General features: G+C 41.6%; 2 protein-coding genes, 1 non-coding gene and 1 pseudogene across 15 annotated transcripts; 3 read left to right on the top strand and 1 right to left on the bottom strand.

The window, feature by feature from the left end:
* The first annotated feature begins 97401 nt into the window (after positions 1 to 97401).
* Positions 97402 to 115301, top strand: MSL3 (MSL complex subunit 3). Its single transcript, XM_030845207.3, has 13 exons — positions 97402 to 97563; positions 98790 to 98872; positions 99275 to 99370; positions 99705 to 99805; positions 100607 to 100692; positions 101238 to 101360; positions 102168 to 102328; positions 103102 to 103260; positions 104783 to 105045; positions 105713 to 105822; positions 109629 to 109728; positions 110089 to 110173; positions 112755 to 115301. The coding sequence occupies exons 1-13, from the start codon at positions 97462 to 97464 to the stop codon at positions 112852 to 112854; spliced, it is 1569 nt and encodes a 522-aa protein (XP_030701067.1). The 5' UTR covers positions 97402 to 97461; the 3' UTR covers positions 112855 to 115301.
* Positions 115302 to 168334: 53033 nt separating this feature from the next.
* On the top strand, positions 168335 to 965665 carry FRMPD4 (FERM and PDZ domain containing 4). 13 transcript variants are annotated; one of them, XM_060292294.1, is made up of 19 exons: positions 168335 to 168601; positions 201337 to 201466; positions 227164 to 227287; positions 781450 to 781566; positions 863932 to 864092; positions 868583 to 868685; positions 914853 to 914898; positions 923557 to 923661; positions 926198 to 926305; positions 931412 to 931543; positions 936568 to 936687; positions 942614 to 942750; positions 946070 to 946196; positions 948654 to 948743; positions 949446 to 949628; positions 951688 to 951826; positions 956268 to 957335; positions 957701 to 958990; positions 960611 to 965665. In XM_060292294.1, exons 2-19 carry the CDS (start codon positions 201412 to 201414, stop codon positions 961933 to 961935), a joined length of 5430 nt encoding a protein of 1809 aa, XP_060148277.1. In that variant the 5' UTR covers positions 168335 to 168601; positions 201337 to 201411; the 3' UTR covers positions 961936 to 965665. The 13 variants fall into 13 exon arrangements, with proteins under 13 accessions (XP_060148277.1, XP_060148288.1, XP_060148278.1 ...); XM_060292305.1 differs by having other exon boundaries at positions 960606 to 960749; XM_060292295.1 differs by lacking the exon at positions 201337 to 201466.
* On the top strand, positions 307434 to 307540 carry LOC115846468 (U6 spliceosomal RNA). The gene has a single exon (XR_004036904.1). It is a non-coding gene; the product is annotated as a U6 spliceosomal RNA (small nuclear RNA).
* LOC115846469 (U6 spliceosomal RNA) lies at positions 388889 to 388976 on the bottom strand (annotated as a pseudogene).
* Positions 965666 to 989544: the final 23879 nt, after the last annotated feature.

Below are 989544 nucleotides of genomic sequence, written 5' to 3'. Positions count from 1 at the left end.
CCTCCATAAAGGGCTTCATTCGGACCCCAGGATTTCTGACCTACCCGTTTTTGTAAACGCAGCGGGACCCACTGCGCTCAGGGAGTTCCCTCCTGTAACTTTATGACCTATCTGCTGCCACAAGACAAAAATGAGATACAAACTTCCCATCACCCTCAATGCCACCCAACTCTTCTCACCCTGAAACATAAGTACTCTTTCCAGTGGCTGACGATTAGATGTGCTGTGGAGACACACAGCCTTTAAAATTGCTTACTTTCCTGCATGACTACACACACCAAATTACACTTGGGGGATTGCTGTCATTTGCTTTCTCCCCTCCTCAAACAAGTCACAGTAGAAGTAAAAGAGGGCGGGTCTTGCCTGCCCTTTCCTTAGTTAACAATATCATGTAACTTGTCACTAGTAAACACGTAATGTCTCTACCATTTGGATACCAGTGCACGGAACTGCTTATGCTTCACTGGATTTGGGCATTTGGAGTAGATGGTTAGCAAAGTCACACGTCACAGGACCACTTACAACTCAGGTGGTTAAGCAAATGTAATTTATAATTTATATATGTGCTATTTCTCTAAGCTCGGAAGATGACCGTGGGGTTGAAAATGCAACCTGCCACAGTGATGTAGGGCTCATAAGAACGCCCTCCAGGCAGGAAGGCATACATGCTTGGTCATGGATGAAGGCATACATGCTTGCTCATGGATGAAGGCATACATGCTTGGTCATGGATGTTGGGGAGCCGGTGAGCAGAGGGACTGTTCTACCGGCACTTCAGGCTTAGAGCAAACGCATCCAGTTCATTCATCATCTTATTTCCAACAGGTCCTGACTCTCCATTAGCCTGGAGCTTGCCTCGGCGTAGGGAACAATGAATAAATTGTTTTGAATATCCATAAGTTGAGCTCTGGCTCCTTTTTAAAAACCCGCTGTAAGTATATATGTTTTTAAAACACACGGGGAAAATGTAACGGCACTTCTGGAAAGAAAGATTTTATAAGAAAATTATTTGGATTTTTTTAATGATATTTTTTAAACTATTGTGATTTCCAGTCTGACTGCTATTAGGCTTATTTTGCACTCATTTTGGTGTATGGCTTATTCATTCATTCCTATTTAGGGCATCCCACTTTACTGTTGTTTGTTATACAATCCCTTTGCTTACACAGATCCAACTCACACTGGCCTTTCTGACTGACTGCCATTTTATGCCAGACATGATTAAGGAAGATCTGGGTTTCATTTACCAATTTCCAAAATAACTGGTTTGGGCTTCCCTGGTGGGGCAGTGGTTGAGAGTCTGCCTGCCGATGCAGGGGACACGGGTTCGTGCCGCGGAGCGGCTGGGCCCGTGAGCCATGGCCGCTGGGCCTGCGCATCCGGAGCCTGTGCTCCGCAACGGGAGAGGCCGCAACAGTGAGAGGCCCGCCTATCGCAAAATAAATAAATAAATAATGACTGGTTTTGTTATGTTGATCCCCAGAATCTTTCTTACAATTCATCAGCCTGCTTCAGAGGCAATATAACTGGTAGTCTAGAAATAAATCGTTTTGAATGCATATACTTTAAAACTGAGGTGTCTAAGACTTTGCTCCTTTATTAGGGCATTTGATGTTGAAAAGTAGTGTCCATACTCGCTTTTGGTTTTGTCTTTTTCCTCAGAGCTGAAGTTAATCAAAGCCTAAGGATACCTTTTATTAAAGGGCAGAACAGTGTGTTCACTGTTCATTCCCTATTGTAATTATCCTAGAAACTCAGGATAAAAAATATATCTATTCCATCTGGTCATGGCACAAGAATATTCTAATGAAAGTTCTAGAGACCTTGGTCTGACATCAAGGCATCCTCTTATCAAGGATCCTCGAAAATTCATCAGTGTTCTTTCTATTCCCTTAAGACACTGTTCTACAAACACATACATCTTACTACCAAAGAATATATTCTGCTAAACCTAAATTTCCCTTTTCTTAACTTTATCCCTTGAAATTTTTCTTATCTCCAGCCAAAATTCCTCTTTCCCCTTGGTGTCTAGACCCTCAAGCTATCTGTAGATTTCTATCATGCCCCTTGGGTCTGACTTTGTGGTTTGGCTACACTATAAAGTTCATATTTTGCTTTAAAACCATCATTGTAGATGATCTCCTCTGGACTGCCTCCAGTTGCTTATTTCTTTGTAGTCCTGAGGTCCAATATTCCAGGTTAGGGCATCCTATTTTACCCTTGTTTGTTATGTAATCCCATTGCTTATATAGTCCCAAATCACACTGAACTTCCTGATTGACTGCCATATAATATTTCAGACTTCTATCTGATTGGCTCCCAAGTCGGGCAACATCACTGATTTTTGTTTCATCCTGCCCATGTCTCTCAAACTGACTGTGATCCCTCTGATATCATTTCTTCATTCTTAGTGGCATCTGGGGTAAACAATTCACAGCATCTCACGCTCCCACAGAAGAAGTCAAAGGTTCTGCCTCCAAACATGAAACATGAAAAGGAGGACATGATTTTAATCTGTGTGATGTGGAATATATGAGAAGCGGGTGGAGAACTTTCACAGGACTTAAGAATTCTAATTACATTAAATAGCAATAGTGTCCCATGCCTAAACTACTTCTTGATTATAAGCTAGGAATTTTTTGCAGCTGAGCCAAGAGTGTTTCTCTAAATTCCTATTCTAGGATCTCCCTGAACGAATATAATAGCCAAGAACTTAAATTACAAACGACGGATAACAGTGGAGGTAAATTTCAAGTCGCAGGATAATCCTGTATGAGTAAGATTAGCAAAAACTCACTTTGTTAAACACCAACCCAGCACTGAGGAACACTGATCACTTTCCAAAGACGGAAATGGTGTCATAGTTATTCTCTAGATGGTGAATATAATGATTTGCAAGATAAAAGGGTATTTGAGAGATTGAGTCCTAACTGGTACTGTGATGTGAAAAGACTAAGATATAAGTTCAACTCTCTACCTTAGAGAACAATTTAATATTATAATACCTAAAGAAATATCCAGAAAAAAAATATTTATGCCAACACTAACGGGAAAAAGCACCGAACATGTCCACACCATTTGGTAACTCGAATTTAGTGTTGTAGTCAAGATTATCTACTCAAACAGCCTGGTCCTAACCCTTCAATCAATTGTTAGTATAATAATGTAAGAACAACTAACACTTGTTGGAACTTCCTATATGTCAGGCACTGGGCTGAAAATATGCATGCATTATCCAAATCAACAGATACACACACACATATACACAGAGAGAGAGAGAGAGAGAGCGCGCTATAATACTTAACCCCCGGTTCTACAGATGAAGAAAACCAAGATCTAGAAGCATCTAAACCCCTAGTTAAGTGGCAGAGCTAGTATTCAGATCCATGTGATCTAACCTCGACTTCTAACTCTTGCAGAACTAGAATTGCAGATTAAGAAGCCGTTCAGTTTGGAAGTGCTTTGAGACCATGTCTGAATGGATTTCAATTTGTTGATTTCTTATCTAGCTGTGTGACCTTGAGCACATCACTTCACAACTCTCATCCTCACTTCCCAGTCTGCGAAATCATGTTCACTTCAGAAGGCTGTCGAGATGACTAAAGGACCTAATGTATGCAGCATGCTTAGCACAGAGCATCGTGGAGAGAACAAGCACAGTGATGGGAGTTATTACTATAATCTATACAAAATCAATCATTTTTAAATTACTTTATGAATCCAGCTACACTGAATGACCATCCCTAATGCGAGTTCACCTGGTCTTACATCCAAAAATCTAGTCAAACCTTTCTAATGTGCTAATGAATCCTGTGTTTAAAACTGTTTGTAAAAGGCCCATGGTCGACCCAGTAAATAGTCTAGCTGGAATTTTCACCACCCTCCCCAAGTTTTAGAGGTGTTGTCAATACCAACTAAATAATACCAAGACGTTCTTTCAAGGGAGGGCACTTTTTTGAGTCAAGTGAAAGACAGTTTGGGATTCTCTATATTCAGAGCAGGGTGTAGGAAATTTTTTGCCCTCTGTTACGTTTATATACCAACAGGTCAGTTTTTTGACTCAATATTTTGGATCAGTTTCACATTGCCCAGAATTGGAACCATGAACTCTCCCTTTAAAGCGGGCACCAAGTTGAGGTTTTCATACTCATCTAGTTAACCTCAAGATCTGTGACAATTTCTCCTGGCACTATATTCAGAAACCTAAATGACTATTCTTATTCATATTTCTCACTTTCCCCCTACTTTGTGTGTCTAATTCCACCATCCCTTACCAATTATGAACTGAAAAAAAAGCAAAATCAATGGAGAGAAAAAAAGTCCTGTTTCTGTGTTAGCACCTACAATGAACACACAAAAAGCCACTTGCAACACCATTCATCTCTCATTTTCTGTGCAAATATTAGCAACGTCTTCTATGTTTTCTAGTGTTTCATCTTTATCTTCTCAACTTTAAAAAGCAGTTTTGCATACACGCATTGTTCTACCCTATTACTTGTTTATTTTTCCAGCTGGTATGAGTACAGTATTTCTAAATATCAACTCTTCTGTTTTCAGGATACTCATTAGTGAGGCAGGTAAAAAGCAAGGTTGTATAAAAATCTTAAGCCAAGTTGCAGTTTAGATGTGCATAGCAGAGTTTCAGGGACCAAAGCATGAAACAAACAATTGTTGTTTACCTGCAGCCAGCATTTGAAAGAGCCTTCCAACATTAAATCCGAAATATGTGACCATCATCACTTTTGTTTTGGACTTTGAAACCTGATCTCAAGAGACTTTTAATAATAATACAAGTTGGCTGACAACCAAATTTAATTTCGGTTTATAAACATTTTTGAACATGCATTTTGCGCCAGTGGCGTTCCTTCTTTGTTAGTTTTACTTTCTTCTGTCTTTGTGGGTGAAGATGCACTTGGAGTCTCAAAGTAAGTTAATTTTTTCTGAACCTGGTACATGGTTCAGCTATACTTAGTTACTTAAAGTAGTTTTTAAAACCTTCCCATAGCGTATATTTTAGAACTACTTTTGAGGATGAAGAATTATATAATAATGTAAACAAGCTTTAATATTTTGCTATTACTCTAAAATTTTCAGTCTAAACATTTTTCAATATTTCTGATTTTTAAAGTAACTGAATAATACAGATTTTTTCCTCTGAAAATTTTATTTTTTTCCCCAGAATCTTCACTTCTCTATATTGAATGGAAATGAGAGAACCTATTTGCCCAGTATGTTTTCCTAATGACAAGATGGGATGGTGTATAAACGGGAGAGGAGAAAAGAAAAACAATTGGTACTGTGATTGAGGTATGCATTTTTTTCTCATCTACTTTATTGAGGAATAATCTACATACAATAAACTGTACCAGTGAGCTTTGATAGCTGTGTGTACCTATGAAACCACCACCACAATCAAGATACAGAACATTCCCATCGCATCCTGGGTATGCTTTTATTATTGTTCCGTGAACATTAACCACTAGATTTTGCACTGTATAGTGGTTGAAATGTGCATTCAGTTAGTATAGAAAGGGAAGGAGAATTAAATAGAGAGCAGGGCTTTGTACCTCTCGTACTGAGTTGAACTGTATTCCTCCCAAAAGATATGTCCAAGTCCTAACTGCTGTAACCAATGAATGTGACCTTATTTGGAAATAGGGTCCTTGAAGATGTAATGAGGTTAAGATTAGGTTAGACTGGGTTAGGGTGAGTCTTAAATTCAATGACTGGTGTCTTTATAAGAGAAAGGAGAGGGCAATTTGAATACACACACATACACACACACACACACACACACACACACACACACACACAGGAAAAGGCCATGTGAAAATGGAGGCAGAGGTTGGAGTGATGTGTCTACAAATCAAGGAACACCAAGGACTGCCAGCAACCACAGGAAGCTAGGAGAGAGGCATGAAACAGATTCTCCCTTACAGCCTCCAGAAGGAGCCAATCCTCTTGACACCTTGATTTCAGACTTCTGGCCTCCTTAACCGTGAGAGAATAAATTTCTGTTGTTTTAAACCACCCAGTTTGTAGAACTTTGTTACACTTCTTAAGCATAATGTGTCACAGTTTGGTTCTCATTCTTTCTAACATTTTAATAAAACCCAGAGCCAAGAATTCATTGAGCAAAAAGCAATCCCAAAGATTTTAAAAACAGGGCAAGAGAATGGCTAATGAATGCTTTTCAGTGTTTCATTTTAAAAGAAAGGAGAAGAACGGTCAATGGCACTGCCTAGGTGCTAAGCGTGCTGACATCATGGTCATAGCAGCAGCTGAGCTGCAGCTGGGTCCCCACATGGTTCCAGCCCTCCTTCAAGATGAAGTTCACTTTGCCTCCTCAGGAAACTTCTGCCCTTCTGTGCATTTGTTTCACGAAAGGTACTTGGGGCTTGGTTTTGTAATTGATCAGCAACACAGAGAAGTGTATCACGGGCTCAAGCTAGAGAGAGACACTAAAGTCTAGAGGGCTGTGATGCTTTAGGGTACCTTTTTTGGTGTTTAATTCACTGTGCATTAAAGGGGCTGAGCACACACCTGAGGTGCAAATGCTAGAATGGACCTAAGAGAAATGCCTTTAAAAGGACAGATGGGAGCTGATCAAACTCCTCAACAGGCATGGAGAACCAAATCCTGGTAAGGTTTGCTCTACAGAGAACCTCCAGGGATCTAGCAGAAAAAAGAGAGCTGCTCAGGTTCATAGCTGGATGCCCTTCATTTGCCTCCTGTACGATTTATTGGGAATTCCTTGGGTATTTTTCACAGTTCACTGCTTTGTGGCGTGACAAAGATTAGAGACATACCAAATAACTCCCACCCCCCTTTAAAGATATAGGAATGGAAATAAGACACTCAAAGGTTGTAATAAGCAGGCTGTGAATCAGGGAGCCAAATTTAAGGGATTTCCTCCTTTTTTAAATAGAAATGGTTTTAATAAAGCAATGTCATGGAGTTGGCAAATGCAAACTGTCAGAAGTTGTTGAAGATTTACAGCGCAGTGAGGGAAACGGAGAAATTAGAATCATAGATCTAATTTTTTTTTTTTTTTTTTTTGCGGTACGCGGGCCTCTCACTGCTGTGGCCTCTCCCGTTGCGGAGCACAGGCTCCGGACGCACAGGCTCAGCAGCCGTGGCTCACGGGCCCAGCCACTCCGCAGCATGTGGGATCCTCCCGGACCGGGGCACGAACCCGCGTCCCCTGCATCGGCAGGCGAACTCCCATCCACTGTGCCACCAGGGAAGCCCCTATATAGATCTAATTTTTAATTCAGGCTTGGCTACTAACTAGCCCAGTCAACTAACCTTGAGCAAAATAAATCCCTCCTCAACTTCCAGGTCTCAGCTCAAACTGAGACCTGGAAGCTGAAAAGCTCTCCCTGACTTCTCCTTCCTGGGCTAAATTAGGTAGATGTTATATGCTTTCTTACTCTCAGAACTTTTCTTCATCATAGCACTTATATATGGTATTTATTAATGCAATTATATATGTTTAAGCTCTGACATCGCCGAGATTTTAAGTTTCATGAAGCAAGAGCCATCACTGATTGGTTTCGTCTTGTATTCCCAGTGCTGAAACAGTTCATATCACATAAGAATAAGGGCTCAATCAATAACCTTAAATCCACCCCCCAGCCCCAGTCTCCTCATCTGGAATTTGGCTTTTCAGGTCCCTGCTGGCTCTTATCTTGTGTCTCAGAAAACTTGGAATTATCCTGAGGCACCAGAGGAAGGTATCTTTGTTGATTTGACTTGCTGTGGAAGAACTAAAAAAACAATAATGATATAAGCATCTGCTTATCAAAACTGTTGCTATTTCATTAAATGCATGGTCTTTGAGTTAGACATCAAGTTTGAGTCCTAGATGTGTGTGTGTGAGAGAGACAGAGACAGAGACAGACAGAGAGACAGAAAGAGAAAGGGTGTGAGGGAGACCAACCAACCTTGGGTAAAGTTATTTAATTCTTCAGAGACTCATTACTTTCTCTGATACATGGACTTAATAGCTATGAGGTATAAAGCATTTAGTACATTTTCTGACATATAACAAACACATAATAACTGTTACCTATTATTAATAAAATTTATTGGCATGAAATATAGAAATAAGGGACATAGTATGGTTTGTCTATGGTCCTCACAACGTGATGAGCTAGTTACTATCTTTATTGTCCAAATGAGGAAACTAAGTCACTAACAGGTTAAAAACTTGCCTAAGTGAGCTAGTAAATGGTAGACCCAGGATTTATACAAGTTAGCTTGTCAACGATGGAGCCAGTAAGCTAATCCCAACAGACAATACTAACTGGGTTTTTTAAATATGCTTTCTATGGAAGATGCCTGACAAACAAAAAAGAAACGCTAATCTCCTTCACACTATCTAGACCACGAAGCCAAGACTGGGGGTATCTGCGTGTGGGGGTCAGGTGTGGAAGAAGGGAGAAAGAAGGGCTTAACATTTCAAAAGCACCTATTCCATGTCAAGAACTTTACGCAGAGTGTTTCTACACAATAGTGCTGTGATGTCAAAACCCCTCTACTTCCCACTACACTTCATGAATATTGAATCTGGCTAAGAAGGACAAAAGATTACGGTCATCATAAAACATGAACAGGAATGTCATACATTTGATTTGAACTTGCCCTTCATACTTTCTGAATGCAGATGGGAATTAGGCAGCCAGAGCTGTGTTTCTTGTGTATATATTAACTTATTAAAAGAGTTCTAGCCTTTATTCTTTCAGGATAAATCTTTAAATTTTTTTCCCAATATCACTATCTAGTGCTTTAAACAGGTACTCTTGGGCACTTTTCACCTGCTGCATATTCCTCTTAAGCTGTAAAGCCTGAAACTGGACACATCGCTCTTATTAGAGATATAAACAAGCTGTGTTTAGTTTGATTCATGTGTACTGAATAAGAAATTGAGTAGAAGGCCTTCAGTCGCTTTCTATGATTTGCCTGATGTCCCTAGGGTGGTGGTAAGCTCATCAAATTCTTGTTATTTATAAAGTGAGGGAGGCCAATTCTAACAAACTGGGTTTTAAGGTTATGAGAAGTTACTGTAACTAAATTCCCTTTTATTATTCAGAAGGGCTCCTTTTGCCCGGATGAGTTCTCATCAACGGAAAGTCAGTGTACTTGAGCCAGATGATCCTTGAGGCATTTCCAGTTGATGCTGGAGCAAATGGTGTCTTTCTAAATGGAGATTGATTTGATAGAGGGCGGGCCAAGAAAGACTCTATTTGGCTGAAACGTGACAAAATGTGGATCATTAAGAAAATAGAAAAAAATATGCTTAAACTACTCGAGAGCTTGATTAAGGAAATAATCAACTATCATTTGATTGCATAAACCTTTTATTCAAAAAGTCCTGAATTCTTTCAAAAGCATAATATCCTTTATTGACAATAAACACTTACAGCTCAGCAATGCCAAGGCAATCTTTTATGCATTCAGTATGTCCTCAAATCTGTGCCTCTTTCTTTGACCTAGTTGTTAGTATCTCCACCGGCAATGAGACTCATACAAGTAGGAAAAGCACAGTATCTAGTCCATTTACTTAAGAAATGGAGAAATCCGTGGCACAAAAATGACAAGTGACATGCCTATGATAAGAGATACTGCATTCTATTCATTTCTTATCCTCAGAATATTCTACAATGCCTGATACAAGATAAGCTAATTAATATGAAAAAAAATGAATGAATTTGAGTGAATGAATGAGAGATTACTGGAGCTAGAATTCTTGCCACCTGACACACGAGGTCATCCTCTATAACGTTGTTCTGAATTGCATCTGTGACATTAATTAGCTCAGTTCATTTTTTAAAACATCTTTATTGAGATATGAGTCACATGCCATAAGAGTCACCATTTTCAGCTCAGTTCATTAACTCAGCTTAGCCAAATAGTGCTGAGTTATATATATGTATTTAAAGTCTGCTTCAAGATTTGTTGAGAGATGGGGTGAATATACACAGCTAAAACTAGTTTTGGAATCCATCTCTTGATTTATTTGTTAATGTATCCCTTGAGACCACCAACTGAGAAATGAGTATATTTTCCAAAATATATACTGGCTATAACTAAAAGAGGGGTGTTTTGGGGGGGGTACATTTTTAACTTAGTGGAGAAATCATTACAATGATGAGGAGATTGCTTTTTATTTAGTCAGAATCTTGCTAGGAAAAAAGAGCTTCCAAAAGAGAGTCATGGGATTTTCAGATGATTGACCAGATCCAGAGGCTAAGACTTCTAAGGAGAAGCCAGATGGATTTACTACTACCGATTTCCAGCAAGATAAAGTATTTGTTTTCATAGATTGCTTCAGTGTCCTGGTTTGACATTTACTCTTGTATTAAAAGGCAAATTAAAAACACTGGAAATGAAAGGGCCAGATAAAACATAATCCCAAACTACCCTGGAGGGACAGAGTAATTGATAATGATGACTCAGAGCCCCCTTTTGCAGCCCTGGACAGCTAGCGTTCCCGAGCACTATTTGGTTGGTGCCTCTCTTTATTTGAAAAGATTTAATCCATGGTCAACAAGCTTCTTTCTCTTCTAGAGCTCAAACTATTAGTCTAATGCAGAACATTGCCAACTTTTTAAAGGTAGACATTGAACTCAATGACACTATCATTTGATAAGATTGAAAGACAAATGAAAGTGACCTGCTGGTGAGAAAGATCTTTTCTCCTCCTCTTTTTGTCCTTTGTCAGCTTTTTTGTTCTATTGCTAACAGAAATGAAACTTCTTCCAAAATGTATCCCCTTTTGTGTGGCAATCACAGGACACCTTGGAAATACTGATTTTCACACATGATCTTTCTAGAGAAAGAAACTTCGGCACAGATCTCTTGACTGACCTGTCTCAAATTAGTCCAATAGTTTTCAAACTCAAATAGTTTTCGGTAGGTGGGTTTGAATCTTCAAGTTCTAGTCAAAGCACCTCTTGAGATATTTCACCCCAAAATGGGTGATCATGGCTTTATACCCATATTCAAACAGTCAACAAATATTTATTGAGCAACCACTTATGCACCAGGAATTCTCCTCTGTGCTGGATATACAGCAGTAAACAGAAAAGAAAGTGTCCCTGCCTTCAAAGAGCTTACCAAATTGTAAAGGGAGGCACATGGCAAATACATAAACAAGTTAATATACTGATAAAATTTCAAGCCATGTGCTATAAAGAGTGGAAAACAGAGGGAATGGTGGGCTGCTTTAGCTGCAGTGATGCAAAAAGACCTTTCTGAGGAGGTGGTAGCCGATTTGATATCTATTTGCCTGTAGAGAACTCAGACTAAGACAATAATCAAAAAGGCAAATGGTGGTGACCTTAAACACTCTGAGCAACCACGGCAAATGTAAAGGGTAAAAGCCTTAATAGACCTGAAGCTTTCCCAAAGGCTCGCTTCACTGTCATAAGAAAAACAGTCTCGCTTCTCTTAAGGGACCTGTTAGAGGCTTTAAATAATCAATTGCCTTGATTGGCAATGGCATTTTACCTTCAGGGGCCAGGCATTCCAGTTCAACCCACAGATCTATAATCTCTCTGAAAAGACCGTACTTCTGTGATTAAAAAAATGTCTTTGTAAAAGTACATCACTTACACTCAAATTATAGTTTCCAAAACTAAATATAATTTTGGCACATATGCCATTGGCTGACCTTCCTGCATTGCATTTGCCTTTAAGGGCATGTTCACTTTCTAGTTCTCATGCTTTCAGACACTGCTGTCAGTTGGGTTCACAGCCCTGCAGGGGCAGTGTTTCAATGACCTCCCATGTTTTCATTAATTCTTAAAAAACCTTACACAAACATTTCTCTTCATATTAGGTTTTGCAAACCTTTGCCCTTGTGCCTTTTTTTCTTTCATAAAATCCTAAATTTGGTGCTTAGACTAATTTGACCTCAAAATATATCATCTTTTAAATAAACACAAGACTTGACAAGATCCAGAAACTGGTGCTGAAATGGAAGTCAGGATCCTCTCCAGTTTTCTGAGGCCAGGTCAACAGAGCTACAATTATCCCAATAACTCAACAGGGAAATAAAACACTCTATTTGGGATAAGGAAAACAAATAAACATTCAAGGGAGTATCTATTTGGGGGGGGATTCATTATAGAGATCTCGATGAGTGTTACCTGAATTTTCTGAGGTATTTTCTAGAGCCTATTTCACCTTGGGCTATGAAGATCAGCCCCAATGTCACAATTTCTTGGTCAGAAACATCCAAGAGAACTCAAACGATCAGCAGTAGATGCACTAATTAAACAGGACTCCAAGATTCAAGGAGCTGCTCCGGACTCCAACTATGCTACTTTGGTCAAATTTCTAAACAATTGCAGTCCTTTAGTTTGCTAGTCTGATGATGTGGATGGTGATAAAAATCCACTAATGTGTCAGGCATCTTTTCTTACTTGCTCATCCACAGTGAGTGAGTGCTATGTAAGTATAAAATGACAATGCCATAGTAGTAAAATCAGTTTTTAAAAGAAAATAAACATGTGTCTTACAAAGCAAAGCTCAAATATGTAACTTTCATTACTTGCTAGGCTTTGAAGGAAATTTTGTAGAACACAATTTCCAAGCGGGTTGCCTCATTATTTCCACAGAAACCACAAGGGGAATTAACTAGGAGAGTTGAGCAGTTACACAAATAACTCACATGGAAAAATAGCAGCTTTGTAATGAATTTCCTGAGTATTGCAGCACTGTAGAGATGACAGAAGAATTCTTTTAAAAAGTGGGGCTGAACCAAGCAAGATTAATTAAGATACTAGCTCTTGGAACATATAAAGTTTATGCATATCAGTGGATCCTTCCTGGGACCAGGTTCTTTAGCCCGATTATCTATGAGACTCAAAGATAAATTCATCATTCTGGGAAAGATAATAGTTTAGAATCAAGACTGAGAGCTGAGGGGGTGGGGGTGGGGGAGAAATTCCATCAACCCAGATTGTTTCCTCTCTGCCCAGCTGGGTTTTTAGGAATAGAAACATGGGAAGGGAGGGAAATAAAAAGGGTGGTGGGTCAGAAATTGCAGACTGACAGGTTGCGAAGGGATTTGCAGCCTCTCAGGAGGGGTATGGAGGGATGCCAGGAGAGATGACAAATGAGGAAGCTCTTTCAGCTGCCCTGTTACAAGCACTGCTGGCTATCGAATACTGCAGTGCTAGGGAGACTGCATTGTTTTCTTCTTCATAGGCCACCATCTAGCAAATCATGCAATTAGCAAAGGCATATCCAAGAGGCAAAAGAGCAAAGGGTGAAGAGCACAGATGCTAGAATCAGGGCCAGGTTTATTTTCTGGTTCTTCTCCCTACCAGCTCTGTGCCTCCATTTCCTCCACTGAAAAATGGGACAATAGTCATCTTTGTTTCTGGGCTGTTATGAGAATTCAATGAGTTAATACTTGTAAAATGCTTAGAATTGTGCCTGACACATTGTGAACACTCAATGAGTGTTTTTTAAATTAATAAGTACAGTTACACCTAACACTTTTTATTCTGTGTTTTGGTAGGTGTATCAGCTGACAGAAAACAGGAAGTATTTTGATTGCTCATAATTTATACTTCTATTTCTTTCTTTCCAAGTGTTTCTATTTATAAAGAGCAAGTCGTTGTATTTCCATTTATTTTTACAATTTTTTAATTCTGGAAAAGTTCTCTAATAGAAATTTCAACCCCCCCCAAATTTTTTTTCTGACATGGAACTGGTCTTCAGAAAGTTGATTAATCCATCATGGCCAACCAACATTTTTTTCCTTCATAACATGTACACACAATGCATTATAGGGACTGAAAACTTTTCCTCCTCTGTGAACTGCCTTGACTTTCTTTCACACTGGGGCTTTCAAAGAACCCGTTTGTGATTTTTTTTTCTTTTCCTTTTTTTGGCTGCATCGAGTCTTAGTTGTGGCACGCAGGATATTTCATTGCGGCATGTGGGCTCTTCATTGAGATGCATGGGCTTTCCTCTAGTTATGGCACGCAGGCTTCTCTCTAGTTGTGGCATGCGGGCTTCCCTCTAGTTGTGGCACGCGGGCTCCAGAGCGTGTGGGCTCATTAGTTGCAGCATGCAGCCTCTCTAGTTGTGGCGTGTGGGTTCCAGGGCGCTTGGGCTCTGTAGTTTGCAGCAGGCAGGCTCTCTAGTTGAGGCACACGGGCTCTCTAGTTGTGGCGCGCAGGCTCAGTAGTTGCGGTGCGCAGGCTTAGTTGTCCCACAGCATGTGGGATCTTAGTTTCCCAGCCAGAGATCGAACCAGTGTCCCCTGAATTGCAAGAAGGATTCTTAACCACTGGACCACCAGGGAAGTCTCCCATTTGTGATTTTACAGAAAGTTTTCTAATGAATAGTGCTGTTTTGAAGTTGAATACATTCATTCTGTGGAAAATATAAGTAACACGGCATGGAGAAGAGCAGGAAAATTTTGAGAGTGAACCAAAATATTTATATATTTATCCATAAAAGATGTGCACCAGTCATCTTAGAATATATAGGAAAATGAGCTTTGCCCTCGATGCTAAGACCTACCTCCATTTGCAACAACATAAAGGACGCCCTAAGCTTTCCTTTCTTACTGGGTCACCACAAAAATGTGAGCTGAATCTAGAAACAATAAATGCTGGAGAGGGTGTGGAGAAAAGGGAACACTCTTGCACTGCTGGTGGGAATGTGAATTGGTTCAGCCACTATGGAGAACAGTATGGAGGTTCCTTAAAAAACTACAAATAGGACTACCATATGACCCAGCAATCCCACTACTGGGCATATACCCTGAGAAAACCAAAATTCAAAAAGAGTCATGTACCATAATGTTCATTGCAGCTCTATTTACAATAGCCTGGAGATGGAAACAACCTAAGTGCCCATCATCGGATGAATGGATAAAGAAGATGCGGCACATATATACAATGGAATATTACTCAGCCATAAAAAGAAACGAAATTGAGCTATTTGTAATGAGGTAGATAGACCTAGAGTCTGTCATACAGAGTGAAGTAAGTCAGAAAGAAAAAGACAAATACTGTATGCTAACACATATATATGGAATTTAAGAAAAAAAATGTCATGAAGAACCTAGGGGTAAGACAGGAATAAAGACACAGACCTACTGGAGAATGGACTTGAGGATATGGGGAGGGGGAAGGGTAAGCTGTGACAAAGCGAGAGAGAGGCATGGACATATATACACTACCAAACGTAAGGTAGATAGCTAGTGGGAAGCAGCCGCATAGCACAGGGAGATCAGCTCGGTGCTTTGTGACCACCTAGAAGGGTGGGATAGGGAGGGTAGGAGGGAGGGAGACGCAAGCAGGAAGAGATATGGGAACATATGTATATATATAACTGCTTCACTTTGTTATAAAGCAGAAACTAACACACCATTGCAAAGCAATTATACTCCAATAAAGATGTAAAAAAAAAATGTGAGCTGAGTGAACTGAGTGTGTTCTTAGCACTAACTTTAGCATCAAGTCTGGTGGTCTTTTTTGGAGCCAGACTTCTCTTGTTAACTCAAAATTGTTTTGGCAAAATGTAAAATAGCTGCTTTATTATTCTTCGTGTTTTGGAAAATATAGTTTCAAGTTAATACTACTCTTTGAAATTATCCTGTTTCTTACACTACCTCACTTTTATCTAGTTGCCCAGCATGCTTGCACCTTCAGTTTGAATATTCTGTTAATGATTTACATTTGATGAATTTTATTTCCTCACACATACTTTAATGCCAATTTTTCCCCCAAAGAAAGTACTTTGAATGGAATTGTACTAAATTTCAGCAAAGGAAGTGAACAAAATAATTGTCTCGCTACAATAATTTTTTACAGATTAATTTAAAGGAATTTAATTTACAGGTTAATTTAAAGAAAAAGATAATATATTTCTCTTCTAAATAATAATCTATAATGTTTCCTAATTATTTTTATGAACATCCATCAGTGCATATAGCAACAGTTGCGTTCTAGGGAATGTAACTACTAATGGCAATTACCGATGTTAAATAAAAGTATATTTTCTTTCTACCACTGGCTAGAAAAGTACCAGCAAATACTTTTCCTCTATAGCTATTTTTTTTAATTTTAGCAAATAAAAGTAGTACATATTTTTCCCATCTCACTTTTGGCACAATGAGAAGAGACATAAGCTTCACAATAAAAGTTATTTTGAGAGCAATCTGAAGTCCGCAGTTAGGGAAAAAAAGCAGTAGCCCCAAAGGACTGGAGGAGAAGTAAGTGGTCAGCCTAGAGAAGGTGCAAAGGAATTCCAAGATTGTCATAGGGGAGCACGATCCATTTAAAATGGAACCGAGTGGGGAGGTATGTTCTTTATTCTAGAACTTACAAGGCCCTGGTCAGCGCAGGGAGACATGCGTCTCCTGGCAAAAGGAGGACTAAATCCCCTCTAGCTATGAAGTGGACAATTTAAGCCATTCTGAGGTTTTTAAAATGCAGTATTTCCTTCTCTGTGGTTGCATAACAAATTTCAATTGATTGAAGATTTGGGGTGTTAATGAGGTACATTCCCCCATTTAAGGGAAATAAGGTATCCCTGGACACCTCTCCAATGCATCCCCTCCTCCACAGCACTGCTGCCACTGCTGTGAACCAGGCCCTCACCATCTCACCCTTGACTCTGGCCATTGCCTCCTAAATCTGTCTGTCTCCCTGACACCAGCTTCTTCCTCTTTCAGTTGCATTTACCTGGCCCAAAGTTTTATTCCAAAAATTCAGAATTTATCAGGACCCTTTCCCAGTTAAGCACCACATGACCATCACCAGCTCTCGGAAGCATGTGGTCTTTCCCAGTCACAATCTAGCCCTGACTTGGCATTTCATCCTCACACCCTCCCCTTCTCCTAATGGCACCACCGGGCTGCTATTAAAACACACCTCTTGTCACATCTTGTTATCTTAAAGAGGCCTTTTCCTCTTTTTGGAATGTGACCTCTAACTTCCTTTAAAATGTCTAACACACCTGCTTCAAGAATCGAGGCCCAGCTTGAACTTCACTTCTATGAAGTCTCCTTCATGCTTCTCATAGCCTTCAGTACATGCCTTCATTGCTGCATTTTCCACATTATGTTGTTAGTGTGGAAGTGTCTCCCCTACTAGACTGTAAAGGAACACTGGCTTCAATTCATCTCACTTTCCTAGTACTCAGCATGATACTTAGCTCTGAGTAGGTGCTTGAGAAATACTCATTTAATTGAATTGAATACTTAGCTTTAGTTAGCCATATGAAGAAATAAAGCAAGATATTTAAGCATTTTAAATTAATTTCAACTTAAATTTCTTTAAAATAAGGGAAGAAAGAGGAGCCTGATTCACTTCATTCCAAACCAATGACAATATGTTTCAAAAATTGGCTCTATTTATGAAGAAAAATAACTCGGACCGCTATCTCAAACCATTGTGTAAAAGTGGCCTCAAAATGAATTAAAAACCCCATAATGAAAGTCACCCATGGAAAACAAAGCAGTGTTTAGAAGCAGTGAACTGAAAGTACACAAAAATAGATAGATCTTAAACATATAGAGTTAAGTAAGATCATAAGAAACAGAATCAGATCTTGCATGCAACAGCATTTATATAAATTAAAATCTTAAATATAAAAATGCAAAATAACAATGAATATTTTCCCAGAACACATTCTTATTCAGAGACATATATTAACCACGTTAGGGTGTATACCTAAGGCAGGGTTGGGAATGAAGAAGAAAATTGACAAAATAAAACAGGAAAGAGACATCACTTGGGCTGATGATGATAGCGGACTATGAAAGAGGATTTTTCAAGGGTATATGTCTATGTAAAGACATATATTGAACCTGTCAGGGTAGTGTAGTGTGAGAGGAAAATAAAGGGAAAGAATAAATTTTTTAAGTGGGTAATGAAGAGGATCATGTATTATGCACTGAGGAATATAAGTAACTCATTTGTGGATTTAAGGTCTAAATAATGAAATTAAAAGCTTAAAAAATGCAAAAGAGCATTCAAAGTTTGGTCTCATAAAACAATGGATGCGTAGGGCAACAGAGCATCCGTCTTCATGGTGTGATATCACACTGCTGTCATAGATAATGATACCACAGAGGGCTGTGAGAGAGCAAGCAGAAGGGACTTCAGCTTACAAATGACTCGTTTTCCTCCAGGTATTAACGACAATAAAGAAACAGAAGGGGTGCCGGCTCCCAGGTGGAAAGAGGTGCCTGCTGCTCATTGTCAGAAGCCCGCAGCCACTGTGTTGGATTTAGGGAGGGAGGGAGAGTGCTAGGGAAGAGAAATGGCCAACCCATGGAGCCCACGTAACTGTTGTCTTTGATCTGCTGAAGCGCACTTAGCATCTGTGTGTCTTTGGGGGATCCTGCCTATTTATGGTTAATATAACCTGGACCTTCTCAATTACTGGACACCCTTGGTCCCCATTTCATCTCTGGAGAGTGGGGATGGATGGAGGTCATGTGATAACGGCCTGAGACCTACATTTCAAAGGCCTGAGGACAAGATGGTCCCCATGCAGGAGGGTTGCCCTCAAAATTCCCTTCCTGTTTTGATTGAAGAGAAATTGTTAACTGCTTTTGTGGGACCAAATGGAAGGGTCACCTGTTTCGCTCATCTGCCAACATAAACAAGGAAAATCTTCATTCTTTTATGTGAAACAGCACATCTGGACTTATTAAATATTATTGCTATTTCGACACAATTTATAGTTAGCATGTCCTACAATTCTGGCTGAAGGCAAATATTTATAAAATGTGGAAAACTGATTGTTTTTTAAACTCCAAAATTACTTGTATTCAAAGAGAACAATACTCTTGTTAACCATTAACAGCTTGACCTGCTGTATGAACTCTCCCAGACGTACACTGAAGAAGACTGACACCGCAGTCTCTTCATGAGCTATTACTGATGACGCCTCATTCATTAGCTCTCTTCCTGGAAATCTGGCGCCGGTTTCACACCGTATTTTTTTGTGGGGGCTGGTGAGTGACCGGTGGAAAAAGTCTTGAAAGAAAGAGAACATCAAATGTTGAAATTACTTACAGGACACATTTCAAGAGTCGGGCCTAGAACTCAAGCCTCTGACTTGAACTTAGAAACCTGGGTTGAACTTGTTGCTTCACGATACCAATTATTCTGTCTATGTAGGAACAAAAAAAGGTTGATGCAAAAATTCCCGACTTGGGGCTAAACATGTACTCTCTTGGCTTGTTGCTCTTTTGTCTTTGAGAGAGAGAGAGAGAGACAGAGAGAGAGAGAGAGAGAGACAGAGAGTGTGTGTGTGTGTGTGTGTGTGTGTTGTGATGCAGTTCAACAGTGTTCACAGGAAGATAAAGCAAGGAGGAGGGGGCTAGCAAGAGAAGAGAAGTAACTTTATCTTTGACCTATTGAGTGGCTTTTTGAAACCTGAGTCATCAGTTTGCTGTTGTCCCGTGGGAGAGGGCCAGGAAGCAATAAACAAAATAAATGATGGAATCCAAATGGAAAAGCAGTGCTCTGTGAGCTATTGGCTGCATAAAAAGGAAGATGGGATGCAAATGTTTATTCTAGCAACGTGCATATGGTACTCCAACGTATCAGTTTCTAGACTGAATATACAATCTTGTGACGCTCTGTTCACTCTTTCTGTGCACAAGCCTCATAACGCCATAAACTTAAGCTGATTAACAGACCTGCTATTTCCCACTCAATTTACACAGTCACATTTTGACGGCAGAAAAACATTTCTGTACGATAAAGCGTCAGGAAAAGAACAGTAGTGACATAAATTGAACTAGATAAATCTAGGGCTCTAGTACCACTAATGTTATTCCTTGCTTACCATCAGCATGAGGCACACTAAACCCCCAATTCCCAGTTGAATTTAATTCAACTCACTGATAAGATGTTACCCAATTCTGAGAAGACAACACAGAAAAAGCTCATAATAAAGAACAGTGGGATCAATCATCTAACTGAACTTAGAGAATCTTTTGATTATTATAGGTGTGTACAATCCTTTAAATATCACTCAGATACTAAATTTTAAATAGTTACTAAAGATAACAACGTATACCCCAGCCTATTGCTATTTTTGCTTAATGGATCATTGAGAAATATACTCTTCAGAATAGGAACCATATGCTCTCTTTAACATAATATGTATTATAGTAAAGATAATAAACACTGATAAATAAGTAAATGGGTTTATTAATGTTTCCTCAATCCAAAAAACACTAAATGAGTAATTATCCTGAGTGAAGTAATTCGATTTTCTTTTTAGAAACCCGCCAGCTGAGTGAGTTCTCCAACATAGCCACCCATGGAGGTGGTGCACATTATGTTGTTATTGCTTAGAATATGTGAAAATCCTTTATACAAAGAGTGTCTGATGCTATTTAAGAAGCAAATAGCACTTGTTTCTGTAAAGTTACATATTATTTTAGTTCAAAATATATGTTTTTCACCTTGACCCATCTTTCTTATCGTGGTTGATCCAAGTGGCTTTAACCCAAGTCAAAAAATTAAATACGTTCTCAAAGCACTCACCACGATGGTGCTAAGCATGAGAGGGGCTGCCCAAATGCTCTGGGCAAAGGCTTCATCACTGCTAAGTTTAATGCCTCCAAAGTCTTTGTCAAAGGGAATACTTGTACTTCTTTCTAGACGAGTAAATTCTGGTGAAGATGTATAAAAAAGATCAGTCACAGTGATCTGCAGGATAGTTAGGGAGCTGTAAATTCCCTATCCGCCTTCCTCATTCTCACTGAGGTCCTTGTTTCTTATTTCACTGAGAAAACCAGCAGACTTCCTCTTTTCTGCCTCAGCACTACATCTATTCCATGTACTCTTCTTTCCAACCTCTCTTGCAGAAGAGCTGTCCACACTCTAATCCAGGGCTTCTCATTAGCTTTTAAATCTCTGTGGCATCTGTAGTTAGTCCTTTTTATATTCCTAATAGTGTTTTGTGGGGTTTTGGGTTTTTGACTTCTCTATATAATGAGTTTTGTAAGTTGTATGTCACTACTGTTAATCTTTTAAAATAAAAGATTATTTGGCTTTTAAAATAAAAGACTACTTGGCTTTTATTTTAAACTACTCTATTATATCTTTCTTTCAATTTATGTTATCTTTATTATTCTCATCCATCTATATTCTCTGACCTTATTCTGTTTCTTTCTAGCTTTCTAATTTGGAGGTTTCACTTATTTTTAGTCTTCTAATATAAGCATCTGAGTCTATACACTTCTTATTAAATACCACATTAGCCTCATACCCCAATTTTTTTTTTTTTTCGGTACGCGGGCCTCTCACTGTTGTGGCCTCTCCCATTGCGGAGCACAGGCTCCGGACGCACAGGCTCAGCGGCCATGGCTCATGGGCCCAGCTGCTCCGCGGCATGTGGGATCGTCCCGGACCGGGGCACGAACCCATGTCCCCTGCATCGGCAGGCAGGCTGTCAACCACTGCGCCACCAGCGAAGCCCTCATACCCCAAATTTTACATGTAGTATTTTTAATATCTTTAAGTTACACGTATTTTCAAATTTCCAATGTGATTTCTCCTATGAATTGTATATATTTTTTGATTTTTCTTAAATTCCAAAAGTGTGGGGTATGTTTTTGTTTTCTATTGTTTTGTTTGTTCTTGATTTCTAATGTAGTTGTCATCAGAAAAGATAAGATATATGATAATGTTTTTTCGACATTTGTTGAGATTCTTTTATGTTCCAGTATATATTCACATTTTATAAGGTTCCACATGTGCTTGAAAAGAATATATACTGTGCGGTTGTTTTGTATAATCAATCTTTCCCTCTCCCTCTCTTTATATATATGTATATACGTATATACATATATTCAAGTTTGCTTATGACATCTTCTATATCATTATGTTTTTCTTCATCTATGAATTACTGAGGAGGAAAAGTGAAAATGATTCCTCTGACTGTAAGTTTGCTATTTCTCCCTATAATTTATCAATATGTTTTACAGATTTTGAAGCTATGCTATACAACTTTTAAACTGTCAAAATTTTTTACTCACTAAACCTTTTATTAATAATTAATGATCCTCTTAGTAATATATTTTGCCTCAAAGTCTATTTTAAATGATGTTACCATGGATATACCAACTTTATTTGGATTAATATTTATCTGATATAATCTTTCTAATTATTTTACTTCCAACACTTCTGTGCTCTTTCGTTGCAGATGTTTCTTATAAACAATATAACTTAGAAAAAGTTTTTTTTTAAATTCCAGCTGCTGATCATTGCTTCTTCTTTTTTAAAAAATAAATTTATTTATTTATTTTTGGCTGCGTTGGGTCTTCGTTGCTGTACGTGGGCTCTCTCTCATAGTGGCGAGCGGGGGCTGCTCTTCGTTGTGGTGCGCGGGCTTCTCACTGTGGTGGCTTCTCTTGTTGCGGAGCATGGGCTCTAGGTCTGCAGGCTTCAGTAGTTGTGGCACGTGGGCTCAGTAGTTGTGCCTCCCAGGCTCTAGAGCACAGGCTCAGTAGTTGTGGTGCACAGGCTTAGATCCACGCGGCATGGGGACCTTCCCGGATCAGGGCTTGAACCCGTGTCCCCTGCATTGGCAGGCGGATTCCTAACCACTGTTCCACCAGGGAAGTCCCTGATCATTGCTTTTACACTAGAGAGTTAGTTACAATTATTATGATTATAAACTATTTGGGTTCATTTTTCCATCTTATTGTATGCTCTTCCTTTGTCCCAATTTTTCTTTTCTCTTTTTCCCTTTTCTCTATTCCTGCTGTCCTTTGGATTAAGTTTCTCCTCTATTTTATTTTTCCACTCTCCTAGGGTCTAGTGTCCGGTCCTGCCAGATGGCTGTGCATTGCCCTAGAGACCTGCACACTGGCCACTGCTTCTGTTTCCTTCAGTTTTCCCCCAATAAACAGCGCTTCAGCAGGACTGGGGTATGTCTGTTTAGACAGGGCTCATGTTTGCATAACACTAATTCTAGGTAGTTGGATTATTAGTTTTCTGAGGTAAGGACCGTGTTCCATTCACCTTCACATTCCCAAAACACAGCACACTGCCTGGCACATAGTAGGCTCAATAAACGCTGACTGAACTCATAAATGAATGAGGAGTAACAAGGAGGAGCGTCACTGCAGGGAAGGACTGTCTAGAAGGGCAATGGGAGAGGGCAATGTTGACGCCGGGAGTACAAAGCCTTAGTTTCACAGGTGTAGAGAATTGTGTCAGTTAGAAGTAAATTATGACACTTCATAAAAACCAAGCCTAGAATTTTATATTTGAAAAGTCTTAAAATGTGGAATCAGTAAGGACAGTGGAAAAGAAAGGGTGATAAGAGAGGATTTTAAAGATGAATTTTTCATTAAAGCATAAGACTTAGAGATTTCTTCTGCCAATGACTGCCATAATTGCATATCGAATATTAATCATATCACTGAGTAACAGGATTTCTATAAGATGGGTGCTCACCAACTCATACTTATTTATGTACAATCAAGTCTTTACCACCAGGGCTGGTCTAAATATGCTCCCTTACTTTTGGAGTCCCCATTCTACACTATATAAAACATACTAAAACAGGACTTTCCTGGTGGCACACTGGTTAAGAATCCGCCTGCCAATGCAGGGGACACATGTTCGAGCCCTGGTCCGGGAAGATCCTACATGCTGCGGAGCAACTAAGCCCGTGCGCCACAACTACTGAGCCTGTACTCTAGAGCCCACAAGCCACAACTACTGAGCCCGCATGCCACAACTACTGAAGCCCACGCGCCTAGAGCCCGTGCTCTGCAACAAGAGAAGCCACCACAATGAGAAGCACATGCACTGCAACGAAGAGTAGCCCCTGCTCGCTGCTACTAGAGAAAGCCCAGACGCAGCCACTAAGACCCGATGCAGCCAAAAATAAATTAATTAATTAAATAAAATACATAAATTTATTTTAAAAAATACTAAAACAAACCCACATCCCAAAGGAAGACTAATTCATTGCTGCAAAAAAATTTAAGGATTTTATAATTATGTTTTACGATATTTGGCTACAAGTAACTTCTGATTTATGAACTGGTTATAATTTCTCAGCAGTCGTCATACATACACACCAACTCTCAAAAAGTGAGAAAATATAACTTACCGATAGTTTTCAAATGTAATGAAATATTTATAGATACTAAATTTATTAATTATTGAAGTTGACATAATTTTAGGCTTTGTGGACATTTAATTAAATATTTATTCATTTCTATTTTACAGTTTTCACTTTGTATTCTTGAGCCCATAGATTTTATTTCATGTCTTGAATATTTTTCACATCTCTGAAAAGCCCCAAAGCCTTAGTCACATGCTCATAGGACATAATGAATAAATTGGCCCTACCTCTATCCCTTGCCTGCTTTAATGCTGCAGCAAAAATATGATCAATCATTTTTATGACTTTAGAAATAATGGGCAACCATGATCACTGTATCACAGAAAAATAAACCAGCCTCTGTAATATTGCTATAATAGTGAATGTGCCAGCTTTGCTCCAAAACATCAAGTAGGAAATTGCTTCTCATTTCCGCAGTCTTGGTACACCCATTTTCTTTGGAAATGATCCTTGCCGTCCAAATTCTCTCTGCTATAAGACTTCTTAACTTCAGACGCTAATTGACATGGATTTTTTAAAGTATGTTATTCAACAAAGTATGAAGCAAAACCAGCTGCCCTCGAGCCTAATCAAGTCTATGGAATTCAACAGCTCTTAAGTATCTGCACTATGGCAAAGTTTGCTAAAGGTTGAGACTTTCAAAGGATCAAAGAGTGAAGAATTATAAAATCATTTACATTTGCTTTTGGGTGTTAGTTTAGTCTCTATTTCAGATGTCCTGGGGACTTATAATACTTTAAAATAATGGAGTCACCCTGTTAGGCTCTCATGGTCTTGCCTACTACGCTTTCCCTCAAAGCACCTTTCTGACAGTCTAATATCAGAAAACCAAGCAACAACAGAAAGCAGAGTGGTTGTTCTCTGAAAGGTACAGAGAAGGAAAGAAGAAAATTTGAGGGCCTACTGCATGCTTGACACCTTACCTACATCCCCTCATTTCACCTTCAGAACAATCCTATGTCATCAACACTGGCAATAGGGTGTGGAAATAGTCTAGGGTCAGACAGCTGAAGAGGTGGCAGGTGCATGTTTTAAACCCAAATCTGTACCTAAAATCAAAGCCATGTCTTTGCACATCATCTCTGGAAACGGATTTTTTTTTTTTTTGATTCATGCCATCCTAGGACACAGAGGTAATTACGCTGACTTAAAATTTTAGTTTACAGTCTCTAATAGACTAAAGATCTCATGTATATGGACTGACTGATTCATTAAAGAAAGTTGGTGAAAATGTCAAATAGTCTTGAATAATTGAAATCTGATTTTACTGTTGATATTTAATACTAATTAAAATTAACTTAATATTATTATTAATTTTGTTTCTCTCATTTCCAGAGTTTGCTCAATTTTCTTACAAAGTAAATCTGCTTGTCTTTTCATATTAAGAATTATTTTTCATGCAATTTTATTAGACATCCACTAATTTATTTGCCACTAAATATATTACTATAATATGCATAATTTCTTAAAATAGAAGCTAGAGTTATTTTTGCTAAAATAATTCCTCCTTAGAAGCCTCATTTGCAGAAGTCTATTTCAGACATGCCTTTTGAACTTAATTTTGATCTGTGTTTACTGTATATCACTAGTCTTCTATTTATAGTCAAGAGGTTAACATTCCCATGTTCCCTTTGACCTAGCATCTAATTCCTTCACTGAGACCTAATTAAATGTAACTTAAAGTATTTAAGAGTCCAAATTACTTAAGTGATGTGGTCTATGTTCAGTAAGAATTTGAACATTTTCTTAAAGAATTGAAAGCTGACTTGTTTTACTCACAATTATATCTTGTGTAATACTGAAGATCATATTAGATCATATTAGTTATAAGAGCTCTAAAAAAACTGACCAATTGGAGCAGCTAGGTAAATCTTCAAAGAGTTACTGTCTTAGTGCTTTAGGGCTACTATAACAGAACGTCTTAGGCCGGGTGGCTTACAAACAACAGAATTTATTTCTCACAGTTCCGGAGTCTGGGAAGTCTAAGATCAAGATACCAGCAGATTCAGTGTCTGGTGAGGGCCAGCTTCCTGGTTCATAAATGGCCATCGTCCTGTTGTGTCCTTACACAGTGGAAGGAACAAGCGGGTTCTCTGTGGTCTCTTTTATAGGGGCACTAATCCCTTTCATAAGGGCTCTGCCCTCATTACCTAATCACCTCCCAAAGGCCCCATCTCCAAATGCCATTACCTTGGGTATTAGGTTTTAACTTATGAATTTCAGGGGAACACACACATTCAGTCTATAGCAGTTAGTATATTTTAAGTGTATATTAAGAGGTTAGGTGTCAGAGAAGAGCTATATAGAAGTTATTTATCAAAGGTAGGATGAACTTAGATAGAGCAGACTCTGCTAGTTGCCCACTCAATACCCACTCTCTCCTTCTTCCCAGAAGACTCATTTTCCCAGTCTGTCTTGGAGCAAGTGTTGGCCATGTGACACCAAGATGACACTTGTAACATAAGGCAAAGTTTTCAGAGCGTTCTGAAAATGCTTCTGCTCTCATGACTAAAGAAGACACCTTGGCACGGGGCTCCTCCCTTATTAGTGCCTTGAATGTGAATATGAAGTGTGAAAGAGCGGCATCCATTTTGTGGCCATTCACGAATAAACATGAGGGAAGATCAAGATACGGAACCACAAAGCTAATGCTAGCAGCAATCTGCCACCTCTAGATTTTTTGGTGTGTGAGAACAAATCTTGATAAGACATTCTTAGCTGTTGTATTACATGCAGCTGAATGCAGTCCTAACACCATACTTGTCAACTTTCCTGCTAAGAGTTTGCCCCTCAAAGTGTGGTCCATAAACCAGCAGCCTCAGTGTCACCTAGGATTTGTAAGAAATTCAGCATCTCAGGCCCACCTCAGACTCTCTGAATCAGAATCTGCATTTTAACAAGATCCCCAAGTGATTTGTATGCATACTAAAGTTTGAAAATCACAGTTCTAAGACATTATGGAAACAGGGAGAGAAAAAGATACCCTGTATACACATATAGAATAATAGTAATTTTTCCAAACAAGGAATTATAGGGGGAATGGGGGGAATGGGAGGATTAGTTTCAAACATTTGTCTGTATATCATCTTCTAAGTGCAAGGCATTCATTCATTTATTCATTCATCCACTCATTTATATTCACACATACACACACGTACACACATATATTATACGTACTGCAGTTTATATTCATTATATTATTTAAACTTCAGATACGGTAATCATTTAGTCAGTGATCCAAATGGAAGAGGAAATGAGGCTTAAAAAAGTGAAATGGGGCTTCCCTGGTGGCACAGTGGTTGAGAATCCGCCTGCCAACGCAGGGGACATGGGTTCGAGCCCTAGTCCGGGAAGATCCCACCTGCCGCGGAGCAACTAAGCCCGTGTGCCACAACTACTGAAGCCCGCACGCCTAGAGCCCGCGCACTGCAACGAAGAGTAGCTCCGGCTCACCGCAACTAGAGAAAGCCTGCGCACAGCAACAAAGACCCAACTCACCCATAAATTAATTAATTAATTAATTATTTTTAAAAAAGTGAAATGATCTCCAGAGCCATCCAGACAGAGCTGTCTTATGAACCTAAGTCTTCCAGACTTCAAAGTCTACCTCCTTCTGCTATAGTACACTGACTTACTGGCTACAAGTTGAAAGGAGGTGGAAAATGAATAAAATTTTGAAGGAAAGGAAGATGTGCTTTAATGGTTAGGGACCAATAGAATGAACTGCTGGAATCTGCATCTTCAAGCAGAATTTAGGAGATTAGGGAGATCAAAGACTCCTGGAGGAAAAGAAAACAAGATGGGGAAATATGGGGAGAAGGGAGTTTACATTGTGAATGGCAGTTTACAGGCAAGGGTAAAACAGCAACCAACATTATGAAATTGACTTGCTTTAGAAATCCGCAGCCAGAATTCTAAACTCACGCAGTTGTTTTCTGGCACAATGTCCAGGAGATCGTTTCTTATCTGAAACACTCATTTATGTTCATATTCATAGGCAGTTTTGCTGACTATGCTGTTGGCTTAGCATTGCACATCTGGTCGCAGGGCAGGGGGCTCATCTGGGCAAATCTGAACTGCCTAAAATGGTGTTGATTCACATAACCTGTGCAAACACAGACTGAAATCAACAAGCATTAGGAATATTTATTTTTCCTTAAGAATGATAATGTTCAGTGGAAATGACCATAAGGGAACATGGACAGTAACTGACACTGTATGGATCAAGGGAAGGCCCCTTTTCCAAAGAGCGCTGGCCCCTTCAGCAACATCAACGTTAACCAAAACCCAAAAAGAAACTTCCTGTTGACCGAATTTGGGAAGGTGACAATTTGCCTTGAACTCACTATTCTTCTTGGATCAAAATCTCTATCACGGGCTTCCCTGGTGGCGCAGTGGTTGGGAGTCCGCCTGCTGGTGCGGGGACACGGGTTCGTGCCCCGGTCCGAGAAGATCCCACATGCCGCGGAGCGGCTGGGCCCGTGAGCCATGGCCGCTGAGCCTGCGCATCCGGAGCCTGTGCTCCGCAACGGGAGAGGCCACAACAGTGAGAGGCCCACGTACCGCAAAAAAAAAAATCTCTATCATTAGAGATCTTCTTAATTAACTTAGAAAACAAAGTTGAAGAATAGTCCCCAGAAAAGCTCCACTCAGTAAATGTTTTATAAAACTCAGAAGAGGAGAGGAGGCCAGCAAACTCCTCTTTCCCACTGGTGTTTGCATGTTTATCAAGCCAAGATAAACGGAACTTCCTAAGACATTATTTTGATAGTGCTATTTCCCTGCTTTAAAAAATATATATAATCCAAATGTGTCCCCAGCCCTCAGTCATCATCTTTCTCATCATCCTGCTTCATTATTTTCACCAAGATTTTCGTAGCTAAAATGATCTTGTTAATTTCCTTTCTGGTTTATCTTCTATCTTCCCCTTCTACGACGAAGGCTCCGGGGCAGTAAGCGTGAGGAGCATCTTAGTCATTGCTTCATGATCAGCTCCTTGGGACTATGCCCGGCACTCCATAAACACTTGGTAAATGAATAAACGGTGTCCAGCATAGAGAAAATAAACTGCAAACTCGTCCCTATTTTCAAACTCAAGACCTTTCATGGGCTGACTCCAATTTCAGTTTCCCAGGCTTGCTATTTCCCTCCTTGCTCTGTCATTGGCCCCCAAACAGAAGGACTTCCTCCTCACCAAGGTTTCTTACTGAGTATCCCCATGCCTGCTGACCTGCTCACCCAAATTCTGTCCATGGCCTATTGCTGTCTTTCCTTCTTTGTGAAGCCACCCAAAACTACTCCCACCCATACACACCTTCACACCTTGCTCTTCTCTGAACCCCGCACGGTATCTGTTCACTCAGTGTACTGAGCAATCATATATATTCTGCCTGCATTCTCCTTCTCCTCTTATATTGGTACACTTTGTATTATCCATTTAATATGTTAATATGTTATATAAATGTTCATGTGTTTCTATTTTGTTTTATTACATATATACTAAGCAACCATACTTTCTTCACTTTGCTTCTCAAACAGAAAGTTGCACAGGGCTTTTCACAAAACAGACTTTTAGAAAACATATAAATTGAATAATAGATTGAGTTAACTAATGAACATTTAGAAGGTACAGTTGTAAGGGTCTGAGGAAGAAGTTCCTTGTGATATGGGGAATGTTACAAAAGCCATAAAAGAGGAACTTTTGACTGGTGTTACTCTATAGACCAGGGAAAGAAAATAAATTTCCTTTCAAAGGCCACACTGAGAAACAATTCTCAAAAACAACTTGTCATGCCATTTTGCTAAAAGTAGAAAAATCAATTGCATTTAAAAATCAAGCTAGAAAAAATTAAATTAAATTAAAAAAATAAAAATAAAAAAAATAAAAATCAACCTAGATTTTAAATGAGATTATTCTGGTGACTATCAGAAATATTTTAAAAGTCATACATGCCATGCTTGGCCCCCAAGACTTGCCAATGTGTACTACATGGAAAACAACTAACAGACACTCAATTAAATTGTACAAGATCCATTTATGATCATCTCACCCGCTAGCTCATTGGAAATGTATTTTATTATAGATAATAGTTACTCAAAAACCCATATTAGCATGATCAAATCATTCATGCTACTTAACAAATATCTGAATGGATTGCTCCTTCCAGCACATCATCTAATTTATTGATTGCTCCCCACATTTCATTATTTTCTATACAATAGGATATAATTTCTAAATGTATAAATGATATAAAGTCAGTTCTTTTTATCAAGATGAATAGGAAAAGAATCTCATATGCTGACTTACAATCTCTTGGCTTTTTTTCAAAGGTTGACATCTATATCTCAGCTTTGCTACAATGTATGAATGCATGCAAAACTGTTCACTTGGTTTTGAAAATTGTGGATTTTTTAAATCTAGGATTCCTTCGAATAAGACTTCAAAATTAAATATACTATCAGAAAAGGCTTTTGATTGTTTCCTATTAAATGTGAAAGTAAAAAACTATCTCCTTTTGCATGATTTGAACTTTAAGCTGATGTTGAATATTTCTACTTTGCTGCAATCTATGAAAACATGTTGCCTGTGTTTTCAACTTTTGACAGAAACCAAGTATAACTCTGAATAAAACTTCAAAAAATAAATTTTCTATCACAAAATGCTTTTAGTTGTTTTACTATTAAATGTATGGAAAGAAGGTAATTTATCCCACCAGAGCTATTCCATATAATTAATAAATTTTCCATACAATTCTGTACAATTAATGAAGCCAATACTGACAGTCATAAATAGTTTACTCAAAAGCATGTCTCTATTCACTGATGGTGTTAAAATAGTTTCTGTCCAAGGAGATTTGGTCTCTCCCTCTTTGTTTTCCTCCCCCCCCGTTTTGTAGTGCATAATACATGCTCAATGTGGAAAATTTATAAAATAACCAAAATAAAGAAGAAACATCTCAAAAAAGACAATATTTTAGTGTATTTCATTCATTATAACATTTTTTTCTCCCCACTATTTTTGTCCATGCATTCATTTATCAAAAAAGCATAGCTCTTAATTGGGATCATACTTTTATAGCTGAAATTTTTATTGAACATTATATCACACACATTTTCTCAAAGGGATAAATATTCCTCAAAAGGATAAAGTATTCTGAACTTGTTCATGCTGGAGTAATATTATGCTTAATTGTTTTTATGGGATTTTTTCCTAAAAGCATTAGCACCATGGAACTAAGCTTCTTTGATGATTTATTCAGTGTTTCTATGATTTTTAAGTTAAGCTCTAAATTTATTGTAAAAAAAGTCTTGAATTTTCTATTTCGTAGATTCTCACCTCTATTTTCTACATGAAAAGCAAAGCTTACAGTTTCCCTGGTGGTGCAGTGGTTAAGAATCCGCCTGCCATTGCAAGGGACACGGGTTCGAGCCCTGGTCCGGGAAGATCCCACATGCCGCGGAGCAGCTAAGCCCGTGCGCCACAACTACTGAGCCTGCGCTCTAGAGCCCGCCAGCCACAACTACTGAGCCCACGTGCCACAACTACTGAAGCCCGTGTGCCTAGAGCCCGTGCTCCACAACAAGAGAAGCCACCACAACGAGAAGCCTGCGCACCGCCACGAAGAATAGCCCCTGCTCGCCACAGCTAGGGAGAGCCTGTGCGCAGCAATGAAGACATAATGCAGCCAAAAATAAAATAAATAAATTTTTAAAAAAAGATTTGAGCACTTCACTATACATAAATGATATCTCCATGAAAAAAATTTTTTTAAAAAAGCAAAGCTTAGATCTGGGAATTTGTAAATCACTCCTGCTTATGTAAAGTGGTTATCACAGTACTTGGCACATGGTCAGATTTCACGGAAAGTTAGTCAGTGTTATTCTCAGAATTCTCGAGATTATTCTATTTGAAACTTCAGCTTTGAAAATGAAGCAAATGCCATAAAAGGAGGACCTAAATATGAATTATTTTTACATGCGTTACTCTAGGTCAGGGTTTCTCAACCTCAGCTGAAATTTGGAACTGGGTAACTCTCTGCTGGCGGATTGGCCTGTACATTGCAGCATGTTTAGCAACATGCCTGGTTTCTACCTACTAAATGTCAGTGGCCCTCCTCCCACAGCTGTCACAACCACATCTGTCCCTGGACACTGTCAACCTCCCCTGGGGAAGGCGGTGCGAAATCACCCCAGGTAGAGAAATTCTGCTCCAGGTAATCTGTCTGAACCAAAAAATATATACGTATATATTCCTTTATAAAGACCTTCTGTCATCACCAAGCCTTTGGGCATGAGTATTTTATTCTAAAATCTCCATACAGGGGCAAGATTGCCTTCTCTCTTGAGAAGTCTCTTAAGCTTCCTCATGTTCTTGAGATACTAAAACGCAGATGGTGCCAGAACTAGTCACCAGAGATGTCTGAGCCAATAGGATTGAACAAAGGGGCATGTAACAGAGATATCTGAAAGGCTGAACAGCTGTGCATTTGGAAGTTAAAACATCCTTCCATTCGCATCCAAAAACCAGGACAGAGCCACGTGATGCTGGAATGATGAATGAGAAGAAAACACCCATGAAGAACACATGCCTCCTCCATCTCCGTCATCGTCTCCTTATTTATTCAGTATAATGACTGTGAGTTACTTCACTATTAACAGCAGTATAACAGTAATCAAAAATTAGTTTTAAATTTAAATTACTTAAATAACGAACATATCTGGAATACATACAGACTTTTTACTTTGGGGGAAACTAATTATATCCGCAGTGACTATTTCTAAAGGTTATGTTCTGAGGTACTAGGTGTTAGAACTTCATCATATCTTTTGGGGGGACACGTCTCAACCCACAGCAATTACTAAGTCTTTTCTTTTTTCAAACTGCTTTGAGTTAAAGACGTTTATTCATTATGGCAGGATACTAGCTATCCACCAACAATTGTGCTCCCTTTACATCATGAGGTGTGACCACTGCAAGGCAGCTGCCCCATCTGGCACTATGTTTTCTGGCTGCCCTTGCTTCACATGTGACTATGCCATGAGTTCTCACCAATGATATGTGGATCGAACTGAGTTTGTCAGTTCAAAGTAGGTTTTCCTTTCACTACATTCTCATGGAAGTTGACATTCTGGTAAATGTACCTTTAAATTCCAAAATGATTTTAAGCTAATAATGGAAGGAAAGCAGTATATGTGTTATCCCAACTTTGGACAAGTTATAGGGATAGATACTATATACTATAGAAATAAAGACGCAGGAATTATTAACCAAGAAGTGAGCAGTGAAGTAACGCAAACCTCTCTATTCCCTATGCTCTTGAAAGAAATGATGTGAAAAGAAAGATCAAGGAGACAAGAAAAATATTGGATTTTTTTCCTTTTAAAATAGAATTTTATTCTTTATTTTAATGGCCATTTGTTGAGTACCTATATCAGTTCCTCACAGTGGTTCTAACATAGAAAATCTAGGATCCTGCAAACAAAAATCATTTTGAAATGTCTCAGACCAGGTGGTTAAAGGGTTTGCCCTTGTTTTGGAAGCTGCTTTGAATATTAGATTTGGAAAAGAAAGAAGGCACTTTGGTGGACCAATATATGTGCAGTATACAGATTTGTGCGTTTACCCTTCACTTTATAACAAGAGGTTACATAGATTTTGGAATGGATGTATTGTTTTAAATCAATAAAGTGAGAGAACAGAGAGAGAAAAGACCCATTAGAGTATCACAAGTGAAAAAAAAACCTACCAGGAAGTTTTGTTCCTGCATCCCTCATCTTAAAGAGTTAAAGGAACTTTAAGATTCAGGCTGCTAGCTCAGCCTCGCCCACCCCTACCTAGGCCAGTCTTAACTTAGTCTGCCATCACATGGGCCTAGGACGGCTCTTGCTGACTCTTCACGCAGAGGTCCTCAGTCTCTCTAGCATCTCCCCAAGTTACGCTCCATCCACAGTTCCCCTCTGAGAGTCCTGCCTGAGGACCATTCCATTTGGATGGGGCCTTGACAATCCTTTCAGTCCCTCTCCCTGGGCACTGAAACTTGAGAGGAATCTTTCCCTACTCCTGCCCCCAAAGTTGGCCCCAAGCTCCTTGTTCCCCATTGGATCTTATAACCTGGATAATCATCCATCCTTCTAGTCAGGCATAAAAACAAGAAATCTCCCAAAATCACCCTTTAAATCTGTGGTCCTCAGACAACCCACATCAGAATCAAATATAGCACTGGTAAAAAACGCAGGGTCTTCAAATTGCTGAGGCAGACTTTCTAACAGTGTGGCTTGGGGGTAAAAATACCTTTTAGCAAGTATTCTAGATGATTCTTCGTACATTATAGTTTGTGACCACTGCCTTAGATCAAACATAGATTACTTACTCCTGGGGTGCTCCCACCTCCCCAAAAGCTAAGACTTGGACCTAAGCCTGTTTCCCCACAGAGGCTATACTGAGTTTGGCATGATTTAGCTCATATCTAGATTCAGGCTGTTCACAAAGTGTTATTTATAAGTAGTACATAAGGTATCTTATAAGTAAATGCAGATGAACCTTTGAAGCATCATTGGAGTCGCCATCTGGTGGTCACAGTAAGGAATGGCACGTTTTCCTGAGGAAATGATAGTTGTAAAAGTGGGAGGGTTTTAAGTATTTCCTTGGTATCTTAAGGTATTGGCAATCACAGTCTTTCTTTTTTATCTTGTGTGCTCTGAGTTTTTCTTTACATAAGCAGAGAATTTTGATACATCTGTGGAGTGTACTTTCACTTTCAAACAGGGATGATCTAGCCCGGCAAACGTTTTCTATAAAGGGCCAGATAATAAATATTTTAGGTTTTGTGGGCCATGTGGTCTCTGTTGCAATTACTCAACTCTGCCATTGTAGGTTGAGCGCAGCCACAGACAATATGTACACAAATGGGCATAGTGTGTTCCAATAAATCTTTGTTTGTGGAAACCGAAATTTGAATTTCATGTCATTTTCACGTCATAAAATATTATGCATTTTTCAACCATTTTAAAATGCCACAACCATTCTTAGCTCATGCAACTTGCAAAAACAGACAGCAGGGAGAATTTGGCCCATGGGTCATAGTTTGCCAGCTCCCAGTCTAGCCTACAAACCACTTTCATAGTCTTTGTTCAGGATGATGATGAAGGATACCTACTGCCCATACTTGCCCTGGGTGTTTCTTGTTCATGTCTCCACATACTAAAGAAATGCAGGGCTGTGAGACTAACGTTCCATCTGGACCAGAAATTTTGCACCCTGTAGAGCCCTGACAAAGACAGCCACGAAAGGCAAATAACAGGCTGATTAAAGGACCCCTATAGAAGATCATTTCTTCTAAAAATGAGCTCACAGATAAAACTTACGAAGCATGTGAGGAAATCAAATTCCATGAGAAATAGCAAGGATAGATAATAGATAAATCTGATCTGATGATTAAAATAAAAGATTCAGTAAATAAGTTGAACAGTAGGCTGGGCACAGCTGAACAGACAACTGTGAATTACAAGCGAGAGCTAACGAGCAGATCAGAGAGCAGAAGGATAAAGATGTGCAAATTTCTCAATGGGAGCCAAGAAACCAGACAGATGAAACGGTGAGCTCCAAAGTACCATTAATAGGAGTTACAGCTGGAAAGATGGAGAGAAGGTGAGAGAGGCAATAATGGAAGGGATAATGGCCGAGATTTTTCCAGGAAATATTCTTGCAGCCATGTGTGAATTTAACTTCAGTCTATTTGGGGGTTTGAAAACATGGGCTTTGGAACCAGAAAGATTTTGGTTTGACAGTGATTCCATATTTGAAACCTGAGGTCGTGGGCAAATAGCTTAAGCCTTTTTCTCATCTGTCAATCTACCTTCCACGGGAAGATAAGGTAGGAGGGACTTATCAGAGGGCCTGGCTCTTGTTAGCCATCACTATGACTGTAACTGGGAAGCACATGAAAGATCTCAGCTAGGGTGGAGAATTGGTTTAGGAACTAAGGGGGCACCTTGGACTTTTCCACTTCAGTTCTTGAAGTGCTGTTCTTCTCCTCTACAATGTTCCTGCATAAATCATTTTTATTTGTCTTCATTTTTCTCTCTCTCTCTCTCCTTTCGGTGGGGGTGTTTTGTTTGCTTTTTATTTTCCCTGCCATCTCACACTGAGTTCCCATCATGGCCAGGTTCCCGCGTGAGAACTGTCTCTGTATCATAATTGAGGTATTCATTTGGATCCTCCAATGCCAGTTGCATATCTGGCATTTCATATGTACAGAGTTCTTTCCTTTGTTACCCTCTGGTCTTGAAGTTAGAACCTCCTGGGACCTTTAAGAAATAAGAAGTCCATGTCACTTAGCCATCCCTAGGACAGCAATTAAAAATAAAAATAGATTTCTTTGAACACCAAGTGGTTTCTCACTCTTAAGTGACTTTCCTATTTTATCTTCTTTGTATGGTGCTTGGGGTAATACTACTCTATCTTGTTCTCACAGATTTCAGCAGGAAAGGATGCCTGGTTCACACGGAGGAACTGGCTGCCCTCACTGTGTCATGGTCCCTAGATTAGCACCTCTACTTTGATCCTTCATGTTCACTGCCACCCCACCCCAAGGTCCTCTATAAATCAAGATTATTGTTTTGCAAAAAAAAATCAACTAAGATTTTGTAGACTGATAATTAGGGGAAAAATCTGTGCCATAACAGTCCAATTCTAGCTGATAATGGTGACATCAGTTTGGCTGAAACTGACACCAGGAAAAACCTTTGTTCATTACTGAGAATCAAACCAGCAATTAATGGCTTTGGTAGGCTTGGGCCACAATCCTCCTTGGCTTCACTTCTTTGGCACTTCACTGCATATGGAACTGAAGCTGGAGAAATCCTGAAAAGCATACCTTCTTGGTTCCTTGCTTTGCAAACCAGCCAGTAGAGGCCCAGAGAGAGAAACTGAGCGTCGCCTCCCACCTCTTCCCCTCTGCACTTTGGCTGCTTTTCCTCTGCTCTTGTCTTCTTCTCTGAAGACAGCATATTTAGATCTTTCATTAGTTACGAGTATGAATTGTCAGTATTTAACAAAACAGTGATTTAGTCTCACCTCCCCACTTTGACAGCTGTGGACTCTGGGGTCCGCTGAAATGTGGTGGATCCTTACAGCTAGTGCATTAGCTTCCTATGGCTGCTGTTACAAATTACTGCAAACTCAGTGGCTTGAAACAACACAAATTTATTATCTTACAGTTGTAGAGGTGACAAATCCAAAGTGGGCCAGTAGGACTGCTTCCTTCTGGAGGGTCTAGGAGAGAATTTGTTTCTTTGCTTCTTCCAGATCCTAGAGGTCACCTGAGGTCCTTGGGTCAGGGCCCTGCCTTACTCTGATCCACTTTACTCCTCACAGCTCCTTCTCTGCTTCTGACCCTCCTGCCTCCATCTTAGAAAGTTCCTGTGATACCACTGGGCCCACCCAGATAATCCAAGATAATCTCTCCATCTCAATAGCCTTCACTCAGTCATACCTGCCAAGTGTGCTTTGTCATGCAGGGTACCATATTCACGGGTTCCAGGGATGAGGATGCACACATCTTTCGGGGAGGAGTGGGGTGCATTTTTCTGCCTAGTACGGAAGTATTGGCTGTACTTGTCACCAATGACGTGCCTTGGTGTATAAGAAAAACATTTTTATTGCCGTCTAGCTTTTTCAAGTATGTCTTCTTGCCACCATCACTAATGGAGTTGCCTTGAGAGTAGGCTCTTTCTTAGGCATCTTTTGCCCCCTTCCAAGGTCAGGACTTCATACATGATAGTTGCCTGGTAATACTGATGCATGCAATGTGATTTTGTCTACGAGTACACGGCATTAGAGGATGATCCAGGTGGAGGTCCCTGATATTTTCTTCCATAGAACATATGCATCAACCTCAAAAATATGTATAATGGATAGTGCCAACAGAACACTTACAAAATGATTATTGCACATAAAGAACAAGGCACAAAATAAATATTGAATCTTCCTTATTAAGCTGCTTGAAATCTGTGACTCTCCCTTCTTCATTCTTGCATGTCTCCTCAATACTCTTCTACATTTCTTCTGACTGGCTGACTCTAGGTCATGAATAAACCCCTCACATGTGGAAAGTTAACTGTCATCTTCACATACTGAAGAACTTAAGTGGTGCTTTATGGGGGTGATGATGTATGACTGAAATACAATATGACAATCGACATGTGCCAACTGAGTAGCTTCCATTTGTGAAGTTTCCACATTATCAATGTTACTCATGACCCCCTTTAGTGTTCTGAAATAAATGGGAGAAAACGGAGTCTTAGAGGTGATTGAAAATGGCCCCAAAGCTTGCGCATATGCAAAACGGATTTCTGAACAACCACCAGTATTTGGAGAGCCAGTGAGGAACTGTCTTTATACTCAGGACACCCCAATATCTCACTTCTACCACTTTGATGAAACTACATGCAGCATTTGCCAGACAGACTAGCACCTAGATAGATTCCTGGCTGCTTAGCGCTGGGGCTGGCAGAAACTCACGCTGGCCATCCATCTCCTTCGAGAACCATTTGGGTATATTAGATATATACAAGGTGTCCTCCCTTTTGTGTGCGGAGATGCGTTTACCCCCGTCACCAACACATCAGTTGAGGATAAGTGGTGGCACCGATTCACGATCGTCTTTTTGCTCCTTCCCATTTGTTAACAAAGATACGGATTTTTCAGTGATAAGCTGGGATCCACAGGTAAGGAATAAAGGGAAGTATACCTGGCCCTACTTGATATCAAATACAGACCTTTAAATTCACCAATACCTTAATAAAATGTAAAATAGAATATGAACAAAGGGATGAAAATAATGTTCAAATTCATCTGTTAGGGTATATAGTGTGTGTGTGTGTGTGTGTGTGTGTGTTCGCATGCATACACACATCTCACAAACCAACTCAAAAACGAAATTGACTAATTTACAGGGTTCTATCTACTAATCTTTGTAGATAATACAACCAAGAAATATGACAATGATGCTGATACCATCGGTATGAATATCTGTGCATATTAATGGGCTTAGTTAATAGAGTTCTCCTCAAGTTGCTTCAAGGGTCCTTAGCTCTGGCATGACATTACTCAACATAATTCTCCCGTTTCCTGATGAATCCTTTTATTTTAGGGTACCAGATCGAGTTCCTGGGCTGTATATTATAATCTCCTAAGTAGAGTTAGCCAGAGGTCAATAAGCACCATTTTGAGAGCCAAGGACCTGACACAGGTATGTTTTGCTTTCCACTGAATTAAATAAGAGGGAATTTTGAATAATTCAGGGCCCTTCCTTCTTACAAATAAGTCTGAGTTTTGAGGAAAATGCAAATTAAGGCAGCTTTTTCTGCTATCTATTTTCGGCCAGATTTCTTTTCTCTCACTTCTCTTCAACTCCCGAGCTGTGTTCCATTCTATTCTGGTTCATCTTCCATGTTAACTAATAGAGTTAGCTGAATAAGTTACTTAAGGAGGAACCTTGAATAGAATGTTTGTGTCATAATAGGAGGCAAAACTTCTGAAGAAGGTGGCCATTATGATGAAATGACAAGAGTTAGGGTGGACAACAGGGCCTGGAGTCCCTCCAGGACCCCTGAAACCACACCATGTACACCACCTGGTAGCTGCCTCTTCCACTGGTCCTAGAATATGGTTATCGAAAGCTGGACTGTTTTTATTTTTAATGTACCTCTAGGAACATCCAGTTAGAAGAACTACTTTCTTCTCTGACTTATATTTTTAAAAATAAAGGAAAATAGGCAGTTTTATACATTTTTAAAACTTTCAGAATTCTTTCTTTGTTCCAACTACCTTCTTCATTCCCTCATTGGACCTACATTTTTCTCTGAGAGAATGATGTCTGTAAGACTGACTGGTTGCCATATACAGACTCAAATATCTGGATGCCAGAATGGAACAGACTTTTGTTATGGATCCTGTTCTGTAGCAAACTCCAGACCAATTCATTTGAAGTAAATTGAGCAGAAGACTCAAGAGGAACACCAGTTGAGGGGCGCATGAAAGTTCAGAGCAGAGGTTAAATGTCGTTTGCTGTTGTCGCCTATTGTCTCTTTCTCCTTATGTTTCTGTTGTTCTTCTGTCTCTCCTCCTTCTCCTGTTCTAGGTTTAGATCACCTTTATTACAGTGATAATGAAATACTTTATTCTACAAATGATTTTTTCAGACAAATGCTTTGTACAGAACATTCTTCTCTCATGAATTTTTCCCTCTTGTGCACTTCAGAGTACGATTTAGAACAGGGTTTCTCACCTTGGCACTGTTGACATTTGGGCTGCAAAACTGTGTTAGGAAGCTATGCTGTGAACTGTAGATTGTTTCGCGGCATCCCTGGCCTTGTCCCATTAGATTCCAGCTGCACCTCCTCCCCAGATGTGACGAACAAGAATGTCCAGATATCTCCAAATGGCCCCTGGGGGTTGGGAGGGAGCAAAATTGCTCCCAGTTGAGAACCACTGATATTAAGGAATAAGTTTTTATTTCTCCAGCGTTAAAATAAAGTAATTAAAAATATAAAATTTCTACTAAAGGTCTTGTGCTGTAGCTGGCTATTTTATTCTTAAATCAGAAGGGGTTTCATATCATTTCAAATGTCCTTAACAGTCTTTCTAGTTTCATATGTAGGCCTTATAATGTTAAGAGATTGTCATATAAAGTTCACGTCACCATCAAGCTTGATGCTCTTGTACAGTGAGGCCATAGTCTTCATCACTGTTTCTCCGGTAGCTCACACTGGCACACCAATCTATGTCACAGTCACAATGGCAACATCTGGGCTTCTTCCCCTGCTCTTTGATTGTAACCCCATCTTCTATTTTCCATTCTGTCTTATTCTAAACTTTTTGTTTTGTTCTCTAGCCAGTTTTTCCTTTTCCCATGGTTCTATCAAGAATCCCTGCTGTCTTGGGTTTAAGCAGCCCATTAGATGGAACGTTATCAAAGGCTTTCTGAAAATTGAGATTATCCATGTTGCATGCATTACCGTTCTCCGATGTGTCTGTAAGCTGCTCCAAAGTATACAAAAGAGCCAGTGAAGTTAGATAGATAACATCTTTCTACATAAAATCCCCTCGCTCTGTCTTCTTGAGGCCAAAACACCCATCTGAAAGGGAGAAAAATGCTCGTCGAATATGTTTTGAATGCAGTCCAAATATTCGAATGCTTGGCATCATATTGACAGCCATCTGGCAGGCTGATAAAATTTTTCTTCTAGATACTTTGGTGGTGTGTAGCCAGAACTTCTGAGTCTTCTTGGAATACTAGCGATTGTAGCTGGTTCAGAGTTAACTAACATTTATTGAGCCCTTACTATAAATATCACACATAAATAACTATTTGATCCTCATGAGCATTGCGTAAAGTATGTGTTTCTGTTCCTTTATTACAAATAAGAAAAATTGGCCTTAAAGACTGAGGTCACAAAATAAGTGGCAGACTCAAACTTGAATTTGGGTGTCCTGATTCCTACTCTAGTCTCTCTCCTCTACAGCATAGAGGAAGAGCACAGAGTCCTGTGCCCAACAGACGAGTTTCGATTCTCATTAAGTAACTTTCCATTATCATTGCTCAAAATGCAATCCTTGGATCTGCAATGTCAGCAACATCTATGAGCTTGCTAGAAATGCAGAATCAGGGGGTCTAGTGCAGACCTACAGAATCAGAATCTGCATTTGAACAAGATCTCTAGCTGATTCCTTTGTACATTAAATTTTGAGAAGTGATGCTCTTCGGCTCTGTGAATATGCTAAGGCAATCACCTGGTTGGATACTATGCTGTGTCCCTTTGCAATACCAGGATGACCAGCTACTCAGCCTCTTCCTGTTGCCCCTGCCTACGTTCCTTGGCTATGGTACCCTTACATCCTCCTGGACATGGCAAGCGGCTTCAAGTCCTTTGTCAACACCAATGAATATGCAGTGGTTTCCTAGAACTTTGTGTTGAGAAGGATCCTGAGGCTCTATCAGGCTTAAACTTGTAAGAGTCTGATGTTGGCCATAGGTGTGGGAAGTGAAAGAGGAGAACACACATGACTTAGATTTGCCATTCTTATTCTAGACATTCCTTTCCCTGTTCTCACTATCGATACTTATGCATTTATTACCTCATTCTTGCAATACAATTCTAAGTAACTGCATAGAAAATCTGATGAGACAATTCCAGCTAAAAGTTGATCAGTGATAATGAATTATTTATAATTCTCAAGTAACTGTGCATTTTCATAGGGCCCTTTAATTATCTGAAACAAAAGCATAATTAATAGCAGGGTTAGGACTCATTAGGCCTTTTATCATTTTTCAGTTCAATAAACTTAGGATCACAATATGCTGGTGGGCACCTCAGCTTCCCCATCTTCTTGTAAATTGGCAGCATTGATGAGGAAGGACACATTGTAAGAGAATATAAAGGACCAGTTCATGTCCATCTACACCACCAAGGAGAAAGACGTAGGACCTGCTTAAGGGGAACAGAATGAAAGGCTGTGTGGGACAACTGACCCAGCTATAGAAACTGGACCCACCACGAGCAGTTCAGGAACTCAGACTCAGCCACGAAGCACACTGGCAAGTCACATGAGACTGAATACCATAATTACAGATCACATTTGCACAAAGGGCTACCATGTCCAAAATACTTTCCCATTTTCTCTGAGATCCCCTCAGTTCTTTTGTTAAACCTTACTTTGTAATCGATTTTTTTTTTATTTTTCATAAGTGTGTTATTAGGGTTAGAGTCGGTATAACTGAATGTGATTCTTTTAAGGTGTGTTTTTATGAAATAAACAAAAGGATTCGTTGAGAACCTAATTCAATTCTAAGAAGTGAATGAATAAATGGTATGGGAATAGTTAATAGACACACAGGGGCCACAACGACTATAAAAGCCCAAGTAGTATTTCTACATCCCTTCTGTATTGGTCAGGGTTTTCCTGAGAAACAGAACCAATAGGGGAAATGGAGATGGAGATATAGATGTAAAATTTATAATAAATCTCATTCTAGATATGTATCTGTCTCTACTGAGAGAGAGAAACAGCAATCCAGAATGAGATCTATTATAAGGCTCACATGATTATGGAGACTGAGAAGTCCCATGATTTGCCGTTTGCAAGCTGGAGACCCAGAAATCTAATGGTGTAAATTCCAATCTGAGTCCGAAAACCTGGGAAGCGAGAGTACCTATGGTGTAAGTCCCAGTCCATGGGCAGGAGAAGACTGATGTCTCAGCTCAAGCAGTTGGGCAGAGAGAGAGAATTCAACCTTCCTGCACCTTTTTGTTCTCTTCAGACCCTCAACTGGTTGGATGATGCCCACTCACATCAGAGAGGGCAATCTGCTTTACTCAGTCCACCAATTCAAATACTAATCTCTTCCAGAAACACTCTGACATACACACTCAGAAATAATGTTTAACCAGATATCTAGGTATCCTGTGTCCCGGTCAAGTTGACGTATGAAATTGCCCATCACAAGTCCATGCCTTGTCAACTTGACACTGATATGCATCTCCTTAAACCACATTTGATCTCCAAATACAATAACAAAGTCATAATTCCACCTAACATGATACATCTGTGCTGTGTACAACCAAAAACATACTAACTCCTTCCCCAGAAGAGGAGGTAAGCCCTTAAGTGACATTTACTCTTTCCCTTGATATCCCATAGCTTAAATACTATGATGCAGAGTCACTATATCATATGTTACATGATAATAGAATAAGAGAGAAAACAGATCTACTGTGTGTGTGTACATGAGGGCATGCACAATTACAAGGAACTGTTCTAGGACCAGAGCCCTGACTCTGCTCCAGATTCTTCTTCTTTCATCTCTTAATGTCTAATGTTTCTCTTCCCCTTGATAACTCATATCTAGGCTGATATGCAGGTCCATGTAAAGGCATTTGCTTCCTTTTATCTGGGTTGATTTGAGGGCTCAGTTTTGTTGTTGTTGTTGTTGAGTTGTTTTGGTCTTTAGTTCCTCAAAATTCAGCTTCTCAAGTACAGACATTTTCTTTACAAATTTATTTTTAATTATGTGATGACTACATGAACACATTTTCACTTGTAAGATGATCAACCATACAGCTCCAATCAAAGTCACCTTTGGTATTCCTGCTACCTATGCCCACTCTGAGGCTTCTCCACAGAGGTGATGACTGTCCTCAGTCATTTTGGACTCTTTGACATCCCTTTAGCAATGTCTGTTACTATTTGCAACTCACCAAACGCTAAAATACATCTAGCTTGACTACTGTTGTCTGTCAGTCAATGCCTTCTCAAAAATGCTTTCCTCGACTACAGTTAGAGAATGATAGAACTCTCTGGCTTAAAGGACCAAGGGACTGGGGGTAAGGGGAGATATCTTCAGAAGCAAGTGTTGCCTGAAGGTTCTCCTTTCCTATAGCCTTTGGAGGAGTCTGTCATTTTCAGCTCCACAGATTCCCCTGGGCAGCAAGAGGGCGGAGTTAGAAGCTGACCCTGGTTGCGGAGTCCTGACTTGCTGGAGTCTGGTTGTCTCACCATATCGTGACAGCCACACCATTTTAGTGTGGCTTTGGAAGGGAGATATTCAGATGGCATGGGGCTAAGCTATACCAGGTGCCCAGTCTCAAGAGCTAGGGGGTATCTTAATCTGTTCAGGCTGTTATAACAAAATACCACAGACCAGGCATCTTATTAACAACAGAAATTTATTTCTCACAGTTCTGGGGGACTGCACGCCCAAGATCAGGGTGCCAGCATGGTCAGGTTCTGGAGAGAGCCCTCTTCTGGATTGCAGACTGCCAACTTCTCCCTGTGTCCTCACATGGTGGAAGGTATGATGGAGCTCTCTGGAGCCTCTTTTATAATGGCACTAACCCCACTCATGTGGGCTCTGCCATCATCACCTAGTCACCTCCCAAAGTCCTCACCTCCTAATAACATCACTTTGGGCATTAGGCTTGTAAAACATGAATTTTGAGGGGGCACAAACATTCAGACCATAGCACATGCTAGATTCAAAGCTGTCTTGGCCAACGTTTCTCCCCCTTTTTTCCTTCACCCCCAAGTTAAACTCAGTTCCAGTTCTCTAATGCCCAATGCTGCCTTACCTTTGGGCATGCCTCGCTGCCATTTTCCCTTTTGCCTGAGAATCTTTGCTTACATTTTTTTTCCCTATTTGAGAAACACGACATAACAAGAAATTTCACACATTCACAGAAGGGTGTTTTATGCCAAAAGATACTGAGAATCTAAAAGACAAAGAAGGTAAGAGTGCTAGATGGAAACAAAGAGTCAAGGTTGTACTGGCAGGCTTGTTCCTTCCATCTCCTTCGGTAATGCCCCAGTCGTTTTCAATTTTAAGGTAATAGGAGAGGGCTGGTCCACAAGTACATTGTGTTTTTCTTTCTTTTTACTCTAAAAAACTTTATATAAATGTATCCTATTAAGTTGGGCTTGGATACTGTATCATCTGGGCCCATGATAGCGGCAGTTATGAGACTAGCAAATCTGTTAAATTCCTGGAGCTACTTTACTGCTGCCTTCCCAATGGTATAGCATATATTAGTTTCCTATTGCTACTATAACAAATTACCAAAAACTTAGTGGCTTAAAATAAGACAAACAGTTCTGGAGGTCAAAGTCCTACATGAGTCTTAAGGGGCTAAAATCAAAGCTCCTTTCGCAAGGCTGATTCCTTCTGTGTGCTCCAGGGGAGAATCCACTTCCTTGCCTTTTCCAGCTTCTAGAGGCCGTCTGTATTCCTTGGCTCCTGGCCCCTTCCTCCATCTTCAAAGTGCATCATTCCAACCTCTACTTCTGTCATTCCATCTCGTTCTTCTTTGACCTTCCTGTCTCTCTTATAAGGACCCCAATGATTACACTGGGCCCTATCCACTTTGGTATGCCCATGTCTGTAGGTAAAGAGAAGGATCTGACTGGACACTTGGGAGTAAAGAAGATACAGAAAGTAACTGAAACCATATCGGGTGATGGGACACTGCATAGAGCAATGGTTCTTAATCTTTTTTTAGAATCTAATGGACCCTACAGATCTTTGTTTCAGAAAAATGAAAAATCATACACAACTCCACATGCAATTTCAGGGCTTTAAGTGCTCTCTACACATGCGTGAATGCCAGGTTAAGAACTCCTAATGTGTGGTCATCTACACTAAATATCCAGTTAGATCCTTACTTCATACTTCTCACCAAAATATATTCTGATAGGTCAAAGACTTGATTCTCACAAAAGAAAACATGGGGGGAGGAATAAACTGGGAGATTGGGATTGACATATACACACTACCATATATAAAATAGATAACTAATAAGAACCTGCTGTATAGCACAGGAAACTCTACTCACTATTCTGTAGTGACCTATATGGGAAAAGAATATAAAAAAGAGTGGATCTATGTATATGTATAACTGATTCACTTTGCTGTACAGCAGAAACTAACACAACATTGTAAATCAACTATAATCCAATAAAAATTAATTTGAGGGCTTCCCTGGTGGCGCAGTGGTTGAGAGTCCGCCTGCCAACGCAGGGGACACGGGTTCGTGCCCCGGTCCGGGAAGATCCCACATGCCGCGGAGCGGCTGGGCCCGTGAGCCATGGCCGCTGAGCCTGCGCATCCAGAGCCTGTGCTCCGCAGCGGGAGAGGCCGCAACAGTGAGAGGCCCGCGTATCGCAAAAAAAAAAAAAAAAAAAAAAAACTTAATTTGAAAAAAGAAAACATGAGTTTTTAAAATAACCTCAAGGTGATAAAAGCTTTTCTAAAAATAAGACAATAATCTCCAACCCATGAAACAAAAGATTAACAAAATCAGCCAGATAAAACTACGTGTGTGTGTGTGTGTGTGTGTGTATTCTGTGTGGAAATTAATCCATAAACAAAAAGGCAAATGACAAAATGGGCGAAACATCTGCAAAGATAAAGGATTAATTTTCTTCATGTTAAAAACATTAAGTTGTTAAGACCAGTAATTCAATAGATGTATAACGTCAGTTCAAAGAAATTGATATAAAATCATTTTATTTAATTTGAGAAGATATTCGGTTTCATTCGTAATAAAAGAAATGCTATTTTCAAATATTAATTTGAAAAATATTAAGAAGACTGAGCACAGTCTTAGTGAAGGTACTAGGAGAATACCATACATATATTGCCACTGGGAATTCAATATGTACAACCCCTATTCTGGTGCTTATCGAACTGAAATGTGTACACAAATCACTCGGGAATCTTGTGAAAATGCAGACTCTGGTTCAATGCATTGGAGGTGAGGCCTGAGATGTTGCATTTCTAACCAGCTCCCAGGTGACGCCAACACTTCTGAACCACAGGCCACACTCTGTGTGACTGGCAATGCTTAATAAAACATTTCAATGCATGTATCTCTTAAACCAATAATACAATTCCTAGGAATTTATCCTACTTATATTCTTGCATATGTGGGACATGGTGTGTGCACAAAATACTCTTTGTAAGACTGGTTGTAATAATGAAAGACAGTAAGCAACATAAATGTCTGTCACAGTAAGTGTGCTAGCACAGAACTTTCTCATGCCCTTCTTTGTTCCTATATTGTATTCATGGGGGGTTAGAGGACTGAAAACTGTATTTACCAGACTCTCATACAGCTAGGATTTGTGACATGATTTAGATGTCATCAGTAAGCTGTATGTATATGATATTTAAAATAAAAAGAGATATCTTCCTGATGCTCTGAAGTCTGCAAATTGAGGTGGACATGAGCATTTGCAGTAGCTATACACCCCACACCCAGGGTCTGCTCAGGAGCTCCATGACTAAGAGGCTCAGTTATGGTGGCAGCAGTGACAGTAGCAGCTTCCTGACTTATTAATCATAGCGATTATGGTGTGACCTTTAAACCATTAGCCCACTAGTTACCCCCTGAATTCAGCTTCTGACTTGCTTCCAATGAGTTTTCAAGCACCTAATTTTCTGTAGCAAATCCCTTTCTACTTGAAACATCTAGAGTGTTTTGTAGTTGTTGTAGTTTTCTGCATGTAACTCTGACTAAAATAGTATTTCACACCAAGATAGAGAACTGGGATAAGATATCCAACCTGTTTGGTTTTCATGGCCGTGATAACTTCATCACCAAACTGGCTTATATCATCCCACCATATACATAATCCCAACCAGCTGAAATACTATTCAAAGGCAAAAGGAACATGGAATGCTAAATGAAGAAAGACATTTGTAAACACCAAATATAACCTCATGATTAGTTGTCAAATTGAGGAATGTAACAGCTACAGATATTTTTTTCCTTGTTGTTTTATGTATACACCTTTATAAATTAACCAAATTCCTTTTTCTCTCTCCTCCTTTCTACTATTATTTTTTAAATAAATTTATTTATTTTATTTATTTATTTTTGGCTGCCTTGGGTCTTCATTGCTGCACACAGGCTTTCTCTAGTTGTGGTGAGCAGGGGCTACTCTTTGTTGCAGTGTGCGGGCTTCTCATTGCAGTGGCTTCTCGTGTGGAGCATGGGCTGTAGGCACATGGGCTTCAGTAGTTGTGGCACATGGGCTCAGTAGTTGTGGCGCACGGCCTTAGTTGCTCCACGGCATGTGGGGTCTTCCAGGACCAGGGCTCAAACCCGTGTCCCCTGCAATGGCAGGCGGATTCTTAACCACTGTGCCACCAGGGAAGCCCTCTACCACTATTTTATACCAAGATGTATAAATCGTGGTTGTTTTTATCCCTTAGCCCTTGGGTTATATGATATAAAAGTTCAATTATGGGCTTACCTGGTGTCACAGTGGTTAAGAATCCGCCTGCCAAGGCAGGGGACACGGGTTCAAGACCTGGTCCAGGAAGATCCCACCTGCCGTGGAGCAACTAGGCCCGTGTGCCACAACTACTGAGCCTGCACTCTACAGCCCATGAGCCACAACTACTGAAGCCCACATGCCTAAAGCCTGTGCTCTGCAACAAGAGAAGCCACTGCAATGAGAAGCCTGTGCACTGCAACGAAGACCCAAGGCAGCCAAAAATAAATTAATAAAAATAAGTAAATTTATTTTTAAAAAAGTTCAATTGTGACTAATTTTAAAAGACCTTGTACAAAAATCTAGAAACAATAAATGCGGAGAGGGTGTGGAGAAAAGGGAACCCTCTTACACTGTTGGTAGGAATGTAAATTGATACAGCCACTGTGGAGAACAGTATGGAGGTTCCTTAAAAAACTACAAATAGAACTACCATATGACCCAGCAATCCCACTACTGGGCATATACCCTGAGAAAACCAAAATTCAAAAAGAGTCATGTACCAAAATGTTCATTGCAGCTCTATTTACAATAGCCCAGAGATGGAAACAACCTGAGTGTCCATCATCGGATGAATGGATAAAGAAGATGTGGCACATATATACAATGGAATATTACTCAGCCATAAAAAGAAACGAAATTGAGCTATTTGTAATGAGGTGGATAGACCTAGAGTCTGTCATACAGAGTGAAGTAAGTCAGAAAGAGAGAGACAAATACCGTATGCTAACACATATATATGGAATTTAAGAAAAAAAAATGTCATGAAGAACCTAGGGGTGAAATATGAATAAAGACACAGACCTACTAGAGAATGGACTTGAGGATATGGGGAGGGGGAAGGGTAAGCTGTGACAAAGCGAGAGAGAGGCATGGACATATATACACTACCAAACGTAAGGTAGATAGCTAGTGGGAAGCAGCCGCATAGCACAGGGAGATCAGCTCAGTGCTTTGTGACCGCCTGGAGGGGTGGGATAGGGAGGGTGGAAGGGAGGGAGATGCAAGCGGGAAGAGATATGGGAATATGTGTATATATATAACTGATTCATTTTGTTGTGAAGCTGAAACTAACATACCATTGTAAAGCAATTATACTCCAATAAAGATGTTAAAAAAAAAAAAGACCTTGTATGAGCTGCAAGAAGTTAGACAGACAGGCATGAGTCCGTGTGGCTGCTGGCCTCCGTCTCCTAGGATCTACTCTCCAGCTTCACATGTATGAATCAGCAGTGACACTTGGGGCTATGGCAACCAAAACTTCTGCAACTCCAGATCATGTCTATGGTTGTGTAACTCTCAAATTAGTAGTACAGTGAAACTGCATGACTTTCACTCCTCCATCCCTTTCAATTATTTTAATTGTCACCTAAATCCCTTTATTAAACCTCTTTATGCCAGAAATAGGGTCTCTCAAGATTCGAACCATTTTGGAGCCCCATACATACTGCTAATACATATATACTAATAAACTGCTGTGATTAAAATACCTATATACTGCTTGCTAAATGAAATTAAGTCACTTAGGCAGGCAGTCACATTCAGTGAAATTTAGAACATACCTAACATAGCTTCCTAGGAACTAGCTTGCTTATCCAGTAGGACCCTAAATGTCCATTGACAGATGAATGGATAAAGAAGATGTGACACATATATACAATGGAATATTACTCAGCCATAAAAAGGAACGAAATTGAGTTATTTGTAGTGAGGTGGATGGACCTAGAGTCTGTCATACAGAGTGAAGTAAGTCAGAAAGAGAAAGACAAATACCATATGCTAACACATATATATGGAATCTAGAAAAATGGTACTGATGGACCTAGTGGCAGAGCAGGAATAAAGACGCAGACGTGGAAAACAGACTTAAGGACACAGGGCGGGAAGGGGAGGCTGGGACGTTTTGAGAGAGTAGCACTGACATATACACACTACCAAATGTTTTTTTAGATAGCTAGTAGGAAGCTGCTGCGAAGCACAGGGAGATCGGCTCGGTGCTTTGTGACCGGCTAGAGGGGTGGGATAGGGAGGGTCGGAGGGAGGTCCGAGAGAGGGGATATATGTATACTTATAGCTGATTCACTTTGTTGTACAGCAGAAACTAACACAACATTTTAAAGCAATTATACTCCAATAAAGATGTATAACAAAAAAGTTGCCTGGAAAATGTTATTAAACTAATAAAAGTGAATTCGTATTTAGGTCTAGTTGAAATGACACCGTTTAAACAACGAGTGAAGAATGCATGACTTGCACGGAGCCACCTGCCGGTTTGAACCGCAGCCCCACGCGCGGAGGGCCATGGGGCTGGCGCCAAGGGCCGGCGATTCGCTGCGGGAGGCGGCGCGGGACCGTGGCATGGAGGTGCTGGCCTAGCTGGGGCCCGTGGCCCTACGTCGTCTGGTTGCGACGCGGGTCCTGCGCACGCTGCGGGGCTGCAGCCGCCGGGCGGTGAGCGCCCGAAGGGCCGGGAGGCAAGCCGGGGACGCCAGGCGGGTGTGGGCATCGTGTCCACAGCTTGCGTCCCCTAAGCCACGCTTGGGCCATGATCACTCGGTGAAGCTGCGCTGCGACACCGCAGCCGACTTCTTCCCGCGCTCTGAGGACCTGTGCACGCTGCAGGACTCAGTGCCTCTGCCCGCCTTGCGCGCTTCCCTGCGGCAGGGCCTGCTGGACTTAACGCCGACCGCCTCTGCGGGGTGGACTGGGTGCCGCTCCTGAGCACCCTCTGCCCCTGATCTGTATCCAGAGCTTCTTCCAGCCACGGCTGGGCGAGACAGGACTCTTCCACACGTGAGAAAATGGGAGTTGTCTATATGTTAAATCTGTATAGACTTCACAAGTGACCTTTTGTCTTTCATCGAAAGCACTGGACCTGCAGCAGTGTGGCCTCACCAGTGAAGAGGCAAAGGCTTTACTAAAGGCCCTTGAAGCCAACAGAACTCTGTTCGTTCTGGATATAAGAAAAAATCCACTTGTTGTACCAGTGGATAACTTCTCCATCGGTGAAGGAACCATGCAAAGCTGCTAGGTAGAAGAAGAGAACTATCATTTTGGAAAGTGGTCGAAAAGGAAAAGCTACTATTAGAATTGATGTCCAGTGGAGGCCCAGAATAGAAGATGAATATTCCATTCCGCATTGGCAACACCAAAGGAGATGATGCTTTAGAAAAAAGATTTCTCGACAAAGCTCTTGAACTCAATATGATCTCCCTGAAAGGGCACAGGTAGTGAGTACGTGCCACATCCAAAAGCTTGTCAGAGAATTGGTTTAGTTTTCAGACGCTGAAGGAGACACATCTAGGAGCCTGCCCATCCTGGAGTAGCAGTTATTGTAACTAGTTGGAAAGACCGTTTGTTACAGGGGTGCTCCTGCTGCTGCTTACAGGCCCCTTAGCGCGATTCCATGGCCGGGAGCATGGGGGGGCCACACCTTCTAGGAGCTTTGGTCAAAATTTCCTTTGAAAATCTGCTCTGACAGCACAGAGGGTGCCATCCCAGGTCTGGTGCAGCTGGCACAGCCTGTTCAGTGTAAGAACAGACACTGTTGCTCCCCCAGACATCCGAGAGAGTAGTTAATTCTGTCAGCTCCATGGAAGATGTATGTTCTCACGCATGAGAATAGCTGCCCGCTCCCTGCCCTCTGCATGGCAGGCTCATCGAAGAGTTGAGCTAACCTAGGTTACCTGTGAGCGTGACGGTCCTTCACTGCATTGGAAAGGAATTTTCTAATGACTGAGACGTGTGACGCTCCTGGCCACCTGCGGGGGCTTTCAGGTGGGAGGTTGGACACGATGGCCTCAGGTGCCGTGACTCTCGCAGGAGCTGGTGACGGGAAGGAGGGTCGTCCTGATGCTCAACCAGATGCTCCTGTTCTTAACGGCTGCATGGGTGGTTCTTCTGGGTCCGTGGGAGGCATTTGGGCCTCTCTGCATAATGCTGTCACCATCGAAGATGTCAGAAGCTGGCAGCCTTCATGAAGCCTTTTTTGGAGATGCACCAGCTATGAGCACATCCTAACCAATATACAGTCTGCCCTTGAACAGTGTACATAATTGAAAGTCACTTGGGCATGGCCAGAAAATCTAAACAAACACAGTATTTTTCTCGAATGAACATACTTATGATAGATTTTCTTCTCTTTCCAGAGAACAGCAAAGCATCCACAGCTGTCCCAAGCTGCTGAAACTTAACCTTAGTTCTGACTTGAACTGGAAGCTTTTAAAAAGTCTTCTCTCGCTTTTCTAGCAAATTCCAGCTACTGTTGTCTTTGCTGCTATGTTTTCTGCATAGATCTCATATTCAAAGCTGCCTATGGGTTTAATTATATGCCAATTGCAGGTGATTATTTTTAGAGACACACAGACACACAGCATGGAGGGTGGGTGGGGCCCTCTAGGTGCTGAATTTTGATCCTTTGCAAGATGACAGCAGTGGGGTCTTCTGGATTCTTTCTTTATACGGTTATTCTCATAAAGCGATAAAAGTGACTTACTATATGTTTATACAGCAAGGTCTGTTTTTAATACCAAATAGTTTATATCTTTATGCATTTATATCTCTGTGCCTTTATATTTCTAATAATACGGTTCTTCTTGGTATATGTTAAGACTTTGAGAATTTATTAGGATCCCTGACCTTGTGCATTAGAGTGTTACGTTCTCAACAGTTGTGTGACTCCCCTTCACCCTTCCCTCTCCCTTTTTAAGCTGCTTCACAAGATTTGGAAGCTCCCTGATTCACTTTTACTTTCCTTTCAGTGGGTAGAAGAACGGTTGTTTGGTTGGTTGGTTGGTTGGTTTTGTTTTTCAGTTATGCTGTTAAACTAAAAATCTGCGTTAAATTCCCTTACTGTTTCTTCACGTGACTGTTCTCTTTCTGGTGTTTGACCAGTGATGCTGTGAGTTCGGGAAGATCTTTGCTGAAGAGTGTTTTCCCCTATTGTTCATCCATTGTCAGTGTTTTATGTTGACCGTGTGAAGGACAATAAAGTCCTAAAACATCTAAAAAAAAAAAATGCATGACTTGTCCCAAGTGTTATTTTACAACATCAGTTTATTATAATCCTAAAAACTGTTTTTTAAACATTGCTGGATGAAAATTTTTAAAGATTTCCAAAAAAGGGAAATTTGATAGCACAAATCTATTTGGTCAGAGACACTGTCTTTACAGGGAATCTAGGAGCTTTCTGTTTATAAAATCCAGTATTATTTGTATTTTTTTCCTTTGGGATATAAACAATGAAAAACTGGTAGAAAAGATTCAATACAGTAAACTATAAAATTATCATGTTTAATCTATCAATCTCAGTGAGAAGACCCAAAGATGTTCATAAGATAAGTGACTTAGATCCGCCACAATTCAATATAAGCATTTAGGAAACACGGCAACCTGATGTGATGTACTTGACCACATTTTTTCATTGTCAACTGTGGTCAAAAAGGCCACACTGGGCATCAAGCAACCCCTGAAGTGCTCTCTGATGTCTAGACTTCAAGCAAAGTAGGCTCTGGTCACATCTTCCAAATCTTTGCACGTGCTTTTCCATTTAGCTCCACAACCAATGTTTCCTCTCCAATTCCTTCTCTTTCAGCACACAGTCTCCTTTAGAAGGCCCTTCTGTGACCTTCAGACATGAAATTGCTCCTCTGGCCCTCTGTATTTCCTTTACTGTTACATGTGTTTCCATTGAGTTTGTAAACTCATCTCTCTGTCCGACTAGTCTGTAGTTTCATGAGGCCAGGAATGTGTTTCTGTACTCTCATCTCCTTAGTCTCTCCTCTAGTATCTGGTGCCTACTCAATTCTTCTTAGATGAGTTAGTGATCAGCAACAACCGCACTGCATAATCTCCCCTTTCCTACTCTCGTTGTCTCTCCGTGGCTGCGTTTCTCCTAGGATGCACATCTCTTTCAAAATGCAGAATTTACACTACAAATTCACTGTGTAAAAGTACTGGGGGTAGAAAAGGTGAAGGTCTCTTTAGGACTCTCAAGCTCTGAACTGTGTGCCCTCTCCTGAACTTTTATGTGTTCATTTCACTATTAAATCAGGAAAGTGTACAGGTGCCTTGCTTCACACATCTTTTGTGAGTCTGCCGGCCCATACAGTCTTGCAGAAGAGGAAAGTCTTGAAAATAGGTTCATGTCTATTTTGTGGGGGGGAGGCGGGATTACATTTGACAAAAGCTCATAAAGCAACTAAGGAACAGAGTAAAGTAGTCGTTGAGGATGAGGATGATGATGATGATGATGACGATGACAACAATTACAGCAAACAATTATATGTAAGAGGCACTAAGTACTTTACAATATATTATTTAATCTTGTCCAGCAGTCCTAGGAGTCAGATATGAATATCTTACTCAATCTACAGATGAGGAAACTGAGATATGTATGCGTGCACGCACATTACGTGGACTATGGAACCAAATGACCTGGGGTAGATACAGGCTCCACTCTATGTGCCTCTCAGAACAGAACCCGGCATACTGGGCCTTTCCGGGGCGCTGACCATGCTGTGTTTCTGAATCTCAGTTTTGGTTACCTAAGCGTTCATTTCACAACAATTTGTTAAGCTGTATGTTTAGGTTTAATGAAGTTTTTGTATAAATGTAATATTTTACAATTTTAAAAGGCCGAAAGAGAAAAAGGAAGGGTAGAAAGATGGGAGAGAGGGGGAGAAAAAAGAACGACGAGGAGGGAGCAGGAAAGGAAGAGCCTGACCAAGTAAGCATTGTGTAAGTGTCAGCTATTATTGTCTGAAAACAATTCCCCATGCTTTTGGCTGTATTTTTGAAGGTATGAACAAGATACTGACCAATGGTATATCAAGTCAAGTGTCATCAGCACAGATGTATAACCAGCTCTTTTTTGCAGAGGGGCTTTACTTTTGTGGAAAACCGCCAAGTGTTTCACCTCTTATTACAGTTAAAACTTCATTATGAAATATCTCAGATACACAGAAAGTTAGAGAAAATAATATAACAAATACCTGCACACTTACCACACAGTTTTATCAATTCTTTATATTGTATCCTATTTCAGTTATTTTTAAGTTAAAAAAATAATTAGTTATACATCTATGCAACTGAAAACCCCCCTCCCTTATATGTGCTCCTTCCCTCATCCTGTTTCTCTCCTCTCTTGGAGAAAGCACCATCATTATGAGTTTATTGTTTCTCTTTCCATGCATTTGTATACAAATATCATATACAATATTGTTTTGCATGTTTTTTAAACTATATTTCACTAGTTATTACGGTTTTGATGCAATGGCCCTGTTCTTTATTTTATTTGTTGTGTAGTAGTCTATCGTATGAACATATGCTATGTATTTTATCCACTCTCCATTTGTCATGTATTTAAATAAGTTTCGCAATAACAAGCAATTCTATTAAGAACATTCTTATACTGGTCTCTGCTATATAAAGTTAAGAATTTTTCTAGATATCTTCCTAAAAATGGAATTGGTGAATCAAAGATAGTGTATCTTCAACTTTACCATCTATGGTCAAATTGTTCTCCAAAGTGGTTTTTCCCATTTGTACTCCTACCAGCAGCATTTAAGAATTCTCATCTCTCAGTATCTTTACCAGAACTTTGTATTATCTAGACTTTACATTTTTGCCAACTTGAGAATGTGAAATTTAAAATTGTTGTTTGAAGATACACTTCCCTAAACACTAATGAGGTTATACATATTTTCAAATGCCAAGACATGGAAACAACCCAAGTGCCCATCAACAGGTGATTGGTTTAAGAAGATGTGGTGTGTATATATACAATGGAATGTTACTCAGCCATAAAAAAGAATGAAATATTGCTATGTGCAGCAACATGGATGAACCTAGAGATTATCATACTAAGTGAAGTAAGTCAGAGAAAGAAAGACAAATATTATATGATATCACTTATATGTGGAATCTAAAGAATAATACAAATGAACCTATATACAAAACAGAAACACACTCACAGGCATAGAAAATAAACTTATGGTTACTGAAGGGGAAAGGAAGGGAGGGAAAAATTAGGAGCATGGGATTAACAGATACAAACTACTATACGTGAAATAGATAAGCAACAAGAATTTACTGTATTCAGTATCTTGTAATAACCTACAACGCAAAATGATCTGAAAAAATCTATATATATACATACACATAACTGAATCACTTTGCTGTAGACCTGAAACTAACACAATATTGTAAATCAACTCTACTTCAATTTTTAAAAGTAGAAAAAAAATCATACCCTTGAGAGATTCATCTATGTTGTTTGTTCTCTGTGATATACTGTATTCTATTGTATTAATATATTACAATTTATGTATCCAGTCTACAGTTGAATATTTGTATAGCTGATAGTCTAGGTGCTACTACAAAGAGTGCTACTATGAACATTCTCATACATGTCTTTTGGTAAACTTATGTATACATTTCTGCAGAGCATATAACCAAGAATACAATAGCTGGCCATAGGCTATTACATGTTAAACTTTACTAAAGCCTTCCAAACAATTTGCAAAAGTAGTTGTTTCAATTTATTCTCCCACCAGTTGCTCCACAGCTTTGCCAAAACTTGGTATTATCTGTCTTTTCCATTTAAGGCACTCCAGGACATATAATGAGATCTTGGTAATTTGCATCTCCCTGAATTTACATCTTTGCTGAAGTCAATCACTTTACACATATCCTCTCCCACACTGTGACTTGGTTTTTCACTATTTTTATGCTGCCCTTTGATGAACAGGAGTTCTTAATTTCAACGTAGTACACTTTTTTTTTCTTTTTAATTAGTGCTTTTTGTGTTAAAAAGTATTTTGCTAACTCCAAGGTCATGAAGAGATTTTCCTAAGATTTCTTCCAAATAGTTTATTGTTTTTACCTTTCACATATATATCTACAATCCACCTCAGATTGGTTTTGCATATGGTTGAGTTAGGGGGTCAAGATACCTATTTCATATGGACATGCAGTTGACTCAACATCATTTATTAGAAGGACTATCCTCGCCCCACTACACTGTAGCAGCCCATTTCACATAATTCAAGTGACATGTGTGGGTCTCTTACTGGACTCTCTATTCAGTTCTATTTGTCTACTTGTCTATTCTTACATTAATACCACAGCATCTTAAATACTGTAGCTTTATAATAAGGCATGATACCCGATATCTTCTAATTAAAAGATGCAAAATAAGATTTATTCTAGGGGCTTCCCTAGTGGCGCAGTGGTTGGGAGTCCGCCTGCCGATGCAGGGGACACGGGTTCGTGCGCCAGTCCGGGAGGATCCCACATGCCGCGGAGCGGCTGGGCCCGTGAGCCGTGGCCGCTGAGCCTGCGCGTCCGGAGCCTGTGCTCCGCAAAGGGAGAGGCCACAACAGTGAGAGGCCCGAGTACCGCAAAAAAGATTTATTCTAAGTATTTGACTTTTTAAATAAAGTTATTTATTTATTTAGGTTGCGTTGGGTCTTTGTTGCTACGAGCGAGCTTTCTCTAGTTGCAGCGAGCAGGGGCTACTCTTCGTTGCGGTGCACGGGCTTCTCATTGCGGTGGCTTCTCCTGTTGCGGAGCACGGACTCTAAGTGTGCGGGCTTCAGTAGTTGTGGCTCACGGGTTTAGTTGCTCTGCTGCATGTGGGATCTTCCCGAACCAGGGCTCGAACCCGTGTCCCCTGCATTGGCAGGCGGATTCTTAACCACTGTGCCACCAGGGAAGGCCCAATTTGACATTTTTGGTGCTATTGTAAATGGTATTTTAAATTTCATTTTCACTTGCTTATTGCTGGCATATAGAAATAGAACTGACTTTATATGCAGCAACCTTACTAAATGTATTTATTAATTCTTATAGCTTGACTACAGATAGAGCTTTAGATTTTTTTTATATATAGACAATGGTGTCATTCGAAAATAATGATAGTTTTATTTCTTCCTTTTCAAACTTTGGCTTTATTTTCACTTCTTTACTTGCCTTATTGCTCTAGCTAGGACCTCAGTATTTAATAGGACTGAGGAATAGTGAACATCCTTGTCTCATTCCCCATCTCAGGGGAAAAGCTTTCCATAATACACTGCTAAGTGCAATGTTCTACAATTGTGTGGGTTTTTTTTTTCTGTAATGATTGTTTTTATCCTTATATCTTTAATATTCATTACCTGGGTAGTTTGCTTCATTTAAGACTCGATCTCTCTTTTTTTATAAAAGGTAACCTTGGATTTTTTTTTTCTAAAGAACAGTCACTACTTGATAAATTTCTGGCATGTGATTTCCATTTTGAGTATCAATGTAACTTTTACTAAAATCCGTCTATCTCTGTTTTCTTGCTTGGGCCTTGCCTTTTTATTGCATTCTGAGAAATAAAAGGAAAATAAAAAAACATAGATTTGGGTTTGTATCAAAGCTATTCAGGTCACTTATCCATATTTTTTAAAAAATTGTTAAAGTATAATTGATTGACAACATTGTATTAGTCTCAGGTATACAGCACAGTAATTCAATATTTTTACAGATTATACTATATTTGAAGTTATTATAAAATATCAGTTATATTCCCTGTGCTGTACTATATATCCTTGTATCTCACTTATCTTATACATAGTGGCTTATACCTCTTAATCCCCTACCCTTATCTTGTCCCTCTCCCCACTAGTAACCACTAGTTTGTTCTCTATATCTATGAGTCTATTTCTGTTTTGTTATATCATTTGTTTGTTGTATTTTTTAGATTCCACATATAAGTGATAACTTATACTTGTCTTTCTCTAACTTACTTCACTAAGCATAATACCCTTTAAGTCCATCCATGTTGTTGCAAATGGCAAATTTTCATCCTTTTTATGGCTGAGTAGTATTCCATTACACATTTTCAATTTAAACTAAAATGAGATCAAGATGATTTTGAAGGCTAAAGATTCTTTTTTTCTTTCATTTAACAAGCAATTCTGGAGCAATTGTGCTGTACCAAGAACGATGCTAGGCTCTGAGAACTGTGAAGGCTGAATATTCACTAATTAATTAATTGACTGATTAGTTCACTTAACAAGCGTTTTTGGAGAAATTATGGTGTACCTGGAACTGTGCAAGGCCCTGGAGATACAGAGGAGTTCTCAAGGAGGTCCCACTGCACAGGAAGAGATGACAGTGGCTCAGACAAGGGGGCAGCAGCTCAGACGGAATAAAAGATAAATGCACTGGGCAGCTATTTAGGTGCTAGGACTTGGTGCACGATTACTGAGAGGGCTGAGAGAAAGGGGGGTGTCAAGAAGGACTCCAAATTTGAAGTTACTTAGGAAGTAGAATTGGTTGAATGATTGGGTGAGAAACACAAATTAATAGGTGGTATTAAGATATATGATTTGAGTAAGAGGGTGGATGATGACTTAGACACTGGGATTCACTGAGACACAGCAGAAGCTTAGGAAGAAAGGTGATGAGTTCCACTTGAACTTGTTGCATTTGAGATACTTTGGGTACTCCACAGATACGGGGCAAGCAGGCAGTTTAGACACAGGAGTCTGACACTTCGGAGTAGAATGTCTGGAGTTAGGATTTTGCAGATCACAGTCGGCCGCATCAGTGGGGCTGAGGTGGCCTTCTGGGGATATACCACCATTAAGAACTAGGGTTGCAGGTCTGACCATCTATTGCATTAACTAGAGTCCAACCTCTTTTCAGTCACATGTTTATATAGCCACAAAATAATTCATATCTTGTCTGTGCAACTTCCCCAGGTGTGGTTACAGCCCTTCCTGGGTGGGTGCACAGTGACTGAGAATCAGATTCACTAGTTACTGTTTTTCTGCAATGGAAACCAAGTACTGAGTAAAGAAAAGCAGAAGAATTATTTTCACATTTTGGCCCCTTTTGCATCTTTCTGTTCCTATGTGAGAACCTGTCTTTCACCATCCGTTCTAGCCTCCTACTGCAACATACCAACAATTATGTAACATTATGCAAGTCACGATTGTGTGTTACCACACTCAGAAAACCATTTGCAAACCAAGGATGGAATTAGAATACTCATTACAGCTAATATTTATTTTTCATTATTAAAATCTTACTTGGATGCCAATAAAATGAAAAATTAAATTTGGTGCAAGGCTTGTAGAATAAACCCTTTATATTATTTCAAACCCTGTTAAAAATGTGTCTTAAATAACTTGGCTCACTTTCCCCCCTTTGCCACATACAAAATAGTGGTCACATCAGCAAGTACTCAGTATGTTGACAGTTATATTCATTAGGACCCTTGGTTGCAAGTAACAGAAACCTATCTGAAAACAACTCAAAGAAAAAAGAATTTCTTGCCTTAGATTCAGTGAGCTACCCAGCTACCATAGAAAAAAACTGCAAAATCTGAGAATTCAGGAAACATGACCATAAGGACATTATTATTATTGCATGTATTTAAAATAATATAGATCTTGATTAAAAAACTAAAAATAGAACTACCATACAACCCAGCAATCCCACTACTGGGCATATACCCTGAGAAAACCATAATTCAAAAAGAGTCATGTACCAAAATGTTCACTGCAGCTCTATTTACAATAGCCAGGACATGGAAGCAACCTAAGTGTCCATCATCGGATGAATGGATAAAGAAGATATGGCACGTATAAACAATGGAATATTACTCAGCCATAAAAAGAAACGAAATTGAGCTATTTGTAGTGAGGTGGATGGACCTAGAGTCTGTCATACAGAGTTAAGTAAGTCAGAAAGATAAAAACAAATACCGTATGCTAACACATATATATGGAATCTAAGAAAAAAAAAAAAGGTCATGAAGAACCTAGGGGTAAGACGGGAATACAGACACAGACCTACTAGAGAATGGACTTGAGGATATGGGGAGGGGGAAGGGTGAGCTCTGACATGGTGCGAGAGTGGCATGGACATATATACACTACCAAACGTGAAGTGGATAGCTAGTGGGAAGCAACGGCATGGCACAGAGAGATCAGCTCTGTGGTATGTGACCACCTGGGGGGCTGGGATGGGGAGGGTGGGAGGGAGGGAGACGCAGGAGGGAGAAGATTTGGGGGCGTGCGTATGTGTGTAGCTGATTCACTTTGTTGTAGAGCGGAAACTAACGAACCATTGTAAAGCAATTATACTCCAATAAAGATGTTAAAAAGAAATAATAATAATATAGATCTTGGACTACCCTGGTGGCGCAGTGGTTAAGAATTCGCCTGCCAATGCATGGGACATGGGTTCGAGCCCTGGTCCGGGAAGATCTCACATGCCACAGAGCAACTAGGCCCATGCGCCACAACTACTGAACCTGTGCTCTAGAGCCCGCAAGCCACAACTACTGAGCCCACGCACCACAACTACTGAAGCCCGTGCGCCTAGAGCCCGTGCTCCACAAGAAGAGAAGCCACCGTAATGAGAAGCCCGCACACCACAGTGAACAATGGCCCCCGCGAGGGGGAAGGTAAGCTGGGATGAAGCGAGAGAGTGGCATGGACATATATACACTACCAAACGTAAAATAGATAGCTAGTGGGAAGCAGCTGCATAGCACAGGAAGATCAGCTCGGTGCTTTGTGACCTGCTAGAGGGGTGGGATAGGGAGGGTGGGAGGGAGGGAGACGGAAGAGGGAAGAGATATAGGGATATATGTATATGTATAGCTGATTCACTTTGTTGTAAAGCAGAAACTAACACACCATTGTAAAGCAATTATACTCCAGTAAAGACGATAAAGAAAAAATAAAAAAGCATTGCATGGGCTTCCCTGGTGACGCAGTGGTTGGGGGGTCCGCCTGCCGATGCAGGGTACGCGGGTTCATGCCACGGTCCGGGAGGATCCCGCATGCCGCAGAGCAGCTGCGCCCGTGGGCCTTGGCCACTGAGCCTGCGCGTCCGGAGCCTGTGCTCCGCAATGGGAGAGGCCACAACAGTGAGAGGCCCGCATACCGCAAAAAAAAAAAAAAGCATTGCAACTTTTGTAAAGTCTCGGAGGCTGGATCCCAGCTCCGGCTTTTACGTTATAAGCTTTCAGACTCATAACTACACCTTTGTATCAGACTATTCCACAAAACCACAAAACACATTGTTACAATGTAGGTCTGCATATCACCCAAGACAAAAATAACAAAAAGGTATCTACTTGCAAGGTCAAACTTAGGCCATAGGCTGTTACAACTCATCAATGGGCTGTTCCAGAGATTCATTTAAAGTTTCTTTCTAACATTAAAGAGCGATTCCAGTGAAACTGTATCATATATGGTCATTAGGTTTACCCTTCATTCACAAAGCCTATTTAACCCTGAATACATGCGAAGCACTTCTTCAAAGTCACCAGCGCTTACGTCTTTATGTCCAGGTTAAAAAAGAAAACGCATTCTCAGTGGGAGGGCCATTTCACCAATAACACCCAAATGAGCAGTAAAGATCATGCTAGGTGCCAGTAACTTAACTCTCTACCACTGCACAAGAGGTGTGATCAGGGCAGTTTGGGCTGCACCAGGATTTATTATGCCGCATAACAGGCAGCCTGGAGTTAGGCAGCGCGGTTGGTTAATTTCAGTGAGCCAGGGACGCAACAACGTATCAAAGACCCAGGCAAGCGTTCCCGCCCTAGCATTTTACACTTATCCTCAGAGCACCGAGGATGGCTGGCTGCAGCACTTAACCGACATTCCCACGCAGACAATAAAGACCAGTAAGAAAGAGGAGCGCTTTTATCACATCCACCCCTCTCTGGGCGGAGAGAGGGGGATCTTTCCTTCCAGATGTGCTCGCCCCCGCTCTTTCCCCTCACCATGAAAACTTCTCTCAGTGGCCGGGACTATATCACATGTCCATGCCCGAAACCAATCACAGCAAGAGGAATGGTTCTCAGGCCTAGCTGCACATTGGAATCACCTGGGAGCTGTGGAAACAATGTTAACGCTAGGCAAGAGTAGGTTTTAAAAGTTCCCCAGCTATTCCATATGTATACTCAGAAGCCAGGCCTACGGTCTCTGGTGGGAGGTCTACTCTGAGGACTTGGGAAGGCAAACACCTGTACAAAACTGGGGTTCTGCTAGCAGCCACGGACCTGGAACAGCCAAAGGCCACGTGTGAACTATTAATAAATTTGCCGCATGGACATACCTTGCTATAGCCAAGAGAAGGGATCTCTGCAGGTCAGTCGCCCACTAGACGACCTATTACGAGAAATAAAAAAAGATTTCTGTTATAAGAGATTTGATAGCTATCTTAATCCGCTAATCCCCTGCAAAAAAAAAAAAAGTGGAGGAGGAAAATACCTTATAAACTTCAGCTCGAGTGTTGAATTAATTCAACAAGGAGGTCCTTAGATGGAGGTGGCTCTAATGCCTTGGAGGCCTATATAAGCAAACCAAAATCAAAATCTAATCCTGTAAATGCCTCAAGGTTACCAGATTGAAACCTAAGGACGACCAATCCCAAACAGCCAACTAAGCTTGAAGCTACATCCCATCGATAATTTCCTTACCTTGGTTATGCCTTTTCTCTATAAAAGTTCCCCCCCTACCCAGTTCCGGTCAGCAGGCCACTCCTAACCACTTCTGATGTGGCCCTGCCCGATTCAAACTGATTTTTGCTCAGAAGAACTCTAAGAATTTTTAATATGCCTCAGTTTATCTTTTAATAGTTCTGATGTCAGAACAGGGAACCAAAGGAGCCCCCAGGAGCACTGAGCAAACAAGCAGAGGTACCTGTGAAGCCCCTTGACCGGCTGCCTGCTCGCTGCCTCTGGAGGTGGGCGAGTTCGTCTCGGAGGCTGGATCCCAGCTCCGGCTTTTACGTTATGAGCTTTCAGACTTCGAGCCTTTCTTTCTCCGGAGTGGGGCGAGAAACTGGCCAGAATCAGACTTGTTCCGACTCAGCAACCGAACCGATTCCAGGGACGAACTGTGTCCAACTTACAAAGGGGACGAGGACCAGGACGACTTAGAAAATGGACCAGGTCCGATGACAAACTCGGTCCGTCCGACTTTGAAACTGGAGCCGGTGCAGAACAAAGTGGTTCCGCCTTAGAAACCGAAATGGGTCTGGGGACGGACTGGGTCCAACTTAGAAACCAGACCCGGTCCAGGACAGATTGGGTTTGACCTAGAAACCGGACTGGGTCCAGTATGAGGCCTCAGGTGAATAAAATTTTGTTTTAAGGTTAACCTTACCAAAGATAATCCTGAGTTACAGTGGCCACAGTGGAGAACTTTTAACCACCTGAGATAACCTTATCCCCTTACGAGGTGCCCTAGAGGAAAGGGGTCTCAGCCAGGCACTCACTCTGAAGGGTAGAGGGAAAGTTATTCTTCCTCCTCTACAGTTTCTAGTGACCAGGATGAGACCTACTGGGACACCCCACTCACTCCGAATCCTGCAGACGGCATCCTGGGAAAACTGGCAGAAGCCTGGCAAAGGGTAAGAATTCTTACCAAGGTCAGCTCTCCAAAATCTGTGGAGCCTGGTCGAGAGAGGAAGGGAAAATTTCACGATGTCCCTTCCTTTCCCAATTTACATTGGCTGTAAAACACATTGGTTATGGAGCCTTTCCCTCCCAGGGAGAGCTGTGAGATATCAATGTTTTACCTGGTCTTCTCTAGGATGCCCAGAGGCATCTCATGAAATACAAACTCCAGGGAAGTCATTCTTATCGGGGAAAAAAGAAGTGGCAGCAGCAGCTATTTGGACATTGAGTGAATGAAAAATCTTAACACTTTTTCCCACTAGTATTAGTAAAATCTTTAACCATCTGAGCAGGTAAACTTAACTTATTCTATCTGCCAGAAACACAATTGGAACCCAACCATTCTTTTATAAACTAGTGAATTTTGCATCATTGTATGTATCTCATGCCTAAAAAGTTGAAACAAAAGCTATAAGACCTCTGCATCTGTCTGTATGTTTATGTATGTAGGTGATAAATATGTGATATTCTTCTACCTTTGGATGGTATAGCCAAAATTCATTTGTAAAGAGCTCTATTTAATAGGCTGAAAAAACAAACATTTATATAAATCAAGTGTATGCTAAGAAATGTACAGACCAACCCAAGTGTTTTTCAAGTTCACGTTATCTAGCATAATCTTTGGTGAATGAAAGCTAGTTTAAGTCTGTTGGTTTAATTGAAACAGGCATGTCTTTAGAGTGATCAGTATTAAGTAGAATATTTTTATTCTACCAAGGTTAACTAAAGTCAAATACGCTTTTGCAATCTCTGTTACATAATTTGTCAGCAAGAATGGTAACTTAAGATGATGGCTGGCTGTTCAATGTCTCATGAAATTTTCAGGAGTAATCTAAACAACTGTTAAGAACAAGTAAATTAAGGAGATGTAAGATAAAAATTTGTAAGTGTACTTTTCAGCAATAATCATGCCTTATGGTATATTTGCTTAAGAATAGTTTCCAAACTCTTTTTGGTAACTTAAAACCTTAAAGTTGGATGAGATAAGTTAAATGAAGGCTAGTCATTGAACATCTAGATCATTTCCAAGTAAGATAAAATACTGCAACGTTAATTACTGAACATAGATTTATCCACTTTTGGCTTTCTTTGGCAGAGGAACTGAAGATATTCGGTTCTATCAGTAAGCATATTTTGTGCCACATTGAAAAATTACTAAGAGGAAGAATATACTTCTAGAAAGTGTGAAAAGTATTTATAAATTTGCCAATCCACAGAATGCTAGTGTAACAAACAGTCCACACTGATCACTTCTTAGTTTTCACTAGGAATAAAGGATTCTAAAAGGTCAAGAATTCTAATAAATATATGTAATTAAAGCCAGTTAGAAATAAGAACGGTGAGAGGAAAGAACTGTGTATCTGTAAACTGAACTGGATCCTGAGTTCTTCTAGTTTCCTCAGATGTCTGGTTGCAACTCTCCAAACTAATGTTTCCAATTTTCTCCCACTCTTCTGATTTCGAATCACGAAGAATATGACTGCCCTTGAACCTCCTTGGAAGGGACGATACCAGGTCCTTCTCACTACCCAGATCACAGACAAATTTCAGGGAATTGAACCTGGGTACACATCCCCCAATTAAAAAGGGCTTCTCCAGAATCTTGGAACTGCACGCCAGCTGGAGATGTAAAATTAAAAGTAACTAGGGGGGCCGGCCGAGCTGACCACGCACAGACCCGGCGCGGCGGCACTGCGGCCCCAGGGCAGCCGGCGCCGGGGACATGCGCTGATTCGATCCCTCCGGAGAAGAGTTAAAAAGTGAAAAGAGGGGATCCAGGGACAACTTCCCCGGGAGAACGCACGGCGGGCCTCAGGTTGGTACAACGTCATGCCGGCCTCTGCCGCCGCAGGCCCACCCCGCACGCCGTGCCCCTCCCTCTCCCCCGGCCTCAGTGCGCCAGAACCGCCGAATCAGCGGCTCCTTTAACCCCGTCCTGTCTGAGCAAAAAACAGACGCCCTCCAGCGACCTACACGCAGAGGCGGGGCCAAATCCAAAGCTGAGCCCCTGGGAGCTGTGAGAACAAAGAAGAGAAAGGGAAATCTCTCCCAGCAGCCTCAGAAACAGCGGATTAAAGCTCCACAATCAACTTGATGCACCTGCATCTGTGGAATACATGAATAGACAACGAATCATCCCAAATTGAGGAGGTGGGCTTCGAGGGCAAGATCTATGATTTTTTCCCCTTTTCCTCTTTTTGTGAATGTGTATGTGTATGCTTCTGTGTGAGATCTTTTCTGTATAGTTTTGCTTCCACCATTTGTCCTAGGGTTCTATCCGTCCATGGTTTTTTTAAAATTTTTTTTCTTAATAAATTTAATAACTTTATTATACTTTACCTTCTTTCTTTCTTTCTTTCTTTCTTTCTTTCTTTCTTTCCTTCCTTCCTTCCTTCCCTCCTTTGGACAACGAATCATCTCAAATTGAGGAGGTGGTCTCTGAGAGCAAGATTTATGATTTTATCCCCTTTACCTCTTTTTGTGAGGGTGTATGTGTATGCTTCTGTGTAAGATTTTGTCTGTATAGCTTTGCTTCCAACATTTGTCCTAAAGTTCTATCCGTCCCTTTTTTTTTCTAAATAAGTATTTTTTAATTCAATAACTTTATTATACTTTATTTTATTTTACTGTATCTTCTGTCTTTTTCCCTTCTTTCCCTCCTTCCTTCCTTCCTCCCTCCCTCCCTCTCCTTTCTTTCCTTCTTGCTTTCTTTCCTTCTTTGCTTCTTTCTTTCTTTCTTCCCTCCTTCCTTCCTTCCTTCCCTCCTTTCTTTCTTTCTTTCTTTCTTCATACTACTACTAATTCTCTCTACTTTTTCTCCCTTTTATTCTGAGCCGTGTGGATGAAAGGCTCTTGGTGCTCCAGCCAGGAGTCAGGGCTCTGCCTCTGAGGTAGGAGAGCCAACTTCAGGACACTGGTCAACAAGAGACCTCCCAGATCCACATAATATCAAATGGCGAAAATCTCCCAGAGACCTCCATCTTAACACCAGCACCCAGCTTCACTCAACGACCAGCAAGCCACAGTGCTGGACAACCTATGCCAAACAACTAGCAAAACAGGAACACAGCCCCACCCATTAGCAGAGAGGCTGCCTAAAATCATAATAAGGCCACAGACACCCCAAAACACACCACCAGACGTGAACCTGCCCACTAGAGAGACAAGATCCAGCCTCATCCACCACAACACAGGCACTAGTCCCCTCCACCAGGAAGCCTACACAACCCACTGAACCAACCTTAGACACTGGAGACAGACATCAAAAACAGCGGGAACGACAAACCTGCAGTCTGCAAAAAGGAGACCCCAAACACAGTAAGATAAGCAAAATGAGAAGACAGAAAAACACACAGCAGATAAAGGAGCAAGATAAAAATGCACCAGACCTAACAAATGAAGAGGAAATAGCCAGTCTACCTGAAAAAAGAATTCAGAATAATGATAGTAAGGATGATCCGAAATCTTGGAAACAGAATGGACAAAATGCAAGAAACAGTTAACAAGGACCTAGAAGAAATAAAGATGAAACAAGCAACGATGAACAACACAATAAATGAAATTAAAAGTACTCTAGATGGGATCAATAGCAGAATAACTGAGGCAGAAGAACGGATAAGTGACCTGGAAGATAAAATAGTGGAAATAACTACTGCAGAGCAGAATAAAGAAAAAAGAATGAAAAGAACTGAGGACAGTCTCAGAGACCTCTGGGACAACATTAAACGCACCAACATTCGAATTATAGGGGTTCCAGAAGAAGAAGAGAAAAAGAAAGGGACTGAGAAAATATTTGAAGAGATTATAGTTGAAAACTTCCCTAATATGGGAAAGGAAGTAGTCAATCAAGTCCAGGAAGCACAGAGAGTCCCATAAAGGATAAATCCAAGGAGAAATACGCCAAGACACATATTAATCAAACTATCAAAAATTAAATACAAAGAAAACATATTAAAAGCAGCAAGGGAAAAACAACAAATAACACACAAGGGAATCCCCATAAGGTTAACAGCTGATCTTTCAGCAGAAACTCTGCAAGCCAGAAGGGAGTGGCAGGACATACTGAAAGTGATGAAGGAGAAAAACCTGCAACCAAGATTACTCTACCCAGCAAGGATCTCATTCAGATTCCATGGAGAAATTAAAACCTTTACAGACAAGCAAAAGCTGAGAGAGTTCAGCACCACCAAACCAGCTTTACAACAAATGCTAAACGATCTTCTCTAGGCAAGAAACACAAGAGAAGGAAAAGACCTATAATAACAAACCCAAAACAATTTAGAAAATGGGAATAGGAACATACATATCGATAATTACCTTAAATGTAAATGGACTAAATGCTTCCACCAAAAGACACAGATTGGCTGAATGGATACAAAAACAAGACCCTTATATATGCTGTCTACAAGAGACCCACTTCAGACCTAGAGACACATACAGACTGAAAGTAAGGGGATGGAAAAAGATATTCCATGCAAATGGAAACTAAAAGAAAGCTGGAGTAGCAATTCTCATATCAGACAAAATAGACTTTAAAATAAGGACTATTAGAAGAGACAAAGAAGGACACTACATAATGATCAAGGAATCGATCCAAGAAGAAGATATAACAATTGTAAATATTTATGCACCCAACATAGGAGCACCTCAATACATAAGGCAAATACTAACAGCCATAAAAGGGGAAATCGACAGTAACACATTCATAGTAGGGGACTTTAACACCCCACTTTCACCCATGGACAGATCATCCAAAATGAAAATAAATAAGGAAACGCAAGCTTTAAATGATACGTTAAACAAGATGGACTTAATTGATATTTATAGGACACTCCATCCAAAAACAACAGAATACACATTTTTCTCAAGTGCTCATGGAACATTCTCCAGGATAGATCATATCTTGGGTCACAAATCAAGCCTTGGTAAATTTAAGAAAATTGAAATTGTATCAAGTATCTTTTCCGACCACCACAACGCCATGAGACTAGATATCAATTACAGGAAAAGATCTGTAAAAAATACAAACACATGGAGGCTAAACAATACACTACTTAATAATGAAGTGATCACTGAAGAAATCAAAGAGGAAATAAAAAAATACCTAGAAACAAATGACAATGGGACACAACGACCCAAAACCTATGGGATACAGCAAAAGCAGCTCTAAGGGGGAAGTTTATAGCAATACAAGCCCACCTTAAGAAGCAGGAAACATCTCGAATAAACAACCTAACCTTGCACCTCAAGCAATTAGAGAAAGAAGAGCAAAAAAACCCCAAAGCTAGCAGAAGGAAAGAAATCATAAAAATCAGATCAGAAATAAATGAAAAAGAAATGAAGGAAACAATAGCAAAGATCAATAAAACTAAAGGCTGGTTCTTTGAGAAGATAAACAAAATAGATAAACCACTAGCCAGACTCATCAAGAAAAAAAGGGAGAAGACTCAAATCAATAGAATTAGAAATGAAAAAGGAGAGGTAACAACTGACACTGCAGAAATACAAAAGATCATGAGAGATTACTACAAGCAACTCTATGCCAATAAAATGGACAATCTGGAAGAAATGGACAAATTCTTAGAAATGCACAACCTGCCAACACTGAATCAGGAAGAAATAGAAAATATGAACAGACCAATCACAAGCACTGAAATTGAAACGGTGATTAAAAATCTTCCAACAAACAAAAGCCCAGGACCAGATGGCTTCACAGGCGAATTCGATCAAACATTTAGAGAAGAGCTAACACCTATCCTTCTCAAACTCTTCCAAAATATAGCAGAGGGAGGAACACTCCCAAACTCCTTCTACGAGGCCACCATCACCTTGATACCAAAACCAGACAAGGATGTCACAAAGAAAGAAAACGACAGGCCAATATCACTGATGAACATAGATGCAAAAATCCTCAACAGAATACTAGCAAACAGAATCCAAAAGCACATTAAAAGGATCATACACCATGATCAAGTGGGGTTTATTCCAGGAATGCAAGGATTCTTCAATATACGCAAATCTATCAATGTGATAAACCATATTAACAAATTGAAGGAGAAAAACCATATGATCATCTCAATAGATGCAGAGAAAGCTTTTGACAAAATTCAACACCCATTTATGATAAAAACCCTGCAGAAAGTAGGCATAGAGGGAACTTTCCTCAACATAATAAAGGCCATATATGACAAGCCCACAGCCAACATCATCCTCAATGGTGAAAAACTGAAAGCATTTCCGCTAAGATCAGGAACAAGACAAGGTTGCCCACTCTCACCACTCTTATTCAACATAGTTTTGGAAGTTTTAACCACAGCAATCAGAGAAGAAAAGGAAATAAAAGGAATCCAAATCGGAAAAGAAGTAAAGCTGTCACTGTTTGCAGATGACATGATACTATACATAGAGAATCCTAAAGATGCTACCAGAAAACTACTAGAGCTAATCAATGAATTTGGTAAAGTGGCAGGATACAAAATTAATGCACAGAAATCTCTGGCATTCCTATATACTAATGATGAAAAATCTGAAAGTGAAATCAAGAAAACACTCCCATTTACCATTGCAACAAAAAGAATAAAATATCTAGGAATAAACCTACCTAAGGAGACAAAAGACCTGTATGCAGAAAATTATAAGACACTGATGAAAGAAATTAAAGATGATACAAATAGATGGAGAGATACACCATGTTCTTGGATTGGAAGAATCAACATTGTGAAAATGACTCTACTACCCAAATCAATCTATAGATTCAATGCAATCCCTATCAAACTACCACTGGCATTTTTCACAGAACTAGAACAAAAAATTTTGCAATTTGTATGGAAACACAAAAGACCCCGAATAGCCAAAGCAATCTTGAGAACGAAAAAAGGAACTGGAGGAATCAGGCTCCCTGACTTCAGACTATACTACAAAGCTACAGTAATCAAGACGGTATGGTACTGGCACAAAAGCAGAAAGATAGATCAATGGAACAGGATAGAAAGCCCAGAGATAAACCCACGCACATATGGACACCTTATCTTTGATAAAGGAGGCAGGAATGTACAGTGGAGAAAGGACAGCCTCTTCAATAAGTGGTGCTGGGAAAACTGGACAGGTACATGTAAAAGTATGAGATTAGATCACTCCCTAACAGCATACACAAAAATAAGCTCAAAATGGATTAAAGACCTAAATGTAAGGCCAGAAACTATCAAACTCTTAGAGGAAAACATAGGCAGAACACTCTATGACATAAATCACAGCAAGATCCTTTCTGACCCACCTCCTAGAGTAATGGAAATAAAAACAAAAATAAACAAATGGGACCTAATGAAACTTCAAAGCTTTTGCACAGCAAAGGAAACCATAAACAAGACCAAAAGACAACCCTCAGAATGGGAGAAAATATTTGCAAATGAAGCAACCGACAAAGGATTAATCTCCAAAATTTACAAGCAGCTCATGCAGCTCAATAACAAAAAAACAAACAACCCAATCCAAAAATTGGGTTTAGGCAGAAGACCTAAATAGACATTTCTCCAAAGAAGATATACAGACTGCCAACAAACACATGAAAGAATGCTCAACATCATTAATCATTAGAGAAATGCAAATCAAAACTACAATGAGATATCATCTCACACCAGTCAGAATGGCCATCATCAAAAAATCTAGAAACAATAAATGCTGGAGAGGGTGTGGAGAAAAGGGAACACCCTTGCACTGCTGGTGGGAATGTGAATTGGTTCAGCCACTATGGAGAACAGTATGGAGGTTCCTTAAAAAACTACAAATAGAACTACCATATGACCCAGCAATCCCACTACTAGGCATATACCCTGAGAAAACCAAAATTCAAAAAGAGTCATGTACCAAAATGTTCATTGCAGCTCTATTTACAATAGCCCGGAGATGGAAACAACCTAAGTGCCCACCATCGGATGAATGGATAAAGAAGATGTGGCACATATATACAATGGAATATTACTCAGCCGTAAAAAGAAACGAAATTGAGCTATTTGTAATGAGGTGGATAGACCTAGAGTCTGTCATACAGAGTGAAGTAAGTCAGAAAGAAAAAGACAAATACCGTATGCTAACACATATGTATGGAATTTAAGAAAAAAAAATGTCATGAAGAACCTAGGGGTAAGGCAGGAATAAAGACACAGACCTCCTAGAGAACGGACTTGAGGTTATGGGGAGGGGGAAGGGTGAGCTGTGACAGGGCGAGAGAGAGTCATGGACATATACACACTAACAAGTAGTAAGGTAGATAGCTAGTGGGAAGCAGCCGCATGGCACAGGGATATTGGCTCGGTGCTTTGTGACAGCCTGGAGGGGTGGGATAGGGAGGGTGGGAGGGAGGGAGACGCAAGAGGGAAGACATATGGGAACATATGTTTATGTATGACTGATTCACTTTGTTATAAAGCAGAAACTAACACACCATTGTAAAGCAATTATACCCCAATAAAGATGTTAAAAAAAAAAGAAATATTAAAAAAAAAAAAGATATCAGTAATACCAGAAGAGCTTGCTAAAGATTTTACAAGAGAGAACAATAAGCCTCAGTGCTTTCAAATCTCTAATACTTGCTCCAAACAATAATATGTTTAAAAAACCATATCAACTATAAGCCATAAAGAAAAAAATATAGCTTACTAGAAAAAAATTAAGGATGTCTATATGCCAGAAAGATGATGAACACATTTCTCAAAAGACAAATGGGAATCTGGGTACCATTTTAGACAGATCCATTTGACAAACAAAAGGTAATTTTACATAATACAGTATGACCTTCACACAATTAAAGAGTAATTACTTTATACAGATAGAGAAATTAAGGACAAAGAGGCCCAAGGAAAGGGACATGAATAAGGACATCAGAGGAAAGAAACACCAATGGCTTACTGGCATGTATAAATATGTATTAGTCTTAATGAAATGCTTATTTAAACAAAATGAGGATTATTCAACACAATAATCATAGATGATGATGTGAAAGTTGACATTTAGTGCTTCCCAGTAGCAGTATTCTCACGGGTGCCTATTTGTTTATTCATGTGATCATTCACTCACTCGTCCAAGCATTTACTGAGCCGTTGTTACATGTCCACTGCCTGAATAGAGAGCAAAGCCTCCCACTTTCTGTTCACTAAAATCTCACATTATAATAATAAAAGTAAAGGTGTGAAAGATCAGAATCAACTGCGATTAAAAATTTCCGAGCTGGGGGAAATCTCAAATGTTTCAGTTCTACTCCCCACAAGTACAAATGTAGGGGGATTTCCCCTCCACTCACTAGGGGTCCAGAGACCTATACATTTTTCTAATTCTTGCAGATGTTCCGGGACTTCGCAGTGAAGGTTCAGCCTAGGGCCATCAGATGGACACCTGGAAAAGTTTTTAGGCTCAGGCAACTGTCCAACTAGATTAGTCAGCGGAGGAGGTACTGAGTGCTGACCAAGTGTGGTCCTCATCAGAATTATGGTGGGTGAAGGGGAAGAGATGGAAATCATTATGCCAGGCAACAAGAAACCAAAGGAGAAGGAGAGAAAAAGCAAAGATAGAGGATCTGAATAATAGAATTAATAAGCACAAACTGGTATAGAGAAAACTTACCCTCCACAAGTAGAGGATACACATTATTTTCAAGCACTCAAGGAATAGTCTCAAAAGTTTACCATGTACAAGTTTACAAAGAAAGTCTCAGAAAACTTTAATGAGTTAATATCCTACAGACTGTGTTGTTTGACTATAATAAAATTAGGTCTTTTAAAGGATAGCTTAAACACCTAACATGCTTAGAAACTAAAATCATACTACCTAATAATCCTTGGATTAAAGGAGAAATAATAAAAATGAGATACTCCTAACATGAATTAGCAGGAGAAGATTTGTGACTTGTAGCTAACACAGAACTCTGTGAGAAAATTGCTGCTCTGAATACGTTTATCAGAATTCAAAAAAGTATATTGAAGACAAATAAGCTTTGTGTTCAATTTAACAAGCTAGAATGAAGGGCAACAGACTAAATGTGAAAGAAACCATAAAGGAGGAAATAGATATAAACAAACAAATGAGGAAATACAGACCAAAAGTAAAGAATAATTATAAAATCAAGAAATGATTACTTTAAAAGATTTACAAGATAAACCATGGGAGACATCAGGGAAAAAAAAGAGCCAAGACTAAAGCAAAATATGAATGAGAAAAGTAAAAATACTATAGCAATTTAAAAAGTAACGAAATAATATTATGAATTAGTGTATGCCAATAAGCTTGAAGCCCAAGAAGAATGAGCATACTGCTGGGGGAAATAATATAAATGGCTAAATTCTGCAGAGAAAAACCTGAAAAGGCCAATTGTTTGGGAGACTCTTACTTGTTCTAGTATAACTTTTTATTTTATTTTACTTTATTTTTGGCAGCGCTGTGTGGCATGTAGGATCTTAGTTCCCCAACCAGGGACTGAACCCATGCCCCCTGCAGTGGAAGCATGGAGTCCTAACCACTGGACCACCAGGGAATTCTCTCTGGTCTAACTTTTAAACACATTTAGCATCACTCACTTCTCGCCAGGAAGAGACAGGGATTTCTTTGGTAAAATTGTAAGCAGCAGTGGGGCATGCTTCACCCAGCCCCTTCGGATCCACTCACTTTTCACAGGATCAACCTACCAGCTGAATGATGAATTCTGATCTGCCACGTAGTAAGGAGTGGAGCAAATTCAGGGGTGAATTGTTAGCAAGTCTGCTTGGCTAGAGATCTAAAGTCACAACTTGCAGTCAGCTTTATCTATGTCTCTCTGATGCATACGTATCTACCAATAGGTTCCAAACTCGGAAAGGGAAGAAATGGGTATTATTAATTAGCCCATCTCACAAATCCAAATGCCTGTAACTATTACAGAAATAAAACAGTCATCAGACTCACCCTTGTCCACTGCTCCACATACAGGAAAGCCCTAGATCTATATAGCTTTAGAGATATATTGTACAAAATGTTCAAGGAACAGATAGTTCCACCTCTCACACAAGCTGTTTCAGAATATAAAAAATGAGAGAAACCTTACCAACCCGTCTTATAAGGCTCGTATAAACCTTGGTTTCATAGCTGAGATAGAACGGATCATACAATGAAATTTAAAGGCTATCTCCCTTATGAACATAGATACAAAACTGTAAAATAATATATGATAATAGGATAATGCATCATAATCAAGTAAGATTTGTCTTAGGAAGAGAAAACTGATTTAAGATAGGAAAATACGTCTGTGTGATCCCCCACCCTAAGAAGATAAGGAAAACATTTAATTTAAGTAATCATCTCAATGGGGAGATCAAAAGCATTTGGTAAAGACACATGATTTTTTACAAAGTGCTTTCCAAAACCTAAGAATAGCAGGAAACTTCTTTAACATGATGTAGTCTCTGTAGCAAATAAAACAAAATAAAACCTAGAAAACCTTCTCCTAATTACTATAACACATTAGGCACATAAATTTCAGGATATCCATGTCTGATATTGTCTCTACATTCAACCTAGTACTAGAGGTCATGATCAATGAAATAATACCCCTTCAAAATAAAAGGTATATGATAAAGATATCACCACATACTACATGGTGCAGGAACTCTATGTGGAGGATAACTCAAGTATTGAACATTATCCAAAGCATATCAAAGTTCACTAACAAAGAATTAGTATCCATAAAATACAAAGGAATGGTAAAACCAACATGAAAAAGAGAAGAAATCCAATAGAATGAGAAACATTATTAACCAAGAAACAATTTAAAGAATAGAAAATCTAAATAGCTGAATCACTAGTAATCACAGAAGTGAAAGGAGATTACACTATTTACCAATCAGAGTTTTTTAAAATTAAAAGTCGGGTAATACTAAGTGTCTTTGTTATCACTTGCTGTGTAAAAACTTACCCCAAAACTTAGTGGCTTGAAACAACAGAATCTATTATCTCAGAGTTTCTATGGATCAAGAATATGGGTGCAGCTTAGCTAGTCCTCTGGCTCTGCATATCTTATAAGACTACCTCATCTCAAGTCTCAGTTGGGAAGGATCTGCTTCCCTAATTGGGTGTTGGTAGCACACAGCTCCTTGTGGGTCGTTGCACTAAAAAGCTCAGGTCCTCAGGAGCTGTTCCTTGATATGCGAGTCTCTTCACTGAGCACCACACAATATGCTTTCATCAGAATGAGAAAACAAGGGGGCAAGAGAGACCGTCAGCAACAAAATTCTAGCAAGAGGAAACTTAATCATGTTAATCACATCCTATGACTTTTGCTGGCTTCTATTGATTCAACTCATTAGAAGCAGGACACTAGGTACAGCCCACACTCAAGGAGAGTGGATTACACAAGCATGTGAACATCAGGAGGCTGGGATTATTGGGAGTCATATCAGAAGCTGCTTCCACACCGTGTATTGATGAATATGCAGGGAAACAAGTAATAATATAATTCTATTGGGAAAATAGACTGGTACTGTCACTCTGGAGAGCAACCTGGCAGTATTTAGAAAAAAATATTGCTTATAGACAATGTTTGTGTCCCTCCAAAATCCATATGCTGAAACCCTAGCCCTCTAGATGTGATGGTATTTGGAGGTGGGGCTTTCGGGAGAAAACTAAAGTTGGATTAGGTCATGAGGATGGGGGCCTTATGATGGGATTAATGCCCTTAGAAAAAGAGGAAGACACAGGAGATAGCTGTCTCTCTCTTTGTGTGTACACACTGAGCTAGGCCATGTGAGGACATAAGCAGGAAGAGGGCCCTCACCAGAACCCAACCATGCTGGCATCCTAATCTTGGCCTTTCAGCCACCAGAACTGTGAGGAGTAAATGTTTGTTGCTTAAGCCACCAGTCTATGGTATTCTGTTCTAGCAGCTCAAACGGACTAAGGATATCTATGACCTAGAAATTCTATTCCTGAGCATATATTACAGAAAAATATATGCAGAAGTCCATAGGGAGACATGAATGAGAATGCTCCTCATAGCAATGTTTCTGGCAGTGGAGTGGAGAGCCAACATAAATGTCCCTCAAAAGAGGAAGGAATGGACAAGTTATACTTGGGATATTCGTTCTAATGGAATATGATGCAGCGTTAGAAACAATTAGCTAGAGATACATATAGCTTCATAAGTTGAACTTAAAAGCATAAGGTAAGAAACAGAACGAGGTCTACGGCACAATGCACCATATTCACACACAGACACATTTCATAAGGCTATATGTTTCGCAAGAGTACAAACATATACGAGGGCATGATTCAAACACATCCGAGTAGGTGCCTAATTGTGGGAAGGAAATGAGTGTTGGACTCTAGGATGAAAGAAAAATAGAAAAACTGTAGGAGAAAGAACCTTGTCAAACTCAATGATGACAATATGGCCAGAGTCCAAGAATAGAATAAAAGAAAAAATAAAAGCAACCTTCATGAGTGGGCAGTTAATTCTAATCCCTGCCTTTAAGTTGCAGAGCGGGCAGAAGATAATTTAATCAAAATCAGCAGGCTTTAATGCCAGATGCTCTAGGTAGGGAGATGTTTATTCATGGGAGCTGTCTTTTTGTTAGTTTGTAAGATGATTCATATCTCCACCAATATTTAAATTCAGCCATACAGCTTTTGGAGGGATTTTAAGTAAGATATCCAAAACACTAGCTGATAACTAAGGGTGGGAGATCTCAGAATAAACCACTGAGTAGGGGTGGCCTTGGAGAATAGCTTGGAGGAAAGGTTTGTTCTCTACCATGTGCACCACCACAACTGAACATAGGGATATGAGGAGGGTGGCAGTTCGGCTTGGGAAGACTCTTCTCTCTAACTGAGCCATCCTGGCCTCATCATCATCCCCCCCCAACCCCGCCTCATCATCATCCCCCCCCCACCCCGCCCCAGGTGTCAGGAATGGTTCTTTGAAATGTCTGAGCTACATCAACAGACGTGTCACAAGGGCTGTTTTGTGATGGCTAAGTCCCTCCTTAGCCACCATTGGCTAAGGGTACGGACCCTTCATCGTCCTGGGGAGCTGTATATATAGCGTGGTCAGTAGGCCCAGAGTAGACCACTGGTAGGCTTCAATACAGCTGAGGTGTGCCGAAGACTCCTAGAGCCTGATACAGACATGGATCGAAAACCCTCGAGAGCCAAACGGAGAAGGGTGGATGAGGCTCCCTATAACCTCAGACCTAGACATGGTGGCCACGTAAGATGACCCTACCCAAGCTGTTTTCTTCATGTATTCCCTCTCCTCCAAGAATCCTACCCTCTCCCTGCCTGGCACAAACCCCCTCCTCAGCCCTGACCCCTTCTCATGAAGTCTCCCTTTCCATCAATAGCCCATCTTCTTCTCCCTAATCCAATGTCCTTTTGACCTCACTCTGTTGTCCTTCCAGGTGCTGAAGACAGCCAGGACCGTGAGGAAACCCCGTCAAAGGAGTCTGAATAAAAAAGCCTCTAAGAAAGCTGTCAACCCCACAAAACAGCAGAAGAAAGCTACAAGACAAACACTCTCCAGCTGTTCTCACAGGCTGGATGAGACACTAAATCAACGTCAGAATAATGCAGAGCAGAACCAAGAGGCCGAGCAGAACCAAGAGGCCGCGCAGAACCAAGTGCCGTGCGGCAACACCCCTCCAAGCGAAGAGCTGGTGAGCCAGTAAAGCTCAGGGGGAGGCCAGAGACCTCAGAAATATCTGCCAAGTCTGAGGTCTGAGAAATGGCCAAGTGTGTAGACACGGAATTTTATAGCATCAGGGTACACGGATGCTAATTAAATAAAAATCAACTTGTGAAAATTTCTGTGTGTTTCTGCGAGTTCTCTCATGGTGGGAGCAGGGAAGGAAGGGAAGAGGCAGGTGTGTGAGGAGGGAGGGACATTGAGTCCTGCAAGGTTGTGGGGGACACTGGCAGAATCACAGTTAACCAGACAGTGGGGATAAGGAATGGGTCAGGACTGAGTGCTGAAGATAAATTTCCTACTTAACACTTGAACCCACAGGCAAGGTGGAAAGGGGCTTGGCGTTTCTGTCTTTGGGGTAGGGGGCTGGACGAGGGGCACGACAAAGTGTACATTGCCAGAACCTATGTGGTTTGAGGTGTGTAGGTGGCAGTATCATCCCAAGAAATAGACAAATCACTTCCAGGCCACCTACGTCATAGAAGTGTTTGCTACATCTCACCCTACGATGCCAGCGACTAAAGGTCCTCCAGAGGGCCAAAAATCTCACCCTACTAAAAGTTATTGAAAGCACCCTGAGGACTAAAATAATGGTGGATGGAAGCCACAAACTCAACACTGATCAGCCCACTTTCTAAAGAAACTTAAGGTGGAGCAGTGGCTTCCCAAGGGCAGGGAAGTAAGAGCTGTCTGCTCTCAGTACAGGCAACTGTCTACAAAGAATTCTAAAACAACATCATCTCCCCTCCAAACATCTTTTATCTCTATTCCTTCCAAAGTTGTTGTTGTTTTTTCTCTGAAGAGACGATCCTTTTAAGTGGTTTTATTGAAGTATAATTGACATATAATAAATTGCACATGCTTAAAGTGACCGCTGAATGAGTTTGGTCATATGTGTATACTTGTTAAACCATTACCACAATTATAAGTGTGAAAATACCCATCACCCCCATAAGTCTCCCCTTACCCCCTGACAATTACTTCCTCTTGTCCCTCTCTGCACCCCCATCCTCAGATAACCACTGATTTGCTTGCTGTCTCCATAGATTACATGTTCTAGCATTTTATGTAAATGGAATCAGTATGTACTCATTTTTATCCAGCTTCTGTTACTCAGCATAGAGTCAATGTTCTTGTGTACATCAATATTACATTTCTTTTTAATATTATGATTGTTATTTTGTTGAGAGTTTAGTAGCATTTAAATGATGCCACAAACTTGCTTTAATTTTATTTAAAAATTAAGATCATTGTCAAGCCATGTGCAGTCATAAGAAATAGAAAGATACCTTATACCCTTAAATGTTGCATATAATGCAACATTTAATAATCTCCCACTACATAATTTTCTCTTTACATCCCATTTTAACCCCCAGTATCTACCTCATGGGTTTCACTGAAGTATATGTATCATATACAAAGAAAGAGAGAGAGAAAGAGGGAGGAAAGGAGAAAGAGGGAGAGGGAGAGGAAGGTGGGGGTCGGCGGGGGAGGGAGAGAAATTCCACTATAATGCCCTGTATGGGGTGTTTATTTTCCTATAAACATTAGAACACACTATGCACATCATTATGCAGCTCATTTACTCTTCAGATCACTCCATGGACATCCATGCCAAGATGCATATATATCACTGGATAGATACATAGATTTATGGATATAGACAGCAGATTTTAAAATTTAGCCTCTGTAAACCACAATGTCCTGTGGGAAGAGCTAGTTTTTGTAAAATGGAATCGATTTTTCAATGGGAGATTCAAATTTCTCTAACAGCATTTTATGTGTTCATTTATTTTCCTACTGTACACGTCATTAAAACTCTAGCTATAAATATATATTAAAAAAACTCTAGGTAATGCCATATTTTAAAAATGCACGTAGGACAGAGCCTTCATATACTCTGGTTTCTGCTATTGCCAATCTTCTCAGCAGGCTCCTTTTTTATGGTAAATCTAGAAGATTTTTGTTAAGACTTCACGTGGCAACTAACTAAAAGTTGCGCAGGTTTGCAAATACCAGTTGTGTTGACTGGAGATTTGACTTATAAAAAGTGAAAATAAAATGAAATATCCAATATTTGGGGGGGAAAAGATAAAAGCTGTGACCACTGGTGAGAATAGGAGAGTAATAATATAATAATAGCCCAATAAGATAATGAAGAATTATGATATATACATTATAAGCAGGGGTCCTAGAATCTGGGAGACTGGATCTAAGTCTCAGCTCTGTCAGTTACATATTAGTGTGAATTTGGGCAGGTTACTGGACTTCTCTGAGATTCACTGTTCTGATCTATAAAATACTGGGTCAGTAAACATTTTCTGTAAGGGGTCAGGTAGTAAATACTTTAGGCTTTGTAGGCTATATAGGTTTCTGTTGTGTTAGCACAAAAGCAACCACAGACACTATGTAAGTAAAAATGTACAGCTATGTTCCAACAAAGTTTTATTTGTAAAAATAAGCAGCTGTGGTCTATATTTACCCCCACATGGATACTGGTTTTCTGGCCCCTAAATCCCAGTGACTATATATATATATATATATATTTGTTTTTTTTTAATAACTGCCATCGAGAAAGAACTCAAGCAAGAATGTAAAATATCCCAACATATTAAATACCCATAAAAGAGATTTATATTATATATATATATATATATATTTTTTTTTTTTGCGGTACATGGGCCTCTCACTGTTGTGGCCTCTCCCGTTGCGGAGCACAGGCCCCGGACGCGCAGGCTCAGCGGCCATGGCTACGGGCCCAGGCGCTCCGCGGCATGTGGGATCTTCCCGGACCGGGGCACAAACCCATGTCCCCTGCGTCGGCAGGCGGACTCTCGACCACTGCGCCACCAGGGAAGCCCCATAAAAGAGATTTTAAAGTGAAGGATTACTATAAGCCACGCTAAGATAATAGGTTTGAAAAATGCAGTCTGATCGATTTCCTTAAGATTATAAAATACCAATTTTCACATATTAAATTTCAAAAAACGGAAAGAAAAGCAGAATAACCGACCCAACTATAAAATTATTAAATGTATTCTATAAATCTCATTTGGTCCTTATTAAAAATATAATAAAGGAGATTTCATTCTAAAGGTTGTTTATAATGGAAAGGCAAAGCTCTGACAATCTGGCCCATCAATACAACCCCCAAATGATTTAATTGTGATGCAAATAAGATAAAATGTGGAAGTACAATATTACAGAAAACATTTGATTTTTTAAAAATATATTTTAAAAATTATTTGTCAGCCCTGGATTTATATTTAGAAAGATAGACTTCTCATATCCTGAAATTGCTTTATCAGGGGGAGAGCATATATATATATTTTTTACCAGTAATAAGAAATATTAATCAGGTCATTACTGACAGTCCAGTCCTATATTGACTATTTCTTGGTACTCCATGCAAAAAGGATAATTTACTCATTAATATTTTACTATTAGAAGTTCTTCTGGGCTTGAAAAGTTAGTTCAGGTTCCAGAAAGACCTAATTGTAAATATTGAGTTACGTAAAGATCAACATTTAAACATTTAAAAATATTCCTCCTTTGTTTTAAGGTTTTTGCTGTTTTTAAGTGGATTCTGAGGCTGCAGCAGAAAATTACGGCACCATCAATTAGCTATGCTTTCATATATGCATCATGGTGGTTGTAGAAATGTCATTTCCCTACCTATTTTTAGCATGAAAGACAGACACTAACAAAAAACTATTAAAACTTGTGAAAAATGTCATAAAAGACATGTATATAAGACAAAAGGTACTTAAAGATATCAGAGGGGGGACCTTGAAGATGGCGGAAGAGTAAGACGCGGAGATCACCTTCCTCCCCACAGATACACCAGAAATACATCTACACGTGGAACAACTCCTACAGAACACCTACTGAAGGCTGGCAGAAGACCTCAGACCTCCCAAAAGGCAAGAAACTCCCCACGTACCTGGGTAGGGCAAAAGAAAAAAAGAAAAAACAGAGACAAAAGAATAGGGAAGGCACCTGCACCAGTGGGAGGGAGCTGTGAAGGAGGAAAAGTTTCCACACACTAGGAAGCCCCTTCGCGGGCGGAGACTGCGGGAGGCGGAGGGGGGAGCTTCGGGGCCGAGGAGGAGAGCGCAGCCACAGGGGTGCGGAGGGCAAAGCGGGGAGATTCCCGCACAGCGGATCGGTGCCGACCGGCACTCACCAGCCCGAGAGGCTTGTCTGCTCACCCGCCGGGGCGGGCGGGGCTGGGAGCTGAGGCTCTGAGGCTCGGGTTTCGGTTTCGGACAGAGCGCAGGGAGAGGACTGGGGTTGGCGGCTTGAACATAGCCTGAAGGGGTTAGTGCACCACGGCTAGCCGGGAGGGAGTCCGGGGAAAAGTCTGCACCTGCCGAAGAGGCAAGAGACTTTTTCTTCCCTCTTTGTTTCCTGGTGCGTGAGGAGAGGGGTTTAAGAGCGCTGCTTAAAGGAGCTCCAGAGACGGGTGCGAGCCGCGGCTAAAAGCACGGACCCCAGAGACGGGCATGAGACGCTAAGGCTGCTGCTGCCGACACCAAGGGGCCTGTGTGCGAGCACAGGCCACTCTCCACACCCCTCTTGCGCGGAGCCTATGCAGCCCGCCACTGCCAGGTTCCCGGGATGCAGGGACAACTTCCCCGGGAGAACGCACGGCGGGCCTCAGGCTGGTGCAAAGTCAGGCCGGACTTTGCCGCCGCAGGCCCGCCCCGCACTCCGTGCCCCTCCCTCCCCGCCAGCCTGAGTGCGCCCCCGAATCAGCGGCTCCTTTAACCCCGTCCTGTCTGAGCGAAGAACAGACGCCCTCCGGCGACCTACACGCAGAGGCGGGGCCAAATCCAAAGCTGAGCCCCTGGGAGCTGTGAGAACAAAGAAGAGAAAGGGAAATCTCTCCCAGCAGCCTCAGAAACAGCGGATTAAAGCTGCACAATCAACTTGATGTACCCTGCATCTGTGGAATACCTGAATAGACAACCAATCATCCCAAATTGAGGAGGTGGGCTTCGAGGGCAAGATCTATGATTTTTTTTCCCTATTCCTCTTTTTGTGAATGTGTATGTGTATGCTTCTGTGTGAGATCTTGTCTGTATAGTTTTGCTTCCACCATTTGTCCTAGGGTTCTATCCGTCCATGGTTTTTTTAAAAAATTTTTTTCTTAATAAATTTAATAACTTTATTATACTTTACCTTCTTTCTTTCTTTCTTTCTTTCTTTCTTTCTTTCTTTCTTTCTTTCTTTCTTTCTTTCTTTCTTTCTTTCCTTCCTTCCCTCCTTTGGACAACGAATCATCTCAAATTGAGGAGGTGGTCTCTGAGAGCAAGATTTATGATTTTATCCCCTTTACCTCTTTTTGTGAGGGTGTATGTGTATGCTTCTGTGTAAGATTTTGTCTGTATAGCTTTGCTTCCAACATTTGTCCTAAAGTTCTATCCGTCCCTTTTTTTTCCTAAATAAGTATTTTTTAATTCAATAACTTTATTATACTTTATTTTATTTTACTGTATCTTCTGTCTTTTTTCCTTCTTTCCCTCCTTCCTTCCTTCCTCCCTCCCTCCCTCTCTCCTTTCTTTCCTTCTTGCCTTCTTTCCTTCTTTGCTTCTTTCTTTCCTTCTTCCCTCCTTCCTTCCTTCCTTCCCTCCTTTCTTTCTTTCTTTCTTTCTTCATACTTCTACTAATTCTCTCTACTTTTTCTCCCTTTTATTCTGAGCCGTGTGGATGAAAGGCTCTTGGTGCTCCAGCCAGGAGTCAGGGCTCTGCCTCTGAGGTAGGAGAGCCAACTTCAGGACACTGGTCAACAAGAGACCTCCCAGATCCACATAATATCAAACGGCGAAAATCTCCCAGAGACCTCCATCTTAACACCAGCACCCAGCTTCACTCAACGACCAGCAAGCCACAGTGCTGGACAACCTATGCCAAACAACTAGCAAAACAGGAACACAGCCCCACCCATTAGCAGAGAGGCTGCCTAAAATCATAATAAGGCCACAGACACCCCAAAACACACCACCAGACGTGAACCTGCCCACTAGAGAGACAAGATCCAGCCTCATCCACCACAACACAGGCACTAGTCCCCTCCACCAGGAAGCCTACACAACCCACTGAACCAACCTTAGACACTGGAGACAGACATCAAAAACAGCGGGAACTACGAACCTGCAGTCTGCAAAAAGGAGACCCCAAACACAGTAAGATAAGCAAGATGAGAAGACAGAAAAACATACAGCAGATAAAGGAGCAAGATAAAAATGTACCAGACCTAACAAATGAAGAGGAAATAGCCAGTCTACCTGAAAAAAGAATTCAGAATAATGATAGTAAGGATGATCCGAAATCTTGGAAACAGAATGGACAAAATGCAAGAAACAGTTAACAAGGACCTAGAAGAAATAAAGATGAAACAAGCAACGATGAACAACACAATAAGTGAAATTAAAAGTACTCTAGATGGGATCAATAGCAGAATAACTGAGGCAGAAGAACGGATAAGTGACCTGGAAGATAAAATAGTGGAAATAACTACTGCAGAGCAGAATAAAGAAAAAAGAATGAAAAGAACTGAGGACAGTCTCAGAGACCTCTGGGACAACATTAAACGCACCAACATTCGAATTATAGGGGTTCCAGAAGAAGAAGAGAAAAAGAAAGGGACTGAGAAAATATTTGAAGAGATTATAGTTGAAAACTTCCCTAATATGGGAAAGGAAATAGTTAATCAAGTCCAGGAAGCACAGAGAGTCCCATACAGGATAAATCCAAGGAGAAATACGCCAAGACACATATTAATCAAATTGTCAAAAATTAAATACAAAGAAAGCATATTAAAAGCAGCAAGGGAAAAATAACAAATAACACACAAGGGACGCCCCATAAGGTTAACAGCTGATCTCTCAGCAGAAAGCCTACAAGCCAGAAGGGAGTGGCAGGACATACTGAAAGTGATGAAGGAGAAAAACCTGCAACCAAGATTACTCTACCCAGCAAGGATCTCATTCAGATTCCATGGAGAAATTAAAACCTTTACAGACAAGCAAAAGCTGAGAGAGTTCAGCACCACCAAACCAGCTTTACAACAAATGCTAAACGATCTTCTCTAGGCAAGAAACACAAGAGAAGGAAAAGACCTATAATAACAAACCCAAAACAATTTAGAAAATGGGAATAGGAACATACATATCGATAATTACCTTAAATGTAAATGGACTAAATGCTTCCACCAAAAGACACAGATTGGCTGAATGGATACAAAAACAAGACCCTTATATATGCTGTCTACAAGAGACCCACTTCAGACCTAGAGACACATACAGACTGAAAGTAAGGGGATGGAAAAAGATATTCCATGCAAATGGAAACTAAAAGAAAGCTGGAGTAGCAATTCTCATATCAGACAAAATAGACTTTAAAATAAGGACTATTAGAAGAGACAAAGAAGGACACTACATAATGATCAAGGAATCGATCCAAGAAGAAGATATAACAATTGTAAATATTTATGCACCCAACATAGGAGCACCTCAATACATAAGGCAAATACTAACAGCCATAAAAGGGGAAATCGACAGTAACACATTCATAGTAGGGGACTTTAACACCCCACTTTCACCCATGGACAGATCATCCAAAATGAAAATAAATAAGGAAACGCAAGCTTTAAATGATACGTTAAACAAGATGGACTTAATTGATATTTATAGGACACTCCATCCAAAAACAACAGAATACACATTTTTCTCAAGTGCTCATGGAACATTCTCCAGGATAGATCATATCTTGGGTCACAAATCAAGCCTTGGTAAATTTAAGAAAATTGAAATTGTATCAAGTATCTTTTCCGACCACCACAACGCCATGAGACTAGATATCAATTACAGGAAAAGATCTGTAAAAAATACAAACACATGGAGGCTAAACAATACACTACTTAATAATGAAGTGATCACTGAAGAAATCAAAGAGGAAATAAAAAAATACCTAGAAACAAATGACAATGGAGACACAACGACCCAAAACCTATGGGATACAGCAAAAGCAGTTCTAAGGGGGAAGTTTATAGCAACACAAGCCCACCTTAAGAAGCAGGAGACATCTCGAATAAACAACCTAACCTTGCACCTCAAGCAATTAGAGAAAGAAGAACAAAAATACCCCAAAGCTAGCAGAAGGAAAGAAATCATAAAAATCAGATCAGAAATAAATGAAAAAGAAATGAAGGAAACAATAGCAAAGATCAATAAAACTAAAAGCTGGTTCTTTGAGAAGATAAACAAAATAGATAAACCACTAGCCAGACTCATCAAGAAAAAAAGGGAGAAGACTCAAATCAATAGAATTAGAAATGAAAAAGGAGAAGTAACAACTGACACTGCAGAAATACAAAAGATCATGAGAGATTACTACAAGCAACTCTATGCCAATAAAATGGACAATCTGGAAGAAATGGACAAATTCTTAGAAATGCACAACCTGCCAACACTGAATCAGGAAGAAATAGAAAATATGAACAGACCAATCACAAGCACTGAAATTGAAACGGTGATTAAAAATCTTCCAACAAACAAAAGCCCAGGACCAGATGGCTTCACAGGCGAATTCGATCAAACATTTAGTGAAGAGCTAACGCCTATCCTTCTCAAACTCTTCCAAAATATAGCAGAGGGAGGAACACTCCCAAATTCCTTCTACGAGGCCACCATCACCTTGATACCAAAACCAGACAAGGATGTCACAAAGAAAGAAAACGACAGGCCAATATCACTGATGAACATAGATGCAAAAATCCTCAACAAAATACTAGCAAACAGAATCCAAAAGCACATTAAAAGGTTCATACACCATGATCAAGTGGGGTTTATTCCAGGAATGCAAGGTTTCTTCAATATACGCAAATCTATCAATGTGATAAACCATATTAACAAATTGAAGGAGAAAAACCATATGATCATCTCAATAGATGCAGAGAAAGCTTTTGACAAAATTCAACACCCATTTATGATAAAAACCCTGCAGAAAGTAGGCATAGAGGGAACTTTCCTCAACATAATAAAGGCCATATATGACAAGCCCACAGCCAACATCATCCTCAATGGTGAAAAACTGAAAGCATTTCCGCTAAGATCAGGAACAAGACAAGGTTGCCCACTCTCACCACTGTTATTCAACATAGTTTTGGAAGTTTTAGCCACAGCAATCAGAGAAGAAAAGGAAATAAAAGGAATCCAAATCGGAAAAGAAGAAGTAAAGCTGTCACTGTTTGCAGATGACATGATACTATACATAGAGAATCCTAAAGATGCTACCAGAAAACTACTAGAGCTAATCAATGAATTTGGTAAAGTGGCAGGATACAAAATTAAGGCACAGAAATCTCTGGCATTCCTATACACTAATGATGAAAAATCTGAAATTGAAATCAAGAAAACACTCCCATTTACCATTGCAACAAAAAGAATAAAATATCTAGGAATAAACCTACCTAAGGAGACAAAAGACCTGTATGCAGAAAATTATAAGACACTGATGAAAGAAATTAAAGATGATACAAATAGATGGAGAGATATACCATGTTCTTGGATTGGAAGAATCAACATTGTGAAAATGACTCTACTACCCAAAGCAATCTATAGATTCAATGCAATCCCTATCAAACTACCACTGACATTTTTCACAGAACTAGAACAAAAAATTTCGCAATTTGTATGGAAACACAAAAGACCCCGAATAGCCAAAGCAATCTTGAGAATGAAAAAAGGAGCTGGAGGAATCAGGCTCCTTGACTTCAGACTATACTTCAAAGCTACAGTAATCAAGACAGTATGGTACTGGCACAAAAACAGAAAGATAGATCAATGGAACAGGATAGAAAGCCCAGAGATAAACCCACGCACATATGGACACCTTATCTTTGGTAAAGGTGGCAGGAATGTACAGTGGAGAAAGGACAGCCTCTTCAATAAGTGGTGCTGGGAAAACTGGACAGATACCTGTAAAAGTATGAGATTAGATCACTCCCTAACACCATACACAAAAATAAGCTCAAAATGGATTAAAGACCTAAATGTAAGGCCAGAAACTATCAAACTCTTAGAGGAAAACATAGGCAGAACACTCTATGACATAAATCACAGCAAGATCCTTTCTGACCCACCTCCTAAAGTAATGGAAATAAAAACAAAAATAAACAAATGGGACCTAATGAAACTTCAAAGCTTCTGCACAGCAAAGGAAACCATAAACAAGACCAAAAGACAGCCCTCAGAATGGGAGAAAATATTTGCAAATAAAGCAACTGGCAAAGGATTAATCTCCAAAATTTACAAGCAGCTCATGCAGCTCAATAACAAAAAAACAAACAACCCAATCCAAAAATGGGCAGAAGCCCTAAATAGACATTTCTCCAAAGAAGATATACAGACTGCCAACAAACACATGAAAGAATGCTCAACATCATTAATCATTAGAGAAATGCAAATCAAAACTACAATGAGATATCATCTCACACCAGTCAGAATGGCCATCATCAAAAAATCTAGAAACAATAAATGCTGGAGAGGGTGTGGAGAAAAGGGAACACCCTTGCACTGCTGGTGGGAATGTGAATTGGTTCAGCCACTATGGAGAACAGTATGGAGGTTCCTTAAAAAACTACAAATAGAACTACCATATGACCCAGCAATCCCACTACTGGGCATATACCCTGAGAAAACCAAAATTCAAAAAGAGTCATGTACCATAATGTTCATTGCAGCTCTATTTACAATAGCCCGGAGATGGAAACAACCTAAGTGCCCACCATCGGATGAATGGATAAAGAAGATGTGGCACATATATACAATGGAATATTACTCAGCCATAAAAAGAAACGAAATTGAGCTATTTGTAATGAGGTGGATAGACCTAGAGTCTGTCATACAGAGTGAAGTAAGTCAGAAAGAGAAAGACAAATACCGTATGCTAACACATATACATGGAATTTAAGAAAAAAAAATGTCATGAAGAACCTAGGGGTAAGACAGGAATAAAGACACAGACCTCCTAGAGAACGGACTTGAGGTTATGGGGAGGGGGAAGGGTGAGCTGTGACAGGGCGAGAGAGAGTCATGGACATATACACACTAACAAACGTAGTAAGGTAGATAGCTAGTTGGAAGCAGCCGCATGGCACAGGGATATTGGCTTGGTGCTTTGTGACAGCCTGGAGGGGTGGGATAGGGAGGGTGGGAGGGAGGGAGACGCAAGAGGGAAGAGATACGGGAACTTATGTATATGTATAACTGATTCACTTTGTTATAAAGCAGAAACTAACACACCACTGTAAAGCAATTATACCCCAATAAAGATGTTTAAAAAAAAAGTGAAAAAAAAATTAAAAAAAAGTAACTAGGGGGCTTCCCTGGTGGCGCAGTGGTCGAGAGTCCGCCTGCCGATACAGGGGACCCGGGTTCGTGTCCCCGGTCCGGGAAGATCCCACGTGCCGCGGAGCGGCTGGGCCCGTGAACCACGGCCGCTGAGCCTGCGCGTCCGGAGCCTGTGCTCCGCAACGGGAGAGGCCACAACAGTGAGAGGCCCGCGTACCGCAAAAAAAAAAAAAAAAAAAAAAAAAAAAAAAAAGCATTGCAACTTTTGTAAAAGAGTAACTACAACTTTGTATCAGAATATTCCCTAACCACAAAACACATTGTTACAATGTAGGTCTGCATATCACCCAAGACAAAAGTAACAAAAAAGTATCTACTTGCAAGGTCAAACTTAGGCCATAGGCTGTTACAACTCATCAATGGGCTGTTCCAGAGATTCATTTAAAGTTTCTTTCTAACATTAAAGAGCGATTCCAGTGAAACTGTATCATATATGGTCATTAGGTTTACCCTTCATTCACAAAGCCTATTTAACCCTGAATACATGCGAAGCACTTCTTCAAAGTCACCAGCGCTTACGTCTTTATGTCCAGGTTAAAAAAGAAAACGCATTCTCAGTGGGAGGGCCATTTCACCAATAACACCCAAATGAGCAGTAAAGATCATGCTAGGTGCCAGTAACTTAACTCTCTACCACTGCACAAGAGGTGTGATCAGGGCAGTTTGGGCTGCACCAGGATTTATTATACCGCATAACAGGCAGCCTGGAGTTAGGCAGCGCGGTTGGTTAATTTCAGTGAGCCAGGGACGCAACAATGTATCAAAGACCCAGGCAAGCGTTCCTGCCCTAGCATTTTACACTTAGACCACCGAGGATGGCTGGCTGCAGCACTTAACCGACATTCCCACGCAGACAATAAAGACCAGTAAGAAAGAGGAGCGCTTTTATCACATCCACCCCTCTCTGGGCGGAGAGCGGGGGATCTTTCCTTCCAGATGTGCTCGCCCCCACTCTTTCCCCTCACCATGAAAACTTCTCTCAGTGGCCGGGACTATATCACATGTCCATGCCCGAAAGGTTAACAAAAGTCAAATACGCTCATGTAATCTCTGTTATATCATTTGTCACCAAGAATGGTAACTTAAGATGATGGCTGGCTGTTCAATGTCTCATGATATTTTCAGGAGTAATCTAAACAATTGTTAAGAACAAGTAAATTAAGGAGATGTAAGATAAAAATTTGTAAGTGTACTTTTCAGCAATAATCATGCCTTATGGTATATTTGCTTAAGAATAGTTTCCAAACTCTCTTTGGTAACTTAAAACCTTAAAGTTGGATGAGATAAGTTAAATGAAGGCTAGTCATTGAACATCTAGATCATTTCCAAGTAAGATAAAATACTGCAATGTTAATTACTGAACATAGATTTATCCACTTTTGGCTTTCTTTGGCAGAGGAACTGAAGATATTCGGTTCTATCAGTAAGCATATTTTGTGCCACATTGAAAAATTACTAAGAGGAAGAATATACTTCTAGAAAGTGTGAAAAGTATTTATAAATTTGCCAATCCACAGAATGCTAGTGTAACAAACAGTCCACACTGATCACTTCTTAGTTTTCACTAGGAATAAAGGATTCTAAAAGGTCAAGAATTCTAATAAATATATGTAATTAAAGCCAGTTAGAAATAAGAACGGTGAGAGGAAAGAACTGTGTGTCTGTAAACTGAACTGGATCCTGAGTTCTTCTAGTTTCCTCAGATGTCTGGCTGCAACTCTCCAAACTAATGTTTCCAATCTTCTCCCACTCTTCTGATTTCGAATCACGAAGAATATGACTGCCCTTGAACCTCCTTGGAAGGGATGATACCAGGTCCTTCTCACTACCCAGATCACAGACAAATTTCAGGGAATTGAACCTGGGTACACATCCCCCAATTAAAAAGGGCTTCTCCAGAATCTTGGAACTGCACGCCAGCTGGAGATGTAAAATTAAAAGTAACTAGTGGGCTTCCCTGGTGGCGCAGTGGTCGAGAGTCCGCCTGCCGATGCAGGGGACCCGGGTTCGTGCCCCCGGTCCGGGAAGATCCCACATGCCGCGGAGCGGCTGGGCCCGTGAGCCATGGCCGCTGAGCCTGCGCGTCTGGAGCCTGTGCTCCGCAATGGGAGAGGTCACAACATTGAGAGGCCCGCGTACCGCAAAAATAATTAAATAAATAAAAAGTAACTAGGGAGGTTCCTCCCCAGAAGCAGTTGGCATCTTGAAGTAAACAACTCTGCCAAGATCACAGATCAAGATCTTTATCCCCAATATGAAATCTTTATTCCTTTTGCCTTCTTGCTACTTGTGTTTTCTCTCTGTTGACGCATGGAAAGACAATGCTCCTTAACTCCGACCACTATCGCTGCATCTGCTGCTAAGGCCATAACTATACAACACAAGTCCTGAGACTTTCTTGCTAAAGTGGTTTAGATAAAAGAAGTGCTTCAGATTACTTGTTGGCTGATCAAGGAGGAGTCTGTACCACAGCAAATACTTCTGCTGTATCCGGTTCAACACCTCTGGTATTGTAGCAAATACAGGAAGTTAACAAACAAGCCACTTGGCTAAAACGGGTTGATGCCCCTTCATGTGCATTCTTTGACTGATTTGATACCAACTGGTTTGATCCATGGGGCCCTGGTTAAGGAGGATACTTCAGTCTCTCTGTATTATCTTCCTAATAGTCCTCACTGTAGAGCCCCTGGTGTGCTATGTTCTCTCAATGGTCTTAAATGCATGGTCACAGCCATCAGCAGTACATCAGATGGTCCCACTGCACTTAGAGAAACAGAAACAAGATGAATAATGAGATAAACAGCAAAAACAATTCTTCCACGGATCTGACATCAAAACCTATGTGAGTTTCACAATGAGACAAGAACAATTTTACTCTTTTGGTGACCGAGAGTGGCGCTAATACCAAAGTTTTGTTCAATCTCTCCCATATGAGAGGATGACCAAAAGGGGAGAACTGGGGCTTCCCTGGTGGCGCAGTGGTTGAGAGTCCGCCTGCCGATGCAGGGAACCCGGGTTCGTGCCCCGGTCCGGGAAGATCCCACATGCCGCGGAGCAGCTGGGCCCGTGAGCCATGGCCGCTGAGCCTGCGCGTCCGGAGCCTGTGCTCCGCAACGGGAGAGGCCACAGCAGTGAGAGGCCCGCGTATCGGGGGAAAAAAAAAAGGGAGGGGGGGAATAACAGTCTAATTAATTAAACAAAGAGGCCATTAGACCGAGGTGGCTCTAATGCCTTGGCAGTCTAGGTAAGCAAACCAAAATCTAAGCCTGTTAGTTCCTCAAGGTTATGAAATCAAAATGCTAAGGACAACCAATCACAAACAGCCAACTGGTCTTTATGCTGTAGCCAATCAACACTTGCCTTACATCTGCCTTTTCTCTGTGAAAGCCTCTCCCTGAGCTACTCACAGTGTGGCACTCCTAACCACATCTGGTTGGGTACTGCCAGATTCCAACAGATTTCTGCTCAAATAAACTCTTAAAATGTTTAATATCTTCAGTTTAACAAGAGCACTTCCACTCGGGAGCTTTTTCTGACACTCTCCCTCCTCGTAGGGAGATGTAAGCACTTGTGTCTGTTCTCTTCCGGGCCAGCTTTATCAGAGCACTCATGAGGCTTGCACTTGCTTGCATGCTCTGCCCCTCCTGAAATGTGTCCTCTTTGAGGCCAGGGGTAATATCTGTATCCTACTTTATGTGTCTAGCATCCAGCACACAGGAGGCTCACACAAAGGCATTTACACAAAGGCATATACAGTGAATAGACTGATTTATTCCTAAAACAACACTGAGGTAGAAGCCACTATTATCTTCACTTTAAATGTAAGAAAACTGCATCACAGAGAGGCTAATCACTTGTCCAAGGTTACACATGAACTAGGAAGTGACAAGTGTGGGACTGGATCCCAGAGCCCACCATGTTCTTTACCTTTACCCGCAAGAGGAAAAGATGCTCTACCCGCATTAGACATGGAGACCTCTCTGGTGGGTCCTAATCTGGATGAGGGCTGCAACGGGTGTTCCCATTGGTGGGATTCGTAGCTTTTATGATACTGAAGGCTTTTGCATTCTTGGACTTTTTGGGGAGACGGGGAAAAAGACATTGCTCAAGGACATAAGGGGTAGAAATGGAGAGAAACAAAAGAAAGCAGCCAAAGTTTTGCTGTGAAAGCCTAGAATCTGGAGAGGAAATCTCCATTCACCAGCAAGAAAAATAAAAACATTAATACTTGAGTTATGGCTTAACCATGACATGCAATTGCTTGTGCCCCAGAGCTCCCCCTGCCATTTACGGGGAACACCATCGTCAAAATCTCGTCCCTGATAAACCACAACCTGAAGAGGAATCATGACTCCAGTTCTGGCTTCTCCACTGTATTATCCCAGACACAGGTCTTCCGTGGCTTCCCCCAACCTGTCCCTCCTCTGATAGCCCTTATTCTGGCCAATGGACCTAGCACTCACCCAACTGGTTATGCCAGAAAATCTGGAAGTCTTCCAAGATTCCTCCTTCACTTTCCACCTTCACATTCAATTGATCTCTGAGTTTTGTGGATTCTATTTCATAAATCCATAATCTATCCAATCAGTCTTCACTGTATGCTAAGAGTGTGCAATGATGAACTGGATGAGATTCCCTCCAGCCCTGCCTTCCCAAGCTTCAAGGAGTTGAACATCTTAAAGAGGACATTTTGCAAATGAACAGCCCTCCTACTGCAGAGTAGTAAATGCAAGAAATGGATAAATAGAGGGCTGGTGGGGTGGGGGAAATCCCGGAGGGGTGTATCGTCATCTAGGGAAGCCTGAGGGGTTTTCTCTTGGCTGTGTCCAAAGTGAAGTCTGTATGTGTACCAGGAACCCAGTGAAGGCGGAGGCAAGTGCAAATTTCTGGAGTCAAGAACAGAGCCCAGAGTGTGGCGGACTGGCAATTCACTACCACCCCAGAGCCTCAAAGCTGGTCTCCAGTTGGGTCTTAATTCAGCAACTACACTGCCTAAAGACTTTCCATTCCTCAAAAGAAAACAAACCCAGCACCATCTTTCCTGTCTGTAGAGGTTTGCCCTTCAAGAAGCGTCTCCCAGCATTTGTCATTCGTCCTGAGCATCCCCTCAGGTACCTGCTAGTACAACACCTCTCACCTGTAGGGAGTTTTCGGTGTACAGTATTGGAGAAGACAGACCTTGAGGGAGCATCTCTGCGAGTTCTGGGGGTTGGAAAACCATGGAACGACCTGGTAAGGACCCATCAGCCTCGCCGCCCACGGCTCACCCGCTGTCACTGGGAGCCTCCAGGCCTGCCACCTGCTTGTCCTGGCCCCGATATGTCCCAGTGCTTTATTCACTCTTCCACCACCCTTCGCCCCCCGCCCAAGGCCACTGCCCATCTAGACCCGACCCCAGCCCGACGTCCTCCCCGCGTGGCCACCGTGCTCTGCTAAGGTGGAGGATGCGGCGCGGCCAGGGAGCTCCCGGAAGGCAGCCGCCGGCCGGCTTCCCCACAGCCAGTGCCCACCCCAGACGGGCTCTCTCCTAGCGTCTCCCGTCCCCGGACCGGAGAGCGGGTGTCCTGCGCGAAGACCCTGTGGGCCCTGCTTCGGCCGCCTTTCCCAGGAGGGCGCGAGGGGCCGGCCGCTCTGCGGGCGGACCTCGGCCGCGGGCTCCCCACTCGCAGCCCAGCGGGGACTCGCAGGGGCGCGCTCGATCGGGAGCGCGCGCGCCCGGCTGCTCCGAGGTCCGGCAGTGGCGCGAGGCGGGCAGAGGCGGAGCCGAGGGCGGGCCGGTCGCAGCCTCCGCCAGTCCCCGCTCCTTCCCCACCACCCCAGCAGAAGCGCGCCACCTCCCCGCCCCCACTCCCCTCCCCCACCGCGCGCGCTCCTCCCGCCCCGGAGCCTCGCCCTCCGCCACGATGAGCAAATGAGCGCGAGCGAGGGCATGAAATTTAAATTCCACTCAGGGGAGAAAGTGCTGTGCTTCGAGCCTGACCCCACCAAGGCGCGAGTGCTGTACGATGCCAAGGTGCCGCCGCGGAGGGACAGGGAGGAGGCGCGGGACGGGGACCCCGGGACGGGAGGCGAATGCGGATGCGGGTGTGGACGGCGCCGCGGAGCGGGGGAAGTGGCGGGGCCCGGGTGCTCCCTGCTCGCGGCTCCTCGGCCTGCGCGGCGCCACACGGGCGACAGGGGGCGCTCTCAGAACACCGCGCTGGGGAGCCTGGGCCCGGGCGCTTCCGCTTCCGCTTCCGTCCGGTGCCTGGGGTGTACTGGCGCCCTCGGAATATGGTGTGCGAAGTCTTAGGCCGGGGAGCTGGCAGCGGGGTCCGCCTGTCCAGGAGATCGCTGGCACACAGCTTCTGCCTTGCGTTTAGCCCCTCATTCTGTGCGAGCTAGTGCCGCGTGGGCTCCCAGTCGTGTCTAGGCTCGCCCCCTCCCGTAGGCCGCGACCCCCACCCCGAGGGCAAGGTTGCCCGGCTGTCATAGTCCTTCGGGGCCTTGCAGCATTTAGGTTTTCAATCTCCGTGTCGCGCCCCGTGCCTGTCCGCCTAAGTCTCCGGGGCTCGGGGGACGTTGAGCCACATCTGCAGCAACTAAGGTCTGAACGGCCAGAGGGAGTTGGCCTCGCACTCCGGGAGTTGGGGACTAGCCCCGGGCCCCAGGTGTGTCTGGGAGGTGCTGCCCTTTGGGGGATTGCCCAAGCCTTCCGGGCTCTACATTTTACTTTCGGACTTTACCCCCGCTGCCCCCGTCTCAGTGTTCTGTTTGCTGTGCTTCCTCCCTCCCCGCCTTGAGTCTCCCCAAGGGTGACACGCCCCATCATTTGCCCCAGGCGTTTTCCAGGGGACACCGTTGGGAGGGATGGCGTTAAGCTGCGAGCCGAACTGGACCTGGACGCAGCGGAGCCCAGGAGACTACAACTCCCAAAGGTCTCTCGGCTGCAGCTCGCTTGTCTAGCCTGTACCCTTTTTAGTTAGTGACAGTTCGGCCGGCCAGTGGTTTCGGAAGCTGCACCCGTTCTCACACTCAGAGACCAATCGGGGTGGTTGGAGGGATGCTTCCTATTTTGAGGCATCCACTCAGAAAAAAAAATGGAATTGAAAGGAAAAATGTTTCAGTCCAGCTCTCTGTCTAAAAAAGGAGAGAATGCTTTCTTTTCTTTTACGAAAAGGTCTATGATTTAGTTTTTCTGATTCAGCTTCTAATATTCTCTATGCTCTATCGTTTGTGGACGATATTTCCTGGTTTCAGATTGTCGATGTTATTGTTGGGAAAGACGAAAAAGGCAGAAAGATCCCAGAATATCTGATCCATTTTAATGGTTGGAACAGAAGGTGAGTGTACTTGTTAAACCGGCCTGAAAATTGATCACCTCTGCACAGGAACATTGCAAACTTCTTTGTTAAGTTCTAGAGACACTCCTAGGAAAGTTTCATTTCCTGTTTTTGCTTTTTTAAAAAAATCAAACCTTGCCTACTCTGAAGAATGATTATTTCTAAGTCGATTATATTTGGATTCTCTATGGGTAATTTTGGAAACCCCAGTTGCTTCTGTGTCTGAATGAGTTCCGTTTTCAGTTTATTTACGTCTTTTTTGTGATTTTAAAATATTTAAATAGTTTTCTAAAATGTACGTAATTCTGAGACACATCTATTCCTGTGAGGTGCTTTTAACATTTGTTTCATATCAAACTAAAATAATGAATTTTACATTCTTTTCCTTTTTTGTTTGATTAGCTGGGATAGATGGGCAGCTGAAGATCATGTCCTTCGTGACACCGATGAAAATCGGAGATTACAGCGTAAATTGGCAAGGAAAGCTGTAGCTCGCCTGTAAGAATACAAAGAGCCTGTAAATGTTACTCAGTGTGTTTTCTTTTAGTGTTTAGAATTTTTATGGAATAAAAGTTCTAAAATCTGGTAAACATGGTTTCTTAAGTAATTTTACATTTTTAAAGTGTGTTAGCGAATAGTGTTTCTATTGTATTCGAAATAACTGCTGTGCTTTCAGAGAGGTTATTGTGTAGTATTCTGAAGTGGAGGTTACCAGTTCTGTTTTAAAGTTTAATTATATCTTAGGCACTTAAGAATTACTGTTATTGTGTTTTGGTTTTTTTCTCAAGACCAATATCAGTCATCGTCAGCATTTCAGTTGTGTTTGTTTCAGGAGAAGCACAGGAAGAAAGAGGAAGCGCTGCAGGTTGCCTGGTGTGGACTCTGTCTTAAAAAGCCTCCCTGCTGAAGAAAAAGATGAAAATGTTGAAAACTGTGAGTGGCTTGACTCATTTTCTCTGGTTAAAAGGAGTTTTACCTAGTTCTTTTATACCGCAGGATTGAGGGGGAAGATTCATTCGAATTACAGACAGGGAAACATTTTAAGCTCATTACATAAAACATTTGCCCCTTTTGTTGGTAACAATTAAAGTAGCAGTCAATAAGTTTCTAATTAGACTTCATCAGTCTTGCACATGACCACTGCCTTCTCAGCCAGTGTCTTTATATGGACCCCTCAGAGGTGCATTCTCATGTTTTCTTCTTGGTACATTGCTCCACTTATGAATGCTCCAGGGAACCATAGGGTCCTAGGTGACTGAACACTTGCAGATCATTTACCTGTGTGGTTTTTGCATTCCCTTGAAATTGGTGTTATATTTTTTCAAAATAAATTTCTATTCTGAAAGGTACAGTAATTGTGTTCAGCGTTTAAAATTTATGCAGGATAGGGCTTCCCTGGTGGCAGAGTGGTTGAGAGTCCGCCTGCCGATGCAGGGGACACGGGTTCATGCCCCGGTCCAGGAAGATCCTACATGCTGCGGAGCAGCTGCGCCCGTGAGCCATGGCTGCTGAGTCTGCGCGTCCGGAGCCTCGGCTCCGCAACGGGAGAGGCCACAACAGTGAGAGGCCCGCGTACCACAAAAAACAAACAAACAAACAAACAAAAAAATTTATGCAGGATAGTAGTTTATTATTACCAGCAGTAGGACATGCATGCCACCTTAAAGAATTGTAAACATAAGGGTTAGGGAAGTGTATAATGCAGGTTTGCCTGGTGTTTTTTGTTTTACCTAGCAATAAGCAGTTCCTCTGATGACAGTAGTGAAGAAAAGGATGAAGAAATAAGTGAAGAAAGTGATATTGAAGAAAAGACTGAAGTGGTATAAAGTTTTTATTGTAAAAACTCTTTGTCTTTGGCATATATTTTAGTGGTAAATTTCTAGTTGTGAAATGTTTTTTTTAACCAAATATTATAAAATTGTACTTCATATATAAGGGGAAATAGCCCTTAACCCTTACTTATAGTTACTGTAAGAACCTCTCCATGGCTCTTCATACCCATAAAGGGTTTTCACAAATCATAGTTACCTCTTTCTTTCCAGTGAAAGTGTGAACTTTTTATAATGCCGATTAAGTATCAGAGTTTGGCATATTCTGTTTGCCTGTCTACAAAGTTAACATGAATCCCACTGGTAAAGTTAAGTTGGGAAGAAGCAAAATAATCATTTGCAGTGTGGTTAGTGGCCTAAAACAAGTTAACTTTTGGCTTTTAATATACTTTTCATTAGAACACTTGGCATCATTACTGGTGTAAATGTCGAAGATTAACTGGGTTTGTTTCATTGTAGGCTGTCCTTATGTTAGTCCTTCTTTGGATATAGACTCTCTGTTTTAGGTAGCTAAAAATGGAATTGTGATATTGCAGAAGGAAGAACCGGAGCTGCATGCAAAAAAGGAAATGGAAGAAAGAACAATAACTATAGAAATCCCTGAAGTTCTGAAGAAGAAGCTTGAGGACGATTGTTACTATATCAACAGGAGGAAACGGGTATACAGGGATAACATATAAAACATGGATCTGTAATAGAGCTTTCATTTAGCTGTATTTTGCAATCTTAAAAAGTTGAGAACCTTGGAGGAATGAAATTCATATTTTAAGTTTTGTACTGAGTCGGGTTTTAAACTTCTCTGACAGTACTGTTCTGCTGATGAAAGTGTGCAGTCTTTTCCAGCCCTGGCTGCCCATTAGAATCTTCTAGGGAGCTTCGCAAAGTCCTGATGCCTGGGCTTCAACCAAGAGGTCAAGGTGAAATTGATTCTTGGTGTTGGGGGTGGCAGCTGTGGATATCTTAGAGGCTCCGCAGGTGGTTCTAATGGATCACTAAGCTGAGAATCACTGCTTGCATTTATTTTAAAAATTATTACTATAATCTACATGGGGATATGATCAGTAGAAGAAAAACGTCAAAGAGCTTCAAAGCACATTTGCTTAAAAAATTATCTTCAAACACAATTGGCTTTATTTTTGAGCTTCAAAAATGATGTAGAGGGCTTCCCTGGTGGCGCAGTGGTTGAGAGTCCGCCTGCCGATATCGGCACGGGACACGGGTTCCTGCGCCGGTTCGGGAAGATCCCACATGCCGCGGAGCGGCTGGGCCCGTGAGCCATGATGGCCGCTGAGCCTGCGCGTCCGGAGCCTGTGCTCCGCAACGGCAGAGGCCACAGCAGTGAGAGGCCCGCGTACCGCAAAAAAAAAAAAAAAAGAAAAAAAGATGTAGACAAGACCACTGTTTCTTGGAATGTATCGTTTATACAATGGGATGTATACATCAGATGTTTATATTTTTGTTAACAGTTAGTGAAACTTCCATGCCAGACCAACATCATAACTATTTTGGAATCATACGTGAAGCATTTTGCTATCAATGCAGCCTTTTCAGCCAATGAGAGGCCTCGCCACCATCACGCTATGCCACATGCCAACATGAATGTGCATTATATCCCAGCAGAAAAGAAGTAAGTAGGGGAGGGATGGTTGGCGTTTCATGGTTCGCTTCGGGTATTAGAGAAGTGACTTCCATTTAGAACAAGTAACATGTCTCTGTTTCAGTTATTATGAATTCATTTACTATAGCACTTGATGATTCACATAATAACCAGTTTAATTTCAAAATATTGTCCCTTTTTCGGAATGTTCAGTAACTCCTTAGGTATGTGGTGTGGATCCATTGAGTATATGCAGTGCCTCAACACCTGGAGTTTTTTTCAATGATGTAATTTAGGGAGATAACTCTTTTTCTTCCTTGAGAAGAACCAGAATGGGGGATGAGAATTTTATCGAGGCTTGTTTACAAACAGGTCTTTATCCTAGTCTGAGTAATTGTCCTTATAGCTTGCCTTGGGCACATGAGCCAGCAGGAGTAGAATCAGACACGTAGATTGTTCAAGTTTAAACAGGTGTGTTAGTTCATCAGGACCGCCCCCTTCAGCTCCTGGTGATTGGGGTCTGTCCACCTTCTGCAGCACAGACTGCTTGGGCGCCTTGTGTGGCACTGGGCATATTCATTTGTGTTCAGTGTGGTAAGGTAAAATTACTTATTGCACTTTATATTATAGATCTGTGTTCCCATTTAATTCTTTATTATTAGCATCTACAGGCTAACTTTATTTTTTACACACATAGGTATAGTATATAGCATTTAAAACTCTTCCTTCTTAAAATGTGCAATTTCATTGTGACATTTTGGAAAGTTCTTTTATTGCATCTCTAATCTCTTTAATCCTCGCAGCGTTGACCTTTGTAAGGAGATGGTGGATGGATTAAGAATAACCTTTGATTACACTCTCCCATTGGTTTTGCTTTATCCATATGAACAAGTTCAGTATAAAAAGGTGACTTCGTCCAAATTTTTTCTTCCGATTAAGGAAAGTACCACAAACACTAATAGGTAAGTTAACTTGCGGTTCAACCATCAGATATCATCAATGAAATAGCTAAATCTGTTTTTGAAGATTTCCATTGGATGCTATGGGGCCAACACGTTTGGAGGAGGGAGTAAATTGCAAAGCGCCCATACTGGTGGTTTTCTTTTTTCCTGGGTAAGCTAAGTCGTCATTCACTTGCAAATGGCTCTAAAAGGTTTTACCAAGTGAAGATTTCAGTGTAGAGAAGTTGGCTCTTGTGTAGCCATCCTGTGCTTTCCAAAGACAGTTGGGTGAAGAGAGCACGGCCTGAGAAAGGTAGATGTGGGTTTGAATTTGGCTCCCTCGCGTATAGGTTGTGTGGCTTGGGGAGGTGTCTTCTGAGCCTCTTGCTTTTGCCTCTGTACGATGGAAAGAACATTTGCTTCTGTAGGTAGTTATTAAATGAGGACGTTCATAAAGGGCTGGCCACCTTTGCCCTTCAGGTAAGGTTAGTTTCCTTCCCGGTCTGCTGTGTCACCACTTTCTTCCCTCAGTGGCCAAGCATTTCCAAATATATTTTCTTTGGCGGGGTTGAAAGTCTCCCAGCCTGAGTCTATGCCTACATCTGTGTAAGCTACTTCCCTCTCCCCCGAGGCCTGTCTTCCTCAGAGTGGTCTGTTCTCATGATTTCCACTCATCCATCTCTTGCCTGTTTACCATCTGCCTTTGTCTCCCACCTCCCTCTGCTCCCAAGGGGCACTGACAGCCTCCCACTTGGTGTGCCATGTGTCGGCCACATTTCCTCCCACCCCATCCCTTTCCTTCCGGGTCCTGTCTCCTGGTTGTCTGCCTCATGACCGTCTCTTCTCAGCCTGCCTTCCTTCCCCATTGGTTCCACCCCATTTGAGAGGCCTGTGTGACTCACTGGGGACCTGTGTTGATGTCCCCATGCCCTCCTCCAAACCTCGAGGTTCCTAGTGTCTGGGGTGGACCGTGTGTTGCCACAAAATTTGGCCGATGTTTATGGCGTTTCTAATCTTACCAGTAGTTACACTGTGATGAGATAATGTGGTATTATTCTCTCCACCAGGGTTTCTCAACCTTGGCTCTACTGATGTTTTGAACTGTATCATCTTTTGTGGTGGGACCGTCCTGTGCATTGTAGGAAGTTGGGCAGCATCCCTCGGCTCCACCCATTAGATCCCAATGGCACTTTCCCAGTTGTGACAATCAAAACTGTCTCCAGAAGGTGTCAGTGTCCCCTGGCAGAGTGGAATCACTCCCAGTTGAGAACCACTGATCTAAAACAAGTATAAAAGGGCATCACAATCTTTAATGCCAGTGTGCCTTGAGAAATTATTTAAAGGGTTAAAATGATTTAATAGGTTTAGTTACTTTTGAAGAAAATATTCGTTTTGGCACATCTGGAAGTGAAAGTTTCTAAGCCTCCTGGAGTGGAGTGGAGGGTGTGTTTACTGTGTGAAAGAAGACGTTGAAGAACCCCTCCAGGTTTTACAGAGATTCTGTGGGCCAGGCACGTGTGACGTTCTCCCCTGTCTTCCGCAGGAACCCAGAGGAGCTCTCTCCAAGCCCACCTTTGTTGAATCCATCCACACCACAGTCCGCAGAGAGTCAGCCAACCACAGGCGAGCCAGCCACCCCCAAAAGGCGCAAAGCCGAGCCGGAAGCCTTGCAGTCTCTGAGGCGGTCCACACGCCACTCCGCTAATTGCGACCGGCTGTCGGAGAGCAGCGCCTCGCCTCAGCCCAAGCGCCGGCAGCAGGACGCGTCTGCCAGCATGCCCAAGTTGTTCCTGCACCTGGAAAAGAGTAGGTCCACTCCCCGTGCAGGAAGGCTCCGCCGGGGAGAGCCGATGTTGCACTTCGTGCTCCTGAAACGACTGCAGCCGGCAGGAGGTGCTGGGGGAGAACAGGACGAGCACAGGGTCACATCCAGATTCGCCTGCTCAGCTCTGGGAATTTGACTCCGGAGTTCGGCCCGCCTGAGGCTCATGAGGCATTGTCCCTAACCTACCCTCAGCTATAGCTAGGAGAAGGGAGCCCCACGCCTTCAGCTCCGCAGCGTGGATCCTTGGCGCTGACCGGTTAGAACTGGCCCGCAAGTCTGGTAGCAGCCCCTCCCCTCAGCCCTAATCTGCCGGTACTGGGCAACCGATAGTTACTTCCGGTCCCTATGGATTTGCCTCTGCTGGGCGTGTGTTCATATCAGTAGAATCGTACTATATGTGGCCTTCTGTTTGCGGCTTCTTTCACTTAACATAATGTTTTCAAGGTTCATCACATAGCATATCTCAGTACTTGATTCCTTTGCTTTGCTTTTTTCCGCCAAATAATGTTCCAGGTATTGTCTTTAATAGGGAAGTCTTATTGTTAAAGATTAATAACGTCTCTGCTGCTTGTAAAGGTCTTCCAGCAATCTTTAATTCAGTAACTGTGTGATTTACAAGTGAATAATTGACATCTTTTCCTTTTGAAGAGACACCCGTTCATAGCAGATCATCCTCACCCGTTCCTCTGACCCCTAGCAAGGAAGGGAGTGCGGTGTTTGCTGGCTTTGAAGGCAGAAGAACTAATGAAATAAATGAGGTAAAGAGTTAGTGCCTGCTGTTCATCCCCAGTGAGTCCTTCCTTCTGTGGTTTCTTAAATCCTGCAGGAGGAAGTTGGGTTTTCTTAGAAGAAGCATTATGTTACTCTTGCTGCGGATAGTAATAGAATTGTTCATATGATTGTAACGTATTTGTGGTTTCTAAAATGAGACAATGGTTAGGACTCCAGCCCTACACTTAACATTCATCTTTTATTTCAAATAAGTACAAGTATTGAAGTGTGAGGATTTTCATTTTATGGAACAGTTATCAGCACATCTTTTCTGCAAAAGGACAGAAAATAAATATTTTAAACCTTGTGGGCCACACAGTTGCTGTTGAGCCTACCCACCCCCGAAGCATCCACAGGCACTCTGAATGAATGAGTGTGCTGCGGTCCAATGAAACTTTATTCATGGATGCTGAAATTGGAATATCAGATAATTTTTGTATGTTATGAAATATTCCACTTTGGGCATTTTCTCAATCATTTAAAAATAAGAAACCCATCCTCGGGACTTCCCTGGTGGCACAGTGGTTAAGAATCCGCCTGCCAATGCAGGGGACACGGGTTCGAGCCCTGGGCCGGGAAGATCCCACATGCCGCGGAGCCACTAAGCCCGTGCGCCACAACTACTGAGCCTGCGCTCTAGAGCTCGTGAGCCACAACTACTGAGCCTGCGTGCTGCAACTACTGAAGCCTGCGTGCCTAGAGCCCACGCTCTGCAACAAGAGAAGCCACAATGAGAAGCCCGCGCACCGCAACAGAAGAGCAGCCCCCGCTCGCCGCAACTAGAGAAAGCCCGTGCGCAGCAACGAAGACCCAACGTGGAGAAAAATAAATAAAATAAATGAAATAAATAAATATTTTTTAAAAACCATCCTCAACAGTAGTATTATCATCATCCCTTTGAGGGCATGCTATATGCCCGCATTGTGCCAGGCGCTTGACCTAAATTACCTCGAGTTCTTGAGAATAGCCTCACCACCAGAGTTCCATTTTATGGATGGGAAAACTTGAATTTAAAACTATTTTTAAGGCCAGTTAACTGAGGTAGGTAGTGAGTGTTTCAGGAGTTCGGGAGATGTCTTAGCCCACTGGGGTATTCTGTGAATCTCACCTAGGAAGTGGGATTTTTCTTGTTTCTGTGCATAGGGAAGGATGGCTTTACTAGAAAGAATATTTGATGACAGGGGTCGGCAAACTTTTCTTATACAGGGTCAGATTGTAAATATCTTCAGGGTTGTGCACCAGCGTGAAAACAGTATGGAAAGTTCACAAATGAATGAGTGTGCAGTGTCCCTCCAAAATTCATTCACGCACGCTAGTAATTGAATTTCATATGACTTTCATATGTCGTGAAGTATTATTCATTTGATTTTTTAAAAACCATTAAAAACGTAACCGTGGGGCTTCCCTGGTGGCGCAGTGGTTGGGAGTTCGCCTGCCAATGCAGGGGACGCGGCTGGGCCCGCAGGCCATAGCCGCTGGGCCTGCGCGTCCGGAGCCTGTGCTCCGCAGCGGGAGAGGCCACAGCAGTGAGAGGCCCGCGTACTGCAAAAAAAAAAAAAAAACGAAACCGTTCTTAGCACATGGGGGTTGGATTTGGCCCAAGGGCTGTAAGTTGGCCGACCCCTGCTAGAAAACTCAATTTGTGTTACAGTGATGTTGAGGGAAGATTTAGGAAATTCCTAGTGCAAGCAGTCCCTGATTTTCCATTTTTCAGACAAGAGGGCCCTGCAAGTGTTATTATTTATGGGGAATCATGTTTCTTCTAGAAGACATCTGAATATTGAGGCACGGCCATTCCCTATCTGGTCACTGGTGCAAGGCCGCCATCTAGTGGTTATAGGTAGAGCTGTAAGCTCTAGTGAAAAAGGATTTCTAGTCAATGCGTTGGAGTTGGGCAGACTCTCAATGATTCGTGAGACCTTAGTGCATTCCCCCTCCATAAGTGCCTATACTGGAGTATGTTTTCCCCAGGGCTCTGCATCCTGACCACCTGAGACTCACTCTCCCAATGACGTTCACTGCCCCACCACATGCGGAGGGTCTGGACTCACATTCCTGCTTGAGATCACAGGTGGTTCCCGTGCACACCCCAGTTAAGAATCCTCCACTAAAAACCTGTTATTTTCCCCCATAATGCATCTTTGATAAATAGGAGATGATTCACTGCACTGAGATGCAAAATTGAGTGAGGTAGACTGGCTTGCTAACTAACCAGATGAGCTGCTTTTGCACACGTGCACTTCATGCCTCCAGTGATCTCAGACTCCCCGATGTTCACTTTGAGTATCATTGTCGAAAACAGTTCCCGAGCTTCAGCTGTGTGCACCACGGGGTTAGGTGCTGGGGATAGTGTAAAGGTGCTGAAACTTACTCCTACCCTGAGCCTTGTACAGCACAGAAGGGTGGGGTCAGTGAGGCAAGGGCTGAAGCCCAGACATTCTGCATGGAGTCATATGGAACCGTGGTGGTACTTGTTAACTTCTACGATTTCATTTGATTAAATTGACTACATCATCAGCCTTTCTCGGGTCGTTTTGGCATCCTTCTGCTTGGTCTTGTAGAGGGTTTCCTTTGACGCTACTATTTCCAGATTAAACTTGACAGATCTCAAAAAGCAAAACAGCAACTCAGGAGAAGTGTTCTATAATTTGCTGAAGTATTTCTGTGGAAGCTCATCAGAGAGTTTTGAAATTCAACTCTTACTTTAACAAAAGCCCCAAATCCACCCACAGTTCTGAAATTCAAAGCGAAGGAAAAGAAATCAGTTACCAGGGTTGAAGTCTATTTTCACTTGATTCAATGGATGAAATTAGGTTCCAAAGTGAATCTAACATAGCAGAAAATTAGACAACCTTGAAACAATGGTAACATCATTACTCAAAACATCTTTGGATCACTTTTTATTGCTTCACTGTCTAAAAAGCAGAATTTTCAGTAAAGGAAAAGGGGCAAAATGCCCAAAACAGTTACAGCTAATTTACAGGTAGTAGCTATTGAAAATTAGAAAATAAAATATTTCCCTAATCTAATTTTAAGTCTTCCTTCCTCATTTTATTTAATTTTATAAGTTTGTGTTATTTGATATAGTGGCATTTTTTTAAAATTTATTTATTTTTGGCAGTGTTGGGTCTTCGTTGCTGCACGCGGGCTTTCTCTAGTTGCAGCGAGCGGGGGCTACTCTTCGTTGCGGTGCATGGGCTTCTCATTGTGGTGGCTTCTCTTGTTGCAGAGCATGGACTCTAGGTGCGCGGGCCTCAGTAGTTGTGGCACGTGGGCTCAGTAGTTGTGGCTCGTGGGCTCTAGAGCGCAGGCTCAGTAGTTGTGGCACAGGGGCTTAGTTGCTCCGTGGCATGTGGGATCTTCCTGGACCAGGGCTCGAACCCGTGTCCCCTGCATAGGCAGGTGGATTCTTCACCACTGCGCCACCAGGGAAGCCCGAGTGGCATATTTTTTTCATCGTCATACAATTTGTCATAATTTTTAGGTGGTTAGAAGTGTCTCCATGTTGCCAAGGAAGGTGGGATGGCTTCAGAACCTCCACATTGGTTTCTTGTCATTGTTTTGTTCCACATTTGGTTTCCTCCCATTTTCTGATCCAGCTGTGAGGCAGCTCCAGAGGTGCCAGAGGGATGGGAAGCTTGGGTGTGGAAATGTGACACTTGATGGGTGATGTCTTTCTGCTGGCCTGAGAATGTCAATGTGTATGTGTTTCTGCCGGGATTCCAAATGTTCAGATCTGTTGGTAGTGGAGTGTTAAGATATAACAACAAAGCATTCAATCTGCTTTTCCCAGGTCCTCTCCTGGAAACTTGTACCCGACAGTTACCCGCCAGGTGACCAGCCACCTCCACCCTCTTACATTTATGGGGCGCAACACTTGCTGCGATTGTTCGGTAAGAAATCCTGGTCCCTGCTTTCTTCTTGCCCTTTTTATTTTCTTTTTTGATTTTAACACTTATAAACTTATGTACCTCTTGTGGTAATTTTGGCGTCTAAGAAAAATCATTAAATGTTGATCTCAAAAAAAAAAACACTGAAAGAATCTTAAATTTCATAAAAATTGTGTTTGTAATGTTTGTACTACTACTCTGTTTTTGTGTTCAGTAAGAGTTTTGGTGTTGCTCGGCAACGTAGATGTTAATTTCAATTCAAATAAAGACACATGGGGCGCCAGAGGATCCCTGAGTGTGTCCTACTCATCGCCAGATTCTGCCGATTGATTGTAAATGGTTTTGCTTTTATTTTTAATGCAGTGAAACTTCCAGAAATCCTTGGAAAGATGTCCTTTTCTGAGAAGAATCTGAAGGCTTTACTGAAGCACTTTGATCTCTTTCTGAGGTATTGTTATTAGTTTGTCAAAACTTACTCTGCCACCTTATATATGACTTTTCTGAACTTGTCTTCAGCAGATGTGGATGCTAGCTCTGTGGTATTTTAAATGGTAGCAGTATTACCCAAGTATGGTTGGTTCTAACAGTAATTGTAACATGGGGGTTTGGGGCTATTTTTTTCATAGTTTATCTGGTTTCTAAGTGAAGGGTATTCAATGTACGGAGGTAAAATTTTTTGGTGTCACTAGAAGAATCCAGTTGGATAACCATGTGAATAGAAAATTAATTTTCTAAAGAAGTGATTGAGGTTGATAATAATTTAATTCTATGTATTTTATTCAGGAGTACCCTAAGTATGTGACTTTTCTTTGTTGCATGTATATAAACTAACTTAAATTTACAGGTCTGATTTTGGTGTCTGTTTTGGAGTTAAGATAAATGTGCTGATAGTTTGTGAGTTCGGAGAAAGGTATTGTTTCCTTCACCTGACAGAGCCAGTCATTTTATTAGCGTCAGATCATTTGTCCCGAGGCTCTCTCCCCTCCCCCGCATCTGGGGCTGTGGACCCCAGGCTCCATTATGCCTGTGGCCTAACTCTCCCACCCAGATGTCTATTGACCAGTTCCTCTTGGCGTTCAAGGCTGGTTGTCACTCTGCCTCACCCAGCTTGTCACATCTCCCTGACCTGTTTCTTGATTCTCTTTAAGGGGGTACCTTTTCCTTGTATTTAGTCCCCAACCTGCAAGAGCTAATCAAGTAGGATTTACCAGAGTGGAGACCACTCCAGCCAGAGAAATGGGTCTTGGAGTTTTTAAAAGATATTTGTGTGGGTATTTTGAATAAAGTATCCAATAAGTGGAATTAGACTTTATAACATTTTATTAGAAACAAGTTTCAAAAACGCTCTCTTCCCCTCCAGCCTCCCCCTCAAAAAAAGCCACAGCTCTGTTTGGCTTCAACATTTCGTTAAGCTGAAATCAAATAATGCCAAAATGAGACAGCTGCAAGTTAGCATAGGAGAGGCTGCTGATTTTGAGTTATGCGCAATACGAAATAGAAATTAGGGTTTTAGAAGGTAACTCAGAAAGATTTACAAATAAATATAGTACGGTTGGCCCTTGAACAACATGGGTTTGAACTGCACAGATCGACTTATATGCAGATTTTTAAAATGGTAAATACTGTGTAGTACTACATGGCCCATGCGGTTGGTTGAGTCTAGGAATTTGGAAGAACAGTGGCTATGGAGGGCCCAGCTGTAAGTTATACAGGGATTTTCAACTGTGTAGGGGGTCGGCGCCCCTGACCCACACCTTGTTCAAGGGCCAGCTGTAATGGGTTTTGAAAATGTATCCAAAGACGTTAACTAGAGAATCAATGGATCAGTAATTGCTGTAGGAAGGGTACACTCAAAGAAGACAGAGTTATCTCTCAAATGAATTTTGATTTGGTTTTTACTAAAGAAGGTATTGCAGAGGTTTATCCTTATCTTTTTAGGAATTTGGACAGGTGGGAAGAGGCAGGGGAAACAAACAAGGGGCTAATTACTTAGCTTACTAGCTAATGTGGCCCGTGTGAGAATGTTTTAGCCATTCATGGTGAAATATTTGATACTTCAGAGTCAAGGTAGTACCTCTGTGTTGCAGATTCTTGAGTGGCTACATTTTAACATCCATCCATAGTCAGGCGTAAGCCAGTGCTGCTTACCTATTTTGGTGGAACTGCAGCACCTTTTGGCATGGCAAATTGGGCCACAAAATGCTCTTCACTAATTAAACCATTCAGTTCTGATTTAACTTAGGCCATGTAAGTACTGTGAATTTCTCAGGTGACATTTATTGAGTTTATAATTGATTTTTTATAGTTTTGTTGTTGTTGTTGTTTTTTGCGGTACGCGGGCCTCTCACTGTTGTGGCCTCTCCCATTGCAGAGCACAGGCTCCGGACGCGCAGGCCCATCGGCCATGGCTCACGGGCCCAGCCGCTCTGCGGCATGTGGGATCTTCCCGGACCGGGGCACGAACCTGCGTCCCCTGCATCGGCAGGCGGACTCTCAACCACTGCGCCACCAGGGAAGCCCCTAAAGTTTGTTTTTAAAAGAGGAAAATGTGGGACTTCCGTGGTCAAGTGGCTAAGACTCCATGCTCCCAATGCCGGGGGCCCGGGTTCCATCCCTGGTCAGGGAACCGCATGCCACAACTAAAGATCCTGCGAGCCTCAACTAAGACCTGGCGTAGCCAAATATAAATAAGTAAATAAAGAAATGAGGAAAATGTAGAAATAGTCACGAGGCCTTTTTGCACAGAAGTAATTATATAATCAAGACTGCCACCTAGTGGAGTTTATGTTCTATTTCTGTTTGTACACTTGATAGTGAAAGGATTCCAATGAAATAGTCATTAACGTCGAAGCCGGATATGTGCAATGAAAGTAACCAGTATATAGACATCAAGATTATATTCATTATTTTTTTTTCTATCTCATACAGAAAAGAGTGAAATGTTAGAGTGGTTGGAAGTTAAAATTTTGCTTCTTGGTATTTGGCCTTTGTTGTGGTGATCATAGAGGCTATTTGTTTTCTTGTTCCAGGTTTTTAGCAGAATACCATGATGACTTTTTCCCAGAGTCTGCCTATGTTGCTGCCTGTGAGGCGCACTACAGCACGAAGAACCCCAGGGCGATTTATTAAGGTTTTGATGGTTCTGGAAGAACAGCTTCTCTATCTAGCTTTGCACTCTCCGTTCCCGATAAAGAACTAGGGAGTTGGTGGGCCTTCCTTACAGGCAGAGCGAATGCGACACTCGCCTTGGGGGTGTGTGGCAGAGGCGGGCCCATTTGTTTGAGTTGCTTACCTACCGTAGTTATTTCTGTTAAGGATTACTTCCTAGGTACCTGAACGGCCTCCAACGTGTGACCCTTGCCACAGTACATGTCATCTGTGACGGCGGGCAAAGAGCAGCTGTGTTCACAGTGAAATGTTCACGAAAGTGTGCGTAGGTTGGGCTGTTTCAGTAGATGGAGTTACTTGTTAGCAATAACCACATTTTTTAGTTATTTGTTAGCATTAAACAAAATTGTTCTGCAAACCGTTTTCATTCCTGTGATAAGGCTGAGCAACAAAACATTAGTTTTGCTTGGAAACTAAAAAGTAGTCCCGGAATATTTTAGAGGGGGTTGATATTGATGGCAAAAGAAAATTTGCAGCTATACATTTGCTTGTTACAGTTCCTTTTCTATAAAACCTTATTTTTGGTGATCTAAATAAAGCATTGCCTGAATGTTTGAGATTTTATAGCTACACTTGGTTGTGTAATGTTATAGTTCCCTTTCTGTAGGATGTTATTTTGGGTGATCTCAAATAAATCATCTTGTTGGAAAGAACCAAGAGAGAGTTTTCACTCTGGTCTTGTCCTCTTTCTTCATTGTAGAAAAACAGCAAGGTAACTTTGATTCATAACTTTTTTGTGTTTTATTTTGTTTTCCCTTTGTGACTTTTTTATTAAGGACTTTTGTTTTCCTTTCCTTCTTTGATTTTGCCTGACTAGAAGGTGGTTACTGGAAGTTGGGATAGCTCCTCGCTGGTTTGGGGCCAACGTATTTATCCTCTTCCAACATTACCAGCTGATGGTCTCTGAAGTCATCCTTCTAATCCTCACCTAAGTCTCTCACATGCCTGCCCTTTTCCCCAGGATATTTTAGAAAGTTCCAGCTCTGTTTGAGGGATACCAGTACCATACAAGCCTTGAACATAGCATCTGCATTTTCTCGTAGCTCGGTTTAGTTGACCTTAATTTCCAAAGATCACTGGACATGAACGACAAGAGCCACAGGGAGTTTCAAAACTCTCTAAATGGTTCCATCAAAGAGACTTCTGTATACACTGACCCGTGAGAATCAGAACCTCGAAGTCGAGTAATGTCATCTTAGTGCACATAGTTGCTAAGCAAACGTCAGGTTTTGGCTTCTAACCTGGAGTAGCATTTGGGTTCGTGCTAGGTTTCATCTCCATTTGGTTTATGCAATGCTTGTTTAAATCTGGTGCACCTGCAGTATGCTCTGAATTGTTGAAAAAGTTAAATCAGTAATTATTCATAGCCTGGAAAAGAAAAAATTTTTCTTTTATTAAGAATCTACTTGTTCAATGTCCCCAATGAAATGAACACAGACTGTCTCTTGGAACATTTATATAGTTATATATCTTGAGTTTACAATTAATGCATTTTCTAATAATGAACAATTATTTTCTTCCCTTAAAAGCATTTTTCTGTGTGTGTGTGGCTTGCGCATGCGGGATATTAGTTCCCCGACCAGGGATCAAACGTGTGCCCCCTGCAGTGGAAGTGCAGAGTCCTAACCACTGGACTGCCAGGTTCTTAATCACAACTTCCCTTAAGCTGATTATTTGTACCTTAGGTTTGATTTAAATAACTGTTCAAAGTATTATCCCTTTATTGTATATTGCTAATAATTTTTCAAATAATTCATCAGTTAAAAAAATGATTTAAATGTCTAGACTGGACTTCCCTGGTGGCGCAGTGATTAAGAATCCGCCTGCCAGTGCAGGGGACACGGATTCAAGCCCTGTTCCGGGAAGATCCCACATGCCGCGGAGCAACTAGGCCCATGCACCACAACTACTGAGCCCGTGTGCCACAACTACTGAAGCCCACTTGCCTAGAGCCCGTGCTCCACAACAAGAGAAGCCACTACAACGAGAAGCCCGTGCACCGCAACGAAGAGCAGCCCCCGCTCGCCACAACTAGAGAAAGCCCGCGCACAGCAATGAAGACCCAACGCAGCCAAAAATGAATAAATTTTTAAAAATTAAAATAAATTTAAAAACTTTAAAGTAAATGAATTTAAATGTCTAGACCATCCTTATAAAAATTAAACATTATCCTTTTTTTGTCAATTTTTATAGTTACTTTCCTAAACTGCCAAATCTTGCAGTTAAGTATCACATCATTGGATTAATGTCTTCCTTTTAAGTTGTTTAAAGATGTATTGAAAGTATTTCTATAACTTGTGTGTCATATCAGTTGTACTAGGACTTTGAAAAAAACATGTGAGAAGGAAAAAAACATTTCCGAACAGAAGTAGATTGTAAAGCATTTCATAGTACAGTGTATACAAAAAAAGAAAAATTTACCATTTTACAAAAGTTGACGTCTGTCATTAGGTTATTTTATCAACTCTGTAGACATTTGAGCAAGTGCAATTACCCTGTTTTGCCATTATTTTCTTAATAACTCAGTGGCCCCTGCCCTTTAACATTTAGCCAAAGGTAAGTTTATCTGAACATTTACTGACAACTGTGGTACCAAAAACTGCTAGGTATTGAAAGATGAGAATGAGTAAGGCATTGGTGGGGGGATATAGTTAAGAGAATCTGTACAGCCATACCACTGTTATTTTTACTAACCAAGTTAAGTTAGGAAGTGTGTTACTTTAACCAGTTCTTAATTTTAAAAAGTATAATGTAACCATAAATGGCAACATTTCCCCAAATTAAGCTCGTCCAAGAAAGAATGGGAAACTCTACTCTTTTAACTGGTGTGTGGATGTCAGTTTAGGTGGGTTTGATTACTAAGTTTTCACTAGTTATAAAGTCTGGCAAGATGGTGTTAAGGGACTTGGTATCCATTGGGAAAAGAAGTTTCAACATTAAAATTAAAAGCAGTAACCGGGGGGGCTTCCCTGGTGGCGCAGTGGTTGAGAGTCCGCCTGCCGATGCAGGGGACGCGGGTTCGTGCCCCGGTCCGGGAAGATCCCACATGCTGTGGAGTGGCTGGGCCCGTGAGCCATGGCCGCTGAGCATGCGCGTCCGGAGCCTGTGTGTCCGGAGCCTGTGCTCCAAAACGGGAGAGGCCACAACAGTGAGAGGCCCGCGTACCGCAAAAAAAAAAAAAAAGCAGTAACGGGGAAATCGTGTTTTTATACCCCAATGAGATAAGACTCCCCAATACACCAGTTAAATCTTTTTTTTTTTCTTTTTTAGGAATTGGAGAGACACTTTTTTCTAGCTTCTGCTTGTCTTATGCTTGAGCCAGATTCTTCCAGATGTTCATTTGGGACAAACCCTTAGATAGTGCATTTTTTTGATACATTTATTTATTTTTATTTTTAGCTGTGTTGGGTCTTCGTTTCTGTGCGAGGGCTTTCTCTAGTTGCGGCGAGCGGGGGCCACTCTTCATCGCGGTGCATGGGTCTCTCACTGTCGCGGCCTCTCTTGTTGCGGAGCACAGGTTCCAGATGCGCAGGCTCAGTAGTTGTGGCTCACGGGTCCAGTTGCTCCGCGGCATGTGGGATCTTCCCAGACCAGGGCTCGAACCGTGTCCCCTGCATTGGCAAGCAGATTCTCAACCACTGCACCACCAGGGAAGCCCTAGATAGTGCATTTTTAAGCTGATTGAATTATGTTGGTTTTACCTAGTTTCAGTAAAAACAGGATGCTATTCTCCGTGTCTCTTTCTTGGAATACATCTTATAAACTCAAAGTGAATTTGTAAACGGCCATTTCTTTGCTTCAACTTTCCCTCTGATTGGTGTAAATAGCGGGACCAATAAGCAGAATATAAGTCCCCAGTGAATGTTTTCAAGGCCTGGGATGATGTGCTTCCCCAGCTCCACTCCCTCTGTACATTGACTGGTGCATCAAATAGGAGGCCGGCCCAGATCATCTTGCTGAGATTATACATGTTGCCCATGTACCTCTGGCATCGAAAGCATACATATTACATCTGTCCTCAGCAAGGAATACAATTACTATAAATGAGTGAATAAGCAAGAGTTCATGTGTTAGTGAACAGTCAGGTTGTGGACTCAAGGGGATGGTGGGGATTTCTGAGGACAAAAGGAAAAGCAATGAAGGATCTACTTCAGAAAAAGAGGATTGGGGCATGTTTGCTGGGTGACTTGCAGTGTAAGCCTTCCCTTCATCTCCGTAGGAGACCGCGGCCAAAATATCAACCATTCACTTCATGCTTGAGGAGATGGATTTGTGCTTTTGACCTTCTGTGGAGATGGATTGCCAGGCTGAGACTTGCCTCCAGTCAGGTGGGGACAGAGCAAGGATACCCCAAGAGTTGGTAACATCAGGTTCCTGTGTTCTTTCACTCACCAAAAGGGGTCCGGGAGGAGACAGACACAAATGGCCACATATTGTGTGATTCCATTTATGTCAAGTGTCCAGAAGAGGCAAACTATAGGAACAGAGAGTAGATCAGTGGCGTCAGAGGATCGGGAGAGGAGGGAATTGGAGCTGACTGCTCATAGGTCTGAGGTCTCTTCAGGGTGATGGAAATTTCTGGAATTCGTTGTGATCGTTCTCCCACTCTATGAATTTACTAAAAAACACTGAATTTTATAGTTTTAAAAGGTGAATGTTATGGCATGTGAATTATATCTCAGTTAAAACAGGGAGATCTAGGGATTGGCTATGCCTAAAACTCAAAAAAAAATACAGCACGGAAATCCATTTTTGAGAGCTGAAAGGCTGTTTGATCTAATACTCCGGCATGCCTCATTGCCCAAGGCAGGTAAGGCTCCTTTTCTCACTACCCTGACTTCACACTTCACCTGAAGGTCAGAAGATCCAGGGCTGTGCCTTCATACAATGTCCTTCTTAGGCAAATAGGGAGTTGGCAGATTTCAAACTTCTTTGACTCCCAAATTCTTCTGCATGCCAGGGCATGAGGAATAACTATATATTGATATTCTGATATAAGCCAAAAAAGGTTAACAAACAGAGAGATTAGTGACAGCAAAAGTAATGTGAATTAAGAATAATGCAAACCATAGCCAGTTCATCTTTTCAAGTCTTCCTGTTTTCGAGTTTCTTTGCAGCATCAATCTTCATCCTTCCAGAAGGTCATAAAAAAATCATAGGAGGTAAAGTGCTCAACTGTGTTTTTCTATTGATTTGTACTTTTCTCATTCAGATTTACAACTTTCAGTGGAATGATTTAATAAGTCATTTAGGAGATCTGCTTTGGCACAAGGTAAATTACACCAGCCTGCAAGTTCTATTTACTGTTCAATCTTCACTATTGTAAAGGTGACTTTTGAGAAAATTTCAGGTCATCAGCCTCCATTAGTTGCCCATTATTATCCAGAAAATAATTCTGGGTGAGATGATTTGTGAACTGTATAGAAACATACCTATTAGAGTCAGAGGACGGAGGCTGTTTAAATATGTTTGGGTGGTACATAAAACGAAGTCTGAAAACCAAAATGCACTGTTAGAGGGAGAACCTAGTAAGATTTTCTTCTGATGTATGATAATCCATCTTATCTTTTATATCCTTTAGCACGTAAAACTTAACCAGTCATAGCATTAAAACCCTTTTTTGATTTGGTGGTCCATAAGAAGCCATGGTGTGGTAGACAGATTGAAAAATTTCTAAATCTTTACACATACACCATCTCCCTGTCCCTAACCCCTGAAATGTAAATTTGCGGTTTCTCTTATCAAGAGGTAGAATCTAACATATAATATTGTAACTCAACTCCACTTAAATTTTCAAAAAGATTTTCCTTTCCCCTTGAATTTGGTCTGGGGGGTGTGTGTGTGTGTGTGTATAAGACTGACTTTCAGTAGATCTCAGCAAGAGAGCTGCTTTGCTACATACAAAACCCCAACTAGTTTGGCTTTAGGAGTTGCTTTGGCCAAGAAAATGTGCCAGGATCGATTCACTTCCCTTCTCTTCCTTAGAACCTTGCTGAGATGTGGACAAGCCCGGGCTAACCTGCTGGATGATAAGAGACAGGTTGCCTAGTTATTCTCATCACTCAGCCAACAGCCAGCCAACTGCCCAACATGTCAGTGAAACCATTTTAGACCGATGAACCCCCAGCCTACCTGCCAGCCCACCACAGATGCATAAACAAGCCAGCCAAAATCTGCCAAGCCTATCCTAGGTTAGCAGAATCATCCAGTTGATCCATATATTATTTATTGAATATAAATGCTAATTATTTTAAGCCACTGTTTTGGGGTGGTTTGTTACGCAGCAATAGCTAACGTCACAATGTGCCTTTGTGGTGTATATGTTTTGCACACTATCTATGGAACAGCTCAAACTTCATTGCCTTGGGTGAAATTGTTGAAACTCTGGCATGTTCAGAAGCCATCAGCTAACCAAGGGAACGTGTACCAGCTCTTGCTCCTACTCAGGTACCAAGGGAGAGAATGGATAGAGGCAGCAACACATCTTTGGGATCTTGTAGCTAGCATGACCTGGGTTTTATTTTGTAAGAAATAAAAGTTTGCAGAAAACTAGAAAGGAGAATATAAAATATGTTTTTGCCATAAAATTAATAACTTTTTATTTTGTAATATTTGTTTCTAGACACTGTTTGAAAAAGAAATAAAACATTTTGGATTTGGCTAAAGTTCTTTTTACCATTACGTGGATCCCAATCCTTTGCCCTTCTCCCAGAGGCAGTACTATCCTGAGTTTGGGGTAGTGTGGACAAATATTGTGCACATGAAACTTCTTGCTCTTATACTCTTCATCATATTTTAGCATATATAGATGCATATTTACATATACATATATACATACATGTATAAATATACATATGTACATACGTGTATAAGTATACACGTATGTACATATACAAAACTACATCAATTTGTGTTTTCACATAGGCACACATTTAGTTCTAACTGCTGTATAAAAGTCTATCACGTGGATATACTACCCTGTATTAATTCCTTTACCATTGTTGGACATACAGATTGTTTCCAAGTCCCCCTTTTACTAACAGTGCTGCAAAGAACTAGCACTTGTACATAGTTCCTTGTATTCAAATGCCAGTCTTTCTCCAGGTCATACACCCAGAATTGTTGGATGGTCAGACATGTGGGGTTTTTTTTCCCACATTTTCTAGAGTCTAAAGTTACCCCATTAGAAATGGCTTTGCAAGAGTTCCCGGATGTTAAGTTTCAGGGCAGTTGTCTTGCAAGACATTTATAATACAGGGAGCTAAAAGAAAAGAAAAACTGGATGAAAACTTGAAATCGCTTTGAAACGTCCTCCGCATTACCTCAACTCACATCGACCCTTCCCTAACAAGAGTGTTTTTAGGCGGTATTGGGGATTGTTCTTTGATGGGCTCATAGAAATTAGAAATAAAAACTTAACTTCACAGTGGTAAAAAAGCAGGGTAGGAGGTGATGGTCTGCTACTTTGCTGACTAATTGGTTTCCAGGGCAACTATAAATGACATTATGGAAAGGAGTTGAAAGGTCACCCAAGGAATATTTCAAATATTGTGTTGAATGCGGCAAACGCACCCCATTAGATAATTTCTGAGGGGTCACGGGTTCATTAGTCCATAAGGCAAACCAGTTCCTTTGGTCTTCTCAACTGAGAGCTCAAATTTAAAAACCTGCATTTTACCATGCCAAGACATGATATGGTAAACGTACTATGGTACAATCAAGGTTAGGTCAAACAACATTGTCTCTGTAAACAGGAGAAAATCACTCTTGTTGCTTAAAGAGTCAGTAGCTAAATGTTCTTAGATTTTACACATCCTGTGTCAAAAGTGAATGAGCCTATCCTCCCCATAAATGTTCTTCTCAACGAATTGCGTGTACCCTTTGTCCTTTGGGTTTAGTCCAGACGGGTAGATCATGACAGGATGATGTCAACATAACTGTATTGCTTTCGATGTGTAACCTTATCTGAGAGCCACCTGAGGTTTTTTGATTTATGTCAGGTTACATTATAGATGCTCCGTAATGTAGCTGCTCTTAGTATAAAATTGCTGATTTGTAGAAGTAATACTCTATCATGCATTTCGTACAGAAAAACAAGGAGAAATAAAACTATTGGAAAACTACATCTTTGTCTTCAAAACGTCCAAGCCAGACCGATCACAAAATCATGATTAAAATAATATCAACGGGGTTTCCCTGGTGGCGCAGTGGTTGAGAGTCCGCCTGTCGACGCAGGGGACACAGGTTTGTGCCCCGGTCCGGGAGGATCCCACATGCCGCGAAGCGGCTGGGCCCGTGAGCCATGGCCGCTGAGCCTGCGCGTCCGGAGCCTGTGCTCCGCAACGGGAGAGGCCACAACAGTGAGAGGCCCGCGTACCGCAAAAATATATATATATATATATCACCGTACAAACTGAATGCCGTTTCCTTCGTAACCAAGCGCTTACGCACTGCGGCTGTTAACTTTTGCAGTTTGAGGTGCGACAGCAAAACCAGCACAGATTTCATTTTCCTTCTTCACAATGTCACGGGGAGAAGATGTGTTCTTACCAGAGGTCTGAGCTATCTGAGCATCTGATATTTTTCTTTCCTTATTGAGTCGAGAACTTTCACCTTTTCACTTAAAGGAAGCACTTTAAGGCTCCTCTCTGGCATTTCCAAATCACCAGCATCACTCCTCTGGCACTTTGGGGCCAGAATTAAGTAAAATCAGGGCCTCTTGAACACAGCACTGCGACACTGTGACAGGTGATAACTTCTGCCACTAAGTAACTACTGGGCGGGACTCGCTGGACAAAGGGACGATTCATATCCCAGAGGAAACAGAGCTGTATCGCGAGATTTCATCACGCGAGATTTCATCACGCGAGATTTCATCACACTACTCAGAATGGCACGCACTCTAAACTTTATGAATTGTTTATTTCTGGAATTTTCCATTTAATATTTTCCGGCCTCGTCTGACCACAGGTAGGTAAAACCACAGAAAGCAAAACCAATGATAAGGGCTTCCCTGGTGGCGCAGTGGTTGAGAGTCCGCCTGCCGATGCAGGGGACACGGGTTTGTGCCCCAGTCCGGAAGGATCTCACATGCCGCGGAGCAGCTGGGCCCGTGAGCCATGGCCGCTGAGCCTGCGCGTCCGGAGCCTGTGCTCCGCGACGGGAGAGGCCACAGCAGTGAGAGGCCCGCGTACCGCAAAAAATAAAAAAAATAATATAAATGAAGTAAACTCCTGCTTGCTCCCAGAAATCACTCTAAAGGGAACACCTGATGCTGGGTTTTTTGTTCTGTCCTCGCTGTTTAGAATCAAGGCTTTGGTTTTGGAAATATCCAGCATATTTTGTACCCTTAAGGGAAATTTTATAAAGAGGTTTTAGGTGTTGCCAGTTTTTCAGTGATTATCTGGCAGTTCCGAATCCACGGGTCTCTGGTCTGCTACGTTTTGCGGAAAATGGGGCTGTGCGTACCACCTTTTTTCCTGTGCTGGCTTGCTTCCCGTTTCTGCCAGTAGAGGGCACTGGAGAGGGAAGCCGGAGGCAGGGAGGCGGGGTTTCATCCTGACGGGCTCGCTTTTCCTGTCCCGGATGCGAGGGCACCTCGCCTTGGCGGTCGCCCCTGGTTGCAGCTTGCACCTTCTTTCAGGACTTCCAGAAGCAGCCTAGTGGGAGGCGCCCCCTTCCTCAGGAGCACTTTCTCTAAACCCCTGGTCTCAGCGGCAGCCGGGTAGCAGCGCTCTCTCCTCCACAGGTATCAATACGTTTTACACATTTGGAAAGTTCTTGATACATTTGCCAAATTGCTTTCCAGACGAATTATTGTGATTTACACTCTCACTGGTTATGTGTGAAAATGCTTCTAGAAGGCCCACTCCCATGCATTGGTTGTTCTTAATTAACTCATCATTGTCTTTTACCCGCAAAGCCTAAAATATGTATTATCTGGTGCTTTATAGATAAGGTTTGCCAAACCTGATCCAGGTTTTCAAATATATTACAATTGTGCCTGCCTATTTTTTATATTTTCAGAGTTATTTTTCAGTAGCTGTTGTTAGGCCCATTTTAACCCTCATTATTGAGGCATTTTCCTCCTTTTTAATTGATTTTATTTGTTAAAGGGACCACTTTTATGGTTTTTTTCCCCAAGAAATTTGCAGTTGGATTTATCAATAAGGCTATGTTGTTGTTTTCTAATGTATTTCTTTTTATGCTTTAATTATTGTCATCGTTCTGCTTAATCTTAAAAAATCATTTTCTGAAAATGTTAAGGTATTATTTTTATTATTGTTAAACCAACCAACCCCCATCTCTTTTAAAAAATCACCATACGAACATTTTCAGCCTCCCCAAAGCTTTCCAAGTTAAAACGAAAAGGCACAGACACATCGAAGCACAATTAAAAAGAAGGGGGGAAAATCATCCATCCTCCCACCACCATAGCAGGTGCCTTAATCATTTTGGAGTTTTTTCTTGTCTCCTCTTTGAGGCATGTGTGTTTCAAAGGTTAGTTGAAGTCCTCTGTTCTCTGATATTTAAATTACATTTGCCTAAGTGCCCTTTTCCACACTCTCTGGGAAATCTAATCCCCTGGTCCACGTTTCTGTGACTCCAATGGGACTTTTCTCACGTGTATATCAGTTTCTTCTCCATAGCCTTCCTCTCCTCAACCATTTTCTCTCTCTTTTCTTAAAAATTAATTTAGGGCTTCCCTGGTGGCGCAGTGGTTGAGAGTCCGCCTGCCGATGCAGGGGACGCGGGTTCGTGCCCCGGTCCAGGAAGATCCCACATGCCGCGGAGCAGTTAGGCCCGTGAGCTGTGGCCGCTGAGCCTGCACGTCCGGAGCCTGTGCTCCACAACAGGAGAGGCCACAACAGTGAGAGGCCCACATACCGCAAAAAAAAAATTAATTTAGTTTTGGCTGCATTGAGTCTTCGCTGCTGCGCCCCAGCTTTCTCTAGTTGTGGCGAGCGGTGGCTTCTCTTGTTGCGGAGCACGGGCTCTAGGCACGAGGGCTTCAGTAGTTGTGGCGCATGGGCTCAGTAGTTGTGGCACACGGGCTTAGTTGCTCCACAGAATGTGGGATCTTCCCGGACCAGGGCTCGAACCCATGTCCCCTGCATTGGCAGGTGGATTCTTAACCACTGTGCCGCAAAGGAAGTCCCTCTTTTTTTTTCCCCCCTGGGAGGAGTTATCAACTTTGATCCTTTTATCACTAGTCAATTACAAGTTGCTTCTCATCAGCAGACTTAAATTCAACAACTATGGTTTTTGGTTTCCATGAAGTCTTTGTTTCTCCTGACCTGTTTTCTGTTTAATAAGACAAGTATCGATAGAATTGGAAAATAATGCTTTCTTCAAAGATGGGATTCTGAAACCCCTGACACTGAGATGGTGGATTTAAAAAATAAAAATCTTTCCAGAGGTTAGAATATGATTATATTTTGTGTCTTACTGCCGTTGCCAGATGATTTCACTCTTTCTTAGATGATTCTCCATGTCTTACTTGTAGTTTAGGAGAGGCATTTTTCATCCAACCTGCTCACACTGCCATCTGAACAGAATGATGTTTTTTGCTTTGAAGCTATGAAAGAAGATGATGGAGTTGGCTTGTTTTAAAATTCTTTTAAAATATCAAAGTTTTGAAATACTAAATAGGACATCAGAACCTTAAGTTGAGTGCATTTATTGCTGCGTAATGACAAAGCTTGGTGGTTTAAAATGACAGTATTCCTTTTCACTGCCCTGTCAGTTACCTAGACTGTCACGTAGTTCCCCGCAGTGTTGGCTGTGGCCACTCCTGCGACTGTATTGAGTTGAGAGCTCAGCTGGGGCTGAAACATCCCGGACGGCTTCACTCAAGACTGGCACCGCACCTGGGGTGCCTGCTATGTCTGGGGACTGGTGGGGCCTGTCCAGCAGGGGAGACAGACTTTCACATGGTGACTCATGATGCCAAAAGCAAAGCAGAAGCCACCAGGCATCTTCCACCATATTCTGCTGTCAAAGCAAGTCACAGGGCCACTCCAGATTCAGAGGGAGAGAAAATAAACTCCATGCCTTAACGGAGAGAGCAGAATGCACCACAGCCAGGCGAGTACTCCTTGGCAGCGATATTTGCAGACAGTCTATCAAAACTTAATGTAGGGCTTTCCCTGGTGGTGCAGTGGTTAAGAATCCGCCTGCCAATATGCAGGGGACACGGGTTCTAGCCCTGGTTTGGGAAGATCCTACGTGCCGCAGAACAACCAAGCCCGTGCACCACAACTACTGAGCCTGTACTCTAGAGCCCGTGAGCCACAACTACTGAAGCCCGTGCACCTAGAGCCCATGCTCCGCAACAAGAGAAGTCACTGCAATGAGAAGCCTGCGCACCGCAATGAAGAGTAGCCACCACTTGCCGCAACTAGAGAAAAGCCTGTACACAGCAACGAAACCCAACGCAGCCAAAAATAAATACATAAATAAATAATTTTTTAAAAAACTTAATGTAAATCCCATGAATTACATTCAGGAAAATAATCCCCTAGATGCTGAAATTTTACATATCTGGTATTCATTGTGCCGTGGGACAGTGTGGATAAATAATTAAATGTCTAGTGCATCGGTCAGTAAAGGGCCAGGTAGTAAATAATTTAGACTTTCTGGGGCATACAGTTTGCACTGCAACCACTCAACCTCTGCCATTAGAGTGCGAAAGCACCACAGAAAATATAGACATAAATAGATAGGGGTGGGTTCCAGTACAACTGTTTTTACTAAAAGCCGGTGGTGGTCAGCATTTGTCCTGCAGGCTGTGTTTTGCCACCCCTGGTCTAGGGAAATCCTGTACTGCTTTTCCTGCTTTCTAAAGGGATTTTAAATTACCTAGGAAGGAGATTTCAGATTCTAATAATACCTACATAAGCTGTCTGAAACTAACTAAAGTTAATATAATAATGAACAAGTAGTGAACTTGTACTTGTTATTTTTGTACCATTAGCATCACCCCATGCTAATAGCATCAAGCACCGTTTGTAGAGTCTGTTTATGACTTGAGAGTGATGCATGGTGGTACATCCTTTTTCCTTACTTGATTACCATTGCCTTTTAGATTCTGTAAAATCACTTAATGTCCTCAGAGAAAGGATATTTGATAATGTGAAATCCTATTTGGCAAACAGTGGGATAGTTGCTATTTTCAAAATACATTTACTAGCTTTATGTTCCTGTGACTCCAAATATTTGAGTTCTTGGGCTCTTAATAATGAAGTGAACGGAAAGTCATGATTTCAAAACCCTCTTCACCACTTTTTTGCAGTAAATGATTTTTTTTGACCTCTGCACTTTTCTGTAAACTCTTAACATCTCATATTTCATTCGTGATACATTAGTACTGATAAATGGAATATTGCCTGCAGTATCGGCAAACAAAGGATGTCGCAGTCATCAGTGATTGCAGCCAGGTGAGCTGGTGAGCCCTGAGGGAACTCAGGAAGGGAAGAATACCTGCCATCTAGCAGCCATTAGGCTGCAGCCACTCCCCGCGGTGAGCCCCGAGGAAACTCACGATGTGAAAACACGGGATACTAGTCCCAGATAGCTGAGGTGCCTATCAAAGGAAGGATTTCAGCGAGCCCAGGCTCTTACATCTTCCCATACATAGAAAAGCGCTAAATTCCTTAACTTGAGATATCTGGTTTTCTTTAATTAACAATAATCTTCTGATGTTCAGGCTACCTGCCCTTTGTTACAAAACTTCTATATAACCTGGCTCCCCCCTCACCTCCTCGCAGTTTCTCAGAGCTGTCTGAAACACTGTCTCCTGGGATGCAGTCCTCATTTTGCCCCAAATAAAACTTAACTCACAACTCTCACGTTGTGCATTTTTTAAAAGTCAGCAGTGCTTTATGAGATCGTAGTTGGGTTTTTTTCACACCCACACATGCCCGTATGTGGGTGGAAATTGTGGAGAGTTTTTTATTAGTGTGCACACCACTTTTTTGTTTGTTTTGCACAGCATTTAAAAGTACAAGATATCCCAGGGAAATTAATTTCCATCCTCAGCACCAAAGATACTTCTTTTCATCTAAATATTTCTTTGTGTGAGCATTATATAATTCAGATATGCCATTCTTCTCATTGCTACAATATGACTTACATTAAATCCAAAGAGAGTATTTCCTTTTGAAATTAAAATAGGGACACTAAACAATATGTAATCTATGAAAAAGTAAATATTTTAAATGTTTTTCAAACTTATAGTCATAGTATTGACCTTTACAACTCTCAGATATTACTCTGCTATTTCATTCTTAGTTACCATAGTTTATTTTCTACCTTCAAGTGAGACACCGGAACAGAAAAGCTCGTGGTGCCCTCTGGGCTTCGTTTTCTCAGTCTGTAAGAGCTCAGGTGGAAACGCTGCTTTTTGTTGTCCTGTCTTCATGTTTTCCAGCTCCCGCCTGGGCTGTCACACCCCCAGCCCCAGAGGTGTGTGCCTATTGTATGCACGGAGGGGCTTGAGAAAACTGTCACCTGTCTGGAGAGTGGCTTTGACTAAGTGTCTGTTTTGTAAGTGTGAAGGGATTCCTTTAGCTTCTCCCGTGGATCCCTTGTCTGTATTGCTCTTGGACCTAGAGTCTGTCATACAGAGTGAAGGAAGTCAGAAAGAGAAAGACAAATACCGTATGCTAACACATATATATGGAATCTAAGAAAAAAAAAGGTCATGAAGAACCTAGGGGTAAGACGGGAATAAAGATGCAGACCTACTAGAGAATGGACTTGAGGACACGAGGAGGGGGAAGGGTAAGCTGTGACAAAGCGAGAGAGAGGCATGGACATATATACACTACCAAACGTAAGGTAGATAGCTAGTGGGAAGCAGCCGCATAGCACAGGGAGATCAGCTCGGTGCTTTGTGACCGCCTGGAGGGGTGGGATAGGGAGGGTGGGAGGGAGGGAGACGCAAGAGGGAGGAGATACGGGGATATATGTATATGTATATCTGATTCACTTTGTTATAAAGCAGAAACTGACACACCATTGTAAAGCACTTATACTCCAATAAAGATGTAAAAAAAAAAATAGCATTGGGCATTCGGTGGCTTCATGCAGACAACACATCTTAGGTTGAAAATTTCAACATCACTAGAATAGCAGTTGTTGCCTGAGCTCCTCCTCCTGCCACAGAAAGTTCCTTCTCAGCTCCTGCACCCACCATGAACCTCTCCAGGAACTGTCTCAGAAATGAAATAAAAATAAATAGAATCCGGGCTTCCCTAGTGGCGCAGTGGTTAAGAATCCGCCTGCCAATGCAGGGGACACGGGTTCGAGCCCTGGTCCTGGAAGATCCCACATGCTGCGGAGCAACTAAGCCCGTGTGCCACAACTACTGAGCCTGCGCTCTAGAGCCCACGAGCCACAACTACTGAGCCCACGTGCCACAACTACTGAGCCTGCACTCTAGAGCCCACGAGCCACAACTACTGAAGCCCACGTGCCTAGAGCCCGTGCTCCGCAACAAGAGAAGCCACCGCAATGAGAAGTCCATGCACCGCAGTGAAGAGTAGCCCCCGCTCGCCGCAACTAGAGAAAGCCCGTGCGCAGCAACGAAGACCCAACGCAGCCAAAAATAAATAAATAAAGTAAATAAATAAATAGAATCCATTCCTCACACCTTTGTTTGGAAGTGGGTTTTGCCTTCTTCTTTGGCCCTTTCAGACTGATGCTTCCTTTGTACTACCTTTTCATTTCATGATTTTTTTTTCCTTCAGCTCCAGAGCGCTCAGCCTGAAGGCTGACTCCACCCCTCCTACTGGATGAGATCAGGCTTCTAGAACCCGGCACAGAGCCTGGATCTCTGGGAGGGGCTGTTTCTCTTTTCTGCTTCCTTGAGGAAAATCAGTGCACGGCGATGCACAGACCTTATTCTATTTCATCCACCAGCCAGCTGAGTGGCACTTTTTTTAGACATATGAAGTTACCGTGCATTGGGTTAGCTTCTCTAAGCTTCCTTTCGAAACCATCTCCTTTGATTCTTGTCCTATTTCCTTTTCAACCATCTGTTGAAGTATCTTCTTTAGAGATACTGAAATTCAGACATGAAATACGCTTGTGAGGTGATTCAGGGCTTGAGAGGAGAATCAAGGATCCACTATGAAACAGAAAAGCCCTTTTCCTATATTTTCTAAAAGGCACAGAATAGTTTGAAAGTGCCAGTAATGACTTTTTTGAAGACTTAGAAGTGACGGTTATTTCAATTCGATTTCCTCGATTACTGTGGAAATTGCCACCTCATAAGGATGTGGGCCTTGGCAGGTGGAAAATGAACACTTTAATTTTCAGCCTAATTGCCTGCAGAGAAACATCGGGATGCATTCCGTGGATACCTCACAGTATGTATTGTTGAGAAATTATTCTTCCAATAGACTGTTCAATACTACCACACTGATTATTTTATCTTTAACGTCTCATTGTAAACAGTAATCTTAAGTAGAATATTCTTTTCCCAAGGATAGTATCCTATTTCCCACTTTTCCTATATCTAAATGAACCAAATCTAATCTTTTGCAGGAACACACAACAAAATTAGCTTGCTATCAGGATGTGCAAAAAGAGTGATATAATGCAAATTGTTTTCAGTGTTGATGACTGAATTGTGTATTTCGATGAAGTCAGCCAAAGAGCATCTGAGCAGATTTTAGTCACCTTAAAGTATGGAGTTGTTTTAAAAAAACAAAACAAAACATGCAACAGTAAAAAAAAAAAATGCCGTTATTTAAGGCAGCATTACACAAATAATACCTAGTAATTAGTGGCAGTCACATGCTTTCTGCTGGAGACTTGCTAGAATCGTGGCTTGGCCTCCAGTCAGCTTGAGTAATGTCACATGCTTTCGGGGCCCATGGCTCCTACTGGGCTTCACGATGGCCAGGTTGACGAAGAACCCATGCCTGGGCCCCTCTGACTGTGGCACCATTTTTCATAATTGACTGTTCTGTAGCTAATTTGTCAACATGGAGTCTGCACTACATTGCATTAAATTAAGTGGTTTAACTTGGGTATTCATTGCTACATGATTCTGTAATACTCATTTTGCATTGGTATAACAAGGACATTCTTTCCACATGGACTCCAACATAAATATATATATATGTGTACGTTTTCATGGTACCTCTTTTTTTTTTGGAGTATAGTTGCTTTACAATGTTGTGTTAGTTTCTGCTGTACAGCAAAGTGAATCAGCTATACATATATCCCCTCTTTTTTGGATTTCCTTCCCATTTAGGTCATCACAGAGCACTGAGCAGAGTTCCCTGTGCTATATAGCAGGTTCTCATTAGTTATCTATTTTATACATAGTAGTGTATAAATGTCAATCCCAATCTCCCAGTCCATCCCACCACCACCCCCGCCTTGGTTCCATACGTTTGTTCTCCACATCTGTGTCTCTATTTCTGCTTTGCAAATAAGTTCATCTGTACCATTTTTCTAGAGTCCACATATATGCGTTAATATATGATATTTGTTTTTCTCTTTCTGACTTACTTCACTCTGTATGACGGTCTCTATGTATGACAGTCTCTAGGTCCATCCGCGTCTCTACAGATGACCCAATTTCGTTCCTTTTTATGGCTGAGTAATATTCCATTGTATATATGTACCACATCTTTATCCGTTCCTCAGTTGCTGGCTATTTAGGTTGCTTCCATGTCCTGGCTATTGTAAATAGTGCTTCAGTGAACATTGGGGTGCACGTATCTTTTTGAACTATGGTTTTCTCCAGGTGTATATGCCCAGTAGTGGGATTGCTGGGTCACATGGTAGTTCTATTTTTAGTTTTTTAAGGAACCTTCATACTGTTCTCTATAGCGGCTGTATCAATTTACATTCCCACCAACAGTGCAGGAGCGTTCCCTTTTCTCCACACCCTCTCCAGCATTTACTGTTTGTAGATTTTTTGATGATGGCTATTCTGACCCGTGTGAGGTGACACCTCATTGTAGTTTTGATTTGCATTTCTCTAGTAATTGGTGATGCTGAGCATCTTTTCATGTGCTTTTTGGCCACCTGTATGTCTTCTTTGGATAAATGCCTGTTTCTGCCCATTTTTTGATTGGGTTGTTTGTTGGGGTTTTTTTTTTTTTTGATATTTGAGCTGCATGAGCTGTCTATATATTTTTGGAGATTAATCCTTTGTCAGTTGCTTCGTTTGCAAATATTTTCTCCCATTCTGAGGGTTGTCTTTTCATCTTGTTTATGGTTTCCTTTGCTGTGTAAAAGCTTTTCAGTTCAGTTAGGTCCCATTTGTTTATTTTTGTTTTTATTTTCATTCATGGTACCTCTTGAACAAAGGAAGAAGAGAAAATTTGTCCAATAATATATATTTTATGTTTTATAACAGAAAAGGATAGTGTAATGATTTTTCAGCTCAAATGAAAATTACAAATTCAGTACTTTTAAAGAATTTGGCTTAGATCTATGAAAGTAATGTATAAAATATGTTTATTTTTAAATGTTTTATTTGAGAAATGTTGAACATATACAAAAGTTGACCCAGTAGAATATTGAGCCCCCAGGTATGATCATCAGCTTCAAGCATTATCAGTTCATCGCCAGTCTGTTTTATCCATACTTTTATCCACTTCTTGTACTGCTCTCAAACTTTTTTGAAGTAAATTCCAGATATCACATCATGTAAAAATACCTTGACAAATGGAAGCATTTTAAAATGTTGGACAAAATAAAGTATAAACAGGTAATAGGTAATAACAGCTATTATGTCAACATAATTCAAGAAATGGAGTGAGGCCTTGGCATTTAAATGTCAACTTTATGGCAGAAAACCAGACTTTTCCAAAATAATAAGTTAGGTGTAACGTGAGAGCCAGTCAAATTGAAATGTTCTGGTTGGTCAATAAATATTTTGTCTGTACGCATATTTGTATATTTGCATATGTATAGAAAAAAAATTTAAATCTCTGAAATTTTAACCCTGGTTGCTCAGAGTAGTGAGACTTTTATTTGCTTTTTTGTATTTCTGTATTTCTTGTTTTACAAATTTCTCAGAATGAGATTTATTGCTTTGGCAATGATTTTGAAAGTATTAAAAATGGTTTTGACTACATGCAAGCTATTGTACCAAGTGCCAGATAGAGGCAGAAAGATCATAGTAGATTATGTCTTGCTCTCAATTCATGATTAGTTTGGGTCGGCTACATCTGTGCCCATGGAAAGCCAGCATGGCACGCATTTTTGCTTCTTGCTCCCTTCTTTGTTCCCCCTTTCTCACATTTCCTGTGGGGGCCACCCCTCTTCCTCACTCCCAGTCCCCGTGGCTTGTATATGAAGTGGATGGCTTCCTTTCCAGCTCCAAAGTTGGGTGCAGGACATAGACTGGCCAGTCCGCTCCTCACAGACCCTTGGCCACCATGGTGATTGGTTGAGGAGGAACACGTGAACAAGGCAAGCCAGTCCAATAAGACTTGAGTGTATTAGACATGGGGAAGATATAAGTGTGGGCAATTACTCAAAAAGTTAAACAAAGAGTTACCACATGACCCAGCAAATCTACTTCTAAGTATCTACCCAAGAGAATTAAAAACATATGTCCACACAAAATACTTGTGCACAAATGTTCATAGCAGCATTATTCATAATAGCCCCAAAGTCGAAACAATGCAAATGTCCATCAAAAAGAGGTGAACAGATGTGGTCTATCCAGACAATGGAGTATTATTTGGCCATAAAAAGGAACAAAGTACTGATATATGCTACAACATGATGAACCTTGAAAGCATTATACTATGTGAAAGAAGCCAGTCACAAAAGAACATATAGATTATGTGATTTCATTTATATGAAATATACAGAATAGGTAAACCCACAGAGACAGAAAATAGATTAATAGTTGCCTAGGGTGAGGAGGGGGCCACAGGTAAGAGGGTTGGGCTCTGGCAAGGGAATGCTAATGGGTATGGGATTTCTTTATGGGGGTGATGGAATTGTTCTAGAATTAGATAGTGGTCATAGTTGTATAACTTTGTGAATACACTAAAGCAGAATTGTACACTTTAAACAGGTGAATTTTATGATATGTGAATCATATCTCAATCTAAATAAGGCTATGGAAATAAGAATATTTAATCACACCAAAAGAAAGTAAATAGATCTACTTTGACACTAAAAGCTTGAGTTAGGGCAGGCATATTAATCATTAAGGTAAAATGGTGATGTGTTTTAACAACATGTTATAAAATTAAACAAAGCAAAGAAGATAAGATAATTTATTTGATGTCTTCTACCCAAGTCAAATTTCAGATTATTCGACTCAGTCATTTTTACAACAATTTTCAGAAATGCTGCTTGCATTTTGCTGCCTTCTCCACCAGGTATCAAGCAGAATAATGACTTTTTCTGTTCTGGTCCAGGATAATTACTGCCTTGGTCATATTAGGTACTTCATAAGCATTTGTTACCTGATTGGATAAATAAATGTTCTTACTATAATGTTTTCTTTTTTTAATTTAATTTTTATTTTATATTGGGGTATAGTTGATTTACAATGTTGAGTTAGTTTCAGGTGTACAGCAAAGTGGTTCCGTTATACGTATACATATATTCATTCTTTTTCAGATTCTTTTCCCATATAAGTTATTACAGAATATTGAGTAGAGTTCCCTGTGCTATACAGTAGGTCCTTGTTGATTATCTATTTTATATACAGTAGTGTGTATATGTTAATCCCAAACTCCTAATTTATCCCTCCCCCATCTTTCCCCTTTGGTAACCGTAAGTTTATAATGGTTTTTTTTTTTAAGAAAACACATATTGGGTGTGTAGAATTATCTTTCCCTTTAAAATGAATAATTTCAGGATGTTGTATTTTGTATTTGTCTAAAGTTTCTCCTTTACTTAATATTTATATGCTAAGTCTTCTTTTTCATAATTTGTTCAGATCAGGATTGAGATAATGTTCAAACATTGTAATTGTTGATATGTCCTTAAGTCTCTTTCTGTGGGGTTTCTCCCTTCCTCCCTTTTTTTTTAATCCTCAAAACATTTATTTTTTGAAGATATTAGTTCTTTGTCTTGTAAAATTTCTCACAGTCTGGATTTTGCTAATTGCATTTACATGGTATTGTTTAACATGTTCCTTTGGCCCCTCTAGTTTCTGTACATTAGTGGATGGGACCAGAGGCTTAATCAGATTCAAGTTCAAGTTTTTTGACAAGACTACTTCATAGCTGCTGTTGTTACTTAAGTAGTCTTTCATATCTGGTCTTGTCTCTCTTGTGATGTCAGCAGCCACTGATGATTATAGCATAGATCCATTAATTCATTGGAGGTGAAAAATGGTGTTCATGGTAGGCAGCCTCTAAGACAGCCCCCAGTGCGCCCTGCCTCCTTGTATGCACGCCCTTGTGTGATGTCCTTCTGGACTGTATCACAGTTGGTGGACATGACCCATAGAATATGAGAGAAGTGATGGTATGTTACTTGCAAGTTGAGGTCATAAAAGGCAGTGTAGCTTCTGCCCCTCTTTTTCAGGGCCACTTGCTCTGAGCAAAGCCAGCAGTCATGTCAGGAGGACCATGTGGAAATGAATTGATGCCTCCTGACAATAGCCCCGTGAGTGAGCTTGGAAGGCAAGTCTTCAGATGGCATCTTGATGGTGGCTCCTGAAAGATCCTGAGCCAGAACCCCTAGCTCAGCCTGAATTCTTGACCCGTAGAAACTGTGTTGTTGTCGGCCTCTATGTCCTGGGGTAATTCGTTACTCAGCAAAGGTAACTAATTCAGTGTTATTCTCATCCTTTCCTTCAGTCTTCATTTATTAGCTGGAATACTTCCATAAAGTGAAACTTTCCTTCAACAACTATTTGATTACTCTGTGATACTGTTGGTATAGGAAATAATAGTTATTCTTTTAATTCAGAAGTATAATCATACCATATATATGACTTTGTACACACACACATATATAAAGGCACACATATGTATACATATAGTCGTAGATAGATAAATTGATTGATTGATAGATAAATTTAAAGAATTTAGAGCATTTTTTAATATTTTTACAGGTTGTCCTGAACATCTTGTGATACTGGTTCTGTAATATTCCACTGAGTTTATTTAGCCATTCCACGTTGTTGGAAATTTGACTTGTTTCCGGTGTTACTGCCAGTAGCCTATCAATTAGAAATACTCTTGCATAAGGCTCTTTACGACTTTAAGATTATTTTGTTAGGTCAGATTCCTAAAAATATAATTGCCGAATCCCAAGTTATAGCATTTTTAAGACCTGGTACATCTTTCTAAATGACTCGCCAAAAAGAAAATAGAATTTCTACTGGCACCAGCAGAATCTGTGTGGCCATTTCACTGCATTCTGCTCAGGGATCTGTGTTATTTATCCATTCAGTATCCATAAAACGAATGCCTGCCACGTGCCAGGCACTGTTCATAAAATTAAAAAGATTCAATTTCTTAATTTTGGTTCAATAGCACCTCACAAATTTTGTATGAAATTTTTTATATCTGCTTTGAAAATATCTTTTGACACCTCTTCTTCTTTACCCTCTGAGTTAGGCAGGCGTTTGTGTCTGCTCACCCCCATCAACCTTACCAACTACATCTCTGACCCTTCTCTCTCCATCCCTTTCCTATTTCGCTTCTTTTCTTTCCTGTAGGCTGTGAAACCAGATAACCACCCTTGTTAGGACAATGAATTAAATGAGGTGCCTGATTCATCTCCTGCCATGTTCCATTCTCATGAATGGAAGTGTAAATCCTTTTTTAGGCCATATTTTATTTAGCTTGATTATTATTTCTGGCAAGAATAGCTTTTCCTGAGTGTCCTGGAGGGAAAGCAACCTTGTAAAGATGCAACAAGACATTTTCTAAGAAAGAATCTTTTGTAACAGAGACTGTTATCCTCTAAGCTAAAGAGACACAGACTAGTTTCTCTTTCAGCAACATTTAGAGTGAGAAAATGAGAGCAAAGTTTAGATTTCCTTGAAAATCAGTATCTGATAGATTACATCATTAAAGGAACCAGTGGTTAATTCCAGACCACATCACCAAGTAACTTTGTTTCTTTTGAGGGGCTGCCATGTGCCTGATTTCATGTTCATTTTAGATAGTAGCTATCCCCTCCTCCATTCTAAGGGTAAGGTAGAAAATTGACAAAGTCAGAAAAGTAGAAAGAAGAAAATATCCATTGCCTATGGCCCCACCATTCAGACAAGATCAGCACCAATATTTCAGCCTACATCTGGCATGTGGGTGGTTCCTTTGGCTGCCAACGGGTCATTCATCAGGATTTGGGATTAACTGGATGTCACGTAGTATGGAATATGGAGTACGTCCTATAGGGAAAGGGCAGATTTATCAAGCCAGTGTTGGCAAGACAAGAGGCACCGGCACCCCATCCTCCCAACAGAGTCAGGCTTTTTGCTGTATATGCATCAAAGGTCTGTGTCCTAGTAAAATCACCTTGCCCCTTGTGAGTTTTCACTCTCACAAGAGAGCATGAGAGCAACCATGTCAGAGGTGGAATAATCCAAAGGTTGGCACTCACAGGTCTAGATTTGGATGCCAGTTGTTTGCAAGACTTGTCCATAAATGCCAGCTACCCAAGACCCAAGGCCTTTGGAGTCCATGGGAACTTACGGCCCCTTCTGTCTCAGGAAGGGAGCCAATGGGCGTAGGGCAAGGTGTGTTCAGGTGAGGCCCCTTTCACTGGGGAAGGGGTGGAAGCATCTTTCTCACATGACGCGTGACCCCAGCCCGGTTTCAGTCCAGGTGATCCAGCTGGGGTTTGGAGGTGGTCTCCTGGGTCACTCTTGTACCCTAATTTCCTTTTAACTAGTTGTGTGTGTGTGTGTGTATGACTATTATCTCTCTCTACACACACACACATATACACACACACACATACATATTGTGCACAGTTCCCAAAATGGATTCTAGTTCACTTTCAGGCACAGAGTTCTTCATTCTACCTCCATGGCATTAACGCATCCCATCAGTTCTGTAAGGAATGGCACCAAAGACGGAGGAGAGCTTAAACAAGCTTTATTTGGGAACGCTCCCGGGCGAGGTTCACTGGTCCGAGAGAAAGAGGCCAGAGAAGTCGCGCCCGGGCGAGGGTTTGGGCAGAATTTATAGGGGAAGAAGGGAAAGGGGTGTGGTGTGGTGAATCCGGGGACGGGGCGCAGGGTATTCCTTATTTGGTGGTCTTTTCGGGTATCGTGAGGGACCGTTAGTCCCGCCCCTCAAAAGGCGGGAAGGCTGGGCCGGGTGGAAAGTCCCCAGGTCTGGAACTGAGTGGTACGGGAAGTCTCCAGGTCAGTTTCTGGAACTGGGTGGTCTGGAAAGTTTCAGTCTGATGCAACCTGTGAGTCGGATTGCGTTCCCCTGCTTCAGGCCAGTTGGCCTTACATCCCGACATCTTTGGTGTAATGGGGCGGCGTTCTGATCTCTGGCTACTTCTTGCTGAATGGGGGCGTCAAAAGGGGAGTCGGGCGACCAGAGGTCCGAGGCTTAAGGGAGACCAGTGGGGGGTTCTGTAGGAAGCAAGGTGTAAGGGCCGGGGAGCACTTGGTTTGTGGCCACCCGAGAGACTTCCTCCATGCGCCTGCGAAGGAACCTAAGAAAACAGGGAGCAAGCATGCTACGAAGAGGGTGCGGTCCGGGTTTGAGAGAGGGGTGTCAAAGAGTCCCTCTCGGGCTTCCCTGGTGGCGCAGTGGTTGAGAGTCCGCCTGCCGATGCAGGGGACACGAGTTCGTGCCCCGGTCTGGGAAGATCCCACATGCCGCGGAGCGGCTGGGCCCGTGAGCCATGGCCGCTGGGCCTGCGCGTCTGGAGCCTGTGCTCCGCAACGGGAGAGGCCACAGCAGTGAGAGAGAGGCCCGCGTACCACAAAAAAAAAAAAAAAAAAAAAAAAAAAGAGTCCCTCTCTCGGCGGGCTGAGGGCCTCTACGGCTTGCGGGCAGGAGTGGGAAGGGGAGGTCCCTGTATCGGAGATAGGCAAGAGGGAGGCCGGGTTTAGGCGGGGGGGAAGAGGGAAGAGGTCGAGGGAGATAGCAGGGTTTTCAATGAACAGCAGGTAGAACTCCTGGATGCGGGAGGGGCCCAGGAGGGAGAGAGACTTGTGGCCTAGGAGGTCGACCAGCCGGTGGGAGGAAAGCACGCTTAGTGGGTGGGCCAGAGTCAGTTTGAGTGTTTGTTTGGTCAGTTCGGCCGCTGCTAGGGCCTGAAGGCATGGTTGCCATCCCCGAATGGTTGGGTCTAGCTGTTTGGAGAGGTAAGCCACGGGGCGGTAGGAAGGCCCTACAGGCTGGGCAAGGAGTCCAGTAGCTATTCCGGCCCGTTCATCCACAAAAAGGTGAAAAGGTCGGTTTGGGTTGGGCAGAGAAATGGGAGGAGAATATATCAGAGCGTTACGGAGGGTGAGAAAGGCCTCTCGAACGGCGGAAGGAGAGGTGAGAGGTCCTTGAGGGGTTTCTTTAGCGGCTAGATATACGGGTTTAGCGAGAAGAGCAAAGTTAGGGATCCAGTGCCGGAAAAATCCTATAAGGCCCAAAAAGGAGAGAATTTGTTCCGCTGTTTCCGGAGGCTGGAGTTCACGGATAATCCAGGTGCGGTCGGCTATTAGACCGTTTATGGTGGGGGTAAGGTGGAGCCCCAGGTAGATTACAGAAGATACAGATAACTGAGCCTTGGCTGGGGAGACCCGATAACCACGAGAGCCAAGGTAATTGAGGAGAGCTGCAGTGTGTTGTCTTGAGAGGCTGAGAGACTGGCTACAAAGGAGGAGGTCATCTACATACTGAAGGAGTGTGCTGGGGGTAAGGGAGCAAGAATTGAGGTTCCGTGCCAGCGCCTGACCGAAGAGGTGAGGACTGTCGCAGAAGCCCTGGGGAAGAACTGTCCAGGTGAGCTGACTGGAAGTATGAGTATCCGGCTCCGTCCAGGTAAAGGCGAAGAGGAAATAGGAGTCGGGATGTAGGGGGATAGTGAAAAAGGCATCTTTGAGATCCAGAACCGTAAAGTGGGTTGTGGATGGGGGGATATGGGAGAGCAAGGTGTATGGGTTTGGTACTACTGGGTAGAGAGGAATTATGGCCTCATTGATTAGTTGGAGGTCCTGGACCAGGCGATAATCCCCAGAGGCCTTGCGGACAGGCAGGATGGGGGTGTTGCAGGGAGAGTCAGTGGGGATAAGGAGTCTATTATGGGCTTAGAAGTATCCCAGACTTGGGGATTGATTGGGTTCGGTGTGATTGGAAGAGGGGAATAGGAGGGGGAGGGTTCTAGAGACAGGCCGAGAAGAGGAAGCAGGAGTTGGGAAGAGGGGACTTTAGGGTCAAGTCTAACCAGCTGGAGGGAGGTCCCTAAGTGGAAAAGGACATCTCGGCCTAGCAAGGGAACTGGGCAGGATGGTATGACTAAGAAGGAATGAGTAAAAGGGAGTCCTTCGATATGACATGGGAGTGGACCGGTCTGGAGTGGGAAGGATGGTTTGCCATCAATACCCATGACCAAGATCTGGGAAGGAGAAACTGGCCCGGAATAAGTAGGCAGGACCGAATAGGTAGCCCCCGTTTCTACCAGAAATGAGATGGACTTACCTGCTACCTGTAGCTTTACCCTGGGCTCGGCGAGGGTGATGGGGGTCTTCGAGTCCGGGCGCCGTCAGTCGTCAGCCAATCCCAGCAGTTCGAGTGGTAATGCCGTTGGGTCGGCCTGCCCCCCGTGTGGAGACGCTGAGGGAGGGCCAGTCGTAGGGCAGTCACTCTTCCAGTGGCCCGTTAGCCCGCAGCTGGGACAGGGCTTAGAAGGAGGTCGGGGATTGGGACTTTGGCGAGCCCAGTGGCCTTCTTTTCCGCATTTGAAGCAGGCCCCCGGCGCGGTTGCCTTTTGCGGACCCCGTGGATGCTGTGATCCACGGGAGATGGCCGGCCTTAGGGCGGCTACAAGAGCTTGGGTTCGGAGGGCCACCTTCTGGTGCATCCGAGCCTGTCGGCTGGATTCTGCCAAATCCTCACGGCCATTATAGACTTTAAAGGCCATCTTTACCAGATCTCGAATAGGGGTCTGAGGGCCATCTGCTGCCCGTTTTAATTTCTTTCGGATGTCCGGGGCTGATTGGATGATAAAATGGGTGGCTAGGACGGCTGCCCCTGCCGGGGTGTCGGGATCCAGCCGGGTGTAGAGAGTTAAGGCCTCTGTAAGGCGACTGAGAAAGATAGCTGGATTTTCGTTAGGTTCTTGGGTTATCTCTTTTAGTTTTTCAAAATTGACCACCTTATGAGCGGCAGCCTGCATGCCAGCCAGGAGGCATTGGATCATGAGGTTGCGTTTACGGCGGCCATCTTGGCCATCCTGATATGTCCAGCCTGGATCGGTGCCAGGTACGGCAGTCGCTCCGACAGGCATGGAGTTGTCGGTAAGGTGACCCTGATCTGCATGGTTTTGGGCAGCAGTTTGAATTCTTTCCCTCTCGTCAGGGGTCAGAGTAGAAGATAGGATCACAAAGATATCGTGCCAGGTTAGATCGTAAGCTTGAGAGAGAGCGAAATTCTTTGATGTAGCGGGAAGAGTCGGCAGAAAAGGAGCCTAATTGCTTTTCTATTTGAGAGAGATCTTGGAGGGAAAAGGGAACATGAACTATATCTAATCCTTCCGCTCCTGCTACCTCCCTCGGAGGGCAGAGGAGATTTGGATCTTGGGAGTCGTGAGAGCATGTATGTGCACTAACTGTCGAAGCAAGGGGCGTGGGAGGAGAAACCGTTGAGGGAGGCGGGGGAGCGGTTGGAGGGGCCGGAGCGGGTTCGGGAGGAGGAGGGAGCGCTTCAGGGTAGGGTGGAGGTTGGAGAGGAGCTCTGGATGGGGGAGAGGCGAGAGATTCGGGTGGGTCGGCTAATGGAGGGGGGTCATCGTCAAAGGAAGTTAGGGGCTTGGACGTAGGAGATGTCTGTTTGACAAGAAGGATCTGGGAAGTGGAACAATCGACGCAGAGGGAAGGGCGGGAGCGTAAATACCAGAAGGCCTGGACCTAGGGGACCTCGGACCATTTGCCCGTTCTGCGGCAGTAATTATCTAGATCACGGAGGATGTTAAAATCGAAAGTCCCTTCAGGAGGCCATTTGGATTGATTGTCTAGAGGATATTGTGGCCAGGCCACAGTGGAATAGAAAATAAGCTGTCGGCGACGGAGATTTGGGAGAAACCGAGGGCTGTAAAATTGGCTAGGAGACACCCCAGGGGCGTCTTAGGATCTGGTTTCGATTGTGAGGTTCCCATGACCCCTAGTCTGTCCCTGAGTGAATGGAGAGGGAGAGAGGCGTCCCTGGTCTCCGTCTCCAATTCACGGCAGGTCGGAGGGCGGTCAGGCGATTGGGACGTCTCCACAATCACCCGAGGCCCGGCGGGTCGGAGAGCGGTCAGGCAATTGGGACGTCTCCACAGTTGCCCGAGGCCCGGAGAGAGGACGGAGGAGACCCTGACGTGGCCGCGATTAAGGACAGGGAGTCCGGTGGGCAGGGACTCTGAGGGTCGGAGGGAACAAGGGAGGGGGACTTACCCCGTTTTCTGCCGGATCGGGTGGATGAGTAGAGGTTCCCTGGTTGTCTCCTGGGGGAGGGGAGGAGCAGGCCGCGCGGTAACCCCGGGGCTTGGTACCCCTCCCGGGTTTCGGCACTAAATGTAAGGAACGGCACCAAAGACGGAGGAGAGCTTAAACAAGCTTAATTTGGGAACGCTCCTGGACAGGGCTCACTGGCCCGAGAGAAAGGGGCCAGAGAAGTCGCGCCCGGACGAGGGTTTGGGCAGAATTTATAGGGGAAGAAGGGAAAGGGGTGTGGTGAATCCGGGGACGGGGCGCAGGGTATTCCTTATTTGGTGGTCTTTTCGGGTATCGTGAGGGACCGTTAGTCCCGCCCCTCGAAAGGCGGGAAGGCTGGGCCGGGTGGAAAGTCCCCAGGTCAGTTCCTGGAACTGGGTGGTCCGGAAAGTCTCCAGGTCAGTTTCTGGAACTGGGTGGTCTGGAAAGTTTCAGTCTGATACAACCTGTGAGTCTGATTGCGTTCCCCTGCCTCGGGCCAGTTGGCCTTACAAGTTCCACTTGATTTTTAGTGTGCTCTTAACTTGGAGTGGTTTTGCTAATGCTATATATATATATATATATATATATATATATATATTTTTTTTTTTTTTTGCGGTACGCGGGCCTCTCACTGTTGTGGCCTCTCCCATTAAGGAGCACAGGCTCCGGACACTCAGGCTCAGCGGCCATGGCCCACGGGCCCACCCGCTCCGCGGCATGTGGGATCCTCCCGGACCGGGGCACGAACCCGTGTCCCCTGCATCGGCAGGCAGACTCAACCACTGCGCTACCCGGGAAGCCCTTATATTCTTATTTTAAAATTAAAACAGCAAATACTCACCTTGAAGTTTAAAAGTTTTTGTGTGTTTCTGAAAGGCGCACCTTTCCAGGGACAGATCTTTCATGTCAATGAAGCCATACATTCTGTTCATTTCTATTTCTATTGTCAGGTCTGGCTATTTCTCAGCTCTGGGGGATAAAAATGAGAAAGGGGGGCTTCCCTGGGGGGGCAGTGGTTGAGAGTCCGCCTGCCCCGGTCCTGGTTCGTGCCCCGGTCCGGGAAGATCCCACATGCCGCGGAGCAGCTGGGCCCGTGAGCCATGGCCGCTGAGCCTGCGCGTCCGGAGCCTGTGCTCCGCAATGGGAGAGGCCACAACAGTGAGAAGCCCGCGTACCGAAAAAAAAAAAAAAAGGATGGAAAAATGAGAAAGGGTGAGGTGCAGGCTGTGGCTCCTGCGTTTACATCAGCTTATTTCTGTCAAAACTGGGATTTTTTTCCACAGAGAAGCAGGGGGTATTCTAAGACCATTCTATGATTTCTGTTTAATCCCTCACAGAGAAAACAAAGCAGGGCTGAATTATCTGGCAGGAGATTTTAGAAATTTAGAGGCGAGGTCAAGGAGCGAAGCTTGGCTAAGTGCTTCCTAAAACGTGTACCTGTGTGATCTGGCTGGAGGCTTGTGCCAAGAGCATGCGTCAGGAGGAGGCCGGGCGCGGATGTAACTCCTGCCCACGTCCTCACTTAAGGCGCGGGTGTAGCTCCTGTGGGCCAGAGCTTCCCGCACGTGCTCACTTACGCCTCCCAACAACAACTCAGGGGGATCTGGGTCCCCGTTGAGCTGACAAAAGCCTGAGACACACAGGTAAATAACAGGCAGCCAAGAAGGGAAAGGCAGGGATCTGAACCCAGATCTGCCTCCCAGAGGTCATGTATCTCCCACTGCTAGGGCCCATGATACCTTCGTGGGCCCCATCTTCCACCAAAAAGTATTAAAAATTATCTTTTAATACTATTTATTACTACTACTATTTACTACTGTTTTGGCGTGAAGACAAATCTAATCCAGGCTGGAGTCATTTTTATATATACGTTATTATTATCCTCTTTTTTCTTCTGATTTTTAAAAAAATCATTTATTTATTTATTTATTTGATTGCACTGGGTCTTAGTTGCAGCTCAAGGGCTCCTTAGTTGTGGCTCACTGGCTCCTTAGTTGCAGCATGGGGACTCCTTAGTTGTGACATGCGGGCTTCTTAGTTGCAGCACACAGGCTCCTTAGTTGTGGCATGTGAACTCTTAGTTGCAGCAGGCATGTAGAATCTAGTTCCCTGACCGGGGATCGAATCTGGGCCCCCTGCAGTGGGAGTGCAGAGTCTTATCCACTGTGCCAACAGGGAAGTCCCCTCTTGTGATTTTAAAAGAAATGAAAATGCAAATAATTTGTGTGGGCCTCTAGACATACTGTGGGCCCTGGATCCCAGGCTGATTGTGTCTAATGGAGAATGTTGCCTGGCCCCTCTAACACGATTCTTCCTTCAATTTCTTTGTTTTCTAGGAGAAGGGGAAGTTAAGGGAAGCCAGAGCTTTGGGGACAAGAGAAGGGGGATTTGTTATAGAAGCAGAGAGTATCTGGCACTGAGCAGAGTTTGAAAGTCACTGTGATCAGTCGTTTTTCAAAATCTTTTGTTAGTGCTGGAACCCTTTGTGGTAAAAAGATGCGTTATTATATGCAACGTCAGTACAGCTGGCCCTCCACATCCTTGGTTCTGCGTCAGCGAATTCAACCAAGCATGGGTTGAAAATATTTGGAAAAATAATGTCCAAAAAGTTCCCAAAAGAAAAACTTGAATTTGCCATGCACTGACAGCTATTTACATTACATTGTATTTATACCTATTTACATAGCATTTACATTGCGTTAGGTATTATAAGTAATCTAGAGCTGATTTTAAGTAGGTATACAGGAGTATGTGTGGAGGTTATAGGCAGATACCATACCATTTTATATCAGGGACTTGAGCATCCTCGGATTTTGGTATCCAAGGAGGGTCTTGGAAACAGTCCCCTGTGGATACCGAGGGACGACTGTATATAAAATTGGTCGAAGTGGGCGAGTTCTGGAGCTCTCATTCCCAAACACTCTGCCATTCCGAAGGGCTCTTGAGGGACCCTCACTGACCCTGAAGGTGCATTGGAACAAAATCTTAAACCTCACCTCTTTCCCAGGGCAGTTCAGTGAGACTCAGAGAAGCTGAGCTGCTCACAATTGCTCAGTGGTTCAATAACACTTGGACCCAGGCCTGGGAATCTGGATCCCGAGCCTGGCCTGTTTCACTAGCCTCCTCGTCCTTTCATTATGCGTACCAGTTTTGACTTCTCAAAACATGATTCAACTGGAAGATAAGTGGAAATGATGGTTGATTAATATTGAAAGTGAATGAAAGAATGAATGGGGAGGACATTGCAACACCAGGAGAGATTTGGGTTTTTTTTTTGCGAGGTGTCCTTTGGCTTGAAACTCAGGCTGTGATGGGCTCAGTTGTCCCTGTGTGGTTTGCTCCTGACCCTCTAAGGAAACTCAGAGGGTCAGGAGCAAACTCAGAGGCTCAGGAAACTCAGAGGGTCAGGAGCAAACTCAGAGGCTCAGTTGTCCCTGTGAGGTTTGCTCCTCTTATCCTGGGAATAAGAGGCTGGAGAGGAAGATACCTCATCTGGGGAAGGGTAGACGATTCTAGAGTATTTTGTGAGTACAGACTCATGCTTGTCCTTCCATGTCACCCTTCTGTCAGTGCTGCTTCTGCTCTGGACTTCATTCTCTTCTACATCTGGAGGTTTCTAAGGAGAAAGTAAGGTGTGAGCTTCAGAAAATAGAGGTTCAAATCGTAGCTCTTCTGAGTAACCTTGGGCAATTTATGTAATCCCTGGACATTTCTGTTGTTCCTTCTCTACAGTAGAAAACAATGATGCCTGTTATCTCACAGCATTGCTTTGAAGACCGTTTATGATAATATCTGAAATAGCACTGAGTAGCCTCTCTCCTGGATGTATATCTCAGGGAAATTCTCACACAGATACAGAAGGAACATTTATGAAGGTGTTCATCATGACATTTATAGTGGTGGAAGTGTGGGAGGTTATTAGTCAACTGTGGTGAAAGCATACTCTGGAATATCTCTTAGCAATGAGAAGGAACACGCTGGATTTGCACACAGCAACGTGGGTAGATCGTGAAAACAGTGCTGTGTGAAAAAAAGTCAGGAAGAGAATGCTGTGGGTTTAGAGCCCAATGCCATGCATGTAACATCAAATACATGTACACAAACACACCCCTAAATGCTATACAAGGTCATATACAAATAAAAGATACACATCAAATACACTAGAGTGGTAGAGTGGGGGAATGGGGGTAGAGAATAAATAAAAGAAAATCAGAGGGCATCCCTGGTGGCGCAGTGGTTGAGAGTTCACCTGCCGATGCAGGGGACACGGGTTCGTGCCCCGGTCCGGGAAGATCCCACATGCCGCGGAGCGGCTGGGCCCGTGAGCCATGGCCGCTGAGCCTGCGCGTCCGGAGCCTGTGCTCCGCAACGGGAGAGGCCACAACGGTGAGAAGCCCGCGTACCACAAAAAAAAGAAAGAAAGAAAGAAAGAAAATCAGGCCTTGTAGAGTCCAATGATGAAAATGTGCCACAAACCAGGGAGTTTGATTAATTTAACCTTCTGCATCGGAAACCCTAAAATACAATTGCTTAGCAGTGAGCCAGTCACATAGTAGGCCTGGTTATACCTAACTCTGGACCAGGATTTCTCAGTCCCAGCATGAGTGACATTTGGGATTGGATCATTCTTTGTCATGGGGGTGCTGGCTTATGCATTGTAGAACATTTAGCAGCATTCCTGGCCTCCAACAACTGGTTGCCAGTAGCATCCCTTCCCCAGTTGTGTCAATCCAAAATATGTCCAGACATTGCCCAAGACCCTAGGGGTGCAGAGTCACCCCTGGTGGAGAACCACTGACTTAGAGAGTGGTGATAGAGAAACTGAGGATGCACTACCAGAATAGTCTCACTGCTATGTGCTGGGTGAAGTTAGAGCTAAAAAAATCTGTATTTGGTATGAGAAAGTTACGTTCAGGCAGAGAAGCAAAGAAAGAAAGAGACAGGAAGAACGAAGTATCAACAACAATCGGACCTCCGTACCACTAATAGAGTTCCCTTTGGAAAACACTCGCCATCAGAAGGCACAAGCATATTTCAGTTGTAATGAAGTTAAGGAAAAGCACTTCATCATTATGATGTTTGTGTATGAGTATATATATACATATATACATACTCACATGTATGATTCTTTCGTCATTTAGTCATAAGACGATAGTATCCTGAATATTATTGCTTCTTCCCCTGTTGGTTCTGAGTACGGTGAATTGTTATACTTTTCTTTTTGAGTCATGTTCTAAACAGATAGTCCATACTTTGACAGAGTGAAAGATTAGTAATTCTTCAGGAGAAATTTGGGGACTTTCTATCATATAGTGAGTGGTCAATAAATACCGACTGGACAATATCTGCTGTGATTTTGTCTGCTCTGTGGTATACATTTTAATGCATCCTTGTGTACCTTGTATTCTGTCACTTGTAATTTATGTCGTCTTGGAAAGGTAGATCCTCAGTTTAAATATATTATTAGCATTCCTTGAAAACATCTGTTTTGTAAGCATCCCATCAATTCTGTTTCCACGACATGGTGATGATCAAATTGGAAGATGTTAGAAGAGGTAAAGAGAAAGGGGAATGAGGATGTTATAGCTTTCTAAAACTCTGGCTGGTGTTAACTAAAAGTGATGGCACTTTTAGTCCCCTTGTCATTTTGATGTATCTCCAAATTTTTGTAAACGGATTTTCTTTTAAGCTTCAAAGATTACAAGCTATGCAGTATTCCAGCTCAGCTGCTGTAATTGATTAGCCGCATCTTCCATTTTGACAGTGCGGTGGCCAGGGTAAAAAATAATAGATGATAGTTCCAGCCTTCTAAATTGAACTTCAGTCTGTTGCATTTCAGCCTAGGACAAAAGAGTTTCCTTAGAGGGTCTAAGTTTCTCTTTGACCTCAGTGTTTTCAAGTGTGATGCATACTTAATTTTGCAGAAACTCTTCATTTCAGTCTATAAAGCTGTGCTACTTGGGTTTTGCTATACACTAAAGTTAGTTCCTACACTCAGATAGCTGGGAGGAAGACCAAAACAAAGCCTCTTTTAGACAGTAAGTTCGCTCAGGGTCAATACATGGATCTGAAAGAAAATACTTTTCTCAGATAACAGAAAAACTCGTCGTTTTCTCAATCCAGTCCTTTATGTATGAAAATGTATTAGTATCCCATAAATTTGGAAATGTGTATGCATCATTACAGCATTTTAAAGAAAATTCCCATTCAGATGTACACCTCAAAACACTAGACTGAGAAAAAGATTTCAGTATATCAAAATTCCAATTTGAACTGCTTGCCCAAAGTTTTACATAAGGTAGGAATTTTTTCAACTACATTTACAAAATAGGGAAAACTGATTGGTAAATTTGGGATAATGTAAACCTGCTAATCTTTGAGTTCTTTAAACTGTTCTCACATAGAAGCTTCCTCATCAACAGATTACCACTTGCAACCATTTCTCAACCTCCGTTCAGAGTGACCAATGATAGTGAAGTGATGGCCCCGTACCTGGATCTGTGGTTGGCCCTGGACCTGGACCAGGGTTTGGAATCTGCAGGAACATGGGTTGCTGAGAGCCAGGTGGTCTATTAAGGTCCAAGCCAATAGGGAGGCAGCTGAGAGTCCGACTCCTTGAAGTTCCCCTCAAACAGCAGGGCCAAAGGCTTAGAGGTGAACTAGGTAGAGGTCAAGACTTCACCGTTCAGAGCCCAGTCGGGATAAAATCAGAGGTTTGGGGCAAGGCAGAATGGAGGAGCCATTGTGAAAATAGCCCCTTGCATGCTCTCGAACCGTCCTCCAGTCCCATTTCATAGACATACGCCCTAGTTGCAAGGAGAGGGGACTGAAAATATGAGTCTTTTTTTAAGTGATGGGGGCACCCATGTGCTGCTGGAAGACTAGAAGGCTTGCTCGGATTGCCTGAGGGGGTCACTGAGGAGGCCTAGGTGGCCACCGAGCCAATAACGTTTTCAGAGGGGACCACGGCCGCCTGGACACAGAGCCCCACTGCAGACTCCTGAGAGCCACACAGCTGTCACAACAGAACACAGACATAAGATGCCATGACGTATGGAGCCAGTGGCACATTGATGAAGACAGGTGAGCTGCAAAGGAGGGATGCTATTTGCTCTTCCTTATGTGACCTCATGCCTGCGTACTGTCCATGATGTTATGGCCCACAGAAGCATAGAGCAAAGGATTCAGTTATTATCATTTCATTCTGCCTCTTTTATAGGAGCTAAACATTAGTAAAAACCATGTTAGAATAATTGCTGTAATTTCTTAAGACTATTGCTCTATTTGGAGCTTCTGAAAACAATCTAACTTACTTTCTAAAATCTTGACTGTCCTGTAGAGATCTGGAAAATCTCTTATGAATGGGGAAAGCAGGGAAACAGCAATGTATATTACCCATGAAGAAAGAAATTCTGTTGAGGCATGACGTATAGGCAGTAAAATGCAAAGATCTTAAGTGCGCAGTTCAGGGAGTTTTAACAGAGGAATACGTCCATGTACCCATCGCCTCAGTCAAGATATGGAACATTTCTATCTCCCCAGAAAGTTCCCTCCTGTCCCTTTCCAGTCAAAACTCCCTCTAACTCTTCCACTCCCAACCCCAAGCCACTACTATTTGAATTTTTCACTATAGATGTTTTGATTGTTCTAGAAATGGATATAAATAGAACCATGCCATATATACTCTCTCCATCTGACTTCATTCACTCAACATACTGATTTTGAGAGTCATTCATGTTGTTGCATGTATCAGTACTTCCTTTTTATTGCTGAGTAATATAACATCACAATTTGATTATCCACTCACTTGTTGATGGAAATTTGCATGTTTCCAGTTCTTGTCTGCTATGAATCAAGTTCCTATGAACATTTACATACAAGTCTTTCTGTAGACATATATTTTCATTTCCCCTGGGTAACTACCTAGGAGTCTAATACCAGGATTAAGAATATGGAAACTATATAAGAAAGTGTCAAACTCTTTTCAAGCTATATCGTACCATTTTATACCCCCGCCAACAATGTCTGAAAATTCTTGTTGCTCCATACCCTAGCTACCACTTGTTCATGCTCATCTTTTCATTTCAACTATCTTACTAGGTTTATAGTATGTATCGTAGTATCTCATTGTGGTTTTCCTTTGCGTTTCCTGATGACTGGTGTTGCTGAGTATCTTTTCAGGTGCTTATTGGTCATCTATAATTTTCTTTTGCAAAGTGTATTTTCAAGTCCCGTTTAAAAATTTTAGTTGTCTTTTTATTATTGATTTGTCGCAGTTCCTTTTAGCATCTGGATTTGTGTACTTTGTCATGGATTATTGCAAATCTGATCATAGTCTGTGGGTTTTCTTGATGTTGTGTTTTGGTGAGCAGAAACTTTTAATTTTGATGAAGTGTGGTTTATGACTTTTTATTTTATGGTTAGTGCCTTTTGGGTCCTGTTTAAAGACATCTTTGCTTACTTCAAGGTCAAGAAGATATTTTCCAGTGATTCCCTCAAGAAATATTATGGTTTTTGCGTTTACATTTAGGCCTATGATCCTATGAAGGTATTTATATCATTTTCTACTTATATACACATCTGTCAGGGATATGAAAAACAACTTATATGACAAAACATCTCTTTGTGAAAATAATAGCATGCAAAACATATGTCCTAAAAATAAGTTATTCATAGCGGCCTATTAAATTGCAATCATGTATTAGTAAGCAAGTGATTTAGAAAATCAGCTGCCTTTCATTCTATTGGGAGAGCTTGCTAATTAATGTACAACTCGCTTTGTAATAATATGGGAAAGATTATCTAGCTGAATTCAGTTTTGCTAACAAAAGAATGTGCAGGTTTTTCCGTACTTTTCTTTTACACAGATGCATTTCGCAATTTGAAATAATTTCTTATCAATGCCATATTGTCTCTAGAAATCTCTTTCCTCAGCTTCTATGCAGAACAACTCATCATCCCCTTTCTTTTATGAGTGGCACATGGTGAGGCCTCCAAGAGGTACTGAGGATGGTCTTTATCAGCAGCAAGGCCAGCTGGTACAACCTTCATCTCTATTTCCAAGCAGAAACTCCAGAACAGTTCAGTTTGCAAATGGAAATTCCTCCCTCCCTTCCTCCTTCTTCCATTCATCAAAAGTTTGAAACAGGGCTTCCCTGGTGGCGCAGCAGTTGAGAGTCCACCTGCCGATGCAGGGGACACGGGTTCGTGTCCCGGTCCGCGAAGATCCCACATGCTGCAGAGCGGCTGGTCCCGTGAGCCATGGCCGCTGAGCCTGCGCATCCGGAGCCTGTGCTCCTTAACGGGAGAGGCCACAACAGTGAGAGGCCCGTGTACCGCAAAAAAAAAAAGTTTGAAACACTTCTGATTTACCTGAGGTAGTATACATAATTAGAGGAGCCCCAAGGATCATTTCTTGATCATTAAATGTAGTTTTCTTATTAATTTTTATCTACATGAAATATGTGAATAATTAACTGTATCAGTCTCTCTAACTCTAGAGAAACAGAACCAATAGGATATATGTGTATGTATATGTATGTGTGTGTATGTACATTATACATACATACCTATATAACATATATACCTATATAACATACATTGAAGAGATTTATTTTAAGGAATTGGCCCATGTGATTGTGGGGCTGCCAGCTCTGAAATCTGTAGGGGCAGGCTGGCAGGCTGGCAACTCAGACAGTAGTTGGGTGTGTAGGGTAGGCCAGCAAGCTAGAAACTCGGGCAAAACTTCTCTGTAACAGTCTTAAGGCAGAATTGCTCCTTCTTGGGGAAACCTCAGTTATTGCTTTTAAGGCCTTCAACTGATTGGATAAGGCCCACCCACATTATGGAGAGTAATTCCCTTTACTTAAAGACAACTAATCATAGATGTTAATCACATCTACAAAATACCTTAACTAGACTAGTATTTGATCAACCAACCAACCATAGCCTAGATAAGTTGACACATCATATTTAACCATCACGATAATATTTAGCAGATTCTTGACTAGTAAGTCATTTGGAACAAAAATATTTTATAATAAAGCCCAATTTTCCAAAAGCAATACAATCATTAATTTTTGAGCCAGACTTTTATGAGTCAGGGGAGGACTGGGAGACTACAGCTTTTCAACAGAGAAGAGGCAGGCAGAGGACGTGTGGGGAGGGTCTGTCCTGGGAAGGCCCCATAGCCTCCTGCTTGGTTACATCACTCTGGTCCTGGCCACTATCATGTCTCCTGTGGACCACTGAGATACTTTCCTAACCCTTCCTCCTGCTTCTCTATTTGCCCTCACAATCCATTTTCCATTTACAAGTTATTTTAATAACTATGGTACTGTGACTTTACTAGATAGTCAGGATATAAAAAGACTGTAGGGTTCACTCAGGCCTCTGGAGCTGGAGGAGAAAGTATTCAGTATCTTCATCAGGCAAATATATTCAAAACCTCATCATTTAGATTTGGGGGAGAGGTTCCAGGCTTTCATTGGTGAACTGAAGATTCAGATTACATGGAATTGAGCTGTGAGACCACCCCATGTGGAAAGCATTAATGTGTCAGCTATAAAGAGCCTTCAGTGTGTCCCTTGAGCGTTGTGTATGAGCATCTATTCATAGGGTCTGAGGCATGGGCCTCTTTTCAGGGAACTAGAAGACAAGCCTAAACATCACCCAGAGAGGTAACCCAACATTCTTGGAGGATGCCATAATTGCTTGAATGAAAACATTAAGATGCTTAATGCTTAAGGAAACAGTTATGTTTCCTTAGTGGATAGACATCCTTTAATCCAAGGAAAAGTTAGAATTCAGAAAAAATTTTTAAGAGAATCAAAACTATAGCATTAATATTTTTGTGGTTAAGAATAACCTATACCTATTTGCTATTTAAGGTGTTTCTAACATTTGAGAGAATTTATCCTATTAAAATAACCAATCAGCTTTGTGATACCAATTCAAAATATGTATTTGAATTAGTGATTTAAACTTGTGATTTTAGCTTGAAATCTTATGAAGTTTATAAGCAATATTGAAATGGAGCAGGACCCTGTGGGGCCCTCCCTGGTACAGATTCTTTCCGTGTCCTCCTCCCCAGCTCCATTTCTTATTTGCAGGAAAGAGGCTTCAGCCTCCTTGACCTTCCCTGAGTTCCAAAGGGCAGACTGGAACAGTTGCTAATCAGGGAAGGGAGGGAATGGAGAAACAAAGGAGGAACAGTCAAGAAACAGTGGAGCAGCAGAAGAGGAAGTCAGAGAGTAGAAGTATAAGGGGGACTCAGTACATGAGAAGTTCTCCATTGCTGGCTTGAAGGAGGGAGCCACATGGAAAGGACCTAAGAGCAGCCTCTAGGAGATGAGATCAATCCCCTTCCAATAGCCAGCAAAGAAACAGGGCCTCAGTCCTACAACCACAGAGAACTGAATTCTGCTAACAATAAGAATGAGCTTGAAAGCATATATTTTTCCCCAGAGCCTCCTGAAAAGAACCCAGCCTAGTCAACAAGTGGATTCTGGCCTTGTGAGAACCTGAGCAGAGAACCCGAGCAGAGAACCCAATCAAGTTTACCCAGACTGTGACCTACAGAACTGTGAGTTAATAAATGGGAGGGAGGGAGGGAGGGAGGGAGGGAGGGAGAGAGAGAGAGAGAGAGAGAGAGAAAGAAAGGAAGGAAGGAAGGAAGGAAGGAAGGAAGGAAGGAAGGAAGGAAGGAAGGAAGGGAAAGAAAGAAAGAAAGAAAGAAAGGGGGAAGGAAGGAAGGAAGAAAGAAAGAAAGAAAGGAGGAAGGAGGGAAGAAAGAAAGAAAGAAAGAATAGTGCAGCCTTGGGGCAGAGTCCTTGGTCCTCCTCAACGAATATTTCATAACTATATCTTTCAGTTCTTCTGTGGGAACTCACACAGGTGGACAAGGGTAGCTTCAAAACTTAGGTTTATTAACATATTTACAAATTTAATTCATTAGATTTATAAACATTACTTAAGTACTTGTGAAGGTTTGTTACTCACACAATTGAAGCATGTAAAAAAGAAATAGAATATATTAAAACTTTAAATGCTGGCACAGAAAAAGAAATACAGATCAATGGAACAGGATAGGAAGCCCAGAGATAAACCCACACACATATGGTCACCTTATCTTTGATAAAGGAGGCAAGACTATACAATGGAGAAAAGACAGCCTCTTCAATAAGTGGTGCTGGGAAAACTGGACAGCTACATGTAAAAGAAAGAAATTAGAACACTTCCTAACACCATCGACAAAAATAAATTCAAAATGGGTTAAAGACCTAAATGTAAGGCCAGACACTATAAAACTCTTAGAGGAAAACATAGACAGAACGCTCTATGACATAAATCACAGCAAGATCCTTTTTGACCCACCTCCTAGAGAAATGGAAATAAAAACAAAAATAAACAAATGGGACCTAATGAAACTTAAAAGCTTTTGCACAGCAAAGCAAACCATAAACAAGACGAAAAGACAATGCTCAGAAGGGGAGAAAATACTTGCAAAGGAAGCAACTGACAAAGGATTAATCTCCAGAATATACAAGCAGCTCATGCAGCTCAATATCAAAGAAACAAACAACCCAATGCAAAAACGGGCAGAAGACCTAAATAGACATTTCTCCAAAGAAGACATACAGATTGCCCACAAACACATGAAAGGATGCTCAGCATGACTAATCATTAGAGAAATGCAAATCAAAACTGCAATGAGGTAGCACCTCACACCAGTCAGAATGGCCATCATCAAAAATTCTTCAAACAATAAATGCTGGAGAGGGTGTGGAGAAAAGGGAACCCTCTTGCACTGTTGGTGGGAATGTAAATTGATACAGCCGCTATGGAGAACAGTATGGAGGTGCCTTAAGAAACTAAAAATAGAATTACCATATGATACAGCAATCCCACTACTGGGCATATACCCTGAGAAAACATAATTCAAAAAGACACATGCACCCCAGTGTTCATTGCAGCACTATTTACAATAGCCAGGACATGGAAGCAACCTAAGTGTCCATCAATAGATGAATGGATAAAGAAGATGTGGCACGTATATACAAGGGATATTACTCAACCATAAAAAGAAATGAAACTGAGTTATATGTAGTGAGGTGGATGGACTTAGAGTCTGTCATACAGAGTGAAGTAAGTCAGAAAGAGAAAAACAAATACCGTATGCTAACACATATATATGGAATCTAAAAAAAAAAAAAGCACAGTTCTGATGAACCTAGGGGCAGGACAGGAATAAAGACACAGACGTAGAGAATGGACTTGAGGACACGGGGAAGGGGAAGGGGAAAGTGGGACGAAGTGAGAGAGTAGCATGGACATAAATACACTACCAAATGTGAAATAGATAGCTAGTGGGAAGCAGCTGCATAGCACAGGGAGATCAGCTCGGTGCTGTGTGATGACCTAGAGGGGTGGGATAGGGAGGGTGGGAGGGAGATGCAAGAGGGAGGGGATATGAGGATATATGTATACATATAGCTGATTCACTTTGTTATATAGCAGAAACTAACACACCATTGTAAAGCATTTATACTCCAAAAAAGATGTTAAAAAAAAATTTAAATGCTGTTTAACATACTAAAGAGAGTGTAATCAACTGCATTGGCGATGGGAGCATGCATTAATGATCCCCCAAGTGTGATTATTAAAACTTGGTAGATTTATAAATACAATAATATGATTAGTAAATTGAATGTAAAAGCTAAGAGGAACTGGTTTTTTTTTTTTTTTTTGCGTTACGCGGGCCTCTCACTGTTGTGGCCTCTCCCATTGCGGAGCACAGGCTCCGGACGCGCAGGCTCAGCGGCCATGGCTCACGAGCCCAGCCGCTCCGCGGCATGTGGAATCTTCCCGGATCGGGGCACGAACCCATGTCCCCTGCATCGGCAGGCGAACTCTCAACCGCTGCGCCACCAGGGAAGCCTATTTATTGACATTTAATAATTAACCTTAGTACTGTTAAGTAGTCAGGAGTTACCCAAGGATTGTGGGTCGGCTCTTAACATATGTATGTGAACAAGAAGGTTCACTTAAATGGTCCCTCACACAGCAGGGTTGGTTGGAAGGACAAATAACTGTAGCAATTGAGGATGCAGATTTCTAGAAGTTTGGTTACTGCTTCTAATCAGCAAATGTTCAGAAATATTGAGATTGAGTCTTGGGGTGTCTTGCCATACTATGAAGAAATGTTTTTTCTGAGAAAATAATAACTTGTTTAACTCACCCACTAACCTTCAAAGTAGGCACTGTTATTCTCCTCATTGTTCAAATGAGGAAGGAGAGGTGCAGGATGTTTACGTGATTTGCTGAACAACACAGCAAGCAAAGAATGGAACTGAGATTCACTCTCAGAGCTCCAGAGAATGAGATCTTAACTGTCTGCCTTAAGACTTCTCGTTGTATAGAGTGTGAAGCAAAATTACCGAAGTAGCTGATCAATTACTGAACAACTGGAGGCACTACCTGGGCGAAGTTGTGGGGTCATTGAAGTCCATTCCTCCTTGCTCTCATCCTAACCTTTTTGTGTCCTGTCAACCTAAATAAACTTAAGAGGCAATAATCAAGCAAAAAAAGTTTATTTGGATCAAAGTATGCGATTTGGGGCACACAGATTTGGGTAGCTTCCCAAACAGTGTCCTGCTAGGGAGTAAAAGTCAGGGGCTTTTAAAGGCAAAGAAGAGAGGTTTGCATTACAAAGAATTTTGTAATTTTCAAGTTGGAGGCAGAAGCTAGTCTTGGCTAAACATGGTTGAATACTAAGGCTGTTACTAGAGGGAGGTAAAAGTTCGTTAATGTGACAAGTTGCAGGTGTTCTTGCAGAGTCCTTGGAGTATTTGTGGTTTGGCCCAGTTCAGAAGTTCATGGTTCCTGCTGGTGAGGATGTGCATAAGGGTCACCTCCTTAATGGCCTCCCAGCTCCATTTTAAAACCCCTTGACATAGGTGACTCCATTTTATTTCACGTTTTACAGTCCTTTCTCCTAATTCTCTTGGAATCTGTCATCCTCCCCCTATATGGCAAGGTTAAGTCTGTGATCTGAGACTCCCCACCAGTTGGTTAGTAAAGATTTCCATCTTCAGCTGTATTGGTGTTTATTTCAATTGTCATTTTCTTTGTTGTCTCTTCTCTCCAAATGTGGCTTTTACCTCAATATTAAAACAATTCCAGCCTTCAGGAAACAGGTGGATAGATATTTGTAGAGTGAAAGTGTTCCTAAAAATCTCAGATAATCCCTCGTTTCCTGCCAGAGGCTGCTCTAGCCCGTTCTAAAGGGTTATAGCTGGACCTCTTGGCAGTTGGCAAAAGGGGAATGGTTTGTATTGCTTGTCATCAGCTTTATACAGAAAATGAAGTTTGTCTTAGGTCTACCAGCAAGCCTGCTCTGGTCTTTGTCTGTTCTCTCTTGCCTTATGTGATGTTTTAAAATATGTCCACAAATTCTTTGACTCATTCTAAAGAAAGTAGAGCCTAATTCCTCTCCCCTCAAGTGTGGCATTGACTAAATGTCTTGCTTCTAATAAATCATGTAAGGTGGAAGTGATAATACATGACTTCTGAGACTACATCGTAAAAGGCACTGTGGCTTTCCCCTTGCTCACACTTGGATCACTCACTGTGGAGAAAGCTGACTCTCATGTCAGAAGGGCATCCAAGCAACCTATGAACAGGTCCACGTAGCAAGGAACTGAGGCCTCCTGCCAATAGCCAGCATCAACCTGTCCACCATATGAGCCATTTTGGAAGCAGATCCTTCAGCCCCAGTCAAGCTTTCAGATGATTGTAGCCCAGCCAATACCATGACTGCAGTCTCATTAGAGACTCTGAACCAGAACCAGTCCCCTAAGTTGCTCCCAAGGTTTTTACCCACAGAAACTGCAAGGTAATAAATGTTTGTTGTCTTAAACTGCTAATTTTTAGGGTAATTTGTTATGTAGCAGTAGATACCTAATACATTTTCCTTGGTTGAACCCCTATCTGGGCATCTTCACATCTTCACTTACTCCTAAATAACTCCTGCTCGCACTGACTCACTCAAGGCTCCTAAGAACATATCTGGTTTTTTCCATCACCTTTGAATACCTCATATTTAAAGTAATATTTGTATCACAAACTCCCTTATGTCATGCCTTGGATTGAATTTTATACGATCAATGTTATATTTTCTTCAGGTATTGAAGCTTTAAACAATGAAGCATGTTGTTGGAAATCTTTATCATTCTTCACAGAAAAATTCCTGTAATTTTTGGATAGTTTAAATATATTATGCCTATTCTACATTCTCCTTCTAGGCATTAAGATCTTATAGTCATAACTTCATTCTGATAAAGCCCCTTAGACGTGCAGGGGTCTCATCCTCCTACTTTGTGGTCTGTGGTTAAGAAAGTTGAGTAGGTATGTTTATGCTGTATGCTCAAATTTTAGATCAGTAGTGCTCAACCTTGACTACGTGGTAGAATCACCTGGAACACTTCATAAAGATTTAAATCAGTATCTCTGTTGGGGTGAGGACAGGAGTCTATATATTTCAAAAGACTTCAATGTCTCTATTAGGCAGCCAAGTTTGGGGACCACTCCTTCGGGTTATAGCCAGCATAGAATTCAGTCTATCATTGCCAGCTCTAAAGAAAACACACTGCTGGTGGTTCGGCTACTATTTAGCCATGTAATCTTAGGAAAGTCACTTTACCTCTCTGGACATCCATTTTCCATTATAGGATAGAGCAGTGGTTCTAACCCTTGGCTCTGGTGCTGGGGAGCTTCCTGATTCCTGAGTCTCACCCCCAGAGATTCTCGTACAACTGTTTTGGGGTGTGCTCTGGGCATAAGGATTTTAAGAAGTCCCCACCATGGTGATTCCAAATATGCAGTCAAGATTGAGAGCTAGTAAACGGATTACTGCTAAGATCCTTTCCAGCTCTATTTTTATTTTCAGTGCCTGTGATTTGGGTTGACGTGATCCATAATATTAAAGTGTTTTACGCTCACGGGGAGAAGGAATTCTCAAGCTTCATAGCTGACTCTTGACAGATATGGTGCGTTATTCATGAGTTATTTGAAGTTATTCAATAAATAAAAGGTTTGGAACTGGAAAGGGTTAACCTTTGAACACTTTCAGAGGAGTTGAGTTCTTAGTAAAGTTTGGGAAGTCAGGGAGGACTACGGAACAACTAAGAGGAGTAGCTCTTCTGACACCAATTTTCATGGGTGGTCCGTGAACGAAACGCCAACTTACTCAATTTTTCCAAAACTAGACACTGACTGTGACTTTTTTATGGTTGTCCCCCTAACAACCTTATTGTCTTGATACTGCACCATGGCAACAAATAAAGTACACATCATCTTTTATTTTTATTCCTTAAATAGTGCGATGGAGGAAATGTTGTGCTTGCATTTCTAGAAGCAGGAATGGAAACAATTCTGTGGTTGCTTCACAGAATTCCTCGTGCTGGTTTGAAATCAGTGGTTTCAGTAAGGGCTGCTTGTGGGAGGTGATCTCTAAGATAGCCCCAATGATTCCAGTATTCATGCCCTTGTGGAATCTCATCTTGAGTGCAGGCTGGACCTAGTCATATGCTTCTAATCAATAGGATACAGCAAAAGTAATTGGATGTCTCTTCTGGTTTTAAAAGACAAAATATTCACACACTCTCTCTGACTCATCTCATGGGCTGGCTTTTTAAAAATTTTACTGTATTGAAGTATAGTTGATTTACAATGTTTTGTTAATTTCTGCTGTACAACAAAGTGATTCAGTTATACATATGTATATACATTCTTTTTCATATTCTTTTCCATTATGGTTTATCACAGGATATTGAATATAGTTCCCTGTGCTCTACAGTAGGACGTTGTTGTTTATCCATCCTATATATAATAGTTTGCATCTGCTAACCCCAAACTCCCAATCCATCCCTCTCCCATCCCCCTCCCCCTTGGCAAATACAAGTCTGTTCTCTATGTCTGTGAGTCCGTTTCATAGATAGGTTCATTTGTGTCATATTTTAGATTCCACATATAAGTGATATCATATGGTATTTGTCTTTCTCTGTCTGGCTTACTTCACTTAGTATGATCATCTCTAGGTCCATCCGTGTTGCTGCAAATGGCATTATTTCATTCTTTTTTTATGGCTGAGTGGTATTCCATTGTATATATGTACCACATCTTCTTTATTCATTCATCTGTCGATGGACATTTAGGTTGTTTCCATGTCTTGGCTATTGTGAATAGTGCTGCTATGAACATAGGGTTGCAGGTATTTTTTTGAATTATAGTTTTGTCTGGATATATGCCCAGGAGTGGGATTGCTGGATCATATGGTAGCTCTATTTTTAATTTTTTAAGGAAACTCCGTACTGTTTTCCATAGTAGCTGCACCAATTTACATTCCCAACAGTGTAAGAGGGTTCCCTTTTCCCCATACTCATGGGCTGGCTTTGATGAAGCAAACTGGAGAGGCCAGCATGGTAAGGAACTGAGGATAGCCTCTACTCAACTGCCCGTGAGGACCTGAGGCTCTTAGTCTAACAACGCTTGAGGAGGTGAATCTTGCCAACAACCACCTGAGTGAGTTTGGAAGTGGATTCTTCCTCATCAGTCCTTCAGATGAGACTTAACACCTTGATCGCAGCCCTGTGAGAGACCCTGAAGCAGAGGACTCAGTTAAGCTGTGCCCAGATCCCTCACCAACAGAAACCATGGGATAATGAATGTGTGGTGTTTCAAGACGCTAATTTTTAGGGTAATTTGTTAGAGAGCAATAGATAACTAATACAGTGCTGATGGTGAACATGGCTGGAGAAAGTTTCAGGCCATGCTCTTTTTTGAGACTTGGAGCTCAGTGAAGGCAATGGTAACAGCTGAGTTCAAGCAGGATTCAGCTCTACAGAGGCTGACTTCAAGGACGTCTGTGCTCTGATCTTCCATAGGGTGTCTGCAGTGTTTGTCATCCAGCAGTCAGGCTTCATGCCTCCTGGCACGAATGCTCATTTTGATAAGTCTGTAACTAGGGGAATGAATCTGCTGGTAAAGGAAGAAGGGAAAGAAGGAAATGGAATACAGGCTTGCTGAATGTAAGCATGTGCTCAGCACTTGACCCAAACATTAGTCATAAGTGTAAGGTCAGTGTGGTTCTCCCATTTCACCCAGGGCGACAGAGGCTCATGGCAGTTATGTCGTTCATTTGGACCCCAACCTAAACTTTCCTAGGTACGGTTTTTTCCATTACACCAAGATGTGTTTATAATTAATCATTGGGATCTGAATGGGTTATTCTCACTTATAATTACTGCTACACAAATATGAAAAATGACCTCCCTAACACACACACACCAATTTTTGCTGAGTTGTAATCATTCTCATCATCGTGTCTCTCATTTCCGTGGAGAGAGCAAGAAGCAATGCAGCATGTTTTTGGGGGTTTTTTTTTGACTCTTAGTTCCAAGTTCAGTTGAAAATAGGTTTCATTTCCTTTGCTAGTGCCAATGGATTGGTAGTGATTGCTGGAATTCAGTGTAAAGAAGAATCCTGGGGCCAAGTTTAGGCTCAGTTAGAAAAATTGTGATCAATTAGAGATTAGCTGGGAGTAGAGTAGACAAGGATTTCCATTGTTTTTTCTTTTTTTTTCTTTTTGGCCACACCGTGCGGCCTGCGGGCATCTTAGTTCCCTCACCAGGGATCAAATCCCTGCCCCCTGCAGTGGAAGCGCGGAGTCTTAACCACTGGACCGCCAGGGGAGTCCCTCCATTGTTTTTTTCTAATAAATGTCAGTCCTGACATAGGCTTCTAAATAGGATGACCAGTTCATTCTGGTTTGTGTAGCGCTTTCCTGGTTTTAGCCCTGAAAGTCCTGCGTCCTGGCAACTCCCTCAATCCCAAGCAAAACAGAACTGTTGGTCACCTTGTACCAAGGTATCTTTCTGGACGCCAGGTAGACTGGAAATTGGAGGTTTCGTAGTGCCTTGCTACTCACATTTGATCCAGGGACCAGCAGGATCAGTATCCCCTGGGAGCATATTTGCAACACAGACTCTCAGGCGCCACTCCAGACCCGCTGAAGCGGAATCTACACTTCGCCAAGGTCCCCCAGGATTCATGCACATTGAAGTGTGAGCAGCTGCCCTGGGGCATTAGGCCCTGCGGGAGGACCACTGCTTATCAATCAATGGCTCCAAGCCCTTCTCAGCTAAAACACCCAAGAATGATTGCTTCACGCAAGTGACACAGCGTCATGAACACGCCCCATGCTCTGCAGAAGTGCGTGGGCAACGGCACAACCCTCTCCCACTTGAGCTCTCTTGCAGCTGCTGTAGCCGACACTGCAGTGACACAGCAGTGTGAGTGCGTGCTTTAGGGGGCAGCTGCTGCCTGAACTGCTGCTCCGACCCGCAAGTGCCTCTCAGGAGGCGAGGAAGAGGCCCATTTGTCCCCTCTTGGTCTGTGCTCGCACTTTGGTCGTGTGACCCAGTGGTCTGTCCTAGGATCCCTTTCTAGGTGCTGTGGGAATGGGGGTTGGGGTGGGATTTTTAGAGAAGCCTTGAGGTCCTGGGTACCAGTGATTCTCCAACTTGACTCATCTAGAGGGCTTGTAAAAGAGCAGATTGGTGGTCTCCCCCCCAGAGTTCCTGATTCTGTAGGTCGGAGATGGGACATGAATATTTGCATTCCTTGCAAGTTCCCGGATGACTCTACGGGCCAGCAGTATCAGCATCGCCTGGGAGTTTGCTAAAAATGCAGACTCTTGTAGATTCTCAGGCCCATTGCAGACCTCCTATCTCAGAGTCTGCATTTTAATATGATGCCGGGTGATAAGTGCACAGTGGGTCTGCAGACCATGAACTCTGAGTAGCAAGGGTCCGATGGCCACGAGAAGTTGTTTTTCCTGTTCCAGACTTGTTGGAGGTGACGGCAGCCTTTAGATCTGTCTCTGCCCCCTTTGACTGTCTGGTTGATTCAGCATCATGCCTGTCATCCCCGACCTGCACTCCCGGGCCTCAATATGAGCTGTCTTCCTTTGAATACTCCCCTCTATACCCCTGAAGGGAAATACTACTTGACTCTGCTCTGGAATATTAGTTTTCAAAAACGTAAAGAGGGTGAATGCTTAAATATCTGCCCACTTTCCCACTTCTCTCAAGGCGGTGGTGACCCACTGACTCCCCTCAACTCCCTTCCTGGGCTAGTCTGACCTCTCTGCGTGGCATTGTTGCAGGAAGGCTCCAGCATTGTATTTTAATACCCAGAGAAATGATGGTGGTGATGTGCATGTGCTGTGTAGGGTTTTGTCTGCAAAAGATTGTAGAAGGAATATAACAATGCAAAACATTTGGAAAATAGCATAGAAAATATTCGCTTACTATCCCGATGGCCTAATACATAGTTATATTTTTATATATTTTCTTCATCTGTTGAAAACCATATGTGATAGACAGAATAATGGCCCCTCAAAGATGTCCATGTCCTAAATCCCTGAACCTGGTACTTTGTTAGGTTACATGAAAACTTGGAAATTAACATTGCAGGTGGAGCAAATGTTGCTTACTGCTGATCTTAAATAGGGAGAATATCCTGGGTTATCTGGGTGGGCCCAGATAATCACAAGCGTCCTTAAAAGTGCAAGAGAGGCAGAAGACGACTCAGAGGGAAATGTGACTCTGGAAGGAAGTCAGAGTGTGGTGATGTGAGGACTCAATTGGCCTTTGCTGACTTTGAAGATGGAGGAAAGGGCCACCGCCCAAGGAATGTGGGTGCCCTCTAGAGGTTGCAAAAGACAAGGAAATGGATTCTCCAACACGGTTTGTAGAAAAGAATGCCGCCTTGAAGACTCCTGGATTTTAGCTCAGTAAGACCTATGTCAAACTTCTAACCTCCCAAATTGTAAGGTAATGAATATGTGTTATTTTAACCAGCTAAATTTGTGGTGATTTGTTACAGCAAAAATATAAAAGTAATGCACCATATTCTTCACAGTTACATCAGGCCTAAATATTTTTTTAGTGTTGCCTTAGTTTTATAATTATTTGAATGGCCATCTGTCATTCCATGGAACTGAAGTACTGTCATTCCTTCACCATACCCTCTTTTGAACTTTAGATGTGAGAAGAGCTTTCTGCATTTTCCTTTTTTAAGTTTTATTATTTTTGGAGCATATTCTACCAGAAATTAAACCTTTTCTATATTTAACTTTTTAAAAAACTCTTAAATCCACTTGAAATTTAACTTGAAATATGGCATAAGGTAAGAGTGCCTTTTTTTCCTAATTTGTTTTTTCAACAGCAAATGCTAAATGATTTTTTCTTTTCTGTTGTTTTATAATGCTTTCTTTGTTAAATATTCAACTTTATCTTAAAAAAATTCATTTTCTGAGCTACTGATTGTCTTCTACTGATTGATTTTTGTCTGTTCTTGAGGCAGTTTCACACTGTTTGAATTCTTGTTGCTTTTTAATACATATAAGTTTCTGTGAGGACTACTCTTCTCCCTTATTGCACTTCTTTTAAAGAGTACACACTTTTAAAAATTATTTTTAAATTTTAATTGTTTATTGAGGTATAATTGACATATAACATTATATTAGTGTCAGGCCTTATTGCACTTTTGTTTAATTTTTTTTTTTTTTTTTTTTTGCCGTACGCGGGCCTCTCACTGTTGTGGCCTCTCCCGTTGCGGAGCACAGGCTCTGGACGCGCAGGCTCAGCGGCCATGGCTCACGGGCCCAGCCGCTCCGCGGCATGTGGGATCTTCCCGAACCGGGGCACGAACCCGTGTCCCCCGCATCAGCAGGCGGACTCCCAACCACTGCACCACCAGGGAAGCCCCCTAGATGAACTTAATTTATTGTTTCCAGCTCCTAGAAAAATCTCATTGAGTATGTGGTGTCCACTGCCTTGGCAAACACCTTCAAAACGCTTACTTAGACTTACAGTCAAAGCCCTCAATCATGTGACCCTACTTTTCCTATTTCCATTTTTCACAAACTTCATATAGTGAAGCCATTTCTTTTGTATCTTCCGTATGGATCGTTTTCCATTTTATGAGTCTTTGTGTATTCTTTTCTCAGTCCAGGTTGCACTGCTCACAGTGAAATTATCTGTGATTTGTCTTAGGAGCTCTTCTCAACAGCTTGATGTATGAAGAGTGTGACCGTTGGAATCAGACAGCCCTGGGCTTGAATCTCAGCTCTGTTACTTACTAGCTGTGTGGCTTGGAATAAGTCACACAACCTCCTTGTGCATCAGTTTCCTCTTTAAAATGAGGTTAGCAGCATTTTCTTTGCCGGGTTGTTAATTGGATTATAGCTAATGTATACAAAGAATCTAGCGAGATCCCTGGCACATAGAAGGCAATCAATGAATATCACATTCATCTCATGATTTTATTATCCACCCTCATTAAACCATAAATTCTTTAAGAATAAGGGCAGTTTACTATTCGTACATGTATACCCCATGGAACCTAGAATATAATAGGTGCTTAATAAACATTTACTATTTCAATTTCCTCCTCCCTCTCCCTGTCTTATTAAAATCCCTTTCATTCTCCAAGGCTCCTGCTGCAGCCCCATCTCCTTTCTGACTCATCTTCACCACCTTCACTACACCTAAACTAGGTGGGTGAGTGCAAGGGAATGATGTAGAATGGAGGACAAGGGAGAAAAATAAGGGTTCATGGGAGACAGTCTGTCAGATTTCTTCTAGCTCTAACTTTTTATATAATTTTGAGATTTTATGGGGAGGGCGTTATTACTGAGTTTTTGTTAATGTGCCCCAAATGTATATACTAGGGCTTCTTATCAGGCCATTTAAAACTCAACTCAAAATGAGAAAATATTTGCAAAAGACACATCTGATAAAGGACTGCTGTCTAAAATATACAAAGAACTCTTAAAACTCAGTAATCAGAAAATAAACAACCCTTTAAAAAAGGGGCCACGGCTTCCCTGGCGGCACAGTGGTTAAGAATCCACCTGCCAATGCAGGAGACACGGATTCGAGTCCTGGTCCAGGAAGATCCCACATGCCGTGGAGCGACTAAGCCCGTGCACCATAACTACTAAGCCTGAGCTCTAGAACCTGCGAGCCACAGCTACTGAGCCCGTGTGCCACAACTACTGAAGCCCTCGCGCCCTAGAGCCCGTGCTCTGCAAAGAGAGAAGCCACCGCAGTGAGAAGCCCGTGCGCCGCAACCAGAGAAAGCCCACGTGCAGCAACGAAGACCCAACGCAGCCAAAAATAAATAAAATTAATTAATTAAATAAAAAATGGGCCAAAGACTTTAACGGCCACTTCACCAAAGAACACGTACAGATGGCAAGTAAGCATATGAAAAGGCGCTCCGCATCATATATCATCAGGGACATACAAACTAAAACAAAAATGAGATGTCACTGCATACGTGTTAGAATGGCCAAAATACCAAGTGCTGACAAGGATGTGGAGCAACAGGAACTCTCATTCACTGTTGGTGGGAATGTAACGGTGCAGCCACTTTGGAAGACGATTTGGTGGTTTCTTACAAAACTAAATGCACTCTTACCGTATGGTTCAGTAATTGCGTTCCTTGGTATTTATACAAAGAAGTTGAAAACTTAAGTCTACACCAAAACCTGCACACAGATGTTTATAGCAGCTTAATTCATAATTGCCAAAACTTGGAAGCAACCAAGATGTCCTTCAGAAGGTGAATGGGTAAATAAACAGTGGTGCATCCAGATGGTAGAATATTCAGTGCTAATAAAAACTGAGCTACCAAGCCATGGAGACACCTTAAATGCATATTACTAAGTGAGAGTAACCAATCTGAAAAGGCTATATAATGTATGATTCCAACTATACGACCTTCTGGAAAAGGCAAAACTATGGAGACAGTGAAAAAAGCAGTGGTTGCCAGGGGTTGAGGGGCGGGAGGGATGAACAGGCAGAGCGCAGAGGATTTTTAGGGCAGTGAAATTACTTTGTATGGTACTACAATGATAGATACATATTATTATACATTTGTCAAAACCCACAGAATGTACAACACTAAGAGTGAACCCTATGGACTCTGGGTAATTATGTGTCCATGTCGGTTCATCCACTGCAACAAATGTATCACTCTTATGGGGATGTTGATAACCGGGAAGGCTATGCATGTGTGGGGTAGGAAGTATATGGGAATTCTTTGTACTTTACTCTCAGTTTTGCTGGGAACCTGAAACTACTGTAAAAAAATAAAGTCTTTAAAAAAAAACCCAAAGCTCAACCCAACCCTCACCATATTATACTCATTTTTCAGACAAGGAAATGTAGAAACAGAGAAGTTAAGTGGCAGAATCAGGACTTTTATCTCAATTCCTTTGCCTTCCAAGCCCATGATCTTTCTATTCTATCACACTGAAGCGACGCTCTGCCCATGACCTCTTAGACTGCAGAAGTGTGCTTGGTTCCTTTGCCAGACAGGCTAGCAGGACCAGGAGTCAGTGTGTCGGAGATCAGCCCTTGATAATGATGGGCAGTGTCAGTGGATAACAGTCCCAGCCTCCTTACCTGGTAAGACACAAGCGGTGCTGTGAACTGTGGTGATGGCCTTGGCTGAGATCAAGGGCCTGACCTGTCTGTGATAAGTTAGGTGCAGAACATCAGAGTGAGCATTTAGAAACGTTTAAAACAACTGGACCAAGGTATTCTGTGTCTTTTGATTCTCATAATTAAAAAAGACTGTACTTGGTATGCCTGTTTTTTAAATTTCATTTATTCAGTGATTCATTTGTTGCATTTACAAAAGTCTTGTTTTGCAATGGATTGGACATTTTAAAAAAATTCGTCCTTCACCACAGGAGTTTGAGAAACACTATGCTATAGCAAGGGGTTGACAAACTACAGCTGCCTGTAGGGTTGGCTGCCCGGTTTTGTAAATAATGTTGTACTGGAACACAGCCATACCCACTCGTTTACGTATTGTCTCTGGCTGCATTTTTTCTACAATGGCAGAATTTAGTCATTGTGACAGACGCTCCATGGCTCTCAGAGCCTAAAATATTTACTCTCTGCCCTTTACAGGAAAGGTTGGCTGACCTCTGTTCTACTCTGTCTCCCCGAGTTGCCCAGCTGGATTGAGCTGCAGGGCTGATTTGCTTGTTAACACCCCTCTTATTGCCTTCTTTTCCTCCCCTGTCTCATTTTCTTACTCCCTGCCAGTGCTTGCTAGAGCTCCTCCCAAATAAACAACTTGTACTTACATTCTTGACCGCAGGTCAACTTCTGGGGGAAGCCAGAATGCCCACATCATGTCCTCATTTGTCCTAATTCTCGGCCAGATTTCCTAGCAGAGTAGGGAGCACTTACTAGCAGCGTCAGCCACAGCACAGCAGTTAAGCTATCAGTCCCGTCTCTTCTACACCAGCGTGTGAAAATTCAGCTTTGTGGGCGTGCATTTTTCTGATTCATTTACTCTGTCTTATCAGGCGGCACCTCGGTGCCAGGGATGGTGGAGGAAAGGATAAAGAGGGGGAGGAGGAAAGAAAATCCCATATTGCCCTACATAGGGATGCTCTCTTTTTACAACAGCAACCTGCTTGGAGCCGATCCCGAGGTGTCCGTGCACCTGAGTCTTGGCCAGTGGTTCTCAGCCTCACAGGACGTGGCCAAGTCATGGCTGACCCCCATGTTATTGCTGCTGCTTTCATTTGTCTCTGTCTGCCTCTCTTAATTACTTAGGTCACTTCAGACTTTAATTCTGTCTCCTAAAGTGTAACACTGCCATAATTAGGCCGTATGTTAATTAGCAAGATGACGTCTTGTCACTCATGAGCAATTTGGATCATCCCAGAAAGTACCATAGAAAGGGCAGCTCGGCAGGAAGAGGAAGTCTAAGGAGGCTGGAAGTGACTCTTTGCTCAGCCCAAAGTACCTGGAGAGCAGGAGAAAATGGCAGGATGCAAGAGGGGGAAAGGATGGGGTCACACAAAGAAAAAGAGCTAGACTTGACCTCTTTTCCACTCCAGGAATGAGATGTAAGCCAGGAGGCAAGCCTGAGGCCGAGAAGCCCCCAGGGACGACAGAATCTCCTGCAGGACTGGAGGTGGCCGGGGCTGAGGTTGTGGTCCTGATGGCGGCCGCAGGCAAGGTGAGTGTCAGGCATGCTCCTGTCTCTTGTCTCTGAAAGCCTGTGGGGATGCCAGTCAAAAACCACAGCCCATCTCTGCCTCTGTGGCCATACTCCGTGCCCTCCAGGAAATCTGAAAGAGTGGGGTCCTGGGAGTTTGGGGACTGTTTCTACATGTTCTTCACTAACTTAATGCTGGTTTCCCCATTTTCTGTTAACTAAACTTATTTTCTGACAGTCTTGGAATAAGAAAATTGGAAAGAGGATTGGGCAGGTCACGATGATTTCCTATTTCAGATAGTGTCACCTTTATCACTCAGGAGACAATTTTTCCAGGAAACTAACTACTCAGGGAATTCATGATTGGGAGCAATGACATATGAATTATAAAGATATTAACCTCCCTCCAGTTTGCTGTCAAAAAACATAATGTGATGGGAATGTGTATTTGCCTGGATTTCAGAGAAAGGCATTTGACACAAAATCTCTCAAAGCATACCAAAGGGGACAATTTGAAGGGTAAAGTTTGTGATAATAATAATATGAATAAGTATTATTATTTTTGCTAATATTTGTTGAGTTCCTCCTACTATACTCCAGACTATTACAGGCATATTACTTCTAATACTCCTAAACAGTCCTTCAAGGAAAGTATTACTATCCCTGTTCAGTATGAGGCTCACGGACATTGGATCACACTCAAAGATCACACTGCCAGCTGAGACCAAACTGAAATCCATGTTTGTTTGTTTGGTTTTTAAGTCTCAAATGTGGGCTCTTGTCAATGTACCGGGGTCACTAAACTTGTTCTGTAACGGGCGGGGCATTTTCAGCTTTGCTCATCATACAGTGAGTGTTGCAACTTCTCGATTCAGCTCTCATAGCACTAAGGCAGCCATAGATAATACATTAATGAATGGGCGTGTCTGTGTCTCAATCACACTTGATTCACAGACACTAAAATTTGTTTTTAATATCATTTTCATATGTCATACATTATTATTATTTGGATTTCTTCCCCCAAGTATTTAAAAATGGTAAAATCATTCTGTTCATGGGCCATACGAAAACAGGTGGCAGCCCACGTTCGGCCCATGGGCTGTGGTTTGCTGAACCCTGCACTAAATAAAGCTTACTAACGTTGACTTATGAGACTATTGAAGAGAACGTAACCAAGCTATGTATTTCACCCGAGGGAGCCAAGTCAGCTCCGGGGAAGTCAGTTGGACCCAAAGCTGTAGGAAACGGTCGTTCTCATTGTGGCTCTACCATCAAGTTAAATGTGTAGGTTTAGAGACATCTCAAAAATTCTGGGTCTTGCGCTCCTCATCTCCCGAATGCGATCCCTCAGAGCTCCACTGTTCTTTGATTCTAATCAGAGTGTGCCTGCAGAGTCAGAATTTGGATCTAAGATGACTACTTGCATGGTCCCTTCATCAGTACGGGGTGGACTAGGGGAGAAGTAGGTTTGTGGACGCCAGCAAGTTCGGTTGTGAACAAGTTAAGTTTGAGGCATCTAATAGACATAAGTGGAGGCAGTTGCATAGAAGAACCTGGAGGTGGGGGAGAAGGCAGGACTGGAGATTGAAATTTGGGAGTTATCGGCACATAGGCTGAATCTGGGTATAGCGTGGCATTGAGTAAGATCTTTAGGGCAAGACTTTATAACCTGGGCACTATTGACACTTGGGGTGGGATAATTCTTTGTTGCAGAGGCTGTCCTGTCCTATAATATACACTGTAGGATGTTTAGCAGCATCCCTGGCCTCTACCCACTAGATACCATTAGCACACCTCCCACCCCACCCCCAGGTGTGGCAACCAAAATTGTCTGCACACAATGCCAAATGGCCCCTGGGCTGAAAATCACCCTTGGTAGAGAATCAGTGTTTTAGGGAAAAGGCTGAGGATGGTCCCTAAGGACTCTGGCTTTGGAGGTCAGAAAGTGGAGAAGGAAATGGGAAAAGAGACCGAGAAGGAGTGGCCAGGGAAGTAGGAGAAAAACTCCTATGTGAGGTCCCAACTGTTTAGGCTGGACTTGGCCTAATGGTTGCAGAAAGGCAGAGGTGGAAATCAGACAAGAAGTAATGGCCCATAGCTCAGCGCGGAGGCCCAGCAAGCTCCACCATATTTCCTTTATGCCCGCCGCCCCCCCCCCCCAGTGGTGGTAGAAGGACCAGGGGCACAGGAAGCATTAAGGCCATGCATTTTCTAACTGCGTGGAGCCTGAAGACAGTGCAGCGGGCAGAGCGTTTTCTGGTAGGGAATGGTGGTTAAAATAAATAAGAGGTTAAAAGTAACATTTAGAAACCAAAGATAGAGACCTTTACGTGTTTCTTTTTCTTTCTCATTTTATTTTTAGAATAATCCTCAGAGGATAAAAACAGTATTGTCTGGGTGCAGGAGAAAAATAAGAACAGAAATAGAGTTGCTATGGTTTTGAGGAAAAGCAAAAGTGACTTAAGACCTCGGACTTTTGCCATCCTGAGCTGTAGGATGGACCCTCTTTGCTTTGTGATCTCTTCACTCACTTCATGCCTAACGGTAATATAAAAAAAAAAAAAGTGAATAGATCGTGTGAACTTTTTTTTGAAATTGGGATAGAGTTGTTTTACAATGTTGTGTTAGTTTCTACTGTACAGCAAAGGGAAGTAGAGTTCCCTGTGCTGTACAGCAGGTTCTCATTAGTTATCTAGATCGTGTGAACTTTATACATTTGAGAATCGAAGAGCTCTGACTTAATAAAGACCCAATATAAAGGTTAAAAAAATAAATCCCTCATATTGAAATGAATGTCATTAGACAGGAGTGCCTCAGCCACATGCCTGATACTAAAGACCAAAAGAAGGGGAAATGTCTGCTTTTCCCTTTTTATTTAAGTCTTCCTTCTCCAAAATGGAGATAATAAATTTACCTCATGAAGTTATTATATAAAAGTGCCTAACAGTGCCTTGTGCATAGTGAAATCCAAATAAGATTATTAGCTGAGTTAATGTCAATGTATTGTATCTGTCAATCACCTGGTCTTGGCTGTGGATGTAAGGTATGTATGTAAGGTATGTAAGATGTTCTCACTCGGAGAAGCTGGGTGCAGGGTACACAGACCTCTATATTATTTTTGTAGCTTCTTATGAGTCTTAAGCTATTTCAAATAAAAAGTATTAAAAATAAATAATTAGATGTTGAAATAGATTGAAAACATGCCCTGTTTACGACTGTTGCGTTGCTCAGAATCATTGGGGTTTTTGGTCACTTTTACCTTGTAGATTTATTTTTATTTTAACGGAGACTTGTCTCGTGAGTAAGCCCAATTATCGGGTCTTACTTATAAATGACAAAACAGAATCTAATCAATATATGTTGAGGCTAATGCAATAGGTTATAATCCAGGCCATGAACATAAATGGATCTTAACTATGCAGTCACAACGCCCAATGATAGGGAGAAGTCTGAAATGAAACAGGGTTACTATTTATCTTTAGTTTTGGCATATTTTATCTGTGGATAGTCCAGAATTCATCTAAATTTGCCAAAGATTGAAGTCTTCACACAACACACCCTTAAATTCCCTGAGAAGTATAAAGTAGAGACGGCTTGCCTACTTTTCTGGTGAGAATTTCTATTTCAGCAGACTTTGCGGAGGGCAAGCCTCCTCTGTCTTGCTGATATGCATAAGATGTGATCTATTTATATTACAAACCATATGCGGAGCCTGGCAAACCTCTCTGTCAATGAGCTCATCGACTCTGCCCTAAAATAGGAGGCAGGGAGGGGGGCGCCAAAGACATTAGGGACCTTTCACAATCATTATACCTCTTGTTGCTGATTGAACAGGAAGGATGAACAAAATCTATGAGTCCTGATAGGAAGGATAAATAACAAATACCTGTCAAGGAGAAAAAGATGCTGTATTTGGTCTTCTCTGCAGGTCATCAAAGTCAAGTTCTTAAGATCTGAGTACTTTTTAATGGGTTTTCCTTTTTTGTGTATTGTACAAATTGCAAGTACAGATAATTTCAGATTTGTCTTACTGATGGGCCTCCTTCAAAGTCTGATGAGTTTATCTAGAGCTTCATTCAAAGCAACTAGTATTTTTAGAAGATTTATCCAGTGTCAAGTAATTAGATTTATCTGTAAGGAAATAGAGAAGAGCAGTTGCTGACCTCGAAAGGCTCCCAGACAAGTAGGAAAAGATGAGAAAACAAAGAAGTATATTACAAAATGACAAGCACAGCGAGAGAGGCACATACAAGTTTCATAGAAAGATATAAGGGAGAGGTCATTAACTATTCAGGACAGTGTGGCTTAAACTGGACCTGGAAAAAGATGTGTTCTTGGGGTGTGTTGAATTTACTACAAGAATTTAAAACTTTGTGTCTTCATTTAGATGGAAATTATATGTTGATATATACACATGTACATATTTTTCCAGTTATCTGGATGAATCTAACGTAAAAACTTTTTTTTATTATAGTAAGAACATTTAACATGAGATCTACCTTCTTAACAAGTTTTTAAGTGCACGATACAGTATTGTTAACTCTGGGCCAGTGTTGTACAGCAGAGCTCTAGAACTTATTCGTCTTGAGTATTTGAAACTTTATATCCGTTGAGTAGCGTCTCCTTGTTTCCCCCTCCTGGCAGCCCCTGGCAATCACCATTCTCCTCTCTGCTTCTATGAGTTTGACTACTCTCAGTTCTTCATGTAAGTGGAATCATATAATATTTGTCCTTTTGTGACTGGCTTATTTCCCTTAGCATAATGTCCTCCACGTTCATTCTTGTGGTCCCATGTTACAGGATTTCCTTATTTTTATATGGCTAATACTCCACTGTATATGTATGCCGCATTTTCTTTATCCATTGTCTATGGACATTTAGGTTGTTTCCACATGTTAGTTATTGTGAATTGGTTGAGTCTGTATCTTACTGAATACTCATGGCCACATGGTTTTAGTGCATTTGCATCTATGTACTGTTGCAATGAATGTTTTGCTTTAGTTTGGAAATAGATGAGAAAATTGAGTCATTCCAGAGCACAGAGTAGTTGGGAACGTGGAATTCAAAGAACCTGGACTAGAGCATTAGTGGTATACTCTGAGTTCCAATGGATGTTTTGCATAGATGCCATCTTTGTCCTAACTAGCAAAACTTCCCTAATAGGAAGTGTAGTAGTACATATTCAGTGAAAAATTTGTGTGCTCGTAATTTCAACCACAGCTGGATAAGATACCCATTTGGTGTCTGAATAATGCCCCAGTGCTTACCCTGCCTTTCAGTGAACACAAAAGCTGTGCCTGTGACAGACCCTTTCCCCCTTCTCCATATTCTTGTCATGAGCAAGGCAGCAGCAATTTAAATACTTTAATGAAAAGGCCAAACGAGCTATAGATGCACTGGCAGTGTATCAATCAGAAATTGCATTCAGCTGCTAGTAATAAAAACCCATAGAAGGATGGCTTAAATTATGGTTTTATTAAGTCTAGAGTAGGTAATGCAAGTCTATCGGGTGGTTATATGATTTAACCAGGGACCCATGCTCTTTTGACTTTGTGCTTTGTTATCCTGATCTTCCTGTTCTCAAAATGGCTGTCAGTGCTCCAGCCATCATAGTTTCACTTTGGGCATAAAGAAGGGAAACAGCAAAGAGAAATGAAGGCATATGCCAACTGTGTTAACCCCTTAAAATTGCCTTCCTGGAAGTTCCCCTCAGTAACTTTTACTTACATCTCACTGACCAGGACCTTTCTCAAATACTCCTAGTTGTAAAGGAGACAGAAAATTTCATTTTTAGCTTGTTACACTGTCCTTTCAAATAATCTCAAGGTTCATGTAACTCAGAAAAGATAAAATAGATATTTGGGAGACAGCTAGTAGCGTCTACAACATTGAGATCTTATTATCACTGAGCTCTGGATCCAACTTCAGCAACTACCCACTTCCAGTCATCTTGAAATATAAGAGAAAGAAACCCCTAATTGTTAAAGGTACTGTTATTTAGGTGTTTGTTATTTGCAGCTACACACATTCCTAACTGAAGCAAATATAAACACTGCTTCTTGATGTTTAACTTTTAGAATGGACTCATTGACCAGGAATCACAAATTCAAATATATTCAGAACTAGATAGGTGATGTGAGTGAGTGATAGCAGTTGGGGAGGGGGCATGGCAAACTGGAGAGTGAGTGCTCCATCTAAAGTGGGCCACTGCTACTATGGAGAACAGTATGGAGGTTCCTCAGAAAACTAACAGTAGAGCTACCATTTGATCCAGCAATCCCACTCCTGGGCATATATCCGGAGAAAACTATACTTCAAAAAGATACGTGCGCCCCTATGTTCATAGCAGCACTATTCACAATAGCCAAGACACGGAAACACCCTAAATGTCCATTGACAGATGAACAGATATAAGAAGATGGGGTACATATATACAATGGCATATTACTCAGCCATAAAAAGAAATGAAATTGAGTTATTTGTAGCGAGGTGGATGGACCTAGAGTCTGTCATACAGAGTGAAGTAAGTCAGAAAGAGAAAAACAAATACCGTATGCTAACACATATATATGGAATCTAAGGGGGAAAAAAAGGTCATGAAGAACCTAGGGGTAAGACGGGAATAAAGACACAGACCTGCTAGAGAATGGACTTGAGGATGTGGGGAAGGGTAAGCTGTGACAAAGCGAGAGAGTGGCATGGACATATATACACTACCAAACGTAAAATAGATAGCTAGTGGGAAGCAGCCACATAGCACAGGGAGATCAGCTCAGTGCTTTGTGACCACCTAGAGGGGTGGGATAGGGAGGGTGGGAGGGAGGGAGATGCAAGAGGGAAGAGATATGGGAACATATGTATATGTATAACTGACTCACTTTGTTATAAAGCAGAAACTAACACACCATTGTAAAGCAATTATACTCCAATAACGATGTTTTTTAAAAAAAAAAAAGAAGATGTGGTGTATATATACAAGGGAATACTACTCAGCCATTAAAAGAAAAAATAACGCCAGTTGTAGCAACATGAATGCAACTAGAGATTATCATACTAAGTTAGGGAAGTCAGAAAGAGAAAGACAAATACCATATCACTTGTATGTGGAATCTAAAATATGGCACAAATGAACCTATCTACAAAATAGAAACAGACTCACAGACATAGAGATCACACTTGAGGTTGCCACAGGGGAGGGGAGGAGGGAGAGGGATGGACTGGGAATTGGGGGTTGGTAGATGCAAACTATTACATTTAGAATGGATAAACAATAAGGTCCTACTGTGTAGCACAGGGAACTATATCCAATCTCTTGGGATAAACCATAATGGAAAAGAATATGAAAAAAGGAATGTATATATGTATAAAACTGAGTCACTGCTGTACAGCAGAAATTAACACAACATTGTAAATCAAGTATACTTCAATGAAAAAAATAAAATAAAATAGTAAAGTGGGCCACTCCTACTGCTATTGAACTGAGAGGCCTGTTTTCATACAGGATTGCCAGCCCGCTGTTACTAGATTAAAAAAAAAATTTCAAGAGAATCAGAAAGCTAGATCTTTATGCATATCGTGGGGTCAGAAAAATTTTTTCATACCACAATATAGATAGGAAGCAAAGAATCTCATTTCTTAATTCAGTCTGTAATTACGACCTCTCCCAATCTCCCTTCTGGTGGTTAGAGGAAAAACACAAGAAAACACCACCAACATCTAAAAGTCAAACTTGTATAAGTGTTAGTTCACTCTGAAAATTTGGAAAATGTTGCTTTCTTCTTTTTTAAATCATTAAGGTATAATTCAAATACCATAATATTCACCCTTTGAAAGTTTACAATTCAGTAGTTTTTAGTATATTCACAAAGTTGTACAGCAATTGCCACTATCTAGCTCCAGAACAATTTGTCACCTGAAAAACAAAATTCATATCCATTAGGGGTCACTCCCCTCCCCCCAGCCTCTGGCAACCACTAATCTACTTTTGGTCCCTGTGGATTTACCTACTCCAGACATTTCATATAAATGGAATCATACAATATGTGGCTCTTTGTGACTGGCTTCTTTCACTTGGTATAATGTTTCTAGGGTTTATCCACGTGTTACATGTATTAATACTTCATCCCTTTTTATGTCTGCATAATATTCCATTGTATAGATAGACCACATTTTGTTTATCCACCAGTTGATGGACATTTGGGTTGTTTCCACTTTGGGGCTATTATGGATAATGCTGCTATGAACATCTGTGTACAAGTCTATATGTGAACATATGTTTTCACTTCTCTTAGGTACTTACCTAGGAGTAAAATTTGTGGGTTGTATGGGAACTTTGTCTTTAACTTTTGGAGCAACTGCCAAACTGTTCTCCAAAGTGGCTGCACCAATTTACATTCTCATCAGCAGTGTATGAGGGTTACAGTTTCTCCACCTTCTTGCCAACTCTTGTTATTGTCTGCCTTTTTGATTCTAGCCATCCTAGTGGGTGTGAAGTGGTATCTTATGGTGGTTTTGATTTTTATTTCCTTAATGACTAATAGCGTTGAACTTCTTTTTGTGTGCTTATTGGCCATTTGTATATCTACTTTGGAGAAATGTCTATTTAAATCCTTTACCTATTTAAAAAATTGGATTATCTGTCTTTTTATTATTGAGTTGTATGCTTTTTATACAGTTTGAAATATATGCTATTTTCATATTTTGCAGGTTACAAATGGTTGAAAATTGCCAAATAATATGGTTCAAACTAATACCAAAATACTCAGTCTTTTGTTTTTCTCCCTAGAAGAGCATTGAGGTATGTGGGGTAGGGTGTTGCTTTTGTGACCTCCTTGTAGACGGGAAAAGTTGGGCTCTTTGGATCTTCTTCTGAGCTCCTAAAGCAATGTCATTTGTCCACTTGGGTGCTGCTAGCTTGGCTGGCATTTCTGACTCACGTCTTTAATGGACAAACTTGTGATCAGGCCACTCTTGGCTTTGTGAGGGTCCTGTGTTGCTCTGGTTGCTTTGACCTCAGCCCTACCTCTCTTGTCACTTTAGACTCCTCTGAGATCTGACCCTGACTTCCACTTGAGCCTGTCTTACTCCATTTGGGCTGCTATAACAAAATGCAGTTGACCCTCTGTGTCCATGGGTTCCAGATGCAGAACCTGTGGATACCAAGGGATGACTGTACTACAGACTTGGTAGCTTATAACAACAAAAGTTTATTTCTCACAGTTCTAGAGGCTGGAAGTCCAAGATCAGGGTGCCCGCATGGTCAGATGAGTTCCCTCTTCTGGGTCACAGAATTCTTGTGTCCTCACCTGATGGAAGGGGCTAGGGAGACCTGTGGGGTCTCTTTTGTAAGAGCACTAATCCCATTCATGAGGGCTCCACTCTTCTGATCTAATCATCTCCCAAAGGTCCTACCTACAAATACCATCATCTATGTTGGGGGGTTAGGATTTCAGCATATGAATTTTAGGGGAACACAAACATTCAGACCATAGCAACCCTGAGTCAAGTGGTCTGCTATAGAATCTTCAGTGGATGCCACCTTACCCCTCCTATGACCGTTACAAACTCTACGTCTAGAAACTCAATTACTTTCCATAGTGGAACCCAGGGTAACTTGAGCAAGCTAGCTTTTAGGGTCTCCTTTTGCACGACTTGGTTGTCAGTCCACGTGATATGATTGCACTGCAGAGTAGTATGAGGAAGCTTCATCTCAGAGTCCCAGATCCTCTTTATTCTCTGCAATTTGTCCATCACGTCTCTCCTTTGCCAGGCATAGGCTAAAGAGAAGAAATCAGGACAGCCAACTGCCCACTTTGCTCCCCTGCTTTTTCTTCTCTCTCCTTCTCACAGTTCCTCAAATCAGAAGAGAGGAGGGCATACTGGTTAGGGTTCTCCAGAGAAACAGAACCCCCGTAGGATGTGTGTGTGTGTGTGTGTGTGTGTGTGTGTGTGTGTGTGTGTGTACCAAGGTAGTTACTATAAGGAAGAATGGCTCACCCAATTATGCAGGCTGACCAGCCCCAAGATCTGTAGTGTGAGTTGGCAGGGCTCAACCAGGACAACCAGTGATGTAGTTCGTGTCTGAGTCTGAAGGCCTGAGAGCCAATGGTGGAGTGCCAATCTGAAGGCCAGGAGGCTCAAGACCCAGGAAGAGCTGATGTTTCAGTTTGAATCCAAAGGCAGGAAAAAGCCAGTGTCCTAGTTTGAAAGCCTTCAGGGGAAAAGATTTCTCTCCTACTCGGGGGAGAGTCAGCCTTTTTGTTCTATGCAGGCCTCCAACTGATTGGATGAGGCCCAACCTCATTAGGGAGGACAATCTGCTTTACTACCAGTTTCAATGTTAGTCTCATGTAAAAACACTCCCACAGAAACACTGAGAATAACGTTTGATCAAATACCTGGGCACCCCATGGCCCAGTCAAGTTGACACATAAAATTAACCATCACAGAGGACTTTCCCTTAACTTCCAATATAATTAGGATGACCATAAAATGTATCATTTGACCTGGGACACATTTGAGAATGAAAGGAGGCACTAGCTGGATGGGATGCTTGGACAAGTGTCAACTGGGACTGTCCAAGTCAAACTAGGCTGTATGGTATGTAACAGGCTATCATAGTTTGTGCCCACCTGGCAGAGATGGGAGGACCACCTCTTGTCAGGCTACTGTAGAAATCTATGAGGCTGGGTCCTCGAAGCTTGTCCCTTGGCAAACTTAAGAGGGACTTAAGTAATCTAGAAAATCCTCTCTTAAGAAAAGAGCTAGTTTTAAAGGATTTCTGTCCTCCTTCTTAAGCCTATTCTTGAAGATCAGAAGATGAATATTCCCTTGGATTTTCTCTTCGAATTTCCTTTGAAATGGATTCTGGTTTCTCTCCAGGCACCTGGATGACTGAGCATTCTAGGGTGAAGGTCATGTAACTGAGAAGGCATAAGAGTAAAGCCCCAAAGCAATATTAAGAAAACAGTACTTCCATTATAGGGGAAATCTCTCAGTTTAAAATACAGGGACATGAGTTTAATTGATAAATTGCTATTTGAATCAAACAAAACACAGCTATGTCATTTTTCACTCCGGGGCCAACAGTTTGTGACTGGCTGGACAAATCACAGACAAGTTTTGTTACGGAATCAGGTTGGCGGGGACGGGAAAGGAGTAGTGGAAGGAAAAGAGAGAACATTACTGCTTCCCCTGACAGAGTGAAGAGCCAGGAGACATTGCCTTTGGGGGAGGGAATATGAACTACACACACATATCAATGGAGATCTCAGTCTGACGGTGTAATTATGATACAGCAGAATATAATATAGGAGAATATATCCCCAACTCTAAGTGGACCCTGAATATAAGTGAAACGATCATTTTCCTAAGTGAGAAAGTTGAATACAACTTCTGTTTTTTCAACTTGAAGATATGATATTTAGGGAAAGAGTCAAAATGGCCAAATGTCTACCTATCATATTTCAGTTAAACTTTAATTATATAAATACATATTTTAAATACATATTTTAAACCTCATGTTATATCAAATATATCGTTTTACAAAATGGCTTTTTTTCTTTCTTTTTTTGTTTGGCCGCACAGCGCAGCTTGCGGGATCTTAGTTCTCCGACCAGGGATCAAACCTGGGCCCTGGCAGTGAAAGCGCCAAGTCTTAACCACTGGACCGCTGGGGAATTCCCCCCAAATGACTCTTTTTTATGCTCACATTTCATGATCCATTTTTTGTTCAAACTCCCACTAATGCACACGGACCTTCACTTCTCCTTTAGCTGGAGCTGCTTGAAAACAGCGTTCCGCTTGCCGCCTATTGTTTGCAGCGCTTTTTGAATCTGAGCTTGATGCTGCCAATAGATACTTTATCATAATTCACGGGTACCCATTAATGTGTAGTAAGCTCCACGACATAAGCATTTAATCTATTGTAATAAGCTGCTTTTTAAAAAAGGCTTGTATGCGGTGGCACCCAGAGCTGCAGTTTGAAGTCGTTTCTCCAGAAATGATGACTCAGTCTGTGTTCAATCGATTTGCCTTCCCCCATCATGTCAAGTGACCTCTGTCAGCATTCAAACTGAGTTTGACTGAGGTCATTTCAGGTTAATGTGTCTTCCCCACCTAGTACTTTGTTGTTCAGAATTAAGTAATTGAGAGACTGCCTGTCATATGAAAGGCTTAATAAGGACTTCATTTTTGATGGGATTATTTTGAGGAAAAATCTTGCCTTATATGTGGGTATGTGCAGAATTTGGGGAAGCAGGGCTACTGGAAATTTGGGTGAGGGAAGTAGGTTAAATCTTCATCTACAGTAGCAGAAAATTAATAGAAATTTGATTTTGATAAACCAAGAAATTGTGACGTAAAGCGTACTATCTGGAGATATTGAGGCGACTACTAGATGGTCAAATACCTGTAATAGTTTGAGTTAGTAGCTTGTGGGGAGCTAGGCTGGGACAGGGTAAGACTGAGCCAAGAAATGTGTCATTCACTGTAAAAGTACCGAAACAATAATATATTATAATGAAAAAATGTAGAAGTCAAAGCAGAATCTTACAGTAGTCCAAAGGAGAGATGCTGAACCGTGTCACTGGTAAAGGAAGAGGCAGATTTTAGAGCTGCCCGGGGGTAAACTTGATGGGATTTCATGCCTAGATTATGGAAGTTCATGGAGAGGGAAGAGTACAGGGTGACCTCTAGTTTCCCAACTTTGGAGACTAAGTTGGCAATGCATGAAGAGGGGAGTGAACGACAGTGGAATCCATTGGGAGCGCACATACTCTTATATATCTGCGGCCTGTTCAGGTAGAGGTGAGAGCATAGGAGAGAGGCTCTGGGAGAGATATACATTTGGAATTTATCAACGTAAGAGTGTAGATATAGTCTATGTGGGAGTAGATAGATTGCCCAGCAAATGTATTTTATGTAATATAACAAGGCTGGGGCTGGGCTTTGGGAAAACCATCACTATTGGAACGGAAGGGAGAGAATCCAATGGAGGAGGCTGAGAGAAAATGGACTAGAGGTAAAGAAGGTCAAGACGAGGAAGGGGCAAGTGTCAAGGAAAGAGTATTTAGTAGTATTAGATTCCTAAGGAATATGAAGCAAAATAAGGAATGAGAAGTATCCACTTAATTTAGCAAAATTCTTTTGTATTTCCTAAAGAAGGCTGTGAACTCTTTAGAAGATAGATCTTTCTATCCGCAAACAGTTTAGGAGAACGTTTTGGGGAAGGTACGATTTAGGAATGTATAAACTCAATATTTACCAAGAGGATGATAACTCTGGCAAAAACAAATGAATGGGCTCTTTGCCCAAGTTTGCCTCTGGCTCTGCACAGTGATAACCTCATGAGCACCTAAGCTGAGCCCCTGCCTTTGCCCTCCTTACTGTGAGCCTGGCTTGCTGTCCATTTTGGTTCTGTCTGCTTGTCCCTGATCCCTGCCTCATTCTCTCCCAGTGCCCACCTCTATGGCAAGGGCTTCGCATTTACTGGTACCTCCAGACACCCACCGCTGCCTTTCTGATTTCCCTGCTTATTTCTAAAGGGTGGGAACTATGGAGAGACAGACCATCTCAATGCAAGGATGACTCTCAGACAAAGTGATTCAATGAAGTATTGAAAGAGTTAATCAAAGAGGCACCCAATTTCCATTCTCTGAAGATCTTCCAACCTAGACTAGATGCCTTTCAGCAGTCATGCTGAAGAGAAAAGAATTCATCCGTCTGATGACTTTTAAAATCCTTTTCTGTCCTAAGAGTCAGTGGTCTCCCAACATCACAGCATAGAAATCAGGGAACCTCAGGGTTAGAAGGGACTTTAATAGGTCATCTGATTCACTTCCTACCAAATAAATGCATCCTTCTACTGCCGTATTGAAGTGGAGCGTCCCTACCTTTTTTTTTTTTTTAATTAATAAGCTTTATTTTTTCGAGCCATTGTAGATTCACAGCGAAATTGAGCAGAAAGTGCAGAGAATTCCCATAGGCCCCCTGCCATTTGAACAGCCTCCCCCATTATCAACATCCTGCACTACAGTGGTACATTTGTTGCGGCTGATGAATCTACATTGATGCCTCGTTATCACCCAAAGTCCATAGTTTACATCAGGGTTCATTCTTGGTGTTGCACACTCCATGGGTTTTGACAAATATATGACGTGCATCCCCGCTATTGTAGTATCATATACAAGTTTCACTGTCCTAAAAATCCTCTGTGCTCTGCCTGTTTATCTCTTTCTCGCCATAACCCTTGACAACCACTGATCGTTTTACTTTCTCTATAGTTTTGCCTTTTCCAGAGTGTCATCTAGTTGGAATCATACAGTATGTAGCCTTTTCTGATTGGCTTTTTTTCACTTAGTAATACAAATTTGAGTTTGCTCCATGTCTTTTCATGGCTTGAAAGCTCGTTTATGTTTAGTGCTAAATAATAATTCATTGTCTGGATGTACCACAGTTTATTTATCCATTCACCTACTGGAGGACATCTTGGTGGATTCCAAGTTTTGGCAATTATGAATAAAATTGCTATAAACATCTCTGCGCAGGTTTTTGTGTTGACATAAGTTTGGTATTTGGGTAAATAGCAAGGAGTGCAATTGCTGGATCACGTAGTGAGAGCATGTTTGGTTTAGTAAGAACCTGCCAAGATATCTTCCAAAGTGCCTGTACCATTTTGCGTTCCCATCAGCAATGGATGAGAGTTCTCGTCGTTCCGCATCCTTGCTCACACGTGCTGTTGTTAGTGCTTTGGATTTTGACCATGCCCTGGCTTCTGTTTGAATGCTCAAACAATGGTAATTCACCATGTCAGAAGTTCAGAACATATTTAATAGCTGGACAAGGAAGGCCTTAGAGGGTAGTAAGCTGGAATAAAAGATGTCTGTGGCACCTCTGCCTGGACACGGAGTTCTCTCTCGGCTTTGAGTGGTGCACCCTCCTACAACACTGACTATCCATTTCCTCGCCTGTATTTCCTAGCCTCTCTCGTAGTTAAGCTGGGGCCTGTGACTGAGCCCTGGCCAATGGGAATAAGAGAAGAGGTGAAGCCTCACTATAGGTTTGAGTCATTTAAGAGTCTGTGTGCCGCGGCCTTCTTCTGTTCCTTATGTTCAGAAAACTTGGAGCCTCTATGGTCCAGATGAAGCAGCTACAAGGCACCAGATTTCTGTGAGCTTGGACCCCAGAATGAATGTGTGGAACAGAACTCCCTACCCGCCTGCATTGGGACATATAGTTTGAGCAAGAGATAAACTTTGTTGTGTTAAGCCAGTGAGATTCCAGGTTAATTTGTTACCTCCACATAGTCTAGCCTAACCTAACTAGTGTACCTCTCTTGGCTCACCTTTAAGTTCTCTCCATCCAGTTAGAATTCCCTTCTGCGTCTGTGCTAAACTTTAGCTTCAGACCTCTTCAGTTTTATTTGGCCCCTGGCCCATCCTCAACAAGGCTTTTGGAATCTACACCATGTCAATAAAGTTGCCCAGGCTCCCACTTCAATCTATGTCTTTGGACTTTGTGGGAACATTCACTCTTCCATCCAGTCCTTCCATGGGCTCTCCACTGATTTCTCAGAGTCTCACCAGCATGAGGGCTCCAGTCATGAGCTCCTTCAGTGGCAATGCCCCTCACTTGACAATTACTGAATGAGGCAGCCCATTCTATTTTTAGAAGGCTCTAAGTGATATCAAGGTTTTCCTTAAGTGAGGTTACTATGCCTGATGCAAATTATCTTGTATTTGTTCAGCTGCCATTATCTGCAGTTGTGAAAATATCTTCCCCTTTTATGTGATAGACTTCTAGGCAACTGAAGATGGGAAGCTGTCATGTTCCTCCTAATTTCTTCTCTTATCTAGAGTGTCTGATTTTATCCAGGTGAATATATACGTCTTTTTACAAAAGTGAAACCTTCCTGATTATAAGAAAATGGAACAATAAAAGGATATATATTTCAGTACATAAACATAATTATAACTAATATTATATGTTTAACACAAGAGAGATGAGCTTGTTTAAAAAACCATAACACATGCGTAGGCTGTATGATTATACCTATAACCCATCTGCTTTTTATACATCTTTCAGTTTTCTTGGTAAGATTTCACTTGGGGTTGGAACTTGGCAAAGCCTTAGTCTGACAGCAATTTTTAAACTACGGAATGTGAGAAAAGGAGAAAAGGATCTGGCATATTTTTCAATTACAAAAGCACTAAAGCAAGAATAGTTCCTTTATCTTCTTTTCCTTTTCATGAACTCAGAAAGTCAAAAAAGGGGTACTTCCCTGGTGGTCCAGTGGCTAAGACTCCACGCTCCCAATGCAGGGGGGTCTGGATTTGATACCTGGTCAGAGAACTAGATCCCACATGCCGCAACTAAGAGTTCGCATGCCACAGCTAAAGATCCCGCACACGGCAACAAAGAGCGCATGCCACAACTAAGACCCGGCACAACCAAATAAATAAATAAATATTTTTTTTAAAAAAAGAAAGTCAAAAAAGGGAAGGTTGGAAGAATAAAACCCTAGAATCTTTCAACTTAAAAAAAAAAAAACTTGCTCTGGATGTTTAAATGAGAGAGGTAACCAAGGACTTCTCAAAAGTCAAGGAGGCCACTGTAATTTAAAATACACTCAGAAGTATTTCATCACTGTTGGGCTTTCCCTCCCCATCCCTTCTCCTCTCTCCTTATCAAAACAGCCAGATTACTCCAAGGCAGCATGACCAGGGGAACAGATATGTATATAAACAGAGCGGATGAAAACCAGGCGTGTCCGACGTGGCATCACAGGAAGTGGAGTGTGAGGTGGAGCGTTGGGAGGAGTGGCACTGAGCAAGGGTACTAGAGGATCAGGTGGCCAGAGGAAAGGTCAGCTTGGGTCAGCTAGGTGATGTCTTTCTCTTCTGTCTGCCTTCCTTCTTCCTTTTCCTGTCTTCTTTCCTTGCCCTCCCTTTATCGCAGTTTCTCTCTTCCTTTCAACCACTTTCTCCTTTCTCTGCTTTCGCCAATTCTGATTACTCTCCTTTCCTGTAACTTCTGCCCTATTTTCCCAGTTTATCACTTGCGATGTGTGCAGGGAAGAGTTAACATAGCAGGCCTGAGGCTGCTATCTTTAAATGGCCTTCTTTACAAGGTTGGCCCTCGGCTGGTACCTGGGAACTTTGCCTTTGAAACAGTCTCTAAGCAATAGGTTGTTTTGCCGATCTGGGCCACTAAACACCTGCTTCCTTCTGGGAATCTGGAAGTTCGGCAGTTGTAGAAGGTCAGTATGCCTAAGTGACAAACCCCGAATATAAACTCTGGACTCTGAGTCTCAAGCAGGCCTCACTGGGCAGAACGCTGCATATCTGCTGCTGCATCTCATTGCTAGAGAAAGAAACACATTCCTTTCTGGTGCCAGCGAGAGAATGGAGGAAATCTGGACATGGATTCCTTCAGACTCCTCCTGCTGGGTCTTTTCCCCTTAGTGATTACTGTAATACACTATAACCATGAGTCCAACTGCTTCTTAATCCTGTTAGCACTTCTAACAAATCACAGAATGTATGCGTGGTCTTGGGACCCCTGAAACACATACCAAGGCTAATGTTTTTCCTGGCCCATCTTTGCCTCCTTCAAAGTGGCATTCAAATGTCAGATAAAGATTGCTGATTTTTTTACCTTGTGAAAATTATTACTATTTCCATTGTGAAGAGACTTATTTTAAAAGTAGAGGTGAGGGTGAATGGAGACTGTTACACACCGGGCACTGTGCTAAGTGCCTTATATACATTGTGCCATTGAATCAACAACTCAGTGAGGTTGTTATTATCACTCCTACTTTGGATGTAGGAAGCTGACTCAGTGAAGATTACAAAGATGGGAGTTGGAGGAGGCAGGACATTAGTGGTTTAGTTCAGCCTAATGAACATTTATTGAGCAACTAATATATAATCAAGCAGTGTGCTAGGCACGAGAGAAAATGATAAAGGATGCCAAGACCCAACTATAGAGTTGCTCACTATTTAAGGAGGAAACAGACAGATAAACCTAATTGTTATGCTCTGGTGAAAGCTTAAGACAAATATATGACTGGGGTGATATGAAATTTGAATCTAAATATTTTCAATGGCAAAATTTGGGCTGTTTCTTTTTAAAATTCATTATTGATATAACCCCCCTCCCTTTCTTTCAAGGGAAATACATATGAGGAAAATGAAAAAGCCCTATTTTGTTCTTGGATAATTTTATTAGGTTTTGAAATGTAAAAGAAGTATATTTTCATGAAAAAAATCTGACAGTTCAAAAAAGTAAAGTGAAAAGTTAAAATCCACATCCATTTTTCAACAACTTTCCCATAGTATTCCCCGGAGAGAATCACTTTTCCATTTTCCCATTGTCCTACTCATTCCCTAATACTGGGAAATATCAAATAAAAAGATATGAGCCCAATAATACCTAAATTTAATCCTTAAAATAATAAATCACTTTCTTCACAGCTTTTCTGGATAGAGTTTAAGCATCCTGACTGCCCATTGCCATGTTGGACTGAACTTGTGTTTCTGACTATGAATTATATTTCTGAATATAAATTATGTTACTGGCTGTGAATTATATTTTAATTTATATTTCACTTCATTTTTAAACTGAAAAAAAGAGTTGTATTTCAACACATTTCTTTTTTGTTAAAAACAATCCTACTGGTCAATTCTTGAAGTTAGTAATCTCAAATATTTATGTTGATGTTGGATTTTTAGGAAATTATTTTGGAATGTTCCTGGATTCAGTTTTTTTTTTAAGCTGAGATTTTGTTTCTTCTATCCTGGATCTGAAAAAAATCTTACTTTCCTAAGGATGTGTTAGAAGAAGAGTGAGACGAAAAAAAGACTCATGCTCAACTACTAAAGAAGTAGGTGATAGTGAATACAAATGATAAATAACAGTCAGGAGTAACAGGGGGTTGTGATTTATGTTAGAACTGGAGGGAATCTTAGTGCTCAGCCAGCATGTCTCTTCATTTTATATATAGGACTCTCCATACTGCTAATGATGAAAACTAGAAATGAATATTAATTCACAGTGAGAGGAATTTGTGGTTTGTTTTTTGTTTTCAACCTAGAGGCTTTTTTTGGTTTGCCCCTGAATATGAGTATTCTTGTGTATGTTTGGGGAATTTGCAGTAGTAGAAGCTGAATAATTAATGAGTAGAAAAGCCACTATGTTAGATCTGATTCAGGAGAATGGCTCAGTCTCACCACGCTTATTCTGATGAATTTAAATCAAGTCAGTTCAGTTCAAAGTAACTCATCAAGAATCTAGCACAAATTCTTGCCCTATATTCTAAGGCATATTCTTCATCCCATGGGAAATAGGATCCTCAACCTGAGAAGTTAGAAAGCAATATCAGAGTTCAAATATGAGACACAGACAAAAGGTGCTAGAAGGTATTCATACCTTTTTATGGGCTGAAGAAGGCAGCTTGCTCATTTGTAAAGTAAAGATTTTGGACTAGATTGACCCAATGGTTTTCTTTTTAAATTTTTAGTAAATTCATAGAACTGTGTAACCATCATCGTGACTTGTTTTAGAATTTTCCCATTACCCTCAGAGTTTTCCTTAAGCCCATTTCTAGTCAGTTCCCAGCCCTTTGCCCACCCCCCCACACTCACCCCCACCTCCACCAGGCCCAGGCAAACACTGATCTGCTTTCCACAGCTATAGATTTGCCTTTCTGAGATCTCTTATGCATGGAATCATACGGTATGCAGTCTTCCATGTCTGGCTTTTTTTTTTTAATATAAATTTATTTATTTATTCTTGGATGAGTTGGGTGCTCGTTGCTGCACGTGGGCTTTCTCTAGTTGCGGTGAGCGGGGTCTACTCTTCGTTGCGGTGCATGGGCTTCTCATTGCGGTGGCTTCTCTTGTTGTGGAGCACGGGCTGTAGGCGCACGGGCTTCAGTAGTTGTGGCACACGGGCTCTAGAGCGCAGGCTCAGTAGTTGTGGCGCACATGCTTAGTTGCTCCGCGGCATGTGGGATCTTCCCGGACCAGGGCTTGAACCTGTGTCCCCTGCATTGGCAGGCGGATTCTTAACCACTGTGCCACCAGGGAAGTCTCATGTCTGGCTTCTTTTATTTAGCACATTTTTTTTTGAGGTTCATTCATGTTGTAGCATGTATCAGTAGTTTGTTTCTTTTTATTGCCGAGCAACATTCTATTGTATGGATAGAGCACGTTGTGTTTATGGAGTCACCAGTTGATGGACATTTAGGTTATTTTCACTTTTTGACTATTGTGAATAACGCTGTTATGAACATTCACATGCAAGGCTTTGTGTAGACATATGTTTTCATTTCTTTTGGGTAGACTCCTGGAAGTAGAAGTGCTGGTTTATATGGTAAGTTGAATTTTTAAAGAAATTGCCAAACTATTTTCCAAAGTGGCTGTACCATTTTACATCCCCACCAGCAGTATTTAAGGGGTCTCCTTTCTCCAAATGACTAATGATGTCCATCCTTTTATATGCTTATTATTTATTTGTATAATATTTTTGCTGAAATGTCTATTTAAGTCTTTTACTCATTAAAAAATGGCTTGTCTTTTTATTATTGAGTTACAAGAGTTCTTTATGTATTCTGGTTGCAAAGAACTAAGAAATGAATTGTTAATTTTTGAACTCTTCTTATGAATTTTGCTAACAAAGGATTTGGGGAAATACTTGACTTTAGTTTGGTATGATAACAATAGAAATTTTTGAGAATGGCTAAACTGACAACTTGGAATGAGAATTATATGCAGTTTACCTACAGTAACTTAGGTGTAAATATATACCAGAAACCCCCTCTAACAGATATACAATGAGATTCTGTTACCAACTTCTAATTCTATATCACAAGGAAGTTAATGAAATCCCTTCATCTGGTATGACTAAGGAGAAAGTCCTTGTTTTGGTGGCAAAACTTGTTTCTTCATTGGATATTAGCTGAAAATAAGAGTCCAGCCCACTGGGCCCAAAAATGGATGATGGGTGAGTTGGGGCTTGGGATATTCCCATTTAGCCATTTCGTGCCATCTGGGCCACACGATCACATCTTCTATTTGGGAAGTACTCATGTAGCAGTAGGAGGAGGCACCAGGCTTTATCAGTAAAGTACTATGGCGAGTACACATTTTGTATGATTTCAGCCTTTTCAAATCTGGGGAGACTTGTATTTTGGCCCAGTCTATAGTCTATCCTATAGAATATTCCATGTGTACTTTAAAAGAATACTTACTATGAAAACTCTGATAGAATTAAAGAAGTTGATTCTGAAAATAAATATTCTGCGAAATGTATTCTGAATCAATTTATAATACTCTTGTGTAAATGAGGCTTCTTCCTAAGGTACATTTAACAGGACGAGGCATATTTATAATGCAGATTATTAAGAAAGCAAATATACTTGCAGAAATCCTTAAAATGTAGCTGTCACAATATTTTTTCCTATCCCTGGTTCTAATAAACAGTTGAAGGTGTGAACATATTATTTGTTTCCTCATCATGTTCTTCAACATTTGTGTACATAATAGAGGCTTATTAAGGCCATTCCTATGCTTGAACTGAACTATTTGACATTTATTTAATTTAAAAAATCATTCATTTACTGCACATGCGAAGAAATACACAATTATCCAGGACATCAATTTTTATTCTCTGCAATATGAAGTTGATAATAGCTAAAAAGCAGGAAGCACAAAGCGGCAAAGTACAGCATTATGCAGTGTTTTGAGGTTTGTCATGCAGTTTTAAAAAGCAATTTCAGGTTTTCACATGATCAAGTTTTGCAAAATGTATTTACTTCCGCTCCTTTGAACTTGGAATGATCATCTGAGGCAGAATTTTGAGATGAGGTGAACATTTTCTAGGATAATTTTTTTAATGAATTTATTTATTTTATGTATTTACGTTCGTCTGCATTGGGTCTTCGTTGCTGCTCGTGGGTTTTCTCTAGTTGCGTCGAGCAGTGGCCACCTTTTTTTTAAAATTTTTTTAACATCTTTATTGGAGTATAATTGCTTTACAATGGTGTGTTAGTTTCTGCTTTATAACAAAGTGAATCAGCTATACGTATACATATATCCCCAAATCCCCTCCCTCTTGTGTCTCCCTCCCACCCTCCCTATCCCACCCCTCTAGGTGGTCACAGTGCACGGAGCTGATCTCCCTGTGCTATGCGGCTGCTTCCCACTAGCTATCTGTTTTACATTTGGTAATGTATATATGTCCATGCCACTCTCTCACTTCGTCCCAGTTTACCCTTCCCCCTCGCGGGGACCACTCTTCACTGCGGTGAGCGGGCTTCTCATTACGGTGGCTTCTCTTGTTGGGGAGCAGGTGCGTGGGCTTCAATAGTTGTGGTGCGTGGGCTCAGTAGTTGTGTCTCATGGGCTCTAGAGCACAGGCTCAGTAGTTGAGGCGCACGGGCTTAGTTGCTCCACAGCATGTGGGATATTCCCGGAACAGGGCTCGAACCCGTGTCCCCAGCATTGACAGGTGGATTCTTAACCACTGCACCACTAGGGAAGTCCCTAAGATAATTTTTTTAAAAATAAAAACCATGAAAAAAAAAATAAAAAAATAAAAACCATGTTAGAACAATAGAATTCCTCCATTTTGCATAAAGTAACAAAGGCTTCTTTCCAAGCCTGTGAGTTTCTGCTTTTTCATGTTTTAGAGGCTAAACAGTGAAGATTGCTTTGTTATTCAGTTGATGACTATTTTAGAAATAATGTTGAGGTTCACGGTCAGGGAGGAATTACTGAAATTGTTTTTTCCACATATTTTAAGAGTTTTGCTTTTGGGGTTATCTTTCCTACCACCCTGCCTCTGTTCCTTGTTCCATTAAGTGGTTTCCAATGGTTTAGGCTACTTGCTGCTGCCACTTCAATTGAAATGCTCATTTCTGACTCCTGATGTTACTCTGCCTGTGTCCTTCTCCTACTCTGGGGATATAATATCCTATTGTTGGCTGCTTGTTCCGGTCTTTATGCTTGAGAATTTGAACTGTCACTTCTATTAACTTCGGTTAACTTTTACCTTGCAAACTACCAATCATTATTGTTGACTTATATGAGTCAAATTAACAATTAAATACAACAGGGACACTTCGCGGGACAATATAAAATTAAGAACACGTCTGCCAGAACACTTGCAATCTACAACAAGAGGCATATATTTTGGAAAGAATAGTTTCTCAGTTTATTGTTTCTTTTGAAGAAGGATTGCTGTGGTTCTTGATTGTCAAGTCTAAGCAAACTTATTACACATGGTTACTATCTCTTGGGTTAATCATGTTTTGGAGACTGGGTCTAAGGAGAACTTCTTGCTCAAGAATTGTCTATGGTATCTTGGCCTAAAGTTCAGCTTCTTCCAGGACATATCTGGACTGTGTGGTTGAAACCATACCATGACTCAGGTGGCATTTGCAATCCTGATTCATCTCTTGCCAAGTAGCTTATTGACGCCAGAGAATGTCTCTTGATTATCATCAAAGTTCCTTTTGCTTAGATATACTTGGTTTTCCCAGGAAAGAGAGTTGGCCACTTAGAGCCAGCTGGCACCTGACTAGCTATTAGTAATATGTTCTTCTCCCTCTGGATGTCAGCTCCCTAAGGGCTCTGTGCCAATCACACTTTAATGATATTTGAAAGAGACGAATTGTCTTGGAGAAATGTTTCTGCCTTGGAAGCATCTTATGAGGTTCTTGAAACCTAATTATAAATGAACTCATGAAAGAGATGAAAGTTTTATAAGTCACTTGGATTTTTCCTACACCACGTTAGGAATAGATGATTCCTTCATTGCTGCAGGTGAGGTGGGATGAGTTTTAAGGGCTTCTGTAGAGCTCAAATTCCTGGTTATACTTGAATATGAAGATTGATTAATCTTTTACTGCTGGTTGTTTTTTTATTGAAAAATTTACAACGTTCTCTATTCACAATTAAATCTCTGCTATGGGACTCTTAAGCAACTTAAAGACATTTAATGATTTTATTTCTTTGTATTAATTGTGGATATACAGTTGACCGTTGAACAACATGAGTTTGAACTGCGTGTGTCCACTTCTACCGGATTTTTTTTTTCGATAAATACGTACTACAGTGCTACACGATCTGCAATTGGTTGATTCTGCAGATAAGGAACCGTGGAACCAGAGGGCCGACTGTAAAGTTATACATGGATTTTGGACTGTGCAGCACCCCAACCCCCTCATTGTTCAAGGGTTAGCTGTATTTGGTACAAAGGCAAACAAGAGCCATAAGTTCCAATAGAAGGTTGACACTGATATCTGAGATAAGTGATACCTGAGAAAAAGGAGATAGATAGATGAAGAGGTATTATTAGGATTGTTAAAAGATAATCTGAGGCATATTAAATTTTTTAAGAGTTTATTTGAGCAAAAATCAATTGGAATGGGACAGTACCAAACTGGAAGTATACTCCACCAACAGGAGCTTGGGAAGAGACTTTTATAGAGAAAATGGGGAAAGCAAAGTAAAGAAAGTATTGATTGGCTACTGGTTAAAGCCTAGTTGGCTGTTTGTGATTGGTTGTCCTTAACATTTTGATTTCATAACCTTGAGGAACTTACAGGCTTAGATTTTGCTTTGCTTACCTAGGCTGCCAAGGCATTAGAGCCACCTCAGTCTAATGGCCTCTTTGTTTAATTAATTAAACTATTTCCCCGTTTTGGTCATCCTCTCATGCGGGAGATATTGACCAACAATTTGGTATTAGCACCACTCTCAGTCACCAACAGACTTAAGTTGTTCTTGTCTCATTGTGAAACTCATAGGTTATGATGTCTGAACAGTGGAAAAATTATTTTTGATGTTAATCTCATTTTTCATGAGACCATTTTCAGTGAGACCATCTGATGTACTGCTAATGGCTGTGCACACGCTTTTAAGACCACTGAGGGAACATAGAACACCAGGGGCTCTACAGTGAGGACTATTAGGAAGATAATACAGAGAGACTGAAGTATCCTCCTTAACCAGGGCCCCATGGATCAAACCAATTGGTATCAAATCAATCAAAGAATGCACATGAAGGGGCATCAACCCGTTTTAGCCAAGTGGCTTGTTTGTTAACTTCCTGTATTTGCTACAATACCAGAGGTGTTGAACCGGATACAGCAGAAGTATTTGCTGTGGTACAGACTCCTCCTTGATCAGCCAACAAGTAATCTGAAGCACTTCTTTTATCTAAACCACCTTAGCAAGAAAGTCTCAGGACTTGTGTTGTATAGTTATGGCCTTAGCAGCAGATGCAGCGATAGTGGTCGGAGTTAAGGAGCATTGTCTTTCCATGCGTCAACAGAGAGAAAACAGAAGTAGCAAGAAGGCAAAAGGAATAAAGATTTCATATTGGGGATAAAGATCTTGATCTGTGATCTTGGGAGAGCTGTCTACCTCAAGATACCATCTGCCTCTGGGGAGGAACCTCTCTAGTCAATTTTAATTTTACATCTCCAGCTGGCGTGCAGTTCCAAGATTCTGGAGAAGCCCTTTTTAATTGGGGGATGTGTACCCAGGTTCAATTCCCTGAAATTTGTCTGTGATCTGGGTAGTGAGAAGGACCTGGTATCGTCCCTTCCAAGGAGGTTCAAGGGCAGTCACATTCTTAGTGATTCGAAATCAGAAGAGTGGGAGAAAATTGGAAACATTAGTTTGGAGAGTTGCAGCCAGACATCTGAGGAAACTAGAAGAACTCAGGATCCAGTTCAGTTTACAGACACACAGTTCTTTCTGCTCACCTTTATTATTTCTAAGTAGTTTTAATTACATATATTTATTAGAATTCTTAACCCTCAGAATCCTTTATTCCTAGGGAAAACAAAGAAGTAATCAGTGTGGACTGTCTGTTACACTAGCATTCTGTGGATTGGCAAATTTATAAACACCTTTCACAGTTTCTAGAAGTATATTCATCCTCTTAGTAGTTTTTCAGTGTGGCACAAAACATGTTTACTGATAGAACCAAATATCTTCAGTTCCTCTGCAAAAGAAAACCAAAAGTAGATAAACCTATGTTCAGTAATTAATGTTGCAGTATTTTATCTTACTTGGAAATGATCTAGATGTTCAATGAATAGCCATCATTTAACTTACCTCATCCAACTTTAAGGTTTTAAGTTACCAAAAATATTTTGGAAACTATTTATTTTATTGATGTATAGTTGGTTTACAATGTTGTGTTAGTTTCTAGTGTTTAGCAAAGTGATTCATATCTATCTATCTATATATCCGTATTGATATATATATATATAAATACTTTTTCAGATTCTTTTCCATTATTCCCTGTGCTATACAGTAGGACCTTGTTGTTTATCTATTTTATATTTAGTAGTGTGTATCTGTTAATCCCAGACTCCTAATTTATCCCTCCCCTCCCTTTCCCCTTTGGTAACCATAAGTTTGTTTTCTATCTCTGTGAGTCTGTTTCTGTTTTGTAAATAATTTCATTTGCATCATATTTTAGATTGCACATATAAGCAATATCATATGATATTTGTCCTTCTCTTTCTGAGTTACTTCACTTAGTATGATGATCTCTAGGTCCATCCATGTTGCTGCAAATGGCATTATTTCATTCCTTTTTATGGCTGAGTAGTATTACATTGTAAAGAAGATGTACCACATCTTCTTTATCCATTCATCTGTCAGTGGGCACTTAGGTTGTTTCCATGTCTTGGCTCCTGTAAATAGTGCTGTTATGAACATTGGGGTCCATGTATCTTTTCAAGGTAGAGTTTTCTTTAGATACATGCCCAGGAGTGGGATTGCTGGATCATATGGTAACTCTATTTTTAGTTTTTCACAGAACCTCCATACTGTTCTCCTTAGTGGCTGTGGAAACTATTTTTAAGTAGACATACCATAAAGCGTGATTATTGTTGAAAAGTGCATTTATAAACTTTTATGTTACTTACATCTCTTTAAGTTGATTGTTCTTAACAATTTATGTTTAGATTACTCGTGAAAATTTCATGAAACATTGAACAGCCAGCCATCATCTTAAGTTACCCTTCTTGCTGACAAATTATGTAACAGAGATTACACGAGCTTATTTGACTTTGGTTAACCTAGATAGGGTAAAAGTATTCTACTTACTGCTAACAAATCTAAAGACATGCCTGTTTTAATTTAACCAGCAAACTTAAACTAGCTTTCATTTACCAAAGATTATCCTAGGTCATGTGCAATTGAAAAACATTTGAGTTGGTTTCTATATTTGTGAGCATATACTTGATTTATATAAAAGTTTGTTTTTAAGCCTATTAAATATAGCTCTTTAAAAATTGATTTTGGCTATACCATCTGAAGGTAGAAGAATATCACACATCTATCACATATATACATAAACATACAGACAGACCCAGAGCTCTCATAGCTTTTGTTTAAAAAATTTAGCCATGAGATAGATACAACAACGCAAAACTTAATAGTTTATGAAAGAATGACTGGATCAAAATTTTTTCTGGCAGATAGAGTTAGTTAAGGTTACCTGCTCAGATGGCTAAAGCTTTTATTAATATTTGTGGAAAAAACTTGTAAGATTTGTCATTCACCTAAGTTCCACATAGCTGCTGCTGCTGCTGCTGCTTCTTTCTGATAAGAATTATCTCCCTGAAGTTTGCGTTTTATGAGATGGCTCTGGGTTCCTAGAGAAGACCAGGTAGAATATTTATATCTCAAAGGCACATAGAAAGGATGTAAGTTTCTCCAAGAAGGGCTTTTACTATTTAAATCAGATTTTTTAGAGTATCTGCAAGCCTTTTGGTATGAATAGGGGAGGTTTGGGGATTGGTAAAAAGGATGGTTGGGCTTTGAATTGTTCCTAGAGCCGCATTTCTGTTATTGTAAAGTCACAGTTTGTAAGACAAGTACAGTTGGTTTCAATTCCTCAAAGAATTGGGTTGCAATCTGAATGACATCTAGACTTTGACCCAGCCATACAACTACACTAGCCTCAATTTGCTTCTTTACATCAGGGAGAAGATCTTCGACTAAGATGGGAATCAAAAGATTTTTACATTGTAGATTTCTAGCTCTGTGTCTTTGGGATGTTTTAGTAAACGCTTCCACCGTGGCTTCAGAATGTTTTTCTTTCCCTTTAGGTGCATACTGCTTGGGTAGAAGGCCTTAAAATCGTTCCTATCAGGCTCTGAATATTAGCTTCCAATTTGGCCAACTTCTGACCATAGGGCTACTTTAGAAAAAAAACAAACAAACCTTTTTGAGTATCTTGTCCGGTTTCAGCTGGTCAAACAGTAAATATTCCCAGCATATTGAACTATCCCATGGCTACAAGAGGGGTTCTCAGAGAGGGTGCAAAAAATACTACCCTCTCGAGATGGAGAGCCACTCCCAAAAATAACCAAAGGAAAGAGAGACTTACTTCCTCTGACAGCTGGCAACAGACGGTATTTCTGTCTGGTTATATGTTTGAGGTCCCCAACCTGACAGTTGCCCAGGCAAGTTCTCAGGGCACAAAATGAGACAAACAAGAAGGCAGTAGCTGTTCCTGGGAGGGAAAGGATTGATAACCAATGTGTTTTCCTGCCAATGTAGAAACACTGGAAAGGAAGGGACAACGTGAAATTTTCCCTTCCTCTCTCGACCAGGCTCCACAGATTTTGGAGAGCTGACCTTGGTAAGAATTCTTACCCTTTTGCCAGGCTTCTGCCAGTTTTCCCAGGATGCCGTCTGCAGGATTCGGAGTGAGTGGGGTGTCCCAGTGGGTTCCATCCTGGTCACTAGAAACTGTAGAGGAGGAAGAATAACTTTCCCTCTACCCTTCAGAGTGAGTGCCTGGCTGAGACCCCTTTCCTCTAGGGCACCTCGTAAGGGGATAAGGTTATCTCAGGTGGTTAAAAGTTCTCCACTGTGGCCACTGTAACTCAGGATTATCTTTGGTAAGGTTAACCTTAAAACAAAATTTTATTCACCTGAGGCCTCATACTGGACCCAGTCTGGTTTCTAGGTCAAACCCAGTGTGTCCTGGACTAGGTCCGGTTTCTAAGTTGGACCCAGTCCGTCCCCAGACCCATTTCGGTTTCTAAGGCGGAACCACTTTGTTCTGCACCGGGTCCAGTTTCAAAGTGGGACGGACCGAGTTTGTCATCGGACCTGGTCCGTTTTCTAAGTCGTCCTGGTCCTCGTCCCGTTTGTAAGTTGGACACAGTTCGTCCCCGGAACCGGTTCGGTTTCTAAGTCGGAAAAAGTCCAATTCTGGCCAGTTTCTGGACCTAGTCTGGAAAAAGAAACCCTCGAAGTCCGAAAGCTCATAACGTAAACGCCGGAGCTGGGATCCAGCCTCCGAGACGGACTCGCCCACCTCCCGAGGCAGCGAGCAGGCAGCCGGTCAAGGGGCTTCACAGGTACCTCTGCTTGTTTGCTCAGTGCTCCTGGGGGCTCCTTTGGTTCCCTGTTCTGACATCAGAACTATTAAAAGATAAACTGAGGCATATTAAAAATTCTTAGAGTTCTTCTGAGCAAAAATCAGTTTGAATCGGGCAGGGCCACATCAGAAGTGGTTAGGGGTGCTTCTCTGACAGGAGCCGGGGGAAAGACATATAGAGACCATCCAAAAGCAAAGTCAGTAAATTATTAATTGGCTGTGGCTTCAAGCCTAGTTGGCTGTTTGTGATTGGTCATTCTTAGCATTTTGATTTCATAACCTTGACGCATTTACAAGCTTAGATTTCAGTTTGCTTACGTGGGCTTCTACGGCATTATGGCCACCTCCGTCTAATGGCCTTGTTTAATTAATTTAACAGGATCCTATATTTAAACCTCTCACAAAATAGTCATTTACCGGGTCAACTTCCTCTGTCAGCTAATTTTACTGAGTGGATTTCTCTATAACTGTAGCTATCCTCTTCCAGGTCTTTGGGGTTTTTTGCCTCAACTGTTAGAATCAATATTACTTTAGGTTTAATAGTTTCTATCTTATAAAATTTTTTAAAAATCAGCACAAACGTGAAAATAAGAAGGCAAGGAATAAAGAAGGTCTTTTAGCTTTACTTTTAGGCCTGGGTTGATAGATATGCACCAGGCCGGAATTGGTGTTTCATTCATTCATTCAGTTTACTAGTTGCATAATATTACAGGAATACAAATTTGAAATATGTGCAGTCCTTCCAGCGGTTTGCTATGGCGATAAAACTTCTAACAACTAAAGCCATTGGTAGTGCTTTATACCCTAAATGCTGATGTCTAAGTAGGGGAAGTCCCATGAAGGTTCCTAGATGGGAGAGAGAACCTGTCTACTGGGGTTGGCTTGAGCAGGTGAGGTGGGAGCAAAAGAATATCGAGGATAGTCTTAGCACTTGATTGGCCTTTCATATGAACCTAATAGAGTGGGTAGGGTCTTGGAAAGAGGGTTTGAGATGGAGAAAGTATTAGAAGGAGGAAAAAGCATGAGGGAAAGCATTTTGGTCAGCTGTGGGGCTCATATGCAGATGAAGGTGGTACTTAGATTACTGTAAAGGTGTCAGAAATGAAGTGCTAGAAATTGTTTGCACATGGGTTAGGTAGAGAGCAGGGAAAAGTTGGATATGAGGCTCAAGATTTATTGTATAAGTACAAACTTTTTAATTTCTGTGTAGGAGTGGTGCATTAGCCCTCAGAATGTGCCTCATAGACCTTCGTACACTGTGCAACAGCTGTCCCAGGGCCCCAGCCCTACAGTGCGGAATCCACTGTGGATCTTGCTTCTCAGGGGCCGCTCCCCAACAATGACTGAGCAGGCTGGGGATACTAAGGCATGCTGTTCCAGGAGACACGAACTCCTTTGTCAGTTGACCTTGGCTCAAGAACTCCCAGACAGCTTTACTGAACCTTCCTTAGACATTAAGGGAGTCTGGGATGTTTCCACCCATGAGAAGATGGGTGTGTCAGCTCTCTTAGCCTTGCCTGGCTCCATCCGTATTTCTCTTTGCACAAGCATTTTCACTAATAAAATCTTTATACATTTAATCTCATCTTGACTTAGGACCAGGACTAACTCAAAGTGTTTAAGGGTGGCAACCTGGTTGGAGGTGTATGGCTTGGGAGATTGTCTTGAAGAGGTGTTTGTATGGCGAGCACGTTGCTTTTGTTTCGATTTCATGGGTATCTGAGGAGACTTCGGTGGGACTGGTGAAGATTATGGAGGTCTATAGCACCCCCTAGGCTACGCTGCGTGTTGGTGGTGGGGAGTCACAAAGTTTTTGACTTGTTACAAGAATGGTGATACAGATTATTTCGTATTTCAGTCATATACTATGGCTAAAATTGTATATATTATATATGACTAAAGAAAACATTATTTGAACTCTAGTTAATTCAATGTAAACTCAAAATAATGAATAATAATAATTTGGGCCTCTAGTTCTGTGCTTCTGACTCAGAACTGGTGTCTTAAGTCTCTGACAAAGACAGCTTAAAAATTCTTTTCTCCACTAATTTTTTTCCCTCAGTATCCTTTTAATACATTTTATCAGGAATTACGACATGGCCATACAATTTTGTAATTTATACTGCTCCTTCTTTGTATAATTTGTGAAAGAACTCTTATGATACCCAGAAATTACTTTAACTCAGTTTAATATTAATAATATCAATATTAATAAAGACATATGTTAAAGCATGCACCTGTTCCTCAGCTTTGTGTTATGCTTTGTCTTGCATTGAAATAATTCTGTGTTTAGGAACTTGCCGTTGGTTGCCTTGGATATCACGGTACTGTTACAACTTTAGGCTGTGACTTTGCTGCAGGTGCTATTAACGGGAGGAGACAATAGTCTGCCGGGCAGAAGCAGAGGAGGGAAAACTGGATTCCCACACATGCTGCGGCCTTGGCCACTCGCACACGTTATATGCATCTGTGAAAATAACTTATACCGGGACTACATGCAACAAATAAAGTAAGACTGCTCAGAAAGTTAACAAGAGTGAAGGGATGAGGCAGCAACAGGAGGCTGGGTGCTGACTGAGGGCACTTGAAGGGCATTGCATCGACAGCACTAAAGGGGCGACCAGGCACACTGGGGGGCAAGGACAGAGGAAGCCACCTAGAGGATCTATGCTCGTGAGAGTAAGCCAAGACTTTGAACCCAGTGAGTAGAAGGGAAGGAGGAAATGGCCAGTGGTTTTGATTCGCCTGCACTTTGGGAGAATAGGAGCGTTTAGTATCCTTTGTGGAAAGCACGCGCTTCCTTCTGAGTGACTGAGGGGTTATTTAGCAAATGCAAAACCATTCAGGCCTCTTGTCTTTACATGTAAAACTGTCCTGTCATTGTTTTATTGCTCTGGGAATATTCTAGAAAATTGGTGCCTCATTTATCCATGAAGACTTCCATTCATCTGCTAAGCCCCTGAGCACAAAGATGCATTCCAAAATTGGAAGGGGTTTAATGGATACTTTCCATCGACCTTACTGCTCTTGGATTTTGTTGGCAATATTGACTTCTGCTTATAGTAAAATGGGTTTTTCTCTAGTAAATGTTTGTTCTTGTGCAGAAAAATGTGAAAGAAACCTTATAATTCATTGTTCTCAGTAGTTTCATAAAGTTAGTCATTATTTAAATTGAGGGTGGTCGAGGTAGAAAAGTCTAAAGAACATCCGTGGTGTTCCCAGAAGAAGTATTCTTGCCAATGAGTAAAACTCAGTGAATCACACTGTTCTTTAAAAGTGCACAGCGCGTTTTGTGCAAGGAAGATAGTCTAAACGAGATATCATTTGTCTCATAGGTGGATGGAAACGAGACCAAGAGAAAAAAATAAGTGACTTAGTAACTTAACTTTACCCAGAGAGTGGAACATAAAATGCAAGATTTCAAACCCTGCCCTTCCATTTCATCTTCATCTTTGAAAAATACAGGTGAGTGTTTATTAATCATTTTCAAAGTTGACCTAGTGGCTATGGAAACAGAAAGTGGCCAAGACAGCAGTGCTGATCTGACGCAAGATTCTTTTCTTCTTCTTGCAAACATCATTAGGGTGATATTGTTTTCTTATTCATGAGCTGAAAATGTGACTTGATTCTTTTTTTCTCTCGACAACAAAGAAGAATGGCGAGGGTGTGGGGAGGTGGGCTGGGCTGGCTAGCTAGTCCGGTTTTTGCCAGCAATAAATGACAAATGCTTCCTGTATTTGAACTCTTCTGGGAGTTTCTTTCCAGTCCTTGCCTCTTCCCAGCCACCCACAGTGAATGTCTGGCCATGTGAAGGCCACCTGGCCTGAACACTGTGTTAAACCAGCTTGGCAAGGTATGACACTCCCACTCCCGTGGTAAGTGGCGTTGGGAAGAACTGTTGGCTGCATTATTCTGCAGGATGGAACACTGAGAGTGTACAAATCCATGTGCTGGGGAGATATAGGGCTACACCCCCAATCACAGGTGACTAGTAAGCCCATCTGGCTCTCTCCGCCCAGGTTTCCTGGGCTGACCACTCTTTGAGCCTCTGGTAAAGTGCAGAGGGGAGCCATGTGTACCAGCAATGGTCTCCTCTCATCTGCCACACCTTCCCTGCTTCCTCTGGGCTTCCAGGATGCCACACTCATCTGGTCTTCCTCCTACCCCAGCCGTGTGCTTCCTGCTCCTTCTCTGCCTCTGCCTTTCCCTCTATCAGAGTGCCAGAGGCTGAACTCTGCCAGGTGGCTGGGGATCACACTAACTACCAGGAGTCAAGACTTTAGAATTCTCTGTGTGTGTGTGTGTGTGTGTGTGTGTGTGTGTGCGCTATATTGTATGTATTATATAATATACTCATATAGTATTCAAAGCCATATATGTATAAACATATATACATATACATATGTATTTATTTAAATTCATGCATGTATGTACACATAGATACACATATTATTTTTTTCTTCCTTTTTTTTTTGCCAACTTATTGCCCTCAAGGTCCATCTGTGTTACAAATGGCAAGATTTCATTCTTTTTTATAGCTGAATAGTACTCCATGTTGTATATATACTCCAATTTCTTTTTATTTTTAATTTTTAAAATTTTTTTAACATCTTTATTGGAGTATAATTGCTTTACAATGGTGTGTTAGTTTCTGCTTTATAACAAAGTGAATCAGTTATACATATACATATGTTCCCATATCTCTGCCCTCTTGCGTCTCCCTCCCTCCCACCCTCCCTATCCCACCCCTCCAGGTGGTCACAAAGCACCGAGCTGATCTCCCTGTGCTATGTGGCTGCTTCCCACTAGCTATCTGCCTTACGTTTGTTAGTGTGTATATGTCCATGACTCTCTCTCGCTTTGTCACAGCTTACCCTTCCCCCTCCCCATATCCTCAAGTCCATTCTCTAGTAGGTCTGTGTCTTTATTCCTGTCTTACCCCTAGGTTCTTCATGACATTTTTTTTTCTTAAATTCCATATATATGTGTTAGCATATGGTATTTGTCTTTCTCTTTCTGACCTACTTCACTCTGTATGACAGACTCTAGGTCTATCCACCTCATTACAAATAGCTCAATTTCGTTTCTTTTTATGGCTGAGTAATATTCCATTGTATATATGTGCCACATCGTCTTTATCCATTCATCCGATGATGGACACTTAGGTTGTTTCCATCTCCAGGCTATTGTAAATAGAGCTGCAAAGAACATTTTGGTACATGACTCTTTTTGAATTATGGTTTTCTCAGGGAATATGCCCAGTAGTGGGATTGTTGGGTCATATGGTAGTTCTATTTGTAGTTTTTTAAGGAACCTCCATACTGTTCTCCACAGTGGCTGTATCAATTTACATTCCCACCAACAGTGCAAGAGGGTTCCCTTTTCTCCACACCCTCTCCAGCATTTATTGTTTCTAGATTTTTTGATGATGGCCATTCTGACTGGTGTGAGATGATATCTCATTGTAGTTTTGATTTGCATTTCTCTAATGATTAATGATGTTGAGCATTCTTTCATGTGTTTGTTGGCAGTCTGTATATCTTCTTTGCAGAAATGTCTATTTAGGTCTTCTGCCCATTTTTGGATTGGGTTGTTTGTTTTTTTGTTATTGAGCTGCATGAGCTGCTTGTAAATTTTGGAGATTAATCCTTTGTCAGTTGCTTCATTTGCAAATATTTTCTCCCATTCTGAGGGTTGTCTTTTGGTCTTGTTTATGGTTTCCTTTGCTGTGCAGAAGCTTTGAAGTTTCATTAGGTCCCATTTGTTTATTTTTGTTTTTATTGCCATTTCCCTAGGAGGTGGGTCAAAAAGGATCTTGCTGTGATTTATGTCATAGAGTGTTCTGCCTATGTTTTCCTCTAAGAGTTTGATAGTTTCTGGCCTTACATTTAGGTCTTTAATCCATTTTGAGCTTATTTTTGTGTATGGTGTTAGGGAGTGATCTAATCTCATACTTTTACATGTAGCTGTCCAGTTTTCCCAGCACCACTTATTGAAGAGGCTGTCCTTTCTCCACTGTACATTCCTGCCTCCTTTATCAAAGATAAGGTGACCATATGTGCGTGGGTTTATCTCTGGGCTTTCTATCCTGTTCCATTGATCTATCTTTCTGTTTTTGTGCCAGTACCATACTGTCTTGATTACTGTAGCTTTGTAGTATAGTCTGAAGTCAGGGAGCCTGATTCCTCCAGCTCCTTTTTTCGTTCTCAAGATTGCTTTGGCTATTCGGGGTCTTTTGTGTTTCCAAACAAATTGTGAAATTTTTTGTTCTAGTTCTGTAAAAAATGCCAGTGGTAGTTTGATAGGGATTGCATTGAATCTGTAGATTCCTTTGGGTAGTAGAGTCATTTTCACAGTGTTGATTCTTCCAATCCAAGAACATGGTATATCTCTCCATCTGTTTGTATCATCTTTAATTTCTTTCATCAGTGTCTTATAATTTTCTGCATACAGGTCTTTTGTCTCCTTAGGTAGGTTTATTCCTAGATATTTTATTCTTTTTGTTGCAATGGTAAATGGGAGTGTTTTCTTGATTTCACTTTCAGACTTTTCATCATTAGTGTATAGGAATGCCAGAGATTTCTGTGCATTAATTTTGTATCCTGCTACTTTACCAAATTCATTGATTAGCTCTAGTAGTTTTCTGGTAGCATCTTTAGGATTCTCTATGTATAGTATCATGTCATCCGCAAACAGTGACAGCTTTACTTCTTCTTTTCCGATTTGGATTCCTTTTATTTCCTTTTCTTCTCTGATTGCTGTGGCTAAAACTTCCAAAACTATGTTGAATAAGAGTGGTGAGAGTGGGCAACCTTGTCTTGTTCCTGGTCTTAGTGGAAAGGCTTTCAGTTTTTCACCATTGAGGACAATGTTAGCTGTGGGTTTGTCATATATGGCCTTTATCATGTTGAGGAAAGTTCCCTCTATGCCTACTTTCTGCAAGGTTTTTATCATAAATGGGTGTTGAATTTTGTCAAACGCTTTCTCTGCATCTATTGAGATGATCATATGGCTTTTCTCCTTCAGTTTTTTAATATGGTGTATCACGTTGATTGATTCGCGTATATTGAAGAATCCTTGCATCTCTGGGATAAATCCCACTTGATCATGGTGTATGATCCTCTTAATATGTTGTTGGATTCTGTTTGCTAGTATTTTGTTGAGGATTTTGGCATCTATGTTCATCAGTGATATTGGCCTATAGTTTTCTTTCTTTGTGACATCCTTGTCTGGTTTTGGTATCAGGGTGATGGTGGCCTCGAAGAAGAGTTTGGGAGTGTTCCTCCCTCTGCTATATTTTGGAAGAGTTTGAGAAGGATAGGTGTTAGCTCTTCTCTAAATGTTTGATAGAATTCGCCTGTGAAGCCATCTGGTCCTGGGCTTTTGTTTTTTGGAAGATTTTTAATCACAGTTTCAATTTCATTGCTTGTGATTGGTCTGTTCATATTTTGTATTTCTTCCTGATTCAGTCTTGGCAGGTTGTGCTTTTCTAAGAATTTGTCCATTTCTTCCAGATTGTCCATTTTATTGGCATAGAGTTGCTTGTAGTAATCTCTCATGATCTTTTGTATTTCTGCAGTGTCAGTTGTTACTTCTCCTTTTTCATTTCTAATTCTATTGATTTGAGTCTTCTCCCTTTTTTTCTTGATGAGTCTGGCTAATGGTTTATCAATTTTGTTTATCTTCTGAAAGAACCAGCTTTTAGTTTTATTGATCTTTACTATCGTTTCCTTCATTTCTTTTTCATTTATTTCTGATCTGATTTTTATGCTTTCTTTCCTTCTGCTAACTTTGGGGTATTTTTGTTCTTCTTTCTCTAATTGCTTGAGGTGCAAGGTTAGGTTGTTTGTTCGAGATGTTTCCAGTTTCTTAAGGTAGGATTGTATTGCTATAAACTTCCCTCTTAGAACTGCTATGGCCGCATCCCATAGATTTTGGGTCGTCCTGTCTCCATTGTCATTTGTTTGTAGGTATTTTTTTATTTCCTCTTTGATTTCTTCAGTGATCACTTCATTATTAAGTAGTGTATTGTTTAGCCTCCATGTGTTTGTATTTTTTACAGATCTTTTCCTGTAATTGATATCTAGTCTCATGGCGTTGTGGTCGGAAAAGATACTTGATACAATTTCAATTTTATTAAGTTTACCAAGGCTTTATTTGTGACCCAAGATATGATCTATCCTGGAGAATGTTCCATGAGCACTTGAGAAAAATGTGTATTCTGTTGTTTTTGGATGGAATGTCCTATAAATATCAATTAAGTCCATCTTGTTTAATGTATCATTTAAAGCTTGTGTTTCCTTATTTATTTTCATTTGGATGATCTGTCTATTGGTGAAAGTGGGGTGTTAAAGTCCCCTACTATGAATGTGTTACTGTCGATTTCCCCTTTTATGGCTGTTAGTATTTGCCTTATGTATTGAGGTGCTCCTATGTTGGGTGCATAAATATTTACAATTGTTATATCTTCTTCTTGGATCGATCCCTTGATCATTACGTAGTGTCCTTCTTTGTCTCTTCTAATAGTCCTTATTTTAAAGTCTATTTTGTCTGATATGAGAATTGCTACTCCAGCTTTCTTTTGGTTTCCATTTGCATGGAATATCTTTTTCCATCCCCTTACTTTCAGTCTGTATGTGTCTCTAGGTCTGAAGTGGGTCTCTTGTAGACAGCAAATATATGGGTCTTGTTTTTGTATCCATTCAGCCAATCTGTGTCTTTTGGTGGGAGCATTTAGTCCATTTACATTTAAGGTAATTATCGATATGTATGTTCCTATTCCCAGTTTCTTAATTGTTTTGGGTTTGTTATTGTAGGTCTTTTCCTTCTCTTGTGTTTCTTGCCTAGAGAAGTTTCTTTAGCATTTGTTGTAAAGCTGGTTTGGTGGTGCTGAACTCTCTCAGCTTTTGCTTGTCTGTAAAGGTTTTAATTTCTCCATCAAATCTGAATGAGATCCTTGCTGGGTAGAGTAATCTTGGTTGCAGGTTTTTCTCCTTCATCACTTTAAATATGTCCTGCCAGTCCCTTCTGGCTTGCAGAGTTTCTGCTGAAAGATCAGCTGTTAACCTTATGGGGATTCCCTTGTGTGTTATTTGTTGTTTTTCCCTTGCTGCTTTTAATATGTTTTCTTTGTATTTAATTTTTGACAGTTTGATTAATATGTGTCTTGGCGTGTTTCTCCTTGGATTTATCCTGTATGGGACTCTCTGTGCTTCCTGGACTTGATTAACTATTTCCTTTCCCATATTAGGGAAGTTTTCAACTATAATCTCTTCAAATATTTTCTCAGTCCCTTTCTTTTTCTCTTCTTCTTCTGGAACCCCTGTAATGCGAATGTTGGTGCGTTTAATGTTGTCCCAGAGGTCTCTGAGACTGTCCTCAGTTCTTTTCATTCTTTTTTCTTTATTCTGCTCTGCAGTAGCTATTTCCACTATTTTATCTTCCAGGTCACTTATCCGTTCTTCTGCCTCAGTTATTCTGCTATTGATCCCATCTAGAGTGTTTTTAATTTCATTTATTGTGTTGTTCATTGTTGCTTGTTTCATCTTTAGTTCTTCTAGGTCCTTGTTAGATGTTTCTTGCATTTTGTCCATTCTATTTCCAAGATTTTGGATCATCTTTACTATCATTATTCTGAATTCTTTTTCAGGTAGACTGCCTATTTCCTCTTCATTTGTTAGGTCTGGTGGGTTTTTATCTTGCTCCTTCATCTGCTGTGCGTTTTTCTGTCTTCTCATTTTGCTTATCTTACTGTGTTTGGGGTCTCCTTTTTGCAGGCTGCATGTTCGTAGTTCCCGTTGTTTTTGGTGTCTGCCCCAGTGGCTAAGGTTGGTACAGTGGGCTGTGTAGGCTTCCTGGTGGAGGGGACCAGTGGCTGTGTTCTGGTGCATGAGGCTGGATCTTGTCTTTCTGGTGGGCAGGTCCACCTCTGGTGGTGTGTTTTGGTGTGTCTGTGGACTTATTATGACTTTAGGCAGCCTCTCTGCTAATGGGTGGGGTTGTGTTCCTGTTTTGCTAGTTGTTTGGCATAGGATGTCCAGCACTGTAGCTTGCTGGTCGTTGAGTGAAGCTGGGTGCTGGTGTTGAGATGGAGATCTCTGGGAGATTTTCGCCATTTGATATTATGTGGAGCTGGGAGGTCTCTTGTGGACCAGTATCCTGAAGTTGGCTCTCCCACCTCAGAGGCACAGCACTGACTGCTGGCTGCAGCACCAAGAGCCTTCATCCACACGGCTCAGAATAAAAGGGAGAAAAAGTAGAAAGAAAGAATTAATAGAAGTAGAAAGAAAGGAGGGAGGGAGGGAGGAAGGAAGGAAGGAGGGAAGGAGGGAAGGAAGGAAAAAAAGAAAGAAGGAAGATAAAGTAAAATAAAATAAGATAAAATATAATAAAGTTATTAAAATAAGAAAATTTTTAAAAGAAAAAAATAAAAAAATTAAAAAAAAAAACAACCGATGGATAGAACCCTAGAACCAATGGTGGAAGCAAAGCTATACAGACAAAATCTCACACAGAAGCATACACACTCACAAAAAGAGGAAAAGGGGAAAAAATCATAAATGTTGCTCTCAAAGTCCACCTCCTCAGTTTTGGATGATTCCTTGTCTAAAGGTGGGAGGGAGGGAAAGAAAGAAAGAAAGAAAAAAGATAAAATAAAGTTATTAAAATAAAAAATAATTATTAAGGAAAAAATTAAAAAGAAAAACAAAAAATGGACAGATAGAACCCTAGGACAAATGGTGGAAGCAAAGCTATACAGACAAAATCTCACACAGAAGCATACACATACACACTCACAAAAAGAGGAAAAGGGGAAAAAAATTATAAATCTTCCTCTCAAAGTCCACCTCCTTAATTTGGGATGATTCGTTGTCTATTCATGTATTCCACAGATGCAGGTGCATCAAGTTGATTGTGGAGCTTTAATCCCCTGCTCCTGAGGCTGTTGGGAGAGATTTCCCTTTCTCTTCTTTGTTCTCACAGCTCCCAGGGGCTCAGCTTTGGATTTGGCCCTGCCTCTGCGTGTAGGTCGCCGGAGGGCGTCTGTTCTTCGCTCAGACAGGACGGGGTTAAAGGAGCCGCTGATTCGGGGGCACTGGCTCACTCAGGCCGGGGGGGGGGGGGGAGGGAGGGGCACGGAGTGCGGGGCGGGCCTGCAGCGGCAGAGGCCGGCGTGACGTTGAACCAGCCAGAGGCGCGCCGTGCGTTCTTCCGGGCGAGTTGTCCCTGGATCCCGGGACCCGGGCAGTGGCGGGCTGCACAGGCTCCCCGGAAGGGGGGTGTGGATAGTGACCTGTGCTCGCACACAGGCTTCTTGGTGGCGGCAGCAGCGGCCTTAGCGTCTCATGCCCGTCTCTGGAGTCCGCGCTTTTAGCCGTGGCTCGTGCCCGTCTCTGGAGCTCCTTTAAGCAGCGCTCTTAATCCCCTCTCCTCGGGCACCAGGAAACAAAGAGGGAAGAAAAAGTCGCTTGCCTCTTAGGCAGGTCCAGACTCTTTCCCGGACTCCCTCCTGGCTAGCCGTGGTGCACTAGCCCCTTCAGGCTGTGTTCACGCCGCCAACCCCAGTCCTCTCCCTGCGCTCCGACCGAAGCCGGAGGCTCAACTCCAGGCCCCGCCCACCCCGGCGGGTGAGCAGACAGGCCTCTCGACCTGGTGAGTGCCGGTCGGCCCTGATCCTCTGTGCGGGAATCTCTCCGCTTTTCCCTCCGCACCCCTGTTGCTGTGCTCTCCTCCGCGGCTCCGAAGCTTTCCTCCTCTGCCACCCGCAATCTCCACCCGCGAAGGGGCTTCCTAGTGTATGGAAACCTTTCCTCCTTCACAGCTCCCTCCCACTGGTGCAGGTCCCGTCCCTATCCTTTTGTCTCTGTTTATTCTTTTTTCTTTTGCCCTACCCAGGTACGTGGGGAGTTTCTTGCCTTTTGGGAGGTCTGAGGTCTTCTGCCAGTTGGTGTTCTGTAGGAGTTGTTCCACGTGTAGATGTATTTCTGGTGTATCTGTGGGGAGGAAGGTGATCTCCACGTCTTACTCTTCCACCATCTTCCCGGAAGCCCCTCTCCAACTTCTTTATCCATTCACTCATCAATGGACGCTTATGTTGTTTCCGTACCTTGGCTATTGTAAATAATGCTGGAGTAAACATGGGAGTGCAGATATCTTTTTGAGTTAGTGTTTTCGTTTTCTTTGGTTAAATACCAAAAATGGAATTGCTGGATCATAAGATAGTTCTATTCTTAATTTTTTAGGAAACCCTCTTACTGTTTGCCATAGTGGCTGCACCACCAACAGTTTACATTACCACCAACAGTATACAAGGGTTCCCTTTTCTCCACATCTTCACCAACACTTGTTGTTTCTTGTCTTTTTGATAATAGCCATTCTAACAGCTGTGAGGTGGTACCTCATTGTGGTTTAGGTTTGCATTTCTCTGATGATAAATGATGCTGAGCATCTTTTCATGTAGCTGTTGGCCATGTGTATGTCTTCTTTGGAAAAATGTCTATTCAGATCTTCTGCCCATTTTTAAATTGGATTGCTTGTTTTTTGTTTTGTTTTGTTTTTTGTTTTGTTTTGCTATTGAGTTGTATGACTTCTTTATGTATTGTGGATATTAGCCCCTTATCAGATATGTGACTTGCATATATTATTTTCCATTCGGTAGGTTGCCTTTTCATTTTGTTGATGGTTTCCTTTGCTGTGCAGAGCTTTTTTGTTTGAGGTAGTCCCATTACTTATTTTTGCTTTTGTCACTTTTGCTTTCTTGTGTCAAAAAATCATCTCCAAGACCTCTGTTAGGGAGCTTACTGCCTATGTTTTCTTCTAGGAGTTTTATGATTTCAAGTCTTATGTTCAAGTCTTAATTCATTTTGAGTTAATTTTTGTTTACGGTGTAAGATAGTGGTCAAGTTTCATTCTTTTGCCTGTGGCTGTCCAGTTTTCCCAATACCATTTATTGAAGAGACTTTCCTCTCCCCATTGTATATTCTTGGCTCCTTTGTCATAAATTAATTGACCATATATGTGTGGATTTATTTCTGAGGTCTCTATTCTGTTCCATTTATCTATGTGTCTGTTTTTATGCTAATACCATACTTTTTTGATTAGTATAATTTTGTAATATAGTTTGAAATCAGAGAGTATGATACCTCCAGCTTTGTTTTTCTTTCTCAGGATTGCTTTGGATATTTAGGGTCTTTTGTGCTTCCATACAAATTTAAGGATTGTTTATTTCTGTGAAAAATGCCATTGGACTTTTGATAGGGATTGCATTGAATCTGCCTATTGCTTTGGGTAGTATAGACATTTTAACAGTATTAATTCTTCTAATCTATGAGCACGGAATATCTTTCTATTTATTTGTGTCTTCCTCAATTGCTTTCATTAATGTTTTATAGTTTTCAATATACAGGATTTTTACCTCCTTGGTTAAATTTATTTCAAGGTATTTTATTCTTTTTGATGCAATTGTAAATGGGATTGTTTTCTTAATTTCTCTGATATTTTGTTATTAGTGTATAGAAACACTACAGATTTTTTGTGTATTGATTTTGTATCCTGAAACTTTACTGAATTCATTTATTAGTTCTAACAGTTTTTTTGATGGAGTCTTTAGGTTTTCTATGTATAATATCATGTCATCTACAAATAGTGATAATTTTACTTCTTCCTTTCCAGTTTGGGTGCCCTTTATTTCTTTTTCTTGCCTATTTGCTCAGGCTAGGACTTCCCATACTATGTTGAATAAAAGTGGCAAGAGTGAGCATCCTTGCTTTGTTCATGATCTTAGAGGAAAAGCTTTCAGGTTTTCACTGTTGAGTATGATTTTTTTAAAAGCACATCTATGTGAGTTGTATAAACTGTATGAAGATGTGTTGCACAGAACTGAATCTCCACACGAAAGTGATAGCCACAGTTTACAGAGTACTCATTCTGTGCTGAGCAATGTGCTAAAGTACATTCTATAGATTTTCTAATTAATCCTTATACAGGTTTCCTCTGCTATCCAAAAGTCAAGTGTTCCTATGAAACTTTTTGTAAGCTGAAATGATGTAAAGTGAATAAGCAGTTACCTCAGGACACATCTTGCTAATGCCTGCAAAAATAAATTGAGATAAAGCACAGATGCTCACAGACGTAGTTCAGGGCTGTGGTGGCTTGCTGCTGAGGTGCTGTGTGTAGTTCCTGAGGAAGGAGCTTGGTGGTACCAATCTCATTGCTCGGGGTGCATGCTCCCTCTATAAAGGCTTGCTGCAAAACAAATGCTAAATGCTATTTTCACATTTTCGCTTTTTTTCATAAAAGCAAACATCCTCTTCATATTTCCTTAAGTTAGTGAAAACGGGTACTATTGTAGGTTTTTTTTTTTAGAGTAAAGTGGCATAAAGCAAACTTTCGAAAAGCAGGGGACCCCTGTAATAGGATTAATTAGAGGTACGTACTTTCACCATGGAAATGCTGGAAATGTGGAAACTGAGGCCTAGAAAGGCTAAGACGTTGGCTGAGGTTTGTATATCTAATATGACTAATCTAGGTTTGTTTCTCTCTCTCCAAATATAGTTCTCTTAACTAGAGCAGATTATATAACTGATAAACTGAGTGGTGATTGGGATATACCAGATCCTTTCACACATTTAATTTTTCTAAAAGGATATCCAGATGGTAGAGTAAGTTGAATCAAAATGAGCCAAGTCATACAAGGCTTTGGCATGGGAATAACTACTATGGTGGCCTGGTCTTATGATGTCTTGTGTCCATCAATTACTTGCTGTGGGGAAAAGGACTTCAAAAAGTGGTGTATTTTCCAGGCTAGTAGTTCAGGTAATAAAGGACTGCAAACATTGAGTTTAGACAATAACAGGAGAAACAAGGTGAAAAAGTACGGTTCTCAGTTCTAGGGTCCTGGAAATCCTCAGGTGGATAACGGAGGTCCAGGGCAGACAAATTCTGTGAGCTATAATATAATAGTGGTCTCCAAACTTATTTGTTTACATAGCACCTCAGCAAAAAAATGGTAAGACTATCCATATATGCCTGTGTCTTTGTATGTCTATACATGTTTACAGATGATGTACATATACTAAGAGATCTTTAAAGAGACTTAAATTTAGTAAAATTTTGTGAAGTAATGGATGAGTGTTGTCTCATGGTTTTAATGTTACTGAAAAATATAGTAGTGGTTTGTTTTTGTGGTCTGGGTATTTAGTTTTTTAAATATTTTGCAAATTCTGATGGCTTCATGCTACCATTAGCCAACTTCTAAGGGGCAAAATATAGTTTTGTGGTAAGACTGATGGTTAACCGTAATGGGTGTTAATCCATATTTAGGTAGTCTTAATTTGACTTTATGTGGCTGATTTCTCCTCTGGTCTGATTGTATCAGTATTTTTCAAACTGCATATTGTAACCTATTGGATTATAATATTAGTAATAACAAATATTATTTTAAATAAAATATAAGAGAAAATATCAGAGTATATTACTAATAAGTATTGTTTTGAAAAACTATTATTTCAGTTATATACCTATATCCATATATATGTGTATATTTACATGATTCTATATACGTATCTAAATACTGAACCATGATGTAAAATGTGACATACAAACACTTTTGAAAATATTGAATTAGATCATTATTGTTTTTACCCAGGAGTTGTCGCCATTAAAGAGGTTATACTAGGGGAAGGAGAAGCGTAAACTCTACCATTTTCTTGCCTTTCTCTTGTGCTTGTATTGCTTTGCATTATTTTCAATCCTTGATTCCACTGCACAGAGCTTTTTAAGCCATTCGTGTGTTCTATGAGAGTTCATTTAGTAACAACTAGAGAATATAATCTGTAAATTCACTTAAGGCACATATCAACTGCAACAGAACAAAAATATTGCAGGTGCCCTACAGACTGTTTGCACACTCTTTTCCCTCGGGAAGTTTTCAGTAGCATACCTGGTTCATGACCTTCAGGCATCCTAAGAGAAAGCACTAATGACAATCTTTATATGACCTATTAGCAAAGCTGAATTTCTTTCCTATTATTTTAGACAAATACATATATATATATATATATATATATATATATATATATATATATTTAAAATATCTATTTATTTATTTGGCTGGGCCGGGTCTTAGTTGCGGCACGCAGGATCTTCGTTGCAGCATGTGGGATCTAGTTCCCTGACCAGGGATTGAACCTGGGCCCCCTGCATTGGCAGCGTGGAGTCTTAGCCACAGGACCACCAGGGAAGTCCCTAGACAAAAATATACGTAAATAAAAGTGCTGATGTTTTTCTCACTCACCCCAGTGGATCGTCTAGGGTCATGCCCCGTGGAGCATGTCCCCTACTTTGTAGACACTGACTCATAGGCATGGTGGTCAGGGGTTGCACCCCCTTCCTTCCGTTTTGACCTCATCTCACAGCATTCTTGTGCTTACCTACCTTCTCTAGTCTAACCACACTGAACACACCAAACAAGTTTCTGCCTCAAGACATTTGAACTCAGGGCATTAAGAATCATGGTTCTTATTACCGTGATCCTTATGAGGCTGTCTCCTTGTCATCATGTAGGACTTATCCCAAATTACACCCTCTTTAAAAGGCCTTCCCTGATCACTGTAGTTTACATAGCCCCCTTCTTTCTCTCCACAGCCCCCATCCACTCTTTATTCAGTTACTCTCTCATTTCTTTATTTGTTTTCACAGAACTTATCACTATCAGTTTAATGCCCTCCCAGTTCTCCTTTAAGCCCCTCTAGAAAGGGACTTTGTCTGCAGTTCAGCCCAGCCTGCCCAGAATGTTGCTGGGGCTTTAAATATTTGTGGAGAGTGTCAACAACTGGGTCAACATTTCTCCTGTCCCCCTGCTTCACTTGAGCCAGTCCCTTTGGATCTTCTCATTTGTCTATGAAAACGGGTCCTCTCTATGATACCCTTTGGCAGAGACACTGTATTACGAAGGAGGCGTTGGTTGTAGGGTGAGCCAAATTCTGTGAGAACTCCCTGGAAGGAATGTCCATGATCCAGCGGGGTTGGGTAGGGGTGCTGATCCTGGAAATCCTAATGGCTCATGTCTGGGAACAGAACGATCAGGGCCACCTATGCATTGAGAACAGAGACCTACAACTGCAGATGTATTATGCTGTTAGTTCTAGAGAAGATCAAATTTTTGTGTCTCATAGACAGTTTCCATGATCAGAAATTTGATCTCCAATTGAAGATGTTTTCTTGAGACACAATTAGTAGAGACTGCTAAATTTTATCCCTATAGACAAAGTATTACAGTCTTGACGTGGGGTTATTCAACTGTACCAGAATGTCTTACCATCCCACCTCATGTCTGGCACTCAGTATACTCTTAGTAGGTATTAGTTAGATGAATAAATAAACATAGCCACTCAATAGAAGCTGGGTCTGGCCTGCCTATGACATTATTCAGCTGTGCAATCTAGATCAGGGTTTGGCAAACTACAGCCCAGAGGCCAAGCCCAAGCCACCACTAGTTTTTGTAAATAAAGCTTTATTGGAACACAGCCATGCTCATTTGTCAAAGTACAGTCATCCCTCGGTATCCTTAGGGGATTAGGTCCAAGACCCCCGTGGATACCAAGATCTGAGGATGCTCAAGTCCCTTATATAAAATTGCATTGTACTTGCATATGACATACACACATCCTCCCATATACTTTAAATCATCTCTAGATATAATACCTGACACAATGTAAATGCTATGTAAATAGTTGTAAATGCAGTGTAAAGGCTATGTAAATAGTAGCCGGTGTGCAGCAAATTCAAGTTTTGCTTTTTGGAACTTTCTGGAATTTTTTTTGTGTGTGGATATTTTAGATCTGTGATTGGTTGAATCTGTGAATGTAAAAACCACAGATATCGATGGCCAACTGTATTGCCTCTCACACTACAGTGACAGAGCTGAGAAGGTGTGGCAGAGACCATAGGGCCCACAAAGCCTAAACTATTTACTATCTGGCCCTTTACAGGAAAAGTTTGCTGAGCCCTGGGCTAGAGAATCTCACTTAACTTCTCTGGGCATTGATCGTGTCATTTGTAAAATGAGTCGAATGGACTCAGTGGTGTCCAAGAGCCTTTTAAGAACTCGTGTCTGAATTCCTTGGAATTTAAGACACTGTGTCCATAAAGAAAGCTCAGAGTGATACAGACTTAAGGTTACACTCATTGTCTTCTTAGAAAACATGTGATTTCAAGAGGTAAAGTTCTCATTAAATAGACATAAAGATTTTACCGCACACATCTTGAAGACATGCAGAGCATTGCAGGTTGAGTTCATTTCTACGGTTTGGTGTTTAGTGCTTGGAGAAGAGACTTACTATGCTGCTTACTACCATCTCACTGCTTTCCCCAACAGCTTTACTAAAGTGAAGTGTCACTTTACTTTGTAAAGTGACGCTGATAAGTGGGTTTGCTTACGATCTGTAATGCTCTAAGTGTAGGTCTGGCATATTGAGTTAAGAGGTGAAAAATAGGGGCTTCCCTGGTGGCGCAGTGGTTGAGAGTCCACCTGCCGATGCAGGGGACATGGATTCGTGCCCTGGTCCCGGAAGATTCCACATGCCGTGGAGCAGCTGGGCCCGTGAGCCATGGCCGCTGAGCCTGCGCGTACGGAGCCTGTGCTCCGCAACGGGAGAGGCCACAGCAGTGAGAGGCCCGCATACCGCAAAAAAAAAAAAAGAGGTGAAAAATAATGTTAAATATGACATTAAGATCCCAGTTGAATTTCCTTGACTTACTGTGAGGTCATTTATGGGCCAGATAAGGAAATTATTAGTTGCTACATATGGCTGGAGAAAAATTCTAAGTTAGAATCAGTTACATTATCTTGATTGGTTTTCTTGTTTTGGTTTAAATTATAAATGCTTAAATAAATAAAAGCCTCATGGATACCTTTCAAAGACTATTAGTTCTGTCAAAATTTTGTTCAGGTCATAAAGTTTGCATTGGGTATTTTTTTTCCATACTTGCCTTCCTTTTCCTTAGCTACTCCTAATACTAATGGCTGCACCCTATATCCCAGGGCACAGAGTATGAACATCGGTGTCAAATCATGTAGTCAAGGGTTCCTAACAAACTGAGCAAAAAGTAGAATACATTGATTTTTAAGTGAGGGTAAGCAATAAGTTGCAATTCAGGGACTCTGTCCCTCATTCATTAAACATTTATTGAGTGTCTATTATGTGGCAGTTCTGTGCCAGGAGCTGGAATCTCTATTTTATGTTATCTTTCATAGATTGCAAATCTATAGCTATTCAGAGATTTCACACCATGATCCCACTTGATTTTCACCCCAAATTTGGGAGGGAATCAGAAAAAGAATTCTGTCCACTGCTAAGGTTTCTGTGGGACCGCTCTGAAGGAATACCGGAATGATGGAGTAAAGAGGTCAGCCTAACCTGGTACTCCTGGAGAAGTTCCATCTTCCCTCAGGCAACTTTCTTTATATGGGATCTCAGTGTGATCTGAGGAAGGCCAAGCACCTAGTTGACCTGAGGATGGGGAATAGACAAAGGGTAGCGACCTTTCTCTGGGGCAGGGTGCCCTCTGCATAAAAGAGGACTGATTCCTAATTCACACCCTCCTCTGTTGCCCAGATCCAAGCAGGAGGCTGGGTTCTCAGCTCACAGTGAGAGGGGCCCTCTGAGTCTACATAATACCCAGATCACTTTGGTCCTTGCCTAACACCCCACTCCTGACCAAACTCAAAGAGCTTCTTCTCCTTTGGGTGTGAAGTGGTAGGATTGGGGTCTATGAAATATGAAAGTACTTTGCAAATCATCCTTCACTGTTTGATGGTGACCTGACAGTAATAGAAATAGCATCTTGGACCTGCCAAAAGGTAACTCTTTCCTTTGGATAAGAAATTCTCTCTCTAACGTCCTGATCTGTGAAATAGGGAGTTGGACTAGATTATCTTTGAGGTGTTTCCCAATTCTTACTTGCCACAATTTTTGGACTTAGGTTTGATTCCCAAATTAACTCAGTTTATACAGGGCTCACAATATAGAGATATCACTGTAGCAGGTGCTGTCACAGCAGTGCCTATTCCTATCTCCTTGGCACTCACTGTCTCTGCTGGCTTTGCTGCAAGCACCTGTCACTCTCTGCCAGAGGCTTTCATCTGGCTGCCGAGACACACTTGGCTGGAAATGCAGGGGAGTTAAACTCCCCAGGAGCGATCCTCGACTAATGCCAAATGTGAGCTGAGGAAAGATATTGCAGCACTGTTGTCTCTTGGGGGAGACATCTCTGAAGAGGGTTCTCAGTTATCCACAGCAGTAACTTGTCGGTTAATGCACACTGTTTTAGATTCCTTCCCTTCCCTCTTTTATGTCACCTCCCAAATAAACCGCTTGCACTCAGATTCTTATCTTAAGGTATGCTTCCAGGGGAACCCAACCTAGTACCAGTCCCAGACAAGTTCTACTGTGATTCATCATGTTAATTCACAGTGTCAGTTTCTTGAGGAATGTATTTTATTTGCCATGCCTAGGGTTGCCAGATCAAGCAAATAAAAATACAGGACTCCAGTTACATCTGAATTTCAGATAATATCAAATAATTGTTTAGTCTGAGTATGTCCCATCCCAAATATTACCTGGGATATATTTATACTAAAAAATTCATTGTTTATTGGAAATTCAAATATAATGGGAGTCCTCTATTTTATCTGTCATCCTTAATCCCAACTTTCATTGGGAGAATTGGGCATTACAGCTAGGCAGAATTCCAGAGCTGAGGAGAAGGTGGAGGGTGACTGAGACTGGCTTGCAAGATGCAAAATGTGGAAGGAGTGAGGCAGACCTACATAGCAGTGCCCAGGGATAAAGCCAGGTCAGGAACCAAATAGCAGATGGATGTGGGGCGGTGGATAAGGGATTATCGATTCGAAGGGCTCAGGCAGGGAGACAAAACTGCAGCCTGCAGTCTCAAACACTGCGGGGAGGGGATGCTGAAGTCACTGCACTTGCCCAGACAGTATTCATTTCTCTAGCCCTACTGCCTAACACAATGCCTGGGTCACTCTCGGTACTCAGTAGACATTGAATGAATGATAGGGAAGGAAGATGGATGGAAATAGCAAATTCTGCCATTGTGAGTTTTATGGAGAACGGTGCCCACTGAAAAATGCACAGAACCTTTTAGAGCAATGACTTGCATCTGATTGTAGATGCATAGAAAACATGAATTGCTATGTGAATTCTACGTAATGAGCTTTTGTAATCCTTTCCTCATTTTTCATTGCAGGTACAATTCAGCTTAAATCTTTCATGGCTAGACAGGTTTTTGAATGCCACTTGTAGGTTCCAGGCTAATTTACTTAATAGCCGACTTATCTGAACCTTGAACAATATTACTGGGAGCATTTAGATTGAGAGAAAGAGTTTGGGAGGAAAATTTCCCCTTCAATTTCAAAAGGCTGTAATCAATTTATGTTTTTAATGACATTTCCTTTACTTTCTGCAGCAAGGGTAAAATCGCATTCTGTGTCAGTTATTTCTAACTATAAGTTCAAGGTTGAAAAAGACTGGCCTTATTCTCAGCAAGCTGTGTGATATTTTCCTTATTCTTTTACAGAGAAAACAAAGGAAAATAGAAAAATAAATGACAGTGTGTAGATAACAGAAAAGTAGTGCCGACATTTCCTCAATTTTCATTAAAGTCAGCTTTTATTGTTACTAGAGAAAAACATTTTTACAAAACACCAACTAGGCTGCTCTCCAAAGGGTGACTTTAACTTAAAATAACTTATTCTGTGGATGATGTATTTTTATTTTTTATTATTTATTATTTTTATTTTTTTTTTGCAGTACGTGGGCCTCTCACTGTTGTGGCGTCTCCCGTTGCGGAGCACAGGCTCCGGACGCGCAGGCTCAGCGGCCGTGGCTCACGGGCCCAGCCGCTCCGCGGCACGTGGGATCCTCCCGGACCGGGGCACGAACCCGTGTCCCCTGCATCGGCAGGTGGACTCTCAACCACTGCGCCACCAGGGAAGCCCGATGATGTATTTTTATTTTATTTTATTTTTTTAAAAATAGATCCGCCTTTGTTTCCTTTTCTTTTCTTTCTTCCTTTCTTCCCTCCCTCCTTCCTTCCTTCCTTCCTTCCTTCCTTTCTCTCTCTCTCTCTCTCTCTCTCTCTCTCTCTCTCTCTCTTTCTTTCTGCGCTGGGTCTTCATTGCTGCGCACGGGCTTTCTCTAGTTGTGGTGAGCGGGGGCTGCTCTTCGTTGCGGTGCATGGGCTTCTCATTGCGGTGGCTTCTCTTGTTGCGGAGCACGGGCTCTAGAGGCTCAGGCTTCAGTAGTTGTGGCGCACATGCTTAGTTGCTCCGTGACATGTGGGATCTTCCTGGACCAGGGCTCGAACCCGTGTCCCCTGTACTGGCAGGCGGATTCTTAACCACTGTGCCACCAGGGAAGCCCCATGATGTATTTTTAGTGTTAACATGTTCATTTCATGTTAACACCATGTCAGCCACATGAGAAGGGTAGAAATTTGTATAAAGAGGAGTACTAAAAATGAACCTAGGAATTCAAAATAATATATATTTTAATGTAAATTTAAAGATGTACTTGTTCTTAGCATTCTATCAAAAATAAAAGTTTCCCCAGGTGCTGTAGAGCCAATGATATTACTTTGAGATTTATTGTACCAACTCTGTGTGATATTGTCATGAAAATTTGTTTAAAAAAAAAAGTAAAAGGAGGTCTCCTGTTTCTAAGAGTAGCAGGGTTGTTCAGACCAATTCTCTAGATAAAATACTTTTTTAAAAGCTTAAAATTACTGATGAGCTGACAAAAGTACAAAAGTGAAGGAAGAGATAAAATAACAAGTGTTGGTGAGGATGTGCGGAATTGGAACCCTTGTGCACTGCTGGGGGGAAAGAAAAGTGGTGCAGCTGCTGTATGAGATAGTTTGCTAGTTCCTCAAAAAGTTAAACATAGAAATACCCTGTGATCCAGCAATTCTATTCCTAGGTATATATTCAAAAGCATTGAAAGCAGAGACTCAAACAGATTCTTACACACCAGTGTTCATAACAGCATTAGTCACAATATCCAAAAGATGGAAACGACCCAGGGGTCCATCAGCAGATGAATGATAAACAAAATGTGGTCTGTGCATACAGTGGGATATATTCATCCATAAAAAGGAATGAAATTCTCATACATGTTACAACATGGATGAAGTTTGAAAACATTATGTTAAGTGAAATAAGCCAAAGACAAAAGAACAAATACTCTATGGTTTCACTTATATGAGGTACTTTAGAATAGGCAAATTCATAGAGACAGAAAGTAGAATGGTGGTTACTAGGGGCTGGGGGAGGGGGTGATGGAGAGTTATTGTTGAATGGGTACAGAATTTCTTTGGGGGATGATGAAAAAGTTCTAGAAATGGATAGTAGTGCTTGTTGCACATTGTGAATGTACTAATGTCACTGAATTGTAAACTGAAAAATGGTTTAAATGGTAAGTTTTATGTTATGTATATTTTACCACAATAAAAGAAAAAAAAATGAAGGAAAAAATGAGAAAACTGGCAGGTAAATGAGCACAGAAACTGCTTTTGACCGGAGGGCATGTGCCATTTCTCAGAAAATTAGGACCTTTTCTTTACAGCCTCCAACCGCAAGAGAGACAGAAATCAAAGCCCAGTGTCTTTTTGTTGAGTTTTTAATATCCATCTTCATTCATTTTATCCTGAATGTGTTCATGACGCTTTCTGAATCAGAGACAGACTGTCATTAGTGTTATTTACCTAATAATCACTGCATTGGTCCCCTTGCCCCAGACCTTACCCCTGGGGCATCACATGAAAGCCAGATGGAAAAGTCCTATATGAGGGACCAGATAATCCACAGGTGAGGAATGAAGAAAAATGGGTTTTCTTTGCTTGTAAACAAGAGAAAGAGGCCGCTGCCTCCCCTTCTTCTTTCAAAAAGAGGGAATAAAACTTTGGCTCCTTGGAGACAGCATGAAAGGATCCTAGGTTCTTACCCTAACCTTCTGGAATGTAGTGAAATCTTTTCAGGGACCGCATAAGCCTGAATGTCTCTGGCTCTCCAAGGCCCTGAGCCTCATTTTCCCTTGAAATGTAAACACATACCCCCAAAGTTAAGTCCATCTGTCTGGAGTTCTCTCAGTGTGTACCTAGTTCTTAATTACCTTCCCAAGGGTTGCTCTTAGCTCAGCATCGCAAGTTTTCAGCAAAATTTATTCAGGAACACAAAAATATTTTCTCTACACCGTACACTGTTGAAGAACGCATTTTAAAAATTTTGATAAAGTTCGGTTTATCAATTCTTTGTATAATACTACTTAAGAATGCTTTTCCCGTAAGGTCAGGAACAGGAAAGGATTTCCACTCTCACCACTTCTATTCAACATTATACTGGAGGTTCTAACCAGTACATTAAAGCAAGGCGGGGGTGGGCGGTGTGGGGAGAAGGATTCGAAAGGGAAGAAGTAAAACTGATTTCATTTGCAGGTCACATGATCAGCTATGTAGAAAATCCTAAAGTGTCTACAAAAAGCATACTAGAATGGTCAGTGAGTTTAGCAAGTTGAACACAAGTCCCTGCAACGGAAGGCAGAGCGCGATAGCTGCTTTTACAGAGGTACCATGTCCTTTAGAAATACCCAGGTGGGGAGATTAATTCTCCTGGAGAAAGTGGAAGACATCATAGGAAATGGGCTATGAATCCGGTGTTTGGGGAAGGATTGATTTTGGTCAGGAAGAAGAGAATTTGTGGTCTAATGGGAGGGAACAGAAAAAAACCAAATGTCTGGAGGTGGAAAATCACAGGGAGCTCATTGCATTCTTTAATATAATTGACATGGAAAGTATGAGAAAGGGCCAGAAAGCAAGGTTGGAAAGAGATGGCAGAGGCCTTGAATGTCAGACCCAGAATTAAGGACTTTATCTGAGCAGCTCTAAATAATTCTCAACACCTTCCTTTAGATGAGTATAAAATTATTTTCTCAGCGTTAAAATAGTATTCTTGGGCTTCCCTGGTGGCACAGTGGTTAAGAATCCACCTGCCAATGCAGGGGACATGGCTTTGAGTCCTGGTCCAGGAAGATCCCACATGCCGCGGAGCAACCAAGCCCATGAGCCACAACTACTGAGCCTGCGCTTTAGAGCCCACGTGCCACAACTACTGAAGCCCGTGTGCCTAGAGCCCGAGCTCCACAACAAGAGAAGCCACCACGATGAGAAGCCCACACACCACAACGAAGAGTAGCCCCCGCTTGCTGCAACTAGAGAAAACCCACGCACAGCAGCAAGGACCCAATGCAGCCAAAAATAAATAAATTGAATAAATAAATAATTAATTTTAAAAAAATAGTAGTCTTCTTTTTCTATTGGCTAGTCAAAAAGGGTGATTATGTTCATAAGTAAAGTCACTCAAAGTGTACCTTTAGGTTTTTTTTTTTTGCAGTGCGCGGGCCTTTCACTGTTGTGGCCTCTCCCGTTGTGGAGCACAGGCTCCGGACGCGCAGGCTCAGCGGCCATGGCTCACAGGCCCAGCCGCTCCGCGGCATGTGGGATCCTCCCGGACCGGGGCACGAACCCATGTCCGCTGCATCGGTAGGCAGACTCCCAACCACTACGCCACCAGGGAAGCCCTACCTTTAGTTTTTTAAACTAAGCAAAATAATCCAATTTTATGTAAAAACATAAAATGAAAATATGAAATGTAATCTTTCAAATCCGCTGCTCTTGGGTATTTATCATCTTTCTCTCTCATCCTCGAATATAAGGTCTTTGAGGGTAGCAACATGTGATCTAAGTCTTTCATATTTGCCATTGCACAGGCCACTCGGTAGGCGTTTAATAAATCCTTGGTATCCAGCTGTAATGTAAAAGTGCAGCAATTCAGTGAGTGTTTCCAAGTTGAAAAAAAAGGAAAGAAGAATCCACAGCACCCAGCCAGGGAATAAATATGGGAGATAGGCTAGACATAAAGAGAGTTTATTTCCTGAAGCTCCTGCTTCTGGGACCCAGCGCTCAAGTGGAGGGTCTTTCCCCTCTCCAGGCCACGTTGAGCACCCTGGACAGTTCCCAAGGCACACAGCTTCCTCCTCCTACAATCCAGTACATAGAGGGGGACGTGGTTTACACATCTCAGAACACCATTCTGCTTTATTAAAAACTTTTTCTTATCCTGAAGGAAATGGGATGCAGCACCCTTCTTTCCCTGCCCACTCAATACCCTTTCCCATAGGAACCTCAAAGCACAAACCTCAACCCTTCAGAGACTGACCCCTCCATAGTAACTTCCACAATAAGCCCTGGAGTGGACAGACAGCCATACTGACACACTGTACCATGTGAGGAACTCACTTTCCTCTTGATCACACCAGCTCCTACTCAGAAAGGAAATTCTGAGGCTCTGAAGGCTGTTCCTTCTCCCAAGACAACTTCCCCATTGCAGGGTTTCTTCTAGGCATGCCAGTCTTCTTTTTTCTTTATAAATTTATTTATTCATTTATTTATTTCTGGCTGCGTTGGGTCTTTGTTGCTGTGCGCAGGCTTTCTCTAGTTGCGGTGAGTGGGGGATACTCTTTGTTGCGGTGCGCAGGCTTCTCATTGCAGTGACTTCTCATTGCAGAGCACGGGCTCTAGGCGTGTGGGCTTCAGTAGTTGTGGCATGAGGGCTCAGTAGTTGTGGCTCGCGGGCTCCACACCACTGGCTCAGTAGTTGTGGCGCATGGGCTTAGTTGCTCTGCAGCATGTGGGATCTTCCCAGACCAGGGCTCGAACCCACGTCCCCTGCACTGGCAGGCAGATTCTTAACCACTGCACCACCAGGGAAGTCCTTTGCCAGTCTTCTTTTTTATTTATTTGTTTATTTTTTTTGGCAGTCTTCTTAATGAGAAGATGTCCACCACCACCTGTGGACTGACTGATCTGTATTTTTTGTTTTGAAACCATGCGCCTAATTTTCTCAGTGTTGAATTTAAATAGATTGCTATTATTGTATTTACAGGCATACCTTATTTTATTGCACTTCACAGGTATTGCATTTTTTACAAACTGAAGATTTAGAGCAACCCTGTGTTGTCAGATGATGGTTAGCATTTTTTTAGCAATAAACTGTTTTTAATTAAGGCATGCACATTGGTTTTTTTTAGACATAATGCTATTGCACACTTAATAGACTACAGTATAGTGTAAGCATCACTCTTATATGTACTAGGAAACCAAAAAATTCATGACTTGCTTTATTGTGATATTTGCTTTATTTCCGTGGTCTGGAACCAAACCCACATCTCCGAGGTCTGCCTGTGTGTGTGTGTGTTTGTTTGTGTGTGTGTGTTTGTGTGTCTGTGTGTGTGTTTGTGTGTGTGTTTGTGTGTCTGTGTGTGTCTGTGTGTTTGTGTGTATGTGTGTACATACAGATTGATTGATTATAAGGAGTCGGCTCCCATGATTATGGAGGCTGAGAAGTCCCATGACCTGCCATCTGCAAGCTGGGGACCCAGGAGAGCCAGTGGTGCAGTTCCAGTCCAAGGTCAGGAGAAGGCCCATGTCCCAGTTCGGAAACAGTCAGGTGGAGAGTGAATTCTCCCTTGAATGAGGCCCACCCACACTGGGGAAGGTGATCTGCTTTATTCAGTCTATGGGTTGAGATGTTAATCATCTCATCTAGAAGCACCTCACAGATACACCCAAAATAATGTTTAACCAGATATCTGGGCATCCCTTGGCCCAGTCAAGTTGACACATACAATTAACCGTCACAAATAGTGAGCGGTTTGCAAATGTAAATGTGGAGTTTGTATTCCCCACTTTATTTATTTATTTATTTTGGCCATGCATGGCTTATGGGATCTTAGTTCCCCAACAGGGATTGAACCCGGACCCCAGCAGTGAAAGCTCTGAGTCCTAACCGGTGGACCTATATTCCCCACTTTGAATGTGTCTCCATTAAGGCAAATCGAATTGGCCACCTGCATATGAGTCCTAGGGTTCACCCACAGCCTTGACTATTTACCTACCACCTGTGTTTGGCGTGAGCCTATCTCCAATGTAAATAACATTCCTCCTGTTTTGAAAAACTTCACGAAAGAATTGGGTCTAGAGCAGTGGTTTCAACCCGGGTGATTCTACCTCCCAGTGGATATTTGGCAATGGCTGGAGACATTTTTAGTTGTCACAACTGGAGGTGCTACTGGCATTTAGTGGGTAGAGGCCAGAAATTCTGCTAAACATCCCCCAGTGTACAGGGCAGCCCTGCAACAAAGAAGTATCCAGCCGAAAATGTCAGTAATGCTGAGGTTGAGAAATCCTGGTCTAGAGAAAAGGAGACATTCCATAGCACTCAACACAATGTGCCCCAAATGTCCCCGTCTGTGTCATGGGAAGCCAGTGCTTTCTGAAAGCTTTCTGAATCAGCATCTTCCCACTGAGTTTAAATTACTCGGTAGGATCTAGCATTAACACTGGCAACTTCGAATGGCTTTAAGGCAGGCATGTTAAATCTCAAATTTGGATGAAACACAAGCAAGCCATGTGAGAAGTTCACAGCACTTTGAAACCTAGGAGAGCTGTGAGAATTGCATGCAGGTGTGGCTTCATTCCAGCTCATAGTGCCAAATAGCCCATAGTGAGTTCTCAGATGGGTGGAGCAAATATTCATTTTCATCAGAGGCAAATGCTGAAATTGCAGTTATGGGCCTCTTTAGAAGGTGCCGCTTTATTCCCAGTGTAACATTGCTTCGATTCTAACTGCACAGGGTTGTCCTGATTCATAGGGGTCAGTGGCAGAGCTCTGATCATCAATCTTGTTTCTTGACTTGTCGATTTATGTGCTCCGTGCCAAACCTGATTGCTTTTTTTCTGAAACGAGTAACCTGTGAATCTTTGCTCATGGTCAGGAAAAAAGTCCCTGTTAATAATTTACAAAAGACAGAGCTCGTCCTCTTTTGCATCCTCAAATCTCTCAAAGCACGTGATTGTCTCAGCATATCTGGTTTCCAAGTAGCTGAGTGATGAAATACGATTGGCCTCGCAGCATCGATTCCTCCTCTCCTTCCCCCTCACTCTTCTTGTCTAGCAGTTGTTTGTTGTGATACAAACATTCTTCTTATAAAGGACTCAAAAACCGAGTTCTTTCTCTCCATCTTTAGGCAGAGGTGAGCTGATTTGGCTTGCTACCATGGGTGAGGATCTTGAAGGAGAAACTTGGCTGAACTTCTCCATTCCCTGGGGCTTCGGCAAGGCAGTAGAGGATGAAGGAGCACACCTATGCCCGTGAGTAATAGTCCTCAAGTGCAAATATCAAGGGGCTTATCATTGCTTTTGGAGATTAGCTCATGTTTTTCGGTAGGGTGAATTTTTTTGCACAAGGGTTGAAAGCCATGTGTCAGAATTATATAAGAATGATGCCTTTGATACAAAAGTGATGAGATGCTTCTGAGTTTTTGTCCCGGTAATTCTAATATTTCAAAAGAATATTGCAGGTGAGGTGGGAATATCCTGTAAAAGAAAAGTACAAAACTGTACACTACTCTGGTTATTTCCTTAAGACTCAATGTCCAGAGGCATTTTGGGGAAAACAGAAACTGGTATCAGCTGCTCGTCCTTATATATGGTATTATAATAGGGTATAATTCTGTAAACTTTTGATTGCACTTTTTGCAAGGGAAATTGGATTGTGCTGTGTTTATTTTCTTTTAAAAAGGTATCTTCTCAGAGAAAAATGTATCTGTCTGGATGAAAAGTTTTGATTTTTAAACAGAAAATGCTATGTTGCCTATGCAAATTGGTGTGTGTTTAATCGCTTCTTTGTGTTCAGTGGTCTTGATAAAGAAGTTTTGCTCTTTTGAGAAAAATCAGCGTTTTACAGCAAGTTCAGATCATTGCTGAGTGGCTTATGGTTTATATAAATATGGAATTCTTTCTCGAGGTTGTCAAAGTTTCAAGTCTGAGAAATTTGTCAGTGATGAGTACATTTCGGAGTGCTGATTGGAAGGTTTCCAGTCATTCTGCTCTTTAATGCTTCCTCATTAATCACCGGCACTGTGTATTTTAAGCCACTTACGAATTTGTTTAAATGCTATTCTTTCAGTAGACTCTATGATTATTGAGTGTTTAAGCATTGCAGTGGGAACATTGTGTGGAGGCCCAAGTATAAAGGAACTGCCACAGGTTAAAGAAGCTCTCCAAATGGATAAAATTCATTACCCTTGAATTTTACTACTTGGGACTTTGAGCCAAATAATTTTTAGAGGCGCCATAATTTTCCACGACAGTAATCACTTGGTGGCACTCTTTGTTTTAAAACAGTTTAACTCATTTGCATGAGTGCCGGTGAAACCTCTTTCTGTTATGTAGTTCACTGTAAGGAAAATTTAGAAATTGATGTTGTCCTTATGTGGGACTAAAACACACAAAACGGTCGACATTTTGGAACTAGCAACGATGATCCCTCAAAACTACTGTTTGCTTGTGACATAATTTCATTGGATAACTTTCCTTTTTAGTACACACATTTTCCTGCTGATTTCATACTTGAAGGATGAAATGATTGAATATTTGGGCTAAGGAAAGGGACTCCTTAAGACATAGGGTCCTGAGACTTGTGTCTCTTTCTTGCCTGGTCAATAACATAAAAAGAAATAGATTCAGCTTCCAAGCATATTGTTTATGAGTTTGGGAGAAAGTAGGTAATAAAAGAGAGAAGAAATATTTTAAATCAAAATACTAAAGCCAAACTACTGAATTCCAATTTGATGGTTTGTTGGCCATAGTTTTAACTCCATGCATCCACTGAAAAGTCTAGTATGTCTTGTTTTATTAGAATTAATGCTAGGTATATCTCTAAAGACTGAAGTTCTATGTTATCCCTGGATGTGCTCAGTCATTAGATGATTCAGGTTAGTGCATTATTAATTTTATTATATATATATAATTCTGTTTTATTTTTATGACTCAACGTAAAAAGCAGCCATTATTATAACTTCAGCTCATGTCTCCCGTGGAGGATGCTCTGAAGTATAGAAGTATGTAAATGTGGTTCAAGATTCAGTGAATGGGGGTAATTTTCATAGAGCAACAAGTGATGCTCAGTTGAGTCCCACGTCTGCTGCTGGCTTCACAGGAATAAGATCTAAAATCCTGAGTCTGTCCTCCATTCAAGCAGTGCAGTGTTCGCAGACTAGTGGTCCCTGCACCCCTCATCCATGTGCCTCATTGCTGATCTGAAGGAGTTATCATAAGACTGATGTGAGGAGGAGAATGGTTCACTTCCTGAAGTTTTATATTCCTTCAAAATTAACGTGATTTGAGATTGTTTTTGTTGTTGATTAGAGAGCAACTGGTCCCTTTGCCCAGGAGAGCAGCCACAGAGGATGCTTAGGACTATGGTTTCTGGAACCAGCCTGACCTGGGTGTGTGCTCTGGTGCCTTCTCTTATTGGCTGTATGACTTTGGGCAAGTTCGTCCGTTTCATTAAACCTCAGTCCCCACATCTGTAAAGAGAGGATAATATCTACCTCGTGTGGTTGGAGGGGTAAGTGAGTTACTATAGGGACAGCCCCTAGCACAGTGCCTGGCTCATCCAATTATCTAATTTCCAATGATGATTCTTATTGTTAGTACTAGTAGCAGTGATAGTGAAGCCTTTCAAAAGCAACCTTGCTTGCAGGTCTTTAAGTCTGAGTGAAAGGTATAGATTATATTGCTATATCAATCTTTTAATAGGAAGAGTGATTCTTTTAGGACTTGGGAAAAGGAGTGAGTACAGGAGGATAGGAGGGAGTTTAGTACTTCTATGCAATTTCTTTGGTTTTTAAGCACAAAGCTTGGTAGAAAGTATAGTGAAAACATTAGTGAATTTGAAACAGGAGTGAAAAAATGGGATAAGTTTATTTCAGTTCAACAAATACTTATTGAGGATCTACCAATGTACTAATTGCTGGAGTACAAAGATAAAAGTCAAGGCTGTAATGAGAAGCTACAACACACCTAACAGAATGGCAAAAATGAAAAATGCTGGCAATGCCAAGTGCTAGGAAGGATGTGGAACAACTGAAAGTCTCATACATTATAGCAGCAAAACAGTATCGCTTTTGGAGACCACTTGTTGATTTCTCATAAAGCTAAGTATACAGTTGCCGTAAGCCCATATGATCCCACTCCTGGGTATTTACCCTAGAGAAATGAAAACTCACGTTCACAGAAAAACCTTTCACAAATGTTTATAGCAGCTGTATTCGAAATTGCCCCAAACTGGAAACACCCCATATATCCTTCAGTGGATGAATGGATAAACAAGCTGCATTAAATCCTCACAATGAAATACTACTCAGCAATAAAAAGGAACAAACTATTGATATACATAACAATTTGGATGAATGTCAGACACGTTACGCTGAGTGAAAGAAGCCAGTTTCAAAAGGTTACATACTGTCTGGTTCTATTTGTATGACAGTCTCAAAAAGACAAAAGTACAGTGACAGAGAACAGATCAATGGGTTCCAGGGGTTAGAGGTGGAAGGAGTGTGTGATAGTGCCTTGTGTGACAGAACTATTCTGTATCCTAATTGTGGTCATGGTTGCAGGAATCTATACATGTGATAACATTTATAGAACTATATGTCCAAAAAAGGTCAATTTTAGTATGTGATAATTTAAAGCATAAAAAATGAGAAAACAGAGTTCTTGTCCTTGAGGAGTTCACAGGTGCAATGAGGGACAAACACAAACACAAATAATTACAGTACAGTGGAGTGAATGTAGTAATTGTAACCTGCTGAGAGCAGTTACCAACAATCTTGACGTGCCGCACTGGCATACCATGACTGGGTCACAAGTGTACCTAGATGGTGCTGCACAAGGACTGTGGTGGCCTGAGACCCAGGCCATGCGCAGCCTTATGCATTTACCCTCAGCCATTTTCTATGTGTACCAAGATGTGAAAAAGTTTGGGAAGGCCTGGCTTAGGATATTACGAGGGCACAGGGGAAGACCACTTTGCCTGGTTGCTTGGGAGGAGATGGGTACCGAAGAGGCTTCATAGGGGAGATAATACCTGCAGTGGGAATTGAAGGATAAGAGGGAGATAGCTAGGCAAAAGAGAGCTCCTCCAGGGGAGTGGGAGGGCATTCCAAGCGAGCCATTCCTTGCCTGAAAAAGGCACAGAGGAGAGAAAGACTGGGGTGTGAGTTGGGAACTCTAGGGTATTCAAAATTATAGGAATACAGAGTGAACAGATTTATAGATAGACTTGTATAATAAAGGAACATTTTGTTTTCTGATAGTAGATTTTGAGCATATTTAGAGGTGGATGGGGACGAGGCAGCAGAGAGGGCCATTTGATAAAAGAGAAAGGAGGCTGGAGGGATGAGATAACGGGAAGAGGTATAGGGTTCCATCTTAATTGTCAAGTGTTGGAGAACCCTCTTGTAACATGTGGAGCATTACTGAAAGACTCTGCCTTCTGGGAGGATCTTTTCATTCATTCATTTTCATGCATTCATTCATCATCAGTTCATTCCACAAATCTTTATTGAGCACCCACCTGCATGCTAGGCACTATTTTAGGTCCTGGGATTCCAACAGTGAACAAAACAAAGTCCCAGCTTTTATACAGTTGATATTTTACAGGCTAAAGGAGCTCAACTTTGGACAATTTTGAAGTGTAAAGGGCCTCTCAGGTAATAATACCTAGTAGGCAGGAGCTGTAAAGAGCAGTCTGGGCTGAAAATACAAATTGGGACTCACTGGCACAAAGATAGAAATTAGAGCCTGAGAAATTGATTAAATAATCAATTTTTATACCTTAACAAAGCTGGAAAAAAATCTAATTTTTTCACCAAAATTCTCAATGATTTGCCATCAGGACCTGTCCTTATGTGAGAGAAAGGAGAGATGCATCTAGCTGATGCTATAACCCAAAGGTACTCATCCATCCATATTCCTTTTTTATGACATCCTGGTAAAGGGTTCTCTAATCTTTCTAGAAGATAATTAAGTCTTAAAATTTAAAAATATCTTGGATGTGCAGAGCATTATACTAAGATCTGGGCAGGGTAGAGAGGAGGTAAAAAAAGTAGACCTAGTATCAGTTCGGAAAACAGAGTCTACAAGGAGAGAGAGCCTCTGGACCCTTTGTAAATATTTGTGGTACTTGAAAACAGCCATAAGCAGACAAGCAGAAATTCTCGGTTGCTAAGGGGACTGAATCTTGCAGTATATATGCACAGGAAGAATTGTAAAGTAATCGAGGACACTTCCAAACGCAGTATGTTCTGAAGTCAATTATTGATGACCTGAATCCACAACAGCTTGGAATACCATAGCCAAGTTCTTGGGTTTGATTTTAGATAATGTAAATAGACACACGGTGTTTTGAAGAGATTTTTTTTTTGGCTGCGTTGGGTCTTTGGTGCTGCACGTGGGCTTTCTCTAGTTGTGGCGAGCGGGGGCTACTCTTAGTTGCGGAGCACGGGCTCTAGGTGTGCGGGCTTCAGTATTTGCGGTGTGCGGGCTCAGTAGTTGTGGCTCGCAGGCTTAGTTGCTCCGCGGCATGTGGGATCTTCCCGGACTAGGGATCGAACCCATGTCTCCTGCATTGGCAGGTAGATTCTTAACCACTTGCGCCACCAGGGAAGTCCGAAGAGATTTTTTAATGAAACGGTTTTGACCCAGCTGTGTTGTTAGAGCTCTTGTGACTCAGGTAGTTATTGATGCCACTGCATGGACATGGCCCAAGACCAAATCATTAAAATTCCAGGTGCTCTGATAACCAGGAAATAAACCAATGGATGTCCTTTCTCCATCCTAGGGCCTCATCTCCCCTGTGGTGGGCTTTGGAGAAGCTGGGAGTTAGAAGTGAGGAGGTAAAGAGTAGGTTCAGGCACCCTCTGGCGGGCAAACCCCCCATAACGAGGAGTCACATGCTAACCATTGTCCTCCGCTCATAAAGGCCACGCTCAGCTGAGTGACCACTCATTCTTGGAGCTAACATAGACATCTTGAATGGTCTATACCTCGTGTTAATGAATTTCACCTATAAAATTACAATGGCTCTACTTGTTTACATTCAACAGAGAATTATACTTAACTAAAAATTCAACGTATTTCCTTTTCCATTTGATAACTCAAGAATAGACACCTCTGATATTTGAAGGCCTCTTGAGCATACTCAATTTTATTGGTCAGTGTTATGTTGGACACTAGGGGGAAAGAGGAGGAAGTTGTGTTCCTATTCTCAGCTCCATACTGCACAGAAAGTCTTGAAATAAAGTTCGTTTCCCCAAACGAACTTTTTGGCCAACCCAATATATATTCTCTCTCTATAGAATCCATTCACCAATATTCATATTATAAATTTCCTTTGAATTGATGGTTTTAAGAGATAGTTGAGATACCCTTAGATACTTAGTTCTAACAGACTTTGAACGATCTTTATTGCCTTTTTATTATAAAGTTAATGGATACTTATAAAAATTCAGAAAAATAACTGAAATGAATAAAGTAGAAAGTGAAATTCGTAGAATTGAAGAGGGGTTAAGTATAGAATAAGGATCACAGAAGTCTGTCCTATGCATGACTTGGTAACGACATGCCAGTCTCACATTTTGGAGGGTCCCTTTTGGCAAGGGACCTGACTCAGAATTGCTGAGTCCTAGTGTTCCTTTCATCAAGAGGGCCCATAAAAATGGCTCCATCAGACTCATTGTGTTATTCTTCTTCTGGGTGTGCATCCAAAAGGATTGAAAGCAGGTTCTCGAAGAGATATCTGTACACTCACGTTTATGGCAAAAGTTTTCACAGCAACCAAAAGGTAGAAGCAAACCAAGTGTCCATCACAGATGAATGAATAAGCAAAATGTGGTCTATGCATGCAATGGAATGTTATTCAGCCTTTAAAAGGAAGGAAATTCTGACACATGCTACAGCAAGGGTGAACCTTTAGGACATTATGCCAAGTGAAATGACAGACACAAAAAGACAGATACTCTTGTATGAGGTCCCTAGAGTAGTCAAATTCATAGAAAGTAGAATGGTAGTTGCGGGGGGGAGCGGGGGGATGGCGGGTTGTTGGAGTTTCAGTTTTGCAAGATGAAAAACTTCTGGAGATCTGTTGTACAACAATGTAAATATACTTAACACTAGTGAACTGTACAGTAAAAAATGGTTACGACAGTAAATTTTATGTTATGTATATTTTACCACAATTAGAAAAATTTTTTAATGTTAAAACTGTATGTCAACACGGCCTGCTTGAGTATACACATCACCTATAAAATTAAAACTCCTCTAGTGCCACGCAGCCATGAGGTGTTACTGTTGTCACGTTCTTTGTCCTCCGGTGTCTTCGAGTTAGAGGGCTTCAACAACAGACCCAGGGGGTGCATGAACTCCTCCATACTTAATGCAGATTCTTATTTGTTTAAGCATTTTTTTCTGGGGAAAAGGGCCTATCACTTTCTTCAGTTTCTCAGAGAGGCGTATGGCTCCCTCCCTGCCAGTAAAGGCTTAGAAGTGCTGCCCAACAGATTGTCTCTATTCAATAGACTTTATTAAATTAACTGTGCACAAAAGCTATTATGTGAAAGCTTTGAGTTTAATATATACTCAAATAAAGCAAAATCTTATTAAGGCTCATTTGTGTGATTGATTATTCCATCTACGCTTTCAGTAGCTGGGATGAATTTATGGCTAAATACTTATGAAACCAAGGTCCCCCTGTGAGATGCCCAGCTTAGAGAGTGCTTTATTCCGCGAAGAGATACCTGCCCTGAGGAGTCATATTTGTTAGTTTCTTAGCTCTTCTGACACAAATCAAGAATGTGAAAAAAAAAAAAAAAAAGAATGTGTATCTGATAGTAATCAGTAATTCAGACCTCGCCAATGTGTACTCCCTGTTCATAATTTTCTCCAAAATGCACTCCTGTTTTCTGAAGATTTTTAAGATGACAATTAGGGAGTCTCCTACTGTCTCAATAAAGTGGATTTCTAGAAGGAAACAGTTAGGAAAGATGTTGGAATTACAGAGAGGAGATCGATTTAGACAAACCGTTTGTTGTTGGTTTTTTTCCTCAGTTACAAAGCACAGACAAACTCAGTGTTTTGAAAAGCAAACAGAGATGTCACAAGGTCCTTCCCCAGGCAATTCAACATGCACTTGAAGGACCCTTCTGTGACAAGGACTATGCTTTGCCCTTTCAAAGCCCACTCTCAGGTAAAGATGGTTATCCTGTATTATAGATAATGGCTGACAGGATTGAACAGAATCCTCCCAGGGGACTGAAACTAATGGGTTGGAAGTTCTGTGTCTTTAATTTATTTGCCGGAGGAATGCCATCTCTCCTCCCCAATACAGAACTCAAAACCCCAAAGCAGAGAATATACACACTCACACACAAAGCCATTTTTGATTTTTTGTTATTGAATTTTTTTGGCTTATTCTGTTTCTCTGTTTTTTAGTATTAATTTTGTAACCTGTTAGTCATATCTTAATAGCAACTCTGCTTTCTGACTCAGGATTTTTGTACTAATGGCTCCCTTTTTCTGGAATATTTTACCACTCACATCTCTGCTCACATGTCTCCTTCTCAGACACAAAATTTTCCTGAACACCTTACCTAAAACTTGTTCATGCTCAGTGCTCGCCTCCTCTAGATGCAGCTTGAATTTTCTTCAGAGTACTTGCAATCATCCAGCATTCTATAAATTTATCAGTTTGCTTATTGTCTGTTTTTCCCCACCCTGGTTTAGGTACTCAACAAATAAATATCCCTTTACTTAGGTTTTTTTTGGCTGCACTGGGTCTTTGTTGCTGCACCCGGGCTTTTCTCTAGTTGAGGCCAGCGGGGGCTACCCTTTGCTGCGGTGCACTGGCTTCTCATTGTGGTGGCTTCTCTTGTTGCAGAGCACGGGCTCTAGGTGTGCGGGCTCTAGAGCGCAGGCTCAGTAGTTCTGGCACACGGACTTAGTTGCTCCGTGACATGTGGATCTTCCCGGACCAGGGCTCGAACCCGTGTCCCCTGCATTGGCAGGCAGATTCTTAACCACTGTGCCACCAGGGAAGCCCCTTTACTTAGGTTTTAAATTACTGTAGCTTTTTCAATATTGGCCTTTTAACTTCATTGTTAAATGGATAAGTGAAGGAATGTTCAAAGGATTTAACTATGAGATTGAAAAAAAAAAGAAGTCCTATATTTTCTTACTTCCTCTCTCCAAGGCTGTCCTTGAGAAAGCTTGCATGCATTGACGTGTGTTCAGGTAGTGACTGTAGATTGCGGACTATGTACCTGGCACTGATCTATATGCTAGTGGGAGGGTAACATTATACCCTTACTAAGCTGGTCTTTGGTCTTTGTGAATACTTGAACACTCGACTATGATTTTGGGTTGGAACTTTCGTCTAAAACAAGTACTATTCTGAGGTCTCACATTACCAGTATGTCAGGATTGTGTTCTTTCCCCTTGGGTTTTCATGGGGAAAGAGGTAGCAAAATGATAACATAGACAAATGGAGTTTTGAGAGGGTGCCTACAAGATTAATTTCTTGTTCTAAAAAAATGTATTGGTTGATTTATTATCCAATACGGTTAAAACATGATGTGTAAATGCATAATCTTCTTATAGAAAATGCTTTAAAAGAGTATTATAAAAATAAGCATAATTTTATTTTTCTTACATCTTATTCTTAAACATTGAACTCATTTTATTGGAATATTATTGGAAATTTTTAATTCTGAGGTTTCACATTGCCAATAGCAACCACCTAATAGAAAAGACTTTCCAAAATGAAGTATATTATAACCAGGATGTGGATGAGAGGGCTAAAGATGATCACTACATACATTGAATCCTTTATATTTATTTCCCAATTCTATTTTGTATACTCTTTTCACTTTCAAAGTTCTATGTCGTCATCTTTTGGCTTTCACACTATTCCTTCACAATTTTTACCTGTGTTAAATCTCTGAAATTCAACTATTTGTATTTCTATCACATATATTCTATAATATTCTTAAATCTCCACAATTTACTAATTTAGTGAAATTATGTGTGTCATAGCAAATAGTAATTTCAAAGATCTCTTTAAAATTGTCATTCTCTGTATAAAGGACTTTGAGAACTTTCTAGAATGTATTTGTCAATAGGGCTGAGTTTTTCCTTTTTCTACAGCAAATTTGAACACCATTACTCAATCTTTACATACTTCTTTTTACTCCTTCATTTATCCAGGTCTAAGTTGTACTTCCTCTGGTGAATTGTTCTCTAATAACTCCAGAATACACTGACTGAACTCCTTTTAGGTGTCCATAGAACTTTATTGTTGATATTAAAATATTTTGATTCTCAAATACAGGCTTAGTGCACTTTTATTAATTGATGCATGTTTTCTTTGTAACATACTACCGTTCCCAAATATATTGCAAGTTTCTTGGAATTATGTCTCCAACTTTTCTCACAGGAGCCCTGAATAAGTACTTATTAAATTGAACTGAATACAGAAGAGAGATCTGTAAACGTAAACGTCAGCTCTTGGCATATATTCTACCCTCCATTTGGTAGGCATGTTTCTTTGTAGTTCTTCCAACAGTTCTGGCTTTTGAAGTTTGTACTATCTCCTATGTGAGTAAAACATGTATATCAGCTATGAATTGCTATGTAACAAACCACCCCCAAAACATAATGCCTTTAAAAATAGATTTGTTATTTCTCATAATTCTGTGGATTGGGCTCAGCGGGGTGGTTCATCTGCTGCATGAGATCTCAGCTGGAGTCACTTGTATAGCTGCATAAAGTTAGGTGGAACTGGGGCTGGAATGTTCAAGACAGCTATGCTCACATGTTTGGCCCCTCAGCTGCAGTGCTTAGAGCTGGGGCAGGTGGCCCTCTCCCTCTTCTCATTCAGCAGTCTAGCCTGAGCTTCTTTACATGGCAGCTGGGTCCTAAGAAGGCAAAAAGGAAAGCTGCTAAGCTTCCTCAGGCCAGATCCTGGAAGTCACACAGCTTTATTTCTGCCACATTCTCCCAGTCCAGACAAGTCCCAGGACCAGCCAGATTCAAGGGGAGGGGCTCCACCTCTCAATGAGGGGGAGCAGCAAAGTCACACTGCAGAAGAGAAGGTAGTGTGGGAGGAACTGTAGGCAGCCGTTTTTTCAGATAATCTATCACAGCATGATAGCATGAAAGGAATGTGAAATCATCTAGGTAAACTTTAAAAATTTTACATATGAGAAAGCTGAAGCCTAGAGGAGTGAGATGGCTTACCCAGGGTACCACAGCTGGTTTCCTAGACCCTTGCTACATAAAGTGTGGTCCCTGGACCAGTAGCATCAATATCACTGGGAGCTCATCAGAAATGCAGACTCTCAGGCTCCCCCGGACCTACTGAACCAGCATCTGTCTTTTCCCACGATCCCCAGGGGCTCTGAATGCACATTAAAGTTTACTGAGAGGCACCATTGCTCTTTTTACTTCCAAAAACTGAGACAGGGGCTTCCCTGGTGGCGCAATGGTTGGGAGTCCGCCTGCTGATGCAGGGGACACGGGTTCAAGCCCCGGCCTGGGAAGATCCCACATGCCGCGGAGCGGCTGGGCCCGTGAGCCATGGCCGCTGAGCCTGCACGTCCGGAGCCTGTGCTCCGCAGCGGGAGAGGCCACAACAGTGAGAGGCCCGCGTACCGCAAAAAAAAAAAACCCACAAACTGAGACAGAAGACCTACCACCTACGAAAGAAGAATATTTTACAGTCAGAGACTTGACTCAGCATGGAAAAAGCTTTGTTTACTTAGTACCTATTATGTTTTTTTAAAAGCACTGCCCTTAGATCTTTACAATTACTCTTGAATTTAATCTTTTCAACAACACTGAGGGGTAATTATTATAATTTGCATTTTACAAAAGAGGAAACGGATGCTCAAAGATCTGTACCTGTACCTAGTGGAGCAGAATTCAAACCTAGGGTTTTCTGACTCCAAACTCCATGCTCTTAATTATGGGACCATATACACTGGCAACTGCCATATGGCAGCAGTGAAGGAGTCTAAATGTTTAGAAGAAGAGCCTGTTAGAGGGGAGCCATGGCGTGTGGCTGGCTTGGTGAGCTGTTGCTTTTCTCCTGACGCCTCCCACTCCCACCTTGCCTAAAGCGAAGAGGCTGGCACGGGTGTGTGACAGATGGCACGGCCCCACTCTGCCATATGTGTGCTGCTCCCCATTCCTGGGCACACAGCTGCCTGACACAGGCCTTGCCAGTTGGGCAGCTGCCTCTCGAGGTGTGTCCAAGGGCTGTTGCTCAGAGGGTGCAGTCCAGCATTTTCTCCCCTTTCCCTTTTAGACATGCTTTCCTTCCACTACTTGGGTCTCCACTTGGAGCAGAGAGCCCTGTTTGGGCTCTGACAGGGAGCCAGTACCAGACCTTGAGCTGCACATAACAGGTGGCATGTGGATGAAGCTCATCCAAAAGTGGGCGAGCCAAGGTGAGGAGCAGGGAACGGCTCCTCCTGGAATCCCGCTTCTGGAAGAGCTCGGTGCCCGCCAGAGCTTCCTTCCAACAGCTGCGCGTGGGCTGGAGAGGCAATTTCCTCCCTGCTGTTCCCTTTCCAGGAACGAGAGAGGAAGGAATGAAGAATGAGGACCAAGTGCAAGCAAGGGCACTCCTCTTCCTAGACGCAGAAGCCGTGGGAAGAGAGAGCCAAGAAAGAAAGCTCCAGAATCCTTCCACATTGGAGTAAAGAGAGCAAGATTCATGTTTGCTTTGGTCCTGTCAGCACGTTATGCCACCACTGGATAGGTTAACAGTTGACATCTAACACTGGTTGTGCAGTATTAGCCCCAGTGCTATGATTACCCTCTCTGGATTCAAATTTACATGCTATCACTTTCTTTGGGTAATTTACTCCATCTTCATAAGCTTCAGGGTTCTCATCTGGAAACTAGGAGTAATAATTTTATCTCCTCATATGGTTGCTGTGAGGAATAAATGGGAAAATGCGTGTAAAGGGATTACATGGGCCAATAACTGGCATTTACTATGTTTTTGATAAATGTTATGTAGTAATGCTAAAGTTTTTGTGAGGGTAGAAACTTTGACTCTTCTGCTGTTGTATCCCCGGCTCCCAGAACAGTTCCTGGCACATAGTAGGTACTCATTATTTGATAAATAAATGAATTATTTGATGAATGAATTAATGACCAAATCCTATAATACTGTAAGAGTTATTTTTGTGCTTGATCAGAGGACTCAATGGCTTTAGGTAGAGGGTTGAGCACTTACATGTGTTTGTATGTATGTGTGATTGTGTGTGTGTGTGTGTGTGTATATATATATATATATAAGAATAGACCAAGATTTTTCAGATGCTGCTAAGTTAGTCAGAAATGATACTGCTTTTGGCATAAGGAACCAAGATGGCAGAGTAGAAGGACGTGCTCTCACTCCCTCTTGTGAGAATGCCAGAGTCACGACTAGCTGCTGGACAATCATTGACAGGAGGACACTGGAGCTCACCAGAAAAGGTACCCCACATCCAAAGACAAAGGAGAAGCCACAATGAGATGGTAGGAGGGGTGCAATCACAGTAAAATCAAATCCCATAACTGCTGGGTGGGTGACTCACAGACTGGAGAACACTTATACCACAGAAGTCCACCCACTGGAGTGAAGGTTCTGAGCTCCACGTCAGGCTTCCCAACCTGGGGGTCTGGCAACGGGAGGAGGAATTCCTAGAGGATCAGACTTTGAAGCCTAGTGGGATTTGATTGCAGGACTTCGACAGGACTGGGGGAAACAGAGACTCCACTCTTGGAGGGCACACACAAAGTAGTGTGCACATCGGGACCCAGGGGAAGGAGCAGTGACCCCAGGGGAGACTGAACCAGACCTACCTGCTAGTGTAGGAGGGTCTCCTACAGAGGCGGGGGGTGGCTGTCGCTCACTGTGGGGACAAGGACACTGGCGGCGGAGGTTCTGGGGGGTGCTCCTTGGCGTCAACCCTCCCAGAGTCTGCCCTTATCCCCACCAAAGAGCCCAGGTAGGCTCCCGTGTTGGGTTGCCTCAGGCCAAACAACCAACAGGGAGGAAACCCGGCCCCACCCATCAGCAGTCAAGTGGATTAAAGTTTTACTGAGCTCTGCCCACCAGAACAACAGTCACTTCTACCCACCACCAGTCCCTCCCATCAGGAAACTTACACAAGCCTCTTAGGTAGCCTCATCCACCAGAGGGCAGACAGCAGAAGCAAGAAGAACTACAATCCTGCAGCCTGTGGAACAAAAACCACATTCACAGAAATATAGACAAGATGAAAAGGCAGAGGGCTATGTACCAGATGAAGGAACAAGATAAAACCCCAGAAAAACAACTAAATGAAGTGGAGATAGGCAACCTTCCAGAAAAAGAATTCAGAATAATGATAGTGAAGATGATCCAGGACCTTGGAAAAAGAATTGAGGCAAAGATCGAGAAGATGCAAGAAATGTTTGACAAAGACCTAGAAAAATTAAAGAACAAACAAACAGAGATGAACAATACAATAACTAAAATGAAAACGACACTAGAAGGAATCAATAGCAGAATAACTGAGGCAGAAGAACGGATAAGTGACCTGGAAGACAGAATGGTGGAATTCATTTCTGCGGAACAGAATAAAGAAAAAAGAATGAAAAGAAATGAAGACAGCCTAAGAGACCTCTGGGAAAACATTAAATGCAACAATATTCACATGATAGGGATCCCAGAAGGAGAAGAGAGAGAGGAAGGACCTGAGAAAATATTTGAAGAGATTATAGTCGAAAATTTCCCTAACATGGGAAAGGAAATAGCCACCCAAATCCAGGAAGCACAGCGAGTCCCATACAGGATAAACTCAAGGAGAAACACGCTGAGACACATAGTAATCAAATTGGCAAAAATTAAAGACAAAGAAAAGTTATTGAAAGCATCAAGGGAAAAACAATAAATAACATACAAGGGAACTCGCATAAGGTTAACAGCTGATTTCTCAGCAGAAACTCTACAAGCCAGAAGGGAGTGGCATGATATACTTAAAATGATGAAAGGTAAGAACCTACAACCAAGATTACTTTACCCAGCAAGGATCTCATTCAGATTCGATGGAGAAATCAAAAGCTTTACAGACAAGCAAAAGCTAAGAGAATTCAGCACCACCAAACCAGCTCTACAACAAATGCTAAAGGAGCTTCTCTAAGTGGGAAACACAAGAGAAGAAAAGACCTACAAAAACAAACCCAAAACAATTAAGAAAATGGTCATAGGAACATACATATCGATAATTACCTTAAACGTGAATGGATTAAATGCTCCAACCAAAAGACACAGGCTTCCTGAATGGATACAAAAACAAGACCCATATATATGCTGTCTACAAGAGACCCACTTCAGACCTAGGGACACATACAGACTGAAAGTGAGGGAATGGAAAAAGATATTCCATGCAAATGGAAATCAAAAGAAACCTGGAGTAGCGATACTCATATCAGATAAAATGGACTTTAAAATAAAGAATGTTACAAGAGACAAGGAAGGACACTATATAATGATCAAGGGATCAATCCAAGAAGAAGATATAACAATTATAAATATATATGCTCCCAACATAGGAGCACCTCAATACATAAGGCAACTGCTAACAGCTATAAAAGAGGAAATCGACAGTAACACAGTAATAGTGGGGGACTTTAACACCTCACTTACACCAATGGACAGATCATCCAAAATGGAAATAAGTAAGGAAACAGAAGCTTTAAATGACACAATAGGCCAGATAGATTTAATTGATATTTATAGGACATTCCATCGGAAAACAGCAGATTACACTTTCTTCTCAAGTGCGCACGGAACATTCTCCAGGATGGATCACATCTTGGGTCACAAATCAAGCCTCAGTAAATTTAAGAAAATTGAAATCATATCAAGCATCTTTTCTGACCACAACGCTATGAGATTAGAAATGAATTACAGGGAAAAAAACGTAAAAAACACAAACACATGGGGGCTAAACAATACGTTACTAAATAAGCAAGAGATCACTGAAGAAATCAAAGAGGAAATCAAAAAATACTTAGAGAAAAATGACAATGAAAACACGATGGTCCAAAACCTATGGGATGCAGCAAAAGCAGTTCTAAGAGGGACGTTTATAGCTATACAAGCTACCTCAAAAAACAAGAAGCATCTCAAATAAACAATCTAACTTACACCTAAAGGAACTAGAGAAAGAAGAACAAACAAAACCCAAAGTTAGCAGAAGGAAAGAAATCATAAAGATCAGAGCATAAATAAATGAAATAGAAACAAAGAAAACAATAGCAAAGATCAATAAAACTAAAAGCTGGTTCTTTGAGAAGATAAACAAAATTGGTAAGCCATTAGCCAGAGTCCCCAAGAAAAAGAGGGAGAGGACTCAAATCTATAAAATTAGAAATGAAAAAGGAGAAGTTACAACAGACACCGCAGAAATACAAAGCATTCTAAGAGACTACTACAAGCAACTCTATGCCAATAAAATGGACAAGCTGGAAGAAATGGACAAATTCTTAGAAAGGTATAACCTTCCAAGACTGAACCGGAAGAAATAGAAAATATGAACACACCAATCACAAGTAATGAAATTGAAACTGTGATTAAAAATCTTCCAACAAACAAAAGTCCGGTACCAGATGGCTTCACAGTTGAATTCTATCAAACATTTAGAGAAGAGCTAACACCCATCCTTCTCAACCTCTTCCAAAAAATTGCAGAGGAAGGAACACTCCCAAACTCATTCTATGAGGCCACCATCACCCTGATACGAAAACCAGACAAAGATACTACAAAAAAAGAAAATTACAGACCAATATCACTGATGAATATAGATGCAGAAATCCTCAACAAAATACTAGCAAACAGAATCCAACAACATATTAAGAGGATCATACACCATGATCAAGTGGGATTTATCCCAGAGATGCAAGGATTCTTCAATATACGCAAATCAATCAATGTGATACACCATATAACAAATTGAAGAATAAAAACCATATGATCATCTCAATAGATGCAGAAAAAGCTTTTGACAAAATTCAACACCCATTTATGATAAAACTCTCCAGAAAGTGGGCATAGAGGAAACCTACCTCAACATAATAAAGGCCATATACGACAGACCCACAGCAAACATCATTCTCAACAGTGAAAAACTGAAAGCATCTCCTCTAAGATCAGGAACAAGACAAGGATGTCCACTCTCACCACTGTTATTCAACATAGTTTTGGAAGTCCTAGCCATGGCAATCAGAGAAGGAAAAGAAATGAAAGGAATACAAATTGGAAAAGAACAAGTAAAACTGTCACTGTTTGCAGATGACATGATACTATACATAGAGAATCCTAAAAATGCCACCAGAAAACTACTAGACCTAATGAATGAATTTTGTAAAGTTGCAGGATACAAAATTAATGCACAGAAATCTCTTGCATTCCTAAACACTAATGATGAAAAATCTGAAAGAGAAATTAAGGAAACACTCCCATTTACCATTGTAACAAAAAGAATAAAATACCTAGGAATAAATCTACCTAAGGAGACAAAAGACCTGTATGCAGAAAACTCTAAGACACTGATGAAAGAAATTAAAGATGATACCAACAGATGGAGAGATATACCATGTTCTTGGATTGGAAGAATCAATATTGTGAAAATGACTATACTACCCAAAGCAATCTACAGATTCAATGCAATCCCTATCAAATTACCAATGGCATTTTTTATGGAACTAGAACAAAAAAATCTTAAAATTTGTATGGAGACACAAAAGACCCCGAATAGCCAAAGCAGTCTTGAGGGAAAAAAAATGGAGCTGGAGGAATCAGACTCCCTGACTTCACACTATACTACAAAGCTACAGTAATCAAGACAATATGGTACTGGCACAAAAACAGAAACATAGATCAATGGAACTAGATAGAAAGCCCAGAGGTAAACCCACGCACCTATGGTCAACTAATCTATGACAAAGGAGGCAAGGATATACAATGGAGAAAAGATAGCCTCTTCAATAAGTGGTGCTGGGAAAACTGGACAGCTACATGTAAAAGAATGAAATTAGAACACTCCCTAACACCAAACACAAAAATAAACTCAAAATGGATTAGAGACCTAAATGTAAGACTGGACACTATAAAACTCTTAGAGGAAAACATAGGAAGAACACTCTATGGCATAAATCACAGCAAGATCTTTCTTGATCCACCTCCTAGAGTAATGGAAATAAAAACAAAAATAAACAAATGGGACCTAATGAAACTTCAAAGCTTTTGCACAGCAAAGGAAACCATAAGCAAGACGAAAGGGCAACCCTCAGAATGGGAGAAAATATTTGCAAACGAATCAACGGACAAAGGATTAATCTCCAAAATATATAAACAGCTCATGCAGCTCAATATTAAAAAAACAAACAACCCAATCCAAAAATGGGCAGAAGACCTAAATAGACATTTCTCCAAAGAAGACATACAGATGGCCAAGAGGCACATGAAAATCTACTCAACATCACTAATTATTAGAGAAATGCAAATCAAAACTACAATGAGGTATCACCTCACACCAGTTAGAATGGGCATCATCAGAAAATCTACAAACAACAAATGCTGGAGAGGGTGTGGAGAAAAGGGAACCCTCTTGCACTGTTGGTGGGAATGTAAATTGATACAGCCACTATGGAGAACAGTATGGAGGTTCCTTAAAAAAACTAAAAATAGAATTGCCATGTGACCCAGCAGTCCCACTCCTGGGCATATACCCTGAGAAAACCATAATTCAAAAAGACACATGCACCCCAATGTTCATTGCAGTACTATTTACAATAGCCAGGTCATGGAACCAACCTAAGTGTCCATCAACAGATTAATGGATAAAGAAGATGTGAAAAAAAAAAAAAAAGAAGAAGATGTGGCACACACATACAATGGAATATTACTCAGCCATAAAAAGAAACCAAATTGAAGTATTTGTAGTGAGGTGTATGGACCTAGAGTCTGTCATACAGAGTGAAGTAAGTCAGAAAGAGAAAAACAAATACTGTATGTTAACACATATATATGGAATCTAAGGGGGAAAAAAAAGGTCATGAAGAACCTAGGGGCAAGGCGGGAATAAAGATACCCACCTACTAGAGAATGGACTTGAGGATATGGGGAGGGAGAAGGGTAAGCTGTGACAAAGTGAGAGAGTGGCATGGACATATATACACTACCAAACGTAAAATAGATAGCTAGTGGGAAGCAGCTGCATAGCACAGGGAGATCAGCTCGGTGCTTTGTGACCACCTAGAGGGGTGGGATAGGGAGGGTGCGAGGGAGGGAGATGCAAGAGGGAAGAGATATGGGAACATATGTATATGTATAGCTGATTCACTTTGTTATAAAGCAGAAAGTAACACACCATTGTAAAGCAATTATACTCCAATAAAGATGTTAAAAAATACACAAAAACTAAAAATAGAATTACCATATGATCCAGCAATCCCACTACTGGGCATATACCCAGAGAAAACCATAATTCAAAAAGACACATGCACCCCAATGTTCATTGCAGCACCATTTAGCATAGCCAGGTCATGGAAGCAACATAAATGCCCATCGACAGACAAATGGATAAAGAAGATGTGGTACATATATACAATGGAATATTCCTCAGTCATAAAAAGGAAGGAAATTGGGTCATTTGTTGAGATGTGGATGGATGTAGAGACTGTCATACAGAGTGAAGTAAGTCAGAAAGAGAAAAACAAATATCGTATATTAACGCATGTATGTGGAACCTAGAAAAAAGGTACAGATGAACTGGTTTGCAGGGTAGAAGTTGAGACACAGATATAGAGAACAAACGTATGGACACCAATGGGGGAAAACCCCGGGGGTGGGGGGGGTGGGGTTGGTGGTGTGATGAATTGGGCTATTGGGATTGACGTGTATACACTGATGTGTATAAAATGGATGACTAATAAGAACCTACTGTATTAAAAATTAAATAAAATAAAATTCAAAAATTAAAAAAATGATACTGCTTTTTTTTTTCTGAAGCTAACTAACTTCCCTCCCCCTCCCTCCTCCCTTTCTCTTTCACTTCCTTCGTCCCTCCCTCCTTCCTCCCTCCCTTGCTTCCTCCTCCCTCCCTCCCTTCCTTTCTTTTTCTCTTTATTTCTTATTCTTACTTTAGCTTTGGCATTAAAATCCTGCCTCAGGGCAGAAAAGAGTAACATAGATGGAGACCCAAGGTCTTTACCAGGTGAAGTAGTACCACCTTTGTGCTCTGGAGGTGGTTTTTCAACAATGCACTTGCTTTTTTTTTTTTTTTTTGCGGTACGTGGGCCTCTCACTGCTGTGGCCTCTCCCGTTGCGGAGCACAGGCTCCGGACGCGCAGGCTCAGCGGCCATGGCTCACGGGCCCAGTAGCTCCGCGGCATGTGGGATCCTCCCGGACCGGGGCACGAACCCGTGTCCCCTGCATCGGCAGGCGGACTCTCAACCACTGCGCCACCAGGGAAGCCCAATGCACTTGCTTTTGTTGTTATTCAAACCAAGCGCCAGGACAGTCCTTCTGCAGCCCTCCCTGGGAGAATGAGCATCTGAGGGAGTGGACGTCCTCCCGATCTTGGCCTGTTGCAGGCCCGGAGGCTCTGACAACCACCTGCTCCTTCAGTCCCACATGTGTTGGAAGGAAGACAGTGTGAGCAAAAGACACGTGTGCAAGAGGACACAACTAGAGGCTCAAGAATCAGTACCTAAAAATCTGCTGTGTGGGAAATGGAGTTACTCTGCTCAATAATTAAGTTCTGAGGTGGTGAGACTGAGGGCACTTTCCACAGTTAAAGAAAGGGCCAAGAATACAAGACGAGCCTCGCATTTCCTAGGGCTCTGTTGCTTTTGGTCAGAGATTGGAGAGCCCAGCAATGATCCTGGGCAGACATTGCTCTCTTGTCCCTCAGGTATCCTGTGTTTTCCTGAAGGGATGATTTTATAACAAGAACTGGGAATAGGGGACTTCCCTGGTGGTCCAGCGGTTGGCCCTCTGCACATCCAGTGCAGGGGGCATGGGTTCCATCCCTGGTTGGGGAACTAGGATCCTGCATGCTGTGCAGCATGGCCAAAATAAAAAAAGAGAAGAACTGGGAATAGGATATGCTCTTTCAGAAAGGAAGCCTGGGATGGGTCTCAGTCCTGGGGTTTGCTTCAGAATCAACGAGAGCTTTGTCACTCTACACATGTCTGGACCTCAGAATTTTGATCAAACTCCCTGTAGGATCATCTGGGTTTGTTTGCTTATTATTTTATTAAATACCCTTTTAATTTGAGAATAATTTCAGATTTACAAACATGTTGCAAAGATAGCACAGACAGTTCCCACATAGTCCTCACCCAACTCCTCCAATGTTAACATCTTGAGAGCTCCATGCTACAATGTTATTTCTATTAACTGAACTTCAGACTGGATTTAGATTTCGCCAGTTTTTCTACTACTCCCTTTTCTGTTCAAGGGTCTCATCCACATACCACATTGCGTTTACTTTGTCATGTCTCCCCAGTCTTTTCTGGTCTGTGACAGTTTCTCTGTTTCCTTGTTTTCTACGACCTTGAGAGTCTTGAGGAATCCTGGCCGAGAGTATATTTACTTTTTAAAAGTTTGAAGTTGATTCTGATGGGCACTGCTGTTAGGAACTCCTTCCTGTACAGGTGCTTGAGCTTGCATTTTGTTTTGCATATATTTTTCCCCAGAGTTCTTAAAGGTTTTATTAAGATTTTATACTGCCTTTTTCTGCATGTAGGAGATATTATCACCGAAGACTACTTTCATTCACTCAACATATGTTCGTGCCATACGTGTACCTACTCTGTGCCCTGCACTGTGCTAGGTGATGGGCATATATCAATGAAGGAGGCTGAGAAAAATCCCTGCGTTCACACTGCTTACATTCTGGTGCAGAAGACAGGCAGTAACTGATTAAGGTAATAAGGAAATAGATTGTATAGTATGTAAGACATAAGTGCTGTGGGAAAACTAAGAGAGGGTAAAGGGGTCAGAAGTTGGGGAAAGGTGCAAGGGACAGGTAGGGGCTCATTGAGGAGTTGTGTGCTCAGGCCAACTGAGATGACATTTGCATCAAGTCCTGCAGGAAGTGAGGGATTTAGCTCATGCACATAATGGGACAGAACATTCTAGGCAAAGAACAACTAGTGAGAAGGCCTCAGCAGGAGCTGCCTGCGGCTCAAGCCAAAAGGAGGAGGCGCTTGTGACTGCGTGGTCCGTGCGGGAGAGGGGAGGAGGAAGAGAGGAGCTCAGGCAGTAATGGTCCAGATCAGTCATGGTAATGAGTGACCTGCTCTGAGATGGAGACCACTGCAGGTTTAGAGCAGACGGTTCAACCTGACTGTTGTATTGAGAAGAGACTCAAGAGGCAAGGGCAGAAGTAAGGGGGCCATCAGGCAGGTGACTCCACTCGCTGGGACCGTCCCCAGTGCCTTCTCTCATGTGCTGCATGTAGATCACTCCATATCCTATTTTTCACAGCCAAGGATACCCTCCTCTTTTCCAGTCTCTCCCGCTCTCTCAGATATCCTTCCGTTTGAAACACTCCAGAGCCTTGCCACCCAAGTGTGGTCCCTGGACTGGCAGTGTCAGCCTCACCCTGGAGGAGCCTCAGAGATGGCCCATCACTAACGCGGGTGAGAGACTGTGGGAGAGTCAGACAAAGTGGCAGCTCTGGAGCCAGGGAGAAGAGGTCAGATTCTGGAAATGATTTGAAAGTAGAGCCGACAGGGTTTCCTGACCAACTGTTTGTGGGCTATGAGAGTACCGGTGAGTAGAGCATGTCTCCAAGCTGGAGCCTGAGTAAAGCGAAAAACGGAGTTGCCTTTGAGATGAGAAGACTGCTTTGGGTGTCTGAGTAAGGGTTTAGAGGTTGTTTGACAAACCCTCCACTCTGCAGTGAACATAACATCTACCTTCCCTAAAGACAGACTTATGTTTGTGCGACAGCTTCATACAGACGACAAAATGGCTTTTCCATTGTACTGAGGAATACAGAAGTCTGAACTATAAATTCGTAGGACACTTCTGTGATGTAGCAGCTAATGGCATCATGCTGTACATTTCTCTCTATGGCACCCGAATTGTTCATGCTGAAAATGCACCTGGGTCGTGGAGAATGTATTTGTTTCCTTTCAGGCTGTGGCTGGTGACTGTAGCAAGAGGAATGTTGCAGCATAATTTGTTAGTGCAGGAGAAAATGGCTGTGGAGTTTGTTGTGGACTAAAACCTAATATCAATCCTAATCCTGTGCTCACTTGCTGTGACTCAGAAGTGATGCTGACTTGCTTTGCAGCTGACGCTTTGTGCTGTCAACCTTCACCTTTATTTCTTTGTTTTTGCTTTTTATTGTCACCCCATTGACATCTTTCTCTTTCTTCTCATGAGAGCTATGGTTTAAGGCTTAAATGATAGATAATACGTTAATGATTATTTTGCTATAGCCCCTGAGTTACCCAATAATACTTTTGTTTTAGGAGGAATTTTGAACATGAGTACACATGCACTTAAATGGACTATTATGTGAAAGAATTTTTATGAGTCACTTTGCACCAACAATAGAGAACACAATTCCAAATGGACGGTATTCCTTCCTTTCCATTAATTTGTTATTTGCTCTCAGTATAGCATCATCCTTCCCTGAATCATTTTCTGCTGTTACAACCTCACAATAGTACAAAAGTATTGGATATTAAAGAATTATCCAAGTGCCTGGTCTTTGGAAAAATACTCTGTTAGTGACTCAGGGGTCTAAGCCTCTGAACAATATTCTTCAGGTCAATATTCTTTTTTTTTTTTTTTGCGGTACGCGGGCCTCTCACTGTTGTGGCCTCTCCCGTTGCGGAGCACAGGCTCCGGACGCGCAGGCTCAGCGGCCATGGCTCACGGGCCCAGCCGCTCTGCGGCATGTGGCGTCTTCCCGGACCGAGGCACAAACCTGTGTCCCCTGCATTGGCAGGCGGACCCTCAACTACTGCGCCACCAGGGAAGCTCCTAGGTCAAATATTCTTTAGTTTCTTTAAGGTCTGGCAAAAGCTGAGTTCCTGTTTCTCTTTCGTTTTTTCATCCAATCGTAAGCAATCCAATATGAAAGATATAATAATTTGACAGGTTATTAAATTACCTTTCAGTGAGATTTGTTATTTAACTCTCACTCCAGAAAAATAGAATTAGTAGGAATCTACTTTGTGGCCACTCATACTTGGCATGGGAGATCATCTCTTTAAATGGAATTGAAATGGAAATGGCGATGGCCTCTCACCTCTCTCTCACACCCACTATGAGGCAGAATTCCCTGAAGGAAAATGAGTGCCTGAGAAAAGAGCAAAGGTAAGGGTCAGGAGACTGGATGGAGGTTATTGCAGGAATCCAGGGGAGTGAATAGGGAGGCTGGAACCACTGGCCTGGCTGTGGAACTTGTAGAAGATGGGTAGATTCTGGATATGATTTAAATACAGGGCTAACAGGATTTGCTGATGGGATAAATATATATGTGTGGGTCAAGGATAACTCTGAGGTTTCTCGCCTGAATAACTGAAAGAATGTAGTTGATAGGCAGGGCATTCTCAGAGGCCGATAGAAAGGAAACTGAGGAAGGCGGGATTTGGAAGAATGAGGCATTGTGCAGGAGACAGCTGCCATTTTTCATTTTGTTTATAGTCTTTGAGTGTGATTACTAGTCTAATGTACCACTGGACATCTTCCAAATCTTTCTAGTAAATGAAAAAGGCTGTCAAAGGTAAGTGGTATGTGTTTGTATGTTAGTACTGAGCATAGACATCAGCCCCAACATGGAATATATGGCCCTAGTTTTCTAAACTGTGATATTTTCAGTTTTCATATTTATGCTAATATAACACTTTTATTGAAGAAAAATTGAATCAAACTTTGGTTGAAGAGCAAATTAAAACCACATTTAGGGCTTCCCTGGTGGCGCAGTGGTTGAGAGTCCGCCTGCCGATGCAGGGGACACGGGTTCGTGCCCCCGTCCAGGAAGATCCCACATGCCGCGGAGTGGCTAGGCCCGTGAGCCATGGCCGCTGAGCCTGCGCGTCCGGAGCCTGTGCTCCGCAACGGGAGAGGCCACAACAGTGAGAGGCCCGCGTACCGCAAAAAAAAAAAAAAAAAAAACACATTTATATATGGCCTAAATTCCTTGACCCAGAACATCCATCAGGTGAACATTAGGCTACTGAAGAAGCATTGTCAATTTATTTTGAAATGGTCACACTTATCCCCTCTGTCTTTCTCTTTCAAGTGGGTAGGTATAAATAGTTATCATCTGGTTTAAAACATTGTCATTTTTACTTTTTACAGTATCTATTTCAGTGAAAACCAGACAGAGCTCTCCATCATGAAAGGAAGACTTCATAAAATGCCGCCTTACTCATTAAACTCACGTCATTACGGAGAGACTTTGCCACTAAGCTCGAGGCTAAGGAGGGTGTATGTCTCTTTCATCAAATCCTGTTGATCCTTGACCTTTTTAGTTGAAGGGCAAGAGACAGTCTTACAATGTTGGCTTCGAGGAAGGCAAGAGCTTAATTTGGGTTTTAAATTTAGCATTCAATTTTGCCCTACCAACATCAAGTCAAGTGGTTTTACACAATTAGCTGAATCCAATATTGAGTTTCCTGTCTCGGTCCTTACTTTCACCCTTCTCGGGAAGCAAGTTGGAATTGACTGTGTATCAGCCTTGACCTCCAGCACTCATGGGAGGTCAATACTCATCAGCACCTTTTAGGAACATCAACAGTGACCATACTAGGACAGAGTTGTTATTGATTCTTTGATTTTCTCACTTTAATGTTAGGACTCTGAAGTCTTGACCTTGTCCCCACAGCTTCTGAACTTTTATATTATCATTACGTTTAAAGATACAACAGTATTATTGACATGTAGAGAGTAAATCTATTTTTGGTGATAATGGAAGTAGCTCCTCAAGTAGCAGGACTGTGTTTTTTCTCTTCCTTTCTGTGGCACAAAGTTAGTTGTATCCATAATACTATTCCCCCTTTTCCCTTACCACCAAGAGCTCAGTTTTACTTAGGTGGCAGTGTGTACTATACCAGGAGATGAGTCTCAACAGGTCGTCTAAACTGGTGGTCTAAATAAGTGCATGGTAATTCCATTTCCTTTGGACAAATACTCCCTTTCTAAGCCCCTCTTGTAAACTAGGTGGCCATGTGACTTTTGACCAATGAGACATAAGGGTAAGACTACTGAGGGATATCCAGGAGAGATTTTTACTGCCTGAGAAAATAGGGAGCTTGGAAAGACACCTCCTCTACACTACGCTTTCCCCCTTCTTCCTGCCTTGAGTGTGGTTATAAGATGTAATGCCTGGATTTGTAGCATCCATCTTGTAACCATGAGGTTACAAACTAAGGCAAAATGCTGAGGGTGGCAAAGTGGAAAGATAGAAATGATCCTGGGGGACCTTGGTGATTTTGTTGATCTAAGGCAACGAGCTAGGAATGCCCTACCTTCTTTTATTGAGATAATAAAATATATTTATTTTCACATGGTTAATAATTCTATTCCTCAGCAAGAAACATTCCTTATTGATTCAGCTTCTGTCATATTCTTCAGGCACATCATCCATATACTCCACTTTGAGCTGGTTTTGAACACCCTACAGTGAAAGCAGTATAAAGGCCAAGGTTAACAGGATCACTCAAGTACTCTAGGAGCCCCTGACCACAATTACAGAAGCTTTGTGGTGCCGACGGCCAAACTGTGACACCATTTTGGGGCAAAGGGCCTCTCCGTCCTTCTGAATGGACCCCAACTCCATGCTGGCGCTTTAGAGAGCAGCCACAGAGAGACTCTTTGGCACAATTTTGGTGGGGCCTGATAGGTACTGGCAGCAGGGAGGCTTCTCCTGGAGACTCAGTGGGCAAGGGGACGGAGACCAGGTTAGCAAGAGCGAGGAGGACAGGGTCGACATCCAGGATGGACTGTAGCTCACAGCCATTTTTGTGGGAACCGAGAGCTACTGTGATGATAATGGCAGGAGAGAGACTCGGGGGCTTCACTGCAGTTGCTTCACAAATGAGTGCTGTTGAGCATGAAGAAGATGAGCAGTGCAGAGAGCGGGGGAAGCTTTCCCGGGCTCCGTCAGCGGCAGAGGCTGGCTCCTTCTCCTCAGAAGCCACTAAAGAAAAGGAAAACTGTGCTCCTTGGTCTTCTCAGTAGAAGCTGGCAGTTGGGGGAAAGTGAGTTCCTCTAAACTACTCCCAGCCCCTTTTCTAATTTTTTGCCTCTTAGTCTGAAAGTTTTAGTGTAACCAGATTGGCCTCCATGTTTATATGTAGCTCAGCCTTAGAATGTTACCCTTGGAAATGGAAACTCACGGTTAGCACAGGACAAATTGTATTCTCTTCCTGAGATCAAAAAGGAGATCATTTATCAGAAAGATGTTTTCCTCCTGTCTTACGTTTAAATGATTGACACAATGAACAGACAGTTTTAGTTTACTGCTGCTCTGGTAGGTTAGATAGCAAATGACTTGCTGGGATAATAACACATAAAAGAAATACAAAGGCTCAGATTCCTCCAAGGACAAAAACGCCACCTGACAGTTGAGTCCAGTGGCCTGACAAGCTAGTGAACTTATCTCGACCTATGGAGAAAAAAAAAATCCTATGTATACATGATGACAAAACAAGATTTGGGACTCTGCCTGAAGATTTCCTTCTGGTCAAGCAGACAATTTAAAAGTACTCCGTCAATTCTTGCAATATTTTTCTATGTGGAAGCACTCTGTTGCTCAGTCACAATTGTAGGACATGGCTACAAATTGCTTGTTTTCTGATATTTATAGCTGAATAAACGAGATTACAAAAAAAGAGCCTTCTTCTAGACAGTGGCAAAATGGGGAAGGGAATTTATGCATCACCAATTCTGCAATGCTGTGGTTTTATTCCTTTGTATTATTTCATTTAATTCTGAGATCATTACCATTACCCCATTTTAGAGATAAAGAAACTAGTGCTAAAGGAGGTTAAGAAAGTCACCCTTAAAGGGGGTCCATAGCTTTTCGATGGCCAAGTTGAGATTAATACCCATATCTGCCTCTAATGCCAGTGGTCCTTGTAGTTCTCTACTTTTGTCTAGCCTATGCCTCACAGTCTTTACTGGGCCTACATATTTAAGAGAGAGCTAGGAATATGCAGATTCCTGAACCCTGGCCCCAGTGATCCCAATTCTTTTGCTTTTTGGGGAGTGTAGGCAGACATTCCCATTTTCCCAGGCATCCCCTATGATTGTGCTGCTGACTGTCTGAGGACAGTACCTGAGGTTCTCCATGCTGGCTGCACATTGAATCACCTAGGGTCACAAAGTTCCAATGCCTGGTGCCTCACCTCAGATTCTCTGGAGTGGAGCCCAGGCATCAGCATGTAAAAGTAAAGTCCTTTCCCCTCTGGGTCATGATCATTCTGAGGGACGGTGAGGGTTGTGAATCTCTGGTCCAGCTGTTTCTGGTCTTGGTTTCATCAGGGAGTAACTGCATGATCACTAACAGTCCTTGCTCCTTCATAAGGCATTGGACTGTGATGGTGAATTTTGTGTGTCAATTTGACTAGGCTAAGGGATGATATAGCTGATGGAACATTATTTCAGATTGTGTTTGAGGGGGTGTTTCTGGAAGAGGTTAGCATTTGAGTCAGTAAACTGGGTAAAGAAGGTGTGCCCTCATCAGTGTGGGTGGGGATCATCCAATCCATCGAGCGCCCGATAGAACAAAAAGGCAGAAGAAGGGTGAACTCTTGGCCTCCATAACCACGTGAGACTAGTCCTATAATAAATCTTATGTTATCTCTGTATATTGGTTCTGTTTCTCTGGAGAACCGTGACCAATACTGGACTTTACCTTCAAGATCTCTTTGGGATACCTGAGTCTTAGAGAAAAACTGCATAGCTGGTATTGGATGCGTTATTCATGGTTCAATAAAAATTCTAGATATATAGTTGCTTTCTGGAATTAAAATTTTCAATGTCATTTTCCCTTTGGCAAATAAGGAAAAATGTAATATTTGCAGGTTTCAAAACTGATTTTGTTTCAGCACCTCCTATAGAATAAAGATGAAGAATTTCCCCAAAGTTATGAAATAGAATAGGAGAAGAAGGACAGTGGCTGAAGATGGTAGATAGTGAGTGAGCAAAGGGGTGGTGAGACCTCAGGTCAAGTTTCCTTTTTCAGTGGGACTCCCAGCAAACACTGGAGAAAACAGATATGGAGGAAAGAGAATGGGGGTATTTGTAGATTTGGTAATTATAGTCATTTTAACTATGGTAGACAGTAAAACCTGCCAATACATCCCAGAATTCTAGTTCTGCTAGGATTCTGTGACTTGAAGAACACTGTGACTTAAAGAACATGGGTCTACAAATCTGTATTCTGTAAATATTTCCTGCATGAATTAATTCCTCCAGAATTAGAGAAGATTCATTAATGCAGGAAGTGAATTTGTCCTTTTTGTTTAAAGGATCAATAAATCTAACTTGGTGAACTGATGGTGTATTGCATCTGAACAGCGCATTGCACAGTGTCCTTCAATTATGGTGTCATTTGAATAATAACTAGGTAAGAATAGGACTTTGGGGGAAAGCGTCTAACTGCTCTGAATTAGTGGACTACCGCCTAATCAGGTGTTGCAAATTTAAATGCCTCCGGGGGCCAGACAGGCAAACTAGATGGGAGTACTGAGCAGATATAAAACAAAAAGGAATGGAACATTTGAGCATACAAGTCCTATCTGAAAGTATTCAGATATACATTTCTAAAAAAACATAGTGTGGGCAGAATAAAATACATCCAAGGGCCACCACTTTGTAACCCCGATCCAACAAAACCAATTAGTATCTTGTTGCAGCCTTATGTTATATAGCTTTAAAGCCATAATCCTTTGAATTATTTGAAAATTCATTACAACTTTTAACAGTCGCTTTCTTGCCAGCCCTCTTCTCTCCCTGAGAAAGCAAACAAAACTCAAAACATACAAACAGCCCTGTGTGTTCTTTAAACTGTAGCTAAACATATGGGGAAATTATTTCTTCGGATATTATTATTCTCTGTGCACTGTGCTGAATGGGGGAGAAAAAGTAACCTTTTCTCATGTATACATTAAATAACATGGTGAAGACAAAACATATGCTGCATTTGTCACTTAGATAATTTCATATTGAGTTATGAACAGTGTTCAGAAATTTAAATTAATGTAATTTCTTGATACAGATATCTGTCAAAGTTAAGCATAAATCTTCATAGGATATGGAGATATATATACACACGCACAAAAAAATAGCTTTCTAGCAACGCAAAACAAATAGCTTTCAGGATGTGCTTGTCTTTACTGCAGCTGACTTTTATTTCCTATTCCTTGGTGCAGTGTGCTGACCTTATAAATGTTATTAGATGTTGACCTGTAAATATAAATAAGAATTGTCAATAAGTGGAATTGTATATCTGAACACAGAGGTCAGATTCTCCTCTAAGCCGCATGAGGTTGCTTTGTGAGCTTGTGGTATGAAAAAGTAATAAAACAACTTTTTGAGAAGCATTTTCAATTAGAGTGATTGACCATATTTTCTAATGTTAGGAATTGTTTATCATATGTTACAAAATGGAACTCAGCAAAATAGTCTTGTCCCTCATTTGTAGGGGTAGAAAGGCTGCCCTACATTTTTATGGCAGAAAAGGAAATACGCCTATTTCAATCTAACAAACATTGAAGCTGGGTCCTGGGGGCATATGAGCAAGCTGTAGTCCCTGTCCTTATACGGAGAGGAATATGGTACAGAGCCGTGTTATCCAATAAGGTAGCCACTGGTCACATGTGGCTGTTTAAATTAAATTAATTAAATTAAAATCCAGTTCCTTAGTCACCCTGGCCACATAACAAGTGCTCAATAACCCTATGTGGTTAGTGGTTACCATATTGGACAGCAGAGATATGCAGCATGTCCATCACCATAGAAAGTTCCATTGCACAGTGGTGGTGCAGAAATGGTGAACTCACCTCTGGAGTCAGACTGACTACATTTGAAACCAAGAAGAGTTCCTTGAGATTGCTGTGCCTCAGCTTGCCCCCATCTGTGAAATGGGGTTGATAATTATAAAGAGGGCTGTTGTGAGGATTAAGTGAGTTTCTCATATGAAATACTTTTATAAGTACCTGGCCCATAGGAACTGTATAATAGATACAGTGGGGGAATTCCTCAGTAGAGGTTCACCAGAACATTCTGAACACTCAGAAGAGGCAGCAAATTAATTCTGTCACAGAGAGATTGAGGACGCTTCATGGAAATGGTAACATTTAAGTTGGATCTAAGATGATGAATTTTAACAAATAAGGGAAGTGGATGGGGAGGAAGGGCATGTCGCATGTGCAAAGGCATGGAGGCATGAAATTGTGTGGCACATCTGGGTAATGGCAAAATTGCCCAGTTTTTCTATGGAAAAGGGGAAAGGCAGAAGGCGAAGCTAGGAAGGCAGGTGAAGAAAGACTGCAGTGCCTTGCGTGGCCCACTAAGGAGACCAGATTGCATTTTATTTGAAAAGTAAGGAGCTGGGACTTCCCTGGTGGCGTAGTGGTTAAAAATCCTCCTGCCAATGTAAGGGACATGGGTTTGATCCCGGGTCCGGGAAGATTCCACATGCTGCAGAGCAACTAAGCCCATGTGCCACAACTACTGAGCCGGTGGACCACAACTACTGAAGCCCGTGCGCCCTAGAACCTGCGTGCCACAACTACTGAGCCCATGCGCCGCAATTACTGAAGTCCACACGCTCTAGGGTCAGCATGCCACAACTACTGAGCCTGCTTGCTGCAACTACTGAAGCCCATGCGCCTAGAGCCCATGCTCAGCAAAACGAGAAGCCACCACACTGAGAAGCCCGCGCACCTCAAAAAAGAGTAGCCCCCACTCTCCACAACTAGAGAAAGCCCGTGCACAGCAACGAAGACCCAGCGCAGCCAAAATAAATAAATAAATTAATTAATTAATTAAAAAGAAATAAAAAGTAAGGAGCCAGCAAGGAATTTTGACATGACCATATTCAAGGTTTGGAACGATAGCTATGGAGATAGTGTGGAAGATGGATTAAAGTGGAGGGGTCCAGCAATCAGGAAGGAGAGTGGCGATAAGATCTTGAACTCAGTCTGTGTTCTTTAATTAAGGCTAATAAGAAAGTATGGAGGTGGGGGAGAGAGGAGTGTTGACAAATCTTGGGGGTGAGTCACATGTGGGGAAGTGGAAAGAGGAGATTTGAAGACAACTCCTTGGGCTTCTGACTTGGGTGGAGATGCTCTTACTAAAACAGGGATTTCAGGAGAAAGGTCAGGCATGCATCTGCTGCGAAGCCTTCCTTCACCTCTCCAGACAGTGCTGACAACTCCTGTTTTGGGTTTTACATTCTAGCTCTAGATGGCAGCAGTGGGCTTGTGCTAATCTGATTCTCCCTGCCGTAGGCTGTGAGTTCTGTGAGGGCAGGGCCAGGCAGTGTCTCTACTGTTATGTGCCTTCTCGTGGAGCCTCTCACATTCTTTTCCTTGCCAGCAGACACCCCCTCCCACTAAACAGCCAGAACCTATTTTCCTAGCCTCCCTTGCCGCTATGGCAGAGAGATGGGCGTGTGCTTCAGTCCTGGCCAGTGTGAACTCAGGGAACTACCGGGGCTGGGCTGGGCAGAAACTTTCTTCCTTGACAGAGGAGCATATGGAAATGGCAAGCTTCTCTCCCCTTCCTGCTTTGAGACATTGTTCCATGGAAATGTAACGTGTAATGTAATGTAATGTGGCTGCCATATTGTCAATGAGGCAAATGTGAATAAATCCTAGAAGCTGACGCTGAATCCTGATACTGTTGAGGCCCTGGACCAAACATGGGCTGCCTTTCTCCTCAGACTTCCCCTGACTCTTTACGTCTCCTTAGGTAGGTGTTCTCTTACTCATGTCCCCTGAAAGGCAAACTTGTCCCGCAGTTGAGAACCACTGTTCTAGGCGGATGCTACGGTTCTATGTCAAAATCTAAAGGGCAAATAATAGGAACTACACAAATGTCTGTCATGAATCACTGGTGTGAATACATGAGAATCCATCAAACAGGATTGGATGGTGGGGAGGACAGGGCCCATGGGCGTGGGAGGCAGTGCACAGGGGGTCTGGGAGCCAGGTGACATCACGGGTGCTGTGGAGGGGTGATTGGTCTGCCTGGAGTGTTTCAGAAAACTCTTAGGGGCTCAGGGTCAACAGCGGGCACCAGGAAATCATCCTTGGCAGTTATCATTGGAGGGGTCTAATGACAGTTCTTGCCTACTTCAGGAGTTGAATTTGGGGATGAGTGTTTGGGGAAAACGCTGCCCAAGTCAAGAGTTCCATCATGAAAACTAGTTTATGTTTCCACTTCAAGACTATTAACTGAAGCTGCCTCATTATATTCCACTGTCTGGACTTTAAAGTCCGGCGCTGTGTGTTATCTGCTGGGTAACGATTAAACAGTTCTGCAATGAGTACTGAATCCCTGAAGGACATTATGGCCATGAAGAATAGGGAAGTGGATATTTACTAGTGAGTAAATCTCTTTTCAGCCCTATAATTCCTGAGTTAAAAACAACACAGCTGGTACCCTTTTATGAAACGTTACACAAACACACCAAACTCTCCCCCCTTCCACCGTCTACATTCCTGATATAATTTCCACCCTCCCCCCCATTTTGTTTCTAATAAAAATAGAAAAATTTTCTTCCAGACCATTGAGATTCTGCATTGCTAAGACCAGGGGGAAAATCAGGGAGGGAAAAAAAGCCAGGTATGTTTTCAGCTTTTGTAGTAACTGCAGGCTTTAATCAAAATTAATGATTAACACTAACATCTTTATTTAAATGCCAGCGTTGTTAGGACAAGGAAACTCCAGCCGGCTGCACAGTGGCCCTATTAACTAAATGCAGTGAACCTTTCTTCTTGCCTTCAGGTTGGCTCCAGCAGCTTCCATTCTTCCTTCCCCATCTCCACTCTCTACAGTCCCCACACGATCAATCACAGTATCTTGTGTACAGTAATTAGTCCTGTAACATGAGCTTTGATTTGAAATAGTGATTTATGCAACAAAGGAAAATGTTTCTTTTGATAGGACTGATCCATGCTAAGCTTTCACTTCCCCTCAGGATGAACTTCTTCAGTTTCTAAGAAGAATGTAGGAAGACAGCAAAATAACATTTAATGAAAACCTACTATGTGCTAGGATTTTCTCTCCTTTACTTCTCACAGCAACCCTGGGGCACAGTTATCAGTGTTATTTGACAAACAGACAAAGTAAAACTCAAAGAGTTAATGAAATTTGCCCAAGACTACAGACACACAGATGGAAATAAGAGAAAGCCAATGATTTCTTGGGAAATTGTAGTGGAGAAGCCTAGATATGGAACATATCATTCTGTCTTTATTTCTTTGATGAGAATTAATCTCATGGTCCAAACTTAAATGCAAGGGAGGCTTAGAACCATAGTTTTCCAGAATGCCCAGGAAAAGGAAATATCGGTGTGCATTTTGTCACCCTCTGCTTGAGCACCTATACTCCAGTGGCAAGCGTCCTCTTAAGCAAAGAAGAACACATGTACACAGAGAAGGCCACGTGAGGATAGAAGCAGAGACTGGAGTGAAGCAACCACAAGCTGAGGGATGCCTGGAGCCACCAGAAACTAGAAGAAGCAAGGATTCTTCCCTAGAGGCTTTGGAGGGAGCACAGCCCTGCGGACCCCTGATTTCAGACTTCTGGCCTCCGAAACTGTGGGAGAATACATTTCTGTTGTTTCTGAGCCATGAAGTTTATATATAGGTAATTTGTTATGACAACCACAGGAAACGAATACATGAGGATGTGAAGAGTCTGTTCTCTGTCTTACTGAGGAGTTTGGACATCATCCTGGGAGCAGGGGATGGGCAGAGGAGGCATTACTGATAATCTTTAAGATGGAAGCGATATGGCCTGCTTTGTACATCAGAAAGGCAACTCTACTAACACAATATTGTAAATCAACTATACTTCAGTTAAAAAAAAGAAAGGCAATTCTAGTGGCTCTGAAGGGTATCAGACAATTACTGTCAGTCCGCTTGTGCTTGGGGAGTGGGATGATGATGAGCTGTGGGTGAGCCCGGGGTACAGTGGAGCTGAAGCTGCAGCATGCCTCTAGAGACATAGCTGTGCCTTGGCCATGAGGTCCCATAGTGTCTTCCCAACCAGTGAGTTACCCCAGCACCCTCGTAGGGGATGCCTAATGGGCTGCCTTTATCTGGCTCCCAGAATAACCAGCTCATTACTAGAGGGAGGGGAATGAATCCTTTTCAGTGAGTCCCTTCTGTAAAAGGCAGAGATTTTGTAACCATCTGGTTACACAACCATACATTGCCTCTTGTGTTATGCTGGCCTCAGAAATACTCTGAGTGCGGCGTATGTGTGGGAGTGTCTCATTGGTGAGCCCCCAAATTCCACTGAGGGTTATTTCATTATTTGTTACCGTATAACAAACCATCCCAAAACATAGGGGCTTAAAATAACAATCCTTTTATTCTCTCTCATAGTTCTATGGGTTGACTGGGCTCGGCTGTGCAGCTCTTCTGCTGGCCTTTCTTGGGGTTTCTCACAGTTGTGGTCAGATAACACAGGGTCTAGAGTCATTTGGAGGCTCACCTGGGACACTGGGACGGCTGGGCCTCTCTCCCTCTCCACGTTGCTTCAGTACCTCTCCCCTCCACATGGCTTCTCCATGTGGTCTCTCCAGAAGGGGAATGGGACTTCTTACCTGGTGATTTGGGGGTCCTGAATGTGAGAGTTCCAAGAGGGAGGAAATAGAAACTGTTAGTACTCTTCAAAGGCAGGTCTGAAATTAGGACGGCCTGACTTCTGCATTCTCTTAGTTAAAGCAGTTACAATAAAGCAGATTCAAGGAAGGAGAAATAACCTCCATTTCTTGATGGGAGAAGACAAAGAATTGGCAGCCATCTTTAATCTGTCTCAAGGCTATTTTTGAAAATTTGCACTTTTGTCATTTTCCTTAAGCAGAACAAATGGGAGCAGAAGAGGCACAGTGTAGGTATTCAGTGAATATTTGATTAATGGATTTATGACTGCATGAGTGCACACAGTCAGCTGTGTCTCAGAATTCCCAAGTCACTTTAAAAAGAAGATTTGATAATAGCAAGGACATAGTAATGAAATTGAGCAGAAATACTGTTTAAGGGTTAGATTAGAAAAAAGAGAAAAGTTTCTTGTCTTGTTAAGAGTATCATATCAGCATGGAGTAGTGTTATTAATTAAATCGTGTTGTTAATTGCAGGATGGGTATATGTACCATAATCCTGAGCCCAGAGAAGACACTGTATTTGCCCCTTGCCGTTTAGGTGGGAGACTTGTTATAAAGAAATATTAATGACATTTATTTCCTTTTTTAAAAATTGAATTCTAATCTGGCAGATAAAACTACTGTAGGCATGAATTAAGAAAGATGAGGTTGGGACTTCCCTGGTGGTGCAGTGGTTAAGAATCCGCAGTGGTTAAGGATCTCATAGTGGTTTGAGCCCTGGTCCGAGAAGATCCCACATGCCGCGGGGCAACTAAGCCTGTGTGCCGCAACTACTGAGCCTGCGCTTTAGAGCCCACGAGCCACAACTACTGAGCCTACATGCTGCAACTAGTGAAGCCCGCACTCCTAGAGCCTGTGCTCCGCAACAAGAGAAGCCACTGCCATGAGAAGCCCACGCACCGCAACGAAGAGTAGCCCCCGCTCGCCGCAACTAGAGAAAGCCCGTGCACAGCAGCGAAGACCCAATGCAGCCTAATTAATTAATTAAATTTAAAATAAAAGAAAGATGAGGTATTCACTGAAAAACTTAAGATTAAAAGGCTTTTAAATCAGTATATACATTTCATCTTTACTAAATAATTCTACATTCATAAATCACATTATTTCCATTGCTTAACTTTTTCTAACCTTTGCCTTTCTCTCTTTCCTATGCTAGGAATCCTAAAAGTCATAAATTTTCTAATATAAGATACCACAATTGCTTTAATATTATAAATTAAATACTACCAGTTATAGTAATGATTCAGGCAGCATACAAAAAGTTTATCAGCAACATTGTAAATCAACTATACTTCAATACATTTTTTTAATAGGGAAAAAATATTTTTTAAAAAAGTATATCAGATGCGGGGGGACGGACTTCCCTGATGGTCCAGTGGTTAAGACTCCTCACTCCCAATGCAGGGGGCCCGGGTTCGATCCCTGGTCCGGGAACCAGATCCCACAACTAAAAGATCCCGCGTGCCACGACTAAGACCCGGCACAGCCAAATAAATAAATAATTTTTTTTTTTACATGCTGGGGGAGTATTGATAACTTTTTGGGAAAATGCTATTCAAATTAAGAGTTTGGTCAACTGTCCAAATGTCATTTTAAAGCAGAAATCTCCGGCTGTATAATGTGCAATGAAATTCTTCAACATTCACTACTTTGAGTTGAGTGTCTCAAACCAGGTTCCAGATACTAAATACCCAAAGCAAGTACCGTTCTCCTGTTTGAACGAATGGAGGTCTCAAGAGGACCAAAGAATAAAACAAGAAACATTTAAAAATGCCTTGAACTTGACAAGCATGTTCCTAGGTACCTCTGCCCAGCCCACTCTTTCCCCATATTTTCCTCTGCCTGGAACTCACATCTTTGGCAGGACTTGCCGCTGATTCCATTCACAGCCCTGCTCAAATTCTGCCTCTCTCCCCAGAGTCACCTTTGCTAAAATGGCATCCCCATTATTCGAAGTTTCTTCTTGATGTGTACATTGAATGGTTGGTTTCCTGTTTATAATTTGTCTCTCTCCACTGAAAGCAGGGGCATTGCTTTCTCACTGCCACCCTATAGTGCCTGGCACATAGCAGTCGCTCAGTGAATGCCTATGTATTATTCATAAGACCAAATCCCCAAATGTCAGCTTGATGTAATACACAGGAGTTGAGGGCTCGGACGCTCCAAAGTCAGGTACACGTTTCCAGAAAAGAGAAAGGTAAACACTGCCAGTATAAGTCCCAACCCTAGATTCTAACATGGAGACATCTGCACCAATTGTGTAAAAGGCTGCCAGTTTCAGATTGGCCTCATTATTCATGGATCATAAAAAAGAATTGTTTCTTCCTCTTGGAAGATGGCTCATCAGCAGTATTTATTGTTTTGTACTAACCATACCCTTGCGATGCTCCTCATGAAGATGGGCTTCCTGCCTTTCATGGCAGTCCCCTCTCTTCCCATTGGCTGCTCTCCTCTATTGTGTTTAAGCTTTGAGCTATCTCAGCAACCTCAAATGATTCGTTGGAAATATCTTTCATTTTGATCATTGAAAGTTTTCCAGATGCATGGAGTTGCAGTAAACCAGGAAAAAGTCAGCAGAAAATCAAACATTATATTTTAGTGCTGCAAAATGATTTTCAATTCTTCCCACAACAAATCAGTGCCAAGAAATTCCAGAGGATCAAAACCCTCATTGTTTCTCATTGCCTCCACCATCAATTCTATTTCAGAAACCAGTTGTACCCACCCACTCTCAACTGGAGAGACTAATCGTATGCATTTGTAGGATTGAAACTGAGTTTCCAAAATATTTGTTGACATTATTGAGGTTAGCTTTGTTTCTTTAGGGACGATCAATATAATGCTAGAATAAATGTAGCATCAAGTTGCATTATTTCAGTGGCAGGGCTTCTAATTATGATTCAGTTGATAAATCTGGTGCTAAGCATGCAATAACCTTGCCCTTTTGTTTATGTTTGCCTCTGTGCTAATTTTCTTTTTAAATTAAACTCTTCAGAAGAGAGCTTAAGGTGTGGAATTTTTATTTCAGTTAAGTAGTTCTGGCTTATTCATGGCATGTACCCAGCTCTCCTGGACCATTGCCAGTCATACTTATAGGGGGATGAGCTTATCAAGATGGTTTGACAATGCCAGGCAACCAGTCTGCTACCCGATAATCTCAATTTCAAAGAATTTCAAGCAAGAGGTGTGGATTTAGTCTACCTTTGCTGGCTAGATGAAAGGACCACTGCATGCTTACTGGGACACTGCATTGGGTACCAAGACTTGAAGTTGCTGGGATTTTGTCTGTTTGCTTGCCTTACTTGAGTCTCCCTAACTTTTAAAATAGGAAACTGTGCTTGAGTTCACACGTAAGCGTGGTTCTACCAACCTGCATGGCAGTTGATCTAAAATAGAAACAGGAAGTTTAGGGCTGGAAGGAACATCTTGACACTCAATATCTCCAAGCACAACACCAGTACAAAAGTTATTGAGAAATGGAGAGCATCTCTCTGGCTGCTTGGGACAGTGGTTTATAAACTATAGCCTCTCCCAGCAAAGTCTTCATGGTAAGGGTGGTTTACTTAACTCATGAGGGAGATGGACCTTCATTATGAATGTAAAGAGTGAGTTTGGGGAAATGTTTTCTGTTCCTATGTGAGGAAGTAATGTATTCTTGCCAAACATAATTGGGTAGTATTTTGAGACAATAACTTGATGAAGGAAGCCTTCGTCTTTTCTAAAACAATTGTTTGTTTGTAATTATTCACATCTGTGTTCCTGTAAGATTATAAACTCTTTGAAGTTATGAACAATGATTCTCTCTCCCACTGCTGTAGCCCCAACCTAGGACAAAGTCTGATATATGGCAGAGTGTCAATAAATATCTATAGAGTAAACGATGAAGGGATGAATGATATCCTTATAGTTAGTAGCAATCTATTACCCAAGATAGTTTTTGTCGCCATTGTTTAATTTGTTTGTAGAGGAAGAGGAATCTCTATATTATGCGAACAACAAAACACAGGCAAGACAAATTACATGCAATGCAATTGGTCTTTTCTTGTGAATGCTGAAGGTCAAGTTCATCCATATATACTAGTTTGTCAGTAAACTTTGGCCCTTTGTGACACTGAATTTCTAGCAGTACAATAAACTATTGCTGAATTTTTTACAGTACTTTCAGAAGGTTTTAGGAGATGATTATTGTGAGAAATGCCATATGTTTACCTGTAGGCCATTCTGGTATTTGCTAATAACTGCGTTCCCCACGGCCCCCAGCACGTGATGAAATATAGAAGCATTCTGCCCTTCCTCCCCCACAGTTAGCCATATGCCACTTCAGATCCATAGGTAATTCTTACACATCACTCCTTCCTGAGAAGGAAAAACAGTTCACATATATGAAGGCCCGTTCCAAAATGAGAAGCATGGATGATGTTTCATTTGCTTAAGAAACACTTCAGCCTCAAGTATTTAAAAGCTTAAAGAGAGCAGTACCTTTGTTGGAATAAATCCAGTGTTCAAAGTCCGAAGAAATCCAGTCGGCTTCAAGCAAGCTTCTAGACTTATCCCCTAGTTTAGAGGACTTAGGCAGGGGAGATTGAAGGCATGGCAGTTACTTGTAGCACTTATCATGGAGGGACATCTTTATCACTCTGCAAGTTGAGAAGGCTTTTCTCCTGTGCTGAGAACATCGGGTCTTCTTCCTCCTTCCTAAGGCAGTGCGCGTGAGGCCAATAGGAGCCCTGTTAAACATCAATCGCCAGTCATCAGTTGTGACCAGAGGCTTCCAGGAGGAAATGTGCAGTGAAGTGAGGAAAGCACACCACCTACATGCATATGAATGCTAAAGCTTCGGAGATGCACAAAGGCTAAACATTATTGCAAATTGGCTTCTGGTTTTAATGCATGTATAATAACAAGGGAAAGGCCTCTTCCCAATGTAAACCTTTTTTTTTTTTTTTTTTTTTTGCGGTACGCGGGCCTCTCACTGCTGTGGCCTCTCCCGTTGCGGAGCACAGGCTCCGGACGCGCAGGCTCAGCGGCCATGGCTCACGGGCCCAGCCGCTCCGCGGCACGAACCCGTGTCCCCTGCATCGGCAGGCGGACTCTCAACCACTGCGCCACCAGGGAAACCCTGTAAACCTGTTTTTGAAAGAGTGGTACTGTAGTGGAAATCTGTGCTAGATTTTGCATTTTAACAGTAACCTTGCTTCAAACCCTATGGAAATTTTCTGGATGATTATGTTGATGTGTAGTTGCAAGATACATTTTTAAATGTATCATTACTTAAATAATAAAATAAATAATAGTATTTAATTTAAAAACCATTAACTACAAATTAAGGCACAGAGGACACACAAGTAGCATTCTGGCTATAGTAGAGTTAAGGCAAAAGTAGTAACCTCCTACCTCATGAAATCAACCGGAAATGAGAAAATGAAAGTTTTCCCTAAACATGAGGTTTATTATCCATTTTGGACCATATTTTTGTGTCTAACAAAGTGGTGTTAAGGATTAGATTGTCTTCAGTAATACTGGTCTCTTATTTTTAGAATAAGTAAAAGGAAAGCATATGGGATCAGTATTTTTATTGTGGCAAAATTCATAAATAATGAATTTTTTGAAATTCACCAATTTAACCATTTTAAAGTGCACGATTCAGGGGCACTTAGTATATTCATAATGCTGTGCAGCATCAGATCAGGCTAGTTCCAGAATGTTTTCGTCTCCCCAAAGGAATCCCCGTATCCATTGAACAGTCACTTCCTCTTTCCCCCTCCTCCCAGCCCCTGCAACCAAGTATCAGACTTAGGCAACCAGTAAAATATGCTTCCTGTCTCTTTGGATTTACTGATTCTGAATATTTCATATAAATGGGATCAACTTTTTAACAGGGGAAAATCTAAGCCAGCAATCATCATCATTTGATAAGTGGGAAAAACAAATGGTTGGATTTTGAAATCTGGGACCTTTCCTTCTGCCAGAAGTGAAGGACAAGCTGGAGAATCTTGATAATTGAGCAGAAAGTGATGCTAGAATACTTAGCTACTGTAGATGATAGTCTAGAATTTCAGATGAATTCCTGTGTCTCAAAACCAGAAATCTGGGCAGAATTCCATACTGGAATCTCAAATCTTTACAATGACCTAAGTCTGGTACATGAAATTACCCATGCTGAGCTGAGAATTAAACTTTATCCATCTCTCCTACCCTTCCAGCCTTCTTTTTTAAACAAGCGTTATTGAGCACATAGCATGGTCAACACTATGGAAACAATGATGTACAAAGCAGGCATTATCTCTGCCCTCACAGAGTCTACACTCATGTGGAGACACGCAATAAAATAAGTAGCTACACTGTGCAGTGTGTTGTGAAGGAAGAGGAAAACATAGTATGTGTGAGAATAAATGAAGTAGGAAGCTCTTTTAGACCAAGTGTTCAGGAATGGCCTCTCTGAGGATGTCATATTCAAGCCAGGAGCTGAAATATACAAAGGAGGCAGCTGTGTGAAAGTGATGTACGCGAGTTCCAGGTAGAAGAAACGCCCTGTGCAGTAGCCCCGTGCCAAGAAGGAGCAGAGCACATTCTACGAAGAAAAGACCAGAAACTTAGTGAGTGAGATGAGGCTGGAGAAGTAGCCAAGGGTCCAGTCATGCAGGACTTCATAGCCCATGGTACAGAATTTATTATAAAAGCAACGGTTGGTCATTGGACGATATCAAGTAGGAGATTGACTTGATGCAACTTTTTTTCACTTGCTGCTGTGAGGAGATAAGATTAAGGGAGCAAGAGTAGAGTCAGGGAGACCAGTTAGGAGGGTAATGAAAAGGTCCAGGTGAAAGATAGTAGTGGTCGGACAAGATGGAGGTATATCTATTCATACAGTGGTCATCTCTGGAATCCTACAGCTGTGCCAGGCAAGATGGAATGAACATGGGTGTTTATATTCCTGGGATATTTTGTCCATGTAATATTCCTCTAGGGGACTTGGAAGAAAATACAAATCAGGAATGAGGTTGGTAATTTGTTGCAGTTCAGTAAACATTTATTGAATATCTCTCCGTGCCAAGCAGGTGGCACCATTTTCCTTCGGAACTTTGAAGGCATTGCTTCCACGTATATCTTGCAGGAATCTGTACTGCTGTTGAGAAGGCCAAAGCTGTTCTGATTCTTGATCCCTTGCTTTGACCTGGTTTTTTCCTCTGGAAGCTGGAGGGATCTTCTCCGTTCTGCTGTTTCATCATGACAGGCCTTCGTTTGGGTCTCTGGTCATCCATTTTGCTGGGCATTCACTGGGCAGATTCAGTCTCAACATCCATGCTCTTCAGTACCTGACATTTAAAAAATAATTTCATCAATGCTTTCCTGTCTCCCATTTTCTTTTTACTTTCTAGATATCTTATTATATTCAGATACTAAACTATTAGACTGGTTCTTTATATTTTTCCCCCTGGTTTTGGAACATTTAATCTTATGTTCTAACCCATTCATTGAGCTATTTACTTTTAATTTCTATGAACCCCTCTCCCCTTTTGTATTTAATCTCTGGATGTTCCTTTTGTACAAGATCTGAGAAACTGGAAATTTAATTGCTTCTTATACATACTTTTAACTAACCATCTTTTTTATAACTTCACCTTCTCACCAACTCCCTGAGGTACTTGATACTGCCAGTTCCTGCACCTTTGGAGTAATCTGTGGTGGGGATCTGCAAGCTTCTCTAAAGGGCCAGATAGTAAACATCTTAGACTTTGTGGACCATACAACTGCTGAACTATAAAATCACAACTGCTCACAACTGCTCAACTCTGCTGCTGTATCATGAAAGCAGCCATAAACAATACTGAAATAAATGGGTGTTTCTGTGTTTCAATCAAACTTTATTTTCTGACCCCTGGTCTGTGATATAAATTGAGCTGCATTGTGGCTTTTCCCACTGTCAGTTTAGGACGCAGCTTCTTTTGGTCTGCTAACTTTCCAACTTCTTACCCATCTGCTTTCCAGCTTCCAAATTTTTGTTGCTGTTGTTTATTCCCTGTCCAATTCTTGTTATTTTGAGAGTAAATGATTTTAATACTCTTACAGTAGTTCTATTGGAGTTTCAGTAGTGAAAGTAAAGAAATATCTTGTTTCTTCCATCACCTTTACCTGAACACTGCAGTTAAGCATTAATAAAGGGTAGTGTGGGATTTCCTTGGTGGCGTAGTGGATAAGACTCCGCTCTCCCAATGTAGGGGGCCTGGGTTAGATCCCTGGTCAGGGAACTACATCCCACATGCATGCCACAACTAAGAGTTTGCATGCCACAACTAAGGAGCCCAGGAACTGCAACTAAAGAGCCAGCCTGCCACAACTAAGGAGCCCACATGCTGCAACTAAGGAGCCAGTGAGCCACAACTAAGACCTGGTGCAACCGATAAAATAAATAAATAAATAAATTTTAAAAACTAAAAAAGGGTAGTGTGAGGGTTTCCATTACTGATTTCTGTAATCTGACCCAGACATTGTGGGCCATTTAAATGAGTTTGCTTGCCTCACCCCTTCTCAGGGCCCACTAATTTGGGTCTTATAATCATTTGTTCTCCTTTCTTGTCATACAAATTTTACTCTCATTTCAGACTTTACCAATAAATCTATTTCCAGGAGTTGGTAGGATCTTAGCATTTGTAATTTTGTGTAAAATTAATAGAACATAGATTTTAGGCAGTGCAGTCAATGTATGAGGCTAAGTTGAAAATGGCAGGTGAGAAAAACAGCTCTCCCAAGGAGAGGCCAGTACCAGCAGAATATGCTCAGATAATCTGAAGGCTGCTGCTTCCATGACCACCCACCAGGGGTAGGCCACCAAGAGCAGTTGCTAGTCCTTGCACCCTGAACCTTGAGCCATGGTGGCAAATAGGACAGGAAGCTGCTCTCTGAGCCAACACTTCCCAATAAGCTGAGGGTAGCAGCATGTATGTCCCCAAACCATGATTATGCTCCAAAATTCCCTCCCTTCCTCTCTTAGAGCAAAACACAAAAGTTTTGTGTGCTATTGCTGAGGAAAGAGAGCTGAAAAATATATACACTGTTTTTTCCAACTAGAGAATGCTGGTTCCATGTTTCAGGAAATGCCATAGGAGCGGTGGCTTTCTAATGGGACTGTACGTTGGTATCACCCAGGGAGCTTTGCAAAATCTTGATGCCCAGGTGCCAACCAAGATTATTTACACTCAAGAAATAAGTGGCAGGGCTGGAAGTCCATCTCCAGGGTTCAAGGTCATGGCTACACTGCCTCTACATTTAATTTTGCAAGCAGGTGATGTCTTTATGGAAAAGAACCAAATTATAATAGAATAAAATAAATATAAAACTGAGCAAAAATAGAAGTCTCTGACCACAGCACATGTCTACCATCCTTTATCTTAAGCCTGAAATGCCCAAAGCTTGAAAAACAGAGATTTATAAGTTTGGCCCCCAAACTCATTTGTGTACAAGACCAGAACTGAACCAATGTGAGGTCACACATAATCTCTTTTTACAACCGCCCACCCCAGTGTAAATATTCACAGTTTTTGTGGCACAGGTATTGGGTTTTCCTATTCCTTGCTGTGGCAGACCCTGTTACATAATACATGGTATGGAAATCCAGAGGGCTGTGTATCAAGTATTTCCTGCTCTCCACTCTCTGGGCACATTGTAGGGTTGGCACTTCCCTTCCCCTCTGAGTTTAGGTTTGACCATGTGACTTGATTTGGCCAATGAAATGTGAGCAGATGTGATATACGTCACTTCCGAGCCAAAGTTTTAGGAGGCAGTTTGCAATTGGCTTTCACTCTTTCCCTCTGGAACTCTGACCAGCAATACCCCTGACAGTCTTTGCTCTGACAGCCTGGACCTGGAAGAGATGGAGAGCAGAGCCTCCATCAACTTAGATTTTGGAGATATTTGTCTTTGGAGCATAATCTAGTCTATCCTGACAGATACAGTGGTATAAGTACCACCTTACCTTTCTAAAATCTGAAAAATTCTAAATTCTGAAACAGATCTGGCACCAGAGGATTCAGATAAAATATTGTAGATCTTTATTTAAATATTTGAAATTGGGTTTTTCCCCCAAGAAAATTTGAACTGTGTCAGTGCTTTGAGCACAGCTGTTTTCTGAAACGAGCAAACTAGCATCTGGGCAACGTCCTCTGGACTGAGCTCTTGGAAGTCAAGGATTTTCTCATTTATCTTGGTAGCCTCAATGTCTGATATGAAGTGAACACTTGGTAAATAGGCACACACAAAAATGATGGCACAAATACAGATAATCCCTGGAGCTTGAGGCTGTGAGAGAGAGCGAGAGAAGAAGATATAAGAGGTGAAGGCAAAAGTTATGTTTCATCTAGTTCACAATTTTGCCTTGTTCAAATAGAGAACTGGAGGCAGAGCGAATCTTGTTTGAAAGGATAATACAGTGGCTGTGAGTAAATGCTCATGGATGGATGTCAAGATTAATTGAGGTAATTCGAACAAGTAAGGCTCTTAGCACAGAATTGGTTTAGAGTTAACCTGTAGTAAATGTAGCTATTATTAATATTAATTTAAAAATAGATTGGGATTTTGGGATTGACATGTACACACTGCTATATTTAAAATAGATAAACAACAAGGACCTACTGTATAGCAATAAATAAATAAATAAATAAATCCAATCATTAAAAAAAAATCGATAGCAATCCTCCTGAAACTGTATCGGAGAGGGGAAATTGGCTAACAATTATGGTTTTCAAACTGTGCTTTACTGTGTTCCATGAATTCTGAAGCACCTCTTTAGTACCTCTAGGGTGGAAAATCTCAGAGCCCTGGAGAGGGGAAGAGGCAGCTGAGTGGATAGGGCCTGAACCATCAGTGCCCACTCCAACCTCAACAGCTCTGCTTTGCAGCCATCATGGATTAGCTTCCACATAGCACTTTGTTTGAGGAAAGGGTCATGAAGATGAAAACAACCTTGAAAGTCATTAGAATAAGATATTTGAATATATATATATGTCTAACTGAATCACTTTGCCGTACGCCAGAAACTAACACAACATTGTAAATCAACTATACTTCAATAAAAATAAAATAAAATAAAAAAAGAAAATTGTATTTCAGAGAGACCTTCTGCAGCTATTGTTGAAAACCAAGGCTTTTTGGTAAATTTAATTTTAAAATAAATGAATTAACAAGTTATTCATGGTGTCCTGGTATTCTGGCTAATTAAGGTTTTAATGTAGCACTTCGACATAACTTTTTTTTTCTTGGCTGCATTGGGTCTTCATTGCTGCGCGCAGGCTTTCTCTAGTTGCTGCAAGCAGGGGCTCCTCTTCGTTGCAGTGCACAGGCTCCTCATTGCGGTGGCTTCTCTTGTTGCAGAGCACAGGCTCTAGGCACGTGGACTTCAGTAGTTGTGGCACGCAGGCTCAGTAGTTGTGGTGCATGGGCTTCGTTGCTCCGTGGCATGTGGGATCTTCCCGGAGCAGGAATCGAACCCGTGTCCCGTGCATTGGCAGGCGGATTCTTAACCACTGCGCCACCAGGGAAGTCCCTGACATAACATTTAAAAAAATATTTAATGCTCTAGCAATCATGAGCATATGAATCCTTACAACATTTTCCCTGCCTCCTCAAAAACTAAATAATAGACTTGGAAATGTGTAAGGTTAATTGCATGAGAGCTCTGCTAAGCTAGAATTTAATGAAATATTATTTAAAGTTCCTAGAATCTCCTCCTTGGCTTCTGAATTAGTCACTCTGAAGGGCTCTTAGTGTTCCGATTTAAGGTATAGTTAGAGACTTCGAGAAAAAGCTATTGGGGGGATTCTATTTTTGAGGTCCCATCGACGTGGTAAATGTGATGTCACTGAGTAACAAAAGCTCAGTCTGGGTTTTGAATTGTGTGCGTTGTGAGGTGTGTGTGTGTACAAGATGGTGGTCCCCTCATGCACTGACTGATCTGTGAGGTCCCATAAGAAGATGCTTTTAGTTCTCATCCTTCCTCATCGTTGGTACTTCAAGGATTCCTGTTCCTGGGAGCCCTTGTGTGGAAAACAAAAAAGAGACTTGAAACTTTCAGAGTATTTGTTCAGAAAGGGAAGAGTTAGGAGGGCTGCTTGAACACCTAATCCAAGTTAGAGACTTGCAGGAGATGGCAAGTTTCCAAAGACAAATCAGATTATTTTGAAATTTCTAGAGTGAACCCTGTAAAAGTGTGTACATATATGTTGGTGAAGGGTAGCTTGGGGGAGAATGGAATTTTTTCCTTTTCCTCTTTGCTCGCATCCAGAATGTGTCTGATTTCCAGGATTCTTAAGTGAGAACAATATTATTAAAAGTTTACCTGACGGGGCTTCCCTGGTGGTGCAGTGGTTGAGAGTTCGCCTGCCGATGCAGGGGACACGGGTTCGGGCCCCGGTCCGGGAAGATCCCACATGCCGCGGAGCGGCTGGGCCCGTGAGCCATGGCCGCTGAGCCTGCGCGTCCGGAGCCTGTGCTCCGCAACGGGAGAGGCCACAGCAGCGAGAGGCCCGCGTACCGCAAAAAAAAAAAAACAAAAAAAAAACAGTTTACTTGAGGTCAAGGATAGACTCGGCAAGGGCTGTGGTTGGCCTTGGACCATGATTACCCTGTGCAACACTATCATAAGATGTGGAAAACTGCAACCTGGCCTCAAACTGGCTTAAAATGGACTCAGAACAAGCTCTCAGTTCCATGCAGAAAGGAATCAGTGACAGGATTTTCCACATCTCTTCTTTACTATAAGTCTCTTTGGTGGTAATTATTAATATTGCCATTTAATAGTTGATGAAACTGACTTTCAGAGTCTAAATGATAAAACTTGAGTTTAAACTCAAAATGTCTAAAGCCAAGTCCTGCCATTTTTTTCTCACCCATAGGAAAATCATTCCTAGTCTAGAACACAACTGAAAATATGGCCTGTTTTATTGTATTAATTCTGTGGGTGATGTGTCCAGTGACTGGCAGCACCGAAATCATGAATCCTCAGTGTGTAGGTGTAATAAAATCAAGCAGACTTTTCGTAGGCTTGATTGGTTTCGTCACACCACTTTTGGCTAGTACTTCTAGTGTGAGTTTTGTTCACTATCCCACTTCAGGATTAACTGCTAAGAGAAGTGGGTTTTTAAGAGGCTTCTATCTGGTACTCACTGGAGAAGGGATATGAAGTTAACTTTTAAGACATAGGTATAGCTTCCAGTTAGGCTGTTCCTAAATGTCTGGAGACCCCGTTGCTTCAAAGGGCAGTCACACTCATACTGACCCAGAGGTCTGAGTTTGGCAGGTGGGCTGTGGCTTGGCAGAATTTGAGGATTCTCCAACTTTCCTATGAACTGCCTGCTGGCTGAGACAAAGTCACATTCAACTTTTAGACTCCCAGAATGTGCTTGGTTGGTTTTGTTTTTTTCAGGTTGTGTAGCTATTAAAGGCAATTTTGTTTTTTAAAAAATTGAGATATAATTCACATACCATTAAATTCACCCTTTTAAAGTGTCCAATTCAGTGGCGCTTAATATGTTCACAAGATCGAGCCCTTGGCACTAAGCCTCCTTTGCCTAAGTGGGTGAGTCAGCCCTGCTTTCATGAATAGTCTAGCCGCTGGTCAGTGTTTTGGGTGCACCCAGGGCCCATGGGAGCCTTATCCCCTTAAGGGGAGCCTTAGGAGAATAACAGGATGCAGGCTCCTTCCCTGTCAGGCTAAGCTTGGTGCTTTTATTTCTTGAAGCTACAAAATCGACCCTTCTTGGTACATCAGGATGGGAGCATTAAATCGCAGCTGGAGCTGTACAAGGGAAGTGGTGTTTATCAGGGTAACCCACTCCTCAGATTTATCGCAGATGCTGCAGTTTGCGTCCCAGGGGAGCAAAACCTAATCTGCCTTCCCCAGAGCCCAATTGTAATCTTGGAAAGGCAGTGGGAACTGGCAGCTGTCCAGCCAATGCCTCCTTTCTCCTCCCATTGCAGGAGGTGCTTGAGATTGAAGCTGTTAGTTACTCAAAGCTCAAAAAAGTGTATTTGAAAGGGCCTAGTTGTTTGCATTTCTTCCTGTCCTAGAGACTCTAGGAGGTGAAAAACTAACCCTGAGGATGTATTTGCAGCCATCACCCTACCCACGTCATACAGCATCTTCCCTGACACCAACCCCTCCCTTGGGGATGGCTGCCCTGGCCAGGGGGGTGGGACTCCCTGGCTGAGGATGGCCGAGTAATGAATAGACTCAAGGTGGGGACCATCAGCACCACCAGCATTGCCCTGAAATTTGTTAGAAACGCAACATTTCGGGCTCCACCAAAATCAGAACCTGAGAGTGATGTCCAGCGAGTTGTGTTTTAACAAACCCTCCGGGAGACTCTTTTGCACGTTAAAATTTGAAATGCAGTGAGAACACCATGATCAGGTGGGGCTCGGAGTGCAAGATATCATGAGATGGCTGTGAGAGCTGGTGCAAAACCAACAAAAAGAAATCAGGTGACATGAATCCAAACCTCTGAAGCTTGTATATGCGTGGACACAAATACCCACCCATTGTACCATTTTCATATAGGCTAAAAGTGAAGGAGACTTCCTCTCTCCTGCCTGCCTGCCTGTTGTTTTATCATTTGTTAATATCCTTCTTCCTTCAAGAAGCACTTTATTGTTAACTTCGTTGCAAATAGATTAAATTAAGAAAAAAAAATAGTGGGGAGGGTATAAAAAGAAAGGAAACTTTTTTTTACATCCTGGGATTTAGGAGTCAAAGATTCTTAACCATGGTACTGTTTAAAACTTTTACCCAGATTTCCATTGTCAAATAAAAACTAAATCGGATTTAGGTAAGGAAAGACCTTAATTCAAAAGGATTATTGCAATAAGTGGAGGGGACCATTGCATTAGGGAGAGAGAACTTAGAACAGTCTGACTATAAGATCTCAAAGGCTGGGGAGAAAGGAATTTTCTTATATAAGGACAGGTAAATAAGGCTAGAAAGAACCAGATATGGGAGAGAGGGAAGAGCAGGTGGTATGATCCAACAGTCGAGCAGGAAGTGTCTTTCCTTGGGGTCAGCCGATTTTCTGGAGGGGTCAGTAAAGAGGGGTTCCATTCTGATGCTGTCGGCAGGCATTGTGTCCAGACTGGTCAGTGGGTACAACCATAAGCTAATCATTTATGGCAGTGAAGGGGAATGTGGAGGGTCATGTCTGACATTGTCCTGGGTAAACCCACAAGTCTTTTGGAAGTAATATGGGGAAGGTGATCCTTTGAAGTAAGTAAGCCATTCCCCAGAAAACAAAAGGACGGAGGTATTTCTTAACCTTTGCTGTTTTCCAAGCCCCGAGGGCTCAGATAAAGTCTAACATTGTCACTGTATGTCACTGGAACATTTTAAAACACAAACCTCTTAGCATTTATTTAGTAAAGCAAGTCTCTTTAATACAAAACACATTTGTTGACTTTTGTTTGATTAACTGATGTGTTTTATAATTAAAGAGATTTTGCTTTTTAAGATAAATGCTGAATTTCTCTTTTAGGAGAGAAACCAATAACCAAACTTAGCATTAAACACATGCAAATACATAGCATAGATTTTTATTTTTAATTAATTTATTTTATTTATTTTTTAACATCTTTATTGGAGTATAATTGCCTTACAATGTGTTAGTTTCTGCTGTATAACAAAGTGAATCAGCTATACGTATATGTATATCCCCGTATCCCCTCCCTCTTGCGTCTCCCTCCCACCCTCCCTATCCCACGCCTCTAGGTGGTCACAAAGCCCCGAGCTGATCTCCCTGTGCTATGCAGCTGCTTCCCACTAGATATTTTATTACCTTTGGTAGTGTATATATGTTAATGCTACTCTCTCACTTCGTCCTAGCTTACCCTTCCCCCTCCCCGTATCCTCAAGTCCATTCTCTACATCTGCGTCTTTATTCCTGTCCTGCCCCTAGGTTCTTCAAGACCATTTTTTTTTTAAGATTCCATATATATGTGTTAACATACGGTATCTATTTTTCTCTTTCTGACTTACTTCACTTTGTAGGACAGTCTCTAGGTCCATCCACCTCACTACGAATAACTCAATTTCGTTTCTTTTTATGGCTGAGTAATATTCCATTGTATGTATGTGCCACATCTTCTTTATCCATTCATCTGTTGATGGACAGTTAGGTTGCTTCCATGTCCTGGCTATTGTAAGTAGAGCTTCAATGCACACTGTGGTACATGACTTTTTGAATTACGGTTTTCTCAGGGTATATGGCCAGTAGTGGAATTGCTGGGTCATATGGTGGTTCTATTTTTAGTTTTTAAAGGAACCTCCATACTGTTCTCCATAGTGAATGTATCAATTACATTCCCACCAACAGTGTGAGAGGGTTCCCCATAGCATAGATTTTTAAAAAGTACTTTGAGGGTAGCTAGAATTGAGTGAACTATTTAAAGCTGGATGGGAGAGTTGCAACTGAGAAAGATATTACATAATTTTTCCCATGCCAGTAAATCTGGAATACACCAATATGTGACTTTGGTGAACAAAGGAATGCTGGGAAGTCATTAATCACAGTAATGAGAGAACAGTGTGGCTAAAAGGGTGTTCACAAGCTGTCCCATTATTACTTACTAAAAACATGGCTGAAGTGCTTTCTTTATGTGGAAAGCTTAATAATTTAAACTAAAAAAAAAACAAAACAACTAAGAGCAAGGGAATCCTTAAATGGAGGTGAGGGAGGAAAAAATGTTAATTTTTTTAACACCACATTTTTCAGTGCTGTGGTCCGCTATGACCATCAGCTGACCATAACTTCTATAAAACAATGCCAATTCTTTTTAATATCATCCTGAAGTCTTGCCATAGTGTTCTACAGTTTGCACTATTGTTTGCTATCATTCTGTCTTTCATTATAAGATCATAAATTGGTTGTAGGAACTGCTAATTTTCACTGAGGATTTGTTCTTAACCTTGTTGGTGTTCTTGGGGTTTTTTAGCAGAGTAGGAAAGTCTTATCACCAGGGATGATCACTACAAGTCCTCCCAAACAACCACAAAGACAGCAGTAACAAGAAAACCATTTATTAAGAATCAGCCAGGGGGACTTCCCTCACCGTCCAGTGGTTAAGACTCCACGATTCCAATACAGGGGGTGTGGGTTCAATCCCTGGTCGCGGAACTAAGATCCCACACGCTGTGCGGTGTGGCCAAAAAATTAAAAAAAAAAAAAAAGAGTCAGCCAGACACTGTCTTAGGCAGCGTTAAAGTTAATTCTTATGTTGGGCTCCACAAAATGGAGACTGCCACGTGGCCCAATCCCCGTCACAGATCTAAAGCTCTAAAGCTAAGTCAGCCTGCACTTACAGGAAATGCCTCACGGTCAAGGAAATCTAATGCCAATCACAGTCCTCCAACTCAGCTTTAGCTAGCTTACTCTACCCTAGAAAATAGCAGTTTATAAATTTATTTCATTTAAACCTCACAACCTGTTTAGTGGATACTGTTTCACTCCACAGATGGCAAAATTGAATTTGCAAAAGGTTACTCTCAGTCTTGTCACTACACTACAGGAAACTTCTAAAACACATGGCAAAGCAAGGGGTCCCGTTTTGAGCCCAGATTTCTGAAGGACAAATAAGGGGTCATGGAGGGGGTGAAGGTAGGGCTGATGCTCCCAGCTTCTCTCAGCTATGGGCCACAGTGACTTCACATTTCACGTTCATCTTTGCCAAGGTGCAGAATCAATTCTGACACAGGTAGGCAGTATGGCAATGGTTATGGGGTTCAGGATACTCTACCCCCAACTATGATACCTCAGCATATTGAACATTTTAAGCTGAAGGAATTTGAGAAACTATAGGTGCAGGAAGTCCTCTCTGACCTTCCCCTGAGGCAGGTCATAAGACCCTCAAGTGAGAGGTGCCCTCTCCATACCGAGGAAAGGAGCATCCTTATCTCTGCAGATGGAGGGATGCTGGAGGGAATCGCAGTGAACGGGTCTTTCTGGGTTTCCCCCAGTTGACCACCCTTAGCTCATACTGTTTGTCCCTTCACATTTTCCCACAACTTTCCACTCTTCATCAAACCTAGTATAGAAACACCCAGGTAACTGTTTCCGAAACTGAGCACCACCCTGTGGGGCCCTCCTAAGTACACAGGCCTTTCCACATCCCCCATTTCTTGTTTATCGGACAAAGGTTTCAGCCTCCTAGACCTACCCTGAGTTCCAAAGGGCAGATTCAAATAGTTACTAATTAGAGGAGTGAGGGGATGCAGAAAGAAACAGTAGTGCAGCCGATGGTAGCTGGTCCGGGTTCCTCCTCGGGGGAGTGCATAACAATTTGATGCGTATCTCTGAGTTCTTCTACAGGAACTCAGGCACCCACCCAGGTGGAGGATGGTAACTTCAGGCTGAGCGCAACCAAGTGGACCCCAAACTGGTTGGAGCCAGAAGGCTGATGATTGAGATTCCTGGAGCACCGCCCTGTTACCTCCCCACAAACCAGAGGAGGGTTACACACCCTGCAGCTCTCCCCCCAGATTTTGCCTATAAAACCTTCTTCCTTGAAACCCACTGCGGGGAGTTCAGGTCTTTTGAGCATTTGCCACCTGTTCTCCTTAGATGGCCCTTGCAATAAACCTTTCTGTCCTCCACACTCCGTTTTGGTTTGTTTGACCTCTCTGTGCATTGGGCACGCAAACTTGGGTTCAATGACATTTCTTGACATCTTCATTTCCTTATAAAGGCTCCCAGGTCACATAAAACATAAATGTGGGTGCTTTTCTCATGTTAATCTGTCTTTTGTTATGGTGGCCTCAGCTGAGAACCTAGAAGGGTACAAGGGAAAGATATTTTTCTTCCCATCCAATGGCTCACACCCTCTGAAAGATGTGCTCTAGAGCTTTTACTACCCGCCATGTGCTTGACCGGTGGCGTGTCCACGAAGCCCTCCTCCTCCCCAGTTCTCCGCATGCACAGAACTCATTGCCCAGTTCTGCTCCATGCCCTTATTAGCATGCCGTTTTCTGCACTTGGACTGGAGGCTACCCCGACTCTGTATTCTATTTCTTGCTTTCCAGAAGGTGGTATTATAATAAATTCAATTAAAGATGTACGCGAGGTTTGAAGAGAGGAGGACTGCTTTAGAGAATAGTAGCTACTCAAAAATAACGCAAAGCCATTACATTAGAAGATGCTGAATATAGTAAGGAGAGCTCACTGCACTGTTAGTACAGTTGGATTAACCCTTAGCGGGATTCATGGCTGCTGTGGACCTATGACACATGTATGCACATTTAAAATTAGTCTCTAGTGTGACCTAGCTCTTCCCTGCTTGTGGACAGTTCCTCTTTTATCACTATGCTTTCTTTTGTGTAGAAAACGCTTTGAAACATTCTTCTGTACCAGTTTTAAATAGCATCTTTGTTCTCTTTTTCATCTTTGGCCTTTGAGAAAATATACTTAGAATATTTCAAGAGCATTAGAAAAAATTTTCCATGTTAAAGTTAGAGAATTGAGGTTGAATTGTTGCCAGAGGAGGCAGGCTGGCTACTAACATATGTTCTGGGACCTGGCCCTCAGGTCTGCAGTTTCAGAAATGGGAATTGTGTGGTACTCAGAGCCAATCAGCCTCAAATGTAGCCTAACAATGCTCACAAGAGGCTGGTTTATCATCAGTCATAATTTATTTATTCACACTGAGAAATCCAGTTTCCAAGAACACTAGACTGCCTGTTATATCTGGTATTGCATTTTCTCCCTTACAGAAAAGCTGTGGTTATTGGCAAGCCAGAGAAAGAGAACAATAAAAAGGTAGATGAACTCACTGGCTGGCGTCATCTCCCTCTAGATCCCTTGAATATTAACAACTTCCTGGATAGAACCTGTTAAAGGAGAATTTTTAACAAAAGGTAAAATCATGACTCATTACAAATATAAAATGAACACGTAAAATATTTTATTGTAACTCGTTAATTAAATGAGGGTCCCAGAAAAATGTTCCAACCAGTTCCAAGTAGGATTAATGAACTACTGATTTGTATAGAGTCAAGAAATGTTGAAGTGAATTTACAAATGGACACAAAACTGGCTTATTTTCAAGGGATGTGGTTGAGGGAGTCAACTGCCACCAGACGACTTATTTGCACGTCTACAGGCAAGAATTATTTTACATTGCCGTTATCTACAATTTACTCTTGTAAAATAACTCAAAGAAAATGAAAGGCTAGAATCAGATAACCCAGAATGTTGTGCTCCACACAGTGCATAGCTTTCCCATTGAAGATACCCAGTAATCTTTTTTGCTTCTTCCAGATTTTCTTATAAACTTGTCTGACATCTTCTTTTGATGGACAGTCATTATCTGAAGATCAGTTAGTTGTAGAACTGAATTCTCCTGGCCTTAATGATGCAGTAGAAGGAAATATCAAGCCCCTTATGTATGGGCTGGGTAATTTCATATACTAACAAGTGGGAGGAATATTCTATTTTGGGGAAGGGGCAGGGATTTCCAGGAATTGGGCCACCGCCCGCTTTTTGGCCTTTTATGGTCAGCCTCAGAACTGTCATGGCACCTGTGGGTATGTCACTTAACATGCTGATACGTTACAATGAGCGTATAATGAGGTGCAAAGTCTACAGGAATTCACATCTTCCGCCATCTTGGGTCTGGTTGGTTCTAACCAGTTTTTGCTGTATCCTGTTTTTCTCAAAGGCTATGTCATTCTTTTAACTCTTGTGCCCTGCCCCCTTCCTTCCTGTTTTGTTTAAATACCTTTCTTCCCTCCCTTCTTTACTGGCCAACTAAGGTTCTTCAGAGTCCCTGAATAGGTCTTGAAAATTAAACTGACAAAGAGATTAACAGGAAAAAAGTTCACTTTAGTCTCCCTTTGTGTTCAGAGATAAGGATATTCCTCCCCCGCCCCCATATAGCGAGGGCCTCTCTCATTTGAGGATTTTATGAACTGTTACAGGCGAGAGTTGGTGGCGGAGGCCATCAGTGACCTTCTTGCTTCTGTTTTCCCAAACTCCCTCACCCTCAATATGCCAAGATGCCATATTTTGGGGTAGCGTGTGATCCTCATTTATAATAGTGGTTTATAATAAGAAATACAGTCCTCCCTCAATATCCTATTCCAGGACTATGGCAGATACCCCAGTCTGAGGATGCTCAAGTCCCTTATGTAAATGGATAGTATTTGCATATCACCCAGACACATCCTCCTGTATACATGAAATCATCTCTAGATTACTTATAAGACCTAATACAATGGAAATGCTATGTAAATGATTGTAAATACAATGTAAATATTATGTAATCAGTAGCCAACTTGAGGCAAATTCAAGTTTTGCTTTTTGGAACTTTCTGGAATCCCCGCCCCACCCCCAATATTTTCAATCCCGATTGGTTGAATCCACAGATGCGGAACCTACAGATATGGACTGTATACATTTGGTCCCAGTTCCTGGCACAGAGCTCCCCAAATCTTAGTAACACCTAAGTGATTAGAGCGATGAAGCTTATTACTCGTAACAAGCCCCTTTCAGGCACACCTGAGTTATGTTAATGAGGTGACTTGGAAAGCCCCAGGTAAGCTAAGGATGGGGGCTGGTTGTCAGGGGAACCAATCTCAGTTAGAGGGTTGGAACTTTCAATGACCCCTCGCCGCCGCCACCTCCGGGGAGGGTGAAGGGCTGGAGTAGAGTTCAATCGCCATGGGCTAGTGATTCAATCAGCCTTGCCTGTGTAATGAAGCCTCCACAAAACCCCCAAAGGGCAGGCTTCAGAGAGCTTCTAGGCTGGTGAAGACGTATTCAACTGCCTTTTCATGTTGACACATCCCACACTCTACTCCAGGAGGACTCGGGACCCTTCCAGACCCCACCCTATGTAGCTCTCCATGTGGCTGTTATGCACGTCCTTGAATATCCTTTGTAATAAGCCAGTAATCTAGTAAAGCTGGTTTCCCGTTCTGTGAGCTGCTCTAGCAAATGAATCGAATCTGACGAGGGAGTCGTGGAGACCTCCAGTCAATCCGGAGCATAGGTAGCAATCTGGACTTGCTATTGGTGTCTGAAGTGTAGGGGTGGGGTACCAGGTATGGCAGTGGAAGTCTTGTGGGACTGAGGCCCTTAACCTGTCAGATCTGATGCTAAGGCCAGGTAGACAGTGTCAGAATTGAGTTAAATTGTAGGATACCCAGCTGGTGTCACAGAATTGCTTGGTGTGACTCTTGTGATTACATTTGGGCCCACCTGGATAACCCCAGCTACTCTCCCTATTGTAAGGTAAACTGACTAACAAATTTGATTCATCTGGAACCTTAGTTTCCTTTGCTACTTCGTGTAACGTAGTCACAGGTTCTGGAGATTAGGACATGGACATCTCTGGAGGAGACATTATTCTGCCTACCTCATGTCCTGTTTTCCAAATTAGATTCCCAAGAGGACAGGACTACATGTTCTTCTTTTCAGCTAGAAGGGTGTTTTGCCAAAGTAATTAATTCCGTAATTGTTGAATAGTTGAATGAATTTGAGGTAAATGCTGAATGAAAGTGCCTTCATTTTTTAGTATTATTCTCTGGAAAGGATTCCTTTCCTTCGTGTTACTTACTTCATACTCCAGAATAATTTTATTATGTGTATTTTAATCAGGAATGAGACTCATCAATTCACTATAGCTCATCTCAGTGTCCAAAAAAGATATTATACCTGCTTATTTACATCAATTCACATGCTACCAAAGCTGTTGTCATTTCACCAGGACCACATGCTCTTCTCATTGTTTGATTCCGTAAATGTTTCACTCCTTCAAGAGTCCCTGGGCTGTCTGGCAGGATGAGTCCAGCAAAAGCATCCTCTTGTTTAATCGTTGTTGTTGGGACTAGAAATCAGCATTCTTGTGTCAGTTGTACATGGTTCTTGTCCGTTGCTTTCCACTCTCTCGGCATCTTAAATTTAAAATAAAAGAATCAAACAATACATGAATACAAAAGAAAATGGTATTAGCTGTTTTCATCCCAGTATGGAACTTGAATAGTACCTTGATTTGATTGTTATTTAGAAGCAACTGTCTGATGTTCCATAGTCTTGCAAGGCAAGTTCTTTCCTCTCTAACAAGGGGGAAATAATAGTTTTCTTATATCTTGTCGGCGAAAGAATTAATCAGTTGCTCTAAGAAAAGAAATGGAAAATTTTATTCTTCTGAGGATTATAACCCGGAAACAGCATTTCAGAAAGCTCTGAGAACTGTTCCACCTGTTAGGAGTCAAAGCACAGATACGTAAATTTTTGAGACAGGGCTGTGCATTAAATGATGTATTATCGACAGTTTACACAGTCTAGTGAGTAGTGGGTCATGGGTCATTGTGGCCCCTTAAATGATCAAGAAAAAAGGTTATCTTTTAAGGAGTTGTCTTGTTGGTGCCAGGAGAATGATGCTCTTTATGTCTGAGTAGGTGTTTCTGCCGATGGAGAGTTTTGTTAGATGCATAATGCAGATACACAATGCCCAGTAGAGGGGAGAGAAGCCCCACAAATAGTGGTTTTTTTCTCATGTATAATGAGTAAAAAGTGTCAAGAAGGCATTTAGGTATAAATTTTGCTGCTGCTTCTTATTAAAAAGTAGCTGGAACTTTAGAAAACAAACTCTGAGCAAATGGCTGTGTTTGTGTAAATTTGCTTTCCAGAGTATTCTGGCATGGTCCTGGGTCTCAGAAGTGGAATCTGTGGATAGAGCGGACTCAAGGACATCTGTCAGCCCACGTGTTTTTGTTCTCTGGGGCTCTGATGGGTACTCAGAACAATCTGATGTCTTTGGGGCTTCTCATTGGTTTTTCCTCCTGGAAAACCTCTCCAAGGCTGATGTCCTTCCCTGTGATTCAAAAGAGTAGAATGTGTTAAATGATAAGTGGAGAAGTAAGAAGAGAACTATACCCATGACTACTGCAGCATAGCTACTTTAGCAAGATTGAGCTATCTAGGGCATTGTGCCTATTTAAAACAATAAAAACAAAACAAAGTACATGTGGAATTGAAAACCGATTCAAAGAATATATGCTATCCATCTTAGAGAGGAAGAAAAAGAAATCCTTCTGGTAATTACTGCAGGAGACATCTAAGCTGAATCACTGAAGTAATGAAATGGTTATTATGAGCAACATAAGTCAGGGCTGCTAGGAAAAGTAGAATCTTAATGAGTAGAGTGTGTTTGTAGAGAATAAATCACACACCACAAATACAAAAATTTGTTTTGAAGCATTTAGAAAATTAGGAGACAAAAAGAGAACATCTTTAAGATTGAAGAAGATTTTTTCCAGCTTTACTGAGGTGTAGCTGAGAAATAAAAACTGTATATATAAAGTATACAATGTGATATTTTGATATACATTGTGAAATTATTACCACAGTCAAGCTAGTTAATACACCCATCACCTCACATAGTTATTTTTGTGTGTGTGGTGAGAACACTTAAGGTTTACTTTTATTTCCAGAACATATTCATCCTGCCTAGCTGAAACTTTATACCCTTTGACCAGCATTTCCCCATTTCCCCAACCTCCCAGCCCCTGGTAATATCATTCTACTGTCTGCCTTTATAAATTCAAGTTTTTTAGATTCACATAGAAATGAGATCATGCAGTATTTGTCTTTCTGTGTCTGGCTTAGTTCGCTTAGCATAATGTCCTCTCTGTTCATCTGTGTTGTCACATATGGCAGGATTTCCTTCTTTTTAAGGCAGAATAATATTCCATTGTATATACAGTTCACCCTTGAACAACATAGGGATTAGCAGTGCTGACCCTGTGCAGGTGAAAATCCATATAAAACTTTTGACTCCCCCCAAACTTAACTACTAATATCCTACCATTGAGCCTTACCAATAACATAAACGGTCGATTAACACATATTTTGTATGTTATATGTGTTATATACTGTATTCTTAGAATAAAGTAGACTAGAGAAAAGAAAATGTTATTAAGGAAATCATAAGCGGGACTTCCCTAGTGGTCCAGTGGTTACAATCCCTGGTCAGGGAACTAAGATCCCACGTGCCACATGGCAAAAAAAAAAAAAAAAAAGAAAAGAAAATTATAAGGAAGAGAAAATATATTTTCACTATCATACCATATTTATCTGTACAGTGAGTTTACATCTCTGTTTATAAGATGAATTGTCTATCAATACCTACATCAGAATTGTCTTACATGCTACAAAATACTGTAGATGTTATGTGTATTACACTAGACATCAAAATGAAAAGATAATGTGAAAATTCATATTTATTTACAGATGTAACGATTCATGCATTGGTAATGAAGAAGCAGCAATGTGATTGCTTTATGGTTGCCTTGTGCAAGCGATATGATTGCTTCAATACAGTAGCACTGTACACTCATGAATGAATCCCTATAACATATTTGTGCCATACAGTATAAATCATATTTATAACACAGTATTGAAAACACTGTTACATTTTAAAAAACACTTGTGATTATAAGCTGATACATGAGAGGGAAAAACAGACATACTATAGAGTAATGTAATTCTTTGAAAACAAAGTTATAAAACAGTAAGAAAACTAACACTTAATTTTATATTAAATATCACCGTATACCTGTGTAAGGATAGATTATCCCCTTCAAAACAAGTCTTGCACACGATGTTTTACATGTATATTTTTGTATATTTATTGAAAAAAATCAGCATATAAGTAGAATCATGCAACTCAAACTCGTATTGTTCAAGGGACAACTCTGTGTGTGTGTGTGTGTGTGTGTGTGTGTGTGTGTATCACATTTTCTTTATCCATTCATCTGCACATAGGTTGTTTCCATATCTTGGTATCTTCAAGATCTTAATTCGCATTAGGGTCGGTGCTTTTTCTTGAAACTCAGTGTATATAGAAATACTGTGTACCCTGTCTTCTCTCCTCTCCATACCACAGCCCGCCAACATCTCACCCTAGAATAGGTCCCTCTTTATTCCCATAGTACCTTATTTTTTGTATCACTAAGCACTTGGGTAATTCTTACTAACTTTGAAAATGAATTATGGTGAAATATACCAATACCAGGAGGATGGGAATCATTGGGGGTCACCTTAGGGTCTGTGTCACAGAATCTAATCCTTAACAGCATTTCAAAATAAGGTCCAATGTTTCAAGCATAAACACTTAACAAGGTATGATTTCGTAAACTAATTATCATGTAAAACAAGGAGCCAGACTTTTATTGTTACCTGTGCGGATCCCATGCCTTTGAATCTATTTTATCTTTTTCTTGAAATACAAATGTATTTCAAATGTATGTGTACAAATGTACACGTAACTTTGTACCTCTATTCTAACCACAGACAGGGATTTAAATTTAGGCACTAACTGCAGTTTAATAGGCTACCAAAGTCAAGCTTACGGATAATGATTGCTTCTAAAAGTTCCACCCTTCTTACATCCTCTTGAAACTGGAATATTTCTTCTGTGCTTTGAGCAGTAGGAAAAATGATTTCCTTTACATTTTAGTTATCTACCTTAGTCACCTGAGAACATTTAGAAATTTGCTCCTCTAAACAGAAAAGGAGACAACCCTACCTTTGACACTGATAAAGCGTGCATCTCAGTTGAGATGCATTATATGAACTTCGAGTTGATTTTGGGTTTACTTGCCGTGATTACAAAGAGTGGCAATAGAAATCGTATAAAAGTTTTATTGCAAGTGCGCTCACATCCAGATCACAGGGAACCATTTTATTTTTATATCTAGACTACTATCCAATGATTTAGAAGATAGATCTGCTCTAATTTTATTCAGTGTGTTCTTTCTGAGTGCTATAATAGGCTTTTGTTTGCATGCAGGCACCTAATTAAGAGAGGGAAAAAAATCTGTTGTTAAAATCAGCTGGGAATAATCAGAATGCTCATTCTGAGGCTCATAAATATTACATGAGCAATGTGGGTGCATCTGTAATATAGAACTGTTTTCCAGTTCCACTTCAAACTTTTTGTTCTAAAAGTCTCCAAGCCCAGGAGAAGATTGGTGCTTTAAATTCTTAATCACAAGAAGAGCTCGCAGGATTTCTATTTGCAGAGATTTGGTTTATTTATATACTTTCAAGGATTATTACAAAAACCAGCATGTTACTGCTGTTGCCACGTGTTTAGTCTCTCAGCATAGGAATCTAGTGTGGCTTTCCCAGAGTCCCAAGGAGATGCCTACATTTGGTGGGATCTTTCACCACCTGTGTTTTGTACCTTAATATTTTGATTGTCCTCTATTGAGTTCCACTGCCTTTAGAGAACTTGGAACAATGTGATACGATTACATAAATCTTCAAAAAAAAATTAAGTGAGATCAGAGCTCTCATTCAAATATTTTAGCTGGAATTCCTGAAAAGAGATGTAAAGAGCAAATAAATTCATGGTGAAGAGATTTCCTTAAAGGGGTAGGAGGATTGGAGCCTCACTTGAGTTCTCTCTCTCTCTTTTTTTGTTTACCCTGCCCCCACTTGAGTTCTCCTTATTGCTCACTCTTTGTCCCCACCCTCTATCATCATGGCCTCCTTTTGCCCTGGGGAGGCCCTTCAGCATTATTGCCCTGCGGGGAGCTGCCTCCTCTTGGGGGAGGATGAGGGGGTAGAGGGTGAGGAAAAGAGCCTTAAGCTCCCTGTGGAGGTTCAAATGCATAACCCACAGATACCGGGTTCCAAAATGGTCCTTGTTTTTTGCAAATGTTACAATTCATCCGTTTAAAAGATATTATTTTATTCCAACAATACTTTAATTTTTTAGTTTACCAAGAATGTTTTAAACAAGAAGAATGAAGTTATTTCTTTGTCTTCTCTTTCCAATAAATTGGATTTTTCAGGTGATAGCCTGCGCATCATGGTCATTAAACAAATGGAGAAGATGTGGGCACCACCTCTTTCCCATAGCTTGTAACCAAATCAGGGGGTGTGTATGGGAGTTCTAATTATGTGTCCAGACTGGGATTTCTCAGCCTCGGTACTCTTGACTTTTGGGGCCGGATAATTCTTCGTGGTGGGGGCCATCCTGTGCATTGTAGGATGTTTAACAGCGTCCCTGGCCTCTACCCACTACATGTCAGCCGTGTTCCCGTTCCCACCACCTCTGAGTTGTGATAACCAAAAATGTCTCCAAACATTGACAAATCCCTCACCCTTGGGGGGAGGGGGGCAAAATTGCTCCTAGTTGAGTTCCACTGATCTCAGGAAACCATCAGGAATGGAGAAGGGGAGTACCAAAAAAAGTTAAGCAAAAGTAAACATTCATTTAAAAATCAGCATGTTCTGGGGCTTCCCTGGTGGCGCAGTGGTTGAGAGTCCGCCTGCCGATGCAGGGGACACGGGTTCGTGCCCCGGTCCGGGAAGATCCCACATGCCGCGGAGCGGCTGGGCCCGTGAGCCGTGGCCGCTGAGCCTGCGCGTCCGGAGCCTGTGCTCCGCGACGGGAGAGGCCACAACAGTGAGAGGCCCGCGTACCGCAAAAAAAAAAAAAAAAAATCAACATGTTCTATAGACCAGTATGTCTAATTTGAGCCAGAGACATGTATTGTACAAGTCAGGGATCTAATATTAGCATTTTTGCAAAAACAAAGCTCTGCCTCTTCATATGTTCTTAAGTTATTTTTTCATTCCATCTGTTTTTGTGATGCAGTAATTTCAAAAGCCACAGTGAGTCTAAAGGAATGTAGTCATTTTCCCTTTAATATATTTTCAAATAGGTATTTGTAAATAAGTCTGAGGGCAAACAATGTGATGATGTATTGAGTCCTTGCTTGAGAATATTTTCACGTGTAAATTTTTCTTCAATGAAACAAGAACAAAAGCTCTTGACTGGAGTCCAGTTCTGCTAATTATTTTGTGATGAGCAGGTTTCCTGTGGTTTTTTTTGTTGTTTTTTTTGTTCTTTTCTAAAGAGTGATGTATGTACTAACAGCAACTGCACAGGGATAAAAACCGCAATCTGAGGCATTGAATTTAAGGTGACTGGTGTTTGCAAGTAAGGCCTGTCTTCACATAGACCAGCGCTTCTCAGCCGGGTGATTTCGCCCCCCAGGAGACATTTGGCAATATATGGGGATTTTTGATTTTCAAAACTGAGTGAAGGGATGCTATCGGCCAGGGATGCTGCTAAACATCCTACAGTGCACGGCAGTCTTCCATGAAAAAGAGTTCTCCAGCACCAAATATCAGTAGCGCCAAGGTTGACAGAGCCTGGGATATGCATTTGGGAAAGGAGGGCTTCATCGCATAAGGTGGCTTGAGGGTTGGAGGAAAGTTATTTTCCCCCCAACTTCCTCCCCTACTAGTTCGTGGAGCTCATTCCTTTGAATCTAGCATAGACTTGTTCTCTTCTTTTAAAGGCTGATAGTCTTAGGAGAGGTAACATGTTGAGTTACTAAATACAGCGAGAGCCCACAGGTTGTTTGCTCTTATGATGAGAAGATAACAGGATAGAGCTAGTATAGTTTTGTTTGGGTAGCACATTCGGGAGTGGGAGAGGTCTTTGAAATGAGGGAGAAGCTGCCGAAAGGGGCTATGGAGTCTGTAAGGTTGAACTCTATTTGTTGCTTCATCTCCTTATGGTTGGTTGTCTTCAGGAGTGTTCTTAAATTCACGAACACACAAATAGCAAACTGTGTTCAGTGGGGTGTGTGTGTGTGTGTGTGTGTGTAGGAGCTGTATTTTAGATTAAATCTAAAAGATGATTCTTACAAAATGCAATTTCTATGCTTGCTAGTTCTCCAGATAATGAGTGATAATGGGGCATGTTCATCCCAATAACTCAGGCACCCCAAAGTTTACATTTAGGTCCTAGACTTCTAGAAGACATCAATTCTGTAGGAAGCTCTATGCTTAGTCCGTCATTCCAGTTTTGCGACTGTGTTCTTTCTTTTCATTATTGCATATTTAATGCCATATGTCTGCTCTAAAGTAGGCCCAGAATAATTTGAAATACTGGTTTCGCTTAAAAAAAAATCCATTTTCTCCAGTCCCTTTTCCACTTAAGACTCCAAGATACTTGCAACAGCTCTCCTTTTTGTCTCAGAACAGCTTGAATATGTGGTCTTTGGACCTTTTCTTTTCCCCCAGGATTATGTATTTTGTCTTTGTACTAAAATGTTTCTCGTAACTAAATTGTAGTTCTTTACAATGAAAGTTAGGTTTAATTAAGAGTTTAGCAAAGTCTTTCAAAAGTTTCTGAAGATCAAAGATGATCAACAAGCATGTCACACTATAGTGTGGTACTTTGAAGCACCACTTCCCCTCAAATTTTGGGTTTCCTGACATCTGTTTCTTTGCAGTGGCATACTGTAACACTTTATTTTTTTCAGTCACAGATCAGCCTGGAAGAGGTCCCAGAGAAATTTAATTTTGTCATCCCAATCTTTCCCACCCTTGCCTGGGTCCTGCTATCTTTATTTGCTTAGGTTTCCCATTTTAGTTGCCAGGGAGCTGTAAATAGAGTTCAGTCTTCAACATTTCAGACTTCTTTCCCCCACCAAAGAGTCTACTTTTCTTGGAAAATACTCCTTCAAATTGAAGGATTGAGAATTGAAGACAATGAATTCTTGGATGCTCTTTCACCAGTTAGATATTTAAACATGCAGTTATTTGAAGTATTAAGAGAAACTAAATACTTTAATTTGTCAAAATCTCACTGTGTCTGTCAATGTAAATTAACGTAATTATTCTTCTTGGTCATTTGAAGGCTTTTACCCAATGGTGATATCAACTTCTCTTCTGATTTGGCATCTGTCATAGCCAGGGACCACGTGGACTTGGACTAAACATGCGGCAAAGTTATTCACTTATGTGGTTAAACATCCACTCTCGTAATTAGTATCAAATTGCATTTGAAATGTCCAACTCTCCAACTCTTATGTTCATTAAAGTGTGGCTGACAACTATTTACAATAGCCAGGACATGGAAGCAGCCTAAATGTCCATAACAGAGGAACGGAAAAAGAAGATGTGGTACATATATACAATGGAATATTACTCCGCCGTAAGAAAGAACAAAATAATGCCATTTGCATCAGCATGGATGGATCTAGAGATTGTCATACTGAGTGAAGTAAGTCAGGCACAGAAAGACAAATATATGATATCGCTTATATGTGGAATCTAAAAAAGGGTATAAATGAACTTAATTACAAAACAGAAGTAGAATCACAGATGTAGAAAACAAACTTATGGTTACCAGGCGATCGGGGGGGGGAGAGATAAATTGGGAGATTGGGATTGACATATACACACTACTATATATAAAATAGATAACTAATAAGGACCTGCTGTAGAGCACAGGGAGCTCTACTCAATGCTCTGTAATGGCCTGTATGGGAGATTCAGTTATTTAGATACACTCTCCATTTATAAAAAGAAAAATAAAGCCAGACAGTATACCTAGAGAATGAGATTCCATTAGTTAGTGCATTGATTCTGTAATGTGATACACTGGCTCTTTAATAAATTAGGGAAGTTGATGCATCTCTGTCAGATGACAGGGGGAAAATTAAGAAAACGCATTTAAATATTTGTTTCTGGTAAACTGGAAACCTATACATAGTGTGCTTCAGCAGAAGGTTCCCTCCCCAGGTGCCCTTTTGGCTCCGCCTCACTGCCTTTGTGAAGAAAAAAGTCAGGATTGACAGTCATGTTCCCAGGGTAGTGGCAATTAGGTTAAGAAAATTCTCTGGGTAAGACATGAGTGTGACTTCAGCAAGTGCATCTGTCATGCTCCTCTTTCAGCCTTTTAGTCTGGCAATAGATATGAACATTTAAAATATATGCAGCAAATGAAGTGAGATTCCTTCAGAGGAAATCAGTAATGCTTCCTTTTGTATATTTATTGTTGCTGTAAATTGTAAAGCTTTTGAGGCCCTAGGTGACAGTTTGTTCATCTTTTTTCAGCCATCACATATCACAATGCCTGGTACATAGTAGGGGCTTAATCAATATGTATTGAAGAAATGAAAACTTATTTTAGGGTATCAAACAAATTTCCATTGTCTATGGTGTCCAGCCATTCTGCAAAGAATGGGGAATGGGGTGGGGGAAGGGACAAGAGAATGTAGTAAAATTTGATGTAGTTCTGGCTTTCAAGGAGATTTCAAGGTAGTTGGGAAAGTAAGATATACACGTATACAAAGTCACTGCTTAACTAGGTGCTCCTGGGATATAGACTAAAAATGTCATAGAACCGTGTAGTCCTTGCAGCTCTAAGAAGTTTGGGAAGGGTGATTACTACATGGAAAAAACGTGGCTTAAAATGAAGCTTTGTAGATGAGGTGAAAAGAAATAGAGTTCTTCTGCCTGAACAAAGATATGGCATAAAGAATTAGTTTGGGGTGCAAACAGTGAAGGGGTTAAACTACTTGGTGGTGTTTGGAAACACCTGCATTTGAATGTGAAATGCTATGTAATGGGACGTCTTGCAGATTGTGAGATGAGATATGACATGAAGATGGTGTTTAAGAAGAGTAGTCTAGACATAAGACTTCAGGATGGATGGGAACTGAGCAAAACCAGGCTCAGAAATATTGATTAGGAGGCTGTTCCAGTAATACAATTCTAAAGAAGGACTGAAAGAATATCTCCTTGGTATTTTGGATTTGGAAGGAGTACAAGGTTAAATGGAAGGCAAAAATTGTTGTCGTATTTCCTAACATGCATGTGTTAGTCAGCTATTGCTGCAGTAGTGCTGTGTAACAGATCATTCCCAAATTCAGTGGTCTGTAACAAAAACCATTTACTTTTCTTGCTCGTAAGTGTTTGGGTTGGCTAAAGTGGCTCTTTTTCAGGCTGCAACTTGGTGGGGCTTGGTTCCATGTTTTGGGATCCATGGACCAGGCTTTGAACTCCAGGCTTCACAGCTACAGCATGGGTCTCATGGGTCCCAGGCTGAAGGGACAGAGGCTGACTAGAACATGCTCTTCACATGGCCATCATAGGGTGAAGTATACTTCAAGCTTCTGTTAGAGTTACATTCCTTTGGTCAAAGTAAGTCACACTACGAAGCCCAAGTCAATCGGGCAGGGAGGTATATACTCCAAGTAGAAGGGAGGTTAAGTGAATATTTTCTGAGCAATAGTCCAAACTTTCAAATCTGGTATAATTATTTTTGAAATGCATCTGGACAAGTCATTCAAGTGGTTCCCTACTGATATAAAGGTCAAACTTCTTAGTAAATAGAGTTCTTCATGATCTGCTCACATTCCCATCCTTGTTCTACCAGGTCCCCACATCTATCTTGCCGTCTGATTCCACTGACCTATTTGCAATCCCCCTTGAAATTTCATGCCTCCTTTTCACACATTGTTCCTTTCTGCCTGGAATGTTCCTCCTCTCCTTTCAGTCCTTCAAGTCTCAATATAAGTGTTGTCTTTTCTCAAAGGATTTTCTGACCTCTGTGAAAGGCTGTGATTGATACTGCTAATCTTCATTCCCTGATACTTTACGCGTAACTCTGTAACAACACCAATCACATTTTAATGCTGTGCACTAGAGGTTGGCCATGTGGCTTATCCATCTATATCTCCCTCACATGTGTTGATTGAATGAGGCTACGATAATAGTGGTATCTTTAGAAGGAATTGGAAACTTGGGAAGCAGAACCACAGGTTTTCTTTGCTTTGTTTTCGTTGCTGTTTTTGTATGGGTAAATGAGGGATAAAAAAGTGATGAGTTTTCCCTTTGTGCCTTTTCAGATTTGAGGTGAGGGCAGGATGTCCAGGTGGCTCTCCATAGCTCAGAGTCTGGGGCTGTAGCGAAGGTGAGAGGTCTGGGATAGAAAATCCAATTTGGCAACCCTCTGTGTTAACCTTGTACTGAAATCTTGACTATATGGTAATATGGTCTTTTCTGCCTAATCGTCATCTAAAATCCTGTTTTTGAAAGTTCTGCCATAAAAGGGGATCTTTAAAAAAGCCTTTTTGTGGTTAATCCATACATTGTATCTAAATCGTAGAAAGTGTATGATTGCTCATACTCAGAGGAGGAATGATTGTTTCATCAACGTGACATATCCTACCTCCAAAACTTTTTATTTCTTAGCATTGATGAAGAGTTATGCAAACTTTGAATGCTTCTTTAGGAGACAACTTGCCTTTCCGAACAGCTTGCATCAGGAACAGCTGCACAGTCACTTAAAAGAGCGAGTTGACTAGTGCCTTTCAGTTTGGCTGGGAAGATGTTTTTCCTTTTATTTTTTTTAATAAAGAAGAGAAATCTGCTTTGGTTTTTTAAAGCAGGGATAGCTCAGGATCCCTATCTAAATGGGCTGTTAGTCTTTGTATAATTTCAAATGTCTATGAGACACACAGTAAATAACAGTTGATTATTTGACTGCTGGTATATAAGAATCTCATCTAGAAAGCCCTACCTCCTGCTGCTTCTTGGAGAGGGCTTGGCAGATGGTCACCCGTGGAACTACCCCACCTAGCACTTCGCTTTATCCCAGGTGCCCATATCCTATCTCTACCCTTGTCCTCAAGGTTCCCTTGCGAGGTGCCGTATTTGTCAGTGACCTGCCACTCAATCCAAAAGCAATAACGACATTGCTAGCAGAGCCAGACCAAAACTGAATAGTTCGCCTTGTAACTTCTCTATAATAAGTGTTCTAAAGAAACTCAAGGAAGGAAGAAATCCAGAAATGGCCCAACCCCATAAATGAACACAGAGTTTGAATAATGAAACACTAACATTAACAATTAGATCAGAAACCTTTCAAGTTGAATAAATTTTTTTTTTAGCAACAGACAAAAGAACGTACATGAAGACAAATAACATTGGGTGTATTGCAGCCTCGAGGTCATTAAAGCATGTTTGAAACCTGATGGAGCGAGTTATAGAAGTCATTGACAAATTCACCACGGCAAGATGAGTTAGCACAGGCAAAGTGCCGCATGCACCTGTCACGGTCTCATGGGGACTGGGTCTGCATCACCTGCTGCTGATCACATCAGAGACTCAAAAGGCAGAAAGCAAGCCTGAATGGGAGATTACAGAGGAAGCAATTAGCAAATGCAGCACACCAGCTCCCCCAACTAAAAACCTCTTCTTCAAATGATTATGAGCATCTGTGCATGCCGTTGATGGCTATGTCTGTCTTTGGAGCCCATCAGTGATATTCAGAAAGTGGTAAAGATGAGCGTTTCCTTGTCAACACTCAGAGCACATCCTGAAAAGATGTTCTATGCTTTGAATGCTCATCTACTCTTTGAGAAAAAGAACCCAACTTTTACTGACATTTAAAAGGTCCATGTTTGAGAGTTAAGCTTGAAGTGATAAAATGATGTGCCTCCTCAGATTTATTACTTTTGAATTATACCAAATCACATGTTCCAATGGTAGTTTTAAAAACCCACTTTACTTTTTATCTTACCTACTTGAGTTCTTATACCCTCTCTGCCCTGCCCTCTCTCTGCTCCTACTACATGAAACCTTTTTTGTAGGTTTTGATACAAGTTTGCATCATTTTTCTGCAGTTAATTTGGCATAGAGCAGAGCTGTGAAAATATCTGTGAAGATTTTGAGTTACATGGAGGTAAGGTGACACATAAGCCAAAGCATATTTGGATTTCATTTCTTTTTTAAAAAATATCCCCAAACATTGATTAGAATTATGCAGGAGAGGGCTTCCCTGGTGGCACAGTGGTTGGGAGTCCGGCTGCCGATGCAGGGGACACGGGTTCGTGCCCCGGTCCGGGAAGATCCCACATGCCGCGGAGCGGCTGGGCCCGTGAGCCATGGCCGCTGAGCCTGCGTGTCCGGAGCCTGTGCTCTGCAACGGGAGAGGCCGCAACAGTGAGAGCCCCGCGTACTGCAAAAAAAAAAAAAGAATTATGCAGGAGAAACAAAGATAAGGTCCAGTAAGAGTCCAATAAAAGGCAGCTTTGACATAAATATACAGTAGCGTTTAACAGAAGAAAAGTTCAATATCATAATAGACCAAAAATAGATGTTTACTTGTAGAGAAATTGTCAAACATGATGCTGAGTTCAGCTTGTTCTGAGCATCCTCTGCTCGGTCCTTCCTGACCGTAGTAGCTGCCTTGGAGTACGTTTTCCTTGCCCAGAACATTCTTCCATCTCTTCCCTTCTTCAGGTTATGTTCCCACTTTTCAAGACTGAGACTGGGCATCACCCTCTCCTGGAAAATCTTCCCAAACTGGATTAGGTATCTTTTCTCTCCGCGACCTTAGCACCCTCTGGCTAGCTCTGTTGTCACACCGAGTTATTCTTTCTGCCTTTGTGAGCTCCTTCCCTAGGAAAGGGTGTCTTTTGTTTCTCAAACCCCTAGCTTCATGAAAGTTTGTCGAATGAATGGTTCTGTAAATCTTACTTTTCTACTTGATACAATTTGTAACTTATCAGATGCATTTAAAAACTGACATGAACCTATTTGTAGTCTTTGTTTCTCTTGCCCCTTATGACTATTCATGCGCTTAGCTGCAGAAATACAAGGATGCTCGATGATCAGTTGCTATTCTGGACTCTACTGATGGGTTATGGAATAAATGGTATATGCACTGCTCGCCTTTCTAAAGCAAAAGAAGAAGAATGACTTCAGGCGTGCATCCCACCCTAAGAGTTTCACGGCTCCATGGCACAGCAACTATACTCAGTGGATATTTGCGTTACTTAAGGTTGGTCGTGACATCTGCTTTAATACAGACTGAGAGACAACCATATCCAGTATATTATTCCTAATACTTCTCTAAGGTGGACCACGTGAAATTGAACTGAGTGGGAAATGCAGCAGTTTCAGTTAGTTGTCTTTTCTGATGATTTACTTGACAGTCGCACAGAAGCATAATTGAAAATATAGGAAGGTGATAGGTGATAGTTTACATTAAGAAAGAAGGCAACCTGTAGAAAGAAGAGACTATATAAATGACCATCTATTTCTCAGATATTTTATGAGTGTGGACAAATATTGATTTAGTAGAGCAGTGATGCCCTATCATCTCCTAGAAGCCAGAGTGCCTGAAACACAGAGAGACATTGTTAAAAAACAAAACAAAACAATCAAGCTATTAGAGAGGAGGGGGAAAGTTACCTGGTACACTCAGAGCACCAATTTTCAATTCTGAACCTTTCCCCTGAGTTAGAGGCTTGCTGGAATGACTTGACCTGTAAAATTAATGCATTTTTATCTTTGTAATTAAACGAGACTTTTGGAATTCTTCCCTGTAAATAAATTTTTCGGAATGGCCATTAAATTAATTATCTCCCTATCATCTTTTTCCAAAGATTATTGGTTTTGAATAAAGATAGACTTTCCATCCTCAGCAGACTAGAACCAATGCCCGGGCTTTCAGAAAATATGATCTGGAGTGGGCCATGAATGTAATGTCTGTGTATAACCAGGATCTAGGGGGTAAATAATATTTGTAGCTCTCACTCTTCCCAGGGGCCAGCAGAGCATCCACTGACATACAAAGCTCCGTGTTAAACACAGGTTGAGGCAGCTCCTCGGAGGCCTGTTCTCATAATGCCAGAATGAAAGGTGCAAAATGCGGCCACAGAGCATTCGACTTCCTTCTCAGTGCATTTTGTAGAGCATTTATTACCCAAATTTTGGACAATGAAGAATGTGTTTTAATTAATTTGCTGTATCTCCATTGAGTTTTTGGGCCCCTCGCTCCCCTTTATGTGGCTTGAATGATACACAGAAGCAATAGCCTGCCTGCTTCTGCTCATGTGGGTATGGAAATCTGTTATCTTCCTAGGTTTGTTCATAGGCAGGCAGCTTTGGTTGTGTATCAAGTCAGCAATTCCAAGCAACGCAATAGCCTTTCTCCTAGAATTGTCTGTCTAATGACAGGACAATGCGATGGACTCATTTAAAGCAAGTATGTAATGGAAAAGCCAAGTAAAATTAAGTAATGTTACAAGTCAAAAGCAGTCCTAGTACATTCTTTTTTTTAAAATTTATTTATTTTAATTAATTTATTTTTGGCTGCGTTGTGTCTTTGTTGCTGTGCGCGGGCTTTCTCTAGTTGTGGTGAGCGGGCGCTACTCTTCGTTGCGGTGCGTGGGCTTCTCATCGCGGTGGCTTCTCTTGTTGCACAGCACGGGCTCTAGGCGCCCGGGCTTCAGGAGTTGTGGCTCGCAGGCTCTGGAGTGCAGGCTCAGTAGTTGTGGCGCACGGGCTTAGTTGCTCCGCGGCATGTGGGATCTTTCGGACCAGGGCTCGAACCCGAGTCCCTTGCATTGGCAAGCGGATTCTTAACCACTGTGCCACCAGGGAAGCCCCATACTACATTCTTATTCCTTTCTACCTTATGCCCATTTTTAAGCTCTTAATATGGGTGCAGTAGAGGTGATAATTGAGAGCCTTTACTGGTGTTCATTTCTGTATCCCCACTTCCTGGAATTGTGCATCATACATAGTAGATGCTCAACAAATGTTTCTTGAATGAATGAAAAAAATCCCTTGGAAACTGGAGTCGGAATCCCCTGTGGGGTCAGCTCTATATTCATTCATTCATTCATTCAACAGACCATTGTTAAGAAGTTACTATGTAGCTATAGTATTATGTATTGGGGATGCAAGACTGAGTTCTTCATTCTTGAGTTTCTCAAGCCTAGAGAGGTGGGATTTGGAACATGCAGAAGCATTGACATAATATCTGTCTACAAAGCTGCTATGGTAGATGTATATTTCAGTAGTCCCACTAACAGAGGAGGTGGGGATGGGAGCTTCTTTCCCAAAGACCCAGGACCTGAGACACTACTGGGTAGAGTTTTAGTAAAATGAGCAGAGACTGAGTAGGTGTCTAAGAACTATTCTAGAAGCCACTTTGACATTAAGCTACTCTTATCAAGATCCCCCACCCCTACCTGTCCCAGGAACTCAAACTGAAAAACCCAAACTGCAGTGGCCCAGGAGCTGCTCAATGCTGTTGTAACCCAAGATAGTGGAAGAGGGTCTGAGGTCTGAAAGGACTGAATTGCTTTACCTTGGGTAAGCCTTGATTTCTTAATCTGTAAGATAGGGGTATAATAGGATTAACAGAGACAGTCACTGGACTGAGGGAAGTGATCTACTGCGCAATACTTAGAGCCTGGTACATATATACCTGTCAGTTTCATTCAGTTCGACAAATGAATATTGAGATTCTGCTGAGGAACTGTTAGTCCCCTTCCCCATTTGTCACCTGGTTCCTTTCACTGGTTCCTCTCATTGTGCCTGTTTTATCTACCCATCATCACCCAAACATACATCATTAACATGAAATGCACAGTTTTTTAAGAATTACATTTTATGTCAGGTTGCAGACAAATGTCTGAGTGTGGGTGTTTCAGGCACATGGGTTCCTAACATAATTAGCTCACTTGAGGTTCCAGTCGTGAATCTGTCCTATCCCTCCTTCCCCCTACCTCCCCAAGGCAGGCTGGATGAGGACTGGCTTTTTCTCTTCTCTCTTCCCCTTCCCTCGGTTCTTAACCCTGGCTGTGATAGAATGACTTGGTGAGCTTTCTAAAAATGTCCCTGGCTCCCATCTTCAGCTATACAATTGATCTGAGCCTAGACATCATGTATTAAAACTCCAGAGATTGAGAGCCACTGCTCTAAAGAGAGCTCCGTTTAGGTCTTGGTGGATGGAGGACGTCTTCCAGGAGCCAAGGTCTGCTAATACAATTCCGGTGAACACTACTTCCAACCCAAAGATGGAGAATTGTGATGCAGCTGGTGCTTGGCGCTTGCTCAGTCATTGTTGTGGAATGTGTGATCGGCAGTTTCCTTGCTTTGAATATACCAACAATATATTTAACAATTTTTTTTTATGGCCACACTGCGCAGCATGTGGGATCTTAGCTCCCCGACCGGGGATCGAACCTGTGCCCCTGCGGTGGAAGCCTAGAGTCTTAATCACTGGACCACCAGGGAAGTCCCTATTTAACAATTTTGAATGTGACCTCCAATTTGCATCACCATATTTAATTTTCCCGCAGCACCCATGGGGCTTGTCTGGTTATGTTCACCATCAGCCTGGCCCATGCCACACTGTGAGCCAGCACCTAATAAAGGTAGGCCCCCAAACCCTTATACTGTTTATCACCTTGGTGTTGAGCCACTTAAAAATGGGACCAAATTGGAACAGGTTAGATTTTAAGCTTCTGATTGTGTGTTTCTGCTTGGTGTCCGTGATCTACAATTGTCCCCTTATATCCATGTGGACTCCCTGGCTCTGCTGCCTCTCACTGCCAGGGGGACATGTTCTGTCCAGCCCAACCTGGCCTCTTGACCTCTGTACTGGGCCCAGGTGTTTCTCTGTCCAAGGGGCAAGAACCACGTTCTGCTGACCCAGCACTCTGCCTGGCTTCTTCCTCATATTGTTTAGGTCTTTAAACTTCATATATAACTTACATTACCATTTCCTGAAGTGCGGAGTACACCCTTAGTAATTTGGGGAGGAATGATTTTAGTAACTGATTTGTGAACTTGTCAAGTTTCATCTGTTAGCATTTATTCAGACCCTATCAAACTTTAGGCGGTTTCCTAAATACCTAAATAACACATGAATTATGCCTCATTTTGTTATGCATTCTTGAGAGTTAAGGCTGAGTCAACCAGATGTCTATTTTGTCATTTTTCCTCTATCCACAATCTGAATCGGGGCTTGTCACACAATAGTGTGCTTATGAATCATCTGGAGTGCTAGTAAAACACAGATTGCTGGCCCCCATCCCCAGAGATTCTGGGTCTGTAGGTCTGGGATGGGGCCCAAGAACTTGTATTTCTAACATGTCAGGTGATGCTGATGCTGCTGGTCTCATGGACCACACTTTGAGCAGCACTGGCCTCAATCACGGACGTACCATCTTGGGCTGACAGTTTATATCTGAACTTCAGCTTGACCATTATTGAGACTTCCCAGTATGAAGAACTTGTGACAAGCTAATCATTTGCTTGGTTCTCGTTATTTTACCATTATATATATTTTCCAGTCTAGACAGGATCCACTTTATTTCTGATGTTTCCTTTAATCCCTGAGTACCTGGAGATGCAGAGCCGTTCTGTAGAATTTTATTGTCCTAGTTTTTACCCCGATGAATCATCTTTTAACAGACATGTGAACCTTCACCAAATACATTATGTCATCCTTCTGAGCTTTGCAGAGAGAAGAATTGATATGCCTTTAGATCTGATGTGAAACGATGGCTTCACTGTGCCCATCCTGCAGCAACTCTGACTTGGGAGGGCTCCCGGAAGTGTGACAGAAAACCCTGTGTCTGGTGCTGAGTAAGGAAGGGGTGGCTTGTGACCCTATTACTGAAGCCTCCTACCTCCGTGCTTGTGGGAGCAGGTCTGTCTCCTCCCAGGCTGCCACATTCAAAAGTGGGATTTATTTTTAGAGAAGAAATCATTAGTCATTAGACTCTCTCATGCTTCTTTTTTCCCTTTGGGTAAAATTTAAGAACCTGAGCTTTATAAGAAAATTTTCAGGCTGTTAGGAGAAATGGTAAAATAATTATAGCCTTGGTACAATGAACCCATTTGCTTCTCTTCCACACAAAGGCAGACTTCTCACAGGAGTTACCACTCTCAGTCCCTACATCTAAATCAACTTTATCTTTTATCTTTATTTGAGGATCCCCTGGCTCCTTTAATTTCCTGGCCCCTTCACCTAGGGTTTCAAAAACTAATTTTATCATATATTGAACATTTGCTCTTTAAGCCCATTATAAAATCTCATAATGGAAGTTGGCTCTTAGCAAAATAGTCCTCTGGCTTAGGTATGTACACGTTTTCACTTAAGAACAGAAGGATTTAATAGATATAATCTATATAGAAGCAGAAATAACTGAAAACAAGATTTCTCTGATATCTTTAAGTTCAGAGTTTTCTTACAAGAACTTTTAACATGTTTCCATTGCCTTGGACTAAATAAGTGTCATGTGGATAGTTTTACTACCAGAAAAGCCATCAAAATAGCCAATTTTTGTCTTTAAGTTCTATCTGTAAATATATAGTTGAGAATGTCATCATTTTGAAGCATATCAAAAATTCATAATCACCTGGTGGCCAATAAGGCCCAGGATCCCCTGAGGGGGTCACTATACATTTAACTGCATCCCTCCCTCCCTCCCCACAGCTATAACATTTTATTTTTACAATTTAATCTGACTCAGTGAGACAGAGACGATCAATTTTAGGACAGCAGGAAGTAGGTTTTTGCAAAGGGGTATCAGTAACCCAAAAGGAAGGGAGGGATTCTAATATACAGCAACTGAGAGTCCAAAGGGTTTCTGTGGTCTTGAGGCTAGAGAAAGGGCCACATCACATGAGGTAGCCAATTGCAGCTCCTCTGCTTTGCTGAAGTGATGGAGAAGGAACAGTGAGAGGTTATACGAGTCTCAGTCTTCTCTTCTACTTCAGACAATTGAGTGTGGCAAGTTAAGATAGCCACAAATTCTTTGACACACCTCTCACTGGAGGATGGTTCTGTGTCCTCTCCACTTCCACCTGAGTGGGCTTGGTGATGGCTCGAGCAGTAGCATACAGTGAGATGTTGCTGTGCCAGTTTCTGGGCCTGAACCTTAAAAGACATGAAGCTTCTACTTCCTGTCTCTTGGAACACCCATTCTTGGAACCCAGCCTCTGGGTTCCTTCCTCTGTTCTGAGGAAGCCTAAGCATCTCTGTGGAAAAGCTCACATGGAGAGGACTGAGGCCAGGTTACTGCTGGCATCAACTTCAGCCATATGAATAAGCTGTGTTGGAGTTGGATCCCCCAGCTTCAGGAGACTGCCCAGCTGCCACTGTGTGGTACAGAGACAACCCTTCCTGCTAAGTCCTTCCCACCTTGCAGATTCAGGAGCAAGATAAATGATTCTCGTTACTTTGAACTGCTGAGATTTGAAGTCATTCTTTATGCAGCAATAGATATGCAGGACAATTAGCATCTCCTTTTTCTACTCCTTCCCATTGCTTCCCCAAGAGGCAATTGCTCTCATGCCAGAGCCTTTCAGACTGGAATTTCCAAAACCCAGAATGCCTATGGTTGTGTCTTCCCAGTTCTTTTCCCTGTCAGTGCTGTAGTCCAGAATGCTCTCTGTACCTTCCCTCAGCTCCTTCATCCATGCAACGTTGCCTTCTCTCCTTCAGAGCCCACTGATTAACTAAGTAATATGTTTGGGTTAAGAGCCAGAAGGAGCTGGAGACTTCCAACCCGCTTTTAGTCATCATGCCAACAGAAAGCTTTTATCAAGGTTAAAAGCTGCTCAGTCTTCTATATCCTCACTTAGGTGACATAAATATGCCCTTAAGGGTGTACCTAAAATCTATGATACTGTTAAATTCTGAGTAGGTATTGGTGACAGTCAGCTAAGAGTAAAGCTTGGCCTGTCAGTGGCCACAGGATGGGACCCTCCCCCTGAAGAGTGGTAGGATGGTGAGGATACTCACCATTGAAAGAGGAAGGAGAAATATACTGAGAAGGAAACAGAAAATGGAGAGGGCATCAAAAAAACCACACTTAGGTGGTTCACCTTGACTAAGGGAGACTACTTCTGAGTCACTACTTGCCAGGCTGCTGCTGAAACATGACTATGATTAGTACTAGTACTCCTTGATGGCGCGGTAGGCCTTTCTTTGTGCCAGGTACTGTTCCAACACGCTGTTTGAATTAAGGTGGGTATTATTAGTATCCCTTACTTAGGCCTGAGGAAACTGAGGCATCGAGGGGAGAGGGCACTTGGCGAAGGTCACATGGCATGGCAGTGAGTAACCAAGTTCAGAACCAGGATTCAATCGCAGGGGGTCTGGCTCCATTATCTGTCACCGCCGACATCAGAACTCTAGGCACAGAAGCTTTGGTGAGCCCAGTTTGACTTCACGATACGCCTTTAGCCTTTGGCTCATGTCGTGCATCATGTCGCACAGGCTGAGAGATGCTTCATCTTTTTTATTTTAAACACATTTTAATCTCAGATATATCATATGTGCCTTTGTAGGCTGCTTAAAGTCATTCTCAGAAGGTAGAGTAAAAATAAACGAATACACAAAGATAGGTTACAAAAGCAAATGAAAAAAAGATAATGGAGTAGCTCTGTGTAATAAGAATTAAGCCCAGTGGCCTTTATGGTGATGAACTAGGAAACTAGGTCACATCTGCATTAGACATGTATTCCTGAGTTTATAGACATTCTAATGACCCTTAATTAACAGTGGCTTTAAAAAATATTAATTTTTGCTTTTTTTAAAAAAAGTAGGTATAGATTTTTTTTTCTTTTTTTAGTCTACAGACATTTATTGGTTGCCCACAAAGAGTTGAATACATACTTGATGATAAATATTTTGCCAATAGGATAGCCTCCAGAGAACCACCTGCTTATATTGAAACCTTTCATCTGCATTAAACTGCATGCATAATTTAAGCTGACTCTAACACCTCAGAGAGGCTCAAAAAGGAATCCATCTTTTCTCAGTGGGCAGAAATAAGTAGGCTCTCTAACTGTAAAGAATGTGACCCGTGCTCGCTTCAGCAGCACATATACTAAAATTGGAGCAGTACAGAGAAGATTAGCATGGCCCCTCTGCAAGGGTGACGCGTAAATTCGTGAAGCGTTCCATATTTTTGTATGTATATGTATAGCTGATTCACTTTGTTATACAGCAGAAACTAACACACCATTGTAAAGCAAGTATGCTCCAATAAATATGTTAAAAAAAAAAGAATATGACCCATTTCAGAGAAAAGGGTATTTCTTTAAAGAATCCTATTTGTGTATCAAAAACAATGTGGTTAACTAATATAAGTGCAAAGACATTACAAATGCTGTTTAAAAATGCATGAGTCTAGTGTTTAATATATTCAGAATAAAGTCAGAGGGTTTTTACAGGAAGACATAAAACAAATGTTCTGTATCCTCGTCACTCCGCTTTTTTCCAGTGTTTCATATTGGCTGTGTAAACAATCAACACTGAATAGTAAAGAGGTGTTGCTGAACAGATAATGGGTTTGAATTAGCTAAACTTGGCCTGGGCAGACTGAACATACCGGTGGGGCATATGATTCTTAATCTGATAACTACTAATTTGAAGTCAATAGCTTTAAGATACTGAAGGAAAAAGAGAAACCGCCTTTCTGAGGAGGACAGACAGAGCAGGGAAAAGCAGTGTGACCAGTGTGGGATATGTACCTTTTCTCTATCTTTTGAAGTGTTGAAAAAAATATTTCCCTCCATTTATTGGGATAAATTATTTTCTGTAAAGCTTTTTATATCTTAATTAAGTTTTTAACTTTAACTTTATTATTATTATTATTGATTGATTTTGGGAGGGGTGCCATGCCCTGTGGCCTGTGGGATCTTAGTTCCCCGACCAGGGATTGAACCTGGGACCTTGGCAGTGAGAGCACGGAATCCTAACCACTGGACCACCAGGAAATTCCCTAAATTTAATTTTAAATAAATTTTAAAATTTAGAAGCATAAAAATATTTTTAAATGACTAGCTCTCATAAAAATAGTTGCAATTCTGTTAAAAATAAACATGGGTTACCTGGGCCATGATTATTAATTTGCTAAGTAGATATATACATATGCTTTTATTTTGGGTTCCATTAGCATCTTAGTTCAATTTAGGGGAAAGCGGGTAAGCACAGAGAAGCAGAATAAGGTAGATCAGAGCCAGACGTCAGAAGATCTGGGTTTATGACCCAGTTTTGCAGCTCTCTTTACTAGCTGTGACCATAGTCAAAGTCTGTTTATGCCTCAGTTTCTCATGGTGTAAAATGTAGATAATGAGACCTATTTCTCTGTGTCAGAAAGTTATCTTGATGAGTAAATGAGAAATTGGTGGGATAATGTTTGCAAATAGAAAATTGATATACATAAGCAGACACTATTAATTTCTTATAAACAGAAAATTCATTTAAAATATTTATGATGTTACTGCTGTATGTAGGGCAATACTCTAGGTCTTATGAAGATTAAAAAAAATAAATCAGATATGGTTCCTATAGTTCATTCCAAAAGCTTATAGTAACACAGGATCAACCAACTTGCTGTGAGGAGCCAAGTGGGAAACACATAAGGGTTTGGGGGCCAGATTGTCTCTATTGCAATTACTCAACTCTGCCATTATAGGGCAAAAGCAGCCATAGACAATATGTAAAATAGTGAACATGGCTCTGTTACAATAAAACTTTATTTACAAAAACATGCAATGGACCAGATTTTGTCCACGAGCTGTGGTTTACTGACACTGGGTCTAATCAGAGAGAATATGTGCATGTAACACTATAATATGCGGTCAGAGCACTAGGTGTTAAAAACGAAATAGATGAAGAGTGAAGGGCATCATCTAGGTGAGATAAGAAAGTCTTCCAGGAGATTATAAATTTGAGTGAGGCCTTGAAGGATGTGGTCATGTTTGGATTTGTAAACTGGAGGAAGACATTCCCAGCAGAAAAGATAGCATAAGAAAAGGTATAAAGTGGAAACATGAAGGAAATATTTAAAGAAGAATGAGCAATTTATTTGGCAAATTTGTAGTCGTAGAGTGAGAAGAATTCACTAGAGTAGATGTAAGAATGGAAAAACATATATAATCATTTAAACATAAGCTGTATTATTTCTGACCTCACCCCACCCCCTTGATGAATACTAAGCTGTAGTTGTTGGGAAAGGATTTCTTCTAATTTTGGTTAGTCAGAATACTCCTACATGTTTCTATGTTGCAGAGTCATTTTAGGTATTTCTAAGGATATACTGCAACTTGTAATTATTCCCAAGAATGGTTTGTCTGTCTTCGTGGTTCTATACACATTCTTCATCAGTCAACAAAGAATTGCACATAGGTTGGCCACTATGAGGACAGAACCATGAGGAGGAGTGTCTGATTCAGAACAGGGAGTAATTCTCTAGAGCTACACTGTCCAACATGGTAGCCTCATGTGGTTATTTAAATTTCAGTAAAACTAAAAATTCAGTTATTCAGTCATACTAGCCACATTTCAAGTGTGCAGTACCTACCTGTGTCTAGTGGCCACTGTACTGAACAGTGCAGATGTAGAACATTTTCACCATTGCAGAAAGTTCTGTTGGACCATGCTGCCCTTAAGAGATAAGAAACCAGCAACCATTATACATTGACTTAGAGTCCTGGGGCTGGAGATTTGGGTGACAGTTATGATATTTAGCAACTGGCTCCATTAACAAATACATCCCTTTCTAAGTATTAGTTTTGTCACTTGTGATATGGGGTAATAATAGTACTTACAGGTGGTGATAAGATAAAATGATGCACAGCTCTTTGGAAGCTGTAAAATACTACATAAACATATGACATTGCTGTTATTTCAGTGATACCATCTCTGTGCCTTCAGGCAATTTCCGTTATTTTCCTTTTTTGCTTCCATGTACAAAATCATGTCATTTGCGAATAGAGATAGTTTTGCTTTTTCCTTTCCATTCTGGATGCCTTTTATTTCATTTTCCTGCCTAATTGCTCTGACGTGAATCTCCAATACAGTGTTGAATAGAAAATGGTTAGAGCAATCACTAATCATTAGAGAAATGCAAATTAAAACCACAGTGAGGTATCACCTCATACGGTCAGAATGGCCATCATCCAAAAATCTACAAACAATAAAGGCTGGAGAGGGTGTGGAGAAAAGGGAGCCCTCCTGCACTGTTGGTGGGAATGTAAATTGATACAGCCACTATGGAGAACAGTATGCAGGTTCCTTAAAAAACTAAAAATAGAACTACCATATGACCCAGCAATTACACTACTGGGTATATACCCTGAGAAAACCATAATCCAAAAAGACACATGTTCCGCAATGTTCATTGCAGCACTATTTACAATAGCCAGGACATGGAAGCAACCTAAGTGTCCATCAACAGATGAATGGATAAAGAAGATGTGGCACATATATACAATGGAATATTACTCAGCCATAAAAAGAAACGAAATTGAGTTATTTGTAGTGAGGTGGATGGACCTAGAGTCTGTCATACAGAGTGAAGTAAGTCAGAAAAAGAAAAACAAATACCGTATGCTAATGCACATATATGGAATCTAAAAAAATGGTACTGATGAACCTAGTGGCAGGACAGGAATAAAGACGCAGACGTAGAGAACGGACTTGAGGACACAGTGGGGAAGGGGAAGCTGGGACGAAGTGAGAGAGTAGCATTGACGTATATACACTACCAAATGTAAAATGGATGGCTAGTGGGAAACTGCAGCATAGCACAGGGAGATCAGCTCGATACTTTGTGACGACCTAGAGGGGTGGGATGGGGGGGTGGGACGGAGGCTCAAGAGGGAGGGGGGGCTTCCCTGGTGGCACAGTGGTTGGGAGTCCGCCTGCCGATGCCGGGGACACGGGTTCGTGCCCCGGTCTGGGAGGATCCCACATGCCGCGGAGCGGCTGGGCCCGTGGGCCATGGCTGCTGAGCCTGCGCGTCCGGAGCCTGTGCTCCACAACGGGAGAGGCCACAACAGTGAGAGGCCCGCGTACAGCAAAAAAAAAAAAAAAAAAAGAGGGAGGGGATATGGGGATATATGTATACTTGTATACTTATAGCTGATTAACTTTGTTGTACAACAGAAACTAACACAACATTGTAAAGCAATTATACTCCAATAAAGATATTAAAAAATAAAAATAAAAGTAAAGAAAATGGTTAGAACAGACATTCATGTCTAGTTTCTGATCTTAAGGGGAAGGTTTTCAGTCTTTCACCATTAAGTATGATGTTATCTGTAGGTTATTTGCTGGTGCCCTTTATCAGGTTAAGGAAGTTCCCTTTTTTTTTTTTATTTTTATTGGAGTATAGTTGATTTACAATGTTGTGTTTGTTTCAGGTATACAGCAAAGTGAATCAGTTATACATATACATATGTCCACTCTTTTTTTTTTTAAATTCTTTTCCTACATAGGCCATTCAGAGTATTGAGTAAAGTTCCTTGTGCTATACAGCAGGTTCTTATTAGTTATCTATTTCATATATCGTAGTGTGTATATGTCAGTCCCAATCTCCCAATTTATCCCTCCCCACCCTTATCCCCTGGTAACCATAAGTTTGTTTTCTATATCCGTGACTCTACTTCTGTTTTGTAAATAAGTTCATTTGTACCCTTTTTTTGGGGAAGTTCCCTTCTTTTCTAAGTCTCTTGATTTTGTTTTGTTTTTTATCATGAAAATGTGTTGGTCCCTCCTCCCTTGTCTCATTCAATTTGCTTATCACCTTTTCTTTGCTCCTTCCCTTATTATTCTTTTCTGTCTTAGCTCTTTATAGGTACGGAAACCAACTATGTGAGGCTGTACGTAGCATCCCCCAAAGAATTTCCTTTCCAGGAAGGTCAGACAAGAGTACATGGATGCATTAGACAAACCCCTGGCACCTACGTTAAGGCTACTGCTAAAAAATCAATGCCGAGTTCATGTTCTACCACAGTGGGAAATGTTATTTCTTGGCAGAGGAACTGTATACCATTAATGTTTACTATTTATTTATTTTGCCACGCCATGCAGCATGCGGGATCTTAGTTCCCCAACAAGGGATCGAACCTGTGCCCCCTGCAGTGGAAGCGTGGAGCCTTAACCACTGGACTACCAGGGAAGTCCCACAAGTTATTTTTTTGAGATGGGAAATAGTGGAGTTTATTTATTGATGTGGTAGTCTGCTATGGGGGAGAAGAGGACAGGAGAGTGAGAGAAAAAAATAAAGATATGATGAAGCATCAGAAAGGAAGTTGGGGAAACTATATGAGCAAAGACAAGGATGTGGAAATAATCGTGGAATGTTCAAGAGCTAGTGAGTGATGAGACTGAGCTGATGTATATGACAGCAGGTGTTTTTGTAACATAAGTAGGTAGCATGTGAGTCCTAGAGGTCCTCCATAAAACTTCAATTTGTGGACAGATCTAATTTCAGATCTGGAATCCCATGGAAACAATGGTTTCCTGGTTGAGAGGGAGTCATTAAACAGTCTGTAGGATTCTAAGGAAATTATCTCTTAATAGAACAAAAAAATAACTTGCCAGTTCTTTTTTTTAAATTTTTTTTATTGAAGTATAGTTAACTCAATGTTGTGTTAGTTTCAAGCGTACAGCAGTGATTCCGTGTTTTATATATATATATATATATATATATATATATATATATATATATATTCTTTTTCAGATTCTTTCCCATTACGTGCCACCACAAGATACTGAGTATAGTTCCCTATGCTCAAGGAATCTTTAAAATTTATTTATTTATATATTTATTTATTTATTTATTTTTGACCATGCCACACAGCATGCAGGATCCTAGTTCCCTGACCAGGGATTGAAGCCATGCCCCCTGCAATGGAAGCGTGGAGCCCTAACCACTGGACTGCCAGGGAATTCCCTGCTAGCTCATTATAATCACAAATTTAGCAGTGTATTTCAGTGTTTCAAAGCCCTTTTCTTCAGGAAAGGTGAACATGTCTTATTGTTGTCGTCTTCCATTTTATCCCCAACCTTCCCTTATTTTCTGCATATTAGATTTTATAGTCTCCCAAAGATCTCACCACTGTGGGGTACATGGTAAGCATCATCTCCAGGGCCCTTATGTGTTATATTCCTTTTTATCCAGCTCAGTATCAAACTTCCTTTGTTTTAGTTGCAGTGCCAATTTGCTGACTCACTTAATTTACTTGACCAGAGTGTTTTCTCCGGCTCCGATGATGTCAGTCCCATCCTCTTAACTCCTGCATCCGTGGAAGGCTAGGATCAGCTTCTTCATTGTCCATCTCCCCTTTCCGAGACACTGACCATTTTTACAGTTTCCTCTGCCTTCTGGGAATCAGCCTTCACCTAGCTTCCTCTTGATTCCAAAGAGACCTGACAAATGTACTTACACTAAGTTATGAGGAGCTTCATATGTTATCTCTTCCCAGAGTGCAAACATTTAAAAATGGGACGGCAAAGAGTGGTGTGGTGGGCAGCTTCTGACATGGCCCCCGGTGAGCTCTGCCTCCTGTGTGGAGGACGGAATTGTGATTCCCTCACTGTGTGATTCCCTCCCCTTGAGTGTGGGTCTAACTTAGTGACTTGCTTCTGTTTCCAGTTAAGGGCCTGTGTGCCCACGGCACAGAAAGGCAAACTCTGACAGCTGGTGTTTGCAGCAAAGTAAGGGTTATGTAGCAATAGATAATTAATACAAGTGGACAGTACATACTCCAAAGTAATGACTTCCAAATGGTGAACATCCAGATGTGCAGAAACAAGAAGGGCGATATTTTGGAGCAGAGGCTGTCCCTGGCTCAGCTCCATGGAGACAATTGCCCACTCTTAAACATAAGGTCATCGTTACTGGTAGCAGCTAAGAACCTTACAATCCATAAAATCAACTCTTCAGGATCTGTTTTGCTCAATTTACAATTGCCTGACGTATGTGAACCTCACATAGGCCAATTTCTGAGGTTATTAGATTTTTTCTCCTTTTTGATTTGACCCAGATAAGTTGTCATTGACCTGCACCACGTTTGTACTCATGCAGTTCTGCAACTTGTCAGAATTATTTCAACTGCTTCTCTCTAGCTGTCAGCAGCATCCCCTAGCTTGGCACTATTAGGAAAATATTGTGTGAGTATACTCTTTAAGCCCATTACCTAAATCACAAAGGAAGCATCCTGGTGTAGGAGAACGAATCCTTTTGGAACTGACTTAATACGGATCACATATTAGTACTTCTTTGAAAATGATTCTCAAATCAGATATGTTATTTAAAGTATATTTTCCTAGTTTTTTTGAGAAGCATGGAATGTGCTTATCAAAAGTCTTGCTAGACCCAGATCTCATTTCTCTCCTCCGTGTCCCCCAAGCCAAGCATGGAAAGGTGTCTGCTCAGGTTCCCCCACCTTCATCCAGAGGATGCCAGACTCAGATTTGCCAGCGTGAGTCCTGGCCGTCAGCAATGCAGCTGTGCAGACAGTAAGCAGCGACAGGAAACGGTTGGGGGCGGCCAGGGCGAGGGAGCTTCTTATGGTCTGTCATTCTGTCTCTGCTTAAACAAGAGAGGAGACAACTGCTGCCCATGAAGGACCACGCTGCTGTCCCTCTCACCTGTGGTATTTGTCCTTCTATTCTATGAGTAGTAAATGGCCTGTCTTTATACCATTGAGATTTTACAATGCCAAGTGGATGCTACCTGACTTATAGTTACAAGTTATTTTTAATGCTGCATTCCAGTTGTTTTGTGAGCCTGGAAGCTCACTTCTGCAAACTCAAACCTTTGACAAGGTCTGACTTGCATGATACAATATAGGCATCCCTGTCTGCTCGGTGCCTATTTTGCAGAGAATTAAGCCAGATATTGTGGAAAGAAAGAAAGCAAGCAAAAGATAGTATCCTTCCATCAGAGTTTTCAGTACTTGGAAGAGGAAATAACAGAATTTTAAAAGTCTATGGATACAAAAAAAAAAAAAAGAAATATATACATACTTGATTGTGTGTGTGTGTGTGTGTGTGTGTGTGTGTGTGTGTGTGTGCATGTTTGAGGAATTCTAGAGATAGCTGTGCCAGAATGGCTGCTGAGAATGTACAGCATTAAGTGCTCTGTGAGTTTATCGAGTGTGAGTTTCTGTGGGAGCAATAACCGTACAAGTGCCGAAGGCTGCAACAGAGAAATGGGATAAAGGATGTGAAGGCGCAGTTGTGATGATTAAATTGCAAATCTCCCTCTATTTTCCAATAAATAATAGTATAAAGTAACATTCTAGACGGTAAAGGACAAACAACGTTAGCTTAATGAGGGTTCTGTGGTTGGACCCCAAGATATGTAAGGAATGGCAAGAGTACCTGAGTTTTCTTTGCTGCGTTTCTGTAACTGGCAGCAACACTCTGCTGGATTTTGAAAAAAGAAGAAAAAAATCTTGGCTTCTTATTTTAATTCCAAGAGTGAGTTCAGACAAAGGGATTGATCTTTGTGTAGACTAGCTTTGGAAAGGTCGTCATCTCCAAGTTCAGGGATTTAAAAAATACGCCCCTCCCCCACCCATGTTATAGTTCATTTCAGGGTAAACTTTTTGATTTTTTGGCCACACGGCATGGCGCGGCATGTGGGATCCTGACCAGGGATCGAACCTGTGCCCCCTGCAAGTGCCCCCTGCCCTGGAAGCGCAAAGTCTTAACCTCTGGAGTGCCAGGGAAGTCCCCACTTCGGAGTAAATTTTAAAAGCTTACGGTTCCAGTTTTGACTGTTTGGCCATTTCCCCAGTTTGAAGGTAGCAAGGAGAGAGCACAGTACCCCGTCACCTAGTTAATTCCTATTTAGTTCTCAGGTTTCACTTAATAGGTTTTTCACGATGATCTCATGTTCTGCACGCTAGATCACACTGCCTCTTTGTATGCTCTCATAGCAACTTGACCTTTTTCATTTTGCCATTTATCTGAAGCTTGTGATTGTATATTTTTGTAATTATTTCTTTTGTCTATCACCAGATAGCTGATATTTATTGCTCTCCCCTTTTTAAAACTGAGATATAACTGGCATATAACATTGTATAATTTTAAGGTGTACAGTGCGTTGATTTGATACGTTTATATATTGCAATGTGGTTACCACCATAGCCTTAGGTAACTTTTCCATCGTGTCACATAATTATCATTTCTTTTTTGTGGTGAGAACATTTAAGATCTAGTCTCATAGCAACTTTGAAATGTATAGTACAGTGTTGTCTATAATCACCATGCTGTACATTAGACCCCCTAGAACGTACTCATCTCCTAACTGCAAGTTTGTGCTCTTTGACCAGCATCTCCCCCTTTCCCGCACTCCCCAGCCCCTGGTAACCACCATTCTCATCTCTGTTTCTATGAGATCAGCTTTTTTAGATTCCACACATAAGTGAGATCATAAAGCATTTTCTTACTCTGTGTCATTTATCTCACTTAGCATAATGCCCTCAAGGTCCATCCATGTTGTTGCAAATGACAGGATTTCCTTCTTTCTCGTGGCTGAGTGGTATTCCATTGTTTATATAGACCACAATTTCTTTATTCAGGCATTAATGGATGCTTAGGTTGTTTCCGTATCTTGGCTATTGTGAAAAATGCTGCAAAGAACATGGGAGTGCAGATATCTCTTAGATGTCCTGTTTTTGTTTCCTTTGGCTATATACCCAGAAGTGGAACTGCTGGGTCATATGGTGGTTCTATTTTTAATTTTTGAGGAACCTCCGCACTGTTCTCCATAGTGGCTGCACCAATTTACACTCCCACCAACAGTGCAAGAGGGTTCCCTTTTCTCCACACCCTCTCCAGCACTTGTCATCTTTTGTCTTTCTGATGATGGCCATTCTAACAGATGTGAGGTCATATCTCATTGTGGTTTTGATTTGTATTTCCCTGATGATTAGTCATACTGAGCACCTTTTCATGTATCCGTTGGCCATTTGTATGTCTTCTTTGGAAAAATATCTATTCAGTTCCTCTGCCCATTTTTAAATTGGGTTGTTTGTGGCTTTCCTATTGAGTTGTATGAGTTCTTTATATTTTGGATATTAAACCCTTATCAGATATATGTTTTGCATATGTTTTCTCCCATTCCATAGGTTGCCTTTTCAATTTGTTGATTGCTTCTTTTGCTGTGCAGCAGCTTTTTAGTTTGATGTATTCTCATTTGTTGATTTTTTGCTTGTGTTATTGCTCCTTTATTCTATGTAAAATAACTCTATTCTGTTTGGGGTAGGAAGTTTCCTATCTAACATATACCTTTCCTAGACTCCTATGCATTTATAACTGGTCATGTGATTATAGCTGGTCATGTGAACAGATGATTAAGATATAGGTAAAGTCATACAGTGAGGCTTCAGGGATGTTCTTTAAAATGGCAACAGACACAGCTGACTTGCGTGGCTTTTGCCTGTCATATTCCCTCTTTTCCTGCTTAGGGCACAGTTACAATATTGGAAGAGAAGCAGCCACTTTGCAACCATAAGGCAACAAGCATTAAATGAAAGCCACATGCTATGCTGAGTCTGAGCAAAAAGACAGATGCCGCATAGATTCCCCAGTGACATCACACAGCGACCATACTCCTTGGGACTTTAGCACAAGAAAAATAACCACTTTGCTGATGTTCATTGCCTTTGTTTTTGTTTTTTTGCAGTTTCTCTTGCAGTAGTATAGAAGATAAGCAAAGAAGGAATGCTACTGACTACCTAGAGAAGAGGGATGAGTTCCATTAGACTGGGGTGTGATGTGAGGGAAAGATACCCTTTCCTGGGAACTTGTTATTGAAGAAGTCAGTAGAAGACAGTTGAGGGTGAGGCCAAGACCCCAGTGGAGTGAAAAGAGAAAAGTGTTCATTGAATGAGTAAAGTCCGAGGAAATGGAAGGGAAATTGTGCAGGTCTGTGAGATGTCTAATGTGCCAGTTATTAAGTGTGCCTGAGCTGGAGGAGAGGCTCGCTGTGGTTAGTATACTTATTGTGGTGCACTGAGCACACCAGAGTGCATCAAATGCGGAGTGAATTGATTTCACCTAACTATCCTTTGCCATCTTTTTAGCAAAATAATGACTAATGCAACCCTGCAAATGTGTTTCTCCGGAAGAAGTTTTAGGGAAGGGAGATTTGCTTTACCGAATCCCTTTCATCTATGTTACAGATTACTTAGTCTACTTATTTGAACTTGAGAACTATACTTTTGGCCATTAGTCAAAGGAATGCTCACCTAAAAAGATTATATTCAGCACTATCCTTACAAAATCAGCTACTTAGGTCGATTTTTTTCTACTTCTAAATGTATCGAGTACAGTACCAGAACAATGGAAGACCCTACTTTTGGAAGGTGAGGAGGTATCTACAGGCCAAAGCACAGTCCACGTTACGCAGCTCACAACGTGGCTCTCTCTCTGCTCCCCACCCTGCATTCCTTCCTCCAGAAGCATCTTCCTAAATGATTCCAGAGTGGGCCTCAGATTTGTCCACACTAGGGAAAGGCCCAGCCTTCTCATGAAGCAGGCCAAAGCCTCTCACTGGAGGCAAACTCCAGTCTCAGTTCTCCAGGACTTGCATCTGACCTCCTGAGTTTTACACAGTTCCTCTATTTCCTCCATTCACTAGGCTATTGTTCGCCTTAGAATAGTGCTTGCCCCATATACCAGTACTATTTATATCCTCCTGCTTCTCGCTGATGACCTAGCTTTGGAATCCTTACTTGCCGTGATCTTGGGTAATTCTGTACACTTCCTCACTGGCTTGCCTTGTGGCTTCTGGTCCATTTCCTGCTCTGAATTCTGGTACTCACTCAATCAATAACGGATACCCTGTCTCTGCTTCTCTGGTTCCTAGGCCGGCCCCTTGCAAGTTGTTGAGTTCTTTTTCAGGGTTAAATGCCAAGAAGCAGAAAGAGATGGACTGTTAGGCAGGAAGTTCATATGAACATATAACCTTCCCCTATCTCAGCCATATGAGAGAAACTAGACTTCCTGCCAGTGACTGTGTTCATAGCATCCCTTTCTCAGTCAGTCAGGAACTGGTTAATCCCTGGAATCTGATTTTATGGGCAGTCGTCATTTCGGATGTCCACATTTCAAGCCCTTAGCAATCAATGCCTTTTCTTTTTTTTTTCTTTTAACACTTATCTCAAAAGAACATCAAACTCAGCCCTCATAGAAGAGCTCATTCAGGCCGAATAAATGGTCAAGGAAGGGTCAAGCGTCTGTTGTCCAAAAAAAAGGGAAAGGTTTATGGTACAAAACTATTACTTTCTCTTTTATGTTTTTAAAAATATTTTTAATTAAGACTATTTTTTAAGAGCAATTTTAGGTTCACAGCAAAACTGAAAGGAAAATACAGAAATCTCCCATATACCCACTGCCGCCACACATGCATCGCCTCCCCCATTATCAACATCCCCACCAGAGGGCTACATTTGCTACAAATGATGAACCTGCATCCATATATCATCATCACCCGAAGTCCGTAGTTTACATTATAGTTCACTCTCGATATTGTACAGTCTGTAGATTTGGGCAAATGTATAATGACATGTATCCCTCATTATATCATACATTATATTTTATACTACCCTAAAATCCTCTCTCCTCTGCCTGTTCATTCCTTCCTCCCCTCCTAACCCCTGGCAACCACTGATCTTTTTACTCTGTCCATAGTTTTGCCTTTTCCGTAATGTCACATGGTTGGACTCACACAGTGCGTAGCCTCTTCAGACTGCCTTCTTCCACTTAGTGATACACCTTTAAGGTTCCTCCATGTCTTTTCATGGCTTCACAGTTAATTCCTTTTTAGCCCTGAATAATATTCCATTGTCTGGACGTCCCACAGTTTATTTATCCATTCACCTACTAAAGGACATCTTGGTGGATTCCAAGTTTTGGCAATGATGAATAAAGCTGATATAAACATCCATGTGCAGGTTTTGTGTAGAATAAGTTTTCAACTCTTTTGGATAAGTACCAAGGAGCGTGTTTATTAGATCATGTGGCAGGAGTGTGTTTAGTTTCATAAGGAATGGCCGAAGTGTCTTCCAAAGTGGCTGTACTGTTTACATTCTCACCAGCAATGAAGGAGAGTTTCTATTACTCCACATCCTTGCCAGGATTTTGTGTGGTCACTGTTCCAGATTTTGGCCATTCTAATAGGTATGTAGTGTTCTATATGTTTTTGTTTTGCTTTGTTTTGCAATTTATTTCCTATTGACAATGCTTTTATTGTTACTTGGGAATAGCAACTAAGGATTATGTGGTTCTCTATTACTAGTTCAAATTAAAATCCGCAGGACCTAATCCTCTCTCAAATGTTTAAATGGAAAAAAAAACAAACAATGAATCAATACATTTAAAGTACTTCAGGAAGTATGTGGTGCAGTATAAGCACTGTGTGGTTGTTTGCTGTTACTTTAACTAAAAATCCATCGCATTCATGAAAACTGCCGGCAGCATGTATGTCACGAGCCCATTTGGTAGCACAGGGAACTTGCTGAGTTGAACTTTTGTTGGTAGGTAGGCCCCCCACTCATTCCTTGGTAAAAAACACACATTGAAGATTTTCAACACTGAGATTTCTCTGAGAAATGGACCTGAAGATGAAATACTTGTGGATTCACTCAGCACCTTCTCTTCACCCTTAACCGGGAGCAGCTCACTCCTGGGTCATTGTGTGTTGTTAAATCACCATGGAGCTGGGCTGGGACACAGCACACCAGGCCTTCTCACCAATGCTCAAGACATCATTAGCACCGTCATGTCTCTGAAAGCCCAGATCTATTTGTCTCCTTGGTCATGTCCCTTAGGACACAGGCTCTGTCCTGTGCCGATGCCTTTAATTACAGCATTCTTCATAGTTTTTCCCAGGTCAAGCAAGAGTCAGGCACCAACAATATATTTCTTCTTCTATCAGTTCAGTTTTGGCTTTCAGTAGATTATTCAGCTCAAACTCCCTTTAAGAGCAAATCAGAGTCAAGAGCCCTTGGGCTCTGTGTGCAACTGGCTGGACCGCTGTGCTTCCCCCATCTTATTCCTTCCCCACCCACACTCACGGCCTGGATGCCACTATCTCTGTGCCTTGAAACCATCAGATCAAATCTCATCTTGTCCTTTATCCTGTTTGAACTGGGATTCACAAAGAGAAGTTCAGACTCACCAAGTCATCCTTCATTTCCTGGCCTCTCATCCCCATACTCACCACATGTCACAAGTCACCTTACTAGTTAGCATGTCCCTGCTCACAGGATTTTTAATTTCTGACCCCTCCCCGCCTCGTGCTCATCTGCTTTACTTTTCGAAATTACCACTGCTTATAATTTCTTTCATTGTTTATTATCTGTCTGTTCCCACTTGAATATAACCTTCATGAAGGTAGAGACTCTGTCTTGTTCGCCGTGTTTTCCTAGTGCCAAGAATAGCGCCTGGCACACGGCAAGAACATGAAAGACCATTGTTAAATGGCACTCTACCAGTAATGCGCACGTGATGCTTGGGAAAAGATTCTTAGGACTTTTCGTTCCTGAATCCAGCTTCAGGAATTCTACTCCATTCCTCCTTAGCAGCATCAACTCCCTTTAGATTTCTGTTCAGAGTCTCTGAGCTTAGTTTGCCTCCCCCACCCTAGTCATAACTACCATGATCATCTTCTTTGGGCTCCTGTGTCAGCCTGTCTTTTTTTAGTTAAGCAGTTGCTGAAGAGATGCCCTCTCTTTTTTGTCCTTTATGCTTTTTTTTGGGAGAGCAGTGGTGGAAAGGGTAGGGCAGGAACACTGCTTTCTTTTGAAAGTCATGTAACTACAGTCAAGCCACGAAGTTTGGCTGGCTTCTGAAGATCTTTTTTCTAGTTTCTTTGTACTAAGACAGATAGCTCTGAATACCATTTGGCAGTATTCCCTGCCATTTTCTTTTCCCTTCCATTTTCATTTCTTTTATCTGTAATCTACATTCTAGCCAAGCTCTGAAAGATTATCTTTTTTCAGCCCTCACTGTGAAGGTTGAATTATAGCTATGATTTATCTATTGCCTATTACATTCATCAATATATGCATATATGTGTGTTTGCATGTGCGAATGTGTGTATATGTACATATACACACACACACACACACACATATATACATCATTTTACAGATGAGAAAACTGAGATTCAGAGAGGTAAAATAGCTTCTCCAACATTAATCAGATGGTGAAGTCCAACTTCCCAACAGTAGAGTTTACCATTCCTTACCTCTCATTTTCTCTTTAGTCCATTTTAACCTACTCCATTCAAAACTACTCTTAAGGGCTTCCCTGGTGGCGCAGTGGTTGAGAGTCCGCCTGCCGACGCAGGGGACACGGGTTCGTGCCCCGGTCCGGGAAGATCCCACATGCCCCGGAGCGGCTGGGCCCGTGAGCCATGGCCGCTGAGCCTGCGCGTCCGGAGCCTGTGCTCCGCAACGAGAGAGGCCACAACAGTGAGAGGGCCGCGTACCGCAAAAAAAAAAAAAAACAAACAAACAACACTTAAAAGGTTGCCAAATCTTGTTGATTTTTGTTAATTTAAAAATTTCTCTATGAAATATTTCAAATATATAGACAAAAAGAGAAAATTATACCAGTAGTGCTCATATATTATCCTACATTTGCTTCAAACTTTTAAAAGAAATAATCCACTACAGCTAAGGTGATGTCTATTTTATACTTTTCCCTGGTCACATTCCCCCTACTTCCTCTCCAGATGTCACTGCTTTCAGGACTTAAAAAAAATAATTCCTATGCTTGCTTTTACATTATTCCTAAATACAAATGGATCTACAGAAGTATATATACTTAGTTTTAGATTTTTAAAAAAACTTTTAAATAACTGTCTTTGTAACAATTGCTTTTTTTTTTTAGCTCAACATTAGGCTTTGGGGATTTTTCCATGTTGATTAGACTGTCTCTCTTTTTCATTCATTTTAATTGCTCAGAGTATTCCATTGCATGAATATACCACAATTTATTTACCTCGTCTCCTGTTGATATATAATTAGGTCATTTCTATATATTGGTTTTTAAAACTATAATGTCGCTCTTCTGTCTTCTTCTTATGCCATGTCTCAGCAACATTTTCCATAGTTAACCATTCTTTATTCTTCTACACTTTTCTCTCTTGGTTCTGCAACACCCAGAGTCTTTGGTTTTAATTGTCGTCTGGTCACTCCTGAGTTTTCTTTCCCTTCCTGCCTTCTTCTATTTAACCTAAAATTTTGGGGGTTCGCCAGAACTTGGTATCAAGCCATTTCGCCTTGTCTCTCCGTCCCAGTTTCTTCCGAGATGGTCTCATCCATCCCTATGACTTTAAATATAGACTGACAATACGGAAAGTGCCATCCCATGCCCACATCTCTGAGCTCCAGACTCATGAATCATGACAATTACCTACTTGACACGTCTTCTTGGATGTCTCAAAGGCCACTCGAGTTCAAACTTAAGACATCTTAGGAACAAAAAGGAACTCTTTGTTTTTCTGTCCGTACCTGTGGTAGAGAGTTTCTAATATGGATCCCAACGATTCTGCCTCCTGATACGCACATCTTTGTGTAATCTCCTCCCCTTGAGTGTGGGCTATAACTAATGACTTGCTTCTAATCAGTAGAGCAAAAGTGATGGTATGTCAGTCACTTCTAACATTAGGTTACAGAAGACTGACTTCCATCTGCCTTGCATTTTCTCTGGCTCTCCTGGCTTCCTCACTCTGTGTTGCTGTGCTGTGATGGCTGTAGTGGCCCGCATGACTGAGAGTGGTCATGGAACTGAGAGTGGTCTCTGGCCAGTAACCACTGAAGAACTGCATTCTACCAACAGTTACACGAGTGTGAACTTGGAGGTTATTCCTGCCACAGCTGAGCCTTGCGATGGCTGCAGCCACTGCCAGCATTTTGATTGCTTGATTGTATTCTTGTGAGAGACCCCAGAGAGGGTGGATCCAGCTAAGCTGCACTGGGGTGCCTGGCCCACAGAAACAATGAGATAATAAGTGTTTGCTGTTTTAAGCTGCTAAGTTTTATAGTACTTTGTTATACAGTGGTAGACAACTCATACAAATCTTGTTCACGCCCCAGTGGCCCCTATATCAGTAAACCATCCTCTTGGTAACTCAGGTTATGAACTAGTCTACCTAGACTCATGCTTCTTCGCCATCCTCTATAACAACCCATTCGTTAGTCCTGTAGCTTCTGTCTTCAAAATATAACTTAAATATCTCTACTTCTATCTCTGTCGACATATACTAGGCCAAGCCCCCTTCATCTCTTGCCTTGAGGGAGAAAGAAGAGCTCTTTGAATGTGCCCCTTAGGGGATGTTAAGGTCTTTTATCTTCCTGCCTTTTTTGTCTTATTATTTATTTGCCTATTTAATAGATTTTGATCACTGAGGTCCTTTTTTATGTACTGGTGATGGTGATAAAAATTTAAAATCATCCCTGAGTCCTGGAGTTTGCAGTAAAATAAAGGAGACAAATAGTCATCAAATTAACTGAGAAATGTGAAGTCTCTGAAGAAGGGATAACTGATTCTATGAGAATAAGATCATAGTGCTGCCCATTGTACTTAGGATTTCTCAAGAAATTGATATTGAGGACTTTTTTTTTTTTTTTTTGCGGTACTTGGGCCTCTTACTGCTGTGGCCTCTCCCATTGCGGAGCACAGGCTCCGGACACGCAGGCTCAGCGGCCATGGCTCATGGGCCCAGCTGCTCCACGGCATGCGGGAACCTCCCAGACCGGGGCACGAACCAGGGAAGCCCCGAGGATTATTCTTGATCAGAGGTGCTTTCCAACTTGTTTGAGGTAGAATTTTCCAGGGTGGTGTAGAACATGATGGTTGATAAAGTTATGCATGTGTCATTGTATTCAATTATCTGACCAATTATTCTGTTTGCTTCCTTAATTATCCCCCCCCTCTCCCCCCGCCATATATGAATCTCTAGGTATGGGGCCTTAAATACCAGAAACTATGGCTGGGTGTTTTTCCTCCCTTCACCATTAAAGAGTTTGAGTAAATTATCAAGATTGAATTTTACCTAAGGAAAAAAGGCATAAATTTGTTCCTGTTATATGTAAGTGATGTATATATCATACCATAAATTGTGTCCTAATACAGGCATATAATGGTGTAAGATATCTCTTTAAATGATTACATCTTTTTTCTTTAGAATCATAAAAATTCTTAGAATTAAAACAGGGACTTCTTTTGTTCATTGGGTTCACTCTCCCGTGTAGTGTGGGAATTTGCCCTATACCCTTCATAACCAGGGATATTCCAAGCTCTGTATAATCATTTCTAGGAACTGGCAACTGATTATCACACAAGGCAGCTCTTTTAATTGTTACAAAGATAAGATTGTTGTAACCTCTTATACTGATTTGAATTCTACTTACTTTTGATTTATGTCTTTTGGGCCTGTTTACTTCTAGTAAAACTGAGTAATTCTAACTTAGGGTTCATTGCTACTCTGTAAATTCATATCATATTAAACTCCTCATGACTAAGGTTTTTTTCAATGGCTTATAACTTTTAGGTCCTCAAAATTAACTCAATTTGTTCTCACATCAGTCCAATGGATTCTTTACAGCAAGAGACAATCTTCAGATCTTGAATTGTGAGAAACTATAATTTCCTCAATCACATAGACGTTTGATGTAATCATCTGATGTGAGCAAGCAATCTATGTGAGGAAAACTAGAATCGGCCTGAAACAATTCCTTCCTGTTACATGGAATGTGACAGAGTGATCACCAAAAACTGTTTGTGGAAGTCAACACTCATTCCTCAGTCCTTGCTTTCTGAAAACAAATGTGCTAGGGTATAAATAAGATAAGCAGTAAATAAGTACGAAAGATAGTCCCAGTGCAGAAAAAGTCAAACAGAAACATCTCAGTCTTTACTTCTTGTCAATTGGACTTTTTGATGCATTTATAGATATCTAATGCATTATTTTGAACTAAATTGTGCCTTCTTTTTCTAGTCAAAAGAAATGTTAGTAAATCTAATATCTAGGATATTTTACCTGTACAGATAAAATTATTCCTCAGTAATGGTCAGTGTAGTCTTAAATGCATAGGAATCATTTGCTTATAAACTAAATAGTCTTTTTCTATTGCTGGTGTTTAAATATTGGCCACATCTTTGAAGTTCCTGTAAGATGGATAAAGCAAGTTTATTAACTAGGTCACTGGTCTCCTTCTGTTGCCATACATTGAATTTTATTTCTCAACATTAAGGATGCATTAGTTTTCAATTGCTGCATAACAAGTTGCCACAAACTCAGCTAATGGCTTAAAAAACATAGAGTTTATATGAGTCAGGAGTCCATGCATGGCTTAGCTGGGTTCTGTGCTCAGTATCTCACAAGGTTGAAAGCAAGGTGTTGGCTGGGCTGTGTTCCTTTCTGGAGCTTAGGGTCCACGTCCACACTCGTGTGGTTGTTGACATAATTCAGTTTTGTGCAGTTGTATGACTGATGACCCCACTTTCTTCTTGGCTGTCAGCCTAGTGCTGTTCTCAGCGCCTAGAGAACCCTGAAGTTCCTTCCCACTTGAGTTTCTCATATTTCTTACTTTTTCAAAGCCAGCAGGACAATCTTTCTGAGCTCTACATCCCATTTAAAGGGCTTACCTTTTTGGTCAGGACCACCCAGGATAATCTCCCTTTTGATTAATTTAACATCACCTGATTAGGGACTTTAATTACATCTGAAAACCCTTTTCATATAATGTAATCTAATCGTGGGAGTAACTCTCCCATCATATTCACAGGTCATGTCCACACCCAAGGGAAGAGAATTCCATAGGCCATATACACCAACACAGTGGGAATCTTGAGGATCATCTTAGAATTCAGCCTAATACATTCCATTTGCTCCTTTCTGGTCCTAAGATTTCTGAGCCTCATTTGATCATGTGTCAAATGAGAACTGTTACAGATCAAATGAGAATTGTTACAGATATTAGGACCTCACTCCTAGCAGGAACTCTGTCTTTCTCTTTATGCTGTTGTAAAGATAGAAGCCAGTCTGACTTATAGAAACATAGGAAACTTCCCGGACCTCATGAGACACACTAGCATCCTGGAATGAGAATGTTAGTCTTCTAGATCATCTCAAAGGAACAGGCTTTCCAGAAGAGTTAGTATCTACACTGTATCATCTTTCACAGTCCTCTAAGAAAGCCTGTTCAGTGCCACTACCATTAGCACAATCCCCCACAATAAATAGGAAGAACACCCAAATACAGGACGATGGAGTAAACCTCCAAATGAGACCTTCCCCAGGTACACTTGTTGGTGCTTTGAGTCCTTTTTAATTGTTTTGGGTCTCTTGTTTATGGCCATCAACATGGAAAGCCTCAACTTGAGCTACTCAGTGAGGCTTTATTTCATGGTGATTGGAATCTCTGCAAATCCAGCACCAATTGATTAGACAGACAACAAAAACAGCATATATTTTCTATGGCAAATCTGAAAATGACAACAACCCACAGGCATCTAACCATTCCTGAGTTACAAAAGCAATCTGGACCATTCTAAGACAAATGGGCGTGGAAGTTGTTAGAGAGGGCAGTGTCCATTAGCACTAGGAAGGAGAAGAAAGAAAAGGAAACAAAAAATCAAGTTGCAGCTAGCCATTGACTGACTCAAGACAAGGGCAGAATGTTAGTTGAAACAAAGCAAAAGGGTGAGAAATGAAGGCTGTGTTTTGACAGCGACATTTTCCTCTTAAGCTGAGTGCCTAGTATTTCTCTCTCGAAACCCTGAGCATCTTCTTTTCTAAGATACCCTAACGGATGCCAATAATGCTTCTGTAGATAAGTTTTGGTGAGGAACATTGATAATGTTTGTAAGGTACCTACCATAAGACCTGGCAAATCATGAATGCACATAACAAATGCTAAACTGTAGTGGTTGTAGAAGAAATAGTATAAGTGGTCTTACAGTGCACTCTCCCTAGAGGGAAAACTCTAAAGTACCAACACCCATGTTCACGGTAATTTTATGAGAGGATTGGGAAGAAGAGGAGTGAATATGGAAAAGCATGTTTTGACATTCCTGCTCAGTTTGCAGTCACAGAAGTGGTTGTGCTTTCCCCCAGGAGGTCAGTTTTCTGGTAGAAACTATAGTGAATAGAAGTCTGTATCATCTGTGTCTGTATGATGAATGCTATTCATAGCAAAGAATTATTTATAAAAATCTTTTGAAATTAAATCTGCAAGGGTTATTTGGAAGGTTAAGAAGAAATATGGAGGGATAGAGGAATGTCAAAAACAAAAGCTCAAAATGTTGACGATGGCAATGTCCCTGATGGTGAATTTCCCACAAGGCCAATGGCAAGGTGGAAATGATCAGTGTAGACAATGGACTGGGAAGCTGAAAGCTGAGGAGTCATTTGTTTTCAATTAGTCTAGGTCACTGGTTCTCAACCAGGGGTGAATTTGCCCCTCATGCAGCATTTAGCAATGTTTGGAGACATTTTTGGTTCTTATAACCTGGGGAGAGGAAAGGCAGTGCTACGGGTATCTAGGGGGTAGAGGTCAAGGATTCTGCTAAACATCCTAAAAGGCACAGGACGGCCCCCACACAAAAGAATTATCCGGCCCTAGAGGTAAACAGTGTCAAGGTGTGAAACCCTGATCTACGTATTTTAATTCTATTATTGGACCAAGTTGAAGCAGCAGATGCTACATCCATGGCCTCTGTTAGTTTAGCCTCCCATGGAATCATAGAGTTGTAATTCAGTGTTTTGCTTTTTACCTTTGTCAGAAGCCACCACTACAAATAGACATACAAAATTTAACATGGCATTTGTGATTTTAATAAAAGATATTGTTCGTGACCTACATGAGACATTTGATGTTAATTTCATTGCTGGTAAAAAAGAATGCTCTTTGCTGAGGAATTTCCACATATTTCCAGTTCAATAAGATCCATAAAATAGATCTTCTTTCTCTTTTTGCCTTAGTAGCCAGGAAATTTGGGGCAAAGCTTGAAGCTCAGTTGTGATTTTTGAGCCTTTGAACATGATAGCTAGAATAGTTTGTATCTTTCTTTTCTCTGGTTATGATTTTCTTCTTACATTTCCACTGAATTACCATTCATATATATGAATACATTTATTCATATATATGATTTTCTCATAATCATGCAGAAAGAGCTTCCCTTGCTTTATAGAGTTTTTAATCATTCTTAATATGAACTACCTGGATTGTTAATATGTCAGTTTTTATTGTGAGTCCCTTCTAAGCAGTGTACATTCATGCAGTCTTATGCATTAAATACATTATTGGAATGTCAGACATAGCAATTACATTCGGCGGTTGCTGCTATGGGAATTGAAAGAGGTATGACCAGAGAAACACAAACGATTACTAGTCAAAGGAATTCTGGGGCCCATTTAAGGCTGGCTACCTTCATTGTGGTACCACGAATCCATTCTATTTTGAATTCTCTCCAGCAGTTGTCAGCATCTTGGTGAAAGCGATGTCAGTGTAGAGAGTTGGGTTTATTAGGGCTAAGGTTTGGCCAAGTGGATTTGAGAGGAGAGTGAAAGAAGGGTATTGTGGAATAAATGCCTGTAAAACCATATTAAATGGAGAATGAAGTGACAACAGGGTCGGGGGGGTGGGGCGCTGGGATGGATGAGGAGATGAGTGCTCCCCTTGCTTATCCTTCCTTCTGAGCCCCAGTCCATCCAGCTCTTGCCTCCTGCTGCTTCCTTAGGTTGGGCGTTGATTTAGCTGAAAACATTTTCATCGGGTACATAATCCTGTTTTACATGAAGCGTCAAGTGCAGTCACTGGCTTTACCAATGCTTATTTTAGTGCTTGTGAATAGAACACCAATTACATTTCAGCTGGACCATTTGCCGCCCCCCTTTCTGGTTCTTTCACTGGGAAGGTACACTCAGCCACCATTCTAGTAGTTTACTCAAGAATTGGATTAGACAAACTCATAAAACAGCATGTAGGCATTCCTTGAAGGGAGTTACACTTTGGTTAACTGATACGTTTCTTTGCCAGACCATTGTGTGTATGCACACATGCGCATATGTGCGCGTGTGTACACGTGACTGGTAAAAGCAGCCAGTGCTTGAGTGTCTCCCTTAGCCTTGTGTGGAGGCACCTCTAGCATCACTGTAAAAGGTATGCAGCAGGCTGACAACCCAACTTGGCAGCTGTTCCTCCTAAAACTGTACTTTCCTCCGTGACGTCAGCATGGAAAGCAGTCTCTTGAGCAGTTTATGCCTGATTCTTGGCATCATTAAAATTCTGTTCTTTTCAGTGTTGCTTCATTTTTACAATCAGGATGCTCCATTTTCAGACTTCAAAGCTTTGGAAATTCTTTAATAAATAGATTTTATTTTATTTGGCATCGAATCTAAGTTGAATGATTTTTCATGTGGGAAATAATAAGAATTGTATTTTGAAGGGCATTTACCCCTCTTTGGCAAACATTTGTAAGTGCTTTATGGTTTCCAGAGCTCTTTAATGCATGATGTGTTTTATTACTTATACGACCCCACAGAGCTGGTACTGTGAGCCCCAATTTAAAGATAAGTAAATTAATTTTCAAAAAGGAAAGTGAATTAACAAAGGCTAGGTTTAAGTGATGGAATTAAGATAAAAACACTGATTGTCTTAAACTGTAGGGATCTTTCTATTATAACATGTTAACTTTAAGCAAGTGGGGTTTCTAGTGAGTTACCAGTTTGTATTGTAACAAAGTGTGTCCAACTTGATCTCAAACTATATTTCAAGGTTAACACTTTATAAATGAAACTAAATCATTGGAGCTTAGGCCAGGGGCTGGAAGTTTATTTACTGATCCAGTCCGACCTCCGGGGTTCTTGATATTTGGTGAGATTGGTACATTTGTTAGCACTTTGGAAAAGCATTTTGTTTCCTCCAGAATGAAGAGCACTGCTCTTGAATTTTAAACAGAAGAAATGACTGTCCAACAGGGCTCATGGGCACAAAGCATAAACAATAAGCCTCATGTTGGTACCGGAAGAAAATAGGCAATTTCTGTAGAGCCCTTCTGTCAACATCTACTTAAATCTACATAATGGGAATATATTGATAACCTCTAAAAATCTGTATAGTAAGTAAACACATCTTTCTCTTCCAAAACTATATCTAGTGAGGTTATTAGTGGCTAAATGTGTTTATTTTTAAAGATGTACTTTACAATGTCATAATATTTTAATATTAAAATATATGTAATGGAACTAAATTATGAGCTATCAAAGTACTTCTACATGGGTGATTTATTAACGACAAAGGGTAAAAGATCCCTTTACCATATAGAGATCTGACAAATACCACCTAAGCTAAATGATCCAAATTAACACCCCCAGTACTAGCACAAATGAACATCCCCTTCCTTCTGATGTGATATAGCACTAAGAATGGTATTGCAGGTCTGAGCCGGACCTGCCTAAAATGCTTAACCACGACCGATTCATGAGAAACCCAGACTGAGGGATATTTTGCAACAAAACTGACCCCTCCTCTTCAAAATTGAAATGTCATGAAAGAAAGTCAGAGGAACTGCTCCAGATTGAAGGAGTCTGAAGAAACATGACAACTAGATGCAGTGAGTTATATCTGGATTAGAAAACCAAAATTGCTATAAAGGATATTATTAGGAAATTTTGCAAAATAAAAAGTTGAACAAGAAAAAATAGTGATATCATTGCAAACAATTGAGAACATTTTGACATTTCTTTAGAAATAATATGAATTGATTTGAATTTTTTGGGAAAACAATCTAGAGCTAAGAAATGAACAGTTTGCAGAGAAGCCTTTAAGTTTGCTTCATTATTGCAAAATACAACAAAAATAAGAAATTCTGCGTACTTCAAGTGAAACAAATTTATTACAGAACCTTATTTTGGCTCAGGCATTATCTAACTCACACAGATCAATTTTACTTGCATAGAATTTTAAGATTTGGGTAGAGTTCTCTGTTTCGATTTGTCTGTCTGTTTTAATTTCTAAGTGAGTCACTTGAAAGACATGTTCTTAATACATGATCCCTTTTTAAAAGTGTTTATCTGTTTACTGATTTGGCAGTACAATTATGCACAAAGATTCTCAAACAGCCATCCAGGCACCACTGACACGGTACTGTGGGAAATTAGATTAATTTATAGACTCCTCTGTTTTTATATTTCACCGTTTAATATTCCACCTCCACGCCTGGAAGAGTATCTGAGTTTGGCTAAATATCTTTGTTAGAAACCATTTATCTGTCCATTTGTTATACAGATGTTTATTAAGAAGCTGTGAGATTATGGCCATTTGCTGGGTGCTGGGACTATACAGATAAACTACACCATGTCTTTCTCCTCGCACAGCCAATGCACTGACTTATGGAACTTCTAGGTAGTTCTCCAATGTTCTCAGCTGGGTTATTAGTTTTTAGTGTGAGAAGATGTGGGGACCTACTTCTAAACCTGTTTTCTCATGAGGATGATATTTGTCGATAATCTTTTTTTTCCCCTTTTGTACCTATTTAAGATGCATTTCGACAGATATTTACAATCATGTAACCACTATCGCAATCAAGATATAGAACATTTCTATCACGCCAAAAAGTTCTCTCATGTTCCTTTATGCCTATCTCCTCTCCCCATCACGCCTGGCCCCTGATCTGATTTCTGTCCTTATTGTCTTGCATTTTCTGGTGTGCAATATATTGGACGCATCCAGTATATGACCTTTTGGGTTTAATTTAGCATAGAGCTTTTGAGATTCATCCATGTCTTTTTATGTATCAGTAATTTGTTCCTTTTTATTACTGAATAGTATCTCATTGTATGAATGTACTACAATTTATTTATTCACCAATTGATGGGGTATTTGCATTTCTAGTTTTTGACTGATTATGAATAAATTTATTATAAATATGCATATGCCAGTCTTTTCTGACATATGATTTCGTCTCTCTTGAGTAATTATCTAGGAGTGGGATTTCTGGGATATATGCTAAATATACGTTTAAGTTTTTAATACATGTTAAATTGTTTTCCAAGGTGGCTGCACCACCTTGCATTCCCATTAACAATGAATGAGAGTTCCATTATTCCATATCCATGCTAGCACTTGACATTCTCAGTCTTTTTCACTTTAGGCATTCAAGGAGTTGTGTATTTGTACAACATTGTGACATTAATTTTCCATGCAAATGTCTTATTGTTGGCTCATTTGAGTTGTAATGGTTCTTTATGTACTGTAGATTCAAACCTTTTAATAGATGTGTTTTGGAAATATTTTCTTCCAGATGTGTGGAGTGTTGTTCATTTTTTAACATTGTCTTTTGTAGAGTATAAATTTGATGGAGTGCAATTTACCACTTTTTGTTATACTGTGTGCTTTTTATGTCTACGTCTAATAAATCATTGCCTAATTTAACTTCACAAAAGAATTCGTCTTGGGGCTTCCCTGGTGGCACAGTGGTTGAGAGTCCGCCTGCTGGTCCGGGAAGATCCCACATGCCGCGGAGCGGCTGGGCCCGTGAGCCATGGCCGCTGAGCCTGCGCGTCCGGAGCCTGTGCTCCTCGACGGGAGAGGCCACAACAGTGGGAGGCCCGCGTACCGCAAAAAAAAAAAGAATTCCCCTATGTCTTCTCCTAGATTTAGTTTCAGCTCTTACATTTAGGTCTATCTATCTTTGGAGTATCTTCTTAAGAATTTGTCTATCTCAACTAATTTGTGCAATATGTTGGTATAAATTTGTTCATAACTTTTCTCATCCATTTAAGTTCCCTAGAGTTGGTAGGAATATTCAAACTTTCCTTCCTGAGTTTGGTAATTTGTTTCTTCTTTTTTTGGTCAGGCTGCCTAGAAATTTATCAGTTTTTGTGATTGATTTTCTTTATTGTTTTTTTACTTTCCATTCAATTGATTTCCTCCATTCAATTGAAATCAAAGAAAGCTTTGTGATTTGTTTACTACTGGTTTTGGATCTAATTTCTTCTTTTTTCTAATTTATTATGTTGGAAACAGATTATTGCTTTGAGACCTTTCTTTTTTTCTTATATAAGTCTTCAGAGGTATAAATTATCCTCTAGGTACTACTTTAGCTATATCTAATAAATTTTAGTATATGTAATTTTGTCTTAATCCAGTTCAAACACTTTATCATTTCCATTGTGATTTCTTCTTTACCTATATAGTGTTTAGAAAAGTATTGCTTAATTTCCAAGTATTTGATGATTTCCTAAATTCCTTTCTGTTGTTTTCTAATTTAATTCCATCGTGTAGAACATACTTTAAATTATTCAGTACTTTTAAATTTACTGAGTTTTTTTGTGGACTAGCATATGGTGTATTCTGAGGAAAGTTTCGTGTATACTTGGAGAAACGTGTGTATTATAGTGCTTTTGAGTGGAGTGTTCTTTAAATGTTAATTGGGTGTGTGTGGTTGCGGCGCTCTCTGTTCATTTTTTCCCCTGATTTAAATTGTTATCCTGGATATACAGATGCTACTGCTCTGTGTAACGTAACACTGAGGCAGTGATCAGGCAGAGGTCGTGTTCAGATGCTTTAAGTTGCTTGGCTGCCACACTCCGCCAATGAGTGTTTGTGTGTGGGCTGGGGGCACATTCAGAGCTCAGGCAGTTTTAAAGTCGGCCTCGACTTGTAGTTTCCACTGGGCCCTTTCAGCTCTCCCTGCCCATACGTGTAATTTTCCAGAGTCAGTCAGAGATGTGTGGAGAGCTTCTCTTGCACTTCTAAGGCGATCTCACTTCCAGGACTACCTCCTTGTTAAATTCCTGCCTGGCTTCCCCTCTGCCCGGGAACCTGAGGCTAGCAGGGCTGTGGCTTTTCCCCTTTGATTTCCTACTGAGTTTGCTGCTTTTACTGACAACAGTGCTGGGAATGGGCTTTTGGCTCTGCTCCCAATCAAGTCAACCCTCTCTAGCAGTGAAGCTGCTGGTTTTCAGTCTAGCCCTACCTGTACAGCTACCATTCCTGTCTCCTGAACCAGGCAGCGAAGATGGGAGCAGCTCCAGGCAAGCAGGCCGTAGAACCCCACAGCTCTTTCCTGAAGCTCTGGGAGCTCGTCATCAATAAGTGCTTCTCCATTTGCTGTTTGCCTTTGGTCACTTTTTGGAGCTCTGAAATGGTTGTTTGTGACCATTTTGTCCAGCTTAATAAGTGTTTGTTTGGGGAGAGGATTTGCCAAAATCTTTACTCTGTCATAGATGGAAGTTCTGCTACTTATAAGGTTTTTTTTTTTTTTTTTTTTTCTTATAAGGGTTTTAAAAGAAAAGTGTATGACTTTTTTTTGTGGTGAAAGAAATGATATATGGCTAATTTAGTGAGCTAATGATGAAAGCCTGTAAATGAAACAGGAAGATAATTGAAATTGATAAAGATGTAAATTAGATAGTAAATTCAATATCAAGTTTAAGGAAAAGAAAATGTAAAAGCTTCTGAAAAAACTGTCTTTGGTGACATATTATGAGGCTTGCTATAAGGGAGAGAGGCATTTAATATATAATGCTGCAGAAAAAGAACTTACAATAACTATGTTAAAAAGTCAGAGTTAAAAGAGACCTCAGGGGCTTCCCTGGTGGCGCAGTGGTTGAGAGTCCGCCTGCCAATGCAGGGGACGCGGGTTCGTGCCCCGGTCCGGGAGGATCCCACATGCCGCGGAGCGGCTGCGCCTGTGAGCCATGGCCGCTGAGCCTGCGCGTCCGGAGCTTGTGCTCCGCGACGGGAGAGGCCACAGCGGTGAGAGGCCCGCGTACCGCAAAAAAAAAAAAAAAAAAAAGAGACCTCAGATACTCTCTAACCAGTAGTCCCCAAACACTGGGCTTTGGATTATTAGGGCTTTGGGGACCTCTGAAAGTTTTTTCTCTAATCTGTAGCACAATATAAAATATAATAACAATTTAACATGCTTTTCAAAAAGCTAAGTCTATTTAATTTAAAGGACTACAATTTGGGGAATTCCCTTGTGGTCCAGTGGTTAGGCTGTGCTCTCATTGCTGTGGCCCAGGTTCAATCCCTGGTCGGGGAACTAAGATTCCACAAGACGCACGGCACAGCCAAAAATTAAAAAAAAAAAAAAAAAAAGGTGGTAATAGAGGAATAGACATATCATGTTCTTATTTAGCAAAATTAAAATTTTTCCACTGCCATGTTATTCTCTAGCATTTTGAAAATTTACCGCAAGTCCTAAGAAGTTAAATGCTTTTCTCAATTTCGCTCAGTTTTTATTAAAAGGAGAAAATACTATCTTATGATATTAGAATATAATTTGTTCTTCATAACACAGGCTTTTTATATAACTGACAGGAAAAATGAAGTACTGCTTTCCCTTCTGTATAATTTAGCTGTTTGAGTTAATTTTTACCAATTTTCCAAATGATAAAATCTTATTTGGGCTTGGGGAGAAATTTACTCATAGTTCTTAAATCTTTATTTTTAAAATTGATTTAGTAATGATTAGATGACTTTATAATCAGCAGTCTAGAGTCATATAATTTTGTTATACTCTCATCACAATGCTTGTATTCTAAAGATCTTGAGGTTTATATGGGTATGAAAGGGATTCGTATATCATATCATTCTTCTTGTGTTGTCTGAGAAGTGACTAGTTCATTCTTGCTCTGTCACTTGGTCCTGTCTACTGGAAATACATGAGCTTTGCTCTATGGAGACCACATCCATTCATTTAATAATCTTTAAATGAGCCATTTCCAGGTGTTGGCTTCATTGGTGTCGTTATGAGAGTTAGGAGGGTGAATAAGGAACACTCAAACGAGAGAGAAAAGCTGTGCACTGAGAATTGCTACAGGGAGTATGTGCAAAGGGCAGAGTGAGTTCAGATGACAGAAGCATTAACGTTGGACACTTAAGGGGAGGGGTCTGTGAGGAGGTGACCACGTTGAGCTGGATTTTGAAAGATGAGTAGGGTTTTTTATGCCACACTCATAGCGTCAGAAACTGATCAAGTCACTTAAGCATTTCAGGTCTCAGTTATCTAAGTCCTTGTTCTAAAGTTCTGCTTTCCCAGATGAGTGCAGACCCAACCATCTTATTCAATCAATAAATAGGGGGCTGTGATCTCATGTGCTATGAGCTGTCTGACTTTGCCCTAAGTGGTACAGTAAGAGGCTTCTCTTGGCCAGTTTGTCTCCTGGGAAAGTTTCTGTGGGAACAAAAGTATCTTTTTTAAATAAATGATTATTAATGCTGTTTGGTTTAATTATAATAGCAAACACAGACATTGTTTTCTTTGTATTAGAAAATGTTCTGAATCAGGAGTTGTCTTGCTGCCTGTTTTCAGACAGCCTGACAGCCAAGGATGTTTTTTACATTTTTAAGTGTTGAGAAGAAAATAATAATATTTATTGACATTTGGAAATTATACAAAATTCATATTTCTGTGTCCATTACTAAGCTTTTATTGGAGCACAAACATAATCATTAATTTATGAGTATCTGTACACTTGGAAATTTAAAAACACACTTTAAATTTACCCATGGATCAAAGAAGAAATTATAATGGAATTAGAAAACATTTGTAATTAAAGAATGATAAAACAATACTGTATTTCAGAACTTGGGGGATGTAGCAAAAGTGGTTCTTAGAAAATTAATAATCTTAAATTCTTATACTAATAAAAAGAAGAACCTAAAAATTAAAGAGCTAAGCATTTCAGTTAAGATGTTAGAATAAACTCAAAGAAATTAGAAAGAACTAATAAAGAGTAGAAATGAAAGAGAAAATAGATACAATAGAAAAAATGAACAAAATTTTGTTCTTTGAAAAAAACTACACACACACAAATATGTGTGTATGTGTATATATACATTATATATATAGTCATGTAATATTGGTCAAGTGCAAACAAACATTTAGAATTAAACAATTTTTACAATATGAAGAGCAAAACTTTAAAATTTCTATATTTTAAAGAAAATACAGGAGGCATAATTTGAGACTTTAGTGTAGGGAAAGTTTCTTAAATAAGATAAAAAAGCACAAACCATAAAAGAATAGATAGGTTCATTAACTACATTAAATGTTAAAAGCTTCTAAACATCAAAATACTACTTTGTAAAAAAGAGGAAAGCCACAAACTTGGAGAAGATGTTATTATACATAAAACTGGCATAAATTATTTAGAATATATTAATATCAATAGGAAAAAACACACAAATAACCCAATTCAGTATGACCAAAGAGTATAAACAGGCAATTCACAAAAAGAAAGCCTAAATAAGCAACAGACCTGTTTGTCCTTATTAGTAATCAGATGATCACAAATTAAAATAAGATACCAGTACATACCATTGAGATTAGCAAAAATTTAAAGTTGATAATATTGTCTTGTTGAGGGTGTGGAATGATCAGAACTTTCACATATTGCTGGTGGGCATATAAATTTGTACACTCACTGGAGAGCAATATCTAGTAAAGTCAAAGACATTCATTTCCTGTGACCTGGTAGTTCCAATCCTACCTAAAAATGATTCACACTTGCGCGCGAGTATAATACCTGTACATGATGTTCATGTTAACATTGCCAGAGCCAAGTGTTGGAAACAACATAAATATCCTTCAAGAGGAGAACGGATAAATAAATCACAGTATATTACTATAGTGGAATATTGCACAGCAGGAAATATGACCCAGGTAGAGCTATATGTATCAACATGGAAAAATTTTATGTTGAGAGACAAAAAGCACATTACACAAAGATACATATAGTATAATACCATCTGTGTGAATGAAGTTTAAAATCATGCAAAATAGTACTATCTATGATTTCAGGATATATGCCTGTGTAGTAAAAAGTCTAAAGGTGGGCATGGAAATGATGAACAACAAATTTAGAATAATACAAACTTTAGTGGGTGTAGGGAGAAATGTACACATAGAACTTTAAACATATTCATAATACTTTATTGAGATGTGTGATGGTTACACAGGTATTTTTTATAATAAATGTAATACTTTTGGGGGGTAGACTGGGTAACAAAGAAACCTTGTTATAGAAAGTGTATGCTAATTTAAAAGGAAAACTGTTGGATAAACTCTTGTATGGTGGTGGTGGTGGTGGTGGTTAAATGTTATAGATGTCACAACCATATAGCCATTCATCCATGTATCCATCCTTGCATCTATCCATGAACCCAGTAAATGCCCAGTGTTGTACCAATCACTAGGATGGTTAGGCTGATGTTCCCTTTCCTGCAAGTCTAGCAGAAAGGAATATAGGAAAGTAAATGGTTACCTCCCCATGTGAGTGCAGATATATTCCGAATGCTCCAGAAGCACAAAAGAGGGAAGTGATAACTTGGTCAGTGGAGGCAGTTTTCATAGAGAATATGAAACAATTCTTTTCATTAAATGGAGCCAGTGATTTTCTTCATTAATCATTTAGACATATTTTATGGTGTACCTTAAGGATATTTTTAAGTTTTTGAACCAGTTAAGATTTGTTAAATAAACACATTCATAAGGTCCAATGGCATTTTGCCATTTTGATGTGTTGTGCTAAATCAGGATATCAAGATTTTACCAGGGTCCATATTCCTGAGGTTATTTCTGCTAGTTGGAGGTAAATTCACATGAGTCCTGTATAAATCACTGTGTCAGATTTATAGAGAAGGGAAGCTTGTAAAAGCGTTTCTTGTGGTCATTAAATGCCCTTTTTGTCTTCTGCCTAGCTTGCTATATTGATGGTCTAAGCAACACATCAAATAAATTTATGGGGTTGTAGCTTTGATCTCACTCAGCCAGAGAATCAGAAGGGAGTGGGGAGGAGAGAGCATCTTGAGTACAGAAAAAAATGTCTTTACATATTTCCACAATTAAAATGTTTGGTGTTTGTTTGGGTAGGCAAAGGGATATATACTTGACTCGCATAACAAAATGGAGGGAGTAGAAAGCCCTGAATTGAAAATCAAGGAACACAGTTCTCTTGTCTTGTTAGTTCTGTCACTCTGTGACATTGGCCAAGTATCAGCCATTCCAAAGCAATCACTGACCATCTCAGTCTCTTCATCTGCTTCATCCCACAGCCACTCAATTACCATGTAGGCAGAATTTCCCCTACTCTTTGGAGTCCTTTCCAGGTCTCTCACTTAGGCATTCTCTCAATTACTTTGAACAACCAACAATGACAAAAAGTCACCTATGAAAAATTAACAATAACTCCCTAATATGGCAGTATTTAGGGCCAAGACTAAGGTATCAAGGAAGGGAGAGGAGTGTTTAAGGGAAATGAAAAGGTTAGTCTAAGAGGGTAGTCGACATAAGGGTGTTCTAAGCTTGGATCGTATTTTCTCTGGCTAAATCTATGACATATTGCAAGATTCAAGATTCTCGTAAAACACTCTGTTAAGAATTGAACTGAAGCTACGATTCAGGTGGGAAACAGTTTCATATGGGAACAAGGTCAATCAAGGCCTACACATTACGAACGAAAAAGGCCAGAAGAAAATGTTTAGGTGAACAGCCTAACTGTGGCCAGTTCTTAATTGTAAGCCTCTCCAAACTCTCTTGATGGGGACATTTGGGAAACAGAGACGAACTAAAACGTGTTTGTTATTAAAAAATAAATTATAGGGCTTCCCTGGTGGCGCAGTGGTTGAGAGTCCGCCTGCCGATGCGGAGGACGTGGGTTCGTGCCCCGGTCCGGGAAGATCCCACATGCCGTGGAGCGGCTGGGCCCGGGAGCCATGGCCGCTGAGCCTGTGCGTCCGGAGCCTGTGCTCCGCAACGGGAGAGGCCACAACATTGAGAGGCCCGCGTACAGCAAAAAAATAAAATAAAATAAAATAAAAAAATAAATTATAAAAGTATGATGTGGGCTTCCCTGGTGGCGCAGTGGTTGAGAGTCCGCCTGCCGATGCAGGGGACACGGGTTTGTGCCCTGGTCCGGGAAGATCCCACATGCCGCGGAGCGGCTGGGCCCGTGAGCCATGGCCGCTGAGCCTGCGCGTCTGGAGCCTGTGCTCCGCGACGGGAGAGGCCCCAATAGTGAGAGGCCCGTGTACCGCAAAAAAAAAAAAAAAAAAAAAGTATGATGTGACAAGTCATAATTTGTTAATGTGTAGATGTTCCATTCTCTCTGCCCGAGCTTATTCAAAGTAGAAAGGAGTTTGCCTCAATTGACAAAGAGTTTCTTAGGGTTTTTGGATTAAACCAGAGAATAGGTAGGAGAAGAGGCCTGAGGGCTCGAGATACGGAAGCGGGGAGAGATGTGGTAAAACAAGCTACATCCATCTCCAACTGGTTGCCTTTAGCCCATAAAAGGCCATAGGGCAGAAAAAGGTAGTGGACTAAGAGAGGATAGAAGGGGAATATGATTCCTGTTTCTGGGGGTTCGGACTTGAATCTGGTTTGAGATTTGCAAGATGTGTAATTGACATTTTAGAAATTAGACAGGTCTGTCATACAGAGTGAAGTAAGTCAGAAAGAGAAAAACAAATACCGTATGCTAACACATATATATGGAATCTAAAAAAAAATAACAAATGGTTATGATGAACCTAGGGGCAGGACAGGAATAAAGACACAGACGTAGAGAATGGACTTGAGGACACGGGGAAGGGGAAGGGTAAACTGGGACGAAGTGACAGAGTGGCATGGACATATATACACTACCAAATGTGAAATAGATAGCTAGTGGGAAGCAGCCGCATAGCACAGGGAGATCAGCTCGTGCTTTGTGACCACCTAGAGGGGTGGGATAGGGAGGGTGGGAGGGAGACGCAAGAGGGAAGTGATATGGGGATATATGTATACGTATAGCTGATTCACTTTGTTATAAAGCAGAAACTAACACACCATTGTAAAGCAATTATACTCCAATAAAGATGTTTAAAAAAAAAAGAAATGAGACAGATTAGAAACGAGACATTTTAAACAATTATTATTCTGTTTGTGTGGACCTTGTGGGTTTGGGATTCATAGGGGTTATAGTGAATAAAAGAAGTGCCTACTTCTCATTCCTCCTTCCCGGTGTAATCTCTTAGCAGTTGGGTTTTTAAAAATCCTTCTCGTTTTATTTTCACAAACCTTATATTTTAAACCTTTCTATGCACAAAATATAAATATGTACATAATATTTTTTTTTTACCAGTGGCCTCCAATTTTCTTTATTTTCACCACTATCACGAAAGTATTTTAGCATATACTTTTTTTTTTTTTTTCCGGTACGCGGGCCTCTCACTGTTGTGGCCTCTCCCGTTGCGGAGCACAGGCTCCGGATGCGCAGGCTCAGCGGCCATGGCTCACGGGCCCAGCCGCTCCGCGGCATAGGGATTCTCCCGGACCAGGGCACGAACCTGTGTCCCCTGCATCGGCAGGTGGACTCTCAACCACTGCGCCACCAGGGAAGCCCAGCATATACTTTTAATATAGGGGTTTTTATTATAACATATATGCGTGTATCACAGTAGTGATATATTCTAAACCATAGGAAAAAATAAATATTTTTTATTGGAATATAGTTGCTTTACAATATTGTGTTAGTTTATACTGTACAGCAAAGTGAAACAGCTATATGTATACATATATCCTCTCTTTTTTGGATTTCCTTCTTATTTAGGTCACCACAGAGCACTGAGTAGAGTTCCCTGTGCTATACAGTGGGTTCTCTTTAGTTGTCTGTTTTATACATAGTATCTGTAGTGTATATATGTCAAAATGTCATCAAACGGTATATATTGTGTTACAACTTTTTCCATTCAATAAAACGTTATGGGTATATCCATGTCAGTACATTCTGACAAACTTATTCTTTTTAATGGCTACATAACATTCCATGATACAAATATAACAAAAAAAATTTAACAATCCCTATACTGATGAGTATGTGGGGTGATTCTATGTTTTATTATAACAAATAATGTAATGATCATCCTTATATATTTTATCAATTATGCACTTATGTCTATTCAAATGACTCCTATGAAGTATGGTTTAAATAGTAAAAAACTTATTTGGGAGTAAATTGTTTTCTTCCTCTTTTTTTTTTTTGCCACTGTGTAAGTTTAATCTCTAGTGCTTATTTTTAGAAAAAAATATTTTGATACTATAAAATTCTTTGATGCAAAGAATACAAACACCATACAGTAATTGTATGATAAATGTAATGTGTACATAATGAAGACAGGCATTTATTTTAATTACCCAAATTTTGGCAGATGTCCCTTCTGCTTTCATTTGTCAATTAGTTACATTACTGATGATGGTGTTTTTGAACAGAGCATAATTTAGTCTCATCAGCATCGAGAGTCAAAATCAGAATTACTATTTTGAGTTATTTCTCTGGTGTCATTTCTTATCTTTGTCGTAAATGGAATATATTTAAATATTTAGATCATGAATTTAGATTTGGGTATACTGTCCTGGGTTATGCATTAATGATATATTTTAACAGGTGGTGAAATATACAAAACTGCCCTCTTCTCATCAAGCCTCTGTTGGGGCCTGAGATATTCAAAGAGAATCAATTTCCAGATATCATAATTGAAGTTTACTTTTTTACAGGCTCAAATAGTCTAACCATTTTAGTGGAAGTTACTCTAAATCAATATTAGTCACCTCCTACAGTATGAGTTTTCTATTCTGAGTAACTATAAATCATGGCTAAAACGATGGGTCAGGAGTCCAGGCGTGGGTTTGCTGGGTCCTCTGCTCAGGGCCTCTCTGGCTGCCATCAAGAGGGTGGGAACATGGAGGTCACCTAAGAGTTCTACTTTCTCAAACAGACCGTACTATACTTCATTTAATATTTTTGAAAATGCACACATAATATTATGAATATCCATTCCTATTCTTTGTTATTACACAGATACTAGAATTGTGCTGGAGAACAGTTCCATATGAGCTTCTGAGTTATGTTGACAGTCAGTTCTCCTGCCTCTGCCTTGTTATCTTTGCCTTAAGGTTTGTTTCCAGAGGCCTGAATTTACTAGACTGCTTATCAGTAGATAAGTAAGAAATTCTTGTTCTGGGGCTGGTAGGAAAGAATGTCCACTTCCTCTCACAGTGTTTCTATAAATCCTTTATGTTGTCTTTCTCTCACATTTCAAATCTTTCCTAGCAATGGGGTCAGGGCCAGCAAAATGAGATTATACAGGGAACACAGAGGGTGACATGTGTCATTCACAAGTAGAAATTACTTCAAGAAATACTGTTGCAAAACACAAGTATAATATTTTATATAAGATTCAGTCATCAAATAAAATAACTAAGTCTGTTGAAGGGTAAATAGGAAAATAAATGCTAATAAATAAAAATGGTATACTGTGATGTGGTATATCATTTTTAATGTACTTGTTTAATAAATAATTTTTATAAGGTATGATACACAGGGTATCATAGTATTGGTGGTGTAAACATATATTTTCCCTCCAAATGAGAGTGTCTTTTGGTTCAATATTGCTGGAGAATGGACCACAGATGCATTTTTAAAATGTTCATGCCCTCTGATTGAATAATTCAACCTGGGAGTTCATTTTAAGGAAATCATCAGTTATCCAAACAAAGAATTTTGTACAAGTGTTTCTTATTTATCATGAAACAAATAAAAGGTGATCAAAGTAAAATGTCTAATTATATATAATACTTGAATTAATTATTGTATGTCATAATATTTAAAATCATTAAAAGATGCATTTAGAGAATATTTTATGGTAAAGGGGAATGTTCATCATTTCAATAAGTCACCGATTTTTCAACCTGGGGCAGTTTTGCACATGCTTCCCAACACCAGGAGGTATTTAGCAATGTCTGGAGACATTTTTGGTTGTCATAGCTAGGGAACGGGGTGCTGCTGGCCCTAGTGCATAGAGGCCAGGGACACTGCTAAACATCCTGTAATACACAGGACAGCCCTCCCACCACAACAAAGGCTTATCCAGCCCAATAGTTAATAGTGCTGGTCAGCAGTGCCGGAACTAAGAAACTTTGCCCTAAGTGAAAGTAGTCTACGAACCTATGTTAAATATGATTCCAATGCAATGAGAAAAGTTCTATTTTCTGTGCTATCTCTGTGCTATATCTTTAAGGATGAAATTGTTTTCCCCTTATCTATAAGTTTAAGCAAAGAACATTATTTTACATAAAGTTTGGTGCTGAGTGGATCATTGGCCTGGTATGAGAGTAAATCCATGGGAAGCCTCTGGCTTTCCTTCCTCACCCCTCCTCAACTGCTGTGTGGACTCCCTCCTCCCCTCTCCCTGTTCATCTCAAATCTGGTTTAAGATAGTATATTTTGTAGTCATGATTCTCCTCTGTAGTTATGATATGTATTTTGTCTTTACATGTAATGAGTCAAGATTATGTATGTAATTTAATGCGTTTTATATCCAAATTGGCTGCTGCACATTTTTATCTGACTCTTTGCTGCCTGGGGATAATAACAGTTCCCATATTTTAGTGCATAATATTTGCTGTGCGCCTCACTTAATCTTCCTGTATGGTGGGGAATATTATTATACCCACTTTAGAGATAAGGAAAGTAAGAAATGGATGAAGCTCACCAGTTAGGAAGTAATGGAAACTGGAATGGCAAATGAGGTCCTGCAAATAGGAGAAAAGCAAAAAGAAGCCAACAAATAAAAACAGAAAAAAATTGAATCGTGCTTAATTTATGATCACTACCTGCCAAAAGCGGGTGGTATTTTTTTTGAAACTTAAAAATAGAGATTTCACATTTTTATAGTAGCAATAAGTGTGATATGGATGTTTGCTTTAAAAATTCCATCTTAATAATAGTTTACTTATTTTCATGCACTTGTCTGTTCCACTGTATTGAGGAACATTTTTGTTCCCCTCAAAGCTTAGTCTAACATATATATATATACACACACACACATATATATATACACACACACACACACATATATATACACACACACACACACATATATATATGTGTGTATATATATATATATATATATATTTTTTTTTTTTTTTTTTTTGGCTGTGCCACACAACATGCAGGATGCAGGATCTTAGTTCCCCGACCAGGGATCGAACCCGTGCCCTTTGCAGTGGAAACGCAGAGTCTTAACCACTGGACCACCAGGGAAGTCCCATAACATTTTTTTAAAGCAAGGTCTGTTGACCTGATGGATTAGGGAGATTTCATTAAAATCTATTTTGGCCTAATTCGAGGACACTAATGTTCGTATAGTCAGAAAGATGAGAAACACACAATTTGAATCTGAAAGCATTTAGAAGCTAGTAAACAAGTCCTATTAAGTCCTTAATATCCTTGCAGGATCTTAGTTCCCCGACCAGACATTGAACCTGTGCCCTTAGCCTTGAAAGGGTGGAGTCCTAACTCCTGGACTGCCAGGGAATTCCCATTAAAGTTTTTAATTAGAAAAATAAAGCTTGTTATAAAAATCCGAACAGTGCAGTCATAGGAATAAAATACAATTCTACTTCCCTGCCCTCATCCTACCCCTTCTACTCCCTGTGATATTACTGTTTATATACAACCTCTGGGTCTATGTACAAACATGCACGCAATGATTTTTGTTTTTTTTGGCATTAATGGAATCATTCTGGGAAACTTACTTTATTTCACTTGACAATGTATCATGGTTATTTGTCTTGTCAGTACATATAAATCTATTTCATTTTTTTGTAGCTTTATGGTATTCCAAAATATGTATGTAACAAATTTAATCATTAGTATACATTATTTTGGTGAGATAACTATTCTTTTCAGTATTGAGTCTTCTCTTCCAGGTCTCTCCTTTGCAATCTTTTTAAAAACACGTCAATGATATTTTATAATTTTGTTCATATACGTCTTCCACATTTCTTGTCGAGTTTATTCCTTGTTTTCTAGTATTTGTTTCTTCTTTTTCTTCATGTAGGTAGGGGAGTGAGTGGATGGATAAATGTGTGTAACAGAGGTTGTTTGTGCAAAACCCTACCTGTCTTCCCTAATTATATTTTCCAATTGGTTATTGGTGGTATATAGGAGCATTTTGGTTTTGTAAGGTTTTCTATTTCACCATGTTACTGATTTTTGTTATGCCAAAAATATTTGACAGCTTTATCTGTCATTTCCCAATATTTATACTTCTTATATTCTTTATTTATTGCATTAGATAGGACTTCCAGTCCAATGTTGATTAGTCGAGATGAAGAAGTTGAGAGTATTGCTTTATTCATGACTTTCTGGGAATGTGTCCAATATTTTACCACTGAGAATGAAGTTTACTATAGTTTTCTGGTAGACATAAATTAAGGAAATTTCCCACCATTCCTATATTATTTAGATTAAAAAAAATTGACATTTATCAAATGCTTTTTGTTATCTACTGAAATGATAATATGCTTTTCTGCTTTAACATAGTAATGTACTAAAACTCATTCATACATTTACTGATACTCAGGGTTATGGGATAACCAAATCTACAGAATGAAATTTGTAATATTTTACTTCATAAATTTGTATATGCAGTAATAAGTGAAAGGGATCTGTATGTAGTAGTCCTCATTTCATGCTGCCCAATTTCAGAGATGTTTGGCCTAGTAAAAAGAGAAATGTTCATTTTGCCTCAATTCTGGACTACTTTAAATAATAGAAATACATGATCTTTACATATTTGTTAGAATTTTTCTATAAAACCCTCTATGCTGAGAATTCCCTGGCGGTCCAGTGGTTAGGACTTGGCGATTTTATTGCCACTGGGGAAGGGGAGTGGCCTGGGTTCGATCCCTGGTCAGCGAACTAAGATCTCACCAAAAAAACAAACAACCCACCCCGCTATGCCCTTGTGGAGGTTGATTTTGACTACCTTTTCAAATTCTTTTGTCGCTGTTAGGCAGTTCCCAATATCTGTATCTCATGGACTTAATTTTTTAAATTTGTATTTTCATAGAAAATTATTCAGTTCATCTAGATTTTCAAATTTATCAGTGTTATGTATAGTGAAAAACTAAACGGATTTACTTTTGTTTTAATAAAGACATCTGAATTCCACCCAGACTATTACGTATATAATATGTTTTCATTATTGTTGATGATGATGACTATTGATATCATAGTGTTATTTTAGTATGCACAGCACGCTATTGTCTCAAATATTAAAGTAGAGACTGATCAAAATCAGGATGAATGATTAACTTAGCTTTCCCCCTATTTTATACCTATCTGGCAGACCATATTATTATTTGACCATCCACTTATTTCAGACATTGTTTGTTCTAGATGCTTTATGTATACAATCTCATTTAGTCCTCTAAACAACCCTATAAAGTAGATATTCACACTGACGTGCAGATGATTAAATTTAAATTTGAGAGAATTGCATTTGTTCAACATTCCAGAACAAGTTTGTAGCAGAGTTAGGGTTCTAACTGAGTTCTGTGGCAACAGGAGAAAATTTGAGACAGTACTGTAAGCAAGGATCTCTTCCTCTGCCTATCTTAGTTAGGTTCTCCAGTTGGGGCCCTGTAAATGAGACTGGCCAAAGACAGATTAACAAGACAAAATCAAACAGAAGTTTATTAATATGTGCTTTGTGTACACCACAAGGCACATATTAATAAGCTTATTCAGCTGTGAGTAACCCAAAAGAGTGGTTCGAACTTGTGTTTAAATACAAACAAAGAGAGGTTTGGGGCTTCTATATGGAAGAGGCAAGTTAAGGAAGGATGACCAGGAAAAGTACGGCAGACAAGGGTTGTTGAAGAAGTTTTGTGCAGATTGAATTTGGAGCCTTCTCTCTAGATGGGTGTTGGTAAGAGTCCTTAACGACTGGTGAGGGAGAGGGAGACATCTCTACAAATAGATATTTCTTTTATAAATGGACACTTCTTTTACAAAAGGAAAATTTATGCCCTGTTTTTAGAGCTTTGGCTGGTTCCCAATGGCCTCTAGCTCAAAATAATCTGTATGTCAAAGAGGCATATTTTGAGGTGGCATAATCTGGTACCTTTCAGTACCATGTCTCTGGCACAGATTTGAATTGTGATGGAATTTTTTAGGGGTCTAGATAAATCAGTATATTCCCATAATATGCCTCCCTGGGCCCATTTCAAGCCTGACAAACACCTGGCCAAGAAATGTGTCTGATGTGTGAATTACTGGTCAGGTATCTTTTCCTGGAGTTGAATCAGAGCATGTTTTAAGTCTATCAATGAAAATATTTGAATGAGGAAGTTTGGAATTGTTGATCGTCAAAGTGAGGTGCAGAAGAATGAAAAGTCAGGAACGATGAGGCTAGTCTATGCACGAGTAAGAAATCCATCATCTACTTTATTAGGTGATTTCTCCACTGCTTTTAAAAAAAAAAAAAGTGAAAATAGATCTTAGGAATTCCAGACAGTATATCCTGGGAGAAAATGTATTCTAGGGCTTGATATGGTAATTAGTAGAGCCCTTAAAAAATTGAAAAAATGTTCATTTCAGTGGATTAGTGTAACTGTTTTTAATAAAGATTACTAAGATTTTTCTGTCTGCTTTAACAAAAATGAGCTAATTTGTGGAGGAAGTTATACGATTTGAACCCTCCAAGTTAGTAATAAGTACACAGAATTCATATGGTTTTTAAATGTCGGTGTGCATAATTAATAATCTCCATTTACTAAATGAAGATTAGGCACTTAACATGAAAATAGAGTAATTAGGCTTCTGTAGTTTGTAAAAGGCCATCACGATTTCTATTTGCAAATACTATTGAATTTTAAATCATTTTCAATTGGCAAATTGAGTGGGTGTTGTGTCTTATAAGAAGCTAGTGAATATTAGAAGGAAATAAATCATTAAACCTTTAAACAGATTTCTGTGTGAACTCCAGGTATTCTGGTTTATCCCTTTCAAACAGAGCTGTCTCTGGCCAGGCTCAGGTACTGAGCTACTGTGAGAAGCAGGTAGCTGGAAACGCACAGTGACTCATGGTGGCAGAAGACAAAAAAAGGAGAGTGTGTCTTCAGACAACGCCAGTGACTGACTGGTAACAATTTCATATTGTAATCAGGGGAATCGAGGCTTGGTCAAACGCCTGTTTCAGGACCTTGGACAGTTCCATTCAAAAGGAGCAGGCTGGCAGGCTGGCTGTCTAGACGGATCAGGCCCTGGCTGCCTGATCCTGATATCGCTCCTTCCTCCCTCTCCACTTCCATACCAACCCTTGTGGCAGCATCTGAACCTGAGTATCCCTTCTCGCTTTGTATACATATAACTGCAGCAGTCTACCTACGGTGGCTGCTCTCATTTCTGCTTTTGGCTTTGAGGTTCAAGGCTACTTTTGATGATTATTTTAAACAAAATATTTCCTGAATCCTAATATTACAACAGAAGCTGAGGATATAGACATGACTTAGGGTTTGCCCTTTGTTCCTATACCTTGAGGGATGGCTGTCTTTGTATCAAAGTAATTTTAATGTTTGTGTTTAGTACTCAAATTTGTACCCTGGGACTATGTGAGAGATTATGCATTTTTTTCAGTCTACATAAATCTCATCTATGCTGTATTTCTAGTCTTAAACCCATTGTTAAGGTTCATAAATCAGCCACAATTGTTCAAACACATAAATCTAACTATATCCCTCCCCTGGGCGCTATATTATGTCACAACCATTGGGTTAAACTAGGAGATATTTCATGTGCTTCAGCAACTTAAATCATTTGGTTGGGGTCCAAGATTAACCTGCTAGAAAAACAGTATCCTGCAGTGAATTAAGTTTCAGCAAGTTTCCAATTTTGTTTCTTTTTCCTGCTATTTATATTAACTTAAAAAAATTAAACCTCCTTCCAAAGAATAGCATCCACCCCAGATCCTTCTTTTAGGGTGTCTGCTCAAGTCATCTTCTGTCCCTGAAATTTACACTATACAGTTTCAGGATATTTATCCATGTGTAGGAGCAAAATGATGAGGCACGATACCAGATTTGAAGAGGTGTTACCTAGGCAACAAATCAAATTCTAAGACTGTGTTTTCTATAATCGTCCATGATTGGAGATGAACCCTTGAAATTTAACTTCCCAGGAATGTGTCTTTTTTGTGAGCATGGTGTTCACAGAAACAATTGAAAGGATCAATTAAGCAAATATATTTGATGAGATATTTAGCATTTCTTTTCTGCTTTTTGCCCTTTAAACAACTTGAGTTCTGTTTGACCTTTAACAAATATAACTGCTTTGGGCTTGTTCACAGGGAAAGAAAAATTAATTTTGGAACATTTAGGTTTTTGAATATTTGGAATGCTTGAAGAATAGTAAAGATATGGGATTCATGTATTATAGATTATAGACCACCTAAGGTCCTAAAATAATATTTTATTATAATTTTTTAAATTCTGGATTTTGTTTTTTACAGAAACAGTATAAAGGAAGCATTGTTTGGGGGGAAGCACTACCGTAAAACTCAAACTCTAGTTCGTATAGTTTATAACTCCTGAAACCTTAAAAACAGAGCAAAACAATATAAAACACAATCATAACAGCAGCCCCAAGATTTTGAAGAAGCACTTAACGGCATGACAAGTTTCTTGCACGGTGAACGTCTTTCACATAAGATGAGAAGACGACCCCACATCCTTGCCTCCCGTGCTCCACTGGCTTGCAGACACTGACCAGGTCCCAGAAATGCCTGTGGCCAGTCAGGGCTGCCAGTGTTCACCCCTTCTGGCCTCAGTCACTCAAAGTGAAGCACAAGTGAATCATGCTTTAGTTAATAATTTCTATATTCTCAAGTTCTGCTGTAGTTTTGGCATGCCTATGTTACTGATCTGATGAGTCAAAATAGTACATCTTTTCCTATTGTTTTCATAGTGAATGACTATTTTAGGCAGTACAATTCCCTTCCCCCAAAGATGTCCATGTCCTAATCCTGAATATGTTACCTCAGATGCCAAAAGGACTCTGCAGAGTGATTAAGGATCTTGAGATGGGAAGATTATCTTGAATTATCTGGATAGGGCCAGTGTATTCACAAGGGTCCTTACAAGAGGGAGGCATGAGGGTCAGAGTCGGAGAAGGAACTGTGATGACAGAAACAGGACAGAGAGAGCAAGAGAGAGAGAGAGCAAGAGAGAAAGAGATTGATTTTTTTTTCATTTATAATAACAAGCTCAGGTTTTAAAAAAATATTTACTCTTCAGAAAAATATAAAGGGAGGAAGGAAACCATCACTTGGAGAACACAGCAGTCCTGATGAAGACTGATCTGTGTCGAGACCTTCTGACCCTCAACCTCCCCCCACTTCTGACTGTCAAAGTGTAATGAGCACATTATGTATGCCATAATGCATTTTAGTTAAACTATGGAACTAGATTGCTTATTTTTCTAACTTTCCCTTTAACTATGAGCTCTTGGCTTTTAGCGAAATTCTTAAGACACAGTAAGTCCGCAATCATTAATCGCTGAACTCATTGATTAGTTGATTAATTGATGGAATGCTACTAAAATGTGGTACTCTATAAATATTCATTAAGTATCTAATGAAATATTTATTGAATATCTATTGTGTGGCAGACTCAATCCCAGGCACTCTATAAAAAAGCCCCTGCCCCTGAGGTGTTTACATTGAGAAGAGATACACAGACACCAAAGGAAGAAGCAAAACAAATGAATATACAGTGTTTCCGGCAGTGGCCAGTACTTTGAGAAAAATAGATGACATGTGAGATGGAGAATGCTGGGTTGCTGCTATTTATATAGGGAAGCGGAGAAGCCACTCCAATCAGGTGACGTTTGAGTAGAACCCGAAGAAAATGAGGAAGTGAGCACTGTCACTGTCTCAGCTAGGAGTGACAGCCCTGAGCCAGGAGGATGTTTGGCACGTTCAGTGAGATACAAAGAGACGCCTGTAGATAGAGCCCAGCGAACAAATGGAGGAGTACTGGCAGCGAGATCAGAGAGGTAGATTGGGCCAATCCGAAGGGCCATGGCTAGGACTTGGACTTCCACCCTGAGTGTGATGGGAAGCTTCAGGAGGCATCATGATCTGACAGTCTAGAAGTATCACTCTGGCTGCCAAATGGAAATTAGGCTGTAGGTGGCAAGGGTAGAAGCGGAGAGAATAGGAATCCAGGCTAGATATAAGGGTAGCTTAGATCCCAGTTGCTGTGGCCAAGCTCGTGGGAAGTTGCTATATTATGGATATATCTCTAAGAAAGCGCCAGTAGGATTTTCTCATGGATTGAGAGTGAGATATGGGATATGAATCTGGTTCTGAGAAGAAAACCAAGAGTGGTGTCACCAAAGTCCATGAAGAAAGCATTTGGAAGAGCAGGGAGGGATCCACATGTCAAGTCTGTGGATAAGATGACAAAGACAGGAGGGGAGCGTTGATTATGGGAATTGGCCTCAGAGTGGTCATTGGTGTCCTTGAATGAGCAGTTCACATAGAATGATGGAGACAAAGACCTGACCACAGTGGGTCCAGAGAGAATGGGTAGACGGGAAGTAGACACCCTAAGTATAGGCAAACCTTTCTAGGAATTCAGCTGCAAGAGCAAATAAGGAATTTAGGCAGGAGCTGGAAGTGATGTGAGACCACAGGAAAGCTTTATTTATTTATTTATTTTAATTTAGTTTTGGCTACGTTGGGTCTCTGTTGCTGCGCGTGGGCTTCCTCTAGTTGCAGCGAGCAGGGGCTACTCTTCGTTGCAGTGTACGGGCTTCTGATTGCGGTGGCTTCTCTCGTTGCGGAGCACAGGCTCTAGGCACACAGGCTTCAGTAGTTGCGGTGTGTGGGCTCAATAGTTGTGGCTTGTGGGCTCTAGAGCACAGGCTTAGTAGTTGTGGTGCACAGGCTTAGTTACTCTGCGGCATGTGGGATCTTCCCGGACCAGGGATCGAACCTGTGTCCCCTGCATTGGCAGGTGGATTCGTAACCACTGTGCCACCAGGGAAGTCCCGAAAGCTTTATTTTTGATACTGGAAATATTATAGGATGTTTGAATGCAGATAGCAGTGATTGAATAGAGAGGGGGAATTAAAGATGCAAGAAAGATGGGTAACGATTAATAAAGTGATGCGCTTGAGTGACCAAAAAGAGGGATGGGGCCCAAGGATCCTGTGAAAACTTGGCCTTAAAAGTGGTAAATGGACAGGCACTTATTTTCTGAACAATTGATATATGTATATATATATATTTTAATTGAAATATACTTGATTGACAGTGTTGTGTTAGTTTCAGGTGTACAGCAAAGTGATTCAGTTATACATATATATGTATATATATACATATATATATTCTTTTCTAGATTCTTTTCCATTATAGGTTATTACAGGATATTGAGTATAGTTCCCTGTGCTATATGGTCCTTGTTGGTGATGGGGACATATATTTTAACAAAGAAATTTTATGCCATTTTTTAGTGCAGGAGGCATTTCAAAGTATGTGGTTTTGATGCAAAAATGAGAAAAATAGAAATTTCTGGAAAGTTTTATGGTTTAGAAGGGACAACAGGACAACATTTTTTTAAAAACCTGGGCTTTTCACAGAAAACCCATATATACGGACAACTATCTAATTGAGCAGTAGTTCTCATATCTGATTTATTTAACTCCTTTTGTTAGAATGTTAAGTTGAGGCCATGGTTCAAGGCTCCAACTCAGTGTAGTTCTGCCAGCTTTAAACACATAAACGATTGTTCTGTAGCTGTGGGTTACACCTCTAAAGCGAGCCATGTAAATAAAGGTTGGGGGAGCGTGAGCCCACGGGCTGACTCATTGCAGGAGCCTTCTCACTACCGGAGGGGAAAAAACAGGTCCAATGACAGCGCATCAGCACCGTTAGCTCACATAAACGATGGACCTTTGGGCCAAAAAATAGATATATATTGTGGAACTGATATTGTCAGTGTAATGAAACAGCCTTTTCAAAGATGAGATACAATTGAACTAAATCACTTAAAGTGCCAGCAGTAGAGCTTCTTGGACATTTGCATTGCAAACCACTCTGTTTCTTCACAGAACTAGGCTGTATCGGTCATGAAGACCTTTAAGGGGAGTGTGTGCTCTGGATTTATTTTGGAGAGTCAATTTCTTATCTTAGAAAATTTTTGCAGTACTTTTGAGAAACTGGTTAAATTATCTACACATGGCAGGTGACAATAATAAGATGGTTGCATTACCTGTCCAGAGTTCACAAACAGAGCTGATAGAATGGGTCTCTTGGTATTGATGAGACCTGGTCAGGATTTTTCTTTGGGGGCGGTAGACAGGCTTCACTGTTCCCTTCCTCCTGTCTCCCTTCCTCCCTGCCCTTCTCTTCCCTCCCTCCCCCTTCCCTCTTTCCTTCTTATCTTGCTTCCCTACCTCCCTCCTGCATCTTTCCTGCCACCTCCATCCTCTCTCTCTCTTCTTCCCTCCCTTCCCACCTTCCTCCCCTTTGTAAATCCCACGAACCATGGCATATACCACACAGATCAGTGGAAACGGTTTCACTAAGTTGCACGTTGCACAAATCAAAGCATCTGGTAGAACAGCTAATATCCCTATAGAACTTAACCCTTTATGAAGCATTTGGCAGAAATTTTCCTCTCAAACGTTCCACAATCCTGTGAGAAAAGAAGTACTTCCCCTTATTAGCTTACGATTTCATTCATTTGGCCTTGGAGAGGACAAGATGCTTACCCAGGGTTGCACAGACAGCAGGTGGCAATGCTGATAAGGAAATCCGGGTCGCATGGCTCCAAGACTCTTGCGCTAATACTGCATAATCTCTGTTCCTCCGTTTCTCCTCATTAGTGAAGGCAAACAGACACAATCGTGAGGCTGAGATAGCCTGACAAAACACCCATGTCCCCCGCTTTCCCTTTCTCCATAAAATTTTCCTTACAGGATGGTGAAAACATTTTTAGTACTCAACCTCCACCCTTACCAGCCAAAGGAAGGACCTGTCAGGCAGGCATTTGACCCAGCAATGAGTGATTATATAAGCGCTGGAGTTTCCATGAACACCCTCTGGCCCCAGCAAACCTCAGGCTCCCCAATGTTAAGATAGATGGTGTAAGTTTCCCACCACATCTGACATCATTCTTGTTAAGATTTAATCATGCTTCATAGCAGTATCCCTCTCGACTTATAGATGGGAACAGCACATGTCTATTTCTTTTCCTGATACTGCGGTTGAAAACGAAGCTGTTTTTCATTCAACATGTCTGGGAAATGCAGACTCTATTAACAGAGGGGTAATTGGGAGATGGCTCACTCCTCTTGAAATATATTGGTCCTGAATTCTTTTCCATTTCCATCTCTGTTCCAATATTCATAAAGCATTTGTCTGGGGTTACAGCAATTATTTTGTCACCCATACCCTAGAGTGTCACCATAATTAGGTAGATAGTCAAAGAACAAGGTTTATGGACTATGTAATTAATCATGCCTGCTGGTGTGCATTTCCTAGAATCCAGCAATGCAGGGCTGACACAAACCAAACCTCCTGCCTGACTTCCTTTCCTGAGTGTTGTATAATTCAAAGGGCATTTACAGAAAAGGCTGCGGTCAGCTGAAAACGTGAACAATTAAAAATAATAGCTAGTGGAATAGTTTTGTAATTCTGAAATAATATTTTAAGTTATGAAGATATTTCATACATTTCAAAGATACAGAGCACATTGCAATAAACACACATATACGTGTAGTAAACACATTGAGTTTCTTTATTTGCTACCAATACTTTTTTTTTTTAAAGCAGAACATTATAGATGCAGATGAAGGCCTCTGTCCTGTTCCCCTCTCCTCCTTTGCCAGAAATATTGATAACTGGCATCTGAGGGTATGTATTTCTCCTACCCATTTTTTATATTTTATTCTCTATCTCTCTTTATGTATATATCCATGTACCATATATTGTATCATTTAGGGTATTGTTAACAATGTACATAAGTGGTTTTATACTGTATCCTTTTGCAGTGTGCTTTTTTTCCCCCATTTGACATCAAGTGTTTGAGGTTTATATTTAAGTTGTACATGTAGGTCTGTATTTTAAAAACAGAGTTCACTGTGTAAATATACTAAGATTTAGTTATGCAGTCACTTTTTTTTTAAGTCTTTATTGAATTTGTTGCAATATTGCTTCTGTTTTTGGGGTTTTTTTTGCGGTATGCGGGCCTCTCACTGTTGTGGCCTCTCCCGTTGCGGAGCACAGGCTCCGGACGCGCAGGCTCAGCGGCCATGGCTCACGGGCCCAGCCGCTCCGCGGCATGTGGGATCTTCCCGGACCGGGGCACGAACCCGCGTCCCCTGCATCGGCAGGCGGACTCTCAACCACTGCGCCACCAGGGAAGCCCTGCTTCTGTTTTATGTTTTGATTTTTTGGCCACGAGGCATGTGGGATCTTAGCTCCCTGACCAGGGATCAAACCCTCACCCGCTGCATTGGAAGGCGAAGTCTTAACCACTGGACCGCCAGGGAAGTCCCTGCAGTCACTTCTTAATGGACATGCACATTGCTCCCAGTTTCTTTCCATTATAAACAGCACTCCAGTGAACACTCTTGCACATCCTCCTTGCATACATCCAGAAGAGTTTCTCCAGGGCCAGTGTCTGCAAGTTTCTCCCTGTAAAGTGCCAGATAGTGCATATTTTCAGCTTTGCAGGCCAGATGGCCTCTATCACAACTACTGAACTCTGCTGTGGTAGTGTGGAAGCAGCCACAGACAGTATGTAAACCAGCAGGCATGGCTGTGTACCAATGAAACTGTATTTACGACACTGATGTGAATTTCACATCATTTTCATGTGTCATTATTAGTCTTTTGATTTTTTTTCCTTGGCCATTTACAGATGTTAAAAGAATATTTTGAGCTTGTAGGGCATACAAAAACAGGCATTGGGCTTGATTTGGCCCAAATTCTGATTTCCTGACCCTTGCTCCAGGGACTATACCTAGAAGTGGCTTTATTTTTTTTTTAATTTATTTTTTGGCTGCGTTGGGTCTTTGTTCTTTGTTTCTGTGTGCGGGCTTTCTCTAGTTGCGGCGAGGGGGGGCTACTCTTCGTTGCGGTGCACAGGCTTCTCACTGCAGTGGCTTCTCTTGTTTCGGAGCACAGGCTCTAGGAACACGGGCTTCAGTAGCTGTGCCTTGTGGCCTCTAGAACGCAGGCTCAGTAGTTGTGGCGCAGGGGCTTAGTTGCTCCGCGACATGTGGGATCTTCCCAGACCAGGGCTCGAACCCGTGTCCCCTGCATTGGCAGGCAGATTCTTAACCACTGTGCCATCAGGGAAGTCCCTAGACGTGGCTTTACTGTACCAGATGGCGTGTGCAACCCCATCTTTACTAGATAGGGCCAGATTACTCTCCAAAAAGGGTGTATTAATCTGTATTCTTACCCACGCTTTCCAGTAGCCTCACCTCCACTTGGTATTATCAGACTTTTTATGTATTGCCAATCTGATGTGTGGGAAATGGTGTTTCATTTTTGTGTCAATAGGCATTTTTCTACAAACTGGCCTTTTCTTTTTTTTAAATTAATTTTTATTGGAGTATAGTTGCTTTACAGTGTTGTGTTGGTTTCTACTGTACAGTGAAATCAGTCAGCTATACATATACGTATATCCCCTCTTTTCTGGATTTCCTTCCCATTTAGGTCACCACAGAGCATTAAGTAGAGTTCCCTGTCCTATACAGTATGTTCTCATTAGTTATCTTTTTTTTTTTTTGCGGTACGTGGGCCTCTCACTGCTGTGGCCTCTCCCGTTGCAGAGCACAGGCTCCGGACGCGCAGGCTTAGCGGCCATGGCTCACGGGCCCAGCCGCTCCGCGGTATGTGGGATCTTCCCAGACCGGGGCACGAACCCGTGTCCCCTGCATCGGCCACCAGGGGAGCCCCTATTTATCTATTTTATACATAGTATCAGTAGTGTATATATGTCAATCCCAATCTCCCAATTCCTCCCACCACCCCCCAGCATTTTCATCTTTTCACTCATTCAGGATTCTAGATAATATTTCATATGTTCATTAGTTGCTTGTTTTCCTTTTACTATTGATTTGCCTATCGGTTTCCTTTTCAAGTTTTCTGTTGGGTTGTTTGCCATTTTTCTTACTCATTTGTAGGGTTCTTCATATATTCTGAATACAAATCCTTTGCCAGATATAAACACTACATTGCAGATTTCTTAGGTTTCTGGCATGTCTTTGTCGTACTGGAATAGTTAATATAGAATTCAGCAATATTTTATTGATAGGTTGTGCTTTTTGTAAAAGAAACGTCTAGATTAACTTACTTGTTCTAAAATCATTGATATCTGTTTAAAAGACCACTACAGCTACCGCAGCTCCCACTCCAGAATTGAGAGAGTGGTGACACTTATCTTAGGTGAGTCTAGCCTCCTGATTTTTTGCTTGTGTCTTCCCTCCAGTCCCCGTCTCCCAGAATGGCCCGTTCTTCTCACTCTCCTGTGCCCCTTCTCTTGTGTGTCCTATTAAATCCTGCTCCCAGGTCGCCACTTAGATACAAATGCCCGATACCTGCTTAGAGATTTTTCCAAAGAGATCAGTGTCTTAATCTAAAGGGATAATTGAATAATGTAAAATTTCAAACATTGGTCAGTAAAAAAAAGAGTTTTCTTAACTCCCTGAAATCAAGTGAGTTCAACTGCTATAGACATGCCTTACCGTTGCAAGATAAATGAAATTATTCCTTCGATACGGCATATTATTTATTCTACATATGGTTCTTATATTCTATTAATGAGATTTGAGATAATAAGAATGTTTAAGTGTTCCAGAAATGTATTACATGTTTTGCTAGCTTTTCTCCAGTGACAAGAGATTGAAACTATAGTTGCTCTGCATGGGTCTTATACCATGTCGAGTGAAATAATTAAGATAATCTCTTTTATCCTATAATTCTTGCAACAGTGTTCAGAGATATTCTTCCCCAAATGCTTTAATTATGGTTTTTCGAAAGAGAAGTGCAGTGCTTGTAAAGGGAAGAAGGAGCTTGCAGCCTATGTGGGAAGAGGGTTGTAACCAATGATAAAGAAGCTGAAGAATAATAAGCTTGCAGGAGGGAGAAGGCAATTTAGTTGGCCAGATCTTGTCAGAAACTGAGGAGTGAGTGGATCTGATGCCTACGCAGGCTGCGATTCGAATCCCCCCTTGAGCCCAGTGACCGAGAATAGCTACGACCTGGAGGCAGTCCCTGGCTTTGCCTGGGCATACAGTGCACCAGCCGATGCTCCACTTTGCTCTTTCATCTTTTGGTTAGAGATTACTATTATTATTATTATTTTGGCTGCACCACACGGCATGCAGGATCTTAGTTTGCCGATCAGGGATCGAACCTGTGCTCCCTGCAGTGGACGCACAGACTCTTAACCGCTGGACCACCAGGGAAGTCCCAGAAATTATTATTTTTATATGCCTGTGTTCCCTGAGCATGTGAGAGGTGGCTGAAGATCAAAATATAGGGAATTCTGGAGAGGAGGAACATTGGACCAACTGTGGTGTCAATGCTATGCAAGTTTGGGAGGGCACGGGCTGCTGTGGAACAACTCAGAGGCTGCTACTGGAAGTTTCTAAAACGAACAGGAATGGTGATGGTGAAATACGGGAAGAAACGAAAGGCACCTTTCAGAGAACTCTAGAAGTAACTTTCTTCCTTCCAACAAGGAAGGAAGACTAATACACCTCAGGACCACAGAGTGGAGAGAAGAAAGAATGGAAGTCTGGGAAAAAACAAAAACAGATCTAAACAGTTCTCTCCTCTTGGGTCAAGGATGTTCTGGGTGCCACCAGGCAACCTCAGGGAATGAGTGTACCAAGACTCTCCAGCCTGAGTCATAGAAGTAAAGGAGAGAAGCACAGTCAGCTCAGCAGCCTGAATTGAAAGATTTGAACAAGATACAAATGTTCATGGTAAAAACTAGATAAGGACCCAGGGAAGAAGGAAACTGCTCCTTGCGGTGGATGTTACAAGTCAGAGAGATGGAAATGGAAGCTTTTAGCCTTCTCTACATTTAATGTCTATATCAGTTTCATCGTGGTGATAATGTTGATGCTATTGGTGATGGTAAATGATGTCTTCCAAGGGAGGATAGGCAAGACCTTACAGCTACACAGAACATATAGTACCAGCAGTGCTGAGAGTTGAATTAAGAGTAGCTGTGTCTGGAAAGATAAGACCTATCTTAGTGACCCGGGGATTTCATAAAAGAGATGTTCAACACAAGTGTTATTATTAGATGTGTTTTTGAAATGGAGACTTGACACTCCTTCACCAAAATTATGCTTTCTTCCCATTCAGTCCATCTAACTCGCCATTGTTAAGAAAGCTAGGAGAGGAAGACAGAGTACCCACCCTTCATGAACTCACAGTCTAGAAGAGGAGATAGATAAAGAAACACATAATGACAGTCCAGTGGGACAGGTGCTGTGATAGGAGCCTGCTGTTGGGCTTTACTCCTAAAATTGCTCCTTCCCCTCTCTTCTAAACCACCCCCCATGCCCACCATACACACACATGAAAAGTGATTCTTTCCTCATAGACCCTACCACTGCCAAAATAGTCAGGTTAGGAGGATTTGTTGAAAGCTCTGATGGACTTCCTTTTAAAAACTCAATCACGGGACTTCCCTGGTGGCGCAGTGGTCAAGAATCCGCCTGCCAATGCAGGGGACACGGGTTCGAGCCCTGGTTGGGGAAGATCCCACATGCCGCGGAGCACCTAAGGCCGTGTGCCACAACTACTGAGCCTGCGCTCTAGAGCCTGTGAGCCACAACTGCTGAGCCCGTGCACCTAGAGCCCATGCTCCACAACAAGAGAAGCCACCGCAATGAGAAGCCCACACACCGCAACGCAGAGTGGCCTCTGCTCGTAGCAACTAGAGAGAGCCCGCGCAGCAACGAAGACCTCACGCAGCCAAAAATTAATTAATTAATTAATTTTAAAAAGTACTTTAAAAAAACTCAATCATGTTATCAACATAAGCAATTAAATCTAGAAGGAAATAACAACAATTTTGACTAATATAGTAAAGTACTTATAATCTGTCCAATGCTGTGTGAAACTGCACTTAAAGGATGCCGTTTAATCCTTTCATGTTTTAAAGCAGGTGCAGTGGTACCTCTTCACTTTATCCTTCATTCATTTTACTCTCTTTGTTTTCAAAGGGCAAGGAAAAGGAGGCATAGTCAGTTTAGGAGACTTTCCGAAGGAAACGCAGCTAATGATGGTCCGAGTTCCAGATCTGTATCTAATTGCACTAAATAATGCTACAGCACGTCAGTGGTGCCACCAGGTGCCCTGGGTTTCCCTGCTGCCAGCCAACCAGCATTGTGGGAAGGTTAGCTTTCTTGGCCAGAACGAAATGACAGTTGCAGAGGAGAAAGTCACTTCTCAGACTTTATTTAAAATAGCCAGTGACCACGGTGGTTGCTGAATTAATTTGCTTGGACTGAACTGAGCTTCCATGGGTCTTATTGCAAAGAGCACTGGGAGGTTGAATCTGAAATTGCAAAATAAGACATTTCCCACTTAGCTAGTCCTCTTCTTTCCCTACCCTGTTGTTAGTAGTACTTTAACCCACAATTCTGGCCTCCACTTCATAATAAATATTTCAGAAAATTATTCTATGAGTTCTTTTTGAAACTGGTTTGCCTTTTTAAAAAAAATACCACAAGGAATGTTTTTCATTGCTTTCTTCTCCACACTATATTAGTAATAGACACTTGGGGTAGAGAATTAAGAAGGTTTCCCGGTTCTGTAGGAGGTTGGCTGAAGTATATCTAATGCATGAATAAAGCATTTTGGTTCCTCCTCAGTGACTCCTTTACCCTGGAGAGAGTAACACCAAGGACCATTTCCCATTGGCGAGTTAGTAGTCCTTAGATGGGATAATACCGGGGAAAAGCATCAGCTGCAGCTTAAATCCTTTCCTGAGAGAGAGAGAGGCCTGTTGCCGGGACTCCTAAGACACCTTACTGTCTCGAGACAGAAGTCTTATCTAAAAGACTCTAAAATTTACCCTCAAATCAAAGTCCGTTTGTCAGAAGGAAGGGTGGTTGGGAAAGAACTCCTCTTAGTAGCTTAAGAGTCCTAGTTGAAAGCTACAGATGATCAAATAGGCCCCTGCTATTCTCATTTTGATCTGCAAAGTTCAGATTTCGCCTTGGCAGCCCACAGAGATCAAGGACCCTCAAGGCACCACAATGGAAGGTCCTCTGGTTTTTCTTCCTTTGTAGAGAGAAAGTTTTTCCCCACTTGGTCTACTCATTGATGACCTTTCCTTAGCACTTAGCACTTGACTGTCACTGCCCTTGCATATAGAAACTCCTTGCTCAAACTCCTCAAAATGGCTGTGTTCAGTAAGCTCCCTGCTTACTGAATAGACCTTTTTTCTGCACCCTTTCTCTCTCCCCTAAATCTGTGTTCATGCTTCTCCATCCACACTGCTCCAGCCTTAGATAGATTCGTATCACCTCATTTATGTTATCTCAATAAACATTCCAATCGCTACTCCTTCTTCTAGCTCTCTTTTAGTCACAGTGTGTCATTTTTCTTCTTAATTTATTTCCTTAGCTCTGCCAGCACCCTTTTCTTCTCATTCTGTTTTGTTTTTTATTGATTTTTTTTCTTAAGATTTTACAGAGTCATGTTTTCTTTCATTTTCATCAGTTTGAGTTGCTTCAAATTTTCTTTTGTTTACCTGAATAAATCTTCCCCTGATTATTCACATCATTTGCTTTCTCCATCCAAAATGTATTCCTTCCATTACAAGCACTTTTGTTTAGATCCCACATTTGCTTTGTGTGTGTGTGTGTGTGTGTGTGTGTGTGTGTGTGTGTGTGCATGCGTGCTTTGAATTGGGACAGTTCTGCTTGCATCCGTCCCCTTGTTTCCCTGGTAAGTGTCGCTGACAGAGCTTCCTTGATTCACTTCGACTTTTACCTGAACTCTGTTTGACTCTTCATCTTGGAACCCTTGATGGAGGACTGGGGGCTGCTGCTTGTTAATCTATGTTCGGTCCCTCTAACGGTGGGAGGATGGGGTGTGGCGTTTTGCATCTAGAAATGGAGAATTTCATCTCCTTGAAACCTCCCTCCCCACCTGGTAATACTCCATCAAGCGTTCCTCTGCCAGGCCACTGTGTGGTTGTTTCTCACAGAAAAGCATCTCATGTTTGTACCCACTTAGGGGTGGGTGATCTGGTCACTTTGGAGAGAAAATGAGTGAAGGTGAAATCTGGAGGCTTTCCATAATTTTGTTTGGTGAAACAGTGTGGAATTTTGTGTATGTAGCTCCCTTTGATCCACTGCTACCAATTGGCCTTTAGATGCCACTTTATAGTGATCCTAATCCCAAGCATCACCCCCAGACTCTCTCTCTTTCTTTGTTAGGAAGTCAGAGCAATAAAGAAGAGTAACATAAGGCGCCATACTTGTTCTTCAGCACCACGGTGAGTTCATCCTGGTGCTGCGTAACATATTACCACAATTCGAGCACCTTAAAACAACACACATTATCATCTCACTGTTTCTGTGGGTCATGTTCAGGCACAGCTTAACTAGGTCCTCTACTCAGGGCCTCACAAGCCTGCATTTCTGGGCTCAGCCATAGCTGCAGTGTCATCTGAAGCTCAACTGGGGCAAGATCCTCTCCCAAGCTCCCTCAGGTTGTTGGCAGATTATCTCCTTGAGGTTGTAGGACTGAGGTTCCTGGCTGCTTACTGGCTGTCCACTGGAGGCTATCCTCACATCCTAGAAGCCTCCCACAGTTCCTAGATGCATGACCCACTTCACAGACAGTTCACAACATGGCAGCTTAATTCTCCAAGGCCAGCAGGATAATGTCTTACTCCAATCTTCTAAGACAGTCTTATATAATGTAGCATAATCATGAGAATAACATCCCATTAGCTTTTCCATATTCTATTAATTAGAAGCAAGTCACAGGGGGCTTCGCATGTGGTGCAGTGGTTAAGAATCCGCCTGCCAATGCAGGGGACGCAGGTTTGAGCCCTAGTCTGGGAAGATCCTACATGCCGCGGAGCAACTAAGCCCATGCGCCACAACTACTGAGCCTGTGCACCTAGAGCCCGTGCTCCGCAACAAGAGGAGCCACCGCAATGAGAAGCCCGCGCACCGCAACGAAGAGTAGCCCCGCTCACCACAACTAGAGAAAGCCCGTGCGCAGCAACGAAGACCCAAAGCATCCAAAGATAAAATAACTAAAATAAATAAATTTATTTTTTAAAAACCCCAAAAAACTGCAGAAGCAAGTCACACAGGTCCCAGTCACACTCAAGAGGATGGGATTCTACAAGGATGTGACTCACTGGAGTTCACCTTAGGCTATGAAGAATGAGAGGCTTGCCATTTCTTCTTAGCTGGACCCCTCAGAATTTCCTCCCTCCCTTCCTTTTCCAGAAACACATTCTAAAGGTCCTGCAACCCTTTGAATAGAGAGCACCAAGCTCCAGATGCAGTACATTCCCGCAATCAGGAAACTAATTGTAAAGGTATCTGATTTTACAGCCCATAGGCGTCAACATAAATTGGGTTGGGTGAGTTATCAAATGGTGGGTTCCATTCTAGGAAATCACTTCAAAATACATTGCTAATGTCTAGGGCAGGACTTCTCAACTGTAACACTGTTGACATTTGAGGCTAGATAATTCTCTACTGTTGGAGACTGTTCTGTGCATCGTTGGGTGTTTGGCAGCATCCCTGGCCTCTTATCACTATATGCCAGTGGCACCCGCCTACCCCCACCCCCAGCCCCAGGTTGTGTGAACTGAAAATGTCTTCAGATAATGCCAAGTGTCCCTTGTTGGGAGGGAGCATAACCAACCCCAGCTGAGATCCACTAAACTGGGTCTTTCCCCAGGTTTCCATTAAGGAGTCAGTGGGCATCTCCTGATTGCAATAAAATCCATGCAGTGTAATTTCATGGAAACGTAATTAGGATGCAATTGGTATGAATACAGATGTGAGTCTATCCAGCTGCATACAACTAATGATATAAGGCAGTGGGAAATTCAGAGTTCTGCTTCAGGCAGCCTAATAGGTTCTAAAGGGTTCCAGTCCTAGTTTGAACTAACTTCTCTATGCCCGGGTCACTTTATCTGTAAAATAAGTTGTATTTTCACACCTCTGTAAAATATGGGTATTGTAATCATAGAAATGCTGCATCCATTGAACACTTCCTCCTCAACAGCACGCCTGGCAGTTGAAATATCTGTATTTACCATTTACAGTCTCGGGATATTTCTCTTGACTGAAGAAAGAATGAAATTTCACAACTTACATAATTAAACAGTAATAAAAACTCTTGTGAAAGATAGTTTGCTAATTGAATCTCTGCACACGATCCATTTGCCAAACGTTTATGTCCCCATTTTTGCACTTTAAGACTCCAGTTTTCTAGCCCTTCAAATGATAATAAAATGTACACAACTGGAAATAAAAGTCCTCAGACGCATGTTTGGCAATCCATTAGAAATTGCAATTTGTATAGATGACCCCATAAATCTAAATTATTGACACTCATGAAAGATTATTTCCATTTATTTTGTTTTGTTATGTAATATTTTTCATTCAAGCTGAGGTAGTACTAAGTCCTGCCAGTTCTAGAATCATCTACTTGATGATTTCATTTATTTTGTAAATATCTGCTGTCTTGAACCCACCTCTTCAGGTCATTCTGCTATTGGCAGTGTTACTTGAAATATACTTCACAACCAACTTCTTAACATAGGGAAGGCCTGTTAATAATCCATTGCTACAATATAAATTGGCTGGAATCATGAATCTCTCTTTACATTCCAGAGTTAAATACAGAGTAAAATCAAAGAGCTATTATACCTTAATGTGCCTTTTGGGTCATTAACTCATTTATATAGAAATTAAGCTCTTACGTCTTAAATTGTTACTGAACCAATGACTTCTGGAAACTCTTAGAGATCAGGCGCCATGTCTTTTCAATCAGTAACGTACTTTATTCTCTGAGTGCAGCTAGAATGAGGACATCTTCCCCAATGAGGAGAGGACGATAATATTATTTACCAACTATGGCTCTCTTTTCCCTCCCCTCCAGAAGTTAGCAAATTCTCTTTCTTGCTTCGCCTCAGCTACCCAAGGGACAAATTCACTCATTCAAACTTTAATATTTAGAATGGCCATACATCCCTGTTTGCCCAGAACAGTCCTGGTTTACATCTGTTTTTCAGGTGTCATTATCTTTATTTTTTTATTTTTAAAAATTTATTTATTATATTTATTTTTAGTTTTGGCTGCATTGGGTCTTTGTTGCTGCATGTGGGCTTTCTCTTCGTTTCTGCGAGCAGGGGCCACTCTTCGTTGGGGTGCGCGGGCTTCTCATTGCCGTGGCTTCTTTTGTTGCGGAGCACGGGCTCTAGGCGTGAGAGCTTCAGTAGTTGGGGCGTGTGGGCTCAGTAGTTGTGGCTCACAGACTCTAGAGCGCAGGCTCAGTAGTTGTGGCGCACGGGCTTAGTTGCTCCACGGCATGTGGGATCTTCCCAGACCAGGGCTCGAACATGTGTCCCCTGCATTGGCAGGCGGATTCTTGACCACTGCACCACCAGGGAAGGGAAGCCCCTCAGGTGTCATTATCTTTAAAACCTTCACTTACTCTCAAAAGCATTCCGAATTGGACGGTAATATATATGGTCCTCCTCCTAACCATTCCTTTTTGAGAGTCTGGAGGAAAAGTGCTCCATGTTTCTTTTTAGGTGGTATCACCGTAGATGTCCACCAGGGAGTGCTATTGTTTCTGGCTTACGTTCCTCCGCTAGAGAAGGTTTTTTTCTCCTGTCAGATTTTAAGAAAAAGAGTAGAGAAACTAACCCGTGGATGTCTGTGAGAAGATGTCAGTTGGGCACAAAGCTCTCAGTAGAACTTCAAAAACTTGGAAGCAAAAAATAAAAGCACAGTCTATGCTGAAAACACCAGAATCTATCAGACCCTGAAGAAGGAATAGAAGACAGTTATTGCTAAGAGAAAAATAAAATAAGAGGAAGCATCTAGAATTCTAGAAATTATTTATGGTGTGATTATTTGGGAATTATGATTCAAAGGGAATTATGAGCACTTCCCTTTCAGTAGTGATTACAGCTGTTTTTCTAGGTAATTGTGCAAGGTCAAGGCAGTATCCTCACAGATTTCTTGAGCAACCCAGCTAAAACAATGCAAAGCTGAATTATTTCTTTAAAGGCATATATATTGTGTTTTATTACCTTCTGAAAATGTGTCAGACTCAACTCCTGTGAATTATTTACCCATTTGCTTGCCTTGCCTCCCATTTAAATGGCTGCTTATTTAAAGCTACCCACAGGAAACTTTATCACGGCCAATCCTTCCTGGTTTTCTCACACTAGTTCTTTTCATGAGCTAAACCACCTTAGACAGAGTGGACTTGCACATGACCAAAAGGTGAAGTTGTTGTGGCCTACTAGGGCCTGCTGCTCGGTTCCCTCACACACTAAGACCACAGAGGATGAGAATAAGCTTTCCTTTGTTGCATTTATTTTTATTTTGCTTGCAGATATCACCTTTGTGTCGTAACTCAGTTGAGGTTAATGCTGACATTTTCCTTCCCTCTAGGATAATGAAAGCTTTCTTTTTTTAAGATTTTTCCCAGAAGCTGTACTGTAGGAGGACTTACACTTTAAAACAAGCAGAGTGGTCTTGGTCAGGCAGTCTTCAGTCGTGGTCGTGGTTCTCTGAGTAGTGAACTTGTCACTACCTGTGATTTCTCTTTTCTAGGGCTTCTTTCTCAGCTGTGAATTTGACCATTGTCTTATCTACTTCTAAGTACTTAACAGAGAGGAAGGAGGCTCACAGATTAAGTAACAGGCTGAGAAGGAAGAGCAAAGCTGCCCCAAACCTTTCCCACGCCTGATGTCACTTGGATTGCTGCTTTTAGAATGCCAGTTTCTTTTGCTTAATTCTTTCAGTATAATCTTAGATTCTAATGGGGAGGGAGAAAAATATGACTGTGGACTCTTCTAGGAGTTGTGCTTTTCAGTTTTTATTACATTTGAAATCCCCTAACGTCACTAGAATTGACAGAGCCTACCTTCAAAAATTTCATCAGTATTCTCCACTGTGTATGAGACAAATTTCCTCGTTCCTGTGAAATTTATGATGCAAGGAGGGAGCTGCCATAAATATTCTTTCCTCTCACTGTGACATTATTCTGACAGCAGGTGAGTTATACTTTTGAAATTACATGATGTAGCCCGACTCATGATATTTTTTATTTGTTTCTTCCAGTAATCAAACACAAGTCATTTTCTAGAGGAAACTAATTAATTGTTAAAGCAGAATGAGATTTTAACCACATGGAATGATAATATGTTGTTTCTTTGAGAACATCTAATTGTATTTATATGTGGCTTTGTGTGTGTGCGTTCTGAAGCGCCCTTCTTTTGCAAAAGGCTTATATTTCACAGTGAGTAAATATATGAAAATTTCACATAATTACAGTGCTCTGAAGGAGTGATGGGGAATTTCTGATGTTAATATTGAGTCTTATTTTTGATCATCAAAAGAGAGCTAGAGATTTTGGTGGTTCACTGTCTAAAATAATGAACAATTTCTGACATGTCAGAAAAACAAATACACAATGGGTTTTTAATTTTCTTGCCCCTCCACTGTGAATGAAAGCAGAATGGTATAGGTACTTAAATGAATCTTCTTCTGGCATAGGAAACTTCTAGAAGAGAGAAGCCACACTGGTTGGAAGCTCTGGAAAGACCAATGGCTTCAGCATGAGATCCCCTTGCGTGTGGAGAACTCAGTGGCATACAGATTCGATAGGAGAACATGGAGATTGGCAATGGAAAAGCCTTAAGACAAACTCACATATGACATCTTGAATTTGGGTAGAGTCAGAAGAAAGTTGGGGAAAACTGTTAATATTTGGATATCATCAGGGCATCACAAATAATGGAAGAATAGACAATTAAAAACAGCATGGATAAAATGCTTATGGTCTCCACCCAGTATATTTAAAACTCAGTGCTGAGGGTTAAAGAAATCATGAGATACTAATCTCAATTAAATAATTAACTCTGTTAATGGTGTTTAGTAATGTCCCATAATAGCAGATATACCACCAGATGGTAAATTTTACCAAGTAAATGTAGCTTCAGAGAGCTCAATTAAGTGAAATCTTCTGGTGGGTATACCATACAGCAGTTATTGCCCTAAACATGTGTATTTCGGTTTTTAAAGGTTGAAACATAGTTTAAATGTATAAGGAGGTTCATCTTTCAAAGAAACCAGTGGACATCTTTTGTTTTTGCTTTTTGGGATTTCATTTGGCCGCAACGTGTGGCTTGTGGGATGCTAGTTCCCCAACCAGGGATCGAACCCTGGCCCCTGGCAGTGAAAGCACCGAGTCCTAACCACTGGACCGCCAGGGAATTCCCCAGTGGGCATATTTTGAATATTGAAAAAAAATTAATTGATCTGATTGTTTTATGAATAATCACCCCTTAATTTTGTAAAAAGAATTTCTGGTTTGAGATGGTTACATGTTAGCTATTATCCCTAATTTTTTTTATCTTTTAAAAATTACTTACAAACAATAAAAAATTATAGAGAAGAAAAGAAAACACCCTTAAACACATTATTGTAGAATAACTTCTGATATAACTACTATCATTTATAGACTTTCTATTTGTATCTTCTCATCATTTGTGTGTGTGTATGTGTGTGTGTGTGTGTGTGTGTCTGCTCTCTGGGTTGGGATCCTGTGAAATTCCGCACGCACACAAAAGCACACACACTAAAAAGTGAAGGAGGAAATGGCTCTGTAGTTAAATAAGTTATAGAAATGCCATATGCTTGTCTTCCTCTTGTGAGTGAGGGAACTTGCTTAACTTTGCTTTGCTCAGCATTTCCCAAATATATTTGACCACAGAACTGTTTTTTGCCGTTTTGTTTTGTTCTATAGCAGTTAATAACTCAGAGAGCACATCTGGAAAAATTCTGAGGTTTTCTATTAAAAAGTGTTTATCTCTAGAGTGGATAGATGACAGGTCATTAATGTCTAATTAATAATCTATGAGAGATTAACAAGCAATTCTTTTTAAGGCCCTGGAGAAATAAGATAGTTTGGATGTTTGAGGAAAGAGGGTGATAGGAGAGCCTCTTTCAGAGATAGGGCAAAGATAGGGAGGTCTGGGTGGGATGTGACTTGGGGGGCCTTGAAAATTCAGGGTAATCCTGAAAGCACTGTATTTGTTTTCTTTTTTCTCCAGCTTTATTGACATGTAACTGACATATAACATTGTATAAGTTTAACATGTGCAATGTGTTGATACATTAATATATTGCAAAAATGATTACCACTATAACAGTAGCTCACACCTCCATCCCATCACATAATCACCATTTCAACAAAAAAGTATTGAGAAAATTGAAGATGAACTATTTCAGCAACTCTCAAGTATATAATACAGTGTTTATTAGCTAAATCCCCATTCTGCACATTAGATCCCCAGAACTTGTTGATCTTATAACTAAAAGTTTGTGCCCTTTTACCAATAGCTCTCCATTTCTCCCAACTTGCAGCCCCTGGTAACCACCACTCTACTCTCTGTTTCTCTGATTTCGGCTTTTTTAGATTCCACATATAAGTGAGATCATGCAGTATTTGTCTTCTTCTGTCTGACTTATTTCACTTAACGTAATGCCTTCAAGTTTCATGCTATTTGTTGCAAATGGCAGGATTCCTTCTTTCTCATGGCTGGAAAATATTCCATTATGCAGGCATACCTTGTTTTCTTACACTTTGCTTTATTGTGCTTTGCACATATTGTGTTTTTTACAAACTGAAGGTTTGTGGCAACCCTGCATTGAGAAAGTCTCTTGGCACCATTTTTCCAACAGCATTTGCTCACTTTGTGTGTCTATGTCATATTTTGGTAATTCTCACAATAGTTCAAACTTTTTCATTATTATTATATTTGTAATGGTGATCTGGGATCAGTGATTTTTGATGTTACTTTTGTAATTTTTTTTGGCATTTTTATTAGCAATAAAGTATTCTTTGTCTTTCTTTTTAAATTTATTTTTAGTCGAAGTATAGTTGATTTACAATGTTGTGTTAGTTTCTGATGTACAACCAAGTGAGTCAGTTATATGTATATATATTCTTTTTCATATTCTTTTCCATTATGGTTTATTGCACGATATTGAATATAGTTCCCCGTGCTATACAGTAGGACCTTGTTGTTTATCCATTCTTTTTTTTTTTTTTTTTTTGGCTGCATCGCACGGCTTGTAGGATCTTTGTTCCGTGACCAGGGATTGAACCCAGGCCACAGCAGTGACAGCACCAAGTCCTAACCACTGGACTGCCAGGGAATTCCCTATCCATTCTGTATATGATAGTTTGCATCTGCTAATCCCAAACTCCCAATCCATCCCTCCCCTACCTGCCTCCCCCTTGATAACCACAAGTCTGTTTTCTGTGTCTGTGAGTCTGTTTCTGTTTCATTTGAGTCATATTTTAGATTCCACATATAAGTGATATCATATGGCATTTGTCTTTCTCTTTCTGACTTTCTTCACTTAGTATGATAATATCTAGGTCCATCCATGTTGCTGCAAATGGCATTATTTCATTCTTTTTTACAGCTGAGTAGTATTCCATTATAGATATATGTACCACATCTTCTTTACCCATCTGTTGATGGACATTTAGGTTGCTTCCATATCTTGGCTATTAGCAATAAAGTATTTTTAATTAAGATATGTACAGTTTTAAAGACATAATGCTATTGCACACTTAACAGACTACAATATAGCATAAAAACAGCTTTTATATGCATTGGAAAACAAAAACATTCATGTGACTCACTTTATTGTGATATTTGCTTTATTACTGTGGTCTGGAACCAAACCTGTAATATCTCTGAGGTATGCCTATTTGTATGTGTGTATACATATATATCTCCACATCTTCTTTATCCATTCATCTGTTGTTGATGGACACTTAGATTGTTTCCATACATTGGCTATTGTGAATAATGCTTCATTGAATATGGGTGTGCAAATATCTCTTCGAGATCCTGTTTTCATTCTCTTTGGATATATATATATATATATATATATATATATATATATATATATATATATCCAGAAGTGGGATTGCTGGATCATATGGAGTTCTATTTTTAATTTTTTAGGGAACCACCATACTGTTCTCCATAGTGACTGCACCAATTTACGTTCCCACCAACAGTGCACAGGATTCCCTTTTCTCCACATCCTTGCCAATACTTGTTATCTCTTGTCTTTTTGATAAGTCATTCTAACAGATGGGAGGTCATGTCTTATTTTGGTTTTGACATGCATTTCCCTCGTGATTAGTGATGTCAAGCACCTTTTCATGTACCTGTTGGCCGTTTATACATCTTCCTTGGACAAATGTCTATTCAGGTCCTTTGCCGAGTTTTAAAATGATCTGTTTGTTTTTTGCTATTGAGTTGTGTGAGTTGTTTTTATATTTTGGTTATTAACCCCTTATCAGATATATGATTTGCAAATCTTTCTCCCATTGCATAGATTGCCTTTTCATTTTGTTGATTGTCTCTTTTGCTGTGCAGAACTTTTTAGTACCACTTATTTATTGATGTAGTCCCACCTATTTATTTTTGCTTTTGTTGCTTGTGCTTTTGGTGTCATATCTAGGAAATTGCTACCAAATATAAATGTCAAGGAGCTTTTCTCCTATGCTTTTTTTCTAGGAATTTTATAGTTTCAGGTCTCATGTTTAAGTCCTTAATCCATTTGAAGTTAATTTTTGTTAGTGCTGTAAGATAGGGGTCCAATTTCATTCTTCTGCATGTGATTATCCAGTTTTCACAGTACCATATATTTAAAGAGACTCTCCTTTCCCCATTCAGTATTCTTGGCCCCCTTGTCAAGTATTAGTTAACCATGTATGCAAAGGTTTATTTATGGGCTCTGAATTCTGTTCCATTGGTCTATGTGTCTATTTTTATGCCAATACCATACTGTTTTGATTACTATAACTTTGTAGTATAGTTTTGAAATCAGGAAGTGTGGTGCCTCCATCTTTGTTCTTCTTTCTCAAGATTGCTTTCACTATTTGGGGGTGTTTTGTGGCTCTATACAAATTTTAGGGTTGTTTTTTTCTATTTCTGTGAAAAATTTTTGTGGAATTTTTATATGGATTGCATTGAATCTATAGATGATTTTGGGCAGTATGGGCATTTTAACATTATTAATTCTTCTGACCCATGAACTTGGGATATGTTTCCAGTTATTTGTATCTTCTTCAACTTCTTTCATTGGAGTTTTCAGTGTGTAGCTCTTTCATCTCCTTGGTTAAATTTATTCCTAAGTATTTTATTGTTTTTGATGCTGTTGTGAATGGGATTGTTTTCTTTATTTCTTTTTCACATGTTTTGTTGTTAGTGTATGGAAATGCAACTGTTTTCTGTATGTTGATTTTTGTATCATGCAACTTTACTGAATTCATTGATTAGTTCTAGCAGTTTTTTTGTGGAATCTTTAGGATTTTCTGTATATAAGATCATACCATCTGCAAACAAACATAATTTTACTCCTTCTTTTACTATTTGTATGTCTTTATTTCTTTTTCTTTCCTGATTGTTCTGGCAAGGACTTCCAGTACTGTGTTGAATAGGAGTGTTGAGAGTGGGCACCCTTGTCCTGTTCCTGGTGTTAGAGGGAAAGTTTTCAACCTTTCATCATTGAATATGATGTTAGCTGTGAGCTTGTCATATTTGGCCTGTATTATGTTGGGCTATGTGCTTTCTATATCCAATCTGTTGAGAGTTTTTATTAAGAAAGATGTTGAATTTTATCAGATTCTTTTTCTGCTTCTATTGAGATAATCATATGATTTTTATCTTTCATTTTATTAATGTGGTGTATAACTTTTATTGATTTGAATATGTTGAACCATCCTTGTATCCCAGGGATAAATCCCACTTGATCATGGTATATGATCCTTTTAATGTCCTATTGAGTTCAGTTTGCTAATATTTTGTTGAGAATTTTTGCATTTATATTCATCAGGGATATTTGTCTGTAATTTTTTTTTTCTTGTAGTGTCTTTATCTGGCTTTGGTGTCAGGGCATATGTTAGCCTTGTTAAATAAGTTTGGGAGTGTTCCCTCCTCTTTAGTTTTTTGGAAGAGTTTGTGAAGGATTGGCCTTAATTCTTCTTTAAATGTTTGGTAGAATTCACCAGTGAAATCATGTGGTCTTGGGCTTTTCTGTGTTGGGAGGTTTTTTTAATTACTGATTGAATTTCCTTACTAGGTATTGGTCTGTTCAAATTTTCTATTTCTTCATGATTTAGTCTTGGTAGGCTGTATGTTTCTAGGAATTTATCTGTTTCTTCTAGGTTATCCAGTTTGTTGACATATAATTGTTCATTAGTAGTCTCTCATGATCCTTTGTATTTTTGTGGTGTCAGTTATAATGTCTCCTTTTTAATTTCTGATCTTGATTCCTCTTTTTTTTCTGAGTTAGACTAGCTAAAGGTTTTTCAATTTTGTTTACCTTAAAAAAAAAACAGCTCTTAGTTTCGTTGATCCTACTAATGTTTTTTCTGGCCTCTATTTCATTTATTTCTGCTCTGATCTTTGTTATTTTATTCCTTCTGCTACCTTTGGACCTAGTTTGTTCTTTTTCTAGTTCCTTGAGGTATAAAAGTAGGTTGTTTATTTGATATTTTTTTTCTTAATGTAGGCATTTACCACTATAAACTTCCATCTTAGAACTTTTGCAGCGTCCCATAGGTTTCAATATGTTGTATTTCCATTTTCATCTGTTTCAAGATATTTCTTGATTTTTCTTTTGATTTCTTGTTTGACCCATTGGTTGTTCTGGAGTGTGTTTTTTTTTTTTTTTTAAATCTTATTTTTTTTTTTCTTAATTAATTTATTTATTTTTGACTGTATTGGGTCTTCGTTTCTGTGCGTGGGCCTTCTCTAGTTGCAGAGAGCAGGGGCCACTCTTCATCGCAGTGCGCGGGCCTCTCACTGTCACGGCCTCTCTTGTTGCAGAGCACAAGCTCCAGACGCGCAGGCTCAGTAGTTGTGGCTCACGGGGCCCAGTTGCTCCGCGGCATATGGGATCTTCCCGGACCAGGGCTCGAACCCGTGTCTCCTGCATTGGCAGGCAGATTCTCAACCACTGCGCCACCAGGGAAGCCCCTGGAGTGTGTTTTTTTAATCTCAACGTATTTGTGAATTTTCCAGCTTTCCTCCTGTTAAAGTGTATTTGTTTTCTGTTGCTGTGTAACAAATTACCACAAACTTAGTGGCTTAAAACAATACACATGTAGTATCTCACAGTTTCTGTGGATCTGGAGTCCAGATGTGGCTGAGCTGGGTCCCCTGCACATTGTCTCACAAGGCTGCAATCATTGTGTTAGCTGGGCTGCCTTACTTTGCTGGGATCCTCTTCCAAACTCACCTAGTTGTTGGCAGAATTGTTTCTTGGTACTGTAGAACTGAGGTCCCCAAATTTCTTGCTGGCTGTCTGCTGGGGCCACTCTCACTCCCAGAGGCTGCCTACATTCCTTGTCATGAGGCCCTCTCACAACATGGCAGCTTACTTCTTCGAGGTCAGCAGGGGAGAGTCTCTCACTCCAACCCACTAAGCTGGAGTCTTACCTAATATTCCATCACCTTTGCCATTTAACGTAACTTAAGGGAGTGACATCTCACAGTCTTTGCCATATTCTATTGGTTAGAAGCAAATCATAAGTCCTACTTGTGCTCAAGAGGAGGGGATTGTGCAAAGGTGTGACTCTTTGGGGGTCACCTTAGGATGTGTCCCCCAGAAGCACCAAGGGCCTAAGGATGGGAGGTGGGGTTCAGGGGTAGGGGCCAAGAAGCTAGGAGAAAATCAAAGAGAGGAGAGAAGTTCAGAACATGGCACAACAGGCTGTCCAAGCCAACTTCCCCTCTTTCATAACTCAGCTCAGTTCTCTCCTGCTCTGCAGCTTGTCTTTTTTTTTTTTAGAAAAAACATTTTATTATATTTATATACAATCAGTGTGAGGAATGTTTCTTAAAGGAAAATTAAAGCATATAAGTCACAAAATTTGGTTATGAAATTGTAATTTCTTTTTTTTTTTTTACAAGTTTATGCCCTCAGCACTTTCCTCTTAGAATCCCTTGCTATTGTTGATATCACCCAGGGTCAGCTTCGAGATTCTCGGGAGGCCTCGCAGGTAGACGGGTTTGTTTACCCAGGCTGGGTTATGTAATACTTTGGCCTCTTTTGTAGCTTCACCTCCTTCTGGCATCAGTATGCACTAAGCAGGGAAGAGATACAAAAGCCTTGTTCAAGGAGAAACAAAAAATACCCACATCATTAATTTAAACATGTTTTCCTTAAATACAAAATATAGATTTTTATATTGCCTTCAAAATGACAAGGCAAAAAATTGCTACTTGTAAGATTTTTCTCTTTCTTTCCCCCAAAGCATGTTAACAATCCTGTAGCACAATGTACCACATAATTACTAACCAAGTACTGGGTTGTGATTCTTCTGTTCAGCTACAGAAATTAGCACATACATATAGTCTGAAAGAAACAGTTGGCTGCAAAGAAAATTAAGAAATGTGTCCTCTCCTATTAGATTTCTGTCAAGTTTTCATGGAAAGGTGTGTGGATGGTGAACTCTTGGTGCCTTTGCTGCAGGCAGACATCATTTTTTGTGCTCCAAGGATGGTCAGCTGCCCCAGGAGAGTGTAAACTATGGCCCTTTCCCGTGGAGATTTGCTAATTCCTAGCCAAGAGAGGAGACAGGAGGGCAGCTGGGGGGCAGGGGTTCTGGGACCACACTCCCGCCTCAACTGTGAATTCGCTGCATGGTGTCAGACCAACAGCTCGACTCTTAAGCATCTGTTTTCTTGCTCGTGAAATGAAGTTCCTTCCAATTCTCAAGTGCTGAGCTCTGTGAAAAGAATGACATGCTCTAGTGTGTTTAGCAAAAGACTGGAGATGGTGAACTGATGCTAGAGAATGAAAGGCTTTGTGATAGTGTGAGCAGAAAAGTGGTTCTTCCATTCTGGGTTGCCCTCTCCAGGGAATGGTGACTTTTGTTATCTAAATACTATGTACGGAACAAAAAGCAGTACCTGGAAATAAAGGAGAATATTGGTAATTTACTCCTCTTTAAATCAAGCAAAATAATTTTAACTTCATGTGGAAGAACAGTCTACATTTTGAAGAGGGTACGTATTTTAATTGCATAGCTCAAGGAGTTTTCACAAATTGAACACATTCACCAGCACTCAGGTTAAAAGAAAAGAATATTAGCAGTCTTCTGAGAAGATCCACCATATTCCCTTCTCCAAGAATTACCAATTTCTTAACTTCTAACAGCATAGGTTTGTTTCACTAGGTTTTGTGCTGTATTTTTTGTTTGTTTGTTTTTGTTTTTTTTGTTTTGTTTTTTTTTTTGCGGTACGCGGGCCTCTCACTGTTGTTGTGAGAGGCCTCTCACTCTCCCATTGCAGAGCACAGGCTCCGGACGCGCAGGCCCATCGGCCATGGCTCACGGGCCCAGCCGCTCCGCGGCATGTGGGACCTTCCCGGACCGGGGCACAAACCCGCGTCCCCTGCATCGGCAGGCGGATTCTCAACCACTGCACCAAGGGAAGCCCTGTGCTGTATTAAACTAGATCAGATGCTCAGTACCCTTTTCTGTCTGACTTCCTTCACTCAACATTGTGGAATCCATCTGTATTGATGAGAGTATTACATGTTGTTCCTCTTCTTTGCTGTATCATCATATTCCATTAGAAGAATATAGGTATTTCTTTATTCATTCTACTACGCATCAGCATTTAGGTGGTTTCCACCCTTTGGCTATTATGAATGGTGTTACTATGAGTATTCTTGTACTTACTTTTTAATGAAACTGTGTATGCATTTCTGTGGGAAATAAACCGAGGAGTGGAATAGTTGAGTCATGGGATGTGCTTTTGTTGAGATTTTGTAGATACTCCTAAACAGTTTTACAAAACAGTTGTATCAATCTGTGTTCCCATCAGGTGTGTGTGAGAGTTCCAGTTGCTCTACTCCTTTCTCTCCATCTTTTTCATTTTAGACATTCTGGTGGGTGTGTCGTGATAGCAGCACAAGGTTTTAATGTACATTTCCCTGATAACTCATGTAGTTGAGTATCTTCTCATATGTTTGTTGGCCATTTGGATAAGCTCTTGTGGGGTATCTGTTTAAGTCTTTCACCCATTTAACCATGATGTTGTTGGCTTCTTCAGTGATTTGTAGAATTATATCTATATATCTATATATCTCTATCTATTTATATGAGTCCTTATTTCTTTTTTTGCATTGAACAGTTATTCTAATTGCAGCGTAATGTAGTGGCTAAAAGTACATGCTCTGGAGAGAGACTGCATGAGTTCAAATCCTGCCTCTACCACTTATTAGAAATGTGACCTTGGACAAGTTGCTTAATCTTTGTAACCCTCAATTTCCTTACCTTTAAGTTGGTTTCATAGTACTTTCTACCTCATAGGGTTGTGTGGATACATGGTTTAATTATGTGAGTCCTTTATTGAATATATGCATTGTACCCAATATAATTTTTAATTAATTAGTGAGTTTGGTGCCTACTACGAGCTCCCCCTCTAAGCATAGTGCAACAGGAGATGCACATGAGAAATACAAGGTCATTGCCACAAGGCATTTAACGTTTGGTTGGCAAACAAGGCAGCCCCATGAGCAGGAGTTGAGTAACAGCCGCAGTAGGTGTGGGATGAAAAGCCTGGTTGAGACGTGAAGTCCTCTGAGCCCTTCTGGAATTTGAAGTAGTCCAGAGAGCATGCCAAGGGGCATGAGGAGAAAAGCAGCACCTATGCTGACACCTGGAGAATAAACAGCAGTTTGAGAAGCTGAAACAACCCTAGCAAATGCTAGAGGGCAGGCAAGAATTTCATTTGCTCCTGTACAATGAGGCTCCAGCTCTACTCATGGTGGGGGATTTGTGATGGGGATATATACACATCCAGGCCCACATGAATGTGTGTTATTACCTGAAAGCCTTCCTTTATAGGAGTTTAAAAATAAGACAAGGGGGCTTCCCTGGTGGCGCAGTGGTTGAGAGTCCGCCTGCCGATGCAGGGGACGAGGGTTCGTGCCCCGGTCCGGGAGGATCCCACATGCCGCGGGGCGGCTGGGCCCGTGAGCCATGGCCCCTGGGCCTGCGCATCCGGAGCCTGTGCTCCGCAGCGGAAGAGGCCACAGCGGTGAGAGGTCCGCGTACCGCAAAAAAAAAAAAAAAATAAGACAAGGAAGGAGACAATGAAAAAAGAAAGCATAGCCTCTCTTACTCTGAAGTGGCCAGAAAGTACATAAAGCCATTATCAGTTTCGCTACAAATTTGTATTTCTCCTCCTGGGTTTTCCATCAGATACTTTAAACTCATGTTTTTCAAAGGCCTTTGATTCTCTCCTTTCATTGGAATTAGCTCATCAAATATTAGTGAGAGATGATTGAAGGAGAGAGACTAATAAGTTTATTGAGATGTGAGAAATTTTATTCTTTTCTGGGAAGATTTTATAGATATATAAATCAGTCCCTTAAAAGGTAAGATCACCATGTTTTCTTTGTTTCCCCTTGAAGAGTATTATGATGGCAAACACGTATTGAGCGCCTACAACATTCGCAGAACTGTTCTGAGCGCATCCCATGTCTTTATTCATTTAATCCTCACAACAACCCGGGGAGTTTGGCACCATTATTATCAGCCCCACTGACAGATTAGGAAGGTGAAGCACCAGGAGCTTCAAGGACCTTGCTGCAAAACGTGCTGGTCATAAGTAGCTGAACTGGGATTTAGAAACAAGCAGCCTGACTCCAGAGTCTGTGCTATAAACCAAGGGTCGACAGCTTTGTCTGCAAAAGGTCAGATAGTAAATGTTTTAGGCTTGGCAGGCCGTACGACCTTTGCCACAACTACTCAACTTAGCCTTTGTAGAGTGAAAGCAGCCTTAGGTAATACGTAAATGATGAACATGTCTATGTTTTGACAAAACTTATTTACAAAATCAAGGGGTGGATTTGACCTGCCGAACATGATTTGCCAACTTCTGCTGTAAACTACAATGATGAACAGCACAAAGATATAGAAGGGTATGTTTGCAAACGTTTTAAGTCAAATCTGCTTTTTACTGCTATTTCCTGGTCAGACATCAGTGGTTCTGCACCTGGGGTGATTGTGCCTCCCCAGGGATATTTGGCAACGTCTAGAGACATTTTTGTTGATCACAGCTCGGGGGTTGCTATGTATCTAGTGTATACAGGCCATGGATAATGTTAAACGTCTGACAATGCGTAGGTAGCCCCCCACAGTAAAGAATTATGTGGTCCTGAACGTCAACTGTGCCAAGTTTGAGAAACCGTCAGCTAGTTGAATCAGATTCAGGTTTCACCCTGTAGAATGTCCCCTCTTCTCTGTTTCTCTCAGCATGATGGTACTCCTCTCTCTTACTGCCCCCTCGATAGATCAACCCTTCCAAATAGCGACGGTGCTGACGGCAGTGGCTGTGGCCGACATCTCTTGAGCACCCGTTATGGATTGGATAATTGTACATATAATATGCCACTCTTAAAATACCCTGTTTCATTTGAAAATAAATTCATAAAATAGGTATTATGATTTTGTTTCTTCCTATGAAGAAATACAAATGCCTATATCCATAGCCTGAATCTTTCCATTCTACCTCCCTGCCTCTTCCTTATTCTTATAATGAATTATATCATTGGACATAGGACTTCAAGGTTTGGACAGCCTCCAGGAATACCAGCTGTGCCTAGAAAAGAGTGCTAGATTTGTGTCTTCAAGTTTTATTTGTGAAGTTTCTTTTCTAACCATCATTAGCTCAGAAATAGCTTTTATGAGAGTCTGGGATTGAAAAATTGACGTTTGCCTCCTTTTTCCACATCAGGAAATAAGGTCAGTGGCCAACCCCATGCCTTCCCTGTTGATAATAGCTTTTTGCCTTCCAGTAGCACATGCAGGCATTTTCCCTTTCCATCGCTTTACCTCCTGCTTAATTTGCCTTGGGATGGAGCTCCCGCTGACCTGAAAGGGAGTAGCCCATGGACACAGGTTGAAAAGGGAAAAAGAGCAGAAGAGCAGAGCAAGTATGAGCTCTGGAGGAGGCCGTAAACATGAGGTTAGAGCAACAGCCCAAAGGCCAAACAGGAAACGCAGCGGGGCTTGAGGCTCATGAGCCGCACTCCCATCCCGTTGTGCTGCCTTAGTTGTGTCCATTCATCCAGCAAACATTCACTGAGTCCCATACTACACACCTGGCAGCCTTCTAGGTCCTGGGCCACAGCACTGATCAGGACGGACAAAAGCACCGACTCAAAGAGCCTATAAAGTAAAAGTAACTTTTATAGTATAAGAAAGGTAACAAGCATTATGGAGAAAAATAAGTCAGCAAAGGGGATGGGGAGTGCTGGGAGACTACGGATCGCCAGTAAGGTGGTCAGAGTAAGTCCGCCTGTGAAGGTGAATTTTGGCAAATTTGAAGAAGGTGAGAGAGCAAGCCATTGGGATGTCTAGGAGGAAAAGTTCCAGGAGGAGGGAACCACAAGGGTTCAGGCCCTGAGGATGAACAGTACGTGGTTAATCGGAGGAGCAGTAAGGAGGCTGGAATGGAGTGAGCCAGGGAGAGACGGCAGAGAGCTGAGTGAGGAAGACAGCAGCCAGTGCACTGTCTATAGGTCATAGGAAGAATGCTGGCTGGTTATTTTCCATTATAGTTTATCACAGGATACTGAATATAGTTCCCTGTGCTATACAGTCGGACCTTGTTGTTTATCTACTTTGTATATAGTAGTTTGTATCTGTTAATCCCAAACTCCCTATTTTTCCCTCACCCTCCTCCCCACTTTAGTAACCATAAGTTTGTTTTCGAAGTCTGAGTCTGTTTCTGTTTTGTAGATAAGTTCATTTGTATCTTTGCTTTTATTTTTAGATTCCACATATAAGTGATATCATATGGTATTTGTCTTTCTCTGGCTGACCTACATCACTTAGTATGATCATCTCCAGGTCCATCCATGTTGCTGCAAGTGGCATTATTTCATTCTTTTTACGGCTGAGTAGTATTCCATTGTATATATGTACCACATCGTCTTTATCCATTCACCTGTCCATGGACATTAGGATTGTGGCTTTCACTCTGGGCAAGATGGGGAATCATTTGGAGGGTAATGAGCAGAGGAATGATAAGAGCTTCATTCTTTGGGGCTTCCCTGGCGGTCCAGTGGTTGGGACTTCGCCTTCCAATGCAGGGGGTGTGAGTTCAATCCCTGGTCAGGAAGCTAAGATCCCACATGCCTTGTGGCCATAAAACAGAGGCAATATTGTAACAAATTCAATAAAGACTTTAAAAATGGTCCACATCAAAAAGATCTTTAAGAAAAAAAAAGAGAGCTTCATTCTTTGAAAATGGATCCTTCTGGGTGCTGAGTTGAGAACGGAATGTCCATTCCATAGGAAGAGAAGGATTTAGTTATATCAATGTCTTTCTCCTTTGAGATTCTCTCCCCCATTTTCCCCCAAGCCACAGAATAACCACCTGTATGAGAGTCTGTTTGGGAGTTCGAACGGTGATCTTCATCCAGATCTCAAGACCAGAAGAGACATTAACAACCCTCTTATCCTGTTCTCCCATTTTCCTGGTAAGCAAACGAAGGACAGTTCATTGTTCTTGAATGTTTACTGGGAGCCCACAATCTCCTCAGCTTTGCAGTGGTTGCAGACAAAACCTTGACAAAAAAAGTCTACCAGATGAGCAAATCGACAATTTTGAAAGGGCATATGTAGTATAATAGAGGTGTGCTTGGTACTCTTGAGGTACGGAGAAGAGACACCCAACTCAGCCTGGAAATCAGAGAAGGCCTCCTGGACTAGGGAACCAGAAATCAGTGTCCTACCTAAATTCTATGCTGGGGCCTCAGCCCAGCCAGCTCTCCTGCCTCATCTGGCCAGTCCTCTCCTTTCTACAACATGGTACCTTCTAGAAGGCAGTAAACTACCTTTGTGTGACCAGAACTCCTAAACGCAGGGAGTTTATCCTCCAGTGTCTTAGAGAAAAGGCAACCCGGAGGCTGAAATTGATCGCATCATTCCTGTGATAGCGTTATAGGCTGACGGAAGTAGTAAAGAGACTTCAAAGATTGAACTTCTTTGGCTCTCCAAACCTTCGCAGTCGCCACCGCCTCCTGGCATTTAGACTTGGTTTTCTGAGGGTGATAGGAATAGTTCTGAGAATAATTAATATACTGCTGGTTTCTCATAAAGCCTCCCAAAGACCAGGAGAGTGACAATTTAATACATGCAACAATAAATGCAAATCAACTGCCCTGTTGTTGACTTTTTTGTTCCCATCTAAACACCTCAAGCCGTGTATTGGCATTAATTAATTTACTCAACACCCTTGGGTGAGACTGGTGAATATTATATTATCCCTCATTTTACAGAAGAGAAGTTGAAGCAGGGCTCTCCCCTAGGCCCAATTTTGGGACAGCACAGTTGCCTTGCTTTTCTAGATTCCCTTTGTATTCAGTCTTCCTGCCTTTCCACGTTCACCCAGTATCCCCAGTTCCGGAGGCTCAACGCTGTGCCCACCACCATTTCTCAGACGTGCCAGTCAGTGAGCTGCCCATTTTGACCTTACCTGTGGCTGAAGCCAGCTCGTCTGTTAAACCAACTCCATAGCCGGGGTGGGGCTGGACGTGCCGAGTGTCAGACTGAACTCTGCTCCTGGCGCTTTATCCCCTTGTGAGCGTGCGTAGGTCACCTAGCAATTCTGTGCTTATTATTTTCCCACTTAGAGCACAGGCAAGACCAGAGTGCTTGCCTTCTAGGTCTGTTGCATAGATCAGCTGAAAGAATATACAGAAAAATGATTCTGGGGCCAGGCTGTCTGGGTTCAAATCCCAGTTTGCCAGTTTGTTGCGGTGAAACATTCTCTATGCTTCGGTCTTAATTAGTGTTACCTATAGTTATAATTATTGGAAAAAGATGATGAGTTTAAAAAGACATGCCATGTCGGTCAGGTTTTACTCAACCTCAGAGTCTCAGAACTGGAAGCAAACTCCAACATCATCTTGTCCAGGGATGGGCAAACTACAACTCGTGGGCTGAATCTGGCCCACTGCCTGTATTTCCTCAGCCCACAAGCTAAAAATGTTGGAAAAAAATCAAAAGAAGAATATTTCATGACATGTGAAGATTGTATGAAATTCAAATTTCAGGATCCATAAATGCAGTTTTATTGGAAGACAGCCACATTCATTTATTTACACGTTATCTGTGACCCTCTTTATGCGTGGCAGAGTTAAGTAGTTGCCACAGAGACTGTGTAGACCGAAAAGCCTACAATGTTTACTCTGTGGCCCTTTACAGAAAATGCTGACCCCTGATCTAGTCCAACACAAGGTCATCAGCTTGAATACTTTTTGTGTTGGCAAGCTCACTGCAGTACTGTATTGTCACCTCCTCTGTTGTCTGAGGAAGTTATCCACACAGAAAGTCTTCTTCTTGTAATCTTTCCCTATTGATCCTAATTCTTCCCTCTGGTTGATTCTTCATCCACGTAACTGCACTTCACTCACACCCTATCAATTCTCTCTTGTCTAGATTATCTATCCCTACACCTCTCAACTATGCCTTACTGTTTCCCGACCCCTCACCATTCCAGGTTATGTTCCTGTGGAAGGACATGTAGGCTAGGCCTGCCCTTACCTGCTCTCATGAGCCCTGCCCTCTCCCTCTGTAATACTCACCGTGCTCATAATGACTGAATCAAGGCCTGCCTTCCTGATAGCTTACAAGCTTCACAAGGACAAGGACCTTGGTTTCTTGTGTTTTCCTATATTCCCTGTCCCAAGCATGGTGTCTGATGCTGCTGCCTCAGTTATTTGTTGACGGTTGTTGAATGACTACTCTGTAATATACCTCTTAAAATGTTACCTTCAGTATTGTATGCAGTACTCCAAAGGTCAACTGGATTCTACACTTCTGTTACCGCTGCCCATGACCGTAATATTCTTCTTATAAATAAATCATATATCCCATTCACATGGAAATTGTTGGCACATAAAACCCACCAACATCTATTTTACTGAGTTATAGTTGATTTACAAAATTATGTAAGTTTCAGGTGTACAACATAGTGATTCACAATTTTTAAAGGTTATACTCTATTTATAGTTATTATAAAATATTGGCTCTACTCCCTGTGCTATACAATAATATATCCTTGTAACTTATTTATTTTATACATAGCAGTTTGTATCTCTCTCTCTCTCTCTTTTTTTTTTTTCTTTTGGCCACACGCGGGAAGGCTGTACAGTATATCCTTGTAACTTATTTTTTTAATATACATAGTAGCTTGTATCTCTCTCTCTCTCTTTTTTTTTCTTTTGGCCACGCTGCATGGGTTACAGGATCTTAGTTCCCTGACCAGGGATTGAACCTGGGCCCACGGCAGGGAAAGTGCCAAGCCCTAACCACTGGATGGACTGCCAGAGAATTCCCAGTAGTCTGTATTTCTTAATCCCCTACCCCTATCTTGCCCTTCCCCCACTGGTAACCGCTAGTTTGTTCTCTATATTTTTAAGTCTGTTTCTTTTTTGTTATAGTCACTAGTTTGTTTTGTTTTTTAGATTCCACATATAAGTGATATCAGACAGTATTTGTCTTTCTCTTTCTGACTTATTTCACTTAGTATAATATCATCCAAGTCCATCTGTGTCACTGCATACGGCAAAATTTCATTCATTTTTGTGGCATAGTAGTATTCCATTGTGTATATATATCGCCACATCTTCTTTATTCATTCATGTGTTGATGCATGCTTAGGTTGCTTCCATATCTTGGCTATTGTAAATAATGCTGCTTTGAACATTGGGGTCCATGTATCTTTTCAAATTAACGTTTTCATTTTCTTTGGATATATACTCAGCAGTGGAATTGCTGAATCATGTGGTAGTTCTATTTTCAGTTTTTTGAGGAACCTCCATACTGTTTTCCACAGTGGCTGCACCAATTTACATCCCACCAACTTCTTTTAAATGAGTGATTATGAAGCTTCATTCTGTTCATGTGAAATGGATTTATTGAACTTTTACAATATATCTATTCTTATTTAATTTGATTTTGTTTGTTTCAGCACTTTGTTCCAGCTTACTGAGATACTTTTTAATCTTCACTCTATTATGTAATATTCTGCCCCTCCTATCCTTGAGTAACTAACAAATTGAATGAGGAGTCAGTGTCTTCAGTGATGTTGGTAACAATGTGGTTCTGTGGCAAGCCACTGGAATCTCCCCTCCATCTTGATCAAAATCCATTAATCAAACACTTTGTGTAGTGTTTCTTTTTTTTCTTTTTTTGCGGTACGCGGGCCTCTCACTGCTGTGGCCTCTCCCGTTGCGGAGCACAGGCTCCGGACGCGCAGGCTCAGCGGCCATGGCTCACGGACCCAGCCGCTCCGCGGCATGTGGGATACTCCCGGACCGCGGCACGAACCCGTGTCCCCTGCATCGGCAGGCAGACTCTCCACCACTGCGCCACCAGGGAAGCCTTGTGTAGTGTATATTTGACAGAACTATTAGAATCAAAGCCTAGGCCAAAATAAGCTAAGGGAGTTGGGGACAGAACAGAAAGGGGAACTCTTTGAGGTGTGAAGACTTTAAATGCTTCTGAATCATCCAGAGAGTAGCTACCACCTAATCTACTAAAATGAAGGATTGCCTTCTAATTGATATGCACATATATGAATGAGTAAATTGATCTGTGATTCCATTATATGTCATAGCAGCAATGGAATCATAACCTGTAAAACTTGATATCATCTCTCTCTCTCTCTCAGTCTCATTAATTTTGAGGATGCAGAGAATGTTGGAATGGAAGGGATCATAGAGGTATGGACAAATTTCTTATTCTTCAGACCTGCATTTTCAGGTCTGATAAAAAGAAGAACAGTGAAAGCTTACCAACCAAATTTCTAGCCTGGTAGGTGAACCTCAATTTCCATTCATGAAAGGTTTCATCTAGAACTATGCAATGTATATTTTTGACAGCTTTAATGAGATATAAATTATATATATACCATAAAATTGACCCATTTAAAGTGTACAATTCAATGGTTTTTAGTTTATTTACAGAATTGTGCAACCGTCACCATGCCCTAATTTTAGAACATTTTCATCACCCCCAGAAGAAACTCAATACTTACTAGAGTTACTCCCCAACCCAACACTCACATACACCCCCGGCCCTAGCTAATCTACTTTCTATCTCTATCATTTGCCTGTTGTGGACATTTTATAAAATGGAATAATGCAGTATGTGGTCTTTTTTAAATTAAATACATTTGACGTGTAACATTGTGTAAATTTAAGGTGTACAATGTGTTATTTTGATACATTTATATATTACAATATTATTGCCATTGTCCCAAAAAAATACGGAATGCTTCATGAATTTGCATGTCATCCTTGCGCAGGGGCCATGCTAATCTTCTCTGTATTGTTTCAAATTTTTGTTGTTGTTGTTTTTTGTTTTTTTTTCCTGTACGCGGGCATCTCACTGTTGTGGCCTCTCCCATTGCGGGACGCGCAGGCTCAGCAGCCATGGATCACGGGCCCAGCCACTCCGCGGCATGTGGGATCTTCCTGGACCGGGGCACGAACCCGTGTCCCCTGCATCGGCAGGCGGACTCTCAACCACTGCGCCACCAGGGAAGCCCCACATTTTATTAATAGTATGTGTGCTGCTGAAGTGAGCAGAGTATGTGGTCTTTTGTGTCTGGCTTCTTTCATATAGCATAATGTTTTCAAGGTTTATCCACACTGTAGCATGTATCAATACTTCTTTTTATTGCTGAATAGTATTCCATTGTATGAAAAAATTACCACAGTGTGTTCATCCATTCACCAGTTAATGAACATTCCAGTTGTGTTCATTTTTTGGCTGTTATGAATAATGCTGTTATTGGGCTACAAGTCTTTGTGTGAGCATACCTTTTCATTCTTCTTGGGTAGATACCTAAGAGTAGAATTGCTGGGTCTTATGATAAATTATGTTAAACTTTAAAGAAATTCCCAACCTATTTTCCAAGGTAGCTGCACCATTTTACCATCTCACCAGCGATGTGTGACACTTCCAATTTCTCTACATCTTGTCTAACGTTTGTTATTGTCTAGACCGAGGTACTGTTTTCATTGACACTAGAATGACATTTATTTGAGCACTGATTACATCTTTTTTAAACATCTTTGTTGGAGTATAACTGCTTTACAATGTTGTGTTAGTTTCTGCTGTATAACAAAGTGAATCAGCTATACATATACATATATCCCCATATCCCCTCCCTCTTGCGTCTCCCTCCCACCCTCCCTATCCCACCTCTTTAGGTGGTCACAAAGCACGGAGCTGATCTCCCTGTGCTATGCGGCTGCTTCCCACTAGCTATCTATTTTACATTCGGTAATGTATATATATCAATGCCACTCGAGGACTGATTACTTTTTATTACATATTTCAGATAATTGAATTTCAGTTAGGGAAGGCTGGAGGTGATAAAAATTTTGAAAGATTGTTATTGGAAATTCCAAGATCAGTTAAAATGTGTTAAAAACAGAATGAAAAAGAAAAAATATCAGGGAAAAAATGTCGATTCATAGGGTATTAATACTGATGTCAAACCTGTTACAGTGAATGACAAATGATATTTGGTACTATAAAAAACATGTCAAGAAAGCATGTTAGGGCTTACCCTGGTGGCGCGGTGGTCGAGAGTCCGCCTGCCGATGCAGGGGACACGGGTTCGTGCCGCGGTCCGGAAGGATCCCACATGCCGCAGAGCGGCTGGGCCCGTGAGCCATGGCTGCTGAGCCTGCGCGTCCGGAGCCTGTGCTCCGCAACAGGAGAGGCCACAACAGTGAGAGCCCCGCGTACCGCAAAAAAAAAAAAAAAAAAAAGAAAGCATGTTAGTGCATATGAGTTTGTGATGAGTTTGAAGCTACAAAATAATGGCTACGCTTCAATAAAAAGGTGAGGCTATGAGTGGGCTCATGGTCCTTAAAGTAGAAGAAAGGTGCTCTGACTAGATCTCACGTGGACTTATCCTCTCCTGTTTTTTTTTTTTCCTTGACTGAATGTTAAGATAAAGCCAGCATCAGATGGTTTATGTTTTAACCCAGTACTTTTCAGTGAGGGTGACTTTGCCCCCTAAGGAAACAGTTGGCAATGTCTGGAGACATTTTTTATTGTCACAACTGGGGGAAGGATGTTACTGACATCTAGTGGGTAGAGGCCAGGGCTGTTACTGTACATCCTACAATGCACAAGCAGCTGCCTCAACAAAGATTTATCCAGTTCAAAGGACCAGTGGTGCTAAAGTGGAGAATCTCTGCTTTAACAAGTGCTCCTGAAGGTGGGATAATTATAATCACTTGAAATGTTTGTTTCCCCTTATTTTGCTTCCTACGAGCAGATGCCACATTATTCCCTGACTCCACGCGTGGGGTCCTAAATCTTGGGGTGGTGGGGGTGATGGCTGGGCTATATATTTGTGATAAAGATCTCCAGTTGCTTCTGCTCTTCTCTCTTTCTCCATTCCTTCTCTTTGCGACCCAATTGAAAACTGACTCTAAGTACTTTGTAAATGCCTGTGGCCCATCTTTATTTTTTTTTAAGATTTTTTTTCATGTGGCCCATTTTTAAAGTCTTTATTGAATTTGTTACAATATTTCTTCTGTTTTATGCTTTGGTTTTTTGGCCACAAGGCATGTGGGGTCTTAGCTCCCCGACCAGGGATTGAACCTGTACCCCCTGCACTGGAAGGTGAAGTCCCAGCCACTGGACTGCCAGGGAAGTCCCGTTGTGGCCCATCTTTAAAGGAAATGAATGTTTAGCATAAGTAATTGGAAGAATGGATATTTTCTTATTCCCATTTCTTGTTCTGTGAAGAATCATTCATTCAGTTCCTTTCTCTGTGACAGTGCATTGGATGTTTGGGGTAAATCTCTGGGTTATCAAAGCCCAAACAGGAAAATGTTTACTAGTGTTTTCCAGAAAATTCACATTAAAATTATTTTTTGACATTCATGTAGTAATTCTTCACTTGATTTTACCAAGACCAGCTTCTCACTGAAATAATACCAGCAAACCCTTTTGAGACTGTACATTTTATAATGCGCATGAGGACAGGAATCTTGATACGTTCTACTTGAGTTATTTGGGCATGGTTTGTGTTACGGAGCAATTGTGTGTTTAGTTGTGCAGAATTTCTCCTCTGAACTATAAATCCTGCTTTGAAGTGACTACAAAGGTACCATGCGAAACACGATTAAGCATGGAGGAAAGAACAGGGGCTCTGGGGCAGATGGTCCTAGATTCAGGTCCCAGGCCTGCCACTTAGGAGCTGAGTGACCCAGGACAAGTTGCCTGAGCACTTCGAGCAACAGTTTTTCTATTTGTAATTTGGGAGTACTAGCTAGCTTAGAGGCAGACTGACTAGTGCCCACTAGCCATATCTGGCTTGCTTTTGTAAATAAAGCTTTATTGGGACGCGGCCATGCCCATTCATTTGCATATCATCTACAGTTGCTTTTGAGCTACCGAGGCAGAGTTGAGTAGTTTCCACAGACTGTAGGTCTGCAAAACCTAAAATATTGACTGTTTGGCCCTTCACAGAGAAAGTTTGTCAACTACAACTCTCAAAGATTTGATGGACTTAAATAGAGTTACTATATGTAAATCTTATCTCATATAGAATCTTGGAAAATATTATTCCTTTCTAGACCAAATTCCTTTTGGACCAAATAAATTGTTCCTTTCTAGATCAAGTAAGTTGTTTTTAACAACAATAATAATACTAAAGCTAGGATTCATTCAACATCTAATGAGTATGTCCCTACATGTAAGAAGATATTTAATTCTTACAACAGTCTAGGTAGGTATGATTCTCATTTTGTATATGAAAAAGTGGAGTTTCAGAGAGTGAGTAGCTTCCTCCAGGTCATAGAGCTAACTAGGAGAGTTGGTGATAAAAATATAAATCTCACAGCTGCTTTTGTTTTTCTCTTTCCTATTTAAACAACCTGTAAGACTTTTTTTCAGGACGGTTTTTGAAGCATCTAAGAAAGTAGCTGACTGTTTAAGCAGGTGAATAAAACTCCAAGGCCAGAGTGTAAATTAATTTTTAATGTTTGCTCTCGGTTGTTCTCTAAACACTCATATTTGTATTAATTTGTTGCTGTCTTCCTTGTTCTCCATACTTGATCATCCCTCATTTCTCCTCTTTAATCTTGTGTTTCCTTCCTTCCACTTTGAAGCTCCCCTCCTTCTTTCTTAATTGAGAGCATTTTGTGAGGGAGGGTAATGAGTATCCCCTGCATCTGTGAAGCCATAAAGCAGGTGGTTGAAAGCAGCAGCTGAGTATTACCATGCAACTCTACTGCAGCTAACTGTCGCCAGTGCTGTTGATTCCAAGGCATTCTTCATATTCATGAAACACTGCCATCCCTACAGACACGCTACTGGCTTTATGGCTTATTATTTTAGGACATATCTCCCAGCACTGAGGAGTATCTTTAAGGATAGAAAGCCAACTTCATGGTCACTTCTTAGGAAGGGTTGCGGGCAGGAAGGGCATTCAGCATCAGGTGTGTTCCTTTTTTGTTTGTTCAGTGGCATCTGTTTGTATATTTCCATGTACGGTCATTGGCATCTGGGAGTGTGTTTTCGTGTATGGTCATCCAGCATCTGGATTGCTTCTATAGATGGTCATCCAGCATCTGGGGGTGTGTTTTTTTTTAATCTTTTTTTTTTTTTTTTCCATTTTTGGCCATGCTGCATGGCATGTGGGATCTTAGTTCCCCGACCAGGGATCGAACCCACGCCCCCTGCATTGGAAGCGCCAGGGAAGTTCCCTGGTGGTGTGTTTCTATATATAGTCATCTGGGGGTGTGCCTCCACAGAGGGGGAGCCCTAGCAAGCTCTTTAGCACACAGTCATCATGGAAAGTATTTCCTCCTCTACTGAAGTTCAGTGAACCTCCTTTTCCTTTTCTATCCATTGGTCCTAGTTTTTCTCTCTGAAACTACCCAGACTAAAGTCTCATCTCTCCTCTACATGGTTGCTCTTCAGAGTATTTGATGAGTCATCTCATCCTTCAAAGCCTTCATTTTGTCCCTGATAAAAATTGCATAGCCCTTGAAACGTTTCTCCTAAGGTGAGGTTCTAACTCTTTAGGACCTGCGGGTTGCTTATATTGATCTGTTCTAGTGCGTCAGGGTTTTTCTTTTCCAAGTGTAACTTGTTTTCTGATTTCAAAGGTAATAAATATTAATTATAAAAAACTTGGACAGTATATATCACCAAAAGAAAGAAAGGAAAGGAAGAAAAGAGGCAAGGAAGGGAAAAAGGGGAAAATCACCCCATTATTCCACTACCCAGATAAATACTTTAGAAACTGTAGTCCTTAATTTTCCAGTCTGTGTGTGTGTGTGTGAGGGAACAATGTGGGTTTACTATAGTGTTCAGAAATGTTGTTCTTAACGACTACATTCCACTCTGTTGTATGGATACACGGGAACTGATCTGGGTCTTTTCTGAAGTCTGACTGACAGAGGCCATCCCCACGTCAAGCTGAACTGACAGCGGCAGAGCCGCCATGGGGCCGGCCCTTGCCTTGTCCTGTGTCTTCACTTCTCTTCTGAAACATGTAAATGTGGGTCTTGAAATTAACTTACTTTTCTTAGTTCTCAACTTAAGGTTTTCCTTAGCATCCGAGCACGTTTAACCTATCAGTCTGTAGGGGAGAGGTCTGTTTGCAAATGCGATTGGCTGATATATATAATGATAACAGAATCTGTGTTTTGGGGCTGTCATGCGGACTGAATTAGTTAATATGTGAGGCACTCAATAGGGGTTCATGTTTATTTATTTATTTCTACAAATAAGGCAACTTAGGAGTTTCATGACTTGTCCAAAGCATCACAGGTCGGGAGGGGCCCACTTGTAATAAGTATTCCATAGTGGGCAGGCCATGCTTGAGAATTTCCTTCACGCTGACTCACTCTGGGTTCAGCAAACTGTCTGTAAAGGGCCAAGTAGTAAATATGTTAGGCTTTGTGGGCCTTGAGGTCTCTGATGCTCCTACTTACCTTGTCTATGGTGATGCCAAAGCAGCCGTGAGCAGTACACAGAGGGCTGTGGCTGGGTTATAGCACAACTGTATTTACAGAATCGGGACAGTCAGACCATAGCTTGCAGGCCCCTGCCTCTCCCATCCATTAGATAAAATAAGAAGATACTATACTTAAGTATCTTCTGGTTCTTAATACATAAGTAAACATAAATATATTAGAAAATTTATAAATTATCTACAAACCAAAAAAAAATGTTGAAAAATAAGAATCATCTATATTCTACTACCCAGAGATAACTAGAGTTTTACATTTTGGTGAATATTTGATAAATATTCTTCCAGTAGAAAAATGTTCTTAATCTCTTCCCTTAGTAGGTCTCTCGGAGCTTGGTTTATTTGTGATTTCCTTCTTAACACTAAGGCTTAATTATGGTTATTAGTGGGCAGGACCCCTGTCTGGGTCTAGTACCCACGCCACTGAAGGCCAGGGGAGAGGTGGTGACATAATATATTATAGGTTTACTCTTTTCAGAGTTGTCTTCTCTCTTCATTGAATAGCAAACTTTCTTATGTGAGTGTCATGCTAGGTGCTCCCAAACTATTCAGTATCTGTGGGGCTTGGACTTGTTTCATTATGTGACACATTTGCTAAAACCTTTTAGCCAATATCCCTTAAGTTTTATATATGCATACATAAATAAGTCAGATTTCTTAATGATGTTAAAAGTTAATGCAGAGGCACACACATGCACTTATCTTTGTGACTGTCAGACATATCTCTGAGAATTATTAACTCCTGAGCACTTACTATATATTAGACACCATGCTAAATACTTTACATGTGTCATTTCATTGAATCCTTCCCAAACCTTAGCATATAGACGTACTGTTCTCATTTTACAGACAAGTAAATGAAGGCTTCTAGAGGTTGAATTACTTGTCCAAGACAACAGAGACCAGGGATTTGAACTCGAGTCTGTGGACTCCTTTTTAAGCCTGCATATGTGATGTAGCTTTGTCTGGTGCTAATTATCCCCCTTCATTTTTGTTTCAGATGGCGGCCTTTTTTAGCGTAGGGGAAGTTAAAATCCCAGTTGCGAATTACCTTTATCACTTGATAAGCAGAGGCACTTAAGACAGTGTCAGTTATCTGCATCTGTTGTCATACGCTGGCGAAGCCCCTCCTCACTCTGGTGACTCCTTCCATCATGTTCGCCATTGGGTTTTGCACGGGAGAAAAGCTGTCTCTCTCCTGTGGAGGATGCTGAGCTTTTGTCTCTACTTCTGTTGATCGAAACATCGCAGCCCTTCTTTGTTTGGTACTTGCTACCCAGTTATGGTGTTGGCACAGACCATACCTGCAGCATCATGTTACTCTCCTGTGCTAAAAATAACCGAGACCCTGGCTGAGACTTCATATATAATTCATGGTTCTGATTTATTAATCTCTCCGTTAAGCTAGAAAATGCCATTTTTGCTGGCTGCATTCCAATCTACATTATATTAGACTTTGAGAATTTGCATTAACTTGAATACCCTCCGTGTGTGTGTGTGTGTGTGTGTGTATTGTGTATTTATTTGTGGTTTTAGTAATAACAGAGTCATCTCTGTGTACAACTCCCTTAATCTTTCACTTAACCCCTGACTTCAGACTCATAACACAAAAGTAATATCTAAAAGAAGCAAATATCAGATGCTTGATGATAGTAAATATACAGAACCAGAAAGAAAAAGAAGAGTTTTGCCTTTTCTATATAGCCTTAAAGTTAAATTTGTATTCAGCAAGTGATGAAGCGCAACACTTTGAAGCCAGTTCATTCATTCAGTGTGTATTTAGTGAGCTCCTCCTGAGCGCTAGGAGCACGTGGGATGCGGTACCCTGATCAGAGTCCTACTGATAGTAGATCACCTTCATGCTACCCCCTAAGTCTTTAAAGTAAATCAAAATCCTTTCCCACTCCCATATGCACACGAAAGTTGGTTCCTTTCACCCGAGATTTTAAGACATCTTGGAAAGTGTGGACATATTTTAAGTGTTTTCTCAGGCACTTCTCTGAGAGTTACACCCTGAGGGGTTGCTTCACCTTCTTGGATTCCACCCCCACCACTTGGCCTTGGGCACAACGAGGCTCTTCAGAGCAGGAAGGGAGGACATGATTATAACAGGTCAATAAATGAAGGAGGAGACCCACTCATCAGAGTCCTGATGAGCTGCCATCAGATTCTACCAACCAACCATCAACTCTTTGGAATTTTTACACCCTGGCCTCTCAAGCCCCCTTTGAACAGTGACCATGTCATTAGAGGATCAACCCCACCTTGGGTTGAAAACAATGCCACTTAGACATTGCATTTTGCAATTGTTTTACCTGTTATTAACATAATAATTGTCCTTCTTACTACTGAGTTGCCAAATTCATTTATTAATATAGAATTTTTTAGGATGGGGTTGGAGAGGACACTTTGGTTATATTTCCATTTTATGGCTGAAGAAACACAGTCATTAGAATTAAGAGGTTTCTCAAGGTGGCCTCAATGTTTTGTGATGAAGATAAAATTTAAATTCTGGACTCTTGACTTCAAGTTCGCCACCTACTTCACTATACCTTGGCTGCCTTTAACCCACATTTATCAATTTATTGTTTTATCTCAAATATAATGTTTCTTAGGAAATGTCTTTTTTTAAATTAATTTTTATTGGAGTATAGTTGATTTACAATATTGTGTTAGTTTCTGCTGTACAGCTAAGTGAATCAGTTATACATATACATGTATATACTCTTTTAGGTTCTTTTCCCATGTAAGTCATTACAGAGTATTGAGTAGAGTTCCCTGTGCTATACAGTAGTTCTTATTAGCTATCTATTTAATATATATTAGTGTGTATATGTCAATCTCAATCTCCCAATTTATCCCTCCCCCCCTTTCCCCCTTGGTAACCATAAGTTTGTTTTCTACATCTGTGACTCTATTTCTGTTTTGTAAATAAGTTCGTTTGTACAATTTTTTTAGATTCCACATATAAACAATATCATATGATATTTGTCTTTCTCTGTCTGACTTACTTCACTCGGTATGATAATCTCTAGGTCCATCCATGTTGCTGCAGATGGCATTATTTCATTCTTTTTTATGGCTGAGTAGTATTCCATTGTGTATATGTACCACATCTTTATCCATTCACCTGTCGATGGACACTTAGGTTGCTTCCATGTCTTGGCTATTGTATAAATAGTGCTACAATGAACATTGGGGTGCATGTATGTCCAGAGAAAACCCCTAGCTATAACTGGTTCAAGAAAAAGTTGTGACCTGTACCAAGCCAGTCAGATACCTGCCCCTGGGCTTTTCTGGAGTTGAGGCAGGATACTCTTGCTTTTCTTCTGAGGTTGCTAGTTTTAAGCAGGGCCACCACACAGTGTAGCTCAAGGGATCCTCATTCATTAAGGATAAGGAGAGCCTTGAACTACCAGTGGTCTTCTTTTCTATGATGTGAGGAGGAACTGCCTGAAAATGAGACAGCACAGAGGAAAGCATTGCTTAGAACTTACTGTAATAGACAGGTTCTCAACATCAGCTGAATCATTGGATTAAAATGGGCTGAAAGTTAGTTATACTCCTGCAACTTCTTAGTTACATGAGTGTCTTATTTTCCTATTGCTGCTGTAACAAATTATCCGGAATGTAGTAGCTTCAAACAACACATATTTATTAACTTGTAATTTGCAAGTCAGAAGTCTAAAATGTCTCTGCCTTTTCCACCTTCTAGGGCCTGCCTGCCTTCCTTGGTTCATGGTTCCTCATCACTCTGACCTCTGCTTCTGCCATCACATCTTTCTCTGACTCTGACTCTCCTCCCTCTTTTCCCTTATAAGGCCCCTTGTGATTACCTTGGACGCACTTAGGTTATCAAGTAATCTAAGATAATCACCCCATCTCAAAATCCTTAACATAAGCACATCAGCAAAAGTCCCCTTTGCCTGGTAAGGAGGCATATTTTCAGATTCTGGGGATTAGGACATAGACATCTTTGGGGACCTACCACAATGAGCAAATTCACTCCTTTTCGGTTTAGGCTGGTCTGAGTTGGCATACTGTTATTTGCAACCAAGAGTCTTGAAAAGTACTGTCTTAAAGATAATGAGATACAGGAGCAATTTAAGAACCTTTTATAGAGATATTTGGAATTAGAAAGCATTTTTGGAAATCTGAAAAAATTGTACAGAGAACATTAAATTATACATAAAACTTTAAATGACTTCAATATTTTCCTGTCCTTTAATCTCTTTGTACCTTTTTAAAACTTTTTTTTTCACTTTTGTTATGCTACCAACTGGGAATTCTCTTTCACATACTCTTGTTCTCCCTCAAGTTCACCTTTAAAATATCTTGCTTCCGGGCTTCCCTGGTGGCGCAGTGGTTGAGAGTTCACCTGCCGACGCAGGGGACACGGGTTCGTGCCCCGGCCCGGGAAGATCCCACATGCCGCGGAGCGGCTGGGCCCGTGAGCCATGGCCGCTGAGCCTGCGTGTCCGGAGCCTGCGCTCCGCAACGGGAGAGGCCACAGCAGTGAGAGGCCCGCGTACCGCAAAAATAAAAAAAAAAAAAATATCTTGCTTCTATAGCGAGTTATCCGCTACAGAGCCTTTCTGCAATAGTTTTCTTCCTGTTATCCATTTTTCTTCTTTCCTCTCAATTGTCGCTCTTCTTGTTTTTCAGAATATTCATCTTTGCCTTTCTATTTATTTATTTATTTAAAAAAATTTTTAATCATGTTTGCCTTTCTTAAATTTGAACTGTTTTCCCTTGTTCACTGTTTCTGTGAATATTTTTTTCTGTATGTGTTCGGGGGTAGGAAATAGGCTCAAAGGTTTTTTTAAAAACAATTGTATGCTTCTGCTGTTCTAGAGAATGTTTTGTTATAATTCTCACGGATTCCTATTTCACAATAAATGAATAAACTCTCTCGCTTCCAGAGTTGTTCTTATTCTTTGCTGTTTCTATGTAAATAATATAGCCCTATATTACTTTCCTTAAAAGCTTAGAAAATGATATTTTTAATCTTTAAGTACTCATTCATATTTTAATCTCCTCTTTTTTAAATCGAAATATTCTTTCACCAGGGCGTTTTGACTTTGTGATCATAAGAATATACGCAGGGGAGGAAGAAGTTTTCCTTAACCCTCTTAGTGTCCCTGGCTGGGCCTGAAAAGTAAACTGAAAAAGACAAATGAACAGGAGAAAATCATACAAATTTATTTGACCTAAGTTTTACATGACACAGGAGCCTTCATAAGGAAATGAAGACCCAAAGAAACAGTTAGACCTGTGTATTTGGATGATAGGTTTGATGAAGAGTGGACAGTCGAGTCGTGGAGGAATATGATAGGTTAAGGAGGACGAGGTAATTGTAGTAAAGTGGGGGAACTCAGTAAGGCCTGTTTGTTCAGATTCTTGGCGTTTTGGAGATCAGGGCGTTCCTCTCCTTGGAGTCTGGGGAGGGGACCTCTCACAGGAGGGTCTTATGACCTGTTTCAGGGGGAGGAGGTCATAGTGACCTTCCTGCTTCTGCCAGAGTTTGCTCAAATTCCTTCAGCTTAAAATATTCAATCTGCCAAGGCGCTGTATTTTAGGATAGTGTGTCTGAACCCTATTAAGTACATTGTACAAGATCCTTATTTACTCAGTGACGTTTAACTATATTGCCTGTGGCAATTTAATCCAACAAATGATATTTCTGTTCTCATTGTACTAATATGCCAGAAACAACTGTTTTATATTTATTCACCATTTAGCCATCTTTAAAATAAACACAAATAACTATGTTAATAGACAATAAAAATACAAACTAACTTTAAAATGTAATCTTATTTTTCTGTAGGATTCTATGACCTCTTTCCAACTCTTGTTCTGGTACTTCCAGCGTTTTTTTCTTTTCCCTTAATTCATGTAAATTTTTCTATGTATCTACTGGATCCACAATGCTGTACAATGTTAGAGCGTAGTACGGGGAACCATGTCCCAGCTATGCTCACTTGTTGGGTATCTTTTCTGTTTTTACTCTGCTTTGTTTGTTTACACTATGGGCACTAGGGCTATAACCAGTCTTGAATACATTTTAAAGTGATTCCTTGGGATAGATTCCTAAAGGTAGTAGATCAGGCCAAGCAATATGGTCATAACTAATTATCTCTAGTATACTTTTAGTGCTGTCAGAATAAATACCCCAGGAATTCCCTGGTGGCTCAGTGGTTAAGGATCCTGCCAGTGCAGGGGACACGGGTTCGATCCCTGGTCCGGGAAGATCCCACATGTCGTGGAGGAACTAAGCCCGTGTGCCACCACTACTGAGCCTAGAGCCTGTGCTCTGCAACAAGAGAAGCCACCACAATGAGAAGCCCGCACACCGCAACGAAGAGTAGCCCCCGCTCACCGCAACTAGAGAAAGTCTGTGCGCGGCAACGAAGACCCAACGCAGCCATAAATTAATTAATTAAAGAAGGAATAAATACCCCAGAGAGTAAATAACTTTGATGGAAGGAAGCTAGCACAAAGAAGCAAGGAGATGAGGTTATTCTGTCATATGAACAAGAACTGAAGAAGTGGTTTTGTTTTGTTTTGTTTTAATGAGACTGGAATCTGAGAGATTTGGGGGAAAAGAGATGAGATGTATCTCCTTGGGATGGTTATTTCTGGTCTTTGAGATTACTTTCTCTTTCTTAAGTGTCCCTTTCCTCCAGTGTCACCCCGCCCCCCACAGTGTTGCACCCTTGACATTCTCTTTTTGCCCCGTCGCTCTGTTGGATCCTTTCCTTGCTACATCCCCTAACTCTGAGTATCCGCCGATGCTGACGTCTTTGCTCTATTCCTCACTTACTTCAGACTGTGCCTTTATGTTGTACATAACCCAATCGTTCTGTAGGTCTGAGATTAACTCATGACCCTTCCCTTAGCCTGTTCCTACGATGTCTTCTCCCCACTGACACTCCCACTCCCTTGTTGCAAAACCTTATCATTTATCACCTGGACGATTTCATTTCATTCCTGGATAGTGTCCTTGCTCCCTGGCAATTTCAGCCCTCACTCTTGCCCTGCAAGCTGTGCTGGTCTACACTAGTCACTTAAACATTCTTGAGTCTTGATTTATGTACCTAGGCTCATGGATGAATAGCCCACTGCTGCTGACATATATATAGTAGTTTGCTTACTCTTTCCTTCTTATAACTTATACCTCATCAGTATTCCTATTGTGACAAGTCTGATGTTGTCACTCAGACTTTACTAACTTCAGTAATTTTTCAGGGCCTAGAAGATAAAGTCTACACTCTTTGTTAGGAGAGAACTTCGAGGCCTGTTTGCATTTCCCGCCTCGTCTTCTGCCTTCAGCCCCCAGTCTCACATCCCCGCCCCATTGCCCTTGTCGTCATTTCCCTAACATGCCAACCGAGCCCTTTCAACCTTCTGTCTTTGCACACAATGATCTTTTTTTTGCTGGACTTGCAAGCCCTCACCTATATTTTTTTCAAGATCCATTTTAAAGCATTTTTTAAAAAAGCCTTCCCAGGTGCTTGAGCTCTCCCCATGCTCCTGGGATTTTAAATCTTGAGCAAATGAAGCAATAGTATGGGAACAGAGGCAGTGAATAGTGTGTGGCCAGGACCATCTTGAGGTGCCTTCTGCTCAGCCCCCAGCCAGCCTTTCTCAATTACGGTACCTCATTTGAGCCACAGAAACTGAAAATGATTTGAGTGACAGATTTGTCAATTCTGCCAAAGATGGCTTATAACTAGTGCCATTTTAGGTGCATAACAGAGGAGTTAAGTCACTCCGTGTAACGCATGCTGTAGGGTAGTAGAACTTAATTTTCTCATGCAACTCGGGTTAGAAAGACTGCTACAGGGCAGTTTTGGATCTGCCGTCGTTCTAAGCCTGACCCTCTGAGCTCTCACTGATGCTGTGAGCCCCTGGCATTATGATCCATTCCTTTTGTGCCTGAGATAACTAGATTCCGTTTTGGCTGATAACAAATAAGACCCTTCTCTGCTCTAACAGCATCAGAGAGTATGTATTTATTGCTGTATATATTTGTTGAATAATTAATTGGATGACTAACCTTTGAAATTTCTCCATTTTCGTTTTTCCCTATACCAAATCAGTCACCACGCACATCAGTCTTTATTTACAGCGTCTCTTAGAGTCTATCCTTTCCTTACATTTCCATGCGCACCATCCTCATCTAGGACTTTATCATCTCCGTCCACATTCCTGCAGTCCTTTCCTCGCGCTGCCTCTTACCTCTTTCACTCTCTCTCCTTAAATGATACTGAACCCAGATCAATTTTTCCCCCAAATGGAAGGACACGTTATCATTCCACTTACCAATATCGTACCAACTGGCGTTGAGGTGAAGTCAAACTCATGAGCCTGGCGCTCAAGGCCCCCATGCTTTGGCCCCATATTCTCCATCCAGCATGCTTCCTTCACTCCACCAGACAGAGGTGGTGCTCTTCTGTACATACTCTTTTGCTTGTGCTGCACCTACCACCCCTCCCTCGCTGCAACCTATATTACTGACTTAAAAAATTTCCTGATCAGATCTTATGAAATGGTACTCCCAATACCCATGTTCACCCATTTTGCTTCCTGAACATGTTAAGCTGTATGCACTGCTTCTTTTTCTCCCGATATACCCTTTTCCTGTTCCCCACATCACATTTCATCTGGGTAATTCTTTTTTTATGTTTAAAATACTTTAATTCTCAATGTAACCCACATAGCGTGGTTAAGGAAAATAAGCAAACAGTGAATTACAGAGTGTTCAATTTTTTTCTTAATTATTATTGATTTCTAAAACCCCTTAGTAGCACTTCAAAATCTACCTCCTTCCAAAAGCCTGCTTGACTCTCTTTGACTTATATACTCACTCTTTCCTAATTTTAATTCTTTTTTTTTTTTTTGCGGTACGCAGGCCTCTCACTGTTGTGGCCTCTCCCGTTGCAGAGCACAGGCTCCGGACACGCAGGCTCAGCGGCCATGGCTCACGGGCCCAGCCGCTCCGCGTCATGTGGGATCTTCCCGGACCGGGGCACGAACCCGTGTCCCCTGCATCGGCAGGCGGACTCTCAACCACTGTGCCATCAGGGAAGCCCCTAGTTTTAATTCTTACATTCCATTATTGCCTTGTCTACATACTAGTAAGTGGAATTATCCACTGGAACTCTCTTCATCAAGAACCATTAATTAACCTGTTAAGTATGCACTTAAGCGGACAGCAAAGAAGACAAGAAGTATTCTTACCCCACTTTCTTTTCCCTTCTTTAATACCAAACTGCTGAATAATTTTTATTTTTAAGAAATATAAAGGTCCACAGCAGGTCACTGCTGGCTGTTAACAAACCTAGTAACGAGCAAAACCATTTCCAAGTCAGTGTTGGGGCACCGGCGTTGTCATAGGAATCAGAAAGGCCTCTTGTGTGTCTGGGGTACTCAGTGAGAACATCTGCCACTGAGGAGCAGAGGTGGGGCAGGGTTGGCTTGGATGTCCAGGGCTGCGCCAGATTTGGAGCATGCGTCCCATACCTAAGTCATTGGATGGCGAAGATGGTCTTGGCTAGGAATCGTTGGGTTCCAAGAGTTAGAAATCTCCAGCTAGCTCACGGGAAGAAGGGAGTTGTAGTACATTTATACTGTGCAATCCCTCAGACATAGGAATTAGAAAGTGGCCAAGCTCCCTGAGGACAGAAGAAGGAAAGACGCTGGGATTGAAAGCTCTCTCTCTCTCTTTAACTCTTTGTCTATTAACAACCACAAGAATTCTCAAGGGAAAGCATTTGGTTAATTTTTGGTTTGATAATGATGGTTGACCTTAGGCCAAGTGTTCATCCTTGCTCCACAGCACTGTGGGATTGGGGGCACATATTATAAAAATAAACACTTGGTCCTGTTCTTTCAAGGGGGTCTTGAGTGAGCCACACATAGGTCCCAAAGCTTCCACTATAAAAAGTTCAGTGTTGTATATGTATTTGAGCGTTGTTGTTGAATAATTTAAAAAATAGAATAATTTAACACCCTAGGCCTGTTTCTTTGCCTTCTTCTAATTTTAGTAGCTAGTTCACTATGATATGGAAGAGGAATTGTTAATTTAATCCTAAAATTAACATGTTACTGATGTCATCAATAGGAAATGATGAAAAATTCTGAATTAATTCTTACAATCATATATATTGTACATTACATGGTTAAAAATCAACCTTGGAGCTTCCCTGGTGGCGCAGTGGTTGAGAGTCCGCCTGCCGATGTACGGGACACGGGTTCGTGCCTCGGTCCGGGAGGATCCCACATGCCGCGGAGCGGCTGGGCCTGTGAGCCATGGCCGCTGAGCCTACGTGTCCGGAGCCTGTGCTCCGCAACGGGAGAGGCCACGGCAGTGAGGGGCCCGCGTACTGCAAAAACAAACAAACGAACAAACAAAAATCAACCTTATTAGAGGCTGGGTGCAATTTTGGCCTGTAAATTTAAAAGAGCATATGGAAGAATTCGAGGGGGGTCTATGGAAAGCTAAGGAAATGAAAAAAAAGAAATAAAATAACATGTGAGGTTCAAATTAAGTAAGATGATAGGCTTATTTAACCTGGAGAAGAGAAGACAGTAATGACGTGAGAATTTCCCCAAACATATGAAGGTGAAACAGAGATATATTGAGTTTACCTCTATTGCCTTGATATAATATGCAACAGAATATAGATTTTAATGACAGCGTAAACTCAACCTTTTAAACTGCAGTGCTGCATTTGGAGAAATTCATGGACTCTATATATAAGATGTATAAATGTATCTATAGGAGCAGAATGTGGTATCATACTCACAGGAGTATAAATTAGAGGACTTTGTTGAGATTGCCTCAAGCCCTATGAGCCTGAGGTTAGTTTTATGATACTGAGTAAAAATGAAAGACAGAAGTAAAAAAGTTTTGTCATCCTATTTTTCTTAATGAATTATTCCAGATGTGGCCAAATGAATTGTGCTAAGAGGCATTCAAAGGAGCAAGAGTCACCAATCGCTGAGTTTTCTTTTGTAGAGTGGGAATTATGAACTAAGGGTGAAAGCTAAATTTTCCTTCATGATGAAGCGAGATTCTGATTGACTAGGTGAGAGAAGAAAGAAAGGGGAGATGAAGTGACCGGAAATGGGGAAACAATGGCGGAAATTTCAGTTAGAGACAAATTTCAGTTAGAGAAATTAACAGACTTTCCTGTAAGTAGTGTGCGGTGTGAGTCATCTTACCCACCTCTCTCCCTCAAGACTTCTCCATAAAATCGTCACAAAATACCTGTCTCTGTTATTGACTTATCGAGTTGGATCTCTGTTAGGATGCATAGAAAATGCTAAGTATAGCCTCAAGGTAGAATTAGACAAGAGCTAGGGTCACCGGTGGAAGCTGTACTATACTCAGATTATCTGTATTTATCAACCCAACAGTGAATTAAGTAGACATTTCAGTGTAGTGTCAGGACCAAGGAAGAATTTTGATTGGGTAGAAGAAAACTCAAGATTGGGATTCCAGGGAGTTTCACTGTATGACCTTGGAAGAACAAATAAACTCTTTGTGCCTTAACTTCTTCTTCAAATGAAGATAATGTGTATACCTCATATACTTCAGGGTACAATAATGTATGATTACTTAAAAGAAAACATAGGCATTTCAGGTCACAAGTCCTACCGCCCACTACTGAGAACCACTGAGAAATGAGCAAGCCCTGGGCACTGAGGCATGGGCTAGCACTTCTACGTGAAATGTAGTTTGGGGTCCTGAGGGTCCCCAAAACTCATTCAGGGGGCTGCAAGGTCAAAATTACTTTTATAATAATACTAAGATTTTATTTGCTTTTTTCAATCTCATTCTCTCATGAACGCCTGGTGGAGTTTTCTGGAGGCTACATGGTGTGTGATATCTTAACAGATTGACTGCAGAAGCAGATATGAGAATCCAGCTGGCTTCTTTAAGCCAGATCTTAAAGAGATTTTCAAAAATATAAAACAGTCCTACTCTTCTTATTAATTTTTTTCTTTTGGAAATACAGTTATTTTTCATTTAAAATGTTATTTGTGTTAACATGTAATGGGCTTATTGTTCTTATTTTAAAAGAATAAATATTTAAATATTTTTCAGTTTTGATTTCTAACATAGTAAATATCAGTAGATATTTTTCACACAAACAAAATATTTTTGAGGGACTTCCCTGGCGGTCCAGTGGTTAAGACTTCCGTACTTCCAGTGCAGGAAGTGCAGGTTCAATCCCTGGTAGGGGAACTAAGATCCCACATGGCCCTTGGCGTGGTCAAAAAAAAAAAAAAAAAAAAAGGATTCTGAGGTCATTCATTATTTTTAGAAGTACAATAGGAGTCCTGAAACAAAATGATTGGAGGACCACACTTCACCTTGGCAAAGTGACTTTGCATAAGGTGATCTGTGCATGTTCCAACTTTCCCTCTTTCTCCCATGGTCTTATGGTGGGTGGTGTGGCTCTCAGGAGAATCCCTCAGTGAGTATAGATATTTGGGACCCCTCTCAAACTGATGCAAGCTGAAACTGAGCCGTGTATGTGGTTCTCTAGGCAACACCATCATACCCAGGCCTCCTAACATACTCCATTCTTGTGCTTTAGGGATTCTCCAAAGTTACTCATCTCTAGGTCAGAGATTGATGGCATTTTATGCTGAAGGAAGGGTCCTGGAGAAAATCTGAACTTGGTGACAAAGCCTGGTCTTGTATCATTAGCTTCTTTCAGCATATGCATAATCAGAGTGTTCCAGTATCAGCCTCAGAATAGCCGTTACTGATGCTCATGACGGGTGAGACATTGGGCTAGCCAACTGACATGTATTAAATCTCACAACACACTTGGGAGTTAGGTATTAAGTAAATTTGGTTAAGGTCTCACAAGTAGAAAGTAGCGAAAGTCAGATTCAACACACAGGTCCTTTGGACCCAGGTTCTGAGGCATTAAACGCTGTATTGTATCACTCTCCCTATAGACTTGATGACTACAGTTTCCTCTTCCAATGTACTGGGAAGGGTCAGCTGACTGTTGTAACAACCAACCTAAAATTTACAAAAGATTAATATAAAAGCTCCTTTGTGTTCCAGTGCAAAGTGGGTTGGTGAGAGTTCCACATGGACACTCAGAGATCCAGGATCTTTCCCTCTTGCGGCTCCATCCTTCTGTAGGCCCTTGGAGTTCTCTGTCTTTAGACAGTCCATGGGGAGAGTGGAAAACTGTACATAGGAGGGTTTTATAGGCCAAGCCAGCACTTCCACCCATATTTCATGGCCTTAAATCACTCATATGGCTACACCCAATGGCAAGGGATGCTGTGAAATATGGTCTAGCTTCCCAGAAGGAAAAGGGGAAGAGTTGAGCAAACAATCCCATGAGCACTCTGAAGAGTTTGATATTAAGTAATAATGAGGAGATTCCAGGAATATTGCCAGAGTCTGAGCTCACAGGTCAACTGATACTTTAGAAGGTCTACCAATAATTTGATATCCCTGACGTGGAAGGTCCTTTTCTTTAAGGCCTCCAGGGCCCAGGTCCTCAGACATAAGTATATATGGGCCTGAGATTAACTATCAAAAAACTGTAATATGATAGCTAACACTAAGCAGCCCATATAATATCTTAGTGAAAATTATAAAAGACCTTATTTTCCTAAGACACTTCAGTGCTATGTTTGAGAAAATTTTTAGAGCAAATATACAAATATATAATTAATAAAATATGAATGATGCCCTCTAAGACTGTGCAGTATATGTCCTGTGCAACTATACAAGAATGGCCTGCCTTTATGTTGGCTAAGGATTCCTGCCCCTTTAGTCATCACATTTCAACCCAGGTTTCCACCTGTCTTACTGGAATGTACCCAGAGAACATGATTAAGTCATAGCTTGATTTTCTCTAAATGTTCCTCTTTCTGGTTCCTTCTATTTGTCCCATGCATGATAGCATTTCTCATCATTGCCTGCCCTTAGTAGAAAAGAAAGAACAATAGATTATTCCTTGAACGACGGCATGTTGTCCTGGAGTTCCAGCTTCTGGTTCTGACAGAGTTTCTCAACATACATGGTTATTTAGTCTATACAATTATTCTATTAGCAGGGTTAGTAAACCTTGACATTACTGACAGTTGGCGGGGGGGGCTAATTCTTTCTCCGGGTATATGCCCAGCAGTGGGATTGCTGGTTCGTATGGCCACTCTATCTTTAGCTTTTTAAGGAACCTCCATACTGTTTTCCTTAGTGTCTGCACCAATTTACAATCCCACCAACAGTGTAGAGGGTTCCCTTTTCTCCACACCCTCTCCAGCATTTGTTATTTGTAGACTTTTTAATGCTGGCCATTCTGACTGGTGTGAGGTGATAACTCACTGTAGTTTTGATTGGCATTTCTCTGATAATTAGCGATGTTGAGCATCTTTTCATGTGCCTATTGGCCATCCGTATGTCTTCTTTTTTTTAAAATAAATTTATTTATTTTTATTTTTGGCTGTGTTGGGTCTTTGTTGCTGTGCACAGGCTTTCTCTGGTTGCGGCGAGTGGGAGCTACTCTTCATTGTGGTGCGTGGGCTTCTCATTGCAGTGGCTTCTCTTGTTGCAGAGCAGGGGCTCTAGGTGTGCAGGTTTCAGTAGTTGTGTCTCGCGGGCTCTAGAGCGCAGGCTCAGTAGTTGTGGTGCACGGGCTTAGTTGCTCCACGGCATATGGGATCCTCTCAGGCCATGGCTCGAACCCGTGTCCCCTGCATTGGCAGGCGGATTCTCAACCACTGTGCCACCAGGGAAGCCCTGTATGTCTTATTTCTAGAAATGTCTGTTTAGGTCTTCTGCCTGTTTTGATTGGGTTGTTTTTTTGTTATTGAGTTGTATGAGCTGTTTGTGTATTTTGGAAATTAAGCCCTTGTTGGTATCATTGTTTGCAAATATTTTCTCCCAGTCTGTAGGTTGTCTTTTCATTTTGTTTATGATTTCCTTTGTTGTGCAAAAGCTTATAAGTTTGATTAGGTCCCATTTGTTTACTTTTGCTTTTATTTCTATTGCCTTGGTAGACTGACCTAAGAAAACATGGGTAATTTGATAGGGATCACATTAAATCAGTAGATTGCTTTGGGTAGTATGGCCATTTTAACAATATTAATTCTTCCAATCCAAGAGCACGGGATATCTTGCCATTTCCTTGAATCATCTACAGTTTCCTTTATCAATGTTTTATAGTTCTCAGCATATAAGTCTTTCACCTCCTTGGTCAGGTTTATTCCTAAGTATTTTTTATATGATTTTAAAAGTGATTGTTGAAATTTGTTTTTCAAAAATTGTATAGCAACAGTGTCTGTTTAAGAGTGTGCATTTTAACATGCTTGATATAATGTGGAGGAGGGTGGTGGTGGTGGTGGAAATCCGAAGTGGAGTGCCCCCTGGAGTGTAAAAGTGCTAGAAGCGGCATCTGTTTGGCTCACAGATGTAGCCACAGCATCTTGCCCAAAGCCTTCCATGTAGTAAATGCTCAATAAATATTTGTTGAATGAAAGAATGAGTGAATCAATGAATCAGTAAATGTTCTCTACTGCCAAGGCCCACTCCTCAGTTAATTTCTGCCTTGCACAGTATGTTTTCCAGCCTGCAGGTCAGCTGGGAACCTTTTTCCCTTCATTTCCGTTGAGGTATAATGACCTGTAGGAGGAGTCGTGCAGCCTGGCTGGGTGCTTAAATCATTGAGTGAATGATGCATCGGTGATCTTGAGAGCATACCTGGGGCCTCGGAGGCTTTATAAAAGCTATGTCAGCTTTTCAAAGAAGTCCATACTGAGCATCCAAAGCTCTTCTCCACTGTGTCAGTACCTCTGGTATGTCAATAACGTTTGTTTGTGAGCCAGCATAGGTTGTATTAATTTTCTGGAAGATTCTCCTGGAGCTTCATAATCCTGAGATATGCATCTGGAGTTAGGAAGATACCCCTTAGGTTTTACAACACTGGAAGGAAACCATATCTGGAAGGCTTTCCGGGGGATTACCAGAAAGAAAGTAATCTCATTATTGGCTAATCTCAAATATACAGAAATCCCAAAGGACGGTGCCCAAGATTGCTTTTCTTATGGAGTAATCTTTCCATCTTGACAGTCAGCCTCTGATAGGCAATTGAGAGTTTTTCCCTCCCTGGCCACCCTTCTTTTAATTTTCCACCCCTAGTCCCTTCTAGAGCCTCCCTGGCAAGCACCTTGGGGTCAAGTGGATCAAGTCTGTCTTTCCCAACTCTGTTCTGGAAGGGATCCAATGCATCCTTCCAGACAGGGTGAAGTCCTCCACAGATGCAGCTTTACATCCTTCAGTCTCTTCAGAGTGAAATGATCATAAGAAAAACTTTCCACTTGCTAACACTGATAGTCCCTTATAACAAGAGTTCAAATGCCATTAGGTTTAAGCAAACAAAAACAAAAGTCATCTTAGGGTGAGGAGGACAAGTATTGAATAGGGTGAGGGGCATAGAAAACTCTGCCTTGCCACACGGAACAGCCGTAAAGAATCCAGTTCAGTGACCTTTCTCTATTTCCCATGCTCCTGTCCCCACCCCAGAGTCCAAGGGCATTCCCAAGGCTAATGATTCATGGGAGAATTTACTCATTCCACATACCAGTCCCCTAACAATTGTGATGACATTTTACTAGATTACTTCTGGGTGATGGCAGACAGGGCCACAGTAATAATACCTTGCAAGTGTAACATGTCTGTAATTAGACTGTCCTGTAGTTAGGGAGCTGACAAGTTAGCCACAGTTTGTCATTAGCCAGTGACACAGCAGGACACAGGAAGAACCAGAGAGAAGGACATCTGTCTGCCAATTGATGGCGAGCATTCCACGGAAAGCCAGAATGAATAACACAATAATAATAACAACAAAAAGCCATAGAGAGGAGATTACGTTTCTTGATCGGAGACAAAGCTAGTGCCTCAGAACGAAAGGGATCGTGGATCTCCCTTCATCCTCCTGCTGTGAAGGATAGTGTGTGAGAGGTGGATTTCAGCGTCTCACAAAGTCAGGCACACAGCTTAGGATGGATCCGGAATTTTGGTGGCGACTCCAGGAACAGTGAGAGAGAGGTCCCACATCACACATGCAAACTGGACCGATGGCTCAGAAATGAGCCCTCTGAAACCCATGCACATATGGTCACCTTATCTTTGATAAAGGAGGCAAGAATATACAGTGGAGAAAAGACAGCCTCTTCAATAAGTGGTGCTGGGAAAACTGGACAGCTACATGTAAGAGAATGAAATTAGAACACTCCCTAACACCAAACACAAAAATAAACTCAAAATGGATTAAAGCCCTAAATGTAGGCCAGACACTATCAGACTCTTAGAGGAAAACATAGGCAGGACACTCTATGACATAAATCACAGCAAGATCCTTCTTGGCCCACCTCCTCGAGAAATGGAAATAAAAACAAAAATAAACAAATGGGACCTAATGAAACTTAAAAGCTTTTGCACAGCAAAAGAAACCATAAATAAGACCAAAAGACAGCCCTCAGAATGGGAGAAAATATTTGCAAATGAAGCAACTGACAAAGGATTAATCTCCAAAATTTGCAAGCAGCTCCTGCAGCTCAATATCAAAAAAAACCAAACAACCCAATTCAAAAGTGGACAGAAGACCTAAACAGACATTTCTCCAAAGAAGACATACAGATTGCCAACAAACACATGACAGGATGCTCAACATCACTAATCATTAGAGAAATGCAAATCAAAACTACAATGAGGTATCACCTCACACTGGTCAGAATGGCCATCATCAAAAATTCTACAAACAATAAATGCTGGAGAGGTTGTGGAGAAACGGGAACCCTCTTGCACTGTTGGTGGGAATGTAAATTGACACAGCCACTATGGAGAACAGTATGGAGGTTCCTTAAAAAACTAAAAATAAAACTACAATACAACCGAGCAATCCCACTACTGGGCATATACCCTGAGAAAACCATAATTCAAAATGAGTCATGCACTACAATGTTCATTGCAGCTCTATTTACAATAGCCAGGACATGGAAGCAACCCAAGTGTCCACCGACAGATGAATGGATAAAGAAGATGTGGCACATGTATACAATGGAATGTTACTCAGCCCTAAAAAAAACCAAAATTGAGTTATTTGTAGTGAGGTGGATGGACCTAGAGTCTGTCATACAGAGTGAAGTAAGTCAGAAAGAGAAAAACAAATACCGTATGCTAACACATATATATGGAATCTAAAAAAAAAAAAAGGTTCTGATGAACCTAGGGGCAGGACAGGAATAAACACGCAGATGTAGAGAATGGACTTGAGGACACGGGGAGGGGGAAGGGTAAGCTGGGACGAAGTGAGAGAGTGGCATTGATATATATACACTACCAAATGTAATATAGATAGCTTTCCCACTAGCTGAGATTAGCTCCGTGCTTTGTGACCACCTAGAGGGGTAGGAAAGGGAGGGTGGGAGAGAGATGCAAGAGGGAGGGGATATGGGGGTATATGTATACATATAGCTGATTCACTTTGTTATACAGCAGAAACTAACACAACATTGTAAAGCAATTATACTCCAATAAAGATGTTAAAAAAAAAAAGAGCCCTTTGAGTGGTTCTGGAGAGGAGTTTGACTTAATTAAATTAAAACATTCTTCCTAGGATGTGAAGGAGCAAGTGGACCAATCATCTCTGTCATTCCCCTAAACTTGCTTCTGTTGAATTCTTTGGAGTCTCATTTGGTTCCTCCCTTTTATACCATCTCCTGAACTCAGTAGACAAGTCTGGTCACCATCCCAACTCCATCCTGTCTCTTCTATTTTGGATGCCGTAGTTTGGGGCATCACATGCTCTCTTATCTGGACCGACCGCTGCAGATACCCTCTTCCTGGTTTCTGTACTCTGGGCTCCCCTCCTTCATCTACCCAGACCTCTATTGATAAAGCTCAATTTCCTATTGTAACTGCCTCCACAGTCTCTCTTCTAGAGTTGCTGATGGAGCCCCATTTCCTACCAGCATGGAGTCCTTGGCATGAAACTTAAAGCCTGGTTTCAGAATTCTTATGTCCCTTATACCTTTCGTTCCTCTGTAACTCAGGGCTTATACTCCAATTGAAGTCCTTGTTCAGTGTAACTTGCATCTTCCTATTTTCATCTTTATGATACTCTCTTTTTCTAGAATGCTCTTTCCTCTGATCTTTTTCTGAATTCCCACCCATCCTTCAAGGCCCAGCTTAAAAGGTATCCCTTCTTCCAGAGGCTTCTCTTGTTTCCCCTCCCAATATGTTTCCTTTCTCTCAACATTGTTCCCCCCGCTCCTACCCTCTTCTCTCCACCTCTTGTGGCGTTTCCTCAGGCCCCTGGCCATTGTGCTGGTTGAAGTAGCCCTGGTATAGTTGAAAGCTCAGTACATCGGAAATTAGGATGCATCTGTTTGAGGGCTGCTGCTTCCACTTTGCTGGTATGTGATCTCTGGCAAAGGACTTAACCTCTTAGAACCTCTGTATTATTATTTTCAAATTGGAGGTAATAGTCCTTGCCTCATAGGATTGTTGTAAACCCTGAGATGGTATATAAAGAAATCTTTTCTAAATCGGAAGGCATTATACCAATGAGGGATATCATAATGATTATCAATCTTATACTCTAGTTTTTTATATAATTGCCTTATTATATCTCTTATATTATAGTTATTTGAGAAATTATTTTACTCCATCCTCCCACAACCAGTGTTAACCTCCTGTATCAGTTAGTCAGGTGTTCAGGTGCATGTAACAGAATACACGATTATCATGGGTTTAAGCAAAAAAGAGATTTTTTTATTTCATAAAATAAGAAATTTGAAGGCCAGCAGTCAAGGTTGGGTCTACAACTCAACAATATCGTCCAGTTTCTACCCCACTGTCTTCAGTATCTTGACTTTCTATTTTCATGCTTGTTGTCTCATAGTTGCAAGATGATAGCCACAGCTCAAGGCTTGATGACCTTATTTGGAGACAGGAAACAGTGTTTGCCTGTGGGGGAGGTACTGGATTGGAGGTGGATACTCAGGTGCCCTTGAAAAGGGACTTCATTTCCACTGAAAAGAGAGAGAGTAGGCATATTGTAGGCCTGTTGAGTAGGCAGCAGTGTCTGCTACAGCCCTTGATGCAGAAATCAAGTCTTGTTCATCTTGATTTCCTCTCTATAGTGCCTAGTATATAGTAGATGGCATATGGTAGCTGTTCAATAAATATTAATTGAATGAATGAATGAATAAAATAATACATGAATGAGATTTCTAAAACCTGAAATAACCGGTCTCAACACAGCCATTTTTTTTTTTTTTTTTAACACAGCCATTTTTGTACATACATCTTCCTTAAAGTTCTCCCTCATAATAGCCTTCAGAACTAGAGCGATTTATCCATCAAGCAGAAGTGCTGTTATTCAAAGTGATTTGATTAGTTTTTGTCTAGTCAGGGGATAAGATGCAGGAACATTATGTTAGAAAGGCAGCATAAAAGTGAGTCCAGATCTGAGAGGTTTTAAATGAATCTGAAATACTAAAATATGTCTCTGACAGATATGAGCCTTTGTGGTTTTCTTTTTATACGAAGTTGCATAGGAATTCAAAATATTGTTACAGGGTACATCACAGTAAGAATTCATATTATGAAAATTATACACTAATAGAATCTTTTAAATGACCTCCTCCCCCTTTTCTTTCCATACCTTATCAGACAGGGGGAGATTCGGTGGGAAAGCAGTAATTATAATCCTTCCTAGTTTGACAGACTCTTGGTATATGCCTGAGCAAAATGGGTGAGAGAGGGTGGGGATAAAGATATAAAGGAAATTAGGTGACCTAATAAGGCCTACTGGAGGTACATGTAGCAAATGTGGTTCTTAACGTTGAATAAAGTTCAGCTTATAGGAGAATGAGCTAATAATTTTCTATTTCATAGATTTACAATTGACTGGTAAAAGTCTCTGATCTTGAATTTGTTCCTGTAAAACCTAGCCTTCTTGATAACAGAATTGGCAAAGTAGATGGGATCTCAAAACATGGTATATCTCTTGGTCTTTAGGAAGATGCACTTGTATACCTGCATTGCACGAAATGGGGAAGGGAATGGGAATATACAAACATATTTTAATCATAAAGCTTACAGATGAGGAAGTCAACACTAAGAAAACTTAAGTAATATCTCAAGGGTTACTTCTATTTACAGATATGGGAATAGAACCGAGAAATCCTAGTGCCTTCTCTGTTGCTCTTTCTAATGCCCTATGTGACATCTTTAATTTTTTTTTTTTTTTTTTTTTTGGCTGCATTGGGTTTTCGTTGCTGCGTGCACGGGCTTCTCATTGCGGTGGCTTCTCTTGTTGCAGAGCATGGGCTCTAGCTGCATGGGCTTCAGTAGTTGTGGCTCGCGGGCTCTGGAACGCAGGCTCAGTAGCTGTGGCACACGGGCTTAGTTGCTCTGCAGCATGTGGGATCTTCGCCGGCCAGGGATCAAACCCGTGTCCGTTGCATTGGCAGGTGCATTCTTTTTTTTTTTTTGCTGTACGCGGGCCTCTCACTGTTGTGCCCTCTCCCGTTGTGGAGCACAGGCTCCGGACGCGCAGGCTCAGCGGCCATGGCTCACGGGCCCAGCCGCTCCGCGGCATGTGGGATCCTCCCGGACCAGGGCACGAACCCGTGTCCCCTGCATCGGCAGGCGGACTCTCAACCACCGCGCCACCAGGGAAGCCTCGGCAGGTGCATTCTTAACCACTGTGCCACCAGAGGAGTCCCGGCATCTTTAATTTTTGAATCTCCTTTAAGGTACTCAAATATGAGAGATAAAATTGAATTATGTTGGTGGACCTTGAGAGACTTTTATTCCACAAACCTTTATGCAAAAGTTACCCTTCTGTTGCTAGACTTACCCCTAGGAACCAGCGTTTCTCACAATAATACTCATACTTTGTAGAAATTATTGTCATCACTTAACTTTTCTGGTCTTACCTTTTGTCATCACTCAAATGGGATAGTAATAACTTTCTTGTCTAACTTACAGGGTTATTTCAAGAACTAATCGAGAACAAAAGAATTTAGAAAAGTGAAAACTTACAAATGTACAGCATGATTCATCATCTTATTTAATACTAATAAAAATAATAAACTTTAAAACCAGCTTGTCTTGCCTTTTAACCTCTAGTCCCATTGCCCACCTCTGTAGAATACTAAGACATGCAAGGTAAAAAGTAAAAAATAAAGAAAGGAAGAAAGAAAGGAAAGAAGAAAGAAAATAAAAATAAGCAATCCTTCCTTTACTTCTCTTCTTAGTTTTTTAACCTAATTTCTCAAGAATCCCTTTGTTTTTAGCTGCCAGCTCCATCTCTGAGAACATTCATTGCTCAATTATTTACACCCAATATCCCCTGGAGAAGGGGAATTTAACATCTGTACTAAGTTTATCATATCTGGTGCCTCACTGACCTGTCACAACTGCCCTTTGGGTTCAGGCGTGTACATCTGACATCCTATGGACATCACCTGGGTGTTTTATAGTCCATTCAGATTGAACACATCACAAAGTGAATTCGCGTTCTTTTCCAACAAAACTGCTACTTGGGCATCTCTGTCTCAGGTGCATTTCCATTGGCCCAGGCATCTAAGTTAGACACTTGGGAAAGTTCCTTGACACCCCTCCCTTCCTACTGCCCCAGATAATCAAATACGTAGTCCTGCTGATTTTATCCCCAGCACAGTTATTCTCTATCCCTTCACCTTCTGCCATAAACTCCCTCTGTATTCTCCGAACTGGCCTTCTTATGTTCATTCTTCTTCCCAAAGCCTCCAAAAGGATCTATTTCAAATATCCGTCTGACCAGATCATACCCTGCTTCAAGCCAGTCTATAACTCTCCATCACTGGAACCATGGTTCTCAAACTGGGTTCATATGGAGCCCATGGGGGCACCTTAGTTGGAGGGGTGGAAGAAGGCAAAGGGGATGCTATCTGAGCTGGGGCGTCTATGTTCCCACTTCAAACAAGGAGATCCCACTCTGTATTTGCTTTTTGCATTGAGATTCTTGGAAATCATTGCTTTTAGATAGAAACATTTTGTGGTTAAAATTGGAAGCCCACTGACTATAAGGTACAGTCCATGACCTGGCCCCTACCTGCCTTTCAAGGTTCATCTCTCTTTACTCCCTTCTTCTCACTGTAGAACCAAGCAACACCAAACTGCCCACATTTCCTGCACATACAACACCTCCATGCCCCTGACTGTTTTATTATGCTGTGCCTGTCACCATGAAAGCCTTCTGTACCCCATCCCTACCTTTAGGGTAACCAAATTTCAATACCTTCTAAGACTGGGTATCACCACCTTCCGGAAGCATTCCCTCTTCCTCCTAGTTGCCCTTTCTCTCCCTGACAGTCTGCTCTCCATTATGTGCTAGTTCAGATGTGAGAGGCATTAGGTGATGTAGTGCAAGGAGCACTGGGTTCTGATCCTCACTCAGCTGCTGACTATGTGTGTGACTCTAAGCAATTCACTTCACCTCTATGGACTGTAATTTATTCTATCAATCATCCTTTCATTCAATCAACAATATTTGTTGATCCCTCTTTCCCCTTTATGGAGCTCATATTCTGGTAGGGGAAATAGGAAATTAAAAACAAATTTAAATTATCCTATGGTGTGAAATTCTATGGAGAAAGGAGTCTGGAGGGTAGGGTATTTCTTTTCTTATTGAAGTATAGTTGATTTACAATATTATATTAGTTTCAGGTGTACAACATAATGATTCAATATTTTTATAGGTTATACTCCATTTAAAGTTACTACAAAATAATGGCTATATTTCTTGTGTTATACAATACGTCCTTGTTATTTATTTTATACATAGTAATTTTTATCTCTTAATCCCATACCCCTATCTTGCCCCTCCCCATCCCTCTAGTTTGTTTTCTGTATCTGTGAGTCTGTTTCTGTTTTGCTATATACATTTGTTTGTGTTATTTTTTAGATTCCACATATAAGTAATAACATAGAGTGTCTGACTTGTTTCACTAAGCATAATATCCTGGAGGTCCATCCATGTTCTTGCAAATGGCATTATTTCATCCTTTTTTATGGCTGAGCAATATTCCATTATATTTATATACTACGTGTTCTTTATCCATTCATCTCTTGATGGGTACCTCCTTAGAGAGATCTTCCTTGACCATTGGATCTTAGTCATCTAGTCACTCCCTTTCAATCAAAATGACTTTAATTCTCTGCACATCACCATCTGCTATTTTTCTTATGTTTTTTTCTTATTTTGCTGTTTATCATCTGTCTTCTCTATTAAAATGTAAAGTCAATGAGAGCAGAAATTGTTTTGTTGCCTGCTGTATTCCCCAGTGCCTAGAACACTGCCTAGTTCATAGGAGAAATTCCTTAAATAATTATTGAATTAGTGGATACTCCTGTTTTTGAGACTCCTGTTTTTGAGACTGTGACCATATGGCCAAGATGCTACAGTCCAACTGAGAAATGCATGGGGCTCTCTCTACTGTAATTTGCAGCAAAAGAATCCTCAGCTGCCATCCTGTATGGAACATCTGGCCCAATAGCAGATTCCTGACACTAGCCTGAGATAAGGTCTTAACAGTAATGAAGAAATTCCTTCCTCTTTTCCCTGAGAAGCCCTCAGAGCAGAAAACATACTACTGCTTAGGGCTTTGGTGACTGACCAGGCAGCAATGAGATTGATTTTTAGGCAAAACACCACCTCTGATCAATCAAAGCAATCAAAGCAAATGTTTTCACCTTCAAAGTAATGATCTTAGGGGCTGAAACTTTTACAGCCAAGGCTCAAGACAGTTGTGGAAATCCTTCCGGAGTTAATAACCATGTGCCTCAATTCACGTGTACTCAACTCTGAATTGGTATTCAACCTCAAGGGCTCATTCTAGGTAAGGTAGGAATACATTATGATTTCCATTTTACAGGTGGGGAAACTGAGTCTCAGAGAAGTTAAATGACTTGCTGTGGATCTGATGCCCTTAGGTCTCTTATTTGTGAATACATTCAACAGTGTTTGAAAGTGTTTTGTTTTCGGAAATGACCGAATGTCACTTGGAGACAAGTAAAGCAAATTAAACAGATTCTCAGGGCTGGTAGTACAGCTTCCAATGGGTGAATATCTATAAGATTTATAAGGGCCCTTAGAGAGTCTTCAGGCTGAAAATAAAACCTCAGAAAATCACATATGTACTCAAATGCCACTCACTGGTTTTTCTTTGTTTTAGGCAGATCCATTTCATGCTAGACAAAGAAACCTATCCCAACCTCTGCTGCACACACCTGGCACAGAGAGGGAACAGGGCCTGGAGACCAGCTACTCAAATCTTCGTCTCTCTGCCAAGAGAGCTTAAAGGTATAAACTGGCTGTGAAACTGGTTGTTTCAAAGGAGCAGATTCTTCCATTTTTATGTCAATGAAAAACAAAGGAGGATGGGGAGAATCTCTTCACTTTAAAAAATATATCAATCCATTAGAAAACATTCTAGATAATTAATGTACCAGAGGAGGATAAAGACCTGGAGAAGCCAGTTGTTTCCCCCTGGTGGCAATTAGGCTGTGGAGAGTCGGCTTCTGCACCATTCAAAACTGTAGCGTGCAAATTAGCACAGATTGAAAGCCCACCAAGCTGTTCCAGGTAGACCAGATGTCTTGAAGGAAGGCTGTCTCTCTACAAGTAAACACAATGCCTATTTCCTGTCACTTTCACTGTTGAATAAATAGCTATTTGGTATCTGGAATAATTCTTGATTAATAGGGTTATCTTTTCTAAAAGGGCATCCCAACTGTTCTGTTGTCAGAGTGGAGCACTTTTTCAAAACACATTCTCCAAAAGCATTGCTTTACTGCCCTTTCCCGATCAAGAGCTGGTCTTTGCTGCCAGATGTTGACTCAGAGATGAGGGAAGGTTTTGGTGGCCATTCTCCTGGGGAGAGGTAGATAGGCTGAAGGGGAAAACTAACTGGAGAATATGAGGGCCTTCATTGTTATCATTAGCAATCCAAAGGAGGATGAAGGATGCTGGGGATGGAGGAGTAGTGGGAGATGGCCGAACATCAGCAGTGAGGTCAGAGAAGCAGCAGTACCCGCTGGGGATGCTTGGCCAGCATTGTTTTGGCTGTGAATCTAATGAGCATAAAATTCATTCCTTCAACAAATATCTATTAAGGTCCTTCTACATCCAGGGAACTGTTCTAGGCATTTGGGATCCATCAGTGAAAAAAAACCACCAAAAACCAAAACCAAAAAAGATCCCTGCCCTTGTGGAGCTTTTATTCCAGCAAAAGAATCAGACAAGAAGCAACAGACCTAAAAATAAATTATATAATATACTAGTGCTATGGAATATATATATATATATATATATATATATATATATATATATATATATATACTAGTGCTATGGAATATAAGTGCTATGGAAACAAGGGAAAAAAACAGTTAATGAAGCCTCAGAGTCTCAGGGTGTGGTGGGTCTTGCAGTTCTGAAGAGGCTTTTCAGAGGTGGCTGTTTGGAAGTGATGTTTGTACAAAGACTTGACAGGGTGGAGGAGCTGGCCATGCAGATATCTGACAGAAGAGCATTCCAGGCCAAGGGGACAACCACTGTGAAGAGCCAAAGGTGGGAGGTGGGAGGGTACCTGCAGAGTTTGAAGAACGCAATGAGGCCAGTGTTGCTGGAGCTTAGTAAGGGCAGTGGGGCTGGCGGAAGTGGGGAGTAATAGATGGGGTCAGAGAGATCAGGGGCCAGGCATCTAGGGCCTCACTGGGCATTGGAGGAGTGCAGCTTCAGCTCCAAGGACAATGGAGAGCTGTTGCAGAGTTCGGATCAGACAACTAACCTTATCTGACCCACGTTTAAAACTCATCGGTAGTACATTGAGAATAGATTGTGGCGTAAAAATAAAAGATTTCTCTTTTTTAAATATGCTGCCTTACTTATATGACGAGGTTGCTATGAGACTCAGATGCAAAAGCGCTTTCAAAATTCCCAAGCACAGTGCAGACCCAAAGTATAATTATTTTACACAAACAATAGGGGGTTCAAAAGCCAAGGCCCTTCTTGCCTCCTCTGATCATGAGTAGTACCCCGTTCATGAAATTAAACCAGTCTATCTATAAGAAGCTAAAGGAAAATTGATTCTATTTATTTTTAAAATAATGGAATTTTGTGCCTGAGTTTCAAGTCATTTAGATTTTTCAGATTGCTACTGATTTTATGTTTAATTTTTGAAAGAAATGCCTTTAAAAAAAAAAAAAACTGGAAGTGCTAGGCTTGAATACTGAAGACTTTAAATACAGCGACAGACCAGGATAGGAGCAGAAGTCTGGGAACTTTAAACCTATTTTGTTTTCTCTAATCCCCTTGGAGAGCTAGAAGCGGGCTGGCCAGATCCTCCAACATTTCGGGGGTGGCATCTTTTCTTTGCGGTGGCCCTCCCATCAGGTGAACGCCTCTGGGTGGGAGAACACACTTTGTGCAGACATCTGACCTTCATATAGTCTGGGAAGAAATTTTAAAGGATTTTGGAGAAGAGGCCTTGAGTCTCCAAGAGAAAGACAAGAAAAAGGGGCCCGAGGAAGCCAGAACCTCCCGGGAGATAAAACTGAGTTAATGAAGAGGGGCGATTATCCCAGATTACGTAAAAGAGAAGGCTAGGAGTTCTAAATGGCTGCAACTTGGAGTTTACTCTGCCTAAGGTATGTGTTTATATTTTTGTGTTTTGGTTTTTGGTTTTTGTCTTTTGAGTAAGGTTTTTTCCATCTTCACCCACCGCTGAATTTGAGAAAGCGGCTGCTCTGCCTGCCAGACCCCCGTTCTCGTCTCTTCCTCTTCCTTTAGATTCGGAACCCATTCCTATTAGTCTCCACGCTGCTGGCTCCTGGGACCCTCATGCCCGTCTAGTGAGAAGCAGCTGTGTGTTATGCCCTCCCCCCCCCCCCCATGCCTCCGGTTCTTATTTTCTTATTTCTCCGACTCCCTCCTGGTGCTGCTGTCCAAAGACACACCTTCCCAGCCAGCCCAGCTGTCACGTCTCGCTCCAGAGGTTCGGGGGAAGCAGTGGGAACTGTGCGCTCTCCAAATCCAGCCCGCCGCGCTGGGCGTCCTCCTCCCCTTCCCCTTCAATAAAGATCCAGCCTCGACCATCCCCGCTCCTTCCCGATCGCTAGTTTTGTTTATGGAACACGCCGAGGCATTGGGCAATCTGCGGTGGCCCGGCTCTCGCTAGGTTTGGGGAGGGAGGGGGCAGCGTTCACGGCCCCGGTGTGTCCGAGACGGTTAGATCACATCTTTCGGATCCGGAGGCACACGCAGCGGGTGACAGGAGAGCCCCCCCCCGCCCCCGCGGGTTGGGGGTGGGGAGAGGAGAAGGGACTCGGCTCGGGGAAGGAGGCAGGGAGGCAGCTGCAGTGCCGGGAGGGGTGCGCGCGCGTGTGCCGGGCTCGCCCGCCGCCTCTCGGCTCAGTCTGCGCTCTTCGGCACGCGGGGAGCAGAAGCAGCGCCCAGCGTCCGGGCCTCGCCTGCCCCGGGCGCCCGGCCGTCCCCGGGCCGCGCTCCCCGCCCCCGCCCCTCGCCCCCGGCCCGGCCCCCTCTCCATTGAGTTTTCCCGACACCGGCGCCCATCAATGGTCCTGTCCGGGGATGCACACGCAGCCCGCGGCCGGAGGGGGGTAGCAGCCGCCGCCTCCAGGTGCGGTGTCTCCGGGGCCGCCGCCGCCACCCGCTGTCGCCGCCACTCGAGCCCCGGGGCGCGCTGAGGTCCCGGCCGGCCATGCGGTTGCCGAGGCTGCCGCTGCTGCTGGCGTGACAAGGGGCGACGGAGCCGCCGCGCTCGGGGTCCCCGGCTGCCTGCATGGATGTCTTCAGCTTTGTGAAGATTGCAAAGCTCTCGAGGTAGGGGCCGCGCCGGTTCACGTGCACCCAGGGGCCCCCGCCGCGGGCAACTTGGTGCTTTATTTTTCGGGAGCCTCGGGGAGAAGCCAAAGACGGAGAGAGCAGCTGGGCTTAAGCTAGGACTGAAGCGAGGTGGCCAGGGGCTGCCGCGTTCAACTTCTCTCTCACTGGCTGGTGGGGCTTGTGTAGCCACGGCTGTAGACCACACACACAGATACACACGCCCTCACGCACAGAGCAGTATTCACGAGTTTGTTTTCCCTTAGGAAAAGCCCCAGTGGCGCTTGGGGTCACATGTATAATTCAGGGCTAAGAGAAGATGGTTGTAATCGCTCCTGCTAGGAAAAGCCCGAAGTGCTTAGAGCTTGGGTTCCTGCTTTCCAAGCGGCAGTGACCAAAAGCGACCCCCTGCCCCCACCCCTAAATCGGGCCTCCACACCCCCAAAAAGTCAGCTTGGAGGTTGACCCAGGTAACCTGTCAGGTGTTCCCAGCAGTGACCTAGATGCTGAAGTCATGGAGACAGAAGAGAAAGACCTTTAGCCTTTCTTTGGGTGACTATGTAGTTCTAAGCCTGGAGAGATTTCGACATTTGCTTCCAAGTGGCCATGTTGTTGAAACGGAAGAAAAATCATCAATTCAGGCAGATTTGTCGGGCAGTGCTGATAAAGGAGGAACATTTCCACTCTTTGGGTGCCTAGGTTTTACCTGGTCAGAGCATTCCTCCTAGGTCTCCTGTCCTGCTTAGCTTCCAAAGACTTAAGCAACCCCAGGAAGTAGGTCCATGCTTCTTGTAGCGTGGCATTCAGTGGCAAGAGCCAGGTGTGAGAAGTCTTAGAAGACATGCCCCATCTTCTCTGCCCAAGTCCCTGGAAGCACTGGCTTTCTTCCCCCTGAGCTCTTGACAGCAGCTACTACCTCGACCTTAGGAGGGAGACCGACCTTAGGAGGGAGACCGACCTTAGGAGGGAGACCGCAGAGGTCTTCAGGGCACACTTTAGACTTGCTTGCAGTCGTGAGAGAATAATTACTGTTAGGGTGGGACGTGTTGATTGCATGAGGCAAGAGTGAGTAGTGTCAGATAGCCCAAGTCAGAAATGTATGTTGACTTTGCTAAATTACGTTTGGGCCATTTCAGAAACATTCATTTTGGATGTTGCCATTCAGATGGGCCTGTCTCCAACATCCACAGGTCTTTATTTGTTCTTCTTGCCCATCTCCACCTTTCTTCTCTACTCACATGGGTGTGTCTTAACGTTACAAGCAGATTTCCCAGGGAGAGGGCCGCAGTGTAACTTAGTCTTGGAAGGTATACAGTTGATGGGTAAGTCTTGAGGTATACAGTTGATGGGTAAGTATGTCCACCCACCAAGAGGTATTGCCCTGCATATCAGAAGACTAGTAAGTTGGGCGGTGGATGACTGTAGTGTGGCAAATTGTTTGATTTCACATCTATATCATTGAGGGCCGTGGCTTCACACCTCTTTTCTATTAACTTCCTGCACACTGCTGCCTATGGCTGGATTATAAACAGCTGTCAAATCATGAACCGTGGATGGGAAACGGCTGTGAGCAATAGTTTAGCAGTTGCGGACGGACAGAGAGCTTGCCCAAGGGAAAGAGAGGTTCAACCAATATAGTATAGTTCAAAGTAACCAAGATAGATGTCGGTTGCCTCAAATGCTAAAAACGTTAAGATTAACAAAACATCTAGAGCCTAGATTTCGTCCTTAAACTTTGGAGCTTGGGAGAAGACAGTGCTGTGTATCAGTGAAAAGATGTTTTATGCTCTTTTACAATTCTAGGATGCCCTCGTGATATTCACAAATCTGAGTTGTTGCAAACCCAAGCCAGGCTGTGAGGGATTAGTATCTTATTTTAAAGAGAGGTTAAAATTTAGTAAATGAGTGTGAATTTCACTTTCTATCCTTAATGTGATCCAAATAGAGTGTTTATTCTAAAGAGAGAAGCTGCACATGTTCTGAGCTTATGTGCCGATTAAGAAATCTCCCTTCCTTAAGAATTCTTCTTGTTTCTCAGTGTGAGCTCAACGATTGTCCCCAAGCTGAGATAGAAACACCTTTGGAGGGTCATCAGCATGCAGAAACACATGTTTGCAGCTGCTTGTTTCTGCTCTTGAAGGAATAAAGTCTTGTGTGTGTGTTTTAAACACCGTTACAGAAATCAAGTTCTTTTCTCAAAGGTGAAGTATAAAAGTGCTAACACTGCAGGATTTTCCTGATTTCAGAATGGATAATCTTCCTAAAGGATTTAGCTTTGATCAGCGTGGTTACTTGAGTGCTTAAAATTCTCCTGGTTTAGAGGTGAACGCACAGGGTTATCCCAGGCCTTAGCCTTGCCTTTGGCTCCTAAGCGAGTTGAACTCGAGTTTCTAAATGTTAATTCAGAAAGCATTTGCTGTCTGATATTTGCTAACTGTCCCACCGGTGAGTAAAGAAAGTGGTAATTACAGAGAATTCCAAGAGAAAATTAATCCACACTGGAATAAATAAACAGCATGTTTTGACTTTCAAAGGACCTGCATTTAACCACTTGTTACCAGAATCTATGCTCTTTTAATTATGTGAAAAGTCGGAATTCAAATTGCCCCTCAAGAATCCAGTTACATCTTATAACCATCATTTAAAAAAAGAAAAGAAAAAAAAAAAGCCTGCCAAGCATTGGAATAGCTGGCAGGTTGGGACCCTTTACATCATCTTTTGAGTTGTGACCCTTGATCGCATCCATTGTGGGTGGCACAATGTGTCATGGTTCTATCTGGAGATGATTTTTTCCTTGTTCTTTTAATTTTCTGGTTATTAAACTGCTTGATACATGCAATTTTACTTCACTGTTTCCTTGGTAACAGTTATATATCATTTTCCATCCTTGTAGATGAGAGCCTTACAAAATAGGCATATATTTTTATTGTTACTGTTCTTTGTATCGACTGTTTCATCTGTAAAGCAGATGCACTCTTTGAAATGTTTATAGAAGAATGCAGTTCAGTAGAAAAACATATGATTATGCCCCCTTTGCCTGAGGGAAGAAATTTGAGACCCCAAACTCATAGGGGTGCTATTAAACTGAGCAGTGTGTTCACGGATTGAAAAAATGAAGATTTCTTTAAGCAAAATGCCACACTTTGAGATAATGATTTGGTCCGAATTATTAATGTGAAGATTATTTCTCGCAGTATTAGGTAAATTTGGGGGCTGCTTTATTTTACATTGTCTTAACAGTTGTATGGGTTTTGTGGTATATAGCAGTGACAAATAATACAGTGTGCTAATTTTGTTCCAAGTATACATTTGAGGAAGAAAAAAAAATATATACATATATATATATAGTTTCCTCAGATTTTATGTAAAACCTTTTTAGAGACTACTAAACTTTTTTTTACCTTTACCTTATTCAGAATTAAATATTTCCTAGGGAAAAAGGGAAGTTAAAGAAGCAATGCAAAGGTCAGATTTTTCCCATCTCCCTTTTTACCCAAGTAATTGCATTAATGTTGCTGATAATAGTGACTGGAGGCTAGCAACGAAAAACTCCCAAAGACTCTGGATTTGAATTTTATTAAAAATGCTACTTGCTCATCGTCTGAGTCCTTTCTGAGTTCTCCTGATTTTCGTGGCTGTCCTGAGGTGAAATGATGAACAGTTTCATAACAGAACTAGATTCCTGTTTTAGGAATATTTAACTCTACTTTCCCGGGGGTTGCTAGTTTGCAGCTGTGAAAGTCTAGTCGTTAGCTGTACTGGGGAAGATGTCTAGTTCAGGCTATGTACCATTTCAAGCATCACTCTCTTTCTCTTTGGGGCAAGTGAATTTACCTTCTTGCTATCAGAATTTGATATAGATTGTCAGATGAAGTGAAACTTACTTGTAATTTAAAAGCATGACCTGGAAATTCTCACTTTCTGCTTATGAACTTGCCACCTGTTCGTTCTCTCTCTCTGACTTTCTCCCTCTATTACTGAAGTATAGTTGATTTACAATGTTATATTAGTTTCAGGTGTACAGCATCGTGTTTCAGTATTTTTACAGATTATACTCCATTAAAAGTTATTACAAGATGATGGCTATAACTCCCTGTGCTATACAGTATATCTTTGTTGCCTATTTTATACATAGTAGTTTGTATCTCTTAATCCCCTATACCTATCCTGCTGCCCCTTCCCTCTCTCCACTGGTAACCACTAGTTTGTTTTCTATATCTGTGGGTCTTTTTCTGTTTTGCTTTATACATTCGTTTTAATTTTTTAGATTCCACATATAAATGATATCATACAGTGTTTGTCTTTCTATGTCTGACTTAGCATAATATTCTCTAGGTCCATGAACTTTGCTGCAAATGGCAGAATTTCATTCTTTTTTATGGCTGAGTAATATTCCATCATATATGTATACCACATCTTCTTTCTCTATCCATTCATCTGTTGATAGACACTTGGGTCGCTTCCATATCTTGGCTAGTGTAAATAGTGCTGCTATGAACATTGGGGAGCATGTATCTTTTTGAGTTAGTGTTATCAGTTTTTTTTGCAGATATATATCCAGCAATGGAATTGCTGGATCATATGGTAGTTCTATTTTTAATTTTTGACGGAACCTCCATAGTGTTTTCCATAGTGGCTGCACCAATTTACATTCCCACCAACAGTGTAGGAGGGCTCCCTTTTCTCCACATCGTTGCCAACATTTGTTGTTTGTAGACTTTTTGATGACAGCCATTCTGACGGGTGTGAGGTGATATCTCATTGTTGTTTTGATTTGCATTTCTCTAATAATTACATACACACACAGACTTCAACTTTATTATTCCATTTGGAGTTTGCATGGATGTTTAACTATGAGAGAATATCCATTATTGGTGAACTAGAAATTTATCTTTAAGGAATGGACTTAAACCCACTAATTTCATATTTGGCTCAATGAGAAAAATAAGGAGCATTTTTTAGTTTGTTGAGAAATACAGTCCTTAAATCTACCACTCTTACCATCAAATAATCTTGAACTTTGAAAGCTAGTCATAGCAAGGAAAGAAAATTATTAATACCTTAAACCATGGATTGGCAAACTATGGCCTGTGGGCCAGATCTGGCTTGCTGAGTGTTTTCATATAGCCTGTGAACTAGGAATGGTTTTAAATTTTCTTTTAAATTTTTAAATGGTTTAAAAAAACCAAAATAAGAATAATATGGAATTAAAATGTCAGTGTCCATAAATAAAGTTTTATTGGAACACAACTATCTGTGTTCATGAATTTGCTGGTTGTCTACGGCTGCATTTGCTCTACAACAGTTTTTTGTTTGTTTGTTTTGGCCACGCTGCTCAGTCTGCAGGATCTTAGCTCCCCCAGCGATTGAACCCGGGTCACGGCAGTGAAAGCACCGAGTCCTAAACACTGGACCGCCAGGGAATTCCCTACAACGGCGAAGTTGAATAGGTGCTCCAGAGACCTTATGGCCGGCAAAGCCTGAAATATTTACTATCTGGCCCTTTACAGAAACAGTTTGCTGACTCCTGGGTGAAACAGTGCCTTTGCCTATTTTCTCTTCTTTATATTATCAGCACGTGTGTGTGGGCAGAAGCATAAGCAAATACACAGTGTCAAAGATCAGCAAAGCCAGATACTAAAGTGGCGAGTATTATTACCTTAGTAATATACTAAGTAATATACTAATATACTATTGTAATATACTATTACAATAGGGAGAAGAGGCTGGTGTGAACATGACTTCCAATTGTACACAGGCGACTGGGCATTTTAAAGGAAGAATGAGGGAATAGGGAGGGAGAGCGCTGGGGCTCAGTACAGGCAAGGAACTGAAAAATTACAAAAAGCAAGAAGGGGGCTGGTCCATGTGAAACCCATCTAGCTTTGTTAACTGGCTGTTACCGAAGTTAGACTCCTGCCGTCCCACAGAGACTGGGAGACAGGGGCCCCATCTTCAGGTGTGGACTGGAATAGTCACTTCTTTGGTAGCCTTGAATTTTCTCCAACAGGCACTTTCAGGGGAGTTGGAGTCATTGTAGGGATGTAGCCTTGCGCTGTAAGAAACTAAGTTACTGTTTGTCCCGGTCTTTAAAGGCCAAGGTTGAGGCGTAGTTGAGGGAGAGCTCAGAGGAGCCTGGCTAGAGTTTGTTTTAAGGAGAGAAACTTTGTCAACACTTATTAAATTTAGCATATTAAATACGTGCATTCACCAGTGTACATTCACCGTTAATGTAGCCCTTATCTTTATTAAACTTCTGATCTCAAATTACTTACTTAACTGTAGGGACACTGACCGTCAGAAGTGCACATAATTGCCCTAGTGGTATTCGTTGCACTGGGGACAACTTTGTATGCTTATTCTTTGGTCACTAAGTTGACCCACTGTCTTTGGGCTGGAGAGATACTTGTTAGAGTGATACTTGCCTTCCATAAGCCTTTCACCTTCTAGTTTGACATGGATGGAAAAAGAATGGGCAACGGTACTTGTATGGCCTCAACCGACGTGCGCGGAGAGCTGATAAGTCCACAGGAGAAGGCCTGGTATTTCCTTACCGTACACTTGAGCCACCCGCTCCTAATTGTTCATGACTTTCATTAATCTTTTTCCACATGGAAAGAAAACTAGATAAGTGGATTTACTTGTAGACAGAGGACTTGAGGTAGGCTGTATTAATTTGCAGTTGAGTTTAACCCGACTTTCTTATGATTTGATTGAGAGCATTGTAATGAAAAGCTAGGCTGCCTTTAGTTCTTTTTTTGTAATTTTCAAATTTTTTTCTATTCCATTATGGTTTATTACAGGATATTGAATATAGTTCCCTGTGCTCTACAGTAGGACTTGGTTGTTTATCCATTGTATATATACTACTTTGCATTGGCCAGTCCCAAACTCCCAATCCATCCCTCCCCGGCCCCCACTCCTGAAATAATGCCATTTGCACCTACATGGATGGACCTAGAGATTATCATACTGAGCTAATAAGTAAGTCAGAAAGAGAAAGACAAATATCATATGAGATCACTTATATGCCTTTAGTTCTTTATAGCAAAGGCATACCAAAAGTATGCAACCTTGCTTCTGAACAATTTAGGTCATTATGTACTTAAGCTGTGAAAAGTATCTTGAAGAAACCTAAGCCTTAGTTTTAGATAACAAAGTTAACATTCCCATTTTTTCCTGGCAAAGAGATGAGAGGGTTTCCTCCTGCACTTTTGTTTTAGAAATGCATTTTCAAGTATGGTTACAGAATTTGGCATACAATGAATACTCTATACTAAGTAATAAGTAAGTAAAGTCATGTACAACCCATTCTAATACTTATTACAAATGAATTATCGTAACTTGTTGAGCCGAACAGTGATCAGGGTCAGTAACTCAGGAGTGGAAAGGAGTGTACAAGTTAAAAATAAATGGCCTACTCTTAGACTAGCTCTCAGAGAATCAACTATTTTTGTTTTGACATTTGAAGCAGTTTTTTTGTTTTCTATGATTAATGGTTTAAAAGTCATCAACTTGGACTTCTAAGAACTCTGTGTTTTACTGCTATAAGCTCAACAAGCAAAATTAGTATGATGCTACAATGAGTTTTTATAGGTGTCAGTAAGTTTTTATTTTACGAAGTCCTTTTTGAATGATAGGAAAATACTGTTATTTTTATGAAAGAAATGTATCTCAAGTTTGAAAACGAAAAGCAAAGGAAAAGCAATTTCCCTACAATTCCAAATTGCTATAGGGTTTTAATGTTTATTTTGGTTGTTTTCACATGTTTCAAAGATTGTGTGAGATTTGCTTAACTGAAGATAAGGACATGATAATTATCTCACAAAGATGAGCCTTAAAGAACACAATAGTCCAGAGTTTTTCAAATTAATCTTAAAATTCACCCACCGAATGTAGGAAGGAGCATATTTATATATTTAACTGGCACGATTATTTAACTGGTGGAAGATTGCTGTAGTGGAGAGCATGAAGCCATCTGGCCAACTCTAGACTGTTTTACATTGGCTCATACATCTAACCATGGTGAGTTTACAACGGCCCTCTAACTGGAGTGCAGAGTGCTTGTCTCATGAAAATCACAGTCCCATCACCAGTCTTAGCGTCAAGGCAGGGGCAGGGGCAGTCTCAGGGACACAGAGGGTGAAGTCTAGGATTAGTTTTGTCCACCTGCATTATGGCTCAGGGCTCAGGGCATTGCCTCCCTCTGTGGCCTCCCTTTGTGGCCTAGGGCACAGGTTGGCACGCTCTAGTCCACCTGATATGTTTACTTCTATTTTCATTTACTCATTTCCTGCCAGTTTTTGTAAATAAGGTTTTATTGGAACACAGCCATGCTCATTTGCTTCCGTGTTGTCTGTGGCTGCTTTTGGCAGAGTTGAATGGTAATGACAGAGACCACGTGGCTTACAAGACCTACAATATTTGCTCTCGGCCTTTGACAGGAGCATTTTACTCTTCTTCCTTGAGCTCTCTGCCCAGGACTCAAGTTCCCCTTTGTGGCTAGAGCCGTACCCTGGGTGTCTGCCTGCTTTGCTAGGAGGTGGAAAGGGAGTTGCGCCTGGGGAGACACCCCGCACCCAGCCAGCCCTGCCCGCCCACTCTGGGGTCTTTACCTGTTGTTAGCACTAACTATACGACTTGGAGGTGAATTTAGAAGCTTTCTAAAGTGCAGATCTGATCCTCTCTATCTCTTTGCTCCTTAATGCCCCTAGGGGAAAATCCACAGTCTTTATCTCCGCCCTTTGGGGTTGGCCCCCCGTTTCCTTTGGGTGTCTTATTTTTGGAAAGTTGTCATTTTGCCCTAGCCTTAATTAACTTCCTTTTCAACCCCCAAACACACAGGTGCACACACACACACACACTCTACCTCTAACTATATTGAACTTTTTTAGGAGTCCTAAATGGTGTCACACCTCTGAGCCTTTAAATATACTCGTCATTTTGTCTGGAACAATCTTTACCTTGCCCCCTTTTTACCTAGAAAACGACCATTTGTCTTTTCTTTAAGTTTGTAATCTATGCTTGTTCCATGTAGCCTTTCCAACTCCCCAATCCTGGGTTAAATGGCTTGATTAGCATCTTTTGTTAGTTAAAATAATCTAACTGCTTTAGCAGATTAACCCCTCAATTTGAGAATAAGTGGTTTATTTCTTGATCACTTGGAGCCCCTAATAGGGCTTCCTGATGGATTGAGGGAGCTCTGCTGCACACACTCAGAGCTCCCAGAAGATGGAGGCTCTCTCCTCTTCAGTATGCGATTCAAGGGTGCCCTGCCCACCAAGGTTCAGCTGACAGATGAGGGGAGAGAAATGGGAGAAGACTGGATGGGAGGTTTTGAAGGACCATGCCTGGAATTGAAGTACATCTTTCTACCCACACTTCATTAACTGGAACCCTGGGCATATCTAAAAGTGAGAGTGTCTAGGAAATTTAGTCTAGCTGTGTACCGAGTCTCTGCTAGGCATCATGTGCCCTAACTTTATCATAGCATTTATTCACTGTGGTAGATTGCACTTTTGTTCCCAATTCTTAAACCTTCCCTGAATCCAAGCCTTTTCTATGTGACATTACAGTTCCTCCTGTTAGAGGTGGAGTGTCCTTCCCTGACCTATTGCTGTTGGGCTTGTGACTTACTTTGGCCAATAGAACACAGGCAGGAGTCAGAGCATCAGCTTGGGTAGAAGGCCTTAAGAGGCAGTGTGCATTTCTTTTCTGCTTATAACATTACTGTATGAAGAACTGCCTGGGTTGGCCTGCTGGTTCCAGAAGCTAGATTCATGGCACAGCATCATCCTGAAAACCTGTGATCATGAAAACAGGTACGTATTATTGGATGACACTGAGTTTTGGGGAGGTTTGTTATGCAGCATTATCATGGCAGTAGTTGACTGGTACATATGATATTACAATTGAGTCCAGTTTGCCACTGTATCTCTTTTATGAGCTCTTTGAGGGCAAGCCCCCTAAAGGGGGCTTTTATTTATTTATTTTTTGCGGTACACGGGCCTCTCACTGCTGTGGCCTCTCCCGTTGCGGAGCACAGGCTCCGGACGCGCAGGCTCAGCGGCCATGGCTCACGGGCCCAAGCGCTCTGCGGCATGTGGGATCTTCCCGGACCGGGGCACGAACCCGCGTCCCCTGCATCGGCAGGTGGACTCTCAAGCACTGCGCCACCAGGGAAGCCCCAAAGGGGGCTTTTACTAAACTTCTTGGTTCAGAGTACATATTGAGAAAGTATTTGGTGAATTATGAATGAATCAGAGTGAAAGCATGCTGTATTCCTCATGAAGTCAAGTATTGATTATCACAGATATGCCTGCTTCTGTACTTCATTCAGCAGATCGGACTGCTCCTGATTTTTAGGATCTGATGTCAATGCTCATTCATTGTGCCTGTTGGACACTTGGCAGTGAACCACTGCCTAACCCTGCAGGTTGGGACCCAGCCCTCCATCTGAGCCTGGATCCTCAACAGTCTCACATTTGTTTTCTTTCCCTTTCTTCTAGTCCTGAATATCCTAGTCTTGTCCAGTTATACACATTGTTTCTCTACTGCTAGGGAAGAATTGTACACAATATTTGTAACATACTTAAAGATTTGATAATGAGAGTTTTAGGTACTTAAATGTGATAGTAAAGAATCCATGACAAAGACCTACTGTACCTACCGTATGGCACAGGGAACTATAGTCAGTGTTTTGTAATAAGCTATAAGGGAAAAGAACCTGAAAAAGAATATATATATACGTATATATATATGTATATATATATAACTGAATCACTGTGCTGTACACCTGAAACTAACAGGACATTGTAAATCAACTATACTTCAGTTAAAAAAAACAAAACAAAATGTGATCAGGGTATCTTGCATACAGTGTATTTGGAAAAGGAAATAAAGAACTAGCAAGTGGAATCGTCACTATACTGAAGGAAAGGCATTGTCTTGTTGAAGTGCACATATTTGACCTAGGGTTAGGTTTTATATTGCTCTTTTCAAATATCATACTGAATGATGAGAAGTTGGCTGAAAAATTAACATGAAATGCAGTATGGCTGTGGGGAAAAAGAACAGGACTGGCTCTATATGCAGTGACATCCAAAGATCTCTCATATATTTATTGTTACGTGAAAATAGTAAGGTACAAAGCTGTATAAAAAGGCAGGGGAATTTGATGTATATATTTACTGTGTTTGCATAAGAATGACCAGAAGGATACACAAAAAACTAAGAACAGTATTTAACTCTGTAAAGTAGGGCTACAGGGGATTATGGGTGAGAGGGACCGGGTAGATAGGAGACACGGGTGGGTTCCCATGTCCCCATCCACACATTATATTTTTATTTTCTTTTGATTTTTGAGCCCTAGGATTATATTATTAACAAATTTGAATTTCGAAAAAGTGAGATAGGGTACCCACATAAATCCAAGGGTCCAAATAATATCAATAGGATTTTAACATGATTTTTCTGATTATAGAAGATAACTTTATTGTAAAAAGTTTTTGAGAATATAGAATATATAAAGGAAATATATATATATATATATAAATATTTGAAATTATACCAGCCAGATATAATCACTGTTGTCTATTTTCTTTAACCTTTCCATCTATTTTACATAGTTAATATCCTGTATACACAATTCTATACTTAAATTTTTAAAAATATTATTCTTATATCATTAAAATGATTTTATAAATATGAAATAAACAGCCATATATACTACAGTTTACTGAATGACTTCCTATTTAATTAAAATTTAGACCCTTTCCAGTGTTTTGCTTTGGATAATAATGTAATGAATATCTCTACAGTGAAGTCTTTGGGTTTCTTGAGCATACTTTTTATGATAATAATAGCATACTATTTCAAAACTCATAAAAGTCACAAGGTAATTTGAGATGCCATTAAAATGATATTTAAATTTCATGCTAAAATTGTGGGCATTCTGGTTCCTCAAAGGTATTAAAGTTGACAAGCAGCATTTGTCATAGAAGTTAACCTAATGAGAAAATTTGAGGCATTTGGGGATGGAAGGCTTGATTAATGGTGGTAGGAACTTCAGTAGATTTCCAGCAAGTCAGATCTCTGTTTCTTCACATTTGTATAATGGGGAAATTACGTGATATTCCCTCTAAATTTAATTTATTTCTAAACTTCCATAATTTTACCATAGAATAAGCAAATTCTAAGAAATGCATCTATAAGAACATAGATTAAGATAGAGCGAAACGCTATGCAGCTATAAAAAATAAAGAACAAGGGAACACTCTATGCAGTTGTATAGAACCATCTCCAGGAAGTATTTATTAAGTGAACATAGAAAATTACACAACAGTACAGTTGTATTTACATTAAAAAATACTGAAAGGATACATAAGAAACTAATAAAAGTGTTATTAGATTGGGGGAGCTGGTGGGGGGAGAAAGTTTACTGAGACAAAAGAACAAAAATTAGGTAAACATGATCTCCCAAAATGTGATAAAATGTTGAAAAATCTGCCCTGGATGAAAAGTTAAATTGCTGACTCAAACAGTTTTAACCTGTAATTAGTTTTCTCTGTTTACGATGAATGAAGCATAAGAGATGGTTTACTATATTAAGGATATATATCAACAAGGTGTAACAGAAATTTCAGATACATAAAATTTTAATAGCAATTTTTGTTAGCAAATTAAGATAAAACTGGAAAAATCATATCATTATAAAAATGATCTCTTGCTTTTTTTTGTATAGAATTGAGTACTCTGACGCAAAATTCCTTCAGTTTTTAATATCTAGATAGGTCTTTCTCTGATAGGAATATAAACAGAAAAAATATTTTTCGTTTGGCTCCCACCACCCAACAAAGAATAGTATAAGTTTTTTAACCTTAAATTTTATTACATTTTGACAGCAATCCTAAAAATTGTATTCTCTATCTTCTGTTCACCAAAGAGGACAACTTGGTGTTTTTGGAGAACCATGTTCTGGGGATATATTGATGGATGTTTCCATTAGGACTGTAATTTGATTATGATGCCATTAGTTCATAATTTGGCTTTCCGGTTGAGATCATGTTGACAGGCTGAAGAATAGAGTGCTATTTAACTAAGTTGATGAAACACGCGTAGGCGGCAGTAAAGTGCCTGGTGCCTCTCTACTGTTTACTCCTTTCGTTTATGTCACTCTGATACTGATGTGGTCATGTATAACTCCATAAACTTCCATTTCTCTGGAATATAGTGATATGTTTAATCAGAGTCTGGCCATTATAGGTATATGTGGTAACATTTTTAAAAGATCATCTAAACACAAGAAGATACATGCATAAAACTATACTGGGCATAACTCAGTTTTAATGCTGACCTAGAAGTCATTTTAAATTTTTCCTGTGTCCTAGGTCAGGGATCAGGGGTTGGCATACTGCAGCCTATGGGCCAAGTCCAACCCTTGCAGCCTGTGTTTGTATAAAGCCAAAAATGGTTTTTACATTTTTAAATGGTTCCCCAAATCAAAAGAAGAATAATATTTCATGACACGTGAAAATTATATGAAATTCAAATTTGTGTCCATAAATAAAGTTTTATTGGCACACAGCCACACCCATTATGTGTTGTCTATGGCTGCTTTCTCGATATGGTGGGAGAGTTGAGTCATTGCTACAGAGACCAGATGACTCACAAAGCTGAAAACAGGTGCCCCTCTATAGAAAGTTTGCTGACTCCTGTCCTATGTCATCAAATATCATTAAAAGTAGCTCTTGATGGAAAGACAATCACAAATGAATATGTAGATACAGATTTAGATATATAAATATTTTTATCTTTCCGGGCTTTTTTTGAAATTCTGCATAAAGGAGAAATTAGATAATATCACTTTGCACTTACAGATGATTCTCTGTATAAATGTTCCTACTGTGAACAGTATTTTCTCTTCCCAAATAGATTTTAAACAAATTGAATAGGAATTGTGTTGTAAATGTTTATATACTCCTGCCGTGCTTGCTTTCTTTCCCACAAAGAAGATGTAATAACCCCTACATGCTACGTAGTAAAGGATTCAAAGCAAAAGGGTGATAAACTCTTTCCCCTTTGTCCACTGGTTGCTTTACTATGATGGGTGGATGCTTTGAAGGGAAGTGTAGAAACCACACTGGAAAAGTAGGCTTGCTTAGAGGAAGAAGAAACAGAAGAGGATGTGGCTCCCCTGGGCCAGCCCTACAGGGTTATCCTACCATGTCTACTTCCTAGGAGGTGGATATCAAAACTCCACTACACCATGGGTAGCTTATTTAGGGACATCTATATTTAGTACTTCATGTATAACCTAAATAGCTTCTATGTTTTAAGGTTAAAAAATGTCATCCTTTTAATGCTTTCTTATTATGAGTTTATTGGTTAGGATATTTTAGCTACAAGTAAAGGAAAGCTTGGTTAACTCTGACTTAAACAATATATTCCTAGAGGAAGTTGGTTCCTGGATTGGGCTCCATTGACTCAAACTCTGTCCTTCTTTGTGATTCACCAGCTTTGTGCTTATTACCTTATGGTGTAAAGTGGTTGCCACAGCTCCAGGCATCACATCATCATATGACTGGCTTCAGAGTCAGGAAACAGGGCGTGGCTGGAGTACTGTGAGCATTTTCCGTGTGTGGCTTTTTTTTTTTTTTTTTTTAAATAATGGAGGAACGTCTTTTGCAGAAGCTGAGGATCTTCCCTTAGAGTCTCCTTGACTAGAATGGATCACATGGCCACATCTAGCAAAGGGCAATGAGATGTTCATTTCTGGCTCACCTTCCCAGAGATCCTAATGCTCAGAATTAGGGTTCTAGGAGCATGGAGAAAGAAGGGAAAAGAAGTTGAGGAAGCAATCAACATGTAGTTCTTCTCCAGTATTTTCTCTTTTATTCAGAGTTGCACTTGGAGAACAGCAACAAGGCTACTGTTTCCAGAATAAACACTTGAATTTTGGAGGTAGCTAACAAGTGTCAATGTGGACACTATACTCATATTCCAGTAAAAATATATGACCCTTGCTGCTTTATGATCAAATTCAAAGTGTATTCGTTAAGATGCTGTCATCAGCAAGCAATAGAAAACACAACTAACATAGCTTAAAGAGGAGGCCAATTTATTCTCTCACATAAGAAATTCAGAGGTAGGGCCGTTTTAGGGTTTGTTAACTGGATTCCAGGGCTCTGGGTTTTGTTGTTTTTCTCATGTGCCATCTCAGCATATAGACTGTACCTCCTGTGGTTGCAAAGTGACTGCAATAGCTCCAGCTATCATATCTTCACACAAAAAAAGGCCAGAGGTGAGAAGGGAGCAGGATATGTTTCTTCCATGCCTCCCTTATTTGAGAATGTGGAAAACTTTCCCCAAAACCTCATAGCAGAGTTCCTTGATCTTGCATTGTCCAGAATTATCATGGTGTCTCATGTCTTTCTTAAATCTTCCTGGTGAAGGGAATCACCGTGGCTGGTTTAGACTCGCAGACATTGGCAAACTATGATCTGTGGACCAAATACAGTCTGCTACCTGTTTATGTAAATAAAGTTTTATTAGAACACAGCCATACCCATTCATTTACGTATAATTTATGGCTGCGTTTGTACTACAGTGACTGAGTTGAGTAGTTGCAACAGAAACCATATGGCCCACAAAGCTTAAAATATTTAACAAGTGGCCCTTTATGGAGAACGTTTGCTGACCCCTGGTTCTCTGACCAGTGGTTCTCAACCGGGGCGGGGGCAGCTGTTGGGCAATGGTCATGAGGGTTCCAACTGTTTATGGTGTTAGGGGCAGGGGTCCTATGGGCATATAGCAGGAAGGGACCAGGGCTACCAAACATCCTAACATGAGCAAAACAGTTCTGTATAATGAAGAGTTGTCTCCCTCAAAATAGCAGTGGCTTCTCTGAATTAAGAGCCAGTTTCTAGTGTGGGAGAGGACCTCAGCTCCCACTACCCCCATCCCACCCCCAGCCCAGCACAGAGCCATCTGATGCCTCTGCAAAACTGAGACTCTGGGAGGAAAGAAGGAGAGGAAATGACTGTTGGTTAGGCCAGCTCTGGAGAACAGAGAGGATTTGCTAAATTGATCTCCAGAAAGGGGTGGTTACATGGATAACTAGTAATTACCCACTGACTCATCGGCTGATGACGGTGGTTGCCCTCATGAGGAACAGCTCACAGGGCCGGAGTTTTCCGTGAGTGGGGTGTGTGCTTCCCTGTGTTCCTTATACGACGGGATTCGAGTTTACACAAACTGAAAAGGTCTTTTCTTTCATGCTGTTCTGTAATGAACACATTATTTCCAAGAAGAATGTATTAATAGTGTGATTGAAAGTAAGTTTGTAAAGATAATTATAAACAATTAAGTAAATTGAAAGTAATTTTTCTTGGTGTTTATGATAAAACCAATTAATTTATTAGGCACTTTTGTTTGGGTATCATTAAAAAGAATTTTACAATTGTGAATTTCTTATTGTTAATTTCTCATTGATTGGATAATGTGTAATAGTTCATAATAAAAGTGTCTCAGGTGGGAGGGAGGGAGATGCAAGAGGGAAGAGATATGGGAACATATGTATATGTATAACTGATTCACTTTGTTATAAAGCATAAACTAACACACCATTGTAAAGCAATTATACTCCAATAAAGATGTTAGGGCTTCCCTGGTGGCACAGTGGTTGAGAGTCCGCCTGCCGATGTAGGGGACACGGGTTCGTGCCCTGGTCTGGGAAGATCCCACATGCCGGGGAGTGGCTGGGCCCGTGAGCCATGGCCGCTGAGCCTGCGCGTCGGAGCCTGTGCTCCGCAACGGGAGAGGCCACAACAGTGAGAGGCCCGCGTACCGCAAAAAAAAAAAAAAAAAAGATGTTAAAAAAAAAAATGTCTCAGCTAAACTTCTTTTGTATTATCTATAGCCGTAATCACATTAAATGAAGACACGGGGGTAAGTATGAAATATATACTAAGTATTTCCATGAGTAGGTAGGTGTACATGCATACACGTTAAACAGATCTGATGTTTGATGATTGCCTAGAGTATTGAACTACTCTGATTTTTTTAATCCAAAACCGACTGTAAGAAATTTGTTTTCCATTGTTACCTAGTACACACATATACCACACACACATAATTAAAACAGAAGTTTCACTAAGTAATATTGAGTTGGATACAGTCTGTTTCTGTTCTGTTTTACCCTTTTTCCTTTTTAAATTCTGCTGATTGCAGCCCACTGATTAGTTTCATGACCCCCTCCCCCAAATAAGTTGCAGTCCATGTTTGAAAAATACTAGGGCTGTGGGTGTGTGATTTTCCACCTCCTGAGACTCTTCCCTCTTCTTGGAACGTCACTTCTCTTCCTTTGGGAACTTCCCTTTCCCCACGCCAACCACAATATCCAGGCACGGCTGCTGCTTGTCAGCCCTTGTGACCCAGGCTGAGCCAATGAGAGCTCTCGCCCACCGTTTTTGGAATTGAGCTGGCAAGGAAGGGCTTTGTTCCTCGATGGGGACAACCTTTAAGAATGTAATCCCAGAGCTCCCTGTAGCCATACGTGCCAGTCCCAGAGGACCTCTGGCCAAGAGCCTGAGTCAGCATCTAGTGAGAGGCTGGGAGAAAGGACTCTGGTGGCATCTGAGCTCTGAATTCGGCCATGCCAGGGGCTAGTATACCTTGGTGGGTTTACTTATACAAGCCAATATTTTGTTCTTCCTTCATCTAGTCTAAGATGATTTCTGTCCTGACAGGGCTTTAAGTAATACACATCAACCAACACAGAAATGGTGAGCCCTGGAAATGGCCATGCATTGATTCCACAACAGGACCTGATGGGCAAAGAATCTTCTTTTGCAATGGGAGTGGCCTGAGCCTGTTGAACCCCACAGCCAATGCTTGCCTCAGTGAGTCAAGCGGTGTGACTGCATTAGAATCTTGTAGATTCTCCCCTATGTGTATGTACATATGTATGCGCATGTGTAGATAGAGAGTGAGAGGGCAAAAATGAGGAGGGGGAGGGAGAAAAGGACGGAGGGTAGATAGGGAGAGATTTATTGAAAAAACATTGATGTTCTCATTAGTGGAGAAATCCATTTCCCCTGTAATTCTGCTTGTACTCTTTTTAGTATCTGTGTAAATGTGACTCCTGAGGACGCCTAAGGCTTGAGGGTGTACTTAGATAGTAAATTAAAAAAGATATGCTGTTTGAATCGGAGGTTATCGGACTGGACTGCAAGATGAGGAAGTACGTAGAGGTTCCTAATAGTTGTAAACATCCCACCAGAAAAAAATCCTTGTTTCTCACTTGCCTAAATGAGTGCAGTTCACTCTGCGGACACATTGAATCTTCGAGTCTCTGAGGTACGTTCTCCACACTGCTGTCCTGACATCAGTAACACTTGTGATTTTGTTAACTGTTTATTGAAGCATAATAGTCGTGTACAATTAAATCATAAGTGTGTATACTTAGTGAATTTTCACAAACTGCGTACACCCATGTAACAACCACCCAGTTCAAGAGCTAGGATATGACTTGAAGTCCAGTGACCCTCTTTGGGTCCTTTTCCTGAAGTTAGTCACTATCCTGACCTCTATCACCACCAGTTCATTTGGCCTGTCTTTGAACGTAGTATAAACGGTATCATATGAATGTGTCTGGCTATTCGTGTGCAGAGGTCGTCTGCTGTATCCTTGCTGTAGAGTATCCCATTACATGAAGACCCCCAATTGATGTATCCATTCTGCTGTTGATGGCTATTTGGGGAATTTCCAGTTTTTACATTGATCAGAGCTGTCCTGATCATTCTTGTGCCTTCTTAGGATGATCTGATGGACAGATTTCTGTTGTGTATATTGCTTGGAGTAGAATTGCTGCCTCTGTAACTATCTTTTATGGTCACCCATGTTTCTCTCTCCTCTTGCTAGACTGTAAATTCCTTGAAAGGAGAGAGGGTCTTATTCACCATTATCTAACCCCTAAGCAGCAGAGAAGCTGTTGTGTAGAAAAGGCATGACTTCTTTTTTTTTAATTTATTTTTTTAAATTGAGGTATAGTTGATTTACAGTGTTGTGTTACTTTCTGCTGTGAAGCAAAGTGACTCAGTTACATATATATATATACATTCTTTTTTATATTCTTTTCCATGATGGTTTATCCCAGGACATTGAATATAGTTCCCTGTGCTCTGCAGTAGGACTTTGTTGTCCATCCAAGGCACACACTTCTTAAACACCCCTGCTCTGCATTAAGTGCTCCTGTATTAACCCTATAACATTTAAGCTGGAGCAGGACAGGTTGGCCAGCCTATCTGGATTTAATAAGTTAAGGTAAAGCTACTGTGACAAAATAACTCCAACTTGTGTGATGTCTCTAATACCACAGTCCTTTATGTCTTGCTCTCTCATAAGGTCTCCAAGTGTTACCGAACGCAAGTTCCTGCGCGCAACGCACAGTGAGGCCAAGCAAACTGAAACGTCGGAGTTTGGAGCAGAGAAAGGTTTATTGCAGGGCCGTGCAAGGAGACGGGTGGCTCATGCCCTCAAAACCTCCAACTCCCTGAAGGGTTTCAGCAAAGCATTTTAAAGGCCATCTGAGGGGGGCAGCATGGTCGGATGTGGCAGACTTCTTGGTGCTGGAATCCTTTGTTCTTGCAGCTGTCCACGTAGGTCAGGTCACCATGTTGCTGTAAATCTCCGAGACAGATGTTATTCTTCGCTCTGCAACATTTTATCTCCATAGGAATGGAAAAGTGTTATACCCTTTAAGGTCAGAGCCTTGAGAATGGGCTATTTTGTATATTTCAGGCTATAGGCAACATTCTTAACTCAAAGCAACAGAATATAAAGGTTAAAGTAAAAGAAACAGATCTAATATGGAGTCAGATTTGTTCTTCCCTATTACACAAGTGGTGATATAGGGACCTAAATTCCTTCCATCTGTGGATCTGTCATCTCCAGTGTGATCTTCAGTATGTAGCTTCCAAGACATCATGTTCATGTGCATAAAGCAGGCTGATTTTGAAAGGAAGACGGAGCAGACAAGAAGGCACACGTAACCCCTCTGCTCTCATCTGTAGGTCAGAACACGTTCTGAGGCTGATCTAACCACGTGAGACACTGGGAATTGTAGTGTCATGGGTCTCATGAAGAGGAGAAACAGGTTTGGTGATCAGCTGGCCAGTCTCTGCCACAGAGTCACTTCTGAAATTGCAAGAGCATTCTCACTGTTCTTACCCCTTCATATTTAACTGAGAGCTCCCTGTCTTCTCAGTACTTTGTCCTCATCCCAGGGGTGACAGAAATCTTGATCTAGGGACTGCTACAGTTCCCCTCGACAGTTGCCCTGGGCCACCACAGTGTGTCTCCGTGCTCTATATTCTGTTGTAGACATTTGGTAGTAACGTATCTCTCTCAGGCTGAGGAAGATGTGGATGATGGATGTAGTCAGTTCTGCTATAGTGCGACATGTGTTCTTGAAATTACAGCACGATTGCGAAGTCGTGTAATAAGAACCTGCCAGGCTTTTGGGGAAAATGGGTGAAGAGTATGGCACTTAAAGTATTAAAAAACGTTGTCAGTGACACAGTAAAAAAAAAAAAAAAAAAAAAAAAAAAGATAAGAACCTCGTAAAAATGCTAGCACAGTTTTACACAAGTTAAGTGGTTAGGAAATACATAAATACTACAGTACTTATGTCACTTCCCCTTGAAAAGCCCTGAAGTTGGCCTGTGGATGTGGCCATAGGCAGGGTTGCAGCTTGGGTGTTACTGCAAAGGGGTGGAGGAAGGCGATCTGAAATCAGGGGGGAGGTTGCACCAGCAGGTGAGGACCTATGAACTGAGGGAGCGGTAGACCTTGGGGGGGGCGGTATGTTCGCACACATTTTGTAGATCCTGTGTGGCTTTGTTCAGCTGGATGCAGTTTTCTGAATTCATCGTCCTTCCCCTTGATGAAATTGTGCATCAGCAAATGGGAAATTTGCACCGTATTCAAATAGTTCCCTAATGTATCAATCCCGTTGACACAAATTTACATTTACAAAGTGAGTGTGAGTGTGAGATTGCAGAACTGACTGTACCAGGATAGTACAGGTAGTTACAGGGAGATGCAAAGTGTCCTCTCTTCTTGGTAATAAAGTTCCGATTAGTACATACCTTCTTTTTTTCTTTTTAAATATCTTTTGGAGTATAATTGCTTTACACTGGTGTGTTAGTTTCTGCTGTATAATACAGTGAATCAGCTATACGTATACATATATCCCCATATCCCCTCCCTTTGCATCTCCCTCCCACCCTCCCACCCTCCCTATCCCACCCCTCTAGGTGGTCACAAAGCACCGAGCTGATCTCCCTGTGCTATGAGGCTGCTTCCCACTAGCTGTCTATTTTACATTTGGTAGTGTATATATGTCCATGCCACTCTCTCGCTTCTTCCCAGCTTACCCTTCCCCCTCCCCGTGTCCTGAAGTCCATTCTCTCCGTCTGTGTCTTTATTCCTGTCCTGCCCCTAGGTTCTTCAGAACCATTTTTTTTAAAATTCCATATATATGTGTTAGCCTACAGTATTTGTTTTTCTCTTTCTGACTTACTTCACTCTGTATGATAGACTCTAGGTCCATCCACTTCACTACAAATAACTCAATTTCGTTTCTTTCTATGGCTGAGTAATATTCCATTGTATATATGTGCCACATCTTCTTTATCCATTCATCTGTGGATGGACCCTTAGGTTTCTTCCATGTCCTGGCTATTGTAAATAGAGCTGCAGTGAACATTGTGGTACATGACTCTTTTTGAATTATGGTTTTCTCAGGGTATATGCCCAGTAGTGGGATTGCTGGGTCATGTGGTAGTTCTATTTTTAGTCTTTTAAGGAACCTCCATACTGTTCTCCATAGTGGCTGCATCAATTTACATTCCCACCAACAGTGTAGGAGGGTTCCTTTTTCTCCACACCCTCTCCAGCATTTATTGTTTGTACATTTTTTCATGATGGCCATTCTGACTGGTGTGAAGTAATACCTCATTGTAGTTCTGATTTGCATTTCTTGTTGGCAATTTGTATATCTTCGGAGAAATGTCTGTTTAGGTCTTCTGCCCATTTGTTGATTGGGTTGTTTGTTTCTTTTGATATTGAGCTGCATGAGCTGCTTGTAAATTTTGGAGGTTAATCCTTTGTCAGTTGCTTCATTTGCAAATATTTTCTCCCATTCTGAGAGTTGTCTTTTCATCTTGTTCATGGTTTCCTTTGCTGTGCAAAAGCTTTTAAGTTTCATTTGGTCCCATTTGTTCATTTTTGTTTTTATTTCCATTTCTCTAGGAGGTGGGTCAAAAAGGATCTTGCTGTGATTTATGTCACAGAGTGTCCTGCCTATGTTTTCCTCTAAGAGTTTTATAGTGTCTGGCCTTACATTTAGGACTTTAATCCATTTTGAGTTTTTTTTTGTGTATGGTGTTAGGGAGTGTTCTAATTTCATTCTTTTACATGTAGCTGTCCAGTTTTCCCAGTACAACTTATTGAAGAGGCTGTCCTTTCTCCATTGTATATTCTTGCCTCCTTTATCGAAGATAAGGTGACCATATGTGCGTGGGTTTATCTCTGGGCTTTCTATCCTGTTCCATTGATCTATATTTCTGTTTTTGTGCCAGTACCATACTGTCTTGATTACTGTAGTTTTGTAGTATAGTCTCAAGTCAGGGAGCCTGATTCCTCCAGCTCCGTTTTTCTTTCTCAAGATTGCTTTGACTATTCAGGGTCTTTTGTGTTTCCATACAAATTGTGGAATTTTTTGTTCTAGTTCTGTGAAAAATGCCAGTGGTAGTTTGATAGGGATTGCATTGAATCTGTAGATTGCTTTGGGTAGTGTCATCATTTTCACAATGTTGATTCTTCAAATCCATATCTCTCTGTCTGTATATCTCTCTGTCTGTTTGTATTATCTTTAATTTCTTTCATCAGTGTCTTACAGTTTTTTGCATACAGGTCTTTTGTCTCCTTAGGTAGGTTTATTCCTAGGTATCTTATTCTTTTTGTTGCAATGGTAAAGGGGAGTGTTTCCTTAATTTCTCTTTCAGATTTTTCATCATTAGTGTATAGGGATGCCAGAGATTTCTGTGCATTAATTTTGTATCCTGCTACTTTACCAAATTCATTGATTACTCCTAGTAGTTTTCTGGTAGCATCTTTAGGATTCTCTATGTATAGTATCATGTCATCTGCAAACAGTGACAGCTTTACTTCTTCTTTTCTGATTTGGAGTCCTTTTATTTCTTTTTCGTCTCTGCTGGCTGTGGCTAAAACTTCCAAAACTATGTTGAATAATAGTGGTGAGAGTGGACAACCTTGTCTTGTTCCTGATCTTAGAGGAAATGGTTTCAGGTTTTCACCTTTGAGAATGATGTTGGCTGTGGGTTTGTCATATATGGCCTTTATTATGTTGAGGTAAGTTCCCTCTATGCCTACTTTCTGGAGAGTTTTTATCAAAAATGGGTGTTGAATTTTGTCAAAAGCTTTTTCTGCATCTATTGAGATGATCATATGGTTTTTATCCTTCAGTTTCTTAATATGATGCATCACATTGATTGATTTGCATATATTGAAGAATCCTTGCATTCCTGGGATAAACCCCACTTGATCATGGTATATGATCCTTTTAATATGCTGTTGGATTCTGTTTGCTAGTATTTTGTTGAGGATTTTGGCATCTATGTTCATCAGTGATATTGGCCTGTAGTTTTCTTTCTTTGTGACATCCTTGTCTGGTTCTGGTATCAGGGTGATGGTGGCCTCGTAGAATGAGTTTGGGAGTGTTCCTCCCTCTGCTATATTTTGGAAGAGTTTGAGAAGGATAGGTGTTAGCTCTTCTCTAAATGTTTGATAGAATTCGCCTGTGAAGCCATCTCGTCCTGGGCTTTTGTTTGTTGGAAGATTTTTAATCACAGTCTCAATTTCAGTACTTGTGATTGGTCTGTTTACATTTTGTATTTCTTCCTGGTTCAGTCTCAGGAGGGTGTGCTTTTCTTAGAATTTGTCCATTTCTTCCAGGTTGTCCATTTTATTGGCATAGACTTGCTTGTAGCAATCTCTCATGATCCTTTGTATTTCTGCAGTATCAGTTGTTACTTCCCCTTTTTCATTTCTAAATGTATTGATTTGAGTCTTCTCCCTTTTTTTCTTGATGAGTGTAGCTAATGGTTTATCAATTTTGTTTATCTTCTCAAAGAGCCAGCTTTTAGTTTTATTGATCTTTGCTATCGTTTCCTTCATTTCTTCTTCATTTATTTCTGATCTTATCTTTATGATTTCTTTCATTCTGCTACTATGCATTCTTTTTGTTCTTCTTTCTCTAATTGCTTTAGGTGTAAGGTTAGGTGGTTTATTTGAGATGTTTCTTGTTTCTTGAGGTAGGATTGTATTGCTGTAAACTTCCCTCTTAGAACTACTTTTGCTGCATCCTATAGGTTTTGGGTCGTTGTGTTTTCATTGTCATTTGTTTCTAGGTATTTTTTGATTTCCTCTTTGATTTCTTCAGTGATCTCTTGGTTATTTAGTCGTGTATTGTTTAGCCTCCTAGTGTTTGTATTTTTTACAGATTTTTTTCCTGTAATTGATATCTAGTCTCATAGCGCTGTGGTCGGAAAAGATACTTGATACAATTTCAATTTTCTTAAATTTACCAAGGCTTGATTTGTGACCCAAGATATGATCTATCCTGGAGAACGTTCCGTGAACACTTGAGAAGAAAGTGAATTCTGTTGGTTTTGGATGGAATATTCTATAAATATCAATTAAGTCCATCTTCTTTAATGTATCACTTAAAGCTTGTGTTTCCTTATTTATTTTCAGTTTGGATGATCTGTCCATTGGTGAAAGTGGGGCGTTAACGTCCCCTACTATGATTGTGGTACTGTCGATTTCCCCTTTTACGGCTGTTAGCATTTGCCTTATGTATTGAGGTGCTCCTATGTTGGGTGCATAAATATTTACGATTGTTTTATCTTCTTCTTGGATTGATCCCTTGATCATTATATAGTGTCCTTCTTTGTCTCTTGTAATAGTCTTTATTTTAAAGTCTATTTTATCTGATATGAGTATTGCTATTCCAGCTTTCTTTTGATTTCCATTTGCATGGAATATCTTTTTCCATCCCCTTACTTTCGGTCTGTATGTGTCTCTAGGTCTGAAGTGGGTCTCTTGTAGACAGCATATATAAGTGTCTTGTTTTTGTATCCATTCAGCCAGTCTGTGTCTTTTGGTTGGAGCATTTAATCCATTTACATTTAAGGTAATTATCGATATGTATGTTCCTGTTACCGTTTTCTTAATCATTTGGGGTTTGTTATTGCAGGTCTTTTCCTTCTCTTGTGTTTCCTGCCTAGGGAAGTTCCTTTAGCATGTGTTGGTATATACACCTTCTTATACGTGGATATTTTTGCATATGTTTTTGACCACCATCATTCTCAAAGCAGGTCACTTGCTTCTAGGTAATCAAGATTTGACTGTAATTTGGACAGTCTTGTTGCTAGAGTAATATGCTCGTTTCTTTCTGTTTCAGGTGTGTTTCTCTGTATTCTTTTCAGAGCAACCTTTCCTCCTTATTGGTAATCAGCACAAGTCATAAATAACCCCTACTTTAATGATTCCTCTGTAGCTTTTATTTCCTTTTATCTACATGAGGATGACTCTCTTTTTCCTAATACTGCTCCAAGATACAATTATCTTCTTTGAAAGGAAGGCAGAAGGATATCACGCTGTTTGGAATACCCCTGTGTCCCAAGTAAATGATAATTTCTGGTACAAAATAGACCAGTTTTATATTGCATTGTTTTTATTGACCGCAGTGATTTTCAGGGCCTAGAATATTAGTATAATTATGAGTACTGGTAATAGCTATGCTCTTTGTATTGCCAACCACCAATGCTGTTATTAGAAATGTTAATATTAGTATTAATAAGAGCATTACTGATATGGTTACTAATAATATTAGCAGTAATGTTAATATTACTTAGTTCTGCAATTTTACAAATAACACGTCTTACTATTTATATTAGTAATTATTTTACCACTTCCGAAACCTATGAGTAATATTATTCCTAACTACCCCCTATACTACTACTGCTACTACTGCTATCATGACTACTACTGCCGCCACTGCTGATTCTACTCCCACAACTACCTCAAATGTATTGAGGGCTCACTTTGTCCCAGGCACTTTGATAAGCATTTTCTCAGCAATAGCTCTGTTATTTGAGCTTCAGAAGAACCTAGTGAGATAGCTTCTATTGTTAGTCCCACTTTGCAGAGGAGAACACTGAGGATCAGAGACGATCAGTAACTAACTTATCCAAGGAAGAAGCAGACTCAGTATCTGACCATCACTTCAGAGTCCCCATTTGTAACTCCTTTGTATATGGCAGAAATTAATGCCACTTTGATGTGCTGTCATCGTTTGCCTCCTGTGATCACATGGAGGTGCCTTTTAAAATAATAATACCATCTTATAGCAAAGAGAATATTCCTATTCTTCGTATTTTATATATTTCCAGAGGTAATAGTCTGACTTCCAACCATGTGGGTATTATTGAAAGTGGTTTCTTCCCTCTCTTTTCATGCAGTATGATTTTTATCATCACTACCAAAGGGAATAGAGCAATTAGGCTTTCCAAAAATCACGAGTAACTTTCTGTCTAGATAACCATCCCATTACATATTCCCTTCTTTCTTTTGAACCTCTACTGCTTTTGTACATTTTGTTTCTGAAATAAATGGATACAGTCTACTCAGAAGAACAGTAGCTGTCATGAGATGTCAGAGAATATAAAAAAGTCTGCATTGTGGAGGTAATCTGAAATTGCAGGTAAAACTAGTTATTTTCCTCCTGGAATAATTGTTGGAGGGTCTGATTTAGAATTCTCAGTGGCATGTATAATTAACTCTAAAGTGGGAACAGGTTTCTCATATTTAACAATGTTTATCCAGTTTGGAACAATGTAGAACTCAGAATTAATTAGGTGGAGTTGTGTTGGTCCATTTTGGGTAACACCATAGCAAGCCCCAGTGAAAGGTGCTGGTAGTGTCTAAGAACAAGATAAAGAGCCTTATAGGAACAGTGGCTTTGAAATTACTGCAGCACCTTCTCCTTAGAACAGATGTGGTTATATGAGGCAAGTAAGTTTGAAGACCAGATTCCCCACTCACAGTGCAAGAGTAAATCGAATTCAGACAGTTCTATAAGCAGATGCATTTTTTTTTTTTAGTGACTTGCTTCCTGTTTATCATTTTCAGTGACATTTACAATTAGTGCCCTTGAAACTAAGGACCACATGTGCCAGGGAAAATTAGTCTGTGTAACAGTGAGTCACAGTGGTGATGACATATGCTTTGGGATTCACTGCCCACCACAGACACCCTGACAGCAGCATCTGGGATTTAGTCCCAGGCAAACCTGGGAAGACTCCTCCGCTTCCATCCTTAGCAGGTGGTATGTCCCCTTCCCTGTGGTGAACGTGGCATTTTCAGGTCAGGGAGATTCCATCTTGACCCAGCACACAATCTGCTTATGTTGCAAAATGGTGAAATTTGATAGATTTCTTTTCCCTCTAACTTCAAATGTTACAATGAGCCATAGGCCTTATCCAGCTACAGAATTCACCTCTGTGAATTTCTCCGCTACTGAAATGTCCAGATTCATCATGTGTAGTAAGAATTTTCCTTCTTCTTATTGTGAATTTCTCACTAGTAACATCTTTTGATGCCTCCTCCTCAGGTCACATCATGAAAGGAGGAGGAAGGAGAGAAGAGAGGGCATATTTTGGTGCACTGGTGAAATGAAATAGATTGTTCTTAGAAGATGCTTTCCAGATGATAAATGGAGCCATTGGGTTCCAGTTAGTGACTTTGACCTCCCTGGTATGTGGGTGGCCTGCAACAGAGATATCTAGGATCTAATGATATGTGTTGGTGAGATTTTCCCAGGACTTTGGGCAGGATGAACTTTTCCAATTATGCCTTCTCCTTCTGTGGAGTAGTGCTTCTTCCCATGTTTACCACTCTTAGGGCTTTATATTATTACTGCTTTCACTTATGTGCCCACTATTTGATCATTCTTGATTGTCATACTTTTTCACAATTGGGTTTATTGCTTCCAGCGTCCTTTTTGGGGAAAAAAAGTGGTGCTTTAGACCTTGTGGTTTCAATGTTTGATTTTGATAGCAGCCTTCAGTCTAAGTCTCCTGACCTAGGCAAATTGTAGCCGTGAGGGTTTTAGTGCAGTGCCAGGCTGTGTTTACGTTTGCCAACGCACTCTTCCTTTTTCCTCTAAGATAGCACTTTCCAAAAAATGGCTTCAAGGGCTCCAGCGTGTGCCAGTTGTAGAGAAAACGCCGTCAGTTGTAATTACACTACTCTTTCCTAAGCAACCACTAAATGTTGATGGGTACATCCAAAAGACACAGCCTGCCTTCGATTACTTTTTAGCAGCTTTGCATCAGCAGAATGAGAGGTAATACTGTTTCGAGGGAATTAGGATAATGTAAGCAACTATTAGGGGACCCACCATTTGGCTTGTAAGAGTCATTCTTACAATCTCATGGGATTTGGTTTCACTTGCGCAAGTGGTTTTGTCCATAGACTGTTGCCTTCCATTGGAGTGAAGCTGGTGGGATGGTGGATTTTTAACGGGAGAGGGAATTAATATCAAGGGTACCTACTGAGGTCTGGAAAAACTCCCAAGGGAACCCATTTTACTCAGGCTTTTAAAGACTTCTTATGTGACTCATGGATGGCAGTTGACCCTGTGGCCAATGGAATGGTTCTGAAATGCTTGTGAAATAATTCAAGGCAGGGGGACAGGGCACTTGCCTTTTTTTTTAATTAATTAATTTATTATTTTTGCCTGTGTTGGGGCTTCGGCGCTGCGCGCGAGCTTTCTCTAGTTGCGGCGAGCAGGGGCTACTCTTCGTTGTGGTGCATGGGCTTCTCATTGTGGTGGCTTCTCTTGTGGATCATGGGCTCTAGGCATACGGGCTTCAGTAGGTGTGGCACACGGGCTTAGTTGCTCCGCGGCATGTGGGATCTTCCTGGACCAGGACTCAAACCTGTGTCCCCTGCATTGGCAGGCGGATTCTTAACCGCTGCGCCAGCCGGGAAGCCCTGGCACTTGCTTTTTATGGGAAGATGATATAATGGACTTCCCAGCTGAAGCACCTTGTGTCCAGCAGCTATTGGAATCATGTTCCATGTGTACTACATAAACAAAGATAACTTGATTTAATATTAAAAAGAACTTTTAAAGTAAATAAATTAGTCTCCCAGGAATAAATAGAGCACGTAATCTCTAATGAGTGATAGTAACATTTTTTAATAAGTCACTGGTTCTCAGTGTGGGGGCATTTGGCAGTATCTGGAGACATCATTTTTGTTTGTCACAATGGGGTGGAGGGTGCTACTGGTATCTAGTGGGCAGAGGCCAGGCATACTGCCTACAGTATCCCTGTTGTAGGGATACAATATCCCTACAGCCAAGAGTGATCTGGCCCAGAAAGTCAGCACTGCCAATATTGAGAAATCCTGGTGTAAAGTTTTAGAGGAGTCAGAGCCCACAGAGGGAAGAAGCCTGGAACCCTGAACAACTGTGTAGAGCAAAACACACCGACACACCTCCCCCACCCCTTTATAATTTCCTAGACTGGGATGGTGAAAACTAACTTCGGCTGAATCAAGCCACTGATACTTTCGGATTGTTTTGTGTGGCAGATAGCTTCTCCTGGTCATAGAGATTCAAAGCTAGACTGAAAACAATTCTCTCACCCGCGGTGTGATCAGAATGCCATGTGCATGCAACTTACATGAATGGTGCCCAACCTTGTTGGGATGCCATCAGAGACAAAACAGTACAAGAGTAAAATTGAGAAAGCTTTTTAAATGTTCATGTTGAAGCAGGGGGAATAGATTTTATTAGAGAGTAAGGAGATGTAACTTTCTGAAAGTTATTTTGTACCCTACTGAGAATTTTAGAAGGTAAAGAGGTTGGTTCGTTATTACCTTATTTCACTTCAGAGTGTTTCTTTCATTTTCTTTGACAAAGTACATCCCTAATACAGCTATTAAACTTATTATTCATGATGAGCCTTGCATTTTGACTCATGTGGAGGTAGCTTTCTAATGCCAATAGACAAGAAGGTTAGAAGAGAAAGTAATAAAGAAAGAGGCTAGGAATATGGATACGTCAGAAGATTGCTTAGGTAAGTGATGATTAATGAAATCCAGAAGAAAGGGGAAGCACTTTATATGTATGATCCCCTGAATAGGAAAGAAAGAGGTGGGGGGAAACAAAGGTGTTGGGTTTTTTCCTCGACTGAGCAATAGTTGCTATCATTGGCATACATATCAAATTTCATGGCATCTAAGAGTTCATCAGTTGCTAGACATCTTTACATGTGTCCACCATGAAAGGAAGACATGTTTTGTCACTTGGATCATAGGCTGGCCAATTGGCCTGTAGGCCAAATCTGGCCCAGTGCCTGTTTTTATAAATAATGTTTTATTGGCACAAAGCCACACCCATTCATTTACGTGTTGTCTGTGGCTGCCTTTTTGCCACAGTGGCAGAGTTGAGTAGTTGCAGTAGTGGACTGAATGGCCCACAAAGCCGAAAATGTTTACTGTCTGGCCCTTTACAGAAAAAGTTTGGCAAACCCTTAGACTTTTATATTTCTTGAGCTAACTTTGAGACTTAAGCTTGGATTTTAATCATATAATACTCTGGTGCATACAAAAAAGTGAAATATAAGCAAACAAGTTAGTTAAGGTATTCCTTAAACTTTTGTACATATAAAACATAAAGCTTGACCCGTATGAATCACTTTTCAGGGCAGTAATTGATGTCCATGATTTTCCACAAAATATTTTCCTTGGTGCCGTGGATAGCACTGGTGATGCAGCATCTCTTGAATGAGTACTTCATTATTGCCCCTAGGATTTTCTTTCTAGCTGTTTAAACGCATTCTGCGTGCTTTGATGCAAGACCCTTTCTTGATGTTCCCAGAAATTTTCAACAGAAATTTTTTTCAGCGACCATGAAGTCTCCTCTTTACTTCCTCAAATGGAATTTACATAGATTTTGGCTGAAACGGGGGACGAATTGTGACTGTCCAGTCATGACCCTGAGAATAATCAACCAATTGTGCTTCCTGGGAAGGCAGGAATTCCAAAATGCCATTCATTATAAGATGAACCTGGAGACTTGAAAATGTGAAAGGCCTGTGCTTCTGAGAATTCATGAAATGTGTTAGCTTGTTTGTTTCCCAGCAGGTGGGGAATGGCTCAGTTTCTGGTTAATTGATGGGAGAGAAGGAGGATGCAGTCCCGTGCTTCTGCAGGTCTTTTGTAACTTGAAATGTTCTGCTCATTCTTTGCTTTACTTTATCAAGCTAAGTAGACTTCTTACCAAGGCTCAGTGTGAAACTGCACAGAAACGGTCTTCATGAGTCTCTGGATTTTAAGCCTCCCCACTGTTCCAGGGGCCACATTAATTCAGATTGATGGCAGGGGTGCTCGGTGCTGACAGGGGCGCTCCGCTCCCTGGGCTCGGGCAGCTCGGCCCTGGAGCCTAAATCCAGCTCCCGCCTCAGCAGCCACAGGATCCGACGGGGAACTTTACAGTTTATCCCCTCTCCTCTGTCCTGTGCGTAACTTCGGTGTCCTGTGAATGTCTAGAAACCCCTTGTTGGGTTAACAGGTGAGATCATTCTTTGCATGGCTTTCCATTCACTGGTGTGATTCAAAAGAGTTGGGCCTAATGAGCAAGTGTTTCCACTTGGTCTTAGATTTCTAGCTGCTGCGGTTGCACTGCAGAGAAGTTTCCCACAGCGAGTGGTGGTTAGGAAGCATCTGAGGGTCTTTTCTTCTGGGTCTCAGGGCACCCCAACATTTGGGGTCTAGAAACCCCATTTCCCTGGCAGTTGGGGTCATACTATGTAACCCCAGTGGAGGAAGGGCTGCTCATTTCTAGAACTCTTCTTGTGGTTGAGACCCTGCAAACAGAAAAGCAAATGATTCAAGCCAACAGGGAGGGGAGGGGGGTGCTAGCAAGAGCAGCTGGCCTGGAAATGTGCCACGTAAGGACCACAGGCTGACCTCGGGGCCTTTCTGCTGATGGTACGTCCCAGTTTGGGCTGCAAGTTCTCTTTTTTTCTTTAATGCCAGATATGGTTATATAAGCAGCTTTCAAAATGAGAAATCAAGCTTTCGATTTTCCTCTGCTTTGGTGGGCTCCCGGAGGCCTTTGAAAGAGCCAAGGCCATTTCCCACAGCAAAAACACAGCAGAGAAATCGTTTGTCCTTTAGAGGAGAGCTTGGTGTGTGTGCTTCGAACCTGCTCAAGTGAAGAGCTACCTTACAACTTGGCAAGATACTGGAGATAAAAGGCAGGTTTGCAGGCTTGCGGTGGTTCCAGATTCAATTTTCAGAGCCCAACAAAACCAAGCGAAACCTGTTGTAGACTCAGGGGCCAAAACCTGGTTGAACTGTTCTCCGTAAAGCTGATGAGCGTGGAGCTCCCAGCACCTGGCCACCACGACTGAAGGGTAACCCAGAGGCTTCTTGGGTTCATGAACTTGGGGAAATGATGAAGGTCATATCAACAGTTAGCAGAGACTTGGGGATGAAAGAAGGGCCTAACGAGAGCGAAACCCAACCTGGCTCAGGGCTCAAAAGGCTGGCCCTAGGGCTTCACTCTCTGCTTGGCTCCTGGTCGTACCATGAGTCCCCATTGCCAGTTACCCTCCAGTCACCCCCAACACAGACATGCGCTGGCCATGCCCTTTGGTCATCTAGTGCCACTCTCTTCCCTTGAATTCCTGCTGGCATAGACGGTAGTGCCCTATCAGGTCATCATTGTCTGATGGTTGACGCTGGGTGTTAGTCTGGTCTTAACCGAAGCTCAGGATGTCTGTAGAATTGTCTGGGTTGATGCTGAACCAGCAGGCTCCAGTTCCTTTGTTAAGGCCTCTTCTCTAGAGCCAAGTGAAGTTCACATCTCCCGTACCTTCGCTCCTGCTCTGCCCTTGGAAACTGCTTCAGCAAGACCTTCACCTGTGTGCGCATCAGAGTCACCTTGGAGGGCTTGTTACCATGCAGATTGCCGGGCCCACTCTCAAGGGTTCCGATTGGTTGGGTCTGGGGTGGGGCCTGGGAATCTGTCATCTCAAAGGAGTTCCCCGAAAACGCTGCTGCCGCTGCTCTGAGGACCACACTTGGAGCATGAAAGCAAGAGAAGAATGAGTAGGAGCTGGAAAAAGGAGAGTAAGAGACGGAAGGTGAGAGAGACCCACGGGGCTGGGTTTGAAAGGGCCGTGGGCCGGGAATACAGATGGCCTCTAAAAGTTGAATCTAGAAGCTGTGGATAAAGGAGAGCCAAACCCACCACTGATAAGAAACCGTTCTTTAAGGCAAACCTATCTGCAGGGGTGCGACTCTTCCTACAGCCACTTTTTTATTTGCCACTATTGCAGTTGTAGCATTTCAGACCTTTCCTTCACTAATTATAGTCCCCACTTTACATCTGCAAAACTAAATGGTCCATTCAAACAGCTTTTGCCAATTAAAGTAATCCTCTGCTCAAAGCGTATATTCCCTTTCTACCCAGAAGAACCTCAAACGGCTGCAGCTCCTGGTTCCAAAGATATAAAATCCAAACTTTGGGCTGAACCCAGGCTCAAGGTCTCTGTGACTTTTTCTCTGACCATAAGTTTCTGGAAAAGGGAAGGTTTTCTATGATGAGGAAGCCTTAAGTGATTTCTGCTTAAAATAGCTATGGTTGTATGAGGCAGGTAACTGGAAGATATTAAGAGATCCCGCACCCAGAGTATAGTAGTAAATTAAATCTGGGCTGTTCTCCAGCAGATATATTTGGAGCACGGCACAGCCTCCTCGCAACCAGCCACAGTGGGGTGCTGTGCTGAGACAGAGGCCACGGGTGCGTTTAGGCGTCTTGCTCCAGGGATCACCAGCTTTCCCCTCTGGCTGTATGTCGGTGGACCCAGAAAGAAAAATGGCTTTGGTATTCAAATTCAAGGAGAGCCAAGCGAAGAGAAGGGCATCTGAAGTACGAACAGAATGTTGTGAACTAAGGGGTATCAGGAAATGCCCCATTTCTGTCTTTTCCTAAATCAAATTCCACCTGGCTTAGCCACCACCCACCTGACAGGAGGAGTGTGCGGGGGGGGAGAGGGTCCCTGCTCCTACCTTTAGGGTTATTTAGAATTCCAGGGATTAAGGAGGCCAGGACCATTAAAGTGGGGCCTCTGGTCTTCATTTCATCATGACTGCAACTGCGATGCTCGGGGCCTATGTTGGCGTTTGAAAGTGGGTGCCTTTGCTGACGGCATCTCTTCCTCCTGTTAAGCTTGGCCTCTGCACCGCCCCTGCAACACAGAGGGCCACAGATCTTGGTGGCCTCTCACTAAGCCATTGTCCAGATGGTCCCAGAAGACACCTACTACCTCTGGGGCTGAGACCAGGTCTGCGTCTCCAGGGCTCCATTGTATGTGGAAGCCACCAGTTGGGGGACTCTCACTCTTCCTGGTCTGGGTCGCTCTCTTCTTCCTCGTCCTTTAGTCGCTTCTCCAGCTCTAGACCTTCACAGGCTTAGCCTTTAGAAGGAGGGTCAGTAAGCCTTTCTGTAAAGGCCAGCTTTGCTGACCACATAGTCTCTGTTGCAACTACACAGCTCTGCCGTTGTCACGTGAAAGCAGCCGCAGACAATTCATAAATGAATGACTTGGGCTGTGCCGGTAAAACTGTTGCATGGACACTGAAATTGGAATTTCATATAACTTTCATGTGTCACAAAATATTATTCTTTTATTTTTTCCAACCATTTAAAAATGTAAAAACTATTCTCACCTCCTGCATGGTACAAAAGCGTGTGGTGGGCCCCATATGCCAGGGGACTGCAGTTTGTTGGCCCCTGCTTTGGAAAACCAAAGCTTTTTTGACTCTCCTCGGGGGTAGTGGATGCCCAAATGGCCAGGAGAAGATGTAAACAATACCTCATTTTTTTTTAGTTAATTAATTAATTAATTAATTTTTGCTGTGTTGGGTCTTTGTTTCTATGCGAGGGCTTTCTCTAGTTGTGGCAAGCGGGGGCCACTCTTCATCGCGGTACGCGGGCCTCTCACTGTCGCAGCCTCTCGTTGCGGAGCACAGGCTCCAGACGCGCAGGCTCAGTAGTTGTGGCTCACGGGCCTAGTTGCTCCATGGCATGTGGGATCCTCCCAGACCGGGGCTCGAACCCGTGTCCCCTGCATCGGCAGGCAGATTCGCAACCACTGCGCCGCCAGGGAAGCCCCCCCTCATTTTTTTTTAAACAAAATTTCATATCACTCTTTGCAGGGTGGCCCTGGCCTCCTCTCAAATCCAGCTCTTCCTTCCCTCAGGGACCCTTGGTGCTACTCTGGCACATCACTTCTGGCCATGATTCTCTGAGTCAGTGGTCCTCCAGCTCACGTGGAGAGAGCCAGTAAAGGACACAGAGGCCCCCAAAGATGGCCTGAGCCTTCGTATATTTACCAAGTTCCCCAAGTGATTCCGATGCCCACCTGATATTGAGACCCATTGGCATCAGTATGTTGTTTTGTGCTGTCCTGCCCTTAAAGCAGCTGTTCTCTTTGCCTGCAGTGGTTCATCTCCTTCCTTCCTCTGGTCCACTTAACCTGACTCTTAGTTATCTTGTAAACATGTATGTCAACTAGTAGCACTTCTGGGCAGACCCCCTGGTCCCTATCTTATTTTGAGCTTTTGAAGCAAGCTGTATACACCTTTATGGCACAATTACCAGGCCTTGCTTTGACTGGATATCTAGGTGATTGTGTTCCCAACCGGGAGGTAAGCTTCTAGCCTGGACCTTGTCTCCTTGATCTTTTATTTCTAACCTCCTATTCTACCAGACATATAATATAGACTCAATAAAAGATGGTGGTAGGAATGAACGAATGAATATCCCTGGAGAATGGGGGCAAGTGATAAGGAACGGGCAGGACATGAAAGGCATTGGATAAAGAGAGATTTCTAGTGTTTAGGTGTTGCTCCCCAGCTTTTATTGTGAGCAGTGATCTATCTGGGCTGATTTTGCCTTCTCTCAATTTCTAAGACTAATCATTGCACTTGTTAGTTGGTTCACGTTCATTAGATGCCCCGGACCAGTGGTTCTCAAAATGTGGTCCCTGGACAGGTTTCATTAGCCTCACCTGTTAGAAATGCAGCTTCTGGAGCTCTAGCCCAGATCCACTGAATCAGAAGTGCAGCCAGTGTTTTGACAAGTCCTGCAAGTGATTCTGATGACCCTTCAAGTTTAGCAAACACCAGGTCTAGACCACTGGTTCTCAAACTTGGCTGCACATTGAAACCATCTGGGGAGCTTTAAAAAATTCTGATACTTGTGCACCCCCCATGCCTCCACTCCAGTGATATGCTGGTAAGTGGTGAACAGTTGACTCCCTGGAAGATAAAAAGCTCTGATTTATAGTGTCTTCCCATTTCTGTGGTGTAAATATTCCCACCATTGCCAATTCCCGGCGACTACCGTAAGTGTCACTAAACACAGAGTTGGGAAGACATGTGCACTATTGGCTCTTAGGAGCTGCTGGGAGCCAAGCTGGCTTCAGCACATATTGGTCCCATCTCCAGAGATCCAGATCATTTGGTCCAGGTTGTGACCTGGGCATCAGGATTTTTTAGAAGCACCCCAGGTGATTTCCACGTGGAGCAAAGTTTGAGAGCCACTTCAGTAGAGTACCTGTGAAGTAAATTTTTAGTGAATGTAATTCCTCTCACTTAGCCATGGGCAGAATACTTCCCACTCCTTTGTTTTAATCTCTTCTACGCTGTGACATAGCAGATTCTGTAGGGAAGTCACTGTTTTTCAAATAAAGAAAAAAGTTTTGTAAGAATTCTGTGCATTTCCCCAAATTTTCTTTGTGTGAGTATAGGACTAAATGTCATGTTAAAATCTGTATAATTAAAGTCCAATTTAGTTTACATTCAATAATTTAAACCAAAATTTTAGATCATAAAATATTATGTTTGAGACAAGATGAGTTGTCTTGTCACTATGCAAGTGTATTTCAGGGCAATGATTGGTGTTACATTTGTTTTAAAATTGGATTCAGATATTCTAAACCTTTAATTAATGTGGTATCTGAACTTAAGCAAAACAGCAATGTTTTGTGTTCTGAACGTTAGAATAAACTACAATTGGGATATATAATCCGTAAAAGGCACAGGAAATAGAAATGTGACATTTTGAAAAATCTAGTACCTGGGAAAATGTAAACCATAAGGTGATTTTCTTTTAGTTGGCTTGCCATGTTTGAAAAATGCCATTTCTCAGATCCTCGGGAAGAAAAATGGCTTAATGAGAGCAACAAATAAAAAATTGATTAAAATGAATAATTTATTTTAGTATGACATTTGGTTTTCTATGGATGAATAAAAATAAAAAAGCTATCATGAGTGGGTTATTCTTCATATACTTAGATGAAATCATCACTGATGAAAGATGCCATTAATTAGTATCCGTTAAATACAAATAAATCTAGAAATTTCACCTACTAGATTATAGGTGATAGTAATTAACTGGATCTTAAACCAATTATTCATTCCAAAATGTTTGTATAGTGTGGAGGAGGGAAGGTAGATGTGATTTTCATGAAACAAGGTTGACCAAGAGTGGATGATATTGAAGCAGGGTAATAGTCATATGGAAATGCATTAACTTATTCTCTACTTTTATGTATGTGTGAAATTTTCCATAATAAAAGGTTTAAGATACTAATTACAGTTTTATTGTTTATACCTGGTTTGCTAGGCATAGTAGAAAATACAGAAAAATGCAAGAGACAGTTCGAGCTCTCAATATGCAAGGAAAAATAGACACGTTCTAACTCACGTATCTGGCCGTCCGTGTTCATACATTTTTCAGATGAATGAAGGTTACCGCTTATATTTGTCCAAACTTTGAAAAGCAATTTTAGTAGAACTTTTTCCAATATGTTACCTCCTGCCCTGTGTTCTTAAACTTGGTGTAATGAATATATTTTAATCTTTTCCCGATGACTCAGATCATTCTCACTTTAGACATCAGTCTGTTCTGGGTTGTCTTTGGTGATTGAAGGTTGTTCGTTCAATCCACAAATGTTCACTGAATACTGATGATGGGCTAGGAGCCGGGGCAGCGCAGAACAAAGGAGACAAAACTCCCTGCCCTCCTGGCCCTCACTTCTTCTGGTGGTTGAGACGTTTAGGGTGGCTTAGGTGAGGACTTTGAGTGAGAAGAGACACCAAATAGCTCAGAGTGCTATACTTTTCCCGCTCTCCTGTCTGTTCGTTGGAGTTAACTTCATTTATCTCCTTTCTCCTTCTGAATTGTCACTTTTGTTACCTTTCAATTTGCCTACTGTGAGTGATTTTTTTCAATTAATCTGTTTATGCCTCCTTGCCCGGCATTCAGGTCATTGCTGCTATAACCTACATGATACGATCACTAGGTTTGTTATAAATGTGTATAATATGAGATACCCTGGGCTTTGAGTAAATTCCTGAGTTGTGCTCGGGTGTGTCTTGCCTTACTGACTCCCACTCCCGCCCCACCAATTATTTTTATGTTTCTGTGTTTCTAGATAGCTGAGGTTTCTAGATGCATGATTTGTTCTTTTGGCATTTAACAAATACTTATTAAGCACCTAATATGTGCCAAATCCTATTCTAGGAGCTGGGAATACAGGGTCTAAAACAAATATGGTGCATGCTCTGAGAGCTAGGAGAAGGTACAGGAGTTTGTAATACCCTGTCCCAGCTGGAGAAGCATTTACAAGAGCACCTCACCAAGCTGGGGGTGGGAGATCAAGGAAGGCTTGTAGGACCTGGAAGGGGCTGGGGATGCATTGACTTATGGACTTGTAAATTTGATGTGCTTCCGAGACGTGCACATGGAGATGTCCTGGAGAGAGTTGGAATTTCCGTTATCTACTGTTGCGTGACAAACCATCCTAAAACTTAATGGCTTCAAATAACAATTTATTGTTTCTCACAATTCAGTGGGTTTTCTGAATAGTTCCACTGCTGGTTTTGCTTGAGCTCACTCATATGGCTGCATCCATCCAGGACAGCAGCTAGACTGGAAGGTCCAAGAGAGCCTCACGTACCTGTTTGGCAGGGCTCTTGGCTGTTGGCTGGGGCACCTTGGTTCTTCTCCGCATGGTCTCTGATCCTGCAGGACACTAGGCTGGCTTCTTTCATGGTTTCAGGGCAGCATTCCAAGTCTGCGGAGGCAGAAGCAAGGCCCTTTTAGGTCTGGCTTTGGAAGATGCATAATGTCATTTCAGCCACAGTCTTTTGGCCAAGCAATTTCCAAGACCAGCCCATGTTTGAGGGATTGGGAAACTGACTCATCCTCTTTTTAAAAAAAATTAATTATAATATTTATTTTTTATTTTATTTGTTTATTTTCCGTATTTGTCTTGGCTGCGTCAGGTCTCAGTTGCGGCACACGGGAACTTTGTCGAGGCGCGTGGGACCTTTTCATTAAGGTGAGTGGTCTGCTCGGGCTTCTCTTTAGCTGCGGGGCGCAGGCTCTAGAACGCGTGGGCTGTGTAGTTTGCGGCACGCGGGCTCTCTCATTGAGGCGTGTGAGCTCAATAGTTGTGGCATGTGGGCTTAGTTGCCCCTTGGCATGTGGGATCTTAGTTCCCCGACCAGGGATCGAACCCGCGTCCCCTGCATTGGAAGGTGGATTCTTTACCACTGCACCGCCAAGGAAGTCCCTTGACTCATCCTCTGAAAGGGAAGAGCAACAAAGGCACCTTGCAAACACACGGCACGGGAAGAATCCATGGCCATATTTTGTAATCTACCACAGTTGCATAGATGCTTCTGAATCTCAAGAGAGTAATTTGGATGGAAGGCAGACATTTGGAAATTATCAGTGTTTATTGATACTATTGTAAATCCTGACTGCACATCAGACTCCTCTGTGGAACAGGGGCAGTTTTCCATATGTTCCACATGCAGTAATGGCAATTCTCATGCATGAAAGAGATGCCCCGAAATGTTGGGTGGGAGAACTCCCCAAGGAGTGAAGAATCCAAGCTCACTTCCTGAAGTGATTCTATGTGCATCAGGTCAACAAATTGGCTTTCTTTCCCAGTCCTATAACCACAAAGTTCAGTGCCCACCCAGGGATTTATTATGTTCAATAAAGAATTTGTAGTAAAATGAAAACTTAATGAATTCCTAAGTAGCTTCTGTAGTGTTCTAGTTTGCTTGCTGTCTTGCTAACCTAGCCCTTTTTTTATGGTATATTTGTTTCTTTTCCATTATTCTTTCAAACATGAGCTGGGTTCAGAGCCCTAATTTGCCATTAACTATCATGAACAAGATGGGCTTCAGCCTGCCAGTCATCTGTTGGTATTGGATATCGGAGAAATGAGCGAATTTTCTCGAGGCAGTTATATATATGAGAGCCCTGAGCAAGAAAACGAGCGTGGAACGTTCCTGTTTCTTAGTGTTCCTAAGTCGCTAAGGCTGTCCTTTCCAATATAGTAGCCACTAGCCACATGTGCATGTTTATATTTAATTTTCAATTCTTTGAGTTATGTGACGTTAAAAATGGAGGTCCTTAGTGGAACTAGTCATATTTCCAGTCCTCAGTAGCTACACGTGGCCAGTGATTATCGTCTTGGACAGTGCAGACGTGTAGAACATTTCCATCAACGTGGAACAGCAGTGGGTAGCCCTGCTCCTATATTTCTTGTACAATTAAGAATAAAACTGGTAATGCCAGTGTTAGATCTCCATGCTGTGGATTGAAATTAAGGGTGAAGGGTAATTTCCTTTGTTATCTAAAATACCCATTGCAGTTACTACAAATCAATTAGCATAGATTTTAGAAAGAGACTACGGATAGGGAATACAGTACGATTTTGCTTGAGACTTTTTGTCTGTGAATTTAAAAGTTTAGATATAGGTTACATATTGATGGAGTTAAAGAAAATCTTACCAAACTAGAATGAAGGGCCCAAACTAATGAAATAAAATCTAACAAGGATAAATGTAAATGCTTATACTGTTGGTTTAAATCAGGGTTTGACATACTTGTTGTCTATAAAGCCAGATAATAAATATTTTTGACTTTGCAGGCCAGCCACTTTCAACTCTGATTGTAATATGAAAGCAGCCTTAGACAGTATGTAAAAAATTGAGCGTGGCTATGTTCCAGTACAATTTAATTTACCAGAACAGTAGTGGGCTGGGTTTTTGTCACCGTATTTTGCTGACTCCTGCCCTTGGTCAGTTTGAGCCAGTTGCCTTAGGTGATGTCGTTTTAGCCTGTGTTAATAGACATGTTCCATCCAAGGTCAGGAAAGGAAGAATTCCATTGCAGTTCACAGTAGGAGTTTGCATTCGATCTCGATGGTGACAATCTGGATATTACACGAGATGTTCAAGGGTTTGGAAACTGCATAAAAGGAGAATGGAAGAAACTGGGGTCTGACTTAACAGTGGTGAATCATTGGGGGATGCGATTATAGCCGTCTTCAAGTATTTGACATCCTGCCATGTGGCAGGAGGTACTATTTATCTGAATAATTCTAGAGATTAGAAATAGAACTAATAAGTACAAATTAATAAAAGCGAACTTTAAGAATATTATAGTTGTTTCAAAATGGGCTACTTTACAAAGTAGTTTCCCACAACTGAAGGGTTTTAGAAAAAAGATGGATAATTATCTATGAGCTGGTTGAAGAGTTTGTTCTAGAATTGAGTGGAAGGTTGGAAAGGTTATCATCTAAATTGCTGTTATATTATCAGATTAGAACTAAATTGTATGTAGAGAAGTCTCAACCCAAACTCATTTGTATAAAACAAGAGCATCTCTTGGCTCATACAGCTGAAAGGTCCCAGCATAGGTCTGACTTCAGACATCGCTGGATCCAGAGGTCTTACCAAAGTCTTCAGGTGAGACTGGCTACATAATTGGTGGGACCTAATGCAAAATGAAAATGCAGCACCCCTGGTTCAAAAATTATTAAGAATCTCAAAATGGTGACAGCATAGCCTTAAACCAAGGGTAGGGCCCTTCCAAGTGTGTGGCCCTGTGAACTTCGTAAGTTGCATGCCCGTGAAGCCAGCCCTGTCTTCGGGTTATGGTCTATCTCTGCCTCTCAGCTCTCTTTTTCTCTGGGTTAGTTTCATTTTCAGGCAGCCTTTCCTCACTGGCAGCTCAAGACTTGTATTTTATAGCTGGAGAAGAGCGTTCCTCTCCCCTGGTGACACCAGCAAATGGTACCAGATAATTTCTAATAAACTTTTTTTCATCTCTGAATCCAAATACATGGTGGCACTCCCTCTGGCCAGGCCTGGGTGACGTGCCTGAGAGTAGAGTCAGGTCTACTCAAACCATAAGGACCAAGAGAGAAAGTGATAGCTCCAAAATGAAAAACAGGGTAGAGGAACCTCATCAAGGCAGAATAGATGCAGGGTAGTCCAGTAATAAACACCTACTGTGTTTAGCAAACAGACTCTCTGAGCGATAATGAAGAAGTGACTCAAAGTAAGAAAGAGTCTTAATCCAGAGATCTTGTCCATAAGTAAACAGATTCCTTTCACTCTAAAGGGTTTTCTAAATTTTAAAATTCGGTTTTCTCAGGTATGCAGGCAAGATTTTTCCTGTCTCATGTATATTCAGTATAGCGTTTGTATTCTTAGCATGAGCTACTTAAAAACTGTCAGGACTCTGAGATCCAACACTTATTGCCCCGCCTGGAAATTATTTTAATTCAGTGATGATTTTCCCCTGGAACTTCATTTTATTTCTCAAGCCTAAGTTTCATCCAAACCTTTGTTCGTTTATTTAGGAGGGGAAGCATGTATCTCTGTGTGTGTGTGTGTGCATGTGCGTGCGCACGCGCGCGCGCGTGTGTGTGTGTGTGTGTGAGTGATCACTTTCTGTCTTGGCCAGTCCTTCTGCTGAAGCAGCATATTGTTTAATAAGCTCTGCTCAGAACTTGACTTTCTGGGTGAAATCATGAGTCTAATGCCTGGAAAGTAGAAGAGAATCAGGGAGCGCCAGGCCCCTGGAGAGCTGTAGTTGTAATGGGTTGAGTACCCACACGAATCAGTTCAGCCAGGATACTCATTCCAATCCAGTGAGATCTGACCTTATTTTTCCTGTCAAATTTGACACTCTGGGGGATCTGAATTAACCATTTTATTACAGTCAGTTTATCAGGGGAGGCAGGGGACAATTAATTACGATCCGGCTCTGTCATGGTTCCATGCAGCTGACAGAGAACACTTTTCTGAAGTTGGCCATACAGAGGTAGAAGGTAAACACAAGATCTCTGGGGACTTCCCCGGTGGTCCAGTGGTAAAGAATCCGCCTTCCAATGCAGGGGATGCAGGTTCGATCCCTGGTCCGGGAACTAAGATCCCACATGCCGCAGGGCAACTAAGCCCGCGTGCCACAACTACAGAAGCCCACGTGCCCTGGAGCCTGCGCGCAACAACTAGAGAGAGAAAACCCACGTGTCACAACTAGAGAGAAGCCCGCGTGCTGCAATGAAGAGCCCGCGCTGCAACTAAGACCCGACGCAGCCATAAATAAATAAATAAATATCTTTAAAGAACAAAAACCAAAACCCCACGAGATCTCTGGAGAGAGGCTTCTGGGGTTGGATGCCTGGTCCTGCCACTCATGAGCCATGTTTCCTTGGGCCAGTTTACCTCTCTGAGCTTCCTTTTTCTCATCTGTAGGAATGCCATTGTTGCTATCTATGTCTAAGCCCACACCAGAAAAATAACAGAAGTGCTTGTTTCCCGAGGTCTCCCACACCTGCTGAGATTCACATGGTGTGTTTTTCTGGGTCATTCAACTAGGATGTTAGAGCAGAAGTGAGAAGGGAATGCCTTGACTTCCTCTTAATTTAAACACGTTATCAATTACTAACATGCTTAGCCAAGCATATATTAGTATATATATTTACACTGGTTGACTTCCACCGAAAATCTGTCCTTAACCTGCAGGGCTCATCCTACCCAAATCCATGAAGCATAAATTTACATTAATGGTAAGTCCAAGAGGATGGTCTCTTTTGCTTTCTTTTCCCTATCTGAAACAAGTCCTCACTAGAAGAAAGAAGTCCTAAAGCTTTCGGAAAAAGAAAAGCTATTTTAAGGAAGACTCAATTTTCTGATCTTTCACCTAGAGATTGAAATCTGGTCTAATAATTACATCAAAGAATTTTTCCCCCAAATACCTGGACTTTTCTAGTTTATAGGTTTGTGCTTAGCTTTGATTGGTCATGAAGATTCTTGATATAAATTGTAGAGTGTAAGGGCTTGATCCCCTCCTGCTATCTTCCACGGAGGGAACTTTAACAGGTCTTCCCACTGATAGGCATTCGCAGTCCATGGCTTTTTAAGACATGCGTACCAGTCTCGTGTTCTTCAGAATATAAATAGAAGCCTTGAAAATATCTTGGAGCTTTTCGAAATTGACTTCCCCAAACTAAGTTAGAAATTAAAGTTGAGCTGAGATGCCTGTGTTTAGCTCATTAAGTCTTGCAGTGTTTTCTCTGAAATGGCAGGTCTCCTGGGACAAATCAAGGAAATGTTCTCTTTAAATTCCCTGAAAATCAGAAGGGAACGAATTTCCGATAATTTTAAATTGTTCTTTACTAGGATTGCATATTGAAAATGGAGCATACCACCTGGGTAAAGAACATGGATGAAAGGGGGAAACAATACATATTTATGTTTGTATTCACTAGCAAAGTAGTCGGCAACACAGTTGGATTTATTTGTTTATTTGCTTATTTATTTTTATATTTTTGCGGTACGCGGGCCTCTCACTGTTGTGGCCTCTCCCGTTGCGGAGCACAGGCTCTGGACGCGCAGGCTCAGCGGCCATGGCTCACGGGCCCAGCCGCTCCGCGGCATGTGGGATCTTCCCGGACCGGGGCACGAACCCGTGTCCCCTGCATCGACAGGCGGACTCTCAACCACTGCGCCACCAGGGAAGCCCCCACAGTTGGATTTTTAAAGTCCCAAGCTACTTTCCCATCTTTGCGAACAGAACTACTCTGATTTAAAATATACCACAGCTTTAGGGAACAGGAATAAAAATCCTGAACACCAAAGAAGTACACATTTGAGGGAAGACTTCTGAGAAATTTTTACCTCCCTAGATATATAGAGACTGCACTGAGCTTCCTGTGAATTCCTGGACATACCTACATTGCATGGAGCTTGATTTCAAAGTTCAAGTCTATGTCTCTAGTGGTGTCCACTCACATACTGGAAGGGATAAATACCCCCACTACACGCTCAGCCTTGAAACAAACTGCAATAAGAGGCATCACCCAGAGCTATAAAGAATTACAGTGAGTTCTGCCGATGCATCTTCCTTCCACGACCCTGAGCATGCACCAACGTTGCACATTCACCCCAGCAAGTGCTCAGGCCAAAACTAAGGTCTGCATTGCATAAGAGTATTTCATGGCCAAACAGGTGAAGCAACACCCAACTCAGCTCCTACTTAACAGGATTCGTTCATGTCTTAGATAAAGGGTGTGCGTGCGTGCGTGCGTAGTCACCATGGAAGCGGTTATGGACCACCATGCTGAGCAAAGAGCTCACCTGTGGAGATTTTATAGAGTTCTGGGGGCCCAGCCCCCAGCCCACACCCACCTAACCAGAATTCTGGGGCTGGTGTTCTGGCCTGGGTACACAGAGCACCTGTGAGTTAATCTCATTGAAATGAGTGGAACAAGATGAGGCCAAGGTTTTCTCTCCCACCAGTCGACCTGAAGCCAGGGCCGACTCTTCCAATAGTCCTGTACAGCCAGAATCACCCAGCTTCCCCTCTCCATCCTTTCTTTTTCCCTTGACTTACTCATTCTCACAATTGCTGGAGTAGAAGACATCTCCAAGGGGCAAACTGTTCACTGAGTCATTTTTAAATTGTCATTGCAAATGTAAGCACTTCTGGCCTCACATAAGAAACAAGGGGGGAAAATGGAGTGCTAATGGCTGTGATAGTTTAAGGAACTCGATGTATTCCCAGGAGCTCCATTCATCAAATATCACTACTATGACTTTATTGCCTGTTCACCAGAAATCATTACATTTTGGTAGTTTTTGAATTCCATTACCCGGGGTCATAAAATTCCTTCTAATAAGAAAGCGTGGCTGTCAAGTCCAGTCTGATTAAAAAGAATGACAGATGACCTGCAGCCTTGGACATGATGTTTTTGACTGCCGATTATTTCACATATGAAAGATGATTAAGTGATTATAAAGGAAATCCACAGGTACAGTTACAGGGCCTCACATCATAAATAATTTTAAAGGCGAGTAATCTGCACTTTTCATGTCTTTTATTGTTTGCATACAGTTCCTTGAATTGCCTCCACCCCAAGGCATTTCAACTCTCTGCTTCATGTAAAATACCTTTTCAAAATCTCACCAGCCCCACACAACACCCTGACCATAAAACTTATCAGTTAGATTCCTTCCTGCTACTAACCTAGAATGCTTGTGCGTCATGAAGCGCAACGCACTTATCGAATAAGAAAGCAGAGATGGGTCCTTCTTCCTTCTTCCTCTCTTACTTTCATAGTACTTGAGAGTGACTGGGATAACTTAGTTAAAAACAAATGGCTCGGGCTTCCCTGGTGGCGCAGTGGTTGAGAGTCCGCCTGCCGACGCAGGGGACACTGGTTCGTGGCCCGGTCCGGGAGGATCCCATATACCGCGGAGCGGCCGGGCCCGTGAGCCGTGGCCGCTGAGCCTGCGCGTCCCGAGCCTGTGCTCCGCAACGGGAGAGGCCACAACAGTGAGAGGCCCGCGTAGCGCAAAAACAAAAAAACAAAAAAAAAAAACCCCAAATGGCTCCATATAATTATTTAAGTTTTTAATGGAATCTCCCAAAGTGCCTGTTGCTGCTGTTTCTTACTGTTTTACTTATTATATGTCATGTAATTATACAATAGTATCACAAAAAGAGGACAAATCATTTTTGATGGTGACAGAATTAATATGTTTTGATACCTTTGCTCTTCAAAATAGGTAATAGTGATTTCCTAACAACAAAGTAGTAAATAAAGCCGAGGCTCAAATATGTCTTTAGCCTGTGGCGTGATGATAAACAGATAATTTCATTAGGAAGAAAAGAAATAATAATGCTTTCATTCATAGAGTGAATTCTGGAAAGGAAAGAAAACTATGTTATGACTGTCTTTTTTTTCTTAATTAATCTAATTTATTTATTTTTGGCTGCATTGGGTCTTTGTTGCTGTGCGTGGGCTTTCTCTAGTTGGGGTGAGCAGGGGCTACTCTCCGTTGTGGTGCACATGCCTCTCATTGCAGTGGCTTCTCTTGTTGCGGAGCACGGGCTCTAGGCACACAGGCTTCAGTAGTCGTGGCACGCGGGCTCTAGAGCGCAGGCTCAGTAGTTGTGGCGCACGGGCTTAGCTGCTCCGCGGCATGTGGGATCTTCCCAGACCAGGCCTCGAACTTGTGTCCCCTGCATTGGCAGGTGGATTCTTAACCACTGCGCCACCAAGGAAGCCCCGTGACTGTCCTTTTAATGTGATTTCCTCGCTCTCTGTCCACTTGCACCATTGCACAATATTTTTTCTTCAACTTTTGGGAGAAGAGTATATCCACTAATGTGTTGACACATCTTCATATTTTCCCTGTAACCTTCCCTTTGTATCTCCTCGAAGTCCGTTTACAGCAGAGGGCATAGCGAGCTACACCAAATACTTCCAAATACTCTTCCAAATACATGAAGAGTATTTGGAGGGCATCTAGAAAACCTGAATTTATCTTGCCCATATGTGGCAATGCAGCATAGTTTTCTCTCCTCTAGTTGTTGAAAGAAAATATCAGAGTGGAAAAGGTGGTAATGATGTAAGTAAATATGATTTTTGAAGGGACTGTTTTAGAAGACACTGACCACCTGAGAGTAAAAGAGAAGTATACCTAGGTCCTTCCACCTTGAATACACTTGTTCGTCCATCCCATTCGCGCAGATCCTTCTCAACTAGATTCCAGTGTCACTTTGTTTTTTGAGGGGCCTTCCCTGACTCCTCCCCACTCCCATATATTTTACAATAGCCCTTCATAAATGTTTTACATTATCAACCATATTGCATTATAGTTTAGTTGTTTCCAAGTCAGTCTTCCCTAAAGAAGTACGAGCTGCTTTTGAGTAGAACCGGATTAAATTTATTTTTGCTTCCACAACAAAACCAAAAGCTGTTTCTTTGAAAACATCAATAAAATTAATAAGCCTCTAGTGATGCTAAGTAAAAAAGAGAGAAGACACAAATTACTAATATTAGAAATGAAAGAGGGCGCATCACTACAGATCCCATGCACATTAAAAGGGTAATAAAGAAATATGAGAAATTCTGTGCTCACAGATTTGACAACCTAGATGAAATGGACCAATTTCTTGAAGGACACACTGCCAAATCTCACACAAGAAGAAACAAGACAATGTGAATAGGCCTATAAGTATTAAAGACATCAAATCAATAATTAATAACCTTCCAGAACAGGAAACAGCAGGCCCAGATGAGTTCACTGGCGAATCCTTAAGGAAGAATCCTGAACATTTACGGAAGAAATTATACCAATTCTCTACAATCTCTTCCAGAAAGTAGCAGCAGAAGGAATACTTCTTAATTCATTCTATGAGGCCAGCATTCCCCTAATACCAAAACCGAAGACATTACAAAAAAAAAAAAACTAGAGATCTATTATCTCTCATGAACATAGATGCAAAAATCCTCAACAAAATATTAGCAAATTGAATCCAACAGTGTATAAAAAGAATTATACACCATGACCAAGTGGAATTTCTCCCAGGTAAGCAAGGCTGGTTCAACATTTGAAAATTAATGCAATCCATCACATCAACAGGCTAAAAAAGAAAAATCTTTTTTATTTCAATAGATGCCCCAAAAAGCATCTAACAAAACCCAACACCCATTCATATGGGAACTCTCTGTACCTTCTGTTCAGTTTTGCTGTTAACTGAAAACTGCTCTAGAAAATAAAGTCTATTAAAAAATTTATTAAGCCAAAAAATTCTTACGAAAATTCTTTTCTTTCTAGAGAGCCTTCCCCGTAAGGCACTATTCTGCTTTGAGTTTGGTTTCAATGAGCTGTCTCTTCTCTGCTGGTTGAAGCAACTTTGTCACATTTTGAAACACAACCAAAATTTCTGGGCACATTCCTCAAACTGGGGCTCAGAGCCCTGTAGTAGCACTGCTGTGACCAGCCTCCATGCCACTGAATACCATGGGACATGGACATCTGTGATGATTTAATTAGCTTGCTTTTGTTATTTCCCTAGTAGTATAGAGAAGAGGTGGTATTCTTTAGTCACCAACGGGTGTTTTGAAACTTTGCCCGTAGCAAGCTGTAGAAGGGAGGCTGGTAACTGGAGAGCATGCGCAAAGATGGCAGCCGCATTGATATAGGAGTGAGGTCTCATGCGGTGGTAAGAAGGATTTTGTGAACTTTGCATGATCACTTCTTCACCTTGCCAGTCACGCACGACAGAAGGATGAACCTCTTTGCCATCTGCTTCCTCTCCCTCTAAAGATGACAGCTTGGGTACATCTGTAGTCAGTGTTTCCAAGTTTAACTAGGTGTGTGCCAAATGTTGAACAGTGATTCCAAACTTTAGTGTTTATTAGAATCACCTGGAGGGCTTTTCCTTTTCAGATTACCAGGGCCCACTTCCAGAGCCTCTGATTCATTAGGTCTGGGGTTGGGGCTGAGAACTGGCATTTTTAACAAGTTTACCCGGTTCTGATGCTGCTGATCTAGGGACCACATTTTAAGAACCTCTGTTCTAGAAGGAGGCCCACCTGAGCAGCAAAGGAAGAACTTAGTGGAAGGTGTAAAAGACACCAGAAAGCAGTATGTGTTTATCTGACTTTTTTTTTAAATGGATAGATAGCTCAGACCATTTTATCTTGGAAAAAATGTAGTGGGTGTTCCAGATTAAAAAAAAAACTACAGTGTGCAACTTCCTTTTAAGGCATTGGCAAAAATGGTATGAAATAAGAACAAGAGCCGGCTGGAGGTGGAGAGCCATGTCAAATATGAGAAGTGGGAACTTTTGCTGCCTGGTTCCAAATCAGTTCTCATGTTTCTATATCTGTTTGTCCATCTCAGGATTGTTAGATGGTTTTTTGTGCTACCTGCCTGCCTTATATGCAACACCTAATAAGCTTCTAAAAGAAGTCTATTAACTTTGAAAGCTTTGTCATTTTCTGAATATGGCTTGATGGTCTTCTTAAATTGTTGGTAACTGCTATTTTTCCTCCAAAATATTATCAAACATTCCTTTAATATCCAAAATATCTATGTGCTGTACATTCAGTTATTGAAACAGACATATATGCCTTTTGGAGAAAATAGGGCCCCGGGTCAGTGTGAAATAAGGTGAAAGTAGTTGTGAGGGAGTTTATGCCAATTGGATAGTTTAAAAAATTGTCTCTTTGGTAAAAGTCTGAGAAATAGAGGTAAGGGAGATCTATATCTCTTTTTTCCATGACCTGCCTAGTGGGTGTTCTGTTCTAATGTAAACAAACATGAAAGCAAGCCTCAGATCAGAGTTTGGATGGTTATTAATTAGTGAGCTGGCAAAAAGAAAGAAAAAAAAAATGAAAAAGAAAACAGAACAGACCTAGTACCTATTCTTGTGAGATCAGTGGAGTCCCTGGGCAGGACTGGCCTGAAGAGCTGTCTTGGAAACAGAGATGGTATCAGGTGTCTAGCTGGACTGGGCACAGAGTCTTCTGTCAAGTGGGCAGTGGGTTAGGGTGAGGGTGAGGGCTCAAGACCAGATGCTGTGGCAGAATTCAGAGGATTTACTCTTGGGTGTTCAGCTGCTGGTTTGGCTCAATTCTTATTCTTTCCTCGTGCAAGGGCAATAGGGCCCATGTAGTTTTCCTAGCTACCACATTTCTGGAAAACCACCCGTTTCTTCAACGAAAAATGATTTCTGACACCTCTTATGCTAATGAACAAACCCACTAGTGCAGATTTAGATAACACATTTGAAGTGTTTGCCTTGCCTGCCTCTGAAGTGTGGATTCCTGATTAGGGGCCTTTAAAATATGACCTCATTGTCTTTAGGATATGAGTGAAAATTGACTTATGGACCCATACATATATCACTGTTTTGTTCCAGTTATGTAAAGCAGTTAAGAGAGGTGAGGTATAAGATTCTACAGGTTAATCACTGAGGGGCTGAAAAAATTGGGGAGTGTTTCCCCATTATCAAGTGTACAAGTTACAGGTGTTGGGGGTAGAGAAAGAAATTTGGGGACTGTTAGTGTTTACTGTTATATAAAGTTGGATATCTCTGTATGATTTAGGTTAGTATTTAAGAAAATGTTATGAAAATGATTGTGACATTTTCTAATTCCGTCTTGAAGACCCAGGATTTTAGATTCTCTATGGCAGATGAGCTAACGAGGGGAAAGGCATGCTGGTAAAATCGGATGGATCTTTTGCAGAGGGAGGACTGTTTCTTTTCACACTTTTCTATTCCTAGCACAACACTTGGGTAGTGCTGATAGCAAGCCTTGCATATAATTATTGAAAACAATGCCAACCCGAAATGAAAGTTCCCAGTGCCGGCTTGCCCCTTTTATTCAAGATCAGTTAATTTGCCAAACAACTGGAATGAAAGATTGTGGCTGAAAGGTTAAGAGAAGCCATGTTGCCCTTGGCTTCATTCTGTCCTTTCTGTTTATGTCATTTGATGTTCAACTGACACTTTTGAAATCAAAGACATGACAACATATATGTGTATGTTACATATGTGGGTGTGTGTTAAACACGGTATAGATTTTCTGGTTTTTAAAAACGCCAATGGCACAGATAGATGAGGCAAAGTTAGAAAGAACTTGGCAAAGTAATTTATTTCATCTATTTCAAAATTTTATTTTACTCCCCCCAACTCAACTTCAGTGACCAGTTGTCTGGAAGGGCACTGATGTATAAATACCAAGCCAAATGGTAGACTGTTGAAATAATGGGATTGTTTTGGGGTCTGAAAAAACACCCACTCATTTGGCAGTTTTCTAGAAGGACTCATCGGGACTCAGCATACAGCCCCGGTTTTGGTTTCATTTATTTATTTACTTAATACAGCTAAGAGCAAGATTCCACGTTTGGATCAGTGAGGTAAACAGGCACAGGCTGAGTCTGGAGGAATCCATGCGCGGGCGTCCCCTGTGGTCCCCGAATGAGGCCACATAGAGCGCTCCCTGCCCCAGTGCAGAAACACAGCCACTCGCTTACAGCGTTTCCGCCTAAGCAAGCCTGTCTGAGACTCAGGGCCCAGGGTTTTTACTGACGTTTGGTCACATCATCGCAAGGACCAGCCACAATTACTGAAATTCAGAATTCCCTGGAACCAGGTGTTTTGTGCTCCAGGTGGGAAAGCAACCTGCTAACGTAGGGAACTTCTCAGAAGCTGACTTCCCAGAAGCCAGCTAAGGGCCAGCCCTGCAAGATCTCTCTCTCAAGATAGCAGCTAGGCCTGAGAGAGTAACCCCTTCCTGCAGAGATGTATACTTTTTAAGTGCTCTTGTAGTATCCGTCATGTGATCATCTATAAATGTATGTTTGTTTGAATAAATACGTCAGATCCTCAGCTCCTTGAGGTCAGAAGTCCTAGCCTCTATTCATGTTTCTATGGCACCTCAATGACAGGTTGCGTGAAGGGAAGCCCAAAGAATATCTCTGGAAACATTCTGGGAATGTTCTGGAAACATTAATGAATGCATCAACGGAAAGTGGGATTTTAGTTCTGTGTGTAAATTAAAAGTTGGATACTTAATTAGATTATCATTTAACTGTGGATATAATTTATAGATGATAAAATTCTCATTTTCTGAACAGAATTCTGGCAGCCTGGCCACAGTAATCTTAGGATGACCTCATTTCTAGACTCTCCAAGATAACTACTAAATACTGTTTTATATAATTTCCAACTTCCAAGTCAGTTGTACGACAATGATCATAAACACCTCCCAGAATGAGAATTGTCGTGGTGGGTTGGTGGTTCACACAGAGCTGTCCCGTATTGCCCCGATCTCTCCTGCCACTGCATTCATCTTCCGGGTTAGGATGGAATAAATGGTTATCACCAGGAAGAGCTTATCTTTAGGGCAGAAGGTCACAGTAATGATATCGGGATGAAAACAGGAGATAAGAGAAGAGGATATGGCTGTTTATCCGCCACATCTGGGCCAGTAGAAGTTCTGGACTGTTATGGACTGGAATCGTCTAGTGTTAAAAGGTAAATTGAGGCATATTAAAAATTTTAAGAGTTTTTTGAGCAAAAATCAATTTAAGTCGGGCAATGCCAAACCAGATGTGGTTAGGATCCCTCCACAGACAGAAGCCAGGGGAAAGAATTACATAGAGAAGGTGCAGAGGCAAAGAAAGGAAATGATTGATTGGCTGTCGCATCGCACCTAGTTGGCTGTTTGTGATTGGTCGCCCTTAGGTATTGATTTCCTAACCCAGAGGCCTTTACAGGCTTAGACTTTTTTTGGTTTGCTTACATAGGCCACCAGGGCCTTAGAGCCACCTCCATATAATGGTCTCCTTATTTAATTAATGTAACACTAGTTTTGTTACCAAACTCAGGTTTGGCTGCTCGCCGCTCAAAAGCCAGTAATTCAAAAGGCAAGTGTCAGGAGAAAGGAAAGTTGCTTTAATCAGAAAAGCCAGAAATGTAGGGAGAAGGTGGACTCATGTCCTGAGACCAACTCCAAAGATTCTGCTCAGCCAGGACAGTTTTTAAAGGAAAAGAGGGTGGGGGGAGAATCTCAGTGAATCATTGAGGCAGGAGGTCGGGTTCCGCATCATTCTTCATTGCGTGCAGACTGGCTGACTCTCTCTTCAGATGTTATCTTGCCTGTGTGATCTGCCTGCAGGATTGCTAAGGGGGTTTTCTCGGGGTAGGGAGTTAGTCTTTCTTTAACTACTTAATTCTTCCTTCTTACTTCTTTTACTCTAGGAAAATAATCAACAGGTTAGGCAAGGCATGATGTACATTCAGAAGAGCATAAGTCAGGAGTTAGTTTAAATCGCCTAGGGGAATTCTCTAGCGGTCCAGTGGTTAGGACTCTGCGCTTTCACTGCCGAGGTCCCGGGTTCAATCCCTGGTTGAGGAACTAAGATCCCAGAAGCTGTGCAGTGCAGAAAAAAAAAAAAAAAAAAAATTGCCTAGTGATCTCATCCCTATAATTAGGCTCTTTCAAGGTTACAGGGGAACAGAAATGGGCAAACAGGAAAGGGGAAAAGAGCTGCTTTCAGTTTCTCCCATATTATGGTTTAACAAAGGTTAGCATGTATGTTTCACATGTATCCCCTCTTTTCAAAAGCATATACTTCATTATGTATTTTTTAAATTAAAAATTACTAGTGGGGTTTTCTCTGATTGTGGGGAGCATGTCTGTAATACTTTGCACAGATGGGTCTTGGAAAGCAGCAAAAGAAATGTGCTGGAAGTCCAGGGGTGACCCCAACATGAGCTTAGTCATGATGCTTTAAACTTCATTTCCTCACCCATGAAACGGCGTTATACTGACCCAATGAGGCAGAGACTCACTTACAAACTGTAAAATACTGATATAATGTACGAGATGACTGCTGTTGTCATAGGACTAGCAATGAGACCTCTGAAACCCCCAGAAATATGCTTGCTGTTGGTCTTGGGCTAGGTTTCCATTGATTGCTTGCTGAATAGAAACAGGGAAGTTGGGAAAACGTGGAAAAGAGAAGCAGGCACATAGGTTGACTGGAAGCTGAAATAAGGCACAAACAAGGGTGAGCGTGATGGTGGCTCTTCTAGATTCTCCCAAAGACCTTGCCCTGCTATCTGGCTGTAAATATGATTTTCTTGTGTGTGCTGATGGTGACTTTTGTATGCAGAAAACTTTATTTAAGGGCAAGTTTTGGACTAACTTGATATCTAGTGTATTCAAGTTATCTGTTCAAAATCCTGTTTCTTCCTTATTTAAAAAATTTTTTAAATCTAGCAAAACTTCACACTTCTATGAGGACTTAATGAATTCAGTTCCCTTAAACATTTAGAATGGCATTTCTGTATTTCTTTTAAAGTCCTTCAATTGTGTAACAAAGTATTTAAGTTGCCAAGTATTTAAATTACTCTTATAAAGCTAATGTTTTAAACTTACAGATACAAGTGTTTGGTTCTCTTAAACATTCCCGCCTCATTTACAAACTGTCTTTTAACATATAATCCCAAATCTAAACCAGTTTCTCACGTACACATTTTAAATTAGAATTCCAAGGCTAACTTACTGGATATTCTCTGTGCCAAATTCTCTTAAATAAAACAGAGTGCTTATAATATCAAATATGTACAGATTAACTGTAAACGTAATACAAAAATAATACCGTGGGATTGATTTATTCCATCATTTCTGTACTTGATTCTAAACTTTTCTGGGGTTAAAAGACATCCAGTAGGGAAAAAAAGCATTCCTCCCGTCACCATTCACCGAGTTTCTGATTCAGCCAGGGAGGCATGGGCCTGGTCCTTACTCCTACTTGTGACACTGATCAGAAATATACCAATCGCTGTCAATATCCCTGTTTCTGGACCAGTGCTTCTCCATCTTTAATGTGCATTCGAGTTACCTGGGGGTCTTGCTGAGATGAAGGATTTGATTCAGTAGGTTTGGGTGGGCCTGCGATTCTGCATTTCTCACAAGCTCCCAGGTAGTACCTCAGTTGCTATGCGGAGACCACATTTGAGTTCAAGGGGCATTTTACTTAGTTCTTCCATCTGCTCGCAGATGACTTCCTCTCCCACGGAGATATCTAGCTTCCTTCACAGTGTGGTTGGTTTTGCATTTCTTTGACTAAGAGACATTCAAATGTAATCCCTATTAGGCTCTGCAGACTTCTCAGGGCTTTGTGTCTCTGTGCTCATAAAATTAAAAGAACCTTTGAAGATTAAAATTGCTGTGACTCATTTAAAGGGAAAGAAAGATTGTTTTTTTTAAAACGATTGCTTTGAAATACTTGCATACAAATATTTCACCGGATGGGACTTCCCTGGTGGTCCAAGGTTTAAGACTCTGTGCTTCCAGTGCAGGGGACACAGTTTCCATCCCTGGTCGGGGAATCCTACATGCCACACAGCACAGCCAGGGAAAAAAAAAAAAAAGAAAAAAGAAAAAATATATATATATTTCACCAGAAAAAAATTATAAAGGACCAGGGGATAAGGTTGCCAGAGTGATAACTTGAACTCTCTTGAGTTTTACAAATATAAGGTACAGGGCTTCCCTGGTGGCACCGTGGTTGAGAGTCCACCTGCCAATTCAGGGGACACGGGTTCGTGCCCTGGTCTGGGAAGATCCCACATGCCGCGGAGTGGCTGGGTCCGTGAGCCATGGCCGCTGAGCCTGCGCATCCGGAGCCTGTGCTCCACAACGGGAGAGGCCACAGCAGTGAGAGGCCCGCGTACCGCAAAAAAAAAAAAAATAAGGTACAGCATTTTAAAAAGTTGGTTCCTATGTCTAAATGATTTTTTTAGATTGTTTCTAGATACTTTGTATTGATTGAAGATATTAATACAGATGCAGGTTTGGGGGGGTTTGTTTAACATAATGGCTGTGCCTCCTCTCCCCTCCCCCTGAGTCCTTATTTGATTGTCAAGGAATACAGCTTGCTGGGTAACTTTTTCTGTCAATTATGAGAAGCAAGGCATCTCACAGAGTGAGCTTTTAATTTAAGCTAGCTAACGCCAGGCCAAAGTTCTCTCTAACATTTCTTTACTTGATAAAGTAGACAATGTAAACTTTAGGAAAATGTGTGTGTGTGTGTGTGTGTGTGTGTGTGTGTGTGTGTGTTTCTTTGAATGCTTTGGGTGTTGAGAGTTTGGGAGCAAGCACTGAGCAGTGAGTACTGTTCAGTTCCCATCAGAGATTAGTGCTCTGTGGTCTTACAGGAGGCCTGAGTAACACATCCCTGTTACCTTGCCGGCGTCCTAGGCTGTTAGGCTTGCTACCCTACTAGAAATGGCTCCTCTCTCGTGTTCAAAGGAGTGCAGTTGTGTACAGCCTGCCAACAATAGGTTTCTGTATTTAGATGTGCAGGCATTTCGACCCCGCAATTCTACTTCTAGAAAGCTGCCCAAAGAATTAATTGGACAAGTGTGTAATTTTTTTCAAGGATGTTCATTGTGGTATTGTTGACCATAGCAAATACTAGAAATGACCTAAATAGCCTTCAATGTGGAACATGCCTGCAGGTGGAATAATATGCATTCGGTACAAATTCATATTAATAATCTTAATTTTATAATATTAATATTTATAATATTAATAATATAAATAATAAATTTATATTAATAATTATAAAATTAATTTATATTAATAATTCTTTTAGCAATACATCATATTGAAATGGCAGGTTAGCCAGGGGATTGTTGGCCACCCGACATTCTCTGGTCCCCCCTCTCCTCCTATTATCTTAATCACAGTACCCTTGCTGTACTGTATGATGTATTGCTAAAAGAATAAAGCAGGCTACAAAGAAGTAGTTATGGTGCGATCACATTATTGCAAAATAATAAATAATGTGTGTGTTAAAGTGCAATTTTCAAAGCAAAGTAAAATCATGAGTCTCATACAGATATAAAATGAACACATGTTAAAGGTCTTATTTAAGTCATTATCAATGAGGGGACTGGTAAGATGGTAGAAGGGTTTAAAGGAGAATCCAAAGAACAAACGTGTATAGATCAGGAATATTAAAATGAATCCGCAGTAGAAGTGGCTTCTTCAACAGGGAACGTGGTCAGTTGCACCGCCACCTTACAGAATTTATTTACTTCTCTATAGACAAGTATTATTTTGCATTGCTGTCAGTTATCTACAACTGATGGAGTTGCAAAACAGTTCAAAGGCAATGAAAGGTGCAGAGCCACCATACAATCAGAATCGTTGAACTTGGAAAGGTGTGTTCTACGGTTCAGAGCCTAAGCAATGCATCATTTTCCCTTAAAACGCATTTTCCCTACATGTATGTGTATATTAAAGTCTGGAATGGGAACAGAAAAACAATTAATTATCTGTGGATGGTGCAATTTTGTGTTATTATTTTTGTATTTTTTTCCTATTTTTCTGTATTTTCACAGCATTTCTAAATGAGCATGTAATATTTTTTATAACCAGAAAAAAACCCACTTCATTATTGAAAAACAATTACAAAGCACCCTCTCATGTTTTTTAGTAAATCCTTCAAGAACAGCAACAAAAGCAAGGGTACTGTGATTAAGATAATAGGAGGAGAGGGGGACCAGAGAATGTCGGGTGGCCAACAATCCCCTGGCTAACCTGCCATTTCTGGTTGGTCCTCTAATTGACTGCTTTGTGTTCAGGCCTAAAATAGCCTCATTTACAAGAGATGTGGTGAAATCAAGGTGCGTTGGCACATCAGAGGTGCTTTTGGTTTTTCACTCAATAAAGTGGCCCGCAGTTGCTACTGTTTTCTGTGCCTTTGTAAGTTGAGTCAGGAAAAAGCCCTGTTTAGTACCAAGCAACCTCTGGTGGAAGAGGGGAGGAGGCCAGAGGCTCAGCGTGGCGTGTCAGAAGGGAAGATGACAGTTATTAACGAATAGATGTTTCCAAGTTCATGCAACCCCCCTCGGGTTAATGTGCTTATTTATTTATAGAACTGATTTGAAAATTAAACAGAGCTGTTTCTCTCCCCAGTTTTACAGTCGTAAAGAGATAATAAATGCGCTGGTGGCTTACATTATTCCATAATATTTGCCTAGGTATTGATCATTGCTTAGAGATTTTTTTGTCTTTCTCTGCTCTGGGTGTTTTTTTCCCCTCTCATGCCATTGTGCTTCTGGCTATAATCCTCATTTCCTTACAGCCTGCCAAACTGCGGCTCCTTTTGGGTGCCAGGTTTTTCTTCTAATCCTCACCCTGACTGATGAGAGATTTGCAGAGAAGTTGGCCCACAGGTACAATACAGTGTGTGTCTTACTGACAGTGCCCGTGGAACATGTTGGATAACCCTAGAAGGTTATATTCGTCACCTGTTGTATGAAAATGATTAAGATCACAGCAGTAATTAAATAGTCTCTTGCTCTTCTTAGGTTTACCTCAGAGCTATGGGCATGTTGGTGCCAAAATGTTTTTGTTGACTGAATGAACTGAACAATGCTTATTTATATCAAGCTGTGTGTCACCTTTCTGGAGTAGCCATGTGTGTGACTATGTAAGCATCCTGCCTTCAGAAGGAGTAACTTCACCTGTAAGAAACATTGGGGTTTGGGGGGGCCAGTGTTCACATTTGATTTGGAGGTTTAGTTCTAAGAACAACACTACATCTGGTCAGGGCAGCAGCCCTTAAGGCAGGACTGGCCTTGGGAGAGAAGAAACAAGAGGCACATTTGGTCTTTGATGTCTGTACTGGGTGGAATAATGTCCCTCTAAACTTTATGTTCTGGTACCTGTGATTGTGACCCTATTTGGAACTAGGGTCTTTGCAGATGTAGTAAAGCTAAGGTGAGGTCCTATAGAATTAGTGGAGGCCTAATCCAATGACTGGTGTAAGAAGGACACGTGAAGACACACACACAGATACACAGAGGGAAGAACGCCGTGTAACAGTGGAGACAGAGGTTGAAGTAATGCAGCTGCAAGGCAAGGAATGCCAAGGATTGGCGGCCTCCACCGGAAGACAGGAGGAGGCAAGGAGGACTATCAATCTAGGATTCTTCCCTAGAGCCGTCAGAGGGAGCATGGCCCTCCCGACACCTTGATTTCAGACTTCTAGCTTCCACACTGTGAGAGAACAAATTTCCGTTGTTTTATGCCACCCAAATTTTGGTAATTTGTTATGGCAGCCCTAGGGAACTAACACAGTGTCCCCTACTTCATGGCGATGTTTCCCTTTCTTTCTTAGTGTCTCTCACTCCCTGGCATTTGGTGCTTTTCTCTTATGGGTTTATCCATGTATTAGCTAAGATTGAGTAAGGTAAGCAGAAACCATTCTAGGTATATCGATCGGGAAGGGATTGAATATAGAGAATGATCTGCTCACACACTGTTAGAGGAATTAGGTAGTGAAGGTCAGGGAAACCTTCGTACTATCAAGAACTTAGGAGGTGCAGGGAAAGCAAGAAACCACTACCTGATATCTTAGCAGCCTTCGGCACTTAATGGGATCATTTTTAAGAAGCTGCTTGAAAGCCCCCAACAAAACTCTGCATATATCATCTGTTGATGCCCACACATCTGACTCCCACTGCCACCAGTGAATAATGTCTTCTCTGTCTTCTCCTACCAGGTCTCTGTGAATGACTTTCAGTGGCAGGATGTAGACGGGAGCCTTGCTGTTAAGGGATGCTGAGAAATGTAGTCTCCAGGCTTTCAGTCCCCGTGACCCTGGAGAGAGTGTTGAAGGGCAGGGGCAGAACTAAATACAGGAGATGATGTCCTGCTTACTCATCTTAACTCCTTTCCCTCAAAACAAGAACAAAAGTACTCGCTTCTCTGAAAGGTTCTGATAATCTATTCATTTACACCAATGTACTAAGGATGAGTGATAGCTTTAAATGTCTTTTCTCCCAGGACTATTTGCACTTTCACAAGATCAAAGATTTAATTAAAAGAAGTGAATCCATTTATTTGACATTTAGTTGGGACAAGGGCTCAAAACTGTTTCCTGAGGGGTCCTCAGAGATACAAATAAATTTTAGGTGGAAATCTAAAATCCTTTTGAGGATTTTAATCCAGTTGGGCTTTTTCTTTGTGTGTGAAATGACATTTGGTTGATATTCTTTTGTTTTTATACAAGGAAGTAAATGAGAGATGGATTCATTCTGGTTGAATGGTTAAAGTCTTCTTGATTGTCTATTACTAGTGACTTTCAGCAGGGCAGTTTTATCCCCCCATCTCCCTAGGGGACATTGGGTAATATCCAGAGACATTTTTGGTCTTCACAGCTGGAGTGGGGGCATGGTACTGGCATCTAGTGGGTTGAGGCCGAGGATGCTGCTAAACGTCCTGCAGGGCACAGGGCAGCCCCCCAGCAAAGGGTGATGCAGCCCCCAAGTCACTAATGCCACAGTTGAGAAACCCTCTTGTACTGTATGTGGTTAGAGGGAAGAGGTGAGGTACATCTTTATTATTTGTGACCCTTTTCCAACCTCAGGTAATCTTCAACGCTGCTGCCACCGGTGTTGTCTGACTGTCCACTGCCTTACCCCTTTCAGTGTCCTCTGAGGTCTCCTGCCGAAAGGGCTCCCTGGCCGCCCAATTCAGAACCAGGGTGTTGGCAGTGCATGTCCTCCTGTTTCACGGCTCTTTGGTTTTGTTCCATTCCGAGATCCCCTCTCTTTCAAAGCCTCTTCCTCCCAGTCTGGAAACAGCCCGTCTGCAGTTTGCCCCTGGTCCTCTGCAGGGTCTCAGAGTCTCCTCACATGTCTAGAAGGCCCATTCTCTTCTCTTCCCTTTAGCACTCTCCCCCTCACCCCTGCCCTTTGCCAAATGGTCTGTGTCTTGACATTTTAAATGTTCTCATCTTTTCTACATCAGCTGGAGAAAAGCTGATGCCACAGAAATCTGTTCTACTCCCCAAATCCCACCCCACTTATTTATATATGTGTGATCCCTCATGCTCAGGGTACTTGCCCTGAATTTGTACAGGTTGTAAATTGCCCCGTTTGTGAATTGGGCTAATTGTATTGATTTTGTTCATTTGCTTAATGCTGGAAGAGTCACTTCTCTGGGTTACTAAAGACGAAATTCTAAGAGGGTACAAACAAGGTCCCTGCAGTACTCTTCAGCCAGCGTGGACACCAAAGCAGGGCTAATTAGATGCTAAAGAAAGCCTCTTTGATGATGAAGGTGATGGCAATCCAGGCTGGAAGGACTTTGGAAGCCCGCGAAGCCTGTTCTGTGCACCCAAGCAGGCTCAGTCATCCAAGATAGATGAGCATCTATCCAATTTTCAAAGATTTCCAGAGAGGAACATTTCACAACCTGTTCCAGCTATTAGCTACGCAGTTATGAAAGCCTTTTCTCTATTTAACCTAAATCTCCTGCCTCTTAAGGAATCAACATTGTGTAAAAATTATAGTAATAAATTTTGAATTGTGAGTTGAGATTTTCTTTCTATGTAAGAAATTTATATAGTACAATTTCCCTTCAAGTTAACAGGATTTTTATTTTTATCTGAAAACAAAAATTGCCAAGGTAGGGCTTTTGGCGAGGGGATTGGAATTCAGAAGAAATGAGTAGCTTGAAAAGACGGCAGACCGTATGAAGTAAGAAAAATAGTTTAATTCTTCGTCTGTATTCTCAGGCGGGTACTGCGCAGCTGACTTAGAATGCCAAAAGCTCAAGATGACTCATACTTGGGGTGTTTATTTCCTTAAAGGCATCCTCTCTCCTTCTGTATTAAACTAGTGCATTGTACTGTTTCCTCCGTAACTTGCTACAGGGCAGCTGCTAAACCATGCAACTTCACAGGGTAGTTCTGTCTACCTCAGTATTCCACCTTTCACCGCAGAAATGAATTTTCAAGATCTGTGCAATTTATTCAGCAAGTAAGGATTGAGCTTCTCTTGTGTGCTCAGGCACCGTGCAGGCTAATTATAGATTGAGAGAAGACGTTGCTGTCTCACCCTGCACGGGCTTTAGAGGCCAACAGGGAATTGAGACTTGTACATCAGGAAGTTCAGAGAAGGGCTATGGACTCCGAGACAGCAGTGTGTGTAAAATACAGCGGGAAGCATTTGGTACATAACTTTGTAATAAGTATGCTTTCTGCATTCTTCAAGAACATGTGACTTTGAACCAAGGTAAACCTGGTGGCAAATCTGGTCTTTATCACTGCACGATCTTTCTGAGCCTCAGAATCTATCCTTACAAATGGAAAGAAATCGTACCTGGCTTAAAGATCACTGTGGTGATTAAATTAAACTAAATTAAATGAGATAATGTGCTTTAAAAGGGCTAAGCTAAAAGGCCTAGTACTGGGTGGGTACTTAATAAACGTTGTTTCCATATTCTTTCTTTGATGATTCAAGTATATTGTAAAGGACTTTTATTCTTTCCTTTGGGAGAGGGTCACCTCCTGGTATCAAAATTGCCTTCCTGCATATGCGGACTCTCCCAAGTCATGAGATGCCACAGACCCACCTTTCCAGCCTTCCTTGCAGCTGGCAGTGGGGCATGTGGCCCATCAGACACACCAAAATCTGTCCTTGAATCAGTCGCTCGTGGTTTGGAGAAGGAAGGGCCACACAGAATCCATCTGCTGATGTGTCAGGTCGGCCGTAGCCACTGTAGCTGGTCATAAGAGGTCTCAATTGCTGCAGTTCTAGCAGAGGCAGCTCAAGTCCACGTTGGTGGTATCCACCCTGCGAATTCCCGTGCGTGTCCTCAGTGGCGGTGGTGGTATTTTTTGTGTGCTGGTCTGTAATGTGACTTCTAATGTTGGCCCTGGCGGCATTGCCTCCAGCCCTGATTCTCACGAGCTCCGCGAACAGCCTTCATGAACAACCACCTTTCCTTTCATTAGTCCCTTTTGAGCTTGTTATCCACATTCTGTTTCTGTTGTTCACAACTTGAACTTCTGACTGATAAAAATATTGTTATGATTATTATAATGAGTTTGTTTGGTTATATAGTGGTGTCTTATGTGCTATCAAACAGGGAGACTGTTCCCTTCACCATAAATAGGCCCTTGGAATTATCCCTTCTCAATTAGTTTTCATTTCTTGTTTTTAAAACTTTCTACATCTTCCTTTACTGTACCTTTACTGTAACATCATTTCTTTTTTTTTTTAATAAATCTTTATTGGAGTATAATTGCTTCACAATACCATGTTACTTCCTGTTGCACAACAAAGTGAATCAGCCGTATGCATACACATGTCCCCATATCCCCTCCCTCTTGAGCCTCCCTCCCATCCTCCCTATCCCACCCCTCTAGGTCATCGCAAAGCACCTAGTGGATCTCCCTGTGCTATGCTGCTGCTTCCCACCGGCCAACTATTTTACATTTGGTAGTGTGTATATGTCCATGCCGCTCTCACTTCATTCCAGCTTACCCTTTCTGCACCCCGTGTCCTCAAGTCCGTTCTCTATGTCTGTGTCTTTATTCCTGTCCTGCCACTAGGTCCATCAGAACCTTTTTTTATTTTTTTAGATTCCATATATATGTGTTAGCATATGGTATTTGTTTTCCTCTTTCTGACTTACTTCACTCTGTATGACAGACTCTAGGTCCATCCACCTCACTACAAATAGGTCAATTTCGTTTCTTTTTATGGCTGAGTAATATTCCCTTGTATATATGTGCCACATCTTCTTTATCCATTCATCTGTTGATGGACACTTAGGTTGCTTCCCTGTCCTGGCTATTGTAAATAGTACTGAAATGAACATTGTGGTGCATGTCTCTTTTTGAATTATGGTTTTCTCAGAGTATATGCCCAGTAGTGGGATTTCTGGGCCATATGGTAGTTCTATTTTTAGTTTTTTAAGGAACCTCCATACTATTCTCCATAGTGGCTGTATCAATTTACATTCCCACCAACAGCGTAGGAGGATTCCCTTTTCACCACACCCTTTCCAGCATTTATTGTTTCTAGCTTTTTTGATAATGGCCATTCTGACTGGTGTGAGGTGATACCTCTTTGTAGTTTTGATTTGCATTTCTCTAATAATTAGTGATGTTGAGCATCTTTTCATGTGCCTCTTGGCCATCTGTATATCTTCCTTGGTGAAATGTCTATTTAGGTCTTCCACCAATTTTTTTAACTGGATTGTTTTTTTGTTTGTTTGTTTTTTTGTGTGTGTGTGTGGTACGCGGGCCTCTCACTGTTGTGGCCTCTCCCGTTGCGGAGCACAGGCTCCGGACACGCAGACTCAACGGCCATGGCTCACGGGCCCAGCCGCTCCGCGGCATGTGGGATCTTCCCGGACCGGGGCATGAACCCGTGTCCCCTGCATCGGCAGGCGGACTCTCAACCACTGCGCCACCAGGGAAGCCCTGTTTGTTTTTTTGATATTGAGCTCCGTGAGCTGTTTGTATATTTTGGAGATTAATCCTTTGTCTGTTGCTTCATTTGCAAATATTTTCTCCCATTCTGAGGGTTGTCTTTTCATCTTGTTTATGGTTTCCTTTGCTGTGCAAAAGCTTTTAAGTTTCATTAGGTCCCATTTGTTTGTTTTTGTTTTTATTCCCATTTCTCGAGGAGGTGGGTCAAAAAGGATCTTGCTGTGATTTATGTCATAGAGTGTTCTGCCTATGTTTTTCTCTAAGAGTTTTATAGTGTCTGGCCTTACATTTAAGTCTTTAATCCATTTTGAGTTTATTTTTGTGTATGGTGTTAGGGAGTGTTCTAATTTCATTCTTTTACTTGTAGCTGTCCAGTTTTCCCAATACAACTTATTGAAGAGGCTGTCCTTTCTCCATTGTATATTCTTGCCTCCTTTATCAAAGATAAGGTGACCATATGTGCGTGGGTTTATCTCTGGGCTTTCTATCCTGTACCATTGATCTATATTTCTGTTTTTCTGCCAGTACCATACTGTCTTGATTACTGTAGCTTTGTGGTATAGTTTAAAATCAGGGAGCCTGATTCCTTCAACTCCGTTTTTCTTTCTCAAGATTGCTTTGGTTATTTGGGGTCTTTTGTGTTTCCATACGAATTGTTTGTGTAAGATTTTTTGTTCTAATTCTGTGAAGAATGCCATTGGTATTTTGATAGGGATTGCATTGAATCTGTAGATGGCTTTGGGTAGTATAGTCATTTTCACAATATTGATTCTTCCAATCCAAGAACATGGTATATTTCTCCATCTGTTTATGTCATCTTTGATTTCTTTCATCAGTGTTTTATAGTTTTCTGAGTACAAGTCTTAAACCTCCTTAGGCAGGTTCATTCCTAGGTATTTTATTCTTTTTGTTGCAGTGGTAAATGGGAGTGTTTCCTTAGTTTCTCTTTCTGATTTTTTGTTGTTGGTGTATCGGAATGCCAGAGGTTTCTGTGCATTAATTTTGTGTCCTGCAACCTTATCAAATTCATTGATTAGTTCTAGTAGTTTTCTGGTGGCATCCTGAGGATTTTCTATGTATAGTATCATGTCATCAGCAAATAGTGACAGTTTTACTTCTTTTCCAATCTGTATTCCTTTTATTTCCTTTTCTTTTCTGATTGCTGTGGCTAGGACTTCCAAAACTATGTTGAATAATAGTGGTGAGAGTGGACATCCTTGTCTTGTTCCTTATCCTAGTGGATATGCTTTCAGTTTTTCACCATTGAGTATGATGCTTGCTGTAGGTTTGTCATATATGACCTTTATTATGTTGATGTAGGTTCCCTCTATGCCCATTTCCTGGAGAGTTTTTATCATAAATGGGGGTTGAATTTTGTCAAAAGCTTTTTCTGCATCTATTGAGATGATCATATGATTTTTATTCCTTAATTTGTTAATGTGGTGTATCACATTGATTGATTTGCGTATATTGAAGAATCCTTACTTCCCTGGGATAAATCTCACCCTATAATGGTGTATGATCCTTTCAGTGTGCTGTTGGATCCTGTTTGCTAGTATTTTGTTCAGGATTTTTGCATCTGTGTTCATCAGTGATATTGGTCTATAATTTTCTTTTTTCGTGGTATCTTTTTCTGGTTTGGTGTCAGGGTGATGGTAACTTCGTAGAATGAATTTGGGAGTGTTTCTCGCTCTGCAATCTTTTGGAAGAGTTTGTGAAGGATCAGTGTTAGCTCTTCTCTAAATGTTTGACAGAATTCGCCTGTGAAGCCATCTGGTCCTGGACTTTTGTTTGTTGGAAGATTTTAAATTATGGTTTCAATTTCATTACTTTTGATAGGTCTGTTTATATTTTCTAATTCTTCCTGGTTCAGTCTTGGAAAATTGTACCTTTCCAAGAATTTGTCCATTTCTTCGTGGTTGTCTATTTTATTGGCATATAGTTGTTTGTAGTAGTGTCTTATAATCCTTTGTATTTCTTCAGTGTCAGTTGTGATTTCTCCTTTTTCGTTTCTAATTTTATTGATTTGCGTCTTCTCCCTTTTTTTCTTGGTGAATCTGGCTAAGGGTTTATCAATTTTGTTTATCTTCTCAAAGAATCAGCTTTTAGTTTTATTGATCTTTGCTATTGTTTGCTTCATTTCTATTTCATTTATTTCTGCTCTGATCTTTATGATTTCTTTCCTTCTACTGACTTTGGGTTTTCTTTGTTCTTGTTTCTCTAGTTGCTTTTTGTTTGTTTGTTTGTTTGTTTGCGGTACGTGGGCCTCTCACTGTTGTGGCCTCTCCCGTTGCTGAGCACAGGCGCTGGACGCGCAGGCTCAGCGGCCATGGCTCACGGGCCCAGCCGCTCCGCGGCATGTGGGATCTTCCCAGACTGGGGCACAAACCCATGTCCCCTGCATCGGCAGGCAGACTCTCAACCACTGCGCCACCAGGGGAGCCCCTCTCTAGTTGTTTTAAGTGTAGGGTTAGATTGTTTATTTGAGATTTTTCTTGTTTCTTGAGGTGAGATTGAATTGCTATAAACTTACCTCTTAGAACTGCTTTTTTTGCGTACCATGGGTTTTGGGTCATCGTGTTTTCGTTGTTGTCTGTTCCTATGTATTTTTTAATTTCTTCTTTGATTTCTTCAGTGATCTCTTGGTTATCTAGTAGCGCACTGTTTAGCCTCCATGTATTTTTACAGTGTTTTTTCCTGTAATTGATTTCCAATCTCATAGTGCTGTGGTCAGAAAAGATGCTTGATACAATTTCAATTTTCTTAAATTTTCCGAGGCTCGATTTGTGACCCAAGATGTGATTTGTCCTGGAGTATGTTCCATGCGCACTTGAGAAGAAAGTGTATTCTGCCACTTTTGCGTGGAATGTTTTATAAATATCAATTAGATCTATCTGCCCTATTGTGTCATTTAAAGCTTGTGTTTCCTTATTTATCTTCTGTTTGGATGATCTGTCCATTGGTGTAAGTGGGGTGTTAATGTCCCCTACTATTATTGTGTTACTATCGATTTCTCCTTTCATGGTTGTTAGCATTTGCCTTATGTATTGAGGTGCTCCTATGTTGGGTGCATAAACACTTATAATTATATATTGTTCTTGGATTGATCCTTTGATCATTATGTAGTGTCCCTCCTTATCTCTTGTAACAGCCTTTATTTTAAAGTCTATTTTATCTGATACAAGTATTGCTACTCCAGCTTTCTTTTGATTTCCATTTGCATGGAATATTTTTTTCCATCCCCTCACTTTCAGTCTGAAGTGGGTCTCTTGTAGACAGCATATATATGGGTGTTGCTTTTGTATCCATTCAGCCAGTCTGTGTCTTTTGGTTGGGACATTTAATCCATTTACATTCAAGGTTATTATCGCTATGTACGTTCCTATTACCATTTTGTTAGTTGTTTTGGGTTTGTTTTTGTGGGTCTTTTTCTTCTCTTGTGTTTCCCGCTTAGAGAAGTTCCTTTAGCATTTGCTGTAAAGCTGGTTTGGTGGTGCTGAATTCTCTTAGCTTTTGCTTGTCTGAAAAGCTTTTGACTTCTCCATCAAATCTGAATGAGATCCTTGCCGGGTAGAGTAATCTTGGTTGTAGGTTTTTCTCTTTCATCACTCTAAGTATATCCTGCCATTCCCTTCCGGCCTGCAGAGTTTCCACTGAAAAATCAGCTGATAACCTTGTGGGGATTCCTTTGTATGTTATTTTTTTTCCCCTTGCTGCTTTTAGTATTTTTTCTTTGAATTACATTTTTGTTAGTTTGATTAATATGTGTCTTGGTGTGTTTTTCCTAGGGTTTATCCTGTATGGGACTCTCTGTGCTTCCTGGACTTGGGTGACTATTTCCTTTCCCATGTTAGGGAAGTTTTCCGGTATAATCTCTTCAAATATTTTCTCAGGCCCTTTCTTTTTCTCTTCTTCTTCTGGGACCCCTATAATTCGAATGTTGGTGCATTTAGTGTTGTCCCAGGGGTCTCTGAGATTGTCTTCAATTCTTTTCATTCTTTTTTCTTTATTCTGCTCCTCAGCAATTATTTCCACCATGTTGTCTTCCAGCTCACTTATTCGTTCTTCTGCCTCAATTATTCTGTTACTGATTCCTTCTAGTGTATTTTTCACTTCCGTTATTGTGTTGTTGATCTCTGTTTGTTTGTTTTTTAGTTCTTCTAGATCTTTGTTAATCATTTCTTGTATTTTCTCAATCCATGCTTCCATTCTATTTCCGAGACTCTGGATCATCTTTACCATCATTACTCTGAATTCTTTTCCAGGTGGATTGCCTATTTCCTCTTTATTTATTTGGTCTTGTAGGTTTTTACCTTGCTCCTTCATATGTGACATATTTTTTAGTCATCTCTTCTTTTGTTGTTTTGTTTTGTTTTATGAGTGGGATTGTGTTCCTGTTTTACTGGTTGTTTGGCCTGAGGCTTCCAACACTGGAGTTTGTAGGCTGTTGGGTAGAGCTGGGTGTTGGTGCTGAGATGAGGGATTCTGTGAGGCCTCACTCTGATGAATATTCCCTGGGGTCTGAGGTTCTCTGTTAGCCCAGTGGTTTAGACTCAGAGCACCCACCGCAGGAGCTTCCGCCCGACCCTGGGCTTGCGAGTCAAGATCCCGCAAGCTTTTTTCTTTTCCTTTGTGCTTCGTCTAGTTTCATTTGCTCACAGGGTGCCCCATGCAGAGGTCTTGCCCCCAGCACTGCAGACCAGAGTTCCTAGGGCAAAATGGCTGTGCCCAACACCTCTATTGTAACATCATTTCTTGCTAGAAAAATAACAGTGTCCCAGAGTTTCCATTCTTTTGATGCTAGATCTACATGAATGGGAGATATACCTTGTAAAACTGCCAAAACCTATAATGCCATATGCAAAGAGAAGGCAATTCCGGCTTTCTGTTTTTGGCATTAAACAAATGCCTCACTATTGTTCATTAATATTCTGTTTTAAAACCTGAATATTAAGCCCCAAAGCCCCCCTTTTAAAAAATATTTATTTATTTATTTATTTTTGGCTGTGTTGGGTCTTCATTGCACGTGGGCTTTCTCTAGTTGCGGCGAGCAGGGGCTACTCTTCATTGTGGTGCATGGGCTTCTCATTGTGGTGGCTTCTCTTGTTGTGGAGCACGGGCTCTAGAGCACAGGTTCAGTAGTTGTGGCACGCGGGCTCAGTAGTTGTGGTGCACGGGCTTATTTGCTCAGCGTCATGTGGAATCTTCCTGGACCAGGGCTCGAACCTGTGTCCCCTGCATTGGCACGTGGATTCTTAACCGCTGCACCACCAGGGAAACCCTGTCCCAAAGCTCTTTGCTATAGTTAGAAATTTCTCAATATTTTAACGAAGACTGTGAATTAGAAAAAAGAAAGACCTCTTTAATTAAAAAACAGCAACAGTTAGTCAAAAGTCAATATCCGAGGTTCTTGTTCCAGGGCTGACAGTGTAGCTGGTACTATACTAACCATCATTGGCTAACCATTTTGCTGATAACAATTATAAATTCAAAATTATAAACTGTATAAACAATTTTTGGAAAGCTGTTTGGAGAACAACAAAACAAGCAGAAACTACAGGAGATGGGACCCTTCCAAGAAGAGGAGCACATTCACACTTGACTGGCTTTTCTGCCGAGCCTGCTTCCCAGCTCACGTGGCACACAGGGGTAGAGCTCAAGCAGAAAGTGGCATTCTAATTAAGTGGAGGACTCAGAGGTTAGAGTTCAGGGCTGCCGAAACACCTAGAAATTGAGAAGGAATCTTGGAGATGGGGGACCCCCAAATCTACGTACACATCCCCAGTTGACTCCTACACTCTACGTGTGCAGGTGTGACTCCAAGGAACATGACGGAAAGCAGTAGTTGGGTAGTTAAAGACCTGAAGAGAGATTTTACCAGCTGCCTGTGCTGGGAAAACGAAGACTGGAGTGTAAATCCTGTGAAGTGATAGAGTTTGGTAAACACTTTGTGGTTTTCATTGGAACCCCAGAGTAGACATGCTTTAGGAGTAAGGACTATATCCCAGGAATGAGGACTGTGCCCTTGAAATAAGGACCAAACTGAAATAGATGCATCCTAAGAAGACTGAAAAACCAGGCATCCACAGAATTGAAGTGATTCTCTACTCATATAATTGCCTGCTACAACAAAAGCCAGTGCTCTTCAGAGGAAGATAACAGAATCCGGACTGTATAGAACATATCATAAATAATGTCAGTATCGGGAGTTCCCTGGTGGCCTAGTGGTTAGGATTCTGGGCTTTCACTGCTGTGGCCCAGGTCCAATCCCTGGTCAGGGAACTGAGATCCTGCAAGCTGTGCAGCATGGCTAAATAAATAAATAAATAATTTCAGTATATAATTACAAATTACTGGACATGTAAGAGGCAAGAAAATGTAACCCATAATCAAGAAGGAAAATAATCAATAGCTGAAGATTCACATGTCACCCAGGTGTTAGAATTAGCAGGTGAAGACTTTAAAATATAACACTTACTGCAATGTGTTTAAAATTTTGTAGGAAAAGATGGGTGTAATGTGTAAAATGATGAAGGATTTCAGGAGAGTGAAGGAAACTCTACAAAAATAACCAAATAGAAATCCTAGAACAGAAAAATCAAAATTATATCTTTGGTATCCTATTCATTTTGGTATCCTTTTCAGTGCCTTTATGCCAAATAAAATTGTTTATGAATAACTGGTTATTAATTATATTTAAAAAGGTAAATACCTTTAAATTCATAAATTCAGATTTCCTCCTTTAAATCATATAAAAACAGGCAGATTATACCTTACCATGCTATAATAAAAGTTTACAGTAAATTAAAGTAATAATGTGTCTAAGTAATTTTTAAATACAGTTGAACAAATTATTTCATTTAAGCCACTCTACTCAATTAAATACAATTATCTGTTGCATTTACTATACCTATATTTAAAATGTAAAGAGTAAAATTATGGAAAACTTCTATTTAGGAAATATTTGGCAAAATTATGAAATACTTGGGAGGAACTACAACGATTACGAATCATTCTGGTAGGGTGGTTTGCCTATTTAGAATCAGCTAACTGAAGTAAGTTGGCTTTCAGTAAGATTTTTAATTTGTTGATTTTAATTATTGAATGTAAAAACTGTTTGTGAGATTAGGGATCACAAGACCCAACACAATTAAACTCTAATAGGCTTCTGACTTTTTAAATTGGTTTAGTTGCTAAAGTATTTTTCTTTTAGCCCTCTTGTGAATCAATCCAATGTATCTTGAATGAACATATAAATTATTTCTAGTCATAAAATATTTCCTTAAATATCTATGATGTAGTATAGGGCTTTTAATCTGGAGTTTTAGAAAACTAAGAGCAGACATCCCCGTGCCTTTTTTTTATTTTACAGAATAATAATGTATTAAAAAGTGTATTTCTTGAGATTAATTTTTTTGCCAGTTCTGTGTTGGATATTTGAAATAGCAAATGAAAAACCAATACCATGTACTATCTTCACTTTTTAAAAGAAATAATTTTACAGAGCCGAAAATTAGTTTAGGAAACCAAAATAAGAAGAAAAACGGAAATCCTCTGTAAGCAAGGACTGTAGACATTTTACAGCCTCATCTATTTATATATACACCGCACAGATCTCATTTTATATACACCGCATAGATCTCATTTTCCTTCTTCCACTGCGAAATATTGGATACTTTCTCACTTAACCCAAATCTATAGATTACCATTTGAAAACCCTGCTGTAGTGTGATGGGCGTCAGTGTAGTGGTTGGACCTGATGGGTGGCAGTGGGTGGGTCTGTGAGTCCCTTGAAAGTGTTTGCAAAAATGTGTCTATCTGTACACATTGGTTCTTTTCTGGGAAGAGGGTTCCTAACTTTCAGATGATTATCCGTTGTGTCCTCGTTCCAGAAAGGATAAAGAATCCCCACTAATAGTCCTTTTCAGTTATTGACAATGGTGAATCTCTTCCATTTCCTCATTGCTCCTAACTTTTAATAATTGACGAGAGAAGTCAGTGTAGAGGGATATTCATTTGGTCATTTCTTAGGATCATTTCACTTATAAGAAACGAGATGAATCTTTTCAGTATCACATGTTGCTATTGTGAGATATGAAAGCCGCTGCCTTGTTTTCAGAGAGTTCACTTAAGTCACAGGTGCTTGGTTTTCCTTCTGTGGTAGTGCCTTGTGAATACTTATTGCCCTGTGACTTTGAGCATATCCGTGTATTGAAGGCCCACTTATTCAAGAAAAGATCGAAAGTATTTAAGGCCCACCTTATTCAAGAAAGGATTGAAAACGGTTCCTAAATAAATGCACAAAACCATAAGATAAAATGTAAGCTAAGTGATAGAAGCAAGTATGAAGGCGAAAAATTAGTTGAGTTCGAAGGGGAGAGAGTGCAGGTCAGCAAAAGTAGCTTGAACCAGCGGAAGCCAGCTTGAATGACCACCAGCTGGCACGGGCTAGCACAGACCAGTGTGAACTGGTTAGAGGCCACATGAGTTCTGCGTCCTTGCCCCTGTGGTGGAGTGCCCTGCCATTTCAAGCCACTGGTTCCTCAGTGCCGCCTCCCTCCCCTCCTCTCCTCTCTTCCTTCTGTAAATGTTCCTTGTAAATTTCCTCTCTTCCTCCTGGAGAAGTTTCTTGAACTCCTCCCTGGTGCCGGGTTCCCTGCTGGGCACTGGGGATATAGCATAGTGAGAGAGTTAGCCCCTGAGCTGACTCTCATTGGTCTTGAGAGGTCACCAGTGACATGAAGTGTGAACAGTGAGCTACTGAGGGCAGCAGAGGGTACCCTGGGAACCTGCCTTCACGCTGTCCCCGGGTTTCTCTGTAAATGATTGGAATATTTGGCAAAGAGAAATCCACATATTTGAGGGACTTTGGTTTCCACTGACTGGTACCGCTGGAGCCTGAAATAACCCCCATTTAAATATGTGCCAATAATCTGATTGGGAGTGTGGGGTATGGACCTGTGAGAAGGGCTTTCTGGAGGGGCTGGCCAGGCAGAAAGGGTAGACAAGGATGTCCTCATCTTTCCTAAAAGGCAAGGGAGTGTAGCTTCTTAACACACATTTACAAAGAGCTTGGCGGTGCTCCGAATGAGCACAGCCTGATGTTCTGGAAGCTCTGCAGGCGGTCACCATGTGTCAGTGTTGGAACCCTCCCCTCGTACACACACACCAACACACACAGGCTCCAAAGAGGGTTAAATAAAACCAGACGACCTGCAGTTTGAATTTAGATGTATGAGAGAAAGTGACAGCCTGAACATTCGCCAAATTTAAAGAGACAGCATTCAATGGTAAGTTGTATTTTAAAATATCAAACACTGAAATGTTAGACTTTCAGAAATATAAGGGTTTTCAAATGTCAAAACTAGGCATTTAAAAAAAAATTCCACAGATATAATTTCAAAGTGACAAAATGAAATAGAATCTCTCTGAAAGGTACTTTTGTTAAAATAAAACAGGGTTTGATTTCAGTGAGTGATTGTTTCACGGCTGTGGCATTTATTTTACCATCTCCGCAAGGACCTGGAAGAGATCGGCTCCATGTAACCTGACAGGCTTGGGCTGGCTGGCAGTTCTGTGGTTCTCATTAACAGGACTGAATCCACCAGGACGACGAGTGCTGGTTGCTCAAGCCTCTGGCTCTACCCGAGTTTTCCATGAGGAGCTCTGGCAGAAATGGTGGACCTGAAGATTGGGCAAGCAGTCTGCATCTTCTCTACATGGGATGTCTCCTGCCCTCCCTGCTTTAGGTGCCAAATCCTCCGCGCCCTTTTGCTCCACTTGGCTTATAGATCTGTTTTACCAGCCCCTGAGCTCTCTGATGTCCAGGGGAAGCCTCTGCATATAGGAAAGACTATGTATAGTAACTTTGCTTTTAATTTCATATTCAGTTGATTAGAGTTACACTTGCAAAAATCCCAGTTCTTGTGTTTTGAAGTTCAGTGAATAAATCATATTGTTCTATTTTTTTACACATCTTTATTGGAGTATAATTGCTTTACAATGTTGTGTTAATTTCTGCCGTATCACAAAGTGAATCAGCTATATGTATACATATATCCCCATATCCCCTCCCTCTTGCGTCTCCCTCCCACCCTCCCTATCCCACTCCTCTAGGGTGGGATAGCACCGAGCTGATCTACCTGTGCTATGTGGCTGCTTCCCACTAGCTATCTATTTTACATTTGGTAGAGTATATATGTCCATGCCACTCTCTCACTTTGTCCCAGCTTACCCTTTCCCCTCCCCGTGTCCTCAAGTCCATTCTCTACGTCTGCATCTTTATTCCTGTCCTGCCCCTAGGTTCATCAGAACCATTTTTTTTTTTTTAGATTCCATATATATATGTTAGCATACGGTATTTGTTTTTCTCTTTCTGACTTACTTCGCTCTGTATGACAGACTCTAGGTCCATCCACCTCACTACAAGTAACTCAATTTCGTTTCTTTTTATGGCTGAGTAATATTCCATTGTATATATGTGCCACATCTTCTTTATCCATTCATCTGTCAATGGACACTTAGGTTGCTTCCATGTCCTTCTGTTTCTAAATCTAGTAAAATAAGGACAGTCACCTTCACGTTTTCTTTGAATAGTATTTCATTAACTCAAATCAAACAAAGGATACTTATTTAAATGATTAGACCCATTTTTGAAGGTAGTTAATTAAATTGTCTTAAATATGTCACACTACAATTATGCATTTAATATATTATATTTTCCTTTGAAATGTTTTCCAGTGACTGATAGGACAACTGGATATGCAAATAATCAAAAGCTTTCTAAGGATTTGAAAGTACATATAAGGAATTCCCTGGTGGGCCAGTGGTTAGAACTCGGTGCTTTCAACTGCCACGGGCCCGGGTTTGAGCCCTGGTTGGGGAACTAGGATTCCACAAGATGCGCGGTGTGGCCAAAAAAAACAAGTACTCTTATAAATACAGTAAATTAAACTTACAAAGCAAACAAGCCTGTGAAACGTTCTAATTGTGTTTACAAACACAATTTTCTTATTCCTTCCAGCTTAAAAGTGGCAAGACTAATGTTTCTTAAATCACTTAAATAACAAACGTAGATTGTTCATAGAATTTACTAAAAGATACTAATTCTATGAACTTGTGTGATTTCAATTGTTTACTTAATTATAAGTATTCTCATTGTTGAAAAGACATTAACTGCTGAGGCAGAAACTTCCAGTTCCTCCCCGTATCCATTGTTCCTTCCTCTATAACAGACATTGGCAAACTTTTTTTGTAAGAGACCAGATAGTTAATATTTTAAGCTTTGAGAGCCACAAACAGTCTCTGTCTCATTATTTCTCTTTTGTTTATTTTTAAAACAACTTTAAAAAAAATGTAAAGACCATTCTTATCTCCTTGGCCATGAGCAGTCAGTGGGCTGACTTTGGTCTGTGAGCTGTAGTTTGTTGACCCCTGTTCTATAATTTAAAAATTCTTCAATTTCTTTAGCGGGCACATTTCCCCATAACTAGGCAGCCATTAGACTAATTTTTGTCCTCTTTCCCTTGGAATGGAATGTAGACCTAGTGGGGCACCGTCTTGGTGTGGTCAAGGCCAGCACCGTGGGGATGGCAGAGCATCACGATGGAAAGAGGCTGGGCTGCCTGGCACTCGGGATGCCAGGACACTCCCAGCAACTTCACGGAGCCTGGTTGATATACAGGCTAGACTTTTATGTGAGAGAAAAATACCTTTGTGTCTTGTTTAAGTCACTATAACCTGAAGCCAGATCAATTTCTTAACGATTCCACTTTCTAAGGGGACAGGTTTCATAACTCAGGGGAGCTCAGGTTAGCGAGTCAAAAATTCATAACCACCTTATGGTTGTCCTTAAAGTGAACTAATTCTTTAGTCATTGCTAGTTGCTTTCGTCTTTTCCTCATTTTCAGGATGAAATCTTGCACCTCAGCCAGGTCTAAAGGAATTCTAATGCTATTTCATTGGATTTTTAAATTCTCTTCACAGTTTGTTAGAAAGCCCAATGACATTTTTTGGTGCCTTGCTTTGTGTATTTGGTTGTTTGGCTGGTTTCTCCGAAGAAGGCATAAGGATCCTTGGTTCCTCCTATGGTAAATTGTGACCTGAGGTCCGAAGGACGACAGGACTGAGGCTCTGGATCAAGCCTCCTTTGCTACCTTCTTCCGGGCAACCCCAGTACAGACATGGTTGCAGCTGCGTTTCTTCGTTCCTGTGTTTCTGAGCCTCAGTTTTGATAGCTTGCTCAGACTTCTCGGGTTCTAGAGCTCTGGCTTGTGTTGGCCAATCTCATTTCCAGAATGGAATCCACCCCCAAGTCTCCATTCTGTCCTGATATGGTCCCCTTTAGGATGAAGTACCTGGCATATTGCAAAGGCTTAATAAAAGTCAATTCTCTTCTCCTTCATGCTTTTGAAAACAAGAATAAGGCCGTACTTTTGGAAACACTTCTCATTGCTGGCCTTAAAAATAAGATATAAATGCATTTTACCAGATTAAATTCGTCTCTTCACACGTAAAGGTTGAAGGATGGGTGGAAAGCATCTAGAATTTATGGAAAATATTGTCATAAAGAAGCTGGGACATACTTTCCTCAAAAGAGGCACTGACCTCCTGAGAGTGCTTTACGTGAGTGGCTCGAGTTTGCTATAAGTTCCAAATGACAGATGGGCATTTAATCATTTTCGTCTGAAAGATATTTTTCAGTTGAATTTCTTGTTGGATGAATATTGACCTAGTGAATACCTTGAAAAATGGCTTGCATCTCAGTTTTCAGAGTGTGGGCTTTACATATTTAGAGAAGCTTTCACGTATTGCTTTTTAGCTGCAATCTTAGGATGCTTTACATTCTCTGTAAAATGAGAAAGGATAAAAATGTATGACTTACCCATATTCGAAGGTGACTTCTCATCTTATTTAGGAAACTGGAAATGACTTAAGTGTCGGTCCTCAGTTATTTGTTTCCTCTATTATCTGTCTTACTCAGGTACATATTGAAGAGTACCTTTCTCTTGGTACATTTATTTGACTTACCTTGGGCCACGTCTCTTTTCAATTGAGTCAAAATTGAAGTTAGAAATATTTATTGAGAATCTGTAGCTATTTTATTTTGGCATGTTGAAATTTAAGGGAACATTATGATACATTTCAATTTTCCTATGTTGTCATGTTATATGAACTTAATGATTTATTAAGTTCTTTATCATCAAGTTAGAAGTTAATTAAAAATAAAAGCCCTTTAGCAGTATGAGTGGTTGAAGTTTTTCTCTGCGTGTATTTTTTTCTTGGTGACTAGCATTTTTGATGTAGCTTACTCGTCGTTATTGGCCTTTAAAATAGCCAGGTAAGCTTGCCTAAGAAGTTCACGCTGAATGCAGTAAGATATTCTCTTGCCATCGAGTAAACATAAAATTTTCGTTTTAAAATCTTGTGTCACTTCGCTTTACGAGATCCTGAGTTCCAGAGTAGGGAAAAGTTGGAACTTAGTTTGTCAAAGGAACTCGATTTATACATATTTTTTTATTTGTTATGATTTATACCCGGTTGTAGATCAGCTTAACTACTTACCGATGAATCATGGCTAAAGACACGATACAAAATTTATTGTTCGTTTGTAAGAAATCCAAGCAAAGCGTCAAACAAGACCTCAGGGCAAACAGTCCTTTTGGAAAAACAGGGCTCTGTAGCACAAATGTCACAGAATTCTTCTGTCACCTTTTAAGTAGAGCATCATGTCAGAGTAGATGTTCCTCCTAAACTCTCGATGTTTCTCGTGAACTGATCGCTGCGTCTTTACTTGGATGCCATTGGGATGTATACGGCAATGCACATCTCGGGCAGTAATGAGTAGGTGGAATGGTAAGCATCCTTTAAAAGGCTTTCTTATGAAAGCAACATTAATTTCATGAGAAAATACTCAAGAGATAATGTGTAAGTAAAAAAAAATGATAAATATACGAATCTGTGACACATAATTTTGTTATATGTATTTATTTTTTTTGGCCACACTGCGCGGCAGGTGGGATTCTAGTTCCCGGACCAGGGATCAAACCCGTGCCCCGTGCAGTGGAAGCACGGAGTCTTAACCACTGGACTGCCTGAGAAGTCCCCTGTATTTCTATTTCTATCATTCCTTTACATATGGTAATTATTGTAAAATATTATTTAATTTGTTATTAGGCGTAAATTAACAATTACAGGTAAAATATTATTTTCCCTCTCAATATATTTATGTGTATATGTGTGTGTGTGTGTAAACTGTCAGAAGGGAAATCTAACAACATAAAATGGCTGAGAGTCAACCTTTTTCGACCTGAAAAAATGGCAGTTTTGTATGGTTCAGGAAAATAGAGTTGGTTACTTCTGAGTAGTGAGACTGCATGAGATTTTTCTCAGCGTAGTTATGTTTGCTTTATGATGCAAGGTTTTCATGAATTGCATTTCTAATCAGGAACAAACTTCTAAGACAGTTGTTAAATGAAACCTAAAAGGCAGCCCCCGCCTGTCTCCGATCCCGCCATCTTCCCGTCCCACTTGGCTGTGTTAGCCTCTTTCTAGTGCTAAGGGTCTCCCAGACACACCTCGGCTCCTTCCTGCCCCTTGTCCAGCTCATCGCAGGGTCCCTTCTTCTGCCTTATTTCTCACATTTGTCTCCTTCTCTCTCTTTCTGTAGTTTCTCCCCTAGTTAACTACTGTAGAAATAGCAGCAGGTGTTTAAATAGTACTTCTTCTGTGCCAGGCCTCCAAGGCCTGTACATGTCAGCTAACCATCACAGCGACCTAAGAGGTAGATACAATATTAGTCTCCCCACTTCAAGATGAGATGAGGAAACTGAGGCCCAGAGCGGTTAAGAGGCTTGCCCAGAAGTCATCTGGATCCACGGGCCATATGCCACGGTACCAAGCCGTCCTGCTCTCTGAGTACCTTCTTTGGCCTCCACAGTAGGTTATGTTATCTCTAGAATAAACAGCCACATTGCTGCCTCTGAGCCTAACATCAGGTTTCTTCCTTTGCCTGGAATAGGGGTCAGCAAACTATATCCCGCGGATCAGATCTGCCCTCCCCCCACCATCCCCACCCACCACGTGATTTTGTAAATAATGTTTTAGTGGAATACACTCACACCCATTCATTTACATCTTGCCTGGGTGCTTTCTTGGCACCCAGGCCAAGTTGAGAAGTTATAACCGGGACCACGTGGCCTGTAAAGTCTCAGACATTTACTGTCTAGCCCTTTAAAGAACGTTTACTGACCCTTGGCTTGAATACAGTTTTTATATCCAACTGCTTGTTCCTGTGGCTGTGTAGCCAATGACTTCAGATCTTAGTGGTGCAATACGACCATTTATCATGTTCATAGATTCTGTGGGTCAGGAATTCCAATAGGGCAGAGCATTTCTTTTCCAGGATGTCTGGTATGAGGACACAGAAGATTTAATGGGGGGGGGGGGGCGGGGCGGGGCGGAGCAGCAGGGTCTCTCCAGCATGGCAGCTTCAGGCATCCAGTCATCCAATTTGTGTGTCTCAAGCGGGTGGGAATGAAGCTGTCTGTCGCACCTCTTCTGACTAGCTTTGGAAGCCGCGCAGTGTCACTTCTACTGTATTCCGTTGGTCAAGGCAGCCACAAAGAGAGGCCCAGGTTCAAACAGAGTGGCTAGAAGCCTCACCTCTCGGTGGAAGGGAGCCAATGTCAAAGTGTAAGAAGTGTGTGTGAGGTGGAATCTGTATTGCTGTGACCATGTCTGGAATATGAAATCTACCACCGTCATCCACCCGTCTTTAACACTAGACATCTTACTATGTTCCAGGACCCTAACTGGGAACACACTGAGCGTCCTGGGCTCACAAATACTGTGCCACATGCTACCTCATTTCTGAAATCTCTGCTCGTCTTTGTATCTGGTAGTCACATTCATTTCACTGTTAACCATCCTCTTAGTAGAAAACATCTGAGATATTGTGATTCATAAGAAATATATATTTGGTCACTCAGATGACCAAAACGTATTTCTCATATATTTGGTCTTTATACAGGACTCCTGGCTCACAGCTTCTTAAAGCCTTGGAATTTCCTGAGGATAGGAGCTATGAGAGCGTCTTTTGTTATAATATTTGATCTCTCGTCCTCAGTTCCTGAAATCCCTTCAGAGCCATAAAGGTGAAATGGGTGTCTTGTTATTCAAAACAAGCCCTTTCCACCACAACTGGGTTTGTGTTAATGAGGTGACTTTTGGAAAGCTCCTAAGGAGGGGGGATGGTTGCCAGGGGAACCAACCTTGATTAGGGGGTTGGAACTCTCAGTCCCACCCCCTGATTTCCGGGGAGGGGAGTGGGGCTCAAGGGCGAATCAATCACCAGTGGCCAATGAGTTAATCAGTCATGCTTGTGTGATGAAGCCTCCTTGAAAACCCAAAAGGACGGCGTTCCAAGAGCTTCCCGGTTGGTGAACACGCGGAGATGCTAGGAGAGTGGCTCCTGCAGCGGGCGTGGAAGGTGGACACCCTCTCCGCGTACCTGCCCTCTGCACCTCTTCCATCTGCCTGCTGCTGACTTACATCCTTTTATAATCAACCAGTGGTCTAGTAAGTAAAATGTTTCTCAGTTCTAGGAGCCGCTCTAGCAAATGGATTGAACCCAAGGAGGGGCTGATAGGAATCTCTAATTTATAGCCCATTGGTTGGAAGCACAGATAACAGCCTGGGCTTGCAACTGGCCTCTGAAGAGGGTGCCAGTCCTGTGGTGGCGGGTGGAGGGCAGTCTTGTGGGACTGAGCCCTTAACCTGTGGAATCTGATGCTGTCTCTGGGTAGATGGTGTCAGTACCGAGTTGTAGGACACGCAGCTGGTTTCAGAATTGCTCGTTGGTGTGGGGACACTCCCTTCCCTACACTGTGAAATTGGGCCCCAGAACCCAAATAACATCAAATTCTTAACCTAAGCCCTGAGGGTTACTCCCAGCCTCTAGCTCTGCTCCTTTTATGTGTGTTATAATAAATGCGTGCGTTGGTTTTTCTGACTTGGAATCAAACCTTACAACCTGGGAGTGCTGCCTTTCCTCCCTGGGCCTAAGCAAGGCCTCTGCTCTGCCCTAGATTGGAAATCTTCATCACCCCTTTCTGGGGTGTGCAGAAATTCTTTGTGAAATGGGTGCAAGTGGCATTCTCTGACATGTGAAATATATGTGTCTGGGGGGACCAGGGGACTTGTCTTGAAGCTGAATGTATAAGTGTTTCACACACAACGAAAAAAACGTCAGTGGACAGTATTTTTAAAATTGTGGGGCTTCCCTGGTGGCGCAGTGGTTGAGAGTCCGCCTGCCGATGCAGGGGACACGGGTTCGTGCCCCGGTCCGGGAAGATCCCACATGCCGCGGAGTGGCTGGGCCCGTGAGCCATGATGGCCGCTGAGCCTGCGCGTCCGGAGCCTGTGCTCCGCAACGGGAGAGGCCACAACGGTGAGAGGCCCGCGTACCGCAAAAAAAAAAAAAAAAAAAAAGTTAAAAATTGTGGGTGGTGGAGTTGATGTCTTTATTTCATCCCTGGTTCTGCCACTGATTCTTTATTTTTGGGCTAACTTCTTTGCCAGGTGTAATTTGTCATTGTCTCTGTAAAGTAAACTTCTGCAGGGCTGCTTTGAGATTTCTCAAAAGAAAGGGAAGTGTAAAAAGAAAGTTAGAAAAGTAGATCGGGAATACCTCTTGCTGGTCTTCAACCCAAACCAGTCAGTAATAGTGGGTAATAGAGAAGAAACTTTACTTTGGTTTTTTTTTTTTTTTTTGCGGTACGCGGGCCTCTCACTGTTGTGGCCTCTCCCGTTGCGGAGCACAGGCTCCAGACGTGCAGGCTCAGAGGCCATGGCTCACGGGCCCAGCCGCTCCGCGGCATGTGGGATCTTCCCGAACCGGGGCACGAACCCGTGTCCCCTGCATCGGCAGGCGGACTACTCTCAACCACTGCGCCACCAGGGAAGCCCCCTTTCCTTTGCTTTTTAAATGAGTTTCTTTCTTTAAGGAAAAGTATAAAAACAGGAAATAACGTTTCTAATGTCCTACCCCATAGGTTCTTGAGATAATAAGCTTCATATTCTTAACTGGCAAACTGGATAATCTTTAGCTCGTCTCAGGAAGTAATATTTTGGTTACGTCTTTTTCCTCCCGCATAAAAATTTCTTTCTAAGTCAGGGGTCAGCAGACCAGGGCCTACTGGCCAAATCCAGCCCTCCACCTGTTTTTGTAAAAAAGTTTCAGTGGAACTCAGTCATGCCCATTCATTTACATGTTATCTGGTTGCTTTCACACCACAGTGAAAGAATTGAGTAGCTGGTCTGCAAAGAGAAATATTTACTCTCTGGACTTCTACAGAAAATGTTTGCTGACCCAAAGCGTATCTTGCCACTTAAACTAATTTATTGATTTTTTTTCCTATGGAGATATCAAATAATAGTGAATCACATGACAAATTTTAGTAGGATTATATTTAACTTTACACTGTATTGTGTGTTTAGTCAATATAAAAGTGTCAGGAGAAACCAAGATACCTCTTCATTTTGGTCCTTGTCTGATTGGACCTGAGAAATAAACTCTCTAACAAAGGATTTTAGTCATAAGTGTTCATGAACATCCTTGATTTTTTAAAAATATCTCAAAAGAATGGGAACTAATGAGGTCAAGACAAGAACTTATAAATCTATGAGATGAACTCTTTAGGAAAGGCAATTAAGATTAACATCCTGTTAATGTGCAATGATATTTGGTTCAAAGAAATTTGTGAAAAGATTTACAGTGACTTTCAAAAATGGTTGCAGTACTGAAACTCCCTGACTGTAATAGCAGAATATCAGTGCAGAGACCTGCAGACTGGTTATCGGACTTTCCACACAGGCCCTGGGTGATGGACAGGAGAGGCTGTCATCTCTGAACTGCCATGCAAAATCGGGGTGAACTGTACTCAAAGAAGGGTAGAGATCTTTCTAGCCAAAGAATGCAAAATTGTCTGAGGATTTAGTTGTGCTAGTTCATAGAGGCCATAATCAGGGTTAATAGATTTCGGTTGAATTTATTTTTCTCTAGTTCTAGCATAACCTACCCTCTTCCCCAAATGGGAGTAGAGGAAATAAGTCAGCTCTAAAAATAACAAAATGGTAGAATTGACTTTAATTAAAGGCTTTTGCAGATGATAATCATGACTGTCAAAATTTCAAGAATATATAAGGAATCTAAGAGATGAACTAGATCAGTTTTTAAACTCTGCTCTAGGGTGGATGGTTCTGTGAGTTCTATGAGGCTCCCCAGGGGCTGGGGCAGTTGGAGGCCTGGGTGGGTCAGTGTATCTCCCTCTCTCCTTCCAACCAGAACAGCCATCCCTTTGTTTTCTATGTACTGCCTTACACATAAGATTTGCTTTATGATGAGTTTTTAGTTTTTACTAAACCAGTTTTTACTAGTTTTACATTTTTGTTTTGAAACCATAGATTCTAGGCCAACTCTTCAGGTTTTGCAGTTGAGGAACCTGAAGCTACAATAATTTGGATGACTCTCCTTGGGTCGTACATTGAATTACAGTAGAACTACAATTAGAATCTAGCTCTCCTGTGCTCAGTCGAGAGCTTTTCTCTATGATTCTCTAATGAGGAGCAGACTCCCATGCTTAATCCACTGAGACAAAGGGTAAACCTTTGTGTTAATACCCTCACCTACGGGTATTAAAATAAGAGTTTAGTATTTAACAGCTATTGTGACTTTTGTCATCACTCTATAATAATAGTTCTCAAATTCTTATATGCATAAGAATCACCTAGGGAACTCATTTAAGAAATTCAGTTTCCCATTTATCCTTCCTGGAAATTCTGGTGTGGAATATCTGTATTTTAATCAAGCATCCCAGGTGCTTCTGATATAATGGTTCATGCACCATAATTGAAAAAATACTGTCTTAAAACTTTGATAGTTGGATCTCGAAGGATACTAGTACAAGTACTATTTGTAATTCCTTGGTATCATACCCTCTATTGAGGCAAACTATTGTGTAGTGGATGACGTTAGCCTATTAGGCTATGCTGCAGTAACAAACCAACCCCATTCGTGGCATTCTATAGGGACTGCTTCTATCTCCCAAGTCTGCCATCAGAACATGTGGTCATAGAAGTAGGAATAGAAGTGGCCATAGAGGAGGAACAGGGGGCACTTCCCTGGTTGTCCAGTGGCAAAGAATCCGCCTTCCAATGCAGGGGATGCGTGTTTGATCCCTGGTCGGGCAACTAAGCCCGCGCACCACAACTACTGAGCCTGCGTGCCTCAACTAGAGAGCCTGTGTGCCGCAAACTCACTGCAACAAAAGATCCCACATGCCGCAGCGAAGATCCCACCTGCCACAGCTAAGACCCGATGCAGACAAAGCAAAAAAACCCGAAGAGGAATAGGGAGGTAAAATCATGCTCAATAAACTTATTACTGAAGTATAACAGAGACAGGCATAATCATGAGTGTGCAGCTCAGTGCGTTTTTACAACTGGTCACACTCTTGTAACCAGCACCCAGATCAAGAAACAGGACGTAGAAGAAAATTTTCTGTCCTTTCCCGGTCTTTACCCATCCCCATTCCCAGTAAGGGTAGCAAACATGCAGGGTTTTGATTTCCGGTTTAGAAGTAGCTTATATCTCTTCCCACTACGTTCCATTGGCCAAGACACTGACAGATGGACCCCACCCTCACTGCAAGGGATACTGGGAAATGTAGTCTTCCTTTGTTCCCAGGAAGCGAATCAGTGTGGTTAACATCTAATATTTTCTCTGTTACAGTTAATTTTACAACCTAAAATATAATCTAATGGTCCAAATAATTATACTTGCTATGCCTTTCTATGGCTGTGGCAGATTAAATAAAAATTTGCATACTTTTTAACTTAATTATTTTTCCTCCTTTATGGTTTGTTTAATTTTCTTTAGAAAGTAAATTCATTCCTAAACTATGTATTAATGATTACTTGAATACTATTATATGGAGTTGTGGATGGCTGGTAATTTAGAGCAAGACAGAAAGAATGTGAACTTCTAAGAACAATTCGTTTTTCAAACATGCCCTGAACACCATATCAGTTTCATGGGAATGAGCATTAATCCCTGTGGGTTCTGGGCTCCTGAAGAATGTCCAGGTGTGCACTAAGTGTGTCTTTCTTTAGATCACAATAGTATTTCTCCACTTAACTTTCTTACTATAGCTCTTTGACATTTGAGGTAGTTGTTCTAATTTTTGTGAAACACTTAAGCTTATATGTTAAACACTTGATATTCAGCTATGCTGTTTCACACATAAGTGGCTTTTCCCCTTTCATTGCTTAGTAGTATTCCATTGTAGGGATGTACCATCTTTTGTTTATCTGTTCACCAGGTATTGGACATGTGGATTGTTTCTAGTGATTATTATGAAGTTGCTGTGTATATGTGCATAGAAGTCTTTGTGTAGACATGCTTTTATTTCTCTTGGGTAAATAACCAGAAGTGGAATTGCTGAGTTATATAGGAATTGTGTGTCTGATGTTTTAAGAAACTGACAAACTATTTTCCCCAAATGACTAGACCGTTTTACATACTTCTTCCAGTTGTGTAGGAGAGTTCCGGTTTCTCCATATCCTTGACAACACTTGGTCATTATCTGTCTTTTTGATCATAGCCATTCTAGTGGTTTTGAAGTGGTATTTCATTGCGGTTTAGTTTGCATTTCCCTGATGACTAATGATGCTAAGCGTCCTTTCATATGCTTATTTGTCTTTCATGCATCTTCTTTGTTTAAGTGTCTTTTCGGATCTTTTGCTCATTCTCGTTTACTTATTTTGCAAACTATTTAAAAACGTTACGTAATTGTATGGTTTAATACAGGGTTTATCAACCTTGGCACTCTTGACATTTTGGATCATTCCTGGTTGTGGCAGGCTGTAGCTGTCCTATGTATTGTAGGATGTTGAGCACCATCCCCAGCTTCTATATGGTAGCATGCCCTCTGTCGTGACAACCAAAACTGTCTCCGGATATTGCCAAATGTTGCCGGGGGAGGGGGGTCAAAATTACTCCTAGTTGAGAGCTACTGGTTTGGAAATTGATGTGGTTTCAAAGAAGTAAAGATCAAAGGTGTGTGGTAAAAGTGGAACTTAACTCGGGTGTTTTAAATGAATGTAATTTAGAAAGGTAGAAAGAAGAATTTCAGGTAAGATATTTCCTTTTTTATAATAAATTTTGCTGCTAAAGCAGTTTTGTAGTGATAGTGAATTAAGACCAGAATTATATCCTGTTCTCCTACCATCCTGACAGCAGTGTTGTTTCCTTTCTTGTGTTTCCTAACGATATTTATCCAGAAGTCTCTCTTGGTAGGGAGGGGGCTGCATGTGTCTTTTGTGACACACTTAGTATGGCTCTGATTTTGTGCTCTTAAGTCTGGTTTTTCAGTGGGCTCCTCTGTTCAGATAGGTTTTATTTTCCTGACTTTGAATTATTTTCCTAGAATGAACATCTGTGAGTAATGTTACTGGGATTTACTGGGGAAAAGGACATAACTTCTCTTTAATATGTGTCACCTCTTTGTTTTCCACATTTGTACCAGTTAGGAAATGTCCAATTCGTACAGGCCCTTTTGTACCAAAGATAATCTTTAAATAAACCATTCTTTCTCTGCCTCTTGAGAAGCAGCTGTGCCAGTTTCTAGGCATCTAACGGTAATAGTCTAACACTTCTCCTTTCTTCAAGATCCTATATATGAAACAAACAGTACGCTAAGTCACAATTCCTGCACTAAATGAAATCCCCATGACAGACTAAGATTTAAAGTATGGAAAGATGGGAAATGAGTTTAAAAAGATAAGTCTGCTTGTGCGCCCAGTAAGGGTAGTACTTTATGCAATAAAGCCTCCTTAAGTAAACATCTGATGGAAGGAATAAAATCTTACTTGGACATAATTCTTTTTTATTAACAGCAAGGTTGTGTGTATAAGTGAGCACTAATGTACCTGAGGGAAGAGGAAATAGAAAGAGTGATTATAGCAAATAAGATGAGGGCAGAACTGTTTCACCATTCATCATAAATTGGCCCAAAGTTTTTTAACAAAAGATAGGTGGCCATCCTGATGGCAATTCACATAACAGAGTGAAGCTGATACTTAATCAGCACCTTTCTCTAAGGGCTCTGAGTACTCTAAGAACCTAATGTCACTCAGGCATCCATGAAGTGTTTTCTGCCCTTTTTTGATTTCCATAGCTTAACTGAAAATGGAACAACAACAAAAAATAGACACCTGAGATGGAACTTTGTTTTTTTTTAATCTATTTGATTGGAGTATGTATAGTTAATTTACAATATTGTGTATAGCAAATACACAAATACGGTTTGCTGTATAGCAAAGTGACGCGGTTATACATATATATCCATTCTTTTTCATATTCTTTGCCATTATGGTTTACCACAGGATATTGAATATAGTTCCCTGTGCCGTATAGTAGGACCTTGTTGTTTATCCATTCTGTATATAATAGTTTACATGAGATGGAGCTTAGTGATTGCAGCTCCGCTGCTTTTATACAGAGCTAACGACACTTCCGTGGGTGGAGGTCTCTGAGTTGTGTGACCTGAAGACGTTTGGACCAGGAAGAACCTCACTCCTCCCTGGAAGGAGTTTTGTAGCAAGTGGTAGCATTTCACAAACAAGTTCCCCTTTACAGGTGTGAATGGTGAGGGATAGTACAATTAAGTGAGTGAGAGCAATAACACATGAAGACCAAATCTGCTCGGTCCTAAGTGATGTGTACTCTGGGGTTCAGTCCATGTGGGGTGGTGGTGGCATCACCTATGGCATCAGCCTGCCTGGGTTGTAATGATGGAAACTCCCTCCCATGGTTGTCATGAGCGTTAAATGAAAGAATCAGTGCCTGGCACAAGAATGCAGAAAGTTTCAGCCTTTTGTTGTGTTTTTCTTGTTTTTATTTTTTGTTTTTAAATCATAGGAAACTTATGACTTTGGCGGGCTTGGGGACGATTCAGCCTAAAGACAAACTTGGTTCAATGTCAAAGTCTCAGTCTTGGATTTTTTTCTAGTTGAGTTCCATAATCTCGTTTAGATCTTAATTCCAGACAACAGGTTTCTAAATATAAATGTCAAGATCTGTGAAGGGTCTGAGATCTTTTTTCCTTACTTGCAAACTAACAAGGTAGCCTGCCAGTTTCACGGATGCTGGCGGATGACACCATACCTGTGTCAGAGACAAAAGGCGGTTTATTATTCACTGCAAAGCAGTACCCGCAGGGCGTCAGCATTTGTGTCAGGTCCCTGAGCCCCAGTTTCCCCAGGGCAACATAAGCAGGACTAGGTGGACCCAGGCATCCAGTGGTTTCCATTACAAGAAAGGAACCCTGAGCTCAGAGAACCTGTATCTCTTACAATGGGCAGTAGTCGTATGTACCCTTTGTTCCAAAGGGTGGTGGTATCTCAGGCTGCCCTCTGCTTGGGAGGGAGGGGGCACTATATTTTAGAAATCAGTTCCCTCTACAAACATCTTTGAAAAATTCGTCCCCAAAAAAGACAGTCAGGGCCTCTGCTGGAAGGATGTACAGAAATGGAGGAGATCCATGGAGAGAATTGCCCTCTGACAGTGAAAGCTGAAAGCTGTGTTTGTATTGGAACATAGGGAAGGATGCAAAGAAACATCACTTTGATGTCCTATGTGACAAAATGTAACATAAAGGGAGAGAGAGTAGCTATGGCATTTTGGAGACATATGCCATCTCAAGGACAGTGTGTGCAGGTAGGTACTTGGTGGCACTGGTCTCGTGATTCTGGACATGGTGGTACCTGGTGGTGGTGTTGGAGGGGCCTGGTGGTTCATCGGTGGGAAGCAGCTCCTTTATGACTCCTGGGGACACCAAGGAGGGACCTCTACACGGAAGTGCAGGTCTCTCTTGAGGGATACACGGTAGGTACTGCGTGGAGGCTAACAGGAATTATTCAGGAGCCTCTAGGCGCACGTCGAGGGCTCCTAGAAGTAATTGGAGGCAGCTCTATAAGGAACTGTGGGCTCCCCAGTAGTTGGGGAGGGCAAGACCCAACAGAACATGGGTTGGATTGAGAATGGCTTCTGCTCCTCCTGATTTAAAATACTCTTTCTATAGTGTGTAAGGGTGTTTGTGTAGAACTGGAAATTTGTTAAGAAAAAATAAACAGTAATGATGAAGTCGTGAGAAGCGATCAAACTGATTTACCCATGCCCACTCATTCTCTGTTTCTGATCCAGGTTTTCTCAGTGACATGTAATTATCAATTGCCCATTTCAGTGCTCCTAAAGTATATTTTGGGGAACCGCAAAATGCCCCTTCACATACCCTACAAAAGAGAAAACCTTTGGTCAAATACATTCTGAAAATGCCGTATATCAGTACCCCTCCTTGGGGGGTTTATAGTTCACAGTAACATATTAAAGACTCAGTTGTCCTGCACTTTGGGATGCTCTTGAAATTTGTTTAAACCAACCTTTGCTAAACTTACCTGATCCACAGAATCCTATATTTGTATAACATTCATGAAAGTCTCATGGAACTAATGTTCGGGAGAGCACATTGCAGAAAATGTTTTATGGTGATGTTATGACATCACAGTCACAATTGAAATACTAACAGATAGTAAAGAAAACTTTCAGATTCTTGAAGAGCTTTCCAGTGAAACCCGTTGTTTCACTTGCTGCTTGTATCTAAGGTCAGTTACAAACTCGAAATCTTTTAGTCCTGGCACTGCATTGTATTCATCTAGTAAGAAGGTCTAGCCCACCAGACATGACCTAGAATTTCTGATACTGACATTAGTAGTTAATCCAAGGCTTTAATAAGCACTGCATTTACCACACTGAGTTGATATGATTCTGGTGAAAGGCAAATGTGCTTGGCATTTCATAGAACTTGAGCAGCCTTATTGAGAGCAGATTCCCATTTTTCAACAGATTTAGGGAATATTAAAACTGGCTTACAAACAGCCGTTTGTGAATTTCTTGATGGTGTGGGACACAAGGTTGGTGACCGCTGGGCAAGAATGTCTTTTCTTGGGTCCATGTGCGGTCTTTATTATTTTGTCTTGGTTGCCAGGTAGAATATCAAGAACTCAGTTAAGACTTGGAGAATAGTCTTGGTTTTCATGTTTAGAAGGCTGAATCAGTTGGAAATTTTATTGGGTGTTTTTCACTGTGATACATGGAATATAAATTAGTTTTTTATCTCTTCTTTGCACAAATCATGTATCAAATTTTAAATGTGACATCTGCTCCTTTTGTAGTTATCTCTTAAAAAACAAGACGTGAGATAAGACCAAGTTGGTGGAATTGGTAGGCGTTATCCTGGCAGGAATTATCACATAATCACATTGGATATTGTGATTAATTTTGCAGTGGCTAAAATGGTAATGTGGACAAAATTTCTTCCCCCAGTAACATCTCTTTTCCTTTTTCTGTTTTATCAGGTGTTCAAGTCACAAAGATAAGGAAGGTTTGTGTTTTAATCCTGGGTCCACCATGTCATTTTACTTAGCATCTATGACTCTCAGTTTCCTCTTTCACAAAGAGGAACATACTTATATCATAGGATGTTAGGTGTATTAAATGAAATGCCAACTATGAAGGATTCAGTATAGTTCCTGGAATATAATACATGCCCTTGATGTGTTCATTTTTTGCCCTTCATTCCTTCCCTTCACATTTAAAATCCTTCCCATGGAACCCCTTGGCTAAGCTCCATGTGGGTCTCCCCTGATCCCCTTTCCGTACACATTTCTTTTGTCCCTCGTTTTTTTTTTTTTTTTTTTTTAAATGGCCACGCTGCATGGCCTGCAGGATATTAGTTCTCCCATCAGGGATTGAACCCGTGGCCCCTGCAGTGGAAGCACAGAGTCTTAACCAATGGACCACCAGGGAAGTCCCCCTCATTTTTAGTTGAATGGTTTTATCTTCCTTTCCATTGCCCTGGTCCTCAACTTCATGTTTCCTCTCTCCCTGTCTATTGGCCTTTCTCCCAGGATTCAGTCCTACATTGATCTTACCCATCCTGAAAAGGTCTTGGTTCTGATTTGTTCCTCCCTTGAGCTACCAACGTTGTTCTCTGTTTCAGTTCCATATCAAAATCCTGAAGCATGTTGTCTCTGCCAGCTGCTTCTGTTTCTCTCCTCTTCACTCCATTCTTAATTCTTAGCATTGACCCTATATCCTGCTGTTTTACTCTAACACCTCTCTTGAAGGTTAACAAGACACCATTCTGCAAAATTCAATAACATCCTTTAGTCCTCATTTTTCTAGATCTTTCTACTAAATTCGATTCTCTTGACTCCCCTTAAATGTGTCTTTTGCCTTCCAATGAAGATTTATCATCCAAGTCCTTTTTCTCCCTAACTACTGCAGTTCAGGAGGATTAAATTATGTCTGCAGATGAATTGGACCAGCTGTTTTCCTCTCATAGTCACCACATTGTCATCACTTGAGAAGTGGGTCATGGGGAAGTGATCCTTGCCACTGCTGTTATCCTCCTGATTTTCAAGTCTCCAAAAATGACTGTGCCAGCCGTCATGTCCATAAAGTGTATAAGGGGCTGAACACCGGCAAACTGAGACCAAAATTATTTAGACTATCTTTGGACACGTAAGCAGGAGGCAGGTTCTCCCATTTTGTTTTTGAGCCAAATCAACAAGTCTTGGAAATCGGATCTAGCCATCCTCCCAGCCACCCATGGTATTGTACACAGCAAATCGAACCTTTGTGAATCAAGATTTGGGGGACCCGAAAGTCTTAATAATGAGGACTAACAAGTATGGTGATGTTGGCTGATAGGAGATTATGTTTTCAAAGGGCCTGGCCTGCCTCAGGGACGGTCCCGCGTAGTGAATGGATGAACTCAAGACATGAAGCAATGAGTTTTCTTTCCTATTTGCATCCTGTCATTTAAGTGTAATTTCTAGTGATTTCTAGTCTACTTAGAACTTCTGAATTAACAAATTTTCTCGACCCTTTCACCTTCCCTGTATGTTTTTCGTTTTTTTCTGGGCCTAACTACAACGCACCATTAAAAATATTTCTAATTCAAATAAATATTTTGTACATAGAGAATAGAGTGGGTATTTTCAGGCTCCGATGTCAGCTTGAATCTAGATCTGAGCATTTCCTTTGGATGTCGAACTTTGAGCAAGTTGATTAATGTAGCGTCTGCCTCCTCAGTGTAAAGGATTAAATGCTGCATTGCTTGTAAAGCAGTTAGCAGCACATGCCTTGGCTATTCCTCCAGTGGTGTGTTTCCTAACAGCTTGGTGGGCTCAGGCTTACACACAAGGCCCCCATGTGGCTCACCTTCTAAACGTCTAGTCCCTTTTAAGTTCTGTATGTTTGGTGGGGCAGGAGGAGGGAGTAAGAATAGACTCAAGTTTTTAAAAAAATGTAGCCATAAATGAACCAAAAATAAAATAGAGGTAAAAATCTAATATCTGAGAATGTCACCAAAATATTAATTTTGATGAAAATTAAAATTTTTTTCTTCGAAATAATTGTGTAGTGCAAACTTCACACAATATGCATATAATATTTATTTAACCTAATGATAACCAATGAATTTTTTTTTTTTTTTTTTTTTTCGGTACGAGGACCTCTCACTGTTGTGGCCTCTCCCGTTGCAGAGCACAGGCTCCGGACGCGCAGGCTCAGCGGCCGTGACTCATGGGCCCAGCCGCTCTGCGGCATCTGGGATCTTCCCAGACCGGGTCACGAACCCGTGTCCTCTGCATCGGCAGGCGGGCTCTCAACCACTGCGCCACCAGGGAAGCCCTGAATGTTGTTTTTTAAAAATTGACTTTCTTGAGAGTAAAATTTGAATTATTATTTCTTTTTCTTTGGTCTTAAATTTGAAAAAAAATATTGTAACAATATATTGTATTATTTGCTACAGAGGGTTATTTCTTTGGTAATTTAATCATTTAAGCTCCAGAATTTATCTCTTTTCAATTGATGAAAACTGAGAAATATATGAATTAGCTTTTCAAAAAAAAAAAAATCTGGTTCCTTACAACCAGAGTTCAGTTGATTAGATCAGATCAGTACTTGCCAGATACTCACTGGAACGGAAGACTCACTTGGGTAAATTTTTTAAAAACACAGATTTCTTGGCTCTACCCAGATATGCTAGATAAGGTACTCTTAGCTGGGGAGAGTACTGTGATTCTCTGTATTTTTGCGACCTCCTGGAGCCTAGGTGATTCTTATGTGTAGCTGGTCTTTCCACCATGATTGGGAACCAACAAATGAGATTAAAAGCCCCAGTACTTCCCACTGTATGAGTCTGTTATTCTAGTTTCTAGTTCTTGAGTAGAGCGGAAAAGAAGCACTGATTATCTGGGGTGAATGGTTTTATCATGGCCATTCTGAGGACAAACATTTGTGTGCTCTGCTGGGTATTTCCGTACCACCTCCCTATTTAAAATGAGTTCTTGAGTGTTCGGTGAGTGTGATGACCATTCAAACCAGGGCACTTCTGAGAGTGAAGGGGGAGCTATTAATAATTATTCTGGGACAACAGACATAAGCCAGAACTGACTCAACAAACAGGGATGCATGGTTGCCCATAAGATTCTGGCCTAAGTCAAAGAAGGAGAGACAAAAGTGAGGGAGGGGAACCCATTGGAAAAGTTCACATGGGAGTAAAAGATCTGCCATGTTTTGTCTTCTTTCTGCTTCTCTCTCCTTCTTCTCCCTGATGCTTTATTTGGTACCCAATGGAACATACTGGTCTTACCCAGAGAAGTTAGTTTGGCAAACACCAGTGTCAGGTGGGATTGCGACAGAGAGGGAACAATGTTGGAACGATGTGTGAACTAGATTATGCTGAGTTGTACAGCCTTTCAATTAAATTTGGACATACCAACTCAGTCAACCGAAAGAAGGAGCAAATATTTATGTTTACCCACCATGTAATCAGGGATGAGCTAGGCTCTGGCACGCAAGAACAGATAAGAAAGACATTCCTTGCCTTTAGGGAGCTAATGGTATCGTAGGGAGTATAAGTAAGTGCACAGGCCTTTCAAATACTATGTGAGGTTAAGTAGCGGTTTCCTTCAGAAAGAAGTGATATAATAACTCATGCTGTGGGAGTCCACATGAACCCAGAATTAATATTCAACAGGACTTCAGCTACCACCAGGAACCCCATCAAAATCCCCCATTGTTTACCGTCTCTCCTTTTCTTTTTTTTTTTTTTGCGGTACGCGGGCCTCTCACTGATGTGGCCTCTCCCGTGTGCTCCGGATGCGCAGGCTCAGCGGCCATGGCTCACGGGCCCAGCCGCTCCGCGGCATGTGGGATCTTCCCGGACCGGGGCACGAACCCGTGTCCCCTGAATCGGCAGGCGGACTCTCAACCACTGCGCCACCGGGGAAGCCCTCCTTTTCTTTTTGTGGCCCATTTTTACTTTCCGACTGTGTTTTATAATCCTAAATTCTATGTAGCCTTACCCAAATACGAACAATATAAATGCTTCAAGCTCTAACTTCTCCTACTCTGCACTCTTGTTCTCTGTTTACAAATCCAGTTTTCTGAGACCATTAATGCTGGGTAAGGACTGTTCAAAATAATTGAGAAGGCTGTGACCCTCCTAGGGGCTATTTATAATTCAAAAGTGTGATAAGGAATCTCAAAATGATATATATGTGGGGTTGCCAGACTTAACAAATAAGAATAAAAGAGACCCGGTTAAATTTAAATTTCAGTTAAACAATGAGTATGTTTTTTAGTAGGGGTGTGTGCCATGCAGTATTTGGGATATATTTACTAAATTTCATTGTTTATCGGAAATTCAGATTTAACTGGGTGTCCCGTATTTTTTCTGACAACCTGAATATTTGGAGAGCTCAGTGTGAATCAAGAACTGCTTCGAACTCTTTGATTTGGTCTTCATTTTTATAACCCTAGTCCTAACCATGCCCCATCAAGAGACCTTTATTCTCTTTCATTCTTTCAAAAGCTGTTACTTAAACCGATGGTGGTTCAGGACTCAGAGGTACAAAGCTCAGGGTGATTAGTCAGAGTAAACAGTGAAGCTGCCGAAGGGCAAGTTCAGGTGCAGTTGGTGGCGTGCAGCTGTAAGCAGGGTGGTCTCACTGGAGCCCTCATGGGAGGCCATCATTGGCTGGAGCTGGGCGGAGCAGAATGGGGATCAGAGGTAGATTTGGAAATGGAGGCAGACAACCGTGGGCCATGTAAACAAGGCAGGGAAACTTCTTGAAGGCAGGACTTGTGCTTTATTCGTTTTGTATTTCCATAGGGCTTACAACAGTCTTTGTACGTAGCGACTGTCCCAATATTTGTTGAATGAAGTGGCCTCTTCCAAGGGGACATCTTCCGCCTTTTCCTTCTCCATAATCCACTGGGAAATTCATTTCTTAGTTGGCTGCATGTGGTTTGCTTCCATTCTTTCAGTTTGTGAATGGCCCGGGGTTCAGCAAAAGAATCAGCGTGAGTGAGTAAGGATGGGCTGGTAGACCGGCCAGTGAAGCTAGGCAGGGGGCTTCCTTTTAGCACTAGGCCTGAAATGAGTGAGTGAGTGTGTGTGTGTGTGTGTGTGTGTGTGTGTGTGTGGTAAGAACGACAGCTTGTGAGTGCTGTGCTAAGGAGAGATTGCTCTGTTGACATTTTACAGTATAAAACTTTCATCACAACCTCTGACGTTCAGGTTAATTACAAAATGAGGCAGAGTAAATCCTGAAGGTGAGAAATGAGGGAGTACTGAAGACAACGTATGCAGCAGGTCCTTGGGTGTTTACTCTGACTTGAGCACAGGAGCAGAAAGACCCCTGAGAGGCCATGGTACTGAGCCAGTGCTCTTGGGTTTTCTCCTACTGCGCTTTCTGGCACCTCTGCTTTGCAGCCTCCTGGAACGTAGCCGCCATCTCCGGGGTGTTAAGAAATATCAAAAACAAAATTAAAATGAATTAACTTTCATTTAAAATGCAATTGATATATATTTAGCACTTTAGGAGCAGTGAGATTGGGTGTTAGAAAACCAGACAAAGTGATGGGGTAGCAGTGTTATGAATTGCGAAGTTGGGAAAAAAGAAAACATGCTAATGACTTGTTAAGGGATTGGACACTGCTGGGGAGCAGATAGACACTGAGAGAAAAACAGTTTCTAAATTTAGTTTTAATCAAACTCTTGAGAATTCATCTCTATTTTTGAACTGTCATCAGTAGAACACTTGCCCTCAGTGGTATCTGATTTTGATCTTTGTTTATGATTCGTTCACTCAGTATCATCCTATGTGCTGACTGTTCGCTAAGCACAGGCTTACGAACGCATAGGGTGGGTTTTTCATGGGTTCCTTTAACACCCTCATATTGCCATCCAGTCTGCAAATGCTGTGCTGGCCTGCAGCAGGGGCTGGGAAGGGGGTGCAGCATCAGAGGCTGAAATGCAGTGAGCTCAACAGTGGCAACCATTGAGAGCCCAAGGGTGCAGGCGCCACACATCACTTCTTTGTGCAGGAAGATATGGGTGGTAATGGCCTTGAGCATGTTGTGTGCTGAACTCAAGGACAAATGGGGTAAAGTAAGCAGAGAATAAAATGTTCTCTCCTTTTACAAACCTAAGTTTAATTGTAGTTAATGGTAGTTCTCTTTCCCCTGGCCTTTCGTGTAGGAAGAGAGGCCTTCCATATTCTGTGTATGATCAAAGCAATAAAAGGGCCAGCGTTATTGAAGATTTGGGGTAATTTTATTTCTTCTTGCAGCGCAGCTTGATTGACCATCATATAACTAAAATATTTTTTAGGTGTCAAAATTCATGCTTTCTCAATATCAGAAAGATGAAAAAATTAGGCTTTTTGACATGTATAACTAATGATGTAATTAGGATGATTAACATGCTTTAGAAGATTAATTATCAGTGATTATGAAAGTAAGTGTAAATTAAAGAGCAGTACTTAGATTTCAGTATAGTATTTTTTTTTTTTTCACATTAAATAGCAATGTTTATTTCCGGGAAAAGGAGGGGCTCGGGTGGGGCTGAGACAGCCAAGGAATTTATTCTGTCAACTCTACACTTTTAATTGCTTACTTTTATTTTTTTTAATTTTTTTTTTTTGCGGTACGCGGGCCTCTCACTGCTGTGGCCTCTCCCGCTGCGGAGCACAGGCTCCGGACGCGCAGGCTCAGCGGCCATGGCTCACGGGCCCAGCCGCTCCGCGGCATGCGGGATCCTCCCGGACCGGGGCACGAACCCGTGTCCCCTGCATCGGCCGGCGGACTCTCATCCACTGCGCCACCAGGGAAGCCCTCAGTATAGTATTTTATATCTACTATTCAATGTTGTACTTTTTAGCTAGTATTATATTTTATCTGGAGCCCATTTCTCAACACATATTTGAAATGTAGTTGAAATGTAGAGTCATAAAAAGAATGTAGCTTTTTATCAGAAAGAGACAAATAAGGAGAAAAATTATGGCATCAGAGAATCACTCAGTAAATGTGTACATATTTTTCAAAAATTATTTTATTTAAATATTTAGTAAAGATTCCTTAAAAATATCATTAAAGTTTAAAGAGTGATACAACGCACAACCATGTATCCACAACCTAAATATGTATATACGTTTATAATCATGATACAAAAATGTTACAGTGAACTTAAGAAGAAAAACTAAGTTTTTTTTTTTTTAAAAAAACATAGACAGGTAGAAATGAAAGAGGAGGCAATAATTTAAAAGTAATTTCTACATTTGGAAATTAGGCCAAAAAAACCCCCTCACAAATATGTCTTCTGTATTTTTCTATGAAACAATTGTAATGAAAAATTTCCAATGAAAAAAATTATTTCATTGGAAAAGTAGAAATAAGTACTTTAAATTTAAATCATGAATCCTGGGCAAAAAATTTTAAAAAAAGAAAAAAAAGGAAAAAAAAAATGGAACATTTCCAGTCACTTTCTTGGACTGTTTATGAAGATTTTTTTTCCAAAATGCGTATGAGGTGCTCTGCCCTTGTCCTGCTGTCACGTGTTTCTCTATAAATGATTGGAATATTTGGCAAAGAGGAATCCACGTACTTGAGGGACTTTTGGTTTCTACTGACTGGTACTGCTGGAGCCTGAAATAATCCTCAAATTAAATACGTCCAAGAATCTGATCAGAAAGAACGCTTGACAACAAGCTTCTGTATACATTGTCATATTCATGACATAGGAGATAGCTTTGGTTTCTGTAAGCCTACATGTCCTAGCATATTTCAGTGTTGATGGATATTAAGACATGAATTGATCTACACTCATCATGCTCAACTGGGGCTGATTTTGACCCCAGGGGACACTTGACCATTTCTGGAGACATTTTGAGGCTGTCACAGCTGGCGAGGGTGTTGGTACTGGTATCTAGAAAGGTAAAGGCCGGGGATGCCGCTAAACATCCTACAGTGCGCAGGACGGCCCCACCACAGAGAGTTATCCGGCCCCAAATGTCAATAGTGCCGAGGTTGAGAAACCTTGATCTACACAAAAAAAGAACAAAGGTTTAAATTTATATCCTGAAATTAGTATATAGCAGGACATTTCTTATGCATAGTATTTCTTCTGGTAATAACACACTGTGTTTGATAGAATAAAATTATTTTTGAAAGTTTGTCTTTACAGCTAAGAAATACATATTTGTATCATTTTTACAGTGTATACATCTAAGTTTTATAGCAAATGTTCTTTTTTTATATTTGTTTTGCAACTAGTATCAGAAAATAGATGATTTAGCAAGTTCAGACATGCTCCGTTCATCCTGATCGTGAATGAAACGTCTGCCAGAAAAGGATCATTTCATACCATATTTCATGTTGGCAATCAGACTTGGACTGTTTTAGTAGTACTCTTAGAATTTGAACAAATATCTTCCATATTCATGGGAAGGAATGTTTATTAAAATATTGCCAATTAAATTCTCCTTCAGTTCTTGGTGCCAACATAGTTTATTTATCTATGTATTATGTGACTTTCATACTTGACCATAAATTTAGAAAGAGAGGCTATATTTAGGTATTAACCCTGGGGATTTCTGGAAAGTTTTTCATTGCAATGTTTTCTACTACCCTTTCTCCTTGATGTTTGCTCCAAAAGATTTATTTACCCAGATCTAATTCATTCTCAACAATTCTCCTGTTTTTTTTATTATATCTAAATATTAACAATAATTGTTTAATATCAACTATGCATTTAGTGTTCAAATTTCCAATTTTCTCAGTATATATATATATATTTTTGGTAATTTGTACGTCTGAATTAGAATCCAAATAAGGTCTACACACAGCAGGTGACTGGTGTGTCTCTTACGTTTCTTTTAATCTGTAGGTTTCCCCCTTATCACACACTCTCTCCCTTTTATTATGTGTTTTTTGAAGAAACTGGGTCATTTATCCTGTAGAATTTCTACTCAGTCTGGGTTTGGCTGGTTTTAATTCCGTGGTAGGCTTAATGGGCTTCCATGTTTTCTGTATTTCCTGTATGTAAATTGATAGTTGAGTCCAGCCATTATTTAGTCTTAAAATTAAAATCAAGAAGGAAAAAAATCCCCATATTTTGTTTTTTAAAATCTCTTTGAAAGTCCATTTTTGGAGAAGAATAAGAGCTTGACCCCAAATTTCTGGAAACTGGTAAGGAAACTAAAGTATATCTTTCCTAATTATTTTATTAGGACTACATATTATAGTCCTAATTGTTATGTAATATTATTATTATATATTATATTCCTATTATATTGACTCCTAAATACCAGTGATTTAAGATGTGAGGCAGCTTTTTCTTTATATATTCTTAGGTTGCTGCTGGGAAACAGTACTACGGAAATTGACAGACTAGAGCCAGGGCAGGGGCCTGCTTTTGTAAATAAAGTTTTATTGGCACATGGCCACAGGCACTCATTTACACATTGCCTGTGGCTGCTTTCCCACTGCAATGGCAGAGGTGAATAGTTGCCACAGAGATACATTGGCCCATAAAGCCAAAAATATTTACTATACTATCTGGCCCCTTTACCAAAAAAGAAAGAAAGAAAGAGAAAAGGAAAAAAAAGGCTTGCCACTCTTGGCAATACAAGATTAGGCCTTTACAAAAGTGATCTATAGTCTGCTATAAACTGTTGATAAAATTTTTCTAAAAATGATTGTGTCATTATTATCTATAAATGTTATTTAAAAGTGTAATCATTATTCAATCATGGTATATTTGTACTTTATCATCCTAAACTTAGTTTCCTATCTCTTTACATCCCAAATATAAAAAGTTTAGGGCTTCCCTGGTGGCGCAGTGGTTAAGAATCTGCCTGCCAGTGCAGGGGACACGGGTTCAAGCCTTGGTCTGGGAAGATCCCACATGCTGCGGAGCAACTAAGCCCGTGCGCCACAACTACTGAGTCTGCGCTCTAGAGCCTGCAAGCCACAACTACTAAGCCCGTGTGCCACAATTACTGAAGCCCATGTGCCTAGAACCCGCACACCGCAACAAAGAGCAGCCCTCGCTCGCCACAACTAGAGAAAGCCCGTGCACAGCAACGAAGACCCAGTGCAGCCAAAAAATAAATAAATAAATAAATAAATTAAAAGTTTGCCTATTTAAATATTCAATATAATAGAAAAGTCATTAAAATTTTCAAAAACAATTCTTGAAAAAGTTTACGTGTATGCTGTCAGATAATAGAGTCTAATAATCTGACTATAAATATTTTTATTAACTAATCCTTTCTATATACATTTACTGTCTTTAAACGCAATTTTTAAATCTGTAAAGTTAGGGGCCTAATTAGAGTATCTGTTTGGAGTATTCCTTAGATGGTGGAATAGTAATGCTTTAGGAACAGTGTTTTCTGAATTACGGGAATTCGTCTCTGTGGTTCCATCTGCATATAAGAAGATGACTTATTTGTATTTGTCATTGTATATGAATTATTATGTGCTATCAATTCATCACATTAAGTTGGAATCGACACCATTTGCCCAGAATGAAATTGTACCTCTTTCTTTAAGACAAGTACCACTTCTGTTCTTAGGTATCCGTCATTTAGAAATTGATCAGTGGCAGGATTTGTCTCAAAAACACTTGGGAATTATCCCATCAGATTATCCTTGACAAATGTTAAAAAGTATGAGGGGAGGAGAAAAAAACTCCTTGCTTAAAAATTGTAAATAAGTCTTTAACTTCAGGGAAATCTGGATGCTGAAGCTTGGCAGAAGGACCCAGATGGGAGGATTCGTGTTTCTCCAAGGAAACCCTTTTTTCATGTCTGAAACAGTTTGTCTGATATCGGTTCTTTCTGTGGTGGTCAAGATTATGCAAATACTTATTATTAGAGTATTCCAACTGCTGTAACAAACTCAGACTTAACACGATACAATTAATTTCTTACTCATGTCATATTGTCCAGTGTGGGGGGGCGGAGGGGGGTGGGCGGGGGGAAGAGTTTCTGCCCCACACAGTCATACAGGGACCCAGATTTTTCAGTGTAGGAGGCTAAGCATGGTTTTTACATTTTTCCAATGTTTAAATGGCTTAAAAATAACACGAAGAATAATACTTGGTGACACATGAAAATTATATGCCATCTAAATTTCTGCGTCCACCATCCAGAGCTTAGCTGGCACACAGCCATGCCCATTTGTTTATTGTCTATGGCTGTCTTTCTGCTTCAAGGGCAGGGTTGAGAGTTGTGACAGAGCCCGTGTGGCCTGCAAAGTCTAAATAGTTTCTATCTGCCCTTTACAGGGAAACATTTGCCAACCCCCTGGTCTAGGGTCTTGGCTGTCTTTTAGGGTGTCATGGTACCTCATGGCCAGGGAAGAGAGAGGGAACCTGGGGGATCTCGGGAGAGGTTTCAGGGCAAGGCTGACACGTGGCTCTGCCCACACTGTTGGCCAGAACACAAAAATGTGTCCCTGATACCTGCAAGGGAGGCTGGTCAATGCAGTCCAGTGAAGCGCTGTGGACGGGAGAGCACAGATACTGGTGGACAGCAGACAATGTCTGCCATTTTGTACGAGAAATGTATTTTTGTAGACTCACCCTTGAGCCGTGGCCTCAACTCTTGTGTTCACATGATTTCAAGATCTGTAAATGCATGAGCTCTTTTATTCCCCCTCCCCACGCTGTCATTATTTCAGCTCATCACACTTTTTTTTCTCAATGTGCATAGTCACAAAATGAAAGACAGGTTGTTTGGTTTTTGTTTTTAGATTTGTTGTTTTTTAGATCAAGATGAGCAATATGCTGAAAACAGCAGGGGTGTCCAATAACTGAGTTGGGTTTGACAGGCTCATTTGCGTATTTACTGAACTAGTCATGCAATAGGTGTTTGAAATCGTGATCAAAGCATTGTTTTATTTTTCTGGATCCTGTCGTCTTTCTTTTTGGTCTGATTGCACTTGCCAGTGTTTGTGAGTTATTGTCAAATGGGCACCTTCTCAAAGGGTAGTGTTTCATTGGAGTATAAATTTCATGTGAGAGTAGGAGCTCCTATAAATCCAAAGATTGTGATCAGCCAGATTTTTCTTTAAAGACAGAAAAAAGATTTAAATAACATAAATACAGCAATCAGAGATTTTAATATTTCTACAGGGAGGACTTTCATAATAAAACCCAATAGGAGCCTTGATTTTCTTTGGGTTCCTGGAAATTCTCTGACATCACAAATAACTTTTAAAAAGCTGGCAGTAAGAGAAATTTCAGACATTTATCAGTACACCAAAGGCCATGTAAAGAATTGGTGTTTGACTTACTACATTCAGGAGTTTTATGTGTTTTGGAGTCGAGTTGGAGCAGGACTGACTCAAATGTTGTCCAAGTGGGTCACTTCGGAGCCATCAGCACTGGGTTGTGAGAGTTCTTGGGGAACCTTAGTCACAACTGCACGGGTATTGGAGGGGGAGGAGCGTTTGCACGAGCAAGTCAGCGCTGCCTAGAGACGGGCCACTGGGCGTGTCAAATTTAACCTTTACTTCCTTTGTGTACTTTATGTTTTAGGCCATTCCAGCCTGGGGTTCCTTCCGTCCATACATGCCACTGCAGGCCTTTCAGCCTCTTGCAAACACCTCATCCCAGATCCCCAAACAGGGCCCGAGTTCTGTAGAGCACTCCGTATATTCCTGAACATATATTCATGGACAAGTCCTGACAGTTTCGGACACGGCCTCCCTTTTCTGACTCCTGCCCACTTGAGTGATGGGCTCTGAGGTGTCTGGTGGGTGAAACTAAGTGAACCTATGCAGTATATAGCTTCCATCACATTCATTGGTTCTCAACTGGGGGTAATTTTGGTCCCAGAGGCATTTTGGGGTGTATGACTGGCATCTAGTGGGTAGAGGCCAGGGATGCCCCTAAACCTCCTACAGTGCACAGGGTAGCACCCACCCCAAGGAGTGATCTGGCCTAAAATTGTGGGGTCTAGTGCCAAGGTTGAGAAACCCTGAACTAGATGATTTTTCTAGGCTGAGTGACCTTGGAACCTTCCCAATACTCCAGTTATGACCAAAGTGAAGCCCCTAGGTATCCGAGCCTAGTGACCGAGTTCCCTGCCCCTTCTCTTTGGGCAGACTTGTGTCCTGTCGGGAGCCTGGCCACGCATCAAGAGGTTGTCATGACGTTCACGATTCATTGCCTCTTCTTCCTTGAATAGTATCCCTGCAGGGCTGCCATCAGAGCCACCTGGAGAGCTTTAAAATAACTCTAGTGCCCAGGCTGTACCCCAGGCCAGTTACACTGGAATTGCGGACGATGGGCCCCAGGCTGGGTTTTTTTTTATTTTTAAAGGTCCTCATGTGAATCCAGTGCACAACTCTAACCCAGGCCACCCACTGCCCACCATAATTCTGTCATCCTTATTCCAGGCGTGACTGTGGACCCCTAAAAGCACCACCATGGAGGTGCCAGGGCAGCTTCTGTCCCACACAGAATCAGCAAATGTACCTTGTTTGTCATTTACAGCTTTGTAACTTACACATGTCAACGTGTTGCTGCCAAACCCCGGTATCTGAGATTTTGAAGTGAAAACACACTTTTTTTTTCTCATTTTTCAGCTTTATTGAGGTATAATTTTTTTAAATTTTATTTTATTAATTTTTTTATACAGCAGGTTCATATTAGTTATCTATTTTATGCATATTAGTGTATATATATCAATCCCAATCTCCCAATTCATCCCGTCGCCACCCTCCGCCCCCACCCCCCCACGGTTTTCCCCCCTTGGTGTCCATACGTTTGTTCTCTACATCTGAGTCTCTATTTCTGCCCTGCAAACCGGTTCATCTCTACCATTTTTCTAGATTCCACATATATGCGTTAATATACGATATTTGTTTTTCTCTTTCTGGCTGACTTCACTCTGTATGACAGTCTCTAGGTTCATCCATGTCTCTACAAATGACCCAATTTCCTTCGTTTTTATGGCTGAGTAATATTCCGTTGTATATATGTGCCACATCTTCTTTATCCATTCGTCTGTCGATGGGCATTTAGGTTGCTTCCATGACCTGGCTATTGTAAATAGTGCTGCGATGAACATTGGGATGCATGTGTCTTTCTGAATTATGGTTGAAAACCCACTTCTAACTTTTGCGTAGAGCTGTTTCTCTACTGCCATCATAGGGAGCCTGACCCTTGACTGGTGCTGCTACAGTGGTGAGTGTAAGACATCTTGAGGTGGACTCTGAATTGCTCCTTGGGGCCCAGCAGATAGAGAGAAAGCAGAAAAAGAAATCGCCAGGATTTACCCAGCATTCAATGGCCTCCTCTCGCAGACTTCATTTCCTCTAACCTTTCAGTAGGTGCAACATCTACGTTAAGGCTGTTACCTGTCACAGGGATCGTCACTGAAGTTCAATGTAAACAGATCTGTATTTTAAAGGAATTACTATTTTTTTAAATTGAAGTATAGTTGATTTACAATGCTGTGTTAATTTCTGCTGTACAGCAAAGTGATTCACTTATACATATATACATTCCTTTTAATACTCTCTTCCATTATGGTTTATCCCAGGATATGGAATATAGTTCCCTGTGCTATTCAGTAGGACCTTGTTGTTTATCCATTCTATATATAATAGCTTACATCTGCTAACCCCAGCCTCCCACTCCATCCCTCCCCACCCCTTGACAACCACAAGTCTGTTCTCTATGTCTGAGTCTGTTTCTGTTTTGTAGATGGGTTCATTTGTGTCATATTTTAGATTCCACGTATAAGTGATATCATATGATACTTGTCTTTCTGACTTACTTCACTTAGTATAATCTCTAGGTCCATCCATGTTGCTGCAAATGGCATTGTTTTCTATGGCTGAGTAAGGAATTACTGTTTTTCAGCTTGTAATTAAGAAGATTAAATGTACCTGCCCACATAGCCAACTCACCATTCTCCAAATAACTATACACTTCTAATAAAATAAATGATCTTATTAGTTGTCTCTGCTCATGAAACCTGTACTTTAATTCATTGCATCCTTTCCAAACCTACCTGTTCTGAGAAGCATGCTGGATGGTGACTTTAGATAAAAGGAGTCTATATTATTTTATTTTAAAAAGGGAATATAATGCATTCCCAACTCATCCAAAAACTCCAAAAAATTTCCCCCAAATATCACTAAAGTACTCTGTAACAATCCACAGTGGATTTCTGCAGAACATATAGTGTATACAACAAAAATGACCGAATTAGTTGACATTTGATGAATACATTAATAGATTTGTGTGCAAATTAATTATGGCAGGTTTTCAATTTAGTTAGTGAATTTGGAGTATAAATGTCTTGCAAGTTGTTATAGCAGGTATTTGGAAGGAAGAATCAGGGACATCACTTTAAGGCTGTTTTTATTCACAAAATGGGAGATTTTCTTGTCACTATATAGCATCCAAAGGTTCTTCAAATGGAGGAAGCACACCGTGGTTATTTTGATGGAAGCTTTTCTCTAAGACTGCACAGGAAAGTGAAGCAAGAGAAGCATTGATTCCAGTAGCTGTGCAGTCATCCTGGACCCACATTCCTAATGCAGAGTGAGCGGCAGGCAGAAACGGTTGAACCTGTTCTGTTCTTTTTCTTTTTTTTTGTTTTTTGCACTCTGCATTCATTCTTCCAAGAAAGGAAGTGTACCCAGAAGCTGCATGTGATTGGGTAGGCTGGCTGTCAGTTGGAGTCTTGCCCCCTGCTCAGTAAGTGACCCTTGCTTAATCTCATGGCTGGGGGAGGGGCAGTTCCACCTCCCATCAAGGCCCCAAGAAACAAGTGTTGATATATGCCTCTTCAGACAACTCACTCCACTATTTAGTGGATGCGAGGAGGATTTCCTCTTTTTCCACTTGAGGTCTCTCTTCTCTTCAGGCAGTGGAAGAAATTTTCCTTTTGCCAGTTAAGGAAGTGTTAACCGAACGCAAGTTCGTGTGCCCGATGCACAGTGAAGCCAAACAATACCGAAACGTTGGAGTTTGGAGCAGAGAAAGGTCTATTGTAGGGCCTTGCAACGAGAACGAGGGCCTTATCCCCTTTCAAACCCCGAACTCCGCGAAAGGTTTCAGCAAAGCATTTTTAAAGGCAACTTGAGGGAGGGGTATGGTAGGATGTGGTAAACTTCTTGGTGTCGGAATCCTTTGTTCTTGCAGCTGTCCAGGTAGGTGAGGTCACAAGGATGCTCTTGTAAATCTCTGACTAGACAAATGTTAGTCTCTGTGCTGCAACTTTTTGTCTCTTTATGAATGGAAAAGGGTTACATCCTTAAAGGTCAGAGCCTTGAGAATGGGCTATCCTGTATATGTCAGGCTATAGGCAGCATTCTTAACTCAAAGCAAAAGCAACAGAACACAAAGGTTAAAGTAAAATAAACAGATCTAATATGGAGTCAGATTTGTTTTTCCCTATTACAGAAGGAGTTCACTGTGGGCAGCTCAGCTAACTGGCGCCCTCCTTCTGATTTATTGGAGGGATGTTCAGTCTGAGCCCCCGTGTATGGTTACACATTTTGAGGGCCGAGCAGGGGGAATGAGAGTGGGCTGGAATCTAGTCTAGCTGTGCTTTCTCCTTCTGGCCACGGCAGCAGTGCAGTCTTTAGACCAGCAAGAAAGCAGGGACCCCACACCCTAGAGCAGCCCTGTCTAGTAGAACTATATTGCCATCCACAAGTGGTAGCCACGTATGTAAACAGAAATTTTCTTGTAGCAACTTTTAAGAAGGTACAAAAACCAGGTAGAATTAATTTTAATAACATTTTATTTTACCCCCTCTATCCCAAATGTCATTTCAAGGTCTAATCAGTATAAAATTAATAATAGAGGTATTTTGCATTTTTTCGGTACTGAGTATTTGAAATCATGTGTTTTGCACATATAGCATGTCTCGATCTGGACCATCCACCACATTTCAAGTGCTCAGTTGCCGTGTATGGCTGGTGGCTCCTGTGTTGGACGGTTCTAGAAGGCCCACTTTGGTTCTCCAGGCATGCCTCTTCCCATGGTTCGGGGAATTTCAGGGACCAAGGGGATGTGTACTCTTGAGCCCATACCCTCCTGCCTTCTGGACCAGGTTCCGGTAAACAGTGGACTCTGGTCCATCGCCTATGTTTGCAAATAAAGGTTTGGTTTGGAACACAGCCATGCAATTCCATTTATATACTATCTATGACTGTTTCTGTGTAATAATGGCAGAGTTGAGTAGCTGGGGCAGAGATAGTATGGCCTGTAAAGCCTAAAATATTTACTCAAAACATTGGCTTTTTATGGGAAAAATTTCCCAGCTCCTGTTCTAGACCGTGTCTGGGGGCCTGGAATTCCTCACACCAACAGTCCAGAGCCTGCTTCCAGGCCCCTGAGGGTGGACCCACCAAAGATGGCCAAGCGGGGCTGTTTGCAAAGGGAAAGCAGACAGCGCTGAGCTACGTGGGCTCTTGAGTAGCCTGAGCACAAATTCGGAGGATAAGATGCTTATTTGATTTAACAGATTTATTAGCTGGATTCGGAGCCTTTATATATTTAGACATTTAGTATGTGGGGCTCCGTCCGTGTTCTTGTCCAGGCCCATGAATGTTGAGGGTGGGCACGCACGAAAGATGCTTGCCTCACTTAACGTAAAGGCACTTGTGTGCAGAGGGAGACGGTTGCCTGCCTGAACCACCCTTTAATCTGGCCCTGACATCCTTTTAAAGCACCTCTGCTGCCAGATGATAAGGAAAGCAGGGAAACAGTGGTTGGAATTCTTCCTTCACAAGAGAAGCGTGTCTGTGGCCTGCCCTGAGGCTCATTCAGCTCATAAACTTCTTATCAAGAGAAGAGGTCCCAAGAGTTGAGAATTCCGGCATGTGCTTTGTCAAGCCCCAGATATTTTCTGTGGGTGCTCACCCAGAACAGTAAAGATAATTGACGCAACCCAGTCACTTTTGCCAATCTTTTCTCCTCTGTCACGTACTCATCTTTCCTTGTCCCAGGTCCTTGGCTTGGTCCCATAGAGAATGTCCAAATACAGTCACCATGGATGGATTGCCACAGAGTTGCCTGCACTGTAAAAGGTTCTCTCCCCTTCTCATCCAGCCACAGATGCCAGTAGTGTTCATCCCGCCTTGGGCTTTGCAAACAGATGTTTTGACAGCTCACCACTGCTTCTTGTGATTCATTTCCTCGGAATTACTGAACCCTGGACCTCATGGGGGTTCTGAAAAGAAGGCTTCACAGTCTGACTGCTGCTCTGTTAAAAGTTGAAGTCTTGGTTCATGTTGCATCAAAATGAGGTGTGATCTGTCCTCCTGTTTCTAAAAGCTGACCATGCATTCGCTTGACTGAAATGAAGAATTTCAGTCTCTCACCATCTTTTGATATGTAAAGGTTGCATTTCTGTGCTCTTAGCAGAGAAGATGCAAAAGTGGTAGAGAAGTACTTGCAGGACTATTCAGCTCTTAGCATCCTTTCTTCACTGATGGTCCAGGGTACAGTGACCTGCTTTGGAACCACTGTGAATTCCAGGATGAGCCTGTTAATTTCCTTGGGCTTTTTGGTGTTCATTCCTTGAAATTGGAGTAAGACTAATTGTGAGGTTACTTTTAAGGATATAGTTTTCACATTCTCTGATAATGCTGTTAAACCACTTAGAGTCACAGGAAAAAAGCCATATTTTTTCTTTGCATAATTCTTATGATAATTTCTACTCTTTTTTTTTTTTTGCTGATAAGAAATAGTGCAGACGAAAAGATATACATATTGCATGAGATTCCTGAGCCAGTTTAGCATTTTTAAAGCACATTTTAGTATAATCTTTCCTGGACACCTTAAAATTAAGGTCTCACTTTCCATTAATGTGATGGCCATAGAGTATCGTTACATCTGCCAACAGATGGGATTCTTATAATTTAAAAAGAAAGGGATGAAAAATTCAGAAACCAGATTTGTATCAACCTAAGTCTATGATTTAAAATGAGAAGTGTGGGCAATATTCCTAGGAGCAGGTTTTTTGGTCTAATGGACCAGTGGTTGGTGCCAACTGGAAACTTAAGGGGATTGGCAGAATTGGTGAAATTTGGCTTGAATTTTCTTGCCTCACGCTTTCTTTTCCCCACTTTCTTATCTTTAGAGCAGGGATTCTCAACCTCAGCACTGTTGACATTTAGGGCAGGATAGCTCTTTTTGGTGGGGCGGTCCTGTGCATTGTAGGGTGTTGAGCAGCAGCCCTGGTCTCTGCCCATTTGATGCCAGTAGCATCCCCTCCCCAGCTATGACAAACTAAAATGTCTCCAGACATTGTCAAATGTCCCCTGTGGGGGGAGGAGCAAAATCTCTTCCGGTTGAGGACTTCTGCTCCAGTGCTTTCCAGTCTCTGGGTGCGCCACGCTAACCCATCCCCAAGTGCCCTCTGGAGTACCCATGCTCCAAAATCATTGCTCTTTCTCCCCTAAGGCATGAGGAAGGGCGTTATTTGTCACCAGTTTAACGTGGTTCACACTCGTCCATGAATGTCTCATGGGCTGAACTCAGACACCTCTGCATTTTAAAAGAGGGGTTTGTTAACCTAAATGTCTAATTAGTAAAAAATAAGAAACCGTCTGTAGCTTTACTATTTGTCACATGGTCTTTTTTGAGAATTACAGCAATAAGGTAAGATTATGGAAGAGGAAATTGAGACTCGGGGAGATTATGTAATATGAACAAGGTCAGGCAGCTTGGTATAAAAAATCGGAATGCCATTCCATTTACATCTCTTGGATCTTAGCCTGGTGTTTAAGGTATTTTGAAAGGTCAAGACTCTTTCTAGGTGATCCCCAGTTGTCTCAGGTGATCACAATACTCTTCCTTCTCCTCCTCTACCTCCCACCTGGCTTAGAAAGTCATCTTCTTTTATACCACCTTGTTGTTCCTTGTAAATGAAAAAAGAGTATTCAAGAGGTGAAATTCCAAGAAACTTAAATGTCAGTTTCAGCTTATTGAAGTTGGGGCAGGGGTTACAAAGTATCAATATAATACCACCTGATGACACTCAGTAATTTTCTATATAGGCATCTCTTTCTTTCCAGTTTCAAGCCTCACTTATCGCAAACAAAACCAAGAACAAGACTCTTCTTCATACTTGTCTTACAGGAGATGATATGCTCTTGCCTTAGTCATTCTCACAAGAGGTATTTTGATAGTCCCTCTAGAGGTCCGACTGACTACCTGGTAATTGATTTCTTGGTTTCCCAAGGAAATGTTATGGGTTTCTGTAACATGTTAGCAAACTTCTAAATACTGGGAAAAGTTGTTAAGGGTCATGTGCATGTATTTTATACTTAACAGCTGTGAAATTATTTTTTAAGGTGTACTGTTTTTATAATTATACTGTAGCAAATTTGGAAACAATGTAAAATGACAAAGAATAAAGCAAATTACCCGTAATTCCACTGCTCAGTCATGACCACTGGTGACGCTGTGGTGTCTGCCCTTTTAGTCTTTTTTTTTCCCCCAGTCATACACATTTATTAGGAAAACAAACAAATAGGAATTGTGGTAGTCATAGTATTTTTATGCACAAAAGATTGTGGGCATTTTTTAGAATCATTATGTATTTGATCTTGGTGACTACATGTGCTCTGTTTTATGTCATTTCATGATGTTATATGTATTTGAATATATTCTTCTGTTCAGAATCTCGAATATAATAGGCACAAAAAACATTAAAGGTATTTTGGGGGCATACTGTAGGTCCCTTGTGGTAGTAAATTTTGTTAGGAAAATACAGAGAAGGTAGAGGGAAGCATGGGTGCCTGGACTTTGGTTTTTGTGAAAGTTGCAGGTCCGACTAGGTTCCATAGAGAAAAGTTGGTATTAACTTCACCAGTCATATGCTGTAGGGCAGCATAGATTGACTGTAGAAGCATGGGCAGGTCTGGCTGGCAGTGAAGGGAAAGGAAGGATTACCCAAGAAATATGAGCTCCTGTTTCCTGCGGACCTTGAGGGGCATTGGTGCCTTGGAGCAGCTGGATGGAGGGAAGAGGGGAGAGGGGTTTGCCTTCTATTTAATCTAGTTTTCCAGGGCAAGAAGTGCTACCAGCATCATCCCCAACACACATTTATCGACTATGTTCTGTTCGGTGGACCTCTAAGGAAAGTGGGATGCATTTGAAAGTATCTGCCTCATACCCCGAAGTATATTGGGAGAGAAAGAGGACCATTTGGGCAGCTTTTACAGAGACTTAAGCCATCCAAGTCATTCCCTCAGGAACTTTTCTAAATTATCAGAAGACAAAAAAGGTGAAAATGAGTTATTTAATGTTGGTTAAAGTGGATATGTTAGATTTAGGACAAAAACCGCCAAGCTCGTCAAGTTGCATCCTGCAGTTATGTGTGTAATGGGTATTGACACTCAGAGCCCCTTGTGCATCAATGTGCCCATTTTGTAGGACTTAGTTTAGAATATAATTTTTATTGGAGTATCATATTTAAGCTTATTTTGTGTTGGTTTTAATTATTAATTCTATATATGCTTATATCCTTTTGTGCAAGTTTTTTTTTTAGTATAGTAGGCACAAAGGGCAAAAAAGGATTTTTTTTTTTGGTGTGCTGAAGGTCCCCTTTATTCTGATATTATTTATTCTGATATTATTCTGCAAGCGAGGTTTGCTTGGTGACTTCATTTCCAGGAGCACACTGTGATACCAACTGGAAACTGCTTGTCCGTGGAGCAAGTCATAACTGAGCATTTAACCGTGTCTTCTGCCATCCCTAAATGAAAGGTTGTTTTAGGGTTGTTTTTCTTAACATTTTTATTTGGTAATGATTATTTTCACAGCAGATCACCAAACACATCTGAACTTCTGATGAGCAGTTTAAAACATCTTATGAATTTTTAAGGTATTTTTTTCAGAATACCATATGCAAATACTTCACTATAAAATCAGAATTTCCAGGTTTGACTAGATGTTTCTTTAACAAAGTTCACTGCTAATGAAAGGGTATATACCTTTGAGGAGATTGGTACATATTATAGAATTAATTTCATAGAACAAAGCATAATATAGAAATCTCTTAAGTGGATAGTTTCTGTATTTCAGTCCAATTGACTACCCTAGGGTAAGAAACTAAACATTTCACTACAGTGAAAATGAAAACTCATTTAAATTAATTTAGTGACCTTATGTTGTCAAAATTTTAAATTTAGCATAGAACTGCTTTTAAAAAGAGAGATCAATACTAAAAAAATATAAGCTTCTGCTCTCTTAATCCTCAACCAAAGGGTCATAACTGACAATTTATCCAATGGTCAAAGTGCTTTGTCTTAATTTGAAACAACAACAACAACCACCACCACCCAAGTAGCAGGGCTGAGGTTGGATGGGAGCCGTGCCCCTTGTATGGGGATTGTGGAATTGCAGATGGAGAAGCCAGAAAGCACATGCTGTGTAGCTGATGCCTCCGGTCAGATGTCCCCAGTTAGAGCTGGCTTGGCCAAGAGCCCCTTGACCTCCACCCTTCTGTTCCCTTACTCCTCTTGGCCCTTCAGGAGGAGAGGCCTTTGCTCATGGAGAGTCCAGCCAGGCCCAGGGTCTCCCCTCCCGTTGCTTCTGGCCAAGGCACCAGAGCACCCAGCTGGAGTTCTGTTCTTCCCCTCTTTAAACCTAGCCTCACTGTGAGCACCGATCTGCCAGAAAAGGAGTAACACTGCCAAACATCACAAATGGAATTTACGATTTGGTAAAATGGCCTCATGTTCAGAAATGAGACACAGCCAGTGTCTCAGCCAGTTCCCTCGAAGACTTAGGAGACCCACTTGGCCAAAGAACAGGGAGCAGGTGTTGTCCACGGGGAAGTCGGGCAAATGCTCTGTGGTTCGCAGGTAGTGTAGACAACATCAGGGTCTGGCCTGGATTCCTTCATATCCTTTGTACTGTTTTTGTGCCCTCCGTTAACCCTTTCTTGGTGATTCCCCTTGATTACTAGAACCCACTTTGGATCTACTTTGCCTGATTGCATAGAAAGCTGGAAGGACCTGAAAGTTTATGGCCCTATCCCCACCCCCTACATGCAAACACATAGCTCTTGAGCAGTGATAGGCTGGGACTGGAGCACCGAAGCCCAAATCCTTTGGCTCAGGTCAAGACAGCCCTGAGGTTATGCATCACACTTCAGAATCCCCTGTGGGAATCAGGCGGAAGCTACGCTGTACTGGACATTTCCTGGGAGTCTGTCCCTCTAGGCTTCCTCTCCTTCCCTGCGCTGCCTCCCCTCCCCCTCAGCAAGTGTTCCTAGGGAGAACTGCCTTTATGGTCCCTTGCACGCACGCCTTCAGCTCACTGTCTGCTTCTGGAGAGCCTGCACTCAGACTAGAGTAGAGGTCGGCACATACATTTGGGGAGGAAAGGAGAGCTAAGGAGCAGTGACATCCACACCAACTGGTTACAGGTGGCCATGTGGCCTCATAGTTGTGGCCACCTCTCTGAGCTTCACTTTCCTTACAAAGTGGAGGAAAGATAGAACCCAGCTCATGACGTTTTGTGAAGCTTGAAAGAAAGAACGCTCAGAAACATCTGTTGATGGCACATAATAAACCCTCAATAAATGTTAGCTTTATAGGAAATCCTGCTAAGATTCAACGGAGTCCGTATGTTTAGATAATTTTCTATAACACCACTCATAGAAGCTTTATGAGACAGAGCAAGGTCCCCATTTCGTAGGGAAGGGGATGGGCTCAGGAAAGTTAAGTGACTGTGTGTTAGGCTGCATGGTTTGCGGGGTCTGTGACTAGGACTGAGGGCTCTAGGTTAGCAGGGCACTGCTTTATCCATGGTACACACAGTCTCCGGGCATCCAGTGGTCTGACATTTTGGGAATATGTTTGCTTGAACCGATGAGCACGTTGAATTGCAAGTATAAAAATGACCATGAGGGCTTCCCTGGTGGCGCAGTGGTTGAGAGTCCGCCTGCCGATGCAGGGGACACGGGTTCGTGTCCCGGTCCGGGAAGATCCCACATGCCGCGGAGCGGCTGGGCCCGTGAGCCATGGCCGCTGAGCCTGTACGTCTGGAGCCTGTGCTCCGCAATGGGAGAGGCCACAATGGTGAGAGGCCCGCGTACCACAAAAAAAAAAAAAAATTACCATGAGATTTTTAAAAACCAGAAGTAGTCTTTTATTAAAGAAAGATGTGTAAGATAACCCAGTAAGAGTATGTCCTCTAACAGTTCTTTGAATGCCACAAACAGTAATATTTCATTAAATGAGAGTCTTTCTTAATTTTGAATGATTCCAATCTCTGATATTGATTCTTCTACTGTATCTAGAGGAAATGAAAGAGATTTTAGATGATGATGTTCTCAGAAGCTATTGAATATGTGAATTTGAAAATGTCGCATGGAAAATCTGAAGGTCATGTGCATAAATCTACATATGACTGCATTCATGTATGTGTTAATTACTTCCACAGAAATTCAGGTCAGACATACGGAAAACCATACGTACTGGGAGGAAAAGGCTCAGGTGTGTTCAATATATCAAAGCCCGGAAATCTCACCTGGTCAGACCGATGTGTGGAGAGCATGTGTGACTCCGGTCTTTAATGTATAAGGCAGCAAAAGGGACTGCATTTCACTAGTTTAGGTGGGAAGGTCGAGGACAGGAGACCTATTTAGAAGTAGGACTTTGAATAATATATAAAGGACTTCAAATTATATTTGAGTTTCCTGGAGGGTTTGGGGCCGCCAGGTCTGAGAGATTTCAGCTATCTGAGACCGTCCAGAGGACAGAAGAGTTGCAATAGGAAAGACACAAAACAATGTCCTATAAGTCAGGGGTCTCTATTTTTCGTTTGTTTGTTTGAGACAATGTACAGATACAAGCAAGACATGCAGGAATGTCGGAATGTACTGGGAGGATTGTGATCTGGATGGATGAAGGTGTAGGATTATTGCCCAGGCTTCTGGAAGGTAGAACAAAAATCGGAGGAGAAGAGCTTTGCTGAGTTAACCAGGATGCACTTTCTTACAGCTCAGCTGTAAACAGTGAGTTGAGTGAGTGGTCCATCGCTAGAGGTGTGGACCTTTATCAAAGATATTATAGAAAGCTTCGGGTAAGAGCTGACTCTCCCCGACTTCTATGAATATTTCATTTTAATTTTCATAATCATGTGTGGTCCTTATAATTGAAACAGAATCAATGTTCTTAATAAGATATTTTTAAAGTGTCATGAATTTTATACCCTGGTGATTTCTGTGAGTCTAGTTAAGAAGCTGTCTGTCTTAAAGTCAGATATACCGCACATAATGTCATCATCCTCTACTAAAAGCGATGGGTATTAATTATTCATGCTACTTCTCATATAAAGTTGAAGATTATATTTTTTCAAATGGACAGAATTATTCCAAGCGTATTTTTAGTTAAAGTAATTGGGAAATGTGTGTGCGTAATGTAATAATATCTTGACAGTGCTGGGAGGGAGAGAGAAGGAGGGGAGTGAGGGTGGGAGGGACTCGACACCAATAATTAGGTATCCAGAAAAACTACTTCTCAAGCATGGGTTGAAATAAAAGATATTTTCCAGTAAAGAAAATACAAGAGATTTTCTACTGAGAGATGAGAACTAAAGAGTGTACTCCAGGAACAAGGGGATATTATCAGGAGAGCATGTAAATAAGTTTTCTTTTTATCTTTTTCCTTTCTCCAGAAAGGGAGGGTCACCACGAAGGAATATATTTTTTAAAAAGAAAATATAGTGGTGCAGTATTTGTTGGAACAAATTAGATTGGACATAGGCAAGGGAGGCATATGAATGGCTGGTCTGTAGGCTACTGCAGTGCTTTGGGCGTTGGAGGAAGAAGGGTATTGAAAGTAGAGAAACAAAATGGTAGAATCGACAGGACTTGATGACTGACAGGATGTGAGGGGTGAAAGGCTAGCGGGGAGGCCAGCATGAGCACCAGGGTAGAGGCCGCTGTCTTTTAGCAGGATAGGAAGTGGACTGACCTGGGGACAAGACTCTGCGTCTAGTTCGGAGACTGATGACAGGATATTTGTGAGACTTCCAGGTGAAGATGTCAGGTGGGCAGTTGAAGATATTGGTATAAAGTGCAAGGCAGCTGAGGCAGCTTGCTTTGGGATTCAAATGAAATTATGTAGAACCCTAGTCAACACACAGTGGGAGACACACAGCCCTCCCAGCGTCTGGGATTCTTGATGGCAGGCCTGGTAGTAGGGAGGCCTGCCTGCAAATTGTTTTGTACTCATCTCAGGCTGAATTTCTGCCTCCACTGAAATTGTTCAGTAGACTGATTGTGTTCTTGTCCTCATGTGCTGTCTTTCTCTTCTTCTCTATTGTCCCAAGTGTGGAACAGAGGCCCGTTTTATTGATCGCATCAATAACAGTTCTATGCACAAGGCATTTATTTAGCAAAACTGAAGTTCCGGGGAATTGGAGGGGTTAACATTAGATCAGTTGTCTTTCAACTGCCTTGCCACCAGATTGTTCAGCCATCTTCTTTCTTCTTCACGACACTTTTTTCACTGTTTTCTGGATCCTTCCTCCAGACTCTTCTGGGAGTCTGTTCTCTTCACTTTGTACAGCACAGTACTTTATGTCTTCATAGCCTCACTAGCTTGGTACTTTTCTATTTATTTCACAATTTAAAAAAAACTGAACTATAGTTGATTTACAATGTTGTGTTAGTTTCAGGTGTACAGCAAAGTGATTCATTTATATATATATATATATATATTTTTTTTTTTTTTTCAGATTCATTTCCCATATAGGTTATTACAGAATACGGAGTAGAGTTCCCTGTGCTATACTGTAGGTCCTTGTTGGTTATCTTATCTTATGTATAGTAGTGTGTATATGTTAATCCCAAACTCCTAATTTATCCCTCCCCCACTCTGCCTTTGGTATGGGTACTTACTCTTAACTTTCCCAAATCTCATTAATATCTTCCCCTACTCTGAGATCTAGGTCCTACCCTTCTACAGCCCATGGCTGCCAGAGCCATTGAGATTCAGCATTTTCCTTCCTGGTATGACAGCAGAAAAGCACTTAATTTTTTCCTTTAAATAAAATATGGCAGAAGTAGCAATAATTTTGATCTTAAGTAACTTTTATTCCATTCAGCACTGATTCTTCAGTTTAGAGAAGAGATTGACACCAGGGATACAATTTTGGATAATCAGCACACAGATCACGAAAGGCGGAGTGGCTGGGATAGGTGACTGCACTCCAAGCACAAGGTAGAAGGACAAAGGGGAATTGTCAGAGTTCTCTGCTCAGCTTTTCTGTGCCATACTGCCAGGAGAACCCTGTGTGGAGGTGGTACGAGAAGGGGTAGAGGGCAATTTCATGGTCAGGATATTGAGGAAGAAATACTGTCAAATTACAGGCCTTGATTTGTCAACTGCTGTATTTCAAATAGTCAACGAATACATGATTATTTCATCTCTGTTTATTTTTATTACAAGTTTCAAAACTTAAATTCCAATATATTAGATATTCAAGATGAAGTGTTATTCTCCAGTGCGGTTAAAGGGAGAATTTGGCCATGTAACTGAATGCCTATTCATCAAGGTAATGGGTTCGCCGATGGAGGACAGAAGCCTCTCTTGCTTTGGTGTCGCTCACAGTGGCCATGCTGCACAGGGTGTCATATTGTTAACTTTGTTTTGTGAAGACAGATGCAGAGGGCTGGAAACAGGACCAAGCCATGTATAGTAGTACTGGGCATTCCTTGTGTTTTGGGTACTTGATTCTGGAAGTTGGAAGCTAAGTTCTATCTTCCATGGGCCAGATCAGCAATCTGGCATTGTGAGGTGCATAGGCTACATCTAGAGGTTGGATGCCAGTATCAAGGGCAGGTGGCCAGTTATAATCACTTGTGCTTGACCATCACCCCACTGGGAGGCCCCCATAGGGTGGAATGTAGGCATATAATACGTGTGAGATTTCTGATGGGGTTGGCCTATGTGGATTTCTGACCCCAAACCCTGGGGTGTTCCTGACAAGCTCCATGGGGGTGTTGGAAACACAAATCTCAGACGCTTTCGTGTTTCATCCAGAGATGTCCCTGTCCCAGCCAGTCCCCTTTCCCACAAACACTAGAGGAGGGTGGAACATAAGATGATAGATTGGGTCTACATGTCACCAGGTAGACACAGCTGGAAGCTTTGCCCCAGGAATCTAGCCAGGTGTTCCTATAGACTAGTTAGGTCCATGAGCAGATAACCAAGACCTGTGCTAACCACCCCCTAGGGAGGTGGGCCAGGGTTTGACCCTGGTCGTCCCACTGAGCGGCTGTAAGCCTTGCACCCTCATGGCGGGGCATTCTTGACTAACCTGTAGCTGGGATCATCTCAATGGCCTGTGGCCAGGAAACAGTCAAGAGCAGACCCTATGAAAGTGTCCTGTTCATAATGTCCTATTCATGATGGTAGCACCTCATTTGTGGGTGTGTCAGTGCTTCCCAGCCTTTTCATGTCATGACAAAGGCAGAATCCAGTAAATGGGTGAGGTTATTTGTAATAGAAGGTACAGACCCAGAGGCTCCAACTGTCCTAGGCCACTTCCTCTGGTTAAATATTTGGTTAAGAATCTCTAGTTAAATATCTCTGCACACTTATAACCCATTTATGGTACACCAGTGTACATTGGCTTTGGACATTATTTCACAATTCTTCCTAATCCTCTAAATGTTTGTTCCACTAGCACTGATGAAATCAAATTATTATCTCAGTGTTCTCATTTATTTAATGACTAAGGTATAGTGACTTTGTAAACACGTTTCCCAGAAAAGATGTTTACTGCCAAGTGTTAGAAATACCATCCAGCTTCTTATTTAAATTTTTCTTTTTATAAATTTATGTATTATATTTTATTTATTTTTGGCCATGTTGGGTCTTCTCGTTGCTGCGCACAGGCTTTCTCTAGTTGCGGCGAGCGGGGGCTACTCTTCATTGCGGTGCGTGGGCTTTTCAATTGCGGTGGCTTCTCTTGTTGCGGAGCACGGGCTCTAGGTGCTCAGGCTGCAGTAGTTTCAGCATGCTGGCTCAGTAGTTGTGGCTCACGAGCTCTAGAACGCAGGCTCAGTAGTTGTGGCACACGGGCTGAGTTGCTCCGCGGCATGTGGCATCTTCCCTGACCAGGGCTCGAACCCGTGTCCCCTGCATTGGCAGGCAGATTCTTAACCACCGCGCCACCAGGGAAGCCCTCTTATTTAAATGTTGATTATCATACTAGTTGAAATGATTCTTCAGAGTTGATGTTTCTTACTTGGTTTTACTGGTGTAGTGTCTCTTGCCAACATTTTCCTTTTCTTTATGCTATGATTGTTTGGACCTTACAAGTCATTTTGTTTCACCAGTATTTGGCTTTATGACCTTTCCTTGCAAATTCTCAAGGCCCATATGCCTGGATGAGGACAGCTTCTTAATTGAAAATGAAAATGTTGTCTTGGGTTTTATAGCACTTGTATTTCCTTTTTCTTTTCTTTTTAAAAAATTTTTATTACTATTTTTTGCTCTCCCACCATCTTACAAATTTTAGATATGTGATTTACTCATTCCCCTCTCTTCTAACACCAGAAATAAACAACAGCAACAACAACAAAAAACACCAAAAAAAGGTCATGCTTTGATTCTTGACTCATTTTCCATCTAATGATGCTTGAGGCCAAAGACTTTTCTTGTTATTTTATCTTGCCATTTCCAGCTTCATGGAAGTCCGTATAAATCTTTCACTTGCTTTGTTTTTTTTCCCTTTTCTTATTTTTCCGATTGGACCGTGAGAAGTGTCATGGTAAACAAGATTGCCTGAGAGACCTTTCCAATCTGCCAGGTGTATTGGAAAGAACATGGGAATTGTTTTTGGTAAACGAACCTGGGTTCCCATCTTGACTCTGCTGTTTATTAACTGTATGATCTTGGAGAATCACTTAATGCTCTGAGTCATTTCTTCACCTGAGAAAAAGAAAATCCTAATGCCTGCTTTATGTACCTTGAAGAACCCTTTTAAGGAGTCCATGGATAAACGTTTATAATTATCTTGCCCTGTGCCGGGGACATAGCAGACATCAATAATTACTGCTTATACTCTTGTGGTGTTTTCTACTTAGAAAAACCTGCATACGTGCTTCCCTCCAGTTTCAGAGGATAAGGTGTCCCTTCATTTATTGAAGTTACCCCTCTACCTGTATTCCTGATCCCGGCCCTCTCACCTTCTCCAGGGCCTTGATGTTCATGAGGAAGTGGACGATGGTGGCTACCGGGTGCTGAGTTCCTGCTGCATGCCAGGCACTAGAGCAGCTGCTTGATGTCTGTTATCTCAGACTCTCACAGCAACTTTGCAAAGTAGGGATTATTATCTCTTTTCCCAGATGGCACTCTCCTTGTGGCTCAATTTGTTTTATCTCTATGACCCCACCTAACTCCCTTGGGTTTCTGTGGAATAATAATAATAATTATATATTTATATATATATATATATATATATATATATATATATATATATATATAGTACTCAGCCCTGGGTTTCTGCTACCATGCTCCTAAATCTCTTGGGGTTTCCTGAGTGATAGGAATGTCTTTTGTTCTAATGAGGTGACTCTTGGTGAGCTCCTGGATGGGTGGGGCCTCGTCACCTGAAAGACTAAGCCATGATTAGAAGCTTGGAACTTTCATTTCCACCCCCTATTCTCCAGAGAAGGGCTAGAAATTGAGTTAATGATCAATCATACGTACATGATGAAGCGTTCATAAAAATCCCGGAAGTAAGAGTTTCAGGGAGCTTCCAAGTTGGTGAACACGTGGTGGTGCTGGGAGAGTGGGACTTCTTGGAGAGGGTGTGGAAGGTCTGCATCCTTTGACCATATCTTTCCCTACTCATCTCTTCTATCTGGCCACTCCTGAGTTATATCCTTTTATAATAAACTGGTGATCTAGTAAGTGAAATGTTTTCCTGAGTTCTGTGAGCCGCTGTAACAAATTAATTGAACCCAAGGTGGGGGTCATGGGAACTTCTGTTTACAGCCAGTCTGTCAGAAGTACAGGTGACAGTTTGGGTTTGGGATTGGCTTTTGAAGTGGGAGGAGTTCTATGGAACTGAGCCCTTAACCTGTGGGAATGATGCTGTCTCCAGATAGTAGCACACCCAGCTGGTGTCACAGAGAATTGCTTGGTGGGGGCAAACCCCCTGCACTCAGAAGTGTTGTGAGTGTGGTGTTAGTGTGAGAGGAAAGGAGAACATCCAGGAGAAGTGAGTGTTTCCTACTCAGTTTCCGTGTCTTTGAGCGTTGTCTTCTTTGTTACTCTTGTAGGTTCTTATCATATCAGCATCTTGGATTTGGGTGTGTGTGGTTGTGACCTTGGCCTTTTGTCCTTCTTTGTCAACATGCATTCATTTGGTGACCTCATCCTTTTGTGGCTTTACCTGCACCTGTATGTTGGCGACTCCAAAATCAAAGTCTCCATTTCTCTTACCTCAACTTCCAACTGCATATGTCCCAGATACCTAAAAGACAGCTTCTCGCAAAAGTACTTCTCCAATTTCATCCTAAGAATTATTTTCCTTTTATACTGTCACAGTAAGTGACGCCACCCAGTCACCCAAAACAGAAGGCTAGTGGTGACCATCAATCCTGGCTCTTTACCAATGTTACCTCCTCTGTATGACTTTGAACTAGCTTCCTCAGCTTCTCACCATCCACTGCCTGGTTCTGTGTCATTATTCCTCACTGGATTTTATTTCACTAGTCCTTGATGGTCTCACTTATTAATCTTACCTCCTTCACATCCATTATCTCCAGTACCATTCTGGTGCCAAAATGTTCTCTCTGAAATGCCAACTGTATGCATGTTTCCTGTTCACCCATCAATGACTCTCGATTAAAGTACCAATCCAAGCTCCATAGCCTGGCATCTGAGGCTGCGAGTGATCTCTGTCTCTCTCTGTCTCTCTCTGTCTCTCTCTCTTGTAGTCTTCTCTCTGCACTATACTTTACCCTCTAGTAAAAGCAAACTGTTCTCGATCTCCCAATATGCCACGCTGCTTCACTCCTCTATGCCTTTGCTGAAGATGGTGCCTCTCCTTAGATGCCCTTTTCTCTTTCCTCCATGTAGCTACCTCCTCTTATTCTTCAAGTTGACTCAAGTATCTCTTCTTAAGATGCCTTTAGGTTGGCTCAAATCGCCCTCCTCTGGGCTTTCCTCACACCCTGTGGTTTTCTCTGTTTACACTTAGAATGGTATGCAGAAATCCCTATTTATGGATCCTCTCCCAAGAGTAGCTTCCCTGAGGGCAGGGTAGCATGTCCCAGTACCCGACATAGTAGTTTCTGGAGCATAGTAATTGCTGAATTGTCAGTAACATTTGCTGAGCAGAGCTGAGCTTCTTGCAGAGGACATGCTCACCTGGATAGAGATCTTGAGCCTGGACATGACTACAGATGATTGCTCATCATCCCCCAAAGGAGAAAAAAAGATGCCTTACTTAGTAAAAATCTGTGAAAATTGCATTTCAGAATCATTAAAGCTGACATGAATAGAATGCAAAATATACAAGGCTCTAAATTCTCTCTGATTCTCCTGGGTTTTATTGGTTTGAGGGGGGGAAAAAAAGCAATGTTTCGATGCTTCCTAGAACCTCTGACTTCAAAAGCTGGTGATTTGCATTTATCCTCTTTCCTGCCTGCGTGCACAGCGCCAGGACTTGACATTTAGGGAAGAGGCTATCCGAAGCTGGAGGACTGGCAGACATAATTTTGGTGATAAAAAAGTACAAACAGCTTAGCCCAGCAAGATGTCAGGAAGAAAGCAGACTTAGCCCCCCCAAGGAATTTAGGGTGCCGTGCACATTGTATTCAACCGTAAGTAGGGCTTTCATGTTTTTAACTGTTACGAAAATTTCTAACAGACATAAAGTAAACAATAGTAAAACAGCCCCTCATGTCATCCGGCTTCAACAATTATCAACACTCTACCATTTCTAGATCATCTCTACACCCAGACGGTCCCCATTTCCAGTTCTTTTTTGTTTTGTGGTAAAATTGAGGCTTTCTACATATTCAAAAGAACAAGGCCAATATACCTATGTTAAAAATATTTCTATCATGAAATTAGTAACATAAATATGAAATATTAAATTTTTATTGCTTTAAATTATAGCAGTATAACTTATTTTTCTGTCTAGTTTACCTAATAAAACATGTGGCAAAAAAACTCACAAAAGTAATCAATCATTGCTTATATGAATGACCTTATTTGCACTTCTCAATTGTTTCTAGAAGTACTTTAGTATAGTGGGTTTAGAGTGGGAGCCAGCACACTCCAACTCCCAGGCCAAATCCAGCCTCTGCCTGTTTTTGAAAATAAAGTTTCATTGGAAGACAACAGTGCCCATTCATCTGTGTCATGTCTGCGACTGCTCTTGGGCTACAGTGGCAGAGTTGAGTATCTGCCTTAGACCACGTGGTCCACAAAGCCTAAACCATTTTCTTTCTGGCTCTTTACAGATAAAGTTTGCCAGCCCCTCGTCTGGAGCACGAACTTCCTTTTACCATCTGTGTGGCCTTAGACGAGTCACTTAACCTCTTTGAGTCTGTTTAATCATCTGTAAATAGGAGTGGAAATCAGGAGGATCAAAAGAGTTAATACGTGTGAACACTCAGAAGGGTATTTAGCACACAGTAAGCACTAAGTGTTAGCTTTGTCACCAGTATTATCGTCATCAATATTATGATGGCGATGGTAGTGGTAGTATTGTAGTCAGATAAACCATGGGGCTTCAGATTGCGGCTGTGCCACTTAGGGTTTGAAGAAGTAAGTCATTCTGGCCAAGCCTGTATCTGGAGCTGTAAAAGGGAGATAATAGTCCCCTCTCTGTGAGACTGCTGTAAGGAACGGGGATGACAAAGCTGTGGGTCATGGCGAAGGTCCATGCAGATTGGGGCATGTGGATCTTGTGGAGATCGGGGTAACGGGTGCTCAAGAAACCTCATGGGTAACACTCTAAATCTTGGTTAAATGGCTGCAATCCCAGGTCTAGGCCTCAGCTTTGAAGGTCTAGGAACCTTGTTTTGTTATTTCTCCAAGAGCAAGTTTCTCCCTCTTGAATGGACTTGAGGTCACGAGACTGATGTATCGACCTGGAAAGTCAGTTTTACATTTCCTTTAAAATTAGAACTGTTAAAGGGATTGGCTGCTTGCACCCCCAGACTTCATGTTGTCATCCGTCCGTGGAAGGTTTCGAGGGGATTTGGAACAAGGGCCGTGTCTTAAAGCGTTTGCCTATTTAACGGCTACCGCTTAGCAAGACTCCATGTCCACCTTCCAGCAGGGGCTGTGCCTTTGGCTGGCCTCAGACAGGGCTGGGGTAGGTAGTGGCAGCCTTTGGTTGTTTGAGTCTCCACTTCAAGTAGGATCCCCGGTTTGCTGGCATTCTTTCTTTTGTTATGCAGAGACCGTGAATCAGGTTATGATCTGCCCCGCAGAACTGCAGACAAGTCCAAGCAGCCATGAGGTGGGGGACCTGGGTGGCAAGGGTAGCAATGAGTCACCCACTGACGTGGAAGGGGTTGATTTTGTTGGGGGGGGGGGGTTGATTTTTTTTACACTAGAATTTGGCGTACTGGTTGATGAGCAGCGTCTGCCCTGAATTTTATAAGCCTCAAACTCTGGATGGCAAAATATATCCAGAAAGTGAAATCAAAGCAGTATTCATAAGATTGGGGAAGGAAGAAAAGCTGTTGGGAATTTAAGATTTGCCTCTTAAAATGAGATATTTATTTGGAAGGAAAACAAAGACTCCCTCAGCGTATCCTTGCAGTAATACAAATTTGTTTATGAAGCCAGTTGTGGGTGAAATGAGGCAATCACCTATTGGTTATAGTTCTTACGCTCACCAAGGAATAATATTGATCCTCTATTAGCATCTTGAAACAGTTTTGTCACCTTGAATCATATATATACCCTGGAACAGTTCTTATATAGTATAAATAATTATTCCATTCAGAAAATACTTACTGAGCATCTCCTGTGTGCTAGGTGGTATTCTAGATTCCTGGGAATACAGTGGCAAATAAAACAGCCCTCACGGGCTTACCTTTTAGTGAAGGGAGTACGAAACGAAACCAATTAAATAGCTAAATATAGAGCATGTTAGATGATGATAAGGGCTCTGAGAAAAAGGAAATGATGAGATGGGATGCGGATAGGTGGGAGAGGAAAAGAGTCAGTTATATAAATAGAGGTAGTGAGCTAATAAGACCCAGTGTGAGGGGCGCACCAAGGAAGGCATCTGGGAGCAGGAGAGGTAGGGGGACCAGCTCGTCTTCGTTTGTCCCGCATTCACTGAAGGTCCTACATCCTCTGAAACCTCTCAGTCCCTGGTAAGCCAGTGTGGTTCGTGACCTTAGGAGAGGCGATAGAGGCGATACACATCACACGTGTAGGGCTTTGAAGGGCCAGCTTTGGCTTTGAACGAAATGCAGAGGCAGCAGAGGGTTACCATCCGAGCGACGTGGCTTGATGAAGGCCCAGGCTGGCTTCTGTTTCAAGACTAGAGAAGGGAGCAAAACTGGCAGCAGGGAAAGGACTCAGGAAGCTCCCACAATGGCCTAGGCTCAAGAGGACGTTGGCCCCGGCCAAAGCCAGGGAGGGAGCCATGGAAGTGAGAAGTGGTGGGATTCCGGATGTGGAATGAAAGAACAAGAAGAGTCAGGGGGACTCCTAAGGTTTTGTCCTGAGTAACTGAAAGGAGAAAATGGCCGTTTCCCGAGACTGAGAACAGCTTTTTAACGGGCAGATCAGGAGTTAAGTGTGAGATACCTATTAGATGTGCAAGTGGGAATGTTGCATAGGAAGTTGGATTTAGAAACCCAGGGTTCAGAGGAGAGGAGAGGGTTGGGTGTTATCATGGGGGCTTAAGACATCCTCCACGTCGTCAGTTCATGATGGGCGGGTTGATGCACTTCCCACTGCAGCTGCTTTCCACAGACACTCTATAACGTTCTGCCCTATATGAATATGTCTAAAAATACAATGTAATAATTAATAAATACATCTCTCCACAACAGGTGTTGATTAGAATTAAGTGACATGTAAGTGTAGACAACTGTATGTTTGTTTTCCTACAAAACTTTAATGAGTTTGTTTAACATAACAAATTTCTGAAAATCAAGAAATATTTGATGATGCCATAGTATGTTCCTGAAGAATGCCTAAAGCTACTGTTTGATTGATTTGAAAGCATTCTTTTACTAATTTTCAGAAGACACAATTATTTTAAATTATTCTGAATGGAGGAAATTCAGATGGGGAAATATGGAGTTGGCTTGTATTAATAAGCCTAGTATCTCCTGTGAAATCTACTAGTAAAATAAGCTGTTTTACTCCCCCAGTCACCTAAATAGGACCAGGGCAAAGCGCAGAGGTGCAAAGTAAGCCAGTTTTCGGGAGAGGAAAAATGAAGGCCTAATGCTGTACGTTACCATGCTGATATACTGCAATAGAAAAAAAAAGTTCCCTTGTTGACTTTGGATTAATAGAAAAGCAAGGGTCACCAGTGTTTTGCTTTCAGCCTGTAGAAGTAATCAAAGACAAAGTACATGGTTCTCAACCTTGCCCGCACTTTGCAATCACCTGGGGAGCTCTAAAAATACCTGGTTCCCACTCCCAAAGATTGTGATGTCATTGGTCTGGAGTGTGACCTGGGCATCAGGATTTTGTAAATCTCTCGAGATGATTTTACTGTACAGCCCAATCTGAGAACCTATGGTAGAGAACAAATTCTGATACTGTGGTTTGCTTGTTAGTTTAACAGTGAAGCTTTTTATAGTAAATTAATCAACTTCTAAGAAGGAAGAAGAAGCCCAATAAGTGTAATAAGAGTGTTGTGTTTGTATGGGTTCTCACTCCTTAGAAGTCTTCTGTGAGTGTATTTAAAACTTTGAATTAAGATAGGTGTGGTTCATGCATATTTTCGTGTTTTTATCATTTCCTTAGGAAATAATGTGGGAGATGCATCTCCTATGATTGTACGTTCAGAGTGGCCTAGAGCAGATTTGGGAAACTAAATTAGACGTCTGTATAATCAACCACTTGCCCTCTTTCTGCACACTGTAGCTCTATCCATTTAGATGGAAAAAAAAAAACCCAAAAAACTTCAAGCATGACTTTAAAAGCACCTTGTAATTTCCTCCAATTTGTTCTAGAATACCAAGCACTGGTAATTTTACTAAGCTTGGTTATTATGACAGCCCATTTCCCTCCCTTTATAATATAAAAAATGTGTGGTGCTCTAAATAGCTCCTTCTTTTTTCTAAGACAGATGGGATGCTTGGAAGTGAAATATTGAAGCATGTTTATTAGTGTAAGTCCTGATAAATTCAGTAACAAATTATTGGTTCACTTCTGGGTTGCTGGCTCTTGGCGCTGTGATGATAAGCTGTTATGTGTTGTGTTAGTTTACATGTATGTTTACAAAATGTTTGGGAGGAGGGGTTCACTTGGATATTATGGAGGTCTCCCAGAGTCATGTTAGGAGAAGCTAGCATTCCTTTCATCAAAGCCAGCCTTCGCTAGAAGTATTGCTGAAGAGGACGTTAGCAGGAAAGCCCTTGGGAATTGAAATCCTTGAATAGAGGTGGAAAGGGCTTTATGACAGACAATGCATGCCCCACAGTGGGAGACTGGCCTTGGGACTCCATGGGGAACATCTGTAACTCTCTTCTATAGGCTGAACCCCCAGAACTTGCCTGACAGTCTGCGGGGCATTCCCCTCCCCAAATGTGTTGCTGTCCTCGTTGTTTTTGTCAGAAGCAGTGGTGGTAGTTAGTTACACCCCAGATCTCAGTGGTTTGATACAATAAGACTTTATTTCTCGTTCACATCCCTGACCGATGCAGTTTGGATCACGATGGCCCAGCTCCACCGGGTCATTCAGAAAACCAGGCTCCTTCCATCTGGTGGATCAACCTTCCTCTAGATCTGTAGAGATTGGAGAAAAAGAGTGAGGACCTCAGGTGGGAGATTTTCAATTGGTCAAGCTTGGAAATAGCACATTCACTTCTCCCATTGCATCAGCCTGACACAGCTATGGCCAGTATAAGGAATGCTGGAAAACCTAGCCTTCCTGTTTGCCCAGGAAGCAGGGGAGAACGGGAATACCCATGAGTGATAGCAGACTCCGGCATAGCCATGGACAGGAACATTTCAGGAGTACAGATATTGCCAACGCCCAAAGGCAGGAGCAGTGGACTTCACAGCAGGGAATCTGGGTTCCAGTCTCTACTCTGAACTCATGAATGGTTAGGGGTTCATCCCTCATTTCTTCACCTATAAAAACAAGGGACTCAGCATCTTAGGATGACTTTGAGGGTCAAATGAGCTAGTAGTTGGGAAAAACTTGGCAAGTATCATCTTCCTGTTGTATTTTACGTCTCTGGCACAGTGCCTATAATTGCCTTTCTGTGATTCTTTCACATAAGCTGTTTTCCATTTCACTGACAAGAGTAGCACATCATTAATTGCTTAGGGCGCACAGCCTTCTGCAAGGAGTTATGTTTCTGATTTGGGGGCGCTAACTACAACACTGAGGGCGTTTTGATATCAGCGTCACTTTGAGTTTTACATTCCCACTGAGAATGGTCTTAAAGATTCTTCACTTTTCTTTAAAAAATATCTGCAGTTCTTTCCCTCCAGTGGCAGTTTGGCCATAACCCGCCAGAGGGTGAAATTTGACTGTTTTTTTTTTGGTTCTGTTGCCATTTCCATCTTTTTTTTTCCTGCTATTGCTTACCAGTGTGGCAGACTGGGATTATGGCTTTACATCACATAACTAGGTAATCTACAGCCTGTCAATAAAATGTAAACTTTGAATCATATGATTAAGAGTTTGGGAGAAGCCAACATGGCCACCCAAGGTAACTGGACTAGAAACCAGACAGCTTGGCTCGTTGGGTGATTGTGGAAAAATGCTTACGTCTTCAGAGGCCCTCAGTTTTTCTTCGTTAATAAGATAAAACTTAGTCTTCTCCGAACCTCTTTTAAACCTTCTAGCTGTAGCTCTATTCTATATATTGATTGACCAGAAATTTTTTGAAGTTGGAATAAAAAACTTATGACATCTCTGGGATCCACTCACATCATTGATAGGTACTGTTTCTAGTTCCTTCACATTATTTTCAATTTATTGTTGAGGCTGAGAAACTCTGAATTGAAGACAGAATGTGGAGACTCAAATTACCCAGCTCTGTGCCATTGGGATAAGGGGGATGCACTCAGGAGGAAATAGGTATTTGAATCATACGCAACCTAGAATTTGGACTAGGTAGATGAGGGGAGTGAGAAATACGGAGACTAATGAGAAGGTAGCCCTAAAACTCAGGTACGTAGGTTTGGTAACATTTAGTCCCCAAAGTTCTAATGGGCTGGTAGAAAGTTCTCTCTGGTGAAATTACTGATTCCTGGATCCTTCAGAAAGAACTTCTAGATGCAAAAATAGCCACGTGCTCGTGCTAATATCATTTGCTGGCTATGGTATGGGCCAGTAAAATTTCTTTTTTACTTCAGTTTCATCAGTTTGATGTTTTTATCCTGAGCATTTCTTCATAATGTCATTCTGATGAGGAATATTAGTTAGCATGCCAAATGCCATTATCGTTTTCCAAAACATGCATTTAAAAATACCTTCTTTGGTTTGCCTTGGATGAATTGCTTAATTGAGCTATGTGTCAAATAATTTTCTGTTCTCTTAAAACTCTACGACCATCTGGTTGATTCATAACTCCGGCAAACTGAAATCAGTGCATTAATTTCACTTAAGGAATTGTAAGAGAGGTGAAGATACAGAGCAGCCCCCATGTTGCAGTTAGGTAACTGGTAGGACTAAACGATTCTGATCAAGTTATGTGACAGTGTCATGAACAGGAAAAGTTAATTTGCAGATTCACCTAATGATCGTTTTACTCTTCAATTTCAGATATACATGCAGAGCTATAGATATGTACACATACATATATATATGGGTATATATCTACATATAGATTTATATGTATATGTGTATATATATCCACATATATATGTATATATAATGTGTATGGAAAGAATAATATCTCACAGTCAAAAATTAAGCAACGTATTTTTATTGTATTTACTTACGCATCATTGTTTCCTTTGTAAATCTATGAAGAGGGCCACAAGGTATGACATTGGCAGCTAAGGCAGAATGTTTTTTTTAATTTAATTTTTATTTTATATTGGAGTATAGTTGATTTACAATGTTGTGTTAGTTTCAGGTATACAGCAGAGTGATTCAGTTATACATATTATACATATATCGATTCTTTTTCAGATTCTTTTCCCATATAGGTTATTACAGAATACTGAGTAGAGTTCCCTGTGCTATACAGTAGGTCCTTATTAGTTATCTGTTTTATATACAGTAGTGTGTATATGTCTATCTCCCAATTTATCCCTCCCCCCCTTTCCCCCTTGGTAACCATAAGTTTGTTTTCTACATCTGTGACTCTATTTCAGTTTTGTAAATAGGTTCATTTGTACCATTTTTTAGATTCCCCATAATAAGCGATATCATAAGATATTTGTCTTTCTCTGTCTGACTTCACTCAGTATGACAATCTCTAGATCCATCCATGTTGCTGCAAATGGCATTATTTCATTCTTTTTTATGGCTGGGTAATATTCCATTGTATATATGTACCATGTCTTATTTAGCCATTCATCTGTCGATGGACATTTAGGTTGCTTCCAGGTCTTGGCTATTGTGAATAGTGCCTCTGTGAATATAGGGATGCATGTATCTTTGCGAATTATGGTTTTCTCTGGATATATGCCCAGGAGTGGGCTTGCTGGATCATATGGAAAGGCAGAATATTCTTACTGGTGAACTCTCAGTAGAGTCTGTAGTTGAGTTAACAGTATTGTGCCAGTGTGAATCACCTGGTTTGGACAATATTTTATCGTTAGAGAAGATTGAGTTCGCATTTGGAGAAACCGGATGAAGAGTACATGGGATCTCTCTGCATTATTGTTGCAATTTCTTGTGAGTATAAAATAAAATGTTTAAAAAAAATCAAAACAACTAGAATGGTCTTCCTGCTTCCAACAGGAAAGGAGTGTAAATAGTTTTCCTAAGAAGAGAGCATACCCTCCTTTTTTGTTGAAAAATGTAGTTATATTCCCATGTATACTGTGTAATTCCTACCACTCAGTTATAAAAACTATTATTTTCCCTCTCTGTTAATTAGTGAGACTATTTTATAGAAATAGTGATTTCTTTTATGTAAACTTTTGGCAACATAAAATATGCCTGCAAAAATCCCAAGTCTACAGCTAGTAAATTTTCAGAAACTGAACACACCTGTGTGACGAGTACCCAGAGCAGGAACTGGAGTATGACCAACATCCAGAGCCGCTATCACCGCCATCGTCACGCCATCGAGGGTGCTTTTTCCAATCCCCACTCCTGCCAAAGGTGACAGGGTCCTGACTTGCGGTGCCATAGATTAGTTTTGACTGTTCCTCACTTTGGCCTGGTGCAGTTTCCAGTGCCTCACGTTTTCTGCCAGGAGAGAGGTGTAGGCCAGCAGCCGCCATCACGCAGGTCTCCATTCTCATGCTGGTGTGAAGAGCCGCTATGGAGCTCTTCTCTTAGCAGCTTACCTGTGCCAGGTGAGCTAACCTAAAGCTGGGCTGGGCACCCCAGATTTTTTTTTTACTTTTGCAACTTAAATTTGTGACTTCGGCTTGTCATTTTATTCAGGTGAAAGTGGGAGATTTTGCAGGGAGATCAAAAAGTCTGTACTGCATCTTCTGTCATCAATGAGTTCCTTAGACAAGTGCTTGTCATACTTTGTGAGAATCTGACTCCCCTGGGGATCTCTTTCAAATGCAGATTCTCATGCTTTGAGTGGAGGATTCTGCGTTTCTACCATGCTCCCCCCCACCCCCCGCTACTGACACTGTGGGTACAAGGACCACACTAATGTAGACATTTTCTTATAACCAGGGGCAGCACTCTGTGGCGGTTGACAACAGGGACACCGGGGCCAGATTGCCCAGATTCATATCCTTGTTCTGCCGTATACCCGTGGACTTCAAATAAGTTTCCTATCCTTTCTCTGCCTCAGTTTACGCAGCTGTCAAGTGGGGAAAATAGTAGTAGAGTTTTGTAAGCATTAAATGACATCATACACGTGAAGCGCTTTAGTGCCTGGCTCACAGTAAGCGCTCAAGAAATGTCGTCATCGTTATTCAGTGACTGGGCGTTTGGGAATATTCTCTGTCAACCATGACTTTGAACTTGCAGCCGCCTGGCCTTCTCGGTACGTAGTTATATATTGATATTTCTGGGAGGAGTGTTGAGGATAGAGTTCAGTCTTGGCATTTGGATTTCGGTGGGCATCGTGAAAGCAGTGACAGCAGAACGTGGCATCAAATAAATGACGGGAATGATTGGAATCATTAAAGCAGTGAAAGAATACAGGCTCTTGATGTCTGAGCAGCACCTGATGAAATAAATGAGCAAGGTGGTAGTGTTAGGACGACTTGTAGAAGGGGCAGTCTGTAGGACTTTTTTTTCGGTACGCGGGCCTCTCACTGTTGTGGCCTCTCCCGTTGCGGAGCACAGGCTCCGGACGCGCAGGCTCAGCGGCCACGGCTCACGGGCCCAGCCTCTCCGCGGCATGTGGGATCTTCCCGGACCGGGGCACGAGCCCGTGTCCCCTGCATCGGCAGGTGGACTCTCAACCACTGCGCCACCAGGGAAGCCCTGTAGGACTTTTTATTAATTCATCTTCTCTTTTTTTAAAAAAAATTTTTTTTTTATTTAAGTATAGTTTTATTGGCCACGCAGCACAGCGTGTGGGATCTTAGTTCCCCGACCCAGAAATTGAACCTGGGCCACCGCAGTGAAAGCGCCGAGTCGTAACCACTGGACTATCAGGGAATTCCCTTATTTAAGTATAGTTGATTTACAATGTTGTGTTTAATTTCTGCTGTACAGCAAAGTTATACACACACATACATTCTTTTTCATATTGTTTTCCATTATGGTTTATCACAGGATATTGAATATAGTTTGCTGTGCTATACAGTAGGTCCTTGTTGTTTATCCATCCTATATATAATAGTTTGCATCTATCTTCTCTTTAGATCATCTGATCTCAAAGTTCAAAGGCTGACCCTTGACTATTTGAAACCTGTAACAGTTCTTCACTAGTAATGATTAGCTAGCTTGTGGAGAAATAAGTCAGGGTGGAGAATAAATATCATACACAAGATATTTTTAAAAGAAAATACAACTCTTGCGTGAAACCACAGCTTAATAAAAGGAAAATGACTGTCATTTTAGTTGCCAGTGTTACTGACGTACCCATTTAGTCTTTAAAGGAAATCCAGTTCCTGCCCTCTACCATTTGTGGTCTTGTTCTAGAAACATACTTTGAAAGCATTAACAAGTAAGTGTCTAAAATTGTTAAAGAAGGTTGCTGTCCATTTTACTCAACTTGCTTATATTTTATATTTTCTGCCAAAGTACAGTGTGACTTTTTTTTTTTTTAGCACTTACGGTAATTTGGCTTTCAAATCAGACACATTCGGAGACACTAGAAATTTTGCAAGCATAAAAGTTGACATAGATTTATTTTCCAAATACCAATTGTTCCATGAATAAAAAAATGAAAATGACATAAATAATATTTTATGTAAATATGCTAAGATGATCGTACCCTCTTAGTTTATAGAAGCTTCTGGTTGCTTGTGGTGCCAGTGTCATTAGTGGGGATGGTCTTTTAACAGACGCGCACTAGAGTATATAGTGCTAGTTATTAAGGGTATTTTTCATGATTTGCTCTTTGAGTGTTTGTGTCCTGCTGAGAGCATGAAAGTCTGTGTGCTTCGTACATTTCATAAAAAAGAGACTTCTCGTAGAAGTCTCTTTTATGCTTCCTATACAGGGAATTACGTTGTGAAGACTTCCTGTTTGTACTGCATTTGCATTTCTGGGTATCAGAAATGCCTGTGATTTAATTTGCCTCCTTGACTGGAATGTTTCTTTACTGGGTTGTCACTGTCACTTTGTTTTCCTCCACAGAGGTGGTAGTATTTCCAGGCTGCTTTGCCATTTTTGTAAATGTGCCTACTTCCCTGTTATGGAGCTGTATGACATCACAAGATTTCATTCATATATTCATTCATTTAGTCATTTGTTGACTCATTCATTCACTCAAAGAGTGTTATGGGTCTTTCGTGTACAGAGCAGAGACCTAAGAAGAGCACAGAATGTGGGATCAGTACATTCCCATGGGTTTAGGGGCCCCAAAATGGCCTCTAGAATTTTATTTTTGTAAGAGTGAAAAAAATAGGCTTAGGTATCTGCTCTTTCCAATGAAAAATGAAAAGAGAGGTAAAATCAGGCAAAGATCCAGGTTTTCTGGAGCCAGAGGCAGTTGCATTATGAGGAGCCCTCTTTGGGAAGAATAACGCAAAATGATGAATACAAATGCCAGAACCTCACCCAGAGCCCCGGAAGGAGCCTTGCAATTAGGGCCCTTAAACGGAGGCGTCATTAGCCTCTCAGTCAATCTGCTTTGAAGTAAAACCAGGCCATTTTACCCTGAACAAATGCATGCTCATTCTTAACTTCTGTACAAAAGAGATAGCAGCTAGAACAATAAAGCAAAGGAACAGTGTGATTGGGTTTTATCCTTCGCATCAGCACCAAGCGATCCATTGACTGTGGGCCTCCTTTTGTTTCATGTATTGTTTCAGTAGGATTTGTTTCTGGAGAGATGGTAGAAGAAGGAAGCAAGGATGGGGCCAGTCCGTGGTGCTCCTGTCCTCAGTGTGGGCCACTGTGCTAGTTCTACTTGGGACAGAAAGATGGGCCCTGCTTTTCATGAGCGGGTTCTGGAGACGACACGTGCACATAAATAACCACTGCCCAGCATAGGATGCGTTTCCTTTCTTAGAAGGCAGTGAGACATGCTGTTAAAGAAACCCAGAAGAGCTAAGTTTACTGCCAGCTGGGGAAATAACGAGCTCTCACAGCAAAGGTAACATTTCAGTGTGCTTTTGATTGATGGGTGACATTTGAAGGTGTGGGGACGCAACGAATCGGGATTTCAAGCAGAGGACTTGCTGCAAAGCACGGAAGAGGGAAAGGCATGAGTCCAGCTTCCTGTGACAGTAATGCAGAAAATGTGGGAAAGGAGACCCCACCGTGGAACGCCAGCAGGGCTAGGTGGAATCTTCCTTTTTGTTGAGTGGGTAGTGGGAAGCCATGAAGAATTTTGAATCGGGAGTGGCAAGGACCTTTGAGGAAGATTAATTGATAGTATTAGGGTGATTTTGGAGATCAGTTTAGCTCAACTTCTCACTTTACAACTTGGGTCCAGAAGGGGCAGCGATGTGTCAAGACTTCAGTGTGAGTTTGGGAGCCAACTTGGGTCTCCAGATGGACAATTTCCCCTTCTTGCGACCAAGACATTATGAGTCAGGATCAATCTCCAGCCCTATAACTTGGATCCCAAAAACCTTGTCCCTTCCTACAGCAAGGGGCTGGAAAGTGGCAAGATAAAACAGTTTGATGGTTATCTAAAATATAGGAGATTTATTTGACAAAAAATCTATTTTAAGTCCTTTTTATATAAAGTAGCACTGTCCAATAGAAATGAGATAAGAATTAAAAATTTTCTAGTAGCCATAATAAAAAAAGTTATAAAATGGTGAGATTAACTTTAGTAACATATTTTACTTACCCAGTAGACTCAAAGCATGATCATCTCAACATGTCATCAATAAAGAAAGTATCATTAATACACTTTACATTTTTTAAAAGTCAGTCTTTGTAACTGTACAGTTAAGGCGCATCTCTATTTGGACATACCACGTTTGTTATATGAGCTCAATAGCTACCTGGGGCTATTGAACAAAGATGTCAAGCTTTAGACTAAGGTTTAAAAGAGGACAGTTTCTGAATTTCTACTATGGTATTTCCTATTCTAATTAGTCTCACTTATGTCTGATCCAGCTAGTATTAGGAATTGCAAGAAATAACGGAGTAAGTGTCCCCGAAGTCAGACCTCCTTGTGAAATGTGGGGTCTCACTTTTTGTTTTCTAATTAGAAATCTGGGTGAGGGCACTGCATAGATCTCAAGTCCAAGGCCACTCTTTTCCTTGACTCACTGGTCTCAAAAGAGTCCATTCTTCCAGGAAGGTGGTGAGTGCCTTTTCTTAATAATTTTTTTCCCCACCTAAAGGTCAGGGTTCAACGTTAACAAAAAAGTCCTAAAAAGTACCAAGCCTGCTTTTTGACAGGAAACGCCAGGGATTGATTGTTTTTTTTCCAGCCCCTATTTGAGTTTCACCCATTTCAGTTGCTACAGCCGGTCATAGATGCTCCCAGCCACCTGTTCTCTGAATATATTCTTTTCCCAACTGACGTCCCCATTTGTTTTGATACTGGAGCAAAGCAGATTCTAGCCATCACTCATTTATTAAGCCCATTCAATCCAAAAAGCTTTGTCCACATGCAGCCAGGAAGACAGAGTCAAAGGCATCATTTCCAAATCTAGTTCTAAAATCTCAGAAAAGCTCATCAGTGGATCTAGCCTGTAGCTTAAATCCAAAAGGGAAAATTCGGAGGAAGGAAAGACACTCTTCTCTGATTGGAGCTGAAGTGGAGGCTATGAGGGGGCTTTAGGAGGCCTTGATTTTTATATCACCCAGAGGACTTGGGGTAGCAAATGTTTTTAGGGCTCTGCACAAAACCCCTGGATGTTCACTGTGCCTGGACACATTGAGGGCTTCCTGTTATAAGCACCTGGGGTTCACTGTGTGATAGCTGTCTCTGTTCTGATCTTCCATGGGGCAGGAAAAGTGCTGGGGAGTTGACGTGACAGACAGGAGTTGGAGGGTAAATACCCCAGCTCCCTCCTTCCTCAGGTGGACCATCTCTGAGGCTTGCTCTACAGGGTCTCCCAGGGATCCCCAGCAGGACTGAGCTCCAGTTGCCTGCAGTAGTCACTTATTTATCAACATTCCTTTTATTGCCTTCCCTTCCCTGTCTCATCTCCCCACTCTCTCCATCAGAGCTTCCTAGAATTATTTCCCAGATAAACTGTTTTCACCGAAATCTTTGCCTTGGGGTCCGCTTCTGAGGAGCCCAGTCTGAGACATCTGCCCTTGCCAGCATTGCTCAGAAGTCAGTTGTGTTTGGTGCCATGGCACACACGTCGGTCTTGGGCTCTGAGTGCCCCCAGGATAACATTCAGAGTCCCAAGTCTTTGCTCTGCAAATTCCTTCCCTTCCCAGCAGTGCCCAGGGATGGGTCCAGCATTCTTCCTGGTGGACCCAATCTTCTCGTCTACCATCACTTGTGCAGCCACCGCCCTGCTGCCACCCTGGCTCATGGCAGTGCAACATTTGCCACCTTCCCACTGGCCTGGGCGCTTTTGCTGCTCTCTTTCAAGCACAGAAGGCTGTCTGCTTTTAGGGATCACAGTGATTTTTAGGTTTTCAAAGAGACTGACTTCGTTCTTTCTTTCTTAAAGACCACCTTGGATGGGCTCGTGTTAGCCATTCCTGACAGTTCCTTTAAGCCAATTGAGGCGAGTTCCCTCGGGGCTGAGACAGGGGACTTCTTGCCTTGCATCTCCTCTGACAAATGTGTTCCTTTTCGCAGCCCTCTTCTCTTCCATATGAGGTCCCAGCTCACCTCATGCCTGGTCCAACATACCCAGGGATTTCACTGCTCTGAATCTCAACATCCTGGGGAATCAACCATCCTCAGCCTTTGCTCCAAGAGCTTCCCAGGTGCAGAGGTGGCATGCTTCTCTGTGCAGGCTGGGGAGTCTGCAGAAGAGTGGGATGACCAAGACCACAGGCTCTGACCAGAACCAGACTGCGCCCTGTGCCTCAGTTTCCCCATTTATGAAATGGGGATGACAACATGACTTAGCTCATAGGGTTGTCTGGAAGATGAAACAAGATTGCAGATGTAAAACATACCGTACCCGGGGCACCCTGTTGCTTCATGATTTAGCATGCACGCGCACACGTACGCATCTACCCTTGAATCTCAGACACGTGAGCACACAGCCTTGCAGTAAAAAATAACCTGAATAGTCAGGCTTCTAGTCTAAGCTTCTGCTACCAGTGCTTCATATTCAGTAAAACTCCTTTAAAAAAAAGATACGAAAACGAAGTTGAAGAGAAGATAAAAGCAAAGCTGTCCAAGGGAACACATCTCTAGTATAAATATTGAACCGGAAGTGGCTTGGAGGTGGACATGCGGGTGATTTCTTAAAAGGAGTGGTCAGGGAAGGAGGGGTTTGGGCTTCAGTTCTTTGGTCTTGAACACCTCCTGGAACCTGAAAGAACCCCTGTGCCATTCCCTGGCAGTCAGGGCTCCCCCTTCTGGTAAATATTCATGGCCTACTGTTCAGTCGAGAGTTAATGCACGGCAAAAGTTGACTTGCTTCCTCGGAGCCAGAGGAGGCATGGGGATGGTGACTGCTCACAAACCTTGAAGCCCCAACATTGTAGGGGGAGCAGATCCATCAGGCTGCTGATAGGGGGAACCCTACCATGCTACTGACCAGGACATTTGGAGCCCCCGTCTAGGGTCTTCTTTCCGCAGGTCATAGCTTTCCCACTTAAACTACCTGTGACTTCAGACAAGAGACACATCTCTATGTTTCTGTCTGTCCACCTCAAAGTGGAGACACACATAGCAGACTTTCGGGGCTGCTGACACTGCCATCACCAGAGTCACTGTCATCGTCATCCTCTCATTGTCATTGGCTGCTGTGTCTCTGATGATGAGTCCATCTGCTTTCCGGTTTCTGCCTCCTTTCCCTAAGAGGATGCTACGCCCTGATGCTGTTCCCTGAGGGTCCTCTCTCTCAAGTCATACCAGTATTTTCCTAGCTTCTGTCTTCCATTCTTTGAAGCAAGCAAGCAAACAAAGAAGCCCCAAGCATTATTAGGGAAAAAGCAAACAAACAAAACAAGGCAAAACAAAAAGCCGGCAGCCGTGGTGAATGCTGCTTCGTCCAGCCCGGGTGGCAGGGAAGTCTGGGTGATGGGAGGCCAACTTCTCTTCTCAGTAGAAAGTTCCACATAAAGTTAGGGTGGGGCTTTCCGGGTGGCGCAGTGGTTGGGAGTCCGCCTGCCGATGCAGGGGACGCGGGTTCGTGGCCCAGTCCGGGAAGATCCCGTATACCGCGGAGCGGCTGGGCCCGTGAGCCATGGCCGCTGAGCCTGCGCGTCCGGAGCCTGTGCTCCGCAACGGGAGAGGCCACGGCAGTGAGAGGCCACGGCGGTGAGAGGCCCGCGTACCGCAAAAAAAAAAAAAAAAAAAGTTAGGGTGAAGTACAATTTTCTTTCTTCGGGAATTTCATTTCCCAAACCAAGGGACTACACCAAAGAAGACAAAATCTGCCATGATCATCATGAATCACATTTTCAAAGCTAAGAATTCGAAGCCAGTTGAATATTTAAAAAAAAAAAATCTCTTCCAGTCCAGCAGCCTTTTATTTTGTTAATTTTATTACCAGGAATGGGATTTATTTTGTGAAAGACATTGTGCTTGGCAGATGTTATCTTATTTAATTGCCATCCCAATCTGGTGAGGTAGCTATTAATTTTTTCAGTGGGTTACTAGAAAATTGGGGTTCAAAGATGTTAAGTAACATTCCTAAGGTCACAGAGTTAGCAGTAGACCCAGGGTTTGAATCTGAGTTAATGAGATTCCAAAGCCCATGATCTTGATCTGAGTTTCTCTCTATACCAACCCTTTATCTATCCACGAATTCTTTTCTTTTTTAAAAATCTATTTATTTTATTTTATTTTTGGCTGCGTTGGGTCTTCATTGCTGCGCGCGGACTTTCTCTAGTTGTGGCGAGCGGGGGCTACTCTTCGTTGCGGTGTGCGGGCTTCTCATTGCAGTGGCTTCTCTTTGTTGTGGAGCACAGGCTCTAGGTGCATGGGCTTCAGTAGTTGTGGCACGTGGGCTCAGTAGTTGTGGTTCGTGGGCTCTAGAGCGCAGGCTCGGTTGTTGTGACACACGGGCTTAGTTGCTCCGCGGCATGTGGGATCTTCCCGGACCAGGGCTCAAACCCGTGTCCTCTGCATTGGCAGGAGGATTCTTGACCACTGCGCTACCAGGGAAGTCCCCACAAATTCTATAGTATGACTAATATGTATCTGTTACCTGGGAATCGGGTATTAATGGACTATTGATACAGATATGATCATGGGTTAAGAGGCCCAGGGGATCGCTATGCTAGCCTTTAATTGGGATTCTCAGTATTTTTAAAACAAATGAACTCAGATTTTACCAACTTGGAATTTATGCCTGGCCTAACTATATCTGATATTTCTCCCTTTGTGAAGCCCCTCACCCTCTCCTGACCCACAGATGTTCCTTGCTGCCTGCCAAAGCGCCCGTAGGAAGTTACAGATCTTCAAAAACTGGAGGTGCAGGCCCAGGTGTGGGGCTCAGGGCAGGAAGCCGGCTCTTGCTTCCCCATCAGGCAGGCACAGAGCTAAGGACCGCAGTCATTTTCATTCTTTTAAACACTGAAGAAAAAAACTGAACTTTTAGATGAAATGAAATGGTTTAATGTATAATATTAATATAATTGGTGTCTTTCTACCAGTGTAGTTGTAAAATAAAACTTTTAATATTTTTTTATGGGTGAAGGGATGTACAGAGTCAAAAGTGCCTTGGGCCCAATGGAAGCATCTTGTGGCACATGGCAGCTCACACCAAAGCCTGAAGCAAAAACTAACCTTAGCAAATCCAGTTGTATTATTTTGAATGCTTATGGGCATTTGAACTGTCCTGGAACTGGGCTTGGAGGAGCTCAGGAGAACACGCATATAGTGATCACAGCATCAATTTGCCATCTGCCAAACCAAGGAAATTAGAATCACCTATGAGGAGAGGGGGGCAACCTTGTTTGAGTTACCTTTAGGGTCTACAACAGCTTGCTCTGAGCTTGACCGCTTGGCCACACAAACTCTATACCAAAGTACCACAAGGCAAATAGATGCCTGTCATCAAGACAAGTCTACAGTGCGGGTCTAGAAATCTCCAAATAGGTCAGTGTCTATAATGGTGCTGTTCGGTACGAAGCCATTAGCCGCAGGTGGCTATTAAAATTGAAATTTAGCTAATTAAAATTGATCACAATCAAAAACTCAGTTCCTCAGCTTCGCTGGCCACATTTCAATAGCCACATGTGGCCAGGGGCTCCCTATTGGACACTGCAGATATAGAACATATCCATTGCTGTAAAAAGTTCCATTAGACAGTGCTGGTCTATGCTGTACGCACAGCTTGTTTACTACTATTGGCTTTGTGGTTTCCCAAGAGCAAAATCTTAGGTCACAGACCCCCACAGAGAAGAACGCTTGGACTTTCAAATCTTGATTCTGCTGGTGGCAACGCTGCCCTTGCAATGTTCCATCTGTTGCTGTGAGAATCCAGTGTTTAGGGAGGCCAAGTAGAGAACCAAGTGGGCGCGCCTGCTTTAATGAAAAGATGGGAATGATTTGCAATCAATTCCGTCATTACTTCTAAGTGAGTGTTTTTCAAGTTCTTGAGATCAGTTTGTTCTCGTGGGCAAATTAAGCATGTCTTCAAAAATCTCGTTTGTGCCATTAAACTGATGAGCACACTCTTCCTGATGCAGAGATAAATTTCAGCTCCGACAAGGTCCACGGATGACACATGCTAAATTGGTGAGCTCTTAATTAATGAGGTTTTAGTAGAACTATCATTTTCTCTAGTAAACATTTCGTTTCAGTTGCGTTTTCAGAATTTGAGTTGCCTAAGAGACTAATTAACATATAAGAGACATTGAATTCCTCTGTAACTATGTGAATGATTTCCCTTTTTCCCTTTGCTGGTATCGCATTCATTTCCCAGACTGGCCCAAAGAAGCAAAGAATAACACCCTAGGCAGGCCCATAAGGTCACGTATAATATTTGTGGACTATAATATTAGGGACTCTTGTTCTTGATATTTCCTTAACATAAATTTAAGAAACTCTGGAAATCTCTGTTTGAATGGAAACAGATGATAAGTAACCTTTCTCATCGAGATAGCTCAAGAACTCTCTTTTGCAGTTCATTATACCGCTGCACAGTTCCCGACACTGTTTAGAGTTACCCTACAGTTCCAGGAGCTGTAATAACAGGTTTTCAGAGAGAATTTAAAAACCTATGGAGAACTAGTGTGGGAAACACTCACAAGACTCACATAAAGTTTCTGATAAGTACTTGAGCCCATAAATCTATTCAAGATGTTCTTGTTCAGCATTTCACATTTATCTGGTTATAGATCACCCCTTTAAAAGCCCCTCAATGTTAGTGTATGTTAGTGTTGTTGTATGTTAGTGTTGGTTCTTGAAACTTTGGGGAAATACAGTATGGGCCTCAATATGAACTCATGAACTGCCCCTCATTCTGGTTACTGGCTCCCTTTGAAGTAGGAGCCCCTAGTTGGGAATCTTTGTTTTATATAAAACATTCCTTCTGCAAGGTACCCTGGGTGCCAGGCGGGTTACCTGACTGCCCCTTCCCCTTACTCCTCTGTCGCCAGACACTCCCTATGTTCCCCGAGTAGTATCTCCACCCAAACTGTTTCATGGTGCTAGTGCTTGAGCATCATGATGGGGTTTTGGTGCGCCTATCTTAGATGACTGTGATAGTATAGAGATACACAATTTAAGTTCCTGGTGGTACCCAAAGGAAGAAATGAGAAAGCTCTACTGCGTTGGAAAAATTATACTTCTTACTTTCCAAATTCATCCTATCATTTCAATTTTGGGCTGAATTTTCTTGCCTTATTCCTTTAGAATTTTTCTCTGCCAAGACATAGCATCTTCAATTCATGCCAGGCCAGCCTTCTCTTGGTGATGAATGTGCTGTGATGCGAGATAGAATATGTTATACTGTATCATTTGGCTTGGAAAAAGTGTTAGTCGCTAACAGAATTGAGTAGTAACACTATTTGTTCCTCCTTTTAAAAAGAGTGCGTTGGAACTTCCCTGGTGGTCCAGTGGTAAAGAAACCGCCTTCCAATGCAAGGGACACAGGTTCGATCCCCGGTCGGGGAACGAAGATGCCATATGCCGCGGGGCAACTAAGCCTGCGCGCCACAACTAGTGAGCTCACGCGCCTCAATGAGAGAGCCCACATGCCACAAACTACAGAGTGCGCGTGCCCTGGACCCCACATGCCACAAGTACAGAGCCCACACGCCCTGGAGCCCGCACACCACAACTGAAGAGAGAAAACCTGCACGCCACAACTAGAGAGAAGCCCGTGTACCGCTGCAACTAGAGAGAAGCCTGCGTGCCACGACGCAGAGCCTGCGCACTGCAACAACAGATCTTGCATGCCTCAGTGAAGATCCCGCATGCCACAACTAAGACCCGACACAGCCAAAATAAATAAATAAAACATAAAACGAGTGCATTGATCATTCATTATTTATTAAACACTTTTCTTCACACATATTCAAATTTGGCTCTGAAACTTAGTTGAGGCACAGGCACGTGGATGTTCGGCATGGTGCCTGGTTTCTGACTTTGGGGTCAAGAGAACAGTGTCTCTCTGGCTGTGTATATAGTAGAGCTAATAACGGGTCCTGCCTTGCAGGTGTGTTGGGAAAGGAGCTGATATAGCACAGAGTTAGCATGAGTGAAAAAAATGATGAATATTTTTATATTGTTGTCCATTTATTTCCATGGTTTTCTGAGCAACTGAATTGTGTGGGAGAGACTCAGTGGTTTCTACCTCATTGTTTTTCCTCTTTTTTTTCCTGGGTCTTCCCTTCCATGCCTCTTCATACCCATGGTGTCTCTATTCTTTGCATTTGTTTACCTTCTCCTCGCCTCACTTCCTTTCTTCCTCTTCTTCGGTCTGATTTTCAAAATCCAGCCTTACCAGAAAGGGTTTAAAATATGTTAGTCTTGGCATTTTCCCATTGGTTTCTGACCTGTTTCTTATTTGCCTTGCACTCCTCCTATATGTCACTGGAATTGAGTCTTTTAAAAAATATATTTTATTTTATTTTTAGTTGAGATATAGTTGATTTACAATGTTGTGTTAGTTTCAGTGTACAGCAAAGTGATTCAGTTATACGTATATAAAAGTATATGCGTATATATTCTTTTCCAGGTTCTTTTCCATTACAGGATATTACAAGATACTGAATATGGTTCCCTGTGCTATACAGTAGGTCCTTGTTGTGTATCTATTTTATATATAGTAGTGTATTTGTTAATCCCAAACTCGGTAGTGTATCCCTCACCACCCTTTCCCCTTTGGTAACCATAAGCTTGTTTTCTAAGTCTATTATCTGTTTCTGTTTTGTAGATACGTTCATTTGTGTCATATTTTAGATTCCACATGTAAGTGATATCTTATGGTATTTGTCTTTGTCTGACTTACTTCACTTAGTGTGATCATCTCTAGGTCCATCCATCTTGCTGCAAGTGGCATTGCTTGAAATTGAATCTTTTTTTTTTTTTTTTTTTTTCGGTACGTGGGCCTCTCACTGCTGTGGCCTCTCCCGCTGTGGAGCACAGGCTCCGGACGCGCAGGGCCAGAGGCCATGGCTCATGGGCGCAGCCGCTCCGCGGCACGTGGGACCCTCCCGGACCGGGGCACAAACCCGCGTCCCCTGCATCGGCACACAGGCTCTCAACCACTGCACCACCAGGGAAGCCCGGAATTGAATCTTTTTATGTTTACATTGTATTCGAATCTCTAGACCTATGTAGTCCAATACAATAGTTAGTAGCCCACATGTAGCTAGCTACTGAAATGATATTTTAATTAATAACACTAAATAAAATTAAAAATTGAGTTCCTCTGTTGCACTAGCCACATCCCAGTGCTTAAAATCACACGTAGCTAATGACCATCGTACTGGATAATGCAGCTAGAACATTTCCATCCTTGCTGGAATTTCTATTGGAAAGTAATACTCTAGGTACTTGCCAGTCTTGCCTTTTTTGTTGTTTTGGAATATTTGGGGTGTACGGTGAGTCTCCTTAGATGAGGACTTAGAGGTGAAGGGTATTTCTGACCCAGCTCACAATGGCTTCCAAGCCTTCAGTGCATGGGTTCAAATGTTGGTGCGGATGCAGAAGAAAATCCTCAGCCCATGAGAAGGCTCAGGTTAATACTGAGCAAGTCCAATGCCTTCTTGCAGGTGTGGGAGCCTTAGGCCCAGACCCACCATGACACGCAGATAAATACAGCATTTCCCAGGAGGGGTCTCAAAGGTATCTGCACACCAGGATCCTGGTGAGGAAGGCCCACCATTCATTTGGGTAGTGTAGAGTGAGGAGGCCAGAGTCAACACTGCCATATGTATGGGGGCAGTTGTGTTTTGGGGGGTTTTTTTCGTGTTTTTTTTTTTGTTGTTTAATTTTAACATCTTTATTGGAGTATAATTGCTTTACAATGGTGTGTTAGTTTCTGCTGTATAACACAGTGAATCAGCTATACGTATACATATATCCCCATATCTCTTCCCTCTTGCATCTCCCTCCCTCCCACCCTCCCTATCCCACCCCTCTAGGTGGTCACAGAGCACCGAGCTGATCTCCCTGTGCTATGCGGCTGCTTCCCACTAGCTGTCTGTTTTACGTTTGGTAGTGTATATATGTCCATGCCACTCTCTCACTTCATCCCAGCTTATCGTTCCCCCTCCCCATGTCCTCAAGTCCATTCTCTACATCTGAGTCTTTATTCCTGTCCTACCCCTAGGTTCTTCAGAACCTTTTTTTTTTTTAGATTCCATATATATGTGTTTTTCCATATGGTATTTGTTTTCCTCTTTCTGACTTACTTCACTCTGTATGACAGACTCTAGGTCCATCCACCTCATTACAAATAACTCAATTTAGTTTCCTTTTATGGCTGAGTAGTATTCCATTGTATAGATGTACCACATCTTCTTTATCCCTTCATCTGTTGATAGGCACTTAGGTTGCTCCCATGTCCTGGCTGTTGTAAATAGAGCTGCAGTGAACATTGTGGTACATGACTCTTTTTGAATTATGGTTTTCTCAGGGTATATGCCCAGTAGTGTGATTGTTGGGTCATATAGTAGTTCTACTTTTAGTTTTTTAAGGAACCTCCATACTGTTCTCCATAGTGGCTGTATCAATTTACATTCCTACCAATAGTGCAAGAGGGTTCCCTTTTCTCTGCACCCTCTCCGGCATTTACTGTTTGCAGATTTTTTCATGATGGCCATTCTGACCAGTGTGAGGTGATACCTCATTGTAGTTTTGATTTGCATTTCTCTAATGATTAATGATGTTGAGCATCCTTTCATGTGTTTGTTGGCAATCTATATATCTTCTTTGGAGAAATGTCTATTTAGGTCTTATGCCCATTTTTGGATTGGGCTGTTTGTTTTTTTCATATTGAGCGGTATGAGCTGCTTGTATATTTTGGAAATTAATCCTTTGTCCGTTGCTTGGTTTGCAAATATTTCTCCCATTCTGAGGGGTTGTCTTTTCATCTTGTTTATGATTTCCTTTGCTGTGAAAAACCTTTTAAGTTTCATTAGGTCCCATTTGTTTATTTTTGTTTTTATTTCCCTTTCTCTAGGAGATGGGTCAAAAAGGATCTTGCTGTGATTTATGTCACAGAGTGTTCTGCCTATGTTTTCCTCTAAGAGTTTTCTAGTGTCTGGCCTTACATTTAGGTCTTTAATCCATTTTGAGTTTATTTTTGCATATGGTGTTAGGGAGTGTTCTAATTTCATTCTTTTATATGTAGCTGTCCAGTTTTCCCAGTACAACTTATTGAAGAGGCTGTCCTTTCTCCATTGTATATTCTTGCCTCCTTTATCAAAGATAAGGTGACCATATGTGCGTGGGTTTATCTCTGGGCTTTCTCTCCTGTTCCGTTGATCTATATTTCTGTTTTTGTGCCAGTACCATACTGTCTTGATTACTGTAGCTTTGTAGTATAGTTGCTAGTAGTAATCTCTCATGATCCTTTGTATTTCTGCAGTGTCAGCTGTTACGTCTCCTTTTTCGTTTCTCATTCTATTGATTTGAGTCTTCTCCCTTTTTTTCTTGATGAGTCTGGCTTATGGTTTATCAATTTTGTTTATCTTCTCAAAGAACCACCTTTTAGTTTTATTGATCTTTGCTATTGTTTCCTTCATTTCTTTTTCATTTATTTCTGATCTGATTTTTATGATCTCTTTCCTTCTGCTAACTTTGGTGGGGTTTTTTTGTTCTTCTTTCTCTAATTGTAGGGTAAGATTGTTTATTTGAGAGTTTTCTTGTCTCTTGAGGTAGGATTGTATTGCTATAAATTCCCTCTTAGAACTGCTTTTGCTGCATCCCATAGGTTTTGGGTTGTCATGTTTTCATTGTCACTTGTTTTGAGGTAGTTTTTGATTTCCTTTTTGATTTCTTCAGTGATCTCTTGGTTATTTAGTGGTGTATTGTTTAGCCTCCATGTGTTTGTATTTTTTACAGTTTTTTTCCCTGTAATTGATATCTAGTCTCATAGTGTCGTGGTTGGAAAAGATACTTGATGTGATTTCAATTTCCTTAAATTTACCAAGGCTTGATTTGTGACCCAAGATATGATGTGTCCTGGAGAATGTTCCATGAGCACTTGAGAAGAATGTGTATTCTGTTGTTTTTGGATGGAATGTCCTATAAATATCGATTAAGTCCATCTTGTTTAATGTATCATTTAAAGCTTGTGTTTCCTTATTTATTTTCATTTTGGATGATCTGTCCATTGGTGAAAGTGGGGTGTTATAGTCCCCTACTATGATTGTGGTACTGTCGATTTCCCCTTTTATGGCTGTTAGTATTTGCCTTATGTATTCAGGTTCTCCTATGTTGGTCGCATAAATATTTACAATTGTTATATCTTCTTCTTGGATTGATCCCTTGATCATTATGCAGTGTCTTTCTTTGTCTCTTGTAATAGTCTTTATTTTAAAGCCTATTTTCTCTGATATGAGAATTGCTACTCCGGCTTTCTTTTGATTTCCATGTGCATGGAATACCTTTTTCCATCCCCTCACTTTCAGTCTGTATGTGTCCCTAGGTCTGAAGTGGGTCTCTTGTAGACAGCATATATACGGGTCTTGTTTTTGTATCCATTCAGCCAGTCTGTGTCTTTTGGTTGGAGCATTTAATCCATTTACATTTAAGGTAGTTATCGATATGTATGTTCCTCTTACCATTTTCTTAATTGTTTTGGGTTTGTTATTGTAGGTCTTTTCTTTCTCTTGTGTTTCCTGCCTAGAGAAGTTCCTTTAGCATTTGTTGTAAAGCTGGTTTGGTGGTGCTGAATTCTCTTAGCTTTTGCTTGTCTGTAAAGGTTTTAATTTCTCCGTCGAATCTGAATGAGATCCTTGCTGGGTAGAGTAATCTTGGTTGTAGGTGTTTTCCCTTTCGTCACCTTAAATATGTCCTGCTATACCCTTCTGGCTTGCAGAGTTTCTGCTGAAAGATCAGCTGTTAACCTTATGGGGATTCCCTTGTGTGTTATTTGTTGCTTTTCCCCTGCTGCTCTTAGTGTTTTTTCTTTGTACTTAATTTTTGATAGTTTGATTAATATGTGTCTTGGCATGTTTCTCTTTGGATTTAGCCTGTATGGGGCTCTTTGTGCTTCCTGGACTTGACTGACTCTTTCCTTTCCCCTACTAGGGAAGTTTTCAACTATAATCTCTTCAAATACTTTCTCAGACCCTTTCTTTTTCCTTTCTTCTTCTGGGACCCCTATAATTCGAATGTTCGTGTATTTAATGTTGTCCCAGAGGTCTCTGAGACTGTCCTCAATTGTTTTCATTCTTTTTTCTTTATTCTGCTCTGCAGTAGTTATTTCTACTATTTTATCTTCCAGATCACTTATCCGTTCTTCTGCCTCAGTTATTCTGCTATTGATTCCTTCTAGAGAATTTTTAATTTCATTTATTGTGTTGTTCATCATTGTTTGTTTGCTCTTTAGTTCTTCTAGGTCCTTGTTAAACGTTTCTCGTATTTTGTCCATTCTATTTACAAGATTTTGGATCATCTTTACTATCATTACTCTGAATTCTTTTTCAGGTAGACTGCCTATTTCCTCTTCATTTGTTTGGTCTGGTGGGTTTTTTCCTTTGCTCCTTCATCTGCTGCGTATTTCTCTGTCTTCTCATTTTGCTTAACTTACTGTGTTTGAGGGTCTCCTTTTCACAGTTGCGGGTTCATAGTTCCCGTTGTTTTTGGTGTCTGCCCCCAGTGGGTAAGGTTGGTTCAGTGCATTTTGTAGGCTTCCTGGTGGAGGGGACTGGTGCTTGTGTTCTGGTGGATGAAGCTGGATCTTGTCTTTCTGGTGGGCAGGACCGCTTCCGGTGGTGTGTTTTGGGGTGTCTGTGAACTTAGTATGATTTTAGGCAGCCTCTATGCTAATGGGTGGGATGTGTTCCTGTCTTGCTACTTGTTTGGCATAGGGTGTCCAGCACTGCCGCTTGCTGGTCCTTGAGTGGAGCTGGGTCTTAGCATTGAGACGGCGATCTCTGGGACAGCTCTTGCCGATTGATATTACGTGGGGCCCCGAGGTCTCTGGTGGACCAATTTCCTGAACTCGGCTCTCCCACCTGAGAGGCTTAGGTCTGACACCTGGCCAGAACACCAAGACCTGACCAACCACATGGTGTGCTTTTGACCAAAGACTCTTCTATTATTCTTCCTGAGATATCGTCTCTACATTTCCAACTTCCTGGTTTCTTTTCTTTGAGTATTTTCTCTTTTATAGGATCATTCCTGGAAAGGACGGTGACTAGTCATCCAAAGAAAGATGGAGTTTCTGCTAGTGTTGGAGGGTCTCCTGCAGAGGTGGGGAGGTGGCTGTGGCTCACCATGGGGACAAGGACACTGGCAGAACAGGAATTCTGTTTTTAAACAGAGAAGGAACTTTATCCAGAGGCAACCATCTTCAGTAGCCATGGTCCTCCAAGTTCATGGTTCTCTCCCCCACAGCAGCCTGGGAAAGGCCCAGACCTGGAGGTTGCCTGTTGTAGTCACCAGAAAGCAGTTCCTCCCTCAGAGAAATTAAGTAGATTTCTGTGTTCGCATCCGCAAGATAGAGATATCAGATACTTGCTTCATGTTGTATAGGAGCAGAGGCGATGAAGAATTTACTACCTGACTAAATTAATCTGATCCTCACTCCAAAGAGGACTCTGGTGATAGCTTTCTGTTGTTTATGGTGCCCAAACGTAGACGAAAGAGACCAGGTTATGAAATCAAAAAACCATGTGCTTCATTTGTGGCTTTGCCAGTTCACCAAGTATTAACCATTGATTAAATTCACCAAGCCTCACTTTCTCCCGTCTAAGTGGGAATGAAATTTTAAACGTGGCTAATAATGTAAGTACCGTGCTGGTAGTATCTTACTTTGTCATTGCTTTTCAAATGAGCAGGAAAGACACTTGTACATATTGACGAGTATTCCTTTTAGGAGCAGTAAAACATTTCACATATATGGCACTTTTGGAAAAGGCAATAATGAGAAGTACAGGCACAAGATTTTTCTTAATGTTATGTAGTACCCATATACTGTATTTCTATCAGTCAAGTTGTTTGAAAACATAGTTACATGGTGGAGCTAGCAAGATGTATGTGTACCTGTATATTGCTCTGTTTAATATCATCCTTTTTGATATTCCCCATTCCAATTTCTACCACCCACTACACACATACATACAAATAGATGAACTTATATTTCACAGAGAAGTAGCGGTAATATTCAAAACGTTCCCTAAACACCTCAGGATGGACTCCTTTGTTATGGCTTGATTTTTGGAAGAAGAGAGAGCTTCCTTCTTTTGATGCCATCCCTTCCAAAGCCCTGGATTCCTTCCTCTACCTCGTGACTTTAATTATCACTTCTCTTCTCGCATATATAATCTTTCCTGCTCCCTGGCTATATCACCAGGGTCAATTAGCATCTCAAATTGCCCCTTGGTTTAAAAGCAATCCCAAAAGACGTTTATCTTCCCTGTACTCCTTGCTACTCCTCTCTTTTCAGTAGTTCCCCTAGGCTTTAATTGTCAAATCCAAAGGCCAGTGTTTGATCTTCATCTTCCTTGAACTACTTTGTAACATTTCTTGATACCCCTTTTACTTTTCAAATCTTTCTTTCTCTTTGATTTCTAGTTCTTTGGTTTATCTTAATTTTTCTTACATTTCTTTGATTCGTCTTATCATTCTTTGCTGGCTGTTCTATTCCCATCAAACCTTGTGATTCCCCAAGAATTGTTCTTGGCTTCCTTCAGGGCCTCACAGTACATTCTATCCCAGGATGATCTTAAATCCTCCTGGCTTTAAGTGTCATTTATATGCTAATTACTCTTGAATCTTTGGCCCTGGCTTCTCCCTCAGTCTCCAGATCTTTACATGTAGATACATGACATTTTCTACATGGATATCTTATAGCAATATCAACTTTACAATTGCCAACTTTTATTATTGCTTCTCTCAGTGGTAGCAAAGTTTGCTCAGTTTGCCCAATAGAAATCACAGTCATTCTCATTGCCAATTCTCTCCCTCCCTCGCTCAGGCACAAGTCACTTCTTAGTTCTACCTTGGACTTTTGCCTCGAGTTTGGTTTCCTTTCGTCCTAATGGTACTCATGCCTTAGTCTTATCTCTATTCTCTCTACTAGGGGTTGTTGCTTCCTGGTTAGTCTTTTTTTCCCTTTCTTTATTAATTAATTATTTTTTTATCTGCGTCGGGTCTTAGTTGCGGCACGCGGGATCTTTGTTGAGGTGCGCAGGCTCTTTGGTTGCGGTGCGCGGGCTTCTCCCTAGTTGTGGCGTGTGGGTTCTCTCCCTCTAGTTGTGGGCGCGGGCTCCAGAGCACGTGGGCTCTCTCATTGAGGTGCGCGAGCTCAGTAGTTGTGGCTCGCCAGCTTAGTTGCCCTGTGGCATGTGGGATCTTAGTTCCCCGACCAGGGATCGACCCCGTGTGCCCTACATTGGAAGGCGGATTCTTTACCACTGGACCACCAGGGAAGCTTCCTACTTAGGAACTAGTGTCAAGTGATTTGGGGAGTGTTCGAGAAGCAGGACTTTGCTGTGGTTGGGATGCTTCAGAAGTAGAGGCTATTCTCTGAGTATAGAGAGGATTAACACATCGGATCTCTGAATCTTATCTATGAGGGGGAAGAATAAATTGAAGCTAAAATTATTTAGTAAAGAAGCAGCAGTCACTCACATGAGCCAAGCTAGAGTGACGTTCGGCCATTTCTATGGTTTGGACAGTGTTCTTGTTTCATCTGAATGCAGGTGTAATTATAGAGTGGTCTTGTGTTTGTCTTGAACCACTGTGGTCACAGAGTGGCTCTGTCTGATGTTGATGTTCTGTGGAATTGTTCCTGGTCGACAGGAGAACACCAAGGCCCAGCTGTGGGTATCTGCCGGCTCCTAGATGTCGGGGCTACTTTTTACTTCTCACGTTTTGCCCCCTGGTTCCAATGGGTCCCTCTAGCCTTCTACTCTACCCTTGACACACTCTCGCCCACTTGTTTCTACTGTTTTTCCTGCTTTTGCTGTTTTTCCTGTTTGTACTGTTTTGTGACTTTGCAGCCACACTGAAAGTCTCATCGTTTTCGTAACCAGGCCATGCCATTTCCTACCTTTCTGTCCTTGGCTTTTTCTGAAAACTGACTCTCATTATCACTCGTATATTTCTGGCTGGAAAACACAAAATCATCAAGTGTCTCCTTCTTCAGTTACATTGTGGCACTTTTCTGTCTCACACTGTCATATATTTGTTTCCCTCACTGTATTATTCCCTTCCCGGTGAATAACATGCCAGCTTACAACTTTGAGCCACTTATCCTTTAGGCTTCTCAGTTTGTTTCTTTGTAAATTGGGTAATACCAACCCAAAAGTGTTGTTGTGACACTTAATATGTACGAAGTGCTTAGACCATTCCCTGGGCCATAGTAAATAACAAATAAGTTCTATTTATTATTATTATTATTATTGGTGGCGTTGGTGGCATACGGCAGTGTTGTCAATTTTGTTATTGTTTTAACAATGTTTCGACAATGAATTCAGGGCCTGACCCACAAAGTGGTGGTAGAAGAAATGTTTTGTACCTGTATATTTCTTTCCACTGTAAAGCACTTGCGTGGTTATTATTTGACTTAGATTTAGGACAATATAAGGTAATTCTTTTCATCCCCAGTTTGAAATTGAGGGAACAAATGTAGTCATTAGCTGGTGTGTTCGTGATAACGCTCAAAACAGTTGAGGTATGATACTTGAACTAGGGTCTTCCCATATCTGATTCAGTGTTTCTCAAACTGAATATGCCGAGTTAAATAACAACTTTTCCATATGCATTATTGTAATCAAACCACACTTCCCAGGTTGTGCAGTCTCTTGATATATACTCGAGAAAATACTGAATGATCTCAGTCATTTTAGTGTATTGGAGTCTAGTTGAGAAAACTGAGCCAAAAGTTGAGTCTCTTCAAGGAATCCACATATAATGGATTTTGATATTTGGGAGCATACACACAGACACACATACACATCCTAATATTCTTATATGAGACATGGGATATGGATTTTTAAAATGAAAGTTTGATAGTAACTGTAACTGTTCTCTCCTAGCAGGTTGTTCATGCCTAGTGACTGTGGTCTGTTGTTACGAAAATTTCAACTCTAATTTTAGCTGATTCAAGTATGTGCTTCCACGAGTTTGCAGCTAGAAGGCTAATGCTAGCAGCTTACAATATTAAGAATATAGTGGTGTGGGATGCTGGGCTGGGGAGAAGGATACTAAGAATTATGTAGCAGAAATAGATCAGATCTGGCAAAGAGATTTAGTGTTTCAGTGGAGTCCATTTGCAGGGTTGCAGTTGGTATGCAATGTAAATTATTGCCTAGAGAAGGGCAATGATTTGAAATCCAACAGCAGAGAATAAATAGGCAAGTTGTTCCATTCTTTGAAATAGCAAGAAAGAATTATGTCTTAATTCTCTTGTGCTGTCACTGTCCATTTTGATACGGAAACACTGGATTCTTTCTACCTTTCATTTGGTCATTGCCTTTCGTTAAATTTTCCTTGTTGTAGTGGGTGGCCACTGTTATAAAGCAAGAAAGACTAATAAATGAAGATTGACTGCCTTTTATTGCATAAGCCAACGTCACAGACTTTGGAATTAATATTTGCTAATTTTGCTTGAATTTAGTGCAAGTCAACTGTTGTGATTTTTAAGTATTTTCGGGTTTAGAATGCATGTGGCAGTGTTTTTTATAATCTTATGTAATATTTTAGTATTGATTGTGCTACAAATTAAATATTTCTACTTTGGTCCTTCAGTTGCATGCTATTGTATTACTTAACATGGGAATTATTTTACAAACCTAGCTTTTTCTCTATACCTAAAGTTGAAATGTTTTATGTACTTGTCAGTAAATTTCATTTTCATCAAAGGTACCTTTGACTAAGAATAGTAGAGGGGCCCATGGAGCAATGCAGTATGCTTGGAGAAAGAGTAGACTCACCAGTCCGGGAGTAGTTACTGGGGACTCACTGGCCTAAGGTGGCAATTAGGTTCTGAAACAGCATAACACATAGTCCTCTGAACTCCAGAAGTTTACACTCTGTACCAGTGTTTACAGATCCCTTTCCTCTCTTTCTTCTTTCCTTCATGTCCTAGAATCTGTTTTTCAACGAAGATATTACCAGATTGTTCTGTTGCAAGGAGGTATGGTGGGGTTGAGGAAGGCCACTGGTTTGCCCAGGTGGCCCTGAAGGGCATTCCCAGAACTTTGAGGTCGCTTAGAATAAGGTTTGAAGCCTATTGCTCCACATGATGAAATAAAATGTTCTTTTGAAAAGCTTGTAGCATTTCATGGCAGCAAAAGCTGTACACCAATGAGGGCCGTGGATCTGAAGCCCAACAGGAGTTAGACAGTGAACCATGAGATCTAAGTAATTAAGTTTGTTCATCACAGAAAATATTTGAAACAGTATATGAATATCAGTAGCCAGGACCTGGAAGCAACCTAAATGCCCATCGACAGTTAAATGGATAAAGAAGATGTGGTGCATATATACAGTGGACTAGTACTCAGCCGTAAAAAAGAATGAAATAATGCCATTTGCAGCAACATGGATGGATCTAGAGATTATCATACTAAGTGAAGTAAGTCAGACAGAGAAAGACAAATATTATATGGTATCATTTATATCATAAGTGATCTAAGTGGAATCTAAAGTATGATACAAATGAACTTATTTACAAAACAGAAACAGACTTTCAGACTTCAAAAACAAACTTATGGTTACCAAAGGGGAAAGAGGGTGGGGGGAGGGATAAATTAGGAGGTTGGGAGTAACATACACACACTACTATATGTAAAATAGATAAACAACAAGGACCTACTGTATAGCACTGGGAACCATACTCAATATCCTGTAATAACCTATAAGGGGAAAGAATCTGAAAGAAAAGTATCTATCTAAGCTGAATATAACATATATATGTATAACTGAATCACTTTGCTGTACACCTTAAATTAACACAACATTGTAAATCAACTATACTTCAATAAAAAGTAAAAAAGTAATTAAACACTTTAGAAAAATGTGTCCAAAAGCCCATAGCTGTAAACATACATACATACACACACACACACACAGGTTCTTCTTATGCATGGTAAGTAGTAGTTAAATAAAATGTATTTGACCAAGATGTTACTCCGTATGTGATGTGCATATGTCACAGGGATTTTACTAGATGGCATATGATCTTTTTAGAAATGTGTTTGATTTATTTTGCAAAAGGTCAGTGGTAAAACTGGGGCCTCCCCAACTGAAGAGGGTACCTCTACCAGAGCAAGGACCATGTCACTCTAGTTATTCCTGTATCCTCACTTCTCAGTGCAGTCCCTGGTAAATACCTGTTTGATGAATAAGTGAATTCAGAAGGCCAGGTGATAGACCTGATCAAGGAACTGGTCTTCAAACGCTTAGTCTGAGAATCAGAGTTTGTTGTCCTACTGAGCATAAATTGGCCTCTCAAGGATGGAATCCTATTAAGGAAGTTCATAGAATTGAAGTGTCAATTTACATATTTTATTTTTTTATGTAAACACACAGAGATCATATATGTAAGTTTCTTTCGAAATGGCAATGTATGAATCTACCTTGAGAAAGAAATACAATTCTCAAACAGACTGGAATACTCATTTTCATAGCAATACCTTCTTTCCCTGTAATTGAGCTATGTGATAAGTTAACTTATAATCAGGCTTCCAGTTTATAAAAGCGTAATGAGAACTCTTGAGTCAACTCGAGGTTTGTGGAGGTTTATGTCACCTTGACCTGCTCACTGTTCCCTCGCAAGGAATCTACAGGAGAAACCAAATTTTCAAAAGGCTACTTTGGTGAGGCTGGAATCAGACTAAAGGTTGTGAATGCTATCAGTTGACTGTGTAATTGCCTCAGGTTTTTGTAGTTCTGGACATGCCCGTCAGGAAAGGGTTATTTTGTTTGTCTGAAGGAAGCCTGTCTCTTCTAGCCAGTGCGTGCATGGATTCTGCTATGGTCTCCTTTCCAGAAAGAACTGTTTCTTAAAATAGTAACATAGAATTTTTGTGAGGATCCCATGATATAGCCTCTGTAAGGTACTTACTGGGCATATAGTAATTATTTGTTACTTAAATAATGTGAATTTGTTAGTCTTTCTCTGTACCTGCCTCTTTTGGGTCTTTTCCTTGTTCATCATCTTATTTTCATCGCTGCTTTGGATGACTAACCTTTTTTCTGATGGCCACCCTCTTTCTCTGTAGGTGGTCATCTTTTCTAGCTCTTTCTCTTCAGCCTAGGAGTCTTTTTGCCACTATAAGGAGTGTTTGCATGTCTCTGATCTAATTTATTATTTATGTATTTTGAAGTTTAGTTCTCAAATGGTAACATTTCTCATTTCCAAGTTTTTGAGGATTGTGGGGAACTTTGCTTTAGCATCTGCATCAACAGCAATTTTTGTCATTTAGTAGGGAGGGCTGGCTGAGTCCAATACCTGATGTGGTACCTGGCATATGGTAGACATTAGATAAACATAGATTGAGTTAATTGTAGCCTTTAAAAACCCCTTCCTGGGCTTCCCTGGTGGCGCAATGGATAAGAATCCACCTGCCAATGCAGGGGACACGGGTTCGATCCCTGGTCCGGGAAGATCCCACATGCCGCAGAGCAACTAAGCCCATGTGCCACAACTATTGAAGCCCGCCTGCCTAGAGCCTGTGCTCTGCAACAAGAGAAGCCACCGCAATGAGAAGCCCGCACACCGCAACAAAGAGTAGCCCCCGCTCGCTGCAACTAGAGTAAGCCCGCATGCAGCAACAAAGACCCAACACAGCCAAAAATAAATAAATAAATGAATAATGAAACCCCCTTTCCTTTAGAGCAGGCCCTATTGACATTTTAAATAGAATTAAGGGCTGGATAATTATTGTGGGGACTGTCCTGTCTACTGTAGGATGTTGAACAGCATCCCTGACCTCTACCCCCTAGATACCAGTAATGTGTCCCCTTCCCAGCTGTGCCAATTAAAAATATTTCCAGACATTGCCACGTATCCCCGGGGGGTCATGATCATCATCCCTGGTTAAGAGTCATTGCTTTAGAGCAAAGGTTGCCCGTTAATGGTGTTCATATATTTATTATTTCCCTGAATTAATTAAATTTTCTCACCAAAAATACATGGGAGAGAAAGGCACTTACGTTAATATTAACTAGCTGCCACTAACTTAAGGACAGTAGCATTTAATGCTGAAGGCCAAAAAGAGTCAAAGCCACTCAACAATGCCCAAGAAAGGAAAATAACACGTTATTCTTTTACCAAGAAATTTTTGCTGTGAAAAAATGTCTTCTCTGTTAAACACTGTGCTTAATCATATACTAGTTTCACATTCTAGTACAAGTGTATCTCAGGTTGGATGGGTGGCACTGCCCTCTATCACTCAGTTCCCAGGGTATAAATGGACAGTCACTGAAGCAGTCAGTAATCAGACATTGAAGGCATAAAGGATTCAGTGAATTGTCCAGTAGTGATCAGTGAGGGCTGCACTCTGGGAAAATGCTCTGATAAATGTGACCAGCAGGTGGACCACAGTGTGTGAACTGGCCATTGCTGATGGGACACATTTTGATGAACACTGATATATATGATAAACACGTAATAAGAAATACTTTAAAGTTAAGAAAACTCATAGGCAGGCAAGATAAATATATATTTAAAGACATAATTGTGGGAGTAAGGGGGGAACTGAGGGAGAGGTAATTGTGGCAAAGAATTTGTGGAAAGATGGGGAATTGTGGGAGAAATGTGGAGCAGGATAAGGAATTGTGAAGACGTAGGGTCCTGGGGGAAGCACAGCGAATGGTGGGGGAGGAAAGGATTCTGGGAGAAAACAGGATTGTGGGAAAGGACAGAATTGTGCCACAGTGCAGAGAATTGTGGGAGACAAGAGGCTTGTGGGAAGCACAGGGAATTGTGGGAGACAGTGCAGGACTATGAGAGAGAAGATTGTGGGAGAGACAAGTAATTGTGGGAGGGAATGGAGGATTGTGGGAGAGAAGAGGAATTGTGGGAGAGAATGGAGGATTGTGGGAAAGAATGGAATTGTGGTAGAGAAGGAATTATGGGAAAGACAGGAATTGTGAGAGAGACAGGGAATCATGGGAGAGACGGAGTTGTGGGAAAGAACTGAGTATTGTGAGACAAAATGGCGTATTTGGGAGAGAAGTAAGGATTATAAGAGAGAAAGACTTGTGGGGAAAAATAGGAAATTTGGAGAGAAAATGGGTAATTTTATAAAAGTAAGGGTAATTGTCAGAATGAAAGGAAAGTACTAGGAGAGAAAGGAATTATGGGAGAGAATGGCAAAATCTGGGATAGAACTGGAATTGTGGGAGAAATGGAGATATCTGGGAGAGAACAGTGACTTATGTGAGAGAATAGAGAATTGTTAGATAGTACCAAGACTTTGGGGATAATAGACATTGTGTGAAAAAACCTGAGAATTATGGAAGGCAACAGAGGCTTATGGGAGAGAAATAGAATTGTGGGAGAGAAGGGAGAACTGTGGGCAACACAGGGAATTGTGGGAAAGAAGTGGGGATTGTGGGAGAGAAATGGAATTGTGGGACAGTGCAGTGAATTGTGGGAGAGAATGGAGAATTGTGGGACAGTTCAGGGAATTGTGGGAGATGAGAGGATTGTGGGAGACCCAGGGGATTGTGGGACCATACAGGGAATTGTGGGAGACAAGTGGATTGTGGTACAGTGTAGGGAATTATGGGAGATGAGATTGTGGGAGAGTATGGAGAATTGTGGGAGAGAATGGAGGATTGTTGGAGAGATGGAGGAATGTGAGAGAATTGTGGGATACAATAGTAAATTTGCAGAGAGAATGAGTAATTTCGTGAAAGAAGGAGTAATTGTGGGAGTGAAGAGAGAGTGGTGGGTGAGATAGGAGTTATGGGACATGGGAAATCCTGGAAGAGAAGAGAGAATTGGAAAGAACAGGATTGTAGTTGAGATGGTAAATTATGGGAGAGAATGGAGAATTGTGGGAAATGTGGGGGTTATGGGAGATAACAGAATTGTGGGAGAGATGCGGAATTGTGGGAAATAACAGGATTGTAGGAAAGAAGGAATCGATGGGAGAGAATGGAGGGTGGTGGGATAGAGTGGAGGATCTTGGGATGCAACAGGGAACTGTAGGAAAGAGCTGAGGATCATGGGAGAAAATAGAGCATTGAGGTGAAAAGAAAGCTTAGTGGGAGAGATAAGATACTGTGGAAGAGAAAAAGAATTGGCCCTTTGGGCTCTATCCCTCCTGTAGGGCCATGTCCCTCAGTTCTGGCCTTGTCACCTGTGCTCTGTCCTAACCAATGCTCTCTTGTGCTTTCCCCACCAGAGCTACTCCCCTGCCACTCCCCATAGGCCTACATGGCCGTACCCCTCTCGCCTGCCGGGCCAGGTATTGTTCCTGATGATAGGTCTGGAAAGTTGTGTTTCTCTGGCTAGAAATGACAAGTGAAGTAATGTACCTCAAGACAGTTCTCTATCCCAACACTCTCAACCTTAGTACTCTGGGTTATGATTAGGATTACTAGTCATATCAGTTTTTTTCTGGCCGCACCACATAACTTGCAGGCTCTTAGTTCCCCAACCAGGGATCGAACCCGTGCCTCCTGCAGTAGAAGCGTGGAGTCCTAACTACTGGACCACTAGGGAATTCCCAGGATTAGTTATTTCAGTTTTATTAAACAATCAAATATTCATGGGCCATGAGAAATGCAAAAACGAATAAACTATCATCTGTGCCCTCCAGGAAGTTTCAGTTGTGTAAGGCACAAATAGATGCATGTAGGAATGTGAATAAAATAGTATGAGAACACAGAATAAGGCAAGAATCACAAATAAGTGGATTTGGCAAGTCAATTATAAACTCTACAACAAAAGCAAAAGAAAGGAAAGGTTTCTCAAAGGAGGTAATTGAGGTAGACCTAGAACAATAGCAAAGATGTCTAAAAGTTAAAAAATGAAAGCTCCCAGTATTCAAGTTAAGGAAATAGTGTAAATACATACATAAAGAACAGAGGTAGGACGTGGCCCCCTTGCCAGGACTGGCTGGTAGAAGGGCTCAGAGGAGGATGGGGAGGGGGCGATAGTGTAGCTTCAGATCTTAGAAGCCAAACAGTTTGGATTTTCTGTCATAGGCCCTGGGGTGCTAATGAAGACTTCGATGTGGAAATGACCTCAATGTAAATGACAAGAAGGAGGACAAGTAAGGTGGAACAGCTCTCATGACGCTCAGTGTGCCTGTCGGACTGGCAGATCCTAGTGCGTCTAACCGCCAGGGGGCGCCAGTGAGGCTCTGGAGGCAGGAAGGAGAAGGGACAAGAATTACTAGAACAAATGAATGAAAGGGGAAGCAGGAAAAGGGGAGTTTGGCCATAATAGGCGACATGGACTTCATGCCACCCTTTCTGGACCTCAATTATTGTTTCCACTGGTGGAAGATCAGATCCACAGGGTCTTAACCCACAGTACTCTGGGACAGGTTTTGACTTGGAACAGAGTAATGGATTCCAGGACCACAAGGAACAGAAGAGATGAGCACGTCGGCTGCCTCTGTTCTCCTCACTATCCTGTGGGGCTCTCAACCTTAACGTGCCTCCTGCTGACCTCGCTCACTCCCTTCTCTCCCGCCCCTCCTGAATTCCGTGAGCAGAGTAGCAGTGTCTCCTTCCGCTCAGTTTTCCCGGGCTAGACATCCCTGTGGTCCTTGACTGCCTTCACGTCCACTTTCTCCAATCAGTAGCCAGGAGGCCCTGTAGATTCTGCCTCCTAAAGGTCTCTTGCTTCTGTCCCCACTTCTCCAGGCCAACTGCCCCTGTCACCACTGATGCACCGCCACCTCCTCCCTGACTCATTACCACTGGCTTATGGCTGGCATCTTGGCACCAGTCTGTCCCACACCATGCACTGTGCTGGTCCTCCAAGCACATCTGAGCGTGTCTCTCATTCTTGAAAACTTTAACTAGCCTGTCATTGGCCACCAGCTGAAGATCAAACTTCTTAGCAGAGTCTTTAAAAGCACTTATCATCTGGTCCACTCCTTCCCTCCAGCTTCCCACGAGCCCTCCACACCATCCGGGCTGCAGCCATCCCCAAACGATACACACACATTCTGTTCTCCGTCTCCACACAGGCTCTCCTTTGGTTTCTTTGGTTTCTCCTCCTCCCGTGGTGGTCTATCATGGCAGACTCAACCTGCGCATCAGCTTCCGCAGAGACTCTCACCAATGCTCCCCAGATACAATATGGTACCTGTAATTTCTTACAATAGTCTTGTACTTAGTTATGAAATTTGTTAGTTTTATACATTATCCTGGTCAAGGACACTTGTCCCTCTGGATAAAATGGTGCTGACCATACAGTAGATGCTCAGTGAATATATATTTAAGATCAAATTCACCTAACTTGTGAAATATCCCTAGTGAGAGCCAGACACCATGTCAGATAGTTAATAATAGAAGCTCGATTCGAGCCTTTCGGCCTTGGAGTAAAGTAGTAGATACTTAAGGATATGATAAATAAGTCAGGCTTTGTCATGTTAATTTAAATAAGGAGAAGCGTATCTGTAGTTTGTATCTGTGGGCTTTTCTCCCACATGTAGCAAAGTACTTCTTGTGTTATGGGAAAGCTCCCTGCCTTTACACAAGAGACCTACATTGAAGCAGCTGGAAAGAAGGAAAAAGGAAACGGTCCAGGACTAACCCATATCTCAGTCCCAAGATGACTGCTTTAGAGGAGAAAGCTGCCTGCTCCTCTGGGTTCTGGCAGCAGCACGTAGCCTGTGGTACAGTAACAGGAAGCTGCTGTGTGGGGATCATTCTGCCCTGGGCTGGTTTCCTTACATGTATCCACACCTTTAGCCCAGATTGAACTGCCTTGATAGTTTAGATGCAGCGTGGAAAGTTTCACTCTACTGTTTTACTTATGAATTCTCCTCACCGACATTTGTTTCATTTTTTTCTCAAGCTGGATGACTTATTAGGCAGTTAATAGATAATTTATTATTGTTGTTATTTATTGACTGCCTACTATGTGTCAGGCAGTATTTAAGCACATAGCATACAATATCTCATTTAATAATCACAAAATCTTAAGAGGAATCTCTGTTGTTAGCACCCTGTTAGAGGTCAAGAAATACTAAGTGAGATGTGCAAGAAGGGCTAGTCCTTAGCTCACTTGGAGGAGGCTGAGATGAAGAGTCCTGTACCCAGATGCCACTAACCCTTTTTTGAGCTTACCACGATGGTTCTTGCTTAGTGAATGTGGCTATTATTTGAAGAGCTTATTCAGTATAAAATCTTAGTTAAAAAACAGGGTTGAGGAAGGCCCCAAATTCTCGAGAAATTTTGTAAAACTTGCAATCAATTATGCTTATTTTCCAGCGGGGCCTTTGGGAACCATGCAATACATACAAAGCTACAAAAACTGAAATTTTCCATCAAAAATTATAACTTCATATTATTATATACAGCTGTTGGCACTTATCAAGTGCAGGGTTCAAGCAAGTGCAGTATGGTCAAGGGAATGTGCTGTGATAGAGACATTGTGTGTGCATTCTGACGAAAGGTTTCAAACTGTAATGTACTAAATGAGACGATGTTAGGGAAGGAGAGGGGCTCCACAGCCCCAGTGGGGACACAAGGAGGGGAGAGCCACCTTTCTCCCCTAATGGCATTTATTGGAATCAACTCATTGGTCCCAAGAGGAGGGTACTGCCAACATAGAGACTCTTTTTCTTAAGAATTTCAATCTTGTTACTCAATGTTAAAAGGAAAATGTTTATTCAAGAAGAATCTTTAAAGAGGATAAATCTGAGTATATAACTGTATTAAAAATTCAAGCAAAATCTTTTCCCACAAGCCTTAAATAAAAAAGCAAGATGAGAGTTTGATTTTAGGCTGGTCAGATAAAGTAAGTAGATGAAGGAAGGCAAAATGAATCAGTTATAATAATGATGTCATTGAGATTTAGTTGGAAATAAAGATCATAGGTTTGCTTGATTCTGTCTCATTAACCATCTTAATTAGAAGATAAATGAACTTATTGTAATATTAAATTCAGTAATATGAGTAAATAGTAAAATGATAATTATGAACTTAGGGTATGTTTGATGACTGTGAATATATATAAAAATATGATTGAACTCTCTCTTTTTTTTTTTTTTTTTTTTGCGGTACGTGGGCCTGTCACTGTTGTGGCCTTTCCCATTGCGGAGCGCAGGCTCAGTGGCCATGGCTCACGGGCCCAGCTGCTCCGCGGCATGTGGGATCTTCCCGGACCGGGGCACGAACCTGTGTCCCCTGCATCGGCAGGCGGACTCTCAACCACTGCGCCACCAGGGAAGCCCTGAACTCTTGTTTTAACCATTATCTTTAGGTGTTTTAAGTTACAATCTTTTAAGAAACATTTACACCTTTAACTGGTAACTTCTCCCTCTTCATTAGTTGGATTAGTGGAAATAACCCAAATAAAAAGAACAGTAATTGAAAAACAGAAACAGAGGAATTTGTAAATTGTTAAGTTAGGCTGATGGTGGCACTGTGGGGGAAACCTTCATAAAAATAGAGCTTTCAACAGCCAAAATGCTGTTGCCACCAGACAGGAAAACAGAGTTTAGAAAGAGGAAAGACTCAAGTCTAAGTAAAAGCTCACTTGCACAAGCGGTGTAAAAGGTTGAAGGCAAAGTCTGCGTTCTTTTCAACCATGAGGCCGACGTGTCCAAGTTGAGATCTTTCAAGGTAGACTGTGCACCCCTAACAAAGCAGCTTCCGAGCAGCAGCAAAGGCTGAACCCCATCATTGGTACCTAAGCAGATAATGAGAAAACTTGCTCCACCTACAGCTAGGTTTTCTTCAGAACATGACGTGTGACTTATTTATCTATATGTGTGAACAATAAAATTAATTATGCCAATTTACCAAGGTGTCAGTACCAAATACCTCCTATGTCCTCGGTGCTAAGTTGCTAATTCTAATCATGGGAAACGAAGACAGAATTTGGGGCCCATTACCTAAAAGCCTTGCAAAATTAAAATGATAACGCCAGGTTAAAATAGGGTCTCTACCTTCGCACTATTGACATTTGAGGCCTGTTGCCTCTTTGTTGTGGGAGCTTTGTTATCTGTCCAATACATTGTAGGATGTTTAGCAGCGTCCCTGACCTCTACCCACTAGATGGCTGGTACCCACCCCCCCCAAGTTGTGACAAGGAAAAATGCCTCCAGACACAGCTTAGTGTCCCTTGAGGAGCAGTTCTCATCCCGTAGATGAGAACCATTTCTTTATAGTAAGCCTGGAATAATACAGCTTATATTTTCCTTTTGGTCCCAAGAACTCTAAGTAAGAAAATAAGTCAGTGATGGGGCCACAGGGGTTGAATTGCCTGTCACTGTTCACTATCGTGGAGACAGAGCAGCCCCACTGTCTGCCTCTGCTCAGTGGAGCCGTTTTAAGGCAGCCCCTCTCATCACTCATTCACTCACTTGAGGCCGAAGCCACCCTGGGAAAATTTGTATTTTATAACCACATATAAAATGTAGATGCCTGTTGCATGATTTTGAATTTTGACTTGATGCATGTCATGTGAAATGAATTATTCATGTTGAAGGCATGGTACAGTCTACTGTAGAACAATGTGCCGTAGAGAACCGTATTAATTGGGTGACTATCAATAAAATACGAACAGTGTAGTTCAGTTCTTACTCTGCCGTTTTACCAGTTAGTTACAGCCCACTGCAAAATTATGGGTAAAGATGATTAGAAACTAGAAATGAGGAAACATGATTGATGGGAAAAATTCTTCACGCATCCTGACTTGAATACAACTCCTCATAGGAAAACAGCTTTTATAAGGATTTTTCTCTGGCTTTATGCACTGAAGTAGCATCATATGCACAGTTAACTTACTCAGATGTGGCTCTATTTAGTGAGGGGTCGGGCAGGTAGACGGGAGCGGGATAGGTGAAGATTTCACATTTTCCCCAGGATCCTGCCACCCAGTTTTCTACCAATTATCCTGTGCCCACAGGCAGGGCGGGAGGCAAACTCGAAACCTGCAGGTTAGCAAAGACTCTGGAAAGAATATTTGAATGACACTGCAATTTTCTCCACCATTGGACAGAGAAGTGAAGCGCCTTCTCAGGTGACAGGCAAGTGACCCCAGAGATATACTGACCAGGGAAGAATTAAAGGGAATCTGAAGCTTGCCCCCAGAGGGCAGTGGTGATGACAGCCTAAAGTCCTGTGTGGGCTCTTCATAAATGTGCTGAGCGTCGGAAGCAGCAAAGTACTTAAGTGATTTTATGGTTGAAATCTCTCCGTAGTTCTTTTAAGATTAAGGTATGCAAATTTCTGCACAGGGTTACTATGCAAAGCAGAGAAGACTATCTTAGGGGCAATTTTAAGAGACTCCAAGGATGACTAGATGCGAGCTTAACAACCTGATGGCCACCTCAGCTGGATCTCCACTTTATACTTGTGCAAGAGATTCTGGTCGTTAATTTTCAGACACAATCTGTGCTTCAAAAAATCCCCCTAAGCCTGACCCAGTAGAAGTTAGCTAATAATGTGTCACCATGGGTTCTAAATTGACAGCAGCTTTTTACAGAAATTCTTTCCACAACCAGAAATACTGATCTCATTTCTTGTTTGTCTCAGAAAGCTTTCCTCATGTGCTTTCTTTTTCCTCCAAGATTTTCTCGAAACAGTATTTCCGTGGATTATTTTATTCTTATCTATGTTTTTTCTCCAATGGACTGTGAGACCCTTGAGGGTAAAAGGTTTATAGTCTGTGGTCCCTACACCCCACACATCTCCCAGCACAGGGCCTCGCAGTGATCAGTATTTAGGCAAACAACAAGGGATGAATATTTATTATGAGAACACAGGCTGACTATAACTAGTGACCCTTTCTTGTTAATTGTTTTCTTTCTTTTATTGTGCCCACAAAAATTAATGTCTTTTAAAGCCCTGTTTTATTAAAATTAACCCCAAACTGAACGTCATCCAACTAATTTACTTCTTCTTGATTTGCCAAATTCTCCCACTGCTTAAGCGATTAAAGGATTAATCTAGGTGAGTGTTTACTTGCTGAACAGAATTCCAGAAACCCAAAAAAAGGGACGCCCTTAGGAACATGACACGAGTAGCATCAGCAGTCGGATTGAGAAAAGCAGTTGGCCTTCCATTCCATCCAGTTCTCCAGGTGATTCTTCCTGGAGAAGAAGTCTCTGTGGTCAGCACAACTATGCCACCGGGCATAGTTGCAGAATCTTCAAATGTCATGGGCTTCCACGATGGGAAATAGGATGTTTTTTCAAGGCTTCCTGGAGGAGCTGGCATTTTTATATGAGCCTAGAAGGTTGTGGACATTTTCCACAGGCATAAATGAACGTAGTAGGGAAGGGGCATCCAGCACCCAAGCCATTGCAGAAACAACGGCCCCGAGAGGGAAGGTAAGTAGGGGTGCTTGAGCAGTGGGGAGAGATTGAATTTGACTAAATGAACACAAACATGGGGGGCAAAGATGGGCTATAAAGCCTGGATGATGCATCAAATGCAGTAGCAGAGACCTGTGAATGGTAGAAAAAGGAGATTAGCTTTGTCTAGAAAGCCGATGAGACGCCATTGGCACTCACATACGTGCTGTGGAGTCATATAATGGGAGTGTTGATGTGATGTTAATTTATGGGCTTGTGCGAGAAGCAGTGATGGGGAGAGACTGGACGTCAGTGACCAAGAATAGGCCACCGCAGGCTTCGTGCATCATAGCCCTGAATTGTGAACAACTTAAATGTCCATCACAGTAAAATAGGTAAATACATTGTCATATAGGTAAATACAGGGTAGTCCACTGGGTGAGTGCACCACAGTGAAAAAGAATGCATCATCGCTACAGGCAACAGTTGGATGAATCTCACAGCCCAGTGCTCAGCAGCAGCCCAACAGGAATGATTCCGTTCATGTGAAGTTCAAAAACAGGCGAAACTAGTCTATAGTGTTAGTCATCAGAATGGTGTCTGCCTTTGGGAGGAGCACTGACTGAGAAGGGGCACGAGGGGGACCTCTAAGTTACCAGAAATAGTCTGCATACGTGAGTGTAGCCATATATGAAAATTCCTCAAACTGCATACTTAAGATCTGTGCACTTTGCTGCCTGTATGTTGTACCAAAGCAAAGCAAAACACCAAAAAACTAAACCCAAAAAACTAGGAGTAAACAAAAGAAACAAACAAAAAAGCCACTGTAATAGTTTCGTGGAAGGGAAGAGGGCCTGAACTAGAGGCCAATGAGAATAAGCGAGGGCTAAACGTGACAGCATTTAGGAGGTTGATGGAGCCCAGGGCTTGGAAAATGATTGGATGAGGACTCAGAGAAGGGAGAGGAATTAGAGAGGGCTCTGAAGTTTTCAAGGGCAGGTAAATGTAAGGTTCTGTGCTTGTGTGTGTGTGTGTTACTATAGTGACTAAAGTGGGGGTTGGTCATAGTGTGTGGGGTCGCATATAGTTAGGATGACCATTTGATTTTCAGTTGCATGGGGAGCCTTGGCAGAATTCACCTGGGCTCTGAGGTCTAGCATATTCTGGCGTGCTTCTGCTTCCTTTGCTCACACCTACAGAAATAAAAGGACTCCCTGGTGGTACTTAACATTCCAAGATCCTCTGCATCTCATTAACATCTACCTTGGATTCCATCCTACAGATCAACTCTTCACTCTGAGATAGTTAAACATATACAGTCTCACCACGGTCATTGCAAAGCTTACAAAGAAACCATTCTGTATCCAGAAGATTCTGCAGTCTGCAGTTATAGGAAACTTTGTCTTTTCAGGGTCATTATGACCGACAAATGTTGATGCTTGGTAGCTAACATTCAAAGGATACTTGGATTTCATTACTACGATCTCAGAAAGAGGTCATGAATAGGTGCTGTCCGTTCCTGTCTTTTTATTTCTTTGAGTCCAGTTGGGCCCTGGAGAAATGGGTTTGGCCTCCACACGTGGCCCATTGCCTGTGTTTGGGGTGTGTGCATTTGAATTGAACACAGTGAGTTCTTGAAGGAATGACTGTCCTGGCAGTAGTTTTGGCTTCCTGACGAACCAGCATGGAGTACCACGACAGACACTGCAGGGGTGGATGACAGAGAGCAGGCTTTCACAGGAAGGCAGCAGGCTGTCTAGGAAACAACTGGGGAAAATGTGCGCTCTTCAGAGCGGGACCCTGATCAAGGTTCACCAAAGCAGTGGAGGTGGCCCAGCAGCCATTTCGGCATTTGATAAGGAAGAGTGTTCAGATGCTTTAATTACATGAAGGTGCTTTGTTTTAATAAAAGTCTTTATTACATAACTGCCTAGCGACTTCCAGGGAGCCATCTTGGCATGCACCAGCTGCTGAAAGGGCCTTTTTCCCTGGCTGTTCACCAGTTGCCTGTGCATTTTATGTATGGCTGAGAAGGTCCCTTCCTGGATTCCCTCTATAGCAAACTTGTGCTGTAAAGGACCACATGGTAAACATGTTTTCTTTTGCGGGAAATGTGATCCCTGTTGCAGCTGTTCAACTCTGCCATCATAGTATGGCAGATGGCATAGACAACATACAAACAAATGAGCATGGCTGTGTTCCAACCAAACTTTATTTACAAAAACCAGGTGGCTGTGAGATTTTTGCCTGTGGGCCGTAGTTTGCCAGCCCTTGCTCTCAGGAACCTTTCATGCTCAGAGCCAAGCTCTGTTAGAGCCACTGTATATTGTTTTGCCTCTATGTGCTGCCACTGAATTCTGGAAACTTCATCTACATGAAGTTATCTCTGAGAGACACCTAGAAAGTCACTCTCACTGCTTAGAAATTAAAGTTTAAACCATTGAGGGAAAACTATAAAAAAATAAGGCCTGGAAATTCTCGAGGCCTAAGGTTTTTTTAGAAGAGTGGCACCAAATTACTTTAAAACTTTTTAAACTTTGTCACTACTTAATAGTAATTAAATCAGTTTTTTGAGGTGAGACATTGGCCTGTAAAGTTAAGCTGATTTGATCATTTGCTAAGCTGTGTACACCATGATGGTAGAGACCATCTTCTTAGCTAACCATTGTATACCTAGCTCCTGTCATAGGTGCACAATCAATATTTGTTGGATGAATTAAGGAATGGGGCATTCAGATATAATAGTCTGATATCTGAGAGTATTTTAGAAGCAAACCACCATAGTATTATTCCAGTGCACAAAACATGCTGTCCTTATATGATGCCTTGGAGCAGCCTACAGGCGGGACATCCTTGCATTGTGTCTGGTGTTCCAGATTTTCTCTGCTCTGTTGACAGTCTTGCTGATCCCCTTGGTGTAAGAGTTGCTGATTGGATCAGAAAGGACATCTGTGCTTGTGCAGGAGCAAACCTAACTGGTCTCCATAGATTGGATTCTGCTCATTTGTGTTCTGAGCGCTGCCCTCTCAGCCTAATGAGCTACACAATGTCAGCATAACTCCTTACTGGTCTTAATCCTAGGCAATCCCCTCAGTAAAAATGAAGGGAGAATGTTAAAAGTCAGAAACCATCAAGGTAGAAACCAGCCCAATTTTTTACCTTGCCTCCAATGAATAAATATCATTGTCATTAAAGAAATCAGTAGTTTTTCTTGAGGTATATCCAGCATAAAATAGCATTCATGTGGAGCAAAGGAGTTACTTCTTATAGAAGCAATACTGTCCCCAAGCTAACACAGCTAGGTTGACATAATTTAAGAAGTTGGTCATAATGGGTAACTATTTTCAACTTCAGTGGTAACATACCCTAATATAACCAGAAATCTTTATCTGCCCAGCAGGGAAGAAGATCAATAATTAGTTTAAAATTTCCACTCTCTTTCTGTTGGTAGGTAGATGTTCCTCTCTAGACTTTCCTACGCTTTATTTATCCTTGAACTTTTTTCTACTATCTTAAATTTTATGTTTCTTACGAGCAGCATAAAGTTGAATTTAAAAATATTTAATCTGATTTTATTTTAATGTGAGCATTTCTTTCATATATATTTAATGTGTTTATATTAAAATACTTATCTTGAAAAGATATTTATGTACATAGATTTAAATCTACCATCTTATTCTATGCTTTCTGTTTGTCTCAATGATTCCATGTTCCATGTCCATTTTTTCTTGCCCTTTTTTTCTCCTTTTTTTGTTAGGGGCAGGATCTGGGCCTACCAAGGTAAGGCCCTTAATGATCCTATCTTTCTGTATATCCACTGCCATGATGGCCGGGTATGGGTGTGACACTCCAGTGCTATCCATTTTCAGGACTAGTTGATTTGGCAGGTTTCTTTCCTTTCAGTGATTACTGTAGAAAATAAAACATGACTTGTTAGCTATCAAAGTCTATCAAAGTTAACTAATACTTTCATTCTCCTCCCACAGAATAAAAAAATATTTAAACTCCATTTGCTTGCTGCCTCAGTTATAAATGTATATGCTGTTGTAGTTGTGTATTTTAATTTATCCCACAAGATGAATTTTACTTGATGCAGTTAGTGTTTGTTTAGTTACCCAAATATTTACTACTTTATATGCTTTTCTTTCTTCCCTGCATCTTAGAAATTTCCTCTGGCATCTTCTCTCTCTCTTTTACCCAGTTGAAGTACATGCTATAGAATTTCATTTAGAGTGGTTCTGTTGATGCTAATCTATTTTTATTTGTCTAAAAATGTATTTATTTTGCTTTTATTCATGAAGGCTATTTTTGTTGGGTTTATTATTCTAGGTTGGCATTTATTTTCTCTCAGTTCATTAGGAGTATTATTCTTCTGTCTTGTGACTTACATCGTTGTTGAGAAGTCAGCTCTAAGTCTAAATATAATTCTTTTGAAGACAGTCTCTTTTACTGTTTATCTTGTAGAATATATGCGTTTGTAGATGTGCATTTGATTTATTTTATCCTTTTCAGTAATTTTTGGGGACGTCTTAAAACTGTGGACTATTGTCTTTTATCAGAGTAAAATATTCTCAGACTTTTTTTTTGAATATTGTTTCTGCTCAATACTCTATAGTAAATGCAGGTTAGGTTCTCTAACTGGATCCTCTGTATCTTTTACCCTTTCTTTTGTGTTTACCAACATGTTGTCTCTCTGTGCTGCATTCTGGATAATTTCTTCAAATCTATCTTCCGGTTCACTAATTCTTTCGTCAGCTCTGTCTGGTCTTCTGTTAAACCTGTCCGTTGAGTTTTTATATTGTTATTTATATAATTTCTATTTGTTTCTTTTCCAAATCTCCTCCATTGCTTTTTATAGTTTCCTGTTCCTTGTAGATTTAAGATGATGCTTTTTTTGGTTTCCACTTTTTCGGTTGTTTTCATACAGAGAACTGACATAAATAATTAAACTTTTCATTACTAGAAACTGGATTACCTTCCTTTAGCCATTCTTTCCCCTTTTTGGAAGACAGTGTCCTGAAATTCTAGATTTCATTATCCTAATCACAGACCCCCTGCAATTATAAATTACCTCTTTTAAGAGACTGAATATTTTCTTACGGTGGGCTCTCTCTGCAAACTGATACCATCCCTGCTTTTACTACGAAGTGGAATAGCAGGCCAAGAAACCAACAGCAATAATTTAATATGCACCCATGGTGCAATAGGAGGACAAAAAGTGGAAGCCCAGAGCCTTGGCAGGGGATTTCAGAGAAGATTCTTTGGGGGAATGATGGGTGATGGATGGATGAGGACACCCAGTAGAACGTGTCCCTAAAGAAGAGGGAAAGACTAAGTCTGGAAAATCATTGTTTTTTGGATGAGGTAGAGGAAGAGGGGCCAAGAGGAGACTGAGAAGTAATATTTAAAAATAGAGCTATTTAAAAGTAGAGCTGTTGACATCCGGGGAAGGAGGGGCAAATTTCAAATTTGAGAAAATGAAGACTGGAACAGGTAATACAATCAGGCAGTTTGGTGGTCATTGATGACCTATGAAAGAACAATTTCAGAAATAATAAATAGAAATCAGGACTTCTGGGGTCTGGTAGTAACATAACAGGATTTATAGTTTAAGAAATGGAGCCATGAGATAGGGCCTTGAGGAGATTACAGCAGGGGTTGTTGAACTATGGCTTGCAGGCCAAGTCTAGTCCACTTCCTGTTTTGTAAATAGTTTTATTGGAATGTAGCCATGCCCATTTCTTTTTAACGTATTGTCTACAGAAAAGTTGAATAGTTGGAACAGAGACTGTATGACACACAAACTTGAAAATATTTACAATCTGGCCCTTCGCAGAAAATGTTTGTTGACCCCGGAACCACACAGTTTTTGCTTGTTTCTTTGCAGTAGTACAGAGGAGCACATTTTAGGCCAATTCGAAGGGAGGAGTGGAGGAGAAAGGCTGAAGGTCATAGTAGGAGAGTGGCTAATTGATGAGGACGTTTCCCAAGGAATTGGATCTGAAAGCTGGTGGAAAGATTAGCTTTCAAGGAGTTGGGATTTGCTCTGAGTCACTATAAGGCAAGAGAGAACAGAGAATGATTATATCTACCAGAACTTTGAATTGAGAATTCAGTGATCAAAGAACTCATGATCAAAGTTTCAGAGATCTTTTTTCTCTTTGTAATGTAAAATATCCAGGAAGTTGAAAAACCCCAACTCTTTGAAAGGGTAAGGTTTTGTGTGTTCTTTCTTCCATTTCTTTCATCTTTATAACCAACTCCATTTAATTTCCTGAGGGGTGGATAGTTTCATTTTCATTGTGTAAATCTAGTTCCTGACTTGAGCCTTTCACTATTTTTTTTAAAAATAAATTTATTTTATTTATTTATTTTTGGATCTGTTGGGTCTTCATTGCTGCACGCGGGCTTTCTCTACTTGCGGCAAGCGGGGGCTACTCTTTGTTGTGGTGCACAGGCTTCTCATTGCAGTAGTTTCTCTTGTTGCAGAGCACAGGCTCTAGGCGTGTGGGCTTCAGTAGTTGCAGCATGCAGGCGCAGTAGTTGTGGCACACGGGCTCTAGAGCGCAGGCTCAGTAGTTGTGGCACACGGGCTTAGTTGCTCCACAGCATGTGGGATCTTCCCAGACCAGGGCTCGAACCTGTGTCCCCTGCATTGGCTGGTGGATTCTTAACCACTGTGCCACCAGGGAAGTCCCCCTTTCACTATTTTTAATTTCTATTTTTTCATTCTAAGTGGAGTTAACCGCCTCCCCGCCACAAATTTTTCAAAATTTCTCTGTCTTTAAGAGTTAAAGTGGAGCTTTTCCAAAATTGAATGTAATGAGTGTAGTGAAAATGTAAATGCATTAAACTACAAAATGGAAATAAGGACCAGAGAATGAAATGTTGTATATGTAAATGATGTTAAAGCTCCTGTAGGGTTCAAATTTGTCGAATATTGGTGGAATTCAGGTAAAACCCAAGACCTTAAAACTTAACTCTCGGTATCAGAAAGCTCAGAGTGTTTACTCAGTGAACTAATTATTGATTGCCTTCTATCAGTTAGGCATGGAGAAATGTATAAATCTGAGATACTCTCTTCAAGAAGTTTAGAGTGAACAGGGAGGAAATAACTGAATGAATTCCACCAGAGGTAATAAGGGCAGTGATATAAGAGAACTCTGGGTGCCTTGGATATACAAAAGATGGGCATTAAAACCAGCTTGGAGTTATCAAGCAGGCTTCCTGGAGAAGGTGGGTCTAAATTGTCTTAAGCTGTGGTTTGCAAACTTTAGGGCACCTAAGAATCACTTGGAGACCTTGACAAAAATATGTATTTCCAGACTCTTCCTCCCGGAACTTCTAAATCAGTTTTGGGAGTGAGGCTGAGGATTCTGTGCAGTGGCCTGGTGGTCTGTGGAACCTACACCGAGCAAGCAGGCTGTGAAGGATACGTAGAATTTACTCAGCGGTACTCAAGATAATGTCCCGTTGGATGCTCAGAACATAAAAATGTCAATTTCAAGTGTGCCTATAGTTGCTTTGGGAAAATCTGAGGTTATGAACATTGAGTGCTTATGGTTTATGTATGTTTCATGACTTTTTAAAAAACTTGGTAGTATACTCGTTAGGCCTGTGTGTCTCTCTCCATCCTGAATGTGGTGCTGGTCCACTTAAGAGACAAGTGACTGGGGACAGCATGATTAGAGAGGGACTCTAATTAGTGACACAGCTAACACCGTGAAAGCAGTGGCATCTGCTACCATTGCTAAATATAATTGCTAGAGAAAAGTTTATAAATATTCATTTAAATGTATTTCTCAAAGGCTCATGTTTGGAACCACAGCTGCTGGGTTGCCTAAAGAAACACAAATGCACCACAATTAGTGCATTCTTAAAGGAAAAAAAAAAGCTTTATCCTTAATATGCAGGCATTGAGTAAATACCATGGATCAGCCATTTCTATAGCTAACATTTTGCATGTCATGTTTATTAGACGGTGTTACTACTTTAGATATTCAGTAGTTTCTCTGATTATGGCTTTCTCAATTTAACAGTTATAAATTTAACTTGTGTCGAGTGACTAATATACTATTTAATGTCTTGTGTGATTATGTTTTGAGTTTGCTTGCCAGAAAATTTGTCTGAAGACTGTTAAAATGAATTTCATGTTCTTACAAAGAGAAATCTGGAAAACCCATTTCATTTTAATATTGCAAGCAAATGGGGTTTTGTGATAAAAAGTTTTTTGGGTTAACCTTCTATTTTGTTGTTTTGAAAAGAACGTAGTAATAATTATCCATTGACATACTTGAGCCAGTATGTGTACAAATATGAACTAAATGACAGCATTTCAGTGACAGGCTCATACTGTAGGGGAGGAGAAATTCTTTCTCCTTCTGTCCTCCCAGGTTCTCTAGCTGGGGCCCTGAAAATGGGCCTGACAAAAGACAGATTAACAAGAGAAAAGCACACACATTTATTTAATATAAGTTTTACTTGTCATGATTGCCTTCCTAAGGAAATGAAGACTGAAAGAAACAGTTAAACATATGCATGTTTTCTTTTCAAAAAATTTTTTTGGCTGCTTCGGGTCTTTGTTGCAGCGTGCAGGCTTCTTTAGTTGTGGCGTGTGGGTTTTTCTGTCTCTGGATGTGGCGTGCAGGCTTAGTTGCCTCGCAGCAAGCATGCTGGATCTTAGTTCCCCGACCAGGGATTGAAGCCGTGTCCCCTGCATTAGAAGGCGGATTCTTTACCACTGGACCACCAGGGAAGTCCCAAACATATGCATTTTAATAGTTGTTCCCCCTTATCATCGTTTTTTTTTTTTTTTTTTTTTTTTTTTTGCAGTATGTCGGCCTCTCACCGTTGTGGCCTCTCCCGCTGTGGAGCACAGGCTCCGGACGCGCAGGCCCGACGGCCATGGCTCTCGGGCCCAGCCGCTCCGCGGCATGTGAGATCCTACCAGACGGGGGCACAAAGCCGTGTCCCCCGCAATGGCAGGCGGACTCTCAACCACTGCGCCACCAGGGAAGCGCTTATCATCGGTTTTGCTTTCTGTGGCTTTACCTACCTGTGGTCAGCCGAGGCCGGAAAATATTAAATGGAAAATTCCAGAAATAAACAATTCATAAGTTTTAGAGTGCGTGCCATTCTGAGTAGTGTGATGAAATCTCGCGTGGTGAAATCTCGCGTGATGAAATCTCGCGATACAGCTCTGTTTCCCCAGGGATATGAATCGTCCGTTTGTCCAGCGAGTCCCGCCCAGTAGTTACTTAGTGGCAGAAGTTATCACCTGTCGCAGTGTCGCAGTGCTGTGTTCAAGAGGCCCTGATTTTACTTAATTCTGGCCCCAAAGTGCCAGAGGAGTGATGCTGGTGATTCGGAAATGCCAGAGAGAAGCCCTGAAGTGCTTCCTTTAAGTGAAAAGGTGAAAGTTCTCGACTCAATAAGGAAAGAAAAATATCAGATGCTCAGATAGCTCAGACCTCTGGTAAGAACACATCTTCTCCCCGTGACATTGTGAAGAAGGAAAATGAAATCTGTGCTGGTTTTGCTGTCGCACCTCAAACTGCAAAGTTAACAGCCGCAGTGCGTAAGCGCTTGGTTACGAAGGAAACGGCATTCAGTTTGTACGGTGATATATATATATATATATATATATTTTTGCGGTACGCGGGCCTCTCACTGTTGTGGCCTCTCCCGTTGCGGAGCGCAGGCTCCGGACGCGCAGGCTCAGCGGCCACGGCTCACGGGCCCAGCCGCTCCGCGGCATGTGGGATCTTACCGGACCGGGGCACGAACGTGCGTCCCCTGCATCGGCAGGCGGGCTCTCAACCACTGCGCCACCAGGCAAGCCCTCAAATTACTTTTATTACAGTATACTGTTATTTTCTATTTTATTATTAGTTACTGTTAGTTTCTTTCTGTGCCGAATTTATAAATTAAACTTTATTATCAGTATGTATGTATAGGGAAAACCATAGTACGTATAAGGTTCTGTGTTCTACAAGGTTTCAGGCATCTACTGGGTTCTTGGATCACATCCCTTGTGGATAAGGGGGTGTACTGTACTAGGTTTGCTGAGGAGTGGAAAGTCGTGGAAAAACATGGTAGGAGAAAAGTGTGTGAACTGTGGGTTGTCAACTAGAGGAAACTTAGCAAGGCCTCTGCGTTCATATTCCTCTCAGTGACCCTTGGTCTTAGGACATTAGGATGTTTCTTTCCTCGGGTATGGGGAGGGCATCTCTCCCTTGAGGGTCTTATGGCCTGCCTTAGGGGAAGAGGGAGAGGGGTCATAGGGTCCTTCTTGCACCTGCTGTTTCTCAGATTCCTTCAGCTAAGATACCCAATATGCCAAGGTGCCCTGTTTTGAGTAGCGTGCCCTATTTTGGGTAGTGCGTTCTGAATCCCACCACTATCATCACATATCTTGAACTTGGTGGATTTGTGGGAGGGAACATAGGAAAGACCAAGAGGCAGTGAGCAACCTGTGAAAAACAGCTGGTGATCATTAGGGGATTTCTAGGTGTCCCGAGAATAAGAAGGGCAGGGCATGGATTAAAAATGCGCAGATTCTCGAGGGTAAAGTAAGGTAAGCCACATTAGAGGCCCGAGCAAGGCCTAAGGTGGAATTCACAATGGACAGATGAGAATGAGAACTAGGTACCAGCAAACCAAATGTTGTCATGTGGGCTTGATACTTAGACGAGGTTTGGCCAAAGAATGTTTGTGCCTGTGAGTGGTTCTCAGTGGGTTGGTACTTTTGCCCCTCAGGGAGTATTTGGCAATGTCTGGGGACATTTTTGGTTGTCACAAAACGGGAGCGGGGGGCGGGGGGAGGACAATCGGCATGCAGTGGACAGAGACCAGGGATGCTCCTAAACATCCTATATTGCACAGGACAGCTCCCACTACAAAGAACTGTCTGGCCCAAAATATCAATTGTGCTGAGTGTGAAATGCTGCTCTCCTTAGCCAAAGGAGCTGACAGGGGACAAGGGTGGTATTGAAGGTAAACACAGACCTTAAATGACAAATCAGGTTTAGTAAACTGGGTGAATTTTTAAAATGTGATTCTTGTAGTGATTCAAAGAGGTAGGTACCATTATCATTCCTGTTTACAAGGGAGAAAACTTGGCACAGAGAATTTAATTACCTCACCCAAGGTAACACAGTTGGTAGGTGGTGGTGCTTTTATATACATTGAAATATATGGGGTTTGACTCCTATATAAACACTTTCTTAACTGATACAGTAGTGAGGGAAAGTTTTCTAGGAAGGAAGAAACAAACCCGCTCAAGTCCCACTCCCGCAATAACCAAATATTAAGGCCAGGCTTGGTGAACCTGAGTGACAGCAATACAGCCTAAACATTACATGTCTGTGCCCCACCTAAAATGGGTGAATAGTTATAATTTGTGTACATCTCCAGATTTCTTAAAGAGCAACATCTTGGGTGGTAATTGGATGATATAAATTCTGGAGAGAAAGATAAAATTAAAAATATTCTAAACCATAGAGTGTTTCAAGTTGATATAACCATAAGTTTTATTAAACTCAATTGAAAACTTGATTATATTATTGATTTTTTATCAAACATAATGAGTTTTGTTGATGTTTTTCACATTTTCCTTTTCTTCTCATTATTTTAGATCCTCTTCTGAAATGCATCCCTTCACAAGGGTATCCAGGTAAATCCACTGTGTGGTGTGCTTGCTTTCAGCATTACGAGTACCGTAAAAATCCTCCAGGGTTCTATGGCATTCTTTTTTACATTACAAAGGTCGGTTTAAAGTCAGGAATATAACCGCTAGAATGCAGCGATCACACTGTCTGATTTTGAAGTAAAAATCTTTTATAGTTACGGGGATCATCATTGAAAATGGCATGCATGGTTTAGCATTTTTCAGTGTTACTAAAATCGTTGAAATTTATATTCAATGAAGAGTGTTTAGTTCTGATTTAATGAACTTCCTATTGCCGTTTTAAGATCTGAATATAGAAGCCATTTGAATTTTAAGGTCTTTGATGACTGCGTAAATTGTATTGAAAGTAAATGGCAAAGACTTACTGTCTTGTCGCTAATATGAAACATATTTCCTTCATGCTATTTTGTTCTAGTAAGAACATAGGGGAAATTGTCAAGAATGTTTAGGTGAATGACATGACTTAAAAATTATAATTTTCGGGGTCTCTTTTGACTGTCTTTTCTGGAAAAGTCTGAGTTATTTGGGGTGAGAATGCGATGAATCTGGTTAATTACCAAGTGTTAAAGTAAGTTTCCCTAAAGCATAAACTGCCTTGTTAGAGCAGAGGCCAAATGAGAGCTGGCTTTCCTTTCACTGTCCTGACTGACTGATGTAGTGGGTGCCTTAGAGTCCTAGAGGCTGAGAAGCTTTCTGGTTGATGTGCAGTGTTGGCCAGTGGTGTAGAAAAGAGGGTGCTGGTGCGCTTTCTGTGTGCTGACCGTCCTTCCCAGGCCCTTTAACACTGCCTTCTGGGGCCCTGGTCTCCAAAGCACTGGCAGGTGCACCATGCTGATCCAGGTGTGGAGCTTGATATTTGCTTTTTATCTTAAACAAAATATGAAACTTTTGTACCATACAATGTACAGTTTGATGTCAGAATGCTCATTTTGGTGTATAGCATGTGAGCACATTTCATGTGCGATCATGTATCTGGAAGGAAGTGTGAAAGTTTTATAACGTGGAGGGGTTGTCACCTGTACTCTTGCTCCTTCTTTTTCTTTCTCCTTTTTTTTTTGGCTCTCAGTGTTTTGCAACATGTTGTCGGTGACATCCTGTAGGACATCAGTACTGTGCCTAGCTTATTTAAAGCATACCTTCAAATAGTAGACTCTTTACCGTCCTTGGTAATGAGATGGCACCTGGATGTGAACATCTTGATGTATGTAGAGGCGAAACACTTACCTCATTGCAAAACACTTCTTAAAGGTGTTGTCAAAATTAAAAATATTCTTTATATGTTACAAAAATTCTTTTCAGATATGACAAGAGGGTGTTAATGGTATGCTATCTAATAGATCCTTCTGAGACATAAACATACTTTGTTATTTCAAAATAAAAATTTAAACACTGAGCAAGCAGTTAACTGCTTTTCAAGAGAAACATGTTTTAAAATGCAGGACCATTTTGCAAAGGGACGTTTGTCAGTGTTTCCATTGTTATATATTCTTAAGTGAATATATTGTCTCTGAAAAACATGAGTGTTACCTATCATCACCCATAGATGAATGCTTAAAATTCTTGGAAATAGAGTTTTCTAACCTGCTTAAAAAGCTTCCAGAGTTAAGGTTTTAGTGGGCTCTGAACTCATGTATTTAAAATGTGAAAATTGACACATTCCCATTAGTTTCCAGGACAACTGATCGTTGCCACGGAAGGTGGACATTTACTGTCACAGGTTCAACAAAAATGATTCCCTGGTTGGTGTGAGTGGGTTGCAAACTGAGATTCATGGGTTGGAAAACTCAGCCAGTCAACATTTGGGTCAACATCTCCCTGTGAAGTTTTTCTTTCAGTCTGAGAGCCGCCGATCCCAGTTTAGCAGTGAACTTCGAGCCAGACCTTCAGATTGCTGTATCATAGTGTGTGAAACCAAGATTTTCAAAATTAATTAAGCATATTAAAACAAATTGCTCTCTGTAAAAAAATATTAACAGGAATGGTTCCACAGGAGCACCTTCTGTACTATTAATAATCAAACACACAGTTAACCATACATTTACTTTGTCCATTGAAAATTTTCATTTGTGTGTTTTATGATGTATATAACATACTAGCACCATGAGACACATAGATAATTGAGCACCGTCTAGGTCAGGGGTCAGCAGAGTAGGGCTCAAGTGCCCAATCTGGCCCCGTGTCCATTTACATATTATCTAAGGCTGCTTTTGTGTGGCAAATGCAGAGTTGAGTGGTTTCAACAGAAGGTCCTGCAAAGCCAAAAGTACTTACTATCTGGCCTTTTACAGGCAAAGTTTGTGGACCCTTGGTGTAGGCAATAAGGCAACAATGGAAAAGAGGTGTCTCCTGCCCTGTCTTCAGTCAGTAATAGCTTTGGGAATGCCTTACAGCACTGGTTCTCAGATGCGGCTGTGCACTGTGTTAGTGTTGAGAGTTTCAACAAATACTGATGCCTGGACCCGCCCCTAGGGATTCTGCTGTAATTAGTATGGATTGGGGCCTGGACACCAGGAATCTTCTGTGCAGCCAAGTTTGAGAACCACTGCCTTCTGGTGCTGGACACTCCTGATGGGAAGGAGTTTCTCTGCAGCTGGAGCTGCCCCCAAGTAGCTTCACAGCAACCCTTCTTGCCTGCACGTCTGGCTAAGTAATGCTTGAGGCGAGCTGTCCCCACACGTAGTAGGAAGATGGCAGGCTTGGGAATAGCAGCCCATAGTCAAACCTTAAATGTCCTCAGGGCTATGGCAAGAAGAAATGAGATCGGTGCTGCAAAAGTGCCTTGATTGGAGAACCAATCATTTGGAGAGACTTGGGTGAAATGTAAAACCCAAGGGCTTCTGTTGTCTCTGTTTTCAGTGCTTTCCTTGGCCCACTGGTGCCTGTTTTTATCACTGAACAAAGAAAGTCTATTGGCAAGTCTCCTGGTAGTTATCTTCTATGCAAATGTTAATGGAAGATGATCGGAAGTTCTAGAAGTTTTGCCATGGTGGATTTTCTTTTCCTACATGGTTTAGGAACTGAGGATTATTTCAGTAATAATCCTATTTCTGAATGTTTGCCACATAATGTTATTTTGCAGTTCCGTCCATGGCTGTCGTTGTAAACACTGTTTATAGAACCTTTATCAGCATTTGCCTCTGGAACTTATAAAGCGAAACCACTGGTGTTTTTTTTCTAGCTTAATAGAGTTGCACATGTGGAGTATTTGGAAGATAGCAGTTTACATCCTATAAAATGGCTTGCGAGTCTAAAGCCCTTTTAGCCATTTGAAATGATTGATTAGTTAATTCACACAGCCAGGTACTGTTCTCATTTTCCAAATGAGGGAAATGAGGCAAAAAAGAGGACAGGGGACTTCTTCAAGGCCATGAAGCAAGGTAGGAGCAACTGAGAACTGGATCTCAAGGTTCCTGGTTCCCCAGGCTGAACCTTCCCATCACTGCTTTCCCCCACCTCAAGGCAGTGATAACGCCGCCTGCATCTCCATCCTCCCAGAATGCAAACACTGTCAGCAGGTGCTTGTAGTAAAACACAGGACCAGATCACTGTTACTGCCTTGAGGAAAACTCCTTCAAACTTTATTATTATATTTTGCTTGGAATGGCATAAATGCAAATAGATCCATTGAGAAACAGACGTTTTGCTTTTTAAAATTAAACCAGGACCCCAGGTAGGTAATGTAACCTACACAGCAGTTAGGAATTAATTCCACCAGTGTTTTATAGGGTAAGGTGATAACCAGCAGTGTGTTTTCTAAATGGTTTGATTTACCATGTGATTCTGCTGTTTATTTCATTTAGAAGGCTTTTAAAAGAGGTACTTCAAAACCTTGATTAGCCGCAAGACGAGGAAAATAGAAGTGTACCCAACTTAATAGTACCTGGAAAGAATAAAGTGATGGAAAAAACCCTTATTAGTAGTTTATTAAAAATTTTAATTTCCAGACTAAATACCAACAGAGAATCTCTTTCTGTACAATGTAATCATGTTTAATATTCACGGCAGTGACCCTGAGGGGGAAGCGAGACACTCAATTATCAAACAAGGTTCACTTCTCTATATATACCTTTTAAGGCAGCAGAATAAAATTTTTTTTTCTTTTTTTTTTTTTCTTTTTTTTTTTTTTGCGGTACGCGGGCCTCTCACTGTTGTGGCCTCTCCCGTTGCGGAGCACAGGCTCCGGACGCGCAGGCTCAGCGGCCATGGCTCACAGGCCCAGACGCTCCGTGGCACGTGGGATCTTCCCGGCCCGGGGCACGAACCCGTGTCCCCTGCATCTCTTTTTTTTTTTAACATTTTTATTGGAGTATAATTGCTTTACAATGGTGTGTTAGTTTCTGCTTTATAACAAAGTGAATCAGTTATACATATACATATATCCCCATATCTCTTCCCTCTTGCATCTCCCTCCCTCCCACCCTTCCTATCGCACCCCTCTAGGTGGTCACAAAGCACCGAGCTGATCTCCCTGTGCTATGCGACTGCTTCCCACTAGCTATCTGTTCTACACTTGGCACTGTATATATGTCGATATATATACTACCACTCTCTCACTTTGTCCCAGCGCACCCGTCCCCCTCCCCGTGTCCTCAAGTCCATTCTCTAGTAGGTCTGCATCTTTATTCCCGTCTTGCCCCTAGGTTCTTCATGACCATTTTTTTTTTTTACATTCCATATATATGTGTTAGCATACGGTATTTGTTTTTCTCTTTCTGACTGACTTCATTCTGTATGACAGACTCTAGGTCCATCTACCTTACTACAAATAAATCAATTTTGTTTCTTTTTATGGCTGAGTAATATTCCATTGTATATATGTGCCACATCTTCTTTATCCGTTCATCTGTCGATGGACACTTAGGTTGCTTCCATGTCCTGGCTATTGTAAATAGCTGCAGTGAACATTGTGGTACATGACTCTTTTTTGAATTATAGTTTTCTCAGGATATATGCCCAGTAGTGGGATTGCTGGGTCATATGGTAGTTCTATTTGTAGTTTTTTAAGGAACCTCCATACTGTTCTCCATAGTGGTTTTATCAATTTACATTCCCACCGACAGTGCAAGAGGGTTCCCTTTTCTCCACACCCTCTCCAGCATTTATTGTTTGTAGATTTTTTGATGATGGCCATTCTGACCGGTGTGAGATGATATCGCATTGTAGTTTTTTTTTTTTTTTTTTTTTTTTGCCATACGCGGGCCTCTCACTTCCGTGGCCTCTTCCGTTGCGGAGCACAGGCTCCCAGCCGCTCTGCGGCACGTGGGATCCTCCCGGACCGGGGCACGAACCCGCGTCCCCGGCATCGGCAGGCGGACTCTCAACCACTGCGCCACCAGGGAAGCCCCCGCATTGTAGTTTTGATTTGCATTTCTCTAATGATGTTGAGCATTCTTTCATGTGTTTGTTGGCAATCTGTATATCTTCTTTGGAGAAATGTCCATTTAGGGCTTCTGCCCATTTCTGGATTGGGTTATTTGTTTTATTGATATTGAGCTGCATGAGCTGCTTGTAAATTTTGGAGATTAATTCTTTGTCAGTTGCTTCATTTGCAAATATTTTCTCCCATTCTGAGGGTTGTCTTTTCATCTTGTTTGTGGTTTCCTTTGCTGTGCAAAAGCTTTGAAGTTTCCTTAGGTCCCATTTGTTTATTTTTGTTTTTATTTCCATTTCTCTAGGAGGTGGGTCAAAAAGGATCTTGCTGTGATTTATGTCATAGAGCGTTCTGCCTATGTTTTCCTCTAAGAGTTTGATAGTGTCTGGCCTTACATTTAGGTCTTTAATCCATTTTGAGTTTATTTTTGTGTACGGTGTTTGGGAGTGTTCTAATTTCATTCTTTTACATGTAGCTGTCCAGTTTTCCCAGCACCACTTATTGAAGAGGCTGTCTTTTCTCCATTGTATATTCTTGCCTCCTTTATCAAAGATAAGGTGACCATATGTGTGTGGGTTTCTCTCTGGGCTTTCTATCCTGTTCCATTGATCTATGTTTCTGTTTCTGTGCCAGTACCACACTGTCTTGATTACTCTAGCTTTGTAGTATAGTCTGAAGTCAGGGAGCCTGATTCCTCCAGCTCCGTTTTTCTTTCTCAAGATTGCTTTGGCTATTCGGGGTCTTTTGTGTTTCCACACAAATTTTGAAATTTTTTGTTCTAGTCTGTGAAAAACGCCAGTGGTAGTTTGATAGGGATTGCATTGAATCTGTAGATTGCTTTGGGTAGTATAGTCATTTTCACAATGTTGATTCTTCCAATCCAAGAACATGGTATATCTCTCCATAAGCATCTCTTAACTCTAAGCATTTGTTACCTCAAGCAAGACTTTGAGGTAATAAATGTGTCAAGCAACATATGTTTTAGAGAACACGTTTTTATAAAATGAGACCTGTTGACCACTTATAATACGTCTAAGAGTTTCCATAGCAGGGCATATCTGGACAAAGGAGTGAATTGTACAGTTTATAAATCATAAACTTAGTGGATAGAAGTATACATTTGTATTAATTATGGCAGTATTACCTGATCTCTGTCCTCATGAGGCTTACAATCTAGTTGGGGGAGTCTGGTGATAAGCAGAGGATGGGATAAGTCCAGATGTGGTTAATGCTGTAAACAAGCACTAAGCAGCCCCTAAGCAGCAATGGAGCTGCTAGGCTGGCCTTCTACACTTGCATAAATTTATTTATTTTTATTTTTGGCTGCGTTGGGTTTTTGTTGCTGTGCGTGGACTTTCTCTAGTTGCGGCAAGCAGGGGCTGCTCTTCGTTGTGGTGTGCGGGCTTCTCACTGTGGTGGCTTCTCTTGCTGCAGAGCATGGGCTCTAGGTGCGCAGGCTTCAGCAGTTGTGGTATGTGGACTTCAGTAGTTGTGGCTTGCGGGGTCTAGAGCGCAGGCTCAGTAGTTGTGGTGCACCGGCTTAGTTGCTCCATGGAATGTGGGATCTTCCCAGACCAGGGCTCGAACCCGTGTCCCCTGCATTGGCAGGCGGATTCTTAACTACTGCGCCACCAGGGAGGTCCCTACACTTGCATAAATTCATCTGTATGCAAACAGTGAGCCCACATTGATCAGGCAATTCACCTTGGTTCCCTTGCCTCTCTCTAAGTTGTAGCAGATGATGTGCAGAGTGGGTCCCTTAGTAGATGCGGGGCACACAGTGGAATTGTGTCACAGCTTGGAAACACCAATTGTAGCAAAATCCCACCTTAGAACTGCTAGCACACCTGCCTGTCTATATCCCTTCCAAGGGAGATTCTCTTCATGCTGCTAGCCTGAAGTGAGTGTAAGCAGGTCTTCTCTAGGGAGGGAGGGAGACTTTCTGATCCTTTACTGTCTCGGAGCGCAGGGGAGATGAGGACGAGGGAGCTCTCTGTTTACTCTCCTGGTCAGGAAACAAGGCTGTGACTCAGGGCTATGCAATCTCTAGCTTCCCAGGATGCTTGCTATCCCAACATCTGTGGACGAAGCTCTTAGTGCCCTTGACCCAGAAGACAAGCAGAAACCCATGAATTATCTCCCCACATTGAAATGAGGTGATGCGACATAAAGTGACCGACGGGTGTCGGGACTGGGAGCACGTCAGAGATGCTACACGAAGCAAGCAAACAGTAGGAGTAACTGAGGAAGGGCATTTCAAGCGAGGACAGCATGAGGTGGGCGAAGGTGTTCGGTGTGTTCAGGGGACTTTCAGAACAGCCTGGCAGGGCCTTGTGGGCAGGCACGAAGGTGGTGGGGCAAGTTTGGGAGGTACAGGACCCAGGTCGTTCAGGGCCCTGTAGGCAGTGATTTGAGTTGGGAGTTCAACAGAGGTGTGATGGGAAGCCTGCACCTGTGTATAAGCCTGTAAGGGACCTTCTGTATTTTCCAATTACAACTTTTGACCGTGCAGCTGGTTAATCAGTCAGTATAGTTCATCACAGCAGAATCAGGCCAGAAAAATATCAGAGTGCCTTGTATGTAGTGGCGTGAGTATTGCTTCACGAAACTTTAGTTTTCATATTTTGTTAATAGTAAGTTGCACATCTTTGTGTGTTTTGACATCTCAAATCAAGGTGGGTCTCAGAATCAATGGCATCTAAGATTTGATGAAATATTGTAAAAATGTTTTATATATACATGTCTGAAGTGGGTTCCTAGGCAATATTTATTTTTAACTGTGAGTCACCGTCAGTATTTTACCAGAGCCCTAGTCCACGGTAGCAAGTTTAGGGCAGCCTGGGGGTTAGAATACTAAGCAGAATTGGGTGCCCGCATTCTGAGTGGGATGATTCGGAGGAGGTAGCAGTAGCCTTGGCTCTAGAAGCAAATACCATTGTCACCTGGGCCAACTCTGGCAGAAGCGTGTGCTCAAGCCAGCAGACTCCGGCACTGAGAACCAAATGTAACAGGTTGGGGAGGGTGCCCAGGGGATAGAGGGAGCCTGGAGCTGGCAAGGCTTGGGGCTGTTCGTAGTACTGTGTCCAGGTTGGCAAACCAACAGGAGTAAAGACTCAGCCTTTAGTGGCTCATGGATAGTAGGATGGTTACCAAGATGAGGTCTGTGGTAGAGAGAACCAGACCCGAGCCCCCTTGGAAAGCATGGGACAGCCAGGCTGTGACGCTGTGGAGCCAGCCTCTGGAGGAGGAGGCTGCTCTTGACTCATGTCACTTCTTTGACCTCCTCTCAACCAGACCCAACATGTGGCTTGCTCACTGCTTCCTCTTCATGCTGGAGTCATTTTTAAAAAAAATTTTATTGAAGTATAGTTGATTTACAGTGTTGTGTTAATTTCTGCTGTACAGCAAAGTGACCCAGTTATACACATATATATTCTTCATATTCTTTTCCATTCTGGCTTATCACACGATATTGACTGTAGTTCCCTGTGCTCTACAGTAGGCCCTTGTTGTTTATCCATCCTATATGTAATAGTTTGCATCTGCTAATCCCAAACTCCCAATCCTTCCCTCCACCCCTTCCTTGGCAATCACAAGTCTGTTCTCTATGTCTTTGAGTCTGCTTTTGTTTCATAGATATGTTCATTTGTGTCATATTTTAGATTCCACATGGAAGTGATATCATAGGGTATTTGTCTTTCTCTTTCTGACTTACTTTGCTTAGTATGATAATCTGCAGGTCCATCCATGTTGCTACAGATGGCATTATTTCATTCCTTTTTTATGGCTGAGTAACATTCCATTGTGTATATGTACCACATCTTCTTTATCCATTCGTGCGTTGATGGACATTTCGGTTGTTTCCATGTCTTGGCTATTGTAAATAATGCTTCTTTGAACATAGGGGTACAGGTATCTTTTCGAATTATAGTTTTGTCCAAGTATATGCCCAGGAGACGTTAGAGTCTTAATTGCCTCTTCAGAGGGGTTACTTTTGGGGAATAATATGCTCAGGGAGAGATCCCACCTGACCCTGCTTTAGGAGTCTAAGGTTTGGGAACTGGGCCTCTGCAACTAAATGGAAGCAATTTAAGGCCTTTCTAGCAACAAGGGCAACTGGAGTCCCACGGTGTTGGGTTGGGCTTACGTAAACTCCAACTGTATACATCTGAGTTCAGATCCTTTAAGAGCAAGGCTGAGCCTCTGGGAGAGATGAGTTGGTTAAGGAAGAGGAAGGATGCATTTGTTGGAATCCTGGTGTAGCTTCCATCATCTCATGTCTTGAGAGATGGAAATAACTGATGGGCATGCAAATGGCCACAGGTGGGTTGAGCCAACAAAGAGAAGAAAGAATCTGCATGTCTTGCCTTTGGAGTAAAGCCCTGTGCTGCTTTCCTCTCCAAGTTGTCCCAGGCAAAATCCTACCTTCATTTCTCCAAAGTAGACAGGAAGAGACAACAAAGATCTATCTTTCACTTTTGAGGCTGGGCAGGAGCCTCGCTTTCACTAACTTTATCTTTGCCACCTGATAATGTGTAGTTCAAGCTGTGTAACCTTTCCCCAAGCAACTGGATTTAGTCATAACATATTCTTTCCCAACACGTACTTTAAAATACGCCCTTTATTAATTGTCAGATTATGTCTAAAATTAATCAAGTCGTTGAAGGCTGTCCAGGACCAGTAAATTAGCATGTGATAATTTGCTCTTCACCTAATTCTTCATTCAAACCATAGCTTCTGCCCTAATTTAAGGTGTGCCTCACAACATGAAAAAGGCATTTCCTGAGCTTGACAAAATGACACATTTTGCTTGTTTATTAATTGTTCTCAAGGAAAACAGTTAAAATTTTGAGCATAATTTTAGTGCATTATGAAGAGAAATTGCCACTTAACTAAAAGCAGTTTGAAAATAAACATGTCACAGTGAGATTTTCCTAATTTTCTTGTTATTTTGGCTTGTCAATAATAAATTGAGTGCTTTATGTTCTCAAATAGTAAGTTCCCAGATTATTTTACTTCTCTTTTTACTGATCTGAGTCTATGTTTATAAAAAGATAGGTTGATGCATGCAAATTAATCGCCTTCTCCTTACTCAATACATTTAGAAAGCAATTTCTATTACTAATATTTTTTCTAATTAAGATAATGGATATGGACTTTTTTTCATAATATACTTTTACCAAGCACAAGCTGATGTTTTATGATCTTATAACATTTCATGACAAGGAAAGTTCTACAGATTCAATAAAATTCTGTGAGGACAGGAAACAGTTTTGTTTGATGCTTTGTTAAAGCTATAAGCGCTTTAATGTAAGCTCCATTGGGTTGCTTTTTATTTCTATGATGTTTCCCTCACCCAAAACACAAGTTAAAATATGCTAGAAGAGTGACTTTTTTTTTTTAATTAATTTATTTAATATATTTATTTTTGGCTGCGTTGGGTCTTCGTTGCTGTGCGCGGGCTTTCTCTAGTTGCGGTGAGCGGGGCTACTCTTTGCTGCTGTGCGCGGGCTTCTCATCGCGGTGGCTTCTCTTGTTGCGGAGCACGGACTCTAGGCATGCGGGCTACAGTAGTTGTGGCTCACAGGCTCTAGAGCACAGGCTCAATAGTTGTGGGGCATGGGCTCAGTAGTTGTGGCACATGGGCTCAGTAGTTGTGGCACAGGGGCTCAGTAGTTGTGGTTCGCGGGCTCTAGAGCGCAGGCTCAGTAGTTGTGGTGCACGGGCTCAGTAGTTGTAGCTCGCGGGCTCAGTAGTTGTGGCTCGTGGGCTCTAGAGCGCAGGCTCAGTAGTTGTGGCGCACGGGCTTAGTTGGTCCGCAGCATGTGGGAACTTCCTGGACCAGGGCTCGAACCCGTGTCCCCTGCACTGGCAGGCGGATTCTTAACCACTGTGCCACCAGGAAAGCCTGAGGAAAGTATTTTAAATTAATCCAACCTGTTTTCCTTTTTCTATTCTGGAAAAATACTATTTGTTGTAATGTATTATGTAACAGTTTCATATACTATTTTGTATTTTTTTAATCAAATGTTGTTGAATGAATACTGAAGATGTAGTGTGAATTTTCTAATTCTTGGGGATTGAAAGCTGTCTGCACTGATTCATTCAATCTCACTTATAAGCAGTTTTCCCTCAGAACGGAATGGTAGCAGCGGCCATGTTGCACACAAAGCCAAAAATATTTGCTACGTGGCCTTTTACAGGAATTGGGATCCAGACGCATTATTAGAGTTACTTGGGTACTTAATTGGATTCATGGGAAGTGGTCATATTATTGAAAGTTTGGCATTACAGCTCTGGAATTGTAGCAGTTCCAATGGCTGCACTGCAGGCCTGATGGCCTTTGTCCCAACTACTGAACTCTGCTATATCACCAGAGCAGCCATAGATAACATGTGAACAAACAGATATGGCTGTGTCCAATAAAACATGTTACACAACTGGCTTTGGGCTGGGTTTGGCCCAGCAGTTGTTCGCCAACCTCTTTAAACCCTTGTTATTCAAAGAAGGAGGACCCCCGCGTACTAGGAACAGGAGCGCTCCCTGGAGTTCTTTAGAGAGGCAGAATCTCAGGTCCCACATCAGACCTACTGAATCAGAGTCTACATTTTAACAGCATGCCCAGGAGATTCCTGTGCTCTGTCTCATTGCAGGAGCGCTGGCCTGCGCTGCTCTTCCAAGAGGGGAAACAAGTAGCTCCTAGGAAGCTCTGAAATGAGCAGGTATTTTGACTGGCTTACTTCTAGGCTGAGGGGTAGTGGCAAGCTGTTTCCCTGTGGACTTCTCCATGCTCGGATATGGAGACCTTTATCTGGGGCACCAGCAACTGCCACTTTCTGCCCTAGATCTTCTCAGATGGTTTATTCCATTTCCTTAGGGAAAAATCTCCCCGTTTCTTGTCCTGGAAAAATAATGACTCTGGGCACTTCTACGGGGGGGGGGAGTAGGTTGGGTGAATTATTTCATGTAGAGATGTTTAAACTATTCCTTGTATGTTCTGTCCAGGGCCTGTGCCACCCAATTCTGTACCTGGCATTTCCGAGTCCCAAACTTTGCCGTTTTTTCCAGTCACATCAATTTCCCCCTCCATTCTAGATCCCTCTGACTGTACCTGAGCTTCCCAGCCTCTGTGCTGAGACTCAGTGGTGGGCTGCAGATGGACCACTACAGGGCTTCTCAGCCTCGGCACTATTAGCATTTGAGGACAGATTGTTCTTTGTCATGGGGGCAGTCCTGCAGATTATAAGGTGTTGAGTGGCATCCCTGGCCTCCCCTCTTTCAGAGCTAATAATCCCCGCTTCCTTCCCCCTTTAGTTGTGATGGTCAAAAATATCGCCAGGCATTGCTAATAGTGCTTTGAGGGGCAAAATTGCCCTGGGCTGAGAACCACTGAGTCACAGGAAGGCTGAGAAATCAATGCCTGCCTGGCGATTTTAGGGCACCTAAAGGCCCAGGACTTTGGCCTTTAGCCTTGAGTTTATCCAGTAAGGTAATGTTATTTTCCATGTGAGTCATGAAATGAAAAGTTTGGAAAGCACAGTAAAAGCCACAGCATCCCTACCCTGCTTTTCCAGGCCCTGCCTCTCCCTCAGCCCTTCATCCTCTGCACACTTGCCCTCTCTTAGCTGCCGATCCATCCTCTTTCCTGTTCTTTCCGTTAGAACCAGATCTTAGTCCTTTTTCTCATCTATATTCACTTTAAATAATCTCAAGTGGGAGGAGAGATAAATATATATTGTCTGCCTGGCATTCCAAACTGAAATGTCCTTCATAATGTCCTCTATATATTGCGGATTAGGAAACAAAATGACTTTCCTAGTTTAGGAACCTTCTTTCAAATTAGAATGTGGCTATTGCTTAGTTTTCATTATGTAGTCCATGGTATACTTCGAAAAGTCATCACCAAATAACTTCATTTCTGTAGCTGGTTGCCCTCACTGGCTCATCACAAGTCGGCTGGTACTGTGACTGTCCTTTGTGAGGAAGAGGGCTGGCATTTGCTGAGTTTTGTGAGTAATGGTGGCCTCTGAAAATCTTCCCAGTCTGATCAAACCAAATTCATTTACTCCTATAAGAAAGTCACTTTATATTATGCCATGATTAAAATATTAAGTTTTCAAATCTTGAACTCTATTTTCCATTTGCTTATTTCCTGCATGCTGTATGCAGTATACAAATTTGCAGTTGATTCAATTGACTGTAATAAAGGTTGCCAGAGGGAGTAAGTCTGGGTCAGCTGGAGAATCAACTCTGTGATCTACCTCCTGAGATGAAAGTAATGTAGAGGATCTGATTTACAGTTTCATTTGGATATTTCATCATTTTCTGGAGAGAAAAAGGTTACATCTAGACCAGTGTTCTTACTGTACGTTCCGCACCTTTGTGAATATTGTAGATTGATTACAAAATTAGTTCCGTTTCTCCATCTTTGCCTTTGTCGATGTTGGTTGTACTGGGACTTTTCAGCTCCTCCCATCAATAGGTTGACACCTATTTCTGTTCCCCTTAAATCTGGGGTAGGCTTGTGCCTTGCTTTGGCCAGTGAAATTCAGGTGCAGTGATGATGCACCTGTCTGAGCCCAGTATGCTTAAGAGGCCTTGCACACTTCTTTTCTCTTTGTCTTAGAGCACTGCCCAGCTCCCATGAGAACAAGCCAGGGCTGCACTGCTGGGAGATGATAGGCCACAAGTGATAGACAAGAGCCGTCCCAGTTGAGGCCACCTTAGGTCACCAGTCCTAGCCAACCCAATTTGACTGCAGATGCTTGAGTGAGCTCAGCTGATACCAGAAGAACTGCCCAGCTGGGCCCAGTCCAATTGCCAACCTGCAGAGTTGTGAGCTAAGTAAAGAGATGCAATACATAAGTTGTTGTTTTAAGCCACTCTATTTTAAGATGATTTGTTACACAGCAACAAAATAACTAGGATTGGAAAATGTTATCCCCTTTGGGTGGATGAGTTAGATAACGGTGTCCTTATTCTGGCACAGACCCTTATTTTTTATTTATTGAAGTATAGTTGGTTTACAAATGTTGTGTTAATTTCTGCTGTACAGCAAGTGATTCAATTATACATATACATACATTCTTTCCTATATTCTTTTCCATTATGGTTTATCACAGGATACTGTGCTCTACAGTAAGACCTTGTTGTTTATCCATTCTATATATACTAGTTTGCATACGCTAACCCCAACCTCCCACTCCATCCCTCCCCCATCACCCCCTCCACCTTGGCAGCCAGAAGCCAGTTCTCTATGTCTGCGAGTCTATTTCTCTTTCATAGATAAGTTCATTTGTGGCACAGACCTTTCCAGAGAGCACATCTTTGCTCTTTCTGTCGGGTGTCCTCACGCAAGGCTATAGCATTCACAGTTGGAAGTGGCGGCCATGAGATCTCAGCCAGGTTCTATCCTAGTCACAGCCATGTAGAAGCTTTGTGATCTCTAGGTGGGCACCTCATCTCTATAAGCCTCCGTATTGCTTTTCCAGGTTTGGATGTCTAAAAATATTCATGAACTACCCAGAAAATACTCACATGAGGCATTATTTTAAAATTTTTATTTTGCGGTACGCGGGCCTCTCACTGTTGTATCCTCTCCCGTTGCGGAGCACAGGCTCTAGACGCGCAGGCTTAGCGGCCATGGCTCATGGGCCCAGCCGCTCCGCATCATGTGGGATCTTCCCGGACCGGGGCACGAACCCGTGTCCCCTGCATCGGCAGGTGGACTCTCAACCACTGCACCACCAGGGAAGCCCTCACATGAGGCTTTTGTTTATAAAGGCAAAGTTTATGGTGCAGCAAGAGAAAGCGTATATGGGCAAGCATTGGAGTCTGAGAGCCATTCCAACAACTCAACTCTCCAGGGACCTTTTCCTGGAGACACAGGGCCAGGCTGAGTCATTGTCTTGAATCCCAAGATCTGTGTGAGGGACCCTGGCCTGAGGGGCGTTCAGGGTAGCTTTCAGTGCAGGGCACTCCTCAGTTCACTTGGTCCTAAATCCCACCAGGGTTGTCAAAGCAGTTAGGGTAGTTGCAAATCATCAGTAAAGAAACTGATGGGAGAGGGGAATTCTAACCATAAAAATATATATCATAAATCCCACTGCCCTTATCTTGGTCAAGAGTCAAAAAGCAGACATTCAGCATCCTCGGGGTTAAAAATAGAGCTTTTCCCCATCTGATTGTAAAGCAGTTCCATCTACACAGCCTCAGGTCCTTTATTTGTAAACTGGAGTTAATAATAAAGCTTTTCACAGCGCTGCTGCGAGGATTGCATGGCGTGATTCATGCAGAATAGTTACTACAAGCGCCTGGAACTTAGTAAACACTCAAGAATACATTCACTGTGATTAATTAAACGCACATTCAACTAGGAATCAAGAACTGAATTCAAGCAGTGTGACTTTGGACACAGCACCTCAGCTACCTGGGCCTCAGTTTCTTCTTATGAAATGAGGCAAGTCATAGGTTGGTCCCATCCTATGATTATATCATGAATACTTTCAATTGAACTGATGCCCCCAAGCGCAAGTAAGAGAACACTTTTATTATCCATAGTTCATACAGGTTAGCCGCTAGTAGGTAGAAAAGCTAGAAAAATGACTTTTTAAAAAATTCTTAATTCTGAGGGGATAGTGCATAATTGGGAGGATAATCTAGTGAGCTAGATAATTCAGAGTGCAGGCGAACTGAAGAAAGCTTGCAGTGTAGAAAACGCTGCTGAGAAGAGGCTTCAGAAACTCTTGGTATTGAAAGTCCGAGCGTCACAGAGAATAATCTTTTTAGGGTCAACTTGTTGGTGCTCCATTGTGGCCTATGAACCATTGGTGAACAGTGGATTTTCACCAGTGGTCAGTGGAATGCTGGAGATCTTTCCTTGGGATGTCACTTTCTAAACACCCATGAATATGTACAAGGAGAGTAAATGGGTACGTTAATTTCACCTCTGAAACAATCTATATATATGGATGGGACCAACCTATGACGCTCATTTCATATGAAGAAACTGAGGCCCAGGTAGCTGGGATGCTGTGTCCAAGGTCACACTGCTTCATATATATATATATATATATATATATATATATATATATATATATATATATATATATGAAAGACCTGAAAGGTTGGCATTTTGGTATTTAACATAAAACTTATTTTGGGAAAAAAAGTTTAAATTCTTTATGCTAAAATTTTATTTTCCTGGTTTTCAAAGCAGCCAATATATAGAAACATTAGCCTCATTAAATCTAAAGAAATAAGTGAGTTCATCACACGTGCGCATTGGGCACACAATAAATAGATGAAATGTGAATATTTGCTGGAAATAAGATTAAATGCAGAGCTTTTAAGGTCATTATAATATTTATATTGGAATTCATTTTCTTTTAGGAAACAAATAGATAAATTGTAATTTACTTATTTTACCCACACTTGGATTGCAACTAATCTTGAAACTTAGGATCTCGGGTTCGGGAGTTAATTGAGAATCCTGAAAGCCATTTTTTTTCTGGCTTTCTTTAAAAATAGAATTTTAAAATTGCTTAGCGACATAATTTAACATTTCTAATTTAAAAATGAAATCCACTAATAAGCACACTATATTTTTTATTCTTTCTTCTTGAGGGGTTTGCTCTTAAAATACTGCATCAGGAAGCAAGCTGCCCTTGCAATCTGAAAGCAACATATGGACAGAGTAAATATCATCCCGATTAAGCTTCCTATTTTATTTGGAATGCAGCATAGCCAGACATTTTAAATACCTGCAACTTGTCAGCCCTTAATTTGTGGTTTCCCATAGGACTGAGGCAGTCTAGTATACTTTTACTATATTTTTTCTCATCCTACAGATGTTTGCCATTTTTAACCATAATAAATGTACCAAAAGTTTTTAAAGCATTATATTTTCTACCCCATTTAAAGATAAACATCTGTTTGCTTTAAAATTGGAATAAAGTCTATGAATCATAGAAAAAGTGACACATTTTATGAGCCATATGCACGAGCTCTAGAAATGGGCTGATTTTCAAAAATTATTACGGACAGGCAATTATGTGCTTGAAATTTTGCAAGCACATATAATTCATTACCTACGCCACATTGAGAATTTGTTGAATTTAGAGTGTTTTTATAAGAAGGCAGCCACTAGGCCGTGTTTCTTTTTTGGATTCATAGTTACAGAGGCATGGCCAAGCTAAAAGGTAAGTGAAATTAGCCTATGTTTATGAAAAAGGAATTATGATCCTCAGCAAAGGTAGCTTTAGACGTAACAGTGCCAGCAAAACAAGTCCTTATTCCTTCAAGTTAAGCAGAAAGAGATGCGTCAAAGGATGCCATATAACCTGGGTGTATTTCCACTTGTCAGATTTAAAATCACAGCTACAAATGGGTAGAGTTATACCTTATAATTTATGCAAAATTGGGATTTACCTTTCGTGACCCTGTGTGGTCTGTGATGTCAAGCAGAGTAAATGTGTAAACATAACTTTTTCGACCACAGATTACAATCATGATTCTCCCTTTCAATGCTTTAACAAGCCATCTGACTGAAATGTGTTTGGGGGTGAAATTTAATTAAAACTGGGGAGTCTTTGGGACAGTCCACATAATTTACATAGAAGGCATGCAGGCACCTTGCTGGAAGAAACATTCAGGTATGTAACTTTTTATTGTTGTGGTAATCTTCAAATTGTTTTAGTTTAGGGTTGAAAACCATGATTATGTCCACTTTCAAGAACATATATGCATCAGTTATAGACGATGAACCAGGTGTCCCTTGGGTCCTTAGATAATGGGTAGTCTTTTCCAATGTGTGTAAGGTACAACCAAAATCTGTGGTTCTTCATTATCTTTTCCCTTTGAAAGATCCCTTTTCTATCCTGTGCGATCATATGCTTTTATCAGGAGATCCTGGAAAGCGTCCTTGCCTCTCTTGCCCTTTAAATCGCAAAATGTTACTGAAGTATCATTAGTATCTCCCTTACACTGGAAAGTAAGTTTGACAGTAAGCTTTATCCTCTATCTTTCATCTTATTTTCTTATTTCAGGGAGAGAACAAGTTCTGCATGAAACTGGTTTAGAAGTATGAATTAACTAGTGTCAACCTAGTTATTTGATTTGCGTGCAAATAGCATTGCCTCAAGCCTTCTGTCCTCTCCTCTCCCTACCCCTTCTCTCTCCTCCTGCCCCGCTCCTCCTCTTGTCAGGGCCAGACTTCTCTCTCTCTCTCTCTCTCTCTCTCTCTCTCTCTCTCTCTCTCTCTCTCTGGCGCCGGAAGTCATCTCCCCCTCAAGGATCTGCCTCAGTGGCTGAGATGTGCAGTGTTCCTCACACTGACAAAGCAGCGGGTCTGACGGTCAAGTGCAAAGGCAAGACTTGAATGCCCTGTACCCTCATTCTGAATGTGTACTTTTTATAAAAAGGCATACACTTTTGGGAAATGAGGCAAGTTTCTGCATCGTCTAAGTTATTAAGCCTTTTTCTCCTGCTCTGTTTAAATAGGTATGGTATTTGCAGAACTCTATACATTGATAAATAATCCAATTTTTATATAAGTAGGGTGCTAGAAGACGTGTTTTGGCCCTTGGGGTTATTACCTGACAGTTCTAATTCTTTCAGTTCAATTCAGCAAATATTTATTGTGCACCTGTATGCGCCAGCTGTGCTATGAGGTTGGATGATACAGCACCTGCTCCCAAGGAGCCCAGGGGAAAGACACACAATGACGGCTCTAGTACACCTCCTCCAATGACTAGTACTTACTTTCTAAAATGAATGTTTATATAAATGCCGGCTATTGTTTTGAGCCCTTGACATATTATTACCTCACTTAATCCTCTAAATAGCACTATAAAAATTAGTATCCCGTCTTAAGGATGATACAGTTGAGGTTAAATAACTTCTTGAAAGTCACACACTTCCAGGCCTGTTCACTTGTAACTTCAGCTCAAGGAGTTGTTGGGTTTACATTTTTGTGTGGCAGGCACTGCATTTGGACTCAGAGATCTGTATTAGTTTGTGCAACCTCCTTACCTTCTTGACTTTTTATGAAGCATTTTTGGTTTTCACTAATAGTTTCTTTTTTTTTTAATTTCTTTTTTATTTTTTATATAATTTTTAAAGGTTACACTCCATTTACAGTTATTACAAAATATTGGTTATGTTCCCCGTGTCGTACAGTACATCCTTGTAGCCTGTCTTATACCCAATAGTTTGTACCTCCCAATTCCCCACCCCTATATTGCCCCTCCCCCCACACAGTGGTAACCACTAGTTTGTTCTCTACATCTGCGAGACTGCTTCTTTATTGTTATATTTACTAGTTTGTTGTATTTTTTAGATTCCACATATGAGTGATATCATACATTATTTGTCTTTCTCTGACTTACTTCGCCCTCCAAGTCCATCCATGTTGCTGCAAATGGAAAAATTTCGTTCTTTTTTATGGCTGAGTAATATTCCATTGTTTAATAACACATCTTCTTTATGCATTCATCCGTTGATGGACACTAATAATTTCTTTTAAAATAATACATCACCTCTCCCCCATCACCAAGAATCTATTATGGGTCTCTTTCCCCTTAGACTGTGAATCTAGCCTCCCCTCATTTTCTGGGGTCATCTCTTTCCCCAACTCTCTTCTCCAAATTCCAGGTCAGTCAAACTTCAGTTTCTATTAGGAGAGTAATGCGTGGACTTGTTACCTTCTCTCGCAGAGCAGATTTTGCCTCTTCTTTCTCTTAACCTCTTCAGAGAATGAGCCTTGAAGCTGAGCTTTGCATAATCACAAGTTCTATTAAGGTATTTCCCAAACTAAGGAGAAGCTCACCCCTAAGGAGGACCTTGGCTAACCTCTTAGAGAAATTAGCTTCCAATACATTCACCTTTGACAAGGTCATTTTTTTTTCAGTCACCTCAATTGTAACTCTAATTTGCACAAATGCACTGACTGCATCTTTTCAAAGGAATTTGGATTCACTTTAGTATTTGTTCTCAGTGACTGAATCTGCCTGGTTGAGGTTCGAAATGCAAGGCCTTTGATCTTGGCCTATCATATTGTTTCCCTATGAGTGATCTAGTTTGAGGAAATGAATTTCTTCATCATCAAGATTTTCTTTTGTCATGAAGGAGAAAAATACGGCGGAGACCAAGATGAGTGGCCCATTTTAATCTCAGTTAAGAGATGATCTCCAAGTTCGAGGATTGATATAATAAGGCTTGCTTTCTTTACATCTTGTTTTAGCTCTCTCTAAGGTGGCCATGGCAAGGTTTAAAGTTTAGAGGCCACTCATAAGACGTGTACAATCTGTTTCTCTGTCCATTGTCAACTGGACAATTATTAGAGCTTTGTAAGTTCTCTGTGTCCAGAGCTGGCATAACTATGTGGAGACCTGACAGTCCACATTAGCAATGGCCTTGCCAAAGCCCAACCTGGTAGCCCTGAGCTGGGAGGATTATTTCTCTTTAGGTCACTCCTCTGGACATCATAAGGTATGGGACTCAGAGAGCTGAATGTTTCCTTTGCTGTCCTAGACACCCCTTACTGAGATGAGGAGGTGTTTTCTGAGTAGGGCGAGACAGATGCATCTTCTTTTAAATAGGAGCCTAGGGTGGTGCCTGGCACATGGCCGATTCATGGTTGGAGCCACATCTGTGGGCACCACAGACACTGTGCAGGGCACATCTCACACAGGAAAGCTGATCTGGGAAGAAAGGCCAAAAGGATCTTGCCTCATAACATCTCTATGGACTTTTAAGAACAACTATCTTTTGGATTTAGCTGAATAAACTAATCCCATGCTGAGCCTGAAGGGTGACACAGCTGGCCCAGGAAAACTGTCCAACTTCAAAATCAGGCCTTTCTCGTAGGCTGCATAGACAGGAAAAGGGGAATCAAAATGGTGAGCGTTGTAGTCGACGGCTCAGAGCTTTGAGGGGGAAGAGCAGGGGAGCAAATGGAGGACGGAAAGAACCTGGGAGCATAGCAGGTCTGGGGGTGGGCTTGGGTGTAGGGTTGGGTGCCGAGCTGGCAGGGCGTGAGCAGACCAAACGCTGAGCAATGGTGCGTCCTTGCGTGTGTTGGGGGCCGACGGGTAACAGAGAAAGCAGAGTTTCAGAGGTTAGGCTGTACAGAACAGACTGAAGGGGGGAAATTCGGAGACATTTTGACCAGTAAGGGAGCAATCATAGCAATTCAAACATAAATAACCAAAAATTATTATTATTAAATCTTGCAGTGTGCATTCCTTGGTTTATGATTAATGCTAAAATTGAAGATTTTTTTTGTAGGCAAGTATTCGTTAGGAGACGTTTCTGTTACGTTTATTTATTAGCTCAATATATTTTTCATTGTGAAAGTAAGGTAAAAAATTATCTTTACTGCCATTGTTCAAGGATATGGGGCTATTTAGAATTGCTAATTGAGGAACCAGGGAGAAATTGTATGTACCTGACTAGAAAAATGCAGTTAGGATTTATAAGGAATGCACACATATTCTAGCAGTATGTTGTGTGATATTTTTAAGTGTCCAGTTTACAAAATTTGTTTGGGATATGGGTTCAAGGTAATGAACTACACTGTTATGAACTATCTCGATTATGTAAGGAAGCTGTCAGGGGCTTCTTCTTTTCCAAGTCTGATAACCAAGTCTGCCTTTGAGCCTAATGAGAGCATAGATGCTGGGCAACTAATGATACAAAGAGGCCAGTCAGAGAGCGTCGTGAGGTCCCCTGTGCCTTTGTAGAATAAGCGTTGAGGAAAATTGGCCATTAGAAAAAAGGCAGTTAGGGAACTTCCTTGGCGGTCCAGTGGTTAAGACTCCACACTTCCAGTGCAGGGAGCACGGGTTCGATCCCTGGTCAGGGGAGTAAGATCCCACATGCCACAGGGCGCGGCCAAAAAACCCCAAACAAACAAAAAAGGCAGTTAGTGAGAATTGTTCTTTGTATGGTTTTATTGCTTTACTGTTAATTACCGATGTCAGGCCCTCCTTCCTGATGAAAATTTCACTCAGCATTTGGTTTGATTTGACTTAGAAACATAAAGAAAAAAAGGTAGGTATGCTCATGTGCAGAACTGTGTCTAGTCATAGACATGTGTCCTGGACAGCACATAGTCCTCTGGAAAAGGAAGGTGAAAAGCAGCTTTAAAGGGAGGTTATTATATCATCTGTATGAACTTGCCTGTGACCAAAAAAAAAAATGCACCTGTATTATTCAATCAGCTATCCACTCACTCAATAAACGTCTATAGCGCGCCCATTGTGGGCACTGACCTTAACACCTACTCTGTACCGATCAGTGTGTTTCGTATAATACAAATACAAAGATGAATAAAGCTGTCTCTTATCTGGAAGAATTCACACACTATGGGGAGATACAGACTTGATTTTAAAAACTACAAATTCATAAGTGTTAGAAATGGATATGCAGTATTTTAGAAACTCAGGCATGGTTGCTTAATCTTACCCAAGTAAGAGAAGCATTAGAAGGGAAGACCCAGGGCTTCCCTGGTGGCGCAGTGGTTAAGAATCCCCCTGCCAATGCAGGGGACGCAGGTTTGAGTCCTGGTCCAGGAAGATCCCACATGCCGTGGAGCAGCTAAGCCTGTGCGCCACGACTACTGAAGCCTGCGTGCCTAGAGCCCGTGAGCCACCACTACTGAGCTCACGTGCCACAACTACTGAAGCCCACGCACCTAGAGCCCGTGCTCTACAACAAGAGAAGCCACCGCAATGAGAAGTCCCCACTCGCCGCAACTAGAGGAAGCTTGCACACAGCATTGAAGACCCAATGCAGCGAAAAATAAATAAAATAAATAAATTAAAAAAAGAAGAAGGGAAGACACAGCTGTGCGAGGTAGACTACCTTGATGACTTTTGCCAGGCACCTGGTGCAGTATTTAAGGCTTAAGACTCTCAGGTAGCATCGTTGTTGCCTTTTTACAAATAAGGAGAGGCTTCCAGAGGTGAAGCAGCTTGTAGCAGAGCCAACGCATCCCCAGGAGTAGAGCAGGATTTCCAGCTCAGCCCACTGCAATCTGCAGCCCATCTTGCCCACTGCTCCATGTTGGATCTTGAAGAGTAAGAGGGAGGTCAGCAGTTGGCAAGAAGAAAAAAGGAAATTTCGACCTGAGAACAGAGCGTGTAGAAAGGCCCGTAAATGTCACAGAGTTGTTGAGTTGGGGCCAAAGCATTCTGGGGAAGGAGCAGCAGGAAGAAAGGAACTTAGGGTGGGTGCAAGGCCGGGCAGGGAAGCGACTATTTGTAAAGAATTCAGGGTTACAATCCAGACAGGAGAAGCAAGAGAACGGCAGAGAGAAGGCTGAACATTCATCTGGGACCAGGAAATTGTTAGTTTATTTTAGAGAAGCTCTCTTCTAAGGGTTTTTTAAAAACTAATTATGATTTCAATCTAGACAAACGATTATTTTATTGAACCCTAAATCATGGTGTTTGAAAGTTCCAAGGCACTTTTTACATGTTTGAACGAGATTCACATCATTATTTATAGACACCAGACTTCTGTTGTATCGACCATAGTTTGCATGAGGTTTGTTTTCTGTTTCTTTCTTTCTTTCTTCTTGCCTTTTTGCCTCGGTATTTTCTATTACTCTCTCATCTTTGCTTTTTACAACTTTAACCCCACTGATGACATTCCCACGAATCCTGCTAACCTACATGAGACCTGTGTCTGTGTGAAGGTCTACAGTGTGCAAGCTCCTTAATTTCTGGCATATTTCATTCTCTCCACATTTCTAGGAACATATGACGTGAGAGATGAGCATAGCCTGACCAACTTCTGGCTGACACATTACAGTATCATTGCAAAAAGTTTAAGCAGGTTAACTTAGCAAACAAATTTGGGAAGCAATCAGGTTACTCAGTGGGAAATGGGACTTCCCTCCACCTGTTCTAAGAGTCAATTCCAATTTCCCTTAGCTGTTCTCCCTGATGGGCCGTGGCTCTCCACCACGTCCTGTCCAGTAATGGGCTTCCCATCACTGGTGCTCAGGGCCTGTGTGCTCAGGTTGCCAAGTATTGCTTAAGCTGATTGCAACCATGTTAAGCCCATGCGATGTGGATTGTATCGTAAGAGCTGTTAACCATCCCGTCAATGTCATGTTTGCCAATGAAAGCGAATACAGCATTTCAATACTCAGTACATTTTAGACACCCTTAATTATTTGCGTGCACATTTAGTTATGAGGAAAGTGGTCTATAGACCATTGTGAAAGAATAAAGAAGACAAAAAGGATTTCTATGACAGAGGGGAGAGGAAGAAAATCAGTCTAGGGACAGTGAATGTTGATTGAAATTTTTGTGGGAAACTGATAAGCTGTCTGGCCAAGAGGTCGAATTTTTCCTTTAGGCCAACTAGGGTTGGCCAACTAGGGTTGGCCAACTAGGGTTATCAGAAAACCATCTTGGTTCTTATAGTTTCTCTGGAAAACCTTGAGGTTTTGGCTGAGAAGCACACATGATTGATTGTCTCTTGATTTCAAGCTTATTTTATGCATTTAAGGGTTTTGATTTTCACATCGACATTGATTTTCAGTGGGTTCCAAACCTTCCTTGCTAGAGTCAGTTGCTCTACTTTTTAAAGATGTGCATCTGTGTAACTGGTATTCTACCTAAATGATCTGTTTCAATGAGGTGACTTCAATCCTGTCCTTTCCCGTTACTGCCCTAAAAGGTAATGGCATTTAAATCACATTAGGTGAGCTGACCAGCACTCGCTGTTGTCAGCATGCTGGCTTGAGGGCTGGGATCTCTTAACTGAACTCTTACCTCAGGAGAACTGCAAACTTCACTTTATGAAGTTCATGACTCCAGCCCTCAGCTTAGTTTAATTTTGTAGGGGTTTTTTTGCTTGTGTTTTGGTTTTGGTTTTCAAGTCAATTTATTTGTGAGATGACTGGGCTTGGAGACCGTGGTTTTCAGATTCTTTCAGCCTTAAATTCTCTGGCTAGGACTATCCTTTATGAAGTCTTCCCTCCCAAAGCAATTCCCCTTTGTCTTCAAGGCATGAAATAATTCCTCAGAATTGCATCGTTTTAAGAAGTGAATCTAAAATATTGATTAGAAAGTAACGATGCATAGAAGGGAAGCATACTGGAATATCACTCTGTGCTGAGCCATTGGTCTTTTTTCTTTATGACTGCATTAGTGATTCTACTAGAACCCAAACTGTGATTGCTCCCTAATGCCATGGGGACTTTTGCATCTTGATTACTGACTCAAAAGGAAAGGTCAAATTTGTTTTCCCAATTGTGTCATTGTCATTGTGATTAACATACACCACTTACTGAGTGTAGGTTACTTTTCAGGTACTCTGCTGTTTTACAAGACAGGCATTAGTGTCTTTACTTACAGTTAAAGAAACTGAGTCACAACACTCCCTAACACCATACACAAAAATAAACTCAAAATGGATTAAAGACCTAAATGTAAGGCCAGACACTATCAAACTCTTAGAGGAAAACATAGGCAGAACGCTCTATGACATAAATCACAGCAAGATCCTTTTTGACCCACCTCCTAGAGAAATGGAAATAAAAACAAAAATAAATGGGACCTAATGTGATTTAAAAGCTTTTGCACAGCAAAGGAAACCTTATAAACAAGACCAAAAGACAACCCTCAGAATGGGAGAAAATATTTGCAAATGAAGCAACTGACAAAGGATTTATCTCCAAAATTTACAAGCAGCTCATGCAGCTCAATAACAAAAAACCAGACAACCCAATCCAAAAATGGGCAGAAGACCTAAATAGACATTTCTCCAAAGAAGATATACAGATTGCCAACAAACACATGAAAGAATGCTCAACATCATTAGAGAAATGCAAATCAAAACTACAATGCGATATCATCTCACACCGGTCAGAATGGGCATCATCAAAAAAATCTACAAACAATAAATGCTGGAGAGGGTGTGGAGAAAAGGGAACCCTCTTGCACTGTTCGTGGGAATGTAAATTGATACAGCCACTATGGAGAACAGTATGGAGTTTCCTTAAAAAAACTAAAAGTGGAACTACCATACGAGCCAGCAATCCCATTACTGGGCATATACCCTGAGAAAGCTATAATTCAAAAAAGTCATGTACCACAATGTTCACTGCAGCTCTATTTACAATAGCCAGGACATGGAAGCAACCTAAGCGTCCATCGACAGATGAATGGATAAAGAAGATGTGGCACATATATACAATGGAATATTACTCAGCCATAAAAAGAAACGAAATTGAGTTATTTGTAGTGAGTTGGATGGACCTAGAGTCTGTCCTACAGAGTGAAGTAAGTCAGAAAGAGAAAAACAAATACCATATGCTAACACATATATATGGAATCTAAAAAAAAAAAAAAAAGGTCATGAAGCACCTAGGGGCAAGATGGGAATAAAGACGCAGACCTGCTAGAGAATGGACTTGAGGATACGGGGAGGGGGAAGGGTAAGCTGGGACAAAGTGAGACAGTGACATGGACATAAATACACTACCAAATGTAAAATAGATAGCTAGTGGGAAGCAGCCGCATAGCACAGGGAGATCAGCTCCGTGCTTTGTGACCACCTAGAGGGGTGGGATAGGGAGGGTGGGAGGGAGGGAGACACAAGAGGGAAGAGACATGGGAACATATGTATATGTATAACTGATTCACTTTGTTATAAAGCAGAAACTAACACACCATTGTAAAGCAATTATACTCCAATAAAGGTTAAAAAAAAATTTGACTATGTGACTGCTGGTGTAAAGAAAATTAGCTCTGATCCAAAGAAAGATACAATTGAATTTCTATGTCACACAATGTATGTAAAAATAAACTTTAAATGTATTAAAGTTCTAAATATGAAAGTAATAGTATTAGAAAAACAAAATAAGAAAAAGAAACTGAGTCACAGAGCTGTTCAGTGACGTGAGGTCACCCTTTTGGCAGGTGATAGATTCAAGATTTGAACTCTGTCAGACTCTAAACCTTGAGCTCTTAGTACTCTTAGTACACTTTTGCTGGTAGACTATTGTTATGACTCTTCCCCATAGTCCTATATTATTTTATATCTCCTAACACAGGCAGTGAACAATCCTTGATCCAAGTAACTTTTTAAAAAATGTCCTTTTTCAAATATTTTAAAGGCTCTTGGAATTAAAATTATATTTTAAAGGCTCTTGGAATTAAAATTCAAGAATTCCAGAAGCACCGTAATTAATCACAACTAGAAGCTCATATAGAATTGCTTTCTTTGTAGTCCTTTGGGGTAAATTAAAAAACATTAATTGGAAAGAAAATAATTTATTAACAAAATATTGACTTTTTTTAGAATTGATATTCAGTAGAATACAGTAGAATTCAGATTTATGAACCTGACCCGCAGATCTGTTGTGTTCCAGCAACTAACACAGGAGGATTGACTTCTAATCACTCATTCAACAAAGACTTGGGTTTTGACAGTGCCTATTTGGAACTAGGTATAGTACAAGGCACTGTAAAAGCAATAAAATAGCCTTTGTCTTCCCGGGTTCCACAATCTAAAAGAGGGAGACATATGAAAGCAAATAGATCAATTTCTATAGACAATTACTAGTACTTACTGTTTTTCTCAGTCAGGTGTTGTCCTGTACATGTATAATATGTCCCATTTGGTGTTCAAGCCCCTATAAATAAGATGCTGTTTTAATCCCCATTGTATATTTGAAGAAGAAATTGAGGCATGGGGAGATTACATGACTTGCCTAGGGTTACACAACTATTGGAAGAGAAGGAAATTCAAATCCAGGCAGCTTGACCCAGAATTAGCACCCTCAGTGGGGTCATTGGTGGCTGCGGTCAGGTCTAGCTGAGAGGCCTGATGGAGGAGAGGACATTGGAGTTTGGCTGTGATTGGCAGGTTCACACTTGCTCTCTAGACCCTGGGAGTGGGGCTGGGAAACTTACTCCAAACTGAGGAAATCTTTGGGAAAACAACAGAGGCAGGGAAGTACAAAGATGTTTGTGGAGCAGTGAAGGTTCAACCTGGTAGGAATGGCTTGTGTATGAAGTGATGCGCCTAAAAAGGGGTGAGGGTCAGCTTGTAGATGGCTGTGAAGGCCCAAGTGAGCAAACGAACTCAGTTTACTTAGTTGACATTTACATAGAATTAACCATGTGTCCACTTCACACATATTAATTCGTTTGTTCCTCAAAATGCGATTGTGTGTCATTATAGCCATTCCCACTTCACAGATTGGGAAACTAAGAATACAGAGATCAACCGGCCACCATCACACAGCTAGTAAGAGGTAGAGCTGGGATTCAAACTGAGGAAGTGTGGTTCCAGGGGCCAGGATTTTAACTACTGTGTAGCTGTAGATATTATTTGGAAGTGGAGTGATGTAGTCAGAGCTCAGGACCCATGAGTAAGGATCCCTGAAGAGGAGAAGAAGAAGAAAGACACGTGGCAGGGAAGGAGAGGCCAGCTGAGGTTACTGCCCTACTCCACATGAGAGGTGGTCAGCGTTCTAGTAGGACGGTAGCAGCGGGAAGGCTGGGAGGTGAGAGAGACTAACGAGATAGGGTTGGGTTGTGGAGGTTGGAGCTCTGAGTTCAGATTCTGATCTTGTCCTTTACTGGTTGCTGTGTGACCTTGGGGTGAGCCTCTGTGATGTGATCTTGTTTACAAAGGGGGGAAACACCGCAGAGTCAGGAGGAGTTAGTTCTATTTTGGCCTTCCTGATCACGAGGTATCAGTCGGCCATCCATCTGGCCGTGCCCGGCAGGTCCGTTGGTAATCTGGATCTGGAGCTCAGGAAAGAGGGAAGGGCTACAAATGGTCTCAGGAGTCACCACCAGGGATACGAGCGTTGAAATTGCGAAGGCGGGCGACTAGACGGGAGAGGAGGGCTGATGGAAGCCTACCTCCCTGCCCCTAAAAGCGGTCGGGATTGATAATGAGATTACTAGGAGCATGTTCCAATTTTCTAGAGCCCTCGTCCTATAGTTAATATCTTTTTTGATCGGTGAAGCTGTCGCTGCCCTCTCCTCACATCAGCATTTTTATCTGTGTACGATTCATCATGAGCTTGAGGCTGTGAGCGCTAATGACACTTCTTTATTGCTCTCTACATTTGCTATGTCCAGATAAAATCACTTCAGCAGCACGACCTCAACAGAAACCTCCTGTACTAAATCCATGCGCAAAACCTAAAAGCCTGTTTTCCATTCATTCTTGATGTCCCATAGTCCTTTTCTTTTCTATGGGGCATCATATGTTGCCAGTGAAGTTATGATCTTGTTATTTGGTGTTTCATTAATGCATTCATTGCCTTAATTTAATTTGCAATTCAAAATTGTAGTGTGCAGTTAAAGTTGGCTGGAGGAGCAATTGTCCAAAATGGTAAATTTCAGCAATGCCCTTTGAATTGTCTTCCGTGAGTGCCTTTTTGTTTTTGGCTCCAAAGGCCCTTAGTCCACATCTCCCGTGTCTACCTGGGCTGCCTGCTCTTGCCTTCAGGCTCATCTCAGCAGGCTGTGCCCTTCAAAGGAAACACAAACACAACCTCAAGAAGCGTGGCGAAAGCAACTGAGGTCCCTGCTGAAGGTCTGGAGGATATGGGTGTGTGTGGAATGTGGGCCCATTACTCTCACTGCAAAACTTCCCCCATTAAACTCTTACCCACATCCTACTCCTTTGGATATTATACTTACCTCTTCTTCTCCTCACTTGCATGCCCCATGTGCAGTCTTTGTCAAAACCAACACACCTTCCTTCTTGTTCATTATCATTAGTAGATGGGGGAGGAGGGATTGTAATGCTTTGTTCCTCTCATGCAGATATTAATTTCATCATGCTAATTATTGAAATAGAACTGAGCCACAGTCAATAAATCATGTACAATGGGTTGATAGCCCAATAACATTTGTTATTTGAGACGTTAGTGTTGCACCTCTAAGCATTTTCCCTCCAAATTCAGGGAGGCTGAGTAACTTTCCCAATAACACAGGCTCAGTTAGTGGTAGACCTGGGCTCCCCATCGAGAGCATCATGAGCTGTCAACCTGGGTTAGTGATGGTGAATACCTGGAGAATTCCGGAACCTTTGTAATTCCTCATGTTGCTGATTTTTGTTACTCCCTGCCCGTTTCCCAGTCGATAAGCCTACCTTTTATGATATGGATACGTGATTTGTGGCATATTGGGAGACTGGGAGGGATGGTAGCAAACTCTAATTTGTCACTAATTTAGCCAATTTTGTTCACTCCTGTTAATTCTGTACTTTATTGAACACTAAATCTACTCACATCTTATAAAAATTATTAATCTCTCTACCTCTTTAAACTATGACAATGTATGATGTGCTTAAGGCTTAGAAACTTGACAAAGAGCCCAAGAATTTTCTTTTTGCTTTGAATTTGTAAAAAGCATTAGTTAAGCCACTTTATGAACAAGAAATCTATGGAAACAGAAAAGGAAGCATCTCTAGTGTTCCTGTTAAGTTTCAGAATATGATTTTGCCTTTAAAATACGTTTTCCATGAGAATTTCATTAAAAAGTTTTTAATGTGTATTGTAAACATAATTGCTTAATAAAGATTAGTGCAGTTGACTTGAACTACTCAAAATTGTGCAGCCAGTTAGGGTAAAGCAAACCAGTAAGCAAAGATGTGGTATGTTGTGGGGATGGCCAGTGGATGGTTAATTGAAAGTTATAATTAATGAAATATCATTATGGTTCACTGTGAAATAATTAGAACGTGTTTCTTGGGAAGATAAATTTTGCTAGAAAAATATTTGGTTGCGTTGGAATTATGTAAATAAAGGACAAACAGTCAGAGCCCAGTCTGAAACTGTCATGTTTGGGGGTTGTTGCATCTTGACAAGGCTTGAGCCTGATGGGTTCACTGTCTCCCCCTCATTCCCGCTGAAACCTTGGCAAAATTATACAATTCCTTTGCTTAGATTTCCATATCTGTAAAACTGGCAAGACAATACCTCCTTCAGAGAATTGCTGTGTGGATTATTAATTCTACAGCAATTCTTCACTGCATACCTCTTGTAGATAGTCAGCTGCTTTCAGTGCCCCTTACAGATATTTTGCAGTCTGCCTCCTAGTTCTGGCAAAAATGGAGGGTGCATGTTTATTCTCTATCTACCTTATTGTTTTACCCCTTTATTTGTTGAGGGGGGGGTACTGATTCTTTGATATTTTTCTTACATTTGTATAGAGAATTTTTTTTTTTAGATCACAATTTTTATTAATTCTGATGATTGCTGTCATTATTTCCCTGAATACTATAATAAAAATATTCTTTTTTTAAAAAGGGTAATCTTAAATTTTAAAAGACCTTTCATTAATTCATACTACTAGAATTGGCATTTATAGATAGGATATGAAATTATATGAGATCTATTATCCAATATTCTGAGACAAGTAGTTAACATAAATAATATTTTTCAGGGTCGCAAAGTGGTTGTAGATTTTTTTTCATGTAATTAGTTGGGATAGCTGTGATAATATGATGGTTCAGCCTAGTGAGGCGTATTCTGTTTAATCATATAATCTGATCAAGGGAAAGCTGCTTTTTTTGGATTTGGAACCAGGAATGCAGGCTGGATAAATTTCATATTCCTGCTCCTGAAAATATGTCTTTCATATTTTATATGTTTAGTCTTTTCTATGGATGTCTGTTATAAGAATTCTGATAGTATTTACCATCTTTTAAAATCTACAGTTAAAAAAAAGTTAGGAAATTAGTAAAAAATTTTTACCCCAGGATTAGTTTAATTATACATATGAAAGTATAGGTGATTATTTTGGGGAAGAAATATAAATATATAGTAGGTAATAGAAAGTTAAATTCTTAATTCCTAATTATTTCATAGAAGTTTCAAAATTTTGAATATTTTACTTTGTAAACCAAGCTGCTATAAATTGATTTAAATTATTATTATTTAAATTGTTCAGGCAAGTGGAAATAGTTATTTTTAAAGTATATTATAATGAAATGTGGCTAGTATTATTTTGGGGTTTTTCCATTTATTTAAATGTTTTGTTGTATTATATGTACAGAAATTTCATAGTTACTGTAATTTTTCCAGCCATCATTATGTAATTTAAATTAATATTGTCAATTTTCGTTTGAAGCAGTATTTCATAAGCATATGTACATTTGACTGTTTGCTGCTGGGGTAATCTAATTTATGAACAGTTGTTTAGAGGGAACACTTGAAGTATTAAGGACAGGTTTTAGTAGATTAAATTCATTAGGCTGGTAACGTAAACTATTCCTTTATGGTCATTTAAAATGTTTAGAAACCTTTCCATTGCGTGAGCAGCAACTTATTTTAACCATGAACCAAGATGGAAAATGAAACTGTAGGTTTTACGTTGATGAGCGTTCCTTTCAATGAGCTGATGACCCTGTTTAGATGGTCAGGACTCTCCATCCACTCAAGTTGACCTCTGAGATTTCTTAGGCTGTAAGTGAAGGAAAATCTATCCATTATGTGTCCTATTTCCATGTGTGAGAGCGAAGCAGAGAATGAGGATGCCTTGTGATTCTATTTCTCAAGTAAGGAGGAATCAGTGAATCGGAGCTCCCCCGGAATTCTGGAGCATCCCCGAAGGGAGAGTGAGGACGGGGGACCAAGTGCTTCTCCTGTCCTGGAGTAAGAGCGGAAGACGCAGGCGCGGGGCCTCCCCTCTCCAGTAGGTGCGTGCGGGAGGAAATTCTCCCAGAGAAAAGCGGCCCTTGAATGAGTGTTTGCCGTCCAGAAGGCCGCCCCCAGAAAGCATTTAGAAAACAAGCTTTGATCATAAACTGAAGAACAAGTAGCCCGTGGGCTAAGTCTGGGTCCCACTTTACTGAACCCAACAATTTTCTAAATGGAATACTGGAGAAATTTGCTAAAAGATGTCAGAGTTAGGGTGTTCTGACCCCATTCCCCTCCCATCATCTAATGGAAGAAACAACAAAAGAGAATTCAGAACTGAGAAGAAAACTCTCTTTTGAGGAAACCAGGGAAGTAAGCTATGAAAGTCTGTCAAATAAACAAATCCCAAATTACCAACCATAACAGAGAACTGCCACAATCAATTCTGAAATTTAGCCTAAACTGAGGGGCCCCTGGAGAGAAGACAACATCTCAAGGAAGGGAGCTCTCCGTGAATGGGGGACACAGGTGTGAAAGGGCCCAGTGAGTGTCCGCGAAATAGCAGGACCCAGGCAGGGGTACATCCTGTCCCTGCTAGAGTGCAAGGGGGAGGTGGCCTTGAAAGAGAAGTCACACAGACATGCCACGTGTACAGAAGGCCAGGTGGAGGAGAGACGGTGGGTGCAGTCAGCTCGGCAGCAGCTCGTCTCAGCCGAAGATAAAGAATCAAAACCCATAAAATCGCCATAAACACATGCAGACCTTGTGACATATAGGGCTTCCCTAAAGCCACATGCAGACCTGCAGTTTGTACTGGAAATGGGAAGGAGAACAAGAATCCTTTAAGTCCTGGTGAAATCAAAAGCAAGTCACCTGGAAGGGGTAGGGATCAGGTCAGCAGTAAGGCTGCCTCCAGAATTTTACACACCTAAGCTCAGGCCTGCAGTAGCCTTGTATCTGCAATGCACAGGAAGTCGACAGAGAGCAGGGAATCTCATGTACAAAAGCAAAAGAGAGACATCTTTGAACATGCAAATGAGTGTGACATTTGTGAGCTCTTCTGGAAACCAAAGACTTGATTTTGAGGTTTCTTTAACCAGGAATTAATACAGATGCAGAAATGAGTAGTATGTCCTTTTCAGTATAAAAGTCTAAACAATTGTGGGAATTAGGATTATAGAAGAGAATGCAAATGTTGGACGTCTTCCTAATGCATCATTAATAATATAATTTATCTAACACAGTTAACAAAAATTCACAGCAGGAGGGTGTGGGAGTTTAGGGATGTGGGTTTCCTCTTGTTTCATAGCCAGCAGTAAAAAAGACACTGCCCAAAATGAATACATTAAGCAACCAAGGCTTATATCATAAGTATTGCTTGAAAGTACAAAGATAACGAGTAAAGGAACTTCAAGCACATTGTAACAAATCAAAAATTTCAAGTGGAGCATGAAGGGAATTAGGGGGAAACGTGCATTTATTTCTCTTAAAGTCCATCGTTAGTAGACCCTGTCTGAAATTAGTAATGCATGAAACAGATGTTTGAGCATATAATACACTTATAAAGGTAATAACCACAGGACATCTGAAAAATTGACTGTAGTACATCCAAATTGTCAGGAGCAAAACACAAGGAAGACAGAGCATATAGCAAGATACTGTTGATGCAGTGTGAGGGAGACTCTTCTTTTGTTCCTTATCCCCTTAGTTCTACAGGATTTGATTTCCCATTTTAGATTTTCATATCCTGGACCTGTTTTTGAGTAGAGACTGTTTTTTCCAGTCTTCACATTTCAGATTTGCCTTAATGGTTGTTATCGTTCTTTAAGTGCAAAACTTCTGGCCTCTTCTCTTGCCAGGTTTCAGAAGACGAACCAGCAGATTCATATGTGAGAATTGTTTATCGAGGCCCACATCGGCCTTGGTCATTGTGACTGTATCTTAATGGAAAAGGAAGGTTGTTTTGGAATTACAATAGTGGGCCGAGATAAACTGTCTCATGTTTAATTAAATTTTCAAGCTGTTTTTGATTAAAACTACCTTGATAAGAACTGTATGTTGAAACAGTTCAGACATTTCAGATTAACTGTGTAATAAGTTAAAAACAGGTCAAGAGACAGGAAATGAAAACCTGAGGTGAGCAAGGAAAATCTGAGTAGAAAAAGTTCATGGAAAGTTCTTCCAGAATGAGCGTTCTTAAAGCTCTTGACTAAACCCTTCAAAAGACGGTACATCGTGACAGAGCAAGATGTGCCAAAAGTAGAAGATGGCAAGAAATGACAAAGAACATTTGGAGTCAACATGTTTGCCTGTAATGTGTGATTTTGCTACAGTTCTTTCCACAGAGCACGGTGTGTGGAGACTCCAGAAATTTGTAGACATTACTGCTATTTCTAACCCCTTTTCTGGTGACTTCTTTCATTGCTCTATTGGCATGAGTCCCCCTTAAAAATAGAGCTACATACAACCTACTTCTTTATGCGTGAGTTTCTCGGAGGCCTCTAGACAAGCAGTTCCCAGCCTTGGGAATCTCACAGTCTCATCCATTTTTCTTTTAATTGAGGGATTACAATAGTGGCATTCTCCATTGTTATAAGAAAGAAGGACCATTCGAAGGTAAACTTTTTGTGAACGTATAACATACAGAGAGAAAAATGCACAAGTCATAAGTGGACAGCTCAAAGGATTTTCACAAAGCAAGCACGCACGTGCAGTAGCACCTAGAACAAGAAAGAGAACAGTTCTAGCCCCTGGAAGCCCCTCGTGCCTCCTTGGGGCCACTCCCCAGCCCAGGCGTTAATGTCTATCCTGACTTCAAACGACACAGGTTAGTGTTGCCTGTTTTTAAACTTTATAGTAATGGAGTCATACAGCATGTGTTCTTTTATATCTAGTTTCTTTCACTCAACATTATGTTTGTGACTTGACTTCACGTAGTGCTGTGTTCATTCATTTTCAGTTCTGTAAATTCCATTGAGTAAATATACCACAAATTACTTAGCCATTCAGTTGTTGATGGACATCTGAGTAATTTCCAGTTCTGAGCTATTACATTGTCAGTGTCAGTCAACATTCTACTTCCTGCCACTTGGGGACTGTATCTGTATATTTATGTGAGTACATCTCTAGGAGTCTTAACTGTTGGGCCAAAAGGAATTTTTTGTATGCTCAGCTTTAATGCTGACTTCCAGTTTTCCAACGTGTTTGCACCAATTTCTACTCCCACCAGCAGTGTATGAGAGTTGCTTTTCCGTCTCTCCCCAACCTTTGTCAATGTGTGACTTTTTCATTGTAGTCATTCTGACGGGTTCATAGTGGTACCCCATTGTGAGTAGGGTGCCTCAAAGAAGGCATTTTAACAGCAGAATTGGAGAGTGTAAATGCAGAAGAAGATGTAATCCTTTGTCAAAGAGAACAGTTGCTAATTTTTGTTGACCTGCAAATTTTTAAACACACATACATAATGAAAATATGAATGATGAAAAATGACAACCTAAAAATTTCCTTTCATCCTGTAACGTGGACTTTTGTTGTTTCCTTGACATACCTGTGTTAAATTGTTCTTTGCTTTTGTTTTTTGTTTTGGCCACGCCGCGCGGCGTGTGGAATCTTAGTTCCCTGACCAGGGATTGAACCTGCGCCCCCTGCAGTGGAAGTGTGGGGTCTTAACCACAGGACCGCCAGGGAAGTCCTAAATTGGGGATTTTAGTTACCTAGTTCAACATAAACCCAAGTAGTCACGCCTGGGTATTCACTCTGTTCTGGTGTTTCCATTGTTATTACATTCATAATTGAAAATGGAATGAGTATCCAGATACTGGTTCTCTAAATCTAGACTGTTCTGGGCAGACTGAGAGAAGCGCATATGCCTGAAGCCCTTGGCAAGGCCAGGAAGAAAGTGTGGGTTGGCTGGCTAGTCAGGACCTGAGAAAGGGACGTCCACCAGACCCGCTCCTCTGTGTGCGGGCTCAGGGGAGACGCTGTGCTGACCTGCACCCACTGGGCCTAGACAGTGATGTATATCAGATGCAGCTGCCTCCAGGGAAGTGCCTGCCATTGACCACTAGCCGGCACCAATGCACAGAGTGGCTTTTAGAGACAATGGCTGTGGCTGATTCTAGAGGCTGTTTTCATTCCACAAGCACTTTTCTCTCTGCGTGGGGTTGCTCCATCTTAGCTCATCACTTCACAACTTTGGCTTCGCACTTTTCTTCATCCACTAGACAGACTTCCCAGCAGAGTGACTTCTGCCTTGTGGAAGGCTAGAAACCAGTCATGCTGCATTCACCAGCTGAAGCTGAAAATGTTTGTGCTGCTCATCAGACAGTTGTGTAGAGACAAGTTTGCCATGAAGCTAATGACCCTTAAGTTTTAGAGCTCTTCACTCGCACAGGCCCTTTATGAGGCTCTACACCTAATTTTGTATTCGTAATTTGGTATTCTTGCTCTTAGAGCAATCTCACCCCAAATTGTATAAACGTCAGGTCCCACAAAACCTGGAGAAGCATCTGGCTTTGGATGTCTTGCATCTTGTTTGTTTGCTGTTGTTGTTGGTGGTGGTGGTGTTTGCCTTTGGACTAGGATTGGGCGTTCAAACTGATGAACAGTTCTCAGCAATGGCATGCTGCAATTAGTTGTGCGGTGGTTTTTGGTTAATGAGGATAGCGGCCAGTATTCGTGGAGTGCTCATTTTGTGCTGGGGCCTGGTCTCAACGGGATTTCATTGAACATTCATGTCCCTTCTAAGACAAATACGCTATTATTACCCTCACGTTTCAGAGGAGGGAACTGAACCGCAGAGGGGTTCAGGTAACTTGCCAAGGTTATGTTTCTATAAAGCGGTATTGCCAGCAAGCTTTGCTTTTTCTAATAACTAACTATTAAAATGTTTAATTAATTTTGTATCTCAAACCCACTTAAAACATAACACAAATTCAGAAGTATCCCTATATTGTTTTCACTTGCCTAACAGGTGCATGCTTTGTTGGGGAAGAGTTGTTTCTAACCCAGGTTCATCTCATCCAGCCCATCTTCTCTGATGAGTCCCCCCAGAAAGCAGTTTGTTCCCATGTGGAGGTCAGCCACTTTCACATGGAAGACGAAACGTGAGAACAGCTGGGCTGGGATACCTACCAGCTGCCCCTGAGGGGTGGGGGAGTGACCAGCAGCTTGATGCTGTGTCAAGTCCATACTTTGCCTCCGACTCAGCTGACCTCAGGGGCAACCTACAAATGTTGACAAGGATGGAAAAAATGGCTGCATGAAGGCCTGAACCAAGCTGAAGTCATTTCCTTGGTTTCAACTGTCTTTCCTACTTTATTCAAAGATTTTATATCATCGGACACTATAGAGTTAATCTTCAGCTTCAGGTTTGGGCCAAAACCGTATTCCTTTGCTACCTAATGAAAAGCTTTCCTGGTCTTTAGACGCAAATCTGATACTGCTTCTGATAGTTGAGGCCTTTAGAAAATGTAGCACACTGTGATCTTGTTTTCAAGTAGCTGTATGATCACTAATATAAATCCTTCTGCTGAAGATCACATGAAATGATCCTAAAGAATTCTGACCAGAACTGTAAAATCTAGCCACTGGTGTCAAGTAACAGAGTCAGATGTCATTGCCTTTTTTCTCTCCCTACTGAAGGAACGGGGATTAAAATGTCATGAGATTAAAGATGGTTGGGGAGAATATTACCAAATCTTACTTTAGTATGTGCAGTTTCTACATGTGATGGGCTTCTAAGCTTTGCTTTTCCTTGATATAATACACCTGCATTTGAAGTATATAAAAGAAAAAGCCATTTTGAAAACTTATAGTATGAGTAGTATGATATTTTTCCTCTAAAGGACAAGTAATGGAATAATTTTTCTTTCCTGGTAATTCAGTATCTAATTAGCACATTACAGATATGTTTTGCACTAAGGTTTGCATCTGCAGTGTTCCAATACTAGTGAGACACTCCTGTAAATACACCTGCAAGCACTTCCATATATGTTTTAGGCATATTTTACAGATACCTAAGTAGGTGCAAAGTCGTTTTCTTTTTTTAACATCTTTATTGGAGTATAATTGCTTTACAGTGGTGTGTTAGTTTCTGCTGTATAACAAAGTGAATCAGCTATACATAAACATATATCCTCATATCTCTATCCTCTTGCATCTCCCTCCCTCCCACCCTCCCTATCCCACCCCTCTAGGTGGTCACAAAGCTCCGAGCTGATCTCCCTGTGCTGTGTGGCTGCTTCCCACTAGCTATCTGTTTTACATTTGTTAGTGTATATAAGTCCATGCCACTCTCTCACTTCGTCTCAGCTTACCCTTCCCCCTCCCCCTGTCCTCAAGTCCATTCTCTACATCTGCATCTTTCTTCCTGTCCTGCCCCTAGGTTCTTCAGGACCATTTTTTTTTTTTCTTAGATTGCATATATATGTGTTAACATACAGGTATTTGTTTTTCTCTTTCTGACTTACTTCACTCTGTAGGACAGACTCTGGGTCCATCCACCTCACTACAAATAACTCAATTTCGTTTTGTTTTTAGGCTGAGTAATATTCCATTGTATATATGTGCAAAATCTTCTTTATCCATTCATCTGTCGATGAACACTTAGGTTGCTTCCATGTCCTGGCTATTGTAAATAGAGCTGCAATGAACACTGTGGTACATGACTCTTTTTGAAATATGGTTTTCTCAGGATATATGCCCAGTAGTGGGATTGCTGGGTCGTATGGTAGTTCCACTTTTAGTTTCTTAAGTAAACTCCATACTGTCCTCCATAGTGGCTGTATCAATTTACATTCCCACCAACAGTGCAACAGGGTTCCCTTTACTCCACACCCTCTCCAGCAATTATTGTATGTAGATTTTTTGATGATGGCCATTCTGACCGGTGTGAGATGATACCTCATTGTAGTTTTGATTTGCATTTGTCTAATGATTAGTGATGTTGAGCATCCTTTCATGTGTTTGTTGGCAATCTGTATATCTTCTTTGGAGAAATGTCTGTTTAGGTCTTCTGCCCATTTTTGGATTGGGTTTTTTTTTTTTTGATATTGAGCTGCATGAGCTACCTGTATATTTTGGAGATTAATTCTTTGTCGGTTGCTTCATTTGCAAATATTTTCTCCCATTCTGAGGGTTGTCTTTTCGTCTTGTTTATGGTTTCCTTTGCTGTGCAAAAGCTTTTAAGTTTCCTTAGGTCCCATTTGTTTATTTTCGATTTTATTTCCATTTCTCTAGGAGGTGGGTCAAAAAGGATCTTGCTGTGATGTATGTCATAGAGTGTTCTGCCTATGTTTTCCTCTAAGATTTTGATAGTATCTGGCCTTACATTTAGGTCTTTAATCCATTTTGAGTTTTATTTTTGTGTATGGTGCTAGGGAGTGTTCTAATTTCATTCTTTTACATGAAGCTGTCCTGTTTTCCCAGCACCACTTATTGAAGAGGCTGTCTTTTCTCCATTGTATATTCTTGCCTTCTCTATCAAACATAAGGTGACCATATGTGTGTGGGTTTATCTCTGGGATTTCTATCCTGTTCCATTGATCTATATTTCTGTTTCTGTGTCAGTACCATACTGTTTTGAAACCTGGAGCTTTATAGTATAGTCTGAAGTCTGGGACCCTGATTCTTCCAGCTCTGTTTTTCTTTCTCAAGATTGCTTTGGCTATTCGGGGTCTTTTGTGTTTCCATACAAATTGTAAAATTTTTTGTTCTAGTTCTTTGAAAAATACCAGTGGTAGTTTGATAGGGATTGCATTGAATCTGTAGATTGCTTTGGGTAGTATAGTCATTTTTACAATGTTGATTCTTCCAATCCAAGAACATGGCATATCTATCTGTTTGTATCATCTTTAATTCTTTCATCAATGTCTTGCAGTTTTCTGCATACAGGTCTTCTGTCTCCTTAGGTAGGTTTATTCCTAGGTATCTTATTCTTTTGGTTGCAGTGGTAAATGGGAGTGTTTCCTTAATATCTCTTTCAGATTTTTCATCGTTAGTTATAGGAATGGAAGAGATTTCTGTGCATTAATTTTGTATCCCACTACTTTACCAATTTCATTGATCAGCTCTAGTAGTTTTCTGGTAGCATCTTTGGGATTCTCTATGTATAGTATCATGTGATCTGCAAACAGTGACAGTTTTACTTCTTCTTTTCCAATTTGGATCCTTTTCATTTCTTTTTCTTCTGATTGCTGTGGCTAAAGCTTCCAAAACTATGTTGGATAATAGTGGTGAGAGTGGGCAACCTTGTCTTATTCCTGATCTTAGTGGAAATGGTTTCAGTTTTTCACCATTGAGAACAATGTTGGCTGTGGGTTTGTCATATATGGCCTTTATTATGTTGAGGTAAGTTGCCTCTATGCCTACTTTCTGGAGAGTTTTTATCATAAATGGGTGTTCAACTGTGTCGAAAGCTTTTTGTGCATCTGTTGAGATGATCATATGGTTTTTTCCCTTCAATTTGTTAATATGGTTTATCACATTGATTGCTTTGTGTGTCTTGAAGAATCCTTGCATTCCTGGGATAAACCCCACTTGATCATGGTATATGATCCCTTTAATGTGCTGCAGGATTCTCTTTGTTAGTATTTTGTTGAGGATTTTTGCATCTATGTTCATTTGTGATATTGGTCTGTAGTTTGCTTTTTTTGTGACATCTTTGTCTGGTTTGGGTACCAGGGTGATGGTGGCTTCACAGAATGAGTTTGGGAGTGTTCCTCCCTCTGCTGTATTTTGGAAGAGTTTGAGAAGGATGGGTGTTAGCTCTTCTCTAAATGTTTGATAGAATTCACCTGTGAATCCAACTGCTCCTGGGCTTTTGTTTGTTGGAAGATTTTTAATCTAATATAAACAGACCAATCACAGTGATTGGTCTGTTTATATTTTCTATTTCTTCCTGCTTCAGTCTTGGGAGGTTGTGCTTTTCTAAGAATTTGTCCATTTCTTCCAGGTTGTTCATTTTATTGGCATATAGTTGCTTGTAGTAATCTCTCATGATCCTTTGTATTTCTGCAGTGTCAGTTGTTACTTCTCCTTTCATGTCTAATTCTATTGATTTGAATCTTCTTTTTTTTCTTGATGAGTCTGGCTAGTGGTTTATCAATTTTGTTTATCTTCTCAAAGAACCAGCTTTTAATTTTATTGATCTTAGCTACTGTTTCCTTCATTTCTTTGTTATTTATTTCTGCTCTGATCTTTATGATTTCTTTCCTTCTGCTACCATTGGGGTTTTTTTGTTCTTCTTTCTCTAATTGCTTTAGGTGTAAGGTTAGGTTGTTTATTTGAGATGATTCTTGTTTCTTGAGGTAGGATTATATTGCTATAAACTTCCCTCTTAGAACTGCTTTTGCTGCATCCCATAGGTTTTGGGTCATGTGTTTTCATTGTCATTTGTTTTTAGGTATTTTTTGATTTCCTCTTTTATTTCTTCAGTGATCTCTTGGTTATTTAGTGGTGTATTGTTTAGCCTCCATGTGTTTGTATTTTTTACAGTTTTTTTTCCTGTGATTGATATCTAGTCTCATAGCATCGTGGTTAGAAAAGATACTTGATACGGTTTCAATTTTCTTAAATTTACCAAGGGTTGATTTGTTTCCCAAGATATGATCTATCCTGGAGCATGTTCTATGAGCACTTGAGAAGAAAGTGTATTCTGTTGTTTTTGGATGGAATGTCCTATAAATATCAGTTAAGTCTATTTTGTTTAATGTATCATTTAAAGGTTTTGTTTCCTTATTTATTTTCATTTTGGATGATCTGTCCATTGGTGAAAGTGGGGTGTTAAAGTCCCCTACTATGATTGTGTTACTGTTGATTTCCCCATTTATGGCTGTTAGCATTTGCCTTATGTATTGAGGTGCTCCTATGTTGGTCGCATAAATATTTACAATTGTTATATCTTCTTGGATTGATCCCTTGATCATTATGTAGTGTCCTTGTTTGTCTCTTGTAATAGTTTTTATTTTAAAGGCTATTTTCTCTGATATGAGAATTGCTACTCCAGCTTTCTTTTGATTTCCATGTGCATGGAATATCTTTTTCCATCCCCTCATTTTCAGTCTGTGTGTGTTCCTAGGTCTGAAGTGGGTTTCTTGTATACAGCATATATATGGGTCTTGTTTTTATATCCATTCAGCCAGTGTATGTCTTTTGCTTGGAGCATTTAATCCATTTACATTTAAGGTAGTTATTGACATGTATGTTCCCATTACCATTTTCCTAATTGTTTTGGGTTTGTTATTGTAGGTCTTTTCCTTCTCTTGTGTTTTCTGCCTAGAGAAGTTCCCTTAGCATTTGTTGTAAAGCTGGTTTGGTGGTGCTGAATTCTCTTAGCTTTTGCTTGTCTGTAAAGGTTTTAATTTCTCTGTCGAATCTGAATGAGATCCTTGCTGGGTAGAGTAATCTTGGTCGTAGTTTTTTCTCTTTTATCACTTCACATATGTCCTACCACTCCCTTCTGGCTTGCAGAGTTTCTGCTGAAAAATCAGCTGTTAACCTTATGGGGATTCCCTTGTATGTTATTTGTTGCTTTTCCCTTGCTGCTTTTAATTTTTTCTTTGTATTTAATTTTTGATAGTTTGATCAATATGTATCTTGATGTATTTCTCCTTGGATTTCTCCTGTATGGGACTCTCTGTGCTTCCTGGATTTGATTGACTGTTTCCTTTCCCATGTTAGGGAAGTATTCAACTATAATCTCTTCAAATATTTTCTCAGTCCCTTTCATTTTCTCTTCTTCTTCTGGGACCCCTTTAATTAGAATGTTGGTGTGTTTAATGTTGCCCTAGTGGTCTCTAAGACTATCCTCAAGTCTTTAGATTCTTTTCTCTTTATTCTGCTCTGTGGTAGTTATTTCCACTATTTTATCTTCCAGGTCACTTATCTGTGCTTCTGTCTCAGTCATTGTGCTATTGATTCCTTCTAGAGAATTTTTAATTTCATGTATTGTGTTGTTCATCATTGTTTCTTTGCTCTTTATTTCTTCTAGGTCTTTGTGAAACATTTCTTGTATTTTCTCCGTTCTCTTTCCAAGATTTTGGATCATCTTTACTATCATTACTCTGAATTCGTTTTCAGGTGTAGACTGCCTATTTCCTCTTCATTTGTTTGGTCTGGTGGGTTTTTACTTTGCTTGTTCATCTGCTGCGTATTTCTCTGTCTTCTCATTTTGCTTAACTTACTGTGTTTGGGGTCTCCTTTTCACAGGTTGCAGGTTCGTAGTTCCCGTTGTTTTTGGTGTCTGCCCCCAGTGGGTGAGGTTGGTTCAGTGGGTTGTGTAGGCTTCCTGGTGGAGGGGACTCGTTCATGTGTTCTGGTGGATGAGGCTGGATCTTGTCTTTCAGGTGGGCAGGACTGTGTCTGGTGGTGTGTTTTGGCATGTCTGTGAACTTATTATGATTTTAGGCCGCCTCTCTGCTAATGGGTGGGGTTGTGGTCCTGTCTTGCTTGTTGTTTGCCATAGGGTGTCCAGCACTATAGCTTGCTGGTCGTTGAGTGGAGCTGGATCTTAGTGTTGAGATGGAGATCTCTGAGAGAGCTTTCGCTGTTTGATATTACATGTGGCCGGGAGGTCTCTGGTGGATCAATGTCCTGAACTCAGCTCTCCCACCTCAGAGGCTCAGGCCTGACACCTGGCTGGAGCACCAAGACTCTGTCAGCCACATGGCTAGGTACGTGGGGAGTTTCTTGCATTTTGGGAAGTCTGAAGTCTTCTGCCAGCGTTCAGTAGGTGTTCTGTAGGAGCTGTTCCACGTGTAGATGTATTTTTCATGTATTTGTGGGGAGGAGGGTGATCTCCACGTCTTACTCCTTTGCCATCTTGAAGCTACCTGGTGCAAAGTTTTAATAAATAGGTCGTTAAAAGGCAAACTTTATTATACTAGGAACCTGGGGAAAGTGGAATAAATTAGTGAATTTTCTTCCTCCCTAATGAAAGACATATTTTCAAGATAAATGTGGTAGGTGAACTATTTGACTGTTCTAGTTTTCTTTTGTTATAGGACTGTAGTTTCCTTCTATTAGGAAGGAACTTGTCGATCTCACATTAGTTCTGTGTGTTCACTGTATTAGGTGGCTAAATCAAAGCCATTATAAAAAAGTGGCACAGAAGAGAGATTTTTGGCATGAGAGTTGTTACATTTGAGTATGAGCTATGTGTGTGCTGTGTGACATCGAGTAAGTCACTTGTTCGTTTTGCACATCCTAAAGCAGAATGAAGCCAAGAATAGCTGCCTTACCTGAAAGCTGTTAGACCTTCATAGACTCTTATTTGCTATACAAATAAAAGGTACATTACTTATTGTTATTTTCATGACTCTTAATTATCTTTACGTTCAAAGGTAAAACCAATTAAAATATCTTTTAATTTTAAAGGAAAATTAATTCAGTTTTCATAACCTAAAAAAGAGATTTAAATCCATAATATATAAAGACTCTTATAAATCAACAACAGAATCCCAAACAACCTGATTAAAACATGAGCCAAGGACTTGAATAGACATTTCCCCAAAGAGGGTATACAAATAGCCAATAAGCATATGAAAAGACGTTCAGCATCACTAACATTAGGGAAATGCAAATCAAAACCACACTTCACATTCATTAGATACCACTTCATACCCATTAGATTGCCTGTTACTAAAATAAAACACCAGAAAACAGTTGGTGAGGATGTGGAGAAATTAGAATCCTTATGCGTTGTTGGTGGGAATGTAAAGAGATGCAACCACTGTGGAACATGGTATGATGATTCCTCAAAAAATTAAACAGAATTTGCCCTATGATCCAGCAGTTCCACTTCTGGGTATATATCCCTAAAAATTGAAAGCAGGGACTAGAGCAGATATTTGCACACTCAACTTCATAGCAGCATTATTCACAATAGCCAAAAGGTGGAAGCTACCCAGGTGTCCACAGGTCACTGTCTCACAGAATTGGGAGCATAGAATGAAAACATTTGCTCCAGCACCAGGTGTGAGAAACTGGAATCAAAAAGACCAGGTCTCAGGGAAGAAGGCTTTCCAAAGGCACAGTTAGGCTCGCATAAACCTTTGGAGCCTTGCTCTTTGATGGTTTTTTTTTTTTTTTTTTCAAACCTCTTTATTCTGCTTAAAGCAGCTCACCCACTTTACGTATAAGTCAATGTTTTTTAATAAATTTACCGAGTTGTGCAAACATCCTTTGTGCTCATTTACAGGTAATCCCTATTCCCATCTCCAGCCCCTGGCAACCACTACTCTACTTTCTGTGTGTATAATTTTGCCTTTTCTGAACCTTTCATATAAATAGAGTCACACAAGATGTTGTCTTTAGCGACTGCCTTCTTCCACTTAGCATGATGTTTTTGAGGTTCATCCGTGCTACAGCATGTATCACCTCTTTGTTTCTATTGCTGAATTGTATTCTGTTGAAGGGATATACCAGTTTGTTGATCCATTCTTCGGTTTATGAATATGTGTGTTGTTTCCACTTTTTTGGCTACAAGTGATAATATTGCTGTGATTTTTTAAATTGAGGTATAGTTGATTTAGCATGTCATGTTAATTTCAGGTGTACAGCATGGTCATATATTCTTTTTTTTTTTGGCCGTGTGGGGTCTTCGTTGCTGCTCTCCGGCTTTCTCTAGTTGCGGCGAGCGGGGCTACTCTTTGCTGCAGTGCGTGGGCTTCTCATCGCGGTGGCTTCTCTTGTTGCGGAGCACGGGCTCTAGGCGCCCGGGCTTCAGGAGTTGTGGCTCACGGGCTCTAGAGCGCAGGCTCAGTAGTTGTGGTGAACGGGCTTAGTTGCTCCACACCATGTGGAATCTTCCTGGACCAGGGCTCGAACCCGTGTCCCCTGCACTGGCAGGCGGATCCTTAACCACTGCACCACCAGGAAGTCCCTGGTCATATATTCTTTATCAGATTCGTTTCCCTTATTGCTTAGTACAAAATATTGAGTATAGCTCCCTATGCTATATGGTAGGTCCTTGTTGCTTATCTATTTATTAACCTCCTAATTTATTCTCTTCCTTTCCCCTTTGGTAACCATAAGTTTGTTTTCTGTGTCTGTGGGTCTTTTTCTGTTTTGTGAAGAAGTTCATTTGTATCTTTTTTTTTCAAATTCCACGTATAAGCAATATCATATGATATTTGTCTTTCTTGCTGTGATTATTTTTTTTAACTTACTAGTGTTTTCCCAAATTATGCAGTCTACACACAACACAACTTCTTATTTTTCTCACAAGCCTCTCCCTGTGCCCACACCTCCCATGTTTAGACAAGGAATACGTTGAGACCCCAAGGCCGGCAGAAATGCCTCCTGCCTGGAGAAGATGACTTATGAGTAAAAGTCAGTGCTCTTGGATGCTAAGATCCAAGGGTTTATGCATTTGGAACAGTGACTCTCTTATGTTGTTTATTATTCTGTGCTATTTGGTGACAGAGGAAATATGGTAGTTCCCATATTGGTGGCTTAGTGTTTCCATTTTACAGGATTGCACAGTAAAGGCGCTCGTCCTGCTAGCCTTGTGAGTTGTCATTTCCTTGGACTTTATAAATCTGCCTAAAGACCACAAAATCTCATTTCTTTTTTTAAATTTATTTTTTTAATTGAAGTATAGTTGGTTTACAATGTTGTGTCAATTTCTGCTGTACAGCAAATCAAGTCAGTTATATACATATATGCAATCTTTATTTATTTATTTTTTTGGTACACGGGCCTCTCACTGTTGGGGCCTCTCCCGTTGCGGAGCACAGGATCCGGACACGCAGGCTCAGCGGCCATGGCTCACAGGCCCAGCCGCTCTGCGGCATGTGGGATCTTCCCGGACCGGGGCACGAACCCGCGTCCCCTGCATCGGCAGGCGGACTCTCTACCACTGTGCCACCAGGGAAGCCCTGCAATCTTTTTAATATTTTTTTCTATTACGTTTTATCCCAGATTATTGAATATAGTTCCCTATGCTATACAGTAGGTCCTTGTTGTTTATCTATTTTATATATAGGAGTGTGTATCTGTTAATCCAAACTCCTAATTTATTCCTCTCCCCCTGCCTTCCCCTTTGGTAACCAGAAGATTGTTTTCTATGTTTGTGAGTCTGTTTCTGTTTTGTAAATAAATTCATTGGTATCATTTTTTTAGATTTCACATATAAGTGATATCATATGATATTTGTCTTTCTTTGTGTAACTTACTTTAGTTAGTATGATAATCTGTAGTTGCATCCATGTTGCTGCAAATGGCATTATTTGGTTCTTCTTTATGGCTGAGTAATATTCCATTGTACATATGTACCACATCTTTATCCATTCATTTGTCGATGGACATTTAGGTTGTTTCCATGTCTTGGCTATTGTGAATAGTGCTGCTATGAATATAGGGGTGCATGTACCTTTCTGAATTATAGTTTTGTCCAGATATATGCCCAGGAGTGGTATTGCTAGATCATATAGTAATTCTATTTTTAGTTTTCTCAGGAACCTCGATACTGTTTTTCATAGTGGCTGCTCGAACTTACATTCCCACCAACAGTGTAGGAGGGTCTCTTTTCTCCACACACTGTCCATCACCAAAATCTCAGTTCTTAAGGTGGTTTTACTCATCCTTTCTAAATCCCTTCCTTTGATAATTAAATTTAGAGTTCAGTCATTGGGAACATCTGAGAGAATTCTTTACTAATTTAAATTTAAGGAGACAAAATTGTGAAACATAGAGAAAGAATTCAATTACAGTTTTCAAAGCAGAAAAGTGATGGTTTCAAAAATTCAGTGCTGGATGTCTGTAAGAACAGGTCAGGGAGCATCTACTAAAACTGTTCAGAATGCAGGTATCTCTTGCTTGCTCTATTTTTTATAATTTGATTTTTGCCTCATCAAATGTGTCCCTCCTAATAATGACTTTTAACTGGATTTCCAGATTGACATTATCTCTCTCTCTCTTCCACAACATTGTAGAATGTGCCACAAAGCTTGCCCTGGAGGGAATAGTTGCCTTTTTAAAAAAAATTTAAGCAAGGGTACTGGATGCTGGAAGCTATCATCAATGCTAGATGGAGAGAATGTGACGTATGTTTCCATGATGCTGCGAATGTGATTGCTGGTAGATCTATTAATAGTCCAGAGTTGATTTTTGACCTTGAATTTGTTAAATTAAAGAAGCTATAAAAATAGAGATGAATAAAATGAATAAGATAAAGGCAACCCAGGGCAGATTACCCACTTAGCAATTTTTTCTTATGAATATTTAGCATGTTGTGTGTGAAGGGGTACAGACATACTACATATAATTAGTATTTCCTTTGTCAGCCATTTCAGTATGTCAGTTTTTCTTTCAAGTTTATCTGATAGGAAATAAGAAATCTTGTGGAGCTCATGACTCTCATCTTTCTACCCTTTTGTTTGTTTTTTTACAAAGAACCTGTGTCAGAGGGCAGTGCGTGGACGGGGGGCAGTTTGCAGTTGGTAATACTGTTGTGCATCTGTAGATCCCAGCGTTCCTTACACGACATGGAAGTCCCCACTTCATCTGGTGCTGATCGCAATAGACCTTTCAGGCCAGAGGCTTGATCAAGCCTGCTGAGGCTGCCCCTTCTGAGATTTAAGTTTAGAATTAATGCTACCTTTCTATATTTCAATAATGTACTTTGATTGTTTAAAGTATGTTTATTTTTGTTTTTCTGGCAGGCTTATCAGGTTGAATGTGGAGAAAATAGCAGTCGAAGTATGAACCTTACCAGTAGCTCCTGAACCTTAAAGGACTTGGATACTTTAGATATGTACCCAATTAAATTGTATCAGCCAGTTATGCCTCAAGTGTGAATAGATACTTGTTATTCTCTTCTGGATCTGATTGGGGTTAAGGGGCATTGACACCAAATTCCAATAACTGCAAAATTTTGCAAAAGATTGGCCTACTCAGTGATCAGAGCTGAAGAAACATAGAGTTCGTTGGGGCACATGAGGATGTCAATGGAGGCTATTGTCCATCTGTGTACATTGGCAAGCTTCATGCTTTAAGCTTCATTTTCTATATCAAAACTAAAGATGTAGGAAAAAATGGATGAAAGGAATGATTCCTTTGTCACTTACACAATTTCTAATTCTGAACAAGTGTGAGTCACTATTGGTCACCAGTGTTCTGCATCAGTAAGAGTAGTCACATTTGTCAATTACATCTCACTAAGTGGGGGCGGGGGGCGTGGAGAGTAGTCCTGCCGGCCAGTTGATGAAATTCCTTTTCAGCCTCCCACAAGCACCATATTCTCATAGTGCTCTGGCTAATTCCTGACATTTCTTTACTACTAAAAACTGGTTGTTTTCCAGATACTTAGTCCATGTTACGTGTTCCTCCGGAATGGAGACGGTGACCACATGTTTGGAAAGCTATTTCAAGAAATAAGTATATTTAAGAATTAGTTTGTGCTCAGGCAATATTGAGTTTATTTTTCTAACAGTTAAACAGTTCTGCTTTATATGTGCATTTCTTTTTCTAACCATTTGAGGGAAACAGGGATATGTGTGGCATTTTTGTGTTTTGTGGCTCTTGTTCTTTTTTTTTTTGATGTGGACCATTTTTAAAGTCTTTCTTAAATTTGTTACAATATTGCTTCTGTTTTATGCTTTGGGTTATTGGCTGCAAGGCCCGTGGGATCTTAGCTCCCTGACCAGGGATCGAACCCTCCCCCCCTGCATTGGAAGGTAAGGTCTTAACCACTGGACCACCAGGGAAGTCCCGTGACTCTTGTTCTAAAATCTCAAGTCACATAAGAAGAAACCAATAAGTATTTTGAACTCTGCAGACCTCAGTGGAGCTCTGAGGTTTAGAGAATGATCACAGAAGTCACTCAAAATTACTCTTGTTTTGTCAGCTCAGAGTGGGAAGATGGAGTTTCTAGGAAAAAACTAAGCCAATGCAATGGAATAGTTGAATTTGATGGCCTTGTCTTACAAAATAATGCAAATCAGCTCTTTCTTGAATGATGTCAGACCGTGCAGTCCTGATGTTGCATTTTTCCGAATTGAATGCGTAAGGTACATTTTGAAGAATATTCATGTATTGGTTAGGAGATGGCTTTTACAAACAGCCAGAGCTATGAAAGTTCAGTTGAACTATTAAGGAGATCTTCTCTGTAGAATGCATAAGCAATAAAAGAAGATTGTCAAGGGGAATAATGGGTTTGCCAACTCTGGGAAGATTCCAGGCTGATCTTGACGTCACCTCTCTGTGATAATTTAGAAATCACAGGAGCAGGCTTGCCTTAATGCCAGAGAGCAGGCAGATGCACCACCAGGCTTTGTAGGGACACCGGGCCTGTCTTTCTATTTGCTGACACATAAGATTTGATCATTTAGCCTTTTCTGCTCGCAAGGGAAAGAGCTAGACGCAATAGTTAAATGCAATGATTTTTAAATGTTTTGAGACAAGGACACGTTTTTGATTATTATTTGTGCCTTTTGGACTTTGAATGTACATATGACAGGATATTAGTGTCCTGTAGTTGCTGTAACAAACTGTTGGCTTAAAACAACGGAAAGGTCTTCTGCCACAGTTCTGGAGGTCAGAAGTCCAAAATCAATGTGTTGTCAGGGTCAGACTCCCTCAGAAGACTCTAGGGGAGAATCCTTTCTTGTCTCATCCAGCTTCTGGTGGCTCCAGGTATGTTTTTGCTCATAGCAGCTTGACTCCAGTCTCTGCCTCTGTCTTCACGTGGCCTTCTCCTGTGTGGTTTCTCCTGTCTGTCTTCTAAAAACTCTTTTGATAAGGACACTTGTCATTGAATTTAGGACCTAGACAGTTATCCGGAATGATCTCATCTCTAGGGCCTTAATTTAAGAATATCTGCAAGGACCCCTTTTCCAAATAAGGTCACATTCACAGGTACAGGATGTTAGGACTTGGACATATGTTGTTGGGGGTCACAATTCAGTCCAGTATAGATAGCAAAGGAGACTCAATTGAATTAGTATTTAGTAGAAATCTGTCCATTGCTTTTCTTCCAGCTCATGTGGGCAATCTTAACCTTCTTTGGGTCTCTGAAAATCATCCAGAAACTTTCTTTATCCTACACTATAGTAAGTTGCAATTGTAAACTACATTCCTACTAGCAGAATATTTTATTGTTTCAAAATACTTGCCGCATTGGAATGATACATTTCCATAGGCAGTGTGGCAAGAATTAGCTAAATGTTTCCATTTCTCTTTGAGTCCTGGGACATGCAGGACTCCCGGGGCGTAAAAATCAGCAGGACCGCATCTCAGACTGTGTACGTCTTAATAGCTCAACCACTGGGCTCAGCTGATCAGGTAGGTGGCATTCCAACAGCCGGAGTGCCAACCAAATGCAATTGTGGGTGTCTGCCTCTGCTGTCATCTGGCACATGAAACAATTCAGACACTCGAAGTTTGAGTCACTGCGAGGGGGTTCATTCCATTGTTGTGGCGTGTGTGTTTTTTAAAGAAGAATTTGACAGCCTCTTTAGAGGGTACAGTGACAAGTTGTCAGCACGACAGCCTGGAAAGTGGCATCTTGCAAATGGAGAGGAAGGTGATGCCCCAGGCGTTAGCTCCGTGTGGTTAGAAGCAGGAGGGCATGGTAGGTGACGGAGAGCACTTTGGGATGAGGTCAGCAGACTCCTACATCTCATTCAAACATCTGTGCCGCGAGTTTATTTACAACCTTGAGGAAGCTTCACTTATTGATGTTTAAAACCTATGAGATGTTGAAAACTTACATGTTTCCATATCAAGGGAAAAATGAAACTTGCATTTTCTCTAAAGAAAACTGGACAATCAGATCCTCCACCCACACCATGCCAACATACACACACAGTTCTAAAATGTAGTATGTTAATAGAAAATTTGAGATACAGTAAGGCCAAAAGATCAGGAGATGATTGCCATTGAAAACATAGTTTATTACTCACAGTTCCTAAGAAGAGGGGCACACTGTGCCCTCAGGGGCCACATGGGAAGCACCAGGGTCAGTCAGGAGGTAGAAGGAGCAGGGGAGCTGTCCCAAGAGCCTTTATTGTGGTTTTTGTAGGAAGGGACAGGTGAGGCCTGGCAAGTGGGTTTAGGGTTCACTAGTTTGGATAATTTCAGTGGGCTCTGGGGTATAGGGGATGGCCCTGGGGTGATTACGGCAGGGGAACCGTGGCCTGGAGTGTGAGAACCCGGTAAAGGAGGCGGTTAGGGGTGTGGGCCTGGATGGGTTGGTTTGTATTTGCAAAGCGTGCTTCCTGTAGGAGGAGGACTTCTCCGTAGGTGGGATGCAGATGATGAGGGGCGCAAGAGGCTAAGGCAGGGTAACTGGGACATATTCTTGTGTTGTCCACACTAGGAGTATCTGGCATATGGCCTGTAGGACAGATGTTAAAGCACCAAGTTGACAGAAGTCAGAAACATGGTTAATACACACACACACAGACACACAGACACACACACAGACACACACACACACAGACACACACACACACACACAGACACACACACACACACACACACACACACACACACACACACACACACACACGTGCTGTTATTAGAAGGGCTTTTCCAAACGATAGAAGCCAGTTTGGATCCTTGCAGTCCCGGTCACAAAGCTGCAGAGACCGGCTTAGCGAGTTTCACATAGCTTTCCTTGGTAGGAGACTCCCTGAAATAGTGAAATGCTTGCTGATTGGCTGATTCCTTCCTTCCCTCCTTCCCTCCTTCCCTCCTTCCCTCCTTCCCTCCTTCCCTCCTTCCCTCCTTCCCTCCTTCCCCCCTTCCCCCCTTCCTCCCTCCCTCCCTCCAGACTTGGTAGCTGTACGTGGGGCAGGCTTTCAGCTCCTGTTCTCCTGTCTGCGTGTCCTGGACTAGAGGCTGCTGCATTCAGCAGGGTTTGTGCTGTGGCGTGGGCCTTACTGTGATTCTGTATGTTCGCACACTGACTGTGTGAAAACAGTCCAAGCTCAAGAGGGTAGAAAGGAAGCAGAAATCCAAAGATACTGGCAATCTTGATTCTACTTCTCGGTGTGAAGGGTCATTTGTGGGAGTGAAGGGGGTAAAAAGGAGCCCGACATTTGGGACTGAAGACCTAGGTTCAAATCAGAGACCCGCAGCTCATTCTATGGGACCTTGGGAAAGAGACGCCTCTTGGCTGTGGGCTTGCAGCTCTGAACCTGCGTAGCAGTTCAGACTCCTGTTGGAAGGATCGGCGAGATGGGCTGGGGAATGGCTTTGCAGACAAGACAGTACTGTACCCGTGCCTTCCGTGGCTGTGGCGCCTGCCCAGACCTGCAGGAACAGGCAGCTGAGAGGCACTGGACTCGCCTTGACCGCCCTCGGCTTCTGCTCTGCTGCTCCTCTGCTCTGTTTAGCAGGTTCTAGCGCCTTCCTGCTGTCCTCCATCCGCACACGTCTCTTTGGGGACAGACCTCGTTTGATCCTCCCACAGCTCCGTGGTGTATACATATCTTCCTTCTCCTCCGTCCCTCACAACTGACCTGCCTTGAGCCCATGGGGCCCTCTCTCCAGGGGGGAGAGCTGTGTCTCCCACCTGGGGAAGGCAAGGGCAGAGGTGCCGGGAGTGGGGGGCGCAGTGCTAGGAGTCATCTTCGTACCTTATCTTAAAATTGCCACCTGTTCCTCTCGCCCTCGCCCCTTCTTATCTTCTACTACATTATTCTCTGCTTCATTTTCTCCTTTTCTGCTACATTTTCTCCTCCCTCAGTCATTCCTATGTTCTTTCAATTGTTCGTTCACTCATTGATTCTTTCACTAACTTCGCACATCAGGCTTCTGTACTTCCCTCAGAAGCTCAGATTCACAACAAACAACTAAATAAGTAATGGTCTTCCGGGTATTTTGCCTTGTAGGGACTGGGATAGAGAGTTGTAGGAATTTAGGGCAGGATGTTACTAACTAGGCTCCAGGATTCAGGGTAACAGCAGTGCAAGTACCTTTGGGGCTGGGTCTGCCGGACACAAAGGGATTTGCCGGGCCAAGAAGGGGTGAGGACATTTCAATCAAGGCAAAGCGTATGGCCAGCCTTATAAGGGATGGAGCAAAACTTAGCCTCGGTGGACCTAGCATGCGACCTGGGAGCCATGGGAAGCTTAGGCACAGCTGAGACTGGACGATGAAGAACCCCATCACCGTAGTCCGGGACCGGAGATGTATCCTGCGGGCCGTGGGCATCTGGTGGGATGGAGCAGGGGTGTCAGAGGACGGGACAGGATTACGTCAGTGATACCCAGCCCTGGTGGCCTTGCAGAGGCTGGAGTGCAGTGCTCAGAGACTAGTGCCAGGGTCGAGGTGGGAGGTTGTGGCAGTTGTCTGGGAGAGAGAGAAAAAGACAAATTAACCACAGTACCAGCGATCTTCATGCATCTATTTATCAGCAATGATGTGGGCACTGGATATGAACGCGCCCACCCAGTGTCCCCATGGGCCAGACTCCATGCCAGCTCCAGGAATATGACACCCATCCAAAGTGACACAGCCCTCACTCTGATGGTCGCACAGCCTCATGGGAGGGGCATGGGACCCAATGGGCCCTCGGCTCATTGGGGCGTGCTAACGGCTTTGACCTTGCAGCCCAGTGGTTCAGTCTTTACCATTTCCGGTAGCTGGAGATGAGAGTGTTCAAGAACTGCCTTTACAGGCGAGAAAGAAAGAGGCTGAAGGCGAGGTACCACCGCGGTTAGCGAAAGCAGCTAAGGTGGATTATTCACGCCGTAGTCCTCCCGGGAGAGTGAAGGCTGGCTCCGCTGAGAAGGGAAGGAGAAGGCTAGAGGGCTGGCTTGCAGATCCCTACCCAGCCAGGGGACATGCTGTACAGTTTCTGCCCTTTGCTATTGTTTTTGCAAGTCAGCAGACTTAAAACATTTAAATGTGACCTGTTATCTAAAAACAACATTATATGTAATAAAAGCTATAAGTTAACACCAAATTTACAAAAAGCATGTGATAAATTCGGGCCCAATTTAAATACTTTCTGCTTCTCCTTCTTTCTCTCTCTTCTACTCCTCTTTCTTTAGAAAGTAGCCCCCCAAAATAGAATTTGGTAGAATTTTATTGGGTTAGCATTCTCTGATTTGGAGATACCCTCTTTTTTCAAGGGGCAGTCTGGTCAATGTAAGGACATTTTCAAATGAAGCTCAAACTTATTTTCATTTGGAGAATTCTTTAAAAATTTATGAAACCGTGCAAGTATTTGAAATCACACTGGTCTGTCTCCAAACCAGGTTTAACAAATGGTATTTTCGAGCATGGGTGTATCTTTTAGTTAACTCAGGCCCTCCTTTTGGCTGAATTGATTTTGAATTCAATTCAATACATATTTACTTGGGCTAGGTATTGTCTTGGTACTGGAGGCACAAAGATGTTAATCAGAATGGGAGTCGTGTAGTGTAGAATGGGAAGCAGATTCAAACGCATAGTTATCCAGTGTGAGAAGTGTCGTAGGTCTGTATAAAATGCCATGGTGGTTAATTACATGCCTGGGCCATTCTGGGAAGGCTTCATGGAGGAGGCATTGTTTAATCTGGGTCTTGGAGATTCATAGGAGTTCAATAGTTGGAGAAAAATAGTGAGAGTTTCATAGTCAGTGGAAACCTTTGTTATAAATAAGGTCCCTGAAGTATAAAATGTATCTTGGATTTAGTTTGATGTAGTACAACAGTACCTCAGTGAAGGAGGGCGAGGCCATATTCAAACAGGCCTTGTTACTATGCTAAAGAGTTCGGACTTAGTCACAGTTAGTAAAGGAAATCATCAATTCAGGCTACTGATTTTCCTCCTCTCTTATATGTAGATATGCATAGTATATATTTTATACATGGCATAGATGTGTGTGTCTATGTATAATTTTTGCCGCCTCTGTAAGATTAATGGCCCTCTTTTTGACCAGCCTCAACTTTGGCGTGTTGAAATCATTTTCTAATATTGAGCAAGTGTTCTTTCAGTCCTGTAAGGTTCCTATTTTTAAAAAGAGAAAATCTATGCTGTTCGATAACTAACATAATTGACCAAGAGAATGTCCACAGGGAATTGGCTTCAGATTGGTTGCTTCGTTCAAAGGTTTTGAAATGGGAAAGCAGATGAAGAAAAGTAACAGAAAACAAAAGCTGCATGGGTTGGGAGTTTTTCTAGTCATTTCTCCAAGGAGGCTCAAGTCAGTCCTCTCCGGGAAGGCGGCGACCCTCCGTCCTTGGGCTTGGCCATGTGGCGCTGGGATCCCTTGCTGGGGGCAGTAGAATAAGCTGCATAGGCAGCAGGGCTGTGACAGCTGCGTGCAGCCCCAGGGCAACGTCTCTCTTCAGGATCCATCCCACGTGCTATGAAAATCTAGTCACGCCAAAAGGCAAGGATTCTGGAAGATGCTTGCAAAATGTTTCAAGTGTTCTAGAGACAAAGGTATGAGGTAAGAATAAAGAAAGGTTCTGATGAACCATGGGCTGTTACTGTAATTCTTCAAGTTGCCCTCAGCCAGACGCCTGGTCGTTTCTAAAACTGCTAAAACCCAAACCTTCTTCCTTAAACATATTTTTAATATTTGTTTCTTGATTGCTTCGTGCTCAGGGATTTTATCCTTAGGAATATTTGGAACCCAGAATGCTTCTGTATCTCTAGTAAAATATAAAAATAGACCCAGTCTACTGTGTTGTCTGGAGAGCTAGGTGATGTATTAATCTTATTGCCGGGGGAAATTTCTCCCACCTGATAGCATGTTTCCTATTATTAGACAGGAAACCCAGTAATAGATTGTGTTTCCGTTTTTGCCTCGCCTGCTGGGAAGCATGTAGTTAGGTTTTACACTAGATTGCCATTGCTATCTTTAGCCTAGATTTTCTTGTAAAACTATCCCATCCCCTTTGCTACTTGAATTTTGTACTTTTTATACCTGTCTTAGTGGGGTTTTTTTAGTATCTGTGCTTCTTTGTATAAGTCATCCAAATAGCATGTAGATAGGAATTAGTTACCCCACATAGCTCCCGCCACGTCACAGCCAGACTATTTGGTCATGATCACGTCTGAGAATTATGATGGGCCACGGTGTTTGAGAGGCAGGTGGAATGACAGGAAGAGAAAGAAAGAAAGAAAAAAAAAGCATGGGGAGTGGGGGAGAAATTTCCCTAATTAAATTTTATTTTCTATACTAATTTACTCATAGCTTAAAGAACTGAACCTCAAATTCCTATATTAAGGGTTTCTTTTGGCTTCATTTTAATACGAGTATGTCAAAGATCTCATTGAAATCAGCTGTTAGGAAGTCAGGACAATAATGATTGCAACCATTTAAGGAATCTTATTACAAGCCAGGCACTGGACTTTGTGCATTGTAGACTCATAGTTAATTCGCCTTACATCCCGTGAGAAGCGCCCTGTTACCTGGAGGGGAATTGAAGCCCAGGAACGCTAAACCATTTGCTGCAAGGCCCACCGAAAGTGGTTCAGTTGGGCATGCACACCTAGCCCTGCCCCCAGCGATTTACCCATGCTTACTATCTCGAGACAGGAGAGCGAGAGGCCAAGAGATTAAATACTTAGCGTGGTGGCTGCACAGGAGATCAATAAATATGCGTATGGTAACAATGCAGACCAAATATGAGTAGAGTGACCTGATGTAGTGAATAAAAACATAGGATGCACAGTTAGGTTGAATTGCAGGTAAACAACACATCGCTTTTAGGACACGTGTGGCCCAAGCAATATTTTGCATATACTTATGCTAAAAAGTATTATCTCATGCAATATTTGGAACATATTTATGCTAAAAATTATTAACCCTTGTGATATTTGAGTTATAACTTTACTAAAAATTATTTATTGCTTACCAGAAATTCACTGTTAGCTGGGCATTCTGTGTTTTATCAAGTGATCTGAAATAAGAACAAATGTGGAACGATGGCCCATGATAAATGCTGAGGGACTTCCAGAAACGACTTCTCTGTGGAGAAGACTCACCCACTCAGCATCTTGGGTGCTGACCCAGGTCAGGCCGGGGCTCCATCAGAATTTCTTGACTTGATTCAGATTTCTGGTCTCTACAGTCTGGTTAACTTCAGTCACATGTAGCCTCCCTATGTTTCACATGTGCTAACTTCTGGAAGTTGCCGGCCACCTGCCTGCCTTACTTTGGGGCTTCCCAACCTTGGTTGAATGTGAGCATCACCTGAGGATCTTTTAAAAGTCCTGATGCCCAGGTCCCAGCCTAGACCAATGTCAGAATCCCTGGGGTAGAACCAGACATGAGTCTGTTGAACGCTTCCCACATGATTGCAGTGCACCGCCTGGGATCAGAGCCACCACGTAGATGTACAGGTCCTTTGAAGCCTTGGCTGAAGCATGGTGACGCCAGCCTCTCCTAGTCCGTGCTGGGGTGGTCATCCTTGTATTCTGTCCTGCCCGTGGCCATCTCTGCCGTCAGCATCCCCTTGCGTTCCAAAGTAGCTGGGTTGGATTCTTGCTAAAGCTGCAAGGACCTGGCGTGTTGGGTTCTCACAGCAGTCTGTCTAGGCCAGGCCATTGTCTTTTGCTCTAGCTTCTGTAACATGGGCCCGGAAATGGTTAATAAAATTCTAAAAGACTCCTAGGAAGATGGCGTGGCCTTTTCCCGTTTTGTCATATGCTTACAGAGCTGGCCTCCACTTGGGTTTGAGGCACTTAATCACAGAAGGAGAGGGAGTTCTGAGTGATGGAAACGTCCGTATCTGATGAAACAAAGACATCAGTCCTGCAGCACCACCAGGCCTGACACCATCTTTCTGGGACTGGTCTCTGAGAGAGGCTGGGAGCCAATGGACCCCTGGCCTCGAGGTGCCATGATGCAGCTGAGACGTCCTTTAGAACTTTGTGGAAGAGCTCTGCTGAGTTCTCTCTTCCTGCTGCATCATCAGATAATTCTACAGTTACAGGACAGTTTCATCATATTTTGGTCTTTGTTAGGTACAAAGTGCAAAAACCTTGCATAGATTAGCCCTGGATTTGTAAAGTCAGGTGCAAAATCACCATATGCGCGACGGCATGTTTTCTCGGGGCAGGTTGACGTACCCAATTTGCTCTGTATGTTCTCTTGAACTGTTAGAATTCTAACTGATTGCTTAGTGGAAAGGAAATTATTCATGTTGCAGAGAGACTATTACATTTCCCATGCTTTAACCTGCGTGTTTAAAAATTCAAATTCTCAGATGACATTTTGTTGCCTTTTTGCATTTTGATTATTATGGAGCCTTTAAGAGAGTTCAGTCATTAAGTAATAATCAGATGCTGATTGCTTAAACTCTGCAAAGTGTTTGCTTTTAAAAACCTTGGTCCCAGGGCTTCCCTGGTGGCGCAGTGGTTGAGAGTCCGCCTGCCGATGCAGGGGTCACGGGTTCATGCCCTGGTCCAGGAAGATCCCACGTGCCGCGGAGCGGCTAGGCCCGTGAGCCACGGCCGCTGAGCCTGCACGTCCGGAGCCTGTGCTCCGCAACGGGAGAGGTCACAACAGTGAGAGGCCCGCGTACCGCAAAAAAAAACAAAAACAAAAAAAAACAACCTTGGTCCCAGATAATAAATGGTGGGAGTTTATCAAAGCAAGTGCCACATACTTTTCCTCTGTATTTTGATTCAGATGTGTAACAATTTCTACCTGCTGGTTTAAATTGGCCCTGAGAACACCTTTTGTGTTAAGCCCACTCATAGCTAGAAGGAACCAGCATCAATCTGACAATAGAATAATATTATCATCTCCCAACTAAACAAAGCCCAAAAGCCAATGGGACAGATTGTTCTGTCAATAATCCAAAGGCAAACGGTGTGGTCTCCTGCTATTTTTGGAATTTGAGGGGAAAAGAATCCTCCTCATTCTAAAAATGATCCAATTAAATATGAAGTCAGCCACTGGAAAGCTCAGTGTTCCCTTTGAGCACCATTTTGGACACCAGTGTTCGTTTTATTGGAACAGATATTGAAGCCCACACAGGCGACGGTCTTTCAAAGGAGGAACAGAGAGTCTGTGATCACTGGTAACCTGCCTCACAGAGGTCAGCTGGTGATTCCGGCAAAGCTTCATCACCACCTGCATGGAGTTGCGGACGTAGTTTGACCTCATTATAGGAAGAATACAGAAAAACTTCCAACTCTGACTTAGCTCTCCTTGAATTTCACCAAAGCCTTAAATTCTGTTCACCTTTCTTTATAGGTGAGCTCAATGTCCAGAATGGGAGCTCTGTAGATTTTCTGGAGTGAAATCGCTCTGATTTGACAGTAAAGTAGATTAATACTTTGAACATACTTAAAACTGCGCATTTATACATCTTTATGCATCCTAGGAAGCGTTGATAACTTTTGGAGTCAGGCTACCTTTGCATAAAGAAGCAAAATTATCTATACAATCTTAGAATCTGAATTTTAAGACTAGGATGAAGTGAGAGAGCATGTCCTCTAGTCCCCTAATTAGAAAGCCTAAGTTAAAGTGCAAACAATTTTTCTGATGATCCACTCCAGTATTATCCATGTTGAGCTCGGACTAACTCCTGCCCCTCTGGTCCCTCACTGCCCCGTCTGCTGTGTGCTGCTTCACTCCAGGGCAAGGCAGGTGAGGCAGTCTCCCGAGGAGCGCAATGTGAGAGGGTGCCCTGACACACCGCAGTCGAGCTAAAGAATATCTTCATGCAGTATTTCAAAAAATCAAAGTGACTGTAGAACATCCAAGATGAACAAAATATAAATGTCTTAAATGAAGACAGGATCCCACGGGGGTGAGACCAGGGTGACGGTGGCAAGGTAGGGTATGCGAGTGCAGGATCGGAGCCGGTTTTTACATAAAATGTTGATATTTTGATAGTTGGTAACTGATAGTTTTTCTTGGGGGATGGTACACACGCAGCCGCCAGCTTGGGTATTCACACCCCCATGGCTCCACAGGGACCCCCCCCATCCCGCCTCCAAATGGAAAGAATGGCTTTACGCTCTGCTCCTGGCATCTCACTTAGTTCTGCTTTACCTTCTAGTCAGTTACCGTGTCTCCTCCATTCTGTTGTAACAGCCTGGAAGACAAGGACCTTGCCTTCCTTGCCTCGGAATCCCCGGGACCTGGCACAGTGTCTGGCACCTACTTGTAATATGCCTCCCCCTCTGCTCCATCAGTCCTAGCCTCTGGGTGTCCCAATCCTGACCTAGTATCTTTCGAGGCTTGGCATGTCCGTCTAGTGACATCTGTGGCCCTGGTGGGGGGGGGGGTCACCCTCCCCAGGGATGAGCCAAAGGAATGGACACTGTCTGAAAAGCAGGATGGTTAGTTTACAGATGATCACTAACCTCGGCCACGGGCATCCCTGGTTTACTATCTCTTGCAGTGTAACAGATAACCACTACCTTAGTGACTTCCACAGCCCCGGTTCATTAGCTCACAATTTTTATAAGTCAGAGGTCCGGCAGGGCATGTCTGGATTCTCTCTTTGGGCCTTTCCAGGCTAAAATCAGGGTATCAGGGCTGTGACTCTCAGCTTCTAGAGGCTGGACGCTCCTCCTAGCTCCCTGTTCGCTGGCAGGATTCAGTTCCTGGCAGTTGTAGAGCCGAGGTCTCCATTTTCCTGACATGTGCTCCATTCGTTTTCAAGCCAGCACTGACACACTGAGTCCTTCTCAGGCTTTGTGGAGCTGTGACTTCCCCTGCCACGTGCCTTTCCTGCCTCTAGGGGCTCATGTGAGAACACTGGGCCCACTCGCATCATCCAGGCTAATCTCCTCATTTTCATGTCAGCTGATGAATAACTTCAGTTACAGTTACACCTGCAAGGCCTCTTTTGCCATCTAACAAAACCACAGGTTGACACCAGAAGGTGAAGTTCATGGGGAACAGCTGGTCACTTGTAGTTCCCCCTGGTAGTTCGGGGGCCAACCATCCTTGGTATTTTCTTGGCTTCTCTCTCCCAAGGTATTTGGGAAGATCAGGGTCAGCTGTTTAGAAACCCAGGGATATCCTTTATGAATCTGAAATCCCTCTTGTAGAATCCTGCATTGTCCATTTCTAGGACTGGCAGAAGTATTTCTCGGGAGAATGAGGAAAAGCATCTGAGTCCCAAGACCATGAGCCCCATGTGGTCAGGAAGTATGATCTATTATTCATTTCTGTGTCCCCCAGTGGGCAGCACGGAGCATGGCCCATGGGAGGCAGTCTGGACGTGCTTGTTTGAAGAAATGAATGGATGAATGAATCCATCCATCCTGAGCATCTTCTATTAGGAATTTTTGCACTGGTATTTATAGTCACCATTTTCTACCAGCTATTTCCATGTCCCCCCAAATACTGGGGGGCATCCTCCGACTGTCCAGGCTCTCTGTGAGCAGTCATAATCATGAATAACTTCTGAGAGAGCTGGATGGAAAGCTTGTCTAAAAAATTTCTTTCCTAATCATCAGTGCCAACATACGCACCTGTTTCTCCTCCCTGTCACCTCTCATGCTTCCCAGTCTTACACTAATGGCTTCAAATGACTGTGCTAGGATTAGACATTGAATTTATATACTTGGGTCTGTTGTTGAGTCTAAGAATCTACTAGGGTTCATTTTAACTTGTTGATTTATCAGCCATTTATAAAATCTTGTAACCATGCTTTTAATTTCACATTGACTTCTAGGATGAGATTTACATAAATTTATATTCATTCCCATGCTATCAATGCATTCTCTCTCTCTCTGTCTCTCTGTCTCTCTCTCTCTTACACTCAATTTCTTAGTCCATGGAGGACAAATTGGCCACGGTTTCAGAGAGAAGCTCATAGGAGGTAATGTTGCCCTGCGTGGTTTTTACTAGATTTATTTATTTATTTGTTTGAATTTTCTTTCTCTTTTTAAAAAACATCATTCTGTGCCCTCGAAATTCAAAACAACAGTAAGAGTAAGCCACTCACTCCCTCAGTACCTGAATCCAGGATGAAAAGGTGGAGAATTCTGTCAAGCTAAGTTGGTGAATGAGAAAATTCTGGTCATGTAAAAGACATTTCCTTTGTCATACATTATTTACGGGGTGAATTATAATTTAGAAATTGTAATTTGGCTTATACCTCATTCTCTTGTGAGTTTGGTTAGTGTGAGTCGCCAGAGATCTACGTAAGCCCTGGGTCCAGGTTAGAGCGGAATTTCTCAGACCCCGGTGATGACGTGCTGCTTTTCCCAAAGAAATACTTCTGATGATGTTCCCAGGTACTTCCTTCCAGTGGGGTGCTTGCTGCTATGGTCTCTGACAGCCTCAGTCATCTCACTCCCTGAACGGAAGTCTCCCAGAAATCTCTCTGCTGCATCCAAATGCATGTGACCCACACTCAGACGCTGTGAAAAGGGTAAGGAAAGTTATTGCCAGGCCACACCAAGATTCTGTCTGAAACATGGCCATAAATTTAATTCCCAGACTGTGCTAGACAGTTGGGGCAGTTTTAAGGAAGAAAAGTAAGCACTGTAACAATATTTTCTTTGGAACTCAATCAACTAAGAGCTGCATGTGAGGGGAAAATGTAAGATGAAATGTACCCAGAGACCTGCTTTCCCTCACTGCTGGTCGCAGGTCATTGTAATCAGATGGGACCTTAGCGGTGGCCTGGTAGGCATACTTATTGTGTTACATAACGTCACGCGCTTTTTGGACTGTGGGTTGTTATTAAGCTTGTATTTAATGCTATATATCAAAGGTGAATTAAAGCTACGGCGGCCCGTTTTCATGAATTCATTTCTAATAAAGGCCCAAAGAGCAGTCACTTCTCAGCCTGAAGCTGACACACCACAATGCATCTGGCACTCATCTTTCCCAGTCTTGAAAGTTGCTGATTGAAACAGAAAAGAGAAGCCTGGCAGAGTCAGTTTGCTCCACATCGGCATCACCCAGCGTGTCACTGGGGGCAGATGGGAGCTTGCAAAAGGTGCTTCTCTTAGCAGGAGGCATCACAGTGTTTCAGGTGTGTGTGTGTGTGTGTGTGTTGATGGGATGTTGGCCTGAAGTTGCGGTGTTCGCAGAAGTGCAGTGGGTGCTGGCAGGGGTTCAGGCAGGCACTGAAATGTAAGCTAGCCCTGTAATACAAGCTCCTGGGAATGCAGAGGATGCCTGGGCATTAGGCATTCTCCTCGTGTTTCACATAAATGCATCCTGTTCTTGGGAACGGGTGAGCAGTGCGTTTGCACCGGCTCATTCAAATTGAATGTTGGTAAAAGGAGAGTCCTGAGCAAACAGAACAGTCTGGCATCTCTGAAGGCAGGAGCAAGGTTAAGCTGTCGGCCGTGTTCTCTGTTTTTTCTTGGATGTTTATTTGCTGGCCCCATGCACACCCAAGGCAAGTTGCAAACAGGCACCGCTGGGGCGCCCGATGCCTGCGCGACTCAGGCACCCAGGCAATTTTGCCCGGGCTCTTCTGAGCCGTAAAGTTCAAGGCTTCCTACATGGCTTCACCTGTTGTCCCCAAGCATGGCGTGGATCATGTTTTGCTGGAAGAGAAAGCTCCTCTGGAGAGGCAGTTCTCATTGCCTTTTGCTTTTGTTCTTTATCAAGGCGGCAGCTTTAACACTGTCACAGCAAGGGTGAGGGGAGGGCGCCTGTGGAGAGCATTTGGCACCATGCTTTTTCCATTAGTTTGCACGGGAGTGAGCAGCAGCGCTCGCCTGCTCCCTGGTCATGTGCTGTGAGGAATACAGCCACGGTAGGGCAGTGAACCTGAACTTGGCCCGTTCATCCATACTGCATTGAGTGATTGCATGCAGTGGAGTCAAATGCCACTTGGGGGTGAAGAGCACGCATCATCTTGCATTCCTGCTGCATAGAGTAGGAAGGACCGTTGACAGAATCCTGTAATTTAAAGGTAAAGCGTGCAGAGTGTGCTGTGTGGAGACACGTCTGGGTTGAGGGGAGATGGCACGGGGGGAGGGGGATTATGTTTCACTTGATTTGGAATGACAGGTTCCTTAGATTTTCTTGGCCAGTGGTTCAGGAGAAGAAGGGGAGAGATTTCTCCTTGCTGCTGACCGATAATATAGTTCTGTCCAGGGGTTAGCTTCATACACGATGACTCTTCTCGTCCCCAGGCACTCATAGCAGTATGGGACTTCTGGCCCTGAAGCAGAGTGCTCTCAGGGGCAGTCCTGATGGAAAGAAAAGCTCTGACCCCAGAAATCGATGGCGTACACCCTTTGCTGTCTCTGTTTTCTTTCTGGGGAAATCTCATCTTGAGAATTCTTTTGGTGTTTTGAAGTAGTGGTTCTGTTTGTTTGTTTTTCCAAAATCTAATAAGAAATGACTTTTAGTGTTACAAAAAGCCTGAGAAATGTAACATTTCCCTTAGGTTCCTTTCTAAAAGCGTATGTAGTTATTACTATCATCCCTTTGGGGAGAATCTTGACGAGAGGGTGAAGTTCTAAGTTAGAACATGTCATCTGCTTAATGAAATTTAGGGCCGTCGTTTGTAAATCATTGTTTCATGTGTTGGCTTTATGTTAAAACTCTCTGAAGCAAGCAGTGTCTCTTGGCAATGTGTGTTCTCTGCAAGTTACTGATGAATTTTGCAACTGTAAACTTAAGCTCGTGCCTAGTAAATCTCTTGTCCAGGTCTCTGAGCTCTTTCACAAGCAGCATTAAAAATAGAAGGATAGATTTTTAATTAAATTAGGTATTGTATTTGTCCTCAGGGAACTGAAATGCAGTTATGTGGGCATGTGGACAATGTGAGTCCGTTGTTTCTAACAGACTGTTCATGTAACTTGCAATTTTATGATAAATCTGCTGCTCTTTAGATCTTTGGGGCTCTTTTATCACCCCATACAACTGAATATTTGTTTCAATTAGCACTCAAATTAAATAAACACCTACTGACAAGTTGTGATATATAGTATACCCATTATATATTCATTATGTATATGTATTATATATATGTATTATTAATTGATATATACACATATATGTATACACACATGTGTACATATCTTCCAGAACATTGGCTCAAAAGGTTAGATTGGGAGCAATGCAGTTTATCAGCAGCGGAGTTGATAAGACTTAGAATCGAGTAAAGCATACTTGGCATATAAATATGGGGTTCTCATAAAGAAGAGAGATGCTCCAGCAGGTGTCACCCAGTGGCCCTGCACTTGAGAAACAATGCCGGTGATTACCCGGGATTCATCACAGCATGACACGTAAATCGTTGTTCCCGTGCCAGAAACTGTGCATCTGATCTGAGGATGAGAGAATGGGACTGGGGGCAAAGATTTAGAGGAGGGGATGCAAAGTCGTTGGAGAAAACTGGTATCGGAAGTATTGATATATAGTAGCTTCTAATGGAGTCCATGCTGACAGAGGGGTCGACTCTATGGTACCTCGATAGGAAAAACAATTTTGATTGATGGCAGACTCTTCATAAATTTTAACCTATAGAAGTATGTTTACCACTTTTTTGGTTTATCTGTTTAATTTTGTATTGAAGGTACCAGTTAGGTTTTTCCAAGGAATACTTTTCTGGTGAGTTTTTAAAGTTTTAAATATTCCATATAATTCTATGGGATATTTTATGTAAAATATCAAAGCAAATAGCAAATATGTAGTAAAAGGTAAGTTCTGAATTTTCAGAAATGATTAACGAGTATGGAGGTTATAAAAGAGCAAGCTGGAAAGGCATAACATACAAGGATTCAAACTAGTTTTCCTTTATTTTCCATTGAAATATAAATTTTATTATCTTAATACCTTTAGTTAGCATCTGTGCAGCTCTGTAAAAGTAGAAGGTAGGGAAAATAAGCAGGGCCTATATTCCGGAATGTTTCAGCTAATTTGGATGAACAGTTGAGTTTTCGTTGTGTGGACTATTTTGCTTGAACTATAGCAAACATCTGGTCTGTGGAAGAAAGGTGTCCAAAATCCCACGGGCACTGAAAGTTGCTGCAATGATTTCTTTGAGGGTCCAACCTGGCCTGGCTCGTTAACGCAGACAGGCAGAGTCCATGGCACTGGAAGCCAGGAACGTCTGTGCTTGATTTATTTCCTAGACTGATCTGTCAAAGCAACTGTGATATCTTGTATTTACAGAGCAGCCTTTTGTGAAGAACTCAGAGTGTTTGGGGGGCATTATCTAATTATCAGAACACCACAGGGAAATAGAGAGCTCATGCTATCTCCAATTTACAGTTGAGATGACAGGCGGACAGAGAAGTAAAGCAATTTATCCAAGATGATTCAGAAAAACACTGATGCATAACTAGGGAACAAGCCAAGATGAGCTCCGTGGATGGGTCTGGGGACTTAGCCGGCTCTCAGTGTACCGCCTGCGGTCCTCAGCCCAAGAAGCACATGTTCTAACTGAATTTCATGGGCCCCATCCCAGCAGTGTGTGGTTATGGGATTCCGCGACCTGTCCATCATCTGCGATGACCACCTGGAATGCAATCGATGAAGGACACACCTGTGCACTGCAAAACTGTGGTCCCAGAATTAGCCACTGTCGCTAGAGGTCTTTACAACCAATGCGGAAAGCTCTGGCACATATGACTTCCTCCGTGTTTAGACTTCAAAAACTTTGACCCTCCCCAGAAACTGTTGAAGAGAGAGTTGAGATGCCTTCTCTCCCTGGCGTAGGAACCATAAAAGTGACAGTCATACATTTCCTTTAGGGTTCTAGCTTTTAGTCAGGCTAAGCTTGCTCAAAGTTGAATGAAAATTATTAAGGAATTTGGAAAGATGTTGTCACACACTCATGAGACTCTTTGCTCTACTCGGTTAAGTGCTTATTTGGGAAAAAGTTTTATCCAAGTTACAAGATAAGAACATTTTCAGGTTGAAAATGCGCTATGGATACAGTAATCCAGATGTAGCCTGGGCGGATGGCTCCTAGGAGGAATGTCTGCAAAATGCAGTAACTATAGCCGGGGATTAGATAAAATAAGCCGTAAGAAGGTCTTCGCCCATGGCCTGGCACCCAGTGGTGCTCTCACATGCTGGATCTGAATTTGAATGAGTGAGAGAACCAAGCTGAAAGGGAGGCAGCCTGCAAACAGAGCCACTGGGGAGGGTGGACCAGTGCTGAAGGCTTTCAGGGAAGGACAGGATCTGGTGGAGGCTGAAGGAGCTCAGAGGATCCAGACAGACGCGGGTGCTCATAGGACGGAAGCACGACGGCTGGCAGGGAACGGGCCACTTTGAATCCCCCATGAAAAAGCTGCTGTAATGCAAGAAAATTTCAGAGAGCAGAACATAAAGGTTCCTAACTGGTTGGCTTTAAAGACTGCAACTACAAGAGGCACTTGGCGGAAACGGGGAAGAGAGAAAGGGCTCTCTTTTCCTGCCATCACAGGTACTGAGTAGAGTAGCTGAGACCTACGCAGGGGTAGGGAAGAGGGGGTGACCCACAAATAGAGGACAGAGATCCGAAAAACCAGCCCCGCAGAGACACGTGAAGCTGGGGGGGTTGAAGGCTCGGAGGGGACTGTTGAAGGCTTGAGTCTCGAGAACCCAGTGTGGGTGATGCCCTTGAGAAGACGTGACCCAGGGAGGCTGGGTGCTTTTCTCACCACACTCGGGGACCCACCCAGCAGAGGGTAGCCCTCAGTCGTTGTTCACCTAACAAAAGCCAAACTTAGTGCTGGTGCCGTTTACATGCTATGGGCCCTCGTCCTCTGTCAGGCCATCCGTGGGATTGATTACTGGGAAGTGTGGGCAATGAGTCGCCCTCATCCGGTTTTCAAGTTGCGCGCCCCGCCCCTCCCTCTGGCCTTCTCTGCATCAGAGGTGCCGTTCACCACGTGACACGCTCTTGGTTTCCGCTGTTTGTTAAACACTGGAATGGAGGCTCCATCCTGGTGTCAGTGATCTGTCTTACTCACTGCCTTCTCCCCAGAGCCCAGCACAGTGCCGTTCACATAATAGGAAATGTTTGTTAGATGAATGACCTGCTCCTAACTCATTTGTTTGAAACCCCTTCTGGAACTTTTCCACCTGACTGGTGTTACTTGTATTCTGTGCTCCAGAACAAGATTTTAAACCTTTGAGAGCAGTGAATTGTGTCATACTAATTTTTAAAAAAACCCTCAGTGAATGGGATAGCACCTTAAACTTGCGGACATGCTTATTAATATTTAGAAACTTGAATTATACCAAAAAATGGGACATAGTTGCTACGCTTGAAATTTTACAGTCAGACTCATCTAGGGCATAGCACGTAGATAGAAAATTCTATAACAATAAAAGAATATCTTGAAGTCAGTGGTTCTCAAACTAGGATGATTTTGCCACCTCCTCCCCAGGGTATACTTGGAAATGTCTGGAGACATTTTTGTTGTCACATTGGTGGGGTAGAGATGCTACTGGCATCTAGTGGATAAAAGCCAGGGACATTGATAAACATCCTACAGTGTACAGGACAGCCCCCAGCAGAGAGTCACCCGGCCCCAAATGTCAGTCGTCCTGAGGCTGAGAAACCCTGATGCAAAACAAAAGCCTTATCACATTGTTATAGAACAATTTGTATTGTTTGTCTATATTTACCATTAAGCTCTGTGCTTCTGGGTGGCAGTGGTTTGTCTTCCTCATGCTTGTGTCCCCGAGGGTAAGCATAACGCCTGGCATATATTGCCTTTTAATAAATGACCGCTGAATGGATGGATGAATAAATATTAATGATGCCAAAAGAGATGCTCCAGTATCCTCTTTGGAACAGCATCATAATTACTGCATTTCTAATCAAGGCCTCAACGTGAAATAATCAATAGGGTCAGTGTCAGGTTGTAAAAGCAGAGACACAGCAGCCACGCAATTCTTGTCTTTACTTAAGAAGGCCACCGGCCCCGCGTCATGGAATATTAGCCCCGATGCGGACCTTGAGAGGTCATTCACTTCAACCGCTTAAATTCCAGACGAAGCCATCCAATCAAAGGGAGGTAAATGACTCGCCTAAGGTCTCACAGGGAAATGGTAGAGCCAGGAGTAGAGCTGTTTCTGACTGTTATTCTTGGTCTGTTTTCATCATGCTCAGCTGTCCCCATTTCATATGCCCCACAGAAGGTGGTACAGTAGACCGGTCGCCATGATTCCACGAGGCACAACCCCAACGTAGTATTGACTATAACACAGAAAAGTGATATCTTTACCGTACTGTAGAATTTAATCTGACACTAATATGCTGGGCACCACCATCATTAATATAGAGTATAAATAATGGACCGATAGGGCTGGAGAAAACCTCAGTAACCATCTGCTAAACCCCTGAATTCTGGAAAGAAATGCACTGGGAGTGCGGAGATCGGGAGCTTTATCGAGAGTCACAGAAAGGGGCACCGGAACTGTCTACTTTGAGCTCTTCTTCACTAGAGGAATGTGGCCTGAATTGGAGTATTAGTTGCAAAGGATGTTACAGGAAAACAGGGTTACGTGGTCGGATAAATTTTGAAAATGCAAGGGTAAACAAAAATAAGCAGGTTTGCCAAAGGACATCTCAGAATTTTTCCTGGATGGTATACCTCTCCAAGAGGGAGCTATAATCCATGGCTCCCCGAAAATTTATTCATTAGGAGGTCACTTCTGTTACCCACCAGTGTTCCTCTGAATGTAGTTTGGAAAATGCTCTACTACTTCTTCCAGGCTATTTAATTGACAGAAAAGTGGCCGGACTGCTTAGGTTTCAGGGGGAATTTTAGGTAGACTTTTGAATGGCCCATGTTCCCTGCTCCCCCAGGTCTTTTTGAAAAAGCTATTTCAAGGAGTTTGAATAGGTATATCCTGCTTCTCAGGGTAGGTTTCCCAATCGCAAGCCAAGGTTTCAGAGTCCTTCCTGTGACCAGTCTTGCAGAAATAGGTACTGAAGCATCGTAGAGCAGAAAGTCTGGGCTCAAAGTCAGAGACGGTTGCCTTGGCAAGTCAGCTAATACCTTATTGTTTATCAGTGAAATCAGACATAACCTGAACGCTGTTCTGTGCAGAATTTCAGTGTGATCAGAGGAAGCAATAGGGCTAGTTAGTTTAAAGAACGCACTAAGAACTTCCATGTCTTCCACTCAGTCTATACAGTGCAACCTGGGACAGCCTGGTGTAGAGAGGCCAGCTCACTTTCTGATCTGCTGCCTGATGTTAAGAATATAGACCTTAGTCTGTAATACCAAGGACCTCAGTCAGTCCTTCAATTACTTGTGTAATTGTCATGAGGTCAGTATTTAAATTGACTTGAATTTCTAATAAAACTATGCCCTATGCCCTAATGGGAAAGAACACCAACACCACATTGCCCTTTACACGGCAGGTCTTACAGGGAAGTGGAATGCGTTTAAAAAAAAATGTTTATTTCAAAACTATGTCTACCACAAGAGCCTTTGGTGAGTTTTAAGGAAAATACATTAGCATGTAATTAACAACAATGAAAAAGAAAGAGAACCAGAGCGCTTCTCAGAATAATCTTGACTGGCATTGAGCCAAATGATAGATAAAAATCCACACTTTAACCTACAAAAGGAAGGAGGCAGTATTGTTTGGAAAAGCTGTCACAAGGAGTTTAAAATGGTGCCTTGTGTTCCTCCCAAGTTTCCTCTTAACGTGTAACCCAAGGCCTTTAAAACCATTCCATTGACTGTCCTTTTAGAAATTGGGAAAGTGCACAGGTAAACACACATAAGAAGGACCCTTTGCTTTCAGGTGAGCTTTGAGGGCACTCACCTCTTGCTTCTCTTCATTAAACTTCTTGACTTTCAAGTTCACTGGCATCAAACCTTACTTAGGAAATCACATGAAGAACACAGGTATCTGCCTCATGATTGAAAACAGATCCCTCCAGAGTGAAGCCAGGTTTTCAGCGTTAAATCTCGTAACATCTGGAATGAGATCAGCAGGGCTGAAATTGCCACCAAATGAACTAACCCTCTCAAATGATGAAGTACAAAGCAACAGCCCATTTCCATGAAAAATATGTGAGGGGGAGAAGCCTGGGAGAGTTGGAACCCAAGTATAGACTAAGTGGTTCATACAGCGAATGAATGGAGGGGAAGTTATGAGCAGCCAAGGCTGAACATGTGTGGACGGATTGATCTGGGGGGACTTTTTCTAATTCTCGGGGCTTGCGTTTGATAGACGGACTTCTCAAGGCATTTTGGGGTCTACCTAACCCTATCTGAGCTGGCTGAGGTTTGTTCAGTAGGTACCCCCTTCACCTGTTCAGTTTGCTTTGAGGAAATAAAATGAACCCGAGTGAATTACCTGCTTCTCTGCTTGTTTTACTGTAGCCTACTCATCATCTTGGCGTGAAAATGTCTCTGCCGTTTTTGCATGTTTACCTAATATGTCACGGGCTACAGAGGGGCCCGCAGTGGAGCATCAGAGAAAGAGGTACAGCTCAGAGGACAAAGGCTTTTCATCAAGAGTACTAAATGGAGTTGGTGATGGTCAAAAAAGGAAGTTGTAATGAAGAGATATAGCTGTTCTTATGAGGGGAGGCTTACCCTAAAGATCATTATGGGCACTTGGGGTTTTGTGCTAATTATCCCTTTCAGGAGAAAAACATTTGCGTAACATTCAGCACTTACACTAGGAATGAATCAAAACATGCAATTATTGGCAAACAAGACATAAAGGAAAGCTGTTTAATTTTATTGAAGGCCATTTTTCTATACTGTATTTAGTTTTAACTATGCGTTCATGGGGTTATGCTATTCTTTTAATTACAGGTTAAGAATCATAAAACAATAGGGAAGCCATCTTTCCTTTGTCTCGGTGTGAGAGGAATGTCTAATGATATCAGCAAGCATTTTAGTAACAAAATTTGCAGATGAAACCTTGATAAATATTTTTCACTGTTCTGAATCCCACAAACAGCCCTGGGGGCTCGGGTACATTAAACTTAGGTTAATCCCATTTCAGGCAAACCTGGTGTTTAAAGGCTGTTCATTTCTATTTTACAGCACTAAACCTAAGCCTCTAGGAAATTCTAAGACAGATTAAATAACGTGAAACAGCCAGCTGAAAGATGCACAAAGGAGCGTGAGGCTTATTGATTAGAAAAGTGAAATGAATCTCACTCAGAGGCAGGAGGATTGTGGAAGGAAAGTTATATCTATGCAGATAGCTTTTTAATAAGGTGTCATGATTGAAGACAGAAGTTTAAATCAGGTAAATAAAAACATAATTAAAATGAATTAATCATGGATCAGCATCTTGCTGGAAATCCCTCTTGTTTGAGATTTAATACAAATAATATTAATAATGTGACTGTTCCTAATTGATGTACTCATATCATTTCAGAAACTTCTGTTTTTTCTGATAATACAAGTCTCTGCGGGCTGGATGAGCAATATGGTGTGATATAAAACAAACTCTGAGATCATCAAGTATTTTCCGTCCCTTCTCTCCCCTTCCCTCCTTCCTCAGGCATCTGATAGATTTGTCTTGTATGTCTGATAGCCAGTGTCTGTGTCCATCAGTGGTGTAACTACCTACCTGTTGGTCACCTTGGTTAGCACTGTGACAAATCTCCTGTTGCTAGCTTTATGTTACCTCTGGAGTATAGGAATCTCTGCTCACCCCCCAAAAAGTAGTATAGGCAAACCGTGAACTACTGTACGACAGTGCAAAGAATAAACTGTGTAGACATAACGCTTGAGCAAAAGAAGCCAGATCAAAGTCTGTATGCTGCGTGATTCTATTTATGTGAGGAGTAAGAACAAGCACAGCTAATCTATGGTGGTAAAGTCAGAATAATGGTTCCTTCTGGGGGCCAGTTGGATATTGACTGGGAAGCTGTATGAGGGAACCTTCTGGGTGCTGGATATGGTCTGTATCTTGGCATGAGTGTTGGCTACACAGAGGTATACATACTCGTTGAGCTATACACTTGAGATTTATGTATTTTATGGTATTTGTTATGCTTCAATAAAAACAGTTAACAAAAGCTTTTTACATATTTAGATGCAAGATACCTTCTAGTGAATGTATAGAAAAGTTTACTTTTTAAGCAAGGAAGGATCTCTGAATTGTGGATATACTATTATTTTGTATAATTAATCATGGTACCAGAGACCCTTGCTAAACACGTCACATATGTTTCCTCATTTCTCATGAAGTCTTGCAGGATAAGCAGTCTCATTCCCATTTTATAGATTACCACCAAGAATAATGTATCATTTGCTGTCCTGCAGCTACTAAGCATGATTTAACCCCAGATTCATCTGACTCCAGCAGAGGAGTTAATGAGATTGTGACTGCAGTAGAAGTCAAGTTGAAAATGGAGTCTGACAGTTTACTAGCTCTGATGGTTGTAGTTTCTGGTCTTCCTAGAGTATTTCTCGTGCAGCTAACTTAAGTTAAGTTACAGGCTACAATATTAAACTTCAGCTTTGCAGTGGAAGAATAAAGTTGTGCAGGGAATCAAAGGTAGGTGACCAAAACCCAGGGCCATTGCAGTTTTATTTTTTCATTCTGAGGACAGAACCTGTCAATGGCATGAAAGGGAGAGTGTGAACTGAAAACGAAAAAAGAAGAAGAAGAAGAGAAAAGAAAAGAAAGGACAGCTCCATGAAATGCGAATTAAGTAATTTATAAATATTCCAGAGGTGAAGTTTTTCTCTTCACTTGGACATGATCCCGTTTTACCTTTGTGTAGGTTTCTCCAAAGCGCCAGTGTATACCAGATTTTGTTTGTGAGGTGATCACTTTTGTTGTCAATTCTTTCCCTTTTAACAAGAATGTAGATTTTTGCTCAGTGTTTGATCTGCATTACTTATGTTCTCTAGAATGTTTGATATACCTAGATACTGCAGCAAAATATGTCCACTTTACGAGTCCTTTTTTCTATCACCCTAGAATGGCAGAATGGTGGATGGGACTGGGTCCTTAGCAGTCACATTTGGGACCTCCTCATTTCAGAGAAGCCTGGAAATTGGTGCTCCCAAAAGCACAGTACTTTGCTCACGGCTATATTGCTCAGGAGTGATGAAGCCAAGGCTGAAATCTATTGCTTATGGTGTTTATTGCCTTTTTCTGCATCTGCAGTGAGTCACTCCATGTTACATCGAGTTTCGAGGGGCCAAGAACAAAGTCTTATATATCTTTTAGAAATCCTCTCCTCTTTGTCGCCTTCTCACACATTTCAGATTTCAATGTAGTGGCTCAAGAGGTACTTTAAAATGTAATCAAGAGAATGTTGATGGAAATCATCTATTAACTTCATTCCGCCTTATGTCTCAAAGACTATACTGTGGGTCACTGATCTCTGAGGTTTCCAGATCAGCATGGAAAGAAATATCAGTACACAGAGTCAGTCCTTTGGAACAGAAGACCTAAACAGATGCTCAATCCAAACCCCTTATCTTGAAGTGAGACCCTCTGAAGCTAAGAATCATAAACTTCTCACAGAATGCATTTTAAGAGAAAAGTTTTGAATTCCTTTAATAAGGAAAATTCTCAAAAGAGTATGATATCCTTACAGTGGAGTCATGCTTCCAGTCGACCCCACCTCCTTATTCACGTCATCGAAATGGGGATGGGGAGAGGAGAATAGCACAGTCAGACTCCTGACATTGTCAAGAAAGAGAGAAAGAGCTTCTCCAGGGGTGATGTCCTGGACAGAAATTGTCACTGCTATAGACATCTGTGAAACATGAGTCCATGGCATGATGAACCATCCTTGCAGAACTCACTCCGGTTCTGTGATGACTGGAAGCAAATCAGGAAAGGATCTTTTCTAGTTAGTATCTAAGTTTGTTCACGCTTCCTGGGACTCTAGTCTGTCAGTGCTGCTTACTCAGAATCACAGCATTTGAAAGCCAGAAGAGTCTTTAGAAATCATCCACTGTCTGGTCCTCATTTTAGAAATGACGAAACTGAGGGACCGATAGGGAAAGTGACTTGCTAACTGGTGGAGAGCTTCCTGGGAAGCCAGGTTCTCTGACTCCTGCACCAGGGCTCTGTCCTCTTTGACATCACCCTACCTCGTGCTGAAAATCTCTAGCTTGAACCCCTCAGATGACCTCCTCGGGGATAAGGAGCATCAGGGTAGAGTGGGAGCACAGGGGCCCCACCTATCAGAGAAGCTCAGGAACAGGACTTCTGGCTGATAGGAGGATTACCTTGAGGCTTGGTGCGTCCTGAGCACTGCTTCCTGTATCACTGTCCCAGCGACCCAGAACTGCACAACTGTGTACCAGGTAGGGTCTTAGAAGACTCCAGGCCAGCCCCGTCTGATGAAGCTTTCTACGAGGGTGGAGATCTGTGCTGACAGGCACATGTGCCTAATGTGTGCTTGAAATCAATAGAGCTGTGCAACTGAGCAACTAATTATTTTATTTTATTTTAATTAATCAAAACTTAAGGAGCCACATGTGACTAATGGCTGCTGTCGTAGACACACTTCCTTCCTTCCTCCGTCTATGAATTTTCAACTCAGGTCTAAGTGTCTCCATTATTTTCTTTCTGCTTCCCATGTCCTGGAGATAAGACTATTTAATTTAATCTAAATTATGTCTAGATACAGTAAAAGATTTAAAATAATTATTTTGGGTTCCAACTCAGTGTACATTTACTTCATTTTTGAAGGTAAGAAGCTTAAAAGTTCGTAGCTAAGATGTGAACAGGATGCGCCAGTGTCTGAAGGCAGACCGCAGATTCAGTTTGAAACTATCTACTCTGTCTTCACAGATCAGTCTGTGCCTTGATTTCCCTAGTTCTTAAGGAGAAACAAAGGACCACTACTAGAATTGCTAGATTTCACAAATAAAAATCAAGAACGGATAGCATGTTTGTCTGAAATTCAAATTCAACTTGGTGTCCTGTATTTTATCTGGCAACCCTATTAATCTGTGTTTTTCAAACATCATTTCTCTCTTTTTATTACTTTCTGTTGCCTCAAGAGAAAGAAAGAAAAAAAACTGGAAAACATTCTTTGACCACTTTTCATCACCTTTTTGTTCATTTGTATTTCTGCTTTCTTGCCCACGGAGGTAATTTTTTAAAAGACACATGATTAATCTAAATTAAGATAGGCCTGGTCTATCTTGCCCTCTGGTCTGGAAAGCAATTAAGTAGGTATTGAACTGAAGAGGCCCCCTTTTAAAATAACCAAACCATTGATCTGTTCTTCTTTTTAAAGCAAGGGCATTTGTTTGTTGTTGTATTTAGAACAAACAGCACCTAGCTTTTCAGAAAAATTACAGAAGATGACATTGCGTTTTGACTAATGTCTGTCTCCAAGACGATTGGAAATTTGCACATACATTTTCCCCAAGTAATCCATTTGTCAGGATAGCATTTTCATCCCTGAGGGAATACAGGGTAATAAAATATTTCCCTATGGATCTACCAGACGCATTTTCAAACATCAAAGGTTTTGAAGAACCCAGGGGCAGGACAGAAATAAAGACGCAGATGTAGAGAATGGACTTGAGGACACAGGGAGGGGGAAGGGTAAGCTGGAACGAAGTGAGAGAGTGGCATGGACATACATACACTACCAGCTGTAAAATAGATAGCTAGTGGGAAGCAGCCGCATAGCACAGGGAGATCAGCTCCGTGCTTTGTGACCACCTAGAGGGGTGGGATAGGGAGGGTGGGAGGGAGACGCAAGAGGGAAGAGATATGGAGATATATGTATGCATATAGCTGATTCACTTTGTTATACAGCAGAAACTAACACACCATTGTAAAGCAATTATAGTCCAATAAAGATGTTAAAAAAGAAAGGAAGAAAATAGTCCTTAATGTGAAAAGATACTTTTCTAAGTCTTTTACATATACTAACTCATGTAAATTTCAAAACACCCCTATTTTACATTGTCATTGTCTTCATTTTATAGATAAATAAAATACAGAGAGATTATGTAACTTGCCCAAGGTCACACAGCTACCAAGTAGCTGGACCTCCGTTTGAGCCTAGACAGTTTTGCTCTAAATCTATCTCTAGAACCACTGGGCAACACTATCATCCATCTTCAATCTTATTTTTATGGATGCACAATTTAAAATTATAAGCATGAAACTTAATTTATTTGACAGTTCCTTTATTGTTAGATATGGAAGCTATTTTTATAGTATTCAGTATGGTAAACAATTCGGCAATAAATAGTTTTGTGCGATCAAAAAAAATCAGGTTTTAAACAAAATCTTACACACTTGACTGTTTATACAAGATGGGAACCTGTATCCATTCTGTGAAACTGTAAGTGAATTCACTGTATGTGTGTGATAATAAGAATAGGCAATAGTTTTGATATGGAAATGTCATGACTTACCCATTTTGCCATCACTGAGTGATGGCTGTCATAACTAAAAGTCACAACCGTTTAGGGAGGACAGAATCACAGTGGAATCCTAGAATTTCAGGGTGAGACTGTACCATAAGTCTCCATGTTGAACCTGAGAGATGGTGAAATGAGGGAATTTGAAGTAAGTATTGAGGATGATGAAACAGAATGGTGGCTCCTTTTCAAGGCCACATTGACAAATACAGCTTGCTTTGCCGTTCACCCTGTAACCCTTTTTCCCCTTGCATGATCTTTTCCCTTCTCGTTTAGGTATTCTTTTATTCCATTTCAAAACCAGATTAAAAATATAGTTCCTAATACATATTTTCAAGAGGTATTGCTGTTCGCTAACCTTTCTGAGGGAACGATTTAGCTTTCTTGTTGGCCTGCTCACAGCTGAAGAATTATACTGTGGACAGACACTGGGTGTCAGCAGTAATCCTCTGTCTCTCACTCTCCCTCCCTTTCCTCCTTCCTCCCTCGCTCCCTGTCTTCCTCCCTTTTTCCTTCCTCTGACATGGCAGTCAAAAAGTCCTTTGCTTTATTGATCAAGTATAACCTGGAAGAGCCTGGAAGAGTTGCAGTGCATTTGTTGTTTTCACCCCCATGTTTGGTTTTATTTGTGTTCTGACTCAGAATGCTGGTGTGTGGCAGATACACAGTGCAGAATATAGCTTTATAAAGATTCGGGCTGGGGACTTTGCGCACAGAATTTATACTGTTTCGCAAGTGCTGAGGCAGAGATGACTGAAATGTTGGGGCGGGTCGTGTGCTTCCAGCATATTGTAGGTTGGCGTTTCCAGGGTTCAGAGAAGCCTGGATCCAGTTTGCCACATCTGAAGCATGAAATTCCCTACTTATCTGGCTGTGTTGACAAATTTAACTAACAGACATCTGTTGGTGTAGGTGTTGGGCACTGACCAATAGCAATTATAGCCTCCAACTGCTAGTGTGAGGCATAGTGTAGGATTGGTTAAGCTCTGTTGACAAGCATAACAGTAGATTAATTAGTCCCAGGAGGCTTCTCTGGGAAACAGGGAGGTTGTGGGCTGTAAGGCATGTAGGCCTTCACCCAACCCTTCCCATGGGGCTGGCTGGAGAATGAATTCCTTTGTGGATATAAAAGCCATTAACTTGGCCCCTTACATGTTTGGGTTTTTCCCTGCAAAGGTGGTGATATGAACTATGTTTTAATTATAAACTAGCAAAGTTTTCACAAACTTAATGGGCAAACTTGTTTCCAGTTAGACATTTAATAAAGGATGAATTTGATAAGTTTTAAATGATTATGTGGATGTTATTAATAGGTGTTTCATTCACATCACCTGGAATATATCAATTTTCATCTGTCTACTCTTCTTTGACATTTCCCTAGAGATTTTATTTAAGACTCTGGAGTCCTTTTTTTATTGAGATATAGTTGCTGTACAATATTATCTAAGTTACAGGTGTGTAATATGGGGATTCACAAAAATTTTTAAAGGCTATACTCCATTAATAGTCATTATAAAATATTGGCTGTATTCCCTGTGTTGTACTGTATGTCTTTATAGCTTATTTATTCGATACGTAGTAGTTTGCACCTCTTAATCCTCTACCCCTGTCTTGCTCCTCTTCTCTCCTCTTCCCCATTGGTAGCCACTAGCTTGTCCTCTATATCTGTGAGTCTGGTGGCCTTTTCGTTACACTGTCTAGTTTCTATTATTTTTTAGATTCCACATATAAGTGTTATCATATAGTATTTGTCCTTCTCTGACTTATTTCACTTAGCAGAATAATGCTCCAAGCCCATCTATGTTGTTGCAGATAGCAAAATTACATTCTTTTTTATGGCTGAGTAGTATTCCATTGTGTGTTTTTGTGTGTGTGTGTGTGTCACGTCTTCTTTATTCATTCATCTTTTTTTTGAATTTTATTTTTTTATACAGCAGGTTCTTATTAGTTATCTACTTCATACATTTTAGTATATATATGTCAGTCCCAATCTCCCAGTTCATCCCACCCCTACCACCTCCAATTCATTCATCTGTTGATGGACACTTAGGTTGCTTCCATATCTTGGCAATTGTAAATAATGCTTCTATAAACACTGGGGTGTAAATATTGGGAGTGAAATTGCTGGGTCACATGGTGCTTCCTTTTATAGTTTTTTGAGAAACTGCCATACTGTCTACCTGCTTCACTGGTATGTGTTTGGTACTTAGAATGGTTCCCAGGACTCAGTAGGTTCTATGTAGATGTGGGTATATATGTAAATGAAGGTATGGATGTGGGGTATGGGTGGGGAGATAGAGCTGCAGACAGTTGTAGATATACGATATATTTTTTTGAAATATAAGGGCATCTTTCAAATTTCTCAAGGCCACAAAATGTGAAAACAGTATGGACACTGAAGCTTTCTGCCAAATATTTATGCTGCAGCATTCATTCCGCTTTGACTTTGCATCAGTGCCTGACCGCATGCTCTCTGGGGTGTTCCTTACATTTCATAATGCTGGCCCACATCACTTTCTCAAGCCCTCATCTGGAAGGTGTGCTCTAGCAAAATAGCCTTGGAGGGAACTCACTGTAAATATTTACAGTTGCCTCTGATTCCTCACATGAGGAAAGTGATGCAGGCATACTGTCCATATTCCATTGGTTAATAAACTCATTTTCTTGAGAGGGCTGCATGGGAGTGCCCCCAATATTGAGGTGAAATGAGTCCACGTATAATAATTAGTAACACTAACCTTCAATGACATTTTTAGAAAGTAAGTTGAACCATCTGCTTCTTCGTATTTGTCATATTTAATTTACCAGAATGGCTTTTTCATTAGAAAGTGGGCAACCACTGTATCCTTTTGGGAAATCTGCCTAAAGCAGAGAGATGACACCAACTGGCAGAGTGCAAACCCTAAAATTATTGGAGGAGTATTAATTCTAATGAGTTCCCCTCCCTTGGATGTCACTACATGTTTGAATGTAGCAAGCACTATGACATATGTGAATCAAGTTCATTTGATTTAAAGGAAAAGGACGTTAACTGTCATTGCGATTATAAAATATGATTTTGATAGCATTCCTTTCTTGAATTTTCTACCCCTAATCTTGAGATTATTAGTGCCCTTTCGACCCAGGATGGATGCCAAACTGCCACTTTAACTTATATGACTTTTATGCCCTTTAAATTTGATTTCTAGTTTGGTTCTTCAACAAGTTCAGGCCAAGTATCAAGATCACAAAAGAGTTTGATTTTGTTTAAATAGAGTTTGTTTTGTTACTGTTTCTGTTTTGATAGTTTAAGGTCATGAGAGATTTTGTGATGATACTGATTTGAAGAGAACACTTGGAACTAATGTCATGATCAACAATTAAAAGAAACACACGCGGGACTTCCCTGGTGGCGCAGTGGTTAAGAATCCGCCTGCTAATGCAAGGGACACAGGTTCGAGCCCTGGTCCGGGAAGATCCCACATTGCCGCGGAGCAACTAAGCCGGTGTGCCACAACTACCGAGCCTGCGAGCCACAACTACTGAGCCCACGTGCCACAACTACTGAGCCCACGTGCCACAACTACTGAGCCCGTGCACCTAGATCCCCTGCTCCTCAGCAAAGAGAAGCCACCGCAACGAGAAGCCTGTGCACCGCAGCAAAGAGTAGCCCCCGCTCGCCACAACTAGAGAAAGCCCACACACAGCAACAAAGACCCAACGCAGCCAAAAATAAATAAATAAATTTATTTTTTTAAAAAAAGAAACATACGTGGGCTTCCCTAGTGGCGCAGTGGTTAAGAATCCACCTGCCAATGCAGGGGACATGGGTTCGTGCCCTGGTCCGGGAAGATCCCACATGCTGCGGAGCAACTAAGCCTGTGCGCCACAACTACTGAAGCCTGCGTGCTGCAACTACTGAAGTCTGCGCACCTAGAGCCCATGCTCCACAACAAGAGAAGCCCCCGCTCGTGGCAGCTAGAGAAAGCCCTCATGCAGCAACAAAGACCCAACACAGCCAAAAATAAATTAATAAAATAAATAAATTTATTTTTTAAAAAAGAAGGGGATCCTTTAAAAAAAAAACAACAGAAACATATGCACACAGAACTCTGAAACTAAAAATCTCATAATTCCATTTTTAGCAAGTCTCATAGAAAGGGTTAATTCTCATATTTTGTTGGAAGAATATAATTAAATTGCATGTGCCTTAGCTTAAACCAGATCGCAGCTGAAGAAAATCTGTCATTAGAAGGAAATATACTGTTCAAGTTCCATGTTCATGTATTTGTTTTTCCTAGAGAAAATGGACAACTTGAATATAGTTTAAATTAATTTGTCCGTTGATCTTATATCCTTCTGTCTTGATGAGACTTGAAAAGCAAGTTAATCTCAATCTCTCTCTCTCTCTTTCTCCCTCGGTGGCGAATGTAATTCTCCATCTATGCGAGTCAAATTGTTATGCCAAGTCTGCTTATTTCCATGGCTCGTGGCAGGTTGAGTGAGGACAGTCTGAGGACATTTGCTTCTAAGGGCTTTTGGCTTCCGTTGCTCTCCATTTCTGCTCTTCATCATGTTCCAGATTTTCCTTGTTATTCTTATCCCCCAGCACTCTCCTCGTCTTTGGAAGGACCAAATGTGCCAGAGATAAATGTAGAAACAAGAAAAGACGAGTAAATATCTAACATAAGTTGGATATGTTAGTTAAATTGTGACAGAGGATGATTAAAGAATATTGCTTTTATGCAGACAGTCAGTTGGCCTCTAGATATATATATTATCATATGGATATTTCTTAGATACCGTAATGACTTATGTGATACCATAATAAATCTGAGGGCTGGTGGCTCCAATGTTTAGATTCTTCCATTCCACAAATTAGTCTACTTGCAAGGTAGTGCAGAGCGGGGCTTGTTTATTTATTTACAGAATATTGTGCTAGATGCTGTGGGAGATAGACGTGAATAAGTCAAAGCTTATTGTGCTCAAGTTGCCTAAGAGCAAGTGGGGAGGTGACCACAGATGCCCAGTTTGTACTGGAAGGTCAGGCCGTGCTTCGGGCAGGCAGGGTCCTGCAGGGTGAGGCTGAGGCTCCCCTGGGCCGGTGCGGGCTGAAGGCCCTGTCCATCCTGCAAGCAGCCGGCTGCGTGCAGGCAAAGTCCCTGACTCCCTGGCCTGTTCCAGGGAAATGAGAGGTCAGACTTCCCAGGTGGCCAAGAGGAGGAAGAAGAGGAACAGGAAGAGGAAGAGGAAGAGGAGGCTGGCCGGGCTGAGTACAACCAGCATTTTGCCAACGTGATGCCCACCTTTGGCCAGAAGGGCCCAATGCCACCTCTCAAGTCCTTCTTTGGAAGCCTGGCTCTCTCTAACAAAGCAGGCTGTTTCTCCACACTCTCCTCCCCTGCCCTGTCCCAAGAGCATTGACAGAGTGGGTAGGACAGAATTCTCTGTGAAAATGGCATCTCCGATGAGACCTGACTAATAAGAACTGAGGGAAGAAATGTTCCCCAAAGACGGGATAGAAGTCCAAAGACCCTGAGGTCGGAGTGAGCTTCACATGTTGCAGAAACAAAGCACCCTGCTTGTGAGATCCAGAGGACTTCCCCATGACCCTAAATTGCACCACGGCAGACACTCAGGCCAAGCCTCAAGGAGTCATCCTTGCTTCCCCTGTCCTCCTTGCCTCTGTCCCCGCGTCCTATCTGTTAACAAGATTCTGGAATCGGCCCCTTTGATTTAATCTATACCACTGGCAACCAAGGTCCACCATCCTCATTCACCTGGATGACTTCAGCTGCTTCTCTATGGCTCTTCGTGCTTCAACTCTTCCCCCTTTCAGCCCATTTTTTATGGGCCAGGTCTTTCAAAAACACATCTTGGATCACAGGCCTGCCCCTGGGGCTTGTAATGCGCCAGGGCCTTCCCTCCGCCCTGGGAAGCCACTCTCAAGTCCTCAGCTCAGCCTCCATGGCTGCCCTCATGTGGCCCCTGCCTACCTTTCCTGCCTCCTTTGGGACCGCTCTCCCCACCCACTTCCCCTTCTGGCGCCCGGGCCTCTTTATTTTGCGTCACATCAAGTTTATTCCTGCCTCAGCGTCATTGAGCTTCTGTCCCCTCTTCTCCAAATGCTTCTTCCGTCAGACGTCGTTACTCAGGGCTGCTGGAAAATGCCCTCCTTTGGTTTCCTGATGGCTTTCCACACCACAGCCATTCTCGTTTATTGGTTTGCTTGTTTTGTCACCTGCTCTTCCCTCCTCTGCTCCTCAAAAAGGCCCCGCACTCAGTAAACACACACTGAATCCATGAGTAACACAGGTCCCCTGGAATTTGCCACCAGTACGACCGCACCGCTGTCCTGCTGAATGGATCCTTTCTGCTCTCCCCTGGCCATTCCTTGGCCTTGACCTTCTGGGAGCTTCAAGCTTCCTCCTGTTCCTGTCTTGATACGTGTTCCCCTCTGCTGCCTCATAACCTGGCCCCCTTGGAGCTTTCTCTTGTGAGTTCAGCGTTAGTGACCCAGGAAGCATTCACTAGCCTCTGACCTCAGCCTAACATTGTTTGTGTTGGTGGTGTGACCAAGTGTGACCTTTTTTAGATTGTTCATTATGAACATTTTTTGTTTTTTTCGGTACGCGGGCCTCTCACTGCCGAGGCCTCTCCCGCTGCAGAGCACAGGCTCCGGACGCACAGGCTCAGCGGCCGTGGCTCATGGGCCCAGCTGCTCCGCGGTATGCGGGATCCTCCCGGACCGGGGCACGAACCCGTGTCCCCTGCATCAGCAGGTGGACTCTCAACCACTGTGCCACCAGGGAAGCCCCATCATGAACATTTTGAAACATAAAAAGGCACAGAGAATAGTATAAGGACACCTATATGCCCATCCCATCAACCTGTCATGTAGATTTAGCAATCATTATAGTTTTACCATATCTGCATCGTATTTGGAGGAAGTATTTAAAAACAAATTGCAGAAATCATGATTATATACCATAAATACTTCAGCCTGCAATTTTGAGAAATATATTTTATTACACATACACAACAGCATTCTCTCACCTATGTGGATTAACAGTGCCTTCAAATCATGTGATACCCACTCCAAATTCAAACTTTCCCAATCGTCCCCAAAATAACTGTCCAAACCAGGATTCAAAGATGGCCCACATTTCTAGAATCTCTTTTATTCTGGACCAGCTGCCTGCCTTTTCTTTAATGCCAATGACTTGTTGAAGGAGTCAGGTCCTGTGGAATATCTCAACTTCTGGATTGTCTAATTGCTTTGTTTTATCACCTATAATTTGTTATTGGAGGTTACAATCAAAGGTCTAAGTAAAGTCCAAATCAAATCAAACTTCTGGGAAAGTTTCCATCAAGTGTGATGTTGGTGTTACATCTTATGTCTGGGTTAATGTAATTTCTCTTTGTTTTACCACTGGATACAGGTGATGAAAGCTTGGTCCTTCTGTTGTAGTCTATGTGTTTCTTCTTACAACCAGCCAATAATCTGTGGGGGTGATATAATTTTTATTAAAAATCTGTTCCTCTGTTAGCATCAGTAGGTTGCATCAGGGTTCCAAAACTGTTTCTATAAAGCATGAGATAGAAAAGAATTTCGACTTTGCCAACCAGACAGTCCCTGATGCAACTATTCAGCTCTGCTGTTGTATCATGAAAACAGCTACAGAGAATACGTCAACAAGTGAATGTGTCTGTGTTCCAGTAAAACCTTATTCACAAAGGTGGGCAGCTGCTGGATTTGGCCTGACTCCTGCAGTATGCCCAAGTGGTGCTCAACCCGTGTTTTGCATCGCTTGGGGAGTCTTTAAAAATACTGATTCTCTGGTCCTACCCCAAAGCAATTAAATCATCATCTTTGGAGGTAGGGCCCTGGCATTGGTTTTGTTCTGTTTGTTTGTTATTTATTAAGACTTAATTTTTTTTATTATTATTTTTTGTGTGTGTGTGGTACGCAGGCCTCTCACTGTTGTGGCCTCTCCCGTGGCGGAGCAGAGGCTCCGGACGCGCAGGCTCAGCGGCCATGGCTCACGGGCCCAGCCGCTCCGCGGCATGTGGGCTCTTCCCGGACCGGGGCACGAACCCGTGTCCCCTGCATCGGCAGGCGGGCTCTCAACCACTGTGCCACCAGGGAAGCCCTAAGACTTCATTTTTAAAGAGCAGTTTAAGCTTCACAGCAAGATTAAGGGGAAGGTACAGAGATCTCCCATACGCCCCCTGCCCCTACACATGCATGGCCTCCCCCGCTGTCAACATCCCCACCAGAAGGCTACATTTCTTACTATTGATGAACCTGCATTGACGCATCGTAACAGTCCACAGTCCACTGTTTACATGACAACATTCCAGTTCACTCTTTGTGTTGTACATTCTCCGGGTTTGGACAAACGTATAATGACATGTATCTACCATTATAGTATCATATAGAGTAGTTTCAGTGCCCTAAAAATCCACTGTTTCATCCCTCCTTCATCCCCCCAGCCTCTGGCAACCGCTCATCTGTCTGCATAGTTTTACCTTTTCCAGAATGTCATATAGTTGGAATCATGTAGTATGTAGCCTTTTCAGATTGACTTCTTTCACTTAGTAACATGCATTTAAGGTTCTTCCATGTCCTTTCATGGCTTGATAGCTAATTTCTTGTAGTGCTGAATAATATTCCGTTGTCTGGATGTACCACTGTTGTATCCATTCACCTTCTGAAGGACATCTTGGTTGCTTCCAAGTTCTAGCAATTACGAATAACGCTGCTATAAACACCCCATGTAGGTATTTGTATGGACTAAGTTTTCAACACCTCTGGGTGAATACCCAGGAACTGGATCATATGGTAAGCATATGATTAGTTTTGTAAGAAACCGACATCCTGTTTTGCAGAGTGGTGTACTATTTTGCATTCTCACCAGCAATCAATGAGAGTTACTCTTGCTGCATTGGTATTTTTAACAGCTCTCCAAATGGTATTGCTGTGCAGCTACCACTGAGAACCACTGTTTTAAAGGGATTTATCCCCACTAGAGATAAGGAGTTTCCAAGGTGAGGTAGATGGGCATGTGAACAACTAAATCTAATAAAAGACAGAGGAAAATAAATGTAAAAGAACAAGGGGGAGCCCATAGAAAGAGCGATGGAGGAGGGCATCAGAAAAGTTTCCTTAGAGAGTGCCATTGGAGCCATCCTTGAATCTTGAACAATTTTTGATTGGCACAAAGGCACTAATAATCTCTAGTCAGTTTGCTGCAAAGTCCTGCCCCTCCTCATTAATGTGAAATCGGGAGTGTAATGAACAATTAATACCTGTGCCCAGGAACCTTTGTTTACTTGCATGTTGTCGTTATCTTACTCTTTAGGAATTAATATATCAGTGACTAAAGAAAAATGAATAATTAAATTATATTTACTGACATTTCAGCTTTTTTAGGAGCTGCAAATAAAACTCTGAGGAAAAAAAAAAAAGAAGTGAGATAACAATCTGAGGAACACTGTAGAGACAATGGGGCAGTTTCATATGCTTGCCCAGAATCCATTCTCTCAGCATCATTTCCCAAATGCCACTGATTCTTTCATTTATTTACTTTTGATGGGCAGGGCGGGGTGACGGGGAGGGTAGAAATTCATAACAGCATGATGGAAGTACAAAGTAAGGTTTGTCTTTGATCATGCTAGCGGTTCTCAACCAGGGACAGTTTGGCTCCTCAGAGGACATTTGGCAATGTCCGGAGACATTTTGTCACGGTTGAGGGAGGGGGTGGTACTGGCATCTAGTGGGGAGGGGCCAGAGAGGCTCCTAAACATTGTATAATACACAGGGCAGTCCCCCCAGCAAAGAATTATCTGGTCCTAAGTATCAGTAGCACCAAGGCTGAGAAACCCTAGATCATGCTAATGTACTCAGACACACACAGCTTTTCAGGAAAACTTGTGATTGGTATTTCAAGGAGTACTTATATAATCATCCCCATAGGTCATATTTTTAATAATCTCTGAAGTCACAGTGATATCTTTTAACAGAGTAGGGGGTGGTGTCATTAACATATGGAACTCTAAAAATTGGCTTTTTGATACTAGAGGGAAAAAACAATTCAGATTACAGGAAGGCCTGCTCTTACTTTAAAAAAAAAATTAAAATCCTCTCTTGCCTTTGGGGTAATACAGCTCTCTAGGTCTCTCTAGATCTCTCTCCCCTGCATAGCTGGGTAGTTTAGTATCTGCCTTCAGGGAAGACATGCTAAACGCAGTGCAGTCAATATGGGCAGTCAGTGCAGAGTTCTTTCTCTTGCTGTTTCCAGGTAGTTACTTAGCCCAGAGGCTATTTCTCACCTGAAACCTCATGTAATTGCATTATTTTGTTCCCTGAAGCTTCAGCCATTAGCTTGAATTAGAATAACTCCCTATGTTGCTGCCTTTGTGTGTCTACGAATGTGTGGCCCAAGTAAGTAAAATATGGCCTGTGTGTGTTTCCTATGGCTGCTATAACAAATTCCCACACACTTACTGGCTTGAAACTACTCAAATTGATCATTTTACCATGCTGGAGGTTAGAAATCCAAAGTGGATTTCACTGAGCTAAAATCGCAGTGTTAGCAGGGCTGGTTCTTTCTGCTGCCCGTAGGGGAGAATCCATTTCCTTGTCTTTCCCAGTTCCTAGAGGCTACCCACATTCCTTGCCTTGTGGCCCCAAATCACGCTGACCTCTGCTTCCCTCAACACATCTCCTTCTCTGCCTCTGCCTCTCCTGCTTTCTCGTTCACTTATTAGGATCTTGTGATTTCATTGGACCCATCTGGATAATCGAGGATTATTTTCCCATCTCAAAATCCTTAATTTCACCTGCAAAGTTCCTTTTGCCATATGAAGTAACATATTTACAGGCTCAGTGGTTAGGACGTGGGCATCTTTGGGAGCCTATATTCTGCCTACTGTTGACATGAAACCATTAGACAGCCTGTTATTTCTCCAGCAAAAATCAGTTTATTCAGGATGAGCAAAGAATCGCAGTTCTGCAACCCTGGCGAGCCCTGTGTAAGTCCCCTGCAAAAATGGAGAGGGAGAACTGTTTTATAGAGAGGAAAGGAAGTTGGGAGGCTGGAGTAAGCAAAGAGGCCATGGCTTTCCACTGGCTGAGTCATGACAGTCTCTCATTGACTGAGCTCTTGCCATGAAGGAAGAGAGACTTCCCTCTTCTGATCTCCCAAATCTATTTAATTAAGTTTTCTTTTTATAAATTTTTTATACTACCATAGCTTGAATGTGACCAAATATGCTGTCAGTACTTTAATTGTATTATACAGAGAAACATGCAGTTTACCACAGAGCTTGAGCTCCAGAGGCAAAGGACGTGAATTCCAGTACTAGCTCCACCAACTATGAGCTATGTAGATATGGGAAAGTTACTTCACCTCGCATCAGTTTCCCTACCTCTAGAATGAGCATTCCAATAGTACCTCCCTATTAGGGTAATTGTTGAGGGCAGTAAATGAAGTAATTTTGCTTAAGGCAGTATACATAACCCCTGGCACGTAATTGCTCAATATGCATTAGTTATTATTATTTTCACTCATGGAGCTGTTATGAGGATTAAACAAGAAAATTCTCATGTCAGCAGACTTTTTCTATAAAGGGCCACAAAATACGTATTTTTGGCTTTGCAGACTGTACAGTCTCTGTCACAGCTACTATACTTTTGCTCTAGGACCAAAGTAGCTACAGGCGGTACGTAAATGAATGGATGTGGCTGCATTCCAATAAAACTGTATTTGTAAATGCAGGCAGTAGAGCGAATTTGGCATGCCCAGGTCATAGTTGGCCAATCTGTACTCTAGAATAGTGGGGCTCAACCCTGGCTACATATGGGTGTCCCCTCGGAGCTTTTAAAAAATGATCACGATATCACATCTAATTTTCAGTTTTCTTTTAACTAAAAATATAATTCCTCTTATTTTTCTACTCCTGATTTCAAATTGAGTACCCAAGGGCACTGCTTTGTACATAGTACATTTTTTTTTTTTTTTTAAAGATGTTGGGGGTAGGAGTTTATTTATTTATTTATTTTTGCTGTGTTGGGCCTTCGTTTCTGTGTGAGGGCTTTCTCTAGTTGTGGCAAGCGGGGACCACTCTTCATCGCAGTGCGCAGGCCTCTCACTATCGCAGCCTCTCTTGTTGCGGAGCACAGGCTCCAGACGCGCAGGCTCAGTAGTTGTGGCTCACGGGCCTAGTTGCTCCGCGGCATGTGGGATCCTCCCAGACCAGGGCTCGAACCCGTGTCCCCTGCATTAGCAGGCAGATTCTCAACCACTGTGCCACCAGGGAAGCCCCATAGTACATTTTTAATAGCACTTTGTTGAAAAAATTGTGATGGCCAATTGAATCAAAATCCCTGGGGGCGAGCCCTAAGCACCTGCGTTTTGAAAAAGCTCTCCAGATGATGCTCTGGCCGCCTGAATGGAGAATGTGTACTCCACGACCTCACTTTCATTTCCTGTAACAAGAAGAGGGCCTATCACAGGCTGGGCACTGGATTGATTACTAGCTACTGTGTGTGTGAGTGAGAAAGCATGTGACACAGCGTGAACATAGTGCCCGGTCCATACTTCAGTGCAGTAAATGGTGGTTGACCATTTGGGATCCTTGGATGGCAAATCACAAAAAAATCCAAACTGACTAATTTAGCCAAAATAGGACATCATGGCAAAGAGATGAAGGCGCTCAAAGAATTCAAAGAAGATAAGTGTCAGAAAGGACAAAAACAAGGGCAGCTTACTAGGTCTGAGAAGGAGCAACGAGGTGGCTTTTCAAGGATTCTTCACGAAGATGAATGACCTCTGCCTTTTTTCTATCTTTCTTTTGCATCAGTGAGAGAGAGATTATCCACTCCTTGGCTAGGAGTGAGTGCGACACCTTGATGGGCAAGCCTTACCCTCTTTGTGACTGATGGGGAAAGAGTTTGCCTCCTAGGCAAAAGATTAGGGGGCCCTTACTAGAAGAAAGGGCAAGAGGCAGCAATAAGTTATTGATAGCTAGTTGTTGCTGTTTTTGTTGTTATTAAACACCTTCGTAATGAGACAACATAAAGAAGTATTCCCCATGGTACAAGGCACACAGTGGATTCTCAGCCACTTATCATCAGTGAACCTTTCCTGAACACTGGTAAAACCAGTAAGTCACGGTCCTTGCTCTCCAGTGGATTTCAGTTGTCGCTTTTATTCCTGTAGAGCAGTGCTTCTCAACCGGTGATTTTGTCCTCTTCACATTGTCGGAGGGTGGGTTGCTACTGGCATCCAGTGGGTAGAGGCCAAGGACGCTGATAAACATCCATCAGTGCACAGGACAGCCCTCCAACCTCCAACATCAGTACGGCCAAGGTTGAGAAACCCTGGTAGATAGTGAAGTAGATGGGTATTTGTTGTGTTGATGCAATTTTCATTTTTTCCCAGCCAACAGAGATGTGCTTTTTCCGTTTGCTAGACTATTTCTCTTTGTGTACCCCACACCCCTACTTTAGATATTGAGTTTTGTGCAAATGAGCGGTATATGAATCTTTACATTTATTGAAGACAGCAGAACTCTGAGGGGGTTCTCAAGTTGAAATTAGACCAGAGTGACGCAAGCAAATAGGAAATGCAGATCACATTTCCAAAATTTACCTCTGTGAGGTTACCCCAGTATTTAACATGCTAAAAATAAATTAGCCAAAGAAATGAAATTTAGGTAAACAAACGTTAATGAAACACAGAAGAATATTTTAATGGTCAAATAGTAAAGACTTAAAAATAAATTCAATTAAATTGTTTGATGTTTTTCAATTTTACTAAAGGAATCGTTCCATGAAATGAAAACCACATTTAGCTAAAATCACTCAATATAATGATATTTCAGTTCGTTTTTTTGCGGGGAAGCGTGCAGATTAGTATCACCTTTGAATAGTGGGACATTTTTATTAAGTCTGAAAGGTACTTATTAAGTTCCTTGGTGTTCACTAACCATTTATCTCTTTTTTTCTTAAATATGTAATAGTTGTACAATAAGTGAGTAGTACCCCTCTTCTGTCCTGAATTTTAGAATAACAGGGCTTTAAAGTGTCTATTTATTGAAGCTTATTTAAAATTCCAATTTATGCTGAAACTTTTTTCATGGGAGGGGACATCAGAGTGAGTTCATTATTTTTCAGTTTCTGACCCATTTATTATCATCACTGGCTGGATGAATAACTTGTTCATTTTCTTTTCCCTTATGCCCCTCCTATTTACGTACTGAGGTGATTATTCTGCTGAGTTTAGTGTGGATCTTTTTATATGCATTTGTTTTCACAAATGAGTATTATTGTTTTCTATACATTCATTTCAATGTGCATAAGTTTTATCGAGTGTTATGTATCGTTGTGTGTGTTTCTTCTGAGCCCTGGGATTTTAAGATCCATCCATGTTGCTCTGTGTACTTCTAATCTGTTTTCTTTTTTAATTGCCACATAAGGCTCCTTGGTGTGCAGCAAACTTGGTTTTCCAGATGTAACCACTTTACACCGGAAACTTACAGTTCTGCCTTTGCCCCTTTTATGATGGAGTTATAAAAGTGTAATGAAAGAAAAAGCTGCTAGCTGTGAATAGCAGCTAAAATGTCAATTTCAGGTCCCTCGAAATTGATCCTGCCCACAACCCCCTAAAATGCTCTTACTTTTAACCCTGGTGAAAGAAAAAATTCTTTCCTTAACCCCCAACTCTTGGTAAAGGCTATTTAGCTTGTAATTTCGCCGAGGCAGTTACCTCTAGCAAATACCACTTTAAATGTAAAGGTTTCAGTAGTTGCCTTTCTTTCCTTATTACCTTTATCAGGCCCTTTTCATCTTACTACTGACTTACAGAAATGGTGTCTGAGTGGTCCTCTCTGTCTCCTTGGCTCTTCTAGGCTTAGAGTTTCATCATGTATCACTCTTGAGCATACATAAAGAGAAATATATAAGCTAAATAAATTGGTTAGGACATTTCTGAACCTATAACATTCATAGCTCCTTCTGAATGCCTTTTTCTGACTCAGAATCACTGATGCCCACACTTGTTCATACAACATTGTATTGTGACATCAATAGTGTTGGTGATGCGGCATTTCTTAGGAATCCTCACTTTCGTCTCTGGGATTTTCTTCCAAATTCCTAACACCCACTCTGCGCATTTTGATCCATGAGTTTTCCTTGCTTGGCCTGGTATAGGCAATAGTTTTCTATGTATCTTAGTAGCACGCTAGAACACAGCTTTGTCTACTTGTGTAGGTATTTGCTTGTACTGAAAGCATTTGTCACTTTGCTAGAAAATGTGAACATGTGTTCATTTCTTCAATAATTAATAGTTGCTTTTCTAATATCAAATTCATTGTTTGCCGCTCTGTCCATGCCTTTCTGTGTACCAGTAACTTTCCATTTCACTATTGAATCATAGTATAATCTTTTGGAAGACATTTTAAATGCGACTTAAGCTTAACATGAGTGGTATCAACACTAGACATAATTCAGTTGAAGCCCTATTTATAAATAGCAATGAGTATATTGTCCACACATCTTCAAGCAAATAACTATTGCTTGGTAGCAGTTTAAAACACCATCAGTTGTAAGTCTCATCCCAATTTTAAAGATGTTAAAGTATAGAAATGTGCAGCTTGCATAAGATGATTCCAGAGGTAGGTACTCAAGATTCAGTACGGTGGCTCCATAGACCATCAGAGACCTGAGCTCCTTTGCCTGTTTGCCACTGCATCCTTAGCACGTGGCTTCCATTGTCAAGGCCCCTAGAGGGGCCAAGATGAGCTGTAAGTTCATCAGAAAGGGAGGAAGTCAAAAAGGCCAAGAAGGCAAAGGATCTGCAACTCCTCGGACACCCCTAACTTGAAGAGAGGCTGGCTAGGAACTATGGTCTTTTACCTGGGCAGGTTTGTTTCCTGGGAGCAAGTTGGGCTGTTCATATCGGGGAAGAAGGAGAGAATGGATGCTGAGTAATCAGCTAAGGGTCTCTTTCACCACATCCTTTTGAAAGGCTCAATTCCCACGCAACGTGATTCACATCCCACTTCAGCCTAATTCCAATCATATGACAATTCAACGTGCCATGCTTTGTGACAAATCCTAACACTTTGTTCTTGTCATTATATGTGATTCAAAAGTAAGCACAGGTCTGTAATAATTGGTATGTAATGTGGCTAAGCCACTCCTCCCTAACGAGTCTCCAGGTCCCTTGAGGCAGATCTGTCTTCCACATCTTAGTCACTTCTCCCACCCCACTGCCAGCTGTCTGAATTAGCTTCCACACAACAGATGCTCCATACATGGATTCGATGTCATCTGGTTTCTGTGGCCTCGATAAGTGATTGCTGCTTCCAGCTGGTTTGTTGTCTGATGCTCCCTCTTTGAGTCCATGAAGAATTTCACAAATGCAGCAGCTTGAGAAGAGGAAAGTTTTAGAGTTTGCTTCTCTCCTTTGGGAAACTTGTAAGCCATGTTCTGGTGGGCATCAGTTCTGGGTTAGGCATTTCTATAACATTCAGATTCAATAAACTCAGCTACAACCTGTTGTAAGATTCTCAGGTCATGCCTAATAACGGCAGCCAAGGGAGAGGCGGTGGATTTTATGAGGGTAAAGACTCAGCGGTTCCTGGAAGAGGGATTTGTGTTTAGGGTTGTCGTTGGTTTGCACTTCATCTCATAGGAAAGTAGCATGCAAATGCAAATAATCCCTGATTTCTCATTCTTAGCCTTTTTGGTTGAGTCTGTATCATCATAATGATGATCATCAAATGTTATGGAATAGCTACTCTGCTGGGTGCATCAACAAGTATCCTGGTAACAGGCTGTTGACATAACCATGGGTGGCATTGGCTGATGCCTCCATGCATAGTAATAGTACTGATAGTAATAGTAAATAACACTTATTTAACTCTTGCCATGTGCTGTGCACTGCTCTCCGCACTTTATGTAGATTAATTCATTCAGCCCCTCCCATATCATTGTGCACTAGAGGACTTCCAGCAGCCAGTATCTACATCCTTGTGGCTGAGGAATTTTTCTGGAATTGTTTTTGCCACTGTACTTTTGTCTGGGAGCACTTAAAAAATAACTGACAAGTGTTGGTGTATAAATACCCCAGCTCCCTTGCCCCTCATATGGGTTGTTTCAGAGATGTGAGTTTTACACCATTCCCAGAGCTTCCTGGCAGGATTAAGCTCCACTCCACTGTGGTGGCTGGATAATACATTCTTTATTGGCTGCTTTCTCCTCCCTATATAGTTTCCACACCCCCACACTAGAATCTTTCCCTTGCGGTCAGCTCCTGGGTAAACCCAAACTAAGACAAGTACTAGTAGCAACCCTATGAGCTAGATGCTATTACTATATTTATTTTATAGACAAGGAAATTGAAACAGAAAAGTAAAGGAAGTAGCAGAGGTGGGGTTCCAACCTACATAGTGAGTCTGGTTTCAGAGCTCACACTCTAGCTACACCACATAAAAGCCACATGAGCTAAGCAAAGGAGTGTACAGATTTTTCACATCAAGTGGAGACTCTGATCTGATAGAGAAAAGGTTACCTAGTCGTCTGTAGATTTAGTTACTTTTCCAAAACAAAAATGTCTCGTCAAATGTGGGGAGTGTGTTATACAGACTATTGCAGTTATGACTTGGCTCCTGGAACACTGCATGCGAGCTTTTAAATGTACAGTCTCTTATTTTTGAGGACCTGGTGTGCCCACTAATTAAACCACTTGGAGGGTTGTTTTTTTAAATCTGGTTTTATTTGGGGGGACGTTCAGCTCTCCCAGCCACAGCGCTCCAGAATCATCAGCAATCTAAAAGGTGATATTTTTGTCTTCTATTTCCTTCAAATTCATTTAGTGTCTGGATGATAAATGTCTTTTAATTAAAGCCTACAGGGCTATGGATTTACTGTTTGTGAGATGGTGACTTTCTCTGTTAAACCAACATTGGTCTGTGTGACTATAAATAAGGGTTTCAGTAGTTTTATATGCATATATCTTGGCGAAGTGAAAAGAAATTAAGACGTTATGGTCACAAAGACTTGTTTCAAAAACAGTCATAATTTAATATGTGTTGCTTTTACCTTCCACCTTAATGTCCCCACTCGGTAAATCAGAGAGTTCCTCACTAGTCCTACCCAAACAACACACCGTGATCTATTAACAGATTCCTATTGATGTAATTTTCATCTGACTGTTCTCGAGTTTTCAGTTGTCTACTTTTGGCAGATTACCAGCCAAAAGGTATATCACTGATTCAGCGTGCAACTCAATTTTATTTGTGACAAAGACTTATGTGAATTATTTAAAAAGCCTTTTATGAAGTGAAAATGTTTCTTAGCTTCAAACGATTCATTTGTTTTGTTCCTTGATCCCTCTCAATTTAATAATGATGTCATCCTGAAAATATGTCAGCATGGAAATCCATGGGATATATATTTATATTTTCCTGATAAACAGAGGACTTGGGAATTCTGGAACCTAAGGTTCTGTTTATGTCAGGTGTTGGAGAGCCGTCAGTATGTAGAGGCCATGAAAACCTTCATCACAGGGTGGGTCTTTAGGGAAGCGGGAACCCAAAAATAATGGAGGAGAAATTTCAGTACAGGGAGAAGACCTAACATGTGTTGAGAACTCACTCTTCTGATCTTTGTGGTGTTGCTTTACATATCACTACATCTTTCCCCAAACCACAGAGATGAAGTCATTTTCCCAATTGGTGAAAAGACTAGAGAGACTTTCGAGTTCTTCAAACACAGGTCTACCTGACTTCATGGTTCTGTTTCCATACATGGGTAGCAGATTGTATTGAAAGCCTCTGTGCTAAGTGGTAGAGTTTGTCTTCTCTGGAAGAGTGGGATTGCACAGTCCTTCTGGTGGTGCCTTAGATGACATCATGAAGGAAATTGTCTAAATATCAGGGTGCTACTAGTCACTTTATTTAGGTGGTGAGCACTCCAAAGGTAAGGAGGGTGTTGAGGGACGGGGAAAAGCATTCTGAATGCATTGGTCATCCCCAGTTTTCCACATAAGCCGTTCCAGATGACACATCTGACCTTGGGTTTACCTATGTTCTATTTAAACAGCAGACTGATGCTCAGGTGGTGTGACTCCCATTGGCATTATTGTGGACAGACATGAATCCTGAGAATAAGGGAATCTTCAGTGCAAGTACAGCCCTACTGAGCATTTAGGGATGGCCAGAGTTGCTCTGGTTAAGTAATATTGCTGGATGATATATGTCAGTTTCATAGAGATAGCTCTGAGCCCTGCAACCTTCACCTTCTCCATCCATTCTCTCCTCCCCAATTGAAAACTCTCATTTCTTTAGTTCTCAGTGTGAACAGAACAATCTGATTAAATTAATGTATTTGGAGAAAATCTGATTAAAGGATTTTGTACCAGAATTCCTCTAACACCCCTTTGACCCCTCCCAGCTCGATTTTTTTAATTTAACCTGAATGATGCTTTTTATGATATTTTCAGGTGATATTTTAACAAGACAGTTTTGCACTTAATCTCCCCCACTCAGCAGACACTACCAATGCTGGAATTTAGGCAAAAGGAGTGATATGATATGTATGGTGGCCTCAGAGGGAGTAATTGGCTACCAGACAATAGTAGCTCAAGATTTTCTCTTTGGGAACTAAATAAAATCAACTAGCTGGGCTATTAAGGAGAAAAATTATGAACTAGGTGAAATGTGACTTTAGGATTTTCTATTTCCTGTTTTTAGTTTTGACTACAATTATAAGGGAGATAAGGTTGATTACTAAGGCTCCTACCATTACTAAACTTTTATGACTAGCATCCAGCTCCCATTTACATATTATGATTATAAATATTATTCAGTATTTGAGATTAACTTTTTCCTACATTGTGTTTGATTCTAACACCTACTGTTGTGTGTGGATGTATTCAAAGTCTTCCTGGTTTGTTGCTCAGGTAGCAAAACCTGCTGTTTTACAATGGTCAGGATTTAGAGGAATGTTGGTCATTATCTCCTGAAAATAGTTTGGTCTTTCACTTTTTGCAGGATGTTTTCTAACATTCCTGTTTACTGACTGTTTCATCATCATGGTATGTTAGCATTATTCACAATTGCCCTCAGAGGCTGAGCTTTCAGGAAGTTTGCTGATTATCTATAGGTCTTCATAAAAATATAAGGAAACTTATAGACCTTTGGATTTTAAATAGTTTTAATAATTTAAAATAATTTTAAAGGGAAAGAACTAGTCTATCTTCTGTAGAATGCTGAAATGCCAAGAGCAGGCTATCAGGAGGTGATAACATTTACTGAGCATCTATTCTGTTCCGAATGTCTTTCTCCCTCTCTCCTTTCCCTCCCCTCCCCTCCCCTTCCCTTCTCTCTTTCTCCTTTTCTGTCTCTTTCTGCCTTTTTTTCATGGGACTCAATTCTGAGTTCTGATTTTCAAAAAAGGATCTGTATGGTCAGAGGATATTTTAATTGGTGTCTTATGGCTCTCTTCTGTTTACCCTTTTTGCCCCTTTGGAGATGGAACAGATGATAAAAGTTGGTTTGTCTCCCTTGTGGGCAAAGAAGAAATAAAACGTTATCTGGCTTGTTTAAAATGAGAGATATTTCCTCTATATTCTTGTTATGTTGGAGTTCTCCTTTAGCTACTTTATAAAGTAGATTGCTAACATCATACATTAAATCCTTTGTTTTAGGAACACCAGAAAATGGTTTTTCAGAAAAACTTTTGCCATTTTTGCATAATCTCTTTCCTTAGTCATCCAGAGACTATGCCTACTTAACTGAAAATTTTTTCTTAATTTGTAGATATGGGTAACATCTTCACGTCTTGAAGCCTCAGCTCAGATAACATCTCCTCCAGGAAGCTGTTTCTATGCTAAGAGACCCTCCTCTGTATCCCATAGTATGACTGCGTACTCTAATATTTAATGTTTCTTCAACCTATTCAACTGATTTCTTTATAGGTCTGCCTTCCCATTAGCCTGTAAACTATTGCCAGTAGTCACCACCATCGTGGACATATGTAACAGTAGTAGGACTTCAAAATAGTGCTAGATCTTTCTATTTCATGCATTAACTAAGAAGCACACATATTTGTATATTAGAAATTTGGTTTTTAAAATAAGTTGATAGCTATATTGCAGTGTAATTGGTTTCCTTTGTTCTTCTATGTGTTTTGCTTTATGGCTTTAAAAACGTTGCTCTGAGAAGGAGTCCACAGGCTTCATTAGGCTGTCAGAGGGGCTCATGGCATGGAAAAGGTTAAGAGCCTCTGCTGGAGTAACACGTTGCACAGTTCAGAGACACTTCAGGGAGGTTGAGAGGTTGTTTTCAGGCGCTCTTATCGTCGCCGTGGAGAAAGCTTGTGGACTCCTGGCTGACACAGGGAAGAGCAAAGGCTGGGTGACTGTGGGCTATTCCAGCGCCAGCTGACGACTCAGGCATCCATCAGTGTTTCTCTTTGTAAACAGTATTTGTTTCCATGTGACAAGGTTGAGATATGCGGAGAACACTGCTCTTGAACCAGACATAATCATGTTAGTCTCCTGCTGCATCCTCCAATAATACCATTACTCCTGGCTTCCAAATAGTTGAAAATAGCCACCACTTCTTTGACTTTTCTCTAGAAAGGCCAAAGATGTTGCATTTCTCCTGTTATTCCTTCTGAAACCTTTTGGTGTGGATTTCAGTTTTCCAGAAGGCCTCACAGTTTTTCTAATACCACAGATACCTTTCATGATATTTCATGTGTATTTATCAGAGGAGACTTCATTCCTTGGATTTCTTAATTAAAAAAGGATGACTTGATTATTTCTGCTCAGATATTCCCTATGCTTTTAAAATTTCTGATCCCTCCCGCCTCCTGCCTCAGGATCCGATTTTGCAGGGAAGTAGAACCTACTGGATGAAAAGTCTCTCAACCTCCTGCCTCCAAACCTATTAATTTACTCATATCTATGCCCAGCACCACCTGCTTGCCCTTGTTACAGTGGAAAAGACATTCCTTTTCCTGTCTCTGGCAACGGCACACTCTTGTATTGCATCCAAGAGCAGATAGGAGAGACCCAGTGTCACCTAGTAAAGTGTATATTAAAGAGATCTACCTGCAAAAATGTAAAAAGACGCTATTTTTCTCACCACATTCTTCTGGAAAATACAATTATGTTTTGTAAGAATATGTTATATATATAATAAAGTTATTATTCTTGAATTAATAAATATATTGATAATTTCTCAGTTGTAATTTACAACACATTAGATATTGACAGATATAGCCAACATAAACCAAAGTTTTTGAAGGTCCTCAATAATGTTTGAGAGTATAAAGGAGTCCTCGGGCCAAAAAGTTTGCGAAGTGCTGGTCTACACTTCCTGAATGTACTTCTTCACCTCCCTTCCACTCCTCCATCCAATCAAATTTGGCTTCTGCCCTCATCAGTCCACTGAACCTGTTTGTTCCAAAGTCACCAGATTCAATGGGAAAGTCCTTACTAGGCTTCTGGAAATCCTACCACACTGTTGTTGACCATTCTCCTGGAAGTGCTTCTCTGTTGCCTTAGGGAAGTCGAGAGAGGAGCACCATTCCCAGTCCCACGGTTCCTTCTCCTCCATCTCCTTCACGGGCCTTTTTTCCTCTGCCCACCCTTGAAGTTCAGTGTCCCTCAGGGACCTCGCCTCCTCCCACCCTCCCTGGGTGATCTCACTGCTTCTTTGTCTTCATTCGCCACCTCTAGGTTAATGAAGGCTTTGTCTTCAGCCCAGATCTCCCCTGACCCCAAGCTTTGGACCTGAGTATTGAACAGCTTGTTTGGACACCTGTACTTGGATATTCCACCAGCATCCACAATTTAATGCATCCTGGACTGAACTTAGCTGGTCACCTGCTCCTTCAGCTGTATCCCCTTGGCCCAGCCCATCTTCTCTCTAGCTGTTCAAGCCAGAAGTCTGGAAACGATTCTTTCCTTTTTCTTCAGACCTTGGTGTCCTTCATGATATATCCAGGCAATCTCCAAGCCCCGTGTCACTCACCTCCTAAATTCTCACAGTAATCCCTTCTTCTCTGACTTCTAACACTGCCCCACCCAAGTTCCATTGTCTCTTCTCTGGATGACTCATCTGGTCTCCACAATGCTGCCTTCCAAGGTGCAAATCTCATCATTTTATTATGTCTTCAAGGTCCTCGATCACCTGGCCCCCACTCACCTTATCTGCTTCATCTCTCATCACCTCCTGACCGTCTTGTGTCAGCCACCAGAGCTTCCATGGGGTCATGCTCTCTTGGCTGCAGCCCCTCGCGTACTGACCTTTCATGCTGGGCCTTCATCCCTGCCCCCTCCCCATCTGCATCTTCCCACCTCAAGCACAGGCCATGCTGGCTAACTGGCACTGGTTGCTAATTTTCCAGATGAGACTCCCCTTCCCCAGGGAATCCTTTCCGAACTACCTGCCCCCATCTCACCCACCTCCTGCCCCGCGTCTGAGCTTCCATAGCCCATGTGTGCTCTGTGGTGGCATTTGTCGATCCACACATGTAACTGCCTGTTTGGCGTGATCTTCGGGAGGACAGCAGCCTTGTCTTTCTTACTTGCCACAAATCCTCGTAGGATCTGCTAGCTCCCTCCCTCCCCAGAATCTCGTGGTAACGCTTTGTTGAATACGGAAGTTCATATTTTTAAACTTATCTTTTTCTTTTAAGACAGAGAGATTTCACTGATTTTAACTTTGTCAAGCAACCACAGGGTGGCTTGAGCACAGAAAAGCAGTGATTTCATTGCTTACAAAATACAGCCTTCATAGTTTTCCTACGACCTGGGTATCATTTCGTCTACCACCCGCAAGAAACACATAAGAAAGAACACCTTTGTGGTGGGGTAACAGTGAGAGTTGGCAATATGTTGACCAGGTTAAAAACTTCTATCAAAATATAAGAAGGGTGGAATATGGGGAATGGAGTTCTGATAAAAACATTATCCTATGAAGAGTGTGTCATCAAAAATAATTCCGTTGTTTTTTTTCTTTCCAAAAGCGATCTTTAATTATAAAAACCCTAACTGTAAAAATGGTCCTTTTACTTAACTGTTTTGTCACCTAAGTGAAAAAATAAAACCACAGAATTTATCATAGGATACGAGTTCTAATCAAATATTATCTGGTACATTAGGCAGTATGAGGGAAAAGGCTCCCATGATAACTTTGTGTTTCTCAGAAAGTAAAATATTTGCAACGGAAGTAAAAGGGTTTTTTTCCTATCCTTCGATACAATGTGGAATTTCTGGTAAACCACATACGGAGACTAATGGGATCCGTGTAGCCTGAGGATCTGGGTTCCTGCTTCACACAGCTTCTTGCTATTTGTTCTTCCTCCCTTTACTTTCTCCCCACTTCCATTCTGCTTCCCACTGCTGTGGACAGCTCATCAGACCGTCACCTCCTGAAAATCATTAACACTTAGGAAGTTAAGGTCTAATGTTTCTGAGTCCTTGAAATCAAGGTTGTGTTTGTAGGCATCTCCTTCCCAGTGTTATCATTTAAGGTGATTGATCAGGGAATTTATAAATGATTATGGCTTTGAGGTTTGCTTCTTTTGAAAAGAAAAGGACATTTGACTACTGGGTTCTGTTTCTGTCATGTGGTGCATTTCACTCAAAGGACACGGGTCGTTATCTGGCTAAAGGAGACCCTGGTCTACAAGTCAGTTCAGTTCAACAAATACTTATCGGCTGTCTTCTAGAAAGACACTGGCAGGGATAGATCTCAGGCTTTTTGGCAATTGGGGTATAAAACCTGAGTAGGGAGCCTTTTCTTCTAATTCTCTTCCCTTCCCTCAATCCCTCAAACCTGAAAAAGGGGAAAAATACTACCTCTTTTCCAGAACTGTTTGAAGAAATAAATGAGATAAAGCAAATAAAGTAAGTGGCTCAGTGCCTGGCACACAGGAGGCCCTCAGTAAATAATGGCTTTGTGAACTATGAGAGCGAGATTCAAAAAGATCAGGAAAGATTCCCCATGATTTCAGAGTGAGCTAGGAAGAGTTCTTGCATTTTTGTAAGAAGTGGAATATATAGCTAACTGAGAGACAAATAAGGAGATACATTTTCATAAAAGTGGGACGTAGTTTTGCCAATCTCACTCTGAAAGTAGCACTCTTGCTATTTGGTTTGACTGGTTATTGATGAAGGTCGTTAACTGACCAGATACTTGACCAACCGCTTTGACAGGTTTTTCTTTCTCTTTTTTTTTGGGGGGGTGGGGTGGGGGTTTCTTTATGCTTGCACCTTTAAAAAGGCAGAATAGGTCCAGAAATGGGAAAGATGTGTCTTTTTTGTTAGAGCTGATGCTTACAGGAGGGGGAAGGAAGGGCGGTAGACTGTGTTTATTGCATTTGTTCAAAGTGAACTGAGGTTTTGAGGGAAAAGGGTTTTCTTGACAACTGAGGGTTTCATATCCTGCCTGTGGAAACTCAGTAGATTTCTAAAAGCAAGTTTAGAGGCAATAAGCTAGTGTTCCTGGCGTTCTTATGTGAGAGGATTATTTTTGGGCTTTGGGAGAGCATAACACCTTTTTGAAAATTCCTCCTCCTAAAATCTGTTGGCACATAATTCATTCTAACTCAGGTCACAGGGTCCAGTTAGCAGTCATCTAACATTGTTCCAAAGGTGACCCCAAATTTTTGTTCCTCCCTAAGGCTTTAAAACTAATATGAGATCAGGTTTTGAAGGGAAGGGAAACTTAAATGAGTGTTTTTCCTTAATTATGTTTTTGCCTGCCACCACAGGGATTCTGGGCTTTAAGCTTCTGATTTTCCACCTTTTTCATATATTTCCTGTTACTGTATTATTGTGGCCTGAGTAGGGGGAAAAAAAGGCTGCAGAGGGAAAAGAATCCCATCAATATAACTGAGATGTCTTTCTCTGCAATTCAGTGTGACTCGCTTTATTTTTATTATACTTTATAAAAGATTTTTACAATTGCCTTCTAGTTACATGACATTGTTTTTCATTTGCAGAGCTAACTGCCTACTAATTATTGATGCTCTCTAACCTTGTGCGTTGAACTTTCACTCATTATTTTCAAATAAGAGAAATCTCAACCCATGGTGTTGGTGTGCGAGGACAGCTAACGAGGACCGACGAAGCTTTCTTACTGAACTCAGGTTCCACTGCTCACCACTCAAAAGCCAGTAATTTGAGAGGCAAGTGTCAGTAGAAGGGAAAGTTGCTTTATTCAGAAAAGCCAGCAATCTGGGGAGAAGGTGGACTCACGTACTGAGATCAGCTTCTAAGATTCTGCTCAGTTAGGACAGTTTTTAAAGGGAAAAAGGTGGAGCGGGGTGGCCGAGGGAGAGGTGAGCCTTAGTGAATCATCAAGGCAGGAGGTTGGATTCTGCTTCATTCTCCATTGCGCGCAGGCTGGCTGACTCTTCAGATGTTCTCTTGCCCGCGTGATCTGCCAGCAGGATTGCTATGGGTGTTACGGGGGTAGAGGGCTAGTCATTTACTTAGTTCTTCATTCTGACTTCTTTTAATCTAGGAAAGGAATCAACAGGTTAGACATGGTGTGCATTCAGGAGTACATAAGTCAGGAGTTAGGTTAAATTGCCTAGTGATCTCGTTCCTATAATTAGGTTCTTTCAAGGTTAGAGGGGAACAGAAATGGGCAGACAGGAAAGGGGCAAAGAGCTGCTTTCAGCTTCTGTCGCAATAGTCTCAAATCACAAATTCCCAGACCACATAGGCTTGTCAGTAGGCGGAAGGAAGGAAGGGAGAGAGAGGGGGAGGAAAGGAAAGGAAGAATGCAAGCCCACTCAGGTTTTTAATTACTTATTATGTGTTAATTACTTGTTAATGCTAACATAGCATTTTGAATGTTTGTGTGGAAGATTTGAAATGCATCACCATGAAAAAATGAGGGACAGTGTCCACCCTGGGTACAGTAACGGGTCAGAGAGCAGTTTTACTTTGAGTTTGAGGTATGGTCCTTGTCATTTCTTTTCCATAGAGTTCTGCCCAGTGTGAAATATCCAGCCAGAAATATCTTCCTTTGAAGAACATTTACAGTGAAGGCTTAACAGTCGTTATACCAGTTCTATTTATCTTGTTGCCTGTTGTTGCTTTTTGTATACAATCTGCTCTTCCTGGAATATCAGGGGTTCATTTTAAAAGTTTTTTTTCGTATTTTCCAAGAAGCTCTAAAAAGAATATTTTCAAGAAAATGTTTCTCATTGTTACCACAAAAGAGTCTGTACAATGTAGTCTTAAATGATAAAGTTGGACTCTCTAGAGCAGTGCTTCTCAAACTTCTCAAACTCACACAGTGAGAAAGTGGCCGTCTGGAAGCCAGGAAGAGGCTTCTTAAGGCGAACCAAGTCTGCCAACAACTTAATCTTGGACTTCCAGCCTTTAGAACTATGAGAAGTAATTGTCTGTTGTTTAAGTCCCTCAGTCTATGGTATTTTGTTACAGCAGCCCCAGCTGACTAAGATGCCAAAGGATGTTTTTATAGGCTGATTACGTTAAGTCCCTCTTTAAAAGAAAATTCCGAGCCCGCTTTAATGAGATCCTCCCTTTGTGGCTAATTAGGCACTTGTTCTGCCATGATTCAGGAAGACAGAATAAAGAGAAATCAGCTAGAATCTTGCCTTCTTTGCTAGACAGACGGATCTACTGAGCTTGTATTTATGCTTAGTTGGGTTTCTTTATGCCTTTATTTGTTTAGACAGACCACATTCCTCAAAGAAACGCCACCTTCCTCCTGCTGAATCTTTTTTGCTTTGTATTCCACGATGTTCTTCTATCAACTTGTCAGAGCAATTTTGAAAGTTATAAGAAATTGTCAGTCAACCGAAGTCATATTTCCTGTTCCTTCTTGTCACCTTCAGTGGAAAAAAAAGCAAAACAAGTAAAAATTACATGTAAATAGGCACTCGATCTTAGGTTTTCTCAGAGCGCTGGTCCACCTAAACCCTATTTCCTGTTCACCGCTGAATGAATCTGTCATCATCACATTATAGAGTAAATTTGTTCTATAAAATTAGAATTGGTATTTAAGAATTTCCTGATAACAGCTGATACATTCTTTATGTCTCCAGCAATGGTTCGCCACCAGGGTAAGTTTTGCCCCCAAGGGGAGGCTTGGCAGTGTCCCAGCTGAAGGTGGGTGGATGGGGAGTTCTGGCGTCCTGTGGGTCAAGGTCAGGGACATTGCTAAACACTTTATACTGTGTACAGTGCAACTCCCCACAGGAAAGAATTGTCCAGCCCCAAATGTCAAGAGTGACAAGGGTGAGAAATCCTGGTCTAATGTTCCTGGATACAGTCTTGCCCCCTTGGTGTGGTTGTTTTACTCTCAAGTTCCATTGGACTTTATTTTATTTTGATGTGTGAGGGTGCTAGTCGTGTAACTTCATTAGAGTCGTGAGAATTATGTATATACTCTTGGTCAATGAAATTTGATTTTTTTTTTGAAGATTTGACATTTTGTAATGGGTAATTTTTGATGTTCTCAACAGCAAGTGATTTTCTGTATATAGTAAGTCATTAAAAATTATAGCAAGTTATTTTTCAAATCATAAATACCTCACGACTCTGTCATTTGAGCACATTTATTTAAAAACACATTTTGGCAATAACTATCTCTGGAGAAAGACTGTGGTCCCCAGGCTGGAGGGATTAGTCCCTGTGTCTGGAAGGAATGTGGAGTTAGGTTTTCTGTCAGAGTATTCTCATGTGGCATTGGGAGGAATACATTATAGAAACAAGATAACTCCTCTTGAGTCACGTTGATCCTGAGTGCTGTGGATAAGATGGCCTACCACCCTGCCAGTGGTTCCAGAAGCTTTGACCCTGGGCTGAGTGGGCCTGAGAGATAGTTGCGACCAGCCCTTCACCTTAGAGACAGGTATTGCCAGTTGACCATTGATTAGCCATGGCAAAGGGAAAGAGCTTATACAAAGAGAAGTCTGAGTCCTGAAATCCGTGACCTAATTGGAGTCAGTCTGGACAGCCTTGTTTCTCGTGTTAGGGCTTTTTTTCTTTGTCATCAGAGCTGCTTACCCTAAGAAGGACGTCTGTGGGCCACCCTCCTTTCTCTGCCTTTAATTTGCCTTAGGAGAAAGCACTGGAGAAAAGTAAACTGACCGCAGCCCACCCCAAGCAAAACAAAAAGAAACAAAAATACCAGAAAGTAAGAAAATTAAAAGGAGTGATGGCCCTTCCATAATGACGGATTGGTGGTCGCTCGTGTAGAGCACTCATGTCAGCCTGACTGCTCGTTTCACCTGCTCTGAAACCATCTCTCAGATCCTGCTCTTCTGGCATACAGTTCAGTCTTGGAAATCAAATGTCTTCAATCCCATCTCTCCTCCTTGGGGTTCCTAGCTATAGAGTTCAGTGTGTTTTGCCTGGATTAGAATCCTGGCTGTCACTAGCTATGTGATCTCAGGCAAGTTACAGAACTCCTCTGTGTCTAATCTCTCTGAAAATGGGTATAATACCAGTCCTTATATTGTAGATGGGAAGGTGAGGATTAGTTAAATTAATGTATGTAAAATGCTTACGACAATGTCTGGCACATTATAAGCATAATATAAACATTAGCTCTCATGATGTGGATACATTGAAATCACTGATACGTAAACGCCTTAGAACTTAATTTTGTTTTGATGCAAAGGACAATTAATTGGTTGCTGAAAGGTCACTTCTAGTAATTTATCATTGCATAAGAATATTGTATCTCCTTAATACAAAATTTCATATTCATAATGAGCCCTTTTTCTCTCCCAGTTCTATCCTCATCTTTCTATCTGTCTGGTAAAAGCGAACAAACAATCACCCAATCAGAATTTTGCTGGCTGAAATCAAGACCCGGGCCAGTTTGTACACAAGGAGACCAGTGCTGTGCAGTCACTTCAAGCTAACGGTACAAGATGAGTAGATGAGTGATGATGAAAATCTAGGGATGGAGAAGAGCCTGGAGTAGAACACAACCGTGCAAGAGTAAACGGATTCAAGAAGCCGGTTGGTCTCCTTGGGGCTCCAAGGGGGCAGGCAGAGTGATGGTGCTAGTCTCCTGGGATATTGCCAAGGGCTTGCCAACCTCCAGTTCTGAAACCACTCTGTATCCAGGTGCCGTCTCTAATCACCAGTGGAGGTTGCACTGGCCAGAAAGAGGGGTTTATGTGAGTCTTTGTCTGGAAAAAGATGCTATTGATTCTACTTTTAACCACAATTTTACTTACAAATCATTTTAAAAGCCTGATGGTGCTAAAAAGCTTATGACATAAAAACCAAAGTCTGTTACCTCCTTTCCCCTGCCTTGCCTGCTTGCTGGAGCCAAATACATTTAATTTGGCTTATTTCTTCTCTTATTTAGAAATATATTTTTAAAAATAATCATAAATTGCTAATTTTTTATGTGTCTAATTTTAGACATCTGTGGACTTTTTATTATGACAGATTTTAATCACATTTTAACTTTTTGTTAAATCCATATAGAGTGATTTTTTAGAGTTTTTTATTATGTTGATGGTGTAAATATCATTCCTTGCTAGCCTAGGTTTCACATTATGATTACATTTCCTTTCTTGAATAATTGATTTGTTTTAACGATTGCTTTAGTGTTTTGCTTGTTTGTTTGTTGACCATCTGGAAAAGTCTTTATACAACCCCTATAATTCCTTAAAACACCTTTCAACACAATTTCCCCCAGAGTCCAGCAGGTCAGTTTCTATTGTTTTCCTGAGTATTCCTCACAGCTCTGTCAATCTTGGGCAGCTTTTCTTTAGGTCTACACTGAAGTGCTTATTTTAAGGTAGCTCTCATTTTGTCATCATCCTAATAATTTTCTTCATTTCCTTCTCTGATGCTGGGACCTCTGTTTCTCCTGAATCCCATGTTCTTTCTGCATAGGTTTACTCTCTCATTTTGATGGAGCACATCCTCCAGTACTTTCCTAAGAAAGAGTACATGGCTATCATATCTTCTGTCAGCTCTCTGAGGATTTAGTTATAAATTAAATCCTGTTTCAGTTTCTGTTTCTTCTATGGGAAAACCTCCTGGCTTCTCCACTGGTTGAGGAAGAATTGTCATTTGGCTACACTCAGTGGGGACTGCAAGCCAGCTTAAAAAAGAACTTTCTACTGATGCCAACCAAGTACCCTCTTTCCAGACTGCTGGCTCACCCTTCCTTCCATTGTAAATGGGGGCTCTGATGAGCTTAAATGCTTGCTTCTACCATTAGCACCCCACCTCCTCAACCAAAGCACCTAGCTTCAACCTTTTTCTTCTCTGCTAAGTGCATGTGGCTTTCCTCCACTTGATTTCTGTAATTTGGAGTATAGATGCTCCAAAGTTGATGGAGGTTGTGCTCTGTTTCTTAGTATTGTTTTTAACTAATTTTCAAAAGTACAGGGTGTAATGTCTTTCCTGTGCCATCTTGAAAGTATGACTCTGATGCCCTTTTCTGTACTGTGACTCTCAGTTGATAATAGTTGTCTTGTACCTGCCTCATGGGGTAAATTAGTGGAGTAGAATGAAATGCAACAAAGCCAAGGGTTGTTCTTCTTACAGCCTCATTTCCCATAATTCTATGGTAATTAATTCTGTATTCTTTCCGTATCAAGACATTCACAAATCTCAACACTTGCACTTTGACAGCTCGACGAAAACTTGTACTGAATGTGACTTTCAGGAAAATATGTACATCTTCCAAGTTTCATGCTTTGAGCTCGCTAACTCTTGGCAGTTAGCCCTGCCTTCTCTTTAATCCCATTGTTTATTTTTTACACACCAGTCTCCCAAACCAGATGGGAAAGTCTGGAGGAAAAGACATCATCTTATTTATTTACCTCTGAATCCTCAATGACAGCAGAGTTCTTTGCTTATAGTGGGTGCTCAATTAATATATGTTCAGTGAATGGATGGATGATTTTTTTAATTTGGATGATAGCCCTCTAAAAGACAAGGACAATGCTTATCTTAATTCCTGGTTTTGCCTCTTCTTCTCATGCCAAGGCCAGCTTCACCAGCAGCTGGAAATTGATGTTCTGAATGACAAGGTGGACAGTCAGTTGTTTCTGTACCCTCTTTCTGATTAATGAATTACCCTTTTGAGTTTCACATTTTTATTTTAGGGCCAGTTCATTTACCCTCAGTCTTTATTTTCATCTTTAAATTTGTTAAGTGTTATTTTCAAACATCTCTTCCTCTTTAGGAACAGATGACGTTACTGAAGGCTTTTTTAGACGGAAACCATTCTCTGCAGCACTTGACTGCTGCTATTTAAATTCCTAGAAAAATATTTCCGTAACACTCAGGGTTCAGAGGAGTATTTCTATCCAAATTGCAAAGAGAAATTCAGTCTTATCCTTGAGCTACAAATCAAATTGCATCTTAAACATATTTAAGAGAGACATGACCCTCAGTTTTGGCTTTTAGGAACATATCTTCAATCAATTTATTCATTCATTTATGCAGCTATTTAATGAAATCCTATTATGTGCCAAGCAATTGGAGGGCTTTAGAAATACATATATAAGTATGTTCTCTGCTCCAAGGAGTCTGGGAGGGAAAAAGACATAGATTACAAGCCAAATACAATGCATCCCATACCAATAGATAATGGCTCCTGAGACCAGTGTCAAAGGACGTGAGTATGACATCTGATGGCATGAGAGGAGGAAGGTGGTCTTGTTCTTCTCAACAACTTTTTGAATAACAATATGAATGTGAGTCTGTTCAAGCAAGATTTAGATTCAAACCCATGAAACATTTATTGACTACCTACTATATGCGAGGTGAGGCGCAGTGCCCAATGTTTTACACATATCTCATGAAACTAACGTGCCTTCAGGTTGCATTAATATTTAACTAAAACAGAACAGAGTAAATCGAATAGGTAAATCGGAACAGTTGAGAATTTTCCATTTATTTCCGTTGTCCTTGGGACTTGGTGGTTATCTCAAAAGGCCTGCCCTGACTTTGGAGTACAGACACCCTTTTTTCCTTACTCAGTGGTTCTTAGGTTTTAGTGTATTTAACAATGACTGTACATGGTTGTGATACCCAAAATCATCTATAATAAACTACCCGGTTGATCATTTTGACTGTACACTAATTTTGCCTTACCTGCTAAGTTTGTTTCCTGGTAAGAAGCGATTTTTCTTACCCACGTCCCTATCAGATCATTTTAAACGCAAAAAACCAATACCTTTAGAATATGTCTTTTGTGCCTTATCTGGTCTGACACTTTCACTTTCTTGAGGATGGCAGTTCTGCCAGGGGGAGACTGTTTACCTCGAGCTCAATGAGACAAGCCAGGCCCATGGTCCACTCACAGGGAGAACCAGGCAGAGCAGAGCTGCGAGGCCCCTCCCTGACCTCCGTGACTTGGGCTCCAGATTTGTCCTAGACCAACTGGTGGCAGAACTGCCCATTTCAAGCTTGTGTCTGGCTCAGGCCTCTGCACTTACTGTTCCCTCTTCTTGGAAAGCACTTCCTTCAGATACGAGCGTAGCCTCTACCCACGCTGTCTTCAGTCCTACCCGCAATTGTCTGCTTCTCAGCGAACCCTCCGCTGACCACTCTTTATAGAATAGAAGCCCCACTCCCAGGCCAGCAACCGCTGAACTCCTTATCCTTATCTTATCCACAGTACTTCACATCCAAAACATCGTCTTAGTTGTCCACTGCTTGGGTTTTTTAAAATATTTATTTATTTATTTGGCTGTGCCAGGTCTTAGTTGTGGCACGCAGGATCTTTTAGTTGCGGCACGTGGGATCTTTTTAGTTGCGGCATGCGAGCTCTTAGTTCCGATGTGCATGTGGGATCTAGTTCCCCAACCAGGGATCGAACCCTGGCCCCCTGCATTGGGAGCGTGGAGTCTTACCCACTGGACCACCAGAGAAGTCCACCGTTGTGTTACAAATTACCCTGAAATGTAGCTACTTAAAACAACAAACATTTATTACTGCAAGATTTCTGTGGGTCACAAGTCTGGGCCCAGCTTGGCTTGGCTCCCGGGCTCAGGGTCTCTCATAAGGCAGCAGTCAAGGTGTTGGCAGGGCCATAGTCTCTCAAGGTTAAATTGGAGCAGGTTCTGCTTCCAAGATCGTTCACATGGCTGGTGGCAGAATCAATTCCTAGAGGTTGCTGGACTGACAGCCTCAGTTCCTCTGGCTGTAGGCCAGAGGCTGCCTTCAGTTCCTTGCTGTGTCAGCCTCTGCGTAGGACAGCCCAACACATGGCCACTGGTGTCATCAAAGTGAGCAAGCAAGATACAGTGAGAGAGTTCCAAGAAGATGGAAGCCACAGTCTTCTAAAATGGAATCTCAGAAGTGGAATTCCATCACTTTTGTCGAAGTCTGCTGTTAGAAGCAAGTCACTAAGTCCAGTCCACACTCAGGGTTTGTAGATTGCAAAAAGACATGGATTGTTATTCTGCAGAGGTAGAAATCAGGAGTCATCCTAGAAGGCTGCTTACTACATACCATATATGTACTGGTTTATTTTTCCATCTTCCTTTCCACAAACCAAAATATAAACTGGAGGAAAACTGGGATTTTGCCTGTTTTGTTCACTGCTGCAGCTCCTTGGTGCCTAAAATGTAGTTGACATCAAACAGATGTTTGTCGAATGTTTGCATTTCCTAAAACAAAGGAGCTTTTGAAATCAATGTCAATATAAACTTCCCTGATGCCCACCCTAGAAAATTGCATGACCTCTGTTGTGGTTTTTTTTCTCATAATATCCTCTTTTTTATTCCAAGCTTTGGTCATGTGGAACTTACTTCAGTTCCTCCATTGTGCCACCGTTTCATTCCTTCGTCTTCATAAATGCTGGTCCCTCTTTTCTAAAATTCTCTTCTTCCCAACATAGTTAGAGGCCCATCCTTGATTCCTCTATTGGTTATCTTTGGAACTTTAAATAATATGCTTAATCCTTTGCTTCTTGTTTCACAAACAGTATTTCTTCATAGTATATGGACTTCATAATATAAAGATATTAATTCAAGTAGCCTTTCCTGGATACCATCTTACATCTTCCTTTTTCTTGTTCCCATCTAACATCTCTTGTTCCCTTACGTTATTATAAGTAGTAGCATAATTTCATCAGCTGACTTTTTTGAACATATTGATTGTTTTCAATTATTTATTATAAATATCAATTATTAGAAGTCTTTACCATATCTTTGAATATTCTTTCATAATAGGTTCTTTGAAATGATACTTCAGAGTGAAAGGCTTCGCACATTTTTAAAGTTCTTGAGACCTACTGGCAGATTGCTATGTAGAAAAATTGTATCTACTTGATCTCGTACCATCTATCTCATTTATGATTCCCTAGCCAGCATTAAGTAATATCATCTTTATAGGGTTTTCCAGTGTGCTAAATGAAAAACACTCATAGCTATTAGATTCCTATTGAGATTGACTTGTCGTAATATATTTATCAGCTATTTGTATTTCTTTGTTTTGTGAATCAACTGTTCATTTCCTCATCCTTTTTATTTGGGGGGGGTTAGTCTTTTTTTGTATTGATTTGTAAGCACTCTTTGTATTTGGTGGAATCAATTCAGTATTGCCAACATTTGTTACAAACAGATTATCTCCATTTGTCACATGTCATTTAAGGGTATTATGATACAAAGGGTATTATGATACTTATAATTTTCATATAGACAAATGCATCGATCTTTCCATTTTAATATCTTCTCCTGTTTATATACTTAGTCTTGAACATATATTGAAACTTCAGTGCTTTATATTAAGTGGGCTTTTCTTTATTCTTAGGTGTCAGGTAGGGTTTGTCAACCTCGGCACTATTGACATTTGGACTGGATAGCTCTTTGTGTGTGTGTGTGTGTGTGTGTGTGTGGTGAGGGTTTGTCAACCTCGGCACTATTGACATTTGGACTGGATAGCTCTTTGTGTGTGTGTGTGTGTGTGTGTGTGTGTGTGTGGTGAGGGTGGTGGTGAGGGGGCTGTCCTATGCATTGTAAAATGTTTAGTGACATCTTTAGCCTTTACCCAATAGATGCCAGTTAGCAGCCTCTTCTTCCCATCCTGACAATCAAAATTGCCTCCAGATATTGATAAATGCCAGGGTGCGGGGCAGGGCCGGGACAGTGGAATAGCTCCCAGCTGAGAACCACTGTTTTAGAGCAATAGGTTGTATGAATAGTAGAGAGTCAGGGAAGAATTGGGTAAAATGGAGGTAGAAAGGAATTCTATCTAGTGTAAATGAAAGGAGACACAATTTTTAATGTTTCTAATGAAAATTTTCTCTCTAAATAAGAGCTTGTTTTTTCTTTTTGAAATATGAGGCCTCATGCTCATTCCTTTTTTGCTCCTTAAAATAGAAAGTTTGTGAACCTTTGATAAAAATATAAGCAAATATCTGCATACTCAGTAAAGCACATTTTAATGTGCAATAGAGAGGTTTTGTGAACGAATCTTTAAAGTAGTCTTGTAAATCATTTGATCACACTTTGAATGGCTTGGTTGTTGATGAGTATGTTGTGATTAAGTAGGGTTTCTTAAATCTAGCTCTTAGTCTTTTTAAGCTCTGGTTTAAGTTAATTCCTAACTACTGGTAGCTACAGTTTTACATACAGAATATGAACTGCATTTTTCTGCTTTGTGATGTGAGAAGTAGCCACAGAGGGTGGTGTAAACAATATTTCAAAAAGGGAGATTTCAAGGTAAATAGCTGAGTTATTAATATACTTTGGTATCCTAAATAGTCTTTTAAAGTTTCGTGGGTTAGCTTTGGAGCTCTGATAGTTGTTGGTATTAAAACCAGCGTTGAGCAGCTAGGTAAGGTTTTAGGAACGAGGAATGGGTTTATTATGTTGGAGCTTGTTTTCGTAAACGAAGTTATGGGCAGAATAGAACAGTACAGAGCAAAAAGCAATCCGTTTCTGCTGACATGGAAAGGAGACGAATAGGCTTAAGCTATAAAGACAGCCTAGAGTTTGTCATCTCCTCGCCTCCACGGACATAACAGTGCCTGGGGTACAGATGATTTCCTAGGATCTGAAAACATGGAGAGTGAATCGGCCTCTTGCTGCTGGGGAGATAATGCTCTCCAGGGGTTGGCCAAAATTCACAGCTGCATCTTTTGAGTTACCTGACCCAAGGGGAGTAAGCAGATTTTACAATTTGAAGGCAAGTTAAAGGTAGCCATGAGTGGAATCGGGGCTGAAGATATTAAACAGCAAGAAAAATCTGGTCAGAATGCAGATGGTTCAAAAAGCATGATCGCAAAAATCCAATTCAATGAACAATATTTTCTGATGGCTTACTATGTCAAAATGCAAGGGACCATAAAGGTATGACTTACTTCCTGTCCCCAAATACCTTAAAATCTATTTGGAAAGAAGACAAATATTTGAAAAGTTAAGCAGAAATAAAAGGTCTCAGCAACAGCAGAAGAGACCACCTGGCAGTACATCTTCAATTGCCAACTTTGTGATGTCAACCTGGAGGAGGAGAAAGGAAAGAGATGGGTAGCCTGGGGAAATCAGGGAAACCAGGTAAAATCTCAGCGGGGTTTTCAAGATGAGGATGACTTGACAGGTGGAGAGAAGAGAGGGTGGAGGTCTTCCCAGTCGATAGAATAGTATAAATTTATTGAAAGCTTGGAGGTGACAAAATGTAGAGTGTGTTCAAAGAGCAGAGACGCTTCAGATGTGGAGGAGAGAAATAATGTAGGTCAGTAGTTGAAGGGCCTGACCTGTAGCGAAGCTCTGAGGTTCATGGTAGACCTCTGCTCTCCAGGCCCTTCTCTACACTGGTATTACTTCACTTCTTCTATACTTGGGTGTGTTCCTCCAATGCATGTGCTTTAATTTATATAAATTGTATTGTGTTTTAAAGGTTTCATGAGAAATTGCTGTTTAGGGACACCCTGCGATGAATACTTAACTCGGATTGTATCCAGGAGAATAATTTTGTCAAGTTACAAATTTCAGAAATTGTTTTCAAGGGTCTTAGGGTTGGCTTAACCCAGTGGTTGTGATTCTGTTTCCCTGTGATAATCTTCTCTGCTCTCCTCTCAACATAGGCCTCATCTCACTCTGCTATCAAGATGGTGGCTCAGTTCTGTCCATATGTCCCTGCTAGAAAATATCAGAGGAAGAGAACACGTCCCTGCCTTTAACTCTGTAGGTAGCAAAGTGCTTCTAGAAGCACCCAGGAAATTTCCTCTCCAGTCTCCTGGGCCTGAATTAAGTCATATAACTTTTGCTGAACCAGCCTCGGTTGGCCATACCGTGATTTGTTGAGGCCTGACTTATGAAACCACATGCGGGACTTGACAGGTCTAGACCAATCAGGGCCACTCCTGGTGCTGGGTGAATCCCCAAAGCACAGGGCAGCTACTCAGTGGAGGAGGGACAGCATGAATGTTGGGGAAAGCCTCAAGGTCCAGGCATTCATGCTTTCATTGTGGTACTGATGTGGAATTTTATATACAAAGTTCACTTTTTAAAAACCACCATTGCTATTCTTGTGTATTTACTAGCCCATGATAATTTTAATTTATTTTAGCCCAAGTGTCAGCAAAAGTCTTTTTCAGATTTTGGTTGGGATTTGAGTAAAATTAACTGAGAAGAATTGTCCCTTTCACAGATGTGATTGTCCTCATCCTTGAACATAGTATGCTGCTAAGTTCCTTTTATTTCTGTTAACATTTTACGTTATCTTCATATATGGTTCCTCATGAATGCTTTCTTCATAACATACATTTTTTTATAGATAAGATTTTTAAAAATATTTATTATTATTTATTTTTGGCTGCGTTGGGTCTTCGTTGCTACGTGCAGGCTCTCTCTAGTTGCGGCACACGGGGGCTACTCTTCGTTGCAGTGCGCGGGCTTATTGTGGTGGCTTCTCTTGTTGTGGAGCACGTGCTCTAGGCGTGCAGGCTTCAGTAGTTGTGGCTCTCGGGCTCTAGAGTACAGGCTCAGTAGTTGTGGCTCGCGGGCTCTAGAGTACAGACTCAGTAGTTGTGGCGCACGGGCTTAGTTGCTCCGTGGCATGTGGGATCTTCCCAGACCAGGGCTGAAACCCTTGTCCCCTGCATTGGCAGATGGATTCTTAACCACTGCACCACCAGGGAAGCCCTTCATAACATACATTTTTTATTAGATTCATGCCAAGGTATTTAATAGTTTTTCATACTATTGAAAAGGGAATCTATTTTTCTATTTACATATTTGAACTGGTTAGAATGTGGCGTTTGGGATCTTGTATGTTAATCTTGTCATTAGCCACGTGCTGAATTCTCATATAAATTCTAATTATTATCTTAACTAGTACATTATCATCAAATAATGAAAATATTGGCCCTTATTTTATAATCCTAAAACCTTTTACCAATTTTTAAAATCACATTGTTTGCTGTAATCTCTAGTACAGTGTTGCATATGTGTTGAATTTATGCTGACCGCAGTTATTTTTACCTACTTCTGGATTTTCCCTGGAAGACATCTTAAATGTAACTGCTAAGTAGGTTATTTTCTGTACATTTTTAGTAGGTACCCTTTTATTGCCTTAGGAATTTTCCTTCTTTCCTAGTTCGCTATAAATTTAATTATGATTTGGTGTTAAATTATAGTAAGTGCTCTTTCTGCCTTGATTAGGATTATTTTTACGTCTGAATTCGTAAATAAGTTCGGTCTTTTTTTCTTAAGTTACTTTTCTTTGATTTTGGTTTCATAGTTATGCTAGCCTTTTGAGTCAAGTTGGCAGCCTGGACATCTTTTGAAACAATATAAAACAGTTACTGTAAGATAGGAATCATTTGAGTAGAAGTTTAAAGTCTCCAGTAAAATCACGAGACCTGGTGGGTGTTCTGTGGGAACTTGGACCGCTGGTTGAATTGTTTTTATATTCACTGGTCTGTTGAAGCTTCCAGTTATTCATTTCTTTGTAGAGATTTATTTCCTAGGTTTTGAATTTATTGGCTTAAAACTGTGTATGGTTTTCTCTTATGATTTCTGAAATCACTACAGCATCTATAGTTATGCCCTTAATTTTTAATATTATTACTTTTGCCTTCTATCTCTTTTTTCCTTATCTCTAGAGGTTCATTTATTTCATTAAACTTTCATAGAACCATCATTATCTTCATTGAACAACCCTGTAGGGGTTTGTTTGGTTGGGGTTTTTTCCATTTTAACTTCTCTTTTTATCTTTCATTTTCTTCCTCTTGCTTCATTTGGCATTTTCTAGTTTTGTGAGTTGATCACTTAACTTATGTTTAGCTCCTTTCTCTTTTTTAAAATAATTAAAACATTTAAGTACTGCTTTAGCTCATCCCACTAATTTTGGTATGGACTAGGCTTTTCATTACAGTTCAGTTCTAAATATTGTATAATATTTTTTTCTTTCTGCACTAACCATGAATTATTTAGACAAATATTTTAGTTTTTACATATTTGGGACTTGAAGTCTTTATTTCTGTTTGTATCACATTGTGATGATTCATTATAGAGGGTAGGAGATCAGATTTTTAAAATTAAGAAAGAATTATTTTGTCCTAATGCATAGACGATTTCTTTTTTAAATCTGAATGTCTTTTAGTAGGTGAGTTTAACTAATTCATATTTATTAGGGCTGTTAAAATATTTGGACTTATTTCTTGTATCCTTTTTCTTTTTATGTTTTTTGTTTTCTGATTTCTGCTGGGTTGATTGAATTTTCTTCCTTTTTTTTTTTTTTTTTTTTTACTGTTCGGAAGCTCTGAATTCCATCTTTATTATTTTTTGCCTATCTTTTTTATAATTGACAAGCAAGCACACTTTATATTTTTCTAGCAAAAGTTAATCATTATTTGCCCTCCCAAACAAGATACTTTAGCTTCCCTACATCTTCCCAGACTAGGATGTACACCCAACTCTCAAGCTAGTATTCCATGGATTCTAGAATTTTTATTTCAACCTATTTTTACACATACACACACAAGCACACATACTTTTCCTATATAGTACTTAGCAATTTATTTTCTTTTATTCGTTCTTCAGCTTGTGTCTTTCACGCTTCTTTTATTTGTTTCAGTTATACTGGCATCAGTCCTAACTCACCTCCCCACCCCCATTTGTGGTCAATCAGTGGCAAACTTTCTGAGTTCTGATGTGTCCGAAAATGTCTTTGTTTAATTCTTACCCTTGAATGCTGTTTTGGGGTTCTAGATTTTTCCCCCTCAGAGCTATCTCGGTTTTACTTAGCCCCCTTCAAAGATCTTACTCCATTGTCTTCTGGGATTTACTGCTGTGATGAGGAATCTGATACTGGTCTCTCTCCTTCTGTATCTCGTGGGTAATCTGTTTTTGTCTCTTTTCCTTTCATGTTGCTCCCATTACACTTGATTTTATGCAGTTTTGCTATGAAGTATCTGAAGACTCAAGTGAATCTTTCCTGAGAGTTTATAAGCTTCAGTCTTCTCTGAGGGTTCACTGAGAAACCAGTCATGTTATGCATTCAAAGTCCCTTGGTTACCTGTAATTTCAAAATAGAAGAGAATTTTGTTCCATGAGTTCTGTTCAGAATCAAGGATCAAAAATTTACTGTTGAAAAACAATGTGTGGATATTTCCATCCATCTTTTACCCAAACCAAAAAATAAGGGAGAGGAATAGATAAATCAGTGCTGTCTCTGGTCTTTAGGGACTTATTATTTTGTAATTTACTAGCCCTAAAAAGAATTAAAAACTCTTTGGATTATATCCAACTATATTTTTTAACAACTGAGAGTATCAGCAAAGCAATGCACAGATTTTCAGATGACCTTATGAAGTCAGCGATTCCTGCTGTTTCAGTAAAGCTGCGAAAAGTCAGGTGATGCCGACGCTGTGCACGAAGAGTTTGTGAAATTAGAAATGGAAGAGCAGACTATCAATGAAATGACCTTAGTTTCTCTGTCATCCTTTGTGCAGTTTGGTGGTGGTTATAAGATTGTTCTACCTCATTGGTCATTATAAATTATGCTGGTCAATTAACAAAATTTGGGCAATACTAATTTCAGAAGGTTATATGCCAGGCTCTTGCTGAAAAGAATGTTGGGGGAAAAGTAAACATATACGTCACCTTTTAATTTTAAAAGTAGTTTCTCATTTGTTATCTCATCATTCCTAGTAACAATATGGAGAAAGTATAGCTCTTGTTTTTTTCAGAGAGAAAAATCTTCAGAGATGTAGGATATCTCTCAAATAAGAGAAGTTAGATTATGCCAGACAGTCGGGGCTTAATCCAGCATGTCACACGGAACCTTGTTAGGTGGTAGGTGCTCAATACATATTTGCTTAATGAGTGGGTGACAAAATCTGGGATCCTGCGGCCACCCTCAAGGCACTTTCTACTTCCACAGCTGCTTTTAGCCACATGGAATTATACAACCATTGTGGAGGAGGCAAGAAACAGAAATAGTCAGCAGAAAGGAATTTTTCTAAACAGAAGGTGAAAAGGAACTCTATGAACTAGAAACAGTTTTTCCTAGTTTATAGATGAGGAAACCATGACTGAGTGGTGGGAGACGATTCGCCCTGAGTGTCTCACCTTTCCACATTGTCTTGAGAGCAAAGACACTGACTACCTTTCTCCCAACTATCTTTACAAAGATGTTTGTATAGTGACCAAACTTGGATGGCAGTCACAGTGACTCCATCCAGAGCAAATGCAGGTTTGCTTATTGTCCAGTGTAATAAAGATAATCGCTCCCTCCAGGACAAAGTGCAGGCAGGCTTTACCGTCCACTAGGAAAGCTTCGGGTTCCCTAAATTCAGGATCCCTGTCGTGTAACCCAGTGTGTACAGATGTCACCTGACCCTCTTTGTGTCAGTGGGGATTGAAGCTCTAGAACTGGCACAAATGCTGATACTCTGGTTGCTGTAAGTAATAAATTCTTTTTTCTCCGACCCAGGAGTCTCATGTCTTTGCCAAGCAAACATGACACTGTAGCAGACTAGCATGCTAGCTTGAAAATAGAGTAAAATCTCAGACCTTTCACAGTTCTTGAAAGTTAACAAGGCTTAAAGCCATCTAGCTGGGAAGTCATGGGGCTTGGACCCATGTGTCATGGAACTCAGAGCCAGAGCTTCCCAACCTCCACTCTGTACTGCTTCCCACAGAAACAGACATGTATAATCTCAGCAAGAGCCATGGTGTTAGTAGAACTGTTTTCTTTTTATGTTCTGAGCTAATGAAGTACAGAGCTGATTTCATTTTCTTCTCTTTTGTAGCCCTTGAAATTATATCCTACCTTATTCAAAGGCAAAGAAAGTGGGTCACTTATATTGTATGAGGGTCGGGAGAAGGTTACCTGTCAGCAGATGAGATGTTTCCACGGTGAACAATTCCCATTTCCCCAGTAAGGCATCATTGGTTAGTATGTCATATTTTGAGTTGGTTCAGCACACCATATGGTCTTTGGCCATCGGAACCTTCCTTTGAATTATTTTGGTAACTTTGCTTTTCCAACAGGGAGGTTGAAAAGTGCAGAGCTCTAAGAGAATGAGACTGAAAAAAAAAAAAAAAAGCCAAAATAGTAAAAAGTTCCCACGTGTGAGTCAGAAAACTGCCAACTCCTGTATGACCTTTGAAAAGTCACTAGACTTCACCAAACTTTAGCTTTTTCATCTCTAAAATGGAAAGAATCATCTCAATGGGTTGCTTTGAGGGTCCAGTAGATAATGTTGCCAGATTTATAAAATAAAAATAAAGTTGCCAGTTATATTTTTAGTTCAGATGATTATTTAGTATGTATGTCCCAAGTATTACACATGACATATTTATACTAAATAATCTGTTGTGTATCTGAAATTCATTTTTTTCTTTTTTTTAAAAATGAAGTATGGTTGATTTATAATGTGTTAGTTTCAGGTGTACAGCACAGTGATTCAGTTATATATGTGTGTGTGTGTATATATATATATATATATATATAATCTATTTTTTCAGATTCTTTTCCCTTGTAGGTTATTACAAAATACTGAATAGAGTTCCTTGTGCTATACGGTAGGTCCTTGTTGGCTGTGTATTTTATATATAGGAGTGTGTATACATTAATCCCAAATGCTTAATTTACACCCCTGCCCCCAGAATCTGAAATTCAAATTTAACTAGGTGTCCTATATTTTATTTGCAACCCTACAGAGATATAACCTATACTGAAGTGATCCTGACCTGAGGATTTGTATTCTGATGATCTATTAAGGAATTGTGCCCAGAGTTGGCTCTGAGAGTCTGGAGAGGGGCCACAGGAGGGGAGGAGAAAGACAGGCAGCTGGGCAATTGCAGGCCCTGTCCTGCAGGGGACTCCAGCCTGATCCTGCGGGCGGCTCTGGAGTGTGAGGAACAGTGCAGATGGGTCTCAACCAGTGATGGTGAAGCTGGGCCTCGACCTTCCCTGTACCTCTCAGTTATTGGTTAAGGGGTACTTCTGGCTCTCTGCGGTACTAGGCAAAGCAGATCCGAGAGCCCTAGGATAGCCAGCCCCTCATGGAAGATCTGTAGCTGCAGATCATTGAATAGGAAAGCACATGGGTGGAGGGAGGGCAGAGGGGAGGAGCCAACAGAAGCCGCAAGGAAGGGAGGTAAGGGAACCTGGGAAGAGCTCCCGCAGCGCCCACCCCAGTGCTGTCCAAACTACACAGTGCTCTGAACGGTCAATAACAACAAACAGATTGAAGGGCAATGGGGCACAAGGCTCTCACCTAAGAAACGTAATCCATTTGGCTGTCACGGCAGAATACCACAGACTGGGTGGCTTGTAACCAACAGAAATTGATTTCTCACAGTTCCGGAGGCTGGAAGGCAGATTTGGTGCCTGGTGAGAATCCCCTTCCCGGTTCATAGATAGCCATCTTCTCTCTGTGTCCTCCCATGGAAGAAAGCGGGAGAGCTCTCTGGAGTCTCTTTTATAAGGGCACTCATCCCATTCATGAGGGCTCCACCTTCATGACTTAAATCACCTCCCAAAGGCCCCACCCTCCCACCAATACCATCACTTTAGGATTTCAACCTATGAATTGGAGTGGGGAGGAAGGGGGGAAAAGCATTCAGTCCCTAATAGAAACCAAAGAGATTGAGGACCCTACTCCCCCAAAAGTTGTGTTATAATTCTCTTAATAGTTCTAATAGTTCCTTTCTAGATCCTGCGACTCATTTAGGACGTTGGGTAAGGTCTCCTGTCCATTTTATTTGCGAGTATCTGTTTAAAAAGAAAAAAAAAAAGAGCTTTCCTTGAATCCAGAGAGAACGCAGCCCCTTCAGAACAGCCGCCTCCTCACCGTGGTTTCGAAAGCCCAGCTGGAGACAACTATAAACATACGCTGGCCAACCTTTGAAGGGCACCTCGTGGGGAACTATAGGGCGTAATTTGGAAGTCCATGAAGTGCTACATGGCTTTGTTTGAAAAATCGTCCAGAGAAGTTGAATGGCCTTAAACCCAAATTGCACATTAAAAAACCCTGTAATTTAGAGGAAGTCTCCCCAGGAGGCTATATACTCTGCTTGGCCTATAAAACTCTAAATATTAAAATTAAAAATAGGTAAGTACACAAAACACACAACTAAGAAAGAACATGTCTGTTGGAATCATCGTTTATCTTGTTTGCTAGTTTGCTTTTTGCCCGTTCTCTTTCCTTCACATAATACCTCCAGCATCATACTCGCTCCCCGTCCCTCGAGCAGGAGACTCCCAGGATGCAAAATGGTAGGCTGATGGGGCAGGGCGCGTTGCCCCTGCCTTGCGCGTTATTTGGAGGCGAAAAGGAGCAAACTGAGAAGCTAGGGGAGGAGGAAAAGAGTCTTTGGCAAGGCACACGGGAGACTTATTTTTGAGAACTGAGTGTGTGGAAAAGAATGAACTCTGTAGGAATAAACTGTAGAACAAGGTCTCTCAACTCAGTGGAGAACTAGTTCTGTCAGCTCCCAGGTGCTAAGGCTGTCACAGTGATGATGACATGCCTTTCATTGGTGAGACCCTCCCTCTAAGAATTTCTGTCGAAGAAGATGATTATTTTAGTGGAGCCACAGATGTTGAGACTGACCCGTAGGTAGCATTTCTCATCAAAATTGTTTGGGAACACAAAGCTCCTTAGCACCTTTGCTGTAAGAATGTGGACAGTTAGCATGTTTCCCAGTACAGTGTAATGAGCTTCCACGTTAACGGTTATAGTTTGTATTATTGTCATTGTTACTGTAGTAGTGGGCCTGGAAAGGATGGGGTGTGAAAGACCCCCTAAAGGAACAGGAGATACATTATGGTGAATCGTTGTATAAGTGTGCGGAAGGTAGTCAAAGACGACTGCAAGTTTTATCCACCTAACAGAGAATGATGATGCCGTAAGGAAATGGGAAGACGGGGTGAGATGGGAACATGATGCGTTGAGGTTTTGATATAGTATTAAGTTTGAAGTCAGGCAAGGCTTCCGCGTGAAAATGTCCACTAATTGCAAAAGACCACAAATTGTATGATTTTATTACTTCTGGATTTTGTGGGGTTTCTATAAGAAGGTTACATCCGGAGGCTCAAATAACCCCAGCTTTTGAGGGAGCTTAATAGAAGTGGAGGCCAGTGAAAGCCTGATCAATTGGGTTTTGATGCTTCTCCGGGCCAGCTTATTTGTCCCTTTCTTGCACTGTCGGTTGTGCCTCCAAAGTAAACGTGGAATGCAGATGTTTTTGCTTTTTGAGGGAAAGAGCAAACCCAGAGCTACTGACTGAACCCATTCACATTCATAGTTTGGTCTCCCAGATAAGTGTGTCCCAGCCATATGGTGAATGAGCTTTCTTTGAAGAACTTTGACTTCAATATCATTTGCATCATTTCTCCATGTGCTAAAAATTGGTACTTCTAACTCTGCTTGGCAACCTCTGATTTTTCAAGTTCTAATTTCCTCTCTGCCTGGTGGTTTTGATGCCCTCATATCTCAACAGCATGGCACAGAGTACGCCTTAACTCCCTCTAGATTATTCTGTCCATCCCCTAATTTCAGAGACACAGGATTTTCATTAACCTGTGGGCATACTTGGGGGTTATTTGTGAAGCGAAGAAAGGTGGGGGGGAAATAACCTGTCAGGAATAAGCTGGTCTCTTTCCTAAAACTGAGGTTTCCTAAGGACAGGGAAAATGAGAAGGTTCCGAACAGAAATTTCTTGCCCAAGCAAAAGCAGAATTATGCCCTTCATTAATTTTGGTGAGCCTGTGTTCATGTTGACACGTGGGAATAAAGGGGGTGGTAAACTCTGCACGGAGAGGACCATCAACACCGGCTGTGAGGACATTTTCTTACGGCGATGAGAAGAGACTGACCTTTGCTACTTAGTCCAAAAACGGAGATACAGTGTTAGTTTTTGTTTTCCTACTAGACAGTGCAGTTCTTGGGAGTCGAGGACAGGGCTTTAATCCTGTTCCCCTCTCTCCAGTGAACATTTCACTCATTTTAGGAGCAGTGTTCTGACCTGAGTTTGATTCAGGCAAGTTATGACAGTAGGGTCCCTATTTTCTATCCTTCAGGAGCTTCTGTTTATCCATGTCTTCAAAGCTGGGTCGGCTGTTTCCAGTGCTTTCCTGGTGCATGACATGTGGTTGGCTGGTCCTGTTGCAATGGCCACTGCATTAGCTATCATGAAAGTCCATGTAGAGCAGTAGTTCCCTAAGGGTGGCCCCTGGGGGGGCATCATCGGCATCACCTGGGAACCTGATGGCAGTGAGAAATTGGGGGGCCCTCTCCAGATCTATTGAATCAGAAAATGTGTTGTAACAAGCCCTCCAGGTGATTGTAATGCACGCTAGGGTTTGAGAATGCTGATGTAGGACATTTGATACCCTAGAGATTATCTCCTGCTCTACTTGAGGGATTTAAAAAATACGTAAGAACAAACAAAAATAATGGGTAAACTCCAGTCGAAAAAAAGTTCCAAGGGCAGAAATAAAGAAAAGATATGCAAATCTACATATGCGAATAACAATCACATCATTGGTTGAATGCCTGTGATGTGTCAGATACCTTCCAGCATCATTTACATACAATCTCTAGTCTTGACAACAGCTCCAGAAATTCTATGGCATGTATCTATAAGTGTTTGATGACTGGCAGAGCATTTCCCGTTCTCTTTTCTAGCAGTATACGTAGGGTTTGCTTAAAGGATTTTCAAACTGTAACACATAGGGTAAGCATGTACCGATCTCATGTGTTCTTGTGTTTGATGGCATGTCGTTTGAAAAAATGAAAATGCTTTATCACAAGCCTTCTTCAATGGATTGGGCTTCTTACTGCTAATGTGACTTGGGTCTGTGAGCTCAAGGATGAGAGTGTGAGAGGGAGATAAATCATAAGATAAGAAAGGAGATGGTTATCTAGACCAGTAGCTTTAGTCCTTTTTGATCAAGACTCACAGTCAGAAATACCTTTTACAATACATTTCATTGTATCTTTATAAAACAACCGAAACTGAACAAAACGGTATTTGTTGTTAGTATGTGTGATGAACTCTATTTGCTATTTTATTCTATTTTTTTGAATGCTAGCCACCACCCACTGTAGGGATTTTGCATTTCACTAATCGGTAGCAACGTGCAATGTTGAAAATATTGAAATGCTGCAAAACATTGTCCATGGTGCACATTTTGGGGGAATCTGGAATTGAGTGCCTGGAATAGGGAATAGATATTCCTCGCGTGGGAAGAAAATAATTAACAAGGCTAAAACTGATAGGAGAGAGTGGGTCCCGGCTCCCTAAGCCCTTCGTTTTGGCTTCTGAACCTCACAATGGTAGGTATTAAGAAGGCGCTCAGGTGGTTCTTCCCCAGGGGCGGTTCTGCCCCATTTCGGGACATTCGGAAGTGTCTGTGGGCGTGATGTGGCTGCCACCATGTCAGCGAGCACTAGTGGCGTTTGGTGGAGAGAGGGCAGGAATACTAAGTGTGCTGAGCCGCATGGGCAGTCCTGCCCTGTGAAGTTTTCCTTCCTAACGTGACCCTAGCGCTCCAACAGAGAAATGCCACCAAGCCAGCCTGGTCCCTTGGGGCCTATGACACTGGGGAAACAGCCAAAGACTAGATCTGAGGAAGTCTCTGCACTAGGCTCCTGTGGTTTAAAATTACTAAATGAACACCCCAGTTCTATATTTTTATTTTTTAAACATTTATTTTATTGAAGTATAGTTGATTTACAATGTTGTGTTCATTTCTGCTGTACAGCAAAGTGACTCAGTTATACATAGGTATATACATTCTTTTTCATATTCTTTTCCATTATGGTTTATCACGGGATAGTGACTATAGTTCCGTGTGCTCTACAGTAGGACCTTGTTGTTTATCCATCCTGTATATAATAGCTTGCATCTGCTCATCCCAACTCCCAATCCATCCCTCCTCCACCCACCTCCCCCTGGGCAACCACAAGTCTGTTCTCCATGTCTGTGAGTCTGTTTAATGTTGCAGCATGTCCCCTCCTGCAACTTTTCTGAGTTAAGGGGGAAACCAAGTTCAGATGGAACCAATGTATCAGGGTTTTATGGTGTTTTCCAGTGTGATGAGGTAATGCTTCTTATACTTTTCATATTTCTCTGGGTCTCGAGCAATTAGCTAACATTTACAGCCTAATTCCGTCATGGATCCAAGGCCCCGTTCTGTTAACTAACATGCGGGATAATATGTGAATTGTAGTCTGCGCAGTTTCCTGGTCAAATATTGGGTGAGGAACAAAGACAGTGCGTGACATGTGGGGCTACTGCATATTTGCAGTTATCAAAACAACCTACAGAAATAAGCGTCATCCGTCCGCTGAGTTCCCTTAATTTTCGCTGTTTCTTTTCTATTTTATTTCATCAAACTAAATGCAATATAGCCATCAAATGTCTGCTTTCACATTGTACAACTTTCCTTTCAACAAGAATTCTACTTTCACCTTTTCTGGGAAACATCATTTGTACTTAGGTGTCATGGATGGTAACTGCCCTTGTTTTACAAAGGTGGTATTTATAGAATGACAATTAACTGCATGCAGCAAATATTGCTTGAATTTCTTTAGAATCCACTAAATCCATGACGGTGCATGTCTAGGGAATGATGGGGTATTTGTGTACTCCGTTAATCAAAGTGGAAACGTCTTGTTGTTTCCAAATAAAACTGACTTCTCTTAAAATATCTTAATTGACAGTAACTGCCCCTGATAAATGAAATGATCTGTGCATTGCTGAGAACTTTGTTCTCTGTTTTAAGTGTAAGTACATTTAGAGCTGAGAAGAACAGAAATTTATTCTTTGGAATTCATGTTGTTGGCCAATGAGAAGATCTCAGGATTTGCATGAAAACAAGGAAAAAAAATACTACCTAATTTTTAGCTGAGAGACATTTCAATAAATAAAATGAGCTCCTTTTTAAAAAATAAACATTGCTAAAATGTGCAATATGGACATAGGCAAATTCAACCAAGAAGTACAGTTTTGGTCCTTAAGAATTTTATTATTTATGCCATTGACTGAGCTAAGAAATCTTTGGCTGGAAAGAAAATAATATTCCTTGCATATGCCTAGGAGATATTCAATTATCCAGACAAATGGGTTTGCTTGTTTTTCATGCAAGAAAGACTAATAGCAATCATTGCTGTCTTCATGGAAATACAGGGATCATAGGTTGCGCGTAGTGAAGTGAAGGTGCTTCTATTTTGTGTGCTCAACATTTATGTGTTTGATTTCAAGTTAAGTGATGCGTTGAAGATTAAACATCTCCTTTTAAAATGAGTGTGGGAAGGGGCTTCCCTGGTGGCGCAGTGGTTAAGAATCCACCTGCCAATGCAGGGGACATTGGTTTGAGCCCTGGTCCGGGAAGATCCCACGTGCCACGGAGCAACTAGGCCCGTGCGCCACAACTACTGAGCCTGCGCTCTAGAGCCCGCGAGCCACAACTAGTGAAGCCCGTGAGCCTAGAGCCCATGTTCTGCAACAAGAGAAGCCACCGCAATGAGAATCTCATGCGCTGTAACAGAGTAGCCCCCCTCGCCACAACTAGAAAAAGCCTGCGTGCAGCAGGAAAGACCCAACGCAGCCAAAAATAAAATAAATTTTAAAAAATAATAAATTAAAATGAGTGTGGGAAGCCAGATCTGATCTTGCAGCAGCCTTTTCCCATTGAGTAGTTCTACTGGTCCAGTATGCACCCCACTGACCCCTCCACGGTGAATCCGTTTAGAGTCAGCCTCCCCTCTGCTTGGACATCCCACCTTTGCTTCAGAAAGCTGTGTCTCTGTTGGCCAGGCACCCTGACTATAAGACTTAAAGGAATTAATTCTCTGACTGTTTCATACCTGGCTGAACTATTCAGACATGCAGAGATCCCTGGGTGGACCTAGCTATTTGAAATTCAGAAGCTCTTTTAGCCAAACTGATTGTGGGCCATCCATCTCCTCTCTGAGAAATCGTTTGGAGAGAAAGACCATGGGATTAAACTAATACAGGATTTTGCCATCAGAAGAATCACATCTAAAACTTCCATCCTCACTTCCCAGCTGGGGAACTGGACAAGTTGCTCCAACTCTTTGATCCTCGCTGCCCTTAAGTGTTCAGTGACAGTAACCAGTTTGCTGCTCGACATTTCAATCTTGTTGTATCTCAGATGGTAATATACCTGACATTATTTTGGAAGCTAAGTGCCTTCAAAATAAAAGATAATGTTGTCATTTCTTAGTAGTTGAAATCGTAGTATCAGAATGGCTAGACCTGGAGAATGAACATTAATATTTGTCTTAATGCAGCAAAATATAGCACTGACACAAATCATGCTACTACTATTAAAAAAGTTTTTCGTTTATTTAGAGGGCTTCCATACCTATTATTCGCTCTGATTCTCACAGCCCTGTGAAAATAGCAGGAGATTTTATTTGATCTGTTTTGACGAATGAAATAAAAGGGACACAGATGACATGAATTGGGGCTACAATGGTGAAATCTCAAATGAACATTTATTAAGCACCTACTTTGTGTCATGGGTGAACTGAAGATAAGTTTGTCCTTTATATTACATCATAGTTAATCCTTGTCACAATAATATATTTACTGTTATTCTAAAACTTGAACCCATTTGCATATGTCTTAAGAGGAGGAAAATGAGAAGAATGTTAACGTTGTGTAATTCTCCCTTAACTTGGTGAAATACATAGTGTTTTTCTCCAATTGGATTTTTTTTTAAAGGATTTTGATGTGGACCACTTTTAAAGTCTTTCCTGAATTTGTTACACTATTGCTTCAGTTTTATGTTTTGGTTTTTTGGCTGTAAGGCATGTGAGATCGTGTCTCCCTGACCAGGGATCGAACCCACACCCCCTGCATTGGAAGGTGAAGTCTTAACCACTGGACCACCAGGGAAGTCCCTCCAGTTGGAATTTCTGATTCTGCTTAGTGCGTTCATTTCAGCCAGCCATCTTTATAGCCATCCTGCAGGCATCCTGTACAGCAGATAGAGAGGACCACTCTTTCTATGGTCCTTTCAGCTAATTAGTCTCCAGTCTTTGTCTTGGACCCTACTTCCATGGTCCACTACTCGAGATGTCCTTAATTATAAGCAGTGCTGTTTGTTTGAACTGACTCTCTTTTTCCCTGTGAAGAGATTTTCTAAATTTGTGGTTGTGGACTGAAAAAAACAGTGCAATGTGAGAGTTGTGAGTTAAGTTTCATTTGGGGCACAATGAGGACTATAGCCCGGAAGACAGCATTTCAGACAGCTCTGAGCAACTACTCCAAAGAGCTAGGGGGAAGGTCAGTACATATGGGTTTTGGTGAAGGGGGAGTACGTGCAATGAAGCACATATTTTTTGCCGAAGGTTGCTGCAAGTCTCGTGCAGGTTACTGCTCGTCCCAAGGAGCAGACATCATCGTGAAGGATTTTAGTGCTTTTCTAGATACAAGGAAATGCAAGAATTGGGCCCATAAAATCTTCTCCTGAAAATATCTGACTGTCTGAAGACTGGTTCTGCCAGTTTTTCCCAGAGCGAAGAATGCCTCATTCCTGATTTCCACCAGAAACTCCTTTCAGGGGGTATTGAAGGTCAGCAGCTGCAGGGGCTCTTGATTTACTCCTTGTAGAGGTAGATGGTGAGTGCCAATTTGTAGTTGGCACGGTGCGTATTTAGGGGGAGGGGAGAGGGATGTATTATTTAAAAGCCAAAGAGTGATGTTTTAAAAGGGAACCCTCTTGCACTGTTGGTGGGAATGTAAATTGATACAGCCACTATGGAGAACAGTATGGAGGTTCCTTATAAAACTAAAAATAGAACTACCATATGACCCAGCAATCCCACTACTGGGCATATACCCTGAGAAAACCATAATTCACAAAGAGTCATGTACCAAAATGTTCATTGCAGCTCTATTTACAACAGCCAGGACATGGAAGCAACCTAAGTGTCCATCAACAGATGAATGAATAAAGAAGATGTGGGGCTTCCCTGGTGGCGCAGTGGTTGAGAGTCCTCCTGCCGATGCAGGGGACACGGGTTCGTGCCCCAGTCCGGGAGGATCCCACATGCCGCGGAGCGGCTGGGCCCGTGAGCCATGGCCGCTGAGCCTGCGCGTCCGGAGCCTGTGCTCCGCAACGGGAGAGGCCACAACAGTGAGAGGCCCGCGTACAGCAAAAAAAAAAAAAAGAAGAAGAAGAAGATGTGGCACATATATACAATGGAATATTACTCAGCCATAAAATGAAACGAAATTGAGTTATTTGTAGTGAGGTGGATGGGCCTAGAGCCTGTCATACAGAGTGAAGTAAGTCAGAAAGAAAAAAACAAATACCGTATGCTAACACATATATATGGAATCTAAAAAAAAAATGGTCATGAAGAACCTAGGGGCAAGACGGGAATAAAGATGCAGACCTACTAGAGAATGGACTTGAGGACACAGGGAGGGGGAAGGGTTAGCTGGGACAAAGTGAGAGAGTGGCATGGACATATATATACTACCAAACGTAAAATAGCTAGCTAGTGGGAAGCAGCCGCATAGCACAGGGAGATCAGCTCGGTGCTTTGTGACCACCTAGAGGGGTGGGATAGGGAGGGTGGGAGGGAGGGAGACGCAAGAGGGAAGAGATATGGGGACATATGTATATGTATAACTGATTCACTTTGTTATAAAGCAGAAACTAACACACCACTGTAAAGCAGTTATACTCCAATAAAGATGTAAAAAATATATATATATATTTAGAAAGCTGTTGGAGGAAAAGACCTATGACTAAAACACCCTAACTCTCTCTGTTAAGGTTAGGTTCCATTACATGTAATAGAAAATGATCACAATCATAATATTAATAATTGTAAGATAGTAGTTTTAAAACATAGAAGTTTACATCTCCTGTAAAAGAAGTCTGAAGTTTGGGAGAAAAGGCTTGAATAGACGCTGCAGTCACCAAAGGTCCCTCTGCCCCTTCTACTTTTCATTCTGCCATTGTATTGAAGTGTTTCCAATCTCTTGGTCACCTTATGTTCTGAGATGGCCTCTGAACCCACAGCATTGACCTCTGCATTCCAGAGAGTAGGAAAAGGAGGATGGAGAAAGGAGTAAAGAAGTACCAAAGGGATGCATCTCCCAGCTTTAAGCAGGTTTCATAAAGTCCCACTCAATTCTTTCACTGCAATCCCATTAACCCAAACTGAACCACACGGCCTCACCAAGTTCTACAACTGGAAAGGTAGTCTTCTAGCTGCACACACGGACACTGCATGAAAGCGGGATTGGTTTACTGAGGTCAAAGAGAAGGTAGCAGTTGGGGAGCAGCTAGCAGAATCTGCTGTGCTTTCCCCCAAATAAGTAACACTCCGTGAAATCGAGATAGGATGTTTGAGGGAGGCTTTCTTTGCCCCGAATAATTACCACAAAATCAATGAAAATATCTGCCTTCTGGATTTTTGGTTTATCTGCTTTTGGTTTGGTTTGCTGTGAAATTTATCCAAGTAAAGGAGAGGTGTAAAATCCAAAGAGCACATTCAGCCAGTGGCTCCCCACCTCACTTGCAGCAAAGATAAAGTCCTTACATTGAATAATCGACAGGGCCCTGCAGAAGCTGGCCTGTCACATCAGCTACTGCTCAGTTCATTTCAGACACACTAACCTTGAACTTGCCAAGCAGGCCTCTGCCTTAGGATCTGTGCCCTGGCTGCTCCACTGGGCCTGAATGGCTTCTGCTCTTTCCTGCTCTTCAAGCCTTTGCTCAAATTTACTCTTTTCAGTAAAACCTACTATGATGTTGTGATGGATAATAAGAAAGACAGATTTGGTCTTAGTCCCAGTTTCTGGCAGGGAGCTCCTAAAACCCTTGAGGATGAGAGTGCTAAAGATGTCTCGTTAAGTTCATAAGGTGAATGTAGGTGAGGTTCCTAGGGCTGGGGGCTGGATGCCAGGGGAACTGACCTGTGATTAGAGGGTTGGAAGTTTCAGTCCCACCTCCAGCCCCTCCACCAGGGAGAGGCGAGGGGCTGGAGGTTGAATCGATTGCTAATGGCCAATGAGAATGAGGTGATCAATCATGCTTGTGATCAATGAAGCCTCCACAAAAACCCTAACAAGACAGGGTTCAGAGGGCTTCCAGGTTGGTGAACACATGCAGTTGCTCTGAGAGTGGGGCGCTCAGGAGAGCAATGAAGCTCCGTGCCCTTTCCCCAGGCCTTGCCCTTCGCACCTCTTCCGTCTGTCTGTTCCTGAGTTATATCCTTTTATAACGAACTGGTGATTTGGTAAGTAAAATGTTTCTCTGAGTTCTGTAAGCCACTCTAACAAATTAGTTAAACCTAAAGGCAGGGTCATTGGAACTTCCAATCTCCAGCTAGTCCATCAGAAGCCCAGGTGTCAACCTGGACTTCTGTCTGGCGTCTGAAATGGGGATAGGATGAGCAGGCTGGTGGGGCGGAGCTCTTAAACTGTGGGATCTAATGCTGTCTTTGGGTAGATAGTGTCAGAATTGAGTTGAATTGTAGAACACCCAGCTGGTGTCCAGAGGATTGCTTGTTGGAGAGGAACTCCGCCCCCATATTGTAATTGAGTGTCAGAGTCGTTAGTCCACCCTGATCCAGAGAGACTAGGAGTTTTGCCACCTTTCCTTCATAGTGTTGAGAACAGTAGAACCTCCGCCCCTCAAAAAATAAATAACTAATGGCACTTCCCACTTTTTCAGATTGTGTTTGTAAATGGTTTAAGAACCTCCTTCGATCTTTCCTTGGTTCCCTCATTTTATCTTTCCATGAGACAATTTTTCCACCTGATGAATTGTGAAAGGAGGCAAAGGGGATTTTCACAGGGTGTGGCCTTGAAGGCAAGTATTGTACATTTTGACTGATGACCTATTACCGTGTATATAAAAATATGCTCACAGGACAAAAACCAGGAAAATGTGTATTTAAATATGTAATATATTTGTATTTCTCTCTAAAGTTTCAGACCGTTCTCACAGTCAGTTCTTAGTTTACGTTGTAAAATCCTTTTTTCAGTTTCTGTATTCCTTGTAGCTTCCCACTATAAATACCCTCAGTGGTGTGTGTGTGTGTGTGTGTGTGTGTGTGTGTGTGTGTGTGTGTGTGTGTGTGTGTGTGTAGGAATTTATTTTCCTCTTTTCCATTCTTATCTGAATAACAACTCTTGCCATAATTGAGTAACTTCTCCCTTTTTTTTTCAGTGTTTGGCCTTTACTAGTTAATGTCTTCTTTTTTCTGGATCCATTTCCCATACCATCCTTGAAATTTTTTGTCAAGACATTATTTTTCTTCTCTTTTCTCACTAGCCTCTACCGTCCTCCAGCCATTATATCATGAGACACTATGTGAACTCTGTCAAACTGATGTCACATAATTCACTCAGTAAAGTGTTCTCTTCTCTGCTGAGTCCTCTTACCTTGTCTACAGAGATAATTAGGTCAAGCAAAGCTAGCACCCAAATTGCAAAACCAAGACCAACAAGGACTTCTGTATCTGAAAAGATGACCCTAAACCAGAGAAGGTCTTTATCTTTACAGAACAAATACAAATAGCTTATTTCTGACTTTAAACCTCCCATTTAAATTATTGTTCCTCAGTGAGTGGCAATTTTAACACTTTTTTCAAGAATAATTTTATATAACTTTAACATGATATACAGATGGAGTTAGATGTATATCTACTTTGTCATGCACTGCATTATGATTTGTGAGATAACTTTTGTTCAATATCTGCAACATATTCATGGCCATAAGTACTATCTTGACAATTTTTTTAACAACTTTATTGGAGTATAATTGCTTTACAGTATTGTTAGTTTCTGCTGTATAACAAAGCGAATCAGCTATACGTATACATATATCCCCATATCCCCTCCCTCTTGGGTCTACCTCCCACCCTCCCTATCCCACCCCTCTTGACATATTTTTTTTTTTAACTATTAGATGAAGAGAAAAAGGACAAGTGATTAAGAAACTTTGCCGTAATTGGCAGAAACAGCTGTTTTAACTGGAAAACACCCATTTCCCAACAGGGCACTGGTCTTCGTCGTCAGTGCCCTGAACTGTTCTGTGTCTGCCATTCTCATCTCTCTCCCTCATGCCTGGCTTTTAAGGAAGTATGCCCCAAAAAAGAAAAAAAAAAATCTCAGAAATGGAATATCAGTTAAAAGTCAAGCCTATTTTTAATATTAATATTCATTTTCTACTGTGAAATTGTCATAACTTTTTATGTCTACTCATAAATGTTGAAGCAGGCCCATGATTCAGCACCATTAAATCACTTGTAAATTACCACTGATGAGGCTAAAATTGAGAGTTCTAGAAACGCACTGCTGTGAGGGCTTCCTGTAGTTTGGTGAATTACCACCTCAAAACTGCCTTGCGAGTTGCCCAGACTGTCTGGTCAGACGTGATGAATGCTTGATGGCTGCGATCCTGGAGCTCTGAGTGGCAAGGCTTGGCTTCCAGCCCAGTAAGGACGTAATTGTCGCTGCTTTTTGTTTGCTTTTGTTTTTGTTTTTTTGCGGTATGCGGGCCTCTCACTGTTGTGGCCTCTCCCGTTGCGGAGCACAGGCTCCGGACGCGCAGGGTCAGCGGCCATGGCTCACGGGCCCGGCCGCTCCGCGGCATGTGGGATCCTCCCGGACCGGGGCACGAACCCGTGTCCCCTGCATCGGCAGGCGGACTCTCAACCGCTGCGCCACCAGGGAAGCCCACTGCTTTTGATTTGGACTACAGAAAGTGGAGTAGAATGTTCAAAAAATGTAATTGTATAATGTGCCTCTCATTTTCTTTAAAAAAACCCAAACACGTATTTGTCGTTGCTTCGAGTCGAGTCATAGAGAAACAGGTCAATGGTGATGTTGAGTTTTCTTGCCCATTATAAGATCTTGTGTTTACCTCCCATGCTTTTTTTGAAAACTCCCTACAGTGGGTAGAACAAACTAAGCAAATGATGGAGAGAATTAGGCCTTGGCAAACGTCCAAACCAGTAAGATGTTCTATTTCTTAAGAAGGAGATATACTTGTAAAACAAAGTAGCAATAGAAGGTCTGTGTTCATGATAGAATGGCAAGGTTGTTTTTTGTTTTGTTTTGGTTTGGTTTGGTTTTGGATTTGTTTTTGTTTACTTTTGAAGTTAATAATTTACTTAAGGTATTTAATGAGAAAAAATGCCCCTTGTGATGTCTTCTTAAAAGCAGCAACATCTTCCGTAGTAATTCTGAGGAAGTATTCATTGATTTTGTTGGTGGAAGCAAACAGGTAACAATAGGGCCTCAGAATTAGTTCTTTTTTTTTCTGTTTTTAAAATTTTTCCAGCTTTATTTAGGTATAATTGACCGTTAAAAATTGTATATATTTAACATGTGCAATGTGATGATTCGATACATGTATACATTGTGGAATCATTACTACAATCAAGCTACTTAACATATCCACCACCTCACATGGTTACCTATGGGCATGTGTGTGTGTGTGTGTGTGTATGGTGAGAACACAAGATGTTTTTTTTTTGGTTTGTTTCGTTTTTTCTAATGTTTTGTACACTACTTTAAAAAAATTTTTATTTTATATTGGACTATAGTTGATTTATAATGTTGTGTTAGTTTCAGTTGTACAGCAAAGTGATTCAGTTATACATATACACATATCTATTCTTTTTCGAATTCTTTTCCCATTTAGGTTATTACAGAAATTGAGTAGAGTTCCCTGTACTATACTGTGGGTCCTTGTCAGTTACCTATTTTATGTATAGTAGTGTGTATATGTCAGTCTCAAACTCCCAATTTATCCCTTCCTGCCACCTTCCCCCTTTGGTAACCATAAGTTTGTTTTCTAAGTCTGTGAGTCTGTTTCTGTTTTGTAAATAAGTTCATTTGTATCATTTTTTAAGATTCTGCATATAAGCCATATCATATGATATTTGTCTTTCTCCCTCTGACTTACTTCACTTAATATGATAATCTCCAGGGCCATCCACGTTGCTGAAAATGGCATTATTTCATTCTTTTTAATGGCTGTGTAATATTACATTATATATATGTACCACATCTTCTTTATCCATTTATCTGTCGATAGACGTTTAGGTTCCTTCCATCTCTTGGCTGTTGTAAACAGCGCTACAGTGAACATAGGGGTGCATATATCCTTTCAAACCATGGTTTTCTCCACATACATGCCCAGGAGTGGGATTGCTGGATCATATGATAGCTCTAATTTTAGTTTAAGGAACCTCCATATGTTCCTCCATAGTGGCTGTACCAATTTACATTCCCACTGACAGTTTAGGAGGGCTCCCTTTTCTCCACACCCTCTCTAGCTTTTATTGTTTGTAGAGTTTTTGTTGATGGCCATTCTGACTGGTGTGAGGTGAAATCTCATAGTTTTGATTTGCATTTCTCTACTAGTTAGCGATGTTGAGTATTTTTTCATGTGCCTGATGGCCATCTGTATGTCTTCTTTAGAGAAATGTCTATTTAGGTCTTCTGCCCATTTTTTGATTACGTTGTTACTTTTGAAGCTTAGGGATAACAGCGTCTGCAAATTCAGCAGAATTGTGGTTTCTCATATAGAACAAGCGCTTCACTGATCCGTGTGGATTATGGTTTTATTGTCCAACAGTGAACCTCTGACTTTTACTTGAATGTTGCACAGTTCCTCAGGCCAACATATTGACATACTAAACCATTAAATTACTGTTCAAATTTTATTCCTCAGTATTATCATGAAGGATTTTTATTGATGCATATTCTACTTCGAAAATACAGCTGAAATAAATATGGCATAGGAATGCTTTGGTTGTGAACCAATTTGTACTTGTTCAGGAAAGTTTTTTTCAAAAAAGCAAAAGTACAGTAATTCATTAAATCTTAAGTTCAAAATATATATTAGTATTGGCTTAGCTATTGGGTGGGCCAAAAGGGTTGTGCAGTTTCTTCTGTAAGATGGCTCCAGTAGCACTTAGTTGTCTTTAAGTTCATTCGAAACAATTTTTTTAGATTGTATTGTGACAGCTGTCATATCAGCGTGCATTTAAAAAAAGACTTATCAAAATTGGTGAATTTCTGTGTAGCCATTTTAATATTGAAGATGGAAGAAAGAAAGCAACATTTTTGGCATATTATGCTGTATTATTTCAAGGAAGGTTAAAATGCAACTGAAACACACACACAAAAAAAAAGATTTGTGCAGTGTATAGAGAAGCTGCTATGACTGACAGAACGTGTCCAAAGTGTTTTGCAAAGTTTTGTGCTGGAGATTTCTCGCTGGATAATGCTCCACGGTCAGGTAGACCAGTTGAAGCTGGTAGCAATCAAATTGAGACATTAAATGAGAACAATCAACGTTATACCACGCAGGAGATAGCCAACATACTCAAAATATCCAAATCAAGCTTTGAAAATCATTTGAACCAGCTTGGTTATGTTCATCGCTTTGATGTCTGGGTTCCACATAAGTTAAGCGAAAAAAACCTTGACCATATTTCCGCATGCGATTCTCTACTTCAACATAATGAAAATGTTCCGTTTTAAAAACAAATTGTGATAAGCAATGAAAAGTGGATACTGTACAACAATGTGGAACGGAAGAGATCGTGGGGCAAGCGAAATGAACCACCGCCAACCACACCAAAGGTGGGTCTTCATCCGAAGAAGGTGATGTTTTGTGTATGGTGGGATTGGAAGGTTGTCCTCTATTATGAGCTCCTTCCGGAAAACCAAACGATTAATTCCAACAAGTACTGTTCCCACTTAGACCAGCTGAAAGTGGCACTCGACGAAAAGCATCTGGAATTAGTCAACAGAAAATGCATAATTTTCCATCAGGATAACGCAAGACCGCATGTTTCTTTGATGACCAGGCAAAAAACTGTTACAGCTCGGCTGGGAAGGTCTGATTCATCTGCCGTATTCACCAAACATTGCACCTTCGGACTTCCATTTATTTCGGTCTTTACAAAATTCTCTTAATGGAAAAAATTTCAATTCCCTGGAAGACTGTAAAAGGCACCTGGAACAGTTCTTTGCTCAAAAAGATAAAATGTTTTGGGAAGATGGAATTATGAAGTTGCCTGAAAAATGGCAGAAGGTAGTGGAACAAAACGGTGAATACGTGGTTCTGTAAAGTCCTTGGTGAAAATGAAAAACGTATCTTTTATATTTATTTAAAAACCAAAGGAGGGACTTCTCTGGTTTTCCAGTGGGTAAGACTGTGCCCCCAATGCAGGGGGCCCAGATTCGATACCTGGTTGGGAACTAGATCCCGCATGCATGCCGCAACGAAGATCCCGCATGCCACCACTAAGACCTGGCACAGCCAAAATAGATAAATAAAAATAAATAATTAATATTAAAAAAAACTGAAGGAACTTCTTGGCCAACCCAATAAAAGTTCGGTTTTAGATGCGTGCGTTTCTGTGTGAATACTAACATTCTAGACAAGTTGTGTTTACAGCCGTGAATCCATCAACAAGCTTCTCTTGTCTCTACGATTTCAGTGATGTATCTGTAAGCTTTGATTTTTCAGAATCCAGTAAGACCTTGGAGGGTTAGGATAATATATTTTTAGAGAAAAACATCTGCATGCCAAAAAAAAGTTCCTATTTTCTATGCTTAAGAAGACATTTCTTGCTCTAATCTCTTCTAAAAGTCATGTGTGTATTGAAAACAATGAGATTTCTGGATGAACTCCACAATACTGTAAGATTCCACATTGCAATTAAGAATAATCACATGATCAGGGACTACAGCAAATTAAATGTCAAAGAATGGCTGGAGGGAGATTTTGCAAAGGAAAATGACCTTTTTATTATCAAGACCAGTTCTGCCAACATAGGTTTACAACAAAAAAAGAGAGAAGCAAGCCCACATGAGGAGTTGTTTTCTAGACGCATCAGTGAGGGTTTCTAATAGAACTTAGATGTTGAGCTTTGCTGCTGATTATGGGGGATACATTCTTATCCCTCACTCTGACTTGATCCATCCAGTATAATGCAAGGCCTCCTTTTTCAGAGACAGTAAGATTCAGTGAGATGAAAGAAAGCATAGGATTTGGAGTTAAGATGTCAGATTTTCCTGTCAGCTCTGCCTATTGGACCAAACTTCAAGAAGCCACAATTCCCCTGTCTTTTCAGTGAAGTATCATTAGCCTGCCGATCTCACTGCGTTGATGCAAGGCCACAGGAGAAGTTTGTGAAGTGAAAAATATTTATAAACTCTGTAACATTCTACACATTGTCTTATTATTTGATTAACACTTACTACAAGGTCATTTACTGGAAGTAATAAGCGGTAAAATTTATCTCATGAAAGGACACAAGACCATGATGGGTTCCCTTAAATAGCTTTGAATGGTTCATAACTTGGACGGAGCACTTCCCCTGTGCAAACTATTGTGTCTTGTGCTGTACATGTGGTATATTATCTCAGCCATTCCTCATACAACCCAGCAAATTAAGAACTGCATTTCTGAGGCTGCGAGAGGTGAAATAACTCGTGAAAGTTAGCCCAACTTGTATGGGAGAGGTATATTTCCAACCTGGGCTGTCTGACTCCAAAACTTGTGCCCTTAACTCTCACCGCATACAACAGATCTCTTTATTGTATAACTTTTACTAAACCATTTTGTATATAAGATACATGTCTCTTTCATCTTTGAAACCCTGTAACTGTCATCTTCTGTGAAATTATGCCATGGTAACAAAAAAAACCCAAAGTCTCATTGACTTATAAAAACTAAGATTGTTTCTCACTCACATCCAAGACATTGTGGATCATCTCTGGCTTTCTACCATGCTACCTTCATTTTGGGAATCAGCTAAAAGAAAACAGAAGGAAGGTAGAACCACCTGATGATGGTTACACAGTTTTACTAGGAAGTGTTTTGTCACTTCTACTTATATTTCATTGACCAGAGCAAGTCATTTGTCCAAGCCTGACTCCACTGGGGCAAGGAGATAAGTCTGCCCATAGAGAAGGATAAGGAATACAATGTCCAAACCACTTCCCCATATTTTGTAGATAATAGATAATCTGTTTAAGAATGAATGAATAAATGCAAGAAAGAAACATTAGAAGAATTAGAAGTAAATTCAAAGCAATATAGCCCTATCAGCCATGAAATTTGAACCAGGTGGTTGTTTTCATAGAGAAGAAGCGATGGGAACGGATATCATATTTTTTTTGTTGTTTCATGCAGAAACTGAAATACTGAACCTTTAGAGAATTTATGGACCCTGCTCTGGTTGAGATCCTTATATTTGACCATAGGATTAAACTCATCATGACCAACTTGCTACAGTTACAGATCCTTTAATGCCGTTCAGGAACATAGTCAAATATTTGCCCACTTTCCATATTCCTATCATTCAATAAACCTAAATAGACAAAGGCACTCTCTTAAAGTGGAGTTTTCTCAGTGCACTCAGTCATATCTGGGTTTCAGTGAGTGAAACATTTTACTTAAGTGTACGTCTATTAGAAAATCAAATTGAAGTTGAGACCATATCTAACAGTTCTCAGAGGAAGAGTAGTGTATTTTCTCTGTTGCTATTATTGTAAACCAAAAGAGGTTAGGTAGTGCCAAACCCCAAAGCACCCTCCATCCATAATCAACAGGCAAAAAAAAATGAATTCTCTCTAAGAATTTGATGAACTGAGAAAAAGATCAGACAAACCATTAAGAGGCCTCCTGAGGCTGCCGTTTCCTGACTTCCTTGTTTTCAGCCCCCTCTCATTACTGCTCACTAAATCCTGAGAGTGTGTATAGACCAGCTCTTCGCAGAGTTTTCTGGAAGGACTGCTTGACAAGCACACGGCCTGCAGTCAGCTCGAGGACTCTTTCGCCAGCACTTATTTACCTGGTAGCGCTCTACTTCCTAGTCTGTAGCCCTTCATGAGCCAAATGTGTTCCTTTGCCATCATTAAATAAATGATGATGATGAGACACGGAGTATGAAGATGATACAATTTATTCCAATACTAGAGTAAACACACGCCCTGAACTTGCTGCCTTATCTTTATTGCATCGTCCAGTAAGCGCCCGTTTCTGCCCAGGCACCGCAGCCACTGTACAACAATCACATTTTATCACGCGTGCTTCCTTCGTGACTGTTGTCAAAAGACGTCGAGCGGTGCCTGGGCCTGCTACATCAGATAAGGATGTGAGGGCAGGTCGTTTATTTGGGAGGTGTTTGGAGGAAGTGGGAAGAATGAGAAAAGCAAGCAAAACAGAGCATTAGGTTTGCAGTGTGGGCATCTGGGGCTCAGACACACTGGTGAATTTCTAAAACTTCATGTAGAACAGAGGTCAACAAATTATATCCTGTGGGCCAGACCTGGCCTGTTTTTGTAAATAAAGTCTTATGGGCACGCAGCCCCACTTATTTGTTTACTTATTAGCTATGGCTGCTTTTGTGCTACAAGGGCAGAGTTGAGTATTCGTGACAGAGACCACACAGCCTAAAAGAGCTAAAAGTACCTAACAATGTCTAGCTCAGTACTGACAGAGTGTGCTTACGCCTGGTGTAGAACTTAGCCCCACCTTGTCCTGATGGATGGAAGCTGGAATATTTATTCACTGACCCCTTCCTATAGGTGAAGAGTTTGCCCCTGCAGCACCTGGACTGCATCTAAGCAACTTAAAAGAAATCTCTGATACAGAAAACTGGGAGACCACTCAACCAGGACCCTTGAAGAGAGACCACTGGTGGACATCGAACTCCCCCTATAACTACACCACAAGCACATGTTGGCCAACGAGGACGTATCAAAAGCAGCTGCTACAGTGCTGGTACCCCGCAAGGATTAGCTTTTTCTCACCCGCTAATATTTGTTTTCCTTTGATCAACAAGAAAGCTTCGCTATTGTCCCTTTCCCATCATCCAGAAAGTTCTGTATATCCCAGACATTTCAATTTCAAAAGTTAGGGGTGTGTATGTGTGTGTGTACATGTGTACAACTGTGCCCCAACAGTCGACAGAGAATTTAACCCAGTAGGAACCCCCAGTAGACACAAAGGGACAGAGCTCACAGGGGCCCCCCTCCAGCCAATGTCTTGTAAATAATGTCTGTAACCTGACAGCAAGGGCAAGCTCCACGGAGCTGAATGTCTCCTGAGAGAACCATTTGCCATTTGATGTTACTTTAGATGTTCCTGATCAGTAATTATGTACAAAACTGTAACTATTCCGTAATCTAATTAAGAGACATTTTAGAATTGAGTTGTATGAGAATGACAGGTGTGGGCTTCCCTGGTGGCGCAGTGGTTAAGAATCCACCTGCCAGTGTAGGGGACACAGGTTCGAGCCCTGGTCCGGGAAGATCCCACATGCCACAGAGCAACTAAGCCCGTGTGCCACAACTACTGAGCCTGCGCTCTAGAGCCCGTGAGCCACAACTCCTGAGCCCGCGTGCTGCAACTACTGAAGTCCGCACGCCTAGAGCCTGTGCTCCGCAACAGAAGAAGCCACCGTAATGAGAAGCCCGCGCACCGCAACAAAGAGTAGCCCCCGCTCGCCGCAACTAAAGAAAGCCCGCACGCAGCAACAAAGACCCAACGCAGCCAAGAAAAAAAAGATGTGTACTTAAGATTTAATAAAATTAATAATTAAAAAAAAAAAAAAGAATGACGGGTGCGTTGGGGCCACAGTGCTGTACCGGGACCAAAAATAGAGGTTGTCATTGCAAAGCAATGGGCCCAAAACGAAAAGTGAAGATGAAATTCAGGAAATGGAGCTCCCTTCTCTAACATCACCCCAGATGAGAGTCTCCCGCCAATGATCTCTTCACCACATCCTCAACTGTAAGTCATAACCACTTACGTCATTAAGTGTACTGTCTATTTCCCAGTAGTAAGTATTTTGAGTCTATATGGACAGCATTTCTTTTAAGTGATTGCCTCTGAAAAAAACAGAAGACAGAACCTAAGGAATCTAGGGTTAGAAGGACTCTGTCACATACTCTAACTTTCTTTCTGCCTTTCTAAGGTTTTCCAGCTTTCGTTCATCCACCAACTCTAATGGATGAGCAGAGGAGTAGCAAAACGTGGTTGATTTGGAACAAATATATAATTCCAAGCTTGGAAGCATTTCTACTCTTAGAATTGATGATTGAAGGGAAGGATGTAGGGAAATGGTCCCTGATTGTATTTTGCTTGGGGGTTCGTGTCCTGATGGCCACATGGCTCCCAGCTCAGCTGTACTAAGGGCTGAAAGTCTTGGTGACAGAAAACAGAGGGGTGGTTGGATTTTATTGTAAAACATTCGAGAAAGAAGCCTTCCCAAACCCTAAAATGAATGTCCCAACACACAGCTTTTCAATGCCCTCTGTGCCTCAAAACAAATGTTCTGTTGGATTTCAGTTAGGTTTTCTAAGTTCACTTGAATCATCTTTGATGCTGTACTTCTGATATTTGAAGACCTAAGTTTTAATAAGCATTTGCTTGGCAGAGTTGTGAGCTTTAAGCTTAAATGAAGGGATAGATTGAGTAATAAATGCAGTGCCTAGAATACGTGATTATGGCGGGTTGTGTAACTGTTGAGAGCAAGCCAAAATAAAGAAAGAAATATTTAGTGTAAGGAACAACTTCTGACGATAAATCATTCCTGCCACATCTATTTGAAATGAGAAAAAGCATACAGAGTATGGATATCTTTTGCTGTTAGATGGAAACCCTGGGTCCCATGCCTGGGTTGAGCCATCAGCTTCCCTGCCCTCGTGCTTTCCCTGGAGAAAGGCCAGTAGACAGTTGCATTTTCTTCCTAAAAGGTTTTAGGAATCTATAAAACATTTTGAAATTAGATTTTCTGTGGGACTTTGTGGGGTTTTTTGCGGTACGCGGTCTCACTGTTGTGGCCTCTCCCGTTGCGGAGCACAGGCTCCGGACGCGCAGGCTCAGCGGCCATGGCTCACGGGCCCAGCCGCTCCGCGGCATGTGGGATCTTCCCGGACCGGGGCACGAACCCATGTCCCCTGCATCGGCAGGCGGACTCTCAACCACTCTGCCACCAGGGAAGCCCTGTGGGACTTTTTGACTTTTTATTCCTGAAAGAGATGGTGGTCCCAGTTGGAAGAGGTGGATGTCAGGGAGGCAAGAATGGTAAAAGCCTACATCCAGGCTGAATATTTGGGAATTTATCAATACAAATCTCATTCATACAAGTGGAGAATTAGGAGTGAGAATAGAACCCTTTTTTCCCCTGAGAATAAGGCTTTTGGGTTTGTGTTCTCAGAAATGCCTGTGAGACTAAACAATGAAAAAAATGATAAGGATCATGCTTCTACAGCGTGTGATTAGAACCTCTTTTGTCTCTCCAAATGCAGCCCTGGTCTTCACTCAGCAGGGCTAACTGAGATCTTCCAATTCTTCTTTTTAATTTCCATCTTTCCCAAAAGTTTTCTTCCTGTGATCTGTTCTTCCACCCCTCTTCTGTGATCTCTGAAAACACGTTGGTTTCTTTAGAACTTCGCGAGAGTCAAAAGAACTTGCATTTCTGAATCCCTGCAGTCTTCACATCACAGGGGAAGGAAGCAAGAAAAGAGCAAGAACCCCTGTTAGCGAGGGACGCAGCGAACCCAGACTTTTGCGAGTGCCTGAGGACCATGCTTAGGGGGGTGGACCGTGAGGGCCAGATCAATGTGCAGAGCTGTTGCCTTCTTCCTAAAGGAATAGGTAGGAAAGAATGGCTGGAGTTGAGCAAGAGATGACTCAGTCGGCATTTGGGGGAAGGTAGGGTCCATTTAAGGAGCATCGAAATGTTTTTTAGAAGTGTGGATGTATTTGAACCACCTCATTTCTGGAGGGTTCTAGTTAGTTCCATCTTCTCTCTCTTCCTGTATTTGTCTCCAAAAATGGGGAGAATTATGTGTGTGCATCTATGTGTGTGTGTTGCTATGGAAACTTTTACGTGCGCCTGCTACAGGGATGCATGCTCGATTGCTTGCTCACTCAGAAATATTCATGATGCAGCCCTAAGGCAGTTGGAAATATCAGTGTGCAGACTTGTAGTCTTACCATCGCTATGTTCTGGGAGGTAAAGAGAAAGCAGTACCCACAGACCTTGGCCAGTTCAAGTATCTACGAGAGTTTTACCTCCAACACGCAGTCCATTGTCCCTGGCCAACTTGTGCTGTGCAATATAGCTTGTTAATCAGATTTCCAACATCGTATCCGTTTACGGCTGAAGACTGCATTTCATCTCAGGCTGAAGGCCTCAACGAATGAAACTCACATTTTTGTATAGCTTTATGTGGTGTCTCCTAAAAAAAGTGTTTATCTCCTAACAATTGTTCCTTCACATTTTAGCAGCAGACCACTCTGATTGACATTTTAACTGCTTTTTCCTGTTGGACCAGGCTCCGTGCTGGGAAATTGTCCAAATGTTAGGGCTTCATTCTCACACGAGAAGTAGCTGGTCCACAGCTCACATGGACCCAGTCTGACTTTTCAAAATAGATTAAAATAAAATTGTAGTTTATGAGCCATCAGGAAAAATTATCTGTTTACTTTTGAGAAATGGAGACGGTGTGTTGAGTTTCAGCCAAAAGTCTAGCACTACTATGTTGTAAGGTGACACCTCACAGGTTTTCATGCAACATTAAGTGAATGTATTCCAATTTAATGCAAACAACGGGGAAGGAAAACATGCATGCTTATTCTACATAAGGTCCTTTCCATGGGTAGTGTCTAATGGAGGGATCTGATTTTATACCAAGTGAATGGTTTAAACTGACACTAAATCCGAGCTACCAAAAAACAAAGAAACAAACAAAAGAAAAAAGCCAAAATCAAAATTAGGACAGATGAGTCCCTTGTTTTCATCACAGTTGCATGATACAATTTCTATTTACTTTTGCACTAAGGTACTAAAAAGCACTGATGTACTCTTCCCATTTCTTTATGAAAAGGTCCATTTGTGTAATGACAATCACATCTGAAATTGAATGGTCAAAATAAATGAGTGGAGATGTGAATCAGTGAATTCGTAAGAATGAGTGAATTTTGGTGAACTAGTCAGAAATTCCGTTTACTAGAGTTACATCCACACATCATGTTTGCCTTTGCGGATGTGTATGAATTTAATCTCAGTGGACTGAGTGAATTGAAGCAGCATTTGCCTCCTTTCATTTTCAGCAAATGTGTGTAAATTGTTTTTGTCAGGAATAAATCAGTGGTTTGGCTCCAGCTATATCTACTTGAGGTGGTGTCAAAGCACTAGGACAAATTATACTTTTAAAAAGGAAGTATTTTTGAACAGAACACAAAAGAGGTAGCATACAGAGGCAGGAAAAACTAACATCAAGATCGCATAAAATGGAGACGTAACAAAGGAGCTGGTAGGAAGGTGTCATCTTGTAAGATGATGCTGCCATCATTATGCCTGTGCTGAAAGGAGGATTAAGTCGCCTGACGCGCAGAGCTTATTGTGTGTCTGTGCTCTGGCTCTATGTAGAATCAGCGTGATGGAAGTTCTTGCAGAAAGGGAACTGTTCATTTCGGTGAAGTTATTTAACTTTCAGAAACTGCTCATCTTCTGTGGCACATGCATGACTTGAGGTTGACAGGTGACAGATGTGCCCTAAGTGGGGCCCAAGTGAAGTCCTATTGTCACCCTTACCATGGGATCCCAAGCATGAGTCACCTTAATACCCTGGACCAGGCAGACATCTGCTCTTTCACTCCCATGATAGGAGTATAGAAATTTATGGACAGACGTTCATAGAGGAGGAAATGTCCTAAGAGCCCTCGTTGATCTTACAAGGAAAGGTGCATTATAAATACGTGTTTGACCCTGCTGCTTTCACACTGCCTGTATAGGGAACATAGAAAGTGAGCATGATCAAATCTAAGTCCTTTAATATTTGAGGCACCCTGATGATGGACTGCAACCAAAATTGGCGGGGTGGGGAAGCAGTGCCTTGATTCCTTAAGAAAATGTTAATTTTGAAAAGGATTTTTAAAAAGCATGTTTTTTTCTACTTTAAAATTAAATTGAGTTGTGTCATTCGCTTAGAATGACCTGGACAATTGGGTACAGTGTTCCAGACCTAAAATTTTGCTGATCTCCAAGAAATAAGAAAGTACAGCTTAAGGTGCTTCCCTGGTGGTGCATTGGTTAAGAATCCGCCTGCCAGTGCAGGAGACACGGTTCAAGCCCTGGTCCAGGAAGATCCCACATGCTGCGGAGCAACTAATCCCGTGCGTCACAACTACTGAGCCTGCGCTCTAGAGCCCGCGAGCCACAACTACTGAGCCCATGTGCCACAACTACTGAAGCCCACACGCCCAGAGCCGGTGCTCCACAACAAGAGAAGCCACCGCAATGAAAAGCCCGCACGCTGCAACGAAGAGTAGCCCCCGCTCGCCACTACTAGGGAAAGCTCGTGCGCAGCAACAAAGACTCAACGCAGCCATAAATAAATAAATAAATAAATATTTTAGAAAAAGAAAGAAAGTACAGCTTTAATAGTTTGGATATTTGGAATTAACATAGATTTATTTTTCCCTTCTTCAATCCTTCCTTTCCTTTCTTGCTTTTTTAAAAAAATTTTTCTTGGCAAACTATCTCTCCAGGAAAAAAATCTTATTCCTAGAGGTTATGATTTTTCAGGTTGAGGTAGACTGGCTTTTACAATTACCTTCTTGAAGTTAAGCACTGGCAAACATTCAAGATGAAGCAAGGTGATGAGTATTTCAAAGGCAACCTTAAAATAAGCTAAGGAGGAGAAGAAAAAAAATCTTTGAATTTATTTCAAATACATTATCCATAGTTGCCTTATAATTGGATACCCTAAGCAGAGAAATATGAAGTCATCCATTAGGTAAAAATATCCAAAAATGTCTCACCTATTATTGAGAGTCCATTCTCTCAGATAGTTGACATGGAATATTGGGAACTCTGCTGCACTTTGAGACAAAAACTATCAGCCATTTAACATGGGACCAGTCAGTTCAACATCTCTGAAATGGAAATGCTGATTTACCCTCCTGGGTCTCATGGTTAGGGGCAGATGAAACACTTTTTAAAGAGGAATCTGTGATCCAGGATGCCAGTATTACAAATATCGGTACTATAGTTTTACTCTAGCTACAAAGATGCCATTACTGTGAAATCCAGTAAAGCTCCAGTCACAATGGAGCCACAGTTAAAACCAGTAAGACTAAAGCCCTCCCTTCTGAGCTGTGTGATGACTAGTAAAACTCAATATCTTTGAGTAGGTAGCATTCTCTGTGCCTTTCTGTTTAAACATAATTGGAAATCGTAGTAACATCTATATATTCTTTATTTGTTTACCCCTATGTGATAACCATCTAACTAGTGATCAGTATGCCTTTTTTTAATAGTAAATACGTGCAGTTTCAACCATTAATGGGCCCATGTTCAGGAGTGCTTAAGACCCAATTTTTACCTCGGTATTACCCCATCCATTCAACTGCAGTTACATAGAGAAAAAAATGAATTATTCATTAATATTGTTGACTGACTACAATAACTATGATGTTTTTCTTCCAGCAAAAAGGATAGAAGGGCCTGAGGTCTTTGTGACTGGGCTCACACATGTTATTTATTTATTTATCTATTTAATTTTTTGGCTGCGTTGGGTCCTCACTGCTGCGTGCCGGCCCTCTGCTGTTGCAGTGAGCGGGGGCCACTCCTCGCCGCAGTGCACAGGCCTCCCATTGCGGTGGCCTCTCCTGTCCCGGAACACAGGCTCTAGGCATGCGGGCCTCAGTAGTTGTGGCTCGCGGGCTCTAGAGCGCAGGCTCAGCAGCCGTGGCACACGGGCCCAGCCACTCCACGGCACGTGGGATCCCCCCAGACCAGGGCTTGAACCCACGTCCCCTGCATTGGCAGGCAGACTCTCAACCACTGCGCCACCAGGGAAGTCCCAGGCTCACACATGTTAAACATGAATTAATTATATCCGTGAATGAACGTAAACATGTCACTTTAATCGTAGTTTTGTTATAATAATTTGTGTTTATTTAAAATATAGTAAAACCAATGAGATAGAAAATTTTCTCCAAAATTTCTTTAGGAAAGTACCATTATATTTTCCTGAGACCTAGTATGAGATGATGAAGCTGAGTTAATAAGGTCTATCGCTCAGATATTCCTCCCTGAAGATGTTAAATGTCTCTTTTACGTCTGTCACATTAGATAGGTCTTCTTCCTCATCAGAATGTTTCCATAGCTCTCTGTTACTACGGAGAACAAATTCAGAAACCTAGCTTTAGGCTTCTAAGACCTTCATTGGTTACCCCTCTCGTGTGTGTTCATCCATCCAACCATTTAAGCAACAAATATTTATTGAACATCTAATGTGTTCTGCTAGATACTTTCAAAGACCCTAGTTCAAGGCCTCCTCCTCTTGTTCATGTTTTCCTCATAGAAACTGTTCTCCCGTGTGCGTTCCATTAAAGAAGCTGCCAATCTCCCAATTAACTCAGCATGTGGACCCTCACAAACATTCTCCTCAACTTTTCTTTCCATGTTTCTGTGGGTAGAAAGATATTTCGGGACCCGAGTGAATCCGACCTTCCTGACTATGAAAAGAGCTTAGCAGAAGCAGCCTTGTCAGTGCCTGAGCAGAAGCCTCTCTCTGTCACAAATCACATGCCATCTTAAGGAAAGACGCTCAAGAATTAAGAAACACAAAGCCTGCTTTTAAGGAGTTTATAACTAATGGAGCAAGGATAAATACTATGAGAAACACATACTCTCCAAGGACATCTGAGGTGAAACTAATACAATTTTAAAGAACTTTAGTAAAGCACACAAGATGGGTTCTGTCATAAAGTTAGGTGACTGGATATCAGGGCTGATCGAAAAAGACTCCGTAAAGGAGGGGTGATGCAAGCAGGGTTTGGAATGGTAGGGGAAAGGGCAAATTGGATTTGGCGGTTCCTAAACACAGATGAGAATTGAAGCAAAGTCCAAAGCGCACATGAGCAGCAGATTTCGCTTGGCCGGTATATAGGCCAGGGAGCAAGGAGGTCGGAGGAGGGTGTGTTTGTGGTGCTCGCTGTTGGACTTTTATTCAGGGGAATCGTGCTCACCCCTTATTTGCTATCACTGGAACCCTGGGAGGTTGGAGATGGCAATGCACATAGTTGAGGACACATTGCTGTGGTTTCATTGACTACCAAGGTGGTTTACCCTGAAAGTAAGGGAAGAACACCTATCTCTGTACTTGGCGTTGTTCATCTCATTTAATTCAACCACAACGAAAGGAGAAGGGACTTTTCACTTTGCAACAAGAAACTGAAGCTCAATTACATGCCAAAGACAGAGCCCAGACTCAACCTCCAGTCTCTTGGACTCCCAACTCCCCTCTGTCTACTTTTCTGTGCCCTCTCTTTAGAGCAGGGCTTCTCGGTCTTGGCACACTTGCCACGGGTGGCTGGATCGTTCTTTGTGTTGGGGGCTGTCCTGTGCACTGTAGGATGTTTAGCAGCATCTCTGGCCTCTCTACCCACTAGGTGCCAATGGCAGCACCCCGCGCACACTTGTGACAACCAAAAATGTCTCCAGAAATTGCCAGATGTCCCTTGGATGGGAGTGGAGGTAGGGACAAGCAAAACCATCCCTAGTTAAGAATCGCTGCTCTAGGGTATTGTTAAGAGTTTTGAAAAATTTTATGTGAACTTTTATTCTCTTCCACTTTTCGCCACACTCAGAAGTGCAAAAGAGAACGTGGAAACCAGTGTGAAAGCTAAGTTTGTACAACTCAAAATTCTTAAGACCATCACTCAACTTTTTTCCCCAAACCTAATCGTGATAACTTGGAGGTGCTCTTAAAAGAAGAGTTGCTGCATGTAAAATATCTGTTATGAGGCCAGCGTGGAGCCTGAGAGCTCAAGTCACAGAGCAAAGCCAGGCACAGGCTTCTCCTGGGGTCTTCCTTCATAGAGCTGAAGAAGCTGCTGCTTTAGCCATAAATGGTTTGTAAGCCTCTCCTCTCTGGGGGTGTAGGAAGACCCGCTGGGCAGGCATCAGTCTCTTCAACTGAGTTGTTGCCGGCTGCCTTGCTGAATACAGAGGCAAATTCTGATTACTGAAAGCTCCTTGTGATTAGGGACCATGTGTTAGACACAGTGGGGTTATTTAGAAGCACAGCTCATCATTAGCAATCAATGAGTCAGTGATGCAGTCCTCTGCCAGCAGATATTTATTCAGTGCTCCCGCCCACAGGTGTAATAGTCCAATGGGTGTGGATATTCCTGTTCAACGTTATGATTATTTGATTACTTAGCCACAAAACTTTTTGCTTTTGCTTTCATGGTTATAGAATAAACAGAGTTTGTAAAGTATTTTCAGGTTAAAACAAAATAATTAAGGAGGCAACCCTAGAATGTTGCCCCAATCTCATCCAACCCAACTCCTGCTACATAGAATTCGCCACATATGGTAACCAAAGTGGGCTGGCACCGTCACTCCGATCACGCCTAAAACATGCCCAGCAGAAGAACGGTCCTGTATTTCAGCCCTTGGTAATGGGTAGAATAAGGGGCTTGAACCACAAAATGTATAAGGTGTCAGAGCACACTTTTAATATGAAAATACCTCATTAAACTTGCCACTTTAACGTGTTTCCCCTCATCAGCAAGGGGTAATTAGAAAATGGTGGTGATGCTGCTTCAGAACGTAGATCTCGAAAGTATGGCATATTTCTACTTTTGGTCATATCTCAGAGTCCTCATTTGTAAACTAGAAAACAGTAGTTGTGTGCTGGGATTGGTTTCATCCACTGGGTTACAACGTCCACTAAAATACCGAGCCTGGGCTCCCTTTGGCAGTGTTATGAACACCCAGGCTTAGAATGCTGGCCGAAGACGTGTGTTTAAAAGGACTTAATTTTCTGCAGTTCTTTCTTGCAGATAACCTGCCCGTAACTAATTATTGAGCTATTACATCTTTCAGGGAATACTGCCCTTGTAGATAATTCCAGAGGAGGCTGGATGATGAGATAATTAGATCAGTAGGGAAGCAAAATTTCTTCTTTCTCCTTCTCTCTTAAAGATTATATGAAAACTTTTCATATTTACACACTTCCCTTTTTACTGCATTGTTAATAATTATTGGCCATCTCTTATTTATAGCGGCACAGTGGTTAATCTTCTTTATATGAAGTCACGTGTGTGCATATAAGGGGCCTTGTTTACAGATTAAAGGGGCCAACAAGGGTCCTGGGGGACTTGCAGTGTTTTCTTTGTTTTGTTTTTCCTGTCTCCACATTTGCATTCCCAGTAGAATGCTAAAAAAGTTCCTGCCCTAGGGAACCTCCTGAAAAATTGAAGCACTCAACAGCCTGTGGCAGGGTAGGGACAGGTGGCGCAGGAAAATGTCCCCAGGCTCTAGGCTTCCCATGTGCCCTTGGCAACACCTGGCCCAGAGAGAATGTACTGGCAGATCGTGCCTCTTGGGAACATGCATTTCAAGTTTCAAACAAAATGGTGTGCATGGCGTGTCCCTTGGCGGGCATTTCCTGCTCACAGGAAGAAGGTCTCCAGTAGGCGAAGCTCTCATTTCCCATGGAGGGAGCCTTCCAAGGTCAGGTGCTTGCAGGGGGACAGGCTGGGTGAAGGGGGCGAGGGAGCAGGGGGAGGTGCTAATCCTTTTCTTTAGTGTGTCAAGAAAGAAACAGTTTAAAAGAAAAAAATTGTAGACCCAGGATATGAATTAGACAAACCTACCTTGAAATGCTGGCTCTGTCCAGTTAGTAGCTAGATTACTTTGGGCAACAGATCTAGCAGTTTCCTCATTTGTGAAATGGGTATAGGAACAACCTTATAGGGTTAGATCATTAAATATAAAAATTCTTCCACCAACAGTGCACAAGGGTTCCCTTTTCTCCACATTCTTGGTAACACTTGTTATTCCTTATCTTTTTTTTTTTGTGGCCTCTCACCGTTGCGGCCTCTCCCGTTGGGGAGCACAGCCTCCAGACGCGCAGGCTCAGCAGCCATGGCTCACGGGCCCAGCCGCTCTGCGGCATGTGGGATCTTCCCGGACCGGGGCACGAACCCGTGTCCCCTGCATCGGCAGGCGGACTCTCAACCACTGCGCCACCAGGGAAGCCCTCCTTATCTTTTTGATAATAGCCGTTCTGACAGGTGTCAGGTGATATCTCATTGTGGCTTTAAATTGCATTTTGCTAATAATTAGTGGTGTTGAACATCTTTTCATGTGCCTGTTGGCCATCTGTATGTCTTTGGGAAAATGTCTCTTCAGATCCTCTGTTCAATTTTTTTTTTTTTTTGTGGTACGTGGGCCTCTCACTGTTGTGGCCTCTCCCGTTGCGGAGCACAGGCTCCAGACGTGCAGGCTCAGCGGCCATGGCTCATGGGCCCAGCCGTGCCGCGGCATGTGGGATCTTCCCGGACCGGGGCACGAACGCGTTTCCCCTGCATCAGCAGGCGGACTCTCAACCACTGCGCCACCAGGGAAGCCCCCTCTGCTCATTTTTTAATCTGGTTGTTTGTTTGTTTGTTGTTGAGTTGTATGAGTTCCTTGTATATTTTAGATATTAGCCTCTTATCACACACATGATTTGCACATTTCTTCTCCCATTTAGTAGGTTGCCTTTTCATTTCCTTCGCTTTGCGGAAGCTTTTTAGTTTGATGTGGTCCTATTTGTTTATTTTTGCCTTTGTTTCCCTTGCCTTTGGAGTAAGATCCACAAAAGCATTGCTAACGCTGATGTCAAGGAGGTAATGTTTTCTTCTAGGGTTTTTATGGTTTCAGGTCTTACATTCAAGTCTTTAATCCATTTTGAGTTGATTTTTGTGTATGGTGTAAGATAGTGGTCTAGATTCATTCTTTTGCATGTGGGTGTCCAGTTTTCCCAGCACCATTTATTGAAGAAACTGTTCTTTCTCCATTGTATATTCTTGGCTCCTTTGTTGTAAATTAATCGTCTATATGTGTGTAGGTTCATTTCTGTGCTCTCAATTCTGTTCCACTGATGTGTTTGTTTCTATACCACTACCATACTGTTTTGAGTACCATAACTTTGTAGTGCAGTTTGAAATTAGGGAGTGTGATACCTTCAGCTCTGTTCTTTCTCAAGATTTCTTTGGCTATTCAGGGTCTTTTGTGGTTCCATACAAACTTTAGAGCTAGTTTTCTAAATAGAACTATAGTTCTATGAAAAAAGCCATTGTAATTTTGGTCAGGCTTGCGTTGAATTTGTAGGTTGCTTTGGGTGTTCTGGTGTTCCTTGTTCTTTAAGGCTCAGGATACAGCTGTTTTACCCTCTCATGTCTCTACTAGGAAATGAGTTCCTCCTTGCAGAGTTTAGGGTAGATTGATGAGATTATATCTGCAGAGTGGCTTTATCTCTTTGGGTGAGGCCCCCTTTGCAAGTGCACATTTTCCTCATCATGACCATTTGTGCCTCTATGAAATACTGCCAAAGGGAACAAGAGGAGCCTGCCAGAAAGAGAAATTTCTTGGGGCAAGAGATGAAAAAGAAATGGAGCAAAGGGCAAGATTTTTAAAAAAAAGAAGAAAGAAAAGTAATTGCAAGAAAGAAATTAGAACAATTATATAAACAGAGATTGGCTTCAAGGACACAGGGCTAAAATCCCAGACTCAGAGGAAGGCAGGCCGTGGGTGAGAAGAAAAACACAACAAAACCCTCTGAGAGTTAGAATGGCAAATTCTCCAGGGCTGATTGGAGAGGTTCCAGAATAGGAGCTTTAGGCAGGCTACATTTAAAGAAAAGAAAAAAGAAATGAAAATGGAAAAGCAAAATTCCCAATATGCCTTTGCATTTTTGACTGTATCTCCCAGAAAAGAGTTTTTAGCCGTAAGATATTGGATATCAATGGGAGAGTAATACACATGCAATATAATGGCATAAATAGAATATAAATAGTGATTATGGATTTTGCAGCCCACTAAAGAAGTTTATTATGTTTCTTTTTCTTTTTTAAGAAGAACCGTGAAGAACCTTTTTTTAAAAAAAACCCATTGCTGCACATGGGTTTTCTCTAGTTGTGGCGATCGGGGGCTACTCTTCATTGCGGTGTGCGGGCGTCTCATCGCGGTGGCTTCTACTGTTGCGGAGCCCAGGCTCTAGGCCCGTGGGCTTCCGTAGTTGTGGCGTGTTCTTGTATGCAGTTCCTCTTCCTTTTCAACTCATTCCTGTGTGCTCTAGACAAAGCTACTTTCAGCTCGCTCCTTCTTCTCACTAAAATGAGAGTGGCCTGTGTTAGGTTGTCTTGTGTGTCATGATTGATGGCTGGCATCCTTTCTGTGAATAAAGCCTATGATCTTAATGACTTCAGGAGTTCACATCAGAAACATGTATCACAGCATGAAGCTAACTTAGACTTTGAACTTGCAAGTGATGATGAATTCGACAACTGGGTTTGCAGTTAAATGTTTTTTTAAAGCCTATGAACAAAACATGTTTTGATGTGGATGTTTTCATTAAATAAACTGAGCAGTTGATCACTTATGCACTTTTTTGTTGTGGGTATAAATTAAGTTTCTGTTTTTCTATAAGAAGCATCTTGAGATCACAGAACAGGTGACTTGGGGGTCCTGAGACACTGTTATGGAGTTAGATGGTCAACTCAGGTAGCAATACCCAGTACTTTGGGGGCAGTGTTGCTTGCTTACTCCTTACTATCTGGAGGTGAGAGAGAAAAGAGGGTGTCTCTGGAAACAGCCATTCCTGAATGCTGGCTTCTTTGGGAGCTTCCCAGTGGTGTGGCGTGTGGTGAATTTGCCCAGCTGCTTTAGGGACCTTGCCAGCCCCACTGTAGCTAGCTCTTCTGCTCCCCTCACCCTCCCACCTACACCCCTAGGCCTTGCCCTGAGCCTCTCCCCTCCCGGGAGAGAGGTTCCGCATCTGTGCCTGATTTAAATATCCATGCTAGATATTTGCAGTCAGTGAATCTACAAGGGCCAGTAGGGACCTGGTTTAATTCCCACACTAACCATGGCCCAGGGACTGCAGCTCTGGTCTCTTGATTCTTAGTGTAGTTCTTGTGCTTGTTCAGCAAACATGTGAGTACCTACTGGACATCAGTTATGGGTATAATACCGAACAAGACCACAAATTTCATGCTTTGGGCAGCCAACAGAGCCCAGAACATATAGACAAGTCACCAGGCAAATTAACAAAAAGAATGGGGGGTATAAAGAAATCTGGGAGGAGCACCTGATCCTGTCCCAAGGGTCTGGAGCAGTCCAACAAAAAACTATAATGCGAGCTACATATGTTATTTTAGTTCGCCTGCTAGCCATATTTTAAAAATAAAAAGAAATTGTGAAATTTAATAGTATATTCTGCTTAACCCAATATATCCAAAGTAGTATCATTTCAATATGTAATCAATTTTTTAAAATTATTAATGAAACATTTTATATATTTCTCCTATTAAGTGTTCGAAAACTGATGTGTATTTTACACTTACAGCACACCTCAGTTCAGACTCGCCACATTTCCAGTGTTCAATAGCTATATGTGGTGAGTATCTACCGTATTGGACAGAGCAGATTGATAGACTGTTTCTCGGAGGATGAACCATTAAGCCAGAAGGATAATAAGTCAGCTGGGAGAATGAATGGAGAGCTGGAGAAGGCTTCTAGGCTTCAGGGGCCAGAAATCTTAAACCCTCCAAGATAAGAGAAGGCAGATATCTTTCAGGAAATGTGTGGAATTCATTGCAGCCTCTCTTGGAGTACAAGGGTTGCCATGTATAGGGACTCAGAAGTTAGGCACAGGAGTAGGCTGGAGAGAATGAACATGAGTTCAGTTTTGGATGTGCTGAGTTTGAGTTGCCTGTGGACAACCAAGTGGAGGTGTGAGATGGTAAGGAATTCAGAGACCTCACTGTGGACTGGACTAGAGTGCAGAAGCTTCCAGAAGGAGGTGAGAATTTAACCAGCATTTTAAAGGATGGCTAGAGTCAATGCCTTGTACCCCACATGGAGTATAGGTTCCACTGAGTTGGAGTTCTCAGTTTTTGTCATTCAACACAGAGGAGCAGACACAATAAAGTTCATTATTAGAACCATCACAAGTTTAGGCACACCAATTCAGCCTGTATGTTTCCTTCACACCTCACTATCTTCCATAAACAAAGTACGGCTCCTTGTCATGCTGGAATGGCATTTGGATGTAAGATACCAGAGCGTTTATTGGAATATTTATATTCTAATCTTTCATGAAATGAAGGTCAATTCCCCTGTGCTTTAGGGGAATTGTGTAAATTTTAAATTTTTAGGAAAGAACATTCACTGAAATGCACAGTTTTTACCGTGTAGTTTTGTGGTCCATGCCTAAGTCAAGTATACTGAATTTAATCACACTTATTAGTCTTTTTCACCCAAATTGTTTCTAAGTTTTTTTTTTTTTAATCCTCTAAATTTACATATAAACTTCTGATACAGAATCTGGTTTTAGGCAAAAGTACAATTTTTTGATTTCTTTTTTTTTTTTTAGTGAGAGGAAAGTAAATAGCATGCTATACCCATAAAAATTAAATACATTTATTTGAAAGGGCCAATGACTCACCAGCATCTTGGAAACTCCTTTCTGCCATGATCTTAGCAACTAGTAGGAGTGGTATGGACTCACAATTGCAAAAGTATGGAATTTGTGGCGCCAGTAGAATGATAGTAAATGAATGTAATGCTGAGCATCAGAGCTTACGGTGGACGAATAAGACAGTTTGGAAAGGATTTGACTTAATCTCCTTTCCAGAGGCAATGACAGAAGGTGTATATTTTTATTCCATTCTTAAAAATTGATGAACCTAAAGGATGAAATTTTAAAAGAAAGAAAGAAGTTAATTGCTTACAAAAGGCAATTACTGCCTCTTCCTGCTGGGTCCTTGGAGCCCAGCTAAGACTGTAAAATACCAGATGAGTGGGGCTGCTGGGGCAGAAGGAGAAATACACAGGCCGCCCATAAACCTGCGTGCCAATGGCTGTGTTTCTCGGTTGTTTGCATTGGAAAGGGCACGGACTGTGCTCTTATCTCTGCTATGGCTTGGAAGTAAAGATTCACCAAGGATTGGTAGTGCTAATATCATGTATTTTATGGCTGCAATTCATTACGGAGCCTCCCCGTCAAGGGGCTTCCCTGGTGGCGCAGTGGTTGAGAGTCCGCCTGCCGATGCAGGGGACACGGGTTCGTGCCCCGGTCCGGGAAGATCCCACGTGCCGCGGAGCGGCTGGGCCCGTGCGCTGTGGCCGCTGAGCCTGCGTGTCCCGAGCCTGTGCTCCGCAACGGGCAAGGACACATGGTGAGAGGCCCGCGTACCACACACACACACACACACACAAAAATCCCCGTCACACAAAATGGCTGTAAGAGCCACTTTTCGTTTTGCTGCCAAAAGGACCATTTGGTTTCTGCTAATTTTGTTACAGGTATAATCAGATGATGTTTGCTTATTGCTCTCGGTAATTTCACTGTCCTAAATACCACAGCTTCAATTGTGCCCTAGAAAAACTCCAGAGTTGAGTTTCATTCAACTCTGTTCATTGAGCTCCAAGTTTAGGCAAATCCTATGCTGGTGGTCCATGACTTACTCGGATATAAGGAAGTTTGGAACCTGTGAGAGAACTGTATATCTGTAGGATACAGGGTCACTTATGCCATAAAATGAATGACGTCAACTGGACTTGTACTACTCTTCGTACAAGTAGGGTCTCCAGAGAGACCCTGGAGATCTCTCTCTCTTTCTCTCTCTCTCACTGCCCTCCCAGCCTCCCCACGCTCCCATCCCCCATCTAGAGTGCACTGTAATATAGGAGCAGTAGAAGTGATGTCCGGAAGGTGCTCATTACTCTGGAGCAGAGGTTGGCACGCTTTTTCTGTAAAGATCCAGATAGCAAATATTTTAGAATTTGCAGGCCACATAGTCTCTGTCAAATTATTCAACTCTGCCATTTTCACACCAAAGCAGCCATAGACATTACTTCAATCAATGGGCATGGCCATGTTCCACTAAAATTTCAATTACAAAACAGGCAGTGGGCCGAGCCCATGAGCTGTGGTTTGCTGAGCACTGATGTGGGGAATAGAGGGAGGAGACAGCACCGCTGGCTGTGAGTCCAGCCTCCTTTGGGAAGGAGGCAGCAGAGGAAACGGTTCTAACAGGATGGATACGATTTCCCTAGGGATACCTGTTTTCAATCTAGTTTGTTCTTGGTTGCTTTCAAATTATCTTATGGATACGTTTCCTATCATCAGCTTTTGTACATGTTCCTGGAGAACCATGACCAAGTGATTGTTTTGTGTTCTTACAAAGTTTAGGTGAGTTCTAAGACACAATATGTGCTCAATAAATCCTTTTGGAGGGAAGTAGGGTAGAGGCTTCGAGGCAAGTTTCCCAGAGCTTTCAAACTCTGCTCTGCTAAAGAATCAATATCTCAGGCAAAGATTAGGGCCAAGCCATGGCTTGTGTACCTTGTCTGGAGTTGTGGCTGCTGATATGGTTTCTAAGATAGACACTGACCCCAGGATACTGCCAAGAGAAGGGAGCCCTTTGATTCCAGATCGTAAGGGACGCTCTCTGCTCATTTTGAAAGGAAAGGAGTTACAGCTCCATTTAATGGAGATGACCTTGAATGTGAGGTGCTACCTTTGTTCAGGGGACATACTTTGTTATATTTTCCTCATTCAGACCAGTCCGCATGGACTCTTTTGCCTTGATCTGGGTCTCCCAAGGTCAGTGTCAGATAAGGAGTAGGTTCTGACGTCCATCCTGGTAAATCCCTGCCAGACTGACCTCAATGGCGTCACAGACACCTGTCAACTGCTATCCATCTAGGAGCCCCAAGTTGAAACCTCCAACAGAAATAGTTTACTTCCTGTTTCTAAAACATGCTAAGGCTCACTACTCAAAGTGTGCTCCTGGGACCAGCAGCATCAGTACTACCTGGGAGCTCTTTAGAAATATAGACTCTTGAGCCCCACCCTAGCCTTGCTGAATCTGAACCCGAAGCGTAACAAAATGCTCAGCTAATTCGTGTGCACCTTAAAGTTGGAGAAGCTGTTTTGTAAGAGGCACTTTTCATCATAAAAGGCTTTTCAGCACTGTTCTAATAGATGTATCATTTAGTTGCTAAAATCTCTTTCCTGGAAATAGTAACAGTTGTAGTATTTATTATCATTGTCAGAGGAACAGATTTTTAAGACTTGTCTAATAAAAACTTAGCATGTCCGACATGGTTACAATATAGATCTTTCCCACTTGCCAGTCTGCATGCTTTGTAAATAAATGTCTTCCTTGTTGTGGAAGTAATTACTCCAAGATGTAGAAATACTGAGCGCTTACTGTCTTCCCAGTATTTTCAGCTCATTGCTTCTCTATGACACATCTTGGGAAATACATGATGGGTTTTGTCCTACTTTATAAAATGATTGTGTTTGGACATAAAAATGTAGCAGAGCTTACATGTGGCCATTATTTGAGTTAGGCAAGGAATTTCTGGATCTTTCTCTGTCTTCAGTGATAACATGCCTACCTTTGGAGCAGAGGAAATGAAAAATATGAATGAACTCTAAATGGAAGCTGGGGAAGATGGACAGAAACTAAGCAACCCTAGTAGTGTTACTCGGCACCATTTAGAATATGTTTTCTCCTTCGGATCTTCCCAGTTGTTTCAAGACCAAAAAAACAGTAGTAGGGTGGTGCCGAGTGGCAGATAGATCTTTTCAAGTGTATCTGTTCATGTCCTCTATGAGGTTTCTTGTGTTCTCCACCCTTATACATTTTGGATGCCCTTGAAGATGTGTAGATATTGAGAAACCTAGGGAAATAATGAATTCCCCTTTGATATCTGGGCAGGGAGTATTTTAAAAATTTAAATTTCTGCAGTTTGCATCATGTACACAAATTTGTTGCTTCTGTATTAATCACTGAGGAAAATGAGGAGAAGCCATGAAACTGCATGATGCGTTCAGACTTGTGACAGGGCGAGGCGATGGTCATGTAAATGCGGGAACAAAGCCATGCGTCTCTGTATGAAATAGCGCTAAATGAAAAGCCACCAGAAATCTTCCTAGAATTGGAGAAAAAGAAAGCATACTAGGGAATTCCTTGGCGGTCCAGTGGTTAGGACTCTGCACTTTCACTGGCAAGGGCCCGGGTTCCATCCCTGGTTGGGGAACTAAGATCCCACAAGCTGTGCGACATGGCAAAAAAAAGCACACTAAGACGATGTGTCTTGTTGATATTATAAATAACCCATTGAAAATATCACACATGCAGTCTAGCTCTGGGGAAGGGAGCCAGACAACACATTTTCGCATTCCAGCATGCTTAGGTGTGCCGGAGTGTGCTGTAACTCTCTGGCTTCCCGTGTTAAGGGTGCAGCAGGTGCAGTCTAAACATCTGTTCTTTAAGGATTATAAATCAGCAGTAAAGGAAGAAGTCTCCAGCAGGCACTGAAATAGCAAACCAAACTCGAGCGTATTTTCAATGGAAAATAGACACATTTTTGCTTGGAAAATGAATGACCTTTGGTGGTTTAAAAATGTGAATAAGGCTAAAACAGTGGTAGATATTATTAGGCATCGTACATCTTGATAATAAAACCCTCTTATAGCATCACATTTGAAAACCCTAAGAAAAATCAGCTCATGATACTCTTTCTACAAGCCCCCCAAAATCTTGATTTGAATTTTGGAAAGCAGCCGCTATAGCAAGTTTTTCTTTACAATTTTAGACTGCCTACATATTACGTATTTGAAACACCACTCATCAGATAGTGGCCCTATTTATAAGACAAGATCAATGGTTCACAGGTTTAAAACTCCCCATAAATACTCAGCTATGTGATGGATTGAACTATAATGTTCTACCTTTGGATCAAATGCTGTGAAAAATAGGAATTTTGCGGAATTTGTGTATCTGGGTTTCTTTCTATCCTGTTAAAGATTATGGCCTTTTAGAAAGAGACCTGTTTAGCTGATGGAGGTGAACATTTTGGAGCTTGAAGGGACCTCAGAAATCATCTAGTCCAGCGCCTTCATGCTACAGATCAGACTCTCGAGGGACAGAAATATAAATGACTTTTCCAAGGTGCCACTGTAAATCAGGGGTCAGCAACTGTGGCCAATGAGCCAAATACAAATTTTGGTGGGCGGCGGGTGAATAACGTTTTTTTGGAGCACAGCTGTGCCCGTTAGTTTACACATTGTCCGTGGCTACTAAAGATCCAGCGGCAGAGTTGAGTAAATACTGCAGAGACCACACGACGCTTGAAGCTGAAAATATTTACTATCGATTCTTTATAGGAAATGTTTGCTGACCCCTGCTATAAATGGTAGACTTAGAACTTATTCTCATGCCTTCCAGGCCAGTGTTCTTCTGTATTCTTTTTCACTTTTAGTTCCCAAAGGGTACATATATAGTCAATGCACTTTCTTCTCTCTCTTCACTTTTATAATCTGTTTCCTTTTATTTCTGCTGGTACCTAATTGAGGATAATTTTTAAGTAATATTTAATTATCTTACTCAGAATGAAAAAGAAAACTTAATGGAATGAGAGATAGCTCTTAGGTACACTTTTAACATAGGATTCTAAAGTCATTAAGCAAGTCTAAGAAGATTAAGAAAACTACAGTCCATATAAGTACATACTTTATATGTTAATCCCTAAAAATTTAAAAATGATCAGAATATATGTGCATGTCCCCAGCAGACAGTGCAAATATAATTTTCAAATGGAGAGCTAACTCCGAAAGTATTTGAATTGTTCATATACGGTTCATGAGGATGTTCCCTGGGAAGCCAGTTGGACTTCTCTGAGCTTGGTGAGTAGCAGTGTTAGGTCATGAGTCATCTGTAAAATAAGTCAAATATGAACATGAATGCTGCCTCTCAAAATGATGTGTTTGCAAAAGCGTTTTCACAACACATTTGAAAATTAGATTAGGCCGTTTGGTAGGTGCAGCCAATGCTGGGTTTCATTACTCATATAATCACTGTTCAGTTCTATGACATGCTGCATTTGCTGGGTCCTGAGGGTGTGTTCGGGTTCCATATTACAGCTCAGAGCGAAAGACTGGGCCCGAGGTGAAGGAGGACATGTATTTAATGGTCAGTATGGCTGAAATTGTTGTCCATGTGGGCTAAATAGAGAGGTGTAAGGAAGACTTCCCTGTTTCCTGATGCCTGAATTTCCCAACGTGGGACTCCTACCTGAGGAGTTTCAGTGAAAGCTCAGGGCAAAGCCCAGTGTCCAGACCACGCCTAGGTAGGGTGAGCCACGAGGCCAGCCTTCCTCATCAATGTTACCAACTCCTATCTGCTTGTCACAGCTCTAGCTCCGCACCAGGACTGGCACAAAAGTCCTCAAAAACATGTTTTGAATGATTGATTGAATGAGTGAATGTACCGTCATGAGGGCACCTGGTGCTTGGAAAAGAAAAAGAGTGCTCAGACTACATTATAGCGCAGAGAGTAAGAAGTGTACTCTAGGGTTGTGACATCATACGCAAGGCCGACCCCAGAACCTTGCAGAGAGGAGTCCATGCTCAGTGAATGTTTGTTGATTGACCTCACAAGTCTCTCTTTGTAGAGGCTTGGCTGTACAATGCCCTTTGTGTCCACTCGGAATCCTCTCTTCATCCGGATGGGCCAATCTTCCCTCCAGTAATTAGCTCAACGCAACTGTCCTGTTTTTTCAAGCGATTCCTTTGCCAGCTCAGATCCCTTCTGGTCTGGCGTTCTCTAGCAAAGGTGAACAACCTAGTCTGGCTGTGCCCAGGATCCTGGCACATCAAGACATCTGTGAGGGGCTTTTTAGCTGGGGTAGAATGTTCTTTGATGTCAAAACCCTCGTTGCGATGCCTGCTGTGTGCCCGTGCCGGCTCCCCCTTGCCCATCCTGCCCTAACAACCAGAGAGTGGGAGCCTCTCATCTGTGACTGGCTCGTTTCCTCATCATCAATTCTAGGACCCTTTTTGTTCTTTCTTCAGGTTGCTGCTAAGTTATTAATTTATGTTCCCATCTTGAACTCTGCCCTTTGAAAAATCCTAGGAGTCTTGGGGCCCAGTCCCAGCTGCCTACAATTATGGCCCTTGGATGAAAGATTCTAGGGACTTGTGTGTCAGCTCAAGTCACACATGATTGAATAAAGAGACAGGATAACTGAATGCACAGGGTAAAGCTTGATTGGATACCAAATCAAATCCCCAAAAAAATCTGTGAAGGAAAAGTATTAGGATAATTGGGGAAATTTGAATATGGACTATATATTAGATAATATTGTATCAATATTAAATTTGAGTGCAATATGGTATTATGGTTTTAAAGGGGAGTATCCTTTTTCTTAAGAGAGAGTTGCTGCAGAATTTGGGGGTGAAATGTCCTGATGTCTATTGGTTCAAGTAAACATTTCACATATGTAAACGGAGACAGAGGGAGTGGACAAAGGAGTGAAGGGAGAGGGGATAAAACCAAATGTTGAAAAATACGAATAATTGATAAACCTAGGGCATAGTTTCTCCACCTCCACATTCTTGACTTCTGGGGCTAAATCATTGTTGCAGGGCCGTCCTGTGCACTGTGGGATATTTAGTGGCATCCCTGGCCTCTACCCACTAGATGCCAGTAGCACACCACCACCCCCAGTTGCGACAACCAAAAATGTCTCCCGTCGCTGCGAAATGTCCACTGGGGGGCAAAATCGCCCCTTGTTGCGGTCCTCTGCTCTAGGTGATGAGCACAAGGGTGACTGTTGCCCTCAACTTTTCTGTGACTGAGATTTTACAGAATGAGAAGTCGGGGGAGCACATAATCCTGGTAACGATTGGGAGCTTGTCATCGGTGAAGAGCCGTTTCCAGCTACGGAAACCTTGAACTAGAGAAATGAAAACGACCTTCTATCAAGGACACTGATGAAGGCTTAAACATTTGGCGTTAGTGAGGTTTAGATTTAAGGCCTTTGATTTTGATCTGGGGCCTCCGAATTGCAATTTTGTCTTCACAAAAGCAGGAGGCTTTCAGGAATGCCGAGGCAGCAAGTTCCTATCTCGGCGTTGCCTTCTGGGCTGCAGGGTCCTGTCTGTTGAAATCCTGGACCTGCCTAGTCACTGTCATATGGCTCCTTTTGGAGGATGCTCCAGAGTTTGACTGCTGTTCATTCATTCATTCGTCTGTTCAAACAAATGCTATTATAAAACAGTTTCCGTGTGCCAAATCCTGCCCTCAGTTCTGATGGAAAAAGGGACTGTTGTTTTGGATCCAATTACGTCGAGTGTGGGCTTGTTGGTCATGGCTGAATTCAGAGGCAAATCCCGTGAGTCCCACGTCTGTACATTTTCATCATGCAGAGACATAGATTCCCCCTAGCCATTCAACAATAGAAGGTGACATGCAGAAGTTATATTACTGCTTCCATGCATGTATGTGCCCCATCGAAAGCAATGATAAAATTCCTATTTCTGTACTACTTCATAGCCCTCAGTAAACCAAGTATAACAGGACACGTCAGTTAACAAACAGTATATGTTGCACACCTACCATTGCCAAATGTGGATTCCAGGGTTCTAAACATGAAGGAGACTCGCCCCTGTCCTAAGGAAATCACAGTTGGGTAAGAGAATCACAATTGGCAAGAGAGAATTCCAATTGAAGGTGGCAAGGCTAATTAGAAGAGTTCAAGTTGCAATGACTGTATTAACAAATAAGTGTTTATTGAGCACCAACTATGTGCAGTAGGTAGAATTTTGTAAAGTGGTATTAACGCTCAAGAGCTTACAATCTAGGAAGACGTGTATCCCCACAGTTATCGGTAATTATACAAGGTAGACGCTACCTCAGTAGTGCAAACAGTCGCTTCCCACGAGCATAGGGAAACAAGATAATGATTTTAGGGCAGGGGATTCAGGGACTGCTTTCTGCAGTGGTAGCATTTGATATGCGTTTTGGAAGATTCATCATTTTTGGATAGATATGGAGAGGTCAGGGAGTTGGAGTGGGGGAAGGAGAACGTTTTAACCAGAGGGAATAGCATGAACGAAGACATGGAGATATGAACATGGGAAACACGCGTGTTCAGGGAATATAGGTGAGTTAGTTTAAAAGTAGCAGCATATTCTTAGCAAAATTAGTAGGTTGCTCGGCTGGAAAAGAAGATCTGGGCCAGATGATTGAGGGTGTTTATTTTCTGTGTTGACGTGATGTATTACGAGCACCTAGAACAGCACGTGGTACATACAAGGTGCTCAACCAGCATTTGTTATATGCGTTGATTAGGTGCTCAACCAGCATTTGTTATATGCGTTGTAGGCAGGGAGCTATGGTGGCGTTTGTTTTTGGTTTTGTTTTGTTTTGTTTGCCACGCTGCGCGGCATGCATGGGATCTTAGTTCCCCGACCAGGGATTGAACCCGTGCCCCCTACATTGGAAGTGCGGGGTCTTAACCACTGGACCGCCAGGGAAGTGCCGGGGAGCTCTGGTTTTAATGCCTAAGATTCTAGGCCAGGACCATCATGTACCTTGGATTCCTTTATGAGTGCAGTTTCCATTGAACATCTCCTGTGTGCTGACACTAGTCTGAGTAACAGAGATAGAAAGATGGAGGATACGTGGTCCTGGCCTCACGGGGGTGCACCGAGTGTAGCATCTGCACCTGGCATCACGTGCTTACCCGGGAGCCACACCTACAGGCTCGTGAGCACATAGTCCAGCGTTCCAGTGAGAGGGGCTCCAGACCATTGGCTGACTGTTCCCACAGTTAGCTCTGTAACACCCCTCAGGGCATCCTTGGCCAGCCCGGCCTGTCTGCATCTATTTTCTCCTGTACAGTACAGGGCTAATTATAATTGTCCTCCCAGATTCACGGTCGGCTATATATGTGGCCTCAGAGTCTTAGGATGTCTTGAGCGCGTCACCGGCTTGTTTACAGAGTGAGGCTCAAGTGTGTATGTGCAAATTTGGGGAAGGAGAACCAGTTAGCTTAAATTTAATTCTCCTGGTAATTCTCCCACATACGCAATTGGGAAACAAGTAATTCAGCAGGCTGGTGAGAGGTTTGCAGTGAAAACCATGGATATATAATCGCACAATTAGTTTTATTGTGTGGGTTGGTAAATTATGCAACCAAGCAGATGAAAATAATCAGAAAAATGTTTAAATTTGGTAATGAAAATATACATCCAAATGTTTTTACTGTAGTTAAACTCCTGATTAATAATACATTTCTGCTTGACTAAAATGATTTTGTAATGAATATATTTTTAAGTTTCTGCTTTTATGAGGCTTAGTATTAATATGTAAATTAGTTTTGAATTGCCTGCTTTTCCCCCTTTACTGTATTTTCCTGTCCTCCGTGTCAAAACAGAAGTGAAATCTTCACGGTAGTTGGCGGGATGATTCTGTCTTCTGTGTGTGCAAGGCCTTGATGTTATTTTCACCCTATCAACATTGCTTTCTTCACGTGCACTTGCCCTAGGAGCTGCTAATAATGGGCTATAGGATGGAAAGCTGTTACCTCTTGTATAAGATTGCGATGCTGTTAGTACTGTAGTAACGCCTGATCGCATGAAGAGGTTTAGTTCTGAGACGGGAGAGAATACACCTAATTCAGAAGGTGTCTGTGTCTCAACGGCATGATTAACTGGAACCAAAAGGCTGGGGGGGTGGGCAGATGTCAGTCTGTTCCTCACTGATCCATGGGGACAAGAAACCTTGAAGAGCAGGAACCCCTCCAGCCCCAGTGGGGCCCACCAGGCTGGTCACCAAAGGAACAAGGCTGCCACCAAATTTGGAGTTTTTAAAATTCATCCAGAATCATCTTTTGTTCATTTTTCTCACTCCCTCTGCTTCCTTTACCTCAACCCACATTGCACGTCAACCTTGAAGGTCATCTGCTTGCATGCTGTGTGAAGTTCTGAATTCTGTAGGTTTTCGGGTACCGTAACCCTGCCACCATTTAGAGCAAAATAAATGAGGAAGTGCTTTAAGTCTTGTAATACCATATTTAGCACTCTATAACTTGGGTTATTCTGAAAATCATCTTTGTGAGTCCAAAGAGATAAGGATAATCAAATTCTGGGTCACGTTTTATTTTACTGAATTTGTATAGGGTCATTCGATATCGGGGATGAATAACTGAATAACTGTGGCTTAGGTTTTCTCATACATGAAACGGACCTGAAAATTCATTTCTGAACACCAAGTTCAGAGGACACAGCTTCATCCTGGCTACTGGTCCTAAGTATTACCAGGTATATGAGGAAGCCCATGAGTTGAAGTTACACTTAATTGTGATACAGTGTGATTTAGAGGGAATTTGAATCAGGGAGCCTCGGGGTTCAGTCCTGGATACCCTTTGCATCAGATGAGTTTGGGTGGCCTCTGCCCTTCTCTGCCCATTTCCATCCCTCGTACATTCTATGTGAGACACGGTGTTTGTCTCCCAACAAGATCGCGGTGCCTGTTTCCCCCAGTGAAGAAAAGCTGGTAACTTCACCAAACGCTGAGCAAGTTATACCTTCTCTCTGCGCCTCGGTTTCTTCCTCTTTATAATGGAAACACTAATGCTTTATCAGGCATTTTGTTACATGCTGAGACAGGCTTGTGAATATCTAAAGAAATAGTGTATATAGAAGTGCTGTTTAAACTATTTGGTCAAATACAAAAGTTATTTCCATTACTATTATGACTGCCACTTATAACACAACATACCATTTGATGAGACTATTCTAAATGAGTCAAGCACTGCAGGGCTGTACGTATCTCATCTCTGCATAACATCACCATGAGGTGGATGTTATTATTTCCATTTCACACGCAAAACCAAAACCCAGAAAGGCCAAGTAATTCACCCAAAGCCGTGAAGCTATTAAGTGGCTGTGAATTCTGATGTAAAGATGGATTCTCTCCGATGTAAAGATGCATTCTACTTATCGTAATTAGGCTTTAAGTGGAAACATTGAGAAGGCTTTTCTTCCCCCACTAAAGTGTATTGAGCACCTACAAGAACCGTGCTAAGAACTGTACATTCATCACTTGGTTTATTCTTGACGACAACTCTGTGAGCTAAGCAGGGGCACATTTGTCATTTGTGATGGGGCCATCCTGTGCATTGCAGGATGTTTAGTGGCATCCTCGGCCTCTACCCACTAGATACCAGGAGTACCGCTTCCCCTGGTTATGACGACCAAAAGTGTCTCCAGATGTTGCCACGTGTCTCGGGAGGGAATCATTGAGTGAGACCAATTCTGTTTTACATGTGAAGAAAATAAGACCCAAAGAATTGAGAGTCCAGAGTCACAAAGCTAGTAAGTGGCAGAATTTGAGTCTGTCTGACTTGGGAGTTGGGAACCGGACCTCACATTCCTTCTCCCGTACAGCATCCCTTTATCTGTTACTGAGGTGTGTTTCTAGCGGCCCGCGGGTGGTTTCTAATAAACTGCTTCTCCCAGAGAAGATTTGCCATCAAGATTTGGCCCAGGATTTAGAGGCATGCACGCAGGCAGTGACCATGGGTTGCTTCCTCGAATGGTCTCAGCATAAATAGTTCTGTACCTTTGCCTGTGCCCTTCATAGCTGCTCTCACTTCTTATGAAATATAAAGATCTTTTTTGTCCAGGACAGTTTCAATCTGTTGCAAATATAACACAAAGTTGCAAACCAGTTCAGGCAGTTGTTGGGAGTTTCTGGGATGACTTAAATAGCCCTGCCAATGTAGGTCGCTATTTTTAAGGCTGAGCTAAGCCTTTGAAAGTGGTTCACACAGCCATGATCTCAGGTTGAAGTCACAGAACATGAGAGCTGCAAGGAATCTCAAAGCCTGGCCTGAGACAAGTGGAAATTGACCCTCGGCACCATGGATACACACACACACATGATTCCTGGTTAAAAAACAAAACGAATTTCTGATATTTGCTTCTACTTCTGCTGAACTCATCCACTTCTTAACTTACAGGAAGGTGTAACTGTTTGCTTCAGCCCCTTCCTACCCTGCTCTTGCCAGACTGGAAAAAAGTAGATGACTGAGCCTTTCACCCTTCTGCTGTTTTGAGAATGGATGAAGCCATTTATACTTGTGTAACCACCCCAAGTCTTATATTCTCTTGAGGGTTAGGTAGAGATTTACTTAGCAGAGAATTTATAGCACATACTATAATACTATGTGGCGGGCAGCATACTGAAATCTTTACAAAATGCATTTTGTCACCCCAAGATGCGGTCCTATTACCACCATTTTACAGAGGAGGAGCTGGACTGAGGGGTTTAGAGAGGTTGAGTAACGCACTCGAGATTATGAAAAATAAATGCCTGAATTGAAGAGAGTCTGATTGTAACTCAGTGGTTCTCAAACTCAAGTGGGCACCGGCGTAGCCTGGAGGCTGGTTAAACCCAGATTGCTGAGTCAGCCGCATCCCCAGAATTTCGGGTTTAGTAGGTCTTGGATGGGGCCCAAGAATTTGCGTTTCTAACAGGTTCATGGGTGATGCCGCCACTGGTCCACAGACCACGCCTGGCAAACCTCCTGCTCCAGCTTGCGTGCTCTTGACCGCCACAGGCTGCCTCTCCTACGTCTTGTGAGCGAAAAGCAATGGTAGAATGACTGGGCAGTAGCAGCCGTGTCGGGCTATAAATCCCTGAGGCCTGGCCTCATCCGCACATGTTCTGACTCGAATGGCGTGGCCTTGGTCCCAGGCATCTGTCGTTTACAAGTTCCCCCATGTGGTTGCAGTGTGTGGTGAGGCTTCACAGGCTTTGCTGCTTAGGCAGCACTTAGCAGACTTTAGTGGGTATATGAACCCCCTAGGGCTGTTTACTGAATGCGGATTTTACATTGCACACAGACACCCAGGAGAACCCCGTGCCTCTGGACTTCAGCCCAAACTTGGAGTAGCAAGGACTAGTATTTCCCAGACCTCATGCTTGCCAGGTAAAATATAGGATGCCTGGTTCAATTTGAATTTTTGATAAATAGCAAATAATTATTTTTTAGTATAACTATGTCCCAAATGTTGCATGGGATGTACTTATACTAAAAATTATTTGAAATTCAATTTAAGTGTGCATTCTATATTTTGTTTTGCTTTTTGCTGAATTTAGCAACCCTACTTTAAGGTAAGAGTCATCGGGATTACTTGTTTCAACACACACACGCACACACACTCACTCATGGATTCCTGGTTGTAATTCAGACCTGCTGAATCATAATTTCTAGAGCCTGGTAATCGTTAACAAAAACTGCAAGATGGGTTCTTGTCAGCTCAATTTGGGAGATACAGAAAATGCTGGCTTTTGACCACTTGTAATCCTCATGCACCCCCAGACGCATATTAGGAGGTTGTTGTCTGTTTTGAATCTAGTCAAGTAGCTGAGGGTACTTCTTTTCACATTTTAGACTCATTGGTAGCAGTATTCAGTCCTACTACTAAGGTAAAGACAAATCAGAAAGACTCTAGGCTATGATATTTTAGCCTCTTTGATACTCCCAGAGAATCTGGGTGCTCGTTTATTTGAGGGTCTGGAGTAGGGTTTGTAGATAAAATACAGGATACCCCGTTAAATTTGAATTTAAGATAAATGATGAATAATTTGTTTAGTGTAAGTATTCCTCAGTATTATATGAGATACACTGATGCTAAAAAATTGATATTTGTGTGAAATTCACATTTAACTGGGTGTCCCGTGTTTGCAGTTGCTAAATCTGGCAAACCCTAGGCTAGAGGGGTCCTTTCAGATAATCTCCATGGGGCCAACCTGCATGCCGGCAGCTGAGCAGAGCTGCAGGGTTCCTATTTACAGGACAGTCTTTAGCCTCCACAGAGGGAGTCAAGAGAACCTTTGAGGCTAATAGGTCTTTGGACAAGAAAGGTAAGACCTCATTCAGAGAGGAGAAATCTGAAGAGGCCTCAGCCCCTGGGAAGGATGCCCAGGAACTCAGAGTGGACTCTTTCTGAAATGGGGGAATTAAAGGGCATGCGTCTCACACTGGGACACAGGGTCAGTGTTACAGCGAGACGTGAGGAGTTCTGCACAGGACTGTATTTTCATAGCAGCACCTGGTCCATCCTGAGGATAATCTCTGCATCTGAGGCGGCTCTAAAGCAAAAGGCCCAGAAGACTCCACATTTATGTGCACTGGCCCTGCCGCTGCTCTCCAGGGGCCAGGTCTTTGCACTCCTGGTAGGAAAAAACTGTCTTTCCGTTGCACTGGGGTGGGGGGCAATTGGGAGTGGTAGACAGTTTGGTGCAGCCACAGAGATGGGAACCAGGAAAGGAGGTCCCCGGAGCATCTTCCCAGTGGAGAGCAACTGCCTGCTTCCAAGGTTGTATATTGGGGTGGACTTCCCAGTAACCACACCACAGAGACATAGGAGCCAAACCCCTCCTTAATTTTGACCTTCGTCGTTGATTTGAGGATATATGGTCAGATACTTAGAAAAGAGGTTTTGGGGGGTTTTTTTTCCTACTGGCACTTTAATTTGCTTTTAATTTTAATTTGCTAAGTTCTATGAATGTCATTCCGACCCATGTATTTTATGTCAACACATTAACAGGTAAACATGTAGTCGTGTCTGAGTCTAATTATTCAATGATTTGTTTTATATCAGTTGATGTCCCTTGCCCCTAATTAACTCAATGAGTGTTTTTTCCAGTATTAGCACTGTATTTGGTGTTTTATGACAAAAGGCTTTATTTGAAAACATCTCGCTGAACTATTGGGTTTTTTTTTTTTTTACTATTTCCTGAACACACCTTACGGGACAGAATGTAGTTTATTATAAAATTCAGGCTCCCTCTTGCTCATTATTATAACCCTGTATTTTACATGTAAATTATATTCGGAAGCCAGCCTCTTTCTTTTAGTGATTTAGACTTCAGGGGGAAAAAAGAGAATGAAAGGAAAGAAAAGAGAAAAGAAAAGTAGACAGTTTATTTGTTTTTAATAAGTTCGCCCCCTCTGGGAAAGATGAACATTCTGATACTGGACGTAATTTAGTAATCCGGAATAAATTGTTGCATTCTCTATATAGGCCTCCTTTCACTTACAGGAATGTTCTGTGCGTCATCTCTTACTGTAGCTTTGCTTTTGCTTTTGCAAAACTTTTTAACAACAGTATACACTGTGTTCATACCTCGAAGGGCTTGGTCCGAATGCATCCTCTGCTGCTGTGGAGAAATTGGCGGGCTTTTGGTAGAACCTCAGGGGGACCAAGCCATGGGCTCTCACTGCAGGCAAGCAGCTCGCTCTTCAAACACCACCAGGGGAAACTGCCACTGCTGGCTTGGGTGTAGAGAAGAGGAACAAAAACTTGGCATGTCTGTTCGTGTAATAGTCCACGGGTGGGAATTAGCCCTGTGGTGGGCCTCTAAGTTGGCGGGACCTGTGTTAAATTTGTGAACTCTTTTGCTCCCCACGCTTTCTGAAGGGTGTGGGAAAACTGAAAGGAAGTTAAAGAAAGGCAACGAAGGTCATTAAAATTCTGCAAACTAGTTCCTCTCCAGAAAACTTACAGGAAGTGGGGCTGGTTTCCGTTGAGGAGAAGCATCGGTTCATGGTCAGCTGTGTGAGTTGGGTGAGGGTGGAGGTCGGGGGTGGAATGCCCTGCATCCTGGGAAGTTCAAAGCCTCCCCTCCTCACAGACAGGTTGACACCCCTGATTTGGATGTTTGCTGCAGGAGGGCTGCCATGGACAGTTGTACAAGCTGTGTGTCTTATGCCTGGTGCAGGGGGTGGGGCGCCTCTTTCTAAGGGCTCCCAGGTTCACTATTGAGATGCTGACTGTGAGGCCCTGGAAGTGTCCTCACTGCTCCCCGAACACACACATATACACTTTGGTTCCTGTCTGCAATTTGGAACCACCTAGAACATCTAACAGGCCATCCAGAGTGGGGAACTTCACCTGGAGCCAAAGGACAAATGACGAAGGATGTTGGTTGATCCTAAAATGACAGCATGTATTTTCCTTCCCACGGTTGAGCTTTGAAGGAGTCTTTGATGTTCATGAGAGAACAGTGGAATTTCTGCAGGTCCCAGGCAGCAGAGGAGCGGCCATGATTCAGCAATGTTCCAGAAACTGGGCTTAGGCCTCTGGATGGGAATTGTCACTGTGCAACACTGCCCATCTCAGCTGCTTGTCACGTGAAGTCACTCCCTTTTTCCTCTTGTTCTTGGAAAGGCTTCTAGAAAATTCTCCGTAACCTACCCTTTCATGTTGCTGACGAGTCACATTTCAGGTGTGGACTAGAAACTGTAAAAGTTAATGTGTGGATTTTCATTGCCACATAAATGGAGAGTTTGTCTAAGGTTTTATGACCAGTCACCTTGACTGGAGTATGGTTAATATGAGTGGAAATTTTGTATTTTGGTCACAGGAGTCCAGAAAACTGAGGCTTGGGGTTATTTGTTTAAGATCCATAAAAACAGGAATCTATTTTCATTTGTGCATTTGTATTGTGGTGTGATATCTGTTTATATGCCAAACCGTCCTAATGTCTGGTCCCAGGAATGCCTAGTGTCGTGGAAAGCGTGCTAAACGTTTGTTCAGAATTGGCTTGTGTGTCCTCAGGAAAGTTACCTAAGCTTTGTGAGCCATTCATCGTCTCCTCATCGGTAAAACGAGATGAGTATACTTAGCTCACAGGGCAGCTGGGAACAGCTTGCAGGATACTATAAAGAAAGATACTGAGCGTGCCACCTGACACAAAAACATTCTAATCGTTCATTTTGTCAGCTGAGGACACAGCCCGTAACGGAGACGAGCAAGTCCTGTGCCCCTTCTGGGGTTTGTCTCAGAAGAAGTGTTCCGGAGTCAGGTGTAATGATGCCTTGCTTTTCTTTTTTCCAGCCACAGGACAAAGTCTTCAGGCTGGCCACCTCCCTCGGGAACCTGGGGCTTGAACCAGGTGCCGCCCTATGGATGGGAGATGACGGCAAACCGGGATGGACGAGACTGCTTCATCAAGTAGGTTGAACACTCGGCATAAATAGTTTAATCTTTGGCTTTGGGGATGTCTCTGTTTTGACCCTTGGCTCAGGAGAATTAGCATACTTAAACTGAGGACTCCTAGGCACTTGGAGGCCATGACTCAAGCAGGTGATCCCCTGGGCCTTCCATATCTTGTGACATGAGGTTGCTTTGTTCTTGGACACGCGCCATCTTAGGCTCAGAATTCCCAGGGTATCAGGTACTCCTGGGCCAGAGCAAACATGTATGTTATTGAATCCTGGGCCAGTTGTACTGATTGTCCGAGGCTAGTAACTAAAGTTTGACATGGAGGAGGGTCATTTGGAAAGCCTTGTAGAAATGGTTAAGACAGGAATGTTACTGGCTCATCTGCAACTAGAAAAATCAGCTGAAAGGATTATGTGCTTTACAGGTTGTACTATAAATTGGTCCCACTAACATTGGCTGAGGTTTTGGATTTTTTGTGGTGCTCTTTTTTTTTTAATTGTGGTAAAATATATATTACATAACGGTTATGTTATTTATGTTATATATATAATGGTTCTATTGTATGTAACATAATGGTAAATTTTATGTACCATCTTAACTGCCTTTAGGTGTACAATTCAGTGACATTAAGTACATTCACAATGTTTTGTAACTCTCACCACTTTCACCTTCCAGACCTTTTTCATCTTATGCAACAGAAACTCTGTCTCTATTAAACAAGAGTTTCCCACTCCCCCTCCCTCCAGCACCTGGTACCTCATATAAGTGAAATCATACAGTATTTGTACTTTTTTATCTGGCTTATTTTACTTAGCATAATGTCCTCAAGGTTCATCCATGTTGTAGAACATCTATGAATTTCATTCCTTTTAAGGCTGAATAATATTTCATTGTGTGGATAGATTACTTTTCTTAATCCATTTATCTGTCAGGGGACATTTGAGTTGTTTCCACCTTTTTGCTCTTGTGAATAATGCTGCTGTGAACGTTGGTATACAAGTATCTGTTTGCATCCCTGCTTTTAATTCTTTTGGGTATATACCTGGCAGTGGAATTGCTGGGTCATACGGTACTTTGATGTTTACTTTTTTCGAGAATGACCAAAGTCTTTTTCACAGAGGCTGCAGTGCTCTGGTTTTTTGCAGTTGTATGAAAAAAGTGCTTATATTGCACCTCTCAAAACAGCAAGAGTTCACACTGTTTGCTTCTCCAAAGTGAAATATTCTTAATTATGAGAAGTTAGTGAAACAGATTTGAAATCAGGAAGCATGGTTGGCCTACCCTGATACAAGTGAGCAGAGGTTGGAGGCCAAGGGGGGAAAATCTTTCAATACCACAGGCTTGATTCTTTGTTCCAACCAGGCTGACTATGGACTGATTAGCAAATATAGGATCTATGTGATGTAGGGGATCATTTTTATAAAAATAGAAGTATCTGCCAAGATTGATTTTTGAGTATTTGGTCTTTTGGACAGCCCAGCACCTCTAAATTAGGGCTGTTGGAAAGTAGCTAGGGAAAAACTCACGTGAGTGTTGTCAGTGGTTTCCTAGTCTCTGCAGCCCAGATCTCTCCCATTCCTAGATTTGCAGAGGGGAGAGGACCTCTCTTAAGAGTACAGTTGGTGGCTGAGGGGCTTGTTTCCCGGGTCCATCCTGAAAAGATTAAAGTTGACCTTGAATCTGATCCACTCCAGGGAGCCTGTGTGAAGTGACCCTCTGGCTCTTCAAGGCTTTCCTGAGGATGTGCTCATAGAGAAATTATGGTGGAAATCTTGGCAGTGGGGACGGAATCTCTCAGAAAGCTCAAAGACACGAAGAAAGGCCAACGGTTTGTTTACATCCTAGATTCTGATTCGTTCATTTTACTTTATTATTGTTATTTTTAATTAATTTATTTATTTTTGGCTGCGTTGGGTCTTCGTTACTGTGTGCGGGCTTTCTCTAGTTGCGGTGAGCAGGGACTACTCTTCACTGCGGTGCGTGGGCTTCTCATTGTGGTGGCTTCTCTTGTTGCAGAGCACGGGCTCTAGGCGTGCAGGCTTCAGTAGTTGTGGCACGTGGGCTCAGTAGTTGTGGCTTGCGGGCTCTAGAGAGCAGGCTCAGTAGTTGTGGGGCACGGGCTTAGTTGCTCCACGGCATGTGAGATCTTCCCGGGCCAGGGCTCGAACCCGTGTCCCTTGCATTGGCAGGCAGATTCTTAACCACTGTGCCACCAGGGAAGCCCTGATTCATTAATTTCAATAGTTTGCCTAAGTCCCTCATAATGGTAGAAAGATGATATTATTTGATATTATATTGTGCCATCTGTTTTGTAACATGGTTATGAATTTACGTAATTGGCACAGTTGAGGTGGCCTAGATGCTTTAACTCAAAGCAATAAAAATTTCTGCCAAAGAAATGTAGTTTTAAAAGACATGGATTATGAATTTAGGAAGGTACAGCTCAGTCTTCTCTGATTAAGATGGATTTTTCCTTGTCCCTGGTTGGATTGAGGTTCCTGTGTATTCCAAGCCATTTGATCAATAGCCAGAAACCCAAACTATGGCCTATTGTTTAGAGATTCTGGGATCCCCAGCTAGCTCTACAGGTATGCATTTCCGTCAATGTCATTGGCATTTTTAAGGGCCAGCCCAGGTGTCAATTTAACATTTACACTGGCCGGATGCCAGCTGTTGCAACATGAAAGAGCAGATCAGCAACTTCATAGAGAAACCTGCACTGATTACTAAACAGCAAGTTTTAAAACCAAAGTCACTGGTGTCACTTTTTTAAATCCGTGGAGCTTTTTTACTTGAAAAGTAAATTTCCACAGTCCTGTCAGAGACACTGTTTTAAGATGTCAAGAATGGTACTTCTGGTACAAGTGCTTGTTGTTTCTTTGTCACTAATGAGTTTTATAAATAATGAGAATCATTCTGATTTTTTCTCTTACCTATTGAGCAATGTCCGTTACAAAGAGATACTCTAATTACCAAAGTTTCCAGGGAGCCTGGTTTGCGGTATGGAGTATATCTCTACTCATTAGTTTTAGAAGTTAAAAGAACAATTTGGAAACTAATCTGTGGTTGGTAATTAGCATCTTTGCATTTAATTTCCCACTCTTACATTTTCTCTTTGAAAGAGATGTCTTCTTTTTTTATCTTGTCTTAAGAGCTAAATGATAACTCACATCAGACAATTCTTTCTGATGGAGGTACAGCTACTTTTAAGTGATGGACAAAGCTATGGGAAGAACCAGGGTTCACCTGTTCAAAGTTAGAGTGTCGGAGTTGATAATGAGATAATTCTATTGTTATGAATCTTTCAGAATATGACCCAGGGTAGTTCAAAGTGTGTTCAAATTTCATCTTTCCTTTCCTATCCCCAGTTATTTAGAGTAGGGCTGGATAATCTGTCTTCTATTGAGTTACTAATCCATAGGGTTAAAAATTTTTTAAATGCCATTATACACATGATAATGTACATTTGTATGATTTTGTATAGTCTGCAGACTAGTGATTCTCAACCTTGGCTACACATTGGAATAGCCCAAGGAGCAGTAAAATATCGTGATGCCTGGGTGTCTCAGTCCATTTGGGCTGCTATAATAAAATACCAGAGACTGGTGGCTTAAACACAGAAATTTATTTCTCACAGATCTGGAGGATGTGAAGTCCAAGATCACGGTGCTAGCGTGGTCGGCTTCTTGGTGAGGGCCCTCTTCCTGGCTTGGAGAGAGCTGCCTTCTTGCTTTATCCTCACATAGAGAGAGGATAGGAGAAGAGAAATCACCTCTCTGTGTCTCTTCTTATAAAAATACTAATCGCGTTATCAGGGCTCCACTCTCATGACCTAATTACCTCCCAAAAGGCCCCATCTCCTAATACCGTCACATTGGGGATTAGGGTTTTAACATAAGAATTTGGGGGAACACAAACATTCGGTCCATAGCACTGGATCTGGGATAGAGCCTAGGAATAGAGTTTCAGAAACTCCTCAGCTGATTCTAATGAACAGCTACTGTGGCTGCTCTGAAGCACTTTTTTTGCATTAATGAGGAATAATTACCCCATTTTCTAGATGCTAAAACTGAATCTCAGACTAATCAAAAGGCTTTCCCAAAGTTTACACACATGTACCAAGTCGCAAACTACTGCTCGTTCAAATACACTGGATTCTCCGTTAAGAAAGGACAAGTTTTGTTGGTATTCTTAGAGAAATACAAATTACAGTTTTTTGAGGAGCAAAGAACATTGTGTAAGAAACATGACAGATACAAAATAAAAATTTCTTGGTCCTTATTATTACCAGTTAAGAGAGCAGAAGAAGGGAAGGGAGAGAAGCAGATGGGAAGAGAGAAACTACCAAGAGAAGAGTCTCGGGAAAGAGAGCGTCCTGGTGAGAAATGGCTAATAGAGGGAGCAGTGGACGGCCAGAGAAATTAAGAGAAATAGAGAAAGTGAGGTACTCTGAGATGGTTCTTATAATAATAGCATCAATAAATAATAGATGGAGGTGGATATAGATATAGTTGTAGATATGAGAAGAGATACAGATGTAGATAAAGTTATGGAGTATAATTACAGAGATATTGATACAGATATAGATGGCTATAAATATACAGAGTTGTAGATATAGATATCAATGGATATAGAATATAGATAGAGATGGATGGACAGACCAGTGACCGTACAACCAGCTTTGCCCAGGAGGGTCCTGGTTTAGGGGTGTTGTTCTCACATAATTACTGGTGGCATCTCCCTTTGCTCTCAGAGTGTTCTGATTTAGATAACATAAGGTAACTATATATCACGCTACCAACGTTTAGAAAATTCTTGCAAGACATAAGCTTGCATTTAATCTTGACAACTGTCCTGTGAGGTAGATAAAGCACATAGAGGAATCTCCTTCTTGAAGAAGAAGCTGAGGTTCACAGAGGCTGGTATCTCCATGTCCTCATGGGTAGTCAGACCCGTGTTTGCACCACACCGTCAGACTCAAAGGCCTCGGTTCTTTTGGCTCTGTTACGGAAGCTTTGATCACCACCCCTAGGATTCCCCAGCCCAATCAATGTATGCTCAGCTCTGCTCATCTCCACCTGTGTCTGCCATACCCTCCCCTCCTCCGCATCCTTAGAAATGGCCTGGGCAGCCTGGTTGTCTGGTCATGCGCAAAAGCACTCCTTGGTTACACCTAACGTGTGTTCCCCCCAACATTTACTGAGCACTGCTAAGTGATGAAGTTACCAAAATGAGCAAGATACAGTCTTACCTTGCAGGATCTTAGAGTGTGGTGGAAGTGATATATGAAATAATACAATATGCTGTAGATACAGGGGAAGGCCCCAAGGAGGAAACAATCCTATCCTTTGGGAGTGGGTGTGAGGATGCAGGCCGTTGCCACGGGCCGCACACTACCACTACTAACCATTATTCTCAACCAAGCGATGTCTTTTTTAAGCTCTTTATAGACACATAGTATGTTTCGTAGTCGGAGAATAGGGAGTGCCGTGAGTTCCTTATTTTCCGTTTTTGAGTTCGGTGGAGTAATACATGCTTACTTAACTGTGGAGATGGGTAGAGTTAATGCAAAAATAATGTGCTTCGTAAATCTGGAAATTCGGTTTTTGTAGATTGAAGAAAAATTTAAACGTGAGCAAAATAAATACCAAAACACTAGCTGGCAAAATGCATGATTAAGATGAGCCACGTTGGAGTCTGGGGAAAGGGATGGGGGTGGATAGTGGGAGCGGAGGCTGGAGGGTCATTTCCCAACCACATGTCCTCGTTTGTCAAGCTCGAAAATGAAGAGGCTTTTTTGGTTTTTGTCTTTTTTGGCCTGCTGGTTTTCTGGCTACTTTCACCCTGTAAGTCCACAAATGTAGTCCTGCGAGCGTATTGGACAAGACGCACTGTTCGCTTATTCTACCAGCAGTTCCCATGGGGGGCAGTTGAACCAAGTCACTATCTTCTTAATGCAGAAGAGTTCAGTTCTGAAACCTGAATATTGGGGATTAGTAATGAGATGTGGAAACTTCCACTTTGTTTTGGGAGATGTTTAGCCATTGCTATCTGCCCGTCAGTTCAGTGGCCAATGTGAAATGTGTTTTTGGCTCATCTATCTCCAGAAAAGAATAATCTGAAGAAATACAAGCACTGTATGTGCCTTTTTATTAACCAGAAGACAGTCAAGTCAACGTGACAGGATTCTGTCATCACGAAAATTACAAATGACAAAACCTTACGTCATCCTAAAGTGTGAGCCTCTAAGTATTCCCTCCAGGCTTTATCTAGTCCAACTGAAATGTCCAAAGACGAAAGAAGCAATTGATTATTTTCAAATATTGTTTGGTAGTTCTAGGGCCTAGTCTTTGCTACTTTTTTCTTGATTTTTACCCCAAGATTTCATAAGAGAGTCTTACTGTTATTCTGTGGATGAGTCCAGTAATCAGTAATTCTGTGATGAGTGCCCTTGAACTTTTCCTTCTGTAAAAATTTTTTAAAAAGTCAAGAAGAGTTAAGTTATAAAGTTGGATGTGGGTATTGTGGTTGTACCACCTAACCCCTGGGTTAATTTCATATTTGAAGCAGATGTCAGTTTCCTGCTTTATCAAGCTTACATTTTTAACTCACATTCAACAAAGGACAAACGAATCTGAGAGGTTACTCAAATTGTTACCCTTTGTTTCTGGTAATAGAACGCAGAGCATCGTTGTAGAAATCAACAGTTGTGACAATAAAGGCAATAGGAGAGATCTATTTGAGGTGGGTTGCTTTGTTATTTTGTGTGGTTTTAAATATCCAAAGAGTTAAGAACTAGCATTATATTAGAGAAGAGGCAGTCTGCCTCATTTTTGGTGTTTTTGATGAAGAATTCTCAGATAAAATGTTTCACTTCCAAGTGCACACAGTGAATTCTGCATAAAATGCAAATAATTGCCTCATTGCAAGAGCAAATGCCATTTAGGTAAATGAGTTCCTTCGGATCCCAAGCACCCGGTCAAGGGAGGGAGGTATATTATAATTTTGGAATTGGAGGAACAAAGTAAATGTGATAGTATCATTACATGAAATGGAAGGTAATTATGTCATGTCAACGCAGAAGCTTCCCAGGCTGAACATTAGGGGCTGTTTATTCCCTTCATTGAAGCAGATTTGTTTTCTTTCAAATCTGACAAAGCACCTCTCCGCTGAGTTAATAATCACTGCTCCCAGCTGGAAGGTAAGTTTGCAGAGCTGATGGAAGGGCTTTTAACAGGAGAGCTCTGAAATGACACCATCCTTCCAGATCTAACTTAGCATATGGCACACAGAACTGTGCTTAGCAGACTTCTCCCTTATTGGTGGTGGTTTCATTTTCCCTGCACATTTGCTTTTGAAACTTTGCTGGTGGACTTAATCTGGCCATAATTCTAGGACAACTCCCTGATACACTTGGCGTATTTGTCCAGCAGGCCAAGGTATCTGAAGGGATTGTAATTATCTGAAGTTCCTTGGGCCACTTGATTCCAGCAGATTTGGGACATGCACATTCAGGCGGAGCTATAGACAGCAGGTTAGCTGCTGGACGGGGTGGGTTCTGTCTTCTCCTGAGCTTTTATGTAGCCCCTGGGGATGTACATGAGGTGGGTCACAGAGTCCATTTGGAATCACAGGAACAGCCAGCCTGTGAAAATGAGAAGCACCTGGATGACCAGGTTTCCATCACAGCCTGTAATTAAAATACTAGCTTGGGGCTGCCTACCACCCCTTGGTTCCTTTGAGTGGCCTTTGCATGTCTTCTTTCTGGATTGAGCCAGCCCTTGCAGAGAGCAATTTTGATATGATCACCTAAGGCTGGGACACAGGCAGGAAATTCTGGCCTGTCCCAAATGCCAAGTGGGGCCTGTGGGTATTACTGCCAAGTAAATGGGCTGAACTGAAGAGGAAAAGGCATCACCTTTGCGGCAGGTGTCCTTTCATTACTGTCTGCGCTGCTACCTAAGAGGAGTGGCAGAAGGCTGGTGACAGAGTGCCTTACTGTGCTCCACCAGAGGGTAGGAGACAGCAGTTCCCTCCCAAGCCCTGTCCTCTATTTCCTTGCAAAGCTTGAGTAAAACCTTGCTATCAATAGCCACTTTCTAGGGAAGAGTCTCTTCAATTGCAAGGATGAGGGATGGTGGTACTTTTTGTGGCAGTGGACGCTCAGATGAGCACGAGTCAAGAGTAGCCGTGTCCCATAGCTGTGTCACAGGGTGCGCCACTCAGTCGTTGCCGGAACACAGGTTTGGTGATAGCAGTTCCAATGTGGAAGGCCGGGAGAGACTCTCAAATCTGTTGGATATTAAAGGATACGGCTAATTATGCAGGGCCAGCTACTGAATTTTTGGTACCCATTCCAGAATGAACATGCAGGCCCCTTGTTCAAAAAGCAGAATAAAAGTGCTCATAAAGGTACTAAAATGTAAAGATTTTCCCTTTCTTCTTGTCTCTCTGTCAACATGTCATAGTCTTTTATATGCTATTGAATGCCATTCTAAGTAATGAAAAACTAAATTTTTCAATTATTAACATGAATGTTACCAATCATTTATATATTGTGCAACGTGGGTTTTACATGCAAATATAAGAGCATGTAACTCATATGAGGAATTGCCGAAATCACACAATTGTGTTTCGTAGGTTACACATGTATATATATTTCATTCTGAACAGAAAAGTAGAAATGTTGCACAAAACTAACTCGGTAGTTTTTGTTTTACTTCTTTTTTTTTTTTTAATAAATTTATTTCTTTATTTATTTTGGCTGCGTTGGGTCTTCGTTGCTGCGCGCAGGCTTCATCTAGTGGCGACAAGCCGGGGGCTACTCTTCATTGTGGTGCGCGGGCTTCTCATTGCGGTGGCTTCTCTTGCTGCAGAGCACGGGCTCTGGGCGCTCAGGCTTCAGTAGTTGTGGCACACGGGCTTAGTTGCTCCGCGGCGTGTGGGATCTTCCCGGACCAGGGCTCGAACCCGTGTCCCCTGCATTGGCAGGTGGATTCTTAACCACAGCACCAGCAGGAAAGTCCTGTTTTACTTCTTGATATGAGCACACTCTACCAAATCTCCCTACCTGTGGCTTGCTGATGGATGAGAATAACTGAAAGGAAAGGGAATTACGTGTGCCTCTATCTTTCCCTTGCCTTCTGTGTCATCACTTTGAGTGTCAGTGGATGACCAGTACAGGGCGGTAACACGACTAAGAGAGTATATGGCAGGATTTCCTTGATCATTCATGTTTCTAAGAGGGCTACATCTGTTAAAAACTAATTAGCCTTCGGCCTTCACCTCCCAACCTCACCTCTTGAGGTTTTTAAAAAACATTTCTCATGTGGCTTTCTCAGTAAAGGTCTAGCAAAGAGGAAAGTTTGCCTCTAGCTGTTGGCTCCCCCGAAAGCAATCTCCATGCCCTGTCAAGGATGGCTTTTGTCACTCTAAGATATACACTTCCCCTCCTCCCCTACCCCCAGCCCTTACTTCTCTGGGCCAGGTCAGCAAACCTTTTCTATAAAAGGTCGAACAGCAAATTATTTTAGGCTTTGGAGGCCGAGTGGGTTCTCTTGCAAATCAACACAGTGCAGCTCTGCCACTGTATTGAGAAAGAAGCCACAGGAAATGTGTAAACAAATGGACATGGTTGTGTTCGAATAAAACTTTATTTACAAAAATTGCCTGAGGGCTGGATTTGGCTCGTGGGCTGTAATAGTTTGCCAAACCTTTCTCTAGAGCATCATGCGTTTGACCCCATTCTCATGTTTTTAATTCAATAATTAATAAATTTTCAAAACCCTCCCGTGGAATGGAGAGCTGCCACTTATTTCATATATGAAAGAAATTAGAAAAGAAACCTTTTCTGAGGTTGCACTCTGAGTCATGCAGGGAGTTAAAAAAGGACTCCAGAGCCCCATTTTTTCCCTAGTTGTTGCCAGAAAGCTCTATGATGTATCTATTGTCAGTGAGAGTTCTTGTACAGCTCTGACATTCGTGACCTACCTCTAAAAGGCATTCTAGGAATAGCATTGTTAAAATCCTTGAGAAAAGTAGAACTTTTATTATGTGAGTATCACAATTCCCTGCCCCCCACCTTCAGCCAACACCTTCGTGGGAGGAAGATGGAGGGACAGGAAATGACAGCATTATGAAGCCCAGTCACAATGGAATGCTGAATGCAAGTACAAATAATTATTAGGGAGGTGAAAATTACATAGCAACTTGCTCATACTAATGGTCTACGGAGAAAGAGCCCCATTGTACTTTCAAAACGTTAATTGTCCATAATGTTTTAAAGAAATTCTACTCGTTATCTTTTTGGAATTTTATAAAGCTCCCATATAAAGGTCCCCAGTTTATTTTTGTTCTGTTCTAGGCGGTTCTCTTGGCTTCCATGACACCATCCCCCTTCCTTTGTTCCAAACTCACTGAGGATTCCTTCTCATGTCTCCTTAGCTGGTTCTTTTTCAGCTCAACATTCAAACTTCAATTTCTCACATATTCAAGCCTATATTTCTACGTAGAACCCACAAAAAATAAAAAGGGATTCATGAACTTAAATATGTTGATACCATTTGGTTTGAATCCAAAAATTGCTGGGGACGCATGACTATTCCACTACAGGAGATAAAAGAGGTCAACAGGGGTTGCTTTGCACTGCCCAGAGTATTGTCTGGGCAATAGCAGGTGGCCAATAAATGTTTGTTCAATAAATATTTAGATGTGTGTGTGTATGAGTAGGTGGATGGATGCATTATTGGATGGATGAATAGACCTTTTCCTAAAGCATTATATATTCAGTACATTGTTAGGAAAGATGCTGATATACAAGTCAGTGAGTGAAAATTATTTCTCTTTAACTTATTGATATAGAAATTTCACTACCAAAATTTGGTCTTATTATAAAGTTCATCGAGGCCTTGTCAATGGTCCATATCTTAGTGTGGCTGTCTATAAGAGCTCCAAAATTCAGGATATAATGAAGGTACCTTTCTGGGGTAGTTTGAGTGCAGTGTTTCCCAGCAACAGGTGGCACAGAATCATAAAGCACAGAAATTAAAGAGTAAAACCACTTGGGCTAGGATTCTAGCTCTTAGTACTAGCTGTGTGATGCTGGGTAATCATTTGGACACTATGGGCCTCACTTTTCTCATTATAAAATGATCTATACTAGAAAACTGTGTCAGCTGGGAATCTTGTGAGTTACAAGGAACAAAATTCTTAACCAATTTATCTTAAACAATAAAAAGAATATCTTTTGGGTTTATGTACCTAAAAACTAGTGGTAAAACTGTCATAGCCTAAGGAGACATGATGATATTATAATCAATGTGACAAACAGAAAGGATTATACAATTGGATAACCCAGAAGAAGTAGATTAATTCCTAAAAACATACAAACTTACCAAGACTGAATCGTGAAGAAATAGGAAAATCTAAACAGAGCAATAACTAGTAAGGAGATTGAATCAGTAATGAGAAACCTCCCCAAAATGAAAAGCCCAGGACTAAATGGCTTTACTGGAGAGTGCTACCAAACATATAAAGAATTAACCCTCCTCAAAGCCTTCCAGAAAATTAAAGAGGAGGTAACAATTCCCAGCTCATTCTATAGAGAATTCCTGCAACTCAACAACAACAAAAAATCAAATAACTAAATTTTTTAAATGGGCAAAGGACTTGAGTACACATTTCTTGAAAGATGATATACAAATGGCCAACAAGCATATTAAAAGATGTTCCACATTACTAATCATCAAGGAAATGCAAATCAAAACCACTATGAGATAATTAGGATGCCTACTCGCAAAAAATGGTGGCCTCATAGACTGTGGAGAAAAGGGAATCTTTATGCATTTCTGGCAGTATTGTAAAATGATACAACCACTGTGGAGAACAGCATGATGGTTCCTCCAAAAGGTAAACACAGAACTACCATATGATCCACCAATCCCATGTCTGGATATATATCCAAAAGAATTGAAAGTAGAGTCTCAGAGAGCTATTTGCCCACCCATGTTCATAGCAGCAGTATTCACAATAGGCAAGAGATGGAAACAACCCAAATGTGCATTGACAGGTAGATGGATAGACAAAATATGGTAACTAAATACAATGGAATACTAGGCAGCCTTAAAAAGGATGGTAGTCCTGTGACATGCTACAACATGGATGAACCTTGAGAAAATTACTCTATGTGAAGTGAGCCACTCACAGAAGGGTAGATACTGTATGATTCCATTTATATGAGGTATGCAGAGTAGTCAAATTCATAGATACAGGAAGTAGAATGGTGGGTACCAAGGTCTTGGGGGAGGGGACAAAGGAGAGTTGTTTTTTAATAAGTATTAAGTTTTAGTTTTGCAGGGTTAAAAGGTCCTAGAGACTTGTTTCACAACAATGTAAGCATACAAAACACTAGTGAAATGTAGACTTTAAAATGGTTAAGATGGTAAATTATATGTGTTTTTTACCACCATTTTATAAATACCCAGAATGCCAGGGCCAGCTTCAAAAGAGGTTTAAAGAGCGTCTCCGAGTCATCAGAGCTCTGCTCCATCTCTCTGGGCTCCCTCTGTTCTGCCTTCCTCCTCAAGTTTCATTCTTCATGGCTGCAGCCCTTCCCATCCTCACACTCACCATCCAGAAGAGAGAGAAGCTGTGTCCCAGCATTCTCAGATTCAGCCCCTGGGTTCTCACTGAACCGACTGGAGGCCACACAGCCACACCTGAACCAATCATAATGGCCAGGGGTCATGGGAGGTGCTGATTGGCTTACACCAAACAGAGCCTACCCCCAAAGTGTGAGTTGAATCATTTTCATTCCTACCTGGACCACTTGGGAGAGAGATGGTTTCCCAACAGGACTGGGGATCAGCAAAGTTTTTTTGTAAAGGGGCCATATAGGAGATAGCTCAGACTTGATGGGTCATACGGCTTCCACTGCAACAATTGAACTCTGGCATCATGGCATAAAAGCAGACATAGACTTTTTTTTTTTTTTTTTTTTTTTTGCGGTACGCGGGCCTCTCACTGCTGTGGCCTCTCCCGTTGCGGAGAACAGGCTCCGGATGCGCAGGCTTAGCAGCCATGGCTCACGGGCCCAGCCGCTCCATGGCATGTGGGATCTTCCCGGACCGGGGCACGAACCCGTGTCCCCTGCATCGGCAGGCGGACTCTCAACCACTGCGCCACCAGGGAAGCCCATGACTTTATTTTTTATTTTATGTGTGTGTGTGTGTGTGTGTGTGTGTGTGTTTATTAGTTTATTGTCCGGGTCCCCAGTTGGGTGGCAGATTTCATGACAGTAAGGAAAGCATCTGTCTTGTTCTCTGATGTATTCCCAGCACCTAGCCCAGGACCCAAATGGAGTAGGTGCTCAGTTGACACATGTGGAATGAGTGAATAAAGGAGGTTTATTCGTCCACTCTGTGAGGTTGATGCCATTAGCTCAGAGTGGTTTAGCGACTTACCAAGCAGCCATAGACTTTAAATGAATGAGCATGGCTGTGTTCCAATAAAACTTTGCAGACACTGAAACTTGAATTTCATGTAATTTTCATGTATCACAAAATATTATACTTATGTTGATTTTTTTTTATGTGGACCTTTTTTAAAGTCTTTATTGAATTTGTTACAATATTGCTTCTGTTTTGTGTTTTGGTTTTTTGGCCCCAAGGCATGAAATCATCTTAGCTCACAGAGGCTGGTAGGATTTGGCCCACAGGCTGTAGTTTGCAGATCTGGTTCAAAATAATCTCTCTTAGGTCAGTGATGATTTTTCTTCATAACTTTACCTGGGTCACCTTCACTCCTCTTTTCTGTAATACCTGTAATGAGATGACCCTCGGCTCAAAATCCTCAACCTGTCTTGCAAAAAGGCATTTGGAAAGCCATGCAGTCTCTTTTTGTTTTTCCGTGGGTCCTAGTGGTCATAATACCTTGCTTGCCATAGAATACTTGGGACATACAGGACAGTATACTGTTAAATATTCAAGATAATTACTCTTTCCCTCCACCATTATTAGAAATTAAAGATGCCTTCACATCTGCAGTACAATTTGTAGAGGGGTTAAAACTCCGTCATGTTGCTAAGCAATTATTTTCCTATTTTTATTCACCTTTAGCTCTGTCTCTTTTTTTCTAGGTTAAATATTTATTAGACTAGAACTGTCTCCAGGATGATATATTTCTTAAAGGCTTTATTTTTCAGTCATTGGTCAGAGTGCTATTATGTAAATGATTGAAGTAAGTATTAAAAATGTGGGTTTGAAGATCTCCAGGGTCAGAGGGTGACCCTGGGGAAAGAGAGATGGGAAATAGAACTGAACAATAAAGGAGCAAAGGGAGGATAAAGTAAAGGAAGCTTTTAAATTCCTACAAGGAGAGGAGGGGTTGACTGGATCTCTGGAGGAAGATGAAAAGAAAACAGGCTTGGGAGAAAGTAAAATGCATGGGAATAGCACGGGGCTGTAGGAAGGCAGTGATCTGTTTTATAACTAAAATGCGCAACAATGGAATGATTTGTTCAAATGTATTTTGGCAGCCTTTGAATTATAGTCCAAATACCTTTAGCGCATATAATAACTTTTAAAATGTGTTCATTGTTTGCTTGTGATCTGTCTACTTCTAAAAAAAACGTCTGAGCCTCATATAGCCTGTGCAGCTCTTGTGTGAATTACAAATGGTACCCGCTTTGGGCTGCTGTGTCCCAGCCAGTGGCATCTTTGTGCTGGGTTTCAAGGGTCTCGGAGCTCTGTGAGGCAGCTAAGTTTCAACCCCCATTCGGCGCTTTCACCAGGTCCCACACACAGCCATTTGCACTGGCCTGGGTCTGAAGTGGTTTTTGATAAAAGACCTGATTGGGTGGCAGTGCATTCGAATAATTGTTCCCCAGGTGGAACTTCCAAACATGGTCCAAGGACCATTTAGGAGAGAGGGCTATGAGGGACCAGGGGAATTCACCTGCATTGACACTAATGCATATATCAAATTCAGGGCTCATTTGTCTAATTCTTCACAAAACTAAATTATTCTAATACTGGCAGGCTAAAATTATAAACTCTAGAATTTTATTGTAGCCATTGGTTTAATGGAAGGATTTCCAAATGTACGATTCCCTCCTTTTATGCTCTCGAGCCACACTCAAGGTTCAGAAGGGAGGGTTCCCTTTGGTCCTCCTTCTGAGCGGGTCCATTTTGCCTTTGCTGTTTGTTTGTTTTCTGTCTAGGGTCTTGTTGTTGTTTTGTTTCTTTTCCTTTCTTTTGTTTTCTAAATTGGAGGACTACCACATGGCAAACTGCTCACTTTGAGCTTTAAATCTGCCTTCTAATAATAGCAGCCCCTTCCCCAAATATCTTACTTCCTCATTCCCTTTTAATTCATACTTTATAATCTGCTCATGACCAGGAAACCAGTTTACTGAGATAAAAGTTAATCAACTCTAAGCAAGGGCCTCATGTTCTCTCATGAAACATACGAACCTAAGTTTTAGCGCTCAGGTTGTGTGATACCTCCTTGAGATGCTCAAACACTCTTTTGGTTAAGATTACCCATATCCCTTCTAACACTTGATTGTTGTGTTCTATATGGGTGCATTTACAGGAAAGTGTCCTCCAAATAATGTTATAATGGAGGGTTTTTATTACCTGTAGAATAAAAACTAAGGTACAGGAAAGCCAGGTGGTTACGAGTGTGAGCTCTGGATCTACACTGCCTAGAGTTGAATCTTCTGTGTCATTCCCCAGACACATTATGGAGGGCAAGATGCCTAACCGTTTGTGCCTTCTTCTACTCATCTGTAAAATGAACATAAGAGTAGCACCTACTCCATTGAATTGAAGAAGGGTTCAATGACTTATTCATGTAAAGTGCTGAGAACAGGAAGTACTTAAGTGTTAATTATTTTATTTATTATTATTATTATAGTTATTAGGAAGAGAAGGAGGAGGAGAACAAGTTAGGAAGCAAGCTCTCTAAGCAGACTTCAAGTTGAATTTCATCAGTGGGACTGGTGCGTAGAAACAGATGTGTATTTTCCATCCCTCATACCTGTCACTTTGAAATGTACACAGTTCTAGGTGTGGCGGTGTATTAGTCGGGGTTCTACAGAGAAACAGAACCAATAGGGTATATAGAGATATATGTAAGAAGAGATTTATTACGAGGAATTGGCTCACAGAATTATGGAGGCTGTCCAAGGACAGGAGAAGAAATGGATATTCCCTGTCAAGCAGAAGGAGCAAATTCACCCCGTCTCTTCCTGTTTGTTCTACTCAGACCCTCAATGGATTGAATGTTGCCCACATTCATTGGTGAAGGTGATTGATTTTACTGGGTATGCCAATTCAAATGCTTATATCTTCTGGAAACGCCTCCACAGACATACGCAGAAATAATGTTTTACCAACTATGTGACCATCCCTTACACTCGTCAAGTTGACACATAAAATGAACAGAGCTGAGAGGAGAAATGGACAGCAATGCCCCACCTTCATCAGTGAACGGATCATCCAGACAGGATCACTGGGGAAAACGACAGACTCAACTAACACCGTGAGCCACGTGGACCTAGCAGCCACGCGCAGAGCGTGTCATCCAGCAGCATCAGAGTGCATGTTCTTCTCGGGCACACATGGAGCATTCTCTAGGATAGGTCATGTGGAACAGGTCTTGACAAATTTGGGAAGACTGAAAACACATCAAATGTCTCTTCCAACCACATTGGTATGAAATCAGTAGCAGTAGAAAAATGGGAAAATTCACAAATGTGTGGAAATTGGACAACATGTTCCTAGACAGCCAGTGAATCAGGGAGGAAATAAAGAAGATCAGGGAGTATAGTGAGCATGGATATATACAACTATAAAAGATGTTTTTATTCTACTTTTTTGAGGTGTAACTTACACACCATGAAAGTCACTTGTTTTGAGTGTATAATTCAGTGCCTTTTAGTAAATTCACAGTTGTGTAACTGTCACCAATATCTTTTTCTAGAACATTTTTGTCACTCCCAGCATAATTTTGTGCCCATTTGCAGTCGCTTCCTGTTCTCACCCCCCAGCCCTGGGTGTCTACTAATCTGCTTTCTGTCTCTATGGATTTGCTTTTTCTGGACACATCATCTAAGTGAAATCATGTAATATATGGCCTCTTGCAGCTGGATTCTTTTACTTAGCATAATGTTTTCAAGTTTCATCTATATTGTAGCATGTATCAGTAGTTCACTCCTTTTATGGTTGTATCCCATTTCATTGTATGGATATATCACATTTTATTTATCAGTTCATCAGATGGTCGACATTTGGGTTATTTCCATTGCTTGAACACTCCTGTGAAAATCTTTCTGTGTGAACATATGATTTTATTTCTCCTGGGTAGATACCCAGGGGTGGCATTACTGGATCATATGGTAACTCTGTGTTTAACTTTTAAAGAAATTGCCAACTGTTTTCCATTTTACATTCCCACCAGCAATGTATGTGTTCCAGTTTCTCCGCATCCTCATCAATACTAGTGATTATCTGTCTTTAATTGCACTCCCCTAATGGCTAATGATATTGAGGGTCTTTCCATATGCTTATTGACCATGTATCTATCTTGTGTGGAGAAATATCTATTCAAATCTTTTGCTCATTTTTAAATGGCATCATTTATCTTCTTAATAATTTGTAAGAGTTCTTTATATATTCTGGATAAAACATCCTTTATTTATTTCCTGAAACATTTTGTAGTACATGTTTTTCTGTCTGAGAGTGCTACAGAGGAGATGGTTTAATGTTCTGGGGCCTTTGAGGTGCCTTGTCGCAGAAGCAGCCCTGAATAGCAATTCCCACAAGCATATAGCCCTCTGCAGGCTACCCTGCCGGGTCACCTCCCTCTGTGTGACCAGTTCATCAAAGTGTAGTTTGTCTGTGTCATTCTCCCAACAGCGAGAGCTGGATCTAACGTTAGCAGTCATGTGCCCTGAATTGTAATTTTGAGCACCTTCGATCTTAATGTTTGCTCCTGAAATCTAGAGCAGCCAGAATGAGTGACAGGAGCCTATACTGAGATCCTATCCTGGTGTATGATTCTTCATACAATCCCAAGTTTGCCTCTTGGTTCACAAAGAGCCCCTTGGGGCAAGTGGCAGTGTTAGCTGTTGAGGTGAGGTGTGCAGAAACTGCTGACTCGGAGAAGTCCATTTCGAAAGGACTTGAGCGTAACCCTAATGTCACTCGCACTCCTCAGATGTCTCTCTCTGGACCCTTTTCCCTGGCCCTCCAGTGCCAACCTTCATAACACACTCTCTGTATCTTCCTCCTGCGTGAGCAGCAGCCGTATGGAGGTCAAATGAGCCTTAGAAGTGCCTTTGACAACATTGTGGAAATTGTAACCAGTGAAGCACCTTGTGTTTTCAAGAGAGATCATCTATGGGTGACAATAGAAAGGTTTTAAATTTCCAGAAGAGGTTATCATATGAGAAAGCAGTCTAATTTTCTACTGAGCCAAAAAGATTTCTTATGCTTTAAAATAATATTGCTGCCTTGTGTGTCAGTGCACACGTTAAGAAGAATTACTCACAGGTGGTACTTCTTAAATTCTTCATCTTTCACAACACGTTAGGTTGTTAGTGCAGCTCCTGAGATTCAGTCCTAGAATTAGATGTCAAAAAACATGGAAGAGGGCTTCCCTGGTGGTGCAGTGGTTGGGAGTCCGCCTGCCGATGCAGGGGACACGAGTTCGTACCCCGGTCCGGGAAGATCCCACATGCCGCGGAGCGGCTGGGCCCGTGAGCCATGGCCGCTGAGCCTGCGCATCCGGAGCCTGTGCTCCGCAACGGGAGAGGCCACAACAGTGAGAGGCCCGCGTACTGCAAAAAAAAAAAAAAAAGAATATGGAAGAATGGTTTTTCTGATCTACAGTCTGTCTTCATCTGCTACATACAGTCAGCTTCATGGGTTATCATATAACCAAGATCAAATTTTGGAAAGCTGGAAAGAAATAGTCAAGCAAACCCTGAAGAAAAGACTGGCCTCAGTTGATTATTTTGCCTTTTAAATTGTAAACTCATAATTGGTACATCTCTTGAGGGATTAATATCCGTTGAATAACTACAGTGGTCCCGGATACCTCATGGTGCTTTATTAAAGCTGTTCGTGATTTTTCACTTGCTGGAAAATGACATGCTAGTGGCACCTCTCTGGTTGAGTCCTCGCCTAGAGAACTCACTAGAGGTATTTCCACTTATGTCACCTTGTATTTAGCTTCATTTCTTCCTTTGTTAATGTTTATCTTAATGGTACTACTTCTGTTACTGTAAATGATCCTTGTTAATCCTTGTGCTTAGGGCTTACAATATTAACTGGCCCTTACCCAACATCAGAGATCTGAGTTACAGTTTGTTTTTTGCCTTCCTTCTTTGTGAAGTACAAGAAAAACACCATGCCCTTGGAATCTGGGTGTTTTTTTGTTTGTAGTTAGTTGGTTGATTTTCCCTTGCATTTCTGAGAACTCTTCCACTCAAGAAAAATAGCCTTCTCCCATTTTAACTATCTCCTGTAGGACAGTCAGATGTAGATGAAAGCCTAACCTTCATTGGGTCAATACACTACGCAAAGATTAGTTCCAAACTGTCTAGAATGTATCACCACAGTGCTTTGCTATATTTATTTGTTCTACTGGTCAACTTCCTTACAGAGCTGAGATGCCATGGTTGGGATTTTTCCTAAGGTGTTAGACGAGGCTTCTCAAATTTTCATTCCAAAGAAATTTTAAAGCATAAGAAATCTCTTTGTCTTAGTGGGGAAATCGAAATGTTTTCTCATGTTATAACTTGTGGCATTTAACAACTTTTCGTTGTTACCCATCAACCTATCAGTCAAAAGGAATTTATTAGGCAATTACCATATGCCAAATGATGTGCTAGGTACCTCGAGAAGTAGGAAAAAATACGAAATGTGGCGCTGGTTTCAAGGAGCTTAAATTTGTTCATCTATTTACTTATTTATTCATTCACCTAATGTTTACTAAACATCTAGTGTGTCCCAGACACATAATCTAGTTGAGGCAAAATAATCACAGCAATTATATCTAAGAGCAGTGCAGGAGGATATCAGAGAGAGGACAGAGCCTCCAGGAGGAAGTAGCAGACAGAGCTAAGCTGTCTCATCTGCCTCACAGTAATAAATCTTCTGGTGGCTTCTTTCACTTCTGATGTGATTGCAAAGCCTCCATGACCTGACCCAGACTGCACTGGGCTCCTCCTATTAGAAACACTTAACCAAGGTGAGAAGAAAGATAGCAAGTGTTTCTAACTGGAAGATTCCTCTTTGAAGTATCCTGACCTTTGTTCCAAGGGATTATTCTTTATAGCATGGATGCATTATGTATAAAAAGCCAGCATTAGGAGTCCTTAACTAAATCTCACCTTAAAAAGACTCTTTTTCATACTCACTTTTAACCGAGCATCCAGGATCATCCGTAATTATTCTTTCTTTTTTTTTAATTTATTTATTTTATTTATTTTATTTTTGACTGCGTTGGGTCTTTGTTGCTGCACGCGGGCTTTCTCTAATTGTGGCAAGCGGGGCTACTCTTCGTCACGGTGCCCGGTCTTCTCACTGCGGTGGCTTCTCTTGTTGCGGAGCACAGGCTCTAGATGCACAGGCTTCAGTAGTTGTGGCTCGTGGGTTCTAGAGTGCAGACTCAGTAGTTGTGGCGCACGGGCTTAATTGCTCCGTGGCATGTGGGATCTTCCCGGACCGGGGCTTGAACCCATGTCCCCTGCACTGGCAGGTGGATTCTTAATCACTGCGCCACCAGGGAAGCCCTTCATAAGTATTCTTGAGTCATTATTATTTATCAACCCACCCAGCTCACTGTATTAGTTATCTATTGCTACAATAACAAATTACCCCAAAACTTAGCGGTTTAAAACAACACACATTTCTTATCTCACAATTTCTGTGGGTTAGGAATTTAAACATGACTAAGGTAGGTCCTCTGCCCCAGAATCTCTCAAAAGGCTGCAGTCAAAGGGTTGGCTGGGGCTAGGGGTCTCATTTGAAAGTTAGACTGGGGAAGGATGCACTTCCAAGCTCATTCAGTGGTTATTGGCAGGATTCAGCTCCTCCAGGTTTGATGGACTGAAGGTTTCGGTTCCTCATTGGCTGTTTGCCTGAGACTATCCTCAGTTCCTTGCCATGTGGGCCTCCCTAGCAGAGCTGCTCACTTCATCAAAACAGGCAATGCAAGAAGTCCATAGAGACAGTCTGCTAGCAAGATGGAAACCATACTTTTTACAAGCTAATCACAAAAGTGATATCTCCTCAACATTGCCATATTCTATCAGTTACAAGCAAGTTGCCCAAAGGGAGATTACTCAAGGCAGCTAATATCAGGAGACAGGGATCATTGGGGGCCATCTTAGAAGCTGGATTCATAATTATTTTCTTCATCAAACATTTATCAGTTATGATGTTTTCAGTAGAGTGCAACTGTGTTGATAAGTGGCCCTTGTCTTTAAGGTGCTCACAATGAGCTTGGGAACATGAGTACATCAACCTTTAACTCTAATTTGACATAGAAAACCTTATAGTAGAGTCAGATTCAAAACCCAATGAGAATATGGAAAAGAGGGATGTCTTTGTTCATGATGGAGCCCCCAATGGGAATGCCACTTTCTCTCACAGTTAAAAATAAACATAATGTCACTTATTCTCTGGAACTTTCTCTGACACTCAGAGAAAGTTCTTTTTCCCCAACTTAATTCCCGGAAAAGATGACATTTGAGTTGAATCTTAAGAAGTAAGTAGGAGTGGCTTTCCAAGTGTAAAACACAGCGTAATGAAAAGCATGGGGATGTGATGCTGTGTGATATATTCCAGGAACTGTGGCTGGAATGTTGGAGATGTGGTCAGGGATGGGGAATTGTTGTGGGAGGAAATGAGTCTAGAAAGATGAATTGGAGTCATATTAGGAAAAGGAATTTGAATGCTATACCACAGAGCTTGGGCTCTGCCATTTGGGAATTAGAGAGCCCCTGAAGATCTCTGATTAGTACAGTAATGTGGTGAAATACATGCCTTAGAAAGGAACTGTGGAAGCAGGTAGAGAATTGGCTGGAGATACTAGATAGAGGCTAAGATAACATTTCAAGGAGAGTTGATAATTATGTAAAATAAGATATAGGGAAAAGAAGGCCATGGTGATGGAAAGTTCAAAATCGGAAGATGTTTTCGGGGTAGAATTGACAGGATTATCAGAGCCAGGTAAGCTCTGAGAAATGAGGGAGGGATGTGGGAGAGCCAAGGATTTCTCTGTAATTTCTGTCTCAGGAGAATAAAAGCCTCTTAATAGAGGGACAATGTCTTATTTACCTTTAGAATCTCAATATTTTAATGGTGCCAGATACTTGATGGTTGGCCCTTAATGGATTGACGAGTGAGTGGACGGATGGATGGATGGATGGATGGATGGAAGGATGGTGGGTGGATGCGTGGGTGTGGGTGGATAGGTGGATGAGTGATTGGATATGTGGATGGTGTTGTTAAACATGCAAGGGAATGCAGGATAGAAATCAGTTTGGGACAGAGGAGAGAATGGGTAGAAGGAAGTCATAAGACCCTCAGATGGCTAAGGTGACAGTACAAAGAGGAAGGCAAGTAGAAAATTCACTCGGGTTTTTTTTGTTTTTTTTTTTTTGCGGGACGTGGGCCTCTCACTGTTGTGGCCTCTCCCGTTGCAGAGCACAGGTTCCGGACGCGCAGGCTCAGCGACCATGGCTCACGGGCCCAGCCGCTCCGCAGCATGCGGGATCCTCCCGGACCGGGGCACGAACCCGTGTCCCCTGCAACGGCAGGCGGACTCCCAACCACCGTGCCACCAGGGAAGCCCCCCACTTGGGTTTTTTTAATGATATCCACGGCTTTGATGGTTTTCGTCGGCAGTTTGTTATTCCACCTGCTTTAACGTTAAAATTTTAGGAAAGAATAGTTTCTTTAGAGAACAAAACTCTTTGTGCAAGTCATATCAACATTTTGGAAACCTGTTAGATTTCTCAGCGCTTTATCCTAAGACATTGTGCAAAGCAACTACTAGTCTGGCTATTGAAGCCATTTAGCATCCCTTCAATTGTAGTAAGGGATATGGGAATATTAAGAAAATGTTCCCAGAAACTCAAATCAAAAAGTAACTTCTTTTCAGATCTTACATTACCCTTACCTTTAACTTTCTATCAATGGTACAATCATACTTCTTGACAATTCTCAGGTTTCTTGGACTTCAGATTTTCTGAAGCAGTGCTTCTCAAACTTTAAAGCGGACCACCTGGAGATCTAGTTAAAATGTGGATTCTGGTTGAGGCCTGGGCTGGGGCTTGAGAGTCTCTATTTCTAATGAGGTTCCAGGCAATTCTGCTGCTGCTGACCCATGGACCACACTTTGAATGGCAGGGCTCTTCAGGTGTCATTCAATATCGGTGACTTGGCTGATACCTCTGTTGTTGACACAGTCACCTTGTCAGCCACCTATATCAATCCAGAATTTCATTTACCTCCTGCCCTTGTTCGTGGCATCCCTGGGTGACTTCTTATTACCTTTCCCCTTCCATAATGCTTCCAACTCCTCCGACTCAATAGTAATATGTGAGGAGAGGCCAGCCTGCTGTCCTTCCCTTCCTCCAGATCCCTGATGAAGCCATCAAAGCTGACCTTCTCACCACACCCTTCTGCGGCCCCTCACGTTTCTTAGCCTAATGCTTTATTTACATCCTCAGATTTAACCTTTAGTCTCTTGTTCCTTAAGGTCTTCAAACATCCACAATCAATTAAGGTTCACAGGTCAGGGATCAAGTCCAATTTTTGAGTAGGGATTTCAGGTCTGATAATTGGCAGTGTGGGAGGTCGGCAATGTATGTAACAAAAACAAATGAGAAAAGCAGTCCGCGTGGGTCACTGGGGGATGATGGCTTAGCTAGAAACAAGGCAGTCCAATCCCAAGCCTTCTGCTAAGCAACTGCCTCACCTTGAGGAAACCGCTTACCCTACCTGAGTCAACGTTTGCTGTAATATAGCACATTAAATTAAATGATCTCTATCATCTGTTAAAATTAATTATGTACATACAGGCTGACTTATTAGTGTCGTATCTTCATTATATGTCTCAACTAGAAGACAGGTTCCCAACATGAGGTTCGTGGATCTCCAAGAACTCTGTGGCCAGAATTCACACACTCCATGAACCTTCACTGGGGCGAGGGGCTGGGGATGGCAAGGGGTGGAATTGCGTTTTCACTTTCATTGACCTCCGACTGTCAGTGAGCATTTTCTTCAGTCAGGAATATAAACAGGCTAGAGTAGTATTTGCAGTGCCTGCGACTTGGTCACCAATAGAAACCACAAATATATATGATGTCACATTAGAGTTTTTGTAAATATCAAAATGTCATGATGCTCGCCACTGCTTCACAGTTTGGGTGCTTCTTAGACCCTCCACTATATCTTCTCATTGAACCTGCTAACGAAGTAACACATCTATTAATAGGGCAGTAGTTGTCTGTAAGGGAAGATCTTGCCCCACAGGGCACATTTGACAATATATGGAGACACTTTTGGTTGTCGCAGCTGGGAGGGGACCTGCTAAACGTCCTACAGTGCACAGGACAGTCCCCTCCCCCACGAAAGAATTCTCCGGTTCAGAATTTCAGTAGTGCTGAGACTGAGAAGCCTGCTACAGCCATTTTTAAAATATATTTTTGACGGCCATATTTTAGTATAATTAATTTCCTTTGTAATTTTGTGTATTTTATGTATTTACAAACTTTGTTCTTAGAAGGGATCCCATAGCCTTGCTAGACTGTCAAAAGGGTCCATGGCAAAAAAACGTGTTTAAAAATTCCAGTATGAGGAAGAGGTAGTAAAGGTGATCGGAACTGAGACCTTTTGGTTTGTAGACCAGGAAACTGAAGTCAACTACCTGACACCCCAAGGCAACATGACATCATGGAATCGGGCAAGGTTCACGTGCCTGTTCCACCCTTAATGCTTATAGGACTTCGGCCAGATCATTTACCTTTTCTTTGTCTTACTACATTTGGGCTTCTATGAAAAGTACCAGAGATTTGGCGGCTGGAACAACCGAAATGTATAATCTCACAGAGCTGGAGACTGGGAAGTCCACAGTCAAGGTACTGGCAGATTCGGTGTCTGGTCAGGACCTATTTTCTGGTTCATACACAGCACCTTCTCACTGTGTCCTCACATAGTAGAAGGAAGGAGTCAGCTCTCTGGGGTCTCTTTTATAAGAGCACTAATCCCAATCACGAGGGTAATACCTTCCTGACCTAATTGCCTCCCAAAGGCCCTGTCTCCTAATACCATCACCTTGGGGGTTAGGATTTCAGCATATGAAATTTGCGGAACACAGACATTCAGACCATAGCAAGTTGAAATTAGTTTTCTCATCTGCAAGATGGGTAAAATTGTCCTTTACCTACAGCAGGAGTCAGCAAACTGTGGCCCAAGGGCCCAGTCCAGCCTGTAGCCTCTTTTTGGCAGTAACAGTTATCTTGCAACACAGCCATGCCCGTTTGTTTACACATTGTCCATGTCTGCTTTCGCTGTATAATGGCCAGACTTTGGTTACAACATGGCCATACAGCCCACAATGCCCAAAATATTTACTCTCTGGCCTTTCACAGAAAACTGTTGTTGAATCCTGACTCAGAGTATACCTGTAAGGATAAGAGACACAAAGTGTGAAGATTCAGCTCATTGCCTGGTCCAGGGTGAGCCACCTAGTAGGATTGTTGTCCCCTTTCACTTATCGATATAAGGTCTTTCTGCCTCTAAGGGCATCTTTTGTTTCCAGAAAAGACTCTTTAGGGGGTTGTTTTGTATAAATAATTATCATTCAATGCTTTACAGTTTAAACTGCAAACTAATTTCCCTCTGGCTTTTGAGTTGAGTTTCTAAGTAGAGTATAGCGTATTTGAGCAATCAGTTTTTAGTAGCCTTTAAACAATATTGGTCCAATTTATTCACTTCAGTATTTAAGTATCTTCAATAAGGTAAAGAATTTAATTTTACATATACAATTATATATATTTTTGTATATTAATTATATATATATTCTATTTAATCTTTAAATGCATGCATTATCTGAATTTATTAACAAAACCTTCCTGGGTTCAAAATAAATCTTACAAAGCTAATAAACTAAACTTATCAATATGGTGAAACAGAGGTGTTTTTTAAATTTTTTGAATATGCATATAAATTTATTTAGATTTCAACCTAAAATTAAAAAGCTAAACCAGTCATTCAATTGTATACTTTAGCTGGGAGTCACAACTATCTTCTTAATAAGCCAAATTGTCTTAACTATTACAAGACAGACAGTACTACATTTGTCCAGATGCCTTAACCAAGAAATAGTGATAATATGGTGGTTTCGAATCTCCCAGTTATTTCTGCTCTCAATTCTAAAGCCTCTCAGGGTTGAAAGATGCTCAGGCACTCCGGAAGTCAAATGCAGTGTCAATTACTGAGATGACTTTTGACCAGAGATTCTAACTGGGGTGTTGAAACTTGGAATAGACATCCAAGGTGATTTTCCTCACACTCACTGTCATTTTATCCCCTGAAATCTGGGGGTGGCCTTCTCAGCATGCTGGAGATTTTGAACCACCAGCAGTATCAGCCAGGAACTCACCAAGTCCTTCTCAGGAACTTTAACGGGTTGTCCCAGCGCTGTATGGCGAGCTGCTGCTGGTTGCTAGGGTGCAGTCAGGTAGCCCAGCTCCCTGCAGTTGAATTATACAAGATAACTAGTCCTTTCTTCAGAAACGCTGCAACCACCGCCGCCCCCACCCCCACCCCGCCATCATTCATCACATGACTGGATTTTGCATAGTTTTGCCTCTATGGAAGTATAAATACCCTTTCTGTGTAATTTTAACATTTTTGAACTTGGTAAAATATTGCTTCTTTCATATTCTCAGGACGCAACCTGTTCTTGGTTATTGAAATCTGATCCGATTGAATTCTCTACCTACCTGTCTGGCCTGTCACTACAAGTTGTAAGGCTCTTGTATTAGCACACAGAATCACAGACTTTTGTTGATTCAAGAGGTGTTCTCCCCAGCTCCTTCAAACTCAGCCATTCCCCCTGGATCAGCTGCAGAATAAGTGCTTTTTCTCATTTCTGTTTTCCTGTCATCAGGACCGAAGTATAAGATACTTCAAAGCCTTCCTGGATGGTGGGTGCCCTAGGGCAGTCGCAGTGAACAACGTTGAAAAAGGATAAACCCCCAAGATTTCCAAGATTAATTCAAAGGGGCCTAACTCCCTTGGAAACTGTGTGGCATGAGTTGCCCTGCCGGGGAGGAGGGAGGAGCAGTGGGGAGGAGTGGGGGGGAGGAGTGCGAGGAGAGTGAGTGATAATGAAAGAGCTGTCCAAATTTTGGCATATCGTTTCCTAATGAAGTTTAGTTGTATCATAGTCATCATTTACTGAAATATATTGTATCCCAAATTGTGAGAGTTTTATTTCTTCCCAACTGTCTTTATTCCTGTTCTCTCAATAGCTCACAAGGCAGCTCTACTGTACTCTGTTCTTATGGCTAGAATGTTTCCCAGTTATTGGTTTGTAAGGCAGAAGGTGGAATATGGAATGTACTTCGCCATAGAAATAATGTTAAAAGTGATGGCAAAATTCCGGGCTAGCCCACAAAAAGTATTTGGTTACCATATAATTTAGCTGCAGTTGGGAATACAGGGATTTTTTTTTCCCCCTGTTTTTCCCATGCAACAGTATATTATGATCCATTAATTTCAACTCTGCTACACCAGGGGGGAGAAGTGGCAGATGGGTCCACCCAGCAAACGCCGTGGAGCTGGGTCCAGCTGAACCTTGACCTGCCGCTGACCACGTCCTCCACTAAAACACTGGTACCTGACTTGTATGATCGTGGTGGAGTTTACGTGTAAATATGGCAAGACCAATGATTAAAAACAGTTCATATTCCTCAATTAAAAAAAAAAAAAACAGGGGCTTCCCTGGTGGCACAGTGGTTAAGAGTCTGCCTGCCAATGCAGGGGACCACGGGTTCGAGCCCGGGAAGATCCCACATGCCACGGAGCAACTAAGCCGGTGAACCACAACTACTGAGCCTGTGCTCTAGAGCCTGTGAGCCACAACTACTGAGCCTTGTGCCACAACTACTGAGCCTGTGTGCCACAACTACTGAGCCTGAGCTCTAGAGCCTGTGAGCCACAACTACTGAGCCCACGCACCACAGCTACTGAAGCCCGCGTGCCTAAAGCCCATGCTCTGCAACAAGAGAAGCCACCGCAATGAGAAGCCCACACACCACAGCGAAGAGTAGCCCCCGCTCACTGCAACTAGAGAAAGCCCGCGCTCAGCAACAAAGGCCCAACACAGCCAAAAATAAATATTAAAACAGTTAATATTTATTAAATGTTTATTTCGTATCCTTCATTGATCAGGTCACCCTCACAGCAATCCTCCAAAGTAGTGATACTTCCCCAGTGATGTTAAGTGGCTTGCCCAAGGTCATACAGCTTGCAAATGGCAGAACTAATTCAAACCCAGGTCGTCTGATTGCAGAAGCCGTGCTCTGGATCGCTGCAGTGCAGGGGCCTACAAATGACATCCCACCATCTGTTACTGTAGGTGTGCAAGCTAAGAATGGTTTCACCATTTTTAAAGGGTTTGGGAGGGAATGAAGAAGAATATTTTGTCACATATTTTGATAAGAAATTTAAATTCCAGCGTCTATAAATAAGGTCTTATGGGAACACAGCCACACCTGTTTGTGTGCTTATTGTCTATAGCTGCTTTGGGGCCAGGATGACAGAGTTGAGTGGTTGCGACCCTATGTTCCGCAAAGCTTAAAATGCTTACAATCTGGCCCTTTTCAGGAAGTTGGCTGATCTCCGCTTTAGTGTGCAAAAAGCTGTCAGGTCCAATGTCTATCTTATTGTAAATCCTCAGTAAATGTTGGCATTTGGAAAAACAAATTTCGTCTTGCTCCCAGTGCTGGGGCTGGTGCTATAACTCTGGGGTGCCTGCTGCAACGTCAAGGTTCTCCCATTCAGAGGATGCCAGACAGCCCAGTCTCCAACTTCAGGACCCCTGTGACAGCGTGTGCTTATAAGCCCCCAGCAGCCAGCTAGGTCAGGGCTCTATCAAAGGCTTTGTCCTGGAGGCTTTGCTTGTGTACACGTGTACACGTGGAGGCCAGAATGGCAAGGTATTGTGACATGTCAGTGTCACACAGACATGTCAGTGATGAGGGCTCCAGATAGACCAACAGCATCTTCCTGGGGCACTGGAGGGGCTCGGAATCCAGCAGCCTGGAGGGGCTGAAGGTATCAACGGCAAGGGACACTTGGGACCCCTTCCTAACCAGAGTGTTCCTCCCCAGCCTGTAGGGATCGCTTCTCTACAATCGAGGAGTTTGACATCTAGCAGAAGAGGTATGTACAGGTGAGAGGCTCTTGCACAGGTGTACTAGGAGATTGCACAAAAATATTCAGAGCAGTGTTCCCATAGCAAAAACTTGGGGACCACCCAAATGCTGATGGGCAGGAGAATAAATCAATAAATAAATGAGGCTCATTCTGTTGTGTTCTTCAAATGTTTACTCAATTGATACATTTCCAAAGAGACCTACCCTGTCACACACATACACACACACACACACACACACACAAAGAGGGAAAGGAACTAGCTGAAGGTGCACTATCAAATACATGACTCCTGTGCTCATTCCCACTGGAGGCCTCTGGAGCCAGGGTAGAACAAACCTCACAGTTATCCGACCAAGGGGCAGGCATGCAGGGCTTTTGTCATTGATTGAACGATGACTCCCAGGGAGCGTTAACACTTTGACACCTTTTTGTACTGTTCTCAGGCCAAGGTGCCCCTGTTTCCAAAATAAAAGCCCTCAGGCAGAAAGTTTTAGGTCTGTAGGGTGAATGCCCAGGGACCCTGCGTGGAGAATCAGCAGTGATTGCTACCTTCCAACCTGAGGCCATGTTGACTGCCCCCTTCACCTCTGTTCAGCAAGCTCTCTGAAATGTAACACACTAAGATTTCATGTCAGATGTAACTTGCCTCAACCAAAAATGTCTCAATGAAATAGCACTAAATGCCTGAGCTTTGTGTATTGCCACTCTCTGCTGGGTTCCCCCTCTTCCCAGGTAAACTTTTTTATAGTGCTAATCAAATAAATGGTTCAAGTCACTTACATAGTGTAAGCCGATTATCAAGGGTTTTGAAAACTTTGTGGCCTAAAATTATTGTTTTGATACTATATGAATAAAATATATAAAACATTACAACTAAAAGAAAAAATAATTCGTTCCCTTTGGCCCAGTAGTACTACTTCAAGGGATATATCCTCTCGGTATAGTCAAGAATGTAAAAATGATTTATGTGTAAAACTAAATTATTGGAATATTTTTAATAATAGAGAAAACTGAAAGCAAACTTAATACCTAACTTTATAGTAAACATTAAATTGTGTGGTAGACCTGTTACAAGCTGGTTTTCAACCATTGAAATTATTCTTATAAAGAATTTTAAATTTTATGACAAAATATTTATGACATTAGGAAGTATGATCCCACTAATTTATATAAAATGTTTAAACATAGAAAATAATGGGAAAATACTCTAACAAATTTTAATTTGGCTGTAGGAAAATGAGTGATTTTTTAAAAAAATCTATATTTTCTACCTTCTCTGCAATGATCAAGTACAGTTTTTGCGATAACAAAAGCCAACTTTAAAAATTAAGTAAGTTGGCACAGGATAGGTTAATTTGTCAAAAAATAAATAGACCTTTAATGAAAGATTCCAGGATCAGAGGTTCTGACTGCATTATGTCCATTTTAATGACTTCTGGGTGTAAATCACTGTTGAGTACTTAAAAATAAGACCCATAATTATGATCTTCATATATTTCTCAGCATCTTTATTTTCCATATATTTTTGAATTCTAAAATAGGGGAAAATACAGACTTAAAATTCTGTTTGTTGTGTCACTAATTACTTCTCAATGTGTATATCCTCAAGTGAAAGTTTGCCCCATGGGTTATACTGCCCTACTACATTACTGTTATTGAAATGCAAGGTGTCTGCAAGGTATCGCTTTACTAAATTGTACCTAAAGATGAAGGGATCTCATTGATATCTGGGCATTGTAAGATGGCGGAAAAATGAGTTTAAATGGAAAGGGGGCTTTATAACCTTTAAAATGATTACAAAGAGGGCCTTCTTTTTCTAGTGTACAAATCTAGCTTTCTGCATTATGCTTTCACACCTTACTCCAGTCAATCATTGCAACCTGGTGGTTTAACACTTTCTGAAATCTGAGGCTCAGAAGAGCTTACTTGTTCAAAGTCATGTAGCTGCTAAATGGTAGAGTCTGGCATTATATGTCATTCTTATATCTCATATGGTGATCAGACAGAATTCTACCCACTCCTGTCTCTTGGTTCTCATTAGAGGTTGTCACTAATTCATGACATCCCTGTCAGCTTTTTCTCCACCTCTCTGTGGCCTGCTTGAATGAGAAATAATATGCTGGTAACTAGTAAGGAGCTAGGCAACTAGTCTAGAGCATGGCAGTCAACAATTGAAGGCATGGTAGACAAGCTTAGGTCTTGTCTGTTTGGGCCAGGCAGAAGGTGTATGCTTTAATTGTGTCAGGCCAGGCATGGGTTGGGGAAGGCTGGTTTGAAAAAAAAAAAAAAAAAGGCAAATAAGGCCTAGACAGCTAGGGGGCTTGACCCTTCATCATGATTTTTCAAGGAGACTGCTCAGAACCATGGACAGTTCCCACAAGAGTAAATGTTCCTGAAGCACACTTTGGTTCCTTCAGAGTCCCAGGCTGATTTTTTTGCAGCACTTGTACTTCTTTGAAAAACTTCCTGTTCTCTTCTGTGTCCTCAGAGATCTTCTGTGCAGCGTTGGGAGAATGCTGTCACCAGCAAAATAAGCTTTCTTCTGAAGATGTCCACACACATAAGATTTCCCAGATTATTAGATAGAAAAGCCATCACTTCTAGCCAGTACGACAAAGGATTCCATCATGGGTTGGGGGGATGGCATATGGTCCCCCCAGAGCTTTCCTCCCCTTGGTCAACTCAGAAGTACTAACAACCGAGCCTAATTCCAAGTTTTTGAGAAGAAAAATTGTGATTTATTTCACAAATCTGATTCCTACAATATGCACATTCAAAAATTCTCTACTTCTTATATCAATATTAAGTGTTTTTAATTTCCCATAAAATTAGATTACTCAAATTGTAGATACTTTTCCTTTATCTTCTATCGCTGATATTAATGTGCCTTTTCTTGATTAAGTCTTAAAATGGGTGTGTATTTTGTACAAGGTCTCTAATACAAAAGCCCAGAGTGTATCTTCATAAATGGATTTATTCTTTACTCTAAATTTGCCAACTTCTGCATCTGGTTCAGAAAATGGAAGTTCTGAATCGGAGCTACAAAAAGATTTACTGGGCATCATGCTGCTGAATCTAATTACCTGTCGTTGGCAGTATCCAGGCACCAACAGACCAGCATTATCCTAAATGTTTTACTGAACGCTAGTCCAACAAAAAACTGTGAAAGGAAATGATTCCAAGGAAGACAAGTTTGGAAAACTCTGCCTTACTTTTTGCCTTTTTTGTTGTTTTTGAGAATCACAATGCTCATTAGCATGATATATTCTGAGTGAAGAAAGCATTTTCATGCTTTTCAGCCCATCATTTTCCAAATTCTTTGAACCACAGAACCCATGCCTTTATTTTAGAAGTAATGTCCTTGATATATTATTTACTATAAAACACCTCTAGATGTAGTCCATTTACAGGGGACACCACTGCATCTCACACATAAAATTAGTTAGTGAGGTTTATATCTCCTAACCTGAGGAGCTATGATTTTTTTTTTGTGATCATAGCTTAAATATTTACATATGTGATAGGGCAATTTTAGTGAGAGTCAAAAGATTTAATTTATGTCTTTCTTAAATAGAGCACTTTGGACCTTGGAGAAATGCTTTTCTAACAGGAAAGTAACAAGCTATAACTACATATTGGACAGTGGCTGGCGTGTAGTAGAGCCTTCAGATTCATGCGTTTTTCAAACCATAATTAAAACCTATAAAATTAATAAACAGTAAGTTCTGTTAATTAGTAAACAGTAAGTAAATAATAATAAACAGTAAGTTCTAGAGTAGAGTTCTATGTTAGGTATTGGAAATAACCAAGCCAAAGTGTTAAAAAAAATTCCTGGACTGAAAGATTTTAGCATCTTCTCTGAAGAATAAAAGTCTCATGAATATTTAAAAAAATGAAGAAGAGCGTTATATCTGATATCTTTCCCCAGAAAAGAGGGGAATGATTTATTTTGCGTTCACTGAGGTGTACTATTGAATATTTCAGAATAGCATGTCAAGAGCAAGACACATAGTACCGTGTTAGCAGCTTCAAATTTGAAAGCAGTTTTCCAACTCATTTATTAAAGAGCATTCATTTTCTAAGGCAAATGATGTAGCAAAAACAATTGTTCTCTGTATGTACACAGCACGTCTTTTCCTTTGGGACTTTGGGTGCTGAGGATTGATTTAATAATATCCCTCATCTCATAGAACATTAATCATTTTTGATCCATATAAGTCTCCGTCCTGATACAAATATATATCTGTATACATCTGTGTGTTTATATTCTCTCTTTGAAAGCTGAAGTATATATGAATATAGTACATATATTCTAATATATTAATATATTCCCTTTTATATTATATCAATATATGGATATATATATGGTACACCTGTATCTCATATACATATGTATTTATGTGAATATGTGTATATATATACATATTTCATTTTATTCTGTCCTAGGAAAACACTAGAAATGTTTAGTCAAATTACTGTGCTTTAAATTTACTTGAAATGTTTCCTTTCTTTGCACATATGCCACCAACTCAATTCACAGATTCCTTTGTTTCATTATGCTTTTATTTATAAAAATTCCTTTTTAAGTGTAATCTTGTTCTATAACTATTTAAAATGTTTACCTGGTTCCAAAGTGCTATCTACAAAATAAGATGTATACAGAGACGATGAAACTTTCTCCCTGTTCTCTCCACCTTGTTTAGCCTCTTCCTCATACGTCATATTTTACTTTATTTTTTTTCCTACTTTTTACTCTATCCTCCCATTGTTTTTAAACCTAAGCGGGCATATGTATTCGTATGTTTATATGAAAATACATAGAAGTGTACAAAGGTTGCTTTGCTCCACCCTGTTTCTCACTTCACAATATATTTTGGAGATCACTTTCTAGAGATCTATAGGCACAATCCTCACTCCATTTTGCAGCTACAGAGAATACTGCTGTACATTTGGGTTGTCTCTTGTCTCATGCTACTAGAAATAGTGCCGTGCAACCCTAACTTTGTGAGATCCATCTATATTCAAAGGTATATCTAGTCCACTGCTTTTAACTGCAGCAACATACTCCATGCAGTGTAGACACCACGTTTTGCCTCTCCTCCGGTCCCTTCCCCTCAACACTAGCCTTCAACCCCCTGCCACTTACCCAGGTCCGCACCCTAACCCTCCAAAGCTGTAGTTGGCATTTGTCTGTACAGGCCCTGGTCCTGCTAGATCGTATAAAAGACCAGCTCCATTAAAACTGGAGTCTTAGTTGTGTCTCTAATCTTGCCCAGCCTCCTCATGAAGAAGCATTTCGGGAGAAACTTCTGTGTAATTTAAGTGTTCAGAGTAGCTGCTCGTCTCATAAATGGTCTGAGTTCATCTTATGGACAACGTGAGTTATGTACATAGCTAGATTTCCCTCAGCATTTGCTTCCAGAAAGTTTAGTACCTAATTTATGATGCACTTATAGCAAGTATATAAACCTACATAGTTATACTTTTTTCTTGTTTTTTTAAAACGATTTTTGAAAAAAATCAACATTATGGTAGATATCTTTTTTTAATGATTATTAAAGATCAAGTCATTCTAGTTCTACAAAGCTGAAGTCTTGCTGCCACACACCTACTTTGTATCTATTCTATGTCAGCATTCTAGAAGGACACATGCAAACACACCATGTTATTTCCCTTAACAGGACGTTTACAAACATCAGTGCCTTTGAAAAATGTTTCTGACTGTAGCTTTCCAACAGTCTCTAAAGCATATTCTTTACCATGATGACATATTGAGGGGATTCCAGAAATAGTGACCTGACCCCAGAAGCTCTGGGTTCAGGGGTTTGATATGGGAAAATCTGAGCCACAGAAGGCAGAGCCTTGCTTCGTAACTTTATATCTCAGGGCGGCAAAAAAACAGAAGTAGTTGTCTTTGGGTTTCTTTCTTTATTGTGAGTATGTGCTTACATTTGTATATTTGTAAATCAAAAGACATATTAAGAGACATATAAGCAGATTTCAGAATTTGGCAAGGAGTCAATTCCGCTATAAAGAATGCATTCCTTGTAAGAGAAAAACATTATTTATATGTACATGTATGTATATTTAATATTATGCTTTAATTTGTGTTTATTTTCATATCAAAAATATGGCAGAGGAAAATCTATGTGTAATATAGTGTTTTATACAGACTTTTGTCATATACAGACATTATCTAGCATCATTGCTAAAATACCATATCTGTGGAAGATTTCCAAAGGCTGTCTGGGTCGTTTTTTTTTTTTTTTTTTTTTTTAAAGAAGATGTTGGGGGTAGGAGTTTATTAATTTATTAATTTATTTTTGCTGTGTTGGGTCTTCGTTTCTGTGCGAGGGCTTTCTCTAGTTGTGGCAAGCGGGGGCCACTCTTCATCGCGGTGCGTGGGCCTCTCACTGTTGCGGCCCCTCTTGTTGCAGAGCACAGGCTCCAGACGCGCAGGCTCAGTAGTTGTGGCTCACGGGCTTAGTTGCTCCGCGGCATGTGGGATCTTCCCAGACCAGGGCTCGAACCCGTGTCCCCTGCATTAGCAGGCAGATTCTCAACCACTGCGCCACCAGGGAAGCCCCAGTCATTATTTTTTTCAGAAGGTAGCCATGACCTGTTTGTGACTCATGAAATCAATTCATTAAGTCACAACAGGCCTTTAAAAATATGACTTAGATTAAAATAGAAAAAAAAAAGAGTACATTGTTCCTAGTATCAGTATTGTTTTGGAAAGCTTTTGTTTCACTGTAAATAAATATATATGTATACATGCATACTAGGTCAGAAAAGAAAATGTATTTCTTCTTGTGTTCTTGAGGGTGGCAATCAAGAAAGTCAGGAGGCCCCCGCTCTGGGTGGCTGTGAGTCACACCCGCCCCACTCCCTGACAGGGATGCTCAGCTTCGTCTCAGTGTGGGCTGTTTTCTCGCAGGGCCAGAGCTCCATCCAAAATATCCACCAGCCTCTTCCCTCTTCTTATTACTTTTCCTCTTTCTTTTAAAAGTTGTAACTTATCACTCTTGATTTGGGATAAGAACAGATGATCTTCTCATCCTGTCAATGAGCCTTCACCTCCATCTTCAACTCCCATATAACTGGTGAGTCATAGAGGTCAGAGTGGATTTGGGGCCCTTTGGGTCTTTTCTGCTGTGTTTATCAGTCCACACAACTAAAAAGCTCCTTTTTCCTCCCTCTGTTACGGAATTCAGGTTCAACTACTCATCACTCAAAAGCCAATAAATCGAGAGGCAAGTGTCAATAGAAAGGAAAATTGCTTTAATCAGAAAAGCCGGCAATCTGGGGAGAAGGTAGACTCATGTCCCGAGACCAATTTCTAAGATTCTGCTCAGCCAGGACAGTTTTTAAAAGGAAAAAGGGGGAAAGAATCTCAGTGAATCATCAAGGCAGGAGGTTGGGTTCTGCATCATTCTCCAGTGCGCACAGACTGGCTGACGCTTTCTTCAGATGTTAACTTGCCTGCGTGATCTGCCAGCAGGATTGCTAAGGGGACTGTTGTGGGTAGAGACCTAATCATTCTTTAACTACTTAATTCTTCATTCTTACTTCCTTTAATCTACGAAAAGAAATGGCAAGGCATGGTGTGCATTCAGGAGAACGTAAGTTAGGAGTTTAAATTGCCTAGTGATTTCTTTCCTATAGTTAGGTTCTTTCAAGGTTAGAGGGGAACAGAAATGGGCAAACAGGAAAGGGGCAAAAGAGCTGCTTTTACTTTCTGGTTTAAATCCGGCTTTATGGTATTATGACTGTCAGGAGACTTCATTATAATATTATATATTTTTTGAGATTGAATATATAACTTCAGTAAAATATATATCACTCCTTTCTTAAAAGTCAAATTGAAATATATTGGAAAAACATATTGTGTGTGGCTTCAGACAAACTGATAGATTCAGAGGCATTCCTCTCGTAGGGGAGGAAACATCATTTTGCCTGTACCCTCCAGGTCCTTGGCTGAGACCCCCTGTGATAAAAGACATTTACAGGAGAAAAACAAGTTTAGTAACATGTATATCTCCTGTATACATGGGAAATACCCAGGAAAACTGAGTAAAACTCCCCAAGTAGCCCAAGCCATCACCTTCCATGCCATCTAAAGATAAAGACCAAAAAAAAAAGAAGTTTAGGATGGGGGAAGGCCAGTTGTGGGCGGTGACCAGGAAAAGCACAGTAAACAAGGGTAAGATTGTTATGCAGATTGAAGTCCTAGCCTTCTGGTTCAGGTTGTGATTTACAGTCACCCTCCACATCCTGGTACAGAGAGGCGGGCAACCTTACAAGTGGAGATTTCCCTTTTAAAGGTAAATGTCTCTTACAAAAGAGTAACTTCTGCTCTGCTTTCAGAGCTTTTCTTTGTCTGCTGTCTCTCAAAATAATCCTTATGCCAAAGAAGCATATTTTGGGGTGGCATATTCTGCTCCCCTTTGTTAAAAGTTAGACTGAGGCGTATTAAAATTTTTAAGAGTCCGTCTGAGCAAAACTCAGTTCGAATCGGGCAACGCCAGATCAGAAGTTCCTAGGAGCGTGCCACAGACAGGAGCCAGGGTAAAAACTTACACAGAGAACATCCAAAAGCAAAGCAAGGAAATCATTGATTGGCTGGAGCTTAAAGACTAGGTGGCTGTTTGTGACTGGTTGTCCTTAGGTTTTGATTTTGTAAACTTGAGGCCTTTACAGGCTTAGATTTTGCTTTGCCTCCATTGGCCTCTACCTCATTAGAGCCACTTCCGTCTAATGGCCTCCTTGTTTCATTAATTTAACGCCTTCTAGGGACTTCCTTGGTGGTCCAGTGGTTAAGACTTCACTTTCCAATGCAGGGGTACGGGTTCAATCCCTGGTCGGTGAGCTAAGATCCCACATGCCTCACGGCCAAAAAAACCGAAACATAAAAAACAGAAGCAATATTGTAACAAATTCAATAAAGACTTTAAAAATGGTCCACGTCAAAAAAAGAAAAATTTAACACCTATCTCATGAACCAGGGATTTTACCTGTTTGGCAGGCTAGACTTGGAAGGAGAAGACAGTAAAGTTAAGTCTTCTGTAGATCCAGTTCTATAACACAGAGTGAACTCATCTAATTTTAACAGCATCTTCTGGGTTAGGCATCATTTGCGCCCTCCCCCCCCCTTTTTTTTAAGGAATGAGACAGCAGGACTCAGAGATGAAGTCAGTTGAAGTCATATGGTTTGTATATGGTAAACACAAGGTTTGATTATAAGTCTGAAGGATTCCAAAATTCCAGTCTCTTGCAATTAGAGATGAACAGTACATCAAGCTTTACACATTCTTCCCCAAAGTCACCAACTAAAACCATTCGTGCGTGATAATAACGGCCACCATTTGTACAGCCCTTTATGGGATGTAATGAACCTGTATGTCTTTCATTTGATATTCACAAGGTTGATTGCTCATGCAAAGCTGTCATATGCTTTCCCCTTATAAAAAGTTGAAGGTACATTATGTGGAATTGAAAAAGAATAGGGTCCTGCCAAACAAGTCATTGATAAAAAAGGAACAAGAAAAGAATGACCTAGAGACATCTAGATGACTGAAGTTGTCGTTTTGTAAACAAGACACTAACAGTGCATATTACCTGTCTCTGCAACTGTAAGGTTACAGTGAAAACCAGATATTGTGTGCTTTTCATTTAAGACATATCTTCAGGAAAAGTGCTCTGTCTTTAAAATATAAACTGTATTTGCTAAATGATGTCTATTATAGCACAATAGATACCAACTTTTTTTAAAAGTCATTTTGTTTTAAAAAGGAGATAGCAGAGGGCTTCCCTGGTGGCGCAGTGGTTGAGAGTCCGCCTGCCGATGCAGGGGACGCGGGTTCGTGCCCCGGTCCGGGAAGATCCCACATGCCGCGGAGCGGCTGGGCGCGTGAGCCATGGCCGCTGGGCCTGCGCGTCCGGAGCCTGTGCTCCGCAACGGGAGAGGCCACAGCAGTGAGAGTCCCGCGCACCACAAAACAGAAAAAAGGAGATACCAGACAAAAAGCCCGGAACTGTTTGTTCTTAAACATAAGAAGGCCGAGCAAGAGCAGTGTCTTTCAGTAAATAGCAGCCTTAGTGACTAAATGACTTATTTATTCATAGAAGGAAAACATTAAAATAGCCTCCAAGAATAAAAAGGCCAAGTTCAGGGCACCGTACTATTTTATAGGTCTTATGCTTGAATTTTATACTGACATCCATATTTGAACAAGGAGGAATCAGTTAAATGTTAGAATTTCCAATTTTGAAACTGCCCAAAATGGCCTATCCACTACCCAAGGTAATTCTTAAGCACAGAAGGGTTATTTGGGCTCCACATCCTGTACTCTGCCACATTTAGGTTGACAAATCTTTTATTGGTTAATTGGCTCATTAATAAACATACCTTCTAGCAAATCCGTAGTGCTTCTGAGAAAACAAAAGCAAAAGAGAACTATTGGAGGAAGGGAAAGAATTATTATAGAAAGGATTATTTAATTGGGAAAAGTTAACAAGAAAATGGGAGATTTGGGAAAGCAGTGAAAGAACTTTTTAGTTAGGGCATAATTGTACACTATGTGGAAGTCTTCATGTAAAACCATCTTATCAGGGTTTGGATGCCAGTTTCTTTTGTAGCCCAGAGAGGGGAAGGAGATAAGGAAGTAAAGTAAAAAGTCCATAAATTTTGCAAATATCCCCAGGAATGGCCAGCCTCCGGGAGGGGATGTGTTAATTTCTTCCTTCTTGCAGCCATCCACAGGTGGACAGGGTCCGGATATACAAAGGCACTTGGTTTAACATTCAGGGGCAGGGTTCCCTGAGGCAGGCCATTATGTATGATTATAATAACAAAAGCAACAGAAAAGCAAAGGTTAAAGTCAATGAAGCAGATCGAACATGGAGTCCCATTTAGCTCTTCCCTGTTACATTTGAGCAATTATTTTAAATTGTAAATTTGGGGAAGAGAAAGTTGATGTCTACAAAATTAGGTTTTGTTCTCTGAAGAATAAAAATGTCTACTCTATTTTCAATACGCCCTCCCTGTTTCAGTCCAGGAAAAATCCAGTATTTACTTGAGAAAAAAAAAGAAGAGTTTTCTTTTGCAAAATGCTTTGCGATTACAGAGTGCATTCAAATTTATTGAGTTTAAGAAATGACAGAATTTATTTAGTAATAATTCATGATACTTTTTTCAAAATCTACTGAAGAAAATATCGATTTAACTCTCACGGTAAAATTTCAGACTGTATACACACAATTGGGAACTGCTCCCCTTTGAATATAGAAGTCTATGATTCCATAATTAATATTTTTCCCCTTGTCAAAACCTATATTCAAATATATATGTCTGTTTTCTTATCTGAAGTTCATTTCTCTTAGAAATACCAAAACCACAGAGTTGCAAACCCAGAGGTTTGCAAAAATGAATAGCCTTAATTGATGGAGGGAAAAGGAAATCAGAAAGAGAGAATTTAGAAGGGACCCCCCAAAAAAACAAAAAACAGAAACAGAGTCACCTGAGGGACCTCAAAGGAGGGTACTTTTTATTTTTTTCTTGAAGTGTAGTTGATTTGCACTGTTGTGTCAAAAGACGGTTATTGACAAGGCTTTATAGCAATTTGACTCCATAACGACTCAATTCTAAGAAAAAAAAGTAAATAGTTCACGATTTCTTTAAAAATGCAGAAAGAGCAATGGTATACCGTCTGGAAATTACTACTAGCAAAACAGGAAAATAGAATAAAAATTTGGAGCTAAATAAATTGTTTCGTTAGCTGCAAATGTTGATTATGTCCAGTGAGTCTCAATAGATTATTGTTGCATCTTTATAAACCGGGCATGCCATGTGTCTGAACAATAATTGGTGTGTATATATATATTTGCCACTTCTTAGCATCTGAGAGTAGGTGTTCTCCCTAGTGTTTGCATCTTCCCTCATCTTTTGAAACAGCTTTAAAATTAATTTCTCAGTCAAATGGAAATTGTGAATATTACTCACCTACTTTTCACGGGCCTTGAGGAAGTCAGCAAGTCTGAATATCTAAAAATCTCTTTAAATATTTCTACTTTTTCAATGAGTTGAAGACTGAAAAATTCAATATATCATTCACAATTGAAACAATTTTTTAAAAATACATCAGTCAGTTAAAACATATTTTCCCATTGAATCCCATGTTCCCCTTGGATGTATATCCCTAGAAAAGTTTTTTAGCTACAAGTCATAATAAATTACAAACTTCAAAAATCTTGTATTTCAGCTCAGAGAATTTTCTGCCTCTGTAAAGTTATATATTGTAAACACATTTGTCTATATTTAATTTTCTTGCAGGGTGCTAAATGAGCAATCAGTTCACATGATATTTTTGACAGAATCATGTACTATTCTAGGTCTTGTGAAATATATTTTTAAATAACCTTTGGGGACTTCCCTGGTGGCGCAGTGGTTAAGAATCTGCCTGCCAATGCAGGGGACACGGTTTCGAGTCCTGGTCCGTGAAGATCCCACATGCCGCGGAGCACCTAAGCCCGTGCACCACAACTACTGAGCCTGCGCTCTAGAGCCCAGGAGCCACAACTGCTGAGCCCGTGCGCCTACAGCCCGTGCTCCACAACAAGAGAAGCCACCGCAATGAGAAGCCCACGCACCACAATGAAGAATAGCCCCTGCTCGCCGCAACTAGAGAAAGCCCACGCGCAGCAACGAAGACCCAAGTCAGCCAAAAATAAATAAATTTTAAAAGTTTTTAATTTCTAAAAAGAAAATAATAAAAATAGCCTTTGTTCTCAAAATGCTTAAAATCTAGTTATCCCTAACATAAATTAGCAACGTAAAGCAGTGTGTGATGAATACCAAGTGCAGAAGAGTGGCAAAGTGTTATAGGAGTTTGAAGAAAAGATCATTATGATTATAATAGTTAATATTTATCTGTTCCAGGGCCCATCCTCCCAACAGCCCTGAAACATAATTTTGTTAGTCAAGACTCTTCTGGTTGCAAGTGACAGAAACTCCAACTCCAACTGGTTTGAACACAAAGAAGGCTTTGTTGGCTTGTGTTCAGAGGTAGAGCTGCATCCAAGGACTCCAACATGTTATGCTCTCAAAATTCAGTTATTTCTTGCTCTTTCTTATAGGCCTATTTTCCGCTGGGCTGGCTTCATTTTCAGGCAGATTCTCTTGGCCACCGTCAGTCTCAGGCTCACCTCTTACAAGCTTTTGGACTGGTAGCAAGAGTGCTTCTCTTTCCTAGTAGTCCCTCCCTCACAAAGTATAGGTCTAACAGTCATCTCTATTGCTTGTGTGTCTGTTCCTGAACCATTCACTGTGGCTGGAGGTATGAGATGTAGGGCCAGCTTCATGGGTGTGTGATCTGCGCAGCCTCACAGGACCCTGCACGTAGAAGGCTCCCGTGCTTGTTTTAATCCTCTGCTGCCGTCACTTTGAAATTCTTAATAATTTTTGAACAAGGGGTCCTGCATTTTCATTTTTCACTGCATCCCACAAAGTAGGTAGCCAGTCCTGATGGAATGTGCTCACTGGCCAGACCTAAGTCCTACGCCTCCACAGGAGCCAGGTTATTGGGGTCACCTCAGTATGGACATGGGCTGGGGGGTGAGGTGAATGGCTCCTCAAAAGAAAACTGAGAAGGAGAAATGTCCCTGGCAAAATCAATAGCTATTTACTGCATAAACATTATCGTTATCGCCATTGCTCAAAATCATATATCTCATCACGGTGGGGTCTAAGCAAACCCACCATCTACTCCAAAGAATGAACTCCTAAAAATTATGCCGTGCTACTAGTTTATATTTGCCTGAAGTGTGTCATGGAAGAAAAGGAGAGTTCCAAGGGGAAAAAACTACCATGCCAAAGCTGACGATGCTATGAATCAGCTGCTGAGATAGAAATGCCTTGAGATACCCTGAGGAACAGTGAGTGAAAGAATCTGCTATCAACTTCATAGAATTGCTGGAGTTTATGGTTGTGGCGGTGACTTTGAGGCCAGAATATTGGGCAGTGTCCCTGATAAACTACCAGCTTGGGTAGGATTAGAGCTGGAGTGAGCGGAACCTGCAGGCAGTGGGACAAGGCCAAGGGAATTTGCTTGGGACCTTGCAGACCATGTACTTTCAGTGGACGCTGATGTCACCCGTAAGTGGGCAAAAATTGCTTCCTAGGGGACAAGCTTTGTTTTACTCTTTATGTATGAAGCTTATATATAACTATAGTACATAAACATCTATATGGTAAATCTTTGATGTTGAAATTTCTTGGCGTATGGGGGGTTCTATTAGGAAAAAAGGTCTAAAAGTCTCCTTAGGGATGATAATGAAATTAAGGTTGGAGAACATTGCCTTAGACCACAAGTTATTAATTTGGGTCTGATCCCCTTTTGGAGAATCTGATGACAATACTGAACCTGCCCCTAGACTATGCATATGTAGGATTTTGCATATTGCTGTATAGGTTCACCCGCTCACCACTAAGGCTGGAGGCACTGGGTTGGTTTGAGGTTAAGCCTGGTGAACCTCAAAATCTTTGAGCAGAAAGTGGCGCTTTCATGGTTCTCACAGCATTCCCTTGCAGCACATGTTTTGAACCTGAGGAAGTGGTGTTTGAAAGATGAACATTGGGGTGATCCGTAGCACAGACCAAAAGTAGGGGGAGACTAGGAGGACTTGCTAAGTGGCACATCATATTTGAAAAGAAAAATCAAGACATAATGCCACAGGGCTGTGAAGGGCTCTCACACTAAAAGCTCTCGTTGACTCTATGACAATTAGATGTTAAGTAGCCGTCAAGCCAGAGGGTGAGTAGACTTCCCCAGGTGTAGTAGGTATGTAGAAACTGGGGAGATTTTTTTTTCTCTGATCGACGTCAACCAAGTCACGTCTACAGATCCCAGTCCCACATTCATTTATCAAATATCCAGTTCAGTCTCTTTAGGTAAACGAAACGAAGTTGCTCACGGGACTCCACTTCATTTTCCATTAATTTAATATATGTGATTTAGGCTTAAAAACCTACCTCCTGCTTAGATGAACCTGTGTATGGGGGCAGAGTGGGCTGGTTGGAATATAAATCTTTCTGTAACTTGAAAATATTATTTTCTTACGGTTCTTTTTACTAGCTCAAATGATACAGTGAACCCGTCTGAATTTTCTCCATTGTGATATCCAGGAAATTGACCCATATTATTGGTTTCTGATACTGGCCATAGGCAAACATATCTCTGGCCCCGTTTTCTTCATCTGGACAATTATGAAAATACTTGCAGTCTAACTACCTCAGAGACTTCTTTCTTGATCTCTGAGGAACTCAGTGTGAAGTCATTCTAACTCCTTGGGAGGAAAAAATGTGCAAAAGAAGTACAAAGTGTTATGATTAAATCCTTCATTCTTTTCAGATGGTGTTAGTTGAAAGAGGAAACAAAATGAAACACAGGAAATTGAGTTGAAAATTCACATAAACACATGCCCCATGAACTGCCCTTGCATGCTGAGACCCGGAGCAAAGACCCATTGAAAGAACAGATTTGACTAAAAGCTGTCGTGAGGCTTGTCTGGGCAGAAGTAAATCTTGATCTCTTTTCTCTTTGCATGCAATAAGGAAAAGACATTTCCCAGGTGAAACCTTGGAGCTTAGTATGTTTGGTGTTTCTCATCAGGGGTGATATCCAAAATATTTTAACTATGTTCATAGTATGGGCACAGGCAAATCAGGGAGATAACAGCCAAAAATAACAGGTATCACCAAACCAGTGGGTGCTTATGGAAACATAGCCCTGGTTTCCTTGGAGTCTTGGTGCTCAGGGTTGAGTCTGAAATTGTGAGAGGTCTGAAATGTTTCTCTCAGTCTAACAGATCAGCCTGTTATAGTTGCATGTATGTAAGTGTACACACACACACACACACACACACACACACACACGCACGCACACCCCAGACCTCTGGATCAGAGACAGACTGCTCACAGAGAAGCTTTTCCCAAAGCCTCACTTCTTTCCAGGGCAAACCAGTGCAAGCCAGATGTGCCTACCTGTATATCTGGGCTTTGCATCACAGGAGAGGAACTCCACAATTATGAAACCCAGAGCTTATATAGGACCTTCTGCCACATCTGTCCAATCCTCAGCACCCTGGAATGTAAATACAGGGCTCCACGGAGACACAAGACTTTATCACTCCCAAGGCCTCGGTCTTGAAGGTTGCTATTCTGTCATCCTTTAACCCAGGTGCCAGTGCTGACCATGGGGAAACATGAAAATATTCATGGAGCATTATTTGTTGACACACAAATTTAGCTGTCCAGTGGAAATCTCGGGGAACTTGGCTTTCTCCTAAATGCTGTCTGGTCTGGAATACTTCCCCAGTAATTCTGACCGCATCGTGTCCCGACAATGGTGTTGTGAACCACTGCTGCAAACTGCATTTTTAAGTAACGTTAGATGTGGTTAAGATCTGAGTTGTAATCCGGAGGTATCTTCAAGATGCTTGTTGGATGACACTGTGTTGTCTGAGTATCACACTTGCCCTACATGGGATTTACTCCCAGATTCGAATAAGTGTGCTGCTTCAAACATTTACAAAACCGGACATTAATTGGATGATAATTTTTTGAAATCTAAATGGCTCAGATTTCTATTTTATGGAAACACAATGACAAATGATGGAACATGGGCTGGTAGAGTTTATTCCATCTGACAAAAAGGAATTCTTCAGCCAGATGTTACTGTGTGCAGACACTGTTTAGTTCTAAGTATTCATGCTATATAAGTACAAAATTTTTCCCCAACAGGCTTCTCTCAGAACCTGCAGTTGCACAATTTAGTATTCAGTTTCACTAAGTAGGTACTTATGGAATATAGTGAGTTTTATATTCAATGTCATTGTACTTGGAATCAGTAAGTAAGATCAACTTTCAGGTTAAGGCACGTGACTCCTATTAAGGCCCCTCTTATACTGAGTATCCCATTTTCCAATGAAAGGAAGCAGGGCTCCTTGGAGAAATGGCTGGTTGGGGATCAGAATGGGAAAGTAAAGCCTACAGAATCTTGTGGTACTAGAAAGTAAGAAACGTTAAAAGAGGGAAAAAAGGACAAGTCAGAGGGACACAGAAGCCAACCTAGAAGAGCACCCATTGGCCAAACCTGGAAACTTTGAGCAACAAAATCATCACATGGTATTGGGTTTTGTGTTTTTGGGGGCTGGGGTTTCTTTGTTTTAACTTTACTGATGTAGAGTTGACTTACAATGTTGTGTTAATTTCTGCTGGACAGCAAACTGACTCAGTTATACATATATATATTATTTTTCATATTCTTTTCCATTATTGGATATATCAGGATATTGAATATAATTCCCTGTGCTATACAGTAGGACCTTGCCGTTTATCCAGTCACATAGTACTGTTTACAACCCAATGTAAATCTCGACTAGACATTAGTCCATTTATTTATTTAATAAATAAATTAATGAGAGAGGAGGAGACAAACCTTCCTTACAGAAGAATTCCAAATAATTGATGTAAATACTTCTTCCCTCCAGGAGGGAGAGCTTAGCGGCCACGCCCTCTTCCTTGAGTGTCAGCTCAAAGAATAGAGTATGTGAAAGGGTAAAAAATAATAATAACTTTCCAGCGGAGAAAGTTGGCAAGCACCACCTTGGCCAGGTGATCAAGGTTAACATCACCAGTGATAAGTTATTTTGAGAGCAGGTACTGCTGATATAATGGAATAAGAGAGGCACATCGCCTCAGTGACGTTCTTTCCCCAAATCTATAACCTAGTCTCATCATGAGGAACATGTCAGACGAGCCCAGTTTGAGAGACATTCTATCAAATACCCACCCAGTACTCCTCGCAGCTGTCAAGGTCATGAAAAATAAGGACAGATTGGGAAACTGTCACAGATGAGAGGAGACTAAAGAGACATGACAACTGAAATGCATCCTGACCAGAAAGAGGACGTTAATGGAAAAACTGATGAAATCCAAATTCGATCTAGGGTTTAGTTCATGCGTACGTACCGTTGTTGGGTTTTTACTTCAGGAAAATTGGGTGAGTGGTAAACAGAAACTCTGTTATCTTTGTGACTTTTCTACAAATCTAAAACATTTCCGAAATTAAAAATGTATTAAAAGAATGAAGTGAAGCTTTGCCCCATTAATTCTGAAACACAGTTTCCTTCATCATATCAGTCATTCCACGGGCAGAGCACTGAGCAGTTGGAGGCAGTGAGGGTGTATGAACCGCAGGGCCCTCGGAAACAGTTCCAAATATAGAGCCATCGACAGAGGAGGAGCTCTGGACCACCTAGAAGGCAGGGACTGAAAACTGTGTCTTCTGTAGCACGACCCAGTGTCTTACGCTACAGAACTCAGTTATCATCCAGTAAGGGGTAATATGAATACAGTGGGCCCTTGAAAAGGGAAGGGAATGGAATGTGGCAAAAGCAGGAAAAGATTTGTCACTGGCTTCAGGTTTGAGTCTTTGCTGGTCCTAGACCACCCCCAACCTCCAGCAAACCCTAGGGATGACTCAGGCCTCCCAAACAATTTGAAAATTCTTGATACCATGCATTTTGTTTTCTGTTTGTGATTTCTAATCTTACTATTACCCGAAAACTGAGTTCGCCTCTTGGTGGGTTATCAAGCCAAAAGATTCAACCAAGCCAAAGATCAGAAGAAGGAAGCGTTTATTACTTGCAGCAAGTAAGGAGAACACCAGGGATCTTTCCCAAAGCTGTGTCTCCCCAGACAGCAAAATTAGGCAAGTTTTAAGCTAAGGGTACATGCATATTCATGAAGGGGCTTGAGCAGAGGGGAATTCAGCATAGAATTGGGGCAAAGGTTGACAGAGTCCAAGCTTTAGTTGATTGAAGTCACAAGGGTCAGAAAAGGTCAACATCATCATTCCTTAGGTGATCTGGCAGGTGGAGCCCTAGAAGGGGGGTTGAATTCTGCAAAACCCTGTCAATAAAGTGCTTCAGGCTAATCTTTACCATTGAAACAGAACTGGGAGTCTTTCCAGCTGATGTATTGTCTTTGCTGTTGTTACTTCTCTTGCCTGGTAACAGCAGAGTTCATTCCTGCATTCTTTTGTTTTCTTAAGACCATTCATTAGACCTGCTCAAGGACAAGCATTGTGGCCAGGCTTAGATCACAAAATGGCTTAGGCCAAAAATGACTTCTCTTATGTCAAGAACGCCATGCCTGCTTCTCTTTCCCTGGGGGACCCCTAGCCTATCTGCTTACATTGCCACCGTGACTGCCTCCTGAATACTTAATATGCTTGCATTGTTCTTACAAAAGAGTTCACTTTACAATAGCACAAGCAAATATAAATATATAATATAAATTTATATATATATAAATTTAAATATATGGATTTTCTAGTGTACGATTATTTTCATCAAGCTGACAGGAATGAAATGACGGGAAAATAAATATTTTCCCATTTAACTTAAAGAAATCAAACAAAAATGGAGCACTAAAGTGAACTGCCTTGAATTTCTCAAACTTGGAGATTAAAATGGGTAAGAAATTATATATCCAGAGTTTTTCTTTCGCCTTCCTCTTGAGGTGGAGGGTGGGATTTTTACATAGCAGATGGCATCAGTAACTGCCCACTGTTCTTTGGATTTAGGAATTATGATTCTTTGGGCAGCACTTTTGTTTGAGGAGTGTTTGGGGATCATTTAGAAAGTAGCAAAAAATAGTTTCCCCAAGATCTCACACACCAGACTGGCCCTCACAACTCAGCTCTGAGTGATGAGAAAGCCCCCTTTCTTTTCACACTTGCAGTATAAGCATACTCTATTCTTATCTTGGCCATAACCCAAAGATCAGTGATGGGAAATAGGAATTAATGCCGGTTTTCTTCATTCTGTTTCAGTATATTCTTCCCGCAAAGATAGGTAAGCCATTATCCATTTCCTTCTTTGTCCTGGTTTAAAAGGAAGTACTTTTTTTTTTCCTCTTCCCTCAGCTGGTTTCCATCATGCACAGCTATATTCTGAACTGCCACGGATTTCCATTGTCTGAGCTATCACAGTAAATCACTGTGTTCTTACGTTTCTGGATTTCTGAGGAAGGTGGGCTTATACTACTGATGCCTTCAAGGGCAATAGATTTGCACAATACCAACCAGGAGCCCTCCACTACTGGCTGTCCCAGAGCCATTTGGGTTTAAGATAAGATAAGGGTTTTATCTGAAGGGAAATACCTATGTCCCCTTGTGATGTTTCTGTGACAGAATTGTTTTTTCTGAGAAAATAATACCTCAAAATCCTAGCTCTCTTTAACCATTCATTCATGCACACGTGCATTCATCCATTCTTTAAACATTTAGGGGCTACTGTGTGCTAGGTCGTAGGATTAAAAAATCCAGTAGAGTTTTCCAGAGTAGAGGAAACCCTACCCTGAAGATGTTAAGTGGAAAAGAATAGCTTTATTGCTTTGCCAGGCAAAGGGGGACACAGCGGGCTCCTACCCTGAAAAACTGTGTGTCCCAACCCGGGAGGATTCGGTGAGAAGTTTTATAGCAGTGGTTCAAGGGCAGGGTTGTTCATAAGGATCAGGGTGTGTGCAGGGGCTGCACTCCTTTAGTCTGGCCTCAGGTGGTCTCTTGATGAGCTTCTTGAGGCTATCAAACCATGCCCTTCTCTCTGGAATGAAGAATGCTAACATCTTCCATTTGTTGGAAGTTTTAGTTCGTTGGGTTTTAGTTCTGTAGAAGAGCTTAAAGATATTGTTCTGTGCATCCCTTGAGGTGGAGCCAGGACCTGCCCCGAGGCTGCACTATTGTGTCCTGACTGCTCCTCCCTTGTCTCTGCATCTCCTGCCTTCCCTGATCAGCAACTGTTTGTAAGGCTTCCTTGCCCAGGAGCCCCACAGGGTTCTGCTTAGTTTCACCGTGACAGGGCTTAGGTGTTCCCTGTGCTAGGATTGGTGGCCCCTTTGGGACAGTTCTGAAGGGCCTACTTTGCTACACAGAAGACACTGGACTTTTTTTCCTCTGTGGCTTGTGAGACATGCGACATTTTTAACCAGTAATGTTACATGGATAGTCTCAGTTTATAATAATATCTGCCTACTCTTGACTGTTTCAAGAATGACCTAATTATGTATATTTTAAAAGTTATCAGGGCTTCCCTGGTGGCGCAGTGGTTGGGAGTCTGCCTGCCGATGCAGGGGACACGGGTTCGTGCCCCGGTCCAGGAGGATCCCGCATGCTGCGAGCGGCCGGAGCCTGTGCTCTGCAGCGGGAGAGGCCACAGCAGTGAGAGGCCCACGTAAAGCAAAAAAAAGAAAAAAAGAAAAAAAGTTATCAACATTGCTAGAAGGATTGTCTAAAAATCTAGCCATGACAGCCACAAAATTGAGAGGCCTCTTTGCTGCCCCCCAGAGACCACCAGGACATAGTGCTTTTGAAAAAATAGCCTTGAATCTGCACACACACTTTATTTTTGTTTAGGAAGAAAATATTAGCAGTAGGAAAAGTTGAAGATAAGCACATCAGTGTATAGCAACTAGAATGATAAATCGTTACAGAAAGGTACTATATGATATTGGTAATTCCTTGCATCTCAAAGTCTTTTAACTTTTAGTTCTGTAGTTCGAATAATTTTCCAGCATGCTTCATTTACCTAAGAGACTCAGCATGCTTTATAAGCCTTAAGCTAGCAATAACTATTGTGGATAACAATCAAATAGATTAAGGCTCAATACCAAAAGAATCCCTACTACTAAATGGCATAAAATAATCTCTCTCCCTTCCCCACATCCTTTCCTCATCTAAATCCAACAACTCCTATGTAGTTCTGTGGTTTTGCCCCCGCTCTCCAGGCTGCCTTAGGTTAAAACCAGGTATCTTTTAAAAAACAGTAAGTTTAAATTGCTTTAGTTACCCTCTGTTTGAGTGTTTGCCTTATACTCTTAATTCATGTTTATATTTTGTATCACTTTAAAAATTGAATAGCACTTTGTAGTTGGCCAAGCACTTTTACATTGTTATTTCATTTGGGTACGTGTAAATTTCCCAAGCGTTGCCTGTAGGTGAAGCCACTTGCCCTAAGATTTTAGATCAGGGCCTCTCCCATACAAATCCCACACACACACACACACACACACACACCCTTCCCACCAGCCCCTTAGGGCAGCGTCCCTTTGGTAATCTCTTTGAAAAGGTACAACTCCTCTCTCTCTCTCTCTTTCTCTCTCTCTCTCTCTCTCTCTCTCTCTCTGAGCTTTACAGATTAAACAGGTTCCTACTTTCAGCTTTTTCTCCCCAGAACCACAGTACAAAACATAGAAGTACTGTTATCTCAGTAAATAAAAATAAGCACCATTTGTGTTTTCCATGTCTCTAAGTAATTACACATCCAAACCTCAACTTTGAGTACAAGATTCTCTACCCAGCCGTTAAGCCTGACCTTAATGTATTGAACTATTGAGCTCTCTTCTCGCACAATGAATAATTCAGTCTTCAGCCAGGCAGTGCTCTGTGAAAAAATTAAATGAAAACTACACAAATGATCACAACAATAAAACCCTTGCATAGAAAACATATTTATGCTAGTTGCCGATAGGTGTTGCTATGGCAACGGTTTTTTTTAATTTTTGAACCTTTAGCACATTAAGTGAAATATGGACTGTGTGTAGTTTTTTTAAGTGTGCATTTACATGAAATTGAACTTGACAATGGCTTAATGGGAACGAAACAAGGGTGGGTTTTCTTCTCTCCTTTTCTGACTGTTTCTCCTTCCTCCTAAGAGCCATTTCAGGCTTCCTATTGTGATGAACTGTGTCTTAGTGATTGGAGACTGTAGCTCAGAACAGCAATTCTGTGCCGTAATTATAGCTGATAAATTTTAATTCCACTTTGTAATCGCCCGTAATCAGGCCATGTTCCGGCTTTTCTGGAGCACTCCATTAGAGACCCATGGCCTTCTCTTTCTTACCTTTCCAGCGGAAGCTTCTATTCCTGACTCATCACCATCTGAACAATTGTGTGTATAGTTATATGATTTGATACGTATTCCTAGATTTGGAGGACTTTGAAAAGGGATTGCCTAATTACTGTTGTTCACTCGATGGAAAATTTTGAAGCTCTAAAGCTATGGTCTGTTCATCATGAGGTCACCGAAGCTTTAATTTGTTGCAAAAAGAGTTATTTTGTGTGGTCAGCAGTGAACATTGGTATAAAATAATCGTGATTCTATTTCTATTTCTTTTCAACAAAGGGGATATTTTATAAATTGAAGAAAATAGCAAGAAAAAATCGATATGATTTATTGGATTTTTCACTTGACATATATAAAATCCTGAAGTGACGTGCTTTGCCTTAAAAAGACAGGGTTTCTCCAAGTGTGTTCCTCATTTACTCCTGCTCAAAGGGCTCCCTAAAGAAAGGAGTCCCTGGTCCCCAAGTGCCAGGCATTGCATTTGAAAATGGTTGAGGGAATTATCAATTGATATTGCCCATTGCATGCCTACAGTTTGGTCTAGATTTTTAAAACCTCTGGTGACTTTTGCAACAACAAGGAAACACTCTGTGCGGTTTACTTTTACTTTTTTTCAAGCTTGGTTAACCCATGGCCTCCCAGATAATGGTGAGTCCCTCTTTTCAAGTGACATGTTAAACTGAGCGTATAGTTCCCTCAACCATTTTCGAATCTTATTATAAACACATTAAGATAATCATGTTAGGGTTCTAAAAACTCCTTAAGAGATATGATTGAAGGAGAAGTGATTAGGATCCCATTTAGAATAGATGCTGCCTTTAGAAAAAGACATGCCCACATTCTAAGATCTGAAAATTAATGTCATTCTTTAGAGCAGGGGTTTTCAGCTGCGACTCTATTTTTTTTTTTTTAATATTTTATTTATTTATTTATTTATGGCTGCGTCGGGTCTCAATTGCGGTACGCGGGATCTTTCATTGAGGTGTGTGAGCTTCTCTGTAGTTGCGGTGCATGGGCTTCTCTCTAGTTGTGGCGTGCGGGTTTTCGCTCTCTAGTTGTGGCACGTAGACGCCAGAGCACGTGGGCTCTGTAGTTTTGCAACACGCGGCTCTCTAGTTGAGGCGCGAAGGCTCAGTAGTTGTGGCGCGCAGGCTTAGTTGCCCCGCGGCATGTGGGATCTTAGTTCCCCAGCCAGGGATCGAACCCACATCCCCTGCATTGGAAGGCGGATTCCTTACCACTGGACCACCAGGGAAGTCCCAGCTGCGACACTATTGACACCTGAGGCCAGATGTTTCTGTCATGGGCTCTGTCCAGCAGCATCTGTGGCCTCCACCCACTAGATGCCGGTAGCATTCCCCACCCCCAGTGTGACAACCAGACATGTCTCCAGACCTTGCCAAAGGTCTCCTAGGGAGCAAAATTACTCCCTTTGAGAACCATTGTGTTCAAGCTTCCTAACAGTGAGTAGCTAACAATTCATTTTCTACATGAAATATTAAAAGTTGTTCAAAATTTGACTCCCAGCAGCATCTGATATTCAAGGTGGAACAAAATAAGGCATTTGAAATTAGTTGCTTAATACAGTTGAACGGCAAGGCCAGGAAATTCTCAAGGCGGACACTGACGAAGTGCTTTGACTTTGTACCTTTAAAGCATAATAGTGCTCTCCCTGTTTTACTTATTAAAAGGGACCTAAAAAGGAAATTGGCTTTTATTCCTAGGTCACTAGTTAATGGCTGCTTAAAAACTCTTCTAGCTTGAAAACTCTCAGAACAAAATGAAGGATAAGAAGGAGACCAGACCCATGTAGAAGGAATCGTGGAGAGAGAAGGCAGAACAGCCAGAGACTCCCTGGGAGACCAGAGCCCCCAAACTGTTGCTGCCTCTTACTATATATTTTAAAGACTAAATTCACTTAAAGTGCTAATATTTTGGAATCATAGAATAAAGCTTCACTTTTTCTCTGGCTTCAGCCCCAGCACACATTCTCTGCAGCCCATTAGTTTATTTGTCATTTATCAAGGGACCATCTAGTACTAACGCCCTGATGAAAAATGTATTCGAGCAGCGGTCCTCAAAGTGGGGACCCCAGGGAGTGCCGAAGGCCCATCATGGGGTGCGTGATATCAAAACTATTTTTGTAATAATACTAAGACATTAGTAGCCCTTTTCAGTCTCATCCTGTCACAAGGATACCGAGGCATTTTCTGGATGTGTGATCTCCCAAGAGATTGAATGCAGAAGCAGATATGAGAATCCAGCCATCTTCTGTACGCCAGGCATTAAAGAGATTTGTGAAAATGAAAAGCAATACCACTCTCCTCATGAATTTTTCTTGTTTGGGAAAATATAGTTATATTTTATAAATGTGTTTATGTTACAATATAATGGGTATATTATTATTCTTTTATTGAATTAATAGGTAGTTTTTTAATTTCTCAGTTTTTATTTCCAACATGGTCAACATGAATTGACATTAACCCATCTAAACAAAAGCTTTTTGAGGTTGCCAATAATTCTGAAGCATGTAAAGGGGTCCTGAGACCAAGAGTTTAAGAAGTGCTGTAGCAGAGATGAGAATATTCTGTTGGGTGCGCTGGGACGTGGAAAGATCAGGCTAAACTCAAAGAAACCTACAGCACGGAGGAGCATTTTAAATACACATTGAAAGGTAGCTAGAAGTCTCAGAGCTGGGATTCATTAACATCTTCAACCCAATAAAATGCCACATTAAAAATTAGGTTTCCCTTCTGACACCCTTCTATCTCCTGAGGGTACTCATTAAACAGGAAAATCTATCAAGACAAGTCTCCCTTCCTGACAGCTTTTGTATCAACATTCACCTTCTGATAACTCATAAGAATTATAAAGAGAAGCTCTGATTTCACAAGAGCTCAGCTGTCTGGCTCTCCTCCCGACCAGATCCATCGTTCCCTGCTGGAAATGACATATCAAGGGGGTCCCTCCAGTGGTGCCCTTCATCGAGAACCTAATTAACGTGCATGATTATTTGAATGCTGAAAGCGTACTGGTTCATCAGGACTGCCTCTCAGTCTTCCATGAATCTGGCAGGTCAGCTATCCTCGTTATCCTCCTTTGTTGAGTCAGTTATAAAAACCATCCAAGACACTTTCTCTTGATGGGCCAAAAAAAAGCAATTAATTTTTCTAAGTAAAGACCTATTTTTTCAGAACCATAGCTCATCTCTCTGTGCCCCTCTTTATTACTCAGTCCGGATAAAGTTGAGGCCCAGGTAGATGAGCTTAAATCGTTTACCTTGGAGCATGTCAATAACATTCGTAGAATCAAACTATGTTAGAGTTTCAAGAAACCTTTTAACATCGAATCCAGTGGTTCTTAACTTCCCCCTTGGGGATCTGTTGACAGCAAGTAACCCCTTCCCCCCAGGAACATTCATTAGATTAGCTGTCCAAAGAAGTCCCTGCCCTAATCCCCCAGAAAATGTAAATATGTTACATGAAATGAGAAAGGGGAATTCAGGTTGCAGATAGAACTGAGGGTGCTGATGAGCTGACCTGGAGACACGAGAATAGGCTGGGTCACCCAGGTACGTCCAGTGTAATCACAAGACTCCTTAAACGTGCAAGAGGGAAGCAGAAGGGTTAGCGTCAGAGTGACACAATGTGAAGACGACTTGACCAGCCATTTTCGCCTTTGAAGATGGAAGGAGGCCACAAGCCAAGGAATGCAGGCAGCTTCTAGAAGCTGGAAAAGACAAGGGAACAGATTGTCCCCTAGCCTTCAGAAAGGAACCAGCACTGAAGACCCTTTGATTTTAGCCCAGTGAGATGCATTTCAGACTTCTGACCTCCAGAACTATAAAATAACAAGCATGTGTGACTTTAAGCCACTAAACTTAACGGCAGTTTGTCACGGCAGCAGTAGGAAACTAAACAGTGCACATCTATGCTTACAGACCCAGCCTCGTGTCCAATTCTGGGGAAAACTGACCCCAGATATGTTCCCAAATCTCATTTAATGGATGGCAATAGACCCACCCCAAACCCCTAACTTCCAGTCACCAATGCTCTTTCTTTCTAAAAGTAAAACATTTACCTTCTCACTCACCGCCAAGTTCAGAGTGAAAATAAGTGCTTTGACTTCAACTTGGATGGAGTTTTTTCTTAATGCAATCAAAATAAGGAAGGAGAGTCAATCCAGACATCTAATTAATCATTCTTAAGTTGAGGAAGAAAAGCAAAACAAGATTCTTGCTCTGGACAGAGCCCCCCATTAATGCAGATTCCTGATACATGTGTTGGTCTGCAAGGTGACAGGAGGCGGTCCGTCTGTCCAGGGGAATCTCTGTTTATACCACACCACATCCTCAGCTGCTTAAGTCCTGCAGGCTAAATCTGTGAAACTAGAAACCTGTCAGTCCCTTCCTGCACTTCGGTGGCACCCTCAGGCTCTCTTCCTTAGCAAAGTCAAGCAAGAAAAACAAATCCGTTGTCAGAGTTATAGGATGAAGTGATTGGAGGGCGCCTTCTCCATGGTGTCCATGGGACCCTGTGATGGAGCTCTTTCCATACCCTGGCTCTCTCCAACCCACTGCTTTGGGTGTTGGGTCTGCAAGTTTAGAAATCAGCTTCAGCACATTGTTTGGAAACTGAAAAGGAAACTAAGATCTTTTACTTTGGAGAATTCACCACTTTGTAGCCACTTTCTGTCTGTAGTAAGAAAATGTGTAGGAGCGGGCATTCACTCTGAGGCCAGTTTAATGAGCTGTGTCTGTCACCTGGACTGGCCAGAGGTCTCTGAGGGACCGAGGATGGCCTGAATTCCATGATAGCTGTCACTTTAAGCCTCCGATTCTTGTGAAATCGTCAATGCTTAGCCTTGTCTTAAGACACCTACTGAACTCTAAACCCCTTGAAGAAAAGAACCACATCTCAGTCGTCATCCTTCTATTCCCACAGAAGCAAAAGCCTCATACTTAGTGGTGCTCAGTAGAGTGTTTATTAGTTACTGGGGAGAGATGACAGTTTGGTTTTAATCCACAACAGTTTATTCATTCCAGGCATTGTGGTAGGTGCTCTGGATTTCTGAAATAAATTACCAAAAAACAACCTTCTCTTCCAGAGAGGCCTACACTTCAGTAGAGGAGAGAAGACCTTTATTCAGACAGCTGTCATGTGAGCAAAATATGCTAAGTGCAGTGGGAGAAGTAGAAACAAAGTGAGGGGGGCTTGCGGAGTGCGGAGGCATTCTTTTTACAGTGAGGCTTAGGAAGGCTTTGGGGAAGAGGCTCCGTTTGAGATGGGTGTTGGTGGTCTGTGGGAGTTTATTTCAGATGAAGATGGTGGAAGAGACGTTCCACACGAGGGCTGTGTGGACAGAGAGATGAGAGAGTATGGAGAGCCTGAAGCCATCAAATTTCACCAAAGCTGAGGCACTAGGATGGGTGAGGAAGAGGGAGTCATTAGTCATTTAAACCCAGTACCACATAGGAGCGCTGCTTCGATGGGAGTGAGGGCTGCCCACTCTCTGGCATTGCTGATGAGATGAGATTGCGTTGAGATCCGCCCAGGATGTGCCTTAGTGACTCGTCTTGTGTGGTTTTATCCACTGCGTGAGGTGGGTAATTAGCAGATCTAAGTTGGGGCATGGCTTTTTTTTTTTTTTTTTTTTTTTTTTTTGCATTACACGGGCCTCTCACTGTTGTGGCCTCTCCCGTCGTGGAGCGCAGGCTCAGCGGCCGTGGCTCACGGGCCCAGCCGCTCCGCGGCATGTGGGATTTTCCCGGACCGGGGCACGAACCCGTGTCCCCTGCATCGGCAGGCGGACTCTCAACCACTGCGCCACCAGGGAAGCATTTTGAGATGATCATCATATTGAACTGACAGAATCACACAAAATCCCAAACTGATACAAAAATAGTTATAGATATAAAATCTCTATGTATCTATCTATCAGTTGATCGTATAATTGTAAATATGTTTATACCTAGTATGTATTCAGAAATTCAGAAATACATACATACATACATACATATAGAGAGTGTGTATGTTTGTATCACTGTTTCTTGATTTTTTTTTCTATTATCTCCCCCACTGAAGGGAGCTTTTTAAAAATTTTTTCCCTAATTGCCCCTCAATGAAATTTTAATACCATGGACACTTTATATAAGTTTATATACTACATGTATATTGGTGCTTTATATATAAAAAGAGTAAGATTTTTGTGCCTTTTCCCCCCAAGAACCAGTTTTTACCCTCTTGGAAGTGATATCACCCCTACGGAGAATTCATGATGTATATGGCCATGTGTCTATGTATACGTGTGTAACCTTGCTGCACAAAAGAATTAGGATGTCAAATCAGATGTTATTTATTCATTCACAATGAATTCCACCTTTCAAGGAATGAATAGCCCCAGCTTCCATCCAGGTACCAGGAAAACTGAAGTCATAGGGGGAGAAAAACTGCTTGAAGAGTATTGACTCAAGTAAAATAAAATAAATTGGGTAGTCATGGAAATATTTTATCTAATGTATAGAAATGCCTGATGAACTATCCCTCACTCTAACACATAAAACCTTACTTTAGTGAAAAAATATATCTAACTCTATAATAGATAAAATATTGCCATCTCTTTGACAATGCTGAATGAAGTCTCAAAATCTGTTTTTTCCATCCTGCTTTATTTAAACACCCTTCAGACCACCCTTCCACCCTTTTACGGTAATACAAAAATTGTCTCATCCTTGTTACAGTGCAGTTGAGTAGTTGATAGCCCTTGAGAACCATCTTAGTTTTCTTAATTGGATTAGACTGCAGAATCTAGTCTCCTCAGGGATACATTTCAGAGCCATCTACTAAGGAGCGTTACTTCAGCAGATCTATTATGTGTTGTTTCGAGTAGTTCCAGCTTCAGGAGCGACCTCTTTCTGACCTTGCCTGCAAATCCTTGCGGTCCCCCAGCGGGGCCCGGGCGCAGTGATCGTGCGTCGGGGACTGGATTGGGCATGCTCTGTTCCACCTGGCAGCCGATGTTTAGCTCTCCGTCTTCATCCTTATATAACGATGCTTTTGAGATTTCATTTTTTAAATTTCATGGATTTTGTAGACAGAAATCAGTTTTCAACCCATCAAGCCCCCTCACACTGCAGGCTGTGACCATCCTCCTCTTCTAGGTTGCCGGAGCCAAGAGGTGACGAAATACTGGAGAACCAGCTTTGGCCAGATATTCAAAGAGCTAAAAATCCACTTGGAAGCTAAGCCCAGTCACTTAGAACCTCTGCCAACCAGCTGGTTTCAGGCAGTCATCTTTCAGTCTCAACCTCTCTTAAAGCTTGGTCTTTGCTGTCATTTAACCCGGGAAGTATGGATCCGATGCCAAGGAGATAGTTTCCTATGGTTCCTCACCTAAAGTGACATCTTTGGGATCTGACATTTGCATCTTGGTCTCTTACCATGCCCTTAGTATTTACTGCAGAGTTGAACGTTCATCAGTGCTGGGTGGTGCCTGCAAGTTTGATCTGGATCAGTGGCCGATCTTTTTTAATTGAGCTGTTGAAACTATTAACCAGAACTTGGAGACATAGACTTTAGCTGTCACTTGTTGTCTCAATGATACAAAGAAGTACAAGGACGAAAAGCTAATTCCACAGCAAGGAGTCTGCTGCTCGGAATCACAAACGTGATTTATCAGACCAGGAACCTGCCCAGACATTATTGCAAAACCTTCCACTGCCAGGTCGCACTCATCATATCGTCTTTTCTTCCAGATTCTTCCTTCACAGACACCCTACTCCCTCCTTCTTCTCCCACTCCCTTCCTTGGGAAAAATCGTGTGCATAATGGTTCAGGAAGTTTAATGCTTGTACTTTGCAAGGGAGCTGTCATTTCTTTTTAATATTATCCTTCCTCCCAGGCAAAGCCCCATAGGAGCCCAGAAGGGAGATTCAGGGAGAAAATTAGTCCCTCAAAAGGAAATATTTCAATGCATTTTTTTTTATTGTCGTAAAATACGCATAACCTAAAATTTACCACTAGTGACATTTAGTACATTCATAATGTACATTCAACTAAGATTCTGCAACCCGTTCCACTGTGTGGGAGTTCTCCCCGCACAGCGAGTAAATTCTCCGACATCAGCTGGGTATTTCATTTGAACCTTTTGTTGTCTAATGATAATATTTGTGAAATTGGGCAGCGCAGTTATCTTTCCAGAGATCAAGCCACCATCCACTCAGCAGCTCCTTCCCAAATTCTCAGAATTCCAGGAAAACGCTGTGGGGACAGAAACCCAGGCACACAGGTGTGAACAATCTCAGATTTTAATATATCTGAACTTGAATACAGAAAGGGTTGCATTCCACTTTGCAGTAATAGTCACACACAGAAAATATTTATCTTTTCACGCAGCATAGGTAAGGTAAAAAGTATTGGCAATTATATTATTATTATCTATAAACCCCTAAATTCGATATGAGCTGAGAACAAGTGCTCAAACCCTTTGCCTACCCGAGCTCCATTTTTGTGCAATTTTACCCCATGAAACCCTTTCTGAGACATGGCTATCAAAAGTGAGTCATGGCCTTTTCATGCTTAATTTGCTTCTTAATTGTGCATGATTTTATAATGCTCATAAAAGAATACTGATAGGCGTTAACATTTCAAAGGCAACACTTTTCAGAAAAGGAGAGGTAGAATGATCTCCAGATATTTCTACCAAACCCACAGTTTTCAGGGCTCAATTTGAGACATAATGAAAGTCTACTTTGCATAATTATCATGTGAAACGATCTATAATTAAATGATGAAATATGATTATGCTCCAGTGTGTAGACCGGGCTTTATGTGAACTGAAACCATAGAGGTTTATTTCTTTGCTTTAACTTTGATCTGGTGTTTGTGGGCGTTATACAAACAAGCAATTCATTTCCGACAGTTTAAATTCCCATAGGATTTTTTTTTAATTTCAGGAGAGAAGGCAATGTCTTGAAGAATAACAGGAAACTTTAGTATGATTGCCTCTTCCATGGTCATAGACAGTGCTCACAAACTTTCAAAAGTGCCAATTATCAACAATTACATTTAGAGTTTTGTCTTAAAAATATTTTTAACAGCTTTTTAAACGTTTTTAATAGCTTTTCACATACCTGTATGAAAAGACCTGTTATTCATCATGAAATTCTAAAGCCTGAAAGGAGCCTTGCAAAAATTTCTAACCTTAATTCATAATCTTGATGGATAGCTTCTCTATTCTTCTAACTAGATAAAGCCAAGTTGACTATAACAAGTTTAAAACTAAAACCATGGTTCTAAAATTTCAAATGGGGCATGACATCTCTGGAGTTCTTTGTGAAACCCCATGAAATATTGGTACATGAGACTTAAAATAACTGAACAGCTATGTTGGGCTACATTATATTTGTATTTTCCGAGTATTCTTTGCACACCAACTCTGTGCTCTCTACTGTGGCAGAGACTGAAAATGAAGAGATATTACACAGCCTTCCAGGGGTTTAGAATTGAGCAGTATTCGATTCTAAAATTGCCAGAAGGAGGCACTTATCAGTGATTTACCTGGAGAGATACTGGCTTAAAGCTTCAATTTTAAGTACATTTCATTCATTGACCTTTCCTGTCCTAAGGATTGGGGAAAGGCTACCATTGTTTAATCTTACTGGAGCATTTGTGCTTTCGACATGACTTTGAGAATCAAGAGAGAGGATTCCTTCTAGGTGCTAAATGAAGGAAGTGTTCATCTTTAAGGTGTCCCTAATGATAGTTTGGAAAATTATGCTCTACTGTATTTGTAAATGTGGTGATTTCCCATGTATATCTAGATCTAGGCCCAGCAAACTATGGCCCATAGGCCAAATCTGACCCTCCGCCAGTTTTTATAAATAAAGTCTTATTGAAACACAGTCATACGCATTCTTTATACATTTGTCCATGGCTGTTTTTGTGCTCCAGTGGCAGAGTTGAGTAGTTGTGACAGAGACTGTATGACCTGCGAAATCTAAAATATTTACTCTCTGGGGCTTTACAGAAAAAAATCTGCCAACTCCTGATCTAAATAATATGCTTGTACTGGTATTTGTAGGATTACCAACTTTAGACCTTATCTGCTGTTGCTTACTCTGCCAGAGAAGAGCTAGGTCACACTGTCCCCCACCTCCTCACACACCTCTTTTTCCAGTGTAGTTCTACCACTGATTTTAAGTGATTGATTATACTTTTATTTCTTTTTCCTTCTACTGAAAACAGCATGTTCTGATGCTAGTAATTTTCATTTAGTAGATGAAAATAGAATCCATGCACTCTTCCTGCTTACTCCTCCTAGCCCTCCCTTTTGTCTTCCATATTTTGTCTTTAATAATACAAAGGTTGGAAACATTTACAATTGTCCTGTAACCATTAATGAGTCTTTTGGGCCTTATCTATAGGTTGATTCTAAATTTTAAAACTCAGTGAAGAGTTTTAGGGCTTCTGTGGTGGCGCAGTGGTTAAGAATCCACCTGCCAACACAGGGGACACGGGTTCGAGCCCTGGTCCGGGAAGATCCCACATGCCGCAGAGCAACTAAGCCCTTGCGCCACAACTACTGAGCCTGCACTCTAGAGCCCGCGAGCCACAACTACTGAGCCCGCGAGCCACAGCTACTGAAGCCCGCGCACCTAGCGCCCGTGCTCCACAACAAGAGAAGCCACCGCAATGAGAAGCCCGTGCATCGCAGCACAAAGTAGCAACTAGAGAAAGCCCACGCACAGCAACAAAGACCCAGTGCAGCCAAAAATAAATAATAAGTAAATAAATTTTTAAAAAAACTCAATGAAGAGTTTCAATTTTTATTACTAAGAAAATATTATTCATTGTTTAGCTAATTATTGCTGGTTATATTGCAACTATTTTACAATTTTTTGTTTTTCTAGCAGTCTCTGACTTTTTTTCATTTCCCCCCTTGCATGTCCTGCCTTAAATACTTTGTCCTTCTCAAGAGTAGAGTCAAATCTCTGAAACCACCTTCTTTCCCATTCAACTCCTTCCTCAGTTTCTCCTCCTGCTCTAATCTGGATTGGTGACTTCCTAGGCCATTACAGAACGTCATTCTGTGACTTCTCTTCTGTCTTATCCCATGTAGCAGCCATGGTTTCCTTGATCCCATGTCTCTCTCTCTCTCTCGATTTTGTTGGAGCACATCTTCAGATAACTTGCTTAGAAAAGATGTGTGGGAAGTAAACTTCCTAAATCTTAGCATGTCTGGAAATATCTTTATTTTGCCTTCTCACTTGACATAGAAATCTAGGTTGAAAATGATTTTCCCACGGAAGATTTAAGTCAAGTTACATTGCCTTCACGCCTCCAGTCCTGCAGTCAGATAATGATCTGGTTCTCATCCCATTATCCTCAATGTGTCTTTTCTCTCTGTGGCTCTAAAGATAATATTTTTATCCTTGGTATATTAAAATTTCATTGTGATGCATCCAGGTGTGAAGGTGCTTTTATTGTCAGGCTAAGGGCTCTCAGGCTAAATGAACTATTCAGATTCATTTATTTGATAATTCCTTTCTCCCATTTGTCCTTTCTATTTTGGAATTTCTTTTTTTTTTTTTTAGCATTTAGAGAAGAGTTAACACCTATTTTCGAAATTCTTATCATTCGTATATTGGATCTTCTGAATTGATCATCTGTAATTTTTTTCTTCTCTCTTCTATTTCCAACATTTTGTTCAATTTTCTGTAAGATTTTTTTAAAAAATTCATCCTTCAAGCTTTCTATTGAATTGACTATAAAATTACATATTCAGTTTCCAAGAGAACTCCTTTATTCTCATGTTTCTTTCTATTTTTTCTCCCCAGTAAAGTGCTGTAGTGCATATCCTTGGGCACATAGCTCTACCCAGTTACCGTATAGGGTACAGGCCTAGAAATGAGATTGCTAAGACACATGTTATATGCATTTAAATTTTGAAACCTTATGATGGCCCTTCAGAAACAGGTTGTACCACCTTACAGTTTACTTCAGGGGGGAAAAAGTGGTATATTACTTTGCATTTATTGGTGATAATGAGTGTCTTTCAGAACCTTATTGGCTATTTATATTATTTTTATCTATGTGCCTGTTCATATACTTCACCAATTTTTAAAATTAGGTTATTATCTTTTCTTTTTGAATTGTACAAGCTCTTTTTCTATTATGTATATTATATATTTTTCTGTCCTATATGTTGCAAATGTTTTCTTCCAGTGCATTGTCTTATAAATTTGCTTATGTTTTTACCTTTTTAAATTACAATGTAGTTGAACCTGTTTGTCTTTTCCTCTGTAGCTTCTAGATTTCACATTTTTTACTTAGAAATGCCCTTCCTACCCCAACTCTAAATGTGTTCTTTAGTATTTTCTTCTAGTACTTTCATAGCTTAAATGTTACTGCTCTGTTCCTCAGTGTCCTCAACTGTGATTGATAAGAATACTGCATATCTAGTAGGTTTGTTGTGAAAATAAATGTGCTAATACATATATATAATCGAGAACGGTGTTTGGCAAGCTCAGTGCATGTTAGCAGCACCTGCTGCTGTAATGGTACTGGTTCTCTTCTTCAGGGCCTAGCACGGTGCCTGATTTTAAAAATATGACTTAAAAGTTAGATAAATAAATGTAAATTATTGAAGAGAATGGAAACCACTTGCGAGGAAGAGAGAAGAGCATAAAGTTTTAATGCCCTTTTTTAAAAGCAGAGAGGGATTGGGGCAAAATCTCCCAGAGTTTTATCCTGGGTCTTTGATTTCTTTCTCCTATGGCTTGTGTGGCTCAGAGAATAAGTGTCACATTAATAAAGGTTGAAAGTAGTTTTCAGTTAAATTGAATTAAATGGATACTATTGTGACAATTAGGCATGCATAAAATTGCTAAATATGTGTCCTTGAAGATGCCTTTGTTCCATATTTTGTTAAACATCACTTATGATCATAAGAAATCTGCATCTGGTAAAATGGATACTGCTGACACATATGAATTATTCTGGAAAATAATTGAGCTCTTTAAAAATTTCAGTATGCCATTAAGCATGCATGGCCTCTGAAAGCCTGAGATATTTTGAGCTTATTCCAATGAATCTAACAACATAAAATGAGGTAAAATTTTCCCAGAAGTTCTCTTAGTGAGACAAAAGGCAAAGGCAAATGGCCACAGCGAAAGGCCTATAAAGTGAACTTGGCTTGGACTCCAGTTGTTCAGGTAGGAATGTTCCCAAGTCCCAGCAGCTCCAGTCTGTGTGGGAACAACACAGGAAATTAAAATAAAGCGATGAAGAGCTGTTTCCTTTGTCCACAAGATGTTGGTACATCAGTTATCAACAGTGCAACAGAAGAGTTTTAAAACATATGCCTCTAACCTGTATGTTTTCCAGTCCTTGACAGAGGTCTGGATTCATACCCACATAATGGCAAGTGTCTATTCAAGTCATCAAACTGTTTGTCATCAAGAATTGCTATTGCCTCCCGTAAATGCTTCTCCATCTGGGAACTCAGATTCTCAAGAAAGTCACTGGGAATCAAGATAATATAACAGAGGCCAGCATTCCCACCAGTGAGTGGGGAGCTGCAAGGTACAAGATATATGGAGGTTGGCTGGCTGTTTCATCTCTTGAGCTCTCTTCCTGGATGTCTCCCACTAAGCCAGGGCTTTTCATTTATTTATTTATTTTTAAATTAATTTTTATTTATTTTTTTTGGTTGCATTGGGTCTTTGTTGCTGCACGTGGGCTTTCTCTAGTTGCGGCGAGCGGGGGCTCCTCTTCATTGCGGTGCACAGGCTTCTCATTGCGGTGGCTTCTCTTGTTTTGGAGCACAGGCTCTAGGTGCACAGGCTTCAGTAGTTGTGGCACACGGGCTCAGTAGTTGTGGCTCACGGGCTCTAGAGCACAGGCTCAGTAGTTGTGGCGCATGGGCTTAGCTGCTCTGCAGCATGTGGGATCTTCCGGACCAGGGCTCAAACCCTTGTCCCCTGCATTGGCAGGCGGGTTCTCAACCACTGCGCCACCAGGGAAGCCCCAAGCCAGGGCTTTTCAAAGTGTAATCCTAAGCCGTGCACCAGAATCACCTGGAGTGCCTTTTAAAAACACAGATTCCTGTGTACTATTAGATTTTAAAGTATGATTCAGGTTATCATCTTAGTTGGGTCCAAAAACTAAAATATTTTTAAGTAAATAGCATCAAAGTAGATATCATGGAAAATATCAGAACATTGTTACACTTTCTTTAATTATTTTAACTTTAATGTTTTTGTTTCCAAATGGAGACAGGTGGTGGGAAATTGATTATCTTGGAAGATAATGATCATTCTACTCTCAGTGACTGTTGTCTTCCACCTACTGAAATGGAAGGGCTTCCCTGCTTGAATGGGGTCTGAGCAATGAAATACTCTGGTTTCCTCCCAGCGCTTTTCCCTGAGGTTGAACTTGCTCACCAGCACTTCTAGTCTAGCTGGAGTGCTCTCTTGAAACCACAGGACTACCTAACAAATGTCATGGAAGGACCACTGACATGATCTGAAGATCCATGCGCCTGGGTCATACCCAATAGCTCCAAAGTCAGGGTTGAGAATAAAAAAGCTTGGGCTTACTGCTAAATTGTTTTCTAATGTGGTTGTACCAATGAATTCTCCAGAAATTTCCCTAGTGGTATTTGAAGTACTCTATAGCCTTCTCTCGAATTCAGTTGCCATTAACTTACGCTCACCCAGATCTCACACTGTTCATATTGATTATTGCCAAACAGAGCATATGATTCCGAATGTTTATTATGTGGCTACCTGCCTAGATTACCAGTCTTTTAAATTTTTAATCAGCAGTAAATCTCAATCTAAGGTTGAGTGTTCTTGGAAATAATGCATATCTAGAGTTGATGGTGAGAGGCGAGATTGAGAGCTACAGGCTCTGCTCAGCATCTCAGTCAACCCAAGGATGTGACTTGACTGTTATTGCCTCTGACACATTAGAGTGTCATTAACATAAAAGTCATCTCTTAAACACATTGAATTGAACTCAGTTAGTGTAATTGATTACCAGCCTAGCTGTAGGGATTTTGCAGCTTTAAGGAAACTGACAAACATTTTGCCCTTTTAGATCCTACAATTAGATTCACAAGGCACAGTCAATAAGCATCTTGCAGGCGCTAAATTCATCATCTGACACAGACAGAAATCTCTCTGAGTAGATGAACTGGATGAAAGACTAGTTGAAATGGTTTTCAGTGGTGGTATTGACAAATATTACTGACTCCTTGAAGGATACATTTGATCATGAATTAGTGGAATCTATTTTGGATGTTAATTTATACAAGCCCTAATAGATCCTTGATTTATTGTATCTCATTTGCTAAAACTGAAAGCATGACTGGAAAAATTTATCAGTCTGGGTTCTGATTTAAACTCTGTGGTCCTTTGAACTATAACCTTCAAAATGAATAATAGTCTGATTCATAAATAAAATTAATAATATGTGGGTTCAAGTTAATATTTAAGGACTATGTTTACCTTATTCTCTAAGATATCCTACTCTTCGTCTTCTAGAATATGGAGAGAATTTCAGGATTTTTATTCCCTCAACTCATTGCATACTAGATCCTAATCGTGTGATAGATTTTAGAGCCTCTGACCTTTCCAGGAAGGATGTGCTCTTGTGTACATAAAGGGTGTATGGCTGATATTGGACAGCATTCCAACTCGGCTAGTAGTTTTCCTCTCTAACCTCCTTTCTCCTCGATACTGTGCTCTCTCCTAAACACTCTGCCCCATTACCCAACAAGCAACACTTACAGTTGTCCCAACACCAGTTTCTTTTATGCCTCTATGGCTTTGCTTACTCTTCCCTTGGACTGGAGTATAACTCCCTTCCCTTTGGTAGTTACCGCTTCACATCTCTAGACTCACGTCATAGGCATCTTGTGTGTGAAGTCTTTCCTGGTTCCCATTCACTGCCCTTGGGTTAGACTGATGACCCCCACGGTTTGTACCCTAACAGTATGGGGTGAACCCTTCCATCACGTTTGCCTCTAGCAATCTGTTATACTCAGATGTTTATATATCTGGCGCCTCTTAGGGGTTTGGAGTTTCTTTGAGGGTAGGGGATTTCTCTGAAGGCATAGAACCAAGGAGAACTTCACAGTAAACTGATGCTCACTAAAGCTTCCTTGAATAAAGGAACGAGTGCGTGATTAAAACAATGGCCTAGAGACTCCTCTCTCAAGGTCGTTATACATCTGTTTATTCTGCCTGGGATGTTTTTCTCATGGGTATCCCCCAGCTTAGTTTCTCACTTAATTCAGATCTCAAAAATAGCCTCCTTAGAGAGGCCTCCACTCCCATCTTGTTAAAACAATCCACTCCCTCTTTTACTCTCTATCCTGCTGTATTTTTCTTCATAAAAACTACCAGCCCGTGACAATATGTGAAATAGTTCATGTTTATTTGATTTTTATTGTATCAGTCCTTCCATTAGAAGAGGGGTTAACGATTTTTTTCTGAAAAGGACCAGATAGTAAATATTTTAGACTTTGTGGGCCAGTCTCTGTCATAAGTACTGAACTCTGTCATTATAGCATGGAAACAGCTGCAGTGCATAAATAAATGGGTGTGGCTGTGTTCCAATAAAACTTTATTTACAAAAGCAGGCAGAGATCACATTTGGCTCATGGGCTATTGTTTGCCGATACCTGAACTATAATATAAGCTTGTTGATCTAAAACATAGCCACATCCTGGGCACCAGGCAGATAGAAAGCTTTTATTAAATAGTTGTTGAATAAATGGTCGATACATTTGATCCACCATAAATAACAAAAGGGACTGATTTTGACTGAATTTGAAAACTCAGTTTCTGCCAACTTGAAAGAAAATGGTACACGAAATCTTCAAATGAGCATATCAACTCTTCTAAAACATAAAAGCATTAGCCAAGATCTCATCCAGCTCTCAAATTCAGTGATATTCTCTTCTTGCAAATTTGACTGTATGTAATGTCAACCAAAGATAAAAGTTTACTAAGAATACTTTGACAGAGAGCAAAGAAAGCATGCCTCAATTAAGATAAAAAGAGTTCGCATCTCATTTAAATTAGGCAAATAGAAATGGATTCCACAGTGGTCAGTACATGAATTCAAAGTCTTCACTGTCTTTAAAGGTTTATATGTGGAAAATATGTTTCATTCGGAAAGAAATGTTTTTTTCATAGGTATTTTGGGGAGGGTTTTTGTTGTTTTTGTTTGTTTTTGAGAACCATTGGTGTAAATTTAAGTATGGTTGATGCATTATAAATAAATATTAGTTGGATAAGTGATCTCAATGCTGCTCTCAAAGCAGACGTATTTATTATGTCTTGGCTAAGAATCAGAAAAGAAGCTAGAATTATATTTTTCGCTGGAGGCCAGCTCAAGGAGACTCCATCTGTGCCGTCCAAGGGGCAGGGTTTGTTTCCTGGGACTTACAAGGTTGCTTCATGGAAGAGAGAGGCATGGTACCTGGCTCTGGCAGGAAATGGATGAGTGTGGGCTCAGACAAGGAAACCAACAAGTCCCATGAAGGCACCCAGAGCCTAGAAGCAGCTGGGACCCGTTAGCACCACTAGGCTCAAGGGGCCTGGCGTGGAGCATGCTGAGCCTTGGAGCCGTGCAAGGGGCCTGATGTGACTGCAACAGTAATCAGAGTGGGTGAAGTCACTTCAGACCTGCACCAAACCAAGGACGGAGGAGGGGGATGAAATACTCTGATCTCTTTCTCCTCCTCACCTCACATTCCCCTGCCAGCACCTCCCATTGGTTGAACCCAATGGAAGCCAGAGGGCAGCGGGCCCACATGTTGCCACCCACAGGATCAAAGCTCCCAGCGCACAGGACACGTAGAAAAGGAGCCAGGCGTGGATCTGGGGGGTGCGGAAGTGAGGTTCAGTTCTCTTGTCATGGGGCTTAGAACAAGGGAAACATAAGCAAACAAAACCAACCCTAAACAGAAAACATGTGTAACCTTGGGCAGTTATGTAGTTTTTTTTGTTTGTTTTTTGTTCTTGCGGTACGCGGGCCTCTCACTGTTGTGGCCTCTCCCGTTGCGGAGCACAAGCTCCGGACGTGCAGGCTCAGCGGCCATGGCTCACGGGCCCAGCCGCTCCGCGGCATGTGGGATCTTCCCGGGCCGGGGCTCGAACCCGCGTCCCCTGCATCAGCAGGCGGACTCCCAACCTCTGCGCCACCAGGGAAGCCCAGTTATGTAGTTTTGTGTCTAAGAAAACTAAATACTCTAGGTAGGGGGTAGGAATAATTATTTTAATGAAGAAAAGATTAAGAGATCACAAGTTTTTAATTAACACAGGACTGTTATCTTAAACCTTTGATACTGTGATTTCCTTACCAATGCCATTTAACTTCCATCAGAAGTTCTTAGTCGTCAAAGTGAGCCCTTACCACTTAATCACTTTTTGAAATCTTTTGTGTGAAGATTAGAAGATCATGAAATTTATAAAGTGCGCCTAATCGTCTCTCTAAAAATACCTCTTTTATAAAGATCAATTCATGTTTTAAAATATTATCTTACATCAGGGTTTCTGTAACACACACTCTTACAGTTTGAATTTGTAAGAACCATGGGATTGTTTTCACTTTCTAAGTATAAAATTATAATATAAATTTTCAAAGAATATGCGTAGGTCACAGGGATATACAACAGCCCCTTGGGATGGGGAGGACACCTCCTTTGTCTTCACCCCTCCCCCCTCCAAGTACTGCACTAAAATATGCGTAGAATCCAATTTGATGGAGAAAAACTCTCAGACCTAAAGTGATGATTTTAACATGTTTGAGAAAGGCTTTGCTCATCGTTATCAAGTCTTTTGTTCAAAAATATATTTTCCTATAGGTCCAAAAAAAAAAAAAGGGTAATCAATCAAGAAGAAAAAGTCTGCCCAGCCATGCAGTACTTTATGCTCTGTAAGCAACAGGTATCCATGAAATCTTAGATTTGTGGTGGTTGGATTTCCAAACCCCAGAGGGTTCAATCTAGTGGAGCCCAAAGCAAGAGCACATGTAAGAACCATCAATTTGTGTGTCCCTTAGTCACTCAAACCTGGGGCCACTGTCTCATCTTGGTGGCTGGGGTAGGATCAGATAAGCAGGATGGAAAGGCACCATTTCCCATAAGCAGCACGCTAACTTCACTTTTAGGTTTCTGAAAATGCCACGGAATATTTCTGAATGTGAAAGCTGGACTTTTCAAGAGTTGTGTTGAGCTTTGTGATATCAGCAACTCTGTCCATCATGTTTGAGTATATAAAGCATCCTTGGGCCCACACCATGAGTCAGGAGCCCCCTAGATCATACAGAACAGAAATGTCCACATTTGGTGCTTTTGTATGCCTATTAGTAAAAAAGTTTTAAACACGTGCCCCCTTAATATATATTCATTTATTCATACTGTATATATATCAAACATATGTGGCTGTAAAGAATAGGTGTTAAAATGAGTTGAAGGTGAAATATACATTTTAATCACTTGTAAACAGTTTTGCTATCACTGCTGCATTAACAATTATGATATTTTAAATGACAGCAGAGTTATTGAGGGTGCTGATTTATTTTTGAGCATCTTGGTTTACCACTTCATGGATAAATCTTGAAGGTCTGGTTGCAAGTTCATCTTATTTCTTTACTTGGTTTCAGTCATCGTCGTTGGAGAAAAAGGGAACTGCAGAAACATATGAAGAGGCAAATGGACAAAGTGATTCACCAACTTGCTTATTAGATCAGGAAATACTGTTTTTCAATTCCATCCATGCAAGGGATTTTGTTGAAATTCAGCTGGAGAGTTTCCATATTCCTTGATGTCCTTCAACTGTTCTCACAAACCAAATGGAAGATGTTGCCATTTATCATATTTAACGAATGAGTCCACAGTTCGCTGAAATGCTTTATTTGCAGGTTTTTTAAAACAGGTTAGAAAAATTCACTTTCAAGTTTTCAAAGGCTGCTGTTTTGATAGATAAAGATTTGCATAATTTTCAGTAAAACAAGCACAGAATGGTAGAATCATTTCCAAACATCTGTTTCCCAATATTCTTACCACAATCCAAGTTTCTTTTACAAAATAAGTTACTTTCTCATTCATTATTGTAATACCTCCTTTACTCTGAAGAGACGACACTTTTAGTTCATTGTTACCAGGTAGCCAACAACCCCTGTGTAGGACAAAAGATTTTCATAGTCACTCTAATGTACTTTAATGGTTTTGTTTCAAAAGCAGCCGTGTTGTTGACATGCTAAAGCACTTCACTTTCTTTGGTGCCAAAGCTTGCATTGAATTCTTTCAAGCGGTCATTCATCTCTAAATTTACCGTGGAACCTTGTTTTGTTGTAGTCACAGCTGCTACTCCATCATTTTATACTTTTCTATGTTTGTCCCGGTATCTCAGTATCTTGTAGGGCTCGACAACCAGAGTGTTGTTCTTGTTCAGAGTGTTCTTTTATATTATCATATAAAATTTAGAATTCTCTTTGTTGGATTCTTTAAAAGGACTGTTGGTATATCTTTATTAGATGGCATTAAATCTATATATTAATTTGAAAAGAACTGAAAATTTTCATATTTAGTCTACCCATTAAGGAAAAATTCCAGTTCTTTCAAGTCCTCCTAAAATTCTCTAACAAGATTCCTCCAAACATTTTGCAGTTTCTAAGTTTAAGCGTTCTGGATTATCTTGGCTTTTTAAGTACTATGTATGTTTCCAAGCTTGACTAAACAGTTCTTAATCTTTAAATGCTCCTGACATGTTGTGGGAATTGACTGACAGTGGCCTGTGGAATTGATTAGTGAAGGTCAAGTTCCTCTGAACCCATAATCTGCATATTCACGAAGGCAAAAAGCCTGAGACTCACTGTGTTGTGTGACCTGGAAACACATCATGTCCAGTTATCTATGTTTATATTAAATTTAACTCATCTTCAGTGGTGGGATTTGGTTGGGCTCTTTTGATCCTAAAGGACAGAGGCTTGCTGGGATTTGTTAAAAAAAAAAAAAAAAGGAGCGGGGAGGGGGAAGGGGGGAGTAGAGTATAAAAATACATACTGTAGATCCTAAGAGAGATGGAATCTCATGGACATATGAGAATGCAAATGCCGCGTGGCTGAGCCTCCTAGCCTCATGGGAAGCAGCTCTAGGAGGTAGTTCCAGATTCAGAGAAGCTTCAGGACCCTCATTAGCAGGACTTCCTGGATCTCCTTGCGTGACGTCACTCCACAGTATGATTTCTCTCCAGGTGGCATCTCTTCTCTTCCAACTACCCTTTCTCCTTTCCTTCAAAGACGCCGTTTACTCATAGTTTCTGTTTTCTCACAGAGCCAATGTAAATCCTACCCTTAAACTCGTGTGTGAGTGTCATCGTATTACATTTCTGCTGTTTGGCAATTGGAATATAATCATGTCGAATATTCAGAAGTCCGCGGAATATCTGCAGAACAGAAATTCAAACAGGCCTTTGTGTTTTTCAGTCCGAAGATACCGGCGTCTGAGCCTGCATGGTCCCCTGAAGTTCACTGACTTTGCCATTTCTTTAGGCTCAGCCTATGCATCTTGGTGCTTTGCTAGACTTACCACCAAGCTCTCTCTCCTGAACTTGCTGCCACCTCACAGGGGTCCTCTGCCCTTGACTCCTAAGCCAAGTTGCTCAGAGTTTCACGAAACAAGTCAGGAGAGAGGCTTTCTGCCATCAGCTTTTTCTCTGGGCCCTGGTAAATGCATCTTCCCTGTGGCAAGGGACTGAACGAAGCCTACCTTACTAGACCTGGGAGAGGAAGAAACTCAATGAGAACAAAGCAAAAATTCTTTTCAATATGTTATTTTGCCGCACACATCATCGTAATTTTGACTTGCTTGAAACCGATCTCGGGGTTTCTAATCTACCTCATAGTCCCTGTCAGTTGTGACCTATCAAGCTCAGTGATTCACACTTCTGCTTTCTTTTCCTTCCTACTTACATTCTTATTCTGGGGAACTCCAGTTTGCCTTGCGCAGCACTTTTGCTCAGAGTCTGTCTTTCTTTCTTTCTTTCTTTTTAAATAAATTTATTTATTTTTGGCTGCGTTGGGTCTTCGTTGCTGTGCGTGGGCTTTCTCTAGCTGCTGCGAGCACAGGCTACTCTTCGTTGCGGTGTGGGGGCTTCTCATTGCCGTGGCTTCTCTTGTTGCGGAGCACAGGCTCTAGGCACGCGGGCTTCAGTAGTTGTGGCACGCGGGCTCAGTAGTTGTGGTTCGTGGGCTCTAGAGCGCAGGCTCAGTAGTTGTGGCGCACGGGCTTAGTTGCTCCGCGGCATGTGGGATCTTCTCGGCCCAGGGCTCAAACCCGTGTCCCCTGCGTTGGCAGGTGGATTCTTAACCACTGCGCCACCAGGGAAGTCCAGAGCCTTATTAAGCCCCCTCACAGGCCACAACAGGGCTTGTGAATTGTTGGCTTAGGAGCCACGACTACCTAAGTCCAGTTCAGAGATATGAGAAAGTCATGAAGAATAGATCATGAGGTGCCTGTGGCTGCCATGTCAACTGGGATAATAAGGGGAGAAGTTTCCTCTGGAAGTGTCGATAGTGTTTTTGTAAAATGTAGCACATTTAGCCATAAATGGTGTAGAGAATAGGGGTGGTAGAGAGAATCCTTTGGGGATGTGGCATTTCAGGGTTTTTAAGTACTACTGAAAACACTAATTACAGATTGTATGAGTGAGCTTTTGGTGCATAACAAACATCCCCCAAATTCAGTGTCATGCAACAGTCATCATTTGTTACCCATCGTTCAGCTGGCTCATCTAGGTTGAGGTGCTGGACAGCTCTGCTCCACTTGGCTCCTCACTGAGTTGCCGGCTCTGGTCTGTTCTACATGTGTCCGTTCCAGAGCCCAAGCTGAAAGGGTGGCAGCTGCCTTGGGAAGGTCTTCTCATGGTGACAAGAGAAAAGCAAGAGCTCATGCCCAGCTAAACAAGTGTGTTTTGCTTGTCACATCTGGCCTCAGCCATGTCACATGCTTTGGGCAACGAGATGTTAGCAGAGTCAAGGGGTGGAGAAGTACGTACTGTGTCCAGTGGGAAGGCACTGAAAAGCAGTGTGGCGTCCAGTGGCAAATCACATCCTGGGGAGCAAATGAAGATAACTCAGTCTGCGACCCACACCAGGGCTACCAAGATGAGAATATTATATATTGATGCTTAATGCTCTCATGGAATCACAGCTGCCCATCCCTGAAAGGTCACACCAACAATGACCTTCTCAAGCAGAACTGAGGCATGTATGTTTATTTATACTCCTTTTCATTCCAGTCTTAACTACCCAGGGGTCCCACCTGCTACCATCTTCCTAGATTCTTTAACTCTACACCAAAGGGAATGGCTTCTAAATTTGGTTCTTCCTTCCAGAATCTTTCTACTCAGCACATATTCCAAAAAAGGACCTCACTGGCTCTAATGAGTGCATGGTAAACTGAAATTACTTTACGTTTTCTTACAGGACACATTTTACTAGTCAAAGTAATTCTTTGTGATACATTGGATGTATCAGTCTTTTATTTCTGCTGAGGAAGAAAGCCTCCCAGAGTTCAAAGAAAGCCCTTTCTTTTTGTCGTGGGGAGTTAGGCAGCAGGATTCCCATCATTCCTTTTGAAATGAATCTTTCAGAAATAGCAAGATTGCTCATTCGATCTCAATGGACACATCTTCCATCTCAATTAATGCACTCTGGATTTTTAGGTCAGAGATTTCTGGCCGATCTATGTGTGTTTGTTGGAGAAGCTCGGGGCAGGGGCTGAAAGTTTGTGTAGCTCATCCGCTGTATTCTTCAAGGCTCAGCATCGGAATTCACTGAAGCATGTTCAGCAGGTAAAAAAATGTTGTTTTTTCAGCTCATTATAAAAGTACTCAAATGTTTATCAAAAATATTGCAAGGAGAGAGCCAAAAGGTACTTGCCTAACACAAAGAACAGAATGATGTTTCATGGGGGAACATTTTAGTGTGGATCCTTTCTTACTGGAAAAGAGACAGGGATTGATTATTTTTAGATAATGTATTCTGAAAATATAACCTGTTTAGCAAGAATATGATAATGCCATTGGAAGGTTATCCTCAAAGTGCAAGCAAAACAAAAAGAATTAAAAAACCTTAAACGAAAAAGAAAATACTAGAACAGGCAGCGAACACATCATACGCACGTGCTTGTAAGTCTCAAACCTTGTTGGGGTGGGAAAGTGATATGGACCAAGGGCAGATTCTCTGTTGACACAGAGGACGGCAGCACCTGAGGTGAAAGGGCCTGCTCCTGGGTCTCACTCCCTAAAAGGGATTTAGTGCTTCTCACTTGCCCCATGACCTGGGCTCATTCCCCAGCCCTAGACTCCAAGGTCACTTAATAGTCTTTGAAACATGGCGGAGGAAAACTTACTACCCGTGATTCAGTCGCTAGAGAAGCCTAGATTTTATTCTTCTGTATTCTGGTACTGTTTTGCCTCTTGCGTATCAATATATATTTGCGTTTCCTGTGTCATTGAATTTGACGTGATTCTTCAGATTGAAGTCTCAGAGCTTACCTGGGATTTGTGAGGCATCTCACCGAGAGTGGGCTATAGGCAATTGAAACGTTGAGTTTGTCTTCATATTTTAAGGTTAAATGGGTTCATAATGTCTGAAACATATGCCTTTCTGTTCATTGCCCTCAAGAGATGAAAATAACAGCTAATGCTTTTTGAGTGCTTCTTACATGCCAGAGAGTTTGCTACCTGCTTGACATTTTATTCATTCATTTAATTTTCACAATGATCTTATGAGGTTGTTTCCATTATTATCACCACTTTGCAGATGAGGAAACTGAGGTACAGGATGATGAAGTTATTTGTCCACATCACACTGCTGGGAAGTGGTGGGACCAGGATTCGAACCCAGAGAGTCTGGCTCCACAGTCTCATTCCAGACTACCACACCAGTTCTCGTGTTGGCCCCATACCTGGGCATTTGTGTGTTTCCTGTACAAACCGTGAAGCATTAGCTCCAGAGAAAATGTCTCCTGCGATTTGGATCCATCGAGACATGGGACTTGCATTAGATAATGTGCTTAAAGGTCCATCTCCCTGGGACCGTCCTGTGTGTGCAGGAAGAAGGTTCCAGAGTAGGAGTCCCACCCCTGCTCTGTCAGAGTGGCTTCCAAATATGTTAAAAGCCCAGTGATTTCTTGCCATATCTGCCCTCACCCTGGTCCAAGCCACCATGATATTTTGTCAGGATTGATGCAGTGGGCCCTGAAATGCCGTCCCTGCTTACCCGTGCTCCCTCCTGTCTGTTCTCAGTATGGCAGCTATCACATCACTTCTCCACTCAGAACCTTCAAACAGCTTCCTGTTTCACTCACAACAAAACACAAAGTCCTTCTAAGAGCCTGTGTCATCTTCAGCCCATCATCACTTCTTTACCACTCCCCTCACTGTCTCCACCCTCCCCCCACCACCAGCTGCCCGGCCGTCCCTTAGGCATGATCTCACAGGCACAGCTCACCACAGGACCTTTGCACTGCCGAAATGCCCCTCCCCCCCCGACATTTCCTGACCCCTAGCATGATCTCACAGTACCCTCGCCTGGCAGCTCTCCAGCCTTCCTCCCTGCATTGTATTTCTCCTTAGTACTTAAAATGACCTGATATGCCATATGTTTTACCAATTTATTAGGTTATTCCCTGTGTCTGCACACTGGAGTGAATATTTTATTTTTTTATTCTGCTTTCGTTCCTGTTGTACCCCCAGAACTGAGAAGCCAGTGGGGATTCAATAAACATTTGTTGACTAAATGAATAAATGAATGCATTATAGAGTTGTTATGGAGAATTAAATGAACTAACATATGGAAAGCATCTCAGAAAAGGCTTAGCATGAAGTTAGTGTTTAATAAATATCAGGTATTAATAAAATAATATTGTAATACTCATTAAGTGAATGATGAATTAAAAATTGGAGACCATTACTTTATCATGTAGTGGAAAGAGGATAATCTATCTAGAGATGCTTTGAATATTTTAACTTACATTTACAATGGATGCTAGGGGAGGTAGTCAGGGACATCAGTCAAGTCCCCTTTTCCTATTGTCCAGAAGGCACTAGAGCACACCCTTCCCTGGGCAGGTGAATGATCCCCAAACATTGCTGCACTTTGGAATCACCTGGGAAGTCTTTTTAAAAAATTGATCCAGGGGCCTCCCTGGTGGCGCAGTGGTTAAGAATCCGCCTACCAATGCAGGGGACACGGGTTTGAGCCCTGGTCCAGGAAGATCCCACATGCCGCGGAGCAACTGAGCCCGTGCGCCACAACTACTGAGCCTGTACTCTAGAGCCCACGAGCCACAACTACAGAAGCCCGCGTGACACAACTACTGAAGCCCTCACTCCTAGAGCCTATGCTCTGCAACAAGAGAAGCCACCACAGTGAGAAGCCCTGGCTTGTCACAACTAGAGAAAGCCCGCACGCAGCAATGAAGACCCAATGCAGCCTAAAGTAAATAAATTAATTTAAAAAAAATTGATCCTGGCTTCCACCCCTAGATAGTCTCATGTGATTGGTCTGGGATGAAACCTGGGCATTAGGGCTTTTTAAAGCTCTCCAGGTGATTCTAATATGCAGTAAAGTTTGGGAACCACTACTAGAAGCTTTTCACAGTACTGGCAGCAGCATGGGGACTCATCTTCCCTAGTCCGGCTCTACAGGTGGAATTGAGAGTTATGCCAGCCAGAGTTTGATTCTCTGTAATGCAGTTCCTACTACCATTAGCAAGTCACGTCACCTCTACAACCTTCATCATTCAGAATGCCTTCTGTGGATTCTGGTGCAAACTCAGAGCTCAGGGCCAAAAAAATGTGGATTTCCTCTCCCTTTTTTCCTTTGTTCCCTCTGGGGAATAAAAGGAGAGACTCATTTCCAAATGTAGCTAGAGTACAGCACACTCTTGTTACCGAGTCCAAGCTCGCACTGCTCACCACACGACAGGCCAGTAGATCAAGAGAGGAGTTGTTGGGGCAAGGAATAGCGACTTTATCTGGAAAGCCAGCAGACCGAGGAGATGGTGGACTACTGTCCCAAAGAACTATCTTACTCGAGTTAGAATTCTTTTGTACGAAGGGCGGAGGGGGTGCGTCTGGTTATTGCAAACTTCTTGGTGTGAGAATCCTTTGTTCTTATATTGGTCTGGTCACAATGTTCCTATAAACCTCCAACAAGGCGTTTGTTGTTTTCTGTTCTGCAACTTTTAATCTGTATATAAATGGGAAAGTGTTGTACCTTTAAAGGTAAGAGCCTTGAGAATGGGCTATCCTGTATATTTCAGGCTGTAGGCAGCATTCTTTTACAAAGGTGCAGAGGCAGCTGACTAAGCACAGACAACAGAGCACAAGGGTTAGAGCTGAAGGAATAGATCCAACATGGAGTCAGTTTGTTCTTCTCTGTTACACTCTGAGATGGAGCCGTCTTACAGAGGAGACAAGAGAACAGAGCAGTGTCCACGACCCCCCAGGTAGCCCCACTCTCTCTCAGGCATACACAGCCGGGCCTGTTTTAGGCCTGTGAGAGATCAATGTGGAAGGTCAAGTTCCGCCCAGCAGGGCCCGCTGTAGGAGTATGAGAGGTCCTCCTGGTGTCCTAGTTCCCAGCCCTGACTTCCCCACCTGTTCCGTGTGTCTCAGTCCCTCCCGCCCAGGGCCCCATCTGCAGCTCCTACCCTGGACGCTGGGGCTCACCCTACATAGGTTCTGCTGGTTTAATCAGGGTTTTTAATTCTTTCCTTCAGACTGCCAGGCCCCTCTCCATGTGACCTTCTGCCCACCTGAGGTCTGCCCACCTCCCTTCGTCCCAAGTGCGTGCGCCACCATGGTAGCCATGTCTACTCTCTGGGTCCAGACAAACGTCTACAATTTCACAGAAGACAGCCCCTGCCCCTTTGGCCCTATAACACCACCACTCTGAACCTGGATGTTTCTAGAATGGTGGTGAGACATTGGGGATAGCACCCTACCAAGGCCAGCTTCATGGGCTTGTGACCCATGCAGTCACAGAAGGCCCTGGGCTGGGTTTCACCTTCTGCCGTCTTGAAGTTCTTAATCATGTTGGAAGGAGGGCCCCTGCATTCTCATTTTGTACTGTCCTTGCAAATTATGTAGCTGGTCAAGCACGTGACAGAGAATCAGAAGACCTGGTGTGAATCGCACCTGGCTTACACCTGAGAAGCGTTTGACCTTGGCCCAGTTATTCTTCCTCTCTGGGCATTTACAAAGAGGAGGTGGGCGGGGTCAAACTCCGTCTATCTCAGCGGCTGTGAAGATGAAATAAGGTAACAGATGAGTGTCAGCACGTGGCACACAACGGGTTCCTTAGCAACTAACACTTCTCTTTTTCCTAGTGTTCCAGATCACAAACTGCTAAATCTAAAAGACATTTCCTTCCTTTCTGTTTCAAAGGGATTTTAAACTTTTATTTTCCTATCCAGCGATATATGCCAAAAGGACAGATTTAGCGGGTTTTCAATGATTTTTCTTAACTCTTACTCATTACACTGGAGGACAATAGGATTCCTCCTTCTCTGTCCTTCTTCATTACATTTGAACAATATGTTGTCCAGATGGCATATGGAGTAGCATCTTTCAAGGTATTTTTAAATGATCTTCTTTCACTTATTGAAGAAGATTAGTGGGAAAAAAATTGAATTAAGGCCGTGTCATTGAAATAATCTTGGCTTACATATTTAAGGAGATTTCTAGTGTTCAAACTAATAACTCTTCCCCCAAAGAAGTCTGCCTGGATGATGTGCATGAGTGAAGACTTCATTAAGAGTCACCGAAGTTGGTTTTCAACCCAACTCTCTGGCATACCAACCATGGGCCCTGAGTAACAATAAGCCACTGTTTTGATCTCAGTTTCCTCCTTGGCAAAATGCAGATAATAATACCTGCTCCGCTCCTTCATTCTCAAGGTTGTTTTGTGGATCAAATGAGCTATTCGTGGAAGCATTTTGAAAATTTTTGAATGCTGTACATTTTTCAAGTTTGGATTATCGATAAGACTTCCGAAGTTTAAGTGTTAACAGAAAGATTCATTTAAATCATTTGAAAGTCTCTCTGGAACAGAAATGCCAAGAGTTAGTTCTTCAACTTCTTTGGAAACGGGGACTGTATTTGACACCAGGATAACCTGTTGCCACCAAAACGATCCCCATCACTTCAATTTCACTGGAGCCAAAAGCCGTATGCGTTACCCACTAAATGTCCAGAACCCTCTGAGGTTCTTTCTCAGCACATCAGTTATAATTTGATAGTTTTCCACAAAGAAATATCTTTTTCTCTATTTAATTCAATTATTTATTGAGAATCCACTACGTGCCAGGCACTGTTCTAGGCACCTGGGATAAATCAGTGAATGAAACAAAATTCCTTGCCATCACAGAGCTTACCTCCTAGTATGGAGAGCAGAACAATGAAAATACGCATCAAAATAAGTAGGTTCCACAGCTCGTTAGCAAGTGATTAGTTCTATGGGGGGAAAAAAAAAGTAGAAGAGGGTGAAGGGATCTGGCTGTGGGGAGGCAAGGCTGCGATTTTAAAGCATGTGGCCAGGATAGTCCTCTTTCAGAAGCTCACATTTGAGCAAAGACTTGAGAGAGGTGAGGGTGGGCCATACACACATCTGCAGGACAAGCATTTCAGGTTGGGGGAACAGCCAGTACAAAGACCTCAAGCGAAAGTGGGCCTAGAGTTTTCAAGGAAGAAGGCAGCCATGTGAGAAGCATGACAGTGGGCCTCCCCACATCTTCCCCACTCTCTACCAAACAGAGAAGAGAAGGTTTTACAACTAGGGGGGATGCGGTCGCCGGGCCATTGCCAAACACGTACACTGATGCCGAGTTTCTCTCCTATGTGCTTTTCCCACAGTCACATGACACAGGCAATCCCATTTGACGACCCTCGGTTGGAGAGCTGCCAGATCATCCCTCCGGCTCCTCGGAGGGTGGAGATGAGGAGGGACCCTGTGCTGGGGTTTGGTTTCGTGGCAGGGAGTGAAAAGCCAGTGGTCGTCCGCTCAGTAACACCAGGTAAGCACGCAGCCCCAAGGCTCGGTCTCTGGGACCATCCACCACCCCCTGCCAGCATGACCACTGTTCCATTTCACAAGCTTCATACTGCTCTGTTTCAGGCTGTGGAGTCTAATTGAGTTTTCCCATCACCTGGATAGAGCCAGACCACCAGAGGGACAGAAATGGCTCTGCAAACGAGGTTTTAAACTTCCTAATCCATCATATCGCCAGACTTAGGAAAACACTGATCCATCATTTGTAACCATGGAAATGACCCACTTCTTAATGTCTGAATGCACACGTTAAGAGGCAGGCACGGTGCTGTTTTCAGTAAGCTCCCGACAAACTCCTTAGTGAAAAAGCAGAAGGTTGTGTTTAAGTTTCTCTAGGATTTAGATCAGCGGTCCCCAACCTTTTTGGCACCAGGGACTGGTTTCCTGGAAGGCCGTTTTTCCACGGACGGGGCGGGGGCATGGTTCAGGCAGTCATGTAAGCCATGCTTCAGGCGGTAATGCAAGCGATGGGGAACAGTGGGGAGCGGCAGATGAAGCTCCACTCGCTAGCCCGCCACTCACCTCCTACTGTGTGGCCCGGTTCCGAACAGGCCGCCGACCGGTACCAGTCTGCAGCCCGGGGGTTGGAAACCCCTGATTTAGATCACTGGGGTGGTTGGATTCTTTTACAGAGATGTGCTCCCCTCCCTTTCCACTAGAGGCAGAATGTATTTCGCCACCCCATTGCTGTTGGGCTGGACCAGGTGACTGACTTTGGCCAATGGCATGTTAGCAAAGATGACATAAGCAAAGGCTTGTAATATGCTTGTGGAGTTGAGCTCGTTTCTTGGGTTTCTGCCACGGCCATAAGAGGAGTTTCCCTGAAGTGGCTATTACCCCTTCACAGCCCGAGCCCCAAAATGAACACGTGGGGCAACCAGCCTGCAGCCTAGAGCTAAGTACAGGCTGACCTTCAGTGTACAGCACAACTGCCCAGCCCAGCCTGCCCTTGATCAGCCAATCCACAGTCACTCGAAAGACCCATAAGCATGAGAGGAAACCCTACTGGGTTTTGGGGGTGTCTTGTTATACAGTAAATGCTGCCTGATACAGTGTGTGGCACATCTCTTAAATTCTACCATACGGTCAGATAATTAACGTACTTGTTCTCAGTCATTCTCAGTATATAGATGTTCCACCATGAGCGCAGCTGAATGTAGTGGACTGTGATGCCGTTGCCTGATGTGGGCCCCTTTGCCTTCCAGAAACAGTGCTCTAATGTTTATTTATTATATGTATTTATATACTTATTTTAATGGACTTGTACTGGCTTTCTTTTCAGACAAAAGGAAAGTATCTTCTATGCTGTCTTTCTCCGGGATTTTGCAAATCAGTAACAGAGTTCAAAAGTAAAACGCTGTAGTCAAGAGCGCAGACTATGGCGTCAGACCCCCTGGGTTTGATGGACTTGAATCCTGCCTCTGCTCCTTATTAGGTTTTTTTTAGCTTCCGTGATAACTCCCCTACATTTCAGTTTGATGTAACTTCTCTATATCCTTTGGATAATGAGGATCATAGTGTCTACCTTCTAGGGCTAAGGGAGGGAATGAAATGCATTGGAAGGGTGCCAGGTACATACTTAGTCCAGGAATGTTTATTATTATTATTATTATTAAACTCTAAAATATTTGGTCAGTTGAGTCTGTCAGTTAAGGGAAATGAAAGCCAACTAGTGAGCTAGTATAGATTATTAAAGTTGATTCCATTTTTCCTCATTTTGACACACTCTGCCCGAGGGCAAGCACTGCAAATACAGTCAACGCCTTTAGGCTTGTGCAGGAAAGCGTAAGTTCCCTGTTCACTCCTACCGCTGCCTCACCACACAACTTCTTACTTTGTCTGCTGAGCTTTTTATTTCATTAGCTATAGATCATAGTTGTTGAACTCAATGCAACTGAGAATTTTATTCTCAAAAATAAAAGAGATTTGTTGTTTTTTATAATAATGAAATAATCCATATGCTTTCCTGAAAAAAGGAAACAATGTAGACAGTATAGAGTTTTTTAAAAAATCACCTGAGTTTCTACTACTGAGAGTTAACCATTATTAACATATATAGAGAGAGCATATATATAGTAGACAGTTTTGTGCATACATTTGCATATAGTATGTATCTCATATACATATAATGTATTACATGTATATATATGTATATGTGTGCATACACATATTTTTTTCCTAAATGGTGTCCCACTTAGCGTGCAGTTTTGTAACAGTGGGACACTTTAACATCTCTGGTTATGGGATTCTCCAAAGTGTATGTCCTCCCCAGAGCCAACTGGAGATTTGGGTCTGGATTTTCGCTTTCTTGTATTTATCGCCTTATTATTCCTTCATCCTTTTCCCTTCCTTGCCCTCAACTTTCCTCAGAGTCAGACTCTCTCACCTACTGTTCGACAATTTTGAGAAGAATAGAAAAAGTGCAAACTAAGGTCAAAGAGCACTGTTTTCAGTCATGTTTATGAGTGAAAATGCTGGTCACATAAACTGTGTCTATCATAAAATGACTCTACTGAGTGATTCCAATGATAAGTGATTCCAATGGTAAGACCAGATTTTTCTATAGTAGACAAGCCAGCTTTCAGAGTAAAGGGCATGAGCGTTCTCTGAAGTGTGCCCCTGTTTCATGTTCTGGAAGGAACTGTGTGTTGCTTCCTCCCATAATTCTTGCTCAAACGAGAGTATTTCCATTTGATCAGAAGCATAGGTCAAATGTAAGACGAAACCCTGTTCATCTGCACATGGTTTTCTCATCAGAGGACTAGTTAACATCACTCTCCAAACAGTTCAGACTTTTTTCTGTATTTGACCAGCATCTGACGTCTAACCATTTCTTTGACTGAATTTGAGTCATTGCTCACATGTAATCCAATCGTCATCAAAACTCCCTCAGGTGATTTTCAGAATTCCTTATGTGTGCAAACACTGAAGGTGTTTAGAGTTCCCTCATCTTGAAATGAATATGAGTTCCATATTCTGGCTGTGAAGTGTTCGTTTCAATTACTAAATGAAGTAAAAGTGATAATATTTGAAAGATAACATTTCAGCTGTGCCTAGTATCCAGATAGACCTCTGGAAATAAAATTAAAATCCCAGTACCATATAGCACCAGATCAGTATTGGGGAGTAATTCCATTAGACACGTGAAGATAATCCATATTATCGAAGCATTTGTTTTTAGGTCTTATTTAATACAGATGTGTGCTTCATGCAGCTGTGTCTTTATGTGTCAGGAGACCTGGCAGTGACCAGTTTTTGAGTTATAGGAGCAAGTTCAAAAGAGATGTTGGCCACCTTGAACTTGGAAGTGTCCACAGACCTAAGCTGACATCCAGTTCAACCCTTCCAGGCAATTCTTTCCCCTTTGTGAGCCTCAGGTATGTCATTATATGCAAAGGATTATAGCATTTAGAGAGGTTACTAGTTAGAACACTTAGCCTGTTGCCTGGTACACAATAAATGCTCAACAAATATTCGTTCTCTACCTCCTCCTTGGAAAAACATTTGGAAGAGGCTGTGACGGATCAAGACAAAAACATGAGTCCTCTGTGGTCACACGTGAGCCCCGCCACAAACATCCCAGCACAGTCCAAACCACAGAAATGACCAAACGCCCTCATCTCCTAGCTGACACAGGGGACTGCTGCTTCTTTACCAATGCCAGCTTCCTTCCTCCCACCTTTTAGGCAAGAATTATTAAAATGCTCATGATAGAATTACCCCCGCTTGCTGAGAGCAAAGCCCCACTTTCTTGAACCCTCCTCCCCAAGCATGTAAGTCAAGACCCAATCCTACAAGTCCTTCCTAGCACCCTCGTGTTCAGCTGCCTTACGGGCCACCACAGAGTGCCATTTCCCTGGTTGTACAGAGTAAGTAAATGCAACTGTGTTCAAATCCAGGTGTGCTCAGGTGGTCGCAACTCTGGCTGCCGGGGGTCAACTGACTGGCTACCTGTCGGGGGAATACCTTCTTCTAAGGGTCCCGATACTCAGGGTGTGGGCAGCTGGCTGGCAGCCTCAGCAGCCCCTGGGATCTTGTGAGACATACATTATGTCACCCCGCACCCCTCCTCACCTACAGAATCGGTCTGCAGGGCAACAGGGTCCCAGGTGATTGATTCATAAGCCTGTTAAAGTATGGGAAGCATTGCCAGTCTCAGCCTTACCTGAGAAGTTTGAGAGGAATGTTGATACCTGAGTCCTACCTCCGGAGCTTCTGATGTCATTGGCCAGGGTGCAGCCTGGGCCCCAGGAGCTTCTGCAAAGCTTGCCCCTTCCCGGTTCTGTCTAGTGTGGAGAAGGACGATGGAGAGAACACCCATTCTCTGGGTGGGTTTTGTTTTTGCTGAGAGCACCCATTGCTCACAAGGAATCATGACAGGGAGAGGAGGCTACAGATGGATGGATGACCAGTGGTCTGTCTTCTCACCTGCTCTTCACTCTCATTTGTCTCCAGGTGGCCCCTCCGAAGGCAAGCTGATCCCGGGAGATCAGATTGTAATGATCAACGATGAGCCGGTTAGTGCCGCGCCGAGGGAACGGGTCATCGACCTGGTCAGGTAGGCGACTCACTCACTGGGGCCCCGTCCGGTGGCTGTGCAGCTCTGAGACCTCACCCCACGGAGGAAGCGCTTCCCATGGGCCACTTCGGGGCAGAAACACCAGCTGACACGTTCATCTTGAAAATGCTGTTGGCACTGCCCTCTAATGTAAAAAACCAGGCTAAGTAAGCAGAGACACGTACTTGCCCACTCTGTTAACATTCGGGGTACATAGGCTGAATGAAACAGTCCTATTTCCATTGCTCCATCCAAGGGCTGCATTTTGGTTTCCTTCCAAAATTACTAACACGTTGATATTCCATAATCAAGGAGATCAGCATGCAGTACTTTTCTAAACATAATCCCATGGATACACAAACATACAGTTCACCGATTTTTCATGCTTGACTGATTCATTACTGAATTTTGAAATCTTCAACAAAGGAAAAAGGAACATTAGGTCAAAAGTAGGACAGTTTTGAAAATGTGCTTGGTTTATTGGTTTAGTTTCAGTGTAGATGTACATCATTTGTTATGTGATATTCTTACGGGGGCGCCAGAAATGTATTTTATGTGATGTTAAAATATTGGTCAAGAATCTTCTTCGAAGCCCACCAGAGTTATACTCCCATGGTGAATTTAGGACAAAAGGGGTCTTTAGAAGTTTTCCCGATGAAGCTGTGTCTGTTGGATGCGTGGACCCCCTCATGCTGCGGGCACTGGGGGATACTGACTGGCTTGCGTGGCATCTGTCTTTTATAAATGGATCTTTTGAGGCGAGATGGAATCAGAAGTTAAGGCTCTCAGAACACTTCACACCGAGAAGGGGATCTTCGAACATTTATGCTCTCTCATAACAAAAGGTACCTCTGTACCCTGAGAAAGGCAAAAAGTAGAGTATTTCTGGGGTTTTCTGGAGAAAGTTGCTTTCCCAAGCCTAGTTCAGCTTCTGCTTTACACTGAAGTGCTGGATGGTCACACCTCCTGGGAAGAACTGGGACAAGGGTGAGAAGACAGAGAAATAGAAATAGAGAAGGCCTACTTCTAGGGTAACCGACCGTCCCAGTTTTAGCAGGGAAGGGCCCACATCCTGAGACGGCCCTCTGCCCCCCAGATGGTGGGCCTGGTCACCCTACTTTAGTGTAGGCTCCAGAGAGTGGAGCCCTCGCAGCTGGCTGGCAAAGTGCCTGTCCTCATTGGGGCGTCCAAATCTCTAAAGGAAGTTCCTACATGGGAGCGGGCCCTGCGCCTCGTGTTGGGCACCCGGGGGCACTCACCGCCATTCTTCCTGGGGACCAGGAACACAAGGGTCAGGAGCGATGCCGCATTTTGTGCCCTTGGGAGGGAGCTGCAGTGTGACCCACTGGAACCACTTCTCTCTTGAGATGCGTGTGGGTGTCAGTGGGAACACACCTCGTGCGGGCGGGCTCTGAGCCTTATGTGGGCTTGCATCCTGGAGCGCCATGCTGGGGCTGACGACAGGTTGCACGGTCATCGTGTTGTCCCCTAGGCACACGCTTCTGTGATCAGTCCTATTGATTTCTGTGCTCAGAGGATGGCAGAAGAAATAAACTATCTCTGTTTGTGTTTGCTGTGACTGAATTGCTGGCTGCAGGACAGAAATGGAGAAAAAGCCATCTAAGCATGTGATCATGTCCTAGCCATCCTTCCAGGGCATTTAGAAAGATTTTTTTTCCAAAAGAGATTTTCCCTTCTGGTTTAACGCATTGTGGAAGAAAATGGCATCTCTGTAAACAGAAGTCTCTATCGGACTTTTTATGTAATGGAGCTCAATGAAGATTTGTTGGATAGATGAACCAATTAAAAGAAGGGAGAGCAGACAACAGCTTGTGGTCCAAATCCAGCCTGCCTGCCACCTGTTTCGGACAGCCCAGCAGCTAAGAATGGTTTTTGCAATTTTTAAAGAGTTGGGCCAAAAATAAGAGAATATTTTGTGACACAGAGAAATCATATAAAATTCAAATTTCAGAGCCCATAAATAAAATTTTCTTGGAATCCAGCCACACCTGTTCATTTACATATGATCTAAGAAGGCCTTCTCCCTGCCGTAGCAGAGCTGCGTACTCGCGGCAGAGAGCTGGGGCCCGCAGAGACGGAAATGTTGACTCTCTGGCCTTGCCTGAAAAGGTATGCTATACCCTGCTTTAGGAAATATTAAGGTAACCAATCACATTTTCTTTGGTTAAGTCAGATTTAGATTAAAACCCCAAATCATATACACAGAGAATTTCTCTCCGGATGGGGTTGTGATTAAAACAAGATTCCCACATACTTGATGACGGGGTTGTGTTTGAAATGGGTTGGCGTGGAAATCATGCATGCTTTTTAAGCAAGTACAGAAAACTCTCTTGCCCTTGTCACAACCCGTCCCCTCCCCATCCCCGGAGTTGGGGAGAGAGAGCTGAGCCCTCTCTGGGTGAACTGTGGCTTCTCTGATTAGCATTGGCTGTCGCCTCCCTTCACGTCCCCAGTACCTACGTGCTGGCTCTTCTGTGAGGCTCATCTGTGGGTTCTTTGGTGGCAGGAGAGGAGAGTACCCTCTTGGCACTAGCTTTCCTACAAGACCTCTTGGGTACGGCACCAGCCAGACCGGCTATTCTTCAAGATGTCCACTTGACCTCATCCCAGAGGGGACGACGTGAACTCTCGTGGCCTTGCGGCCTTCTCACAGCTCCATGGTTCTCCCCAACCCTTTCCAGAAGGAGAGGGGGAGAGGAGGAGGTGGCTGGCAGTAGCTCATCACTTTGGACCTCCTCTTAGAAAGTTCTGGCGAATGCCATTTGTTTGCAGTTGACTTTAGAATGTGATCTGAGTGTCCCTTGGCTGGTGTCTCACTGCTAGGTGACAAGGACACAGTTTGAATCAGGAATGATGCTTGATGTTGTAGAATCAGGTGACCTGGATCCCGAGTTCCGTGAGAGCAGAGACCTTGTCTGTGTTGTCCTCTGCCATGTCCCCACAGCCTGGCCCAATGCCAGGCCCATAGGAGGTGCCCACTAACGATGTGTTGAGAGCAAGTGTGCTCTGAAGAGCGCTCTTCGGAAATGACCGATTTAGATGGTTTTCCCCAAGCCCTCCTGCAGCTGTTCTGTGAGTTTGAATGTCAGCTAATGAATCCATCCCTCAGAAAAACATTCATTTTATTCACCGGTTTATCACACGTTCTCCGGCACATACTATAGATGCAGGCCACCAACCTAGGCACCCCATCCACGGGGACAGGTGAGCCAAAGCCTTCAGGGAGCTTACGTGACACCTGTTCAGGTGGGACCTCTCAAGACGGACAAGTCCCCCATTGGCCACTTGAGGGAATTGTCAGATTTGAAAGGATTTTGCTGGTGATAAAAACACATCGGCCCAGATGCTACTGAGGTGGTGAACACGCCATCCTAAAACTTACTCCCTTTTAATCTCAAGGCAATAAATTTAACTTTATAAAAGTAACAGGGTGCTTTATTTAACCAAAGAAATCTAAGTCCAGTGATACAGTGCAATTCACACAGGTGAAATGCAGCTGGTGTGGAGTTATTGTGTTGAAGAGCAGATACCTTCAAATTCATTAAACCAGAATTTTGAAATAATGTATTTCTTCTCAATAATGAAAAAGTTAATCCATTAGAAAATTTTCCTGTGCCTTCCCATCAGTTTAGTCATCTATCTGCCGTATGTATACTAACCTGAAAATTCAGCTCTTGTAAAATAATCTCTTTTTTATTAGGCTTCTCAGCTGATATTAACATCTGTATCTTACACAAGATAAAGTCCCTTTCTGTTTGAAAAAATGTCTCATTTTCTTAGGCACTGAGGGAATTTGGGAAAACACTCATCATTTTAATAACACTATCAAATCCTCTCTTTAAAAATTGGCATCCGTTTACTTGCCTACGTGGTTTGGTCTTATTTTGTTCTTTTTTTTCCCATTGCCACATCTGCTCATGGATCATTTTTTGGTTCCAGATACATTTGTGTTTCTTTGTGGATTATTTTTCTTATCATTCGGCTGCTCTATTGTAAATTTTTTTTTTCTTGAGAAAATGAAAGAGTTTCTTGGAGACCAATTTACTGCTATAGTAACCACATTTGGGTTTTTTCATGTATCCTCAAAAAGAGCTATAATTGCTGCACTGAAATTAGATGAGTTCCGTTCATTTCATAGTTTTCTAAATTTTTAACTCTAACTCATACTTTGTAGTGGTGGAGGAGTGAAATCTTTGAAGAATTCATGCCCTTTGCAAATTACCATATCTTTCTTCTTTAGAAGTATCCAGGGATAATTTCCCTTGGCTTTTCACTAGACAAGTTAACTTAAAACAGTCTCCAAAATTTTATTTTTAAAAACTATAGCGTATAATTGCTCATGGACATTATGATTCATGCTCCATCCCCCGAGGCTAGCCGATCTAATTAAATTCATTTTTAAATTTATTTATTTAATTAATTTACAGTGCTCACAATTAGTGAGTATTACCAAGTAGCAAATGTCATGTAGAGTGCTGGGAATGTATAAATACCTAAAACATGATTCCTGCCCTCAAGGAGGAGACTTCTAGTTAATTGCACCATATTTGGGGGGCGGGTGGTGTTGGGTGGGAATGTTTGGTAGGGGTGGACAAGGACACGCAGGGATGTAGTGATGTGGTAAAGGGTAGCCGCTGGCCCAGTGTGGAAGGGCAGGTTTATGCATGGAGAGAGGGTCGTAAAATAGATCTTCCCCTTGTCTCTGGGAGCCCCAGACCCTCCTGAAGGACACTCCCTTTCCAGCTGGCAGACATGGAAATATCCATTGCCCAGATGCCGTCCTGGACCACAGTCTCAAAACTTCCTCCCGCCGTCCCTCAATCACCTCATCAAGGCAGCAGCAGAAATCTGGCTCACGTTAGGTGGGAGGTGCTAGTCTCGGGATTCGGGAGCCACCTGAGAATCTGATAAACACCATGGACTTATATACCTCCACCCAGAAAACTCCACATGTCTACATAGTCTTGCGTGTAATATCAGAACGTTCCTTGACACCCCCCCGCCCCCCGAGGCCAACCCCAGTTTCAGAGCCCTAGCAGCTGACTCTGGAAATACTGGCTCCCTTTCCATTGTAGCAGTAGAAGCTGAGGGCTGCCCACCCCATAATAAGAAGGCCCAAGGCTTGAACTGGAAACTAGTTCCGCCTTCTCCCCTCCTCTGAAATGGGGCAGCTAACTATTCCTCCATCTGTCTTCTCTCATCACCTAAGCTGACTATTCCAGGTGATCTAATTAATGAGCAGTGCTATAGCTATGGCCCCATCTACACAAGGTTGCCCGCATCTCTCACCCCTTCTCTACTAATAACCTGGAATTGGAGAGCTTTTCTTGGGAGCAGTAGGGTTCCTCCGATAAGAAAGTAACTATAAGAAATAAAAATAGATGATAAATTACTAATCACTACTTAAATTCACAGAGGATAAGAACACTAGTTTTTAGTAACATTCCTTTTACCTAAGTAACTGATATACATAAACACATGCCAACCAATGTGAAATATTCATTTTAAGACCAGGAAGATTATTCGGGAGGACTTGTATTTTCCTGGAACACTTACGTCCCTACAAAAGCAATGAGCCAACTCACTTCTACAATCAAGATCAAAGCTTTGTGTGTAACTGTTAAGGGTAACTTTTTGACACTTAAAAATATATATTATTATAATATAGTATAAAGTAACATAAATATAATAATAATTGTTATTATCCCAACTAATAATGATGATGAGATTTAACATGTCTTAAGTCCTTGTTATATGCTAAACCTTCTGCTAAACACTTTTCCTTAGTGTTAAGACCAGCTATACTTATGTGGTATATGCTTACCATGCCCTGTCCTGAGTACTTTCTGTGTATTAAAACTCATTCGATCCTCACAATGGTGAATGGGTACAATGCTTACCCATTTATTCTAATTTAAAGATGGGAAAATTGAGGCACAGGGAGGGTAAGGGATGTTCCCAAGATCCCATGGCTAGTAAGAGGTGGCGGGAAACCCAGTCTGGCTCCTGAGTGAATGCTCTTAACCCGACCATCATGTGTAGTCCTCACAAGAGCGAGCAAGTACTGTTAATTGTACTCACATAACAGAGTGTAAACTGAGGCTTAGAGAGGTTGAAGGAGTTGCTCAACCTGGGCACTTGCTCAGGGCCTGGAGGGGGGCACACAGTGGGAGTTGAAGAAAGCCAATACAACTTACTGGGACCAAGCTGGCTATCTGGCATATCAAGTCCTTACTTGGTGGGCCCAGCAAAGAACAGAGCTGGAAATGAGCTCCAGAACCTGGGTCTTAGTGCCTTCACCCCATAGACAGCTCCACTCCAATTTTGGATTAGACAAAAATAGCCTGTCTCCTATTCCAGGTTGGCCAAACGTTTGCCTTGATTTTAGTAGAAAGCACTCAGGAGTACCTGCTCGTTGAGGTCAGCGGGAGCCTGGCAAGCTTAATAGTGAAATAAGCCATTTAGAAGGGACCCATCTAACAATGAGATCTGTCTTTTTGTCAGTCCCTCCTCATCGGAATGATAATGGAAAGTCAAATCAGATCATGTTCCAGGAGCACTGTGTCTGCAGAAGAATATATTCGGAAGGTCACCTTCCTGTATAATTTCAGCTGGGCTTAGATGCCTCACGGTGCTGCGTAGTAAAAAAAACAAAGCAGAAACATCTACGGAGCATCTTGCACATAAAATATGCATGATGATGTATGATATAATAAAGCCTTATTATAGTAAACCCAGCAAGTACTTTCAGTGGAAACACAAAGGAACAGCCCCTTGGTATGCTGACACTACAGATTGTGGTCTCACCTAATACAGACTTGCAGCATACACATTTTCTGATAATTGGAAATTACAGATCCTGGGGAGAAAGAAGTCGGCGATTCTAGAAGATGGAAAATGTGGGGAAACGTTCTAATGTGGATAGTGTAGAAAAAAGGATTTGAGTCCATAGTTCATAAAGGTTATAATGACATATAATGATGAAAATGAATGAGAAAAATGACTTCACCCAGATTATTTTAATGTCCCTTAGATTTTCATAACCATCTCCCACTCTCTCATTAAATCTCTCCATTACTGTAGATACTTTTATGTGACTCATATATGGAAAATAAATGTTGGAGATGGAAGAAGCAGAAAAAAATTTAAACTAGGGCATGTTTTCAGTTATCTCATATGGTTGACACTACCGCATGTCTTACCTTGTATTAACTTAACAAGTACCTTACTTGTATTAAGAAAAAAAATGGAGGAAGATAATTATTGGCCTTACGCCGTGTTCCTTTAGAACTACAAATTTATAAAGTCTTCCATGCCCTTTGTATAAGTAGCTGAAAAGAAAAAAAAAATATCTTGGTGAGCCTGTGATCAGAACATGCTTGGGATCAAGGTATAAGCCTCATTCCCTAGAGATTTTAGTAGAGGGTCTCAGGTACTCAAAGCCAGATCCTGTTTTTCTGTTTGTTTGTTTGTTTGTTTTGTTTTTTAATTATTTATGTATTTATTTTTGGATGCGTTGGGTCTTCGTTGCTGCGTGTGGGCTTTCTCTAGTTGCGGCGAGCGAGGGCTACTCTTCCTTGCAGTGCGTGGGCTTCTCATTGTGGTGGCTTCTCTTGTTGTGGAGCATGGGCTCTAGGCACGCAGGCTTCAGTAGTTGCAGCACTCGGGCTCAGTAGTTGTGGCTCGCAGCCTCTAGAGCGCAGGCTCAGTAGTTGTGGCGCATGGATTTAGTTGCTCCACAGCATGTGGGAACTTCCCGGACCAGGGATCGAACCCGTGTCCCCTGCACTGGCAGGCGGATTCTTAACCACTGCACCACCAGGGAAGCCCCCAGATCCTGTTTTTACAGGCAGCACAGTGGAGGGTGTGGTTGGTAAGAATCTCAGGCCATATACTCAGATGTGCAAGAAGTGTATTGTTATTTATCTGTTATCTGTAATAATCCAGATTTTATTTCAAATCCTTATCCTAGTATATGGTCAATTCATCCCATTTTCCATGGTGCTGAGTCTACATTTGGGGGGAGGGGGTGTAATGGGAGGAGGCACTGGGAGAGGTGAAGTGTGTCCCCTGTTTGGCCACGTCGTCCATCTCACTAGAATTCGCTGAGATATCTTTGTGCCCATCTGGTCCACCTTTGATCACTCACGTAGGCAGGGAATCTACTGTGTCATTCCTTGTCCACTGCTGTCAACCCTTCCGAAGCCATGTCTCTGTCATCTTGGGTGCACTTGCCCCTCCTGAGCCATACTGGGACACTGAATAATTCCAGGGCTAATTCCCTCCAGGATCTTGTCACCTTCCGGGTTCTGACTAGGGAAGAAGACACCGTCGTTGTGTTCTTTAATCCCACAAGGCTTTGTGGAGGTTCCTAAGTGACTTTTCCCAGAGGATCAGCTTCTCAAAAGAGGGGGAGCACGCCTGTCCTTTCCCAGGCACCCACAAGTTGGTGCTCTTCTGCTCGCCCCAAGACTCTCTCCATCCCCCCCAGCCTCTCACTAGTCCCCGTTCTGGAGAGGAGGGAGCTTCACTCTCATTTATTGAATATCCTTCCTAGCCCTGAGCTCCTGGAACCTATGTATTTCTCTACTTTCTTCTGTAACACCCCTGTCCTGCAGTGATGAGTGTTTTGTGGTCTGGTCAAATGGTCAAAGAAATAGAGCTGACCAAACAGAGCAAAGAAATGGGCCTGGAGGTGAACAGCGGCGAATACTTCAAAATATTGTCCTGCTATGCATTGAGAAGACATATGGTGTAGAGATCAGAAGAATCTGAATTCAGGTCCTGCCTCTGCGTTAGATTAACTGTGTGTGACCTTGGGCAACGACTTAACTTCTATATCCCTCAGTTTCTTGACCTATAAAATGAAGACCTACCTCATAGCATTGCTGTGAGAGTTCAGTAAACCACAGTGAGTAGAGCTCTTAGCAGGGTAAGAGCACATGAGGAACTCTTCGTAAATTTGAGTTACTGTTGTCTTTGTCCAGGTCACCATCAGCATCATCACTTAGAATGTGCACTTCTAAGGCTTTGTCTAAGGGTCGAAGGAGGTAATGTACAGGGGCGCGCTTTGTGACTTGTCACCAGCTGGTCTCTGTGTGTCAGATGCCGTCATTGCTGCTCCTGGGAGATTGGAGCACAAACCCGGAAGTCAACCAAAACCAGAGAGGATCCTGGGTAGAAATCTCATCTTTTAGATTAAAGATAACTTGGGAAACAATCAAAAGCCCTGAAACTCAGGGTTTGCAAGGGCATCCAGGGCTCATCCCGGGGGTGCTAGAACCCAGCAGTGATTGGCAGTGAACTTGACTTGGGACCACACAGGTGTGCAGCAGTGGGATGAAGTGTGCAGTGTGTTGTGGTGGGAACAAGAGTATCATGTCAGATGGGCGCAGGGGGGGTGGAAATACGCAGGGCTATTGGCGTGTGCCCTCCTGAGGCTGACATTAGGTTAGGAATGACCTAAATCAGGGGTCAGCAAACTTTTTCTGGAAAAGACCAGATAGTAAATATTTTAGGCTTTGCAGGTCATGGTCTCTGTCACAATTCATCTCTGCCATTGTGGCATATAAGCAGCCATAAATAATATGCAAACAAACAGGCATGGCTGTGTTCCGATAAAACTTTATTTACAGAAACGAGTGTGGGCCGGATTTAGCCCATAGGCTGTTGTTTGCCAACCCCTGACTTAAGCCAGTGAAACTGAAAGAGACTTGATCTGAAGATAAGAGGACATAGAGGCAGAGAAATAAAGCAGAGGGTGCTGGACATTTTTTTTTTTTTTTTGCCAGCAATAATAATAAAGATAAAGCAAATGATATGAACTTCCTGGGCACCTAAAATCCTTTTTGGATGGTAGAGAGAAGGGAAAAAAATAATGAGACAAACAAATAGATAAACATCAAAGACTTCTGTGATGCTTTTCCTGATCCTCCCTAATCACCCCCCAAAGTAGTTAATTACTCCCATGTCTTGATGCACTGAGGGGTGTGTGTGTGTGTGTGTGTGTGTGTGTGTGTGTGTGTGTGTGTGTGTGTGTGTTTGTGTGTGTGTGTGTGTGTGTTTTGGGGGGGGCTGCACCACACAGCTTTGGGATGTTAGTTCCCCGACCAGGGATTGAACCCAGACCCTCAGCAGTGAAAGCACAGAGTCCTAACCACTGGACCACCAGGGAATTCCCCTGTACATATATTTTTATTATAATCTGTACCACACAGTGTTACCGTTATATGTAAACTTGTCTTTGTCACAAGTCTGTGTGGGTTTTTTTATATATATAAATTTATTTATTTATGTTTGGCTGCATTGGGTCTTCGTTGCTGCGCGCAGGTTTTCACTAGTTGTGGCGAGCAGGGGCTACTCTTTGTTGTGGTGCAGGGCTTCTCATTGTGGTGGCTTCTCTTGTTGTGGAGCATGGGCTCTAGGTGCGTGGGATTCCGTAATTGTGGCACATGGGCTCAGTAGCTGTGGCTCGCGGGCTTAGTTGCTCTGCGGCATGTGGGATCTTCCTGGACCAGGGCTCGAACCCGTGTCCCCTACATTGGCAGGTGGATTCTTAACCACTGCGCCACTAGGGAAGTCCCAGTCTGTGTGTTTCTTAATGACAGGCACCAGGATTAAGGTAGCACTAGCTGCTGTAACAAATACAAAGCCATACAAAGGTTCAGTCACGCTAGGAATTTATTCGTCAATCACATAAATTCCTGATGGAATGCGTACTCCTGATTGCTGGATAGCTCTCCTTAAGGGGGTAATCTGGGGGCCTAACTCAGACCCTCTCCCTTTTGCGACTTTGCCATCTTCAACACCTAGCTCCTGGTTTGTCCCCGTCAAAGTGCAGAAGGGGGGAGGGTGGGAGGGAGGGAGACACAAGAGGGAAGACATATGGGAACATATGTTTATGTATGACTGATTCACTTTGTTATAAAGCAGAAACTAACACACCATTGTAAAGCAATTATACTCCAATAAAGATGTTAAAAAAAAAAAAATGCAGAAGGGGAAGAGGCTGGAAGGACCTTGGAAGATTTCTTCAGGTCAGGCCCAGAATGGGGTACAGCACTTGTGCTCCCCTTCCTATGGCAAGAAGGCAGCCACATGGGTGAATCTACCTACACACATTTCAAGCCAGAAGCAGGTCCATTGCTTGTCTCATGCTTTTGCGTACTGTGTTGATTTTAGCCTTGACACATCATATGTTCCAAACATCTCCATCACTCCATCAGTAGCATTTACTGTATCATCTCTGTCTGCCTCACTTCTACTGACTTCACTGTTCTCAGTCTCCTCACATCACCTTAGTCTCCATTCACAGATTTGAAAGAAGGTATTTGGTAAGTGGTTTAAATTCTCCTTTTGGAATAAACCTGCCCCCCATGTCTTAATCGAGTGTCACGTCATATACCGAACATAACCAGAATCACATTTATGTCCACACTTAAGATGATCTCTAGTTTTACGTTAAACTCAATAACTTGTCTTTCCTCTGGGAAAAGTGTTTGCTGCCCTTCTGTATGGGGTTCTAAGGGTTATATTTATGCCCTATGTGATCATTTACGTATGAACTTGAAGATAAACATCCTTCTCCTTTTGTAACTGAATCAGCATCCGTGCTGTGTACTATCACTGTGCCCCCTTCTTGTCCTTAAGACGCAGAGAGTGTGGTAGTGCAAAATAGACCTGCACCTGGGAGCGAGAAGATCATGGTTCTACACCAGGCATCTCCCAAGCAGCTCTGTCAATATGAGCGTGTAACAGCTTGAGAGTCCTCACCCCTCAGAAGGTGGGGGTGGGGAACCATTGGCGTCCCATCTGAGACCAGTTTTCATTGTACAGCTCTCTCTGTCTTTGAATGGCAGGGCATTTAACCTCTGCGGCCTCTTATCCTGTGAATCCTGGCGGTAGTCCCCAGTCACTGGCGGCGCCCCTACCCCACTGAGGACCACTGCAGGTGATTGATATGAAATGCTTCCAGCCTAAGCGTACTGTGATCAGTAGTCAGCACATCTTACCTTCTTCTCAAGAGGGTGCAATTTTCAAATTCCTGCAGGTGAATGGTTCCAGTGGGTGGAAGGTTCCAAGATGGCAGAATATCCATGAGATGATTGAGAAGAGAGGAGAGAGGTAATGAGGCAAGTCCTGTCCCTGTTCCCAAGCAACAGAGCAGGGAGCAGGGACCAGGGAGGTAGCAATTATCAAGATCCACCCCTCTCCCTGCTGGGAACCCAGCTGGTGTGGTAGCAGAGACCCCCATGTTCATAAATAAAATGGTAGGACAGTGGATTTTAGTTACAAATAGGATCTATTAAAATGTACTGGCTTACAAATCTGAGGCAGAAAAGGATTCTTTGAACAAGTAAGAGATAGATTTTGTACTCCCTTGACCCTCTTTTGCCACCTTGTTTTTTCATGCAAACAGAAGCTGCTGAAACAGGCACTTGAACTGAAATTTAAAAAAAAAAAAAAAAAAGGAAAAGGGAAGCAGCCACCATTTGCTAAGCCCTTTTCTGGGCCACAGACACAAATCCTGGCACATCTCTGTGACTGGGGGTCATTGGACTCAATTTATGGTTAAGGAAACAGGATCAGACAAGTGCTAACTGAATGCAAGGCTCTGTACTCTACTAGAAAGTTCTGTAATTTGGTCAAGGTCAGTTGAGCAATACTTGATGAAGCCAGGAAGTCAGCCCAATGTCCACTCCCTGTTGCCGCTTGTTGTCTAAGGGACCCTTAGACACTGAGCAGGCCAATCTGCAGTGGATGTGTGGATTCAGCCACCAGAGGATCTTTCCTGAATAGTGAGAGCTGAATAACACCCCCAGGACCCTTGCATGACCCACACAAGAGGGGAACTCTCCCAAGACAAAACTGAGAATGTTTCCCACCAGCCAACTGGGCAGGGGTTCAGAGTAAAAGTACATTATTTAGAAATAGAAAGAAATGGGATGTTTCTTACAACTAGTGTAAACTACCTAGTCTTCTGTTTTAATGTTGGATAAAATGCAGAAGCAAGGAAAATGGGGACTTTCGTTAGTGCCATTTGTCCACTCTGAAATACTTTTCAATTCCACATGCAAACATATGAGCTCATGTCTCTCAAATTGGCCTTAATTTCAACACCTTTGCTTATTATTAGTATTCTATGTGTTTTAAATCAGTCTTTATTAAGTGTGCCAAATTATATACCACCATGTAGTAGACATTAAAAAGCAGTCAAGAAGCCATTTGATAACACCTGAAAAGATAAAATATAGACTCATTTTCTCCATGTGATATATATGGTTAGACAAAAAAGTACCCCCAAACTGTAGATCTTGTCATTTAGACAGAAGCAATTGTAATGTGTTATGATTCCAAATAGGATTTCACTTTTATTTCAACATCTTTGCTTTTTTGTATTCTGAGAATCTCCAGCCTAAACGACCAAGGTGAAATTTGTTACCGATTCTAGGTCAAATAATAAAGGACCTTGAAAACAAAAGGTTTGTTAATTTTTCCCCCATGTGAGAACTTATCACTGTTAAACATCCTTCTTTCCCTTTTAGCTCCTTGCTGCTGTTTTATTTATATTTTTATGCACAAAAGAGTCTACATCTCTGTGTCTAATAAATGGGATTGCTTTGTGAGCTGAGCATTCTTGGAGTTTTACAAGTAGCATGTCGGAGCTGAGTTTTCATCACACGCTCCAAAACCCTACCCCAGGGTGTTTTCATTTATATTTAATGTTAAGTGAAGGATATTAGAGGCGGAACAGACTGTTCTTCATTCAACCCAATCAACCACATCAGCTCACTCTGAATTCCGGAAATAACATTTGGAATGTTCTTTCTGATAGAGCACTTCAGGGTATTTGGGTAACTTAGAGCTTGGTAATTTTAAAACTGAATAGCTAAACACAATAACAAAGGAAACCTCTTTGGGGATTTATAATAAAAAAATACCACGTTTGGAGAAAGCTTCCAAAAGTGCGAAGATTTAAAAAAAACAAAACGCACATTTCTCACCCTTTAATTTCCCGTGTGTATTATGTTTCTTAACCACTGTGAGGTACCAGTTTCCATTATTTGGCAAAGCAGTAAAATATGTGGGAGGGCCCTAAAAGTAGCCTTCCCCTGTAATTTGTTTCCCTTCCCCGTGAAGTCCCTCTCCTTCGGCCCTCAAGTATACAGTATGTCCTAGAAGTAGCATAGCTGTGATTAATAAGAGCCTTTCAGGTAGAAGTGAAATGTAATTCAAACTGGCTTAAACAAAAAAAGGGAATCTGCTGGCTGGTGGGACTCAGAAGGATGTGGGGTGCAGGTGATCAGGCACAAGGGAATTGGGAATCCTTCGCCCTCCATGTCTTGGCTCCGCCCACTTCCTGCCCTGGCTTCTTTCTCTGGAGCGCTCTCTCCCAGTAGTGGTAAGGCTGAACCACAGCTCTAGACTTGCATGCCACTAGCCTAACAACCCAAGTGGGTGAAAGACCACCATTTCCTACTAAATCCACCCACACTTCCCAGACGGGACTTTCGCTGGCCAGGTATGGTGACACTCCAGCCATAAACGAGAGATTGGCACTCAGGGAGTGGACTGTGCGTTGGCTGGGGGGCGTTGGCGGAGAGGGGCTAGGTCCAGGTCATGCAGTGGAGATGGGATCAGCCCTACCTGGATTATCAGTATCTAAGAGCGGGGAGGTTGGTTCTGCAAAGGAAATCTGGTGGCTGTTACTAAAACAATGGAAACAACTGCCACTACAGCTAGTCACTCGTGGCTGCAAGTTGTTTTGGACACATTTTATTGTGGAAGATTTTGAACAGGATCCTAAGTGTAGAGAATAGCATAGTGAACCCATGTTCCCATCACCCAGCTTCACGGCCAATCATCCGTACCCAAGACACTTGCCCACCCTTGGATGACATTGAAGCAAATTGCAGACATTGCGTCATTTCATCTATAATAATGCAATATGTGTCTCTAAGGAATAGCATTCTTCATAAAAAATAAAATCCCGCGATAGCATTATCATACCTTACAAATTAACAGTATTTTCTGAATCAAATATCCAGTCAGTACCCATATCTTCCATGGTCTCATAAAATAATTTCTTATTGCAGTATATTTGAATCAAGAGCCATATAAAGTCCATATTCTATGATTTGTCAGTATGTCTTTTAAGACTCTTTTAACCTGTAGTTTTTCCTTCCATCTCTTTTTATTGTCTTTCAAAATAATTTATGTATATTTAAAGAAACAAATTTTTTGCCCTGTAGAGATTCCCAGAGGCTGAATTTTGCTGACTGTGTCCCTGAGTGTCACGTCACATGATCTGTCCTCCGATGTTTCCTATAAGAGTCTGATCTGCTGTATTACGGAGGATGCTGTGTATCTTCTTTTTTTTTTTTTAACATCTTTATTGGAGTATAATTGCTTTACAATGGTGTGTTAGTTTCTGCTTTATAACAAAGTGAATCAGTTACACATATACATATATCCCCATATCTTTTCCCTCTTTCGTCTCCCTCCCTCCCACCCTCCCTATCCCACCCCTCTAGGTGGTCACAAAGCACCGAGCTGATCTCCCTGTGCTATGCGGCTGCTTCCCAATAGCTATCTATTTTACATTTGGTAGTGTATATATGTCCATGCCACTCTCCCACTTTGTCCCGATGCTGTGTATTTTCATCCTCTAGAGGTGCATGGTGTCTGATTGTATCTCTTTCTGTGATGTAAGCAACCGTTGATAATCTTTGCCGAGATCTGTCAATTCATGAATGACTACAAAAAGGTGATACTCTAATTCCATCATTTCTTCTTCAATTATAAGCTGAGTAACTCTAAAGAGAAAGTGTTTGACTATCCTGAGGAATAGTTCATATGAAAGGCAGGACAACCAGTTGATTCTGTCCCGTTATTTACCACTCTTCAAAACCAGTTTTCAAAACAGTTAGTTGTTTCATTGGTACTCCCAAAAACCAGGTTGTTGTTTTTTGTTTTTTGTGGTACGCGGGCCTCTCACTGTTGTGGCCTCTCCCGTTGTGGAGCACAGGCTCCGGACGCGCAGGCTCAGCGGCCATGGCTCACGGGCCCAGCCGCTCCGCGGCATGTGGGATCTTCCCGGGCCGGGGCTCGAACCCGCGTCCCCTGCATCAGCAGGCGGACTCCCAACCTCTGCGCCACCAGGGAAGCCCTGTTTGTTTGTTTTTTAAGTATCATTGTGAACTCATAGATTTAAGTATATTTTATTATTTAAATCCATTGATATTCTTCTTCTTCTTGAAGCTCAGTTTGTCTCCTCTTTGGTGAGAGCCTATTCCAGAGTGCTACTGAGTCCTCTCAATAGGACCCTAATAGTCTCTTTTAGTGTTTTGACTTTCTAATAAGACAGGATACTCAAGGTCCTGCTTGTGTGTTTGTTGCTCCACATCTGAAATCTGTCATTTCTCCAAAGAGCCATGACTCCTTCTAGTGGGAAATTATATTTAGTAATCTGAGTGCTAGTGTGCTCATTGACAGAACGAAGACGTTTGTTTACACTTTTCCAAGATAAAATACATCATGAGCTCATACCAGTATGTCTGATTCAAATTCAGAACAAAAGGTTTTTATGTAACCTCATCTGTCTTAAATCTTTGTCTCCTTTTTCTCAAACTGTGTGTCCCAATTCTCATCATAATTTCTCCACACACCGGCCTCAGAATGACAGCACTACTACAAATAACCTGATTACCGAACACATTTTAAGATATTTTTATTGCAGTTCTGTTTGTCTTTATGGCGTATCCCAAATGGATGTTCAAAATACTGTTTTAAAATCATTTGAGATAGTTCCTGTCTTTGTCATTCTTCCTCTAACTGGATTCACGGGTACAATTATTTCATTTTACTTAGAATTGTTAGGAATGGCTCTTTTGTTTGATTTTGTTTGAAAATTATGTATAACTATAACCATGACACCAACTGGATACACAGGCTCTTTATTTCACTTAACAAACAATTTTTAGGGATTTTCTTTAACTTTGTTTTATAATTATGTGTATTTGCATGATTCCCAAGTTAAATCTACAAAATGTATATTCAAAGAAGTACGTGTAAATTCTGTCTCCGTTCCCTTCTCCCTGTTTCCTTCCACATATGTAACACTTATTTTTAAATTTTATTTTGTGGTTCATTCTTGCAATGTTTAATATGAGCACATACTCTAATCTATCTCCATTCTTAGAAACGGTAGTAAACTAGACACACTTTTATTCACTTTGCTTTTTTCACTTAGCTCTGTCTCCTGCCAATTGCTACATCATATCATCATGTTTTTACACACACACACACACACACACACACAGAGTAATTAGGAAGATGTATATTTTTGTTCTAATGGCTGTCATTAGACTAATGCCTTTGTATAATAGCCTAGTTCCCCATCACCACCACCTACTCACCTTTTAAATTTTCTGGCTATTGTCTATTGCTCTCTTACTATGAACATTATTGAGATTAGCTAAGTAACCTCTTTGCCTTTTTGCTCTCTCCCTGGACATTTGATTTGAACTAATATCGTTATACTCATAATTCATGATAATGCCTATAAGACCTACCTCTGCTCTTCATAAACTTTCTAATTTCTCCCCCCATTTGTTGTGGATCGATGTGCTACATCCGCCTTATCAGAATAGAGCCAATGTGGATGCTACCTCTCGCTCTTACAGGATCAGAGTGGCAGTTATACAGGGAACTATGTGCTTGTGCCTCGCTGCTCTGCCTTGGTGGCTGTCACTCTGTTCGTGAGGGGTGTCTGCAGCACATTCCCCCTGGTGTGGATCTCCAACTTCTTGTGAGGACCTGTAGGCACTCCGGGGTATTTCTGGTTTCCGAGGCATCAGCGCCCCTTTCCCTTCCCTCCATGGTCTCCCACAGAGATGCCTTGGTGGTTTATCTCCACCAGCTCCTATTTGGCGCTCAGAGAGATGTCTCCCCACCTAGTTTTGCTGGGGTTATTGTCGCTGGGTTCGGCTTTGCCATCTTCATTGCTTTCTCTCTTACTATGGGAGAACTCAAGGATGTTCAAAATCTATTTTAGCAACTTGACATAATCCTCCAGTGGCTACAAATTTTATCAAAAAGTTTTAATTTTAGAGAAGTACATGTAAACATTCAATATCTCTTATGGTCATATAATACTTTCGTTTGAGTAATTCTCTAGCAGACCTAGCAGACAAATATAAACAGAGAGTAATTCTCCCAGGCTCAGGTAAAATCCTGCTCTCTTTTTAATAAAGAGAAAATAATCATATATTATGGAAAAATACAACATAGCTGCTCTGTTGAAAATAGAACGTTTATTTTTTTTCTCTTGGAAGTGAATAGCAGACCACTTTTTATGATACATTTGTGATTTGCTATATGAAGTTCAGATGTTGAGAATGTTACACTTGTGGACATCAAAGCCTAGATTTAAAAAATTGACTTCCTGCAAAATAAAGTATCTTAAAGTAGTGTGGGAAATATTTGACCCACTGAAGGCATTGCTTCTGCCAGTCTTATTTTCATGCTGTTATGTTCTTCCATGATTAATATATATGAGTAAGGGTGCCGTTCACCTTCACAAAACGGTGGACTAACAGGAAAGGTTTTCTTGATGCTCTGAGGCTATAGAGGCTCAAGGAATGTAGTATTTTCCCAGAGCCAGTAACTAGCAGAGCCCAGGGTCGAACATGGATGCCAAGTGAACCGATTGAGAACCGTTGTACCAGACCACGCAGAAACCGTGTAGCACCGTTTTCAACACAGGAAGGGATTCTAACCATTACCACTGGAGAAGAAAACTTAGACTTTTCATTTGCTTAAAGGATAGGGAGGAGAGGAGACAGCAGGAGAAGGTATTACAAGGCTTGTGTAGCGTCAACATTGCAATGCAATAGATCTCATTTTTTTCTGCTAAGTTTTACAAGCTATAATTCAGAGAGGCACCAGGGCGGTATCTGCCCACCTCTGGATTGAAAAAGAAACACAGAATCAAGGCTATTTTAGGCATCTGTCAGGCTGTAATTACCTCTTTGCTCAGAGAAATCTTTATGTAAGACTAATGCAGATTGGCATTTCTTCAGTTTAAAGGAACATTTCCAGTCATTCTTTTGAAAGAATGATCCTTATTAATGATGGTTATTTCAGTATGTTTTGATGGAGAGCAAATGTTCCCAGCATGACCTTGCCATGGAGATTTTGCTTTTAATCTGGTCTGTTTCTGATTTACTTGCAAGCTCCATACTTTGAGCTTTCTTCTCCTGCTCTTTCTGGTTCGGAAATTGTTGGATGGCATTCATCTAAACTTTTCAAGTAAGCCGGACTTGTCTATGTATACCTTCCACAAAAAGTTCACCCAAAGTTTCACCACTAAGACATGGGATTGAAATGACAATTTATAGAGAAAGTACCAGGTTTTCATCATTAAGCACTTGTTCACTGTCTTAGGTTGGGCTCGCAGAAGCTGACCCTGAGATGAGAATCATGTGCAAGTGACCTAAAGGGAAGAGTTCCCAGGAAAAATAGGGGCGTGGGAAAGTAAGACCTGGAAGAAAAGGAAGCCCAACAAAGTTGCCACATCAGGCAGAGTCCCAGGCAGGTAACTTTGGCTCATTCCACAAGGGAGTTCTGGGCAGTGCCTAGGTCACACCTAATAGTTGTCCCATCAGAGGCAGACAGATAGAACATTTGTAACTCTACTCCACCACAGGACAAGTCACTGTTTAGGGACTGCCCATTGGGAAATGTAAATTCCCAGGTACTTCTAGCTCACCACACTCCCTCCATGCTCTCGGGCAATGACTACTCAGTAGCCTGAGGGTATTTCTTGAACAAAGAGTCCAGTCCAGGTGCTGGATGTTGGGAGTGAAAGCCCTTGGGATCCGCATGTGTGCTCTGTATACTGATTGCCTCTGGGGCTTTCACTCTCCTTGCACTTGATTTATTCCTGCTGCTTCCATCAACACATCCTAGAGTTCCCAAGGACACCTTAAGCAGACAAAGGTGCCTAAGAAGTTCAAGTTCTGTTGTGTTCTCTGGAAACACATCAAATCAAATATCGGAGACTGCCTGTACCTACTCCAGCATTCATTTCTAGCCCAACATTCCACATTCACTGACAATTATCTCTAGAATAAAGACGTGAGTGAATGAATTTAACTATAAAAATATCTGCTATAGAAAGAAAACCATGCTTTTCTAATCTTTAAAAGTGTATCTGTGTAAAAGAGAACCAAATGCAAGGGAAATGTGTGAGTCCAGGCACTTCCCTGGGTGCTTCACGTATTTAATCAACACAGCAATCCTCTAAGGCGAGTACTGTCACTGCCATTTTAGAGGTGAGGAAACTAAGACTCAGAGACATGAAATGTATTCATTCAGTAAGTATTTATTAGGCACCCGCTGTGTGCTAGGCCTGGCAGTAGGTGCTGGTTATGGAGTGGCAAGCTGGTCCCTTCCCTCCTCAAAGCACATGGTCTAGTGAGGAAGATGGACAGTAAGAGGTGAAACAAACAAACACATAGATAATTACAAATGATGTCATGTGCCATGAAGGAAAAGAACAGGACACTGTAAGGGAGAATGATGGCATAGGAATAGGAGACTCAGGGAAATCCTCAATGAGGCTGTGACATTTAAGTTGTGACTGAGAGGTTGGGAAAAGTCAACCAGGCAAAGAGTGGAAGGAGGGAAAGAGCTTAGAGTGTTTGGAGAAGAGAAATAAGAACATCCTGGCTGTCCTTGGCCCACAGAGGGAAAAGTGGTGTGAAAAGACGAGAGAGAGAGACAGGAACTGGGTGGGTGATGGAGGGTCTTCTAGAGTAAGAGTTGGCAAATTGTGGCCCACAGGCCAAATCTGGCCTGTTTGCTGTTTTTGTTTGCTTGTTTGTTAATTTTTTATTGAAGTGTAGTTGATTTACAATGTTGTGTTAGTTGCTGGTGTACAGCAAAGTGATTCAGTTTATATATATCTATATCTATATCTATATCTATATCTATATCTATATCTATATATCCTTTTTCAGATTCTTTTCCCTTACAGGTTATTACAGAGTATTGACTAGAGTACCCTGTGCTATACAGTAGGTCCTTGTTGTTTATTTATTTTATATATAGTAGTGTGTATCTGCTAATCCCAAACTTCTAATTTATCCCTCCCCCACTTTCCCCTTAGGTAACCATAAGTTTGTTTCTAAGTCTGTGAGTCTGTTTCGTAAATCAGTTCATTTGTGTCATATTTTATTTTATTTTATTTTATTTATTTATTTTTTGTTTGTTTGTTTCTGTTTTTGTTTTTTTTGCGGTACGCGGGCCTCTCACTGTTGTGGCCTCTCCCGCTGCGGAGCACAGGCTCCGGACGCGCAGGCTCAGCGGCCATGGCTCACGGGCCCAACCGCTCCGCGGCATGTGGGATCTTCCCGGACCGGGGCACGAACCTGTGTCCCCTGCATCGGCAGGCAGACTCTCAACCACTGCGCCACCAGGGAAGCCCCATTTGTGTCATATTTTAGATTCCACATATCAGTGGTATCATATGGTATTTGTCTTTTTTTGACTTACTTCCCTGTAAGTAAGTAAGTAAGTAAATCTGGACCCTTGCCTGTTTTTGTAAAGCAAGTTTTATTGGAACATAGCCACACGTGTGCATTTACATATTGTTTGTGGTTACTTCTGTGCTACAACTGCAGGGGGGCGTAGTAACAAGAGACCACCTGGCCCACAAAGCTTAAACCGTTGACTATCTGGCCCTTTCCAAAAAAAGGTATGCTGACCCTTGATCTAGACCGTGAAAAGAAGTCTGGATTTTATTCTAGGAAAAAGAGGAAACCATTGGCAAGTTTTAAACAGTTGAGTCAAATCATCCAACTTGCATTTTAAAGTATCACTCTGGCTGCACTTCACGGAGAATGGAATAAGGGAGACAAGGATGGAAACAGAGAAGCCATTAGAAGTTCTTGGAAAAGACCAGGTGAGAAGTAACAGCCAGATGACTGGTCCAGAGTCATCCTGGGTGTAGAGCAAAGTGCGTCATACAGGAAGGGTCACTAGGGCTCGGCAGTGTATTTGACGTGGAGATTGAGGGACAGTGAGGCATAGAGTATAAGTCCTCTAAAATTTAAAGCTTTTGCTCTGGGTCAGTGATGGTGTCAGTCAGTGAGATGAGCCAACTGGAGTTGGCGGAAATAATTTCAGTGAGTAGATAAGCTTAAGTGGCTCAGAGTTCTCTGTTATTAAGTCATGGACTCTGCGCTGAAGACCATGTCATCATGCTGTCAGGATAAACAATGTGGCCTCCCATAGTAATCATCACATGGGTTTAACTCTCAATTGAATTAGTGCCTTTCACACAAAACCACCGACAATAAATCTTTTCACACCAACATGTGGGGCCGTTGTGTAATCAGGCCACAAGAAAAGGTCAAAATGATCTGTTTTAGGAAGATATGCCTGCGATTGTGTAGCCTGGTTCCTTATATTTGACAAAGTTTATATTTAATTAGTATTATGCATAAAATGAGCTAATTTTGAGCTTCATCTTATAAGAAACCTGTCTCAGGCCACTGATTAAAATCTTTCAGATGTGAATTAAATGTGTATCTACATACACTATACAGAGAGCAGTGCTGGGGACATACAGTATAGGATTCAAAATAGTTGTGGGGCTCTTGCTGTCACCCTAACATTTATTTTGTCTCAGGTATCCGCGGGGGACCCACTCACCAACATTTCTCAGGTCCTGATTCAAAATCAGGAGATTCTAGAACTGCACTTAGCCATAGACAGGACGGCAGTGCTCTGAGGGGCCCAGGCTTGAACGAGACCTCCCACACCTGGCTCATCTTCACATCTAGGTAGCTGAGAGGGCAGCAAGGGGCTTCCCCTGGTGCCCTCGCTACTCCACTCAGGCAGAATGCAATCTTTTTTTTTTTAATAAATTTATTTTGTTTATTTATTTATTTATTGGCTGCATCGGGTCTTCGTTGCTGTGCGTGTGCTTTCCCTAGTTGCAGGGAGTGGAGGCTACTCTTCGTTGCGGTGCGCAGGCTTCTCGTTGCGGTGGCTTCTCTTGTTGCGGAGCATGGGCTCTAAGCGTGCGGGCTTCAGTAGTTGTGGCACGTGGGCTCAGTAGTTGTGGCATGCGGGCTCAGTAGTTGTGGCTCACGGGCTCTAGAGCGCAGGCTCAGTAGTTGTGGTGCCCGGGCTTAGTTGCTCCGTGGCATGTGGGATCTTCCCGGAGCAGGGCTCAAACCCGTGTCCCCTGCATTGGCAGGCGGTTTCTTAACCACTGTGCCACCAGGGAAGCCCCAGAATGGAATCTTAAGCCGCAGCCACCCCCGACCCAAGTCTCCTCAAGCAGCAGACCCGGCCCAGGTTAGGGTCTGGCACAACTTGGAAGGTGAACGGTGACCCAGCTAGCCACATTTCAAACTGAAGCTCGAAGTACCATTCCTTTTTTTTTTTTTTTTAACATCTTTATTGAGGTATAATTGCTTTACAATGGTGTGTTAGTTTCTGCTTTATAACAAAGTGAATCAGTTATACATATACATATGTTCCCATATCTCTTCCCTCTTGCATCTTCCTCCCTCCCACCCTCCCTGTACCATTCCTTTTTAATCATTTTCTGCGATCTACATGGAGGGCTCTTATTTCCCTTTCTTTAAATAAACAGCAGTTCATCTACACGGAGAAACTACACGTGAATAAGAGCAAAGCATGTAAAGGGTGAGTTACTAACTATGGAAATTGACTACTTCAGCTATTCTGTTCACACTTCTCCTAACAGCGCTATAGGGCGTATGTTTAAAGACATATTATATGAGGTTTTTTTAAAAAAATAAATTTATTTATTTTATTTATTTATTTTTGGCTGCATTGGGTCTTCGTTGCTGCGTGGGCTTTCTCTAGTTGTGGCGAGATGGGGCTACTCTTCATTGTGGTGCGTGGACTTCTCATTGCGGCGGCTCCTCTTGTTGCGGAGCACGGGCTCTAGGAACGCGGGCTTCAGTAGTTGTGGCACACGGGCTCAGTGGTTGTGGCACGCGGGCTCAGTGGTTGTGGCACGCGGGCTCAGTGGTTGTGGCTCATGGGTTCTAGAGCGCAGGCTCAGTAGTTGTGGCACACGGGCTTAGTTGCTCCGTGGCATGTGGGATCTTCCCAGACCAGGGCTCGAACCCGTGTCCCCTGCACTGGCAGGCGGATTCTTAACCACTGCGTCACCAGGGAAGCCCTATTATATGAGTTTAAAAGGAACCATTAAGGTCTCATCTGGGCAAAGAAAATGCTTTTTTTGGTGCAGGGGTGGGCTGCACCGCGTCTTTGCTGCAGCACGTGGGCTTCTCTAGTTGTGGCGCACGGGCTCTAGAGCACATGGGCCCAGTAGTTGCGGCTTCTCTCCAGTTGTGGCGCACGGGCTTAGGTGCCCCCATTATGTGGGATCTTAGTTCCCCGACCAGGGATCGAACCCGCGTCCCCTGCATTGGAAGGTGGATTCTTAACCACTGGACCACCAGGGAGGTCCCCGAAAATGCATTTTTTAAAAGAAATCCTAACGTGTGTTTATATAATCATGTCTCGTGGTAATTTTAATGTTGCTACTGTTCATCAAATATGAAAAACAAGGCTTTATAATATTATCAAAATAATATTCACATAGTAATAGTCTCCTACCTAGTTTATATTTCCTGCTAATCCCTTACCATTGTTTCCAACATATTATGATCCATTCAGACCTTGCTGTATTTTGTTTCATATTGTTTTTCTATGCATAGTATTTTTGTATTAGGCATCAAGTAATTTTGGAAACTCTCGCTCTTTAACTCAATTTTATATTCACCTTTTCTTATCCCCTCACCACCCTATGGGACTTTTTTACTATTTTGCCTAGTTGAATATTGATTCCCCTTGGACATTAATGAAACTCAAGAAGAAAAAAAAACTTAGTTTAAGAGACAAAAATTTGTTCATATTTTTAAAAGATTGTTGCATATATTTTTCATTTGCATCCTTTTTAATTCACTCTGGTTCTGGACATGAAGTTACGCTTCCATTTGGTGGCAGGAATGGAAAATATGGGATGACTAAAAATGGAGATCACCAACCTATACCTTCTCTGTTCTTCATAGCCTTGAAAGTAGAAAGAAGAAAAGACAATGATACTACAAAAACTCTAATCTGTTATTATTTGGGGACATGTGGAGGGAAATAACCTAAGCTATGCTCTTAGGTTCTATAGCAAGGAAATGATTCCACCCACTACTTCTCTTTGCTTGTTTTTTCCTTTGTTCTTAACCCCAATGGATATCTGCTTTTGAAAAGTTATCTTTATATGATTCTTCATGTAGTAATTGGAGAGCTTTTGTGAGTGAAACACTTTCTTCATATAGTCAGCCCAAGTGCACCCTAGAAACCCTATGAATACAAAGTAGAAAGGTCTCAGAATTCAGTTGCAAGGTTAGTGCGGTCCAAGTTCACATTCAAAGCAGTATTTCCCAATAGACAGGAAAACGGGATTTCTCTAAGCCTTGCCATGGAGAAATTATAGCCATTGATTAGAGTAAATTGTTTTCCTAGGTTGAGGGTAAATTCAAGCATGGAAGGCACACTTCAAAAATTTAACAGAAGTCCCACAACCTCTTCCCATCAATGAAAATATGATCGTGGTCGACTGAAAATCTGTCAGCTCTCAGAGGATTAGGGCACTGCTAGGTTTCGTCAGATTTGGGGTGTTGTCTTCAGGTAGCTGTGTTTGAGCTATGTACCTATTCTTCCTTAACCTGATTTTTCCTCCTGGTAAGAAGGTACATTTTGTCCTGTAGCTGTTTACAAGCTGTCTCTGTACGTGCCATCTTTGAATTACAGCTTCTTTAATGGCATCATCTCTATTCCTTGCCAGGGTTAGAAATAACATTTCTCTGTTTTATACTTTCCCCCCTCCCCTAACATGCATGTAAAAGTTATCAGTTGGAACGAGAGTTCAGAGCCCTCACCATTGCCTTCTTCTTTTTTTCTAATCCTTCCTTGGTTGACTTTTTTTTTTATTGAAGTAGAGTTGATTTCCAATGCTGTGTTAGTTTCAGGTGTACAGCAAAGTGATTCAGTTGCACACACACACATATGTATTCTTTTCCATTATAGGTTATTACAAGATATTGAATATAGTTCCCTGTGCTATACAGTAGGTCCTTGTTGTTTACCTATTTTATATATAGTAGTGCGTATCCGTTAATCCCAAACTCTTAATTGACCACTCCCTGCCCCCGCTTTCCCCTTTGGTAGCCATAAGTTTGTTTTCTAAGTCTGTGAGTCTATTTCTCTTTTGTAAATAAGTTCGCTTTATCATTTTTTTAGATTCCACGTATAATTGATATCATATGGTATTTGTCTTTCTCTGTCTGACTTACTTCACTTAGTGTGATCATCTCTAGGTCCATCCATGTTGCTGCAAATGGCACTATTTCGTTCTTTTTTGTGGCTGAGTAGTATTCCATTGTGTATGTATACAACATCTTCTTTATCATTTATCTTTCAATGGACATTTAGGTTGCTTCCATGACCTGGCTATTGTAAATAGTGCTGCTATGAACATGGGGGTGCATGTATCTTTTTGAATTAGAGCTGTCTCTGGATATATGCCCAGGAGTGGGATTGCAGGATCATATGGCAACTCTATTTTTAGTTTTTTGAGGAATCTCCGTACTGTTCTCCACGGTACCACAGCCTGATTATTGATATTCAAGTACAAGTTCAATCCCAGCAGAGCTCTGCAGAGTTCCAGTTCTGATACATGTGGGTTGGGAGGTAGTGGCTGTGATCGCTAACTGCTAGGAACACCTGGGAGCCCCAGCTACTTCTGGCACCAGAACAACCTCATTTGTAGTTTCCATTTCACTAATTCCATCTGTGCCTTTTACCTTTTCATTCGTAGACATCATCCAGAAGGAGAGGCCTCTGGACACAGGTTTCCTTCAAATCGTTTTTATATCTCCCTTCCTCTTCGGCTCCATCGCCACATCTTTAGTTTAAGCCATCATCCTGCCTTACCTGGGATAGGACAATGACTTTATCACTGAGTCACCTTCTCCCCGACACCCCTGACATTTGCCTGCACTGTTGGCTGGGGGAACCTTTCAAAATAAAACTGCTTCTATCAGTCCCCAACTTAAAGCAGCCACCTCAGGGTCACAGCCATCTGAGACCAAGTACACACTGCTTACATAGATTCAAGACCCTCTGTGATGGGGCCCACACTCCTGGTCAGCCTCATGCCCTGCCTGTCCTCTGCTGTGGCCTTACCAGACTTCCAGCAGCCCCCAAGTGCACGGTTTTCTCTCCTACATTGTTTTCTTTGGACTTGTTATTCCCGCGGCCCGAAAGTTCCTTCATTTCCTTATCCACCTGATAAACTCCTCCATCCCTCAAGACCAGTTGAAGCATCTCCTAGTTTGCAAATTCTTCCCTGGGAAGGGTTGACCGCCTCCCCCTTCATGCCGCCATGTACCCATATATGCTTCTACATGACACCTTCATTGCAATGATATTAATCTTTCAGTCTAGATTGTGGGCTTCTTGAGGACAAGGAACCTGTTATGTTCTTCATTTCCCTATAGCCTAGCATGGTCCCAGGTACCTAAATGTTTGAATGAAAAGAAAAGTGAATGAATGAATAAATGGATGAATGAGATCCCGATTTGGCTGCTCGGTTTTGAAAACCTTTATTCCGTGTCTGGCTTCCTTCTGAAAAAATGAATGGGTTTCCTAAATTCTAATAGTAGCAACAGGCATTTTAGAGCTTTCTTTGCTGGTAAGACACGCACTAAAAACACAAACTGCGCTCATACATTTAAATTTTCATGTGTAATTCCCGTTGGTTTCCTATGCACAGGATACTTTCCGCCGGCTGTTCCCATTTGACGGCATCCTGTCCCTCTGTAATGACTCCCCTACTGAAGAGTGGTTCTCTCTAGGATTCTTTGCATCAACAGGGTCTTGCTCAGCTCTCCCCAGCCTGCCTTTTCACCTCCTCTCTCTCTCAAGAACCACCCACCCATCTTGTGTGCTAGTTACGCTTAGAAATACACTCTTCCCTAACCAGACCCAAAGCATTCCCACCTGTAGAACTGGTTGCACCTTCAGTGCTCTTGGGAACCCCTTTTCTTGTCAAGCTCTTACCCATCCATCCAGATCGAGCTCCAAAGCTGCCTTCCCTGTGGCTCTCCACCATTTGTCCTCCTATTTCCCACAAGCTGGAGTTGCTCTTTCCCCATTCTGTGTTTCCAGGACGTCGACAGAAGCTCTGCTTTACAGCTGTCAAATCCTGCCCTGCTGGGTACGGTGGTCAAATTGCTTAGCCTCTCTGCACCACAGTTTAGTCAATTACCAAATGGAGGAAGTGATACTTACCTGTCAGTGGCATTATGGAGATTAAAAGACATAATATGGGAACATGCTCTGCAGCCTGTCAAGACGAACACAGCATGTATCTTTAGTGGGCAGCTCAAATGAGCCAACAGAGAAAGGCAAAACTTTGGGATGTGGGCGCTCTGATTACTGATAATGACTTTACCAAGGACAAAGGGAAAGAACATTGGCACAGGTGGCCTGGGTTGGATTCCTGGCTGTACCTCGAATGAGCTGTGTGGCCTTGGACAAGATGCTTAACCTCTTTGAAGAGAGCCTGTTTTCTCACATGTAAAGTGGAAATAGTGAAACCTACCTTGCAGAGTGCTTTTAAAGATTAGAGAGGATGAGGGTCAAGCAGCCCAGCAGAGGCCTGGTGCAGTCGGTGATAAATAATAAATGGGAGCTGACATAGCTCTGATGACTTGAATTCAGATGGTTTCCGATGTTCCCTTATCGTCTCCCACGTGAACCATACTGATGAGGACGCACACCCAGGCAACAGACAGTGTTACGCGACTTGACAAGGCCTGAGAGAGAGCGATCGTCAGACCCGGGAGACTGAAATCCATCCTGGGAGGCTGCCGACCTAGACAGGTGTCAAGATCCTGCTTTAGAAAGCTGCTTTGTAAAGCGTCACACTCCCAGGCTACCCAAACTCATGGCTGACAGCAGTTTAGAGCATCCTATCTGCTCCTGCAGGAGTTATTCTCGGATCCTCAGGGATGATGAGCTCAGACAGAAGCTCCGAGAACATGCAACGTGCATGGGGCGGGGAGGCAGGGAGCAGTGCTTTACACAGCAGTGAAATGAGCCGACTCCGTCACTGGGCTAGACTCTCCTCTGTATCTTCTGGAATGTTCTCCCTCAGGGCTCTGGAGATAGGAATTACTCATAATAACAATCATGGTTTAATAACAACAGCAGGCAGCAGCGTTTGCGAAGACGTGTGGGTCAAGGCATGTTTCATCCCTCATCCTACTTCATCCTGCCACTTGTGACTGGTCTGCCCAGTGTGGAGCCTGCCGCTGTGTCTCTAGCAAAGACCCTCCTCCTGCAGCAGGAGTAGATGTGCTTTGATAAATTAGGATTTTTTTTTTATTTCTGGCTCCTGGGCTCAAAGTATTTTAATTTCCAGAGCCTCTGTATCTTCATCTCTAAATGAGAACAATAACACCGAATCCCTAACATACCTGAAGGAGTACATGAGAAATATTGGGTGTGAAGTGCTTTACACAGTTCCTAGCATACAGTAGGTGTGAAATAAATGATCACTGGTTGTCCCCATGTAGATCCTGACCATGCATGTTGAAACCTTCTGATAAAAGCAGTCCAAGCCATGTGACTCCAGGTAGCCAAGCAAGCTATTTCTCCCCTTTCCCAATTTTCTTTTCTGTCCCCTCTTTTCTTTAAGGAAAAGCAGAGTCTTTCCTTCCTCCTGCCCCTGCAGAGCTGTCCGTGGATGTTGAAAGGTTACCATAGACATCAGTAGGCCTGGAAACAGGGTAATCTGGGAAGACTTGAAAGGAGTGATTCCTGGAGAGTGTCCTGAAGAAAGAGGCTGGGGTATCATTTGTTGTGGAAGAAGAGGGTGCAGGAAGTGTTAGGTGAATGACATTGAACAAAACAGCTTGATTAATATAGGGGAGTCATCCACTGGATGGGTAAGCAGCTTTGAGTCTCTAGGAGAAACCCATGTCATTTGAGGTCCGGTCCAGTTTCTGCATCTTCTGGATGAGAATACAGGTGGCAAGAGGTGGAAGGGGCTTGCCCAGGCCACTCCCAGCCAGCTAGGGCATCCTCTACTAAAATGCCTGAGTCCCAGGTGCTTCCATAGAGTGACAGTCCCAGACAGGCAGGGATTCTTTCCTTTGTTCACTGGTGTATCCATATAGCCTAGAACAGTCTTTGAAGCATAGTAGGGCATTGTCAAGCATTTGTTTAACGAAGTCCAGTGGTCTTTAAAACTGAAATATAAGTGGAGTATCCCCTACTGGGAGAAGAAGATTGGGAATCTTATTTGAATCTGAGATGCTATTGGAAATTTTGAGAAGGGAAATGGTGTGATCAACATAATACCTCAGTAAGATGGTTGAAGATTGCTTCCAAATAGACCAAGGAGAAAGGAAACAAGAGGCATTCTATTTCTTTTTTTTTTTTTTTTTATCTTTAAACATGTAAACCTTTATTTCATTCATTTGGCCGTTCCATGAACCTTCACTGAGGAACTACCATGGGGAAGTCACACTGTGAAACATCAGGCCTTTATCAGTTTGGCCAAGTAGGAAAGGCAAAGGATAGAAGTCCAGAGACCTGCTCTTAAGTCCCTGATAGCTCATTTAAGAGCCATGCGACTTCACATCACAACCTCTTTTTTTAAACTTTTTTTAAAATTTATTTATTGATTCATTTATTTTTGGATGCATTGGGTCTTTGTTGCTGCACGCGGGCTTTCTCTAGTTGTGGCGAGCGGGGGCTACTCTTCCTTGCGGTGCGCGGGCTTCTCATTGTGGTGGCTTCTCTTGTTGTGGAGCACGGGCTCTAGGTGCACGGGCTTCAGTTGTGGCACGCAGGCTCAGTAGTTGTGGCTCGCGGGCTCTAGAGCGCAGGCTCAGCAGTTGTGCACGGGCTTAGTTGCTCCGCGGCATGTGGGATCTTCCTGGACCAGGGCTCAAACCTGTGTCCCCTGTATTGGCAGGCGGATTCTTAACCAGTGCGCCATCAGGGAAGTCCCACAACCTCTTGAGTCTCACTTTATTCATCTGCGGGTTGCGGAGGGCCATGGCGGCCCGTTTCAGTGAGCCTCGGCGCTCGTCCGACTCCTCACGCTGCTTCCCCTGCCGCCGCCATCTCGAGGCATTCTATTTCTTGATTAAAAAGTCATTTTCCCCAAATACGGTTATTGAATGAATTTATTTTTTTACCTTTTTTAAGACCATTTTTTAAATTGAAGTATAGTTCGTTTACAATGTTGTGTTAGTTTCAGGTGTACAGCAAAGTGATTCAGTTACATATATATAAATATGTATATGTGTGTATATATAATCTTTTTCAGATTCTTGCATTATAGGTTATTACTGAATGAATTTTTAAATTTTATTTATTTTATTTATTTTTTTTTGGCTGCGTTGGGTCTTCGTTGCTATACGCGGGCTGACTCTAGTTGCGGCGAGCGGGGGCTACTCTTCGTTGCGGTGTGCGGGCTTCTCATCACGGTGGCTTCTCTTTGTTGCGGAGCTCGGGCTCTAGGTGCACGGGCTACAGTAGTTGTGGCTCACGGGCTCTAGAGCGCAGGCTCAGTAGTTGTGGCGCACCGGCTTAGTTGCTCCGCGGCATGTGGGATCTTCCCGGACCAGGGCTCAAACCCGTGTCCCCTGCACTGGCAGGCGGATAACCACTGCGCCACCAGGGAAGTCCCTGAATGAATTAATTTGAAAAACAGTTCATGCCTTGGTTGCCGTGAAAAACATAAGCTTCTCGTTACCATCTCACATGGCAAAGTCAGCCAACCCCATGGAGTCCGAGATAGGAATTTAACTTCTCTCGCCGTTGATTGCAACAAGCTGCTCTTCAGCCTTGCCTTCTGAAATGCTCAGTTTCAAACAACAGTTGCACATACTGGCCTTTGCACACTAACTGTCCTCGAGCACCCAGTATCCGTGTCTGCCCTTGGGACCCGGCATTTATAGTTCCCTGTGGGGAATATTCTCAGTCAGTGCTAAAAACACAGGGCACAATGATGGAAGTGCAGGCAACAGCCATCTCAACAAGATAGAGAAGATGCTCTTAGAAAAATGGACGTAAAATCTAGATACTTCCTGGCCAGGAGCAAGAGGGGGGGAAAGAATATCGCAATCACCCCACCTCCTACATAGCTGTGCGACTAGGTGGATGAAGATTATTAAAGCCAAAGCGATGGCCAAGTAGTACTTCTGTCACTTGCTTCTTTAAATTATTTTCTCTCCCTTTCCTCCCTCAATCCCTGCTCTCATCCACCCACTAGGATCTTTTTTTTTCTTTTCTTTTTTTTGGCAGTCTTTAAGGAAAAGCAGTTAAAAGAAAATGAACTGGAATTTGCATAACACCTTTCTTCCAAGATACTAAAAGCAGTTCCCCCATCTATAATTTGTCCTCACAACAGTCTTCTCAACAGGCCTATTATGATTATTACCGTTATGATTATTATTATTATTTCCATTTTGCAATCACAGCATTTGCTGCTGAGACTTTTGGCTACCACCTCATTTTTTGAACAATCTCATGCCCCCTCAGCCTATGTATAAAAAAGGTTTCAACTGCCACCTCCCATTTATGATTGTGCCACGTATTCCATCACAGTCTCTGGCCCTTTGTTTAATTTTATCATTTAAAAATATATTAAATTCTTGTATTGAGCGAGCACCGCAGAACTGGTGAGCAGAAGGTGGAGTCAGCGCTGAAAGAGAGCAGAATCAAACATAAATATCTTCGGAACTAAGAGGGAAATGGAAAGCAGCTCTCAAGGCAAATTGACTTGAATTGCATAAGAATGTGATTTTTTTTTCAAGAATTGTCTCGGGATATGAAGTACACTTTCTAACAGCTTCAACTTGGCAGATGACACTACCTGTCTCTTTCTAGTCTCTTCCAAGCTTGCAGCCTCCAAATTTGTGTTGGCTTCAAATTTTTTAATGTTTTCAAAGTGTTTCCAGCTTCCCGAATTCCTCTGATCATCTTACATAACCCATGACAGCAGCGCCTCCATGGCAATGACCCCAAGATGGCATAATGCACTGGTAAATGGTCTCTTGTAATTTTCCCAACAGTCTGTTCCTTCCATGGCCCAGCCCCCAATTTATTTTTAACATGGAGAGATTTCATTTAGCAAACCAGATGTTGAGTCTGATATTTTCCCCCTCTTTCTTCTCTTACTCATAGTCATTGTCCCATCAAACTCTTATTGTTCTCTCTACATAATAGCTGTCATACTATTAGACAGAGGCTATATCAGTCAGCTATTGCTTCATAACAAATAACCACAAGATCTCAATGTCTTATAACAACAAACATTCCTATTTTTTTATCGTGGTAAAATATATATAATGTAAAATTTGTCACATTAACCACTTTTAAGTGTACAATTCAAAGGTATTCATTATTCTCACAGCGTTGTGTAACCATCACTACTACTCATTTCCAAAACTTTCATCACCCCAAACAGAAACTCTGGACCCGTTAGGCAAAAACTCTCCATTCCTCCCTACTCTTAGCCCCTGGTCTCCTCAATCTACTTTCTGCCAGTATGAAACTGCCTATTCCAGGTATTTCATAAAAGTGGAATCATATAATATTTGTCCTTTGTGTCTGGAAATAAGCATTTCTTTCTCATGCATCTGAAAACTGGTTGGGGAGGGCCTGCCTGGAAGAGGCAGGATCAGTTCAGGACTACACCGCAAGTCTCTCATCCTCTTTGGACCGGGGGCTAGCTTGGGTATGGCATGCACATGGCAATGGAGAGCATGAGTGGGCAAGCAGGAACACGCAAGGCCTCTAAAAGTGTAGGCTCTGACCTGGCACTCTGTACCTCCTTCTATTGGCCAAAGCCAGGCATTGGCCAAGCCCAAAGTCTAGGGTCAGGGAAGTAAATGCTACCACTTTCCAGCCATGTGACTTTATTAAAAGTGCTGTAACCTTTCTGAGCCTCATTTCCTTATCAGCAAAATGAGGATAATAGTATTACCTAGCTCCTAGGGTGTTGTGATTATTACTGAATTGCTCTACATTTGCAATATAAAATTGCAAACAATATTATTGTCATTCTTAAAACGTGAAGAATAGAAAAGCAACAAAATCCAATAAACCTTTGTTCTCTAAGTTAGACGAGGATGCTGGACGCCTTCATGGAACTCAAAATTGGATTTAGAATTGCAAACTAAGGCTTATTGGAATTTGATGAAGCAGTAGCAATCATTTTATCCACTGGTTTTCCTATTGCTTTTAGCAGTAGAACCCTTTCTTCAACAGAAACCTAACCCACAGTCCCCATACATAAAGCAGTGGAGGATTTCCGGTTGAAAAGGCACAGGAGTATCCAGAGCTCTTCCCACTGACACGTGTCCCTGTCTCAGAAGGATTGCATGGAGCACAGTTTGAAAACCACTACTTTAGTCCAAGCTCCCTCCTCTTCCAGATGAAAGAAGTGAAGCCCAGTGGGGTGATGCGATTTGCCCCAAATCACGTGAGAAATAGAAGCTTCTTATAAGTACTAATAATACTCATCACCCTTAGAAGCATTACCAGGGCTGCCGAAATGCCACTCCGGTGCCTTCTAAGTTCTGTGCTTGTAGATCCGTATCAGAATTTCCACAGAACAACTTAACAATTAAGGACATTGGATTTAGAATCTATGTTCTGGTTCTGCCAGTTACTGAGTGTGTGAACTGGGACCTTTTAAGTGATCTTTCTGAACCTCAGTTTTCTCATCTCTAAAATGGACATGACAACACCTTCTTTACTGGGTTATTGGGAAGCTTGAATTAGGGAACACAAGTAACATAAGTAGTACAATGTTTGGCGTGTGGTAATCATTTAGGACATATTAGCTCTTAATTTAGTTCTTATTTTATGATTGTTGGTGTTATTCAAAGTTTTTGCCAGTTTTCTATGCACTTGGGCACAGTGAATACATTTGGGGAAATACTGAAACAGTATTACTTACAATCTTTAGAAACCATATTATTTTAGAAAAATATAGTATTTCTTAATTTGAGGGATAAACTAGAAAAAATTGTTTTCAAGAGACTGGGCTGCTGCAAGGTTTGTACAACGTAATTTCTTATCCCTGGACACCATTTCTGTCTGTTTGCCTTCCAACAATCGGATCCAGCTGGCCAAACTGCCCCCTTCCTTTAGAATAAGGTAGGCAGCATGCTAAAATTTTGGAGGAGGATCATCTTGGTAGTCCTTGGGGAAATATCTCTAGATAAGCATCTAGAAGAGCATTGTCCAACAGATAATTCTGCAGTGATGGAATATGATAGCCTGTAATTGGGGCGATTGAGCACTTAAAATGTGGCTCGTGTAACAGAAGAATTGGATTTTAATTTAATTTAATTTTATTTAGTGAATTTAAATGTAAATAGCCATTGGTTTAGAGAGTTCTTCAGATGTTCTGAGCCAACTAGAATGCTTTTGGAAATTTTGGTATTGGACTCTTCAAATAACACATCCCTGAAGATATAGACAGGCAGAAATAGGATGGGAAGAATGCTTTCATACTGGAAGCAAGTCAAGCAGCCAGAAATGAATGAGAGGATGTAGATTAACCCTGTCCTTTCCAAAGACATCATGGTGAGCTGTTACCAACCTCTCACCAGGACTTTGGGACTCCCAATACTTTTAATAGAGTTTGTACTATTTAGCCTGGGCCTGTTGCAGGTTGCATGCTTGTGCCTTCTTGCACCCCTCACTCAGCTGACAAAGCTTTAACTACTTCTTAAGTAACTTTAAGACATTCTTCTCCAAACCCTCCTTTGTGAGACATAAATTGATCGCTTATTCAAAGTGATGGCTTTCAGTCATACTGGCACTTTCTCCACATGCCCTCAAGAGTATGTGTGTAGATGACAGCATGTATTCATGGATTGCAGCTTGTTCCAATAGCCGGCAGAATAGAAGGAGCTCAGTCAGACGCTGAGAAAGAGTGAAAGAATAAGGTAAAGGAAGACTATTAGAACCAATAGAATTAAAGAGATACAGATATCACGAGATCTGGAGGGAATGATGTAGCCACATAAAACAGGGTGTTGGCCTGAACACATGCATACCCTATGACCCGGCAGTTCCACTCCTAGGAATATGCCAAACAGTAATGCATACGTATATTCACCAAAAGACACATACAAGACTGATGTTAATGGCAGTGCAATTCTTTACAGCCTCCAATTGAAAATCACCCAAATGTCCATCAGTGGTAAAATGGATAAGGAAATTGTGGTACATTCACACAGTGGCACATGACGACTTGGATGTATCTCAGACACAACGCTGAGTAAAAGAAGAAAGGAAAATAAATAGTTTACGCTATGTGATTATATTAATATAAGTTCCCAATGGGGATCAAGCTATCCTATGGTGTTAGAAGCCAGGATAGTGGTTATCCTTGGGGGCAGGGGGTATTACGTCTTACGTAGCCCAGGGTTTCTCAGTCTCAGCATTACTGACATTTGCGCAGACCATGTTTTGGGGGTCTGTCCTGTGCGTTGTAGGATATTTAGCAGCATCCCTGCCCTCTACCCACTAGATGCCAGTAACAGCCACCCTCCAATTGTGACAAAAATGTCTCCAGACATTGCTAAATATCCCCTAGGGGCAAAATCATTCCCCATTGAAAATCACTGCTGTATCCCAAATGCCTTTCACCTGCTAGATACTCAATAAATACTTATTGAAGGAATGTATGAGGCAAGAGCTGTTTAGTGTCACACAGGTGTATAAAATAATTTAGTTTTTATCGCAAGAGTTCCTGCTGCCCTTCATGAATCTTAAATATAAGTACCAGTTTCATCCATTAGTTAAAGAGTAAGTAATTCAAAGGCCAAAGGCAATATTCATTCAGCAAAAAATGAATTAAATGGACAAAAAATTTAGGTCAAACCAAAACCAAATATTATATGCCAATAAAACTCTCTTAGTAGCAGTTTCTAAATCAGAGTGCCTAACCTGAAATTTTACTACAAAGGTTTAAAAAATACGATAAAATAAAGGGCTTGAAATGAGACACTTTCATTAAAATGTTAATTTTGATAATCACTGCATCATTTATATGGATTTTAATCGAATAGCTTAATATTCTTCACAAAGAAAACCACAGCCTAAGCCTTAAATGCATTCAGTAAAATGTGCATTAGACTTTTCAAAGAATTTTGGTCTCTCCCTAGGTTTATATTCAAGTCATTGATTGTATGTAAGCTATTTAATTCTACACCTAAAATTACAATGTGCTTTAATCCTTCCTCTACAAAGTTCAAATACATACCCCACAAGGCACCGCCAATTGTGCTCTTAAAATTCTTCTTTGTAGTGAAGCATTTTTGGTCCAAGACTCTGAGCAGGTCTTTAGGTCTTTTCCTCTCCCTTAAGTTTGTAGTTCTTTTCCCCGCCACCCCAATCTCCAAAAGCCCATAATTAATGTTACAACTGTGCTAGCCCCACCTCTGGCAGTTAGAGCGTCCTTTCCCACACTTCCACATGTCTGTATGACAGGTATTTTTTTTTAAGTGTGGGTATCCATTCCAGTATCCTGGGGAATCATAAGGTTGGATACTTTCCCTTCCTCGTTAAGGGAGACATGTTCAATTTCAAAACCATTTGACTCCTTTGATTGCCTGTTTTTAAAAAACATAATTTTCAGACTCTTTACGGACAGAGGATGTTCCAGTTTTCTACTGCCACCCAACAAATGTCATGGCTTAACAAAATAGTTTCTTATCTCACGATGCTGTGGGTTGACTGGACTCATTCACATGGTTCTCACTGCTTTCGCTCATGTGGCTGCAGTTCAATGACAGCTGGAGCTGGAGCCGCATAAAGGCTTATTTGGACTGGATATCCAAGGTGGCTTTTTCACGCGTGTGTTGTCACCAGGACTTAGACAGCTGACCCCACTGCAGCTGGCCAGGCGAGTCTCCCTCTCCCCATGCTGCTTCTCCACAGGGCCAGCTTCCTCACAACATGGTGGTCACAGGGTTGTTGGACTTAAATGGCAGCTGGCTTCTTGCAGAGTGAATGTTCCAAGATACCCATGTGGGCACTGCAAGGCTTCTAGATTTCTTCCAACCAAGGCCTGGAAGTCATGCAGTGTCACTTCTACAATATTCTGTTTGTCAAAAGTAAGTCACAGAACTAGTCCAGATTCAGCAGGAGAAGACTACACAAAGATGTGAGTACCACAGGTATAATTCATTGAGGACCATCTTTGGAGCCTGTGTATCACAGATGGGAAAAGATGAACCACATGATCATACAGTTGTTCAGGGTGAACTCTTTAATGTATTACTTAGTAAGTCATAAATTCTCCTTTCCTTAAATTCTCATCATTTTCTCTTTGGCTACCAAACTTGTCTCACCTCAGATCTGTTAGTATTTGCTTAACATATTTAGGTGCTCTGATATTAGGTGCATATATATTTATGATTATTATATCTTCTTAATGAATTGACCCTTTTATCATTATAGTAACCTTCTTTGTTTCTTGTTACCATTTTGGCCTTAAAGTCTGTTTTGTCTGGTATGAGTATACCTACCCTGCTCTCTTTTGGTTTCTATTTGCATGGAATATCATTTTCCCTTCCTTTACTTTGAGCCTATGTGTGTCCTTCAAGCTGAAGTTCATCTCTTACAGGCAGCATATAATTGCATCAGCAATATCACCCCTCAATCAAGGGGAAAATGGTAGTGGGAGAGACCTTGTCTGTCCAATAGGTAGAAGGCAAGCCAGTGCTCCTGGACAAGTGAATTCTTTGATTCTCCTCCTCTGTCTTTTGCCCTGATGACTATGGTGGCTTCGTTATGCCCATTTTCTTTCTCAGCATCCCTTGAACCTAAGTGAAAAATGACAAATAACCCTGTTCCTCTTCTTTGCAGTTATGGAAGCAAAGCAAGGTTCAGCAACAATGGGGAGAGTGCTAATGTTTCATAAAGTCCATGGCAGATCACACTTAGCCTTAATGTGTTGGCCTTGTTTGCATGCTTGATTGTTTGTTAGCTGTTTCCATTCTCTCCGGCTAATGGCTTCAGTACCTGTTAGGAATCGATACAGTGGATAATTGCAGTCTCTGTTTAGAACAGTGGAAAGGTCAACTGTATTAAACCTCCATTTCAAGTAGTCCTGTGGTGACTTTTCTAAAAAGGAGGGGCAACATTCTTTCCTCCAGCTTTGCCAGCAATTGGCTAGGCTGACTTTATATTATGGCTAGGCACCAGAAATCTCTGTGTTCTTTTCACATCTCCAGGTTCAGGTAGGAAGAGAAAATAGAAGGCGTCCCAATGGCTTCATAATACCTTACGATTGAAGAAAGGTTCTTCTGAGCAAAGGGTCATTGGATAAATGCTGTTAATCTGTTCGTATTTACATAAACAGTGGCTGTCCACCAGCAGAGAGTTTAAGGGCTGAAATGCACTAGCTTTCAGAAAAGAATATTCTTCTAATCTCTTTGAAGAACTCTGAAGTTCAGGTAGAAGAAAGACCCTTATGTGTGCACGCATTTGCCTTAGAAGTGGGAGTTCAAACACCCTTTCACTGTGCCTTACCACCTTTCTTTCCAAATAAAAATACCACACATCAGTCTTTCGAGTTATGTTAGGATGTCATTTTACAGTTCACAAAATTCTTTCATATATCGCCCTAAATTACCTCTTTATTTTGCCTTTTAAAAGCCTAACCTTTCAGCCTTCATGAATTGATTCCTTCTACTTGTGAAGCTTAAAATCGTTTCGTTAACTTGTTTGGACTTTTTTTAAAGCAAGACTCTTGAATTTTGACATAAAATATATTCTTTTTATTTTAGTGTTTTTTTGTTTATGCTTCATTTTGTTCTGTTTTCCCAGTCTCTAAGGAGATCTCATTGCTCTTCACAACGTAAATTCATATTGATCTCTGAGTTAGTCAGGGGAATCTGTTTAGTCGGTCTAGAAGGGAAGTATACAATAGCGCATGCCAATGTGATTATGTATTGCAATATTAAGATCATGTAAAGGGCTCCCCTGATGGCGCAGTGGTTAAGAATCTGCCTGCCAATGCAGGAGACATGGATTCGAGCCCTCATCCGGGAAGATCCCACGTGCTGCGGAGCAGCTAGGCCTGTGTGCCACAAGTACTGAGCCTGCGCTCTAGAGCCCGCGTGCCACAAATACTGAGCCTGTGTGCCACAACTACTGAAGCCCGTGCTCCTCAACAAGAGAAGCCACCGCAATGAGAAGCCCGCGCACCGCAACGAGGAGTAGCCCCCACTAGCCGCAACTAGAGAAAGCCCACACGCAGCAACGAAGACCCAATGCAGCTAAAAATAAATAAATTTATTTTTTTAAAAAAAGATCATGTAAATATGAAGTGGGAAAATCAGTTTAAGAAAGGTGCCAAGCTATCCTGCTCTAAAAGAAAGCAAACACCAACTTTAGCTTCACTGTTGAAAGGGATTTTAATACTGAAAGCCTCGTTAGAATCTGAGGTTATTCATTTGCTACAACAGAATCCCATCCAATGAAATTTTAAAATGGGATGTGGTGGCGAAGAATGCCCCGCGAGCCCTGATGCTGGGTGTCCCAAACATGTTTCAGGGGACTTAACCATCAAAAAATAAAAGACTTTTGTTAAATGAATGAAGAGAGGGGAATGAAAGGCAAATTTGATAGGAGTGGTTTAGTGTAGGTTAGACTGTATCTTCCTCTGCAGGTCAGCACTGTGATACAGGGATTAAAATGATGTTTTTCTCAAATTCAACCATTTAAAAAATATTGGCACTCTAATTTGAAATTACTCTTTAGAAGTAGAAAATTCACTTGGCATTTATTATGAAATAATACTTCTCTAAATGTGCTTCCAACTGGATTTTTTTTCAAGTCCCTAGCTGTTTTCAGCCTTCATAAAAAGAAGTTATCTGATGACTTGAATGTGCCATGTTCCGTTCTGAAGTCTAATCTTCCTGCTGAGGCTGTTTGTAAATGGCTTAGGTCTTCTTTTTTTCCTCCTAGGATCTTAGGGTTAGGAATTCTAAGGAATCCAAAACATTATGGAGTTAATTGTTCTCGTCTGGCAGGTTATAATTAAATAATTATAGGTGAGAGAAAACGGAAGAAAAGCATATCCCCAGTCCTAATGTTAAATAACATATTGGAATGTATTATTTCACTTCAGATAACTTCATTTACTCCTTAAGTGGTAAAATTAAAATCAATATAGGTTATGTTTCAGGCAAGTTACAGGGAATTACTATAGACACAAAGAATTTAAATGCTGTAAATATAATAGACGTATTTTGAAAAATGGTTCCCATTTTCAAATTAACAAGGTGTACTGTTCAATACTTCTTCCTGACATTCTTTTTTTTTTTTTTTTTTTTTTGCGGTACGCGGGCCTCTCACTGCTGTGGCCTCTCCCGTTGTGGAGCACAGGCTCCGGACGTGCAGGCCCAGCGGCCATGGCTCACGGGCCCAGCCTCTCCGCGGCATGTGGGATCCTCCCGGACCAGGGCACGAACCCGCGTCCCCTGCATCAGCAGGCGGACTCTCAACCACTGCGCCACCAGGGAAGCCCCTTCCTGACATTCTTGACAGAAAAAAGTTCTGTGTAAGGTGAAGTCATGGGTGGACACTACTTTTGAGATACTTGTAGGTTAATTGGCTGTGAATCTTTCTTTGTTGGTGTGGCAGACAGAATCTAAGATGGCCCCATGGATGGTCCCTGCCTCCTGCTGTTCATAACTTTGTGTATTTCCTTCTCTTTTAATATGGGTGGGACCTGTGACTTGCTTCTAACCAACAGAATATGGCAAAGGTGATGGAATATCACTTCCATGATTATGATTGTGTTACCTAAGATTATACCTTCCATCTTGCCAAAGGAGTCCCTCTCCTTTGATCGTTTTTTGAAGCAAGTTGCCATGTTGAGGAGGCACATGTGGCAAGGAACTGAGGATGACCTCTAGCCACCTGCCAGCAAGGAACTGAGGCTCTTGGTCCAGCAATCCCAAAAGGAATTTAATCCTGCCAAAAACCACAGGAAATGGATCCTTCCCAGCTGAGCTTTCAGATGAGACCTCAGCCCTGGGCAACACTTGATTGTGGTCTCATCAGAGAACTTGAAAAAGATGACCAAGTTAAATCATACTCATCTGCCTGCTTCATAGAAAGCGTGGGATAAGAAGTGTGTGTTGTTTTAAGCTGCTAAGTTTATGGTAATTTGTTATGCAGCACTAGATAACTAAAGAAGCTAGCTTCTGTGATAGGACAGAGTAATGATCCCCTAAAGACGTCCACATCCTAATCCCCAGAGCCTGTAACTTTGCAGGTGTGATTCAGTTAAGGATGGAGCAATTTTCCTGGATTGTCCAGGTGGACTCAGTGTAATCACAAGGGCCCATATAGGTGAAAGAGGAAGGCAGGAGAGTCAGGGAGAAATTTGAAGATGCTACTTTGCCTGGGTTTTGAAGATGGAGGAAGGAGCCATGAACCAAGGAATACAGGAAGTCTTCAGAATCTGGAAAGGGTTCCAGAATGAATGCAGCCCTATTGACACCTTGATTTTAGCCCAGAGAGGCCCGTTTCAGACTTTTGACCACCAGACTTGTAAGATAACAAATCTGTGCTGTTTTAAGCCACTAAGTTGAGGTAATTTATTACAGCAACAGTAGGAAGCTAATGCAGTCTATGCTTATTTTGTTAGCATCTAAGATGAATAATGAGTCCACCTCCCGGGGCTTGTCTGCTCCTAACAGACTGCACTGGAGCTGTGAGTATTTTCTTCTTTTTCCAGAAATGAATAAATAAATACGGTGCCATTGAGCATTGCTGTAGGGAAAATGAGCATTTTTTCCACAGCCTTGTGGGCACATCCACCCTACCACCTCATACCCCTCATTCTTGCATTTACCTTTTTACTGTTTCTTCTTCAGGTTCTAAGCTCGGACTGTCTTAGTCAAGGATCGTTTGGACTCAGATAATGTGATCTATTCATGTCAGTTTAAGTAAAGAGAAATTGGGGATAAGTGTAGCAAGTAGGTCTCAGAGGATGGAATCGTAAAGCAACTGTTCTTTTCCCCCATTGCCCGTTCAGAAGAGCTCTCCAGGGCCAGGTCTTCATTAAAATCTCAGGCAGGTCTGCAAATGTATTGAGCAGGTTCAGAAAATTTCTCCAGTCACTTGGACACTTGTAATCACAACAACCTGTAATCTGTAATTAAAATGTTCAATTGTCATGTAATAGTCAAAACCGCCAACTCCACAGAATTTCTCCCTTGCCCCTATATCCGGCCTGGGAAGCCTGCACTGGGTTAAGGGGCATTCCCCAACATTTTTCCCTAGCTTTGGCTCCTTCCACGTTGAAATGAGGCCAGGACAGTGAGGTAAAAAGCAGGAACGTTCTCACTCAGTTGTCACCAAGGTAATCCGACATTGGTTTCCTCTGTCCATGGAAGATCGTGTAGGTTGACTTGTGGACACATTTGTAGATTTCTGGAAGACTTCTCTGTTGAGTTGTTCCAACTGCAGTTCCCTTGAGTCAGATGGTACCCAACGGCTGGCTATGTCCAGCACTCCTTAGCTTCTACATCTCTCTACTAAGGCCCTCCTGCCCCTGGAAGAAGCTCAGTTGAGCAATGCCTTTATTAAATGACCCCAGGGCACCACTTCTACCATGTCTTCCAGATATCATCCACAGGAATTGCACACTTAAGGCCTGTCTCAGTGGAAGGGTAATAATTTTGCAAATATAGCCTCTGCTCTTTGGGCATGTGCTGCTTCCTCAGGCCTCTCCCTGTTACCATTTTTAAAAATTACGTCATGATTAAGACCCCAAGATGAATAAGAGTCCCAAACTGTGGTTTTTAATACCTCCTTTGAAAGTGTGCAGCACCCTGTTTTGGCATGTGGGGGCGATTGGCATGAGGCCTCAGCTGAATCTGCCCCATCATCGTAGCACCCTGTAACATATGAACACATGTAGCTTCTATCTTTTTTCCCCTCTAGGATTGGAATCCTAAGGGACCCAAAGCATTATGGCATTAATTCTCCTTGTCTGGCAAGTAATAATTAAGTACTTGTAGATGAGAGAAAAGAGAGGTAAAAGCCCATTCCCAGAACTGATGATACGTATCATACTGAGATATTTTACATTAGCTGTTTTACTGATGTAAAATGGTGAGCAACCAGCCCTCAGGAATGGTGGGAACCAGGCCTGCTCAGGGGACCCCTGGCATCTGTAACCTTTACTCTTTCTTGTTCAGTCATGAATGTGACTCGGCTCCCAGCTCTCTTTGTCTGTGTCTCTTAGTTCTGATTCTGGAGAGAGGACATTTGATGGCCTCATTCCAACACTCGGGTCCAATCAGCTGTGCCCTGACGATGAGTTCTGGGCCCATTGCCTGCTGCTGAGGGCTCTGGGGGCAGACTTGAGTAGAGCAGGCCAGGCAGGACAAACAGGCCCACACCACGGCTGCCACACTCTGATTCCTCCTGCCGCATCCTTCCACAACACTCCATCCGTACATTCACGTGCCCACCCTCCTAGTGCTGGCACCCGCCTTGCCTCCAGTGCTTCACTTCCATGCATTCCACGGCAGGGAACATCCTCACCCGCATTCCCTTAAAGGCTAGTGGCAGAATTTCTTTGTGATATAAAACAGAGTGGAGTGGCCGGGTCATAGTGCTCGTGACGCTGAAGTTTGCCTAGGGGTGCCAGATTGCTCCCCAGAACTGCTACACGGGGCTCCGTGGCCACCAGCGAAGCAAGATCATTCATCCCAGCCACTGGGAATTCTCATTTGATTACACTGTTGCTCTATTAGTCCTTCTAACGGGAACTGTCTGCCACTCCGATTATTGGGGCTTTCCGCCAGCCCTTGGCAACTAAGAATTGATGGGATCAGACAGGCCCTCCCCACCATCGCCATCAGTTCTGATTCGATTCTTCCTCCAGTTCTTGAATTCTAGTCCTCTTTCTCCTCTCCATTGATTTCTCTTCGTCGCTGCCCCGACCGACTCCTTCCGTCAGGGGCCACCGCTCCCACCGCTGGGGCAAGTCACATCGTCCTCCCCAGGAAATGGGCTTATAGTAAGGGGCTGTAGAGCACTTAATGCTAGAAATGCAATTTGTCGTGGCTTCTCCAAGAGAACAGCACTGCCACAGATCCCCTTCGCTTTAGTCATTTGGGCAGGAAATCACAAAAGCAGGTAATTAATTACCTCCTACAGTCAAAAAAGTCAGCTCCACCTCAAGAAAATGGCAAGTGACCTTTCTCCTACTCAGGATAAAAAAGGAACAAAGGAAGGAAGGAAGAAAAACCATTATAACCCATAATATGGTCTTCCCCCAAGGGTTTGAGTTATTTGAAAGCTTTGGGTTACTTGGGGGAAATTAAATAAACCATTATATTACATTGTTCTGCTTTTGGCCACACAGTGTTCCCTATGGTGAACAATATTTCCCAGTGAGTGCCCATCTGAAATGTTTATCGGCCCAAGGTCGTAGGCATTGTTACTGCAGCCTTAGAAAGCCACATGGTATGGGAAGTCACATTTACTGGGATACTGTTTTTACATAAGAAGCCTACAGTGACATTTTTCTTTCATGATGCTAAGAAGATACTGACATTCAATGAATTGATAGAATTTTTAAAACTCTATCCCCTTCCAGAAAATTACACAGACATTTTAAGCGGCTAAAGGAAAATCGGAAGGGGAGAATCCATTTTGAGAGACTGAGTTGATGCTTTTAAAATCCAATCTTCCCTCAGCGAGTTTTATTTTAGGGCTCTGCTGTTTGGTGTCACAGATAATATCACCCAATATAAACCGAATAGGAAGCTTTCCACTGGCTGAACATTTGATTCCAGTTTTCTCTGTGGTCTGAAAGCCCACTTGTGAGCCCTTTGATTCTCTGCCCTGGGAGCCCAAGGAACATTCGCCAACATCACACATTTTGTTTTAAAAGAGCACCGTCACCGATAGAGTCCAGGCTCTGCGCATATCATAAATATTTTGTTTTCTCTCTTACAGAAGCTGCAAAGAATCGATACTCCTCGCTGTCATTCAGCCTTACCCTGTAAGTGTCCTGTGAGTAAAAGTGCATCTATAAAAAGATATGGGTTACAATAGACTTTCACACACCATCTCGCACTTCCAGTCTCCCCCTCCCACTCCACTCCAGTGACTAACAGCAGAGAGAAATAACATGCATTCACAGGACCAGTTCCAAAATCTTGGTTATTTGTATTTTGTACTCCATGACAGCAGATCCTTCATTGGACAGAAAAGAAAGTGGTGCATTTCCTAAATAACTTGAAAATCAACTTTTCAGTCCCATGTGCCTCTCACATCTAGAAATGACACAAAACTCAAGAATTTCCTTGTGATTCTTAAGTTTCCAGCTTAAGCATCACAAGTCTAAAGGGAATATCTAATTGTAGGAAGTTGAAGCATGGTTGTTTCTCTTACCCCCATTTAAATAATTTGGTGGAGACATTGGACGTTTCAGCGGCCTTGTCAGGAAGGTGGGGAGTGATTAAAATCGTACTGCTTTCAGTTCCCATGATTCTTTTAAAAACAACTTTATCATGGTGTAATTCACATATCGTAAAATTCACCCATTTCAAGTGTACAATTCCATGATCTTTATAAAGTCTACTGAGGTACGCAGCCATCACCACCATCCAGTTTGAGAACACGTCCATCACCCCAACTGGATTCCTCATTTACATTTACAATGAATCCCTTTTCCTAGCCTCAGTCCCAAGCAGCCACTAATTTACTATTCATTTATTTCTATAGATTTGCCATTGCTTGTGAATTTCATACATGGTCAGTGAACTAAAAAATACCGAGGCAAATTCCTTCAGATTTTTCCCCAAACGTTTACTGTCAATATCTTGTGTGGCCTTCACATGGAGCGGCAGAGATTCCAACCTACTTAGGCTTTTATTTTCCTCCCCATAGAGATTTCTACATCAATTCAGAGGCTCTGGCGTTTGCCGGTCTCCATCTTCTGACCAAACTCTTCATCTCCCCTGTCCTGGAATTTTCCTTCTAAGCACTATGGGCTAGTCATTTTAGGCAGGAAAAAAATATGTATTCAAGTTTGTGATAAGATCACAAATTGAACTAACCAAGACCACAAGTTATGCGATGTAGGGTCATTACTACATATGTTAAAAGCACGGTTTAATATTGAATGTTACTTTTAGTCCCAACTCTTTGACACAGCTACACACGCACACACACACATTTGGATTTGAAATCTAAGGAGACAGCAGGAGGTAAAAGAAGCAAGACTTGAGATCTAGTTCCCAACAGTATAAAAGGCGATTCCCACACCTGCTCTGGACCCCAATTTCCTCATCCGTGTAAGGAGAAGGTCAGGTGGCATCCCGTCCAAGGGCCTTCCTGCTTCACCACCTCGTGACCTGGCGATTCTTTCCATATGAAGTACAGCTCATCTGTTTTTAGATTGTTTCATTTAACCCAGTTGTCACTCGCACCTCCTTCAAATCTATGCACACTTCTTCATTTCTTTGCAATGAACAAATGCATTTGGGTAAAGCCAATGTGAATGTCTAACATACGCAAGTGATGGACCAACTATAAATTCCTGGCGGAACTACAAGCTTGCATTGTCTTTCCTGAATTCTCTCTTCCTACTTTATAACCTATTAGTAATGCAAGATCAGAACCATTTTACTCCAAACCAGGTTATTTTTCCAATGTGGGGTCGCATGTTACCCCCAAACAGTAAACTTAGAGGAGTTTTGCATTTAAGTTAAGGGTTTTGTCTTGTTGCTTTGCTTGCTTTTTTTGCCATTTGAGTCTGCATGACTTGTTATTCATATGAATACTCATTACTATCCGTGAATCATGGAACTTCCTCTTAACAGACAACCTGGAATTTTCTAGGAGTTCAGCTGACTCCTGCTGTTGTGCTATATTGAAAGTCAACGTTCAGGAGTGTTGCTTGTTCTTATGGCCAACGGTTGCACCTCTGTTCCCCAGAGTCACTCTCCCAACCAGTCATCGTAGATGAATTCTCAACTTTGACCAGCCCGCCTTCCTGAAATGCCCATCACATACTCCACCCGCCACCTCCTCAGCTCACCAAATCCTTCTCACCTTTCAAGTCTCAGCACAAATTCTGAATGCAACCCCAGAGTTTCTCAACATCAGCACTGTTGGGCTGGAGAATTCTCTGTTGGGAGGTGTGTTTAGCAGCATCCCTGTCCTCTACCACTAGATGCTGGTAGCATCCTATCCCAAGTGGTGACAACCAAAATGTCTCCAGACACTGTCAAATGTTCCCTGGGGACCAAAATCACCCCCACTTGGGAACCAGTGTCCCACACCTAAAGTCTTCCCTTCTTGATCCAGTCCAAAGTGACCTCTTCCTCCTCTGAATTATAAGAGTTGAAACCCCAAAGTTACTTAAATAGATACATTAAATGGAGAGAGGGGTGCACATGGGAAAAGAGACTGTGAAGTTTTACTTATATTTTTGTGTTTGGATTTTCCTACAAGCAAATGGCTTTTTTTAAAGGTTTTATGTATTTGATGAACATTCTCTTGGCAACCAGAATGGACATACAGAAACAGAGGACCCACCAGACCAAAAGAAAGTCTATAAATTCTACTTTTATTACAGACAATAGCATTCAGCATTTTAACTTCTTTGCAGCTTACTGGTCAGCATTTTTTTATGTTGTGTTTCTTCTGCAATATAAGATCTGGTCAAGACAGAGAGCCGATGTTTACAGCTTTTTGCCATACTCCACGTGTCCCCAGGGCACCCCAACATGACCCAGCCACAGAAATCAATCTCCAGTGAGGCCCAGGTCAAGGGAGCTTGGGAGAAAAGTCTTAGGAGTCCCAAAATTCTTTGATAAGAAATAATTCTTAACAGGTTTTTGCCTTCTTATTTTAAGTATTATGGAGGACTCTCTCTCCACCATTTTTACTTTATTTCTTAGAGGAAAATTGTGGAAGTGCAGAAGGAAATACAGAAGCAGAAAAATATGTGTTGGCAATACTTATCCTCAGAGACAACCAGTGTAAACATTTTGGCCTATTTCTTTCCAGTCTTTTTGTTCTAATGCCTTGTCAGCGTTGAGATCATATGACATGTACACTTTTATTCTGCATCTTTTACTTAGTATATCAAGCATTTTCCCGTGTCATCAAGGATTCTATATAAGCATTATATACATGGCTGTAAAACATTACATTGAACCAAGATTTCCTTAATCAACACCCATCATTAAGCCCACTGTCTCTAATGTGTTTCTATTATAAATAATTCTGCAGAGAACATCTTTGTGTATAAATCTTTATCTGTATTTAATAGCTTTTCCTCAGGATTGAATTTTAGAAGAGGAATTTTTGGGTTACTCGTGGATTTTATTTGTTTTTTTCTGACACACCATCTTCCCTTATGCTGTTACCTTTTTTTTTTTTTTTTTTTTTGCGGTACGCGGGCCTCTCACTGTTGTGGCCTCTCCCGTTGTGGAGCACAGGCTCTGGACGTGCAGGCTCAGCGGCCATGGCTCACGAGCCCAGCCGCTCTGCAGCATGTGGGATCTTCCCGGACCGGGGCACGAACCCGCGTCCCCCGCATCGGCAGGCGGACTCTCAACCACCGCGCCACCAGGGAAGCCCTACTGTTACCATTTTTATTCCAGATCTTTCTTGGCCAACTGCTCCCCTCTTTCCTTTCCATAGTTCCCAAGTCTAGAACTTTCAGAGCTTTCCAGTCCAACATTACCTGAGACAGAGAGTATTTAAAGAGTCTCTGTAACATCTCCTCATACAACCCCAAGTCAGTGGGACTTGGGCTAAGTCACTCTCAGTTCTGGCATCCCTGAGCTACCATGATTCACCTTCCCTCAGGTTTCTTCTAGGCCAAAAACTTGAGAGACCTGCTTGCCTGCCTCTCACTTCCTGCCTACCTTTCACTGTGTTCCACATACCTGAGGGAGGCTACACACCTCCTCATGGAAGCTCCAGCATAGTAGATATTGTCAGAACCCAGAACATATCCCCTTGGCATGTGTCATGCTGAGCATGCCGGCCCAATTTCCAACTGAGAGCACCAGTGATTCCTTGCCTGTGGGTTATTTCTGGCCACAGGGCCATGCTCATGGAGCGGACCAGAAGTGCTCTTTGAGCACTCCACTAGGAATTCTCACTCTCAGAAGAGCAGCCACTTCATCACTGATTGACAGGAGCTGGTGGATAAATACCCCAGCTCCCTCTCTCCTCAGTCAGTGTAACTCTGAGGCATACAGCCTGCCTTGTTTTCCAGACATTCCCAGCAGGGTTAAACGCCAGTTGCTCACAGTGGTGCCTGACTTAACAATGAATGCTTCATTGGCTTCCTCACCCGCCCTGTCTCCCTTCCCCTGCTCACCTACCCATGCTCCCTGGGAGCATCTCCCAAATCAGCTACCTGCTTGTGAATCCTGGTCTTAGGGTCTGCTTTGGGGGAAGTCCAAACTAAGTCATCCGGTGATAACTGTGGGCTAGTTAGTCCTCACTAAGTATGTACTCAGTGCCTACTATATAAATGTCCTTTAGAGCTACAGGGTTGGCAAATTCAAGACCTTACACTTAGCTTCAGAAATTTCTCTCTTTTTTTTAACATCTTTATTAGAGTGTAATTGCTTTACAATGGTGTGTTATTTTCTGCTGTATAACAAAGTGAATCAGTTATACAATATACATATTTCCCCATATCTCTTCCCTCTTGCGTCTCCCTCCCTCCCACCCTCCCTATCCCACCCCTGTAGGTGGTCACAAAGCACCCAGCTGATCTCCCTGTGCCATGCGGCTGCTTCCCACTAGCTATCTATTTTACGTTTGGTAGTGTATATATGTCCATGCCACTCTCTCACTTTGTCCCAGCTTAACCTTCCCCCTCCCCGTGTCCTCAAGTCCATTCTCTAGTAGGTCTGCGTCTTTATTCCCATCTTGCCCCTACGTTCTTCATGACCATTTTTTTTTTTTTAAGATTCCATATATATGTGTTAGCATGCAGTATTTGTTTTTCTCTTCCTGACTTACTTCACTCTGTATGACAGACTCTAGGTCCATCCACCTCACTACAAATAACAATTTCGTTTCTTTTTATGGCTGAGTAATACTCCATTGAGTGTATGTGCCACATCTTCTTTATCCATTCATCTGTTGATGGACACTTAGGTTGCTTCCATGTCCTGGCTATTGTAAATAGAGCTGCAATGAACATTTTGGTACATGACTGTTTTTGAATTATGGTTTTCTCAGGGTATATGTCCAGTAATGGGATTGCTGGGTCGTATGGTAGCATATACCCTGAGAAATTTATCTTATGTCTGTAGTTTTGTTTCAAACTAAGTTCTAATGACTTCTAAGAGCATCAGGAGCATGTCAGCCATCTATCGTGGCCATCTTAGCAACAGCAAATTTGGAAAGAGGTGCAGGGGTTGATTAGAGGCCTTTTAATCTTAAAATTAATTAACAGCCGGAAAATCTGATTATTTGAAATAGTAATTATTTGTCATTTCCACCACAGGATATGAAGTGCTTGTGATCAGCACCTATTGGTCGGCAGGTTGCCAGGAATTAACGTATCAGGTTTTTGGGTGGTGCACATTGTACATTTTTTAGCAACAAAGAGAGATCTGAGTCAAAACTGCAGTCATGACTGGTTTGCATACCCCATGTACCAGAGGTAACTCCAGCCAGTGGAAGACGCCATTACTTTACTGATTCTAATTCAGTAAACTTCAGACTTGTAGAGCTAATGTTTTTATCATCAAAAAGTAATTTTTAAAATGTATGTCCATTATATGAAATAGTCACAAATCCAGAACAAGAAAAATGCAACTTGTATGGATTCTTAGATTCTTATCCCGGGTCTGTTGACTTCAAAATATGTATAAAATAATATTTACTTAACTACCTTGGCTATCTAATATTCTTTCTGGTTTTCCTAGATTACCAGGTTTGTCATTAGGGCATGGGAAATAAATTCAGGAATGAGGCTCCAAGAAGCGGGCATGCAATAGCTACAGGCAGAAGAGACAAGCATCCCCAGCTTGACCAGTTCTGCTCTATGGGACCACTTTAGGGGCAAATAACCCTCTGTACTTCCATAGGAACATCACTGCATTCTAAGATTATACATCAAATGAGATGCATAGAAACTACATTCTGTTAAATATATTTTTTATTGAGGCAAGGAATTATGTAACATTTTAGAAAAATAAGGTAAAATACCACATTTAAAAATTCAGATGCATAGAGGAATGAACCTCAGTATCTGGCACACTGAACACATGTGAAATACATCATTCCCAAACAATGCTGGGGAAGTGGGGCGTTACTGCATTCAAATATCTCATCTAATTAGCAGTGTCTGTTCTGGGTAGCTTTATTACAGCCGCTTCACTTGAGCTAAACGCATTGTGCCAACGTAAATATCCCCTGCTTAAAATCATTACGGGAGAATAATGTTTTCCCTTCAGCTAAAAAATGACATATCAAAAGCAGATGAACTCCCTACTGTATGATTTGTTCATTCATCATGACTAAGCTTGGCCTGTAATTACGGTACTGAAGAGAACATCCCTGTCCCATGACTTCAGCTTTGCAGTAGGACTTTTAAAAGTCACGTTGAGCATGTTCAAAGCTATTGTTTTGAGGAGCCATTCAGAGTTTGTCTGGATTTTTGTTTCATTTTGTTTTTAAAGGGCAGCCGTTCTCTCAGAACATCTTGCATAAGTGGAAGAATTGAAACTCTGGAGGCCAAAGCATCCGTCTATGCTGCCCTTAAGACACAGGGGAACTTTTGAAATAACAGGATTTTCTGAGCATTAAGGCAGAACTCCACCCAGGAATACACATCCACATGTTTTATCATGTGTTTTTCCAACAATGATTGTTTTATTATAACACATAACGTAAATCTACCATTTTAACCGTTTTTTTTTGTTTTTTTTTTTTTTACCGTTTTTAAGTGTACAGTTCTGTGGCATTAAGTACATTCAGAATCTTATGCAACCATTGCCACTATCAAGTTCCAGGACATTTTCATCACCCCAAAAGGAAACCCCATACGCATTAGTCACTCCACATTCTCCTCACTGCCGTCCCCAGCCCCTGGCAACCACTAATCTGCTTTCTGTCTCTATTCCATAGAGACAGAATTTTCCTATTCTGCACATTTCGTAGAAGTGGAATCGAATCATACAATGTGTGGCCTTTTGTGTCTGGTTTCTTTCACTTATCATGATGTTTTCGAGGTTCATCCATGTTGTAGCGTGTATCAGAACTTCTTTCCTTTTGTGGCTGAATAGTCTTCCATTGTACGGCTAGACCACGTTTAACTTATCCATTCCATCATATTGTTTTTAAATTGATCTCCAGTATACTTGTATTTGACAAAGATGGGAATCCTTTTATTGCTTTCATTTTACTTGAAATTCAAAGTATGGGACACCCTAACTGGCTTCTGTGCTTTGAGATTAATGCAATACACAGGAGGATGAACCTCTGTGTTGACTTTAGAGTCAATTACTAGAATTCTTTACACAACAGCCTCAATCTCTTAGAACTGTATAGTATGAAAAACGTTAGGCTGAACCGTGTGCCGTTTCCAATATTTGACCATTTTAATCTATAAAATTGCAGTTGTATGATTCAAGCTAAATATTTACCTCTGTATTAGGTTCCATAGAGAATGCATTTCTTTTTCAAAATAAACAGATGGTGCCTGCAACATGGTAGGGAGCTCACCTACCACATGAGTTCCCTTCCCCTCACAGGCTTTGTTAAAACAGTGCAGTGAGGCTGATTCTCAGATGAAGGCAGTTGACCAAGATCACAGCCTCTAAGCAGGTTTTATCATTGTCCTTCCCATTTCTGAGGGAGACCAACTGAATCCCTCAGCCCCTCTTTCCAATGAAAGACAGTACAGAGGGCCTAGAAGATGAGGCAGAACATGAAGTCGACCTTTTTTTTTGATATTATTTCTTATTTATTTATTTTATTGAAGTATAGTCGATTTACAAGGTTGGGTTAATTACTGCTGTGCAGCAAAGTGATTCAGTTGACTTTCACTTCTAAGTCAAGGTCTCCTCTCTACCTTTCACTTCTAAGTAAGGTTATAGGATCACAGGTTACCAGTAAGAGGCTGAAACTCAAGTTTTGGGCTCATAAAGCGTGGGAGCTTTTGCACGTGTGCGTGTGTGTCCCCTTACCTGCTCACGTGCCCATACACCATTAATGTGAGTAACAGTAGGATTATCAATCATTTTAGAACTATCAGTGGCTCTTCTCCACCTTGTTAAAATACATAACTAATGAGCAACTTGTCATAAACCCAACATGAGATTTGGCTACCACCTAACCTTCTGCGTGGTACTCAAAGCTCCGTATTGGAAGCAGGATTTATGTACTTTCACAACTGTCATTTTAAAAGGTCCTTGGAAATGTGCTCAGTAAGAACATGGAACATGCTGTCTATAGTTCTGGTCTGGTGGCTAAATCAAACTTATTGCTTGATGAACATAACAGGGTTTCAACTGCATCCATAATTTGTATCTAGTCCTTGAATTGGGCACGCACCAAACACTTTTTAGCAAAAATGTTAAATATCTGGGAGGATAAAGATAGGAAACAATTCTTACAAGGTTGGCCTTACATTACCAATAATCAGATCAAATGTTTTCTTATTTTCTAGTCTCCCAAATCAGCATTTATTAGTGCTGCAAAAAAGGCAAGGTTAAAGTCCAATCCAGTCAAAGTGCGATTCTCCGAGGAGGTCATCATCAACGGCCAAGTGTCGGTGAGTTGACAGACACCCGCTGGTGACTCAAAGAGAGGCCTTGAGGTGTAGGGGCTTTGCACTAAGCAGAGCCAGTCACCCCGCTGGAATGATCAGTTCAGAATTGGTTGTTGGATTTCACAGGGGTGTCGAATCTCAGGATTGTAGACGGCTTGAGAGATCGCCAGGCTGTGCCAGCTGTATTCCCTCTTACAAACCCAGAAGACATAGTAGTCCAGAGTTAGAGACTCCACTGCTTTGCAAAGGAGCTCGTTTGATTTGAGGTCACTTGACATGCGCCATGTGGAGTAGAATGCGCCTCTTTGAAACTTGCACCTATTTTCCCCACTCTGCCAGCTACACGTTCTTCCACATAACAGCCCGTTCTACACTTTGAGAAGGGTTTCCCCTGAGGTTTTCCTTATCCAAAATAAAATGTCTCTGTTCTTTCAACTAATCAAAATGGAAAGAAGTGAAAATGATGGGAAAAGTTTCCTATATGCAATCAGGAGTGAAGAAATACTGCCCACACCTCCATCAATAGGTCTTGATAGGAATCATGATTAGTCAGGCACATAATTGATCTTCAAAATGAATGATGCAAACATTGATAGGATGCTTATTTTCAATTTTCCCCCCAAATATATAGCCTAGTATTTTTGGTTGTTAGCAAGCTACCGTCCAGGGTGCTCATATTTTTTGGACCTTTGAAATGCCACCTTTTGTTGTCGAGGTTTTGTTGTTTAAATAAACTCAAAGGGATAAAAATCTCATCCATGATATACTTGCTAAGGGCCACAGACTCTTCCCTGGGTGGTCCTGGATTTGAATTTGCAGATAGAGGCCTGTGTGTCCCGGGCAAGGCACTCATGGTGCCAAGTGTCTTCTGGCCAAAACTTGCTGACCTGCATCTGCCCCACTCGGAATCCAGGGGCTTAACTGGCCAGTCTACCAAACTGTTGTGATGTTTGTGGGATGGGGCCGAAGGCTGTGCTGCCCCATGTACATTTTAGCTGTGGCCTTGTCCTCCCAGTGGCCATGTCCCACCCCATCCCCTCTGCCCCCTTTCACACCACGGTCTCTTCTGTTCCTCTCGGTAAATCCCCATTGCTCTGGATGCAGAGTTACCATAATTATCATTTCAGAACAAGACTGTCCCAGTTTAAGGCTGTTAGTTCCAGTCCCAGAAGAATGACTATGACACAGAGGGTCGTGGGAAACTTACCTCATCTTTTCTCAAGCTTCTGAGCATGAGATTGGGCAATCAGTTTATGCATCTTTAGAGAGAATATGATTCCAGGAGCTGCTGTGGCAGCTTCCCCTTGTCCCTGGATAAAAAGCAGCTGGTGTGTGGGGACAGCTCTGGGGGTCGATCATCTCCTGCAGCATTCGCGGCCTCACCACAGGCCTGAGCGTGGCAGGGACATTCGGTCTGCTGTCTGGCCCTCAGCCTTTGTGACCGGCTTCCTTTCCGGTCTCCTCTTGCTTTTCTGAGTCGTCGTGTGGCCTTCCTTCTGGACTTGGAGCTGCACTAACTCAGTGAATTGGGCAGCAGGAAAGTCGTGTGTGAAGCCCTCAGGAGTAGAGAGGAGGGGAGGGGAGTCAGAGAAAGAAACAGGAAGCGAAAGGCATGAGACTGTTTCGGACATACTTAAGGACTGAATTCTCATGGACCAACTGTAGGACGGTAGCAAATCTCTGGCCATCTCCTCTCAGTTTCCTCATCTGTAAAACAAGGGACTTAACGCTTTCATAATTGCTGACTTCCCCTCCACTCCTGTGGCTTCATGACCAACCACGTGTTCGTGGAACTCACCCAACTTGCCTTCCTGCTCCCCCTTTCGTCTCTCCCCACTTCCAGTTGAAGAGAAAATTCAAAGGAATGTGTGTCTTTTGTTTACTTTTGGTTGCGCTTCAAACATCTCTTTTTGACTTATTTTTAAGTTATCTGTTTGTTACAGACAGTGTTTTATTCTTTTAACACACTAACCCGTTCCTCATATATCCCCTTGGAGTTTGAGGAACATCTCTAAATGGGTTAAAAATCATTTCACAAAATTACTTTAAACTTGAAGCTTGTTAATGCTTGTGATTCGCCATCATGACCCCTGCCAACAGGCATCATGTGAAACATCGTCATTGCTGGTCTTCTTTCTGTTTAAGACATGCTGCTCTGCTAAAGTCTGGCCTTGTGGTCCCAAACATTGTGGTCTAATTACAAAGGTGTTATTTCTGTCATTGCGTTTTCTAGTGGGAAACCTTGATTTAAATTAAAAAAAAAAAACTCATCTGATCGATCTTCTGACGGGAAAAGTTCTTTTAGTTGATTCAGCTGAGTTATTTGTAGCTAGAAGAGAAGAATTTTGCTATGAACAGCTGAACTCAGATATCACCAAAGGGATACTTTGGTTGGCCTTAGGGAGTTTGATTTTTTATTGTCTTATGCTGTGATTAGAATAAATTGCAGATATGTGCTGCTTCTACAAAGGGCAGAATCCTAATTCAACTGACTTACACCCCCTCCTCTTTTTTTTTTTTTTTTTTTTTTGTTAAATAGGAAACTGTTAAGGATAATTCACTTCTTTTTATGCCAAACGTCCTGAAAGTCTATCTGGAAAATGGGCAGACCAAATCGTTTCGCTTTGACTGCACCACCTCCATAAAGGTAAGAGGACCCGCTGAACCGTGTACCTGGACACTGCCAGGTACGGCGTGGAAGTCCCACTGTGACTCTTGTGCGGCTATACCTTCATTCAGAACTATCTGTTTATTTCTGAGATTTTTTTGGTTGTTTCCAAATAAGGTAGTGTGTGAATACTTAAACACAAACCCAAACAAAAAATTTAAACTAACAAGGTTCTGCTCTGCGTGTGTGTGTGTGTGTGTGTGTTGCAAAACAATATAATATGCTATCAGTCATGAGATACTAGGGCTAGTCATTTTAATACAGCTGAAAATTAATTAAAATAGTGTGACTGTCACCAAGAAGGCTTGGCACCCTGCCCAAAGCCAGCATGATTTCTCGGCCTTGCTATCCACGGAGATGATTAAGATGTTAGATGTTAATTGAGTATCTGCTACTTTGGTGTCCAGCAAAAAACAAGGGATAGAATAATGTAAAGATAACATTTACTTTCAATTGCTGTAACCAATTTCATGGAAATGATACATTAAAAAGGCAGAAATGAGGTGTACTTTTAGGAGAGGGGAGAAAAGGAAGAGTCACAAAGCAATCCTGTTATTTCAGAGCCACAGGTGAGTTCTACCTAATGAGTTCTCACCTGGTATAACAAAGCGTATGAGTTCTTTACCCCCATGTTTCCTTCCTGGGGAAGAAAAGTGCATATTCTCTATTTTATTGGGCAAAGGTGTGTTCAGAAATTGATTGCCCCCTAATGTTCTATCAGCCTAAAATAGGCTTTCTTCAAATGGCACAATAAAAAGGGTTTTATTGAGGTTAAAAAAAAAAAAAAGGGTACCTAGTGATGATCTGTACAATAATGTATCAAGAGAATATCAACTTTGTATTAAAAAACGCCTACCAATAGTCAACCTCTAATTCTCTTTTTTTCATTTTTTTTTTTTTGCGGTACGCGGGCCTCTCACCGTTGCGGCCTCTCCCGTTGTGGAGCACAGGCTCCGGACACGCAGGCTCAGCGGCCACGGCTCACAGGCCCAGCCGCTCCACAGCACATGGGATCTTCCCAGACCGGGGCACGAACCCGTGTCCCCTGCATCGGCAGGCGGACTCTCAACCACTGCGCCACCAGGGAAGCCCTAATTCTCATTTTTTAAAAATTAATCAGCATAGGCCTTATGAGTGGAATTATTTCCGCCAAGACCATCTCGCTGTGCATTCTTATTGCCACGATACCACAAGCAGCTTGTTCTGAATTGCTTGAAATAGGTCGTGATTTAGCAGGTAATAAATAGAGCAGACAATATTAGATTGATGAGGGACCATTTAAATTATCCTTAAATCATTCCAGATGAAATATTAACTTCCTTTGTACAAGACTGCTAATTTTAAGTGGTGATGACTGAAAAAGCCCTTTTCCTTTATTCCTACTCAAAATCAATTTATAGGGAGATGTTACTCCAAGTATTGATCAACTAACTTAGTGGTCAGCAAAGTTTTCCTGGAAAGGCCTGTAGAGTGAATATTTTATGCTTTGTGGGCCATTTGCTCTCTGTTGCAACTACTCAACTCAGTTATTGTCTCATGAAAGCAGCCAGAGGCAGGTGGGTTCAGGAGGTCCTTAAGACCACCCTGAGCTTTAATAATTCACTCGAAGCACTCACAGAACGCAGCCCATTGGTATCCTCGCAGTTACAGGCAGAGAGCCCCCAGTCATCGCCCCCCTGGGGAGTCATGCTGACAGTGCTCATTTCTCCTAGCACTGGTGTGTGACAGTGTGCACAGGGTACTGCCAACCAGGGAAGTTCGCCCAAGCCCTGGTGTCCAGAATTTTTATTGGGGGTTGTCCACTTAGACACAGCTGCCCACCTGTGTGGCTGACCTTAGCACCCTGCCCCTCCAGAGGTGAGCTGATACCACATGGTCCACGGTCCCCACCATGAATCCCATCGTTAGCATAGACTATCCAGTGTAGCCCAAGACACCCCACGCGCCCCCCCTCAGTGAACAAAGACACCTCTATCAGGCAGGATACTCCAAGGGCTTAGAGGTTACCTCCCAAGAGCCAGGGGCAAAGAGGCAAACCTTTCTTCAGGCAAGACTCATCCTTTACTGTACAGATAATATGTGAATGAATGGCCTTGGGCAGATTCCAAACGAAGGGGCCAGGCTCTAGTTTGAAGACCCCTGACCTAACCCAAAAGAGCTACATTGTTTCAACTCCCTCTGGTACTGTGGCTTGTTCTGTGGTACCAACTGGTCAGAAAAGCCCCTTGCCATTGGAGCCCTTACCCATCTGAAGATATAGGTAAAGACTTGAATGCATTTCTTAACAGAAATAAATCTAAATTTAAAAGAGAGCCCTGTTGTTAATTCCCTCTGGCCTCTTTATTATAGGAACCCACCCCAGACTAAGTTTGATTTCCCTGAGGATGGCAGATGACAATGACAAGATGGGGAGCAATGCAAAGCGTCCACATGAAATTAAAGCTATCTTAGCTTGTGCCTCACAGCCTCATTATCACCAGAGATGCAGACTGGGAGGCGTAAACTGGAAATAGTATAGGTATGAAAGGGATATGATGCTGTTTAATAAAAATTGCCAAAATTCTTGCTTACAGAGGCACAATAGGAAAACACTACTGCTGGCACATGTCCTCCCTGGTGATTCAGGAGAATGTTTTATAAAATATGTGTTGCCACACAGAGGCTGGTTTTCTTTTCTCTTTTCTGGGTCTTGAGCAAAAATTATGAAACAGAATATTTTTATGAAATTCAGTATAGTCATGGAATTTCTGTTGAATGATTTTTTTTGGTGGTGGGTAGGTATGGGGATCTTTGTTTTAAAGGAGCCAGAGGAAATTGAAAATGGTCCACGGGGAAGAATCAAAACCCCAGAAAGAGCAATTAAAACAAAAACTTCTGTGTATGGCCGGGTTTCTCTCCCTTGACATTGTCGATCCTTTGGACCAGAAAATTCCTTGACGCCAGTAGCGTCCCCAGCCCCGTTGTGACAACCAAAACTGTCTCCAGAAATTGCCAAGTGTTGCTCTGTGGGATTTTAGCATCTGAATATTAGTTATCTTTGAAGAGAGATCACTTACTAGTTTTCAAGTACATGAAAAAAGTAATGGTTGAGGACATTTATTTACATTGCAGTCCACTTGTGCTTGTGTATAGAACACCTTTCTGATCATAAATGTTTAATCCTGTGAAGGATTGCTGACAAAGCTTGCTCATTCTACCTTCCCCGGAGACTTAAAATAAAAGCTGATATATGTATATCATCATTGTCAACAAAAATAATCAATAAACAATCAATAATAAGACTAGAAAAGAGTTTTATTTCAGCCAAACTGAGGACTATAGACCGGAAGCCAGCTTCCCAGATTACTCTGAGAAACTGCTCCAGAAAAGCATGGTTTTCAAGCACAGTTTTACATCTTGTCAGAAAAAAAGAACATTAAACAAGTCAGGAGTACATTTCTTGAGGATTTCAAAAAAACTAGAGCAGCACGTACACAGCGAGTCAGTATGACCTTGGCACCTGGGAAGGGAGTCTTATCATCGAAACAGGACCAGCATTGGTATCACAGGAAGGGAGCCATTTAATCTTTATTTTTAACGTGGACATTCTTGACTTGTGGTCAGTGTGCCCTTTTCTTTAATAATTAAGGCAGGGCTTCCCTGGTGGCGCAGTAGTTGAGAATCTGCCTGCCAATGCAGGGGACACGGGTTCGAGCCCTGGTCTGGGAAGATCCCACATGCCGCGGAGCAGCTGGGCCCGTGAGCCACAACTACTGAGCCTGCGCGTCTGGAGCCTGTGCTCCGCAACAAGAGAGGCCACGACAGTAAGAGGCCCGCGCACCGCAATGAAGAGTGGCCCTCGCTCGCCGCAACTAGAGAAAGCCCTCGCACAGAAACAAAGACCCAACACGGCCAAAAATAAATAAATAAATTTAAAAAATAAAAAAATAATTAAGGCAGATGTACAATGTTTGATAGGCCACAAACGGACTGTTCAAATTAGCATAAAATTCAAGTTAACTTGGGGCTTCCCTGTTGGTGCAGTGGGTAAGACTCCGGGCTCCCAATGCAGGGGGCCCGGGTTCCATCCCTGGTCGGGGAAGTAGATCCTACATGCATGCCACAACTATGAGCCCTTTTGCCACAACTAAGACCTGGTGCAGCCAAAAAAAAAAAAAAAAAATTCAAGTTAACTCATGCATAAGCCAGAATGACTTCCCCATACCTCATTATGTGAAAATTTCTGTTATCAATATGGTGCCCTAACTGTATGCCAAGCAGTGCTGTAATAAATGCTGTCTATGTATGAACTCATTTAGTCCTGGTATCTATTCTGAGGCAGGTATTATTATTATCCCCGGTTGACAGGGACACTAAGGTGCCTAGAAGTTAAGTGACTTGCCTTAAGCTGCCAGCTAATACGAAGTAGACTCAGGGCAGAAGCCAGACTCTTTCCAGAGCCCACGTTCTTCACGACTACCACGTGCTCTTACAGAGGGGTAGGCTAGGGGTCGGCAAACTTTTTCTGTAAAGGGCCAGATAGCAAATATAATAATTTAGGCATCACAGGCCACACAGCCTCCCCTGCCACCAAGTTCAGGTCTCCCCATGCAGAGCACGAAAGCAGCCAATACATAAACAGATGAGCGAGACTGGGTTCCAGTAAAACTTATTTTACAAAAACAGGTGGTGGACTGGATTTGGCATGCAGGCATGTAGACCACTTTCAGAGGTGGTTTAATTGCCACCCCATTTAGAAGGAGGGGAACTGAGCCAACTACACTGCACAATCTGTTGCTAGGCTCTATAAAGTGATTCGGTTACATATATATTCAGACTCTTTTCCCTTATAGGTTATTACAAAATATTGAGTATAGTTCCCTGTGCTGTACAGTAGGTCCTTGTTGGTTATTTTATACATAGTGGTGTGTGTATGTTAATCCCAAACTCTTAATTTATCCCTCCCCTCTTTCCCTTTTGATAACCGTGAGTTTGTTTTCAATGTCTGTGGGTCCATTTCTGTTTTGTATATAAGTTCATTTATATGTGGAATCTACAATACGGCTGCCTTGATTTTGATCGCATCTTGTCTGTTTCCTCTGTAAGGATGTCATCCTAACCCTTCAAGAGAAACTCTCCATCAAAGGCATCGAGCACTTCTCCCTCATGCTGGAGCAGAGGATGGAAGGAGCCGGAACGAAGCTGCTCTTGCTTCATGAACAGGAGACCCTAACTCAGGTGTGTGAATTATGCTCCCAGTGCCCGTGCTGCCCCTGACAGCAGAGGCTGCCCTGCCCAGCGCTCCCCTGTCCTTGAATCCTTTAAATACCTTCCCCACAGCCCTGGGCAGCCCCACTATAGGAAGCGCCGGCATTCATAACGGATTTTACACCTCAAGGTGATGTTTCCCTTTTGTCAATTTTTCATAGACTGTCAGTTGATCTCACAAACAGAATTGTCAAAGACTCAGCAGTGACTCATTGGGGATATGGCTCTGCAGAACTATATTTTGTGTTATGGTCGTGACTTGTTCACCTGTTTTGATAATTGATCTCTAGAAACTATTAAAAGGAAATGCTTTCTGCAATTATTTAAATTAAGCCAAAATCATATTTCGTTCTTTAAAGTTCCGGGTACCTACCTCAGACTGTTTTTGGAAGCCTGAAATCCCTGCCCCATCGTGCCCACTGTAAATATGTGACCCACCAATGTGTCCCAGCTCCTGGTCACCAAGATGCCACCCCCATCTGTTCTCTGGGGAGACAAGCGGGTTGCTTGGCTGCCGAATTCAGCACAGCACCCTGACTTTCCTTGTGATTCCACACAAGCAGGGTCTTCGTTGGATGTATAAGGGATTTCAACAAATTCCTCTTATGTAGGAGAGTTCACTGAAGAGGGGAGCTTATGGAGGGGGGCGTGAGGGGACACCAGGAGGAGAGGCAGGGAGTCAAGTCACCCCCAGACGGATGGAGTAGCAGAAAGTGTCATCACGCTCAATTGCCTTTTGGTTGTCGCACAATTAAAAGCTACACGTCAGGTCCCGCAGATATCCCTGACTCTCTCAATGTAGTAAAACTCGATGCAATGAATTTGTTACGAAGTTATCATTTGTGTTCATTTCCTATCTCTAAACTTGACCTTTTATTTTTATCACGTTTAAATCTGCCTTTTTTTTTTTTTTTTTTTTTTGCGGTACGTGGGCCTCTCACTGTCGTGGCCTCTCCCGTTGCAGAGCACAGGCTCCGGACGCACAGGCTCAGCGGCCATGGCTCACGAGCCCAGCCGCTCCGCGGCATGTGGGATCTTCCCGGACCGGGGCACGAACCCGTGTCCCCTGCATCGGCAGGCAGACTCTCAACCACTGCGCCACCAGGGAAGCCCTACCTATTGATATTTTAAATCACATCTAATTGTTTATTATGTTAACCTGTGCCAAAACACGCTTGGAAACAGATGAGTTGTTTATTCTTTGTTATAGGGGAACAGCCCCTGATACACAGAATCCCACATGTGAAAGGTCAGTGTTTGGCTCCGAGTTCCTCCAGAAGCCAACCTTGAGACAAGGATTTGGATGTCAGTGGTTTATTTGGGAGGCGATATCAGGAAATACTGGCAGAGGAATGGGAGGGGAAATGGGAAAATGGGGACGCCAATAAAGAGTGTGTAATCAAGCCAGTTTCCACTGTGGGCAGCTGGAGCGCAATCCTGCTGGGGACACAGGGAACCAGCAGAGAACGTGCCTCAGAGGTATCCCACCCAAGGGCGAGGGGGCTGGGGCTTCGTACGCTAACATCCTGTCCATGGTTGGGGGTGGGCTTCTCCTAAGGCCAACTGCTCCCTGGCTCTGCTGGTTTGCCCTGTGCTGGCAGATGGTCACAGGTGTTTGCAGTAAATAGCCTTCAGCTTGGAGCAGTAAATGCCAAGGGGATGTGGGCAGACAGCCAGTTACTATGAGTCTAAGGAAACCACCCACAACTTTTTGATATTTCTATTTCTACTTTCCCCCTGAACTTCTACCTACCACCCAGCCTTTATGGGAAAGCTTCATGCTGATTTAGCTGGACAGAGATTCTTTCAAAGTCTCTTCTGATGCTAGGTAACCATACCTTCTCATTCCGGATTGATTTCCAATTTTTAGACTTCTTTTAAAACATTAGAGGAGGAGTTTCAACCCCCGGCTTTCTCTTCCATCAGGACTTTTGGCGCTGGCCACCCTCCTACTCCGCGGGCAGCAAGGTCAAAATTCCTTTTCCCTAAGGGCCAAGAATAATCCCCAGGTCTTTTTGCTTTACCTCCTCCAGTATCTCCTACTCAGAGCTTAATTTACTCTCCCCTACTGGCCTTTTTAATTAGCGTGCTGGTGAAGCCCACCTGCAATTCTTTTCCCAGGAGACCCTGGCTACAGGCTCCTGCTGCAAAGCCTGCCGGGAGTTGTAGTCCCTCGGGTCCAGGCCACGCGTGGGAGTGCGTGGGGCTGGTTGAGGCGGGGGGACGGGGGCCTGGTGTGGTAGGACTCATAAAGGGCCAAAAATAAATGTAATGATGCCTTAAAAAAAAAAATTAGAGGGATTCCCTGGCAGTCCAGTGGTTAGGACTCAGCACTTTCACTGCAGTGGCCCGGCTTCAATCCCTGGTCAGGGAACCGGGGCGGCTCCGCCACAAAAAAACACCCAAAAAACAAAACAAAACAAAAAACTTAGAAGGAAACAAAAAGCCTCTAACAATGCTTCTTCCCTTATCTTTCTAGAAGAGGCTTTGTTTTGTCTTTAATCAGAACGAAAAGCAAAGTGCTAAAACTCAAGTATTGTCTCTAGAAAACTGATTGTTTAAATATCCTGAAACAAACCAGCTATATGCCTTTGAATTCAATACATATGAAAAATTTGACCCATGAAATGTTTATAGGCATGATAGAACTGGGGAGTAAGTATAAGGAATTTGTCTAATAACAAAAATTATTTTAAAACATTTAGCTGTGATGAAAACTGCCAAGGAACTTTTAAGCGACTCTACCTGAATTTCTGGCAGTTTGACACTAAACTTCTGTCTAGAAAGTAACGTTGTTATTACATACTACTTAAAGTTTCCAAGAAATTGTTTTTTTGCTTGTTTTAGAGACTGTTATTCTCCTGGACTGCCATTTCTAATGAGTCTAAAAGCATGTTTTTGCATTACATTCATTTATTTCCCAAAACTAGTGTAACCTACTAATGATAAAAATAAACTCAAGGAGGCTTATGGAAAATTCAGGACAGATTCTAACCTGTAATTAAAGGAGCCGGAGATAAGATGATCTCTGACTTTCTGACATCAGACAGGACCTTCTGACAAAACACCATTATGTCACTGTGACACTCATCAGCAGCCCTGCCAGCAGCCCAGGTCTCTTAGAGTCCCACGCATCCTTCTTCCTGGTTTGCTTTACCGTCAGCCAGTGATGAGCAGCCCGGATCCCATGGGCTCCTGACTTCACTCAGCTTTGCAATCCTGCCCACAGACAGGAAGCTGGTTCAGTGTACTGCTTCTCAGGAGGCCCAGTATACCTTTAAACGTGGGATGTGTTTTCCCCTTGAAATTCTTCTATATAACAAAGTTAGCAATGTAAACTCTCAGAATGTGTGTGTGCATGCGCACTCCGATAACTCAGTAAAGCTATTACTATTTTATTTCGATTTTTTTTTTTTTTTTGACTGCACTGCGTGGCTTGTGGGATCTCAGTTCCCTGACCAGGGATTGAACCTGGGCCACAGCAGTGAGAGCCCAGGATCCTAACCACTAGGCCACCAGGCAGCTCCCTATTTTGAACTTTTAAATTGCAGTTCACGAACATTTTTATTTTGCCAGGTTTGTCCCCTGCATAAAAGTAGTTACAAGTACATGAAACTGCATGCAAGCGCATTAAAAAGTACATCCAGGGGCTTCCCTGGTGGCACAGCGGTTGAGAGTCCGCCTGCTGATGCAGGCGACACGGGTTCGTGCCCCGGTCTGGGAAGATCCCACATGCCGCGGAGTGGCTGGGCCCGTGAGCCATGGCCGCTGAGCCTGCGTGTCCGGAGCCTGTGCTCCGCAACGGGAGAGGCCACAACAGTGAGAGGCCCGCATACCACAAAAAAAAAAAAAAAAGAACATCCAAGTGCACAAAACTACAAGTAGAACAACTGTGTGGGTTCCTGCTGCATGGTTTTAGTTTCATCGCACTGACCTCTTTAAGGGAAATTGAAGAAGCTTTTACCTTCTTTTTTTAATCTTTTTTTGTTTGTTATTTTTTTACTTTTTTTCTTTTACCTTCTTTCTTGAAGTCCAGTGTCTTTCATTCATTCAGCTGTGTATGAAGCACCTACCGTTCATTGATTGATTCCCCTTTGTTGCAAAAAGAATTAAGAAACTAAGACCTAGTAGTTGGCACATACTGTGCTGGGGAAAAGGAAAGCGACTCAGAATGATCCATGGTCCTTAACCCTGAAGGACCCGTGGTGTATTCTAAGCCCCTTTGAACAATTTGGACAAATCATAATAGCAGAAGTTTGGGTAGTTTGGAAACCTGAGGACTCCAAATTTAGTGAACGGGCCAAAACTTCTGTCCTCCTGCGTTCCAGTTGGATGTCATCCAAGTTGCCACTGTCATGCTTTCATTGCTACCATCCTTCTGGAGTCTAATTGAGGAAAAAACCCACAGCAGTGTTACACAGTAATAAACTGTAGTGACCAGTCTCTGTGCTCCTATCCCCGGGTCCCCTTCTGCGCCCCCTACCCCCAGCCTTGCTTGAGTGTGTGACTGTCACGACAGCCAGCATCTGCAGATCTTCTTCAGAGGACTTCCCTCAGACTGCTGGCGCCCATCCTGTCCATACCTGGAAAGTCACAGCCCCCTGGGACAGCCCGAAAGCAATGATTTACCTGTGATCCCAGAGGCTCCGTGGTGTAAGTTTCCCACCAGAGTCTCCCTCAGGACAGCCTGTAGCCACCCCTGCTGGGCTGACCTGAGCAGGTTCCTCTCCTGTCTGACCTGCTTCCCCCACTCCCTCACTGGCCTCTCCTGGGAGCAGTTCCTTATTGAAGTCCCTCATTTCAGGGACTGCTTTGGGGGAACGTGACCTAGGTCACAGGTATGTGCAGTGTTCAGGGAATGAGTATGTATGACAAATACTAAAAGAACCTCAACCGCTTCCTTCCTCAGTGTCCAAAGAAAGCTGCCTTTGCTTCTGCCCCTCAGCCCTTTCTGCCGGCACTGAAGGGTTCTTGTCATTGGTCTGCTCTTCTAGGTGACCCAGAGGCCCAGCTCGCATAAGATGAGATGTCTTTTCCGAATTAGCTTCGTCCCAAAGGATCCAATTGACCTTTTAAGGCGAGATCCAGTTGCTTTCGAGTATCTGTATGTTCAGGTATGTGAGAACCAGGGCATGTTTCATATTAACATTGTGGGATGAATTAACTGTGGGGTTTTCCCCCCTGAATTCTTTAGTTTGGGATCTTCTCTCTCTTCGTCCCTCAGCCCAAGCTCAATGTATTATAAAAGAATTCCATGGTGCTTTTTTCTTATTGTAGTATAGCTGATTTACAATATCATGTTAGTTTCAGGTGTACAGCACAGCAATTCAGTTATGTTATTTTTATATATATATATATATTCTTCAGATTCTCTTCCCCTATAGGTGATTACAAAATATTGAGTGAGGTTCCAGGGTGCTTTTTAAATGTTCACTTTTGATTTTGAAATAATTTCAGCCTTATGAAAAAGATGCAAGAGTAGTAAATGAGCTCTTTGATATCCTTTACCCAGATTCACCAGTTGTTACCATTTCACTACATTTACCCTATCTTTAGTGTGTGCACACGTCCTCCCCTTCCCCCATCACACACGATTTTTTTCCTAAACCATATGAATGTCAGGTACCAAAACCATGCTCATTTACCCCGAAATATGTCAGTATATTTTCTAGTAATGAGAACATTTTCTAATATAATCATTATACAATTAACCAAATCGGGAAATTTAACACTGATCCATTTCCATTATTGGATCTACAGTCTGTGTCCAAATTTTGCCCATTGTCCCAAAAAGGTCCTTTATATCAATTTTTTCTAGGATAGGATCCACTCCCGGATCTCATTTTGCATTTAGTTGGCATGTTACTTTAGTCTTCTTCAGTCTGGAGCATGCCTCAGCCTTTCTTTGACTTTCACGACCTTGACAGTTTTGCGGAGTGCTGATCAGTTATTTTGTAGAAACCTCTCGATTTGGGTTTCTCTGGGGTTTTCTCATGATCAGATTGAGGCTCTGCATTGGGGGCAGAACAACAACATGAATGACTCCATGCCCTCCTTAGTGCATCGTATCAGGAGGCATGTGATGTCATTTTGTCCCCTTCATGGTAAGGTTCACACTGACTCTTGTCAACATTCATACTAATTGATGTTCTCCAGAAGTTACCACTTTTCCTTTTATAGTTAATAAGTAATTTGTGGAAAGTCACTTTGCAACTCTCATTATCCTTTTACCTGTTCATTTTGGTATTCGTTGATGATTCTTGCCCAAATATTATTGCGATGGTTGAAAATGATGATTTGTCTAATTCTATTATTTCTTCTTCAGTTATTTGCTGGCATTCTCCTGTAAGAAAGAGTTTTCCCTTCTTCTTTATTTACTTATTTTGTTTATTCATTTATTTGGTGCTTAGATTGTTCTGAAATACCGTGATATTCATTGTAATGGAATTATTCATTTCAAGGCAGTAAAACTTTAAGAAGATATATCTTTTTGCAGACTGTCTATATCTGATTCTGGGATATAATTTTCAAAAAGCAAGACTTCCAGAAATGAGACGCTTTGCTGTTTATCCCAGGGATAAGGGAATTTATCTGCTTGATATTTAGGCGATGTTCCTATATTTCTCTATAACTGCTTCCCATTACTCTTACTTAAATTCCCAATATAATCACATCAAACAGTAAGAGCCCACTTACCTAATGCTTAAGCATCTACATTAGAATTACTCAAAGAGGTTGTAAACCTTAATGTAACCTTCCCCCACAAAGAAAGGAGAAAACGCAAGAGTAAGGCCAAAAAAATGCTCTCTTTGGCTGGGGGATATCTGTATAAGCCAAAGGTTGCTGGAGCCCTAAGTAAGAAATAAACAGCAAAGAACGTAGGAAAAAGAAAAATAGAAGAAACATTTGTTAACTCTGGGTAGTTGATATACTGACTGGTATTTGTTTTACTATTCTCAGTATTTTCTTGTATATTTCAAAGCCTTTGTAATCTTTAAAAAGTTGGGTGTGAAAAGAAAACAGAAGATGGCAGAGAGATGTAGACAAGATAGATGTCAGAGATTAGGAACAGTAACATAAATTAAACGGCAATAAGCCGTGGAGAACAGAAATTAAGTGGGAGGAGAAAGAAGCAGAACATACTAGAACATTCCAGCAGATGGGGGCACTCAGGGAAAGGCCTGTTAAATGTTCCCCACTTCAGTGGTCTTTGGAGGAGACTGTGGTATTTACAACTCAGAAGGATAATTAGTGTTTATGAAGATAACCCGGAGTCATCCGAAAAAGGCAAATCGTGCCCATATACCCTGTTTATCAAATAAAGAAATGTGCACTACACTTCACTCCGTTTTCTACCCAGAACAATGAACTTAAATGTTAAACTTTCGTTATCTGGGTTACAATATCCCCTGTTCCCCCAGAGGCCAGGTAACCCAGACCTGACTGCACGGAACAGCTTGATTCTCAGCTGATCTGTTACTGCATCTTCCCATATTCCTTCTGAGAACCAACCCGGTGCTCTGCCACGGCAACTCATGTCACGTGCTATGTTTTTAGCTTGTTAGTTGCAAATAAGTAGTTACAGGTGCCGATCAGCGTGTGGCTGTAGAGCGCGAGATGCATTCAGTTGTCATTCTCTATAATTATATACTCATCCCATTAACAAGATGATGCTTTAAAGCCATTTACTTGGCTTCTGTTTGCAACATCACAATTCCATTGCATTTCTAAAAGAAGAGCCCGGTTGCGTTTGTCTTGGGGAGGAGAGACCTTTGAAGTAGCCCGGGAGTAGTGCTAAGCGCTTAAGGTGTTTGCTCAAATCTAATGCAGTTCATGGAAATCTTTCTTATTCAAAAGACACATCTTTTCTACCTGTGGGACTGTCCTGAGAACAGGAAAACCTGTCCGGGGCTCTTGCCCTGGGACTAGCTGAAGACCGAAGACATTTCTGCTTTCCCCGCTTGGGTGTTGCACAGGTGGTGGATTAGCTATCCCTTCAAGGAGTAGCCAGCACTGGGGGAGGAAGGGGGGAGCCATGTTACGGTGGGCGATAGCGGCCAAAATTAACCTACCATCATCTCATATATCCTCCACTGAGAATAGGCAATGAAAATTTCTTGGACTCAGACCCTCTGTCTCAAAATGCCTTGTATCACAGAACGTGCAGTAGGTCTAAAATTACATATCTGTGTAGCGTATGTCAGTGGGCCTGCGAATGGTGCTGTGTCCGAGTGTTGATTTTAAGGTACTAAAAAGATGCAATAAAATTAGCCTGGAGAACAAGAGAGGAAACAGAAACAATGTCTATCACGTTACACAGACAAAAATCAATTCTGCCTAGTGGGCTCTTAATGAGGGCAGTGGCCATTGACAAGCCATGACAATGACCACAGAGGTTTCGATAGTGATAATATATAAGAATCTCCTAGCCATTAATGGACCATGAAGTATTTTACAGATTTCAGCATATATAATAACAGTAAACCCTAATAATCCAGACTGTTCTGTTTCATAATTATAATAAGCTGTGCTGACATTTAGCTGTCCACTGTCTATTAAAACAACGATGGTTAAACCAATTGGTAAACAGGATGATACGGCTACAAAATGTTTTCAAACACTTTAGCAGTACTGGTTTCCTTTTTAATATCTCACATATTCATTATAAATGAATTTTTGTAGGTCTAAAGCGGAGTCTGTTGAGACCTCTGTTTAGCAAAACAATGACCGCCATTTGTGTGTATAAGTATATTTTAAATAATGTACTTGAGAGTAATAAATGCATAATCTGTACCAAAAATATATATAAGTCAGACATCACACTAGTTCTCCGGGATCAGTCTGAACTAATTATATAATGTAATTAAGTGACTAATCACCTTGACAAAAGAATCCACTCAGAAGTCTGGTTAAATACAGGGTATAGCAGGAGTGGGAAAAAACAACGGCAGTCACAACTCTGAGGACAAGAGATAGTGATGAGTCACCTTTATAAAGCACATTCCATTTTATGAAACATCCTTGCAGGTATGCTAGCAATCTTGAGAGTTCGCTGTTGTTAGCCCATTTTTTTTTCAGATAAGAAAACTGAGACTCAAGAGAGATGAAGTGTCACATCCAAGGTCATTTGATTGGCAGTTGACAGAGCCTAGGATCCAACTTGGAGCTTTTGTCTCTAAATTCTACGCTAAAATCCTGTTTCAAATCTGTCATGCAATAGCAGTCCTACAAGAAAGTGATCTGTCAAAATGGTTTATCGAAAAACTGGTTCTTCGAGTGCGTGTTATGGCCTGGCACTTTGCCAAGAGACTTGCCCACCCTCATCCCTCACAAGACTATAAAATGACCCTATCTGGACCCTCAAACCCCCGGTACCCCATTGTGGACAACCCTGGGCTCTTGGAAATAACTGATAAACCCAAGACTAGCAAAACAAAATGGCAGCTTCCCTCAGAGCCACCCTGTCTCCCGCCTCTAATCAGACCCACTTCCAACAGGAGTGCAGTGCAATCCAGATAGATGTAGGATTTTGAGGAAAAACGAAGGTGGAAAACCATGTGAAGGACGGAGGGAAGGGAATGTGGCTTCACTCTTGGGGGTGAGGGATGGGCTGAGAGGCAGGCACCCAGAGCAGGCAGGTAGGGTCCCAGGGGGATGTATCTGAAGGGCAGAAACCGTATGGGGTACATGTTCCCATTTAGTAGAATCAATACATGAAGTGGTCGTAAAGGTACTTAGCTCAGAAAGGAGCCAAACAAATCCTGATACGGTTTTTCATTTGAAATCTTTTGAGGACAAGGCAAAGAATAAAGAAGGGAGAAAGAGGCTAAATATATTTTCTAGCCCAAGAACCTAGTTTCCAATAACGAAAATAAGTAAACACACATGCAGAATATACTTAAGCAGCACCGTGCTTCCCATCAACGTTTGGCTCAGTGTTTGCTCCGTGCAGGAGTGAGAATGGCGCCCTCAGACCCTTCACTTGTGGTCCTGGAGGGCTTGACACGTTACAGTACCCTCTCAGCCCCTCTTCAATCTGATGCTCACCCCAAACCCTGTGAGGTAGGTGTCACCCTTTTACATGTGAACAAACTAAAGCCGAGAGACTCCCTCAAAGTCTCAGTGGGGGCAGTCACCACTGGAACGGACTGACGATTTCAAGAGCCACCCTCCACTGAGTGCGCCAAGGCGCTGTGGCAAAGCGTGCATCTCAGCTCATCCTCACCACCCTCTCCACTCCAGCCAAGTCGTTGGTATGAATCCCCATTGCACAGATGAGTAAACTGAGGCTGCAAGAGCGAAGTAAACTGCTTGAAGTTTATGCACAGAGGTAGCCATTGGTAAAGCCAGGACCCCGAGGCAGGTGTAGGTCCAGAGCTGCTGCTCTCCATCACCTTGCTCATTCTACCTCCCCGAAACCGCTCTGGATGATAGCAGGAGGGTGACATTGATGATGACAGCTCTAAACATGTATGAGTGCTTCCAATTTACCGGATGGAATTCTGAGGGCTTGTTAACTCACTTAATCCTTGTCACAACCCTGCGAATGGGAAGTATTATCCCCAACTTAAAGAAGAGGAAACGGAGGCACAGAACAATTAAGGGCCTTGCCCAAGGTCACACGGTGAAAGTAGGGAAAGAGGATTCTTTCCTCTTAAAGTGGAAAAAGAGAATTGGAACCCAGGATTCCAATCCCGGCAGCCTAGCTACAGAAGCCACATCATGCTACTAGGGCTTCACGTGTTCAGTCGTGGCACCTGTGTTTGGAAATTCCATTACTAAATTTCTCATTATTTTTACAAGAAGCTAAATATTTAAATAGCAGCTCGCTCGTGATGATGTTGAATGTTTGTGTGGTCTCTGTGTTTGTGCGTGCGCTTAAATACTGACTCGTTCCAAGCAGCGGTGAAAATGTTTCCACATTTGGCTCCTTGCCTTGGAAGTGAAGGTGGGACAGTGGGGAAACGCCTGTCACCTGTCCCTCTAAGGCAACGCAGTGCATCCTTTGACAAGCTGCGCCCTCTGCTGGTCTCTTTTCAGAGTTGTAACGACGTCGTTCAGGAGCGGTTTGGGCCGGAGCTGAAATATGACATCGCCCTGCGGCTGGCGGCGTTGCAAATGTACATCGCAACCGTGACCACCAAGCAGACGCAGAAAATCTCCCTCAAGTACATTGAGTAAGTGTTGACTCTCGGAGCCATTTCGGAGACAAAGATGTTGCCTCCTTAATGCCCAAGGGTATTTTTGATGTGTATGTCTATTTCCAAAATTGATGTCGTTTGTGGCAGAGCATGTGTTAACCAGAGGCAAAATATATGAATACTCTGTTCATGTTCGGTGGAAGACACCATTTCTTACCTAGTCCACCTTTAGAGAATTGTGGTTAAATTGAGGGTCACATTTAAAATGAAGCATACATTTTTAAATTCCTAAATGAACTTGGTTCTAAAGCAAGCTTTGGTCTCAGCACTCTTCAGACATTAAGCTGTTTGATTCCCAAAACCTCCCTATGAAGTCAGTAGGAGTGTAGCTCCGTTTGACAGATGAGCAAGCCGAGGCACAGACGGTTAAATAACTTGCCTGAGTCACACTGGCTATTAACTAGAGGGGGTAGGATTCGAACACAGGCGGTGGGACTCCACATCGTGCTATAGGTTGTGTGATCATTTGAAGACCTGTGTTTAGAAAATGGTGTGCATAACCAGAGATTACTTTTAGATGATCAAAATGCAGTATACAAAGTAATTCTTTGAGTCCTAATCAGGAAGGATGGTAGTTGTAATAAAGAACTGCGACAGCGTGGGAAAGGATGCCACACAAACTTTGTTTCATGAATCAAATGCTGTTTGGAAAATAAATGCCTTCTCTTGCTGAATATGGCATTTACAACAGCAGTATACTACCTCTTTAGCCAGAAAAGATCCCCTCTTGTTAGAAAAAAGCAGTTTATGTTGCCTTCAGTTGACGAGCTTATATAAGAGTCATCCTTTAAAAGAGAACCCTCTGTCTCCCAGTCTGTATGCTTCCTGTTGGAAGGTGATCCAACAGCCTAAAGCAGCCACCATTTTCTTAATCCTGGCAGCTCTAATGCTAAGAAAAAAGAAATACTCATGTTTCAAAGTTTATGGTGGGGCTGAAGCCTCATCTCCACGTAACACTACAGGCCTTAGCGTCTGCTCTGTCTCCACCTCCAAGTGGCATATGGCTGATTAAAACTCCACATCCCAGAGAAGTTTCCCGTGGGCTGCCTGTAAAGCCTTTCTGGGTTCCCCAGCGCCAGGTCGTCCCCCACGGAGTGAAATGGTTTCTTCTCGATGGGTTTGCAAGCCTGCGTTTGGGAAGATGAGAGCTCCAGGTTGCTGACCCCCAGTGCCCCTGATCTTTCCACTCTCCGTTCTCCTGTCACTGCCTGGGGACAGATCCTTGTGTGCAGTTTGAGAAGCCCAGGCCTTCCAATCTCAGTGCACTCCTTTTTGCAGATGGTTTGTCTCTTTCTCTCTTGCCACACATGCCAGGACTGGAGCCCGAGAGAGATTCGGCTCACAAAGAGGTCTCGCGCTTGAGTGGATCCATTCACACCCTCATCCATTCCCCTTTCTGAGGATCTTAGGAACAGATGAAACTGGATCCCACTTGAAAAGTTGGCCTGCACAACTTGAGATGATTTTCAGACAACCGAAATGCATTTCTGTTCCTACTTTCTGTACCCACATTTTACCAGGTTGAGTGTGGTACAATCAAAAACTTCCAGAGATAACTAGCTTGCCTAAGAATCTTGCAGAGTCTATGATGATTAATTAATGTTCTCATTAATTCATTCATTCACCCAACAAACGTTCATTGAACATTTTATGTGATACAGTAATTCCCCTACATACAAACGAGTTCCGTTCCGAGAGCGCATTGCTAAGTCCAGTTTGTTCCTAAGTCCAACAAAGTTAGGCTAGGTACCCAACTAACACAATCGGCTATATAATACTGTATTATAATAGGCTTATAATACTTTTCACACAAACAATACATAAAAAACAAACAAACACAAAAATAAAGAAAACATTTTTAATCTTACAGTACAGTACCTTGAAAAATACAGCAGTCCAGTACAACAGCTGGCATACTTTTGCGGCTGGCATCTAGTGAACAGGCAAGAAGAGTTACTGACTGCAGGAGGGAGAGGAGGTGGGAGATGGTAGAGCTGAAGGATCGTCAGCAGTAGGACACGGAGGGCCAGCTGCCATTTCACTCACGCCCGACGTTGATGTGAACGCATGTTTGCATCTTTGAAAGTTTGCAACTTGAAGGTTCCTATGTAGGGGACTTACTGTCTTTATACTAAGAGAAAAGAAAATATTGTAAATTATAATCTTAACCTTTGAAGAATTTGTGATCTGATTATAAAGACAAGACATAGAATGAAAAGTAATGATGTAAAATAATGATACAAGTAGAATTACAGGGTACCCCGTAAGGAGTGCCAAATGATGGGTAAAAATAGTAAGTACAAGTTGAGGAGAAGGAGAAGGAAGAAAGCAGTGATCACAAAGAAACACCATCTTAACTAGTGAAAAGGGTGTGAATGGTCAAGTGGGGGAAAGCTGTCTTCCTACCCTTCTTTAGAGAGGATCTGGAGCCGGAGAAATAACCAGAACCTTCTCGAAAGTCTTCACATAATTTAGAAGATTCTGGTTGGGCACATGACCAATCAGGATAAATTTCCTAGAATTCAAAATATGGAACCTTCCTAGGATAGGGTTGTAGTCACTGTTGGGAACATGGGCTCTTGGCAAGAATATACTAACCCAGGCCCATTTGTTGTTTTTTTTCCTTGTATATCCACACCTATGAGTGATGTTTGCATCTCTTTGTCAGTACCAGACATACTTAAGGGTCCTGAACCCTACCCTGTCTCCATACCAGCAACCCCCTCCCCTCCTCAGCAAGAAATGTTGACGGAAGGAGTTAGATAGATACTATCTGGGTGGGAGAAAAGAGAATTGTGTGTTTCTGGAGAACACCATTGATGAGGGAGATGGGGAGGAAAGAATAGTTTGGGAACATGAAGGAGTTACATTTATCCTTCTAAGAGAAGACAGAAAGAGCATGGGCAGACAGGGAGAGGTGACAATGGGAATAAACAAAGGGATGGAGAGAAATTGGTGTTGGAAGTACAAACTCAGATACGTGAATGAACTCTAAGAGACTCAGAGGTGGGTTGGATAAAGTGTCTGTTCAATTTCCATTGGTACCAAATGCCTCATTAGCCTTCTCTCTGGAGAGTGAAGAATATATTTCTTTTAAAATGCAAACATATGGATTAATGATCAAATAGTATGTTTCCTGAATATAAATTAAAAGTTGCTTCCGTAATTGGGGACTTGTCTCCATTCCCTGCCTTACCAAGAGTTCATTTGTTCCAACAAACATCAGAGTGCCATTTTGTCTTAGATATCTAATCATCACAAGAATGTGAAATTAAAGATATGCTCTTTATTGCAGAAAAGAATGGGGATTAGAGACTTTTCTTCCCTCTGCTGTGCTGCAAAGCATGAAAGAGAAGAACATAAAGAAAGCACTTTCACACCTTGTCAAAGCAAATCAAAACTTGGTACCACCCGGTAAAAAGGTATCACATTTGCATCTTAATAGAAAATGGATTTTAAAAAGTGAGGCTTGCATACATTTTTTAAAATGTTTAAAATTAGCCCGTGAATAAAATACTTAGCAGCAGATTTGCAGAGGATGTAACACTATATAACCTTCTTTTTTTTAACTATTAACATGTTTCTAAGACTAAATGAAAGATCAGTATTCTAATGGAGGCCTATTTATTCCTTGTAAGCTACAGACTCCTTATTGTACGGATTGTGTGTGCGTTCACGTGAGCATGTAGGAGAACCTTGCAAAGCCTCTGAGACCTTGGGATTAGAGGATAGAATTGCAAAATATTTTCATCATATTTTTGCTTACCACTCAGACCAGCTTAAGTGCACAGCAGCCAGTAAGGGTTCCTGCAGACTAGACGCCACATGAATTAAACCAAGGTTTCTCTACCTTGGCTCTATTGACATTGGGGACCAGATCATTCTTCGTTGGAGAAGAAGGGCTGTCCTGTGCATTGTGTGATGTTTAGCAGCGTCGCTGTCCTCTACCCATGAGATGTCAGTAGCGCCCACCCCCTCAATCGTGACAAACAAAAATGTCTCTGGATTTTGCCAAAATCACCCCCAACTGACAACCACTGAATTAACTCTTACTTTTAGAAGATAAACTTAGTTCTGTCATTCACCATCATTAGTGTTAAATTCTCCTTTTTTTTAATCAAGTAAAAGAGATACAAAGGACACTTTAAAATATACTGTTGGTCAGAATAGAGAGTTATGTTTATTGGTAATAAAAGCACAGGGTTTCAGGAACCAGAAAGAGAAGGAGCCTTAAAATCCAGGACCTATAAAATTGGAGACAGTCTGACAACCCAAGAACAGTTTCTCAGTGATACCAGCCATAGAAATGTGTGTGACTCTAATACAAATCATTTGTGTGGCTAGTTCTTTGGTCTTTTAGTATCTGATTTTAAGTCCTTTTTACTGGCTGACACATACTTATTTCTGCTCCCTCCTCACCCCCAATGACTTTTTTAAACGTGTGATCAACTTTGACACACTATCAGCCACCTTTGACTTACTTCCCAGTTTCTGTAAGCATTCAGCTTATGGAAATATAGCAGGATGTCATGGGTCAAGATGTTCTAAGTATCAGTTCTGACTTGCCCAAAGCTACTTTCTTTTAATTGACTTGGTGTGATTTTCTTCCAAGCCTGGCCCACTGGTTTTGTAATAATTTGGATAACTGCTCTAAGATCAGTCTATCTATCACTGTCCTTCTATAACGGTCATTTTTTTTCTAGTTAAGAGTGAGTGGTTTGATTTCAAATCAATTTGCAAAGTGCTTTGGATTTTTGAAAGAAGTCGGCTGGATGATTGGTTCTAAACTACAATTATATAAAGGATAGCACATTGAGGTACGGTTGACAAATGAGTTGGCAAGTTATCTGCAATTGAAAACAGAGTTTTACAGTCCTTGCTACTTGATGTTCTACACCTCGTTGGAAAATTTCACCTCTAACAAACTTTCCTGGCACATTTGGTATGAAATGTGGACTTTTTTTCTTTCTTTCATTTTTTTTAATTAAAAAAATTTTTTTGAAGTATAGTCGATTTAAAGTGTTTCAGGTGTACAGCAAAGTGATTCAGTTATACATATATATGTGCGTGTGTGTGTGTATATATATATGTATATATTCTTTTTCAGATTCTTTTCCATTATGGTTTATTATAAGATATTGAGTACAGTTCCCTGTGCAATACAGTAGGACCTTGTTGTTTATCTATTTCATGTGTAGTAGTTTTGTATCATATTTTAGATTGAAACGTGGACTTTTTTCAATCAAGTACTTTTTTAGGATATGGGAATCTGCATTTTTAAGTCTTTATAAAGATCAATTTTACCTGGATAAAATTTCATTTGTCAGTCATTCATGAAACTCAATAGATTCTTAGAATTGAATCAATGGATTCTTGAAATTGAATTCTTAGAGTCATTTCTTGGAATTGACCTAGATAGTGAGTTCAAACATTTCCACAATGATTGGTGCTCAGAAAGTTCACTTTCCCTGAAAACTTGCAAAGACTGGAAGAAACAAGATGGGAGTGAAGAGCCCATTTAAAAGGCTTTCTATGGATTGCAGGTGTGTATTCAAAACAGCTCCCACAAACTCTGCACGCACCCATTGCAGTGGAGAATTCTATCATCTCATTCTGACTTGTTGAGTGCTCTGGCCCAGCAAATCCATATTTTTCCCCCAAAACGAAAAGATTTAAATCTAGATGTTCTGTTGCGGCCCTTGATCAGGAAACCAAATACAGAGCAGTTTACTTTCATTCCTCATGAAGAGCCCTTGTCACACCCCATCTGTTGGCAGTAGAAGCATCCTTCTCGTTTGCCCTTGTTTTCGGCTGGTGTCCATCCGGAACACAATCACGCCGGATGGAGTGAACACCTGAGGTTTCTTTTCTCTCCTCAGCTCTCCGCACTTCAAGCCAAGGTCCATTATCTCAAGTTCCTCAGTGACCTTCGACTGTATGGGGGCCGTGTGTTCAAGGCAACATTAGTGGTAATTTCTTTTCCTTGCTTTTTCATGGAAGCCACAGAGGCCTGCAAAATGTCACTGTCTAGGCTGTCTTGAATGAGCTGTCTGATGACAAAAGCAAATCAGCTGTGAATCTTTTCCAGCCCTTATTTCTAATTGACTGCACCCCAGTGTGAAAATATCAGAAGAAATGTTAAGCTAGATAATGCCACTGCAGAATGCCCTAGAAAAAGAAATGTGGAGAGCCGAGAGAATGCGCTCGCACAATGGCCTCCTTTTAAATCACTGGGCCAGAATGATTTTAAAAAATCCTCATTTCTACAAGCTTCTCATGATAATGGATATATGTGCTATGATAACATTTACTTTCTACATTATTCATAATTCTATCAGAGCCTCGCTGCAATCATATATCTGGTTCTTCTAATTGGATGATTTAGTACAACGTAACCCAGGAATACTTTCTAAAGAAAATGTAATCTTATAAAAACAGACTCTCAGGTTCAGCTTTGCCTGGTGCTTCAGAGGTCTAGTATTTTTATTTAATTTAATTAATTAATTTATTTATTGGACGCAGTACTACGTGACTTGCGGGATCTTAGTTCCCTGACCAGGGATTGAACCCGGGGCCCCGGGCAGTGAAAGTGTGGAGTCCTAACCACTGGACCTCCAAGGAATTCCCAGAGGTCTAGTAGTTTTAATATTTTGTCAACGTCTCTTTCTCAGCAGGCAGAAAAGCGCTCAGAAGTGACCCTCCTGGTGGGGCCCCGCTACGGCATAAGCCACGTGATAAACACCAAAACCAATCTAGTGGCTCTTTTAGCTGACTTCAGCCACGTCAATAGGATTGAGATGTTTACTGAAGAGGAGAACTTGGTGAGGGTGGAGCTCCATGTGCTGGACGTGAAGGTAAGTCTTTCAGACACTGACACGTGGCCTTGAACGTGGCCTTGCTTCCTGATAGTGCTGCAGATATTTATAAAGAGGCAAAATGTCAACATGTGCAGCGCATGGAAGGCGCCACGGGTGCAGAACAAGTCCACCCAACTCGGGTGTGAGGGCTCGAGTCCTCACTAGACAGCTCTGTGGTTGGGGGACGAGTCACTCTCTTTCTCTGGGCTCCATTTCTTCATCTCTACGTGAGAAAGCAAGTGAGTTCATTTCTAAAGTCCCTTCCGGCTCCAGAGTGCATGAACCATACATGGAGAGTAGGGGACACGTCTCCCTACTTACTCTCTAGAATCTGTGGCTCTTGTATAGAGTCAGGGAGATTTTTCCCAACTTTGTTCAGAACCCCCTTTCCCTTTTGTTAGGTTGCATCCATATGTGCTTATTCTTTTGGAAAAACTGAGTATTTTAGTCAATCTGTCTTTTCATGCTATAGCAATTAGTGCTGGCTGAACATCTGGCCCCTTTAATATCACGGCCATTTCATTTGAAACAACTATCTGAGATTGTCCTCAGAGAGCAGACATTTCCTCCCCAAACAGAAGTTGACAGGATGTAATCCAGGTCCCCTGTCCCCACCTTCTTGTCCCAGTATGTAATAGATGAGTCATTGGATTTTGGCAGCGTTAATGTATCTGATGTTTCTAGAGAGAAAAGGCACTGGATCCAAAGAGAGACAGTGAGTCCACAAAGGAAACAGGGTGACCCAGGACGAGTGCTCTGAGAACTCCCCCTACCCCTAACCCGCTCCCAGCCTCATGCCCACCAGGGCGTGGGAGGGGCAGATTTGAGAGTAAAGGAGAACGTGGAAAAGGGCTTCTGCACAGCCAAAGGGAAGCCTCAGTGTGCTGTGCAGCAGGAAAGGATGAGCGTGAAAGGGCGAGCGTGCAGCTCAGGCGCGCTGGCCGTGGCCCATGGCGTTCCGTGGGCTGAATCCAGGGCGTCGCCCTTGACTTCATGGCAAAGAAAGTCCAAGAGGAGACTTGGCGTGCCTGTCCCGGTCCATAACCGAGGATGCTGAGAACAATAGCCTGTCATGGAAAACAGGTGGAAGAAAGGGTATATCGGGTGCAGTCATCACAGACCTGATAACAGGGATAATCTGTCTCCAACAGAAATGGGTGACAAGACCCTATGGGTGGTTTCCTGCCTACTGAAAAAAATTGTGGGGTGGCTTGGAGGGAGACGACAGTTGAAATGGAAGGAAAAGGCAGCACATCAAGTAGTATAGGGGCTTTGGGTGGAAATTAGGTTTCACCAGCCAAGGCCAGGGTGCTACCCGTGGCAGTGAAAGCAAGAGGCCTGTCATCTCGCTGTTTCTGTGCCTCTCCGGGTGCCTGCTTGTTCTTTGCTCCCTTATTTCCCTCTCACTTTCTCTCTCTTTCAACAAGAACACACCAGCAAGTCCACCCTTCCTTACTCAACGAGGTAATTGCTTCCCTGTATGCCCAAGATCCACGTCCAGTTATATGGTAACCTCATAGTTTCCAGAAAGTTCTGGCAGGGCCTTTTCTCAACTTCCATGTCTGTTTTGCCCTCCTCTGAATTTACAGTTTCTTTTAGAAGCGTCATTTTCCTGGATCTCTTTGACACTTTTCATTCAGTCTTAGCAGTAATTTCCACTTGATTTTTGCTTTGCTTCAACACGAATTTTCACCACGAACCCAAACTTAATCTTCCTGTGATTTTTTTTCAGATGGCGGGTTCACAACTAGTAACTGACTCCTTAACTATGACTTTTAAAAATATTAACTATTTGGAACAAAGCCAATCTTTTTTTTTTTAATCCATTATGACTTGGGAAAGGTTCCAAATGTCTAGCCTTTCAAAATGTTGTCACCTGAACGTTTTTCAGTCAGGCTCTCTGTTATACCTGACCTTTCCCCCATTTGCGTTTCTTCAGTGAAACAGTCGCTCCAAAACTTCGTTTGTTCACATTCCATAAGCACAAACGTAGTCGTCCCTTGAGGGAGGTTATTAAGGAGGAATGGTTTTAACCAAAACATTCTCTTTTGTGTAGCCCATCACGCTCTTGATGGAATCTTCCGATGCCATGAACCTGGCCTGCTTAACGGCTGGATACTACCGGCTGCTTGTGGATTCCAGGAGGTCAATATTTAACATGGCCAACAAGAAAAACGCAGGGACCCAGGATACAGGTATTCTCTTCCTAAACTCACGAGGCACCGACCTCCCTTCCCCACACCACCAGACAACAATAATAAGGATATTTCTTGAAAAGTTAAAACTATACACATAAAAACATCTAGTGTCCAAATTTAACACAAAACCCTCCAATTACTTCTGATTTGGTCTAGATTTTTTTGATGAAGATGTTGATTTTTCCATCATATTTTACACATCACTTGGCAATGTTGGGTGCATGCTTCCAAAGCAGTGATTTAATTATTGTGAAGGGTGTAGGCCTCAGCCTATACGGCTAAGTTTTTACTGCCTCATTCTTCTAGAGGTGAGTCAGGGCCCAGAGAACTAAGGATGGAATGCCCAGTAGGGGCTGTGAGCCCCCAGCTTTAGGGCTGGTCCCTCGTTAAGGTGCCAGGATTCTGGGAGCCTTACAACAGGGAGACTTGAGAATCGCCCGGCCCTTGGACTTCGGGCTCTAGAAGGGACCCTGGAAGCCCTTTAGCTTTTTAGCTTTTTAGCAGAAGCATCAAAATGGCAAAGATCAAATAATTCATCTCAGCGACTTGACAGGGAGAAATAGCTCCAAAGTGAGGATAAGCAGGGCTGCAGCTGTTGAACTGATAGTTCCTTTGAGGGTGGATGGTTTTTATTTATTTTAGAACTTTTTTTTTTGGAAATTTATTTTATGGAAATATAGTTGATTTACCGTGTGTTAATTTCTGCTGCACAGCAGAGTGATTCAGTCATACACAGATATCCATTCTTTTCATAATCTTTTCCATGATGGTTTATCACAGGATATAGAATATAGTTCCCTGTTCTATACAGTAAGACCTTGTTGTTTATCCATTCTATATATAATAGTTTGCATGTTCTAGAACCTTTTTCTTCAGTGTTTGAACTTTTTCCTCCATCGGTAGTGGACCCTCAGGAAATATGGCTGATGGACAGACCCTACCATTCAAGCCAGAGCTACTGACCCATGAAAAAGTATAATCAGGGGCTCCATAATTAGGGTTTCTTTTAAAAGAAAGGGAAATTCTTAAGAACAAATTTTGTTGTCACTGTTACTGAGAGAAAAGGGGGAAAGGAAAAAGAAGGGGAGGAAGATCCCCTAGTTTTAAACTTAGCAGAAAACAGAAATTATTCCATGGATATATAGTAATATGTAGCTAGGCACACACACAGACAGACTGGCATGCAGTTTATTGTGACGGTTGGTTAAGTGGAAACAGTTGCCGTCAAAGGGTAAAGGAAAACCAGAGAGAAAGAGAGGTGAGCAAGGTGTGCTGGACGGCAGCTGGGACTTGCGGCTAGATTTCATCCCACCCCACCTCGAAGTGTCTGTTGCTTCTAAGAGACACAAATGATTAAAAATAAGTAGGTTCAAAAAGGAGGTGGTAAATATTTTTACGACCACATGTTTTCATTGAGCGAGGAGATTTAGAGCAACTGAACGCTGACGCTTGACATTCTGAAGAGCAGTTCCACAATTTAACACAATCCTTTCACACTGGAAAATCTTAAATCTTAAAACCGTAAAGTTTCTTGTGAAAATCAAACCTTTTCTCCATGGACTGTTAAGATTGTACGGGTGCAAGAAGAAAGCCAAACCTACCATTCTACAAATGGTTACAGAACCGAGGGGCCTCAGTTCTGTCCACTTTATATATAGTGACTCACAATGTGATGTTGAATAAAGTTGCAAGAGGCAAAAACTTAGTTCCAAAAAGTATTATATTACTGTGGAGAGAGACTGGAACTTCAGCCTCTCGGTAATTTCTCTCGGTTCGACAGTGAGAAGGAGGGTGAGGGCACATGTTCCAAATAGCACACGCAAGCAGGAGTGCGTGTGTGCGTGTGTGTGTTTAATAAGGGAGGACAAGTGTGAGAGATGGCATACTCCAAAAAAGCAACTGGTTGACCCAAGCAGAGCTGCAGCTCGGGACTTAGCATCCTCTCATGGCTGAAAGGGCTCCCTTCTCCTCAGAAATTCCCCAAAGATCTCCTGAGACTCAAAAACTATACAGAGCAAAGTCTGTTGAGGCCAGCTCATCCCTAGAAGGAGACATCCTTCTGTGTTTCCAAAATCATTCCAGGAGCCAAATCAGTACACCCTCCTGGAAGGAAGCCAAGAGTGAGTATGTATTTTCTTCTTGTCTCAAATTGATCAAAGGCCTTCGTCAAGATCTCTAACCAGGAACAGTAAGCCCCTATTTCTTCTTCACTATCTTGAAAATTAACCCTTCAAGTACTTTCAAAACCCCTGCACCCACACAGCTAAGCATCTCTGAGCCTTAGGAAAGTCTTATTAACTTTGCCTTTAGCCTGCTCACCTGTTCAGATTTCTTGTTGGTCTAAACCAGGGGTGGGCAAAGTGTGGCCCATGGATCAAATCTTGTTCTTGTGAGTAAAGTTTCATTGAAACTTGTACATCGTATTAGGTTCCTGGGGCAGCCGTAACAGAGTATCACAAGCTTGGGGACAACATAACAGAAACTTGTTCTCTCACAGTTTGGGGGGCTAGAGGTCCAAAATCGAGGCATTGGCAGGGCCATGCCCCCTCCAGAGGTTCCAGGGAGAGTCTTTCTTTGGCTCTTCCTGTTGCTGTAGTGGCCATCAGCATTCCTTGTAGCTGCATGACTCTAGTCTCTGCCTCTGTCTTCCCACGGTCTTCCCTCCTCTGTGTGGCCCAAATCTCCCTGTGCTTTTCTCTTATAAGGGCACTTTCCATTGGAATTTAGGGCCCTACACAGATAATTCGGGGGGATCTCATCTCAAGATCCTTAATTATATCTGCAAAGACTCTTTCCAAATAAAGTCACATTCTTAGCTTTTGCGGGGGGGGGGTCACCATTCAAGTCACCACATCCACTTGCTTATGTGTCATCTATGGCTCCTTTCGTGTTACAACAGCAGAGTTGAGTAGTTGCTCAACTGAGCTGTTGGCCCACAAAACCTAAAATAGTTACTATCTGGCCCTCCCTTTACAGAGAAAATTTGCCAAGCCCTGGTTTAAACCCAGAGCTGTCTCACAACTTTGCTGAACCACTGTCCCTCCTCCCAACAATCGACACTCCTCACACACACACACACACACACACACACACACACTCACTCACTCACTCACACAGAGCCAGTCATAATCCATGTCATTGTTAATAAAACAGTGCTGAACCCCGGCAGGTGTATTTATTATAAGGTAGCACGTAAGTATGGCTGGTGTGTAACTCAGTGTCTTCAGAATTTCATCGTTACCTGCTCTTCATGAAAATACGTGTATTGAATAAAATGACTCGGAACATTGTGCAGCATTGAGTCCATCGTACATTTGGGAGAGAGCCAAAACCTCTTCAGTAAAACTGATTTTTTTTCCCATATCTCTTGTATATCTGATTTCAGTATTATTCAAACTTGGGCCAGAGGGCAATTTGAGGAAACAAATGGGACAATTTGTGACCCTAACATTTCCTCAAAATGTCACCTCTGGAATTGACAAAGCAATATTGACACAATGACTCGCTGCCCTGTCTTGGTAAATATCAGAGCAAAATCTCCACAGCCGAGTTCTCTATTGGAAGACTCTTGAAGATCAAACAAAACAATGAGATTTAAATTAGAGTTTTGCAGTTTTGAAGAACAACAAACAAATCTTCAGGAGTTTTCACGATACAAGTAGAAATGGAAATTCATCAAAGTATTAACTATGCGTAGAAATAGCAGAGAGGGTGCATTACCTGCGAATGCTCCACCTTGTACGTCCTACCTGTGTGCATGTGTGCTTACAGGCACGCGTACTGGCATTTATGTGTAAAAAATACGCACACCCACAAGGACAGGAGAAGGCTAAAGAGAGAAGTTTTGGTGCCACCATTGCAATATGTAGTATTATAGTTTTTATTAATATACATTATATGTATATATTTATTATTACCTTATCGTTACAGTATTTCCTAAAATACGTGGTAGAAGTATGAGGATCCTTGACCTTCTCTTAACTCAATGAGGGAAAAGTCCAACATCTCCCTATACAAAGCGGGAAATGTTAGCTCTCACTTTACAAAGAAAAGGGCAATCCGTTTTCTGGAATAACAGCCTATTGGACTATCGCCTTTAAGGATTTTTAAAGGCATGTTGTATATTCACATTTATAGACATAAATGAGGCCTTTTAATGCTAGAATCAGAGATCAGATGGAAGTAAGCTGTAGTTCCCTACTCTCGGATGGTATTCTGTTTTATCAAATAGCAATTCTATTTTCTGCAGTATCAATTCTCCTAACCAAGAAATCCTTGCACCTGAAGCCTAAATCGACCACTACCGTATTTGGAAAGCTGAATAACAACCGTATTCACAAAAGTGGTGCTACAAGCCATTAAGTTAAGAAACAGAGACAAGGCCCCCCAGAAACCAGACAGCACAGTAATGTGTCTTTGCATGACTCTTTCTCTTTAGGAACTGAAAATAAAGGAAAGCATAACCTCCTTGGCCCAGATTGGAACTGTGTACCCCAAGTGACCACATTCATTGACGAAGGGGAGCAAGAAGCACAGATAACATATATAGATGCAAAGCAGAAGGCAGTTGAGATTCCAGACGGCACCTTGTGTCCAAAAGACCACCACCGGCACTTGTACATGGACAACACCTATAACTCAGACGAACTCAGCCAGCAGCTGACCCAGCCGGGAGATGCTCCGTGCAAGGCAGACTACAGAAGTCTAGCTCAGCGGTCCCTGTTGACTCTCTCAGGACCAGAAGCTCTAAAGAAAGCACAGGAGCCTCCAAGAGGAGCTAAAGTGTCCTTTATTTTTGGAGATCTCGCCTTGGATGATGGTATCACTCCCCCGACTCTCGGCTATGAAAGACTGCTGGACCAGAGTCCAGAACTGCTGGAGAAGCAGAGGAATCTCTACATCAGCGGTGCCAATGACACGAAGAGCCTGGATCTCACTCCAGACGCAGAGGGCATCCAGTTCGTGGCCAATTCTGTGTATGCAAACATAGGCGACGTGAAGAACTTCGAGGCTGCCCAGGGCATAGAGGAGCCCCTCTTGCACGACATCTGTTACGCGGAGAACGCCGACGACGCGGAGGACGAGGATGACGTGAGCTGCGAGGAGGACCTCGTGGTGGGAGACATGAACCAGCCGGCCATCCTCAACCTGTCTGGGTCAAGTGATGACATCATTGACCTCACGTCCCTGCCCCCGCCCGAAGGGGACGACAACGAGGACGACTTCCTGCTGCGTTCCTTGAACATGGCTATCGCCGCGCCTCCACCTGGCTTCAGAGATAGTTCCGACGAGGAGGACTGTCACGGCCAGGCCGCTCCCTTCCTGGGGGACAAGGAGGCAGGCGGCACCCTGCAGAACGACGAGATCCCCGTGTCCCTTATCGACACTGTGCCCACCAGCGCCGAGGGCAAGTGTGAGAAGGGCCTGGATAGCGCCGTCGTTTCCACGCTGGACACTCTAGAAGCTCTGTCCGTGTCAGAAGATCAGCAGACCAGTGACAATTCAGGTTCTTTCACGATTGTTACATTTATTCACTGATAGCCATATCATTTCATCCTTGCAAGCCATCCGCCCTTGGAGTCCTGTCATGTGTCCTTCATGTCACGCATGTCCCGTTTCCTAACCGTGCTGAAACTACCATCGTGGGGTTTTTGTGTGTGTGGTGTCCTTGGTTGTTCTTTTTTTAAAACACGTGGCACGTTTTTTTCCCCCCATTTCCGGAACAACTGTGCAATAAACTCAGAGTCCTTACTGAAAAGGGAAAAAGTTGGCTTTTTTTTTTTTTTTATAATAATGAGCCCCATTTTCTTACATGTCTCCTAGTGCCTGTGATGCATCCATTAACCGGCTCTTGTTTTTTACGGCCTGCAGGTGTAGCCATCTTGCGGGCTTATAGTCCCGAGTCCTCGTCAGACTCGGGCAATGAAACTAACTCTTCGGAAATGACGGAGAGTTCTGAACTGGCCACGGCCCAGAAGCAGTCAGAAAACCTCTCCCGCATGTTCTTGGCCACTCACGAAGGCTACCACCCCCTTGCGGAAGAGCAGACAGAGTTCCCCACCTCCAAAAGCCCACCTGGGGCCTTGCCTCCGAAGGCCTCCCACACCCTCACTCCCCGTCCAGTGAGCGACCTCCCGCCCAAAGTTGTGCCTTCCAAGCAGATCCTTCACTCGGGCCACGTGGAGATGGAGCCCGAAACCATGGAGACTAAGTCAGTCACTGACTATTTTGGCAAACTGCACATTGGGCCGATGGCATATTCCTGCACCAGCAAAAGGAAAAGCCAGCCGGCCGACGGGGAGGGGAAAGCATCCCTTAATGGGAGCATGCCAGGGAAAAAACAGCAGGGGACCAAAACGGCAGACGTGGAGGAGGATGCCAAAGGTCAATTTGCTAGTGTGTCTTCAAGGGACAGTCAACACCTGAGCACTTTTAACCTGGAGAGAACTGCCTTTCGCAAGGACAGCCAGAGATGGTATGTGGCCACTGAGGGGCCTATGGCTGAAAAAAGTGGGTTGGAAGCAGCAACAGGGATAACCTTTCCCAGAGCTTTGGCTGTGGGAACCACAGAGACCGAAGGGAAGGATGATGGGGCTCCTGATGGAGAAGCCGTTGAGGTTTCAGGACTTGGCCAGCGGGACCACTTCTTAACAGAGGTGACCTGTGTGTCTTCAGCCAAAGACTTAGGTAACCCGGACGATGCTGACCCGTCCACCTGTGACCATCCTTCCAAGCTCCCCGAGGCGGAGGAGAGCGTGGGCCGCCTTTGTGACTACCACTTGGCCAAGCGGATGTCGTCGTTGCAGAGCGAGGGCCATTTTTCTCTGCAGAGCTCTCAAGGCTCCTCGGTGGACGCAGGCTGTGGCACGGGTAGCAGTAGCAGCACTTGTGCCACTCCGGTGGAGTCCCCGCTCTGCCCCTCCATGGGGAAGCACCTGATTCCTGAGGCTGCCGGGAAAGGTGTGAGTTACCTTCCTTCCGAGGAGAGAGCCACCGGGCTTCCCAGCCACGGAGCCGCCTTTAAGGAATTACACCCACAGACAGAAGGGATGTGTCCACGGATGACAGTGCCTGCCCTGCACACGGCCATTAACGCCGAACCCCTGTTTGGCACTTTGAGAGACGGATGTCATCGACTCCCCAAGATTAAGGAAACCACAGGTACAGCAATGACGGATTTAGCGCTCTGCGTTACCCGCCAGGAGCACGTAAACCAAATTTACAACAAACCTAAAAATAGAAAGTCTGGAGGAAAAGGAAAAGGGTTTTTTAAAAAGGCTGCAGAGCTGTGGCCAGGTTAAGTGTCAAATCATTGTTCCCCCAGTGTTGAATAAATACTGGCACTTCTAGGTCTGGACAGTAGTGGAAATGGCATTTCTGGCCTTTAGCTTCCTGCTCTGTCTTGCTTTTAGAATTTGATGGAGCAAACATTCTTTCCCTAAATTCTAAATGTAGACTTTTAGCAGCGCCCAGTGCAACTTTTAGTTATAAGATCGTATTGCCTAGAATCGCAAAAGTTTGATTTCCTTCTCAAGACGTCGAATTTCTCATTTTGCCATTTCCTTTTTGAGAGGCAAGGAAGGAAAATAGAGCAGGGGATCTGGGAGGCGGGAGAGATTGGGGAAGATCCTTTGCCTCTCAGCAGTACTTCCAGAGCCCTCCCTACTCTGTAAGACTCTCCTAGACGAGGACTCTGAAGTATCTGGCCTACCGCAGTGTCTAAAAGGTTTGGGGGGGATGCACGATCAGCTGCTTTATTTTCCCCCAAATAATAAAATATAGACGCCAGGTAGAAACACGAACACAGCCACCTTCTGTGCCCGCCTTCACCATTCTGCCACCCAGTGGGCACCTATCCGTCTCCGAGATCCGCTTGGCCGGCCATCCTGTGGCAAAAGCAGACACTATTTCATACTTTGCAATTTCAAATTATATCCTCAGCAGTGTCTTTTCCATGTAGGTCAATAGATGTTAGTGAGACCTTATATTGGTTAATTTCCATTCCCGCCGTTTTAAGATTATCTCCTTTCTCAAAACTCACCACTGGCTTCACCTGCCTTGGGAAACCCATCTATGAATGTTACCAAACTCATCTCCCAACTAGCATCTGTACCTCTAAACTCATTAAAGGCCACTTTGCAGTTTACAAAGAGCTTTCACCTAACCTATTCCTCTTGCTTCTCACAAAAATTCTGTGAGGTGGAGGCCATTGTCCCCACATGACAACTTTTCTGGGACTTTCCCAGTGTCTCAACTTCAAACCCTGTACCAGGCGAACCTCACGGGGTCCTCTTTAAAAGGCGAAGATACCTAATTTGCATTAATTAAATTAGGCCACTTCTTTTTAGGAAGGTAACCGATGCCAGGATTAACCTGACTCCTTGAAATGGAGCTTAAATGTCGTAAACACGGTTGAATAATCTGTATGTAAGACGTGTGTTTGCTCATTATGTGTCTAAGCTTTAATAGATAAATATCGGGAACAAGGCAATTCACAAAATTCCACTGTCTCCCTCAAAACATTTGGGATTTCTAGACAATGCCAAATGAATCAATCGTTTCAGGAATAAGAGACTCTAGTATTTCTTAAAATATATTAAAATTGAAATCTATTAAAGATTTCAGGAGGCCGTCTTTGGAAAGCAGGTCGACCCTGGCAGATGGTAGTTCTTCTCGAGTACATCCTTGGGAGATGACAGACATCGCATAGAGATTTAGTAAAAATGACCACCCATGAGGTGCTTAATGATTCTCTCTGTTTTCCTACTACCCCTAGTGTAGCTTTGACAGAGCCTGGGAAGGAGAGACGAGGAGGCATGCCTTCAGCTTGGCCTCAACATCCTAAAGCTGATCCCACCCTGCTACCATCAAACATTCACTCGGAATCAAAGGTGCCAATTCCAAATCAAGACCCTACTGATTTCTCCCAAGCAAACCAGGCCTACGGAGAGGCTGTGAGCTGGTGGCCACTGGATCTGCGAGGGGGGAGCCTCAGGACACCCCCCAGCCAGAGGGCTCTGAGACGTAGCAGCAGTATCCTCTCGGGATCTGTAAGTTTGGAGACCTTCCGGGAGAGAAGCAAAGGTGCAGTCAGCTTAAAGTGTCCAGGTATCACAGAAGCACAGGAGGCCAGTTCAGAAAGGCACGCAGAACTCCCCCTAGGGAAGAAGCTCACCAAAAGTTTTTCCCAAAGCTCGATGCACTTTAGCTCTGAGGGGATAGTTCACAAAAGGTCCCCAGCGGCTCACAAAAACTCAAAGCTGTATAGGACATTGCCCTTGCGGAAGCTGGAAGGCAGCAATTGGAGATGCCGGGGACCTTTCAGCTACTGCTTCCTGAATGGAGGGCAGGATGAAGATGGTGATGAGGACGAAGAGCAGAGAGAGGTCGATCACCACGTCTCTTGCCTCTTTCGACCACAGATGACTCAAGCCACGCCAGACCCAAGCAGCCCACCCCTGGCTGTCGGAATTCAGGAGCAAGGAGGGGAGCTGTCCAGAGGTTCAGTTCTGAAGGTCTGGGCCGAAGACTCGAGTGGCCCAGATGATGTGGACTTCAGCAACCTGACTTTTGATGCCCGGATTGCAAGGATAAATGCCCTTAAGGAGAGCACATATGCAATGCCCGATGGGTTCCTCGCAGCCCAAAATGATGCCAATGAGCTGCTCTGCCTTGTCAGGGAAACCAAGGGGAAGAAAGGGGAGTCACGCCTTGAAGCGTATGACCTAACACTTTCTCAGTACAAGCAGCTGTTATCCATTGAGTCCAGACAGTTGGGGAGTGCCTGCAGGAAAATGGCAATGGCCGAGAAAAGTCCAGAGGAGATGCTCCTAGCTATGACTTCCAGCTTTCAAGTGCTCTGTTGCCTAACAGAAGCCTGCATGCGATTAGTTAAAGTTGTGAACTCAGAAACACAGCGGCAGGAAATTGTAGCGAAGATCGATGAAGTGGTCATAAACTACATCTGTCTCCTGAAAGCTGCCGAGGCAGCCACTGGAAAGACCACTGGGGATCCCAATGTTGGACTCTCAATGCGACATTCAACCACCATGGCCGCTCTCGTAAGCACACTAACACGTTCTCTCAAGATGCTTTTAAATAAATAAAGTATGAAAGTCACGTCATAATCTACCTTTGCAAAGCCATACATGAACTTTTATTTACTTTATGTGTACGATGAACAGATGTCTCCTTTCTTCTCTCTGTATATTTTGTTATTTTATATGAAATAGGAGATAAAAGTCACATTGATGAAAAGTTGAAATGTACTAATCCAGATGTATTCTGTTTCTATTATACATATATACACATGTAGAAGAAATATACAAGGAAGTGGTGATATTTGGCTATTTTTCATATAGTCGAAACTCCAGGTATGTGATGTGAAACGTTAAATTCTGCTGTGTTGGAGCAAAACAATGAATCCTATCCCCTTTCCTTCCAAGTGGATACTTGGAGACCATATCGTTCATATTTAGAAGTAAAAAAGAAAAGAAGAATCACAATGTATATAAAACAGTACTTATGTTTTAAAACTATGATTTTTAAGCATTGGAAATAGCAAAAAGACATTTAAAATTCAAAAAGCTATTATGAATTATTAGAGAATATATATAATAAATTAATTTTTTGCTCATAGTGTTTGGTTATCTGATGCTTTTTTCCAGGAATCCTACATATTTCATTTTGGCTTACGCCATTTGGGCTAGAAATGGGGTGGGAGTGGATTCTATTGTGTCAACACAAATGCTCTTCATGATGTTTCTAGAATTAAAATACTTCCCAAATAGAAGAACAGGGGGAATGATGGACAGGTTCCCGGGTAATACCTACTTAGGGACTATCTAATTGCACACAAGGAAAGGAGTTAATAATACCAAAATTAAATTGTTTGATGAAAAGAGAGATCTGCTTTGACTCAGTGTCAAAATATACAAACCAAAGACACCATCTCTCTAGAATTCCCTTCAGGGTGACAGAACATTTAGTAAAGTATTTGCAAAATTATAAAAAGGAACATTTAATGATCCTCACAAGTAAATGCAGGTCCAGTAACGTAAAGCAAAGAGCTTCGTGCATCACCTCTACGGGAGCCAATGCTTCCAACCAAATTTGCAATGACAACCTAACACTGGGACAAAATTTCAAATCTGGAATGTTCCAGAAAATCGGGGAAAGATAGTTACTCTAATATGGAAGCCATACTTAAATAAATAATAAAAGTATTTTTGAAATGTTCTAATCTGGATTGGCTGATAGAAATGTGAAAGCTGAGGGGGAAAAAAAAAGAGTGGTAAACTTGACCGCTTCAAGTGAACCTGACGGAATGCAAAGAAGTTTTTAGAACCATCGTCTCTCTAAAAATGTATCTTTGGGTCAAAGCAAAAGGATGCAAAGTCTGCAATTGTAAAATAAAGTTGATATGTACATATGTACTTCGTGGCTCTTTTAGTGCTCAAGCTACACACACTCCTATTTACGTAGGTGGCTTCTTAGAATATGACAGGAGTGTGCCCAGTGCAAATATTTCCATTTCTGTAGGCATAACACAGTCCCCAGTTGCTGTCTCTCTCGTCAATTGTTCCGTAGAGACTCAATAACAAAAGCCACACATATTTATAGGTGGTAGCAAACAAAAGGAGTTTAGACGTGTTATTATAATGTTTAAATAATAAAACATTATTTGATTACAGTTATAAATATTGGTGTTTGATAGTGAGAAATATTAATGATGTTTACTGTGGAAATTTTTGGTAAATGTTCTGTATACGCAAATACATATTAATACAGGATTGTGTTCTATGTCAGACGTTGTGCTAAACATATCATATATCTTATCTCATTTAATCATCACGACGATCTTATGGTTTGGACACTATCATTAATTCCCTATGGAGGCAATATAGTTTCGTAGTTAAGGACATGTGGTTTGGGGTCAGAAACTTCTTCATTTAAATTTGGACTGTGCCATTTTCTAGCCCTTTCATCTTGGGAAAGCTAGTCAATTTTCCTCAGTCTCAAGTTCCTTCTAGTAATATGGAAGTCAATAATAAGATCTATTTCCATAGGATTGTCACGAGTTTTAAGTAAAATTATGTATATAAAGTTCTTACTGCAATACCTGGCAAAGAGTAAGTACTCAGTGCTAGATACTATTATCATCATAAGCATTGCGTTAAATATATTGCCCAAGGTAATATGTAGGGGCTGTTTGTTTTATACGCATATCGTATCCTGACTCTGTGCAGAATACATGAGTGTATTGCATATGTATAAAAGAAATATACAAGGAAGTGATGATCCTTGTTCGATCACATGTCCAGTTAGAACACCATCCCAGTCCATTTCAGTTCTTCGGGAGGCCTCAGTGAAATAGCTCTGGGTCTTTCTAACCAATCTCCCATTACCTTTGGGTGCTCCAGTAAATTTCTGTTTCTTATAAACAAACTCTTTACCACTTAGAGAACCTCAAGAGCCCCCCAATCGCTAAATGTGCTGCTCCTAAGTGGGGTCCAGGCCCACTAGAGTGTAGGAAGAATGTATTAGAATGCTACTTGTGTTTATTTTTATCTAGCCTTTTTTATGTTTGTGTATGTTTTATAATGGCATAAGAGTACAGTGGTATATGTACATCATTTTAAATAAATCAATTAATTAATAAGCATATGCCTGATGCATGTGTGCAATAATATTGTCGCAGGTAGGGTTGCACTCACTAAAGTTCGGAGACCACTGAAGCAGAGAGTGAAACTTCCTTGTCCCTGAGGTCTTTTACATTTAGTCCCCAGCCTATTTTTCCAGGTGTACCGCCTATCATTTTTATTCATCCTTTATTATAAAACTTTCAAACGTGTATAAAGATAGGCACGATCATATAATGAATCAATATGTACTCATCACACACCCATTCATGCCCAATCTTTTCTCTGTTTCTAGGCACCTCCTTCCAAACTGTATGTAGAAGCAAATCCCAGACATCATAGCACTTAATCCATGAATATTTCGGTAAGCACTTCCTATAGATAAGAATTTTTAAACATAATCATAATGCCATTTTCACACTTTTTAAAATTAATAATTCCCTAATATTACCAAATAAATATGTTACAGAAATAAATGATGAAGAAAGTGAAAATTCCTATAAACCCAACCCCCAAAGACAGTCGTTGTCAACAATTTGGGCCATCTGCTTTCAACTTTTTCTATATCTGTGCTATTGTTATCATTATTGTAGGTGTTTAGGAGTTTCACTTTTGACTCAGAGAGTTAGTCTGAACACATTTGCCCTTCTCCTGAGTCTCAGTTCCACCATAGTTTGTGTAAGTGGATTGGCTGGAGGGATCTGATTGACACGGAAAGACAGAAGGGTCAGATGAACCACCGCCACAGTATTAGGCTTCTAGTAAAATCCAGCAACTAATGCAGTTGCCTTAGACATTAAAATTAACACAGACCCCTCAGCCCAGCTGGTATTAGTCTGATCACAAAAGAAATTATGTTTCAGAAAAAAAAAAAACTGACAATATTGAAATGACCAGCTACAGCAACATTACAGTAGATTGATTCCTTTTGCTATGAATTTCATCTTTCATTATAATTCGTCTTAGGAAAGACAATTTTCATTTCTGTTCCTCTTTTATATATTTCTAAATGTCAGTTGTTCTCTGAATGTTATTTCTGAGCTACTCAAGATGTCACACTAATTTATTCCTCCTGGATTACTCTCCATTTGGCAATGGAAAAGTTTGTTCTCTTGGACTGATTATCACCGTTCATAATTGTGTTAACTGTTTTTGAAATTGAGAAAAAAGCAAATTAGCTGTGTTCACGTGATTCCTTACCTCTTGCAAATATTGAGGAATCTTCACAGGGATCAAAATACATGGATATTATTACGTCCTTTCTCCTCTAACCTGATTTTATCTCTGCCGTGAAAGTGGTTGATTTGGGGTGTGTGTGCGTGTGCGTGTGTGTGTTTGGGTGTATAGAGGTGCCGGACAGGTGTTTGAGTAGATAGGTGTGTGTATCTGTCTGTGAGAATAGTTTTCAGTTTGGTTTTATGGATTTCAGTGCAAGTTTCCCCTCTGGCAGTCCAAAAACTATGATAAAACTTTCAAGTCAGATTACAGAAATAGCTTCTCAGCTTTGAAAGATCAAAGAGTTGGAGTCTTACCTTTTGAACTGAATTTTTATTCATAACAACTTGAACATCACTCAGTTGGACACTTTTTATTCTACCTATTCCTTAGCCTACCCCTCTCACTTTTTCATTTCAAAAATTGGAAAGTAACCTTTAGAACTGTATTAAAATTTTTTCATTTTTATTTTATTTTTTCACATCTTTATTGGAGTATAATTGCTTCACAATGGTGTGTTAGTTTCTGCTATATAACAAAGTGAATCAGCTATACATATACATATATCCCCATATCTCCTCCACTTTGCATCTCCCTCCCACCCCTCTAGGTGGTCACAAAGCACCGAGCTGATCTCCCTGTGCTATGTGGCTGCTTCCCACTAGCTGTCTACTTTACATTTGGTAGTGTATCTATGTCCATGCCACTCTCTCGCTTCATCCCAGCTTACCCTTCCCCCTCCCCATGTCCTCAAGTCCATTCTCTACGTCTGCGTCTTTATTCCTGTCCTGACCCTAGGTTCTTCAGAAACTTTTTTATTTTCTTAGATTCCATATATATGTGTTAGCATACAGTATTTGTTTTTCTCTTTCTGACTTACTTCACTCTGTATGACAGACTCTAGGTCCATCCACCTCACTACAAGTAACTCAATTTCACTTCTTTTTATGGCTGAGTAATATTCCATTGTATATATGTGCCACATCTTCTTTATCCATTCATCTTAATTTAAAAAATAAATAAATTTCGAAGCCTGTACATAGGAAATCCGTGGAAGAACAATCCATGTCTTTATCAACTGTTTCTGCTGCAGAAAATAATGGAATTAATTAAATCCTGCTTAGCTGAGGGAAATAGATAACCAATTATCACAAGTAGCTTATTTCACCATTCAACTTGAAATTAACCTGCTGCCTTTGGGTGAACTTTCCGTAATCTTTCCACCATATTTATAATTGCATCTCAATTTTATGTTACACATTAATTTTGAAGCATTAAAATAAAAAAATATATATATTAAATAAATATATATTTTTTGGGGGGGGGCCGTGCCACAAGGCTTGAGGGATCTTAGTTCCCCAACCAGGGACTGAACCCGGGCCCTCGGCAGTGAAAGCGCAGAGTCCTAACCACTGGACCACCAGGGAATTCCCCTCACGTTCCCCTCTATAGTCTAAACCAAAATTCTGGTCCAGAATGCCGTTTGCACTACCATCATGTGCAACGTTAGGCAGAATTAGCTTCGCAGTAGATATAGGTAGGATTCAGGAAGCTGAGCCTTCTTGGTAACCTCCAACCAAGTAATAGTTCTTCTGTTTTCCTTTTGAATTAGTACCCTTTGCACATCTTGCCCTTTGACTAAATGACTTATGACTTCTTTCTGTCACCCCCTCCCAGGATGAGTCCATTCATTCGTTCAAATAGCTCTTAACAACGTCCTAATCTGGGCAAACGCTGTGCTAGGTGCTAGAGGCAGGGTACAGTGATGAATAGGATTGACATGGTCCCTGCCAAAAAGGGAGTGCCCATTCTAGAATGGATAATCCTTTGTTATTCCTTAAGAAAGGAGGGGTTCGAAGTAAGTATAGGCGGTCTTCACTTTGCATGGTGGTGCAGGACTGTAAAGATGACCATGCAAGCCCAAAATGTGTAAAGTGATCTTAATAATCAGAAAAAATTACAATTGTTCTGTGACTTACAAAGATTTTTGTCAAAATATCATTCTCTTACTATCATTTATAAATGTATAGGGATATGAAAAATATAGTAAAATGCCTATTTATTTAGTACCTGTACACAGTAATTTAAAACATTGGAAACTTTGAGAATTAAAATGGGTCATTTTGTAAAACCTCATAAAGAGTAGTTTGAACAGTGCTTGCCTTTCCTGCATGTAACTTACAGTATGCAATGAGCATCTATTCTATGCTTTGGCAAATTTTCATACTCCTTTCTAAATGTGGATCGGCTTCCAATGTTTTATCATTGGGGCTTTCAGTGTTGTGCAGTATCTCTAAGAGTTCCTTAATGTGAGTGTTTTTTTCCTGGTGTCACTTCCTCGGGGACAGCTTCATCCTTTTCATCACAAACACTCCCCTTATTTATGCCACTAAGTTCGCCTTCACTGCATCCCTCTGGCCTGTATATCTACAATCTCAAATGAGGGCAGTGATAACATTCGCACAGTCACCTACTTCTTCTATTACTCCGTTTACATTTGATTTTAATTTCACTTCCAGAGTAACCACTTTTTATTTCTTTGTTATGCTCTCGTCCTTATTGGCCAGTTCCCTCTTTCAATCATCCATTTTTTATAAAACGTTATATGGCTTTGTCGCTCGGGATAAAGAGAGGAGGCACGACGATGTGCTTTGCTGTCTGTGCATGAACTGAATAGCAGGTGCTCAGTGACCAATCATTGGCAGACTTTGAAAGAAGTGATATGATTGGTCACTGATCATCATGCACACCTTTTACTTATAAAGTGATTTTTGGATTAAAGAGCTAGTAGCCACTTTGCTCTAAAGCAGAAACTAACACACCATTGTAAAGCAATTATACTGCAATAAAGAGGTTACCAAAAAAAAGAAAAAAAAGCTAGTAGCAAAATTTGTACTTTATGCAGTTATTCACAGTTAACATACCATGGCAATCGAAGTTTAAACCATGTCATTGGGGGAGTGGTGTTTAGCTAAACAGTGTTAATGGAGATTCACGTATATCAGACCCATGCAGAGTGAGGACTGCCTGAACTCAGGTGTTTAAAGGGTTTGAAGCCCGTGGTGAAAAGGGCTAAACGGGGACTTCCCTGGTGGCGCAGTGGTTGAGCGTCCGCCTGCCAATGCAGGGGACACGGGTTCGTGCCCCGGTCCGGGAAGATCCCACATGCCGCGGAGCGGCTGGGCCCGTGAGCCATGGCCGCTGAGCCTGCGCGTCCGGAGCCTGTGGTCCACAACGGGAGAGGCCACAACACTGAGAGGCCCGCATACCGCAAAAAAAAAAAAAAAAAATGGCTAAACGGGTAGCGTTCAGTGCTGCCCAGTAGAACTTTCTGCAATAATGGAAATTTTCTAAATCGTTGGTGTACAATATGGTAGCAAATAACCATATGTGGCTATTGAGTACTTTTAATGTGGCAAGTGAACTTTTAACTTTATACAGTTTAATGAATTTAAATTTAAACCCCCATCTGTGGCTAGTGGCTGCCCTGATGGGCAATGAAGCTCTAGTAGGCAAGCAGACAAAAGGGTGAAAAATAAACAGAATAAAGACAGATTGCAGCAAATTCTAAGAGGGAAACTGGTAGGCTGCTGAGGAAGATTTGTCTAGATTTGGGGGGAAGGAGCTAACTCTGGTCAGTTAGTACACATGACACCCATTTCACACAGGCCCTGCTAGAGACATGTAAATGGTTGTATGTCATGGAAACAGTAGCAGATGAAGACTATCCCTCGTTAGACCACGAGTTCTGACCAAAATCCCTTCCTCAACCCCAGGTAAGCCCTAAGTAAAAAGACACCTGAGTGCCCCTGAACAATGCCAACACCCACAGAGACTCAAACAACACCTGTTCTTAGCCTTTGGATGCCTTAGATGATGTGTGATTTGCATGGATGACCATTTCTTCCCCAAGATCTGAAAGTCTGCTGCAAATTTTGACTACACATTAGTTGGTGATGATTAACATAGGCACTGGCGTACGGGAAGCGTTGCGTCAGATACTGACCTAACAATCAGCATGTGCATTCTGTTCCCTAAAATATGTCCCTCCTGAAAACACACTCTGATGCCACTGCAGCCCTCAGTCCAGAGCTGGAACTTCCCTCTGCTTTTCCCCATCTTTCCACCAGTTCTTGGGCCCAACTTCCTTCTTGGTTGGGTTCGAAGCCTCATCCCGAGGCCACTCAGATATGGCCCAATCCATTCTAAGGTCTAAACTATATACAGAGTAGAAAGGAGTAAAGGAAGATGTGAGCTCAGAGTATGATGAAAGCCAATTTAAATTTAATCTCCATTATTTCCTGCCTTTATCTCCCCTGACACTCCCACTCCCCCCTTCTGTATTAGTTTCCTATTGCTGTGTAACAAATTAACACAAACTTAGCAGCTTACAATAACACATACTTATTATCTCACAGTTTCTGGAGCTCAGGGGCACAGCTTAACTGGTCCTCTGCCCAGGCTCTCAAAAGGTTGCAAACAAGGTTGTGGCTGGGCTGCATCCTCATCTGAAGGCTTGGCTAGTGGTGACTGTTTCCAAGCTCATTCAGATTGTTAGAATAATTCATTTTCTTGTTTTGCTGGCTGGAGACCAGAGGCTGCCCTGACGTCAGAGGGCCTGCCCACAGTTCCATGGCACAGGGTCAGCTCCAGTATGGCTGCTTATTTTATCAAGCCTGCAAAGTGAATCTCTGACCTCAGGGTTAAGTCAGGTCCCCCCAGGAGAAACTCCCATTTGATCCACTCAGAATTAATTGATTGGGGACCTTAAGTACATCTCCAAAATTACTTCACCGTTACCATATTCTATTGGTTAGAAGCAGGTCCCAGGTCTTGCCCACACTCAAGAGGAGAGGGCCTTATGGGGCATGAACAGCAAGGGGCAGGAATCATGGGGACCACCTTGGGGTCTGTCAGCCATGCCGTCCAAGGCTTTTCCTTCAGCTACAAACTCAACAGATCACGTATTCCTCTGAAGAAATTCCTCAGAAGAAATATTGTAGTCACTTGAAATACAAACTTGAAAGGCTTTCAGGACCCGGAGCTCTGACATAAGTCATCAAGGCCACGTGGACAGCCTTTGGCCTTCTCTGTCCTGACCCTGGCCCATTCTCTAGGTATGTTTTCATGTTAATATGCCAGATTTCTCTGGGGCTGGAAACTCCCATAATTATGATGTACTGACCTGTGCATCAGTGGTAAGTCCATAGGTAAACTTTCTTTGGCAATATGACTTTTTTCGTTGCACTCACTTTACAGTCAAATATGACTTTGAGGTCAGGTTACATCGAACAATTAAACTGGCAGACGAACTGTAAAAGATGCTGAACTTTAACCAACATAACCATGGCTTTCTCAAGTATTTATGGGAAGGGGGATGAATGACTCCAGGTCACGTGCTCCTAAGTTACTCATCTAGAAGTGGAGCTTGCACACTGAAGTTCAGCTGCCCTCCATGACCACTTGGAACTCCTGGCCAGAGTACCCTGAAAGGATGCTGTTTTCTCCATGTGGCCTTCAGCAGAGATGAATATGGAGCGGGGCTCATTTCTCTCTAGATTCTGTGACCCTTTATTCTCTCCCTTTATTTTCCAAAGCTATGTAAAGCTATATTGTTGAATCAGACTATACTGAAGTACTCCGTCATACTCCCTGGATTTCTGAGAAAGCTGTGACAAGGCACACACACACACACCTGTGCACGTGCCTGTGATGTAAATAAATGTAGTGTCACATAACCCAGAAATACATGCATGGACCAGATTTGTCTTTTCTGCTTCCAGTCTGCCTCTGTCCCTCACTACTGAAAATTTGATTCCAATCTGTTACCGGTACGATTACAATGACATTAATAATAACAACAGCTAATATTTAATCAGGCAAATGTGCCAGGTACTATGCCAAATGACTTGCATGCATAATTATTGCATCTATTTCCAAGAACAACCTCTGAGAAATTACTACTATAATCCCTTTTTTCTTTTTCTTTTTTTTTTGCTACATTCCCCATGTGGTACAATATATCTTGTAGCTTATTTTATACCTAATGGTTTGTACCTCTCGACGTGTCATACGTTTTTTAAGAAAGAAAACTGAGGCTAGAGACTCCAAATATAGCTTGCCCCAAATCATGGATGTTAGTCAGAATCAAGGTTTGAACTCAGGAACTGCAATTTTGTTCATCAGTTTTTGGCCAAGTAGATAGCTTGATTGTTTTTAATCAAATAAATACAGCATTATTTTTTAAAAGCTTGAATTCCACCAAAGAACTTAGGGAGAAAAAGCAAGCATTTCCTATCACAAACTCTGCCCCCTTGGTCCCAGTTCCAAGAGACAACCCATTTCACCAGTTTCTATTTTTAGTTCTTCTAGTGGTTTTCTCCTTAATTCTAAATAATATAATTTGTTGACTTACCAACTGTTGTTTTTTTTTTTGCCATGCCACGTGGGTGACTTACCGACTTTGGACAATTTCTACCAATCACCTCTTGAAAGATAAGGAATTCACTTATTTATGTTACCCCTCACCTTTCCTTCTTCGCCCCTAACCAATGTCTAACAGGGATATTATTATTGTGTCTATTCTTCATTATCTAGTTAACTTTAAATATTATAGTGACATCTCTGCTTCTTGTTCAGTCATCTTTAGACAGTCTCTGTTGATTCCTTATTGACGTGGAATGGAGCTAATTATTCCCACAGCCGATCTTTCTTTCCACCTCCCCACTTCTGCACTCCTTCCTCCTATCTTAGGCCATCAGTACCATCACATTGACATCATTCACACTGTTATGAAAAGCAATGTTTGCCGCAGTGTTTAGGGATCAATATTTTGTCAACCACTGCAGCCTGGAAAAACAGCATAGTCAACTGCTTTTGCAGAAACCATGATGTTATCCAGAGCTCTTCTAGAAGGTGAAACAGAGAACCCTATACGTGGGAGGAAGGAAGAACTGTGAATTCATTAACCTTAAATCGGTGGTTCTCAAAGTGCGGCCTCTGAAGCAGCAGCAGCAGGTGGCATCACCCACTGGAAACTTAGAGCTGCAGATTCCTGTGCTGCACACAGACCTGCTGGCGCCCGCTCTGCGGGCAGCCCACCAATCTGATGGAACAAGCCGCCAGATAATTTTAATGTGCGTTCAAGGTTGAAAATCACTGTATTAAATGATTACCAACAGATAGAATTTAAGAAGCACGACTCTTTTCTGCACTAAACCTTGTCCTGTGACTGAATCTGAAATGACTTCAAGTGTGTTTAAATATTGAAATACAGAGAGGCTATGATTAATATTTCCAAAAGAGATGACTAGAGCTGCATACATATTTAAGAGAGCTCTCACGAGATTGGCTTTTCAGCATCAGGAGACATCAAGGGAAGAAGTTTCATAAGACAAGAGAAAGTAGACAGAACACAATTTGAATTGCACTCAACCTGGAGAAGTTCTATAGCAACCAGAATATTCATAGATATGCCTAACAGAAGTTCAGTGTGATTCCTTCACAGAGTCCCTTTAACTAAAGCTGGTCCCTCCTTCTTAAAAGGGCAAGTGTGTCTTACTGTTTCCTCCCAGTCGAGGTTGGTAACATTTTCATTTCTGTCATTAAAATGAAGTCATTTTAGGTTGGATCTGCAATTTGCAAGCCAGTAATCAGCGTTTGTATTGTGATGATTATTGTGCTAAGAGGATTCCTTTTAGCCACACTCAATATCGTGGCTCCCAAGTCATTTGAAAGAATGTTCAAAGCATCAAAATAAAATAGACTGTCTTTCCTTAAATAGCATTGATTTTTCAAAATCATGTCATATTTAGGTTCCTCTGTATTTACTTTCTAGGTTGTTAAAATACCCTGAAGTTTCTATAGGTTTTCCTTGTTTCTTACTGATAAAATGAAAATGTGCTGTTCTGAATATCTAGCACTGTGTTAAAAAACACCCCAAAATGTAGGAGCTTAAAGAACTATTAGCATCTCTCCTGGGTCTGGGGATAGGCTCAGCTGGGTGATTCTCACTTGCAATCTCTCATGCAGTTGCATTCAGGTGGTGACTGAGGCCAGAGTCCCCTGAGGCTTGACAGGGCTTCAAGATGACTTCTTATGCGGCTAGCAACTGGCTGGGAGCTCATTGGAGGCTGTCAAACAGAGTCTTCATGGGACCACTCCATGAGGCTGGGGCTTCTCACAGCATAGCAATCTCAAGATAGCAGCAGCACCTCTTACATGGCGGTTGGCTTCCAGGCTGAAGCATCTCAAGAGCAAGGGTCCCAAGAGAACCGGGCAGAAGCTTCAGTTCTTATGACCTTGTCTGGAATGTCACTCAGTAACTTTCTATTGGTCAACTGAGTCACCAGACCAGACCAGAATCAAGAAGAGAATTAGACTACACCTCTCAGTTGGAGGAGTGACAAAGAGTCTGCAGCCATGTTTAATCTGTCCCATGTGCTTCCACCAAAGCCTTAACAGGGTCTGGCATCTCAATCGTGTTATCTGTTCCATGGAATAAGCTCTTCCTGGAGGCATGCCCCCTGCCAGAGCCATTTGACTTCCTTTTCTAGCATAAACCTGTTTTTATCTGATTAAATACCATCCTAGGACTTCCCTTCCCAGCTTTCTTAGAATGGACTCCACAGTTTCCTGTATCCAGTATTGCCTAGAGGAATTTTCCCGTAAAGATTACATGGAATGTAACCTTTCCGAATCTTGCGTGTCTGAAAATACCTTTACTTTGCCCTTTTGCTTAACTGATCATTTGGCTGCATATGGGATTCCAGGTTCAATCCCTTGGATTGATGTAATTGCCCCACTGTCTTTTTAAGTCAGTTTGCTAAACGTTCTTCTCGTTCCTTTAGCATATCCCCCATCGCCTTGCAGATCCATTTCTTCTGTTTACTTGCAGTGTGAATTTCACAAGGTTGTGTCTAGGTCTGGAATTTTCTTTCATTCATTCTGCTTGGAATTTAGTGCATCTTTTCCTGCTGAGAGTTCACGCCTTTCTTCAATTCTAGATTGTTTCCCTTCTATTATTTCTGTTTTTCCTCTCGGTTTTCTCTCTAGCCATTATCTAGTGTTCAGTGAACAGAGCAAACCATTCACAGATATTTGTTCAGAGATATCAGCTACGTTGTCTTCATGAACTTCTTTATAATGCACTGCAGAGCGCTGGTTTGACATTTTTCTGATTTGGTTACAATGTGGAGGTCATGGGTGAATAGTACATGACCCGGCCGTGATCTACATGTACACGACTACACGTGTGGGTAATTTCGTTTCTCTACTCTAGCAAACATCGATTTGTATTGTGATTTTTGTGTGACACGCCTGAAGCATACATTATTATCTAGAATGTTCTGCAGTCAGTTCCTATGTACCTGCCACCCAGATTTGTCAGATCCTAGCAACTTACCATATGGCTTTGGATCTTTGTTGTAAAGAAATAAACATCAGAGACAGTTGGAATACTCCAAGTAACCTTCCCCAGTCCCACGTGTCTCTCTCCCTTCTCAGATATCATCAAGCCTGATTTTGCTTTTGTATCCGTCTGTCCCGTGCAGTGCTTCATATATTTACCACATGATTACATGTCCTTAAAAATGTGTAATATTGTTTGACATGCTTTTAAACTTTATGTAAATGGTATCATACCGTACATACCCTTCCACCCTTTGATTTCGTTATTCAACATCAGTTTCGCAAGATCTTTGCCTTTTAGAGAGAGAGCTTTCATTCATTTACCCTCATTGCTTTACAGTCATCTATTGCATATTAGAATTTAGATATGGCTGTTAATGGACATTTAGGTTGTTGATGATTTTTTGCTATTAGAAACACTGCTGCAATGAACATTCTTGCACCTGTCTCTTTGTGCATACGTGTTGTGATTTTTCCCAGGAGGTATGCTCAAGCGTGGAATTTGAGAAATGCATAGGTATTCCTCAACTTTGCTAGATATTGATTCCCTCCTAGGCAGGCCCAACGATCCATGGCGATTGCAAGAGCAAGATAAGCAATCTAGCAGCAGGCTGTCTAAGATGCTCCGCATCTGCTTTCTCCAGTTCTGCTCGGCTCCTGAGTATCTGAGCTTTCCTTCTAAGCAGGCTACCAAAGCAGGCTGGCTGGTTTCTTAGGGAGAGAGAGATAAGCAGAGAGATACAGAGACAGAGATGAGAGATAGAGATAGAAATGCGAGAGATAGAGATCAAAGAGAGATTGATTGCTCTCTCTGCAATAAATTATATATTCCCCAACACTAACCAAACCAAAGGACCCAGAGGTACTCTTGAGTAACTAGGCTCATGTTAAACCTTCTATAAGTTGTTCTGTTCCTCTTCATGACAGCATGACTACAGTGTAGAAAAATGTTGGTCGTGGGTGCTTACTGACAGTTACACACACAACCTGGATAAATCAGACCAAGAGGTGAGAGAGGGAAGGGGAGGGGGAAGGAAGGGAATGAAAGAAATTAAATGATCAATTCAGGAGGCCCATCGTCTGAATAACACGTCTTCTGGTAAGTTCAAAGAAAAATGTAGTGTTGTTTTGTTTGCATGTATCATGACTTAATAAAAATGGTACTGTACTATAGATCTTATTCTAATTATTATCTTGATCTTTATTATTATTATTATTATTGAAAGATCTCTCCCATGTTGCTATGTGTACTCTTTGGTCAGATCCTGGTTTCTTTCTTTTCTTTCTTTATTTTTGGCTGCACTGGGTCTTCGTTGCTGCGAGCAGGCTTTCTCTAGTTGAGGAGAGCAGGGGCTACTCTTCGTTGTGGTGCGCAGTCTTCTCATTACGGCGTCTTCTCTTGTTGCGGAGCACGGGCTCTAGGCACACGGGCTTCAGTAGTTGCAGCACGCAGGCTCATTAGTTGTGGCTCGCGGGCTTAGTTGCTCTGTGGCATGTAGGATCTTCCCAGACCAGGGCTCGAACCCGTGTCCCCTGCATTGGCAGGTGGATTCTTAACCACGGCGCCACCAGGGAGGCCCCCCTGGTTTCTTATTGCTGTAAAGTATTCCACAGCGTACATCCACCACCTTTACTTGTCCATTTCGCCAGGGGTGGACACCTAATGACCTTCGGCTTTCTCCTACAAACAAAGCTGAGATGAATATCATCATACATCCTCCTATGTAACAACAACAGCAACACACACCCATACAGAGAGACACAAAAATACAGGATCATAAGGTATGTGTATACTTAATGTAACCAAGATGGTGGTACCTGTCTACACACCCACAAGACATTGATTCATGTACCCCATCAACAATGTGCATTGTCCAACTTTCTGACTTGGCCTTTTTTGTGGATTTATCTTTATTGTTTTAATTTGCATTCTCTGATTTCTAGAGTTTGAGCGTCTCTTCATAGCGTTGTTGACCATTTGGGTTCTTTTTCCTTTAATTTCCTTTTCATGTTTTTTGCCCAATTTTCAATCGAGTATTTTGGGGTTTTTTTTAATGTTGATTTGCAGATGTTTCTTATGCATTTAGATGTAAAGCCCTCATTGGTCTGGGACATTGCCAATATCTTCTCCCAATCCATCATTTGTAATCTTCGTCCATAGTTTCCTTGAAAAACAGAAAAGCTTAGTATGGAAATAACCAAGCCCACCAATCTTTAATCTTATGATGTATACCTTGAGGGTTTTCTTTAAAAGTCCTTCCTCAATTCTTATGAGAAATGTATCCTCCCACATTCTCTTCTATTTGCTTTGTAGTTTCACCATTCATATTTAGTGGTTTTTTTTACATTTGCTAACATATACTTTTATTTTATTTATTTATTTTTTAAATTGAAGTATAGTTGATTTACAATGTTGTGTTAGTTTCAGGGTACAGCAAAGTGATTCAGTGATATATATCTATATTATATATATATATTCTTTTTCAGATTCTTTTCCATTGTAGGTTATTGCAAGATATTGAATATAGTTCCCTGTGCCATACAGTAGGTCCTTGTTGTTTATCTATTTTATATACGGTAGCATGTATCTGTTAATCCCAAACTCCCAATTTATCTCTCCCCTCCATATTTAGTTTTTAATCCACCTGAAATCTACTTTTTTTTTAATATGAAGGGAAGTAGGAATCCACTTTTATTTTTCTCCATGGATGTAGACAATTTCCTCAGCATCAAATCTCTGATCAGACCCTGTGGAACAAGCAGCATATTTTGAGGCATAGAATGACAAAGGGTGGACAGACTGGGGACGGTGATTTGTATCACATCAAAGTTATACACATTGTGCCCCTGGTCCACTTGGGACTCCTCAGGGGGAACACCCTTGGCCATGACACAGGTTCTATTGTGGTGATGTGGCATGGGCAAAGGCAGAGGTGCCCTCCACCAGCTCATAGGGAGCAGATCACAACAAGGCCAAACTGAGGCAGAAGGACGTGACAGATGTCACACATTCTGGGCAGACCTGTTGGTGAACTTCCATGAGGTACCATCAGGAACTCCCAGGAAAAAGTGGATGAGACATTAACAGGAAAGAAAAATCTTACATTACTAGGTGGGCATAAGAGCAGCCAAGCCATGGTTAATTTCCATTAAGTTGATCCCTTTTATAACCACCCAGCTGATGTGGTCAGGGGAAATTGAGCAATATATGTAAATTGCATTCTCTAGTGTGTGATGGGGTGAAAGTACCATTTTATTTTCAGGTTCATTAAATAAGAATTACATTCCTGGGAGTAAATTGCAGTTTGAATGGAAAAAATAATTTATTTTTGAAACCTAGCCTGTATATGTCACCCATTCATGTTATAAGTAAAGGATTACTCTATATTTTAGAACTATTTTTCTATTATACAATATTCATACTGTTAAAGGCAAATGGATGTGAAATAAGACATTATAATTATAACACTTAATCATGTAAAAATATCACTTAATCACACTTGAACGTATCTTAAATGAAAAAGCATAATGGAAAGAATAACTAAATCCAGGAAGACATTTTTATCTGCCTTTGAGAATATAGAGCAGAAGACAGAGCAGTGGTCATAAGTGCCTGAGGCAACCCAGGAATAGGTACAAATTAAAAGTATAACAATGATTGATTTTTGATAAATACTTCTTGAATTTGTAATTACAGTTTTAAGTGACCTTTTCCAAGGAAAATAGCTCTCCATCTTGAAGTCTTTCCTCTGCTTTGTCCGACTAATGAAGTCCTACTTGTTTTTCCAGCCACACCTCAGAGGTCACCTCCCCAGGCAGCCCTCCGTGATTGCACCTCCAACCCTACTCAAGAGCAACACTTCCTTTTCTGAGCTCCCTGTGTCTTGTTAATGCTTCTCTTACTGCCTTACGCACACGGTATTAGTTTTTTGTTTTGTTTTTCAATCTGTTCTGCTTAGTGAAGTACCTGCATCTTATTCACATTTTTATTCCTGGTGCTTAGAAGAATACGTGGCACACAGCAAACACCAAATAAATGTCTTTTTAAAAAATGAACGGAAATGCCAAGGGCTTTTTTTTTTTTTTTTTTTTGGTATTACCACAGCGATGAAACAGTTCCAGGGGGCAGGGGGAAAGTTGTATTTTTTTAAAAAAAACTTTTAATACAATCTGATTTGTGACCACATTAAAACTCACAGAATTATACAACCTGAACTTTGGAAATGGATGTTATCTAGCCCAGCACCTCTCCAACTTCAACATGCATATGAATCACCTGGGCATTTTTTAAATACAGATCCTGATTTAGGAGGTCTGGGGCAGGCTGAGATGCTCCAGTTCTAACAAGCTCCCAGCTAGTGTGATGTTTTTCACCCACCAGCCATGCAAGCAGCAAGACTCTAGTACGCCCTACTAACCAAATGCATGAAATATAGCTACAACTGATCAACAAGCAAACAAATGTGAAAGTAAGTGTTCCTAAACTTCTCTAAGATGGTGGTTCTCTAACTTTAGCTCCATCAGTATCACCTGTAGGACCCACCCCCCCGTGTTCTTGATTCAGCAGGTCTGGGGTGGGTTAGGGAATTTGCATTTCTACCAAGTTCCCAAGTGGGGCTGACATCGCTAGTCTGGGGTCCACACTTTGGCAACCATTGCTCTAAGAGTCACCTTGAAACCATCATAATCAATGACCAATTGCCTCATGATTGCCAGAGTCCAAACGTTCCCCCAGGTGATACGAGAGGATCACACCGCAGCACCCTGGAACCATCTGCCACATGAGAGTGAGTTGGTAGCCCATTATATTTGAAATTCGTCCTCACGTGGGTAAGGAGGAAGGAGCATTGGATCAGGCGTACGAAGACCTGGCTTCCAATTCTGCGTCTTGAAGCTGTGATTTACATCCCCTTGGGTCATTTTATTTTTTTTTTTTTTCGGTACGCGGGCCTCTCACTGTTGTGGTCTCTCCCGTTGTGGAGCACAGGCTCCGGACGCGCAGGCTCAGCGGCCATGGCTCACGGGCCCAGCCACTCCGCGGCATGTGGGATCTTCCCGGACCGAGGCACGAACCCGTGTCCCCTGCATCGGCAGGCGGACTCCCAACCACTGCGCCACCAGGGAAGCCCTCCTTGGGTCATTTCTGAACCTCTTCAAGCCTCAATTTCTCTGCCTGAACTTCGCAACTCAGATGAAGTAGGCCCAGCTTTCTGACCTTCCGGATCCCCACCCAGGCAAGTCTGACCTCCCATCTCACTCGACCTTTGTCTTTTACTCATGCGTTGCAATGGTATGTCTTTATTGCATTAAGACTCTCAGTTCCTTGAGGGCAGAGATGAGTTATAGTTATTCTCAAGCAACCAGAGATACCCCTGGCAAAGAGCAGATACTCATTAAATGTTTATTATTGAATGAATAAAAGTAATAAACCCTGGGCTCCAAATAGCCCTTTAGGCCCTGGCTTTCTGCTAATTCTCTAATTTTAGCTGCTTTGAATTATCATTAGAATAGAATACCCTACCAGGTAGCGCTGGGAAAAGAGAAGCATAACTCAATGCTTAATATGACTCTCCAGGGACAAATCCCTGGCTAGGCTGCTGAGCTATAAATGATTTTTTTTTTAATTTTCAGATTTAATGTTACGTAGAATTATTTTTGCAGGTAAGTGTTTTTACTGCTGCTCTTTATCACAGGCTTTTTTAAGGAAAGTTTTCCTGTAGAGCCTTGCTTTTATAGATAAACCGGGTCTTTTATTACTGTAAAAGTTTTCATTAATAAAAGAAATCTTTGTGTACTTAGGTGTTTATTTTGTAGATTTTAGAAGTTATTTTTCAGTTAGAAACACTTTTCCGGTTAATAGAATAAAAAATCCGTATTTCCCTTTTTCCTAGCTCTGTCGCATCCCAGCCTTGACTTCAGGTGAGTCACCTAATGTTTATGCGCCTCAGTTTTCTTATCTGTAAGATGGGGATAAAACAGCTGCTATCATATAGTTTTCATAAGAAATACATGAGTTCATAGATGTCTTTAGGAGACTGTCTGACCTATAATAAGCCCTAATAAGCATTAGCCGTTACTGGGGTTTTTTGCAGTTTTATTGAGATATAATTGACATACAGCGCTGTATAAGTTTAAGGCATAAAGCATAACGATTGACTTAAGTACATCGTGAAATGATGACCACAGTAAGTTAAGTGAATATCTATCATCTCCTGTAGATACAAAAATTAAAAAAAGGAAAAGTTTTTTTCTGTGTGGTGAAACCTTTAGGATTTACTCTCTTAACAAATGTCATATACAACATAAAGCAATGTTAATTATATTAATCATGTTATATATTACGTACTTAGTACTTACTTATTTTATAACTGAAAGTTTGCACCCTTTGACCACCTTCCACTAATTCTCCTTCCCCCTGGTCCATGCCTCTGGTAACCACAAATCTAATCACTTTTTCTATGAGTTTGTTTGTTTGTTTGTCTTTGAAGTATAATTGACCTGTAACACTATATTAATTCCTGGTGCACAATAGACTGATTTAGTACCTCTGTATATTACAAAATGATCACCACTATACTCTAGTTACCATCTGTCACATGCAAAAGTATGAGAGTATAATTGACTATATTTTCCATGCTGTACATTTTATGCCTCTGACTAATTTATTTTGTTTTTGGTTTTTTTTAATGTTTCTTTATTTATTTATTTATCCTTATTAGTCATCCATTTTATACACGTCAGTGTATCCACGTCAATCCCAATCTCGCAATTCATCCCACCACCACCACCACCACCACCACCGCCCCCGCTGCTTTCCCCACTTGGTGTCTATACGTTTGTTCTCTACATCTGTGTCTCTATTTCCGCCCTGCAAACCAGTTCATCTGTACCATTTTCTAGGTTCCACATATATGCATTAATATATGATATTTGTTTTTCTCTTTCTGACTTACTTCACTCTGTAGGATAGCCTCTGGATTCATCCATGTCTCTACAAATGACCCAATTTCGTTCCTTTTTATGGCTGAGTAATATTCTGTTGTATATACGTACCACATCTTCTTTATCCATTCGTCTCTCTGTGGGCATTTGGGTTGCTTCCATGACCTGGCTATTGTAAATAGTGTTGCAATGAACATTGGGGTACATGTGTATTTTTGAATTACGGTTTTCTCTGGGTATATGCCCAGTAGTGGGATTGCTGGGTCATATGATAATTCTATTTTTAGATTTTTAGGGAACCTCCATACTGTTCTCCATAGTGGCTGTATCAATTTACATTCCTACCAGCAGTGCAAGAGGGTTCCCTTTTCTCCACACCCTCTTCAGCATTTGTTGTTTGTAGATTTTCTGATGATGCCCATTCTAACTGGTGTGAGGTGATACCTCATTGTAGTTTTGATTTGCATTTCTCTAATAATTAGTGATGTTGAGCAGCTTTTCATGTGCTTCTTGGCCACCTGTATGTCTTCTTTGGAGAAATGTCTATTTAGGTCTTCTGCCCATTTATGGATTGGGTTGTTTGCTTTTTTAATATTGAGCTGCATGAGCTGTTTATATATTTTGGAGATTAATCCTTTGTCCAATGATTCATTTGCAAATATTTTCTCCCATTCTGAGAGTTGTCTTTTCATCTTGTTTATGGTTTTCTTTGCTATGAAAAAGCTTTGAAGTTTCATTAGGTCCCATTTGTTTATTTTTGTTTTTATTTCCAATTACTCTAGGAGGTGGGTCAAAAAAGATCTTGCTGTGATTTATGTCAAAGAGTGTTCTTCCTATGTTTTCCTCTAAGAGTTTTATAGTGCTTGGTCTTACATTTATGTTTGTAATCCATTTTGAGTTTATTTTTGTGTATGGTGTTAGGGAGTGTTCTAATTTCATTCTTTTACATGTAGCTGTCCAGTTTTCCCAGCACCACTTATTGAAGAGCCTGTGCTTTCTCCATTGTATATCCTTGCCTCCTTTGTCATAGATTAGTTGACCATAGGTGCCTGGGTTTATCTCTGGGCTTTCTATCCTGTTCCATTGATCTACGTCTCTGTTTTTGTGCCAGTACAATATTGTCTTGATTACTGTAGCTTTGTAGTATAGTCTGAAGTCAGGGAGTCTGATTCCTCCAGCTCCGTTTTTTTCCTTCAACACTGATTTGGCTACACGGGGTCTTTTGTGTCTCCATACAAATTTTAAGATTTTTTCTTCTAGTTCTGTAAAAAATGCCATTGGTAATTTGATAGGGATTGCATTGAATCTGTAGATTGCTTTGGGTAGTACAGTCATTTTCACAGTATTGATTCTTCCAATCAGAGAACATGGTATGTCTCTCCATCTGTTGGTATCATCTTTAATTTCTTTCATGAGTGTCTCATAGTTTTCTGCATACAGGTCTTTTGTCTCCCTAGGTAGGTTTATTCCTAGGTTTTTTATTCTTTTTGTTGCAATGGTAAATGGGAGTGTTTCCTTAATTTCTCTTTTAGATTTTTGATCATTAGGGTATAGGAATGCAAGAGATTTCTGTGCATTGATTTTGTATCCTGCAACTTTACCAGATTCATTGAATAGCTCTAGTAGTTTTCTGGTGGCATCTTTAGGATTCTCTATGTATAGTATCATGTCATCTGCAAACAGTGACAGCTTTACTTCTTCTTTTCCAATTTGTATTCCTTTTATTTCTTTTTCTTCTTTGATTGCCGTGGCTAGGACTTCCAAAACTATGTTGAATAATAGCAGTGAGAGTGGACATCCTTGTCTTCTTCCTGATCATAAAGGAAATGCTTTCAGTTTTTCACCATTGAGAATGATGTTTGCTGTGGGTTTGTCATATATGGCCTTTATTATGTTGAAGTAGGTTCCCTCTATACCCACTTTCTGGAGAGTTTTTATCAGAAATGGTGTTGAATTTTGTCAAAAGCTTTTTCTGCATCTGTTGAGATGATCATATGGTTTTTCTTCTTCAATTTGTTAATATGGTGTATCACATTGATTGATTTGCATATATTGAAGAATCCTTGCATCCCTGGGATAAATCCCACTTGATCATGGTGTATGATCCCTTTAATGTGTTGTTGGATTCTGTTTGCTAGCATTTTGTTGAGGAATTTTGCATCTATATTCATCAGTGATATTGGTCTGTAATTTTCTTTTTTTGTAGTATCTTTGTCTGGTTTTGGTATCAGGGTGATGGTGGCCTCATAGAATGAGTTTGGGAGTGTTCCTTCCTCTGCAATTTTTTGAAGAGTTTGAGAAGGATGGGTGTTAGCTCTTCTCTATATGTTTGATAGAATTCACCTGTGAAGCCATCTGGTCCTGGACTTTTGTTTGTTGGAAGATTTTTAATCACAGTTTCAATTTCATTACTTGTGATTGGTCTGTTCATATTTTCCATTTCTTCCTGGCTCAGTCTTGGAAGGTTATACCTTTCTAAGAATTTGTCCAATTCTGCCAGGTTGTCCATTTTATTGGCATAGAGTTGCTTGTAGTAGTCTCTTAGGATGCTTTGTATTTCTGTGCTGTCTGTTGTAACTTCTCCTTTTTCATTTCTAATTTTATTGATTTGAGTCCTCTCCCTCTTTTTCTTGATGAGTCTTGCTAATGGTTTATCAATTTTGTTTATCTTCTCAAAGAACCAGCTTTTAGTTTTATTGATCTTTGTTATTGTTTTCTTTGTTTCTGTTTCATTTATTTCTGCTCTGATCTTTATGATTTCTTTCCTTCTGCTAACTTTGGGTTTTGTTTGTTCTTCTTTCTCTAGTTCCTTTAGGTGTAAGGTTAGATTGTTTATTTGAGATTTTTCTTGTTTCTTGAGGTAGGATTCTATAGCTATAAACTTCCCTCTTAGAACCACTTTTGCTGCAGCCCATAGGTTTTGGATCGTCGTGTTTTCATTGTCATTTTTCTCTAGGTATTTTTTGATTTCTTCAGTGATCTCTTGGTTATTTAGTAACATATTGTTTAGCCTCCATGTGTTTGTGTTTTTTACGTTCTTTTCCCTGTAATTTCTTTCTTTTTTTTTGGTAGCACCCGGGCTCAGGAGTTGTGTCTCGTGGGCTCCGGAGCACAGGCTCAGCAGTTGTGGTGCACAGGTCAAGCTGCTCTGTGGCATGTGGAGTCTTCCCGGACCAGGGCTCGAACATGTCCCCTGCATTGGCAGGCGGATTCTCAACGAGTGCGCCACCAGGGAAGTCCCCCTGTAATTGATTTCTAATCTCATAGCATTGTGGTCAGAAAAATGCTTGACATGATTTCAATTTTCTTAAATTTACTGAGGCTTGATTTGTGACCCAAGATGTGATCTATCCTGGACAGCGTTCCTTGCGCACTTGAGAAGAAAGTGTAATCTGCTGGTTTTGGATGGAATGTCCTATAAATATCAATTAAATATGTCTGGTCTATTGTGTCATTTAAAGCTTCTGTTTCCTTATTAATTTTCTGTTTGGATGATCTGTTTATTGGTGTAAGTGAGGTGTTAAAGTCCCCCGCTATTACTGTGTTACTGTCGATTTCCTCTTTTAGAGCTGTTAGCAGCTGCCTTATGTATTGAGGTGCTCCTATGTTGGGTGCATATATATTTATAATTGTTATATCTTCTTGGATTGATCCCTTGATCATTACGTAGTGTCCTTCCTTGTCTCTTGTAACATTCTTTATTTGAAAGTCTATTTTATCTGATATGAGTATTGCTACTCCAGCTTTCTTCTGATTTCCATTTTCATGGAATATCTTTTTCCATCCCCTCACTTTCAGTCTGTATGTGTCCCTAGGTCTGAAGTGGGCCTCCTGTAGACAGCATATATATGGTTCTTGTTGTTGTATCCATTCAGCAAGCCTGTATCTTTTGGTTGGAGCATTTAATCCATTTATGTTTAAGGTAATTATCGTGATGTATGTTCCTATTCCCATTTTCTTAATTGTTTTGAGTTTGTTTTTGTAGGTCCTTTTCTTCTCTTGTGTTTCCCACTTAGAGAAGTTCCTTTAGCATTTGTTGTAGAGCTGGTTTGGTGGTGCTGAATTCTCTTAGCTTTTGCTTGTCTGTAAAGCTTTTGATTTCTCCATCGAATCTGAATGAGATCCTTGCCGGGTAGAGTAATCTTGGTTGTAGGTTCTTCCCTTTCATCACTTTAAGTATATCATGCCACTCCCTTCTGGCTTGTAGAGTTTCTGCTGAGAAACCAGCTGTTAACCTTATGGGAGTTCCCTTGTATGTTATTTGTCATTTTTCCCTTGCTGCTTTCAATAATTTTTCTTTGTCTTTAATTTTTGCCAATTCGATTACTGTGTGTCTCAGCGTGTTTCTCCTTGGGTTTATCCTGTATGGGACTCGCTGTGCTTCCTGGACTTAGGTGGCTATTTCGTTTCCCATGTTAGGGAAGTTTTCGACCATAATCTCTTCAAATATTTTCTCAGGTCCTTTCTCTCTCTCTTCTCCTTCTGGGACCCCTATAATGCGAATGTTGTTGCGTTAAATGTTGTCCCAGAGGTCTCTTAGGCTGTCTTCATTTCTTTTCATTCTTTTTTCTTTATTCTGTTCCACAGCAGCGAATTCCACCATTCTGTCTTCCAGGTCACTTATCCGTTCTTCTGCCTCAGTTATTCTGCTATTGATTCCTTCTAGCGTATTTTTCATTTCAGTTATTGTATTTTTCACCTCTGTTTGTTCTTTAATTCTTCTAGAAGTTTGTTAAACATTTCTTGCATCTTCTCGATCTTTGCCTCCATTGTTTTTCCGAGGTCCTGGATCATCTTCACTATCATTATTCTGAATTCTTTTTCTGGCGGATTGCCTATCTCCAGTTCATTTAGTTGTTTTTCTGGGGTTTTATCTTGTTCCTTCATCTGGTACATAGCCCTCTGCCTTTTCATCTTGTCTATCTTTCTGTGAATGTGGTTTTTGTTCCACAGGCTGCAGGATTGTAGTTCTTCTTGCTTCTGCTGTCTGCCCTCTGGTGGATGAGGCTATCTAAGAGGCTTGTGGAAGTTTCCTGATGGGAGGGACTGGTGGTGGGTAGAGCTGGCTGTTGCACTGGTGGGCAGAGCTCAGTAAAACTTTAATCTGCTTGTCTGCTGATGGGTGGGGCTGAGTTCCCTCCCTGTTGGTTGTTTGGCCTGAGGTGACCCAACACTGGAGCCTACCAGGGCTCTTTGGTGGGGCTAATGGCGGAAACTGGGAGGGCTCACACCAAGGAGTACTCCCCAGAACGTCTGCTGCCAGTGAGTGTCCTTGCCCCTTGGTGGGCCACAGCTGCCCCCCACCTCTGCAGGAGACCCTCCAACACTAGCAGGTAGGTCTGGTTCAGTCTCCCCCGGGGTCACTGCTCCTTCCCCTGGGTCCCGATGCACACACTACGTTGTGTGTGCCCTCCAAGAGTGGAGTCTCTGTTTCCCCCTGTCCTGCCGAAGTCCTGCAATCAAATCCCGCTAGCCTTCAAAGTCTGATTCTCTAGGAATTCCTCCTCCCATTGCCAGACCCCCAGGTTGGGAAGCCTGCCGTGTGGCTCAGAACCTTCACTACAGTGGGTGGACTTCTGTGGTATAAGTGTTCTCCAGTTTGTGAGTCACCCACCCAGCAGTTATGGGATTTGATTTTATTGTGATTGCGCCCCTCCTACCGTCTCATTGCAGCTTCTCCTTTGTCTTTGCATGTGGGGTATCTTTTTCGGTGAGTTCCAGTGTCTTCCTGTCGATGATGGTTCAGCAGGTAGTTGTGATTCTGATGTTCTCGAACGAGGGAGTTCGTTATTGTTTTAAGGTGAAGTAAAATGAATACATTCGCAAGAATATGCGGGCTTTTTTTATTAATTGAAGTATGGTTGATTTACAATGTTGTGTTAATTTCTACTGCACAGGAAAGTGATTCAGTTATACATATATATACATTCTTCGTTATATTCTTTTCCATTATGGTTTATCACAGGATATTGAATATAGTTCCTTGTACAGAAACCTTGTTGTTTATCCATTCCATATATAATAGTTTGCATCTGCTAATGCCAAGCTCCCAATCCTTCCCTCCCCCCTCCTCCGCCTTGGCAACCGCAAGTCTGTTCTCTATGTCTGTGAGCCTGTTTCTGTTTCATAGGTATGTTCATTTGTGTCATATTTTAGGTTCCACATATAAGTGATATCATATGATATTTGTCTTTCTCTATCTGACTCACTTCCATTAGTACGATAATCTCTAGGTCCATCCCTGTTGCTGCAAATGTCATTATTGCATTCTTTTTTATGGCTGAGTAATATTCCATTGTATACATGTACCACATCTTGTTTATCCATTCATCTGTCAGTGGACACTTAGGTTGATTCCATGTCCTGGCTATTGTGAATAGTGCTGCAGTGAACATTGGGGTGCGTGTATCTTTTTGAATTAGAGTTGTCTGCAGATATATACCCAGGAGTAGGATGGCAGGATCACATGGTAGCTCTATGTTTAGTTTTTTAAGGAATCTCCGGACTATTCTCCATAGTGGCTGTGCAACTTATATTCTCACCAGCAGTGTAGGAGGGCTCCCTTTTCTCCACACCCTCTCCTCCAGGCACGTTTTAAAACCACCACCTGTCAGTCATTTTTGTTGTAAATTACTGCTTGGTTGTCCCAACAGGACAAGGATACAATTGCTGGAAGGATCCCAGTAATTCCTTCAGTGTAGCTGCAGGATATAAAGGATCCATGAGTGTTCCGGCCACAGAAGGAGCCCAGGTGCACCCCCACTGGGAGGGACAGGCCTCACTGAGCTCCCCAGTCCCCCAAGCTGTCCAGCTGATCAAAGAGAGGAGCTCATCTAGGCCTTCCAGAAGTTCATGTTGGCCATTCCCACAGCTCCACTTGGCACCCCCATGACACCGGATGCTCTGGAGCCCTGCCCAAGCTGACCTGCTGTCAGGTGCAAGCTGATAACGGCCCCCGCATATTGCTTTTTCCTCGTGTTCATGGCGAGCCAGAGTGATCAAAGGTCACTTTTCCAGCCTCGCTTCTGCATGTTGACCCTGGCCTCGGGGCTGCCTGTGGCCCTTCACGCACCTTCTTATCTCAAATCTATACCTGGCCTGTTTCCCAAGATTCTCAGGCTGCTCACATGATCAAGCCAAAGGCACAGTGGTGTCACTGGAAAATAAAGGGCCCCATGGGAGGGGGACAAGAGGAGTCCGAATTCGCGCGCAGCTCTAAGCTTCTGGGTGGTGGAGCCGGAAAGGCAAATCTCGGCTTATGTTAGGTTTTGGGGTTTATTTAATTGAAATATAGTTGATTTACAGTGTTGTGTTAGTATCAGGTGTACAGCAAAGTGATTCAGTTTTATATATATATATATATATATATATATATATATGTTCAGATTCTTTTGTTGATCCTTTAGAAGTATTAAGGCTGTACTATGCCCTGTTAGGCTGTCTCCTCCAATATTGTATGTCTTAAGTGAGTCTTAGGTTCCTTCTCTGAAAAATTTATTGAGTATCTAT

The sequence above is a fragment of the Globicephala melas genome, chromosome X (genome assembly GCF_963455315.2).
Source record: "Globicephala melas chromosome X, mGloMel1.2, whole genome shotgun sequence".
NCBI lineage: Eukaryota > Metazoa > Chordata > Mammalia > Artiodactyla > Delphinidae > Globicephala > Globicephala melas.
This window is presented reverse-complemented; position numbering and strand designations above follow the sequence as displayed.

Excerpts from the sequence above, each read along its gene's own strand:
- MSL3 (XM_030845207.3), top strand. The coding sequence starts at position 97,462 with ATGAGCGCGAGCGAGGGCATGAAATTTAAATTCCACTCAGGGGAGAAA. Across the intron at positions 109,729-110,088 it reads ACACTTGCTGCGATTGTTCG|TGAAACTTCCAGAAATCCTT; the intron begins GTAAGAAATCCT and ends TTTTTAATGCAG. Across the intron at positions 110,174-112,754 it reads CACTTTGATCTCTTTCTGAG|GTTTTTAGCAGAATACCATG; the intron begins GTATTGTTATTA and ends TTCTTGTTCCAG.
- FRMPD4 (XM_060292294.1), top strand. The coding sequence starts at position 201,412 with ATGCAAGATTTCAAACCCTGCCCTTCCATTTCATCTTCATCTTTGAAA. Across the intron at positions 201,467-227,163 it reads TTCATCTTTGAAAAATACAG|GCAGAGGTGAGCTGATTTGG; the intron begins GTGAGTGTTTAT and ends CTCCATCTTTAG. Across the intron at positions 957,336-957,700 it reads GCAGACCAGTGACAATTCAG|GTGTAGCCATCTTGCGGGCT; the intron begins GTTCTTTCACGA and ends TACGGCCTGCAG.